Here is a 1148567-nt window from a genome sequence, read left to right as displayed (position 1 = left end):
GACAGGAAACAACAGATGCTGGAGCAGATGTAAAGAAATAGGAACACTTTTACACTGTTGGTAGGAGTGTAAATTAGTTCAACCATTGTGGAAGACAGTGCAATGATTCCTCCAGGATCTAGAACTAGAAATACCGTTTGACCCAGCAATCCCATTACTGGGTAGATACCCAAAGGATTATAAATCATTCTACTATAAAGACACAGGCACATGTATGTTTATTGCAACTCTATTCACAATAGCAAAGACTTGGCACCAACCCAAATGACCATTAATGTTAGACTGGATAAATAAAATGTAGCATATATACACCATGGAATACTCTGCAGCCATAAAAAAGAATGAGTTCATGTCCTTTGCAGGGACATAGATGAAGTTGGAAACCATCATTCTCAGCAAACTAACACATGAACAGAAAACCAAACACCACATGTTCTCATGCATAAGTGGGAGCTGAACAATGATAACACATGGACACAGAGAGGGAAACGTCACACACCAGGTCCTGTCAGGGGGTGGAGGGCAAGGGGAGGGACAGCACTAGGAGAAATACCTAATGTAGATGACAAGTTGATGGGTGCAGCAAACCACCAGGGAACATGTATACCTATGTAACAAACTTGCACATTCTGCACATGTATCCTAGAACTTAAAAGTATAATAATAAAAAAAGAAAATGCAAAACAAAACAAAAAACTAAAATATATTTTAATAAATATGATGCTTTAAAAAATTAATTGGTGATGACTTTTTAGATAGAATAACAAAAACATGGTTCATGAAAGAAAAAAATTGATAAGTTGAAATTTATTAAAATTAAAAATAATCTATTTTAATTTTACTAATTCATGAAAATTTGAATCTCGTTGATTACTCCAAACATAATTTTAGTGCCACATTGCTCATACAAATGTAAATGCATAGTTTATAGAAATAAATGTGTATAAAGAAAATGTGATCGGGAGCAAATGACAAAAGAGATTAAACTTTCAAAAAACTTTAAAATTACAAAGTGCCTGAATATTTTTATTCCAAAAGCTGTCAAAATGCCTGTTATTGAACATCTTGGTCACATTTTCAATTCAGTATCTCCAATTATAACAATCACCAGAGTAAAGTTTGTAAAAAAAAATTCTATTAAAATTTCCTATTTTCATTAGCATAGGACTCCTTTGAATAATCTCTGTTAATTTGTACACTTTAGCTTTCATGGTTATAGCTGAACGAGAAATTTGAGAGCTGTGGTGAAAATACTTTTAGTTATGATTAGTTTTACTTAATAGATCTACTATCAAATTAGCAGACTGAAAATGATATGTTTATTTCATTTTCCCACTTTTTTCCAAATTTCCTGATATCCGTAATACAATAAAGTATTGAAAGTTTGAGGAAGAAAATAAATAGGGAAGATTACGAAAATGTATTAGGTATGGACAGGGGTGCTATTAATTTTTAAAGATGGCAATGTATATCATATGACTTTCCAACTAAAATCAATAATGCCAGAAAAATCCATCCCATTTGTTCATTGTACAGTGCATACTTGCCACTCACAGAGCATTATGCCAAGTGTCAGTCATTTATGTGAAAAGACTGGTAAAAAGCTACCATAGCCTTTAAATAGAACATACTATGTCCCGATGCAGTCACTGAAATGTAAAGCAAGTTTCAAAGTTGTTATCATCCCACCTTCTCAAATGAAAACACCAATGCCTGAAGAGACCAAGTGACTTGCTCAAGATATATTCAGCTACTTAACATATGTGAACATTAACCTCAGGACATTGAGAACGAGGTTTCCTGTTGATTTCAAATAATTTACCCTCTCCCACCCCAACTCCCATCTTGAGATCACTGGGTTTTAACTTTTATTCATTTGCATCAGACATGTTTGAAAGGTAGAAATTAAAAGAACTAGTTAGGGTTTCAGCCAAATACACAAGACACAGAAAGAACAAAATCTATTGCATGACAGTCATTTTAAAACAGAGTTACCACAGGAAATCAAAGAACTGGGTTCAGTTATATAGAAGCACTTCTGCTTTATATTTAAGGAAACCTGGGCTCAAAGCAGAAGACTCAGGAGGAGGAAATATTGGGGAAATATTGCAATAATGAAAATAAGGAGCAGTTTCCATGTCTGCTAACCTCTAGCAGGGGTGGAGGGGTGGGGGGAAATCTGTGGATTTTCCTCATTCTTGTTTAAAAAAAAAAAAAAGGAAATATCTATCTTTGCCAGTATTAAGCTATCTTTTTATGTTTTTATTCAGAGTTTACTACAGCATATAGATTGATTAGTCAATAACAAGGGACCTTTATAAATACATGAATGTTTTCCCATTGCATAAATGTGCCTTCATAAATGTCACCAATCTTGCTGGTTTCAGCATTCTTCCCTTGACTTATCAGTGCCAAGGTTCTGATAATTTTTCACAGTTTCCAGAGGACAGCCTGTCTCCTTTATCAGTAGGGGAATCAAGCCTGGCCTCATCATTCAATTTTTTTATCTCTGGGGCTGAACCTTTCAGATAAATCAGGTAAAAATAAATGCAGAAGTCTTGGGTGTCATTAGGCCCTTGTTCCCAGTTCCTAGGACAGCCCTAACACTCATTTCCACCTCTGAGTCTTTTCTTCAGCTTGCCTTTTCTGAAGCTGCCTACCTGCTACCCAGCCTAACAGGCTGATCCTCCAAGTAAAGACATGATTCCTAATTATATCCATCCCATGCTACCCAAGTACACACCATTTTATAATTTTTTAATAGAATTTCTTATCCTCACAATGAAATTATTTATCTTATTTTGCATTTCTGAGTGTCTAGTATGGCAGCAGACAATTAAGTAATCTTATTTGATGGGTCTGATCTCAAAGTCATTCTTTCCTGCAGTCATTTTGTTTCCCATGTGCATGTCCACATAAATGGTGACCTTATTTTATTAAACAGGAAGAATCAAATTATGCCATTCTTTCTAATAAATATATATTTTTAAATCTTTATGTTAACATGGTGTTAAATAAAGAAATTGCCATTCTACTTCTCTTCAGAACTATTAGAAGTTCTCCTGCTGTTTATTGCCAGAAAGTGCAAGTTGGACAAATCTAGCCCTTGTATTTTTTCCTCTTTACTTCACTACTGTAATATTACTCTATTTCTCATTTAGGTAAAAGTGTGGGCTAGCCATCAAGGTAGCTCAAGTGGTTTGTGTGTATGCATATGTGTATGTATACTAATTGAGAAGGAAATAAGTAAAATATAAATTCTATATTATCCTTAAGTAATCCTTTTTACAGGTGTACATTCCATGCTGACACAGAATAACCTACAAAGACATTTAGAGTGTAGGTATTATTTACTTTGAAATGATTTTTTGGAGGAAAAAAAACCCTTTATAGGCCTAGACCTAGATAGATGTTTTATTATGCTATTTATGTCTTGATTGTGAACAAAGAATTTGCTAATTGTTAGAAATAGTCTGTGAAAGTGTCTTTGATTGCTACCTTTAATAATTCCAATAACTCTGAAAGTATCTTTAAAAGCATATTAGAAACAGTAGAAAATTCCAACTTTTAATATCATAGTAAAATGTAGCCATTTCAATTAATATTGTTACAGGCAGTTGAGCAGAGCGAAATTGTAAGTTTCACAATGCCCTTGCCCCCATTTCACAAACAAAAAAGTAAGACAGGTAGCAGCTTATTACTTAGAAGGATACTGAAGCTTGAAGCACATGTATTAAATTTGGGCAGTCTTGGTGAAAATGAGAACTGGTTTCCTCATTATACAATCTGACATCCTTCGTCTAAAACCAAATGAGATAATAAAGTAAGAGAAATGAGATATATTTTCTGCATAAAGAACCATATAATCCTTTACCTTATTTAAATAATAGATTCATAATTTTATTCCCACTAAACTCTTCTGTGACACATTAACATGCTTACCAAGGCCACATGCTCAAAAACATACCTGATATTTCTGTATAAATGTTATGTGCATAAGAACTCACTTGTTTAGATTTCTGTCTAGACATTTTTATGGAGTTTTTCCTATGCCATTTACTATAAACTATAAGAATATAAGGAAAGAGTTTCTAAAAATAGGATGACAACCAACTTTTAACATAAAACTGAGAGTGACACTGAACTAACAGTATTTAGTGTACATGTGAAAATGATGTGTACCATTCTTAGAATATCCAGTTCAGAAATAAGATTTTTAATTCCTGGAGATAGAGTAAACTTTAAAGAATCAGCTCAAATTTGTCCCGATTGTATTTAAAATAAGTCACTTATTTTGCTTTATTCTTATGTTTAACATCATTTCCAAATTCTGAAGCAAATTGGATGGTAGACACAACTGTTTACATTTTCATTGAACAAGTGGCAACGAAATCTCTGAAACTTAGACAATGATTATACTTCCACGTTCGAATATGTAATATGAAAAGCAAATATAAATTTCACATAACCTAGAATATTATGCCTAGTTCAACATTATCCTATGCATAAGCAGACACATCCCAACCCCACCAGTCCCAACAAATGGTACCCAAAATCTGTAAAAGCAGATACAAGCTCTAAAAATGAATCTGTTTTCTGAGATTATTGAGTGAAAAGACTGCTAAATTTTTTGTTCCCTAGTTTTTCCCTCTCTTACAAAACTTTTCTGAAGTCAGAAACCATCAATTCCATAATTCAGTTCAATAAAGAGCACTGAATACGTATAGGTACCTTCCTTTTAGGAATTCAGCTCTAGTGGAGCCATCACAATATGATATCAATGGACACTTATGGAAGTGTTTTTATTAATGAGATTTTATAATCAATAACTCATTAGAGTTCATTGTTATTGCCCTATGAACAAATATCTATCTCCAAATCCAAAATAAAGAGTAAAGTGGAGCCAGGCACAGTGGTTCATGCCTGTAATATCAGCATTTTGGGAGGCCAAGGAAGGCAGATCATTTGAGGTCAGGAGTTCAAGACCAGCCTGGCCAACATGTGAAACCCCGTCTCTACTAAAAATACAAAAATTAGCTGGGCATGGTGGCACACACCTGTAGTCCCAGCTACATGGGAGTCTGAGGCAGGAGAATTGCTTGAACCTGGGAGGTGGAGGTTGCAGTGAGCTATGATCGCGCGATTGCACTCCAACCTGGGTGACAGAGCGAGACTCTGTCTCAAAAAATAAAATAAAAGAAAAAAGAAAAAGAAAAAATAAGTGAAGTGGCTGCAAAACAGCCTTGGAATTCCCAGTAAGTTAGTTGTGAGAGTGGGTGATTTTGAGTCCAAGCAGAGGGACAGTAACACTCACCATCCCATTGCTGTCTCCAGCGTGATCAGCCCATTGTAACAATCTCAACATAGATCCCTCTCTACTCAATATATTCAGAGTAGTTCCTTTTCTCAGACTGGACACTCTCGACTAGATAATACTAGGATGAAATACAGCCACCTATTTTATTTTCAATTTAGCTGGGTAATTGGTACATGTGAAAGAATACAGAAAAATACCAACTGCATTTTACAATTATAGATTAGTCCTACTGTAATTATTTTATGGAAGCTGCATGAATATAATCAGAGGAATGCAAGGTCAAAAACAATAAGTAAAGTCTGGAATAAAAGACAATTGTACAGTATGCTATGCTCCACACAAGTTATCTTCCTTTTCATAAGTTACAGTCCTCCATCTATTAAGTGAATGAAGACAATGAGTACTGGGTGAGTCTTTTCTTCAAATGAATCTTGGGTGACTACTCAATGATGAGCAGATCTTCAAACAGAATCATCATCAGTCAGAATAAGTACAGAATGTTCAGCTTCTCAAGCTGCTTAACAGCTGTCAGGGTCAGTAAACAAAACAGCAAATCTAAACATGCAAACATACATGTAATAAAATCCCATCATGAAAGTAGGAAAAAAGTGAATGTATTTCTGTAGATCACTGAAAGTTAATGTCATGATGGAAAATTCCAATGAAATGTAGAAAACACTGAATGAACTGCAATTAACCTATGAATTTTTCTAACTGGCAGTTGATTTGCTAAGAAATATTAGAATCACATTTATTATCTCAGCATATTTTAATAAACCTGGCATTCACTCTTTATTGATTTAATTCAATATTTATCGATTTCCTACTATGTCCTAGGAATTCCAAATATAAAGGCAGCCAGAACAATACACTGCCCTCACCTTAAGAATCTCAGTCTAATCATTTTCCCCTTAAACAATGGTCTCCCTAAGCTATACTTAAAATTCTAAATTGTGAAAATGTAACACTCATTTCTGCAGCAAAACAAAAACCTAGTTTCAGAATTTGTTTTCCAAAACAATACTTTACACGAAGAATAGAATTTTTACTTGCCTGACATATGATTATACTTTAAAATAGAAAGGAAATTTATCTGACATCGAAGTGTTTATATTAAAACTATAGACCATTAACACAATGTATAAAGTGATGGAAATGATGAAAATCCACTAATCTATTTCTTACTTCTTAAAAAATATATTTGTAGTAAAAGAAATACTATTTGGAAAACAAATATATCTTGTCTTTTTACTGTGTGCCAGGTATTGTGCTAGACACAGAGTACAAAGAAATGTGATGCAGCTCCGTCCCCAAGGTATTCACAGTCTAATCTAACCTATTTTATATGCAAAACTAGTCATTTTAGAGCACCTCAGAAAGGAAAATGCAATGCTCTTATTAAAAATGGTAATAATTGACTATTATCATTTCCTACACAAAGCCAGTACCAGATATGCCTAAAACATTGTTATTCTTGCTTCTTTTCAAAATCATATGAAAGCATATTTTCCATTTAAGAAAAAGGTATATAATGACTCTTTACTTGGCTTAGCCTATTTTTTAAAGAAATATCTATTATAAAACTTATTGTACAAAAATTACAGGCTTTTTGGCAGGAAAGGCAAAGAGGGAAAAACTGTGATTTAAAGGAGAATAAAATGTCACCCTGAACTCATCCTGGGTCTCCAATGTTACCAAACTTTAACTGGCTTCAGTGACAAACGAAATACCTGGTCATTTTAACCAGATGATTTCAGTAACTTTTAACCCACACTCATAGCGAGGTTTCATACAAGTAAATAATTTTTTATAAAACAAACCAAAACATTTATATACACCTAATCCTGAGCTGCCATAGGATATGATTCCCTTGACACATCTTTTATGCACATTTTTACCTTTTTTTAATTTCAATAGGTTTTTGCAGAACAAGTGGTATTTCATTACATGAGTAAGTTCTTCAGTGGTGATTTCTGAGATTCCGGTGCACCCATCACCTGAGCAGTGATGTACACTGTACCTAATGTGTAGTCTTGTATCCCTCACCACCCCCCTACCCTTTCTCCCAGTCCCCAAAGTCCAACGTTTCATTCTATGCCTATGCTTGTGTATTCAACTGCATCCTCATAGCTTGGCTTCCAAATACGAGGGAGAACATACAAAGTTTGGTTTTCCATTCCTGAGTTACTTCACTTAGAACAATAGTCTCCAATTCCACCCAAGTTGCTGTGCCTGCCATTTTTTATTGATTAATAAACTTTCATATAAACTTACATATAAATATAAAGCTTTACCTATAAATGTAAGCCATACAAGCTTATGAAAGCCATATAATGGCTACATTGATAAAGTATACACACAAGGGTCAACTTTTCTATGAATTAGTTTATCAGCCTTTGTTGAACAACTATTATGTGTTCAGAAGAAATTACTTTGGCAAGTAGCTAGAAAATCGTTATTGTTTGATTATTCATTAATTAATCATTGACTTCATTTTAATTATTCATTAAAACTCATTGACTTCAAAAATGCTTCTTGACTTTTCCTTCCCAAGAGATTGTAACAGAGATTCCATAATTGATGGTTGTTTTAGTTTATCACAAGTGTGGACAGATTCCTATTTCAATACAGGCATATGTTGTTTTATTGCAATTTGCTTTATTGTGCTTTGTGGATATTTTGCTTTTTTATAAATTGAAAGTTTGTGGCAAATCTGTGTTGAGAAGTCTATCAGTACCATTTTTCAAACAGCATGTGATTACTTCATGTTTCTGTGTCACATTTTGGTAATTCTCACAATAGTTTAAACTTTTCCTTATTATTGTATCTGTTATGATGATCTATTATCAGTGACCTTTTTATTTATTTTTATTTATGTATTTATTTTTATACAGAGTGAGATACAGAGTTTGATACAGAGGTTGCTCACCACAACCTCAAATTCCTGGGCTCAGGTGATCCTCCCACCTCAGCCTCCTGCGTGGCTAGAACTACAGGCACAAACCACCCGGCCCAGCTGAAAAAAAATAGAGAGAGATGGGGTTGCCCAGGCTGATCTCAAACTCCTGGAACATCTTTGATATTACTATTGTAATATTTTGGGGGAACAGCCATGCCCATATAACATGGAAAACTTCTTGTGTGTGTATGCAATAAGGTCTCACTCTGTTGCCTGGGCTGGAGTGCAGTGGCGTGACCACGGGTCACTGCGGCCTCAACCTCCTGGACTCAAGTGATCCTTGCTTAATTGCTAACTGTTGTGCGTGTTCTGACTGCTTCACCAACCAGCCATTCCACTGCCTCTGTCCCTCTTCTTGGGTCTCCCTTTTTTCTGAGGTCAACAATAGTGAAACTAGGACACTTAATAACCCTCCTGTGGTGCTAAGCATTCAAGTGAAAGGCAAAGTCACACTTCTCTCACTTTAAAATCAAATCTAGAAATTACTAAGCTTAGTGAAGAAGGTATATCAAAAGCCAGCCTTGGATGAAAGCTAGGCTTCTTGAACCCGTTAACCAAGTTGTGAAAGCAAAGGAAAGGCTCTTGAAGGTATTTAAAAGTGTTACTCCAGTGAACACACAAATAATAAAAAAGTGCAACAGCCTTGTTGCAGATAGAGAGGAAGTTTTAGTGATCTGGATAGATAAAACCAGCCACAACATTCCCTTAAGCCAAAGCCTAATCCAGAGCAAGGCCATAACTCTATTCAATTACATGAAGGCTGAGAAAGTTGAGGAAGCTGCAGAAGAAAAGTTCAAAGCTAGCAGAGGTTGGTTCATAGTTGAATAAAAGAAGCCATCTCAATAACATAGAAATGCAAGGTGAAGCACCAAGTGCCAATGAAGAAGCTGCAGCAAGTTATCAAGAAGATCTAGCTAAGATTATTGATGAAGATGGATATACTAAACAACTTATTTTCAATGGAGATGAATACAACCTTCTATTAGAAGACGATGTCATCTAGGACTTGCATACCTTAGAAAGGAGAAGTCAATGCCTGACTTCAAAGCTTCAAAGGACAGGCTGACTCTCCTGTTAAGGGCTAATGGAGCTGATGACTTTAAGTTGAAGACAATGCTCACTTACCACTCCAAAAATCCTAAGGCCCTGAAGAATGTTGCTAAATCTATTCTACTTGTGCCCTAGAAATTGAATAACAAAGCCTGGATGATAGCCCATCTGTTTATAGCATGATTTACTGACTATGGAAAGCCCACTATTGAGACCTACTGCTCAGAAAACAAAGATTCCTTTCAAAATACGAATGCTCATTGGCAATGCACCTAGTCATCCAATAACTCTGATGGAGATATATATGGAGATTAATCTTGATTTTATGCTGTTAACACAACATCCATTCTGCAGCCCATGGATCAAAAAGTAATTTTGACTTTCATCAATTATTATTTAAGAAATATTTCATAAGGCTATAGCTGCCATAAAAAGTTATTCCTCTGATGAATCTGGGAAAAGAAAGTTAAAAACCTTATGCAAAAGTTTTTTTGCATTCACCAATCTAGATGCCATTAACAACATTCATGATTCATGGAAGAAGGTAAAAATATCAACATTAACAAGAGTTTGGAAAAAGTTCATTCTGACTCTCATGGATGACTTTGAGGACTTCAAACCTTCAGTGGAGGAAACAACTGCAGATGTCGCAGAAATACAAGCGAACTAAAACTGGAAGTAGAGCCAGAAAATATGACTGAATTGCTGCATTTGCATGACAAAACTTCAATGAATGAGTAGTTGCCCCTTACAAATAAGCAAAGAAAGTAGTTTCTTGAGATGAAATCTACTCCTAGTGAAAATGCTATGAACATTATTGAAATGACAACAAAGGGTTTAGAATATTACATCAACTTAATTGATAAAGCAATGGCATGGTATGAGAAGACTGACTCCAATTTTAAAGGAAGTTCTCCCGTGGGTAAAATGCCATGAGACAACATTACATACTATAGATAAATCTTTCATAAAGTGAAGAATCAATCAATGTGGCGAACTTCGTTGTTGTCTTAAGAAATTTCCAGAGCCACTCCAATCTTCAGCAACCACCACCCTGATCAGTCAGCAGCCATCAACATCAAGGCAAGACCCTCCATCAGCAAAAGGAGTACAATTCACTGAAGACTCAGATGATTATTAGCAGCTTTTAGCAATAAGGTATTTTTAATTAAGGTATTTATATTTTTTAGACATAATGTTATTGTGCACTTAATAGATTATGATATACTGTAAATATAACTTTTGTATGTACTGGGAAACCAAAAAATTATTTTAACTCACTTAATTATGATATCCACCTTAGTATGGAGGTCTGGAACTGAATCCACAATATCTCTATGGTTTATCTGTAATAGTAGAGTGGTCAGATCTCCCATAGATCATACTTATAAACTCTTGATAAAATATGAATAAAAACCATTTTAAGGCACTGGAGAATAAGCGAAGCTTACATAACTTAGGGGAAGACACCCTTGAAAGAGAGTGAATGCCCTGGGCAAAATTTGTTTTTGCAGCTTCTTCTGTGAGGGTATGTCCCAGTCTGAATAGGTGAGGTGAGGGCATTATGAATGCATAGGATGGAGTTTAGGTCTGACAGAGAAAATCCACAATGAGGAAAGCTATAAAGGAGAAGGGTTAAACCTGTTTATAAACTCTACCCAAATCCTTGGTTAATCCCTGAACTATATATACTCCAGAGGTTCAAGTGAAGGAAATAGTGGAGGCCCAAGAAATTTAGGGGAAATTTCAATTGCTTGCTCACCAAAAGTGACATAATTAGGAGTTACATTTTAGCTAAATTATTTGTTGGCTAGGACAAAAGCCAAATTCGAGATTTTTCACTGAAATATAACAAAATTCAGAATACCTACAATATAACAACTAAAATGTACATTACACAACAACAATTACTAGACATTATTTTAAAAAGAAAGCAAAACAAAAACAAAATTCCCATAATAAAGAGAAAAAGTCTATAAAAACCAACCCCACAATTACCCAGATGTGAAAGTGTAGCTTTCAGAACACCTATAATAAACATGTTCAAAAGTGTAAATAAAAATATTACTGAATGAATGAAGATAGAAAATGTTAACAGAAATTTGGAACCTATAATTGAGAACTAAATGGAAATTTTAGAACTGAAAATTACAATGTTAAAATTAGAATTTTGCTTAATAGGCTTAACAGAATTGAGATTCCAAGAAGAAAAGCACAATAAATGAAGAGATATAAATAAAAATGTTCCAATCTAAAAAACAGAAAGATTGAAAAAATCATTAGAACACAGCCTCAATGATAGATATGTGAAACAATATTAAGTCATCTAACAGAATCAGAGCCTAAAAAAAGAGGAGAGAGAGGAAGAAAAATATTTTAAAGAAACAGCAGTTGAAATTATAATAACTTTGGTGAAAATTACAACCTTGAAATGGAAAGGGAAAAAAAATAGCAAATGCCAAGCAGGATACTAAGAAAAACAAACAAATATCTAGGCACATTATAGCCAAATGGCTGAAAATAAAGAGTTGAGAGAAAATCTTGAAATCAACCAGAGGAAAATGAGTATTACGTTTGGAAAAGGGGAGCAACAATAACCAAAAAACAAAAACAAAAAACCTATTAAGAGCCAGAAAACAATACAACAACATCTTTAAAGTACTGAAAGAAAAATCTCAACCCAGAATTCTAACCTCCTGCAAATATTCCTTAAAAAATTCCAGCAATAACTCAACAAAAATACGTAAAGGCTTTAGACACTTCTCTAAAGAATATATATAAATGGCTAATAAGCATATAAAAAGATGTTCAACATCACTAATCATTAAGGAAATGCAAATCAAAACCTTACACCCATCAGGATGGCCACTATCAAAAGAACAAAAAATATTAAGCATTAGTGAGGATGCAGAGAATTGGAACCCTTGCTCACCATGGGTTGTAATGTAAAATGGTACAGCTACTATGGAAAACAGTATGGAGGTTCTTCAACATTTTTAAATTATAATTAGCATATAATCCAGAAATCTCACTTTTGGGTATACATCCAAAAGATATCTAAGTAAGATCTCAAAGTATTTGTACAACTATGTTCATTGCAGCATTATTCACAATAGCTAAGCCATGGAAACAATTCAATGACAGAGGAGTGGAAAAAGAAAACATGGTGTGTGTGTGTGTGTGTGTGTGTGTGTGTGTGTGTGTGTGTGTGTGAATATCATGCAGCCTTAAAAAAGAAGAAAACCCTGTCACATGCTACAACAGGGATGAACTTTGAAGACATTATGCTAAGGGAAATAAGCCAGTCACAAAAGGACAAACACTGTATTACTCCATGCATATGAAATAGCTGAAGTGTCAAAAATCATAAAAACAGTAAGTAGAAATGTGATTAGAGGAAAGAGAGAGAGAGTATTTACATCTAATGGGTACAGAGTTTCAGTGTTGCAAGCTGAGAAAATTCTAGAGATCTGTTGCACAAAAATACTTAACACTACTAAACTATACACTTGAAAATGGTTAAGATGGTAAGTTTAATGTTGTGTTTTATCATAATAAAATAAAGTTTAAAAAGCTATACAAATAAAGACTTTTTGGATATATAAAAAATAAATTTGTCAGCAACAGACATGCATTACAAGAAATGCTAAGGAAAGTACCTGAGACTGAAACACCACCAGATGAAAACCTGGAAAAAAGTAACACCAGCCTCAGATAAATAAGAGTTGCATAAATGCAATTAAACTGATGCCAAATTGCTATTTTTGCTGGAATTAAGTCAGTACTAACTTGAAGTAGGTGAAATGTATAATATGCACCATTTTCATGGGCATCTGATACATTCTGCAGACTATATTGTAGGCCATAATACAAGTTTCAAGAATCCTTAAAGTGTTTAAATAAAACAAAATGTATACTCTGACCATAATGGAATTAAATTAGCAATCAATGGAAAGAAATATGAGAAGCCCCTAAATATTTGGAAATTAAATAATACATATTTAAATAACACATGAGTCAAAGAAATCACAAAGTAAATTAGAAAATTTCTTGAACTAAGTGAAAAAAAAACAAAACTCTACAACATATCAACCTTTAAGTAATGCAGTGAAAGCAGTGTCACTTGGCCCTTGTCATATGACTCTGAAGGAATTGGGTCTCAGGGAATCTGTGCCAGAAAATTATGGAATGATTCCTACTGCTATTGCTGAGTTGCACAGTGTCCTTTGCTTCTGACTCAGGAGTCTTGTATCTTTTTCCAGGATCCAAAATCTATGGCAGGCTACCTTGTTAACTCAGAAGTAGAATAAAATCTCAGATCCTTCACAATTCTTCACAAAGATCTATAAATCATAATTCAGGAACAGATCTAGTATATTTAAGAAGTTAACAAAGGAGGAATTTTAATTCAGTGGAAAACTGTGAAGTTCAACAAATGGTATTGAAACAACTGGCTTTCCAATTGGAATAAAATTAAAGCAGACTTACTGTTTCACCACGTACATCAATAAATTTCAGAAGAACAAAACACTTCAATGTAAAACATAAAACAATAAAATTCACACACAGTTTATAATCTCAGGGGAAGTCTTTACCATGGAGAGAAACCCAGTAGCTATAAAAAGAAACTTATTTGAGTTACAAAAGTTTCAAAAAATTGTATGACATTAGGTACCAAAATGTAACAGATAAACAAGAGACACTGATACTACTGCAATGCAAACAAAAAAGATTAACATATATTATGATGAATTATACCATGAGCTTTTAAAAACAGGCAAGGTGGAAATAAACTACCCTGTAGAAAACTACACTAAGGATATGAAAAGGCAATTCACGAACTCCTGATCTCAGGTGATCCTCTGGCCTCAGCCTCCCAATGTGCTGGGATTACAGGCGTGAACACTGTCTCTGCTAAAAATACAAAAATTAGCCAGGCGTGGTGGCGCTTGTCTATAGTCTCAGCTACTTGGGAGGCTGAGACGCGAGAATTGCTTGAACCCAGGAGGCAGAGGTTGCAGTGAGCTGACACCATGCCCACGCCACTGCACTCCAGCCTGGGCAACAGAGCGAGGCTGCATCTCAAAAAAAAATTTTTTTAAAAAAAGAAAAATGAAAAGGCAATTCACAGATCTCACCTAAATGACAAATATATATATATAGATATAGATATATGAAAAAGATGTCCAACTATAGTAGCAATAAGAGTGAAAATGAAATTTGCTATGATATAACATGTTATTCTCATAGGCAAAAATTAAAAATTATCTCATCTCTTGCAGGTGGAGCATAAGAGAACATAAGATTATATTCTTATGTACTTCCTATGGAAACGTAGCTTGTTATAAACTTTTGGGAAACGATTGATCAACAACTATTAAAATTAAGAATATTCAACGTGTACTCCTTCAAAATGGCAACCAGACATATGTACAAGAATATTAATTGCAACACTGTTCATAATGACTGAAATTGCAAACACACTGAATGCCCATTGTCAAAAGAATACTGGACAACTTATAGGATACACGACCATGACATATTATATGGCCAATCAAAAGAATAAAGAAGAAGTAAACCGTTGAATTTGGAAAGATTTCCAACTGCATTAAATGAGAAAAAGCAAAATTCAGAAAACTGTATATTACATAATTATTATTCATATCCATATATGTATATTTTATGTGACTATACAAGCATGAAAGAAATAGGAAAATCATGTTGTTAACATGGTATCTGTGTGGAGATGGAGGGTCAGTTTGATTTGATGTGAGAGGAAAGCAAAAAAAGAGTTCAGCAAAATGTAGAAGGGGATTCATAATATCATAAATGTATGAAATGTGTTTATTTGCATGGCTGCGTGTGTGTAAAATTTAACCATCAAACAACAGAGGAGTGTTTGAACACATGATAAGAAAATACCATAAAAATCCTAGAGGAAAACCTAGGTAGTACCATTCAGGACATAGGCATGGGCAAAGACTTCATGTCTAAAACACCAAAAGCAACGGCAGCAAAAGCCAAAATTGACAAATGGGATCTCATTAAACTAAAGAGCTTCTGCACAGCAAAAGAAACTACCATCAGAGTGAACAGGCAACCTACAGAATGGGAGAAAATTTTTGCAATCTACTTATCTGACAAAGGGCTAATATCCAGAACCTACAAAGAACTCAAACAAATTTACAAGAAAAAAACAAACAACCCCATCAAAAAGTGGGCAAAGGATATGAACAGACATTTCTCAAAGAAGACATTCATACAGCCAACAGACACATGAAAAAATGCTCATCATCACTGGCCATCAGAGAAATGCAAATCAAAACCACAATGAGATACCATCTCACACCAGTTAGAATGGCGATCATTAAAAAGTCAGGAAACAACAGGTGCTGGAGAGGATGTGGAGAAATAGGAACACTTTTACACTGTTGGTGGGATTGTAAACTAGTTCAACCATTATGGAAAACAGTATGGCGATTCCTCAAGGATCTAGAACTAGATATACCATACGACCCAGCCATCCCATTACTGGGTATATACCCAAAGGATTATAAATTATGCTGCTATAAAGACACATGCACACGTATGTTTATTGCAGCACTATTCACAATAGCAAAGACTTGGAATCAACCCAAATGTCCATCAGTGACAGATTGGATTAAGAAAATGTGGCACATATACACCATGGAATACTATGCAGCCATCAAAAAGGATGAGTTTGTGTCCTTTGTAGGGACATGGATGCAGCTGGAAACCATCATTCTTAGCAAACTATCACAAGAACAGAAAACCAAACACCGCATGTTCTCACTCATAGGTGGGAACTGAACAATGAGATCACTTGGACTCAGGAAGGGGAACATCACACACAGGACCCTATCATGGGGAGGGGGGAGGGGGGAGGGATTGCATTGGGAGTTATACCTGATGTAAATGACGAGTTGATGGGTGCAGCACAGCAACATGGCACAAGTATACATATGTAACAAACCTGCACGTTATGCACATGTACCCTACAACTTAAAGTATAATAATAATAAATAAATTAAAAAAAAAAAAAAAAGAAAATAACAGAATCTCTAAGTCATTGTGGTAAAAAGTGGAAAAGTACTGATTTTGATTAAGTGACCTGGCCTTAAATTTTGCCTTTGCCAATTACTAGCCTTGAAACTTTGGGCAAATTCAATAATCTCCCTGAGCCTCAGTTTCCTCATTTGTAAAATTTTATTAGACATATCCTAAATTATTTATTTTCACAGGGTTGTTACAAAGTTTACATTCTATAATGTATATTACATTTATAATAAATTGTAAAATTTGTACTGCATGACTGTTGTTATTGTTGTATAATTAGAATCATATATAGATTTCATCTTAACCTTTCCATAAGCTGCTAAAGTTATCACTATGCAGAAATTATCCAGTGTTACTTCCAAAGTAAGGCAATGTTGGCACCGAAATGGAAAAGAATGATAAAAATCTTAAGCATATAAGTGGAGACTAATTTACTATAAGCTTTCCTTACAACAACCATAACTTACCCTCCAAAATTTTAGGTTAAATCTAGGGCAGCCTGAGTATCTTTCATCAGAAATATTGGACATGCTCACTTTGTATTTGACCTTGTTCACAGTAAAACATAATACTGAACAGTTGTTATTTTTCTGATTCTGCCTTACGGTTTCCTCACTTACTCATGTAACCATGAGGAAATCAAGAGTGAATATTAGAGATAAAGGAACCAGCTGCAGACCATGATAGAACCCAAGTGTCACTCCCATACGGGCCAATTACTCGTAGAGCAAAATTCTCAGTTGCATTCTCAGCCTTGCTACTCACAGTGTGGTCCATGCCCCAGCAATATCAGCATCAGCTGACAGTTTATTAAAATGAATCATCTTAGGTCCCACCTCAGGTCAAATGAATAATCTGCATTTCAACAAGATTCCCTGGGTGATTGACTTGTACATTACAGTCTAAGAAGCAAAGTCCTAAGCTATGGTCTATCATGGAAAGTTATATATGGCTACATAGATGCATGAACTGTTAGAAGATGACATCAGAAGTCATTTTGGCCAGTGATTTTTCTGGCCAATGTGGTGGGTCACGTCTGTAATCCCCATGCTTTGGGAAGATAAGCTGGCAGGATGGCTCGAGGCCAGGGGTTCAACACCAGCCTGGGGAACACAGCTTTTGTAGAGCTCATCTCTACAAAAAAGAAAAAGCCTTAGCTCGGTGTGGTGGTGCATGCCTGTAGTCCTAGCTACTCAGGAGGCTGAGGTGGGAGGCTCACTTGAGCCCAGGAGGTTGAGGCTACAGTGAGCTCTGATGGTGCCACTGCACTACAGCCTGGGAGACAAAGCCAGACAGTGTCTCTAAAAGCATATTTTTTAAAAGGTAGTTTTCGTGAGCCAGCTTGAAGGAGAGTTGTTAGTGGATGGAGTTTGCAGGAGTTGTATGTCCATGTGAGGCAAGGGGTGGAGGTGGGTATAGATAGGGAAAGACAGTGAAAGTGGTATAGCGGAGGGCTTAGCATCTGTTGGTTACAACTTGCCTAGCCCTGAAGATGCCTATCTGAGTGCTGCAGAAAGGAACGACAGGCCAAAACTGAAGGTCTACCCCTCTGGAACCCTGGGAGACTTCTGCTCACAAGTTGTGCTGCTTTGGTTCCAGGTAGCAAAATGTCACAGAATGGAAAAAGAGACTGTCTTCACACTTCAACCTGGGAAAAGAACACGATGATGGTCAGCAGATGACTTCAGGAAAAGCTTACTTGAGCACCTTAAAAGCAATCATCGGGAAGAGAGGAAGCATAGACCCCCCACATATTCTCCTGATGGCCACTGGTACCTCTGACTGGACTGAAGCAGCCCCAAGCAGCGTCCTGGAACTCAGCATCAGGAGGTAGAACTGGCATAGTAGAGAAGGACAGAATGAGCTTTCTCACTGCAGATAAGTGACAACTCTTGAGACACTTCTGGAGACTTCCTAAAGTAACGGAGACAGGGCTTTGGACACTGCATGGGCAGGTGGTGATGAGAAAGGTTAGTTTGGTTTCTTCATTTTACTTATTTTTCAAGAGACAGGGTCTCACTCTGTCACCTAAGCTGGAGTACAGTAGCATGATCATAGCTCACTGCAATCTCCAACTTCTGGGCTGAAGCAATCCTCCTGCCTCAGCCTCCCCAGTAGCTGGGACTACAACCACCTGCCATCATATTCAGGTAAATTTTATTTTATTTCTTGTAGAGATGGAGTCCCAGGCTGATCTTGAACTCCTGGCCTCAAGAGATTCTCCCACCTCAGCCTCCCAAAATACAGGGACTACAGGTGTGAGCTACCACTTCCAGCTAAAGATGGTTATTTTTTAATGTGATTCCATTTGTCCTCCCATGCTAACTCATGTACCTTCATATCACTTGGGGAAATACGGGTGACATTATGCAACATTTCTGTTTTCTTCTTTCTAAAACAGCATCTAAATGTGGTTAAGCCATTCTTAGTGACTTCTGAGTTTCTGGGACCAGAGTTTCTATATATTCAACATATTTACCCACTTGGAAGCACAAATATAGTTGATTGATGTATATATTGCTAGTGGTAATATTTATAGTTAATGAAAGCATCAGACTTCATTCTTTAAAGCTATTTTTCCAGGATGGTAAAAAATGATTGCTAATACATTGTCTTGCTTTAGACTACATTTTTTCTTGTCATTGACAATGAAAATATGCCTTTTTTATAGGCGGCAAGTTTAAAAAGATGTTTTCTATATTCTTAATTTAATTTGGTGATTATATAACCATCTCTCCTCTAAGGGAAACCAATGGCACTGTGGGTTTTTGGTTTTTTTTCTTATTCTCTGAACTAAACTCCTACAATCAAACAGGGAGAAGGCAGGACAAAAGTGTCTATTCATTTATAAGTAAAATAAATTGAACCTTGACTTATTAGAAAATGCAATTCGAGAATGAAAAATTACTTTCTTCACATAATGGCTTAGTATTTCTCATCCTTGCATAAATCTGTTCCTTTTAAACTCAGCTTTTAGGCCTTGGCTGTTTTCATTATATTTAGAAAAACTGTCTTCAATTACATGACCCCAAACCAGGCCCTGGGCTCTTTACAAATCCATTTCTAATGTGCTGATCTTTATGCTACACCTCAAAGACTCTTATCACTATGACTGAATGAAACTTCATAATGCTGGAGAACCACTATTCCCAGCATCTTAAACAGTAAATGAATAGTCAAGCCAAACAGAATCCTGGTGCTATGTACAACAGTCCCTGAAAAGCTAAAAACACAAGATGTTTCAGATCTCAAATGTCAGCCCACTTTCTCCTGTCAGATAGTCTCCATTACAAAGGACTTCTAGTGCAGGTGGTAACATTTTTGATATTTATTTAACAAAAATGTATTAAACACCTACTATGTGCTTGCACTGATCCTTGTACTTGGGGTTAGACCATGACCAAGATCTGTGTAATTGTTCATGATTATATCTGTGTCAATGTGGCTTTTAGTTGACTCCATTTCTATCTGTAGATTCCAGAAGGAAATAATCACATATGAGAAATATTTAATCCATAAGACAAAGTACCAGTTATGATATCAACAACTTGCTAAAAAGAAATGGTAGATATAGAATAAAGTACAGTATTCCCCTGGCATTATGTGCTATTCAAGTCCTTGGTTTCTACTTCTCTTTGTTGGACCCCACTTCACACCACTTAGAGGGACAAGAGAAACTTGAAAGAAGTGTGTGCTTTGCTCTTTGCTGATTCAATAGCAAGTCAAAATCTCAACTTATGGGCAGAAAATGTTGCTTCCAATGGCAGAAATCCATTAATTTGAGGGAAGCATCCTTCTTCTCAATTTAGTCTTTTACTAGCCACACTTTCATTTCCTTTCAATGAGAAGCAAAAGTAAAGATGTCCTTAGAATGCATTCCTATTTGAAAAAATTAAATGGTCGGGCACGGTGGTTCGTGCCTGTAATCCCAGCACTTTGGGAGGCTGAGGCGAATGGATCATAAGGTCAGGAGTTCGAGACCATCCTGACCAACATGGTGAAACCCTGTCTCTACTGAAAATACAAAAATTAGCCAGGCATGGTGGCACATGTCTGTAATCCCAGCTACTCAGGAGGCTGAGGCAGGAGAATTGCCTGAACCTGGGAGGCGGACAGAAGTTGAAGTGATCCAAGATTGTGCCACTGCACTCCACCCTGGGCGACAAAGTGAGACTCCTTCTCAATAAAAATAAAATAAAATAAATGTAGATATAAATATACGTGCAAAAGGATATTCCTTGCAGCAATGTTTGTAACATTAAAAACTAGAAGCATCCTCAGTGTCTATCACCGGGGTCAGATTAATGAATTTTGGTACAGCTATATAGTAAAATACTATGCAGAATCAAAATCATGCTGTTTTTGCATTGTGGTAGGCTATATTCATTACCCCAATTTTTCACAGCTCCTGGTATTCACATTCTTTGTTAGTATATTCCCATACTGATTCTGCACTTGACCTTGTGATGGGCTTCAGTCAATAGGGTAATGGCAAATTTGATGCAAATAGAGGTTTGACAAAACTCTTATTGCCTCTGCATCAACTCTTGGATCCCTGCCTCCGTAATTATAACATGCCTGAGCTAGCCTGCTTAAGAGATGTGAGTGGTAAATGGTGAAAAGCCAAGCTTTCCAGCTGATACCATTATAGACCAGCCCGCTCCTAGCCCACTTACTAACAGATGTATAAAAAAAAGAAAACAACTAAGATCAGCCTATATTTGAAGAACTACCAGCTGAACCTATGGACACATGAAAGATAACAAAGGGCTACTGTTTTAAGTCATTAAGCTTTGGGATATTTTGTTACACAGCATTATGCTGGTTATAGATTAATGAAATGTACTAACTCAATCTCAAAAAATATACTATTGAGTCATGAAAGCAAGTCAGGAAAATGATTATAGGATGATTACATTATACAAAAAATATGTCTGATTCATATGTAGAAAAAAGATCTAGTACAGAGGAATATATACCAATATTCACAATAGTTACCTCTAGGGAGAAAAATAGATTGAATGTGGAGTATAAGGTAGAGTCTTACTTTAAAATCTATATAATCTTTATTGATTAAAAAAAAAATTTCCCAGTGAGCACATTTTCAAGCATTACTTATATAATTTTTAAAAATCTTCAAGATAAACCACAGCTATAAGATATCACCACCACAAAATATATTTTCTCTTCACCTAGCTCATTTGTTAAAAGGACATAAAACTTTATGTGATGAATATTTTAGTGAAATTTCATCTGACTTGCAGAACACTTTGAAAATTGAAAATTTTGAAAAAACCTCTTCAAGGAAGATGTAAGATAAATAGGCACACAGCAAGCATAAGAACAGATGCCTGGTTTACTAAGTTCTTCATACTATCTAAATATAGCCTTAATTAGGTTAGATGAGCAAAAACAGAAAAAGAAACACTCAGAATCCTCTTGAAACTACCTGGGAAGGCTCAGTATTGTCAGTACATTAGATATAAACACTATTTTCTTGAGCCCAGAATTGTCCCAGTACTTCAGTTATGAGAGATGTATCATTTTAGAGCACTGAATTCTAAAGCATCTGTATTAAGGAAGTGTCTTAGTCTGCTTTCTTTGCTATAATGGAATACCACAGCCTGGGTAATTTACAAAGAACAGAGGTTTATTTCGCTCACAGTTCTGGAGGCCGGGAAGTCCAAGTACATGGTTGAGGCATCTGATGAGGGCCTTCTTGCTACATTGTAACATGGCAAGAGGCCAAGAAAGTGCCAGTTCAGGTCTTTCTCTTCTTATAAAGCCATCAGCCTCATAATGGGAACCCTTGCCTGATGACCTTATCTAATGCTAACTCTCTCCCAAAGACCCCACCTCCAAGTAACATCAACATATGAATTTGAGAATTAACTTTCCAACACATACAATTTGAATATGGGACATATTCAACCATAGCAGGAAGTTTCCATTAAGAATCAAAAATTTTGAATTTGATAACTTGGTATTTGTATCCCAGTTTAGTCATTTTTTCAATCTTTTGGAGTCGAAACTTTTAAATCTACATAAAAAGGTAAATCTATCTATATTCTCCCAAGATAATTGTGAGGATTAAATAAGATACTTCCCTTCACTATATAAATAAATAAAACTATTTAAATACCTTTTGAACCCACCAATAAAACACACAGAGGACAATCACTTATGGGGTAAAATTTTGAGAAAACCTGAATTTATTTTCCTGACCCTAAATATCATCCCCTCTCGTTTATTCTGGACCATTGAAATTTTGCATTAGGAAATCCTTTACTTGTTTTAAAGAATGTTTCTTTTTTAGATTTTTATATCTAAAATCCCTAAGGGGAGAGTGAAACCTTAATGTAAGAATAGTGAGTCTGACTTTCACTAGCTATGCAATGATGGCTACAATAAACAACTTATTTCGCAAGTTTGTGGGAATCAAATAAGGTACTGAATATAATCATGCCTAGCACTAAGAATGGGTCATGTTAAGAAAGTAATAAACATTCTGTTGATTATTCTGACAAATCCTGTCATGTTAAGTAGATTCCTAAAGCCTTCAAAATCCCTTTGAAAAAAAGCAGCTCAACAGAACTATAGACACGTAAAACATTACTATCAGATGGAGCTGTCAGACAAACTTTTATTGAGCTCCTGTCATCTGCCAGGTACTATAATAGACGTAACAATCGAAAGCCAAGTAAAATAAAAGTAACTGTCTACACAAAATTCCCTATCTAGATTAGAAAAAAAAATGAAGGAAATAAGATGTCATTAAATAACGTGTTAAATGCAGTAACACAGTTGTGTTCAGGGTGCTAAGGAACTAACCAACATAACAATGAAAGATTTCTAGTCCAGCTGTATCCAAACATGTCAGCCAACAGTCATATGTGGACAGTGTGACTAAATAACTGAATTTTAAATTTTATTTAATTTTTATTAATTTAAACTTAAATGGTCACATAGGCTAGTAGTTACCATAATAAAGAATGCAAATTTAAACATTTCCATCACTATGGAAATCTCTGTTGGAAAGTGCTGCTCTAGACAAGGAGTCAGTAAATATTTTTTGCAAAAGAGCAGATAATAATTTTTTCTTTTTTTTTTTTGAGATGGAGTCTCACTTTGTTGCCAGGCTAGAGTGATGCAATCTCAGCTCACTGCAACCTCTGCCTCCTGGGTTCAAGTAATTCTCCTGCCTCAGCATCCTGAGTAGCTGGGATTACAGGCACACACCACCGTGCCCATCTGACTTTTGTATTTTTAGTAGAGAAAGCATTTCACCATGTTGGCCAGGATGGTCTTGATCTCTTGACCTTGTGATCCACCTGCCTCAACCTCCCAAAGTGCTGGGATTACAGGCATGAGCCACCGCGCCCGGCCTGATAATAACTATTTTAGTCTTTATGAGCCATATGTGCTCTCTCAAAACAACTGCACCTTGCCACTGTAGTCCAAAAGTAGCCCAAGACAATGCATTGTACAAGTGAGTGTGGCTATGTTCCAATAAAACTTTACTTAGGAACACTAATATTTGATTTTTGTATAATTTTCCCATGTCACAATATTCTCTTTTTTTCCTTCTTTTTAACCATTTAAAAATGTAAAAATCATTCTGAACCATCAGGCCATTCAGAAAACAGGCCCTGATTTGTCCTGCAGGCCAATGACCACTGTTCTAGACACCCAAGAAACACCTCAGACAGGTTTTATTTAGTTGAAATTTGGAAAACTGGCACTCACCAGGCTTATAATGTTCTACAGTAAAGTAGAAAAGGAGGAAGAGAAGAAGGACGAGGACAGGAAAAGAAAGAGGGTGAGGAAGAGGAAGAAATGCAGAGAGAAATAAGGATGAAAGAGGACAACACATTCAGAAAATACAAACAAAGCTGAGTATAGAACACATTAGGTTGACAGTGGCTGAAGATACATTTGGGAAGCAGGGTCTGCAACTTGTAAGCCAGTGTAATGTCCCTTCTTGTAGGTCTGTTTGAGTTCAGCTAAGTAGTCGAACCCACAATACTAAAAGGCTGCACTTGGCATGAAATTAGTTAAAGGACTGCGGCATGCCAGCAAGCCAGTGTCAGGCATGTTTCCTCAGCAGGAGTTCTCACTGCAATCCACAGCCCAATCCTCTTTATCCCCAACCCCAGCTAGCACTTGAATACTAAGGAATGAGATGGTGGATGTGGGAGCCACATTGATTTAGTAGCTCCACGCCCCAAATAGGAACCAATATATCTTATAACAGTCCTGTAGACACAGCTTTTAGGGAGCCAAAGAGACATTCCCCAATGACACCATCATGACACTTAGGGAGTCAATCCTGTGGTTTCCCCCTGCAATGCTCCTTGAGCAGGTGCAGTGTGTCCATACGCAATTTTTGCTATTTGTAATATGGCCCAGTAACACAGCTGGACATTCCACTTTTATTGAGTCTTCAGGGGAAAAAGAACTAGAAGCACTTAATTCAAGATCAATTTCTCATGTAGAAAGGAAAAGAGTTGTTGACCCTTACAACTATGCTAAGGAACTTGGTCTTCATCTTATAGGCAACAGAAATCAATACAATCACAGTTGCATTTTAGGAAGATTACTATGATATCAACATGGAGGATGGAGGATGGAGGAAGTTGGGAGCAGGGAGTGGGTTAGATTCTGAGAAAATGAAAAGAAGTTGTTGCAATAATGCAGGAGACCATAATGGCCTGAACTAAGGCAAAAATCAGGGAGAGAAAATTGAAAGGATTTGATGACTAATTCGATATGGGAGGTGAAAAAAGAGGACTGTGTCAGAGGTAGTTCCCACATTTCTGGCTTAATGACTAAGACTTGAGTGGTGTCAGTCATTGAAATAGAAAACATAAGGAAAGAAAAGCTGTTAAAAGTTGTATTAACCTTACAAGAAAAAGTAAATAGCCATTCAGCACCACTTACAAAAGAAAAACACAAAACAATCTTGATTTGTGTTCTCTTATGTGATATCTTGACCCAGAAAAAAATGCATAGTTTTCAGTCTTAGAGCCATCTAAATACAGAGAGTCGTGTTGCCAAATGCACCCACCTGTGTTAGAACACTTTATGTTAGAACTAAGAAAAAGTGATTTCTTTTATTCAACTGCTGACCAACAGAACAGATCACTATAAACCCAATTTATTTGATGTGGTAAGTTAGAGGCTCCCTCATTAACAAGCCGGCCAACAAAGGGACTGATGTTGAAGGGAGGATCATTCTGGTGCTTAATTCATGTGCTTGTTCACATATCAAATCTTGGTATTGTTTCTTTTGAATGACACATATAATTTGCCCTTGAAAGGGTCGTTACAGCCTGGTCATACCCTTAAAGAGGTATGGGAAAGTATGATTACAAAAAACAGATGGTATTCTCCTTTTAGAACTCCTTAGATTAGTAATTTTCAACAATTTTCTGATTATAGAATATATACGACATGATCATATTTGGGAAAAAAAAAAAAGACTAGAGTTAGTGAAGAAAGCCACTATAAGCCCTGTCTGGCAACCCTAAAACCCGCTGGTTTAGGAACTCTGTGTTAGATTACACCTGTAATGTTTACTTTCTAGCATTTCCCTACTTCCCATTGCATTAGTGATCTAAAGCCAACCGCAGAGTCTGTTTGAAGGAAGATTCCTCAAGGCCTGATGAGCCTGGACTTTGGGAAACATTTCTAGACAATCATCAAATCCATACCTTTTCTGTTACTGCTACACCTGTAATACACTGCAATGCCCTGAGTATCAGAAAGGTGGAAGAGTGAAGTTCCATTCCAAAAATGAAGCCTTGTTATTAATTAACTATCCACAGAGTGTACCTGAAATGGGTTCTCTACACTATTCAAAATGACCCACCAAAACCTTAACAATCCAAGGAAAAATTTCATCTCACTTCTCAGAATCACCCCAAAAAAGGCACCCTTACCATGCACTTAATGTCAGAATAGAAGAAAGGTACAGCCCAAAACATCTCCCCAGGTTTTGTTGATAGCTAACACATTACAATATTTAGGTCTAGATGGATGCAGAGAGCTATCTTTCACTACAGGTTTATGGCACATTGAGATTCATAAGTTGCCCTATTCAGCTCAACCTACCTGCTTCTTAGACACCCATCAGGCCTTCATTTTGAACTGCAAACATTTTCCAATTTTCTCTTACCCACATTCTTTGTTAAGAGGAGGATTTTATGTCCTGTAAGCAGTTGCCCTCAGCTTCCTTTTTCCCCCGTCAATGAAAATAATCTGTCTCTATCAGTTACTTTTTTTATTACTTTTGGCTATTGGTGCAACATCCTTAAAAAAACAGAGAATGAGAGTAAAAAGGGCAGAAAAAAATCATTGGAGGGACTCAGAGAGACTAGTTTCAATGAACAATATTTGTTTAAATCTGGAAAAGAATGGGAATCAAGACAAAAATCTACACTTGGGGTTTCTGGCACATGTCATTCCAGAGAGTTGTCAGCAGGGCATGCAAATCAACACAGTCATGGTCCCTTCTCACAAATCTCAAGGTTTCCTGGAGCTTTAATCTTCTGCTTTGGTGTTTCCATTCATACCTTACAGTAGAGGATTTCCGTGCATGTTAACAAATCTCACCGCTGAGCAGCAAACATTCATTAGATGGTTGTCTTTGCAACCACTGGTCAAACAAAGAGCACCTTCACTGCAGATGGGCATCTATAGACTAACAGCAAATGAATGGGTACTGTAAGAACACTTCTGTGCAATTCTGCCAAAAACATGTAAAAGTTGAGCATTACAAGACAAATACTCAACCCAACTTCATGAACTCCCCTTTCTTTAATTGAAGCAAATTGGGCTATTATATTAACCACATTTCTACTTCCTGGAAGCTTGATGCTTTAATATCTGCCCTATACTTGTATGCTGGACATAACTTGTTCTAGACAACACAATAATATATGTGACTTGCTTTGCCTTGGTCTTTTACCTCCCTCATCGTGCTTTTTTCCTCAGAAGGAGTTCACCTCCCAGGGGAGCACTTTGCAAACAAACCAATCAAACTAGAATCCACATCCCAACCACTTTTCTTACTGAACTTACTTTCTTATTGAACTCTCACACTCCAGGCGATTATATACACACCAGAGCCAGATACTATACAACTAGGGACAGTCTCTATGCCTCAGAGTCTGCTGAAATTATTCGAACTAGCCAATCTGAAGCCTGTTCACCCTGACTCACTCATTCCTTCCTGCAGAAGTACAACAAAAGCTCTTGCCTACTGTTTGCCCCTCTCCCTCTGCCTCATGTCCAACTCCAGTGCTAGCCTGCATGGTGCCCCATGGTGTGACATGCCCTTTCTTTTGAGAACTATGAGTAATAAACTATCCTTTTGAGAGCAGTTATCTCCTGGTCTTTTGAACTTACTATACCTCAAATTTTCCATTATACACTATATTTTAGAACACCTGCTGACTTTCACTATAATATAGAACTGGGGAGAAAGAAACCACAGTGATTAGAAGGAGGAATGTACTAAAGTCAACTAAAGTTAAAGTTAATTCCTAGTAATTCTCATTTAGGAAGAAAAACTGTGAAAGAGCTACCATCTCCCAAGGGACCCCATGTCGTGATGCCTCATCTCTTCCTGCGGAAGGACGGAATAAGGTGCCAAGAGTCAAAGCACTCAAGTCCATAAGCCCAGTCTGGCTCCATTTCTTTCCTAAAGTATTAGACTCCTTGATCAAACCACAAATAAAATATTGATTTCAAACCCATGGGGTGTGTGAGAATTAAAGAAGTAATTGATGTGAAGTGTCTGTTCCAGTGCTTGGCACACCGTAGTTGCTCAATAAATGGTAAATATTATTACTGGTACTACTACTAATACCTCATTATTCTTTTTCATTTTTTGTTTAATGTCTCACTTGATGCTAAAATGGTAGTTAAGAACCAACCAGGCCCAAAATTTCTGAATTGCTTCAAAAGAGTTAAAAACCAATGATTTATTTGTTAATAGAAAAAAAAAAACAACATTTGTTATTTTATCACTCACAAGTATTCTGATTTATTTTCACAATAAGCAGCCAGCTTGTCATGTCCCAGACAATATAACTTATAAATTAGTCATACTGAGAGGAAGAGAAATCATAAGCGTCTGTGCCAAGGCAAGAAACCATCAAGCATTCAGTAATAAAAAGGCATAAACATAACTATAAAATAAAACATTTAAACATCAATAAACCTCAATCAAAAATATCACAGAATCTAGGCTCTAGCAGTGCGTACTGTTGGTGAATTGTGTGATAGTTGTTTCCATGATTGGGTACAGGGTTCCCAGATAGTTAGTCAAACATTATTCTGAGTGTGCCTCTGAGGGTGTTTTTCGATGAGATTAACATTTAAATTGGTGAATTTAGTAAATCAGATCACCCTCCCCAGTGTGGATAGACCTCATCCAATCAGGTGAGGGCTGGAATAGAACAAAAAGTCTGATCCTTCCCTCTCTTATTCCTCCTGCCTGAATGCCTTTCAACTGGGACATCATCTTTTTCCTGCCTTCAGACCGGAACTGAAATGTCAAGGCTTTCTGGGTCTCAAGTCTGCCAACTTTAGGGCTGAAACTACACCATTGTCTCTCCTGTGTCTCCAGCTTGACAACTCCCACTGCAGAACTTGAAACTCGTCAGCCTTCACAATTGCATGAGCCAATTCCTTGTAGTAAATATCTTCCTATATATTTGGGAACTTCAAAACATTTGTGGGAATATGGAATTAAAAGATAAAAATAAAAAATATAAACTTTATTTTACAACCAAGCTCAGTCAAGTTCAGGACATGTTTGATATTGTATCAGCCATTTAGTCCATCGCTGAAGAACTGTGGGTCCTGGGAATTCAACCATGTCAATTTAGTTATTTTTTTACATTGCTAACTGAAGAAAAATTGGCACATTTCAAAGATTTTTTAAGATTAGGAACCAAAAAGAGGTCAGAAGGAGCCCAATCAGGACTGTCAGTGGATGCTGAATGACTTCCTATTGCAGCTCACAAAATTGCCCTTGTTTGATGAGAAAAATGAACAGGAGCATTATTGTGGTGGAGAAGGACTCTCTGGTGAAGTTTCTCTGGTTTCTTTTTTGCTTAAGTTTTGGCTAACTTTCTTAAAAAAAAAAAAAAAAGAAAGAAATCTCATAACAAGCAGATGTTATCATTCTTTGGTCCTCCAGAAAGTCAACAAGCAAAATTCCTTGGGCATCCCAGAAAACTGCTGCCACGACCTTTGGTCTTAAACAGTCCACTCCTTGGTAGCTGTTGCTTTGATTGTGCTTTGTCTTCAGGATCGTACTGACAAAGCCATGTTTCATCTCCTATTAACAATTATTTGAAGAAATGCGTCAGGATCTTGATCCCACTTGTTTAAAACTTGCATTGAAAGCTCTGTTCTTGTCTATAGCTAGTCTGGAAGAACAGTTTTGACATCTGAATGGAAAGTTTGCCAAACTTTAAATTTTCAGTCAGAATTATTTAAGCTGAACCAATTGAGATGTCTATGGTGTTGGGTATTTTTTGTACTGTTAGTCATTGGTCCTCATCAATTAGGGCACAAGCAAGACAAATTTTTTCCTCACAAATTGATGTGGATGGTCTTCTGCTGCAGACTGTATCTTCAACACTGTCTTGTCCCTTCCTAAAATGAGTTATCCATTTGAAAACTACTGGTTCCTTTGGTGCATTGTCCCCATAAACTTGTCATAAATCATTCATGATTTCACCATTCATCTATTCAAGCCTTACCATAAATTTGGTGTTCGTTCTTGCTTCAATTTTTACAGAATTCATGTTGCTCTGATAGGGGCTCTTTTCAACCAGATACCTTATCCTTCTTAGTGTCCCAAACTAGGTCCTGTTCAGATATGTTATAACAAGTTAGTATAAGTTTATTGAGGTGCAAAAACAATTGAAATGCATGAGTAGTTTATTCATAGCATGCATTTTCAGTGAACTTTTTGAAGACTCTCTCCTATATACACCTTCTTGTTTGTTTCTCTAGAAAGCCCTAACACGCATGTCCAAGAACCTGTAATAATAATAAGGTGAAATAATTGCAGTATTTACTGTGTGCCAAGCACTGCTCTAGGCCCTTTATAGATATTTCTCCATTCCTTATCACATTTCCCATTTGCACCAAGAATACTGCGAGGCCAGTGGGCTGCACTTTTTTTTTCTACATAGGAAATGGGTTAAAAAGCAACCCACTGAGGAAGTATCATTGATATTTACAGTAGAGAAAACAGAGGCATAGAGAGATGGAATAATTTGTATCAGATTATATAATCAGGATTTGAATCTACACACTGTGGCTCCAGAATCTCTGCTCCTTTCTAAAATGGTGCTCTGCCTCTTATTTTGAGGAACAAAATACCTAGGGTGACACAGACCATCACCAGAAACCTAGTTATACTGTGGACAGCTCTGTGTGACCTCAGCCCCGTATTCTCATCCTTTAGAAAATGACTTGTAGGAATTTTATATGAATTAAATATTCAACTCATAATATGTAAAGTGCCTACTATATTTTCCTAACACATCTGATATTCAGTGGTTGCTACTTTCTTTCCCCATTGTGAATGAAATTTTCTTGATTCTATTACCATAAACCTAGACTATATTAACCTACCAGTATTCTGCTCACTGGAAAGTGATAAGCTGCTGTGTTCTTTCATTTTTTGCTCTTTTGATGATTTATCTTTCACACACTTTCAAAATTAGCAGTAAACATAAAATCAACTCAGTTTTAATATCCACATTTCCATCAAGTTACACCATGCTTGCCCATTTGTAAACATATTTGCATAATTTCATTATGATAAACTGAAATATGACTTCCATTATGACATTAAAATAATATACCTTCTCTAAGGGCTCTAACTCTAGTTTCACAAATGTGACAGATTATTTTCTTATCCTATTCATACTTTATGTGGGGAAGTAACTTGCAGTTGAATTATATACAATTTGCATTGTTCTTTATTATTCCTTATAAGACATAAACTACAAGAGCTCATAATTTTTATAAATTTAAATTGATATCAGTAACAGTAATGTTTTGTACACTTTGCATTTCTTTACATAAAACTGACTGTATTAGCACCTTTAGTACATTTTTATCTAAAGAATAGTCAAGGACACATCCATAGGCTTGATTCTCTACAGCTGAGAAAATGCCAGTGTTTTTCCTTGCCTATTCTTGTTTGGCTTCAATTTGAATCTGGATATATACAGAAATACAATTCTTTCTTTCTTAACAGCTTTATTAAGATATAATTGCCATACAATAAACTGTACGTTTTAACTCTATAATGTTTTGACATATGTATACATCCATAAAATAATCATTATAATCATCACAATCAAGAGAGTGAATATTCCATCACCCCCAGAAGTTTTCTTGTGCCCTTTTGTAAGTCTATCCCTTTCTCCTCTATTTTGGTGCCTTGCCATGCCCAAGGTTACCTTACAGACAACGTAAGCTCCTACTATTTATGCCCTTGCATAATCTCCTTCCTGTAAGCATTGGCTGACCTTGTGACTTCCTGTTTACAAAAATGATATGGCAAAAGGGATGTTCATATATTTGTCTGGTTCTGCTGCTTGACTCGATCTGCTATCACGTTAGTCACATTAGTTTGCCTAACGTGGCCCTTTTTTGCTACAAACAACAATAACAAAAATGGTGCTTGTTCTTAACAATCTAACCTCCATCTACCTCTTCAAGTCTATCTCCCATTAAACCCATGCCAAAGACTCTTATCCAAACAAAACAAACTACTCATCTCCAAACAGGTCACAATTCCAAGGATTTTGTTAATAACTAAGCAAGGTATCTTCCTACTTATATAAACCATGCCACCATTCAAATTATATTTCTACCTTCACACCTAACCACGAGTCTTCAACAATGATGACTTACTCTGAATCTATGAAGCTTATCAGTAGTGTTTTCTATGTGTACTTCACATAATCAAGTACAGTGATTAGTTCATAAATTCTATGAAAGCAATAAATGAAAGCAGTGATGACATCTACTTCTGCTCATTATTGTATCATAAGAACCTAAAGTAGGGCCTAACAAATAATAAGTGATCCATAAATATTTACCTCCAAAAGTAACCTCTTTGTATTTCTAAAACTTAATGCTATACGGAGATCAAGTAACATAACTTATATATAATGATGATGATTAACAATAAAGAAAAATTAGAAGAAAGGAAAATACGTAGCAAAAGAAATGGGATTGGTGGAAAATACAGTGACTGCTTTTTTTTCTGAAAACTTAATGTACATTTTTTTACCTAGTGATCATTGTAATAATTTTATATTGAATTAAACCATGTTTCATGCTAGATAACTTACAGTTGAACAAAATATTTAAACTCTCTTCTGTTTACATTTATCTCTTCATACCCAAGAACCATGGGATCCACACCATTTAAAAAAAACAACTACTTTAGAAAGCTTACTGATCTGAAATCCACAGCTTGTACTTCCCATCAGTTCAGATCAACAACCATCTATTGAGTGCTAACTATAGGAGAGTCATGCTTAGGTCTAGGGATAGAAGATGAATAAGAATGGTCCATATTCTTGAGGAATAATTTTTGTACTGTGGACTTATTAATAAAAACTTAAATAGATTATTCCAATGCAATATATTAAATAACAATGAGATAGAAGGCACAACTTCAAGGGCTTGGCACCAAATAGTAAGCACGAGGCTGTGTGATAGGTTTGCTCTCCAGTTCTTGTGAGAAATATTTTCACATCATCTTGGTATTAAAAATATTCCACCCTACCAATATAAGCCCCCCCAAAAAATGTATAAACTTCAGGATAATGGATTTTGGGAACAAATTCAGAAAGGAAAAAATTCACATAATTCTTCTTTTGTTACTGTTGTCATAGGAGGGACTCTCAACCCAAGTGCTGTTCCATGATCTTGCTACTTGGCTTGAGCCTATTACGTCATGTTAACTGAATTCTAAGAGGGAGCATCTCAAGGACAAACACACCAAGAGACAGGTAGAAGCTGAAATGTCTCTTGCGACCTTGCCTTTGTAGTCATGCAGCATTATGTTTGCCCCATTCTACTGGCAAAAATGGAATTCTAGGGTAAGTCAGGCTCAAAGACAGGGGGACACACAATACTGTAAATACTAGGAAATAGGATTCATTGAGGAGGGTATCACTGGAGGTTATTTACTATCCAAGAACTTTTTGATCATAGAAAAGCATTTACTCAGTTGACAGTCCCAGCTGGAAGATCAGCATCAACTGTCAATCACATGAGTAAACTACCAGGAATCTCTATCCTGGTTGGGGGATGGATGGAGAATGGGAAGATGTTAGACAAAAGTAGGAAGTTTCAGTTAGATAGGATGAATAAGTTATGGACATCTATTGTACAGCATGGTGATTATTGTTAATAATAATGTACTGTACACTTGAAAATTGTTGAGAAAGTAGATCTTAAATATTCTCACTAAAAAGCAATAAGTATATGAAGTGATGGATATGCTAACTAGCTAGATTTAATCATTTTACAATGCATACATAAATCAAAACATCATGTTTTACATCATAAGTATATATAATTTTTACTGGTCAGTTATGCCTTAATAAAGCAGGAAAAAATAAAAAGCAATTCCCTCCAATAACTATCCTTCACAATCAGAATACAAAAGATCATATCAACATGCACATTAAAAAATAGAAAACACATTAAAATATTAAGAGGATACAGCTGTTCTTCTTTAAAGAAAAAAAAAAAAAACCCAGCCCAGTTAAGTTTTCAGTAGGCACTGGTCCTAGTCATCATCTAACTAGAACCATATAAAAAACCCAAATAAGAATTGTCTAGGTAAGCCCAGTTGCCACAAAACATGAGAAATAATTGTTGTCTTAAGGCGATAAGTTTCCTAGCACTTTGTGTTATACAAAAATAGACAGCAGAAACATCTTGCATTTTCCAGATGTAAGAATGTGTACTATAATGTTTAAAGTAACAACTAAAGGAATAGGAGAATGACTATATAAACAAAAAGCCAATAGGTAGGAAAAACATTAAATAATAAAAATAATCAATCCATTCAACTTTAATGTCTAAGTATAATGTACTATTTTATAGCAGGCCAATGCTCATGAAACAATAACTAGAAAAAAAAAGATAAGTAAATTACCCAAATCATACTTTTAAAGATACTAGAAATCTATGGAAACAAAAAGAGTTATTTGAAATAAAATTCTAAGGAGAATTCTAAGAAGTATGTAAGAGGGGAAACTTTCTGAGAGAAGCTAATCTAATAATATCCAGGGGCTTTACGGTTTTTGGGTTTTGTTTTGTTTTGTTTTCATGGAACATGAGCTAATTTCTGTTGTAGACTAATGATTTGGGTTGTGTAAGCTTCAGGCTTGCCTAAGCACAAAGCTCCTAATGAGAGAACTGTAAGCCAGAAAGACTTGTACTAATCACAGAGAAAGTAGTGTGGCAAATTAAAAACTTGAAGAAATGGAAACAATAGTTGATGTGTTTATAAGATATTTTCTGCATTTTGATTTTGTAAAGAAGTAAGATGATATAGGTCAAATTCTTTTATAGGCAGACTGAAATTCCATTTGTCAATGCTAAGAAATAAAAACTTGTTTCAAGCACGCTGTCAAGTTTATCTTCAAAATATTTGTCACATTTTGAAGATAGGCAGGGTGTTAGCCTAGAGATTTGGGTTCTGAAGTAAAGAACTGTAACTTCTGTAGTATTTTACATCTGAGAAAAATAAGACGATCCAAGCTCTACACATAAGGTCTGGGAAAGCCACATCCTCAAAGCAAAGGTGAACCAGAGGTTGACTGTCTACTGCTAAAATTCAAACTCAGCTCCTACCCAGCTCAATTTTGAATTGGACTGCAGTAACAAGATTCTCATCACATTTGACTAATAGAGGAAAGAAGAAAGAACTCTCTCTGGTGGAAGTTTACAACATAGGAACCTCTTTAATTCTTTATATGTCCAACATATATAAATGTTCAACATGTAATAAAAAACTGTTATAATTGGAAAGAAGTCAGAAAATGTTACCTATTAAAAAAGAGAAATGGCAGACAATAAAAACAGACATACAGATAATCCAAGTGTAAGTTTAGCAGACAATGGTATTTTAAAACATCTGCAATATGTTCGAGAAATAAATGAAAATATGGATCAAATAAGTGAAAGGATGGAATTTAATGGAAAATTGGAATCTATGAAAAGGTTCAAATGGACATTCTAGAACTGAAAAAAGAAAAATAGAATGTACAAAATAAAGAATACTACTGATAAGTTTAATAACAGATTGAATACAGCAGAACACAAGAGTAGTAGATTGAAAAGTCAGTAAATAAAAATGCTAAGTTAAGCACTGCATAATAAAAAATAGTGGAGTTGAGGGGACAGAACAGGGAATAGCAGGTAAATGTAAAATGCTCAAAATATCTATCACATTTATAACTGATATCCCTAAATGAGAGAAAAGAATTGGGCAGAAACAATTTGAAGAGATAATGGATGAGATAATTTCAAAACTAATATGAGGCATTAATGCACAGTTTCCAAGAAGCTCCATGAACCCAAAGCAGGATAAACCAAAGCTAAAGAATAAAGCTTCAAAGTAGACAAAGTGGGAAAACATTGCCTTTAAAGAAACAATATTAAAAATGACAGCACACTTCTTAACAAAAATAATGTAAACAAGAAGGAAATTAAAAGGCATCTCCAAAGGGCTGGCAAAATGACTGCTAACCTAGAATTCTATATCCAGTGAAAATAACATTCAAAAATGAAAGTCACCATGAACAAACGTGTAGACAATAACTGAGTTCACTTACTTCTCAGTCATAAATGAAAGAAAAGCTGAGAACTCTTCAAGCAAAATAAAAATTATTTTAGACGGAAATATAAAAATACAAAAGGAAGTGAAGATCACCAGTAAGAATATATACAAATAAATACTGGAGGCATATAAATATACACAAGTGAATGTGAATACTATATAAATAACGTGAATAATGGTATGAGTAGACATAACAGGGTATTGCCTATAGATAGCAATAATTGTAATATTTTGTGAAATTTTAATTACATGTAGAAAAATTTTTTTAAAAGAAGATAATGTAAAGGTAGAAAGTAAGTAAAAAGATTTTAGAGATTTGAAGTTTCTTCCAGTACTGGGGAAATATGAAAATTAATAATTTGCATTAGTCTATAATAAGGAGGTGACATATATTATAATTTCCATAGTAACCAATAAAAGTAAAATAATGTATAACTAAAATATTTAATTAATATTAGAATAGTAAAAAGGTAATATAATAATAGAAAAGGAAAAAAGTAAAGATAAAAAAATTAAAAATATGAATAAAATAGAAAATAGTAATAGTATGATCATTTTAAGCCCAACTATTTCAAAGTTGCATTAAATATAAATGAATTAAATATCCCAAGGAAAAGAGTAATATTGTCAAACTGGATTTAAAAATAACAACTACAGTTTAATGTTGTATATAAGAGACTGACTTTGAATAACAACAAATATGAGAAATGGTGCTTAGCATAATTCTTACCATCACTAGTCACTGGGAACACTGAAATTAAAACTACAATGAAATACAAAGACACCTACCCAAATGGCTAAATTTTAAAATGCTGTCAGCATCAAATGTTGTTGATTAGGTGGAAAGACGGGAACTGTCATACAGTGCTAGGAAAAGTATAAATTGGCAAGGCCAAGATGAACAACTATTTGGCATTGTCCACTAAAGTTAAGTATATGCTCTTCTTATGATTCAGCAAATCCACTTCTAGGTATATATCCAACAAAACTGTCTGTGTATGTGCACCAGAAGACATGTATGAGAATGTTCATAACAGAATAATTCAGGATAGCAGAAACTAAAAATAACCCCAATGTCCAAAAAAGTAGATTAAATTATCTTACACGTATAACTAAATATATAAAATAAATTTACTACAGCTAGTCACAAAAATGTGATTGAATATCATAAACATAATATTAATCAGCAGAAATGAGACCCAAATAATATCTTTAAGAGATTCCAATTATATAACTATACCAAAGCTAATAATCGTGAAACTTAAACTATATGCTAGAGGTCAAGGTCAAGATTGTGGTTATTTGCGGGGGAGAATGTAGAAAGACTGGGAAAGGACATTAAAGGTTCTTCTCTAGTACTGACAATGTTCCCATTTTTTTTTTACCTAAATAGCAGTTACATACTTTGGGGTAATTCATTAAGCTAAGTGATTATAATTTGTTCTTTTTTTAAAGATGAGTATGTCAATAGAGAAATTTCAAAATTTATAGAAATGGATCTGTTTTTGTGAGATAACACTGCTGGGCTTAATACATGAGCTGAAGTATTAAGCAAAGATTTATTAAATAATTCTTCCAACGGACATCTTTTCGGCAGACATAGAAATGCAACAAGACAATGTGGGCTGAAAACACAGAGCATGAAAGAGGGACAGTTCCAAGGGACAGTAGGCAGCACCAGAAGATGCTTGTTATTATAAAAGGAGCAAATCTATGAAATTTTCTCTATATCAAATCACAACATAGTAATATGAAAATAAATGTAGGCTTTTAACTTATCACTTAAGAAAAATGGTTTTTCTAGGTTGTCTTTCCATCTACAAAACTGACATGACTAAGCCTGGTGATACTAATAGTTGCTATCTAGTGTACAATCACAAAATTTGGAGATGAAAATTATCTCTTTATCTGATCTATGCTAAAAGACATCACATTTAGAAAGTCACATAATTTTGATAATGTCAGTGTTTAATTTTTAAGTAGTTATTTAAACAACCATGTAGGGATTTGGCTTAATGAATGCTGAAGAGACAGAAGAGAGAGAGATTTTCATAGTTGTTCAGTTGAAGCTCTGCATAATTTCTTAATGGAAGTCCTGATTGCACAAATCCGACTACAGAACTTCGGGTCTCTAGGTTTCTAACCCAGATATGTCAGGTTAACTTCTTTCATTTGCCAAAATAGCAATAATAACAACACTTAATATTCCTGGCACTGTGTTGCAGTAGAGATACAAAACTGAAATACACTGCAACATAACTTTATAAAGTATGCCATTAGAAAATGGAGCTATAATCATTGTATTACTCTCAGGAAAAATAAACTTGTGATATTCTAGGAAATATATGCAAAGCCAAACTATGATTAAAATTCACCATTTTACTATTATAATGTTACCAGTATTTGTTTATTATATTTACTATTATTATAAATTTATTTTATATTATTTGTATTTGCTTTATATTATGTATATCTAAATAATATAATTACGTATTATTACATAATATGTAATATTTGTTTATAATTCATATTATATTTATATTATAAATTTATTTCCTATGACTATAACATTTACAATTATTATAAAGTTCACTATTACTTACTCAATTCCTAATTTGCATCCTACTTTCTAAAGAATTTCCATTTTTATCATTAAAACCTGGTTTATTACCAGCAAGCAGAATGTCTTTAATTGAATCCATTTACTCAAAGTACAAAAATACAAGGTTCTTGGATATTAAATTCAAAAATGTGTTCAGATTAAATTTGTAGATTATTAAATCTTACTAAAGTCCATTAAAGGATACTGACATGAGACAAATTTTTATACTATTGTTTTAATCAATAGAGGCTTAATATCCAGAATCTAAAAAGAATTCTGGCAAATCAATTAGGAAAAGACATATGAGCCAATGAAATATAAATACACACACATGCAAAAATAGAGGCATTTCACAGAAGAGTAAATAAGAGGCCAGAGAAAGATTTTTGACATAACTAGTAGTCCTGGAAATGTAAATGAAGACCAAATCAAGATACCATTTTATACTCACCAAAATGAGTAAAAGATAAGAAGTCTAGCAATATTGCTTTAGCAACAATGTGGAATCCTGGAGATTTTTAAATATTGTTAGCAGGATGTAAATTACTGTAACTACATTAAAAATGTAGCACTTTATCAATTTCTTATACAACTGAAGATGGGCATGCTTTACCATTAATCAGTTCCACACCCAGGTACATGGCCCATAGATGCACATGTGCACAGGGATATGAGTATTACCAACAAAGCAACATTGTTATATTACGAACAAAGCAACATTGTTAGTAATGTTAGCAAAAAATAACAGCAGACAATCCAAATGTCCAAAAACAGAAAAATGAAAAACTAGAGAATATTAATATTAAAAATATTTTATAGCATTGAAAATGATTGACTTAATGCCACAAATGACTCTCTCAAGTATAATTTGACTTCTTTCCTTTTTAAAAAAATTTTATTTTAAGTTCTGGGATACATGTGCAGGATGTGCAGGTTTATTATACAGGTAAACATGTGCCATGGTGGTTTGCTGCACCTGTCAACCCATCACCTAGGTATTAAGCCCCACATGCATTAGCTATTTAACTTGATGCTCTCCCTCCCCCCACACCACCCTCCTGAGCAGACCCCAGTGTTTGCTGTTCCCATCCCTGGGTCCACGTGTTCTCATTGTTCAGCTCCTACTTATAAGTAAGAACATGTGGTGTTTGGTTTTCTGTTCCTGTGTTAAGTTTGCTGAGAATGATGGATTCCTGCTTCATTCATGTCCCTGTGAAGGACGTGATCTCATTTCTTTTAATGGCTGCATAGTATTCCATGGTATATATATATGCCACATATTCTTTATCCAATCTATCATTGATGGGCATTTGGGTTGATTCCACGTTTTTGCTATTGTGAATAATGCCGCAATGAACACACACGTGCATGTATCTTCATAATGGAATGATTGATATTCCTTTGGGTATATACTCAGTAATGGGATTGCTAGGTCAAGTCGTATTTCTGGTTCTAGATCTTTAAGGAATCACCACACTGTCTTCCACAATGGTTGAACTAATTTACATTCCCACCAACAGTGTAAAAGCATTCTTATTTCTCTGCAGTCTCACCAACATATGTTGTTTCTTGACTTCTTAATAATCATCATTCTGACTGATGTGAGATGATAGTTCATTGTGGTTTTGATTTGCATTTCTCTCATGGTCAGTGATATTAAGCTTTTTTTCCTATGTTTATTGGCTGCATATGGGTTTTCTTTCGAGAAGTGCCTGTTAATGTCCTTTGCTCACCTTTTGATGGGGTTGTTTGCTTTTTCTTGCAAATTTAAGTTCCTTGTAGATTCTGGATATTATTAGACCTTTGTCAGAAGGATAGATTGCAAAAATTGTCTTCCATTCTGACCTTTTTCTTTTAAAATGATTTTTAATAAAGCTCACAAACAAAATAAAATAATATAATGTTTAAGGAACAGAACAACATGAACATCAGAATAGTAGTTACTGCTCAGAGCAAGGGTACAGGAGAAGGATATTTAGGATCTGCTCTGGCAATGTTCTAGATCAGGGCTCAGCAAATTATAGCCATGGGTCACATCTGGCCTGATGCCTATAAAGTTTTATTGGAACACATTCATTTACATATTGTATATAGTGGCTTTCATGCTACAAAGGCAGACTTGAATGGTTGTAATAGAGATCCCATCTAGTCTACAAAACCCAAATATTTCCTTTCTGGTGCTCCATAGAAAGTATTTACCAATCTCTATTCTAGTTCATAAATTCAGTGATAGGCTCCTGGCTCATTATGCTTCATAACTTACATATATAACTTAGATATGTTACGTATATTCTTTTATTTATGTTACATAATTGTTTCAAAACAGTGTTCTTATAGAAATACATTTTTACATTAGATTACTTGGATTGGATTGGCAATTCCTTTTTTTTTTTTTTTTTTTTTTGAGACAGAGTCACTCTTGTCACTCAGGCTGGAGTGCAAGTGGCATGATCTCAGCTCAATGCAACCTCCACGTCCCAGGTTCAAATGATTCTCCTGCCTCAGCCTGCTGAGTAGTTGAGATTACAGGTGCCTGCCACCACACCCAGCTAATGTTGGTATTTTTACCAGAGACGGGGTTCCACCAAGTTGCCCAGGCTGGACTTAAACTCCTGACCTCAAGTGAACTGCCCACCTCAGCCCCCCAAAGTGATAACAAGCGTGAACCACTGTGCCAGGGAATTGGCAAGTCTTTATATCAATGTGGCTGGGGGGAAACTTCATCATGCCAGCACCCTATTCTAAGGTCATCACTTACTTTTCATTAGATCAATCATGCTAATTACCTGCTCCCAGTCATGGGGAGAATCAGCAAAATGAGCCTACCATAAATAAGGAAGAAGATAAGAATTACAATAACATCCCAATGCAAAAGGTAGTTGGTACATTGGTCTCCTGGGGCTACCATAACAAAATAGCTCAGACTGGGTGGCTTTAAACAACAGAAATGTATTCTCTCACACTTCTGGAAGCCAAACATCTGAAATCAAGGTGTTAGAGTATGGGTTTCTTCTGGAAGCTCTGAAGAATCTGTTCCATGCCTCTCCTAGCTTCCAGTGGTTGCTGGCAATCCTTGATGTTCCTTGGCTTGTAGACACATCACTGTGATCCCCGCATCTGCCTCACATGGTTTTTCTCTGTGTGTATCTCTGAGTCTTCACATGACCTTCTTACAAGGATTCTAGTCATTGGGTTTAGAGCCCATCCTAATTTAGTATGACCTCATTTTAACTAATTACTTCTATGAAGATTCTGCTTCCAAATAAATTCACATACTGAGGTTTTAGGCTGACATAAATTTTGGGGATAAACTATTCAACCCAGTACCCCTATTATCCCCAAATGAACAGACTGCACTTCTGTGCTAGGATATAGAAAATTGTTCAACTCCTTATCACAGTCCTGGCAAGTATATTGTTCAGGGGTCTTTCAGGAAGACAGAAACTACTCTAAACATTTAAAATAGAAGGAATTTAGTAAAAATAATTGGTTACAGTGGTGTTTGAAGAAGTCAAGCACGGGACAATGAGTCAACCTGGACATTAGCACAGAGGGAAGCCACTCTCACTCCTTGACTGGAGAGAGCATGGAAGTGATGTTCTCAGCATCCAAGGATCAGGATCACACAACAGTAGCTAAAGCAGCAATGAGCCTGTCAGGTGGAAATTGCAGCCAGTGAGGATATGGAGCAGCTGATTGAGATAAAACAGGGGGGTGGGAATAGGGAGGAGAGCAGGCTGGGGATAATCTGCCCTATTCTTCCACTGCCCTTTAAATTCCCACCCAGCCTCCCGTTCACCACGCCCAACTGGAAGCCAGTATCTCCTAGATAAAGCAGCCTGCAGGTGTTCACCTTACTGTCAAATAAAAGCCAAACAAGGAAAGGCTACAGTGGGTCAGAGGGCAAACAGGCCATGACTAGCCCAGCAAACATAAACAAAGGTTAAAAAAATTCCCAGACACTTATAATTTGAATGAAAGATTAAAATCAAAAGTTTTAAGAGGTATGCTGGGCCTCAAATGCTTCTATTCTGTTCAGCCTTCTCACTGACAGGAAATTTCACTTCATTAGCAATCCCAGCTTCTCAGGAGGCTGAGGCAGAAGAATCACTTGAACCCAGGAGGCGGAGGCTGCAGTGAGCCCAGATCGTGCCACTGCACTCCAGCATGGTGACAGCGCGAGACTCCATCTGAATGAATGAATGAATGAATGAATGAATGAATGAATGAATGAATGAATGAAAAATTCTTAGAAGAGCACAGTACATTTTTTTAAATGTTGACTGCCATGTACAACTTAATATGTTAAGTATGGCAAACCTAAGATTCCAAATACCTGGTTTGCTCATTTGACCTCTGGGCTTGTTTTGAGCTTATAGAAAAGCATTCTCTGTATAAATGGCCACGTTAATAAAGCAAGAATAATATATGTCTACTTTTCCTTTTTTCCTTCTTCCCCATTAGAATTAATGAAAGGAAAAAGCATGAAAACATACAAACATACTCCTCCTTAAGAATAATACACTTACACATTCTGACTCAAATTTTCTAAACAACTTTAAAGTGTTTCAAAACACTTTTAATTTCTTACAGAACTGCAAAAAGACTATGTTCACCATGCATAGATTTGATAAATAGTATGGAAATGTTATCAACATTGATATTTTGTGAATTGTCAATAATCTGAGTGCAATTCATCACATCTATTAAGAAAAAGCTTAAAAAAAAAAAGAAAAAGCATTGATGAAATGGATTGGTTCCAAAGCTATTAAAACCCTCCACTTTTTGGACAGATACCAATTCTTTGCTTCATGTCATTTTAAATAAATGACATAATAATAAAATAAATATTCACTGATATTTGAATTGCTTTGATGCGAGTGCATTCCTGGAATGATGGCAGCACAAACTATTAGGATTCTGATGATTTTGTGGGACTTGAGTGATGACAATATCACATGTAGAAAACTGAAGATGGCCAAGACATGGACTTTGCTGGAGAATCTGCAATCTAAAACATAATTAACAACATCCCTGGCAGATGGCACAGAGTTGTCCAATCGTCTTTGGAAAATAGCAAGAGATCTATTTAAAGCTGCCCTTTAGATCTTTTTTTGTTTTTTGAGAAAGAGTCTCGCTCTGTCACCTAGGCTGAAGTGCAGTGGCACAATCTCAATTCACTGCGACCTCCACCTCCTGGGTCAAGCAATATCCTGCCTCAGACTCCTGAGTAGCTGGGACTACAGGCATGTGCCACCACGCCCAACTAATATTTGTATTTTTAGTAAAGATGGAGTTTCACCATGTTGGCCAGGCTGGTCTCAAACTCCTGACCTCAGGTAATCCGCACGCCTCGTCCTCCCAAAGTGCTGGGATTACAGACATGAGCCACGGTGCCCGGCTAGCTGCCCTTTATATCTTAAAGACTTGATAAACAGTAAGAATTCACAGGTTTGTGGTTCTTTACTACCTAAGCTTTTGCTGGTCATTTGTCTCCATCTCAGTAAAAGCACAAATAAATGGCTAATACATTCCTTAATGATGACATTTATAAAAGCATTAATGAAGTGATTTTTCAATAAAAATTATCTGGAAAAAATGTCATTTAGACAAATTCACTGTCAAGCTATCCTGATAACTTCCTTAAAATTTAAATAAAATACACAATTTGATGCTTTTAGACCATAAAAGAGATATATTTGAACATTGCTCTGTGATCTTCAAAGGTGTAACAAACACAAATTAATGGACTTTTAAGCCCAGTAAATTGCTTTGTTTCCCTTTTGTTTCATTCGCATTTTTAAAAAAAATGTACTTTGAAAATAAAGCAAGCCAATAAAAGATCCATTTGAAGTATAATTATAATTTGTTGACCAAACAGGAAATTTAACTATGCAATTAAGCAACCTGGTTATATAACAAACAATTAGGCATAATTCAATTATGCCTCAGTTTGAACTTCTGGTTGTTTTCAGGGATGGATACCTGGGAATAGGTTTTGTAGAGATTAGGAACCTAGGCTTTGTAGAGGTTAAGAACCCAGGCTTTGGAGTCAACTACATCTGTATTAAAAACCAAGCTCTGCCATCTACTATCTGGGAAGTTACTTAAACTAAGCTTTGGTTTCACTGCTTTTTAAATGGGTTGATAATTGTACATTACACCTTTCTTTTCAGAAGTAAATGGCATGGTGTCTTTAAAGTGCTCAGACCCTAATACTGAATAATTGTTCAGTAAGTAACTTTACAATATTGTTTTATATCATCATTGATGCATGAAGTTATAAAATCCCTAATTACCTGGTTTTCCCAAACTGTAACTAAAACAAGCAACTTCAAATGTCAATCAGGTCAATTCAGTTCAAAGTATATCCTTAAATTATCTGTAGAAAATCTTTTATGAAAGGAGAAAGCCCAGTGAATTTTGTTCTAAGAATTATTTGTTGTTCAAATTCCCAGCGAGTTTTAGGAAACAGGTTATGCTAACCACGAAGCAGGGAAGAGCTCCAGAAATGAATGGGTAGCTCAGCAGCTGCTGAATAGACAATTAGGGTTTAGCCAGAAGGGTGGGGAGAAATACCTGGGAGGCCAAAGTCTTGCAAACATCACATCGAAAAATGTTTAGTCCTTCAAGGCCTTCTATACATCTAACTTTACGTTGATGGCAAAACGATTACTGCATAACTACTGAATTTACACTACAGAATCAACTGCAGGCTAAGTCAATGTATCTTAAATATACAGGTACTACAGTAAGGTCTAACTACACTGTGGTTAAAGTTACAAGGGCTATGCGGTTACAGGTGGAATCAGGAAGAACAGCTAAAATCTAATTGTGAGGAAAACAACTTCAGCCGAGTATTTAAGGCTAGAAGGGAGGATGAAAGGGATGTTTTAAGGTGAGGAAATAGTTCCCTCGCAGGGTTAAGGGTAAAGCCCTTAACCAGGAATGGCTTGGATGTTCTCATTCAGGTTATTGTCTAGTTTTATTTATTTGTCTCATTAGACTGAGAGCATAGGCTCTGGAATCAAACACAGCAGTCTACAGGTGTTGGCTAACCCTCACAGCCTCAGTTTCCACACTTGCAAAGTGGGAATAACAATACCTGACTCAGAATTGTTTCAAAGCCTAAAGAAGACAATATATAAAAGCTGTAGTGAAACAGGAAATTTTCCCTCACCCCTTCACAGGGCTGGCAAAACCAGCCGGTGAGTAAACCAAAACGGTGACTCGTTTACTCACCCTGCAACTCTCAATCCCTCACAGGAGGAGGAGCACGCAGGTGAGCAGTACAGGGGCCCGGACAAGTGCTTCTGGGCGCTGGCAGGAGCAGAACTCTCTGCGGCCCCATGGCAGCATCTGGGGGAGAACCTGAGACCCCCTGGAGCCCCAGAGGGCATGTGTTACAGTGCACTCTTTCAGCTTTGCTGTCCACAGAGGGCTTCAGTGTTTAACAGCTCAATGTGACGGCCCTCTGTATCCCAAGCTCTTGTTCGGCATCCAGGAATAATCCGGTAGAATGAACAAATTGGAGATGGTAAATGCAGTAAATTTTATTGCTGATAAAAGTGGTTCTCAGTGGGATGGAGAGCTGGGAAGGGGATGGAGAAGAAAGGTGGTCTTCCCCTGGAGTTCAGCTGTCCCCAGCCAAACTTTTCTCCAAGATCCCACCATCAAGCCCCACCGCTGAAGTCAACCTGCTTCTCATCAACATCAAGCTGCTTACTCTCTTCTCTCCTCTCTGCCACTCTGCTGTCAGAGTAACCCGAGGTTTTTATGGGTACAGGACGCAGGGCAGGGCAGGCCGTGGGTGGTTTTAGAAAAGGCAACATTCAAGCAGGAAACAAGAATGCACGTTCTCACTTTGAGCCACAGTTCCAGGTTTGAGGGTAGGGCTTCACCAGGGACTCCCTCCCCCCCGCTTCTACCCAGTATTTGCCTGCCTCTTGTCTGTATCACTAGAATCAAGTCATCAGCCATTCAAGTAATCACTACTATTTCATTCTGAGTCAGCCATTGACACGCTTTGATAATTCATGTTCAACTTTTCATGTTTGCATTTGAAAGGAATAATGAAAGACTCTCTACCTCTTCAATTTCCTACATTCTCAAGAATAATGCAAAAACTATTAGGAACAAAAGTAACTGGAAATAGTCCATTCATTTCTCTTCTAGTAACATTTCCTAGGGGGATAATTTGAAATATCAGCAAAGGTTTATGTACAAAGACGTGAATATGCTTAACAATTACGCTTACCAAGAGTTTTTATGCCACCAAAAAATTCTAATAATGCCTGAGAAGAATCAGATTCAAAATGTTATCTGCAGCCTGAACTCAGCCATTTTAAAATGTAAAGAAAACAAAGGACAGAAACAAAGATGTGCTTTGAAACTAACCTCTACTTTCTGAACAATGCCTCCTGCCATAAGCTTTCTTCTGTGTGAGGTTTCAGATCTTCCCAGCTTTAAGCAGGGACGTAGTACCTTCTGGAAGACTGTCTTATATTATTCGGACTCTCTTTGCTTATAATTGTTTCCTATCATTTGCAATTACACATGGCCAAACTCTAATGGCTGATATTAAAAGCTGTTTGCTGCTACAGTGGTACATTGAAATATATGAAGTCATGTTTATCCCATGCAGTAGGATAATGTCTTCATTCTCTGAAATTCTTGAAACAACAAAAACCATTGCTTCTCTCCAGTTCTTTCTGTTCCCACTCTTCCAGCGGCATCTCATACACAGACTATTGAAAGAGTTTCAGCACTACTGTTCCTTCTAATAAACTCCATCTCTCTCATCCATTGTGTGACTACAAAGAAAGAAATCATCCCAAACCAAGGTGTAAATTATATTATTCTCATAACAGATGCCTGTTTCCTAATTAACAAAACCATACTTTTTGTGATTTTGCATTAGTCTCAAGTTTTTAATCACTCCTTCCCCAGAACACAAGGTCCCTGGTCAATCTAAATTCTGCTGCATTCCCCTGGAACATATGCTAGATAAAAATATTTCAAATGAATAAATGAATACAACAGCTAAAATGTACCCATCATTCCTCCATAATCCCATATAATCTAGCATCTACCATGTGTGTAGACCCTATCAGATCGCTTTTTAGTGTAACTACTTCTACCCCCTATTGTTCTCTGCTAAGTATAAATTACTCGAATACAGGGAACGGTTTACACAGTTTTCTTTTCATAGTAATAACTCATGTTATCCTCGATCATTTCCACAATTATTCCGTGCGTGTCAGTCTTATCTTTCACCACGACTGTTCTCATTGTCTTTCTCTGGTAATTTATAGTGTGGCTGAGGGTGAGTCAGAGCTTCTCTTAACCACAGCTTCCGGGCCTGTAAAAGGAGACAGTTGGACTGTGTGATTCCTAAAGCTCTTTCTAACTCCACCAAGCTATGATTATTTTAGGGCCCAAAGGTAAAGGACCATGAAGGCTAAAAGGGTCCAGGTTTCCAAATGACTTTCACTTCAGTGTGCTCCATTAATATGCAAGTGAGAAAGTCAGTTGTTATGCATTGCAGGTAAAGCTTATTTATATTCAGAACATTGGGAAGTTTCCATGTAATACACAAGAAATGTCTAGCATGCCAATGAAGTTTCTGTCCTTTGAGGACCATCCAACTTGAAAAACAGAACAACAAAATCAAAGAACTGCTAGAGGTAAAACGTGTCAATCTTTCATGTCTTCAGGTAAAGACGCAAACAGGCTTCCTATCAGACATGAATCAAGTCCTTTAATGCAGATACAGTTTTACTCTCCTTGCCAATAATGCAACCCAAAATCCAAATTAGTATTAGAATTTCCAAGGCTTTTGTGTTTAAGATTTTTAGTTTTCTATAAAAGCTATCTAACAATAATTCATTATGTCTTAAATCTGTATTTTCTAAGTATCTATTGTATCCCAGCTCTGAATTCTGCATTACTAGCTATGTGAACTGGGGCAAGTTATTTAACTTACTTGTGCTTCAGATCCCTCATAAGTTGAATGAGGACAACAACTGTTCGCATTTCACCGGCTATGGCGTGAATTAGAATTAATATACATAAAACTCTAGAACACGCAGACTAGTACATACTTACCCTGTGGGTTTTTTTGGTTTTTGTTTGTTTGTTGGTTTCTGAGATGGAGTCTTGCTCTGTTGGCCAGGCATGAGTGCAGTGGCATGATCTAGGCTCACTGCAACCTCCCCCTCCTGGGTTCAAGCAATTCTCCTACCTCAGCCCCCCGAGTAGCTGGGATTATAGGTGTGCACCACCATGCCCAGCTAATTTTTGTATTTTTAGTAGAGACAGGTTTCACCATATTGGCCAGAGTTAACCATTTTTAAGTGATTTATTTAATTATTGGCATTACTGTTATCATTCTGTTATTGTTATTTTTCCGTGTAAGGCACTCCACTAAATGTGTTGTAGGATTAAAAAAAAAAAAAAGATATCACGAAATGTAATATCTGTATGTTGCTTCTCAAAAACTTTAATATCATAGAAGAGGTAAAGATACTAAAAGAAGAAAGTGATGATGCCACATAAGACATAAAGATAAAATGCTATGAAAATTCAGAAAAGAATTACTTACATAATCTTCCATTATAGACCTTAAAATAGCATGTGACTTTTTAAAACATGCTTTTTGTTCCTCTCTGCCCCCACTCCGACTGCCCATTGGACTAAATGTTCCCTGGAAGGTAGGACCATGACTAGTTCATCTTTGACTTACACAGAATACAATATAAAGGAAGGCATCAATAAATTTTGGTTTAATGGAATAAAAGTCTTGGAATCAAGTAGATACCATTTGACTGTAAATTGAGCATCCAAATAGAAAAGTCTAAGAAGGAATTAGAAAAAGCAGAATTTTGATAGTTTCTTGAGTAGAGAAAGGCCCATATACTGAGATTTTTGCTTTCAGAAAAGAGTCTCATAGTTGTCTGCGGAATGAACTGGGGAAGAAAAAATTAGTCAGAAGGACATTTAGATTTTCCTGTGTTAACTCAAAATTTTCAATTTCCCAAGTTTTACATCTTTAATAAGATTTATATAAAACACTTCAATTCCATTACTGAAGTGGTATTAATTGGTTCATTATGAAAATGAAATCAGTACTTTCTAAATGTGAGGCTGATGCTGAAGTTATATCAGTTCAAAGGTAAAATTAATGCTGTAGATACTGTCAGAAAGAAGGATCTTAGAACAGAGACTCAGCTGAGAAAATTTTATTAGGAATTCTATGATTGTGACTTTCTGTATATCTAGGGCTCCCTATAAGAATTGGAATATAATCTATAGCCTTTTCAAAGTAATTTAGAGCAATAGCTTTACAGTAAGATAGAGAATGAAATTAACAAATCAGTCTCTTTTGTACTGCAGGCATTGCAGAAGCTGTGGTTAAAGTAAAATGTCACCCCTTTATGACACCTCACCAATCATCCCCTGCCCCTGCCAAAATTTGGAGTCATTTGCAACATACCTCCCCACATCACAAGACAATCACTTATTTTCTTTTTCCCTGAAAGTTTAGAGTAATTGAAATGTTGGTTCCTTGTATTTCTGAAAATATGGTGAGAATTTTGTTTCTGGCCATTTGGGGATTAACATTCTAATCTCTCTACCCCAACCTATGACACAAAAAAATACATACTAGATACAATCAAAAAACAAAACCCACATACTTTTAAATGCATTGTTAAGTTAAAAAGAAAGTCCAGAAAAATTCCCAAAGGCCAAAAAAAAATGAAAATAAGAATAAACTACAAGTACAGTGAGAAAGAGAATATGAAGTTGGAAAGGTCCTGGGGACAAATGTCAATAACAGGAGCCTCAAGCTTTGGGGACTGAGATCATACCAGGTGGATAACTGAGGATTAGACTGTGGGTCTTTGCCAGGGTAGACTGCTGGACATAAGCCCCCCATCAAAACAGACAACTCTAACGAGGTGGAAGAATGACCTGGGCAACTCAGGCCTGCAGCAGAGTTAAGAGAGCTAAGAAGAAAACCTGTCAGTCCCAGCTTCAGTTAAAGGAGAGAAATATATTAGAAGAATAAAAACAGTCTCATAAAAAATTCTAACCATAGACTGCCACCACATGTGGTTGGGGCTCGGTTTCATATCATGTGTATGATTTGGGGAAGCAGAAGCCAAAATATTAATTAAAGTAGACCGAGGATGACAACACAAATCCTCTTGGGAAGAAAGCATCTTCCACTGAGCCCCAATGTGATTTTCTAAAGTCAAATGTTAGACCAAAATAATTATCAATTACATAAGAAAACAAGATATCTTGAGAGTCAGTAAAAATAACAAAGAGGTTCAGAGCCCCAATACACAGAATTTTATATTAATAATAATTTAATATCACTTTATAATAGATATTTAATATTATATCATGTTATACTGATATTAACAATATATTGACATGTTGATAAATATGTAATATATTAATCTAATTAAAATTAATGCTATTAATCATAATATATGATCATAATATATTATATAAATATCATTATACAATTATAATGTATTAATATTTTATAATATAATTGCATAAATGTATTATGGTAATTTTATCATAATTATATTATAAGATTTAATTTAAAATAATTATTGTGAGGTAATTATAAAATATTGTTATATTATTAACACTAATATTAATAAAGTTTTATATTAATAGTATTCTAGTATTAATATGTGGAAGTTTATATTAATACTAGAATACACAGAATAGAAAATAATCAAAGATTAAAATGTTTAAAGAATAGAATCATAGCCAAGGGTCAAGAGAATATTTAAAATAACCAAGTAGTTTTGACAAAGAATCAAGTAAAACTTCTAAAAATTAAAAAAAAAAATTACTGAAGTTCAACACTCAGAGAATGAGTTAAATAGCACATGAAACAAAACCAAAGAAAAATTAATTAAGTATACCGGAAGAAATTAGCCAAATGCAGCCCAAAAAAAGATAATTTAAGAGGTCTGGAGAATAGGATGAGAAATTTTAACATATATCTAATCACAGTCAGAAACAACAAAGAGGTTAGGGCATAGGCAATATCTAAAGAATAATGTCTAAGAATTTTCTAGAAATTTTAAAGCTTAGAAATACTCAAGCAGGGTTCTACTTAATAAAAAATAAAATAACAGAAAAATCACAGCCTAGACACAGCATACTAAAAAATTCAGAAAACCAAAGACAAGGAAAACATCCTTTAAAAAGTCATAAAAAGACAAAAGAATAAAACGAAGAAATATAAAGAAACAAAAGAATCAACAGCAGGATTAAATGAAATGGAAGCCAAAAATAAAAGTACAGTATATTCCATTTATCCTTGTCACATCAACGAGCATGGCCTTCACCACTTGGAACCCTCTGTAGTAGTCTCAAAAAGAGACCCTTATATACAAGAAAACATAATATATGATAAAATAGGCATTGCAAATCAGTAAAGATGAACTGGAGCTTAAATAATCATGTTGGAAAAGTGAATTTATAAAAGTGAGGTTGGAATAATTGATTAAATACATTAACAGAAAAAGAAATGAGAACTCTATCTCACATCATACAAAAAATCAATTCCAGATTAAAGATTTAAATGTGAAAGGAGATTTTTCCATTTTAAAAAAATATATAAGTTAGTATTTTTGGCACCCTGTGGTAAGGAAGACTTTCTTAAACAGGATACAAAGCACAAATCATGGTTGAAAAATAAACAAACTTGACTCATTAAAATTACGAAGGTTTCTTTGTATCAACAGATATTTTAAAGGAAAATATAAAATCAAATATCAGCCTAGAAGATACTATTGCAATCGGTAAAGCGTAAGATAGAATACATTAAACAATTCTCATAAATCAAGAAGGAAGAGACAAATGATTAATTTAAAAATACGTAAAAAGAAGAAATATGGCCTGGTGCTATAGCTCATGCTTGTAATCTCGGCACTTTGGGAGGCCAAGGAGGGCGGATCACTTGAGGTCAGGAGTTAGAAACCAGTTTGACCAATATGGTGAAACCCCGTCTCTACCAAAAATACAAAAATCAGCCTGGCGGCACGTGCCTATAATCCCAGCTACTAGGGAGACTGAGGCAGCAGAATTGCTTGAACCTGGGAGGCGGAGGTTGCAGTGAACCCAGATCGCGCCACTGCACTCCAGCCTGGATGACGCAGGCAGACTCTGTCAAAAGGGAAGGGAAAGGCAAAGGGAAAGGGAAAGGGCAGATCTAAAGGGAAGCTTTTTCAGCCAGAGTCTCGCGCTGTTGTCCAGGCTGGAGTGCAGTGGCGCAATTTCGGTTCACTGCAATCTCCGCCTCCCGGATTCTCATGCCTGGAGGACAGAGCAAGACCGCATGTAAAAACAAACAAAAAAAAAAAAAGTAAGAAAGAAGGAAGAAGAAGAGGAGGAGGAGGAAGAGGAGGAGGAGGAGGAGGAGGAGGAGGAGCCCCCACCAAATGTTCATTGACAAGAGAATACATAAATAAATTCTTGTAGTTATTCAATGAATTACTATTTGTGACGATGAATGAATTACTGCTCCATACAATAGCAAAGATGAACTTCCAAAGCTAATGATGAATAATGCAAGGATAAATACAAATTTGAAAAGAAAAAGGTTAACTTTCCCTGCTGCAAAAAGAGAGATACCCTTTTCCCCTTTTGCTTTCAGAGCATTTTCTTAAGAAAACTTGTTATGATACATTCCTTCTATGTTCCTTTGAGATGTGTGTAAATCTTTTTGAAACCTAAATAAGCCTTTTGGCAACTTTACAAACTAAGAATCTCAAGGACCTAGGACCCTCTCTTTGAAATGTAATCATAATGGAAAACAGTGCCCCATCTCCCAGTTTCTGTCAGAGGCGTGCAGCCTCACTCAGGTGGGCACATTACTCCAAGACTAACTACATTCTGTCATAAAGGTGTGAGTAGTTTAGTTTTTCCTTTGGATAAAACCAATTAGCTAACACATATGATGACTCCAATCACCACGTGAATTTACCACAAACTATGACAAATGATGCTATCAAGTCCTTTTACTTGAAGAGCAGTCATTGCTTTACTTGAGAACATGTATGTGATGGGTTGTATTTGTGTAGCTATATGGAGGAGTGAGATCTCTTTCTGTCTTTGCAATCTCTTTAGCAGATTGCCTGTGGTGTGCATCACATTGTGATTTAATGTTTATTCAATAATAAAACGGTCGTCCTCCTCTTCTACCTTTGTGGAGACGTTTGCTGGGTTGAAAGCTGTGTTAGTCAGAGGTCTCCAGTAAAACAGAACCAATTGCTGTGTGTAAGAGAGAGACAGATTTATTTTAAGGAACTGGCTCATGTGATTATAGAGGCTGGCAAGCCCAAAATCTACAAGGTGAGCTAGTAGGCTACAAATGCATGAAAGAACCAATGTTTCACTTCCAGTCTGAAGGCTTGCAAGGTGGATACCCAGGAGAGTCAATGTTCCAGTTCAAATATGAAAGCCATTAGGCATGAACCCAGGGAAGAGTTGATGTTGTAATTCAACTCCAAAGACCACCATCTGCTGGCAGAATTCATTTCCTCTTGGGGAAGGTCAATCTTTTGTTCCACTGAGGGCTTCAACTGCTTAAAGGAGGTATACCACATTATGGAGAGTAATCTGCTATACCCAAAGTCTACCTGTTTAACTGTCAGTTTCATCCAAAAACATTTTCCACTGAAACATCCAGCATAATGTTTGACCGCATATGTAGGCATCCTGTCGCCCAACCAAGTTGATACATAAAATTAACTATCACAAGTGCAACTCTTGTCAACTTCACACCATACACATCTTCTTAAACCATATTACTCTCCAAATAACAACAATAACAAAGTCATACTTCTTTTTTTTTAATTTATTTTTTATTATTATTATACTTTAAGTTCTAGGGTACATGTGCATAACGTGCAGGTTTGTTACATATGTATACTTGTGCCATGTTGCTGTGCTGCACCCATCAACTCGTCAGCACCCATCAACTCGTCATTTACATCAGGTATAACTCCCAATGCAATCCCTCCCCCCTCCCCCCTCCCCATGATAGGCCCCGGTGTGTGATGTTCCCCTTCCCGAGTCCAAGTGATCTCATTGTTCAGTTCCCACCTATGAGTGAGAACATGCGGTGTTTGGTTTTCTGTTCTTGTGATAGTTTGCTAAGAATGATGGTTTCCAGCTGCATCCATGTCCCTACAAAGGACACAAACTCATCCTTTTTTATGGCTGCATAGTATTCCATGGTGTATATGTGCCACATTTTCTTAATCCAATCTGTCACTGATGGACATTTGGGTTGATTCCAAGTCTTTGCTATTGTGAATAGTGCTGCAATAAACATACGTGTGCATGTGTCTTTATAGCAGCATGATTTATAATCCTTTGGGTATATCCCCAGTAATGGGATGGCTGGGTCATATGGTACATCTAGTTCTAGATCCTTGAGGAATCGCCATACTGTTTTCCATAATGGTTGAACTAGTTTACAATCCCACCAACAGTGTAAAAGTGTTCCTATTTCTCCACATCCTCTCCAGCACCTGTTGTTTCCTGACTTTTTAATGATCGCCATTCTAACTGGTGTGAGATGGTATCTCATTCTGGTTTTGATTTGCATTTCTCTGATGGCCAGTGATGATGAGCATTTTTTCATGTGTCTGTTGGCTGCATGAATGTCTTCTTTTGAGAAATGTCTGTTCATATCCTTTGCCCACTTTTTGATGGGGTTGTTTGTTTTTTTCTTGTAAATTTGTTTGAGTTCTTTGTAGGTTCTGGATATTAGCCCTTTGTCAGATGAGTAGATTGCAAAAATTTTCTCCCATTCTGTAGCTTGCCTGTTCACTCTGATGGTAGTTTCTTTTGCTGTGCAGAAGCTCTTTAGTTTAATGAGATCCCATTTGTCAATTTTGGCTTTTGCTGCTGTTGCTTTTGCTAGTCTCTGATAAAAACAGACTTTAAACCATCAAAGATCAAAAGAGACAAAGAAGGCCATTGCATAATGGTAAAGGGATCAATTCAACAGGAAGAGCTAACTATCCTAAATATATATGCACCCAATACAGGAGCACCCAGATTCATCAAGCAAGTCCTTAGAGACTTACAAAGAGACTTAGACTCCCATACAATAATAATGGGAGACTTCAACACTCCACTGTCAACATTAGACAGATCAACGAGACAGAAAGTTAACAAGGATATCCAGGAATTGAACTCATCTCTGCAGCAAGCAGACCTAATAGACATCTATAGAACTCTCCACCCCAAATCAACAGAATATACATTCTTCTCAGCACCACATCGCATTTATTCCAAAATTGATCACATAATTGGAAGTAAAGCACTCCTCAGCAAATGTACAAGAACAGAAATTATAACAAACTGTCTCTCAGACCACAGTGCAATCAAACTAGAACTCAGGAATAAGAAACTCACTCAAAACCGCTCAACTACATGGAAACTGAACAACCTGCTCCTGAATGACTACTGGGTACATAACGAAATGAAGGCAGAAATAAAGATGTTCTTTGAAACCAATGAGAACAAAGATACAACATACCAGAATCTCTGGGACACATTTAAAGCAGTGTGTAGAGGGAAATTTATAGCACTAAATGCCCACAAGAGAAAGCAGGAAAGATCTAAAATTGACACTCTAACATCACAATTAAAAGAACTAGAGAAGCAAGAGCAAACGCATTCAAAAGCTAGCAGAAGGCAAGAAATAACTAAGATCAGAGCAGAACTGAAGGAGATAAGAGACACAAAAAACCCTCCAAAAAATCAATGAATCCAGGAGTTGGTTTTTTGAAAAGATCAACAAAATTGACAGACCACTAGCAAGACTAACAAAGTCATACTTCTACCTAACATGATAAAGTATTCTGCATACAACCAAAAACATACTCTTTCCCCAGAAGAGGATACCAAGTTCTAGAGTGATGTTAACTTTTCTCCTCCATATTCTATAACTTAAATACTATGTTGTAAAATTAAAGAGTACTTAAATACTATAAGTCAATATCTCTTACACTACATAATAACAGGATAACAGAGGGAAACAAAACAAAAATGCACAAATGTATTCACAACAAAATAAGGAAAAAATACTCGTAACAATTACAGTCTTCACTTCTGTAACTGATCATGTGGTCATAGCTGATATTAATATGTATAGCTACCTTCTCCCATTACCCATTCTGTATTTCTTTTGCCCTCAGCAAGTACCTCAAGTGGTCATGATTCTTTACCAGGTAGAGTGATCCAAGCTTCTTTCCTGAAGAGTCTGGGCCATTAGTTCTTCCTGGATTGGGTTGTTGTCATTTTCTATTGACTATAATCACAGGGCATAACAATAAGACACACCCTAAGTGACTTCCTCTACTCCAGATATACTCTTTCTTGCTACCATTTTAGCACAGCAGTCCAATTTCCCTTTGACAGTTGGGATCAGTTGTGCCAGCCAACACCATAACACCCTGCTTAGCCTGTTGACTCAGAGATATGAGGAGTCCAAGGGGTCCAGGTGGCAGTCTTAACTTCCCATTGAATGGAATAATTGTTTTAGTTTCTGGTGAATGCATTCCTCCCTCTGCAATTAAGACCCCTGCAGGAACAGGAAGCAAAAAATTTGCTAGCAGATTACTAGGAGTAATAGTGAGTATTACCATTCCCATTTCCACTCCTTGATACCTGGACCTGTGACTCCTGTCTATGGGATAAACAGCACCATAGACTGGATTCTGATGCAGAGTATATAAAGCCTCCTGGAGAATGTTGACCCAGCCCTGCAAGTTTTTGCCATCTATCTGGTGCCATAACCGAGTCTTCAAAATGCCACTCCATCATTCTATCAAGGAAGCCACTTCAAGATGGTGAGCAATGTGGTAAATACAATGAACTCCATGAGCATAGGCCCATTACTACACTTCATTTGCTGTGAAGTGAGTTCCTTAGCCAGAAGGAATGTTGTATGGAATACCATAAGGGTGCAAAGGCACTCTGTAAGTCTACAGGTGGTAGTTTTGGCAGAAGAACAGTGTGCAGGGAAGGCAAATCATATCCAGAAGGCCTATTCCAATAAGAATAAAACACTATCCCTTCCATGATGGAAGTAGTTCAATGGAATGACTTGCCCCAGGCAGCTGGCTGATCACCCCAGAGAATGATGCCATACTGAGGATTCAATGTTGGCCTCTGCTGCTGGAACACCGGACACTCAACAGTAGCTATAATCAGGTTGGCCTTGGTAAGTAAAAATGGATATTGTTAGCCCATCCCTAATCTCTCTCTTTGCTGTGATGGTCATTTTGTTCATGGGCCCATAGGGTAGTGACAAGAGTGGCTGAGGAAAGAGATTGGCTGGTATCAAAAGAATGGATCACGCTGTCTACATGATTATCAAAATCTCCCTCTATTAAGGTCACCCTTTAGTGAACATTCACATAGTATACAAATATCTTCATGTTTTTTGCCCATTCAGAGAGGTCTATCTATGTATCTCTCTCCCAGATTTCTTTATCACCAATTGTCCAATCCTGTTCCTTCCAAGTCCCTGACCATGCAGCCAAACAATTGGCCATGGCTTTTAAGTCAGTCTGTAATTGCTTATCCAGTCAATTCTCCTTCCAAGCAAAATGAACAACCAGATGCACTGCTGGAAGTTCTGCCCAGGGGTAAGATTCCCCTTCACCGCTGTCCTTCAGAGGTGTCCCAGAAAAAGGCTGTATTGCGACAGTTGTCCAGTTTTGGATATTACATGCATATTATGCAAAACTATCTGTAAACCAGATTAAATTTACCCTTCCTCTGTTATTTGATCATATGGAACTCTCCAAGAGACTATGGGTTCAGGCTGAAAGAGAAAAGAAAGTTGTAGCAGGAGTGGAGACCATGGGCATTTGGGCCACTTCTTCATGTAACTTACTTGTGCCTTCAGGGCCTACTTGGTCCTGATCACATGTACATCACCTCCATTTGATGATGGAGTGCTGCTATGTACATGCTATATATGCCCAACTTTATGGCTTAGTATGAATTTTGGTGTACCATTTTTCTAGATCAGATAAAACCCAGTTCATAATGGACAGCTCAGCTTCCAAGGTAACATGATGGCCCATAACTCTACTAAGGCCCAGAAGCAAGTTAAGAATTGTTTATGAAAAAGAGAGTAAAGGCCACGGGCAATGGCTCACGCATGTAACCTCAGCACTCTGGGAAGCAAAGGTGGGAGGATTGCTTGAGCTCAGGAGTTCAAGACAAGCCTGGGTAACACATACACACACACACACACACACACACACACACATACACACACACACACACAAAACGCCAAAAAAATTAGCTAGGCACAGTGGTACCTGTAGTCCCAGCTACTCAGGAGGCTGTGATGGAAGGATTGCTTGAGCTCAGTAGGTCAAGGTTGCAGTGAGCTATGATTGCACCACTGCAATCTTGCCTGGGCCACAGAGCAAGACCTTGTCTCATAATAAAATTAAATTAAAATTAAATAAAAAGGAGTGTAGTTATCCTCTTCGATTCTCCCATAAGGGTCAGCCAAAGGCATCAAACAGCATTCCTACCTACCACTGACACCTCAAACCCCATTGGATCTGCTGGATCATATGGCCCAACTGGCAGAGCAGTTGGCAGAGCAGCCTGGACCTGTTGCAGAACCTTCTCTTTTTATAAGCCCAACTCAAAACTAGTAGCTTTTTGGGTCACTTGGCATACGGCTGGAGTAACACATCCAAATGAAGAATATGTAGCCTCTAAAACTTAAAAGAGGCCCACTAGACATTGAGCCTTTTTTGTTATAGGAAGGGCCAGAGGCAAACAATATATCCTTCACTTTAAAAGGAATATCTCTAGAAATTTCACTGAACTAGAACACTCCCAAATTGTAGACTGATTTATATCCCACCCTCTCACATGCAAAAGTCTTACCAATAAGTCTAGTGTTGTTTCTACTTCTTGCTCTCTAGGTCTAATCAGCAAAATATCATCAATGTAATGGATCAGTGTAATATCTTGTGGAATGGAAAGTCTAACAAGATCTCTGCACTGTAAATTATGACACAAGGCTGTAGAGTTGATGTACCACTGAGGTGGAACAATGAAGATATATTGGTAGCATTGACAGCTAAAAGTAAAATCTTTCTTATGGACCTTATGGGCAGGTATGGACGAAAAGGCACATTTCAGATCAAAAGCTACATACCAGGTGCCAAGTGTTAATTTGCTCAAATAATGAAACCGCATCATCTGATACAGCAGTTGCAATTAGGGTCACCACCTGGCTAAGATATAATAATCCACTGCCGTTCTCCGAGATCCATCTGTCTTCTGCATAGGCAAAATAAGTGAACTGAACAGGACTGTGGTGGGAATCACCACCCCTGTCTCTTTCAAGTCTTTTCTGGTGGTACTCATCTGTTGAAACTCTCTAGGAACATGATATACACTTTCATTTACTACTTTTCTAGATAAAGGCAATTCTAGTTGCTTACACTTATCTTTTCCCATCATGATGGCCCTGATTCCACAGGTCAGAGAATCAGTGTGGGAATTCTGCCAGTTGCTGAGTATGTCTATTCCAATTATGAATTCTGGAACTGGGGTAATAACCAAGATGGCTTTGGGGATCCACGAGGCCCACAGACCTCAGCTAAAACTCCACTGATGACCTCTAGAAGCCCCTATTGGCTTACAGACCACAGTAATGGTTTGAGTCTCTTGAAATCAGTACCACTTCAGTCAGTGTCCAGTAGTCCCCTCAAGTCTGATTAGTTCTTTTTCTCTTGTGCATAGCTACCATAATAAAAGGCTATAGTCCTTTGGGGGAAAGCTAGAAGAAAGGTTAACAGTATAAATTTTTAGCAGTAGACTAGAGTTCTTCCTCAAAAGGACTTAAACACCCCTTCATTCAAGGGGCTTCGTGTCTATAAACTGGTTCAAATCTAAGAATTGACATATGGGCTATGACTCTCTGTTTTTGTGACTCAGGTTAGACTTTTCTTCTCTTGACCTAGAGCTTTCTTACTTATATAGATCAAGGATGAATTTAATAGTCTTCCTATCTATTTCACCTCTGATAAAATAACATTTATCTAGCCAATCCCATAGCCAGCATGAGTCAGACTAATGAATCACTGCTTTGCCTCTACTGTTCATTACAGTAACTGTATCTACCTGCCTCGGGTTGTTGAGTGCCACCACTTAGCCCCTACCACCCCAGGATGCAATTATTCCCATTGCATTTAGTTTTCCTAATTCAGTGGCTGTAGCTCTCACTGTAAGTTCTGGCCTACAGGGAACAGGGATCACAGAGCTCTTCAAGAATATTGGGGCTCCTCTAACAAATTCATTTCCCATCATTGTAGGGAAAGCTCCCAGGGCAGGTAAGTAGGTCTTAGATGACAAATTCATTCTAACATTCCAAACTCCCTAACCCTTTGAATGGCTTCCTTTATGGTAAACCAAGGCAGATATGGTATTTCAGGTTCAATCAGTATGGGCCTCCTTTTGCTCCATGTTCAAATCAACCAACCAACCAACCAATCTGTGAGAATTCTTTCTAACTCCCTGAACTATGACTTTAAATGCAGAATGTCTGATTAGCGGACTCAAATCAATCAATTCAGCCTGATCCAACTTTACTGGTTCCTTCCACCACTATTCCACACCCTTAATATTCATTTCCACACATATCTACAGGTTCCAGTTTGTATAAATTAAAAAATAAAGAAGTTCTTCTGGACAGTATCATACTTATGCATGACTCACACTTTGTAATTCACCTTTGGGGACCTCTAAAACTTCAGTCTAGTTATAGGCTGAAAAGCAAAGATGGGTATTTGGAATGAGTCCTAAGGAGTCTGAGCATTGTCCTGCTTGGCAACTGCCTCAAGGGAGGCTGTTGCAGTTTCTTCAGGCAATGCAGGGTTAATCTCCTCAATTGTGGTGAAGAGGCTGCTTTTACAGGCAAGGGAGATGCATGCAAATTTAGGGGTTCAGTGTCCCCAGCTTTTCCATGGTTTTCACACACACACATTCTCCAACTTCCTGAATCCCATTCCTTTCTAATCAATTCCCTCACCTGAAGAGCAGACAACCTGTGAGAATGATAATTCAATTTGCTTTGTAATACAGTCACTTACAGGTTTGGTCTTCAGCAATCTCAGCCCCACAGCTGTAGAAGTTAAGTGTTGCATTCTGGGCAGACATAGAAGCTTTCGGTTCATTCATTCTATGCTTGAGTTAGGAACTTGTATCCCTGAGTTCATCCTTTTCTTTTCCCACTTTTACCAGCAACATTAGGAGCAACCAGCCAATCTCATTACACCCAGTTTGACAAAAATGTTCAAAGATATCCTATGCCTCATCACCTAGATCCTTGCCCTTTTACGGTGTTTAAATTAGGAGTATCCAACGGTGATATTGTGCTTATGTCCATTGCCACATCATGCCAAGGATGGTTAGACAATGATATTATATCTAGGTCAAATTTCTTAGGGTTGTTTTGTTTTGTTTTTTGTTTTTGAGATGAAGTCTTTCTCTGTCACCCAGGCTGGAGTACAGAGGCACAATCTCTGCTCACTGCAACCTCCATCTCCCAGGTTCAAGCAATTCTCCTGCCTCAGCCTCCCAAGTAGCTGGGACAACAGATGCCCGCCACCACGCTTGACTAATTTTTGTATTGTAGTACAAGGCTGGTCTCAAACTCCTGACCTCAGGTTATCCACCTGTCTTGGCCTCCCAAAGTGCTGGGATTACAGGCATGAGCCACCATGCCCAGCCAAATTTCTTAGTTTTGATCACTGTTCTATGGTTATTGTAAGATATTCCCATAATTGTAAGCTGAATGAAGGTCATCTGAGAATTCTCTTTACTATTTCTGGAACTCTTCTGAAAGTCTAAAATAATCTCAAAATAAAGGGTTAAATACTAATTTTTAATTTGAGGTTAAACCCAAAACCTCAACTTCCACAGTTCTTTGCCTGACCTAGATGGTTATATGGACACCAACAACACAAAAGAAAAGTATTTTTAGTTTGTAGCTGGACCGTATAATGGAACTTTCAATATTCAAAGACAATACATTTTTTAATGTCTGAATTAACAACAATTTAGTATACATTGGATTTTTGCCTGTATGAATTTTTTAACCAATATTTTGCAGCAATTCAAAACCAACAGAAAACTTAAAAGCAAACATATCAACATTTTGTGTTACCAAAATACTGAAAGTAAAATTCTAGAAAATGTTAAAGAACAATATGGAGTAATTCCTGCCCCCAACCCACAATCTGCTCTTTGCCTGGGAACTTTTCCCTTAACCAATCACAGGCCCTCTTGCCATGGCTAACTGGGCCTGAAATACACACTTGAGCTTGAAGGCCGCAGTCAGCTGGCTGAACCAACCAGGTTCTCTCCAGGAATTCAGAATCTGGACACCAGACACTCTAGTACTGTATTCTGTTGATGCTAAATACATATTTTTCACATATTTTTATTTCCAAAATCATAATACATCTTACAACAGCTTGTGCATTACATTTAATAGACAGCATTTTTCCTTAGTAATACATTAAGCAATAGTGCATGTTAGCATATCTGAGGTACAGGATCTAGCATGTGCCTCCTGAGCATTTTAGTGGGAGACCACATATGTCTGTTGCTGCCACTTCTCTTTCTGTACACATAAGCAAAAAAGACAAGCCTATGAAGAGAAAAGAAAGGATGAAGCAAAGATACAGAGGAAAAATGAAGAGGAGAGACTTGTAGCTATAGAGAGAGACAAAAGATTTACATGGAAGAGTAAGATTTGCTGCTTTGGCTTCAGACAATATTTCATTTTGTTTATCTCATTTTTTGTGTGGCCAAATGGTACTTTCATCCTTAGGCTCTCCAAATTGCTTTTGTATATTCATAATAAATCCTTCTTCATTAAAAATTATACACTGAAAGATATAGGTTACTCAAAGACACCACAGAGATCAGTAAATCAGCCAAGTTTTCTAGAATTTCAAAAAGAAATTTGTCATTTGTATTGAATGTGTTTAATAGGAAAGGTGCTAGTGTTCCTTAAACATTCTAGCAAAGTGGCTTTCACCAGGCCAAAAGAATAAAGATTACAAAAGAATGTTTAAAGAGGAAATCAGATCTCATTAAGAAAGGACAAAGGAAAAATAAAGAAGAAATTAAGAAGACATGCAAGCACATAATCATCTTATACACAAATCCAATTAAACTGCTAAAATGAAGAACCGAGACATTATATGTGTCCTCCTTTGCAAAAACATCCCTGGGATAGTATATTCTTTGCCTCCTATATTTTCATCATTTTTCATAACAGCAATGTTTCAAATTTATGTCATGATTTTAGTATTTCAATTCTATAGGCATGGAAAGTGAATTCCTTATAAGTTTGCCTATCTGGTATCACCATTTTTATTGACTGACTTGCCTACTTGAATTTAGAATTTGGCAAAAATATATATATAAATAGGACACGAGTCATTGATACTACAGCCTAATTTTTATTACATACTTAAATGCTCACTTGTAAATACCTAAATGAGATCATTACCATAGAAACTGAGGAAGTGTTATGCAGCACATTCTTTTGCACAGAATACATTTTGCATAACAAAATTTAAAAAAACAGCATTTCAAAGGCAATGAGGGAGAGGCAAGTGAACTACCAAGGCTCTCCATGTTGGGGAGTACTTTTGGTACTTTCCTGCTTTTGTCTTTTTTTCTGATATCTTGAGTCAGATTGCCCCAAAGACAAGAATTTGTGTACAGGTAGTTTATTCTGGGAGGTGATCCTAACACACAGGAATGGGGGACTGGAAAGAGTAAACAGAGAAGGAAAAGCACATCACAATGTACATTTTTGAAATGTGGTACATATACACAATGGAGTACTATGCAGCCATAAAAAAATAATGAGATCCTGTCATTTGTAACAACATGGATGGAATTGGAGGTCATTATGTCAGATGAAATAGGTCAGGCACAAAAAGACAAATTTCACATGTTCTCACTTATTTGTGGGAGCTAAAAATTAAAATAATGGAACTAATGGAGACAGAGAGGAAGAGAATGGCTACCACAGGCTGGGAAGGGTAGTGGGGATAGTTAATGGGTACAGACACATAGTTAGAAAGAATAAGACCTAGTATTTGCTAGCATAACAGGGTGACTATAGTCAAAGATAACTGTACATTTTTAAATAACTAAAAGAGTACAGTTGGATTGTTTGTAACAAAGGACAAATGCTTGAGATGATGGATACCCCATTTACCCTGATGTGATTATTATATACTGTATGCCTGTATCAAAATATCTCATGTACCTCATAAATATATACACCTATGATGTACCCACAACATTTTTTTTTAAAGTGCATGTTTGACCTGAGCACCCCTGCGGGCAACTGGAGCTGGGTCCTGCTGCTCTTATTGGATGCACTTCATAATGTCTGAATGAAGGACTGAAGAAGAAAGTATTCATGTACAGGCTCCTGCACCATGGGTCAAGGGCTAGCCCATGAAGTGTTCATGTTCTCACTCTTCCATTTTTATGCATAGCTTAAAGGAGTGGGATAGATTTCAGTGGACATCCTACAGAACAGCAGCAGAGAAGTCCTGGGGCAGTAATATGAGATCAGCTGAGGCAAAGTGTTATCAGGTTATGCCTGCATATAGCTGGTTGCCACAGCAACAACTGTAGTACAAAGGTCATGATGGTATCAGGAGGAGAAGACAGAGGTTGAGCAATACTGCTGAGGTCCTATTCCTCTTCATATGACATAAATTCTATACCCTGGCCAGGTGCAGTGGCTCACACCTATAATCCCAGCACTTTGAGAGGCCAAGGCAGGAGAATCACTTGAGCCAAGGAGTTTGGACAAGCTGTGCAACATAGTGAGACCCCCATCTTTACAAAAAAATAAAAATAAAAAAGTAGCTGGACATGGTGCACGCCTATAGTTCCAGCTACTCAGGAGGCTGAGGTAGTAGGATCCCTTGAGCCTCAGAGGTTCAGGCTGAAGTGAGCCACGTTCACACTGTTGCACTCCAGCCCAGGCAACGGAGTAAGACTCTGTCTCAAAAGAAAATGTTTTTAATTTAAAAACATATAGATAGATAGATAGATAGATAGATAGATAGATAGATATAGATATGCATGCTGTATTTATTTAATAAAGTTTCAAATTAATGATTTAAAAAGTGAATTGGTTATCTATCTTATTGTCCAATAACAAAAGCAAAGATAAATAAGTAGATCTTTCTTTTTAATGGGACAAATATCAAAGCATTTACTCTTAACATCATTGTGCGTGATGCTGTGGCTAGCAATTGGCTGAAAGAACAATCCTAAATTATTAGTGGATATGAGTATGATTAATCAATTTATGATTCACATGGTCCTTTCAAAAGATGATTATATAAGTAAATTTATTCTGTTAGGATAAAAGGCAGACACAACCCTACTGTAATAGTCAGGGTTCTCTAAAGAAACAGAAGTAATAGAATAGATAGATAGATAAAGGGGAGTTTACTAAGGAGTATTAGCTCACCACAACGTGAAGTCTCAAACAGGCCGTCTGCAAGGTGAGGAGCAACGATGCCAGTGTGAGTTCCAAAACCTCAAAAGCAGGGAAGCCAACAGTGCAGCCTTCAGACTGTGGTCGAAGGTCGAAGAGTCTCAAAGCTGAAGAACTTGGAGTCTGATGTTCAAGGGCAGAAGGCATCCAGCACGGGAGAAAGATGGAGGCCAGAAGACTAAGCCAGTCTAGTCCTTCTATGCTCCTCTGTCTGCTTTTATCCTGGCCACACTGGCAGCTGATTAGATGATGCCCACCCAGATTGAGGGTGGGTCTACCTCTCCCAGTCCACTGACCCAAATGTTAATCTCCTTTGGTAACATCCTCACAGACACACCCAGGAACAATATTTTGCCTCCTTCAATCCAATCAAATTGACACTCAATACTAACTTCAACCATGTAGAAGAACAAAAAGGTGATTTCATGCCAATAATGAAGAACAAGTAGATTTAATAAAGTAGCATGAAAAGCTCCATATTCATTCAGTCATTATGGTAAAAAAGTACATTAAGTGAAGGAGATGCACATGCAACCCAATAATCTGCAACAGACATAAAAGAGCCATCTGATGAAGACTAACTGTCAAGACAGCAGAAAAGAGTATGAAGGTAGCAGAAAAGAGTATGAAGGTATTAGTGCTTGGGGAACCAGGGAGGTCCTCAGAGAAGGTGTCCGGGATACCAGCTACCTCACGTGGCCACCTCCTTCTTCCTCAGGACCCCTCGAAGAAGATGGCCAAAACAGATGCTCTCACTATTACAGGAGTCTTGAGATTTTGCTTTGGCTGGTATTTTTAATACCTAATGTTAATGTAACCTTCCCCTCTTTGACTCATATTTTCTCCTACAGAAAAAAACTCATCCCATTTTAGACCATTTCAGATCAGGTTTATTTATCTTCCCACTTTAACTGTTCTAAAGCTGTACTTGTGCTCAAGCTTCCGAAATTGCGCCCCAGTGAACGTTGTAAAGGACTTGTGGTCATTTTATCCATTTAGTGTCTCTACTCTATCTTAATATTCTGGAGCTATTTAGAAATCCTCCTATCTACCCAGAACTACTGTTCACAAAGCCTTCTTTACTTCAATGTGTAGAATGCTTTCCCAACCTTGATAGGAACTCCTGCCCTTTCCTGTTGAGGATGTGTATCAGTGACATTGATTAAATAGTGAGAGTGTTCTCATACAATGTGTATTTGTGTTACAATTTATTTATTAGACTGACTGCCACTAGCTCTATTCTGACTTTTTTTTTTTTTTTTTTTTTTTTGAGACAGAGTCTTGCTCTGTCACCCAGGCTGGAGTGCAGTGGCGCAATCTCGGCTCACTGTAAGCTCCGCCTCCCGGGTTCACGCCATTCTCCTGCCTCAGCCTCCCCAGGCACCCGCCACCACGCCCAGCTAATTTTTTGTATTTTTAGTAGAGACGGGGTTTCACCGTGTTAGCCAGGATGGTTTTGATCTCCTGACCTCGTGATCCGCCTGCCTCGGCCTCCCAAAGACTTTTCCTTTTAATGATACATTGATGTCACTGATTGAGAGTTTCTCAATATGTTTTATTTTTCTGAATTAAGTTGAATGATAATTTTAAATTAATTTTTCTGAATTAATTTATGAGTGTTTTAATACTCAGAGGTAGGTGACAACAAATTTTTCTTCTCTCTTCTAGTTCTTTGTCCATTTGCTTCATTAGAAATTCATATATATATATATGTATAATAACTATGGTGAGGAAGTTTCAAATTCAGAGATGTAGGCTATCAAGGGGAACATTCCTATTTTAAAGAAAAAAGTTAAGCATAGGAAATGCTACTTAAAAGGATGCATGATAAATTGTCAGTAGTTCAGAAACAGTCTACTGGTGTGGTGGTTTTAAAATGGCCTCCACTGAGGTGAATAGATTGCCTGAGGTCAAGAGTTCAAGACCAGCCTGGTCAACATGGTGAAAGCCCGTCTCTACTAAAAATACAAAAATTTGCCACGCATGGTGGCACAGGCCTGTAATCCCAGCTACTCAGGAGGCTGAGACAGGAGAATCGCTTGAACCCAGAAGGCAGAGGTTGCAGTGAGCCAAGATCACGCCACTGCACTCCAGCCTGGGTGACAGAGCTAGACTCTGTCTCAAAAATACATACATACATAAATATATAAACAAATAAATTAAAATAAAAAACTTAGATAAATTTATTTAAAATTTTTTTTAAATGGCCTCCAATTTTTTTTGACACACCTCTCACTGAAAGGTAGCCTCTAGGTTCTCTCCTCTTGAAATGGAGCTTTGTAAAAACTTTCAAAACAGAATATAGCCAAAGTAACACTATACCTGTGTGTGACTCCAGGCTTTAGGAACTGGCAGCTTCCACTTGTCTCTTGGGGTACTTGCTCTTGGAACCTGACATCATGCTGTGAGGATCTACAAACAGCCCATGGAGAGGTCCAGCTGAAGCAGAACCAGACCCCCAACCTACAGCACTGAGGTCCCTGCCAGTGGCCTGCACCAATTTGCTAGCATCTTAAAAATGGATCTGGGCCAGTCACAGTGGCTCATGCCTGTAATCCCAACACTTTTGGAGGCCAAGGCAGGAGGATCACTTGAGCCCAGGAGTTCAAGACTAGTCTGAGCAATATATTGAGACCCCATCTCTACCAATGAAAATGTTTAAATGAACCTGCTAGCCACCATCATGCAGCCCCAACTGGTACCCAGCAGAGATGAGCTCCTTGCTGTCAAGCTCTGTCCACATTTCAGATCCATAAGAAAAAAAAGAAGAAAACATTACCATGCCAAGCCACTATGTTTCAGGATTATTTATTTTACACTAATAGAAACTGGAACAGAGAATTTTATATAATATCTTAATAAATTCTTATATGTCACAAAAAGTTAGAAGAAATAAAATTAACAAGTAATAAAAGACGTTATATGCACCTATCAGTTTTAGAGATATTCAGGTGCTCTCATTATAAATGGAAAGATGGTCACCAAAAGGTTAAGAGATTTGCCCAAAATTAAGAACTTAATGAGAAGAGGCATTAGGATTAAAATGCAATCCTTTGGCCTCCAACTTTGGATATTTCAATGTCTTGCCAATAGCCTGTGCCCCTTTGCTGGCAGCCTGTGTTTGAAAGGAATTTGTTTTCTAGGGCAGGTCTGCACTTAATTGGCATTCTTGAAAAGATAACCCCAGAGTTAATCAAGTTAAAGGAAACTCACATTACATTGAAAGTCAAATGCATGTCCCAGATGTAAACATTTATTTTAGAATCAAAGTTCTTTTCTTAAGCCTCAAGTGAAAGTATTTATTAATTACTGGCAACAAGACTGTCCAAACACCTGGGTAGTACAGTCAATTATACCAACAAGCAAGGAACACAGAACAGCATAAGCTCCAGCAATAACAAAAACAATGGCCAAATGAAAATGTTAACTCTTAGCAAAACAAATATGTCATGTGACAGGCTGTGATTGGATGCCACTTGAGAATCTAAATGACCCATCACTGAAAGTAAATTAAAAACAGAAATATCCACTTGCCATCTTTATTAGTCCATTCTCATGCTGCTAATAAAGACATATGCAAGAGTGGGTAGTTTATAAAGAAAAGAGATTTAATTGACTCATATTTCAGCATGCCTAGGAAGGCCTCAGGAAACTTACAATCATGGTGGAAAGGGAAGCAAACATGTCCTTCTTCACATGGTGGCAGTAAAGAGTAGTGCTGCACAAAATGGGGGAAAGCCCCTTATAAAATCATCAGATCTGGTGAGAACTCACTAGCATGAGAACAGCATGAGGGTAACCACCCCCAAGATCAAATTACCTCCAACTGGGTCTCTCCCACGACATGTGGGGCTTATGGGAACTACAATTCAAGATGAGATTTGAGTGGGGACACAACCAAACCCTATCACCATCCTAGAATATATCACTTGATGTTTCCATTTCTATCACAAATGTACTGAGAAGGGATCCTATGTAACTGGTATTTTCTACAGTGCTTGCATGTGATTAATGCCTAGTAAATTTATACCAGCAACACCAAAGAAAACACTGAGTGGTAGAGATGAGACAAACCTGATAAAGCAAAGCACACATTGAGAAAATGTAAGCATACAGTAAATCTCATGTGTATACTCAACCAAAATACCTAGAGCACTGCTCAGGAGTCCCTTCTACACCAAGACAATGAAACAGAAAATTTTCTGCTCTTCTGACTTGCAAAATAAAATAAATAATTCTCCACTCTTGTCCCTGTTTTTTCTCCCGCTTCGGCAGATATGAATCAAATGAATATATAAATCTGAATTATAGTTCACATTCACTGGCTGTTATAGCAAAACAATTTCATTAATTAACAGATAATGTCCATGCCCAGAGGTATGACAATTCCTTTTTTATATCAAATTTTTCTCTGAAAACCACTTCTCTAAGGGCAATGACAGATGTCTGTTTTCTAGGGATGTTCTCTACTTTGATTTCTCTGATGTTAACACAACTGTATCTTTGTCTGTTTCCAAGAAATAGTTCAGAATTCATTTTGGAAATCTGTTGACTTCTATAAATTCTAACTACTAAATTATGACTACTAAATAAAAACACCTATTATTAACTACACAAGGTACTTTACGTCTTTGTCATAATAAAGTAGTTAAGAATCAGGAACCAGGTAGACTGGGTTTCAGTCCTGATTCTCTTCTGTTAGCACTATGACATTGGGAGAGTTACCAAAGCTCTTCGATCTGATGTGTTTTTGTAAGGATTAAGTTGGATTCAACAAAGAAGCAATATTTTTGTTTTTTGGTTTTTGTTTTTTGTTTTTGAGACAGAGTCTCACTCTGTTGTCCAGGATGGAGCATGGTGGCGTGATCTCCGGCTCACTGCAACCTCCGCCTCTGTGGTTCCAGTGATTCTCCTGCCTCAGCCTCCCAATTAGCTAGGATTATAGGCACCACCACCATGTCTGGCTAATTTTGTATTGCTAGTACAGACGAGGTTTCACCATGTTGGCCAGGCTGGACTAGAACGCCTGACCTCAAGTCATCCGCCCACCTCAGCCTCCCAAAGTGCTGGGATTACAGGCATGAGACACCGCACCCAGCCTAAGGAAGCAATTTTGAAGATTTTTTTTTTTTTTTGCCCATGGATGAAGAATTGACCCAATGAGTGATAAAACTAAATTTTGTCTGTCTCCAAAGCTCCTACTTTACCTACCATACAATACCATTTTGAGGACCACATATGAATTATACATTGAAGTGCACAGAGTTATTGTTCTATGCAGTGATGTTGTAACAACAGCATTTAAATATATTGTCACTGTAAAACTTTACACAAATCACCACATCTTCTGAAAAATATTACAACATCACCATATGTGTTTTCATGAGGAAATAACCCCTCATAACAATTGTTGGAAGACAATTCTCCAGGAGTCCCTCTGAAACAGACAACAGCCATGCTTTCTGCCCATTAAAAGATTCAGGTTCCCTAAACTCAGTATCTTTCTCTCATAATGTAATCCATTGAGTGTGCAAATGTCATCTGATTCTCTTCACATCACCAAGTGGGAAGTGGGGCTTGGGCAATGGATGCCAAAATGCTGGTATTTTGACTACTCCTATAGCTATGGTTAATAAACTCTCCTTCATCTTTGACCCAAGATGTGTATTTGTTCTGCCAGCATTCATAAAACTGTGGTAGGTGAAAAAATAAACTCTCAGGAGATACAGGCACTATAAACACCAAAAAGTAATTGGGTCTAAAAGGAATATCAGCAGGCTTCATCATTTCCATCATCATTGTGAGTTGAATTGTGTCCCCTAAAACATGTTGAAGCCCTGGTCCCCAGTATTTAGAATGTGACCTTATTTGGGAATGGGGTGGTTGTGAATGATTAAGATGAGATCATACTGGAGGAGGATGGGTCCCTGATCTAATATGATTGGTGCCCTTATAAGAAGAGGAGACGACAGGGATGCATAGGAAGATGACCATGTGAAAACAGGCAAACACTGCAGTGATATATTAATATCCACAATCCAAGAAAAACCAAGGGTTGCTGGCCACCATCAGAAGCTAAAAAACAAGGGAGGATTCCACCCAAAGTCTCAGAGGAAGCATGACAATGGCAAGTGAATGACCAATCTGAGGCTTGGGGAGTAGCCCATGAGAACAGCAAATATGAAGGCTGCATAAAGCCCAAGCTGAACTCTCCTCAAGAGTCTCCTCCCCCCCATGCCCACACACTCCATCCTACAACCACCTCAAAGAGACAAAAAGGAAATAGAGTAAAATGTATTGCTCTTCTGCAAATCAGAGAAGATAGCTCTTAGGTTGATCTGTTTTTCTCACATCACACACCCAATCCATCATGAAATCCTACCACTAGCAATATAGATATCTAGAACTCCGCATTCCTCACCAACTTCCCCACTATCACCTCCCCCCAAGTCCACCACTGTCTTTCAACTGAATTATTGTAGTGCTTTTTAAACTGAAATCTCTTACTTTCTTGTGTCCCTACATTCTATCTCCACACTGCAATAAGAGTAATCCTGGCCAGGTACAATGGCTCATGCCTATAATCCTAGCACTTTGGGAGGCCAAGGTAGGCAGATCACTTGAGGTCAGGAGTTTGAGACCAGCCTGACCAACATGTCGAAACCCCATCTCTACCCAAAAAAAAATAGAAAACTTAGCCAGGCATGGTGGCATATGCCTGTAGTCCCAGCTACTCGGGAGGCTGAGGTAGGAGAATCACTCAAACCCAGGAAGCGGATGGAGGTTGCGGTGAGCTGACATCATGCCATTGCACGCTAGCTTTGGGCAACAGAGTGAGATGTGTCTCAAATAAAAATAGAGTAATCCTATTAATTGTAAATCAGATTACATCTCTCTGCTCGAAATCCTTCAATGGCTTCCCATTTTTCTCCATATTGAAACCTAAGTCCTTTGGGAGGCCGAAGCAAGAGGACTGCTTGAGGTCAGGAGCTTGAGACCAACCTGGACAACATAGTGAGATCCTGTCTCTATAGAAAAATTTAAAACATTAGCCAGGCACAGTGGTGCACACCTGTACTCCTAGCTACTTGGGAGGCTAAGGCAGTAGGATTGCTTGAGTCCAGGAGTTCAAGGCTGCAATGAGCTATGATTGTGCCACTGTACTCCAGCCTCGGTGACAAGAGTGAGACTCAGTCTCTAACAACAACAACAACAACAAATTAGAAAATTTCTAATCTAAAATTCTTAGATTAGAACAAACAAAATCTAAGTCTTAAAATAACCACAAGGTTCTGTATAATCAGGCTACCTGCTACTCTCTCCTATCCCTTCCTACTGCTCCTTCTCTACAGTGGCTTCCTGGAAGATCCTTAAACATGTCAAGCCCACGCCCATCACGGCATGTTCCTCTGCCTAGAACAGAATAGTCTGTTCTCTTGTATTTCACAGATCTCTGGTCCAAAAAAAAAAATCTCTTATAAGAGAGGCCTCTCTTAACCACTCAAAAACAGTAACACTTTCTTCCTTAACGCTTCCCTACCCTGCTTTATTTTCCTAATATATGTTTATCTATATCCACCTAAGATATAGAAATTGGTTTATACATGATTATTGATCTGTTGTCTGTTCCCCTATTAGGTTGTAAACCCCTTAAGGTAAAGGGCTCTGCCTATTGTTTTCACTGCTATATTCCCAATGCCTAGAATAGTTTTTTAAAAACAATACCCACTGAACACATATTTGTTGTTAAATGGGTGAAGATGAGATCCATGAATTATTTAGTGGATATTTTTGTAAAAGTAACTGAAAAGTCTAGACAGGCATGCCCCACATGAACTAAAATAAAATGTGCTTCAGTTAAAAAAAAATTTAAGGAAGTCTTAGGCTATAGTCCCCAAAAGAGAGATGACAAAAAAGAGAATATGTCTTATGTCTCTTCAAATCACAATTCTTACTTAATATATACCCATTTAATTAACTTTATCAGTATAGAAAATTTTTTTCTTTCTATTTTCTATTATAGCAATAGTCAAATCATTGGGCAATTCATACTTCCCCTTCCTGCGGTCTATATATGATGGTTAATTTTATGTGTCACCTTGACTGGGCTAAGGGATGTCCAGAGAGCTGGTAAAAAAAATTATTTCTGGATGTATGTATGAGGGTGTTCTGGAAATAATCAGCATTTGAGTCAGCAGGCTGAATAAAGATCTGTCCTCACCCATGTGAGTGGGCCCCATCCAATTTGCTGAGGGCCTGAATAGACCAAATGGAGAAGAAAGGGCAAATTCTCTCCTCTCTTTGAATTGGGACACATTCATCTTCTCCTGCCCTCAGACATCAGAGCTCCTTGTTCTCAGGCCTTCAGACCTCCATCCCCACCCCCAGGCTAGCCACCCCCAACATCCCCAACTCAGTTCTCAGGCTTCAACCTCAGACTGAGAGTTATATCATTACTTTTCCAGTTCTCAGGCCTTTGAACTCAGTGTTTCGAATCCTAGCATTTCTGTTTCTCTGAAGAACCCTAATATACTATAATACAACTTTTCTTTTCCAGAAAACAACCAATATTTATAATAATTCAGTTATAATCCCATTCAGTCAGCGACAATATGAAAAAACTAATCCTCTACAAAAACTGATTCTACCAGACAATGCCACGAAAATAATCTCAGTATCTAAAATGAATGCAAATTCAGCAAGTAGTTCTCTTTCAAATTGGATATTTAACTCAAACATAGAATATATTGAATGTTTTCATGATATTGATTAAAATCCCTAGTGGGTTAAGTCTCACTAATGGTACAATTCATTTTTCTCTCAAAGTCAAATTTACCTTTTTAAACTTTCATGCTTTTTAATAACTATATATAGTAAAACTATATATAGTAAAACACGTTAATATTTCACCATGTCTTCTCCTCATTTTCATTAGCCACATAATAATTCATGGTATTGCACAACAATAATTTTGAAAGACATATACTCCAAACTCATCAAATTGTACATTAACTATGTACATATGTCAAGCACACCTCAATAAAGTGATTTTTTTTTCAAAGAGGCATGCAATGTAAGGAGTAGAATTTGCAATGATGTTCTTCAAATTCTGCAAATTTTTGAAGAGTAGAGCATTCTTCTAAATAATGATTTCAAACCCTGAGATTATGCAAACTAACAGAATTCTAATGTTTCACTAGCAATATATGACCAACGGGATGTAAGCAAAATTCCTATTGCCCAAAGTTAATGCATAAACTTGTCAAATACAGTAATGAGCTCTATACAACCATGTACATCACAAGCCTAGCAAGGCATTTACAAGTGCATAAACTGTTGGGATAAATTATTTCCTTCACTTCTTGGATTACAATGTTATTGGAACTTGGCATGTGGGGGAACTGGAACTTAATGAACTTTAGATGAACTGGGATATGGGCGGTTGCCTCTAGTGAATCATTGTGACAGAGGCTGCTTTCCTTCTTTCTTTTTTATTTTTATTTTTAAATAGGAAAGTGAGCCTACTGAGTTACAGTCTCTTTCCATCAAAAGCTCAATGAGAATTTGGAAGGTGAGTGGGAGTGTAAGAGTTTGTTTTGATGAATAACTAAAATCGTTTGCTTACTGAACACTACTCTCCAGCAGCTTGCCAAGCATCTAGAAAATACAGCCTTCCATAGAGTTTTACAAAATAAACTTGGAAGCAATTTAGAGTATAACATGTCTTCAAGCCAGTTCATCAGTCAAAAGCGACCTGACTTCCCACTGGCACACTCTGAATCAGCCAAGAAGACTGCCTTTCAGTTACCAGGATGAATAGAAGGTTTGGCTTGAAATTCTAAGAAATAAATTTTCAAGACAAAGTAAGATTGCAGCAATTGCACAATTCTGGACTTCAAGTCAGGATATAAAAATTCTAACATCAACTGATTCCTCTAAGAAGAATTTCATTTGTAAGGGATCATTCTCATACACCCAATATTGTGATTCTTAACAAAGGAGAAAAATTGTATTCTACGACCTACTCCTTTCATTTCCTCTCTTTTCTTTTCTCCTTTCCCTCTTCATATCAGCACTGCAGCTATAAGTTTGCATCCCTATCTATTTGCCTTTGAATTGCAGGGTAACAGAGCTGCCATTTTAGTCTCCAGAGCAGGGGCAAAAATCGCTACTAATCACATAAGCAATTAATCTGAGTGCTTGTCACATAATAACTGAATATCCATGGGGAGCTAAGAAAATAAATCAAGAGGAACGTCTTCTTCCTAATGCAATTTTTCTACTCTTCACTACTCCAGATGAAAGAATAATGCTTATTAATGACTGAGATATTATTTAATTTAAAGTAACATGATGATACGGTGAACAAGCTGCCGATAAAGCCCAGCTCTTTGGAATTCAGCATAGCTGAAACAATGTCTAGCTGGCAGTTAAAAAGCAGTCCCAGTTTCATCCCCCTGAAGGCTTTTCAGAGGCCGGCCCTGCCAACTTATACTAAATGTATTCAGTCATACACATTATTCAGTTAACACCTTCTGAGAAACCAAGCAGGCCAAAAAGTCTGTCATTAACTTCTGAATTTTCTCTACTTTCACTTTGACTTGGCTGCACAAACTACCAAAGAGATAGACCCAGCCAGGCCATGGTTCTAATGATGTGGTGGATGCCGTTATACAAATGTTTGCTTACCTTGCAGGATTATATCTGGAGATGAAGATGAAAAAGGTAGCAGAGAAGGTTACCAGTTGGCCAATGTCACCAAAAGGATGAACCTTCCAGATCCTTTCCTCCTATCACCACTAATCATTCCAAATTCTTTATAGTTTGCTCTCCCTACCTGACTGCACCAGTTCTGGAACCAGATCATCTGGGTCAGAATTCCAGCTTTCCCATGGGTGGGTCATTTTATCCTCTCTGTAACTCAGTTTCCACATCTGTAAGACAGCGGTAATACCAACCTTATGGGATCATGGTAATTATTAACTGAGTTAATTCTCACAGAAAAATGGCTAGCAAACACTTGTTGCTGTTTGTGGTCATACTGGAAGGGACCAGATATTCCGTCTATACTCTCAATTGCTCATTTAGTATTTAACCTGTAGAAGATACTTATAAAGTCTGTTGGTTGAGTGGACTTGGGCAAGGCATATAAATTCTCCAAGCTGGTGAGAAAGAGATGTATCTGGGGGTGACAGAGTAGGGGTAACAGAGCTGAAACAAGATGGGCAGATATCAGTAATTCTTGTATCTGGAATCCATAGGGGTTATTCGCACTATTTTTCTATACATTTAAATATTTCTATGGTAAAATTTGAACCAAAAAAAAGAATTAATTTGAGCTTTAGTTCTTTCACCTATGAAATAATAATAGCCTGCTTGCAAAGTTACAGAAAGGATGAGAAATATGTGAAGTACAAAGTGTGCAACAGAAGGGCTATACAAACAGTAATTATTATTTTTATTATTTTTATTAACTGAGGAACTAAACCATTATACCTATTTGAACCAGTGATACTTAAATGCAGGCACCTTGTTCTTCAGTCTATACCTTAGTTTTTGAAGGTCCATAAACTCCATTATATCCACGTACCCAGAAAACTTCTCAAAACCCAATTAAAATTAACTCAACACATAAAAGATTAATAAATAAACCTCGGCACCAATTTATTAACTTGCAGTGGAGATGGTGGGGAGACTTAATTAGTAGTGAGAGAAGCCAAAACTCAGGAGCAGTATTATCCCAATAGGCATTTCTTTCATCTACAAAATGCACAATAAACTGGAATTCCTTCTAACTTCAGCCTCTCTCTCTCTCTCTCTCTCTCTCTCCTTCTCTCTCTCTGCAGAATAAAAGTTGCCAGATCCTTAATATCAAATTTCCCTTTTCCCAGGCTACAGATCACCTCTCTTTCTTCAGATAACTTAATGCTACCAATTAAGCTATGATTATATTTCATTGCTCCATCTTTCCTAGAGTGAAAAATAGGAAACCAACAAACTAAACTCTCACCTCATCTCCTTCCTCTTCCAGGTACGGACCTACCCTCTCTCAGGCTTTCTTTTCATGCCGTCTCCTTAAAAGATTGTCTGCATATGCCTCCATTCTCTCACTTCCAATTATTCCACCCATTCTAATTTGGCTTCCACAATTGATCAAAGTTACTCTCCACCTAAGGCAACCAGTGACCGTGCTGTCTGTTTAATGTCAAGAATAAAATAATTTAGTCTTAATCTTTGTGCTGTGAAGGTATGAAATATCTTAGTTATGAAGTTATAAAAAAAATCTTCACAACATTCTACACTGGTACACTGATGATTCCTTCCCTCCACCATTTCTTCTTTTTTTCATTTATTTATTTATTTGTTTGTTTATGTATTTATTTTTGAGACAAAGCTTCATTGCTGCCCAGGCTGGAGTGCAGTGGTGTGATCATAGCTCACTGCAGCCTCAGCCTCCCTAGCAGCTGGGACTACAGGCATGTGCTACCACACCTAGCTAATTTTTTATTTTTTGTAGAGATTAAGTCTTGCTATATTGCACAGGCTGGTCTCAAACTCCTGGCATCAAGCAATCCTCCTGTCTGGGCCTCCCAAAGTGCTACGATTTATAAGTATATGCCACCATGCCCACTCCCCATTTCTTTCTAAAGCCTTCTTTTCCCTGATCTCAAATTATTCTCTACTTTCTGGCCTTGCCTTTGCTGGCCCATCACTCCTCATTACGTTTAGATGCTACAGGTTGTCTAGATTCATTTCTGCCCCATTCTTTCACCATTATATGCTCTCTTCCTAGGTTTACGAAAGTTTCCTAAATCAGGGTTTTTCACCCAGAGTTCTACTCTAAATTTTAAATCTATGTAATAAATGCACACTTAACATCTCCTCTAAGATGTCACAAAGTCGCTTTAATTGCAAAATGTACAAAAGTGAATTCATCCACCTTGCCTTGACCCAACTTGCCTCGTGTGTTCCTCAAAAGATATCTGGGCCTATATGCCAGAAAAAGCAGTAGTTTCCCTAACATCTCCTTTTCATTTATTTCTTCATTTCCTATCTATCTATGAATTACATGTACTTGTGCAGGTATGTGTATGTGCACTCATGCCTCCTGGGGGATTGTTGGGTACTTTTCAGTGCCTGTTTAGGGTTTACTATAACTAATTCAAAGTGAAATCAACCAACAAGGTTGGGTGATTTGCTCTAGAAACATTCAGCTGCTCAGAGCAGGTACAAAGGTCAGATCATAGAGTTTAATTAGGATTGAGTTATTCCAGGTTGTGGGAAAGAGAGTTTCTGTGGTGCCAGTTGAGTTGGTCTCCCCTGTGTGAGACACCTATGGGGAGCCATGGGCAGCCTCTGAGGAGAAAAGTCTCCTTATTGCCTTCATGTCTTTATGCCCTGAGAGCATAACCGCTCAGCGGCATTCCACAGGTTGCTCAGGGAGATAACACTCCCTTGAAGCAGTGGAGTATAATCAAACATCTCGGTTCCTTCTGAAACCCGCTCCCACCCATTTCAGTCCCCATAAGTTAAAGATTTTAAGTAGTTTAGACACACATCTTTGCTCAAGGAAATTCACAGAAACTGCCATTGCTATGCATCTTATTGAATGACTCACGAGTTCTCCTACAATGATTAATCCTTTTCCTCATCCCTCCCTCCCTCTCCCATCTGCCCTAAGAACAAAGAGCTTGTAAACCAATTAATTGGGCGGAGCCCGAAAGCTCTGGGCCTTGAGTAAGCCTCTGACACTCCGGTCCCCTGGACCCGCCTTTTAAATGCTTAATCTGTCTCTTTCTAACTCCTTTGTCTCTGCTGGACTCAGGGTACCAGCTGAGTGATGAGGGGCTGGTTTTCCCAACACAGATGAGTATATAGAAGAGAAGGACAAGGAATAGGGGGTTATTGCAAAAAAGTGATTATAATTATGAATCATAAAATCTATGATGAGTAGTAGAGAAGTTAATCTAAAAGGCAGTGGTGATTGATAAAAATAATAGTGGAATCAGTGGATGAAGGTCTCAAGAAAGTCAAAGAAAATGAATGGAACAGATTGGAGGTCAAGAATGAACTGCTAGGCTGGGTGCGGATAGCTTATGCCTGTAATGCTAGCATTTTGGGAGGCCAAAGTGGATGGATCACCTGAGATCAGGAGTTTGAAACCAGACTGGCTAAGATAGTAAAACCCCGTTTCTACTAAAAATACAAAAATTAGCCAGGTGTGGTGGCAGGCACCTGTAATCCCAGCTACTCAGGAGGCTGAGGCAAGAGAATGGCTTGAATCCGGGAGGCAGAGGTTGCAGTGAGCCGAGACTGCACCACTGCACTCCAGCCTGGGAGACAGAAGGAGACTCTGTCTAAAAAAAAAAAAAAAAAAAAAAAACTGCTAAAAATCAAGGAATTGAGGGCCAAGTTTTGAAGGAGAAATATGTTAAAATAGGGGATAAAGACATCACCAAATTCTTACAATTTTACTTTCTAAATATCTCTTTAATCTATTCATTTGTTCCTGCCAACTCAACCCTATTCAATGTTACCATGTATGGGAATGTCTAACAATTCACTAATTTAATACAATACATATAATTGTTTTAAATTTTATTTCTAAATTGTCTATAATTGAGAGCACTTTTCTAGAAAACAGAAAATAATAAAAGGTATATCCACTGAAAATATCAACGTTTACTAGAGCCTTATATTTAAAAAATTCATAAGCATGCACATTACAGAACAGGCATAACCTATAATATGCACATTAGTTAAATTCTGTACTTGTAAAAAGTCTAGGGGAAGTAACTGAAAATATAAATTTTAAAATATTTCTGTAGTCACAGATTAAAAGGTAAATGTGGATAAGCAATATAATTCTCAATGTATTTTATTCTTCAGAAATACCTTAAACAACACTGCATTGTCAAAGAATAATATGTCTTCTACAATTAAAAACAAATACAAGAAATTGCATTCTTAATAAACATGGCATTGTGGCATAAGAGGATATAGCTTAGTGCCTCTTGCAAGGCAATGGAAATATCAGAGTTGACAAATGAATCTCGTAGTAGAAACTCTATTACAAAACAGGCCAAGACATTCTGGCATATTGTGAAGATATTTCAAAGGTTCATAACTATTATTTCTGGTAAACTGTTGTAATTATATTTTTATATTTAAAAAGATATTTTATAAATATGCTTGGTTGTGTATAATGAACATATAAATATAAACATCTTTATTAATGATTACATAACAGTTTAACCATATAACTTGCAGACAGAATTATTAGTTTTACATGTTTGCAAAATGCTTCTAAAGAAGGACTTTTTAAGTTACCCTGCAAGCATATCCTTTTAACTAATAGTCATCCTTCTAAATGGCCAGAACTGGGTGATAAAATATGCCCTGCCAAATTTCACCTTTACAGATAAACTCTTCAAAATATAAATTTGCACTGCTTTTTTTTTTTTTTTTGAGACGGAGTCTCACGCTGTTGCCCAGGCTGGAGTGCAGTGGCGCGATCTCGGCTCACTGCAAGCTCCGCCTCCTGGGTTCACGCCATTCTCCTGCCTCAGCCTCCTGAGTAGCTAGGACTACAGGCGCCCGCCACCGCGCCCGGCTAATTTTTTGTATTTTTTGTAGAGACGGGGTTTCACTGTGGTCTCGATCTCCTGACCTTGTGATCCGCCCGCCTCGGCCTCCCAAAGTGCTGGGATTACAGGCTTGAGCCACCGCGCCCGGCCTGCACTGCTTTAAAATATTTTGTTTTATTAATATAACAGTGACAGACAAAGAGCAGGTACAAAAATCCAAAGATGTGAACACCATATCTTATCACTGCTTCCCTTGAAGTTTCATCACAGAAATGGCTGTGAGAGCACACAGATTGATCTTTCTTACTTTTGAGACTGCATGAGGAAAAGACATTTTTCTAAGGTAACTAAAGCCCAATGGTAACATTTTTTATTTCAACTCAACATCTAGAATTGCAACCTGGAGGTGAATCACAAACCCTCCATAATGCATATAAGCCTCATAATTCTCAGGGAAATTGAGCAAAATGTCTATCTTAAAGGAAGGGTGCTTTAAAGGACACCTTATTCCACAGGTGTCATAAGGCCCTTGCTAAAACAGAAAGGAAAAAGCCTGAAAATGCAAATGATACTTTGTGTGATTTTTTTAAGTACTATAAAGGGGACTGAGAGAGGAAATTACAGAGATTATGGAAATGAGAAAATAAAAATGAAGTAATAATACTAGGTTATTTATATGGTTCCTATCCTTAGATGATAGCTATCACTAATGTTACTGATGATAGAGTATTAATCATTCAAGTAATTCTTTTTAAAAAAACATATTCTTAAATTTTTAAATATAAAATTTAGAGAAAAATAGTGTTTCAAAGTACAGATTACTGTTCTTTTACCTTTTGGTCATTCTGCTACTCATTATCAGAGAATGGAGGGAGAAAAGCTGACTCCCAAACCAGATGCATTTTGCTACTTACTTCTAGTTCTCAAGAACATTTCAGTGGCCAGGGCCAGGTGTATCATGGAGGGGCAGTAATTTACAACTGGAAGCTGACTGAATAAGAGTAAAGTAACTCATTGTTCTGGCCCACATCTTACTGTAGAAATATCATAGAAATACTGTCTTGATTCTACTTACTTGATATTTAAAGAATGAAAACACGAATGTCCTACTAGATAGCACTAGTACTATGTAGCTATGTACATATGTACTATGAAGCTAGTGGATGTTAACCACAAGGTATTACTATTGTGTAACTGTCACCAAGTATTGTAATAAAAATCTCTGACTCATTAATGATTTTAATAAAATTGACTCTAATTTTTTTGAGACAGAGTCTCGCTATGTTGCTCAGGACTCAAACTCCTGGGCTCAAGCAATCCTTCTGCCTCAGCCTCCCAAATAACAAGGACTACAGGCACACCATCACACCTGGCTCTCTTTAATTTTGTTACTCTGAGAGGTTTAAGCTAAATTCCCTAAAATAACATGGAAATAGGGAATGCACTAAAATATAAATAAAGTCTCCAAACACATTTGATTCAGATCCGTGTCATATCCATGCTAATTCTCTGGGAATAGATTATTTTGATTCACTATGTCATTAAAATTTTTTCAAAATTTGTGTTCTGGTCTTACTTCTAATTATACAGATAACTGCAATGTGACATGAAAATGGATGTTTCACTGAGATCCTAAAAGTGTGGTTTCTTGGTAGAGAAACAATTGATATTTGAGGTAGAATAATTCTTCAAACCTGGTTCACCAAGTCCAGCTTTGACATCTCTGAACTAGAGCAGAAGCCATGGTGATAAAATCCCAGAGGACTGGGCATTCAAGGGAAAGACATTTAACCAGCACATCACTCCCTGCTCTATCTCATTCCTTCAAGTCCTCCACCACACCCCCAGGCAACCACTGATCTGCTTACTGTCACTGCAGTTCGCATTTTTAAAAATTTCATATAAATGAAATCATATAGTGTATAATATTTTTATCTAGTTTCATTTAGCGTATTTTGAGATAAACTGACATTGTAGTATGTAACAATAGTTCATTCTATTTTATTGGTGAGTAGCATTCCATTGTATGCATTCACCATAATCTGTTTATCCATTCATGTGCTGGTGGACATTTGGGTTGTTTCCAGTTTTTGACTATTGCAAAATTGGACACATGTTTTATTTTCTTGTGGTTATATGGCAGGTAATGTGGTAGGTTATATGCTAGGTATATGTCTAAGTTTTTAAGAAACTGACAGTTTTCCAAGGTGATTATCATATTTTTTATATTCTTACCAGCAGTATATGAGGGCTCCACCACATCTTGATAAAATTTGCTTTCTAATTTTATTAATTCTATCAGGTAAAATAGTGGCATCTCACTGAAATTTTACTTGCATTGCCCTAAGCACAAATTATGTTAAGTGTTTTTTATGTGCTGGTATGCCAAACATACCTTTTTGGGTGAACTGTGTTCTTACTCATATGCAATCTAACAGATAATAGTTTATTCAAAACAATAATAGCAACAATGAATTTGGTGACTATAGCTTACGAATAAGTAAAATGAATGAGTCAAAAGAAACAGTATTTTCTTCTTTGTGATAAAAACTGTTATCCCACCAAAATAACCTGTTATGACAATAAGATGGTTTTTGTAAACTTCCTGGTAACAACAAAGCAAAAATCTGTAATAACTACACTAAAAACAAAAACCAAGGAATCAAAACATACTGAGAGAGAAAATTGCTTAACAACACAGGAAGACAGTAAGAAGGAAAAAAGGAAGAATGGAGCTACAAAACAACTAGAAAACAAATAATACGGCAGTGCCAAGTCCTTAGCTGTCAATAATTACCTTGCATGTAAATGGATTAAATTTTCCAATTAGAAAATAGAGTGGCAAAGGCCGGGCTCAGTGGCTCACGCCTGTAAACCCAGTACTTTGGGAGGCCAAGGTGGGTGAATCACAGGGTCAAGAGATCAAGACCATCCTGGCTCACATGGTGAAACCCTGTCTCTACTAAAAATACAAATATTAGCTGGGCATGGTGGTGCATGCCTATACTCCCAGCTACTCAGAAGACTGAGGCAGGAGAATTGCTTCAACCTAGGAGGCGGAGGTTGCAGTGAGCCGAGATCGCACCACTGCACTCCACCCCAGTGACACAGCAAGACTCCGTCTCAACAAAAAGAAAATAGAGTGGCTGAATGAATAAAAATGAAGACCCAAATATATGCCACCTACAAGAGACTCACTTCATTTGGAAGGACATGCTTAGACTGAAAGAAAATGAATGAACAAAAGATATTCCTTGCAAATACAAACCAAAAGAAAGCAGAAGTAGCTAGCTATATTTCTATCAGATAAAATAATCAGAAGTTTCTTTTTAAACTATAAAAGGAGACAAAAATACCATTATGTGATGATAAAGGGGTCAATATAAAATGATATATAACAATAATAAAAATATATGCACCCAACATCAGCACACTCATATCTATAAAGCAAAAGTAGATCTAAAGTGAGAGACAGAAAGGAATGTAATAATAGCTTACTCCAACATTCCACTTTCAGCAATGAACTGATCATCCAAACAAAATCAGCAAAGATATATCAAATTTAAAATGCATTCTAGACCAAATGGACATAAAAGATATTTACAAAACATTATATCAAACAGCTATAGAGTTCACATTCTTCACAAGTGCACATGGAACATTCTCCAGGACAGAACATATGTTCAGTTACAAAATAAGCCTTAACAAATTTGAAAAATCAAAATCAAGTATCTTTTCCGATCATAATGAAATAAAACTAGAAATCAGTATCAGGAAGAACATTGAAAACAGTATATACAGAAATTAAACAAAATGTTCCTAAACAACAAATGGGTCAATAGAATTTTTTTTTATTTTTAAAATTTCTTGAAGCAAATAAAAATGGAAACACCAAAGCTTATGGGACACAACAAAAGCAGTCCTTAGAGGGAAGTTGATAGCAATAAATGACTACATCAAAATAGAAAAGAATCTCAAATAAACAACCTTACAATACATTTCAAGGAACTAGAAAACAAAAACAAAGCCCAAAATGAGTAGGACAAAAGAAATAATAAATATCAGAACACACATAAAATAGAGCCTAAAAAATACAAAAGATCAGGAAAACAAAGTTTATTTTATAATAGACAATCTCAGAGTCAACAAACCTTTAGCCAGATTAACTAAGAAGAGAGACTAAAAAAAAAATACGATCATAAATAACAAAAAAAGACCTTAAAACTGAGACTACAAAAATTGAAAAAATTGTAAGATTCTGCTATGAACAATTATGTCAACAGTTGGAAAGCATCGAAGAAATCAAGATTGAAGCAGTAATAAAAAGTCCCCATCAAAGAAAGTTTGGCACCTAATAGCTTCACTGCTGAATTCTACAAAAACATTTAAAGATGAACACCAATTATTTACAAATTATTCCAAAACAGTAAAAAGGAGGAAACTCTCGTAAACTTATTCTACAAGGCCAGCATTACCCTGACATCAAATACGGACAATAAAACAACTACAAAAATTACAGCCCAATATCATTGATGACTGTGGATGCAAAAGTCATCAACAAAATACCAGCAATCAGAATTCAACAGCACACTATAAAGATCATCCACTATTATTATCTATGATTTATCCCAGGCATGCAAGAATGTTTTAACATACACAAAACAATAAAGTGATGCATCATATTAACAGAATGAAGGGCAAAAACCATATGATCACCTTAATAAATGTAGAAAAAGCATTTGACAAAGTTCAACACCCTTTATGATGAAAACTATCAACAAATTAGGTATAGAAGGAACATACAACATAAAAAAGGTCAAATACGATAAACCCACAGCCAACATCATAGTAAATGGGAAAAAGTTAAAGATTACAACAATGTGTAAAAATAATTATACACAACAACTTAGTGGACTTTAATTCAGGTAAGCAAAATGGGCTCAACATTCAAAAATCAATTAAAAATCAATTAATGTAATCCACCCCATCAACAGGCTAAAAAAGAAAAAAATTACATAATCATATAAACAGAAGAAGAAAAAGCATTTGTTGAAATCCAGCACCCATTAATGATATAAACTCTCAGCAAACTAGAAATAGAGAGTAACTTCCTCAATCTGAGGAAGACCATAAAATAAAAACTACAGCTAACATCATACTGAAATCTGAGAAAATAGGTGCTTCCCATTAATATCAGGATGACAGCAAGGATGTCGACTTTTAGCACTCCTATTCAACATTGTACGAGAGGTCATAACTAAGGCAATAAGACAAGAAAAGAAAAGAAAACATATACGGATGAAAAAAAAAATCAAACTGTCTTTGCTTGCAGATAACATGATTGTTTATGTGGAAAAGCCAAAAGAGGCAACAACAATAACAAAAACTCCTGGAACTAATAAACAATTACAGCAAAGTTGCAAGACACAAGATTAATATTAAAAAGTCAATTGCTTGCCTATACACCAGCCTATACACCAGCAATTATCAATTGTGATTTGAAATTGAAAACACAATACAATTAACATTAGCATCTTTAAAAAAGCTTATGTATAAATCTAAGAAAATATATACAAGTAAGGAAAACTACAAAACTCTGATGAAAGAAATCAAAGAATGAATAGAGAGTAATTTCATGTTTATAGATAGGAAGACAATATCATCAAGATGTCAGTTCTTCCCAGCTTGATCTACAGATTCAACACAATCCCAGTCAAAATTCCAACAAGTTTGTTTTTTTTTTTTTACAAGTGAGTTTTATACAGTTGGATGAGTTTTAGTAATTGTGTATGCTCATGTAACTACCACTCAATTCAAGACATGGAGTATTTCCATCATATAATCCCAGAAATTGTTTTCATGCTTCTTTCTCATAAATTCCACTACCACCTCAAGTCATTAACTTCTGATTTTTACTACCATAAATTAGCTTTCTCTGTTCTTAGGTTTTTAAATTTTTATTTTATTTTAGATTCGGTGATAATGTGCAGATCTGTTACATGGGTATATTGCAGAATGGTAGAGCCTGGGTTTCTAGAGTACCCATCACCCAAATAGTGAAGATACAATTGATTTTTGCATATAGATGTTGTGTCTGGAAACTGCTAAATTCACTTATTAGCCCTATTAGGTACTGTTTGTTTGCCTGCTTGCTTGAAGAGATTCCATCAGATTTTCTAAATGGACACTCAGGTCATGTGTAAACAAAGATGTTTTAATTATTTATTTCCTTTATCATTTGCTTTTCTTTCATTTTCATGTTTTTTTGCACTAGTAAAAAGTTCCTGTGTAGTGCTGAAAAGAAGTGGTAAGATCACACCTCAAGGAAAAACATTCTGCCTTTCACTATCAAGTATGACATTTGTAAATTTTCCTAACTGCCTTTATCAGTTTGAAGATGTTTCTAGTCCCACTTACGGAGAGTATTTATAAGGAATGGATGCTGAATTTTGTTTAATGCTTTCCCTGTATAAATTGATATGATCATATGGCTTTTCTCTTATAGTTTGTTAATATTGTGAATTACACTGACTACTTTTCTAAGGTAAACCAACCTTGTGTGGCTAGCAACCACTTATCCAAGCTATATTATCCTTTTCATATATTGTTGAATTTGGTTTGCTAATATTTTGTTTAGGGTTTTTACATCTATGTTCATAAGTGACATTTGTAGTTCTCTTTTAATGTCTTTCTAGTTTTGTGATAATTATATTCTTGATCTCTTGGAAAAAGTTGGAAAACATTCCTTGTTCTTCAATTTTTTGGAGATATTTACTTCCTTAAATGTTTGGTAGCATTCACCAAGGAAGCCATCTGAACCTGTGATTTCTTTGTGAGAACGTTTTTAACTACAAACTCAATTTCTTTAATAAACACAGGACTATTCTGGTTGTCTATTTCTTCTTTATTTTTAACATGGCAAGATTTCATCATGAGTCTGTTTCTTCTTGAATGGTATTTGTAATTATATACTTTTCCCATTTTTTCTAAATTGTTGAATATATGAGGATAAAGCCGTTCAGAATATTTCCATATTATCCTTTTAGTGTCTATAAAATCAACACTGATGCTCCCTATTTCATTCATTGTGTATCTCTTTATCTCTTTCTTCTTTTTTCCCCCAGTTTCTCTGGTTAGAAATGTATTGATTTTATCAATGTTCTCAAAGAATCATGGATTTCTGCTCTGAACTTTATTTTCTTTCTTCTGCTTATTTTGAGTTCAGCTTTTTTGTTTTTCTAGTTTCTTAAGGAGGAACTGAAGTCACTGATCTGAGAAATTTCTTCTGTTACAGTAAAGACATTTGGGGCTATACATTTTGATATGTTGTACTTTTAAGCTTTTTTTTTAGATGGAATCTCACTTTGTTGCCTAGGTTGGAGTGTAGTGGCGCCATCTCGGTTCACTGCAAGCTCCGCCACCTGGGTGCAAGCGATTCTCCTGCCTCAGCCTCCCGAGCAGCTGGGAATACAGGCACCTGCCACCATGCCCGGCTAATTTTTGTATTTTTAGTAGAGACAGGGTTTCACCATGTTGGTCAGGCTGGTCTGGAATGCCTGACCTCAACTAATTTGCCCACCTTGACCTCACAAAGTGCTGGGATTACAGGTGCGAACCACGGTGTCTGGCCCAGCTTTTATGCTTATTTAGTTTAAAACATTTTCAAAAACTTTTTTAGTTAGTTCTTTGACTTACGGGTTATTGGAATTATGGTATTTAGTTTCCAAATATTTGAGAATTTTCTAGAGAACCTTCTGTTAGATTTGTAGTTTAATTCTGTGTGGCCACAGAATATATCTTGTATGACTTGAATTGTTATAAACTAATTTAAACATGTATTTTGAACCAAAATATGACATATCTTAACAAATGTTCCATATGACTTGAAAACATGCATTCAAGTCTTGTTGTGTGGTAAGCTCTATAACTGACAATTAGATCAAGTTGGTTGAGAATGTTTATCAAGTCTTTTGTATTTTTGCTGATTTGTTTTGTCAAGCGTTTTATCAATTATCCAGAGAGGTACTCAAATCTCTAATTTCAACTGTGAATTTGTCTATTTCTCCTTATAGTTCTATAAGGTTTTGTCCTGTTTTACTTTGCTTCACATATTTTAATGTTTGTTATTTGGTTATAAAAAACATTTCAGAATGGCATGCCTTTTTTATACAATGATCATTTATTCTTTTTTGGTAATATTCCTTTCTTTGAATTTTATTTTGTCTCTTATTAATAGAGACACTTTCTTTTGACCAGTGTTAGTACTGCATATCTTTCTTATTCTTTCACTTTTAAACTATCTGTGTCTTTGTATTTAAAATTGATTTATTGAAGGCAACATATAAATGAGGTCTTGCTTTTTTATCCAAGCTATCAACCCTGCTTTTATTGGGCTGTTCATAACACTTACATTCAATATGGCTATTACTATAATTAAGTCTATCATCATGCTATTTGTCTACTATTTGGTTCATCTGCTTTTTTCTTTTTTTCATCTTTTTCTTGTTTATTTCAGATCGAGTATTCTTATGAATTCATTTTCTCTCCTGGCATATTAGCTATAAACTTTTGTTTTGATATTTCAGTGGTTGTTTTAGGGTTTATAGACTACATTTTTAACTTACCACAACACACCTTCATCCATACTATTATATACAGTATAACAAAATTTCCAATAATGTACTTCAATTTCTCCCTTCCTTGTCTTTATGCTAGTTTTTACATTTTTACTTATATAGGCTATAAGCCCCATAATACAGTTTTTGTTTTAATAGTCAATTATATCTATAAGTGAGATAAATAAGGAAAACATCACATGCATTAACTGATACAGTTACCATTTCCAGTGCTCTTTATTCTGCTGTGTGGAGTTTGAATTTCTGGTTCTGTGGATCTACAGTTTTCATCATATTTAACAAATTTTCAGCCTTTTTTTTTTTTAGTATTTTTCTCCTCACCCACCTTGGGGCAATAACATGCTCATTAGTGTACTTGAAGTTGTCCTACAGCTCACTGATGTTCATGTTTTTACATTTCTTTTTCTCTGCGCTTCAATTTGGATAGTCTATTACAGTACTATGCCTTCAACTTTATTCATCTTTTCTGCCATGATATCAAACCTTACATCAGTCCAAGTCAGTGTACTTTTTATCTTCCACATTGCGGTTTTGATCTAAAATTCTGACTTAGATCTTTTTTATATCTTTCACATCTCTACTTAAGTTTGAAAAACTGAATATTTAAAACAGTGTTTAACAGTTGGTTTACTTATTCCACACTTCTGAGGGAATACCCTTCTAAATACTCTACTCAATGTCCCATTAATTGTGCAGTTTTCCAGGCTGGCTAATAAGGAAAGTTACCCTTCCAACCTTGATGGATTGCCACAGACTGACCTGCTATTCCTTTCAGATACTTATTTCCCTGGACTCAAGTCTATTGTTTGCTCACATGCATATGGTGATAAGCACTTGGCTAAATATCCTATGGAGTCCTCATGCGGGTCTCAAGGGTTCTTTCTTTGTGTAAATCTCTCTTTTCCAGGACTCTGTCCTGTACACTACAGATGATTTTGTCACCTTGTACTGTCAGCTCCTTGTCTTCAATTCAGGATGTCTACTGGGCTCTGCTCACATTCCTGCTTCCTGCACAGAAGCCTGGAAATTCTCTCAAGGCAATCTTGTGTGTTTCCTGTCTTTCAGACATCACTGTCTTTCATTACCTGACATCCAACATCTTCGAAACTGTTGTTTCATATATTTTGTCCAGTTTTTGTGTCAGGAGGTAATGTAAATTCAGTAGAGTTAAAACATTTTTAATTTCAGAAACGAAATTTTGCTTATGACTTAAGTGACAGTAGGACTTCCTATTTCCTAAGAGTAATCAGACAAGGACTGGTTTTCAGTCAGGGAAGAGGACAAAGTATACCCACCAAATACATGTAGAGACATTACTAGAGAAAAAAATAAAATTATCTTTTCATTACATCACAGGTTGTTCTTGTTCATTGTACCAGTTATTCAACTACTGAAAAAATTTCATGACCAGAAGTATGGGGTTTACTCATCCATGCCATCCTTTACTGCTATTACTATAACTGTAACCTCTCTTTATCAAACAATAGTTGCAAAACATTTTCACGGAATGAGACATTTACTTTTCTCCTTGGAAAGTTTTCCAGTCAACATTTTCTGTCTATCAGCTGTCACTGGAGCTTAAAGAAAACCTGCTAGACCCTGGGCATATTTACTGCTCTCACAAAAGAGCCTGATAATGGAATCGGGATTCACTCTGCAAGTTGCTTCTGCAGCGCCACAGACACTGGAATATTGCCGAATTGGATGTGAGCTCTCCAGGCACTGTATTTGATAGTACTCTGACATAAACCTAACTGGCCTGTCTTAGACTACATGGAACTCCTGAATCAAAGGTTTTAATCCAGAACTTTTTTGTACTACAGCAATAAAAATGTTTCTAAAAGCAAGAAAAACATTCATTGTCATTGAATATGTCCTTGTTTCTAGACTTCTGTCAAAATTTCCATGCATTTAAAGCGGCCTAAAAATGTTTAAACACTTGATGCTTCAATTAAAATATCTATTACGTACCTATTTAGTGATGGGTACTGTGCTTTGGGAATATAGAAATGAAGTAAATCAGTTCTGTCTTTAGAATGCATTGAGGCTACAATGGGTCCCAGAGTTATACAGACAGACAAAAATCAATTAAAGAGGCCAGGCACAGTAGCTCGTGCCTGTAACCCCAGTACTTTGGGAGGCTGAGGCAGGGAGATCACCTGAAGTCAGTAATTTGAGACCAGCCTGGCCAACATAGTGAAACCCCGTCTCTACTAAATATACAAAAATTAGCCAGACATGGTGGTGGGTGCCTGTAATCCCAGCTACTTGGGAGGCAGAGGCAGGAGAATTGCTTGAACCCGGGAGGTAGAAACTGCAGTGAGCTGAGATCGCGCCACTGCACTTCAGTCTGGGCAACAAGAGCGAGATTCCTTCTGGAAAAAAAAAAAAAAAAAAAAGGCAATTGAAGATTTGGCTTGTTTCCACAAAAGATCATACCTATAATAAGCTATTATAGAATGTTTAGAACTGTAGAATAATCAAGGTTTTTTTTTAAAGTCACAGAAATGATAACTTTTTATTTCATTTTCCTTAAACCCTATCAAGCAAATTTGCATGTTTCCCACAGGAAAGTAATCTCAAACTAGGGGTCAGGAAACTATGGCCCAAGGGCAAAATCCCTCCTGCCTCATGTTTTTAAAAATAAACATTTATTGGAACACAGTCATGATCAGTCATTTACATATTGCTTACGGTTGCTTTCCTCCTGCCACAGCAGAGTTGAGTACTGCAACAGAGGTTACATGGCCCCGGAAACTGAACACATGTATTGTCTGGCCCTTTACAGAAAGTTTGCTGACCTCTACATTAGAGGATTAACTTCTCAGCACTGCATCTCAACAAAGAGCTCTACCTAAACTAAGATAAACACTTGGATGCTCTGAAATCTGCAATAAAAAATATTAGACAACCCAACAGATTATTTCATATTTAACAATTTGATAATTTTTTACATGTCACCCACATCATTTTTGTTTGCTTATATGAAGCCAATTAATTGCCTTTACTCCACCTACAGAAAAGGTAGAAATCACCCGACCATTAAACCCTTCATTTTCACGATATTGATTCTTCCTATCCATGAGCATGGTATGTTCTTCCATTTGTATGTGTCCTCTTTTATTTCACTGAGCAGTGGTTTGTAGTTCTCCTTAAAGAGGTTCTTTACATCCCTTGTAAGTTGGATTCCTAGGTATTTTATTCTCTTTGAAGCAATTGTGAATGGGAGTTCATTCATGATTTGGCTCTGTGTTTGTCTGTTACTGGTGTATAAGAATGCTTGTGATTTTTGCACATTAATTTTGTATCCTGAGACTTTGCTGAAGTTGCTTATCAGCTTAAGGAGATTTTGGGCTGAGACAATGGGGTTTTCTAAATATACAATCATGTCATCTGCAAACAGGGACAATTTGACTTCTTCTTTTCCTAACTGAATACCCTTGATTTCTTTCTCTTGCCTGATTGCCCTAGCCAGAACTTCCAACAGTATGTTGAATAGGAGTGGTGAGAGAGGGCATCCCTTGTCTTGTGCCAGTTTTCAAAGGGAATTTTTCCAGTTTTTGCCCATTCAGTATGATATTGGCTGTGGGTTTGTCATAAATAGCTCTTATTATTTTGAGGTACGTTCCATCAATACCGAATTTATTGAGCGTTTTTAGCATGAAGGGCTGTTGAATTTTGTCAAAAGCCTTTTCTGCATCTATTGAGATAATCATGTGGTTCTTGTCTTTGGTTCTGTTTATATGCTGGATTATGTTTATTGATTTGCATATGTTGAACCAGCCTTGCATCCCAGGGATGAAGCCCACTTGATCATGGTGGATAAGCTTTTTGATGTGCTGCTGGATTCGGTTTGCTAGTATTTTATTGAGGATTTTTGCATCAATGTTCATCAGGGATATTGGTCTAAAATTCTCTTTTTTTGTTGTGTCTCTGCCAGGCTTTGGTATCAGGATGATGTTGGCCTCATAAAATGAGTTAGGGAGGATTCCCTCTTTTTCTATTGATTGGAATAGTTTCAGAAGGAATGGTACCAGCTCCTCCTTGTACCTCTGGTAGAATTCAGCTGTGAATCCATCTGGTCCTGGACTTTTTTTGGTTGGTAGGCTATTAATTATTGCCTCAATTTCAGAGCCTGCTATTGATCTATTCAGGGATTCAACTTCTTCCTGGTTTAGTCTTGGAAGAGTGTAAGTGTCCAGGAAATTATCCATTTCTTCTAGATTTTCCAGTTTATTTGCGTAGAGGTGTTTATAGTATTCTCTGATGGTAGTTTGTATTTCTGTGGGGTCCGTGGTGATATCCCCTTTATCATTTTTTATTGCGACTATTTGATTCTTCTCTCTTTTCTTCTTTATTAGTCTTGCTAGTGGTCTGTCAATTTTGTTGATCTTTTCAAAAAACCAACTCCTGGATTCATTGATTTTTTGGAGGGTTTTTTGTATCTCTGTCTCCTTCAGTTCTGCTCTGATCTTAGTTATTTCTTGCCTTCTGCTAGCTTTCGAATGCGTTTGCTCTTGCTTCCCTAGTTCTTTTAATTGCGATGTTAGAGTGTCAATTTTAGATCTTTCCTGCTTTCTCTTGTGGGCATTTAGTGCTATAAATTTCCCTCTACACACTGCTTTAAATGTGTCCCAGAGATTCTGGTATGTTGTATCTTTGTTCTCATTGGTTTCAAAGAACATCTTTATTTCTGCCTTCATTTCGTTATGTACCCAGTAGTCATTCAGGAGCAGGTTGTTCAGTTTCCATGTAGTTGAGTGGTTTTGATTGAGTTTCTTATTCCTGAGTTCTAGTTTGATTGCACTGTGGTCTGAGAGACAGTTTGTTACAATTTCTGTTCTTGTACATTTGCTGAGGAGTGCTTTACTTCCAATTATGTGGTCAATTTTGGAGTAAGTACGATGTGGTGCTGAGAAGAATGTATATTCTGTTGATTTGGGGTGGAGAGTTCTATAGATGTCTATTAGGTCTGCTTGCTGCAGAGATGAGTTCAATTCCTGGATATCCTTGTTAACTTTCTGTCTCGTTGATCTGTCTAATGTTGATAGTGGAGTGTTGAAGTCTCCCATTATTATTGTATGGGAGTCTAAGTCTCTTTGTAAGTCTCTAAGGACTTGCTTTATGAATCTGGGTGCTCCTGTATTGGGTGCATATATATTTAGGATAGTTAGCTCTTCCTGTTGAATTGATCCCTTTACCATTATGTAATGGCCTTCTTTGTCTCTTTTGATCTTTGATGGTTTAAAGTCTGTCTTATCAGAGACTAGTATTGCAACCCCTGCTTTTTTTTGTTCTCCATTTGCTTGGTAAATCTTCCTCCATCCCTTTATTTTGAGCCTATGTATGTCTCTGCATGTGAGATGGGTCTCCTGAATACAGCAGACTGATGGGTCTTGACTCTTTATCCAGTTTGCCAGTCTGTGTCTTTTAATTGGAGCATTTAGTCCATTTACATTTAAGGTTAATATTGTTATGTGTGAACTTGATCCTGCCATTATGATATTAACTAGTTATTAGCTGGAGGCATCACGCTACCTAACTTCAAACTATACTACAAGGCTACAGTAACCAAAACAGCATGGTACTGGTACCAAAACAGAGATATAGACCAATGGAACAGAACAGAGTCCTCAGAAATAATACCACACATCTACAGCCATCTGATCTTTGACAAACCTGAGAGAAACAAGAAATGGGGAAAGGAGTCCCTATTTAATAAATGGTGCTGGGAAAATTGGCTAGCCGTAAGTAGAAAGCTGAAACTGGATCCTTTCCTTACTCCTTATACGAAAATTAATTCAAGATGGATTAGAGACTTAAATCTTAGACCTAATACCATAAAAATCCTAGAGGAAAACCTAGGTAGTACCATTCAGGACATAGGCATGGGCAAAGACTTCATGTCTAAAACACCAAAAGCAATGGCAGCAAAAGCCAAAATTGACAAATGGGATCTCATTAAACTAAAGAGCTTCTGCACAGCAAAAGAAACTACCATCAGAGTGAACAGGCAACCTACAGAATGGGAGAAAATTTTTGCAATCTACTCATCTGACAAAGGGCTAATATCCAGAACCTACAAAGAACTCAAACAAATTTACAAGAAAAAAACAAACAACCCCATCAAAAAGTGGGCAAAGGATATGAACAGACATTTCTCAAAGAAGACATGCATACAGCCAACAGACACATGAAAAAATGCTCATCATCACTGGCCATCAGAGAAATGCAAATCAAAACCACAATGAGATACCATCTCACACCAGTTAGAATGGCAATCATTAAAAAGTCAGGAAACAACAGGTGCTGGAGAGCATGTGGAGAAATAGGAACACTTTTACACTGTTGGTGGGATTGTAAACTAGTTCAACCATTATGGAAAAGAGTATGGCAATTCCTCAAGGATCTAGAACTAGAAGTACCATATGACCCAGCCATCCCATTACTGGGTATATACCCAAAGGATTATAAATCATGCTGCTATAAAGACACATGCACACGTATGTTTATTGTGGCACTATTCACAATAGCAAAGACTTGGAATCAACCCAAATGCCCATTAGTGTCAGATTGGATTAAGAAAATGTGGCACATATACACCATGGAATACTATGCAGCCATCAAAAAGGATGAGTTTGTGTCCTTTGTAGGGACATGGATGCAGCTGGAAACCGTCATTCTTAGCAAACTATCACAAGAACAGAAAACCAAACACCGCATGTTCTCACTCATAGGTGGGAACTGAACAATGAGATCACTTGGACTCGGGAAGGGGAACATCACACACCGGGGCCTATCATGGGGAGGGGGGAGGGGGGAGGGATTGCACTGGGAGTTATACCTGATGTAAATGACGAGTTGATGGGTGCTGACGAGTTGATGGGTGCAGCACACCAACATGGCACAAGTATACATATGTAACAAACTTGCGCGTTATGCACATGTACCCTAGAACTTAAAGTATAATAATAATAAATAAATTTTAAAAAAACCCTTCATTATAGCCCTCCATGTGTGTTTGTATATATCACTTCTTTCCTCAAAAACCAAAATATTTTGAGAATCTTAGTGTATCATGATGTAAATGGCATAATGCAAATGCAAATTAACTCATTTTACCTGCACATGACTTCCCAAATACGCAACTTTTGTTAAATCTTTTCTTTGTATTACCTTGATTGGGTGAATTTTATTTAAAAGTGTCAGCTATCTCTAGAATTATTTCTTGAGAGGTTTTCTTGGAGTCTTTTTGTAATAAGGGAACTAGTTCCTCAAAATCAATTTCTCACATTCTGCTTTTTCACCTTTACCTTTTGCAAATAGCTATTTACAAATAATTTTTTGAGCTACCTAACAGTTTAGCCACAATATAGCACATCTCTTCAAGTCATTCCATTTGGAATTGCTTGCAGGATATAAAGTCACATTAAAATGTTATCAATTACTCCCAAATAGATTATTAGGCAGCTAAACAGACTATGGTAACTTCAAATATCAAGAAATTTAGAGAACACATGTTCAGGAAAAAAAATAATTTGGAGCCAGGCACGGTGACTCACACCTGTAATCCCAGCACTTGCAAGACCAAGGCAGGCAGATCACCGGAGCTTAGGAGTTTGAGACCAGCCTGGGCAAAATTAGCTGGGCGTGGTGGCACATGACAGTGGTCCTAGCTACTGTGTTGGCTGAAGAAGGAGGATCGCTTAAGCCTACGAGGAGGAGGTTGCAGTGAGTGAGCCAAGATCATGTCACTGCACTCTAACTTGGGTGATAGAGTGAGACTTTGTCTCCTTGTCTCAAAAAAAAAAAAAAAAAATGTGTTAAACAGGGATTTTCAGCCTCACAGGGGTCGGTGTTCCTAACCTCAGCATTTTGTATGGGTCAACTGTATAAATAAGTTTCCTTAAAAATAATAAGCCCTTGGCATTAACATATGTATCGCTCATAAAACAATAGTGGAGAAAACATTATTTCTATTTAGATAGATTCAAATTGGTAGTAATTAGCTGCTACAATGAAAATACATTTAGACAAGAAATATTCATCCCTATAAACCCCATTATTATAGGTGAGCTTTATTTCTACTTCAATTAACCTACTCCCTCCCCAAAATTGTTCTGGAGTCTCAAAGCCCACTTTAGGCAAAATGAAATTGTCTAAAGTTTCCTGAGCTGAAGTAATGACTTAGAAAGAGTCCAGATTTCTGTTTAGGAATTTGAGTGGGTCAGTGAGTGAGCTGACAAGCTCAGCTGAGTCATTTCCCAGACCTCGCCACTGAAATCCTTCAACATAATTAGGGACTTTAACCATTTTAACAGCATTATGCAGTTTTAACCATTTTCAACAGCATTATGCTCTATCCCTGAATTATTCATGTTACTTCTTAGAAAAGTCAAAAATCCATTCTGAAGTATCCAAAATAAAAAGGCAGAGCTACTTTTCTAATTTAGTTTTTTTTTTTTCTTATTTCAAGACCAGGTAATAGGATGCAGTTCAATTCAATTTTTTTATTTGTTTTATATTTTTACACAGCAACATTTGCACATATTATATGTAATAATATGCAATAAGAAACTGAATGTCATTACTCCAACTCCATCTTAATTAAGAAAAAAACTTATTCCTCCATGGTTTTACCCCTAAAGTACATTCTGCTTATTTGGCAATCAAGTTAACTTTCATTATTGCTTCTCTTTTGAACTCCCATTTTAAAGTAAATATTTATATTTTTTAGTTTAAGTACCATTAGAATATCTATAAAAGTCCATTGCTTTGTCCTAGTTCTGGAGTTATTTCAGAAATGACTAGATAAAGATCACCAGTGTTTTATATATATATATATATTCATTCTCTTGATTTGGCCTTCTGAGAACAGATATAGAAGAGTAGAAGGAAAATAAGAGGCAGGGGCTACTTTTTCTCTAACAATTTCAAATGCAAGGACATGGTATCCATGAGAAAGAAAATACTGCATAGACCAGAGGTCCCCAACTCCTTGAGCCATGAACTTGTACCAGTCTGTGGCCTGTTAGGAACCGGAAGTACAGAACAGGAGGTGAGTGGCAGGTGAATGAGTGAAGCTTCATCTGTATCTATAGCTGCTCCCCATCACTTGCATTACCACCAGAGCTCCACCTCCTGTGACATCAGTGGCAGCATTACATTCTCATAGGATCGCGAACCCTATTGTGAACTGCACATGCAGGGGATCTAGGTTGTGTGCTCCTTATGAGAGTCTAATGCCAGATGACCAGTCACTGTCTCCCATTACACCCAGATGGGACCATCCAGCTGCAGGAAAACAAGCCCAGGGCTCCCATTGGTTCTACATTATGGTGAGTTGCATTATTATTTTACATTATGATGTAGTAATAACAGAAATAAACTGCACAATAAATGTGATGTGCTTGAATTATCCCAAAACCTTCCCTCTCTTCTCTGGTCCGCAGAAAAACTGTCTTCCACAAAACCAGTCCCTGGTGCCAAAAAGGTTGGGCACCACTGATGTAGACTACTTGAAATATCAATGCTTCTGTGCAGTTCCTCCCTCTAAACACCGACCACTTCAGAAACATCAAGGCATCGCACATATATGGCTTTTGACATTAACGATTTCCCTCAAGCTGACTTTTTAAGTGCATAGCGAATCCACCCAATCCACTTATACAGGATTCATATTCTAAAAGACTTCTCCAAAAGATTTTATTGAAAATATTAGCAAAATATATCCATATTGAAAAATATCAGCCTTTGTGTTTCTACTATTTACTTATGAAACTCTGAAATCATAGCTTCTGTTTCAGAAATTATTGTTGTATCTAGAAAAGATGAAATTGAATAACAACCATAGCTATACCTTAATGAGCACTAAAATGTGCCAAACCTATAATAGATACATTAAACATAATATATTTAATGTCTATAAAAATCCTAATAATAGTTTCCTTTGAGAAATCCAAGATTTCTTTTAACAAAGGATCAAAAACAAATAGCTGGCCAGGCACAGTGGCTCACACCTGTAATAATCCCGGCACTTTAGGAAGCCAGGCAGGTTAGGAGTTGGAGACCAGCCTGACCAATATGGTGAAACCCTGTCTCTACTAAAAATACAAAAATTAGCCAGGTGTGGTGGCACACACCTGTAGTCCCAGCTACTTGGGAGTCTGAGGCAGGAGAATCACTTGAACCCAGGAGGCAGAGGCTGCAGTGAGCTGAGATCATGCCACTGTACTCCAGCCTGGGCAACACATTGAGACTTCATCTCAAAAAAAAAAAAAAAGAAAGAAAGAAAGAAAGAAAGCTAATAAGCCACTGAGCTAGACTATGCATCAATGTCTGAGTCCCAAATCACGTCTGAGTCCCAAACCAAAACCTATGCCCACCACTATAGAATATGATCTCTCATTAACAATGAACTCACTTAGTTTTAGACTTTTAGTAGTTTCTATGTGAATACCAAAAGGTTCTGAATGTGCATCTCACTAAAATTAGCACTTGAGCTAAGAGTAGGCTAAATATTTCTGAGCAGAAATGTCTATTATTTAATGTCTTAAAATATCTATTATTTTAAATAGTACCAACTACTGTAGAAAGCTCAAATGACAAGTTTACCTTCAGAAGAACCACAGTCTACCATGAACGCCTCGCACTTAGTTTATCATACTGAGTTCTTAAGAAAAATTTAGGATGTTATGGTTGAGTGTCTCTTATTTGGAGTTTTAGAAATTTCTTTAAACCATGGGACAATTAGCAGCCCCTCTGGACATATCTCCTGCCCTGAACTGTTTTGCTCAGATTCTCTTCTAATTCTCTAGAAAGCTATCTTCTAGATCATTTCCATCGAATCCTGAAAGGTAGCATAATAATCTGTAGATTCACAAAGCACTAAGCATTGAATGTAGTGGAATAAATAATGTGTCTTACACATATACTTGTTATTACATTTCAAATTTATGCAGATTTTACTGATTAACAAATTACAAGTTATGTGAAAATATTTTCATAGCATTTTTGTTATGTCAACCACCATGAAAAATACTATTAAGTAATAAAATGTGAATGTTTCCATTAATTTGTTTCTTACTTTAAAAAGAATTTCTCATAGCTGAAAAAGCTAGAAACCACTACACTAATCCTTAAACAGTAAAATTTCCATTCTATTAGGTTTATTGTAATTTGACCAGGAAAAGTAGTGTAATATCTTCTTCATAAGTGTTCAAGATTATAATATCAGACAAAGAAAAAACTCACAAGGAAAACATGAAAAGCCCCTAAAATATAATACTTCATCACCTGCACCTAAGAACTTAAGCGAACAAAAAGCTCCAATACTGACATTTAGGATACCCTTCCATTCTCTCTTCCAGCATAAATAATATCCAGTTTTGCAGCCTCTTAATACAAATAACTGAGATAAAGGGCCTGAAAATAAATGTAGTCTGGCCTTTGTTTCTTCCCAGTTATTGGCATGGGTTTTTGAAAGAATTTAGCAGTATGAAAGTGATGCATGGATATATTGAGCAAAATATGCAAGAGTCACTCTTTAATTAACATCACCAAAGATATTCAAACACCATACAACAGTAATTAGAGTGTGGAGCTATTTGTCCTGTAGTATTAAAGAATGTCAAGACTTCCATTATTTATAAAGCTGTATTTTTTCAGCCCTTCATTTCACTTGCTCAAATTGATTCTGAAACGATCTAGCTCCACCGTAAAACAAAATCGTTTTAAGACCCCAATATGTTGCCATTGCTAGAAATTGCCTAGATATTTACTTTATAGTCAGAAGTGATTAACCTTGATGAACTCTGAATTAATGTCTTTCCAAAAGTGATTTGAGAAAAATAATTCTGGCTGTTGGCTAAACCTTTGACCCACATAATTTCCCTTAGTTTTTTATCCTGAAACAGTAGAAAGAACTTAACTTTGAATATATACCTGTCAGACAATCTCAGCTTCATTTTCTGCCATTATATTATCTAATGCAAGTTGTTTGACTTCTTTGAATGCCCACCAACAGACTTCCTTCACTGTCTAACGAGAATTACATCAACACTGTTTCTTTATGCACAACTGACATAAAGTAGGATTTCGAAAAACAACCTATACTCATTTTCCTATAGGCTTTTTATTCACATCTCCTCTTCAGCTCTCAGCACTTGACTTTGACCTCTTGGCACATGGATTTGACCAGATCCATGAAATCTGGGGCTTACCTAGTATCAGCAAGAAGGAGGAAGAGCCAGTGAAATCATGATCATGGATCTAGCCAGTCCGGTTTGCAACTGTGTCTCTTCATTTGCTTAATTCATCCTCAATGGATATGTTTATTTTCAAGAAACTTGTAAGTAGTAGTTGCTAGTCATATGACAAGAAGAAATTCACATTTTTTTCAAATCCAGTCAAAAAGCTAAAACATATATCTATAATATTTTTTCATCTGTAACATCATGCGTTAAATTACAAAAACAAAACGGTTGCCATCAATAAATGTTGCTGGAGTTCATGGAATTTAAAAAGTTAAATGTTTGGATGCTGTGAATCAGATATGCAAAAATCTTTCATAAGTTTGTTTTCCCTGAATTTTCTCTGAAATGGAGCCTAGAGTGTTAAAATATCCTTCCAGAATCCCTCACAGCTGGGTTTAGCCATGAAACTCACTTCCAGCCAGTGAAACTTAAGCAGAAGTCATTAGATAGGTTTTCTAAAATGCAAAAGGTATACGTTTTGGCATTTAGCTTTTGCCATTTATTCTTTCCCTTTCTTCTGCCTGGAACATGGATACAATGCCTAGAGGTACAAGAGCCTTTTGGAACCATGGCCATAAAAAACACAATTTCAGCACAAAAGGAACCGAGGTATGAAGCTATTATACTGTTCAATTAGCCTAAGATATCCCACTTCCAAATTTCTTGTTGTATGACATAAATAAACCTCTTACTCATTTTACCACTATCAGTTGAGTTTTCTGCTATTTCTAATTAAAATTTATCCCAGTGGACGCAGCCTGAGTAGAGAATAGAATTTTGTTCAACAGAGAAGAATGAGAAAAAAATCCAGGTGGGAAAAATAGGAGGAAACATAGCCATATCCAAAAATGAACATCCTGTATTTGGGGGAAAAAAATGAATGCAACAAATTCACTGACGTCAAGCATATATAGGAGGTAGTAACAGACAAAATAGGTTTGTATCTATGGGAAGGGGTCCAAATATAGTCTCTGAATGTCCACAGAGTGGGAAATAGAGATTCATTGAAGGGTTGATGGGTCAACAGAGGAGGGGATTTAAGACATGTATATAGTAGTCTGCAAGGAATTTTTCAGTTGCTTAGTCCTCATATACATAGGGCTGGCATATGTCATTTTTAAAGACCTAGAATGGCACATCTATTCAGCATCTATTTCTAGTAATTTGCTCTATGTATTCTGTGAAGCAGTCCTGATACTTGATCCATAGTAAAACTAGGAAGAGGCCTCAAAATAAAAAAGCAAGGAAGTATTTATCCCTTAGGCACTTTTTTTTTCTTTTGAGACAGAGTCTCTCTCTGTCACCCAGGCTGGAGTACAGTGGCACAATCTCAGCTCACTGCAACCTCTGCCTCCTGGGTTCAGGAGATTCTCCTGCCTCGCCCTCACAAATAGCTGGGATTACAGGCATACACCACCACACTCAACTAATTTTTTGTATTTTTATTAGAGATGGGGTTTCATCATTTTGGCCAGGCTGGTCTTGAACTCCTGACCTCAGGTGATTCACCTGCCTTGGCCTCCCAAAGTGCTGGGATTCAGGTGTGAGCCCTTTAGGTACTTTTGTTCTTTACATGGTATAAAAACTCTTTACTTTATGTTACCTCTCATATCACTTCTGTCACCAACTGATTTAGTCATTCCAGACTGCTATAACAAGATACTCTAAATTGGGTGGCTTAAACAATAGAAATTTATTTCTCATAGTTCTAGAGGCTGGGAAGTTCAAGCCCAGAGTGCTGGCAGATTTGGTGTCTGGTGAGGGCTTTTCCCTGGTATGAACTCACAGGGCCTTTGCTTGGTGCATGCACAGAGATTGGCAGGGGGCGCGGGGGAAGGAGGTTCTCATCTTTTCGTCTTCCTCCAAAGGCACTAATCCCTCCATGAGGGCTCAACCCTCATGACCTAATTACCTCCCAATACCCCACTTCCAAGTACCATCACATTGGGGATTAGGGTTGCAACATATGAATTTCAGCAGACACTCACATTCAGTCTATAGCACCAACTAATGCTGTAATGGTGGCAACTAGTCCCCAGTACCTGCTGCACCTGCAGAACAGATCAAATTGGACTTTATCAGTCCAACCTTTATACAATGGAAGAACCTGTAGGCCTAAGCATGGGTTCCCCTGGAAGCAGAAGCTGATATAAGTATTGGAGCCCAAGTCTTTTACTTGGGGAGGGAAAGAACACCAATTAGGGAGTGGAGAAGTCGGTGAAGGAAGGGGAGGCATTCAATACAGAGAGTTTCTAGAGCTCAATCCCACTGGAAAAGCCCTAGATTTAACCTGAGAAGGAAGGAACATGGTGTATTTATTAGTCATTGGTTGGGCAATGTCATTTCTCGTGCACTTTGGGCCAGTCATGGGCACAGGCAGAGGTGCATTCTTTAGTAGGAGAGAAAGTCCTCTCTCCTCCAGCAGGCCATAGTGTATGGAAGTCTGATGGCAGGCACTAATGTAGTAAGGAAATAGGAGTGTAGAAATATGAGTGGAGAACTGTATTAGTCCATTTCCTGCTGCTGATAAAGACATACCCAAGACTTAGCCATTTGCAAAAGAAAGAGGTTTAATGGACTTATAGTTTCATATGGCTGAGGAAGCCTCAAAATTATGGTAGAAGGCAAGGAGGAGCAAGCAAGTCACACCTTACATAGATGGCAGCAGGCAAAGAGAAAGAGCTTGTGCAGGGAAACTCTTCCTTATAGAACCATCAGATCTTGTGAGACTTATTCACTATCATGAGAACAGCACAGGAAAGACCTGCCCCCATGACTCAATTACTTCCCACTGGATCCCTCTCACAACATGTGGGAATTCAAGATGAGATTTGAGTGGAGACACAGCCAAACCATATGAAGAACCAACAGCACGCTTGGGCTGGCCAATGACAGTCCAGGGATGATTTTAAGCAGCAAAGTTCTAGTTCTGCAGAAACTATAAAATGACCCAAACACAGGAATTGAGGAGAGACAGAAAGATTAAGGACACACCAGCAGAGCATAAGACTCTAGTTTTCCTTTTCTTTGCTGTATTTCAGAAACCAGATTATGAAACCCAAAATTCCTCCAGAAAGTAGCTAAGAGGGAATATTCAAGTGGGACTTGCTTATACTCTAGGAAAATTATAATAGACCAGTTGTAAAAAATGCCCTTTTAGATAAAAGTTAAAAAACAAATACTGGTTAAAATAACAAGGTTTACAATTATTCCTTTCACTTTTGACAAACCCAGGATGTAATCAATATGATAAAGAATAAGTCAAATATTAAGATCAGAGTCTAACATCTCAATACTAGGCAAGAATCAGGACAGGAAGCCGTGCTTGGAAGCCTCCAATGTGCTAAGAACTTCCACCACTGTAACTTTTTTTCCCCTCTAACAAACACCAATATAAGACTATGTGCCAGGCACTGTTCTATAAGTAAAACAGAATAAAATTAAAATAGAACTAAATAAACAAAACAAAATAGAAAGAAAAATAAAACTCAATTCCTTCTCCTGTATATATGAATTACTTACTATGATTTATCCCCATTTTACAGGTAGAAGCATAAAGAGGTTAAGGAACATCCTGAAGGAAAATCTATCTCCAAAGTACATGGTTTTAATCATTATAGTCTTCCAACCTCCTCTAAATAATAATTTGATAGATACTGGAGTATATGGCTATGCCTAAAATCCGTATTATTAAGACAAGTTTTTGCCTTCTTATTACTATCAATGGCCTATCATTAGGCTGCAGGGGGAAGGTCAGGAGAGAAGAGCTGAGTCTGCTGGGCTAAGTGTAACAATCACATCATCTCTATCTTCCAAATGTTTGGTATACCAGAAATAAGCTCAACTGGCTAAAGTAAGAGTACAGTAACTGAGACTCACACTAGACAATCTTGAATGCCAGCCAATAAGTTTCATCTTTATTATCCTGGAAACACAATCATAAAGAACCATTGAAGAATCTGAGCACGAACTTACAAGCCCTTACATGTGATCAGGTGTCAGACTGAGCAACACAAATAGTGGCCATGTAGTAGTAAGTGTCAGGCAAGAGGGATTCCAGAAAATCACAACTATCTGAAAAAGTCTACCTCCTTCTGAAGGTCATAACATAATTGCTACTGTCACTCTAGTCTTCTAACATGCAAAATCCTATAAAGCAATAACAGTTGGGTTCACATTGAAGAAAAAAAGACAGCTCGTAATTGTCATGTAAACCTTCATCATCACAGATGCCAATTATGTTCTCTGGATCCTTGAATTCATTCTCAAAGCAGAGAGAAAAATGCTATTTTCTTTCAATAAGAGCCACCCGGAATGACAAACATTCTTTCCTCAAGGTTGGGTTCCAGCTAGACCCAGAAAGGTATTCAACAGCTGGTTTCTCACATCTCCATTTGACAGCCAAAGGCTTTTAGAAAATACTCATTTTGATATTAACAAGTTCAGGGATTGGTAGCTTGAATTATGTGTCTCTAGTCATCTAATTTCTGTAGGAGATCGCCATTCACACTTATCTTCACATTTTTCTACCTACAAACATATCCCAGAAGTGCTTTGCAGAACTGACTGCCTCTCCAGATCCCTGTGGTTTTTTTTCTATGCATGCCCACTTTCCAGTGCCAGAAATTTTGCTTAATCGGTATGGGCTAGATCCTGAGGATGTACATTTTTTCAGATACCGCAGGTGACTCTGATGCAAAGCAGGCTTGAGAACTACACCACAGCAATAAAATGATGATGGTTGTTAACACTGTGTGCATTCCTGCATGTGCCAGGGACTTGGCTAAAGGATTTAAGTGTCTTAACTCATTTTTATCTTCACTGCAACCTTCTGAGGTTGGGACTATTATTACCTCCATTGTTAAGAAATCTGAGGCAGAAATAAACTGGGTAACTTTCCCAAAGTAATACAGTGGATCCAGGATTTAATACCAGGCAGTCTGCCATAAACATATACACATGCTCCTTACACCAGCTAAGAAAAAGCCATTATTTCTATAGCCCACGCAGTAGTTTAAGATCTTAATTCTTAAAGCTTAAATAGGCCGGGCGTGGTGGCTCACGCCTGTAATCCCAGCACTTTGGGAGGCCGAGGTGGGCGGATCACAAGGTCAGGAGATCGAGACCATGGTGAAACCCCGTCTCTACTAAAAATAGAAAAAAATTAGCCGGGCGCAGGGGCGGGCGCCTGTAGTCCCAGCTACTCGGGAGGCTGAGGCAGGAGAATGGCGTGAACCCGGGAGGCGGAGCTTGCAGTGAGCCGAGATTGCGCCACTGCACTCCAGCCTGGGCGACAGAGCGAGACTCCGTCTCAAAAAAAAAAAAAAAAAGCTTAAATAATATTTAAATGAAATTGACTTGAATTATCCATATTATATTGCATACCTGAGATGTCTACACAGGGGCTGACAAGTGGTCAGGTGTGGCTTTCACTGAATTAGCTCAGTTCAAGCAGCATCCTGTCTACTGCATTCACTTGCCCATGTTTCATTCAAATAGAAATAAAGAAAAAACTAAACTAAATGGTAGGTTTTATAGGGTAATGTATAGCAAACTTCTTTACCGATTTCTTAGGTGAAACAGAGAGTTTATTACTTTTTAAGCGTAGCAAGATAACTTAAAATTGAATAAGGATGCCCTTTTATTAAAATTTCTCCAGCCACCTAAGCTGGTTGCTCAGCCACACCCCACTGTCTTGTTTTCTCTCTCAGTTTCCTTCTATCTTATCTAGTCTTTGCTTTCCCATCACCCCTGCATTTCTCTTCATTCTGAAGTAAAGGCTGGGTGCAGTGGCTCACACCTGTAACCCGAGCACTTTGAGAGGCCGAGGTGGGCAGATCGCTTAAGCCCAGGAGTTCAAGGTCAGCCTAAGCAACATGATGAAAACCATTGCTCAAAAAAAAAAAAAAAAATACAAAAATTAACCAGGTGTGGTGGCGTGCACCTGTGGTCTCAGCTACTAGAGAGGCTGAGGTGATCAGATCGATTGAGCCCAGGAGGTCGAGGCTGCAGTGAGCCAAGACTGTGCCATTGCACTCCAGCCTGGATGACAGAATGAGACCCTATCTCTAAAAATAAAAATAAAGACATTTAGCAATTGCACTGACTGTCTCAGGTGTAGTCTTCAGCCTTAGTGGCCCACCATCAAATACTTACATTCAATTATAAGTGGCTTATCAAAGTATTTTCTTTTTTTTTTTTTTTTTTTTTGAGAGGGAGTCTCGCTCTGTCGCCCAGGCTGGAGTGCAGTGGCCGGATCACAGATCACTGCAAGCTCCACCTCCCGGGTTCACGCCATTCTCCTGCCTCAGCCTCCCGAGTAGCTGAGACTACAGGCACCCGCCACCTGGCCTGGCTAAGTTTTTTGTAATTTTTTAGTAGAGACGGGGTTTCACCGTGTTAGCCAGGATGGTCTCAATCTCCTGACCTCGTGATCCGCCCGTCTCAGCCTCCCAAAGTGCTGGGATTACAGGCTTGAGCCACCACACCCGGCCCTATCAAAGTATTTTCTTACATAAAAGTAGCACTTTCCCTGGATGATATTGTTTGTTTTGCTTGTTTTCCATCTTTAAGAATGTTCTCTTTACCAGGGACAGGGCTGTGTCTTTCGTTTTACAAAATAAATATGAGATATAGTCCCTAATCAAAGGTGGTGAGGTAAGACCATATGATTTGATTATGAATGACACAAGAAAATCTATAATGATAATATTATAAAGTACGCTAAACATCAGTCAGGATATATGACTGAATATAAATGAATGAAAAATGTAAAAACATTAAAAGTTGAATTAAGAAAAAAAAAGATGATTTAATAAGAAATGAGTATATACATAAGAGCCCTGGGAGTATTGTAAACTTGGAAATTCAGAGAAGAGAAAAAATACAGTCCAGAGACGTAAAAGAAAATATTACAGAGAAGAGGACACCTTGACTAAGTAGGATTCAGAGGATCAGGAATATGAAGTGGAAGACATTTGTATCTCACCCCAGATCAATTCAATCAGAATCTCCCCAGATGGGACCTGAAGCATGATCTATTGTCCAAACCCTCCAAGTGATTCTAATACATATCCTTGTTAATCATCATGTTTCATCTAGTGCCTCATGGCTTACCTACTGAGAAAAATGTCAGTCAGGGTAACGCAATTCATGACAAGGGATTATCTAATATGGGATGGTTTGTCAAATTTTCTAATTGTCTTTACGTTATACACACGATAGGCTCGAAATACTGCATCTGGACAACATGGCAAAACTCCGTCTCTCCAAAAAACTTTTTTTTAATTTTTTAAAGATCTAGTATATTCTAAATTATAACCAGAAGATGGGTTAGGAAATGCTCCTGAATTCTTATCACCTTATCTTACTGTGTCATTCTTCTAGTTACACATTAGCAGCAGCAGCTTTGGAAGTGGGTACCTGTCAACTGCCTGCCAGATGGACAAAGCTTACCCTGTAAGAGAAACACTGTAGAAGCACTACATACTTCCAGCTTTCATGGACTGTGCATTGTTATTGGTAGAATACAGGTAATAACCAAATCAATGTGATTCAAAATAATACCGGAAATTGTTTCCAGAACAAACTCAAGCTTCCAGAAGGACTCCAGGAAAGACTTCCACTTACAGTTATAGAGGACTACCTGCAATCAGCCATCTGTTGCTGAAAACAGCTAGAAATCCTGGATATAAAAAATATTAACTAATTAATTTAAAACCTGAAGGCAATGTGCAACCAAAGTTTCAAGGACTTGACAGTTAACATCCCTGAGAGAAGGGAAGTATAGAGAGGTAACTCCCAAATTCATCATCATATTTTTCCTCAAGTCATTTGACTTTTTAAAAAAATTCTATTTTTTATTTGACACATAATAATGGTACATATTTATGGCATACCTAGTGATTTTTTGATACATAAAATGTATAGTGATCAAATCAGGGTAATTAGCCTATCTATTATTCAAATACTTACTATTTATTTGCTTTGAGAACATCCTATATCCTCTTCTAGCTATTTGAAAATATATATATTATTAACTACAGCCATCCTTCAGTGTTATGGGACACTAGAACTTATTCCTCCTAACTAGCTCTAATTTTGTATCTTTTAACAAATCTCTCCCTATGTCCCCCCTCCCCTCTCACTTCCCAGCCTCTAGTATCCTCTGTGCTACTTTTTACTTCCATGAGATCAACTTTCTTAGCTTCCACAAATGAGTGAGAACATGCTGTATTTATCTTCCCAGGACTGGCTTATGTCACTCAACGTAATGTCCTCCAATTCCATCCCTGTTACCATGGATGACAGAAATGACAGGATTCCATTCTTTTTATGGTTGAATGATATTCCACTTTGTATATATATTACATTTTCTTTACCCATTCTCTGATATTGTATACCTGGGTTGATTTCAAATCTTGACTATTGTGAATAGTGCTGCAGTAAACACAGGGGTGCAAATATCTCTGATAGACTGACTTCCTTTGCTCTGGACAAATACCCAGTAGTGGGATTGCTGGGTCACATGGTAGTTCTATTTATACACATAGACTTTTTTTAAAAGTGCTGGCTGAGAGACTAAAAAGCTACACAGGAAGCAGCAATTCAAAGGCTGAAAAGTTGAGCAGAGTTCAGCAGGGAGTTCAGTGGTTCATGGGACTGGGAAAACAAAAACTGGAGAGGGAAAGAGCTTAGTAAACACTCCTAACTTTCACCTGGGACTCACAAAGGGATATGCTACTGGATCAAGGGCAACTAGAAATAGAACAGCTCTTCTAAAAACTTAAAATAGAGCTGCAAATCAACTTAATTTCTGAAGAGACTGAATTGTTCTTCCCCAGACTACCTGCATACCAGAATCAAAGGCAAATTCTCTGTGGAAGGACATAACATTGTGCAGAGTCCCAAAACTGTTCTATAATTTTCACATAAGACTACAAAAAAGAGTAATTTCTGTAAAATAGGGATAACAAAATTTATCCTATACCATAATTATGAAGATTGTAGAAGTCTGTAAATTATCTGGTACACTGATGCTCAACAAATGAAAACTCTAAGAGTGGGCAACAAGAATATATTTATAGAATATGTAATTTTTAAAATACTTCCTTTTATTCTTTCTGCAAGAGACACTGGGGAGCTGATTAATAACTGTGTTATATGAGACAAAGGTGTGCTGGTTTTATGATTAGACTAACACTAGTATTAGAAACTACAGACAGATACTTTCTCTTGTCAGCGCCTAAGCAAGAAACCAGAAGTCAGCAAAGACAGCAATTCTGCATGAATGAAGCGAGCACAGCTTGAAAAGCACTTAAGCCTCACTTTTCTAACCATTGTCACCATGTCAAATCCCAAGCTGTTATGTTTATCATTAAACAAAATTTCTGCATATAACATCACAACCTAATGTTTCATAATCGAGGGAAACTACCCTTTCACTATGGGTGTTCCCTTAAGGACTAAAAATGGAAATGCATTATCCACACTTTTAAAGATTCTACATTGTACCGCTCTTAGAATGTCAGAAAATAGGCCAGGTGTGGTGGCTCACACCTGTAATCTCAACACTTTGGGAGGCCGAGGCAGGTGGATCACCTCAGGTCAGGAGTTGGAGAAACATGGCAAAACCCCATCATCACTAAAAATACAAAAATTAGCTGGGCATGGTGGTGCACGCCTGCAATCTCAGCTACTCAGGAGGCTGAGGCAAGAGAATTGCTTGAACCTGGGAGGTGGAAGCTGCAGTAAGCTGAAATCACGCCACTGCACTCCAGCCTGGGTGACAAAGACCCTCAAAAAAAAAAAAGTCAGAATAGTGTTGAATTAGGAATTAAATGTACCTCGAATTTATTAAGTGCTTGAAAACACGAGTTCTTGTTTTTATATTTTTAAAAATTGATATAAAATTTTTATATCAAAAAATGATAGTTTCTTTTTCTATGCAGAAACTCTTTAATTAGATCCCATTTGTTAATTTTGGTGTTTATATACTAGTAGCTAAGAATATAAGGCATAAGAAACCTAAGTGCCAACAACAGCCAATGTAATACTAAATTATACTAAATTTAGGTAAACTTAAGGCTGAATTTAGTAGAACTCATGGCTTCAATTTTACTTGTGCCATTTAGTCATCAGATTTGAAATATCCAAATGCTACTTTCTAGGTTGTACCCAAGAAATAACTGTGCCCAGAATAACTATGTCCAAGATTTTAGAAACACCACAACATAGAACGTATATTGATAAGATACACAAGATGCCAAAAAAATTTTAGATTAAAATGTTTTTATAAATAAACAACTGTTTACAACTATTATGCCACAAACACTGCACTGGTGGTGACACATTTGAGAGGACGCACTAAAAAGGGTTGGGAAAATTATGATTATTCAAGTCAGATTTTTCTTATAGTCTGCACTCTTGAACTCTAATAAGACATTCAAAGAAGTAAGATGTTCCTAAGTACAATAAAATTACTGTACTCTGTATGATGAGTTTCTTTCCCCCAAAGGATGGAGAAAAATTGAGAGATGCATGGAAAGTTCATGACTTCTGATGAATGCCAATAACAGACAAAACGTGGAATACAGAACAAGAAGATTGAATAAACAGGGAATGACAATGACATATATTGACAGTTTCAAACAAGTATCAAACAGGATTTTTTGATCACAGAAAAATGAAATACTAGATCCTTGATTTTTAAACAATTTTCAAAACCACTTCTACCTTAAAATGTATTCTGAGACTGGCAAACGAGACATAACAGCCGTTGAATATTTCAGCAAATGGACAACAATTTTTGGCTGAAGCACTCTTTTTACTTTAAGAAAGATTCAGTTTATAATAGTAACGAAAACTAGCACAGACCTAAGAATTAACATGAGACTATTCAAGAGATACATAAACAAAGTTATTATATTTTAAACCTTGTTCATGGGCATAAGATGAGACCAGAACACAGAGAGAGGAACACCATGTTTTGGATTGAAGGGAAAAGTACCATAAGCCTATTTATTTTTCTCAAATAAATCTATCAAACCAATGTAATTTTCATCAAATGCAAACTTAAATTTTATAGAACTTTACAAAGTTATTCTACATTCAATTGAAAAAGTAAATGGGAAAAATAGGCAATAAAATCTTAAAGAAATAAAAAAGAGTAAAGAATGATTCACTTGACCGCTCAAATACCAAAACATAACAGCAAGTTTGGGAACCCCAAAGAAGGGTGAAGTAGATAAATCACCCTAAACAGTACAAAACAGGCCTATGCACATACAAGGAATTAATACATGATCACAGTGCTATTTCAGATAATTGGGGAAGATTGCATTAAAATAGTCAGCTATACACTTGAAAAACTAAAGACAGATCTCTATATCACTCATATAGAAAAATAAATTCCTGCCATGTTAAGGATCTAAATGGTCTGGGAGTGGTGGCTCACACCTGTAATCCCAGTACTTTGACAGGCCAGGACAGGAGGATTGCTTGAGCCCATGAGTTCAGAAACAACCAGGGCAACACAGTGAGAACCTATCTCTACAAAAAAGAAAATCTAATTAGTAAGTCATGATAGCATGTACTTGTAATCCTAACTACTCAGGAGGCTGAGGTGGGAGGATCACATGAGCCCCAGGAGTTTGAGGCTACAGTGAGCCATGATCTTGCAACTGTATTGCAGCTTGGATGACAGTGAGACCCTGACTCAAAAAATAATAATGATAAATAAATATCTGAATGTAAACAATAAAAATACAAACTTTTAGAAGAAAATCTAGGAAATTATATTTTGATAGGAAAGGCCTTAAACAACTAAATCCCAATACCATAAAAATTTCTAATTTGACTTTTAAAAAGCCAAATTTTGAATCACAAAAATCCCTTAATTGTACTGTATAGAGAATATCTATAAGTTATTTTTAAATAAATATAATGTCTCTGGGATACATGAACAAGAAATTAACAGAAGAAATACAAATTTCAAATAAACATTTGAAATGATAAAATCTTTAGGAATCATAGGAATTCAAATTTATCATCAGCCTAGCATAAATTTTAATAACTGATAAAATTTACTGTTGTCATGTCTTTATACTACTGACAAGAATATAAAATATCACAACCATTTTAGAGAACATTAAAATGTGCACAAACATAGATTCAACGATGTCACTGCTATAAATTTATCCCTCTGAAATACTTGAATATGTGCACAAAAGCATTTATTAAAGCATTGCTTATAACAATAAAACGATAAGTGACTCAATTTAAAAAACTGTATATATTATGATGATCTACTATGTGGAATTATATTTAGATGTTAAAAAGAAAATGGAAGGCTTAGTGTTCTAACATAAAAAATTCTCCCAAAATATAAGTAAAATAATTAAGGTGGCACACCATATATACATTCAAATAACATTGTGTTTGAGAAATACAGACATATTATGCATACACATGTAGATTAAAAGAAAGCTATCTGAAAATATAACAGTCAATATTAATAGTAATTAACCTTAGGAAGTAAGAGATAACTTCCTTTAAACTATGCATAGAGTAAGTGGCAAAAAATTATAGCCAAGCCACTGAATTACATTGTAATATGTACTTAACAAGTCTACACTGTCAATAAAATAATTTGATACATAATAAATATGTAACTAACCTTATATATTGACATTTTTTATTAACACAGAAAAAAAGCAATACTAACATGCATTCACAGAAATGGAATTTTGAGTTTTCATTTACATTCTCAGTCTTATAGAAACATACTGGTGACAGTAGGCTCCAGATGTATAAACGCCAAACTATGGAATCAAAATGAAGCCAAGCTTAAAATTATCATTCTCCTCATCAGTTCTATAGTATTCAGGATCAAAATTAATCTTGCAGAAGGTAAAGAGATACCATATATTTATTTTTTAATAGTTATTTTGCTTTTGCAATTTGCATACATTCATAGGTAAACTTTAATAACACTCTGGTTTCATGTAGTTATTTATTTTAACCAGTATTTTAATGCATTTCAAAGAGACCAGCTATTTATGCTGTAATAACAGTCTGAAACTGGCTAGAACAAATCCTCCAAATCTTTATAGTAAATACAATCTCAATCCAATTTCTAATACATATTTATTTTTTGACTGGGGAATAGCATACTGATTTTAAAGTTCATGAGGGAAACTAAGTACTCAAGGAAAACCCATACATTTTTGAAACAAAAATAGTAAAGAATCTCAAAACTTTAACAATAAAGACTCAGTAATTAAAATGGCCTATTGTTAATTCAGAAATAAGCATAAAAATGAACACATGCTTATAATTTCACATTCATTGAGAATGTGATATATAAATTATTATCAATAAAGAAATAGAAAGCCATTCAGTAAATGCTATCAGACAATTGGCTATTTGAGAAAAAATAAGTTGTACTCACTTAAACATAAGTTCTAAGTAGTGAATACAAAACAAATATTCCAACAAATACAGTAATAATTTATAAGATTTAGGTGAAGAACTTTATAAGCAAGATAAGAACCATAAAAACTAAGGTCACCAAATTTAAAATTCAGTTAAACACAAATACCATAAGCAAAGGTTAAAATTTACAAAAATATTGAAGCTATATGCACTCTATAAAGCAAGTAAGTAATATCTGTATTACATTAAAAGTTCCTATAAAATTATAAGAAAAAGACAAGCATCTCAATAGAAAAAAATGGACAAATAATATAAATTGGCAATTTAGCTAGGAAGAAATATAAAACCTTATATGTGAATGAACTTTAAGCCAGCCAGTCTGCTTCTGGGATACTATTCCACAGAAATATTAGAAATTAGTACCAGCACAAACACGAAGTTTCCACTGACATCCTACTTGTCATAGAAAGAAATCTTTGTCCTTTAAAATGAAAATATTCTGGATATTAACCTTTGTCAGATGGATAGGTTGCAAAAATTTTCTCTGATTCTATAGGTTGACTGTTCACTCTGATGATAGTTTCTTTTGCTGTGCAGAAACTCTTTAGTTTAATTAGATCCCATTTGCTAATTTTGGCTTTTAGAACTTAAACAAATTTACAAGAGAAAAAAAAACCCCATCAAAAAGTGGGCGAAGGATATGAAAAGATACTTCTCCAAAGAAGACATTTATGTGGCCAACAAACATATGAAAAAAAGCTCATCATCACTGGTCATTAGAGAAATGCAAATCAAAACCACAGTGAGATACCATCTCATGCCAGTTAGAATGACGATCATTAAAAAGTCAGAAAAAAACAGATGCTGGAGAGGATGTGGAGAACTAGGAATGCTTTTACTCTGTGGGTAGAAGTATAAGTTAGTTCAACCATTGTGGAAAACAGCGTGGCGATTCCTTAAGGATCTAGAACTAGAAATACCATTTGGCCAGCAATCCCATTACGGGGTATATACCCAAAGGATTATAAATCATGCTACTATAATGATACACGCACATGTATGTTTATTGTGGCACTAATCACAAGAGCAAAGACTTAGAACCAACTGAAATGTCCATCAGTGATAGACCGGATAAAGAAAATGTGGCACCTATACACCACGGAATACTATACAGCCATAAAAAAATGAGTTCATGTCCTTTGCAGGGACATGGATGAAGCTGGAAACCATTATTCTTAGTAAACTAACACAAAAACAGAAAACAAAACACAGCATGTTCTCATTCATAAGTGGAAGTTGAACAATGAGAACACATGGACACAGGGAGGGGAACATCACACACTGGGCCTGTCAGGGGGTAGGGGATAGGGGAAGGATAGCATTAGGAGAAGTACCTAATGTAGATGACGGGTTGATGGGTGCAGCAAATCACCATGGCACATGTATACCTACGTAACAAACCTGCACATTGTGCACATGTACCCCAGAACTTAAAGTATAACTTTAAAAAAAGGAAAATATTTAACCAAATTAAACAACAAACAGACTATCATGAAATCATTTAAGGAATGAGGAAAATCATATATTACACCCAAGAGGGGAGGATTTAATTGGCCAAGCCAAAGTCACATAATCAAAAGCAAGTTACTGAAGAATATCATGATATAATATCATTTGAAATATCCAAATGGCAGAAAACCAAATACCATATGTTCTCACTTATTACTGGCAGCTAAATGATGAGAACTTAGGAACACAAAGATAGAAACAACAGACATTAGGTCTACTTAAGGGTGGGGTGTGGGAGGAGGGAGAAGAACAGAAAAGATCACTATTGGGTACTGGGCTTAATTTCTGGGTTATTAAAAATAATCTCTACAAAAACATTGGGATGAAATTGTACTGCTGTTGAGTTCTTTTAAAGATATAAAAACTAGACAATGTCCATACTGTTTAAAATATTTCAGGAATAGACAAAATGGGAAGCACCCGAATTCTTATTATACAGCTCAACCCATCTGGAAAATAAGATTAGCAGGCAATAAGCAAACAGACAAAAAAAGTCAGATTAATTTGACATATAATACAATCAAACAGACTAAATAAATACCTTACAAATCAAATCAGAAATGTATAAAAATATAATATATAATGAATAGCTTGTTACTAGTTTTATATTAATATATCTACCAATAAATGTATTAAAAGTAAAATAGAAAGCATAGGATTATCTTGAGAGATGCTGAAAAGTCATTTGATACAAATCAGATTTTTTTAAATCTCAATAGAACAAAATAGAAAATACTTTTGTGGTATATCAGCAGACCTCATTGGTTGTTTACACATTAGCCATTCTTTTGTCCTTCTTTCCTTCCTCCAGAACCACCCCTCCTTCCTCTGGCCTTTCATGTTTCATTCCTTAATCAGCAAAAGTCTTCACTGTTTCTTTCTAGGGAAATAAAATAAGTGCTTTCCATTCTCCCCTTTTATGAATGTATAGACAATACCAATGGATTAGCATTTCTAATCCATTAATGTACCTGTGAAAAAGAAGATTAAGTTCTATTTTCTCTATAAACCTGAACTATGGGGAACCAGATTGATACTTGAGGGAGAAAAATTATACATCATCCAAAGACACTGGGCATGGAGTTAGATGCAATAGCTGAATAAGATCTTGGAGTCCGTTCCTGTGAGAAAGATGTTAACAAGTTAACAAGGTGTGCAATGAAACAGTTGGCCATTTAGCTGAGTCCTTAAAAAGACATTTCTCAACAGAAGACGTACAAATGGCCAACAGGCATATGAAACGTTGTTCAACATCACTAATTATCAGGGAAATGCAAATCAAAACAACAGTGATATATTACCTCACACTTATCAGGATGGCTATTACCAAATAAAACATTAGATTTGGTGAGGATGTGTAGAAAAGAGAGCCCTTGTAGACAGCGGAAATGTACATTGGTGCAGGCACTGCAGAAAACAGTATGGAGGTTCCTCAAAACGTTAAATATAGAACCATATGACCCAGCAATCTCAGTTCTGGATATATACCCAAAGGAACTGCAGTCAGGATCTCAAAGAGATACCTGCACTGTCATATTCATTGCAGGATAATCAACAATATTCAAGACATGAAAACAACCTAAATGTCCACCAATGGAGGAATAAATAGAGAAAACGTGAAATATACATACAGAGGAATATTATTCAGCCTCAAAAAGGAAATCCTGCCATATGCAACAACATAGGTGAACCTGGATTATAATGCTAAGTAAAATAATCCATATAGTGAAGGACAAATACTGTGTGATCCTACTCAGAAGAGGAATCTAAAATAGTCAAACTCATAAAAGCTCAGCAGAGTGGTGGTTGCCAGTGGCTGAGGGTGGAGCGATGGGGCAGTATTGGTCATAGGGTACAAGAGTATGACGTTTCAGTCATGCAAGATAAATAAGTCTTAGAGATCTACTGTACAGCATGAGACCTATAGCCGACAATATTACATTGCATACTTTAAAAAAATTTACTAAGAGACAGATCCTATATTAAGTGTTCTGGAAGGCAGGAAGGCAGGAAGGCAGGGAGGCAGGGAGGGAGGGAGGGAGGGAGGAAGGAAGGAAAGGAAGGGAGGGAGGGAGGGAGAGAGGGAGGGAGGAAGGGAGGGAAAAGAAGAAGGGAGGAATGGATGGAGGAAGGGAGGGAGTGACAATGAGGGAGGATGGGAGCAGAGAGGAAGGATGGGAGGAAGGAAGTCTTTGGAGATTATTGGAAAGTTTACAGCATTGATTGTGGTCATTGTTTCACAGGTGTACACTTATCTCCAATCTCATCAAGGTGTATACATTAAATATGTACAGCTTTTTACATGCCCATCATACTCAATGAAGTGGTTTTGTTTTTAAAGGGTGACAGGAAGTTTCAGTCTCCATTTAATCCAATATCTTTAACCAGAATTTTTTTTTTTTTGAGACAGGGTCTCACTCTGTTGTCCAGGCTGGAATGCAGCGGTGTGATTTCAGCTCACTGCAACCTCCGCCTCCCTCTAACTGGAATTATAATATCCACTCCTTTTTTATTTAACCCCTAATGCATTATATAAAAAACAATTCCCTTAATATCCTATAATAACTTGTTGTATCATAATAGCTCACTTCCTAATGAAATCGAAATTTTTGCTTCAACTCATGATGGAAATTAAAATCACCAAATAATTACTGTTCAATAATGCAGTTATAAAACATGTGCCTGGGATACCGCACTACTCCTGCTTCCAAGCATAGTTCGTGTGTCTTATAAAGCTAAAAGGTAAATTTCTCTGACTTGTGAAGGGTCTATATTAAGGTGATTTCTAACAACAAGAATGTACTCCCTGTAAAAATAAAATTGATTGCTTCAAGTCTTCATGATGAGTCAATTTAATTAAATAAAATCCCTCCTGAGTGAAATACTTAATATTCCACCTCAAAATGTATTTAATTACCTGTGTTACCATTTTTACTTTCTGAATAATACCCATAAAAAGATGAGAGTTCCAGAACATTATAAAATTATAAATCCATAAAGAAAACTTTATTTGGGTTCAACTTGGAGAGTAAATGCCACCGACCCACAGGAGTTATTAGAATGCACGTACTTGCTATTTACTTTAAACTATAATGGCATTTTCTAGGCAACATTAGAGCAGGAGACAGTAAGTCATTTTCCTTGAGAAAAATGCAGTTTTACTCTGATGGTTTTCAAGCCCAGTATTTCCTCAAAGGATGAACACTCTGCTTTCAAACACAATTTGTGATTGTTCCCAAAAGAATGAACAGTGTGAAACAGGAAAAGATTATTATTTCTATTCTGACCATTATTCTCTCCATTTATCCCACTAAATGCATAAGAAATGAAAGAATTTTAAGCAGCAGCCATTAAACAAGCACAGAGAGTGAAGGAACTACACTGAAAAATAATATCCAGAGGGGAAATTTTTTCCTTACAATAAAGGTTCCATTAAAGTGCTGTCTAACTTTAAGAGTTTAATAATTGAAGAGCATCTTTTCCATTATCTTACCAACTATCAAATATACTGTCCACATTATGTACCCACTGAATACCAAAAAGCCCAAGTATCTCCTAGGATAAGTAGACCAAAGTCTTAGGGGATGACCATTGTCCATTTTTCTCTGAAACTATCTCCAAAATAGAAAATGAATAAGTATTAGACCATTCATTCTTTAATTATTTGAGATTGTAGAATTATTTTCAAAGTCCCAGAATAGTCTTGATCTAAGTTATTATGGAACCCATAATCTGTCCCATTAAATACAAGGGATTTAAATACAAAACCAAAATGAATGAAAGATCATACAACCAGCCCCTTACAAGCAAGATTTTTCTTTTTTCCTTTTTCTTTTTCTTTTTTTCTTTTTTTTCTCTTTTTTTATTTGTTGAGACAGAGTCTGGCTTTGTCACCCAGGCTGAAGTATAGTGGTACGATCATGGCTCACTGCAGCCTCAACCTCCTGGGCTCAAGAGATCCTCCCACATCAAGTAGCTGGGACTACAGGAATGCACCACAAAGATCAGATAATTTTTTTTATTGTTTTGTAGAAATGGGATCTCTCTTTGCTGCCCATGCTGGTCTTGACCTCCTGGGCTCAAGCAATCTTTCCACCTCGGCCTCCCAAAGTGCTAGGATTACAGGCACGAGCCAACATGTCCAGCCTTTTTGTCTTACTCTTTAGTGTATCCCTACTGCCTTGCACAGAATTGAGTTGCGTCATTAATAAATGATGTCTGTTTTTAGAAAGAAGTTTTAACTGAATTAACCCAAATAAATAGGAAAATAGAGAATTCTCTTTCCAATTTCCATCTCTGTCACACACACACACAACACTCCACGGAAGGGGAGTTAGCAATAATTATTTTACTTCGTTCATTCTCTCTTCCTTTAACACTGCAGCTATATTTCCATGTTTCCTCACATGCAACTTTCTACGTTTCTCTTAATTATGCTTCCAGAGAGTTGAGGGAAAAGAGATTTGTGTGGAGGAGGATGTCTGTTTGACGTGCACTATAAATTGCCTCTGACAATAACATTTATACTTGCCAGAAATTCAGTTGGGCAATATGACTGCTGCGGCAATGTAAATTTATGCAAACCTATATAATTGCTGATGATGGGGGAAAGACAATTGATCTTCATATTTGATGAGAAAGACAGAAAAAACTATGATTCCTTCCAGTCCCCAACATGCTGAGTTCCCAATTATCAGGATTTGAAGCTTGAGCGCCACACTAAAATGAAAAAAAAATAACAACAGTGATGAGTATCATCAAGAATTATAAGTGAACCAGGGGAAGAGATTGAAAGCCGCTAACAACAGGTGAAGAATTAGTCTAGGAAACTCAGCCTGGGTCAGAACCAGAATACTCAAAGTGTGTCTAAATCACAAACTTCAGGTATTGTAGATAAGACTGAGCCTGTAGGACAAGGACAGTGAAGGGATGGGGTAATACTAGGAGCAACCTGCATGCTAGGACAACAAGAGCAGGTAGTTTTGAGCCAGTGGAGCACAGAAGGTTTCTCATTTCCATTTCAATCCACCGCTGGCCAGCATTCCCAGTCTGTCTGTGTAACAGAACCCAGCGTCAACAACTGGCTGCTGTACTCAGGTGTGATAAAATCAGCGTGGCAGTTCCAAGGGGCTTCACTCCAGAAATGCTGGACCATCCTTGGCCTCATTATACAGGGATGTATTCCTCCTTGTGGCCAATTCAGTCAGGGGAGAGTCTTTAGTATTAGCAAAATCTCACCTCCCTGGGAAAAATACCATCTTATGCACATATCCATTCAGTTGAGCCTCACTAAGCCTTTTCGATTTTGAAATGAAGATTTTGCTCTTACTCAGTGCTATAGCATCACAAGCAGGAGCTTTGTGGTATGAATGGGAGCTTAGAAATAAATAAAATTTAAATATCATTATATGGTTGTGACTGTAGAGAGAGTTTTTTCTCAGCCAAGACATTCTAGCCTTCTCATATTTATTCAGCACCAATTTAAATATGTCCAAATTTGCTTTTATACAGTGCAAATTTCTGCTAAAAGAGAGTAAGATACTTTTTTTTCTCTTTTTTTGTTACCCTTTCAGTCTTTAGTTAGGGCCCTCGTTGAACTAATTTACCTGATTATTTACTTCTCTTGCAGTGACATAAAAGTTAATAATGACACTGTCATAATTCAAACAAAACACTAAAACATACATTGATAGATATAGCTGACAGACAGATGGCTAGATAGATGGATGATTTTATCCATCTCTGTTTGTATAGATATAAAAGTACATTTAGTGGCTGAGCACAGTGACTCACACCTGTAATCCCAGTGCTTTGGGCGGTTGAGGCGGGCAGATTACTGGAGCCCAGGAATGTGAGACCAGCTTGGAAAGCATGGCAAAATCCTGTCTCTACAAAATATACAAAAAGTAACCAGGCATGGCAGTGTGCACCTGTGGGCCCAGCTACTCAGGTGACTGAGGATGGAGGATCATTTGAGCCTGGGAGGTCAAGGCTACAGTGAGGCATGATGGTGCCACTCCACTGTACTCCAGCCTGATCAAGACCCCATCTCAAAAATTAAAAAATCAAATAAATAAAGTACATTTAGTTTATCTCCACCTGATCACAGTTGACTCTAACCTTATATTCAAGACAGAGTCCATGACACAAACAATATTTATCTGTGATAAAAATACAATCTTCCCTTTTGATTTTGCTCTCCCTAGACTATGTGGCCAGAGTTGCCTCAAATTTGAGGGAAAATCTCAACGTAATTGACTGACAAGGTAGTATATCAACTTCATAATCGCTTTCCACTCTCTCACCTTGAACACCACTGCAATTGCTCCTATTACTGGCTCCAAGATCCACCCTCTCATGTATGTTTCCTCCTGTAACCGTGGCCTCCTAAGAAATCCTAAAATAACAAAGCTAAAATAGAGCTGAGTCTGCAGGCTGAATCTGAAGAAATGCTAAAGATACTACCTTGATTTTCCAGTTTTGTGGAAGCAAGAAAAATGGTCTCAAGCCCAGATCAATGATGCAAAGTTTGAAAAGTTTAACTATTATTCTCTTTACTTGCTGGATTAAATTCCTATGGCTGCTACAATTACCATAAACTTAAAGCATCAGAAATGTGTTTTGTCACAATTCTGATACCAATCACTGAGTTCATATATATCTTTACAACAATCCAAATTAAACTGGTTAAAGGCCAAAATCCCTCCCCTGCCCTCTGCAACTAGTTCTAACTATCTATATTGGAAATTACCAAAGGGTTTGCCACGGACTGCTTTGACCCTAAAATGTTAATAGATAATAATGAGAAAAAATATGTCTCATGATGAAATCAGTTTGGGAAATCCAGGGTTAAATACCAATTTTATTCCAAGCCTACTGAGAGCCTTCAGTGGACTGACGGATGCTGAGGCTCCGCTGGAGAAGTTTGGTGTCTGTAGCGCGTTCCAGTTGTCGGTCCCATTTAGGGGGGATTAACCTCAGGAAGCAATGAGAGTGTATAGATGGTAGTTTGCAAAACACTTCACTAGACCACACAAACATTACAAAGTTAACATGGGAAGGTCGTATCTATAAAGGAATGCAAGATGTTAGAGAGCTGTAGCCATATTCTCCTGGGAGCTGCAGAGAAGGAGAATGGAGTCTAGAGAAAGTCTGAAATTATATCCTGACATCAGCTTTCCACTTCGTTCAATTTGATGCTCAGTGTATCTACTCAATTTTGTTTAAGCCACAACCTATTTTAACTTGGCATAGGTGGTGTTGACTCTCCGTAAACAACAAAAGTAATCAAATTCTAATCACTACCAATATTACAAAAAATATGTCCTACAGTATATCAATATATAGGACTAGATAAACGCCTGAAAGAAAGTATTTTCTGAGTGATCTTTAGGGCAGCATGGCTGGTTTTTACTTTATGGTGCAAGAGAGGAGTAAAATGTTCAGCAGTCTTCTGTACCTCCAAACACAATCCATCTTAGGGCATACACAGCTGAGTAGAGCTGGTCCAATTAAAAAACTGTAGGAAAACCAATGAGTGACCTTTTTGTTATGCTTCCAGTGGCAAGATTTTGAATATAAGATTATGTTGCTAATAAATACAGACAATAACAAAAATAAGTATGGAGCATTACAAACATAACAAAAATATTTTCCATACTAGTTTCTTAGATCACCTGGAATTAAAAAAAAAAATCCAATAGGCTCTTTCAAAAAGACATTAATCCCTGAAGCACTTAGACAATGGTCTTTGTAAGAAAGTGTCATTACAGCTCTTGTGCCTTAGGGGTGGATATGAACAGTGAAAATCACAGTAGAAGCACTCAGATGCATGGGGAAAAGAGAACAAGGAAAATGTGAGGATATTTTTATTCTATCCACACATTTCAAAAGAAAACAACCTGATAGCAAGGAGAAGACAGGGAACATCACTGAGTAACAGACAGGGCCAGCTGCATAATTTGCGAAGCCCAGAGCAAAATGAAAATGCAGGGCCCCTTGTTAGCAACACTGACAAAAAGCTTTCTCCCCTCTTTCCAAGTTTTGTCTATTGACCTGCCACAGTGGGTTTTTGGGTTTTTTTGGGGTTTTTTTTCTTGCTATTTAATGTTGCATAAGTCCAACTTTAACCTCTGACATATATACAGATCCTACTTGGGGGTGGGGTATAGGTCACAGGTGGTGTTGGGAGGGGCAGGGGAGCAGGTGCCTGAGAATCCATCCTGGGAAGAGTGAAGGAGGCAGGAGGTGCAATCCCACCTGCACTGAGGCTCCAAGCCCCTAACCCATACTCAATTGTCCAACTGTCAGACCTCACTTGCATAGCACAAATGGAAAGACTAAATTGTTCAGAATTTCAAGACGGCAATTGCATGTGGAGCATTTGGTATGGTTTGGCTGCGTCGCCACCAAAATCTCATCTCAAATTGTAATCCCCACATGTTGAGGGATGGACCTGGTGGGAGGTGATTGGATCACAGCGGTGGTTTCCCCCATGCTGTTCTCATTATAGCGAGTGAGTTCTCATGAGATCTGGTTGTATGATAAGTGTCTGGTGCTTCCCACCCCCGTCTCCTGCTGCCATGTAAGAAGTGCCTTGCTTCCCATTCGCCTTCCACCATGACCGTAAGTTTCCTGAGGCCTCCTCAGCCATACAAAACTGTGAGTCAATTAAACCTCTTTTGCTTATAAATTACTCAGTCTCAGGTAGTATCTTTATAGCAGTGTGAAAATAGACTAATACAGCATTAAGCCCTAAGTGCTGTGAGCTGTACTGGTGGCATGTCCATGAAGCCCATCTTGATAACAGAGGAGGGTCAGAGCCCAGGGCATATGAACTGATTAAATGATGATAAACTAGAGCCAAAGGCACTGGTGGAAATGGCTCCTCTGGCACCCCAAGTCCTCCTTTCCATATTTTACCTTATTCTGCTAAGCTGCTGGGTCAAGACAAATGAGATTTAACCAAATCTGCAGTGAAAGTAAGACTTTCTGGGAAGTGCTCTGAATTGGTTCATGTTTATTATTCCTGACATATTTAATTAGCAGCTTTGCTGTCACTGGATATGAAAATGTTTAGGAAATAAATATATTTTTCTTTCTCAGTTTCTACCTATTACTCAAGCCAAATTTACTTTTTTAGTCACTGTACTGCCATGGAGATCCACAAATCTTAATCTAATTTCCATTAAATTTAATTCCCCACCACTTGCAAGTTCATTGTTAAAAAAGAAGTAGAAGAAGGCGGTGGCCAGGCGTGGTGGCTCGCGCATGTAATCTCTGTACTTTGAGAGGCTGAGGTGGGAGGATCACTCGAGCCCAGGTGTTTGAGACCAGCCTGGGCACTATAGTGAGACCCTGTCTCTATTTCAAAAACAAAAATTATTTTTAAAAAAGAAGATGTAGTAGAATTATGTATATGTTCTATGATAAGGTAATTGGAATAATTTTGCCTGGTTATCTTGTAATATCTGCTGAAGTTATCTAACAAGATTTTTCTATATTGCTGAATTCATTTCTTCCATTTGGTAAAAATTCACCATACAGTGATTGAGACCCATCAATTTCACAAAGATTGCCGTTAATTATTTTTTTAATTGAAAGTTTTCTTTGCCAAAGTCAGAGAATCTGGAGCACATTAAATAAGTCATCAAAAGATTAAGTCCTCAAAGCTAGAGGAGACTGTCGGTAACAAAGGGTTGCTAATGAGAACAGCAAAGTTTTATTATAACTTCCTGCAATACTTTCAAAATTATGAAATAATTTATAATGTTCTGACAAGAGAATAATATAGCATCCAATGCAGTCTTATTAACTGGAAAGCATCTGATTTTTGAACAGATGTACTATCCCTTTTCAACCACCTCCAGGGACTAATTCAGAACCACAGGGTGTAATTTGAAGGAAAAGGAGAGTACTTTTTTCTTAATAATATCACAGTTTCAGCTTGCTCTGCTGCAATTTTGGGAAAAGGACAAAGAAAAATTGTGCTATTTGTATCCCAGCAGCAGAAACACCTGAAGCCTTCATAGGGCTTTTGTCTGTTATTATTTTCAACCCAACTGTAAAGATCCGGAAAGATCAACATAGTGTCTAAAGTGGATAAAAACAGAGTGCAACTGAGTTTCTAATGGGGCGAACATTCAGCAAAACACAAGATTCATGACCTTTGCAGGTTCAGCTAATAACACAGATTTCTACAAAGAAAAAGTAGAAATTGCACTCTTTAGAATGAGCTCTTCAGAGGAGCCTTAAATTGTTTCCTGTTAATTTCAACCAGAACAATCAGAGTAAACAGATTGTTGACTTACCTTTGGTAAGATGAGCACACCTATAAAGACAAATAAAGGTGAACTTCAGCTGTTAGTAGCTGTTTCTCAAAGAAAACATATGTTTATTGAACAGCTATGTCTCCTTAATCAACAGCATGAAGGAGATATTAGGTAGCCCTGATTATAAAGCACAACTTTAAAGCTTAATTATTCTTGCAGGGCTTCACATCCCCCAATTCTGACACAGAATCATTTATTAACTGTACTTTACCCTGTGGAATATATTACTCCAATGACTATACAAATGTTACAGAATTCTTCATGAAGGCCTATAAGATAACATTCCCTCAGACCCATGTATATAAAAAAAAGAATATATTCTATTAAGAAAATTATTTCTTTTTATCCTGTGATCATTAAAGATCATGTAACACCATCATGAGTCATCATGAAAATGCAAATCAAAATCACAATGGGATACCACTTCACATCTACTAGGATAGCTAGAACCAAAAAGTTCAGCTAAGTGTTGAGAAATATGTGGAGAAATTGGACCCTAATACACTGCTGGTGGGAATATACAATGGTGCAGCTCCTTTGGAAATCAGCCTGGCAACTCCTCAAATGATTAAACATAGAGTTACCATAGGATCCAGCAAGTCCACTCTTGGAGATGTACCCAAGAGAAATGAAGACATGCCACGTGCAAGTGTTTATGACATAATTATTCATATTAGCCAAAATCTGGAAACAAACTATATGTTTACATGTTAATGTATGGATAAACAAAATCTATATGAATAATATAAAATATTATATATGAAGGAATAATGTAAAATATTATCCATCCATAAAAAAGAATGAAGTTCTGGTAACATGCTACAACATGGATAAACTTTGAAAACATTACGTTAAGTGAAGGAAGCCAGCCACAAAAAAGAATACATGCTTAATATTTCCATTTTATGTAAAATCCTAGAATAAGGAAATCTATAGAGACCAAAAATAGATAAGTGGTTGCTTATTGCTGAGGGGTAGAGGATACTCAAGGATAGAGAGGAAAAGCCAGGTTGTGCAGGGTTTATTTTTGGGGTGATGAAAGCTCTAAAACTGACTACAGTGGTAAGTGTATGTATTTATGAATATACTAAAAACCACTGAATGATATACTTTAAATGTGTGAACTGTATGCTATGTGAATTCTATCTTAATGAAGCTGTTATTTAATTAAAAGGAAGAAAATCACAAAGCATATTTTAGCTCCTACTTTGAAGGAGTCAGAATCAAGGTTCTGCACAACTTTGGCAAAATGTATAAACTTTATAGATTGCTTTTTTCCTTTTCTACTTCTATTTCAGGTTCAAGGGGCACATATAGAGTTTTGTAGGTAAATTGCATGTCACTGAGGCTTGTGTGTAAATGATCCTATCACCAAGGTAGTCACCATATTACCTGATTGGCAGCCTTCCAACACACGCCTCTCTCCCACCCTCCCTCCTCAACAGCCCCCAGTGTCTATTGCTCCCATGTTTGTATCCATATGTGTTCAATGTTTAGCACTCCACTTATAAGTGGGAACATGTATCATTCGGTTTTCTGTTCCTGATTTAGTTCACTGAGAATAATGGCTTCCAGTTGCATTCATGTTGCTGCAAAAGACATGATTTCATTCTTTTGTATGACTGCATAGTACTCCATGGTGTATATATACCATATTTTCTTTACCCAGTCCACCCCGATGGGCATCTTGGTTGATTCCACATCTTTGCTATTGTGAATAGTGCTGCAATGAACATACATGTGCATTTGTCTTTTTGGTGGAACAATTTATTTTCCTTTAGGTATATACCCAGTGATGAGACTGCTGGGTCAAATAATAGTTCTGTTCTAAGTTCTTTGAGAAATCTCCAAACTGCTTTCCACAGTGGCTGAACTAATTTATGTTTCCGTCAGCAGTATATAAGCGTTCTCTTTTCCCCGCAACCTCGCCAGCATCTGCTATTTTTTGACTTTTTAATAATAGCCAGTCTGTCTGGTGTGAGGTGGCATCTCATTGTGGTTTTGATTTGCGTTTTCTCTAATGATTAGTAAAGAATATTTTTTCATATATTTGTTGGCTATGTGTGGGTCTTCTTTTCAAAAGTATCTGTTCATGTCCCTTGCCCATTTTTTTATTGGAGTTGTTTTATGCTTGTTATTTTGTTTAAGTTCCTTACAGATTCTGGATATTAGGCCTTTGTCAGATGCATAGTCTGCAATTACTTTCTCCCATTCTGTAGGTTGTCTGTGTACTCTATTGATATTTTCTTTTGCTGTACAGAAGCTCTTTAGTTTAATTAGGTCTCACATGTCAATTTTTGTTTTTGTTGTAATTGTTTTGGTTTTGTTGTAATTGTAATTGTTGTAATTAGTCATACATTCTTTGCAAAGTACAATGTTCAGAATGGCATTTCCTAGGTTTTCTTCTAGAGTTTTTATTGTTTTAGGTTTTACATTTAACTTTTTTTTTTTTTTTTATGAGACAGAGTCTCACTCTGTCGCCCAGGCTGGAGTGCAGTGGCCGGATCTCAGCTCACTGCAAGTTCCACCTTCCGGGTTTACGCCATTCTCCTGCCTCAGCCTCCTGAGTAGCTGGGACTACAGGTGTCCACCACCTTGCCCAGCTAGTTTTTTTGTATTTTTTTAGTAGAGACGGGGTTTCACCGTGTTAGCCAAGATAGTCTCGATCTCCTGACCTCATGATCCGCCCGTCTCAGCCTCCCAAAGTGTTGGGATTACAGGCTTGAGCCACCGCGCCCGGCCTTAAGTCTTTAATTTTGTCTTTATTTTTGTATATGATGAAAGGAAGGGGTCCACTTTCAATCTTCTGCATATAGCTAGCCAATTATCCCAGCACCATTTATTGAATAGGGAATTCTTTCCCCATTGTTTGTTATTGTCAGCTTTGTCAAAGATCAGGTGGTTGTAGGTGTGTGGCTTTATCTCTAGGTTCTCTATCCTGTTATATGGGTCTGTATGTCTGTTTTCATACCAGTACCATGATGTTTTGGTACTGTGGCACTGTAGTATAGTTTGAAGTCGAGTAGTGTGACACCTCTAGCTTCGCTCTTTTTGCTTAGGATTGTTTTGGTGATTCGGGCTTGTTTTTGGTTCCATATGAATTTTAAAATAGTTTTTTCTAATTACGTGAAAAGTGTCATTGGCAGTTTGATAGAAATAGCATTGAATCTATAAATTGCTTTAAGCAGTGTGGCCATTTTATCAATATTAATTTTTACATTTGTTTGTATCATCTCTGATTTCTTTCAGCAGTATTCTGTAATTCTCATTGTAGAGACTTTTTACCACCTTGGCAAGCTACATTTCTAGCTATTTTATTCTTTTGTGGCTATTGCAACTGAGACTGTGTTCTTGATTTGGCTCTGAGCTTGAACTTTATTGGTGTATAGAAATGCTACTGATTTTTGAACACTGATTTTGTATTCTGAAACTTTGTTGAAGTCATTTATCAGTTCTAGAATCCTTCTGGCAGATTCTATGAGGTTTTCTAGGTATATAATCATACTGTCCGCAGAGAGAGATAGTTTGACTTGCTCTCCTCCTATTTGGATGACCTTTATTCCTTTCTCTTGCCCAATTGCTTTGGCTAGGATTTCCGGTACTATTTTGAAACAAAGTGGTGAAATTGGACATCCTTGTGTTATTCCAACTTTCAAGGGGAATGCTTACAGCTTTTGCCCATTCAGTATGATGTTGGCTGTGGTTTTCTCTTAGATGGCTCTTACGATTTTGAGGAATGCTCCTTTGATGCCTAATCTGTTGAGAGTTTTTAACACGAAGGGATGCTGAATTTTATTGAATGCCCTTTCTATGCCTCTTGAGAAGATCATGTGATTTTTGTTAATTCTGTTTATGTGATGAATCACATTTATTGATTCGTATATGTTCAACCAACCTTGCATCTCAGGAATAAAGCCTACTTGATCATAATAAATTAACTGTTTGATGTGCTGCTGTATTCAGTTTGCTGGTATTTTGTTGAAGATTTTGTATCTATGTTCATCAGTGATACCAGCCCAAAGTTTTCCTTTTTTGTTGTGTCTCTGCCAGGCTTTGGTATCAGAATAATGCTGGTTTCATAGAATGAGTTAGGGAGGAGTCCCTCCTCCTCCATTTTTTGGAATAATTTCAGTAGGATTTCACATCTGGTACAATTCAGCTGTAAATACATCTGGTCCAGGGCTTTTTCTTTTTAGTAGGCTTTTTACTACTGATTCAGTTTTGGAATTTATTGTTGGTTGACTGAGGATTTTAATTTCCTCTTGTTTCAATCTTGGGAAAGACTGAAAGAATTTACTCATTTCAAGAATTTATTCATTTCTTCTAGGTTTTCTAGTTTGGGTGCATAGCAGTAATAGTCGCTGGTAGTTTTTTATTTTTAAAATTTCTGAGGGGTTGGCTGTAATGTCACCTTTGTTGTTTTGTTGTTTCTGTATTTATTTGGATTTTCTCTCTTTTTTTCTTATTAATCTAGCTAGTGGTCTATCAATTGTGTTTAATCTTTTGAAGAACAAATGTTTGGTCCCATTGATCTTTTGTACAGATTTTTGTGTCTCAATATATCATTCAGTTCAGCTCTGATTTTGATTATTTCTTCCTTATGATAGTTTTAGGGCTGGTTTGCTCTTGTTTTCTAGTTTCTTTAGGTGCAGCATTAGGTTGTTATTTTGAGATTTTTCTAACTTCTTGATATAGGTGTTTAGTGCTATAAACTTTCCTCTTTAACACTGCTGTAACTGTGTCCCAAAGATTCTGTTATGCCGTGTCTCTGTTTACATTTGGTTTCAAAGAACATTTTTATTTCTCCCTCAAATACTGTTTTTTATCCAAAAGTCATTTAGGAGCAGGTTGTTTAACTTCCATGTAATTATATGGGTTTGATAGATCTCTTTGGTATTGATTTCTGTTTTTATTGTGCTGTGGTCTAACAGTGTGGTTAATATGATTTCAATTCTTTTGAATTTGTTGAGACTTGCTTCGTGGCCAAGCATGTGATTAACATTAGACTTTGTGCTGTGTGGAGATAAGAATGTATATTCTGTTGTTGTTGGGTGGAGTGTTCTGTAGTTGGTTATTAGGTCCAATGAGTCAAGTGTCAAGTTTCAGTCCAGAATGTCTTTGTTATTTTTGTGCCTCAAGATCTAACACTGTCAGTGGGATGTTAAAATGCCCCACTATTACTGGGTGGTTGTCTAAATCTCTTCATAAATCTATAAGAACTTGTTTTATGAATCTAAGCACTTCAATATTGGGTGTACATATATATTTGGGATAGTTAATCTTGTTGGATTGAGCCCTTTATCATTATATAATTCTCTTCTTTTTCCTTTTTCATTACTGTTGGCTTAAAGTTGGTTTTATCTGACATAAGAATAGCAAGCCCTGTACCTTTTTGTAACCTGTTTGCTCTATAAATCTTTCTCCATCCCTTTACTTTGAGTCTAGGGGTGTCATTACTTGTGAGATGGGTCTCGAAGAGAGGGTCTTGCTTGTATATTCAACTCGCCACTGTATACCTTAGCCAATTTACATTCAGAATCAATATTGAGATGTTAGATTTTGATCCTGTTATCATACTGTTAGATGATTGTTATGTAGACTTGATTGCATAGTTGCTTCATAGTGTTAATGAGCTATACACATCAGTGTGTTTTTGTGGTGGCAATTATTTTATTATTCTTTCATTTCCGTGTTTAGCACTCCTTTTAAGACTTCTTGTCAGGTAGTGCTCATGGTAATAAATTTCCTCAGCATTTGCTTCTCTGAAAAGGATTTCCTCTCTCCCTCGCTTATGAAGCTTAGTTTGGCAGAATATGAAATGTCTTCTATTTAAAGATGTTGAAAGTAGGCCCCCAATCTCTTCTGGCTCGTAAGGTTTCTGCTGAAAGATCTGTTGTTAGCCTGATGTCATTCCCTTTGTAGGTAACCTGCCCCTTCTTTCCAGCTGCCTTTAAGATTTTTTCTTTGCATTGACCTTGGAAAATGGTGACTATGTATCTTGGGGATGGTTATCTTACATAGTATCTCACATGGGTTCTCTGAATTTCTTGAATTTGCATGTCAATCTCTCTAGTGACACTGGGAAAAATTTTGTAAATTATATCCTCAAATATGTTTTCCAAATTGGTTACTCTCTCTTCTTCTCTTTCAGAAATGCAAATGAGTGACAGGTTTGGTCTCTTTATATAATCCCATATTTCTTGCAGGTTTTGTTCATTTTTTGAAATTAAGTTTTCTTTATTTTTGTCTGCCTGTGTTGCTTCAGAGAAGTGGTCTTCGAGCTCTGAGATTCTTTCCTCAGCTTGGTCTATCCTGTTGGTAATGCTTACAATTGTATTTTGAAGGTTCTTTCTCATTCGTGAATGCTGATGTTCCTTTATCCTTTGGAATTGCTGTCCTGTGGGTGGGCTTTTTGCTTTTACAATCTTTATTGACCTTGAGAGTCTAACTGTAGTGCAAGTTGGGTATAGTTGAATGGCTTCCTTTCCAATGCTTGGAGAGAAGCAAAGCTCAGCTCTGCACTCCTGGCCTGTGTGCTCTAATCCAGGGTGGCTGGGACTGGGTCCATGGCTCTGTCTTCTGGTCCCCCAAGGTCAAGCCCCAGCTAAGCTGGAAGGGCCAAGGTACTCCCAGACTGCCGGCAACAGCACTTCATAGGAAACAACAAGGAAGGGCCATGGACATAAGTGCTCCAGCAGGGACAGCAGGAGTGCAGCAGACGGGAGGCAGTCCAGCAGGGGTGCCACAGGCAAACGTGCTTTGGAGGGATGGTGGTGGGGTTGCAGGCAAACATATTCCAGTGGGAGGCTGTCAGCAAATGTGCTCAGTGGGGCAGCGGGGGCCGCTGCCGAAAGCACAATGGCGGTGGCTGTTGGCAAAAGCATTCCAGCAGGGTAGCAGAGACCACAATGGATGTGTCCCAGCATGTTCAGGCAGGGACTCTGGCAGGGGCTGGCATGCACATTACACTCATCCCTGTCCCATGGGAAACAGCCCTGCTTTCTCCAGGTCAGGCAGATTACATAGGTCAGAGCCGCCCATTCCTTTAGAGCTGTTCAGGGCCTGGAATTTGTCCCAGCACTCAGCAACCCCATGCGTGGTTCCCGGCTTCCTCCACCTTCACTCCTGGCATCTGCACCATCTCTACACCCTCTCTCAGTGTGTTCTCTCAGATGATCTGTTTGGAGTATGCCCATCTACTCAACATTCTGGTCTGTCTCGTGGAAGTGTCTAGCCAGCCATCTTACCCAGGTCCCTAGATTTTTAAAACAGTTATTTTAACCTAGCTTCATCTTCCATTTCCTAACCCTTATACTTCCATCTCTCCTCTCACAAACCCGTTAAGCCTAACGTTTTCACTTACTTATTTTGCATCTAATTATTCTCTAGATAAACTTGTACACTGCCTCATTTTTCTCTCTGGAATGATGTGTACTATTAATTATCAATTAAACTTGTTATTATTAATTTAATTAAGCTTTGTTCTTTTAACCAGTTGGTTTGGGCAAACCTGGTCTTATAGTAACAATATATACCAGATTTGAAATTTCTTTTTCAAGGAGAGAAAAATTAAAATGTATGTAAAAATTTAATTTGTTGAGTTTCACCTATTTGAAAAATCTCATCTTCATTTAATTACAGAGCAATGTTTTACCTTTTGTGGCTTATTTTTTAAGAAACTGGTTAAGTCTGTGCTATTTCAGGGATTTCTTTATATCTGAAACAGAAGGACTGAAGAACTGTCAAAAGTATTTATCTGAAAGCAACTGATAGATTGCTTAAACTACTGTTATTTTTGCTGTGTTATTTCACACATTCATTTTTAGCAGGCAATGCAAAATGAGCACAGCCTTCTTAAAATCAGTTTTCTTTCATTCTAAAAGTATTGTGTAAAGTTAACCATACCCTTCAAGTAAATGTATAGTGTATAAAACTTCAATGGAAGACAGATTGACACAATCCAGTCCTTTCTTAAAGAAAATGTTACCCAAGGATATTTTAGTCAAAAATGTGAACCTACTCATTGCCACACATCAGTTCTTGAAAATCAGACATCCCTTCCAGGATTCTGGCAGAAAGCAGGAAAATCTATGAACTTCACAAAAGTAAACAGGAACAAAACAATATTTATTATCATATTTTCTTTAGTTTGTCGATTTCAGTCTCATATCTAATTTCATAAAAGCATGATGCAGATATTCTCCTGAAAAAAAAAGTAATTGATCCTAGTTACTAAGTTAGACGGCACACTTATAATTTTGATTTTTCACCCTATCAGAGTAAAGCTTTTAATATCACTCAGTCACTTGTGCAAAAAATCTTAACACTATCAAAAATCCAGTTAACACACTCCCTCTGCTGGTTAACAGCTGTCTTCCTCAAGCTTAAGGACATCCTAGCTCATCATCTCTTCCTTGAATATATGGTTCCCTGACACACAGATTTCCTATGTTATACTTCTTTTTAAAGAACCAAGTTACCTAATTCAGCTATGAATGAACAGGTAAATAAAAACTTCTTTAAAAATAGATTTTTTTTGAATGGCTTATTACTAAACTAATGCTAACTACAAAACCTTCCTTCTTTCTAAATTCAAACCGTTTTTGAGAAATTTGATAGCACTGAATATATTTTTACCCTCCTCTCTTTTATCCTTCAAATTAATCTGGTGAAAAATACTATTTTTTCTTCATTTACAATGATCACTTCTAAAAATGATTACTACAGTTTTATTGCTTCTTAAGATAGCTAACTACATAACCTTTGATATCATAGAATACTTCCTAAAATATTTGGAACATTAAATGTAAAAATTAAAATGCACACAAAAAAGTATTAATTGCATTCTATCTATTCAAAAGACTCATTGTCAGCTAATTAATGTACAATATCTTTCTTTTATTGCTTTAATCTCTATCCTGACAACTGCCTTCCCAGTCTAGGTCACAATATTCCTCCATTTCCAGTTCTTTCCTGGCTCTGATGCTTATAATTACACCAATACAAGGAAAGTTTCCCCAAACCAGGAAAATGTCCCTAAACCAAGATAATAATCTCACTTCCTTGCCCATAAATCTATAGTCATTTTGAAAAAGAAAGAAAAAAAAAACACATATAGTTTATTTTCTCCATTTGCTTTTAAGGAAGCTGTAAATCCCCTAAAATTAGTTACAAAATTTTGCCTCTTTATATATATGTATACATGTGTATATCCTTCCTCTGGGAAAGGGTTGCATGAACTTCATTCAGTTATCAAAAAAATTAATGATACCCCTCCAAAATATGAGAACTTATTTCTTGGCCGGGCACGGTGGCTCACACTTGTAATCCCAGCACTTTGGGAGGCCGAGGTGGGTGGATCATGAGGTCAGGAGATCAAGACCATCCTGGCTAATACAGTGAAACCCTGTCTCTACTAAAAATACAAAAACAAAATTAGCCGGGCGCGGTGGTGGGCGCCTGTAGTCCCAGGTACTTGGGAGGCTGAGGCGGGAGAATGGTGTGAACTCAGGAAGTGGAGCTTGCAGTAAGTACAGATCACGCCACTGCACTCTAGCCTGGGCGACAGGGCAAGACTCTGTCTCAAAAAAAAAAAAAAAAAAAACACCTTATTTCTGTGTCTGCATATACCTTGCCCTGCTACACATACAGGTGATGTATATCCTTATTGGATAGGTCCAATATCCTTATTGGACCTATGCTCTGCTAAGTCCTATGCCTGGAATGGCCTCCCCTTCCACACTCATCTAGCAAAGTCTGTCCTTCCTTCAGGACACAGTAAAGTAACACCTTCTCCATGATGCTTACCCCAACTACTCTAGCCCATATTGGACGCTATACTTTCTGAAGTCCTATTACGCTTTAAACAATGGCACTTTATTTTAGCACTTAATCATTCTCTAATTATTTTCCAATTATGATCTAATAACAATTTCCTAATATTTATTTCATAAGTATTGATTTTATTTCCCCAACTAGACTGCACATATCTTCTTCGTATCCCTTAGTATGTCTTTTTCATTCATTTGGTTGTGAGTTTCCTATGGGAATTCCCATAGGAATTTCCTATACCCATTCCCAATGTCCAGCAACACACCTAGCACAGAGATTCCCTAAATGTTTGATGAATAACTATAAATTCTCTGAAGGAAACTGATACGGTTTGGCTGTGTCTCCACCCAAATCTCTTGAATTGTACCTACCATAATTCCTACATGTTGTGGGATGGACCCACTGGGAGTCAATTGAATAATGGGGCTTCCCCCATAGTGTTCTCGTGGTAGTGAGTAAGTCTCACAAGATCTGATGGTTTTATGAGAGGTTTCCCTTTTCGCTTGGCTCTTATTTTCTCTCTTGCTTGTGACCATGTGAGATGTGCCTTTTGTCTTCCATCATGATTGTGAGGCCTCCCCAGCCACGTGGGGCTGGGACTGTGAGTCCATTAAACCTCTTTTTTTTTTTTAATAATTACCCAGTGTCAGGTATGTCTGTATCAGCAGGGTGAAAACAGACTAATACAGAGACAAACATCTCATTATTATGCTTCCTTCAATTTACAGGTATTCAAATAATATTTATGGATTTAAAAAAGATTTTGTTAAAATACTCACAATCTAAGCTTTTCCTTACTTGGAAAATAAAACAAGAGGATATGCCACAGCATGTCTTGGAAGTTATAAGCACTAAATACTTCAGACTCTAAGGAAGATGCATAGTTCCCTACAAAATATTTATAATTATACAGGAAAAGAAATGGACAAAAGAAAACCCAAAATCTTAGTTTTATGGGGATAACATCCATATTTTCCATACATGATGTCAGAGCCTGATGGTAAGTTTTCCTATTACAAGATATAAAGTAATGTCTCATTACATGGTTTTCTCTTTGGCCTCAATGCAACAGTTTACTGTCTCATTAGAGGCTATCCAATATAACACAATTTTTGCATTAAAAAGATACAGAGGTGAAACAAAAAAGGCAGAATGCAAAATACCTCAGTTCAAGTTCAAAAACTTGAATGCATTAATGAAAAACAAAATAAAGTAGTTGTTCTCAAGCCTGAACACCATTCAAATTAACTGGAAAACTTTCAGAAAAAATACACATACCAGGATCCCAACCCCAGACTTAATTACAGTAAGGTGAGGTTTACATATTTTAAAGCTCCTCAAGTAATTATTTTTATGTATATAATTTCAACATTTATTTTAGATTCAGGGGGTGCATGTGCAAGTTTCTTATATGTGTGTATTGTGTGATGCTGAGGTTTGGGGTACGATTGATCTTGTCATCCAGACGGTAAGCATAATACTCAACAGATAGCTTTTCAACTCTTCTCCCTCCCACTCCCACATCTAGGAGTCCCCCATATCTATTGTTGCCATCTTTATGTCCATGTGTATCCAACATTAAGTTCCCACTTACAAGTGAGAACATGCAGTATTTGTTTCTATGTAAATTACATGTTCCTATGTAAATTTACTTAGGATAACAGCCTTTGACTGCACCTATGTTACTGCAAAGGACAGGATTTCATCCTTTTTTATGGCTGCATTGTATTCCATGTGTACATGTACCACCTTTTCTTTACCTACCCCTGATGGACATGTAGGTTGACTCTATGTCTCTGTTCTTGTGAATTGTGAATAGTACTGCATGTGCCTTCTTGGTAGAATAATTGATTTTCCATTGGATATATACTCAGTAATAAGACTGCTGGGTCAAATGATAGTTCTATTTTAAGTGCTTTGTGAAATCTCCAAACTGCTTTCCACAGTGGCTGAACTAATTTACATTCCCACCAGCAACATACAAGCATTCCCTATTCTCTGCAGCCCCACTAGCAAAATCATTGTACAAAAATCAGCAGCATTTCTATACACCAATAACCTTCAAGCTGAGAGCCAAATAAAGAATGCAATCTCATTTACAATAGCCCCCAAAAAATAAAGTACCTAGCAATACATCTAACCAAGGAGGTGAAAGATCTCTACAAGGAGAACTACAAAACACTGCTGAAAGAAATCACAGATGACCCAATAATTGTAACATAAGGTTAGATTTGAGAACCTCTGCCATGAATTTAATGAAAATTGTATCTCAACAGTGTTTTCTGGGATAAATAATATAACATAATAAACTTTAAATTCTGTGATATATATTCCAGACATGAATGAGAAAAATGAGGGAGGGAGTTATGAAGGGAAACAGGGAAAGGAAAGACTAGAGGAATCACAGAGGAAGAGAAAGGTAAGAGAGATATGATATGGTAAAACTCAACCTTAGCCATCCTCAGATCAACAATTAGAAAAAAAATATAGCTCTAGAATTTTACAGGCTCCCAGATATTAGTTAGCAGGATACTGGCCCTTCCAAAGATCATTTAATTAAATTGTCTCATAAGTCCTTTATTCCAAAGTCCCTTGATATTCACATGTGGTTCTCAAATATAGCTGATAACGGATGCAATTCAGATTTTTCTTTTAACTATAATTTTCCTATTCCACTCCATAGGATTCTGATTCAATAAAACCACCATGGGGTTCAAAAGTTTATTTCATAATAAGTTTTCCAGGGATGTTACCATCAGGATAACTGATCTAGATTATTAGGTAATGAACTCCTTGAGGGTAAGATCATGCCCACTTCAGGGTTTCTCAAGTACAGCATACTAAAATGTTAATGCAACCCTACTGTATTAGTCTGTTTTCACACTGCTGATAAAGACATACTGAGACTGGGCAATTTACAAAAGAGGTTTAATGGACTTACAGTTCCACATAGCTGGGGAGGCCTCACAATCATAGCAGAAAGCAAGGAGGAGCAAAGTCACATCTTACATGGATGGCAGCAGGCAAAGAGAGAGAGCTTGTGCAGGGAAACTCCTGTTTTTAAAACCATCAGGTTTTGTGAGACTTATTCACTATCACAAGAACAGCACAGGAAAGACCTGCCCCCGTGATTCAATCACCTCCCATTGGGTCACTCCCACAACACATGGGAATAAAAGGTGAGATTTGGGTGGGGACACAGCCAAACCATATCACCAACCATGTCATCTACTTAGCAAATCAGATTTTTGAAACAGGGGAGGGTGTCTTGAGATTGTGTATTTTTAACAAGCATTTCCAAGGGATTCTATGATTAGGGAAGCTTTGGAAACACTGAACTAGGGGGAAATAAATGCAATCTAGGAATAACCAAATAATATTTAGACCAATAAATACACAGAAGCAGTTAGTTAATGTAGATTGAAAGGGATGAAAACAGTGCCTCAGATGTAAAAAACAAGGAAGACACTATTTCACCAGAGCATATGGGAGAGTAGTTAAGAAGCATAGCTTTTAATACTAATCATTCTCATTAAATCTGCTTATTCCTTCCACTTCAATTAATGATTTGAACTGGCTAACAATAAAACCACAAATATACTGATATCAAATAAAACAAAAATGCCAATTTATAAAGATGGAAGGTAGAAATTACATCCAGAAAACTCTGACTAATGAACACTACCACAACTGAACTCAAAGCTTTGCCCTGAGCTTCCTAGCAGCCTAAGCAAAGGGCAATATGATATGTTACACAACTCTCATTGTCTAGTAGAAGAAATCACACCAGTTCATCAAGAGAAACAAATATTTTTTAAACCTGTGTGTTAGAAAAAATTTGTCCCAAGGGTCTTAATAGAAGGAACATTGAGAAGGTAATGGGCCATGACCTCTAAAGCAATAAAGAACAAAGAATGTCATTCAACATATGGCTATTTTTTATATCAAAGCCTTAGTAAAAACAAAGGTCACAATGATTTTGTAATGCTATAAGGACTTCTGGTAACTTCCTCCAACAGAATAATGATTAATATCACATAATAACTCAAGAAATCTTAAGAATTAAGTTCATTAAGCCTGTAGTTTCCGAAATTAATTTTTCTGCTAAGAAATGGAAGTTCCTATACTGCTAGAACCTCTGAATTGGGACCAGGAAACTATATGTAGAACAAATGATTCTCAGATGATGGTGGAGGCACCACCTCCTAGAAATGTCAGTCAAAAGTCAGTTGCTGGCTGGGTACGGTGGCGTACATCTATAATCCCAGCACTTTGGGAGGCTGAGGTGGGTGGATCATGAGGTCAGATCGAGACCATCCTGGCTAACACGGTGAAACCCTGTCTCCACTAAAAATACAAAAAAAAATTAGCTGGGGGTGGTGGCTGGCACCTATAGCCCCAGCTACTTGGGAGGCTGAGGCAGGAGAATGGTGTGAACCCAGGAGGCAGAACTTGTAGTGATCTGAGATCGTGCCACTGTACTCTAGCCTGGGTGACAAAGCAAGACTCCATGACAAAAAAAAAAAAGTTGCTGCTGCTTCAGTTGCTCTGTTTCGAGACAGCAGAAACTAGCAAGGGACTGGCAGGTACACAGTTGAAGGTAAGAGGAACCATGGTCTCTGGGATCAGTTTGTCCAAGTGCGGCCCATTCCCTTTGGTAGCCTGCTAGAAATGCATATTCCTTCGACCCACCCCAGAGCTGAGGACTCCTTCTCAGTGGTGGAATAGAGGAATCTGTATTTTAAGTAATACAATTGCACAATAAAGTTTGAAAACCTCTATACTAGCTATTGACCATATTAATGGAGAAGAAGGAATAAAAAGATAACTTAATATGAAAAGTGACATTCCTGGCCAGGCACAGCGGCTCACGCCTGTAATCCCAGCAATTTGGGAGGCGAAGGCAGGTGGATCACCTTAGGTCAGGAGTTTGAGACCCTCCTGGCCAACATGGTGAAACCTCTTCTCTACTAAAAATACAAAAATTGGCTGGGTATGATGGTACACACCTGAAATTCCAGCTACTCAGGAGGCTGAGGCAGGATAATCGCTTGAACCCAGGAGACAGAGGTTGTAGTGAGCCCAGATCACACCACTGCACTCCAGCCTGGGAGACAGAGCAAGATTGTCTCAAAAAAAAAAAAAAAAAAAAAAAAAAAAAAAAGAAAGAAAACAAAGAAAAGAAAAGTGACATTCCCGACTTGAAATATAACTATGGGGGAGGCCTGCTGGAGGAGTTTTCACAAGGAAAGCCAAGATCTCTTAGCAATTTCAATTGTTTCAGCCCTCAAACCAGAAATCAACTGAAAGTTGCATCATGCATGATGAATAATTAGTTTCCAGCACCTTTCAGCTCCAGGAAATGTCCTAATATAGTATCAACTGGCATCCCAGACCTGTGCTTCCAAATTTAATCATCCTTCCCCAGAAATCCTTCTTAACACCAGAGCCAGAAGAGAATTTTTAGTTCATCTAATTAAATTTTCTCAGTTAAAAAAAAAAAAAATCTGAAGGTAAGGTCATGCCCAAGGTGACACAGCTAATTTTGGCACATAGAGCTCAAAACATCAGGTCCCTAATACTACCATAGCCAGTTATTTCTATTACAGACTTGCTAATTCAAATTAAAGTCATTGGTTTTTTAATGAAAGGCAGAACCTAGGGGTTATGAAAGCAAGAACTTAATTCTTTTAATATACTACTTTTTATATACTAGGAAGATACTGGCCTGTCCCCCTTAAATGTTAATTTTTTAAGGGAGGGGATGGGACTTGGCTTAATACTAGCTTTGATTTTGGTTTTTGTTTGCTGTTTGTCATGTTGTGTTTTGGTTTGAGCGATAATATATTTGCTGATCCAGCCAATATCTTTACCCAGACTCCACATTTATCAGGTTACCACTTTGAGTGGGAGTGAAATACAGGCCTTTGAAAAAACTGACCCTAAAGGGCTTCTTGTTGATCCGGAGTACTGCCTTGACATTTGTGGTATAACGTTATAAAAGTCCGGATGCCTCTGCATCAAGCAGAAACCTACCCCATGGTAAAAAGAGTTCCTTCCTGAGATTTTCTAACAATACTTCCCAGCCTTCCTGGTGTGAATTAATCCCGCCTATAAATGAGTTTAGCCCAAATAACCTAAATATAGATCTAACCCTGAAATGATACATTTTGACCTTATATTCAATACTAACACAGAAAGAAATAACACTTTTTCACTAGAGTTTTTATCTACTACTGTTATTCAGAAGCCTTCCTAATGATCTACAAATCTGCTTCTAAAAAGATGCTTTTGAAGTGAAAACCTCAAAGTAAACACTAATTATTTTTCTGAAACTTTTCATGAGTATATATATGTATGTATATACACTTTTTCTTTTTCCTTCAACTTACATTTATCTGTGCATCAGCCTTGTTAGAGGTTGATTGGAGTGGTCTTAAAAGCCTACTAGTGGAAGCTCTGAGTAAGAGAAAAGATTAGCACACATCTCGAGAAAACAGGCTTAGCAAACAACTCCTGCACTTACCAGAGGCTGGGAAACTCTGATGGGAAGTGCTGTTTTACCTGAGATCCTATTCCGGGAAAGAAAGTGTTTACTAAAACTTAATGCAACTAACACTGTGAATAGATGTGCCTTGTTTAGATTTGTGGAATTTTTAAAAAGTTATCAAATGGGACAATCATAAAGAACAAATTCCACCCAAAAAAAAAGTTGAAGTTTGGTGTAATTTCTATCGTCATGATGCAACATTTGTAAACTACTATAGATGCAACATTTGTAAACTACGATAGGTAGAGACATTCTTAAGAATTTTCATTGATTATGATTACATTTTTAAAAGACCCCTTACACTATATCTCCTGAAGGAGATATAGCCAAAATAGAAGCCTTTCATCTATTGGCCATACAATGCACATCAATTAATTATTTACTAGATGGAATGCATTGTTTTCTGCACCACCAATTGGAAAGAATTCTTTGTATTCATTCAAACATTTCCTATAAGTCTTCTTTGATTCTAAGATTCAGAATACAAATAACAATAACAATAATAATAATAATAATAATAATAATATTTGAGTTTATCCTCTCTGGAGTCTGTTGACATGTAAGAAAATAACTACAATTCTTCGTGGTAAGTGCTAGAAGATGTTTAAATGCAAACAAGCCTTTGAAATAATTGACTCCTTTCCTAGGATGAAAACAGATTTATTTCAAAGCCCTCTCCAAACTGAGGTTTATAGGATGAAGATTTGTGCAACTCTGAGAAGGCCTTCCCAGCAAAGAAAATGCAAGACTATGGATGCAAAGGCAGGCTTTAGCGTGCTGAGATGACGATAAATATTTTGGTACGTGTGTTTGTGTGCATGTGTGTGTCTCTATGTTTGGAGTGGGAATGGAAAGAGATTAGGGCAGAAAAACAGAAGCCAGATTCTAAAAGGGCTTATATGTTCAGTGCTCTATGCAATGGCCTTTTTCTAAAAATGTATTCCGTAAGTGCTGGGAGTTACAGAGAATCAAAACTAAAAGAGTGGGTGAGTGGATGTGGGGACAAACATAATGAAAAATATATACAGTATAGTTATCTGACTGTTACATGTGATAATCTGTAGAGTTTAACCAGAAATATGTCTCTGTTTCTGGAGTTAACATATCTGTGGACAGAGGTTTGAAGCAATTCTTAACTTTTAGAATCATAGTGAATTTATTATAAAACAATAAATTTTGGAATGTTTTAGGGCCAATATCTATGCTGTCTTGAAGTTAGTGTTTATGCTTTCACTGAATTTAGATGTTTCTATCCCTTTTTATCTGTAGTCTCTATCTCTGTTCCACATTTTTATCTTCTACATTCTGACTTCTACCCATGTCCAGCTGCAATGGGGCTTCAATGGGTCCTAAGCCATTACTCTTCCTTAGCAGCACATAGAGACTTCTGTAAAACAGCTCAGGTGCATGTCAACTGAACACTTGTCTAAAAATAAAATAAAAATACATAAATATGAATTGAGTGCTTTAAACACAGAACTATAAACAACCAATGCTAAAAACAGAACAGAAATATAAAAATGCAATTTGTAAGGGCTTTTCAAGGTCTAAGAGAAGTAGTGCTCATAGAATATAGATTGATGAAAATATTGACTTCCAATCAGCCCAATCAGTCCACCATCAATTGTCTCACTTTCAAAGTATGAGGCTATCCAGAGCAATGAAGCAAGAGAAAGAAATAAAAGTCATCCACATAGAAAGAGAGGAAGTCCAACTATCTCTTTTCAGAGAGATATAATTCTACGCCTAGAAAACCCCATCATCTCTGTCCAAAGGCTCCTAGAACTGATAAACAACTTAAGCAAAGTTTCAGGATACAATACCTAGTAATAAAGCTTACCAAGGGGGTAAAAAATCTCTACATTGAGAATTACAAAACACTGCTCAAAGAAATCAGAGATGACACAAACAAATGGAAAAACATTCCATGTTCACGGAGAAGAAGAATCAATAATGTTAAAATGGCCATACTGCACAAAGCAACTTACAGATTCAATGCTATTCCTATCAAACTACCAACATCATTTTTCACAGAATTAGAAAACAAACTATTTTAAAATTCATATGGAACCAAAAAAGAGCCAGAACGGCCAAAACAATCCTAAGCAAAAAGAGCAAAGCCGGAGGCATTACAGTACCTGACTTCAAACTATACTGTGAGGCTACAGTAACCAAAACAGCTTGGTATGGTATAAAAACAAAAACAAAGGCCAATGGAACAGGTTAGAGAACCCAGAAATAAAGTTGCCCACCTAAAACCATCCGATTTTCAACAAAGTTGACACAAGCAAGCAATGGGGGAAACTCCTATTCAATAAATGGTGCTGAGATAACCAGCTAGCCATATTCAGAAGATTGAAATTGAACCACCCTTTCCTTTCACATACAAAAATCAACTCAAGATGGATTAAAGACTTAAATGTAAAACCTAAAACTATTTTTTTAAAAGCCCTAGAAGAGAAGTTAGGAAATATCATTTTGGACGTTGGCCTTGGCAAAGAATTTATGAGTAAGTCCTCAAAAACAATTGTAACAAATACAAAAGTTGACATGTGGGACCTAATTAAACCAAAGAGCTTCTGCACAGCAGGAAAAACTATCAAAAGAGTAAACATAAAACCTATGGAATAGGAGAAAATATTTGCAAACTATGCATCCAACAAGTGTTTAATGTCCAGAATCTGTAAGGAACTTAAATGAATCACAAGCAAAAAACAAACAACTGCATTACAAAATGGACAAGGGACATGAACAGATACTTCTCAAAAGAAGACATGCATGTGGCCAATAAGCGTATGAAAAAGTGCTTAATGCTAATCATTAGAGAAATGCAAATAAAAACACAGTAAGTTACCATCTCCCACTAGTCAGAATGGCTATTATTAAAAGTCAAAAAATAGCAGATGCTAGACAGGCTGCAAAGAAAAATGAATGCTTATATACTGCTGATGGGAATGTAAATTAGCTCATCAGTGAAAAAAATAGTTTAGAGACTGGAAAGCTGTTTGAGAATTTCAAAGAACTTAAAACAGACTACCATGTGACCCAGCAATCCCATTACTGGGTATATACCCTGAATAATATAAATCATTATACCATAAAGACACATGCATGGCATATGTTCATTGCAGCATTATTCACAATAGCAAATACATGGAATCAATCTAGATGCCTATCAACCTATCAATGATGGACTGAATAAAGCAAACATGGTACATATACACCATGGAATACTACTCAGCCATAAGAAAGAACAAAATCATGTCCTTTGCAGCAACATGGATGGAGCTGGAGGCCATTATCCTAATCTCAATAGTGCAAGAACAGAAAACCACATATTCTCACTTATAAGTGGGAGCTAAACATTGAGAACACTATGAACACAAAGACAGTAACGACAGACACTGGAGCCTACTTGTGGGTGAAGAGTGGAAGAAGGGGGAGGGAGGGAGGAGAGTGAAGATGGAAAAACTACGTATCGGGTACTATGCTTATTTCCTGGGTGATAAAATAATCTGTACAGCAAACCCCTACAACATAAAATCTACCCATGTCATAAACCTGCATATGTATCCCCTAAGCCTAAAATAAAAATTGAAAACAAAAAGTGAGAGGCTATCATTCATGGTTGACTTCCAGGTGTGTGTTAAACTGAAGCAATTTGTCATTAGTCCACTAAAGAGGTTTGAAACTACATCTGATTATTACTTCATACTACGGCTATTGAACTGTCATTGGATGATTAAGCAGGTTTAGAACCAATTTTGTTCGTTTACTGGCTGCCAGGAGCATAGAACAATCAGTCTTTTCCTTAAGTTTATCTAAAGACAAACCATATTCTAAGACTTTTGGCTCCATGACTTCCCAAATCACATCAGCATGGGCTAAAGACCCATAATCTCCTCTCGTAGCTAAGGTGTCCTCTGCCAAGTTTCTGAAATGATTGCATTTCTTCCTGGCCATAAAACTGATCAGAGTGGTAAGTAAACTTAACGTGAAAGAAATAGCTCTAATTTAACACAAACTCCTTAAAGACAATTGAGCCATCCACTTGTCCCTGACACAAATCAGCACAAATGCCAAAAATATTGCCCCTTTAGCAGCAACTCCTGCTCCCTAACATCAAAAGATCACATCTTCTGCTACCACCTGGTCCACTTCGATGACTGCCCAACCCTTAGCTAAGCCTCCAACAAAAAGATAAATGGACTGTGGTTCAGCAAGTGTAGAAGAGGCTCAATACCAAAATCAGTAGGTCCCTCAAAAGGAAGGAGGCCATAAACCAGAGAGAAGTTCTAGAGAGATGTTCATCTCAGAATATCTGCTCTTTACAACCCTGATGGAATACCAGTGTTTGACTAAATTAGAGAAAGCATGGTGTTCTGCCTCATGCTCAGTCCTTGCGTATCCATCCTGAGTTCCAGCAGACCCTCTAAGTCTGGGTCCACCGAAAGACTTCTTTACAGTTACAACCCCTTAGTAGAAATTCCATTATAAAATACTGAGAATCTTAAGGCAGTAAGTTGTCAAATAAGCTTTAGAGATTTAGAGGATTTTGGATCCTACCTTTCTATCATTTTCTGTCCATTCTTACATTATTAGTAGAAACAAATTCAGCTTCATAAACTGCTACTAGTTTATCTTGCCAATTAATAACCATTAAATATTCTTGTAACTTAACAGTACAGGAGTCACCAATGTCATCAGTCAAAATAACCCATCATTTTGCCAAGTCAATGCATGGCTCGTCAGCCAAATGAATCCTCCACCACAGATCAGTATCCAAACCTATGGGTACGATGCTCGTCGGAACAGCTTTGTGCAAATGATACAGAGATCTCAACTAAATCCTGTAGGTGATATAAAAGCAGCATTGTGAAAAAATTACAGAAATGAAAGCCTAAGTTAAATTACTCTCAAGCCCATGATGTTCCTATAAGTCATTTGCAAAAGGCTAAGCAGGACTATGAGCATAAATATGCTCTATATAGTTATTCAAGTGAAATAGAAAAGCCATTTTCTGGCCTAAAGCAGCATATAATTAAACGGTAGAAAGTGAACGAACAAATTAAAAACTAGATACTACGTAAAAAGAAAACCTAAGTATAGCTAATACAATTACTCATCCTTCAGTTCTCAACTCAAATACCAGTTCTTCAGACAAGTTATCTTGACCACAATCAGTGTATTCTTGCTCTCAGAGAACTGTTATGACCTCCTTCATCTGGTATTCCCAGTTGTTGTTTTATGTACATGCAGGATTACTTGATTAATGTCTGCCCCTGCACTGGCCTGTAATCTCCATGCAGGTGGAACCCATGCCTGGTTTTTGCTCACTATTGAACCCTCAATATCTAGTCTAATCCCAGCACCTAGTAATATTTCTCAATACATATTTATGAATAAATGATTGATGTAAAATGTCTCCATTATATTTTTATCACTAGTTATAACTCTGAAAAAGTATGGAAAAAATCCACTAGTGGACTAATATTAACTTATTAGGAAATCATATGTGATGGTTAATATTATGTGCCAACTTGACTGAACTAAGGGATGCCCAGATAGCTGGTAAAACATTATTTCTCAGTGCATCTGTGAGCGTGTTTCCAAAAGAGACTATCATTAGAATCAGCAGACTATGTAAAAAAGATCTGTCCTCACCAATGAGTGTGGGCACCATTCAATGCCTGAACAGTCAGAGCCTCAAAAGAACAAAAATGTGGAGGAAAGGTGAGTCCTCTGTCTTCTTGAGCTGGAACATTCATCTTCTCCTGCCCTTGGACATCTCAGGCCTTCTGACTCAGGACTTATAGCAGCACCCTACCCAACCCTTCCCACCCTCTGTTTCTCAGGTCTTCAGAATCAGATTGAATTATACCAAATACTTTCTTTGTTCTTCACTTTGCAGATGGCAGATAGTTGGACATACCAGTCTTGCAAGTGCATAAGCCAATTTTATATATATATTAAATATTTTGGGTGGTTTGTTATGTAGCAATAGGAATTGGAACAGCTACCATATACGGAAAAGTAGATGGGTTAGACATTTTATTATTGTTTAAATTTTTAATGTATATAATTTATATATATCATATACAACAAATTATTATATATAATTTAATAATATATAATTTTATATATGTGTTATATTTATATATGTATAGAGATACACACACACACATATCTCCATCCTATTGGCTCTGTTTCAATAGAAAGCCCTGATTAAGACATCCAGAAAATGCCACTCCCCTCTCTCTCTCTTTGCCTGTATTTCCTGAGCATCCTAAAATGTGGATTAGAAATACCTAACCATTTATAGCAATAGAAATACAAAGAAAAAATTTAAACAATAATAAAATCTCTAACCAATCTACTTTTCCTTATATGGGAGCTGTTCCAATTCCTACTGCTACATAACCACCCAAAACTTAGAAGCATAAAGCAACACTATTATATCATGCACAGGTTCTTTAGGTCAGGAATTCAGACAAAGCAGAGTGCACTTGGCTGTTTCTGCTCCAAGATATTTACAGCCTCAGCTGGAAAGACTAGAAGGTTGGAGGCGACTCAATTCCTTGGAGCCAGAATCACGCAGAGGCAACTTCACTCACATATTTGGCCATGGGTGCTGGTTGTTGACTAGAACCTCAGCTCGGCGGTTGGCTGAAAACCTACCAGTAGCCACTCAAAGAGGGCTAATTTGGATTTCCTCACATCGGAGTATCTGAACTCTAAGAATGAGCATCCGAAAAAAAAAAAAAATCCAGGCAGGAGCTATAGCATCTTCTATGATTCCTCTTCAAAAGTCACATGGCCTGGCTGCACAGTCCCCAGCCCACCCAGATTTCAGGCCGTGGAGTCACTGACCCTAGCACTTAGTGGGAAGGTGTCAGACTCATGGTGCAGGGTGGGGAAAGCTGCTGTGGCATTTTTGGAATACAAAATCTTCCACATTTTGCTTCGGTTACCAAAGAAGGCTACCAAGTGAAATGCCAAACATCATCTTTAAGCATAATTTGTCACCCAAATCTTGTCACTTTGTGAATCTAAGAAAATCTATGAATTGTGCATTTCTGAGGCTTCTTCATGGCCCCTATTGATAACTTTGCTTTTGTATTAGCTTTTAGCAGAAATGCAAATCCTAAAGGAATTAAAAACTGAAACCCTGACAGAAAAATGGATAAAGGTAAATCACCATTGGAAGAAGAAAAAAAAAGATTAATAAACATGAGAAAACTATCAACCAAAATGTACAAAGTAAAACAGTAAGATGATTTTTATCTGCCAAAATAACTGGAAAATGACAATGTCAGCAAGGATTCTATTACAAATGCTGACAGGAAGGAGTATTAGTTATCTACTGATGTGTAACAAATTATCCCCCAAATGTAGCAAATTAAATATTTATTATCTTACCATGTCTGCAGGACAGGAATCCAGGAATGGCTTCGCTGGATGGTCCTGGCTCATCAGCTCTCATGAGGAGGCCATCAAGATATTGGCCAGGGCTGCAGTCATCAGAAAGCTAGGTGAAGATTGAAGGATCTGTTTGCAAAATGGCTCACGCTTACAGTTGTTGACTGGAGAACTCAAGTCCTTGCTGACTCTTGTCGGGAGGCTTCGGTTCCTCATTCACCACGTGGACCTCTCCTTAGTGATGCTTACATGTTCTCATGATATGGCAGTTGGCTTCTCCCAGGGCAGGAGATCTAAGAGGAAGCAAACCAGATGCCATCATGTCCTTTATGACCAGTCTGTGTTTCTGTAACCACATGTTGGTTTACATAGGTTGATGCTATTCATTATGAAAAGGACTACACAAGGGCATAAATACCAAGAGGTAAGTATGTTTGGCATAACCACCAATAAGTTGGCAGAGTCACTTTGGATAGCAATTTTACAACATGTATCAAAAGACTTAAAAACGTTTTATTGCAAAAAAAAAAGTGTGTGTGTGTATATATGTGTGTGTGTATATATATATATATAAAATATATATCTCCAGGGTAGGCAGATTCTAGAAATGGAAAGCTCATGGTTTCTGTGCTTTACAGGGGATGAGGAAAAGGCAGAATGGACAGTGACACTTGAATGGGTATGGAGAAGGGAGGCAGCAGAATATATTTCTGAGGATTTGAAAATGTTTAAAATTAGATAGTGGTGATGGTTGCGTAACTTTGTGAATAAACTTTAAAAACAGCTGAACTGGAAAAAACGTTTTATAGCACAAAGTTAGCACTCGAAAATATTTTTGTTGCAGGAATTGTTACCAGTCATGAATCCATACAGGTCTGAGGCAACCTCAATTCTTGCCTCCTCAGAAGAAAGAATTCAACTGAGAGGGGTAGGGCAAAAGGTGAGACAGAGGCAAGCTTTAGAGCAGAAGTGAAAGTTTATTAAAAAGCTTTAGAACAGGAATGAAAGGAAGGGAAGAACACTTGGAAGAGGACCAAGCAGTCGAGTTGAGAGATCAAGTGCCCCATTTGACCTTTGAGGTAGGGTTTTATATGTTGGCATACTTACGGGGCCTTCCATCCTTTCTCCCCTGACTCTTCCCTGGAGGTGGGCTGTCCGCATGTGCAATGGCCTGCTAGTGCTTGGGAGTGAGCATGCACAGTGTCTTTACTGGAGTTACATGCATGCTCACTTGAGGTGTTCGTCCCTTACCAAATGTACTTAGGAGGCCATATACCAATTAAACTCTGCCATTTGGCCTCTTAATGTGCATGCTTGCGCCCACTCACCCTAATCCTGAGATCTTATTGGGAACCTGCTGATCACCAGTTTCTGGTGTTTTCTATTAGGAGGCTGCCTTTCCCTGGCACCAGCTGTGACCAATTATTATTTTAGAAAAATAGTGTAACAACGGTCTGACCACCACCTGATGGTCGCCTGATATTCCTGGTGGGGGTGGGGGGCCTCTCCTGACCTGCTCATTCCTGACTAGTTACCTACTGTAACAGAATTATTAAATGAATAAATAATCCAGTAGTTCCAATTCTAGAAATCAACTCAGAAGAAACAATGAGGTGAAGATGACAAAAATGTATACATCTAGATGGTCATTATCCATTATTTGTAACTAAGATGAAGTGGAAGTTGAACCAAATGGGCAAATAAAAGTCATTGAATAAATTATAACACATTATATCTTGATTATTTTGCAGCTATTAAAAATTAAATGTCCAAAAAATTTTAATATGGTCCTGATATAATGTTAAGTGAAAAATAATAAAGAAAAAAATATAATTAAATATGATTCCAATCAGTTGTATCCATATGGCAGAATAAAGAATGCTGGAAGGAAATATAATAGTTAACAACAGTTTCCAGGTTGTGGGTTATAGGTAGTTTTTCTTCCTTCTTTCTGCTTCTCTGTACTTTCATGTTGTTGATATTGCCAATGTGTTGTTTTAATAATTGGAAATATAATTTAAATATTCATTTATTACTTTTCCTCCCAGTGTACTTTCTTCTTACCAACTCATGCAGCCCTGTACAACTTTAGCACTAAGGTCATAACTAAACTTCTGCATTTTCCTATCATGTTAATATTGAAATATTATGCATATGGAGAAACTATATTCCTTATCCTAAGATCTACAATGACTAGAAAGTCATCAATATACATAGCAACTTATCAGACTATATTTTTGCTATCATAAATCTGGGCTGATTTTATTTGCACATCACAAAACTTGCAGCATAAGTCACAGCAATCACTGCTTGAGTAAATATCAGATGATATTACTGCTTGAGTAATATCATTTGGAGACAGATCTTTCGTTTTGTTTTATTTCTTTTTCTTCTTCCTTCCTTTAGGTAAATCTAGTGAGTCAAGACTTTACAAAAATTAGTGTGATGTTTTATCTCCTTGCAACTCTGAAGTTACCTTGCCTGTTGTGTTTACATATAGGAACACTAAAGTCTTTCGCTTAGAAATTCCAAGTGTTGTTACAAATGGTTTATTAAGCCACATATTCCTGCATGGAAATGAAATAACTTGATTACATTAGGTAACACAAACAAGTGTGAAATAACCAACAAAACTTCCAAAGCAAATTCTGAAAATGCCTGTAAAGAGAAGTGTTTTTCCTGAAAAGACAGGCTTCTTTTGTCAAGAGTCTTGAATATTCTTCTCCTGTTTTGCAAATAACCCCAAACGTAAGAAAGAACTTGAATCTTTGCACTAAAACATCTAACACGTCCAAAATTATCTATACAGCAAAGAAAATTTCAATTCTCTTAAAAGTAAAAGTTACCCTGATCTATTACACTTTAATAAGACTATTCTCCATTCTTCTTTAAACATTAATTAAATAAAAGTCTACTCCTATGTATCCACCTTGTTTGAAGTAAAATATGCTTTAAACCAAGAACAAAGATAAAAAGAAATTATAATTAGGACAAGATCAGTAAAATGTTTTCATACATTCATTTTGAGATCTTTAATATTTTATCTCTCCCATCATTAAGCTCAGAAACACAAATCCAGTCAAATATTATATTAATGGAAATGTTCTTCCAGGGTTGGTTTGTAATCTAATAAAACTACTAGAGTTTTCATAAAACAACTTAAAATTTTCCCCCAAAGAAAGATGAAAACTACATACTTAATAACCAATGCCGAATGAGAGACTGTCTTTTCTTTAGAAATGTAATTCCCCACTTAAACAGTAAGAACTGAGGAAGTAATAAAAATCTTCTTCTCTATAGGCTTTTTATGTCTTCAAATATAAGGATAGAGTATTCTTATGACAGTGGAGCTAAAAACAGGCTATTTACTGGCACATTAGCAAGTTACCCAAAAGCTTTGTGGCAAATTGCCCACCATGTAAGGAAAATGTGTGGATTTTGCTACAAATCCTACAATCAACTAATGTGTTATGAACAGAAGGCCTCCTTTGGGTTCAAGACATAGTATAAATCAATCATTTACACTTACAATTCCAAATTGCATTTCTGACAAATCAACACCTAAAAATGCACAAGTTATTCCTGGAAAATATAAAAACCTATCACTTTAGAAGCATTTGAATAAACAGATTTAAGTTTTCTCTATTCCTTTAAAAGCAAATCACATAAATTTTTAAATTTATCTACCATCATTCCATTTTAAAAGTATATTACATATCTTTAATTCAAATAATACACTATGTTAAAAAAAAAACACAGTTAAAAGCTATCCAGAAAGTGATGCTGCCATTATAGATTTTTCAAATAATATCTGTGTTTCTTCACAAACATCTCCTCTACCCATCCTGGAGGCAAAGGGATTTAGCAGTTAAGAGTACAGACTGTGTCATCAGTTTGCCTGATTGGATCAAGGCTCTGCCACGTGCAATGGAAAAGCTACACAACTGCTCATGGCCTCAGTTTTCCGATCTAGTAAATGGGTGAGGTATGTACAATTATACCAATGTGGGAATGATTACATTGTACATACCTCATTAAGAGTTTTTCCAAGGAACAAATAAGTAATATAATTATGGTAAAAGACAGAAATGCATCTGGCACATCATAGTGCTATGTTTTGGGTTTTTTTTTTTTTTCTTTTTTTGAGACAGGCTGAAATTTTTGTATTTTTTGTAGACAGGTTTCCCATGTTGTCCAGGCTTACGTTATTTTCTTCTAATCATTTCTGTCCTCATTGCCACAGCTTGAATCCAAGAATATTTCATTCCCTTAAAACTGCTAAACCAGTCTCCCTAGCTCCTTGCTTCTCAGCATCTAAAGCACTCCTTTTTTCCAATAAATTAATAAGTAAATTTATCCATTCACAAAACTCTTGCTCAAATAACTTCAAGAGTTTCTAATTTCTCTGGGGGGGGAAAAAAAAAACAAGAGCAACCATCTCATCTTTATAGTCTCCCATAATTTAGTGGTAACACGGCACTGCCAACATTGTCTTTCCCTGCCCCACTTAATTCAATCAGGCTGTGTCCTTCTCTCCTTGAGCTTCATGCCCATGTCATTCTCCCAACACTCTGCTGTGCTGCTTCTCCTTCTGAAATGTCCTCCCACCAACCACTCTGTCTACCCAACTCCTATTCATTCCTCAAAACCAAGCCCCAATTCATTCACAAAACCTTCCTGTATTATACCATGAACCCACACTGATCTGATGTACCCCACACATACTAAAATTCCTTCTCTAGCAGGCTCATTTGGGTCCTTTGCTATGTATCTTCCTGAATTTTAGTGTTTTGGTGTAGAATTCCCCTGTAAACATAAGACTCCTTCATGCTTAATTTTTAGCATCCCCTCATTTCCCCCCGCAAACAATTACCCTGTTTCTCTGAGGATCACAGCTATGTTTTACTCATCTTTTGTCAGTGCCATAGCTGAGCACATAACAAGTACTACATGGAATTGATCTGAATATTTATGATCCCTGTCTAGGCAGATGCCATCCTATTAGCATCTTTCAGATAAGGCAGTGTCTTGGAGCTGAAAAAAGTGGAATAATTCTCTGCTGGGGAGTTCATGAAAAAGGGCACAAAATTAGTTTGTCGATTATCCCAGGTTTGTATCTGGGGCCTAAGGAAAACAATGGGGCCTAAGGAAAACAATAGCGTAAACGTGGGAACCGGGAGCTCAGGCAGCTATCATGGTGTCCTATAGGGAATTACTAATGGGATAGATTTCACCTGTTAAAATCCTGTCAAAGGGGTGAGGCTTGATGGTGACTATTTTAACTTTCTCCTGTCAAATGGCTTGGTTTAGAATGTCTTGGTTTTTTCCTCCCAGTAATTGGGTCTGTTTGATTGAAGGAAGGAATTACTTTATTGTAGTGAAGGTGGCAACTTGGAGTTCTGTCCATGCCCTGACCTCAGGCCCCTTGGAATGGCATGGGAAAGTTTCACTCCAATCACTCCAGCCCCTCCACCCTCCTGGCAAGGCAGGTGTTCTCTCTCATCTACAGCCTCAAGGATGGAGATGCAACACTTCCCTCCCTTCTGAAAGCCTCTCTCCACTGTCTTCCCACCTCAGTACCCTCCTCTGCTCTTTTCTAATCTCAACCATAAGCTTCCTCCCCACTACCTTGCAGTTGTCTTTCCTCTGTGTGCTGGTACTACTCACAGTGTAGGAGACTTACATATTTATCACCACTCAACAGGCAGTTCCTTGAGGTCAGAAATGATAGTTTTTTCATCTGTGTACCCCCAGAAATGCCTTACATATTGTACATCCTTTTTTTTTTTTTTTTTTTTTTTTTCTGGAGATGGAGTCTCACTCTATCGCCCAGGCTGGAGTACAGTGGCACTATCTCGGCTCACTGCAACCTCCACCTCCCGGGTTCAAGCAATTCTTCTGCCTCAGCCTCCCAAATAGCTGGTATTACAGGCACATGCCATAGCATCTGGCTAATTTTTTTGTATTTTTAGTAGAAACAGGATTTCACTGTGTTGGCCAGGCTGATCTCAAACTCCTGACCTCAAGTGATCCACCCGTTTCAGCCTCCCAAAGTGCTGGGATTACAGGTGTGAGCCACCGCACCTGGCCACATCTTGATAAACAAATAAGTTAATCAACAAATAAAATAATGAAAGGATGAATGCATTCTTCAGCATTTGTCATTTTAGACAGAGAGAAAACTGCTATTTCTGAACACTGCTGGGACTGAGTCAGGCTCTGGCAAGTAGGGTGAACTGATGATACTAAATGCAGCCTTCTCACTGACCATGAGCACAGAGCAAAGCTGCCTGCAGACACGAAAATGTACATTCAGAAAACCAGGGACAACCCTAGGAGAGACACAAGGCTGATCCCCCTCTCATAACAGTAGGACCTCTCAAGGAACTAAAATCTCTTTCCAACCAGAGTTAGGGAATAAGTCACCGGGCACTGCTGATGTTTCTCACTTAAGATATTTTACACTAGAATGGGCTTTCCTGCTTAGGTGGTAAGCCCTTTGGGAAATGACTGCAACAATATTGTGTGCAGCAGAAAGCCCGTTATCACCACAGAGATAATAGCAAAGCCACCTCCAAGGGTAGCGATAAGAAGTCAGTTTAAACTCTTACGAAAGGACTGAGATTAAAGACAAAAATAATTGCAATCTTTGGGGGCAAATCTGTTCCACAACCTTGAATAAAGGAAAGAGAAAAGATAGCAGGTCGTATCTCTATGGATTACTAGTCTCTGCAGTCAATGATTTGAAGTGCAGCAATGGTGTTTTATCCTTATCAATGAATTAATTCTTACATTATACATAGGCCTAAATTTAAAAAAAAAAAAAAAAAAAGTTGGGTTTTATAATGAAGAGAAGGGAAGACTGCTGCCAACAAGTAAGATCCTGATTCTTTCTCACTTACTAGTTTGCTCAATGTTTTTCAGAAATCATGCTTAGGAACTTATCTGATGCCCCCGCTCAGAAAATACAATTGACTTTTGTGCTTTCAAACAACAGACATCTCATCAATGTCAAAGAAATTAATAAGTCTAGCAATACTGACAAGGCTAAATTATAGAAACAAATTAATGGTATTTCAAGCCGTGCCATTTGCATATATTTCTTCATTTTTCCATGAACTAAGAGACTCAATGTTTAAAAGTTTTTTAATATTTTAACTTAGAACATATAGAACCAATAGCAAAGTATAAATATAATACATGCTGTTCATCTTCAATCCAAAACACTCTCTAAAATGAAATATATACATATAAAATCTTCTTTGATTATAACAAAAATACATTTGGTATTTGGTATTGTTACTATGTCTTACAGGTTAGAAAGCTTAGGTGCAGAATTATTAAGCAGAATGTGCAAAGTCATATAACTCACATGCAGTAAAACCCACATTCGAACTTTTCACTCTTGAATTAATAAAATGCAAGTAAGGATGCGTGTGGTGGCTCACGCATGTAATCCCAGCACTTTGGGAGGCCAAGGCAGGTGGATCGCCTGAAGTCAGGAGTTCAAAACCAGCTTGGCCAACATGGTGAAACCCCATCTCTATTAAAAATACCAAAAATCAGTCGGGCATGGTGGCAGGCACCTGTAATCCCACATACTTAGAAGGCTGAGGCAGGAGAATAGCTTGAACCCGGGAGGTGGAGGTTGCAGTGAGCCGAGATCACGCCACTGCACTCCAGCTTGGGCAACAAGAGTGAAACTCTGTCTCTAATAATAATAATAATAATAATAATAATAGAAGAAGAGGAAGAAGAAGAAGAAGAAGAGGAGGAGGAGGAGGAGGAGGAGGAGGAGGAAGAAGAAGAAGAAGAAGAGGAAGAAGAAGAAGAAGAAGAAGAAGAAGAAGAAGAAGAAGAAGAAGAAGAAGAAGAAGAAGAAGAAGAAGGAGAAGAAGAAGAAGAAGAAAAATACGGAGATCTGGTTGATGAATTAATCAGCTTTTATTGGCCAGGTGCAGTGGCTCACGCCTGTAATCCTAGCACTTTGGGAGGCTGAGGTGGGTGGATTGTCTGAGCTCTGGAGTTCAAGACCAGCCTGGGCAACATGGTGAAACCCTGTCTCTACTAACAATACAAAAACATTAGCCGGACATGGTGGTGCATACCTGTAGTCTCAGCTACTCCAGAGACTGAGGCACGAGAATTGCTTGAACCCAGGAGGCAGAGATTGCAGTGAGCTGAGACTGCGCCACTTCACTCCAGCCTGGGTGACAGAGTGAGACTCTGTCTCAAAAAAAAAAAAAATCAACTTTTATTCAACTATTATTCAAATATTCTAGGGTTTTTTCCTCAAAATAAATAAGAACATGATTCATCATAAATGTTACAAATGACATCAACAAAGCTCTCCAAATGATGTGAAAAAGCAAATAAGCTGAAAGAAAGATTTTTCCAACAGCAATAACAACAAAAAATATCTCCCTTTGAGAGGTATTTCCAAAGCTTATTGTTTTGAGTAGTGAACTGTGCTTTTCAGAACACCAGTTTTAAAGGATGTTGAGGTATTATGCGGGAATAAAAAGAACTCAACAAAAATCCTTTGCTTCCTATACACTAACAATGAACAATCCCAGAAGGATATTAAGAAAGCAATTATATTTACAATAGAATCAAAAGAGGATAAAATGCTTAGTAATAAACTTAAGTAAGCAGGTGAAAACTTGTACACTGAAAAAATGTTATTGAAAGAAATTAAAGAAGATGTTAATGATATGGTTTTGACTGTGTCCCCACCCAAATCTCACTTTGAATTGTAATAATCCCCATGTGTCAAGGGCAAGGCCAGGTGGAGATGATGGAATTATGGGGGCGGTTTCTCCCATACTGTTCTTGTGGTAGTGAGTAAGTCTCAGGGGATCTGATGGTTTCATGAATGGGAGTTCCCACACACACACTCTCTTGCCTGCTGCCATGTAAGAAGTGATTTTGCTCCTCATTCACTTTCTGCCATGATTGTGAGGCCTCCCCAGCCATGTGGAACTGTGAGTCCATTATACCTCTTTTCTTTATAAATTACCCAGTCTCAGGTGTGTGTTCATTAGCAGCGTGAGAGCAGATTAATACAATCAGCAAGTGAAAGACAACTCATGTTTATGAATTGGAACAATTAATATTGTTAAAATGTCATTACTACCCAAAGCAATCTATAGATTTAATACAATTCCTATCAAAATCCTAATTGGACTTTCTGAAGAATTGGGAACAACCATATTAAAATTCATATGGAATCTCAAAGGACCCCAAACAAACAAATCAATCTTGAAAGAAAAGAAAGAAGTTGTAAGTTTCACAATTCCTGGTTTCAAAACTTACTATAAATCTACAGTAATCAAAACAGTGTGGTATTTGCAAAAAGACAGGCATATAGAGAGCCCAGAAACAAACCCTGACATATATGACATATATATATGGCATACATAGTCAAATGATTTGGACAAAGGTGCCAAGGCCATTTGATGGGGAAAGAACAATCTTTTCAACAAATGATGCAGGGAAAGCTGGATGTCCACATGCAAAGGAATGAAGATGGACCCTTACCTTACACCACAGACGAAAGTTAACTCAAAATGGATCAAAGATCTAAACATAAAATCTAGAACTACAAAGCTCAGAAGAAAACATAAAGGAAAAGCTTGATGACATTGGATTTGGCAATGATTTCTTAGATATGACACCAACAACAGGCAACAAAAGAAATATAGATAAACAAAACTACATCAAAATTTAAAATTACTGTGCATCAAAGGACAGAATCCACAAAAAGGCAATCTAAGTAAAGGGAAAAGTCATCTGCAAATCATAAATATCTAGAACATATAAGGAACTCCTACAATTGAACAAGAAAAAAATAATTAAAAATAAGCAAAGGACTTGAATAGATATTTCTCCAAAGAAATTATACAAATGGCCAGGAAGTACATGAAAAGATGTTAGACATCACTAATTATTAAGTAAATGCACATCAAAACCACAACGAGATACACCTTACACCCTTTGGGATGGCTACTATTAAACAAATGAAGATGAAAACACAAAATAACAAGTATTGGTGATGATTTGGAGAAACTGGAACTCTCGTGCGCTGTTAGAGAAATGTAAAGTGATACAGCCACTATGGAAAGCAGTATGGCAGTTCTACAAAATATTAAACAGAATTACCAGATGACCCAGCAGTTCTACCTCTGTGTATATACCCAAAAAATTAAAAGCAGGTTCTCTTTCATAGGATGTTTGTACATCCATGTTCATAGTTGCATTTTTCATGATAGCCAAACATTAGAAGCAACCCATGTACCCACTGATGGGTGAATGGATAAACAAAATGCAGTACATACAAATGATGGAGTAATATTCCACTTTAAAAAGAAAAAACATTCTGACAGATGCTACAACATAGATGAACCTTCAGAACATCATGCTAAATGAAAGAAGCCAGTCACAAAAGGACAAATACTGTATGATTCCACTTACATGAGGTGCCCAGAACAGTCACATTGACAGAGCCAGAAAGTACGATCATAGTAGATGGAGGTGAGGGGAGAGAAACGAGAAGTTATAATTCAATGGGTAAAGTTTCTGTTTTACAAGATCAAGAGTCCTGGAGATGGATGGTGGTGATGATTGCACAACAATATGTATGTACTTAATGCCATTAAACTGTATACTTAAAAATGGTTAAGATGGTAAACTTTAATATTATGTGTATTTCACCCTGAATTAAAAATAATAATACAGTAAAAATAAAAAGAATTCAGTTATCAAGTTGCTTGGGAAATACAAGATTATACTAAGAAAAACTGATATTTTTTATTATAAGACTTCTTGCTATGCCTGTGACTCTGCAAAAGAGAGATAGTATACATAGTGTTTTTCAACCTTCTTTTGTCCACACAGCATTTAATTGGCAGAGTTCCCATCTTTGTTACTGTTCTGTGGAAAACTTTTGAAAACACTGCCTTGGGGGATATTGGGGAAACGGCATTCAATCAGAAACAGAATTTTAATATCTAAAAATAAATTAATTTTATTAATGGAAGAACTGGTACAACATAGGTAAGTAGAGATAGTCACTAAAATGATGAATTATAGAGTTGCGTGTTGTATTGAAGCAGCCTTGAAATGCTGAAGAATAAGTTATGAAGCACAAATTCACATGTATGAGTCCTTTGGGATCCAATTAACTTCCCACTATTCTGTGCCATCTACCATTTTCTAAGTGCCTTCCGTATATCTCACAAGGTGAGGCACATCACCAATGTTATCTAACTTGATTCGATCCTCCCAACAACCTCATGAGAATTATTTTATGGTCACCATTTTCTGGATGAGGAAACTGATGCTAAAAGAGTTTAGGTACCAAGTTACTTAGTACAAAAGTGAGGAACTGATCTCTGCCCCCATCTATGGACTCCAGAGGCCAAGTGTTCATTCATTACTTTGTGTACCTGAGATCACAGTAGCACTGACATTAGCAGTCACACATGGACTAAATCCCTAGGCACAATGAGTAACAAGAACAAAACAATACTTTACATTAATTATTGTTGTGATAAAAAGATAGACGTGAATGAGTATTATAAGTATATATACATGTTTCTACTTTATCCAACATTAGATTTTTGGTTTTCTGTTTTTTTGTTTTTTGAGATGTAGTTTTGCTCTCATTGCCCAGGCTGGAGTGCAATGGCATGATCTCAGCTCACTGCAACTTCTGCCTCCCGGGTTCAAGCAATTCTCCTGTCTCAGCCTCCTGAGTAACTCCTGCCACTACACCTGGCTAATTTTTTGATATTTTTAGTAGAGACAGGGTTACACCATGTTGGAGGCCAGGCTGATCTTGAACTCCTGACCTCAGGTGATCCACCCACCTCGGCCTCCCAAAGTGCTAGGATTACAGGCATGAGCCATTGTGCCCAGCCCCAACATTAGTTTTAATTACCATAAATAACGTTTATAATACAAAAGATAAATGCTTGAGGTGACAGACATCTCATTCATTTACTTTGATGTGACTATAATACATTGTATGCCTCTATCAAAATATCTCATATACACATAAATATATATACTTACTATATACCCAAAAAAATTAGAAATTAAGAAAAATAATAGGTGAATATAGTATTTTTCTTTTTAACATTTCAAAGCTGAAAAATCCATCAATCAAAAGAGTCAACACTATACCTAACTCAAAAATTTTGAAACTTGCAGTTGAAAGTGAGGTAGTCATTTTCCAAGTTAACATAGCAATTGTAGAACATACCCAGATATAGATAACAGAGACATTCAAAATGTCTTCATAGGCCGGGCATGGTGGCTCATGCCTGTATCCCAGCACTTTGGGAGGCCGAGACAGGCGGATCCCTTTGAGCCCAGGAGTTCAAGACCAGCCTGGGCAATATGGTGAGACTCCACCTCTATAAAAAAATGCAAAAAATTAGCCCGGCCTGGTGATATGCACCTGTAGTCCCAGCTACTTGGGAGGCTGTGGTAGGAGGATCACCTGAGCCCAGGAGGCAGAGGTTGCAATGAACTGTGTCCATGCCACTGCATTAGAACCTGGGCGACAGAGCAAGGTCCTGTCTCAAAAAAAAAAAAAAACAAAAAAATAAGAGACAGTCTTTAGGTCTTCAAATATTTGCCTTATCTGTCCAATTTCTATTAATCCTTCGGACACTTACTAATAATTGTAGTTCTAGAATGTCTTCCTAGTGGAGGTCTTGTACAGATATCTATTATTTACAAGAAGCCGATGCAAGATTGGCTTGATGCAAGACTGTCACATAGTCTCTTTTTCTCTGATGCTTGTCTTGTTCTATAACTGGACCTGCAGCATCCTAGAACAGGAGAGAGATGGCTTGCATCCAGTGGTACCCTAATAGATGGTAAAAGCTGCAACATTGTGTACCACCACTGAAAATCTCATGACCCAAAGACTGAAGAAGAGCAACCCTTAAGACTCATTGGAGGTGAAGCTGACGCAGACAACTACAGACAAAACCCTTCTTCCCCTAATACCAAGAAAGCTGAGGCTGGTGCTGATTCACAACAGAATTTAGGCTAGCTGTAAATCTCATCTAGGATGTAGTCAGACACCTGTACGGAAACTATCAAGGATTGTTCCTGGACAATAAAATTTGGAAAGAAAAAACAAAACTTCATATGTAACCTTCCTAATAATGCCTTTTCCTATTTAAAATTATAAAGCCAGTCTCATTTTCCTGGTCTGTTTTTTCTAAATACCACCATCTAGTATATATTTTACTTATATTTTTACTGTCTATATCTTCCCTACAGAATGAAAGTTCCACAGAATTTTTTTCTTTTTTGTTCACTGAAACATCCCCAACACAGAGCATAAAGGCATACATAGTAAGCATTCAGAATGAAAGAATGAATGAATGGCCATCAATATCATACAGAAATGTTTTATCCAAATGGATGACCACGTTGCATTTGTCTCATGGATTCATAGAACGTACTTCTATTCGGTACAATTTATTGAGCTCCTCAGTTGACCGGTCTGGAAGGATAATCTTACAGGTCCCTTTCTATATCCTGCTAAAAGGTATCAGATAAATAAACAAATTGTAAAATAAGTGAGTACAGTAAGTCACAGGGGATTAAGAAACACTCCCAGACAGATGGGTCAGTGTGTCTAAGGGGATGCCCATTACAATCTTCTGGATCGTCATTCAGGGTCCCCTGTTGGCCACACACTGCTGTCTGAATACTCTGGGACGTTCATTTTTCATTCCAGGGATCTGATTACTCAGTTTCGGTCTTTGCTGATTGCATTAGTCCATTCTCACGCTACTATAAAGAATTTCCCGAGACAGGGTAATTTACAAAGGAAAGAGGTTTAATTGACTCAGAGTTCCACATGGTTGGGGAGGCCTCAATCATGGCAGAAGGGGAAGAAGGCATGTCTTATATGGCAGCAGGCAAGAGAGCAAGTGTGTGTTAGTGCAGGAAAAACTACCACTTATAAAGCCATCAGATCTCATGAGAATTCACTCACTATCACGATAGGAACATGGGGGAAACCACCCCCATAATCCAATCACTTCTCACCAGGTCTCTCCCTTAACACCTGGGGATTATAATTCATGATGAGACTTGGGTGGGGACACAAAACCTAATCATATCACTAATGCTCCTGCTTTATGAACAGACTTAAAATATTTATATTTCCAGAACAAACTTCTGAGCTTTAGATATATCTTAAACTGCCTATGCAAAATCTCCATTTAGATGGTTAATAGGCATCATGAACTCACACGTCCCAAATCAAGCTCTTGGTCCCAGCTGCACCCATACCACACTGATTCTTCCACACTCTTCTGTATTTCAGCAAAGGGCAACCTCAGCCTACCAGATGCTCAGACCAGAAGCATCAGTTGTCCTTGCCTCTCACTTAACATGACACTTTACTGTCTGAAGACCTAACAGCTTGTCCTTCTAAATACATCCTGAATCTGACCACTTCCACCCTGTCAAAGCCACAATTGCCTCTTTTCTATAGATTGCTCACAGGCCTCTCTTTTTCTGCTCCTCATCTTTATATTGCCTATTTTCCACACAGCAGAGTCAATCTTTTAAAACAAACCAGGCATGTCCTTCCTCTGTTCAAAACCCTGTAATGGATTCCTATTTCACCCTGGGTGAAAAATAATAATAATAATCAAAGTAGTCTAAAGCTCCTATACCATCTGCACCACTAGCCTCCCAACCTCCCTGTCTCCTCAGACCACTCCTAACCTCAGTCACTCTGCTCCATTCCCACCTGCCTCATCACTTTCCCTGGGCGATGCCCAGAATGCTTCCACAACACCTTGGGACATGTGACTCTTTCACCTGGAGCATCTTTTACCTCTTAATGGCAGGCTGGTTCTGTCTCCTCTTTAGGTCTTGATTCAAATATCTCAAACTTGGAAAGACCTTCTCTGACCACCCTATATGAACCAGGTCTTCTTCCAGTGTTTTTAGTTTTACTTTTTACTATGCATTCAAAATTGGAAATTGTGTATTGTATTTGCTTGTTTCGTGTCTGTCACTCCACTAGAAAATAAACTCCATGAGGGTAAGGACTTTGTTTTATTCACCACTTTGTTCCCTAAAATAGTGTCTGACACACACAAAAAGCTCAAAAAATATTTTACATGAGTAAATGAACATAATTACTGCGATATTTATACACACGATTTACAATTCATGTAATTTACAATTTACTTCATTGCTCTAATTAAATCCTTAAAATTGAGTGTTATCATTTTGGTCATAAATGGCCACTGCTGGACATAGGTGAACAACAATTAGTTTTTAAATTATAAAACAGCCATTAATGGAAAAAGATGTAATTTAATTGCTGCTTGTATACTGCCTTACAATTTAAATGAACCCTTGTTCCAGTGATGTCTTAGTCATTTGGACTGTGAAAGAATCTGAAAAAAAATAGATCAGTGTCTAAAATCTTGCTAGTCATTGTTATTTTCCTCATGATTTAATGACAAACAACGGAACTGACAAGTGCAGCTCTGACTTTACTGATTTGAACCACCACATCACAGTCATGTTCCTGTGTTATAGTACATTTAGGATTAGGTAAATTTATTATTTTTCAGCCCACACTATGATATGCATTGTGAATCAGTAACATCTCCTTAAACTTCTTTCAGCCCAAAGACAGGAAAAAAAATATTTATAGCTATTTATTTTCATTTATAAAGTTTTCATCTACATAACACCAAACTCCATAAAAATTGTACAATTTTTATACCTTGTCCAGTAACAGATTTTATACTGCAAATGAAGTGTCCCCTCTGACCCTTGGGGGTGTCCATCCTTACTCAAAATCCTTTCTCAATGTCAACCCATCGGATCTGGTCTCCCAAGTTGAGCCTAGGTTCAAACCTTATTGTTGTGTCTTCTCTGTTCAAAATGTATTTTTTATATTTGGCTGGAACCAACATGCTAACTGATCCAGGCCAGGGTATAACTTAACATGGAAACTCTGAAATGAGAAATCTCTTTTGTCATTACTCCAATCATACCACATAGCGAGTTATTATAACTAAATATTGTGAGTGCCTACGCAGAAAGCAAACAGAAAGTGACTGAGTACAGAATTAGAAAAGTAGTTTAAGCAAATTCCAGCAATCTCCTGAGTGAAATAGCAAGTGATCACTAAAAATGATATTCATGGTCAGGCGCAGTGGCTCATGCCTGTAATCCCAGCATTTTGGGAGGCTGAAGCAGGCAGATCACAAGGTCAGGATTTCGAGACCAGCCTAGCCAACATGGTGAAACCCTGTCTCTACCAAAAATATACAAAAATTAGACAGGCATGGTGGCATGCGCCTGTAATCCCAGCTACTCAGGAGGCTGAGGCGGGAGAATTGCTTGAACCCAGGAGGCGGAGGTTGCAGCGAGCCGAGATTGCGCCACTGCACTCCAGCCTGTGCAACAGAGCGAGACCCCATCTCAAAAACAAACAAACAAAAAATGATATTCATAAAAAGTCACGTAGCAAGATATAAAAATATATATGACTTTAAGTGAAAATTATAGCTATAACATAGCATGTACCTTATGACTATGTCTGTTAAATATGTGTATGGATTTAGATAAGTACTAGAAAAAATATGAAAAATAAATGTAATTTATGTGTCAAAATGTTCACATTTCTTTCATTTAAATTTTTAAATTTTATAGTAATTTTAAATTTGAAATAATTTGATTTTACACACTATCATTAACAGTGTTTCAGTAATGTGTTGTCTTCTAGGTTTCCTTCTGTAATTATTCTATATTCTTCAGAAAAAAAAGTTTTATATAATATTTTTTGCTATTCTAACCTATCATATTTTATAATACATTACCAAGTCTAACAAATGTTTTCCCTACTAAACATGGAATATTTTTAATGAATGAAATAGCAAATAGCATTAATTTTTTATTAATTTTAAAATGTACAAAGTTCCTATGGAGAATTTTAATCATCTTCCTGTTGTAATATTTATTCCATTATGACTTTTCTGTCATTAGCTTTAATGGTATGTTTTCCTGAAAGCAATTCTGATCTCAAATAAGCATTTAAATTATTTATTTATTCTGACTGTGGCATTCACTATTAGAGAAGAACATATCTTTATCATTTATAAAAATTATTTATAATTTCTCCATCTTCAGGATTCATCTGAAAATGGCAGATTTAATGCAACTTCTGTCAAACTGTAACTTGAAGAGATATACATCACAAAACTCCTGTAAAATGTTAATCCAATGAAGTCATGAATTTCTACCAGTAAAATGTATCCCTCTGACTGATGTTTTATTTGGGCTGCAAGCAATTTTGATAAGCCCTAAATATTCAATAAAAATGTTGACTCAAGGCCAAGCATGGTGGCTCAAGCCTGTAATCCCAGCACTTTGGGAGGCCAAGACAGGCGGATCACGAGGTCAGGAGATCGAGACCATCCTGGCTAACCCAGTGAAACCCCATCTCTACTAAAAAATACAAAAAATTAGCCAGGCGAGGTGGCGGGCACCTGTAGTCCCAGCTACTCGGGAGGCTGAGGCAGGAGAATGGCGTAAACCCGGGAGGCGGAGCTTGCAGTGAGCTGAGATCGGGCCACTGCACTCCAGCCTGGGCGACAGAGCGAGACTTCATCTAAAAGTTGACTCAAAAGTCAAATTTGGACAAGTTCCTTTACAGAGAAAACACTTCCAAAGTGTCCTTATTTTAGAGCAATTTAAATACCTTTGCCCAGTACCCCCACTGTAAAATAACAGTTCTGCAAAATTAGGTTCCAGCAAATAATTACATAGAGTTAAAAATAAATCCTGCTCTTGTGAAGAAGTGACCAAAGAGTATGGCTCGTGCTCAACCTCTAATCTATTCTTGAAGGAGTGAGAGTGATCATCAATGGTGTTGCTGTGGAAACTACATCATGTTTCTCAGCAGTAGTAGATCAGTTTCCCAGGAGAACTCCAAGCAGCAAGATACTGTTCTAGCAAAAAGAATTTAGAATGACCCTTCCATTACCTCTGCGTGGGCTCACCAGAGGAATGTGGGATGCCCAGGGTGAAGCATCATCAAGTTGATTAATCATATAGCCACAACCAGCATTTTATGGATACATAAGAATAGCAAACACTTCCATTCCAACACACTAAAACCCATTCATTACTTCTTCCACTCATTCATTGGAAACAACATCTGTTGAGTACCTGCTATATACAGGTCAGGCACTCTTCCAACACTGAGGATATACTTTCAAAAAACACAAAGGCAACATCTCTGCTATTAGGGAGGCTACATTCTACTGAAGAAACGTAGCCATCAGTCAACTGAATCAATAATTAATATTGATAGGTGACTTAAAGTAGGGGTCCCCAACCCCCTGCACCATGGACCAGTACTGGTCCACACAGCAGTTAGGAACAGGGCCACACAGCAGGAGGTGAGAAGTGGGCAAGCGAGTGAAGCTTCATCTGTATTTACAGCCGTGTTCATGGTCGCTCACATTACTGCTTGAGCTCTGCCTCCTGTCAGATCAGTGGTGGCATTAGATTCTCATAGGAGAATGAACCCTATTGTAACCTGTGCATGCAAGGGGTCTGGGTTGCATGCTCCTTATGAGACTCTAATGCCTGATGATCTGTCACTGCCTCCCATCACCCTCAGAAGGGACTGTCTAGTTGCAGGAAAACAAGCTCGGGGCTCTCATTGATTCTACATTATGGCGAGTTGTATAATTATTTCATTATATATTACAATGTAATAATACTAGAAATAAAGTACACATCAATGTAATGCACTTGAATCGTCCCCAAACCATCACCCCACCCCTTTCACCAATCCATGGAAAAATTGTCTTCCAAGAAACTGGTCCCCAAAAAGGTTGGGGACTGTTGCTTTAAAGAAAATAAAGGTGAGTAAGAGGATGAGTAGTGAAAAGGCTGGCAGGTCCCATGTTTTTGATTGAGGGGCAGGGAAGGACTCTCTGATTAGGTGGCATTGAGAAAACACCTTGATGAAGTAAGAGTGTGCTAACAGGTTATCATGTGAAAGTACTTCAGGCAGAAGAAGCCCCATATGCCACAGCCCCGGAAGACTTAGCATGACTAATGATATCACAAAGAGGCAAGTGTGGCTGAAGTACTATGGGGGAGGTCAAGATTGCTAAGAGATGCAGAAAGAGAAATAAGTCAAGTTCATTTCATAGAGGATATTAAATGTCATGGTAAGCACTTAGGTTTCATTCTGAATGAAAATGTAAGCCATTGGTGGCCCTAGGGTGAGGAAAGCAAGAGAAGAAACTGGAAAACGCAATCAAAACTGATTGCCATAGAACTAGTAAGAAATGAAACTGCCTTGAACTCAAAATATGTCATTGATAGCTCAAAGTTAGGATATATTTTTAAGGAAGAGCTGACAGATTTTCTGATATTTTGAAGTATAGGGTTTAAAAGAAAAGTTGACAACCTTTGACAGCCAAATCTCTGTACTCAAGATGTATCCTCCCAGAGGAAAAGAAGTCATTATACAAAAGATACTTTGCACACATGTTTATAGCGGCACAATCAGCAACTGCAAAAACGTGGAACCAACCCAAATGCCCATCAATCAACAAGCAGATAAACTGTGGGGCGTGTGTGTGTGTATATATATATACACACACACATATGATAAAATACTACTCAGCCTTGAAAAGGAAGGAATGAATGAATGGCATTTGCAGCAACCTAGATGAGATTGGAGCCTATTATTCTAAGTGAAGTGACTCAGGAATGGAAAACCAAACATCACGTCTTCTCACTCATAAGTGGGAGCTAAGCTACGAGGATGCAAAGGCATAAAAATGATGCAATGGACTCTGGGGACTCAGCAGGAAAGGGTGGGAAGAGGGTGAGGGATAAAAGACTACAAACTGTGTGCAGTGTATGCTGCTCGGGTGATGGGTGCACCAAAATCTCACAAAGCACCACTAAAGAACAATCATGTAACCAAACACCACCTGTTCCCCAATAACCTACGGAAATAAAAAAATATAAATAATAATATCTCAACAGAATAAGTACAGATAACTTAAAAAACTAATGTATGCCTTAATTTACTCTTTAAGTTTATTAAAATATCAGCTTTATTGAGATATAATTTACATAAATAAAATGTACCAATTTTGACTTTAAAAAAAAAGATGATCCCAGCACTTTGGGAGGCCGAGGCGGGCAGATCACAAGGTCAGGAGATCGAGACCACGGTGAAACCCCGTCTCTACTAAAAATACAAAAAATTAGCCGGGCGTGGTGGCGGGCACCTGTAGTCCCAGCTACTTAGGAGGCTGAGGCGGGAGAATGGCGTGAACCCGGGAGGCGGAGCTTGCAGTGAGCCAAGATCGCGCCACTGCACGCCAGCCTGGGGGACAGAGCGAGACTCCGTCTTAAAAAAAAAAAAAAAAAAAAAAAAAAAAATGAGACAACCAAGTGAATGAATATAGACAGAGAAAAGATCCAAAGGCTATCCCCTGCAAGGCTGCAGTATTTGAGGTCATGATAGGCTGAGTAGAATCCAGTAGAGAAAACCGCGCAGCAGCCACCCAGTGAGGTCCATATAAAACAAAAAGGGGGGGCTATGGTGGTGAATAGGCGCGGACACAGCTTCAAAGAAGGAAACAACCAATGACGTCAAATGCTGTTACTCAGTCAAGTTAAGATGAGGACTGGGAATTGGTCCCTGAATTTAGCTACACAGAGGACATGGAACAGAAACACTTGTATTAATAGAAGCACAGAAAGGAGGCCCTAATGGAGTGGTCTCCTAATGGACAGAAATTATTTATAACCATTTCAAAGAAGTTTGCTAGTGAGGAAGGTAGTGAAATTAGACAAGAGCTGATAGGAGACGAGGGGGTCAAGAGAAGGTTTTGGGAATGGGAAAGATTTCAAATAGCCTTTATATTCCAAAGTTGTAAAAAGATTCATATTATCCCTTGGCAAATATCAGTTATGTAGCTTCATTATAAAATCAATACGCAGCTTCATTATAAAGTCATTAGAAAGTCAAAGGAAAAAAAGCCAAATAGTTATTTTTCTCAATCTTACCATTTCCATGGCAACCTTTAAAACATACTTTTTAAGGACTCTTTAAGGTATATTTCCTTTATAAAACTGTCAGAAAGAAACTTTTTTTTAATTCTTGGTAGATCAGCTAAATATAAAATTTAACATTTGGCTTCCCACAAAAATAGTAAAACTATTCATGAAATGGAAAGTAAAGAAAGAAAATGATTATTACCTATTGCACTTTTCATTTTCAGGAGAGAGGCTCCTGCCAGTTACTTTATTGAGAATATTTAACAACATAATGAAAGCTGTTAAATGTAAGTATCTTCAATAACAATTTATTTCATGTGGCTTTTTTTAAAAAATAATCTTCTAAAAGCAAAAGCTTAGGATATATGTTGTCATTCTCTGAGTGACTATCTATGTCAAATTAATGTCACCTACAATGCCAATCTAAGTTTCTGATGAGCTAATATAGTATCAGTTCATATCTTAGAAAATCCAAAAAATGAATGATGGTCAGGCACAGTGGCTCACGTCTGTAATCCCAGCACTGTGGGAGGCTGAGGCCACGGATCACCTGAGGTCAGGAGCTAGAAACCAGCCTGGCCCAACATGGTAAAACCCTGTCTTTACTAAAAATACGAAAATTAGCCAGGCATTGTGCTGGGTGCCTGTAGTCCCAGCTACTCACTCCTCAGGAGGCTGAGGCAGAAGAATCACTTGAACCTGGAGGCAGAGGTTGCAATCAGCCAAGATCATGCCACACTGCACTCCAGCCTGGGTGACAAGAACAAAAAAAAAAAGAAGTAGTAGTAGTAGTATCAAATTCTAACACATCCACTTTTAGGAGAAGTGCTGCCAATGGTTTAATGGCTTATAAATCCCAATGGGAAGAAGAACAAGAATCCCCATGAAAATGCAATTGTTGTCTTCATGTACGTCTATATTCCACCATATTATCAGCGCTTAGAAAAGTGCCTGGCTCAAAGTAACTGCTCAGTAAATATCACCTCCAAAATGTATCAAGAATTATTCATTCACTAAAGCTTTTATTCAGCTCTTACTACACACTAGGCACTGCTCTAAATAGCAGTTCAGGAATAGAACACTGGGAATGGGTTGTGTATTACGGAAATCTTATACAGAAAATTATACACCAAAAAATTTTTTGCCATCATGGAATATTGTAATACTATCTGAGAACATGTAGCCTACAGGATATCTTGCTTTATTAATAAGCTTCTTCAGATTTATTTGCTTCAACCCTCATCACAACCTAATTCTTGAACCTGCCTGGATTAGGACTTACCAACTTCCTTGGTGATCACTGGCTTACCCTTCCACACAAATGATTGCTGCTGTGATGTTACCATTTTTGTTGGAAATATCAAAAATCTTCTCAAAACAGAATATAAACCAGGTGCAATGGTTCACAACTGTAATTCCAGCACTTTGGGAGGCCAAGGCAATGAAATCACTTGAGCCCAGGAGTTCGAGACCAGCCTGGACAACATGGCAAAACCCCATCTCCACAAAAAATACAAAAATTAGCCAGGCGTGGTGGTACATGCCTGTGGTCCCAGCTACTCAGGAGGCTGAGGTGGGAGGATCGCTTGAGCCCAAGAGGTCGAGGTTGCAGCGAGCCAAGATAGCCCCACTGCAATCCAGCCTGTACGACAGGGCAAGACCCTGTCTCTTAAAATATATATATATTTTTTTTAATTTTAAAAAATGTTTTATTCAAAATATAAAACTCCAGTAGTTTCTCCTAAAGTAACAACTATTAAACAACGTCTTATTTCATTTTCCTATGGAGAGTTTTTTTTGTTTGTTTAGGCTGTACTCTAAAATGAAGTAAGTATGCCTCCCATGCTGTTGTATTTCTTCAGAAGGCTTACAACACTGGGGAAAAATGCTCTACTTAACTTTCTAAAGCCATATAATTTCCTCCCCAATAAAACCAAAAGTGAGAACCCAATAGGATGCAAAGCCTCTTCAATGTAATGATTATACAAAGACAAAAAGAAAACAGAAACATCTGCGGCAGTTTGTTACGTGCTGATGGAGACTGCTAAGGTCAGGATTCCAAACGAAGTTTCTTATTTCAGGGTACTTTGCTTGTGCTGGGAAAGCCAGAGGAAGAATGAGAACCCAGCACAGAAGCTGAGAAAGGATGAGGTGGCTATGAGAAGACTGTTATTTACACTCCCAGAACAAGTTTATTTCTTAGTCCAGTGAAGCTAAGAACACCCACAAAAATGAAATACCATCAATGCCCAGAATTTAGTCAAGTATATTTTTATCGAGTTCTACTACTCAATGTGAAATGAACTCACAGTAGGGTTATAATCCAGGCTCAGACACTTTAGATCACCAATTTCCCCAGGGCTATGAAAGGGCGTGATTTTTATACCATGATGTTTTACAGCAGAAGATTTTTTAAATATGCAATTTCTGGTAAACTTGGGCTTTGACATTTCTTCACTATTAATATATAGATATGGTTAACAAGAAAGTGTTATTAAGAAACAGGGTCAGGTGCGGTGGCTCATGCCTGTAACCCCAGCACTTTGGGATGGCAAAGTGGGAGGATCACGTGAGATCAGGAGTTCGAGACCATCTTGGCCAACATGGTGAAACCCCGTCTCTACTAAAAATACAAAATTTAGCTAAGCATGGTGGTGCGTGCCTATAATCCCAACTACTCAGGAGGCTGAGGCAGGAGAATCGCATGAGGTCAGGTGTTTGAGACCAACTTGGCCAACATGCTGAAACCCCATCTCCAGGAAAAATACAAAAATTAGCCAGGCATGGTGGTGTGCACCTGTAATCCCAACTACTTGGGAGGCTGAGGCAGGAGAATCGCTTGAACCCGGAAGATGGAGGTTGCAGTGAGCCAAGATCACACCACTGCACTCCCGCCTAGGTGACAGAGCAAGACTCTGTCAAAAAAAAAATAAATAAATAAATAAAAAGAAAGGAAAAAAAAGATAGAAAGTGTTATTAGGAAACAAACTTTATCATTAAAAAAATAAAAGCAAGACTTTTTCTGGATTTTATACTATCTCTCAGGATAAGCATATTATGTCACTTAAAAACTGATGGTCTTGATTCCTTAATACTTACTTGGTCAAAGCCTAGTTACTCATCAGCCCCATAACCATGACATAAGCACACACATACACAAGCACACAACTTAGAATATCCACTATCACATTACTGGTAAACTTTAAAATACAGAACATTTAGGAACAAAAAACTAAAAGACAATCTTTTGGAAATCATTCAATTCAGATTTAGAAAGTTAATGTAAGCACGAATGTCTTCTTGACAGAGAAGCAATCCTATTAAGTATTATTTTCAAGGCCCCCAAGTTCTATTGTCACTTGATTATGGGGAGACTGGAATGGTCCAGTGACAGACAGGCACTGTGACTCGAATGCTTTTCTCTGTATGTGAGTCATGTTTGTACGCTTGTAGTACCTTACCATGTGAAGATCATATTTAATACTTTTTTAAATTGCACAGAATAGTCAATTGTGACATAAACCATTTATAGATGATGAAGTTTGTTTGAGAAAGGCTAAATAGGCCTGACGAATTAGGATCAAATTCAAAACCAAACCATTTGTCAACATTTAGTCACGTAAATGTCCATGTCTTTTGTTTTTGTTCAGAAAATAATATCTTCACAATAAACTGCTGGAGATTTAAAGACCTTGTCCTAATGGCCGTGGAAAGTTTTAGAAACAGTTTCTACAGGGATGGAAAAGTGTAAGGCTAAATTTAAGCCAAAGCCAATAATCCCAATGATCTCTAAGTTCTAAAGGGTAGCCACATTTGGACAGAGTTCTTTCCACTACCATTTAGAGGCAGGCAAGCAATGTAGATTATATCTTCATGACTGATTAGATTGGTCCATATGAGCCCTTGTTGAATATCTTTTTTTCAGACAAAATTATATACTTTTAATTGTAGTTGTTTTGGTTATGTAGGTTATTTCTTTTCTCATTGTTGATATTATGTTCGTGAGTGTTGTAAATTTTTAAGATATTTGTATCCATTAACTACTAATGAGTAACAAACTACTCCAAAACTTTGAGTCTATGGAATTCTGAGCAGTTCTGCTTATCTGGACCAAACACTGCTCATCTCTGGACTTGCCCATGCTTCTACTGTCAGCTGGCAGGTCAGCTAGGGACTGAATGATCTAATGTCCTCAGCTGGGGCAGCCTGGTAGTCTTCCAGCAGGCTACCCTGGGCTTGGGGCTTATTCTCCTCATCAGCATTGCATAATGAGGAGTGTGTCCTATAACTTCAGGCTGCCCCACAGAAAGAGAGAGAGCCATCAGTCTCTTCCTTTGATATGGTTTTGCTGTGTCCCCACCCATAGTGAAGCGGCGTCATCGTCTGGGGTAAACACCCGAGGTTCGTCATCTCACGCCAAGGAAATGAAGCACAGGGACACACAAGAAGTGAGTTTAAGAGCAGAGGTTTAGCAGGCCAGAAAAAAAGAGAAAAGCTCTCTCTCCTGCAGAGAGAGCAGGGCTCCCAAGTGGGTCTTCCTGTTCCGTGGTTGTATAGGGTTTTACAGGTGGGCTTGAGGCGGCAGTGTCTGATTTACATAGGGTCCAAAAGATTAGTCAGACCGGGTGTTCCATTTACATAGCACACGAAGAAGCTAGCCACCCCACCCTAATCTTTAATTATGCCAATGGATTCTCTTCCTGACCAGTGCCATGCTGCCTGCTTCTTTATTGTACACGTAGTTGACAAAGAAAAGGGAAGATGCAGCCACCATGGTGAACATGCCTGGTCCCCAGGTAGCCTTTTCCTATTGACACAGCTGCCAGCATTCACCAGTGCAAGCTTCTAGCTTGCTTTTCCATGTCTGCAGCCTGATTTTTCAGTCTGCTCTTTGTTAGAAAAGAAATTATTTGGGGGCTGCTTTTTGTTAAAAAGGTAGCCTTACTGAGGATCTCTTACCCTCACTAACTGCCTAAATAATTTCTTTTTAGCTCCTGTATCAAAATCTCATCTTGAATTGTAGCTCCCATAATCCCCACATGTCCCCTTGTTGAATATCTTAGGTCAGGTAGATTAGATTTATCCATATGAGCCCTTTTTAAATATCTTATTGTTATATATAAAGTTCCAGTGCCACAAAAGAAATAGCACTCAAATATAAAATTTTCTTTTTAATTCTCAGCAAGGTAAGGTACTTCTATAGAAGGGTGCACCCTTACAGATGGAGCAATGATAAGAGCACACTTGGACAAGGGAGGGGAAGGGGTTCTTATCCCTGATGCACATGGCCCCTGCTGCTGTGTCGTTCCCCTATTGGCTAAGGTTAGACCGCGCAGGCTAAACTAATTCCGATTGGCTAATTTAAAGAGAGTGACGGGGTGAGTGGTTTGGCGCGAAAAATGGTTATGACAGAGCATGTAATGAGTCAGGGTGGAGTAGATAATCGGAATGAGTCAGGGTGGGGCAGGTGATCAAAAAAAGTTGCTTTATGAGGAAGTTAAGTTTAAAAGTAGAAGGCAAAGAATTGAACACACTGACATACTGATTCTTTGAAAAGAAATTTAGAACTCATATCTAACATTATCTTAGGTCAGGTATTCATTTCGGTTGTGGGTACCAGAATAGCCTCTCACCTGAGTTACAGGCCACTTGCCCTTCAGTCTTCCTGCTCTCTTCACCAAGTCTGTTTTTCGTATGGATACACCTGGACTCAGCATAATCCTACTAAGGACTGCAAAGTTTCTCCACTGCCAGCAGTGTGAAATCCAAATTTGTTACAGAGATAGACATTTTTGGACTAATTTAGTATTTCAACCTAATTTCCCCAGTCTTAAATATAGGCACACATATTTATCTCCAGTCTCCTCAGATTTCTCAGTTGTTTCCCAAATGTCACAATACTCCTGCTTTCAAGCCTTTGTTTGTGACATTTTTCTCCCTAGAAAGGCTCTCCCCTCAAAACCTAGAAAACACTGTCTCGTTCTTCAATGCCCAGATAAACATTGTGCCCATTGTGGTAACTGACGGATTCTAGGCAGAGACAAATCAGTCTTTCCTTTGTTTCTATGACTCTTGACATCTTTCTCTTGTAGTGATATATTACAGTTGTCTATCTCTCTTTCTAGCTTGATTTTTAAGTTCTTGAGAATAAAGAATTCACTCACTTGAGAAATCATTATTATTATACTTTTATAAGTTTGTAATCCTATTTACTACAATTATTATTTAGTACCTACTAAACGACAGGTACTAGTCCTAGGGCAGAGGATACAGCAGTGAACACAACAGACAAAATCCCTACCTTGTTGGAGTTCACATTCTAGTCTGAGGAGAAAAACAATACACAAAATAAATAAATAACATGACAGAAGTGATAATGCCTAGAAAAAATTAAGCAGAGAAGCAGGATAAGAATGACTGAGAGTGATCAGGTGTGGTGGCTCACACCTGTAATCCCAGCACTTTGGGAGGCCAAGGCCAGTAGATCACTTGAAGTCAGGAGTTTGAGACCAGCCTGACCAACATAGTGAAACTCCATCTCTACTAAAAATACAAAATTAGCCAAGTGTGGTGGTGCATGCCTATAATCCAAGCCACCTGGGAGGCTGAGGCAGGAAAATAGCTTGAAGCCAGGAGACAGAGGTTGCCGTGAGCCGAGATCGCACCACTGCACTTCAGCCTAGGCAACAAGAGCAAAACTCCGTATCAAAAAAAAAAAAAGAGAGAGAGAGAGAAAGAATGACTGAGAGTGCTGGTTGCAATTTTAAATTGGGTGAACAGACATGAACTCACTGAGAAAGTGGTATTTGAACTAAGATATGAAGACAGTGAGGCAGAAAGCCATGCAGCTATGTAGAAGAAACATACTACAGGGAGAAGAAATAGCCAGTGCAAAGGCCCTGAGGTGGGAGCATGCCTGGCACATTCAAAGACCATCACAGAAGTCAGTGTGTAAAACAAACCAAAAAATGAACAAAAAATAAAACAAAAACCAACCAGATCTGTCATTTGCAACAACATGGATAGAATGGAAGATCACTATGTTAAGTGAAATAAGCCAGGCACAGAAAGACAAACATCACATGTTCCCACTTATTTGTGGGATCTAAAAATCAAAACAATTGAAGTCATGGAGATAGAGGGTAGAAGGATGGTTACTAGAGGCTGGGAAGGGTAGTGGGAGGTTGGGGAGCAGTGGGGATGGTTAATGAGTACAAAAAAAGTACTTAGAAAGAATGAGTAAGACATATTTGATAGCACAACAGGGTGACTGTAGTCAATAATTGCACATTTTAAAATAATGAAGAGTATAATTGGATTGTTTGTAACTGAAAGGATAAATGCTTAAGGGAATGGATGCCCCATTTTCCATGATATGACTGTTACACATTGCATGCCTGTATCAAAATAGCTCATGTACTCCATAAATATATACACCATGTACCCACAAACACTAAAAATTAAAAAAAAAAAATTAAAAAGCCAGTTTGACAGGAGAAGAGAGAACAAGGGGAAGAAAAGCAGAAAAGCAGGAAATAAAGTCGAAGACCATGTAGGGTTCCATAGCCCACTATACAGGTTGACTTGTTTCTTTTTTTTTTTTTTGAGAGAGAGAGACAGAAAACATTGGAAAGTACTAAGCAATAAAGCAATTTGATGCTTACATTTTAACAGGATCACATGACTGCTATGTGTTCATCAAATAATTTTATTGCTTCCCTTAATATATAGCTACATGCTATTTCCCAGTTTCCCTTGCTAGATAGGACCATGGAACTGATTCTGGCCAAAAAGAAGTAGTCAGAAATGATGCTACTCTACTTCCAGTCCCAGCCCATGAGAAAACACATGCATACTCTCCGCCAGATGCAGAAAATCCAATACAGAATTAATTCCATGTTGTAGAGAAAGGTGGATCCACTATATGGAAAAATTCTGGGACCCTGAATGGCCATGTAGATCAGAGCTCCTTCACCTACTCACTCTCATATGAGAAAATGATAAACATTTATTGCACTAAACCTCTGAGACTTCGGAGTTGTTTTCTAAGCAGTTAGTGTCATCACTAACATAGGAGGCTATTGCAATTATCCAAGTCTAATACGGTGGTGGTTTGGATCAGAGTGTTAACAATAGTTATCAGTCAGACTCTTGATGTATCTTGAAAATGAACCAATAGGAAGACTGACAGATGGCACTTGGAATGTGAAATTAAAAGTGGAGTTGAAGATAACTCCAAGATTTTTGGCCTGAACAGCTATCTGCATTTACCTGACTTAGTGAAGAGTCTGAGAGGATCCAGCTTTGGAAATAATTGTGAGCTAAGTTTAAGAAATGGAAGGGTTGACCAGTTGCAGTGGCTCACGCCTGTAATCCCAGAAATTTGGAGGCTGAGGCGGCCGGATCACTTGAGGTCAGGAGTTTGAAACCAGCCTGGCCAACATGGTGAAACTCCATCTCTACTAAAAATACACACACAAAAAAAATTAGCCAGGCATAGTGGCACATGCCTGTAATCCCAGCCACTCGGGAGGCTGAGGCAGGAGAATCACTTGAACCCAGGAGGTGGAGGTTGTAGTGAGCCAAGATAATGCCACTGCACTCCAGCCTGGGTGACAGAGCAAGACTCCATCTCAAAAAAAAAAAAAAGAAAAGAAAAAAAAAAAAGAAGAAGTTTAGGGGCAAGGTCTGGAAATATAAATTTTGAAGTTGTCAGCATAATATATTTAAGCCACAAGACTGTGTGAGGTCTCTTAGGGAGCTGGTCTGAAGAAAAGCACCCAAGGAGTATTCCAGTTTTCAAAGACCAGAGAGGTTTTTTTTTGTTTTTGTTTTTGTTTTTTTCTACCAAGCAGGTAAATTAGAAAGGAAAGTCAGTGAGGTAAGAGTAAACCAGGACAGAATGGACTCCAAATAAAGAATTTCGGGCCGGGCGCGGTGACTCACGCCTGTAATCCCAGCACTTTGGGAGGCCAAGGCAGGCCGATTACCTGAGGTCAGGGTTGGAGACCAGCCTGACCAACATGGAGAAACCCTGTCTCTACTAAAAATACAAAATTAGCCAGGCGTGGTGGTGCATGCCTGTAATCCCAGCTACTCGGGAGGCTGAGGCAGGAGAATCACTTGAACTCAGGAGGCAGAGGTTGCAGTGAGCTGAGATCACTCCATTGCATTCCAGCCTGAACAACAAGAGCCAAACTCTGTCTCAAAAAAAAAGAATTTCAAAGATGATAATTAACTGCACACCCCTGTGGTAGATCACCTAAGAATATTATCATCCTTTTTCTAAAGACAAAAAGGATGATACACAACTAAAAAATGAATAAATATTAAGAAATTTTTGATGACTTCAAACTATAGCTAAGATTTTCTTCAAGCAGTGAGATTACTAAGAGTTCCATAAGGGACACACCAGTCAAGAATTATACTTATGGGAAGTGATCAAATGAAATTTGCTTTAAAAAGTTTTCTTTAATTAAATGGCAGTTTCATCAATCCCCAGAAGCAAAGCATATTTTTATTATCTAAATGGTAGAAGAAAATTGCTTATTTGTGAGGAAGGAAGTTAGGGGATTCACAAAATACTCAATTGTAAGCACTGTGATTTATAACCTCAGAAATTTTCTCTTTTGAGATGTATAATATTTTTATTTTTTAAAAAATGACAATTATTTATTAAAAGACTGGCTCTTTGAAACTATAAGGAATACTGAATGTTATGTAAGTAGGTAATAATTATTTCATTCACATCACTGTCTTCCCAAATAGCTACAACTATTAAGCTTTCCCATGTTTACATAATTCCAATTTCTCTTCGTCCTCAATTCTTTTTAATATGTTAAAAATATGACCCTTAGTAGTAAACTGAAAAATTTGTCGGGAATTAATACAAAGAGTAAACTAGCATTGACAGAATGTTGATAATAAAAGAAATGTTCTTTAGAGGAATCACCTATGTACATACACACAAAGACACAAAAAAATATGAGGAACTGACAAAACACTGATGAAAGACAAAATTAATTCAACAAAATAAAAAATAAACACATGAAAATAAAACAAGACAAACCATGATATATCTGAACAATAAGACCAACCACTAGTATATAGTTATAGATATCATAGATATTATTATAATTTACTAAAATTATAAAATTGGACCCAAGTTAAGTCCAAGTTGCTGATGGCCAACAAATCCTCCAAAGGAGTGATAATTAAATCTTTAATTTCCATATGTGTCTTGGATCTTCTTACAAGGGCCACCGTGTTACATGGTAGGTGACAACTTCAACTGCCTCCCTAAAATAAACACAAGAATGGGCTGCATTACAAAAATACATGCATCCAACAATGAAATTAACTGGAGGGGCATATGCAAAAGAAATTTAGAAGGAATTTGGGGAACAAACCAAATGAAGCTAGGCATGTGGCTCACGCCTGTAATCCCAGCACTTCAGGAGGCTGAGGTAGGAGGATCACTTGAGATCAGGAGCTCAAGACCAGCCTGGCCAACATGGTGAAACCCCATCTCTACTAAAAATATAAAAATTAGATGGGTGTGGTGGTGGGTACCTGTAATCCCACCTACTTCGGAGGCTGAGGCAGGACAATCCCTTGAACCCGGCGGGCGGAGATTGCAGTGAGCAGAGATCACACCACTGCACTCCAGCCTGGGTGATGGAGTGAAACTCTTGTCAAAAAAAAAAAAACAAAAACAAAAAAAAAACACCAATATGGACTACTGCATAGCTTTTTGATGTTCCGGTTTATTTCACAGAAAAGAACGGGCTGCTTCAAACAGAAATCATGTTTCAGTGGGGCTTAGAAAAATACTAAAACTACAAGGATCTTGACTAGGCGCAGTGGCTCATGCCTGTAATCCCAGCACTTTGGGAGGCAGAGGCAGGAGGATCACCTGAGGTCAGGAGTTCGCCACCAGCCTGGCCAACATGGTGAAACCCCGTCTTCACTAAAACTACAAAAATTAGCCAAGCATGGAAGCACTTGCCTGTAGTCCCAACTACTCAGGAGGCTGAGGCACAAGAATCATTTGAATCCTGCAGGCAGAGGTTGCAGTGAGTGGAGATCTCACCACCGCACCCAGCCTGGGTAACACAGTGACACACTGTCAGAGGGGAAAGGAGGGGAGGGGAAGGGAGAACTCACTGTGTGCTGCCCTCAAGTTAACACCTGTCTTCACTGTGCTGTCTATGGTTGCAAATTCCTTGGAGATGGGAAATCTGCTATTTTACTTGTGTACAGTGCCTAGCATGGCATCTTGCAGAAACAAAGATTTTCAAATGGCAAAAAACATTCACTCATATAAAGATTCTCTGACAAAAGGGTGATAGAGTGCTGCCTCTAAGCTGCAGAGGTTCCTTTCCTCATTGTTCACAGTTGTGTGGATTGCATGATGTTCCTTGATTGTCACCCACTGGAAGTAAATGGAATAAAGACAGACCTGGAAATCAGCATTTCTCCTTGCAGACCTTTAGAAACTGCCACTAAATGTTCTAACCACCAGCTGTATTACACAGCTTTAAGCATAGGTTGTAGAGTCTTATAATCCTTGCCCCACAAATTAAATAAATTTGAAATAATCTGCAGAGTTGACCCAAAAATAGTAAAGCTCATTTTTAGTACCTATGTAATAGTCATCATACACATTATACTTAATTGAAATGCATTACAACTCTGTTGGGTAGACAGTATTCAACTCATTCTAGCTTTGAACTAATGAATATTTGTAAAACACTTTTTCTGGTGTGGACATAGCCAGTGAATAGTACAGCCACCCTCAAACCTCAAAACTGTGTTCATTCTACAATATCCAATATTGTTCTCTATCTTCCATATTGTTTTTTGCTCAGAAATTTAAAGCAATGTTTATTAAATTAATGGATACTTTTTTTTCACATTCAGGATAATTTATTGATGTTTTCCTTACAAGATTAATTTTTGACCTGAAATCTTTTTTTTTCCTATCATTGATACTTTTATTTATTTATTTATTATTATTATACTTTAAGTTCTAGGGTACATGTGCATAACGTGCAGGTTTGTTACATATGTATACTTGTGCCATGTTGCTGTGCTGCACCCATCAACTCATCAAATTACAGCCTGATGTAAGTCCATGCTCCTTTCATAATTCAACATGGCTCTAAAGTTTCCAGTTGATATTCTGTTTAGAAATTTAAAGTAGTGCTTATAAAATAATCCTTTTTCACAACTACAGCACGACATAAAATTATGCATCTAAAATATGAATGCAGAAATAACAAACTCTAGAATGCACTGGAAAAGGTGACAACTTAAGAGATATTTTGTCCAAAAAAAAGAATCTCTTCTAGAATGACACACAATGAGATGTAAATTCAAGGTCTCCTTCATATTAACAAACCAGTCACATGTAGGACACTGATATCAGTAATAAAAATAATACAGAGATATAAATTAGTTCATTTAAAATGTTTATATAAATATTTCTGGACTAAAAATAAACACCGAAATGTGAATGCATATTTCATTGATACATTTGTTTTTGTGTGTCTATGTGATCAATTATATAAGCTAGAAGTACAGTAATTTACCTTACAGATTTGGAAAACAGCTAAAACTGGCAAAAAGATGCATAAGATAAGATGTGTTCAATGCACATTAGGAATGCTAGTGCTCAAACCTGATTAACACCACCAAAGGATCTGAAATTCAAAGGTGTTAAAATAAAGTAAAATGGATTATAAAGTCAAACTAGGTACCAAATTCCAAAATATTAAGAATAACTGGTCTATTGAATACAGGCTTAACATTGATATGAGTTGAATAATAATAAAGTTAAAGCTTTTGATCTGTAAGATCTGTCATTTCTGAAATATTATTTCACTAACCTAAAGAAAAGAAATGAATTGTTCCTTTTTCTTCCAATATCACAACTGCCTCCAAACGTTCTCTTTACAGCTACCAAATTTTGCTTTTTATAATTCTGAGACCATTTTGAAATGAAGACACATTTTCTAAAGTGAATCATTAAGAAATAATGGACTCTTAACAATGTAATCTCCTGTTCAATTTAAAATGTTTTAGGTCTCATTGCAATCTCACTGTAAAAGAGCCTCAGATTATCCAATACCATCAAAGCAAAATCTGTCCAGGAATTTCTCATGTGTTTTGTATTTATAAACATTTCTTCAGCCTGTAGAAACTATTTTAGACCTTGAGCTTTTTAGTGACTAAAGAATAATTGCTAAAGAAATAATTTAAATATTAATAGATATATCATAATACAGCTTTTAAATGGAGCGATATGTACCATGCAATTCTATTTTCTGATAGTACAGACCAGGTTCTATAACTAATCCTCCAACCAAAAACAAGTTAAAATGCCAAGTGAAATATATTTGTAATCTTTTTAAATGTCTATAGCTTGCTAGCAAGAAAAGTAAGGAATATTCAGATGTCAAAAATTAAGTGAGGAAAGAAACGCATCAAGGTAAGCAGAGAATTTAAAACAGATCATTCCTTAAAGGACGGCAATTTTTAAATTTGGTAATTTTAATATTTGGAATTTTTCATGACTTTAAACATACAGGAACAGATAACAATGTCCAAAGCATATCCAGTGAAGTTTAATAGAAGGAGAGAGGAAAAAGAATGATATAAGAAATATTTGAAGTAATAATGACTTCAAGTTCCTAAAATGTCTGGAAGATCCCTCTCCACAAATTCAGAATCCTCACAAATAACAAGAAAGATTAAAAAGAGAAATATACATCATAAAGAAATTGCCAAAAAACAATGAAAAAGAGAAATCCTAAATAAAGCTAGAGAAAAAATAGATATCACATGCAAAGGAATTGTAATGACACTGACAGCCAATTTATCCTGTGCAACAATGGGAACCAGAAGAAAGTGGAATTATATGCACACTGAGACAAATTAGGTGTAAGAGTTCTAAACCTAATGAAAAAAATTAATCAAATGTATTAAGGTATATCTAAAATAAGCTGTATTAATGTGTGCAATTCAGTGAGCTTCGACAGATTATTATTACCATGAAACCACTGCCACAACCATAATACAGACTATTTTATCACCCCAAAACTACCTCACGTGCTTTTACATTACATACCACTCTACCACTGGTACCAGACAATTGTTGCTATATATTTTTTATAGTATAGCATTTTCTGCACTTTTTTACATGAATGGCATCATATAATGTCCATTTCTTGTGTCTTGATTCTTTTACTTAGAGTAATTCTGAGGTTGATGCATATTGTATTATTAATCAGTAGTTCATTCTTTATTTCCGAGGACTATTCAATTGTACAGATATACCACATTTCGCTTATCCATTCACTGATATTTAGGTTGTGTCCACTTTTTGACTATTGGGCAAAAAGCAGTCATTAACATTCATCTTTGTGTAGATCCATGTTTTCATTTTATACCTAGAATAAAATGCATGGATCCTATGGTAGGCATATGTGTACTACTTAAAATGTGACAATCTTCTAAAGTAATCTGAAGTGTAGGAGAGTTCCTGTTGCTTCATATTATCACCAATATTTGTATTCCCAGAATTTTTACCATAAGCATTCTAATTATATGCAGTGTTATCTTACTGCAATTTGGACTTTTATTTTCCTGATGATGTCAAGCACCTTTTCATGTCTTATTGACCATTGTTTCCTAAAGTACCTGTCCAAATTTTTTGCCCATTTTCAAATTGGATAGTTTGTCTTCTTACTTTTTAATTAAAAGAGTGTTGGCCAGGTGTGGTGGCTCACACCTATAATCTCAGCACTTTGGGAGGCCAAGGCAGGCAGATCACCTGAGGTCGGGAGTTCCAGACCAGCCTGACCAACATGGAGAAACCCCATGTCTACTAAAAATACAAAATTATGATAGTTTGCTGAGAATGATGGTTTCCACTGCATCCATGTTATGCACATGTACCCTAGAACTTAAAGTATAATAATAATAATAAATAATAAAAAAAATACAAAATTAGCTGGGCATGGGGGCACATGCCTGTAATCCCAGCTACTCAGGAGGCTGAGGCAAGAGAATCGCTTTAACCCGGGAGGTGAAGGTTGCAGTGAGCCAAGATCACATTACTGCACTCCAGCCTGGACAACAAGCGCAAAACTCCATCTCAAAAAAATAAACAAATAAGTTCTGATTTATCAATTTTTTTCTTTTATGAGCCATGCTTTTTGTGTAATGGCTAAGAAAATTTCCTACTCAAAGTTGCCAAAAAATTTTAACCTATGTTTCCATCTAAAAGTTTTACTTTTTTAACCTTCCCATTTACATCTATACTTCATCTCCAGTTAATTTTTGTGTGTAAGGTAAAGGAAAGGTTGATGTTTATTTTTTTTTCCATACAGACATTCATTTGCTTCAGCACCATTTGTTGAAAAGACATTTCTTTCCCTGTGGAATTGCTTTAGCATCCTGAAGAAAACTATTTAGTAGGAATAGGCATGAGTGTATTTGTAGATTTCCCATTCTGTTCCATTGGTCTATATATCTACTTCTTCACTAAAATCATACTGTGGATGAAGTACACAAAAATCATAAAAATAATAAAGAGTATTTCAAATATATTAATTTTAAAACTTATGGAGCAAATGTTCCCATTTAAGAAAGAAGAAACTTATAAACTGTGTTTTCTAAATCCAGCTATATTTTGTTTATAGACAATATATATCTGTAACATAAAGATATAAAGTATGAAAGAAGAAAAACTGTTATGTATGTCAAGCAAATACTGAGGAAAGCTTGTATAATTCCATTAACAGCAAACAATTTGTTTATAAATGAAGACAATTGATAGAACAGATCAATTCATAATGATAAAAGTTTCAATACACATGGAAAACTATCAGTCCCAAAATTATAAGCAACTAATAATATAAGTTCAATGAATACAAAGCAAAAAATTATGTAAACACAAGAAAGAAAAATACACTCTCAACATAGAATATTTTAATCTACCCCTTCCATTAATCAATGTATAAATCAGACATCTTGTTACAGTCCAGCTCAAATGAAAGTACAAAAGTGTTTCTAAAACCCATAGGTCAAAAAAACTACCACTGGAAAGATGCCACATCCACAAATACCTGAAGCTCTCCAACCTCAAGGATGAATCACCCCATTATCCTTTTACCAAAAATTCCAACCTTTTAATATGCCTTAACAGGTAAGGAAGTGCTTTTTCCTGTTTGGTTTAGGCTAAGTAATACAAAGTGCTGTAACAAAGAAACCTAATAAATTTCAGTTGGCTTAACAAAATAAAGGTTTATTTTTTATTCATTTTACAATCCAATTGAATGACCACCAATTGATATGGTCACACAGTGATTTATTTAATGGGCAAAAGATTTGAACAAACACTTCATCGAAGACATATGGATGCCAAGAAGCACGTGAAAAGATGCTCAATATCAGTAGTCATCAAGGAAATCAAAATTAAAACCATAATGAGATATCACTACATACCTATTATAATGGCTGTAACTTTTTTTTTTTTTTTTTTTTGAGATGGAGTTTTCTCTTGTCACCCAGGTTGGAGTGCAATGGCACAATCTCGGCTCACTGCAACCTTTGCCTCCCAGGCTCAAGTCATTCTCCTGCCTCAGCCTCCCAAGTAGCTGGGATTACAGGCACCTGCCACCACGCCCAGCTCATTTTTGTGTTTTTTTAGTAGAGACGAGGTTTCACCATGTTGACCAGGCTGGTCTCGAACTCCTGACCTTAGGTGATCCGCCTAAATGGCTGTGGGCTGTGATATTTTAAATTGGCAATACAAAGTGCTCAAAATGATGCTGAGCAATTGGAAACCTTTTCAATTCCTAGCAGTAATATGAAATATATATCCACCCAATTTGGAAAACAGTCTTGCAGTTTCCTTAAAATTAAACATACATTTACCATACAATCCAGCAATTCTACTCCTAGGTATTTACACAAGTGAAACAAAAACTCAGGTTCACATAAAAACCAGTAAAGGCCGGGCGCGGTGGCTCACACCTGTAATCCCAGCACTTTGGGAGGCCGAGGCGGGCGGATCACGAGGTCAGGAGATTGAGACCATCCTGGCTAATGGGGTGAAACCCCATCTCTACTAAAAATACAAAAAAAAAAAAGCCGGGCGTGGTGGCAGGCGCCTGTAGTCCCAGCTACTCAGGAGGTTGAGGCAGGAGAATGGTGTGAACCCGGAAGGCGGAGCTTGCAGTGAGCCGAGATTGCGTCACTGCACTCCAGCCTGGGCGACACAGTGAGACTCTGTCTCAAAAAAATAAAATAAAAAATAAAAACCAGTAAAAATGTTTATAGCAGCTTAATTCATAAACACCAAAAACTGGAAATAATCTAAATATCAATCTACTGGTGAAAGGATACACAAAAACTATTGTTTTTCAATGCTAAATTAGGTAATGTATGGATATATATTAAGGGCTCCAAAGTTTATTAGATGAACAAGTCTATTTTATCTCACATTAAACTGTAATCTTAGTTCTAAAACACTATTGTTTTAGAAAGTAAAGATTGTTATTTTGTTTTTATTTTCTCATTCCAGTGAACTATCAGTTCTTTTCAAAGAAACAGTGAGAAGAAACAAAGCTGAAGTCTGGCAAATGTGTGAGACTGAAATATCTATTAGGCCAAAAAAGATTGTGAGAAAGATTACTCCAGATGAGACAGCCAGTCATTGGCACTAAGCAATTTCAGCAGTGTCCTAGATTCCAAAAGTAAAGTCAATACTGAGAACAGTGTTTCTTCAAAAGCCTACGGAAGGTTCTCACACAACCCTCATAATGCGTATCTGTTTCCCAATCTTTAGGCAAGAGCTGCATTCAACATATTCTGAATAAAATAGGCCAATGGCCATTTTAAAGACATTATATGTGAATCACTCAAATTTCCAACATGCCTGGCAATAAGCCTAAAACTACATGGTTTACAAGAAATGCTTGTGAAATGTTATCTTGGTCACCCCTAAGTTTTAATGTCATTTTTTGTGAAGTTTCATTGTTTAATGTCTAATTCCTAATTCTTTAATTTTTTTAAGAAGGATCAGATTTTTTTCATGATGTGAGAATTAAGAATTTGCCTACATGGTTGAAAATATTCACAAGAGACTTGATTATTCACATTCACATACACAGAGTAAGTTTGCTGAATTAAAAAAAAAATGCTCTTTTACCCATGCAACCCACTCTCAGGGACACTGAAGTGCTTGTCTGTTCCTCTGTGGGCTTCAGTTTTCATCAATGTTGAATAGTTTGGCCACTTCATTAAGATCTTCAGATTGCTCACCATCCTCAGTGGTCTTCCTTGCTATTGGCATTCGGTTAAAGATGTTCCATATAGCATGATCCCCACAACCACTTTGTCCCTGGAATGGAAAATGCCACCTTTGCTGTAGTCCTCCAAGGCTCCTGGGAGAGGAGCCTTGGAACTGCAGGGGTGCTGGGAGGAAGAGTAATTTCTGAGGCCTCGTACTCTGTTTCACTCTCTGATCGGGTAACAGCTCCTGATTGCTCTGTGGCAGATTTTGGGTTGTCTTGTGCAGCTGCTTTTGCAAAAGCACCAACTGTGGGCCAAGAGCTTCACAGCCAGCATCAGGGCTCAAATCATTCCAGAACACTGACTGATGCCAGTACGACTTAGCAGCTCCAGTTATATTTTCCCCAGCCAATCTTCCACTCACAAAAGCATGATCGTGGTGCTCTAACCGCCTCCTCCCAGATTTATATCATAGAAGCATGCAGCATCTCCTGCTGCCCATGTTTGAGCATGCGTATAGCTCTACATTTACGCAGAAGCCACCAAAATCTGGGTCTATTTCCAGCCCACCAGTTCTCGACCAACTCAACACTGCGCTTCAGGCTCATGGCTGTGGTCAGTTTCTACCATCCCACCATCTTTCAACCTGATGAGTAACCTGACACTGCACCGACTCCAACCGACTGCACAATAGCAATGGGCATCATCTTAACCCCATCTCATCTGACTTTTTCCATGGCTCAGTTGCAGAGCGATTTGCAGAAGACCTTTCCCATATTTCCTTTCTCAGAAAACAGTTGAATCACTTCTGCCCCCAAGGCTCCAACCCTTTCTGCCAAGAGCACAGGACAGTTCACCACCAAGCAAGCCCCCACTGATAACCGTAATTGACTTTAATTCCATGAAATCTTTGGAGTCCTACAGTCTCCAATCATTCTAGAGAGTGTTGCTCTGCTCTTCACCTCTGATCCAGCTTCATCAATGTCAGACAGACTTCTTGGAGGACTTCTTGTTGCAATCAAGCAGTTTTCATAGGCTATTTGAGAGCCATTGTTAAGTTTCACTGTGTTGCCTCTCACTTTCAGCTATACCACCTTCTACCTGGTGAGGATAGCCACAACACCATTCTCGATGTGAGGCAAGTCCTGAGCAGAGACACAGAAAGAGGTGGCTGGAAATACTGCTTCTCTCTTTTTCCATTCCATTGTCTGGATCACAGCATCTTTGTGACATCTGAGTCATCTGAAAACCACAGTTCTTTTGGAATTTTTGTTTTTCACTTTCATTTTAGGTTCAAGGGTACACATGCAGGTTTGTTACACGGATAAATTGGATGTCATGGAGGTTTGGTGTACAGATTATTTCATCAGTCAAGTAATAAGCATAATACCTGATAGTTAATTTTTCGATCCTCACCCTCCTCCCACCCTCCACCTTCAAGTAGAACCCAGTGTGCATTATTCTCTTCTTTTTGTTCATATGTACTCAATGTTTAGCTCCCACTTATAAGTGAGAACATCTGGTATTTGGTTTTCTGTTCCTGTGTTAGTTTACTTAGGATAGTGGCCTCTAGCTCCATCCATGTTGCTGCAAAGGACATGATTTCATTCTTTTTATGGCTATGTAATACTCCATGGTGTATGTATATGTACCACATTTTCTTTATGCAGTCTACCACTGATGGGCATTTGGATTGATTCCATATCTTTGCTATTGTGAATAGCACTGCAATGAACATATATGTGCTATGTGTCTTCATGGTAGAATGGATTACATTCCTTTGGGTATATACTCATTAATAGGATTGCTGGCTTGAATGGTAATTCTGTTTTAAGTTCTTTCAGAAATCACCAAACTGCTTTCCACACTGGCTGAACTAATTTGCACCCCCACCAACAGTGTATAAGCATTCCCTTTCTCTGCAACCTCACCAGCATCTGTTATTTTTTGACTTTTTAATAACAGTCATTCTGACCAGTGTGAGATGGTATTTCATGGTGGTTTTGATTTGCATTTCTCCAATAATTAATGATGTTGAGCATTTTTTTATATGCTTGTTGGCCGTGTCTTCTTTTGAAAAGTGTCTATTCATATCCTTTGCCCATTTTTTTTAATGGGGTTGTTTATTGCTTGTAAATTTGTTAAGCACCTTATAGATTCTGGATATTAGACCTTTGTTAGATGCATAGTTTGCAAATATGTTCTCTCTTTCAGTAGGCTGTTTACTCTCTTGATAGTTTGTTTTGTTGTTGCTGTTGTTGTGCAGATGCTCTTTAGTTTAATTAGGTCCCGTTTGTCAACTTTTGTACCATGGTTCTTTTGAAAGAGGAGATCGTATGTATGACAGCTCAGGATCTTCAGATATAATCAGGACCCCAGCCCCAGCATCCCAAGCCCAGATGGGTCTGGCTGCAGCAAAAGCAGCAGTTCTTCCGCCAGTGAGCAGGAGAGGGACATGATTTGGTACGCTGGCTTGAGGAACTGGCTCTCCACCTAGAGCAGATAACATGGTCCTTTTTTGCTTCTCTTCTGATGTAAGCCCTAACCCTAGCATTCTTTCATTATATCTTTTTTGGTTATCCTTTATAGTCGTGTAGGTATATGCACCAGCTCCTACTGTTGATAAGCCCACAATAAGGACTTAACACAGAATTATCTGTTCTGCCTCCTGGTGCTCCAGAGCTAGCCATTTGTCATGTTATCTGGAGTTCTAGAGGAATTAGAACTTGTGCCATTGCTGGAACAAGTTGCCTAGAAGCCAGTTTCTCTGCCTCGGGGTGCAGACGCACACCATCTGCACCAAGGGCACCAGCTTCTCCTTCAAAGTACCCACCACAAGGTGTCCACACCAGAACATTTCAGCAACTGCTACTCGGAACTTCTTCCTTTAGTTTCCTTGGATTCACATCAGACCAACGGGTCAAACGCCATCTAATGTTTATGTTTTTACACTTAATTTTTTCCCGAATGATAGTGGAATACTCTTAATTTAATTATTCACAACATACTTGCAAAAGTCTACATTGTATATTAGGAAGTACAAAGCTAGTCACCTACTTGTTGTAAAAGCTTTGAGAAGACCTACATCTCATCTGTTGGCAGAATCTTAGGGAGATTATTGGCCAAAAATATATATAAATAATAAAGGACCGAGTTCCAGAAAAGAAGTGGAGCTGATGCAAGATGGAAAGATCTCAATCAGAGTTGAAGTCTGTGAGAATGGTTCAAGTACACATACTGAGACTGGAGGATTAATTTTCCATCCTAAAAACCATTTACAGAGCAGACTGCAAGTATATAAAAAAGGATCAAGGAGGCCAGGCACGGTGGCTCACGCCTGTAATCCCAGCACTTTGGGAGGCCGAGGTGGGTGGATCATGAGGTCAGGAGTTCAAGACCAGCCTGACCAACATGGTGAAACCCTGTCTTTACTGAAAAAAAAAAAAAAAAAATTAGCCAGGCCTGGTGGCGCACACCTGTAATTCCAGCTATTCGGGAGGCTGAGGCAGGAGAATCTCTTGAACCTGGGAGGCAGAGGTTGCAGTGAGCCAAGATCACGCCACTGCACTCCAGCCTGGGGAACAGAACGAGACTCCATCCCAAAAAAAAAAAAGGATAAAGGCTGCCACCTGTTGTAGGAGTCTGAATTATGCCAGCTCAGTGGCTGATCTCAGCCACTCACAAAGAGGCTCCTTGCCCAGATAACATCAGCAACTGGGCCACAGAGAAATGCTCACGATATCCACAAGAGCATTAGTGCAGCACTGCCATTAGCTCCAAGCTTCAGATTCTTAGAGGACCCCTTCAGTGAGCATTTCAAATCTGACATCCCTGACATCAATAAAACAAAGAAAATAAATGGCAGTTTGCATAAAATTGCAAGGACCACTAACCCCACTCCAGATAGAGAAGGACAGAGGCTATGCTCGAGCAACCCCTAGAGGACATGGTGGGCTGAGCTGCAGAATTGCAGGTTCATTTATATCTGTCTGTTAGAGTCTTATAATCTTATATGGCCAGGAGCAATAGCTGTTAAAATAATATTTATGGCTACATAGTATTCAGCAAAAAAGCAGACAGCTCATTCAATTATTTACTTTGACTATATAAATGGTAAATAGCTCTCAGAAAATGTCTCTCAGAGTGACCTTGGGCTTTTAGTCTCCACCAAAAGAACTTCAGATTTCAAATGGAATAGCATCCAATGTTAAGTTTCCCTTGTCACTTCTTATAATTTCTTATTAGGTTGGTGCAAAAGTAACTGCAGTTTTTGCCATTGACAGTAATGGCACTTTGGGAGGCCAAGGCGGGCCAATCGCCTGAGGTCGGGAGTTTAAGACCAGTCTGCCCAACGTGGAGAAACCCCATCTCTACTAAATATACAAAATTAGCCAGGCGTGGTGGCACATGCCTGTAATCCCAGCTACTCGGGAGGCTGAGGCAGGAGAATCGCTTGAACCCAGGAGGTGGAGGTTGCAGTGAGCCAAGATCGCACCATTGCACTCCAGCCTGGGCAAAAAGAGTGAGACTCCGTCTCAAAAAATAAAATAAAATAAAGAGTCACAGGTAATCAACTATATTTTGCCAAGCTGAAAATGTATTTATTGAGAGCACAAGACAAACAGAGTAAGTAAACACTCTAATCCCTTTTTAAAAGTCAACTACAGGCCAGGAATGGTGGCTCATGCCTGTAATCCCAGCATTTTGGGAGGGTGAGGCAGGTGGATCATTTGATCTCAGGAGTTCAAGACCAGCCTGGGTAACAGGGCAAAACCTTATCTCTATAAAAAATTAGCCAGGTGTGGTTACATGCACCTGTGGTCCCAGCTACTTGAGAGGCTGAGGTGAGAGGATCACTTGGGCCTGGCAGGTGGAGGCTACAGTAACATAATTGTACCACTGCACTCCACCCTGGGCAACAACAGCGAGACTCTGTCTCAAAAAGAATAAAAATAAACAATAAAAACTTACGACTTCTAATTCACACCAACTTAGGATTTCTCCACAAATAAGACAGCAGAGGTTTTTCTACTGTGGTTAACTTTCTCTTAGCATTTATTGGATAAAATCATACAAGTAAATGCAAGCATCATTCTCTGGATGGAGTAATATTTTAGAAATAAAAATGGAGTATCTCATATCGCCAAAATAATTTGAAATTAATTGTAAATTGCATCCCTGTTCGAAAACATCGTGTTTAGAAATACTAATCAACAGAATGACTTTTTTTTTTTTTTAAAACTGGCTAAAACCAACAGAAGAGCAACTCGGTTCCATTTTGAGGAGGTAGGATACCATAGGGGTTAAGGACAGTCTTTGAGGTCAAGGACAGTCTTTGAGGTCAGTAGATTTGAGTGGAAATCCTGCCTCTCAGAAGCACCTCAAACCGTGTGTGTCTTCTTTAACAATTTACTTCTTTCCTTTAAGCTTTACTTTCCCACCAGTAGGAAGACAATATTAATAACTACCTCAAAGCAAAGCAAGTCAACTAATCTATATGAACTATAGTTCCTCCTGCTGTAAAAATGAACTGTTAATACTGACCTCAGAGACTCATTGTTCGAACTTAACAAAAAACCTGCTGAAACACATGAAATGTCAAGAACTACATAAATATCATAATTAAGTTGCTTCATATCATTTGTGGAACGTGGCGGTATATAAATTAAGTAATTAAATATATAAGTATTAACAACAATTAGTCTGTAGAATTTTCTAGTCAATTCTCATACCAGGGTCTCGGGCTCTTACACTGATTGGAAAACCACATTTGGACATGGCTTGATACACAGGATCCTTGCCTTTATATCACTGAGTGAGCTTGTTGTGGAGACAAATGTCCAACAGGCATAAACAGACAAACTCATTTCCCTTCATGACTACACAATCTGAATATGGGTGGACAAGTGAGGTCAAAACGTAGCTGAACCTTGGCACTATTCTTGCCGCATTGGTTTTCAGCCCAGGTTTCTTAAGAAAGAAAGCTTCTTTTTTATTGCATCATCTCAGCCTCTCAAACCCCAAAGGGCAACATTTCTAGAGATTTCTGCACAGCAAGGAGGGTTTTCTCCCACCCAAAAGCAATGTCTCAAACTTTTGCTGCTGTTGTCCTGACAGACTCCTTATATCTTTTTCTCCTTCAGAGACCAATGCTAAACTCGAGGGTGGCTTATTTAAACATTTTTTACTCACCTTATTAATATCCAGTGGAAATTATCTGGACTGCCTTTCAAAGAAAGTTCTATTAGTGTCAGGTAACAACATGCTCTGCAGTTTAAATGCAACTTTTAAGCATTTCAGAATTGATGCTTAAGTAATCACAGGATTTGCATTTTAAAACTTATGCTAGCATAATGAAGTAAAAGAGAGGCACAATACCTGTGTTCTAGTCCTGATAGTCATCAAATTCTACAAACTTCGGCTTTCTTATCTACACACGGATTTTTGCCACGATCTAATGTGTGTGCGTGTACACACACACACTCCAAATCCGTGGGTCCCGTGGGTCCCATGGGTTCTGCATTCATGAATTCAACCAATTGCAGATCAAAACTATTCAAAAAAAAAATTGTGTCTGCACTGAACATGTACAGACTTTTACTTGTCATTATTCCCTAAACAATATGTGACAATAACTATTTACATTGCATTTGCATTGTATGAGGTATTATAAGTAATCTAGAGATGATTTAAACTATATGTGAAGGGCTGGGCGTGATGGCTCAACGCCTATAATCCCAGGACTTTGGGAGGTGGAGGGGGGTGGATCAACTGAGGTCAAGAGTTCAAGAACAGCCTGGCCAACATGGTGAAACCCCATCGCCACTAAAAATACAAAAATTAGCTGGGTGTGGTAGCGGGAGCTACTCAGGAGGCTGAGGCAGGAGAATAGCTTGAACTTGGGAGGCGGAGGTTACAGTGGGCCGAGATGGTGCCATTGCACTCCAGCCTGGCAACAAGAATGAAACTCCATCTCCAAAAAAACAATATAAAATAAGGTATATGTAAGGATGTGCATAGGTTATATGCAAATACAAAGCCATTTTATATCAAGGACTAATGCAACTACAGATTTTGATATCTGCAGGACATCCTAGAACCAATGCTCACAGATACCAAAGGATGACATTATAACATAAATGTGATTTTGTATACAAAGGTAAGGTTAAAAGGGATTTGGTTATCTCTAAAATTTCCAAATTGCTTTTCAAATACCACAAATTATTCCCAAGTAGTTATGATAATAATGCATGGGGGAGAAAAAGCCACTTGCAAACATCAGAATTCATGTTTTTAGCACCAATTGTGGACAGCCTCTGTCCCTGGACCAGAAAATGTAAAACTGAATTAGATACCTATCTACATTCAAGAAGCTCATGGCACATCATAAACATTATCTCTGGTATTGCTGTAGATACTGCAAAGGTTTGCAAGGATTGCAAACAAACCATCTATTCCTTAGGTAGCAAGATGAACCATAATAAAGGACTTAACGTCTATAACTTTCACAATATTTCTGCTTGACCTCTCCATTACAGAGCAGCACACATTAATTTCAAGAGGATCTTCCCATGAATAATCTGGCACACCCTTTTTTCCACCCTCATGATTAATAAAAGGCATTCTACGAATGTTTTATAGCAGTTCCCAGAAGGAACAACTCATCTGCCCTGTGCCTGAGAGCTGACTGTGAAAGACCTCAGGGCTAGAGAAATGGCCTGGGATCTTCACCTTTTAGCAGGAAAACTTCCAGGGAATCCCTTTTTTCTGTCCACAATTCATTTTGACCCTCTGCTGCTTCATCCTCCCCACTCATTGCCTGGGGAGTGGGAAAAGGGATGGCTATGAATTGATCTATGTCTCCCCAAAATTCGTATGTGGAAGCCCTAACCTCTGATGCTATTGTATTTCAAGATAGAGTCTTTTTTTTTTGGCGGGGGGGTGGGGTGGCGGACAGATCTTGTTCTGTTTCCCAGGCTGGAGTGCAGTGGTGCAATCGCTGCTCACTACAACCTCCGCCTCCCAGGTTCAAGCAATGATCCCGCTTCAGCCTCCTGAGTAGCTAGGATTACAGATGTGCACTATGACACCCAGCTAATTTTTGTACTGTTAATAGAACGGGGTTTCATCATGTTGGCCAGGCTGGTCCAAACTCCCGATCTTAGGTGATCCGCCTGCCAGGGCCTCCCGAAGTGCTGGGATTACTAGCATGAGCCATGGTACCCAGCCACAGGATAGTCTTTAAAGCGGTAATTAAGGTTAAATATGACCATAAGGGTGGGGCCCTAATCCAGCAGGATTGCAAATGCACACAGAAAGGGGTATGTGAGGACACTGTGATAAGGCAGCCATCTGAAGGCTGAGGACATAGACTTGTGGGAAAGTAAGATGCTGACACCTTAATCTTGGACTTTCAGCCTCCAGAACTATGAAAAAATAAATGTCTATTGTTTAAGCCATCCAGTCTGTAATATTTTGTCATGCCAGTCTTAGCAGACTAATACAGGGGATTCACCAAGCTTTGGAATCAAAGTGTTCTTCCGACAGACACAAACACTTCCTCTGTTTTCAGCCCCAGGCCTGTGTCACCATTTCCATAGAAGCCAGTGCCTTCCATTCCTCTGGGCTGCAGAGCAAGTGGGCAAACTTTGCATTAGTATCCCACAAACCTTAGGCAATTAGCTATTAACATCACCCTTTTCTTCTCTGCTAAATCAATTTCTATTCTTATTTCTTGTGATTTATAGCTAATGGCACCTCTGATTGCCATCAAAAGTGAAATTCCACCCGTAGCTCCAGCTACTAGGGAAGCTGAGGCAGGAGAATGGCTTGAAACCTGGAGACAGAGGTTGCAGTGAGCCAAGATTGTGCCACTGCACTCCAGCTTGGGCAACAGAGCAAGACTCCATCTCAAAAAATAGTAAGTAATAAATAGTAAGTAATAAAGTTCCATGTCACCACACTGAAGGTAAGTTATACATTATACATCTGAACTTTCAAGAAATCAGGGAGAGAGAAAATAGCCACATCTCCAATTAGGCCAGTCTCAGTTGGCATGACAAGGAAGTCCACCTGCTTTAACCTTTACAAGAAAAGTAACTTTGAAACTATCAATCTGCATTTCGTTTTCTGTTTCTGCTTTCTTCAGCTCTTTTCTGTCTATAAAACCAAACTGCCCAACTAAAATATTTAAACTAAACTTGCTGGCCGGGTGCGGTGGCTCACACCTGTAATCCCAGCACTTTGGGAGACCGAAGCGGGCCAATCATGAGATCAGGAGATCAAGACCATCCTGGCTAACACAGTGAAACCCCATTTCTACTAAAAATACAAACACTTAGGCAGGGGTGGTGGCGAGGGGTGGTGGCGGGTGCCTGTAGTCCCAGCTACTCAGGAGGCTGAGGCAGGAGAATCGCATGAACCTGGGAGGCGGAGTTTGCAATGAGCTGAGATCACACCACTGCACTCCAGCCTGGGCAATAGAGTGAGACTTCATCTCAAAAAAATAAAATAAAATAAAAAAATAAAAATAAACTAAACTTGCTATGATTTTGTCTTTTGCCAGTCTGGCGATCCCAAAGGGACCCAGGGTACACTGCTGATCACCCCCAAGACTCTTTGAGGAATGCAGGAAAAGCACCACTGACCCCTTTTCAGGTTTCCTGTCTTCCTCGTGGAGCCCTGACAGTCGTAAGTAAGTTTATCTCAAGTCAGACTCTGCTCTTTTTGCATTGCACCCCTGGTTTTTTTTTTTTGGCTTTCAAATCCAGTTAGTTTGTGCTATGAGAAGGGACTTGGCCTTTGAGTTTGTGGTGGCTGACAAGTAACTGGCAAGAGCTGCATCTTTCTGCTCCCACTTTGGAGATGTCTTGGTTAAAGTTATAGAGGCTTATTTGTTTTGGTCTTAAGCCCCCAAGAATATGGCCAGACAGAAATGTGGGTGTACCCCACGTGCAGCTAGTGTATTGACTGCTGCCAGCTCTCAAGGAATTGTCTAAGTCTTCCTTTCTGTTGGTTATCTTTGGGAGAAGCTCTGGATCATGAAAGAGCTACAATTTTAAAGGTAACTGACAGCAGTTGCAATAAATGGTTGTTATTGTACGAGGCATGAACTCCTCAAAAATCTTAAGTATTTGGGTTTCTGTCCTCTTCTTTTCTTTTTCTTGAATGCCTCAGTAAGGGAGGCTTCAGGGTACTGACTGGGTCAGACAAAACTGGGTATTGGCTAAATTGATCAAGGGGATCTCAGAGCCAAAGCTACAACCTGACTGGTGGGCATAGTTTGAGCAAACTTAAAAGCTATTACAGCTGTGGCTGGGTGCAGTGGCTCATGTCTGTAATCCCAGCACTGAGGCCAAGGCAGTCAGGAGTTCGAGACCAGCCTGGCCAACATGGTGAAATCCTATCTCTACTAAAAATACAAAAATTAGCCTAGTGTGGTGGTGCACACCTGTAATCCCAGCTACTCGGGAGGCTGAAGCAGAAGAATCACTTGAACCTGGGAGGCGGAGGTTGCTGTGAGCCAAGATCGTGCCACTGTACTCCATCCTGGGTAACAGAGCGAGACTCTGTCTCTCAAAAAAAATAAAGCTATTACAGTGCTCACCACTAAAAAAATAAGACTTCCATGAAAAAATAAACTGGTAACAGAATGGGCTAACTGACATTAGGTTGCTCACCACCCTCAAGAATATTTTCATGCAATGAGGTAGGCCATGAAAGCATTACACGACACAAGCCCGTGGTGCTTTCTTCAGGCTTTAATCTTGGCTCTAAGAGAGCCAAGATTCAATCTACAAATTTCACCCTTAATTTCTAAAGACCTGAATACTCCATAGGCCTACCTTTTAGATGTGTAAATACTAGGTCCCAGAAGCTGCTTACAAAAATAGCAAAATCATACTACAGATAATTTAGAATTATGATGGCCATGACATGGAATTTTCCAGATGAACCACACTGCACTTTAAGAAATACATTTAAAAATGAGAGTCTCTCATGGGGGGCCTACCAAGGGTTGTCTATTGATGTGTATACTCTTCCAAAAAGGAATTTAAAATTTTTTATACTTTTTTAAAAAGACGCCTTACAAAGGCAAATGGAAAGCTTAAGTGACTAATTGATGAGAAAAATTGAATCTGTTAACCTTTTCACGTAGTTATTCTCCCGTCCCTAAGGCAAAAAAAAAGTGAGATAAAGTATTTATAAAGGTCAGGGTGGATCTGCTGCTTGTTCGGAGCTATCCATCCTGAGTTCATGTATAGAAAATGCTTTTTTTTGCCCCATTTGTTAATGGGCTCCAGCCTGAACTCAGTAAATTCAGTTGAGAAGCAAGCACTGGCCAAGGGCAGTGGTTCATGCCTGTAATCCCAGCACTTTGGGAGGCCGAGGCAGGCGGATCACCTGAGCTCAGGAGTTTGAGATCAGCCTGGTCAACATGGTGAAACTCCATCTCTACTAACAATACAAAAACTAGCCAAGTGTGATGGGTGTACCTGTAATCTCAGCTACTCAGGAGACTGAGGCAGGAGAATTGCTTTGATCCCAGGAGGCGGAAGTTGCAGTGAGCCGAGATCGTGCCACTGCACTCTAGCCTGGGTGACAGAGCAAGACTCCATCCTAAAAAAAAAAAAAAAGAAAAGAAAGAAACTAACTGAAATGCTTTTTAAGTTCACATGACTTCAGTAAAATTTCGTAAATAAGAATACTGTTGGTTTAATTAAAATGAGATGGGGGAAGGTGACGATGGTTAATGGGTACAAAAAAAATAGAATAAGACCAACTATTTGATAGCACAATAGTTTGAATACAGCCAATAATAACAACTGTGTATTTCAAAATATCTTAAAGAGTGTAATTGGATTGTTTGTAACTCAAAGGATAAAAGCTCTATGAAGGATAGATACCTCAATCTCCATGATGTGCTTATTTCACACGGCAAGCCTGTATCAAAACATCTTACATACCCCTTAAATAAAATACCTACTACGTACCCACCAAAATAAAAATAGAAAACAAAAAAATGAAAACAGTCATGTCTTCAGAATTGTCGGCATCAAATATCATGCAGAAACAATCTTTATTTCTATTAGATCATTCAGATCATAAAATTATGAGTTCGACCTCAGAAAAAATGTGCGAGAGGATAGTGCAGTGTCCGCTACTTTGTGTGTATCAAGCACAGAAGCAAAACAAGGACCCATATATTTAATTTTGGGGGCTTTTAATGATACTTGCCCAATATGCATGTGCTATGAGACAGTTCATGAGAAAATGGCTTGAGATGATGGCTAAGTCTGTCAAATGTCTCAATCTTTATGAATAATCTAAGTGTAATTGTTAAGGACAAAGGAAATAAACGTGAGATAAAACTTTACAAATGAACTTGCCATAGTTATCAAAATCTTTTTCAGCAATTTGAAATCTTAATCTCACGTAATATTAACAGATATTCATGAAATATGAGTCATTTCTAAGTTAAAATATTAACGTTAATTGCTGAACATATGTTTAAAGTATATACACTTTGGCATCTTATTTTTACATGATATAAAGAAGCTAAATATATTTGAGTCTGTTGGTAAACATGAAAAAATTGTTCCATGAGGAAGCACATGTTTTTGGAAGTTATAAAATGTATATTCATAAAATGTTGGTATATGACAGTTTAAAATTGCTTATTCCCTAGGTTTTCATTAGAAATTAAGGTTATTAAGAGTCAAAAATTCTAATCAACATATGGTAATTAAAACTAGAAATAAAAAAAGAAACACTTCATACGGTAAGGAAAGTAAGACATGTTTCTGCTAAGTGAAGCTATGTGGTATGGAAGATGTGCTCTGGCTAAGAGAAAAAGTGAGTAATTTTTGTTTGGAAGTAGAATAACTGGTTTGTCCAAAAGGAGAAAGAGGAAATGTATAGGACAAAGGACTGAAGTAATATAAGAAAGTTATAGATTTGTGGAAGATAAATCTTATGAGAGAAATTTTATGTGTAATCAAGTTGCCTAAAATTATAGAATTACTTGTAAGTAACTGATGCGCTTAAGCATTCCTCCTGCCTCAGCCTCCCACCCAGGCATGAGCCCCCGCACCCAGCTCTTATTTTTCAGAATACTTGAGCACTTTGTTTGATTCCAAATATGATTAATAAAATTTCAACTTGAGGGGAACAATCGGAGAAGTCCATGAAGTTCACTCAGATATTTTTCAGGCATGACTGGAACCATTAGAGGGTGCTGTCACAGATTAATCAAATCCTGACTCTGATACATACAAAAATTCATCCACTGGTGGCCTTAAATATAAAATAATTTACTCAGCTTCCTAAAATGAATAAATCATTCCCAGTCTAAACACAAAGAAAATGATGATTTATAGGATGTCATGTCTTGAGATATTTTAAATATAGGTTTTTGAAATTTTTTTGGAGACAGGATCTCACTCTGTCACCCAGGCTGGAGTGCAGTGGTATAATCATGGCTCACTGCAGTTTTTAACTCCTGGGCTCAAGCCATCCTCCTTCCTCAGCCTCCCAAGCATTCAGGACTACAGGAGCATGGCCACCACATTGGGATTTTTGGGGTTTTTTTAACTTTTTGTGAGATGGGTTCTTGCTCTGTTGCCCAGGCTGGTGTCAAACTCCTGGGCTCAAGTGACCCTCCTGCCTCAGCCTCCCAAAGTACTGAGATTATAGCCATAAGCCACCGTGCCTGGCTGGTTTTTATCTTTATGTAGAATTCTGATATTTCTTAATGGATCCTGAATCACCTTAATATTCTTATTTTTAAATTTGACAATTCAAATTTAGTCACATTTTAATAGAGATCTGAGTCAGTAGGTAGGTTTCTGTCCCACCTTGTCCCACCTGTGTGTGGAGATAAAGCACTTTCTACATAAAGCTGCCCAGAAGGCCAGGCGCAGTGGCTCACGCCTATAATCCCAGCACTTTGGGAGGTCAAGGCAGGTGGATCACCCAAGGTCAGGAGTTTGAGACCAGCCTGGCCAACATGGCAAAACCCCATCTCTACTAAAAATACAAAAATTGGCCAGGCGTGGTGGCGCACTCCTGTAGTCCCAGATACATGGGAGGCTGAGGCAGGGGAATCACTTGAACCCAGGAGGTAGAGATTGCAGGTGAGCTGAGATCGTACCACTGCACTCCAGACTGGGTGACAGAGCAATACTCTGTCTCAAAATAAATAAATAAATAAAACTAAAGCTCATAAAAATAAATGCCCATAAATCTAGCCACACTGGCAATGGTGTTAGGAAGAACAATCTCAGATTTGACAAAGTTCTCCTAAAGCTATCCAAAATATTATGACTGATAAATGGTTGTATAGAATTATCAAATTTGTAATGTGTAAATAAATTACCTCAGGTTTTCTCAGAATAAAATGTTCTAAAGTTGGCTGGGCGCAATAGCTCACACCCGTAATCCCAGAACTTTAGGAGGCGGTGGTGGGAGGAACACTTGAGGCCAGGAATTCGAGACCAGTCAGTCTGGGTAACATACTGAGACCCCCATCTCTACTTTTTTTTTTTTTTTTTTTTTTGAGAAAGAGTCTCACTCTATCACCCAGGCTAGAGTACAGTGGCATGACCTCAGCTCACTGCACCTCTGCCTCCCAGGTTCAAGCGATTCTCCTGCCTCAGCGTCCCAAATAGCTGGGATTACAGATGAGCACCACCATATCTGGCTAATTTTTGTATTTTTAGTAGTGACAGGGTTTCACCATGTTGGCCAAGATGGTCGTGAACTCCTGACCCCAAGCAGTCCACCTGCCTCAGCCTCCCAAAATGCTGAGATTACAGGCATGAGCGACTGTGCCAGCCCCCAAAAAATATTTTTAATTGAAAAAAAAAGTTCTAAGAAGGTAAGATTATGACTAAGAATGCCATATTTTAAACTGAAATTTTCATTTTAAAAATGCATAAAAGAACTAGAGTTTTGTAATACAATAATCATCTAACATGTGATAAAGTGGGCCTTTCATTCTAGAATTCAGGATATCAATTTCTTCTGGATGGCACATGTACGCCTAAGCACATGAACAAAGACATGCACATACATGTTCTCTCACACCTGTCTCTTTTTTTCTGTGTCTCCCAGAGAAAAGAAGCAGAGTTAATAAGCAATAGGTTTGGTGTCTGCTCGAACTTAATTGCTGGAAAGTAAGTACTGGGGATTATTCTCACGTTGGCCATACATGATCTGGGGAAGAAAAGTGACAACAGCAAAAGTTCTCAGAGAAATGAATACAGGAAAGTAGGAAGGTTACGTCCTTGGAAGTCAGAGTGTTCAGCTTTGTGAAGACATTTCTAAACTTTCCACATTCTGGAATGCTCTCTGGGTTCTGCAAGGAATAAGTAGCTAAAGTGAAGCAGAGAATGACAAGGTGATGCAGACACTTGAGAATAAGAAGGTGACAAAATCTTGATGTCTAAAGATCAGCAAAAGATAAGTGGCGATGGAGTAGCAAAGCACAGGAAAGCCTCACTGCAGATTCATTGATCCAGGGAGCCAAGACAGGCAGTGCTATTTTAGACAGCACCATGAGGGCAGCCTGGCAGATCTGCGCTGATAGGGCACCCTCAAGGCTGGCTGGAATGGAGGGAGTTTGAGTGACAGTTGGCTTCTCAATATAAGTCCTTTCTTATCAGATAATAATACGGAGTGAACAGCCCAAAAGGTCTCCGCAGAGAGAACCTGCAGTGTACATTAAATGAAACGTTCGCATTGGTACATCAGAGCCCCTCTGCAGTGAGAAGGGCCATCTGAGAACATGAGCTGAGGAAATTAAAAAAGAAAAGAGTGGTATAAGGGATTTTCAGCTTCTGCTGACTCAGATTAATGGAATTGGCTCTCTTTTTTCTACTTTAAGTAGGTCACATTTAATATAAACTCATTGTTATATATATATAACATATATATTTAAAATATACATTTAAAATGTATATATGTATATATGTGTGTATACATATGTATACATATATATGTGTATATATATATATTTAAAATGCCCACAAAATTCAAAAAGAAATTCAAATCCAAATTGACCCTCAGGTTACACAGCTCTCAGAAAAGAAAAAGTGTGCTTTTCTTATCTGTTACTGAATTAGGTGTGCTGTTTTCCTGTCTTATCTTTCCAGGATAGGTAAAGGATAACAACAAGCTATATTTATGAAATCTGATTTGCCCAGTGTCTAGGCAGCTCCCTGGAAGAAGAGGCATGGACTTTTTTCAGGCTTACATGGCAATATTTATTTAAAGACTCCCTAAAGATTTTTAAAGCTAATGTATCACCTGCAAATACCAAACAGTAACTGAATTTAAGGAGCCACAAGGCATCTTGGTACTTCTGATGTCGGGCTAGAACAATTCATTCTACCCAATAAATCAACATTTTTGAGCCCAAACCCTAAGATAATAAGCACTCCATGTTTTATAAAGAATTCCCAATAAACACTTGAGTTTTCACAAAACAATATTTCACAAAAATAGTTGTTTAATCATTCTAAATTGCAACAATAATTGAAGTTACAAGCCCCCTGAAACCATGTATTACCAAGCCAGTATGTACCCACCATAAAATGCAGATTCACAAACCTTTTGTGCTTACAGTGAATTTTGAATCTGCTGACTTTTCTTAGACAAGGGTAAGAATAAAAACATTCTTTTCTCTGCTTACAGTGGCAAAAAAGAACAGGGAGAAATAATACATTTTCAAAAGTACTTCCATCATACTTTCAGCTCCTAATAAAAGCATCTGCCCACAAAGATGACATTTTCTCTTTGTTTCTTCCCTTTAAATTGTTTGCTATCACACTGTCAATCAAAAGCAAATTTACACCCTAGACAGATGCAAAGCATAGCCTTTTCCATAGTAGTTTTAAAGATAGTGAGTCATTTGTCTATCAGCCAAAGCCTACAGAGTCTCATTGATTCTGCAACAGGAATGCTCTTTTCAGAATTACTGAAAGTCACAGCTACCTTCAGCCTAAAAGGTTGAAGCCTTCCCCTTGGCTACAAATTTACTAAGCTATAGAAAGTTTTTTTAGTACCAATTTTGTCCCCTTGGTGGATCTAGGATTCTTCCTGATTGCTGCTACCTAAGACAGAAGTGGCAGAGTTTTCTCCTAAAAAGTGTACCATTGGGCAGGGCATGGTGGATCATGCCTGCAATCCCAGCACTGTGGGAGGCCAAGGCAGGATGATCACTTGAGCCCAAGAGTTCCAGATCAGCCTGGACAACATAGTGAGATCCCATCCCTGCAAAAATAATAATAGTAATAAATATACAGGTATAGTGACACGTGTCTGTAGTTCCAGCTACTCAGGAGGCTACAGTGGAAGGATCACTTGAGGCCAGGAGGTCAAGGCTGCAGTAAGCCATGATCACACCACTGCACTCCAGCCTGGGCAACACAGTGAGACCCTGACTCAAAAAAAAAAAAAAAAGTATACCACTGGACAGAGCTATCCAACAGAGTATCTTCCCTTTTAAAATTCACAGACCCCTTTGAAAATCCAAGAAAAAGTTACGACTGATTTTCCGAGAAATAAATACACATAAGGGATCATCATAAACATGTGTGATATGTGGGTTTCAGGATTTCACATATTCCTGGAGTTTACTCATGGAACCCAGGTTAAAACTCCTGCCCATGGGTTTTGGAATAGGTTCACCTGCCCAGGGAGGTAATTGTTTGTCATTTCTTTGCTGCCTGCATCTGCACAGAGGCTGAAGAAGGTGAACCAGTGGACAGAAAACATTTGACTCTATTGACTGGTTTCAAATGGCTGGAGTTTCATTTCCCTGCTATCAGTCTCCTTACACTACACTCCATTTCTCCTCCTTAATTATCATTAAGGACAAAGTTTGAGATAGTAGCTTCCTCCTTTCACACACAATCTTACCTTCCTTCTCAGAACCTAATTTCCAGGAAGGCCACACACACAGGCAGACTCATTCTCTAACATTCTATCAATTGCTGCATCCTCCACTTTTTCTTTTGTGGAAAACTTGCCCTTACTGAGTATTTACCTCTAGTTAAATACACAGATTGGGCAGGCACAGTGGCTCACACCTATAATCCCAGCACTTTGAGAGGTCAAGGCAGGTGGATCACCTGAGATCAGGAGTTCGAGACCAGCCTGGACAACATGGAGAAACCTCGTCTCTACTAAAAATACAAAACTAAGCCGGGCATGGTGGTGCACCTGTAATCCCAGCTACTCGGGAGGCTGAGGCAGGAGAATCACTTGAACCCAAGAGGCAGAGGTTGCGGTGAGCTGAGATCATGCCAGTGCACTCCAGCCTGGGCAACAAGAGTAAAACTCTACCTCAAAATAAATAAATAAATACACAGATTGGCTTTCTCACTGTGTGCCTCACATTGTGCAGTTTTCCTGGTATATCCAGAGAGCATCACAGGGTCACCGCGAGGCTCTCTGTCAAGGTCCTTTCAGGTCACAGGCCTATCTCCAGGCCTTGGCAATGAGAATAAGCATATTCTTGGCTAATCTGGGTCAGGCATGGTGACCCATGCCTGTAATCCCAGCACTTTGGGAGGCCGAGGTGGATGAATCACTTGAGCTCAGAAGTTCTCGACCAGCTTGGGCAACATGACAAAACCCCATCTCTACAAAAAAAATACAAAAATTAGCCAGCCATGGTGGAGTGTGCCTGTAGTCCCAGCTACTTTGGAGGCTGAGATGGAAGGACGGCTTGAGCCCAGAAGGCAGAGGTTGCAGTGAGCCAAGATCATGCCACTGCACTCCAGCCTGGGCGACCAGACCCTGTTCTGGGGAAAAAAAAAAAAAAAAAAGGAATTTTCTTGTCTAATCTCTATACATGCCCACCCTACAAACTCAGTTGAATTCCCTCCTTAGCCCCCTTTTGTAATTTTTATTGTCTGATTGATTAACCCAATGAAAACAGACTTTTAATAAACTCGTTTTTTTTTTTTTTTACACACAAAGGCTTACTCTTACTAAGTCAAGATGCGCCAGATCTCCTAATCGTTGATAACCGTGATGGGGTTCAGAACAGGCTACCCTAAAATATAGCACCTTGGCATACTGAAGAAAACAGCAGGAGCAGAAAGTTTACTCTGACCTTCTATAACCTTTTCCTAAAGGAGGTCATAAAACCTAGGAAAGATGTTCTGACCTTTCCCTGAAGCAGTTCATAAGACCTTCATATGATTGTCAGGAAATAATACTTTAAAAAAACACCCTCGGCCAGGCCCAGCGGCTCACATCAGGAATCCCAGCACTTTGGGAGGCCAAGGCAAGTGGATCACCTGAGGTCAGGAGTTTGAGATCAGCCTGGCCAACAAAGTGAAACCTCATCTCTACTAAAAATATAAAAACTAGCCGGGCGTGGTGGCAGGTGCCTGTAATTCCAGCTACTCTGGAGGCTGAGGCGGGAGAACTGCTTGAACCCAGGAGACAGTGAGCCGACACAGTGCCAGTGCACTCCAGCCTGGGTGACAGAGTGAGACTCTGTCTCAAAAAAAAAAAAAAAAAGACCATCTTATGAGATAGACTTTCCCAATTTCTGGAGGAAAAGAACATCCTTATCTCTGAAGATGGAGAAAGGACAGAGAGAAGGATCTGAATGAACAGGCCTTGCTAAGCCTCCCGTCTACTGCCATTAGATCGTACCCCTGTCGTTCAATCAAAATTCTCCATGACTGTCCACTCTTCATCAAACTTAGCATAAAAATATAAAAGTTTCACCATTTCTTCATGTCTTCATTGCTTTATGAAGGCTCTTGTGTCACATACAACTAATAGTCAATAAATCTGTAGGCTTTTCTCTTATTAATCTGTCAGTTTTCCTTTCAGACCCAGCCAGGGACTCTGGATCAGGGAAAATTTTTTCTTCCCCTACACTAATTTGCCAAACTGTGGATATAAAGTAGTTGAAACACATCTAGTTTACTGGTGCATAGTATTGGTGGGTTGTGAATTAACCAACCAAGAAGAAATAATTTGCTCATTTAAGAAATGTTCAAATTATTTCTTCTTGGTTGGTTAATTCACAACCCACCAATACTATGCACCAGTAAACTAGATGTGTGAAATGTTGGCCGGGCGCGGTGGCTCAAGCCTGTAATCCCAGCACTTTGGGAGGCCAAGACGGGCGGATCACGAGGTCAGGAGATCGAGACCATCCTGGCTAACATGGTGAAACCCCGTCTCTACTAAAAAATACAAAAAACTAGCCGGGCACGGTAGCGGGCGCCTGTAGTCCCAACTACTCAGGAGGCTGAGGCAGAAGAATGGCGTGAACCCAGGAGGCGGAGCTTGCAGTGAGCTGAGATCCGGCCACTGCACTCCAGCCTGGGCGGCAGTGTGAGACTCCGTCTCAAAAAAAAAAAAGAAATGTTTATGAAGGCCAGGTGTGCTCACTCCTGCCTACAATCCCAGCACTTTGGGAGGCTGGGAAGGGAGGATCAGTTGAGGCCAGGAGTTCAAGACCAGCCTGGACAACACAGCAAGACCCCATCTGTACAAAAACTAAAAATTAGCTGAAAATGATGGCACACACCTATCATTCTAACTAAAACTAAAAATGGTGGCACACACCTATCATCCCAGCTACTCAGGAGGCTGAGCCAGGAGGATTACTTGAGCTTAGGAGTTTGAGGTTGTAATGAGCTATGACTGTGCCACTGCATTCCAACCTGGACAACAGCGAGACCCCGTCTCAAACATTAACCAGGCATGGTGGGGCACCTGTAATCTCAGCTACTTGGGTGGCTGAGGCAGAAGAATCACTTGAACCTATAAGGTTGAGGTTGCAGTGAGCTAAGACCATGCCACCACACTCCAGCCTGGGCAACAGAGTGAGACTCTGTCTCCAAAAAAAAAGGAAATATTTATGTATCTCCTACTCTATGTCACACTTCTGTTATTAGTCTGGAAGCACAGGAGGGGGAAAAGGTGACAGATAATGCCCTTCATCCATACAGATTACATTGTTATGAAAAATGACACAAAATAAACAGAGGCTTGAACAAAATAATTTCAGATAATGAAAAGTGATATTTAAAAACAAATAATTTTAGAAAGCCAAATGTCATGATATTGACTACGATCCAGGTAACCTTAGGTTTGGAAAGCAAGAAGACCTTACAGGGGAAGTGACATGTGAGTGGAATCTGATTGACAGAAGCAGCCATGCAAAAACCTGAGAACAGAGCTTTCTAGGTAGTGTGAACAGCGAAGGCAAAATTCTAAGGTAGGGAGGAGGCAGGCAATTCATCAAGAAACAGAAAGATGGTCTGTGTAATTGGAACAGACTGAGCCAGTGGGAAAGTATAGAGAGAATGGGTTTATTTTTTTAGCTTCGGGGGAAGAGTAAGGGAATTTGGATTTCTTTTTCTTTTTTGTTTTTTGAGACAGAGTCTTACTCTGTTGCCCAAACTGGAGTACAGTGGGGCAATCTCGGCTCACTGCAACCCTGGTCTCCCAGGTTCAAGCGATTCTCCCGCCTCAGCCTCCCAAGTAGCTGGGATTACAGATGACTGCCACCACACCTGGCCAATTTTTCTATTTCTAGTAGAGACAGGGTTTCAGCATGTTGTCCAGGCTGGTCTCAAACTCCTGACCTCAGGTGATCTGCCCACCTCAGCCTCCCAAAGTTCTGGGATTACAGGCATGAGCCACTGTGGCTTGCCAGAATTTGGATTTTAAATTCCAAAAAAAAAAAAAAAAAAAAGGGAGAATTTGAAGCAGAGGGTGGCATAATCCTATTTGCATTTCGAAAAATTCACATTGCATAGTTGTCATATGCAAATAGACTGTAATGGGGTAAGAGCAGAAACAGGAAATGAGAGAAAACTAAGTTGACATACAGTACTCTAAAGAAAAGAGTATTATTCCTCACCTAATTTTTGAAAATTGATTTTTGTTGGCATCTTAACAATTCAAATCCTAACAACAAAAGTCACTACCAAATCATAGCACTGTAAAGATTAAAAGCTCAAGTTGGTACCACTGTCTGATGAAATGTTGTTGATTATCACATCTAAAGAGGGGACCCTTTTTGCATGACCTTGCCCACTAAGTGTTCTTTGCAGTTCTTTGGAGCATTTAATTTTTAGATGTAGACAATTACCTAAAGCTAACGGCTGCTTCTAAGGTTTTATTACTGGATTCATTTTAACTAAAATATGCATAATGTAATATTTCAGTTGTGTTTTGCCTACAGCATTGAAGCTTTAAATAACAGTAGATTGCTTATAATATTATATAATTAGAGAGAAATTTTTTTGGAGTCACCTGGTATTTATGCAGAACTGGGATCAACTGCCTAGGAAAAAATGGTTTCTACTGATACCACTATGCTTCAGTCATATTAAGTGCGTTTCAAATAAAAGTAACAGCAAGTATGGCTAATAGTAAAAGATAAAAGGGAAACAAGAAAATAAAAAATATAAGATTGTACTCATGACACAAAGACCTATTTTTCATTCAGCACATCTAGGTATCTGAATGTTCAAGATTCACAGTTGAGCTCTTGCTCTAGAATGTTTTGTATATTTGTTTTTTGCCTCTTCTTCCACTTTCAGGAGAACTATCCCCACTTTCGTAATCAGTTACTGTCCAGAGTAACCCATCCCGTTTTAGAAGGTTTTTCTCAGTGCTGGCAGGTTAGCTGCGGATCCAGAATTCTGATAATTTTTCTTCTTTTTTTTGTCACTCTTGTCACCCAGGCTGGAGTGCAGTGGCACAATCATAGCTCATTGCAGCCTCAAACTCCTGGGCTCGAGTGATCCTCCTGCCCCAGCCTCCCAAGAGCTGAAACTACAAGCATGTGCCACCACACCTGGCTAATTTTAGGATTTTTTTTCAGAGATGGAGTCTTGCTGTTACCCAGACTGGTCTCAAACTCCCAGCCTCTAGCAATCCTGCAACCTCTACCTCCTAAAGTGCTGGGATAACAGGTATGAGCCACTGCATTCAACCTTTGGTGGCTATTAATGTTTAAGATATTTCTCTGTTCTGATAACCAGAGCATTTGGAACCCCAACCTATGATACAAAGTCATAATTGTTATTCTAATGGGAGAAATTCTGAACACCACTGAAAATTCTAGAAGCACAGTGATGTGGGCAGGTCCCAGGCACCGCACAGATCCCACCAAAGAAGTCCCACCCATCTCCCACATGGAAAGTTATCTCTGTCAATCATCATCTTCATCACTATCATTCGAACACAGGGAAGATGTTCCATATTTTTGAACGTGGACCACCTAAAGAAGAATCAACCATGCGGTAAATACTACCAGCTTCTTCTTCTCTGTAAGTTTAAAAGGTGCTATCTTGGAAATATAATGACTTCTTCTTCTCACCTTCTTTTCCAAAGATCCTCTTTCTGAAATCTCAATTCTTACTATGCCAAACAGTATATTTTCAGCATGGTAAACTTTTAAAGCTAATTTACTAGCAATTTTCAGCATTCAGATTTGACAGGCCCAGATTTTTAAAAATTCAATTTCTGTCTCTGATGATATCTAAGGAAAATCAAACTATAGTGAGCCATTGGCCTTGTCATTGTTTAATGAATACCACCACACAAAAGGAGTATCCTGATGTATTTTTTCTCAGTAATCGTTAGGCTCCATTTATTAATCCATTCTGCATGATGACCTAGAAATTGCAGATTAAGGCTTTCGAGTGTCTGTACTCATTTTCCATCCTGTTCTATTTGGTGATGTGTTCCTTACAGACATTGAGCAGTTGTCACTTGTCCCGGCATTTCACCAGCTCCCTGCAAACAAGTTATCTGCTGACATGCCAATCTATTATGTAACGTAAGAGAACCGCAAGCTTGTATTTCAATGAGTCATAAAAAGCTTGAGAAAGCCCAGCAAAACATAGTAAGCAAAGAAAAACTTAATTAGTTCAAGTGATACTGACTCAGACAAACATGCTAACTTGCCAACTCCACCAAGATCTGGTTTTCAGAACAGGATTCAGAGGCTATGTCACTTGTACTCAACTCTGGACTTCTAAGCCACGTTTGTGACTGTAGATTGTCACAGGACTTCAGAGCCAGGGTCAAGATGGTTTTAACAACAGTGAGGAGCATTCAGACAGGAAGGTATGGTGAGAAAGCGTTCATTTATCCAGCTTCATAGCATAAGTGAGGGAGTTTGGAGTTTTTTGGTGGGTGGGGGGGTTAGGGGTTTTTTTTTTGAGACAAGGTCTCACTCTGTCCTCCAGGCTGGAGTACAGTGGTACAATCTCAGCTCACTGCAACCTCCACCTCCCGGGCTCAAGCAATCCTCCCAACTCAGCCCCCCAAGGAGCCAAAACTACAGGTACATGCCACCACACACGGCTAATTTTTGTATTTTTTGTAGAGATGGGGTTTTGCCATGTTGCCCAGACTGGTCTCGAACCCCTGGGCTCAAGCAATCCGCCTACCTTGGCCTCCCAAAGTGCTGGGATTACAGGCGTGAGCCACTGTGCCCAGCCAAGTTTGGGTTTCAAATTCAAGGAAAACCAAAAGTCTGAAGCAGAGGGTGGCATAACCCTGTGTTCTTATATCACACAAACAGATCTTCTACTAGGAAGGGAGGCTGTTGCCTCCTACCCAGGAGCAGCTGAGAAGACACACCAGGCTGATAGCAGAGTTGGTCCTAACCAGGATAGGATGTCAGACTGGTCTAGCCCAGGTCTGGGCTAGTTAGTGAGATCACAAGAGGAGTCAATGCGGGGTTGGCTTGGGATGAAAGGCTTTCCTCTGCTCACCATGAAGTGATCTCAGGAATCACCAATGATATGACAATTATATTTTGGTCTGAAGTAAATCCTTTGCAGTACCTCTGAAGCAGCACCTGCCTTGCTAAGTGAGCGTGTCTTGGGGGCAGGCTAACAGGAGAAACCCTGGAACTCCAGAATTAAGATCTAATGAACATCTGCCTCAGAAGCTTTCCTGGAAAAGACAGATTCAGTGGGTGGCTTTAAGCTCCCAAGACTGAATTCCAAGACAGCCGTGTGGTCCCGTCTTGATTCCCATCTGTGAAACCCGCTTCTTAAAAATAAGTTGCTCCTCTCCTTTCCCTTTCCTGCGGGGACAGCAGCACTGAGGTCACTGGAGGGGAGAAGGGAGGAGGTGCCAAAATGGTGAGTTGTGATAATGGAGTGTGGTCAGGAGATAGGGATCACAGAGGGGCATGTGTAAGCAAATTGATATATTTGGGTTAATGGGGGCCAGGTTTCTCACTGTCAAACAAGGAATGTACAAATATAGAAAGTTGAGAAGACATAAAGAATTCAGGTGTTGAATTGGAATGAGGTTGAAGGAAATAATGTATACAGTGGTCCATTTCTAAGACAAAGCACCTAAGTTGGCTTATGTCAGCAAACTATTTAAAAAAAAAAAAAAAGTATACACTAGACTGGGTGCAGTGGCTCACGCCTGTAATCCCAGCACTTTGGGAGGTCAAGGCCGGTGGATCACGAGGTCAGGAGATCGAGACCATCCTGGCTAACACAGTGAAACCCCGTCTCCACTAAAAATACAAAAAATTAGCCTGGCATGGTGGCAGGCGCCTGTAGTCCCAACTACTCCGGAGGCTGAGGCAGGGGAATAGAGTGAACCCAGAAGGCGGAGCTTGCACTGAGCTGAGATCGCACCACTGCACTCCAGCCTGGACGACAGAGCGAGACTCCGTCTCAAAAAAAAAAAAAAAGAAAAAGAAAATATAGGATACACAAGGCCTCTGCTTGGATAACCAACACTTGCTTGTCCGCCACCCCACTTAGCTGTCCTCACCGGAACCAAAGAAGTTTAGTCTAAGATGAAAATTTACTAGCCTGCAAAATAGCTTGCTTTGTCTGTTCTTATCAGACTGCCCAGCTACTTAGGTCATAAGTCAAATACTTAAAGAGCCCCTGAGCTAACTAGAATTGCTATACACTGTGGGCTGCAACAAAATGCAGCAAGACAACCCTAAAATAAAAACATCTAAAGCCCCAACCCAACAACCGATAGGCAATGTCCAGGAAGACCGTGACCCCGTAGTACTCAGCCTGTGAGGAACCAGTGGAGGGACCTGAGAGGATGAATTGCTTGTTTTAACTGTGCTGGGTGTGCCTACCCATCAGACACCCAATCTTGCAAGACCGTCATTAAAAGTCTCACTTTCACTGTTCTTCGGGTCTCTGAGTCCATTCTTTGGGTTTGGACTGGTGAGTTTGTTTCTCACAGGGTGACTGGTATAAATTCATGATTTGAAATTGAGAGAGACAGATGGAGACAGATGTGCCGTAATCCCCCTTAGTCACCACGATTTTTATTTCCAGACGTTCAGTTATCTGCGGTCAACCACAGTGGGAAAACAGGTGTGTACAGAGGGAGAGGGAAGGGGAGGAGGAGGGAGAGACCACATTCACATAACTTTGGGTGGGGGTTGGTTGTTGTTTTTGGTTTTTAAATTGCAACACCTGGGAACAGTGGCTCACACCTGTAATCCCAGCACTTTGGGAGGCCAAGGCAGGCGGATCACTTGAGGTCAGGAGTTCAAGACCACCATGGCCAATATGGTAAAACCCCATCCCTACCTAAAAATACAACAATTAGCCAGGCGTGGTGGCACGGGCCTGTAATCCCAGCTACTTGGGAGGCTGAGATAGGAGAATCGCTTGGACCAGGAGGGCAGAAGTTGCAGTGAGCCAAGATCTGTGCCACTGCACTCCAGCCTGGGCAACAGAGCGAGACTCCGTCTCAAAAAATAAAATTAAATTAAAATAAATGGCAACACCTGAAATGCCTGAAAACATAATAAGGAAATGGGTTCCCCCACTATTTCTGAGAAGGGCAAACATCTTTAGTAGTTTCAGGACGCGTAAAGTGATGAAGTTGAGCTAGAAACAGGGACGGGCTCGGTCCTTTTTTCAGCTGTCTCTCACTGACTAGGGGAGGAGGCCGCTCTGTGTATTTAGCTGAATGCACGCTGGAACAGGGAGAAGAGAAAAATGGGGCTGTGGAGTGTAATTCCATCTGTCCAAGGCGGGGAGGCTTAGACTTGGGGCCTCTGTGTTGGAAGTGAACACCAGTGTGACACACCATGCTGCCCGGGCCGGGGTCAGCGTCCTCGGCTCCACGAAGGTGGGAGGTGGCAGTCCTGACTGGTGGCATACCCTTGCCCCGGGCCCTACTGCAGGGGACACCCACCAGCGGCAGCAGGAGCTTCCCGGGGGTCCCCTCCCTGAGGAGGGCAACGTCTGGGGTCGCTGTGGGGCCAAGTGTCTGTGCCCCCTTCCTCCGCGACCACCCCTCCAAACCTGCCTGCACGCCCGGGTAGGGGACCTGGCTCCTGAGGCTAAGGCACCTGGGGCGAGCGCTGTTCTCTGCGGGCCACTCACCAGGCCGAGGGGTCCTCCCAGTGCTTCTTCAGACCCCGGGGTTAACAGCGGCTGAGGAAAGCGCGCGACGGCGACGCCGCGGAGCACGTAGAGGGGAAGCCGCCTGGTTTCCCGCGCCTTCCCGCGCAGCCGCAGAGGAGGCCGAGCATTCCCGCGCAGCGGCAGAGAACAAGGCTGAGCCAGCAGGCAATGCTCTTCAGTTTCATTACCGTTTAATGTTAGTATTGTCTTGTTTTATGATTAGTTATTGTTGTTCATCTCTAATTTAATTGTGTCTCATATATATATAAATTAAACTTTATCATGAGCATGTATGTATAGAAAAAAACAATGTGTGTGTATATATATATAGGTTTTGGTTCCATCTGTGGTTTCAGGTATCCACTGGGAGCCTTGGAACGTGTCCCCTGCAGATGATGGGGGAACCACGGTTGATAGATATGCATATAAACATCGCTATATTTGTGTGTATATGAGTCCATATATATGCACATAGACATGGATTATATTCTCTAACTGATTCTAATTCTGGGACAGGAAAAATATAAAATGGGCATCTTTAGGTGCCAGAAAGTGAGGAACTGCTCCAAATACGTTAAAAAGGGGGGGGGCGTGGTGGGGAGACATGTGAAAGGAATAGAGGAACCAACCTGAAAAAGCTCCCAATGTCCAAAGCTAGAACAATTAGGGCAATAAAACAGACAATAGTAGTGGGTTATAACCCAAAGAATAAAATAAATACCCATAAGTAGGTGATTGAACACATAAACAAGTGGGAGAGAAGGGACAAATCTTTTTTACAGAAGAATTCTAAATAATAAATGTGGAAGAATGAGAGGAATAGAAAAGCAGCATTAGAATTCCACAGTAATTATCACTGCAGGCAAACTTCATTGATGAATGCTAAAATTAGCAGCCAAAACTTTAAGGAGACATAGAATATTTGCGTAGGAATGGGAAAAATGGTAACTTTACAGGAGAGAAATGTGGCGGACACCACCTTAACCAAGTAATCAAGGTAAACATCACTGGTATGAGTCAAGTACACATTACATCTTCAGTATTCTTCCTGAAAGCCTGTATCATGAAATATCAGACAAACACACATTGTGTCTACAAAAGCCCTGACTGATCCTCCTTAAATGTGTTGAAGTCATGAAAAACAAAGACAGATAGAGAAAGCATAAAAGATCAAAGGTTGCTAAGGAGATGTGACAACTAAAATGTAACATGGTATCCTGGATTCAGTTCTGGAACAGCTGGTCAAATCCTAATAATGCCTGTAGGTTAATAGTGTTGCTCTAATGTTAATTTCTTTATTTTAATCATTGTGTCATTGTTACGTAGGATGTCAACATTAAGGGAAACTGGGTGAAGGATAAATTAGAATTCCTGGTACTATGCAATTCTTCTGGATGTTTAAAATTATTTTGAAATAAAAAGTTGTATTAAATGACTAGAAAAACAAGCTACTACCTCGGTGTTTTATAGTAAGCACATACACACACACAGAAACACACACAGACATACACACACAACCTTTTTTGGCTGTTCAAGCACTGTTTCTTGTCAGTCTCTGGTATTTTCTTTTTTATTGTTATTATTTTTATTTTTTGTAGAGACAAGCAAGGTCTCACCATGTTGCCCAGGCTGGCCTTGAACACTTGGGTTCAAGTGATCTGTCTTCCTTGTCCTTCCAAAGTGCTGCGATTACAGGCATGAGCTGCTGCATCAGGCAGTGGTATTTTCTAACTTAAAAATTTTTTAGGGCCAGGCACAGTGGTTCGTGCCTGTAATTCTAGCACTCTGGGAGGCTGAAACAGCAGATCACTTGAGGTCAGGAGCTTGAGACCAGCCTAGCCAATATGGCAAAATTCCATCTCTAATAAAAATACAAAAATTAGCCAGGCATGGTGGTGCACACCTGTCATCCCAGCTACTTAGGAGGCTGACGCAAAAGAATAGCTTGAACCTGGGAGGCAGAGGTCGTAGCGAGCTGAAATCACACCACTGCACTCCAACCTGGGCAACAGGGTGAGACTCCATCTCTAAAAAAAAAAAAAAAATTTAATTAAACTAAAAGATTGGCCTGGATCAAGAAATGAGAAGACAAGTCACAAACTAAAAGAAAATATTTGCAAGAGATATATATGATAAAGGACTGATATCCAAAATATACAAGGAATTCTTAAAACTCAGTAATAAGAAAATAAGGAAACAAAGAACCCAATCTAAAATGAGCAAAACACCTGAATCGGTACCTCATTGAAGAAAATGTACATATGGTAAATAAGCTTATAAAAAGATGCTCAGCATCACATGCCATCAGGGAAATGCAAATTAAAACAACAATGACATACAACTATACACCTATTAGAATGACCAAAATCCAGAACAATGACACCACCAAATGCTGACGAGGATGTGGATCAACAGGAATTTTCATTCATTACCAGTGGAAATCCAAAATAGTGTATTGGAAAAACAATTTGGCAGTATTTTATAAAATTAAACATATCTTCACCATACAATCCAGCAATCGAGTCCCTTGGTGTTTATCCCAATGAGTTGAAAACTGATGTATACCTAAAAACCTGCACCTGGATGTTTATCCATAAACACCATAAATAGGCCAGGCACAGTGACTCATGCCTGTAATCCCAGCACTTTGGGAGACTGAGGCGGGTGGATCACTTGAGGTCAGGAGTTCAAGACCAGCCTGACCAACATGGTGAAACCGTGTCTCTACTAAAAAAAAAAAAAAAAAAAAAAAAAATACAAAATTAGGCGGGAGTGGTGGCAGATGGTTGCAATCCCAGCTACTTGGGAGGCATCCCTGTAATCCCAGCAACTTGGGAGGCTGAGGCAGGAGAATCACCTGAACTCAGGAGGTGGAGGTTGCAGTGAGCTGAGATCGTGCCACTGCACTCCAGCCTCGGCAACAAGGGCAAAACTCCATCTCAAAAAAATAAATAAACACCATAAACATGTAGCAGCTTTATCCATAATTGCCAAAACTTAGAAGCATCCAAGATGTCCTTCAGTAAATGAATGGATAAACTATGGTACATCCAGACAATGAAATATATTCAGTGCTAAAAAGAAATGAGCTGTCAAGCCATACGAAGACATGGAGGAACTTTAAGTGCACATTACTTTTTTTTTTTTTTGAGACGGAGTCTCGCTCTGTCCCCCAGGATGGAGTGCAGTGGCCGGATCTCAGCTCACTGCAAGCTCCGCCTCCCGGGTTCACGCCATTCTCCTGCCTCAGCCTCCTGAGTAGCTGGGACTACAGGCGCCCGCCACCGCGCCCGGCTAATTTTTGTATTTTTTTTAGTAGAGACGGGGTTTCACTGTGTTAGCCAGGATGGTCTCGATCTCCTGACCTCATGATCCGCCCGTCTCGGCCTCCCAAAGTGCTGGGATTACAGGCTTGAGCCACCGCGCCCGGCCTAAGTGCACATTACTAAGTGAAAGAAGCCAATCTGAAGAGGCTGCATAGTGTATGATTCCAACTATGTGGCATTCTGAAAAAGGCAAAATCATTAAGAGATCAGTGGTTGCTAGGGATTAGAGGGAGGAGGGATGAAAAGGTGGAGCATAGAGGATTTGTGTGGCAATGAAGCTTTTTTTTTTTTTTTTTTAAACAGAGTCTAGGCTGGAGTGCAGTGGCGTCAGCTCACTGCAACCTCCACCACCCGGGTTCAAGCAATTCTCCTGCCTCAGCCTCCCAAGTAGCTGGGATTATAGGTGCATGCCACCACGCCCAGCTAATTTTTGTATTTTTAGTAGAGATGGAGTTTCACCGTGTTGGTCAGGCTGGTCTTGAACTCCTGACCTTGTGATCTGCCCACTTTAGCCTCCCAAAGTGCTGGGATTACAGGCATGAGCCACCACATCCAGCCTCTTTTGTATAATACTACAATGGTGAATACATATCATGAAATATTCTTGTTAAAACCCATAGAATGTACGGCACCAAGGGTGAACTCCCATGTCAACTATGGACTTGGGGTGATAATGATGTGTTCATGTAGGTTCATTGATTATAAGAAATGTAACCACACCAATGAAGGACGTGATGGTGAGGGAGGCTGTGCATATGTGAGGGAGGGAGATTTTAGGGAATTCTATGCTTTCTGCTTAAGCTGTCTGTGAGCCTGAAACTACGTTTAAAAATAAAGTACATTTTTAAAAAATTGACCCACCCAGGGTAGGCTGGGCACAGTGGCTCATGCCTGTAATCCCAGCATTTTGGGAGGCCAAGATGGGCAGATCACCTAAGGTCAGGGGTTTGAGACCAGCCTGGCCAACATGCTGAAACCCTGTCTCTACTAGAAGTACAAAAATTAGCTGGGCATGGTGGCACACGCCTGTAATTCCAGCTACTCAGGAGGCTGAGGCAGGAGAATCGCTTGAAACTGGGAGGCAGAGGTTGCAGTGAGCTGAGATCAAGCCATTGCACTCCAGCCTGAGCAACAAGAGCATAAATAAATAAATAAAAATAAGAACCAGAGTAATGAGTGAAGAAAATGTCTAAGAAAAGAAAGCAGCTTAATCCTTTTTAAAATATACATTTACTGAGACACAAAATTTGCTATGTGTCACACATATTCAAAAAATTTTATGTACGTAATTACACTTCATAATTACATTTCTGTGAGGTAGCTGCTTTTATTCAGTGAGGATCAGTAACTTGCAGAGAAGGTACAAACACATGGGTGGTTCTTGCTTTCTGGGAAAACAAAAGATAGAACTGTCCTTAAAAAATTAACTATTGGCCGGGTGCAGTGACTCATGCACTACAGGTCATGCCTGTAATCTCAGCACTACAGGGTGGACCACTTGAGCCTAGGAGTTCAACACCAGGCTGGGGAACATGGTGAAACCCTGTCTGTACAAAAAATAATAATAATAATTTTAAAAATTAGCCAAGCATGGTAGCGCACACTTGTAGGACCAGCTACTCTGGAGGCTGAGGTGGGAGGATCACCTGAGCCCAGGAAGGTCAAGGTTGCAGTGAAGTATGATCATGCCACTCCACTCCAGCCTGGGCAACTTACTGAGACCCTTTTCCTACAAAAAATAAATAAAAGTAGCTGGGCACGGTGATACGTGCCTGTAGCCTCAGCTACTTGGGAAGTTGAGCTTGGAGGATCACTGAAGACCAGGAGTTCAAGACAACAGTGAATCATGATTGTGTCACTACACTGCAGCCTGGGCAACAGAGTGAGACCTCATCACACAAAAAAAGAAAGAAGCGAGAAAGGAAGGAAAGAGAAAGAAAGAGAGAGACAAAGAGAGAGGGAGGGAGGGAGGGAGGGAGGGAGGGAGGGAGGGAGGGAGGGAGGAAGGAAGGAAGGAAGGAAGGAAGGAAGGGAGGGAGGGAGGGAGGGAGGGAGGGAGGGAGGGAAATAGCAGAAGGAAGGAAGGAGGAAAGAAAGAAAGAAAATAGCTCAATCTGGGGGCATTAGAGTCTTACTCATAATAACCACCTTGAAATTTTATATTCCATATGCTAAATTATAATACTAACAAGAATTTTAAAGTACATGGCAGTATGATAATCTCAACAGAAAATTACATTGCTTTTCATGGATCCACAATGCAATTTTTCTTCATATAGCATTACCTTAAACTTGAGCTTTATATAGATTTGTAATGCAAGTACTTAAAAAGCGAACTCTATTTCAAAAGAAACCCAATTTTATGCTAATATAAGAAAGCATTTACCAATTAGTTTACATTATCAACATTTGACTCAAAGCAAACTTGATCTATAAGGTATTTATTCCAAACTAATCACGGAAGAAGCTGAATTCATTAGAAGACACATTGCATCGCAAATAATGTTCCCTTTGCATTTGTCATTTAAAAAATGTAAATATAAGTTAAGAGATCACAGCAAAGGGTAAATAACCTTAACCGAGGATACTCAGAACTCCCTCCCTAGGATTCTGGAAAATCTAGTGTTAAGACAAAGGGTAAAGTTAGGATGGGTTCATCAAGTGCTCTTAATGAAAGCAACTCTTTCATCAGCGGTAAAGAAAAAGACATGGGTGGGGCACGGTAGCTCACACCTGTAATCCCAGCACTTTGAGAGGCCAAGGCGGGAGAATTGCTTGAGCTCAGAAGTTTGAGACCAGCCCAGGCAACACAATGAGACTTCCATCACCACAAAATAAATAAATAAATAAATAAATAAATAAATAAATAAATAAATAAAAATTTAAAAATTTTAAAAATTGATCAGCTGGGCATAGTGGCACATGCCTATAGGCTGAAGGAGCACTTGAACCCAGAATTTCGAGGCCACAGTGAGCTATGATCACACCACTGCACTCCAGCCTGGGTGAGAGAGCAAGACCTTGTTTTTTAAAAAAAAAAGTGAACAGAATGACAGAATAGGAAGAAAGAAAGAAAAACACTGGCTTCGCCCCTCCTTGTTCTTCTTTTCTGGTGGCTTCTCATTACCAGTAAAATAAATACCAACGTCTTTAGGATGTTATGCTCGTCCTTCTGTCACTGATTCCTAAGCTGCATTTCCAGGCATGATTCTCTAGGTTCCAACTTGACAGAATCACTCAGATTCTCCAGGCTCATTCTCGGTTTTCTGGCCTCAGTGCCATTGCTCACATATTCCGTCGTCTTACAATGTCCTTATACAAGGACAAATGCAAAGACCACAGTGACTGAAAAGCTTTCCCAGATCTTATTTCATTCTCCAAATTGAAATTTAGCTCTCCTCCCTCTTCTTGTATTACCAATTCATTTTAGACACAGGTAAGAGCACTTAATGCATTCTGTGTGGTGCTACAATTAGCTGAGATGGTCGTATCTGCTGTGCGGGGCTGTAATCTAAGGGCAGAGACCACATCGTATTCATTTCATACTCCTCACCTCCAGCACATCTATTACAGTCCTGGAGTCATAAACTCACTGTTGGAAGGAAACTTAAAGAGCTATTAGCAAATGTCATAAGGTGTCAAGAAACGTTTTTGCCGGGTGTGGTGGTGGGTGCCTGTAATTCTCGCTACTCTGGAGGCTGAGGCAGGGAGAATTGCTTGAACCCAGGAGGCGGAGGTTGCAGTGAGCCGAGACTGCGCCACTGCACACCAGCCTGGGAGGCGGAGTGAGACACTGTCTCAAAAAAAAAAAAAAAAAAAGAGAGAAAAGGAAATGTTTGCTGCAAGAATGATGGAGTGAAGATTTAGGAGAAAGGCTAGGAAACGCGAATTAGAAAGAACAATCATAATTTTAAAATATTTATTAAGAACTTATCTGCCACACAATTCCAAGCCCTTCACATATATTATCTCATTTAATTTGTACAACAATTCCATAAGGTAGGTATTGTTATTCTCATTTTAACAGAGAAGCAAACCAAGACACAGAAGGGTTAAATAATTTGCCCAAGGTGATGGAACTAAGAAATGATGGAGCCAGAATTCAAACCCAGGCAGTCTGACTCTAATATCTATGCTTGTCAGTAAAATACAGTTTAGATAAGGGGCATTTCATACAGAGACAAGGAACCTTCAGGAAGTATATAAAATGTACTTTCCATCCTGCTAATCTTTGGATACCCACAGAGTACACTGGGTGCGATTACCTTGAAGTTAACATCATTACCCGAAATGGTTAACATGCACATAATGTTATAAAATATTCACATAACTTACTCAGAAAGCACCTTCCTGTGATTTTTAATGCAAAATCTCCATGAAAGCAACACATTTAGCAGCCAACCCAAGCATCACAGTCACAATGCAGAAAACTCAGTGAATTTAATCAAAAGCATGTACCCCGTGGTCAGGGTCCCTTGAGGAACACTTGCTAGAAAAACCACATGTAGTTTTCATTTTCTATCATCTGGCCCTAAAGTGGCCCTTATTTTTTTCTGCTTAGGCATAATTCAAAACAAGCTGCCTACAGGAACAATTTGTAAAAGGACTAATTTTTTTTATAACTTCAATGCTAGATAAATATTTCAAAATTTCCCATTTCAATCAAAGCTCAATAAAATATTTATAAACTACCAAGGCTAATAGTTTATTCCTTTTCAATTTTTAACCAGAATGGAATAACATCAAGTATTGATGCCATATACATTCTCTGTGGCCCCAACATAGAAGAGTTGTTAAGTCTATTTGACTTTAGGAAATGTGTGGATCAATTCAGGTTTCTGGAACCTTCATAAACTCAGCCCAGTGTAATCAGAGTGCAAACTCTTTTTGTTGTTGTTGTTGTTGTTGTTGTTGTTGTTGTTGAGACGGAGTCTCGCTCTGTCGCCCAGGCTGGAGTGCAGTGGCCGGATCTCGGCTGACTGCAAGCTCCGCCTCCCGGGTTCACGCCATTCTCCTGCCTCAGCCTCCCGAGTAGCTGGGATTCACCGTGTTAGCCAGGATGGTCTCGATCTCCTGACTTCGTGATCCACCCGTCTCGGCCTCCCAAAGTGCTGGGATTACAGGCTTGAGCCACTGCGCCTGGCCAACTCTTTTTTTTTTTTTTTTTTTTCCCGAGACGGAGTCTTACTCTGTTGCCCAGGCTGGAGTGCAGTGGCACGATCTCAGCTCACTGCAAGCTCCACCTCCCGGGTTCACACCATTCTCCTGCCTCAGCCTCCTGAGTAGCTGGGACTACAGGCACCCGCCACCACACCGGGCTGATTTTTTGTATATTTAGTAGAGACGGGGTTTCACCGTGTTAGCCAGGATGGTCTTGATCTTCTAACCTTGTGATCTGTCTGAGTTGGCCTCCGAAAGTGCTGGGATTACAGGCGTGAGCCACCGCGCCCCGCCCAGAGGGCAAACTCTTACAGTTGATCATGGAAGTGCCTTGGAAACTAGTATAAGAAGTGTTTGACAAGGAAGCGAAGTATGTCCTTGGTTCCTCTTCAATTAAACACACCCACACACACACACACACACACACACACACACTTTTCCTGGACTCCCTGTCCACCACTGTGTTGAGAATTTTCTGGGAACACCATTCACAATGTAGTCTAAATAACTTGTTCCCATTCTGAGCTCATTCTTTTTCTTGCAAATAGTCTCTTCCATTAGATGATCTCACAGTATTTCTTGGGAAAACCAGATCCCTTGCCTGTCATTCATATTACAAATTACAAATACCAAAACTGATTTATGAATTAAAGATGTACCCTTCCTGCATTTTAACGACAGGAAAAAAAAATACTTAGGATTAAAGTCTAATGCTTAAGGCCCTAGAATTTCAGCATCAGTTGGCAGATAACAGGAAAATATCTGGGGAGATCCAAGCATTTCATCCTTCATGATTAATCACATAGAAGAGCATCTCACTCTCTTATTTTAAGCCAATCCTGCTCCTTATTTTTCATGAAACCTCAAAAGCCTTTAGTCCTGGTGTTTCCGTTGGTGAAATGGAAATGTGAGGTAGCATAAAAAGAAGTAAGTGGAGAATGAGAAGCCTGAGGCTTAAGGGTCACTTCTTGTCAGTAGCCCTAGCCTCAGGTTTCCCATCCCTGGATATTGTGCTGGTGGGTTCATTCATTTCTTCAGTTCATACTAATAAAGCTCCAACTGTAAAATGAGAATGACAATAACACCATCTCACAGGGCTGTGATGAGTGTTCAGGGAGTTGACACATGTAAACATTTGGCATACTGTCTGTGACATTCCATAATTATAACCAATTGTATTAGCCCATTCTTGCACAGCTATAAAGAAATATCTGAGACTGGGTAACTTCTAAAGAAAAGAGGTTTGGCTGGGCACGGTGGTTCACGCCTGTAATCCCAGCACTTTGGGAGGCCGAGGCTGGCAGATCATGAGGTCAGTAGACGGAGACCATCCTGGCTAATACGGTGAAACCCCGCCTCTACGAAAAATACGAAAAAATTAGCCGGGCATGGTGGCAGGCATCTGTAGTCCCAGCTACTCCAGAGGCTGAGGCAGGAGAATGGCGTGAACCCAGGAGGCGGAGCTTGCAGTGAGCCGAGATCGTGCCACTGCACTCCAGCCTGGGCGACAGAGCAAGACTCCGTCTCAAGGATCTAGAACTAGAAACACCATTTGACCTAGCCATCCCATTACTGGGCATATATCCAAAAGATTATAAATCATGCTGCTGTAAAGACACATGCACACGTATGTTTATTGCAGCACTATTCACAATAGCAAAGACTTGAAACCAACCCAAACGTCCATCAATGACAGGCTGGATTAAGAAAATGTGGCACATATACACCATGGAATACTATGCGGCCATAAAAAAGGATGAGTTCATATCCTTTGTAGGGACGTGGATGCAGCTGGAAACCATCATTCTCAGCAAACTACTGCAAGAACAGAAAACCAAACACTGCGTGTTCTCACTCATAGGTGGGAATTGAACAATGAGAACACTTGGACACAGGAAGGGGAACATCACATACCAGGGCCTATTGTTGAGTGAGGGGACAGGGGGAGGGATAGCATTAGGAGATATACCTAATGTAAATGACGAGTTAATGGGTGCAGCACACCAACATGGCACATGTATGCATATGTAACAAACCTGCACATTGTGCACATGTACCCTAGAACTTAAAGTATAATAAAAAATAAAATAAAATAAAATAAATAAATAAAAGACTCTGTCTCAAAAAAAAAAAAGAGAAGAGGTTTGATTGGCTCATGGTTCCGCAGGCTGTACAGGAAGCATGGCAGCATCTGCTTCTGGGGAGGCCTCAGGAAACTTACAATCATGGCATAAGGCGAAGGGGAGGCAGGCTCATCTTACATGGCAGGAGCAGGAGGAAGAGAGTGAGAGGGTAGGTGCCACACACTTTTAAACAACCAGATCTTGTTAGAACAGCACCAAAGGACTGGTGTCAAACTCATTCATGAAGGATCCACTCCCATGACCCAATTTCCTTCCACCAGGCCGTACCACTAACATTGGGAATTACAATGGAACCTGAGATTTGGTAGGGACACAGATCCAAACCACATCAGTAATATTATTAAGTATACCTAGTTATATGAAATTTATTCTCTAAAGAAATTGTCCCACAACTTCCTTCTCGTTTACAAAAGCTTGCATTTACTCTGCCCCAGGTTTTCATTACTCTCTCCCACCAATATGACAAGGCTCCAGATGTTGTTTCCCCTTTCTCAAATTGCATAACACCTCTGATGCTTCATTTTCAATCAGGCTGAATAGGCTCTAATTGCAAACATTATTGATGTGAATGGTGCTACTTCCTGATAAATGAGCTGCCAGCACAGGGTGTCCTGCCACACCATGTAACTGAGCACAAAGAGAAGTGTCATTCCACAGTTCTCTCTTGGCACCTAGGACGTGGCTGATGGCACCTGGAAGCCTCCTTTTTGCAGGCCACATTGCTTTACCAGCCACTGATTGTCATCAAAGAATACACTCTAGTATATTCTATGGTTTGCTTTTGAGAAGAAATTATTTCTAAAATGGTCCAATTGATTGATTTCCAAGCTACTGGCAAACAGAGTTACACAGTGCAGACAGAATAATAGAACATTTTAGTGGCTCTCACATTTGTCTGGGATGAAATTAAGTAAAAGACTGTGTTTTGACTCAAGTTTCAGAATGAGAGTTTCTAAGATCAAAGGGCAGACACACACGTGGCTCTATGATACTTTTTGCAATAATTTTGAGTGACTCCTTTGATTAACATTCACACAGAAAATTAAACATTATCTCTACCACAGAATCTATTCTACAATTGTTTAAAGCTTGAGCACTTAAGCTCTCAACTTTCCTTACATGTGAATATGTTACAGATGATTCTAAATAAATAGAATTGCCAGAATGGAGAGCTTGAAGCAAATACAGTACATTCAGTCATCAGTAAAACTTGAAAAAAAAAAAAGAAAGAAAATAATGCATTTGATCAAATTCATTCCACAGAACATGGACAATCCTAAAGAGAGCTGTCAAAATCAGAAAGAAAAAAATTCTTTTCTTTTTCCTGTTGGATTTGGGAATCTCTAGCCTGGGAATGTCTTTTCTACAAAGCTTCGCTGACCATGATAAGAGGCTGTTGTTAAACTTGGGCCCTGGAATATCACTTGCCTCCAGTCATCCTGGTCTTACTTTAGATCCTCTAACTCATTCAGCTTTTCCTCACCTCAGAGCCTTCACATTTGCAGTTCACTCCGTTGTGAACATTCTCCATGCCTGTCCCCCTCCCAATCTAACTCCCACTTATTCTTCACTTTCTTTTTTTTTTTTTTTTTTTTTTTTTTTTTTTTTTTTTGAGACGGAGTCTCACTCTGTCACCCAGGCTGGAGTGCAGTGGTCGGATCTCGGCTCACTGCAAGCTCTGCCTCCCGGGTTTATGCCATTCTCCTGCCTCAGCCTCCCGAGTAGCTGGGACTACAGGTGCCTGCCTCCTCGCCTGGCTAGTTTTTTTGTATTTTTAGTAGAGACGGGGTTTCACCGTGTTAGCCAGGATGGTCTTGATCTCCTGACCTTGTGATCCGCCCGTCTCGGCCTCCCAAAGTGCTGGGATTACAGGCTTGAGCCACCGCGCCCGGCCTATTCTTCACTTTCAACTTGAACATCACTTCCTCACCAAATCTTCTCCAACACGGTGTCCCTCACTCAGGTTTCCTTCTCTTGCACCCTTAAACTCTCACTCCTTCCCCACACTGCCTTCATAATGCTCTTCACGCTTGTTATGATTTTCAGCACTGGTCTTCTCCATGGCATAGATATTCTATGAAGACTGAGATGAGGTCTTCTCCATCTTTGCATCTTAACACTTAACATGAGGGCTGGCATATTTTTAAGTACTCAATAAATGTTGAATTCATTGATTAATATATGAATGAATAAATCCAGGCATTTCAATGTACTTTTAAAGGATCAATGTGAACTGGAACCAGGAGATTGTTGCCTTAGAAATGTGACAGCATGGGGATTTTCCCAGCCTGCTCCATTGAATATTGCATGTCTAGATTCCCAGGTATAGATGTGGCTTATAAGACAAATGTGAAACCAGAAAGCTCATCTTATGAACTGGGCTGATTCCACATCAATCATCAGGACTAAGGAGTAAGTTGTTCTTTATTAAAGCACATATTCTTGCAATTTGTCATTTTCTAAGGAGTTGAAGGAATAAAAAAAATGTATCTAAAAGAAAAACCAAAAGGCATACAAAATTGACTAAAAATCCTGTATTAGTCTGTTCTCATAGTCTGTTTAACTACATGAGACTGGGTAATTTATGAAGAAAAGAGGTTTAATTGACTTACAGTTCCACAGGCTGTAAAGGAGGCATGGCTGGGGAGGCCTCAGGAAACTTACAACTATGGTGGAAGGCAAAGGGAAAGCAAGCAGGTCTTCACATGACCAGGAGGAGGGGTCGGGGAGGGAGTGCTATATACTTGTATACAGGCAGCACTAGGGGGATGGTGCTATACCATTGGAAACTGTCCCCATGATCCAAACACCTCCCACCAAGCCCCTCCTCCAACACTGAAGATCACAACTCAACACGAGATTTGGGTGGGGACACAGAGCCAAACCATAACAATCTAAGTTTCAAACTTAGTAAGCTGGCCATCAGGGTTAGATGGCAGGTGAAGGGGATCTGTAAGTAGCACTGATTTCCACGGGCACAGACTGCAAGTAGGCCCCTCTAGACTGTGTAACTGGACCACTGTGGAGGAAGAGAAATCTCACTGGGGCAGGGTGGTAGGGGTAAAATGAAAACACACAAAGAATTTGACCTGAAATTGGGATAGTTTTATTGTCTGTATATGGAGACAGCAGTCAGAATACTTAAAAACTGTTATTCTAATGTCTTTTGCATTATGACTGTCAGTGGATATGGTAGCCAACATAAGATGAACTACACTGTGGTAGCAAATAAAACCTGAAAGCTTGGTGCTTAATACAACGCAAGTTTGTTTTTTTTCCTCTCTCTCTTGCTACATACCTCTTCCACCTGGAGGTCCCATCATCTTCTGGTTTAAAGTTTAGCCAGAATATAGGGGGAAGAAAACAACCTGGAAGGAAAACAATTTACTTCCACTTACAGTCCACCGAACAGAACTAGTCACAGGTGAATGTAACTGTTAGGACGATGACAAATGTAGAGGAAAACACAGATACGGTCTCTTCCATGATGTATGTTGGCATTATAAAGCCATTCTGCTTTTTGGCACATGGGTTTGTTTTTGTTTTTTGTTTTGTTTTGTTTTGCTTTTTGTTTTTGTTTGTTTGTTTGTTTGCAACTGAGTTTCACTCTATCACCAGGCTGGAGTGCAGTGGCACGATCTTGGCTCACTGCAACCTCTGCCTCCCAGGTTTAAGCGATTCTCCTGCCTCAGCCTCCCGAGTAACTGGGATTACAGGTGCCTGCCACCACACCCAGCTAATTTTTGTATTTTTAGTAGAGACAGGGTTTTGCCATGTTGGCCAGGCTAGTCGCAAACTCCTGACTTCAGGCAATCTGCCCACTTCAGCCTCCCAAAGTAATGGGATTACAGGTGTGAGCCACTGAACCCAGCCTGACACATGGTCTTAATGTTTAACTAAAAGGTCTATATACTTTATGATAATTGAATTTAGCCCAGATGCTTTTAAAATATACTTTCAGAAACTCAGAGCTTTGCATTTATATTCTTTGGCATTGTGCTCCAGGATATGCTTAAGATACTATATTATTTATTTCTATATAAACGATCTCAAAATTTAGCAGCTTGAAACAGCATGCATTTATTATAATATTTCACAGTTTCTATGGGTCAGGAATTTGGATGTGGCTCAGCTGTATACCTCTGGCTCAAAGTCTTTCATGAGGTTGCAGTCACACTGTTGTCTGAGGTGAGGTCTCATCTGAAAGCTCAGCTGAGGGAAGATTCACTTCCAAGTCCATTCATATAGTTATTGGCAGAATTCCGTTCCTCACAGGTTGTTGGACTGAGGGCTGTGGTTCCTCACTGGCTGTGGGTCAGAGGCCATTCTCAGTTTCTTGCACAAATGCCCCTCCACAGAGCAGCTCACAACACGCCAGCTGGCTTCCTTCGGAGAAAGTGAGCAAAAGAACAAGACAGGACAGCCAAAGAAGGAAGCTACAGTCTTCTGTGACCTAATCTCAGAACTGACAGTTTTATGTGTCATTTGTCATATTCTATTAATTAGAGGTGAATCACTAGGTTCAGCCCACATTCAAGGGGAGGGGACTATACAACGGCATGAATACTAGGAGGCAGGAATCATGGGGCTATTTTAGAGGCTGCTTACTACAGACGTCCTTCCGGGCTACCTCATTTTGGCCTCTGTTAGATTCTATTTCAACTCTTTTATTTCATTGAAGGTTATTATTTTTTTCTCAAAGTTAGTCCAATGAGGGTCACTTTAGTGCTGACAACTAGATTAATTTTAGTACATTAGGTTTAGATTTCTTCTTAATTCATGATGTTGAACATGGCCATAGATGACAGAAAGATTGAAGAATAATATGTGAAACCTGTAGTATAGCCAAGGTGTGCCATCATTGGCAGGGCATGGTGGCTCATGCCTGTAATCCCAGCACTTTGGGAGGTCGAGGTGGGTGGGTCACCTGAGGTTGCTCACAGGAGTTTGAGACCATCCTGGCCAACAGGGTAAAACCCTGTCTCTACTAAAAATACAAAAATTAGCCGGGTGTGGTGGTGCCTGCCTGTAATCCTAGTTACTCAGGAGGCTGAGGCAGGAGAATTGCTTGAACCTAGGAGGTGGAGGCTGCAGTGAGCCAAGATTGCACCACCAGCTTCGGCAACAGAGTGAGATTCCGTCTCAAAAAAAATCCAAGATGTGCAGTCATCAAAAAAGGAAAATGCACAGGGTTTCTTCAGCTGTCTAGTGTTTTGTATGTATACTTTCCTAGTTAACCTCTTATATGACTTGCTGGGGCGTTTTAAAATTCCACCTGGTGTTACACTGCTAAAATATCTTTGGATAAGTGAAAAGGCCTATTATTAAATTTGAGTACAAACATGCTGATTTATTAGCAATGGCATTAGAAGGGCATTTCCACTCATAGAGAACTTTGTTGCCTGCATCAGGGGCTAGGTTAGACTGAGTAACAAACAACCTTAAATATTAAGTGGCAAAAAACTACCAAGATTTGTTTTCTACTTCTGCTACCTGGAGGGCATGGTGAGGGTGGGGAAGAATTTGCTCCTTGTGATCCAGAGGTGCAAGCTGGTTGAGGATCATTATCCCAAATGCTGGTCATGATTCCAGAGAAAACTAGAGGGTCTTACAATAGCAATTAAAGATTTGGTCCTGAATTGACAGATGTCATTTCCACTCTCCAATCACTGTCCAGACCTCCATGAATGGCTTCCCAACCAGAAGGGATCAGGATATTCAGTATTTCCATTTTCCCAGAATTGGGAGAACCAGAAATGTTTGAAAATAACTCTAATGACAACCCCTCATATTCCCCATCAAATATCACTATATCACTATAAGAAAATCTTTTGGCCGGGCACGGTGGCTCATGCCTGTAATCCCAGCACTTTGGGAGGCCGAGGCGAGCAGATCACGAGGTGAGGAGATTGAGACCACCCTGGCTAATGCAGTATAACCCCATCTCTACTAAAAATACAAAAAAAAAGATTAGCCGGGCATGGTGGTGGGTGCCTGTAGTCCCAGCTACTCGGGAGTTTGAGGCAGGAGAATGGTTTCAATCCAGGAGGTGGAGCTTGCAGGGAGCCGAGATCACACCACTGCACTCCAGCCTGGGTGACAGTGCGAGACTCCGTCTCAAAAAAATAAAAAAGAAAAAAAAAAGAAAATCTGTTTCTTTTCAACTTGAAGGTCAAGCAATACTATTAATATATTCAGATTTCATTGTGTAATAATAACAATTAATATTCTTTCTTCAAGGTTGGGCACGGTGGCTCATGCCTATAATTCCAGCACTTTGGGAGGCTGAGGAGGGCGGTTCACCTGAGGTCAGGAGTTCCAGACCAGCCTGGTCAACATGGTGAAACCCCATCTCTACTAAAAATACAAAATTAGTCAGGCATGGTGGCAGGTGCCTGTAATCCCAGCTACTCAGGAGGCTGAGGCAGGAGAATTGCTTGAACCCGAGAGGCAGAGGTTATAATGAGCCAAGATCACGCCACTGCACTCCAGCCAGGGCGAGAGAGGGAGACTCCATCTGAAAAAAAAAAAAAAAAAAAAGAAAGAAAGAAAAAGAAAAAGAAGGAAAGAAAGAAAAGAAAAGAAAAGAAAAGGAAAAAAACGACAGAGAGATCTTCCCTGAGCAGCCTTTTGCTTCCTTTTTTTTTTTTTTTTTGAGACAGAGTCTCGCTCTGTCGCCCAGGCTGGAGTGCAGTGGCGCGATCTCGGCTCACTGCAAGCTCCGCCTCCCGGGTTCACGCCATTCTCCTGCCTCAGCCTCCGGAGTAGCTGGGACTACAGGCGCCCGCCACATCGCCCGGCTAGTTTTTTGTTTTTTTTTTTTTTGTATTTTTTTTAGTAGAGACGGGGTTTCACCGGGTTAGCCTGTATGGTCTCGATTTCCTGACCTCGTGATCCGCCCCTCTCGGCCTCCCAAAGTGCTGGGATTACAGGCTTGAGCCACCGCGCCCGGCCAGCCTTTTGCTTCTTATTACCTTGTCCTGCTTTTCTCTATAGTATGTAGCCCTGGCATTACACTATATATTCATTCATTTATTATTCCTGATAAAATGAAAGCCTTCTAAAAGCAGGAACTTTATTGTAGTCACTGCCACCTAGAGTAACAGATGGACTCGTTAAGAGTCAAGAGCACTTAGAAGATCCAGTCAACAAAGTAATTATAGCAGAACTCAAATCCAGAAAGGCAAGAAGTTTTTGTCTCTAGCACTTTAAACTCTCTTACCTAACAAAGTGCCATACTGTGCAATCCTTTATAAGTATCTGTTGTTGAAATTTATGAATTAATGCCCAAAGTGAAAAGAATTTGTGTTGCCAATTCTTCAAAGGAGTAATAAAATATTTTTCTCAGCTAATACCTTCTAACTGCATGCCAGCCAGGAAAAAAAAAACAAAAACAAAAACAAAAACAAAAAAACATGCAATTGCAGAGGGACCTGGTAGAGCCTTCTGAAAGTTATAAAGAGATTAGAAATTCAAAATTGCTCATCTCTGGCCTAAATTATTAGCAGAGTGGACCTGAAAAGACCTCTTAGTGGAGCTAGCCTAATTCTGCAGTCTAAAAGCAACATTGCTACATTCCTTTGAAGAAATGAACTTGAAATTTTCTATCACTGTCAGAGCCTAGAGGAGAAGGCAAATACCTGTGCACCTGCACTAATCATTATTCCTCCAACATGACAGAAAATGCTTGTCAATGGTAACCTCTTTTCCCTCTGAACCTAGCCTCAACCCCAGATTCCTCAGCAGGACTCTATTAGAAGCCATGACAATCAGGACTTGAATCCGTCCCCCAGAAGTTCAAGTTCTCATGAATGGATTGATGGATTAATGAGGGTGCTGCCTTCATAAATGAATTAATGTCCCTATCACAGGGATGGGTTTATTATCACGGAAATGGCTTTCTTTTTCTTTTTCTTTTTTTTTTTTTTTTTTTTGAGACAGAGTCTCAGTCTGTTGCCCAGGCTGGAGTGCAATGGTGAGATCTTGGCTCGCAGCAACGGTGAGATCTTGGCTCGCTGCAACCTCCGCCTCCTGGGTTCAAGTGATTCTCCTGCCTTAGCCTCTCAAGTAGCTGGGACTACAGACATGCACAACCACGCCCGGCTAATTTTTGTATTTTTACCAGAGATGGGGTGTCACCATGTTGGCCAGGCTGGTCTTGAATTCCTGACTTCACATGATATACCCACCTTGGCCTCCCAAAGTGCTGGGATTACAGGCATGAGCCACTGCACCCAGCAGAAATGGCTTTCTTACGAAAGCAATCTCTCTATGGCTGTCTTGTATTTGCTCTGTGTCTCCATGTGATGCCTCCTGCCATGTCATGACACAGCAGTAAGGTCCTCACATGACCCCAGCACCATGCTCTTGAGCTTCCCAGCCTCCAGAACCATGAGCTAAATCAACTTTTATTCGCTATAACTTACCCAGCTGATGATATGCAATTATAGCAACCAAAATGGTCTAAGACAGTACTCTAGATGACATATTTCATTGTTGCTTATACAGTCATGTGTCACTTAACGACAGGGATACATTCTGAGAAATCTGCCCTTAGGTGATTTTGTTGTTGTGTGAACACCATAGAGTGTACTTTCACAAACCTAGATGGTCTTGCCTACTACACACCTATGCTGTATGGTATAGCCTATTGCCCCTAGGCTATAAAGCAGTACAGCATGTGACTGTGCTGAATATTGTAGGCAACTGTAATACAACAGTAAGTATTTGTGTATGTAAACATATCTAAACATAGACAAGGTACAGCACGGCCAGGCGCGGTGGCTCGTGCATGTAATCCCAGCACTTTGGGAGGCCAAGGCGGGCGGATCACGAGGTCAGGAGTTGGAGACCAGCCTGACCAATATGGTGAAACCCTGTCTCTACTAAAAATACAAAAATTAGCCAGGTGTGGTCGTGCGTGCCTGTAATCCCACCTACTCAGGAGGCTGAGGCAGAAGAATCGGTTGAACCCAGGAGATGGAGGTTGCAGTGAGCCATGAGCCGAGATCATGCCACTGCCTCCAGCCTGGGCAACAGAGGGAGACTCTGCCTCAAAAGAAAAAAAAAAAAGTCAGGGGGCGGGGGTGGAGGCAGGTACGGTGGCTCACGTCTGTAATCGCAGCACTTTGGGAGGCTGAGGCAGGTGGATCACCTGACATCAGGAGTTTGAGACCAGACTGCGTCCAATATGGCGAAACCCCATCTCTACTAAAAATACAAAAATTAGCTGGGTGTGATGGCGTGCGCCTGTAATCCCATCTGCTCGCAAGGTTGGGGCAGGAGAATCGCTTGAGTCTAGGAGGGGGAGGTTGCAGCACTCCAGCCTGGGCGACAGTGTGAGACCCTGAAAAAAAAAAAAAAAGTAAAAAGAGAAAAGAAATAAAGACAGAAAGAAGGAAAGAAAGAAAGAAAGAGGAAAGAAAGATAAAAGAAAGAAAAAAAGAAAGAAGAAAGAAGAAAGAAAAGGAAGGAAGGAAGGAAGGAAGGAAGGAAGGAAGGAAGGAAGGAAGGAAGGAAGGAAGGAAGGAAAGGTACAGCAAAAACATGGTATAAAAGATGAAAAATGGTACACCCACATAGGGCCCTTACCATGAATGGAGCTTGCAGCACTGGAGATTGCCCTGGGTGAGTCAATGAATGAGCAGTGAATGAATGTGAAGGCCTAGGACATTACTATACACTACTGTAGACTTTAAAAACACTGTAAACTTACATTACACTGAATTTGTTTTTAAAAAATTTAATAATAAATTTACCTTAGCTTACTTTAACTTTTTTACTTCATAAACTTTTCAATATTGTTAACTTTTTGCCTCTTTTATAATACAGAGATTGTATGTAGAATGTAGAATGTAGAATGTTTATTTTACAGCTGTACAAAACTATTTTCTCTCTATATATCCTTATTCTATAAGCTTTTTTCCTATTTTAAATTCATTTTATTTTATTTTTTACTTTCTTTTTTTTCTTTTTGAGACGGAGTCTCTCTCTGTCACCCAGGTGGGAGTGCAGTGGTGCAATCTTGGCTCACTGCAACCTCTGCCTCTTGGATTCAAGTGATTCTCCTGCCTCCGCCTCCCGAGTAGCTGGGATTACAGGCTTGCACCACCACACCTGGCTAACTTTTGTATTTTGGGTTTTTTTTTTTTTTTTTTTTGGGGGGGGGGTAGAGATAGGGTTTCACCATGTTGGCCAGACTGGTCTCAAACACTTGACCTCAAGTGATCCGTCCACCTTGGCCTCCCAAAGGACTGGGATTACAGGTGTGAGCCACCACGCCCGGCCTATTGTTTGGTTTTTTAAATGTTTTTATTAGAAAACGAGACACAAACAAGCATATTAGCCTATGCATGGTCAGGATCATCAATATCACTGTCTTCCAGCCTCCTATTTCATCCCACTGGAAGGTCTTCAGGGGCAATAACACGGACGGAGCTGTCATCTCCTATGATAGCAATGCCTTCTCCTGGAATATCTCCTGAAACACTTGCCTAAGACTGTTTTACAGTTAACTTTTTAAAATCAATAGAAGGAATACACTCTCAAATAACAATAAAAACTATATTATAGTAGATACAAGAAGTAGTAATATAGTTGTTTATTATCATTATCGTGCAGTATGTACTCTATGTAATTATATGAGCTTTACTTTTATATGACTGGAAGTGCAGGTTTCTTTATACCAGCTTCGCTACAAACCTGTGAGCAATGCTTTGTGCTGTAACATTATGATGGCTACAATGTCACTAGGCAACAGTAATTTTTTAGCTCCATTATACTTTTTTCTTTTTTCTTTTGAGATAGTGTCTCATTCTGTCACCCAGGCTGGAGTGCAGTGGCGCCATCTTGGCTCACGGCAACCTAAACTTCCCAGGTTCGAGTGATTCTCCTGCCTCAGCTTCACGAGTAACTGGGATTACAGGCACATGCCACCACGCCTGGATAATTTTTGTATATTTAGTGGAGATGGGGTTTCACCATGTTGACCAGGCTGGTCTCAAACTCCTGACCTCAGGTGATCCACCCGCCTCGGCCTCCCAAAGTGCTGGGATTACAGGTGTGAGCTACCGTGCCCAGCCTGTTCCATTATAATCTTACGGGACCATAATCGTATATGCAGTCCCTTGCTGACCAGACCATTGTTTGCAGCACATGGCTGTATCAATCACTCATAGGCAAAATTATCAGAGTGAGAAATCACAAATCATTACCTTGCTCTGTTGCTAAAACAAAACACACAGACCTCAGATCTCAATACGGTAAATCTAAAATTCAGAAATCAGTTTTTGTTACTTCATCCCTGTACGAGTGGATAAAGAGTGATCTTCATTTGGGAGGCATGTCATGCAGGCTCTTTGTGGGGAAAAGATGATCCCTTTTAAAAAGAAAGATGAAGTTTCAACCCTTGAGTGTATCTTCTTAGATGTTTCAGATCAAAGTTGGGAATGTGACCTGTATTCAAATCAATTCTAATTCATAAGTATTTCTAGAGTGTCTTTTATGTGGAAAATTCATTTTCCGGTAGAAACAGGTTATTGAGAAATGGAAGGAAACTAATAGATCCCCAATAGCAATTGTATTCAAAGACAACACTGCATAATATGATAAACTCTTATAAATAAATAATGATTGCTAAGGGACCTGATTTGAATTCCATCTTTCAGATACAATGAATTCAAATTTCTTAATAACTAAGCCAAGTCTATTCTAGTCTATTGAAGTAAACTCTCAAAAAGTTTATTTTTGAAATTTCTATGGGGAAAAAATGTGGTAGTAAACAAATTTGCAACCTAAAGGCAAATGTAACAGTGTATTTCACCAGTAAACACATTTGCAACATGAAAGTAAATGCAACAGCGTATTTCACCAAATAAGAGGGTAATTTTCAAGGACTCCAGCAACATTCGTTGGGTAGCAATAATAAATGTCAGTTAAGGAGTCTCATCTACCCATTAAAGCCAGTGTAGTGGGATCTCTATTTTGGCAAAGTAACTAGCAATGTACTCAAGATAGCATAGCTTTGATTATCAAACATTCTGAATTTTTTAAAAAATGTATTATTTAGATTGATCATTTGTATACCTAGGCCTATTCTTCCTGTGATTTTAGGCTGGCCAGCTGTTATCTGTACAAAGAAAATTTTAAATATATATTCAGTTACCAAATAACTAAAAACCTTCTGTAACAGGAAATGTTCAGTTAACCAGCCAAGAGGATTCAACAGTGCAAAACAAAATCCTATTCTGCCATCTAGAGGAAACACAATATCTAGAAAACTAGTTTACCTCTTAATGGCCCCTGAAGCTTAAAATTAGAAGAAATATTCTGTTTAAAATGAGAGAGGAGGAGTTATGAGAGGCTGTATTTTTTTTCTATGCCACCATATCAGATTTTATCAAAGAGAAGAAAATAATATTTCAGAAAGCACTTTTTAAAAAACAGCACTCCCCTATGTTCCTCTTCTGATTCACATTTAAGTTACATTCACATTTAAACTCCTCTGGAGTTCTTTATTAAATGACAAATAAACAAAAAAGAGAGAGAGAAGGAGAAGAACAAGAAGGTCGAGAAGAATAAGAAGATCAAGAAGAACAAGGTCAGCCGGGTGCAGTAGCTCACGCTTGTAATCCCAACACTTTGGGAGGCTGAGGCAGGCAGATCACTTGAGGTTAGGAGGTCAGGACCAGCCTGGCCAACATGGTAAAACATCACCTCTACCAAAAATACAAAAATTAGTCTGGTGTGGTGGCACATGCCTGTAAACTCAGCTACTTGTGAGGCTGAGGCAGGATAATTGCTTGAACCCGGGAGATGGAGATTGCAGTGAGCCGAGTTCACGCCACTGCACTCCAGCCTGGGTGACAGAGTGACACTCTGAAAAAGGTAAAAAAGAACAAGAAAGACATCCCTTAACTTATTCTGTGACATGGGCTTACTGACTGCCAGCACTAGGGAATAGAAAAAAGGAGAAGGCAGGAGAGAGAAAGAGAATGATGAGAAGGAAGAGGAGGAAGAAGAGGGCACAGGGAAGAAGAGAAGAAGTAGGAAATGAAAGAAGAGGAAAGAGAAGAATGAGGAGGAAGGAAATAAGAAAGAGGAGAAAGAGGAGAGAGAAAGGATGAGAAGGAAAACAAACCCCAAAGCCTCTCACTTACTGATTACATATTTTATTGCTAATGCTTCAGCTTAAACTATCTTTTTGTGATTGTTTAGATTTCCAATACCATATTAAAATTGTTTTCTTTTTCTTTTATTTTTTTCAGATAGATTCTGGCTCTGCTGCCCTTGCTGGAGTGCAGTGGTGCAATCTTGGCTCACTGCAACCTCCGCCTCCCAGGTTCAAGCAATTCTCCTGCCTCAGTCTCCCGAGTAGCTGGGACTAAAGGCATGCACCATCGCTCCCCGGCTAATTTTTGTATTTTTAGTAGAGACGGGGTTTCACCATGTTGACAGGTTGGTCTCAAACTCCTGACCTCAGGTGATCCGCCTGCCTCAGCCTCCCAAAGTGCTGGGATTACAGACATGAGCCACCGCACCTGGCCCAGATTTTAAAATTTTCTTAGCCAATATATACCTACTGTTAAACAACATTACAAACTGCAATATATATGTTACAGGTACATTGTATTTGATTTTCAGAGCATATTACATATATAAATTTTTAAAAATCAGGAACAAAGGGCATCCTGTATAATCAAATGACTTCATAACAGAAAGGAACATTAAGAATAATCTATGTCAGCCGGGGGTAGTGGCTCACGCCTGTAATCCCAGCACTTTGGGACGCCAAGGCAGTGGATCACCTGAGGTCAGGAGTTTGAGACCAGCCTGGCCAACACGGTGAAACCCCATCTCTACTAAAAACACATACAAATTAGCCGGGTGTTGTTTTATTTGTTTATTTCTTGTAGAGATGGAGTCTCACTATGTTGCCCAGGTTGGTCTCAAACTCCTGGGATCAGGCAATCCTCCCACTTCAGCCTCCCAGAGTGCTGGGATTACAAGCATGAGCTACCAGGTTGTTGCACAAGCCACCTGGCTTGTTCTCCTGTTCTCTTTCTTGATCAGTGTGCTGCTGACATGCATAGTTTCAATCTGTGAAAATTCCTGAACTGTCCACTTCTGGAATGTGCACTTTCCTGTACCTATATTACCCTTCAACTTAAAAACTCACAAATAAAATGAAAAGTTAATTTGGGGAAAGAAAAAAAAAAAAAGAGCTGTCAAGCAATGAGAAGACATGTAGGAAGTTTAAATGCATATTACCATGAACGAAGCCAATTTGAAAAGGCTACATACTCTGTGATTCTAACTATATGACATTCTCAAAAAGGCAAAATTATGGAGACAGCAAAAAGATCAGTGGCTGCCAGGGGTTAGGTGGAAGGGAAGGATGAACAGGCAGAGCAGAGGGATTTTAGAACAGTGAAAGTATTCTGTATGATATTATAATGGGGGTGTATGTTATTATGCATGCGTCAAACCCCATAGGATCTACAATACTAAGAGAAAACCCTATGGACTTTGGGTGATGATGATGTGTCCTGTAGGTTCTTCAGTCATAACAAATGCACCACTGTGGTGCAGGATGTTGATAGTAAGGGAGGCTGTGTGGGGTGGGAAGGAATGGCAGGTGGTATATGGGTATTCTTTATACTTTCTGCTCAATGTTTCTGTGAATCTAAAGGATAAAGCCTATTTTAGTCCAGGTGTGGTGGGTCACGCCCGTAATCCCAGTACTTTGGGAGGCTGAGGTGGGTGGATCACTTGAGGTCGGGAGTTTGAGACAACATGGTGAAAACCCATCTCTACCAAAAAATACAAAAATTAGCCAGGCGTAGTAGCTCATGCCTGTGATCCCAGCTACTCGGGAGGCTGAGGCAGGGGAATTGCCGGAACCCGGGAGGTGGAGATTGCAATGAGCCGAGATGGTATCACTGCACTCCAGCCTGGGCGACAGAGTGAGGCTCTGTCTTAAAAAAAATAAAATAAAGCTGGATATTGCCATTTTCCAGGCTCTCAGATTGGAGTTTGTAGGCTCTTTTTCCTACTGTAAATCCAGCAAGCTTGGGTTGCTGTGGCTAATGTTGACGTATTCTATCTGAATTCCCAATCAATGTTCAGCCCAGGAACCCTTCTTTTCCTTTCTCAGGGTTCTTCCCTGTGACTAATGACCAGCACCCTGTCCCCTCCACCAGCTTTCTCCCCGCACAGTGTGTTCGGTCCATCTCTTGACTTTTTCTGCAGAAATAATAATGGTCTCACTTTGTTAAAGCAGAAGGCCACCAGTAAACATCTAAAACAGATATTTCTTCCTCAGCAAGGAAGAGTTGGGTTTATAAGGGAGTGGTTCTCAAGCTTTAACCTGCATAGGAATCATCTGGAGGGCTTGTTGAAATAGATTTCTGGGCCCTTACCTTGAGAGTTTCTAATATAGAAAGTCTGGGATGGAATCTGAAAATTTGCATTTCTAACAAGTTCCTAGTTGATGCTGACAGCATTGTTTGAGAACCACTCTAAGGGTTAGTCTCTATGAGCAAAAATATGGTTTGAATGGAACACAGGGAATTGGAAGAGTTTCAAGCTCCTTACCAAATTCTCCCAAAGTGGAAGCACGATCATTCACTGACTGGCTGACTTTCTGAAGCATTGACTTGTCACTGATTGTCAGAGACGTACGCATTCATGTGAGGCTGTCGTTCTTACCTGTAAGGATTATAGCAAAAAGACAGTCTTTTTCCTTTCTTGAATCTGGAGTACAAAACCTTTTCATTCTCACTTTTATAGGCGCATATCCATATTGGCCCTTCCCCATCAAAAGCAGGGATATTAGTTTCTCCCATTAAAAGGTGCACCAAAATGTGTCTTAGTAGTAGGTAATCATCAAAGGAGTCTCATCTGGAAATGTAGGGGCCGGTCTACAGAGTGGGATTCATTGGAGTCACTGGAAGTTTTAACTCTACTGAGGATTCCATCATTCAGTAAAATTTATCAGGGCCAAATTGTTGTAATTCTCTGTCTTTCCTTATTAACTCAGACCTGAACAATCTGTATATAACCATCCAACAGGTGAATTTGCCTTGCTTGCTGCCTAGACAGAGATGACTTATCAAGACAGGAGAACTGCAACAGAGAAAGAGTAATTCACGCACAGCCTGACAATTCAGAGATTGGAAGTTTTAAGGATAATTTGGTCGGTAGGGGGCCAGTGAATCGGGGTTCTGATTGGTCAGGTCAAAGATGAAATCACAGGGAGTTGAAGCTGTCCTGAGTCACTTCCTGGGTGAGGACCACAGACAAGAGCCAGTTTATCAATCTGGGTGGTGCCTGCTGATACATTGAGTGCAGGGTCTACAAAATATCTCAAATACTGGTCTTAGTTTTTAAAATAGTGATGTTATCCCCAGGAGCAATTTGGGGAGGTTTAGAATTTTGCAGCCTACAGCTGCATGACTCCTAAACAATAATTTCTAATCTTTTGGCTAATGTGTTAGTCCTACAAAGGCAGTCTAGTCGCCAGCCAAGAAGGGGATTTGTCTCGGGAAAGGGCTGTTACAGTTTTTGTTTCAAACTAAACTGAGTTCCTCCCAAAGTTAGTTCAGCCAGCTCCCAGGAATGAACAAGGACAGCTTGGAGGTTAAAAGCAAGATGGAGTCGGTTAGGTCAGATCTCTTTCACTGTCTCAGTTATTATTTTGCAATGGTGGTTTCATGTATGCCACGGGCTCCAGGAAATAAAGCAGATGAATGGGAAATCAACATCTCTTTTTCCCTATCAAATTTCTCCTTACCACAGTCATACGCATAACACTGGGGCATTCTGTGGGTTTTGGAGGGAGAATCAGCCACAGCCCTAATCTCATCCTGGGAAACTCTCAGAGGTGGAACATAGTCTCAAGCACTTTTGAATGAGGGTGGTAACTACAACCACATGAAGCCAGCCATTTCCAGAAAGCAATACTGGATACGATAATAAGTGGTGGGGACATATGTTCACTTTGATTTGTTAAATTGTGCACATTGTTTCAGGCACTTCATGTAAGTTATAATTTTCTCAAAGGAAATTATAACTTTGACAAGGAAAGAAAAAACAGGTTTGAAATGGAGCCACGTTCTTGTTTGCATGTTTTTGTTTTTTGTTTTGTTTATAGGCGAGGGAGTTAGAGTTCCTATTTAGCTTGGGCAGGCATATAGCTAAGATTTCCCTCAGAATGTGAAATCCTTCTCCAAGCCTTTTCTCTCCACCTCTTCTGAGCCACAGGGTCCCTGTTCTGAATACAAATTGCCTTTGCTAGCCAAGTGACTTCCATTATGCCTATGCATCCCCTGAACTTCCTTTTTGGGCAAAGCATATCTGGAGGAAATTCTTTCATTTCCCTTTCATTCTGTTAATAAGAGAAAATGAAGCCAGACCTCAAGTTTCTTGAACCTTTCTCCACGGTAGTCAATAGCTTTAGAACCACATGCATCTGGGCCAGGCGTGGTGGCTCACGCCTGTAATCCCAGCACTATGGGAAGCTGAGGCGGCCAGATCACCTGAGGTCAGGAGTTCGAGACCAACCTGGCCAACATGGAGAAATTCCCGTCTCTAATAAAAATATTTTTAAAAAGCCTGTAATTGGTGCATGCCTGCAATCCCATCTTCTTGGGAGGTTGAGGCACGAGAGTTGCTTGAACCCGGGAAGCAGAGTTTGCAGTGAGAGTTGCAGTGTAATTTTAAATTGAATACAAAAATATCATAATTCAGAAGAGTCAAAGAATATATTAGATGATCCCTATCAAGTATCTTGAGTTATAGAGTGTCATCTGCCAAAATAAGGTGATTAATTTGAAAGAAGCGATAAAATAGCCAATCCCATTTTGGAAGACAAGGATTCATTGTTATTATCGAACTCAAACTACATTTGTTTTGGTGGCAGAGGAATCCTCAAGTATAGCAATATCATCAAGTCTCCAAGTCCTCACAAAAATGTCAGGTCAAAAATCTCAGATGGGAAATTTGAGATGGAAATTCAAATTTGCTGAGGAGTATACATTTGTTTTCTTAGTGGGAAGGGTCTTTTAAACAAAGAAAGGTTTGTTAAATCAAGAATCAGTGTATGAGCCAGGCACAGTGGCTCACGCCTGTAAACCCAGCACTTTGAGAGGTCAAAGCGGGCAGATGGCTTGAGTCCAAAAGTTCAAGACCAGCCTGGGCAACATGGTGGGACTACATCTCCACAAAACGTACAAAAAATTACCCGGGTGTAGTGGTACATGCCTGTGGTCCCAGCTACTCGGGAGGCTGCAGTGGGACGACCACTTAAGCCTGAGAGGCGGAGGTTGCAGTGAGCCAAGATCGCAATTGGCCACCTGCCAGCATGCGAGGTTTTTGTTCAGGATGCTTTTAGCTCACATGAAGTAGAATTCCCCAGGACATGTGAATGTGTTACCTAACTGGCATAAGGGCCTCAAGATGGGAAGGTTATCCTGGATTATCAAGGGAAACCTAGTTAGAAACACAAGGGTCCTTAATATGAGAAAAGCATAGGATGCTCACAATGGGTAGGAGATGTGTTGACAGAAGCCAGATGGTGGAGTGATGTGGGGAAGGGGCCATGAGCCGACAAATGCACACAGCCTCTGAAAGCTGAAAAAGGTGATATGAATTTTCTCCTGAACCTTGAGGAGAAACACAGCCCTGCTGGCACCTCAATTTTAGACTGTTTTAAACCACAAAATTGGTGGTAATTAGTCAAAACCAGTGATTATCTGAGGATGGGGAGTGGAGCAGAAGGGAGGATTACAAAGCAACACTAGGAAACTTTTGGAGTGACGGATATTTTCATTACCCAGATTGTGGTGATGATTTCGCAAATGTATACACATCAAAGCTTTTCGAATTGTACATTTTAACCATGAACAGTTTAATGCATTCATTATACCTACAAAAATACCTACACATACCTACATAAAACATGCTTTAAAAAATAGATATACCAATCTTAAAATCGCTGATTAAAAAATAGGCAGAATGAAATGTTTTGAAGTTTCTGGTGTCTTTCAGAAGAAATCTGAGTGTTCTGTGTGTAGCAGAACTCTTAAGCCTAGGTACCTGAAATTCCTAACCTTCCACTCAAAATTCCTAACTCCATAAATATGAGTAATTTTTCTATGTAGGCAACTTTTATCACATTCCCCAAGAAGTCTGTGAACAAAAACGGTGGGAGTTAAAACCACTACTTTAGAGGAATCTGAAGAATGAACATAGTGAAAATGTTATCCCACTCATTATCAGATCTCAATTCTATTTTATTTTTTACAAGGACACAACTTAGGTAGATGATCCCAATTACATCCCACAATGGAGTACACACCAATCTGGATCACCTTCCCAGGCCAGGGATTCCCGTTCTCTGGTAAATGCACCTTTCACTTGGCCAGCTGTTTAGATCAGAGAGAGGAAATGACCCAATGCTGGCTAATGAATAATTTCCCTGGGGAATATGGAGTTGTAACTAAAAATCTAACAATAACCTGACTTCTTCTTTGCATAAATTTAGGAGGCTACTGGACTTGGGACATTATCTGTCACATGGATCAGGAAACAGACAAATCCAGTCAGATGAAAGAAACAGATGAGTAGGAGAAAAGGTAACTTCCTGCTTGTTCCTAAATGGTCCAGTCTCTAGTCCCCTTCTCTTCTACAAATCCAGTTGTTCCATGGGTTCCGTGAGCCCCCACCACCTCACACCTATAATAAAATTCTCTGCTCTTTGTTGGCATAGGTGGGTTTCTATCATTTGCAAACAAGACTGTTAAAGCAGATTTTATCTTTAAAAGAAAACACTGGATTCACTTTGTATTGGAAAAGTAATTATTTATTATGACAAAAATAAAACTGTTGAATGAAAACAAATGAAAGTTACACTATATTGCACCATGATTGGAAATGAGCCAAAACCTGTCTAAAAGATGAACATTCCAGAGCAAATAGCATCCTTTTACTTGGGTTAAATAGGCATGCAAACAACTCATTATAACATAATTGCAGAAATAAAAATTACAAGTACTGGCAAACTAAACTTAACATATAAAAGCACTTCATAACAGTAATAAAGTATTAAAAACTTTAAAACATGGCATTTAAACAATCCCACCATCAGGAAAACATGCTTTGAACCATTTTCAAGAAGTGATAATGTGAATGCATTAATTTACTTGCTTTAAATTTTTGTTGTTGTTGTTAATGCTTATATATTGGACCAATGGAACACATCTGTTTGGCTGGGGTTCAGATGTGCAGTCTGTGGTGTAAAAGATATTTTTCTTTCCTCTGCACAATACCAGAGGACCCACAGAGCGATCCAATTCCTAATTCTGACCTATTAATACCATCTTCTAGTTGACCAAGCATAGAAACTAAAATATTCTTAGAGCTTTCGCAGAAAGTCTGAAGCTTGAGGAGTAACAACAGTTTGTATTTAAATCTTAAGAAATGCACATAAATATGAACACAGACACTTTAAAGTTGTTTTGCATTCTGAGGCAAGAAATAATAAATATTGAGTACAGGGCCTGCTGCTTCCTCTTTAATGCTCTAAAGCACCAATTTATGCTAAAATAGTAAAGTGTGATTATAATCATTCACTCTGATTAGAATAAACCCAACACCGAGGTTGTAATTGCTGTTAGGTTTTTGTTGTTGTTCTTGTTGTTTTTAACATGCTCTGTGGAATAGATGAACATGGTAAAATCTGTAACTATTCTGTAATTGAAAAAAAAATGACCATTTTATTTCACACTTTCAATGAAATAGCAGTTAAACTTTTTTAAAACCATAAATACAAGTTTTTGTAACTACACTCAACAGTTTACTCCAAGAGAACAAAATAGGGGCTTTCGGAGTCCCTACATTTCCTGATGGAAAATATAAAGATTAAAATGATTATGGTCTCTTGTGAATGGGGCTTACACATGCAAAAAAAGTCACTGATGACTGGGATCAACTGATGGTCATTTGATATCTTACCAACACTGATGGAAATATATTCACAGTACAATAGAATCAATCCAATTTAGGATTTCTCCTTTCCCTTATTTAATTAAACTAATTAAATATTGACCGAGCACTTTCCTATGTGCTTTAATGAAAACCGTATGTGTATCTGATATATATACCATGTTGGCCCAGCTGGTGGTAAACAAGAGTAAAACAAAACAAAATCTCCAAGGAATGCTATCCCTTAGTTATGAATTCTGCATATTTCAAATACAGTTTGGGTGAAGGGGGTTTTTATGGGATGGTACAACATCCCACAAACTTGAGCAAAGCACCTTATGGGTAGAAAAATGAGGTAATTTTTTAATTAAAATTTTACAAGTTGTGCAAGAAAACATATCCATTCTTTTAAAACTTTGTTTTCTATTCCAAAAGCTATACACAGCACATTTTATATTTCTCCATTTCCAGGAGAAAATGTAGATTACTGGTTTAAGAAATGCAAAAGATGCCTTCATGTGACTACAGTTCCAAATTCTAAATCCCTAATCAGTCTTTACTCCTTTGGCCACATTAATAATAATACAGGCCATCTAGCTCTACGGTAAAAAGACTGTATTTTCTAGTAATTTTAAGTACCCTAAATACGGGGAGAGGCAGAAATTCATTGCTTTCATTCACATTTTCTCTTATCTAATATCCTTTTGAAGATTTTTCGACCCCATGGTATTGTCTTGACTTGCAAGTGCTTTGAATTTGTTTTTCGGTATGCTTCTAAACCTCCAAATTAATATTTCTCAAATGTTTCACCAAACTATATACACTTAAAGCTGCCTTTAGGTCTGATGGGCACAATTTTTTTTGTGTGTCTGCTTTAAATTTAAAATGGAATAGTTGAAGATTTTTTTATATTAGTCTTTTTCTATTTATTTTGGTAACCTAAAATTAAAAAAAAAATACTTTTGGGGGGAACCTGGCTTTTGGATTTCACTTTTCACAGTAATAGTGAATCAATAAGGATGAGACACTACTGAAAAACTAACCTTGAATATAAACCACTTTCAGATTTATGTAGACATTTGTAAAAGATTGACAACCTGGCTACTGACCCTACTCTTTCAATATGGAAAGTCACACAGAACTGTAGTTTGGGGTGGCATCAAAAGGCAATAAACTCTGAACAAACTAACCACTTACATTCAATTAGTACAAGCCAGGAAAATAAGGTAAATTCTCTAGAAGAGAATTACTTCCAACACAGGCTGGTTCTCTCTAAGCAGCTTACTATCCTTCTCTTAGCAATATGGCTTGTTTTCTCTTTTGCATTGTCATTAGCTATTCGCTGAATTTAAGTTGAATAGCAGTTACTGATACTTTTTTCCCTACTTGGCTGTATTCATAATCTAAATAAAATAACAGGTGGGAATCAAATAATGGATAAAGATACATTTCATTTCATATTACATGTATTTCCCTACTATTTGGGGGATTTTTAATTTTTAATAGTAGTATATAAGAATTCAGAATTTTAAAACCAAAAGACATTTTAGAGCTGTAGTTTAAGTTCCTCAGTATGAGAAAAACAAAAGGAAAACCGTGGACACGAATTGTCTAAGGTCAACCAGACAACTGAGAAACGGCCAAATTAGAGCTCAAATCCACTTTTTTAGATAGCACAATATTCTACTAGATACAAGACACCATGCTGTATCTTGAAGTCACTTTACCCCGGCAAAATGTAAAATAGCCTTTAGAACTGAATCAAGGTGAAGTTTTTTTGGTTCCAAAGCCATAGACGAACAGTCTGCCTCATAAAATTAGTCTTCAAAGATAAATTCCAATGAAATTTATCCATCTTTAGACATGACACCAGTACATTTTTCTACTGATATGGTTTTACATAGTTAAGGACTAAATAAAAATTGATTATTCAGAACAATTATATTTATAATTTGTCCTAAGAAACTACAAAGATTTTTTTTAAAAAGCTTCTATATTCTTTAAAATTTTCTTTGTGAGCCCCACAACTTTTCAGAGAATATTGTTTACAGCACTGCCTAGCACTGTTTCCATAGTAAAATAGTTATTTTCTGTTTATGCTATAATGAAAGTTAAATTATGCTTAATCAAAATGACTATGGCTATGGGGTGGCACCCACTGAAAATTTTTCAGCAATGAAACTTAAATTTCTTACCTTTCTTCTAATGAATATAGAATAAAAATATTGATACCTTTAAGCATACTAACACAAGAAACTACAAGCAAAAATTACATATTTCATCTTCAGTTTTTAATAGATTATATATATTAATATTCCAGGTTTTAAGGAATTAAGTTACATTAACAATAAAAAATATTCAGTATATTCCCTTATAAAAGGTTCTATTAATTCTAAGAGTTCTCAAATGGGCTTCAGTATGACTGATGGGTTTAAAGATGAAGGACATGACATGCTCAAAATTAAGAAAAATGCTGTATTTGAACTTGCAAGGATAACTGCACACTTTGGTTATAACATACTTAAAAGATTTCTGTTGAAATTTAATTTCCTTTTCAAATTAAAAATAAAAGGTAGAACAGTCTCCTGAAGGTAATGTAGGTGGGTCCCCTGCTTTTCACTTACTCTAAACTGTGCTAGCCAATACATGGAGGTGAAGGGGGATATGAAACACAAATTATTTCATCATTGAAATAATTAGCTGCTAATGTGACTTCCAAAGAACAGGTATAATATAAAACTAAGAATGTATTTCAAAATCTGAATAAAGGCACTAATTACAAATGTACATTTTTCAGACAGTATCTTATAGTTCATTGATTTACAATGAATGGCAGAACCAATGCTCTAGTATTAGATACTTGCTTGGGTTAAAACATTCTCTTGGAGTAAAGAATAATTGGTTTTCACGTTACTGTAACAGGAAAGATTAAGTGAAAACCTAAAAAATACTCTTAAAAAGTCTTACATGAATTTCCTAATCATGAACTTTTCCCAATCAGCACAGTCTACACTGATGCCAATTTCATCTTCAACACATGGCTAACATAAATCACTTCTAATCCAAAACTAACCAAATATTTTTTAAAGGATTTAGAAAATAAATTGTATTTTAAAAATTAAATAGCAAATTTGAGTCTATACTAGTAGTTGGCAAAATACAATCAACTATTAAAAACACTTTTAATATAATGCTGATGTGGCAATATAAAAAATAACCATATAATCTGACAGAAGAAAATTGAGCCAGCCAATCTTACTAGATACAAGAAGGCAGATAATCATTTCATAAGAACAAATACAGGAGTACTAAGTATGCTTTTTCTCAGGACAGACTTAGGGGAATTATCCTCAGTACTTACGGTAAACAACATAACCAAGTAGAAATTCAGGCAAACTGCGCTTAGGTAAATGGCATTTTCTTAATTCCCCCACACCGCACAGACACCACAAAGTATCCATATTGATTTATGTCTGCTTTTTGCTCATGTTCTTGATTATGGGTTATATTAAAAACTAAGTTAAACTAAACTTATCCTCTACTTGATATAGAATCACTAAGAAAAAGGTTTAAAACAAAGTTAACTGCTTTCCAAAGCCCAGAAAGCTTTCCTCTGGCCACTGTTCAGTTCAAGAGTGTGCTACAGCTAAAGATAAATCAGAAAAATGTTACCACATTCGACTAAATTAACTTGACTAAATATAATAAATCAAGAACACCTGAAAAAAGAGCAAAATTTAAATCAACCTACAAAAATATTAAAAATAAAATACCAATTTTGAAAACATATTTTGAGATTACAAACACTGAATCTTTTTCATCAAAATTAAAAAATACTGCAAAAATGAAGTATTATACTCTAAGTATTCATTTTATCCCTTTCATTTCAGCAAAATCACACATTTGAATAAACAGGATCGAAATACAACACTTGTCTTTCCTCTTAAGGAATATACTGTCTAGATTATTGTTCATATTAGACAACTGCCTCAAAAACATTTTAATGCCATCCAATAAACTTTTGATAGATGATTTTTTAATTTATAAGTTGTTAAGAATATTAACTTTGAGTCTCATATTAATATTCTAAAAGCTAGGATTAAATTCAGCAGTTTCTGATACGATTTTAGAACCCAAGGCGTAACTACAAAGATGGCAATTGTTTCAAGTCTATTACATAATACCGTCAAATAAATTCAAGGAAACCCATGTAGTTTTTTTAAGTAATATACTGCTGGTGGTAAAAATGTTATGACAGACACAACTTCAAATTGTAAGAAACAAAATGGACTGTTCATACTTCAGCTTTAGCTACTGCCCAAAGTAGCTGTGATATATCTTGCAAAGAAAAGAGCTAAAATTTCTGTTGATAATAAAGTTGTTTGTAAACTGAGACTAAAATATATTCCAATTGTCTTATTTTTAGTGCTGGTATGCTTTACTAACTTCTGATAGTTTTATATGCATTGAATAATGTGACGTTCTTAAAATATCAGATTTATTCAAGAATATTTAACATCAAAGCTGGGCTTTTCAATAAATATTTTACCTTGGTTAGTTTTTGACCAAATGTTGCAGGCAGAAGAGTGAACTTGATTCCTTTAGAAAAATAAACAGCCTACTTAATTTCCATGCAAATAACAACTTAAATATTATTCCATGACTCGCAGTAATGTGGGGGAAGTTAAAAGGCAAGCACTCATGATGTGGAATCTTCCTTACATATATCTTCTAGGCAGATTTCTTTCTTTGTAGTAAGTTCTGTCCGAAAGATGAATGGTTTATAGAAGGAACAAATATTTAGTGCTGGAGAAGTTTGCAGACAGTACCTGATGGTTTCCATGACTACTCTATCAAACCAGTAATTCTCTGGTTGGGAGGGCGTGGTGGTCAAGAATTGAAAACAATTGGTCATTAAGGTTATAAGAATATTTCAGACGACATCACGCATATGACAAACATTTCTTACAAGGTAGTCACTGAATAATTAGAATAAACAGAAGAATTGTTGCCGAAAACATAGTTACACATTATGTTCATCCAACTCAAGATTAGTGTATTAAAAAAAAAAAAGTTAAGAAAAAACCTTTTATGTTCCAGTTCAGCTGCACTTGATTCAAGTGTTGCTCTCAGAGGTTTGTGTTGTTATAAATTAAACATGCTGCTGCCTTAGCAGCCAAAGGTACTAGGAAAAAATGTTCCTGTCACACAATAAATAGAGCAGTCTCTTTCAAGCAAAAAAGTTATCTCACACCAATCCGGGAGGTCATCCACTCTAGACCTTGGCATAACCTGAACAAAAGATAGAAATATTTTTAAAATTAAAAACTTTATACTTAAAAATTGAAAGGATACTTATTATTTTTAAGTCTTAACCAAAGGCTGGTAGCACAATCATTATTTATATACATCAGTGTCAACATTTAAGCCACACTATAATAAGTTAAATTTTTAAATGGAATGTTTTCTTAAATATTCTTAATCAGTTTGTGGGAAACTGCTTCAGTCTCATCTGGAAGATACAACTTTGCCAGTTTTGCCATGAATATTGCAAATACTCCCCGCCTTTTAAAATTAACTGAGACTTAAACGACTAGGGAAAGTTAACAGGAACTTCACCTTACCCTCCTCAATTCTAAAGAATGGAATACTTACGACTCAGTCTTAAAAGTATGAGTCAAAAAGGCCTACACACAGCTATTACTGCAAGCTATTTCTGATAAATACTAAGAGAAAAACTAAGAAGGTGAGGTTGATTTGTGGATAAGTTCTCTGGTATAAACTGGGTAATACATAAATAATATTGGGTTCTTCTTGGCCTAATACCCACATTTAAATTGTTAGAAATGGAAGAATAGACTATATGGCATTTGTCTCAAATGTTTATTGTCTAGAATTATGCTTCCCAAAAGACCTTCTAATAATAAAGATGTTCTCTTGCAGAAAGCTGACAGCTTAGGTTTAAGTCCTTGCAGAAAATGTGAACTTCCTTTCAAGCTTCCTCTTTAAAAGAAAGGTGACACTACAGTTTTTTTCTCAGTATATGATAAAGGCAACAAAGAACATCAAAAAATTTGGATTATGAAAACTTAATTCAATAGTTTATTGCTTTTTGGTAAAACGTTATATTTACATTAAAGTTTTTAAGTTGCCAGTGATTTTAGAAGAATTATTTCTATGTTGTAAGCCTGAGACACATTATAAAAATCATCTTTAATTAAGAACAAACAAACAGAAAAGGAACAGGACCTAAGAAGAAAACAAGTTGGCCTAAAAAGTTGGAAGAAATCTGAAAGAAGTCCCACCTCCCCTCAGACCGATGAACTTACCCTTCTCCTGTGAGAGCACAGCAAGATTGAATGTGCCATGGATGATCCTTAATTGAACTAAGGGTGAGGTATTTCGAGATTTCAGCTGCTGTCATACACCCTTTCATATCCTGTTTATTTGCAAAGATAAGGACTGCAGCCTTCCGTAAATCCTGCAATCAAGAAAAAGTATTTCTAATATGTGAAATACCACAATTTAAATTTACATTTAACCAGCTGAACAGTTATAATGAAATGCTTCTACTTTAACATAATTGGGCACTAATATTTAATATAATCTCAAATATCTATAATTTCAGTATTCATTCTAACAGATAAATATTAAATAATTATTTTTTATTTTTGAGTCAAATCGGACAAACTGAAAAAAAAATACATTTGAATTTTAAATACTGACTCAAAACTACATAAGTAATATTCTAATAGGTAAATATGGTAGTACGTTGCCAAACACTAGAGTTTCTCCAAAACTTAAAAGTAGAGTACTGGTGGTAGGAGCTGGGCAATACTTCTTACTTACTAGTCTTTGTATAACATAAGCCCATTGGTTAATATTCACTTCAGTATTGTTTATACTATGAAAACATTAGAAGAATAGATTGACTGTGATATATTCATACTGTGGAAAACTATACAGTTGTTAAAAGGAATGAACTAAAGCAGTACATATTAACATGGATAAATCAGAATGTATTATCATGGATAAGTCACAATGTTGTACAAAAACAGCAAGATTCAGAAAGATATATATTATATAGTATTAGTTTTAAAAACATGGAATACAGGCCAGGCACAGTGGCTCACACTTGTAATCCCAGGACTTCGGGAGGCTGAGGCAGGTGGATCACGAGGTCAGGAATTCAGGACCAGCCTGGCCAAGATGGTGAAACCCCATCTCTACTAAAAATACAAAAATTATCCGGGAGTAGTGGCGGGCACCTGTAATCCCAGCTACTCAGGAGGCTGAGGCAGAGAACTGCTTGAACCGGGAGGCAGAGGTTGCAGTGAGCCAAGATCGCGCCATTGTACTCCAGCCTGGGTGACAGAGCAAGACTCTGTCTTAAAAAAAACAAAAAACGAAAAACAAAACAAAAAAACATGGAATACAATACTCTGTATAACTTCAAGACATAAAAATGTAGTAAAAGTATAAAAACATGCATAAGAATACCAATCACTACTTTTAGGATAGTAGATACCTCTGAAAGAGAAGGGAGGAAAATCAGATTGGCAAGGTATCTTAAGATATTTCATATCTTATGTTGATATGGTACATGAATGTGTTTTACTAAGTTTTCTTAAATATCTGAAATACTTAGAATTGAATTAAGTGATCTTGAGTTATTCATTAAAAAACTTTCAGTTACTATAAACTTTTGGGGAAAAGACCCTCAAGTTTTCCTTTTGTTTATCTCATTTATCAGACTTTTAAAGGCATGCTTAAGTAACTTTAGGTTTGAACATTTTTTGTAATAACAGTAGTAATCTACAATTAATGTGTTAGAGTTTTTTAAGTTTGAAAAAATAATGAGCATTCTTTTTTACCTCAAAACTTTCATCAGTTTTGTATGTAAAGTTGTGTTAATAATAAAATAGCCAACATCATATCACACTAATCTTTGCAAAAAAGCAAAGGCAATGTACAGATACTTTACTACATTGTTTTTTAAAGATTTACTTTAAAAATTTACCTCATGAGCCAACATTCTGTATAATTCTTCTTTTGTAATAGCTAGTCGTTCCCTGTCAATGCTATCAACAACAAGAATGATGAACTAGAAGAAAATTAAAAGGAAAGACAGAAAATTGAATGGGATGCTGAAAAGTTTTCTGTAAAACCACTCAAGTAATCTAAGTACTTTTCTACACAGCATCATCATTACTATAAAACATTTACTGCTTTTTCATCATAAACAGCTTTTACAATACTGAATCACATCAAGTAGTAAAATCCAAATGTTAACGATAAGAAAATAACTCAAAACTTCAACAAATAAAAACTGTGCCCAACTTGATTTTTTTAAAGTGATGCCTGAATACATAATACTATGATTTGTTTTCAAATGCTGGTAGTAAAAAGTAATTTTTTAAAAGAAACATATTAATTTCAGTAATATTTTCCACTAAAACTTCAAAGTACTCCATTACGTTCATATAAACAGTCAATAATCACTTACTTCTATGTACCACAATCTCCTAACTCTTAGAAAGAAAAGCTAGTTTGAAAGAAAAAGATAAATGCATCTTAAAAATAAGACAATTTTATAAAACAATATCAACTACAAATGCTCAAGATTGAAACATAGATACTTAGGCATTAATATACTGGAGATGCAGGGGAAATTAAAGGCAAGAAGCCAGAAAAAAGAGGAGAAATCTGTCGGTAAAGCTATACATGAAAAAAGGTAGGTCTTGCATATTAAAAAGTAAGAAGATATAGGCCAGGCATGGTGGCTCACACACATGTAATCCCAGCACTCTGGGAGGTGAGGTGGTATGATCGCTTGAGCCCAGGAGTTTGAGACCACCTTGGGCAACATAGTGAGACCCTGTCTCTCTACAGAAAATTAAAAATAAAAATTAGCCATGCATGTAGTCCCGCCTACTTGGGAGGCTAAGGTGGGAGGACTGCTTTGAGCCTAGGAAGTTGAGGCTGTACTGAGAATCATGCAACTGCACTCCAGCCTGGGTGACAGAGAGGCCCTAACTCATTTTAAAAAAATGTGGAGGGGTGGGTGAGGAGAAGGAGGAGATGGAGGAGACGATGCAACGAAAAAGGGCCCTTAAACCGAACACTTTATACAGAATAAAAAGTTAAGAAATGAGATGAAATGATGCTATTACAGCAGGAGATAAGATGCAAAAAAAACAGACATGAAGGGTAGAATTAGATTACAGAGATGACTTTAAAATTAGGGAAACAGGCTAGGCGCAGTGGCTCATGCCTGTAATCCCAGCACTTTGTGAGGCCAAGGTGCAGGGATCACTTGAGGACAGTTCAAGACCAACCAGGCCAACATGGTAAAACCCTGTCTCTATTAAAAATACAAAAATTAGCCAGGTATGGTGGTGTGTACCTGTAGTCCCAGTTACTCGGGAGGCTGAGGCAGGAGAATCCTTTGAACCTGGGAGGCGGAGGTTACAGTGAGCTGAGATCGAGCCACTGCTCTCCAGCCTGGGGGACAGAGTGAGACTCTGTCTCAAAAAAATAAATAAATAAAAAATAAAAATAAATAAAATTAAGGGAACAGACAACTAATCTGAATATAAACTGAGTTGGGCTTACAAGGGAATAAATGGAAAGAATGTCACATGGCAAAGGAGGAATCGACAGAATACGGGGATGCAACTGTGAGTTAATGAGAGGAAGGTGTCAGGAATTACTTAATACCTGTAACTTCTTGTAATATAGTGGACATACTGCAGCTTTTAGGGGACTCTTCCACATGAAGAATTTTCAAAAAGCAAACTGACATGGGCCACTGTTCTTTGTAGTAATTTTGATATTCTTGTAGAGATCACTTATTAAAAGAACATTTCATGCAAATGGCATCAGTAATGGGTATCTCTTTCTGGACCCATGCTAAGTCCTCCAGAGTTTCAGTCATTTCAAGAACTACCCTTTTGAAACACTTTAAGTACATATGGATTCACTAGGATCAACTTTGACCTATTCATTAATGATAACTGTCCTTTTCACAGCTGGAGTTAACTGTGAGCTTTGAACTACTAACAGCTCTGATGTTTAAATTAATCATATGCTACAATGTCGTTTGTCCCTTACTTACTTTTTTTTTTTTTTGGAGAGCCAGCGAGACTCTGTCACCCAGGATGGAGTGCAGTGGTGCTATCTCAGCTCACTGCCACCTCTGCCTCCCAGGTTCAAGCTATTCTCATGCCTCATCCTCTCGAGTAGCTGGGACTACAGGCACATGCCACCATGCCTGGCTAAGTTTTCTGTTTTTAGTAGAGATGGGGTTTTGCCATGTTGGCCATGCTGGTCTTGAACTCCTGGCCTCAAGCAATCTGCCCACCTTGGCCTCCCAATGTGCTGAGATCACAGGAGTGTGCCACTGCAGCTGGCCCTTCCCTTACTTTCTAACTTATTCTAGTTTCAGAACATTATTTTACTGTATAAACATGTAAGCTACCCTTTAACGACACTATTTGCTTACCAACATCTTCTGCATACCCAATAAAATAATTAAGTGCTACCACAAATTCTGAGTATCTATGATATGCCATCTTCGTTTACTACTAACATATTGCATTGGAATATATACACATATACACATATGCTATTATAATATAAATCTAGAACAATACATGTTTTTTATTTAAAAAGGCAACTTTGTTCACCAAAAATTCTTCATATTACATCCTTTTCTACCTCCTCCTTTCCAACTCCTTTTTTTTTGAGACAGAGTCTTGTTTTGTCACCCAGGCTGGAGTGCAGTGGTGCCACCTCAGCTCACTGCAAACTCTGCCTCCCAGATTCAAGTGATTCTCCTGCCTCAGCCTCCTGAGTAGCTCAGACTACAAGTGCACCCCACCACGCCTGGCTAATTTTTTATATTTTTAGTAGAGACGGGGTTTCACTTGTGTTAGCCAGGATGGCCTCGATCTCCTGACCTCATAATCCGCCTGCCTCGGCCTCCCAGAGTGCTGGGATTACAGGACTGAGCCACCGCGCCCGGTCCAACTCCAATTTTTAAAAGGTCTCGGCCAGGCACAGTGGCTCACACCTGTAATCCTAGCACTTTGGGAGGCTGACGTGGGCGGATCATGAGGTCAGGAGATCGAGACCAACCTGGGTAACACAGGTGAAACCCCACCTCTACTAAAAACACAAAAAATTAGCCAGGCATGGTGGCGGGCACCTGTAGTCCCAGCTACTCGGGAGGCTGAGGCAGGAGAATGGTGTGAACCTGGGAGGCGGAGCTTGCAGTGAGCCAAGATCGTGCCATTGCACTCCAGGCTAGGTGGCAAAGTGAGACTCCGTCTCAAAAAAAAAAAAAGGTCTCATTTTAGAAAAAATAATTGGTTAGGTGTACATCTTTGCAAAGAACAATTAAATGGATGCAATTGTGAACTCATACTCTCAAGGATAAATCTCTCTAAACTATACTGAATGGTCTTAAAAAAATATCTGCCTCTAAGAAGAAATAAAAGCAGAAATAAAATATGAATATATCCAGGTTTGTTCCCCAAGTTAGCTCTGAACTCATAAGCGGCAGAGAACTTTGAGAGATGATTTGCAAATCCACTTTTTTTAACTAAAAAAAAAAAAAAAACTACCAACATTTTTAATGTTCATGTTATGAAAAATTTTTAAATTAATAAAATACTTCATTCCTCTCCCGGTCAGGGTCTCTTAGAAAGTTGTGAGATGATGGGGAAAGCTATATAATTTCTCCATGTGTCAGATCTCTCCAACCCTGGAGACATTAAAATCTTGTGAAGATGAACAGAGAAAGCCTGGCCAAACAGTAAGCACTCAACTAACAATAGCTCCAAACAGTCTTTCTATTCGCCTTTTCTTTTATTTGAAAACCCAAATTCTTAAGTCTCATTTATGAAATTTTTTTTTTTTTTTTATAAAACAGAAACCCAAATTCCTTACAAAAAAGGATCTTATTAAAAGGCAACTGTCAGGACGGCTGCGGTGGCTCAAGCCTGTAATCCCAGCACTTTGGGAGGCCAAAGAGGTCAGATCACGAGATCAGGAGTTCAAGACCATTCTGACCAATATGGTGAAACCCCATCTCTACTAAAAATACAAAAATTAGCTGGGAGTGGTGGCACGCCCCCTTGTAATTCCAGCTACTTGGGAGGCTGAAGCAGGAGAATCACTTGAACCCAGCAGGCGGAGACTGCAGTAAGCCAAGATCGCGCCACTGCACTCCAGCCTAGCGACTGAGCAAGACTCCTTCTCAACAACAACAACAAAAAAGGCAACTGTCAATACACCCAGGTCCAGCCTATCTACTTTCTAGGTTTACTCTTCGGACCTTTTGATTAAAATTCAAAATTTATCTTAGCATACCTCTGTGTTTGAGTAATATGTGTTCCAGGATGATCGCAGAGACTCCTGACCACCAATATCCCACATAAGAAAATGAGTGTTCTTCACAACTATTTCTTCAACATTGCTTCCTATGGTTGGAGAAGTATGAACCACTTCATTCATTAAGCTGTTGAAAGATACCATAAAAGCTCTTGTAAATCTTGAGAATCTGAAGCAACTTTTATCTCTGTATTTTTAAGATCAATGAACCTTCTGCACCAATGATGATAATCGTTAGCATGAAAATGAGAAACCTGGAGAACATTTGTGCAAATAAACATCTAGACAACAACTCCAGAAGAAAGACTTGCTTTATTTATTTATTTATTTATTTATTTATTTATTTTAAATGGGAGGAATTGCAAGCTTGATGGAAAAGAAAGGAAACAGTGTGGTGTGAATTTGCATTTCTGTGGCCAAAAATTCCAATACTACCATGCCCTGTTATCGGTGAAATAAGACCCAATGTCCCATCCCATCCTGAAAAGCAAGTTTCTAGGCGACTGTGACACCAATACTTGCAAAAGAGAAAATATTGGATAGTAGGCTATCCGTAATTTTGAAGACTGTCTAAATTGAGACTTAGCCACAACAATTAGTTCAGGCTTTTTAATCTAAAGTAGTCCTAAAAAGACGACGATGGGCAAGTGAAAATTTAAATTAACTATAAACATATTTAGAAGGCCAGGTGTGGTGGCTCACGCCTATAATTCTAGCACTTTGGGTGGATCACTTGAGGTCAAGAATTTGAGACCATCCTGACCAACATGGTGAAACCGTCTTCACTAAAAATACAAAAATTTGCAGGGTGTGGTGGCGGATGCCTGTAATCCCAGCTACTCAGGAAGCTGAGGCAGGAGAACCGCTTGAACCTGGGAGGTGGATGTTGCAGTGAGTGGAGATCACGCCATTGCACTCCAGCCTCAGCAACAGAGCAAAACTAGGTCTCAAATATGTGTGTGCGCGTGTGTGTGTATATATATGTGTGTGCGCGCACACACACACAGACACACATATACATATATTTAGAATACTGATGCTCATACCTCTTGTATTATCATAATCATTGGTAAAGCTACATTAATCAATTAATTCAACAAATATGCCCTTGTTGGTAACACGTCAGTCCTGTGTTGGAGGAGGCTTGCAATTCTCTCTTGCATTTTATGTATATTTTTGAAGCCATGTGTAAAATTATTTCAACAAAGATGACAGGTTTCTGAAATGTTTATATGTGATGTTTAAAAGCTAATTCATATTTAAACACATAATCACCAATGAATGAAAATGTTTTCAATAGAAATAAGTAGTTACGCAACTCTGAAACAACAAACTTTAAGTCAGTAGCTTTTTAGCAAAGTAGTTGAAAAATGTGTTAATTGCTGGCTAATGAAGTACTTCTGGCGAGCTGAAGTAGGTCTTCAGCTAAAGGGCTGTCTTCTAATGCAAGATGAGTGGGAAGGGGTACACAATGGTGCAAAGAATTGTAGAACTATTTTGTTAAAGTGATTGGTAGAACCATTTCTATTGCTTAATAAGGATCATTTCATTGGCACTGAAAGGATAATGGAAGGTACTCTGACAAGCGGAATGATGAGCTGTGAAAATGTCCTAAGGTATTAATAGATTTCTCTGAAAGTCTCAAGGCTTTCCCTCTTGCAAGCTACTACAGCAATATTTTCAGCAGTGATCACATTTCTTTTGACTTGACAAGTCTGGCTATGTTAAAAAATTCCAAAGCTATTAGTCAGGAGGGTAGCAATGGCTTTCTAGAGCTATCAATTTATTTACATAAACCCAAGTGTGGGTAGAACTAAGTGAAATCCACTCTATCACCTCATCCCAGCACTTTAATATGCGCTTTATTTATTTTAGTTTAACATTAATTTCTTTCAAGGCCAGAAAACAGTAAGTGTTTGTGAAGGGTTTAGCAAATATTTATTTCACTCACTTTTCTATAGATTGTGTTTGGTAAAATTAAAAACAAAACCAGATGAGTTAATCGGTACAGCACACCAACATGGCACATGTATACATATGTAACAAATCTGCACGTTGTGCACATGTACCCTAGAACTTAAAAGTATAATAATAATTTTAAAAAATTAAAAAAAAACAAAAAATACATATTTAAGTTTTTCCATCACTATTATAATGCATCTCTTATTAATTATAAACACATTAGTTTCAATAACTAGTGAAAACTGTTTAATAAACACCCATACTTACAATTGGTAAAGAATGGTGGTTTTCCCTGCATTATCCAGTCCCACTATAATTACTTTGTGTTCTATAAAAAGAAAGCAAACCATAAACATTTAACATTACTGCAATTACATGCGTTCAACAATGATTATTAGTTAGCTCATTAAGGAGAATCATTCACTGAGTATCTATTACTAGACTGTTAAAATACAGAAAGAAATGTTATGATGTTAAGGCTACCCAGGTTAAGTAACACAATCAATTATCATTGATTCTCTGTCTAGTTCTCTTGTAAAAGAATGTGGGAGATGGGTAAGCAGGAAACACCAGCAAAGTTGGTCACTTATATTGCATCTAGGGGAGAGGAGATCCAAATATTAATCTAGGCAAAAATTAAAACCTAAAATGTAAGTTTTCTAAAAAGCCTGTTTTACAGAACTTTTTAGCTCTGTAGCAATCAAGTTAGCTTTTTATCAAAATGTTTTCATATCTGTAAGTTTTCCCACCTATGGATACCAGGATCTGTTTCTTCCTCTCACTTAAAAATCCCATGTGAGCTTAAAATGAAAATGTTTCACCTGTCACAAAGACAAACGTATACTCTCAAGTTTGTATGCAATTGCTCATTGTTTAACAATTTTTCAATCGGCTTCTACAGTTCTTTCAAGCAGATTCTGTTTCTGCTCTTTGTACAACAAAAATCTCTTCATTTCTTTCCTTCTTTGGGTGCCATGCACTACATATTCATCTCTTTTAATAAGTGGTTGCTAAAGTTCATCTTATTATTCTGTTAAGCGGTACATATTCTGCAATGTCCTTTGAATACAGAAAACACCCCAGATACCATCTTTCCTAGATTTTAACTTATGCCAAATACACTAAAGATCCCCTTCTCCAAGGCAGAAGAATGCTCTAAAAGTTACAAGTTAACATCAAAGGGATAAGTAGGGAAGTTGCCACAGAATCACAACAGTTGATTTAAAGGCAACGACTGGGCACATCTCATAACAGAACCCCACTCTTCTTGATGACCTCTGGTGAATGTCAACATTCTGGTCATACAATCAACTATCAGCTCATATTCCTAAAGTTGTAAAACTTTATCAGCTAAAAAAAGAGGGACCAAGAAAAGTTAAGTTCTTGAGACGTGCAGGTCTTCTAATGACCTACACACTCTAGGTACAGCCTATAACAGTGCAGGATAAACAGACATGGTCCTCTAGAAGGGCTATTTTCACTATGGTAGAAGCTGCTTTGTAAAACAAAACAAAACTTGCCTGCTTAGTATAACCCACTATAATTCTCCTTATTTATTTATTTATTTATTTGAGACAGGGTCTTGCTTTGTTGTCCAGGTGGGAGTGCAGTGGCATGATCAAGGCTCACTGCAGCCTCGACCTCCCAGGCTCAAGTGATCCGCCTACCTGAACCTCCTGAGTAGCTAGGACCACAGGTGCACGCCACCATGCCTGGCTACATATTCTCTAATTTCTAATGAAGCCAATCTTTTAAGTATTACCCTGTTTGTTATCCCTTAAAGTACGAGAACTTGTATCAGTGAAGGAACAAATGGACTGCCTGGCACTGAGCATTCTACATTTTGGTGACAGCTAGAAGCTCCACCTACCAAGCATCTAGAGAAAACAACATGCCTGCAGTGGTGAGAAGGAAGCCACTAGTTTAAAGATAAGCAAAACTTGAAGGCAGATAATTCCACTGGGAGAAAGGAATGGAGGGATAGTACCAGATGGCTCCTTGTTGAAGCAACTCAAGTGAATACCCAGGTCATTTTCAAACAATCCTGCTCCTTGCTTCACATTTTGCATTGTGATGCTTCACACCATACTGAAGGCCCATGATGGTAAAACTCACCAATTATGCATCACTTTGAAAGGCAGGTCCCAATGTGAAGTAATTTTAGGTTAAGACACTACTGTTACTATCAGTTATAGTAAATCAGAATGTTTTAGGCCAGGCACAATGGCTCGCACCTGTAATTCCAACACTTTGGGAGGCTAAGGAGAAGTGATCAGTTGAATCTAGGAGTTTGAGACCACATTGGGCAATACAGTAAGACCCCATCTCTTTAAAAAAAAAAAAAAAAAAAAAAAGCCAGGTTGGGCATGGTGGCTCACATCTGTAATCCCAGCACTTTGGGAGGCCGAGGTGGGCGGATCACAAGGTCAGGAGTTTTACACCAAGCTGGCCAATATGGTGAAACCCTGTTTCTACTAAAAATACAAAAATTAGCCAGGTGTGGTGGCAGGTGCCTATAGTCCCAGCTACTCGGGAGGCTGAGGCAGGAGAATCACTTGAACCCAGGAGGTGGAGGTGGCAGTGAGCCAAGATCGTGCCACTGCACTCCAGCCTGGTGACAGAGCAAGACTCCATCTCAAAAAAAAAAAAAAAAAAAAAGAATAGTCTGGAAGACAGGATGCAGATAGATGATAAGTTTAAGTTTGGTGTGACTGAAACTGGGTTAAAGTCCAGCGTTAAGGCAGAAAAAGCTAAAGGAAGAAATGTGAGCCACAAGATTTGAGATCTGAGCAGTCAGAAGTAAAGGACAACAATCATACACAGTTGGCAACTAGTATTCAAAATAACATGAAATTCATGGATTTGAAAGAAATGATTAAATTATGAAATTAAGATGTTACTGTTACATAGTTCTGAAAATGAACTACAATTAAAACTGTATTTCATTTGTTCTTAATTCTGGGTAACACTAGAAATAACTGGCCGGGTGCAGTGCCTCACGCCTGTAATTCCAGCACTTTGGGAGGCCGAGGTGAGCAGATCACCTGAGGTCAGCAGTTCGAGGCCAGTCTGGCCAACATGGCGAAACCCGTCTGTACTAAAAATACCAAAATTAGCCAGGCATGGTGGCAGGTCCCTGTAATTCTACCTACTCCAAAGGCTGAGGCAGGAGAATTGCTTGAACTCGGGAGTCAGAGGTGGCAGTGAGCCGAGATCATACCATTGTACTCCAGCCTGGGTGACAGAGTGAGGCTCCATCTCAAAAATAAATAAATAAATAAACAAAATTTAAAGACATAACTAGGCCAGGAATAGTGGCTCATGTCTGTAATCCCAGCACTTTGGGAGGCCAAGGCAGGCGGATTACCCGAGGTCAGGAGTTCAAGACCAGCCTGAAAAACATGGTGAAACCCCATCTCCACTAAAAATACAAAAATTAGCCGGAGTGGGGGCGTGCGCCTGTAATCCCAACTACTCAGGAGGCTGAGGCAGGAGAATTGCTTGAACCCGGGAGGTGGAGGTTGCAGTGGGCCAAAATGGCACCACTTAACTCCAGCCTGGGCGACAGAGCGAGACTCCATCTCATTTAAAAACAAACAAGTAACAAAAAAAGAAATAACTGATGACAGGTTTGTACAGTCATAACACTGAGAGAAAAAGACTATGCCTACGAAAGTTCAAAAGAAATTTAAAAAACAATGCAAAACTTTAGAGATGAGCTATCATACACACATATGTATTTCATAGAACTACACTGATACATAAAATGTTTGCAAAGATAATCAGATTTTGAAATTATTTCCTTGAATAATAACTTTCGAAGTAAACAGTCTTCTAGTTTAAACAAGACAATATTGCAGGAATTAATGTACTTTTAGATTGCTTTACTTAGACAACATATGCTTTAGTATACTTATTCACAGAAAGGTATCTAATTTATAAGATGCATGAGACTCTAAAATGCTACAGAAAAAAAAAAGATGAGAATGTGGAAATATTGGAAGAAAGACAAGGGAAAGGAGTACATAAAGTAAGATCAGTAGTTCACTGGCTGCACATTCGATTTACCTTGGCACTGATGCCCAGGCCACCTCACCCCATTCTGATTCAGTTGGTGTGAGGTGGGGCTTTCAGCCTGTTATTCTAATACATCTAATTCCACTGAAATAGGTATATATAGTGACAAAAATGGAAAATGCTGAGATTGGTAGTTAAATTTGTTGACTCAGAAAACAAAAATACAGGCTAAGAGATATCTGTGGATTAAACTCTTCAATGAGTCCCATTCCTTGCTCTAGATAGTTTAATGTCCTAGTCAACACTGGAGGCCCTCTGTGATAAGGTTCTCCTGGCTGTCTTTCCAATTTCATCTCCTCTTCACTCCTCGCAAGCAAACTAACACACAGCCAAGCTCAACTATTTTCAGCTTCCCTAAAAGTACCAAACTAGCTCATTCCTCTCCCTTTTGCATATTAGTCCTTCTGCCTAGAATAACATGTCCCTTCTACTCGGTCTGTCTAGCATGCCACCCAAATTCCTAGTCATCTTTACATTACAGTCCAAGTATACCTTATGCTGCAGCCAACGTTATATTTTTACACATATCTGTTAAATAATTTACCACACTGCATTTTTTTTCATGTTTGTCTCGTTTATTGATGTTTGAGTACTTTGCCAGGAAGTAAGACATCTTTCTTCTTTAATTTTGTATCTCCTATGTTAAACTCTGAAGATTGGCCTATGGCTGTATGAATAAGAACAAAATAACAGAATAACCACTGGTTCTAAATTTTCCAACAGGAAAGTTAGAGGAAAAGAAAAATTCTAAGTAGAAATGGAGATTTAGGAGGCCTGAACAATTATGTGATTATAAAGGGAGCCATTGAATGTCTTTCATCATCTTCTAAATTTTCACCTTATATCTTTTATTCCCTCTAGTCTGAGTAAGGACGCCTCCAACGAAAAATCAGCGCAGCCATGTAACAGAAAGGGCGAAAGGAAAATGGGAAAGGATATACAGGGAAAACCAACGACTTTGATAATGTTTCAATTCTCCAGCTCAGGGGAAAGAGAAAACTGGTGACTTTTGTATTAATCTTTATACCTTTAAGCACGTCTTAAAATGCTGCTTTACAGCCGGCCGCGGTGGCTCACACCTGTAATTCCAGCACTTTGGGAGGTCGAGGCCGGTAAATCACCTGAGGTCAGAAGTTCGAGACCAGCCTGGCCTACATGGCGAAACCCCGTCTCTACTAAAGATACAAAAATAGGCCGGGCGTGGTAGCGGGCGCCTGTAATCCCAGTTTCTTGGGAGGCTGAGGCATGAGAATCGCTTGAATCCAGGATGCAGAGGTTGCAGTGAGCTGAGATCGCACCACTGCACTGAAGACTGGGCGACAGAGAGAGACTTTGTCTCAAAAAATAAATAAATAAATAAAAATATGTTAAATGTATGGATAATACCCACTAAGTGTGAAGCTCTGCTCACTTTGAAATCATTTGATAAGTAATACTATCTCTGGTTACTGGATACAGGCAAATACATATACACATGTGGGTGCCTGAATCTATATTTATAACCTTGAAAAAGACTATTTTAGTGTTCTTATCAATCTACAGAACAAGTCAACTAAAGCCATTCCATTACCTCCACAACTTCTTAAATCCAGAAAAAGATTAGATACCTACATTAGCAGTAACAAATTGGTACCAACATATAAAGAAATAAAACTGGCTTCTTAATTATGTCCGGCTCTTAAATGTAAAATGAAACGAGTTGATTTTCAAAATTGGTTTCGATTACTAAGGAACCATTCTGTTTAAAGGACGCCTAAAACTTCTTATCGTCGGCCCCTTTTTTGGTCTGGGTTTTTCTCTCTTCAAAAGTCATCACATCTCATTCTGACTCAGAACAGGTTTTGCAACTTCTCGGCCCTTTGGACCTGCCACTTCCAGGTGTCTCATTACCTGTTCTAGACTAATTACGGACACGTAACGTCTTACACAAAACAGAAAAGCATTTAGTTTATGAATGCCTTAAAAAAAAAAAAGTTTAGAATGAAGATGCTGGAAAACTCGTGTATCTAAATAGGACAACTCACTCCCAAGTCCTAGAAGAAAGGGGAAGAAATCAGAGTGAAAGTGCACTGGCTTACGGCTCAAAGGGCAGGGCGGGAAAACAAAGCACCAACAGTATTTTTTAAAAAAAGTTATAGGTTTCTGGCCGGACACTTATCCTGGAGCTACACATAGATACAAGTACGCTTCAATAACGACGGGAAAGGCCCTCCATACGCCTCCGGGCATCATTAGCTGTATCCCGCTTTACTTCGCCAATATCCAAACAGTCTCAGTTTGGATTCTGGGACACCAAATGCCTTCTCTTCTGCCTCCCGGCTTCTCCCACACGTCAGGTCTCTCTTGTACGTCCTCCAGGTCTAAAACACAGAGTTTCTGCCCGCCCCCTGGCCTAAGTCCCTTCCTCCTCCGCTTCTCCGAACGCTCCGTCCCCTGCCTCCGGTGTCCCCATCGGCGGCCGGACCCTCCGCCTCGGATTCGAGCCGCCGCGCAGCTCCATCCTTCTCACCTTGGTTACAGAAGAGGCTCCACAGTTTGGCGAAGATCAGCCCCATCATGAGCACCGGGGCGGGCCGCGGGGTCCCTTGGCAGCAGGTGCCGCTGCGCCGGGCCCCCCACCGCGGCGCGGGCTGCGGGGAGCCGAGGAGAACCCGCCTGAGATCGCGCAGCTAGGGCACTGCTAGGCCGAGAAGCCTCGACCTGACCCGTCAAAAAGCGCCGCGACGAGTCCCCACCGGATAGCCCTTTGTTTCGAGCCCACTGAGCCCAACGCCGACCCGTAGTCCCCTCGGTCTGAACCCACCTACCCACCACAGCCTCTCTCAACCCCAAGCCCCGCCTCCACCCCGCCTCCCCTCCCGATCCCAGGACCACCCATCGCCGGAAGCTAGGCGCGTGACGTCGGCGCGCTTACGGCAACACACGCCTTCGACGTGGCGTTTTCTTCGGTTTCACTTCCGGTGGGAGAACCCCAAACTGCCAGCGACTGCGAATTTGCGGTATCACAGGGAGGTGGGGAGTTTCCCTCGGTGCGTGCTCCCTCTGATGTCAGCCTTCAAAGCGTTTATGGGACTCCTCTTTGATTTGAGTCTCTCTGCTGCTAGCAGCTGGGGACCTGACCTCTAAAGCCAGAAAAGACCATAGGTTCTCTAATTGAGCAGCCGCCGTTTGCTGCCCTTAGAAAACTCACAGAAGTGAAGAGTGTTTCTTTCTTGACTTCTTCCTGTTCCTCTAGGCAGGCGTGCTAGGGATTAGGAGTTCTGCCGTGATTCTTTTTCATTCATTTATTCATCTATTCATTCACGTATTCATTAATTCGCTTATTCATTTATGTACTCATTGATTGACTGATGGATTGCAGACGAGGTAGGGCTGTGTTGCCCAGGGGGTTTCAATCTCCTGGGCTCAAGCAATCTTCCTGCCTCGACTTCCCAAAGTGGTGGGATTACAGGCGTTGAGCCACCGCGCCCAGCCCCTGTCGTGATTCTTAATTCTGAAAAGAATTGATTGGGAGACGAGCCATGGAAGGCCTGTAGCCACAGAGTTCAGTTATGTGATTAATAATAACACATAATAATAACACACAGTGCCCCTCCCCATTTTGCCAAGCATTAAGTATGTTCGTGGATCCCAGATCGAAATCCACGCATAAGCTAATTCGCTATATAATTGTTTTCAATTCCACTTTCCATGGTTAGGTTCTAGCATTGAAAAGAAAAGCTTCACAGCCTGGAATGAAACGAAACTGAATGTCCTTGAAACCATTTGACGGAGGAGCAACCTTAAGAGACTATGACTTCAGTCAGATAGTTGGATTTTAACCTTGGCAACGTGGCCTTTTAACATGCCAAACTGTTGAGTTAACTTGTACAAGGAGAATGTATGACTTATGTCCTCCCAGTGCTATAGTTTAAAGACTCTTTAAGACTTAGATGCAGGATAATATGCTCCAACGTTACGACAATGAAGGCAAGTTTCATCCTCCTATGTAGAGGAAAAATAATGTACTGAGCCTATGCAAACGTAACTGTCATGACTATCAGTTGAACCGTAAATGTGAATAATTTTGTGTTTGTGTAAGTAATGGCTTAAAAGGACATTTTTAGTCCTAGCTTCATTATCACAAAACAAACTAGATTCTTTAACAGCTTCTTCAGCTTCTTGTTAGACATGGATGTAAACCACATTCTGCTTTTTTTTTTTTTTTTTTTTCTGGCTTTCGGATTTCTAAGAAACCATTTCTGAAAAGCAAGCATTTTGGTATGCAAATGCAGACATTTGGCCGGGCGCCACGCTTGTAATCCCAGCACTTTGCAAGGCCAAGGCGGATGGATCACGAGGTCAAGAGATGGAGACCATCCTGGCCAGCATGGTGAAACCCTGTCTCTACTAAAAATACAAAAATTAGCCGGGTGTGGTGGCGCGTGCCTGTAATCCCAGCTGCTCGGGAGGCTGAGGCAGGAAAATTGCTTGAACCCTGGAGGGAGAGGTTGCAGTGAGCCGAGATCACACCACTGCACTCCAGCCTGGTGACAGAGCAAGACTCCGTCTAAAAAAAAATACAAAAAAGAAAGAAAATTCAGAGATTTGAAGCAAAAAATCTATAGATTGCTTAAACATTTTTATGATATTTTAGAGACAGAATTATCCTTCTACTTTTAACTAAGTGGAATGAATGTATTTATTTGAACATGGCTCTTGATATTTTTATTGGTTTTGCTTCTTTGAAATTTCAGAAAACTTTAGTGTTGAAGTTTTCAATTTGTTAAAATTTACTTTTAACTTACTTTTAACACCTTTCTTATGAACAATTTACCTGACAATAGGACTGTTCTAATATTTTAAAAATATTTTTTCATATTTAAAAGTTTTATTTGCTGATTTGGAAATCTAAAATTTTTAGAAACTGAAGGGAAAGAAAACTAGCCACAATTATCGAAAGTAATATGATTGATTAACAGAATATAGTCGTGTATTATCTAAACAGAAATCATACTGATATACCTGTTGATCTATTAGAAAAAATACTTTCTTTTTTTTTTTTTGAGACGGAGTCTCGCTCTGTCGCCCAGGCTGGAGTGCAGTGGCCACATCTCAGCTCACCGCAAGCTCCGCCTTCCGGGTTCACGCCATTCTCCTGCCTCAGCCTCCCGAGTAGCTGGGACTACAGGCGCCCGCCATCTCGCCCGGCTAGTTTTTTGTATTTTGTTTTTTAGTAGAGACGGGGTTTCACTGGGTTAGCCAGGATGGTCTCGATCTCCTGACCTCGTGATCCGCCCCTCTCGGCCTCCCAAAGTGCTGGGATTACAGGCTTGAGCCACCGCGCCCGGCCAGAAAAAATACTTTCAATTACATTTTGTAGGACAGGCGCGGTGGCTTATGCCTGTGATGCTAGCACTTTGGGAAGGCCAAGGCAGGTGGACTGCTTGAGTCCAGGAATTTTAGATCAACCTGGACAACATGGGGAAATCCTGTCTCTACAAACAATACAAAAATTAGCTGGATGTGGTGGTACACGTGTAGTCCCAACTAATGGGGTGGCTGAAGCAAGAGGCTCATTTGAGCCAAGGAGGTCAAGATTGCAGTGGGCTAAGATCGTGCCTCTGGACTCCAGCCTGGGTGACAGAGTGAGACCTTGTCTGAACACCCCCCCCCCAAAAAAAGGGATTATAACTAATTAAGTGTTCATTGGAAATAACTTCCTTTAATTAAATTGGAATTCCAGTAAAATCTCTGTCCAGTTTAACAAAATATTTTAAAGAGTTCAAGGAAGAAAAATGTCAAACAACTCGGGAATTTAAAAAATAAAACTATAGTATGTTTTTAAAAGGAACTATTATAAACTAACTTCAGATAATACTTGGAAGAGCTAGCTGTAGCTGTAATTGAATTCAATTTATTACTCATACAACTCTGATCAATTTGTCCATTACTTTTTTTAAATGGAATCTCACTCTGTACCCTAACCTGGAGTGCAGTGGCGTGATCTCAGCTCACTACAACCTCTGCCTGCCAGGTTCAAGCGACTCTCCTGCCTCAGTCTCCTGAGTAGCTGGGATTACAGGCACGCACCACCATGCCCGGTTAAGTTTTGTATTTTTAGTAGAGACGAGGTTTCACCATGTTGGTCAGGCTGGAACTCCTGACCTCATGATCCACCTGCCTCAGCCTCCCAAAGTGCTGGCACCATTTTTTAGCTTTTCTCAACCTTTAAGGTAATGCCCATTGTGATTTTAGTTCAGTTGATCAGTCTCCAGACTAGGTGTGACTGATACATTTCCCATCAGAAAATTCTCCCTGCCATATGGTCGGAAATCAATATGATCTCCTTCCGTAAATATCTATTGAGAGACCAACAATGTTTTGATGTTGTAAGTAATATAAAAGAAATTCACGTCTCACTCCTGTCATTTTGAAAAGTATGTTGATAAGTTTCTGATAAAGTTGCTTTATGTTTACAAAGAGAAGCCATAATATCCTGAGTTTCAAAACATCTACTAGATCAAAATAGCCATAGGTCTGTGACTTTGGTCATAATTCAATCAATAAGAATTGACATCTCTTCTGTAGTTTAGGGCTCAATGTGACCAGCCTTCCTACATTTGATAAATGCTCTTTCCAACAGGTACTTCAAAGCTTCCATCATCAACACATGTAGTCCTTTAAGGGCTTGGCTGCTCAGTGGCAGTCATGGTGGCTTATAAATTACCCATTTATAGTAGGTTTTTGGCTTTTGAAGCTGAGTCAATTTCTTGAAGTTTCTGGTCCTCTCTTCTCTGGAAACAGCTTTGCCCCTCTTTACTACAGTCCCATTCCTTCGGGTGGAGCCTCTTACATTTCCTAAACACCTGAAATCTTCACTCCTCCCTTAGATAAAAAACTCTCTTGACATGTCAGAATTTGGGTCACTTTAGTTCTTTCCTCACAAATGACTTCACTGTCCTATAGCCATTCCTTCAGTACATGTATGATAACACTTGTATGATGATACTATCTAACATTTACAGAGGACTTTGTTCTAGCACCGTTTAAAGCACTCTACCTAATTTGTTTGGTTTATAGTAAAATTATGAAGCAGGAGCTATTATTTGTATTTCACAGATGAAGAAATTGAAGTGCAAAGAACTTTAATACTTTGCCTGAGGTTGCAAGAACTGGAATCTGCACCCTAGTAGCTTAACACCAGAGGTCAAATTCTTAAACATTGCAAAGATATAGACTGCCCAAGAACCTTGCTAAACTTCAGTCATACATTAATACCATTTTCTTTGCAAGAATCTATGTTGTTTGTTCCTTACTTAAGTGGGAAGGATATATGCAAGATAAGGTAGCCAGGGATTTAAGTCTGGCAACAGTTGGACTGCTGGGTTTTCAGAGAAGTGTTCCCCAAAGCAAATTATGGTGCTAATTTCCAGTGTTCCATAAGCACAGCAAGAAAAATGGGAAGTTCTCGGTAAGGTATATAGTATTATTTCTAGAAATAAAGATGAACCAATCCAAGATTGGTTTTTTGTTTGTTTAATCCTGGCAGTATTCTGAACTAAATCATATTTATTCCCTTTACCTTCCATTTTTTCTTTTTCTTTTTCTTTTTTTTTTTTTTTTTTTGAGACAGTCTCGCCCAGGCTGGAGTGCAGTGCCGCAATCTTAGCTCACTGCAACCTCTGCCTCCCAGGTTCAAGCAGTTCTCCTGCCTCAGCCTCCCGAGTAGCTGGAACTACAGGCACGCGCCACCATGCCCGGCTAATTTTTGTATTTTTAGTAGAGATGGGGTTTTACATATTGATCAGGCTGGTCTTGAACTTCTGACCTTGTGATCCACCTGCCTCAGCCTCACAAAGTGTTGGGATTACAGGCGTGAGCCACTGCACCAGGCCACTTTCCAGATATTATAGGCCCTAATTTAATGTGTCTCAAATGCCAAATAAATTTGAGAAGCTTAGACTGGAGCTGCCGTACTGATACAGATTTGGATTTATGGGTGAATGGGTGACTATAGGTGTCATGTTATTTTCATAGAACCACGCAGGGTTGAAATTAGGAAGGAAAGAAGTTTCCTTGAATGGAGATAGCCAGAGTCAGAATTAAGACCTTTCTTCCAGGATCAATCTGAAATAACATTTTGACAAGTAAAAAGAGGCATGCCTGTCATAGAAGAAATAAAAAGGCAACCTGGAAGAATAGAAAAAGGGAGGTCTACATAGAAATTAGTTACTGTCTACCTGGGCGTGGTGGCGGGCACCTGTGATACCAGCTACTCAGGAGGCTGATGCAGGAGAATCGCTTGAACCCAGGAAGCGGAGGTGCAGTGAGCCAAGATCATGCCATTGCATTCCAGCCTGGGTGACTTGAGGGAAGTGATCACCTAAATCAGTGTTTTATCAACCTTTTAAAATTATCATCCTCCTAAAGAGCCTTTCTAGACATTTTTTTCCCATTAATTCTCCCATACCCCCACCACGAAATTAAATGCTCAGGAATGATTGTTTTGGTAAGGTTAAGCTTTGGAGTTCCACAAACTAAAAATTAAGAGTGAGATTATATCAAAGATTGTTTCAGTCCCCACTGAGTTCCCCACACCCTAGGGAGCCATATCACCCATATTAAGAACTTGTAGCCTAAATAAATCTTATATGGGTGTATTATTCATGGAGTTGTTTTCCACTGCTTACATAGCACATATCAACTATGCCAACCTCTGATTTGTAATATGCTTTTCTTGGATCCAGCCTTAGGATACCAAGAGATATCTTCATCAACATTAACTGTCATTACAATAACATCTAGTCAAGAATAGTCTAAATGGCCGGGTGTGGTGGCTTATGCCTGTAATCTCGGCACTTTGGGAGGCCGAAATGGGTGGATCACTTTGAGCTCAGGAGTTCGAGATCAGCCTGAGAAACATGGTGAAACCTCATCTCTACTAAAAATACAAAAATTAGCCAGGCATGGTGGTGGGTACCTATAATCCTATTGGGGAGGCTGAGGCAGGAGAATCACTTGAATCTGGGAGGCGGAGGTTGCAGTGAGCTGAGATAGCACCACTGCACTCCAGCCTGGGTGAAAGAATGAGACTCCATCTCAAACAAACAAAAAAGTCTAAATGTCCTCAATACTGTCCGTGTGTGGCACTAGTGAAGTAATTTCTGGCCATTAGTGGTGCTATGTTCACCATGAAATTGAGGCTACAGAAATTCCTTTGGAAATGTCTGATTTAGACATTTATCACTTTCAGATGTTTTAGCCATGAAAGAATCTCATGGATTTATTGCAGAAATATGTGATGGTCAAAGACAAGGTATTGGCTCTAGAAGCCAAATTACTAGTCTTTATTCTGGCTTTTTATTTGTGAGACCATGGAGAGTCGTTTCAACCCTGGGAACCTTGATTTACTCTTTAAAAACAGAGAAAACAGGCTGGGCACGGTGGCTCATGCCTGTAATCCCATGGGAGGCTAGGCACTCAGATCACTTGAAGTCAGGAGTTTGAGACCAGCCTGCTCAGCATGGTGAAACCCTGTCTTTACTAAAAATACAAAAATTAGCTGGGCCTGGTGGCACATGCCTGTAATTTTAGCTACTCTGGAGGCCGAGGCAGGAGAATCTCTTGAACCAGGAGGTGGAGGTTGCAGTGAGTCAAGATCCCACCATTCCACTCCAGCCTGGGTGACAGAGACTCTGTCTCAAAAAAAAAACAAAAAAAAAAAACAAAAAAAAAGAGAAAATGATAAACACCTTGCAGGTTGTTGCATGGTATAATGGTCATACATTATTTTCTACTCTTTCTGGTAAAGAGTTGGTGTGTCATAGAAAGTACCTGTTCTGTGTGTGTGTGTCTGTGTGTATAATTCGGTGTGAAAAAGAGAAACAATAAGAAAACCCCTTTCCTATAGTTATGTGTAAATTAGCATGGTGTGCTGCAAAAAACATGTGTCAAGGTGATAGGAGAATTATTTTGACTTTCCTGTACAATTATAAAATGATTCAGTGAGTTTGGTTAGGTATCCTCGTTCTCTGAATCTATATCCCTGTCTGCTTATGACCAAAAAAAAAAAAAAAAAGAAAAAAAAATCATGGCAAGGGTCTCTCAAGCTCTAAAGAATATGTCAACTATGATACAAGTAGCAGTTAGCCTTATAACTAACTGTAAACACTATCTGTGGGTTTTAAGTTTTACCTGAGCATTGGCTATTAACACACCATTAACCCAACTTTCAAAAATATGAACTCTATAAACTTCACAACTGAAGTCAGATCTGTATGCCTGAGAAAGGTAAAATCATTTCATGAAATCAAACGGTGGTGATGCGCCCAAATTCTGGCCTCATCCTTTAATTGGAGGACATCCGGCAGGACATCAACTGGGCCCTGCCTTTTTTCAGGCAGCAACATCTTCCACTCAACCCACACCATTTGACAGTTCCCCATTGCCCCTGGCACCCAGCCCTCCGGTACCAGGAACTAAATATCCTTGTCCATTCCGCCAGCGGCCACTGCCTGCTTAACCCGAGGCAGGTGAAAGCGCCTCACGCAGAGTTTGGAACCTCCGGGGGCGGGGAGGGGCGGGGCGGGGCGTGGCGTGGCGTGGCGGGGCGGGGCGTGGCGTGGCGTGACGTAGCGTAGCGTTGGGGAAACTTGGGCCTGCGGATTGGGGGACCGGAAAGGGAGGGGTGGGCCGCAGGCGCTGGACGTGACGTAAGCCGGAAGCGACTTTCCGCCGAGAAATAGGGGCGCGTGTTTGGAAATTGATAGAAAAGATAAAGCGAGCGAGCTGCTGTCAGCCTGGCTTACTGGTCTGCTTCCGTTTCACCACAGATTCAGTTATTAAGCATTTTTTTCTTTTTTTGGTTCTTTGCAATGTGAGCGGCATTGGCTCAGTGATTTCCGTGAGCATCTCCACGAGAAAACATTGCCTCGATGAGGTGCGGTGGAAGCCAGGCAGCCGCTTCTAATCGGCTAGGCTTGAGAAAGCGTGTACCTCTGCCTTTCCGAAATTAACTCAGCGTGATCGGCAGGATTTTCCGGAGCATCTGGTGTCAAGACACTCGTCACTATTAATTCGGAAAGAAAACACCGTTTTCCAGCATTTCTCTTGGTGGAGAACTAAACAACAGGAAAAATGTCTATTTTCCCTAAGATATCTTTGAGACCCGAGGTTGAAAACTATCTTAAGGAGGGCTTTGTGAATAAGGAGGTAGGTCAGGTAAAGATGTTAGATGATGTTTTGCAAAAACTCAAATATTCACACACTCTAGAGAAATAGAAAAAAGTGTAAAGGGAAATCTTGACAGCCATCGTTTCTTACTACTTGTCTATCAAGTGTAAAAATACCAATATGTTTCTACAGGTATTAAAGCTTACTGAGATTCAAAGTGAATAAGGTATATGTTTTAACATTTAGGAGTGGAAAAGAAGGGAAAAAATGCATGTGCCTGTCAAGCATGACACAAAGGGTTACAAGGATGAACAAGAAAAAGTCCTTGTCTTCAAGAACTCAAGTCGAATTTTAAAAGAGCGCTCGCTCTGGCACTCAGGTGAAAAGGATTCTGTAATTTTTTGAGTGCCTCTTAAATGCCAACAGTTGTGCTAGGTTATTTGCATCTTTACTCTTCACAATCTTTTTTTTTTTTTTTTTTTCCGTAGAGGTTTGTTCCTATTTTAATAGATAAGAAAACTGTTAAAGGAATTGTGTAACTGACCCAAGTTGACACGGCTATCAAGTAACTATTGAAATCTGGAGGGAAAGGGTTCAGGTGTAATGAACAAAGGTACAGCTTTTGAATCTCAGGCACTTGATTTGCCTTCTAGTGCCTTGTAAATTACTTTACGTGGCTTAATCTCGATTTTTCTCTTCTGTGAAAAATTGAGAATGGTTAAAAATATCTTACCAGGTTGTTTTAGGATCTTAAACGTAAGTAAATACAAGTAGCATTGTTTTGGCATGTAAGTCCTCAAAAAATGTTAATGTTGTTTGCTGAAGTCCCCAGTAAATGTTGCTTGTCTTTGATTGCAAAGCCTGCTGTCTATTCCACTTTACCATGCTGCCTCTGAACAACTTTGTTTTTTCCAAATCTTTAATTTTTTAGTCAAATTAAAAGTATTTTACCAGGTTGTTTTAGGATTTTAAACGTAAATGAAAACAACTAGCATTGTTTTGGCATGTAAGTCTTCAAAAAATGTTAATTTTGTTTGCTATTGGCAGTGCCTGCCACAGAAGTCCTCAGTAAATGTTGATTGTCTCCGATTGTAAAGCCTGTCCTCTCTTCCACTTTACCACGTTGCCGCCAAGCAAATTTTTTTTGAAATCCTTAGTTTTTTTTTAGTCAGGTTAACACCACTTAAATGTTGCTCATTTTTGAATATGTTATTGAAGCCATGCCTTTTAGATTTGATTTCTGTGTTTCATTTCCAAAGATTATGTTGAGAAACTAGACTGTATGGAAAGATAAAATATATTCTGTTGATTTCAAGGGACTTAAAATATAAGGCACATATTAAGAGAAGTAGGGGCATTCTACAGTTTTTTCCAGCTGATTTTAAAATGGAGAACATTGTTTTATAAAGAATATCCAAACATTTTTCTTTTGACACTCCTTCTGCCTCAGAGCCTCATCAATGGTATGGTTTTACAAAATGGAAAGCTATGTCTTTGTGAAAAGTATTGAAGGGAAAGAATATTAAGTTTTATGCCTTTTTTTTTTTTTTTTTGAAACAGGGTCTCGCTCTGTTGCCCAGGCTGGAGTGCAGTGACGTGATTACAGCTCACTGCTGCTTCGACCTCTGGGACTCAAGTGATCCTGTCACCTCAGCCTCCCGAGTAGCTGGGACCTCAGACAGGGGCCACCACTCTGGCTAATAATATTTGTATTGTTTGTAGAGATGGGGTTTCACCATGTTGCCCAGGCTGAAAGTTCAGCTTTGATAAGACTAAACCTTGAGAAAGTATGAATACTTTTAAGGCTAGTGGATGAGTAGGCTAACAAGTGGTTTGTGAAGATTCTGTAAAGCAGGGTTTAGTCAAATAGGGAAAAAAAAATGTGTTATTTGAAAAGGTTCGGTTAATTACAAGGGAATATTGTTGTTTAAGTCTTTATACCGTCATATCTGACAGGTGTCTTTGCTACTCATCTTTTTTGGACAATATATATTTGTTACATTTAATAATACCGTATTAAAAAGCTGATGTCCTAGGGGAATCTTTGTATGACAGTGACTATATCAATGTTACTTACTCTTTAAATATTGGTGTTTTAAAAGGATACCACCCAGTTTGCTGTTGGAGATGATGTTAGCTAATTAGCAACATCTAGCTAACTTGGATATAATGTTAGCTCTACAGAGATACTGTAATGGTAATGCATTATAAATAGACTGAATTTTTGAATTTATGTGAGTAAATGTAGCAGATATTAATATTTGGAAAATGTGCATAATGCTTTGAAGTTTAGGCAATGTTTTTCTAAGCCCTTTATTTCAGGCATTTTCTTAGATGTTTATTACCACGTTTAAGCCCAAGAACCCTGTGAAGTATTACTATTTCCTTAGTGCTGTTAACATATAAACAATACAGCAAAATAGAATGGAGCTGAACAATTGCTAAGCGATGTTTCATTAGATGGAATTAATATATAAGCATGTTCTGCTGACTGTTTTTAATTCTCAGGAAATTTAAACATTAACTTCTTCTTTTTAGATTGTGACGGCTTTAGGTAAACAAGAAGCAGAAAGGAAGTTTGAAACTTTGTTAAAGCACCTGTCACATCCTCCGTCATTCACAACTGTCAGAGTGAATACACATTTAGCCTCAGTACAACATGTGAAAAATCTGTTACTTGATGAACTTCAGAAGGTTTGTGGAAATTTTCTGTCATTTGTACATAATTACATTTTTGCAGTCTGCCATGTTCTCCATTAAAATCTTATGAATGATAGAATACACTTCCAATTTTATAGATAAGGAGATTAAGGATCATGAATGGTAAATTCTTCAAAATTATCCTAGGTGGTAATGCTAGAACTTGAACCTAGTACTTCTGATTCTAAATTTATTCATTTTTGGTGACTAAATAGCTCTTAAACCCCTTTGGGCTGCATTAAACTGGGCCTCAGTAGCTTCATCATTAAAATACATGTGAAGAAGTCCAGTCTAACCTTAAAAACCTGTGGCTTTGTGATAAGTAGCATATAATGACCAGGAAGACAGATGGTATAGCTGAGATAAGCCCAGAGATAAGGAGGTACATAATAAGTACCTGTGAGATTATATTGTTAATTGACATAAAAAATAGATGTTCGACCAGGTGTGGTAGCTCACGCCTAGCACTTTGGGAGGCTGAAGTGGGTGGACTTGAGGCCAGGACTTTGGGACCAGCTTGGCCAGCATGGTGAAACCCTGTCTCTACTAAAAATACAAAAAAATTAGTCGGGCATGATGGCACATGCCTATGATCCCAGCTACTCAGGAGGCTGAGGCATGAGAATCCCTTGAACCCAGGAGGTGGAGGTTGCAGTGAGCCAAAATTGCGTGACTGCACTCCACCCTGGGTGATGGAATGAGACTCTGTCTCAAAGAAAAAAAAAAAAAAAAAAAGATGCTGAGCGCCTTATGTTTCATAAAACCAGGAAATTACAACAAGATAATTAATCTGAATCTATTTTCAATGTAAAACAGCATGAGATTTTTTTCATCCAAACAATAAAATAGTTTTGGCAAAATATTCCTCTTACAGATGAAAACAGTATTATAAAATGGCATTTATGACTTCTAAGAAGAAAAGTATTTGAGTTATCTTGTTTGTATTTTTTTGAGTTACCTTGTGTATACTTTTTTGCTTTTGAAAGCTTTGCCTTATGTGTTTCTTACACTGTACACTGAAATTTACCTCGGAGGAAATGTAGGATGTGGAAAAATAGATGCTGAGAGGTACCACATAAATTGCATATTGTAGTTATTCAGTGACTTGTAACATGTAACTGGTGGGCGTCAGCAGACTCATTTCTGCCTTATTTGTATCTGAACTAAAAGCAAGAGGCAACCATCATTAAAGGGTTTCCATTTGTAAATCACAAGCTGTGTTTAGTTATTTGGGAAACTTCAGAAAATTATCACTGAGTCACTTATCCCCTTTTAAAAAATCTCTCTATTACATTTATGGACTCTTTGTCATACTCTCCTTAAGAACAATTCTATAAGTACCAAGTTGTAAATAGACGACCATGTCATGAGAAGAACCAGCTATGGCATCTCAGTGTATGACACCAAACCTTAGTATAATAATTAAATAACACTTTAAAAAAAGTAATCTGATTTTTATTGATAGTGATAATCTTATTGAGAGTAATCACAGGCATAAAACATAAGTAGTTGCCCTAAGCAACTAAAATCATTACTTTTCCATAGTCATGCGTATGTTTTCAGCTAACAAAAAGGAAACTGTTCTGAGGCCCGCTGGAAGTATCCATAACTCAGATCCAGATTTTTTTTTTTTCTGAGAAGGAGTCTCACTCTGTTGCCCAGGCTATAGTGTGGTGGCGCGATCTTGGCTCACTGCAACCTCTCCTTCCTGTGTTCAAGCGATTCTCCTGCGTCAGCCTTCCAAGTAGCTGGGACTACAGACGCCCACCACATTTTCGTATTTTTAGTAGAGGTGAGGTTTCACCATATTGGCCAGGCTGGTCTCGAACTCCTGACCCGTGATCTGCCCACCTCGGCCTCCCAAAGTGCTGGGATTACAGGTGTGAGCCACTGCACCTGGCCTTATTATTTTTTTTCGTAACAAATGATTTCCAGAACCTGGATATTTTAGTATTCTAGTCTGGATATACAAGATCCCATGGGCTAGGATCAGTCACTCTGGGCTTTGGGCCCCTTTCCTTGAAGGTTAACATTGTACAGGGAAACATGGGTCAAAGTCACTAGACAGGAAACTAATGGTAAAGCAGTACCCAATTCTAGCAAGAAAGAGTACTTGGAGGAGGCTTTAGGCTGTAGATTTTCTTTCTCCTTTCATGTTGAAAAGTTCACGTGTCCTAAAGTAATGTTTGTTGATTTCTGTGGTATAAATACTCACCAGGTTCCTTGGTAGTTACACGCATGACCATGGAATTGGAAAGAGATGCATGCAGTGACTCTCCTGAGCTGGTGTGAGCTGGCTCCCATACCTGTACCTGCTTTCAGTGTGACAGTCTTCTGGTTCCCTTATGATAGAGAATACTGAAAATCCCGAACCTCTACCATAAACATTTCTTTTTTTTTTTTTTTTTTTTTTTTTGAGACGGAGTCTCGCTCTGCCGCCCAGGCTGGAGTGCAGTGGCCGGATCTCAGCTCACTGCAAGCTCCGCCTCCCGGGTTCACGCCATTCTCCTGCCTCAGCCTCCCCAGTAGCTGGGACTACAGGCGCCCGCCACCTCGCCCGGCTAGTTTTTTGTATTTCTTAGTAGAGACGGGGTTTCACCGTGTCAGCCAGGATGGTCTCGATCTCCTGACCTCGTGATCCGCCCGCCTCGGCCTCCCAAAGTGCTGGGATTATAGGCTTGAGCCACCGCGCCCGGCCAACATTTCTTTTCCTCACCAAAACTGACGTGGATGCCAGTGTTAATTGTGTATATTAGGTAGTATTTATTAATAGTAATCTCAGTCTTTAACATCCTATTCAGAAATTTTTCTTAAAGGAATACTACATGTAATTCTATATTAAATAAAAGTTTTTAAAATAAATCACTTAAGGTAACCATGGTTTGTGTTTATAATGCCAAATAGTAAGCAAAATTGAGTCTTATAAAGAAGTCAGGATACTTCAGAATTAAAATAGAGAAAACACTGTTGTTTTGAGGTCTTTTGGATTTTTACAGTATCCCGTGGAATAAAGTGAAAGTGCCCCAGAGCTACTAGGGCTTCATGCTGTGGTAGATGATGATACTGAAAAGTTCCATAAGTTGAAATGTATCAGATGTATGAATTGCTTTATAATCATGTTTATTTTTAACAGCAGTTTAACGGATTAAGTGTTCCTATTCTTCAACATCCAGACCTTCAGGATGTCTTACTTATTCCTGTTATTGGACCCAGGTTTGTAAGAACTTCATTTCCAAATTATATTCTTCTCAATAAAAGTTTGTCACAGGGAGCTTTTTAACTGTTCGATGATAAGACTAAGTTTCCCCATTGTTAGCAACTTTCTATAGATAACAGGAATTCAAAAATTTAGAAATGCAGACTTTAGACTCTGTCATGGAAAATAATACAAAAGAAGACTAGGAATGGGCCCAACGACCTTGAGAATAATGTATTTTAGGTCCATTCAGTGCAGTGATGTTTTTCCCCCCCTCTTTCTGCGAAGTTTTATTTCATTTGTTTACTTGTATTTTCATATGAATTTTCAGTGCTAAATTAAAACCTTTTTTTTGAGCTGCAGCAAAAATATAGAGTAACCTATTTTCTACTTTCATAGTTGATATGTTTGTAAAATTTTATTTTTTGAGACAGTGTCTTGCTCTGTTACCCAGGCTGGAGTGCAGGGGCACAATGATTGCAGGCTTGAACTTGTGGGCTCAGGCAATTATACCACCTCAGCTTCTGAGTAACTGCGACTACAGGTGTGCACCACTGCACCTGGCTAATTTATTTTTTATTTTGTAGAAACAGTCTCACTATGTGGCTGGTATTGAACTCCTAGCCTTAAACAATGCTCCCACCTCAGCCTGCCAAAGTATTAGGATTACCAATGTGAGCCATTTCGCCCAGCCTGTAAAATTTTATTCATAATTCAACAATTATGTGTAATGCCATTTATGTTCTGCTCTTTTATGTATTTGGAAAGCATATGTTTGAAAATTGGAAAATAGGTTTTTGGGCTGGATCCAGTGGCTTACTTATGCCTGTTATCCCAGCACTTTGGGAGGCTGAGGTAGGAGGATCCCTTGACCCCAGGGTTGGAGACCAGTCTGGGCAACATGGCAAAACTCCATCTCTACTTTAAGAAATTACAAAACTTAGCTACAGGTGGTGTGCACCTGTAGTCATAGGTATTCAGGAGGCTGAAGTGGGAGGATTGTTTGAGCCTGGGAGGTGGAGGCTACAGTGAGTCATGATTGTGCCACTGCAATCCAGCCTGGGAGACAGAGCGGGACCTTGTCTCAAAAAAAAAAAAAAAAAAAGGAAAAATAAGTTTTCATAGTATAATGATTATAATGGAATTTTATTCCTATGGAGCGTTTTAAAGTTCCTAATTATGGTCTAAAATCTTTTTAAACTCCTAAGAGTTATGATAAATATAGAAATGCTTTTGTTAAAACTTTAATTGAGTGGACAGTAATAGAGCAGTGGTTTAATAAACTATGATTTGTCCATGCAATGGGATAGTATATGGCCTTTAATATGGGAGAATTATACATACCAATCAGAGAAGATGTTTATGATCAATTGTTAAATATCAAAAACAAATTGCCATACTTGGGATAATTACTTTTTTTGCAATTAAAGAAAGTATACAACTATGCCTTTATGTATATTTATATACAGGTAAAAAAAAGTCTGGCACCTGTAACATACCCAGCTTTTAATAGTGGTTGACTCTGAGGAAGTTAGATTGAGAGAGAGGGGAAAAATAAAAGGAAATTTTTTTTTTTTTTTTTTTTTTTTTGAGACGGAGTCTCGCTCTGTCGCCCGGGCTGGAGTGCAGTGGCCGGATCTCAGCTCACTGCAAGCTCTGCCTCCCGGGTTTACGCCATTCTCCTGCCTCAGCCTCCCGAATAGCTGGGACTACAGGCGCCCGCCACCTCGCCTGGCTAGTTTTTTGTATTTTTTTTAGTAGAGACGGGGTTTCACCGTGTTAGCCAGGATGGTCTCGATCTCCTGACCTCGTGATCCGCCCGCCTTGGCCTCCCAGAGTGCTGGGATTACAGGCTTGAGCCACCGCGCCCGGCTGGAAATTTTTATGTGTAATATTTTCGTTTTATTTTTTACTGTAAGAATGTATTTTTGCAATTAAAGTTGATTTGTATAGGCTTCTCATTCTATTTAGTTTAATTTTTAAAGTTTTTCATCTTCTATTCAGTTTTTTAAAGGTGAAATTTACATACAGTGAAACAAAGAGATCTTAAATGTATAGTTTGTTGAGTTTTGACAACTATATACAACTGTGCAGCCAAGACACACCCCAGTCAAGACAGAGCATTTCCATTATCCCAGAAACATCTCTTGTACTCGGCTACCCTACCAGGAAATTGCTCTTTTTATTTCTGACATCTTGTAGTTTTGGACCAGTTAGTTGCTAGTATAATAGACCATAATCACAGATCTTTGGAGGTTACTACACTCCTTATGAGGATGCAAAATTGTACTTATTTAGGTTCAAACTTTGGACATTTCTTACTCTGTAAAACACCTCTTCTTTATTCTTCAGTTTTGTTTAGTTTCTTAAAGATAGAGTTCAATTAGGTTTTTCTTTATAGAAGCAAGTAAAAATTAGAGTTGTACATAAATATAAAAGTAATCATCTGTTACATCTCCTGTCCCATCTCCCAGTTTTGTTTCTCTGAGCATCAAATTTGATTTTTTCTAGACCGTCTCTATGCTTATATCTGCATACATGAATGCACATGTACAGTCATTTGTACTCATTTTTAGAAAATAGAGAAGATTATAATGTTCTGCAATTTGTTTTTGTGTTTACTTAAAAATATATAATGGATATTGTTCTACGATTATGTAACATTTCATTCTTTTTAATGGCTGCATAAACAGTATATTTTATCATTTAGCTCAGTTTTAATTTTTCTATCCTCCATTGATAGACATTTAGTTTTTTCCTGTTTTTCATTATTACCTGGTAATAATAATAATAAGTGTTGGAGTGAGTATTTGTGGACTTGCATAAGCATGTCTGCATAACAAAGTGGATATGACACAGAATAACCAGTTCAAAGGTCTGTGCTTATTTTAGTTGGAGACATATTACCAGATTACTCTTTACAAAGCTTTACCAGTTAATGTTTCAGCAGTATATGAGAGATTTTGATGCTTGCATTCTTGCCAATACGGGCTATTTTAGGTGTCTAAAATATTTGGATGATTTAACTTTAATTATTTTCAATACTTACTTTTATGTGACCTTAGTCATCCTTTCATTCTGTTCTTTGTAGTGATCTCAGCTACTCATCAGAACATGAGTGAATGTATAAATACAAATGGTGAGCTATTGCAGGGAAGCCTGAAAAAATTATTTAGAATTGTAAATTCACATACCTACCTTTCATTCCTAAAATGAATAAGTCAATTCCTTTTTGTTTGTTTAACTCCTGATTTTTATTAAGTATCTTTTTATTATTTATTTTTCATTTATTTATTTTTTTGAGTCGGAGTTTCACTGTTGTTGCCCAGGCTGGAGTGCAATGGCACGATCTCAGCTCACCACAACCTTCGCCTCCCGGATTCAAGCGATTCTCCTGCCTCAGCCTCCTTAGTAGCTGGGATTACAGGCATGTGCCACCATGCCAAGCTAATTTTATATTTTTAGTAGAGATGGGGTTTCTCCGTGTTGGTCAGGCTGGTCGTGAACTCCTGACCTCAGGTGATCTGCCCGCCTCCGCCTCCCAACGTGCTGGGATTACATGCTTCAGCCATCATGCCTGGCAAGTATCTTTTTTACAAATTTTTTTGTTTTTATGTTTTTGAGATGGACTCTCAGTCTGTCGCCCAGGCTGGAGTGCAGTGATGTGACCTTGGTTCACTGAAACCTCAGCCTCCCAGGTTCAAGCAGTTCTCCTGCTTCAGCCTCCTGAGTAGCTGTGGCTACAGGCGCGTGCCACCACACCTGGCTTAATTTTTGTATTTTTAGTAGAGACTGTGCTTCATCATATTGGCCAGGCTGGTTTTGAACTTCTGACTTCATGATCTGCCTGCCCCACCCTCCCAAAGTGCTGGGATTACAGGCATGAGCCACCGTGCCCAGCCTATTAAGTCTCTTGAACTTTCCGTTATGACAAATGAGGAGGTTCCTGGAGTTAAATTTTCCCAAAAATTCCTACCAGCTAATTTGTATTTACTGTTGTTTCTCTGGTTTTTTTTTTTTTTTTTTTTTTGAGATGAGGTCTCGCCGTGTTGTCTAGGCTGGTCTGGAACTCCTGAGCTCAAGTGATCCACCCTCCTCAGCCTCTCAAAGTGCTAGGATTACAAGTACCACCCACCATGCCTGGCCAGTTTTTTTTTTGTTGTTTGTTTGTTTGTTTTAACATTGTCAAGCTTTATAACATTGTTATTTCCCAAGTATCATTCACATGAATGCAGTGCTTGCTTTCAGTCCTTATGTCACAGTTTATTTCTCATTTCTTTATTAATGTCTTTGTTGGTGAGTACAGTCACTTAGCAGATCTCCTGCACCCTCTGCCCTTTCCCAGAGTGTACCTCTTATATACTGCATTACTTTCTTGGTTGAGAATGTCTGCCCGTTGCCTTTATATTTATACAACAAGTTGGCTGAGTCTGGTTGTTCCAGGCCACCTAGTATTTCCCTTAGCACTGTGTAGACATTGTTTTTATAACCTGTGGTATCAAATGTTACTGTGAAGAGATCTAAGACCCACCAAAAACTTTTCCTCTTTCTAACAGTACCTTGTCTTCTGCTTGGAGATCTGAGGAATTCTTACTTATTGAACTTTAGACATTTGGCCAGTGTAATGCTTGGTTTTGATTATTTCCTCTTAGTTCTTTCTTCTTCTTTTTTTTTGTTTTGAGACAGAGGCTCACTCTGTCGCCCAGGCTGGAGTGCAGTGGCACGATCTTGGCTCACAGCAACCTCTGCCTCCTGGGTTCAAGTGATTCTCCTGCCTCACGCTCCTGAGTAGTTGAGATTACAGGTGCCCGCCACCACACCCAGCTAATTTTTTGTATTTTTGGTAGAGACGGGATTTCCCCATGTTGGACAGGCTGGTCTCAAACTCATGACCTCAGGTGATCCATCCGCCTCAGCTTCCCAAAGTGCCGGGATTACAGGCGTGAGCCACCTCACTGGGCCAACTTTGGCCATTTCTTATTCTTAAACATTTCTTAAACACCTCTGCTTTATTCTTTAGTTTTATTTAGTTTTCCTAAAGATAGTTCAGTTAGGTTTTTCTTTATAGAAGCAAGTGAAAACTAGAGTTGTACATAAATGTAAAAGTAATCATCCATTACATCTCCTGTCCCACCTCCCAATTTTGTTTCTCTAAGCATCAAATTTGATTTTTTCTGGACTGTCTCTGTGCTTACATCTGCATACACGAATGCACATGTACCATCATTTGTACTCATTTTTAGAAAATAGAAAAGATTATAATGTTCTGCAATTTGCTTTTGTGTTCACTTAAAAATATATGACAGATATCATCTCATGATTATATAACACTTTCGTTTTTTAATGGCTACATAAACAGTATATTTTATCATTTAGCTCAGTTTAAATTTTCTATCCTCCATTGATAGACATTTAGTTTTTTCCTGTTTTTCATAATTACCAGAAGTGTTGGAGTGAGTATTTGTGGACTTGCGTAAGCATGTCTGCAGAACAAATATATCATGTTATGAACACAGAATGACCAGATATGACACAGATGTAACACAGATATGACACAGCATAGCCAGTTCGAAGGTCTGTGCTTATTTTAGTTGGAGACATACTTCCAGATTACCCTCTGCAAAGTTTTACCAGTTTATGTTTCAGCAGTATATGAGAGATTTTGATGCTTTCTTCATGCCAATACTGGCCATTTTAGGTCTCTAAGATATATGGATGATTTAACTTTAAATTATTTTCAATACTTACTTTTACATGACTTTAATCATCCTTTCATTCTGTTCTTTGTAGTGATCTAGGCTACCAGAACATGAGTGAATGTATAAAATACAAATGGTGAGCTATTGCAGGGAAGCTTGAAAAAATCATTTAGGATTATAAATTCACATACCTACCTTTCACTCCTAAAAAGAGGCCAGGCGTGGTGTCTCACGCCTGTAATCCCAGCACTTTGGGAGGCCAAGGTGGGTGGATCACCTGAGGTCAGGAGTTCGAGACCAGCCTGAGAAACATGGTGAAACCCTGTCTATACTAAAAATACAAAAATTAGCTGGGTGTGGTGGCGCATGCCTATAATCCCAGCTACTTGGGAGGCTGAGAAAGGAGACTCGCTTAAACCTAGGAGGTGGAGGTTGTAGTGAGCCGAGATCGCGCATTGCAGTCGAGCCTTGATGACAAGACTGAAACTACATCTCAAAAAAAGTCAATTCCTTTTTTTTTTTAACTTCTGATTTTTATTAAGTATATATTTTTAAATTATTTTTATTTTTTTGAGATGGACTCTCGGTCTGTCGCCTAGGCTGGAGTGCAGTGATACGAGCTTGGTTCATTGCAGCTTCCGCCTCCCAGGTTCAAACACTTCTCCTGCCTCAGCCTCCCAAGTAGCTGGGACTACAGGCATGTGCTACCACACCCTACTAATTTTTGTATTTTTAGTAGAGATGGGGTTTCACCATATTGGCCAGGCTGGTCTCAAACTCCTGACCTTGTAGTCTGCCTGCCTCTACCTCCCAAAGTGCTGGGATTACAGGCGTGAGCCACTATGCCTGGCCCATTAAGTCTCTTTTGACTTTCCATTTTGAGAAATGAGGAGGTTCCTGGAGTTAAATTTTCCCCAAAATTCCTAACAGCTAGTTTGTATTTACTGCTTTTTGTTTTGTTTTGTTTTGTTTTTGAGATGGGGTCTCTCTGTTGCCCAGGCTGGTCTCGAATTGAGCTCAAGTGTTCCACCCTCCTCGGCCTCCCAAAGTGCTGGAATTACAAGCACAAGCCACCATGCCCAGCCAGTTTTTTTTTTTTTTTTAACATTGTCAGGGTTTATAACATTGTTATTTCCCAAATATTCACATGGATGCAGTGCTTGCTTTCAGTCCTTATGGCACAGTTTCTCATTTCTTTATCTTTATTAATGTCTTTGTTGGTGAGTACAGTCACTTAGCAGATCTCTCGCATCCCCTGCTCTTTCCCGAAGTGTGCCTCTTATGTACTGTGTTACTTTCTTGCTTGAGAATGTCTGCCTGTTGCCTTTATGTTTATACAAGTTGGCTGAGTCTGGTTGTTCCAGGCCACCTAGTGTTTGTTTCCCTTAGCACTTTGTAGACATTGTTTTTATAACCTGTGGTATCAAATGTTACTGTGAAGAAATCTAAGACCCACCAAAAACTTTTCCTCCTTGTAAAAGTACCTTGTCTTGTGCCTGGAGATCTGTGGAATTCTTACTTATTGAACTTTAGACATTTGGCCAGTGTAATGCTTGATTTTGATTATTTCCTCTTAGTTCTTCTTCTCCTTTTTTTTTTGTTTTTTAAAGCCGATGTTGTGCCCCTGGGCACCAAGCCCAATAAAACCCCTGGGCACCAAGTCTCTGATGAGCTTTTTTTTGTTTTAAAAAAAACAACAAAAAAAAACAGAGTGTCACTCTGTCGCCCGGCTGGAGTGCAGTGGCACAACATCGGCTCACTGCAACCTCCGCATCCCGGGTTCAAGTGATTCTCCTGCCTCAGCCTCCCGAGTAGCTGGGATTACAGGTGCCCACAACCATACCCGGCTGATTTTTGTATTTTTAGTAGAGACGGAGTTTCACCATGTTGGCCAGGCTGGTCTTTGAACTCCTGAACTCAGGTGATCCACCCACCTCGGCCTCCCAAAGTCCTGGGATTACATGTGTGAGCCACCACACTCAGCCTGTTTCCTCTCAGCTTTTGATGAGCCACAGTGTAGCTTTTCAGTTATAGGTCTTCCATTATTTCTTTGAATATTTTTCTCTTACATTTTCTGTATTCTCTGTTATGAAGACAGCAGGACTTTGTGTGCTGCGTTTCTAGCACAGATATTCCCTGCATCAGGGATTCCCAAGACAGTGATTGGCTAGGACTCACAGAACCTAGCATACAGACACACTAATGGCTAAGGTTTATTACATGAAAGCATACAAAAGCAAAACCAGCAAGGGAAAAGAAGCATGGGGCAAAGTTTGGAAGAAACCAGACACAGGCTCTCTCAGTGAAGTCCCATAGGGCGTGCTTAATTCCTCCAGCACCTAATTGTGACATGTGAAATAGTCGCCTAGCAGAAAAGCTCATCAGAGACTTGGTGCCCAAGGGTTTTATTGGGCTGGTCCCATAGGCACCCTCTGCCTAGCATGTACCAAATCCCAGACTCCCAAAAGGAAAGCAGGTGCTCCAAATAAGCATGCGTTTGTACCTTTCTTGTACAGAGTTTAGGAATTGTGAGCCACTCTCATTGATCATTAGGGAAGGTTTTATGTCACCGCTGGGAACTGTTTCTCATTCCACTTTCTAGCTGCTTAGCTAGCCAAGACCCAGCCTCTCAAGCAAGCCTTTCTAAGAACCGCAGTCTCAAGCCTTGTTACTGTAACTTTTTTTTTTCTGTTAACACATTCTTGAACTCCATTCACTGATCTTTTTCTTTTGCATTCGTTCTTTTTTGTTTGTTTGTTTTTCTTTTTGAGACGGATTATTGCTCTGTCTCCCAGGCTAGAGTGCAGTGGCGCAAGCTCACTGCAAGCTCTGCCTCCCAGGTTCAGGCCATTCTTCTGCCTCAGCCTCCCTAGTAGCTGAGACTATGGGTGCCTGCCACCAAACTGGCTAATTTTTTTTGTAATTTTTTTAGTAGAGACGAGGTTTCACCATGTTAGCCAGGCTGGTCTTTGAACTCCTGAATTCAGGTGATCCACCCTCCTGGGCCTCCCAAAGTGCTGGGATTATAGGCGTGAGCCACCGCGCCCAGTCCGTTCCTTCTTAAGCCTGTCTTGGTCACGGGCTCTGTTTAAAAGTGGGTGTCTTGTCAATAGTATAGGAGATAAGTTTTATCTTGTCTATGCTTTGCTTTTCTTATCTCTAAAATGGGGATTCAAAATCCTATCTAGTCATAGGGATGTATTACCTCTCTCTGCTTCTAAATCTTTATTCAGAGGTTTTATTGTTCTTTATTTTCTCAGCTGCTAGTTTACTTTGCCTTTGTTCTTTTATCCCTCTTTTTTTTTTTTTTTTTTGAGACGGAGTCTCGCTCTGTCGCCCAGGCTGGAGTGCAGTGGCCGGATCTCAGCTCACTGCAAGCTCCGCCTCCCGGGTTCACGCCATTCTCCTGCCTCAGCCTCCCGAGTAGCTGGGATTACAGGCGCCTGCCACCTCGCCCGGCTAGTTTTTTGTATTTTTTTTTTAGTAGAGACGGAGTTTCACGTGTTAGCCAGGATGGTCTCGATCTCCTGACCTCGTGATCCGCCCGTCTCGGCCTCCCAAAGTGCTGGAATTACAGGCTTGAGCCACCGCGCCCGGCCTTATCCCTTTTTTAAGGTTTTTCCTTTAATTGCTCTGAAAATACAGAGGTACTTGAAATAGTTTTCCTTTTGTTTGGTTTACATTTTTAAAATCTACCTTCTGCCTACTAAGGCTTTTTGTGTATGTGTGTGCCACCAATGAATGCAGAATGAATTCTTTCTGCTTATCATGATTGAATGGAAACAGTTACAACCTCGTTTGCAGTTTGCTCAATGATGATCCAGAATGGGGGAAACAGCATGCCTATGGGACTAATCGGATATGTTTTCTCAGAAGTACTGCAGATCTTCTCCGCTGGCTCATCTCTAGTGCTGGTGAGCAGAGCGGAGGCTGTCTGTGAAGGTACCTTTTTTTCTAGGGGGCGGGGAAGGCTTTCTTTTTTGTTTAATCTCTGCTTAGTTAACTTAAGTCAGGAGCAACAAAGTTGGTTGCTATTTCTTTTCTCTTTCTTGGGTTGCTTTTAGGCAGTTGATCCGGGTTTGCTAAAGAAAATAACAGATTGTCTGGTTATGCCATTTTTGACAATCCATTTCTTCTTTCAGACTTGTCTCCTCTGAACAGGACACTGACAAGACATTCCTAGATTCTGATTATTTTCCACCAAGCGTTATGGTCCTGCTCCTAAGTAATAAAAGTTTGATTAGGCCCCCAGGAGCCTCTCCTTTTCAGAGACTCTACACCCTGCTGAGAAACTAGGTTTGGCTCAAATTTCACTATCAGCCAATTATTTCTCATCATTGGGATTGTAGCTGTTTCTTAGTTTTATTGCAAATGGAATTTTCTCCTCAAGTTTTTATTCTTTTTCCCCTCTTTTCATTTCCATGGGATTTAGAAAAACGAGTTTTCTTCCTCTGATTTTTTAGTAGAACCTCAATATCACAGTTATTTAAAATATAAATGCATCAGTTAAAGTTTATATACAGTAAACAATTTTAAAAGTAATGCATCACTGAATTACTGGTTTCTTCAGTTTGCTTAAAATGAGATTTAAAATAAAGTTTTGGTTTCTTCAGTTTACTTAAAATGATATTTCATGTGCTGGTGAAATATATTTTAATTTCTGGAGGAAGATTTTTGTCTGGTAAATTAATTACTTTAGGAGATAACTAAATGCCAGACTTCTCTCGATACAGGAGCCTTTAAAACATCTCAACCAGCGTTTTCTAAAGTCTACACTTGGATCAGTAGAAGTTCTTAGGCCAAAAATCAATTTGTAATTTTAAGGAATTTCTGTGTTCTCTCAATTAATGCTCCTTCCTTTTTGATAAAAGTCTCAAAATAGAATGCCAGAAAATTAATTTTCTTTTTTTCTGTCACAATTGAATACGTAATTCAGCAGCATAAATCTCTTGAAATCCAAATGAGACTGGATTCATCTTATCTTTCAACCTTCTTGATTTCCATCCTTTTTCCCCCCACCCAGGAGGGAGTCTTGCTCTTGTTGCCCAGGCTAGAGTGCAATGGCATGATACCCCCTCACTGCAACCTCCACCTCCGTGTTCAAGCGATTATCCTGCCTTAGCCTCCTGAGTAGCTGGAATTACAGGTGCCTGCCACCACGCTGAGCTAATTTTTGTATTTTTGGTAGAGACAGAGTTTGACCATGTTGGCCAGGCTGGTCTTGAACTCCTGACCTCAGGTAATCTGCCTGCCTCGGCCTCCTAAAGTGCTGGGATTACAGGTGTGATCCACTGTGCCCCGCTGATTTCCATGTTTTGTAGTTGCCATGTAACGCATGTCAGTACTGTCTTAGATTGTTTCTCACGGTTCTGGAGGCTGGAAATCCAAGACAGGTGCCAGTATGCTTGGGTTCTGGTGAGGGCCCTCTTCTGGGATGCAGATAGCTGACTTCTCATTGTATTCTCACATGCCAGAAAGAAAGTGGGTAGCTGTTTGATCTCTTATAAAGGCACTGATCCCATTTATGAGCATTCTACCCTCATAACTAATTACCCCCCAAACACATCTCCAAATACCATCACATTGAATTAGGGTTTCAGCATGTGAATTTTGGGGACACAAACATTCCATCCATAACAAGCACTTTAAGATATATATATATATATGGTTATTGCAATAGAATATTGAAAAAATGCTGTTGCACAGAAACTACTGATTAAGTAAAGGTGGCAGTCCTGCTGCACTGCAAGGAAGTATTTGGCATATGCAGCAATATCATGTGTTGTTTCAGTTTCATCCATCACCTTCCATTTGGTGTAGGGTTGTTAGTATGTGTAGGGTTGTGAATGTGTGCAGTTAAAATACCACATTAATAAAAATATATGCTTTTAGATTCCTTAACAGGACATTCCCATAATCTGTTTTTAATTCCTTAGCAACTTCATTTTTTAGCTATTCTAATACTTTTCTCTTAATCTAGGTGTATTTATAGTTGTTTTCTCTAACCTGTATTACTAAACTATTGGAACGTCATCTTTCTTTAATGTTGTTGATGCACTCTATTTGGAAACATTTCAATAAAAATCAAGCTTTTAGCATGTTTTATGGCCCTGCACCAACTTTTACATTTCCTCTTTTATTTTCCTCGTGAAAACTCCCTTTCAGCAAAGCTGACTTAAATATTGATACTTGCATGTGACATACTATGTTTTTATGTTGTCAGTCCTGGTGTCGGTGGATCCCCAAAACCACTCCTTGGTTCTGTGATTCTCTAAGAGGACTTAGGGAATTCAGCACATAATTGTACTTACGGCTATGATTTGTTGCAGTGAAAGAATATGAAGCACAATCAGCAAAGGGAAAACGAAACACAAGCTTCCAGAGTGCTCTTCCAGTGGAGCCACACAGGACTCCCACAGGAAATCCTCCAGTGATGAGTTGTGACCACATAGACTCACTGCCAAGATTCCTATTCAGGGCTCATCATGTAGATTCCCACTGCCTGGTACATACCCAAATTCCAGATTTTCAGAAGGAAAGCTGGTATTTACCATAAATCATAGTTTGTTCAGTAATTCAGGCACAGTGAGCCACTCTTACCAATTAATAAGGAACCCTCCTGAAATCTCAGTTCCCAGAGGTCAGTCAAGGGCCAGCCTTATAAGCAGGCTTTTCAAAGATAACAGATCAGGCCTACTCTGTTAACTCTTTTTCTCCACAGTTCTCTGTTCCGGAATTCATCTTTTCCCCTCCCTGTTATTTTCATAAAATCTAACACCACAGATTTCACTTTCACAAAACATGTTTTTGAATTTGTGCTATATGTGAGATGTGTTGGTGTTACAAAGATGAATGAGACATAGCTCTGTAGTCTTAAGTCGGGAGACTTTGGTACAAGTCAAAGTGTTATGATAGCCACAGTGGAAGTGTAAATTAAATGCCATTGGAGCATAGAATAGGAAGGACTGAGTACAAAGAAACTGTTAAATATTTTCTGCAAGCAGGTATTATTTCATCTAATCCTTGAAGGTGAGGAGAAATTAGGCTGAAGGGCTGTTAAGGTGGGCAAGGTTGTGCTAGGCAGAGAGAAGGCATGAGGAAAGACATGAATGCATGAAAATATGGTGGCTCCTGATAAAAGTGATCAGGTTTGGCTGTTCGTTTTCAGAGTTGGGGGATGGGTGAAAGATGAAACTGAAGAAGTTGGGAGAGGCAGGTATGAAGTATGCATAATTTTTTTTTACTAAGGAATTTTTTTTTCATAGACTTTAGAAGCTACAGAATTTTTATTTTCGGGCGCAGTGGCTCATGCCTGTAATCCCAGCACTTTGGGAGGCTGAGGCGGGTGGATAACGAGGTCAGGAGGTCGAGACCATCCTGGCTAACATGGTGAAACCCCTCTCTACTAAAAACACAAAAAATTAGCCAGGTGTGGTGGCAGGTGCCTGTAATCCCTGCTACCCAGGAGGCTGAGGCAGGAGAATGGTGTGAACCCGGGAGGCAGAGTTTGCAGTGAGCTGAGATGACGCCACTGCACTCTAGCCTGGGCGACAGCGCAAAACTGTCTCAAAAAAAAAAAAAAAAAAAGATTTTTATTAGTAATGACTAGATGTGTATTTGTGTATTTTAGAAATATAATAGTGGTCGTAGTCTTCCAAACTGCTTAGAGATCATGACCCATTAGTAACTTGTGAAATCAATTTAATGTTTTCAATGAATATTTTAAAAAATAAATGGGATGTTTTATAATATATTGCATTGCACGTAGTAAAAATATTTAATGAAATGTGAGTGATACCACACACATACAGACATGTATGTGTAGCTTCTTATATCAAGTTCTCAAATGATGTAAGAACTTGAAATAAGTTCTTTTATCAGGCGTGTTTCTTATATCAACTTACAGTCAAAAGTTTCAGAAACTTTTTCGAAAGATGAATTGCAAACCTGGAGAAAAGTTGGGAAGGTATTTCAGAGTCTTTTAGCTTCAGTCATATGTATGGTGAATTAGATAACATGAAAATGTTTTCGCTACATACACCTAGGAGTGCTAAGTGAAAAAGAACATAGTAGGCCACAAAATGATGTAGTTGAGTGATTAAAAATGTAGTTGATATATTAGAGGTTAGAAATGCAGAATAATTGAAAAGAGAACAGCAAGCATGTGAGCTAATATTGGGGGGTTGGAAGTATGGGAAAGGAGGTGGTCTGTCTTCTAAATTTAGGCTCTTTGGTTTTAAACAACAGAGTGTTAATAGTAAGGATGAGAAATACCCAGTAGTCAGTACAAGGCAGTAATGAAAAGTAGGTCTTTCTTGCCTTAGGATATAGGTTGGAGAAAAACGTGTTACTGAGAATACACAGCCGTAAGTTCCCTCCCTCATAAAGGTCTGGAATGCAAATTGCTGCAACCTAAATTGTCTTGGAACTTGCAAACTGGGAAATTAACTATTTGATCCCAAGCCAATTCCTGGGTGCTTGGCAAAAACAAAGTAACATCACTCTGGAGCAGCACTCATTCAATCTAAGCCAAACACTTCTCATTGTTAAAAGCTACACTAGGAATCAAACCACGGTGAGAATCATCATATATAATAAGCTGCAGGATTAGATTTCCCTCAGAGCTTTTAACAAATAGACCTCTCTGGCAGGGACTATAAAAATAGTTTTCTTCCAAGATCACATGAGATCGGGCATTTTCAGAGTGGTACGGCCGTAGACAAAACAGTTTTCTTAAAATGATTAAAAATGAAAGAATAAAACATAAAAGACCCTAAGGATAAAAAGGTAGAATTGAAAACAAATTTCTGGAAATAAAAATATCATCATTAAAATTAAAAACTCATACAATGAATTAAACAGTAGATTAGACCCAACTGATTAGAGAATTTTTGAATTAGGAGATGACCCTTAGGAAATTATCTAGAATGCAGCAGAGAGAAATTAAAAATATGAAAGTGAAATTGAGTCATGAAAAGAGCACTTTAGATTTCCTTTTTTTTTTTTTTTTTGAGATGGAGTTTTGTTCCTGTTGCCCAGGCTGGAGTGCAGTGGCACCATCTTGGCTCACTGCAACCTGCGCCTCCTGAGTTCAAGTGATTCTCCTGCCTCAGCCTCCCAAGTAGCTGGGATTACAGGCAGGCACCACCATGCCTGGCTAATTTTGTATTTTTAGTAGAAACGGTTTCTCTATGTTGGTCAGGCTGGTCTAGAACTCCCAACCTCAGGTGATCCACCAGCCTCTGCCTCCAAAAGTGCTGGGATTACAGGCATGAGCCACTACACTACACCTGACCAGCACTTTGTATTTTTAATGAGTCCCAGGTATAGAGAATAGGAATAATGGGGGAAAGACAATAATCACAAATGTAATGACTTTGAATTTCTATCGATGATAAATTTAATAAATGTGAGCTTGAAGCCAAAAGTAAAAGTAGGTTCATATCTACATACTTCAGAGTGAAACTGCAGAACACCAAAGACATAGAGAAAACCTGAAACCAATAGTAAAAGGCAGGAAGCTATTTCAGTAATCACAAAGAGATATGTGTCTAACATCAGGAGATAGGCCCACAAGACCTATCAGAACTAGAAGATAGCATGATTCCTAAATCAATCAATGTCAAGGCTTAGGAGGGCTTTAAGATGATGCTGAGTGTCTTAGTTTATTTTGTGCTGCTGTAACAATACCTGAGACTGGATAATTTATAAAGAACAGACATTTATTTTTTATAGTGTTGGAGGATGGGAAGTCCAAGATCAAGGCAGTTGCATCTGGTGAGGGCTTTCTTGCTGCATCCGTACATGGTAGAGGGCACAAGGGCAAGAGAGAGCAAACTCACTGTTGCAAGCCCTTTTTATTATAGCGTTAATTCATTCATGAGGGCAGAGTCCTCATGACCTAAACTGTTCCCAGTAGGCCTCACATTCCAACACTGTTGCACTAGGGATTAAGTTTCCAGCACATGAATACTGGGGGACACATCCAGACCGTAACACTGAGGCATCTAGTTTGGTTATCTGGGCAGATAATGATGCCTCATTCAAGATTGGAAACAGGATGAAAAGATTTGGGATCCTGCCAAGGAGTGGAAGAATGGATGAGGGAAAACTAACATTGTTTAGGACTTGCTGAGTTTGAAGTAACTGTGAGACATCTCTATATAGCTGTCCATAGGTAATTAGAAATATCAACTAAGAGTCTAGGCCGGGCATGGTAGCTTATGCTTATAATCCCAGCACTTTGGGAGGCTGAGGCTGGTGGATAACCTGAGGTCAAAAGTTCGAGACCAGCCTGGCCAACATGGTGAAACCCCGTCTCTACTAAAAATACAAGTTAGCCAGGTGTGGTGGCGGGCACCTGTAATCCCAGTTACTCAGGAGGTTGAGGCATGAGAATCGCTTGAACCCAGATGGCAGAAGTTACAGCAAGCCAGTATTGTGCCACTGCACTCCAGCCTGGGTGACAGAGCAAGACTTGGCTTCAAAAAAAAAAAAAAAAAAAAAAATCTAGAAAGACTAAACATTAGAATTTGTGGATTGTTTTGTGAGTGATTACTGAAGTCATGAGATTGCCAAGGGATAGAATGCAAGGTGAGCACAGATGGTCGCATGTTTTGGAAGCTGGCGGGGAGGGCCTCTAAGAAGTAGGCAGAGAATGAGCAATGAGAATGTTTGGGAGGGACCAGGAAGGAGTAGGTATAAAGCTGAAAAATTAGAAAGATTTGATGATTTGGCGATCATGGAATAGAAGACGGGATGCACTTAATTCCCCTAGCAATGAGTTGTGACAGCCATCCAAGGAAGCTTATTAGAGACTCAGTGTTAAGGGTTTTTATTTAGGGCTGATCACATTCGGTCCCTGATCTTTGGAACCCTGAGTGTTAGAAGTAATACAGATTTTAGTGGTCTAAAAAATGAATAGAATGTGAGAAATTGGAAAAGACTCAAAAAGGTGGGGCAGCAAAGGAAGGAAAAAATGCTTATCTTCTTTTCCTGTCTTGTTGAAATTATTCATAATTTACCGTGCAACAATTTACCACTTTAGAAATGTTTTTGTAATTCCTTGTGTATTTTTCTATTTTAGTCTTTGAAGACAGAGAAAGTCTATTTTTCTTCTAATGCTATGAGAAACAGTAATGCTTGTTAAATGATTAAGCAATTTCTGGTGCCACTGTATTGCCTTCCACCAGATGGACCTCTTGATTTTTCCTTCCTCTCAAGTGCCCATCTCTGTGTTGCTGTTTTTTTCCTGTTTCCTCATTATGTATGCCTCTTTTTTCAGCTTTTTCTTATGTATTCAGGACAATTAAGACTAAAGAGGCTATTCGCGTTCAGACAGAACATGGGAAAAATTGGTAGGCATTGGAGGTATGTTTACTATTAAACTTCTTGTGTCTTACATTTCTAGGAAGAATATTAAAAAACAGCAGTGTGAAGCCATTGTTGGAGCCCAGTGTGGCAATGCAGTTTTAAGAGGAGCCCATGTCTATGCCCCAGGAATTGTGTCAGCATCAAAGTGTAAGTATCATGTTTAGATTTGTCTTTAAGGTTCTCTAAAATTTATGTGCATTTTCAAATGGAAAATTTATTGATTTGTCACTAAGATGTATTCCAAATTTACCTTGGTCGGATATTTTTCCAGCTTTGCATTTAGGGTTTTATCCAATGAGGACTAACTAGTCATCATATAAGGTTTTCTGACAGTTTTTTTTTTCCTTCCAAATAAGGATATATTTGATGACGGTTGTTTTAGTGGATCATTACTGATGAATAGAGAGTACGTCAGTGAACTTCTGTTTTGTTTTCTTGACTGCATTGCCTTGAAACCTCAGAAAGCTGTCGTATCATTAGTGAGAGAACATCCAGAACCTGGAATCTGAACATTGGGATGAAACTTAGTATTCTTAATGTATTCACACAGTTGGCGACATACCTGTATTGCATATGCTTAGTAAGCTAGTCACTGTGGTTCAGTGGTACCTTATTGGACTTGAAATCAAGAAACATTTGCTTTGATCTGTAGAAAAGATATTCAGTATCTGGGCCTCAGTTATGGTGTCCTTGAAATGAATGATTTGATCTGTATCAGAATTGGGCCAACTACTGCCTGCTGGCCAAATCTGGCCTATGTCTGTTTGTGTGTGGCCCATAAGCTAAGAATGGTTTTTTCATTTTTAAAATGCTGTGAAAAGATACATATATAAAGAAGAATATGCCGCAGAGACCTTATGTGGCTACAAAGCCTAAAATATTTATTTGCCCTTTGTAGGAAAAGTGTATTGACATCTGATCTACATTATTTTAACAGTTTTCTTAGCTCTAGCTAATAGGCTGTTCACTACTGTTGTCAGGTAATAGGCCAAATAAATTTATGATAGATTAGCTTTAAAAATGTTTTTTGGAAGTGGAATATAATTTCCCATCATAAATACCACTGGGAGTTGTTATAGAAAATATTGAAATGCCTACAAAAACTGGATTTAATCAGCCATGTAAAGCAACTCTGTACACTGTATACTGTAAAAGGTATTCTAAGTGTATACACACATATATATGTGTGCATGTGTATGTGTATATATATATGAATGGCTTTATATGTTTATCATTAAAGTCTCTGCCTTAATTGTGCTGTCACAGCAAAATAGCAAAGAAATACAAACAGGGTTATGAGAAGATTTCTTTGAAGGATTTTAGGGTACATATTTGACGAATCCTTTTGAAGGAAACTTAGAACTTCGAGGTTTGAGCTGAGATGTCAAGATTTATAAGAACTCTTTTAAGACGTGGGGGAAATAATTTGGATCAGCTACAGATTTCCAGTTGAGGGCAGGATGTTTTGAAGCTGTTCTGTTTCTTTGTTTTCACTGAAAAAGATTCTTCAGTGAGTTTTATTGTTAGGGAATATTTTAAAGTAAACGTCAGATTTTCTATTAAAGATTATATTGAGATAATGAGCCAGTTTGAACTGCTTCATGCCCACTATTGATGCCTCTAGAGATCGCCAGTGTAGCTCAAAGAATGTTCACGATTCTTCTGCCAAAGTATAATTCAATGTAATCTGATTTTCTTCCTTCTCTAGTTATGAAAGCTGGAGATGTTATTTCTGTATACTCTGATATTAAAGGAAAATGTAAGAAAGGAGCCAGAGAATTTGATGGAACAAAAGTATTTCTTGGAAATGGGATTTCTGAACTAAGCCGCAAGGAAATCTTCAATGGATTACCTGAACTGAAGTATGTCATCAGGTGTTTTGGGGAAATCAGCATCCTTTTTGTGGGTCAATGAAAATTACAAATAATGTAAAATGTATCTAGTTGCGTTATATGAGTTTTTTTTTTTGCTATAAATCCAACTGGAAAAAAATTGTTTTACCCATATATCCATGATTTTTGTTCAAAAAGGGTAACTGATCAAATTAAAGAGCCACATTAGGCAACCAGTTACATTTTAATTGTCAAATCATTTTACTTGTCCTTCTGAATTTTATTGTTTTTGAAATATTTTCATCTTTAAAAAACAATGCTCATTTTGATGAAGAATGAATTCGATGATCGATCTAGATCATTTTTTTTTTTTTTTGAGACGGAGTCTTGCTCTGTCATCTAGGCTGGAGTGCAATGGCATGATCTCAGCACACTGCAAGCTCTGCCTCCCAGGTTCACACCATTCTTCTGCCTCAGCCTCCTGAGTAGCTGGGACTACAGGTGCCTGCCACCACGCCCGGCTAATTTTTTGTATTTGTACTAGAGACGGGGTTTCACCGTGTTAGCCAGGATGGTCTCGATCTCCTGACCTCGTGATCAGCTCGCCTCGACCTCCCAAAGTGCTGAGATTACAGGCGTGAGGCACTGCGCTCATCCTATCCAGATCATTTTTAACATTCTTATTTGTCAAGAAAAAGTTTGATTTTAATATAAATTAAACATATTTTTTAATTAAAAATAAATTTTACCAGAAACCTAGCACTCACATGAATATTTGTGGTGAAAAATGAATGTTTAGGCTTGTTCAAACTAAATTAAAATACAGTCTGTTGTAAATCATTTCTGATTGCTAGTGGCCCTAAATAAATTGGTGGAAAGTCCAGGCTCTTATTTTACTTAGTTTTTTCAGGCTGTTTTGAGTTCAGTGGACAGCTCCATTACTCCAAAGTTCATGGCTGACATAGACATGCTAAAAACTGTGAATTTCTCTATTTACAATTGGACAGTATCCCTGATTGGTAGAACAGTTGTTCATGTTGTAACAGTTTGGGTTTGTAGTTGAAATTCATTCGTTCTTCTGAAGTTGACTGTTGGATTCCCTAGATCTAGGTAGCAGCACTTTCCAAATGACCAAGAACAAAGATTTTATTCTCCTTAGAAGGCTTCATGAATATAAAGATTATGCATATATCTGCTATATTTATCTTTGGACCTGTAATAGGTAATTGATATTTTGACTGCCTCCATTAGTTCATTGTTAATGGTATACTCTTCATTCTCTTAGGTTATTTGATGTGGTTCCAGTTATTGTGTTGAATAATGTTTTCTGAACAATGTTGTGAATAATTTTTTGTTATTGGAAGTTAGGAGGCAAACAACTTTCAGCCAACTTTTGGCCGAGCGCGGTGGCTCACTTCTGTAATTCCTGCACTTTGAGAGGCCAAGGTAGGCGGATCACTTGAGGTCAGGAGTTCAAGACCAGCCTGGCCAACACAGTGAAACCCCCATCTCTACTAAAAATACAAAAATAAGCTAGGTGTGGTGGTAGGTGCCTGTAATCTCAGCTACTCAGGAGGCTGAGGCAGGAGAATTGCTTGAACCCAGGAGGTTGCAGTGAGCCCGAGACTGTACCACTGCACTCCAGTCTGGGTGACACAGCGAGACTTCAGAATGTCAAAAAAGGAAAAAAAAAATCGATGTTTAAACTCAATGTATTCAGTTACACTTTTGCAAGTTTTGTCTCTTCCTGTGTGAGAAGCAGGCTGCTATGACAGAAATGCTACATGTACACCCTGTTTCTTATTTATGTTCCTTAAAAATTTTTAAACCAACACAACTAATGGTACAATTGTTTTTCAGTTAGTGAATTTGAGCCTTTTGCTTTCTTGAATTCCAGGTGGGTTGAATCATTCATAGATTCATGAAGGCAGGTTAATTTACTAACAGATTGCATTAATATATGCAATCTTATACTTTGCATTATAATATGGAGATATGTGGCTACAGAAATATTTTTTTTTTTTTTTTTTTGAGACGGAGTCTCGCTCTGTCGCCCAGGCTGGAGTGCAGTGGCCGGATCTCGGCTCACTGCAAGCTCCGCCTCCCGGGTTCATGCCATTCTCCTGCCTCAGCCTCCCGGGTAGCTGGGACTACAGGCGCCCGCCACCTTGCCCGGCTAGTTTTTTGTATTTTTTAGTAGAGACGGGGTTTCACCATGTTAGCCAGGCTGGTCTTGATCTCCTGACCTCGTGATCCGCCCATCTCGGCCTCCCAAAGTGCTGGGATTACAGGCTTGAGCCACCGCACCCGGCCTACAGAAATATTTTTTAAAGAAACATGCAATCTCATACCTGAATAATAATTGGCTTAAATTATTCTTTATTATGTTATTTTGAGTTCAGTAATTTATAGCACTCACTTGTTCTGGTAGGCATGTTCAGAAGGAGATAGTCAAAGAGCACCAGAACCTAAAGTGGCAGTTAGGAACTGAGTAGGATGACAGGTGTGAACATTTTCAAGTTTCAGTATTTTTTTAGAGGACTGGAGTCCTGCAAGTCAGAAAGTCATTTAAATTATGGAGTGATCAGACTCTGGAATTCAAGATATTCAATAATAGCTGTAGATTCTGGGTGTTGATCAAGGTAAGAGTACCAGGTGTCACAACAAAGGACTGACTTGCTTTGGTTTTTCTTTTAGAGACAGGGTCTTGCTCTGTCACTAAGTCTGGAGTGGTGCGATCAAAGCTCACTGTGACGTTGAATTCCTGAGCTCAAGTGATGCTCCTACTTCAGCCTCTGAGTAGCTAGTTCTATAGGCACATGACACCATGATCAGCTGATATTTTATTTTTATTTTTTCATACATATGGGGGTCTTGCTATGTTACCCAGTCTGGTCTTGAACTTCTGGTCTCAAGCAGTCCTCCCACCTTGGCCTCCCAAAGTGCTAGGATTATAGGGAGGAGATGCCACACCCAGCCAGGACTGGTTTTCAAATGTGAGTCAGTGACATTTCAGAAGCTTCGTTTGTATATTTTCTGCTCAGGGGCAGGGACTATTTGCCTTGGAAGTGAATACAGTGGTTTAATTTGTTCCTGACTGGAGCAGTGACTGAGTTTTAACCTCTGATTAAAAGTGCACATTCATGGATTTCAAGTGGTAAACAAATGAGTAAGGTGGTAAAGGGGTGGGAAGAGGAGGAAAAGGAGTCAGCATTTATTATATGCTAAAGGCTGTTAGAGCTGAGGGAGCCAGGCATAGTGGCTCATGCCCATTATCCCACGAGCTCCAGAAGCTGTGGCAGGAGGATTGCTTGAGGCTAGGAGTTTGATGCCAGTCTGGGCAACATAGTAAGACTCTGTACACACAGACACACACACACACACAACATAGTGAGACTTTGTCCACACACATGCACGCAAACACACACACTTACCTGGCGTGGTGGTGTGTGCCTGTAGTCCCAGCTACTGGGGAGGCTAAGGTAGGAGGATCACTTGAACCCAGTAGTTAGAGGCTGCAGTGAGCTATGATTGTGCCACTGTGCTCCAGCCTGGGTGAGAGAGTGAGACCCTGTGTCTAAAAATAAATAAATAAACAACAAAACCAAGGGGAGTTTATAATCATACACTGCAGTAATAGTCCACAGATATCTACTGACGTTATTTTACTGTAAAGACCAACATAAACTTATCCTGCCAACATTAGATAGAGTACACACCATCAGTGTAGATGCATCTCTGCCAAGATCAACTCATAAGCTGTTCTATAAGCTAGCTATGAACTTGTCTACTATACTGCTTCTAAGACTTATCTTTGCTCATCCTAATGGGTCTCTCCTTTGATTGTACCCTTAAACCAGGTTTAAGTCATGATTTTTAAAAACCATTTTATAAAAATTGTATTTATTTGGGTGCTCTGCCGCCCAGGCTGCAGTGCAGTGGCAGAATCATAACAAACTGCAGCCTCCAACTCCTGGGCTCAAGGGATCCCTCCGCTTCAGTCTCCCAAGTACCGGGACTACAGGTACATTCCACCATGCCTTGGCCATTTTTTAAATTTTGTGTAGAGATGTTGCCCAGGCTGGTGTCAAACTTCTGACCTCAAGTGATCCTCCTGTGCCAGTCTCTCAAAGTGCTGGGATTACAGGCATGAGCCACTGTGTCGGCCTAAATCCTGATTTTTATACTTAGACTGTACTTTTTTCTGTGCTGTCCTAATCCCCGGAACACTCTTTGAATTTCTCCTTTTGCTTGCTCTCTCTGGTTTGGCCTGACACACAAGGCCAGGCTTGGCTTTGTCTGACAGGATTTGGGTGTTCTTTCTCTGCTTCAGTAGCCTCTGACAACATCTCTGAGATTGTGATGTTTGTCTTGATGAGTCACTCTCCACCAGGCCATCCTGAGTCCTGGCCCTTCCTGTTCTGATCAGTTCCACTGCCACTCCTAAAATGGGACAAAGGTGGAAGAGGTTATCCTTGGGATTGTGTCAGTACTGGGCAATTATTCTATAAAGAGCTGACAGGAAGTAGTAAAGAATGAGGTAGTGTTTGCTTTTTAGTCTGTTCAAGTCTCTGTAGACATTTGTGCTTAAATGAAAAATTTATGTAACTTTTTCCTTTTTAGTTCTGATGGCTTCCTATTCTGCGGGTAAAAATTCAAAAACAATTAACAGGACTACTTTATGTATTTTGTTGTTGAATAAAAGAGTTCTTTTTTTTATTTTTTTATTTTTTGAGACAGAGTTTCACTCTTGTCGCCCAGGCTGGAGTGCAATGGTGCGATCTTGGCTCCCTGCAACCTTTGCCTCCCAGGTTCAAGTGATTCTCCTGTCTCAGCCTCCCAAGTAGCTGGGACTACAGGCACCCACCACCACGCTTGGCTAATTTTTTGTAGTTTTAGTAGAAACAGGGTTTGTCCATGTTGGTCGGGCTGGTCTTGAACTCCTGACCTCAAGTGATCCTCCCGCCTGTGCCTTCCAAAGTACTGGGATTACAGGCTTGAGCCACCGCACCCGGCCAAAAGAGTTCTTTAAAAGAGCATCTTATGTTTGACAGGCTATTTGAGAATGTTTCTGGAAACATAGTTTGTATAGACCCTGGAATTTATACGACTAATGTTAGATTTCCTATTTTTCAGAGGCATGGGCATAAGAATGACAGAACCAGTATATCTCAGCCCTTCATTTGACAATGTACTGCCCCATTACTTATTTTTACAAGTAAGTATGTATAAAAGTAAAATATTTAGTGACATTGAAACATACATCAGTGAATTATTTGAAATCTGGGATTTTTTAAAATTTAAGATTTGTTTTGGAGTCTGCTTATATACACTGATCTACCTTTGGTTAAGCAGTAAGAAAAAACTTTACAAGCATTCTTCTTTCTTTGGTTTTTCTCTGTTGATTTTTAAACTATTTTTTCTATCTTTCTTTGCCCAAAGGTGATTTATAACTGATTAAATATACTGCTTTCCATCTCAAAATATTAATCCCTGAATATTGCATGCATTTTATATACATGTGTAGTGTTCCATTAGTAAATCATTTGATTTGTTATAGTCTATTAGATGGGTAGTGTTATAACTCACAATATAAGAGGAAGATAACTGAAGACCAGATCTGTTAGGGCTCTTGTCCTATGTCACACTACTGGTAACTGGTGGTATCTGAATTCAAACCTTAAGTCCAAATGTTGTGTGCTGCCCCACCTTGTCTGTCCAGTAATTATTATTATTATTATTTTGAGACAGGCTCTCTGTTGTCTAGGCTGGAGTACAGTGGTACAGTCATAGCTCACTGTAAGCTCGAACTCCTGGGCTCAAGCAATCTTCCTGCCTTAGCCTCGCAAATAGTTGGGACCACAGGTGTGCACTACTATGCCCCACTGATTTGTTTGATGTTTTTGTAGAGATGGGGTCTCACTTTGTGGCCCAGACTGGTTTCAAACTCCTGGCCTCAAGTGATCCTCCTGCCTTGGCCTCCCAAAGTGTTGGAATTGTAGGCGTGAGCCACCATACCTGGCCTTTGCCCAGTATTTAGCCAACAGACATTTTATGAATTCAGAGATTATTTCTGGTGTGAACAAATGGAAAAACAGATGTTTATTATCTAATTGCACATTGGTGATGTTCTAACACATTAGAATATGTAATCTAACATATAATTGTTTATGAATCATTTTGGGGATTTTTGTTTGCTAATTTTAGTTTCAGTGTTTTTTTCGTGGTTGTTTATTATATAATTTATTTGAAACACTTGTTTTCATTTGGCAATGTAGCCCTGAGTCATTGCTAGTGGTACCTGCACTCCTTCAAGTTAGTAATGTTTAATGCAATGTTAGTTTTCTGTGTGGTTTGACAGTACCTGCTCATCTCATAGTTTAAAGTGTGTGTGGGTTTTGTTTTTTTGTTTTTGTCTTGTTTTGTGTTTTTTTTTTTTTCTGAGACAGAATCTTAATCTGTCACCCAGGTTGGAGTGCAGTGGCATGATCCTGGCTCACTGCAGCCTCAACCTCCCAGGCTCAGGTGATCCTCCCACCTCAGCCTCCTGGGTAGCTGGAACTACAGCATGCACCACCACAGCCAGCTAATTTTTTGTATTTTTAGTAGAAATGGGGTTTTGCCATATTGTCCAGGCTGGTCTTGAATTCCTGGGCTCAAGTGGTCATCTCGATTTGGCCTTCCAAAGTTCTGGGATTACAGGCATTAGCCACCGTGCCTGGTCATTATTTAGTTTTGAGTTTATAAAAAGAAATCTAGTATAGTGCAAATTTTCTTTTTACATTTTTTGCTATCTGTAGCAGCATTCTTTCATCTTAAAATCAGTTTAATGATGACTTTATGAAATATTGTGAGTCATTTTGTGATTCATACTGTCCAGACTACCATAGAGCCATATTCTTTGTCACCTAATAGCAAGGGACATAAGAATTTCCTGCCAGAATAAAACTTTTGTGTCTGAGGGCAGAGTTTAACTTTTTGTCGTTTCTCTAGTGAAAGCTGTTTTATTTTATGTAGTCTATTTTGATGGGCAGTTTCTGATGGCCAGTGAAACTTATAAGGGATACTAATGGTAATCGCAGCTAACACTGACTGAGTGCTTATTATTGTGGTCCATGTACTGAGCTGAGTGTTTTACGTATATTTTTTCATTTACTTCTTACAAACCATCAGTTTCATAGAGAAGGAAATAGAGGCTTAGAAAATTAAAGTGCGTGGTAGGCATTAGTAGTTTTTGGGCGATTAGAGGAGTGGTTTGCTGTATGCTGCATAGGTAAAAATTTGCAGAGTCAAAATTTGAATCCAGGTCTTTCTGATTTCAAGCCTATATTTTTGGCCCCATGCCAGTGCTCCAGAAGTAACCCATGGAAGATCTGCATCTGAATCACCTGCAGGGCCTTTTGAAAATGCAGTTCTTGGGTCCTAAGTTAGATTTACTGAGATCCAAGTTCAGGGGGTGAGGACTTTAAACAGTTCACGTATTACATTAAATTTCTCAAGTGCTTCTTTGACAATTTCCCAAAAACTCTGTGGTCAGTGTTGAGTTAGTATTAGTTGATCTTTTTATGTTATATCTTCCTTTTCAAACTGGTTCAGGACTACCAGATTCTTAACTGGGTCTTATCCATAAAATCTAAATAGCTTAATTCAGTGCAGACCAGAACCAGGTGATACTCGTTTCTCTAAGGAAAATTCTGAAAGAACGTGCAGAACAGTACGTTTAAGAAGAATGTGGAATTTTAAAAATGTATTATTATCCTTAAATTTTTACATACGTAAAGATTCTCACAGATGGAACAAGTTTCACATTTACATATAATGGTAATATAAAACGCATTTGGAATGTTTCAACAAGTTGCCTTTCTTTTCAGACAAACCTACTTGAATATTCAAGTGACTATAAAGTGGATTAAATGACAGTGTCTAAAAGTACATCATGTGAGAGGCATCATTTAAATGAAGTACTTTTCAATAGTGTTAAATCATTGCAATAGTTGCTGATACTTTAATAACAAATTGAAAATTATTTTTGCTTTTGTCAGTATCCATGCTTTACTTCTCTAATAGCTAAGAAGCTCCTGGTAGCCATAATTAGCAGTTTTCATTTTGGTTTTAGAAATTGATTAACTTAGATCTAATATGGAAGATGCCCAAGCCTTTCACAGGTCTCAGCCAACAAAGGGAGCCTCGTTATCTCATAAATTTTATAATGTAATCACGCCATTCACCAAGACTGCAGTACATTTGTATGTATCAAATCACTTGGAAAACTTGTGCTATAGGTACCTAGAGTCTATTCCTGGATTTTTTTTTTTAAATAAAGATTTTTTTCCTACTTTCTCTCATAAGGTTGAAAAGTTTTTATTTTAGAGTAATTTCAGAATTACAGAATAGAATTTTAGAATTATAGATTTGCAAAGATAGTCATTTCTATATACCCTTCACCTAGTTTCTCTTAAGGGTAATATACTACCATGGTACATTTGATAAAACTTAGAAACCAACACTGGTGTGTTACTATGTTACGAATGTTGTGGGCGATAACTGCAAATGCTGTGAATACCACATTACCATAAACTCCAAGTGAATTCAGATTTCACCAGTTTTTCTCATAATGTCCTATTTATGTTTAGGATCCAATCCAGGATCCCACACTGCATTTAATCATGATGTTTCTTCTGGCCTGTGATAGTTGCCCAGTCTTGCCTTGTTTTTAAGACCTTGACAGTTTTGAGACTCAGGTATTTCGTTGAATGTCCCTCATTTTGGATTCATCTAGGCTGGGGTTGTTGGATTTTTGAGAAGAATACCACAGAGATGAAGTGTCCTTATCATATTAGGGGGTACATGTCATTTGTATTTATTTATATATTTTTAGACGGAGTTTTGCTCTTGTTGCCCAGGCTGGAGTGCAATGGCATGATCTCCACTCACTGCAACCTCCACCTCTTGGGTTCAAGTGATTCTCTTGCCTCAGCTTCCTGAATAGCTGGGATTACAGGCATGTGCCACCACATCCAGCTAATTTTGTATTTTTAGTAGAGACTGGGTTTCTCCATCTTGGTCAGGCTGGTCTCGAACTCCCGACCTCAGGCGATCTGCCTGCTTTGGCCTCCCAAAGTGCTGGGATTACAGGCATGAGCCACCACGCCTGGCCATCTCACAGTTCTTGAGGATGTACTCATGGATGTATTGTTCAGTCTTTTGTTAAGAATGAATTGAAACCTTTAAGCTTTAAGAGGCACAATTGGGAGGATCCCAAATTTGAGCCTAGCCTAAGTAAAATAATGAGACTCTGTCTCCAAAATAACCAAATAAATAACTCCATGCTTATTAGACTCTCTTTTTCTTACCAAGTAATTTTAGAAATGAGTTATTTTGTGATACTATTCCATCTGTTTTATTCAAGGCTGTCATTCTATAGTAAGTAGTCCTTATATAATTAATACTAATAACAAATTAATGATTTAATATGACTTACTGCTATAGATGAGGTATGTTTTGGTCATATAATCTCATAATATATTTTTAGGTGCCAGTCAGAAACAGCCAGGTTTGGGGGTTTTTTGTTGTTGTTGTTTGTTTGTTTGTTGCATTTTAATTCGTTTCCTATTGAAATGTGGTGGAGGCAGGGACCCAAACATGCCTTTTGGATGATTTAGCAGCATAAAACAAGGCGTCTTAAATGAGAGTTAGATGACAAGGTGGCCAAAATGGCAAAGTTATATTCTTGGTTAACTGGAAGAAACCAGTTATTTATTATTTATGTGTTCCCAAGTGGAGTTTAAATTATTAAAGTGAACAGTGCTGAGACTGAAGTACTCTCAGATGGTATGCCTATATGAAAATGGCATGCTTTTGCACTAAAATGTTGAGTAGTGACCACTGAGACCAAAATTTTGTATGTTTTTTGGGAAAAAGATCCAGAGTAGTCGTGTAATTTTAGAGGTCTCTGGCTTCCAGAATGTTGAGAACCGTTGGGATTCAGAAAAGGAAATAATGTGGGTTATTTATTTATTTATTTTTGCTGGTACCCAGAAAATACTGATAAGGCAGAAACCCTGAGTTGAGTGAAAAGTGTGTCATGTATGTTTTTGTGCAGGTGGTGTGTATGTAAGTCCTGGGAGATCATAGGATATTCTAGGAAATTGTGAATTTCCTAACCTGAGTATATTTATGAAAACCGTCCTCTTGGCAGACGTGAGGATGCTATAGTGGATTACCCCCAAAAGATTCTTTATATTCTCTGGTTCTCAGAAATGCTTTAGGATTATTGATAATCAATTACATTTTTTTCCTTATAGAATTTGCCATCTGCCTTAGTAACTCATGTACTAAATCCTCAACCTGGAGAGAAGATTCTAGACTTGTGTGCAGCACCTGGAGGGAAAACAACACACATTGCAGCACTAATGCATGATCAGGTGAGACCGTCTTCACAGCAAAACCACTCTCAAAGTAGTGTATATTTCACAGTGTGTAATTTCTGAAACATAGAGCCATTCACAGTCTCATTTAGTTCAGATTCAGCCAAAATGAAAACTATTCAGTTATGTCTGTCAGTCATTACATACTAAGCTCAGTAGACAATGATCATTTATGAAGACTGTCTCAAGACCTTCTTGAATTTTACAATTTCCTAATATGATTATAGACTTCTGTTATAAAATTAAATTTAATACATTTAGAGATTATTTCATATTCATATAAGATTTAGTACTTGTTTAAACTATTAATATATATTCTGCCATTAAAAACTAATTTCACAGTACAATATCAAAGTGTGAAATATGTGTATGTTAAGATATATAAACATAGTTCTATAATACATAAACATACACATACATATAGAATATTTGCTATTTAAAGTTATCATTTTGGTCTAAGAAATATCTCTAATAGAAAAGGATATTTTTTAAATACTGAGAATGAGAATCAAAAAAAAGAAAAGGATATTTGTTGTTTAAATTTTGAGGAATGTAATACTCATTAGAGAGGATATGCCTGTCTGCTTATTTATACTCTTTTTTGCCTGAAAAGAATTTAAGGTGGTAACAAAAACTCTTGAAGGAAAAATGCATTAAATACCACTAGGGCCTAAAATAAAGCACCTGAAATAAGAAGAGTTGATTTTGTGGAGTTGCGATGTTTAATGCAAATTGTTTTTCAGTTTATATGGAAGATTAAAGATTGATCATGATAGGAATTGAGAAAGTGTTAATTCTCCATTAAATTATGGCATATTTATTGTATTTGCTTGAAGGTAATTATTCACAGAGATTTGATTCCCTCTTAGTAAAAAAGTCTTTCCAAAGGGAGTCTGGATATTATGGGTGTGTCAATTTTCTGTTGGTTTTATGATATGTGAAGACACAAAATTGTGGCGGCATAAAACTAAACATTTTGGGGGCTCAGGAGTCTGTGGGTTTCAGCTGATCGCTGCTGGGCTCACTTGTGGACTGGTCAGCTGCAGGTGAATTAGGTGTTTTTGATTATCTTGGCTGCGCCTATTCACCTGGGCTTGGATGGTTGTTGGCTCATCTAAAGTGGCCTCAGCTGAGACGACAAGGATGCCGATGTGTAGGTTCTCCTCTGGCTAGGACCAGCAGACTAGCCAAGCAGAGGGCAATAGTTGGGGTCTGGTGATGGTAGAGAGCAAAACAGAGCAAGTCCAGCTGTTCAAGTGCTTTTTATGGTATTAAAAAATATCTCTGTTTACATCATATTTACTGTCATCCTGTTTATTGGCCGAAACAAATCACATGGCTGAATCCGATCAGAGTGGCAGCATATTGGGTATTGCAGGCTTATCTAGTGAAGGAGGAATGTACATTCAAAGTTGAAGAATTGAGGCTATGTAGGCAGTCAGCCACAGTGGGGCAGCAATGCAGCCACAAACAACCGGAATAGAAATATTTGAGCCAGAATTGGATTATGAGGTTAAGAGATCGAGACCATCCTGGTCAACAACGTGTGAAACCCTGTCTCTATTAAAAATACAAAAAAAAAGTAGCTGGGTGTGGTGGCATGTGCCTGTGGTCCCAGCTACTTGGGAGGCTGAGGCAGCAGAATCGCTTGAACCTGGGAGGCAGAGGTTGCAGTGAGCCAAGATCACGCCACTGCACTCCAGCCTTGCGACAGAGTGAGACTCCATCTCAAAAGAAAAAGAAAATTTTGAGCCAGAAATGAATCGTAAATTTTGTTGCTGCTTTTGTTGTTTGTTTTAGTAGGTAAGGAAGTCTTTTATGACTGCAGCCTCCAGGCTTGTAGTTTTATAGAAGTAGCCTTCAGCTAGTTTCTCCTTTACTGTGTAATACGTTTGAACCTTATTCTAGCTGTTGACCACTTTTCGAGCTCAAATCACTTTAAATGGTTTTCCTGCTCATCAAGATATTAATTGAAAGTGTCTATCACTAAACCTGGTAGTATTTGAGGAATATTTACAAATTTTCTGCACTGTAGGCTATGCCATTGCTGCATATGGCATACAAGGGCAGTATAAAAGAAAGGGGAAAAAAAGCAAGAAAATACATAGAAGAGTCATTCTCACTGTATTTGCAATTTCATTTCATAGAATGTTTTAAAATATATGAATGTCACAAGGCTGGCTGGCTGGCTTTCTTTCTTTCTTTCTTTCTCTCTTTCTCTCTTTCTTTGTTGCTCTGTTGCTCTGGCTGGAGTGCACTGTGGCCCAATCTTGGCCTTACTGCAACCTCCGCCTCCCAAGTTCCAGTGATTCTCATGCCTCAGCCTCCCAAGTAGTGGGAATTACAGGTGCATACCACCACGCCCAAATAATTTTTGTATTTTTAGTAGAGACAGGGTTTCACCATGTTGGTCAGGCTGGTTTCAAACTCCTGGCCTCAAGTGATCTGCCTGCATCAGCCTCCCAAAGTGCTGGCATTACAGGCATGAGCCACTGCACCCGGCCCACAATGCATTCTTAACATTTTGGCCTCTTTTTTTTTTTTTTTTTTTGAGACGGAGTCTCACTGTGTCGCCCAGGCTGGAGTGTAGTGGCTGGATCTCAGCTCACTGCAAGCTCCGCCTCCCGGGTTTACACCATTCTCCTGCCTCAGCCTCCCGAGTATCTGGGACTACAGGCGCCCGCCACCTCGCCTGGCTAGTTTTTTGTATTTTTTAGTAGAGACAGGGTTTCGCCGGGTTAGCCAGGATGGTCTCGATCTCCTGACCTTGTGATCCGCCCATCTCGGCCTCCCAAAGTGCTGGGATTACAGGCTTGAGCCACAGCGCCCGGCCTGTTTTTTTTTGTTTTGTTTTGTTTTTTTGGTTTTTTTTGTTTTAAATTGTGCTTTAAGTTCTGCAATACACCTGCAGAATGTGCAGGTTTCTTACATAGGTATACATGCGCCATGGTGGTTGGCTGTACCTATCAACCCGTTATCTAGGTTTTATGCCCCGCATGCTTTAGGTATTTGTCCTAATGCTATCCCTCCCCTTGCCTCCAACCCTCTGACAGGTCCCCGTGTGTGATAGTCCCCTCCCTGTGTCCATGTGTTCTCATTGTTCAACTCCCACTTATGAGTGAGAACATGCAGTGTTTGGTTTTCTGTTCCTGTGTTAGTCTGCTGAGAATGATAGCTTCCAGCTTAATCCATGTCCCTGCAAAGGACAGGAACTCATTGTTTTTTATGGCTGCTTAGTATTCATGGTGTATATGTGCCACATTTTCTTTATCCAGTCTGTCATTGATGGGCATTTGGGTTAGTTCCATGTCTTTGCTATTGTGAATAGTGCTGCAGTAAACATACGTGTGCATGTGTCTTTATAGTGGAATGATTTATAATCCTTTGGGTATATGTCCAGTAATGGGATTGCTGGGTCAAATGGTATTTCTGGTTCTAGATCCTTGAGGAATCGCCACACTGTCTTCCACAGTGGTTGAACTAATTTACAATCCCACCAACAGTGTAAAAGCATTCCTATTTCTCCACATCCTTGCCAACAACTGTTGTTTCCTGACTTTTCTTTTTTTTTTTTTTTTTTTTTTTTTTGAGACGGAGTCTCGCGCTGTGTCACCCAGGCTGGAGTGCAGTGGCGCGATCTCGGCTCACTGCAAGCTCCGCCTCCCAGGTTCACGCCATTCTCCTGCCTCAGCCTCCGAGTAGCTGGGACTACAGGCGCCCGCCACCACGCCTGGCTAGTTTTTTGTATTTTTTTTTAAGTAGAGACGGGGTTTCACCATGTTAGCCAGGATGGTCTCAATCTCCTGACCTCGTGATCCACCCGCCTCGGCCTCCCAAAGTGCTGGGATTACAGGCTTGAGCCACCGCGCCCGGCCAATACTGGTGTGAGATGGTATCTCATTGTGGTTTTAATTTGCATTTCTCTAATGACCAGTGATGATGGGCATTTTTTCATGTGTTTGTTGGCTGCATAAATGTTGTCTTTTGAGAATTGTCTGTTCATATCCTTCATCTACTTTTTGATGGGGTTGTTTTTTTTCTTGTAAATTTGTTTAAGTTCCTTGTAGATTCTGGATATTAGACCTTTGTCAGATGGGTAGATTGCAAAAATTTTCTCCCATTCTATAGGTTGCCTGTTCACTGTGACGATAGTTTCTTTTGCTGTGCAGAAGCTCTGTAGTTTAATTAGATCCCATTTGTGAATTTTGGCTTTTGTTGCCATTGCTTTTGGTGATTTAGTCATGAAGTTTTTTCCTATGCCTGTGTCCTGAATGGTATTGCCTAGGTTTTTTTCTAGGGTTTTTATGGTTTTGGGTATTATATTTAAGTCTTTAATCCATCTTGAGTTAATACTTGTGTAAGGAAAGGGTCCAGTTTCTGTTTTCTGCATATGGACAGCCAGTTTTCCCAGCACCATTTATTAAATAGGGAATACTTTCACCATTGCTTGTTTTTGTCAGGTTTGTCAAAGATCTGATGGTTGTAGATGTGTGTTGTTATTTCTGAGGTCTCTGTTCTGTTCCATTGGTCTATATATCTGTTTTGGTACTAGTACCATGCTGTTTTGGTTACTGTAGCCTTGTAGTATAGTTTGAAGTCAGGTAGTGTGATGCCTCCATTGTTGTTCTTTTTGCTTAGGATTGTCTTGGCTATATGGGCCCTTTTTTTGTTCCATGTGAAGTTTAAAGTAGTTTTTTTCTAATTCTGCTAAGAAAGTCAGTCTTTGCTTGATGGGAATAGCATTGAATCTATAAATTACTTTGGGCATTATGGCATTTTCACATAATTGATTCTTCCTATCCATGAGTGTGGAATTTGTTTCCATTTGTTTGTGTCCTCTCTTATTTCCGTGAATAGTGGTTTGTAGTTCTCCTTGAAGAGGTCTTTCACATCCCTTGTAAGTTGTATTTCTAGGTATTCTATTCTCTTAGTAGCAATTGTGAATGGGAGTTCACTCATGATTTGGCTCTCTGCTTGTCTGTTGGTGGTGTAAAGGAATGCTTGTGATTTTTGCATACTGATTTTGTATCCTGAGGCTGCTGAAGTTACTTATCAGCTTATGTAGTTTTTGAGCTGAGATGATGGGGTTTTCTACATATACAGTCATGTCATCTGCAAACAGAGACAACTTGACTTCCTCTCTTCCTATTTGAATACTCTTTATTTCTTTCTCTTGCCTGATTAGCCTGGCCAGAACTTGCAATACTGTGTTGAATAGGAGTGGTGAGAGAGGGCATCCTTGTCTCCTGCTGGTTTTCAAAGGGAATGCTTCCAGCTTTTGCCCATTCAGTATGATATTGGCTATGGGTTTCTCACAAATAGCTCTCATTATTTTGAGATGTTCCATCAATACCTAGTTTATTGAGAGTTTTTAACATGAAGGGATGTTGAATTTTATCAAAGGCCTTTTCTGTATCTATTGAGATAATCATGTGGGATTACGTTTGTTGATTTGAGTATGTTGAACCAGCCTTGCATCCCTGGGATGAAGCTGACTTGATTGTGGTGGATAAGCTCTTTGATGTACTGCTGGATCCGGTTTGCCAATATTCTATTGAGGATTTTTGCATCGATATTCATCAAGGATATTGGCCTGAAATTTTCTTGTTTTGTTGTGTATCTGCCAGGTTTTGGTATCAGGATGATGCTGGCCTCTTAAAATGAGTTAGGAATAATTTTGTATTGTTTGGAATCATTTCAGAAGAAATGGTGTCAGCTTCTCTTGGTACCTCTGATAGAATTTGGTTATGAATCCATCTGGTCCTGGGCTTTTTTTGGTTGGTAGGCTATTACCGACTCAATTTCAGAACATGTTATTGGTCTATTCAGGTATTTGACTTCTTCCTGGTTTAGTTTTGGGAGGGTGTATGTGTCCAGGAATTGATCCATTTCTTCTAGATTTTCTAGGTTATTTGCATGGAGGTGTTTATAGTATTCTCTGATGGCAGTTTGTATTTCCGTGGGATCAGTAGTGATATCCCCTTTATCATTTTTTATTGTGTTGATTCTTCTCTCTTTTCTTCTGTGTTAGTCTAGATAATGGTCTATCTATTTTGTTAATCTTTTCAAAAAACCAGCTCCTGGATTCATTGATTCTTTGAAGGGTTTTTCATGTCTCTCTCTCCTTCATTTCTGCTCTTAGTTGTTTCTTGTTTTCTGCTAGCTTTTGTTGGCTCTTGCTCCTCTAGTTCTTTTAATTGTGATGTTTGGGTGTTGATTTCAGATCTTTCCAGCTTTCTGATGTGGGCATTTAGTGCTATAAATTTCCCTCTTAACACTGCTTTAACTGTGTCCCAGAGATTCTGGTACATTGTCTCTTTGTTCTCATTGGTTTCAAATAACTTCTTTATTTTTGCCTTAATTTTATTATTTACCCAGTAGTCATTCGGGAGCAAGTTGTTCAATTTCCATGTAGTTGTGTGGTTTTGAGTGAGTTTTTTGTTTTTTTTTTTTAATTCTAGGGTACATGTGCACAACGTGCAGGTTTGTTACATATATATACATGTGCCATGTTCGTGTGCTGCACCCATTAACTCTTCATTTACATTAGGTATATCTCCTAATGCTATCCCTCCCCACTACCCCCTGCCCACAATAGGACCCGGTGTGTGATGCTCCCCTTCCTGTGTCCAGGTGATCTCATTGTTCAATTCCCACCTATGAGTGAGAACATGCGGTATTTGGTTTTCTGTTCTTGTGATAGTTTGCTGAGAATGATGGTTTCCAGTTGCATCCATGTCCCTACAAAGGACACGAACTCATCGTTTTTTATGGCTGCATAGTATTCCATGGTGCATATGTGCCACATTTTCTTAATCCAGTCTGTCACTGATGGACATTCGGGTTGATTCCAAGTCTTTGCTATTGTGAACAGTGCTGCAATAAACATATGTGTGCATGTGTCTTTATAGCAGCATGACTTATAATCCTTTGAGTATATCCCCAGTAATGGGTTGGCTGGGTCATGGTATTTCTAGTTCTAGATCCTTGAGGAATCGCCACACTGTTTTCCACAGTGGTTGAACTAGTTTACAGCCCCAACAGTGTAAAAGTGTTCCTATTTCTCCACATCCTCTCCAGCACCTGTTGTTTCCTGACTTTTTAATGCTTGCCATTCTAACTGGTGTGAGATGGTATCTCATTGTGGTTTTGATTTGCATTTCTCTAATGGCAAGTGATGATGAGCATTTTTTTCATGTGTCTGTTGGCCATATGAATGTCTTCTTTTGAGAAGTATCTATTCATATCCTTTGCCCACTTTTTGATGGGGTTGTTTGTTTTTTTCTTGTAAATTTGTTTGAGTTCTTTATAGGTCCTGGATATTAGCCCTTTGTCAGATGAGTAGATTGCAAAAATCTTCTCCCATTCTGTAGGTTGCCTGTTCACTCTGATGGTAGTTTCTTTTGCTGTGCAAAAGCTCTTTAGTTTAATTGGATCTCATTTGTCAATTATGGTTTTGTTGCCGTTGCTTTTGGTGTGTTAGACGTGAAGTCCTTGCCAATGCCTATGCCCTGAATGGTATTCCCTAGGTTTTCTTCTAGGGTTTTTATAGTTTTAGGTCTAACATTTAAGTCTCTAATCCATCTTGACTTAATTTTTGTATAAGGAGTAAGGAAAGGATCCAGTCTCAGCTTTCTACATATGGCTAGCCAATTTTCCCAGCACCATTTATTAAATAGGGACTCCTTTCCCCAATTCTTGTTTTTGTCAGGTTTGTCAAAGATCAGATGGCTGTAGATGTGTGGTATTATTTCTGAGGGCTCTGTTCTGTTCCATTGGTCTATATCTCTGTTTTGGTACCAGTACCATGCTGTTTTGGTTACTGTAGCCTTGTAGTATAGTTTAAGTCAGGTAGCGTGATGCCTCCAGCTTTGTTCTTTTTGCTTAGGATTGTCTTGGCAATGCGGGGTCTTTTTTGGTTCCATATGAACTTTAAAGCAGTTTTTTCCAATTCTGTGAAGAAACTCACTGGTAGCTTAATGGGGATGGCATTGAATCTATAAATTACCTTGGGCATTATGACCATTTTCACAATATTGATTCTTCCTGTCCATGAGCATGGTATGTTCTTCCATTTGTTTGTGTCCTCTTTTATTTCACTGAGCAGTGGTTTGTAGTTCTCCTTGAAGAGGTCCTTTACATCCCTTGTAAGTTGGATTCCTAGGTATTTTATTCTCTTTGAAGCTATTGTGAATGGGAGTTCATTCATGATTTGGCTCTCTGTCTGTTACTGGTGTATAAGAATGCTTGTGATTTTTGCACATTAATTTTGTATCCTGAGACTTTGCTGAAATTGCTTATCAGCTTAAGGAGATTTTGGGCTGAGACAATGGGGTTTTCTAAATATACAATCATGTCATCTGCAGACAGGGACAATTTGACTTCTTTTCCTAACTGAATACCCTTTATTTCTTTCTCTTGCCTGATTGCCCTAGCCAGAACTTCCAACACTATGTTGAATAGGAGTGGTGAGAGAGGGCATCCCTGTCTTGTGCCAGTTTTCAAAGGGAATGCTTCCAGTTTTTGCCCATTCAGTATGATATTGGCTGTGGGTTTGTCATAAATAGCTCTTATGATTTTGAGATATGTTCCATCAATACCGAATTTATTGAGAGTTTTTAGCATGAAGGGCTGTTGAATTTTGTCAAAGGCCTTTTCTGCATCTATTGAGATAATCATGTGGTTTTTGTCTTTGGTTCTGTTTATATGCTGGATTATGTTTATTGATTTGCATATGTTGAACCAGCCTTGCATCCCAGGGATGAAGCCCACTTGATCATGGTGGATAAGATTTTTGATGTGCTGCTGGATTCTGTTTGCCAGTATTTTATTGAGGATTTTTGCATCTGTGTTCATCAAGGATATTGGTCTGAAATTCTCTTTTTTTGTTGTGTCTCTGCCAGGCTTTGGTATCAGATTGATGTTGGCCTCATAAAATGAGTTAGGGAGGATTCCCTTTTTTATTATTGATTGGAATAATTTCAGAAGGAATGGTACCAGCTCCTCCTTGTATCTCTGGTAGAATTCGGCTGTGAATCCATCTGGTCCTGGACTTTTTTTGGTTGGTAGGCTACTAATTATTGCCTCAATTTCAGAGCCTGCTATTGGTCTATTCAGGGATTCAACTTCTTCCTAGTTTAGTCTTGGGAGAGTGTAAGTGTCCAGGAAATTATCCATTTCTTCTAGGTTTTCTAGTTTATTTGCATAGAGGTGTTTATAGTATTCTCTGATGGTAGTTTGTATTTCTGTGGGGTCGGTGGTGATATCCCCTTTATCATTTTTTATTGCGTCTATTTGATTCTTCTCCCTTTTCTTCTTTATTAGTCTTGTGAGCGGTCTATCAATTTTGTTGATCTTTTCAAAAAACCAGCTCCTGAATTCATTGATTTTTTGGAGGGTTTTTTGTGTCTCTATCTCCTTTAGTTCTGCTCTGATCTTAGTTATTTCATGCCTTCTGCCAGCTTTTGAATGTGTTTGCTCTTGCTTCTCTAGTTCTTTTAATTGTGATGTTAGGGTGTCAATTTTAGATCTTTCCAGCTTTCTCTTGTGGGCATTTAGTGCTATAAATTTCCCTCTACACACTGCTTTAAATGTGTCCCAGAGATTCTGGTATGTTGTATCTTTGTTCTCATTGGTTTCAAAGAACATCTTTATTTCTGCCTTCATTTCGTTATGTACCCAGTAATCATTCAGGAGCATGTTGTTCAGTTTCCATGTAGTTGAGTGGTTTTGATTTTCTTAGTCCTGAGTTCTAGTTTGATTGCCCTGTGGTCTGAGAGACAGTTTGTTGTAATTTCTGTTCTTGTACATTTGCTGAGGAGTGCTTTACTTCCAACTTTGGAATAAGTGCGATGTGGTCAATTTTGGAATAAGTGCGATGTGGTGCTGAGAAGAATGTATATTCTGCTGCTTTGGGGTGGAGAGTTCTGTAGATGTCTCTTAGGTCCGCTTGGTGCAGAGTTGAGTTCAATTCCTGGATATCCTTGTTAACTTTTTGTCTTATTGATCTGTCTAATGTTGACAGTGGGGTGTTAAAGTCTCCCATTATTATTGTATGGGAGTCTAAGTCTCTTTGTAAGTCTCTAAGGACTTGCTTTATGAATCTGGGTGCTCCTGTATTGGGTGCATATATATTTAAGATAGTTAGCTCTTACTGATGAATTGATCCCTTTACCATTATGTAATGGCCTTCTTTGTCTCTTTTAATCTTTGATTTTTTAAAGTCTGTTTTATCAGAGTCTAGGATCGCAACCCCTGCTTTTTTTTGTTCTCCATTTGCTTGGTAGATCTTCCTTCATCCCTTTATTTTGAGCCTATATGTGTCTCTGCATGTGAGATGGGTCTCCTGAATACAGCAAACTGATGGGTCTTGACTCTTTATCCAATTTGCCAGTCTGTGTCTTTTAATTGGACCATTTAGTCCATTTACATTTAGGGTTAATATTGTTATGTGTGAAGTTGATCTTGTCATGATATTAGCTGGTTATTTTGCTCGCTAGTTGATGCAGTTTCTTCTTAGCATCGATGGACTTTACATTTTGGCATGTTTTTGCAATGGCTGGTACCTGTTGTTCCTTTCCATGTTTAGTGCTTCCTTCAGGATCTCTTGTAGGGCAAGCCTGGTGATGACAAAAGCTCTAAGCATTTGCTTATCTGTAAAGGATTTTATTTCTCCTTCACTTATGAAACCTAGTTTGGCTGGATATGAAATCTGGGTTTAAAATTCTTTTCTTTAAGAATGTTGAATATTGGCCCCCACTCTCTTCTGGCTTGGAGAGTTTCTGCCGAGAGATCAGCTGTTAGTCTGATGGGCTTCCCTTTGTGTGTAACCCGACCTTTCTCTCTGGTTGCCCTTAACATTTTTTCCTTCATTTCAGCTTTGGTGAATCTGACAATTATGTGTCTTGGAGTTGCTCTTCTTGAGGAGTATCTTTGTGGCGTTCTCTGTATTTCCTGAATTTGAGTGTTGGCCTGCCTTACTAGGTTGGAGAAATTCTCCTGGATGATATCCTGCAGAGTGTTTTCCAACTTGATTCGATTTTCCCCATCTCTTTCAGACACACCAATCTGACATAGATTTGGTCTTCACATAATCCCATACTTCTTGGAGGCTTTGTTCATTTCTTTTTACTCTTTTTTCTCCACACTTCTCTTCTCGCTTCATTTCATTCATTTGATCTTCAATCGCTTTCTTCCAGTTGATTGAGTCAGTTACTGAAGCTTGTGCATTTGTCAAGTATTTCTCATGTCATGGTTTTCATCTCTATCAGTTCTTTAAAGTCTTCTCTGCATTGATTATTCTAGTTATCCATTCATCCATTCTTTTTTCAAGGTTTTTAGTTTCTTTGTGCTGGTTACGTAGTTCCTCCTTTAGCTCTGAGAAGTTTGATCGACCGAAGCCTTCTTCTCTCAACTTGTCAATGTCATTCTCCGTCCAGCTTTGTTCTGTCACTGGCGATGAGCTGTGTTCCTTTGGAGGGGGAGATGCGCTCTGATTTTTTGAATTTCCAGCTTTTCTGCCCTGCTTTTTCCCCATATTTGTGGTTTTATCTGCCTTTGGTCTTTGATGATGGTGACGTACTGATGGGGTTTTGGTGTGGGTGTCCTTTCTGTTTGTTAGTTTTCCTTCTAACAGTAAGGGCTCTCAGCTGTAGGTCTGTTGGAGTTTGCTTGGGGTCCACTCTAGACCCTGTTTGCCTGGGTATCGGCAGCGGATGCTACAGAAGATGCTTGGGGTCCACTCTAGACCCTGTTTGCCTGGGTATCGGCAGCAGATGCTACAGAAGATAGAATATTGCTGCACAGCGAATGTTGCTGTCTGATTCTCGCTCTGGAAGCTTCATCTCAGCGGTGTACCCTGCCATGTGAGGTATGAGGTGTAGGTCTGCCCCTAGTGGGGGATGTCTCCCAGTTAGGCTACTCAGGGGTGAGGGACTCACTTGAGCAGGCAGTCTGTCCGTTCTCAGATCTCAACCTCCGTGCTGGGAGATCCACTGCTCTCTTCAAAGCTATCAGACAGGGGCATTTACCTCTGCCAAGGTTTCTGCTGCTTTTTGTTTAGCTATGTCCTGTCCCCAGAGGAGCAGTCTACAGAGGCAGGCCGACCTCCTTGAGCTACGGTGAGCTCCACCCAATTCGAGCTTCCAGGTGTCTTTGTTTACCCACTTAAGCCTCAGCAATGGCAGGCGTCCCTCCCCCAGCCTTGCTGCTGCGTTGCAGTTAGATGTCAGACTGCTATGCTAGCAATGAGGGAGGCTCCATGGGTGTGGGACTCTCCAGGCCAGGTGTGGGATATAATCTCCTGGTGTGCCATTTGCTAAGACCCTTGGTAAAGCGCAGTGTTAGGGTGGGAGTTACCCAATTTTCCAGGTGTTGTCTGTCTCAGTTTCCCTTGGCTAGGAAAAGGGATTCCCTTCCCCCTTGTGCTTTCCAGGTGAGGCAATGCCTTGCCCTGCTTCTGCTCTCGCTGGTCGGGCTGCACCCGCTGACCAGCACCGATTTTCCGGCACTCCCTAGTGAGATGAACCCGGTACCTTAGTTGAAAATGCAGAAATCACCCTTCTTCTGTGTCTCTCATGCTGGGAGCTGGAGGCTGGAGCTGTTCCTATTTGACCATTTTGGGCACGCCCCCTTGAGGAGTTTCTTAATCCTGAGTTCTAGTTTGATTGCACTGTGATCTGAGAGACTGTTATTTATTTCCATTCTTTTGCATTTGCTGAGGAGTGTTTTACTTCCAGTTATGTGGTTGATTTTAGAATAAGTGCCATTTGGCTCTGAGAAGAATGTATATTCTGTTGATTTGGGGTGGAGAGTTCTGTAGATGTCTATTAGGTTCACTTGATCCAGAGGTGAGTTCAAGTCCTGAATATCCTTGTTAATTTTCTGTCTCATTGATCTAATATTAACAGTAGGGTGTTAAAGTCTCCCATTATTATTGTGTGGGAGTCTAAGTCTCTTTGTAGGTCTCTAAGAACTTGTTTTATGAATCTGGGTGCTCCTGTATTGGGTGCATATATATTTAGGATAGTTACCTCTTCTTGTTGCATTGACCCCTTTATCGTTATGTAATGCCCTTCTTTATCTTTTTTGATTTTTGTTGGTTTAAAGTCTGTTTTACTAGAGACTAGGATAGCAACCCCTACTTTTTTTTCCTTTCCATTTACTTGGTAAATATTCCTCCATTCCTTTATTTTGAGTATCTTTGCATGAGATGGGTCTCCTGAATACAGCACACCAAGTAAATGGGTCTTGACTCCAGGCTGTGTATTTTAATTGAGGCCTTTAATCATTTACATTTAAAGTTAATATGGTTAGGTGTGAATTTGATCCTGTCATCATGATGCTAGCTCATTATTTTGCACATTAGTTGATGGAGTTTCTTCATAGTGTCATTGATCTTTATATTTTGGTGTTTTTTTGCAGTGGCTGTTACTGGTTTTCCCTTTTCATATTTAGTGCTTCCTTCAGGAACTCTTGTAAGGCAGGTCTGGTGGTGACAAAATCCCTCAGCATTTGCTTGCCTGGGAAGGATTTTATTTCTCCTTTGCTTTTGAGACTTAATTTGGCTGGATGTGAAATTCTGGGTTGAAAACTCTTTTCTTTGAGAATGTTGAATATTCGCCCCCATTCTATTTTGGCTTGTAGGGTTTCTGCAGAGACATCTGCTATTAGTCTGATGGGCTTCCCTTTGTAGGTGACCTGACCTTTCTGGCTGCCCTTAACCTTTGTTTCAATCTTGGAAAATCTGATTATGTGTCTTGGGGTTGCTCTTTTCGAGGGGTGTCTTAGTGGTGTTCCCTGTATTTTTTTAATTTGAATGTGGGCCTGTCTTGCTTGGTTGGGGAATTTCTTCTGGATAATATCCTAAAGTGTGTTTTCCAACTTGGTCCATTCTCCCTGTCACTTTCAGGTATGCCAGTCAATCATGGCTTTGGTCTTTACACGTAGTCCCGTATTTCTTGAAAGATTTGTTTGTTCCTTTTCATTCTTTTTTCTCTAATCTTGTCTTTATGCCTTATATCAGCAAGGCATAAATAGTCTCTGATGTCCTTCCAGTTGATCGATTTGTTTATTGATACTTGTGTATGCTTCAAGAAGTTCTCGTGCTGTGTTTTTCAGCTCCATCAGGTCATTTATGTTCCTCTCTAAACTGGTTATTTTAGTTAACCATTCCTGTAACCTTTTATCAAGGTTCTTAGCTTCCTTGTGTTGGGTTAGAACATGCTCCTTTAGCTCGGAGAAGTATGTTATTACCCACCTTCTGAGGCCTACTTCTGTCAGTTTGTCAATCTCATTCTCTATCCAGTTTTGTTCCCTTGCTGGAGAGAAGTTGCGATTATTTGGAGAAGAGGCATTCTGGTTTTTGGAATTTTCAGCATTTTTGTGCTGGCTTTTCCTTATCTTCATGGATTTATATACCTTTGATCTTTGAGGCTGATGACCTTTGGATGGGATTGTTGTGGGGGGTCTTTTTTGTTGATATTGTTGCTTTCTGTTTGTTAGTTTTTCTTCTAAGAGTCAGGCCCCTCCTCTGGAGGTCTGCTGTGGTTTACTGGAGGTCCACCCCAGGCCCTGTTTGCCCGGGTATCACCAGTGGAGGCTGCAGAACAGCAAAGATTGCTGCTTGCTCCTTCCTCTGGAAGGTTCATCCCAGAGGGCACTGCCCTGATGCTAGTAGCCAGAGCTCTCCTGCATGAGGTGTCTGTTAACCCCTTTTGGGTGGTCTCTCCTAGTCAGGAGGCATGAGGATCAGGGACCCACTTGAGGCAATCTGTCCCTTAGCAGAGCTGGTACACTGTGCTTGGAGAATCCCCTTTGTCAGGATCAGCTTCTCTCTTCAGAGGCGGCAGGCTGGAAAGATTAAGTCCGCTGAAGCTGCGCCCACAGCCACCTCCCCCTGCAGGTGCTCTGTCTCAGGGAGATGAGAGTTTTATCTGTAAGCCCCTGAGTAGGGCTGCTGCCTTTCCTTCAGAGATGCCCTGCCCTGTGAGGAGGAATCTAGAGAAGCAGTGTGGCCACAACCGCTTTGCTGCACTGTGGTCAATTCTGCCCAGTCCAAACCTTCCAGTTTTCTTAGCATTGTCAGGGGAAAACAGCCTACTGAAGACTCATAATGGTGGATGCCTACCAAGCTCGATCGTCCCATGTTGACTTCAGACTGCTGTTCTGGCTGTGAGAATTTCAAGCCAGTGATTTTTAGCTTGCTGGGCTCCATGACAGTGGGACCTACTGAGTGAGACCACTTGGCTCCCTGGTATCAGCCCCCTTCCCAGGGGAGTAAACGGTTCTGTCTCACCGGGGTTCCAGGTGCCACTGGCATACAAAAAAAAACTCCTGCAGCTAGCCTGGTGCCTGCCCAAATGGCTGCCCAGTTTTGTGCTTGAAACCCAGGGTTCTTGTGTAGGCTCATGAGGGAATATCCTGATCTGTGGATTGCAAAAACCATGGGAAAAGCATAGTACCCAGGATAGGTAGCATAGTTTGTTCCTCACAGCTTCCCTTGACTGGGGGAGGGAGGTCCCCCAGCTGCTTGCACTTCCTGGATAAATGACGCCCAACCCTACTTCTGCTTGCTCTCCATGGGTTGCACCCACTGCCTAACAGTCCCAATGAGATGAACTGGGTACCTCAGTTAGAAATGCAGAAATCACTAGCCTTCTGCGTTGGTCTTGCTGGGAACTGCAGACTGGAGCTGTTTCTATTTAGGTATCTTGGCCCTCCGAAATTTTTAACTCTTATCTTTATTGACTTTGACTTAAAGTGTTACTACATAAGATTTTCTTGAACTGCGTTTTATACCACACCAGAATATTTTGCTATGCTATACAGAGGTTTTGGCTCATATTTTTCCAGTTTTGGTTGCCAGAATTCACAGGAATTTTATGTGGCTAGCTGGAAAATATTAAAATGACCAATTTTACAAGTAGCATTCATTTGCATCTCAAAGCACTTTAAGGCCGTTGTCTAATAGCATTAGCTCGTGTTTGTCCAGAGGTGAACAAGGCACATCAAATTGGTGATTTTTAATGTTTGCCTCCAGTGGGTGTTTTTAAGTTTCTTTAGAAGATTACAAATACTTCTTGGTTTTGAGTTTTGTTGATTAAAAGTTGCTAGTCATTATAAGATTATTTTTCTGGCAAGAATGTGTATTTTCTTAATGGAATGACACAGGTATTTAATGTAAATTGGATATACATGAGAAGTGAAGCCAGCTGGACTTCCTGGGTGGAGTGAGGACTTGGAGAACTTTTTTGTCGAGCTAGAGGATTGTAAACGCACTAATCAGTACTCTGTGTCTAGCTAAAGGATTGTAAACGCACCAATCAGTGCTCTGTGTCTAGCTAAAGGATTGTAAACGCACCAACGCACCAATGGACCAGTCAGTGCTCTGTAAAATGGACCAATCAGCGCTCTGTCAAATGGATCAATCAGCAGGATGTGGGCAGGGCCAAATAAGGGAATAAAAGCTTGGCCACCTGAGCCAGCAGCGGCAACCCGCTGGGGTTCCTTTCCACGCTGTGAAAGCTTTGTTCTTTTGCTCTTCATGATAAATCCTGCTGCTGCTCACTCTTTGGGTCTGCACTGCCTTTATGAGCTATAACACTCACTGCGAAAGTCTGTGACTTCACTCCTGAAGTTAGCAAGACCACGAACCCCCCCGGAAGGAAGAAACACTAGACACATCTGAGCATCTGGAGGAACAAACTCCAGACACACCATCCTTAAAAACTGTAACACCATGAGGGTCTGCAGCTTCTTTCTTTTTTTTTATGTTTTTAAAAATTATTTATTTATTTATTTATTTATTTTTTTGAGATGAGTCTCGCTCTGTCGCCCAGCCTAGAGTACAGTGGTGCGATCTCGGCTCACTGCAAGCTCCATCTCCCGATTTCACACCATTCTCCTGCCTCAGCCTCCTGAGTAGCTGGGACTACAGGCGCGTGCCACCACACCCGGCTAATTTTTTGTGTTTTTAGTAGAGATGGGGTTTCACCTTGTTAGCCAGGATGGTCTCAATCTCCTGACCTCATGATCTGCCCGCCTTGGCCTCCCAAACTGCTGGGATTAGAGGCGTGAGCCACCACACCCATCCAGTGGCTTCATTCCTGAAGTCAGAGAGACCAAGAACCCACTGGAAGGAATAAATTCCGGACACATATATTTGGTTAATGGATAGAGGTTTTAAAGTAGGGATGGGAGGATGGTGGAAAAGACCATAATTTTTCATCAGTTTTTCTCATTGATTTTATGACTTGACTGCTTTGGATTTATAGTGTTCTTTTTTTTTTTTTTCTCTGTGTGTGTGTTTTGTTTTTTTTTTTTAGGGAGAAGTTATAGCACTGGATAAAATCTTCAGCAAAGTAGAAAAAATAAAGCAGAATGCCTTATTGTTAGGGCTGAATTCCATCAGGGCATTTTGTTTTGATGGAACAAAGGCGGTTAAACTTGATATGGTGGAGGACACAGAAGGTGAGATATTTTGATTTTCTTACTTTTTAATTGACAAATCATATATATTTGTTGCATACAGTGTGATGTTTTGACATGTATATGATTTTGTATACAATGTGAAATGATTAAAGCAACCTAATTAACATATCCATCACTGTACTTATCCTTGTCTTGTGGGAATTTGAAATTTACTCTCTTAGCAGCTTTGAAATAACAAAATACATTAGTATAGTCACCATGCTGTGCAGTAGATCTCAAAAACTTACTCCTCCTGTCCAACTGAAACTTTGTACCCTTTAAACAACTTCTCCCCATTCTTTTCTCCTCCTTCCTCCCCCAGCCTCTGGTAGCCACTATTCTACTCTGTTTCTATGAGTTTGACTTTTTTAGATTCCCCACTTAAGTGAGATCCTGTAATATTTGTCCTTCACTGCCTGGCTTGTTTCACTTAGCATAATATAATGTCTTCCAGGTTTATCTATTTTGTTGCAAATGACATAATTTCTTTTTGTTTTAAAGGTTGAATGGTATTCCATTGTGTATATGTACCACATTTTCTTTATCCATTCATTTCTTGATGGATTCCGTATCTTGACTGTTGGGATGAGAGTGCAGATATCTCTTTGACATGCTGATTTAAATTCCTTTTTCTGTATACCCCGTAGTAGGATTACTGGATAATATGGTAGTTCTATTTATTTTTTAAGAACCTCCATACTATTTTACATAATGGCTGTATTAATTTACATTCTTACCAACAGTGTAAAAGAGTTTGCTTTTCTCTGCATCCTTGCCAGCATATATTATTTTATATGTGTGTTTTTATGATAGCCATTTTAACTGGGATGAGGTGATATCTCATTGTGGTTTTGATTTGCATTTTCCTGATGATTAGTGATGTTGGGCATTTTTTCATATACCTGTTGGCTATTTATATGTCTGTTAGGTCCTTCTCTTTCTCTTTTTTTAAAAATAGGTCTCTACTTTTGAAAGACCTATTTTGAAATAGGTCTTTATTTTTGAAAGATAGTTTTACTGAATATTAAATTCTTGGTTGACAGGTTTTTCTTTTTTTTTTCTTTCTCTGCTTTGAATATGTCATGTTACCATCTTTGGGGCTCCATTGTTCTAGATTAACCACCACCTGCTAATCTTTTACACTTCCCTAGTACATGACGAGTTGTTTTTCCCTTGCTGCCTTTAACATTTTCTCTTTTCTTTTGACTTTCAACATTTTTACAATGATGTATCTGGTTGTGGATCTTTTTGCATTTGTCCACCTCAGAGCTAGTTGTTCCTTTTGGATGTGTAGATTGCTTTTCATCAAATATGGGTCATTTTCAGCCATAATTTTTTGAATATTTTCCTACCTTTTTTTCTTTCTTTCCTTTTGGGACTACCTAAGTTGTGTTAATAATGCCTAAGTTGTCTTAATAATGTCACACATTTCTCTGAAGTTTATGGTAATTTGTCTTCATTGTTATATCTCTCTGACCTTCAGATTATAACCAAAAAGCAGGTTAGCTGCATGCTGCATTTAGAGTCTGATTAACAAGAGTAAGATCTGGTACAAGGAAAATGGTTTATTCCAAAGCTAGCTTAGGGAATGAGGCACAAAGCATCCTGCCTTTATATGTGCTGCTTCACCTTTGGAGCAGAAAGCAGACACTTTTATAAGGTAAATGGGGAAGTGAAGGAGGGCAGGGCTCCCACTGCTAGCTGGTGCCTAATCTAACAGTTTAATTGGCACCTTCCTGGGCAGAAATAAGTTGTAATAGTGGCCAAGCCGGCATGATTTGGATATGTTCTCCTGGTGGATGGAAGTCCCCCCTACTCCCTACAAGAGTGGCAACCCCTCGAGGGTGGAAGTTTCAAGACCACCTCCTGGGGGTGAAAGTTCGCTGGCCAGTATGGTTTGGTCTGCAAATTAACTGTTAATTCTCTAGGAGAGATGTGTCTTGGAGGCTTAGTTAGAAGAACTTGCCCTGCAGAGAATGTCTGGTGAGGGGAAAGTGTGTAAAAGGTTAAATTTGCATTTCTGAAGGGCTAAGTAGGAAACAAACAGGAATGGGGAAAGGGGAGAAGATAACAGAAAATAAATTTTAAAATAGTAATTCATTCCTTTTTTCTTGGAAAAATGCAAGCACTCAGTTACAAGAGTACGTAATCTGTATTCATCTGTCTTCAAGTACACTCATTTTTTTCTGTCAGCCTAACTGTTTGAGCCCCTCTAGTGGAATTTTTAAGAATTGTACTTTCAACATCTTGATTTCCTTTTTTAAAAATTTCCCTCTGTCGATATTCTCTATTTGATGAAACATGACGACCATATCTCCCTTTACTTTTTTAAGCATGTTTTCCTTTGCTTTAATTCTTTGAACATATTTTTATTGGCTGCTTTAAAGTTGTTGCCTACTAAATCTGGCAGCTAAACTCTCTCAAAGTTAACTTTTGTTTGCTGCTTTTATTTCCCCTACCAACGGGTCACACTTTCCTTTTTCTTCGCATATCTCTTATTTTTTTTCCGACTGAAAACCGGCACATTTTAGGTAATACTGTCAAGTGCATCCGTGTGAAGAGACACCGAACAGGCTTTGTGTGAGCAATAAAGCTTTTAATTCACCTGGGAGTGGGTGGGCTGAGTCCAAAAAGAGTCAGCAAAGGGAGATGGGGAAAGGGTTGCTTTATAGGAGTTGGGTAGGTAAGGGCAGATTACAGTAAAAGGTGGTTATCTATTGTTAGCAGAGGAGGGGTTACAAGATGCATGGTGGAGAGATCATAAGACTTATTGTCCAGAAGAAGAACGTCACAAAGTTCATCAACTAAGGTAGCGCAAGGACAAGTCACAATAGTAAAATAGTATAATTTTAGTTAATCAGTTAAGGCAGGAACTGGCTGTTTTACTTCTTTGTGGTTTTTCTTTGCTCCAGACTTCTTGGCTCCTGCAGGCCACTGGATGTGTATGTGCAGGTCACAGGGGTTATAATGGCTGAGCTTCGGCTCACAGGCCTGACAAATACATTGTAACAACTTGAATGCTAATTCTCCTCCTCCCCAGGCTTGTGGTGATAGTTTGCTTATTTGTTTACTGTCATGGCTCTATGACACTATTTTGGTAAACTGTATTCCTTCAGCATGTGCAGCTGTGATGTCATTCTTCAGTGGCTTTTTTGACATGGGCATAGTAATCCTGGGATCACACTGGTTTTAGTTTTAGCAGGGCTCACTTTGTCTCTTTCCCTGCTCTTTGTGTTAAACTGTGTGCTTCAGTTGGCATTACAAAGCACTGTTACCCTCCACTAATTGCAGATTGATTGCTTTATTCTTTTCAACAGTGCCCTGGGACATAAGTTGCCCCACCATCTGATCCAATGAATATGAGATCCTTTGCATAGGTCATCTTTCTGACCAGTCTGTGAGGTTTTTCCCAACCTAGAAGGCTCTTCTCACTGTCTCATACCTTGATTCTCTCATAAACTTCTCTGGTCTTTGGTTTAGCTGATTCTTCTCATGGAGCTCGTAGTGTGTCCGGAATTGGTGGGTTCTTGGTCTCGCTGACTTCAAGAATGAAGCCACGGACCCTCACAGTGAGTGTTACAGTTCTTAAAGATGGTGTGTCCGGAGTTTGTTCCTTCAGACGTTCAGATGTGTTTGGAGCTTCTTCCTTCTGGTGGGTTCATGGTCTCGCTGACAGGAGTGAAGCTGCAGACCTTCGCAGTGAGTGTTACAGCTCTTAAAAGCGGCGCGCCTGGAGTTGTTTGTTCCTCCCGGTGGGTGGGTTCGTGGTCTCGCTGGCTTCAGGAGTGAAGCTGCAGACCTTCGTGGTGAGTGTTACAGCTCATAAAAGCGGTGTGGACCTAAAGAGTGAGCAGCAGCAAGATTTATTGCAATGAGCAAAAGAACAAAGCTTCCACTGGTGTGGAAGGGGACCCGAGCAGGTTACCACTGCTGACTTGGGCAGCCTGCTTTTATTCCCTTATGTGACCCCACCCACATCCTGCTGATTGGTCCATTTTACAGAGAGCTGATTGGTCTGTTTTACAGAGAGCTGATTGGTCCATTTTACAGAGAGCCGTTTGGTCCGTTTTGACAGAGTGCTGATTGGTGTGTTTACAATCCTTGAGCTAGACACAGAGTGCGAGACAGAAAAGTTCTCCAGGTCCCCACTAGGTTAGCTAGATACAGAGTATCAATTGGTGTATTTACAAACCCTGAGCTAGACACAGAGTGCTGATTGGTGTGTTTACAATCCTTTAGCTAGACACAGAGTACTAGACAGAAAGTTCTCCGAGTCCCCAATAGCTTAGCTAGATACAGAGTACTGAATGGTATATTCACAAATCCTGAGCTAGATACAGAGTGCTGAATGGTGTCTTTACGATCCCTTAGCTAGACATAAAAGTTCTCCATGTTCCCACTAGACTCAGGAGCCCAGCTGGCTTCACCTATGGGATCCTGCATCAGGGCTGCAGGTAGAGCTACCTGCCAGTCCCGAGCTGCGCCTGCACTCCTCAACACTTGGGTGGTCGATGGGACTGCGCACCGTGGAGCAGGGGGCAATGCTCGTCGGGGAGGCTCAGGCTGCGTGGGAGTCCACCACGGGAGCTGGGCGGGGAGTTCGGGCATGGCAGGCTGCAGGTCCTGAGCCCTGCCCCGTGGGGAGGCAACTGAGGCCCGGCGAGAACTTGAGTGCAGCGATGGTGGGCCGGCACTGCTAGGGGACCTGGTGCAACCTCCGCAGCTGCTGGCCCGGGTGCTAAGCCCCTCACTGCCCTGGGCCGGCATCACCTGCTGCTCCATGTGCAGGCCCGCTGAGCCTGCACGTGCTGAAACTCGCACTGGGCCGTGAGTGCCTGTGCCTCTCCTTCCACACCTCCCCGCAAGCAGAGGGAAGTGGCTCCAGCCTCGGCCAGCCAGAGAGGGGCTCCCACAGTGCCGTGGTGGACTGAAGGGCTCCTCAAGCACTACCAGAGTGGATGCCGAGGCCGAGGAGGCGCCAAGAGCAAGGGCTGCTAGCACGTTGTCACCTCTCAATCCCCCTCTTAACAGGACACCCCAACTGCTGTTGGGAATTTGGCCAATGATCCCTCTAGCTACTTCCTGCTGGATGGGGTGATGAAGGGGCCCTGCGTTGTGGTGTCCTCCAGAGGGGAGCTCTCTAGGCCAGTGAAAGTGCCAGCGGGTTGGTCCAGGGGTCCTTGGTAGAAGTTGTTAGTTGAACTCATTTGGGGTTCCATTTGTAAGACCATCTGTTGCTTGATGGCCTTGATTCTAGAGGAAACAAATTTAACAAGAAGGTTAAAGATACAGGGCCCAAAGGGGAGTAACAGCAAGATGGCTGCCATGGGACCTAGAAAGGGGAGAAGCCATGTTGCCCCACTCCGGAGGTTGGTGTAAGAATTTGAAAGGCATTGTCTGATTTCAGAAGCCTCCTGTAAATGCCGGGCGACATCTCATACTATCCCTGACTGGTTAGTGTAAAAACAACACCCTTCCCCTAAGAAGGTGCAAAGTCCTCCTTTCTCAGCAGTGAGGAGGTCTAGGCCTCCGTGGTTTTGGAGAGTCACTGCTGCTAAAGGGTCTATTTGGGATTGTAGAGTAAGGATCGATTTCGTTATTTCTTGCAAACTGTCTGAGAAATCCTTTGAGAGTGTGTAGTACTAGGATAATCAAGTAGATAAACTGGCTATTCCGGTTCCTGTAGCAGTAGCCTTTCCTAACCCTATAAGTAGGGGTATTAGTTGTATGGCTCTGTGCTGATGGACTTGAGCTTTGAGGGGTACTGATAAGGTCTGATTTCCTGGGGCAATATTAATGTTGGGATTTAGACTAAGGGGCAGGTGCCTGTCCAGTTAGTGGGGAGGCAGATACAGGTCGATGTTCCACATAAGAAGAATATACCTTGGCTGGGTAGATAGAAATTTACCCTGGCTTTTAAAGGAATAGGGTACACTGTTTTTTCTTTACTACTTCCATCTCTCTTTCTTTCTCTTTGACTTGTCCTTTGTCTCTCTTTCTCTCTGACTTCCTCTTTCTATCTTCTTTGACTCTCTGTCTCTTTGTCTCTCCTGTTTCTTCCTCTCTCTTTCTCTGACTTGCTATCTCTTTCTCTCTTTCCTTTCTGCTGGTCTTTCCCTGCTTCTGCCAGCTGCTTATGCTGCTGTTCTCCCCTCTCCTTCCCCTTTTGATGGCTTCAGCAGTGTAAGCCTGCCATCTCCTTGGGTTTTTGCACTGAGTGCAAAAACTCTATAATTTCCTTGTAGTATTTAATGAGGGTTCTCCCAGAGGTTAGGAACTCCCTTTCTTTCCATATTGCAGCATGGGCATGTAGGATTAGATAAGCATAATTGCTATCTGTATACACATTTATTCTTTTTCCCTTTCCCAGTTCTAAGGCTTGGGTAAGTGCCACTAGTTCTGCTAACTGGGTGCTGGTCCCTGGGGCAAGAGGCTTACTTTCAAGTACGGTTACATCACTAACTATGGCATAACCTGCCCTTCGTATCCCATTCTCCACAAATGACCTTTCATCAGTATGTAGGTTAAGGTCAAGATTAGCTAAGGGGACTTCTAAGAGATCATCTTGGGCAGCGGAAGTCTGGACTATAATTTGGTGGCAGTCAGGCTTGATTGGTTCCCCATCCTCTGGGAGAAAAGTGGCAGGGCTGAGGGCCATCCATGTATGCATTTGAAGCACCAGTCCCTCAAGGAGTAGCGCCTGGTATCTAGGTAGGCAGTTGTCTGATAGCCATAAACTTCCTTTGGCACCAACTTTGCCATTTACATCATGAGTAGTCCAGACAGTGAGATCCTTTCCTTGTATTATCTTGATAGCCTCTGACACTAAGATGGCCACCGCTGCAACTACCTGTAAACAGTGAGGCCAACTTTTTGCTACTACATCAATTTCCTTACTTAGGTCTGCCACTGGTTGTGGGGTTGTCCCCTGAGTCGGAGTAAGGACTTCAAGAGCTATCCCGGCTCTCTCTGTGACATATTGAGAGATGTCCTGTGGGAAGGCTTAAAGTTGGAGCTTGTACTAGGGTCTGCTTTAAAGTTTTGAAGGCTGTTTCTGCCTCTGGTTCCCATTCTGCTAGATGAGTAATTGCCCTCTGGGTTTCCTTGATTAAAGTATAGAGGGGCCTGCTATCTCGCTGTATCCAGGAATCCATAGTCTACAAAAGCCAGTGATTCCAAGGAACCCCCGCAACTGTTTTAATGTCTTAGGGTGAGGATAAGCCAGTATAGGCTGTGTTTGTTCCTTGCTGAGGTCCCTGGTTCCTCTGGTTAAGATTAGGCCTGGATATTTGACCTGCTGTAGGCAAAGCTGGGCCTTCGACCTAGACACCTTGTAGCCTTGATTAACTAGAAAGTTCAAGAGACCTAGAGTAGCCTGCTGGCATGAGGCTTCCAAACTGGTAGCCAAAAGGAAATCATCCATATACTGAAGGACCAGAGTGCCTGGACTTGAGAAGTGGCCTAGATCTTGGGCCAGTGCCTGACTAAACAGATGAGGGCTATCCCTAAACCCTTGGTGCCAGGTAAGGGAATAAAAGCAGGCTGCCTGAGCCAGCCAGCGGCAACCCGCTCAGGTCCCCTTCCACACTGTGGAAGCTTTGTTCTTTCGCTCTTTGCAATAAATCTTGCTGCTGCTCACTCTTTGGGTCCACGTCGCCTTTATGAGCTGTAACCCTCACTGCGAAGGTCTGCAGCTTCACTCCTGAAGCCAGCAAGACCATGAACCCACCGGGAAGAATAAACAACTCCGGACGCACCGCCTTTAAGAGCTGTAACACTCACCACGAAGGTCTGCAGCTTCACTCCTGAAGTCAACGAGACCACGAACCCACCAGAAGGAAGAAACTGCGGATACATCTGAACATCTGAAGGAACAAACTCCGGACTACCATCTTTAAGAACTGTAACACTCACCACAAGGGTCTGTGGCTTCATTCTTGAAGTCAGCGAGACCAAGAACCCACCAATTCCGGACACACTAGCCTTCTCTCAATTGCTCACCGCCACAATCTCTGTTATTTTCAAGAGTGTGCTGAGGCTGAAAATTCCCCACCTTCTGTTCTAAATAAAGTTGGTTTGTTACAGTAGGTAGCTAGTCAGACATAAACAGGGCAGGAGAGGGCCTCCACAACCAGGAATGTCAGGCAAGCATCAGGTGATGGTCAGGTGTTGTTAACTGTCTCTCTAAAATAATAATTGGTTGCAGCCAGTGCCAGGGAAAGGCAGTCTCCCAGAAGACAGAAAAAAACATGAAACTGGTGATCAGCTTTCTGATAAGATCTCAGGAGTTGGCCGAGCGGGCTCACACATGCACACTAAGAGGCAAAGTCATGGATGTTTAACTGGTATATGACCTCCTAGGGACTTTCGGCTGGTAAGGGAAGAACGCCTCAGCGAGAATGCACACAACTCCAGTAAACATGTTACTGGAAAGGGGTCCGGATCCAGATGCCAAGAGAGGGTTCTTAGATCTCCTGCAACAAAGAATTCAGGACGGGTTCATAGAGAAAAGTGAAAGCAAGTTTATTAAGAAAGTAGAGGAATAAAAGAATGGCTACTTCATAGAGCAGCCCTGAGGGCTGCTGGTTTCCCTTTTTTTTTTTTGAGATGGAGTCTCACTGTGTTGCAAGTCTGGAGTACAGTGGCGCTATCTTGGTTCACTGCAACCTCCAACTCCCAGATTCAAGCGATTCTCCTGCCTCAGCTTCCCGAGTAGCTGGGACTGCAGGCGCCTGCCACCATACCCAGGTAATGTTTTGTTGTATTTTCAGTAGAGACGGGATTTCACCATGTTGACCAGGATGATCTCAATATCTTGACCTTGTGATCCGCCCATATCGGCCTCCCAAAGTGCTAGAATTACAGGCGTGAGCCACCGCGGCTGGCCTGTTTGCCCATTTTTATGGTTATTTCTTGATTATATGCTAAACAAGGGGTAGATTATTCATACCTTCCATTTTTAGACCTTATAGGGTAATTTCCTGTTGCTGCCATGTCATTTGTAAATTGTCATGGTGCTAGTGGGAGTGTAGCAGTGAGGACCACCAGAGGTCACTCTCATCGCCATCTTTGTTTTGGTGGGTTTTAGCTGGCTTCTTTATTGCAAACTGTTTTATCAGCAAGGTCTTTATGACCTGTATCTTGTGCTGACCTCCTGTGTCATCCTGTGACTAAGAATGCCTTAATTTGCTGGGAATGCAGCCCAGTAGATCTCAGCCTTATTTTCCCCAGCCCCCATTCAAGATGGGTGGTTCAGACGCCTCTGATAAACACACTGTGCGTGCTCCCCTCCCAAGTGCTAGCAGGCCACTGTGCATGCTGGCAGCCCACCTCAAGGGAAGAATCAGGAGAAGTAACACCAGACCCCAGAAGTATGTCAACATAAAAACCCCAAGTCAGACGGTCAGACCATGCACTTGATCTCGCAAGTCGCCCAGTTGGCCCTCTTCCAAGTGTACTTTACTTCCTTTCATTTATGCTTTAAACTTTTAAATAAACTTTCACTCCTGCTCTAAAATTTGCTTCAATCAAGATCACTCTGCCTTATGCCCCTTGGTCAAACTCTTTCACCCAAAGGGGCAAGAATTGAGGTTGCTGCAGACCCACACAGAGTTATTCCTGCTAGCAAGTTCACTTGGGGAGACCTTCAGAACTCTGTTCTTCCTTTCTGCCTCTTGGGTAAAACCTCTGGGCCACTGCTCCAGAGATGGGGGCAGGGCAGTGGTTTGTTTCTCTTGGAGGCAGACTCTTGATGCTGGTCTCGGGTGGCAGCCTCTAGTCTTCTTGGCTTGTCTCTCCTGGGATGGAACCTCTTCACTTTGCTCTTGGGTGAGGGCAATCAGGGCTTAAATATTCTCAGCCTACTGTGCCTGGGGTAGAGCTTCCCCATATGAATGGGGGCTGGGTGGAGGAAGATAGCACCAGTTCTCTGGCTCTTATCTGAAATTATAGCCTGTGCGAGGTGGAGCTGGGGCAAATGAAACAAGCTGACAAGCCTGTCCCTCTTAGGGAGAGACCACAGTCCTTGCATTCCTTGACTGGGAGCTTAAGGAGAGAGGGAGTCTTGTGTTCTTGGCTGCACCCACATGAACTGGATCTTATTCTGAGCTTCAGAGAAGAGGAAGGCAGTTGGGAAAGGGAGAAAAGAGTGGGTCATAGCACAAATGCACAGATTCTCACTGTTCTTATTAAGATGTAGTTGATTTAAATAAATGTATCTTCATTTGTTGTATGGTCTTAGGACATTTTCCAGAGACTTCAAAGGGTTGTTTTTGTTTTTGCCACTGGAGAGAGGGTCTGCAGAACTCCCAGTGCCCTTATTCCAGAAGTCACGTCAATATCATTTAACAAAAAATTGCTCCTAAATTACACACCACCTCAAAGTAATGCAGTTTTAGAGATCCCTAAGTGTAGTTTCAGGTGCGAAAGGAAAATAAATCTTGGGACCCAAATCACTAAGCTAAAGGGAAAAGTCAAGCTGGGAACAGGTTAGGGCAAACTTGCTTTCATTCTATATCAAAGTTATCCCTCTGCTCACCTGAGACAAATGCACATCTGATTGCCTTCTCTCCCCTGTTTATGTAAAAATGCAGGTTTATTGAGCCAGACTAAATTGTGTATTCAGTGGAAGGCTGATCAAGACTCAAAAGAATGCAACCCTTTTTCTCTTATCTACTCGTAACCTGGAAGCCACCACTTACACCTTACCAGAGAACCAATGTACATTTTACACATATTGATTGATGTCTCATGTCTTCCTAAAATGCATGAAAGCAAACTGTACCCCCAATCACCTTGGGCACATGTCTCAGGACTTCCTGAGGCTGTGTCACGGACGCGTTCTTAACCTTGGCTAGATAAACTTTCTAAGTTGACTGAGACTTGGTTCAGATATTTTGCATTCACACAGGACTATATATTATGTGAAGAAGCATTTAATAAATACAAATATGAGGCCAGGCAAGGTGACTCATGCCTGTAATCCCAACACTTTGGGAGGCCGAGGTGGGCAGATCACGACATCAGGAGATCGAGACCATCCTGGCTAACAGGGTGAAACCCCGTCTCTACTAAAAATACAAAAAATTAGCCAGGCATGGTGGCGGGCGCCTGTAGTCCCAGCTACTTGGGAGGCTGAGCAGGAGAATGGTGTGAACCCAGGAGGTGGAGCTTGCAGTGAGCTGAGATCACGCCACTGTACTCCAGCCTGGGCGACAGAGCGACGTTCCATCTCAGTAAATAAATAAATAATAAAAATATGAGTATTCTTAAACTACAAATAATCCTTAGTATATATCTCATGCCTTTCTAATTTTGAATAAAGAAACTTCACTTACACCAGGTATGTTTGGGGGTCATTTTGGTGATCCTAGCCTGTTCTAAGAAAGGTCTGGAATATTTTTAGGAGTTTCATAATTTAATGTGTGTATAATCATCATCTGGTACTTCAGTGAGAATATTGGAAGTGGTGAGTGCAGAGATGACAATTACTATTACCTTTCACAGGTTCACTATTTACAGTTGTGTCCTATATAAAAGACATACGATTGAGGGTGAGTGGGCTGAAATGCAGCCCATAGTTTCTTCGTCATGGTACAAGACCATTGATATGGAGCTTGGGCACCTTACTCATTTTTAACACAGGTACCTTGTGGGCTTTCAGGTAGCCTGGGCCTTTAAGGAAATGTTGTGAGTTATGTTTTACAGGAATTCAGCTGGCCACAGGACTAAAAGACAACCAGAAGGTATTTCAGTAGAGAGAATTTAATACAAATTTATGCCAGAGAGAGATAATATAAACCAAGAGTCTAAGGAACTAGTTGAATCGATGTTGGCGGGCTATAAAGCAAAGGAGAGCCCTGGGGCAACCTAAAGCTGATGAGTGCAGGGAGCAGCCCTTTCCCCCGAGCCAGAGAAACGAAGGGAAGGGCCATCTACCACAACTGAAAGGCTTAGAGGATTCAAGACCAGCCTGGTCAACATGGTGAAACCCCCATCTCTACTAAAAATACAAAAATTAGGTGAGCATGGTGGCATGTGCCTGTAATCCCAGCTACTCAGGAAGCTGAGGCAGGAGAATCGCTTGAACCCAGGAGGCAGAGGTTGCAGTGAGCCAAGATGGTGCCATTGCACTCCAGCTTGGGTGACACAAGTGAAACTCCATCTCAAAAAAAAAAAAAAAGCTTGGAGGAGAGACTCCGTGGAGCTAGGCTTCTCATCTCAAAGGTCCTTTCTAACTGCAGCTTTTTCCGCGGGACTCAGAGCAGGGCACCTCCTGGAACTGTGTTATAAGTAGAGTTTTGGTGCCGCAAAAGAAATAGCTCTCGAATATACAATTTTCTTTTTTTCTTCTCCGCAAGGTGATTTACTTCTATAGAAGGGTACACCCTTACTGATGGAGCAATGGTGAGCTCACACTTGGACAAGGGAGGGGAAGGGGTTCTTATCCCTGATGCATGTGGCCCCTGCTGCTGTGTCATTCCCCTGTTGGCTAGGGTTAGACCACACAGGCTAAACTAATTCCGGTTGGCTAATTTAAAGAGAGTGACAGGGTGGATCAGAATGAGTCAGGCAGGAGCGTGTAATCGGAATGAGTGAGGGTGGAGCAGGTGATGGGAAAACGTTGTTTTACGAGGAAGTTAAGTTTAAAAGTAGAAGGCAAAGAATTGAACATACTGACATTGATTCTTTGAAGAGAAACTTAGAACTCATATCTTATAATTCCTTCTTCTCGCATTTTCCTTACAGCTCTTTCTCTTCAAACTTCTTTAACATGTCTTGGCTTAGTTGTTCTGCTTGATTTTCCAAAAGAAGAAGCTTCTCTGGATAAGGTGGAGATAGTTAAGGGAAATTTTTATTAAGTGTCGTTTCTATGAGCATCTGCACCAACCCACGGATGCATGATACGGCACAGCACCCAACAAGAAGTACACCCATTATGGCCGCGAGGGAAGTAAGAATTGAGGCTGTTATTCCTATTTACCGAACCACTTTTCTAGCCATCCTGTAAAAGGGTCATTTACCCTTGAGTTCTTGGCTAACTCAGAGCACTCAGACCTTGCAATGCCTTTGTTGTACTTCCATCAGGGGTGGTGTTGTTTGGGATGAAGGTACAACACTGAGTGTTAATCATGAATCAAACTCTTCCTCTTTCTGCTAGTATCATGTCTAAGGCTATCCTGTTTTCCTAAGCCATCTGACTAGTAGCCCCTAATTGCTCAGCTATTCCTTTAACAGCATGTCTAGCGTAGTTAATAAATCGCCATTGGTTGTAATAGATGTAGTTTATCCAATCTACATTTTTGTTAATTGTCACCCACCAAAATATTGACTCAAATCCTGCAGCTATTTGATTTCGGGCTTTAAATTGATCTGGTATTCCCCATGGGACTCCAATTGCGTCTAAATAGACATGAGAGTCGAAGGACCCATAAGGGGCTTCTCTTGCTTTACGATGTCCTATTTTTTCTTCCTCTGGTTGATGACATGCCAGGGTGAAAGGGATAGCTAATTGGACTAAAGCACAAGTGCCACTCCAGTTACTCAGTAGAGTGTCCAGTAAAGGTCCACCACAATACCACCACACATCGACTGAGGGACGAACAAGGGCTGACTGATTGGTAAGCTCTTGAAAATTCTTAAGCTCACTGCATCCCTTCAGGTCTTCAAGGAACACTGTTTCCTCCTTGTCGTGAGAGACACAAAGTGAACTTAGTGTTGGGGGATGACCCATGGGGTGTCAAACTTCAGGATATAGCAGAGAGAGAGCTTGGCATGACTTGTTACCCCAGGCTGTAGAATCCTGGAAAAGAGCTACCATGCATCCCATGCCCGGTCAACTGGAGGACCACCCTCGTGGAAAGGGGGCAGTCTGGGCCTCTGGCCTGCCATGCACAAGCATAACAATTGCTTTTGTTTACCGTGCGGATGGAATATTTGACCCATTCCAACCAGGCATTTGCATCTTGGTATCCTGTCTCAATTGCCAAAGTTTAAGTCTTTAAATTCTACAGTGGCTATCTTGGTCTTGTCGTTAGATGGAGGAGAAGCAATTGTTCCCTTGTGAGAAGTTTTGGAAGAAGGCTTAGAGGAAGGTGCAGGCGGTGGGGGGATCAAAGAAACTCGTTTCAAAGAATCCAACAGAATCTGTCCCTGAAACATCATACCATACCATAAAACTTGCTTAAAGAAGGGAACCGGCTTAGAAAGGGGTAAGAACCTTGAGGATTTGAGATAATAAACTGTATAGGATTGGCAGTGGTTTAGCTGAGAGTTGGCGGGGGAGGGGAGTGTCTCTTTAGTAAGATGAATGTATGGTTTTAGGAAATTACAAAAACAGATTGGACCAACTACGACATAAAAGTTCTACATTGGGGCACATGACACCTGGTTGACACCGGGGTCTTTATCGAAATCTCCCCAGATTAAGTGGTCCAAATTCACTAATACCCAGTCTGAGGAGAGCCAGGAGGGACAGAGGTACTTTTCTGAAGTGGAGAGCTGTCTTTGACTTGGGAAGTCCTCACAGGATATAAGGAGGCAAGCATCAAATGCAGTAGTTTGAGGTGAAATTGACTTGCTTATGTTAATAACTAGGTGGTGAGCAATAGAGCGAGGAAAGAAGAAAGAGTAATAGATGAAAGAGTTAAATTCTTCTTAGTTTTTGTTTGGTAGGGTTTTCCCCTGGGACTATGGTCCATGACTCTGGATGGGGAGGTGCTTTCTTGACTCAGGTGTGATGAGTGCATCCTTTCTCTGCTGTACGGACTGCAGTTTCAGTAGTTAGGAGCACTAAGTAAGAACCTTCCCAGACTGGCTCGAGCTTCTCGTTCCAGCTTTTGATGAGGATGTGATCCCCAGGTTGATGTTAATGCACCAGGAACTCCAAGGGTGGCGCCTGTACTAATAGACCTTTAGTTTCAAGAGAAGGGAAAGTAAAAGATAGACCAAGTATATAATTTTTAAGGGATTGATCTTTTGTTTCAAAGGTAGGAATATCAGAAGCAGAGTGTAAATAAGGCAATCCATAGAGCATCTCATAAGGAGAAAGACCAATATCTTTCCATGGCATAGTTCGAATTCTCAGCAGGGCAATTAGGAAGACACTTGGTCCATGGCAATTGAGTCTTTAAGACTAACTTGGTTAAGTGGTTCTTTAAAGTCCGATTCCTTCTACTCTCCCTGATGAGGCTCAGTGCCAGGGAGTATGGTATTGCTATCTAATGTCTAATGTTTGGGATAGCTTTTTAACAATGTGTGTGGTAAACTGAGTTCCATTGTCTGAATCAATGTTTTCTATTAGTCCAAACCTGGATACTATATTTTCAATTAGGGCCTTAACTACATTATTGGCTGTCGCATTTGAAACGGGGATAGCTTCGGCCCAGTGAGTGAGGTGGTCTGCTATCACTAGTAAATATTTTAGATCGCCTATTGGAGACATTTCTGTGTAATCAACTTTGATACTTTGGAATGGACTTAAGCCTGGATTCCTTCACCTGAGAGGTAATCTTTTTATAGTCTGTTTATTAGTTTTCTTACATACTAAGCAACTATTTATATCCTGTTTGGCCAGGGTATAAATTCCTATACAACCATATACTCTGAGAATTATGTCACAAATGGCCTGGGGCCCCCAGTGAGTCCCTTGATGTAGCTGGGATAAGACTTCCCTCATAAGGGGTTTAGACAACATTTCTCTCTGGTCTGGCAATATCCATTTTCCTTCTGAATTTTCTTTAGCACCTATTTTTATTAGTTTTTCCTTTTCGGTGGAAGAGAAAATGGGGATTACAGTAGGAGGAGGGAGGTGGGGAGTTAAGTGAAAAGTACGCATTTCAGAAGACACAGCAGCCTGATTGGCTACCTGATCTGCTAGGTTATTTCCTCGACTTTCAAAAGAAAGGCTTTTCTGTGTCCAGGAACGTGGACAATAGCTATTTCTTCTGGCAACTGAAGATTATTTAATACTTGGGTGATTAGCTCCTCGTGAACAGGGTCTTGGCCTTTACTATCAGTGAGACCTTGTTCAGTCCAAATTTTCTCAAATGTATGAGCCATTCCAAAGGCATACCTGGAATTGGTATAGATGGTTCCTTCCTGGTTCTGTAAGTACTTTAAGGCTTGGCTGAGTGCAGACAGCTCACACGTTTGAGCAGACCAACTGTTGGGCAAGTTTCCTGACTCTATTTCTGCAAGAGTTTCTCCATCAATCACTGAATGCCCATTGTGTCTTTTTCCCTAAATCACCCGGGAGGAACCACCTATGAATAAGTGCCATCCAGTCTGGAAGGGAGTTTCTTCTAGGTCTGGTCAAACCTTTGTATGGTAATAAATTAAATCTAACGTGTGTTCCCTCCTTAGATTTGGATTCCCAGTTAGGAAACCTGCTGGACTGAGTGAATTTTCAGTGGTCAATGTTAAATCATTCTTTTCTAACAGAATGGCTTCATACTTTAAAATTCTCGACTCAGTAAGCCATCTCTCTGCTTTCTGGTTTAAGATATTCTAACTTAGTGAGGCGTGCTTGCTGTCAATTTTCCCCCAAAGGTTAACTTTCTGCTTTCTTCGACTAATACTGAGGTAGCTGCGATGGACTGGATGCACTGAGGCCATCCACAAGTGACTGGATCTAAGACCTTTGATAGGAAGGCTATGGGCTGCTGGCGGCCTCCATGTTCTTGAGTCAGCACTCCTAAAGCTACTCCACTGTCCACATTAACAAAAAGGTGGAATGGCTTTTCTTGGGAGGATGAGGCTAAAACAGGGGCAGTTATGAGCCTTTCCTTCAGCTCCTTGACTTGATCAGCTTCCTCAGAAGTCCACAAGATATGATTAGGCTTCTCCTGGGCAAGTTTTTGATATAACAGTTTACTGTACAGTGCATATGAGTCAATCCATAAGTGGCAGTGTCCGACTAACCCTAAAAATTTCCTGAGTTTGGGCTGGGCATGGTGGCTCATGCCTGTAATCCGAGCACTTTAGGAGGCCCAGGCAGGCAGATCATGAGGTCAGGAGATCGAGACCATCCTGGCTAACACGGTGAAACCCCATCTCTACTAAAAATACAAAAAATTAGCCGGGCATGGTGGCGGGCACCTATAGTCCCAGCTACTCAGGAGGCTGAGGCAGGAGAATGGCATGAACCCGGGAAGTGGAGTTTGCAGTGAGCCGAGATCGCGCCACTGCACTCCAGCCTGGGTGACAGAGCGAGATTCCGTCTCAAAAAAAAAAAAAAAAAAAAAAATTCCTGAGTTGTTTAGTTTGAGGCAAGGGTAAGGACATGAGTCCCTCAATTTGTTCAGGCTTTATTCTTCACTTGCCTGCACTTATTAAGTGGCCTAAATATTTAAATTTGGACTCTACATACTGGAGCTTTCTTTTTGAGACTCGTAGCCCCTCAACCTGCAGATGGTTAAGAATATGTGTAGAGAAGTCAGTTAACTTCCCTTTATCCTCACCAGACATAAGAAGGTCATCCACTTACTGGCGAATGCATATTTGTTTTGGGATGACAACTTTTTCTAGAACTTGTTCTAAAATTTGGGCAGAGGGAGAATGCGGTGGAGAATATGGAATGGAATGTAGAATGGTATGGAGAATGCAATGGAATGGAGAATGGAATGGAATATGGAATTGAATGGAATGGGGAATGGAATGGAAAATGCAATGGATGGAATGGAGAATGGAATGGAAGAGAGAATGTAATGGAGAATGGAATGGAATTGGAAATGGAATGCAATGGGAAATGGAATGAAAAGGAATGTAGAATGGAATGGAATGGAGAACAGAATGGTATGGAGAATGGAATGCAGTGGACACTGGAGAATGGAATGGAAAATGCAATGAAATGGAGAATACAATGGAATGGAGAACGGAATGGAATGGAGAGTGGAATGGAATGGAGAATAGAATAGAATGGAATGGAATGCAGAATGGAAAGGAATGGGGAATGGAATGGAGTGGAGAATGAAATGGAGAATAGAATGGAGGATGGAATGGAACAGAGAATGGAATGGAGAAAGGAATGGAATGGAGAATGGAATAAAGAATGGAATGGAATGGACAATGGAATCCAGAAAGCAATGGAATGGAAGGAAATGGAGAATGGAATGGAGTGGAGAATGGAAAGGAATGGAATGGAGAATGGAATGGAGAGTGGAATGGAATGGAGAGTGGAATAGAATGGAGAATGGAAGGAAATGGAGACGATAATGGAATGAAATGGAGTGGAGAAAGGAATGGAATGGAAAATGGAATGGAATGGGGAATGCAATGGAGAATGGAATGGAATGGAGAATGGAATGGACTGGAGAATGGAACGGAGACTGGAAAATGGAGTGGGGAATGGAAAATGGAATAGAGAATGGAATGAAATGAGGAATGGATTGGAATGGAGAATGGAAAGACAATGGAATAGAATGGAGAATGGAATGGAATGCAGCATGGAATGGAATGAAGAATGGAATGGAGTGGAGAATGGAATGGAATGGAGAAACAGAATAGAATGGAATGGAATGGAGAATGCAGTGCACAATGGAATGGAGAATGAAATGGAGATGGAATAGAGAATGGAATCGAATGGAGAATGGCATGGAAAGGAATGGAATGGAGAATGGAATGGAATGGAAAATAGAATGGAGATGGAATGGAGACTAGAATGGAATGGAATGGAGAATGGAATGGGGAGTGGAATGGAATGGGGAATAGAGTGGAAACGGGAATGCAGTAGAGAATGGAATGGAATGGAGATTGAACTGGAATGGAGAGTGGAATGGAATGGAGAATGGAATGGAATGGAGAATGAACTGGAATGGAAAATGGAATGGAATGGAGAATGCAATGGAGAATGGAATAGAATGTAGTGGAATGGAGGATGGTATGGAGCATGGAATGGAATAGGGAATGGAATAGAATGGAGAATGGAATGGAATGCATTGGTGAATAGAATGGAATGGAGTATGGAATGAAATGGAATGGAGGATGGTATGGAGAATGGAATGGAGCGGAGAATGGAGTAGGAATGGAATGGAGAATTGAATGGATTAGAGAAAAGAATGGACTGCAGAATGGAATGGAATGCAGAATGGAATGGAATGCAGAATGGAATGAAATGGAGGATGGAATGGAATGGAGAATAGAATGGAATGGAGAATGAAATGAGTGGAATAGAATGGAATGGAATGGAAAACGCAATGGACAATGGAATGGAATGGAAAATGGAATATGCAGTGGAGAATGGAATGGAATGGAGAATGGAAAGAGAATGGAGTAGAATGGAACGCAGTGCAGAAGGGAATGGAAGGGAATGGAGAATGGAATGGAATAGAGAATGGAAGGAAATGGAGAAAAGAATGAAATGGGGAATGAAATGGAGAATGGAATGGAGGATCGAATGGAGGATGTAATGGAGTATGGAATGGAATGGAGAATGGAATGGAAAAGAGATTGGAAAGGAATGGAAAATGGAATAGAGAATGGAATGGAATGCAGAATGGAATGGAGAATAGAATGGAATGGAATGGAGAATGAAATGGAATGGAGATGGAATGGGGAGTGGAATGGAATGGGGAATTGAATGGGGAATGGAGTGGAAACGGGAATGCAGTGGAATGGAGAATGGTTTGGAATGGAATGCAGAATGGAATGCAGAGTGGAATGCAGAGTGCAATAAAATGGAGAATGGAATAGAATGGAGAATGCTATGGAATGGAGAATGGACTCGAATGGAATGGAGAATGAACTGGAATGGAGAATGGAATATAGAATGGAATGGAGAATGGAATGGAATGGAATGTAGTGATGAATAGAATGGAATGGAGTATGGAATGGAATGCAGTGGTGAATGGAATGGAGAAAGGAAAAGAATATTGAATGCAATGGAGAATGGAGTTGAATGGGGTATGGAATGGAATGGAGAATGGAATGGAATGGAATGCAGTGGTGAATAGAATGGAATGGAGGATGGTATGGCGAATGGAGTAGAAAGGAATGGAAAGGAGAATGGAATAGAATGGAATGCAGAATGGAATGGAATGGAGAATGGAATGGACTGCAGAATGGAGTGAAATGGAGAAAGGAATGGAGTGAAATATAGAATGGAATGGAATGGAATGAAGGATGGTATGGAGAATGAATGGAGTGGAGAATGGAATGGAGTGGAGAATGGAATAGGAATGGAATGGAATGCAAAATGGAATGAAATGGATAAAGTAATGGAATGAAATGGAGAATGGAATGGAGAATGGAGTGGAATGGAATGGAGAATGGAATAGAATAGAGAATGGAATGGAATGGAGAATGTAAAATAGAATGGAGAATGGAATAGAGCAGAGAATGAAATGGAATGGGGAATGTATTGTAATGTAATGGAGAATGGAAGGAGAATGGAATAGAATGGAGACTGGAATGAGGAATGGAATGGAGAATGGAATGGATTGGAATGGAGAATGGAGTGGAATAGAGAATGGAGTGGAATGGAAAATGGAATGGAGATGGAATGGAGAATGGAATGGAATGGGATGGGTAATGGAATGGAAAGGGGAATGGATTGGAATGCAATGGAGAATGGAAGAGAATAGAGAATGGAGTAGAATGGAATGGAGAGTGAAATGGAATGTTGAATGGAATGGAAAATGTAATGGAATGCAGATTGAACTGGAATGGAGAGGTGGAATGAAATGGAGAATGGAGAACGGAATGGAATGGAGAATGCAGAATGGAATGGAGAATGGAATGGAATGTGCAATGGAATGGAATGTGGAATGGAATGGAGAACGCAGAATGAAATGGAGAATGGAATGGAATGTGCAATGGAATGGAATGTGGAATGGAATGGAATGGATAATGGAATGCAGTGGACAATGGAGAATGGAATGGAATGGAGAATGCAATGGAATAGAGGATGGAATGGAATAGAGAACAGAATGGAATGGAGAGTGGAATGGAGAAGGGAATGGAGTCGGGAATGGCATGGAATAGAATGGAGGATGGAATGGAATAGAATGAAGCGGAGAATAGAATGGAGTGGAATGGAATGGAATCGAGAATGGAATAGGGTGAAGAATGGAATGGGATGGAGTGAAAAATGGAATGGAATGGAATAGATAAAGGAATGGAATGGAAGGGAATGGAGAATGGAATGGAATAGAGAATGGAAGGAAATGGAGAAAAGAATGAAATGGGGAATGAAATAGAGAATGGAATGGAGGATCGAATGGAGGATGTAGTGGAGTATGGAATGGAAAAGAGATTGGAATGGAATGGAAAGTGGAATGGAGAATGGAAGGGAGTGGAAAATGTAATGGGGAATGGAGAATGGAATAGAAAGGAGAATGGAATAGAATGGAGAATAGAATGGAATGGAATGGAGAATGGAATGAAGAATGGAGTGGAATGGATTGGAGAATGGAAAATGGAATGCAATAGATAATGGAATGGAGTGGACAACAGAATGGAGATGGAATGGAGAATGGAATGGATTGGAGAATGGAATGGAGAATGGAAAGGAATGGAAAATGGAATGAAATAGATAATGGAATGGAATGGACAGCAGAATGGAGATGGAATGGAGAATAGAATGGAATGGGGAGTGGAATGGAGTGGGGAATTGACTGGGGAATAGAATGGAGTGGGGAATGCAATGGAAAGGGGAATGCAACGGAATGGACAATGGATTGGAATGGAATGGAGAATGGTTTGGAGTGGAATGGAAAATGGAATGGAACGGAGAATGGAATGCAGAATAGAATGGAATGGAGAATGGAATAGAATGGAATGTAATGTAGTGATGAATAGAATGGAATGGAGAATGGAATGGAATGCAGTGGTGAATGGAATGGAGAAAGGAAAAGAATATGGAATGCAATGGAGAATGGAGTTGAATGGGGTATGGAATGGAATGGAATGCAATGGTGAATAGAGTGGAATGGAGAATGGAATGGAGGATGGTATGGAGAATGGAATAAAAAGGAATGGAAAGGAGAATGGAATGGGATACAGAATGGAATGGAATGGAGAATGGAATGGACTGCAGAATGCAATGAAATGGAGAAAGGAATGGAGTGAAATATAGAATGAAATGGAACGTAATGGAATGGAGGATGGTATGAAAAATGAATGGAATGGAGAATGGAAGGAATGGAGTGGAGAATGGAATAGGAATGGAATGGAATGCATAATGGAATGAAACAGATAAAGGAATGGAATGGAGAATGGAATGGACAATGGAGTGGAATGGAATGGAGAATGGAATAGAATAGAGAATGGGATGGAGAATGGAATGGATTGGAATGGAGAATGGAGTGGAATAGAGAATGGTGTGGAATGGAAAATGGAACGGAGATGGAATGGAGAATTGAATGGAATGGAGAATGGGATGGAATGGGATGGGTAATGGAATGGAAAGGGGAATGGAATGGCGAATGGATTGGAATGCAATGGAGAATGGAAGAGAATAGAGAATGAAATGGAATGGAGAGTGGAATGGAATGGAAAATGTAATGGAATGCAGATTGAACTGGAATGGAGAGTGGAATGGAATGGAGAATACAGAATGGAATGGAGCATGGAATGGAATGTGGAATGGAATGGAGAATGAACTGGAGTGGAGAATGGGATGGAACAGAGTGGAAAGGCACCGAACAGAGAATGGAATGGAGAATGGAAGGGAATGGAATGGAGACTGAAATGGAATGGAGAATGCAGAATGAAATGGAATGTGGAATGGAATGGAGAATGAACTGGAATGGAGAATGGAATGGAGTGGAGAATGGTATGGCACAGAATGGAGAATGGAAGAGAATAGAATGGAGAATGGAAGGGAATGGAATGGAGAATGGTATGGGATGGATAATGGAATAGAATGGATAATGGAATGGAGAATGGAATAGAATGTGGAATGGAATGGAATGGAGAACGGTATGGAGAATGCAATGGAATGGAAAATGGAATGGAATATAGAATGGAATGGAATGGATTGGAGAATGGATTGGAATGGAGATTCAACTGGAATGGAGAGTGGAATGAAATGGAATGGAGAATGGAAGGGAATGGAATGGAGAATGGAATGGAATGGAATGGAATGTGGAATGCAATGGAATGGAGAATGAACTGGAATGGAGAATGGAATGCATTGAAGAAAGGAATGGAATGGAGAATGCTATGGAACGGAATGGAGAATGGAATAGAATGGAGAAAGGAATGGAGAATGGAATGGAAAATGGAATGGAAAGTAATGGAATGGAGGATGGTATGGAGAATGGAACGGAATGGGGAATGCAATGGAGGAAGGAATGGAGAATGGAATGGAATGGAGAATGGAAAAGAGCAAAATGGAATGGAGAATGGAATGGAATGGAGAATGGAAAAGAGCGAAATGGAATGGAGAATGGAATGGAATGGAGAATAGAATGGAATGGAAATGGAATGGAATGGAATGCAGTGGAGAATGGAATGGAAAGTAGAATGAAATGGAATGGAGAATGGAATGGAGTGGAGAATGGAATGCAGTGGAGAATGAGCTGGAATGGAGAATGGAAGGGAATGGAATGGAAAATGGTATGGAATGGAGAATTGAATGGAATGGATAATGGAATGGAATGGAGCAGGGAATGGAATGGAGCATGGAATGGAATGAATTGGAGAACGGAATGGAATCAAGAATGGAATGGAATAGAACAGAGAATGGAGTGGACTGGAGAATGGAATGGAATGGAGAATAGAATGGAATGGAGAATGGAATGCAGAAGGGAATGGAATGGAATGCGGAATGGAACGGAATGAAGAATGGATAATGGAGTAGAATAGAATGGAGAATGGAATGGAATAGAGAATGGGTGGGGAATGGAATGGACTAGGGAATGGCACGCAATGGAATGGGGAATGGAATGGAGAACAGAATTGATTGGAAGGGAGAATGGGATGGAATGGAGAGTGGAATGCAATGCAGAATGGAATGGAGAATGAACTGGAATGGAGAGTGGAATGGAGAATGGAATAGAATGGAATGGAGAATGGAATGGAATGGAGTGGAGAATGGAATGGAATGCAGTGGTGAATAGAATGGAATGGAGAATGGAATGTAACGGAATGGAGGATGGTGTGGAGAATGGAATGGAATGCAGAATGGAAAGGAATGGAATGGAATGGAAAATGGTATGGAAGGGAGAATTGAATGGAATGGATAATGGAATGGAATGTGGAATGGAATGGAGTAGTGAATAGAATGGAATGGAGAATGGAATGTAACGGGATGGAGGATGGTGTGGAGAATGGGATGGAATGGAGGAAGCAATAGAATATGGAATGGAATCGAAATGGAATGGAATGAACAATGGAATGGTATGCAGTGGTGAATAGAATGGAGTGGAGAATGGAATGGAGAATGGAATGTAGAATAGAATGGAATGGAGAAGGGTATGGAAAAGAATGGAATGGAATGGAAAATGGTATGGAAGGGAGAATTGAATGGAATGGATAATGGAATGGAATGTGGAATGGAATGGAATGGAGCATCGAATGGAATGGAATAAAATGACGAATGGAATGGAGAATGGTATGGAATGGAACAGAAAGTGGAGAATGAAATGGAATGGAATGGAGAATGGATTGGAGAATGAAATGGAAGGCAGAATAGAATGGAAGGGAATGGAACAGAGAATGGAGAATTGGAATGGAATGGAATGGAGAATGTAACGGATGGAGAATGGAGTGGAATAGACAGTGGAATGGAATAGAGATGGAATGGAGAATGGAATGGAATGGAGAGTACAGTAGAATGGAGAATGGAATAGAATTCGAAATGGAATGGAGAATGGATTGGAAAGAAATGGAAAATGGAATGGAATGAAATGGAGAATATAGAATAGAAGGGAATGGAACAGAGAATGGAATGGAATGGAGACTGGAATAGAGAATGGAATGGAATGAAGAATGGAATGGAGAATTGAATGCAATGGAGAATGAACTGGAATGGAGAATGGAGTGGTGAATGGTATGGAATGCAATAGAGAATGGCATGGAGAGTGGAATGCAGAATGGTATGGATTGGAGAATGGAATGGAATTGATAAAGGAATCGAGAATGGAATGGAATATGGAACAGAATGCAATGGAATGGAGAATGAAAAATTGAATGGAGAATGGAATGGAAAGGAGAATGGAATAGAATGGAATGGAATAGAGAATGGACTGGAATGGAGAATGGAATGCGGATGGAATGGAAATAGAATGGAATGGAGAATAGAATGGACAATGGAATGGAGATGGAATGGAGAGTGGAATGCAATGGAGGATGGACTGGGGAATGGAGTGGAATGAGGAATTGAATGGGGAATGGAATGGAAAGGGGGAAAGGAATGGAATGGAAAATGGATTGGAGAATGCTTTGGAATGGAATGGAATAGAGACTGGAATGGAATGGAGATGAAACTGGAATGGAGAGTGGAATGAAATGGAGAATGGAATGGAATGGAGAATAAAAGGGAATAGAATGGAGAATAGAATGGAATGGACTGGAGAATGGAATGGAATGCGGAATGGAATGGAGAATGAACTGGAATGGAGAATGGTATGGAACGGAATGGAGAATGGAAGAGAAAAGAATGGAGAATCGAATGGAATGAAGTGGTGAATGGAATGGAGAATGGAGTGGAATGGAGGATGGAATGGAATGGAGCATGGAATGCAATGATAGAGAATGGAATGGTATGGAACAGAAAATGGAGAATGGAATGGAATCTAATGGAGAATGGAATGCAGTGGCGAATAGAATGGAGTAGAGAATGGAATGGAATGGGGAATGAATGGAGAATGAAATGCAATGGAGGATGGAATGGAATGCAATGGTGAATAGAATGGAATGGAGAATGGAATACAATGTAATGGAATGGAATGGAGGATGGTATGGAGAATGGAATGGAATGGAATGGGGAATCGAATACAATGGAGAAAGGAATAAAATGTGAAATGGAATGGAGAATGGAATGGAATGCAGTGGTGAATAGAATGGAGTGGAGAATGGAATGGAATTAAGGATGGTATGGAGAATGGAATGGACAATGGAATGGAATACAGGATGGAAGGGAGCAGATAAGGGAATGGAATGCAGAATGCAATGGAGAATGGAATGGAGAATGGAGTGGAATGCGGAATGGAATGGAACGAAGAATGGAATAGAGAATGGAATGGAATGGAAATAAAAATAGAATGGAATGGAGAATAGAATGGAATACACAATGAAATGGAATAGAGAATGGTATGGGGAAATTGAATGGAATGGAGAATGGAATGCAGTGGAGAATGGAATGGAATGGAGAACAGAATGGAATGGAGAATGGAATGGAATGCAGAATAGAATGAAATGAAGAATAAACTGGAATGGAGAATGGAATTGAATGGAGAATGATGTGGAGTGGAATGGAGAGTGGGATGGAATGCAGAATGGAATGGAATGAAGCATGGAATGCAGTGAAATGGAGAATGGAATGGAATGCAAAATGGAGAATGGAATGGAATCAGTAATGGAATGGAGAATGGAACGGAAAGGAATGGAATGCAGTGGGGGAATGGAATGGAATGGAGGATGGTATGGCGAATTGAATGGAATGGGTAATGGAATGGAATCGAGAAAGAAATGGAATATGGAATGGAAAGTGGAATGAAATGGAATGGAGAATGGAATGGAATGGAAAATGGAATGTTGAATGGAGAAGGGTATGAATGGATAGAGAATGGAATGGATTGGAGTGGAATGAAAGGGAGAATGGAATTGAATAAAGAATGGAGAATGGAATGGAGAATGGAATGCAGTGGAATGGAGAATGTAACAGATGGCGAATGAAATGGAGTAGAGAACGGAATGGAATAAGGAATGGAGATTGGAATGGAATGGAATGGAGAATGGAATAGAATGGAGAATGGATTGGAATGGAATGGAGAATGGAATTGAATGGAGAATAGAATGGAGTGGAATGGAATGGAGAATGGAGTGAAATAAAAGGAATGGAGAATGGAATGGAATGTGGAATGGAATGGAGAATGGAGTGCAATGGAGAATGAACTGGAATGGAGAATGGAATGGAATGGTGAATAGAAAGGAATGGAGAATGGAATGAAGAATGGTATGGAATGCAAAATGGAATGAAATGGTGACTGGAACGCAGAATGGTATGGAATGGAGAATGGAATGGAGAATGGAATGGGATGTAATGGAATGGAGAATGGTATGGAATGTGGAATGGAATGGAGAATGAAATGGAATGGAGAATGGAATGGAATTGAGAATGGAAGGCAATGGAATGCAGAATGGAATAGAAGGGAATGGAGAATGGAATGGAATAGAGAATGGAATGGGGAATTGAATGGAATGGGGAATGGAATGGAATGGAGAATGGGTTGGAATGGAATGGAGAATGGACTGGAATAGGGAACAGAATGGAGAATGGAGTGGAATGGAATGGAGAATGGAATGGAATGGAGGTTGAACTGGAATGAACAGTGGAATGAAATGGAAAGTGGAATGGAGAATGGTATGGAATGAAAGGGAATGGAATGAAGAATGGAGTGGAATGGAATGGAGAATGGAAAGGAATGGCAAATAGAATGGAATGGAGAATGAATTGGAATGGAGAATGAAAGGAAATTGAATGGAGAATGGAAGGGAATTGAATGGAGAATGGTATGGAATGGAGAATGGAATAGAATGAAAAATTGAATGGAGAATGGAATATAATGTGGAATGGAATGGAATGAAGAATGGAATGGAATGGAGCATGGAATGCAATGAAATGGAGAATGAAATGGAGAATGTTATGGATTGGAAAATGGTATGGAGAATGGAATGGAGAAAGGATTAGAATATGGAATTGAATGGAGAATGGAATGGAATCAAAATGGAATGGAGAATGGAATGAATTGGAGAATGGAATGGAATGGAATGCAGTAGTGAATAGAATGGAATGGAGAATGGAATGGAAGGGAGAATGGAATGGAATAGAATGGAGGATGGAATGGAATTGAATGGAGAAAGGATAGGGGAATGGAATGGAGAACAGTGAATGGAATGGAATTAATGGAATGGAGAATGAAGTAAAATGGAGAATTGAATGGAATGGAATTGAATGGAATGCAATGGTGAATAGAATGGAATGGAATGAAATGGAGAATGGAATGAAATGGAAGGAACTGGAGGATGGTACAGGGAATTGAAATAATGGAGCATGGAATGGAGTAGAGAATGGAATGGAATGGAAAGGAGAAGGGAATGGAATGGAGAAGGAATAGAATAGAAAGGAGAAGGGAATGGAATGGAGAATGGAATGTTATGGAGAATGGAATGGAATGCAATGGAGAATGGAATGAAATGGAATGAAATGAAATGAAGAGTGGGATGGAGAGGTATGAATTGGAATGGAGAATTGAATGGAATGGAATGGAACGGAGAATGGAATGGAATGGAGAATGGAATGGAGAAATGGAATGGAATGGAGATTGGAATGGAGTGGAAAATGGAATGGAAAATGGATTGGAGAATGGAATGGAGAATGGATTGGAATGGAATGGAGAATGGAAAAGAGAATGGAATGGAATGGAGAATAGAATAGAATGGAATGGAACAGAGAAAGGAATGGAATGGAACGGAGAATAGAATGGAATGGAGAATGGAATGGAATGGAAAGGAGTATGGAATGTTATGGAGAATGGAATGGAATGGAGAATCGAGTGGAATAGAGAACGGAATAGAGAATAGAATGAAATGCATTGGAGAATGGAATGAAATGACACGAAGAGTGGAATGGAGAATGGTATGAAATGGAATGGAAAATGGATTTGAATGGAGAATGGAATGGAATGGAATGGAACGGAGAATGGATTGGAATGGAGAATGGAATGGAATGGAGGTTGGAATGGAGTAGAAAATGGAATGGAGTATGGAATGGAGAATGGAATGGAATGGAAATGGAATGGAGAATGGAATAGAGGATGGAATGGAACGGAGAATGGAATGGAATGAACAATGGAATGTTATGGAGAATGGAATGGAATAGAGAATAGAGTGGAATGGAGAATGGAATGGAATGCAATGGAGAATTGAATGGAATTCAGTGGAGAATGGAATAAAATGGAGAAGGGAATGAAATGAAATAAATGGAATGGAGAATGATATGAAATGGAATGGACAATGAATTGAAATGTAGAATTGAATGGGTTGTAATGGAATGGAGAATGGCATGGAATGGAGATTGAAATGGAATGGAAAATGCAATGGAGAATGGAATGAAATGGAGAATGGAATGGAGTATGGAATGGAATGAGGAATGGAATGGAGAATGGAATGGAATGGAAGGGAGAGTGGATTGGAATGGAATGGAGAATGCAATAGAGAATGGAATGGAATGGAGAATAGAATAGAATGGAATGGAATGGAGAATGGAATATAATGGAATGGAACAGAGAATGGAATGGATTGGAGAATGCAATGGAATGAAAAATGGAATGAAGAATGTACTGGAATGGAGAATGGTATGGAATGGAATGGAGAATGGAAGGGAATGGAGAATGGTATGAAATGAAGAATGGAATGCAATGGATAATGTAATCGAGAATGGAATGGAATGCAGAATGGAATGGAGTATGGAATGGAATGGAGCATGGAGTCGAATGAAATGGAGAATTGAATGGAGAATGGTATGGAATGGAATGGAAAATGGAGAATGGAATGGAGTGGAGAATTGAATGGAGAATAGAATGGAATTGAGAATGAAGTGGAATGGAGATTGGAATGGAAGATAATGAAATGCAATTCAGTGGTGAATAGAGTAGAGTGGAGAATGAGATGGAATGGAGAATGGTATGGAGACTGCAATAGAATGGGGAATGGAATGGAAAGAATAATGGAATGGAATATGGAATGGAATGCAGAATGGAATGGAGAATTCCGCATTCCATTCTCCATTCCATTCCATCCCATTTGCCATTGCATTCCATTCCACTCCTTCCTCCATGCCATTTCATTCTCCATTCCATTACAGTCTCCATTTCATTTTCCATTCCATTCCATTCTCCAATCCATTCCATTCCATCCTTTATTCCGTTCAGTTCTACATTCCATTCCATTCCATTTTCCATTTCATTCCATTCCATTCCGCATTCAATTCTGCATTGCATTCTCCATTCCATTCCAAACCATTCTCGATTCCATTCGATTCCCCTTTCCATTCCATTCCCCATTCCATTCCATTGTCTATTCTATTCCATTCACCATTCTATTCCCATTTCCATTCCATTCCATTCCATTCCATTCCATTCTCCTTTCCATTTAATTCCATTTTGTTCCATTCCATTCTCCTTTCCATTCCATTCTACTCTGCTCCATTCTCTATTGAATTCTCTATGGAATGGAGTGGAAAATGCAGTGGAAAGGAGAACTGAATGAAGAATGGAATGAAATGGAGAATGGAATGGAATGCAGAATGGAAGGGAATGGAGAATGGGATGGAATGGAGAATGTAAGGGAATAGAGAATGGAATGGAATGGAGAATGGAAGGGAATAGAGAATGGAATGGAGGATGGAGTAAAATGAAGAATAGAATGGAGGACGAAATGGGATAGAGAATGGAATGGAATGGAGAATGAAATGGAATGGAGAATGGAAGGGAATGCAATGGTGGACAGAATGGAATGGAGAATGGTATGGAGACTACAGTGGAATGGGGAATGGAATGGAGTGGAGAATGGAATGGAATATGGAATGGGATGGATAATGGAATGGAGATTGGAATGGAAAATGGAATGGAATTGAGTGGAATAGATTGGAATGGAGAGTGAAATGAGGAGGGGAATGGAATGGAGAATGGAGAGTGGAGTGGAATGGAATGGAAGATAGAATGGAATGGAATGAAGAATGGAATCGTATGAATGGAGAGTGGAATGGAATAGAATCGAATGGAATGGAATGGAAGATAGAATGGAATGGAATGAAATGGAGACTTGAGAATTGAATAGAGAATGGAATGGAATGGAATGAAGCATGGAATGGAATGAAGAATGGTGAATGGAATGGAGAATGGAATGGGATGGAGAATGGAATGGAATGAAGAAAGGAATTAAATTGAATGGAGAATGGAATTGAATTGAATGGAGAATGCAGTGGAGAATGGAATGGAATGGAGAATAGATTGGAATGGATTGCAGAATGGAATGGTATGGAATGGAGAAAGGAATTGAATGGAAAGTGGAGTGGAATAGAATAGAATGGAGAATAGAATGGAATTGAGAGGGAAAGGAATGGAATGGAGAATGGACTGGGAAATGGAATGGAGAATGGATTGTCAAATGGAGAATGGAAGGGTGGAGAATGGAGTTGAGAGTGGAATGGAGAATGGAGTGGAATGGAAAAAGGAATGGAATGGAACAATGAATGGAATACAATAGAGACTGGATAATTGAATCAAATGGAAAATGGAATGAAATGAAGAATGGAATGGAGAATGAATGGAATGGAGAGTGGAATGGAAAAGAGAATGGATTGGAATTGAATGGAGAATGGAATGGAGAATGCAGTGGAGGATGGAATGGAGAATGCAGTGGAGGATGGAATGGAGAATGGAATGGAATGGAATGGATAATAGAATGGATTGGAATGGAATGGAATGGAATGAAATGGAGAGTGGATGGATTGCAATAGAATGGAGAATGGAATGGAGAATGGAATGGAATGAACTGGAGAATGGGCAGGGAAATGGAAGGGAGTAGAATTGAGAATGGAATGGAATGGAGAATGGAATTGATTGGAATGGAGAATGGAAGAAATGGAATAGAATGGAGAATGGATTTGAATGTAGAATAGAATGGTATGGAATGGAGAATAGAATGGAAAATGGAGTGGAACGGAATAGAATGGAGAATGGAACAGAACGGAGAATGATATGGAATGGAATAGAATGGAATGGAATGGAGAATGATATGGAATGGAGAAAGGAATGGAATGGAGAATGTAATGTCATGTAATGCAGAATGGAATGGAATGGAATGGAGAATGTAATGGCATGGAGGATGGTGTAGGATGGAATGGAGAATGGAATGGTATGGAATGGAAAATGGAATGGAATGGAATCAAATGGAATGGAATAGAATGGGAAGGAATGGAGAGTGAAGTGAAATGGACTGGAATAGATTGTGGAATGAAACGGAGAATGTATGGAATGGAGACTTGAGAATTTGATGGAATGGAGATTTGAGAATTTAATGGAATGGGGAATGCATTGGAATTGAATGAAGAATGGAATGGAAAATAAAATGGAATTGAGAGTGGAATGTAATGGAGAACAGAATGGAATGAAGAATGGATTGGAATGGGATTGAGAATGGAATGAAATGGAGAATGGAACGGAATAGAGAATGGAATGGAATGGTGAGTGGATGGAAAGGATTAGAATGGAGAATGAAATGGAATTGAATGGAGAATGGAATGGTATGGAATGGAAAATGGAATGCAATGTAATGGAGAATGGACTGGGAAATGGGATGGAATGTAATGGAGAATGGAATGGAATGGAGAATGGAATAGAGAGTGGAAGAAATGGAATGGAATCAAGAATGGAATGGAATTGAGAATGAATGGAATGAAATGGAGACTGGAATGAAATGGACAATGGACTGGAATAGAATGGAAAATGGAATGGAGAGTGGATTGGAATGGAGAATGGATTGGAGTGGAATGGAGAGTGGAATGGAAGAGAGAATGGAATGGAATGGAGAATGGAATGGAACAGAGTGGAGAATGGAAAGGAATCGAAAATGGAATGGAGTGAAGAATGGAATGGAATGGAGAATGGAAAGTAAAGGAGAATGGAATGGAATGGAGTGGAGAATGAAATGGAGAATGGAATGGTATGGAATGGAAGACGGAATGGAATGGAGAATGGAATGGAATGAAAAGGAGAAGGAAATGGAGAATGGAATAGAATGGCATGCAGTGGTGAATGTAATGGAATGGAGAATGTTATGGAGAATGCAGTGGAATGGAATGGAGAACGTAATGTAATGGAATGGAATGGAGAGTGTAATGGAATGGAATGGAGAGTGTAATGGAATGGAATGAGAATGAAATGGAACGGAGAATGGAATGGAATGGAGAATGGAATGGAATAGAGAATGGAATGGTATGGAGAATGGAATGGAATGGAGAAGGGAATGGAAGGGAATGGAGAATGTAATGGAATAGAGAATTAAACAGAATGGAATGGAGAATGGACTGAAATAGAATGGAGAATGGACTGGGAAATGGAAGGGAAAATGCAATGGATGGAATGGAGAATGGAATGGAATTGGAAATGGAATGGAATGGGAAATGGAATGGAAAGGAAGGTAGAATAGAATGGAATGGAGAACAGAATGGTATGGAGAATGGAATGCAATGGACAGTGGAGAATGGAATGGAAAATGCAATGAAATGGAGAATACAATGGAATGGAGAATGCAATGGAATAGAAGATGGAATGGAATAGAGAATGGAATGGAATGGAATGGAGAGTGGAATGGAATGGAGAATAGAATAGAATGGAATGGAACGGAGAATGGAATGGAATGCAGAATGGAATGGAATGGAGAACGGAATGGAGTGGAGAATGGAATGGAGTGGAGAATGAAATGGAGAATGGAATGGAGGATGGAATGGAACAGAGAATGGAATGGAGAAAGGAATGGAATGGAGTAAAGAATGGAATGGAATGGACAATGGAATCCAGAAAGCAATGGAATGGAAGGGAATGGAGAATGGAATGGAATGCAATGGAATGGAGAATGGAGAATGGAATGGAATGGAATGGAGAATGGAATGGAATGAAGAGTGGAATAGAATGGAGAATGGAAGGAAATGGAGACAGGAATGGAATGAAATGGAGAATGGAATGGAGTATGGAATGGAATGGAGAAAGGAATGGAATGCAAAATGGAATGGAATGGGGAATGCAATGGAGAATGGAATGGAGTGGAGAATGGAATGGCCTGGAGAATGGAACGGAGACGAAAATGGAGTGGAGAATGGAAAATGGAATGGAGAATGGAATGGAATGCAGAATGGAATGAGGAATGGATTGGAATGGAGAATGGAAGGAGAATGGAATAGAATGGAGAATGGAATGGAATGCGGAATGGAATGGAATGGAGAATGGAATGAAATGGAGAAACAGAATAGAATGGAATGGAGAATGCAATGCACAATGGAATGGAGAATGAAATGGAGATAGAATGGAGAATGGAATCGAATGGAGAATGGCATGGAAAGGAATGCAATGGAGAATGGAATGGGAATGGAGAATGGAATGGAAAATAAAATGGAGATGGAATGGAGAATAGAATGGAATGTAATAGAGAATGGAATGGGGAGTGGAATGGAACGGGGAATTGAATGGGGAATGGAGTGGAAACGGGAATGCAGTGGAATGGAGAATGGTTTGGAATGGAATGGAGAATGGAATGCAGTAGAGAGTGGAATGGAATGGAGATTGAACTGGAATGGAGAGTGGAATGGAATGGAGAATGGAATGGAATGGAGAATGGAGTGGAATGTAGTGGAATGGAGGATGGTATGGAGCATGGAATGGAATGGGAAATGGAATAGAATGGAGAATGGAATGGAATGCATTGGTGAATAGAATGGAATGGAGTATAGAATGAAATGGAATGGAGGATGGTATGGAGAATGGAATGGAGTAGAGAATGGAATAGGAATGGAATGGAGAATTGAATGGATTGGAGAAAGCAATGGACTGCAGAATGGAATAGAATGGAATGGAATGCAGAATGGAATGAAATGCAGAATGGAATGAAATGCAGAATGGAATGAAATGGAGGATGGAATGGAATGGAGAAGGAAATGAATGGAATAGAATGGAATGGAATGGAAAATGCAATGGAGAATGGAATGGAATGGAAAATAGAATGTGCAATGGAAAATGGAATATGCAATGGAGAATGGAATGGAATGGAAAATAGAATGTGCAATGGAAAATGGAATATGCAATGGAGAATGGAATGGAATGGAGAATGGGATGTAATGGAGAATGGAAAGAGAATGGAGTAGAATGGAATGCAATACAGAAGGGAATGGAATGGAAGGGAATGGAGAATGGAATGGAGAATGGAATGGAATAGAGAATGGAAGGAAATGGAGAAAAGAATGAAATGGGGAATGAAATGGAGAATGGAATGGAGGATCGAATGGAGGATGTAATGGAGTATGGAATGGAATGGAAAATGGGATGTAATGGAGAATGGAAAGAGAATGGAGTAGAATGGAATGCAATGCAGAAGGGAATGGAATGGAAGGGAATGGAGAATGGAATGGAGAATGGAATGGAATAGAAAATGGAAGGAAATGGAGAAAAGAATGAAACGGGGAATGAAATGGAGAATGGAATGGAGGATGTAATGGAGTATGGAATGGAATGGAATGGAAAAGAGATTAGAAAGGAATGGAAAATGGAATGGAGAATGGAATGGAATGCAGGATGGAATGGAATGGAGAATGAAATGGAATGGAGATGGAATGGAATGGGGAATTGAATGGGAGTGGAAACGGGAATGCAGTGGAATGGAGAATGGTATGGAATGATACGGAGAATGGAATGCAGAGTGGAATGCAGAGTGGAATGGAGAGTGCAATAAAATGGAGAATGGAATAGAATGGAGAATGCTATGGAATGGAGAATGGACTCGAATGGAATGGAGAATGAACTGGAATGGAGAATGGAATGCAGAATAGAATGGAATGGAATGCAGTGGTGAATGGAATGGAGAAAGGAAAAGAATATGGAATGCAATGGAGAATGGAGTTGAATGGGGTGTGGAATGGAATGGAGAATGGAATGGAATGCAGTGGTGAATAGAATGGAATGGAGAATGGAATGGAGGATGGTATGGAGAATGGAATAGAAAGGAATGGAAAGGAGAATGGAATGGAATGCATAATGGAATGGAATGGAGGATGGAATGGACTGCAGAATGGAGTGAAATGGAGAAAGGAATGGAGTGAAATATAGAATGAAATGGAACGTAATGGAATGGAGGATGGTATGGAGAATGAATGGAATGGAGTGGAGAATGGAATGGATAATGGAATGAAACGGATAAAGTAATGGAATGAAATGGAGAATGGAATGGACAATGGAACGGACAATGGAGTGGAATGGAATGGAGAATGGAATAGAATAGAGAATGGAATGGAACGGAGAATGTAAAACGGAATGGAGAATGGAATAGAGTGGAGAATGGAATGGAATGGAGAATGTAATGGAATGTAATGGAGAATGGAAGGATAATGGAATAGAATGGAGAATGGAATGAGGAATGGAATGGAGAATGGAATGGATTGGAATGGAGAATGGAGTGGAATGAAAAATGGAATGGTGGAATGGAGATGGAATGGAGAATTGAATGGAATGGAGAATGGAATGGAATGGGATGGGAAATGGGATGGGTAATGGAATGGAAAGGGGAATGGAATGGCGAATGGATTGGAATGCAATGGAGAATGGAAGAGAGAGAATGGAATAGAATGGAATGGGGAGTAAAATGGAATGTGGAATGGAATGGAAAATGTAATGGAATGCAGATTGAACTAGAATGGAGAGGTGGAATGAAATGGAGAATGGAATGGAATGGGGAATGGCATAGAATGGAATGGAGGATGGAATGGAATAGAATGAAACGGAGAATAGAATGGAATGGAATGGAATGGAATGGAATCGAGAATGGAATAGGGTAAAGAATGGAATGGGATGGAGTGAAAAATGGAATGGAATGGAATAGATAAAGGAATGGAATGGAAGGGAATGGAGAATGGAATGGAATAGAGAATGGAAGGAAATGGAGAAAAGAATGAAATGGGGAATGAAATAGAGAATGGAATGGAGGATCGAATGGAGGATGTAATGGAGTATGGAATGGAATGGAGAATGGAATGGAAAAGAGATTGGAAAGGAATGGAAAATGGAATGGAGAATGGAAGGGAATGGAAAATGGAATGGAATGGAATGGAGAATAGAATGGAATGGAATGGAATGGAGATGGAATGAAGAATGGAGTGGAATGGAATGGAGAATGGAATGGAATGGAAAATGCAATGCAATAGATAATGGAATGGAATGGACAACAGAATGGAGATGGAATGGAGAATGGAATGGATTGGAGAATGGAATGGAGAATGGAAAGGAATGGAAAATGGAATGCAATAGATAATGGAATGGAATGGACAGCAGAATGGAGATGGAATGGAGAATAGAATGGAATGGGGAGTGGAATGGAATGGGGAATTGACTGGGGAATGGAATGGAAAGGGGAATGCAACAGAATGGACGATGGATTGGAATGGAATGGATGATGGTTTGGAGTGGAATGGAAAATGGAATGGAATAAAGAATGGAATGGAATGCAGAATAGAATGGAATGGAATGGAATGGAATGTAGTGATGAATAGAATGGAATGGAGAATGGAATGGAATGCAGTGGTGAATGGAATGGAGAAAGGAAAAGAATATGGAATGCAATGAAGAATGGAGTTGAATGGGGTGTGGAATGGAATGGAGAATGGAATGGAATGCAGTGGTGAATAGAATGGAGTGGAGAATGGAATGGAGGATGGTATGGAGAATGGAATAAAAAGGAATGGAAAGGAGAATGGAATGGGATGCAGAATGGAATGGAATGGAGAATGGAATGGACTGCCGAATGGAATGAAATGAAGAAAGGAATGGAGTGAAATATAGAATGGAATGGAACGTAATGGAATGGAGGATGGTGTGGAGAATGAATTGAATGGAATGGAGTGGAGAATGGAATGGAGTGGAGAATGCAGTAGGAATGGAATGGAATGCATAATGGAATGAAACAGCTAAAGGAATGGAATGAAATGGAGAATGGAATGGAGAATGGAACGGACAATGGAGTGGAATGGAATGGAGAATGGAATAGAATAGAGAATGGGATGAAGAATGGAATGGATTGGAATGGAGAATGGAGTGGAATGGAAAATAGAATGGAGATGGAATGGAGAATTGAATGGAATGGAGAGGGGAATGGAATGGCGAATGGATTGGAATGCAATGGAGAATGGAAGAGAATAGAGAATGAAATGGAATGGAGAGTGGAATGGAATGGAAAATGTAATGGAATGCAGATTGAACTGGAATGGAGAGTGGAATGGAATGGAGAATACAGAATGGAATGAAGCATGGAATGGAATGTGGAATGGAATGGAATGGAGAATGAACTGGAGTGGAGAATGGGATGGAGCAGAGAGTGGAAAGGCACAGAACAGAGAATGGAATGGAGAATGGAAGGGAATGGAATGGAGACTGGAATGGAATGGAAAATGCAGAATGGAATGGAATGTGGAATGGAATGGAGAATGAACTGGAATGGAGAATGGAATGGAGTGGAGAATGGTATGGCACAGAATGGAGAATGGAAGAGAATAGAATGGAGAATGGAAGGGAATGGAATGGAGAATGGTATGGAATGGATAATGGAATAGAATGGATAATGGAATGGAGAATGGAATAGAATGTGGGATGGAATGGAATGGAGAATGGAATGGAATGTAGAATGGTATGGAGAATGCAATGGAATGGAAAATGGAATGGAATATAGAATGGATTGGAATGGAGAGTGGAATGAAATGGAATGGAGAATGGAGAATGGAATGGAATGGAATGTGGAATGCAACGGAATGGAGAATGGAATGCATTGAAGAAAGGAATGGAATGGAGAATGCTATGGAACGGAATGGAGGATGGTATGGAGAATGGAATAGAATGGAGAAAGGAACAGAATATGGAATGGAATGGAATACAGTGGTGAATAGAATGGAATGGAGAATGGAATGGAAAGTAATGGAATGGAGGATGGTATGGAGAATGGAATGGAATGGGGAATGCAGTGGAGGAAGGAATGGAGAATGGAATGGAATGGAGGATGGAATGGAATGCAATGGAGAATGGAATGGAATGGAAAGTAGAATGAAATGGAATGGGGAATGGAATGGAGAATGGAATGGAGAATGGATTGCAGTGGAGAATGAACTGGAATGGAGAATAGAATAGAATGGAAGGGAATGGAATGGAAAATGGTATGGAATGGAGAATAGAATGGAATGGATAATGGAATGGAATGGAACATGGAATGGAATGAATTGGAGAATGGAATGGAATCTGGAATGGAATGGAATGGAACAGAGAATGGAGTGGACTGGAGAATGGAATGGAATGGAGAATAGAATGGAATGGATTGCAGTGGTGAATAGAATGGAATGGAGAATGGAATTGAATGCAGAAGGGAATGGAATGGAATGCGGAATGGAACAGAATGAAGAATGGATAATGGAGTAGAATAGAATGGAGAATGGAATGAAATAGAGAATAGGTGGGGAATGGAATGGACTGGGGAATGGTACGCAATGGAATAGAGAATGGAAGGGAATGGAATGGAGAACAGAATTGAATGGAAGGGAGAATGGGATGGAATGGAGAATGGAATGCAATGCAGAATGGAATGGAGAATGAACTGGAATGGAGAATGGAATGGAGTGGAGAGTGGAATGGAGAATGGAATGGAATGGAGAATGGAATGGAATGCAGTGGTGAATAGAATGGAATGGAGAATGGAATGTAACAGAATGGAGGATGGTGTGGAGAATGGAATGGAATGGGGAAAGCAATAGAATATGGAATGGAATCGAAATGGAATGGAATGAACAATGGAATGGAATGGAATGGAATGCGGTGGTGAATAGAATGGACTGGAGAATGGAATGGAATGGAGAATGGAATGTAGAATAGAATGGAATGAAGAAGGGTATGGAATGGAATGCAGAATAGAAAGGAATGGAATGGAAAATGGTATGGAAGGGAGAATTGAATGGAATGGATAATGGAATGGAATGGAGCATCGAATGGAATGGAGAATGGAATGGAATAAAATGGCGAATGGAATGGAGAATGGAATGGAATGGAACGGAAAGTGGATAATGAAATGGAATGGAATGGAGAATACAATGGAAGGGAATGGAACAGAGAATGGAGAATAGAATGGAATGGAGAATGTAACGGAATAGAATTTGGAATGGAATGGAGAATGGATTGGAAAGAAATGGAGAATGGAATGGAATGAAATGGGGAATATAGAATAGAAGGGAATGGAACAGAGAATGGAATGGAATGGAGACTGGAATAGAGAATGGAATGGAATGAAGAATGGAATGGAGAATTGAATGCAATGGAGAATGAACTGGAATGGAGTGGTGAATGGTATGGAATGCAATAGAGAATGGCATGGAGAGTGGAATGCAGAATGGTATGGATTGGAAAATGGAATGGAATTGATAAAGGAATCGAGAACGGAATGGAATATGGAACAGAATGCAATGGAATGGATAATGAAAAATCGAATGGAGAATGGAATGGAATGGAATGGAGAATGGAATAGAATGGAATGGAATGCAATAGAGAATGGACTGGAATGGAGAATGGAATGCAGATGGAATGGAAATAGAATGGAATGGAGAATAGAATGGACAATGGAATGGAGATGGAATGGAAAATGGAATAGAGAATAGAATGGACAATGGAATGGAGACGGAATGGAGAATGGAATGCAGTGGAAGATGGAATGGGGAATGGAGTGGAATGGGGAATGGAATGGAAAGGGGAAAGGAATGCAATGGAAAATGGATTGGAGAATGCTTTGGAATGGAATGGAAGAGAGACTGGAATGGAATGGAGATAGAACTGGAATGGAGAGTGGAATGAAATGGAGAATGGAATGGAATGGAGAATAGAAGGGAATAGAATGGAGAATGGAATGGAATGGAGAATGGTATGGAATGGAATGGAGAATGGAAGAGAAAAGAATGGAGAATCGAATGGAATGAAGTGGTGAATGGAATGGAGAATGGAATGGAGCATGGAATGCAATGATAGAGAGTGGAATGGTATGGAACAGAAAATGGAGAATGGAATGGAATCTAATGGAGAATGGAATGGAATGGAAAATGGAATGCAGTGGTGAATAGAATGGAGTGGAGAATGGAATGGAATGGGGAATGAATGGAGAATGGAATGGAATGCAATGGTGAATAGAATGGAATGGAGAATGGAATACAATGTAATGGAATGGAGAATGGTATGGAGAATGGAATGGAATGGGGAATCGAATACAATGGAGAAAGGAATAAAGTATGAAATGGAATGGAGAATGGAATGGAATGCAGTGGTGAATAGAATGGAGTGGAGAATGGAATGGAATGGAATTAAGGATGGTATGGAGAATGGAATGGAATGGACAATGGAATGGAATGCAGAATGGAATGGAGCAGATAATGGAATGGAATGCAGAGTGCAATGGAGAATGGAATGGAGAATGGAGTGGAATGCGGAATGGAATGGAACGAAGAATGGAATAAAGAATGGAATGGAAATAAAAATGGAATGGAATGGAGAATAGAATGGAATACACAATGAAATGGAATAGAGAATGGTATGGGGAAATGGAATGGAATGGAATGGAGAATGGAATGCAATGGAAAATGGAATGGAATGGAGAACAGAATGGAATGGAGAATGGAATGGAATGGAGAATGGTGTGGAGTGGAATGGAGAGTGGGATGGAATGCAGAATGGAATGGAATGAAGCATGGAGTGCAATGAAATGGAGAATGGAATGGAGACTGGTATGGAATGGAATGCAAAATGGAGAATGGAATGGAAAGGAATGGAATGCAGTGGTGAATAGAATGGAATGGAGGATGGTATGGAGAATGCAATTGAGTGGGGAATGGAATGGAATGGAGGATGGTATGGCGAATTGAATGGAATGGGTAATGGAATGGAATTGAGAAAGAAATGGAATATGGAATGGAATGGAGAATGGAATGGAATGGAAAATGCAACGGAGAATAGAATGGGATGGAGAATGGGATGGAATGGAGAATAGAATGGAATGGAATAGAGAATGGAATTGACTGGAATGGAAAGTGGAATGAAATGGAATGGAGAATGGAATGGAATGGAAAATGGAATGTTGAATGGAATAGAGAATGGAGTAGAGAATGGAATGGAGTGGAGAATGGAGTGAAAAGGAGAATAGAATGGAATGAAATGGAGCGTGGAATGGAGAAGGGTATGAATGGATAGAGAATAGAATGGATTGTAGTGGAATGGAAGGGAGAATGGAATTGAATGAAGAATGGAGAATGGAATGAAATGTAGTGGAAAATGGAATGGAGAATGGAATGCAGTGGAATGGAGAATGTAACAGATGGCGAATGAAATGGAGTGGAGAACGGAATGGAATGAGGAATGGATAATGGAATAGAATGGAGAATGGATTAGAATGGAATGAAGAATGGAATTGAATGGAGAATAGAATGGAGTGGAATGGAACGGAGAATGGAGTGAAATAAATGGAATGGAGAATGGAGTGCAATGGAGATTGAACTGGAATGGAGAATGGAATGGAATGGTGTATAGAAAGGAATGGAGAATGGAATGAAGAATGGTATGGAATGGAGAATTGAATGAAATGGTGAATGAAATGCAGAATGGTATGGAATGGGAGAATGGAATGGAATCGAGAATGGAATGGAGAATGGAATGGGATGTAATGGAATGGAGAATGGTATGGAATGTAGAATGGAATGGAGAATGAAATGGAATGGAGAATGGAATGGATTGGAGAATGGAATGGAATTGAGAATGGAAGGCAATGGAATGCAGAATGGAATAGAAGGGAATGGATAATGGAATGGAATAGAGAATGGAATGGGGGAATTGAATGGAATGGAATGGAGAATGGGTTGGAATGGATTGGAGAATGGACTGGAATAGGGAACAGAATGGAGAATGGAGTGGAATGGAATGGAATGGAGAATGGAATGAAATGGAATGGAGGTTGAACTGGAATGAAGAGTGGAATGAAATGGAGAGTGGAATGGAATGGAGAATGGTATGGAATGAAAGGGAATGGAATGAAGAGTGGAATGGAATGGAGAATGGTATGGAATGAAAGGGAATGGAATGAAGAATGGAATGGAATGGAGAATGGAAGGGAATGGCAAATAGAATAGAATGGAGAATGAATTGGAATGGAGAATGGTATGGAACAGAATGGAGAATGAAAGGAAATTGAATGGAGAATGGAAGGGAATGGAATGGAAAATGGTATGGAATGGAGAATGGAATAGGATGAAAAATTAAATGGAGAATGGAATATAATGTGGAATGGAATGGAATGTAATGAAGAATGGAATGGAATGGAGCATGGAATGCAATAAAATGGAGAATGTTATGGATTGGAGGATGGTATGGAGAATGGAATGGAGAAAGGAATAGAATATGGGACTGAATGGAGAATGGAATGGAATCAAAATGGAATGGAGAATGGAATGGATTGGAGAATGGAATGGAATGCAGTAGTGAATAGAATGGAATGGAGAATGGAATGGAAGGGAGAATGGAATGGAATAGAATGGAGGATGGAATGGAATTGAATGGAGAAAGGATAGGAGAATGGAATGGAGAACGGCAAATGGAATGGAATGGATGGAATGGAGAATGAAGTAAAATGGAGAATGAAATGGAGAATTGAATGGAATGGAATTGAATGGAATGCAATGGTGAATAGAATGGAATGGAATGAAATGGAGAATGGAATGGAATGGAGGATGGTACAGGAATTGAAATAATGAAGCATGGAATGGAGTGAAGAATGGAATGGAATGGAAAGGAGAAGGGAATAGAATGGAGAAGGAATGGAATGGAAAGGAGAAGGGAATGGAATGGAGAATGGAATGAAAAGGAGAAGGGAATGGAATGGAGAATGGAATGTTACGGAGAATGGAATGGAATGCAATGGAGAATGGAATGAAATGAAATAAAGAGTGGAATGGAGAGTGGTATGAATTGGAATGGAGAATGGATTGGAATGGAGAATGGAATGGAATGGAATGGAGAATGGAATGGAATGGAGAATGGAGAATGGAATGGAGAAATGGAATGGAATGGAGATTGGAATGGAGTAGAAAATGGAATGGAAAATGGATTGGAGTATGGAATGGAGAATGGAGAATGTATTGGAATGGAATGGAGAATGGAAAAGAGAATGGAATGGAATGGAGAATAGAATAGAATAGAATAGAATAGAATAGAATAGAATAGAATAGAATAGAATGGAATAGAACAGAGAATGGAATGGAACGGAGAACGGAATGGAATGGAAAAGAGTATGGAATGTTACGGAGAATGGAATGGAATGGAGAATCGAGTGGAATGGAGAACGGAATAGAGAATAGAATGGAATGCAATGGAGAATGGAATGAAATGACATGAAAAGTGGAATGGAGAATGGTATGAAATGGAATGGAGAATGGATTTGAATGGAGAATGGAATGGAATGGAATGGAACGGAGAATGGATTGGAATGGAGAATGGAATGGAATGGAGTGGAAAATGGAATGGAAAATGAAATGGAGTATAGAATGGAAAATGGAGAATGGATTGGAATGGAATGGAGAATGGAAAAGAGAATGGAATGGAATGGAGAATAGAATAGAATGGAATGGAACAGAGAATGGAATGGAATGAAACGGAGAATAGAATGGAATGGAGAATGGAATGGAATGGAAAGGAGTATGGAATGTTATGGAGAATGGAATGGAATGGAATGGAGAATCGAGTGGAATGGAGAACATAATAGAGAATAGAATGGAATGCAGTGGAGAATGGAATGAAATGAAATGAAGAGGGGAATGGAGAATGGTATGAAATGGAATGGAGAATGGATTGGAATGGAAAATGGAATGAAATGGAATGGAACGGAGAATGGATTGGAGTGGAGAATGGAATGGAATGGAGGTTGGAATGGAGTAGAAAATGGAATGGAGTATGGAATGGAGAATGGAATGGAATGAGAAATGGAATGGAGAATGGATTGGAATGAAATGGAGAATGGAATAGAGGATGGAATGGAACGGAGAATGGAATGGAATGGACAATGGAATGTTATGGAGAATGGAATGGAATGGAGAATAGAGTGGAATGGAGAATGGAATGGAATGCAATGGAGAATGGAATGGAATTCAATGGAGAATGGAATGAAATGGAGAAGGGAATGAAATGAAATGAATGGAGAATGGTATGAAATGGACAATGGATTGAAATGTAGAATTGAATGGATTGTAATGGAATGGAGCATGGCATGGAATGGAGATTGGAATGGAGTGGAAAATGGAAAGGAGAATGGAAAGCAATGGAGAATGGAATGGAGTATGGAATGGAATGAGGAATGGAATGGAGAATGGAATGAGGAATGGAATGGAGAATGGAATGGAAGGGAGAGTGGAATGGAATGGAAGGGAAGGGAAGGGAGAGTGGATTGGAATGGAATAGAGAATGGAGTGGAATGGAGAATAGAATACAATGGAATGGAACGGAGAATGGAATATAATGGAATGGAACAGAGAATGGAATGGAATGGAGAATGCAATGGAATGAAGAATGGAATGAAGAATGTACTGGAATGGAGAATGGTATGGAATGGAATGGAGAATGGAAGGGAATGAAGAATGGTATGAAATGAAGAATGGAATGCAATAGATAATGTAATCGAGAATGGAATGGAATGCAGAATGGAATGGAGTATGGAATGGAATGGAGCATGGAGTCGAATGAAATGGAGAATGGTATGGAATGGCATGGAAAATGGAGAATGGAATGGAATTGAGAATGAAGTGGAATGGAGATTGGAATGGAAGATAATGAAATGCAATTCAGTGGTGAATAGAGTAGAATAGAGAATGAGATGGAATGGAGAATGGTATGGAGACTGCAATAGAATGGGGAATGGAATGGAAAGAATAATGGAATGGAATATGGAATGGAATGCAGAATGGAATAGAATGGAGAATTCCGCATTCCATTCTCCATTCCATTCCATCCCATTTGCCATTGCATTCCATTCCACTCCTTCCTCCATGTCATTTCATTCTCCATTCCATTACAGTCTCCATTTCATTTTCCATTCCATTCCATTCTCCATTCCATTCCATTCTCCAATCCATTCCATTCCATCCTTTATTCCGTTCAGTTCTACATTCCATTCCATTCTCCATTCCATTCCATTCCATTCCGCATTCAATTGTGCATTGCATTCTCCATTCCATTCCATTCCATTCTCCATTCCATTCCATTCTCCATTCCATTCCAGACCATTCTCGATTCCATTCAATTCCCCTTTCCATTCCATTCCCCATTCAATTCCATTGTCTATTATATTCCATTCACCATTCCATTCCCATTTCCATTCCATTCCATTCTCCACTCCATTCCATTCTATTCCATTCCATTCGCCTTTACATTTAATTCCATTCTGTTCCATTCCATTCCATTCTACTCTGCTCCATTCTCTATTGAATTCTCTATGGAATGGAGTGGAAAATGCAGTGGAAAGGAGAACTGAATGAAGAATGGAATGAAATGGAAAATGGAATGAAATGGAGAATGGAAGGGAATGGAGAATGGAAGGGAATAGAGAATGGAATGGAGGATGGAGTGGAAGGAAGAATAGAATGGAGGATGAAATGGAATAGAGAATGGAATGGAATGGAGAATGAAATGGAATGGAGAATGGAAGGGAATGCAATGGTGGACAGAATGGAATGGAGAATGGTATGGAGACTACAATGGAATGGGGAATGGAATGGAGTGGAGAATGGAATGGAATATGGAATGGAATGGATAATGGAATGGAGATTGGAATGGAAAATGGAATGGAATTGAGTGGAATAGATTGGAATGGAGAGTGGAATGAAGAGTGGAATGGAATGGAGAGTAGAGTGGAATGGAATGGAAGATAGAATGGAATGGAATGGAGAATGGAATCATATGGAATGGAGAATGGAATGGAATGGAGAATGGAATGAAATGGAGACTTGAGAATTGAATGGAATGGAATGAAGAATGGAATGGAATGAAGAATGGAGAATGGAATGGAGAATGGAATGGGATGGAGAATGGAATGGGATGGAGAATGGAATTAAATTGAATGAAGGATGGAATTGAATTGAATGGAGAATGCAATGGAGAATGGGATGGAATGGAGAATGGATTGGAGAATGGAATGGTATGGAATGGAGAATGGAATTGAATGGAAAGTGGAGTGGAATGGAATAGAATGGAAAATGGAATGGAATTGAGAGGGAAAGGAATGGAATGGAGAATGGACTGGGAAATGGATTGGAAAATGGATTATCAAATGGAGAATGGAATGGAATCAAATGGAGAATGGAAGGGAATGGAGGATGCAGGAAATGAAATGGAATGGAGAATGGAATGGAGAATGGAATCAAATGGAGAATGGAAGGGAATGGAGAATGGAGTTGAGAGTGGAATGGAGAATGGAGTGGAATGGAAAAAGGAATGGTATGGAATGGATGGTAGAATGGAATGGAATGAAACGATGAATGCAGTATAATAGAGACTGGAGAATTGAATCGAATGGAGAATAGAATGAAATAAAGAATGGAATGGAGAATGAATGGAATGGAGAGTAGAATGGAATGGAGAATGGATTGGAATTGAATGGGAAATGGAATAGAGAATGCAATGGAGGATGGAATGGAGAATGGAATGGAATGGAGAATAGAATGGAGAATGGAATGGAATGGATTGGAATGGAATGGAGAATGGAATGGAATCAAATGCAATGGAGAGTGGATGGATTGCAATAGAATGGAGAATGGAATGGAATGAACTGGAGAATGGACAGGAAAATGGAAGGGAGTAGAATTGAGAATGGAATGGAATGGAGAATGGAATTGATTGGGATGGAGAATGGAAGAAATGGAATGGAATGGAGAATGGATTGGAATGTAGAATGGAATGTAACAGAATGGAATGGTATGGAATGGAGAATGGAATGGAAAATGGAGTGGAATGGAATGGAATGGAGAATGGAATGGAACGGAGAATGATATGGAAAGGAATAGAATGGAATGGAATGGAGAATGATATGGAATGGAGAATGGAATGCATAGTGGAATAGAATGGAATGCAATGGAGAATGGAATGGAATGGAGAATGGAATGCATAATGGAGTGGAATGGAGAATGGAATGGAGAATGTAATGTCATGTAATGCAGAATGGAATGGAGAATGTAATGGCATGGAGGATGGTGTTGAATGGAATGGAGAATGGGATGGAATGGAATGGAGCATGGAATGGTATGGAATGGAATAGAATGGAATGGAATGGAGAATGAAATGAAATGGACTGGAATAGATTGTGGAATGGAAAGGAGAATGTGTGGAATGGAGACTTGAGAATTTAATAGAATGAGGAATGCATTGGAATTGATGAAGAATGGAGTGGAAAATAAAATGGAATGGAGAGTGGAATGTAATGGAGAACAGAATGGAATGAAGAATGGATTGGAATGGGATTGAGAATGGAATGAAATGGAGAATGGAATGGAGAATGGAACGGAATAGAGAATGGAATGAAATGTAGAGTGGATGGAAAGGATTAGAATGGAGAATGAAATGGAATTGAATGGAGAATGGAATAGTATGGAATGGAAAATGGAATGCAATGTAATGGAGAATGGACTGGGAAATGGGATGGAATGTAATAGAGAATGTAATGGAGAATGGAAAGGAATGGAGAATGGAAGAAATGGAATGGAATCAAGAATGGAATGGAATGAAATGGAGACTGGAATGGACAATGGAATGGAATGGACAATGGATTGGAATAGAATGGAAAATGGAATGGAGAATGGATTGGAGTGGAATGGAGAATGGAATGGAAGAGAGAATGGAATGGAGTGGAGAATGGAATGGAACAGAGTGGAGAATGGAAAGGAATCGAAAATGGAATGGAGTGAAGAATGGAATGGAATAGAGAATGGAAAGTAAAGGAGAATGGAATGGAATGGAGTGGAGAATGAAATGGAGAATGGAATGGTATCGAATGGAAGATGAGATGGAATGGAATGGAGAATGGAATGGAATGAAAAGGAGAAGGAAATGAAGAATGGAATGGAGAATGGAATAGAATGGCATGCAGTGGTGAATGTAATGTAATGGAGAATGGAATGGAGAATGGTATGGAGAATGTTATGGAGAATGCAGTGGAATGGGGAGTGGAATGGAATGGAGAATGTAATGGAATGGAGGATGGAATGGAATAGAAAATGGAATGGAATGGAATAGAGAATGGAATGGTATGGAGAATGGAATGGAATGGAGAATGGAATGGAATGGAGAAGGCAATGGAAGGGAATGGAGAATGGAATGGAATGGAGAATTGAACAGAATGGAATGGATAATGGAATGGAATGGAGAATGGACTGGAATGGAATGGAGAATGGACTGGGAAATGGAATGGAATGGAAAAGAGAATGGAATGGAGAAGGAAATGGATTGGAGAATGGAATGGAGAATGGAATGGAATTTAATGGAATGGAATAGAGAATGGAATGAAATGGAATGGAAAATGGAATGGACTGGGAAATCAAATAGAGGATGGAATGGAAAGGAGAATGGAATGGAATGGACAGTTGAGTGTAGTGAAATGGAATGGAGAAAGGATTGGAATGGAGAATGGAATGGAAGGGAGAATAGATTGGAGAATGGAATGGTATGGAATAGTGAATTGAGAATGGAATGGTGTGTAGAATGGAATGTAATGGAGAATGGAATGGGATGGAGAATGGAGTCGAATGGAGAATGGAATGGAGAATGGAATGGAATGAAATGCAATGGAGAATGGAATGGAATGGAATGGAATAGAGATGGAATGGAGATGGAATGGAGAATGGAATGGAATTGAATGGAGAATCGAATTCAATGGGGAATAGAATGGAATGGAATAGAGAATGGAATGGAATGGAGATGGAGTGGAGAATGGAATGGAATGGGGAATGGAAGGAATGGAGAATGGAATAGGGAATGATATGGAATGGAGAGTGGAATTTAGATGAAATGGAGAATGGAATGAAATGGGGAATGGAATGCAATGAAATGGAATGGGGAATGGAATGGAATGGAATGTGGAGTGGAATGGAATGGATTGGAATAGAGAATTGAATGGAATGGAGAATGGAATTGATTGGAGAATGGAGTGGATTGGAGAATGGAATGGAATGGCGAATGAAATTGATTGGAGAATGGAATGGAATGCAGAATGGAATGGAATGCAGAATGGAATGGACAATGGAATGGAATGGAGAATGGAATGGAATGGGGAATGGAATGCAGAATGGAATGGGAAATGGAATTGAATGGAATGGAAATCTTGCTTGCAGGTAGACAGTCTAAATATATAAACAGACCACTTGATTTCATACCTTCCTCCAATAACATTAAATAGGTCAGAAGTTAGGGAAAATTATTCAAGTGAATGCAAAGGAAACCTTCGTGGAAGATTGAATCTAGGGGTGGTACTGACTCATTCTACCTATTCTAGACCATAGCCCTTCTGATGGCCACAGAAACAAGGAGACTCAGGAACACCAGAATCAGCATGTTTCACAATGATTGAACAGGCATTTTTTCGGGGGCTGTCTTCAGTAGAAATTACCAAGAGAAGTATCAGTTTCCAGAACAACTAGAATTAATTCCAAGTCCTAGCTTTGATAAATTGTGGCTTCTGAAGTTTGGGGTACAAGGTCTTGTGTGATTAGGCCTTGGTTTGTACTGTATCAACAGAATAAATTTCAACTATTACTACATTTTTAACCTTTTTACCACATCAAATCTATATTAGGTATAAGTCAAAATTAGTTTAACCAGCTGCTTGATTGAAGGGAGAAATTGTTTTATTTTTGATTCTAGATTATGATTTTAAATTCCTGATCATCTCAGGAGTTTTCTAGTTTAAACCTATATGGCAGATAGTAAACATGTTTATAATTCTCTTTATAGGGGAACCTCCATTTCTACCAGAATCCTTTGACCGAATTCTTCTGGATGCACCCTGTAGTGGAATGGGACAGAGACCAAATATGGCCTGTACTTGGTCTTTGAAGGAATTGGCATCATATCAGCCATTACAGCGAAAACTCTTCACTGCAGTATGTGGTGGTCTGTTGTTGTGAAAGAAAGTTAACTTTTGCTACTTTGGTGTTTAAACCACTGAGAGCAATCTCCATAGCAGCATTCATTACAATAGCCAAAAGGTGGGAACAACCCAAGAGTCTGTTGACAGATACATGGATAACAGAATGTGCTATATCCATACATGGAACATTATTCAGCCTTCAAAGGAAGTGAGATTCTGATACATGCACAACATGGGTGAACCTGGAAAACATTATGCTCAGTAATATGAACCAGACACAAAAGGAAAAATGCTGTAATATTTTGCTTATATGAGTAGCTGGGAAATTCATAGAGACAGGAGGAAGAATAGATATTACCAGGCATTGTGGGGCTGGAGATTGAGGAGCTATTGTTTAATGCATATAGACTTGCAGTTTGGGACAATGAAAAAGTTCTGGAGATGGATGGTGGTGATTGTTGCCCAACAATGTGACTGTACTGAAGGTCATTATTGACTTAAAATGACTAAAATGGTAAATTTTATGTTATTTATATTTTACTATACACACATACACACAAATACAACTGAGAGGACCTAGTTTTAAATATAGAAGTTTTCCTTTAAGTTGATTCACCTTTAAGATATACAGGCAATAGTAGAATTTCGTCACATATTTAATAAATTTCAAATATTCTGCTCTATTTGAAAAGTCACTGAATTGTTAACTTGTAGTTACTAATTGATGTAAAGAAATAGATATAAACTAAATTACTCTTTTTTAAAAAAATAGAGTTCTTGCTTGGGTATGGTGGCTCACACCTATAATCCCAGCACTTTGGGAGGCCGAGGTGGGCTAATCACCTCAGGTCGGGAGTTCGAGACCAGCCTGGCCAACATGGCAAAACCCCGTCTCTACTGAAAATACAAAAAGTTAGCCGGGCGTGGTGATGTGCACCTATAGTCCCAGCTACTCAGGAGGCTGAGGCAGGAGAATTGCTTGAACCCAGGAGGCGAAGGTTGCAGTGAGCTGAGGTCACGTCACTGCACTCCAGCCTGGGCAACAGAGCAAGACTGTCTCAAAAAAAAAAAAAAAAAAAAAGAAAGAAAAAAAGTAGATTTTGGGGTCTTCTTTAGAAGAAGAAGTTCCAATAGGAAGCAAAACTCATTGATAAAAACAGGAAGAGACAGTGGCCAGTGTAGGATATAGGAGAACCATAAAAACTGTACACATTTAACTTGTCTCTAGTACTTTCAGAAGAAGCCCAGATAGAACATTTGAGGATTTCTCCTAGTCTTGCAAAAATGACTCAGTGGATTTCAGAGTGTATAGACAGTGTTTGATCATAGATGAATTCATTATTTCATCCCAGCCCTCCAAAATACAAGGCTAGAGCAACAATGGATGTTCTGTAATGATTTAGTCTCTAAAGCTGTCTTTGAGTACATTCCGATTCAACTCTCTTGGTGTTTCCTTTCATACACAAAGGTAGCACTGGTTGTGGATTATTTGACTTCCTCTTTTTCTGTGAAGTCTTCAAATAACTCATCCTCAGAATTAAAACAGCAAGCAGCAAAAAGGAAGCTTTACTTATAGCTGAAACCCACTTTGACTTGAGAATAAAATTAGGATACTTCTGTAAAGGACTTGGATTTCTGTTCTTTGTAGGTCATAGCAAAAATAGTATTTTAAAAGGCTACTAGGAGTAGACGAATGATCTCAATGAGAAGGAAAAGCTGACAGTATATGAGAGAGAACTTGAGAATATAGCAGGTGTGCCATTTGGCCTGGAGAGAAATCGAGAATGTGGATGTTAGAGTCAGACACATGTTGACTTGAGCCATGGCTCCTCCTCCTAAGTGACTTTATGTACATTGCTTTCTATATCTGAGTAGTAGGGATAACAGCTCTACCTACTAGGAATACATCTTTGGTGATAGTCATCTTACTTTGTGGTTGTTATAAGGATTTGTTGAGAAAAATTCATGTACAGTGTTTAACACAGTAACTGGCACATAGTAACAAAGTTTAAATTTTGATCAGCATACTCTGATTTAAAAAGCACAAGTGTGTACACTCTATTTTTAAAGATTTCCTTTAAAATTTTAAAAATCAGGAGCTTGAAAAGTTGAACTTTAGGTATTTGAGACAAATCTATTTTAGCATAGCACCTTATCTCCTGATTCATCTATTCAACAAATACTCATAGAGCACCTACTGTGTGTAAGATGCTATTCTAGACATTGACGGTACAGTATTGAGAAAGTAGACAACATTCCATGCCCTTATTCACGAGGTTTCTGTTCTAACTGGGAGAGGAAATAAATGAGTTTTTTAGTATATTAGAAGGCAATAATGCAATGGCCTATGGAGCAAGCCAAAGGAACTGGGGATAGGAGTGTTGGATTGGAATAGTTGAAAATTTACAGAGTGCCTGGGAACGTGACATACATGCAAAGATAAGGAGAAAGCAGTGCAGAGAATTAAGAGAGCTTTCCCAACTGCTGCAAAGATTCTGAGGTGCCACTGTGCCTTGTGTGTTCCAGAAACAGCAGAAGGTCAGTGTTGCCAAAGTAGAACGGGCCAGGGTAAGAGGTATACAAGAGGAGGACCAGAGAGGCAACAGGAGACTTGTTTATGTCTGGCCTCAAAGGCCTCTGTAAGGACTTTGTCTTTGACTCTAAGTGATCATGGAGGACATGTGAGGGGCTTGGGGCTGAGAAGGGACAAGCTTAAAAGGACTGCTTTGTCTGCTGTACTGAGACTAGATTGCAGGAGGGCAGGGAATAAAGCAAGCTGATGAAGTTGAGGCAGTTGCAATAATCCAGGCAAAAGATAAAGAGGCTTGGACCACAATGATAGCAGTGGAAGTGGAGAGAAGTGGCCAAATTCTGGCTAGAATTTGAAGGTAGAGCCAATAGGACTTGCTGATGGTTGGGGGAGTCAGAAAAAGAGGCATAAACGATCATCTGAGGTTTGGCACGTGAGATTCTGGAAAGATAGGAAGACTCCTGCAGTAGGTTTCAGAGGGAAAGGAGGAGTTCATTTTGGCACATGTCAAGTTTGATAGGATTATAGAAATGTTGAGAAGGGCCAGACCTATGGCTCATACCTGCAATCCCAGCGCTTTGGGAGGCCAAGGTGGGAGGATTGCTTGAGCCCAGGAGTTTAAGACAAGCCTGGGCAACAGTGAGACCTCATCTCTATTTAGAAAAATAAGAATGAAAAAGAAATGTTAAGAAGCCAACTGAATGTTTAAGTAGGGAATTTAACAAGGAGGTCTGGCCTAAAAATGTAAATTTGTGAGTTTTCAGCATAAAAAATGGTATCGGAAGGCATGAAGGTGAATGATTGTGTTTGGGGAAGTCTTGGTCCATATGGAGTATGACAGTTCCAAGATGATGAAATGCACCTAGTCTAGTCTGCAAGTATTGCTCTTGCAAACTCTAATTACAGAAGGAATCCTTGTCACATAGAACATCATTTTATTTATCCCAAACATTTGAAAGATATTACACCTTATGCTATGAAATTCATGCAGATGTTTATTTGGTTTTGTGCTGTGTGTGGTCTAATCACAGTTTTCTTTAGGCAGTTCAGCTGCTGAAGCCAGAGGGTGTGCTGGTTTATAGCACATGCACTATAACGCTGGCCGAAAATGAAGAACAAGTTGCCTGGGCCCTGACAAAATTTCCTTGCCTTCAGCTTCAGCCCCAGGTAGGACTAATTTCATTTTTCTCTGTGTAATAAGATAAATCACAGAAACTGAAGCACTGTGGTAAACACAGGGTGTTAACGAAGAAAAAAGTAAAACTTCCAAAGTGAACACTGTAATAAACAAGAATGCTTACCTAATTAGATCCATTTTAGACTGCCCATAATTTGCATGTCCTGACAAAGTTTTTTCTCATCTTTGTTCCTTGCCATTGTGTTAAAATGGCACAGAGCTTGGGAGTATTTTTGTTATGTGTTTATTCCACTTGTAGCTATTCATGTTACTCGGCACCTTTTTTCTAAAAAGACTTTTTTCTTCTTTCCCAGTGCCGTATTTTTCTGATGTGGAAAATGTTGAGCATTTTCTCTCATGTCACATCAAAGCTCAAATGAGCTTTAATAACTGTGGGATATCAGAAGACCAGCCGAAAGGGAAAAACATGCTTCTGGATTATCGCTTATTATATACAATGTATAATATTTAAAAAGCTTTCTTATACTTTCTTTTACCTAACACAACTCTTTCTGTTATGGTCTTTATTAGAAATGTATTTTTGATTCAGTTTTTAGCCCAGGATATTTGAGATTAAGTTTAAATCTGTAATAATGCTCACATACATTCAGATACATTGAGCATCTAACTTTAGTACCTTTCTATACAGAAGTAGGTAATGGGAATACATAAATATAGATAATTCAGAGATGGTTTCTAGACTCATAAATTAAGGTAATTACATTGTAGATGAAAGGAAGACTTCAGAATTCACTTGGAAACATACACACTCAAAATATATACCTAAAAGAGATGGGAAGTTTTCCCCTGACCTCCATGGGATAATAAACGATCTGTTTTCTTAAGTATGTATCTAAAAACCTATCTTCATTAACATGCAAATGATTGTCTGTGATGGTGACTTAGGATTATAGATCTTCTTCAAGATCTATAGTAGTTTGCAAGTATCACTCAAGGCCTTATGATTCCTCTAAACTAATTGATACAGCCTTAAATTATGTATCCCTTTCTAATGTTTGTTTTTCTAGAAACTTTTCTCACCCACCTGGTATGGGTCAGAGAGAGGTACCTTAGATGCCTGAAGACCACCTTTCAGTTTTGGAAAATGTTAAATAAAGCTGAGTTTTTTCTGTTGCTTTCTTTTTTTTTTTCTTCTTCCCTTCCCCCTCCCTGCTCCCTTCCTTCTCTTTTATTTTCTTTTCTTTCATTTTTTATTTTTTGAGATGGAGTGTCACTCTGTCGCCCAGGCTGGATCGCCCAGGCATGATCTTGGCTCACTGCCACCTCTGCCTCTCGGGTTCAAGCAATTCTCGTGCCTCAGCCTCCCGAGTAACTGGGATTACAGGCGTGCACCACCACACCTGGCTAGTTTTTTGTATTTTTGGTAGAGACAGGGCGTCACCTTGTTGGCCAGGCTGGCCTCAAACTCCTGACTTCAGGTGATCAGCCCGCCTCGGCCTCCCTAAGTGCTGGGATTATAAGTGTGAGCCCCTGTGCCTGGCCTCTTCTGCTTTATTGATAATAATGTTCCATTTACTGAGTTCCTGCTATGTGCCAGGTGTGATACCACCTTCTTTGCTTAAGCCTTGTTTAATAGATGAGGAAATGTGGTTAATGTTACCTAAAGTCATACAGCTAAAATGTGATAGACCTGCAATTTGAGTCTACTTGTTTCCAGCTAAGAAGCTCAGGCCTTTAGTAATGTCACAGTGCCTGATAAGCATGTAATCATAGGTATTTGTTCATCAGGTGACGCATAGTATTGCTTTCCCACTTTACTGTCTGGAAAGCAGCACGTATTTTCCACCAAAATGAAACGCATTTACTCATTTTGCTATTTTTGGAAGATGTAGTCGTTACAGCCCAATTTGTCTTTTAACTTAAATAGTAGCAGGCATACTTGCTATTTATGGGATGTTCATCCATATTGATTCACTTTCTCCAAACAGGAACCGCACATTGGAGGAGAAGGAATGAGGGGAGCTGGTCTCTCATGTGAACAATTGAAACAGCTGCAGCGATTTGATCCATCGGCTGTGCCATTACCGGACACTGACATGGACTCTCTCAGAGAGGCCAGAAGAGAAGACATGTTGCGTCTGGCTAATAAGGACTCTATAGGTTTTTTTATTGCAAAATTTATAAAATGCAAAAGCACATAGGAGAGGATGGATGCTCAGAAATGAAAATTCCAAACATTTGCTGTCTGTGCTTTTTTTTTTTTTATACCAAAGTGTTGTCAGGCCAACTGAATGATGACATAGTTGCTAAGGAAACAGAAAGGGCTGCCAGCTGTTTTACCAGGGATCCAGAGACACAGAGGAAGTAGGGGGTGGTATGAGATTATATTTTCCGTTTTTAAAAGAAATTTTTGCTTTATGTATTTGGAGTATAAAGAAAAACAGATGCCTGTATATGTCTGGAGCATATTTTCATTTGCGAGCTAATGTTTTAATTTGTGAAGAATACAAGTCATTTTTAATGTTAAAAATTAGTGAATCTAACAAAAGGAATAAATTAGCAGCATTTGATGTGGTTATGAAAAGTGGTTTTTGTTCCCAGGTTCCTAAATAGTAGTTTCTTAAGGATTCAGGGCATGGGAAATCAAACATTGACTATGTGCCAATAATGGAGGTAAGTATTTTACCTGACTCTCTGCTTATTTAGTAGGTCAACCCCCTTTCAAATGAAGTCTGGACTTCCTCTAAATGATAGTGTGAAGTGATAGTCTAAAGACTATCACCGTCTAAATGATAGTCTGTTTAATGTTTTTCATAATTTTAAAAGAAAAAGTAAAATGAATATTTTCTTTGGAGATTTAGAAAATGAGATTATTCCACAATTTGGGTAACTTATCATGTGTTTGAAACATGTAAGTTATTAGAAAATGGTTGGTGAGAGGAAAATTAAAAAAAAACCCAGCTCTGGCAGCTGGGAAGCAGCCTGGCCTGACCCTTATAGCTGGGCCTTGGTGTTCTCCTGTTGAACATAAACAATTTCACATAACACCAGCATCAGACAAGGCAGCTGTACCTATCATAGATTCAGACAAAAAAAGACCACAATCAAATCTGAACTCAGACAAAAAGCAGATCATCCTTCGAACTGCAAAAATACCCAAGCATCCCACTGTAGTGGCCAAAATAAGTGACTGCTTTTCAATTTAATTTTACTTTTTAAAGACAAGGTCTTGCTCTGCTGCCCAGACTGGAGTGCAGTGGCATGATTTCATAGCCCTCTGCAACCTCAAGCTCCTGGGCTAAAGCAATCTTCCTGCCTCAGCCTCCCCCACAGTTGTGTGCTACCTTGCTTGGCTAATTTTTTTTTTTTTTTTTGAGAGAGATGGGAACTTGTTGTGTTACCCAAGCTGGTCTTGAACTCCTGGCCTGAAGCAGTCCCCCCGCCTTGGCCTTCTAAAGCACTGGGATTACAGATGTTAGCCATGCACCCAGCCAGCTTTTAAAAAAACATTACAGCCTTAGGATTTTGCTTTTCTATTGGCTTTTTAGACCAATCAGAACACTTAGTACCCAGCCATAGTTTTAAGGCTGTCTCATGGTGTTTAAATCCATCATACGGTTTTGTTAGCTTTTATTCAAATCGCCCAAAAGTTATCAGGCCTTGGGCATAAGAAATGGACAATTACTTAATAGTCTGATTTTTTTTCCCCCCTCACAGGTTTTCTTTAGGAATTTCTCATGACTATTTATTGTATCCATAAGGATTGCAAGGTCTCTTAGATCAGGTAAGACCGATAGATGGCCTCTTCTTTAAAGAAGGCTTTCTTGAATACCCTTCCCTGAGGTTGGATAGGCACTGTTCCCCTTCTGTGTGCCCCTGGCACCCACATCTAATGTTCTCCTGGCTTATGACACTCTCATTCAAATTTTCTATCCATGCCCCTTAAGCCCCAGCTTCACACCTAGGAAACATCCTCCAGGCAGAGACCCTGTACTGCCTTTTCTCTCAGTCACAGCTTCAGAGCAGTCAATAGATGCTTATTGTTTAAGAGAAAAATTATTTCAAGCAAACCTGTGTCTTTTACATCCCTCATTCTGCCTTATATCCAGTAGATGTCATTTGACTAAAGAGAAACAATTTTCCTGTGCGACTTATCTTTTTAGGGCTCAGCATACCTCCTTAAACTTTAAATGTGTTTTAAAAAACTCTACAAAAATCATTTTCTGTAATGCTCGCTGCACATCCTTATTTGCTAAGCTGGGATGAAAATGGCAGAAAATCAGCCTAGCAACAAACTTGTACTGGTGTAAATGTTTGATTAATACCAAAAAATGTCAAAATACAACCAATGCCAGAAAATAGAAGAAAAATATTTACATATTGGAAACAGGACAGAGAATACTATTCGGAATTTTTCCTTGAACGTGGCTAATTTTCAGTGGGTTTCTTCCTTTCAAAAATTTAAGCAAATTGGAAAATCACATAAACTTAAGGGACATAGCAATATAAGAAAAAAATGCAGGAGGAAGGTGAAAAAATCAGGGAAATGTGAGGGAAAATTAATATATATGTTAACATATTTAGTATTAACATTTCTATGAAACAGAAAAAGTACTTAAGTTCAACAGTGAGTACATTTACTTCAAAACCCTGTGTCATGTTTTAGTTTAAATAATGAATCTAAGTACAAATAGTTAAAAGTACAGCGTAGCAGAAATTAAACACTTGATCCAGAACCCATAACTGACCCAGATTATTCTACTAGAGCTCACATTGAAAAAAAAAATGTTTCTACATGGAGCTATCTTTTTTTTTTTTTTTAATCAGACATAATAGGAAGATTACTAAAGGAACATAAAGTGTTTGACATTGCCCCAAGAAAGATGCCCCACAGATGGGAAGTGTGGAATATTTAATATAGTCTCAACTACATGAATCATTTCTAACATGGCAATTAATACTACTACTAATAAACAGTGCAGAAGCCAGCTCTTTATTTGTTTTATATGAATTACTTTAAACCAGGTTTGTTAGACAGTTCAGTGTAGCTGACAGTGAATGTTGAACAGGAATGCATAGCAGACCATGTTAAAAATGTGGCATTGTCCCAAAGTACAACATGACTAAGACATCCTACATTTAGCAGCACCTTTTTGTAACAGTAACTTAAATGAGCAGTAGAGAAAGAGCATAGGAAAGACTGAAATGGGTATGACCAAAAAAAAAAAAAAAAAAAAAAACAACTATTAAATACATTTCCAGCATTTTCTAGGTTGACTACAAAAATCATGGTTCTACAGCTGAGTGGGTTAAGATTAAGCCTTTGTTGTGTGAAAAGACTATATACATTCCACAGGTCAGTAAATATCGCATTACCATTGGGATTATTTCCTCATTTACAGATTTACTACACAGTTTACACATATGTCCACTATACAGTTTTTCACATATAGATGCTCTTATGTCAAATCCTTCAAGCTAGTTTTTTGAGGAATATTCTAATTTGCACTCATACATTCCACAGTAAAGTGCAAGCTAAGAATCTAGATACAAAATTAAAAAGATGGCAACTCTAACCACTACTTTTTGAAAGGGATTAATGATAGCAGCAAGTAAGATAAATACTAGCTGTGTTTCAATAATTTAAATATTCCAAAATAATTAATTGGGATGAAATAGTAAAGGATTGAACCTAGTAATTGTGAATCTCTTACCATGACAAAAGTTTTATCAGAAATACTTTATAAAAGCAATTTTAATTAGAATATGGTTTCCTACTGGTAGGACAATGTAAGAATTGTCAAGTTTATTATGACTACTGTTTTTATACTTGGTAAAATAAATTCATGTAAACAGTATAGAGCTAATTAACAAATTGAGGGAAATTTTTCATATATAAGCTGATAAAACATTATATATGTAACTAATTTTTATTTTTGTTTTTTAGACACCAGGTTGTCACCAGGATAGAGTGCAGTGGTACAGTCACGGCTCACTGCAACCTCAACCTCCTGGGCTCAAGGGATCCTCCTGTCTCAGCCTCCCAAGTCCTGGGTCTACAGGTACATTCCACCATGCCAGCTTAATCATTTTTTAATACTGAGTTTTCTTGGGGATAAGGAAATAAGGTGTTAAATGTAAAACAGTTTTACTTATAAAAGTCTAAGAATATTTGGCAAGAACTTGGAATAATCAAGGAAGCAAAATAATTGATTTTATAACTATAGTTTTGCTGATTAGGTTTGTTTGTTTTTTGAGATGGAGTCTCACTCTGTCACCCAGGCTGGAGTACAGTGGCACGATCTTGGCTCACTGCAGCCTCCACCTCTTGGGTTCAAGCAATTCTCCTGCCTCAGCCTCCCGAGTAGCTGGGATTACAGGTGTGCACCACCATACCTGGCTAATTTTTTGTATTTTTGGTAGAGACGGGGTTTCGCCACATTGGCCAGGCTGATCTTGAACTCCTGACCTCAGGTGATCCACCTGCCTCAGCTTCCCAAAGAGCTGTGATTACAGGCATGAGCCACCATGCCCGGCTGATTATTTTGTTATATAAGTGAATATGTAGATCTGAAGTTAGGCAGTTAAACACAGGCATTTTATTGGGACAAACTTCAAGTACCAGGTACTTGCACTCTTAATACTGTCTTACCATCCAGTTATAACTGGACAAAATAAACACGAGACATGGAAAAGGTCTTAGCCTTAAACATGATGACATTGTAAGCTTCTTACAGCAGTGTAATTGAGGCATGGAGATAATGTCTTCAAGGTTCCCCTTCCGTGTAGATGTCTTATGTAGGATAATATTCTAAACATTTTATTCACTTCAAGTCACCCCATGTTGCCCTGATTACTTCTGAAAAACAGAAACTTTGGTTATAAGAAGCACTTCTGGGTTCTGACAGACAGTGAACCTGCTGGAGTCGGTGGTGGGGAGGAATGGTAGGTAACTGGGAGGTAAACAACAGGAACAATAGGCAAGGTTAGAAAATGAAGTGGGAGAAGTTATAAAAATTTATTTTCCCACGAAATAATTCCACAAGCTGTGTAAACATTTCTTACTAAAACAAATACTCTAACACACAAAGATTGTACATTTCCAGTGAAACACTCACAGTAAAATTGCCTGTATTTTTACTCTCTACGAGCAAAAACAAGGAGGCAGCAGATGAATGCTTTCCTAGTTACCTTTGGCAGCAAGCTTACTCACATTCCCTGACTGCTCAATGGGTTATTAAAGCAACATATAGCACAATTAAATACAGAGCCAGGTGGGCAGAATGCTCGATATCAGTCTTTAGTTTCTTCACTAGTCTTCAGCATTTCAATTCATCTCAGCCATTCAGTCACTCGTGCACACTCTTACATACGGACACACACACGTGCATATAGCGAGTTCCGGCTCATAGACTCCAGTGCAGTGACTAGAACAGACACTAGCTACTAAGAATGTGTCACAATCAGTGTGAACTGTATGGAGTAGAACAACCTCTGGAGTTTTATATTTACCATAATTTATGGTGAAAATTACAAACTTACAAGGATGGTATAACATTCAGAATTCAAACCTTTTCAAGTCAAGCAATCACACATATTTACAGTATGTACAATCTTTCTACTAGAATGAGGATAGGTGTCTAGACAATGTTATTACAAATTTCCTGAATGTGGGCATTTCTAGTCCCTGTAATTCATAAAGCAAATCTGCTGACTTGGCATTAAGACTCTAAAATAGTGTGATCAAACTTATATATATATATATATATAATATAATAAGAAGGTGTTTGCAGAAATAACATTTACAAACTGTCTATACAGTACACAGTACTAGTACATAGAAAATAGATTCTAACTTTATGATCCCCTTTGTGTAAGGCAAGACTGAATCTGTCCCCAAATTTAGTCAGCCAGAGGTACAAGCAAGAAACAGTGGTCCATGAATGAATATGCAAATCAGGTGCCTGCATATTAAAAATCTGGAGAAACGAGAGATTCCACTTTTTATCTGTGCTGATTCTGGCTTGTTGGATACATCAACTACATTTCTTAAAACACCAACATCACCTGGGTGGCAACAGATTTTGTTCAAGTGGCAGCTACCCAAAACAGTTTTTGAAGAGTCCAGTATACAACCGGAGGACTGCAGCCATACCAGGCCAATTTATGTAGCACTTACAAAAGAAAAAGTATCTTAATACTCTATTCATGCTATTGCTATTTAAGCAACAGCAATACAAAATATTACAAGACAGATCACATATGATTGCAGTGTAGACCCCAAAGGCTTTGTTTTGGGGATGCTGTTATACAAGACTTCAAAAACAAAAACAAAAAAACAAAAAAACACAAAAGGGCAAAAGTCATTGGCGGATGTAAACATCCCTGTTCCACTCCCCAGCCTCATTCCGTTTTTTGGATATCACTTCTCCATCCTTTTCACAGTAGCGATCCTTAGATTTATGACGGCTGCGCTGTTTGTTGCACTCATTGTGGTCCTGCTCTCGATCCACGTCTCGGGAACGGTGCCGAGACTCCCGGTGTCTGTGGTCACTGCTCCCGTGGGTCTCGTCTCTGTGGTTGTGGTCACGGTGTGAGGCATAGTGGTCCACGTGGTCATGGGAATAATCTTCCTTTGGCTCTATGTAGGCAGAGTCTCGACTCTCCTGGGTTTCCGAGTCAAATGTCTCTTGCCTGGAGAGGCCGCGACTTGTCCCACCGCGATGGTTGTGGTGTGGGGCTGAGGAGGAAGAGCGGTGCTGGGATTTTTTGACTGGTTCCACACTAGGTTCGTCTTCAGCTTGGGAAGCAGAACGGATAGGAGCGGAGCGATCAGTCCTTTGATCACCTTGAGAACCCTGGCAGCAAAAGGAGCATACCAGGCATTAACCAAGGTCAGTGTGTAAAGAACATGTCCCAGAGCAAGCGCATTCAAGTGGAGTCCTTTTTAAGCATCCGAAATGAAGTCTAACCTAGCTTCATCCCTTTGGTAACATCCAGTGGCATTTATAAGGCTTGTAGTGTATTAAACTGGACTTTGTAAGTGCCTAGAACAGTGTGCATGGTAACCTTTTCCTTAAAAAAAAGAAAAAAAGGCAGGGCAAGTGTTCTTTTATATATTCTCCTGCAGCTCAAATATAGATGCAGGTCCCTGAGATTTTTCTATACAGGGGTGTAAACTTAACTATCTCTGCTTGACTGTGATAATATTAAAAATAGCAAATCCTTATATGATACAGTGATACAATATGGGACAGGCACTGTTCTAGACCGTTTGTATATAATAACTCATTAATACAACAGCCCTATAAGATCATCTCATGAGATTACTAATTCCAGCAGCCTCATGGACAGGTTGCCATTATTATTCCTGAGGTAAGAACAGTTAAGAAATTTGCCCCAGGTTATCTGCCCCACAAGTGGTAAGAGGTGGAGCCAGGATTTGAATCCAGGTGATCCGCTTCCACAGTCTATATTACTGTTTAAAGTAGAAAGTTTCTACTGTAGAAAGTTTCTGTAGTCTATGTTTGTTCTGTCGATGGTGCTTTTCTTACAGGTACATGGCTCATGCTGGACTTGCTTTGAGTTAATATACTAGAACAAGCCCCAAGCAGGCTACTGGGCTTGGATCCTGGAGGTGTCACCATAGGCTACCTTTTTTCCTATGAAGATTGTATATATAGATATATAGAAAAACTCCCCTTACCTGTGAATTAGAGGCTAGAGTGGGGCTAAGAGGCAGACTTGAAGTGGCTAATGTACGGCTAAGGAGAGGGTTGGGGAGGCTGCTGCTGGGAGGATGGGTGGCCTTCCAGTAGGCCTCCAGATAGTCGGCAAGGTGCTCACAGGCATCCTCAAGCTGGTTCTCATCCAAGATCACATCGAACAACTCCTGCAGAGGCAGACATTCCAGACCACATTGACGCAGCCCCTTCCCACCTCCATAAGAGGAGGAAGGGGCTCATGAGCTGCACCCCTTTGTACTTGCTCCTGCTTCTATAAGCGCTGCTACTATCTCCTTTTTTATTTAGTTAGCAAGTGTCTGACTACCTCAAATCATTGTTTAGGGCACTGAATGCTTAACTAATAATGGCCAGAAAGGTAACAGTTGTTAAGGGCATGGCAGCACAGAAAAGTTGTCTATCAGCAATGAAAAAAGGCATGGATACTATGATACAAACGAGATGTATATATATTTGAACAGAATAGGATAGAAGCCTATTCTTGACATCAAGATCATGAAATCTTTTTTCTTTCTTTTGTTTTTTTTTTTGAGACAAGAGTCTCACTCTGTTGCCCAGGCTGGAGTGCAGTGACCTGATGTTGGTTCAGTGCAACCCTGGCCTCCCAGGTTCAAGCGATTTTCCTGCCTCAGCCTCTCAAGTAGCTGGGGTTACAGGTGCCTACCACCAAGCCTGGCTAATTCTTGTATTTTTAGTAGAGATGGGGTTTTGCCATGTTGGCCAGGCTGGTGTTGAACTCCTGGCCTCAAGTGATTTGCCCGCCTTGGCCTCCCAAAGTGCTGGTATTACAGGTATGAGCCACCATGCCCAGCCCAAGATTATGAAATCTGAATTTAGAAATTAATAAGGTAAGATTAGGATGTGAAATTTGGCAGAAGCAGCCGAAACCACTGATAATTTGACGTTGTCCAAACTTCACAGTTGAGAAGAAAAAAAGTCATTTTTCAAAAGATTTTTTAGTGTTTATTATAAATTTTAACATACATTAAGCAATCAAATATTCATAGCGCCTGAAATAGCTATGCTTGAAAAAAAAGCCTGGCGCAGTGGCTCATGCCTGTAATCCCAGCACTTTGGGAGGCTGAGGTGAACGGATCACTTGAGGTCAGGAGTTTAAGATCAGCCTGGGCAACATGGCAAAGTCCCATCTCTACTAAAAATACAAAAATTAGCAGGGCATGGTGGCGTGTGCCTGTAGTCCTAGATACTTGGAGGGCTGAGGTGGGAGGATCACTTGAGCCCGGGAGGCAGAGGTTGCAACAGTGAACCGAGAGGCCACCACTGCACTCCTGCCTGGGCGACAGAGCAAGACCCTGCCTCCAAAACTAAACCTAGGAAAGCTCTATAGCCCCAAGGCATTGTATGTAAAGCATAGACGACAAGTGAGAATCTAGTTAACTTATTCCTTAGAAATTGATTTAAGACCATGTGAAAATATGTCTCAGTTACTAAGAGCAGACAACTTGCTCTCTATGATCAGAAATGAATAATATACCAACTCCAAATAGACTCATCATACAAGCCAAATTTTTGGAACCAGGATCTTGTGTTAGATATTAACAGCGTGAAGTTACTGCAGGATGTACTGAAGCTTTTTGTAAGCTATAAGCATCATTTGGATTACTTGTGCGCAAAACACATGATCATGGAAGGAACATGATCATGGAAGGAGGGAGGACAGTTTACTTTGGAATGAATACCACTTTAAGTGATGAGGATTCTCTTCTGTGACAGGTGTTTTGACGGTTTTTTTCAAAATATAATGCCAGTTCTGGCCAGACATGGTGGCTCATGCCTGTAATCCTAGCACTTTGGAGGGCCAAGGCAGGAGGATCACTTCAGGCCAGGAGTTCTAGACCAGACTGGGCAACACAGGAAGATTTAGCAGGGGGGAAGGACAAAGATCTCTATAGGGGGGAAAAAAAAGTTAGCCGATCATGGAGGCATGCACCTATACCTATAGTCTCAGCTGCTTGGAAGGCTGAAGCGAGAGGATCCCTTGAGCCCAGGAGTTCAGGGCTGCAGTGAGCTGAGACCATACCACTGCACTCCCAACATGGGCAACAGAGCAAGACCTTGTCTCAAAAAAAAAAAAAAAAAAAAAAAAAAACCGGGTCTGATCTCTGTAACTGGATTATGCTGTATATAGAGATAACTTACTGGAGGACACTGAGCCAGTTTATCAGCTGCTACCATCTGGACGTTGAGGTGTTTAGCTTGAGATTTCCCTCGAGATTTTATTAACCTTTGTAAAACCTGTAAAAGATAATGAGTTTTTAACAGAGTAGTAACTACACCCAGGTAAAGAACAAGGTACATTATTGACTCCTTTCTCTGGGGCCTTTTTATATACAGCACAAGGGGCTTGTAATAGATGGAGCTATAAGATTATCTGTAAAATTAACATGTTAACGTAAATCACAGTTGCAAGCTTTAAGCACTCACATTCTTTTTTCTAAGCTAGCAGATCTCAAACATTTTGTCTCACAACCTCTTTAAAGAAGCTAAAATGGAAAACTATTACAACATTTAAAAATTCACAATAAATCTGCTACATGTTAAAATTTTTTTTATAAAAATAGCTACATTTTTTATAAATCTAACAGCTGGCTTCATAGAAGACAATTGCAGTCTCCTGTTTGCTTCTACAGTCAACCTGCTGCAGTGTCTTGTTTTGGTTGAAATATGTGAAGAAAATCCAACCTCTTACAGATTTGTAATTGAGAAAAGGAGAAACAATTTAGTATAGTCTTCTTTGATACTACACTAAAACTCAACAAATGGTAGTTCCGTTGTTATGTGGAATCTGAAACCTGCAGTGAAATTTTCTTACTCCATGACATTCCATTGGTCTATCTTGAAATTAACATTATTCATTGATCATACAAGCAATAATGGTTCACTGACTTCAGATCTTCCAAATGTTGACATATTTCATTATACAGTATTAAAACATCATATTCATTAATATTACCATTGATTTCATCAGAGAAATCTTTATTGGGAAGCTTCTAAGTCCTCAGAGGTGCATACAAGTTTTCTAAAATTCTGATTGTTGTCTGAAAGCTTGAGTTTTATCATTGGCAACACATGCTGTTCTCCTTGAAGTGACAGGCTTATTTTGTCCAAGAAAATATCTGCTACACCAAGTCTGAATAAGCATAGCCTGACAGTTGTTGTTGGAGATAAAAATGGCATTCCATGAAAAACATGGCTAGTTTAGTTCAAAACTCAATCACACCAGTGCTTGTCCTTCAGACACTTTTTGGTATGCAGCAGGAGCTTTGTGTGTACTTTATTACACTGAATATTAAAAGTCAAGATTTAATAAAAGTAATAAACTATACTACTTAATCAGGACAGTAAGTGAAATTGGCTTTTTTCCCCCTTAAACTGGGAAAGCACAGTGGTGATGAATACATGAACTTCTGGTACTTTGATACCACAGTCTTGATTCATGCTTAGATGCCAGCAGTTTTACCCACCATTGCTTTTGCATCAGCCTTGCAAATGTCAAAACAGTGAAAATGTCAAATAGTGTCCTAGTATTATCACGGAAGTAGTTTTGACTAATTAAATGGACCCTCTAAAAGTGTCTCAAGACCCTCCAGGGATCCATGGACCACACTTTGAGAACAGCTGTTCTAAGCCATGAAACTAACCATGCCTTGTTTATATCAATTTAAAAATTGTTGACCATCATGTCTCTTCAAATTCTCTGTACCTCATAAAGGCTATTACAATAGCCTAATTATAGAAAGCAGAACATAAAATACATTTTACTAAAATTTGATTATAGAGCAAACTGTAGCAATCCTACTTACCTTAGGAGAAGAAATCTTTACATATACTATAATAGGGGCCAAGGAGGTTTTACTGAGTTGAGCTGGATGATTAATCGTATCTGCATCAAGGACCACCAATTGCAATGTTCTTGCAAGTTCAAAAATCCTTTCAATTTCACTCTGAACTTCCGCTGTAAAGGGTGAAACGGTTCAGTTAAAGTGCAGTATTTTTAAGATAAAGTAAAATGGTATGCTGTTTCTTCAACAGAAAGGTGAGTAGGTCAGCCATTATGTTAATGCTTATAGGCAACAGAATTGATAAAAGTTTACAACAGTAATTTATCCTCTTAGAAAGGGCTCTTTCTCCACACATCATTAGGATGTAAGGAATTTTTCTCTCAACCGGCTGCAGAATTTACTTTTAGTATAATACTTGGATTGTGGAAATTTTTAGCTCTCTGCTGACATTCTTTGTGCTTCCACTCTATGAAATCATTTCATAAAACTGCTGTAAAATAAGAACCTTGAGCTATCTTCCATGTGTTCATTGCAGACCACATTGCACTAGCAACCATGACAAGTTTTCCTTTCAGTGCATGGGCTGATCTATGTTTACATGTCATCTGTATGCCGTCTAGATATGTTTATTAATAAGATGAAATACAAAATCAAACAGGAAAGACATGAATGGCACCAGTAACAAACTTATCCAAAAACACACCTCATATTTTCCAATCAGAGGAATACCCCTTTAGTAGTCACGCTTTAAAAGGGCAGTTTTCAGAGGCAGCACTACAGAAATCTAAAGTATAAAATTTGTAGAAACTTATCACAAAACATTTAAATATCTACTTGAACTCCAAGAAAATTACATTCAGTTCATTTACTGTTCCATGATCTCCAAAGAGTCAAAAACAGGACTGACAGAATTTTCTGCGATGAGGGAAATATCCTCTATATGTGATCCAGCGTGGCAACAGCTAATGGGCTACTGAGCATTTGAACTATAGCTAGTGTGAACAGGCAACTAAATTTTTAAAATTCAATAAATAGCCAGAAGCTACTATTACTAGGCAGCATAGGTCTATAAAGCAGAGTACATAGCTTACAGTTACCACTGCAGTCATGCAGGTTGAATTCCATGAGACTTTTATGCTAGCAAATGTGGATTTACAATTATGTTTTAATTCCTCTTAGGCAGTTTGATTCATGCCAGAAGCTTCCTGGAGATAATTTTAACTAGTACATTATTGAAGAAAAGGTATCTCTCTGGTCACTAATCCATCTGCCTCACGGTATGTTATGACTTGAGTCCTTTTGTTTACCTAGATATCTTTAAAAAATCAGGGCCCAAACTACATGAGATACTAGCTTTAAAATGACATTGGGCCACTGAACCCCAGTCAAGTTCCAACGTAAAATAATGTTTATTGTAAGAATTAAGAAATCTGATCACAAAGATTTTCATCTTTGTTTCATCTGTTAATAATAAGTGTTCAGATAGTCACAGCATCCCATGTAACTCCTTGCTTTTAAAGGATTGAGCACTATTTTTATTGATTATAAGTTTAATATGTGTGTGTGTGTGTGTTTTTTTTTTTTGGAGACAGTCTCGCTCTATCTCCCAGGCTGAAGTGCAGTGGTGCAGTCTTGGCTCACCTCCGTCCGCCTCCCCAGTTTAAGTGATTCTCTCACCTCAGCCTCCCACATAGCTGGAATTACAGGCATGTGCCACCAGGACCAGCTAATGTTTTGTATTTTTAGTAGAGACAGGGTTTCACCATATTGGCCAGGCTGGTCTGAAACTCCTGACCTCAAGTGATCTCCCTCCTCAGCCTTCCAAAGTGCTGGGATCACAGGCATGAGCCACTGCGCCCGGCCCTAATATGTGCTCGTTGTATAAAATCTGGATAACCTTAAAAAATATTACATATACAGATATTATTTCTATTATGTCAATATATTAACATATGTTTTAATATATACACATATATAAAGATATTTCTAGTAGCCTTACATACATACTTTATACTCCTTTAATTAAAGGGAAAGATTTTTTAAAAGATTTTAAAGTGGACTTTCAGAATCCTGGTGGAACACCATATTAGTAGATACAACCTTAAGGATCAATGACAAATTCTGATAATACTTTTGACTTCAAAGTAAAAATGATGCTTTTAAAAAGGAATATATCCATGCATGGAATTTTCCTTTGACAGAGTATATCATGATCAGAATTTACTATAATAAAGAAATGTCAGAAACTCCCCCAATGTTTGTTTCTGAAACTGAAAGTCAATTTGATTCTTTTGAGTTGGCCTAGTGTCAGGCCTCTGAGCCTAAGCTAAGCCATCATATCACCTGTGACCTGCATGTATACATCCAGATGGCCTGAAGCAGCTGAAGATCCACAAAAGAAGTGAAAATAGCCTTAACTGATGACATTCCACCATTGTGATTTGTTTCTGCCCCACCCTAACTGATCAATGTACTTTGTAATCTTCCCCACCCTTAAGAAGGTTCTTTGTCATTCTCCCCACCCTTGAGAATGTACTTTGTGAGATCCACTCCCTGCCAGCAAAACATTGCTCCTAACTCCATTGCCTATCCCAAAACCTATAAGAACTAATGATAATCCCACCACCCTTTGCTGACTCTCTTTTCAGACTCGGCCCGCCTGCACCCAGGTGAAATAAACAGCCTTGTTGCTCACACAAAGCCTGTTTGGTGATCTCTTCACACGGACGCACATGACCCTAGGACCTCAGCATCTTGAAGAGGGGACAAGCTTTCCTCAACTCCCACTGTTTCGTATACCCACTGAATTAAAACAAACTGAAAAATGAATAATACCTTTCCATGCTTTATATCTCTAATATCTATAAACAACACCCAAGAAGAATCAATGTTTCCTCTAAGATACAGAGGAGAAGCTACAACACTGATCATGAGAGAAATGCAAATCAAACCACAGTGAGATTCCATCTCCCACCAGTTAGAATGGCTATTATTAAAAAGTCAAAAAATAACAGATGCTGTTGAGGTTGTGGAGAAAAAGGAACGCTTATACACTGTTGATGGGAGTGTAAATTAGTTAAACCATTGCGGAAGACAGTATGCCAATTCCTCAAAGACGTAAAGATAGGAATACCATTTGACCCAGCAATCCCGCTACTGGGTATATACCCAAAGAAATATAAATCATTCTGTTATAAAGATACATGCACGTATATGTTCACTGCAGCACTATTCACAATAGCAGAGATATGGAATCAAACTGAAGGCCCATCAATGATAGAGTGGATAAAGAAAACATAGTACATATACACCATGGAATACTATGCAGCCACAAAGAACAAGATCATGTCCTTCGAGGGACATGGATAGAGCTGAAGGCCATTATCCATAGCAAACTAACGCAGGAACAGAAAACCAAATACCACATGTTCTCACTTGTAAGTGGGAGCTAAATGATGAGAACACATGGACACATAGAGGGTAACAGTACACACACTGGGGCCTATCAGGGTGGGAGGAGGAGAAGACTCAGGAAAAATAACTGATGAGTACTAGTCTTAAAACCTGGGTGCTATGAACTTACTTAAAAAACAAAAAACAGAAGTTAACTTATTTAGAAGGAGGTTTCTGTAGTCAAACAATACTGTAATAATAGAGAGTGGAGATGGTTACTTTCATTGTGGCTAGTGTTGAGGGACACCTAAGTGGTCAGTTAGGAATTAAGACCTGGAGATACCTCTAGTATAAGTTATTTAATGCCATATGTGTTATTCCAATGCCATTTTCATAATTACTACACACAAAACTCTTAATTTTGACCAGTACCTGCCTTATCTTACAAAAAATCTGTAAAGCCTTCTCTAACTACCTTTCTCCCCACACTAGTAAATTCTGCTACTCTGTCCCCACTGCTACATATCAAAGTGACTTCGGGGGGCAGAAGTGAAGCGTCATCACTTCATAGAGCTGTAAGGTCATTGGGTAACATATTGAACCTCTTAGAACCTAAGTATTCTTATCTGTATTATGGAAATGAGGACTAAATGAATCCATACGCAAAGCTTCCCTTACAATTATTACAGTACTTGGCCTACAGTAAGTGCAGACAGTCCATGACTTACGATGGTCTGACTTAAAGATTTTTCAACTTTAGAGAGTGTGAAAGCAATATACGTACAGTAGGAACCGAACTTTGAGTCCCCATACAACCATTCTGTTTCTCACTTTTAGTATTCAACACATCACATGAGATACTCTACACTTTATTATAAAATGGGTTTGGTGTTAGATCACTTTGTCCAACTGCATTTTTTTTTTTTTTGCATTTTTGTACTTTTTGCATTTTTATTATAATAAAATTACAGCCTCCTCCTTGGCTCACTCTTTACTCCTTGATCTGCTGCTTTTAGAATTCTCAACCACTGACCAACCATCTGTCTGTCTGTCTATATATACAAGATTTTGTCCATGTCTTCCTGTAAAACAAACACTCTGAGAAAGAGTACTTTGTGTCCTTTACTTTTGTGTCCCTGGCACCAAAATAATGCCTGGCACATCGTTGGTACTCAAGTATTTGCTAAATGAATGAATCCCTCTGGTCTGTACATGGTCACCTACCAACTTAAGAATAATCATATGGTTTGGCTGTGCCCACCCAAATCTCATCTTGAATTGTAGCTCCCATAATTCCCACGTGTCATAGGAGGGACCTGCTGGGAGGTAACTGAATCATGGGAGCAGGTCTTTCCCATGCAGTTCTCCTAATAGTGAATGAGTCTCATGAGATCTAATGGTTTCATAAAGTGAAGTTCCCCTGCACACGCTCTCTTTTGCCTGCTGCCATGTAAGACGTCACTTTGCTCCTTCTCCACCGTCTACCATGATTGTGAGGCCTCCTTAGCCATGTGGAATTGTGATTCTGTTAAACCTCCTTCCTGTATAAATTACCCAGTCTCGGGTATGTCTTTATTAGCAGTAATTCTTGTGAGCATCAGATGATGTGTGGAAAGAGTTTTAAGTGTGACAGATAAGGACATAAAAAAGGAAATTGCTATAAGCAAAACACATGATCACATTTTTTTTTCCTGTGAACAGACTAATACAAATAAGCTCCAAACTTTTCACATCTTACCCCTGCCTATCTCCCTGGTGTCATCTCGCATCTCCCTCTTTTTAAAACCATATATTTTAGCTTAAATGAAGCACCTACGTTTTTCAGAAGACTGTAGTGGCTTTCACTGTCTCGAATCACTGTCACCCGTCTGCACACCTTTCCCTTTTTCTTGGCTAAATCCTGTCATCTTTAAGTCTCAGCTCAGGATCAGCTCCCTGGAAAAGCCTTTCCCTGTGCCTCCTGCAGCATCAGCTCTTTGGCAGCCAGTTCATGGCTGGACCACTTTGCTCATTACCCTCTATTCGATGGGCTCTTCAATGATTCGCCTTATGGCTACACCCAGCTCCTTGAGGGAAGGGGCTTCATCAGTTCATTTTTTTATTTGTGGGCTTTCACGTGATATTTGGCATCTAGTGTATGCTCTATGAAATACATAGACTGGAAGATTCATTTAAAAACAATGTATAATCAGTAGTTGCAAAAAAATCTTGGCAATCTAAGGAAATCTGTTAAGTAATTGATTCCACTAATGAGTCTAAAAAATTACCTGACTTGGTTAATTCAGTTTAATCTATGAAATGAGCATTTTAATAATAATTCTTGGCCAGGTGCAGTGGCTCATACCTGTAGTCCTGGCACTTTAGGAGGCCAAGGCAGGGGGACTGCCTGAGCCTGGGAATTTGAGACCAGCCTGGGCAACACAGTCAGACTCCATCTCTTTAAAAAATTAGCCCGATGTAGTGGCATGTGCCTGTAGCCCCAGATACTCAGGAGGCTGAGGTGGGGGGTTTGATTGGGCCTATGAGGTCAAGGCGCAGTGAGCCCTGATCCACACTACTGTACTGCAGCCTGGGTAACAGAGTGAGACCCTCTCTCAAAAAAGCAAAATAAAAAGTAATTCTTGTGAGCATCAAATGATGTGTGGAAAGAGTTTTAAGTGTGACAGATGATAAGGACATAAAAAGGAATTGCTGTAAGCAAAACACATGATTACATTTTTTCCTCAAATATATTTCTAAACCTGTTACTGAAGTTTTGCCAATGAAGGGTTGTTAGGTGAGAAACAAAACTGAGTTCTATAATGTATCATGCTCATTGCTAACAGATAAAGCTTATTATTTATAACAGTTTTTCTATTATTTATATAATCATACTTCAGAGTAAATGAAGAACTTCTATGTTAGAAACCAGCCTCTCAGAGGATTTGTATATCTAACCTATAAACAGAGAAAAATTAAGCTCAAAGATCTGACACAACTCTCAGAAAGTTTACTTTATAAAAACAGAAACCCAACAATCCAATAAGCAACTTGTGTAACAGTGATTAACCTAAAACTCCAAGCACATACCAAAAAGATTAAATAGCAGCAGAAGGGTTTCAATTTGATCAATTCAGTACATGTTAATAAGCAGTATCCACATACCACCCTGTAAACACAATAACTCCCTACACTGTTTTTACAAATAAAACATATCGATATCTATCAATAAATATTTATTTATCAATAAATAAATAAAAATTGATTTCATCCTTTACCGATTTCCAAACACACAAATTATACTCTCCGAGTATGATTTCATTATTGATATACATCAGGAATTAAGGAATATTTAGCATAATAATGGCTATCATTTATTGAGCATGTATCATGTTTAATCCTTGCAATAATTCTAGGAGGTAGTTATTTCTTTTTTTAAGATGAGGAAATGGAAACTTCAAAAGGTTAATAAACTTGCTCATGGTAACACTGATGCAAAGCCAGGAGATCTTAGAGTCTGCAGACACGAAAGCTCACATTAGTGAAAACAAACCACAACCAAAACATTAATGCTGACAGCCTGTGGAATTCTTAACTTCAAACTATCATAACAAATCCTTCCACACCATGAAATCAGTAAGACCATAGCAACAGCTACTGGCAGCACACGCCTGTTTTTCCTATACTCTGTGACACATAGAATTATCATCTTGTTAGATCTTCTCATCATCAACATCAGGAGAGGAGAGTTTAAAAAGCGTAAGCTCATTGCACAGACTTACCTAAGCTTGACCTTGTGTTGGATCTTTCTATTATTGCGTGCTTACTGGGATTGTTTAATACTGAGCGTTTGGCAAGCGAGATGTCAGCGGTGACCCTTGTGATGGATATCCTGTTGGAGAAAAAAGTCACAGAAGACCCTAAGGTTATTGGTCTAATCAAAGGGCATAGAAGTATATGCCCCCAATTCATCTAAGTTTGAAATATATATAGCGACCATATTTTCAAACCATATGTGTTAGGATACTTACTCATTTTTTTTTCTTTTGACTTATTCATTTCTGTTTATCTTACACCTGCCTTACTTTGTTGTTTGTTTGTTTGTTTTGAGACAGAGTCTCGCCCAGGCTGCCCAGGCTGCAATGCAGTGGCGTGTTCTTGGCTGACTGCAATCTCCACCTCCCAGGTCCAGGTGATTCTCCTGCCTCAGCCTCTGGAGTAGCTGGGATTACAGATGTGCGCTACCACACCTGGCTAATTTTTGTATTTTTAGTAGAGAGGGGGTTTCACTATGTTGGCCAGGCTGGTCTCGAACTCCTGGCCTCAAGTCATCCGCCTACCTCAGCCTTCCAACGTGCTGGGATTACAGATGTTAGCCACCACACCTGGGCCTGTCCTGCACCTGCTTTACATTGCATTTATTGGTTGCTTACAAGTGTCAGATAAGTACTAAACACTTTATTTGAATTATTAAATCATCCAAAAAGCTCTAGGAGAAACATCTATTATTATCTCACTGTTGCTGATGAAGAATGAGAACCAGAGAGAGATTATTTATCCAAGGGTATGTACTTACTAAGTGGGAGAACTGGGATTTGAACCCAGACTCCTGACCCTATATTCCTAGCCTCTGTGCCGTAGTTCAGTGCTGTGATAGGCATGAAGAATAAATAAGAACCGGTCTTCCCTCAGAGAGCTAATGGTCTAGTGGCAGAGATAAATAATAAAGGAAAATAATTAAAGATGATGATTGTTGTGGAAAGAACATACAGGGTATTATGAAAGACAATAATGAATTGGGAGTATCATTTTAGATAAGGTAGAAATGAGAGCAACAAAATTTGGGAGCTGGAAATAGCAAATGACTTAGACTGGAGAAAGCTGAATATTCAAGTCAGCAGTAGGAAAAAGCTGTGAAGCAAAATTGAAGGCTCACAATATTTCTAAAGAAGGTAGCAAATGAAGGTGGGGCGAAAAGGAAAGGTTTGGTTTAAAAGTCTGTTTCAGGGCCGGGCGCGGTGGCTCAAGCCTGTAATCCCAGCACTTTGGGAGGCCGAGACGGGCGGATCACGAGGTGAGGAGATCGAGACCATCCTGGCTAACACAATGAAACCCCGTCTCCACTAAAAATACAAAAAAAAAAATTAGCCGGGCGTGGTGGCGGCGCCTGTAGTCCCAGCTACTCGGGAGGCTGAGGCCGGAGAATGGCGGGAACCCGGGAGGCGGAGCTTGCAGTGAGCCGAGATCGCGCCACTGCACTCCAGCCTGGGCGACAGAGCGAGACTCCGCCTCAAAAAAAAAAAAAAAAAAAAAGTCTGTTTCAGTTACAGCCCTCCACCGCCCCTTCACAATACTAAATAGCCAGGTGACAGTTATTTTCCTGTGTGGTACAAGACCCCAGATTTGTTACCTTGCAGGCAATACAAGAGGGCCTCTGACCAGGAGACCCTAGACAGAACAGGAGCAGGGAATATTGGATGGAAAAGAAAGGATTCTGAATGTTGAGTCTTCAGCCTTTTTCCTCATTGCACAATTTTGGTAACCAGGCTTATATTTATATCCCCAGGGGTCAGAATGGATGATTCTTCTCTGGGGAATCTGACTGCCAAAGAGTAAAGACCCAAAGGTAATGATATTGGAGGTTTCCTATGTAAATTGTCTAGCAAGATTGCCATACACAGAAACACAAAGTTGACAAGCTCCACCTATGAGCACAGAACTTCTGATTAATTATTTTATGCTTTATTTTAAAATTCGAGCGCAGGACTTTTGTCAGGCATCTTCAGAAGACCTCTAACATGAGAGACCAAACAAACAGAAAAATCAACTATGACAATTATTCATAGTTAAAAGCTAAGAGATGGTTTTATCTATGAAACTAGAACAAATTTATATTTAAAGACTTAGAATAAGAGCTTTTGGAAATAATGTGATAATAGAAATAGAAAAAAATCAAAAGAAGGGTTAAAAGAAAAGTAACATCTCCAAAGGGTAAAACAAAAGAGTTGGAAGACCGGAGAAGAAAGGTAAGAAAAGTAGAGATCACCCAAGAGGTTCAAATTCCAAATTACAGTAGTTCAGAAAAAGATAATAAAGAAGACAGAGGAAAGAAAATAAAGAATTAATTCCAGAATTAAGGGTCTGATTTTCCGAATTGAAAGAGTCCGGCACACGGGTTGAAAGATCCACACCAAGACGTATTTTTATAAATTTCATAACACTGGGGACAAAGAGAAACCCATAAGGTTTCAGAGGAAAAAGACAGGTCCCAAAGGGTCAAGCACTAGAATGCTTTGTACTTCTCAAAGCAACAATGGAGGCCAGAAGATAATGGAGAAAAAAGGCTTCAACATTTGAAAGGAAAACTATTTCAATCAGAATACCATAAGCATTTAAACTAGCAATTAAACAGAAAGGTTTGTAAACATTCAGGCTATTGAAAAAAACATGTATGTACTCTTCCTAGGGAAATTACTGGAGAAGGTTTTTGACTCAAATGACAGGAAAGCTTGAAAGAAATCAAGGGATCTGGGAAAGAGGAGCTTCGACCCAAAAGAAAGGTGAAAGGAATCCCCAAGGACATAACACAGAATGTTCCAGAATGACACCCAGCACAGAGAGAAACAGTCTAGACTGCAGCAGGCTAGAATGTCCCAGAGAGATTCAAATAGACAAACTGTAATTTTGGCTGGCTCCATATTTAATATTTATTGTAATTATGTAAATAATAGTCAAATGAACTATGTCATATAATGTGTGTGTGTGTGTTTAGACAGCATCTCACTGTCACCCAGGCTGGAGTGCAAGGGTGTGATCATAGCTCACTGTAGCCTCAACCTCCCAGGCTCAAGTGATCCCCCGGCTCAGCCTCCCAAGTAGCTGGGACTACTGGTGCATGCCACCACACCTAATTTTTTTTTTTTTTTTTTTTTTTTTTTTTTTTAGTAGAAACAGGGTCTCATTATGTTGCCCAGGCTGGTCTCAAACTTCTGAGCTCAAGCAGTCCTCCTCCCATGGCCTCCTAAAGTGCTGGGATTACAGGTGTGAACCACTGCACCCAGCCTAATGTACTTTTTCTTGTGTATTTTCCTCGTGGTTTCCATGAGATAAACAACTTTTTACATTTGCTTAAATTTTTTTTTTTTTTTTTTTTTTTTTTTTTTTTTTTTTAAAGACAGAGTCTCGCTCTGTCACCCAGGCTAGAGTACAGTGGCACAACCTTGGCTCAGTGCAACCTCCGCCTCCTGGGTTCAGGCGATTCTCCTGCCTCAGCCTCCTGAGTAGCTGGGATTATAGGTGCCCACCACTGCACCCAGCTAATTTTTGTACTTTTAGTAGAGACAGGTTTCACCATGTTGGCCAGGCTGGTCTCAAACTCCTGGCCTCAAGTGATCTGCCTGCCTCAGCCTCCCAAAGTGCTGGGATTACAGGTGAGAGCCATTGCGCCCAGCCCTGGGATTATTGATTTCTAGTAAGACTGTACTGCAGAAGATTCTGGCAATGGTATATTTATCCCTATAGCAATTCAGTATGCATTCCAAACACTTCAGGGCTGATTGCTGATGTTTTGAAAGTCACTGAATTAAAAAAAAAAAAAAAAACTAAAGAAACTTGACTTTATCCCAGGTAGCTTTCCTTCTTGTTCTCAATTTCCTTGTTAATTTACCTGTCACCATCCTACAAGGTGAATCTGAAGATTGCTTTGTTTACATGACACAGTTGGTTACTGTGAATCGAGTTTTAAATGGGCTACTTTATTACACACAACAGAAGGAGGAGAAGGATTTATTTCTTCTTTGATCTGACACACTGACACTACTTAACCAGAATGTGATTCTCACAAGCCCCCAGGGCTTCTGCAAATGAATATAAGTGGGTTTCAGAAAAGAAAAGGAATTCTTGACTACCTAGAACCTTTTGCATAACTAACATTTCCTTTCATATTTTCTCCTCTTGGGCTTAAACTTTAAAAAAAATAAAATAAATTTAGCTTATTTAATAGATGATTAAGGAATAATTCATTTTTCTCTTTTAGAATGTCATGTGTGCATACACACCTGATGCTTTTGATGAATTTTCATCCTCTACTGCTGTCTTGCCTTGCTAAAAGCAAAGACAGTCAATAATTCAGTTACTCTAGATGTCTTGCCATGGGTAAAAATGTTAAATTTGTACGTGGCTTTTCAAGTCTGCCTTACCGACTCGTTTCTTCCTCTGAGGACTGTTAACTGGGGACAACAGGGCTAGAATATTGAACCCCAATCTCTATAAGTCAAGATGAGCCAAGACAGGTCTATTAAACCATACGGAAATTACTTCTGGCTAGAAAAAAAACAGATACTTTAAGATATTTTGTTCATCTGTTTCTTAAATAAAACCAATCTGGGTGGTTGATACACTTGAACATGGGTCCAAAATCCACCCTCTCTGGCTGGAATGTGTCTTCCAAGTTCAAAACTTACTCAGGTTTAAGTACAAGTTGTAATCCAGGAAATTCCATCCCATTTCCCCATCTTTGGCATTTAGGAAAGGGCAGTGGGTTGACTCAGGCATGGAAAACACAATGCCTTTGTTAGCAGAATTTTTTTAGTGTTCAGGCTCATTTGACAATTCCAAATTGTGATAAATGACAGAGCCAAGGATAAAGAAACAAAAGCTAAATGGAGCGGATTAGAGGTACGCCTTTTATACTTGGCCAGTGTCTGGTAGCCTTGGTCCAAGCTAAAGGTTCTATGTTCCTGGCACAAACTGAAAAAATATTTCTTAAAGATATGGAAAATTAAAAAATCTAATTAGGAATATTTGGTTATGAAGTCCTTGATTATAAAGCCTTTTCATACCTTGAAACTTATAATAGTTTTTGTTTTCCTCATTCTCTCCTTTCAGTTCTTTGCCTGATCACTTTTTTTGTTGTTGTTTTGTTTTGTTTTTGGTTTTTGAGACAGAGTCTCACTCCGTTGCCCAGGCTAGAGTGCAGTGGCATGACCTCGGCTCACTGCAACGTCCGCCTCCCGGGTTCAAGCAATTCTTCTGCCTCAGCCTCCCAAGTAGCTGGGACTACAGGCACCCGCCAATGCGCCCAGCTAATTTTTGTATTTTTAGTAGAGACAGGGTTTCACCATGTTGGCCAAGCTGGTCTCGAACACCTGACCTCATGATCCACCCACCTCCCAAAGTGCTGGGATTACAGGCGTGAGCCACTGTGCCCAGCCTGCTTGGTCACTTACTAACAATACTTGTCCTCCTACAAGTTTCCCTCCTGCCCTTGCATCCCCTGCCAAAAGTCAATATAAATTAGAAATGGTTGTAGTAGTAGGTGTGGTCTAGAAAGAAAGTACTATACTAAGAAATGTAAAAGAATCCTGAAACCAACAAATACTAGCTACTGCAGCAGTCCCCAACCATTTTGGCACCAGGGGCCAGTTTCATGAAAGAATTTTTCCATGGACCGGTTCAGTCGGAGTGGGGAGATGGTTTTGGGATGATTCAAGCACATTACATTTATTGTGCACTTTCTTTCTATTATTATTACATCAGAATAGATAATGAAATGATTCTACAACTCACCCTAATGTAGAATCAGTGGGAGCCTGAGCTTGTTTTCCTGCAACTAGATGGTCCCTTCTGAGGTTGATGGGAGACCGTGAAAGAACACCAGACATTAGACTCTGCTAAGGAGCGTGTAACCTAGATCCTTCGCATGCACAGTTCACAGTACAGTTTGTGCTCCTATGAGAATCTGATGCCGCTGATGATCTGACAAGAGGCTGAGCTCAGGCAGTAATGTGTGAGTGATGAGGAGTGGCTGTAAATACAGATGAAGCTTTGCTCACTCCCCTGCCACTCACCCCCTGCAGTGTGGCCCCTAACAGGCCATGGACCAGTACTGATCCGTGACCCAGGGGTTGGGGAGTCCTGATCTATTGTAGTTGCATTGTTAGGATGGGAGGAGGAAAGGAATGTGGAGAAGAGAAGCACTGCATTTATCTGGTTAAAAATACAGAAATATACACTAGCCTGTGTGTTCCAGGTCCCCTGTAATAAGCTACTCTTAAACTTTGAGGTTTCCATTTTGGACTCTAGTCATGTCTTTGATGCTTCAGGAGCTGGCTTAACATTCAATGATGGCACCCATCAATTATTTGATTCAAGACTGACTTTCAATAGACTTTAAGCTTCACAAAGCCAAGGCCCTTGTCTATTTTTGCTCCTCACAATGCCTGGCACACAGAATATACTCAATAAATATTTACTGAGGCAAGTTGAATAGTGACGGGGGAAGAGGAGGAGAGAGAAAGGATTAAGTCCAAGCCCATTGGCGTGACACACTAGATATAACCCTTGGGTTTGTTAACGGTCACATCTTGCCCAGGTCCTTAAGATCTGGGTGTGAGTTGCCTTACACATAATGCTGTGTCATACCTCAAAACCTTCACACACTATATACCATCTGCTGAACATACCCTTCTCTCCCCTGTAATCCATTTGGTCAAATCTTAGGCACCATTTAAAAACTCTTCCAGGATGTGGATGTCCTTAAGTTGGTGTTAATTACACCTCCCTTTATGCTACCTGTACCTTATGCATGCATATACCAGGTTGCCCTTTTACTTATATTCAGTGTTACTGCTACAGGTTTCAATTTATGGTTTCTATGAGAGCTCTTCATAGGGAGAGACTGGCTTCACCATCTCTGCATTTCTCTAGCAGAGAGTATGCAGCAGACATTCATTCAAAATTCATCTGGCCACTGCTCATGTTGAGTACTGCTCCAGGCACTGAGAACACAACAGTTCACAAAACATTCTCAAACCCTGCCCTCATAGAGTTTATCGTCTAGTTATGGGAGAATGACAATAAACAAAAATAGTACTGGAAATACATAAAAGAGCACTAGAAAACAAAGTCAGGGAAAGGAGAGACACAGAATGAATGTGTGCATGTGTGCATACGTGTATGCACTTATACCAAGAAGAATATCTGAGAGAAAAGTGTTCCTGCAAAAGGAACCGCAAAGTGCCAAGGCCCTGAGGTGATTGTGTAATCTGTCTGGAACACTCATAGAACAGCAACAGAGTAAGTACAGCAGGGTGAGAATGAGCGAGGGAAGAGCAGCAAGAGAAAGTCTAGGTACGGTTGTGTGCAAGAATAGACCATAGGAGGTCAGATAGGCCACTGTAGGACTTTAGTTTCTACTCAGATAAAAATAAGTCATTGGATGGTTTTGAGTAAAGGAGTGGTGAGCACTAGCTCACATCTTAACAGGGTCATGCAGCAGCTGACCTGAGCACAGTCTTTAAGGAAACAACCACAGAAGCAAGGAGATGAGGCGGGAGGCTGTTGCAACGATCCAGGGAAGAGATGAAGATGTCTCAGACCAAAATAGTGGCAGAGGATGTGTGAGAAGGGCTTCGATTCTGAATATATTTTGAAGATACAGACAACACCATTTGCATGTGAAATATAACAGAAAGAATAGTCAAGGATAATGATCTGGGCTGAAGGGTGTCGGGACTGAAAGATAAGCCATTAACTGAGATAGGGAAGACCATAGGAGGAGTAGGTTTTGGGGGAGGTTACGTTTGAAAAGTCCATTAGACATCTTAGTAGTGATAATGAATAGGCAATTGTATACATGAGTCTAGAATTTAGAGGAAAGACTGGCAAAGGAATGGAATTTAAAAATCTGATGCTGAATGAAATCACTAAAGGAATGTAGATAAAAGACATCAAAGAATTTAGCCCTGGGCTGTCCAAGATTTCCAGTTGATGAGGAAGTACCAGCAAAGCAGAGAAAGGAGTAGTCAGTGTGACAGAAGGAAAACCAGAAAAGTGTGGTTCCAGAAACCAAACAAAGTATTTCAAAGAGGTGGAATAATCCACCATGTTAACTATTGTTCATGGTCAAGTAAGATTCTGGCTGAAAATTTATCCCTGGATTTAGCAATGTGAAGGTCATGGGTGATCTTGACTAGTTTAGCTGAGTGGTGTGGGTGAAAACATAACTGGGGTAGGCTGAAGAAAGTGGAAGGAAAGCCAGTACACTCAATTCTTTCAAGGAATCTTCCTGTAAAGAAAAGAAAAAAAAATGACACACCTAGAGCAATATGAGGTCGAATGTGAGAGGAAGTAACATTTTTACATGGTGATGGAGTTTCCATTAGAACAGGAAATACTGATGAGAAGAGAGCAAAGGATGATTACGGCTGTGTATGGATACTTCTAGCAGAGAGGGGATGGGGAATGAGATCCAGTACCCACATGGTGGGTTGGCCCTTGTTGGGAACATAGTCATTGGAGATAAAGCAGAGCACCCAGGCAAACATGCAACTCCACAGGCAGAGTTGTGGAAATGCCTGGATGTTCTCCTCCATTTGCCTTTATTTTCTCAATGACACAGGGAGGCAAGTTCACTGGGGGATCGTGAGATGAGAAGGGGTTAGCAGAGCTTTAAGGAGGGGGAGATGACACAGAAGTCTTTTAGAAGAGTGGAAAATTGAATGGAAAAGGGATATTTAGTGCAATCCCTGGGCAGCAATAGAGGGCCAGTTGACCATGCATTGAGGATGAGACCGGCCAGTGGTGTCCTGCCCAAGGTCTGCTTATGGATGCAGGTACAGGAACTAGACATCAAGGGTTAAGGATGTACAAAGCAAATATGATAAATATTGATTGAATCAGATTAAATTGAGTGAAACTTATTTCCTGTCATTGTATAGACATCAGAGGGCTGTTTTCTCTTGGAATCACATGCCTGTCCCACCAGGGTTTTGCTATCTTTAAGACAAAATCCACAAAACCCAGTATGCTGAAATACTCACCGCCCTTCAAATCTGTGTTTTAAAAAATCAAACAGCGCTTTTTGCATCATATCTGTGACCTGCAATTGAGCAAGGAATAAATTAAGATACGACCAAAAAAAATTACTAATGATGATAAAATAATTTTACTTCTCTCAGGAACACTTGAAAACCTGAGCTTTGCATTTGGAAAGAGTGGCAATATGAGGTTGCCGCATTTTTCTGCTTCTGATGCAATGACAATTAAACAGAACTTATCATGATATTTTAGGGACAAGACTGCAAGTGGTTTCAATCGGTCTCCATTTGACACTATTTTCTGGACTGAGTACATTGCAGCTAGCAGAAATCTTCAAAGCAACAGCCAGGTAAACAAAACAGAAAAAGGACGAAGCAGTGTATTCCACAGCTTGCAGAACAACATGCTTTGCTGCTATGAGCTCTCTAAGCTCTAAAGTTGGCTCCTTAAGCTTTAAAATTCAGAGAGAGGGTCAGGAGTAGGAGGCAGCATCACAAAGAAGTTAAGCATGCAAAAGTCAAGCTTCTGTTGAAGGCTGCTACCCACCTCATAGCCCTTCAGAGAAGGGCCTACTAGGACCACTGGTCGCATGGAAGGTACCACATCATATGGAGGAGTGTGCTCTGTCTGCAGAGAGAGGAGAGGCTTTAAGACGTTTCACAGGCAGGTGGAACATAAATATTTTATGTATAAGGTACTCTTTCTGAACTCTGTAATATGAGGCACTGGCTTTCCAGACATTTTTTTTTTCCCCCACTTGTCTCTTTTCTACATACACCCAATCAAAGATTGGTGGGTTCATTTTCCTAAAGTTTCAAGTTAATGTTGTCTACAGTTTTCTTGCTCATCTCAAGAAATGCTATAGACCTATTCGTTCCTAAAGCAAGAGATGCTGCTTTTGAACAAAAACTAGTTGATAGAACAAAGAGAAACATGCCTCATGCAAGATAGGTGCTTTAGGCTTGACTAGAAGTTAATATTGCTTTTTGGCTGCATTTGAATTTTCTAAAGAGTTGTAGTGATTAGACCTAATATGGTTAATTACAGAGGAAAGAAAGATTTCATTACCTTTGCATCTTACGTGTTTGTCTTACCTGTGTAAAACCTAATTTCAAAATATTGTAACTCTCACTACCAATACTTTTTACCTACTCTCAAAATATTGTAACTCTCACTACTGTCAAAATTCTATTTTATTGCGAGAGTGTAAATGAGCATGCATGCTTATTCTAGTAAACAGTAATCATGATCCCTGCTCACAGCTTAGAGATCAATGCTTTTGGATTTTTTGATTTCTATACCTTGGTACTTCAAAGGTAAGGTTTATGTGTCTTCGAGGGTAGGTGATTAATGTATAATAATATATTCAACCATGCTATAGTGGTCTCAAAAGGTTCATTATCAATGTGCATATCTAATATGATTCTCAAAAGTAGTGTTTCTGTTAGATAACAGATCATGTCTTTCTGCAGTAATTTCTTTTTAATAAGAGGGGAGGAGCTAAATTTTGTAGCAATTTCTAAAACTATCAACACTTTTCAGGTTAATTGCTTCAAATAAAATGGTTAAATAACATCTTTCAAAAATTAAGTAACAGCTAATTGGTTTATATTAAAATTAACCCTTTTGATAGCATAAAATATCAAATTGACCCAAAGATGACTTTTTAAAAAAGAATGCAGAAGAGCAATATGCCCTTAGACACAGGGATAAGCAAATCATTGCTATATGAATCTTCCTGGCTAAGGAGTGTCAAAAAATATAACTTGAGAATGACACACACCAACAGAAAAATGTTCTGTAAACGAATTTAAGAAATCAATACACTGATGTGCAGATATGAATGTCATTTTTCCATCTGCCCATCACTCAAGAACATTTTATTGTTGCTTAAAATTGCCCATTACAAACTTTTCTGGCTTCATTTGAATTCACATTGCCTCAGGGGGGAATTAAAAAGCATTTCAAATTCAAAAGCTTCCATCTGAGATATCACCCGTAGTCATAGACGATATAATCAGAGGGGTAAAAAATATTACCATGACTATGCTGTCAAATTTCACTGCCTAAAATTTCATCTAGCATTCAGAATTCATTTTAATTGACATAATCAAGGTAGAATACAGTTTTGAACAGAAAAAAAAAAAACAAGACGAACATAATATAGTGACAGCACACATATACCACACAAGCATCACTCTAAAAGCAACCTAAAACACAGAAAACAATCTTCTCATTGAATCTTAGGCCATTGTTTTGCTTTTGAATTCTACATTGATTTTAACCACATTATTAATAACATAAGAAGAATGAATACCAGTGCCGAAGGCATCATAAGCATATTTCTTAAATTATTTCATGTCTACCACCTGGGATCATACTGAAAATGTTTAGAAGCCAAGTCCTTATAACTATGCGGTGTAAGAACACCTTTTCCACCGTTGAGATTAGGAATGTAAATTTCCTGCATTTTAGTAACAGCTACCAAGAAATTTTATCTCAAGACTTTAATTCTGAAGTGGCCCAGTGTTTGATAGGTCTTTGGTTCCTTCGATCTATAACTTCCAACTAGCAAAGGATCACCCATTGCTGGTGATCAATCAGCTTCTTAATCAATAGGGTAGCTACAGAAATTACCTTATTTGATGGAATATTGGTGCGTTGTGCCCTATGAAGAATGACACCATCATTTTTATCTACTCTTTCCTGTTAACCCTATTTAGCTGACTTTTTTATGGGGGGAGGGGGAGACAGAGTTGTCTAGCTGTGTTGCCCAGGCTGGAGTGCAGTGGCATGATCTCGGCTCACTGTAATCTCCACCTTCCAGGTTCAAGCAATTCTTCTGCCTCATCCTCCCAAGTAGCTGGGATTACAGGTGCCCGCCACCATACCAGGCTAATTTTTTGTATTTTTAGCAGAGACGGGGTTTCACCGTGTTGGCCAGGCTGGTCTCAAACTCCTGACCCCAGGTGATTCACCTGCCTCAGTCACCCAAAGTGCTGAGATTACAGGTGTGAGCCATTGCGCCCTGCCTGCTCAAATTATTGAAAAAAATTGTGATAAACGTTTTTAAAGTTTTAGCATTTAAAGGTAAGCAAACTTCAAAAACCTATCTTGACAAACATGGTTTTAGTTCACATTCCTGCTCTGTCAAGTCCAGAATGTCTTAGCGATGCCAATTTTCTAAGCTTCTGAATGATGGACACTGTTAGTCGCTTGGCTGCAAGCTTTAGCTATAACAAGAAGATCAGACCTGAGAGATGGGCCCACTGTTGTGGATGAACATCAAGCTGAGGCTTCTGTGTTAACGCAAATTTCCAAGTGTTGCAAATTTGGCCTGGAGTGCTGAAGTTTTCCCTTGTTAAAGTAGTCATAGCTGATTCAAAAAAGCCAACTTTACAGTTCACTATCTGACACCTCATTAATGACTTTAGAGTTCCTCCACAAACCAAAATACTTGTTTGCAGAGGAAAAGTGTTCATTATGTGGAGAGTTTGAGGGCAGAGGATAGACAGACTTGACATCACATCTGCGTGTGAGAATATATCCACGGTTTTTCCAGACTTGGCGACATTAGTATGACTCTAAAAGACAGCATGGTAGCTGTAGAAACTGATGGGTCAAAGAGGGAAATAAAAGGGAAATTTGGGGGGAGGGTAGTGGTCCTTAAAAAATAATGCTATGAAGCTACAAAATAGGTAAGAGGAAACAGGCTTTGTCTGAAGTAACGAGAGCTCAGAAATACCCTATAGTTTCCATGTAGGGGACAAGGAGCCTCACTGTGTAGCATCTTGGATGGCCAATGGCAAAGGCTCTACGCGTGACCACTGGCTGCACTGTCCAATGGGTGAGATGCTAAAATCTGACTGATGGAGAAGGCAAGAACATGGGGAGAATATTTATATATGACAATAGGAAAAACTCACAGTAAACCGCCAAAACAAGCCTGCAGTTTTCCACTGGTCTTGTTCATCTGCAGATTTTGCACCTAGTGGATTAGAAGTTTAAATACTGACTAAATTAAAACTTGAATACTTTTGTTTAGTACAAGCTATGTATCTGGATATCATAAGTCAGAGTTTAATAACTTCTTTAATATGTTTGATCATAAGTTAAATTTCTGGATAAAAGAAAGAGACAGACAGAATAAGCATGCACAATTTAGGTGCATTATGTGGAGCTGTCAGTGTTTGACATCCTTGAATGTTGAAACAAATTCCCTTGGTGGTAGATATTATTCCATCAAAAAGGATAAGTACTGTAATAGTGTTTTAACAGGTCACTCCCTGAATTTAGTTGGTTTGAAATGCATGAACTCAATTAGCTGTTGATAAGTTCTTTGCTTGGGACAGAAATGATTGTATTTAATACAACTGTGGGAATTAATGCTAATGATGCCAGTGGCAGGATAAACACAGCTTATGTCAATGTAAACTTACCGATTTCTGCTTCTGCTTAGCTACAGCAGCGTGGAAAAGAAACAAATAACAGAGCATGCACGTTATTGGCTTGTCAAAGGACGCAGACAGTCAACAGGACTAGAAATGTGACGCAGTGCAGTTGAGCAGGTGGACAATGGGAGCTTGGAAGTTAATGTTACCTTCTTAAAGAAGGGCATTCGTTTCTCTTTGGAGTGGGGTGACGTTACACTGTTTGCACTGGGTTTAGGGGAGCGGTGGTTTGCTGGAATATCATTTTCTTCTGCATCTAAGCCAGTAGCATCTATGTCTACAGCTATATACAGACAAACAGTTCAAAAATCAGGTGGACAGGAGAGGAAAAATAGGTTATAAAGAAAATAAAATGAAAGCAAATAAAACTAACCATAGTAAAAAAAAAAAAACTATCATGAATACTCAACACAGTACGCAAAGAAAATAAAATTTAAAGGTAAAGCACGTTAAGAATGCAAGGTAATCAAATCTAATGAAACTGAAAGATACCCTTATAACCTGTTTGCTTGAATGAATCAGTTTCATGCTAGATCTCTTGAATATTTTCAGAGAAACATTTTAAATCTGTAGTTTCAAATATAATGTTGATATTCTCTGTATCAACTATATAAAAGTGCAGTACAGGACATTTGACTTCAGATCTTACAATATCTTAAACCAGCTTTGAGATAACAAGTGACTAGTTTAAAAACCTTTATTATAGGTGAATGCAAAAGTAACTGCGGTTTTTGCATTGTTGGAATTTGCCATTTGATATTGGAATACATTCTTAAATAAATGTGGTTATGGTATACATAATTTTAATGGGCATTTCTCGTGTTATGCATTTTTTGCTAATGACTTATTACTTGCTGTTAATGTGTATTTTAGACTATGGAAATGATGTCAGACAAAAAGCGAATTTGAGTGACTTTCTTATTTTAGTTCAAAATGGGTCGTAAAGCAGTGGAGACAGCTTGCAATATCAACAATGCATTTGGCCCAGGAGCTGCTAATGAACGTACAGTGCAGTGGTGGTTCAAGAAGCTTTGCAAAGGAGAAGAGAGCCTTGAAGATGAGGAGCAGAGTGGCTGACCATTGGAAGTTGACAACGACTACTCGAGAGCAATCATCAAAGCTGATTCTCTTACAACTGCACGAGAAGTTGCTGAAGAATTCAACATCGACCATTCTATGGTCATTCTGCATTTGAAGCAAATTAGAAAGGTGAAAAAACTCGATAAGTGGTGCCTCATGAGCTGAGCAAAAAAAAATTGTTGTTTGGAAGAGTCATCTTCTCTTATTTTATGCAACAACAATGAACCATTTCTCAATCAGATTGTGACAGGCGACGAAAATTGGATTTTATAAGACAACCAGTGACAACCAGCTCACTGTTGGACTGAGAAGCTCCAAAGCACTTCCCAAAGCCAAACTTGCACCAAAAAAAAGAAAGGTCATGGTCACTGTTTGGTGGTGTGCTGCCAGTCTGATCCACTCTAGCTTTCCGAATCCCAGCGAAAACATTACATCTGAGAAGTACGCTCAGCAGATGGATGAGATGCACCGAAAACTAGAATGCCTGTAGCCAGCATCGGTCAACAGAAAGGGCCCAATTCTTCTCCATGACAACTCCCAACTGCACGTTGCACAATCAGCTCTTCAAAAGTTGAATGAATTGGGCTACGAAGGTTTGCCTCATCCACCATATTCACCTGACCTCTTGCCAACCGACTGCCACTTCTTCAAGCATCTCGACAACTTTTTGCAGAGAAAATGCTTCCACAACCACCAGGATGCAGAAAATGCTTTCGAGAGTTTACCGAATCCCAAAGCATGGATTTTTATGCTACAGGAATAAACAAACATATTTCTCATTGGCAAAAATGTGTTGATTGTAATGGTTCCTATTTTGATTAATAAAGATGTATTTGAGCCTAGTTATGATTCAAAATCCATGGTCCAAAACCGCAGTTACATTTGCACCAACAATACAATGTGCAAAAAAAGATTTTTCTTTTTGCAGATTTTGTGTAAAATTAAGGACAGTGTGAAAAGTTTCACTAAAATTGCAACAGACATTTGAGAGAAAGAGAGAATGGAAAATTCTTAATCCAGTCAATGCAAAGGAGTCATACACAAGGCCAGTGATTCAGGGAGGGCTCCAGGAAGGACAGGATTAAAACGATTTTAGGCTGATTAAGACTAATGGGAAAACACTGGGACCCAAGATATCTGAATGAAATCAGTCTAATAAAATGACACTGGAAGACTTCTGGTGACTTATGCAAAGCCACTGGGTTTAACAAAAGAGGCAGAGTGAAAGGGCACGAGGACCCAGGAGGATATGCCACTGGTTTCCTCATCTGTAAAATGAAGGGTTTAGCTTTGTTGCTTGACATGCTTTTACTTTTCCCATTGTTCCACCTGAAAATACAGTACTTAAAAAGTGTTACAAGAAAAAAAGATGCATAATCTCACTTCAAATTTTACAAAATGCTTCCACGTGCAACCGTAATAGCTACAGAATTTTATCAACTGCAGAATCAGAGATGGAAATACTTTAAAGATCAACTTCAATGCTCTTATTTTTAAGATTAAAAAACTCAAAATTTAAGGGACTTGTTCTTGGCAAAAACTCGGCAGTCAGGATTCAGACCTACTCCTCCTGTGTGAGTCTATAACCCTCTGTATACCACACTGCCCACCAAAGTGAGCCTGTAACCGTCCCTATACCACACTGCCCATCCAGGCGAAGTCCCTTCTCAATCAGGGTGCCCTCTTTCAGTTCCCTTCACATCCTGAATGGGGTCATGTCCTTGGTGTCAGGATTCAGGATGACATCATAGAGCTGGGCTAGCTAGAAAATTATTCTATGATTAAGAATCAGTCAAGGAGAAGAAAAAAAAATTTACTCACCCCAGGAAAGCATCACATTATACATGTTAGCTCTCTAACAAAAACCACGGTACATTTAGATTGAAGGAAGGAACAAATTACCACTTCGAAATAACAGACAGCTTGGTGTTACAATACAGCTACCATTCCCTGTGATACACAAGCTGAACTGCTCAAAACAGTTCTAACCTTTTCAAAGGATGGGAGATCATCTGACAGGCATCACATTATTTTTCGGTTTTGAAGTTGTTATGGATATTAAATACCAGCCGTTTGAAAACTAGGATCTCTTATTATTCCTTTTCATTTGATTAGGTAGGAAACCTGTGATGGAGTGAATACCTGCCACTGTTTGTACACTATTACAAATATCAGCTATTGCTTGCATAATGCAGGAGGTGTGATTTTCTATCAAAAGAAGGTAATAATGGCCTGAATTAATTCCAAATAGGTAGACTTAACATAGTAAGTAGTATGTTTTCTTCTTTGCCCCATCTATGCATACTGATGTGCTAAAAGGTTTAGCATGTGGTATGTAGGGAAAACATAAAATGTGCCTAGGGGTTTAACCAATGCTGACTTGTATACCATCCTATAGCTAATCCTTTGCTCATATAGGAAAGTTTCCTTATGGGGCTTATGGAATGGCATAAGCCAGGAAAGAGTCTCAGAAAAGTCTTCAGGAATGGTTTTCCTTGAATCTCAACTCAAGCAGCATGTTGTTAGTGCTTTCCTGGATATGAAGGACAAGATCTGGGTCAGGATTTCATTATTCCTACAATACATGTTAACCAAAATCAAGAGTTTCCTTTCTGGTGGTAAATTCCCATATGTTTTATCTTTCTCATCTTTTATTGGGCTTATAAAGACCACATTCAAGGGACAGTACCCTTTGAGGGCTTTTCTAAAATTGAAGATAACCAATTAGATGTCAGAATTTACAGGACCCTGGGATGGTCACATTCATGAGTTGGACTTTGTGATTTGCCCATTGAATCTAGCCTTCTGTGATCACCAGGTGTATTTTTGTTTTTTAAAGAAAGGGTGAGGCTGGGCGTGGTGGCTCATGCCTGTAATCCCAGCAGTTTGGGAGGCCAAGGTGGGCAGATCACCTGAGGTCGGGAGTTCGAGACCAGCCTGGCCAACATGGTAAAACCCTGTCTCTACTAACGATACAAAAATTAGCCAGGTGTGGTGGCCGGTGCCTGTAATCCCAGCTACTTTGGATGCTGAGGTGAGAGGATCACTTGAACCTGGGAGGTGGAGGTTGCAGTGAGCTGAGATTGTGCCACTGCACTCCAGCCTGGGTGACAGTGAGACTCCATCTCAAAAAAAGAAGAAGGTGGAAATGCATAAATCTTTGGCTGCAACATTGCCCAGGTGTTTGGCTTTCCACACACATAGCCTGAGTCAGGTTTGAAATTTACCTGTATCTGGACATGAGGACTGGAAATCCAAATTGAGAACTTTCTATAATTTACTAGTTCTGACATTTGGTTAACTCAGGTCTAAAAACATCTTGAGTTCATTCTGAAATATGTAGAATTCTGAAACATGTGGTCACTTTCAAAACATACTATAGAAACTTATCAAGACAGTTAAGAAGCATTTTCAAATCTGTTTGGCTACATGCATTGTATTAGACTCGGATGGTTCTCCTTTTTATAAGAGATGTTACCTTTTTTAAATTTCATACTTCTATTTCCATACTTTAACAAACATTAGTATTTACTTGGAAAGAACTGCTTTCATATATTTGAAAAGTCTCATTCCTCACTAGCATGCATATTATTATTATTAGTGATAGAAAGCCTTGGGAACATTCTATCTATCTATCTATCTATCTATCTATCTATCTATCTATCTATCTATCTATCTATCTATCTAAGACAGGGTCTCCCTCTGTTGCCCAGGCTGGAGTGCAGTGACATAATCATGGCTCACTGTAGCCTCAACCTCCTATACTCAAGTGAACCTCCTACCTCAGCCTCCCAAGGAGCCGGTACTACAGGCACACACCACCATACCCAGCTAATTTTTTTTTTTTAAAGAAATTGGGCCTCACTACATTGTCCAGGCTGGTCTTGAACTCCTGGGCTCAAGTGATCCTCCTGCCTCAGCCTCCCAAAGTGCTGGGATTACAGGCGTGAGCCATGGCACCCAGCACATTGTTTTGAAATTTAAGTTTTGGTCTTAAAGGCTTGGGTCAAGTTAAGCAGAGCTTGGGGTTGAGACGTATGTACGCATGTGTGTGTGGGTGCGATGTACGTGTTCTGCAACTGGCTATGACACCATTGCCCAGATGTCAAGTGGGAAATTTTCCAAGTTCTTGACAGCATCCAAACCTATATACTTTAGGTAGATACTTATATTCTTTGGTCTGGCAATGGGTGAGGGGAATAGTAGACAGGACCTCTAGAAAGAAGATGAAAATGATCATTCCAGGCCCATCCACACTTGATAGCTGGAGCAGTTGTGCCTGGAGGTGGATTGGGAGAACTTCTCTTTAGAGCTCTCTGAAGGTTTCCTTTAAATCAGTTGAGCTATTGATATAAAAATTATCTCAGAGTCCTGATATGCTTATTATACATTTTGTAGTTGGTTATAGCTCCAATTGACTCAGTCACCAGAAAAGTCACTTGAAAGTTGGTGTATCTCTACAAAACCTTGGTGAACATTTAAATCACCTTTTTAAATATTGCACTCTTCATGGAACTTTACTTTTAGTAATGTCAAACATCTGCCTACAAAATGGAATGTTATTTTACAAGTATATGAACTTGTTCTTCAAAATGCATGCACCTCCTTTCATTATACAGACGGTCCTTGACATACAATGGTTCAACTTAAGATTGTGCAAGCTTATTACGAATTTTTCAGGACATAACTTCATCAGAAGTCAAGGAACGTCTGAACTTTACGATGGTTCGACTTAGGACTTTTTACTGGGTCTGTCCACATGTTAAGTGCATTTTGAGTTACGATATTTTCCATGTATGAAGGGATTATTGAGGTGTATCTCTATCATAAGTGTAGGAGCATCTGTGTTGCCAAAACCACTGGAGGGCTACAATATGGCTGGAGGGAATGGAAGAATTTTTCTGATATATAGAAAGAAGTGAGGCTGACATTTGCGGGCAGAACTGCTGCTTTATCGCAAGGTGACATAGTCTTTTTCCATTTTAGGAGCCTAGTAGCAGTCCCTAGAAATCACCGAAATTGTCTTTGAGATATGTAAGAAGAGTGTAAGGTTTATATAGGAATCCCTGCAACTTCACACATCTGAGAAGGAGCAGGATAGGCCTCCCTTCCTCTGTGGATTCAGGGGCTCCTTAATTATCAAGGGAAGGTATAAGCTTCACATAATACCTACAGGGGCTTTCATTTGCATTTCATGCATACTATTTTACTTAATTTTGAGCATCTTAGAATTGCTTGCTTCAAGTTATAAGTAGGTAGGTTTTGAATTAATTTGTTTCCTAAAGCAATTCATTTATTGTGCTCAGATTTTGCTCACTTAAAAAGTCCTATGTTACTGTGTAGAACTGGGAATTCCAAATAAACAGGAGACCAATGGTTTGAATTGCAAAGAAAGCCCATGATCAATATCTTAGTTTGCTAAATGGCTGGGCATGCCTGTCATCCCAGCAGTTTAAGAGGCTGAAGAAGAGGATCCCTTGAACCCAGCAGTTTCAAGACCAGCCTGGGCAACATAGTCAGACTCCTTCTCTTAAAAAAAAAAATCCTGTAGTTTTTGCTAAGAAGTCCTTGATTGGTCTCTAGAGGCCACCATCATTCAGGAATGAAGCTGATTATCAGTAACAGAGAAATCTTGTCCTTGAAGCACCTCCGTCACTGTGTGACTAGTTCCTTGATTTTTCCATAGTTGTGCAACTCTCTGTTTTTTATCTCTTCCCATTTCCAGCTTTCTAGAAATCACACACCGTATCATTTTGCTGAAATGCCCTGGCAGCCAACCTTTACAATCTTACTCTGATTCCCAAGTACAATTCTCTTAGCAAACTGAGATACTGATCATGTGCTTTATTTGCAATTCAAATCATTGGTCTCCTGTGTATATAGAATTCCAAGTTCTACACAGAATAGGAGAGTTCCCAGATCTAGCAAATATAAATGCAGTTAAATCTGAATTTAAAACAATGTTTTAATATAAGTACGTTCCATACATTTTTAGTGTAAGTATGCCCCATGCAATATGTACTTAAACTAGCAAATTATTGTTTATCTGAAATTGAAATTTAAGTAGGTGTGCTTTATTTTATCCAGCAACCATTAAGATGAACCCACCGCTTTGGAAAGACAACAGTAGTTACTCTTCCCACAAACATTTTCCTCTTTTTTCTATACTTCTTGTCTGTGTCTTCCACAGAACTTCCCTGGAAGAGCCCATGGCAGGCCAATCCTCTATCTTCAATTTACTCTCTGTTCCTTACCTTTCTAAAGCTTTTATCCTTCTATTCAATGTTAAGATTCTATCTCACATTGTGCTATGGTTGTTGGCGAGTATTCACCCATTAACTGCCCATGACAAGCGCCGTCACAGGGACTAGGGATTAAAGGTTAAATATGGCTGGGTACGGTGGCTCACACCTGTAAACCCAGCACTTTGAGAGGCTGAGGCAGGTGGATCGCTTGAACTCACGAGTTTGAGACCAGCCTGGGCAACATGGTGAAACTCCGTCTCTACAAAAAATACAAAAATTAGCCAGGCATGGTGGTGTGCACCTGTAGTTCCAGCTACTTGGGAGCGGAGGTGGGAAGATCGCTTGAGCCCTGGAGGCAGAGGTGCAGTGAGCCGAGATCATGCCACTGCACTCCAGCCTGGGCAACAGAGCGAGACTCTGTCTCAAAAAAAATTAAGAAGTTAAATACGTTAATCACTTTGATCATCTACAGCAATGTAGAGTAAATACTTTGACATACTTTTTTTTCCAGCCAGAAAAAACATTTCCCCATATTGTTTGTAACTCCAAAAGGGCATGCTTACTTCTGATTCCTTTTAATGTCTGTAGGGTTAACATAGTGATTCAGTGCATATGTAAATTCACAAAACTGGATAGGACTGGGGAAAGCATGAAATGCAATATGTATTATTTAGCATTTATCACCTACTTACCAGACGATGGAGGTGTTGATTTTCTGGAACTAGGTACTATGTCACCCAAACTGGATGATGAATTTCCTCCTGATTTACTGGAGTAAAGCAAAAATTTCTATTAAATCTGATACTTATTTCAGATCCTCAAACGTTTGTGTTACTCAATAAACATGATAATTCATTGTGTTTTTATTCAACTTTAAATTTATCTTTCATTTAAGGAAGAAAACAGTATTTCCCAGTGGAGATTCCTGGAGTACTTGAAATAGGCACATGATGGTCTCTGATTTCAAATTGAAGGTTTAATTTTAAAAGGCCCTGAGAGAATGGAAGAGAACCAGTGTAATTTCTGCAGCCCTCAAATTATCTGCCCAGATCACAGATAGCGAAACAGCACAGATTTATTTTGCTTTTTATTTTAGAGACCCTCAGAGGTGATGCATAGAACCTTAAGGCTAACACCCAAGATTAATATTTCCTTCTTGTTTGGTTGCAGCTCCTCTGTTTTAGGCTTATTTTATTAATAGTATACTAAGATTGAAAGCACGCAAGCTTTTATGAGCAACCTATCAAAGAACAACAGAGCCACATGAAAACTTGCCAACCACTAAAAGACACACGAAGAGACACGACTAAACAGAATTGATATGATGCAGTCATCAGATAGTGCCCAGAATATTTCTCAAGCATGACTCACATGGAGAATGAAACTTGGTTAATTTAGGAATAATCTGAACATCATACATTTCAGAACTACCAAATTCGAAAGTTTGATGTAAGATAAACTTCAGTGTCTCAGAAACATTGGAGTTAATATTAGAACAACAGCATTTGTGTTTTTCACCAGCATACTGGCATGCTAAATAACATGTTACTGAATGACCCCTCTCTCAGATGAAGATGAGAAGAACATTTTAAATTTGGGCAAAATGATCTCACTGCCTAATGTTTATTATTATGGCCAAGCCAGGGTCTAGTTGAAAGAATTTGCTACAGCGTTTATGCATCAAAGGGCAATATTTGCTTATGTAAATATTAATATGAAAATAAAAGTTTTATTAAAGTATCAGTAACAGGCTGAATGTTATTGCTACTGTTCTAGCATTTTTATGCATAAACATCAAAAACTATTAGGCAATTAGCAAGAGGGCTCTATATCTGTTTAAGGTTAAGAGATACTCAAATACATTTAGTAAGGGCATCAGACAGTATGTGAAATTAATGACAAGTGATATTTATAAAAGCAGTTTCTGGCAGTTATACAAGGACCTATTACCAAGACCAAAACATTTTTTTCCCCCTAAAGTATTAAGTCTAATTTCAGTTCAAGTTCATGGGTTTTATATTTCCTTTGAATTTTAGTAACAGCCAAATATTATTTGAGTTATATAAAATTGTGACAAATACTGCAAACGGTGACCATGGCTAGGATGCAGATTTGTCCTTGACTTTTAATTCTATTAAAATGCCAAGTTCTTGAATTGTACCCCAATTCCATTTCCATTGAGTTCTGTCAATTTTTATAATTTCTGTATCAGAGTTTTTAAAGACTGCCAGATTCTGGTTATGTCCTCAAAACAAAACTGCATTTAAAATGTTAAGAGGCCGGCACAGTGGCTCACGCCTGTAATCCCAACACTCTGGGAGGCCAAGGTGGGTGGATCACCTGAGGTCGGGAGTTTGAGACCAGCCTGGCCAACACAGTGAAACCCTGTATCTACTAAAAATACAAAAATGAGCTGGGCGTGGTGGCGCGTGCCTGGAGTCCCAGCTACAGAGAGAGAGGCAGGAGAGAGACTGAGGCAGGAGAATCACTTGAACCCGGGAGTGGAGGTTGCAGTGAGCCCAGATTGTGCCACTACACTCAAGCCTGGGCACAGAGCGAGACAAGGGAAAAAAAAAAAAAAAAAAAAAAGAAGAGAAATGTAAAAACCTGTGAAAGCAAGTAAAAGTATTTTCATATACTTAGGCAAAATCTTGAGACAAAATAAAATGAAGAAAATCAAAGAAAAAGATATATGGCTGTAAGAAAAGGTAACCTAGTTCTCTGGAGTAAGTTCTGAGGTGTTACATTTCCCCAAATACGGATAACTCAGAATCCTAAGGAAAAAAATGCAAGAGCAAAACAACATATCTAATAAAGTAAATAGTAACAGATGGCAATAACCATTTGTCCTGGGCTTGCTGTGCCTGGCAAGACCTGGCTCCTTAATTTGCAGTACAGCATGGAGGTCTGTACAGCATGGAGGTCAGGTTGCCATCTTGGTTCTGACGCTTACTAGCTCTGCGACCTTGGTCAAGTTCTCTAACTTCTCTTAACCTGTTTTCTCATCTGTGACCTGTAAGATCTAATACCCACTGCTCCCACAGGTCCTTATAAAGAGGAGTGGAGCACTAATGTTAGCCTAGGGAAGCCCATTTGGGAGACACAGGAGACTACATTTCTCTGACAATTTTGGGAAAAATTTCTACTCCCTTTGAAGTTGTTCTTATTTCTTAGTTTCTGTATGAAGAGGCAGAAAAAGACACAAGCCTGCCTCTGCAAAAATCCATCCCAAATTTTCCAAAATGCATTCTACAAAACACTCTTCCTAAGACATCAACCAGAGTTTTGATGAGAAAGTAATTTTAGTAAATACTTAAAAAAATTCCCATTCCACCAGAGATTCACGGTGTCCATGATCACATTAAAAGGCTCTGAAAAATCCTAAAGTAACTTTCTATTACCTAGAACTATCCTAAATTTATTTTATCTTGGAACCCCTTTCTCAAGTGATTTGACAAGAAAATTCTGAAAAATGCTGAATTGTCCTAACTAAAAACAAAACATCCCCCAGCTGGGATAACTTCAAACCTCAACAAACTATATACTACCTAGTTGATAAGAGCAATGTCTACACCCTATTACAACAACATTTTTCCATATAAGGTGGCTTTTGTTTGTTTGTTTTTTCAGACGGAGTTTCACTGTCGCCCAGGTTGGAACATGATCTCGGCTCACTGCAACCTCCGCCTTCCAAGTTCAAGTGATTTTCATACCTCAGGCTCCTGAGTAGCTGGGATTACAGGTATGCACCACCACGCCCAGCTACTTTTGTATTTTTAGTAGAGACGGGGTTTCACCATGTTGGCCAGGCTGATCTCAAACTCCTGGCCTCAAGTGATCCACCTGCTTTGGCCTCCCAAAGTGCTGGGATTACAGGCATGAGCCACCGCGCCTGGCCATAAGGTTTTGTTAACTAGTATTATGATACCATTTTCAATACAGAGGGTAGGAAAACACAAAATAAGGTCAATGGAACATTAAGAATTGAAAGAATACTATCAGGTCTTCGAACACCCTGCAGGCAAAATGCAGATACGTTATTTATCTACATGCCTCTACTTTTTTTCTCATTAAGAAATGCATTTTCAACAAAAATTTAATATTTAATATTGCATATAAAATATGCATTATATATATGTTGGCCTAATGAATAATTTACTGCTGCTAATGATAATAATGGTACATGTCCAGGTTTGTTACACAGGTAAATTGCATGTCTCAGGGATTTGGTGTACAAATTATTTTGTCACCCAGATAATGAACATAACACACCAGGAGGTGGTTTTTCTGATCCTCACCCTCCCCCGATCCTCCACCCTCAAGTAGTACCCAGTATCCAGTGTTCCCTTCCTGGTGTCCGTATGTTCTCAATGTTTAGTTCTCACTTACAAGTGAGAACATGCAGTATTTGTTTTTCTTTGTTTGTTTGTTTTTGTTTTTTTGAGATGGAGCCTCACTCTGTCGCCAGGCGGGAGTGCAGTGGCGCGATCTTGGCTCACTTCAACCTCCGCCTCCAGGGTTCAAGCGATTCTCCTGCCTCAACTTCTCAAGTAGCTGGGACTACAGGCACATGCCACCATGCCCAGCTAATTTTTGTATTTTTTTTTTTTTAAGTAGAGATGGGGTTTCACCATGTTGCCCAGGATGGTCTAAATTTCTTAACCTTGTGATTCGCCCGCCTCAGCCTCCCAAAGTGCTGGGATTACAGGTGTGAGCCACTGCGCCCGGTCCCCGTATTTGGTTTTCTATTCCTGTGTTAGTTCGCTTGGGATAATGGCCTCCAGCTCCATCCAGGTTGCTGCAAAGGACATGATCTTATTTTTTTTTTTTTTTTTTTTTGAGATGGAGTCTCACTCAGTCACCCAGGCTAGAGTGCAGTGGCACGATCTGGGCTCACTGCAACCTCTACCTCCCGGATTCAAGTAATTCTCCTGCGTAGCTGGGATTACAGGTGCCCAACACCACACCTGGCCAATTTTTGTATTTTTAGTAAAGATGGGGTTTCAACATGTTGGCCAGGGTGGTCTTGAACTCCTGACCTCAGGTGATCCGTCTGCCTCAGCTTCCCAAAGTTCTGGGATTACAGGCATGAGCCACTGCACCCAGCCAATCTTGTTCTTTTTTATGCACGCCTCTACTTTTATCTGACTGAATGCATCTCACCATCTGAGCACTCTCAATAACCCAGGAATTAATGAAAGTCAGTTCTGGGGTGGAGGTCTCAAAACACAGAGGAATCCATCTGAACTAAATGAACTTGACAATTATAAAAAGCCAGTTAATGAGGATGGGTATTCCAAACCACAAAGCATATTCTGTTTCACTCATCTGCTGATGCTTGAAAAAAATACTTGCTAACATTAAAGTATTATCACTGACAAAGGGATTTGCATCTTAGATAAACAAATAAGATGTAAGATGGCAAAAACAGAAATCCAGCGATTCACATTTAAGAAAGGCCTTGCCCATGTCCCATCCTTTCACATAGGGAGAGGCATGCTGCATCCCTAGACCCGTCTGCATATGATTCCATGTAAAATTCAGTATGTGTATGAGAAGGCTTTCTAGCGATTCTTTTAGAGAGGGGCAGACAACCTCACGAATCCTAGGAGGGATTATTCAGCCCCAGCTTCTTACATAACTCATCTAATTGCCATCTGCACAGGCAGTTTTAACTTGTTTCATACTTTGCTTCTCTTTAAGTGCTTAACAGTGGGTAGAACTGAAAATTGAGTTTCTCAGGTGAAAATGAAACTAACAGATGACAAGAGCTGCCATTTCCTGATGATGTCTGAGACTGTCATCTCCCAAACATCTCCTAGCCATACCAGGCAGCTACAGACAGTGGGATTAGTCACCAGGGCTATTCTGTGCCAGACTGTTTTTCAGTAAACGATTAAGGTTTCAGAATTTTCTCAGCACTGGAGCCTGGATTTAATACTCTGTGACCTTAGCTCTTTTCATTAATGATAATAATTTGATACTTCCCCAAATAGGATGAAAATCAGGTGGTGGATTGAAGTTTTTTAAATGCAGGAAAATGCAAGATTTGTGATGCTATCAATAAACCATATCACCAGCCTCCTTGTTAATACATAATAAAGGATATAGAATACAGCAGACAACAGTACACAGATAGTGGTATAATCTAAGTTTTATGCAAACACTTGACATCTGTCTCATACCTGGAGTAGAATTTCCCTTGCTTGGCTCTCTGTTCATGCTGCAGCCTCATATTTTCTAGTTTTACTGGGCTTGGAATGAATCCGATTTCACAGCCTTCTTTTACCAGTCTCCCTATCCACCAGTCATTGTTAAATTTCTAAACACAAAATCAAAAGCATTAAAAATCAGTGCACAGAAGGTCAAATCCTTGTTCTTCCACACTATTTTCAGTGGAGAGAAATATGGCAATGACAATGAACTATGCCTCAAATATTATCATTCAAGAAACCCTTTGGCTCATGGGTTTAACATGTAAGAAATGTTTTTAGTGTCCTCAGCAATCTGTCAAAGGCTCTTCGTTCCTTGTCTGTCCTGGTGCTGCCGTAGGACCAGGCTGAATTCCATTGCAGCAGCTGCTGTCACCTTGAGTAGGGATAAGCTCTCTGGGTTCAAAGAATAACAGCCCATCCTACCAAGAGATCTTTAGGAAGTAGTGTTACAGAAATATTCCCCTTATATAATCAGAAGTATTGAGAGAAAGAGATAAATATTGAAGTCTACCTTAAATATTTCATGTCACAGGACAATTTACCTTTGTGCAAACAGTTTTATAATTACACAGTGCGATGTTCACAGATGATTTCTCTACTTGTGTGATGTTGACAATTTATCTCTTGCAGGTGGAATATGTATCTTAAATCTTTATGATCTGCCTTCATTTTCCTTGATGGAATAAATCTGTCCTTGAACACCTCAAAGAAGAATATACATTCTGTTTTTCTCCTTTCCCCTTTCAGCACCAACCATCAAGAAGAGGCCCCGTAATAATCTAACTTCCCGGTGTTAAGTGAGATTCTAGGCACAGCATCACTTCTGATAACTTTTTCTATTGTTCCCACCAAGCCAGTATTTGACATCTCTTTTCAGAGGTTACCAAAATGGTAGGCTCTAAATTCTCTAGGTTGTTTTATTTTTAATCGAGATAGGGTCTTGCTCTGTCGCCCAGGCTGGAATACATTGACATGATCCCAGCTCGCTTCCGTCTTGAACTCCCAGGCTCAATCAATCCACTGGCCTCAGCCTCCTGAGTAGCTGGGACTCCCAGTGTGTGCCACCATGCCCAGCTAATTTTTTTTTTTTTTGTAGAGATGGGGTTTTACCCTGTTGCCCAGGCTGGTCTCAAACTCCTGGGTTCAAGAGATCAGGCTTCCTTGACCTCTCAAAGCGCTTGGATTACAGGCATGAGCCATAGTATCCAGGCTTCTAGGTTCTTTTTTTTTTTTTTTTTTTTTTAGACTGAATCTCACTCTGTCGCCAGGCTGGGGTGCAGCGGCGCGATCTCGGCTCACTGCAACCTCCGACTCCCTGATTCAAGCTATTCTCCTACCTCAGCCTCCCGAGTAGCTGAGATTATAGGCATATACCACTACACCCAGCTAATTTTTGTATTTTTAGTGGAGACAGGGTTTCGCCATGTTGGCCAGGATGGTCTTGGTTTCCTGACCTTGTGATCCGCCCGCCTTGGCCTCCTAAAGTGCTGGGATTACAGGCATGAGCCACTGCGCCCGGCCCTAGGCTCTTTTAATTGGCAGTCATCAACTCCTTTGCTGACAGCCTTTAGTGCAGTGAAGAGATTAAATTTACACATGCTTCCTATAACATATTATACCCTACATGGAAGGGCTCCAAGTATAAATTCCTCCAGGTCCAAGAAAAATCTCAGGATCACACACTGAGAATATTCTACAGGGGAAATTTCTGGTCAGTTAACACAGTGCTCCACAAGGCAGGCATTTGATAAATGTTGACTCCAAGCAAAGCTTAATTAAGGATGAATGTTTCCAGTTTGCAGGTTGTATCATTGCTCACTAAAAGGTGGAGACATTTAGCATGTGGGAAAAGGACTTTTCCTGATACCTCTTTGTTGCCTTACTGGCATCAATGCTTACCATTCTCTCATCCACTGCAGAAATTTAGCATTTAAGGAGGAAAAAGGGCATCAGTAGTTTGAGTTTAGACACTGCCAGCAGAGAGGAGTCACGAATTCTAGATATTATTATTAAACCTTCCCCAGATGGCTAGACTTCAGGCATCAGAAAACTACACCTAGTCAAGGTGAAACATTAAAAGAAGAAGTACAGGGTAAGTATAAAAAAGGATCATCTACTCTAGCAGTTCCCAATTTCTGGGCCACAGAGCCCCAGGGAGCGCTGAAGTTATTGCAAGAGGCCCGTGACTTCTTTCCACTTTAAAAGGTATATTTATATTAGCAGAGGTTGAGAGCCATTGATTTAGTATGTATGTTATACAACTGCAGTGATGTGTGATGCTGCTTCACAGAAATGGCATCTGAATAGGAAATAAGAAATGGTATGTCAAGGTGAAACATCACGCTGATAGAAAATGAAATTATTCTCCTTACTTCCTTAACATGCAGAAAATCTTTTGCTTCGAATGAGATGGCCATGCCAGGCACTGGAACATCATCTTCATGGGCCGCACTGTAGCTGACATTTGTCCGAACCGCAAATGCCACGGGCTTTGTCTAAAGTGGGAACAGAAAGAGGGAAAAAAATAAGAACAAAACAACAGTGTCCCTCCTTCTTCCCCTCAAATACAAAGATACACTGAATAACTGCTGTAATCGATGTTGGTTTCCCCACTGCATTGGTTCTTTATCACAAAACAGTTTGTTCGTATTCACAACACGTGAAATCTCCTAGCTCTGAGCTACGTAGCACCCATTTCTGAACTAGAAAAAGCCATTGTTCTCTTTGAAAGCACTGCAAGTAAAGACGGCGAAGATGAGCCACAGAAATATGTGTTTTCAACATTGGCGCTTGTAGCAACTGTAAATCAGGAAACACAAACGTGAATAAAATGCCCAGTTCTTCGGTTTCAGTGGAAAGGACTTAGTAACTGCCTCACTACCCCAAACATCTACTTTAATTAATTCATCATTAATGACATAATTCCGAAAGGTACAGTCTTTTGAATGAAAAAAGAACCGGGGAATATATGCTATAACTATAGCAGCTCTTACTCATGGCTGCAACGAATTATGAAAGCCATGACCTTTTCTTCTATTATTTCTCCTCCTTGAGTTCGTTCAACTACTAAAGATGATATTAATTAAGCTCTCTTTCCTTCTTTGATGCTTCGAAATTTTACAGATAAAGGGCCGGAAGTGGTGGCTCACTCCTGTAATCCCAGCATTTTGTGAGGCCAAGGCAAGAGGATTGCTTGAGCCTGGGAGTTCAAGATCAGCCTGGGAACACAGCAAGACCTCTTCTCACTAAAAATCAAAAACAAAAATTAGCTAGGTGTGGTGGCAGGCACCTATACGCCCAACAACTTGGGAGGCTAAGGCAAGAGGATCACTTCAGCCCAGGGGGTCTAGGCTGCAGTGAGCTGTGATCACGCGACTGCACTCCAGCCTGGGGGACAAAGTCAGTCCCTGTCTCAAAAAAAAGAAAAAAACAAATCAAACCAAAAGAATTTACAGATAAGCATTTATTCTCTCTTTAGCTAATATCTATTTATCCACAAGGTGGAAAAAACAGGTAAGCTCAGAAATGGTGAAAACTGTATTGTTCTAAGTGGTATTGTATTTCTTTCCCCATTATGGGCAAGTGGATTGCTTCTATATATTTCTTTCTTTCTTTTCTTTTCTTTTTTTTTTTTTTTTTTTGACAGAGTCTCACTGTGTAGCTCAGGCTGCAGTACAGTGGTGCAATCTCAGCTCACTGCAACCTCCTCCTCTGGAGTTCAATTGATTCTCCTGCTTCAGCCTCCCGAGTAGCTGGGATTATAGACGTGAGCTACCGCGCCCAGCTAATTTTTTGTATTTTTAGTAGAGACAGGGTTTCACTGTGTTGGCCAGGCTGGTCTAGAACTCCTGACCTTGGGTGATCTGCCTGCCTCGGCCTCCCAAAGTGCTGGGATTACAGGCATGAGCCACCATGCCCGGCCTCTTCTATATATTTCTTATATACACCATATATACAAAGTAACATAGTTTTTCATGTGATATTCCTTTTAACCTATTTTTTTTTTCTTTTTTTTTTTTTGTGGAGACAGAGTTTCGCTCTTGTTGCCCAGGCTGGAGTGCAATGGTACGATCTCGGCTCATTGCAACCTCCACCTCCTGCGTTCAAGTGATTCTCCTGCCTCAGCCTCCCAAGTTGCTGGGATTACAGGTGCCCGCCACCACGCCCAGCTAATTTTTTGTATTTTTAGTAGAGATGGGGTTTCACCATGTTGGTCAGGCTAGTCTTGAACTCCTGACCTCACGTAATCCGCCTGCCTCGGCCTCCCAAAGTGCTGGGATTACAGGCGTGAGCCACCACACCCGGCTTAACCTATTCTTTAAAAAAAATTATTTCAACCTCTCAGGAGGAGGGAGCAGTTTCTCCCTACTCAATGAGCTTTTTACCTGGACTTGCCAGAGAAGACAAGGAGCTGGAGTAGAGAGAACCCATGTTCATTTCCAAATTTTCCAAAGTTAATTTGTTCTACCTGACTGTTGTCTGGGTTGAAGACTGAGTTAAGGGCCCTAATGTTACTAAGGTCTAGTCACAATTTGCGGATTGGGAAAGGAGGACCAAATTCTGGATACAGGCACAATCGACATGAGGTGAATTTAAATATTTGGAAGCCAGTTCTTGACCTCCACTATAATTTTTTTTTTTTTTTTTTTTTTTTTTGAGACTGAGTCTCACTGCGGCGCCCAAGCGATCTCGGCTCACTGCAAACTCCGCCTCCGAGGTTCACACCATTCTCCTGCCTTAGCCTCGCGAGTAGCTGGGACTACAGGCGCCTGCCACCACATCTGGCTAATTTTTTGTATTTTTAGCAGAGACGGGGTTTCACCATGTTGGCCAGGATGGTCTCGATTTCCTGACCTTGTGATCAGCCTGCCTCGGCCTCCCAAAGTGCTGGGATTACAGGCGTGAGCCACTGTGCCTGGCTGACAGTATGATGTTTCTATTTTTTTCTAGAAATTTTCTTAAATATATGAAGTTTACTTCTAGAACTACAATCATAATATATTGCATTTCATCCAATATTAAACAAAAAAAATGAAAAAACAAAACATATATATTTTTTAAAAAGGCCAGGTGCTGTGGCTCATGCCTGTAAATCCCAATACTTTGGGAGGGCATGGTGGGAGCATCGCTTGGGCCCAGGAGTTTGAGACCAGCCTGGGCAACAAAGTGAGACCTTGTCTCTTACACACTTACACACACACACACACACACACACACACACACACACATACACACATACACACACACACACACACACACATACACACACACACACACACATATACACACACACATACACACACACACACACACACACACACACACACACACACAGTTTTTCAAGTGATATACTTTTAAAAATATATTTTGGCCGGGTGCGGTGGCTCATGCCTATAATCCCAGCACTTTATGGGAGGCCGAGGCAGGAGGATCACCTGAGGTCAGGAGTTCAAGACCAGCCTGAACAACATGGAGAAACCCCATGTCTACTAAAAATACAAAATTAGCCAGGCATGGTGGTGCATGTCTGTAATCCCAGCTACTCAGGAGGCTGATGCAGGAGAATCACTTGAACCTGGGAGGCGAAGGTAGCAGTGAGTCAAGATCGCACCACTGTACTCCAGCCTGGGCAATAAGAGGGAAACTCTGTCTCATAAATAAATAAAATAAAATAAAATAAAATAAAATATATTTTAAAACTACCTTGGCCAGGTGCAGTGGTTCACGCCTATAATCCCAGCACTTTGGGAGGCCAAGGCAGGCGGATCACATGAGGTCAGGAGTTTGAGGCCAGCCTGGCCAATATGGTGAAACCCAGTCTCTACAAAAATAGAAAAATTAGCTGGTCACAGTGGCTCATGCCTGTAATACCAGCTACTCGGGAGGCTGAGGCAGGAGAATCGCTTGAACCCAGGAGGCAGAGGCTACAGTGAACAAAGATCATTGCGCCACTGCACTCCTGCCTGGGTGACAGAGTGAGACTCCATCTCAAAAAAAAAAAAAAAAAAAAAAGATTACCTCAACCATTCACCCTTCTTTGATACTTAGATTCACGACATTATTCAGTATGAAAAATATTCTGCTTTGAAAAATCTTTGTACAAAAGCCTCTATTTAGAATTCTTTCCTTGGGATGGAGTCCCAGAGGTAGCATGTGTCAGACATGAATTATTAAGACTTTTAAAATCGTATTCCAAACTACCATCCAAATGGGCCACATTGTTTTATTCTGCACCCAGCACTAAAGCATGGTGCTCTTTTTAGTGAGATGTAACCTTAAAAATATTTTAAAGTATTTACATTTTATTAAAAAAAAAAAAAACTTTTTAGAGACAGGGTGTTGCCGTGTTACCCAGACTGGTCTCAAACTCCTGGCCTCAAGTAATCCTCCCCCCTCAGCCTCCCAAGGATGTAGTCTTCATCAAACTCAGTTTTACCACTAGAAATACAATTTCCATGAGTAGATCCATCCATTATTCAGAAAAGTTTCTGATCACAAAAGTATAGATTCAAGATTTTTTTAAAAAAAAATAATCCTAGCATGGCCTTTTACTTCTTTCAGATGTTTCTTTTACTCCTTGGAAAAAAACAGAGTTTAAGCATCACACATAGTTTTTCATCAGTGCAAGACAAATTTTTAATGCCTGACTCGACAGAAGACCCCAGAGAAAATCTTATGACTTTTACCAACTTTATATCACTTTTCAATCATCTGAGTATCAGAAAGAGGGGACTGAAAAAGTAAAAAGAAATCAAAATGGTGGTGGAAATTGGTGTATAATTCCAGGGATCATAGGTAATAAGGTTATACTCTTAGATTAAGATGTCAAGTTGGAACATGCCTCCTTTCTTGCCTCATCTCCTGTAACCAATGATGTTACCATTAGATGTGGTTTATATAGAATTAGCTTTACAGAACTAGGAAAGAAGAGCAGCAGATACCTATTCCTCAATATCTTTACTTCAGGAACTGTATTTCTAAAATTAGACTAGAGTACAGTCAAGGAATGCAGGGGACAGACGTAGCCAAGATAAAAGACCCCAGGATGCTAAACCAGAGAGGCCCATGACAATGTCACTTCTGATTCCCTGGTCTCACTTCAGCTTGCAGTGTGTCTACAATGTGGAAGGTATTCTCCATATTAATTTCATTCCTATGGGTTCAAGAATAAGGGATTTTAAGTGGACTTGGATTTGAATGTTGATTCTGCCATTTATTAGGTGAGTGGCCTAGGCAAATTCTTTAGTCTCATTGAGCATATTTTCACATGGCTAAAACTAGGGTAAAAGCACCATTCTTTAAGGTAATGAGAATATAGAAAATGGATTGCATCAGGCTAGGCTAGTATTGGGTATACAGTCATCCCTTGATATCTGCCATGATATTGTTTCCAGGACCCCCAAAATCTAAAGATGTTCAAGTCCTTGATATAAAACAGTGTACTTGGCTGGGCTCAGTGGCTCACACCTGTAATCCCAGCACTCTGGGAGGCAGAGTTAGGCGGATGAGATCAGGAGTTTGAGACCAGCCTGACCAACATGGAGAAACCCTGTCTCTACTAAAGATACAAAAATTAGCCAGGCGTGGTGTGGACCTGTAATCCCAGCTACTCAGGAGGCTGAGGCAAGGGAATTGCTTGAATCTAGGAGGCGGAGACTGCAGTGAGCCGAGATCGCGCCACTGCACTCCAGCCTGGGCAACAGAGACTCCATCTCAAACAAACAAACAAACAAAAAAACAGCGTACTATCTGTGCATAACTGCACGCATCCTCTGTATGCTTTATCTCTAGATCACTTGTAATACCTAAGACAAGGTAAACGCTACACAAATAGTTATTCGATTGTATTGCTTTTTATGTCTATCATTCTTATTGTTGTAACTTTTCTTTAACATTTTCAATCCACAGTTGGTTGAATCCATGAATGTGGAACCCATAGATAAAGAGAGTTATGAAAGTGCTTATTAATAGGCATTTGCTATATACCAAAATAAATGCTACACAAAAGTAAATATTTCTCCATATTTACCCCTCATTAAGACCCAGCACAAGTCATTTCCTGTGTGCTCTTCCACTGTAAACGTCCTCAAACCAAACTCATCAACACAGTTTAATATCTGCCCCATGCACAACAGAAATTGACTCGCTGTTAAAGATGTTTTTCCGTGATACAGATTCTTTCATATTCTCTGGGACTTTAGCAAATGGTAAGGTTTTCCCATATTCATTTTCTTTTCTTTCCTTTTTTTTTTTTGAGACGGAGTCTTGCTCTGTTACTCAGGCTGGAGTGAAGTGGTGCGATCTTGGCTCGCTGCAATCTCTGCCTCCCGAGTTCAAGTGATTCTCTTGCCCCAGCCTCCCAAGTAGTTGGGACTACAGGTGCATGCCACCACACCCGGCTAATTTTTGTATCTTTAGTAGAGACGGGGTTTTGCCACATTGACCAGGCTGGTCTTGACCTCAGGTGATCTTGACCTCAGGTGATCCGCCTGCCTTAGCTTCCCAAAGTACTGGGATTATAGGCGTGAGCCACCGTGCTCGGCCAGGTTTTCCCATACTCACTTTGTTTACAGTGTTCTATCTTGATAGGGTTTGAAATTGTGTCCCTGGCCAAAGTCGTGTCAAATTGTAATCCCCAGTGTGGGAGTGGGACCTGGTAGGAGGTGATTGGATCATAGGGGTGGATTTTCCCCTTTGGTGCTATTCTCATAAGAGTTCTCACAAGATCTGGTTGTCTAAATGTGTGTGACACCTCCCGCCTGTCTCTCTCTCCTGCCAGCGCCAGCCATGTATGACATGCCTGCTTTCCCTTCACCTTCTTAGATGACTGTAAGTCTCCTGAGGCCTCCCCAAGAAGCCAGATGCCAACATGATTCCTGTACAGCTTGCAGAACTGTGAGCCAATTGAACCTCTTTTCTTGTTACTGAGTCTCAGGTATTTCTTTATAACAGTGTAACGATGCAGGAATGTACTGATACATATCTCTTTAATTCTGATTTTCTTTGATAGTCCTCAAATGCTGAGGTTTTTGTTTTTGTTTTTGTTTAAACCAACTTGAAGTTCCAAGGGAATATCCCTTAAGGAATCATTGAATTTTTATCCATGAAACCATTTGTTAATCAAATGTACCCTGTTTTTTTTGTTTTGTTTTGTTTTGTTTTTTTGAGACGGAGTCTCGCTCTGTCGCCCAGGCTGGAGTGCAGTGGCCGGATCTCAGCTCACTGCAAGCTCCGCCTCCCGGGTTCACACCATTCTCCCGCCTCAGCCTCCCGAGTAGCTGGGACTACAGGCGCCCGCCACCTCGCCCAGCTAGTTTTTTGTAGTTTTTAGTAGAGACGGGGTTTCACCGTGTTAGCCAGGATGGTCTCGATCTCCTGACCTGGTGATCCACCCGTCTCGGCCTCCCAAAGTGCTGGGATTACAGGCTTGAGCCACCGCGCCCGGCAAATGTATCCTGTTTTAAGTTGACATCTTCATTTTTGGCTTAATCTCAAATGGTAAAGAGCCACATGGAACTCTTTCCATTTACCATCCAGGGCTCTTGCCCTTGTTCACATTCCAAAATTTACTTTTAGTCTGGAAGCCTATCAGATTGTTTTTTCCCCAGACAGGGTCTTTCTGTTACCCAGACTGGAACGAAGTGGTACAATCATGGCTCACTGTAGCCTCAACCTCCTAGGCTCAAACAATTCTCCAGTCTCAGCCTCCTGAGTAGCTGGGACTACAGGCTCATGCCACCATGCCCAGCTAATTTTTTTTTTTTTTTTTTTTTTTTTACTTTTTGGAGAGATGAGGTCTCGCATTGATGCCCAGGTTGGTCTTGAACTCCTGGCCTCAAGTGATCCTCCCACCTTGGCCTCCCAAAGGGCTGAGATTATAGGTGTGAGCCACCGCACCCGGCCCTATCAGATTTTTATGATTTTCCAGCATCATGGCCCTGGGGCATGGTTCAGCTCATTCCTAGTTCACTCCTACATGGTCCTTCATAAATACTGATGAATATAAGTGATTCTTGGATATGAATGTTTGAGGCCAGTGGGCCACTCTTTCTTCTTATTTTGCTTTCTCTTTAAGGTAAAGAAAAGTCCCAAGAAGCAAGAACAAACAGAAGCCAAGAAATCTTGGTTTTCCAGAGGCTTTACAGGAACACCAGGAACGGTGGGGACTGTGATAAGACACGGACACAGTGCTCTGGGACATGCTGGGACACAAGAGGTGCTCTGGTTCTTGAGGAAAGCAAACCTATTCCAGATTCCAAGGCCAAATGTAACTGCGGTCCACTCTAGTTAATAGGTTCTCCTTCAAGCTGTCCTTTTCCTGCCACCCTCTAACTCTGGGGCCCCACAGGTTTGTCTGAAAGCCTTGGTCACAGCTGTAGGGTAAGATGGGGAAGAAAAGCAGAAGGCACAGATACAGATATAGCCCACAGCCCTGTGTAGGATACTGTAGAAGGAGCTTCAGGGATGGCTGTTGTGGAATCATATTGAAATCCACATTTAGATTTAGATTCATCCTGCTCTACAGAATCATTAGGATACTACATTGGTTGGGAGACAATATGGTCCTTCATTTCACTTCCACTGAACCTCTATTAACATCCTAAGGACTTTATCGCCAGGCCAGTGTCAGAGCTGGAGTCTGCTTTTGCAGATTCTACCTGGATTCCTGGCCAACTTGTTTTGCGGCTATGGAGGGTCAGTCCCATGAGGTGATGTCAAACTTTTCTACCAGTTTTTGCTTCTCCCTGTTCCAAGCCAAGACAAAAAGGAATTGATTCCTTTTCCAGTTTCTGCTACTGTCGACATGGCATATGAGGGGTTACACAGCATGAGGGTGACTGGTCAATCACCTATGCATTGTGGCCCCCTCTTTGGGATAAAGAATTAAAAGTTTGCTGCATATTGGTTTGTGGACTAAACCTGAACAGATCCTCAAAATAAATTCGTAAATACCAATTTGCAGAAGAGTGGCAACTCTTTATCTAGACAGTAATGTAAAAGTGCTTTAAAAAACACCAAGGTTGGTCATGTGCAGTGGCTCACATCTGTAATCAGAGGCAGGCAGATCACTTGAGCCCAGGAGCTTGAGACCAGCCGGGGAAACATGGTGGAACTCTGTCTCTACCAAAAACACAAACAAGAGCCAGGCGTGGTGGTATGCACCTGTGGTCCCAGCTACTCAAGAGGCTGAGGTGGGAGGATCGCTTGAGCCCAGGAGGTCAAGGGTGCAGTGAGCCATGATCACGCCACTGCACTCTAGCCTGGGTGACAGAAAGAGAACCTGTCTCAAAACCCAGAAACTAAAAACCAAGGCCATGTCTTGTTCAACACTGTGTCTCCAGTATGTTTCCAATCAATATTTATTGAGAATGGAATGTGTAAGTGTTAAAAGATGTTAAGAAATTCATATTCTCTTCTTCCAGGTCCTTCTTTACCTTGATATGACATTCCTACTTTGGGAATGTCTGCCAATGGACAAGCAGTGTGCTGTATATTATACATAGATTGCTGCATTTCATTTCACCCCAGCTACAGTCGTTTTATTCCAAGGTGAAGAAACTGAGGCTGAAAAAATTTCTCCCAGCCATTCATTGTGGCACACGCCTGTGGTCTCAGCTATTCAGGAGGCTGAGGCAACAGGATGGCTTGAGTTCAGGAGTTTGAATCTAGCCTGGGCAACATCACAAGATCCTTTCTCTGAAAAAATAAAAAAGTAAAATTTTAAGACAACATTTGTGTTTTTTTTTTTTTTTTTTTTTGAGACAGAGTTTCACTCTTGTTGTCCAGGCTGGAGTGCAATGGTAAGGTCTCGACTCACTGCAACCTCCACCTCCCAGGTTCAAGCAATTCTCCTGCCTTAGCCCACCAAGTAACTGGAATTACAGGCACCCACCACCATGTCCAGCTAATTTTTTGTATTTTTAGTACAGATGGGGTTTCACCATGTTGGCCAGGCTGGTCTCAAACTGCTGGCCTCAGGTGCTCTATCGCCTTGGCCTCCCAAAGTGCTGGGATTACAGGCATGAGCCACCGCACCTGGCTGAAGATTTTTTTTTTTTTTTAATGTTCTCCCAGGCCATAAGCCTTAGAAGAGGTGTTAAAATCTCTCTCTAAAGCCTGTGTTCCTCCTATTGTACTAGAGTGCTTTTCATTTAAAGAGGTGTGCAGATGGCAATTCGACAGCATTTACATGTTTATGTGAAATTTTGAAGACTTGAAAGTTATAATCTACAAACTGCTAAAAATTGGTTGGTAAAAAGAAAGGCAAAAAACGATTGGGCCCAGGTCTGCCTTGTAGTGTGACACTAAATGAGTACATGTTAGAACGATGGGTGTCCCTCACAAAGGTAACCTATTCCTTTTAAGTGCAAATATGTACTTAAAAAACTTGAGGTTCAGGAAATCAACAGCAATGTCAAATCATGAAATTTTTTTTTTTTTTTTTTTTTTTTTTTTTGAGACAGAGTCTTGCTCTGTGGCTTAGGCTGGAGTGCAGTGGCACAATCTTGGCTCACTGCAAGCTCCGCCTCCCAGGTTCACGTTATTCTCCTGCCTCAGCCTCCGGAGTAGCTGGGACTACAGGTGTCTGCCACCATGCCCAGCTAATTTTTTTGTATTCTTAGTAGAGACGGGGTTTCACTGTGTTAGCCAGGCTTGTCTTGATCTCCTGACCTCGTGATCCACCCATCTCGGCCTCCCAAAGTGCTGGGATTACAGGCGTGAGCCACTGCGCCCGGCCCAAATCATGATTTTTATTTATTTAGATCTACCATTTCTCTCTTTACATCTCTTTTTCACCATCTATAAATCTATATTTCATGAATGGCTGGGTGCGGTGGCTCACACCTGTAATCCCAGCACTTTGGGAGGCCAAGGCAAGAGAATCACCTGAGGTCAGGAGTTTGAGACCAGTCAGGGCAACATGGTGAAACCCCGTCTCTACTAAAAATACAATTTGCATGACTTTTTGCTCCCTCTTTAGAACTAGGGTTGCTGTGGCCTTTCAGTGTTTCCTGTGCAGGGCCCTTGGCGTGGAACTTTATAAACTATGAAACCATGTATGTCTTTTTTCTTGTTTTGAGACGGAGTCTCGCTCTGTTGCCCAGGCTGGAGTACAGTGTGGCAGGATCTCAGATCACTGCAACCTCTGCCTCCTGGGATCAAGCGACTCCCCTGCCTCAGCCTCCAGAGTAACCGGGACTATAGGCGTCCACCAACACACCCAGCTACTTTTTGCATTTTTAGCAGAGACAGGGTTTCACTATGTTGGCGAGGCTGGTCTCTAACTCCTTACCTCAGGTGATCCACCCACGTAGGCTTCCCAAAGTGATGGGATTACAGGCGTGAGCCAGCACGCCCCGCCACAAGTCAGTCATCTTGAGAAGGCTGCTGAAGAGACCAACCACCTGGTTTCACCACCTCCCTTCCCACCCTGACTCCAGCACCATCACTGATACATGAGCTAGAAATAAATTATTTTGGCAAATAGTAAGGGTAAGAGAGTCCTCGGTAAGGCTTCCTTCTAATAAAACGCAGACCCCAAATCGTTTGTTTTCTAACAAAAAGCAGCCTGAAAAATCAAGCTGCAAGCATAGATGAGCAAGTTAAAAGCTTGCATAGGTAAATGCCGCAGCTGTGCCAATAGACAAAGGCTACCTGGGGGCCAGGCACGTTCAACCTGGTGGCTTCATCTTCCCTTTTGTTTGCCAATCACGTGTACAGTGAGGAACAGACAACACGGTGCTAGCCAGGTTGAGATCCCATCTGCATAATAGAAGATTAGGGTGGCATGACCAGCATCTTCATGCACTATGCAAATGTCACACCTGGTCCGAAGAATCTCTTGGGCTCTATGTAAAGCAGACACCGCCTCCTCAAGCTCAACTATGAAACCCCGTGCATTTCACCATGAAACCAGAAGACGCACTCAGGAGCCCCTCTCTCTTCCCGAGAGACAGCTATTCTCTTTTCTCTTTCTTTCACCTATCAAACCTTCACTCTTAAACTCACTTCTTGTATGTCCACGTCCTCGATTTCCCTGCCATCAGACAACGAACCTCGGACATTTAGCCCAGACAACAATGCTTCTTTACTATCTGGCCTACAGACCCAAAAGGAGGGCCCAGAAACATCTATTCAAGCTCCCCAAACTTCCCATCTTCTAGATGCTTCTGCCTTGACTCATGCCCTCCATCCCCTGGCCTTGAAGTCCTTCATCTCACTGCCATATGCTCTATTCTGCCTAGAGACAGATGCCTGGACCCCGTCATTAACAGATGGGCATACGCAAGAACCAATCTGGCAGGGCTGGAAGGATATTAGTGGACAGCTTTTTGGCCACAGGACTTGCTTTTTCTCACATCCAAAGGAAACTCTATTTGTTCCACAGAGGCCTGGTGTGTGGAGGCCCACAGGCTCCTGTCAGAGATGTGGGTAATGTTTAGAGCAGGAACAACTTTTATTTTCTTATAGCCTTCTGGAATCACTAGGCCTAAGGCTGCTAAGCACCAATTATTACAAGAGGAGATAATTAACTTAAAAATATCTTTGGTTATGAAATAGAATAAACACATTATAATTTCATGGCACTATAGTTCTAGCTTTCTTCCTAAACAATGACTAATGAGTTAACAGTGAAGCTAATAATTTGAATGCTATAACACAATGCATACCTTAAGTTTAATAAAAATGTGCCAGTGGTAGAATGAATACCTACTATTAAAAAGTGAAATGAAATTCACTCAAGGATAGAAATAAACTTCTGATCATGATTAATATAATTACTTAGATTTTTATGCATTGATTTCATTTCCTAATACGAAGGTGAATTTTACTATGCTAAATAGCAAAGTATGATTTTCAATTTTCATCCTGAAACTGTCAATCACTAATAACATAAAAGGAAAATTCATAGTTTGTTTTAATGTCTGTAATGGATTTGTCTTAAATATTAACTACTTTCAATTTGCTCTTTTTAGAGAAAATTTTAAAAAATGACCCAGATCCCTATTGTAAGAGACTACAGAGGCCAGGCACGGTGACTCACACCTGTAATCCCAGCATTTTGGGAGGCCGAGGTGGGCAGATAACTTGAGATCAGGAGTTCGAGACCAGCCTGGCCAACATGGTGAAAACCTTCTTTAGTAGACCTAGGAACCAGGTCTACTAAAAATACAAAAGTTAGCCAAGCATGGTGGCAGGCACCTGTAATCCCAGCTACTTGGGAGGCTAAGTTGGGAGAATCACTTGAGCCCAGGAGGCAGAGGTTGCAGTGAGCCAAGATCGTGCCACTGCACTCCAGCCTGGGTGACACAGTGAGGCTCCATCTCAGAAAAAAAAAAAAAGAGAGAGAGACAGAGACTATAGAGAAGACAGGTCAAGAAGATCGAATCCGATTTTTTATCCACTTTCTTGTTGTGTACAATAACTTCTTATAAAACTTGTTCTACTCTTTTATTATATTAAATGCCTCAGGTGGGAGTACAGCTATCCAGTCTTATATAGGAAGCACCCAGGAACTGAAGAGATACTGACTGTACTTAAGGAACCAGGTCATAGCCATCTGCTTTATTAAGCACTTACTGATATCTTACTTTCCAGTTATCTTTATCTGATTATAACTTCTCAGTATCATCTTGCTAACTCTCAATAATAAAAAATCCTTCCATTATAGAAGGAAATTTTTCAACTTCATTTTATTCTTTATATATGGGAAAAAATTCCTACAATATATTTTGAAACAAATATACATATATTTTTTTAAGACAGAGTCTCACTCTGTCACCCAGGCCAGAATGCAATGGTGTGATCTTGGCTTATTGCAACCTCTGCATTCCATGCTCAAATGATCCTCCCAAGTAGCTGGGATTACAGGTATGCACTATGGTATCTGGCTACTTTTTGTGTTTTTTGTAGAGACAGGGTTTCACTATGTTGTCCAGGCTGGTCTCCAACTCCTGGACTCAAGCAATCTGCCTGCCTCAGCCTCCCAAAGTGCTCAGATTACAGGTGTGAGCCATCATGCCCAGCCAGGACTTTGTTTTATATGATCAACATGTATATATGTAAGTGCAAGTGTACATACATATTTATTAAATTTAAAATGATTAAGAATTAAGCAAAGGGGTAAATACAACAAACATTTTACTTTGCACCTGTTTAAAATCCAGCATTGCGCAGTTGAAAGGACAGAGTGGCACAAGAGACAGGGCTTCAATCCTTAAGTCTCCTGAGACCCCAGTGAGGGAGCTTGTGTCTACACCAGGCCAAAGAACTTTAGCTACAGCGATTGAAAAGTTTAGATTCTCAGGTGTCTGTGTTCAAACTAATTTGCTCACTCTCTTCTTCCCTTGGTTGGCTCCCATTTCTTAGTTGGTTTTCCCTAATACTGTATCTTTTTTTTTTTTTTTCCTTTTTTCTGAGATGGAGTCTGGCTCTGTCACCCAGGCTGGAGTACAGTGGCATGATCTCAGGTCACTGCAACCTCTGCCTCCCGGGTTCAAGTGATTCTCCTGCCTCAGCCTCCCAAGTAGCTGGGACTACAGGCATCTGCCACCACACCCGGCTAATTTTTGTATTTTTAGTAGAGATGGGGTTTCACCATGTTGGCTAGGTTGGTCTTGAACTCCTGACCTCAAGTGATCTGCCCACCTTGGCCTTCCAAAGTGCTGGGATTACAAGTGTGAGCCACTGTGCCTGGCCTTGTTTTTCTTAAAGTACAACATTTCAAAAACAAAATAAAAAGCAGCCTGATATAAGGCTATCGTGCTAGACACCAGCGACATCATTTTTTGAAGAGTCTCAGCCCATGAAATGTGACCCAGCGAATATTCACAGTACCCTGAACACTGAGTTGTTTTAACTTTTTGCCACCATGGTTCCACTCAGTAGTTGTATTCTGTGGCAAGGACAGTAATGAAAGAGTTAAGAGACTCCAACAGTGGTATCCCTTTTAAACTGATGCTGGCATTTAAATTGTTATAAAATGTCTATTCTGTACTTATTTAGAAAATTATACACTACAAAGAATTTCCAAGGAAGCATTCTAAACAAACACCAGGAAAGTCTTTACAAAGTACATGCTGACAAGCACAGGGAGACACATAATATTTTATGTTAATTCAGTAATCTTCACTTTCTTCTCCACTACAACAGCTGTGGTTTTAGCTAAGTTCCCAGAGGTCTAGTGATCAGAAGTTAGACAAATTTCAGCATGTTTATTTCACTATTTATTTTACACTCATGTTTTCATTTTCTTTTCTTTTTTCTGAGACAGAGTTTCACTCTTGTTGCCCAGGCTGGAGTGCAGTGGAGTGATCTTGGCTCACTGCAACTGCAACCTCTGCCTCCCGGGTTCAAGCGATTCTCCTGCCTCAGCCTCCCAACTAGCTGGGATTATAGGAACCCGCCACCACGCCCAGCTAATTTTTGTACTTTTAGTAGAAACGGGGTTTCACCATGTTGGCCAGGCTGGTCTCGAACTCCTGACCTCAGATGATCCACCGGCCTCGGCCTCCCAAAGTGCTGGGATTACAGGCATGAGCCACTGTGCCCAGCCTGTTTTGGTATTTTTTAAACTAATGTGATTGAGCTGAGCATCTCCATGACCCAAACCAAAAGTTTTGGCAGGGATTAGATTAGTGCAGAGAGAGTTGTGGGTGGTGAGTTCTGAACATGAAACCCCATATGATCGCTCACTCTCTAGAAACTCTTAAAACCTTTGCTGCTGCCCTTACGTCAGTGTTGAGAGACTTTCTGAAGGAAAGCTTTGTGACCAGTTGTTGCTCTGTTGGAAGGGACAGAAACAAGGTCCAAAGAGGAGACACTGGAGGAAAGCACAGGTGAGCTGAACATATGAAAACTTTTCTAAAATGACAGATGCTCCACTATGACTGGGGTGCACTTTTAGAGGCAAAGTTATCATTGGAACATCTACAAATAAACTCTGAGAATAACTTGTAGTAACTCTAAAGGTCTTTACTAAAGACACCCCAGACCTGGCGTGGTGGCTCATGCCTGTAATCCCAACACTTTGGGAGGCCGAGGCGGGCAGATCACTTGAGGTAAGGAGTTCAAGACCAGCCTGACCAACATGGTGAAACCCTGTGTCTACTAAAAATACAAAAAAATGGCCGGGCATGGTGGCAGGCACCGGTAATCCCAGCTACTTGGGAGGGTGAGGCAGGAGAATCGCTTGACCCCGGGAGGTGGAGGTTGCAGTGAGCCGAGATCATACCACTGCACTCCAGACTGGGCAACAGAGCGAGACTCCATTCCCCCCTACCCTGAAGAAAAAACAACAAAAAAACCCCCAAATATCTGCTCAAGGCATCTTCAGTCTAGCCAGGAGATATTCTAATTTCTGCAGGTCCCTCTGTCAGTTGACATTTCAGAAGCAGCAGTTGGTTCTTCGGTACAAATCTAAACTTCCCTGGGGTATACCTGTGGCAGTATACAGATGTGATTCAGCTTGATAAACAGACTTGTTTTTTTCAGACACTATTAGACTGTAATAATTAATAATTTCCTTAATTTGCCACTCTATTGTGCTTACTATGTAGAAGGCCTGGTGCTTAAACATACTTCAGTTAGTCGCTGTAAAAACTGATAAGAGACAAGGTGTGGTGGCTCACGCCTGTAATCCCAACACTTTGGGAAGCCGAGATGGATTACTTGAGGCCATGAGTTTGAGACCAGCTTGGGCAACATGATGAAACCCCATCTGTACTAAAAAAAACCCCCAAAAATTAGTAGGGCATGGTGGCAGGTACCTGTAATCCCAGCTACTCAGGAGGCTGAGGCAAGAAAATTGCTTGAACCCAGGAGGCAGAGGTTGCAGTGAGCCGAGATCACACCATTGCACTCTAGCCCTCCAGCCTGGGCAACACAACAAAACTCTATCTCAGAAAAAAAATTGTGACCAGCTTATTTCATTTATTGCCTTTTCATGTCAATTGTAATGGTTGTCCATATCTGTAGCCACTCAAAACATACTATAGCTTACTTAATCAATAAGACAACTTCTTAGCTCTCCAGATAGCAGATACTGAGGCACTGAGCTTATATTAAGAGTACAATCTCAGGGAAAAGAAGTGAGGGGTCAGAGAAGGAATAAGGGAAGGAGAGGAAGAGACCATCTGAGGGACTGTAATAGACTTGGCTGCCACTAGGTGTGATTGATTGATGGCTCAATCCTTCTACACTATCTTCTGAGAAGCCATAAGACACATCTCAAGACACTCTGTTAAAGGGAGGATGGGCCAGGTACGGTGGCTCACGTCTGTAATCCCAGCACTTTGGGATGCCAAGGCAGGCATATCACTTGAGATCAGGAGTTTGAGACCAGCCTGCCCAACATGGTAAAACCCTGTCTCTACTAAAAATACAAAAATTAGCTAGGCGTAGTGGTGCACACCTGTAGTCCCAGCTACTCAGGAGGCTAAGGCGAAAGAATCACTTGAAGCCAGGAGGCGGAGGTTGCAGTGAGCCGAGATCATGCCCCTGCATTCCAGCCTGGGAGACAGAGAAAGATTCTGTCTTTTAAAAAAAGAAAAAAAAAAAAAAAAAAAGAAAAAAAAAAAAAAATATATATATATATATATATAAATTTAAAAAGGGAGGATGTAATTTATCAGTTTTGTTCACTCCTTGGTAAAGATTTTCTGCACTGGGTGCGTCTGCCCAGTGCTTTATGTACACAAGCATGATGAGCACAGCCTTACAGCACACCACCTGTGGCCAACAAGGAAAACCTGTTGTCCTGACGCAGAGGAATTGCCACAGAGAGGGGTGGAACAGATAGGTGAGGCTGAGAGGACCTCAAGGGGTGCCAAAGAGGGGTCTACACTGTTATTAGACATTTATTTTGATATTAAAAACATATCTAAAACATTTTATCCTTATTTCCTTAGACAAATTATTGACCAAAAGATGTTTCTATAAGTCTCCGATGTGGTTAGAAAAAGCATTTATGTCTGAAAAGATTTGATACATATTACCAAGTTTTCCTCCAGGGAGATGTGCTAATTTTCATGCCCACCAGCAGGGGATAAATTCATCTATTTTCTCTTAGCCCTAACCATAGTTCCTAAGCGGTAAGAGTCAAAATGATGCACTGGAAACATAAGAGTTCTGGATTCTGTTTTCTGCAACTGAACTAGCTACACTTGGTAGATTTAGTTCTGTAATCAAATCATTTCCTTTGTAATTCATTAAGTGCTTAAGTGCCTCTTATGCTCACGGTACTTTCTTGGCAATGGGAACACAGAACTCAACAAGACAGATTTTGCTCTGTGAGGCAAGAGAGAAACTCGTTGGACTAGTAACAACATCATTCATTGACCTTAAGTTTTACAAAGGAGACACACTGTGTTTGATGGTACTTACCACAGATAATTTAAACCAACAGGCTTGTCTACTCTGGATGCTCGAGGAGAATCAGCCTGTTAGTAACCAGGCTGACAACCAAAAGAGAAAAAAAAACAAATCCCACATCTTCAATATTTAAAAAAAATTAAAAATGAATTGTGATCCTAAAACAATTTGAGTAATTTTAAAAAGTCAAGCATATACAAACTTATCCAAGTGAACGTGAACCCCTTCAAAAAATACTTGGAAAAAAATGAATATATATTTGAGGGTTGCTTCTATCATTTGAAAATTATTTAAAACTCACTTTTTGAAAGTATCATCAGAACCAAAGTCATAAAATTTTGAATACCCCTAATATTCATAACTCACTTTCCTTTGAGGACAGGTTAGTTTTAGGAAACAACCCAGAGTCATTCAAAGCCAAGCTGAATGAATACAGCTTATGATCAACCTGGGAGATAACATTTTTAAATTAAAAACACTGCTTGACTCTAAAAATAATGAGTTGCCTTCCTTGTGTACCTCATATACTGCATTAGTCTGTTCTCACACTGCTATAAAAAACTACCTAAGACTGGGTAATTTATGAAGAAAAGAGGTTTAATTGATTCAGTTCCTCAGGCTTAACAGGAGACCTCAGGAAACTTACAATCATGACCAAAGGAGAAGCAAACATGTCTTACCACAGCAGTGCAAGAGAGGGAGAGTGAGAGAGAGCAAGAGACAGAGACAGACACGCACTTTTAAGCCGTCAGATCTCATAAGAACCTCACTATCATGAGAACAGAAAGGGGGAAATCCACCCCCTTGATCCAATCACCTCCCACCAGGCCCCTCCCTTGATATGTGGGGATTACAATTCAATGTAAGATTTGGGTGGGGACACAGAGCCAAACCATGTCATGTACTATCTGAGCAGACAATCTCAACAATTTGTCAAGATTTGTGAAGAGAAAGTTAGTCCCTACTAGAGATCCTAGGAGTTTTCTTAAGTTTTTTTTATGGTTCTCAAAAGTCATCTAACTAGAATTTTTATTAAGGACTCCAGGTATACCTACAGTAATTTCTCAGCACAGATCTGTTAAGAGATAAGATCACAGATTCTGTGGCTCTTTGCATTTATCTTGGCAGAAAAGAATTCAGGGAATGGGTGTCAGGAAGGATAGACATATAAAAAGATATATACATATACACACAGATATATATATTATATAATACAGATATATGTATACAGATAACATATATACACACACAGATATGTATATTATAAAGGATCCATATTACATAAAATATATATTATTTTGATGAAAGACTCAAACTCTGTCAAAATTTGAAGCGATTTCTTCTTTTTTAAAAATTTATTAGAGACCGGGTCTCACTCTGTCACCCAGACTCGAGTGCAATGGTAGGATCATAGCTCACCGCAACCTTGAACTGCTGGGCTTAGAGCAATCCTCCCGACTCAGCCTCCTGAGTAGTTGGCCTGTTGAAATGAAGAAGCCGCCTCAAGGTCCCCCACATCCCTCCCACAGCAAAGGCTATATCTGCCCAGGACCCAGAGGCACCAAAGAGACCAATGGTTTTTGCTTCCCCTCCCTGTTAAGACCAAGAATGCAACCAAACCTGAACTGTCAAGAAACTATTTACAAATTTATCTCTGTTCCTGGATCTATTCATTCTCCCTAGTAATCCCCTCAATGGAATTCCTCTTCTCCCTGCTCCCATAATTTGTTTGGCCACGATGCTGTATAAGCTTCTGAACTCTGTTAGGGAACAAGTAATCTGAGATTCTCCCCATGTGCACGTTAAATACATTTGTGTGCCTTTTCTCCAATTAACCTGTCTTTAGTGAGTTGCTTTTTCTGCAAATTTTCACAGGGTGAAGGGGAAGTTTCCCTTGACCCTTACAGCAACAGCTTCAGAAGTTCACTACTCATGCATTTCACACTCAGTATCAAGTGGTGACACCACCATTCTACATATTTTTCACCATATACACTTCAGATATATTTATCACGTTCTGAAGAATGTCACAATTGGAGACAATTCTTAAGGGAAAATGAAAATCACAAAACATGTAAGAATTGTGAGCTGTGGTCAAATAGAAGTCACGGTTCTACTCCAGTAGTTTTCCAGAATGTTCTGGGGGAAAGTAGAAGAGGATGCAGTTGTAAAAGGAAAATAAAAAATCCGGACAGGTGCAGTGGCTCATGCCTGTAATCCTAGCACTTTGGAAGGCCAAGGCGGGCAGATCACTTGAGGTTAGGAGGTCAAGACCAGCCTAGCCAACATGGTGAAACCCCATCTCTACTAAAAATACAAAAATTAGCCAGGCGTGGTGGCCACTGCCTGTAATCCCAGCTACCTGGGAGGCTGAGGCAGGAGAATCGCTTGAACCCAGGAGGCACTTGGCAGTGAGCCGAGATGGCGCCATTGCACTCCAGCCTGGGCAACAAGAGTGAAACTCCGTTTCAAACAAACAAACGAACTCCAATTCACTCTACCAAAAGAAAAAAAAATGAAGCTGAAAGCTGAGCCATGCAAGAAGTTGCCTTCCCTTTTGTTCCTAAGCAGACAATTACAACTAAAAGGTTAAATATTTCCTACTCTATGTCCACCTTATCTTTGTAAAGTGCCAATTTACTGAGAGCTGGGGGAATATATAATTGACTCTTCCCCTACCTGCCCCTTTTCTTCTGCAATATGTGAATTACCACACCCTCCATCTTCCCCCTGCAGCCCCACTCTTCCCCTTTAAATACTGAAGCCCTCAAATTCACCTTTGGAGAAAGGCCCAGAACACAGACTGTTTCTGTGATTCCATGTTCTTTTCTCCTGGGCATATCCTTAATCTTGGCAAAGTGAGCTTCTAAATTGATTGAGACCTGTCACAGAGACTTCTGGATTTACACAGTCATGGCATTACTCAAAAGGCCTTGGATGAGTCCAGCTGTCGGAGACATTCAAACAACAGCGACTCCATCTTGAACAGGGAACAGGGGCTGGATAAAATAAGGCTGAGACCTACTGGGCTGCATTCCCAAGAGGTTAGGCATTCTTCTTCACGGAAGGTCAGCACAAGATACAGGTCTCAAAGACCTTGCTGATAAAACAAGATGCAGTAAAGAAGCCGGTCAAATCCCACCAAAATCAAGATTGTGATGAAAGTGACCTCTGGTCGTCTTCCCTGTTCATTATGAGGCAGGAGAATAGGGTCTGGAGGCAGAGAACCTAAGGCTGATTCACTCTGACTTCCTAAAACTAAATCAAAAGGAAAACCCCAACTTTCCATGCTTAAATAACAAAAGGACCAAAGGCTACGCCCTTTGCAATACCCTCCCCCTCCTTTTTCTGTGTGGCAGATGAGATTTTTTTTGAGACGGAGTCTCACTCTGTCACCCAGACTGGAGTGCAATGGCACAATCTTGGCTCACTGCTACCTCTGCCTCCCAGGTTCAAACGATTCTCCTGTCTCAGCCTCCTGAGTAGCTGGGGATTACAGGTGTGCGCCACTACACATGGCTTGTTTTTTAAATAAATATTTTTGGTAGAGATGGGGTTTCACCATATTGGCCAGGCTGGTCTTGAACTCCTGACCTCAAGTGATTGGACTGCCTCAGCCTCCCTAAGGGCTGAGATTACAGGCATGAGCCAGCGGGCTGCGCCACTGAAATTGAAAGTACCTCTGTTTAGGACCCTCCTGCAACCAATCAGGCTGGTCTGGGGCCAAACTCATTTGCAAAACAGTATATAACTTTACAACTTCACTTCAGCCTCTGATTGGTCACTTTCTGCAACCAACCAGATGTTTGCATAGGGTGTAACTTTGTAACTTCGCTTCAGCCTCTGATTAGTCTCTTCCCACAACCAATCAGACTGATCGAGAGCCGCTACTTCATTTACATAGGGCTTATACCAGGTAAACAACAGGAAACCTCTAAAGGGTACGTAAACCCCAGAAAATTCTGTAACTGGGCTTTTGAGCTGCTTGCTTTGGCTGCTCTCACCCTGTAGAATGTACTTTGTTTTCAATAAATCTCTGCTTTTGTTGCTTCAGTATTTCCTCGCTTTGTGCGTTTTGTCCAATTCTTTGTTCAAGACACCAAGAACCTGGACACCCTCCACTGTAACAATTATAAACTAATTACAATGCATTAACATGCTAAAAGACACTCCTACCAGTGCCAGGACAGTTTACAGATGGCACGGTAATGTCAGGAAGTTACCCTATATAGTGTAAAAGGGGGAGGAACCCTCAGTTTCAGGAACTGCCTACACCTTTCCTGGAAAACTCATGAATAACCCACCACTTGTTTAGTATATAATCAAGAAATAACTATAAGTATATTCAGTCAAGCAGCCCATGTTGCTGCTCTGCCTATGGAGTAGCCATTCTTCTTCTTTTTTTTTTTTTTTACTTCTCTAACAAATTTGCTTTCACCTTACTCTGTGGCCTTGCCCTGAATTCTTTCTTGCACAAGGTCCAAAAACCCACTCTCAGGGTCCGTCTTGGGATCCCTTTCTGGTAACACAACATCCTTTTGTTATTTGGTCCTTTTGTTATTTGAGCATGGAAAGTTGGGGTTTTCCTTTTGATTTAGTTTTAGGAAGTCAGAGTGAATCAGCCTTAGGTTCCCTGCCTCCAGCCCCTATTCTCCTGCCTCATAATGAACAGGATCCCTTTCTGGCCAGTGTACCTAAACCATTTCAAGCCCAGTTCCCACATATTAAAGAGGGTTTTGTAACTGTGAAGTGAGTCTGAACACACAAAGCTGTCAGCACAGTGCTTGGCACAGGGCACACACTCAAAACAAGGTAATCATCATTATACAAAGTTTCAGAGGGTCTTTCCTAACCAATCTTGAGTTCTGCCAGTTTAGTAGTAGTATGATTTGTTATTTGGGGTAAGGTCAGAGAGAGGATCAATAAGGTACCCCTTCATTCAAAGATCAATAAGTAGAGCCATACTCTTGGAATGTGGTCCAACGGTGAGCATCACCTGTGATACTGTGATACAAAAAGAAATGCTTATTTGGTCTGCACACCTGTTTACTGGAGTGCAGCTCCTAAAACTCTTATACTTTCCAAAGTGTTAAGTGTCTGTTGGCATGCTAATGAATGACTGGTGGCTGGGGTCTCCTGGAGAGCCTTGTGAGGGGGCCTGGGTGCCAGAGGAACCAACCCTAATATTACAGGGTTTGAAGTTTCCGTGCCAACACCCTGACCTCTAGAGACAGGAAAAGGGTTGGAGATTGACTTAATCACCAGTGGCCAATGATTTAGTCAATTGTGCCTAAGTAACAAAGCTTCCATAAAACCCCAAAAGGATGGAGATCTGAGAGCTTCCAGGTGTGTGACCCCAGGGCCGTGCTGGAAGGGTGGCTGGCGCATCTGGATAGGGCATGGATGTTCTGCACCCTCTCCCAACCGTCTCCCCTCTGGCTGTTCCTGAGTTGTATTCTCTTATAATAAACTAGTCATCTAGTAAGTCAGCTGTTCTCTTGAGTTTTATGAGCTCTTCTACCAAATTATAGAACCTGAGTAGGGGGCCTTGGGAACCTCTGATCTGTAGCCAAGTTGGACAGAAGTTGAGGGTAACCTGGAGACTCATTACTTGTGCGACTGGCATCTGAAGTGGGGACAGTCTTATGGGACTGAGCCTCCAACCTGTTGGGTCTGCACTAACTCCAGATAGATAATGTCAGAATTGAATTGCAGGACATGGCATTGGTGTCTGCAGAGAACTGGAGAATTGCTTGCTGTTGGGGGAAAAAAACAACCCACATCTGTTGTTGGAAGAATTGAGAGTACTGGGAGAGCAGAGAGGAAACAGTTTTCTTTTCGGTGCCCCAACATTGAGTGGCATGGGGTTAAGGAAGCCAACACTGAGTTGGATCTTTCTCAAGGCAAGGTAGACATGCTTCACAGCTATAAGGTCACCCACCCAGGTCAGGAGCCGTGAGCTGTTAGTAAGGAGAAAGTGCATACATGGGAACACAACCCCCAGGAAAACAGTTGGGGAGTTGGCATTTCCACCTTTGTACAGTCTAACAATCCATGCTGATTGCATAATGGCACCTTAGTTTAGGAGCCTGAGCACCTGGCTTGGTGCACCTGTCTTAGTTTAGGAGCCTGAGCCTAGGCATGCCCTTAATGTTGGCAAAATAAGCTTCTCCATTGATTGAGACCTTTCACAGAGACAGGTCTTGCTTGCTACCAGAAGGTGACCGTGGAGCCAGAGTCCACTGTCACTGAGAGTCCCCCTGCCCCTCCAGCCCTAGGCTTCCTTGTATGTTAAACAGCAGGTCCACAGGGTGCCTTTCAATTCTAATACATTATAATCCCGCCAGCTGCGGTCATGTTCAGATTTGCAATGTTCCCCTTCACCACCATGACAGCTTCTTCCTACCCAAAACTATAATTATATGTTTTCAGAAGGCCCATTTTCTATGTGAGAAATTTCAGCAAAACATCTCAAAACATCATGTTCCCTCATCTTAACTATTAGAGATAAAAGAGCTCTTAGCGAGCAAATCCAACCCTCGCATTTTAAAATGAAAAACGGAAGCCCAGCAATTTTGTGTCTCACTCAAGGTCACAGAGAGCAGCGTGGCGGGGAGCTGCACCTGCAGCTTCTAGCTCCTTGTCTGGCACTTAAATCCAGTTACATCCTGGCCCTGGTTCTGATACATGAAAAACCCTATTGGAACCTTTGGAAATTATTTTTTATGTTAGATGGCAGTTTTCAAGTGCTATTTTACAGCTAGGAAAAGATAAGTCTATTTTTTAAAGAAATAAACACAACTGTAAAGTCCATCTCCTTCTTCACTTTGGCTATTTAAAGCAAGTTACGTTAATTCTCCGGGTGACTGATAAGAGAAGGCATGCATTTCTGGCATCCCTTACTAACACACCAGTGCACCAGTTGAGTATTGACTGATGGCTCCAGACGCTAATAAGTCCAGAGTCTGTTCCTAGGAAAACGCTCTGCATGCGTCAGTAAGGCTATTTTCAGGCTTGCTGTCTTGAATTGAAAGTAAACTAGCGCTGGTGATTCTGAATTTAAATGTGATTTCAGTAAGGGAAGGAGAAAGTGTAACATATTTTCAGGGCTTGGGGCCTGGCAATAGTTTTTAAAAGGCTGTAATAAATCTATAGACGTTTACAAGACACTAGTTTTATAAGTTCTTTGAATAACAACTCAAATATCACCTGTGTATTTATCAATTCATATTAACTTGAATCGAAATACTATCTGAAACAGGCATTTGTTTCCACTGCAGATGGGTAATACCGTATTCTACCAAGTAGAAATCACCTGTGATACGTTAACAGGTGAGCTGGGCCCCACCTGAAAAGTATTTCACATAATTGCCAGTGGGTGGAGCCAAAGCATGGACAATTTTTAGTGATGACCTTCAAAAGCGCCACAGTTGATTCTCATACATGTCTTTAAGAACCACTGATATTACCGAACAACAATGCAAATTTGGCTGCACCATTTCAACATCTCCCACATTCAGGAATGGAACTCTCCATTGGAAGAAAGAAAGAATGTACTCTACAGCAGCGATGCTCAAATTCGATTTTGCATCATTTTCAGCAGCTGGGGTGGGGCTTGTCGAAAATACAGATGGCACATCTCACCCCAAACCTAATCAACTGAAATGGCTACAGAAAGGTGAGCTCAGGTAGCTACATTTTGAACAAAGGTATAAAGAATATTTAGAAGCACACAAAATTGGAGAACCAAATCTCTCTGAAAATTTTCCTGAAAGGCTCCTTGTTTTCTCAAGATTGAACTGAAAATAGTAAACCAATATATTCATTAAAGAGATGTAGTTGTATCAGACACAATTTTAAAATAGACCTAAATTTAAACCAAAGACACTTTTAAAGCTCTTCTACCCACTCCCTAAACCTCCATTGTATGGGTTAACAGGCTAAGGAGGTGGCTTTTATTGTGGAACCAAAGTAGGCAAGAAGAGTAGAAGAATGGGCTGGGGGACCAGGCACAGGGGCTCATGCCTGTAATCCCAACACTTCGGGAAGCCAAGGCGGGCAGATAACCTGAGGTCAGCAGTTCAAGACCAGCCTGGCCAACATGGTGAAACCCCTCTCTACTAAAAATACAAAAATTAGCCATGTATGGTGGTGTGCGCCTGTAGTCCTAGCTACTCGAGAGGCTGAAGCAAAAGAATCACTTGAATCCAGGAGGTGGAGGCTGCAGTGAGCCGAGATCGCAGCACTGCATTCCAGCCTTGGTGACAGGGCGAGACTCCATGTCAGTTAAAAAAAAAAAAAAAAAAAAAAAGAAGAAGAAGAAGAAGAAGAAAAGTGGGCTGGCTATTAAAGGAATTAAGACTCCTTATTCAAGAATGGTTTAGCTGATCAACCATGGGGCTCAGGACAGAGAGAAAAGAAAGCAAAGCCAGGAAGAGAAACTGAAATCTCTAAGGTGCGTAAGACATCAAAGACCAGATGTATAGGAATGGGGGCTGTGAAGGGGCCAGAGAGATGACTAATAAAAAAGGGAGATACGGGAGTCTAACACGTCTGGGGTGAGACATATTTGTTACTTTACATGCAGGTCTTCCAAAGGCAGTTAAACAGAAAACAAATGCCTAGTGATGTTAGGATGTTGCTTGACTAGTATATGATATCTGTAGAGGTATTTATAATTGTTAAAACATCTTTATAGATTTCATCATTTACTACATACATTTCCCTACCCAGCCATTTCTTCTTTACCTCAATTATAAAAGGACATTTTTAAGATCCCTTCTGAGTCAGAAAGTCAAATATTTTCAACAGGTATATTAAGTACTATTATGCCCACTTTGCAAATGAAGAACATCAGATGGCAGGCCATAGTTATATATGGTAGAGACTGGATTCTAAGCTGTAATTCCAACTCCACTGCCCCATAATTTCTGCTCCAATTTTAGACTTTGGCTAACTAGTGCTCCAGAGAACACGGGGAAAAAATACAAAGGCGTAAACCATGAGCAGTTTCACAAACACCAGTGGCTGCAGGATAATAGCTTCCTGTCTTGCAGAAAATGATACTGACAAACAAAGAAGAATTTTTAGGGTATAAAAATATTTTAATTACATTCTGTAGAGAAAAGGGTAGTCTTTATTATGAGCAAATAATTTCTTAATTTTAAGGTCTTCCAGAAACACTCATCTGACAAACTTTTCAATTCTGTTCAATACCTTTCTTTATTTTTTGAGATGGAGTTTCACTCTTGTTGCCCAGGCTGGAGTGCTGTGGCGTGATCTTGGCTCACTGCAACCTCCTCCTCCTGAGTTCAAGCTATTCTCCTGGCTCAGCCTCCTGAGTAGCTGGGATTACAGGCACCCGCCACCATGCCCAGCTGATTTTTTGTATTTTTAAGAGACGGGGTTTCACCATGTTGGCCAGGCTGGTCTTGAACTCCTGACCTCAGGTGACCCACCCACCTTGGCCTCCCAAAGCTCTGGGATTACAGGTGTGAGCCACCGCACCCGGCCCTGTGTAACACCTTTCATTTGACCACATCCATGGCTGTGGGACTTGAAATGGCATCTACCATAAAATTAATGCTGCTGTTGGGAACCAGGAGAATGGACACTGGCATGCTTGGCTCATACATTCATACCCTTTCCCCTTGCATGTCAGTCTCTGTGACCAGGGTGAGTTCCTTTAAGGACAGATGGCTTCCTTTATCTTTTAATTCTGCTGCTGACACCACCACCATCCACACCCAGTATTTGAGAAAGATTGCAACAGACATCTCAATGCCTACCAGGTGCCAGACGCTGAAGACACCAAGCTGAGTGCTTGTGAAAAATTGATTTAAAGGGGGAACAGACATAGTGTAATAGGATCTGGTGAACTGTATGTATAGTTTAGGGGTGAACAAACTGTATGTAAAGGCTCCATGCAATGCAAATGAAGCAGGTTTAGAGAAGAAAGGCCAGAGATACAGTGTATATATAATATATACAGTATAACATAAATAGTATATATAATATATACAGTATATCATAGTCTAGTATGTCATATATAATACATACAATACAGTGTATCATATATAGTCTGTATATAATATGTATCACATATATAATATATACTATATGTAGTATATGTAACACATGCTGTATATCATAGTCTATATATAATATATGCAATATATCACAGTCTATATGATATATACCATACATCATATACAATGTATATATTATATACATGTTGGCCGGGCTGACCTAGAACTGCTGACCTCAGGTGATCCTCCCACCTCAGCCTCCCAAAGTGCTGGGATTATAGGCATGAGGCATCATGCCTGGCCCTAAATACATTTCTTTTTAATGTATATTTTACACTTTTTATTCTGGCTAGGGCAATTATTTGGTTTCCTTAAATAAAGATGAAAATGCATTCAATAAATATATTTCTAGGCATCAATTCCTAAGGTGAATACTTTATTTTAAACGTTCATTAATTTTCATAGATATTAATTGCAAAGTGGATTTATAGCACGATGAAGAAAAATATTAGTATAATTAATCTATGGTTTTGTTGTTGGGGTACATTCAAAGATGAATAGAACCAGGACTCTTAACCTCAAGATCCCAGGACTTATTGGGGTGGAAAACATTGTACATAAACATGTATAAATGTGGCTAAATAGGTTTTAATAAAGAGTAGGGAGGATTTAGAGAAACTGTATCAACCATTAAATTTATTATTAGTAGTAACCAGATATTCCTTCCATGGATGTGGTTATGATTTTATAGTGACTTTTGGACCAAACCATGAAAACACTGTTGAACTTAGTTTATTATCACTAACTCTCCATCTCAAGAACATCATCTCTCTCTGAGCCTCAATTTGTACAAATGTAAAATTAAGACGTTAGAACCGAACAATTTGTAATACTGTCTAAATAAGTTTTCCTAAGAACCACCCCACATAGGGGTCAGAATTCTAGATTTGGATATGGTTTAAGGAATTTGCTAGAATTAAGCAAGAGAGACTTGGAACATGAGGTTGGTTTTCATTCGAAATATAGCTGCTAAAAAGTTCAGCTATCTGCCATGCTTGCCAACAACATATTAAATACATACATCAAGTGGGATGACATTAGAGAGGCATAAATATTAGCAATGAAATAAAGGAAAATGGGGTAATTGACAGACTGGTGTGAAGGAAGGAATGATAAAAACCAACGCATCCAATGGCGATGTCCACGGTGCTGACCTTGAAACCCCAAGGGTGATATGCCAAACTAGGTCTGCTTTCTTTTTTTTTTTTTTCCTCCCTGTCACCCAGGCTGGAGTGCAGTGGTGGGTGCACTTATAGCTCACTGCAGGCTGGACCACCTGGGCCCAAGCAATCCTCCCACCTCAGCCTCCAGAGTAGCTGGGACCACAGGTGTGCACCACCATGCTTGGCTGATTTTTTAATTTTTATTTTTGTAGAGACAGGGTCTGACTTTGTTGCCCAGGCTGCTCTTCGACTCCTGGGTCAAGCAATTCTTAAAATTATTAAATTTTAAAATATTTGCTTGTTCACAGCAACCAGTGCCAGTTATCTGCAAACATTTTATCGTAACCACCTGCCCCAGGTGGCCCAGCCTGCAGTGAGCTATGAGTGCACCACTGCACTCCAGCCTGGGTGACAGAGGGAGACCCTGTCTCGGGGAAGAAAAAAAAAGAAACCACAGAGCCTAGTTTGGCATTTCACCCTTGGGGCTTCAAGGTCAGCACCATGGACATCGCCATTGGATGCGTTGGTTTTTATCACTCCTCCCTTCACACCAGTCTGTCAATTACCCCATCTTCTTTTATTTCATTGCTAATATTTATGCCTCTCTAGTGTCATTCCACTTGATGTATTTAATAATGTCGTTGGCATATCAGTGTGTAATTTCTCATTCCCAAAAGCAACAACTAAATAAAATATTTTTGTATACTAATAATTTTCATACTTGGCTGTACATCACCTATGGCACCTTTAAAAAATTCTGATGCATGGCCAGGCATGATGGCTCATGCCTGTAATCCCAGCACTTTGGGAGGCTGGGGCGGATGAATCACCCGAGGTTGGGAGTTTGAGACCAGCCTGACCAACATGGAGAAACCCCTTCTCTACTAAAAATACAAAATTAGCCAGGTGTGGTGGTGCGTGCCTGTAATCCCGGCTACTCGGAGGCTGAGGCAGAAGAATCGCTTAAATGCGGGAGGCAGAGGTTGCAGGGAGCCAAGATTGTGCCATTACCCTCTAGCCTGGGCAATAAGAGTAAAACTCCATCTCAAAAAAAAAAAAAAAAAAAAAAAAAAAAAAAAAAAAATTCAGGTGCTCAGGTTTCATGCCTGCAGATTCAGATTTACTAAGTTTGGGGTGAAGTTTATATTTATCTGTACATTTTAAAGGTTGTTTGTTTGTTTTGCTTTTGTTGTTGTTGTTGTTTGAGACAGGGTCTGGCTCCAGGCTGGAATGCAGTGGCGTTATGTCAGCTCACTGCAACCTCCACCTCCCGGGTTCAAGCGATTCTTCTGCCTCAGCCTCCAAAGCAGCTGAAACTACATGTGCATGCCACTATGCCTAGCTAATTTTTTAGTGTTTTTTGTGGAGACGGAGTTTCGCCATCTTGCCCAGGCTGTGCTCAAGAAATCTGCCTGCCTTAGTCTCTCAAAATGTTGGGATTGCAGGCGTGAACCACCACACCTCACCTGTATAGTTAAGTTTTTAAGTAACCCTGAGAAAAATTGGTGTCTGAGCACCCCAGTTCTACAGGTTACTTACTTTCATTTATTTCTGATCAACGTGTGCCTGGTAAAGGTATGGTGTTTATTAAATTTAAAATGTAGGAATGCAATCTTCCTCAAGGCCCAAGTCATACATTGTGAATTCATTCATTTCTTTAATTCACGCACACACAAAAAATACTTTTTGGAGGCACTAACAATATTGTATGTATCATATTAAGCAGTAAGGGAATTCAAAGATGAACATAACAAAACAGAAATCAGAATCTTGTAGAGAAGACAGGCTTACAAACAATTGAAATGCACCGTGAGTACTTTAGCATAGTTAAGAACAAAAAATGGAAGTATTGCAAAGAAGGGGTTGATAGATTGTTCCTGGGGAGGGGTTTAGAAGAGGAGCAAGTTGATAGCAAAGTTCTCAAAGGAGAACTCATTTGAGTTGGGTTGAGAGGACAAATAAATAGGGATCCAGGCTCCTGGCTGCCGCTGTCAGTGGAGAATAGTAAATTATTTTCCAATTTCTCCTACTGCAGCCCACCAGATTCTCCTTCCCCAGAAATCCTGCAGCACTTAACGTGTATGTTACTCAAATGGCATCTGACATCTACGGTTTTGCATTGCTTTGTATGTTTTATGTAGGTCTGCTCTTACTAGACTGTAAATTCACCAAATTGCAAGCTTTTTGAGATAGGAACCACCTCCTATTCATTTTCCCAGTTGCTGGCATACACCTGACACCAATAAGTATTTCTGAACTTCAAAGTTAGACTTAACACCCTCTGGGAACACAGACAGTCTTCAAGTGTGAAATAGCCAGTACTGAATTTGAACACCAGTGGTGACCCCAGTTAGTAAATATTTGGATCTTGTGGCAAAAGGAGAATGCAAAGTGATTTTATTATTTCAACTGAATTACTTTAGAATAGATTATTTCAGACTTTTCAAAAACTAACAATGTTTTTCTGCTTCATCCTGTTTCATTTATTTATTTAACAAACACAGAGTCTTGCTCTGTCGCCTAGTCTGGAGTGCAGTGGTGTGATCTTGGCTCACTACAACCTCCACCTCCCAAGTTTAAGCAATTCTCCTGCCTCAGCCTCCCCAGCAGCTGGGATTACAGGCACCTGCCACCATGCCCGGCTAATTTTTGTATTTTTAGTAGAGACAGGGTTTCACCATGTTGGCCAAGCTGGTCTCAGCTCCTGACCTCAAGTGATCTGCCCGTCTCAGCCTCCCAAAGTGCTGGGATTACAGGTGTGAGGACCACACCCAGCCTCATCCCATTCCACTGAAAACATTATTTCCACATTATTCAGACATTATTAAATTCCATAGTTTGTTTAGACTTGCTTCAATCTGGGGCCAAGTTTATGAACATATATTTCTAACAGTTGTGGGTCTGGAACTTGTCTCCCCACCAGGGAGCTAGAATTTTTAGATGAAAGATTGTGAAGTCCCATTAAAGTGTGTATCTCTTATTCCTTCAGAAATTGCTAGTATCTACAAGAGATTCTCCAATTAATGGCTACAAAGGAAATCAATTTTCTTACATCTGCCAAAACACCAGGAGAGAACCCTCTATGTAGGACTTTCATATAATGCAAAAATTAACCATGATCAAAAAAACCAAGCTGATGAGAAATATAGGTAAAATATTGAGAGGCTGAGGCACGAGCTTTACTTGAGGTCAGGAGTTCAAGACCAGCCTGGGCAACATAGTGAGACCTCGTCTCTACAAAAAAATTTAAAAAATTTAGCTGGGCATGGTGGTGTGCACCTGTAGTCCCAGCTATGCAGAAGGCTGATGCTGGAGGGTTGCCTGAGCCCAGAAGTTTAAGGTTGCAGTGAGCTATGATCATATCACTATACTCTAGGCTGGGTGACAGAGCGACACTGTCTCTAAAAAATAAAAAAACATATAGATTAAATGGACAAAAGACGAACTCCAGCTTTAGTGCCTGGAAGTTATAATTCTACTTTGATGGTTGAAAGGTTTTATTTGCTGCTTTGGGATTCTTGGCTTCGTGTACCATAACTGGAATGTCAGATAAGTCATTCTGGGGTAGGGAGGTGTGCCTGGATGTGTTTGTCAAGCGTTGTCACTCTCTTGGGAGGTTTAGATAATTTTATTAAGTGCCAAAATGTTCAGCAACAAAACCTTTATAAAGAAGTTGGGGCTGGGCGCAGTGGCCCACGCCTGTAATCCCAGCACTTTGGGAGGCTGAGGCAGGCAGATCAGTTGAGGTCAGGAGCTCGAGATCAGCCTGTGAAATATGGTGAAACCCCGTCTCTACTAAAAATACAAAAATTAGCTGGGTGAGGTGGCGGGTGCTTATAATCCCAGCTACTCGGGAGGCTGAGGCAGGAGAATCGCTGGAACCCGGGAGGCGGAGGTTGCAGTGATCCGAGATCGCGCCACTGCACTCCAGCCTGGGTGACAGAGTGAGATGCTGTCTCAAAAAATAAGAAAAAGAAAAAAAAAATCGGAAGTATGGGTTTATCTTTGGGATCAACAATACTGAAAGGGAACACGGAACACTGTGCTTCTTTTGCATACATCCTGGGAGGAAGTAACCAGGACTGCACGAAGGCGGTGTAGTGCTATAGAGAGAAGAGGAGCATACGCTTAGGTCTAGAAGATAGAACGCGGGTGCTGCAAAAAGTCAACCTGCGACGAGAAGCGGGATTCCTCTCTCATCCTTCTCATCTTCTCATTGCTACATTCTTTTCCCAGGTGGATTGTATTCGCTTCCGTGACTTCAGGTACATCCTATCATGGATGATTCCTATGTGTACATATTTAGCCCTGAAGTCTTGTTTCTAGTTTTGTTTTGGGACAGAGTCTTGCTCTGTCACCCAGGCTGGAATGCAGTGGCGTGATCTTGCCCACTGCAACCTCTGCCTCCCTGGTTCAAGCGATTTTCCTGCCTTAGCCTCCCTAGTAGCTGGGACTACAGGTACATGTCACCATGCCCAACTAATTTTTGTATGTTTAGTAGAAACGAGGTTTCACCATGTTGGCCAGATTGGCCTTGAACTCCTGACCTCAGGTGATCTTCCTGCCTTGGCCTCCCAAAGTGCTAGGATTACAGGTGTGAGCCACAGTGCCGGGCCATTTCTAGTTTTCTACATCCAACAACCTCCAAGAATATCCATGTGATTCTCCCACAGCTCAGCAAGTCCCAAGACGAAGTCACCTGTTCAAAGCCTGGCCTTCCTATCTGTCCCATTCTGTGGAATATCCCTTTAACCTGGACTCCCTCCTCTTAGTACCTTCCCACTTTACACTGATTCACTAGAATCTGCATGTTCTACCACTAAAGACATAGTTTTAAAATGCCGCCCCGCCTCTCCCACTCCTACTGCCCCTGCTTAAATGCAGATGCTGTCAATTTTCTCCAGTTTAACTGTTTGAACAAGTTGGAAAGGAATAAGAGCAGAAGCAGAGCCCATGTGAGAGTGGACAGTGGCTTGGAGCTGTGCGGTAGTGGTGAAGTGGGGTGTATTTTAGAGCTATTACAGAAACAACAGGGCTTATGGATGGCTAGGGCCGTTATTGAAAAGGCAGAGCCTGAGAGAGGAATATGTTGAGGGGGTAGAGGTGGGCAGTCAAGTGTTCTGATTTGGGTAAGTTTGAGGTCCATGTGAATATACAAGTGGGGAAGCTTGGAAATAAAAATTGAATTACAGAGTGGGAAGTAAAGAGAAAGGAGCCAATTTTTTTTTTTTTATGTTTGAGACAGGGATCACTGCTCACTGCAGCCTTGACCTCCCAGGCTCAGGGGGTCAGCCTCCCAAGTAGCAGGCATGGACCACCACACCTGGCTAATGAAAAGAGCCAGGTTCTAAGTGCTAAAGAACCCTAACTTTGAGAAGTTATGTAGAGGATAGGAGTCTGTCTCTCCCTACCACTCCCTCCCCAAAAGGAGGAAAAAAAAAAAAAAAAAAAAAAAAAACCTGGCAAGGGATGTCCAGAGAACATGATGTCACAGAAGCCAAGAGCAGAGAACATGTCAAGTTGGAGGGAGGGTTCAACTATTCTGAAGGCCGCTGACAGCTTGGGTAAGATAAGACAATGTTTATGACTTCTCTGACAGCACAGAGATTGTTAGTGGCCTTGTTGGGAGCAATGTGTTGGAGCTGTGGGAGGAGTATGTGGACATGAAGAGGAGAGGAAGGGAGAAGTTAAGTGCAGACTACTCATTTGTCAAAGGCCTGGCTGAGAAGGGGGTAGAGCTAGGAGGCTGCATGGAGCTGGAAGAGCTGGGAGGTGGTATTTTGGTCTCTGATGATGGGCCACCCCATAATATCCATAATATGTCATGCTGATGGAGTGATCCAGTAGAGAGGGGATGACTAGATGCTACAGGATAGTAAGTCTTGGGGCCAGGCATGGAGGCCCCCACCTGTAATCCCAGCACTGTGGGAGGCCAGGGTGGGCAGACCGCTTGAGCCCAGGGATTCCAGACAGCCTGGGCACCGTGGCAAAACCCCATCTCTACAAAAACAAATTACACAAATTAGCTGGGCATTGTGGTGTGCACCTGCAGTCCCAGTCCCAGCTACTCAGGAGGCTGATGTGGGAGGATCACTTGAACCTGGGAGGTGGAAGCTGTGAACCTGCAGTGAGCCATGATTGTGCCACTGCACTCCAGCCTGGGAGACAAAGCAGGACCTTGATTCCAAAAGAAAAAGAAAAAGAAAAAGAAAAAAGTCTTGGAAGGTGAGAAACAAAGAACAACAACAACAAAATTTTTTTTAATAGATAAGAGGTCTTCTATATTGTCAAGGCTGGTCTTGAACTCCTGGGCTCAAATGATCCTCCTGCCTCTGCCTCCCAAAATGTTGGGATTAGAGGTGTGAGCCACCATGCCTGGCCAAGAACAGAAGGATTCTGACAGGAGAAGTGTTTCTTCTAACAGGAGGGAAGGAGGAGAACACACAAGGGGCACAGATGAAGGCAGGTTTACAGATTTGGTGGTGGCAAGATGAGGGTGTTGCCATCTGCGAAGTTTTTATTTCTTAGTGGAGCATGAAGTGAGGTCAATGAATGAAATAAGTGGCCGGGCATAGTGGCTCGCGCCTGTAATCCTAGCATTTCGGGAGGCAGAGGCAGGCGGATCAGGAGGTCAGGAGTTCGAGACCAGCCTGACCAACATGGTGAAACCCTGTCTCTACTAAAAATACAAAAATGAGCTGGGCGGGGTGGCATGCACCTGTAATCCCAGCTACTCAGGAGGCTGAGGCAGGAGAATTGCTTGAACCCAGGAGGTGGAGGATGCAGTGAGACTAGATCATGTCACTGCACTCCAACCTGGGCGACAGAGCGAGATTCTGTCTCAAAAATATAAATAAATAAATAAAAATAAAAAATAAAATACATAAGTAAAAAATACAAAATACTAAAAAATGAAAGAGATACTTTTCACTTTTTAAAAGTAAAAAGAGATGCTAAAAATACTAAAAGCAAAAGAGCATACAACGTTTGAGGGAGAGGGAAAGGTACGAAAGTCCTCTCAGATTATATGAAAGTGAACACTGTTTACATTTGCTTAATAAATAGTTCCTAGACCAGGTGTAGTAGTTCATGCCCATCATCCTAATACTTTGGGAGGTCCAGGTGGAAGGACAGCTTGAGCCCAGGAATTACGAGGCCAGCCTGGGCAACATAGCAAGACCCCATCTCTACAAAAAAAAACAAAAGTTACCTGGGTGTGGTGATGTGCACCTGTAGTGCTAGCTACTTGGAAGCCTAGGTGGGAGGGTCGCTTGAGCCCAGGAGTTCAAGGCTGCAGTGAGCTGTGATTGTACCACTGCACTCCAGCCTGGGTGACAGAGTGAGACCCCATCTCAATCAATCAATCAATGCCTCTATTTGCTGTCTTACAGGCAGTGTAAAAGCTATTTCTGTTTTTAGAGAGCTTAATAATGTCTTATGGTGAATATTCTGTCCCAGAACTTTTTACAAAGTTCTGGAGAAAGATTATGAAATCAAGCCTGCTGGGAATCTCACGCAAGAAGTTTGTGTGCGCAGGGAAAATGAGCAAAACAGTACCGATTCTCTAGAACTGGATGAATTCCTGGCTGTGAGGGTGGAGAGGTATCTCTTCTTAAAATAAGTGAACATCCAAGATGGAAAAAATAAAATTTCAGACATCTCTCCAGAGCTCCAGGAAGGTTTTCAGATGCCAAGGCAGCTATGTCTTGTCAGATACTGGGTAAACTCCCTCCTGGAGTGCCAAAGGATAGATTGGAAGCCACTGGCATTTCCCACTCATACTATTCGAGGAGTTCCAGAGTTGGGTGATGGTACAATGCCAAAAAAAATTAAAAAAAAAAAAAAAAAGAAAAGCTTTATCAAAATGCCTAAAGCAGGGGTCGCCTGCACAGCTGGGGGTGAGCAGTGGGCGAGTGAGCGGCATTAGATTCTCATCGCAGTGTGAACCCTGTTGTGAACTGCATATGTGACTGATTCAGGTTGAGACTCTAACTAATGCCTGCTGATCTGAGGTGGAACAGTTTCAGCCCAAAACCATCTACTGCCCCTCCCCATCCGTGGAAAAACTGTCTTTCAGGAAGCTGGTTCCCTAGCGCCAGAAATGTTGGGGACCACTGGCTTAAAGGACACACATTCAAAAAATATAAATATATCTCGATAGAATCAGGGAAAAGTCATGAACACTGGATTTGAAAGTAACTGAAAAGGGACAATGCTATCAAACAAGAAAGTTAAAGCCTCGAAAGGGGTCTGTCCAGAGAGTAATCTGTTACAGCAACAGAGTCACTCCGGACAAAGTTCAAAAGATAAAGGTGGAATAATGCCCAGGAGCTTGAGGATAGGGATCGAAAGAATTGAGGGTAATTGAAGAAGGGATGCTGGTGTAAAGAAATAGAGCAAGAAAAGCTGGGCGCAGTGGCTCACGCCTGTAATCCCAGCTCTTTGGGAGGCCGAGGCAGGCGAATCACCTGAGGTTGGGTGGCCAACACGGAGAAACCCCATCTCTACTAAAAATACAAAATTAGCCGGGCGTGGTGGCACATGCCTGTAATCCCAGCTACTCAGGAGGCTGAGGCAGGAGAATCGCTTGAACCTGGGAGGCGGAGGTTGTGGTGAGCCAAGATCACGCCATTGTCCTCTAGCCTGGGCAACAAGAACGAAACTCGGTCTCAAAAAAAAAAAAAAAAAAAAAAAAAGAAAGAAAGAAAGAAAGAAAAGAAAAAGAAAAAGAAAAGAAATAGAGCAAAAAGCAGATTTTTTTTTTTTTTGGAAAGGTCTTGCTTTTTCACCCAGGCTGGAGTGCAGTGGCACTATCACAGCTCACTGCAGCTTTGACCTCCACAGGCATGCCCCACCACACATAATAATTTTTGCATTTTTTGTAGAGATGGGGTTTTACCACATTGTCCAGGCTGGTCTCGAACTCCTGGGCTCAAGTGATCTTCCCGCCTTGACCTCCCAAGGTGTTAGGATTACAGGTGGGAGCCACCATGCCCACCAGAATCCTTTATTTATTTATTTGTTTAAATGGGAGGGTTTCAAACACTTTTTAACCCGCCATAAAGAAAATCTTCCCTGGCACCATCACTGAACTCAACCTCTAGGTTTGTATACATCAGAACTCCCACAGGAAAAAATAGAAATAATTTTGAAATATCCCTACATATATTAGAAAAATCAGTCTTACTTAAATATCAGAGCTGTATGTATCAATGTTGTAAGCGATGAATTTGAGAAAGCCTTCCCTTGGAACTTATCCTACTAAACCTCTGAGAGCTCATCATTGAGAGAAAGAATGTAAATGTGCAATTGGAAGTTGAATACATTGGGCTGGAAGATAATCCCTGGTTCTTTCCAACACGCTTTATGTTAATCTACTGACAGCCACAAACAAAGAGGTAAAACACGAATTAAAACAACACTCGTAATCTCTCCCAGGCCTTTCTTTTATGCACTATTATAGATGTCCATGATCCCACTTGCCATTTGAGAATATGTGTGTGTGTATATATGTATGGACATATACATACATATATAATAATGTAAGACATTTTCTTAAAGGAAATGCAGATATGTTAGTATTTGACTTTTTTTTTCTTTTCCATTTTTTCTTTTTTTTTTTTTAGATGGAGTTTCGCTCTGTTGCCCAGGCTGGAGTGCAGTGGCACAATCTCGGCTCACTGCAACCTCTGCCTCCTGGATTCCAGCAATTCTTTCATCTCAGCCTCCTGAGTAGCTGAGATTACAAGCACCCACCATCATGCTCAGCTGATTTTTGTATTTTTGTAAATACAAAAATACAGGCTGGTCTTGAACTCCTGACCTCAGGTGATCCACCCACCACGGCCTTTCAAAGTGCTGGGATTACAGGCATGAGCCACTGCACCTGGCCAGTATTCTACTTTTACAAACAGCTGGAGAATAAGAACTGCCCAAATAATTACACAACTATCTGGAACATTACAGATCTTTTTAGTTAGCAATAATATGATACATAATAATAAAAAAGGGAGAAATAACTATTTGCTCTTTTTGGTGAATTTCACCACATGCAAATTAATAGTAAAACATGAAAGTGAACTAGAATAAAATTTTCACATTTTCTAGAAGTTTACAATACTTGATTTGCCAAATTTGTTTTCTAACTTGGATCTCAATATTTTTATCTTAAATTATGACTCCACAGGAAGATATAAATTTATTTGCAACAGAAAACCTTAATAGATTTTATTACTTAGTTTCAAACAAGTTTAAATGTTTGCATAGTCTAAAATACTTGTATATTTTTAAAGGGAATGTTTCGTAAAAGACAACGAAGTAGCAGAATTGGTTAAATGATTTCTCTGCATCATCAAAATATTTCAAAAATAATTTTCTGGCTTAGTAAAATGTATCTGTAGTCCAAGGCTGGTAATTATCTAAAACAATTAGCTATGTTGAGAACAAATACATTCTACTAAAAATAAGTTGATTTTTATATTTAGTACTTTTCCAAACATTTTCTCCTAATTTTTTTTTTTTCTTTTTGAGACAGAGTTTCGCTCTTGTTGCCCAATGGCGTAATCTCGGCTCACCGAAACCTCTGCCTCCCAGGTTCAAGCAATTCTCCTGCCTCAGCCTCCCAAGTAGCTGGGATTTCAGGCATGTCCCACCACACCAGGCTAATTTTGTATTTTTAGTAGAGATGGGGTTTCTCCATGTTGGTCAGACTGGTCTTGAACTCCCGACCTCAGGTGATCCACCCACCTCAGCCTCCAAAAGTGCTTGGATTACAGGCGTAAGCCACCACGCCCAGGCCTCTCCTAATATTCTTTTACTCTAAAAAGTTAATGTAAAAGATCGCTGCTGTGCTAAGGAGAGCTGGGATATATTTAAACTAAGGACTATGACCCAGCAGCATTTTTAAAAGGAGGCATTGATGTGTGCGAGGAACTTAATTTATGCCATACAGCCTCAGGTGATAGCATTGAGTTTTCTGAATATAATTAATAGAGTTTCTTTCAAAAGTTCTTGGAGGGCCAAGTGTGGTGGCTCATGCCTGTAATTCCAGCACTTTGAGAGACTAAGGCAGGAGGATACTGTGAACCCAGGAGTTCAAACTCAGCCTAGGCAACATAGAGATCTCCCATCTCTACAAAAAATGAAAAATTAGCCGGTCGTGCTGGTGCATGTCTGTAGTCCTGGTTACCCAGGAAGCTGAGGCAGGAGGATCACTCAGCCCCAGGAGGTTGAGCCTCCAGTGAACCATGACTGCACACTGCACTGCAGCCTGGACACAGAGTGAAACTCCGTCTTTAAGCATACCCCTCCACACAAAGTTCTTGGAGGTGTATTTGTGCACCCATGCTTATAGCACCATTACTGACAGCAGCCAAAAGGAAGTCATGATCTGTGTGTAGACTACGCCCAGTGGTAGAAGGCAGAGGTCTGAAGGACCCTTCAGGGAAGAAAGAAGACAGGAGGAAGGCTGCATTATTTACAGTAGCCAAAAGGTGGAAGCAAGCCAAATGTCCACCAACAGATGATCTAATAAACCCAACTGTGGTATATGCATACAGTGGAATATTGTTCTGCCTTAAAAAGGAAAGAAATTCTGATAAATGCTATAACATGGGTGAACTCTGAGGACATTATTCTAAGTAAAATAAGCCAGTTGCAAAAGGACAAATATATGATTCCACTTTACCAAGTAGTTAGAATAGTCAACATCATAGAGGCAGAAAGTAGAATAGTGGTTGCTAGGGCTGGAGGAATGGAGAGTGATACAGTTTGGATCTGTGACCCCATCCAAATCTCACGTCCAGTTGTAATCCTCAATGTTGGAGGTGGGGCCTGGTGGGAGGTGATTAGCTCATAAGAGTGGCTCATGAATGGTTTAGCACTGTATCTTGGCGTTGTTCTAGTGATAGAATTCTCATGAGATCTGGTTCTTTATTTTATTTTATTTTTTTGAGATGGAGTCTTGCTGTGTCACCCAGGCTGGGTTGTACTGGGTGTGATCTTGGCTCACTGCAACCTCCACCTCCCAGGTTCAAGTGATCCTTCTGCCTCATCCTCCCAAGTAGCTGGAATTACAGGCGTGTGCCACCACACCCGGTTAATTTTCATATTTTTAGTAGAGACAGGGTTTTGGCCAGGCTGGTCTCAAGTGATAAGCCTGCCTCAACCTCCCAAAGTCCTGGGATCACAGGTATGAGCCACCGTGCCGGGCCAAGATCAGTAGGAAGTTTCTTAAGGGAGAGGCATTATGAAAGTGGTCATGTACACTTATCTGTCAAGAAAGTGAAGATTCCATTAAATAGAGGAAGAAGAAGAATTGACAACAATGAGACTAGTTCAGTGGGAAATGGAAAAAAAGGCAAGCATGTACATGTCTGTAAATGCAGGAAATATCTTATTTCTGGTGTAACTGCACAAACTATCCTTGGTATAAATAGAACCATCAGCTTTAATGGAACAAAATGTCACCCTCAGTGAACATCCTTCATGGACCATCAAGCTAGACCATGCCTCATTTCACTGCCAACCACTGAAGCTCAATTCTACTTGGCTAATGAAAAGAAATTCTGCTAGAAGGATAGAGTTAGAAGCCCACCACTTTTGCTGGGTTATGCCCTTCTTATTATCATACTAAAGCAGAATCCATTTGCAGTTGCAGAATAGCAGCTGGAACACAGATGGGACCTGCAGAGTTAAAACACTTAAGGAACCTTAGTGCCTTAACCTTCTTAAAATTCCTGAAAGATAAGCAAGTGAAAAGTGTTGAGTGATATACAATTTGCCCTCGGGCTAAGTTCCATTATGAAAAACTCCTTCCCCAGCATTTTCTGCACCAACTTTATACACTATTTATCCTGTAAGGAAGAGCCAGTTGGTATTTACCTGTGTGAATGCGGGTAATTCCAAACAGAATTAACCTCCAACAACAGCAATAGCGGAATGGAAACCAGATTACTCACTCTTTCTCTGAAAATGCTTTCTTATCTCCAGGAATCTTCAAACACAGCTCTCCTACCTCAGTTCTTCCAAGTAACTCTATCAGCACTCATCTACCTAATAACTTAAGTGCCATTTCTAAATCAAAGTTTTAGGCAACACTTTCTTACTAAGTCACCAACCCCATGTGTCACCAAGCACTCTTGGAGTCAACGGGCCCCCACACGTTCCTTTCCAAACTGTGCAATGGCTGATGTGCAATTGTCTGTCACACTTTTTCCTAAAAATATAAGTTCCTCTGATGTACCTTTTAATGCTCTTTACGGAGGGACATATTGGTGGATATTATTATGTGAACTCTCATTATGACTTTGGTGTTGACTTTTCACTTCAATGAGTATGAGTATCACTTTTTTTTTTTTTTTTTTTTTTAAGAGATTGGGTCTCACTCTGTCACCCAGGCTGGAGTGCAGTGGCACAGTCATAGCTCACTGCAGCCTTGAACTCCTGCACTCCAGTGATCCTCCCACCTTGGCCTCCACAGTAGCTGGGACCACAGGTGACTGCTATCACATCTGGCTAATTTTTTGCTTTTTTGTAGCAGGGGGCAGTCTTTCTATGTTGCCTAGGCAGTCCTTGAACTCCTGGCCTCAAGCAATCTTCCTTGGCCTCCCAAGCCTCCTGCCTTGGCCTCCCAAAATGCTGAGATTGCAGGTATGAGCCACAGTATTCATCAATATCATGCTTTAAAAAAAAACCTATATCATCTTTCTCCTCCACTGGAAAGAAAATTGTGCATGTGTGTGCTTTTTAAATAGTACACAGTCCATTGACATTTCAAGTGCAAATACTGTGCAGATGTACCAACTGCATTTTCCTTAAAACTTGGTCCTATGATCGATATTAAATGCTTTAATGTATGAATTCTCAACAGGGGGAATTTCATCCCCAAGGGGGCAAACATTTGTTCTTAGGGGGTAAAAATCAATCTTACTCATTTTGAGTATAAGGTACAGATACACATACAGCACCTAGAAACTACACAGTGGTATAGACATGTCTGTGGTATAAAATTTTATGGAGGGAAGGATGGTGATTAGGAAAAAAATTGCCTAGAAAAGGCTCCTTAAGGGGGCAATAATGACAAAGGTTGAAAAACGCTGGTCTTAAATGAAACATTAATGTTAATACAGTAACACAATATAGTTACTTATTACAGATCCTTGAAATTTGTAGATATCATTTTCTGTCAGACCCTTTCTCTCATTCCTGAGTATTTGGTACTACTTCTCCTGAATGTTCCTAAGGGACAGAACCCTTCTTCCATCAAAGCACCCATCACTCTATATGATTACTGTCCATTTTATTTTACCCCTCACTATCCTGTTTGCATTTCAAGAGAATAGAGACTGTCTTCATTCATTCATTATTTATACAATACCTGTTGTGGGAAAGGCAATGGGCTTGTTCCTGGGAGTATAATCAGAAACAAGTGAAACACAAACACAGACCTCCCAGCACCTCCATGCTATTTGTTTAAAAACAGACAAAGAATCAGCTGGCCATGGTGGCTCACGCCTGTAATTCCAGCACTTTGGGAGGTCGAGGCAGGTAGATCACCTGAGGTCAGGAGTTCGAGACCAGCCTGGTCAACATGGTGAAACCTGGTCTCTACTAAAAATACAAAAAATCAGGCAGGCGTGGTGATGCACGCCTGTGATCCCAGCTACTTGGGAGGCTGAGGCACAAGAATCATTTGAACCTGGGAGGCAGAGGTTGCAGAGAGCCGAGATCACGCCACTTCACTCCAGCCTGGGTGACAGAGCAAGACTCTATCTCAAAATAAAATAAAGTAAAATAAAATCGGACAAGAAAGTGGTAAGTACGTGCATGAAACAATCTATAAACTCTTTCATCAATCTATAAACATTAATGAAATAAACAGGGTGATAGGAACAATAGTGCTCAAGAAGTCTCTGAGGAGGTGACAATGAGTTGGGACATAGACAACAGTGAGTAGGTAGGAGGTAGGAGAGATCGCAAGCCTCATGGAGGGACAGAAAGAGCTCAAAGGAGCAGGCCTGCGGAGGCAATGGAGGGAGACAAGAGTACCTGCTAGGCAATGAGGTGGGACTGGCAGGAAAGGACACTGGAAAGTCAGGCTGACGCGAGCTAGTTTACGCACTGCCTTTTAAGCCATGAGAAGTAGTTTGATTTTTCTAAGAGCAGTAGACAGTCACAATAGGTTTTTAGGCACGACAGAGACAGGACCCAATTTAAGTGGTAAGAAAATCCCTCCAGCTGTTGTGGGGAGAGAAAATCAGGAAAAGCAACAGAGACAGGAAGAGACAGGTCAAAAGGTTGTTCTAATATCAAGAGTTCCAGGGAGACAAAACATGGCTTGGACTAATGAGGTAGCAGCAGAGATGGAGAAAAGGAGATCGTACAGATCATCTGAGCAGGGGAGAGAAGCAGAGAGGAATCAAGGATGCTTTCAGCTTCAGCAACTGCATGGCTGCTACGGTGTCGCGGAGATGAGATTTTTATCTTGGTTTTATCCCTGACTCTGCTTTGTGTTGGCCTCTTCAACCAGGTCTGCTATCAAGCGTGGGATATTCTAATATTCTCCTGCACGAAGGTGCAGTCCAGTAAGAAATCTACCAGGTATACTCATTAAGGAATGACTAGAGTCAGCAAAAGCAGCCAGGGTGCTGCTAGTGGGCCAGGGAACCTTTTTTGGTGAACAGAAATGTATAAATCATCCTAGATAGAGAACTTCCGTTTTTAAGGCCAACCTTGCCTGGTGTGTTGGCATGCACCTGCAGTCCTGGCTACTCAGGAGGCCAAAGTGGGAGGACTGCACAAGCACAGGAGTTTGAGGCTACAGGGGAGCTATGACTGTGCTACTGTACTCCAGCCTGGGTAACAGAACAAGACTCTGACTTTAAAATATTAAATTTAAAAAGGTCAACTTTGATAACCTTTATTTTTGCAAAGATTAATGGAAGACAGTCTTTCGATGTGATATTAGCTAGATAATGATTTTTAAATGTGCTATGGTTCTACTTATTATTATTATTTGAGACAGGGTGTTGCTCTGCCACCCAGACTAGAGTGCAGTGGCGCCACCATGACTTACTGCAGCCTCAGCCTCCTGGGCTTATGCAATCCTCCTGCCTCAGCCTCCTAAGTAGCTAGGACTAGAGGCATGCTCCACCACGTGGGCCCATTCAATTTTTCTTTCTCTCTTTTTTTTTTCCGTAAAGACAGGGTCTCACTCTGTTACTCAAGCTGGTCTCGAGCATCTGTGTTCAAGCAATCCTCCGCTCAGTCTCCCAAAGTGTGGGGATTAAAGGTGTGCACCATGGTGCCCAGCTGTATTTTTATTATGACTTGTTCTGTAAGGCCATTAATTTACTAATATAGGAACAATTCATTAAGATGCAAACTTTTTATAGGAGATAGAATTAGGGCATTGAGAAAAGACAGGTACACGAGTGTGGGAGGAGAATACAGCCAGATGGGAGGTTGGGTCACCTCTTTTACCCTTGGCAACCTGAATTTATACAGCTGTTAGAAGCTGAACTGAAGACCACAATAGATTATGAAGATGACATAACGGCATATAAATAGAGCCCTATCTAGATGTAAGCTATGTAAGCCCTATCTAGATAGAGCCCTATCCAGAATGTAAGCTACCTAGCATTCTGTTCAACAGATGTGTGCCTTCAAAGTTAAACGCAATGAAAATGCAAGTTTCACTAGCTTGTCAATATCTGTAGTGGTGATAATGAACTACGTGATGAGTGAGTGTAAGACGCACCCCAGAGCTGTGACACAGCAGAATATGTGGGCGTGAAGGGAACTGCAGAGCAAAAAGTCCTTGCAGGTGAGAAGTTCCCTCTCCTCTGGGAGAGGAGTAACAAAGAAAATGGTCAAACATCCTCTGTAGGGGAAAAATATGTTTATCAGAAAAACACAGTCGTAAAGACATTGAGCTTAATATACACCCAATCAGAAAAACTTCACATTGAACAAATTCTGTCACAATCTAGTTTAGAACAGTGCTAAATTGACATGGCAGATTTGCTGTGTCTTCATGACAGAAACTGTCTATCCATGACTGCGACAAACAAAATTTGAAACAGAGCAGGGGGCAGGTGGGAGGCAAGAGCTTGTGGGTCTACCTGGTCCAGGAACCTGAGACCCACTACTAGGCTTCTAAACCTCTTCTTAAAATTACAACTGGTTATTTATAAGATTAAACTATCCAGATGGCTGTTTCTTTATTTTGGATCTCTTCATTAAGTAGTTACTTTTCTCACATCAGGAGGCTGAGAAACAAGGAGAAATGCAAGAACCACTGAGGAAATGCTCAAATGTTTCCAATTCCCACCATCCTTCAAATTCCAGCACTAATTTCCCCCCAAGAGCTGCTCCAAGATTCAAGCAATCTAGTTCCGACTTTAATAGATTTTTATCACGTGTGTAGGTAAGATGACAAAATTTGCCAGTGATTCCCCAGTTATGTATTATCCTGGCTGCTGAAATACGCCCCAAGTAACACGTTAAAATACTGGTAGTGATTCTTTTCAGAAAAAAAGCAAACATGGCTGGGCGCGGTGGCTCACACCTGTAATCCCAGCACTTGGGAGGCCGAGGCTGGTGGATCACCTGAGGTCAGGAGTTAGAGACCAGCCTGGGCAACATGGTGAAACCCATCTCTACTAAAAATACAACAACAACAACAACAAAAATTTGCCGGGCATGGTGGTGCACACCTGTAATCCCAGCTACTCAGGAGACTGAGGCAGGAGAATCGCTTGAACCCAGGAGGCAGAGATTGCAGTGAGCCGAGATGGCACCACCGCACTCCAGCCTGAGTGACAGATTGAGACACCTTCTCAAAAAAAAAAAAAACCAAAAAAAAAAAAACTGGAGCTGGCGAGGGTCATTATTACACAGTTTTGCCCCCTCTCCCTTTCTCTGACAATGCTTTCTGAAGAAGCAGTGAGAAGGAACACCCAGTCCTGGGGGGTTCCTTACCACCCACGTCTTCTCTGCCTTCAGCTGCAACCGTGCGTGAGCTCCTCCATCACACCGTTTCGACGTTGTTCACCACAGGCTCTTCTTATTCTTCAATAATTACTAAAAACACAGGCTTTTAGGTGATACAACGGTAGTGTTTTCCCCAACTCAAACCCTGTGATTTAGTAAACATGCACTTTCAGTTTTTAAAAGACTGACGTAAAGAGAAATACAGCACACAGGCATTTTACATACCATTTATGCCTTAGGCTGGTTGGAACTGTACATTAACCAGATAGTTTTGGGCTTTACAGACTTCTCATTTTGACAATGATATAGACCCAAGGGATATACAGAGGAAACAGCAAAACTTTTCCACTGAAGAGATTTGGTGCCACTGAGCCTGATGAAGTGCTCTCTTTCTGCCTCACGCCACCAGCCCCGGGTCCTCCACGCTGGTGAGAATGGGCTCCTTCGTGGGCTCTGAGCTAGCCTGCCTCATCCTACCTCTTGTTCTCAACACTGGTCCTGATGTGTGACCCTGCTGAGGCCCCTTCTCTCCTGTAACTGGCCTGCATCCTCAATCACACAGTGCCACTCTGGGAACAATCCTATGACACACAGTGCAGCCCCTGGGATGTGCTCCGGGTTCCTTTAACCTGGTTAAAGGAAGTGGGGAGTTCCACATGCCAATAGGCACAGAGAGATTCTATCAAGTTCCTACAGACTGCTCGGATTCCGTTCCTGGCCTCATCACTCAGTAGTTGTGAACTTAGCAAGTTACTTTATTTCTTTAACTGTAAAATGGGGATAATAGCAGGAATCCCACAGGGTCCTTGTGAGGACAGAAAAAGTGGGTTTATGCAAACCACGATGTAAGTATTTACGGTTCTTATCAACCCCCCCCCCCGACTGTGCCTTGGCTTAAAGAGAAATTTACCTTCATCATAGCAAGTTTCTCTAGACTTGTTGCGGTGGAGGTAGAACTTGCATTCTGTTTTTTGTTGTTTTTGTTGTTGTTGTTGGTGGTGGTGTGTGTGTGTGTGTTTGTTTTGGACAGAGTGAGATGGAGTCTCGCTCTGTCACCCAGGCTGGAGTGCAGTGGTGCCATCTCGGCTCACTGCAAGCTCCGCCTCCCGGGTTCACACCATTCTCCTGCCTCAGTCTCCCAAGTAGCTGGGACTACAGGTGCCTGCCACCATGCCTGGCTAATTTTTTGTATTTTTAGTAGAGATAGGGTTTCACCATGTTAGCCAGGATGGTCTTGATCTCCTGACCACGTGATCTACCCACCTTGGTCTTCCAAAGTGCTGGGATTACAGGCATGAGCCACTGTGCCCGGGCACACTCTCTTTTTAACATAAGGAGTTTGGTAGGGGCTCTGCTGCCCCAACACCATTTCCAGACCACAGGACATGATCTATCTTCATAAGGTCCATTTGTTCACTTCTAGTCACCTTCCTGGATGGTTTCAGCACTGAGCTCAGTGTCATCTCTACCTGTCCATCTTCACTGTCACAACTTCACAATCTACAGTGACAACTTTCTGGACTCTAGAACATAATTCTCCCATTTCAGTGACTATCATCTCTCTTCTAACCCTACTTCAAATTGTTATGTATTTTTATTCACCCTTTCTTCTTTCATTCCTGGTAACTTCGTGACAAAGATGTGCCTTTTCTCTCTCCCAAGGCACACCTTGACCTGCAGCCTAGATTCTACATTTTTCCCTTCTCCGGGGTGGAGGTTGTCAAATTGTCATCCCCAGGTCAACTGCATCAGCACCACCTGGGATCTTGGTAGAAAGGCTGGTTCTTAGGTTGTACCCAGTTTCTGCTAAACAAAAACTCTGGGGCTGAGGCCAGGAAGTCTGTATTTAAACAAGTCCTGCAAGGAATTCTGATGCAGGCTAACTTTTTTTTTTTTTTTTTTTTAATGAGACAGAGTTTCACTCTTGTCACCCAGACTGGAGTGCAATGACACAATCTCAGCTCACCACAACCTCCACCTCCCGGGTTCAGGTGATTCTCCTGCCTCAGTGCTCCCCAGTAGCTGGGTAATATTATAGACACTCACCATCATGGCCCACCAATTTTTGTATTTTTAGTAGAGGTGGGGTTTCATCATGTTGGCCAGGCTGGTCTCAAACTCCTGACCTCAGGTGATCCACCAGCCTTGGCCTCCCAAAAGTGCTGGGATTACAGGTGTGAGCAACCGTGCCTGGCCCAGGCTAACATTTAAGAACCACCGTTCTAGGGAATTTAGTAGTAGGTCCGGGTACAGTGGCTCACACCTATAATCCCAGTACTTTGGGAGGCTGAGGTAGGAGGATTGCTTAAGCCCAAGAGTTTGAGGATACAGGGAGCTGTGATTGCACCACTATGCTCCAGCCTGGGCAACAGAGCAAGACACTGTCTCTATTAACAAACAAAAAGAAAGTGTCTTTCCTTCTCCATTATCCCTTCTTTTCTGCTTCTTTTCTTCTACTTAATCCTGTTCATTTTGCCCATGCCCTTAAAAGAGAAAACAAAAATAGCTCTTGGGTTTGGAGGCAAAGGATTTCCCTATGTTGAGCAAAACGTAAAGATTTTTTAAAAAGAAATCTGAATCTTGTTCTTCCTCTAAACTTTCATTAAATCCTTATTTTATATCATTAACAATGCTCTAACTAGGGATGTGATGTACTTTCTGTTCATGCTTTTTTTTTCAAAGTCACTCCAAGATTTCTTAAATTGGGCTTCCACACCTACCATGTTCTAGTAAAACAATTCTTTCCAAAGCCAGTGATCATGCCTTATTTTCCAAACTTTAAAGCTCCCCTACTCCTCTTTGTGCAGCATTTGACATTACTGAACCCTCCCTGACTCTGCAAAGTCCTATTCTAGTTTGCTGAGAGTGCAAGATCCTAGTTCTCCTTCTTCCTGACCATTTGTTCTTAGCCTTTGCCAGTTCTTCTTCTGTCTCTCACGGATCTTTCCCAACATTCTCTCGTTTGCTCCACTCATATTCCTTCCCTACTATTTCACCTTTATGAATTCAATGATCACCCCCTAGGTGATAACCCCAGATTAATCTTGCTATCCAAATCTCTCATCTTAGCTCTACTTCCACAAAACATGCGACTTCCTCCATACTTCCAAATACATGGTCTAAGGTACCTCAAATTTAACACATTTTAACATCAAGATAAGGTGATGTCAAATTATCTTCAGCTGAAACCATATTCTAATGTCAACTTCCCAGTTTTTATAAATCACACCGTCATCCTCCAAATGTAGTACACCACGTCTCAAAATAGTGTTCCAGAAAATCCTAGATCCTTTAGACATTTACTTATCGACTTTTTTTTGAGACAGAGCCTTGCTCTGTTCACCCAGGCGCTCTTTTCACCCAGGCTGGAGTACAATGGCACAATCACAGCCTCACTGAAGCCTCAACCTTCTGGGCTCATCCAATCCTCCTACCTCAGCTTCCCAAGTAGCTAGGACCACAGGCACACACCATCACACCTAATTTTTTATTTTTTTTAAGAGACAGGGTCTCACTGTGTTGCCCCAAATGGTCTCAAATTCCTGAGCTCAAGTGATCCTCCGGCTTTGGCCTTCCGAACTGCTGGGATTACAGGCATGAGCCACTGCGCCTAGTTTATTTATTTTTAAAAAAGTGTTTCTGTGGACAAATAAGTATGGGAAATGGGACAACACCATCTTCTTCTTGGAGTATCACAGTTCGTATTAGCATATTATAGGCTCTGAGAAGTCTTACACAGAAAAACAGGGCATGCAATTACAAGTTGACTTGAGCAAAGACTCAGTATCATTTGTGATACTAAGTAATGTCACTGGAAACATCTACCAATACACATTAGAAAGCACTGCCTTTATCATCCATCTCCTCTCTTGTCTCCAATTATTTGTCCAGCCTCATTGATTCCTTTCCTTGCAGAGATCTTGTTTCCAGCCTTATGGTCACCTTACCATGTCAGGCCCCTGCTACTTACTGCCCAAGTATCGCAACAGACGACCTCACTTGCACACTCTTGAACCTTTACTCCAGCCTAATTAGTTTCAAGCCAGATTAGTTTACTTAAAATTCTGCTCCAATGATTTCATTTCCTGGTTCAAAACCTTCACTCAATGAAAGAAAATAGTCAATCATACAGAAGATACCATTTCAGGTCCTTTCTCACCCAGACTGCCATCCCTTTCCTTCCCTCCATTCATCCGTATTTCATGCTTCATCCAACAGGACCCCTGGTCCTTAAACTTCCTCTCATCTGAGCTCTGGCTCTAGCTGTTTCTTTATTTCATCATGGAAAGTCTTCCTCAGGTATAACAACTTCTCCAAGTCTTATTTATTCTCCAAGGCTCAGCTATAATCCCACCACTTCTTCTTTTGAGTTGGAGCTTCACTCTTATCACCCAGGCTGGAGTGCAATGTGCGATTTTGGCTCACTGCAACCTCCGCCTCCCGGGTTCAAGCGATTCTCCTGCCTCAGCCTCCTGAGCAGCTGGGATTACAGGCATGTGCCACCATGCCCAGCTAATTTTTGTAGTTTGGATAGAGACAGGGTTTCATGATGTTGGCCAGGCTGGTCTCAATCTTCTGACCTCACATGATCTGCCTGCCTTGGCCTCCCAAAGTGCTGGGATTACAGGCATGAGCCATCACACCTGGCCCAATCCCACCACTTCTACAGAGCTTCCTGGTGCCCTGGTCATAAATTATCTCTGCTCTCTTTGACATCCCAGAGCACTGTATTCATTGCGCTTGTTACATTTGGCCTTCCGTCTTCAGAATGAGGCATCAAGAGGACACAGAGCGGTCTCTTGTTCATATTTATCTCCCCAGCTGTACTAAATGCAACATCTTGCTCAGAGAGCTCTAGAAGTAACCTGAATCATGAATAACAATCACATGATGTACCTAGGAAATTTCCTGTATATAGGAAAGGAAACTCATGGTTTTCAATTCAGAGCCAATGGCACTGGAAACTCTGTTGCCAAAAATGGCCAGTACATGTGCAATGGAAAAGAAAATTCTCCACATTCTTCCTTAAAGTGCGAGCCTCTTTCAGTACTAAGTACTGTAATTTTTGTTAAATTGATGTACTGTTGGTAGTTACAAACACCATAGTTCAAGAAAAACTATCAGACATAGTAATTTGTACCAGTTCTCAGGGTGCCAGCTGCTAGACAATTTCCCCTCTTGTTCCTGAGTGGAATCAGATGTGTTCAAATTCCCCCAAACGACTTTAATAATGAACTGAAAAAATAACAGAATAATGTGAGCATGTCAGGTATTACCCAAAAAACCATGGGCAGAAGCAAAATACCTGTCTCACTATATTAGATACTTGTAGTAAGGAAAGAATGGGACAAATTCAATTTATGTAATAAGTGGGCAACAAACACTTGGTAAAAACAAAATTAAAAGCTTGGAATTACCAGTTCAACAAAACCGTTTTTAATCTTTCCAGAAAACAAATGGTAAAACCATAGAAACTCAGTACAACTGCTAAAGTCAAAAAAAGTCCTTTTTGCTTCTCATGACATTATTATTTACTCTGTTCCCTCAATTTACGATTCTAAATGCCATCATCTTTCACAAATACTCAAACCAGTGTGTTACTTTACCCTCTCTATGAAATGGAAGAGAAGGAAGCTAGCTTGCATTGGCTGAATTCTCACAGTGATCTTTGTCAAGCTGTTATGTTACAAATTACTTACAAATTACTGAAATCTAGAGTAGCATAGCAGAGCGGATTAAGTGAACTCACTCTGGTACTAAACACCTCTAGTACTAAATATGTGGGTTGGAGTCCTGCTTCCTCTTTTCCTAGCTATAGGACCTTGCACAAGTGATTTCATAGTCTCCCCACTGCTCCCGCCATAAAACTTGGATACTAATAGTTTCTATTTTTTGCAGTTATTGCAAGCATTAAATGAATTATCATCTGTGAAGGACTTGGAATAATGCTTGGCAATGGTAAGCTCTTTGTATAAATATTTGTTAAATAAACAGAAAATACAATCAATTCAGTAACTTGCTGAAGGACACACAGTGAAATAAGTAATAGAATTGGGATGTTAACGCGGATGGTTCTGGCTCTTTGCACTCTACTGTCCTCAGTGGAAAGAATGACACCCTCTCTCTGCATCCTCTCCTGGTGGAAAGGATGAAGGAGCTCTCTGAGGCTTCTTTTCTAAGGGCACTAATCCCATTCATGAAAGCTCCACCCTCATGAGCTTATTACCTCCCTAAGGCACCCCCTCCTAAAACCATCACTTTGGGTGTTAGGATTTCAACATCTGAATTCTGGGGACACAAACATTTAGACCACAGCAGGTAGAATCCTTAAGGGCAGTGGGAGTGATGAAAAGGGACTTTTTTCAGGGTCTAGTCTAACAAAGGGCATGGCTGGGCTTGGTGGCTCACACCTGTAATTCCAGCAATTTGGGAGGCCAAGGCAGGCAGATTGCTTGAGGTCAGGCATTCGAGACCAGCCTGGCCAACATGGTGAAACCTTGTCTCTACTAAAAATACTGGGTGTGGTGGCAGGCACCTGTAACCCCAGCTACTTGGGAGGCTGTGGCAGGAGAATCTCTTGAACCCAGGAGGTGGAGGTTGCAGTGAGCTGAGATCATGCCACTGCACTCCAGTCTGGGTGACAGAGTGAGACTCTAAAAAGAAAAAAAAAAAAATGTACGTAGGAATTTAATCATCTAGTTCCTTCCCTGCACGTGGATAAGGGCAGAAGGCTCTCTTCTATTGTTATACTGAGTGATCCTGGGAGGAAAGAAACAATAAAGGATTCTCAACCTTTGGAGAACAATATTTGCTCAAATTACTTAATGCTCATTAAGTTACTCAAATTACTTTAAGACAATCTGAGGAGTTGGGTCTACACCTTCCTCTTATGCCAGTCAGGAAACAGAACTCAATAACCCATAGCAGCAGAAGCCCAGCAGAACAGCACAGCTTGCTGGAAAGGCAGCCTGGGCTCCTGCTGGCCCTGCACCCAAGTTCCCTGCTTGTCAGAAGCCTCAGTGGTCCCCTAGTCAACCTGATAGCGCACCTCTGGGACTCCAGGTGAACTGATGAGCGTGCTGTCACTGGAAATGGCCTCTGCCTTCAGTTACGACACTAGGGTGTTTCTCACTGGCCCTCGTTTGCACAGACCCACTGATTCACTCTCCGGGTAGCACCAGTCAGCATTCAGGCACTGAGTTGGGGATTAAAACATAAAAAAGCATATCTCACACCCTGAAAAACTTCACGACTCAGTAAAATGCATGCTAAAGTAAAACAAAAATGTGTAGAAAAAGAATTAAGATCTGTTCAGCCCTTATACTGCAGAAATTATGTATCGTTAAGTTATTTATATATATATATATTTTTACATGTAGACCCAACAACATGGATACACTTAAGCTCTTTAATAGTCTCCACTATACTTATTCCCTCCCTCCCTCCCTCCCTCCCTCCCTCCCTCCCTCCCTCCCTCCCTTCCTTCCTTCCTTCCTTCCTTCCTTCTCTCTCTCTCTTTTTTTCTTTCTTTCTTTCAGGTGAAGTCTCACTTTGTCGCCAGGCTGGAGTGCAATGGTGCCATCTTGGCTCACTGCAACCTCCGACACCCTGGTTCAAGGAATTCTCCTGCCTCAGCCTCCCGAGGAGCTGGGATTACAGGCACGCACCACCACACCCAGCTAATTTTTGTATTTTTAGTAGAGACAGGGTTTCACGACGTTGGCCAGGATGGTCTTGATCTCCTAACCTCGTGAGCCGCCTGCCTCAGCCTCCCAAAATGCTGGGATTACAGGCGTGAGCCACTGAGCCTGGCCTACTTATTTCTTAGAGAAGCATTATCTTCTTTATTTTATGAACAAGAGAAAATGTAATACGATTACTCTACCTGAGCTAAATAAGAACCAGATTTGGCCAGGTGTGGTGGCTTACACCTGTAATCCCAGCACTTTGGGAGGCCGAGGCAGGCGGATCACCTGAGGTCAGGGGTTCAAGACCAACCCGGCCAACATGGTGAAACCCATCTCTACTAAAAATACAAAAAATTGGCTGGGTACCTCCAGGTACCCAGGAGGCTGACGCACAAGAATCGCTTGAACCCAGGAGGCAGAGGTTGCAGTGAGCCGAGATCGCGCCACTGTCCTCCAGCCTAGGCAACAAGAGTAAAATTCCGTCTCAAAAAAAAAAAGAATAGTCAAGCCAGATTCAAACAAGGTGTGTCCACTACAAGGAACAGATCCTTTCCGCCTCCCTCATCCTGTCTTGGTATGTCCACCTCATTCAGGGGACTAGCTTTTCAATCAAGGAAGGTCCTAGAAGGAATTATGAGGAGAAGTGCTTGCAAGTACTTAGAAAATAAAAGCAGATATATTAATTACCTTAATTGTATGTGTATACAACACACATGTATATCAAAACATCACACTGAGGCTGGACGCAGTGACTAACACCTGTAATCCCAACACTTTGGGAGGCCAAAGCAGGCGAACCACTTGAGCCCAAGAGTTCGAGACTGGCCTGGCCAACATAGTGAAACCAAATTGTCTCTATTAAAAATGTAAAAATTAGTTGGGTGTGGTAGTGTGTGCCTGTAGTCCCAGTTACTCGGGAGGCTGAGGTGGGAGGATGGCTTGAGGCCAGGAGGTCAAGGCTGCAGGGCTCTCTGATTGTGCCACTGCATTCCAGCCTGGGCAACAGTGAGACCTTGTCTTTAAAAAAAAAAAAAAAAAAAAAAAGCAACAACAAAAACCCCACAAAACTACATACACTATGTATCGTAAGTATATACAATTTGTGTTTGTCAATTATACCTCAGTAAAGCTAGCAAGAAAAAGAAAAAAGGAAATTTTGTAATAACAAAAAGAAAAAGATGAAAAGGAGAATTGCTAGGAGCCAGCAAAAGATGATGAAAAATAAACCCCATCAAGGAAGCTGTATTGCTCAGTTTTTGGATAGTTATTTATTTTTTTGAGATAGAGTCTTGCTGTGTCACCAGACTAGAGTGCAGTGGTGCGATCTCGGCTCACTGTGACCTCTGACTCCGATTCAAGCAATTCTTCTGCCTCAGTCTCCTGAGTAGCTGCGATTATAGGCATGTGCCACCACGCCAGCTAATTTTTGTATTTTTAGTGGAGACGGAGTTTCATCATGTTGGCCAGGATAGTCTCGATTTCCTGACCTCATGGTCTACCTGCCCTGGCCTCCCGAAGTGCTGGGATTACAGGTGTGAGCCACCGTGCCCAGCCGGATGGTTATTAAACTGGAGTAAGGACTGAGGTCAACAACACCCCTGAACTACTGGCCACCTGACCTATTTCCCGCTTTCACACTGGTTCCCAATCTCATGGCTTTTTCCCCACAAAGCAATCAGTGCTTTTCTTTTATGAGGGTTTTTAAGATTTAAAGTTTATATCAAATCATGCCACTCTTGCTCGGCACCTTCCATCAGACAGTCTAACATTCACAAGATCGTCCAAAGGCTTCCCCATGGTCTGCATCTCTGGCCTGCAAGTCCCTGTGTGACTGTCAGCCTCCTTCTCTTTCCCCTTTCTCTGCACTCAGACACACTGGGCTCTGGGCTGTTCCTAGAATGTGCTTCAGAGCTTTGCCTTTATTGTTTCCACTGCCTGAAATACTCTCTCCTCAAATATCCACATGGACACATTCTCACTCCATTCACAATTCTCATCAAATATCTCACATTCTCACAATTCTCATCAAAAGCTTTTTATTGGGAGGTGGGGGATAGGGTCTTGCTCTGTCGCCCAGGCTGGAGTGCAGTGGCACGATCACAGCTCACTGCAACCTCTAAGTGATCCTCCTGAGTAGCTGGGACCACAGGTGTGGACCACCATGCCAGTTAATTTTTTGATTTTTGCAGAGTGAGGAGTCACGCTATGTTGCCCAATCTGGTCTTGAACTCCTGAGCTCCGGCAATCCTCCCACCTCACACACTTCCAATGCTGGGATTACTGGTGTGAGCCACTGCGCCTGGCCCACAGAAGCCATTTCTAATCACTCCCCAACTCCTCATCCTCTTGACCTTCCTAGTTTATACTATGGACTGAACATGTTTCCCCAAAATTCATATGTTGAAACTTCATCTCCAAGGCAATCGTTATCAGCAGGTGGGGCTTTAACGAGGTAGTTAGGTCATGAGTGTGGGGCCCCCAGGAATAAGATTATGCCTTTATAAAAAGGGACTGAAGGAGCCTGTCCATCCTTTTTTGCCCTTCCACTCTCTCTCCCACATGAAGACACAGGAACAAGGTGCCATACGTGAAGCAGAGATCAAACCTTCCCCAGACACTGAATCTACCAGTGCCCTGATCTTGGACTTTTCTGCCCCCAGAACTGTGAGCAATAAATTCTTATTGTTTATAAATCACTCAGGTGAAGATATTTTATTATAGCAGCAGGAACAGAGACTATTTTTTTAGCACTTACTGCTACAACACATTATCTACATATATATTTGCATGTGGCCTATTTCTCTCAGCTAGACTATAATCCTACGGATGGCAGGGGTTTTGCTTTGTTTACTCTGTTCCTGGTGGCTGGGAGATCACTGGCACACAGTAGGCGGAAGGAAGGGAGGGACGGAGGAAGGATGAGCGAATCTGGATTTCAGCTGAGTATCAGATGAGTTTTCTTATTCTTGTAGAGAAGCTATTAGAAGCTGGATGACAAATAATGAAGCTGATTTACACCTGCAAAGACAACCAAACTTTAAAGATCCCGATTTATAGTGTGATAATCTGAAGGGCTACTTAGAGCACGATTTCAAAGGTAATAGGGGGAGGTGGGGAAATTAATGTCTCCAGAGGAAAGCAATTCAGAATTCCTGGAGAAGGTTTCAAATAGTACCTTGAAGGGGATCAGAATAGGTCATCCCCAAAATATGCGACCTTGCCATAAGGATTATTTTGAACTGAAGGCGGCGGAGAATCTACAAATGCAGGAGAAATTCTCTGCCTTCCCCTCATCTGCCTAAAACCAGGACTCCAAATTTCCCTTGTAAAATTCCCCTCCGCTGTACCAGGAACAGAAAAGTTGAGTCTTATTGCTGGAGATGGTGAGTTGGCATGGAGATGAGATGCAGAAACGCACCTCACTAAAATAACCCTCACTTCCATTAGCCTCCCCATATTCTTCCTAGTCACCTTCCTGCAATTCAGCATCCCGTGAAACACAGACATGCTTTTCTTTGTTAGAAATGCTATATAAGCCCCCAATCCTCCCACTTCGACTTTCACTCCTTTTCTGTGAACTCCTGTGCATGTAAAATATTAATAAAAGTGCATGTCTTGTATCCTGCGAGATGTGTCTTTTGTCAGTTTAATTCACTGGCCTTAAATACTACACCTAAGAGGGTAGAGGAGAAGTTATTTTCTCCTCGATGACCTTCACTTTACCACCGACTCACGTGCTGGCCTACGCCATTCTATTCCGTGCCCTGCCAGATCACAAGTATTTAATCTGATGTGTTCTGCTTTGGAAGAGCTATATTTATAGCACACTCACATGGGACGAAATCAGGTAAGAGGGCATAAAAACATGTCACATGAGGACTTCGGGATTTTTAACCCAGAGAAGAAAAAATCTAAAGAGGAAGAAGGTGATTGTATACTCCATAAAGCCCAGAGAGAACAGAACTGGGATCAAAGAATTGATGTTTTAAAGCAAAGTAAACCTTCGTTCTATATAAATCCGAATGCTCGAACAGAACTGTGAGCAGAGGGCACAGGCTGCCAGCCAAGAGGAGAAGAAACGGCCTTTTTGGGAAGATGTGGTGTGGGAGAACAGATGGATAACTGGCTTGAATCGCTATTGGCGGCACGCAGGGTAAACACAAGCAGAGCACAGGTGGTGCGGGACCTGGAGGCTGCGCTACCACCCATTGGCTGTGGGGCCTTGACTGCCAATCAACAGTTTTGGGCGTAAGTTCTCTCCATCACAGCAAGATGCATTAAATCGGTGGTTGGCCAGCCCAGTTCCTGAGAGCCCAGGGTTCAGAGCAAATGGCACAGGAATGCTTTAGTAGTGGTTGGAAATAAAAATCCAACCAGGAGCCGGACCCAGTGGCTCACGCCTGTAATCCCAGCACTTTGGGAGGCTGAGGCGGGCAGATCATGAGGTCAGGAGATCGAGACCATCCTGGCTAACACGGTGAAACCCCGTCTCTACCAAAAATACAAAAAACTAGCCGGGCGAGGTGGTGGGCACCTGTAGTCCCAGCTACTCGGGAGACTGAGGCAGGAGAATGGCGTGAACCCGGGAGGCGGAGCTTGCAATGAGCCAAGATGGCGCCACTGCACTGCAGCCTGGGCGACAGAGCGAGACTCCGTCTCAAAAAAAAAAAAAAAAAAAAAAAAAAAATCTAACTAGGCCAGGTAGCCAGATACTCCCAGACTCAGGACCATTCCCCTGAGTTTTAATATATTTCCAGTTATAATAAGTTTCCAAACATTTTAAATAAATTTCCATGTTCTATGTCAATTTGCCTCGATTACAAAAACCCTTTAAAAGATCTAGCCATAAATAATTTTCTATGACTTTGAAGTTTTGAGGCAACTGCTATATATGCCCAAATAGAAGGAGACTCCAAATATAAGGTGATGTCACATTTTACAAAGAATAAATATCTTGTGGCTGACTCTCAGTGCTGTCAGAGAGAGTCAAATACTGTGGCAGAGATTCAAGATGCTTACTAACTCCATTTTCTTCCTCAGAATATAGACAACTAAATGTCTAGCCTTCCTTGCAGTTAGATTGGCCCAAGTGATTGAATTTTGGCCAGTGAAATGTGTGCAGAATGGTGTCTGCCATTTTCCAGCCTGGCAACAAAAGGATCTGTGTGGTCTTCCCACATTTTCTCTCTTCTCTGGGGACAGTATACAGTATCTAACACACAAAATATGTGTTAACCAACTTTTTATGATATTGGTAAAGCTTTGGGTCAACAGTATGCTATTCAGTTAAATTTTTGAGGAGTCAAAAGTTACACATGGATTTTGGCTGTGTGGGGGTTTCGTGCCCATAACCTCTCATTGTTCGAAGGCCAACTTCACTAACTTAGAAGTATCCTTCTCTCCAAATCCTTATTTATATTTAACTAAAAAAAAGCCATCTGAAAATTTCTCACCTGTCTTGTGGATATCACTAGAGATACTGGGTCACCTAACCCCTTTCTAATGGAAACTTCTATTCAACTAATTGGAAACAGTATTTGTTTTGAATATTTGAGTTTATCATGGCATCTAATATTTACAATTGTGACATCATGTCTCTAGAAATAAATGTTAAATCTCTATTTAAACATGTAAGTTGAATGTATCAGGTGACTTATATAAACACACCAAAATAAGATTGATTGACATCATGCAGGCCAATGTATCTCCAGCAAGCAGCACACTGTTGTTCAAAATAAAGTAATGGAAAATGTACTTCTTGTGCCATGGGAGATCTTGTGAGATTTCAAATATAAGGTGACTCTCTCTTTTCTGAAGAATAATTCTGAGGGGAAAAAAGCCTCATCTTATATTCAGGCATATGTGGCAATCTTTGGCAAATTTTTATTTCTGAACATTTATTTTTGCATATTCTCTAAGTGCATATGGAAAAAATAAACATGATTTATTTTTGTTCAGTTGTATAAGCTCATTTGGCTTTGGCATCTACATGGAATGGGAACCCAGTAACATTTTATAGGTACAAAAACCTCTGATTATTTTTTCAGGTGCTTTTGAGTTAAAAAAATAAATAAACAAATATGCTTTGCAAGCAACAGTACTTCTGACTATAAAGTCACATGTAAGTCAAATGAAAGTAATCCACACATACCTTCTCAAGGGCCAATTTTTACCTGCAAGTCTTATTCTAATTTTGATCTATTGATGGAGGACAGGGAAGAGAAATGTGGCAATGATTAATAGAAAAGAAGTAGCATTGTTCTGATTGATTAGATTTTTGTTTTCGCTATTGTTCTCTGCTTTGTTCTCCATGAATAGATTATCCGATAAGGCTCAAGTTTATACTTTCTTGCCAAAATTGCTGGGTTAGCAAAGTATACTTGAAATGGCCTCTAGGATTTTGTTCAAAGTTGAAATGAAACAAAAGTTTCTAAACTTCGCTACCAAAGAGGGGAAGAACTCTTACTGGCAAACTCATCATTAATGACCATACATTTTAAATTAATTAATTCACTATTTGTGAGTTATTGCACCCAGCTTAAGATTTTCAAGGTAATAGCTAACAACTTTTATCTTTTAAAACATTCCTCATAGAAGGTGGAAAAGTCATTTTCATTCCGAAATTCTCCTTTTGTTAAACTTATCAATTCTCTAAAAATGATCTAAGCACTTTATAGTAAAGTTATCATACTTTCAAGAGTTCATTTATGCAAAACCACTAGTGTTCTGGGCTCACAGATGCTCTGAGCCCTCCAAAGAGGATCAGAATTGGTCGGGCTCCATGTAGATCTCAATAATTTTGATGAGTGATTGCACATATAGGTGCACACAAAAACAAAGTTTCAGGATAAACAAACCTACTAAAAATTTTGGGTTGGTTGGGGGGCAGGTGGAGTGCCTCATGCGTGTATTCCTAGCACTTTGGGAGGCCGAGGTGGGTGCATCCCTTGAGTCTAGGAGTTTGAAACCAGCCTGGGCAACATGGCAAAACCCCATCCCTACAAAAAAAATACAAAAATTGTCTGGATGTGGGAGTGTGTGCCTGTAGTCTCAGCTACTTGGGAGGCTGAGGAGGTGGGATCACTTGAGCCTGGAAGGTTGAGGCTGCAGTGAGCTATGATCACCCCACTGCACCCCAGCCTGAGTGACAGAATGAGACTCTATCTCAAAAAAGACATGCAGGGGAAAGCAGTCAAAGATTTATTTGATAGTTATTTCATGATCTTATTACTATCAAAGATGTGATAGTAATCACTATCACTAAGAAGTGATCACTGGAAAGGAGTAGGGAGTTTCAGGAAAAGTGAAGACCCTACTCTCAGAAATTTTTCTGCTCACATAGATGCCACCTATTGTCAACTAAGGTGGATTTTCACAGTTTTTAATGAAATATGTTGGAGTGTCTATTGCCAACTTGGCACTATGCCTCCACCTGCCTCATACTCTCCCATCTATCAAACGGCATGAATTCCTAGGGATGATATTTTCAGAGTCTCTGCCAACGGGGTTCCAGGTTGGACTCCTTGCAATGAGAAGCACTTGTGTGACATGCAGAAGGCAGGGGAGAAGCCAGATTATTGCTCCACTATCAGCAGAATGCATCTACGTGGGCTCCAGCAGACCAGAGACTTTCCAGTTCCATTAGGCCAGCAGTTCTCAAAGTGTGGCTCAGGAACCCCTAGAAGCTCTAGAGTCCTTTTAGGGATTCCACAAGGTTAAAACTATTTTCTTAATGGCACTAAGACATTATTTGCCTTTTAATACTCTCGTTCTCTCATGACGGTAGAGTGGAATTTTTCCAACACTACGTGACCTCTGATGATGTTATCACTCTGATGGCTAGGGGAGTGCCTGCTTGTATATGCTTGTGATTTAAATTTTTCTGTTTTAATTTCTAATGCAAAAAATACCAATAGGTATAATCTATATAAGCAAAAGCTCTCTGAGGTGTTCAATAAATTTTTAAGGGCCAGGCACAATGGTTCATGCCTGTAATCCAGCACTTTGGGAGGCCAAGGTGGGTGGATTGTTTGAGCCCAGAAGTTTGAGACCAGCCTGGGCAACCTAGCAAGACCCTGTCTCTATAAAAAAACATAATAATCATCATATTAATTTTTAAGAATGTAAAGTGGTCACAAGACTGAAACACTTGGTGAATGCTATTCCAGGTTATGTCCTGAAAATCACCCACCCAATGCTTTAGGTCACTGCAATTATCAGCATTGATTTTTAGTAATTCTGGCAACTTCTTGATTCCCCAAAAGATACTGGCAACCCTAAGAACTGGCAGCTTTCTCTGACTTTATTCCTTCAGTCCTTTCAGATTTTGTACATTCCTAATTCCCTGTGTTAAATCACTTTATCCCTGAAATATTTGAAATGGTTTCTGTCTTCCTGACTAAACCATGAATAGAGTTCAATGCAAAATACTATAAATTTGTTTTTAATATATCTTTAAAATCATACCATATGAGAAATCTCTTCCCCACTCTGATAATGAATTAGAAGATCCTATCTTCAAACCATTTTCTTTAAGTTTATGGCCAAAATTCTCAGTGTTCTATGTTTTAAAATGGTTTTTCTGTATAAAACATGCCATATGCTTTTCAGAGAAAGCTCAAAATTAACTGGTAAAGCTTTATGTACAACTCTACTGAAGCTCTTGCTGGAATGGATAGGAATACTGTAGCACAGTATGTTCTAACACAATTGTGTTCCAAGAAGTTCCAAGCTATTAAAACAATAACAACAACAACAAGAACAACAACAACAACAAACATCTGATTTAATAGTTTTGATGGTAGAAAAAAGGATTAGGGGATAGACAGTTTCAAACTTGCCATAACACGTTTACTGTTCCCTATAAGTATTTACATAATTCTTAAAATTATTTTTGTAATGTAGCTACAAGTTACAGATTGGACTCCTTGTTCCACTCTTTCCTCCTTCTCAACACTGTACTTGACTAGCTTAAGAAAAAAAATATAGTTATAAACCCTAAATACCGCTCACAGACCCATCGTTTCATCACATCTAGTATTTGCATGAGAAAGGGCTTTTCTTTACCAAGACCAGCTATCACCAGCACAGACAGATTCTTATACCTTCTTAACACTCTATAATAAACCAAAGCAACTCATACAAAGCTTCTGAGTTGCAGAAACATCAGCTATTTTTCCTAAGTGCTTGGTCTTGGATCACAACAGCACTACAATCAACAGAGGTCTGTGCAGGGCAGAACTGGACGCTTAATCCATCACCTGGTCTCCACTAAAATTGAATTATGAGAAATGCTGTAAAGTAGCCTGGCTTTATAGAAGACAAACTGGTTCTTTGTGGTCGCTGATACAGTTATATTAAACTGCTTGCCATTTCTAAAACCAATCTTGCTCTTTCTCCTGCTCTTGGGAATATGCTGGTCCCCTTGCATGAAATATTCTATCTTGATCATCTTGCTGTATCTACCCGCATGCGGCATTGGCATACTGCCTTGTACCTAATAAGATCTCAAATAAATCTATATCAATATATGCATGTACATATATTTATTTTAATGAATAGTGTTATCTAAACAGTCACTTTCTAATAAGGCAAAAAACTGTAAGCACAGAGACAGGAAGCCCGAAGGGAAGCAATATTTGGGCAATCATAAAAGATAGCTGACACCAGTCATCTCTTTTATCTCAAAGGTGTTAAAATATTTATTTTGGCCATATTTCCTGTTGCTTTGAAATACAATGAATTTCTTTTTACCAGAGTTTTTTGTTTTTGTTTTTGTTTTTTTTTTTTGAGACAAGGCTGACTCTGTCACTCTGGGTAGAGTACAATGGCACAGTCTTGGCTCATTGCAACCTCTGCCTCCTGGGCTCAATCCATCCTCCCACCTCAGCCTCCCAAGTAGCTAGGACTACAGGTATACCCCATGATGCTGGGCTAATTTTTGTAATTTTTTTGTAGAGACAGGGTTTTACCATTTTGCCCAGGCTGGTCTGGAACTCCTGAGCTCAAGCAATTTGCCCGCCTTTGGCCTCCCAAAGTGCTGGGAACACAGGTGGAAGTCCCTGGATCTGGCCTGGAATGTTTTTGAAAATGTATTTTTCTATTTTTGTTTTTAACAGTAGTATTGAGGTATAGGAACAGCAACACACACACACACACACACACACACACACACACACACACACACACACACATCCATCCCTCCACAGAGTGCAATTTGTGTTAAGTTTTAACTTATATGATTACCTGTAAAACCATTACTACAACCGAGATAATGCGCAGATCAGGATATCAGAAGGGGCAGGAGGGAAGGATTATCAAGGAGTGTGGAGAAGCTTTTGGGTGACAGATTTGTTGTCACATTTAAAATTTTAAATCTTACTTCAAATAGAATATATGTGGTATTTGTTTAAACTGAGGCTAGTTACAAGTCAAGGGAAAAATCTTAGTGAGTAGCTTGACATTTTCGATAATTAAAACAGAGCTTTTTTTTCCCCTAAGACTTGGAATCACCATCTCTATTTCTAAAATTAATTGATATTTCTTTAAAAACATAAATAATAGTCTTGGGCTGGGTGTGGTGGCTTATGCCTGTAATCCCAGCACTTTGGGAGACCAAGGCAGGCAGATCACGAGGTCAGGAGTTCGAGACCAGCCTGGCCAATATGGTGAAACCCTGTCTCTACTAAAAATACAAAAATCAGCCGGGTGTGGCGGCATGTACCTGCAGTTCCAGCTACTCGGGAGGCTGAGGCAGAAAAATTGCTTGAACCCAGGAGGCAGAGGTTGCAGTGAGCCGAGATTGTGCCACTGCACACCAGCCTGGGCGACAGAGCAAGACTCCATCTCAAAAAAAAAAAAAAAAAAAAAAAAACAAAGAAATGAGATTCAATGGGGTCAACAAAGATATCTTTGGGGCTTATCCATTTTGTTTCTTGAGTTTTTTATCAAATGAGAAGACAATAATTCCATCTCAATTAATTTCCTCTTTTTTAAGGAGAAAAATATTGTAATTTATATGTAAAGCTCTTAAACAAAGCGAAGAAGCCTGATCAGCTCTTGATTTTTCATATCATAGATTTTCAGAGGAAAAGCCTGTGTTTATGTTGACATTTTCACTAACTTTGCTGAAGTTCATTCTAGATATAAATCGAGTTCGTTTGTTCTCACAAGCAGTAACCATAGGAAAAGGCAATAGATTTTTATACACTTATAAGAAGAGCTTGGGACCTACTTGAGGCATCAGTAGAAAAGCAGATTCTTTCTGGACCCACATGCAAATGTGAATGGACGAAGAATCAATACTGTGTGGTTGTTTCAAGTCTTACAAAATCTCAGACAGGCCAGGAATGGTGGCTCACACCTAAAATCCCAGCATTTTGGGAGGCTGTGGCAGGAGGATCTCTTGCCTATGAGTTTGAGACGAAGCTGTGCAACACACCGAGACCCATCACTACAAAAACATTTAAAAATCAGCCAGACGGCCGGGCATGGTGGTTCACACCTGTAACCCCAGGACTTTGGGAGGCCGAGACAGGCGGATCATGAGGTCAGGAGATCAAGACCATCCTGGCTAACACGGTGAAACCCCGTCTCTACTAAAAAATACAAAAAACTAGCCGGGCGAGGTGGTGGGCGCCTGTAGTCCCAGCTACTCGGGAGGCTGAGGCAGGAGAATGGCGTAAACCCGGGAGGCGGAGCTTGCAGTGAGCTGAGATCCGGCCACTGCACTCCAGCCTGGGAGACAAAGCGAGACTCCGTCTCAAAAAAAAAAAAAAAAAAAAAAAAAATACAAAAAACTAGCCAAGTGAGGTGGCGGGCGCCTGTAGTCCCTGCTACTCGGGAGGCTGAGGCAGGAGAATGGTGTAAACCCGGGAGGCAGAGCTTGCAGTGAGCTGAGATCCAGCCACTGCACTTCATCCTGGGCAACAGAGCAAGACTCTGTCTCAAAAAAAAAAAAAAAAAAAATTAGCCAGACGTAGTAGTACACTACTGTTATCTCAGCTACCCAGAAGACTGAGGTGAGAGGATTGCTTGAACCCACGAGGCTGAGATTACAGTGAGCTACTATGTGATCATGCCACTGCACTCCAAGCTGGATGACAGAGTGAGATCCTGTCTCCAGATTTAAAAAAATATATAAAATCTCAGATAAAGGAGGCATCAAATAGAAATATAAATACAAAAGCATCTCACCAGACCCAAATATAAATGATAGAGATTATCTTCTTAATCCCTTTTGTTGACATTAACTGCAAATACAAAAATGGTTTCCATGTGAATAAGTAGGAATCAAGTAATATGTACTTTTCACCTTTCCCTCAACACATTTACATGTTAGAATTATATGTACCCCTCTTAATAGTTTCTTGTTAGGAATGTATCAGAGCAACACAAATCACAGGACAGAAGGCTTCCTTCTACTCAGTCCTATGTTGAGACATTGAACTGTAATGAGATAACTTTACTACTGATTGACTGATGGATTGAGACAAGGTCTCACTCTGTTGCCCAGGCTGGAGTGCAGTGGTGCAATCACGGCTCACTGCTGCCTCAATTTCCTGGGCTTCAGGGATCCTCCCATCTCAGCCTCCCAAGTACTTGGGACTATAGGCCTCCAACACCACACCCAGATAATTAATTTCTTTTTTTTTTTTTTGAGAGACAGGGTCTCCCTATGTTGTGCAGGTGGGAGAAAACTTTAGAAGTTAACCTGCACCTTCAAAAGAAAAAAAAAAGAAAAAAACTCCTGATATGTAATTTTAACTAAAGGGGATAAAAATAAATGTCTTTTCTCTCCCTCTTCACTCCACATTTCATGGAAATATACAATGCAAACAATGCAAAAATAATGAGATGTGTCTAAACACACAAACCTGTGACTAGAGGTTCGAAGACAGGTTTGTGTGTTTAGACATGTCTCATTATTTTCTAGTAGCCTGGATGTCTGTTGACATTTGGCCTATTTTACTTATAAAACAGTTTCTTCTTCCCTAGTATTTTAGGTAATATGTCCCTTTTTAATTTTTTTTGCATTTTCTTGATTTTCTGCTTAAGCAAGTAAATAATTGTAAAATAAATAGAAGATTATACCAAAATTTAGATAAAATAATGTGGTGTAAAACCTCATTAATGTATCTGCAAATTCTGGCAATGGAGCTAAGTTGACTTTTTTTTTTTTTTTTTTTTTTTTTTGAGACAGGGTCTTGCTGTGTCATCCACAGTGGAGTGCAGTGGCATGATCACAGCTCATTGCAGCCTTGAACTCCTGGGCTCAAGTGATCCTCCCACTCCAGCCTCCTGAGTGCCTGGGACTACAGGTGTACAACATCATGCTTGGCTAATTTTTTTTTTTTTTGGTAGAGATGGAGTCTTGCTATGTTGCCCAGGCTGGTCTTGAATTCCTGGGCATAAGTGACCCCCTGCCTTGGCCTCCCAAAATGCCAGGATTATAGGTATGAGTCACCATGCCTGGCCTAACTTGACATTTTGAACAAACATTCCACCGAAGAATACCTAACAATGCTGGATTACTTCATTTACTTTTCAATTTTTAAGAGTTAATGGTTGAGGATTTTCCAGGGTTGACAAAATACTCAAATCCTCATATTCAGGAGGCACAATGAATCCAAAGCAGGAAAAAGTGAAACATAAACCTGTACCTTGATGGATTACAGTGAGATGACACCACACCAAAGACAGAAGACTTGAAAGAGTTAGAAAGAGAGACTGCATACGAAGAACTGGTGTGGTTATAATGAGAGTTGACTCCTCAACTGTCAGAAGCCAACTGTCAATCAAATACCATCTTTCAAGTTCTAGGAAAAAGTATAAACCTACAATCATTTTCAAGCAAAACTATCTTCTATAAATAAATTTCCTTCAGACACATAAAGAGACTTCATTGTCAAAAATTTTCTCATGAAAGAAACTTGTCAATGACAAGCTTCAAGAACAACAGTGATATCAAAAGGAATCTTTGATATGTGAAAGAAATGGTAAGAAAAGGGAGTAGTAATTTAGTGAATAAATGTAAACAAATACAGACTTATTTTTAAAAGATAAATGGTAAAAATATTTGGTGTGTAAGGTTAAGAAAATATAAAACCAAATTATTGGCAAAAATATAAATCAAGTAGGAGTTATCAGGCTTAAATGCTCCAAAGTCCTTAACTGGTTAACTTTAGATTTTAAGAATGCATGCTGAAATTTCTAAGGTATCCATTTAAACAACCCCAGAACTATAATGTATAACTTCCAAACTAATAAAGGGTAAAAATCTGATTAAAATAAATAAATAAAATCATTCCTGGATTTTTTTTTTTTTTTTTTGACAGTATCTTTCTCTGTCACCCAGGCTGAAGTGCAATGGCGTCATCTGGGCTCGCTACAAACTCTGCCTCCTGGATTCATGCAATTCTCATACCTCAGTCTCCAGAGTAGCTGGGATTACAGGCGTGTGCCACCACGCCCATCTAATTTTTCTATTTTTGTTGAGAAGGGGCTTCACCATGTTGGCCAAGCTGGTCTCAAACTCTTGGCCTCAAGTGATCCACCCACCTTGGCCTCCCAAAGTGCTGGGATTACAGGCGTGAGCCACTGTGCCTGGCCAGAAAATAATTCTTAAAGAAAGAAATGGGGAGCTGAGAGGTGATGAAGAAAAACTGCAGCATGCAAAAAGGACAAAATAAGTTTGTAGTGCAAACTAAGCGCAAATGTGTAATCACAACCAAAGTAAGATGAGTAAATGCTACATTTTAAAAAGATAAATATTGTCCCACTAAACTAAAAAAAAAAAAAAAAAAAATTGAGCTATCTCCCATTTGAAATCAACAAACCTGAAATCAGAGACAGAAACAACAGTAGGATCACCTACATACCTTTGGAAATTAGCACACTTATAAATAACTCACCATCCCAATAAAAAAAACAAAATGAAAATAGAAAATAGTTAGAACTGAATAATAATGAAATACTACATATGAACTTTTGTGAGATACAGAAAACCAGGTTCTCAAAAAGAAACGTAAATAGCTTGTGTGATTAACAAAAGAGACTTTGAGAAATAATGAGCTAAGTACCTGACTTAAATGAAAAAGAAATTAGAATCAAATTTAAAAATAAGTTAATGAAATAGAAAATAGAATTAAAACTACATTTTATTCTCTGAAAATATTATTCAAAAATATCTAGTAAGATTTATCAAGTAAAAATTGAGAGAAGAAAAAGATGTAACTGTAGATACCGCAGAGATTCCTAAGAAAATGAGATAATAAATTCATGCCTAAAATTCCGAAAATCTAGATGAAATAGAAAAAGAACTAGGAAGCTATAATGCCCAAACTGGCATGAGAAGAGAGTGAAAACCCTAAAGCGTTCTGTTAAAGAATTTGAATCAATAGTTAAATCTTCCCAAAGTACAAAAAACGCAGCATGTTTAGGAATTTTCCCAATGAGTTATAGAAAATACTCATGGAATCCATAATCAGAACATAACAAACTCTTCCCGAGAAGAGAGATCAAAACAAAGAAACATACAAAAACTTCATGACAGTAGCTTCAGTGTCAAACAGCTTGAGGAAAGGATAGGAAAGGAAAAGTAGAGGCCAGTTTCCTTCATGATCATACATACAGTAAGAACCCCACCGTCCTCTCAAAATCTTCAAGAGTTAAATCCAGTGACATGTTAAAAAAGGTGATGTTAAAAACATCATGAAAATGTTGTTTATCCAATTAAACAGTTCCATGTAGAAAATCTATTAATAGAATTTGCTGCAATAAGAAATTCAACAAAAAAAATCATATGATCATCTTTAAAGATGTAGAAAAGGGATGCGGGCAGATCACCTGAGGTCAGGAGTTTGAGACCAGCCTGAATAACATGGAGAAACCCTGTCTCTGCTAAAAATACAAAATTAGCCAGGCATGGTGGTGCATGCCTGTAATCCCAGCTACTAGGGAGGCTGAGGCAGGAGAATCGCTTGAAGCTGGGAGGTGGAGGTTGCCGTGAGCCAAGATTGTGCCATTGCACTACAGCCTGGGCAACAAGTGCAAAACTCGGTCTCAAAAAAAAAAAAAAAAGAAAAAAAGAAAAGATGTAGAAAAGGAACATTTGATAAAATTCAGTATCAATTCATAATTTTTTTAAAAAAACCCAGCAAACTAGAAATAGAAGAAAATTTCCTTAACAGGATAAAGTACCTCTACAGAAAACCCAAATCAAATACATGCTTTTAAAGAGTATCACTAAGACAAGAATAACCTAATGTTGCAGTGAAGAGTCTAGCCAGTATAGTAAGATGAAAAATAATTGAAAAGTTAAAAGGATTGGAGTGGAAGAAACAGAATTTTATTTTTTAATTTATTTTTTATTTTTTTACAGACAGATTCTCACCATGTTGCCCAGGCTAGGCTTGAACTCCTGGCCTCCAGTGATCCTCCCAGCTTGGCCTCCAAAATTGCTAGAATTACAGGTAATTTTGAGACACTGTACCCAACCAGAAACAAAATTTTCATTACCCACGTGCTATGACTGTCCTATCTACGTCTGATAGAAAACCCAAGAATCTACAGAAAATTCATAAGCATTTAATAAGTTTAGAAAGACTAATAAATACAAAGCTTCTCAGACAAAAACAGCTGAATTTCTCTATATTAGCCAACAGAAACTGTAACTTGAGAGGGAAAGAAAGGTAAGAGAGAGACTGTAGTAACTAAGAAATTAAGATATTGAGAAACAAATCGAAAAAACATAACTATGACCTTTATAGAAAATATTCTAAGACATTCAAGAGCTAAATTAATGAAGAGATAGTTCCTATTTATGGATAAGATGACTCAATATTATAACAAAGGCATTTTCCTCCAAGGTGCTTTACAGACTTAAATGCAACCCCAAACAAACTGTCAGCGGGGTGTGTTTGTTTTTTCTTTTTCTTTTTTTGTTGGACTTCATACATGGTATATACAATTTACATGGAAGAGAAAGGTCCAAGAATAGTCAGTTCAATCCGGAAGAATATGGTGGGTTGATATGTCCAAACTGTATCAATATTTATTTTAAAACTACAGAAATTCAGGTAGTATGGCATTGAAACAGGAATAGCAGCCCAGATACAGACCTACTCATATGTGGAAAATTGATTTATGACTGAGCAGGCATTTCAGACCAAGGGGAGATAACAAGTTATTCAAAAAATAGCTCTGGAACAAACAGGTATCCTACATGAAATCAGATTGCTACCTCACTCCATATACAAAAGCCAGTTCCAGAAAGATCGAGGAATTAAAGATGAAAGATGAAATGTTAAAACTATTAGAAATATAGATAGAAGAACTCTTTCTGAGGCTAAGGTAGGAAAGAATTTCCTTTTTGCTTTTTGTTTTGTTTTGAGACATGGTCTTGCTCTGTTGTCTAGGCTGGAGTGCAGTGGCCTGGTGCAACCTTGACCTCCCGGGCTCAAGCAACTCCCCCAACTCAGCCTCCCAAGTAGCTGGGACCACAGGTGTCTGTCACCATGGCCAGCTAATATTTCAATTATTTGTAGTAACAAAGTATTGCTACATTGTCCGGGCTGGTTTCAAATTCCTGGGCTCAAGCAGTCCTCCTGCCGTGGCCTCCCAAAGCATTGGGATTACAAGAATGAGCCACCACGCCTGGCCAGAAAAGAATTTCTTAAACAAGAGCCCAAAAGCACAAATAACGACAGAAAAGATGGACACATTGGACTTGACTGGTATTAAGAATGCTATATAAATATGACAAGAGCAGCTACAAATTAAACCCTTTCAGCAATATGAATAACCAACAAAAATAATGACATGCAAAATATAGGAAGTCCTGTTGTACATTTATAGAAAAATACAATTTAGGCCGGGCGCGGTGGCTCAAGCCTGTAATCCTAGCACTTTGGGAGGCCGAGACGGGCGGATCACGAGGTCAGGAGATCGAGACCACGCTGGCTAACACAGTGAAACCCCGTCTCTACTAAAAAATACAAAAAAAACTAGCCGGGCGAGGTGGCGGGCGCCTGTAGTCCCAGCTACTCAGGAGGCTGAGGCAGGAGAATGGCGTGAACCCGGGAGGCGAAGCTTGCAGTGAGCTGAGATCCGGCCACTGCACTCCAGCCTGGGCGACAGAGCAAGGCTCTGTCTCAAAAAAAAAAAAAAAAAAAAGAAAAGAAAAATACATTTTAATAATTAAAAAATAGTCCAAAGCCATGCACTGTCATTTCATAGAAGAAAACAAAAGGTTAAATGCGAAAAGCATTCACTGTAAGTAATGGTGAAATAAAACTCTCCTACCGTGATAGTGTGAGTATAAATGAAGGCAACCACTTTAAAAACTGCCCAGTAAAGGTAAAGATACACATACTTTATCAACCCACAATTCCACTGCTAATTACAATATCCAAGAGAAACTCTTGCACACATGCGTCAGGAGACACGGATAAATGCTTCCAGAGTGGGATTATTTGCAGTACCTCAAATGCCCATGGACGGAGAACAGATAGACTGTGCCACATCCCCTGCTGGAAGACCACATATTGGTAAAAAGAAATTACGGTGACACAAGTCAACAAGAATGAATTTTACACATTCAATGTTGAACCAAAAAAGCAGTCTCAAAAGAATACCTTGATTATTCTACTTAAATAATGGTTTGAACACAGAAAAACTAAGCAGTATGTCATGTAGAAAATAAATATAAGTGGTAAGACATAATATAATGAACAGGAAGGGAGTGGGAGACACCACATTCAGCATAATGATAAACTCTGATAGAGGGGGTTGAAGTAGGAGGTGGGTCTCAGACACCCTACCAGATTGAGGACTAGTTAAAACAGGGCCCAGGTGAAAGCAGCTTTCAATCAGACACGCCCACCAGTGTGCCACGTCAATTTACCATTGCCATGGCAACACCCAGGCGTTACCACCCCTTTCCATGGCAATGACCCAATGATTACTACTTCTCCCTTAGAGATTTCTGCAGGAGCAGCCCTTTAATCTGCATGCAATTAAAAGTGGGTATAAATACGACTGCAAAACTCCCCTCAACTGTTACTCTCTGCCTACAGGGTAGCCTTGCTGTGCAGGGGCAGCAAAGAAGCTGTAACACTGCTTCTTCAGTAAAGCTGTTTTCCTCTCCCTCTGGCTTGTCCTTGAATTCTTTCCTGGGCAAATCCAAGAACTCAGTGGGCTAAGCTCCACTTTGGGGCATCTCTGCTCTGAATCAGGGTAGGTTGGGGAAGGATAACATGAGAGCCTTCAAAGCTATTAGTGACACTCTCTATCTGTAATTGTGGAGGTAGGTACATGAGTTTTTATTATTGCACTATAATAAATACACATATATTATTTAATTTTTCAAAAAAACTGAGAAGATGACATCCTACTTTCAATAAATTTTTATTATATAGGAATATATTTATAGTCAACACCTGCAGAAAAATGTTATTACATATTGATCTCCAATGATGGCAGATTTATTGGTAAATAAGAGAAAAAACTCTTTCCAGTAATCATGAGGTTATGTCATTGCATTATTTTCTTCAGCCATATTCCCATATTACAAAAGCAAATGGAATAATCCAATAGTCTGCACATGAAGGGGAACATTAGACATTTTTATGTCTGATGCTTGAGTCCTTTATGTTACTGTATATTTCATATAAGTATAGTATAATATATCCCTATATATAACATATCCCTATATATATAGTATAATATATCCCTAATTATTTCCAAAATTGCAATAATCAAACTTCACATGGACCAAGAATTCAGGACATTTGCTTGTGGAATGCATATAATGTGCATTTTAATATACAGAGTTAATTTTACTTGAAAGATACCCCAGTGTATTTATAATTTCATCTTTATATAACAGAACAGCTTTGCGGGAACTGGGCTTGAACGGACCGTTGCTTATGGCAGGACACAGAAAGCCTTGGCAACTGCTAGTCAGGAATTTGGCTTCCTAGAGGGGGAGTTCTTTCTGCTGGCAGAGACCACCTCCTACTATATCTTCCTCCAACCCATGCCTTGGTATCGTACTGCACTAACAGAAAGTTTTCTAAAAACATCTCTTCATGTTACCTCCACCCCAAACCATTTAATCACTACTTTTCACTAAAGAGTGTACTAAGGCAACCAAAAGTCAATTCTACGTATCACTCACTACACTGGGAATGGAGACATAATTGACAATCCTGATTCCCCACTGAGGTCACATGTAATTGTGGAAACAAGACATAACTTCATAAAACAGGTAAGATACAAGATAAAGATGGCAAAATATGATGACCTCCAAACATTTAGGATTCCATTCACACATTTCCTATCACTCAGATCATGTGATTCATTCAGTCCACACACATTTATTATGCCTCTACAAAGAAATTAAATTGTAAGTGTTGGCCAGGCGGGAAGGCTCACGTCTATAATCCCAGCACTTTGGGAAGCCAAGGTGGGTGGATCACCTGAGGTCAGGAGTTCGAGACCAGCCTGACCAACATGGTGAAACCCCATCTCTACTAAAAATACAAAATTAGCTGGGTGTGGTGTCGCATGCCTGTAATCCCAGCTGCTTGGGAGGCTGAAGCACGGGAATCGCTTGAACCTGGGAAGTGGAGGTTGCAGTGAGCTGAGATCGTGACATTGCACTCGTACTATAGCCTGGGCGACAAGAGTGAAATTCCGTCTTAAAAAAAATTTTTTTTTAAGTGTCAACAGGCCACTCCTCAGTCCCAGGTACACCAAATTGTACATGTTTGGTGAGAGAAACAAATAACCCAATACGCTATGAAACAGGCTGTAAGAGGAATGTGCAAACAAGATATTTGGGGTGGGAAGTGATGAGTGAGGAGAGACGGAAAGTTGATGAGAAAGAGCAATAGCATGCTAGACCAGGAAATGTGTCCATGGAATCTTAAACCTTTGGGCAGGAAAGAGTCTTGCTGCTGCAAACGTTTCATTATCATTTATTTTCCCAAGAAGCCAGAAAGATGGCAAAAGGTTTCTTTTTAATCCAGGGAAAAAGGACAACTGGGCATCAGACAGCCTTACCCTTCTGTAATCTACAGGTAGAAGTCCCTCCAGAGAGCTACTGAGTGTTCTAGTTATCCAAATGGAATAGATCACCCAGGCAAGAATAAACAGAAATCAATACGGAGATTGTATCTGATAGACGTTAACACAAGATAAAGCAACTCAGAAAGTCACAGACTAGTAAACCAACCTAATGCAGGTGACCAAACCAAACCACAGAAAAGATTAGCTCCTACTATCTGCTAAACTTGAAACGATTCTTTTGGTTTTGTTCATGTTCGTCTAGACCATTACAAAATCTTAAAACAGAACATCAAAATCGCTAATCACTGACAACTGTTTAAACTAGAACACGCTTAACAGCTATAGCACAAGAAAGTATTTAGAGTAGTGTATATTTGCCCAACCTCTGCTTCGACACTAAACACTATAGCTAAACCCAGAACTCTAAGAATTTATGTGGTAATCTTCGCAAGTATCTGAGAGCAAAGAAATACACCCCAACGTTCCATAGTTCTTCAAGCATCAGCCACTCTAAAAGGATAAAGGTTGGGCTTATTAACAAGAGATTCTTGTACTTTGTATACCCTTAGGGTATATGGGTTTGTTTCCGAGGTCTGTGGAGACCCTGGAAACATAAACCAAGCTGTTTATATAGAAGCTATTTTTTGGAGAGGGCTCACAGATTTTTATCATATATTCAAAAATATTCATGAGTCAGAAAAAAATAACCACTTAAAAAACCTTTTAAAAATACCATACTGAGCCAGGCGTGTTGGCTCAGGCCTGTAATCCCAGCATTTTGGGAGGCCGAGGCGGGCAGAACACCTGAGGTCAGGAGTTGGAGACCAGCCTGTCCAACATGGAGAAACCCTGTCTCTACTAAAAAATACAAAAAATTAGCTGGGCATGGTGGTGCATTCCTGTAATCCCAACTACTCGGGAGGCTGAGGCAGGAGAATCACTTGAAACTGGGAGACAGAGGTTGCGGTGGGCCGAGATTGCACCATTGTACTCCAGCCTGGGCAACAAGAATGAAATTTTGTCTCAAAAAAACAAAAAAACAAAAAACAAACAAACACATACTGGTAATACTACTCTGAACATTTTTCAGCCAATGAAACAAATAAAATATATGTATTTCAGAGAAATTGAAAGAAAAATTTCAAGGTTAAGATGATTAACTGTTTTTCTAACTCGAATTGATAGTTTTCTTGGACCAGAGTTAACAAGGGCAAATGGACCTTTACTAAGATCAAGATATTTTACATACATATGAATTTTTAGGGGAAAAATTCTTCAAATTCCTCTCTTAAAAAATACATTTCCTTCTTTTGTATTTTATCAAGTCATTAATCAAAAGTATAATATTAATAACAAATGGTTGATTGGTAAACTTTAATTTCTAGAATATTTAGGAAAAAAGTTAAAGTATTATTTTGAGGCATAAACACGACTATAGTTTAAATTTAAAAAAAAATTCTTTTCAGTTCTTCTTGTATTTCCTGGAACCCGAATTCCTATGGATAACGGTCAAACTCAAATGAATGTCTAACTAAATTCTAGACTGAAGATGGTCATATAAGTAGAGTAGAAACTTCAATTAGCAGACTGTGATGGCTAATTTTATGTGTCAACTTGATTGCACCACAGGGTGCAAATTTAAATGTATTTCTAGATATGTCTGTGAGGGTGTTTGGGGTGAGATGAGCATTTGAACTGGTGGATTTAGTAAGTTGAGTGCCTTCTCCAATGTGGATGAGCTTGATCCAATCTGCTGGGGGCTTGAATAGAATACAAGGTGGAAGAAGGAGGAATTCACCCATTTTCTTGCTGCCTGCCTGCTTGTGCTGAGACATCTGTCGGTCTTTTTCCTGCTCTTGGAGTGGGAATTATACCATCAGCCTTCCTGGGTCCCCAAAAATACAGTTGGCAGATCAGATCGTGGAACTTTTTAGCTTCCATAATCATGTGCACCAATTCCTTATAATAAATCTCCATATACTTCTCTGTGTGTGTGTGTGTGTGTGTGTGTGTGTGTGTGTGTGTGTGTGTGTATCTCCTATTAGGTCTGCTTCTCTGGAGAACCCAGACTAATACACAGACTCCTACTTAAAGAATAGGTCTTGGTTTCATAACAAAAGATTAATGCTGGAGTATACATTCATCAGTGTATTAGGCTGAGATAAAACATTCAAGTTTTGGATATGTCCTTTGGTCAAAGGCATCCTAACCAGAGTGACTCCATCTTGAACAAAGGCCAGATAAGGCCAAATTGGCTGGGTTACATTACCAGGGGGTTGGGCACTCCTGGTCATAAGATACTTACAGTTGAGGGAACGAATTAATGATGCTAACTAAATAAAAACCTAGAACTTATAGAAATGTCCTGACATTTTAAGAACAAAAAGCATTCTTAGTTTAATAGAAGTTTTGCTTTAAAAATAGTAGTACACTCCTAAACTCTTGCTGAAATCAATAGTAACATAGGAAAATAACAATACTAATAGCCTGTCACAGCTGATCACGAGCTTTTGTAATGAAGTTCACTATTCTTAACGTTAATAACCCATATAAGCCAGCATTCCATTTAAGGTAGGGACATTCCTCCTCCTGCTTTCTGAGGCTGCTCTACTCTGTAATAGAGCAGTTGCTAATAAATTGTTTTAAATATATTCTGTGACTTTCCCTGAATTCTTTCCCATGTGAGATTCAAGAACCCGCTCTTGGGGTCTGGACAAGACCTCTTTTCCAGAGACACCTTTATCGGACTTTTGATCATTTGAATAAGAGGGTCCTGACTCAATTACCACCCCTGAAACTCCAACTCAGTAGGTGGACCATGTGGTAAAATGGACACTAGTTCATAACCTTAGTCCAGTCATAGCTGCGTGACCTAGGGTTCCGTGTCACCTTCTCTCTCTCCCATTTTAAAGTAAAGAGTTGAAGAGAATGGTCATGTACATTATAATACAGTTACTATTTCATTTTCTATCTCTTAGGCTAACATACACCACAATGTCGGGGATCCAGGCAAGTGTGCTGAATATAGCACGTGGAGATTTTTACTTACTAAAGGATTTCTATACTCCATTTTGCGTATCCATTATGTGATCTATTGAGTCCTCAGGCTACTTAAACTCATAGAATTAAGCACGTCACAGCATGCTCAGAGGAGAAGCAAGTAGTTCTTACCATCTAGTTCAACCATGGTAACTTTCCTTGTTCTGTCGTAGCCAAAGGGCTTTAGTTTGTCACAGCCAAAGATCTCCTTTAATTCTGCCTGGGGATGCGTGTCACTGGGTTGCCTCATAAAGGATCCTGTAACTTAACTCTCATCCGTAAGGAATGTAGGTTGATTCAAATGTAAGGTTACAACTGGTCCAATAAATATTTCATTCAGGGATGACTATAGTTCTCTCAGAAGACAAAGGGATAGTTGGTTGTTTAAAAATCCAGGGAATGAAACAAGAAAGCCAAAGACAAGATCAGAGTTTACATTTTACCTACTTCCTGTTGAATTCACTTCCTGCTGTCCAGTCTAGGGAGGGCAGGATGAGACCATGATACTGGTCGCAAACATTCAAGAATTGACCCCCATTTTTTTTTTAAAGCAATGAGTGTGTTAAAAAAACTTCAACCAAATTACATGTAAAGGAGTTTAACTAAGCAGTGAACAATTCGCAAATCGGGCAGCCGCCAGAATCAGCAGATTGAGACAGACTGCAGGGATGCCCTGTGGTCAGAACAAATTTACAGACCAAAAAAGAGAGGAGTGACATACAGAAATTCGCAGCAAGCTACAGAAATAGCTGGATTGGTTACATATTGGCATTTGTCTTATTTGAACACAGTTTGAACACTCAGCAATCTGAGTGGTTGAAGTGTGGCCGCTGGCAGTGGCCAAGACTCAGTTACTGTTACAGGCACATACTTCCAAGTTAGGTTTTCAATCTTATCTGCCTATTGAGCTAGGTTACAGTTCGTCCACGAGGACTCAACTGTAGAAGTATGGAGTCCTTCTCAGGCCATATTTAGTTTGCTTTCACAGGTGTTAATCCTGCAAATATCAGTCAAAATAATTTTTAGCAGGAAATCAGAATAAACAACTGACAGCAGATTATGTGATTCATTTTCCTTTCTTACAAATAGGGTCTAGTAAGGCGGGCGAATCATGAGCTCATCCTGGCTAATATGCTGAAATCCCGTCTCTACTAAAAACATAAAAACTGCTGAGCGTAGTGGCGCGCACCTGTAGTCCCAGCTACTCAGGGAGGCTGAGGCAAGAGACTCGCCTGAACCTGGGAGGCGGAGGTTGCAGTGAGCCAAGATGGTGCCACCACACTCCAGGCTGAAGACAGAGTGAAACTCCATCTCAAAAACAAACAAAAAACCACAACCTTGCACTCCTGCACTACAGCAGTCTCCTAATCTTCCTTTATAACTCATCCTCATCTTTCTCTAGTCAATTGTTACATCTAACTTTATATTTTTGGCTGCTTTAATTTTTAGTTCATTTTTTTCCCCTTAGGAATAGGCAACACTTAATAAAATCTTTTTTTTTTTTTATCGTTTTATGGTAACTTCAATTTTCTCTTCCTTGCTCTATTTAAATTTTGTTTCTTCAGCATTCTTCAATCTGTTTCCTATATGTTTGATTATTTTTCCATTTCTCTACAGGAAAAGGCATATTTGAATAGTTTTAAGTACGTTCCATTTGTATCTCCATTTAACCATGAAAAGGGTATACACAGACATCCTGGAAGGTCTTCCTTTAACAACATATTAAATTCAAGAATTTTTATCTCCACTTTGGGAGGCCGAGGCAGGTGGATCACCTGAGGTCAGGAGTTTGAAATCAGCCTGGCCAACATGGTGAAACCTGTCTCTACTAAAAATACAAAAATTAGCCGGGTGTGGTGGTGTGTGCCTGTAATCCCAGCTACTAGGGAGGCTGAGGCAGGAGAATTGCTTGAACCCAGGAGGTGGAGGATGCAGTGAGTCAAAATCGCGTGACTGCACTCCAGCCTGGGCAACAAGAGTGAAACTTCGTCTCAAAATAATAATAATAATAATAATAATTTTTAGCTCAAGATTTTTGTTTAAATAATGTTGAAGTGTAAAAATGGACTTGTTTCACATCAGTGGTGTTATGACGATAAACTAAACTTTAACAAGCAGGACAAAAGGTGAGTTTTTTGCTTGTAAACTCTATCCAGACTCAATAGCAAAAAAAGTTGCACGATGGTGTTTGTACTTTTAAAATTGTCTTAATAGCTGCCCTGCTTTATTTTTGCTTTTATAGTTAAAGAGGAAAAAAAGCTTTTATTTCCTTAATCTCTCTAGACCATGAAACAAAGAGGAAACATTAATGTATTCTCAGCTGGTGCCTTTTTTTTTTTTTTTTAAATGTACTTTCTGCTTTCATAAGCCTGTGTCTTTCTAAAAGCGGCTCCTTGATGAGGTGAAAGAACATTAAAAAAAAAAAAAAAAAAAAAAAAAAAGCCTTTGAGACAGAAGCCTGGGTCCTTGCCCTAATTCTGCCACTTACGAGCTCAGTGATCTTGGGCAAGTTCCTTCAATATCCACCATCAGTTTGCTCACCCATAAAATGGGGTAACTATATCTGCTTTCCCTTCCTCACTTAGTACTTGTAAGGACCAAGCAAAACAATGCAATGGGAAGTTAAACACTGAGCCACTGTGAAACATACTCTATAGTTCCCACTTGCTGATGGTCCACGTTCACAGGCTCATTGAAAAAAAATTCAAGATTTTAAAAAACTTTGCAAGGCTGTCGCTGCTGGATCACCTGAGGTCAGGGGTTCAAGACCACCCTGGCCAATATGGCAAAACCCCGTCTCTACTAAAAAAAATTAGCTGGCCATGATGGCGTACACCTGTAGTCCCAGTTAATCAAGAGGCTGAGACAGAAGAATCGTCTGAACCCAAGAGGCAGAGGTTGTAGTGAGCTGAGACTGTGCCACTGCACTCCAGCCTGGGTGACAGAGTGAGACTTTGTCTCAAAAAACAAACAAGCAGACAAAACTTTACGGCATTATTCACAGTAGCCAAGAGGTGGAAGCAGCCCAAATATCCATTGACAGATAAATGGATAAAGCAATGTGGTCTATACATGTAATAGAATATTACTCGACCTTAAAAAATGATGGAAATTCTGTCACATGGGACAACATAGATGAATCTTGAGGAGATCATGCTGAGATAAGCCAGTCACAGAGGGACAAATACTGAACATGTGGAGATAAAGAGTAGAAAAATAACAGAATGAAAAGGGTGAGAAGGGGGTGCCAGGAGGAGGAAGAGAAGTGGGTTAAAGGGTACAAGCATACAGTAAGATGGAAGGAATCAACTCAGTGTTTGACAGCAGAGTAGGATGACTTGATCACAATGCATTATATACCTGTAAAAAATGTCTTAGGTAACCCATAAATTTGAGCAGACAAAAAAAGGAAAAATATTGTAGCATGGTAGTTGTCAGGGGCTGTGGGGGGTGGGGGGATGAGGAGTTGTTCAGATGATGTAGAGTTTCACATTTGCAAGATGAAAAGGTTCTAGGGATCTGTGGCACAACAGTGTGAAATACTTAATACAATTGTACACTTACGAATGGTTATGAGGATGAAAAAATGCTTGGGCCGTTAAGTAAATTGTGAATTGAGATTTAAAATGAAATTAAACTAAAATAACAGCCTTTGTTGGACCCCACAGTTAGCAATCATCTTGCTAACTTTAGAGACAATCACACTGCTGGTTAACGTAGGCTCTTCCTCCAGAGGGACAGTCACTAACAGTGGGGGCTTATATAATTTGTGCCCTTCTGTGGTCATCAGCACTTCCTTCTCCAGCAGTGCTGGTGTCCACCCATTTGCCATTTGGCCTATGATGCTCTTTTTTTTTTTTTTTTTTTTTTTTTTTTTTTTTTTTTTTTAAAGAGACAGGGTATTGCTCTGTCACCCAGGCTGGAGTATATTGGTGCAGTTATAGCTTATTGTGGCTTCTAACTCCTGGGCTCAAGCAATCCTCCTGCCTCAGCCTTCTGAGTAGCTGGAACTACAGGCATGTACCACCATACCTAACTAATTTTTCTTCTTTTTTGTAGAGATGAGGTCTCACTGTATTGCCCAAGCTGATCTCAAACTCCTGGCCTAAAGCTATTCTCCCACCTCAGCCTCTGAAAGTGCTGAGATTACAGGCATGAGCCACCAAGCCAAGCCTACAGTGCTTTAAGTCTCATAGCTACCACATTACTCAGTGATACACATTTTTAGCAAGACCATTAGACCATGAGCTTCTTGAGGGAGAAACCACATCTAACATCTCCAGTTTCCCTTCCTTAAACTCCTAGCTCGATAGCATAATACCACTCATCAAATGTTTGCTTATTAAACAAATTCTACTTTTTTCCAGAGTTTTCAACATCTTTTATTTGGCCATTGATCAGGCGAAAACTCATAAGAACAGAGAGGGTTCACTGTTTTAAGCTCTGCATAAAAGTGTTCATGTCATTCCTTGTTCATATCTGGTGGAGAAAAAGGGAGGGAAGAATTGCATACTTATAGCTGTGTTTACAATGATACAGCAAAGATACTCAGTTATCGTGCTCTAAGATTAAAAAAAAAAAATAAGCTTGAGCTGCAAAGTTTATAATAATCCTTCCTTAATCCATGTATGGTTTTGAAATAGCCAGAAGTCTATGAGAGCAGCCTAGCCAATACAGTGAAACCCTGTCTCTGCTAAAAATACAAAAATTAGCAGGGCGTGGTGGTGCACGCCTGTAATCCTAGCAACTTGGGAGGCTGAGGCAGGAGAATTGCTTGAACTCGGGGGGCAGAGGCTGCAGTGAGCCGAGATCACGCTGCTGTACTCCAGCCTGGGCGACAGAGATTTTGTCTTAAAACAAAAACAAAAAAAAACCAAAAAACAAAAACAAAAACAAAAAACAGTAGTAGTAAACAGTCCTTACAAGGATTCTGGAACAAGAACAGTTTTAAATCTGGGCAAATCTCAGCCTTCTAGAACTTCCATTAATAAAACCCACAAATCCATGTCAAAGAGCACAGAACCAGATCGAGTATCAGGTTCCTTTTAAAACATGTGATTGTTACCCATAAGAAAATTAAAACTAGCTTAACAGGTAGATTGCCAAGATAAATATAACAATAAATAAACAGACAGCAATGTATAATTTTTTCCCGAATACTTGGTATTACTCAGGAAAGAGCATGTGAGAACAAGAGAGAGTTCAATTGCTCTTGATAACTAAGACAGAGATCTGCACCCGTGCGACTAAGAAGCAGAGAACACATCTCAAAGTTAGAGTACAGAAGACAAGGGCTGTGCCTTCATCACTGGGATGGATGGGGATGCAACCTGACTTGCCACGGCAACTGCTGTGAGATCAAGCAAGTGTGTGAATGCCAGTCACATCCCAGGCAGGTCTGCAATCCCTGGACATCTCAAATCTACCTTACAGCACTCACCACCAAGTGGCAAACAACTAAGCTGATAGTGACCGTGTAAAATAGTGTAAGACCACACCTAACTACAGAAGAGGCAAAGACACTTGTTTGATCACTTCCCATTCAGATTCCTCACTACACCCTGAACTGCTCCACGGCAGGTGCTGTGTGTCCCAGTTTCCTGTGCCCATCACAAGGGCCAGAGTAGGGAAAGACGGGTCTAGGAACCTTGTGCTTTGTAAGTAACAGCTTACTCAATTATCACTGGAATCCTGTGAAACAGAGGTTAGTGTCCTTTTACAAATGGCAAAACTGAGCTTCACCTGTAATTTATCAACAAGACAGGCAGCCAGTCCATGGCAGAGATGGAATCCAAATCCAGGTTTCTGAGTAGTTGCAGTAGAGACTGCATGACCCGTGCCCCTAAAATATTTCCCTTCTGATAATCCACAGGAAAAGATTTGCTGACCCTTCAACAAAGGTTTCAGGTTTGGAGGGATGGAGGTAATGTGAGTGGAAATGGAAAATGCAGAGAAGAAAGGGTTTAAAGGAAAAGACTGGGAGCTCGATTTTAAGTGGGTGGCAGAACCAACAGAGATCCAAAAAGAGGACCTGAGATCCAAGCACTCAGGAGAGAGGCGAAGACCAAAGGGACCAACTACAAGTGACGGCTGAAGCCTGGAGAAGGATGGCAGAGCAGAAGGGAAGACGGCAGTGGTTTAAAGCTCGCTCTGGAGGTGAAACTCTTTACTCAAAGGAAAAGGCACATAAAGGTCCCAATACATAAAATACGTGTGACTGGGCACAGTGGCTTATGCCCGTAATCCCAGTACTTTGGGAGGCTGAGGTGGGTGGATCACCTGAGGACAGGAGTTTGAGACCAGCCTGTTCAAGAGGGTGAAACCCCATCTCTACTAAAAATACAAAAAATTACCTGGGCGCGATGGCATGCGCCTGTAATCCCAGCTACTTGGAAGGCTGAGGCAGGAGAATGACTTGAACCTAGGAGGCGGAAATTGCAGTCATCTGAGATCATGCCACTGCAATCTAGCCTGGCCAATAAGAGCAAAACCCCACGTCAAAACAAAACAAAACAAAACAAAGCATGTGAAAGTAGCACTGTTCTGGCTGAATCCTGGATACAATGCGCAGACCACAGCCGGCTGGGCATTCCCCAAGCCTCTGCAGTGACTCCAGAAAAATCCATGGATCTCTTGGGGCTCTACAGAGCTCAGTCTGGAAACCAATGGCATGCCTAAAGCAACAAACATCAGGAGGCCAAGGCCCGAGCATTTAGTTGAATGGACTTCCACATTTCAGGTGAGGGAACAAAAAGCTGAAACAGAAGGGACTGAACAGGAACCACCGGAGTGGTAGTAGGAGTGGACTTTGTGTGTAGCCAGCACCTGCAGGACAAAAGTGACTTACCAGAGAAGAAAAACAAATTGAGGTTTGCAGAGATGTTAAGGGAAGGCTCAATAAAAGGTCAGTGGCTTTGTGATTAGGAAGTCACTAGAGACCCTCAGTAAAGAGATGGAGACAGAAATCAGTTTCATGGGGTTAAAGAGTAAGTAGGGAAGAAATTGGAGCAGGAGAATAAAGCCTGGGGTGATAAGGTTGGCAGTAGAAAGAAGGAAAAAAAAAAATAGGATAGAAGGGATGACAGTGTTGTTTATTTCACAAGGCATGGAGACATTTCTTCTTCCAAAGGGGTAAGGAAGAAAAAAGATGAATGTGGCAGGTTGTTTGCAGAAAGTGGTTGCAACATATCCCACCTGAATCCACACCCTTGGTAATTCCCATTTGACTCCAGGCTTAGCCCTGCGACTTGCTTTGGCCAATGGGACATTAGCAAACATGACACAAGTGGAGAGGTGATTATCACCCCCCTTGGAGCTTGCTCTCTCACGAAGTAGCCCTGAGACCAGCATGCGAACCCTAGCCAGCCTGTTGGAGGATGAACAACCATATGGAGGAGAACCAGATACCCATGCTGACAGCTATCAGCCTCCAGACACATGTAACAAGCCATCCCAGGTCACCTGGTCACCAACTAACCGGACAGCTGGCCAAGGATGTGTGGCAGAGAATTGTAACCTAAATAAAATGGTGACTTAACACCACTAGGCTGAGATTTGTTCGTTTTGCAGCAAGAACTTCGAGAGTAAGGATTTTGCTAACAGTGTAGTCATCAATGCTGTATGTATTGTATGGTCATGACTGCTCAAATAATTTCAACATGCTTAAAGAGGCTGGGCACAGTCGCTGACACCTGTAATTCTAGCACTTTGGGAGGCCGAGGCGGGCAGATCACTTGAGGTCAGGAGTTTGAGAACAGCCTGGCCAACATGGTAAAACCCCATCTCTACTTAAAATACAAAAATTAGCCCACGTGGTGGCAGGGGCCTGCAATCCCAGCTACTCCGGAGGCTGAGGCAGGAGAATTGCTTGAACCTGGGAGGCAGAGGTTGCAGTGAGCCAAGATGGTGGTGCCACTGCACTCCAATTTGGGCAACAGAGCGAGATTCTATCTCAAAAAAAAAAATGCTCAAAGATACAAGTTTTGCCTTTTCCTTTTATATCTTTCAAATTGTCTATAATGAGCAGCGATTGGGCATTAAGTGCTATTACTGTTGTCATCATTAATATTATCATCAATTAACATTAGCGGTGAGTAGAAGAATGACAGTACCAATGTGTGTGATTGTTACCTACCCAGTCATAAGTATATGTCAACAGGGAAGAGAAGCCTAACACAGGTACAGCGGGCTTCTGCATATTTCTTCTTTATCACACGTAGAAAAACGCCATCTAAGCTAATGCATATTTGAACAATACACAAACTAATGCTGCTGGAAATTAGACCTATTCAGCCAGTTTTCTAACTCTACTTGAAAGGTATATGCTATAAGCAAAGAGTTGACAATTTTTTAATGCAAGAAGCATGAAAATGTACATTGTGAAAATAATTTCAGCCTAAAATATTTTTCGTAAGAATGTGTGACATATTTTGTGCTTGTGTTTTTCATAAGATATTGCTGCTGGATTTTTATCTTAAAATTTTTTTGGAGACGGAGTCTTGCTCTGTCACCTAGACTGGAGTGCAGTGGTGTGATCTCAGCTCACTGCAACCTCTGCCTCCTGGGTTCCAGTGATTCTCCTGCCTCAGTTTCCCTGTAGTTGGGATTATAGGTGCCCACAACCACGCCTGGCTAATTTTTGTATTTTTAGTAGAGATGGGGTTTCATCATGTTGGCCAGGCTGGTCTCAAACTCCTGACCTCGTGATCCGCCTGCCTTGGCCTCCCAAAGTGCTGGGATTACAGGCATGAGCCACCGCGTCCGGCCAACACATTTCTTTTCCTCTGTAAGTAGCCCTCTAGTTTCACACCTGCCATGTATTCTTTGGATTCTCCAGTAGTCTATCTTGTAGGTTTAAGAACATATGCATTGTAGACATACGTGTATATTTCTCTCCTACCTCCCACATAATGTTCGCAGTAAGACATATTTTTAAAACATGTTTAATATTTTTTTGAAATAAAAAAACTATCTTCAGGCTGATGGGACATAAAGATGTTCATGTTTCTTCTTTCTTCTTCAAAGGCTAGTTAGGGGAATTCTCTCAATCTGTAAGGCATTTATGAACTAAGGCAAGATGAGAAATATTTTTTCTTTTTTGTAGTATGTTTATTGAAAACTATTGGGAATGAAACACGGTCAACAGAACTAATGCTTCCTCCTGAAAATATGTTTTTAGAAAAAGTATAAGCCCACAGATACAAAGAACAGGAAACCAGATGAGAGTATGTGGAAACATAGAATATAGAACGCAACGAACAAGCAGTAATTAGCAGAGTAGAAAGAGTTAGAATGAGAGTACCTGCAAGAGGCAGGCAGGAGGGCTAAGGAGTAGAAAGCCTATTGCAGCTGCATGGCTCTGGCAAGGACGAGGAACTGGAGGTTCCAGGCACCTCTGAAGGAAGAAGTATGGCTGGGGCTGAAAATAGCACTGACTGGACATTGGACTTATCAGAATCCATTTTCTCTCTCCCCTCACTTCCGGAAGACCAAAGGTTTTTCTCTGGAGAGGATGACCGGGAGATTTCAGACAATCAGAGGGACAGCTGAGAGTAAAGGCGAGTGACATACTGAACATAGGAGGATTAAATAATTTTAAGATCTCCATCCTAAGTGATGAAACTCTAGCCACCTTTTCCTGGACTACTGCCAGAAGCCTGTGACCGGTCCAACAGAGCCAGACAGGAGGCTGGGGGAGCCCTGTCTGGGGCATTGGCCAGATTAAAAGATAATGGTGCCCCCTCCCACCAGTTTTTCGGTCCCTCCCCAATTACCCTATACGAGATGACCTGTCAAGAAGCTTTGCCACTGCATTTAGAGCTTCCGATCAGCTTAACAATGTCTTCCTCTTAATTATGAATAGATGATCAAAAATTAAACATTTGAACCTTGTCCAGAGTCAGACAGAGTCTCGGCCCAGCTGACGGCCTTTCTGGAAACTTCAAGTCTTCAGGCTTTCTTTTAGTCAAGATAAATGATAAGCCGGACTTGTTGAAAGTAGAGAAGTTTGATAGGTCAAAACTGAATGAACTCCAGGGCATAGTGGCTTGCACCTGTAATCCCAGCACTTTGGGAGGTCGAGGCAAGAGGATTACTTGACCCCAGCAGTTCGAGACCAGCCTGGGCAACATAAGGAGACCTTGTCTCTACATTTTTTTTTCCTGGAGACAGAGTTTCACTCTTGTTGCCCAGGCTAGAGTGCGATGGCATGACCTCGGCTTACTGCAACCTCTGCCTCCCAGGTGCAAGTGATTCTTCTGCCTCAGCGTCCGGGGTAGCTGGGATTATAAGTGCACACCACCACACCCAGCTATTTGTTTTTTGTATTTTTCGTAGAGACGGGGTTTCACCACATTGGCCAGGCTGGTCTTGAACCCCTGACCTCAGGCGATCTACCTACCTCGGCCTCCCAAAGCACTGGGATTACATAAAACTTTAAAAAAATGTTAGCAAGGCATGGGGGCGCATGCCTGTGGTCCCAGCTATTCTGGAGGCTGAGGTGGGAGGATTGCTTGAGCCCAGGAGCTTGAGGATGCAGTGAGCCACTGCAACTTCAGCCTGGGCAACAGAGTAAGACCTTGTTTAAAAAATAATAATAATAAACAAACCTGAAGAAAACAAGTACTGAAGAAAAAACACTCCTCCCTTCAAGGAAAAAATTTGCATCATAATATCATCCCTAAAGAACCTTGTAGACTCTGCAGTTTTGGCAGAGTCTGTATCTGATCAGTCTGTATCTGATGACATGTGATCCAGCAGGAGAAAGAATGTTTTCAAACATCGTGAAACTGGGATTTCCTCCCAAGAGCAAATTTCAGCACTGCCTGAGCATCTTGATTTTAGGCTTGTGTTCTGTAAACCTATATGTAAGAGATTTTCAACATCTTCTCATGTCTTCTCACCTATACTCCCTAGCTAAGAAGTTGGGGGTATGGTCAGGCACAGTGGCTCATGCTTGTAATCCCAGCACTTCAGGAGGCCAAGGTGGGCAGATCACTTGAGGTCAGGAGTTCAAGACCAGCCTGGCCAACATGGTGAAACCCTGTCTCTACTAAAAATACAAAAATTAGCCGGGCACGATGGTGCGCACGTGTATTCCCTGCTACCCCGGGAGGCAGGAGAACTGCTTGACCCCGGGAGGCAGAGGCTGCAGTGGACTGAGATCGTGCCATTGCACTCCAGCCTGGGTGACAGAGTGAGACCCCATCTCAAAACAAAACAAACAAAAAAACAAGTCAGGATAGTGAATGTTTCCTTAAGTTCATTTGAAAACTTCTCGTTGGTGTATAAATTCCAAATAGCAGTCAATAATTTCTCCACTGATGACCTTTGTGTAGGTAGTCCTTGCACTTCCCACAGGAAAACCCAGTTTTAACCCTCTACAATAGGTGCTTCCAATTCATAATCTTCATGAAGTTGCATGCTTTTGCAGCTTCTTACAGTTTATTTTCACTTCAAATATACCAATGAAATAATAAATATAGTCATTAAAAATCAAACATTTGAAGAAAGTCTCCATTATGTAAAAGTAACATCAAATATTTAAAAAGCTTGAAAAACAGTGACAGTACAGGAAACTCTAAGAAAATTAGTATCTTAAGAGACATAAGAGAAAATATTATGGCTATGGAATACAAACAAGAAGCTATAAATGAAGAAAAGAAGAAAGCTCTTGGAAATTAGACATTTTGACAAATATAATTTTAGCAGATGGGTTAGAAGTTGGGAAAAATTCAGGTACAACAAAAAGATGGAGAAAAACGATTACAGAGGGGCTCAAATCAAATACCTCACAAACCAGAGAGCCAATGAAAAGAGGAAAATATAGGGGAAGAAATTATTCCAAAAAAAAAAAAAAAGACGGTTTCCAGAACTGAACTAATCAGCCCTTCACAATGAATGTATGAGAAGCCGAGTACAATACACAAAAAGGCACAAACCAAGGCATGTCATGTCAAAATGTCAAAATACCAAAGGAAGAACAGTTCTCAAAATATTAGAGAATTTTAAAAACCAAAAATCACACTTAAAGACAGAACAGGCCGGGCATGGCGGGTCACATCTATAACCCTAGCACTTTGGGAGGCCAAGGCAGGTGAATCATTTAAGGCCAGGACTTTAAGACCAGGCTGGGAAACATGTAGAAACCCCGTCTCTAGTAAAAATACAAAAATTATCTGGGTGTGGTGGCACGTGCCTGTAATGCTAGCTACTCAGGAGGCTGAGGTGCGAGAATCACCTGAACCCGGGAGGTGGAGCTGCACTGAGCAAAAAAAAAAAAAAAAAAAAAGAGAAAGACAGAACAGCAGGGCTGGACTTTAGAAGACCATGAAGTAAACCTTCACAAATCTGAAGAAAAATGTTTTTCATTCTTGAATACTATAACCAGCCAATTTGTTAATTAAATGTGAAGGTAGAGTAAAGACATTTTCTCAAGAAACTAACCTTTCTCTGGAAGGTTCTATGTTTTCTTGCCGTGGAGCCTTTACTTATACTGACTGTTATATACATTGTATTCCAGGGTCTGGGAGGCATTTCTCACTTCATATCCCCCTTTGTAACTTCAAGAGCCAAACTTAATCTCTCCATCCTGTAAGGCAGCATTCCTCCACCTTTTTGGCACCAAGGAAAACAGTTTTTCCATGGACTGGGGTCTGGGGATGGTTTCGGGATGAGTCAAGCACATTACATTGATTGTGCATTTTATTTCTGTTATTATTACATTGTAAAATATAATGAAACAATTCTACAACTTACCATGACGTAGAATCCGTGGGACCCTGAGCTTGTTTTCCTGCAACTAGATGGTCCCATTTAGGGGCAATGGGAAACAGTGACAGATCGTCAGGCATTAGATTCTCATGAGGAGTGCGCAAGCTCACAAAAGGGTTTGTGATCCCTCTCATGCACAGCTCACAAAAGGGTTTGCACTCCTGTGAGAATCTAATGCTGCCATTGATCTGACGGGAGGTGGAGCTCAGGTGGTTATGTGAGCAGTGGGGAGTGGCTGTAAATATAGATGAAGCTTCCTTTCTGGATGCTGCTGTTCACCTCCTGCTGTGTAGCCTGGTTCCTAACAGAACACGGACCCCTACTGTGAGGTCTACTTTTAAGCCACCACCTCCTCAAAGAAGGATTTTCTGTTCCTGCCAGTAGGATGCAGTCTAAACCTGGGTGCTCATAGACCTCTCTAACCCTCCCTTCCCCACAATGTATTGTATTCCACCTTTTATGACCACGACTTTCTCCTGAAACAATGGAAGCTTCTCACATGCAAAAGACCTGCCTATTTCTTCTTTGTGGCTCTGGCCTTGCAGTCCCTTCTACTCACCAAATGGGTCTCACATTTTCTTTAATATAGGAGATACTCAATGATAAAAGAACAATGGACTCAAGATTGAAGGTTATTCTATTCGGCTAAGAAGATCACATTGAGTCCATCGTTGCTTTTTTTGTTTTTTGTTTGTTTTTGACAGAGTCTGGCTCTGTTGCCCATGTGAGAGCAAGAGATCTCAGCTCACTGCAACCTCTCCCTCCCAGTGTCAAGTGATTCTACTGCCTCAGCCTCCCAAGTAGCTGGGATTACAGGCATGTGCCAACAAACCCAGCTAATTTTTGTATTTTTAGTAGAGATGGGGTTTCACCATGTTGCCCAAGATGGTCTCAAACTCCTGACCTCAGGTGATCCACTTGCCTTGGCCTCCCAAAGTGCTGGGATTACAGGCATGAGCCATCATGCCCGGCTGAATCTATCTTATCTCTGCTTCAATTCCTTCTACATCCAGATTTCCCAACTCAGAGTCTCTGCATATAGGGCAGAAGACAGCGTTTTTTGAGAATTAAAGGAGAAAAGAAGAAAATTATTATTTCAATTAAAAAGAGATGATCAGGTGACCCAGCAATTTCACTCCAAAGTACATACATATGTGAAATGAAAACATATGCCCACACACACAGAAAATATATACAGGAATGTTCATACTAGCATTATGCACAATACCTAAACAGTGGAAACAACCGAGATGTCCAAAGGCAGCCACCCACAAAAGACCACCTATTGTAAGATTCCATTTATATGCAATATCCACAATAGACGAATCTGTAGAAAAAAAAGCTGAATAGTGGTTCTAGGCCTGGGGACGGGGGTGGTTGGGGAAAAAGGAGAGTGACTGCTGACAGGCTTGGAATGTATGGGGCAATGAGAATGGTCTACAACTGATTATAGTGATGGTTGAACACCTCTGAACATACTAAAAACCATTGAATTATACACTTCAAATGGGTGAATTATATCTCAATCAAGTTGTTTTCAAAGAGAAGATCAACATGGGAATAAATTAGATTCATATATGACTTGTCTTTAAGGTAATATCAGAGAGCACAAACTGAAAAACCAGGATTTGCCAAGTATGCCATAACTGCACAATTTCAAAACACACATTGGGAACCAGAAAACACCACGTTAAAAAACAATGTCATGTCAGTTGGTATGTATTGGCCTCAAAATTAACATCTAATCTGTTCACTGCAGAGTTTAGTCATTAAGAAAAGCCTTAACAAAGTGGTAGCGGAGAGTATTAGGTTTATTGACAGCACAGAGTACTTCGTTATATAACCTTTTGCAGGTCACTTACATTTTAAAAGACAGTATCTCTAGTCTCACTTCTTGCTAATCACGTTCTTTCATAGAGGTATTATTAGGCAATTAGTGGATAATGTGTTTGTATTTATACAGGACCAGGTCTGCTAAGGTCATCGGCACAGACTTATTTATTACATGTGATCTGTAAGGTGAGTAAAAGCACTGACTTGTAAAGTCCTTCTGTTTGAGAGATGCTTTGATGGTTATAAAGTAAATGTAGAAAATGTCTGATTCTTCCAAAATGGCTGTGCAAAGTGTTTTTAACTATTTAAAGTTAAATAGCGTGAGTTGTTATGTTTTTAAACTTTAAGGCTTCATTTTGAAGGTTTCATAAAGGCACAATGATATTTTGGCAAAGAATGAGGCTATTTTAATAGATAAAGGTAAAAATTTATAGAGGGAGCTAGCACTCTACAATCCCTATTTTGCATTATTTCTTCAAGAATATTGGGATTAATAAACCAGACCTACCAAACCATGATTTTAATATAAAGGAAAATTCAATCCTCATCTTTGTATTTTTCAGACACATTTAAATTCTCACTTACCCTCGTGTATGTCATTTGAATATATCAAAGGTTTAAGATATTGACCTAATTTTAAAGAAAAAATATAAACTACTTAAAAAAATTTTTGTGGGTACATAGATGTATATATTTATGAGGTAGATGAGATGGTTTGATACAGGCATGCAATATGAAATAAGCATACCATGGAGAATGTGGTATCCATCCCCTGAAGCATTTATCCTGTGAGCTACAAACAGTCCAATTACATTCTTTATTTAAAAATATACAATTAAGTTATTATTGACTTTAGTCACCCTATTGTGCTATCATATAGGTTTAATTCATTCGTTCTATTTTTTTTTTTTTGGTACCCATTAACCATTCCTATCTCACCCATTAAATAAACTATCTGTCATTAAACACAGGAAATAGTTTTTCAATTATTTTGCCTCTGTTTTAAAGTCTCTTCATTTTCTTTTGTCTTCTACATCATTCCTAACTATCAACTTTTTAGGCAGTAGAACAAGTAACATGACCCTGGTTTGATTTAGGAGCAACATTTCGATCCATGCTTGGTTGAAATATATTTTAAAAGGTCTTTGCAGCAGTGTCATTTAACTCATGACGTAGCCACAGAGTCAGGAACAAAAATGCCCCAATTAGATAACAATTGAGAACCAAACCTACAGTCTATTGGGCTGTATCATGATGGGACATGAGCCCGAGAAACTGTTCAATTTTGGTATGTGAAACTTACATGAATAAATTAGCCACAAATAGAACAATCTTATTTTCAGAATACAAATTGTAGTTTTTTCTTACTTTTCTTTACACACAATGCAAAATATAGAATATAGAATTCAGACTCTCAGCTGCAACCTATATTAACTACAGTGCTGACTGTCATACATTATTTAATGTTCTTCATTATTTCATTTCAACTTCACAATGTTCTAAGTGGCTAACATTGGTAGAGCAGATTCGTTGTTGGCAACTGGGCCACATCCAGTTTTACCAGTTTCCACCATCACAAAACCCTCCCTGCATCTGCTATTTATGAACTGCCTTTCAGAGAAGACTGTCAGTCCTGGAGAAAATTTCCCTGCCAGTTGAGGTAAGAACATCATTCTGATATACAGAAGTACTGCTTTTTAGAAGTCAAGGTCTCCTGGCAGTTCCTCAGTAGACTAGGATGGCAGCCGCGCTAGAGGTCATGAATAATGTATTACATAAGGGCTGTCCATGCATTCAAACCAGAATCTCCTAACCACAATTCCCATAGCAACACACATAGATTCTACTCATCTCAGAGATGAAGCAGCCAGCAGAAATGCTATCCTGGTATTTCTAGCACGATCAACAAGGCACTTAGCCTTTTTCAAAACAAGTTTTTCAAAGGAAAATCAACAACCATGTTAAAATAGGTTCATTGGGAAGCGACTGAGTATCCCAAAAACCAAGCTACCTTCAACTCGAACAATCTATGCCTTAGAAATCGCCACTATTCCAAGGACAGCATGGGAAAAAGAATTCAAATCGTTGCAATGAGTTAAATGAGACAAGACCTGAGATAAATCCTGGAACTATCTATTTCATAGCTGCTTTGCAGTCTCCCTTCCATATATACACACTTTATCCTGCAGAAGAACATGTTCTAAGAGAAGAAACTTCTAAAAATCAATAAAATCCTCTGTTGCTCTTTGAAAAGCATAATGTAATCAATTTTGAAAGTAAGAGGATACTAATATAAAACACCTATGAAGTAAAATTCAGGGGAAAAACTGTTCAAGTCTAAGAAAATAAACAATAGCTTGAAGTCAGTCTGTTTTTTTTTTTTTTTTTTTTTTTTTTCTTAACAGAGATATAATTTACTGGGGAAATGAAGTAAAATGTGTTGATATTAGGTGCCGTTTTTCCTCTTTGCACATTCAGGGATCCTTTCGTACGTGTCCAAATAAGCCATCCACCCACAGAAACGAGTTGCTTGGATTATAAAACAACATAGACGACCAGTCTTACACAACACACTTCCCTTTTCTACTAAGGGAAGAAACTAGGCTCCATTTCTTGTACCTTTCTAAAACCCGACGATGAAATGCTCTAATAGATCAAACAAGCTTTAGGGGAAACTTCCACAGGTGGTCTATCAGGGGCACAGCACAACTTGCAAAGAAAGATCTTGGCAGGCAGGAAATGATTTTACCTTTGCTTTTTCCAACTGTGCCTGGGCCTGCCGCTCCGCTTCTCTGCGCACTGCTTCCCGGTCCTCCTCCAGAGATACATCGGAATCGGATGGACGGCTAGTGTAGGAGTCTGCCGAACCCTGGAGAGGAAAATGTACATTTTAAAGTAGATTCAATCTATGATGTTTGCATTGGAAAAGTCTCATCGACACAGCAGTTAGCTTCCCGGATTGTGCTATACGTTCCTGAAAAGAGGAGAAAATAATTCATTTTGCAGCAACCTATCTAGAAAACCATGCTCTGATTTGCAGACATTCAATAGAATAGTTGTGTCTACTGAGTTGCCATTCCTTCCTAAGCTTTATATTCAAAAAAACCACCCTTCCTGGAAGCCAGAACAAGTTGCTTTTATAATTAAACAGCTTGATGGTGCAGTGCAGAACTGAAGGACAACGATGGGTTTCAAGGATAGCTTCAAGAACAATCTACATGCTAAAGCAGGTATTTAAAACCAGAAAGACATTAAGCCTAACAAAAACATGAAAGAAAGTCTGAGTTATCAACTTGAACTCTCCCAAATGTCACTACCATGACATGATTCCCACTTTAATCTGAAGAATCCTTGTTTACCTTTTTATACACCTGCTGTTTTCTCTGATAAAACTGTAAGATACTAGCAGCTAACTTCACTCCATCTTCCAGCAACACATTTTAAAATACCTTTACCTAGATTTAATAAAAAGCCGTCTACAGAAAACACCTGCCTGGGATAGCTCATCTGGCAATTAATCATAACACAGGGAAAGGAGCTCAAAAAACGAGATGAATCTCCCTAGCTTCCCTCTCTTGCAATCTTGATCCGATTAACCAAATCAAACCACCCTCTCTACCTGCACTCACTGCAACAACAGAAAAGCAGAACACAATAACCTCTCCCCCCAAACGAAAGCCCTTGCGCTTACACAGATATCAGAATTCTTCAGCCTTCCTCCCTTGGCTCTTTTCAGAAGCCTGATCCAGGTGGCCTTCATGAGCCAGACAGCGCCTTTATCGTCCGCAGCTGCAGCCCCGGGCACAGGTTCTCAGTGCGCGCTGAGCCCCGGAGAACCCCAGCTCCTTTCCTATCCATGCTCTGGGCAAGCCCCTCTGCTCCGTCCCTTTCTGCCTCCGGGGCTTTCACTCCCTGCCCCAGAGGACTCCCATCCAGGGAAATTCTTATTTTCCCTTTCCAGGAGGGGCTGAAAACACACACTCGAGTGCTTTATATTTCTTTAAAAATAAAGAAGACTTCAAGTGCATTCAGAAGCCGGGCATCAACTCGTTCTAAACTTAATGCATCTCATAACCCTAAACATTCTCTTCCCTGCGCTCAAATTGTTAAAGGAAATTAGTTGTAAAAGAATCGCAGGAAAAAAAAAAAAAAAAACTAGTGCAAAAACGTATGCAGTGACATTTGCAAGTGCAAAGTTCAAGCCTTATCTTTGGAGATCTCGAGGGGAAGGGGGGAGGCGGAGGGAGGAGGACGCACTCCCACACTGGGCATGCTCCATATGTCGCCTTTTTACGCAGATGCTCACATCACACTGTTAGTCTATGTCAAATTGCCATTTTACATCCGAAGTGTAAACAGCTGGAAAGGTCTCTTCGGTTCTATAGTAACCGGGCTCGTGGTATGTGTGTCTGTTTCTGTTTCAGATGAAACCTTCTCTCAAAAACAAAGCATGAGATCGTTTCCTTTAATAATCCCTTTCCATTACCTGCTCCAGAAACTGTGTCCTATGCTGAAAGCAGGTTCACAGGTAGTAAATATCATATGCAATATTGCATAGCAAAAATCAAATAATGCTCATCAGTCATAATATAACACAGTTCTTTATTGCTTGTGACTTTCCAAACAAGATGCGAGAGAGAGACGTGGCCATTTAATTAGGACATGAAAGTAATCACAGCTCTATAAAGCAATGAGTTTAACGGAGCTCAAAATGACTTCGAACTGCTTCTCCAACTGAGAAACTACCATTTGAAATAAAGCCACTGGCATAAACAGCAATGTGAATTGTTATAACCATACTTACAAAGAAATTTCAAAGCTTGGTTAATTTATTAGTTGGAGTTAAAATTCACAGAATAATTGAGTCCCAACTCTGCTTGTAGATGAGGGGAGTGAGGCTGAAGAAGGAAAGACACTAAAGTTATTAATTTCCTGTACTAATGAAATTGCATTTTCAAAGTTTACTTGTAAAGAAATACACTTTGTTTTCTTGACATAAACAAAATGCTATCACTGTAGTCTAAACTGCATTTGTTTGAGGGTGGTGGGAGAAGATTTTGTACAAATAAAAATGAAAAAAAAATGTGTTCTTAAGAATACTTAAGAACCACGGCTGGGTGCAATGGCTCACGACTGTAATCCTAGCACTTTGGGAGGCCGAAGTGGGAGGACTGCTTGAGCCCATGAGTTCGAGACCAGCCTGGGCAACATAGAGAGACCCCCCCATCTCAAAAAATCTTCCTCCCTCCCCACTTGGCACTCTGCACTAATATAATCTTCAAGAGCCAAATGCTAGAAACACATAGAATAGGGGTTTCAGAATGAAAGTTAGTGATTAATTGTACCTCCATTGTGGTATCTTGATGTAAATTAACAGATCACCTATTGCTATGATGTGAATGTAAAATGCGTGGCGGGCAAATTTACAAAGGAGAAATGAGTGTGTCAACACAGACACACCTGGTAGGGGATTCCTGATCTTCCTAGAGGACTTCTTACAGTAATAGTAGCACAGTAGAAAATTACCAGGAAGCATAATTATACTCCATAAGGGACCCTTGTTCCCACTGTCACCAGTCTTGCCATGTTAGAGCCAATCACCCCACTACAGGTTCAGGTCACACCTCAATGAAAAGACGAAGCTTCTATCAGTAGGAACCCAGCAATGACAGGAAGTACATAAAGATAGGGTCGCATAACACCCACACATAATTTTGTGCGGTCTCATTCCCTTTTAAATATAATATGATATAAAAAGTCCTTTGCTAATATTCAGATGGAGCTTTTACATTGCATAGTCACTTTGAGACCTGTTTCCAGGTTTAAATAGCAGTTAAAAACAAAAATCTCTTCAATGACTTTTGGCAATGCCTTGACTATTTTATAATACAGGATGTATTGATCTTTAGAGTAGTTCGCAGAAGCTTAGAAAGAGCCGGATTAGTTTCATTCCTTGTATCTCTGATAGTACATACTTTCACACACAAACAATTTTTTTTTTTTTTTTTTTTTGAGACAAGGTCTCACTGTCACCCAGGCTTGATAGAGTGCAGTGGTGCAATTATGGCTCACTGCAGCCTTGACCTCCTTGGCAAAAGTGATCCTCCCACTTCAGCCTCCCAAGTGGCTGGGAATATAGGCATGTGCTCCCATTCCTAGCTAATTTTTAAATTATTTTTTGTAGAGATGGGTCTCACTATGTTGCCCAGGCTGACTGGTCTCAAACTCCTGGGCTCAAGCAATCCTCCCCCCTCAGCCTCCCAACGTGTTGGGATTACAGGTGTAAGCCACCTCACCCAGCCTCAAAATATTTTTCATTATAGAAGTTATATGCACCCAGCATTGAAAGAGACACAAATAACCATCCCCTGAAAGTCTCCCATACAAAGACAGCCACAGTCAAATAGTAGCAAGTTTCATTCTCTGGAGCTGTTGCATGTTTGAAAGTCACCCTCCTGACATATGCCTTACAGTTAATCTCCTTTCTTCTGGGAGTGTGGATTTATGCAGTTAGAAGTGATATATCTAATTAAGCTTTTGCCTTTGGAACCATATGGACTTTCTGGGTCATCGTGCCTCAAGTCGTCTTCAGTCGGGAACAGCTGGCGGTCATTTCCATAACTCCAGAATAGGTTCATTACAAGATGTACCCTTGATCTCTACGGCTGTTAACAACGTGATTAGCTGGTCTTTTGCAGTGTTTGTCCTTGCCGGTGCATCACATTTCAGCTACCCAGTGTTCCTTTTCTACATCTTAATACCTGCATTTCTATTTGGACATTTCCAAAAGTGTAACTTGTACTACTATGTACTAATAGTTCCTCCCAGGATCATCACCTTTTATCCTCAGAGCTCTCACTTTGTGGGTTCATTGCTCATAGGAAAATTCCATATCGTTGGATTAATTTATGCTTTTATCTACTCTTCAGTTTCTTTTTCCACTTTTATGTCTAATGTTCACACAAGAAAGCGTTACCCTTTTTTTCTTTTCTTTTTTTTTTTTTTTTTTTTTTTTGAGATAGTCTCACTCCAGCCCAGGCTGGAGTGCAGTGGCTCAATCTCGGCCCACTGTAACCTCTGCCTCCTGGATTCATGTGATTCTCCTGCCTCAGCCTCCCAAGTAGCTGAAATTACAGGCGTGTGACACCACTCCCAGCTAATTTTTGTATTTTCAGTAGAGACACGGTTTTGCCATGTTGGCCAGTCTGGTCTTGAACTCCCAATCTCAGGTTATCTGCCCACCTCGGCCTCCCAAAGTGCTGGGATTACTGGCTTGCGCCACTACGCCTGGCCACCCTTTTTCTTTAATACTTTAAAAAATTTATATAGTTTGCTGTTTTGATGCTATACTCTGCTGTTTCACAGTCATCTATATTTTCAGCATCAGTATTTTGGAGCGTTCTTATATTTTTCTCTTTTAAAGCCCAAAGGATAAGAGTTGTAAGCCTATTTCATAGCGGCATCTTGGATCCTAAATTGTGTCTGTGTCTTCTCCTGCTGCAGGAAATCTTTATATGAAGCCTTAAATCCACATTCTTGAGCAAAATCAACTTTTTATGTATCCAAAAGCCAGTCTGATTCTAGACAAAGTTGTAACTCATCAAAATCCTCAAGATTTTAGACCCCCTCCTCATGCATAGGATGATGCTAACCCAATGGCAAATTCATTGCCTACTGGTCAGGCCCACATCTTTTAAAATAAAGCAAAATGGGACCAGGCATGGTGGCTCACGCCTGTAATCCCAGCACTTTGGGAAGCCAAGGTGGGTGGATAACCTGAGGTCAGGAGTTTGAGACCAGCCTGACCAACATGGTGAAACCCTGTCTCTACTAAAAATACAAAAATTAGCCAGGCGTAGTGTCACATGCCTGTAATCCCAGCTACTCAGGAGGCTGAGGCAGGAGAATCGCTTGAACCCAGGAGGTAGAGGTTGCAGTGAGCCGACTGTGCCACTGCACTCCAGCCTGGCGACAGAGCGAGACTGCATCTCAATCAATCAATCAAAATGGGATAGACTTCAGAGGGCCAGGACCAAGGGGAAAGGGTTCTATCTTGTATTGTCTTTGGGGGGAGGGAGATAATTCTTTCATTTTTCATGGTGTTGTCATCTCTTTTCACAGTTTAGAATCAACTTCTGTTCTCTGGTGCAATTTAGATGTAAGAAATCTGAATTGCTATTCTCTGCTTTACTGGTTTCTTCATAAATAAAATAAACTATGGGCTGCATGCTGGCTCATGCCTGTAATCCCAGCACTTTGGGAGGCAGAGGCGGGCAGATCACTTGAGGTCAGGAGTTCAAGACCAGATGGGCAATATGGTGAAACCCCATCTCTACTAAAAATACAAAAATTAGCCAGGCGTGGTGGCAGGCGCCTGCCATCCCAGCTACTTGGGAGGCTGAGGCAGGAGAATGGCTTGAACCTAGGAGGCAGAGGTTGTAGTGAGCAGAGATTGCAACACTGTACTCCAGCATGGGGGACAGACGGAGACCCTGTCTCAAAATAGTAACAATACAATCATCAACTATGTGCTGATGAGAGATCCTGACTCTAAACATTGAAAAATCCAAGATGAGGTACAGTTGCATAAACATTGTATACCTTAGTTTGCAAATTGTCACGTAATTATTACTCAAATTCATATGATGATGAGAATTTCAAATGCGATTGACCTATCATTTAGCTGAGTGTCAAAATAGTAACAGAAGTGATAGCAATACATGGCTGCAGGGTCATCCCTGTGTGATACTTTTATGATCCTGTAAAAACCAAAATGTCAGTTTCAATTTTCTCAAGACACGATGAAAATTTATAAACATATAGCTACAGGATGTACTAATGAAGAGATTAAATTTTATTTAACAACTCCCCAAACCACATGCGATTATTGAGTACTGATTACTTGGAAACTCTGCTGTAACTGTAAGCTAAATACTGAAAACAGGACTGTGAAAAAGATTAAAGCTTTCTGTCATGAAACTTAATATCTCAGTGAAGGAGACTGATTTTTTAAAAAAGGCAGCAGAAAAATAATGGCTATGAGAGACAAGAAAAAAAGCTGAGATAATAAAATGATGGTGGGAGGGATGGTATTTTAGTTAGAGTAATGAGATGACAATCTGAGATGACACTAAGCTGAAATCTAAACGATGAAAGAAAAAAGTCAGCCCTGCAACGCACTGAGAAGAGGGATGTCCAGGCAGAAAGAACAGCATATGCGAAGGCCTTGTGTACAAGAAATGCTTGCATGTCTGAGGAATTGAAAAGAGGTCAGTGTATCTAACATGCTAACATTAATTTTTAGGAAGATTTATTTAAACTTGCTCAGTCTCTCTCTTTCTCTTCTCTTTTTCTCTCACTCTACGTGTGATATATACTCAGGTACTCCTGGAATACACATGTGAGACTCCACTGACATGGATTACCTCCCAGAAAAACTCCTTCAGCGTGTTTGAGTTCCTTAATTTGGAGTTACATTTAAGTTATTGTTAGCGAACTCCACGTTACTGGAAACATGACGTCTCCTGAGAAGGTAAACAGAGGTCTTGTATTTTCTTCCGTCTCAGTCCAGCACAATTACTTATAGGCTAAAAGAGTGTGTTTTGAAGATTGTTCTATATTATGCTTATAATTAGGATAATCAATTAAGATCAGGCTATGCACATATTAATACATCTTATTAATGATAATAATTGCAAATATTTCATAAATGCTTACACTGTGTCAGGCACTGTGCTGATTCACCAGTATTACCTAATGTAATTTCAATTATCTTCATTTTTACTGATGAGAAAACTGAGAGACATAGAGAAGCTACCTGAGCAAGGCTGCGAAGCAGGGGACTCATTGCATAGCCAAATGCAAATCATATAAATAACTCCCTGGTTAATTCCTCCCTTTGTAAAATGAGTATAACAAATTGGATCCATAGAGTTAGGAGTAAACCTTTAGCAGTCAAAATTCAAGTGCCATGCATGCATCAGCTCGTAAAAAGAAAAGCTAGGACAAATTCCTACATGCATCTGATGTTTTTGTTAATCAAAAGCATATATTTTTTCTGTTTGTTGGTCATAGATATACCCATTTCTAACAATCATAAAGGCATCGTGATGGTTTCCTAATGCTTAGTTATGTCTTTGCTAAGCTTTAGGCATGCTCGCTCGCTCGCTCTCTCACACACATCTTTATAAATTCTCAAAATTGGGCCAGGCGTGGTGGCTCACGGCTGTAATCCCAGCACTTTGAGAGGCGAAGGCAGGCCGATCACCAGGTCAGGAGTTCGAGACCAGCCTGGCCAAGAGACCAGCCTGGCCAAAAGGGTGAAACCCTGTCTCTACTAAAAATACAAAAATTAGCCAGGCGTGGTGGTGCATGCTTGTAATCTCAGCTACTTGGGAGGCTGAAGCAAAAGAATTGCCTGAACCTGGAAGGCAGAGGTTGCAGTAAGCCAAAGATCTTGCCATTGCACTTCAGCCTGGCAACAGAGTGAGACTCCTACTCAGGGAAAAAAAAAAAAAAAATTCAAATTTGATCTTTCCAAAAAGGCACAATGAAAGTAAACAGTATGGCGATTCCTCAAGGATCTAGAACTAGATGTACCATATGACCCAGCCATCCCATTACTGGGTATATACCCAAAGGATTATAAATCATGCTGCTATAAAGACACATGCACATGTATGTTTATTGTGGCACTATTCACAATAGCAAAGACTTGGAATCAACCCAAATGTCCATCAGTGACAGACTGGATTAAGAAAATGTGGCACATATACACCATGGAATACTATGCAGCCATTAAAAAGGATGAGTTCGTGTCCTTTGTAGGGACATGGATGCAGCTGGAAACCATCATTCTTAGCAAACTATCACAAGAACAGAAAACCAAACACCGCATGTTCTCACTCATAGGTGAGAACTGAACAATGAGATCACTTGGACTCGGGAAGGGGAACATCACACACCGGGGCCTATCATGGGGAGGGGGAAGGGGGGAGGGATTGCACTGGGAGTTATACCTGATGTAAATGACGAGTTGATGGGTGCTGACGAGTTGATGGGTGCAGCACAGCAACATGGCACAAGTATACATATGTAACAAACCTGCACGTTGTGCACATGTACCCTAGAACTTAAAGTATAAAAAAAAAAAAGAAAGTACACTGAGGGTTCACTTCACATTCATTAATAGAATGCTGTTTTGTGGACAGACTTGGCTGCTCCTCTGAAATTTTCCTCACTTCAGAGTATCTCAGCATCATGAAGCATTCTTTTCATTACTTATCTACAAGGGAAAGTAGATCAGAATCGGAAAACAATAGAAGCCAAGATACCAGCTATTTAAGTTTTTCTCTCTTTGCTGAAAATGAATAGAACTTTGGCAAGCTGGCCTTCAGTAGTCTGGTCGGCAGCTCGTCCTGCCTGAAACTGGCTAGGATTCAAGTGTCTTCTTTCAGTTCCAAAGGAACAGTTGCTGGTTTTCAGTACTGAAGCTGAAGTCATTATAAAGTCCTAATAGTAGGTAAAAAGTTCAGAGATGTGACTTTCATTTTTTTTTTTTAAATGAACATATCAAAACACTGTCACCACCAAACTATTCCTTACTGTGAGGGTATGATGGCTGTTTACAGTTTATAGAAGAGCCTCTGGTCAATATTTGCAAAATTTGACATTGTCCAAAAGAACTATTTTGAAAAAGTTAAAATTAGAGGGGCAATTTTGATATTGAGTTTTGGATTTCAGTCACAGGCTAAATAATTTTTTTAAAAATTAGAACGTTATGTATGTATATGTGTGTGTTGGGAAAATTTTCTAGGCCTTTAATATGTACCTACTGATGATGATAGATGACACGAATTTTTTTTTTTTTTTTTCAAGATGGAGTCTCACTCTGTCGCCCAGGCCGGAGTACGTTGGGTGATCTCAGCTCACTGCAACCTCCGCTTCCCGGATTCAAGCGATTCTCCTGCCTCAGCCTCCTGAGTAGTTGGGATTACAGGTGCCCACCACCATGCTCGGCTAAGTTTTGTATTTTTAGTAGAGACAGGGTTTCACTACGTTGGTCAGGCTGGTCTTGAACTCCTGACCTCAGGTGATCTACCCGCCTCAGCCTCCCAAAGTGCTGGGATTACAGGCATAAGCCACCGCGTCCAGCCAATGACAAGAATTTTTTCATGCTAATATAATTTTTTATATAAAAACTACCTTATCAGTTATGAAACTGAAAACAAGTAGGCAGGGAGCAGAAAAATAGTAGCTTGGGAGAGTTGAATTGTCTCAATATATAGCTGCAGAAAATTCAATTAAATGGGAGAAAAGGAGTGAATAAATTGTATGTAGGGAATTTTGGGTATAGAAATTCATGCTGGCTACAGGGACTCCAGAAACTGCACGGACGTCACTACACTTAGGCTTTTTCTATTGAATCATTCGAATCAGCACATGTGATTATTTCTCTCTTCCTAAGAAAACCTTTCCTTGACTCCATTTTCTCTGCCAGCTCTTGTGCACATTTCTCCTCTCCTTTGCAGAAAAAAAAAAAAAAAGCATAGAAAAACTTGGCTCTACTCCAATTCTTCCCTTCCTGTTCTCTCTTAAATATACTTCCTCCTGTTCCTCCTACCACTCCACTAAAACTGCTCAAGGTTATCAATGATGTCTCAGGCTACATCGATGGCTGATTCTCAGTGTTCATCTTACTCCAGCAATCAGCAGCCTTTAACATCAGTGATCATCCCCTGTCCTCTCTTCGTTTTTCTCAACTTGACTTCCAAGAAACCACTCCCTCTTGGTCTTTCTCTTTTCCCATTGGCTGTTCCTTCTAAGTCAAGAAACCACTCCCTCTTGGTCTTTCTCTTTTCCCATTGGCTGTTCCTTCGAAGTCTCCTTTGTTAGTAACTTCCTGTTCCACTGATTTCTACACCCTCTCCCTGCCATCTAGACCTCCCTTCTTTCTGCTGTAACCTTGTTGGGCCCCTTGATGTTCCTCAGAGGCACCAGACACTCTCCTCCCCTAGATTTCTACCCTTCTAACTCTATCACCTCCTCTAAATTTTCGCTCAAAAGGCTCTTTCTCAGTGAGGTCTTCTGCAACCATCCTATTTCAAATTATAATCCTCACTGCCTTGTGGTATTTACAGTCTCACTTACCCTGTTCTACTTTTTAAAAAATAGTGCTTTTACCTTCTTCTTCTTCTTTGACAGGGTCTTACTCTGTCACTCAGGCTGGATTGCAGTGGCACAATCTTGGCTCACTGCCACCTCTGCCTCCCGAGCTCAAGGGATCCACCCACTTCAGCCTCCTGAGTAGCTGGGACTATAGGTGCACACCACCATACCCAGCTAATTTTTCGTATTTTCTGTAGAGATGGAGTTTTGCCATGTTGCCCAGGCTGGTCTCGAACTCCTGGACTCAAGAGATCCATGTGCCTCGGCCTCCCAAAGTGCTAGGATTACAGGTGTGGCCCACCATGCCCAGTCTATTAGTGTTTTTACCTTCTAACATATAATTTACTTATAATATTGTTTAGTATATGTCTCCCTTGATTAGGATATAACACCCACGAGGGCAGATTTTTTTAAATGTTTCACTTACTCGTATATCCCAAGTGCCTGGAATAGTGCCAGACATGGAATGCACGCTCAACAAACATTTGTTGAATGAATGAATAAGGACAGAGAGAAAACCTCTTCTCTCTTATATCCTATATTTTAAAGCTCTCCCAGTCTACAGGAGAGCTCTCCCACTCCCTTTTAGCATTCCTAAACATTCTTAAATATTCCTAAATGTGCTCATGTCTCTTCCTTAATTAAAAAACACAAACAGAAATGTGACTTTCCATGATGAATGGATGATAAATATTTATAATGAATAAAGAATAAAACAAAGGCTTCAGCTTGAAGCCATCCCCAGTGTTTTATCACAAACCTCCACAAATGCCAACTTCATTAACTTTGTGCAAATGTCAACTATAGGCCAGTTGATTAAATAACCATGTTCCATAACAAGCAAGCCACTCCAAAAACAGTCATTATACTTGAAATTTCTTTAGCATCCTTTTTCCAATGAATCTCAGAAAGACTTTATATTTTGAAAATATGATTACAACTTATTTTCTGTGAAGCTTCTTTTCCCATTAATTCTACTGCTTCATTCCAGGAACTTAAAGTTCCAATCCTAAAAGTACCAGTGACTCATAGCCAAAGGCAAGGCATGTAAATAATTCCCTGGCTAATTCTCCCATTTGTAAAATGAGTATACTAAATTGAAGCTACTAGAAAGAATGCTCTTGCAAATTTTCTTACAGATGGTTGCGAATATATTGTAAATATAACATATTGTGTGAGTGATTGTTGATTTACTTCTTATGCACTACCCCTGACATTCCTATAGAGATGGAGTTCAAATTTACAGCACAAAATATGACTACACATATAACTTATAATAATTCAGAATGTTTAAAAAAATCAAGCCAGTACAGGGAGAAGATACGTCTTCAAGCAATGTTGGGTAACATCATTTAAAGGAATGCAACTGAATAACTGGGCAAATACATATAAAACTCTGGAATATCTTAATAGGCTCTCTACTACCAAAGAAAGACCATGTTGGCCGGGCGCCGTGTCTCTCACCTGTAATCCCAGCACTTTGGGAAGCTGAAGCGGGCAGACCACGAGGTCAGGAGTTCGAGACCAGCCTGGCCAATATGGTGAAACCCCGTCTCTACTAAAAATACAAAAATTAGCTGGGCATGGTGGTGGGTGCCTCTAGTCACAGCTACTCAGGAGGCTGAGGCAGAAGAATCACTTGAACTCAGGAGGTGGAGGTTGCAGTGAGCCAAGATCGTGCCACCGCACTCCAGCCTGGGTGAAGGAGCGAGACTCTGTCTCAAAAAAAGAAAGGCCACGTCAAAAGATGGTACGTTCAAGTGCCAGGCCTTTTCTCGAGCAGCAAAACAATCAAACAAATGAATCTGGGCTCTTTCCTTCCAAGTTGAGTTCTCGCAGGTGGCAATGAACAATTAATCTACAGGCGCGAATGAATAGCTAACTTATGTATTCTCCAGGGAACTACACACCTGTGAAAAGGGATATGGCTTCAGTCCTTAAATATTTCACGTTTAACATTTTCTTTGCATATATAAAAGGCACACTAATTGATAAGTAAGTAAAACAGTAAGAGATGAATTGATAAATAAAGGCTATGAATAGAAAATTCACCAAAAAATCAATTAGCCATAAGCATCTGGAAAAGGTGTTCAACCTCATTAAATTAAATACAATACCATTTTCCCTCATTAAACCAATGCTCTTTGCAAAATCCCAATTCACAATGTCAGGGGGACGCACTTCAACTGATACTTTCACACCTTGTTGATAGTTTTTGGCTTTCATGCAACCCTTTGGGAAGACAATTTGCTTTCTGTGTGTATCTAGACATGCATTTAGATGTACCTAGGCTAATAATTTCACTTCTGGGAACTAGTTTAAGAAAATTTTTAAATTACGGTTCACATATTTAGTAGACTATTAGATAACCTTAAAAATAGTTACAAAGACTAAAGGTGATTACAGGCAAATGTTTATGATGACTATATTTGATAAAACCAGAAAACAACAACAAAAACAAAACAGAATCATTTCTATATATACATCCATTCAGGTATGTAAAACAAATAACAGAGGCAAGGCACAGTGACTCACGCCTGTAATCCCAGCACTTTGGGCGGCCCAGGTGGAGGATCGCATGAGCCCAGGTGTTCAAGACCTGCCTGTGCAACATAGGGAGACCCTATCTCTACAAAATAATTTTAAAAATGAGCCAGGCACGGTGGCACACATCTGTAGTCCTAGCTACTTGGGAAGCTGAGGCAGGAGGATTGCCTGAGCTCAGGAGTTCGAGGCTACAGTGAACTCATCATGCCACTGCAATCCAGCCTGGGTGACAGAGTGAGACTCCCATCTCAAAAAAACAAAAAACAGTAACAGAAGAGATAGGGTTGGATTCCATGTTCTCAAAAAAATGTTGGGAGCTCAGTTAAATTCTTTTTCTGTAATGTTCCTATGTTTGTGAATAAAAGGCCTTTCCTATTGCAACTGAAATTTCTCACAAAGCACTCTGAAAATATTTTTGATGTTGCAAAAGAGATGATTTATATATACATATTTTCTGTAATTGATTGATTTGACCTTCATAGTTGTTTGCATATGGGGAAGGGAGGCAAGGACCAGGTCTCCTGAAAGCCTCTTTAAGCACATTAAAAACAACAGAACAAAGTAAAGGGTGCTATGGGAATTATGACAGGTAAGAAAAGAATTAAAAGAAAAGTACTTAGACATAAAATTTTATGATGATGAAGTAAATTTCTCTGTGTATAATGTATAGAAGTGATTATTTAACTGTCCACCTGAAATACTGGATTTTTCTCCTATGATTGCTTAAATAATTTGTTGGTACTAGGTTAGGTACTTAAGCGGGCCAAAATGACTCAGTAATTTGGTAGTAAAATATTAATATACTGTTCTAAAAGTCTAACCTTCCAGAAAGATATGACTTTGGTTCAGACAGACTTAATATAAAAAAACAGGCTACACCATCAGGGATTTGTCTGGAAAAATGCCAGTGGTGTGGAGTACTCAGAAATAAAGCACTGGAAAGTACCCTAGGGACCTAATATAGTTAATACATCCCTTAAGCAGCAAACCCGCCTTCAGGAGGTGATTTCAGAACTAGAGACAATCTGGTTCATTCACCTCTGTGTTTTAAAATGGCTGCAAATTTTAAGATTATTTAGCTGCAAATGTGCCACTGATATATAATATTAATGTTAGAAAATCTAAACTATGTTCAGAACATTTAATAAAATACTGGACATATACCATTGGTCAAAAGTAGTTTATATCCTATTTTTTGTCTTGCAAATGAAAAAGCATCTTTTGTTGCATGAAACTATCTGCTCTATTTTGCATTTGAAGGTGTAATGGACTTTAATGATAGCAAAACTTCCATCGAGCAGGGCAAAAATGGCCTGACAGTTCGCTAAGACGACAGTGTGGGCAAGGATGAGAAATGGCTTGGGCCAGGTGCAGTGGCTCATGCCTATAATTCCAGCACATTGGGAGGCCAAGGCAGGAGGACTGCTTGAGCTCAGCAGTTTGAGACCAACGTGGACAACATAACGAGATCCTGTCTGTACAAAAAATTTAAAAATTAGCTGGGCATGGTAGCATACACCTGTAGTCCCAGCTACTTGGGAGGCTGATGTAGGAGGATCACTTGAGTCTGGCAGGTGAAGGCTGCAGTGAGCCTTGACTGTGCCAGTGCACCCCAGCCTGAGTGACAGAATGAGAGCCTGTCTCTAAAAAAAAAAAAAAAAAAAAGAGAGAGAAAGAAATGGCTTGGTGACTATGCTGACAGCTGCCTGTTGACTTGCACGAGGGTGACCACAGTCTCACAGCCTGGTAGTGTATGCATATGTTATGTGCTAGATCCTTTTACTATTCACACACCAGACTCAGATACTCCAAACCACAAATGCATCTACTGGCTTTTCTGCTTCATTTAAATGACAATCATTGGATATGATGCACAACTCAGTATTATTATTATCTCCTTTTCCCAGCACATATATACAGTAGAATGTAATACTCATAGGAGGGCAGGGAGCTTGTTTTGTTTACCTCTGTTCCCCAACCCCAGAGCACTCCCAGTGGACATGAAGGAAGAAGAAGTGACTGGGGTTCCCAGTCAACTGAGGGAGACACATCACAGAGGCCGTAACACAAAACATTATTTTATGACAGTTTTGATAACTACTATAAAGGAAAGGTATGGGGCACTATGAGGGAAGATGGCAGGGAGGTGGAGATGGGACTCAGAAGAAGCTTCTAAAAGGAAATAGATATTTAGGCTGTGTTTTGCAGCTGGCAAGAAACAGTCATAGAAACAGGTAAGGAAACAACATTCCAAGGCAGAAGGACCAATGGGAAGAGGTGGAGGATCTTCGAGTTTCTAAGGAGCAAGAACTTACTGACCAAGATGACGGCTCTGAGATGAATCTGAGATGACTCAGCCAGATCTGCCTTCTGAAACTCAGTACTTCCAGTTTGTATCAGAAGTATTAGACACTGTTATTATACACTGGAACATTTAATTATGAAGGGAATTAAATGACGATAATACTGTTGCTGCCTTAATTTCTTCTGGATGAATACCTGGGATCAACTTTCATGATCCTTCATCATCATCGCATTTACATCCAACCATTCTGTCAACAAATATCTACCATGTGCTGGGCACTGAGGATCTAAGAATATAGATGACATATTCTCTGTTCTCCAGTAGCTTCCAGTACCTAGCTCTCTTACCAACTGATACTTGAAACACTCCAAAGCATAAAAGCTATCCATTTTACATCAGATTAAAAATCATAAATAAAAGAGCAACAGTAAAGTTGTTCATATACTGTTGATATATATGGAATATGTCATCATATGCTGTTGACAAAAGTTTGATGCCTTCATATATTAATACGTCTTATAATCAATAAGAAAACACCAACAACCCACTAGAAAAATAGGCCAAAAAAGCAGGGGAGGGAGAGAGAGTCACAGAAAAGGAAATGGTTTTAAGCTAATAGAAAATGCCTAAGTTTAGTCCTGATGTTAAAATGGCGCAAAATCAAAGACAACACTAGCTTTAATTTTTATTGGCAAGATTACAAGCAAAGCGAACGCACAGTTAGTGTGGTCCTCTCACACACTGCCCCTTATGGATAAAATTTGGTAGAATTTATCAAAACTGAAAACTTACCTTTGATCCATAATTCTAATTCTGATTCTGGGACTTTTATACATATACACAAATATGTACATAAGGATGTATATATAAGAATGCTTATTTGTTATGGCACTATTTGTGTTAACAGATTACATTGAATAACATAACTGCTTATCAGTAGGGGACTGATAAAATTATGTTGCATCCATATGATGGCATATCATTCAGACATTTAAAAAAATAAGTTATCTTTAGCTATACATGCGAATGTGAAATAATCTCCAAGATATATTTTACAGGTGAAAAAGAAAAAAGCATCAGAAAAAGAAAAAAACATCCGAGAGTTTTTTGCCATCATTTGTAGAAATATACTGTTGTGCTGTCATTTGAATAAATACTTTTTTTTTTTTTTGAGATGGAGTTCGCTCTTGTCACCCAGGCTGGAGTGCAGTGGCACGATCTCGGCTCACTGCAAGCTCCGCTTCCTGAGTTCAAGCGATTCTCCTGCCTCAGCCTCCCTAGTAGCTGGGATTAGAGGTGTCTGCCACCACACCCAGCTAATTTTTTGATAACTGCATTTTAAAGAATGCATACATTTATGAGTATGTAGGCTAGCTCTAGAACATTTAAGTAGCTGCACATTTTTAAAAACTGCTGAGCAGGGTGGGGGGTATTTCAAATCTCTATGGTATATTCAAAAGCAATTTAATTAGAGCCTCTGGAAGTGGGATAAGGCAATCGTTCATTTTTTTTTTTTTTTTTTTTTCTTATACAGAGTCTCCCTCTGTTGCCCAGGCTGGAGAGCAGTGGCATAATCTCGGCTCACTGCAACCTCTGCCTCCCGGGTTCAAATGATTCTCCTGCCTCAGCCTCCCAAGTACCTGGGATTACATGTGCCCGTCACCAGGCCCAGCTAATTTTTTTTTTTGTATTTTTAGTAGAGATGAGGTTTCACCAGGCTGGCCAGGCTGGTCTCGAACTCCTGACCTCAGATGATCCACCCACTTTGGCCTCCCAAAATGCTGGCATTATAGGCGTGAGCCACCGCACCCAGCCGGCAACTGTTCTTTTCAAAGCTCTGCATGTGATTCTACTGTTCAGCCAAGGTTGAGAACCACAATGCCAGAGTGACACCAAGAACCTGGTCCCCGTGGTTGCTTTAGGGGAAGAAAACTGAGGAACCTGCAGCCAGAGATGGGAGGGACTTAACTTTGCACTGGGTGACCTCTTGTAATGCTTGATTTTTCTTTCTTTCTTTTTTTTTTTTTTAACCACACTCATATTACTTTATTTTTGGTTTTGTGGGTTTTTTTGTTTTTTGTTTGTTGCTGTTGTTTTGAGACAGGGTCTCACTCTGTCACCCAGGCTGGAGTACAGTGGCACAATCTTAGCTCGCTGCAACCTCCACCTTCCAGGCTCAAGTGATCCTCCCACCTCAGCCTTCCAAGTAGCTGGGAGTGCAAGTGTGCACCATCATGCCCAGCTAATTTTTTTTTTTTTTTTTTTTTTTTGTAGAGACAGGGTTTCACCATGTTGCCCAGGCTAGTCTTAAACTCCCGAGCTCAAGCGATCTGCCCTCCTTGGCTTCCCAAACTGCTGCCATTACAGGCATGAGCCACTGTGCCTGGCCAACCATATTCGTTATTACTTTAAAAAGAGACATTTAAAAGGAAAATTTCTAGGTCATTTTCTATGAGAGACTTGTGATACCCTTCTCCACTCTCGATTTCTGTGGTAATTTTTCATGTAATATACACAGCCATTACTTGGAAATTGTTTCATTAGGGAAAAAGAGGTACACTGTATTTTTATCATGAAAAATATTCAAGTTGCTCTTAAAACATGGCCGTAGATCCTGACGATATGGCCTAGACACCGGACGCCGGTCCCATTGATCTTCAGGAGTCTCGGTACTGACTCTACCTGTGACTACAGGTTCCTTGGGAACACGGTGCCTTTTTGGCCCTGACAGCCTTGCTTCTGGACTCACTTTTTACTTTCTCCTAACAATGTGAAAGATCATAGATTTTTACATAAATAACTGTGGCATTTTAAACAGCACTCTATGGCTGGGCATGGTGGCTCACGCCTGTAATTCCAGCACTTTGGGAGACCAAGATGGGTGGATCACCTGAGGTCAGGAGTTCGAGATCAGCTTGACCAACATGGGGAAACCCCGTCTCTACTAAAAATACAAAAATTAGCCGGGCATGGTGGCGCGCGCCTGTAATCCCAGCCACTTGGGAGGTTGAGGTGGGAGAATTGCTTGAACCCAGGAGGCGGAGGTTGTAGTGAGTCGAGATTGTACCACTGCATTCCAGCCTGGGCAATAGAGCAAGACTGTGTTTCAAAAACAACAACAACAACAACAAAAATGGCACTCTATCAGCTACTCTGTATTCCTCTTCTCTGCTTAATATCTTCCCAACCTTCTGGTGCACCATATATGTACTTATGTATTTATTTATGGTTTAATTCTTGCTGCTAATATGAAAGCTTCATGAAGGCAGGGATTTGTGTTGCTTCTGTCACTGTTGAATCCCCAAGACCTAGCACAGGCCTGGCACATGAAGATGATGTTGCTCTGTTATTCAACTCTATGAAAATGTCAAGGCTCACTCTTTCCACTTCACTACCACAACCCTAGTCAAGTCACTCATCTCTACTGTGAAGATTCTTACAGTGCCTTTGTAATTAGTCTCTCTGCTTATACCCGCTTCCTCTAGCCCCTCTATATTCCAGTGGCCAGGTTCATCTTCAAACATACAGCAGATCATTTCATTCCTCTGTCTAAAAGACTTCAATTTCTTTCTATTCCACTTAAAATAAAATCCAAGCTCCTTACCTGTATAATGTGGCCTTTGTCTATGCCTTTAAACATGTCTTGTACCAGAATAAATATTTGTAGCTAACGGAATAAAGTATGTGTCTGTCATATCAAACCTTGGATGATACCAGCTGTTAAGCAGGTAAAAAGACAACTTTCGTGTCTTCGGTGAGTGTTCTATGGATTTTGTAGCATATAATATAACACGCATATTTCCTACCAATAGGGAATGCCATCATGAGTGAAACAGCACCCGTGCCATCCTGTGGGCTAGGAAAACACAGAAAAGACACCAAGCTTGTGGCAATTCCTTAAAGATCTAGAACCAGAAATACCATTTAGCCCAGCAATTCCATTACTGGGTATGTACCCAAAGGAATATAAATCATTCTATTACAAAGACACATGCACACATATGTTCGTTGCAACACTATTCACAATAGGAAATCCATGGAATCAACCCAAATGTCCACCAATGATGGACTGGATAAAGAAAAGGTGGTACATACACACCACGGAATGCTATGCAGCCACAAAAAGGAATGACATCATGTCCTTTGCAGGGACATGGATGGAGCTGGAAGCCATCATCCTCAGCAAACTAACATAGGAACAGAAAACCAAACACCGCATATTCTCACTCATAAGTGGGAGCCAAACAATAAGAACACACGGATACAGGAAGGGGAACAACACACACTGGGGCCTGTTGGTGGGTGGGGAAGGGAGAGGGAGAGGATTAGGAAAAATAGCTAACGTATACTGGGCTTAATAACTAGGTGATGGGTTGATAGGTGCAGCAAACCACCATGGTACAATTACTTACATAACAAACCTGCACAACCTGCACATGTACCCAGGAACTTGAAATGAAAGTAAAAATGTTTTTAAAAAGAGGCACTGAGCAAACTCACCAAAGGATACTCAATACAGAGAAAGATACAACTGTCAAAGCAGAGAAAAATGCAGTTCTGGAATGATATACATTCATAGAAATGATCAGAAGAGACAGCCCTCCTGAAAAATCTGGAAAATTTCAGACAATGCTGGAGGACACAAGATCCAGACTGAGCAAGTATATTTTATTATTGTTGTTGCTGTAATTTTGCTATGTTTAAAATTAATTTTTAGCATTCTTTGGTGACTTGAAAAACACACACAAACATCAGTGGTCCACCGTGTACCATTTATAACATATTTAATTTTGCTTAAGATGACGATATTATAAAAACACATAAAAGTCTCATTCTAATGTAAGTTCAATCCTTTTCAAGTTATGCTTTTGTGCTTTTCACCAAGAACCAAGTAAAAGAACACGTCCATACGATATCCCAAGCAATGCCAGAGATAAGTGTACCCTACCTGCTATGGCCAGCAGGATTTCGGAGCCCCGGATGAGCCACATCATGAATGTGCGCTGTTAGAGAATGCATTTCTTAGGACCTGTTTCTGTGGGTATAGCATAATGTAATACTCGAACACAACACTCATTAATACAATCCTATCCCTTCACATTCCAAACTCTACAGTCAGTCAGTCAATTAAGTTACATTAAAATGAACCTTTATTTTTGAGATGGAGTCTCACTCTTGTTGCCCAGGCTGGAGTGCAGTGGCCTGATCTCGGCTCACTGCAACCTCCACCTCCCAGGTTCAAGTGATTCTCCTGCCTCAGCCTCCCGAGTAGCTGGGACTACAGGTGCAAGCCACCACGCCTGGCTAATTTTTGTATTTTTAGTAGAGATGGGGTTTCACCATATTGGCCAGGCTGGTCTTGAACTCCTGACCTCATGATCCACCTGCCTTAGCCTCCCAAAGTGCTGGGATTATAGGCATGAACCACCGCGCCAGGCCAAAATGAACCATCTATGAGGCAGGAGAGGTGGGACTTGTGACCTGCCATGACTGACAACAGAACCAAGGAATGGCAGCCAGCAGGAGAATTTCCCCAGCTGGCACTGTGTCTGGAGATTTGGTCTCTGCAGTTAGTATTCACAGCTCTGTCCATCTCACTTCTGTCTCTCAGAACACCTGCTGCTGTCATTCTTCAGAAGGGCTCCTGGGGGTGCTTTCAAAGCAAGGCAGCCTACCACAGATGAAGGGCATTACAGATTTCCTCACATAGGAGAAATGTGCTAATTAATATAAGATCAAGATTGTATGAGGATTGCATGGAGAAAAGTCTACACGTTTTCTTAAAAAGTAGGATCCCTCAGTTGGGATATTATTAATTTCCTTTTCTATTCATCTTTACTTTAACGTGCTGAAAAATTAAGGATATTATGATGCATCTTTCTCTAAACCTAACCTCAAAAATACATGTTTTGGCGGGGCATGGGGGCTCATGCCTGTAATCCCAGCACTTTGGGAGGCCGAGGTGGGCGGATCACCTGAGGTCAGGAGTTTGAGACCAGCCTTGCCAATATGGTGAAACCCTGTCTCTATTAAAAATACAAAAATTAGCTGGGCATGGTGTCACGTGCCTGTAGTCTCAGCTACTGGGAAGGCTGAGGCAGGAGAATCGCTTGAACCCAGGAGGCAGAGGTTACAGTGAAGCGAGATTGCACCATTGCACTCCAGCCTGGGCGACAGAGCGAGATTCTATCTCAAAAAAAAAAAGGAAAAAAAATACATGTTTCAAGTTAGCAATTTCTCATTTATTTTAGAAAGTAAAGCAGAATTTATTCTTGAAATAGTTCCTGACCCCCATGCAAAGAATACACTGGTTCTCCTAGTTAGACTGTGATATTCAAGGGTTTTCAACCAATAAGACCTTTTATTTTATTTTTGCTAAGACAAAAACAAAATGAAAATGCCATTTGGTGGTTCAAAAAACATTTTTAAAATATGTTAAGAAGGAATGAGGAACACTGTTCATTCTTGAGATATAACCTTCCACCTGATGGACTTAAAACTAAAAATTTTCACTGAGAAAACTTTTTAAAAATGTAAAGTTTCTGACGAACCTTGAAGACATTATGCAAACTGAGATAAGTCAGTCACAAAAGGGCACCTACTGTATAATTCCACATATATGAAATCCCCAGAGTAGTCAAACTCATAGAAACAGAAGGTAGAATAGTGGGTCAGGCACGGTGGCTCATATCTGTAATCTCAGCACTTTGGGAGACCAAGACAATAGAATTGCTTGAGCCCAGGAGTTTGCGACCAGCCTGGGTAACATGGTGAAATTCTGTGTCTACAGAAAATACAAAAATTAGCCAGGAAACGTGGTGCGCGCCTATAGCCCCAACCACTTGGGAGGCTGAAGTGGGAGGATCACTTGAGCCTGGGAGGTTGAGGCTGTAGTGCGCTATGATCACCTCACCGCACTCTAAGCTTGGGTGACAGAGTGAAACCCTGTCCCCTTGTCCAAATGTAGAATGGTGGGTGCTGAAGCTGGGGAGTGGTGAGAATGGAGAGTTAGTGTTTAATGGCCATGGAGTTTCAGCTAGGAAAGATGAAAATGTTCTGGAAATGGGTAGTGGTAATGGTTATACAACAATCTGATGGACTTAATGCTGCAGAACTGTACACTTAAAAGTGGTTAAAATGGGGCCAGGTACAGTGGCTCATGCCTGTAATCCCAGCACTTTGGGAGACCAAGGCAGGCGGATCACCTGAGGTCAGGAGTTCGAGACCAGCCTGGTCAACATGGTGAAACACTGTCTCTACCAAAAAATACAAAAATTAGCTGGGCATGGTTGTACACGCCTGTTGTCCCAGCTACCAGGGAGGCTGAGGTACGAGAATCGCTTGAACCCTGGAGGCAAAGGTTGCGGTGAGCCAAGATCACACCACTGTACTCCAGCCTGGATGACAATGAGACCTCTGTCTCAAAACAAAACAAAAACAGAATAAAAATAAATAAAAGTGTTTAAAATGGCAAATTTTGTTATGTATGTCTTACCACAATAATTTTTTTTTTTTTTTTTTTTGAGACGGAGTCTTGCTCTGTCGCCCAGGCTGGAGTGCAGTGGCACAATCTCGGCTCACTGCAAGCTCCGCTCCGCCTCCCGGGTTCACACCATTCTCCTGCCTCAGCTTCCCAAGTAGCTGGGACTACAGGCGCACGCCACCACGCCCGGCTAATTTTTTGTAATTTTAGTAGAGACGGGGTTTCACTATGTTAGCCAGGATGGTCTCGAACTCCTAACCTCATGATCCACCCGCCTCGGCCTCCCAAAGTGCTGGGATTACAGATGTGAGCCACCGTGCCCGGCCTACCACAATAATTTTTAAGAAAAGACAAACTCAAATTTGATTCCAGTTGGAAAACTCAGAGTAAGCCTCAAAATTTACAATAAAAAACTGACACACAGAAGAAATTCTCTCTAGTAAGCAAATAGATGCATTATAATAAAAGTCTGCTGGAGGAAAGCCAGGATTCTTGGCTTTGGAACACTGATCTGTGCTGTTGGCCCCCAGCACCTAGAACAGCCCCGGGCTGGGCAGGCACTCAACGCAAATTTGTTCTAAGGAGTTGGGAGCAGAAAGAGGAAGTGAGGTAATTTTTGGTTTAAACATTGAAGTTTATAATTCTGAAGAGCCCCTTTCAGAACCCCCTGACCTGTGAATTGGCTGATTTAGACAGACTTAACCGTCAGGCCACCATGGAGTTTATTTTCTATATATTGAGACAGGGTTTTCCCAGACTGGAGTGCAGTGGTGCCATCATAGCTCACTCCAGCCTCGGCCTTCTGGGCTCAAGCGATCCTCCCACCTCAGCCTCCCAAGTAACTGGGACCACAGATGCACACCACCACTCCTGGATAATTTCAAAAAATTACTTGTAGAAACAGGGTCTCACTATGTTGTTCAGGCTGGTCTCCAACTTCTGGGCTCAAGTGATTCCCCTGCCTCAGCCTCCCAAAGTTCTAAGATTACAGGCATGAACCACCATGCCCAGCAAACTGTGGAGTCTAATAATTACAGCTCTGATTAATTGATGTACATATTTTGTATAAAGCAATTAAATCTAGAGAAAAAAATTTTATAGGTGCTACACAATTATAAAAAGCAGAGAATGTCAGGCTGTGTCAGTGTTATCGGTAACAAATAATTTCAAGCACTAAAATACCCAATTAGCACTCATTCAGAATGAAAATGTTGACATATCACCAAATACACTGTCACTGGTTGAGTATAATAATTCCAATGTGAAAACTGACAGGTTCCAAACTTTGCATGCAGGCCTAGGGGGAAGTTTATTATAATTATCGGTTGGGTGTCCCTGTAATTCAACCTCTCAGGTTTCCTAGCCTCCAGGCCCACACCCCACCTCCCATGCAAACTCTTGATTAGATCATTTCCCTAATGATAATGCCTTCCCAACAAGCAGCTGAAGCAGAATGTTCCTGGCTCCTAATTAACATGAAGACAACGACCTTTCAAAGCAGCCAAAAGAAAGAGTTCAAGGGCCATGTGTCTATCATAATTATAATTTTACTCAGTTCCCAGGTCCGGGTAAAAATTTAAATGTAACACCTGAATAAAGGAGCGAAGGTTAATGTTTGTGTTGGCAAGTCTAATTTTCAGAAACCTTAATAAAAGAGCTTTCTACCAAGTAGCATCTGTAGCACATTTCCAATTTTTATACCAGGCTTGTGAAGAAAGCATAACGTTTTTGCTGGTATAAAAATACCTTCCCTGCTCTAACCACACAGACTATATCAGAGATCAGCCAACTATAGCTCATGGGCCTAAGTTGATCCACTGCCTCTTTGTATGCTTCTTGAGCTAAGAATGATGTTCACATTTTTAAGTAGTTGAAAACAATCAAAAGAAGAAGAACATCTCATGTTGTGAAAATTACATGAAATTCAAATTTCAGTGTCCCTAAATACAATTTTATTGGAACATGGCCACACTTAGTCTTATACAAATTGTTCATGGCTGCTTTTATGGAGAACTGAGTGGTTGCAATACAGATCTTACGGCCTCAAAGCCAAATATATTTACTACCTGGCCCTTGACAGAAAAACTCTCAACCTCTGTATTATAGGATACAACAGACATGATATTATATAGCTCACAAAATGTCGATACAGATATTGGTAATATTGATATCAAGTCATTCCTTACTCCAATTCTTCTTTCTATAAAAGTAATGGAAGAGTTTAACTTTAGAAATCATCTATGTGGTACAAGAAATTTCCTCCCCTTCTCACATACCCACTAATTAAAATGATTTACACTTAAACTGGTATCTTAGAACAGGTGGTTTTGGTTTTGCATTTTTGCAGGTGTATATATTTAGGTGGTACATGAGATATTTTCATACAGGCATGCAATATGTAATAATCACATCAGGGTAAATGGAGTATCCCTTACCTCAAGTATTTATCCTTTGGGTTAAAAACAATTCAATTATGCTCTTTTAGTTATTTTTAAATTTACAATTAAATTATTATCGACAGAGCAGGAGCATCACCATCTTGGACAAGCTTCTTATTCTAAAGTTCACCTTAATCAAAAACCGCCTAAATCCAAAGGGCATCAGCCTAATGGCTAAGGTCAGCATGACCATAAACCACAAATAACATCTCCCACCAGAAACATTCCATACTCCTCCCTGACCAGGGACATGCTAGCCCTGAGATAAATCCCCTGGGAAGATGCCAGCCTTGAGATAACCACCCCCACTCTGCCCCACTGGCTGAAAAGATGTCTGCCCCAAGATAACCTCCCCTCCATGCAGAGATATTCCAACTACACCATGAAACTTCTCCCTCACACAGAAACGTTCCAAGCTTCTGATAAGCCTCCTCACCCTAAAAGCACTCTAAGCCTGTAAGAGAAAGTGCTCCTGACCAAAATTGGCCGGAAGCCCCCTCAGGTTTATTTTCTCTAAAATAAATCTGTCTTTAACTGTTGAGCCACATTTTGTGTTTCTTTACTCTTTCATTAACTCTTACAATTATTGACAATAGTCATCCTATTGTGCTACCAAATACTAGGTCTTATTCATTCTATTTTTTGGTAACCATTAATCATCCCCTTGTCCCCCAATGTCTGCCCCCACTACAACCTTTCCCAGTCTCTGGTAACCATGCTTCTACTCTCTATCTCCATGAATCCAACTGTTTTAACTTTTAGCTTCCCACACATAAGTGGAAGCTAGAACATGAAAAATTTGTCTTTCTGTGCCTAGTTGATTTCACTTAACATAATGACCTCAAGTTTCATCCATATTGCTGCAAAAGACAGAATCTCATTTTTTATGGCTGAATAGTACTCCATTGTGTAAATGTACCACATTTTCTTTATCCATTCATCTGCTGATGGGCATTTAAGATGCTTCCAAATCCTGGCTATTGTGAATAGTGCTGCAATAAACATAGGAGGGCAAATATCTCTCCCAAACACTAATTCTCTTTCTTTTGGGTATATATCCAAGAATTGGATTGCTAGATCATATGGTAGCTTTATTTTTAGTTTTTTGAGCAACCTCCATCTGTTCTTCATAGTGGTTAGTAAAGGTGGTTTTTAATCCAGTGACTACGTCAACTGATGTAGAAATATTTCTGTTGTCCAAATCTATGTCAAAGGCATTTGGAGGCAATTTCATGGTGGTTTTCAGCATATCAACAAACCAGTAACATTGAACCATCCTTCAACTGTAGACTCAGGCAATACCATTTGTTCAGGCATTTGCTGTCTGGGCTTCAAATGTACCAATAAACATGCTCAGGCCTACGATTATCAGAGATGTCACTCAGAGAATGGGCTCCTGCACAACTCCAACAAGGGTCCTAGAAAAATTAAATTTTCACTTGCTTGCTAGAAGTATTTTTGTGACAAATAATGTCCTTCTATTTCCCAGCTTTAAGGAAAAAGAGGCTACTCAGGGAAAAGAAATACAAAGGTCTTCATCAATTAAAAGCTACTTTTTCTAGTTTAAATGGCCTGACATTTTCCCAATGCACAGGTCTGAAAGCTCAATCCAAAGAGTAAATACTACCTTTCAGAGGACTTAGAAAATGATGAATTTAACAACAGACTTCATCCCCATTAGCACATTGAGATTATCTTTATCTTAATAATGACACATGTATCTTTTTCCTTATGGCATTGGTGCAGGATTGGGAGGGAGAAATCATAGGACAAAATAAAAGAGAAGAAGACACTTGGACACATTCAGCTCCCAATTATTTTTTATTTTTTGAGACAAGGTCTTGCTCTGTTGCCCAGGCTGAGTGCAGTGGTATGATCATGGCTCACTGTAGCCTCAACCTGCTGGGCTCAAGCAATCTTCCTGCCTCCCAAGTAGCTAGGACCACAGGTGTATACCACCATTCTTGGCTAATTTTTAAAATTTTTCTAGAGTTGGGGTCTTGCCATGTTGCCCAGTAGGCATTTTTAAGTTTTAAAACCAGAGAAAGTAGAAATTTCTCCTTAGGCTAAATCTTAGGGACACAGCCTTTTGCTTTTACTAAAGTACCCTGTCTTTAGTGGGTAGTGTGACAAATACTAAATCTGAGAATCTGGGGGCCACTGGACAAATTACATTACAGCTCTAAGGCTGAGTTTCCTTATCTGGAAAATGGGAAGGAGGCTGTACCCTGTGCACAGAGCTGATGCTAAGTAACACATTAAGGATAGTGGGTGAAATGTCCCTGTCTGCCAGCTTTGAAGAGAGTAGTGGTTCTCCCAGCATGGAGTTTGAGATCTGAGAATGGACAGACTACCTCCTCAAGTGGGTCCCTGACCTCCGTGTAGACTAACTGGGAGACAGCCCCCAGTAGGGGCTGACCAACACCTCATACAGCCGGGTGCCCCTCTGAGGCGAAGCTTCCAGAGGAAGGATGAGACAGCAACACTTGCCGTTCTGCAATATTTGCTGCTCTGCAGCCTCTGCTGGTGATACCCAAGCAAACAGGTCTGGAGTGGACCTCCAGCAAACTCCAACAGACCTGCAGCTGAGGGTCCTGACTGCTAGAAGGAAAACTAACAAACAGAAATGACATCCACACCAAAACCCCATCTGTACATCACCATCATCAAAGACCAAAGGAAGATAAAACCACAAAGATGGGGAGAAACCAGAGCAGAAAAGCTGAAAATTCTAAAAATCAGAGTGCCTCTTCTCCTCCAAAGGAATGCAGCTCCTCGCCAGCAACGGAACAAAGCTGGATGGAGAATGACTTTGACGAGTTGAGAGAAGAAGGCTTCAGATGATTGGTAATAACAAACTTCTCCTATCTAAAGGAGGATGTTTGAACCCATTGCAAAGAAGCAGAAAACCTTGAAAAAAGATTAGACAAATGGCTAACTAGAATAAACAGTGTAGAGAAGACCTTAAATGACCCGATGGAGCTGAAAACCAGGGCACAAGAACTACATGACACATGCACAAGCTTCAACAGCTGATTCGATCAAGTGGAAGAAAGGGTATTAGTGATTGAAGATCAAATGAATGAAATGAAGCAAGAAAAGAAGTTTAGAGAAAAAAGAGCAAAAAGAAATGAATAAAGCCTCCAAGAAACGTGGGACTATGTGAAAAGACCAAATCTACATCTGATTGGTATACCTGAAAGTGACTGGGAGAATGGAACCAAGTTGGAAAACACTCTTCAGGATATTATCCAGGAGAACTTCCCCAACCTAGCAAGGCAGGCCAACATTCAAATTCAGGAAACACAGAGAATGCCACAAAGATACTCCTCGAGAAGAGCAACTCCAAGACACATAATTGTCAGATCCACCAAAGTTGAAATGAAGGCAAAAATATTAAGGGCAACCAGAGAGAAAGGTCGGGTTACCCACAAAGGGAAGCCCATCAGACTAACAGCAGATCTCTCAGCAGGAACTCTACAAGCCAGAGGATAGTGAGAGCCAATATTCAACATTCTTAAAGAAAAGAATTTTCAACCCAGAATTTCATATCCAGCCAAACTGAGCTTCATAAGTGAAGAAGAAATAAAATCCTTTACAGACAAGCAAATGCTGAGAGATTTTGTCACCACCAGGCCTGCCTTACAAGAGCTCCTGAAGGAAGCACTAAATATGGAAAGAAAGAACCACTACCAGCCACTGCAAAAATGTGCCAAATTATAAAGACCATCGATGCTAGGAAGAAACTGCATCAACTAACCAGCAAAATAACCAGCTAACATCATAATGACAGGATCGAATTCACACATAACAATATTAACCTTAAATGTAAATGGACTAAATTCTCCACTTAAAAGACACAGACTGGCAAACTGGATAGAGTTAAGACCCATCAGTGTGCTGTAATCAGGAGACCCATCTCACGTGCAGAGACACACATAGGCTCAAAATAAAGGGATGGAGGAACATCTACCAAGCAAATGGGGGGAAAAAAAAGCAGGGGTTGCAATTCTAGTCTCTGATAAAACAGATTTTAAACCATCAAAGATCAAAAGAGACAAAGAAGGCCATTACATAATGGTGAAGGGATCAATTCAACAAGAAAAGCTAACTATCCTAAATATATATGCACCCAATACAAGAGCACCCAGATTCATAAATCAAGTCCTTAGAGATCTACAAAGAGACTTAGATTCCTGCACAATAATAATGGGAGACTTTAACACCCCACTGTCAACATTAGACAGATCAATGAGACAGAAAGTTAACAAGGATATCCAGGAATTGAACTCAGCTCTGCACCAAGTGGACCTGATAGACATCTACAGAACTCTCCACCCCAAATCAACAGAATATACATTCTTCTTAGTACCACATTGCACTTATTCCAAAATTGACCACATAGTTGGAAGTAAAGCACTCCTCAGTAAATGTAAAAGAACAGAAATTATAACAAACTGTCTCTCAGACCACAGTGCAATCAAACTAGAACTCAGAACTAAGAAACTCACTCAAAACCACTCAACTACATGGAAACTGAACAACCTGCTCCTGAATGACTACTGGGTACATAACAAAATGAAAGCAGAAATAAAGATGTTCTTTGAAACCAATGAGAACAAAGATACAACATACCAGAATCTCTGGGACACATTTAAAGCAGTGTGTAGAGGGAAATTTATAGCACTAAATGCCCACAAGAGAAAGCTGGAAAGATCTAAAATCAACGCCCTAAAATCACAATTAAAAGAACTAGAGAAGCAAGAGCAAACACATTCAAAAGCTAGCAGAAGACAAGAAATAACTAAGATCAGAGCAGAACTGAAGGAGGTAGAGACACAAAAAAACCCTTCAAAAAAATCAATGAATTCAGGAGATGGTTTTTTGAAAAGATCAACCAAACTGATAGACTGCTAGGAAGACTAATAAAGAAGAAAAGAGAGAAGAATCAAATAGATGCAATAAAAAATGATAAAGGGGATATCACCACCGACCCCACAGAAATACAAACTACCATCAGAGAATACTATAAACACCTCCACGCAAATAAACTAGAAAATCTAGAAGAAATGGATAAATTCCTGGACACAAACACCCTTCCAAGACTAAACCAGGAAGAAGTTGAATCCCTGAATAGACTAATAACAGGCTCTGAAATTGAGGCAATAATTAATAGCCTACCAACCAAAACAAGTCCAGGACCAGACGGATTCACAGCCGAATTCTACCAGAGGTACAAAGAGGAGCTGGTACCATTCCTTCTGAAACTATTCCAATCAATAGAAAAAGAGGGAATCCTCCCTAACTCATTTTATGAGGCCAACATCATCCTAATACCAAAGCCTGGCAGAGAAACAAAAAAAGAGAATTTTAGACCAATATCCCTGATGAACATCAATGCAAAAATCCTCAGTAAAATACTGGCAAACCGAATCCAGCAGCACATGAAAAAGCTCATCCCACACGATCAAGTGGGCTTCATCCCTGGGATGCAAGACTGGTTCAACATACGCAAATCAATAAATGTAATCCACCATATAAACAGAACCAAAGACAAAAACCACATGATTATCTCAATAGATGCAGAAAAGGCCTTCAACAAAATTCAACAGTCCTTCATGCTAAAAACTCTCAATAAATTTGGTATTGATGGGATGTATCTCAAAATAATGAGAGCTATTTATGACAAACCCACAGCCAATATCATACTGAATGGGCAAAAACTGGAAGCATTCCCTTTGAAAACCAGCACAAGACAGGGACGCCCTCTCTTACCACTCCTATTCAACATAGTGTTGGAAGTTCTGGCTAGGGCAATCAGGCAAGAGAAAGAAATAAAGGGTATTCAGTTAGGAAAAGAGGAAGTCAAATTGTCCCTGTTTGCAGATGACATGATTGTATATTTAGAAAACCCCTCGTCTCAGCCCAAAATCTCCTTAAGCTGATAAGCAACTTCAGCAAAATCTCAGGATACAAAATCAATGTGCAAAAATCACAAGCATTCCTATACACCAATAACAGACAAACAGAGAGCCAAATCATGAGTGAACTCCCATTCATAACTGCTTCAAAGAGAATAAAATGCCCAGGAATCCAACTTACAAGGGATGTGAAGGACTTCTTCAAGGAGAACTACAAACCATTGCTCAACGAAATAAAAGAGGACACAAATAAATGGAAGAACATTCCATGCTCATGGATAGGAAGAATCAATATTGTGAAAATGGCCATACTGCCCAAGGTAATTTACAGATTCAATGCTATCCCCATCAAGCTACCAATGACTTTATTCACATAATTGGAAAAAACTACTTTAAAGTTCATATGGAACGAAAAAAGAGCCTGCACTGCCAAGACAATCCTAAGCAAAAAGAACAAAGCTGGAAGCATCATGCTACCTGACTTCAAACTATACTACAAGGCTACAGTAACCAGAACAGCATGGTACTGGTAACAAAACAGACATAGAGACCAATGGAACAGAACAGAGCCCTCAGAAATAATACCACACGTCTACAGCCATCTGATCTTTGACAAACCTGACAAAAACAAGAAATGGGGAAAGGATTCCCTATTTAATAAATGGTGCTGGGAAAATTGTCTAGCCATATGTAGAAAGCTAAAACTGGATCCCTTCCTTACACTTTATATGAAAATTAATTCAAGATGGATTAAAGACTTAAATGCTAGACCTAAAACCATAAAAACCCTAGAATAAAACCTAGGCAACACCATTCAGGACATAGGCGTGGGCAAGGACTTCATGACTAAAACACCAAAAGCAATGGCAACAAAAGCTAAAATTGACAAATGGGATCTAATTAAACTAAAGAGCTTCTGCGCAGCAAAAGAAACTACCATCAGAGTGAACAGGCAACCTACAGAATGGGAGACAATTTTTACAATCTACCCATCTGACAAAGGGCTAATATCCAGAATCTACAAAGAACTTAAACAAATTTACAAGAAAAAAATCATGTAACCCCATCAAAAAGTGGGCAAAGGATATAAACAGACACTTCTCAAAAGAAGACATTTATGCAGCCAACAGACACATGAAAAAATGCTCATCATAACTAGCCATCAGAGAAATGCAAATCAACACCACAATGAGATACCATCTCACACCAGTTAGAATGGCTATCATTAAAAAGTCAGGAAACAACAGGTGCTGGAGAGAATGTGGAGAAACAGGAACACTTTTACACTGTTGGTGGGACTGTAAACTAGTCCAACCATTGTGGAAGGCAGGGTGGCGATTCCTCAAGGATCTAGAACTAGAAATACCATTTGACTAAGTCATCCCATTACTGGGTATATACCGAAAGGATTATAAATCATGCTGCTATAAAGACACATGCACATGTATGTTTATTGTGGCACTATTCACAATAGCAAAGACTTGGAACCAACCCAAATGTCCATCAATGATAGACTGGATTAAGAAAATGTGGCACATATACACCATGGAATATTATGCAGCCATAAAAAGGATGAATTCATGTCCTTTGTAGGGACATGGATGAAGCTGGAAACCATTATTCTGAGCAAACTATCACAGGGACAGAAAACCAAACACTGCATGTTCTCACTCATAGGTGCGAACTGAACAAGGAGAACATTTGGACACAGGGTGGGGAATATTACACACCAGGGCCTGTCCAGGGGTGGGGGTAGGAGGTAGGGATAGCATTAGGAGATATACCTAACGTGAATGGCAAGTTAACGGGTGCAGCACACCAACATGGTACCCGTATACATATGTAACAAACCTGCACATTGTGCACATGTACCCTAGAATTTAAAGCATAGCAAAACATAAAAAAAAAGAAATGATAAAAAAGAAACACTTGATGATCTCTATCAGCTCAATCAATATTTTCATTCCTTTTTTGAAAACAGTACATTAAATATACTTATTTCCTGAATAAAAGCAAACACAGTGCCCTCCCCCCCCCCAAAAAAAAAGGATAGTGGGTGTGCATAAGGAAAGTGACATTTAGTGCTACATTGTGATTCTGCTGTTGCACAGGACATGAAATGCTAAGTGAGTGCTGAACTACTTTAGAGAATATGAAAAGCCTGTCTAGGTGACAAAGGACTTCAAAAGATTATTCAGACTACACCCCCTTAGCCTTGACTAATTTCTTTTAAATTTTCTTTTTTTTTTTTAAATAAAGACAGGGTCTCACTATGTTGCCCAGTTTGGTCTTGAACTTCTGGGCTTAAGCTATCCTCCTGCCTCAGCCTCCCAAAGTGCTGGGATTATAGGCATGAACCATTGCACCTGGCCTTGCCTTGACTAATTTGATATTGCCCCTGGTTCAGCTCTCAGGTCACCTGTTCTCCTTTGTACTCATCACAAGGGACACTTCTCTTTCTTATTAATTTAGGATCAACCCCTCTCTCTTCAGCCTTTGAAAAGTGATCTTGTGATTCCCTTTTTCCGTCTGGTCTACTTGGCATCTCTTCATCCACTGACTTTCTCCTAAGCCTTCCCTATTCTGGAAACCTCAGAGGCAACACCTCATGTTCAAATCTTTTCTTGCTCATCCACTGCTCTGGTTATAGCTTTGTGAATCATCTCGGCAGACTTTTCCACCTCAATCAGAACAGTACTTTGTGTCTTTAATCACTATACAGCTTCTTCTTCCTCTACCAGTCTATCTATCCCTGATATGCTGGTAATTATAATTTTTTTTCTCTAAATCAATACAGTGTTACAATGCAATATGGGAGCGTGAAGGAGGGAGGGTAATTTATTTATTTTGTTTACATTTGCTTCTATTCCTCTACACAAGTTTTCAAGATTTCCTCCCACACTGTAGTCTCTGTCTTTACATCTTAACTTTGTTTTGAAAACGTGGAAATCAGTATTGTCTTGGAGAGAGAACCAGTATAAGTACCAATGACATGTAGACTAGTAGAGATTTACTGGATAAATAATTCCCCCAAAGCAAATCACATACCAACTGCATTAACAATTCTAACATCTTATGCATTTGCTAAATATAATTCAAAAAATACTAATGAAAAATCTGAAGGAACATCTAGGCTAACCTCAGAGGCTTGAGAGAACAAATCAGAAATTGTGAGGGTGACTTCACGGGAGGAACAAAGTAAAGCAATGAAGAGGCTTGGATTTTGCAGTTGGTTGGCCCAAGTTTGAATTCTGGTTCTACCTCTTATTAACCATGTGTCTTGAGTGCATTGTTCAAACTCATTAAGCCTCAAATTCCACATCTGTAAATTTTGGATATAAAAAATTGCTTGGAATAATATATGTACATCACTTAATATAATGCCTTACCATAAATATTCAATAAATAATAGCTCCTATCATCATGGTGGGTTGAAAGCCCTTAAGGAAGGCTGTCTTACCTTGTTTGGGAGACCAAAATATAGCAGTAGAATCAATAACAAATCAACATTGAGTTCGGAGCAGTAGAAAGCAGTGCCTGGATTACATAAAGGTTTAATAAATCCCTGCTGAATAAATGAATGAAAGGAGAGGGGTATGTTTCTGCCTCTATCACAGATAATAGGAACCCTCAAAAAGAGGCTTCCTTATAACCTCCCAACAGTGCAGCCTAAGGTGAGGTCTGCTAGTCTTTAGGGAAATATGGGACTGGGTGCTGGGGCTCACACCTGTAATCCCAGCACTTTGGGAGGCCATGGCGGGAGAATCGCTTGAGGCCACGAGTTTCAGACCTGCCTGGGCAATATAGTGAGACCTCATTCCTACAAAAAATAAAAATAAAAAATCAGCTGGGTGTGGTGATTCACACTTGTAGTCTCAGCTACTCAACTGAGAAAGTGGACAAAAGTCATAGTAGCTAAGAATTTATACAGCACCTGCATGTGAAATATACTAACTCCCAGCATGTGAAATATACTAACTCATTTGGTCTTCAGCGACCTTAAAAAGCAACTTAAGATGAAGCCAGTAAAGTGCAGATAGTTTAAATAACTTACCTAAGGACACATAAATGAGGAAGAAGGAAATATGGCTTAAAGATATGAAAACAGGGTTGGGCACAGTGGCTCATGTCTGTAATCCCAGCACTTTGGGAGGCAAAGGTGGGTGGATGACCTGAGGTCAGAAGTTCAAGACCAGCCTGGTCAACACGGTGAAACCCTGTCTCTAATAAAAATACAAAAATTAGCCAGGCATGGTGGCAGGCATCTGTAATCCCAGCTACTTGGTAGGCTGAGGCAGGAGAATCACTTGAACCTGGGAGGGAGAGGTTGCAGTGAGCTGAGATCACGCCATTGCACTCTAGCCTGGGTGACAACAGCGAAACTCCATCTCGAAATAAAAGTAAAAACAGTAAACTTAACAGTAATCAGAAATATGCAGATGTTTAAGAATGAGATAATATTTTTGTCTATCAAATAACCATTTTTAAATGATAGTAATACAGTGGAACTCAAACATTGCTGGCTGTTAGAAGTCTAAATTTAGCACAACCTTTCTGAAAAGCAGTATGTGAGTATATATTACTCTTTTAAAAGTAAATACTCAGTAATTCTCTTTTTTTCTTTTTGGAATCTTTGTGAAAGAAAAAGTTGCACGAAAAATATGTAGGTAAGACAATGTTCCCCATGTGATATATACATGTGTACATTGAAATATATACACATATATGTGTGTATCTATACAAATATGTGCCTGTGTGTATGTGTAAAACAACCTAAATGCCCAACAGTGGGAGAAAGTTTAATTATAAAGAGTACTTTAAAAATTATAATATGTAAGCTTGGATTACTCTTTTAATGCCTAAAGAATGATGGAAATTTTAAGGAAGCATGAGCTCTACAAGGCTGCTCCTCCGCCCTATGGGGACTCCTAAATGGTAATGAGCTTATGAATTCACCTGGGGGTCTTGTCAAGTTGTGGGTTCTGGCTGGGCACAGTGGCTGATGCCAGTAATCCGAGCAGTTTGAGAGGCCGAGGTGGGAGGATCACTTAATTCTAGGAGTTCAAGACCAGCCTGGCCAACATGGCAAAACCCTGTCTCTACTAAAAATACAAAACAATTAGCAGGGCGTGGTGGTGCATGTCTGTGGTCCCAGCTACTGTGGAGGCTGAGGCAAGAGAACCACTTGAATCCAGGAGGCGGAGGCTGCAGTGAGCACAGATAGTGCCCCTGTATTCCAGCCTGGGTGACAGAGCAAGACTCCGCCTCAAAAAAACAAACAAGAAAAGATGTGGGTTCTGAGACTCTGCATTCCTAACAAGCTCCACGGTAACGCAGGCATCCCTGGTGCAGGGAGCACATTTTGGATAGAAAGGAGTCTAGCAGAAGCCACATGTGTGGCTCTATTTAAATGTGACTCAATATTCAATTGTTTAGTTGCCACATTTCAAGTGCTCAATAACCAGGCAGGGCTAGTGGCGACCATATTGGACAGTGCAGATATAAACATTGCCATTATCAGAGACACTTCTATTGGACAGTCTTAACTAGTGCATGCCAAAAGCAAGATAGAAGCCTTCCAGAACTGGGAGGTTGGCACCTCACTTATTAGTGGGCTCACTTATTATTTTCTAAACAGAAAAGAGACATACCTTGTCCCTTTTTATTTTATTTTTATTTTCTGAGACAGAGTCTCACTCTGTTGCCAAGGGTGGAGTGCAATGGCACAAGCTCGGCTCACTGCAACCTGGGCCTCCCAGGTTCAAGCGATTCTCCTGCCTCAGCCTCCCGAGGAGCTGGGACTACAGGTGTGTGCTAGCATGCCTGGCTAATTTTTGTATTTTTAGTAGAGGCAGGGTTTCCCCATGTTGGCCAGACTGGTCTTGAACTCCTGACTTCAGGTGATCTGCCCGCCTGAGCCTCCCAAAGTGCTGGGATTACAGACATGAACCACCATGCTCAGCCCTCTTGTCCCTTTTGTCCACTACTGGCCCAGTTCCACCCTCTAACAAGACACAATAAGGAAATACACCTTCTTAAATAAAGTAGTCCTTTCAAAGGCAGGCTATTTTTATCCTATTTTTATATTTCTTATTGATGCATGTTTCTTCTTAAATATAAGACCACATCAGTGACCTCAGGGGAAAATAATGATTCTTATCTTCCCACAAAAATAAAAATCCTGATGTGAATGCATTAAAAAGATCAAGGTTTAGACTACTGCCACCTATACTACAGCAAAATACAGGATATTTTAAATATTCAAAAATAATGACAAATCCACAAAAAATTATTATATACCACAAACAATTTTTGATTCACGGGGAGAAAAACAGAATAAAAGAAATCAAAAATTAATTTTTAAATTTGACAGCTTAATTGTAATTTAAATAGTATACCTCTGGCAAATTTTACTATAAGACTTAGAAGAATTACCAGAGTCAATTTTTAAAACAGTTATGTAGATCTCATTTTATAGAATAAACACACTCAAATTTATGTCCTAATACTCTGATCTGGCTTACAGGGTTTTTAAACATTTGAATAGTTAACAAAAGAAAAATTTCAAATTTGATCTCAATAACCAGAATGACCTAAGTTAATGAATTTACAGTGACGTTAAATCACCAGCACATTTCAAATGAACACCAGATCCTTTAAGTTCTTGTTGTCACGTGCAGACTGGTTCTTTTTTTTTTTTAAATAGTGACTCATGCTGTAACTGTTTAACATGATTACATACTTTAAATATTTTTTCTTCATTATAGAGCATATGGTTTCTGAAATTATGTAAAAAAGACAAATTATTCATGAAAAACTGGCTTTTGTGCATAATCATATATAACAGGTGTATATTTTAAACACATGAGGGGTAATTAATGAATGTTTGTATTCCTAAAATACTCCTTTGAGTATATCCTAGGAAATAATTTCTGTATACATTTACATTCTCTATTAAAAAAATAACAAAACCTGGAACTCATTTTCAGGAATGCTTTCTCTAAAATGTTAACACCATTCTTCAAAATACTTTTTTCCTTTTTGGTAGCATATGCTTAAATGCAACTCTTAAATAGTTTGAAAATTCTGTATAAGCCACATGCGATGCAGACAATAAAAATAGAGAGCAAGACCTAAATATTGGATGCATTTCTGCATTAGTTGTTTTGTAGAAGTTTTCTCTGTGTTATTCTGAAAGCTTATAATTTTGCAATCACTTTCAGTTCCTGGGAACACTTGAATGGAGTCATATCCTATTCTTTTAAAAGTTTTTTTCCATACTGACAGTGACCCAAGGGTGAAAAACAAGAGACAGAAGTGCGTCTTTAGAAAAATAATGGCCACATTAGTAGAAATGACCATTTCAAAATTTTTAATGAGAACGTTTAACTCTCAGAATGTAATCATAGCAATTGTTCATAATCTTACTCCAATGACTGAAATAAAGACACCAAATTAGGAGCTGTGGGATTTCAGCTTGCTGTGTTTACAGGAGAGAGCTCGGTTGCTTTTCAAGAAATTTCTTTCCTCCTGGTCATATGACAAAAAGTGAAATAATCTCATTCTATTGTACCCCCAAACGCACCTAAAAAGGGAATTTCGTTTTTAGTGGAATATGACCAGACAGCCAAAATATATTATTTAATATAGGTTTGTTTCTTAACAGTCAAACTTAGAGTTCTTAAGTCTTTCTAAAATCAGATCAAATTACCATCACAATTCAATAAGATATTAAGGAAGCAGAAACATAATTATTAAATTTGAATTGAATTATATACTATTTCAATGAAATATATGGTTTAATATAGCTTTCTACAATTTCAAAAATGTGTCCATAACTCTTAAAGTTTAGCTTCATCTTTTATTTGCATATAAGGAACAGCTGACATTTACTGTCAGTTTTGCTATATGTATTGATAAATGTAGACTTTTACATAATTTTATGGCTTGAGAACAATGCACAATTCTAGTTATATAATCTTAATTTAAATACTTTTTTTTTAATATTTAGGAGAAACATTTCTTAAAGTGAGGTTTCACTAACAGTTTACTAAGTATTCACAAATGATCCAAAGTTTTATAACATATACAATTCTCAATTCAATTACTTTTAACTGTCTTTAACAGATATAATTTCACTAGGAAATCAAGTTTTTTAAAAAAGAATCTAAATTGTCTATAGTTACACTTATAAAACCTTTTAAAAATACCTTTCCAGAAGACGTTTGAAGATACTGAAAACTATTTAAAATCTAAGTTCAAGCACAAAAAATAATTCCACATATAACAAATAATTATAAAATGTGTTCATTTCAAACTTTGTCCCAAAGTATTTCAACATTTGTGCTAGTCCCTAAGGGAAAAAAAACCCATTATTTGTTTTATATTACTGTTAGTGAAAGCAAGCACTTGAGTGGAAAGTTTAAAAACAAACTTGGAAATGGTTAAAAAAAAAGATGAAAAATGTCAGATGTCAATGGGTGTACGTTTCTTACCACTTCAGAAGGCTCATCGTCATCGTAGTACATGTTTCGTACACACCTCGAAGTAAATTCTTAGCATGTCCGCTAAGAAATCCTTTCATAGGAAGTTAAAGTGCATTATGACAGTGATACACTTTCCACAGCTGGAATATAGTGATACTAGTTTCCCACGCTTGGCAATGCTCTTAAAATAGGCTCTCAGACACCAAAAGACAAAAAATGACTATTTGTAAGCACTTCAGGAAATGATGCTCTGGCAAACTGACTGAAATTTCCATAAATAGCCAAAATCAGCTTTTTTTTTTTTTTTCTGGAGACAGTCTTGCTTTGTTGCCCAGGTTGGAGTGTGCAGTGGGTGGCACAATCTCTGCTCGCTGTAACCTCTGCCTCCCGAGTTCAAGTGATTTCTGGTTAATTTTTATATTTTTAGTTAGAGATGGGGTTTCACCATGTTGGCCAGGCTGGTCTTGAACTCCTGACCTTAAGTGATCTATCCACCTCAGCCTCCCAAAATGCTGGGATTATAGGCGTGAGCCACTTTGCCTAGCCCAAAATCTGTCTTTGATGGACTATATTAATTGATTACTAAAAGCAAAATAAACCAAAGAAAGTGCTGGGCCAGGAGAATTTCATTCAAGTTTCTGTTCAGTGGTTTACTCACATGACACAGACCTAGATGTGGAAAGGCTCCTACATTTGAATGGTTGAACCAGCCAACATTCCAGTAACCCAGGTAGATGGGGAAAGAACCCTAGTGAACCAGAATGAAGTAAGTAAGACTTATTTCTCATTTATTTAAACGGGTAGATTGATTTTCTACGAATTTGAAAGGAATGTGAGTATTTGTGAGGTTAGAGGGCTTAGAAACTTCCTGGAATGCCTACCCTTCACAGGCCAAATTGACAGATTCTTACATCCTCAACAAAGATACTTCTATACGTTTATTTTCTTTCTTGATCTGAGTTTGCTTCACATTGTGAATAATTTCTGTGAGAAAGTATTCAATGAAATCAATGAATGGTTAATACTATACTGTTCTCCAAATAAGGAAGAACGGAGGCTCTCTTTTTCAACATTCAGGTAGTATACACTAAGAATGTTGCACTGTTCTGTCCCAACATTATAATCCAGAGAAAATATTTCAGCAAAATATTTAATCTTCCTTCAGCCTCTTAAAAAAATAACAAAAACCTTGCCAAACATCCTCGTAGTACAAGGACAGGATTTCTGCCAAGAAAGTCATCATGTTTTAATTAGAAATAATTTAAACAAATATTGGAGAAGCTTAAGAGGTTGTATAGATTAAAATACAGTAATGTGCAAAAGAAGGCCAACCTTGGGTGGCATTTGGAATAAACCGTGAAGGCAAACAGAGTGTAACAGTCCAAATCGCTTTTATATGTAAATAATTGGCCGTCACCAAATAATTATCAAATATGGATGAAGAAAGGTTGAAAATTAAAAAGAGGCCTTAAAGAATATCTATCTGGTCCTCTCATATTCTGATGAGAATATCAAGGCCAGAGGGGTAAGTAAATAACTTGTCCAAAGCCAATCAGCTTGATTGCATGCTGAAAACAAACTAATTCCCAGATGGTTCCCTTAACCGAACCCTGGGGCAGGAAACACAATACAGTGGTTAGCAAAAAATGAGACAAGAGTAAGTTGAACCCAGGAAACGGTCTTAACTATCAACTCAATCAGTAATTAACTTTGAGGTCCAGGACAAGTGCCTTAACTTCTCTAGACATCCACTTTCATCCTTAACCCAAGTAGATTGGATTAGATTAATTTATACACCTCTCTCTACTACTAACATTCCAAAATTCTGTGCCTACAAATAAAACAGCACTTGCAAAAAATGTTATCCTAAGTGCAAGAGAAATTGCATAGACTTCTGGATTTTATGATAATTATTTAATCTCCTATCACTTTTAAATCCTATTACACATACTAACAAGAAAGTAAGCTAAAGAATAATGAAGAAAGAAATATCGCATGGAAAATGACATTTTGGCAGAAAGAGGAAGATTGGGAATGAAGATGAAAGATATCTAAAGCAAGGAGAGGAAAGTAAATTGATACACACAAAAGAGATGGTGGCAACAAATGCACGTCAGAGGTAACAGATGTAGAACAGCCAGGTAATGAAAGAAGAGGCTGAGAAATGGAGAAAGAAAGAGAAGACCAGACCAGAATAAAAATTAAACTGCCTTAGATGGGTGCAGTGGCTCACGCCTGTAATCTCAGCACTTGGGGAGGCCAAGGCGGGTGGATCATTCGAGATCAGGAGTTCGAGACCAGCCGGGCTAACATGGTAAAACCCCTTCTCTACTGAAACCACAAAAATCAGCCAGGCATGGTGATGCACGCCTGTAATAACAGCTACTCAGGAGGCTGAGGCTGCAGAATCGCTGGAACCCGGGAGACGGAAGTTACAGTGAGCCAAGATATTGCTACTGCACTCCAGCCTGGGTGACAGAGCCAGACTCTATCTCAAAAAAAAAAGTTAAAATTCCATAACAAATATTGCTATAGAAAACACACGTAGAGGCCAGGCACCGTGGCTCACGTCTATAATCCCAGTACTTTCAGAGGCTGAGGCGAGTGGATCACCTGAGGTCAGGAGTTCAAGACCAGCCTGGCCAACATGGTGAGATCCCTGTCTCTACTAAAAATACAAAATTAACTGGGTGTGGTGGCAGGTGCCTATAATCCCAACTACTCAGGAGGCAAGGCTGGAGAATCACTTGAACCTGGGAGGTGGAGGTTTTATAAGCTTAGATTGTGCCATTGCACTCCAGCCTAGGCAACGAGCAAAACACCATCTCAAAAAAAAAAAAAAAAAAAAAAAAAAAAAAAAAAAAAAAATTAAACTGCCTTCAATGCTCTACTATTCACAACAGCAGTAATAAAAATACTGCCAGTATTAACATTATTAAAACAATTTATGATATAGAATGCACTTCTCCAAAACCATTTGTTCTTAAACCAAACCTATTTGATTGGTATTATTATCCTTACTATTTAAAGAAAGAAAAAAAGAACCAATGTCGAGAGATGTTAGGTGCTATACCCAGTGTCACACAGCTATAATGAGTATGTTAGGCAAAGACCTGAATTCAGACCCTCTGGCTCAAACACTTTGGCCACACTGTCTAGTCATACATATTTTTAAAAGATGCTATTAAATACTAGCTTTGAACTGCTAGCTTTGAACTTACTAGAATAAAAGACTGAAGGGAATGCAAGGTACTGGTAGTTTCATGCTGAACCTTCAGAGAGTGTACGCTCTTTGAAAGCATAAGACAGACGTGTCAAGAAATAACCAGCACAACAAATGCCATGTGGCACTGAGGATCAGAGGATGAAGCTTCCGTGGGGATCAGAGAAGTCCCCACGGGGTGACAGGATTTGAACCAGGAAGAAAGCAGGGGTGACTGGGTACAAGACATCCTCAAGTGAGTAGACCTGCTGCTTGGTGCTTGTACAGAAACCGTAGGCGTTACGTCTGAAAAGCCAAGCCTGAGCCATCCATCCTGTTGAGAGCCTGGAACGCCAGGCTAACACTTTTGTAATTGATCTTGTAAATGATGAGCCATCCCAGATTTTAACACAGGGGACTGGGATGTTAAAATCTTTATTTAGGAAACCTATTGTGCTGTTCATGGGAAGAAAAGCCAGTGAGGAGCTTCTGAGATGTCTGAGCAGAGAAGAAGGGGGAGAGGCAACGTGTCCATGTGACCAAGAGGAGAGACAAGTGCATAAACTGTCTTCAACAGGGTCAGTTTTTGTTCACAGGTAGAGCCAATTAGCCCAGAGTTAATAAACTCACTTAATGAAGGCCCGGCCTAACATTCTACATGCATTTTCTTTTCTTTCTTTTGTTTGTTTTTTTTTTGAAACGGAGTCTCACTCTGTTGCCCACGCTGGAGTGCAGTGTCTGCGATCTCAGCTCACTGCAACCTCCGCCTCCCGGGGTCAAGTGATTCTCCTGCCTCAGCCTCCCGAGTAGCTGGGACTACAGGCATGTGCCACCACTTTTGTACATTTTTGGTAGAGACAGGTTTTCACCATGTTGGTCAGGCTGGTCTCAAATTCCTGACCTCCTGAAGTGCTGGGATTACAGGCATGAGCCACGGCGCCCAGCCTCTACATGCATTTTCTATAGCAATATTTGTTATGAACTTTTAACATTCTATGGACTTAAAAAATTGATCATCCACTTCACAGGTTATCATTTTTGCTATTTTTCTTATACTTAAATGATTTTGAGTCAATTCACCTAAGGTGACTTCTGTGTCCATTCTCTAAAATGACAAAAATAGAATACTAATATAATCACTTAGAGGGAAAAAAAATGAGGAAACAGTAATCGCATAATGTAAAGAAGTAATTAGAAAAAAACTAGTCAAATTTTCATAAATTTTACAAGTATCTATTGCTCCTAACAAAACATTTTGAAGAAAGGGTCTTTAGATAACCCTTAATAGCTGTAACTGAAACAAAATTCATCATGACTTTTTAGAAATACAAATTAAGTTGAAAATGTTTCCATAAGCATGCTTAAGAAGTCCTTAACAAGAAAAACAACATGGCTAAAAAGAACAGGATGCATGCATGTACACAAAAACACTCAAAAGAGGCTTCAGTCATTAGGTGAACCACTGCTAGATAAACTGAGTGTTAATTGTTAAACAAATTGTCCTTTATCTGGGTAAATGTGTACCGGTAATAATATGGAAGTTAGAAACAGAGGTTGGTTTTGGGAAATAGCAATTAGGAATTTTATCTTAGGCTGGGTGTGGTGGCTCACGCTTGTAATCCCAGCACTTTGGGAGGCAGAGGCGGGCAGATTGCTTGAGGTCAGGAGTTCAAGACCAGCCTGGCCTAGGTGGTGAAACTCCAACTCTACTAAAAATATGAAAATTTCCCAGGCATGGTGGCATGCCCTGTAATCCCAGCTATCTGGGAGGCTGAGACGGGAGAATCACTTGACGCGGAAGGCGGAAGTTTCAGTGAGCGAAGATCATGCCACTTGTACTCCAGCCTGGGCAACAGAGCAAGACTGTTTAAAAAAAAAAAGAAGAAGAATTTTATCTTAGACAAGATAACAGTAATAACACAACCATGGAGAAATGTATAATAAGCAATTGGACTTATATGACTGGAATTTTTTTTTTTTTTTTGAGACAGAGTCTTGCTCTGTTGCCCAGGCTGGAGTTCTGTGGTGGCACCATCTCGGCTCACTGCAGCCTCCACCTCCTGGGTTCAAGCGATTCTCCAGCCTCAGCCTCCCGAGTTTCTGGGACTTCAGGCATGCACCATCATGCCCAGCTATTTTTTTATTTTTTATTTTTTGTAGAGACAGGGTCTCATTAAGTTGCCAGCTGGTCTTGAACTCCTGGGCTCAAGTGATCCTCCCACCTCAGCCTCCCCAGTTGCTGGGATTATAGGTAGAAATTTTGAAAAGTCTATTTTAGGATGGCTACATAAAGGTAATGGATGAGCCCAGGAAGTAGAGGAGAATGCTAACACACAGGTGCTCCAAGCAGATAGAAGAATAAAGAGAGTTTAAGATAAAATTTCAGGGAACATACACATTTACTAGATGGGGGAAAAGTCAGACAAGAATGAGAGGTCATGCTGAGAGAAGTAGGATGCAGGAAAAAAAACCACAATGAGATGAAGGAGGGATGAACAATGAACAGAAAAGAAAGGTCAGCAGGAATTCGAATTGTGGACAAAATCTCCTGGCTTTGATGATGAGGAAGGCATTCATGCTTCTCCCACAGTGAGTAGGGAATATCACTGGTTTTGCAGCTAAGGATAGGGGAAAGGACATGGATTTTGGAATCAGACAGTCCTGTTCTGCTCCTTGCTGGCTGTGTACTCAGCAGGTGCCTAATCTGACACCCCAGATGCAGGGGAATACACAGCCAGCAAGTCATCTAAGAAGACAAGCTGCAGAGCCCGCTCTCTTCACTCATGACTACCTGTGGCCACCATATCTCAGCCCCGTGATCAAAGCTGCCACTTAAAGTTCTGTGCCTCAGTTTCCTTCTCTGTGAAATGAAAACAATAGGTCTGCCTCACAGGACTCTTGTGAGTGATAAGTTATTAGAAACATAGCATAAATATTGCCTTAAAAACAAAATAAGGCTGGGCTCAGTGGCGCATGCCTGTAATCCCAGCACTATTTGAGGATGAGGCATGAGGATCCCTTGAAGCCAGGACTTTAAGATCAGCCCAGGCAACAAAGTGAGATTCCATCCTTACAAAAAATAAAATTAGCCAGGTATGGTGGTGCACACCTGTAATCCCAGCTACTCAGGAGGATGAGGCAAGAGGATTGCTTGAGCCGAGGAGTTTGAGGCTGCAGTAAGCTGTTATTATTGTTCCACTGCACTCCAGCCTAGGCAACAGAGTGAGACTCTGTCTCTTAAAATAAAGCTAAACTGAAGTCTTTGTGCCTCAGTTTCCTCCTCTATATAAGAGAGGAAGCAGCACCTGTTTCTGAGGTTGTTGGAATAACTGATGTCAAAGAAACTTCAAAGTTCATTTCCCTGTTCTTACAATGTTGATTCATCGGCAGTTCATTGATGTCTTTCCTGAGCACCCGCCCTGTGTGACGCTGGATCACCCTATGCTCCTGCACTGTTCTTACCCGCCCTCCCCAGTATACAGTCAAGTTCCTATGTTTATGGCTTAATTTGAATATAGAACGGTTTAATTTCCTTTTTGCACTCGTGGCTCAATTTACAACCCAGGACTCTTTAGTACCACTCACGACAGCAATAAGCATAAGCATAAAAGTTAATCTTAACATCAAAATAATTCAAAGTACAATAATTATAATTCAAGAGCTGTGGCCAAGAAACATGCCAGTTTAAGAACATCACACACCGGGGACTGTTGGGGGGTAGGGGGCGAGGGGAGGGAGAGCATTAGGAGAAATACCTAATGTAGATCACAGGCTGATGGGTGCAGCAAGCCACCATGGCACATGTACACCTATGTAACCGCATGTTCTGCACATGTACTCCAGAACTTAAAAGTATGAAAAAGAAGAAAAAAAAAAGAATATTACTTATAAACTCCAGGCTGGGTGCGGTAGCTCCCAAAATCCTATCACTTTGGGAGGCCAAGGTGGATGGATCATTTGAGGTCAGGAATTCAAGACCAGCCCGGTCAACATGGTAAAATCCCATCCCCACTAAAAATAAAAAAAATTAGCCAGGCATGATGGCACACACCTGTAATCCCAGCTACTCTGGAGGCTGAGGTGGGAGAATCACCTGAACCTGGGAGGCAGAGATTGCAGTGAGCCGAGATGGCGCCACTGCACTCTAGCCTGGGTGACAGAAGGAGACCTTGTGTCAAAAAAAAAAAAAAAAAAAGAACGTTACTCACAAACTCCAAATATCATTCCCACATCTATTTATTTTCTGGGGGTAGGCTTCTCAAAGGACACGAGCTATTTTAGTTGAAGGTTGTGCCTGCAAAATAGGTCCCTAAATAACATAGAAGTTAAAAAAAAGAAAATAGCTATCAGTATTTCAATGGTTATTAAGACCCCCAAAATGTTACTTTTCCATCATGACAATTTGTGTCACTGTTTTCCAGTTAAATTCAGGCCTGTATTAAACTGACATAAGATTTCCCAGGAAACTGCGACGTAAAAAAGATTGCATAGGAGAAAAACGTCATGTAAAGTTTTTCTAATATGGCCCTATTTATGAAAAGAACAACAACAAAAAAAAAACCCTGAATTTAAGTGTTTTGGTCTGTGATGCTGTATTGACAGATACAAGGAATCTATAAATAACCAAGTTATTTATTTTCAGGCTTTCATTTTATTCTATTGTTTGTTTCTTAAGCACAATTCACACTTCTTTGTCATCAACCTGAATTCCTTCCACTGCTTTTTATTTCCTAGCCAGCTTTCTCTATCATACTCCATTGTTCTATTTATATGGTAAGTATTCTGAGTTAAAAAAAAAAAAACTTGGCATGTCACAAGTACAGCCACCTTGTAGCTGTATAGGAAAACCAAATGTCATACTGCAATCACAAAGTAGTCCTATAGAGAAAGAGAGAGAGCTCATTAAAGAAGGAATTTCCCTCATTCATTGCTGTATTCCTAGGTTCTAGAACAGCAGGTGGCACATGCTAGTTGCTCAATAAACATTTATAAATTGAATAAATGGGCCAGGCATGGTGGCTCACACCTGTAATCCCAGCACTCTGGGAGTCTGAGGTGGGTGGATCACTTGAGGCCAGGAGTTTGAGAACAGCCTGGCCAACACAGTGAAACCTTGTCTCTACTAAAAATACAGAAAATAGCGGGGCATGGTGGCGTGCATCTGTGGTACCAGCTACTCAGAAGCTTGAGACAGGAGAAACACTTGAACCTGGGAAACAGACATTGCAGTGAGCTGAGATCATGCCACTGCCCTCCAGCTTGGGTAACAGAGTGAGTCTCTAATCAATCAGTTGAATGGATGAATGTGTTTTCCTGTTTCTGCATATTCCCTTCCATTCACTCATTCTTTTCTTCCTTCCTTAAATATTTGCCATGCACTGCGACAATGTGCTGGACGTTGAGGCTTCTATAATAGATGAGGCAAACATGATTCGTGCCCTCCATGCAGGAGGAGCTTACGGAGCTTATCGTCTAAACCAGTGGATCCCCAAAAGGAGTGTTCCAGAAAGGTATTGCTGGATTTTTGGTTGTTTCAACAATTGAGAGGCATTACAGATGCTTGTACACAGCGGCTAGGAATATACATGTCCTGCATTTTACACAACAATCCTACATGATTATAAGATGGATATGCACTTCCTCTCACGATCTTTGACTATCCTGCTGGAATTCATGTAGGTGAAAAATATAAAATTATCTGAACCTAGAATCTAAGTGTTTTTGGGATATGAGGACTTTTTTTTTGCATAGTTGTAAAATATACTGAATTTTCCAGAAATGAAAGTACTGTGACAATCAATGAAAGACTGTACTTTGTTTGGAAATTTACCAGGAATTGTTAACTATTAATAGCCACACACCTGTAGGTGTACATCACCATTAATCTGCAAGTGCACTGGCCTCATCCATGGGACTGCTTCCTCACATTTTCTAGTGTGGTTATACCAGCATAATAACCCATTGAAATACACACTACCTGAGAATAAATTAAATATTTTTATTCATTGGTCAGTATTTTGACCCAAATGGTTTTTGAAATTTGTGTGTTGGTTGTTTGCATTAACTATAAATTTCACTTCAGGATGATAAAGGAGGAGTGCTGAAATACACGTAAAAGAAATTGAGTTTGGGCCAGGCACAGTGGCTCACGTCTGTAATCCCAGCACTTTGGGAAGCTGAGGCAGGAGGATCGCTTGAGCCCAGGAGTTCGAGACCAGCCTGGGCAACATGGGGAAACCTCATCCCTACAAAATATAAAAAAAATTAGCCAGGTCTGGTAGCATGTGCCTGTGGTTCCAGCTATTGGGGCTGAGATGGGAGGATTGCTGGAGCCCTGGAGGACAAGGCTACAATCATGTCAGTGCACTCTAGCCTGGGCAACAGAGTGAGATGCTGTCGTAAAAATATAAAAAGAAAGAAGAAGAAGAAAAGAAAAGAAAAGAGAAAACAAGGAAGGAGGGAAGAAGGAAGGAAGGAAGGAAGGAAGGAAGGAAGGAAGGAAGGAAGGAAGGAAGGAAGGAAGGAAAAAGAAAGGGGAGGGGAGGGGAGGGGAGTGGAAGGGAGAGGAGAGGAGAGGAGAGGGGAGGTCCAAAATGTGAACTGCTGGTCAAATAATTACATTTATATGAAGCAAACTGGGTGAGGAGAATAATGGGAAAAGTTCCTTTGTGCAATGTAGTCAGGGAAAACTCTTCTGCAGAACCACAGTCTGAGACATTTAGGCTCAAAGTAAAGGGCAGGGAAGAACATTCCAGGTTAATAATAATAATAATAATATCATCATCATCATCATCATCATCATCATAATCATCATTATCCAGCAAAACCAGACAGGTGGAAAGAAGTTGGCTTGTTGGAGAAAGTGAGGAAAATAAGCAGTGATGATGAGGTGAAGTGAGAGAGACAGAGGACAGGGTACAGGCAGTGGGCTTCCTGATGGTGCCCAGAATTAGCATGATGCAAAGTGGGTGCTGGGCAGTTGGGACAGTTGCATGAATGAAGCATCAGAAAAAAATGCAGGAGCAGAGGCCCAGCGTATGGCCGCTTCATCCTTGAAGGAGTCAAGATGTGTAAGCAGTATCACAGTGGGGAAGGCGAGAAGGGAGGGCTGTGTCAATGCACAGGGCAGTGGGTAGAGATCCAGGTCTCCTGGGACCTCCAGGGGGCTGCAGACTTGGGGTGCCAGAGTCTCCGTGGAGCAACCCTCACAGAAACCTTCCAGAAAATTGTGGGGTTTTTGCATATTTTACCTGCATGTTAGTTGAATCAGACATTACAGAGGAGAAAGAAAAATCAGAGGCCGGGCGCGGTGGCTCATACCTGTAACCCCAGTTGGGAAACCGAGGCAGGTGGATCATGAGGCTAGGAGTTCAAGACCAGCCTGGCCAAGATGGTGAATTCCTGTCTCCACTAAAAATACAAAAAAATTAGGCAGGCATGGTGGACGCCTATAATCCCAGCTACTTGGGAGACTGAGGCAGAGAACTGCTTGAACCCCAGAGGCGAAGGTTGCAATGAGCCGAGATTGTGCCACTGCACTCCAGCCTGGGCGACAGAGCAAGACTCCCTCTCAACAACAACAACAACAACAACAAAAAATCAGATCAAACTTGCAGAACCTAATCAGCTGGCCTTATGGCAGATACTTCTGTGATTATAACTAGGACTGAGTGTTAGCAGCAGCTCTGCCATTGCATCAAAAAACTAAATAAAGGCTACAATCTATTCAAGTGTTGTAATCATTTGTGTGCTATCATTCATCATCCCGAGAACAAATCATAGCTAACACTAACACCAAATCGTTAGTTACATATGGAAGCCCCATTTTAAAAAAAAAAGGACAATAAATTTTTCTTTTTGTTTATAACAACTTTTTTCTACCTAGGTTTATATCTGGAAAAGAACAACTACAAGTAATGTTTGTGAAAGATAAGCTTCTTATCCAGAACTCCAAAATCTAGAAAGCTCAAATAACAAGAAGTGATAGAAGTACTATGTTAAGCACCCTGAAACACTAAGAGTGTACATGCTGAGTATCCCTTATCTGTAATGCCTGGGACTAAAGTGTTTTGGATTTAAAATTTTATTTGGATTTTGGAATATTTGTATGTACATAATGAGCTATATTGGGGATGGAACTCAAGTCTAAATACAACATTCATGAATGTTTCATGTATACTTTATACATATAGCCTCAAGGTAATTTTACATGATATTTTAAATAATTTTGTGCATGAAACAAAGTTTGTGTACGTTGAACCATCAGGAAGCAAAGGTGTCTCTAGCCTATGGAAGTACTCAAAAAGTTTTGGATTTCAGATTTTTGGATTTGGAACGCTCAACCTGTAATATTGAGCTTCAGATGTGACTTTGAAGAAAGAAACCACACATGGTTTTGTGGTCGTGCTTTAGTTTAATTCTCTGAACCCTGATGACCCCTGTGTGATTATGCAGATATTTTCAGAACCAGAAAAGCCACTGCCCACCGCTTGCTCTGCCGGACTTCTCATAAGTCCCTGCTCCTCTGTTGTTGAGCATGCTGGGTCCTGAGACTCCTCTAAAGATAGTTCCCCCACCCCTACAGCTGTAACTGAAAAACAAACACACAAGCAAAAACAACAAAACACAAACAAAATAACCAGAGCGTCCCTTTCAGCCTTCATCTTCTGTGATCTCAGCTTCATCCAACATAATCAACCACACCAGGGCAACATCTGGTTCCTCTCCAGGTCCCACCATAACTGTCTTCGGTTCCGCTGCCATGTTTCTCTCCCCAGGACTCTTCCAACAGCCTTCTGACCTTTTCAAGGCCAGCACAAGTTGGTGGAAGGGTGGAGAGTTGGGTGGTGGTTGGGACCAGGCACAATGGAAAGTTCTCATAGGACCTCACCAAGGACACTCTTCCCAAGACAGGCAAACAGTTTAAGGGCCCAAGTCAGGAGGAAAAAAAAACGAGCTAACACTTAACAAGTGTTTGTTAAATGATTAATACTTCATTATCATACAGTGTTTTACTATTTTTAAGACTTTCAAATTATATTTGAGCCTTGAGGTCTATAGGGGTCATACATCCTTATTACTCCAAATGCAAAGATAAGCAAATTGACTCTCAGGGATTTGACTCTGGGTGATTTGTCCAATGTCACTCAGCTAATTAAGGCCTGCTATAGTTTTTTGACAGACTATACATTCCATTTAAATGCCACCGAGTACTCATCAAACTGCTAGACACTTGCTGGTATTAATGAGTGCCAAGCATTTTCAAAATATTTACCAGAATATGAGTTTGCTCAATGCCTAGTAAGATTTACTGTTTATACTAGAAAGAAAACTTTACTCATAGTGTTTCCTTATAATGCCTTTGGGCAAAAAAATAGATAATGGCTTTTGTCAGAGTTAACAGACTAAACAGATACAAGTAATGAACTGGAAGCCCTCAGCTGCCATACAGCAGTATAAAGTTTTTCAGAACTAGGCTGATAATCCAAATTTATACTCTCAAACTGGATTGCCATTAATTAGAAATATTAATAGTTCATAACCCCCGGAATGCTGTATTCTCTCTTATCAAGCATTTGCTTTATTTTTCCCTCATATTAAAGTCTTTTGTGGTTAATTTTACTTTGATGTGTACCTTATACTGAATTAACATACATCAGTGAACTGTAAAGAAAAGAAATGCTTACATAGTTCGTTTATATCACAAAGTTACAGAGTTGAAACAGTTGAGAAGGCCTTAACTAAGATTTTTACAAGTCCATACAAACATACGTTTCATATAGAATCATAATTTTTTCTTTTTTTTTTTTGGAGAAGGAGTCTTGCTCTGTTGCTCAGGCTAGAGCGCAGCAGCATAATCTCAGCTCACTGCAACCTCCGCCTCCCGGGTTCAAGTGATTCTCATGCCTCAGCCTCCAGAGTAGCTGGGATTACAGGTGCCCACCACCATGCCCGGCTAATTTTTGTATTTTTAGTAGAGATGGGATTTCACCATCTTGACCAGGCTAGTCTCGAACTCCTGACCTTGTGATCCACCTGCCTCGGCCTCCCAAAGTGCTGGGATTACAGGTGTGAGTCACCACACCCGGCATAGAATCATAAATTTTTAAAGCCCAGTTCTAATTTTAAAACATGTAGAATTAAATGTAGGCCACAATATTGTATAGCAATCATATTTCTCTAATAAAAAATAAGATTTCTTTCATTATCCTTTTTCTGAACAGATCACATTTTCCCGCTACCAGACATAATATTTCATGAATAAGAAAAAAAACTTTATTAAAGTATTCTATAACTTATAGCTTTACTAGAGATGATATATTTGATGGATTCAAAATATGCTCACATATTGTATTCACAGCTTTTATTGATACAAACATATACGTTCCTTCATCTGCCCAGAACATGAGAAAATCCAATATACTAATAATTCCAAATTGTGCTAAATATTACATGTAAAGCATTCTCCCTTAAAAATGTCATATACTATGAAATGCTATGAAGCATTTTTCTTCTAAGTATTACTTGAAAAACATTTCTGCAACGAAACCTATGCAGTCCATTGTAATTCATATAACAATTAAGTATGCACATTTGAAAAATGATGTCTAATTAATAGAAACTCTTCCAAAGCAACAAGTGGGTAGCAAAACTAAGCAAGCAAGAGTGCTTCAAAATGGAACTCCTGGAATGCTTTTAAACCATGTTACTTGCTTATCATTCACTGATTATTCCTGGTTTCTCTTTTCTTTCTCGATTTATCAATCCTACTGTTCCCTATTTCAGTAGTCTTCCATGATAACATTAGACCAAATTCCACAACCTAAGAGCTTTCATACAGTGGTGACATGTGCTATCTTCATAGCTCTGTATGATAAAGCAATTATGTTCTCTCGGTGTTGTAAGAATTAAGGGGATCAGATGCCATGCTGTTTCCCTGCTTCACAGAGGAGCCCTGTGTCATGGGACGTGATGCATAGAAGTTCGCTCAACTCATGCAATCAGAAAGGTAACATGAATATCAGAATACCAAATATCTTACTCTTATATAAGGCTAAGAATGAAGTATGCAGCAGAGGCTGGCTTGTATGCAAAAATGTACTTTTAAATTGTACTTTTAGAAGTTGAGTGCCTATTCATCTTGGGCATAGCATTGAACTCACAGAAGAAAGAGACTGTCAAAATATCATCTGTCAGAGCTCTGCAAACAGGTCAAACATCCTTTTTAGGAGACTATGAACAGGCCCTGAGAGAGCAGCAGGAGTGTAGAACATTTGAAATTCTCTATGTCTATATATGTATTTTAAATGTCATCACTCTCTTTCTTTGGTTTGCAAAAACTGTCATCCATTTTGACTTGTTGAATCAATGAATTCATCAGGAAAAAAAGCCTCTAATAGAAATCACACTTTAAAAGAGACTTTCTCTAACTTTGAAAGCAATACAACCAAAGAATCTTAAATTATGTGAAAAACTTTCCTAATTCTGTAATTAAGAACTGATCTGGTTTATTATGTTGAACTCAATTCATTGTTTCCTTTCGTTCCAGATTAAGGGCAGAGAGGAAATTATGCAAATACGCTGGGTTGGAAATTATTTCTCTCGGCTTGTACAGACCATCTGGTTTTCCGTGGTAGAGTGAAAAAGGCAGAAAATGGTAACAATAGAATAACACGTGTTTCCAACAAAATCCTGAAGAATGCTTTGAAATTTCTGGATGTAGCAAGTCATTTTCCAGTTCATCATCTTACCCAATTAAAAAATATAGGTAGAGGAATGTAAAGAGACAGTAATCATTGTATATCGCAGATCACTGAATATGTTATATATAGCAGAATCAGAAAAGATCTCTAGCACAGTCCAATTTCCCCAAGCACCTTCTTTCTTGCCTTATGAGACTTTATCACAGAATTAATTGTCTTCTCATCTGTAATACAACAAGATGACGGGATACAGAATATATTTAGTTCTAAACCTATATTTGCAAAAGAAACATATTTTAAAGATCCCAAGAAAGCCTGATGAGAAATCTGGTTATAAACACACATTTTAGCAAAAAAAAAAAAAAAAAAAAAGAAAAGAAAGGGTGGTCTTTAGAAACATATTTACTTTGTTTTTATATACATTCCCTTGTGGGAATGACTGTATGCTATTGCTTTTCTGAAAAACTAGCTGGCATATAATAAGAAAAAAGCAGCTCATTAAAAAAAAATTCTAATTGATCCTCCTAGAAGACTGAAAACTCTGTTAACAAAAGTTACTTGTTTAGAGAAGATTAAACACGGGTTTTAACTGTGATGGGAGGATGGCTTGAGCTCAGGAGTACCAGGCTACAGTGAACTATGACTGTACTCCATTGCACTCCAGCATGGATGACAGAGCGAGACCCTGTCTCAAAAACCACCACCACCACCAAACGACCAAACAAAAAGTGGTTTTTAAAACACAAGTTAATTTTAAGATGATCTTGGTATCAGACCCATGGGGTGATTTTCATTAACCCTGCCTAGGAAATAAACAGCTGGCCTTTTGTTCTGCTGCGTAAAGGCCTGCCAGGCCTGGTGGACTCCTGGAGGGCTGACGGGCAATCTCACCTCCTGCTACAGGACCCGCAGGGCTCAAGGTGAAGGAGATGCCCCTGGGTGAAGATTCAGGGAACCTAAAGCCCTACTCCTAAAGGAACGCCGGCTGCTCTAGCAGCTGGGGCCATAAGAAAGAGCAGTCACCAGAGGCAAAACAAACAAAAACAACAAGGAAGCACAGGCAGTGCTGCGTGTGCTACGTGCACGGAAGACGCTGCCCTTTTGCTTCCAATTCCTGCTTTTGCCACTGACACCTGTGGTTCCCCATGCTAGTGACAAACTTGACTGTGCTGTGATTCTTCATCTGCCAACTAGAGATGATCATGTGTCTATTTCACTGGGTTGTTATGAGAATTATTATTATTATTTTATTATTTAAAAAAATTTTTTTCAGACTGAGCTTCGCTCTTGTTGCCCAGGCTGGTGTGCAATGGTGCGATCTCGACTCACTGCAACCTCCAACTCCCGGGTTCAAGCGATTCTCCTGCCTCACCCTCCTGAGTAGCTGGGATTAACAGGTACCTGCCACCACACCTGGCTAATTTTTTGTATTTTTAGTAGAGACAGGGTTTCACCACGTTGGCCAGACTGTCTCAAACTCCTGACCTCTGTGATCCACCCACCTTGGCCTCCCAAAATGCTGGGATTACAGGCATGAGCCATCGTGCCCAGTTGTTATGGAATTAAAAAATAATAATAGATATAAAGCATTTGGCCTCATGCAACATACATGCGCAATACAGGTGGGTTTTTATTAAATTGCATTTTAAGCATTGTGACAAAATATGCATACCATACAATTTACCATTTGAGCCAATTTTAAGCATACAGTTCAACGGCATTGAATACATTCACATTATTGGGTAGCCATCACCATCTTCTATCTCCAGGACCTTTTATTTTTTATTTTTTAAATCATCCCCAGCTGAAAGTCTATCCCCCATTAGACACTAACTCCCCACTCTCCTCTTCTCCCAACTCCTGGCAACCACCATTCTAGACTCTGTCTCCGTTAGTCTATTCTAGGTCCCTCATATAAGTGGGGTCATTCCGTATTTGTCCCCTTGTGTCTGGCTCGTCTCACCTAGCAGATTGTCGTCAATTTTAATAGCATTTTGAATGCCAGGTTTACGCTGCTGGAATGGCAAGTGGTCCCAGAGAAGTCAGGCAAACTCAGTTGTGGAAATTAAATCAATATACATTTTCTTAGCCTAAAAGCAGATACCGCATCAACAATTGGACCCATTATTCTTCACACATGCTGTGTGTGACCATTAACTTTGGTCACTGTAGTATGCTGGAGCTCCGGGAAAACGGTTATTTTTAGGTCTCTTGAAACAAACGAGTTTCAACAACATTTTCACCAATTAGTTGTTCCAGCCACAGCATCACATCCTTCAAAAGTCATACAAAAGCGGTCAAGTGGAGGCTGTGTGGGGAACTCTGAATCTTATACACCTCCTGCAATGTCCTGTGAATGTCCACCCTTCATATAAAATACAAAGAAGTGAAGAAAGGCTGAGGTCTGTTTGTTCTGTCTGCTGGGTCTCATTCTGTCACTCGGGTTGAAGTGCAGAAGCACGACCACAGCTCACTGTAGCCTCAACGTCCGGGGCTCAAGTGATCTCTCACCTCAGCCTCCCAAAGAGCTGGGATCACGGGCACACACCACCACATGTGGCTAATTTTTAAAAAATATTTATAGAGACAGGGTCTCATACGTTGCCCAGGCTGGTCTCAAACTCTTGAGCTCAAACAATCTTCTCGCCTTGGCCTCCCAAAGTGCTAGGATTAGAGGCATCAGCCATCTTGCCTGGCCTAGTTCTGAGGTCTCTTTAAAATATAAACTTTTTATCTGGGCTCGGTGGCTCACGCCTGTAATCTCAGCACTTTGGGAGGCCAAGGCGGGTGGAACACCTGAGGTCAGGAATTCCAGACCAGCCTGGCCAACCTGGTGAAACACCATCTCTACTAAAAACACAAAAATAACTGGGCATGGTGGTGCACACCTGTAGTTCCAGCTACTCGGGAGGCTGAGGCAGGAGAATCAGGAGGTGGAGGTTGCAGGGAGCCGAGATCAGCCACTGCACTCCAGCCTGGGTGACAGAGCAAGACTCTGTCTCAAACAAACGATCTATCTATCTATCTACCCATCCATCCATCCATCCATCCATCCATCCATCCATCCATCCATCCATCCATTCATCTTTTTTCTGAGTTCAAATTTAGCCCATCTAACCACCTTGGGCCTCTGTATTCTAGCTACAGTGCCAAACATATATATCTTAATTAAATCATTTTATAGAGACAGTTGACAAAATTATTCTCTAATTGTTGTCATTCAATAAGTATACTAAATTGAACTGAATTCCACAATTTCCAAATTTTCAACTGATCTTTTACCCTGAGAGTTCTTTAAATATTTATGTCTATAATACAGAAATTTATGATTCCTCAAAATGTACATGGTTGCAAACGTGTTTTTATCTTGCTATGTTATCCAAGTAAGTGGCAATTTCCTCAACAGAGGCTACATTTAACTTCACCTAGATAGTACTCAACACGTATCACATGTGAGCCATTAACATTTTGGGCAATATCATGAGGCTCTCCTTTTTTCCATATTGTTATATTTGGGTGGATATACGCGTTTTTTTAAAGAATGCCCAGATATCAAATCAGCATTAATTATTCACAGTCCACTGTGAAAGACTTGGAAGCTGAGCTGTGCATGATGTTCAAAACCTTCTGATGTGGAATTTAGCCTTGAACAATTCCTTTCAAGTGTTTACATTGACCATTAAATCTGATTAAGTGAAGTCACAAAAATAGCCATCAACCCGGATCCAACAGAAAGGAGCTCAGGCTCATCAGGTTTCGCCTTGCAGAAATACCTGTGTTGTTAGAAACGTGGTCTCAAGATTGAAGGTACATTCCTTAAGTAATTACTCGGGCTTCAAAGTAAAGACAAAACTAGAAACAGCTATTCTCAGATGCTTTAAGGATACTGCATTACTGTTACAGGCTTTTACAGCCTCCCAGAGCAGTGGAGAGATAAGAATTAATTGCCTTCATTGTATAGGAGGAAAAAAAAAAAAAAAAAGCCTAGAGATGTTAATCAACTTGCTCAAAAACTAAGGAGCCAGTGCTAGAATTAAGAATAAAATCTTGGCTGGGTGAAGTGGCTCAAGCCTATAATCCCAGCACTTTGGGAGGCCGAGGCGGGTGGATTGCCTGAGCTCAGGAGTTCGCGACCAGCCTGGGCAACACAGTCTCTACTAAAAAAAAAAAAAAAAAAAACTAGCCGGGTGTGGCGGCATGTGCCTGTAGTCCCAGCTACTCAGGAGACTGAGGCAGGAGAATTGCTTGCACCCAGGCACAGAGGTTGCATGAGCCAAGATCTCATCACGGCACTCCAACCTGCCAGCCTGGGCAACAGAGTGAAACTCCATCTCAAAAAAAAAAAAAAAAGAATAAAATCTTGTTCTTGTCCTTTCAGTGCAGTCAGATATGTCCATTCTATCATGTTTTCAAATCAAAGCCTGTTTCTTCTATTAAGAAGATTAGGAGGCACAGAATGGTATGAAACTGACTTTGTGGAGAGGGCGCTTTTATCAATGAGTATGGCCCTTTCTGACTGATGGCGGCAGGTCTGTTTTGTGCGTTGGTAGCACAGTTAAAGATCTTAGATGTGATTTCATGGGTCAGGTTTTTCTCTTCTCTGATGTCCAAAAAGCCACTAACAAGCCAGGTGCAGTGACTCATGCCTGTAATCCCAGCACTTTGGAAGATCAAGGCAGGTGGATCACTTGAGCTCAGGAGTTTGAGACCAGCCTGGGTAACAAAGTGAAACCTTGTCTCTACAAAGAATACAAAAATTAGCCGGGCGTGGTGGCACACGCCTGTAGTCCCAGCTACTTGGGAGGCTGAGGTGGGATGATGGTTTGAGCCTGGGAGGCGGAGGTTGCAGTGTGCTGAGATCGTATCACTGCACTCCAGCCTGGGCAACAGAGTGAGACCCTGTCCCTCCCCCAGCTCCCCCGCCGACTCCCCCAAAAAAGCCACTAACATTAACAAAGCTAGGTAACTGAACAAAGGTTTAAGGAAAAGTGACAACTATTTGTGAGTTAACAAATGACACGATATTACATTAAGATCAAACTGCTAGCAGATCCCTTAGCAAAAAACCATGTACAAAGTTGCAGTTCTGGCTGGTCTCAGTGGCTTACACCTGTAATCCCAGCACTTTGGGAAGCTGAGGCAGGCGGAACTTGAGATCAGGAGTTTGAGACCAGCCTGGCCAACATGGTGAAACCCCATCTCTACTAAAAATACAAAAATTAGCCAGGCGTGGTGGCACGCACCCGTAGTCCCAGCTACTCAGGAGGCTGAGGCAGGAGAATTGCTCCAACCCGGGAGGCGGAGGTTGCAGTGAGCCAAGATCATGCCACTGCATTCCAGCCTGGGTGACAGAGTAAGACTCCATCTCAAAAAAATAAAAGAAAGTTCCAGTTCTCCAACTCTTAAGAGGAGAGTGGAAGATCTCTGAATGACCACTGGAGGGGGAGCCCTGCAGGAAGCTACAAAGGCACAGTGTCCCTGCCAGGCCCTGCCAGCCCTGAATCAACAGAAACGTGATGGTATGTTGGCTTGTGCTGTCCCTGACAATGTCAAATCTATGAACAGAAAGGTGAGACAGAATTCACTTTTCATATGAAGCGTGCTTCGGTCAGATGTGCCCTTTTCCTTATTCTACGCAATGGTTATTAGCTCTCTGTCAAAAATAAGTGAGATGTCTGAATAAAGTCAAAAGGTTTTTGCTCCATATTCCGAAACTGAGGTTTAAACTTGTGACTAGTCTATCTGTTGATTTCTAATTACACGAATACTCTCTTTCCTCATGCTAGCCTCTAGAGATATCAGTAGGGTATTACAATATAAATGTAAGATAAATTTATATGAAAGACAGTATTTTGATAGCATAGTATTGGATAGGGGAAAAACTATTCCACAGTTAATTCTGTAAGGAGCTACTCATTTTTTGTTTGTTTTAGGGAGCAGAGCATGTTTAATAGGGAAGAAAGAAGGAAGAAGCTCCCCCCATACAGAGACAGAGGGAGGGGAGTTCCAAGGCGAGAGACGGAAAGCCTGTTAATATCTAACAAATAAAAGTAACCTTTTAATCTAAATACAGGAAGCCTAATGAAACAATTTGCATAGAAATACAAAGAATATGTAAATATTCACCTTCAGTAATAATCCACTAAACAGAAATTAAAACAATGCTGTATAAGTATTTACATGAGAAGCAATCATTAATACCTAATGCTGCATACATTGTGATAAAATTAGTATATGAATAATGTTGGCATTGTCCACTGGTAGAATTATCAAAGGCATAGCCAGAGACTTATAAGAACATTCAAACCCACTCACTGTACAAATAATTCCATATCTGATGATTTATCTCAAATAAGTTATTTAATGGAGCTGAAAACCATATGTTCAAATTTGTTATTATAGACTTGTCTATAAAAACAAAATTATAAAATCAATTCAAAAGTCCAACAATAAATGGCCATTTTATTGGACAATCAATGGCAGATCTGCACAATGTTATATTATGCTGATTAAACAGTGATCTCAAAATAAGGTTGAAGGAAAAAAGGCAGAACCCACAGTTGTCTGAACACTACAGTTGCAACTATAAAACTGTATGTATGCTTGTAGAATACATACTATACAAACTATAAAACTATGCATGCTTGTAGAAAAGAACTGTAGTCCAATATGCCAACATAACAATATCTGACCACAGCATGGTGAGACTGTGGGGTATTCCTACACCCACATTCTTTTCTGTTTTATTTTATTTTGAGATGGAGTTTTTGCCCAGGTTGTTGTTGTTACAGGCATGAGCCACTGCACCTGGCCTATTTCTTCTATTTTTAGTAGTAAAAAACTTTAATTACTTTGAAGGATAAAGCTCTCTTTCACGCCTGTAATCCCAGCACTTTGGGAGGCCGAGGCGGGTGGGTCACCTGAGGTCAGGAGTTCAAGACCAGCCTGACCAACATGGTGAAACCCCGTCTCTACTAAAAATCCAAAAAAATTAGCTGGCGGTGGTGCCGCACACCTGTAATCCCAGCTACTTGGGAGGCTGAGGCAGGAGAAATACTTGAATCCAGGTGGTGGAGGCTGCAGTGAGCTGAGGTCACGCCACTGCACTTCAACCTGGGCGACAGAGTGAGGCTCCATTTAAAAAAAAAAAAAAAAGTGTTGTCAATTTCAATAATGAAAATAACTGGAAATCTCGATTGCGACTGCACAAAACGACTGTCTGCACAAACTGATCGTTTTATGGGGCAACGTACAATCAAACAGGATGGCACCTCTTGATGCTGAAGCCAGCATCTCCATGTACATACATTAGCCACCAGGCCTTATGAACATTATACTTACATTTAAATACAAATTATCTGAAGAGTGATGTAGAAGCCTGAAGCCTTAGATCATTATTTGTCACATGCTAACTTTCTCTCTCTCTCTTTTTTTTTTTTTTTTGATAAATGCTTGAGCAATATAAAAGTAAAGAGGAAGAAAAAATAATCAACTCAAAATTACTAGCCTTCTTAGAATACTTAATCACCATCATCTTACTTGTTCTCTCAGGCTTACGTCCATTCAGGATTTATTTATTTATTTATTTATTTATTTATTACCACTTAGGAGTTGAGGACCACTTTGAGAACTGACAGAAGCTAGAAAATGTTCACATATGCAGAGACTGAAATATTTGCACACAGTTTTAGAGCATCTATATTTGCTTTCTCCTCCCAGCCCTCTGAGAGCTGACCCACAGGTCTCCAATTAAGAGTCACACTTCACAAGGGTGACATTTAATCCCTCCCTGTCCTCCAATATGCAAATAAAAAATCGCTTTCCTTTGCTGCCTATCGGAAATATCATAGTTTGGGATTTCAGAGCTAAGTTCTTTCATTCCTAGCCACTGCAGAAAATACAGGAAGGCATACACCTTCCCTTAATAACTCTAGGAACTATGTTAAGCCATCTATCTACTTATATTCTATGTATGTACTCTGATCTTTAAAAAAATTCTCACAAATATCTTGAAACACAGCTATTATTATTCCTAATTTTACAGATGATGAAACTGAGGCTCAGAGAAGACAAAATCTGCCAGATCACACCATTATTTAGGAGATGGTTTAGTATTCAATGTCAAGTCTGACTAGATCCAAATACTTGGCTCTTACCCACAGTCAGAAAAAACAAAAATGATGGGTAATAATAATAATAATAATAACCTGCCCAAATCAGAGAGATCATTGTTATCTGGAGGAAGGGAAGAAAGAATAGAGAAGAAGTGACCATCTGGGTCTAAGAATAATGGCACTCAATTGCAGTTATTAAAGATACTATGTTCAAGAAATTTACAATGCAACAATACCAGGATTCATAAATAAATTGCGCACTTAAAGCTAGTAAGACTGATCTATATATATTCGCCTTTGGCAGTAGAAAGTAATTACACCAAATTGCATTGGTTTATTGATTTCATTTTAATGCACAATGAGAATTAAATGGGTAATTTCTAAATGTGTTTTCTGCATTTGGGGTTTGGAATGGCATTAGAAGGTACTGAAATAAACTGAAACTGATATAAAAACTGAAATCATACTTGGGATTAGAACAAAAATAAAGACCACACAGTTTATTCAGCATTCTAAAAACCTATCCCACAATGCACAGGCACACATAAATATACATATATAAATATACATATGTATAATTTTAAAAATTCTCTCCATTTATATTCTTGTCCAAACTTGAAAGAAGCATTTCTGTCATTATTGGAGAACTTTGAGAAAGACTGAATTTAAAGTGTTGAATGGTTACAGAATAAAAACTTTATAAAGAGTTATTTTAAACTTTAACCATTCAAAAATCCAAAAATCCATGTATTTATAAGCCCTATTCAAGCATAGTTATTAGTTAAAATGAGAAGTGGCCAGGCCATAGGAAACAAAAAGTCTATTTTTAGGGAAGAAGTAATTTAAAAGAATAAACATCCCTGTGCAGATTCCCCATAATACTTAAAGACAGGTCTAAAATTAATTGTAGGATAAATTATTCATGTGATTATTATTATTTTTGTAGACACGGCTCTTGCTATGCTGCCCAGGCTGGTCTCTAGCTTCTGGCCTCAAGCCATCCTCCCATCTCGGCCTCCCAAACTTTTGGGATTACAGGTGTGAGCCACCATACCTGGCCTTGTGACTATTTAAAATCATACGCATTGCCATTCTTATTAAATAACTGTGACATAATTGTGATCAGTTTTGTTGCTGAAAATATTCAAAATGGCCAATGGAATGTATTTGGCCATTTGCATTTTAGGTTATACATGTTTTTGTAATTCATAGAATTCCTCTGCAGGAAAAATATAGCAGTTATTTCATGTTTGTTAGTATTCTTAAAAAGCAAGCAAGTTTACAGGAAGTAATTCCAGATGTACTCAAACAGGTATTGAATAATTTATAAATTGGATGTGAATAGCATTTGATAAGTGGGTGGGACGTATCTAATGCCCAGAAATCGTTGATAATTAGTATATACATTGCCAGCCATGTCAGAACCTAAATAAATAGAATTGTTGCATATAATACTTAATGAGGGCCAACTCAGGAAGTCAAATTCTGTATCTTCATAAAACTTAAAGTGAAATCTAATAAAAGAATCATCAAAATCACATAGATTAAGCAAAGTATCTCAGTTTCCAGTTTTATACAATACAACACAGAAGAAATGACCACAAAGGTATTTCCTAGCAAGTATTTTTTTTCTCTATTATACTAAATTTAGTATAGTTTGGAACAATTAGAAACAAAAGAAGTACTTAAAATAATGTTTAGACAAATTAAAATGGTATTTTCATGTCCTATTAGCACAAATATTTCTAACTTCATGATTTTTATTTTTACAGGCTCTGGTTTAGTTTTAGGTTCAGGATTCTTCTGTGCGTGTTTTCATCCTTTCCTAAAAAGGCACCAATAAATAATAATATGGTCTTTTCTTTAAAAGTTCTAAACCAAATCCGAAGACCCAGTCAGTCAGTCCTTGTGTGGCAAAGCTTTATGTTTAAGTATTTTAAACTTTAGACTCTCGTGTTTGTATTTTATTAAATTCAAAATTTCTAAAGTGACGAAGAATAAAAAAATCTTAATTTGCAGCAACACAGCAAGTCAGACCATCGTGATTTACACAGAAAAGTCTCAGACACACAAACAGTTCAGTGGCTAGGCTGTCAGAATGACACTCAAGACAAGTGCTGGTCTATAGCTGGAAAAAGCATTTCCATTTTCCACTAAATTTGTCTGCACCTGGACTCTCTCTCCAAGCTACTAAATGAAGCTCAGTAAGGTACAGTTTAAAACCAGAGTTCCAGTTTCACTTGCTTAAATCACCACAGCATTAAAGTAATAACACTGTGAATGGCAACATTTCTGGCAAGATAAGAAAGTCTAAAAAGTTAAGTAACTAATATGATTTTAGCTCAAGCTCAGCAACAGTTCTATGCATTCCTGTTTTCTTTAAACCACACCGTGCATCTGGCCGGCTTCTCTCCCGTATGCTTACCCCAGGAATAATGTATTTAGTTTGAGGAGCTATAAGGCGTCTGTCAAGCATGCTAGACCAATTCCAAGTGCGCCCAGCACTCCAGCAGGAATTTTCTTCACAGGAGCAAAAATTCAGGACTAGCTAAAGGCAGCCAAGTCTTGCTTTGCTGAACAGCATAGCAACTGCTTTCCTTCTTCTTGCTGGCTTGGGGTGTGTAGTATTAGTTAGTGTGACTTTCTAAAGTTCGTTGGATCACAACAGCTTTCTGTTCCAGAACCACTTAGGCAGAGCAGAGGAGCTCATCAAAGTCAATGAACAAACGCAAGTGGGAGGGTCTTATACTCTTCTGAATTACGTCAGCTGGCTTGGAAGACGGACGGACGCCTGCAAACTTGTCAAAGTAGAGTAACACTTCATTAGTATCAGATGCGACAGGTCCCTCGGGGCAGCCAGGACTCCAGCCCTGCTTGAGAATCCTTTCTTCAGAACAGAACAATAGGTTGCATAACTGGATAAGCTGTTGGCATTCAAAGAAACTACTGCCCTGAAAAAGTCTGGAATAATAGTAAAACTATTTTTCTACTCCCACTCACTGAAGAAATATTTTCTCTTTTGCACACAAGAAAGCGATCTTTCTTTTTTTTATCGCCTTTCAAGTTCTCAGTGTGTATGGAAAATCTAATTTTTTTCACAGTCAAATGAGTATCACTTGGAGATATTTACTTTTTTAAATTAAAAGCTTATTTATATTAAAAGACAGCATTAAAAGTTGAAATAATAAACACAATATTCTGAGAGCATGCTTGCAACACACACACACACACACACACACACACACACACACACACACACACACGGGTATTACTATCCAGGAAACAGAACTCCTATAAATCAAAAGACTCACAACTAAAAGAAAATGGAAAACAAGACATGAATAGATAAATCATAGGAGATAAAATTCTAGTGGTCAATAAACGGGACTTCCTTTCTAATCAGGAAATACAAACTGAAATCACAGTTTACCATTTTGCATCCATCATGGTGGAAATATTTTTTACAAACCTGAAAATCTCAGATCTTGGTGAAAATGTCAAGAAGGGGATGGCAAGCTATGGCCCACAGTCAAACTCAGCCAGCCACCTGTTTTGTATAACCTGCAAGCTAAGAATGTGTTTTACATTTTTTAATTACTAGGGGAAAAAAAAAAACAGAATGGTATTTTGTGGCACATGACAATTACATGAAATTCAAATCAGTGTTCTTAAATAAAGGTTTATTGGAACATATGGGCTTGTTGGTTTATGTATGCTCCATGGCTGTTTTTGTGCTACAAGAGCAGTCATTGCAACAGTGACCATGTAACTCACAAAGCCTTAAATATTTCCTACGTGGCCCTTTACAGAAAAGGTTCATAAGCCTGTGATGCAGAGCAACTAGACTTTCACATTCTGTTGGTGGGAGTATACCTTATTTATTTATTTAGAGACGGAGTCTTGCTCTGTTGCCCAGGCTGGAGTGCAGTGGCACGATCTCGGCTCATTGCAACCTCTGCCTCTCGGGTTCAAGCGATTCTCCTGCCTCAGCCTCTTGAGTAGCTGGGATTACAGGTGAGTGCCACCAAGCCTGGCTAATTTTTGTCTTTTTAGTAGATATGGGGGTTCAGCATGTTGGCCAGACTGTCTCGAACTCCTGACCTCAAGTGATCTGCCCGCCTTGGCCTCCCAAAGTGCTGGGATTACAGGCATGAGCCACTGTGCCCAGCCTGCTGGTGGGAGTATAAACTGGAACAGTCACATTAGATATTTAGCAGGATATAATGAAACTGTTGATGCCCAAGTACTTAGACCCAGGGATACCCTCACATGAGTACATAGGGAGGTACATGAACGAAATGTCCTTAGCTACACTGAGGGGCTGTAGTAAAAAACAGGAAACAGGCTGGGCGTGGTGGCTCATGCCGATAATTCCAGCACTTTGGGAAGCCGAGGTGGGAGGATCATTTGAGCCCAGGAGTTTGAAACCAGCCTGGACAACAAAGGAAGACACCATCTCTGCAAAAAAATTTTAAAGTTAGCTAGGCATGGTGGCATGTGCCTGTGGTCCCAGCTACTCGGGAGGCTGAGTTGGGAGGATCATTTGAACCTGGGAGGGAGAGGCTGCAATGAGCTATGATCATACCACTGCACTCCAGTCTGGGTGGAGTGAGACCCTGTTTCAAAAAAAAAAAAAAGAAGGAAAGAAGGAAGGAAGGAAGGATGGAAGGAAGGAAGGAAGGAAGGAAGGAAGGAAGGATGGAAGGAAGGAAAGAAGGAAGGAGAGAGAGGAAGAAAGAGAGGAAGAGAGGAAGAAAAAACCTAGATGCATATCAACAGAAAAGTGGATAAAATTTTGGATACTATTCAGTAGTGAAAGTGAATGGTCCGGAAGTTACCTACTTGAGTAAATTCCTACAAACACAATGTTGATAGAAACAGCAAGTTTGGGAACTGTAAGGTACCTTAAGAACCTGTGTGTACAAGGGTTCCCTTTTCTCCACGCCCTCACCAACACTTGTTATCTCTTGTCCTTTGGATCGCAGCCATCCTAACAAGAGTAAACTAGTATTTCATTGTGATTTTGACTTGCATTTCCCTGATGATTAGTGACGTTGACACTTTTACATATATTTGTTGGCCAGAGTTTTATGTCTTCTTTGGAGAAATGTCCATTTAGGTCCTTTGTATATTTTAAAATCAGGTTATGTCTTTTTTCCATTCTGTGAGTTCTTTATATATTTGGGGTATTAGCTCCTTATCAGATACGTAATTTGAAAATATTTTTTCCCAACCCACAGGCTGCCTTTTCATTTGGATGACTATTTCCTCTGCTATGGGAAAGCTTTTTGGTTTGGTGTAATCTCACTTGTTTATTTTTGTTTTTGTTGCCTGAGATTTTGGTGTGATGTTTTAAAACAATTATTACCAAGGCCAGTATTCAGCAGCTTTTCCATAATGTTTTCTTCTAGGAATCTGATGGTTTCAGGTCTTTAATCCACTTTGAGTTGATTTTGTTTATGGTACAAGATAATGATCCAGTTTCATTTCACTGTGTATATGAGTATCAAAACATCATGTTGTACACCTTAATATATAGAGACATTTTTTAAAAAGAACCTATGACATGATTTGCAGCAAATTTGAAAATATGCAGAAATACTATATATTTTATGTAGGTGATAAAACATGTAAAAAATAAATATGAAAATAATGAATACCAAATCCAGGATAGTGGTTATGTCTGGAGAGGAGTATATTTGGAAGGGTTAGTGAGGAGAAGGGGCAGTTTTATCAGTAATATGTTTTCAAAACTAGGTCATACCTACATCACTGGTCATTATAATATTTTCTATGCTTCTTTATATTCCAAAATAATTTATAATAAGTGTTTAAAATTAGGAAAAACTGTTAAAAATTTTTGATACAAAAAGTGCTAGACCATTGTGGCCATTAAAATGCTTATGAGACACTTCCGTTATATAACAAATGCTACAATAGATAAGAGTAAATAAAAGAAAAAAGTAGGCTGGGCATGGTGGCTCACACCTGTAATGCCAGCACTTTGGGAGGTTGAGATGAACAGATCACATGAGCTCAAGAGTTCAAGACCAGCCTGGGCAATAAAGAAAGACCTCAGGCATAGTGGTGCATGCCTGTAGTCCCAGCTACTCAGGAGGCTGAGATGGGAGGATTGCTTGACTCCAGGAAGTCGAGGGGGCAGCGAGCCAAGATTATGCTACTGCACACCAGTCTGGGCAATGGGAGTGAGACTTGTCTAAAAAAAGAAAAAAGAAAAAAAAAAAGAAGAAGAAGAAAGAAGAGAAAAGAAAAGCAAAACAAAAAAGTGGACTACCAATTTGTTTTTACAATAAATATTCCACTGTTAAAAATATTTAGAAGAAACTTGTAAGGAAGCATATGAATTATATTAACAGTGGTTGTGGGTTACTGAGTAGTGGTTTGAGGGTATTTGCTTTTTCTTTCCTTTTAAAAAATTTAGTACTTTTCAAACTTTCTACAGTGGGTTGATATTGATATTACTTTTCAACCTCAAATAAAGTTTCAGTGTCTAACACGCAACCAAGGATTATCTAATTTTCTAGGGAAATTAGAACCCTTTGTTTAACTCAGCATTTATTATGGGTTAGGATATTTTTTATCTCTGTGAGGATAGACTTTAACTTGTCAAAAACTGACAGACATGCAAATGAATTCGTCCAATATAAATAAATTGGTCTAGAAGAAATGCAAATGATTGCGGTCTTGTAGGAAAGATTATTCCCTAAGTCATCTTTTTTTTTTTTTTTCTGTTTTTGAGATGGAGTCTCGCTCTGTTACCCAGGCTGGGGTGCAGTGGCACGATCTTGGCTCATTACAGCCTCCGCCTCCTGGGTTCAAGCAATTCTCATGCCTCAGCCTCTTGAATAGCTGGAATTACAGGCACTTGCCATTACACCTGTCTAATTTTTGTACTTTTAGTAGAGATAAAGTTTTGCCATATTGGCCAGACTGGTCTCAAACTCCTGACCTCAGGTGATCTGCCCACCTTGGCCTCCCAAAGTGCTGGGATTACAGCATCAGCCGCCGCATCTGGCCCATCCTAAGTCGTCATTTTATTGTTCTGGGGAGTACTAACCAGTTCTTGTATCTAATTGAACAATCATAGCCCACTGTTCTTTCTTTCAATGACTATAAATACTTAAACGTTTCCCATAATCTTTCAAACTGGCTTAACCATGCTGGCTCCTTTAATGAATTAAAAAAAAAAATTCTTTGGCCTGTATTCAATCTATATTTGTTTGAAAGAAATGTTTTGAAAGTTTGGAAACATTATATTTGGATGCCAGTTTTAAACTTGAAACCATAGTTCCTTTCTCTTCTGACAATGGCATATTTGAGTATTAGCTTTCCAAACCCAGCCCACTTTAATTTATAATGCCATTAAAATATATTTACAACAGAAAAATGTTAACTAATAATGATTTCAGGTAACCAAAAGCAACTGAGGTTTGAAGAGAAGGATGAGGATGTAAATTCTAAATGGAGCATATAGGACTTTCAAAGCCTTTCCAAGCTTCTATAAATTCTCTACTACTAAATAACTCTGTGTGTGTGTGTGTGTGTGTGTGTGTGTGTGTGTGTGTGTGTGTTCCTTGCTCTCAAATGAGACTGAGAGATATTTTGTTGAGGTCTTTGGGAAGAGCATAAAGAGAAAAACTAATGAGGAAAAACTGAGGAAAAAATGTACGTGTCAATGAGAAATAGACTTGAGATTGAAACCCAGAAAAGTGAATAATTGAGGTTCAGGTGAGACAGGAAGTGATGGACTTAATTTTTTTTTTTTTTTTTTTTTTTTGAGATGAAGTATCGCTCTGTTGCCCAGGCTGCAGAGCCATCTTGGCTCACTGCAACCTCTGCCTCCTGGGTTCAAGCAATCCTCATGCCTCAGCCTCCTGAGGTAGCTGGGATTACAGGCGTGTGCTGCTATGCCTGGCTAATTACTTTTGTGTTGTTGTTTGCTTGTTTTTACTAGAGATGGGGTTTCAACATGTTGGCCAGGCTGGTCTTGAACTCCTGGCCTCAAATGGTCTGCCCACCTTGGCTTCCCAAAGTGCTGGGATTATAGGTGTGAGCCATCACACCCTGTGAAAATGATGGTTTAGATGAGAGATAATTTGTCATGGCTGATACCAGAACAAATAAGAAATCCAAAACAATTTGGTCACTTGCCAGTTTAAGAGAATAGAAAAAGAAAGGCAACCTTAATTTAAGTGGTTAAGTCCATGTCCAACAGTATTTTTTTTTTTTTTTTTTTTTTTTTTTTTTTTTTTTTACTTTTCATACTTCTGACAAATTTTCACATTAGATGTCTGTAACTTAGGTAATGAATGTCTGAAATGCATAGTCATATTATGGGATAAATATATTAAAATAGCATGTTTTCAGGGTTCTTTTCCTAGGTATAAAATAATTTTTCTGGTTATATTTTCATTGTTGAGTACCAGAAAATCAGTAAAAGGAAAGCACAAACAAAACAGCAGTTCTCCTTGTCATCTCCCAGGTCCTAATCCATAAAAAGAGGATAAGACTTCAAAGGATAATTGCCAGAATTACATAAAACATCTAGTACACATCTGGCACACCAGAATTGCCAAATAAACGTTAATTTCCTTTGCTGTAACTCAGTGGTTCTGGACTGGGGGTGATTTTGACCCCTCAGGGGACATTGGGCAATTTCTAGAGCCGTTGTTGCTTGCCACAATGGGGACGGGTGAGGAGTTTACTGGAATCTACTGGGCAGAGGCCAGGTTTCCTGCTCAGCATCCTACAACGCACAGGAGAGCCTCTCATCACAAAGAGCAACCCGGCACAATATGTCCAGAGTGCTGAGAACGAGAAACCAACCAGAATTGAAAGTGCCCTTCACATCAAAGCTGTCAATATGAAGTGCTTTCAAGTATAACCTAAGATCCCAGAAGGTGAAATTCAAATTCTTTCTCCATCTTGTTGACGTTGCTTGAAGGTAGGACAGAAGACTGGAGAGGCAAAACGCAGGAGAAAAACCAGACCACTGTGGGTCTCAGAAGCAGCTCCTGGGATCTCAGTAAAGTGCCCAGTTATTCTGTGATTCTGGGAGAAGCCCACAGAGGCCACTGGAGTAGCTGGGTGTCAGATTTCAGATGGAAGGACCTGAGGTTTCTGCAGTCCCAGCTTATATTCACACCGTGGAACATTTGTCCTTAGCTTGTTTCCAATTTCCTTCCATCCCCTGCTCCCGTCACTTGCCCCCAAGTTGTCTTTGCTAAACGGTGAAAAGGGCTTAATGAAAATGACACTAGAACTAGAAAACTCCTGGAGTGCTGTTTTAATAACTAAAGATGCATGCTCACTAATCTGAAAAGAGAAGGGTTCTTTCTGTTGATTTATTTGTACCCAGCATTGCTGTTATCTGTCGACATAAACAGAAAGCAGAGAGGAGAGCTTCAGGAATTCCGAACCTTCAATAGAGACGACTTTCTCATTTGTTGTTTTAAACTTTAAAACAGCAGCAGACCTTTCTGGAAGGGGAGGTGGTGGCCAAAGTATAAATATGTTATGTTGCCAGGAGACGACAAAAAAAATTCAGAATTTTGGAGGTCACATACTTCAAGTGGTCAGTCCAGACTTCAAAGTCCAGACTATTTATCCAACCATACAGGATTGTGAAAAAATTCCCTTGATCACACCCCAGTTTAGAGTTTATGCCTCAACAGTGTCATCTTTGATTATATAAGGCCATGCTATGGGTACAAATATGGATAATTATGGTATGTGTGAGCCAGACAGTGAATCATAATAGCAAAATAAAACTCTAGTGTGTTTACACACTAAGGCTCACATGTGTTTTTGGTAAACAACAGCGAACACATCCTTTTCTCAAAAAAATAAAAGTAGGAAACAATTTCACATGCCATAGTAAAAAAACAAGACGGAAATAGTCACAGACATAATAGAATTTTCTTTCAACATAGCAATCTATGTTGTTGCTAACAGTTTTTTTTTTTTAACATTAACAAAATTTCCAACTGAGCTATTGCTATTGACTGAGAAGAGCAAAGCGCTTTTGTTCCAAAGCTGTACTATTTAAGGCAAGTAGTTGTACTGTGGAGATCTCTTCCTCAGATTTTATCCCTCTAAGAAGCCATGATCAATCCTGCCTCCAATTCAGCAGCTTCAGATAAGATGAGACTCTTTATTCAAATCAGAGCCACTCAAATAAGTGAGCCTTTTTGAGACAGCATGTTGGTTTCAAGCATATTACAACTAACAGCAAAAACTGAAAAGGACTTTTTCCCATCCCCCCATCCCTACTGCTGAATGAGATACACTTGAAAATGAGAACCTACTGTTATTAATGAAGAGGCATAGTGATTTTATCTTCATGAAAGCTGCCACTTCAAACAATTCTAGAAATAATGGGAGGAGAGGGTATTTCGGTGCCGCCTTTGACTCCTTTACTCCCCAGCCCCATAGATCAGTTGTATGGTGAATTTGACACTGAAAATCATAGCTTGTAATTTTTTGGTACTTGTAACCTGCATTTAACATGGTAAGTCCCTTTTTCATACCATTAAAATGAATTAAACATCGTTTCAGAGTTAACTGTAAATGAATTGCAGATTATGTTCTATAGTAGTTAAATGACTCTAACTAATTCAATGTATTATGTATAATGTTTCAATATTTCTCCTTAATACAATTTCCACGGAATAATACAAGGTGTGCTGGGGACTAGGGAGGTTACACAAAGTGCTGTTTTTGTCCCACTGTGTTTTTTAGATACCCCCTCTGGTCCCGTTTCCTAATCTTCTTCTCCCAGCCTTTCTCTGGTCTGCCGTCCAAAGAGCTTTCCTCCTGAAATGTTCACATCTCACCTATGCTGAAGGAATACTTATTCTGTAGTCCTGGAATACTCTTCGTTTCTGCAAGGTCAGGTTTTCCTAAATATTTAAGGTCTCTGAGTTCCAGATTGTTGCATTTAATGCCAATTTGATGACTCTGCATGGATTTCCAATAGACTTCTTGATCTTTCTGTGATCAAAAGAGCTACTAATTCCTCATACTACAGCAAACAGCACCCCCATGCTCCCCCATCCTCCCAGCTAAACATTTACCAAGTCCTGTCCATGCTAACTCCGAAGTATTTCTCAAATCCAACCCTTGCCTTGCCACCTCTCACCACCACTCCCTTTAGCAATATCCCCAGCTCATCTCTGGATGCTGTCCAATCTCCATAGAGCAGCTAAAGAGGTATTTCGTAAGGCACGGACCGCTTGCATCATCTTGCTGCTTAAAATTAAAGTCCTCTGCTCATTTCTTGCCGCAGCTGAGATAACTGTGGCCTGCAGGACCTGGGGAGATATGGCTTCCACTCACGTCTCAGACTTCCTCTCCCCTCTCTCTGCTCCTTCCTCCCCACACTGCAGCCATATTGGCGTCCTGCTGTCCTCGGACTGAGCCAAGAGCATTCCTGTGTTGGGGCCTCTACCTGTCTCTTCCATCTGCTTAGAGTGCTTCCCCCTCACTGCTCCCCACCCACCACCCCCAATCGACTCCTGCATGGCTGCCACCATGCCACACACTTGGTACTTTTAGAGTGATATGATTTGGCCCACAATCCAGGGAGAACTTGAAGTTCATTCAGTACAGTGAAGAGTACACCAGATTTAGATTTGGAGATCTGAGCTAGGCCCGGCTCTGTTGCCTCTAACTAACTGGCTAAGTTACTTGATAGGCCTGAGGCTCTGAGTATTCTGCTGTTAAGAGAGGATGTTCAACTCATCACCTAGAGAGAGGCTAGTGACTTAGTCTTCAAACCAACAGTTCTAGAGCTGTTATTCTACTAAACATGTTGGAAGAACAAGACTTTATGCAAGAATCTCAGTTAGAGGTAACAGTTATAATCTCTAGGGCTTCGCAGTTAATTTAAGTTAAAAAAAGTCAGAAGAAATGGTGTAATTTTCACTCCTTGACCCTGTTTTTTTTTTTTGTTTTTTTTTTTTTCAATGAGACAGCATCTAGCTATGTTCTCCAGGCTAGACTGCAATGATGCAAACATAGCTCACTGCAGCCTGGAACCCCTGGGCTCAAGTGATCCTCCTGCCTTAGCCTCCCAAGTATCTAGGACAATGGGTGTGTGCCATTGTGCCCAGCATCACCTAATCAAAAAAAAATTTATGGCCGGGCGTGGTGGCTCATGCCTGTAATTCCAACACTTTGGGAGGCCGAGGAGGGTAGATCATGAGGTCAAGAGATCGAGACCACCCTGACCAACATGGTGAAACCCCGTCTCTACTAAAAATACAAAAATTAGCTAGACATGGTGGCACATGCTTGTAGTCCCAGCTACTTAGGAGGCTGAGGCAGAAGAATCACCTGAACCCAGGAGGCAGAGGTTGCAGCAGGCCGAGATCACCCCATTGCACTCCAGCCTGGCGACAGAGCAAGACTCAGTCTTAAAAAAAAAAAAAAAAAAAAAAAAGGCTGGGCGTGGTGCCTCACATCTGTAATCCCAGCACTTTGGGAGGCTGAGGCGGGCTGATCATGAGATCAGGAGTTCAACACCAGCCTGGCCAACATGGTGAAACCCCATCACCACTAAACATACAAAAATTAGCCAGGCGTGGTGGTGGGAGCCTATAGTCCCAACTACTCGGGAGGCTGAGGCAGGAGAATTGCTTGAACCCAGGAGGCAGAGGTTGTAGTGAGCCAAGAGTGTGCCACTGCACTCCAGCCTGGGCAACAGAGCAAGACTCCATGTCAAAAAAAAAATTAATTTTATTTTTAACCTTTAGTCATTTTGCAGACAGGGTCTTGCTCTGTCACCCAAGGCAGTGGCACAATCATGTCTCACTGTAGCTTCAACCTCTTGGGCTCAAATGATCCTCCCACCTCAGCCTCCCAAGTAACTGGGATCACAGGAGCACACCACTACACCTGGCTAATCTTTCCATGTTTTGTAGAGACGGAGTCTTGCTATATTGCTCAGGATGGTCTTGAACTAACTCCTAGGCTCGAGTGTTGCTCCCACCTTAGCCTCCCAAAGTGCTGGAATTACAGTCATGAACCACTTCACCTGGCCATCTAACTTCTATTTAAACTAAAGCTTGTTGATGTTGTGAGTTTTGGAAGGAATAGACCTGATAACTGTATCCACACTACATTATATAAGCATATGCATCTAATGTGTAATTACCTATATGAAGTCTGTCAAATATTTTGAGTATTAAATAATGAATGTGATTTTTAGGACTTCTTTGTGTTATCTTTATAAATAACTGAATTTTTAAAACATAAATCTGGCCAGGTGCAGTGGCTCACGCCTGTAATCCCAGCACTTTGGGAGGCCAAGGCGGGTGGATCACTTGAGGTCAGAAGTTCAAGACCAGCCTGGCCAACGTGGCAAAACCCCCGTCTCTACTAAAAATATAAAAATTAGCTGGGCATGGTGGCGCGAGTCTGTAATCCCAGCTCCTTGGTAGGCTGAGGCAGGAGAATCGCTTGAAACCAGGAGGCGGAGGAGGTTGCAGTGAGCCGAGATCACACCACTGTACTCCAGCCTGGGTGACAGAGTGAGACTCCGTCTCAAACAAACAAACAAACAATAACAAAAAAACATAAATCTATAAATTCAATATAATATAATAAAATAAACATAAAATATTTTGTTGGAAACAATGGATTTGGGATAAATGTACTACAAAACAGGACATACAAGATTGTTAAAAATAAGATCATGAGGTACAAAGCAATGGTTTTTACAATGTGATTTCATCTCATTAATTTCTGCAGTGAAGTAGTGAGATTAATCCTACTTTCTAAATGCACACTTAGCGTAAATCGCAAAAATAATTGGCTACTCCCTGATTTTGACTACAGTGACCCATTACTTAAGCTTATATCTTTCTTCTTATTCTGCCTTTTTTTTTAATTGTAAGAGGTGATTTGGGACTACCAACTCGGAAAAAATATTCACAGCCACATTATAAAAACATTATAGGCAGGATTCATCTCTTGCTCCTTTGAGAATAAGAATTTTCATTTGTGGAACTTTGGAATGCACAAGCAAGATGTTCATTCATGTTTTACAATGCTGATTAACAATTGCTTAGCACTTTACCAGGGAGAATCTTTTTCCTGAGTGTTTATCACCCTATTCTGTAATACAGTTGAGGGCCCACATCAATGGTACCTATTCCTTCCTGGCCCAGAGGAACACACACATTTAATCTGAATGCACTGAGTACCACAGCTGAGTGGAGAAAGGATTAGGGAGGCAATTAAGAATAAAAATAAAATCCTTGCAAGTGAATGACACAGCATCTATTTCCCTACAAATGAAAATGAGAAAATAATGCATCTGTGAACTTGCAGCCTTCACTTCTTTCACTATGCATATTCCTCTTATGAGGGGTTCTCCAAGTGTAGTCTGAGAGCCCTGAGAGCAATCGGGAGGTCTGCAGGCAAAACTATTCTCTGAGTATCAGATGAAAAACTGGATATACCCCCAACATAAATACAGTCTTTGGGAGATGCGGAGGTTTTGTGTTTCCTTATTCTCTACATATCCAGTGAAATAATATACAGTTCTACAAATCTCTGACCTAGGGTTTGTTTGGTTCACACAAATAGCTCGGGAGCCCTGAAGCTTGCTTAACCAACCCCTGATAAAACAGTAATTCACTGAATTGAGTCAAAAATCTGTATCGACTTTAATGTACAAGTCTCTTTAGGATGAATGTCTTGCTACACTGGTTTGTTAAATTAGGGGGACTAAAACTTTACAGAGGTTTCAGTCTTTGATGATGGGAATTGAACCCTAGCAAGCAGGATGCTTTAAGTGCATGTATAGACAAACAGTCTAAGTGCAATTTAAGTATATTTATACTTAAGTATCATAGTGGTTAATCTGTGAATTATTCTAACTATGAATATAATGCATATGATACATAAGTGGATAAACCAGGCCAAAAGTACCCAGGTAAACACTCCCGTTCACTTTAAACCAGTCTTTCTCAGCCTTGCTGCAAAGTGGAGTCACAGGGAGCTTTAAGTTATACCAACTATTGAAGTCCACCCTATGAGATTCCAACTTAATTGGTCTGGGATGCAACGTGGTTAAGCATGTGGATTTTTTTAAGTTCCACAGATGATTCTAATGTGTGGCCAAGGTAGCAAATTATTGCTTTAGGGACATGTAAATTCTCCTCTTTTCTCTGCATGTTTCATCATTGTTCAGTCTTGACCCTTGAATTCTTGCAGCTCTTGAACTTCTACCATGAAACCCAGCATTCGATGACTTCTAAGATTCTTAGACCGCTACATGGAGGTTGGATCTTTTCAGGTCCTCTTTCCAGAACTGGCTGCAAAAGCTCGCCACTTACCTCTAAGGCAGCCCATCTTCTCATATCCTATCTGCTTCAATAATTTGACACTACTGATCTGTCCTCAACTTCCACTCTGCCTTTCCTCGGGCATTTGACAAAAGTTCCCCTTGCCCTAAAGTCTTGAACCAGCCCTGCCAGGACACACCCACCCCTCCCCTGCCATCCTCAGTCCTGGCTCCAGAGACCCTAGTGTGCCAAACCCTGCTTATCTGTAAGAAGAGGTTAGTCGGATACTGCCTTAAACTTCTGTCTTCAGCAGAATACAGGGCGTAAATGTGGTCACTGAAAACATGACTGGGGCTGGGCGCAAAGGCTCAGGCCTCACCTGTACTCCCAGCACTTTGGGAGGCCGAGGTGGGTGGATTGTTTGAGGTCAGGAGTTTGAGACCAGCTTGGTCTCATGGAGAAACTCCGTCTCTACTAAAAATACAAAAATTAGCTGGGCACGGTGGCATGCGCCTGTTATCCCACCTACTCAGGAGGCTGACGCAAGAGACTCACTTGAACCCAAGAGGTGGAGGGTGCAGTGAGCCGAGATTGCGCCACTGCCCTCCAGCCTAGGTGGCAGAAGGAGACTCCATCTCAAAACAAACAAACAAAAAAACAAAAAAACCATGACCGGGCAATTTAGGATTTCCAGATGTGCATATTTCTACAAGAAAGCATTTAGGTATATCTGATATTTTTGGAGGCTGAAGAAATAAATAGAAAGAAAATCATGTTATTTTTATTGTGAAAATATAATGGATATACTTATGAAAAACATGTTCTTTATATAATTAATAGGTATGCTATTTTGTGGTCACTTTACTTGGACCCTCAAATCCACAGGTGCTCTGGAATAACATCCGAACATATTTCAGATCTTTAACTCAAACAGAATGAACCAATTGGAATGTTCTAGGATGCCATTCTTTAATATCATGGAAATTTGACTTATTAGTCTTCAAGGAAGGGTGACCTATGGGAGTGCTTTTAAAAATCATTACTTTCACTGGGCACAGTGGCTCATGCCTGTAATCCCAGCACTTTGGGAGGTTAAGGTGGGCAGATCACTTGAGTCCAGGAGTTCAAGACCAACCTGAGCAAGATGGCAAAAAACCCTGTCTGTATTAAAAATACAAAAAATTTGCTGGGCATGGTGGCACACGCCTATAGTCCCAGCTACTCAGAGGGCTGAAGTGGGAGGATTGCTTGAGCCCAAAAGGTCAAGTCTGCAGTGAGCCGTGATTGCACCACTGTACTCCAACCTGGGCAACACAGTGAGACCCTGTCTCAAAAAAAACAAAAACAAAAACATTACTTTCTACTTCCTGAATTACCATGAAGGAGCATAAATACAATTTTGAAGAGGTTCCTGTGGTCAGAGGGGTAAACTGTCATATTCCAAAGCAAAGACAAGACATCTTAAAAGTAAAACTTCTTCCAAGTGAGCTGTGCTTATTAAGTACCAAATGGGATCCAATTTATTTGCAGTATTTCATCTAATGCAGTCAGAGGGCATAGCAGTTCTGACGATGTCTGATGAAGGAGGATCTCTGTTTACTTCCACCACTCATTCTCCCTGGATTAAAACACCACAAACTTTCTGCTCTTTGCTTTTCTTGAATAAGTTACCAAAAAAGAGCAGAACTGAGTCAACACCAAACTGCCCTTTGGATAACCATGATGGAGCAGATTTACCTTGGAACATGATTTTGAATTCAAGCCATGAACTACACTGGAGGAATGCTTTACATCTCTAATTATTCATTTTGGATTTCCAATTTTGACACAAGGTAATATTCGCATGTTTCATTTATTACTAATCATTCAGTCCATTTTTTTTCCTTTTTTAAACTGCTTTTTTTTCCCTTTCTGTCTCTGTACACTAACTCTGAATAACTGTAGTAGCCCCTTATTTCTGTTAATCATTTATCTTGAAAATGGAAGACAACAGAGTCAGATTACCACAGAATTAACACAGTAGGAATCAACATGAAGAAAAACTAGGTTTCAACTAGGCACAGTGGCTCGTACCTATAATCTCAGCAACTTTGGGAGGCCAAAGTGGGAGGACTGTTTGAGCCCAGGAGTTTGGGACCAGCCTGGGCAATATGGAGGAACTCCATCTCTACAAAAAATACAAAAATTAGCTGAGCATGGTGGTGTGTGCCTCTGGTCCCAGCTACTAGGGAGGCTGAGGTGAGAGGTTGCCTTGAGTCTGGGAGGTGGAGGCTGCAGTGAGCTGAGATTGTGCCACTATACTCCAGTCTGCGTGATAGAGCCAGATGAAAGAAAGGAAAAGGAAGAAAGGGAAGGGAAGGGGGAGAGAGAGAGAAGGAAGGAAGGAAGGAAGGAAGGGAGGGAGGGAGGGAGGGAGGGAAAGTAAGAGAAAGGAAGGAAAGGAAGGGAAGAAGGAAGGAGAGAGGGAGGGAGAGTAAGAGAAAGAAAGGAAGGAAGGGAGGGAGGGAGGGAGAGAGGGAGGGTGGGAGGGAGAGAGGGAGGGTGGGAGGGAGGGAGGGAGGGAGGGAGAGAGAAAGACTAGGTTTCAGCTAGGCATGGTGTCTCAAGCCTATAATAGCAGCAACTTTGGGAGGCCAAGGCAGGAGGATCGCTTCAGACCAGGAGTTCAAGACCAGGCTTGGCAATGTAGTGAGACAGACACTATCTCTACAAAAAAATTTTTAAAAATTAAAAAAAAAAAAAAGCTGGTCATGGTGGTGCATGCCTATAGTCCCAGTTACCTGAGAGGCTGAGGCACGAGGATCCCTTGAGCCCAGGAGGACAAGGTTATAGTGAACTATGACTGAGCTCTAGCCTAGGAGACAAAGTGGGATCCTGTCCCTAAAAAGACAAAAATCAACTAGGTTTGAGGCAAATGACATTGCTTTGTAGGTCAGTTTCTGCAACTAAAATATGGAGACACTCTGGACTGGCTCTGACTACATGACTGGGGGGTCCAGTTCACACTGAAAATGTGGTGTCTCTTGTTCCAAATTACGAAGGATCACAGCAGAACCGTAGCAGAGCATTAATCCAAGTGTGCAGCGCTTCTAAGCACAGGTGACATGCCCATGAAGCTAATTCTAATAGTACATCTTTCATGGCATAAGAGTGAGGAACAAGTAACATATGTAAAGTGCTAAGTATAGTGTCTGGCACATGTAAGTTTTGTTTTGTTTTGTTTTGTTTTGTTTTGACATGGAGTCACGCTCTGTTGCTCTGATATCCAGGCTGGAGTGCAATGGCACACTCTTGGCTCATGGCAACCTCTGTCTTCTGGGTTCAAGCAATTCTCCTGCCTCAGCCTCCTGAGTAGATAGGACTACAAGTGCATGCCACCACGCCCGGTTAAGTTTTGTATTTTTAGTAGAGATGAGGTTTCGCCATGTTGGCCAGGCTGGTCTCAAACTCCAGACTTTAAGTGATCCACCCACTTCGGCCTCCCAAAATGTTGGGATTACAGGCGTGAGCCACTGCACCCAACCCCACATGTAAGTTCTTAATAAACATTAACTATTTCTGTTACTTTGCATTCCATATTATGGACTTCCCAGTTGGCTTGTTTATGTCTCCTTGCACATTCCTTTACCAATACCATCCATTCATTCTGTAAGTATTTGCAACTGGCAAGGCTAGCAAAACTTCTGCATTCTGAAATGGCCTCCCTCTTTGTCTCCCTGGCAAACTCCAATCCATGTTTTAAATTCAATGGAAGCTTCCCTTCCTTTCAGATGCCTTCCCTGACCTTATTAGACAGAAAGCTTCTCTTCATTATCCATTGCATATTGTTTATAATAGCACCAGCCACCCCATGTATGCAAATACTTATCTAATATATAATTCTCCTCCCTATAACTCTGAAGCTCCTCCTGAACAGAAACACATAGATGGTACCTAATTAATAGTTGATGGATGAGTGAATGATTTTTTAAATTCCTTGCAAGTGTATCATCAAAGATCCATTTGCCTTCCTAGCCATTACACTCATTCATATGATCAGTTAGATGTTTAAAATGGTATTTTCCCCTACTATTTTATATAATGTTCTATCTGTTGTACATAAGCAGGCTATTCATGGAATATAACATGCCATTTTCTACAAATGACTTTAAGATGGAGATGTCTGAATTTATGTTGTCTCATTTTGATGTGTTCAAAGAACTGTAATCATATTGTAACAATTTAAAACATGCCTGAAAGAAACTTACTACTTATTTTCTGGATGGAGAAAATAGATAGGAAAATGTATTAGTAACATTTAGCTTTCCAACTTTTTGCTTTCTGTTCAGTGGAGTTATTGAATATGATTATCTCTTTTCATTAGGACATTCCAAGTAAGTGAATTTTCCGGTATTGAAACTCACTCTTAACTGCTCAAAAATATCACATTGGGATCCATTCCGGGGAGAATAATCTCTAATTCCATACAATCTTACACTGGAAATGTGGAATCCAAGTCAATCTTTTTTTGATGATTCAGATTCATAATTAGGAACATTACTATACTATGATTCGATGAGTGTTCCAAAATCAAACAACAGACTAAATGTTCAGCAACAGTAGAGTGGATAAATCGTGATATAGGTTCTAAAATGGAATATTATACAAATACCACAGACCAACTGTAGAAATGTAATATTCAGTAAGAAAAAAAAAGCAAGCCCTCAAAAATATATACATAGAATACGATTGCATGTACATACAAAATACAAAAATAGGCAAAATCACTCTAGTTTGCTTAGGGATGTGTACAGATATGGAAAACTAAGAGAGAAAAACAAGGAGAGGCCAGGAGCAGTGGCTCATGCCTATAATCACAGCACCCTGGGAGGCTGAGGTGGGAGGATTGCATGAGCCCAGAGTTCAAGACCAGCCTGGGCAACATAGTGACACTCCATCAGTATAAAACGAAAAAAAAAATTAGCTGGTGACATGTGCCTGTAGTCCCAGCTACTCAAGAAACTGAGGCTGGAGACTGCCTGAGCCCAGGAGGGGAAGCCAGCGGTGAGCCATGATCATGCCACTGTACTCCAGCCTGGGAAAGAGAGCAAGACCCTGTCTCAATAAATAAATAAATAAATAAATAAATAAATAAATAAATAAATAAGGATATCACCATAAAAGTTAAGGTAGTGGCTATCATTTTTGTTGCAATTTTCTATAGGTATCTCATTTCCTAAATTTAAAAAAGAAAATTAAAATATTTCTTGATGTTTTTAGGCAGAAAGTAAAACTTTTAAATTTAATACACTGTCACTACTGCACATGTAAAAGCATTATAAGTCTATTAATGTAAATGACTTTGCCAGCTGTGGTCTCTAATGCAAAAATAAGATGCTTTAAGAATTTATTCCTTTAATGTCATGTTTTGACAATTAATCATCTACCTTCGTTTCACAAATATAGTCATTATTTCTTTCATGTTCACTTTGAAATCAGAGGTTAACAGAACATTAAAAGCTACTCCATTTTCCTGAGGAAATGAAATCATATAATTATAGATATCACATTGCCCTCAGATCTTTGTTTCTAATCGGCTTATTCCATCTAATTCAGGGTAATTTTGTAAAATTATGGAAATGTGGGATGTTTTGTAGGACAACAAACTTGTTACATATAAAAACAACAAAAACAAATTACTGACTGAGTTGGTGAACAGCAAAGAACCTTGCTCAACAAACATTAACTGTAAAATATCTGCTCACTGCCTGCTTATTACAAATCATGCAATTTCATCCATGAAAGTTGATTTGCATTATTTTTTGAATGTTATTCAGCTCATTTTAATTATTCTTGTCATTAGCTATGTTCTCTGATTTCCAAGATGTTAATTTGGAAATCAGAATTAATGCTCTCTGATTTCTAAGATTTCTGCTTGAGGGATTTTAACATCCTAGAAAGGTTTCTCTCTTTGTGGGGACAGGGTCTTGCTCTCTTGCCCAGGCTGGAGTGGAGTGGTGCGATCATAGCTCACCACAGCCTCCAACTCCTGGGCTCAAGAGCTCCTCCTGCCTCAGCCACTCTAGTAGCTGGGACCACAGGCATGCGCCACCATGCCTGGCTAATTTTTTAATAATTTTTTGTAGAGACAGGGTCTTGCTATGTTGTTCAGGCTGGTCTTGAACTCTTGGCCTCTTGTGATCCTCTTGCATTTTGGAAATACTTCAGTTTGTGGTGTTTGAAATAAAGTGTTTACTAATAGTTGCCTTAGAAGGAAAAATGTGACCTTTCTGTCCCCTTGCATGTTATCATCAGTAGTTCTACCTGCAAATCAAGTTAGTTAAGTAAGACAATTATTTCTTCTTCAAATCCTTGGTTTCTTGGATATGGTTATTCTACTTGTAATGAAATGACTATTAAGAACATTCCAAAATGTGCAAAAAAATCAGACAAATGTTGCTGGACAGGAAGTGAAAATCAAGTACACTCTTTATAAATGACTACCAATGTGCACTACAGATTCTTCAGCCCATCAATAAGTAAAGAATAGCCAAGAGTTACACAGTTCTAACTATGTTCTTTTCTAGTGTTTTCCATGCATGAATTCATTCAACCTAAAAAATAACTCTGTGGGTTACATACAACTATCGCCATTCTACAGATGAGATGACAATGGCATGAAAGGTTAAGTAACTGGCCCAAGACCACAAGTAAGTGGCAGGGCTGGGACTATGCCCCCGCAGTCTAAATTCAGACTTCGTGCTCTCAAGCATCACATTCTACTGCCTCTAATAATCGTGTCCTTTTTCATGTAAAGACTTAATTCTAAGCTATGTTTTCAGCACTAGTTTTTCAAAATTTTGCCAGAACAACATTCATTAAACATATGTTCACTCATTCCATTAAACGAAAAAACTTTTGTTTTGTACTTAACTATGTCATAGACCACAAAACCAAAGCAACGTGAATGAAACAAACATAACAACGCAGCTACGAAGACTTTGCCCTCACTGACGATGAGTAAGACAAAAGCTCCCTGTGCTCAAGCAGCTTCCAATCTGGTAGAAAAATTGGAGAGTACATAAGGATTGGGTATAAAAGGGTCAACAGAGTTTGACGTGTGAACCAAAGAGGGAGAAATGAATTCGAACCGATGAGATACCAGTTTATGGAGGAACTGACAGGTCCTTGGGGTGGTGGGGTCGCCATGAAAGTGGATCAGGGAGTGAGTGGAGGGGAAAGTGATACTCAGTGGAATGATGCCTCTGGAAGAGGCCAAAGAGCAGAGCTATAGGAGCAGGACAGTGACTCTTCCCCTCCTTGTCTATCTGGCCTCACGTCCTGCTATCCTCACCACTGGCCTCCACTTCAGCTGCCCTGGCCTCTCTGTTCTTGGGTGCCACCAGACTCAGTCTTCTTCAGGGCCTTTGCCCTTGCCTCTGCGCAGAACTCTCTCCACCTTAGCTCACCCTGTGGCATGTCCTTGTCATACAGGTCTCAGCTCAAAGGCTACCTTGTTAGAGAGTCCTTCATTTTATTGCAAAACACCCACACTTCCCCTTAATTTGTCAGTGTATTTGGTTTAGTTACTGTCTTTCTCAGTTACGATAGATTCTTTTTTAAAAAAATTAAATTCCTTCCCTTTGTTGTGCCTTTTTATTTTTTAATTATTTATTTTTTTTAAATTTTACTTTACGTTCCAGGATACACGTGCAGAATGTGCAGGTTTGTTACACAGGTATGCATGTGCCATGGTGGCTGGTTGCACCTATCAACCCATCACGTAGGTTTTAAGCCCCACATGTGTTAGGTATTTGTCCTAATGCTCTCCCTCCCCTTGCCCCCCCAACCCCTGAGAGGCCCTGGTGTGGGTTGGTCCCCTCCCTGTGTCCATGTGTTCTCGTTTTTCAACTTCCACTTATGAGTCAGAACATGCAGTGTTTGGTTTTCTGCTCCTGTGTTAGTTTGCTGAGGATGATGGCTTCCAGCTTCATCCATGTCCCTGAAAAGGACATCATCTCATTCTTTGTTATGGCTGCGTAGTATTCCATGGTGTATATATACCACGTTTTCTTTATCCAGTCTGTCATTAATAGGTATTTGGGTTGGCTCCACGTCTTTGCTATTGTAAACAGTGCTGCAATAAACACATGTGTGCATGTGTCTTTATAGAAGAATGATTTCTATTCCTTTGGGTATATACCTAGTAATGGGATTGCTGGGTCAAATGGTATTTCTGGTTCTAGATCCTTGAGAAAGTGCCACATCATCTTCCACAATGGTTGAACTAATTTACGTTCCCACCAACAGTGTAAAAGCATTCCTATATCTCCACAGCCTCAACAGCATCTATTGTTTCCTGACATTTTAATAATTGCCATTCTGACTGGCATGAGATGGTATCTCATTGTGGTTTTTATTTCCATTTGTTTATCAGTGATGATGAGCTTTTTTCATATTTTTTTGCCTCATAAATGTCTTATTTTGAGAAGTGTCTGTTTATATCCTTGGCCCACTTTTTGATTTTTTTTTTTTTTCTTGTAAATTTGTTCAAGTTCCTTATGGATTCTGGACATTAGACCTTTGTCAGATAGGTAGATTGCAAAAATTTTCTCCCATTCTGTAGGTTGCCTGATGATAGTTTCTTTTGCCGTACAGAAGCTCTTTAGTTTAATTAGATCCCATTTGTCAGTTTTGACTTTTGTTGCAATTGCTTTTGATGTTTTTGTCATAAAGTCTTTGCCCATGCCTATGTCCTGAATTATATTGCCTAGGTTTTCTTCTAGGATTTTTATGATTTGGCGTTTTACATTTAAGTCTTTAATCCACCTTGAGTTAATTTTTGTATAAGGTGTAATGAAGGGGTCCTGTTTCAGTTTTATGCATATGCTTAGCCAGTTTTCCCAGCATCACTTATTAAATAGGGAATCCTTTCCCCATTGCTTGCTTTTGCCAGGTTTGTTGAAGATCAGATGGTTGTAGATGTGCAGTATTATTTCTGAGGTCTCTATTCTATTCCATTGGTCTATATGTCTGTTTTGGTACCAGTACCATGCTGTTTTGGTTACTGTAGCCTTGTAGTGTAGTTTGAAGTCAGGTAACATGATGCCTCCAGCTTTGTTCTTTTTGCCTAGGACTGTCTTGGCTATGTGGGCTTTTTTGGTTCCATATGAAATTTGAAGTAGTTTTTTCTAATTCTGTGAAGAAAGTCAATGGTAGTTTGATGGGAATAGCATTGAATCTATAAATTACTTTGGGCAGTTTAACCATTTTCATGATATTGATTCTTCCTATCCATGAGCATAGAATGTTTTTCCATTTGTTTGTGTCCTCTTATTTTCTTGAGCAGTGGTTCGTGGTTCTCCTTGAAGAGGTCCTTCATGTCCCCTGTAAGCTGTATTCCTAGGTTAAAATAGATTCTTTTAGAGTGTAAAAACCTCATTTTCTTTATTCATAGCTGATTTCCCGATGTCCAGAGCAATGCCTGGTGCAGAGGAGCACTTAATAAACATTATGGAATAAATGAATAAATAAATGTCAGAAATTTTCAAGAGAGAATGGATGTTCCTTAGGGTCATATCAGTCTACCAAAAGACACCTGCACTCACATGTTCATCACAGCACTGTTCACAATAGCAAAGACGAGGAATCAACCCAGGCACCTGTTGGTGGTGCACCAGATAAAGAAAATGTGATACATATACACCCATAGAATACTATGCAGCCATTAAAAAGAATAAAATCATGTCCTTTGCAGCAACATGGGTGCAGCTAGAGGCCAAGAACCTAGGCAAATTAATACAGCAACAGAAAATCAAATTCCACATGTTCTCACTTACAAGTGGGAGTTAAACATTGGGTACACCTAGACCCAAAGAAGAGAACAATGAACACTAGGGTCCCAAAAGGGGAGAGGTAGTAAAGGCTGAAAAACTATCTATTGGGTCCTCTGTTCACTACTTGGGCAATGGGATCATTAGAAGCCCAAACCTCAGCATCATAGAGTACACCCATGTAACAAACCTGCACCTGTAACCCCCAAATCTAAATTTTCAAAAAAGAAAAAAAAAAAAGCTAGGGAAAAGCTTGGTAGGATGAAGGCCAAAAGGAAGTCATTAGCTTAAGCAAGGAGAAGGTTTCTGGAAAGCTTTGAGAGGCTGGTTTTTGTAAAGCAGGTTTTGTTGTGGGGGGGCAGGGGGTGGTGTAGGGGAATGGGGAGATAGCTATAGGTTTATGAGTGCATGGGAGGTAAGAATGTGTTTCCTTTCATTCTTGCTAGATTGTGGAGGTGGCAGAGCTAAAAAGCAAAATTTGTTCTTGTAAAAGGAGCTTACCTTTTATCTTCTTCACTCTCCTAAGAAGCGTGGCTTCCTTGAGGGTAATTATAAAAAGAATACCCAAGGATAAAGTAAATTAGCAAGGTCTGCTGGGGCCAAGACAGTGCTTAGGGTTTGCAGGATCCTAATAAAGAAAAGGACAGAGAACCTGGAGGAAAGCCACTTATTTCTTATAGGCTCCTTGTGTAGTTTAAGATCTTTCCTAGGGACCGGGTATGATGGCTCATGCCTGTGATTCCGGCACCCTGGGAAGCTGAGGTGGGTGGATTGCTTTAGCCCAAGGGTTCAAGACCAGCCTAGGCAACATGGTGAAACTGGCACTACAACAAACATAAAATTTAACCAGGCACGGTGGCATGTGCCTGTAGTCCCAGCTACTCAGGAAGCTGAGCTGGGAAGATTGCCTGAGCCTGGAAGTTTGAGGCTGCAATGAGCTATTGCCACACCACAGCAGTCTAGCCTGGGTGACAGTGTGAGACCCTGTCTTAAAAAAAAAAGAGAGAGGAAAAAAAGAAAAAGAAAGATCTTTTCTAGTTATCACTACAGATTTTTAATTCAGAGATAATTTGAGATAATACAGGCTAACTGAACTTTCCTTTGATTTATCAGGTCTATTTCACATTGTTAGGATTAGGTAGTCACCCAAAATTATTGAGAACTTAGTTTATACCAGCTCCTGTTTTACATACTAGAACTAGGGAATAGAATAAGTGGATGCTAATGCTGCAAAAAAAATGACTTTAAAACACCTGGGAAATAGATGTTTCAAGTACCTATTAACCTTTAGAAAATTTACATATATATGTAAATGTAAATGTAAATTACACACACATATATATTATGTATCTCAGAGGTGTGCTCCTGGAGCTGGCCTGGCTGACTGTTAAAATTTTGGGAATTCTGAGATTCAGTTATCAAACACAACCATTACTAGAAGTTACTAAAACCTGTGACTAAATAAATTATGCTAAAAACAAAGACAATACTCAAAACTCATAACTTCCTAATGATTTTGCTACTGTCTATACTCCGAAGGTCATTACGTGTAAGATGGAAACTGCAGAATGGTGTCAGCAGCATGACTTTTCAGCTCAGCATTCAGTGAGGTAACACGGTAGCTTGAAGTTGTCCACGGTGCAAGTATTTATACCATGGAAATTGGAAAGTGCTACACATCAGAACTTATTTTCTTCTTTATTTTTTGGATAGTGGAGTATTAAACATTTACCAACACAGTGCTCTTTTTAGTTTCATTTTGTTTTGTTTCTTTGGGACACGATCCTAGTCTATCATACAGGTTGCAGTGCAATGGCGCCATCACAGCTAACTGCAGCCTTGAACTTCTGTGCTCAAGTTATCCTCCCACCTCAGCCTCCAGGGTGACTGGGACCACAGGTGTGCATCACCCTATCTGGCTAATTAAAAGAAAAAAAAAAAATCTTTTTTTTTTTTTTTTTTTTTTTTTTGTAGAAACAGAGTCTCATTTTGCTGCCCAAGCTGATCTCAAACTCCTGCGCTCAAGCAATCTTCCTGCCTTGTCCTCCCAAAGAGCTAAAATTACAGGCGTGAGCTACAGCGACTGGCCCACTGTTTTTGTTTTGGTTTGTTTTGTTTTGATGGAGTCTCGCTCTGTCACCCAGGCTGGAGTACAGTGGTGCGATATCAGCTCACTGCAACCTCTGCCTCCCAAGTTCAAACGATTCTCCTGTTTCAGCCTCCCAAGTAGCTGGGATTACAGGTGTGTGACACCATACCCTGCTAATTTTTGTATTTTTTAAGTAGAGACGGGGTTTCACCGTGTTGGCTAAGCTAGTCTCAAACTCCTGATCTCAGGTCATTTGCCGGCCTTGGCCTCCCAAAGTGCTGAGATTACAGGCATGAGCCATGGCACCCGGTCCCACTGTTTTTATTTCTGAATTAGAAACTACTTTATGCATGTTTATTTAACTTATAAACATGTTTATTTAACTCTTAGGTTAGAGTTAGTATGTGAATTTCTAAGGGCAAGTATTTTTTTTTAAAAGAAACAAAACACCACTAGAATTCCAATTGCTTTCCCATGAGTTTTTCTGAGTTAGTAAGTTTTTAGTGTAAGTGTTTTTTAATCTTTTCCTGCGGATTTCCAGAGGTTTTCAGGATGAAGTAATACTTTTCAGATGCACTGGTATTGCTACTGTATCAAACAAATATCTTTTATTGGACCTTGGAAAGCTTTTTATTATGTAACATTTTTGCTTTGTTACAGTGGTACTGTAGGGTTCATGTGTATGAAGAAATGCTTTACTGTATGGCAGACAGTTTTTGAGTGGTGACTGATGGCAACAGTAAGAGGCTGATTTGGCTGTTTTGGTTATTTTACAGTGGCTCACTTTTTTTTTGCTCACAAATGTGGGACGATGAACTGTGGAATTTCAATTGTCTGAATATGTTTCCCCTTCTAGGCAAATAATTTTTCAGACTTGAAAAAGGAGGAAACACAGGAAAAAAAAACCCCTCATATTTACTGATGTAACGAACAAAAAGTATATTCTATTGATAGTTCAGTCTCAGACAGTCCAGTCATTTTCCCCATGTGGTGAACATAGTCAAGCATCTTTGTAATCTCCTTAACCAAAATGAACAATTCAACTAACATTCAAATTCACTAACAATAAAAATATTAATTAGGATGATTTTTTGGTAGGTGAATTAATTATACAGCTCTTTCTTTTCCCCGAATCCCAAGTTTTAACAGTAGTACATTATGGTTTTATAACAACTCTTTTTTCTAGAAAGCTATTAACCACAATATTGGGATCATAGTATCATAATTATAGAGTTTCCAAGTGATAAAATCCATGTACACGTGTGTCCAATCATTCATTCACTCAACAATCAATATTCATTGACCAGAAAAGGCTAATAACGGCCTGAAGTTACTGTGTAATTAATTTGGTGTTTCACACTTCAAGTTAAAATATTTACTGATTGTCCAGAATCCTTTAGTGTGTTTTCTTTCCTTCCTCTGAAGTCTACAACATTTCAATGAAGCGGAATTTACTTGATCATAAATAGATGACCTGCAGGCCATTATTTTTGTAGTAACCACAAATAGAAACAGCTCTTTGAAAATGATTAACTAGAAGAATACAATGTTTTTCACTAGTGTGGGAACATACCACTTTCCTCAATGGAATACATCTGCAATCCTCTTAACCAGCAACAAACCGAAAAAACAAGTCAGGCTCCCAAGAACGAGAGATATCCGATGGCTTTATGGCTTTAGTGGAGCATATTTTTCCCCCTAATAGATTGATTATTTATTCAAATAAAGCTTTGGATTTAATCCTAATTACATTCTCCTCTTTAGACCCCGAGCTGGGGAGAAAAAGGAAGTGTTGAGATATTCCATGCCACTTTTAGGTCAAAAGATAGAAAGCTCCAAAGATTTGCTTCTCTTTCAGAGAAGCAAATAGGAAAATAGATGTTTAAAAAATACAGCAATTGGCATGGTCATAAAATGGTGGTAATTTTGCCTTTCCCAGGAGACATCTGGCAGGTTCTGGAGACATTTTGGGTTGTCACAGTTGGAGAGGAGTGTTACTGGCGTCTAGCAGGTAGGGGCCAGGGATGCTGCTAAGCATACAATGCACACAACAGCTCCACAGCAACGAGATATCCAGTCCCAAATGGCAACAGTGCTGAGGCTGAGAACCTGCTATAAATCTAAACTGTTTTTGTGATACTAGATTCATAAAACATTGCTCAGAGCTAATGGGAAAATACCGGAGGTGTAAAAGAAAACACCCATTATCTAAATATCTTCTTAAGGGTTTCTTTCTCATCTAACTATAAATAATTTTTAGGGATAGTTCTTTACCTAATGCAACTATTAAAAATGATCACAGTCACCATATTCTTAGTGCATGCTAGGCGCTGTACATTTGCTTCGATCATCCTGTTTAAATTTATTACAACCATATGATGTCAGTGCTATTATTAGCAGAGAAAAACAATCATTTATTGCATTGAGTATCCTCTAGAGGTCAGTAGTCACTTGCTCTTCTCTTGGTCAGTAATCGTCAGTAGCATGACCTTGAAATGGGACAAAAAACGTCAATGTCATGAGAACGCACTAAAACTCTGGATGTCATTTGAATGCACCTGCCCCCAAAAGTTCTGTAGTCCTAAGTGTTACAAAATACAGGCAAAGGAGGCAGGACTTATCAAAGGTATTTAGAGTTAGATGGAAAAGGCACACATAAATCTTAAAAGCTAAAGAAAGGCATTCAGTGTACAAAGAAAGAAAAGAGCAGATTAGGGATCTGAATGACCTGGGCTATAAGAGCTCTTCCTCCCTGCATCCTGCAACCTCACACCCTCATACATACACGCTTAAAGGACACCGATACAGTGACCTTAACAGAGCTCTGTGAATCTCCTCATAGTCATTGACAAGGATTTATTCAGCATCTGGGCCAATATTTCTGGCTGTTATATAATCTTAACTGGCTGAGCTAGGATGATATAAATTATTCCTTTGTGGGCAAGTCCAGAAAAATTCAGAATTAAAAGCAGAGCTATTTCAATGACTAAACAAATATAACTAATATTTTTTATGTAAAGGAGCTTGTGCATATTTCACATTTTACATATTTTTAGTGTTTAAGAGAGTTTGGCCCAATAGAAAGAGCTCAGTCATTTAATTCCAATTTAAAATGTGTAACTGAGTAGTTGGTTTAGATTTGAGATTTTAAGTTGCAAACTTATGAATTTTATATACTTTATTAATCATTCAGAAGGTCTTAAATTTCACCATATTTATCATCTTGTTTCCTAAGATTTACCTACTTGCGAAATTCTGTTAGTCAGACAACTTACATATTTAAAAAAGATAAGAAGTATCAAATATATAAATGCATTTCCAAAGGTGTGGGATTGAAAGAGGAACAGAGTAGTTTATAGTGACATACCCAGAAGTATAGAAGGGGACTCTCATTGAACAAAAGGCAGCTCTGCCCAGGAGTAAAAGAAATGAAGTGCTCCATCCACAAGAGTAACAGCCTTCCTAACTCAGGTGACTTTTGGGGTCCCTACCAGGTGGTTCCCTGACTACACACCTTATAGGGAAGTCTAACTGCCATCTATAGTTGACCCTTGAACAACACAGATTTGAACCATGTAGGTCCACTTATGTATGAAGATTTCCTTCGTCCTCTGCCACCCGAGACAGCAAGACCAACCCCTCCTCTTCCTCAGTCCACTCAATGTGAAGATGATGAGGATGAAGAACTTTATGATGATCCACTTCTCCTTCATGAATAGTAAATATATTTTTTCTTATAATTTTCATAACATTATCTTTTCTCTAGTTTACTTTTTTGTAAGAATACAGTACATAGTACATACAACATAACATATGTGCTAACTGACTGTTGATGTTATTGGTAAGGCTTCTGGTCAATAGCAGGCTATTAGTAGCAAGGCTTTGGGGAGTCAAAAGTTGTATATGGATTTCCAACTGTGCAAAGGGTCAGCGCCCCTAACCGCCACGTTGCCCAAGCTTTGTCTATACTTCTACCTATCTACATGGAGCCACAGCTGCCCTCTCATTTAGAGATAACAAGCCTACTAAGAAGACTAAAAGATTCCAGAGGAACCCATGCCACCTGCCTAAAATGAACCAGAGTAGTCAATCAATTCACAAATATGGATGGACAAATAAGTAAAAGCAGATTTTTGGAAAATAAAAAGAAAGAAGAGCCTAAAAGAGAAGGTCCAAAATAAACAGAAAAACCAATTTCAGGGAAACAAAAATACAAGGAACTTCAGCAAACATAAACAAACAAGCAGAAAATCCAAATTGGTATCTTCAGAGAGTCAAGAGATTATTGCATTTATAAAGCAAGAACAAAAAGCTAGGAAAAAGTACTGATGAGGCAATGCAATGTCCTTGGAAATTAAAATGTATTTGCCAGCATAAAAAAAATCCAGTGGTCAGGATAATTAATAAAATGAATGTATTTGAAGACTAAAGTGGAGGTTTGTAAACCAAAACAGAAAATGAAAGAAAATAGTGGGCACGGTGGCTCAGGTCTGTAATACCAGCACTTTGGGAGGCCAAGGTGGGTGGATCACTTGAGATGAGGAGTTCAAGACCAGCCTGGCCAATGTGGTGAAACCTCATCTCTACTAAAAATACAAAAAGAATTAGCCGGGCATGGTGGTGCATGCCTGTAATCCCAGCTACTAGGGAGGCTGAGGCAGGAGAACTGCTCAAACCCAGTGGGTGGGTTTCTTTTCTTTATAATTTTCTTCTTTTTTTTATTTATTTTTTTATTTTTGAGATGGATTTTCGCTCTTACTGCCCAGGCTGGAGTGCAATGGCGTGATCTTGGCTCACCGCAACCTCTACCTCCTGGGTTCAACTGATTCTCCTGCCTCAGCCTCCTGAGTAGCTGGGATTACAGGCGTCCGCCACCCCGCCCGGCTAATTTTGTATTTTTAGTTGAGGTGGGGCTTCTCCATGTTGGTCAGGCTGGTCTTGAACTCCCGACCTCAGGTGATCTGCCCACCTAGGTGTCCCAAAGTGTTGGGATTACAGGCATGAGTATCGTGCCCAGCCTAAAAAAAAAAATCACTTTTTAAAATTGTATGCTTTCCTTAGTTTATCAACACAGTAAACCTAATTATTACCATCAAAGTAGACTTAATTTTAGAGGGGATAAAAGATGTTAAGAACTACAAAACCCAACCTTAATTGACAAATTTTAGAATTTCAAAGAATGAGCTTTAAAACATTGCTGAAAATACAACAGAAAAATAAATTCGTACTACGCAAGTTGAAAAAAAATTTATTTGAGACTAAATTAAGAAACTGTAACTGAATATTTACACACAGCTTAGAAACAGCAGCACTGCCATCATTTTTAGTTGGATATATAAATTAAGTCCTCTGATAATATTTCTTCATATAATAACTAGTATCAGAAATAACTTCATTTCCAAATGGCAAAATCTAATGTTAATTTTAAAATTAGCTTTCTATCTCCATTCTAATAATCTTATAGTCTTTTTGTTATGTGCATGTTTGAAAACACACACCTTCCTCATTCTCAGGGGAGTGTTTATCGGGACATCTATTCTGAAACAAACAGAAATACACCGGATCAAATAAAACCCACATTTTCTGGGCTGGGCGCGGTGGCTCACACCTGTAATCCCAGCACTTTGGGAGGCCAAGGCGGGTGGATCATGAGGTCAGGAGATTGAGACCAGCCTGGCCAACATGATGAAACCCCGTCTCTACTAAAAATACAAAAATTAGCCGGGCGTGGTGGCGCGGGCCTGTAGTCCCAGCTACTTAGGAGGCTGAGGCAGGAGAATAGCTTGAACCTGGGAGGCAGAGGTTGCAGTGAGCTGAGATCACACCATTGCACTCTAGCCTGGTGACAGAGCGATACTCCATTAAAAAAAAAAAAAAAAAAGTTCACATTTTCTGAAGAGTCTACCCTGTCGAAGACCTGAACTGCACCAGGCGGCCCCGACCCAACCACCTGTGTTCTCATGCGATGTGTACATCTACTTCCCAGTCAAGCTATGGCTTCAGTGTAAAAATTTTTGGCAGTCTGGTGGTTAGGTAACTGGTGGAGACGTGTTGACTCTATTGGTCTCCCTCTCTGTTTCTGAATCGTCCCCTCTTTTTCCCCACGTCACAAATACAAGAGTCATTTTTTCTGCTACCTTTAAACATATCAAAAATAACATATTTAGTTTGAAAGTAACCATTCAATATTTTAAAATTTCAGACACATATCAAATGACAGCTTCACTTTTACTTCACTGTTGACAATATTCATTTTACTGAAAAAAGTGGTAATGATGAGGGGAGAAGGACAGCATCACTTCCGAGGAATAAGCTTTTTTTTCTCTTTTAAGGGCAATTGTGCAATGCTTCCAAACCCAAATGAGAATCCGTGGAAGTTAATATTCAAATGTGACTGCTTTAAAATTGCATTTTTTGCAATTGCTTCGTTTTCTGGCTGACATCAGCAAATACACATTAGTGAGCTGATGACATTTGATACAAAAGGGACAACTTGTTCACCCAAAAAAGTTGTCAAGTCATCCCCTTGGCTCATTTTGCCAAGAGCCAAAGGTGTCAGGCATACCGTATGCCTTCTGTAACGTTGCTGGCTCACATACTTGGCACACTTGGGGTTGTTTTTGGCAGGCTGATGCGTATCCAACGTACAATTCATTCTGACCCCAAAAGCCAGCTCTCATGAAAGTGACCTTGTGGGGAAGCTGAGTGGTAACCCAAGAAATCACTGTGAGTGCTTTTACAGCATTACAACTTTAAAACATACTTGCCACTTTATAATGATCTTTCAAGAAATGTGAGGAATAGAAAATTTTGGTGTAGGACACTAAGATGGGAACACAGACACCAGGGCCCACCGGAGAGTGGAGGGCGGGAGGAGAGTGAGAATGGAAAAATCGCCTATAGGATGCTATGCTTATTACCTGGGTAATGAAATAATCTGTATATCTAATCCCTGTGGTAGCAATCCTTCCCTATACAGCAAACCTGCACATGTACCCCTGAACATGAAAGTTTTTAAAAAGAAAATGTTGATGTAGGCTGGGCGTGGTGGCTTACGCCTGTAATCCCAAGAGTTCAAGACCCGCCTGGCCAACATGGTGAAACCTGGTCCCTACCAAAAATACGAAAATTAGCCTGGCATGGTGGCTGGTGCCTGTAATTGCAGCTGCTCAGGAGGCTGAGACAGGAGAATCGTTTGAACTTGATTGGTGGAGGTTGCAGTGAGCCAAGATCGCATCACTGCACTCCAGTCTGAAGCGACAGAGCAAGACTCTGTCTCAAAAAAAATAAAAAAGTTGGTGTATATTATTTTAGACTTAAGTTAATCCTACTTTTTATTTTCTCTGACTGAAGCAGTGTAATACACACATGCTACTGGCAGAAAAATCAAAGCACCTTCTTCTTTCTTGCCTTCTGCAGGGTAAGCAAATGTTTGAATTAATTATATTTATTTCATTATCATTGATTTGAACATTTTTATGTTTTTCTATTTTTATCAAGAGATAAGCTCCTTTGTTCCATTGCCAGAACATTTCCCATTTATTTTATTCAGTGACCTCACATTTTTTTAAGTCTGTGACATCAAATGATATGTACACTTTCCCATCCTTGGTTCTGTCTTTTAATTCATGCAACAAATATTTATTGGACATGTCTACTATATAAGCCATCACTGTGCTGGGAACTTGGTATGAACAAAATAGATGAAATATAGTCTGCCTTCAATTTAGTAGGGAAGTGGGGATTAAAAAACAAACAATTGTTACATATAATAACTGCCATGAAGGAAAAAGTATCACATTTATTTATTTATTTATTTATTTATTTATTTGAGACAGAGTCTTGCTCTGTTGCCCAGCCTGGAGTGCAGTGGCACAATCTCAGCTCACTACAACCTCCGCCTTCCAGGTTCAAGCGATTCTCCTGCTGCAGCCTCCCTAGTAGCTGGGACTACAGGTGTGTGCCACCAAGCCCAGCTAATGTTTGTATTTTTAGTAGAGATGGGGTTTCACCATGTTGACTAGGCTGGTCTCGAACTTCTGACCTCATGATCCACCTGCCTCGGCCTCCCAAAGTGCTGGGATTACAAGCAGAAGCCACTGCAACTGGCCCTAAAAGTATAGCATTTATTTACCAACCTTTGAGGTATTCGCCCGGTTTTTCAAACACGATTTCACCTGGCTCATTTTTTTTTCCTCTACCATTTTCTCTGCCATCATTAGGATGTGAAATACAAAATCCTGTCTTTACCCTTGAACCTTGGCTTTCCTCTTCTAGAGGAACTTTCACTTCCTAACCGGGAACTGACAGGCATCATCCTTACCTCCTCTTGCCTTTACCGAATATTCTTTTAACCCAAGGACCTCAAATGTAGACACTTTTCTCAGATCACAACCTTTTATATTTTCACCCTATCTGCTACTTCTTTTATAATAAACCTACACTTAGCTTTTCTCATGGTCTCTAACCCTCTGCAGTATCTTCAGTCCATTAACCTCCTGGAATCACCTGCTTTTCTCCCTGGCCGACTTCCTAAGGTCTAGAACTTCAACAGCTCCCTCTTTGGCAACCCAGAAGCCCTCACTCCTTAACTCTCTTTGGCTCCTAGCTACTAACCCTGAAAAGCATGTCAGACATTTTCTCTGGGGTTACTGCAAATTACTGGAGAATGTCCATACATAACACTTTATCCAGTTTCACCCTGACCCCACCGTAATGCTGATGATTATTTTACAATAGACTCTTTTTCCTTCTTCTGCCTCTCTCACGTTGCCTTCTTCATTTTCCAAGGACCTCATTTCTACTCCAACAAGACTGATGGGAACCAACATGGAATCTACTCAAAATCTTTGTCATTAACCACAGGAAACCCTTTTCATATTTATCTACGTGTTCCGCTACCCTTTAATTCTTAATTCTTTCAAAGCCTAGACTTCTGTATTTGTCCTATCTTATACTTTCTCCAGAAATTTGTTCTGTGTCTACAAATATACCTACATCTTCCCTCAACTCACTTCTCCTCAAGTGATTGTGGCCATACTTCCTCCTTCTAGAAGTAGGCTATATTTGCTTGTTTCTACTTTCATCACCCACACGCTCCTTATAACTCACTGCATCTGTGCCTGACTTCCACCATCCTCTTGAAATTCCTCTCCCAAGATCGCAATTAAATGCCTGTTTAACTGAATTCTGTTTTGGTCCCCTGGCTGTCTCTTCTCTTCCTCCTGAAATGTTCTCCACCCTTACTTATCAAAGTGTGAAGCAGGACCCTGTTTCTTGTCTGACCTCCCTGACAACTCATCACTTTACTCTTCCTTTTTTTAGAGACAGGGTCTCAGTCTGCTGTACAGGCTGGAGTACAGTGGCACAACCATAGCTCACTACAGCCTCCAGTTCCTGGGTTCAAGCGATCCTCCCACCTTGGCTTCCCAATGCTTATCATTTTTATATGCAGCCTCTTAACATGTGAGAATTCCTTAGAATTCCTCAGTTCCCCTTCTTCTCCCCCTGTACCTGGGGTCACAAATGTCAATCATGAGCATAACGTGGCTTCCAGATGGGTTCTGTTTGACCTACAGAGTGAGGCTGTTAATTTGTACTGAAGGCAACACTTACGAATTAGGAAATGTTACTTAAAATTTGGACTTCCAGGTTGTCTTGAAAACTCTAACTCACACCAGCTATGGAATAAGGATAGAAGAAAGTAGAATGTGAAATAGATATAAATGGCTATTAGATGGCAAAGTAATAATGAAAGATGCCTTCTTTCATGACTTAGGAATCAAAAGACACATTCATTGCAGATTTTGAGGATTTGTGCTGAGATATTACTGAGTTAATTTTCTCTGTATTCTGTTCTCATTTTTGTCATACTTAGCCAAATCTCCACTTCAACAGCCCCAGTTACATGCTTTATCTTATCTTATCTTTATCTTATCTTATTCTCCAATCTTATTTCAAAAAGGATCTGCTTCAGGGTCCTTCAGTTCACTTTTCCTCTGAATATTGAACTTAGCCAATAAAAGCTGCCTTCTGAAACAAGTGGCATAATAAAACAATAGATAATGTAAGCTTTAAATTTCAAATTCTGTCTCAGTCTCGTAACATTTACTCTCCATGAAGTAGATGACATTTATTTCCTGTAACCCAAAGGCTTTCCTTGTTCTTAATTTTTAAAGTGATGAAGTTCCCACGGGGGAGAATATAAGAAAGGGAATGAGATAAAGGTGGAAACATGGAAGAATCTGAATAAGAAAAGTCATTTTCATTCATTCCTCCTTTTACTTCCTTGTATAAGATACAAAAATACATGTTTGGCAGTAATGAGTCCTAAACTTCTATTTCTCAAAGTTGACATTTCAATTTCCATTACATCTTATTCCAAGAATAATGCACACATCTTTCTGCAGAGGAAATAAAAAGTGGGATTGAAACGTACAGCATGACCTGCAAGGAAAATGACCACCCCGGTTTTAATTAAGGAAGAGCAGAGAGAGAGAGATTTCTTCATGCTTATTTAATTATGCTGAAATGTTATCCCACAAACCGTAAGTTTTAAACTCCTAATAGCATTGAGCTAACATTCTTGCAAGATTTACTTATGTTTTGGAAATAGAGCTTTATACAGAATACAGGGAGGATGATCGTCTGAGCAGCGGCAGGCAAAGTCAAGGTTGTGTTCACTGCCTGTGGTTCCTTGCCTTGGTGTTTCCCTAGCCCACGAAGCCTGGTTGCCAGGCAACCAGGACAGCTTTGCTGAATATAGATATTAACGGGTTTAGGTTACATCGGGGAAAAAAAAATGGAGTGAAAATGAGCACCGGCTTATCCTTCACCCGGAAATTTGGGGAAACAAGCAATGTTTTCAATGCAATATTTGAAACAAAATGCATTTAATACCTTTATTAAATTGAATACCTTTTCTAAGCTCCACAACTCTTAGGTGGTATAAGCATAGTACACTTCCTCGTTTGAGATAATATACTTGCCCATTGTGTACTGAGAAATAAACTTGTCCATTGCCACCATGACTTGCAATTCTCCATATGAAAACACTGATTAGACCGGGTGCAGTGGCTCACGCCTATAATCCCAGCACTTTGGGAGGCTGAGTCAGGAGGATCGCTTGAACCCTAGGGTTTGAGATCAGCCTGGGCAACATAACGCAACTCTGTCTCTACAAAAGATTAAAACATTACAAAGGTGTGGTGTCACAAGCCTGTAGTTCTAGCTACTCAGGAAGGTGAGGTAGGAGGACCGACTGAGCCTGGGAGTTTGAGGCTACAGTGAGCTGTGATTGTGCTACTGCACTCCAGCATGGATGACAGAGCAAGACCCTGTCTCAACAAATAACAATAATAAAAAATAAAAACACTGGTGGTTTTTCTAGAACTTGAATGAATTTTAATCTCATTTTAATAAAACAAGAACACTGTAATAATGTTGCATAGTGTCAAAACTCTTACACAGACATCATTTTACTTGCAATTCATTGTCTGAGGTGGGTAGGACAGGTTTGACGGCCCCCCATTGAACAGACTGGAAAACACACTTCATGAAGGTAAGCAACTAGTGCCACAACTAGCCAAGGGCAGCGCTGGACGTGCACCCCCAAGGACAGCCTGCCTCACCAGGTGTTGCCTCTCAGTATTTTTTCCAGGATTACTGAAAAAGTAGCAGAAAATGAAAATCCTCACATGGGTTGCCTTCGTATAGGTTGCACAGCTTCTAAGAATTCAGTACCGGCTCTTATGAAGAGAAATAATAGTGACATCTGAGACACGTGGCCTTGGGCTGTGTCTCTTTTTTTCTCCCTTTTTTTATTTTGGTTTGAGATGGGGTCTTGCTCTGTCATGCAGGCTGGACTGCAGTGGCATGATCATGGCCCACTGCAGCCTTCACCACCTGGGCTCAAGCAATCCTTTTACCTCAGCCTCCTGAGCAGCTGGGAACAAATGTGTGCACCACTATACCTGGCTAATTTATTATTATTATTATTTGCAGAGATGAGGTCTTATTATATTGGCCAGGCTGGTCATGAACTCCTGAACTCGAGTGATCCTCGCACCTTGGCCTTCCAAAGTGCTGGGATTACAGAGATGAGTCACTATGCCTGGCCTTCTCCCTTTTTCTTAAACCTTTCTCACATCCTAATCTTTTTGCCAGCACTCCCGTACAGCCATGAGAGAAAAGCAAAAACAAGAATAAACTCTCGATTCCTTCAACTCCAAAGGTGACACCAGTAGCCAACAAGGACATCCTCCACTGTGAGTGCCACCATGAGACTAACGAGTCTAAGGAGATCCCCGTGAAGCTTCAGAGTTTAAAGGACACCTGCTTACAGGTGTGAAACTATAAAAGAGCTTTATGAAGACAGAAGCAATCTCTGTTCCGCACGGATTATACGAAGCTGCAATATGCCTGCAAGTCTAGAAAAGTCTACCGTACACCTGTCATTCACATTTTTATTTTTCATTTCCATAGGTTTTAGAGAACAGGTGGTGTTTGGTTACACGAGTAAGTTTCTTTAGTGGTGATGTGTGAGATTTTGGTGCACTCATCACCTAAGCAGTATGCACTGAACCCAACTTGTAGTCTTTTCTCCCTCACCCCCTTCCCACCCTTTCTCCCTGAGTCTCCAAAGTCCATTATGTCATTCTTAGGCCTTTGCATCCTCATAGCTTAGCTCCCACTTGGGAGTGAGAACATACGATGTTTGGTTTCCCATCCCTGAGTTACTTCCCTTAGGATAATAGTATCCAATCCCATCAAGGTTGCTGCAAATGCCATTAATTCATTCCTTTTTATGTCTGAGTAGTATTCCATTGTATACATATACCACAGTTTCTCCATCCACTCGTTTATTGATGGGCATTTGGGTTGATTCCACATTTTTGCAATTGCGAATTATGCTGCTATAAATGTGTGTGCAAGTATCTTTTTCGTATAATGTCATTCACATTTAAATACAGGTGCTATTGCCTCTGCCGCTGCTATGCTGCAGAACTGTAAGTGGCTTAGAAGACTGCTACAGCAACAAACCACCCCCCGCCCCGCCCCACCAAACTCCCCCAACTGCTGCCATTCAGGATCTGGGCATCACTGGGACAGTATCTCAAAGTCTGTTCTACAACTTTGATTGCTCAGTGAGTGACTGCATTCTGATTTCTTCGCGTCAAGTTGGGAGGCCTGATGTGGGCAATTTTGAGAAATCAATTACTATGCTATTTCTTCATTCTGCTTGGTAAGATTTTTCCTCCTAGCCTTTCTTAAGGCTATGTTTACTTTTATAGAATGCAAAACTTGGGTTATTTTCTAGGGTTCCAGGAAGTGTGACATATTCATCTCCTTCCTATGTATTAGAAAGAGGTGGCTGGGCGCAGTGGCTCATGCCTTTAATCCCAGCACCTTGGGGAGCCAAGGTGGGAGGATCACGAGGTCAGGAGTTCAAGACCAGCCTGGCCAACATGGTAAAACCCCATCTCTACTAAAAATACAAAAATTAGCTGGGCATGGTGGCACACGCCTGTAATCCCAGCTACTCGGGAGGCTGAGGTAGGAGAATCATAGGAACCCAGGAGGCGGAGGTTGCAGTGAGCTGAGATTGTGCCACTGCAATCCAGCCTGGGTGACAGAGCAAGACTCCATCTCAAAAAAGAAAAAAAAAAAAAAAAAAGAGAAAGAGGCTTAGTGGATTTACCTGAACAGCTTGTTTTGTTTGTTTTTGTGACAGGATCTCGCTCTGTCACTCAGGCTGGAATGCAGTGTCATAATCATACCTCACTACAGCCTCAAGCCCCTGGGCTCAAATGATCCTCCCACCTCAGCCTCCTGAGCAGCTGGGACTACAGGCATGCACCACCATGTCCCACTAATTTTTGTACTTTTTTTGTAGAGCAGGGTCTTGCTATGTGGCCCAGGTTGGTTTCAAACTCCTGGCCTCAAGCAATCTTCCCACCTCAGCCTCCCAAAGTGCTGGCATCACCGTGGAGCTTGTTTATCCAGGCAGAAAAGATGCCAGAACCATGTCATTCACCTGGTGGGGCTTTCCTTCATGCTATCAGAGAGCGCAAAGTCAGCTGACGTCACTCCCCTGGTTTGACTTGGGAAGTTAATAACGATAGATATAAGAGTTCAGAACCAGCAAATGGTCTGAACTAAAACACCAAACCTCTGTGGTCCCAGGAACACTGCTATGTTTGCACTTCCTTCTGATCACGAGTCCCCTTTTTGGAAAGGAGTGGGGGTTTACTCTCTACCTTGAGAGTTTTCATGTCACTTTCACTTTTGGGTAACGTGCAAGTTAAAATAGTGTTCTTTCCTTACTCATTTTCTTGAGGACTGACACTAGTCCTTATGAAATCCTATTTTTTTTCCCCCAGAGTACTCTGAATATTCTGTTACTTTTTTCCCCAGAAGTCATTGCATCATTGTTGATTTGGATTGCGTTTTTTATTTTTTATTTTTATTTTTTTTGAGATGGAGTCTCGCTCTGTCACCCAGATGGGAGTGCAGTGGCTCGATCTCGGCTCACTGCAACCTCTGCCTCCTGGGTTCAAGTGATTCTCATACCTCAGCCTCCCGAGTAGCTGGGATTACAGGTGCCCACCACCATGCATGGCTAATTTTTGTATCTTTAGTAGAGATGGGATTTTACTATCTTGGCCAGGCTGGTCTTGAATTCTTGAACTCATGATACACCCGTCAGGTTGCATTTTTTAAAGGTGTTAATTGCCAAAAGGCATAATAAACAACTGGAGTTTTGAAATACGTTGTCATTGCTGTAATATGTTCTGTTAGGTTTAGTTACATAAACACAAATGTATTTTAGACAAGGGCTACACATCTATATCCACGGTGAGAGTATTTCCAATGATCTCTTTTATTTCATATCACTTTTGCTGATAAGACTTACTTTTGATCTTGGCTTAGACGAAGTAGCAGCAATGAAATTTCAGGAGTATAGGAGTCAACTTGTTACCCAAGCACGGCAACAGACGTACAGAGGTAAGAATGCACAACATGGCCAGGCGTGGTGGCCCACGCCTGTAATCCCAGCAGTTTGGGAGTCCAAGGTGGGCAGGTCACCTAAGGTTAGGAGTTTGAGACCAGTCTGACCAATATAGTGAAACCCCATCTCTACTAAAAATACAAAAATTAGCCAGGCATGGTGATGCACACCTATAATCCCAGCTACTGGGGAGCCTGAGACAGGAGAATCGCTTGAACCCGGGAGGTGGAGGTTTCAGTGAGCTGAGATAGCACCACTGCAATCCAGCCTGGGCAAGAAGAGCAAAACTCTATCTCAAAAAAAAAAAAAAAAAAAAAAGGCAACATGCATTCACTGGGTAGAGGCTCTACTTATGGAAGTGGTGGAGAACAGGGTTGGAAATGTAGATTGAGACCGAGTATACATGCTCTTGAAGGCCAGACTAAGAAATCTAGATTGGCATCAGAGGTGAGTTTAAGTAGCATGGTCAGGCATAATCCCAACTATTCTTTCTCATGACATCTCTTATCATCAATATACATATTATTTGCGTTCTTATGATTCATTCTCACAAGCATCAGCAACGTGAGTTATAATGATCTCCATTTTGCAGATGAAGAAAGTGATTTTTTTTTTTGGAGACAGGGTCTCACTCTGTCACTCAGTCTGGAGTGCAGTGGTGCAATCACTGCTCACTGCAGCCTCAACCTCCTGGGCTCAATTGATCCTCCCATCTCAGCCTCCTGAGAAGCTGGGAATAAAGGTATATGCCACCACGCCTGGCTAATTTTTGTATTTTTTGTGGAGATGGGGTTTCACCATGTTGCCCAGGCTGGGAAAGTGACCCTTAGAGAGACTTTGTCCAAAGTCACAAAACTGATGTCTAAAGCCAGAACAGGCCAGAGGTGCAGCCACGCTCCTGCTGCCCTGCTCCACTGAATTTCCGAGTAACCGCAGTGGAGCTTTTCCTTGGGAAAGCTCACACCTTCTCAAGCCCTACTTCTCCCTACTCCTTCCCACCATGATCATCCACCCATACTCTGTTATGACAGGGTGAGCATGACATGTATTGTCCAATCCTTCTGAGAAAGAAAGGGAACTATTAAAAACTGTAGGCAATAGGCATTATACGTGACTTCTGGTCCTCCTAGTTTTAATGAATTCTTGCAAAAGGGTTAATATTGAGTTGGTAACTTGATTTGAAGCCTCTCACAGTGCAAATCTCTCCAACCTTTTCTCCAAAAGCACCATCCCTGGGCTTGTCTCCATCTAAGACCTCAAAGGGGTGTCCACACAGCCCATACAGCAGTTTTTGCAGAGTGGAAGAAACCCTCCATTCTTACTACCTCTGCTTTACCTTTTACCTTTAAATGAAGGATTCCCTATCTGCCCCTCTCACAATGCAGTTGAACTACAAGAATGTGGCATGTTTTCTCTGAAAGGTCCGGTGACCTGCTGGCCAAGACATCTAATGTCCACCAGGGCTGCAACTCACAGCCAGCCTGCACTAAGGCTGAAGTAGTGGACACAAAATCCCCAAACTAGATATAGACTCAGATCTCTTTGAACTGGCTATGAGTTGGTAACACATTGCACATTGTATCACTTCTTGATTTTAGGGAAAGATTCGCAACTGGTTCTCCCATTCCTGGGCCCTCAAGGCCTCACCTGTGGCATTTAAAATGATCTATGACATAGATGAATATCTTCTCCTGGAAATGTCACACTGTACATTCTCTTATTGTTTAGTCTGGATATAGTGATCTCAAGGTTAGGTTTTTTTCTGAGACACAGTTTCGCTCTTTCGCCCAGGCTGGAGTGAAGTGGTGTAATCTCAGCTCGCTGCAACCTCTGCCCCACCGGGTTCAAGTGATTCTCCTGCCTCAGCCTCCCAAGTAGCTGGGGTTACAGGTGTAAGCCACCACGCCTAGCCTCAAGGTTAGGTTTTAAATGACATTTTTCCTGCGCTGGCTCGAGTTCTTTTTACTTTCACTCAAATAGAAAAAGCAAGAGTTCAGCAAGAGACTTAATGACTTAGGGGGCATTATTTGATTCTCCTCCCCTTTCTTTATCCACATTCTTCAGCCTTCACTCCATGATCTTCATACTCAGAAATACCAGGGCTAGATGCCCGTCCTGGGAGGAAGCACGTTTGCGCTGCAGGGTGAAGCACTTTTGTGGAAGGATAGTGCACCCCAATGCACTTTAATCTCTCCTTCAACATAAGAACTAGAGTTGTCATCACACAAAATGGAAGAGAGATATTCCACCAGCTGAAAGCTCATTTCACCTAAAACCTGCGCTCAAACCCAAGGGGAAGAAAGTAGAGAGCAGGGAGTGGAGCAGCCCTGGGCTCAGGTTGGTTCTGAATCCCTTTCCTGTCTTCTCCGCGGAGGAATTCAGTCAGCCTGGGAATGTTTAATCATCTGTGGATGGTGAGAAACTTTTCTTTTTTTAAAGACACAGTCTCGCTCTGTCATCCAGGCCAGAATGCAGTATCATGATCATAGCTCACTACAGCCTCCAACTTCTGGGCTCAAGCGATCCTTCTTCCTCAGCCTCCTAAGTAGCTGGAACTACAGGCATGCAGCCACCACACCTGGCTATTTTAAAAAAATTATTTTAAATGTTTTTGCAGAGGCAGGGTCTTGCTATGTTGCCCAGGCTGGTCTTAAACTCCTGGGCTCAAGTGATCCCCCTACCGTGGTCTCCCAAAGTGTTGGGATTATAGAAACGAGCCATTGTGCCTGACCTGAGGAATTTTTAAAGGATTTTGATGTGCTTGGAAATTGATGAAAATCTGGGTTAAAGGAAACATATTGAATACTAGAAGTGCTTGGAATGGAATGGAGAAGGGAAGTTAGTGATTGGTATGGAGGCTGCCATAGTGTCTAGTAGATACAAGACAATAAATCCCTGAATTACTGTTACAGCTGTAGGATTGGAAAAGAAAGGGCAGACAAAAGGAGCAAACGATTTTAACAAATTACTTGTATCTGCTGGCACTACAATATGTACTTTCTACACATTGTCTTTAAAAATACTCCTACAGGAGAAGTTGTATTATCTTCATTTTACAGATGAATGACGTAAACCTTAGTGGTTAATAATTTGTCCAAAGTCAACCACTACTGGCAGAATCAGGATTTAAACTCAGAATCTGCCTCCACCGCATATACTTTCTCACTATAGTACATTGTCTGCAATGCTGTCAATGTTGGAGTATGAGAAAATAATTTTGTTTCCAGGATCAGAAATGAGAAAAGGGAAAGAAGGGGAAATGGTCCAATTTTGATATAGGAAATGATGACTTGTTCCCTTTTAAATTTCTAAGTACCCTGTAAGTTTCAACTTTGATTTTTTAAAGGTACACATTTGAATATTAAACATAATCAGTACTAACAGGCTGTATACAAGCACATACTTCTTAATGCTTTATGGCTTGCTAGTGAATATTCATATTCACTGAAGCCTCCTGGTGTGATCTTTCAGGTTTACCTACACATAGAGTTAATCTATTAAAAATACATATATATATATATATACACACTCATTTACTGGAGAAGAAAATACTGTCTCAATGTATGAGTGTCTGGAAAAACCTTCGTAGCTATGAGCATAACTAAATAACATATCTGTATCACCAGACACACTATGATTTCCTATCATGAGTAAAGTTGAAAAAATTAAACTCTTCAGAGATGTTTGAAAAAGTTCAGTAAACCTTCTAATGTAACCCAGAAAGGGAACAGAGGAGAGTAACAACAGGGGGGCTATTTCTGATGACAGTGGCAAACATTCAGAGAATAAAATAGAAAAATATAAAATCAGTTATTTTTAGAAACTGTCATTGTCGGAAAGACCAGTAATCTGTATGTTGCAGTGAAACTTGCATATCAAATGAGGCAAAAGCAACAAGAGACAGATCTCTGACAAAGTCATAATGTGTCTGGAATTGGTGGGTTCTTGGTCTCACTTACTTCAAGAATGAAGCCGCGGACTGTCAGGGTGAGTCTTACAGTTCATGAAGGCGGCATGGACCCAAACAGTAAACAGCAGCAAGACTTATTGTAAAGAGTGAAAGAACAAAGCTTCCACAGCGGGGAAGGGGACCTGAGCCGCTTGCTGCTGCTGGCTTGGGCAGCTTGCTTTTTTTCCCTTATCTGCCCCCACCCACATCCTGCTGATTGGCCCATTTTACAGAGTGCTGATTGGTGTGTTTACAATCCCTGAGCTAGACACAGAGTGCTGATTGGTGCATTTACAACCCTCTGGCTAGACATAAGAGTTCTCCAAGTCCCTACCAGATTAGCTAGGTACAGAGTGCTGATTGGTGCATCCACAAACCCTGAGCTAGACACAGAGTGCTGATTGGTGCATTTACAATCCTCTACCTAGACATAAAAGTTCTCCAAGTCCCTACCAGACTCAGGAGCCCAGCTGGCTTCCCCTAGTGGATCTCCCGCCAAGGCCGCAGGCAGAGCTGCCCGTCAGTCCCGCTCCGCACACCCGCACTCCTCAGCCTTTGGGTGGTCAATGGGACCGGGCGCCACGGAGGCTCGGGCCTAAGGGGAGCCCACCGCTGGGGGGGGCTTGGGCATGGCGGGCTGCAGGTCCTGAGCCCTGCCCCGTGGGGAGGCAGCTGAGGCCCGGTGAAAATTGGAGTGCTGCGTGGCCTGGCGGCAGTGCTGGGGGACTCCGCGCCCCCTCCGCAGCTGCTGGTGCTAAGCCCTTCACAGCCCGAGGGCCAGTGGCGGCACCGGTCAGCCCCTCCGAGTGCAGGGCCCGCGGAGCCCATGCCCACCCGCAACCCGCGCAGGCCCACAAGTGCCACATGCAGCCCTGGTTCCTTCCTGCACCTCGCCCTCCACACCTCCTAGCAAGTAAAGGGAGCCGGCTCCAGCCTTGGCCAGCCCAGAGAGGGGCTCCCACAGTGCAGCGCGGGCTGAAGGGCTCCTCAAGCAGGGCCAGAGTGGGCACCAAGGCCGAGGAGGCGCTGAGAGTGAGCGAGGGCTGCCAGCCCCTTGTCACCTCTCAATAACGTAAAGCCATTCAGTTTGAAAAAAATTCATCAAGACAGATACAGTGATCATGGAGGGGGGAAAAAACACGCAAAAAGAATAGTTACTTTTGACAACTTGAGAGAGACATCTACATGGAAATAATGTTCAATGACCAAGGAAAGGTGATGGACTCCTGTCCCTGGAAGAACCCTTTCCTTTTCCACTTCAAAAATGAGTCAATGTCTCATCATCTATGCATTATGTTTAATTGTCATGTTAGTCTTTTAGCCAATTTCTAGTAACATCTAATTTTATAATAACATGTACATACTTAATGTATTTGCTAGGAGTATCTCAATCAAGAAACAGAAAGCAAACCCCAACATTCTGAGTTCTTATTTAATCTCTAGCATTCTTTGTTATGTGAACCTAAGTCACTCATTTATGTTCTTTACAGCTTCCTTTCATTTTCTTAAATAAGTGGTATTAATGTCTTATGGCACATAATTAAAAAAAAATTAAGAACAACCAATGAAATGTACCATATACAAGTAATCATTGATATATGTAGGACCATAGATTTGGAATACAGGGAGGTTCAGTGTGACTGACTTCAGCTCCTGAGAATTAAAAGAACAGCAAGGGAGTTTGCCCAGCGTCAGAATCCTAAGTGGAGTCCATTATTTTTGTATTGCTAAGGCAAAGTGACTTTTCAGCAAAGTCGGTTAGTGTGGTATAAAGTCAGGTCTACAGCCCTTAGGGGTCTATGCAGTTGTCAAGAACAAGTGGCAGCAGGATCATGTCTCAAAAAACAAACTTCAAGATGGATTTTTATAGTCAAAGAATATATGGAGATTCTACAATAAAGTTTGGAATTGTGTACCATTTTCTGACAAAAAGTATGCACTGTTATTGGAAGCGCTGTGTCCCATTAATCTGTATCCTTAAATTCCCCTTTTTAATACTCTCTTTAATATTAACTTAAAATTTCTCCTAACTTCTATTATAAAAACACCATAATGCTTATTTGTAAAACTGCCTCGATATCTGTAAAAAAATAAAAATAACAAAATTCTTAACTCTTCAGGGCTGGTTATGAAGTTTGACTGTGTCAGGGTGATGAGATGGGCACCCGCTGTGCTCTGCCTCCTCCCTCCTGTCACCTATAACCTTCATTGGCAGGCGCTGGTGTGCACTTTCTTAGGAAGTTCCTACATGTCACAATTCTCTGGGGATTTGAACAGAGGAATTGAGGCCAGTCTTGGAATCCCGCATGAAAAGCTACTAAAGATATGCAAATACATACGAGAGACATAGGAAACTGAAAGAATACCACTACGGTTCAGCCGTATTAGCCTTCCGGCCATTCCTCACATTCCAGGCAGGCTCCTGCCTTTGCATCTGAGCATTTTTCCTTGGCAGAGAATGCTTGAGTCCCACATTTTCCCATGGCTGACTCTGTTACTTTCTTCAAGTCTCTGCTCAAATAGGTTTAACAAATCAATTGGCAACACTGCCTCTCAATTCCTGGCACTTCCTAACCCCTTCCCTGTTCTATTTCATTCACCATCTTTCATACTACTTATGTATTTGCTTTTTGTCTTTCCCTCTTCCCTAGAACGTAAGCTCCATGATGTTAGAGATTCTCAAGGATCTTTTTCACTGCTGTGTCCTTGGTACCTAGAGGATCATAGAAGAGGCACTCTGTGAACATTTGTTGAATGACTGTCAAACCCTTGTACCAGGATGATCTGATAACCCTCAGCACATCTCAGAGAAAATGGTGGTTGCTATCATCTTTTCCATTGCACAGACAGTGACGCTGTCAAGCGCAGTTTAACCAGTTGCCTAGATACCACGCTGACCAGGCATGAACAGGAGAAAGAAGGTGATGGTCTACTCTGGGGCTTGTGGTGTTCCGTTAGATGTGTTCACGTTTATCATATGGAGTGAAGCAGGTCTCGGAAACGTGCCCGAGGGGCCAGGGAGGAAGAGTTACATGACCTTCTTCCACCACTGGGAAGTGTACTATGTGCTTAAAGAAACAAGAGGAATCATTTTATTCTCCTCCTGAACTCAAGTCTAAGTAAATGTCCAAATGGAAACCGGCCAATGGCAAAAGCAGGAAGTCTGGATACATTTCACTTCACATAGCCAAAAAATGCAGAGAAACGTCATTCAATACCTAAAACAACCACGACTGGTGAAAATCGAAGCAATGATCAACATTTCAAAGTCTCTCTCCATGCCCTAAAGTCAAACTAAGGAATTTTATCATAGTCATTAACATGAATGATTGGACCACTGCATCATCAGCACACACCAACCAAATGACCATATTCCCTGTAATATGGCAGTCATTAAACTCATAACTCAACTTTGGACAAACCCTGGTACAGAGGCATTTTGTAATAACGTGGGACACACGGGGAATTTTTAACCTGAGGAAATGAAACTATGCTGACTCTCTTGAAATAAGTGCTCCTAAATTTTTAGCCAACAACTTGAACTTTTCAAAAAGTATTAGCATAATTGAGTATGAAGTAAACCCAACCCAAGGGTAGTCTGAGCTTAACGTTTCAAGTTTTGCTTTCATGGTAGAAACATGCCATTAGGCAGGCACTACTTTGAGAGAATTAATCTTTTAGGAAGATTAATCAGATGAAGGAGGGGATGTACTTCTGAAACGACTCTTTCTTTAATGTTTATGTGCTGGCAGAAAGTAGAAAACTCTCATTTGGGCATCAGAACTAGCCCTTGGACCCATCCGTATAGGGAGAGAAAGAAACTCACCAGTTAGGCCAAAGGTCCCTGAATCCTATGTCTTGGTTTTACTAAGAGGAAGCAAAGAATCAACAATAACAATAATATCAAGACAAAAAGTATCCATTATTAAAAGTGAATTAACTTCAAAAATTTTGTCAATTTTTCTGAAATAAATTTGAGAGTTGTGTTTCAAACTAAGATATACCTCTTTTAATTAAGTACTCTTAAACAATAACTGCCTATAACAGAAAAAAACCATCAAACCATTTTTTAGACAAATACTGTGCTATTTCATATAAAGTAAGAATAATCTAATTAGTGAATTTCAAATTAAGGTAGTAAAAATTATTTCTTGACCCAAAAGATGGAATTATTTATTTTTCCTACATAATTGTAAGAAAACCATAACCATAATCTAATAATAAATTCTATGATGAGTATGGTCGAGGTTGCATGGGCTGATGGCCAAAAATTTGGTGTTTAGACACACAACTTTCAGTAGAGAATAGAAAGGAATCCATTTGCCTATTAATTTTAATGTATCAAGCTCACTTAACATGATAGCAGGAAACTAAAGCCCTTGTTTTTTAAGAGTTTACAGATTGTTCTCGTTATTCTGAGCTCAATCTGGTATGTTTTGTGTTTTTGGTAGGAAACTACCTTGAACCTATATATATAATTTTTTATTTTTATTTTTTTATTTTTATTTTTTTTTGAGATGGAGTCTCATTCTGTCTCCCAGGCTGGAGTGCAGTGGCCCGATCTCGGCTCACTGCAACCTCCACCTCCTGGTTTCAAGCGATTCTTCTGCCTCAGTCTCCTGAGTAGCTGGGACTACAGGCAGGCCCAGCTATTTCTTGTATTTTTAGTAGAGACGGGGTTTCACCATATTGGCTAGGCTGGTCTTGAACTCCTGACCTCGTGATCTGCCTGCCTCGGCCTCCTAAAGTACTTGGATTACAGGCATGAGCCACTGCCCCCAGCCACCTTGAAATAATATTAAGGAGTCAAATTTGATTAGGATTAACATGCCATTATTATTACTGAAATGTTAAACTTTATACATGTCTATCATTGATTGAGGAAAATTACTTAGATATGTAAAATTAAGAAATAGCTATGCTATCTTGTTTCCAAGGAAAAAAGGAACATACCAACAATATCACTGAATAATGAAAATTGCATATTCTACTCTTAACATTTGACTTACCACCAAAAAAGAAATCTAGACTATCTTTACCCAACACAAACAGTTTTGGAGTTGAAAACATATTAAAATCATAACTTTGACTTTGTATGAATGCATTTTAAATTATTTGTGTGTATGCGAAGGTGAAGCAAACCTAAAAACCTAAAAATGGCAAAACAAATTGAGTGTTTACATGTCTTATAGTTCATATTTTAGCAAGCATGCCACCATGACTTTGCCAAAGGATTTCTAACACTTACAAAGATATTTATATGCTTTTCTAAGACGAATGCTTTCTGAAGGTTTTCCAAATACTCTTACCATGAAACAACTAGATGTCTTTAAGTTCTTAAAGCATGTGTCTCTGCTTAAAATATATTTTTTAAGCGATATAAAATCATCATCTACTTACCCAGGAGACATTTTTGCCCTTAGGTGATTTTGGCATGGCAACATATAGTACTGAAGCGGTCAACAATAGTTTCACCAACATGGAAAATCCAATGGAGTTTATTCCAAATGTCTTTGTTACCCAAATGCAAAAAGTTCTCTAGTTTGCCAGACACAGATATCATAAGTAACAGTGAAAGTAACCTTTCCATAGCCCATCTTCCTTCTGGGCATTAAGCGTGTGAACACACACATCACAGATTGCTACTCTGATCACTATGGAGGCAGAATCTGCAACATGTTATCTTCCATATAGCCACAACATCCAAAGTGGAGTAGTCCCTTAAAAAAAAATTAAAACTTGAGTCCACGTGGAAACGTCCAAAATCACAGAGGTGTTCCTCTCTCGGCTGTTCAATTGCAATTCCCAGTTACTCTCCAAGCTCTAAGAAGAAGCTTGGTAACTACCACTTACTATTAAGAAAAATAATGAGAGCAAGGAGCATGTAGGAGCTCCTGTAGATTAGCTGCTGTTGGCATCCATTTTAGGAGGCACTCGTGCCGCTCAGAGGATAAAGATAATTCAGGGCTCAGTTTCAATAAATAATACATAGTCTCAGGTACAATGAGTACCTGTAAGTACCTTCTGCGCAGCCTCACGACATAGGTTATCGCTCTCCCTGCAGTTCCAGAAGCTCACTGCGCACCTGTTGTTGATGAAACCGCTCCGTGAAAGGCTGGTATCCTAACAACCAGGAACATTTGTTTATAAGGTAAGAAAAATAGAAGCCCCAAAGGGGAGTAAATTAGAAGCCCCAGACGTAAGAGCAAGGCTGGAAATCAGTGCTGGCGCTCCGCCCTTTGTTCCTGTGCCCTTGCGTTCCTCTCCTTTTACCTCCTGTCAATCTAGATTAACAGCGCAGATCCAGGCTAAATTTTGCTACTATCAGTAGTGATTAGTGTGAGTTGATGAAATCGGATTATACAGGCGGACCTCTGCCTTCCCCCTCAGCAAGCAACACTGTGTGATTAGAAAGCCTGTTGTCCTTCTCTTCACCGGACTGAAGCGTTCTGGAAGGTTCTACGGTAGGGAATATGCTACCAAGAAAACATGTGGCCCCCAGAAGCTGCTCAGAAACAAATAGAGGTGGAAGGAACCATCTACTTCACTTTTTACTTTTTTTTCCAAATTCTGATGTTCTTGTAGATTGAAAGGTCAATTACTACAGAAGAAATGCAGGTTATTATTTTATTTCATTGAGATTTTTTTCTTCCAAGGAGAATGGTCACTTTGACCAAGAGATTGAGGTGATGGGAGGTGACAGAGGGAGCCAGAAACTGGGTGTCACTTTTCTTGAGCTTCTATTATATGCGCAAAGAAATTTATATATACTCAGGCTCAATCAATGTGGAAAGTAGGTATTAACATAAATACTTTAAAGAAAAGGAGGCCAGGCTCAGTGGCTCATGCCTGTAATCCCAGCATTTTGGAAGGCCAAGGTGGACGGATCACCTGAGGTCAGGAGTTCAGGACCGGCCTAGTCAACATGGTAAAACCTGGTCTCTACTAAAAATACAAAAATTAGCCAGGCATGGTGGCGCGTACCTATAGTCCCATCTACTCGGGAGGCTGAGGCAAAAAAAAAAAAAAAAAGAAAAGAGAAAAAAACTTTAAAGAGAAGGAAATTAAGATACAGAGATGTCATATACCTCTCAAAAAAGATCTATTAAGTCAAAGGAGTGCTTTTTAGACTCTTCTCTCACTGAAATCAAATGGCATCTGGATTTTTTTCTTTCAGTCTCTTTCAACCTACTCTAAAAGAATTGCTCATCTATATATTTTTAAAGGACCATATGTTGCCCTTATGTGTCTAAGAATTCTTTGGAATTATGGTTCCTACTTATTTTAAAAATAATAATGTTCCAGGACTCCTCAAAAAACATAGTTTGGAGTAAAATTTTATAAAGGATGAAACAACTAAAGGGGGCCACACAGCTAACCGCGTAGATATCAGTGCTATCAGGAGGGGCTTAAGCCACTGATAACTCTGCACCATCCATCCAGCATCTACAGTCAATTATAATAGCTACCATTTGCTGAAAATGTTCTCTGTGGTATTTTACATTTTTAAAAAATCTTACTCAAAATGAAGACAACTTCATAAGATTGATTTTGAATGATTCCGGATTTCTTTTTTTGGAGGGGGCGTAGAGGCAGTATTAACCAGCATTTAATTAAAAAACAGTAAAACCTGATATTACAACTAAAGTTGCAGATATGAATGAAATTTTTAATCAGTTCAAAATCAGAAGAAAAAATTAAAATAGACACAAAAGTGGAGAAAAATTTTTTTACTTTACTTTTATTTATTTGTTTTGAGATGGAATCTTGCTCTGTCGCCCAGACTGGAGTGCAGTGATGCGATCTCGGCTCACTGTAATCTCCGCCTCCTGGGTCCAAGTGATTCTCCCACTTCAACCTCCTGAGTAGCTGGGAGTACAGGCATGTGCTGCCATGCCCGGCTGATTTTTGTATTTTTAACAGAGACAGGGTTTCACCGTGTTGACCAGGCTGGTCTCGAACTCCTGACCTCAAGTGATCTGCCCACCTTGGCCTCCCAAAGTGCTGGGATTACAGGTGTGAGGCACCACGCCTGGCAGAGAAAAGGATTTTTTAAATAAAAGAGTGCCTTGATTCTGAATCTACTGGGTATCTATGTGTGTGTGTGTGTATGTGTAAATCTCATTTGCTGCATTTTGCTATAGGTGCCTAAAAACTATGTTTTTTTCTCCTCAGGAAGTACAGTACTCATGGGTTGTTAAATAACTGTTGTTGACTAATTGGTTACATTTCCATTATGAAATTTGAAACAGTATTTTGAATATAATTTTCAGTTAAAATTTTCTGCAACACTACTGAAAAATGAATAAAGCAATTTGGAGCCTGATGTTTTGCCTAAAATATGAATGCAAGAGATTACTTATTTGTACTTTTTACATTTCAGAGTACTTAAAAATCATAAAGGGATATCCAGAACAAACATAGTGTGTTAGCAGAGAGTTGTATGAGAGTAAGACCAGACCATGTAACTCTAGACAAATTTAATTCTAGAAATATTTAGTTTCAAAGTACACCTGAATTTGTGTTCCATTGAATTACAATGTTCTGATGTGACGGGTTTGAATTGTGACCTCACAAAAAGCTGTGTTGAAATTCCAGGCCTTAGGACCTCAGAATGTGGCCTGATTTAGAAACAAAGGTCTTTACAGAGGTAATCAGGTTCAAATGAGGTCACTAGGGTGGGCCTTAATCCAATATGACTGGTATCCTTATAAAAAGAGGAAAGTTGGACACAGAGACAGACCTGCACATAGGGAAGATGATGTAAAGATACAGGAGAAGACAGCACGTGATTCCAGCGATACAGCTAGGAACTAAGGATTACTAGGACTGTCAGCAAACACCAGAAGCTGGAGTAGGCAAGGAAGAATCCTCCCCTATAACCATCAGCAACAGCATGGCCCTAACAACACCTCTGCTTTCCTGTTTTGTTTTTGAGATAGGGTCTTACTTTGTCACGGAGGCTGGAGTGCAGTGGAATGATCATAGCTCACTGTAGCCTCAACCTCCTGGGCTCAAGCAATCCTCCCACCTGAGCATCTCAAGTAGCTGAGACTACAAGGGCATGCCGCCATGCCCAGCTGATTTTTGTATTTTTTGTAGAAACAGGGTTTTGCTATGTTGCCTAGGCTGATCTTAAACTCTTGGGCTCAGGTGATCTGTCCACCTTGGCTTCCCAAAGTGCTGGGATTACAGGCGTGAGCCACTGCACCTGGCCCTGTTTTTGAATTTCCAGGCTTCAGAGCTGTGAGACAGTAAATTTCTGTTGTATTAAACCACACCATTTTTTGGTACTTTTGTTACGGCAGCCATAGCTAACACAGATGTCAAATCACTAACTGTCCCTTCTCCTTTTCCATGACTCTTTGAAGTATTCTAGGCTCCTTTCATTAATGTCACTGTAAAATGTTAAAGGTAAAAATGTCAGAATTTATATTTGTGACTTGAGTTTTTTGAGAAAGAGTCTCGCTCTGTTGAACAGGCTGGAGGGCAGTGGTGCGATCTTAGCTCACTGCAACTTCTGCCTCCCATATTTAAGTGATTCTCGTGCCTCAACCTCCTGAGTAGCTGGGATTACAGCCACACGCCACCATGCCTGGTTAATTTTTTTATTTTTAGGAGAGACGGGGTTTCACTATGTTGGCTAGGCCGGTCTCGAACTCCCGACCTCTAGTGATTTACTCACCTCGGCCTCCCAAAGTGCTGGGATTACAGACGTGAGGCACCACACCTGGCCTATGGCTTGATTTTTAAAGTATGCCTATATTAGTTTATATATTTGCCTTGAATTTTAACTTAGTCATAGACTGTCTGTACATTTCATTTATTAGGTCTCCTTAACTTGGAGATCTTGGACCCTATGGGGTCTATTAATAGGTAGGGTCATGAACTTGAATGTGAACAAATTTACATCTTTATTTTCAGTAACTTCTTTTTTTTTTTTTTTTTTTTTTTGAGACGGAGTCTGGCTCTGTCACCCAGGCTGGAGTGCAGTGGCGCGATCTCGGCTCACTGCAAGCTCCGCCTCCCGGGTTTACGCCATTCTCCTGCCTCAGCCTCCCGAGTAGCTGGGACTACAGGCGCCCGCCACCTCGCCCGGCTAGTTTTTTGTATTTTTTAGTAGAGACGGGGTTTCACCGTGTTAGCCAGGATGGTCTCGATCTCCTGACCTCGTGATCCGCCCGTCTCGGCCTCCCAAAGTGCTGGGATTACAGGCTTGAGCCACCGCGCCCGGCCTTCAGTAACTTCTGACTAAAAATTAGCATTGCTTTAAAATATGAATACTGTGAAAATATGAAAAAGCCACAGTGATATTAGCAATACCTAGTAATGTCAGCAATAGGAATAACAGACATTTTCTGTCAGATTACAATAGTTTCATATATATCACAATTACAATCTTATGTCCGTCTTCCAGTTAATTATACACACTCTGAATTATTCATGGAGAATTGCAATTTGCTTTGCAATTTACATGGAAAATGCATAAAAACATTAGGATAGTTTGATGATGGATGATCAGATACATCACATGATAAAGCAAGCATAAGTAATGTTAATGAGAGAATCTAGGCATTAAGTATATGGATATTCTTTGTGGGATCAACTTTGCTGCATGTTTAAAAATGTTCATACTAAAATGTTATAAAATGTTAGAAACAGATTATGTTTATTGGTGCTTCAAAATTATGATAATTGTGCCCATCACTAGTGTTGTTATTTAATGTATTCATAGATGTACCTATATTACTACACCACAGATTTGGGTTTTAAAGTATTTCAAAAACTGTGTTCCCACAGTTTCTTTTGTGATTCTACAAATTTCTTATTATTCACTTAAAAATAAAAGACTTCTGTAGGCTTCACCAGACTACAAAAGGGTTGACAATACACTTAAGAATTTCATCTGTAAGGTTATGATTTAAAAACTAATGAATAGCAATATTATTCCACAAAGCTATTTGAAAGGATCAAGTTTAGAGTATGTCAAAAGTAAAAAAAGCAAAAACAAAAAAATGGAGACTTCAAAATGTCATGTAACAACTGTGAAAAACATTAAAACCTTGCTGATATTTAAGACATAAATTACATTTTGTACCAGTTATCAACCACTGAGTAACATACTCTCCCAAAACTTAATGGCTTAAAAGAACAATTTATTACCTTATGGTTCTGTGTATTCTTTGAGCTCAGTTGGGCAGTTTTCATTTGAGGACTCTGACATGGTAACAGTCAGCTGCTGGGGCTGCCATGTGAAGGCTTAATCAAGCCTTAGCTGAACATCCATGATGGCTCCCGCACGTGGCTGACAGAGCTGGCTGTCAGCTGGTAGCTCAGCTGGGGATGGTGACCACAGAAAAACATGTGACCACTGTGTTTAGCTTGAGCTTCTCACAGCTTGTCTTCTGGGTTCCAAGAGACAGAATCCCAAGAACAAGCATTCCAAGAAACCCTAAGGAGCTGCAAAGCTTCTCACCTAACCTTGAAAGTCACATGGCATTACTTTCACCATGTTAGACCTGCCAAAAGTGGGTCACGGAGGCAGCCCAGATTCAAGGGAGAGGACTATACAAAGACAGGAATACAGAGTATGTGGCTCATGGGTTGGGAGAGGGGCATCTCCGGAGACCAGATGTGCCACCTCCATAAAACTACCGTACATATCTAGGAGAAGGACTGCACATAACCTGGATTTGATGAGCATAGAACTGCTGACTGCTGGCCTTTCTCACTTATGTCTCCAATACGTTTAGCTCATTATTTCTCAAAGAGCCCCAGGTGAATTCCTTTCCCACTGAATTTCTTATGCTGGCCTTGGATAAGTAAAATTGGGGCCAAATATTTGATTTAGTACTCCCTAGTTCCCCATTATCTCTAAAAGCTCAACCATTCTCATCCAATTCCTTCAACCACAATAGTCTTTTTTTGTAGACAAGAAATGCATTCTATATATTTTTTGTTTTTATACCCTTCACATTTCTAGGACCAAGCATACTGCCTCATACACAGCAGTTCCCCCAAAATAATCTAACAATTTTCATCATCATAAGAATCAGATGCAAGAAGCTATCCTGGCTCTTGGAAGTGGGTTGGAGGAATAAACAGAAGTTGTCATCAGTATGCACTCACCACAAAGAATATGCAAACCCTTCTGTGACTAGTTTCTGGGGACAGAATGGGAGAAAGTTTTGTTCCTTGATGGGATTCAGCATTCTCCTTTAAGTGCACATATTTCCAATAAGGGAACTGATTTTTATTGTGTCCAACCAGGTATATCATATCAATCAAGGATATTTTAGCAAATCTGAATTGACCTTTTAGTGGAATAAAAACTGAAAACAGATAAAGTAGGTGATATGGTTTGGCTGTGTCCCCATCCAAATCTCATCTTGAATTGTAGCTGCCACAATTCCCACGTGTTGTGGGAGGAACCTGGTAGGAGGTAATTGAATCATGGGGGTGGGCCTTTCCCTGTTGTTCTCATGATAGTGAATAAGTCTCATGAGATGTGATGGTTTTTAAGAGGGAGTTTCCCTGCACAAATTCTCTCTTTGCCTGTTACCATCCATGTAAGATGAGACTTTGCTCTTCTTTGCCTTCTGCCATGATTGTGAGGCCTCCCCAACTATGTGGAACTATGAGTCAGTTAAATAACCTCTTTCCTTTTTTTAAATTTACTTTTTTTTTTTTTTAGGCTTTAATCACATTAATGTATTTTTGAAAAAAGGAAAAACTTATTCTTACATATAGGCTGGAATCAGTGATGAATAATAATAACACTACAATTTCTGTTTTGGAAACTTCTCAAAAGTCCATGTCCATTGTCAAAATCAATCTCCTTTGCATATTCATGGTCAGTATTCAGGGGAGCTATATGTACTAGTCCATCTTTACTCATAGTTTATTGAAGAACATTTTTATTAATTTTAATTTTTTTAAATACTTTAAGTTCTAGGGTACATGTGCACAAAGTGCAGGTTTGTTACATATGTATACATGTGCCATTTGGTGTGCTGCACCCATTAACTCGTCATTTACATTAGGTATATCTCCTAATGCCATCCCTCCCAACTCCCCCCACCCCACAACAGGCCCTGGTGTGTGATGTTTCCCACCCTGTGTCCAAGTGCTCTCATTGTTCAAGTCCCACCTATGAGTGAGAACATGAAGTGTTTGGTTTTCTGTCCTTGTGATAGTTTGCTCAGAATGATGGTTTCCAGCTTCATCCATGTCCCTACAAAGGACATGAACTCATCCTTTTTTATGGCTGCATAGTATTCCATGGTGTATATGCGCCACATTTGCTTAATCCAGTCTATCATTGATGGACATTTAGGTTGGTTTCAAGTCTTTGCTATTGTAAATAGTGCCACAATAAACATACATGTTCATGTGTCTTTATAGCAGCATGATTTATAATCCTTTGGGTATATACTCAGTAATGGTATGGGTGGGTCAAATGGTATTTCTAGTTCTAGATCCTTGAGGAATTGCCACACTGTCTTCCACAATGGTTGAACTAGTTTACAGTCCCACCAACAGTGTAAAAGTGTTCCTGTTTCTCCACATCCTCTCCAGCACCTGTTGTTGCCTGACTTTTTAATGATAGCCATTCTAACTGGTGTGAGATGGTATCTCATTGTGGTTTTGATTTGCATTTCTCTGATGGCCAATGATGATGAGCATTTTTTCATGTGTCTGTTGGCTGCATAAATGTCTTCTTTTGAGACGTGTCTGTTCATATCCTTCGCCCACTTTTTGATGGGGTTGTTTGATTTTTTTTCTTGTATATTTAAGTTCTTTGTAGATTCTGGATATTAGCCCTTTGTCAGATGGGTAGATTGTAAAAATTGTCTCCCATTCTGTAGGTTGCCTGTTCACTCTAATGGTAGTTTCTTTTGCTGTGCAGAAGCTCTTTAATTAGATCCTATTTGTCAACAACCTCTTTCCTTTCTAAATTACCCAGTCTCAGGACTGCCTTTATCAGCAGTGTGGAAACGGACTAATACACTAGGTGAATGAACAAGGCAGACAATAAAAGGAAAAAAACACACTTAAAAAAAGTAACTCCTTGTCCCATCAATATAAGCCTTTTGGGATCTCTGTTTCCCAACAAATTGAGTACTCATATTTGCCAGAAAGAGTGCTCAGCATTCTGTAAAACATTTTATCACACTGAGTTAATAAGTCTTCCTAACAACCTATAAGGCAGTTACTATTACTCTTTCCATCTTATGGGAAATGGAGACCAAGAAACTTTAAGTGACTACTGGTAAAACCCGGCTTTGACCATTTCCCAGGCTGATGCCAGTGCCTCCCCAGGTGGCTGGTCTATCTTTCATCTATGACAAGGGCAGCCGTCTAGTGCTCACACACGGAGGGGGTTGAAACAGATTTGCAGCAGACAACTCTGTTTCTCTGCATTCCATTCTGTCAACCCACCTCTGAACCCAGCCACAGCTGCAGCATCCTCTGTCCTACCTCAAGCCTAAGCCATGGGACTCTTCACTCTGCCCCGGGGTCTTACGACCTATAAACATCCATTATTTTCACCAGCCAGCTCAGAAACGTGGGGTAATGACTGCCCCAGAGACAACTCTCAATGAATCGGGGACAGAAGCTGTGAACAAATCCTCCCCAGTGCCATCCTTAAAGTGGACAGTTCTGGAAGGTTTTGGTACATCTTCCAGGGGGGTGTAATGGAATCCAGACCCCTTATGTCCACAACTTTAATAATATTTCCCCTCGCTTTTTTGTTTTGTTTTGTTTTGTTTTGTTTTGTGACAGGGTCTCACTCTGTCACCCAGGCTGGAGTGCAGTGGCATGATCTCGGCTCACTGCAACCCCCACCTCCTGATCTCAAGTGATTCTCTTGCCTCAGCCTCCCAAGTAGCTGGGACTATAGCCATACACCATCATGCCTGGCTAATTTTTTGTATTTTTAGTAGAGACATGATTTTGCCATGTTGGCCAGGCTGGTCTTGAACTCCTGACCTCACGTGATCCACCTGCCACAGCCTCCCAAAGTGCTATAATGTTCCTTTATTTTAGCGTTTCCTCCTCTGTCTCCCAGAAACATCCACTCCAAGAAATTACCTAGACTAAGTCCTTGTCTCAGACTGCTTTTTGGGAACGAGGTTTGTTATTATTGGACACACACAACAGTAAACAGTACCCCACCATTCAGTAGGGAGAATGGAAGGGATGCTCCCAATCTGTGTGTGTTTCTTCTGCAAATTCACTAAATGAGTCCCTACCGAAAGAGGTCCTCGGAGATTACTAAGTAGCTGCAGTGTTCACATTCAGGCTTGTTAGTTATCTTACTAATTAGACGGTGATCCCCTTGAGGGTAAGTGGTTTGACTTTCAGTGTTGTTTCCGACATAGCTCCTAAATGGCTGCCAAGCATTTAACACGTGCTCCATTAGTATGTGCTGATCAACAAACTAAGTGGCTCATAATCTTGAGTGTGACCTCTTTTTGTTCTAGCTTATTAAAAAGCAGTCAGTATCTTTCCTAGGGTATCTTCCCTGGGCAATTTTCTCTGCTTGAGCCACGCTTTATCCTAATCTTCAATTGTCTAACACTAATGAGTATTATTTTGTTTGAACATGTCTACCCCAAACAATCAGAGAGACTCGAATAGAGATGGAGTAAGAATGGTGGAAGGAGCATAGATTTCAAGCCAGATAGCCCAGGGTTGAATTCAGACACCTCAACCTACAAAATATGGAAAGCCTGGCAAGGCAATTCACTGTACTGAAGCCGTTTCCTTATCTGCGTACAGGCATTAGTGATACCCTACCTCGTAGGGCTTTTGTGAACAGTAAATTAAATCGTGGGCAAAGCATGTAGTATAGTAAAGCACACAGTGAGTGGTTCATACCCAGGATCTTTCCTGCCCCTGGGCCACTGCTTGGTTTTTATGATGTACCTATTGTGTGATCAATATGTCAATACATAAAGAGAATAGATTTCTCTTTTGTAAGGGAAAGGTAATTAACTGTCATTTTTATTTCATGTGACTGAAGCCAAAATCAAATAAGATCATGGATGTCAAAGTTAGTTGACATTTGTAAAGGTAACGACAGGTAGTGAAGACAGTGAAGATAGGGCTGCCATGTACAGTTGTACATTCTGTGCACTGTTCAAAAGGCCAGGCCAAAGGATGAGTTAGGGGTGAAATAAAGAGAGGCTACATCCTCCCTGTGAGTGTGCATTTTTCTAATTTTCCTACTCAAAGAGAGTACCTTTTTTATAATACACACAGAGGGGCCACAGTGACTAGGAGAGGGATGAAGTGTATGAATTCAATAGTAGACTTTAGGACTAGGCTCATTGGGTTCAAATCTTGGCTCGGGCATCCTTGGACACAGTGGCCTTGTGCCTCAATTTCATCAGCTACAAAATAAAAGATTTTTATAGTGCTCATAGGTTATGAGTATTTCATGAATATATGTAAAGCACTTAGGCTAGTACCTGCCAAATAGTAATTGCTCAATAAATACTCATGGTTAATCTTTATAGTTTTTATTCTTGTAAATGTAACTCATAATCCCCATGTGTCAGCTATGGTGAAACAACATACAGTAGTAATAATTCAAAGTAGAACTTATTCTACTTTGAATAAGTGGCCACCAGAATTTATTCTCTTGGGTGGAAAATTTTTATTTATTTATTTATTTATTTATTTATTTATTTATTTATTTATTTATTTGAGACAGTCTGGCTCTGTTGCCCAGACTGGAGTGCAGTGGCGCGATCTCGGCTCGCAGCATCCTCTACCTCCCAGGTTCAAGTGATTCTCTTGCCTCAGCCTCCCAAGTGGCTGGGATTACAGGCACATGCCACCATGCTCAGCTGATTTTGTATTTTTGGTAGAGATGGGCTTTCACCATGTTGGCCAGGCTGGTCTTCAATTCCAGACCTCAAGTGGTCTACCCACCTTAGCCTCCCAAAGTGCTGGGATTACAGGCATGAGCCACTGCGCCGAGCTCTCGCGTGGAAAATTGTTTCATTTAGCTCAAGCCAGGCTTTTAGTACCAATGACTTTGAAGAGCTCTGTATTTAGTTTAGACCAAGCTGAGTATTTCTAACAGGTTGCCTACAATTTTATCAATAGGTCATGATATTTCTTATGATAACTTCTCTTTTGATGATTTAGTAACTAAATGCCGACCCTTGTTGGATTATAAACTCTTCAAGGGCAAAAACTATATTCATCACTTTAGTATATATTACTCTGGCATATCATATGCAAGAAAATGCTGCTAAAATGATAATACAAATGTCTGCCAAGTGAACTTCAAAGACACATCCCAATAGAACACGCTGCAGTGACAGAACCCAGAGATGACAAAGACATGAATAATGTTACAAACAATCGTTTCTTAAGCAAGGGTCTAACCACAGCATCCTTCCCCTTGGTGGGAGTCATCAACAATGACTTGTCATTATTCATAAGAGTTACAAAGCCATTTCTGGCTCTTCCTGGCTGTGATCATTGGGGAAAGGTAGAGGAAAAAGGGAATGGGGAGGTCCGGGAGGGAGGGGCTCTCTGAACTCCTTCCAGGAAGAAAAGAACCATTTGTTTTACCAGTTCTGGGATAGCTTTCAAAAAGACAGCCACATCCTTTCAGATTTGATTAATTTGGCCAACCAACTAAATTAAAATGTCCTTCATAAGAAATGGGTGAAGGAATGTATAGAGGAGGTTTCCAATATGCTCAATTTCAAACAAAACATACTAAACATATATATATATTTTTTTCTTTTTTTTTGAGACAGGATGTCTGTCTGTTGTCCAGGCCGGAGTGCAGTGGCATGATCATGGCTCACTGCAGCCTTGACTTTCTAGACTCAAGCAATCCTCCCACCTCAGCCTCCCTAAGTTGCTGGAACTATAGGCACATGCCACCAGGCCTAGCTAATTTTTGTATGCTTTTGTAGAAGAGGAGTCTCATCATGTTCCCCAGGCTGGTCTCGAACTCCTGGACTCAAGTGATCCACCTGCCTCGGCCCCCCAAAGTGCTGGGATTACAGGTGTGGCCACAGCGCCCAGCCTAGAGATTTTTTTTAAAAAATTTATTTTCAGGGATCAATTAACCCAAAATAGGCTGTGAAAAGCAGAATGACTATCTTTTTCTGTCTTAGCCATTTTCGATCTCCATTTCCCTTATTGCAAATAAAATTTTAGTCTAAATAAATCATGTTTTGTGAGTAAACTAGAAGAAGATAGAATCATCATATTTATATTTCGTTTTCTTTTTTTTTCTCTTAATAGCGCCTGTCACTGCGACTTTTCTCATCCCTTGATCACCTCACCTGGGGAATATATAAGACTGTGGCCTTCCTGATGGTCTCCATTCAAATCCAATTGCCTACGTTGCTAGAAGTCTTTCTGGAGTGCCTCTTGCCACATCAGTGCAGACTCATGATCATGATGAGGCCAGTTCCTTATTACTCACCACATCAAATCTTTTCTGGGTAGAGACAGGGTCTCACTATGTTGCTCAGGCTAGTCTCAAACTCCTGGACTCAAGCTATTCTTCTGCCTTGGCCTCCCAAAATGCTGGAATTACAGGCATGAGCCACCGTGCCCAGCCACCACATCAAGTCATAAGCCAAATCCTGCATTTCTTTGGTCATGATGTATGCATAGCAGTTATATAATTAAGCTTAAAATTAATCTACATAGTAACAGCAATATTAAGGACAATCTTTTCCTTGTAACTTGATTTACTGGAACACAAATCTTTATCCATTAGCCCAAAAAATATCCATTTCTGTATAGTACCTAGGTTACTCACTTAAATCCAAGATCTGAGCCAAAATATAAGTACAATTAATCACATTGTGTTATAGCTGGTTATAGGAAACTGGTTCCCAGACAAATTCCCATACACGATCTGCTTAAGTGAGGATAACAGATTGACTCAGGAATCAAAAGCAATCCATTTTTTAAAAAAGAAAAAAATGAAAGAGATGTCTCATTCTAGCTGCCAGACTATGATTTCCTTGAAATAAAAGATTATTTGATTCATCTTTACATCCCGCAAGAATAACATAGTGTCTGAGATGTGCTAGGCATTACATAAATATTGATTAAATGAATAAATGTAGACATTGTTAAGCTGAAGATTAAGTATGTCTCACTTCATAATTTATGAGATATGTTTTAATTATCATTTGTGTTTTAGAAACCTCTGCATATATATTTCATCTTTATATTGATTTATCATGTCACATCATTTAAGCTTATGCTAACATTTAGTGCTCACTCACTTTTGTCTCCTTGTTTGATCATATTTTTCCCAGGTGTATTAGAGTTTGGGCCACCTGGTGGAAAAGAACAGAGATCACTGAAGTCCCCACAAGGGGCAGGGCCCTTACTTAAAGAATATACACCTGTGGTAACTCAGAAAAGCTGGACCATAAGACTTCAGAAAAACCAGAGACAACTTTTGATTTTCACTCTGGTGTTCTGCCATGAACATAACCTTCTGTCTATAAAGGGTGTCGCCTTTATAGGCCACTCCTCCTGCATGCTCTGTGGTCTGCACCCGGTGCCACCTGGCTGACTCTCTCCCTTTCCCATGCAGACTCTTTATCACATAGCTTCCACTTCCTCACGGGATTCTTTACTCAAAATTTGGCTTGCCATGACTCTCCATGACTTTTTTCTTCTAAGAGACAAGGTCTTGCTCCATCCCTCAGGCTGGAGTGCAGTGGCATGGCTCACTGCAGCCTCGACCTCCCAGGCTCAAGCGATCCTCCTACCTTAGCCTCCCAAGTAGCTGGGACTGCAGGTGTGTGCCACCACACCAGGCTAATAATTTTTTAACTTTTTGTGGAGATGGGGGTTTCGTTATGTTGCCCTGTCTGGTCTTGAACTCACGGACTCAAAAGACCCTCCTGCAAGGCTGGCTGCGGTGGCTCACACCTTTAATCCTAGCACTTTGGGAGGCTGAAGTGGGTGGATTGCCTGAGGTCAGGAGTTTGAGACCAGCCTGGCCAACATGGTGAAACCCTGTCTCTACTAAAAATACAAAAATTAGCCGGGCATGGTGGCACATGCCTATAATCCCAGCCACTTGGGAGGCTGAGGCAGGATAATCGCTTGTACCCTGGGGTCAGAGGTTGCAGTGAGCCAAGATCATGCTACTTCACTCTACCTTGGGCAAACAGCAAAACTCCATCTAAAAAAAAAAAAAAAAAAAAAAAAAAAAAATCCTCTTGCCTTGGTCTCCCAAAGCTCTGGGATTACAGAGCTGGGTGTGTGCCACTGTATCCAGCCCTCTATGACTTTAATTCTCATACATGGTAATCTTTCAGCTCCTGCTCCACTGCGAAGTGATACTGTGAATTCTCCATTCAAATTCCTAAGTCAAAGTGCTCAACCAAATACATTTTGGCTGCTTGTTTGTGGGGTGAGGGTGCTGTCCATGTAGTTTGTATATACAGAGCTGCCATTTGGCAGTGACTCTGAGTTGGGCGGCTTCATGTAGTAGAAGGCTGTAGGCTAGCAAGTACATGATTGACGTTTCCAATAAGATTGGCCTAATCATCCACTTCTTAACGTTGCTTATTCTGGTTTCACTCTTTGATTCTAAGTTTACTTTATCATGAAGTTGTCTGAGATCACCACTTTTGCCCAAAGTCTGTAACGGTTCTAATCTTTTATATCATGTGAAACAGAAAATGTTGCATGGTACAGAGATGTTCTATGTTTATTGATTAGTTATTATTTGAGAGTACTATAAAATATATATTAATACTTTGACTTGTTGAAATGTATGAAAGATAGAAAAGGAATAAAGAAAAGTTAAACCAGAATTTCCTCATTAAATCTGAACAAAGTTTCATCACTCTCGTGGCAATTAAGTTAGTATTTTGAAACCAGAGAAATTGGTTCAAATTTCGAATAACAACTGATAGTAAAGTCCTACTTCAAAATTTAAAATCTTGAGCTTCTCTGGTCTGCATGGTAATTTAGAAACCATTAATAGAGCACTGATTGTATTATTCTATGCAGTTTACAAAAAGTAGAGCCATTATTTAACAAGAAGAAATTTTTAAAACCATGATGAGTTGCATGGGAGAATAAAATCCAATTTTATTTTCTTCACGAGCAACTCATTTAATTTGAAACCTTCTCTTTTTTTAGAAAAATAAACGTTATTTTTCTTTTTTTAAATCTTCAACTTTTAGTTTATTTTCAGGGGTACATATGCAGGACGTGCAGGTTGGTTACATAGGTAAACGTGTGCCATGGTGGTTTGCTGACCAGATCATCCCTTCGCCTAGGTATTAAGCCCAGCATCCACTAGCTATTCCTCCTGATGCTTAATATGAGACTAATTTTCTGTGCATACTCTTCTATCAGCTCCTAGAAGCTGATATTCAAAACCACGTGTGTATGTAGTCTCCTGCATCTATTCCCTTATTATGAAGCTAACCTTCCACCTTCATGAAGAAGTTTGGCATTAACAGGATAAAGTTGGGAAATGAGTTCGGAAAGCTGGTATTTAGATGGCACATTGGTACTTAAATCTGACCTATCAGAGGCCTGGCAGAAAACTAAAGTCTATAGCCGGAAATCAAACCACAGGGGAAACTGTAAGAACTCTGAGCTGCTGCCATTTTCTCCATTTTCTCCATTTTCTCCAGATAGCGATGGAGCACAGCTGTCAGAGTGAAATCCTGGCTGACTGACTGACTGCATAAAATGCCATGAGAAACACCTGTCTCATCAAGGACATTAAAAAGGTAAACACGGAACATCCAATCAAGTCAGAAAAAGCCAGCTTTCATCTCCTTTTTTATGGAGTAGAGTCCAAATCAGTGTCTTTTAAAAGAGTATCCTTCAATCTGATTGTAGTGTCAATCATGGCTCAAAAGTTAAGTTCATTGGAAAAAAAATAAAACCGTGCAATAAGAAGTCATACAAAGAAAAAAAAAAAAGAAAAATCAGAAAAGGACCCTCCAGCCCTGATGGTTTTTCCCTTTGAAGTGGGGATTCATTTTGAAATTTTAAGTGTTTTTTGGTCTGCAGAAATAAGAATCCTATAATTTTTAAATGGTTATAAGCATCTTGTAATTATAGTTCAGAAATGAAAATTCTATGAAATTGGTGCTTTGAGGAGGATTGACTGAAGGTTATTTAAAATAATACATTTTTGAAGCCATAAGACTAAATTAAGTGAAGGTCTGGACTATATGAGAAAAAAAAATTGTGGATTTCTCTTTTAAAATATTTACAACCTTGAAGGAAGAGAGGTCGTGACATAGAGAAGTTCTGACCCTCTCTTCACCCATCTTTAATCAAACAAAAATTCATAGGCAAACCTTGCTTAGAGCGCTTACACACACAGTGACAAATTCTAGGGTCTTTCTGAGCTGCTGCCATATTCAGATTTGAGAAGTAGGCGTTCAAGAGTAAGTTGAGGAGCCTTCTTGCACAACCTTAAGTCACTTTTTAAGATATTTTCAGTGTTCTTTCAGATAAAAATGGGTGCTGACGGGTGCCGATAGTTACTCACAGTGTGAACAATTTGCAAAATACTTTTCTTATTCCTTTCCACTGAAGGTGCCTTATCTCTCCTCTTTTTTTTTTTTTTTTCTGGACTGACATTTATTTTCATCAAAATAAGTAGTCAGGTTGATTTATTTCACCCGAATTAACCTTATATAAGGGAAGTTGCCAGTAGGCTTCACCATGTAGTCCATTGCGCACAGGACATCCGACTTCCTTCTGCAGCATCCATAATGATGTCAAAGTTAGAGGTTAGTAGGACCCCCAAGGAGTGGAACTTTCTGGAAAAGCAAAATCCAAATCGTATCTTTCCTTCTAGATATTCACCAGAACTGTGTCTGTTCAGACCTGTGGTTCCAACAAGAAGAAATTCCAACAAGAAGAAGAAATTCCAACAAGAAGAAGAAATAAATGGTATGAACTGGATCTAATAGTTAAAGTTGTACCTTGAAAGGAATTAAAGAGTATATGGTATTTCATTTTAGCTATTTTATAAATATGTTCTTCAAAGTGTTGCTCAGTCAGTTCTGCAAGCTTCTACTATAATTCAGTATTATAATTCAATAAGTTGCCAACACTTACTGAATATCTGAGTAAAATCTTTATTGCCATGACTACTTAAATTAATTCAAATACTGAGTCCCTACTTTGCAAGTTTTTGCCAGGTACAAATCCTACTGGAAAGGCAATTCTGTCTTTTGAATTCTGGATGTTTCCTTATAAACTCCATCACTATTAGTCACCATTTCCATCATCTCCATTTATGTAATGAGGAACATCAGCATTGCTAAGCTTAAATATGTTAATTCTTCACTTTCTAAGCTTTCACCACTGGAGAGCATAGTTCATTTTTTAAAAACAGTATCATTAGGTTCTATGTATGTGCAAAAAAAATCTGTGGTTTTTATCTGCCCAGGATCCATTTCCCTCCTCTTTTTTTTCTTTCTGGAAAACAGCACTTGGATTTTCCTCAGGGAAATCCTCCTCATCCTCCACTGTCTGCAGGCTTGGTGAGAGAGCCAGTCAAGCAACCCTCCCCTCTCCTGGCCTGGGGAGATCAAGCCAGGTCACTCTGATCCCCTCTCCTAGGAACTTGAACCTTGAGACACTTGACACCAGTTGACTTGAGGTGAAGCTGACTCACCTCAAAAGATAGACTCCAAGCAGCCCAGCCACAGTTCCCAATACTGAAATTCTCAGCAGCCCTGATCCAAACTTCAGCTTTCCTTCCATAGCTCTGCTATTGGCCAGTAGCCCTCAAACGATAGTGATGCACAATGAAGTCACATTGAGAGATTATTAAACATTAAATTATCAGGATCCATCCCTGAGATTCAGAGTCTATGGGTCTAAGATGGTTCCCAGAGATCTGCATTTGTTTTTGGACAAACATCCCTGGGAATCCTAATGCTAATGACCCAAAGAACACATTAAGAAGCTGTATTAGTCCATTCTAATGCTGCTAAAAAAAAAGACATATCTGAAACTGGGTAATTTATAAAGAAAAGAGGTTTAATGGGCTTACAGTTCTTCATGGCTGGGGAGGCCTCACAATCAATGGCAGAAGGCAAAGGAAGAGCAAAGGGATGTCTTACATGGCGGCGGGCAAGAGAGCTTGTGCAGGGGAACTCCTCTTTATAAAACCATCAGATCTTGTAAGACTTGTTCACTATCACGAGAACAGCATGAGAAAAATCTGCCCCCATGATTCAGTTACCTCCCACAGGGTCCTCCCCATAACTGTTAGGGATTATTACACTTCAAGGTGAGATTTGGGTGGGAACACAGAGCCAAACTGTATCAGAAGCATTACTACAAACTTCCAATGAATTCCATCTTTTACATTAGAAAGAGGTGATTTCTGGTATGTACCACCAAATTATGTTATCCACCCTCTCTGAAGTTTTGGAGGGTAATTATGGATATAGAGGCATAGAACCTTGGAGGAGAGGAAGGGAGAGATTCCACATCTTCCAAGTAGATTCTTTTAGCTCACCATTCCTTGACATCTTGCCTTGTCTCCCTTAACTAGGAGCCTTGAAAATCATTAAGAAGCCTTTTTCCTATGAAAACTATGTCCCACTCCTCTTTGTAGAAAAAAGGTTGTGATCCACTCTTTTGAATAGCTATCACATTGTCTCATAATATCATATCTGCTCCAAAGAAAAAACTGACTCACCCAATAATGAAACTACCATAGAGAAGTCAATGGGACACTTTGGGGGAAGTTTCACAGACTCACTAGAAATATTACCAAAAAAAAAAAAAGAAAAGAAAAAAGAAAGGAAGAAAGAAAAACATGGTAAGAGATGGAAATTGCAACAGAACCCTTGTCCATTCTCTTTTTATTCTGGTTTATTGTTTGGAAATCAGGGTAGGTTACATAAATTATATATTCCTTTGGTGATAGGGAGGAGAATGGTGACCTGCTCATCATAAAAGTGCAAGGAAGAAAAAATCCTCAATAAACAAAAAATAAAGCTACTTCTGATGATTCAAACAGAAGAGAATTGGCTGTTATCTCAATGTAATACCAAGGAAGAGAACACACACAGGAGTCTGGCTCAATGGGAAACAGATCTATTCAGCAGAAAGGTCAGCTGGCAATGAAAGCCTCTAAACCAACAATACAAAAGGCTGCTTCAGAGAACAGCTACCTGCCTGTGCTGCAACAGGGGGAAGGAAGGAGGAAGGACACATCTCCTAAAATAGGAGCTGCTTGTTTTATATACGGTAAAGATGTTAGGGAAGGTTTCCATACATATAGCCATTAAAGCCCTTAACTCAAGGCTTTAAATAATCTGGTGGTGTTTTTATTTTTAAATGGTTGTGCTTGAAGATAGGTTTTTGTTTTTAAATATGTTTTTGTTTTTAAACATATGTACCTACTTTTGTAACTGCTGTTTTAAAACGAAGTTAGTTTGTGGGCTTTAGTCAATGTCATGCTTTCAATGAGAACTCAGATCTCCTCTGCACTTCAGCAGGTCCTTGTTACGGGTAAATAAGCTGCCTCTTGCTTTAAATTCTTAAAGGAAATACAAGGAATATCATCTAAATCGGGAAAAGAGGCCAAAAGAGGAAATGACTACATAGTTTCAAACTCTAGCAACCAAATTTCTCTTCTACTTTATGCATATCAACCAAATTTCCTTCACTTTATGCATATTGACGAGACCAAGAAACATTTATACCATCACAAAGCTCTGTGTATGTGTGTTTATACAAACAAGTATATAGTGAATTTCACATATATCACATAAATCAGTGAAGTATCTGGGGGAAGCTTCATAGACTCACTGAGAGCATTACCTCTATCCCCCAAAATGACATACTATAATGACAAGTAGGCATAAAGGGGTAGTAATGAAAAAGTAAAAATTTGATATCTCCCCAGCATTATGTATATATGTCTTGAGGGTCTGTCATTGGCCAGGCATTCTTGCTGGGCAACAGAGATACAACAATCAAAAAGGGAATGAAAGAAACTTAGGTTCAAAGATGGGCAGACAACTAAAGGGATAATTAGGATAAGGTAGGGTAAGTGTTACAATAGGGGAAAAGCAAGGATACCTACCCAAGACCAGGGAACAGCCTCTGTGGAGGAGCACAGGCAAATGAAAGAGTGTTGTTTGTTGGGAAACTGTATGAAACTAAATGCCACTGGGACTTCAGAGGATGAAGGTGCTGTGAGTTGAGGCTAAGGAGACAAACGGTGGCTTGATCAAGAAGTGTCTCATAGCAACATTGCTCAGATTGCACTCATATTCTCAGAAAATGGGAACCAACTGGGGCTTTAAGCAGAGAAATACCATGGTTGCTCTTGAAAAAAAATCACAATGGCAGTTCCAATGTGGAGAATAGATTGTTGGAGGATGAAGATTAAGATGGGGTGACCAGTTAGGAGGTTGCTGATATGGTTTGGCTTTGTCCCCACCCAAATCTCATCTGGAATTGTATTCCCCATAATCCCCACTTTCGAGGGAGGGACACAGTGGGAGGGGCCTGGATCGTGGGTGCAGTTTCCTCCATGTTGTTCTTGTGATAGTGAGTTTGTTATGAGAGCTGAAGGTTTTATAAGGGGTTCTTCCCTCTTTGCTCTCTTCTCTGTCCTGCCACCATGTGAAGAAGGTCCTTACTTCTCCTTCTGCCATAACTGTAAGTTTCCTGAGGTCTACCCAGTTCTGGGGAACAGTGAGTCAATTAAACATCTTTCCTTTATAAAGTATCCAGTCTTCAGTACTACTTTACAGCAGGATGAGAATGGACTACTGCAGTTACTGTGGTAACTTGGGAAGGAAATAACAGCCTGCACTAGGATTGAGATAGGTGGAATAGAAAGAAAAGATTCCAGAGCTCTCAAGGAAGTAGCAATGATTGAACATGAGTGAATGGATCAGAAAGTAAAGAAGAGGTACAGGGACTATGTTTCTGGCTTGGAGAGTATAACAATGTCATTTAATCTAACCGGTAAATGAGGAGTAGATGTAAGTAGTGGTGGGAGAGTGGAAGGGAGGAACAGAGGGAGGGAGGAACAGGACCGCAAGGATGGAGCTCAGTCTTGCATAACCATGTTTACAGTGCCTGGAGAGTTTCCAAATAGAGATGTCTGGAAACTTTTGAATATGGGTCTAAAACTTGGAAGAAAGATCTGGGCTGGGATTTGGTAGCCATCAGCATATGTGCAGAAAAGTTAACTTCAATTTCTCTAGCCATTTTTTCTAAGTCTATTTTTTTTTTTTTTTGCAGATTTTCTTTCTTTTGAGCATTCCTCAAATGTTATGTTGCCATTCACCAGCTTCTCTAGAGTTGAGGATGAACTCATGACCACTTGAAGGAATAGCAATATGGCAAGACATTGAATATGTCATATGTAGATGAGGACAAATAGGAAGAAAAAAATGGAGACACGAGAATGTGGTATTACAGAAGTGAAGTGAAAAGTGTTTTAGACAGTGGGATGGGGCCATGTCCAAGAGATGTGACCATGTGACCATCATGAGTGGTGTGTATCTTTAGTGGAGGATGATAACTCAGTAGGCTAGCACAAATTAATGGAAATATCTCTTAAGATGATGTAAATTCACCTGCTTAGATCTCATATATTCCTTCTGACCTTCATTTACTTAGGAAATCTGCCAGCAACCAAGGCATTTCCACAGTGCAAATCAATTCAGTAGGACTTGATCACCCTTCATGAAACAGGTTCTTATCATGCAAAGCAAAGGACTTAACCCTAACCCACAGTTAAGCACCTCCACATATAACATCCCATGAAGTCCAGACCTAAAGAACCAGCCAGACCTTGCCCTTCTTTATTCAAAAATACTGTGAGTACACATGACAATTTGTCAATCAACAGACTCCTCAATTTATGAATTAATTTTGCTCAATGCATTTCAGGTTGAGTGTTTTCTAGTGAGCTAGGAGATAACATATAATTAAATTTTATAAGCCTTTCTAGAAAAAGGTGAGAGAGAAATTAATTTTAAGGCATTTGTCACATTAAATATGTATTATTAAATTAAAACATACTTATGACAACATATATAATGATGTAAAAGGTAAAATCCTGCCTGTTCCTCTATAATCTCATTTTCATGTATATATTGGTAAAGTCTTTTAGACCTCTACTCATGCAAACACCAATATAAATGCAAACACATGTAGAATAAATGCAATCATACTATCTACATTGCTCTATGTCTTAATTTTTATATAACATATTCTCAGAATATAAACCTCCTTCTACGTCAGTCTATACAAATCTAGCCTTTTCTCTTTAATGCCTATATGCTATTTCCTACTATAGGTGGTATACCATTTATTTATTCCTATTGTCAGATAATCCTGTTATGTCAAACACATTTTGATGTTCTAGAAACTCATATATTTCCACCACTAGACTTTTCTGAGAACAGAGATGAAAGGTTCAATTCCTCTCTACATTTCTAACTTTCAGAATAGCCTTGGGCAAAGAGCAGGGACTCAGTAATTGCTTCATGAATGAACAGTTAGATGATGACCATTACAGCCCTACATAACTCAATACGCTTTACAAGAGCTTTCTTTAAAACAATGAAGGCATCCTTCTAAAAGGGACTGCTCTTTTTCAGTGTTGGAGAAGTTGTGCTCAGATGCAGAGGGAGGTGGGAATAAATCACAATTAAAACAGTACACATTTACTTGAGTATTTACTATGTGCCAAGTGTTTTCATGGTTTAACACATTTAATAATCATAGAAAACTTAAGAGTAAGACTCTATTATTATCCTTGTTTCATAGAAAGGGAAGTTGAGGCACGGAGTGATGGAGTGACATGCAAGAGCTTCTCCAGTGTGCAAAGGCTGGGCCCCTGCCCAGAAGTGTCATTCGCACATGAAGCTGCCTCTCCAATGGGAAGAAAAAGTGATCAGTGTTAACTGGGGACGTGCTGGGAGGTGCTAAGGCAACCAGAGGGGCCCATGCCCCTGAATATGCACCAACAAGCTCATTCTCTACACATGCCCAGAGGTTGCCAACCACCAACTTAATTTCATTTTCCCGCCTCTGTGCTCCTTAATGTTTATATGAGCACAGAGGCGGGAAAATGAAATTAAGTTGGTGGTTGGCAACCTTACTTTCTTTTTTATTTTATTTTATTATTTTATTTCTGAGATGGAGTCTCACTCTGTCACCCAGGCCGGAGTGTAGTGGTGTGATCTCGGCTCACTGCAACCTCCACCTCCTGGGTTCAAGTGATTGTCATGCCTCAGCCTCCTGAGTAACTGGGATTACAGGCGCCCCCCACCACACCTGGCTAATTTTTGTACGTTTAGTAGAGATGGGTTTTCACCAAGTTGGCCAGGCTGGTCTTGAAATCCTGACTTCAAGTGATCCACCCACCTTGGCTTCCCAAAGTGCTGGGATTACAGGAGTGAGCCATCGCACCCGGCCTCTTATTTTCTTTTAATAAAATGTCATTATGTAGTGAGGTTTATAATTAAAGCAAAATTTAAAGCTCTGAAAAAATTAAGGATTTTAACATGGCCAATATTAAAAGCTATTATTAACAAAAACACATGCAGTTCCAAATATGGAAAGTTAGCAATTTCTTCCAAAATATACATGTGAACTTGACATTCAAAGATACAGAGGTCTTAAAAGCCAAATATCACCCTTAAAGGACATCTTAAGACATATCTGGAAAAGCTCTGAGTGATTTAAGGAGACAGATATATACACACACACACACATATATATGTACACACACACACATATATACACACATAGTATATATACACACATACATACTCATGTGCCTTTAAAAATCATTTACTGTGAAAATATATTTCCCAAGGCATATATAAGTGTATAGCTCATACTTATTTTATTTATTTATTTAGAGATGGAGTCTTGCTCTGTCTCCCAGGCTGGAGTGCAGTGGCACGATCTTGGTTCACTGCAGCCTCCACCTCTGGGGTTCCAGTGATTCTCCCACCTCAGCCTCCCAAGTAGCTGGGATTACAGGTGTGCACCACCACTCACGGCTAAGTTTTTGTATTTTTAGTAGAGATGAGGTTTCACCCTGTTGTCCAGGCTGATCCTGAACTCCTGACCTCAAGTTATCTGCTCATCTTGGCCTCCCAAAGTGCTGGGATTACAGGCGTGGGCCACCGTGCCCAGCCTGCTCATGCTTATTTTAACTGGTGGGACAATTCTGATCACTTGTGAAAAGTATGAATTGTGAGTGAAAAACCACAATTAAAAAAAAAAAAGTATACTACCTATATTCTGCTAACCAGAAATCTCTGTGAACTGGCACTTCAGCACTTCTCTAGCCCGGTGATAATTGATTTTTATATCAAAAGCACTACAACATTTTCATGTTAATTAAATTTAATTATAATCCCATTATTTAAACTTGGAAAGACATTCCAAACAAGATGAACAAAGCACTATACATGGAATAAGAGTCAATTTCAGCTTGAATCTCAGTTTGACCATCCTCAGACTCTGTGGCCTTTGACAGTACAGTTTATTTCCCTGATGTGAAAATTTCTTATCCATAAAATGAAGATATCATCACTTCCTTTGCCTATCCCTAATGATTGCTTTAATGTCAAATGAAATAGTGGGCATAAAAGTATTTTGTAAACTTTGAAGGACTACGTGAATGTGCACTGGGTAATTGTAACAATCAGAATTTAACTAGAGTACCGAAGCTTAAGTTATGGTATATATACAAATGCAAAGTCACTTGGTGACATTTAAATGCTCTAAAAGCTCAAAGGTGATCACACCCTATGGAAAGTGTGGATCTTATAAGAGATTAGTGACATGTGGACTACGTTACCTTCCAGCATCTAGTCATTTATTAAAGCTTTTCAAGACTATTAGTAGTTAGCAACTAACACAGGCAGCAACCAAGTAGACAGCAAATTCCCCTGCTTCATGATCTCCTGTCACAGTAACTACTCATTTTTGAAAAATGACTACATATCAGGCCAGAAGTAAGTGCACACAAACATTATTTCATCTTAGCTCTCACAATAAACTTTTGAAATTGTACTATTATCCTGATTATATGGATGAGAAAACTGAGGCTCAAAGAAAGAAAAGAACCCCACTATCACATGGTAAGTAAATGATTATTTCAAAATTCAAACCCAGGCTAAGTCTGATTCCATTTGTATATATCTCTGTCTATAATATTTGTCTTTAATGATTTTGTTATGCTAATTACTAGATGCTTTTCTCCTTGCCAGTTCTTTTCTGAAGGATAATGCCTCAAAAGACAGATAACCTAAGACAAAGAGAAGCAAGATACTGGAACAGGTACTTCACAAAAGAAGATAGCTAAATGGGCAGGTGTGGTGACTCATTCCTATAATCCCAGCACTTTGGGAAGCTGAGGTGGGCGGATCACAAGTTCAGGAGTTCAAGACCAGCCTGGCCAATATGGCGAAACCCCGTCTCTACTAAAAATACAAAAATTAGCTGGGCGTGTTGATGGGCACTTGTAGTCCCAGCTACTCAGGAGGCTGAGGCAGGAGAATTGCTTGAACTCGGGAGGTGGAGGTTGCAGTGAGCGGAGATTGCGCCACTACACTTCAGCCTGGCGACAGAGTGAGACTCCATCTCACACACACAAAAAAAGAAGATAGCCAAATGATCAATAAATATATGAAAACACGCTTGACTTCATTAGTTATCAGGGAAATGCACAGCAAAGCCATAATGGGATACTCTGACATACCAGACAGGCTAAAATGCAAATGACAATACTAGGTGTAGCGGGGAGGCACGCAGGTGGGAGTGAACATTGATCCGATGTTTCAGATCAACTGAGAGTATCAACTGGTTTCAGAAAGCTGCTGACCAGCATCTACTTGAGAACAATGTATTTATACTGTACCCTATGACTTGGCAATTTCATTCCTTGATTCGCATCCAAAAGAAATGCATACATAAACATTCACAATATGGCATGTCCCAACTGTTTATAACAGCCCTATTTATGATAGCCCCAAACTGGAGACTACCCAAATGCCCATCAACAGTAGCATGGAACACTAAGTCGTCATAGAGCCACACAATGGAATACTGTATAGCCATGAGCACGAGAAACTGCAGGTTCAACTATGTGCAGCCACGTGGCTTAACATCATGATACATATGATACAATAGTGAGCAACACAAGCTGGATGAGAGGAGAGTACATGCTGTTTGAGTTCGTTTGAATAAAATTCAGAAACAGGAAAAACCAATCCACCATGTTAGCAGTCTGTTTAGTGGGTACCCTGGGGGAGGTGGGAGACAGCTGGAACCGGAAGGGAGGAGAAGGTCACTCACAATGCTTGGTTTCTCGATTTGAGCGTTGGTTGCACAGGCGTGTTCACTTTGAGAACATTCTTCAAGCTCAACACTTACAATTTCTGCACCTACTTTTCTGCATGTATGTTATACTTCAGTAATAATACATTTTAAAATTACTAAAAGGATATAATTGGATTGTTTGTAACACAAAGGATAAACGCTTGACGGGATGGATACGCATTTTTCCATGATGGGATTATTACGTGTTGCATACCTGTATCCAAACATCTTATGTACCCCATAAATATATACACCTATTATGTACCCACAAAAATTAAAACATTTTTTCAAAAAGCTTACCAAAAAGAGTTAGTATCTCTGCTCTCCAAAGCCTGCAAATGTCAATACTTCGGAAGTGTTTCACAGAAATGCACACAGAGCTTACCATGTTTATATATCCTTTTAAATTTAAGAGTATTTATTCAGCTCACAGATTTTCATGTCCTTAAAGAAATAGCAAGACAGTTTAGGTAAACACAGGAATTACTTCTGAGCTGTGAGGCTGAGTTCTAAAAGAATGATGGTTAGGAGTAAACAAAAGAATGAAGACTAGATATTGAACATCAATAATAATGTCAAGAATAAAAGCCTTATGCATTGAGTTTTAAAGAGCAAGACAGGGCTACAGCCTACAGCCTACTTCTGCGAGCCCAGTGCTCAGAGAAGTTTTGAACCTGAAGGTAACGTTGAACAAGTGAGGGGAGGGAACCTAATAAAAGCAACAGCTTAGAAAGGTAAAAACCTAGAAATAAAGAACTATGGCATATGCATATAACTTTCTTTGAAACCCACATAACTTTCATATTCTTTCTGAGAGACAATGTTTGAGTAGGAGGAATTCTTAAGAAAGCTGTCATACTAAAAAGAAAAAGTATAAGAACTAGTGAAAGATTAAGATACACACACAGATGCAAATTTGTCAATTGATTTATATTGTATCTAAAATATATTCTCTATATAATTAGATCTAACAGATACATGCATACATGTATGTATATACATATTGGCATTTGGTTCCAGTATTATCAGAATTGTGATTCCCTGAAATTGACAACAGATTTGAGAAAGGACACCAGGACAGCCCAACCAGTGTGGTGAGGTCCTAACCACTAGCACCCCATAGGGTTCTGGCTACCCTTTGTATTCCATGAGCAGCCTCTAGACTCATCTGCTTTGCAGACAAATCTAAAGTCTCCATCACAGATAGATGCACAGTGGGTTCTTTTCCTCCGAGGAAAAAAATAGGTTTCAGATTTAACCTATCTTCCACTCCGGGTTGGCCATCTGTAAAGAAAACTGCAATCCATAAAGTGTCAAAGAAGAGAGGTTAGAACAGCAGCACGTGGGTTAGAGGTAAGGCTTCCCAAGAGAGAAACGCTCTAAAGTACAGGAAAATGTATTTCTAGTGACCAAGGTTATGCATGTCTTTTACCTTTAAAATACATTCGTGCTCTACATATTGTGGTACTGTATTCAAAATACAGGGTAAAAATATTTGAGAATGAGCAGATGAACCAAGTCTCTGTATCTTTCAATCAAGACTTCAAAAATCCAGATTATGCTGTCTCTTCTTTCTATTTATTTACACGTTCGATGTAAGAAGAAGAACTAAAATAAGTAGGGTAAAAATTTGTTGCTTTGTTGGAGGCCTTATTTGAGAATTTCTGTATTCAATAGGCACACATAACCATGGATTTCTTCTAATTCATTGTACGAGAATAAACAGAAACACAGAAAGCTAAGAAATTCTCACTCTTCATTATTCTCGTAACTATGGATTTTTAAATTAAAATTTTTTTTGTTTTTAACTTACGGTTTTCTTTAGGCAGCTAATCTTATACTCTAAAAAGTTTGTAACACTTATTCCCAAATCTTATTTAAAAAGCAATTAATTTTTTGATTGGATGAAAACCATCTATCCCTGCAGATGTCGTCTTTAGAAATCTTGGCTGGCTACCTCACTACTCCATTGATTTCTGATATGTCAACTGTTGCATTCAAAAGACAAATGGCACCAAATATGTAACAATTACAAAAACCTTTAAATGAAAGGGGTTTTTCAGGCTTTTACTTATTTAATCGAATTGATCACTCTCTTTAAGATTCGACAGTATAGTTATCTCTTCCCTGCCCTCCCACCCCGCCCCCTCACCGTTTCCAACTTTATTATTGAGATCATATCAGATTTTGACCTTGTTTGTCCTATAAGTCTCACATATATCTCTTTCTGTGGCCAATTTTCCAAGGTCACAGGTTTCTTTACCTTCAACACTTTAAGTATTGATTAGCTTGCTTTGTCAATTTTCTATTTGTTTTGCAGTCAGGAATGTCAAACCAGTGTTAAGCAATTCAGCACTGCAGTTTGCCCAGCCTGCATAAACCTCCTGTTCCCTTTTGCATCCCTCCCTGAAAATAGAGTAGCTGCACGCAAAAGGAGTATGAAAATCAAGCCAGCGCTTGCTCGGAGCTGGTCGGCTAGTGTACGGCACAGCATATTTCAATTAGCATCCAATCAAGTTAAGTAGTGATACTTCAATATTTGTGTGAGCCTGCCTTGTAGAATTTAATACTCAGACAGCCATTTTGCAAAACACAGCAGGGCCATGAAATAAGGGCTATTTCAGTGAAAGAGTCACAGGATGATAAAGCTGTTGCAACAGCTGTGTCATCCATCCAGTGATTATTATCTACTATTTTTCTGAAGCTGCTCAAAATAGGATTTAGTGTTAGCCTCTGTGCCTATCTATAATTTGTCAAACTCCGTGGTATTTCTGCCCCCCACCATCCCATCATTCAAATATGAAAACAGGACTACTGTAGGTAAAAGAGAGTATCAACTGGTTTGAATGAGACAGATCTCTGAGACAATGGACTTCTCAAACCAATCCCTGTGCAAGTTATTTCCAACCTTATCAAAGTCACAAGGCACAAAAGATAGATAAAAACATCTCTGGGAAAAAATAAATATGTCAGAATCTCCTATACCTCAGATTCCTTGAAAACTCATGGTACGAGATGATCGACTGTCTGGTTGGTTCAGCACAGGGAATAAAAACAGCTGAAAGAGGCAACATGCACCAGACAGACACGAACAGTATTTTCAGCTCCCAGCTGCAATTCTACAGCAATAGAAACTTACATAGGACACCCGTACTCGCCGGCGATGCACCAGCCCGCAGCACTGCATGAAGAGGGGGCAGAACGCAGTCAGCGTGTGGCTTCACCAAGCTGCACTGTGCCTTGTCTTCTCGTCACAGCCTCGGTCCATTTCTTCCCACCTTCTACTCCCAGGTAAGAGGCATGAGCAAATCGCTTAGCTTCTGCCTCCTAGGTAGTTTCTAAAAAAGCCACCGTTCCTGCAGGCATGCCAAAACTTTGTTCTCCCCTGTTTTGTCTTTTTTTGGGGGGTGGGGGGCGTAATTTGAGATCTTCTTCAAGGGGGTTTCCTATTTGCAAAAATCTACAAGAAGTAGCATTAATTTTCCAGAAGTAAGTATTGCTAACACAGAGTTAGGACTGTCCAGATCATCAGAGTTTCTTGGTGACGCTTTTACAGTAGCCATTCTCAACTCGGGAGATTTTCAAACATCTGAGAATCTTGCATTTCACGACCCTGCAGTATTCTGCTTTTAAAAAGGAGGAGGCCTACTCCTGCTGCTGTTTATGTGACTGCTTCTTAGCACGCTGCTGCTCCTGCTTCCGCGGCTGCTCAGCTATGATTGCCTTCTTCACAATGCACAGGCTGACAGCAGCATCCTGGATTCACTGTTACCTCTGTAACGTTTTGGGCATATCTGATTTGCTACTTCTCCCTCCTCCCCTGACCCTGAAAAATGACTGAGTCTAGACTCGAATTCACTGTGGATTCCTAGGACTACAGAAACATCCTCCAAACCATCAGATGCTTTGTCCTGCAGTAGGTATTTCACATGAATTGTAAGGAGGATAGCCAGAGTGGCCTCAGGACCTGACTCGCTCAAGCACTGCGGCGCACGGCTGTTTGGTGCTCACTGACAAATATTCATTTTCTGGGTTAAAGCATGTTAAATAAACGTAACTCTGGAAGGCGAATTTGATCCGACTCAGACCTCATTAATTCATTAGATCACATACCACCTATGATTTAGATATAATAAACTACATAAGGCTGCCTTCCAAGTGTGAGAGCTCCCAAGTCAATATTCTTTGTAAGCTATTATTTAGCTCTTTCCCTAAAGACCCAGTTTTCAGGGGCTGAGTTGATCCTAATATTCTCCCTAAAGACCTTGTGCATGTCACATATAAAAAGATGAATCATTAAGACATGTGGAGATTCAGCTGTTCATTTGTATGATATCAGCCATTCTAATATGCAATGATTCATAAAACACTTTAGTGTGTCATAGATATTGATCCAAATTTGCCCCCATGCCCAAGTCATTCCATATTCTGCTGAGACCTAAGAAGGTATGTTAATGATTTCATGTCACAGATTAACCACCACTACGTTCTTTAGGTTCCTGGAAAAATAAAAGACAATTAATTCTCAACAATTTACCAGTATTTTCTCAAGGCTGTTTTGAGATAGGGTCTCACTCTACTGCCCAAGCCGAAGTGCAGTGGTACAATCATGGCTCGCTGCAGCCTGGAACTCTTGATTGCCTTGCTCAGGCAATCCTCCCACCTCAGACTCCCAAGTAGCTAGGGTTATAGGTGCATGCCACCAAACTGGTTAGATTTTTGTTTTTTGTTTTTTGTTTTTTGTTTTTTTTTGGAGACAGAGTCTCACTCTGTCACCCAGACTGGAGTGCAGTAGCACAACCTCAGCTCACTGCAACCTCCACCTCCAGGGTTCAAGCAATTCTCGTGCCTCAGCCTCCTGAGTAGCTGGGACTGTAGGTGTGCACCACCATGCCTGGCTACTTTTTGTCTTTTTTTTTTTTTTTTTTGGTACAGATGGAGTTTCACCATGTTGGCCAGTTGGCCAGTTGGCCAGGCTGGTCTTGAACTCTTAGACTCAAGTGATCTGCCCATCTTGGCCTCCCAAAGTGTTGAGATTACAGGTGTAAGCCATAGTGCCCAGCCTAATTTTTAAAAATTTTTTATAGAGACAGGGGTCTCACTTTGTTGCCCAGACTGGTCTCAAACTCCTGGCTTCAGACCATTCTCCTGCTCCAGCCTCCTGAAGTGCTAGGATTACAAGTGTGAGACACCATGCCTGGCCTTAAAATCTATGATTTAAAGCAACAGTTTTATATTGTTATTAATAGTCTAAGAGGTTGATAGAGCTGAAAAAAAATTCTGCCTTAATCTCCTTATTTAACTGATAAACCAGGTCCCAAAATGATTCCATGTTCTGTTTATCAGTAATATAAGCAATAGCATAATTTAAACCCTGTAACTTATACAATCTACATAGTCTGTGAAAATTCTATGGTCTTATCATATACCAGTCAATCCTTTGTGGATTTGAAGGTCCAAAAGGAAAATAACAGATAGTCTATAGATAGACAATAAGGACACTTTAGTGATTAAATCAGAAACCTAGAGTAAAACAAAATTTCTGAATTACACTGCAAATTGGCTCTTGAAGTAAATCCTGGAAAAAAAAATCCCTCACCATTTTCTGAACCATACATGATATATTTCTAGTAGGTAGGATTTCAATTTGATTTTTTAAAGAAACTTTAGTGAGAAGAACACTAAGTAATATAAAAGAACACATAATTCAAATTCAAGTTTTTTCTTTTTTTTTCCTTTCTTTTTTTTTTTGTTTTTGACACAGAGTTTCGCTCTTGTCGCCCAGGCTGGAGTGCAGTGGCGGGATCTCGGCTCACTGCAACCTCCGCTTCCCAGGTTCAAGTGATTCTCCTGCCACAGGCTCCCGAGTAGCTGGGATTACAGGTGCCCACTACCAGCCTGGCTAATTTTTTATATTTTTAGTAGAGATGGGGTTTCACCACGGTAGGCAGGCTGGTCTCGAACTCCAGACCTTGTGATCTGCCCGCCTCAGCCTCCCAAAGTGCTGGGATTACAGGAGTGAGCCACCATGCCTCAAGTTTTTTCTTAAGACCCCTTCATCACCTCCATCACCACACTTTTACTAGAATAACTGAATAAAGAATAAAAATTCAGCTTAAAGTTAGAATACGATGAAAACACTGGGGAAATGATCTATCCCTTCTATGATTCTGAATTTGATTTGGAATTCACTTAACTTTTTATTAACTATGATATTTTTATATACAATATAAGAGAGATTCCCCCGTTCATTAGAGATTCCACCCACCTTGTCATTCAAGAATCCACAAAAGGATTCCAAGCACTAACTAATTTGATTCGGCAAACATTTATAGAGCACCTTCTGTTTGCTCAGTGCTGTGCTAAGGTGCTGGGGATATGAAATGAATAAAATACAATCCATGTATTCCTCTAGGCACTTATAACAACTGAGGAGGCTGGGTGCGGTGGCTCACGCCTATAATCCCAGCACTTTGGGAGGCCCAGGTGGGCAGATCGCCTGAGGTCAGAAGTTTGAGACCAGCCTGACCAACATGACGAAACCTCGTCTCTACTAAAAATACAAAAATCTGCTGGGCATGGTGGTGCATGCCTGTAATCCCAGCTACTCAGGAGGCTGAGGAAGGAGAATCACTTGAACCTGACAGGCAGAGGTTGCAGTGAGCCGAGATCACGCCACTGCACTCCAGCCTGGGTGACAGAGGGAGACTCTGTCTCAAAAAAACAGAGGAAAGAGAACACAGTATTTAAGAGCAAAGAGAACACCAAGGAAACAACTCCTAACCATCCCTGGAAGGAACAACAGAGACTTCACAAAGATGAGGACACGGGCTAGCCTTGCAGAATGGATAGAATTGCGTTCAGTGGAAAGTGGGCAGAGAAAGAATCCCAGGCAATGGGCAGAAAATGCAAAAACACAGAAAATTACGTACAGACTATACACAGAACAAATTGCGTTTCTATAGTGTATATGAAGAAGGGTATCTTCAGACAACAGGGATCTACCCCAAGTCCTCATTCCAAACTCAGTTCTACCCCAGATTCAGTCTTTACCTATCTCTATATCCCTAGCACTTAGTACAGTGACTGAAACATAGTAGGTATCACAAAGATTCATAGTTGTCCCCTCCTGACCCATTCTTTACTTCATTTACAGTAATAGAAATAGACATTGGCTGCTGGGCTAAGACTAATGTCCCAGCTTCTCTTGCAACATGGATGGCCACAGGACTAGATTCTGGTCAATGGGCAGATGCAGAAATGGCATGTGCCAATACCCAAGTCATGTGTCATTGCTGAGAGCTGGGACAGCCATTTATAATGAGAAGAAAGCTGCACATTCAGGAGAATAGAGCAACAAGACAGAGCCAAATCCCTAGGACAGGGGAGCTGCAATATTGGCCCAATAGTGCTTACATTTGGACTGCACCAAGAAAGAGACATAACTCCTATATTGGCACTTTTGCTCTCATTTCAATTATAGATCCTAAACTTGTACTATTATTGCTATTATGATTATTAATTTTTGAGACAGGGTCTCTGTCACCCAGGCTGGAGCGCATTGGTGCAATCTTAGCTCACTGTAGCCTCAACCTCCTAAGCTCACGGTGATCCTCCCACCTCAGCCTCCCAAGTAGTAGTTGGGACTACAGACGTGTGCCAACATGCCCAGCTAATTTTTGTATTTTTTGTAGAAATGGGGTTTTGCCATGTTGCCCAGGCTGGTCTTGAATTCCTGAGCTCATGCAATCCACCCACCTTGGCCTCTCAAAGTGCTGGGATTAGAGGCCTGAGCCACCACACCTGGCCTAAACATGTATTTTAAAAGCACCTCAAAGTGCTTCTGGAATGAATGATGAATTCACAGATCCAAGCCTGTGGAGGAGGAGGGGGAGTGGAAGAGGGGAATAAGAAAAGGCAAGAGTGGAGAGGAAAATCAGGATCTCAGGCTAGGACTACCTGGGTCCCATCAAAAGAGTTTAGATGCAGAAAAGAGTTTAGAATTGAACTGGTAGTACATACAGAATTATTGAAACTTTTAAATGTGAAAATATCTGTAGTTTTATTAGGAAGTAGAAAAAAAATTTCAGACTGTTGAGTCTGAAAATAACCTGGTCAATAGTTCGGCAAGAAATCGAAAGGTTTTGAGCTTGTATACTTGTCTGTGATAACTGTTCATTTACTAAATAATCAAGTAAAGTCAATAAAAACTAGTTGCTTGGCTCATGTAGCTAAATTACAAACCTAATGAACTGCTAAATTAGCTGTTTTGTTATAATATGAGATATCTTAAAAGCAAAATATTGAAAAGTGATACAAAGAGGCTCAATGACTAAAGTCAACAAATTAAAAATAATCAAAGATAAATGTAGATAATATTGATGGCAGATACATATTTTTTAATCCAAAGGATTTATTCCTGGAGAGTCATTTGAAAGTATGAGGATTACTGTTTCTTTACTATTCACTGTCCACGTTACTATTAGTTAGGAGTGGCAAGAACACAGTCAAAGTTAAACATCAGATGAAGTGCTTCCTCCAAGAAGAGAACTCTTTGATAATAGGAAATGAAAGACCTAAAGAAGCCTTCTGTGGCAGAACTGAAGGTTTTGTGTCAGAGTTGACTCTGCTGAAGTGTTTCTGGCTTTTCTGTGGCTGTGATTTCAGGAAAGAAGGGTCCCTCCTCCGACAGACACGTGCTCATATCCTCATTAGACTCTCCCTTCATAGTACGTCTGCAACCATGAAGAGCCTAGTGTCCTTAAGTTGACCGAAAACTCTTTTGCTAATTTCAGTAAAAACAAAAAAAAGGACCAACTGTCTCTATTCATCCATCCGGCCAACAATATCAACTGAGGGCTGCTCACCAAGCGCGTGTCTTTGCTGGGCACCAGTAGGATGACGACAAGTAAAACAACTAAGGTCCTTGCCTTCAAGGAGCTTAAAATCCAGGGGGCAAGGCAATTTGAATCCAATAATCATATAAGCATATAATTATAAGCTAATAAGATATTTGCATGAAAGTACAGAATACTATGAAAATGTAGAGCAGGTTGACATCTTCGAGAATTAGAAGGGTCAGAAAGGTGTCTCTGGGGCACTGCTACCTGAGCTGAGGTTGAAGGGTGCGAAGGAGTTAACTAAATGCAGGGGAGATAAGGCAGGAAGAGGGAAGGTATTATTTACAAAGGTCCTTGTGGTAGAAAGGAGAAGGCTGAGTTTAAGCAGTTGGAGAATAAAGCGAGAGAAAGAGAAGATGAGGTTAGGGAGGCAGGTGATACCAGGCAAGAACATGAGGACCATACTGGGGATTTTTCTCTTTCTACAAAGAGCAGTGGGATTTCTTTCCCTCAAAAGGCGTGATCAGATTTGTACCATTTAAAATCCACTTTGGCAGTAGAGTTGAAGACAGATTGGAAGACAGCTAGAGAGAAGCCAGGGAGGCCAACTAGGAAGTAATTTTATCCAAGCAAAAGATGATGGTCTCGTGCTAAGGAGCTGAAGACAGGAGGTAAGGAAAATGAACGAATCTATTAGATATTGAGGAATTCAAGTAGGTAAGTGCAAATACAGAAAACAGAAAATGAAACCCAATGTAATACATACACATTCCCGTGTTCTCTCATTCCTGAACATTTCCATGCATTTCTGAAGTTCAGTCTTTGGTAATCCAATCTGTGATAAACCTTTATTTTCATGTCAGTGCCAGTTTGCTTCTATTTCTTGGTCCAGTCCTCATTTCTCTTCTTAGGGTTGTGAACAAAATCCTTATCTGGCTGCTTGCAGCTTCCACCGAATTCCACTTCTGTAGCCACCAAACTGCACACTCTATTTCATTCCAGCTTCTACAGAACTGAAAACCTTTCTCTAGTTTTCCTTTATTTCTCACCAAAGTGTCTGGGTTCTCTTTTGACCTGCTGGATTTTTTTTTTTTTGGTTTTTGTTTTGTTTTGTTTTCCAGACCAATAATCTATCATTTTTTTCTCAATAATGAGAGTGGCAACATTTGTTTATTTACCACCTACATGCAGATAGCAGGAGAAGTAAATAAGATAACGAAAAGCAATGTAATTAGGGAAGAAGTCATACTTTTGAAATTACTAGTAATCATGGAATGCACACTAAACCTCAATGATAAATTTAAAATATATTTTGTATTATTGAGGTAGACTACACTTAGCACACTTAAGATTGTCAGAACAAGCTTGCACAACCCTAATAAATCCCAGTTCTCTGATAGCTCAGTCATACTTAAAGGAATACAATGTAGCAACGAAAACTTGAAAATCAAATGCCAATCTTTAATTGCATAGCTCAAAGGATGTAACACAGGATCCTATAACCCACAGCAACACTTCTCAAATATCCTTTTTCCTTTCCTCCCTGATTCTCTCATAATCAAAGCCATTTGAGGACCTATACTTTCTAGCACAAACAAAAACATCAAAAATGGACTCTCCCAGGTACAGAGCTTCCTGACACTCTCTCTCCCTCAACCTACATCCTTCAGCTTTGTATGAGGTAAATTTGCTTAGTTTCTGTGCTTTTAAAAATTTTCTTTACATTTGCCCTATTGTACTCATCATTCAGATTCTAAACAAGAAAAGCCAGGAAACAAAAACCTGATTCCTTTTATTTTGTATCTTCAGTCAATTTTCTTCATGCCCAAACTTCAGGTTTCATGCTCCAGAGTGGAGGGCAATGATAGAACGTTATTAGATGGGGATGAAAGGAGAAGTGCTGAGTAGAGAAAAGTAAAATTCTCTTTATTACAGGGAGTGGAGGAAATGAGGATGGAGAGGGGAAAAGGCGAGGCATATTCACGTCTTAAATTTTCCACACTCTCAGAGAATCCATTTGACCCGTTCATTTCATTCATTGTAGATCTAAGAAAATGCAACATGTATATAAGAAAGGAAATGGTAGCTCTTTGGTGGCAAAAGACAAGAAAGGCTATTCATAGTGTAACATTTCATGAACAAATCTAGGATGATAATAGGATAAAATATTTCCCAGCAGCAATTTTGATTTCCTCTTTGTTTGGAAAGACCACGAAAGAGAAACATACTTTTCTCTGAAGTTGCCATAAAATACTCCTGATAGATTTTAGAATTCTATGATGTACCTAATAAACTGTATATATTTTTATTAAAATTCATACTTATCATAAATATTGCTGTGTATTCAGCCCCACCAGTATCTAACTTACCTTACTCTGCAATTCATTTAAAAACTGGACAGTTTGTAACTTTTTAAAAACCCAAGAACTCAAGCAAAGAGGTAAAAAGAGTTGCACTGACTCCTGCTGAGTTCTAATCACTATTCTAAACACATCACGAGCTCATCCTCTGATTCTCGTGACAACTCCATGAGCCCTTCATCTCCATTCCATAAACGAAGAGATTGGGGCACTGTGAAGTCAGGTAAGTTGCTCAAGGCAATGGCAGAGTCAGGACTTCTATCTGGATGTTTGACTCTTGAGCCCATGGCTTTAAACCTCTTCCTATCTTCTCTTTGAAAGGTGAAAATTAATTTTATAAGCTGACCTTGGAGGATCACATAATGGTTAATTAATTAACCAATCCAGTCATACAACAGACGCTTTTCCACCCGAGCCATCCTCTGTCTACCTTTCAGGGGTTCCCCTTCTAGCAGTTTCCCAAATCACCTTTCTGCAAAAACATTTCCACCTTACACTTTTTCCTTCCCCTTTCTTGCAAAGTGTGAAATTTTACCAATTGGAAAATTCATGTTGTGCCACAAGTATCTTCTTATAAAAATTAAACCTCTCTTAAATATAAGCTCTATGACAAATTATTTAAAACCATATTTTACCTACCTATAGCTGCGTATCTATCTATTCCTCACCTTGTTTCAGAAATAATTAAAGGCAATTTACAAGGATAAATTTTAAAAGGACGTTTAAATAACATAAAAGAGGGGTTAAAAAAAAAAAAAAGCAAAGCAAAGATGGCAATACAAAACGCAGAAACCAGGCTCGAAATGCATCCCATAATAATGGAAGTACTTCCTACTATGAGCCATAGATCTGGCTGTAAGCTTTCGAGCAGCCAACTCAAAAAGGGAAACTCGGTCGATTATGTAATTTACCATCCATAAGCTTAAAATAAACCAAATGCTCAGAAGAACGACTCTGTTTGGCACTAACACCAGACACCAATTTCTCCTGGAGGCCTCATAAAAAGGAACATTGTGTAAACTTATGAACAGCATTCCTTCCGGTAAATGCCACAGTGGGTTCTGAAAAGCTGTTTCTTAGACTGACGGTCAGGGGAAGCTAAAGGTTTCCCACCATAGCAACATTCAGTAAAATAATCTGGACAGAGAGAAAGGAAAATAGGTTAGATAAGAGAATTAACTCCTTATAGATTTGGCTTGAACCAAGAATAACAACAAAAACAAAGATAAAAAACATGAACATTTATTTACTGATACAGGCACCCAGTGAGCATTATTCCTTTAATCCTCTTATCAATTATGAAGAAGACTATTACTCTTTCTCCCTGGGTGATATGGTTTGGCTCTGTGTCCCCACTCAAGTCTCATGTTGAATTGTAATTCCCCCAGGGGAGGGACCTGGTGGGAGGTGATTGGATAATGGGGGCAGATTTCCCCCTTGCTGTTCTTGTGTTAGTGAGTTCTCACGAGATCTGATGGGTTAAAAGCATGTAGCACTTCCCTCTGTGCTCTGTCTCCCATTCCACCATGGTAAGATGTGGTTGCTTCCCCTTCACCCATCCGCCATGATTATAAGTTTCCTGATGGCTTCTCAGCCATGTCTCCTGTACAGCCCGTGGAAATGTAAGTCAATTAAACCTCTTTTCTTCCTAAGTTACCCAGTCTCAGGTAGTTCTTTACAGCAGTGTGAGAACGGATTAATACAGTGGGTTACAAATGAGGAAACAGACTTAAGAGTTGAGTCCAGGCATGGTGGCCCATGCCTGTAATTCCAGCCCTTTAGGAGGCTGAGGCGGGTGGATCACCTGGGGTCAAGAGTTCGAGACCAGCCTGGCCAACATGGTGAAACCCCATCTCTACTAAAAATACAAAAACTGGCTCGGCGTTGCGGCAGGCCCTTGAGACCCCAGCTACTCAGGAGGCTGAGGCAAGAGAATCACTTGAACCCAGGAGGTGGAGATTGCAGTGAGCTGAGATTATGCCATCGCATTCCAACCTGGGCAACAGAGTGAGACTCCATCTCAAAAAAAGGAAAAAGAAAAAAAAGAAAAAAGAGTTGAGAGACTTGCTTAAGGCTACGAAATTCATACACAGCAGAAATAGGATTTGAACCCAGATTTGTTGAACTATAAAAATCTAGCTCCCAATCAGAGTTTTAGACAGTGAATGGATTGTGTCTACTAAACAATCCCACTGAGTATTGTTTCTCATCAATGAGCGTCAGATAAATATTTGATGGCAATGACCTTAAGACTACTCAACACAGATGCATATGATTTACCAATAAAGCTGGAAGGAATAAAAGACGAAGACACTTAGGGGAAGACCGTTCACCTTAGCTTGCAGCTGTAGTTAAAGCAAATGGCTTTTCCTCCGAACACCTAACTACCAATGAGAAGTTCCAGAGACTGGGGAGAAGAGGATGTAGGTAGCTCTGGTGCATGGACACTTCAGGAGTAAGACCAGACCTGGGAGGGAGTTGGAGGATAAACCTGCACAGTATTGGATATTTGGGTGAAGACTTAAGAAAGTAGAGATGAGGAAACGGAAATGGAGGAAGTCAGAGATGGATCTTGTCTCATTCAAAAGCAATTTGCGTTGGTGTTGATTCTAATACTAGGCTGTATGGTGGTCGTAAGTATCTAGATATCCTAAATCTTAAATATTTAATTTTCCAAAAATAAAAGACACCTGTCCATAGTCATAGGTGGCTTAGGCGCCCTCTACATTTAGAATAGACAACTTTCAAAAAAAGAGATAAAATTGAGGGTAGGCAGACCTCCTTGACCTCTTAGAAAGATGAATTTTGAGCAGAACAAAGTGAATAAAGTGAAGGACCCAGACAACATGGCAGAAGAAAAGTCCAGGCAAATGCCCTGAGGCAGGAACACACTTCACCCACAGAAAGGACAGTAAGAAGGTGCCTGTGGATGAAGCCCATTGAGTGGCCAGATCATGTAAGTTCACCAAGTTACAACAAGGACTGGATTTTCTTCTAATTGGGAGGAAAGCCATTGGAGGACTTTAAAAAGGACACCTAGCTTGATTTATATCTCAGAAGTAGCATTCTGCCTGCTGTGTGGAGACTGCCAAGGGCTAATGAGGAAACACAGAGATTATTTTTTAGACTATTGCAATAGTTCAGATCAGAGAGAAGGGCTTGGTCTAAGGTGTTCATGGGAGGACATCTTGAGAAGTGGTAGGATTTTGGATATATTTTAAAGTCCAGGGTGACAGAATTGACCTATAGATTGATGTCTTATTGGAGAGAAAGAAAGAATCCAAGACCGAGTCCAACTGGAAGCTGAAAGGGGGAGATGGGGCTGAGCAACCATTCACATGGTTGCTCCATTGCCTAAAAAGAAAAACATTTAGGGAGAAGCAGGCTCAGAGGAGAAAATGAAAAATACTTTGCAGGGATATTAATTTTGAGAAGTCTATAGGACATCAATGTGGAGCAGTCAAGTAGGCAATTTTGTATGTAACCCCAGGGTCCAGAAGGGCGGTGTGAGTACAGAAATAAACTTGGAAGGTGGCATATAGATGGTCTTGAGAACCACGAGCTTTCGGGAAATTCCCTTGAGAAATTTCCCAAGAAAGAGGAGTTGACAACTGATTCCTGGAGCATCTCGCCCATTAGAGGTGACATCAAGTAAGATGAAGACTGAGAACTGATCATCAGATCTGGTCGGGTAGAGGCCACTGGTGATAGCACCTCAAGTGAAGTCATTGGAGGGACTGGGTCAAGAGTCTGAAATGAGTTCAATAAAGAGAGGGAGGTGAACAGTTTGTTATAGTGGGTGGACACACGTTTTTCAAGGAGATTTTCTTTAGCAGAGAGTAGAAATATTAAAACAAAGCTGCAAAGAGATGCAGGAATAAGGCATTTTTTTTCTTGGAATAGGAGGTATTACAGGAAAGGAAAAACAAAATACTCTTCAAAGGAGATCATAGATAATTGTAGGAACAAAGTCCTTGGTTGGGCCAAGGGGCTGGAACTCCACGTATGAGCGGAGTGGTTGGCTCAGATAGACTCTTAGTTGGTTCACCCACTGTCGAAGGAAGGAAGCAGAGGATTTGGGTACCAGTGGGTGGATTTAATGGTAGCAGTAGTGGGAAGGTCTTTTTAGAGAGTTGCTATTTTCTCAGATAAAATTAGGAGAAAGATCATTAACCAAGGATGAGGAGAAGGGAGAAATTGTTGCAGATTTGAGGACAAGGAAGGAGTGAAAGAGACCTCTTAAAGGTGGGTGAGTGGACTGGGCAGGAAAACAGAATCAACAGGTAGAACTGAGTGCAGATGGATATTTGTGGTCATGAACTTCCAGGAAAATAGTCCCCAGAGTGGTCTTTTTCCCCCACTATGTTTGTCTGCTGAAATTCAAGGGCAGAGTGAATGACAGTCAGGTTTAGCCTGATGTCAGATTTCCCAGGAGAAAAAGACAGGGAGAGGAACAGAGAGTTGAGAATGTCTGCCTCCATCACGGGAACTCAGATAAGGAAGGAAATGAGGATCTGAGGAGAGGAGGTGATGGGCTCTCAAAAGATGTTGGTTACAAAGATATAAAATTACAGGACAGAACAAGAGGAAGGCTTCCCAGAGAGTGATATCGGATATGTCAAATGAGATCATAGACATTCTCTTTTAAGATATGTTTAAAAGAAGCTTATCTTTCCTAATATTGAATTAGCTATGAGCTACATAGTGACAAAGAAATGTATGAGGAAAATCTCAATTTTTCTTTTCCTGTTGGATATAGTTGAGAACACTATAAGAATGACAGATGCAACAGAAAAAGTTCTGTTAGAACTTAAAAAGAAAAATTTAAGATCGGAAATGGTAGAACTTGGGGAGAATGGAGAACTTGGGAGATTCATATGATTTATGAAAAAATACTTCAAAAAAATGTATTTGTCCAATTACTTTTTAATTATTAGACCACAGAAGTATTCTATGATTCTTACTTATGAATCAGACACTTACCAAAGGCAAATTAATTGAACTATGAATTTTCAATTTTTGAAAGATCCAACTCATTATGTTTGATACTAACAGTATGTTCTTTACTTCCTCATAAAGAACAGTCCATTTGGGTCCTAACATCAGCTTAATTAGCTTGGAAAAGTGGGGCTTTTCTACTGAATTTGAAGGCTAAAGTTTGTGGACTTCAATTTCTCTTTTCTGAATTGCTAGATACTGTGGTCTGAATCTTTGCATTCCCCTCAAAATTCGTATGTTGCAACCTCATCACCAATGTGATGGAATTGGGAGGGGCCTTTGGGAGGTGATCAGGTCATGAATGGGACTAAGCACCATTATCAAAGAGGTCCAGAGAGATCCACTGCCCCTTCCACCATGTTAGGACACAGTCAGAAGGCACCATTTATGAAACAGGGGAAGCTGTGTGTTACTGTACCATCATTAGAGGTACTTTATGTCATATGCATTAGCATCAAGAATGAAATGTTGGTTTCCTCTACCCCCGGAAAGGTGGTCCTCACAGATACTATGAAGGTAATGGAGTAAAAGAATGTAAAATTTATGGAAACTCAGAGGGGGAGAGTTTGTCACCAGACACCAAATCTGCCTCAACCTTCGACTTCCCAGCTTCAGAACTGTGAGAAATAAATGTCTGTTTTTGATAAGCCACCCAATTGAGGCTATTTCGTTACAGCAGCCTGAATGGACTTAGACAAAGTTATTTTGCGAAGTACCAATAGATGTGCCTAAAATCACAGTATTTTTTTTTTTAAGAGATGATGGAAAGAATGTAATCATTTGGGATATTTGGCAACCCTGACAATCTGCCTATATCCAGCTGGCATTTCATACCCGCTATTGGGCAACTCTAAGGAAAACTAAGACATTGACTTTTCTGTCTCTTGGTTCTATTTTGGCTTATGATGAAGCAGAGAAGTAAAAATATGTTTGAATGGTCCTTTATTGGGAATTGGTGTTAGTTGGACAAGAAGAAGATCCTGAGGGATTTGGGGACTCATCAAGGAAAAAGACACGAGTTCTAGGAGGTGGCTAAAGCACACACAGCTTTATTGGGTAATTATGACAACTCTGCATGGGAGGAAGCCCCTCACAGCAGGATTCTGTGCAGAGGCTATGGCACACAGAGGTTGCTACTTAGAAGGGGAGAAGGGCCGGGGAATTCCCAGGAGAGGAGATAGCAGACAGCTCCCATGTATCGAGGTGATGTCATTCAGCAGTAGGGTGGGAGTCTCCGGGTCAGAGAGCTCTGAAGGCCCCAGCAGCTTACGCCTTACAACCACAAGCCTGCATCTTACCTATGGTCAGTAGATGGAGATAAGGTTTCACAGGGTATGCAAGGCAGACTAAAGAACTAAAAATCTACTTATTGGGGCTAGGTTTAAAACAACTGGATAGGCTGGGTCTGGTGGCTCATGCCTGTAATTCCAGCACTTTGGGAGGTCAAAGTTGGAAGATCGCCTGAGGCCAGGAGTTCGAGAACAGCCTGGGCAACTTAGTGAAATCCTGTCTCAACAAAACAAACAAACAAACAAACAAACAAAAAACAAAACAAAACCCTGAAAATTAGCCGGGCCTGGTGGTGCATGCCTGTATTCCCAACTACTCAGGAGGCTGAGGCAGGAGGATCACTTGAGCCCAGGAATTGGAGGCTGTAGTAAGCTATGATTGCACCACTGCACTCCAGCCTGTATGACAGAGTGAGACCCTGACCGTAAACACAAATAAATAAATAAATAACAGCTGGGTGTGTAAAAATTTGAGTTTGGTACCATTGGGTTTCTGAGATAATGCATTTCAACCCCCAGTGAAGAAATAAACAACCTGGGTACCAATACACAGAGTCTATGTTTAGCTCATTTATGTAACAGAGGCAGTAGAGAAAATATTGTAAAAATGTATTTTTAAAAAAAAAGAAATACAGAACTAGGAGCCTTATCCTCCTCTCAAAATTTGGAAATTCCGTAAGGTTATAACACTATTAATATAATACTAGTTTAACATTTATAGAGTGCTAGCTATGTGCTAAGCACTTCACACTTAATTATTGTAACCATCCTTCAAGATAATATTTTTGTTATTTAGCACACAGGAAAGCTGAGTCTAGAGAGGTTTCCTAACTGGCTTAGGCTCACAGAGCCAGGGGAAGGGTAGTGGGCTTCAATTCTAGGCAGTATGAATGGGGAATTGGTGTGTTTAACCCACTAGACACACAGTCTTTCATCTGAGGTTTTTTTTTTCCCCTCGGGGATCAAGAGGGTCACTGCACCTTTTGACCTGGAGCTGTTCTCTGGATTCCAGGAATAGAAGAGCCAACAGAATCCTTTCTGACCATTTATTTCCAGTGCTTCAGTGCTATTTCTTCAGTCCTTCCCCAGCACCTACCCACTGATGACCATGGATTGCTTTCCAACTCCTGATTAACATAAGCACTCTGCACATTTAAAAGCAAGGTCAGATTAAAAATAAATGAAAGGTCTTGTACAGAGAGGAACATAGGAACATTTCCCACCCTATACCTTCACCTACCCAGGACTCTGAATCTTGGATTACTAGACTACCCCTTGCTGGAGAGGAGAATGACTAGTGACTGCTGACCTCCTGTCTTGGTGGAGCAGAGGTAATCACATGGCTAACCCAAAAGGCCAGACGCATTTTGTGCTGTGGTTGGCAAAAATAAAAACGAACATGAGGAGACCAGGTGCGATGGCTCATGCCTGTAATTCCAACACTTTGGGAAGCTGAGGCAGGAGGATTGCTTAAGCCCAGGAGTTTAAGACCAGACGTGGGAAACATAGTGAGACCCTATCTCCACAAAAAAAATATTAAAAAAATAAACAAATTAGCCAGGTATGATGGTGCATGCCTGTAAGTCCCAGCTACTCAAGAGCCTGAGGTAGGAGGATCACTTGAGCCTGGGAAGTACAGAGGCTGCAGTGAGCTCTAATTATACCAGTACACTCCAGCTCTGTGCAACGGAGGGAGACCCTGTCTCAAAAAAAGAACAACAACAACAACAACAAAATGAACATGGGCAACAATGTTGCAGAATTCCTTACAGCACTTCTACGTTAGTTCATCTGGACACACACAAAAGACACACAGAAGACAGTTCTACACACTGTGTGCCTGTATATGTTTGCTATTGCTGCTGTAACAAATTACCATAAACACAGTGGCATAAAACAATACAAATGTATTATCTCACAGTTCTGGAGGTTGGAAGTCCAAAATGAGTCTTACTTGGAAAAACAAAATCCAAGGTATTAGTAAGGCTGTGTTCCTTCTGGAGCCTCCACGGAAGTTTGTTTTCTTGCCTTTTCCACCTGTTAGAGGCTGCTGTATTCCTTGGCTCGTGGCCCCTCCACACCTTCAAAGACAGCAATTGCTGTATCCTTCTGACCTCTGCACCTGTTGTCAAATCTCCCTCTCTGACTCCAACTTTCCTATCTCCCTCTTCTACTCATAAGGACCCTTGTGATTACACTGTGCCCATCCAGCTAATCCAGGATAATCTTCCTAGCTCAATATCTTTAACTTAATCACATCTGCAAAATCTTATTTGCCACATGAGGTAACATATCCATAGGTTCCATAGATTGGAACATGGACATCTCTGGGGGGGCAATTACTCAGCCTACTCTAGTGCTCCATGTCTGTGTGTGCTTGGTAGGGAGCCATCCTTCTCTAAGGATACCTCCCTATGGAGCCCTAACAACTCTCAAGTCTTCCTACATAAGGCTGATACAAGAATTCAAAGAGCTGTCCAGAAATTTGAAATTAACATCTGAAATCAGAACTCTCCAACAAAATTGTTAGGTGCACTTAACAGAATCTCTCCTATAGGCAAGAATCAGTATTATGCTTCACCTGAATATATATATCAATCTTTTATGAGAGACTGTTTTGCACGTTAGGAAAAGCCATATCCTTTAGGGATCCCCATAATCACTGACATGTGGTAGTTGAGAAGTGGTTGATGATAGTAATTTTAGTTTTTAAATGATGTTTTTAAAGATAAAATTTGATGTCTGAAGTCCATTGCTAAATTCAATGATCTTATTCTATATGAATCTCAGCAAAGAAAACAGACATCTGTGGTTCCAGAATGAACTCTTTTTTGATGGGGTTTTAAAAAGTCTTGAAATCTCTTTTCTGATGTACCCGAATTATAGCCAACATCATTGCAGTAAATATCAAAGACACTGCACTATGGAGAAGCAGGTCTGGCATTGCCTGATTGATTGCGTGCTTTTAAATAAAAGCCAGCAACATCTACCTTGCCACATTGCATTATTAGTTCTCCCCAGTAATGCAGCACTACACTTAGTGGTAGCTCAGTTGCTGGGTTATTTACAAAGAAAAGAGGTTTATTTGGCTCATGATTCTGGCGGTTGGAAAGTCCAAAATTGGGCAGCTGCATCTGGTGTGGGCCTCAGGCTGCTTCCACTCAGCAGCCAGAAGGGGATCAGGTGTGTGTAGAGATCACGTGCCAAGAGGAAAAGCAAGAGAGAGAAATCGAGGAGCCAGATGCTTCTTAACCATCCTGCTCTTGCAGGAACTAACCTATTCCCAAGACAGTGAGAACCCACTCACCCCTGAGGAAGTGCATTAATCTATTCATAAGAAATCTGCCCTCATGAACCAAACACCACCCACTAGGCCCCACCTCCCAACGTTACCTCATCAGGGATCAAATTTCAACATGAGTTTTGGGAGGCACAAACTACATCCAAACCACAGCACTCTTAAACTCTGCCATGTTGTCTTGAGTTGAGTCTCCTTCACCATTCTCCTTGTTTCCATAGTCTTGAGCATGATCCCTGTAAACATCCATGGTGACCCCACCCTTAAACACAAAATTCTCCAACTTACCGGGGCCTAACCAGGACTCATAAGAATCATCCTTTTTAATGAGAACTTTGTATTTATTCTTGATCAAATTTAATACAACAGTGTATCTAGATTGCTGTTGAAATTTAGGAATTTTGTGTATTACTAGTCCTGTGGGTTCTAAAATAGTCTCTTTTAATATCTACCAGGATGTTTCATAAATTTTTGTTAATTTTATTGAAAATATAACAATATTGACAACTTAGAAAGTATCAAATAAAATTCAGTCTTTATCTCAATATATGTTCAAGATTTTTTGCATATTTTCTTTAAAATTTCACTACTTTTAATTGTACTTCTAATATAGATACTTCTGAAATCAGTTTCCACATTGCTGCAGCCTTACCAATTTGTAGAAAGTATTTATGTGATATTTTGATTCTTCATTTATATATTTGCTTCAAATATTTTCCCAACATACCTTTTCATCTTTTCTTGTTACGCAGTTTACTATTTAAAAATAACAATATGTGTTGCTTTGCGAATATTTTTATTACATCAAAACTAAGAAAGACCTTTCAACCTTTCCATTGTTCTAATAAATCAACACATTTATTCTAATCATGATTTGTTTTACATCCAACTCTCTACTCAAGTATATTCCATTTAACTCTCTAATCGGTTCTGACACAAGGTGTGGGCCTAATTCTTTAAGTACTTAACTAGTTATCCCAATACAATTTTTATATTGTTTGGTAAATAATTTTTGCACTGTTGTTTTGTGTGTGTATATATATATATATATATATATAAAAACATAAATTGAAAGTCAGCTGGGAGTCCAATTTATAACAGGATATTAATTTTAAGTGTCTTGTGTGTGTGTGTGTATATATATATACACACACACATATATACATGCATTTTAAAACATGTATCCTTCTCTTTTGTTACTTGAATATGTACTTGAATTTGAATATTTAAATAAATATGAAATTGGTGGTTGAATATATATGCACTTGAATATTTATTGTTACTTGAATATTTTGTTTGTTGTGACTTGAATATAACCAAGATGATTAATCCACTTACAATTCTTCTCTTCCAAAATATTACATGACATAGAAGCTCATTTTAGCTGACACTATTTGACCAAATATTCCAAAAGTCACTTCTCTGGCTTTTCAGCAGAATATAAAGATTAAAAGTTCAAAAAAAGTTCAGTAAATATAGACATAAATAAAAATAATTAAAATATAATCTAAATTGCCCAGGTTGACTTCAAAACCACTTTAGTTTTTACATTTCTTTCCTCTTGTCTCATTTTTGTGCTCACAGTTAATTTTTTACTTTGTTTCCCATGTACCTCTTTGTAGGTCACCTGTATCTTTTTTTATATATATACTTTAAGTTCTGGGGTACATGTGCAGAATGTGCAGATTTGTTACATAGGTATACACGTGCCATAGTGGTTTGCTGTACTCATCAACCCGTCATCTACATTAGGTGTTTCTCCTAATGCTATCCTATCCCTCCCCTAGCCCCTGACCCACTGACAGGCCCCAGTGTGTGATATTCCCTCCCTGTAGGTCACCTGTATCTTTAATGGAACAAAGAGCACAAAAGCAAGCACTTTCTCGCCACTTAAATGTAGTCTCTTTAATGCATTTTATTTATTTATCTTTTTTCAGTCAATTTAAGAAGTTTATTTGGCCAAAGTTAAGGATGTGCACCCATGACACAGCCTCAGGATGTCCTGGCGACATGTACCCAAGGCGGTCAGGGGACAGCTTGGTTTTACACATTTTAGGGAGACACAAGACATCAATCAATATATGTAAGATGAACATTAGTTTAGTCCGGACAGGCAGGGCAACTCAAAGAGACAAATGGTTGCATTTTTTTTTTGAGTTTCTGATTAGCCTTTCCAAAGGAGGCAATCAGGTATGCATTTATCTCGTTGAGCAGAGGGATAACTTTGAATAGAATGGGAGGCAGGTTTGCCCTAAGCAGCATTGTAAAACTCATTATGGCAACATCTTCTGTGTTTTTCTTTTCACTGGGAAAAGATTACTCTGGGTAAGTGCAGCATGGGAAACCAGAGTGAGGGAGGGAGAGTAGGGGCCACTGACCAATGCCATGGGCAGGCAGAGGAGATGCTGGCTTTGAGTAGGCAGGCAGGATGGGGGAGAGAAGGGAGGGAGGTATCTGCTCAGGATTCTTAATGGTGAGACCAAAGGATTGGGCGATGGACTGGTTCTGCATCTGAGGGAGAGGAAGGTCATTGAGAATGACTCTGAGGTTATTGGTTTGCGTAACCAGTTAGAGAGAAATGCCTTTTGCTGAAATGCTGGAAATGTGCCAGGATATGGAGAGACAAGATCGCAAGTTCAATTTTGGATGTGTTGAGTCTGAGGTGTCTTTGAGAAAACCAAGAGGAGATGTCAAGAAAGAAGTTGGATTTGTTCTTTCCCCAGCTAAAAGATTAGTAGCGAGTGGACTGGTTACACCCTTCACTTTCTCAGTATCTCCCTGCAGGCAAATTATAAAACTATACAGTTTAGCCAGACTAGTTTTGAGTACACCATCACATTCCACGCTGCTGTGGAACCAAATCCACAACCTGCATGAGACTTTAATCAAAGCTTTGGTCAAGTTTTATACAGGAAGAAAAGATGTTTAGCAGTTGGAGTCACTCTGCGATTGTTTTGCAACATGTTATTTGGATTGTAGACTAATATTGTCCGAGAGAGTCCAAGTACGGTGGAACAAAATGTCAAGTAGAATATGTTTTTAGGCATTTGTCTAATGTCAACAGAATACTCATAGTTTTTGTTATGCTAGTTCAAAGCGTGAACTATTTCTATTATTCCAGTCATTCAATATTTTAAGAAAAATAGTACATAAGTTGCCATACTGAAGATTTTTTAAAAAGTTTTTAAATATGAAGCTACCGAAAAGTTATGTGAGATTGTTACAGCTGATAAGGCCGAGAGGCAGCTATCTGCCTTATCAGATATGAGAAGACATGATAATCCAAAGGAATCAGTAAAGATAAGGCAGTATACATATTCCTTGATATGTAATTCCAGGACTTGGATTCCACAAAGCCCTTATTTGAAACACATAAAAGCAATTAGTGCTTGATAATCTTTGGAGCTGGGGAGGGTGATCTAGAAACTATAAAGAAAATCTAGAACTAAGATTCATGATTAACTGATATTTAGAACACTACTTTTAAAGTAGACTCAATTCTTCAAAACTTAATTAATATAATTGTATTCAACAGTCTATGAAACTTAGGTAAGGACTATTGCATACAAAAGATACTTGCAGTTGTGTATTTATTGCAGCACTATTCACAATAGCAAAGATATGGAATCAACCTAAGTGTCCATCAATGTATGACTGGATAAAGAAAATATTTGGGGTGTATATATCTACTTATACACGCACATATACATATACACACACCATGGAATACTACTCAACCCTTAAGAAGAATGAGATCATGTCTCTCGCAGCGACACGGATGGAACTGGAGGTCATTTCTTAAGTGAAATAACTCAGAAACAGAAAGTCAAACACTGCATGTTCTCACTTATTAGTGGGAGCTAAACAGCGTGTACGCGTCGAACCATAAAGTGGAATAATAGACACTGGAGACTCGGAAAGGTGGGAGGGAGGTGAGGATGAGAGATGACCTAATGGGTATAATGCACACTATTTTGGGGATGGTTACACTAAAAGCCTAGACTTGCCCACTACACAATATATCCGTGTAACAAAACTGTACTCGTACCTGCTAAAAATAATAAAATTAAAAATAAACTGGCCGGGCGCAGTGGCTCACGCCTGTAATCCCAGCACTTTGGGAGGCCGAGGCGGGTGGATTGCGAGGTCAGGAGATCGAGACCAGCCAGACCAACATGGTGAAACTCTGTCTCTACTAATAATACAAAAAATTAGCCGGGCACAGTGGTGGGCGCCTGTAGTCCTCCAGCTACTCAGGAGGCTGAGGCAGGAGAACGGCGTGAACCCGGTGGGCGGAGCTTGCAGTGAGAGGCGATCCCTCCACTGCACTCCAGCCTGGGCGACAGAGCGAGACTCTGTCTCAAATACACACACACATACATACATACGTACATACATACATACATACATACACTTAGTCAAGGAGTCTTCTGTACAACGCTTTAAACAAAGCCCCAGTTAGTCCTGGCGGCCACTAGATGGCAAACTTTGCTAAAGAATACTGCCCCCAGTGAAAAGATTTTTGCAAGATTCAAATCTTTCTGAAAGCATTTGGGTTCCAGCTGTCATCAAATCTTAAAACACTTCTTCAGGGTTCACATCGCCTCTGTAATTAAAAAGTAAATTCGTGACGTCACAATTGTAGGAGTTTAGAAATAATCGAATCAGGTCTTTTTTCATTTTCTGGAACCTGAAGCCAAAAATAATTGAATGGTTTACTGTTGTGTTAGTTAAAGGCAGAGATGGGCTCTCACTCAGGCCTCCAGCCTCTTCCTGTAGTAATTTTCCACATTGTTTTTTAAAACTGTAGCACTGTTATAATTACTATTATCGGAATGAAGCTACTCTGGCAAATAAGAAGTCATTCCTAGAGAGATCGCGAAGAAATTTTGAATCACTACAATCCCATACTCCTTGGCAGTCAACTCATTCATGTTATACTATTTAAAGCAACTTAGAAGCTCAAAAGATTTAAAATAATCCTTTAAGAAAGTGTAGCAAGTAGTTCCTTATGTTGGATTGAGATTTTTTTCTTATTTTTAGGTTCACAATGGATGGAAAACATATTAGTCAGAAAATATTTGGAAATATCATTAATGAAATGAGAAAAAGGAAAAGAATGAAGTGGGTGTCTGATAAGAAAATAAGAATTGGAAAATGGAACCAAGGTAGATCTCAAAACGATGGTTTTCATCAGTACAGAATCAGGGCATATGAGTAAGACAACCTTGGAATACTTGCTATCAAAAACTTTGGTTTTATTGAGAGGACCAGGCTAGAACTGGAAGAGTTTCACGAAACAGTGCCAAGAATTTGCAAAACAAAACAGACTTTAATCATGGTTTGGATTCGAGTACATTATATGCCAATCATAAGGTTATGTCTGGGGTGGACATGGGGAGTTATAAAACCACATGCCAAATGCAGGCGGGAGAGATGTTTCAGAAAACAGTCTTCATAGTTCCCATCCTAAAGCCAGTCTACATCTGGCCCAACCTTCCATCTGGAAGGACTCCAGAGAGCAAGACAACGTGAGGTCCAAACTAGGATGTGCTCCACGCTATGGAGAGAGAGTGGGGAGCAGTATGAGTGAGGCTATGAGAGCCTTTACAATCCTTCATCCATGAAACCCTCAGTGAACAAAGTCCAGCCTTGTTAGCATAGCAAAAAATCCCCTGTCTGGGATAATTCCTGCCTACCTTTCTACCATCATTCCAGAACACAACTCAACTCCATCTATGGTATACTGGGGTACACAGGTGCATACCATTACCCCTGTTGGGTATACCACACTGAATCTAAGCTGCTTTCTGAACAGCTCTTGCCCTTGTCTAGCCCCTATCTCTTCCTGTCTTTGTTGATCCACCTGAAGAACCATTCCAATGTCAAGACCAAGTTCAAATGATACCATCTGCATTTGTTTCCAGGGGTTGCCACAACTATGCACCATAGGCTAGGTGGCTGAAAGCAATGGAAATACACTCTCTCCAGTTCTGGAGGCTAGACATTCAAAATCAAGGTGTTGGCAAGGCCATGCCATTTCTGATGCTCTAGGGGAGAACCTATTCTACACCTTTCTCTTAGCCTCTGAGGTTGCCAGCAGTCCTTGACATTCCTTGGCTTGTAGATGCATCTGTCCCATCTCTGCCTCCACCTTTGGATGACCGTCTTTTCTCTCTGTGTGTCTGTGTCTTGGTTTTCTCTTCTTATGAAGACATCAGTCACATTGGATTTGGAGCAACCCTAATTGAGTACGATCTAATCTTAATTTGATGATATCTTTAAAAATCCTTTATTTCTAAATAAGGTTACATTCATAAGCACTGGGGGTTAGGACCTCGACATACTTTTTGGGGGAACACAGTTCAACCTGAAACACCAGCTTTTTCTATTCCTACTCCAGACCCCAAGAGTAGGTTGCTACCTCTATGCATTTACCCTACAATAACGCTGACCACATTGAGGCAATTGCAATGCACTCCCCCTTTCACCTTTGAGATTCTCCGAGTAAGCAGAGCCTCTTTCTTTCTATTGTCCATGTTTGTGCTTGCCTTGCTTGGCACTTCGCCTGGTGCATAGTACTCCAGGCCCATGAATGAACATAATTCTCTGCAGTTTAATTCTGGAATATCCCCAGCTTCCTAGCATATTCCCTATAGATAAGCCAGGATGTCAGATTGAAACAATCCCCCAAAGGAGATCTTTAGCCAAGCCGAGAGGAGGCTCAGACTGCAAAGTTCTGAATAAGAAAGGGTGGGGGTAGGGAGATCAACATTTGGATCACTGATGCAAGCATTTTCCAAGGGTACCAATGGCTTCAGGGAGTGGCAGGTAGGGGTAAAGGGCAGGTAGGTTATGAGCCAGAGACTGTCATTTGGGGGGAACTACCTTTTTTAATAACACAAACACATGTCTTCTGGTATGACATGTCTTTTCTGGAATAGCTTGATCTCAAACTAGTAAGTTTCATTCTCTTTCTCTACTTTGGCTAATACCAACACTTGGCATTTAAGTTTCTGCAGAAGGTGGCCCCTTGCTCTTGGGGGGCCTACTGAGGGGCTCCAGAAACACAGCTAAGATAAGATTGTCCAAGATGTGTAATGGGAAGCTGTAGGTACCTGCAGACTTTCCTTCTTTTTTTCTTTACCTCACCTGTTTTTTATGGATTTGTGATCTCCCATCAATACAGAAAAGTCCATACCTTGGGCTTGCACCCTCTCCTGCCATTTTAGAGACTACGTGGTGCTGTAGCAGCTGACCTTGCCTCTGTGATTGGTTTTAGCTTATGGAGAATGTCTCTGCTTGTAAGTAGACAGAGTGATAGAATGGCATCAGCCAAGTGTGGGGTCCCCATCAGGCTGCAGTCACACTGGAGCCACAGGCTCAGAAGCCCTGTTCACTAGTCTGTTCTCACACTGCTAGAAAGAAATACTTGAGACTGGGTAATTTATAAAGAAAAGAGGTTTCATTGGCTCATGGTTCCACAGGCTGTGCAGGAAACATGGATGAGTCTGCCTCAGGAAATTTACAATCATGGCAGAAGGGGAAACAGGCGTGTTACGTGGCTGCAGCAGGAGGAAGAGAGTTTAAGGGGAGGTGCCACTCACTTTTAAACAACCAGATCTTGTGAGAAATCACTCACTCAGTGGCATGAGAAGAGCAAGGGGGAAATCCATCCCTGTGATCTAATTCCACACCACCAGCCCCCTCCTCCAACAATGGGGATTACAATTATACATGAGATTTGGGTGGGGACACAAATCCAAATCATACCTCCCTGGCTGCTGTAATATCTAACCAACCAAAACCTCATTGCCCCTCTTGTTGATAGAGTCAAAGTCAGTTTGCTCCAACCAACTTGCCTTTGGCTGTTGGCAGATAGAGAGCAGCAGCAGACCCCAGCCTGAACAGCATCTACTCTCAACCACTTTGTACCACGTCCTTTCTATTTAGCCAAATAGACCTCTTCTTTCTTCTGGAAAAGAAAACTGTATTCTATTCTTATTCTTATTCCTTTTATTATTGCTAAATATACATAACCTAAAATATACCATTTTAACTATCGTTTTAATTAAAAAAATTTAGAGACAGGGTCTTGCTTTGTCACCCAGGCTGGAATGCAGTGGTGTGATCATGGCTCACTGCAGCCTTAACCTTCTAGGCTCAAGGGATCCTCCTGCCTCAGCCTCCTAAGTAGCTGAGACTATAGGCATGCACCGCTGTGCCTGGATAATTTTTTTAGATTATTTTTTATAGGGACTGGGTCTCGCTACATTGCCCAGGCTGGTTTTGAATGCCCAGCTTCAAACAATCCTCCTGCCCCAGCCTCCCAAAGTGCTGGGATTACAGGCATAAGCCACTGCACGCAGCACCTTTTCACTATTTTTAAGTGTGTAGCTCAGTGGCATTAAGTCCATTTGCATCATAGTGCAACCATCACCACCATCCATCTCCAGGACTTTTCGGCATTCCAAACTGAACTCTGCACTCATGGAACAATCACTCATCTTCTTCTGTTCTCTTCATTCCCTGGGAACCACCATTCTACCTTCTATTTCTACGTATTTGTCTTCTCTAGGTACCTGAAGTAAATGGAATCATGCCATATTTGTCCTTTTCGTGACTGACTTGTTTCACTTCACATAATGTCTTCATGTGTCAGAAATTCCTTCCTAAAGCCGAAGATTATTCCGTGTATGTATAGACCACGATTTGCTCATCTTTCCTTTGCTGATGGACAGCTGGGTTGCCTCCACCTTTTTGGCTATTGTGAATAAGGCTGCTAGGTCATGCCTGTACAAATCTCTCTCTCTCGGTCCCTGCTTTCAGTTCTTTTGGGTGTATACCCAAAAGTGGAATTGCTGGATCACATGGTAATCTAACGCTTAATATGTTGAGGAACTGCCATACTGTTTTCTGCAGCGGCTGCATCTTTTTCCATTCCTACCAAAGTTGCTTTCTTTATTCTCATTTTAAGATATCTTACATAAGAAAAGTGACCCAGACACCTCCATTCAGCACAAAGTACATCAGAGATGAAGACCCCAGCCATGTTCCCTGACCACCTCAGACCAAGGTGGAAGAGCACATGTCTCCCCTAGTTAGAGAACGTGGCTCAGTCATGAACCAGCCTCTAAGGCCAGGATCTAACCTCACAGCTGCTGCCTCACTGCCCAGCCCTGCCTGTCCCGGTCTCTGGTGGGTCTAAGTACCATCAGGAACCGGAATTGCTGGTCTCCTTTATTGGATTGCAGTCTTAGGTTTGCAACAGTAGGGGACACCTATGCTCTGAGCAGGAACATACTGGAGATTTGAGGGATTTCAGTTGATTGAGCACTCAGTGGCAGTGACCTCTCTCTACATGGCTCAGACACTGGTTGACCCTCCTAAAAGAGGGTATTCGTGTGTTGATAAATAAGCTCTTGGGAGCGGGGATCTTATTTTTTTATCCTTCTGTGCCCCACAGTACCTAGCCTAGTACTTTATTCACACTCAGCAGGAGCTTGAAAGATGCCTGCTGATAAAAGTCAAAACAGACAATGCACCTAGCACAATACCTACCTACCAGCACTCAATATTCAATATTTACTTGTCTCTTCGAACAACGAAGATGTTCAAAGTGCTGATGTGACTTGCTTCAATTCACAGCTCTGGCAGAGCTTGTGATCAAACCCCAATCTGTAATTCTCAGCACAGTACCTAGTTTTTAAAAAATAAGGACATCATTCTTTTTTTTTATTAACCTAACAAAAAGGAACTCAGCTAGCAGAGCAATAGAGAGAGAGGAAAAAAAAGATGTTTCCTCTAGAGACTAGCTCCCAAGTCTCAAGTGCTTACAAGTTTTAAAAGTGATAAAAAATTACCAGCTAAGGCCACCAAACATAGAAAAGTGGCAACATTGCTCATGGCTGGAGAGAGGAGACTTAAGCGTCCCATCCTCCAGCATAAACTGTAGAGCAGCAGGAAGCTGCCTTGCGCGACGTCCGTGTCCTCTGGGATGACAGTAAATCTTGAGACAGTTGATCTGATGCTAATATGATACCCGGACTTATCTGCCACCCTGTCCTAGACTCTCATCTATTTCATGGCAGAAGTTTGTGTGAGGAACACATCTATGTTTTTTCTCAAGCTCTCTGAACTATTTATTTATTTGAGACAGGGTCTTGCTCTGTCGCCCAGACTGGAGTGCAGTGGTGTGATCATGGTTCACGGCAGCCTTGATCTTCTGAGCTCAAGACATCCTCCCACTTCAGCCTCCAAAGTAGCTGGGATTACAGTTGTGCAGCACCACACCCGGCTAATTTTTTGTACTTTTTGTAGAGATGGGGTTTTCCATGTTGCTGAGGCTGGTCTTGAAAGATAGCTCAAGCCATCTGGCTGCCTCGGCCTCCCAGAGTGCTGGGATTACAAGCGTGAGCCACCACATCCAGCCTCTGCTAAGCTATTGAAAAGATACTGGGAAATTTGGACTTATGCTTGCAATGAATACACAAAAAAGAATTTTCAAAAACTGTTTCCAAAAATTACAATAGCAATGCAAACAACAGTTCATATCTTTTATGATAGCAAATTTTAGGCACAGCTGACATAACGTGGCTCAGCTATGCAACCCGATAACTCAAACTCACCCTATGGCCAGTAGTTAAAGGAAGAGATTAGCATCATTCTGACCCCCAAAAAGTCTATTTTTAAAGATCCACAGATAATTCAATCAACTTTCTCACTATATTAAACAGTGAAAACCACAAATTTGAGATTTACATTATTCCTTTCCTATACCTTTCTTAACTATCAAAAAGGCTATATGGTTAAACCTGGGGTTTGCAGTTAAACCTATGATCTGTGGAGCCAGGTTTGTGCTCAGATCTTGGATGGGTAACTGTGAACAAATTACTTGGCTTCTTACTGTTCCTAAGTTCAGTCTTCTGCACATTGATAATAATAATAATAATGATCTAGTGAACAGACTGGTCATGAGAATTAAATGAGTGATTACATATAAAGTGCCAAGGACAGTGTTAGAAATACTATTCTATCTTCTTTCCTTAAGGCAAATTCTTCTCACTGAAGCTTTAAATATTTCCTCCAATGATCAACCCCAGAAGAAAAACAAGTCAGAAAATATGTATCATTGTTACCTTCAAAAGAGACCTAAGAATGTTTCACATAAATACCTTTGTGGTCATTTTTATGTGCCTGGGGAAGGAAAATAAAATAAAAGCAATAAAGGACAACTTCCAAAAGAAGGCATTAGTACATTTTGCATGGAGGTCTGATGCATTCCAAATATGTATTTATACAGATTATTATCACCATCACTGCTAAGAGTTTTATAAAAGAAAAGAAATGCTTCTTGTTGCTTACAAAGGGGTTTCAGCAGGGGAGTGATGAGGGCTGAAACTACTTTGAGATATACACAGTGAACAATGAGTCTTGAATAAAAGAGCAATTAGAACTCTCAGAGAGACTCAGTGAGCAAAGAAGAATCTGATTTAGAACTTATGTCTTCTTCACGCTTTACCTCTGAATCACATAGAGCCAGAACAGCAAGTTTCTATTTTAAAGGTGCTGCTGTCAATCAATCACTAACTGTACTGTCAAGTTTCTATAAGGCGCCACTTTATGTGCCAGTGAAGGTGCAATGGATAAGAAACAGATGATAATAATAAGCCATATTCTCTAAAAGAGATTGCAGTCTAGTTGTGAAGAGGATTCGAATACAGAGAGATACATAAGACATAAGGAGTTGAACATGGCCGGGCACGGTGACTCACGCCTGCAATCCCAGCACTTTGGGAGGCCCAGGCGGGTGGATCACCTGAGGTCAGGAATTTGAGACCAGCCTGGCCAACACGGCAAAACCCTGTCTCTACTAAAAATACAAAAAAAATTAGCTGGGTGTGGTGGCACATGCCTGTAATCCCAGCTACTTGGGAGGCTGAGGCAGGAGAATCACTTGAACCTGGGAAGCGGAGGTTGCAGTGAGCTGAGGTCGGGCCATTGCACACTAGCCTGGGCAACAAGAGCAAAACTGTCTCAAAAAAGAAGAAAAACAAAAGAGTTGAACACGATACCACAAGTCATGCATTATGGTAACCAAAGACCTAAGATGTAGGGCAATACTTTTTAGTTTGCATGTGGACCATTCCTAGCCAAGGCTATTTCTGTACATGCTATTAGAATACACAAAGTACTGAGAAGTATCCTTTCATTTCAGCCTACTAACCTTCTTTCTCTCCTTCCCTAACTGACACAAGCTGCAGAGTATGCACATTGCCATTGAGAAATTTCTGGGTTTTTCTTTTTGTCTGGAAAGAATTTATGGTTCATTTCCATCTCTTCCTGTATAGAACTATTAACTAGAAGCTACCAAAAAAAAAAAAAAAAAGCTACAAAAAATGACCTCCTTCTTATGGTCAGTTTTGTCTCACATGGGACTTGAAATGATCATTTATCATTTACATTAAAGAAATAAAAGACATATCCCCATTTAGTAAGAAGTGAGGACTTTCGGTGACATGATCTTTAATATTGTCTAGATCTAAATGTCTATGATTCTTTAAGAATGACATATTTTACTTCAGTAATCATTTATAGATTTTTCCAAGAGAAAACTCATGTTTTTCTTACCTCCCTTCATTCTTGTTCCTTATTCCTATTTAGTATCATATATCTTGAGGTTTTTAAACCTCAAGGAATTTAACTTGAGGTTGTTAAATCTATAACAACACATACTGTACATGCATGCTATTAGATGCCTTTATTTTCTGGTACTGTTCCAGTCATACCATAGTCTATAAACTTTTCCCCATATGAGTTTATGTTCATGTGTTTAATAACAGTACAAAAAAAGATCGAGGGAACAGGACACTTGAGTGTGAAAGAAGATGCTTTCTGCAGAAGAGAGGGTTCATTCTTCTTGCTTTTATTTTCTAACAACAAGGAAAGTTCATTGCTGCAGAAATGTATGCTGTTGGTTTGATTTATTTCTGACATTTCTATTACTTTTTCTTCTATCAATTCTATCTTGAAGAACAAAGGAGTTGGGGACGCTATCTCTGTCTCCTGCACGCTAATGAGTTAGCCCTTTTGAACCAACTACGTAAAATATGATGCCAATAATTTCCTGCGTTAGGTACAGATGCTGCTGTAATATTCACGGAATGCAATCAGTGAACTAAGAATTGGTCATTGACTAATTGAAATTAAAATAATTGCTGTCACCAAAATTCATGAGGCTGACTTATGGAGGAATAAATCACAAGATTTTTCTATGCTTGCTGCTTTGAAAGTGGGTGTCGAGTTTCGATACTAAAGATCCAGTTTCGCCAAATGGTAGGAGTAATGCCGTATATAATTTTACTGTAGTAAATCTTAATTTGAATGTATTCAACCACATAAAAATAACCATAAACATCTTTTTTTCAAAGGACTCTAACATCATAGCTTTAATACTTCATTGCCAAACATAACTAGAAACTAACCTATAAATGTCTGAATCTATAGCTAAAAATTAAGACTGTTTACCACCGAAAAGTGTTTTCTTTTGATTTAACAAATATGATAACTACTAAAGAACTCTCCTTTGAAAAAGCCTGTCATTTTGTTAATACTTTAATATTAATACATTTTTCATGCTGCTAAATATTTTAAGGATTATCATAAAAATATAAATACATTCCTTAAATGATTTTGATATCTTACCAAGTAAAACTGAAAAAAGTTTAAAAGTGCATTTTCGCTTTGTACAGTTCTACTTTGAACTATTTAACTCCATGAACTTTAAAATCCCACATTAAATTTGGCTGGGTACATATCTGTGGTCTAATAAGACTAATTTTAGATCTCTGCTATTTTCCCAAGCAGAAATACAACTAAAGTTTTGAACTTCTGCCTCAACCCCTCAATATGGGAATAATGATTCTTGTTTTCTAAGATTAAATAAAATCATGTAATTGAAATTATAGATTTAGTCTTCAGATTGCCAACATGCTGGGCTCCTTTCCTTAATTAATATTCCAATATTACTCATACTAATAAATAATACTAATTTCTCACACTAATTACACTATAATTACTTACATGGCCAAATAAGAAACACAGTTGAGATAGTTTATCTTGCTTGCATATATATTTGCTGTAACAATGCTTTCTAGAACTGCAAAGAAATCCATTAAGAGAGCCAGGTGCAGAGGCTCATGCCTGTAATCCCACCACTTTGTGAGGCTGACGTAGGCGGATCACTTGAGGCCAGAAGTTCGAGACCAGCCTGGCCCACATGGTAGAAGCCCATGTTTACTAAAAATACAAAAATAATTAGCCAGGCATAGTGGCGCATGCTTGTAATCCCAGCTACTTGGGAGGCTGAGGCAGGAGAATCCTTGAACCTGGGAGACAGAGGTTGCAGCAAGCCGGGATCGCACCATTGCACTCCAACCTGGGTGACAAGCGCAAAACTCTGTCTCAAAAAAAAAAAAATCCATTAAGAGGGAAGAGGATAAAACTAAGGCACTCACAACAAAACTGACACAGGCTGTATTTGCAAGTCATTGAGTGATCTTCGTGCCATGTGCTCTTCCAACTGTCCTACGGACACTAACTTGTCCAAGATCACACATCCAGGACATGGAAGACCTGGATTCAAATACAGTAGGTTGTCTTTTGAGGATACATCCTTCACTATTCTTCTTTCGTGTCTCGTAAGATCAATAAGATGCTTTCCATCTTTGCCTAAAAACAATGTATTACTTTTTTTTTTTTTTTTGAGACGGAGTTTTGCTCTTGTTGCTCATGCTAGAGTGCAATGGCACCATCTCGGCTCACCACAACCTCTGCCTCCCAGGTTCAAGTGATTCTTCTCCTGCCTCAGCCTCCCAAGTAGCTGGGATTACAGGCATGTGCCACCACACCTGGCTAATTTTGAATTTATTTTTTTTAGTAGAGATGAGGTTTCACTATGTTGACCAGGCTGGTCTCGAACTCCTGACCTTAGGTGATTCACCCACCTCTGGCCTCCGTAAGTGCTGAGATTACAGGCGTGAGCCACCAAACCCCCAGGCTTTCCCCCCCACCCACCCAAATGAACCATCAACTAATCCAACCTTGTGAGGGTGAGGTTTTCATTTGTACACCAAAAGACAGTCTGTGGAAAAGCCTGTCCCCTACCCTGAAAGAATGTAGAAATGTTGGCTGCACATTTTTTTTTCCTCCTTTCAGAGCACGCACTGAAGACAGCACTAGCCTCTTCTCACTCTCTCAGTCATCAAATTTATGATGCTGGAGTGGAGACAAAAGTGACTCTGTCTTGGATGTTAATTCACCATGTTGACTTCTGATGAGCCCCAGTCCAATGAATGCCTTTGGATTCCTACTTTATTTACTGGCTCTTGTATGAGAACATGCCAACCTTGATGTCATTGCACAAATGATAGGCAATGAGGCACATAGCATTCTTGCCTATTCTGGAGGGTGCCTTTAATCGTCTTGCTGGAGTGTGTACACCCTTTCCCTATGGTAGATAAGCACTGGGTCTGGGAAGTAACAGTGCAGAGATCTGCCTGTCTTGTGGCCGCCCAAGACCACCTTTCTGTTGTTAAGTTCCCTCAGTAATTCACCCAGTTCCAACAAACTGCCTCTTTGATTTCTTAGCTCCTTTGGCATTTGGGTTTGCTTTGCCTATAGGGGCCGTTCATGGAACACTACTGAATTGAAATAACCTTAGTATCCCATCTCTGCGCTTTCCTCCTCCTTCCATCCATCAGTTCATTCTGAGCTGGGGCATTTTTTTCTCCTACCTCTCTTTGACTATATACACTCTGGCACGGAAGCCTCCAGAGCCTCCAGCCACTTCCTAGCCCACACCAAGTCCTCCCCCTGGCTATCCAGCAACCAGGGGCCCCCATCTGTGCTTCTTGATCACACCTGAGCCTGTGCTTCTGCTCCTCCTCTCGTGCAGAAGGCACTGCCCCTTCTCCTTCTTTTGCTTTGATCTGATGCACTCACCAAGACCCAGTTCTGCTGACTTCACTTCTGAGAAGTGCCACTGACCCCATTATGATATTCGACATAAAATTCTTCCTATCATTTCAGAAAACATGCCATTTTATCATTATGGTCTTTTCAGAAGGGAGATTTCTTTTTCTGCCTCTAATGTGGGCTGCTAATGCCATCCTTAGAGCTATGGGTGAAGAAATAGTTTCATTTAAGTGGTCATTCTCGTTGATTTGAAAATGCAACTAAGTAACCCTCACTCCCTCCTCCCCCGCCTTTTTTCCATATTCCCAGGCTGGACAGTAGCAACATCTGAAAGAGACACCAATAACCCAAGAGCTGTACCATGTGGCAAAACCAGGAGTTAAAAGATAGGTGTGTCCTGGCTCTGTTCTGCCTGTGTCTGACGAGTGGTTTGATATTTCCTGGGTTACTTCTTTCCTGTGTTTCTGGGTAAGATTAAAACGAGATTATACCTGTGAAAACTGTTTGTAAACCATAAAACAGTCTACGCATGTAAGACAGAATAGACATTCACTTGATATTGATTGAGTTAATTCATTAGTGATCGTGTGGCCACACACTCATGAATCTCAAGAAGTGCTGGCAGATGGTAGGAGCAACAAACAGGAAGATCAGGTTTTAAATCCCGTCTCTGCCTCTTACTGGCTGTGTAGCCTGGGGTCATAGCAAATGAAGGAACCACAGCAGGGGACTGGTTTACAAGGGGCATTAAAGCATCACTAGGGTAATTTGAGAAAAGGAATAGTTAACTCAGGTCTCACTGTAACTCTTGCAAAGCTAACAAAATGTATAATGGATCCAGCTTCTGCTGAAGTAGCCGATGCCAGTCAATAGAAACTTAAAAGCATCCGGCTGGGGGTGGTGGCTCATACCTGTAGTCCCAGTACTCTGGGAGGCTGAGGTGGGTGGACCATTTGAGCTCAGGAGTTCAAGATTAGCCTGGGCAACATGGCAAAACCTCTTCTCTACCAACAATACAAAAATTAGCCAGGCATGGTGACACACACCTGTAGTCCCAGCTACCAGGGAGGCTGAGGTGGGAGGATCACTTCAGCCCGGGAAGCAGAGGTTACAGTGAGCCTAGATCACACCACAGCACTCAGCCTGGGCTACAGATCAAGACCCTGTCTCAAGACAAAAATAAATAAATAAAAGCATCTCTCATCATGCTAGCCTGCCCCCCACTAAGAACATGTCTTAAATATTTGAAAATTAGGACAGGCACAGTGCTTCACACCTGTAATCCCAGTGCTTTGGAAGGCTGAGGCAGGAGGATCACTTATGCTCAGGAGTTGGAGACCAGCCTGAGCAACATAGTGGGACCCCATTTCTACAAAAATTTAAAAAATTAGTCAGGTGTGATGGTGCACACCTATAGTTCCAGCTACTCAGACGACTGAGGCGGGAGGATCATCAGAGCCCGGGAGGTGGAGGTTGCAGTGAGCTATGATGGCGCTACTGCACTCCAGCCAGGGTGACAGAGGGAGACCCTGCCAAAAAGAAGAAAGGAGAAGGAAGGAAGGAAGGAAGGAAGGAAGGAAGGAAGGAAGGAAGGAAGGAAGGAAGGAAGGAAGGAAGGAAGGAAGGAAAGGAAGGACGGACGGAGGGAGGGAAGGAAAGAATAGAAAAGAAAAGAAAAGAAAAGAATAGAAAAGAAAGAGAAAGAGAAAGAGAAAGAAAAGATAAGGAGAGAAAATTATTTGAATGAAGACTAACACAGAGCCTGCCTGTGGTGTCACAAATCCTGGTTCAGTCCTGGACCCAGGCCGCACTTCTTAAACCCTCGGTTTCTTATATTGTAACATGGGGCATCTAATATTTATCGTGAAAGGCTGTTGTAGTATTTTGAGGTGACATATGAAGTGTTTTCATCAAGTAGGGACTTAATAAACTGGAAGTGAGTGGTGTGGTTTTTAAGCTGCTTACCCTGTCTCCCCAGTCTTTACCCTCCCCCAACCCCACCTTCTGCCAGGGATTTTGTAACATCTGATATTAAAAAGGTTCTGCCGACTCCTCCCAGCTCAACAGAACATGGAAAAATACAATGGATCACTTAAAAAAAAAAAAAAAAAGCTTATTATACACAGCCAAAAGCCCGAGAAACAGCAGGTCACATAAAATGAAGGAAATGAAATGTCCATGCTAAGTAATCATGTAGCCTTGGCCCTGAGCAAACAGAGGGCTGGCTGACATCAGAAAAGAACAAAGGCCATGGAGAAAAGGAGCAAAACACACGGACATCTTGGTGCCCACAGTAAGCTCATCTGGAAAAAGGGAGTGGAAATTGATGGGCTGGGGTATAGATAAATGCGCCTGTCAGGATGTAGCAGGGAGGAGGCGGAGCTCAGGCCAGCTCAAGGGAGGCCTGAAGCCCTTTAACCTGCTTCTGCTCCTGCAATCTGGAGACGGGGTGACTACGGTGTGACTTCAGTTCGGCTCAGCAGGCTGTGAAAGCCTGCAATAAAGTTATTACCTTGGACGAGTGCTCCTATATTGGACTGAACTCCCACAAACGCTGGGCTGGTCCTGGCTGTGGGACATAGGCCTTCTGTCCCCAACCATAACCTCCTACTCTCTGACTCAGGAGACTAGGGGGTCCAAGTTCTCACCCAGGTTCTATCAGAACGAGCTTCTTAACCTGATCCAAGGTGCTAACTAAGCTGGGCTAAAATGAGACTATGAGCATCTGTCCCAACCCTTCATGGGTTAGAGAAAGAAATTCTTTGGAAAGTATACAGTAGCTACAAAATGAGGAACTTTAAGGAGCCAGGCAATTTTCTTCAATAAAATGGATTTCCTTTAATTTGGTATGAAACTCACTTCTCAAAATCGATTTCATATCAGCTGAGCTTTGAGACTAGAAAGCAAGTGGAAATGTTTTTCAATGTTTTTGAAGGGAGAAGTTGAAAGAGGGAGGGAAGAGGAGGGAGAAGGCACAGGAAGGTAGGTCTTAATCATATTTAAGCCCATTAAAAAGGAATTAGATCGTTTGCTGTGTTTAAAGTAGTTGTTCATGGCCCTGGAAACCATTCTATGCAAAAAAAGACAAGAAACTGAGGGGAAACTGACTAAGAGGTTTAAGGAAAGCAAACATTGCAAAAGAGTAATATTTTATTTTATATCTAATTTGTCCTTATTACTCATCTCTAGGGCCACCTAAAAGCAGTCCTTATCAAACTAAACCTTATTAATTCTAGAAATGAAACTGAGTCCACTTTTCCCAGGGCAAAAAAAAAAAAAAAAAAAAAAGGCCCCGTAGTTTAAGATGCAGTGATATCTTAGTGGAAGGGGTAAACTGCCTATTATCTATTTTTCTGTACATATTTCACTAGATGGAAGAGTTCCCATTTTCTAAGAGCCTAGCAGTTTCTGTTTTATTGGGGGAAAAAAACAACACAAAGGGGAAATTTAAGAATAAAATTTCTGCAATAGGATTCTGTCTCTCAAATTGAAGACAAAAATGCTTCTTAATATTACTACAGCTTTATTTTTAAAAACTGAAAAGGAAATTGAAATATTAATAGTGATTGTATCTGGTGATGAAATAAAAAGACTTTAGTACTTTTAAATGTTTCGTTAGTTACCATATAATAGTTTACACAGAAAAATCTCATTTTTAAATAAAGGAAAGAATGTTTCTTAATGTAAAAAGAAGGTAACATAGGAGCATTCTGTTTTATGTGCTTTTCTGCAAAAGTATTATAAATTACATTTTTACTATAACAATTGCTCCTGAAAATCGTGTAAAATACATTAACTAATCAATAGTTACTCATGGAACAAGAGGAATGTATTAATAGTATAACACTCTTTTGCTTTCACAAAAATCAAATATGCTAAATGAAATTTCATTTATTCATTCAACAAACATTGGCTGGATGTATATTACTGACTAGCCTCTTTAATGACATTCTCTTCTGCAGTCCTGTGGAGTTGTAATTATTTATGCCAATTATTAATATTCAGTATTATATTCAGTATTATATAGAAGATGTTGGATATATGATTTAATAGTTCATATTTGAAGATCAGATATGCAGGGATTAAGCAAAAGGCATCAAAATCAAACAAATCTTTCTGAAGCAAAATTAGCAAGGCTCAAAATCCTATTTAAATGGCTCATCTCTGTGTGTGTCATGCCCATAAATATGCCCATGACTGACAGCAAAGCAGAAAGCCTGCTGGGGCTGTGTCAGGTGGGATTTTTGAGTCATTTATGTAACACACAGAACACTCAAAGCAACAAAGTTAACAATGGAATGAAAGCTTATGTTTGAGGCAAGTTTCACATCTTTTATTTTTCTTTTTGAGACAGAGTCTTGCTCTGTCGCCCAGGCTGGAGTGCAATGGCACACTCTCAGCTCACTGCAACCTCCGCCTCCTGGGTTCAAGCAATTCTCCTGCCTCAGCCTCCCAAGTAGCTGGGATTACAGGCGTTCACCACCACGCCCAGCTACTTTTTGTATTTTTAGTAGAGACAGGGTTTTACTATGTTGGCCAGGCTGGTCTTGAACTCCTGAACTCAAATGATCCACTCACCTAGGCCTCCCAAAGTGCTGGGATTGCAGGCATTAGCCGCTGTGCCTGGCCATTTCACATCTTTTATACTCAATGTATTTTGAATCCATTGTCACTTTTTGCATGTCATCCGTGAATATTTCAGCAGGCATCTCTAAATGATTGGTACTACCTAAACAGAATCTAATAACAATACCCATTATCACAAACAAACAAACAAACAAAAAACAGTAACTCTTGAATATCAGCAAACATCAAGTCTGTTCTTATTTCACAGAGTGTCTTACAGAATTTGTGTGTGTGTGTGTGTGTGTGTGTGTGTGTGTGTGTGTGTGTGTGTGTGTGTTTTAAATCATTTGTTTCAGTCAGGATCCAAATAAGATCTAAACATTGCAACTGGTTGCTGGGTCTTATGTTTTTTTCATCTGCAGGTTCCCCATTTCTTCCCATTGTCCCCTTAGCAATGGAGTCATGAAAGAAAACCGGTCATTTGTCCTACGGAGTTTCACACAATCTGGGTTCTGCCTCCGTGTGGTCATTTAACATATTCCAGTGCAGGCTGCTGTTCCGATCTACAGGTTGGATCAGATTCTGATGTGAATGCGGCAGGACATGTCATAGGTGGATTGTGTACTCCCACCAGGGATACACGTTGCCAGGTTCTTCCTTTCCTTGTAACGTTAGCAACTACTGATATCACTGTCTTTCTCTGGCAAGTTTGCCAGCCAGTCACTAGGATTGCAGGATGCTGAAATCTTTATTCCTTGGTCCCTCCTTTGCATATTAGATGAAATACTTCTATAAAGAGAAACTACCTCAATACCAATTGGGCCAATACTACTTTCCAAAAGGAAATATTGCAAGCTTTTGATAAAGACAGAACACAAAATACCTCCCAAAATTCTGGATTGGCTTCCATGGATAAAAGGAAAACTATACTAGAGGAGAGAAAGATATGATTTTCAAACATTTTACTTCTTTTGGAATGAATTTATAAAGGTCTTTTAAAATGGTTTTCAGGGCTCATGAACACAAAGATTTTTATTTTTTACTTTTATTTTTTGAGATAGTCTCGCTCTGTTGCCCAGACCGGAGTGCAGTGGTGCAATTTCGGCTCACTGCAACCTTCACCTCCCAGGTTTAGGCAATCCTCCCACCTCAGCCTCCCAAGTAGCTGGGACTACAAGCAAGAGGCACCACACTTAGCTAACTTTTGTAGTTTTAGTAAAGACAGGGCTTCACCATGTTGGTCAGGCTGGTCTCAAACTCCTGGCCTCAAGTGATCCTCCTGCCTCAGTCTCCCGAAGTGCTGGGATTACCAGCATGAGCCACTGTGCCTGGTGCTTTTTTTTAACTGAGACTTGTGAACTATCTAATGAATTCTGAAAGAACAGTAATAGGTCCAGGAATTAGCAGATGTGAGTGTTTGTATGAGTAACCGTCAATTCTTAACTCCCATATTGTTCCATGACACCGTCAATAGTACTGCTACTTGCCTTTGGAATGAATTTATATAGTCATGCTAGGATAGAAGCAGGTGTCAAGTTCTGAAAATTCTTAAGATTCGAGGAAAAAGATGAATACCTTTCAGAAGAACCTCTTACCAAAGTCATAAAGTGGCCTGGCTGCCCCCTGCCCTTCTCTCCTCCCTCTTCTCTGAGCCTCTCAAACTACAGAAAAGAGCCAGGCAGGAATAATTGCCCAGCCCCCATCCAGGTTGATTTCTTTACATCACAAGCATGAGTATTTGTATTTTTCTATAAAAGGGAACAATTCAAACGTCATCCATTTAGGGCCCTCTAGACTAGTGGTACCCAAACTTTTTGGCACCAGGAGCCGGTTTCATGGAAGATCATTTTCCCATGGACTAGGGGGGATTGTGGGGAATGGTTTTGGAATGAAACTGTTCTACTTCAGATCATCAGGCATTAGATGCCCATAAGGAGTGCGCAACCTGGATCCCTGACACGTGCAGTTCACAGTAGGGTTTGTGCGCTCCTATGAGAGTCTGATGCCGCTGCTGATCCGACAGGAGGTGGAGCTCAGGCGGCAATGCTTGCTCTCCTGGCGTTCACCTCCTGCTGGGTGGCCTGGTTCCTAACAGACCACAAGCTGGTACTAGTCTGCAGCCTTGGGTTTGGGGGCCTCTGCTCTAGCCTACAGAAATAAACACAGATAAGTCTGGGTGCAGTGGCTCACGCCTGTAACCCTAGCACTTGGGAGGCTGAGGCAGGCAGATGACTTGAGGTCAGGAGTTTGAGGCCAGCCTGGCCAACATGGTGAAACCTTGTCTCTACTAAAAATGTATATAGAAAAAAAATTAGCTGGGCATGGTGGCAGGCGCCTGTAGGCGCAGCTACTTGGGAGGCTGAGAGAGGAGAATCACTTGAACACAGGAGGTGAAGGTTGCAGTGAGCCGAGATCAAGCCACTGCACTCCAGCCTGTGCGACAGAGCAAGACTCCATCTCAATATATATATATGTATGTGTGTGTGTGTGTATATATAAAATATATACATAAAAGATAAAAAATAAAAATAAAAAAAGGGGAAGAGGAATTAAGATGGAAAGACTTGGCCAGGGGTGGTGGCTGACACCTGTAATCCCAGCATTTTGGGAGGCCTAGGAGGGCAGATCACTTGAGGTCAGGAGTTCGTGACCAGCCTGGCCAACAGGAGGAAACTCCGCCTCTACTAAAAATACAAAAATTAGTCAGGCATGGTGGCGGGTGTCTGTCTCAGCTACTCAGGAGGCTTGAGGCAGGAGAATTGCTTCAACTCGGGAGGTGGAGGCTGCAGTGAGCTGAGATTGTGCCACAGCACTGGAGCCTGGGTGACAAAATGAGACTCTGTCTCAAAAAAAATGAATGATTTGTCAGAGAAAAGCCAGAAAGCCAGAGATAAGCTGAATAACAGTTGGAAGCTATTGAAGTTGAGGGAAGTGTAAGTGTAAAAAATGACTAGAATATTGTAACAGTAGAATTTCCCCAAGTTTTTGTATTTTAAAGGAGGCCCCAGTTGGCTGTTTAATCTACAAGTCATATACAGAGCCAGATAAAATTACTAATATGTTCCTCTGTGCAAGTCCACTTCTGGTCCTGGACAACTTGTCCCAGGGCTATAGGCATTAAGAGGACTATGGTAAAAGGATTAGGAAAAGCATTCTCTAGAACTATATTTAAAAATTAACAATATTTAGTCTTTGGAGGATGACTTTTCCCAGAAGGTCAAACGACTTTGCCAGCAGCACATGGAAACTGAATTATCAGGTCATCTGGTTCTCTCCTATTTTTCATCACCAGCTCAAGTCACTTCATTCCCCACCCTCAGAGAACAATGACTGCTGAGTCATTTAATATTTGAGGCAAAAAAAGGAACATGTTATAACCAGCAAATCTTTGAAATTCACTGGTGACAAGAATGGAAAAATACCATTCTGAATTCTGGAGGTAGAAGTATTTTTTGTGTCTTTCAGACAGGGTCTTGCTCTGTTGCCCAGGTTGGAATGCAATGGCATGATCATGGTTCACTGGAGCCTTGACCTCTCAGGCTCAAGCAATCCTCCTACTTCAGCCTCTGAAGTAGCCAGGACCACAGATGCACACCACTACACCTGGCTAATTTTAAAAATTTTTTTGTAGAGGCAGGGTTTCTCCATGTTGCCCAGGCTGGTCTTAAACTCTCGGGCTCAAGAGATCCTCCTGCCTCAGCCTACCAAAGTGTTGGGATTACAAGCGTGAGCCACTGTGCTTGGCCAGAAGTACTTTTTTTTTTTTTTTTTTTTTTTTTTTTTTTAAATGGAGTCTCGCTCTGTCACCCAGGCTGGGGTGCAGTGGTATGATCTTGGTTCACTGCAACTTCTGCCTCCAGGGTTCAAACGATTCTCCTGCCTCAGCCTCCCAAGTAGCTGGGACTACAGGCGCGTGCCACCACACCTGGCTAATTTTTTTGTATTTTTAGTAGAGACAGAGTTTCACCGTGTTAGCCAGGATGGTCTCAATCTCCTGACCTCATGATCCACCCAAAGTGCTGGGATTACAGGCATGAGCCACCACACCCTGACCAGAAGTATTTTTAGTAGGAGATACATTTCAGACAGACACATACATACATACACACACACACACACGTACACACACAGCTCATTGAATGGCAGTGCTACACATACACATTCATACACATCTCTGGGCCTCCATTTTCTCATCTGCAGAATAAAAATGTTATAACCAAGAACATTAAATGTCTCTGGGATCTAGATTGTGAAAAATCTGTACTCTTACTATGTCATATTAATGGTATGGAATTCGAGTGATGGCAAGCAATCAATAATCTGGAAAACCAATCAGTTCTTCTGTCTGACTTAATCAACAGCTTGTTTAATTGAATTGATTTGTCAAAATATTATACTGTCACTCTAGTAAGGGCAAAAATACCTTCAGAATTCAGTAAGACCAATTCTCACAAACAAGGTACATTTGTTACAGATTAGTCCAACAAGAAATATTTCTATTAAATCGGTAATGACATGTTAGACCAAAGTGGTCTGCCTCAGGCCTTCGTGATCACAACAGCAGCGTGCACCATCTGTTAGAATTCAGTTCTCCCCCAAACCTTTAGAATGTCCTGCAAAACATAATACAGGGAATGAAGGACGTATCAGTCATGACCCAGTATGGTACCGAAGATACAAGGGGCTCTTCCCAGTAGTGTGAAATTCCTACTGCAAAACTAAAACACGCGCCACCATCTCAACCAAGAAAAGGCTACCAAGGGTAACGCAGGGGCAGGCATTTCCTGGGGTGGAGACAGGGTCACAAGACATATTTTAGTGCATGAACTGGCCTGGTTCCCCTTCCCACCTCTCCTCCTTCCCTCTTTCTGTTCCAGCCACACTGGCCTTGGTATTTCTAAACACACCAGTCACACGGTCTTTAGACCTTCACAATGGCTGTTCTCTCTGCTTGGAATTTCTCCTAGACAAGCACGTGATTATTTTCTCACATCGAGTTTTACTCACATGTCACTCTCTCAGTGAGGACCATCTTGACCTCCCTGCTTAAGATGGAAATGCACACTCTGACCTCCCTTGTCCTCATCTCTATTTCCTTTTTTCCTATAACATTTACACGATTTTGCCATACTAAACAATTGACTTGTTTTATTTTTCTTTATTTATTTTGAGAGGGAGTCTCACTCCGTCACCCAGGCTGGAGTACAGTGGCACGATCTTGGCTCACTGCAACCTCTGCCCCCTGGGTTCAAGTGATTCTCCTGCCTCAGCCTACCGAGTTGCTGGGACTACAGGCAAACACCACCCTGCCTGGCTAATTTTTGTATTTTCAGGAGAGAGGGGGTTTTACCATGTTGGCCAGGCTGGTCTCGAACTCCTGACCTCAGGTGATCCGCCAGCATTGGCCTCCCAAAGTGCTGGGATTATAGATGAGAGCCACCTTGCACAGTTAACTTGTTTATGATATTTGTTTATAGCTTTATCTACCAACCAAAATGGGAGCCCCATGTGGGCAGCGGATTTCCTGGGGTGCATACAGGGTTCCAAGAAATGTTTGCTCACCAGTGCACCTCATATGCCTGCCTAGAGCAGAGGTAAAGTAAATATTTATTCAATATATCTATGAAAAGATAAATGAATAAAAAGTTTCTATTTATATCCTAGGAAGGATCTCTGGGTTATCACTAGGAAATAGTTCAACTTGGCCCAAATAAATGAATTGGTTAAACAATGTATTTATAGCACCTCCATTCTGACCTGGTCTCACATCCAGGTTGTCACTGGTCCTGTGACCCGGGCAGAAATGTATAACTCAATGTATTTATTTATGCTTGCTTTTAAGGAATTTTTCATGAGACCTCTGTTTTGGAATTTGGAGAGATTAAGGAATAGCTGAATTTCATGTAACGAATTTTTTAAAAAGCCATGAGGGGTTATGAGAGAAAGGGAAGGAGCCAGCAGATGGCACTCTGGCCTTCCTCTCTCCAATCTCAATGAACAAGTTTCGCATTTACGTTCTTCTGCATGAGTTATCACTGAAAAACAAAGAAAGAAAAACAAGTGTTCTACAAAAACTAAATCTCTATAAACCACCGAAATAGAGGCATTCCAGAGCTGTATTACTGCCATCTCTAACCAAATCAGGTGCTACAAATGTTGTACACGCTTCTACTCATGGGATATGTCCACTAATAATAATAACCATGTAGTTTTTTGGTTTGCTTAAGACTGAAGGGGCTCAAGGGCTCTACAGAAAAGCTCTTCTTTTGATGGACTCCACCAGATAGTGCTTAACTCAATAATCTCAGAGAAGCATTCAAGACTTAGTTTATTTATTATTATTTATTATTATTATTTTTGAGATGGAGTTTTGCTCTTTTTGCCCAGACTGGAATGCAATGGCATAATCTCGGCTCACTGCAGCCTCCACCTCCCGGGTTCAAGCAATTCTCCTGCCTTGGCCTCCCAAGTAACTGGGATTACAGGTATGTGTCAACATGCCTGGCTAATTTTTTTTTTTTTTTTTTTTTCAGTTGAGACGGTGTTTCACCGTGTTGGTCAGGCTGGTCTCGAGCTCCTGACCTTAGGTGATCCACCCACTTCGGCCTCCCAAAGTACTCAGATTACACCATGCCCGGCCTCAGGATTTATTTTAAATTAAAATAACAGGAGAGAATTATAGAATGACAATGACCAAGGATTCTAAAAGTCCACATAACCGTGAGCACAACTGTTCACAGAGCATCTAGAACCAATCTCAGGAAGAAACAATGAAAGCACTGACTTGGCACCAACACGAGACTAAAAATCCAAACCACAGGCTTCTCTTAAACATCAGCATGGCCTTGGAGTGGGTGGTGGAGGGATGAGAATTTGCAGCCTCCTAAAAAGACCTGTCTCCTTTCGTAAATTCTTCACCTCGCTTAATTCCTTAGTGCTGTGCTCATCAAAAAGTACAAATAAAATACATATTCAAGACATCCTAAGTATAAGAAAAATTATCCGACACAGAGCAGCAAAGGTCAGAACATGCATAGCCATAAATGAGTTTGGTGAGTTTTCATTTTCATTTCTTAAAAGGTTTCTAATCATATCTAATTCAAAATGACCATTTTGTCAAAGTGTGTTAGGAACAAAGGCTGGGCTTGAGTTTGTGCCCTCCTTTTTCATCAAAAGTGTTGTGCTTACTTAAAATTCTTTGCAAATCCTCAGATTGGTCCCAGAAATGCCCTATTTCCAGGGGGCCCCCCGAGTTCAGCCCTAGCTGGAGCTGAACCAGAAATACCAGCAAAACATCTGGCCCCACCATCAGACCTGCTCCGACGGTCATGAAAATTTGGAACAAACCAGACCCCCTCACTTAGATGACTGTGACATACTTTCAAAAATGGTAAAAGTCAGGCCCTGGATGAAGTAACTGAGTTTGTAGGCTACTTCTGAAATAAACACACTGACTTCATTCAGAGTTCCTGCTATCTTGGGAGGGAACGGTAGATGTCACTGCTCCCATGAAATGCCATACTGGGAATCTGTGTGAAGGGAAAGAAAGTCTCAGTATTTCTTGTTTTCTAAGTGTCTTAATTTTTGCACATGGGTTCAGCACTTCACAACCAATAAGGCCCAAGGATTTTTAGCCAATAATTTTCTTAAAAACTAAATCCATGTAAATGATTAGTATTACTCTTATTGTGAGCATAAGCATTACATTCTACCTTCCTTCTATGACAAACTGGGCAAAAAATCCCTGGCGTGGACATGACACAGGGACATTCAGCCTGTACACACAGGCACAGCCATCCCAGTTGTTGCCACACCAAAATGCTTCCTTGCTAGTTCATAAACAGCCATTGTTACAAGCCCCCAAATGTGTCCTATCACATCAACTGCCGCAAACTCTCACTAGGATCCTACAATTAAAGGAGTTACAAATCTGTTCTGATAGGGCAACAGTGGGCAACCTCCCTGACCAGCTGTTGCCATGCCATACAGCTGTTATTTTTTATTTTTATTTATTTATTTATTTTTGAGATGGAGTCTCACTCCATCGCCCAGGCTGGAATGCAGTTGCACCATCTTGGCTCACTGCAACCTCCACTCCTGGGTTCAAGTGATTCTCCTGCCTCAGCCTCCCGAGTAGCTGGGATTACAGGTGTGTGCCACCATGCCTGGCTTATCTTTTATATTGTTGGTAAAGATGGGGTTTCACCATGTTGGCCAGGCTGGTCTCAAACTCCTGACCTCAAATGACACTCCTGCCTCAGCCTCCCAAAGTGCTGGGATTACAGGCATGAGCCACTGCACCCAGCCACAGTTGTTAAATATTTTTAAGAGTATCCCTGTGTAAGGTACAAATGGATGCAGAAGTAGAGATCTTTTGTTTTTAATCCAATACAGGCAGCAATGCTTGTTTTCAAATCAGAACCGGGATGTGCTACACCTGTTTTAAAAAATGAATTTGAAACCCAGTCATGGAAACTTTAACTCGGGTCCCTTTTGGAAGAATTTATACTTCTATAAAAATTCACCTTTCCCACACCGCTCCCCCCACCAGTTGTGTAGGGGTAAATTTAAATAAGAATTTTTTTTTTCAGATACATGAAGTAAACTGGGAATGTTCTGTAGCCAGTGGAAAGAATCAGCACAAGTTGAATCTGTAGAATAATCTTTAATAAATACAAATAAATCAAGAATTAGAGAACTTAAACAACAAGTAGCTAGCATACACTGATCAGATACTATGCAATCTAAAACTCAGTAGTTTACATGCATTATCTCATTAAAAATTCAGTTATGTGAATAACTTCTACAGGGTCATCCTGCTAATTCTTGGCCATAGATACTCTGATCTGACTCCAGAGATGGCTCTTCCAGCCATTCCATTATATTTCTTTGCAAGTAGCCTAAAATAGATCAAAGAATAGCTTCGCACTCCATATTCCACAGCAATTGCACTCACAAGAGTGGCTCTGAAAGTTTGATGTGTATTGTTGAAAACACATCAATAATGCTAAACACATTTCTAGCAGTAGAAATTTTTACCAAAGTGCTTTTGTTTGCAGAATAGTTCACATTATAGAAAGAAGTAGGAAAAATAGTCAAGAAACAGGAATTTTTGAGCCCAGAAAAATTAACACAGATTCCCAACATGACTTTCTGGCATCACGAAATGGAACAGTACCAATCTTTCAAAGAGCAAAGACAAAGCCACTAACAGATTCTGAAAGCTACCAGCCAAGCTCTGTGGTTCTACAGTGACTGTGATTTCCAGTTATGCACAATTCTATTCCACATACTCTTAAAAATCAAAGGCATGAGAAATCACCTACTCCACGTCCCGAGCTTAACAAATGAGAAAACCAAGGTCAAAGAGGTTAAAGACTTGCTTTTCTGAGTTGAGTCTCTGCAACTCCAAGTCTAAATTCTACCAAGGCGCAGGCCCCTTATAAGGAAAGCAGTACCAGGGGCCTCCTCCGTATCAATGGTCAGGCTTTATGTTACAGGACCTGTCGCCAAAGGCCACAGGTGTAGGAACCAGGAATGAGTTTTGAACACACTTCTCCCACACGTGGCACGCTGCTTGCATGAGGCCAGGTGATTATCTGCAGAGGTGGGATCCTCTATTCCCTTACTACCTTTATGTGCTTTCTCACAAACCCACAAGGCAGAGAAACTTAAACCAGTGTTCAAAGGCAAAAAGTCTAACACGTTTGATCTGAGGTCATATATCATAATTAACTATTGCCAGGGCTCTCACTTCCAATTTCAGAATCCAAGTCTTCTTTTAATCTGGTGATTTTTAAATGTTTTATGGGCAGAAGAGGGAATTCCAGGTTTTACTTTTTTATTTATTCTGATTTTATGTTTAAGTCTGATAAACTTAACAAATAGTTGTTCGATATATGACAGGGTTGCCCTTGCAGATCTGTGGTGCGGGCAAAAACGTTCTGTAAATGACCCTGGAATAATTCCTTATCCAAATAGAAAACCGAAAATTAGATTTCTCCTTCGTATTATAAACAAAAATAAGCTAAAATTTTTTTAAAATGTTAGCAGTAAATACAAAAGAATATTTCTTACAAGATGAGAAATGGAAAACATAAAGGAAAAAATGGTTCAAGTTGACATCACAACTTGGTATACATCTTCATCAAAGTGCAGTGGAAAACCAACTCATAGACAGGGAGTAGATATCTGCAAACATAAAACTGACAAAGGATCACAGTGAGTATATATATCTTCTACAAATCAATATAAAAAGCAAAAAACACAATATATACCAAAAGATATCAAGTCAAGGTATAAAAGCAGAAGAGGATCAGACTGACAAAATAGTCAAAGTCAAATATTTCCAAGTGTTCATAAAACGTGGGGGAATGAGAACTCAGATGCTGCTGGTTGAGATGTAAAAATGGCATAATGATTTTGGAGAATTGCAATAGTGAGAAAAGGTAAAAGTATGCACACCCTACAACTAAGCTATTCCACTCCAAGGGTGGCCTTAAGCAGAACCTCCCCATTGATCCACTGAGTTCCAGGTGTGCCTGAGATATCAATCTATTCAGCTGTATGAACACCTGAGGCCTGGAGGATTTGGGCCTGTTGGTACAGCTGTGAACAGCCTGAAAATATTATTTTCTACATATGTCATAATTCAAAAAGATTGAGAAAGCACTGCCCTAGAGAAACGTCTGCACATTTGTACCAGAACTAATGTGTCTGCATATTTATAATATCATTGTTGGTAATGGGGAGGAAAAAAAAAAAGAAACTACCTAAATAAATATTTGTCAACAGAAAATGTGATAAGTGAATTGTGTTGCATTCACACCACGGAATACTCTACTGCATGAAAATGAATGAACTGCCCCATGTGTAACATTACAGATAAATTACAACCATCAGGTTTAGCAGCAAGAGAGGTGTCAGCAGCACACTATAGTATTCCGCTATTTATATAAATCTGAACCCTGTAAATACATCTTACAGGAAAACATGTAAGAATACTCAGTACTATACATTACTTAAAGAGATACACGTATATCATAAAAGTATTTTAAAATTCACAGAACTGGTTTAAGAAATTTAAGGTAGTGGTTTCTGCAAGTAGGGAAAGAGAGTGCTACACAAAGGGCAGCAACTCTATTGGCAATAAAAATGAACCCAGCTCATTAAGCTGGGTGATAGGTATGTAATGCTTTACTTGATTATTCTTTGAGCCTTTCTGTATATCTTAAAAGTTGGATGATACATTTTTAAAAATAGAACCAGTCAAGCTATTTACTCATAAATGATTAAATAAAGAACGGGGAATTATGAACTTCAAAGACTAGTTTCCTAGACAATGGAAATGTCCAAGCCTGATGTCACATATACAATGACCATAAGCTTCTAAACCTACTTACTGAGCACCCTTCTTCCTGTTTTCCATCCTCCTCTTTCTTTACTCCTCTGTTTCTCTTACCCTTTACTGCTCTCCTTCAAATCAACTTACTGCATAGCCCTCCTCCTCCAAGTCTGTTTCCAACATCAACAGCAAAAATAATACTAACAGTCATGGAGGTCTTCCCATGAGCAAAGCTCCATGCTCAGTGCTTCAGATGCTATCTCATTTAATCTAAACAGCAATTCTACAAAGTAGCTGCCCCAATGGTGTCTATGCATACACGAGGAAGCAGGAATTTACAAAGGTTGAGAAACTTGACTGAAGGCATGCAGATAAGAAATGGTAGATGCATGATCCCTATACTCATATTCTGAGTCCAAAAGTCATACTCTGATCAACTACCACTCCACTTTCCATAATGCGTATGCAATATATTATACATATTTCACATTTACTTAAAAGCATTTAAGTTCCTCGATCTTAACGATGAGACAGGTTGAGGGGAAATATTCATTAAGTTACTTACAGATTTGGGGTCTGTAATAATTACAGACACATTAATGCTACTGTATTTGATGCTAACAACAAATCTAGGAGGTAGAGTCCTTTATTGTAACCAACTTTCAGACAATGAAACTGAGACTTAGAAAGACAAATAAATATAATTCAGAGTTATACAGTTGGAGAGTGGCAGAACTAGCACTCAAACCCAGGTCTTCTGCCTAATCCCTGGATTCTTAACTATGACATTCTATTTATCGCCTCTACAGATTCATCCCACACCCCAACCCCCGCCAGCTTCTAAGGTCTATGGGCAAGAAAATCATTCTTCACCTTTGTTCAAAGACAGTTACATAAAGAGTGGCATGCAGTTTCTAATCTCAATCAATTATCATGCCATTGATAACTATTCTAAAATTGTTATACGTATACATACACACACACATGTACCTGCATGTATATACATTTCTCCCCATTCTAGAGCTGTGTTTTCTCTTCAACACACTTAGATTGGCTTAAGACTGACTATAGTCACCACCTTGAGTATATTTTAATACAATCTAAAAACCTCATTACTCACAGGGCAGATATCAACCCTGTCCTGCTACGCTCCCAAGTGGAAACACTGGAAATGTGGCATTGGCAGGAAGAGCTGTTCACTTTCAAACAGGGACATGACAGTCCCTCCTCCTGTAACTTGAAGGGACACCTCTTCTCAAATGTAGCAATGCTTCTCTGAAAACTTAGTCTTAAGGGCCCAATAGTATTCAGAAAGACATCCTTTTCTTTCTCCCATCCATTTCAAATCTAGACATCTACCAAGGAGCTTTTGATAGTTTGTCATTGAACTATCAGACTAGTATTTTATCTTCACCAAAAAATATAGGTCTGGAAGGAGGTTTTTTTTTTTTTTTTTTTTTTTTTTGGACTATGTTTGGTTTGTCCTATTAAACCTGTCCAGAGTAATATTCAACATGTAAATGTCTCAAAACAATCAATTATTTTAGAAATACTAATTTCTAAAGTCAGAAAAGACCATATTATGGGCCCTAAAAGCAAATTTGTTGGCACACTTAAAATGTTCAAAACATCAAGTTTTGGGTATGCTACATATAAAAAAAATCAAGAGCTAATATAGTCAATTCTTCCCAAACCAGTAAAACATATTTAATTATAAGTGAAAAAATGTCAATCTGTTTACAAATTTTCAAACAGACCCCTTCACTGCCTGTGTAATACAGCTCAGAAATATCCCAAATGTAAGTATCAAGTTGTAGAACCACACAGCTGATGAAAAAGCAAGCTGGAAACGTCTGGAAAGCACATCCTTACTTCTATTTCCTGCTTCAAAACTCTAAAAATAGACAGACTTTGAGAGTTAAGAGAATACCTTTCTTGAAAATTTAATAACCATTTGTAAGTTAAAGCAGAAAGCCCCTGGAGAAACACATTCATCCATCAAAATAAATAAATAAATAAATCCAGTGCTCCATGCAGTTGACGTTGCCATTAAACCATTGTTTGCCTAAGGCATATGATTAAAAAAAAAAATTAAGCCACATTTTTGTGTGTGATAAAAAGTAATTTTTAAGGCAGATTTCCTGGATGCATTAATAAGACATAACATTTACATTATGTTTCACATGCAGTCAAGCCCATTACTTATAAAAGAGGAAGGAAGCAGTTCTGCAGGTGACGTGAAACGGCAGCTAATCTGGAAAAGACTGTATTAGTTTGCATTGCATCCTTTAGTTTCTATTTAAATGTGCACATTCAACTTTCAGCGATTTTACAGTCATCAAACACAACGATGATGTGCCCCACGGAATCCCACCAGAAGGACTCCACATTGCCCTGGGTTCATATGCAGATGTACACTCATCAGTTCCTCAGAATTCGTTAGAATTAATATGCGTTCAGGGGCTTTCTCTCTCTAAACATCGTATCTTCTATGGCTCAGCCTTTCTCTAAAACAGTGTGCTTAAGAGTTGCCTTTCCAGTAGCTGAGATGACAACAGAAAAGGACTTCAGTCCTTCTTCAGGCTGGGCTCCAGTCTGTGAAAATTTAACAAATAAGGTGAACAAGCAATGAGGAATGAGGAATATCACCAGATTCATTAAAAAAAAAAAAAAACCCTGTCATTAAAACAATTTTTTTTTTTTCTGAGACAGGGTCTCACTCTGTTGCATAGGCTGGAGTACAGCGGCATGATCATGGCTCACTGCAGCCTCCAACTCCTGGGCTCAAGCAATCCTTGTACCTCAGCTTGCCAAGTAGCTGGGACCATAGGTGTGCACCACTGCACCCCATTAATTTTTTAGTTTTTGTATAGATGGGGTCTCACTATGTTGCTCAGGCCGGTCTCAAGCTCCTGGGCTCAAGTGATCCTTCTACTTTAGCGTGCCAAGTAGCTGGGAGCACAGCCACACATCACTACATTTCACTAGCTTAAAAAAAAAAAAAAAAAATGTGTGTACAGACAGAGTCTCACTGTGTTGCCCAGGCTGAATTTGAACTCCTGGGCTCAAGTCATCCTCCAGGATCGCCTCCCAAAGTGCTGAGGTTACGGGCATGAGCCACTGTGCCCAGCTAAAACAGCCTTTTTGAAGCTCCTTCTTAATGGCTAATAAAAGGGCTTATCAGTCCATGGACTCATTTACATGTTTGGGCTTTAGGTTTTAGCATTTGTGTTAAACTGTTCTTTTACAGTTCCTCTGACTAGAAAGATGCAACTAATATTTGTAGGTTTCTAAAATTCAGGGTTTAAATAGAACCTTGAGATTTTTTAAAAGCTGCACATACAAAGCATACATACATCATCAACTTATACTATGCAGAATTCTACATCAACACTGTTAATTTGCTCTCCTTTTTGCTAGTACAATGATAACTCCTTTTTCTTTTTTTCTTTTTTTTTTTTTTTTTGAGACGGAGTCTCGCTCTGTCGCCCAGGCTGGAGTGCAGTGGCCGGATCTTAGCTCACTGCAAGCTCCGCCTCCCGGGTTCCCGCCATTCTCCTGCCTCAGCCTCCCAAGCAGCTGGGACTACAGGCGCCCGCCACCTCGCCCGGCTAGTTTTTTCTATTTTTTAGTAGAGACGGGGTTTCACCGTGTTAGCCAGGATGGTCTCGATCTCCTGACCTCGTGATCCCCCCGTCTCGGCCTCCCAAAGTGCTGGGATTACAGGCTTGAGCCACCGCGCCCGGCCAGATAACTCCTTTTTCATAACAATGATTTTTATTTCTTTGTAAACTATTTTTTTTAAATGACAAATAGAAACTGTATATATAGTATACAATATGACGCTTTGAATAATGGTTAAGTAACAAATGAAGCTAAAGTTTTGCTATGCGATGTGCAACATGCAACATACTCCTTTTTCATAACAATGATTTTTATTTCTTTGTAAACTATTTTTTTAAATGACAAATAGAAACTGTATATATAGTATACAATATGACGCTTTGAATAATGGTTAAGTAACAAATGAAGCTAAAGTTTTGCTATGCGATGTGCAACATGATACATCATGCCCATTAGAATGTACATGTTAAATATATTTGAAAAGAAAGAACAAAAAAGAGTCAAAAGGTAAACGAATGTGTGCAAACAATTTTCTAAGCTTTACAGTACTGCCGGTGTTTACATTATAGATTTAAGTGACACGTGATTTCTATATGTTACAAAGTTTAACATATTTTGTAACACTCTAGTAATGCTTATTAGCTAAGATGCACAGTTGCCTCCCCGCCCCACCTTATCCATAAAGGATGCCATCAAAGACCTCCAGTGGGTGCCTGAAACCATGGATAGTTCCGATACACTGTTTCTTCCTATACATACACACCTATGATACAGTTTAATTTCTAAGTCAGACACAGTAAGAGATTAACAATAGCTAAAAATAAAATAGAACAATTATTGGCTGGGTGCAGTGGCTCATGCCTGTAATCCCAGCATTTTTGGAGGCTGAGGCAGGCAGATCACCTGAGGTCAAGAGTTCAAGAGCAGCTTGGCCAACATGGTGAAACCCTGTGTCTACCAAAAATACAAAAATTAGCCAGCTATGGTGGCTCATGCATGTAGTCTGAGCTAATGGGGAGGCTGAGGCAGGAGAATCACTTGAACCCGGGAGGCGGAGGTTGCAGTAAGCTGAGATCACACCACTGCACTCCAGCCTGGGCAACAGAGTGAGACTCTGTCTCTAAATAAATAAATAAATAATAAAAGAATTATAACAATATACTGTAATAAATGTTATGTGAATGTGGTCTCTCCCTCTCTCTCTAAATATTTTATTGTACTGTACTCACCTGTTTTCAGACCAGAGTTGACCTCAATTAACTGAAACCTTGAAAAAACCATAGACAATGGGGAACTACAGCACCAATCCCTGCCCCACAGTGGACTCAGAACTTTGGCTTAATGCTTTCACTGGCATGTCTTACTTCGCCTTCCAACGAAAAATGGAATCCGGCATCACCCGGCCCACTTTGCTTGCCAAGCTGCAGTGCAGAAGGCATCATTCCTGCCCCAAGCAGCATGCTTTTTGGAGAGGACTGGAGCACACTGGTTCATTCATGCGAGAATCTGCATGTGCCCCTCTCTGGAATTTAAGGGAAGTACATGGATGCAGCCTGTGTCTTGCTCCTACATTTCCTTAGACACGTCTGAAAGCCAGAGAGTGGCTGGCTGGAGCAGCTGGTCCCATCAGGGAAAAGAAGGAACATGCACAGCATGAGGGGAACGGGAGAGAAAGAAGGGGCTGCACCGTGCTTCCATTTCTGGGGTTCCATGTGACACAATACACAGGTGGGAGGATGAGGTGGATGCAGCAGGGATGTCCAGGCAGCGGCCCAAGCGAGTGGATGCCCTGTCTGGAAAGAGGAAGTCCGGGGAGAGGACTGCCTTCAGGAGACAAAGGAGACACGGCTGTCCGTCTCTAAGAATCCTCATGGATGGTGGCCGTGAGCAGTGGCTCACGCCTGTAGTCCCAACACTTTGGGAAGCTGAGGCGGGTGAATCACCTGAGGATGGAGTTTAAGACCAGCCTGGCCAACATAGCAAAACCCCGTCTCTGCTAAAAATGCAAAAATTAGCTGGGCGGGCATGGTGGTGCGTGCCTGTAGTTCCAGCTACTCAGGAGGCTGAGGCATGAGAATCACTTGAATCCAAGAGGTGGAGATTGCAGTGAGCTAAGATCGCACCACTGCACTCTACCCTGGGTGACAGAGCAGGACTTCATCTCAAAACAAATCAAAACAATTCTCATAGATGGAGAAGGCCTGGGGAGACTGAAAACCAGATTCTGTCTCCCTGGACCCACCCCACAGAGGTCAGCATCAATAGAGGTGCAAATCAGAGCAAGAACAGAGATGCCTTCCTGCCTCTGGGGAGTTGCAGAAACTCTTTGCCTCCTTGACTTCTGTCTGCTCTAAATCACTGGAGGAGTTAGGTTTTGATAAGGAGCAGGGAACAGTGAAACATCACCCTCTTCTCTCCACTCCAAGAAGCTGGAATAGAAGAAAGAATTGAAGACCAGGCCAAGCCCCCATCCAATTCTGAGACTCAGAAGTGTGGCTTGGAGGTCGTGGAGATCAGATCTCATTCATATTTGTGATTGGAATTTTAAGCTGCATAGGACTTCGTTGTTTAAATCCAAAATGACTGGTACATTAAACAATACACCAAATGTTAAGAAAACATGCTCACCCAGCGGAAAAGAAAAAGCTGTCATGGCACAGTTAGACACATTGAATGGAAATATAAAATGGTAAAATTCACAGATTTTTGACTCTTCAACAAACTAGTCAAGCACATTCTCTATGCATATATAGACAATAATAACAGCTACCATTTACGAGCGCTCACTCTGCTAATTGCTGCACTTAGTACTTTATAAATCCCATTCAATTCTCACAATAACTATATGAGGTAGTTATTGGTGTCCCCATTATATGGATGAGAAAATTGAGGTTAGCAATGGGATGTGAGCTTCCCAATAGTGCAGAGGTAGTAAGTTAATGCTCAAGTGTGTCTGATTCAAAGGATCATGCTTCTAACCACTGGATCGATAACTGTCATGTTAATAACATATACTGAAAGGAAAGTCCAGGAAATTTCTATTCAATGATACATATCTTAAGAACTTTAAAAAAAAAAAAACCCTCAAAAACAAAAAACACTTGACATCTATAAATGTATAAAAATTAGAGAGTTTAGAATATAGAGTCTTGGGCATGAAAGCCAGATCTTCCCCCCACCCCCCCCCCGGTAAAGTGTAAGGAATCCAGCAAGAAGTGAAGCATTTTACCACTAGTAGGAACTCATTAAATATTTGTGGCATCAAAATGAAATGAAGCCTACTCTTGAAATTGACTCTATTCAGGAAGTACAGTATGGAATGCATGTGTGATCAGAAGCAATAACATGTATATTATTCATTTACTCAAGTACTTTTGAATGTTTACTGTGTTCTAGGCTGTTTGTCGGGGCGCCACCACGTTCTGAATGTATAACGGTAAACAAAACAGGCAGTATACTTGCCCTCGTAGAGCTTAACACGTACAAATCTATCATGCCATAGTTTTATTATTTCACTAAATCCAGAGGTTACATGATTTGCCTGAGGCCACACAAAAAGCAGAGCAAAAATTACAAAGCAGGAAATTTCAATCCTATGACAGATTTAACTTTGAAGAAACTAAATTTTAGAAGAAAAACTATCACTTTCAAGAAAGAAAATAAGAACAATTGTCAATTAGAGCAAGATTTCTTTATCCCACTGACATTTCAAATAGCCTGGTTAACAAAGGCACAATTCACATCTACAAATAATGTTAGGTCCACCTATTCTGCTTAGTAATGGGTGTTTAGTGGTGATGTGCCATTTCATGCTATACTTTGTTGGTTAATGCGTAATCAATATGTTTCATTATAAGGTCAGTCATGAAAAGCATAAATAACACTTTATACAAAAGTTTACATGCAGTGGCTGCAAACACACCATAGCAACAGGGAGAGATTGATGAAAAAGGTTTGGTTTCTATAGCAACTATCACAGGGACCATCTGTAAGCTGAATTGCAGCAACGGAAGCAAAATGAACACTTTAAAAGTCTGCAGTAGGTCTCTTTGTCTATTTAAACATAATGTTAAAATTAAACGTTTCTTCTTCTGTAAGGATAAGCTTCCTCTTTTATTTGCCATTTTGCAATCTGATTGCTTTTTTGTTTGAAAGAGCCTGTTTTTATTGAAGCTTATAAATCCAACCTTTACAAAAATGACTGTATTTTCCTACTGAAACTTCCATGCACAAATGAACAAGCACAAACACAATTGGCAAAAGCAGAGAAACGTGGATTGTGAAAAATTTTAGTATATTTCAAAAGACAGACTCTACAAAATGCTATTATAAGAACTACGGTTCTTTATTTAGTATCTTTTTTTTTTCTATTCCAGCAATCTGGTTTTCATAATAGTCATCACTAGCAAAAAGCAGAGAGAAATTACAACACAATTACTTGTTCATTCTTCATTACCATATATGTAATTGTGTTGTTCACTCTACAGCCTCTGCTAAAATAATCAACGTTCACTCTCCCCATTATGTTTCTCTATGTATATACACACATACATATGTATGTATATGTGGGTGTTTATTTATTCATGTTTCCCCCTCGTTAAGTCATCTTTTTTTTGAAGGTACTCATAAATGTAATGTAGAAAAATAGAGCATTTTAATCTTGAATAAAATTGCTACCTCTATAAGGAGAGCTTTTCTGCTCTCATTCATGGTGTGTTACCCAAAGGATACATGTAGGACAAGAGAAAGCCGTAAATATCAAACAAGGAAAAGTGACTAATACCAGCCAAGGTACAAAACCCTTTTTCAGATAGAGGGGTCACATTTCACAGCATCCATGCTAACCTGCCTGGCTTATAAAGTTGGCACTCTCCAACCACAGCTTGGCTGGTATTTAACTACTCTGTGATATCATTGTGCTATAATTTCTACTCTCCAAGCATCTGCCTGTATCTACTTCAAGCTGGCTGACCAGAATACAGAAGAAAGAACAAAATTTTCACTGAGAATTGGATCTACATGCTGTAGCATATTCTGTGTCTCTTTTGTACCCATGAGATTCTGCAGAATATTGCAGAAACCTGCTTCAGAGCCCTGTAGTCTGATCTTTTCAAAGAGTGAGTGACAGAAGCTTAAAGCATCAATCAAGGAAAATGATCAGTGATGGCTCGGTTAATGGGGACTCTGTTAACAGCTTTCCCAGTGATGAAAATCCAGGCTTGTTTAACAACAGAGATAATAGGAAGCTGACTGAATTATACAGTGTCAGTCTATATGTCAAGAAAGGGAATTTCAACATAAAAACGTCACAGATTACAAAGTACGTGCTTCCTGAAACAAAGACAGAAAGGCAAAGAACTTGCTGTTTCCTGAAGTTACAGCATTCCAGATGGATCTTACTCTCCAGCCACAACACAGAATAGATAAACATCCCAAAATAGGACCTGAGAATGGTTCTGGAACTATAGACACTGGCTCAATCTTCTCAATTCATTCCACTGGGCGGCCATTGACTGAGAAATTACTCTGTTCCAGGAACGATGCTAAAGCCTTAATCTATATAATCTCTAATTTGCTTAAGCCCTTAAAGATTGTGTATTATTATCCTCACTTTACAGATGAGAATGCAAAGTTTTTAAAGGAGTTAAAAAAAAAAAACAAACTTGAGGTAAATAGGACAGCTGATACTTACTTACACCCAGGATATTTTTGACCCCAAAATCCCATGGTCTGGCCCTTATAATATACGGTGGCTCATTTGAGAGTTAAAGAAACCAAGGCCCAGAGAAGATCAGTGTATGTACTCAAACATAGCCAGAGAAGAAACCAGAAATTCGATCTGTGTAACCGAGGATCCTCGTCATCCAAATCATGCGAGATAACCTTCACAGTTCTGCTTGACACCACCCAAGGGAAAGTCAATAAGGTTATCTCCAGCAATACTGTGACGGCTTCCAAATTCACCTCTTTTTGTGTGTTGTCAGCCAACTTTTTCACTGACTTCCTTCATCAAATAAAGTCAATTCCATTTTAAGGTTCCAAAGCCTGTACTCTTCCCTCTCTAATCAAACTACCATCAAAATAGCGAACTGTCTATTATACTGCGCTGGTAAAGGGCACTTTCATAAAAATTAGAATCTTACTCAGTTTTTTCTTGGCTACGTAACGAAAGATTTTATCACTTGTTGAAGAAATTATGAGAATTAAAGATGAGAAGGTAGAGAACAGGGATCATTGAAATTCCACCTGTTCTATAGCGTTTGGCTCTCAAATTGTACAAGATGTTTTAACAATGTCAGGGAGAGATTTGTTAAAGGACATGAAACTACAGCTAGATGGGAGGAATACATTCTAGTGTTCCAGAAGACTGTAGGATGACTACAATTAGTAATAATGTGTTATACATTTTAAAATAGCTGTGAAGAGGAGATATTGAATATTCCCTACATCAAAAAATTAGTGTTCAAGAAAACGGATATGCCATCACCCTAATCTGATCTTTTCTATATTTTATGTATTGAAACATCACTGTGTACCTTATAAATATGTAAAATTATTATGTATCAATTAAAAACAACACATAGAAAATGATAGTGGGCCGGGTGTGGTGGCTCAGGCTTGCAATCCCAGCACTTTAGAAGGCCAAGGTAGGCAGATCACCTGAGGTCTGGAGTTCCAGACCAGCCTGTCCCACATGGTGAAACCCCGTCTCTACTAAAAATACAAAAATTAGCTGGGCCTGGTGGCGCATGCCTGTAATCCCAGCTACTTGGGAGGCTGAGACAGGGGAACTGCTTGAGCCCAAGAGATACAGGTTGCAGTGAGTCGAGATCGTGCCACTGCACTCCAGCCTGGCTGACAGAGTGAGACTATGTCTGGAAAAAAAAAAAAACCAGAAAAGAAAAAAGAAAAAGAAGATGATACTGGACCCTGTTATAAGGCAGGTTGGTGAGAAATCAGTCGGGACTACTGTTTTGAAAATTCTAATGAACAACCAACCACAGTGGCTAGAAAATGATAGTGCTCACTATACTTCCATTGAATGAATAAAATAGTAATGCATAGATAAAATGTTCCAAGTAGTAAGTTATTAAGTAATACACAAACACATAACCCTCCCAGAGGGGCATTAAAATGATCACCCAATAGATTTAATTGGGCCATAAAATGGAAGCCAATGAACATTAGCCCTATTATACTACTGAAATCAAATTCTTACCCCACATACAGAGTTGGTATAGAATGGAGGTAAATTTCAACACAAAAAATAAATGCAGTGCAAAGACCTGTTTCTAGACACTAAGGCATTCCAGATGGAGCTTCCTTCAGATATGTGGGCATTAGAAAATAACTTATAAATGGCAATTACTCATTTCCCTATCTCTTAAATTTTTCTTACTTAAGAAATGGGGGCAAGTGCCTGCTACTTGGCAACTATAAAATTATTATAAAAGTGAATAAATTTGATAAAGTTACAAGTTTCTTAGAAAAATCTGGTATAAGAATACTAAGTGCTTCAATTTTGTAAGCAGTACTTTTTCCAGGGGAAAAAGATAGACTAATTCCTCTAAGTAGATAAAATAATAAACAATCCAATTGTATAGAAAACATTCCTAATAGTAATGAACAAAATGGATCACTTTTACCTGAAGTTTTAAGTTGTATTATTTTAGAATGTTTATTTTTTATAAAAAATTTATTGTATTTATGCTCATTCTTATGCACTAATTCAATCAAATTCCCCTTTCCCTTCATGAATGGAAAGGAGACATATTCCAATTCCAATTTCAGGTAAATCATATGATATACCAAAAATTATACCAAGCAGAAAGAGTTTTAAATTGGTACAATATATGGATTACAGAAGTCAAAATATCCTCAATTCATTCACCATTGCAACAATGAAGATTGTCAACACAAAAAATTTTTTAAAAGTATAATTAATTTAATACCTACAAAAAGATGTCTACATTAATGGCACAAATGCAAATGATCACCCTAAGAGCTTTTCAATTTTTGTCACGAATTTAGTATTTTTAAACAATGTTGGAACTTTTTAGTAATTTTTAGAAACAATGTTTTAAAATGTCTGCCATTCAAGGATGTCTGTCTGATTTTCAAAAACAAAAACTAAATGAAGTGTTTGATTTGAGAAGCCACTATTATCTTACTTGATTCTTTTTTGCTTATCTTTGTTTACAACAATACAGACACACACACACACACACACACACACACACACACACACACACAGAGTTTCACATACAACGCATTGCAAACTCTATAGGTTGCTTCTACCTTCAAATGCATACAGATCCCAACCACTTCTTCCCGATTCTCCACCAAGGTCCTAGACCAAGCTACCATCACATGTCACCTGAACTATCCATCCTGTAACAGCCTCCTCTCTGGTCTTCCTCCCTCAAAATCTCTTCTCCATACAGAAGACAAAGTGATTTTCTTACAGTATATATCAAGTCAGATGATAACCCTAATCAAAGTCCATCAAAGCCATTCTATTTCATTTAGAATTAAACTGAACATCTGGTATACCCTATAAGATCTGACATTATCCAAACCCTTGTCCCTTGACAATCCCTTTCTTCTCCATCAGTGCACTCCAACCATGCTAGCCTTCTGGCTCTCTCTCAAGCCTACTAAGCAACACTTCTTCCCAGGGCTTTTGCTCATGGAGTTCCACCTGCCCCATGTCATCTCAGGGAGCTTTATTCAGAACTTTTGCTCAGAAGCCTTCTCTGGTCACCCTACCTTCAAAATATCAGCCCAATGTCCTCTCACCTTTCTCTGATTTCTTCCTAGAAGTTGGCATTACCTGATATTTTACAAAATATTAATTTGTTTATTGTATGTCTACTAGAAATATAAGCTAAGCTCACTGACAGAAGGGACTTGGTATATGCTCGGTTGCAATTTCTAGAACCTTGAGCAATGCCTGTGCATAGTAGGTTCCCAGTAAATATTTGTACTGATTATTTAATTTAGACTAATTTTCAAAGACCTGGATGGTACCTTCACAGTTTTAATGCGCCTACCATGCTTTTTTGCTAGTACTTTTCTCAGCTGACCCGTATCAACATACTTATTAGCACCTATGAGTTGCAAGGTGCTAACTCAGACATTAGGAGAATCACGAATGCATCTAACTTTACTTCTAGGGAGACTGAAAAAAGATAAATTTAAATGAGACATTATCCAACAATGCAAAACAATCTAAGTTGAATGCCATGCTATATTAATGAATGTATTTTAATATTTGTAATATTTACATTTATATTTGGAATAGAAGTAAATTGATGCAAACTAGAGTGGTCATGCAACGCATCAGGGAGAATGGAAGGTGGATCTTGAAAGCAAGGTTAGAACTTTGACATATACAGGGAAGGAAAGTAGTCATGCTGGGTGGAGGAAATGAAAGCATGGAAGTAAAGGTGTGGGCATACATTATTGGAGCATGAGTAGAAAACCAATTTTGCCAAAACCCAGCTTTACTTTCCAAGAGGGTTGGAAAATGAATCTGCAAGAACAAAATAAGATTGTATTGAACAGAGGTTTCAATGTCAGGCTATTTTCCAGTAGACAATGGGGAGTCATTTAACATTTTTCATCAATGTCATATCATAAATGTTATGCTTCAGAGCAATGACTCCAGTGGCAGAACATGGAAAGGACCAGAACAAGAGATGCCCAAAAAAGTAGGACCAACCAGGAAGCTTTGCAGAGTGTAGCATGATGAAGATTGATGGCTGCTAGCCCCAAGAATCCTCCTATGAGCTTTACATATACCCCCAGGTAGCCCCTGTATGAGCTTTACATATATTAACTACTATACGAAATATAGGGTACTGCTGGGAACATATGAGCCTTATATGTATTATATATTAATTATTAACATATATTATTGCATATATTAACTCAAATATTAATTCAATTGAGTTAATATATGCAATATAGTAACATAATATATATGTAATATATTGACATATATTATGTCATGTGAATATATTACATGTCAATTATATATGCTAATACAGTGCATAATTAACATTTATCATTTCTGTATATTTTCTGTATTGTATTACATAAATTTATATTGTTACTAATTAACATAAAATATACAAAATATATAAATAAATGTTAATTATAATTAATTTATTGATTATAATGTAATTGACTATATATTATTAACAATTAATATGTATTCCTATATAATTTATAAAATATATAAATAACATGTTAATATAGGCAAAGCTCATATATTTCCAGCAGTACCCCACCTTTCAGGCATCCACCCATCCTTTGTAAGAGGCCTCATGCTCCAGGAGACGTTGACCCGACTGTTTTTTTGTCTCAAAGGAATCCATTCTCCATGTCACTTGTCTGGTCCGCAAATCCAGCTGCAAGTTACTCAGAACATGGCAATGCTCTGGCTACGGGAATTGGTTCAGGAAACGGCATGTGGCCCAATTTTAATGATGAAATATAAAGAGAGGTTTCCTAGAAACTTCCAGGAAAATTATTGCCCTTTTAAGATGCACTTTGGATGTCATCGTGGCCTAATATGAGGATCTGAAATCCTATAACCATCACACCATTGGTTGAAGGAGGACAGAGCCAGGAGAATCACGAAGAAACATGCTGGGGTGCTCAGATTAAGCTTGTCGTGGGGCCTGCTTTATCTCTGGACTTCAGTTCTGTCAGCCAATAAAATTCCTTATTGCTTAAGCCAGGTTGAGTTGTCTTTTCTGTTCCTTGCAGGCAAAAACATTCTAGCTGATATAACTTAGGCATGAAATAATAATGAGTGTCTGGAGTAGGTTATAGGCCAAGGGGCAGAGGGGATGAGAAGAAAGGGATTTGCTCATTCAGGAAGCATTTACTGAGTGTTCCCTATGGGCCAGGCCCAAAAGCTAGGTGTTAGAAGAGCAAGACAACGAACGAAACACAGGCCTGCCATCCAAGAGCTCCGTATCTGAGAACTATCAGCCAATGTCATGATCATTCTAGGGAAGCACTGCCCAGGGGACTAAGAGGCATAATGAGGTTCCCTGTGGGGAATGAAGAGAGAGAATGAGAGGCAGAGAGGAGAGAAGAGAAGAGGGAGAAGAAAGGGGGAAGAGAGGGGAGGAGAGGAGGGGAGAAGAGAAAGAAGCACAACACAGCATCCTGAATTCAAGAATAGCAAGAAAAACTCAGGATGGGCTGGATCAAAAGACACTGTACTGAAAAAACCAGGAAGCTAAGGAAACTGACAGGTAATTTAAGCCTAGTTACCTGGAAAACAATTGTTCTAAAGTCTCCCTAAATTGCTTTTAGGGCAAAGTGGGACACGCACACAAAAGGCATTTCAGTCACAGTGATGGCATTAAAGAAAAAGACAACCCCTTTTGGAAGGAAGATGAGTTTGTTTTAGACACCAGTGAAATGAATGGATGTGATAAAAGTTAAGTCTTGCATCAGTAAGTGATTGGCACACAGGGAGCACTCAAAAATGTTTCTTTGACCAGTGTGGTGGCTCACACCTGTAATTCCATCACTTCGGGAGGCTGAGGTGGACGGATCAGTGGAATCCAGGAGTTCGAGACTGGATCACTGGAGTCCAGGAGTTCGAGACTATCCTGGGGAAGGGAAAAGCCCCTTCTCTACAAAAAATTCAAAAACTTAGCCAGGCATACTGGAGCACCCCTGTAGTCCCAGCTACTTGGGAGGCTGAGGTAAGAGGATCACTTGAGCCCAGGAGGTAGAGGCTGCAATGACCCATGATCAGGCCACTGCACCCCAGCCTGGGCAACAGAGCAAGAACCTGTCTCAAAAAAAAAAAAGTGTTTTGTTGGTGGTGCTGCTGCTATTGTATTGTTAAACAGCTTAGTAGAGTCGGTTTAAGTCAACTTTGAAGCCACACAGTGGGTACAAACCCCACAGTTTATAAGCTATGTAACTATAAGCAATTTACTTAATCTCTCTGTCACATCTATAAAATAAGAATAGTCATAATAATATTAGCTTCCTTTTGGCAGGGTTATGTTGTGGATCAAATGCGTTAATATGTGTAAAGCTCATGCAAAACAGAGCCTAGGAACATAGTAACTACTCAGTGTTGGCCATCACTAGGGTTACTATTGTTGCTGATATTCACAGAGAGAGAAATAAGGAATTTTAAAAAGGAACCACAGAGATCCAGATCAAAGTTTGTTTTGAAGACTACAGATGCATTTTAATTAACGAAGCAAAGAAGAGGATGCTCTGTACCAAAGAGTTGACTCTGATGACAAATGCAAGTTCATAGATATTACACAGAAATCAACAGTTTTTACTACTTTTTTCTTCTTCTGCAGCAACTCAAGGAGAAACGGACCAGTGTCAGAGCCAGTCTGCAGATTGAGGGGTGAGCCCCACCACTTATCACCGAACGCAGGTATCACAGTGACAAAGACCCATCTCTGCCTGGTCAGGCACTGACAGTCCGAACAGTCTAAAGAACAGAGAACATTCTTGGCACGTGCATCCAAGCCTTGCTGCGCATCTCTCCGGCCGAGAGCCAGGAGCTCATAATCCACGCTCTCTTGACGAGTGGAATGCATTTATGAGACATTTACCAAAAGCTGAGACACAATCTGTAACCCCAGCACAAACTGAATCTCGTTGACCCACCCAGAACTAGAACTGGGATCTCGCCTGGTTGGTCCCGCTTACTACCCTCTAAGAGATCAATTATCCCAGAACCTCTCTAATGGCTGGGGCTGGTCAATGTGTGTTGATGGGCTTGTATGTGCAAGCATTTCCTCGACTGGTATGAGAATACAGTGCTGGGCGCTTCCGTTGGAAGCACTGATTCTATCTTCCTCTGTTTACACTGGAACTTCTCCTGTGGCATGTAAAGCCTCAAAATATGCACTTTTATATAAACTTACTAAACTGCTAACAACTGTTTAATGACTGCCTAAAATAACTGGAGTGAAAAAGAGCAAAGCCCATTAAATTTTGGAAAAGCATTCCTGAGGCCATCTTAAACTCTCCTTTGCAGTAGTTGGGTGTTTAAAGAAATGCCGTATCTTCATTATACTTGGTCATATATTTTTAAACTCAAAGGAAAAAAAAATTGAGACCCTACACATCCTAAGAGTCAGCCTAATTGCAGGTCTCCAAATGCTGAATTTAGAGCTAAAAGTTTGAAACCAGAAGCAATTCTTATTTCTGAAATGAATCTTCTGAGAAACTAGAAATCAATTATCACTACAAAGTGAATGGACATCATGATGTCGAAACTGTATTCCATGTCACGTGACTGGAACTGCTCAAAACATAATTGTAGGAACATTCATTTCATAAAACAGACTTCAGCACAGAATTTTGTAAAAGACCTGCTAAGATAAGGTCGAATCTGGATATTTTCTCAGAGAAAAGAGACTCCAATTCTCATCTTTCAAGTGAAAATCTTCTAATGGGAGACACTAAACAAAATCTATCTCCCCTATAGCCACCCATGCCTCAGCTGTGATTGCCTGTCCCAGAATGAGCAGGTCTGATTTAAAGGAGAACGTTATAGACAGGAACCTGATAAATTTAAAGCCTTTGTTGGTTGCCCTCAGGGCACAACACCAGAAGACCAAGGGGTATCTGAGAATTACAAATTTTCTGAGTTATAAAGATGTCCAGAATCTTCTAGAAGCCCCTTCTAGAGGATTCTAGAATCCCTGAACAAATTGAGCTATAGCCTACAGTCTTTACAATTTTCAGTCTCAATGTCAGGTAAATTGGGAAGATTTGGTTCACTCCCATCTGGCTTCCTTCAGCGGGGGGCCTGGAGTTGCTGACAGCCAACAGCCCTAGGGGCCTAATTTTCACCATCATTCATTAACCAGCTGCAACTGCAAAGACATCTTAGTGAACTGAGCAAAGTGAAGCAGACAGATGAACATCAAGAGATGACTCTGAAAACCTGGAAGAGCAGGGACTCAGATGACAGGAAAGGAACCACAGCAGTGAGCTCAGAGGCATGGAGCATCTCTGTCTGGGTAAACTTTGATTTGGAGAATCCTTCATACTCAACTCCTTCCAGACTGTGCTCACACCACAGCTTCTCAAAAAAGTCTACCCCACTTTCCCCAACCCAATACTCCAGAAGCTTTCTATCCCTGTCTACTTTTTCTTTTTATTTTTTTCTGTAGCACTTATCACCTCCTAACACACCACAGGATGTATTTATGAGGCTTATTGCTCAATGTCTATCTTCCCCTACAGAATGGAAGCTCACAAAAGCAACAAGCTTCATGTGTTTGAGTGGCTGATGTTTCATGAGCACCCAGAGGAGTACCCAGCATATAATTGGGATGCATAAATATTTACTGAATACATGAATGAGTCTAAGAGTTTATCTGTTTGTCCAGAAAGCTTTAGTTTCCTTTCTACAAATGCTCCTCCATAGCCCACCAGCTCACTCCATCTTCAAGGAGAGAGGGCTGTAGTGAGCCCCTCAGAGGTAAAACACACATCAACCCGCCACACTAGAGTGGGGAACTCAGATGCTGGCCAAGAGAGTATAGCCTTGGGTTACAGAAGGGAGTACTGCTCTGCAGAGGACCTTCCAGAATCTATCTCTTTGGAGATTTCTTCTCTAATAGCTAACATAATAAGGTGGGCCTGGTTTTCCTTCTACATTAAAGGGGCCTTTTTCTCGAGCAGAAACCAGGAATGGCCTAATAAAAAGAAGCCACCTGCACTTCATACCCACAGGATGGCTATATTGGAAAAACTAGAAAACAATAATGTTGGCAAAAATGTGAAGAAATTGGAATGCTTGTTTATTGCTGGGGAAAATGTATAATGATTCATTCGCTATTAAAAAAAAAGCTTGACAGCTCCTCAAAAAGTTACACACAGGATTATTACATAATTTATTATATATTGCAACATACATAGAAGATTTGAAATGTTCCCAACACAAAGAAATGATAAATGTTTGAGGTGATGGATATGCTAATTACCCTGATTTGATCATTATACATTGTATTCAAATGTATCAAAATATCACATGTACCCCACAAATATGTACAATTATATGTGAATTGTAAATAATTATCATATGACCCTGCAATTCTATTTCTAGGTATATATCAAAAAGGACTGAAAACAGGGACTCAAACAAGTACAGATACATACATGTTCATAGCAGCTCAATTCACAATAGCCAAAAGGCAAAAACAGCCCATGTCCATCAGTGGATAAATGAATAATTTGTGGCATACAATTATTATAATAATATTATAAAATATTATTCAGTCATAAAGAATGAAGTATGGCTGCAATGTGGATGGTCCTAAAAATTACGCTAAATAAAAGCCAGACACAAAAGGTTACATGTTGTATAATTTCATTTATATGAAATACCCAGGATAAATAAATCCATAGAGACAGAACACAGATTGGTGGTTGCCAGGGCCTGGGGGATGGGAAGGATAGGAAGAAATTGCTTAAGGGGTAATGAATTCTACTTAGGTGTGGTGGAAATGTGTTGGAACTAGAAAGAGAGAGTAGTTACACAACATCATGAATGTATTAAATGCCACTGAATTGTCCACTTTAAAATGGTTATAGGTGGTGGCTCACACCTGTAATACCAGTGCTTTGGGAGGCTAAAGTGGGAGGATCACTTGAGCCCAGGGGTTGGAGGCTACAGTCAGCCATGATCACACCACTCGACCCCAGCCTGGGTGATAGTGAGATCCTGTCTCTGAAATAATTAATTAAAATAAAAATAAAATGATTAATTGTATGTTACATAAATTTCACTTCAATGAATTATAATACATGAATGAATGAATGAATGAATGAATGAATGAATGAATGAATGTCTGATGCCATTTAGGCCTGCCTGGTACAGACAAAGAATCCTTGAAGTTTCAGGTGATGAAATCCCCTGGTGCTTTGATCCAAAGCTATACCAAATAACAGACTGCACCTTTGTCTGGCTTTGTTCTTGTTGCCTCTGCATTCGTTGGAGATCAGAGGAGACTATTTGTTCAGGATTCAGTTATTTACCATCCTAGATTCCTGCCTCAAGTCTTTCCATCTCACCTGTACCTTATATTGATAGGAGAGCACACTTTAGTCCTTTTTACCACTGTGGACATCACCATTTGATCCAGCAATCCCACTACTGGGTATCTACCCAGAGGAAAAGAAGTCACTATATGAAAAAGACACTTGAACATGCATGTGTATAGCAGCACAATTTGTAACTGCAAAAATATGGAACCAACACAAATGTCCATCAATCAACGAGTGGATAAATAAACTGTGGTATATTTATACAATGGAATACTACTTAGCCATAAAAAGGAATGAATTAATGACATCTGCAGTGACCTGAATGAGATTGGAGACTATTATTCTAAGTGAAGTAACTCAGGAATGGAAACCCAAACATTGCATGTTCTCCCTGATATGTGGGAGCTAAGCTAGGAGGACACAAAGGCATAAGAATGCTACAACGGACTTTGGGGACTTGGGGGGAAGGGTGGGAGGGAGTGAGGGATAAAAGACTACAAATAGGGTACAGTATAATAATGCTCTGGTTATGGGTGCACCAAAATCTCACAAATCGCCACTAAACAACTTACTCATGTAACCAAATACCACCTGTATCCCAATAACTTATGGAAAAAAGAAACAAAGAAAGAAAGAAAGAAAACTAGATTTGGAGGTGTTTCAATCTTCTCCCCACCTTCGTCAATCACTGAAACAAGAAGCACAGGGCTGCAAAAGCAGCAACACAGGGGCCAGCTGGTGTCAAGTTCTAGTTCCTTCCCCAGTTCTGTGTCACGGGACAAATCCTTTAGCTTCTCTGAATCTCAGTTTTTTCATTCATAAAATATAGATAGGAATGCTTACGCTATTTATCTGTAGGGTTATTTCAACTGTCAAAGGAGAAAAGAAACATAAAAGCACTTAGTAAATATCCAGCTACTGAGTCCTGTCTGTTTCTTCCTGCTAATATCGTTTGAATGCATTTATTTCCCTTCTCCTCCACTTTCACTCTCCCGGTTCCTGACATCATCATAGTCTTGCACCTGGTTTACTGTAACCTTTTAAGGCAGCCTACTTACAGTGTGTGCTTTTCCCATGCAAGCCTGCTCTGCCAGGAGATGATCTTTCAAAACCAAATCTAATGATACCACACCTCTGCTTAAAACCCTTTCCTACTTTCCCATTGCCCTCGGAGCAAACTCCTAATATGGCTTCAAGACCTTTGCTGATACAGACTCATCTTATCTTTCCTGCCCTTCCCCTGTCAACACCTAATCTGGAGTTTCCTGAACTATTCATGCTGCTTGAAATAGTTTCCCCACCTCTCCACTTCCCACCACTCCCACTGCTACCACCTTCTCAAACTCTTGGCCTGAATAAATTCGATCACATTCCATCATGAGGTTTTGATAGGACATAAATCAATATATGCATCCCAAAAGTCTGGAAAAATATCAAACCATAATATTTGGGAGGTTGTGGATTGGACATTTGCTACTTTTATCTATATTTATTTTTGAATTTCTCTTCAACGAATAGGAATTACTCATCAAATAAATTAGTAACTATTGTTAACAGCATGCTATGAGCATTAAATTCTTATTGAAGCAACTGTTTGCCTCTTCCAGGAAGTCTCCCATGACCATTCCCTCCAAGTCTAGATTACATGTCTTCTTAAACAAAAGGGTTCCTCTCGGGGCAGGGTGGGTAGAAAACACATGACAGGTGCGGGACTGGGTCCTCTCCTGTTGGAGTAGTAACTGAAGGGAATACACTGAGGGACTGGAAGTGACCCCTGTGCCATCATGTTCTTGAACCCTCTGTGTCTGGGAAAACCTACATGATTATGTCTGTATTACTAGATGAATCTTCTTGCCTGAGGGTCATAGGTGAAAATCCCAGAGAGCATGTCCCTTTCTGATAGTGTCTGTTGAGAGCACGTGGAGCATGTGGACATGAGCTAAACATTGCCAGGGGTCTCAAGGAGTTCCATCCATGAAGGGGTTCAGGGGGTAAGAGAATCAGCTCCTTGCTTCTTTGTCCATAGCACATCCCCAGTGCCTGTCCAAGTTCTGTGAGATCATCACTCAAGTGCTGAAGATTAACAGCATTTGCTCACAGGCTTTCCATACATACTTATGAACTCAACTGTCTAAAAACACGGTATCTTCAAGGTGCCCAGGGTGTTGGGAAACAAATTAAAGCCAACAGTCACTTTTCTTTGCCAAGTAAACACGCAAAGATCTAAAGGAATAACATCCAGTGTTGAACAAGATGTGATGGTAAACGCAGTGGTGATCTAAACTGGTCCAGTGTTCTAGGAGGAAAAGTTGGTAATATGTAACAGAAGCTTGAAAAGTATTCACACTGCTAATGCTGAATAATTCAACTTCTAATAAGATATCTTCAGGCAATAATCTGACACCAATGTTAACCATCGCACTACTTTTAATAATGGAAAAAATAAAAATGACACAATTTTTATAACAAAAAAGCATTTCAACTATGGTACTACTATAAAATCAAATAGTATCCTGCTATCGCAAATGCTAATAGAAAATTCTGTTGAACAAAATAGAAAAGGGTTCACAGTATTCAACTTAATCAGGAAAATAAGCTACAGAACAATGCAAATAATATGATGCCATTTTGCATAATATATATATATAGATGTATATATATATATATACCCCCGATATAGATATATGCATCCAAAAAACTCTGGAAGAATGTAAAATTACAATATCCAGGAGATTGTGGATTGTGCATTTATCACTTTTTGCTATATTATGTTTGAATTTCTCTTCAATTGATATGAATTACTCATTAAATAGATTAGTGCCTATTTTTAATGGCATGTTCATGAGCATTAAATTCTCATTTAAAAACCCTGAAAGCCACAACTGAAATTACGAAATCAGAAGTCTGACAATATCAGAACACTATCAAAATGTAAAAGCCCAAGATTTTCAAGAAGAAACTACTTTGAAGAAATTTTTTTTAAACAGACAATCCCTAGTTGGGTACAGTAATACACACCTGTAGTACCAGCTACTTGGGAGGCTGAGGAGGGAGGATGACTTGAGCCCAGGAGTTGGAGGCTGCAGTGAGCTATATGATCAGTATACTGCACTCCAACCTGGGTGACAGAGTGAGACCCTACCTCAAAAATATAAATAAATAACAACAGACAATCCCCTCAAGTGTGGTTCTTATCCCTTCTCAGAGTCTTTCCTGGTACTGATGTGAGTTCGAGTTTCATACTATGATCCACACACACACATAGAAGTAGTCCGCATTCTTAACAGTGGTGACCTCACTATATAATTGTCTTTTTTTTCTACACTAAGTAGACATTATTTTTGTAATCACAGAAAATCTATGTTCATTCAAAATATCCCTTTCATGTGCTATAAGGAGATGATTTCATTATGAGATTGAAAATATGTCTCCTCATACTTTCCTGTATTTCCTAAATTTTCCAAAATAAGCACATACTATTTTCATAAATTAAAAAATTATCAGAAATACACAAACAAGGCTGGGCACAGGGGCTCATGCCTATAATCCCATCACTTTGGGAGGCCAAGGCAGGAGGATCTCTTGAGCCCAGGAGTTCAAGACCAGCCTGGGCAACACAGTAAGACCCTGTTTCTACAAAAAAAAAAAATAGCCAGACATGGTGGCACTTGTGCATGTCTCTACTCCTAGGTGCTTGGGAAGCTGAGGCAGGAAGATTGCTTGAACCCAGGAGTTGGAGGCTGCAGTGAGCTATGATTGCACCACTGCATTCCTGGGCAACAGAGTGGAACTCTGGGAAGGAAGGCAGGAAGGCAGGAAGGCAGGAAGGCAGGAGGACAGGAAGGTAGGAGGGCAGGAGGGCAGAAGGGCAGGAAGGCAGGAGGGTAGGAGGGCAGGAAGGAAAGAAGGCAGGCAGGAAGGACAGCAGGAAGGAAGAAGGAAGGCAGGAAGGACAGCAGAAAGGAAGAAGGAAGGCAGGAAGGACAGCAGGAAGGAAGAAGGAAGGCAGGAAGGACAGCAGGAAGGAAGAAGGAAGGCAGGAAGGACAGCAGGAAGGAAGAAGGAAGGCAGGAAGGACAGCAGGAAGGAAGGAAGGCAGGCAGGAAGGAAGGAAACAAGCAAGCAAAATGGCCCTTAAAGTTTGCTAAAAATTTTGAAGCTCTGAAAGAGCTATTTAAAAAGATTTAAAATAATAAATAGAATTTATGGTGGTATATTTGTTGTTGATGTCAACTAACAGAAATACAAAACAGTATACAAATGTCACCAAGCAGATTCTACTCTCTACCTTAATCCAAACAATATTTCAGCAGCTCAAGAAACCCACACTGCCGCCATCGCTCTCAGCCTCGTTCGCCACCACCACTGTTGTCAGCCCTTCATTTAAGACTACTCCACAATTACATCTGGATTTTCCTAAAAAGGCAGAAACATTTTGAAGGCCAGAGATTAGGCATTTTTGCATCCTTAACAAAAGCATCGTTCGGTCTTTATAAAGTCATTTGTCTCTGAGCGTGTCATATCAAAAACACTCTTAAAAGATGATGCACCACATTAAGTAACTGAATGTACTAGAAGAACAGCTTTAAACAAAGATAATTCATTTTATTAGATTAAAAAGCATTCCCCAAAGGCTGTTTTGCCTCTCAGGACCATGGTGTATAATACAGTTAAATGCCTTCTCTAAAATTTCACTTAATGATAGTTAAAAAAAAAAAAAAAAGAAAAATATAAGAACTCTCTCTGTCTTGACTTAAAATCTGTTTTCCTGAAAAGAATCCTTTGTTTTTCTTACTAACACAGTCACCTTTAAAATACTGCCATAAATCTATTTCTTCTCATTTTGGTGATTCAAACAAAGTATTACAAATTTGATACATAACAGCCTATTTTAGCTTACCTTAGCAAAATCTAACGCATAGTGTACATTCTAAAAATGTCAAGGCAGGTCAATTCAATGGACTTTTCCAGATTAATGTATTCTCACTTACTACCATTTACTAGGCATTTTATAACAAGACAAATATCAAATTCCAATAACAGAATGTGCCCAGTGTTAACTGAGGTTCTCCTAGCTGCCATCCCCACGGTAGGGTCTTCTCAGTTAACCCCACTTCTGCTGCCCAGACTCACTGGGCTTCCTCCTGATCCATCTTGATGGCTGTTAACTCTACCTCCTGTGTTGCCTCTCAGCACAAGCGTCACTTCCACCAGGAAGACTTCCCTGACCACCCAGCTTAGACTGATTTCCCTCTCATGGCTCATAGCTCCCTATACCCTCCATTCTTAGCACATTCCATGGTTTGTCACCCACGGGCTTATTTCAGTTGATTAACATCTTGCTCCTGCTCAAGGCCATAAGCTCCACGGAAGCAGACAATGTGTATCTTACTATTAAACCCCTAGGGCACTACACAGTGACAGTTGTATAAAAGCTGCCCCATTGGTTTTATTGACTGATTTCATTTGAACACATGATAGTAAATGATATGGTTTGGATCTGTGTCCCTGCCCAAATCTCATGTTGAATCGTAATCCCCAGTGTTAGATGTGGGGTATGGTGGGAGATGACTGGATCACAGGGGTGGATTTCTCATGAAATGGTTTAGCACCATCTCTCTTGGTACTGTCCTCATGATCATGAGTGGGTTCTCATGAAATCTGGTCTTTAAAAGTGTGTAGTACCTCCCTCCTCCCTCTCTCGCTTGCTCCTGCTCTGGACATGTAAGACAGGCCTTCTCCCCCTTTGCCTTCCACCATGATTGTAAGTTTCCTGAGGCCTTCCTGGAAGCCGAGCAGATGCCAACATCATGCTTCCCATACAGCCTGTGGAACTGTGAGTCAATTAAACTTCTTTTCTTTAGAAATTATCCAACCTCAGATATTTCTTTCTTTTTTTTTTTTTTTTTTTTTTTTTGAGACAGAGTTTCACTCTTGTTGCTCAGGCAGGAGTGCAATGGTGTGATCTTGGCTCACTGCAACCTCTGCCTCCCAGATTCAAGCAATTCTCCTGCCTCAACCTCCCAAGTAACTGGGATTACAGGCATGCACCACCACGCCCAGCTAATTTTGTATTTTTAGTAGAGATGGGGTTTCTCCATGTTGGCCAGGCTAGTCTCAAACTCCCGATCTCAGGTGATCTGACCACCTTTGCCTCCCAAAGTGTTGGGATTACAGGTATGAGCTACCATGCCTGGCCTCAGGAAGTGAACTTCCATGTGGCAGACACACATTTATTCAAATATACATTTGTGTCTCTGTTCACATGTCAACTAAAAGAAGCTTTCTTTGAGTAAGACCTCCCAGCAGCCACTCTTTATCACCTTACCACGACTTACACTTCCTCAAACCACCGATCACCCCTAACTCACACTTACCTGTTCACTCTTTTGGCACCGTCAGCATGTCATCTCCACAACAACATGATTTTGTTTGCTTTGTTCTCTACCATATTCCAAGCACCGAGAACAGTTTCTGGCACGTGGTAGGCACAGAATAAATATTTATTAAATGAATGAATGTGCTGGGTATCCAAGAAAGCTATGCAAATGGGAATCCCACTCACACACCCTATTTCTACTTTCTGATCATCTCTGCCATTGGTTGCCAACCTTTTGTCAAGGTAGAAGATGTATTTTCATTTCTGTTTTCCAAATGCAAGCTACTGACCTCAGGACTATTTCAGTTAGTATATAAAAACAAGTACCCTGCTAGAAACTGTGTCCAAAACAGTCCAAGATGCCAGAACAAATTCATTCCTTTCAACATTTCCAGGGCAACAGCAAACCCAAGATGACCTTCAAGTTTGCTTTTGCCAAACTGCATTATAACCCTGCTCAAATAAACGCTCACCAGAAGCATCTGAGCTCACCAGATAAATGGAATTTAAATAACACATTTCCTATCTGGAAATACTCTGTATACAATTTAACTAATCTGATTCTGTTAATAAATTTTAGGTTGAACAGAATCAAGCTACCAACAAACTATTTCAAATTTTGAATTTCGTTTGCTGTATACTTTTTAAAAGGTGAATTTTAAGGTTTGTGAATGATATCTCAATTTTTAAAAAGTACTAATGGAAAGAAATTCTACAAAATACCTGACTGGTAATCTTCAAAACCGTCAAGGTCACCAAAAACAAAGAAAGTCAAGTGCGTGTGGTGGCTCATACTATAATCCCAGTACTTTGGGCTGGGCCAAGGTGGGAGGATCGCTTGAGCCCAGGAGTTTGAGACCAGCCTGGGAAATAGAGTGAGATTCTGTTGCTACAAAAAATGAAAACATTAGCCAGGCATGGTGGTGCATGCCTGTAGTCCCAGCTACTCAGGAGGCTGAACTGGGAGGATTGCCTGAGCCTGGGAGGTTGAAGCTGCAGTGAGCCATAATCAGGCCACTGCACTCCAGCCTGGGCAACAGAGAGAGCATCAGGAAAAATAGCTAATGCTGGCTGGGCTTAATACCGAGGTGATGGGTTGATAGGTGCAGCTAATCACCATGGCACACTACCTACATAACAAACCTGCATGTCCCACACCTGTACCCCAGAACTTAAAATTAAATTAAATTGAATTAAATCAAATGAAATTAAAAACAAACAAGCAAATAAACAACACTGAAAAAAAAAAAAAGTCTGAGAAACTGTCCCAGCCAAAAGAAGCCTAAAAAGACAACTAAATGTAATGTGACATTCAGGATAGGGTCCTGGAACAGTAAAAGTAACTTAAGGAAAAACTGAGAAAATTTGAATAAAGTATGGACTTTAGTTGGTTAGTTTATCAATATTAATTTATTAATTATAACAAATGTACCATACTTATATAAGATGTTAATAATAGGGGAAACTGAGTCTAGGGCTTATGAGATTTCTGTACCATCTTCACAATAATTTGGTAAATCTAAACGTGTCATAAAGTAAAAAGTAAATTAAGAAAAGCATTTTTCATTTCCTTTTGTGTTTTAAACTTAGGTGCTTAATACTTCCCATAACCATGATGCCTCAGAAATAAAATTGTAGGTTTGTTATCATCTCAAGAATTCCTGCCTTTCTCTTGCAGTTTTAAATCCCATGCAACAAAGTTCAATGAGTATAAACTGAGTATCTACCATAGATCTGGCACTGGGGTAAGTTTAGAGTGAATACAAAGATGATTAAGATTAAATCCATACTTTCCTAAAAGATGAATGCAGCATCCACATAACCCCAGCGCAGCAAGTTCTGTTAATAATAGCTAACCTTGGCTGGGCACTGTTTTAGCATTTTTCTTGGATTAACTCCTTTAATCCTTTCAGCAACTCAATGAGATAGGTACTCTAATTATTTCCTCTCCACAGAGGAGCAATGGAGCTCTAGAGCAATTCAATAACTCTCCCAGGCTTGCAGAACTGATGAATAACAGAGGTGGCATTGAAGTTAGGGCATTCAGTGAAGTACCTGTACTATGCACCACTACACCATTGCACCACCCAGCCTCCTAGGGCAGCCACAGGTTCACATCTAGGAGAATCCCTGCACTTGGAAAGTTTCCATATATGTGGCTGCTATGCTTTGGGTTTGTCCCTACCCAACTCTCCTCTTGAATTGTAGCTCCCATAATTCTTACATGTCACAGGAGGGACTTAGTGGGAGGTGACTGAATCACAGGAGTGGGCTTTTCCCATGCTGTTCTTGTGATAGTGAATAAGTCTCATGAGATCTGATGATTTTATAAAGGGGAGTTCCCCTGCACAAGCTCTCTCCTGCCTGCTGCCATGTAAGACGTGCCTTGCCCTTCCACCATGATCGTGAGGCCTCCCTAGCCATGTGGAACCGGGAATCAATTAAACCTCTTTCCTTTATAAATTACCCAGTCTCGAGTAGGTCTTTATTTGCAGTGTGAGGATGGACTAATACAGTGGCAAAATGTGACGCAGACTTTAAATGACCAGCAGGATTTTTTTAATAAAAAAAAAATAATAAAAAAGAACAGGCAGGAGAGGACAGAAAACAAATGTTATAGAGGCAGAAAAGCCTGATGATAGCTGTCTGCTTCAGCTATAGTTTAGAGAACTCAGACTATATGGCAGACATAGTCCTAAGCACTTCACATATAATATCTCATTTAATCCTGGTGTGTGGGTAGATACTGGGATCTGCATTTTACAGATGAGAAGGAAGAGCCTTGAAAAGTTACCTCCACTATCAAATAATACTTTGCTGCAAAATGAGGATTCCAACAGGTCTGCCCAGCTGCATAAATAATCTCTCAGCCACATTGCTCCTCTGCTTCTCCTAATTTAAAAAAAAAAAAAAGATGCTACATTCAATTTGTATACTGTTTTCTCAGCTATTGTATATGTATGTAATAATTACATATACGTGAGTGTGAGAGATTGAGATAAAAGGATTTGGGTAAAAAGACCTCAAGATATTAATAATGGTTAAAACTTCAGGTGAAGGAAAGTATGGGTGATTTTTTTTTTTTTTTTTCAAGACAGAGTCTTGTTCTGTCACCTAGGCTGGAGTGCAGTGGTGCGATCTTGGCTCACTGCAACCTCCAGGTCCCCGGTTCCAGCAATTCTCCTGCCTCAGCCTCCCGAGTAGCTGGGATTACAGGTGCACGCTGCCACACCCAGTTAATCTTTTGTATTTTAGTAGAGACAGGGTTTCACCATGTTGCCCAGGCTGGTCTCGAACTCTGGAGCTCAGGCAATCTGCCCATCTCTGCCTCCTAAAGTGCTGGGATTACAGGTGTGAGCCACTACCCCTGGCCTGGGTAATTTTTTTTTAATCTTCTTCCTGAAATGCTTTTCCGTTTTTAAATTTTCTATTACAGGCCTGTGTTACTTTTGTGCTTACAAAAATTGCAACAAAATAAATTATTATTGAATTCAAAGTTTTCAGATTGCTATAAAATGTTACCTACTTTTTTACATTTTACATTTGTACCCTTTCTACCTTACTTCAAATTTTGTTGTTGTTGTTGTTGTTGTTGTTGTTGTTGAGATGGAGTTTCGCTCTTGTTGCCAGCTGGAGCGCAATGGCACGATCTCGGCTCACTGCAACCTCCGCCTCCCAGGTTCAAGCAGTTATCCTGCCTCAGCCTCCTGAATAGCTGGGATTACAGGCACGTGCCACCACGCCCAACTAATTTTTTTTGGTCTTTTTAGTAGAGACGGGGTTTCACCATGTTGGCCAGGCTGGTCTCGAACTCTTGACCTCAGGTGGATGCCTGTCTCAACCTCCCAAAGTGCTGGGATTACAGGTATGAGCCACTGTACCCGGCCCTTATTTCAAAATTGATAAACACCCCAGACATAATTGGGCCAAAGGGAAGGTGGCTTATGGTATGCTCAACGGAGGTTGCTTCTGCCAGTGACCCAGTAAGGTCCTCTTCAGATTCATACAGCCTTTCATTGCCCTGCAGACCTATTCTTTGCTACAAAAATCAACCCGTACAACAGAGACAAGCCAAGTACGAAGAGAACCCCACATTGTCACTAATCATTCTGAGGATTTGTTTGGAAGCTATCTAAAGTTGACCTCGAGGCCAGGCACAGTGGATCATGCCTGTAATCTCAGAACTTTGGGAGGCCAACATGGGAGAATTGCTGGAGGCCAGGAATTCAAGGTTAGCCTTGATAACATGGCAAGACTCCATCTCTATAAAAAAAACCCACAAAAATTAGCAGTATATAGTTGCATGCACCTACAGTTTCAGCTGCATGGGAGACTGACGTGGGAGGATCACTTGAGCCCAGGAGTTCCAGGCTGCAGTGAACTATGACTGAACCACTGCACTCCATCCTGGGTGACAGAGTGAGACCCTGTCTCAAAAATAAAATAAAATAAAATTAAAAAGTTATCCTCAAATTTCAAAACTCTGACTACCGGGCATTTTTTCAAAAAATGGCAAAAGAGTACTGCAAATAGGTAATTTTCTCTAAGGGCTAACTTTAGCAGAGTTCTATAAGGAAGGGTACCAAGTTCCTAATGGGTAACGAGGTTTAACAAGGGCTACAGTCTTGTGTCTCCTCACTATTAAGATTGAGCTTCTTGTGAAAAACTTAAGTCAATGGAAAGAAAGAAAGAAAGAAAGAAAGAAAGAAAGAAAGAAAGAAAGAAAGAAAGAAAGAAAGAAAGAAAGAAAGAGAAAGGGAGAGAGAAAGAGAGAGAGAGAAAGAGAGAGGAAGGAAGGAAGGAAGGAAGGAAGGAAGGAAGGAAGGAAGGAAGGAAGGAAGGAAGGAAGGAAGGAAGGAAGGGGAAGGAAAAGGAAAGGGAAGGGAAAGGAAAGGAAAAGAAAAGAAAAGAAAAGATTCAGCTTATTGATTTGTGAGAATGTCTTAAAATTCTCTTTGCTTTTGCTAAGAGGGAAGTTTTATGGGAGAAAGTAGGGATTCAGGTAAGGTCATTCCAGTGCTTGCATTTACTCAGATGGACAGTTCTAGAGGGCAAGGTGACCCTGGGTCAAGGGATACCAAGGACAGAGACAGAAGAAAAGGGAAGGAGAAATGGATCCTCAAGATATGCCTGACCTTTTTTTTTTTTTTTTTTTTTTTTTTTGTTGTTGTTGTTGTTGTTGTTTGTTTCCTATTTTGGCTAAAAGCATCAGTGTAGATCCTTGAGGGAAAAATAGCCTCTGCTCCACTTTCTTCTATTTCTTTTCTTTGTCTTGTTTCGTTTTTTGAGACGGAGTCTCGCTCTGTTGCCCGTGCTGGAGTGCAGTGGGGCGATCTTGGCTCACTGCAACCTCCATCTCCCAGGTTCGAGCAATTCTCCTGTCTCAGCCTCTTGAGTAGCTGGGATTACAGGCACGTGCCACCACGCCCAGCTCATTTTTTGTATTTTTAGTAGAGATGGGGTTTCACCATGTTAGCCAGGATGGTCTCAATCTCCTGACCTCATGATCTGCCGGCCTCTGCCTCCCAAAGTGCTGGGATTACAGGCGTGAGCCACCGCGCCTGGCCTCTTCTATTTCTTTGACTGAGTTTTCAGGATTTTCTCAGCATCTGCTCTGTGCCAGACATTGATGTGCAGTTTACACTGTCCCTAATCCTCGTAATGGCCTCACGAGGGAGGGGTACAATTTTCCCATTTTGCAGATGAAGACAGTGAAGATCAAGGAGGTTGACCTTTGTGACGCAACAGGATTTGTGACTGTGGGACCCAAGGTTAAAAGGCAGCCTTAACCAGCCCACGCTCTCCCATTATATCATCCTGCCTGACGTAAAAGAAAAAGACAAGGAGATTTGAAGTACTGCCCACTTACGAAAGGAATTAAACATTTCATCTAGTGCAATGGATCGAACAGTCTTTCCATCGGGGAAGATGGCCCCATCACAGGCTCTCGGACCACCCCCGTCTGTTGCAGAGGCCAGGGTGATGCAGTGTGTCATTCCCCTCCGCCTGTTACGGTTCTATGTTGGCAGAATCCAAGATCATTCCTCTCCCTCCGGAGAGCAAAAGGCAAACGAGGCTAGTAGGTTTCTAAACTACAGTCTTATATGGCCTCGGAGTTCTCCCTTGCATAAATACACGCTGATATGCTAAATCAGAGGCCAAGAAGAGAAACTATAAATAGCCCCAGCTCCAGCCAGCAGAGGAAGCAGACCTGTAGTCATGCCAACTTGTGCATATAAGCACAGGAATGGAATTTTCAGGACACGTCCTTTCTGCAAGCCTCATCTATACCCAAGAATACTATGAAAATTAACATGCCCCTCTGTCACCAGCGAGCTGCAAGTGAAATTCTGCAAGTAAGGGAAAAGTAAAATTCACAAGTTAGACTCCTGGAGAGGAAATTTAGTTTGAGTGACTTGTCTGAACTGAAAGAGTTTTAATATTGTTCTTTCTGTTTAAAGTACATTTTAAATATTGGCATGCATGTGTTTACTCACAAGCAAAAGGAAAGAACCGGTATGCAATCAGGCATCATACAAGAAGTTAAACACCAAACTAAAACACATGGTGCTAAATTAAGCACTTGGAAGAAATCCCTGAATTAAAAAAAAAAAAAAAAAAAATCTGCTGATTTGAGCTTATCTTCACCCGAAGATCCTAAAAAATTTAATGAAAAGATAAACATGCATGTCTTATTATAGCACTTTCAGAATCATTTGGTTCCAAAAAAACTGAACCTGACCACAAAACTCAAAGTTTTATTCAACAATGACCAGGTATGTTGTAGACTAAATGAAAAGAGAGTAATGGTAGGGGTGGGATGCAGGGAGAAAAACAGAACAAGAACAGGGTAATTGACTCTCACTGTCCCTTTTACCCAGAGGCACAGAAGACCCTTATTAATGGTCTTAGGAAAACTATCACCTCTCTACAGTTTCCCAGATAGCAAGGGCTGCTATGTCTGCTATTTATTAACCCTTTCTTTCTCTGTCCAGACTTCCTAATATATGTTTACTAATATTCTGCAAAAGGATTATTCCTTTTGCTAAAAAAATTAAAGTTATTGACATTTATTTTATAGTGTTTAGTTTACATTGCAATAAAAGTGTTTGTGGTTACTCAACTGGTAAAAGCCTGTTCAGCAGTAAGGCCTAGAAAATTCTAATTTGTTTATGTGAATATCTCACCCGGAGCACAGACCTGCCGGAAGGTTTCTGTCACTTTAAAAAGAGAGGCTCAAGTGCTTTCTGTAGACCCAACTCCTGCTCTATGTTTCAGCTATCCTCCACCTCCACCCTGTCCCTACAAGGTTTGGCAGCAGAAACGCCCAAGGATCCCCCAGGGGTCTATTACCAGACCTATCCCACCTTTCTTCCTTGGGGCTCAAAGGTTCACAGAGTTTCAAAGAGACTTGCTAATGGCGGCTCTCCTAGCAGTCTCCATCCCCATGGCAACACAAACTTCAGAACTGAACGTAGCAAAAGCAGGAACACTGATTCATATTTCACCAAATGTCTGCTCAACCTTCCATTTAAGAGGCACCCTTGCCAGATGTTTGCTTTTACCCAAAGATGTTTCTATCACCCATGCTGAATGAAACAAGCAAATGGGCGAAAGAACCTTCCCCCAAATCACTATCTTTGTGTGACTTTTCTCTAATCTAAAAAAATAAATAAAAATAAAAGGAATCAAAAAAGAAGAAATCTATGGGTCAATTGGATCCTTGAGGACAGGACCTCTATCCGATTAATCGCTGTATGATTTTCACTATTTACCATGTATTTAAATTATGATATACAAGCACAATGCAGATATTTAACCAACATTTCTTGAATTAAAAGGAATCTGAGAAGATTAGGCTCTAACAAAGCCTAATAAGGTAGAGTTAATGCTAAAAGTGCCATTTAAAATGACTTTTAAATCTCTCTGAAGATCTCTGGCAGCAAACATCACTAAAAAAAGAAAAAGCAAAGGCTCATTTCAAAGGTAAAGTCCCCAATCCCTACAGGCTTATGACCTAAGGAGATGATGTTAAAGTCGCATCATACTCCTGTCTACGTTACCCAAATTCAACTCTACATCCTCAGTAGCAACCACCAAGAAAAGCAGAAGAACTTCAGGAGTTCAGGAGAACTACAAAACCGAGATAGGAGAGGAGGCACCACTATTCTGCAATCTGCTTCATGACTGTATTTTTCCCAGGGTGGTCACTGTGCCAGTGGATGGGAGTCTAGCTTCAAAATGCATGATATGCCTCTTGAATACCTACATATATATTGTGAAAGGAAAATAGAATCTTGGCACCCCAAACTCACTACGCCAAAAGGAAAGTTAAGCTTAGAAACTGAGTCACGCAAAAACTGCCTTCCTTTTCGTTCCCAAACAGCTGTAATTCCACATGCTTACTTTATCTTATGTAACATGTTAAAACGTAGATTAACCAAGCAAGAGAAGAATGCAAAACTGGCTTTTCCTCTACTCCCTTCTTTGCACATGTAACATGTAGATTCACTGAGTGCTAATCAGAGCCTCCCAAGATGGAACCGCTTGCCTCACTGCCTACCTGTCCTCCTTTTCTCTTTCTTCCCCAAATGCTTGTTCTTTGTCCTTCTTCTTCTTCTTTTTTTTTTTTTTGCGTGTGTGTGTGTGTGTGTGTGTGTGTGTGTGAGATGGAGTCTCACTGTGTCTTCCAGGCTGGAGTACAGTGGCGTGATCTCAGCTCAAGAGTTGGGATTACAGGTGCCTGCCACCATACCTAACTATTTTTTATTTATTTTAATAGAGATGGGGTTTCACCACGTTGGCCACGCTGGTCTCAAACCCCTGATCTCAAGTGACCCACCCACCTTGGCCTCCCAAAGTGCTGGGATTACAGGCATGAGCCACTGTGCCCAGCCTCTTTCTTGGTTAAATGCCGAACTTCCCAAAATCCTCTGTGGATAAAGCGCAGGTCGCAGATCCTACTGAGGCACGTGTTTCTTTTTCTCAGGTGCATCTTCAACTATGGTAAAATACACCTGTGACGGATTGAGATCTGCCTCAGTCACTTTTTGGTTTACTGTATGTATATGCACATGATTTGATGGGTGATCTGTAGGACTCTAACAGGCACTTCTGCTTCTGTATGTTCTCCTTGCTAAATGTCTTTACAACCCAAACCCCAGGTAAACTGAGGCTGCACACTGAAAGGAACAGTTTCCCTCAGTCACTACCTAAAAAGTGGGATGTACCTCCCTCCCTCACCTCTAGACGCTTTCTCACTGTCACCACTATCAAGTTCTGGAATTCTCTATCACTAACCAAAGGTCCCACTCATTTCCTCCTTATCTTCACTCATTCCCAGCATACCTTCTCAATATCCCCTGAAACTCTGAACTGCAATGAACTACTACCCCCACATCCTTCACCTCTTCAACTGAACCATGCCTGCCCACCCAGCAATCTCTGAAACATGGCTGCCCATAGGCTAGCACCTCTACAGTGGTCCTCTCACATAGAGATTGGTACGTGGAGACCATTTCACTCACACCCTGTAAATTCTAACCTCCATTTAGCATTCTAGATCTTCGCCGTTTGCTACAACCCACCTTCGCAGACTTACCTTCCAATCACTTTCAATGTTCCTTCAATGCCAGGAAAAATATTACTCAACTATAGGAATTGTGCCTTTCCTTCTTCTGTAGCTTCACTTACCCTGGTCTCCACTCCTAGAACACCCTTCCTTCCCATCCCCACTGTTGGAGGTTGAAATTTAATTTCTTCTGCAATGCTTTTGTGATTCCCTAGTAAGAACAAGATCTTCCTACACTGAACTCCTAGAGCACTTTCCCTATTTCCCTATTAAAGCATTCCCTCTTTCTTCTTTTAAATACATTGTGTGCACGTTGTAGCTCCTCGTTCAAACAGTAAGCTTCCTGGAATCAGAGACTGTCTCTCTTTCATAATACTGCTCACCCTCGTCAGTGTCTTCTATTATATATCGATGGGTTACTGACCCCCACAATAACTGGTGCTTTTCTTGTCCTAATCCTGTTTGTACAAAGCCAAATATGCACTGGTACAATTGTGTGGTGAGTACTATGTGGTCATAAATGGAAGTGCACCACTGTCTTTGGCATACTAGAAATGATACAGGTGAAGGGATGAAATGTTCTCATGTACAACAGGCTGCATTCAGAATTCAGTCTAGTTACAACATGCTGTAGGTGTCTTTCATACAAGAACAAGCACTCACTGCTCTCAGGTTCCTACCATAAATACATATAATGGGCTTTCTTTCTATTGAACACCACGGTAATTCTGGGGGAAAATGTTCTGAATCTAAAAAGCTAGAGGCCGGGTGCAGTGGTTCATGCCTGTAATCCCAGCACTTTGGGAGGCTGAGATGGGAGGATCACTTGAGGTCAGGAGTTTAAAACCAGCCTGACCAATATGGTGAAACCCCATCTCTACTAAAAATACAAAAATTAGCAGGGCGTGGTGGCAGGCACCTGTAATCCCAGCTATTCAGGAGGCTGAGGCAGAATTGCTTGAACCCGGAAGGCAGAAGTTGCAGTGAGCCGAGATTGTGTCATTGCACTCCAGCCTGGGTGGCAAGAGCAAAACTCAAGAAAGAAGGAAAGAAAGAAGGAAAGAAGGAAGGAAGGAAGGAAGGAAGGAAGGAAGGAAGGAAGGAAGGAAGGAAGGAAGGAAGGAAGGAAAAGGAAGGAAGGAAGGAAGGAAGAAAGAAAGGAAGGAAGGAAGAAAGAAAGGAAGAAAGAAAGAAAGAAAGAAAGAAAGAAAGAAAGAAAGAAAGAAAGAAAGAAAGAAAGAAAGAAAAGAGCGAGGGGGAGGGAGGGAGAGAAACAGAGAGAAAGAAAAAGGAAGAAATGAAGGAAGGAAGGAGGAGAAAGAAAGAGAGAAGGAGAGAGAGAGGGAGGGAGGGAGGAAGGAAGGAGAAGGGAAGGATGGGAGGGGAGAGGGAGAAGAGGGGAAAGGAAGGGGAGAGGGAAGGGGAAGAAGAAGGGGAAGGGGAAGGAGGGAGGGAGGGAAGTGAGGAAAGAAGGAAATGTCTCAAACTCCTATCTTTAAAGGTGCCAAGTTTTCACTTTTCTCAAACAATGGTAAGATTAAGGAAAGACAAGAAAATTTTTGCAAATTATTTAAAAGGAACTATTAGAGAACAGAGTCTGTTTCTATTATCTCTTACAGAATGAATCCTTGTTTTCACTCTCCATAAGTTTTTGTTACTAGAGTTGCACCAGTAAAGTACTCATTTAGTAAAGGCCATCTGAGGCTCACCAACCTTTTACCACCAGTTTCCCTGAACTTAGTAATTTGCAAGAATATTTGTGGCACTTTTATAGAAATGTAAAATCTAAACATTGAAAAGTTTCTAAACGGCCAAGCATTTTAAAAACCTACAAAAATATAACAAGACACAGCCTTACTACCAGACACAAACTTAATATCAACAAAACATACAATGTCCTGGCCTTTTATGCTTAGAAAACATATCATACTAAAAGGTTAGAAGAAGTAGAAATGTCTCTCCATATTCAGAACCCACAGTGATTCATTATATAATGCTAATTCCAAGAGCAAAAAAATACTAAACCACAAACTTGATATTGTAAGGAACCCTAAACCCACCACCAAACAAGTCAAAACCATACTCAAAGTTCTTACAGCCTCAGCTCTCAGGAATTTCATTCATAATGGGTCCCCAAATCTCTCATCCAGGAATACATCTCTCACCTGTGGTTTTCCTGGAAGTGTATACAGCGCCCTAACAAAAGCCACTGGCCTGGATGTTTTATTAGCACCATTTGAGCCAACATGTATAGAGTTTACCATCGCTAGGTCGTGTACAAATGGCCCTTGGAAAGGCGATTATGACAAGTTAAGACATTTTGGTTGTGAATGGCAGAATTCCATTAAAGAGTGTTTAATAAATTATTCTTACTTCATCTCCATCATCTCTTTCATTTCTCAAAATAGCTTTATAAGATAGGCCTTATGGCCAGGTACAATGGCTCACGCCTGTAATCCCAGCACTTTGGGAGGCTGAGGCAGGCAGATCACTTGAGGTCAGGAGTTCTAGATCAGCCTGGCCAACATGGTGAAACCCCATCTCTACTAAAAACACAAAATTAGCCAGGCGTGGTTGTGCACTCCTGTAATCCCAGCTACTCAGGAGACTGAGGCAGGAGAATCGCTTGAACCTGGGAGGTGTAGGTTGCAGTGTGCCCAGATCGTGCCACTGCACTCCAGCCTGGGCGACAGAGTAAAACTCCATCTCAAAGAAAACAAAAACCAAAAAACAGGCCTTATTATTTTCCCCATTGGAAGATGAATTGAAACTCGCAAGGGTTAAGTAACTTGCCCAACGTGAGATGACAGAACATTAGAGAGTTCAGGAGCGTGAATCTGAATTTAGGCTTGGAGTCTGTGTCTGTAATGACTAGGGAATTCTTGTCATTACATGCAGGACAAACACAGACATGCTAGTCTTATACTTGTCCATTAGCTACACCCTCCACTGAAGATAAAATAAAATAGGTGTAGGCTTTTGGCAGTGAAGGCTGATGACACTAAAATTAATAAAACCTGGATAGCAAGGGCAGCCTGGAGTGGGCTAGTGGGCACAGGACAAGGGTTTCAAGTCCTGTCTCTGCCATTTCCTAGCTCTGAGACCTTCAACTCTGAACATCTCTTTCTTCCCTACTCTCAGGGATATTGTACAGTTTGAAAAAACATTACAAAAAAAATGCATGGAAAACTAGAAAACACAATCAAATGGCATCTCAGGGAAACAGTAAAGATTCAGGAGAAGAGAAAAGCATTTCCAATCAACTCTGCAGATGGAAGTGCTAGCTTTCTGCCTCTTTTGAGAAGGAGTCTTGCTGTGTTGCCCAGGCTGGAGTGCAGTGGCATGATCTTGGCTCACTGCAACCTCCACTTCCCTGGTTCAAATGATCCTCCCACCTCAGCCTCCCATGTAGCTGGGACTTCAGGCACTTGCCACCACACTCAGCTAATTTTTGTATTTTCAGTAGAGATGGGGTTTTGTCATGTTGGCCAGGTTGGTCTCGAACTCCTGACCTCAAGTGATTCGCCCACCTCAGTCTCCCAAAGTGCTGGGATTACAGGCATGGAGCACTGTGCCCTGGCACTTTTTGCCTCTTGAAACATGCCAAGATCCTGGTTTTGTAATCCCACAGGGTCCTAGACTTTCTACCTTCTTAGTTTCCTCCACTATTCTTCTAGATATATGCCTAAAGGAGGATCGGTTAGCTCCACAGAGAAGACACAGAGTATTTATGAAATGTCTGCTTTTGCTCTGCACGTGGTGGGGTGGGGGGTCAGGGGCAGACACTGATGTAAGCATTGTTGTAATAATAGAAGTGGGTTACTGCCATTAATAATCTGCTTGCCCAACATCTTTATTTATTGTATTTGACTTCTCCCAGTAACAATTCCCACCCTCCTTTCTGCATTAAACTCAGATCTGCACCCTGCCGCTAACTCTAACGGTACCTGATCCCAGCTGGTTCATCATAGTGCTTCATCCTTGTCCAAACAGATGAGTCCAAACGGTGGTGTGTGAATGGCGGTGTGTGAACTAAGTGAATCAAATAAGAGTCCTTCCTTGTGTTTTTGAAACCTGGAATTGAGAAGGATGAAGAACAACAAACAACCTTTTTTTCTCTGCTATCAAAGCTGGGACGCAGGGAATCTGCAGCTTCCAACCGCCATGTTGCTGCCTGCATGGGGAAATATTATTTGGGTTATAGAGAATCAAATATCCATGCGGGGAGACACAGTCCAGGCAGCATCCTGCCCCCAACCCAGGAATACCCCTGACTGTTACAGTTATGGGTGGCAACAAATCTGTTGTTGCCTATGCAACTTTGAAATGGGATTCTGATACTTAAAACCGAAATATCCTAACTTATCACAATCCCCCTTCCAAAGAATAACCCTGCACTTCTTGGCAGGAGAAATTGAGAGAAACGTGTTAGAAGAGACCCTAATGCCTGGCAGAAGACAGGACTGAATGTCCTTAACAGATCTACCCAATTCCACTTGCAAAATCTCCAGTGCTGTTAAACATAATAGACAATTATGACTACAAAGATCTGAAAACAACAAGAACAGCGATTTTTCTCTGCAGGTAGGTGGAGTGTGCGTTTAGTGATGGAGCCAGCAGTACCAAATAGAGCACACACGGTCTTGAGCACCTTGCAAGGCGGTAAATGAATCTTCCCTTCCATTGAATTAAGATTCCATGCAAGAGTTATCATTATTACTTTAAAAAATATTTGCAGAATCTTAATATGTTAATTTCCCCCAATTAGTAAGATTTCCGAACACGTTATTAAATTTCTCTAAGATGTCTAGTATTGTGGCAAAATGTAACAATACTATATTCAAGCTTAAAAGAACATTGTCAAGAATGCAACGTATTGGTTTCTAAAACCAACATCACTCTGTTTTCCCTCTAGCACGTTAGTGCTGCTTTATAGTCTGTTATTAAGACTATAAAAATTCGATTTAGCTGGTCTTCTTGTCCTCACGAGGGATTTTCAACACACACACACACACACACACACACACACACACACACACACCACAAAATGTTTTTAATGGCAATGGGGCATGGTTTTATCACAAAGACTAAAAATTGAGAATTTTAAAAATATAAAGGCAGTACACATGGCTCTGAATGCATGTTCTGATGCCAGTATATTTACATGTATATTCCCAGGAAGATATATTTTCACAGACTCACTCTCAATGCCATCAGGAATCCACCTCTACTAGACAGAAAAGGGCACACTATAGACTGAAAAAGGTTGGAGGGATGGCAAGGACTTATTCTTTCACCTGTCCCTGGAGTCTGGTATTTTCCTAAGCCATCTGTAGGAATCTGAGAGCTCACAGGTCAACTTCATTCTTTCATTCTGTAAAGTGGACCTCAGTTTTCTTTGTTACCAACCTACATCCATTCATTCTTCCTCCAGTAATAGTGGGGAGGAAAATCCGTCCTCATTATTAGCTTTGTGTGGAGTTGATTTTTCTCCCACCTCTAAAGTGAGCTTATGGCTTGGGCCAGCCCCATCAGTGGGTCACAGATCCCTAGCCTGAGTGGTTAGTTCATGGACATGCAATCATCCAACCAGAGCCAATGAGGAGCACTGCAGTATGAACCTGGAAGGATGTCGGGAACCATCTTGTCATCACCTAGAGCTGAGAATGGAACCAACACGGAAGAGAGTAGAGGCCAGAGATGGAAAGACATCAGCTGCCCAATGACATCAATGAGCTATTGACTTCTGGGCCCTGCAGTTACATGAGTCCATAAATGTCCTTGTTGCTTAAAGCCAGCCTGAGTCACGTTTGTGGTCTCCTGCGACAGAGAATTCTAACTGATGCACCCCGTTTTCCGTCTTTTAGACGATCAGCATATGGAAATTCTGGGGGAAGGATGTGAAAAAGTGGGCAGATTGGTTCTGTAACTACAAGTGACAAGCATGGAGACAAACACTGTGACCCAAGAAGTACGAGTTCCCAATAAAGTATTAATCTCTGCTACCTAGTATGACACACCCACCTTATAAAATATAAGCATTTGGTCAAAAGCCTAAAAGTGACTGAGCAAAGTACCCTAAATTGAGGTTGCACTCAGATGACTTTATTCAGAGAGCAATATTTTTACCATACAATTATGCCTGTTATCACCAATTTTCTACATTTTATTTTAAAATGTAAATAGATCTGTGTTGTGAGGTAATGGGCAATCTTTATTTTCTGAGTTATTTTCAAGGGAGCATTACATGCATTTTATAATCAGAACAAAACCTGTTTGTAACCATAAAACAAGAATGAGAGTAGCATAGATTTTAAATTAAATCATCTGGTAAGCATGTAAATTATTTCCTAAACAAAAGAATTACTCATTGCACACAAGACTTTTCTAGTCCTACCAACCCACAGCCATACCACTGACTTCTGGTCATCTTTACCTCAAACTTATTTTTTAAAAAATATGCCAAAAATATAATAAAAAAGAAGAATCAGTTTCCTTTTAAATTACCACCAATGCAACAGTATGATCATGCTCGATTTTCTTTGTAATTGTATGGTATTATAGCTATTATTAGTATAATAAGGTTATTTAGGCTAGTAGCTAGTCACCATTTATTATGTATACTTAATAAGATGAGGATTATAAATGAACTAAACAGAAGAAAACAGTTTGTTTTGAAAATTTCTTGGCTGTAAGTAGACTGTATTAAAAAGTCCCAGGATCAAGTACATTTTATAAGGTCTTTGCAGGGAAACACAAGCCTTAACCAAATCAACATCATTGGCCTATGTCAAGGAACCAGTTAAAATCATTCACAAGGAACTTGTATTTGGGAAAATAATACATTTGCTTTTCAAAACAGAGTTCTATAATCTGGCTAATTTTCCATTACATGCCCTAAATCCATCTTCCAGGATCACACAGCATCAGAAGAAAAAACCCACTGATAAAAAGAACCTAGAGCTTGGTTTTCAAATGTTTCAGTAAAATGTGGAAATTGTAATAAACAAAATGGATGTTTAGCTCCTGAGAGCAGAGAACAAAAAAGTGGCAGTGTGAGGTGATTCATATATTCAATATTTAGCTTCTTACTCCAGAAAGCAACAACAACAACAAAACACACACACACATACAAAAAGAAGGAAGAAAGATGTAAATCTAGATGAAGATATTATCAAGAAATCATCTGTTTTTGCAGAATGCAGGCTCTTTTAGGTAAGATACTGACTCCATCAATTTTCAGGGGAAAATCACTTAATTATCTGATGATTAATAATTCTTCTCCTACTAGTTGGTTTATTCAGCAGCAGTTCTTCCAACCTGATTAACAGCCTCCCAAGCTTTCTTTCTTTTAGTTATTTTTTTTAGAGACAGGGTCTTGCTCTGTTGCCCAGGTTTGATCATAGCTCACTGCAGCCTTGAACTCCTGGGCTCAAGGGATCCTCCTGCCTCAGCCTCCCAAGTTGCTATGATTACAGGCATTAGCCATCCTGTCCAGCAATGCTTGCTTTTACAGGAGAAGTAAAAAGGAAACAAGAAATGCAAACACACAACAATTATTTTTAAAACCCAGCAATATGGAACACAGAATGTCTGCATGATTACTCATTAAGATAGAGAGGTATCTATTCACCAGAATTTCCACACCAAAGGGGTTTCAAGGCAACAAACTGCTTGGAATGGGGTTGGAGTTGGGGGTCACCTGGGGGAACTTACTGAGAAGCTTCACTGGTGTAGTAAACACAGGGTTTTCACTCAGGCTGTAAAATTGCTTGAATATATGACACCTGTGTTAAAGTTGCATTTACATTTACCTGGCGAATGTTTTGGTTTTCCTTAAACTATAGATTTGTTTGTGACGATAGAGATTATGAGCAAGCTGAACTACTTCTCCCATCCATGGCTACCCCCTGGGCCATTCTGTATTATTATCCTCACTTTCCAGAGGAGCTAAGAGTTGGGGTTGATAGAACTTCCCCCGATCATGCAGGTACTGAGTTGCAGGATCTCAAATAAAATAAAGACACATTTTCACAGTCAACATGAGCATTTCTGAGATGAGATGCAAGGTTGAATAGCCCAATAAAAGGGAAAATGGTGAACATTTCCTGCCCCCCCAACTGGCCCTCCTCCCCCAAGCTGTATCATTGTGTCTTTATCCTTTATTGTTTCTTATTTTAGATTCAGGGAATATTCGTGCAGGTGTATTACATAGGTACGTTGCATGATGGTAAGGTTTGGGTTTCTATTGAACTCATCAGCCCAGTAGTGAACAAAGTACTCAATAAATAATTTGTCAACCCTCCCCTCTCCTCTCCCCTTCCCCCCCTTTTGGAGGCCCCAGGGTCTACTATTTCCATCTTTATGCCCGTATGTACCCATTGTTTAGCTCCTACCCACTTACAAGTGAGAATATGCACTGTTTGATTTTCTGATTCCCAGTTAGTTCCCTAAGGATAATACCCTCCAGTTCCACTCACATTGCTGCAAAAGACACGATTTCATTCTTTTTTAAGCAGCTGAGAATTGTTCTAGGTACCCTCACCTTGAAGAAGAGGGTGCAGGTGGAGTAGCAAGGGAGGCTGGAGGGCCAGCCCAGGGCTTTCCAGGCTTTCCAGTCTTATTCTCAATGAGCGGGAGAGGAAACGGGAAGACTTGCTTTAGAGGCCTCAAAGCACTTCCCTCCTCTGCTCATTTCTTTTCTCCTCTCTGCATTCTAGAGCCATCTGGGACCCTCAGTGATTTTTATTCTCCTCTACTCCATCCTGGACTAGAGTTCAGAAGCCGATAGAAATGGCAGTCAAGTAACTATCCACAAAATAATAAAGGATATCTAATCTCTTAAGCATATCTAGGAATATTTATGAGTTTAGAGATTAAAACAAAAACCTTGACCAGGTGCAGTGGCTTACGCCTGTAATCCCAGCACTATGGGAGACTGAGGTAGGCAGATCACCTGAGGTCAGGGGTTTGAGACCAGCCTGGTCAACGTGGTGAGACCCTGTCGCTACTAAAAATCAAAAATTATCTGGGCGTGGTGACACACACCTGTAGTCCCAGTTACTTGGGAGGCTGAGGCATGGGAGTCACTTGAACCTGGAAGGCAGAGGTCACAGTGTGCCAAGATAGTGCCACTGCACTTCAGCCTGGGTGATACAAGTAGACTCTGTCTCCAAAAAAAAAAAAAAAGAAAAAAAAAACCTCATAAATATCTGTATTATTAATTGAATCAGGATTGAAGTGTCTCAATTTTTAAGATTTGTCACTGTTCATTTATCCTAGAAATACTTATGACCTTAATAATAACAGTTTATATAAGTAATCTAAATTCATTCTAAATGTAAACCTAAAGTCATCCAAAGAAGGAAATAGATGTATACTTGTACATATATAGTCATATATATTATGAATATAAGATCAATTGACATTTACAGCCTGATTTTTAAGCTATATAACTTTCTTAATAGACTACTTTCAATCTAAAATCTAAAATGAAATACAACATTTTAGATCCAGAAACTTACAACTTTTCAAACCATAGAAATGCAAACATCTATGGTCAATCTAATGTCAGTTGCAAAGGAAATAAAAAGCCATGTGGCATTTGTTAATAAACATACTGCCCTTTAAAATGTTCCACACTAACAGAGCAAGCTATAAAAATACACTCTTATTTGATGTTTACCGGGATAGACTATTTCCTGTACAGGTTATTCAGAATTGGTATATGTAAATAAGGTGTTTCAAAAGATGCATAAACATCTTCCCTGGCAAAAGAGTGGTCTTGAGAACAGCAACATGATACCGCAGGTATACTACCTATACTTGGCCAACATGGTGAGACCCTGTCTCTAATAGAAAACAAAAATTAGCTGGGCGTGGTGACACACGCCTGTAGTCCCAGCTAGTCAGGAGACTGAGGCTCAAGAGTCGCCTGAACCTGGGAGGCGGAGGTCACAGGGAGCCGAGATCGTGCCTTTGCACTTCACAGATCCTGTGACAGATCCTGCTTTGCACTTCAGCCTGTGCCTTCTTCCAAAAGAGGGCACAGGTGCAGTGACATCATTTCTCTCCATTTTGACGTCAACACCCTCAGGAGTTGGCTGCACTGTGCCTATCTGGACTCAGTCAGCCACCAGCCGCAGCAGATGGAACTCTTCACTTTCCATCCTTCCTCTCTACCCTTCCACACAATGAGCTCTCAGATGACGCACTCCTTCCCAATTTCTTCTCCTAGAACATTTCAACTCATTCTTCAATATCCAGCTCAAATATGACTTTCTTGGCAATGCTCCCTCTTCTTCCCAACAGTAGAATTAATCAGTCTCCTCCCCGAGTACCCACAATATTTTTGTATTCACCTCTTTTGCAGAACTCCTAATGCTGGACTTTACATCATGAGTACATCAATACTTTAATATTTTAATCTAGGAACCATGTTATTTTATTCTACATTTGGCCCACTGCCTGGCAAAGGCACTCCATATGTTGGTGAAAAAAAACTGAATGAATAAATGAATGAATGAGTCAGTGAGAACCTGTAACAAGAACTTAGTACAAATAAAGTCTAGCAGAGTCAGGAAGTCCATGTATTTTTGGCCTGTTTCCCACGCAGTTTTCATACACACACGCACACAAAATGGTCAGAGAATTAGTTTCATAATAAAATGTAGACACCTCCAAGTCCTGAATCCAGAGTTATTCTTCTGCTTTGAATAAAAAAGACTAAACACAGATGTCCAGGCTGAAACATCTGGGTTTGAAAATCAGGCTGCGTGTAACCTACCATCATTATTATACAGTTTATCTCGTTTGCATTATAGATCACAGCTTCAGGATGTTCATGCTTCTTATATTAATTGCAAGAGCCAGAAACAATGAAAAATGCTAATAAAATTGTTTTGGCCTCTTTTCTAGGAATATTGTAAACATCTCCCAAAGACCCTGCAGGGTTGTCTAACACACACTAACCAATTCTTCTTCCAAAAGAGGGTAATTACTCAGGGTAAAGGGCAGTGTCTCTTGGTAACCAAATAACCTAATTTCTTCCAACGACTGCTCTCCCACAAACAAATGGCCTGAGGCAGAGAGAGAATGGCTGATTTTCAACTTATATGACCACTAATGACCACTTCTGTGCAAGGGAGAACGTCTGTTAGTCAGCGGCACTGGTTTAAAGGGGTTTACATAAGTTCACAGAAAAAAACCACAATATGGACTTAAGATAAACAGCTGTCTGCAGCTCTAAACCCTGTGACCTTCATCTTGACATCTAGTAGAAAACCTGTTTACATTGTGATTGCACATGGTGGTATTTTATCTGTTGTAAAAGTTTACAAAGATCGTTTTAAAACTGCAAAGCTCTGTAATAACTTTACCAATAGAAAGCATCAATCTCTACCTCTCAACTCTGATCTAGCCATGCCCTGTGGCCCTCAAAACATCTCTGAAGAGGCAGATAGGCAGGACATCATCTAAGGAATCTTCCACCAACTCCCTTCCTCTTCCCACAATTCCACTCTGCCTTAGGATGAGTGAAGGCACTGCTTCTCCACGTACCTTAGTAGATTACACAGTCAACCAAGCACCACCCTTATAGCCCTATAACCCTGCCCTGGGGTCTTGGTTTCTCTCACAGAACTCCTGCCCTTTATTTGACCTAGACCCTGTCCACTCCCACCCACTCTACCACTTCCTCCTGCCCCACACTATTAATTTTGAAAAGTTCCAAACCTGTAGAAAAAGCAAAAGAATGGTCCAATGAACACCTATATAATCTTTCTGTAGGTTCACTAACTGAACACCTCTGTTTCTTGATATATGCTCAATACAAAACAGATGACCCCCTGATTTCTTGATGCCAGTGATGTGGCCCTGCCTGAGGCCAACTCAGCTCTTGGGATCCAACCCTCTTCCAAGGTATTGCCAAAGTCCTGGCTCAGGGGCCAAGACTTAGTGCTTCATTCCCATGGTCATGATCACTGACTTTGCACCTAAGGTTCTAGAATCACCACCCCCTTTTCTACCAGATCTCAGGTCTCACCGTTGTTGAAAAGTCTCTTGTTGCTCAACACCACCTAAACATTCCCAAGAGTAAACCCATTTGATATGACAAACACTACATATTTATAAGGGTATATACTCAGGCCAATTCATTAATCTATCAAGGTCTTCATTCATCATCTGTTAAATGTGGATACTCACACCACCCATCTCACTGAGTTGTGCAAATGATCAAATAAAGTACTTATTAGAGTGACTGGCACATGGTCAGCATGCGTCCACTATTATTACCACCTTTTATCAAACGTTTGCTTTACAATGCTTGATTTTCCAACTCTTCGACCTCTCTGTGTATGCTGTAAGCCTGTCATACCCTCCAGCACACTCCTTCATGTATATCCTGGCTTGGAGGTCCTTCCTGGCCTGGTGCCCTTGTAAGCTTCCAACCTCCATGCACCCATCCTTCCATCTCTTCTATCCATTTCTCCATGAACCCAGAATCCAAGCCTACAGGTATTTACCATCCCAGAAACACACTGTGCACCCCCATTGTTTTACATTAATGTTGGGATCAGTGTGCAAAACCTATCTATGCTCACTATTCAGAGTAAAACTTCATTTCCTCTGGGCTCACACAGGGCTTTCTTTTGCACCTCTGTGAACACATATTTGCTCAGGTTCATGAATGGCTGATGTTATGTAAGTAAGTCATGCCTTGGTTTACTAATTCCCTAGGAGCTGATTCTTACCTAAGGTTTTTATGACCCAGTCTGACCCCTTGAACTCTTCCAGGTCATAGAGAATCCACTGGGAATTGGTTTGAAAATGGACGTGTTCAGATCCCTGATGTTAATAATAATCTAATTGACAGAGAAATCTTTATCCTAGAGATTTCTAGACTTTACTCCTTAAGCACATTCTGTTCAGAAAGGAGCAAGACTGGAAATCAGACCTTGAAAACAGTAAACAATGTTCTTCAATATGATCCACACATTGGTGAATGAGTACACATCATCAAATAAATCAGCCAGAGATGACATCGGATCCTCGATTTTTTTTTTTTTTCCTGACAAGTAATAAATCCACAGCAGGGCATTCTGGCTTACCATGTGGGTTTTCTCCTTGCTTCAGCTCTCCTTGTAATTATCAGAGAGAAGCAGTAAGTGAGACTCTTTATTTCTCATTCTTTTGGGTGTTAAATTTCTATAAGCTTAAAGTAATAACTGCAAGAACTCCATAGATGAGGTAATGTGCTATGAGAAATGGAAGTATAAAATTACTTCTAAATAATCTTAGCATACTGTGAAGGATACTGACTTAGGGATACAATTACAGTGTAAAATATAGCCTTGTTTTTAAATATGAGAGAGAAAAGAATAAAAGGAAAACCTAAAACCTAAAAGTTATAGAACACGTACTCACACACATATAATGCACATATACGTAAAAATGAATGTGTTTATTCATGGCTGTCGTGAAACTAACACAATTCATCCATTGTATTATTTTTTATTTTATTTTATTATTTTATTTCTGAGATGGATCTCACTCCGTCACCCAGGCTGGAGTGCAGTGGTGTGATCTTGGCTCACTGCAATGTTCGCCTTCCAGGTTCAAGTGATTCTCACGCCTCAGCCTCCCGAGTAGCTGGGATTACAGGTGCCTGCCACCATGCTTGGCTAATTTTTTAAAAATATTTTTAGTAGAGACAGGGTTTCACCATGTTGGCCAGGCTGGTCTTGAACTACTGACCACAGGTGATTCGCCTGCCTGGGCCTCAAGTTTGCTTGTTTGTTTTGATGGGAAGGGGGAGTTGTTATACAAAAAATAAAAGAGAGTAGCCATGTTCCAACTTTCAGATGCAGCACCTGGACCACTGAGAAATCAACAGATCTTTCCATGGCAATGAGAATGGGGGTCATAAATAGGACTAAACTTTAAGGTTATACCTACGAGAGAAAGAAGACCCCTGGCTCAGAGACGTGCTTTCCAAGAAGAAAAAGCTGGTAGGGTCATAGTGTTCAGACTCTGAGATAGGATGAAGAAGAGAAAGTAGGGTCAGGGCAAAGTAACCTTGCCAGAAGTCTAAACTATCACACGATCCCCATACTATAAGTAAAAGAAGAAATGGAGGCTGGCACTTTTCTACAGATACTAAGGACATAAGAAAATATTAATGGAATTGTCAGACTTGAAGCCAGAATAATTTTCTAGAACCTGATGACAGTTTTGGAAGGATAACACAGATGGCCAAGGCAATGGCAGGGGACAGGACTTCCTGAAGAACTTTTACTACATTTTCTTAAATATGAATTAATGGAAGACTCTACAAAACTTCTTCCATCCTTCTGGGATTATCTTCTTGTTCTCCCCTCTTCTTTATTCTCAAACTACAATAAATAGATGGTGAATGGGAGCATGATCAGCTCTGAGATGGGTAGGGTGAGACTCCGTTCCTTTTTTGCCAACTAAGGTCTTTGTAACAGACACACAGGCTAGGTCACAGTTGCAGACTAAAGATGAGATAAAAATTGGAATACTTACTTATTGAACTAAGCCATAGCAAATATTTTTGAGATTATGTCTCAATGTTGAACCCTCAAAAATGACTTCTCCAGCATGTGATAATCATCAAACATGAAGATTTCCAGAAACAGAACAATAGAGAAAGGAACTGACTATATTTACATCCATAAGTGACAGAATAGGGAAGAGGGAAGTATTCTTTGATCATACTAGACCACCACCTTAGATGCCGTATCTGGGAAGACCTGAGACACATGAATAATTAACTTTAAGCTAAGTAAGTAATCTCAGTAGTACTCCTAAAAGTTTATGGTTCATCTGAAACACATGCTTTTCTTAAATTCAGAATTTAAGGAAATTCTATTTTCCTAGTCACGCTAGTTACTTTATATTAGATAATCTAGATAAACTTTCAACCAATCTAGTCGGGTTAATTCAGTTTGCATGACTTCTAAGACTTTATATGGCTTAGCCAAACAGAAGATGAATAAAAATGGAAGAAAATGAGGTATAGGTGGAAAGTGTAATTCAAAGCCTATCTGAGAGAGTTGAAAAAAGCAACTTCAGAAAGAATTCTTGGTTTTAAAATGATGTATCTTCATAGAAAAGTATATATGCAAACATAAAAAAATCTCAATTCACAAAATTATTTTAATAACTACAGCACTTAATCAAGCCTAGTTTATAAAGTGTTCCAAATACCTAAAAATAATATGTGAATGAGGAAGATTTTTTCTATAATCAAACCCTTGTTCTCCCACAAAATTACATCCAAAGAGACATGTTAAAATTAATTATGTGTTGAAGTGCAAAATCTAAATTTTGTTTTAATACTTTCTAAAGAACATACATCTCCTAAAAAGAAAAAAGCAAAACGTTTTAATAGTATATAGGCTTATCCTATAGAAAAAACAAGGAACTTCTTTATTTTAAAAGGTCAATATCTTTATACTGTTATATTTAAGACAAGTTCTTAGGACACCAAACAGACTCTGCCATTCACAAAATCTAAGTGAATCCATAATAAGATAAAAAGAAATTTACAGGAAATCACAGTGGTAATAAATCTACTGAATTATTATTTATAGTGTGTTTGTGAAGAATACAGCATAACAAGGCAACAGGCCAGTATTTAAGGGCTGAAAGATTTATCCAACCTTAAACATATCAGTCTACGCAGGCCTGGAGTCTGTAATCATTATTGCAGTTTAATCTGTCTTTGCAAAACAAAACTAAAAAATAGACTGTGTGCTCCTGTGATTAATCATTTGCATTTAGCACCAATCTGAACTAATATAAAAGATCCAAAAAGGCAGCATCAAGAACAAGGTACAGAGAGATGATGGAATTTGTTTAGAATACCATGTTCTGAAAGTGTCATGCCACCTTCTGTTAAATATTTGGTTCATTCCATTTTGTCATCCTGATTTGTATTCCGGAAGCCGTTAGAGGCTACAGGATTATTTCATTACAACCACAACACATGTTGGTGAGCAAAATCCCTGATCAGTTGCAAACTTCTTCCCCGTTAACCCCAAAGAATAATGGCACTTGAAAATCCCAAAAAGAGTTGTGGATTCCTAAGTCTCAACTTTCTGCACAAAGGACACCAGTGTGCAACGCGGCACCCTACAAAAAAAAATCAGTGTAAACAGTTTGTGAGTCCATGCTATACACGGCAGAAGCATGGAGTAGAAAGCTCAGATGACAATGTACTTTCAATGAAAATGGCCCTGCTGTGGAATCATAAAAATAAAGCAAAGTTGGCAGTCATCCTCTCAGCATTTGGTGTTCAACTTTGGAATGCTGCCAGGTACGTAAATGTAGCCAAGGAGAACACATGTCTTTAAGAAAATGAAGACATTTTCAAAAAAGAAAAAGAAGAGAAAACAGGGAGAGAGGGAGGAAGAGAGAGAATGAGAGAGAGACCAGAACTGCACTAAATAAGCAGTTGTAGTTACTAACACTGCCTCCTCTACCTCCCCCCTCATCAAAGCTGCTTTAACTTTGATGACCAGTACTTATCTGCAGATGTACATATTTTTCCCTGACCTTGGGAGCATCAAAGAATTTATACACTTAGCAATTCTTGCACAATCTCTTGAAAAGAACAGCACAAATGTTCTACCCATCCATGCCAAGCAGGACTTGTTACTCTTCTCCACCTATTTTTCTTTCAGTAAGTTAATTTATCTGCTTAGATTTTGGTTCTAAAATAAACTTCTAAGACAACTAACCTTAGGGATTTTTTTTTCCTTCTTTTGATGAAGTTAGGAGAAAAGAAGTTATAGGAAAAACTAATTCACCTAATAGGCTATAAATTTTTGCAGAGTACTAAATACAAAAGATTAAGAATTATAGCTTTTCCAGGCTTATGACGATGATAAATGAAATTTCTTCATTCATGTATCTGTTCTCAACACATAGCCAAAGAGTTTATACTGGAATCAAAGACAACCTCGATAGCTACAATAATCTTAATAACAAGTCCAAGATAACTATACTTTTATGTATTAAATATCTTATAGCACATAAACGATTTGAAAATAATATTCATTCGTTCTAATAACAGTGCTTAAAAGTCATGTTTAACACCTGGTTCTCCTTAATAAATTAAAATTATGACAACTTACAAAGCAAAAGCCCCTGTGAATTGCAACATAGTTTCTAAAGGGGTTACTGTAAAACTAGGTGCCATAAATATGCCGAACTTTACCCAGATTCACAGCAGGGGTGATTCATGGGCCCACATCGGCCTCAGCCAAACCTCAAAACAGGTGATTCATACTTGATTTCATTTCTGTTTACTTTTCTTTTAAATAAAGGACTTTCAGAATTCCAAAAAGTTATGTTCCTATGACTTTTGCGGGAGAAAGGAAAAAAGTAAATGCTCCTCCAATTCCAGTTCCACTTTTCATGACCAGCAAAAGCGGTGTAGGATGCCAAACAGTATCACAAACTAGGAGTCTGAGGAAGTTTTCATGAGAGAAGGGAATTATGCTGATCTAAAAAAAAATCATGATGCCTAGTGAACATTTACAACGCTGAAGACATTCTCACTTTCCGGGACAGAAGGAAGTTAAAAGTAGAAGACTAACTTTTATCTTTGTACGTATTTGTCGTAGGACTTTTTCTTCACGTTTTCCTTAGACGAAAGAATGAAATGGTTATTATCATTTATACGTTTCCTTCAGCTACAAGGAAGTATAGCATAACCAATAAGGACAAGAATCTGGAGTCGACCACTTAGATTCAGATTTTGACTCCAACCTTACATGTAATGGGACTGTGGAAAAGTCATTTTACCTCTGCGCCTCCGTTTCTTCATCTGTAAAACAGGGAGACAGAACTTATAGTAAGCATTTAATGAATACTATTTTTTCCCTCTGCCATAGTCTATTTCTTATTCGGGTTTAAACTAATGTTACAAACAGGCAGTAATATTTATAAGTAATAGTAATAAACTCTTAAATAATGCATATTAGGTATGGTTCTAAACAAATTACAAGTCAAAACTCATGTAATCCTTACAACTAACTTTTGAGGTAAGCATTATTTTCCAGAGGAAAAGGCTGCTGTACAGAAAGATTCAGTTACTTGTCCAAAGGCCAACTAATAAATAGCAAAGCTGGAATTCAGACTCATGTAGCCTGGCTTTCGAGTCCAGGCGCTTACCCCTAACCAGCTTCTTGAAGAAAACTGTTTAAATAAATCTTATAACGTCATAACTTACATAAAAGATAAATAGAGAAATTTTGCATTCAGTATATAAAGTATGTATTGCATCTAGGTAACATTTTTGTCTGCAACCTAAAAGAATGACATTTAAAAAGCAATCAGAAAAGCCACAGTTAACTTTTTTTTTTTTTTTTTTTGAGATGAAGCTTCGCTTTTCTTGCCCAGGCAGGAGTGCAATGGCACAATCTTGGCTCACCGCGGCCTCTGCCTCCTGGGTTCAAGCAATTCTCCCGCCCTAGCCTCCCAAGTAGCTGGGATTATAGGCATGCACTGCCATGCCCAGCTAATTTTTGTTTTGTTTTGTTTTGTTTTAGTAGAGACAGGGTTTCTCCATGTTGGTCAGGCTGGTCTCAAACTCCTGACCTCAGGTGATCCTCCTGCTTTGGCCTCTCAAAGTGCTGGTATTACAGGCATGAGCCACCACGCCCAGCCCACAGTTAACTTTTGTTCTAATTAATGTTTTAGGAAACTGCAAGGAAGAACAGATTCTGTCTTTGAAATATTTGATATACTGTATAAGATGAACTGGTTTATCACTTTACAACAAGTTTATATGGAATAGAACCAACAGCAACCTCATCTTCCACAGTTCATGGGAAATCCCACTAACATCTGCCACGCACAATCAATGATCCCTATGGACAGACCCCTTCCTGTACTACTGGGTCAAGACTCAACCCTTTCCCCAAAAGGTAACATGGAGCCAATGTCCGGGGAAAATTAACTAACTTCTTGAGGTATGCCATTTCCCCAATTCCTCTTGTAACATATCACTGACTTCAGATAAGTTGATAATGTCAAGGGCCAGAAGACTAATTAGTTGACTAACTAATGGTGAACTGATTTATTAACAAAATGGAAACTTCATCTATATAACTGCAAAAATTATTTTAAGGTAGCTGCTATTCTGCTTTAGAGTCTAACACAGAAACATACCCAGAAGAAAACTTTCCTTAAGACCATTCTTAAGGTAAATTTTCTTCTTAAAGGTAAATTTTCATTAGCTAACTATACAACTAAAAGTTTGGAAAGATAAAACCACTGGTAAATGCTTTTTACCCTTTTACTGTGTAGCCTTTTTCTGCTGATGTTACAATATATTCCAATATGTTTCACCACATTCCAATAACTATAATTTTAATCAAATTGCTACAGAATATGACTAATGAGAAATTGACTACAGAGTGATAAAATGTTCTCATAAAACCTTTCATGTATATAATGTGATATATACAGTATGTATATGACATATTGACATATATATGACATATATATGTATATGTGTCTATATGATATGTTCTCTCTCTCTCTCTCTCTCATTCTCTCTCTCTCTGTTCTCTAGCTGTTCCCTAGGTCTAGCCACAGTTAAATTGTGGGTTAGATATCAGAAAAATGGGTATTAATACCACAATGAGCTACCACTGCGCTGTCATAAAACTGACTGTAATGAAAAACATTGACACTACTATGTTTTAGCAAAGATGTAAGACAACCGAAACCGTCACCCACTGCTTGTAGAAGTGCAAATTGGTACAACCACCTTGGAAAACTGTTTCATGGTGTTTACTTTAGTTGAACACAGGCATGCCATATTACCTAGCATCCACTCTATTCACTGAACAAAAACACATACATATGTCTATCAAACAGGCACATAAGAACGTGCATAGGAACATCAGTCTCAGTTCCCTCAGCTGGAAACAGCCCAATGTCTGCCAACAGAGAGCACATAAATCAAATGTCTTTCCACACAATGGAATGCTGTAAAATCACACCAACAAGCCAAAATCAACCAAAGACAATCCACAGATTATTAAAATGTCCAACATAGATAAATATAACAGCCATAATGTTCAGTGAAATAATTTAGATACACAATGATTCCATTTACATAAAACTGCAAACACAGGTCAAACAAATGTATGGTACTGGAAGTAAGGATGGTGATTATCTTTAGTGAGGAAAGAGGGAATATGATTGAGAAAGGTCCAAAAGGGAACAGGTGGGGCTGAATGCTTATTTCTTTACCTGGGTGGTAGCTCCACAGGGGTTGACCTTATGACAACTCACCAGACTGAATACATGATTTGTGCACTTTTTGGCATATATGTTACATGATCAATAAGAAGGTTGATTTTAAAAGGCCCATTTTCAAGCCTAATTATATATTAATCTCTATTGTTCTGCTCAAGCTGCCATAACAGGTTACTACAGGGTGGTTTCAACGTTAAGAATTAATTGTCTTGCAGTTTTGGAGACTAAAAGCCCAAGGTCAAGGTGCAGCGGAGTTGGTTTTTGGTGAGGCCTCTCTTCTTAGCTTGCGGACTGCTGCCTCCTCACTGTGTCCTCACATGACCTTTTCTCTGTGTGCACGCAACCTCATCCTCTTTTTGTCTTCTTAAAAGGATAAGAGCCAGGTGCGATGGCTCATGTGTGTAATCCCAGCACTTTGGGAGGCTGAGACAGGCGGATCACCTGAGGTCAGGAGTTTGAGACCAGCCTGGCCAACATGGCGAAACCCTGTCTCTACTAAAAACACAAAAATTAGTCAGACATGGTGGTGCACACCTGTAATCCCAGCTACTGGGGAGGCTGAGGCAAGAGAATTGCTTGAACCCAGGAGGTAGAGGTTGTAGTGAGCCAAGATCATGCCACTGCACTCCAGCCTGGGCAACAGAGTGAGACTCCATCTCAAAAAAAAAAAAAAAAAAAACCAGGATAATAGTCCCATTGAATTAGAGCCCCACTCCCAGAGGCCTTATCTCCAAATATAGTCACACTGGGTGTTTGGGCTTCTAAAGATGAATTTGAGAGTTGGATAGGGGGACAATTTATTCCATAACAAACTCTCTGATATTCTCCAAGTTGATATTTTTTAAGTTCTTAATTCGTTTCCTTTATGTCAAATTTTCACATTATCTAAAACTTTTAAATCTTAGTATTATAAAGACTACCTAAAAGTATACCTAGTGTTTCTGAATATTTTCCTTTTTAAATTTCTTACAAATAATATACTGTTTATAACAATAAAATTCTAAGGTTTTAAAAATTATATAGGAATTATTTTTAATTAAAGTGCAATAGTAGACTCTAACTGCAAGATATTTTAAAACAAAATCCATTTCTATTGGGCAAATACCTTTGTAATACCAATTATATATGCTCCCTAGCTACAGACAAGTAAGCAGTATGTGTCGATGCAAGTCACTCGTTTAAAAAATATACACTTATATGAAAAAACAACATGTAAAGGGTATTTTTTCCAATTATTTAATAATCCAATGTGCTGCCAGGCATGGTGGCTCACGCCTGTAATCCCAGCACTTTGGCACACTGAGGTGGGTGGATCACCTGAGGTCAGGAGTTCGAGACCAGCCTGGCCATCATGGTGAAACTCCATCTCTACTAAAAATACAAAAATCAGCTGGGCGTAGCTTGTGCCTGTAATACCAGCTATTCACAAGGCTGAGGCAGGAGAATCACTTGAACTCGGGAGGCAGAGGTTGCAGTGAGCTGAGATCATGCCACTGCACTCCAGCCTGGGTAACAGAGTGAGACTCGGTCTCAAAACTAAATAAATAAATCATCATCATCATCATCTAATGTGCCCATTGTTACTATCTGCCATGCATTCCTGCAAACACTCCAGGAAACCATTTCTATTAAATATCTGGCTATCTTATGGTAGCTTTTACTTATTTTCAAATGGCAGCAAAATAGGAACGCTGTTTTAACAGAATAGAGATTAAATTACCAAAGGAGAAATACAATTTTAACTCAGAACTCTTGCCAAAGACACTAGTTTTCCTTTTGTGACAGATGCAAACCAGCATTTAAGGGTTTTCAATGATATGCCTGTGTAATCATTACCCCAAAACCCATGCCATAGCAAACACCTCATCCTATTGATATTCTAAGAAACAGACCTGTATATTTACCCTTTGGGATAAATTTCCTTTGCCTTCTTACATGCTCATGTATGTTTTGGCAATATGTATCTAAATTTACATTAAATCATTTAACAACTCTTGTTATCACTTATAATAGTGTTTTAAGCTACATACATTACTAAGAACACAAAAGAAAATTACTGTGAAGAAAAACAAATTCCAGTTTACTTATACACACTATGGTAATCCCTCCTTGCCATGTGAATTGAGTTCTCAAAACTCTATGAAAAAGGAATTCACAGTCAAAAATATAACTTGAAAATGGAGTCCAGCGATTGCCTTTACGTGGCATTTCTACAGGGATTAAATGAGTAATAATGGGTTCTACACTATTCGTTTCTGTTCATTATGTCTTGCTTACTTGAAACATATCAGTTTTGTTTCCATACAATTTCAACAAGCAGCTTGGCATTATTTGTTGCTTTGCTGCAGCTACTATGCACACTAAGGAGCTAGTTTTTCTTCCTTTTTTTTTTTTTTTTTTTTTTTTCTGTATCAGGTCCTGCGTGATGACTCAGAGTTGTAGATTCTAACTCTAGCTCTCCAAGTTCAATCTTCTTGTCTCAGAGGCAGAATAAATATGCACACTTGAAATGGAAAAGGCATTGGGTAACTTTCCTTTAACTGAGACACCCAAGTCACTATGTCCCAAGGCCCTCCCTTCATCAGCAGGACCATGATGCCTGGATTCTGCCCACTATAACATTAGGCCAACACACACATCTTCCGCTACCTGAGAGCCTTCCCAGCTCCTGCTGACACCATTAGAACATAGCTCTAGGGCTGGGCCTCACTTGGCTTCATCTTCTATTTTCTTTCTAAATGTTTCTAACCAAAAAAGCTTTGCTTTGCCCCTTCTTAACTCTTTTTCTCACTTCCTGCAACCACAACAATTCCCAATTGGCATGGGCCAGGATCCATTTTTTTCCAGTTGCCAAGTTACACTGGCATCCTCAAACGTTGCAAGCGGGGACTGATGGCTGGGGACAGATCATCCTTTGTCTAAGGACAGTGCAAAGCAGCAGCAACCAGCCACGATCAAAATCCCCACCAATGCTGCAGGTGGACAAGTTCAAGTTCAACTGCAGCTAACTGTGGGAAGGAAACAAGAGGGAGACACCTGGGGAGTGCCACAAGGAGCCAATAAGGGTAGACGGCTAGTGAAATGTAACAGTCCCCCACAAAAATAAAACCCAAAACGTGATAAAGGATTTATAGGAGACCCTCCTGCCACACAAACTGGGGGCAGGGATGGAATCCATGGCCATGATGACGGACTCAAGCAGCACTGGGGAAAGTGGCATCCAAATGACACAGGGCAGCTTTTCCAGTTGACAACCACTGTTCTGGGGAGTGAGCTGTCATTGACAAGAGATGAAGAGAGCACTGGTCAGACACTGGCCATCCCTGAGCCACAACAGTGGATTCTCTGCAGCATGCTCCTCCTCTACTTTCCACTCCATGGAGAGGGGTTAGAGGAAGAAACAAGCTCACTCATTCCTGATGAGACTTCATTCTCAACACGCAACCACAACCCTCAGAGGTCCAGCTGCCTCTGTGCCCTTCCTCTGGTAACGGAATTCCTTTCTGTTACCATATATAAGTGTGTTTATATGTTAGGGAGCCTGGCACTGTCTGTTTAGGGGACCATTCCAGGCTGCTTGGCAGGAATATACTACACGTTAAATGAGATGAAGGCTATGTCTCCAAAGGCAGAAATGGCTAAATTATGTCTCAGTGATACTGCATGTTCTATTTAACCTCAGTAGCCTCAACCATTTCAAGACCAAGAACGATTTTCTAGTTTTCAAGTCAAGCTCGAAGTGAGAAGAAAACTCAACTAGAAGAACCCCAGCATCTCATAGATGGAGATACAGACGCACCACCAGCTCTCTGTCCCACTGAAAAAAAATTCGCCCCAAATGCAGAATCATTTCTGCTGGAGTTCTCTCACTCTGTTTCAAAGAAATCCTCTGTAATGAATTCTACACTTGTCTTTCCTCAACTTGCCAGGAAAGAGTGTAATTATTACTTAGTCTCACTTAAAATTAAAATATTTTAATTATGACATTAAACAGCACAGTTTTCACTTCAATTAAAAGTAAGTACAATCATACTACATAAACCTTAAGGAAAAGAGTGAAAAACCGCCTTTAAAAATCTAAAGTCATTTTAAGATACGTTTCAAAACCATGAACTTAAAACTGTCTTACCTGGCGAACAAAACTATTTGAGGTAGTGTCAGATGATGTGCTTCCATCAGATCCTTTAAATCTGTTTTTCCTTCTGGCTCCTTTTCCATATGACTACAAAAAAGACAAATAAGATTATTATAAGACCCTTTAACAGGAATGTAGGCCTAGTTGTAGAAAACGTCAAAGACCAAAAACAAGTAATATATTGCCATCATGTAAGCATCATTAGAAAGTTAATATTGGTGGGATTCCACAAATCTATTTCCAGTCAGTGATGATGTAGGGAGGACAGTTTTCTTTTCTGTTCTTTTTTGAGACAGAGTTTCACTCTTGTTGCCCAGGCTGGAGTGCAAGGGCACCATCTCGGCTCACCGCAACCTCTGCCTCCCAGGTTCAAGTGATTCTCCTGCCTCAGCCTCCGGCATAGTTGGGATTACAGGCATGTGCCACCATGTCTGGCTAATTTTGTATTTTCAGTAGAGGCGGGGTTTCTCCATGTTGGTCAAGGTGGTCTCAAACTCCCGACCTCAGGTGATCTGCCCACCTTGGCCTGCCAAAGCGTTAGGATTACAGGCATGAGCCGTCGGCGAGGAGAGTTTTCTTGGCAAAGCACTGAATAACTAGTGAATTAAAACAATGGATGTTACCTGTTCTAAATATGTTAGCAGGCAAGAGGCAAAAGCCTGTAATGATAAAGCATTTAAAAATAAACATTTAAAACAAGAAGTTAAAGGTAAGATGGTTTGTTTCAATAATAGGATTGGGCCAAGCACAAACATCTAAAAATGAACTTGCTTTTCCTATTACATTTATAGTTTACATTCAGAACCCTAAGAATAAACTACACATCAATCTATGTTTAATTCTAAGCACAGATACAGTAAGTGCAAATATTAAACATTAAAATATAAATGAACAATAGCTTAACACTGAGTTTAGAGTTAAATGCAGCACACAGGTTAGAATCCTGGCCATAGCAAATCTTGACCAAGTTTCTTAATTTTTTCAATCTTTTCATCTTTAAAATGGGGTTAAGTATTAGATGAAATAATACCTCATAGGATTAAGTATGAAATGAAATAATGTATTTATAGCATTTAGCCTAAGATCTAACACATGGTAAGGACTCAAACTAATACATAAAAAGTGATACCTATGCAGGGGTTGGAAGACGTGGAAATGAACTGGACAAAAGTGTATATAACACGTTGAGAATTATTAGGCTCATAGAGACTTCATTAGATGATCAGAAATTTACACCATTTATTTTTAAAATCATCACATTCAGGTTTTGAAAATGCTATTTGGTTATGCTTCCTCTATTCATATGGTTTTCATTAAAATATCTGCCATAGTGTATGTAGCACTTAGGCAAGCTGAAATCTATTACAAACATTTGCGTTATGAGTAATTTAGATGAATTTGCAATCATTGAGAGGGTGGTATAATCTTAAAGCAAAAAATTTTCTTATAGATGTTTGTTCTGTTCAGAGTATCTAAGGGATTTATATAATACAAATGTGTTTCCATGACATTTAATTAACTCTCAACTTCATAAACGGCAAGAAAGCTATGCTGGGCTTTCGTAATGTAATATACAAGGTTCTCCTCAGTTAACAGCTTATTCTTTTTACTTATGTAAACATTATTCAGTAAACTGTTGAAAAATAACATTCTTTTAACCACTTTTTTTCTTTTCCAATTATTATGTAAAGTTTTGGATAGATGCATTTTCTAAGGCCTAAGAAAGGTAAAATAAAGTATGAAAATCTCTTTAAAATTTTCTTTTAAATATATATTAACCCACGTGCAAAAGTACTTATTACCTTGAAAGTATTTTTAAGGCCTAACATGCTTCTTTGGGGGTGTAGGGACAATCTGTGTTAAATTCACCATTTACCCTCATGAGTAACATAAATTATCTTTGAGAACAAAGACAAAATATAATCTTTTCCTTTTTTGCGGGGGGGAGGCAATGTCTTGTGCTGTCACCCAGGCTGGAGTACAGTGACATGATCATGGCTCACTGCAGCCTTGACTACCCCCACACCCCCTGGGCTCAAGCAATCCTCCCACCTCAGCCTCCCAAGTAACTGGAACTACAGGCACACATTGCCATGCTTGGCTAATTTTTTTGTTTTTTGTAGAGACAGGGTCTCATTGTGTTGCCCAGGCTGGTCTTGAACTCATGACTTTAAGCAATCCTCCCGCCTCAGCCTCCCAAAGTGGTGGGACGACAGGAGTGGGTTACCATGCCCAGCCTCCAGTACCATTTTTAAATGAACAGAAAAGAATATCTTCACAATTCTATTGTCCTTTAATTTTAGCATTTTAGTGATAAATATGTTTCATTATTCAGCTTCTTAGATGTGTAAGGTTTTTTGTGGTTGCTCACAGTTGTACATCAGGCACTGTGAGAGCCACACAAAGTTAAAGACAGTCACAGAGGAGGTGGTCGTTCTCTGCAAAAAGTTGGACACATTTAAAAACTCACATTAATTTTTCCAGGCCCCTGGGAATCCTGTTCATAAACGCTATTTCAGGCGTACTTAGCTACCTATGCAAAGGATACGTAATGAAATTATTACAGTTTTCAACTGTACTAAGACAGTTTACACACTAAACAACTATGGCACACTGAACTGCATGCATGCTGGTGATAGTTTTGAGAATAAAAATTGTTCTTCCATTATTTAAATGTGTAAGTGATGATTTATTTAAAGTATTCATTTGCTCATGCCTTAAGAGTGTTAGATCAACGCTCTATCATATATCATAATTATTAGAAGACAAAATAAATATATATGCTTAATTGTATCTCTATTCTGCGATTTTACTAATTTCCACAGTCATTTCTCTTCTAAAGTTTCTCTTTTTTTTATTAAACTATAGAGTGACTACTTACTGACCACTTATATTTTTTTATAATAACAGTCAGGATCAAAAAACAAAAAAACATTTAAAGCATCTTTGGAAAGCTAATAGCCCATTTTTCATATACCTTTAAAAATGTTAATGAGAATTCATCCTGCCATTACGAAATTAAATTTCTTTTAATCTAATGCGTATTTACAATTAAGTCCATCTTGCTCGAAAGATTCGGTTTTCAGTTACTTGAAATCGTTGAAAATAAGGACTAGACGACTTCTTCTGAAGGAATTAAGGGGGAAAAAATGGGAAGGTCAAACCTCTCCCAGATGGAGAAAATATTTAGCTGACTGAATTTGAAAATATATATATATATATAAATGTGTGTAATTGTTTCAAGTGCAGCCACTTTTGTGAACAATGGTTTTTCTAAATATTTTTTACCAACATTAAATATATGAACACCCGATATCTGAAACAGTTCATCATTAGTGTGGCCCAGGTTCTACAAAGAAAAGGGGAGACAGGAAAGGGGATTTGGCTCTAGTACAAGGTGTTACCTATAGATTCTTCCTGACACGTGCAGGGCTCTATGTCCTTCTTGAAAAAGGAGTCCCAAAAGTCGCTAATTTCCACTAATTGCTATTAGCTACATGAAGCATAATAAAAACAAATTATGTCACTATAGTAAAAAGAAAAAAAAAACTCTTATATTTATATTACTTTATTTGTTTCAAAATATCAGGCTAAGATTTCAGAAACTAGGGGAAAAAATTCTTAAGACATTTCCAAAAATATATTAATGACTTATTAAAAAGACATTCAAAATTCATCATGATGTTAATGTCAGCTTAGTGTGAATGAATATCTTTCTTGACACTAAATAACTTAAGAGTGGACTCCAGTCTTAAAAATCAGCAAATAAATGTTGACCTTTTCACAAGTAATGAAAATCTAATTTCTGTATGATTGAAGGAGACAGGAGTAATTAATTATAGAAGTTGTCAGTTAACTGGAGATTTTAGCCGTGTACACAATGTTGGCAGCCCCTGGGGACAACCTGAAGAATGATATGACTTCTGTGCTTTGATGGTTATTGTGACAGCTCTCCTGCCTACAGATTACTTCCCGTGAGCATAATACTGACACTTAAAATTAGGCCGGGCATGGTGGCTCATGCTTGTAATCCCAGCACTTTGGGAGAGCAATGTGGGCGGATCACCTGAGGTCAGGAGTTTGACACTACCCTGGCCAACATGGCGAAACCGTTTCTACTAAAAAATACAAAAATTAGGCTGGGCGCGGTGGCTCACGCCTGTCATCCTAGCACTTTGGGAGGCAGAGGTGAACAGATCATTTGAGGTCAGGAGTTCAAGACTAGAGCGACCAACATGTTGAAACCCTATCTCTACTAAAAATACAAAAAAATTAGCCAGATGAGGTGACTGGTGCCTGTAATACCAGCTACTCAGGAGGATGAGGCAGGAGAATCGCCTGAACCCAGGAGGTGGAGGTTGCAGTGAGCCAAGATAGCACCACTGCACTCCAGCCTGAGTGACAGAGCGAGACCCTGTCTCAAAAACAAAAACAAACAAAAAATTAGCTGGCTGTAGTGACATGTGCCTGTAGTCCCAGCTACTCAGGAGGCTGAAGCAGGACAAATGCTTCAACATGGAAGATGGAGGTTGCAGTGAGCCAAGATTGCACCACTGCACTCCAGCCTGGGCTACCGAGTGAGACACTGTCTCAAAAAATTAAATTAAATTTAAAAAACTAGTCTCCATCTCTCTCAGTTCATATTCAGTGATGTTTATCCCCTTGAATTTCCAGACTTTCCTCATCTTATGACCAAAAACAAAGCCAAAACTATCCATAGAGAAATCATGTATCAAATCTCCTCATTTACCAATAGCTTAGTGTGAATAAGCTAAGGGTAAGATCCTTTACTAGGCAAGAAGTAGCTAAATGACATTCCTAGAAAAAGGAGTTGCCTTTTATATGGCTCAGTTCACACAAAAGCAGAAAGGAACAAGAAGCCTGCATAAATAGAGTTCTTGGGGATGGGGGTGGGTGTCTAGCAGGTAGAGGAGGGAGGAGGGAGGAGGGAGGAGGAAGGCCAGGAAGCAGAGATCTATCTGCCCAGTAAGGAGGAGCACAGGCAGGGAGGGCAGAAAGCCAGGAACAACACATGCCTTCTTCACAATCTACCTCCTGCCAGGCTTGGAAAGATCAGTAAGACAGGCCCGGTTCCTTCAAGTGATGTCATAAGTAGTTTTCTCTCTCTGTTATGTTGTGAAATAATACATTGTTACAATTAGTTTGTAACATGGTTTTTGACCTATACTATGTGTAGGATAGAGACAAGCTACACAATTGCAGAGTATCACCATCCTCTATGGGGTTAACGTATTTTGTTTAGCTTCTCTTGAACGGGCCAAGGCTACATAATTCAAAGGAATTAAATACAGCAACAGGTAAACCGAGTCTTCATATAAAAAGAGAGACAAAAAAAAAAAAGAGCATGAGACTGTAAGAACAACAAAACCTCAAATCACTCAGATAGATTTCAAATTCTAAAACATACTCAGAAATTCTGATTGGCATGTCTGTAAATTTCTCCCATGCCACATCAGGAAAAAAAAAAAAAAAAAAACCATTCAAGAGGAAAGTGATGGTGTGGTTAGAAGTGAAGATTTCAGCAAAATATAAAGCACAGGACCTATGGCCACCAACTTTGGAGACTGCAGAAAACTCATTTGGACATGGAACCTAAGACTATTTCAGGAAAACAGTGTTGATTTAGTTCGAGAGCCACTAGAAAACAGCTGCTACTCTTTTTCGATAAAGCTCCTTGCTACATTCAGGATGTTGCCATCACATGCTTGAAAAGCATCTGGCAGACTCGGCTGGGGTGGGACCAGCTGGGACCTGTTGCTAGGAGCAAAACAAACAGGCCCGCTGGTTACTGTCTGTTCAGTTTCAGGTGTGACTGGAGGTGCCACTGACAATCTCCCTGAGGCCTAGAGTGCTGAGATACTGTTCTTGTTACTCCTCCATTTCCTTTTCTGTTACCTATCAATCCCTGTCACCTGCTTCCCGTTCACCCAACCTTCATGCAGGAGCTATTCAATTCCCCGGAGAATTACCAGTTTAATGTTGCCCCATAGAAATATCATATGAGCCAAATACATCATTGAAATTTTCCAGCAGCCACATTAAAAAGGTAAACAGTAACAGGTGAAATTAATTGTAACAATGCATTTATTTAACCCAGCATATCCAAAACATGATCATTGCAACATGTCATCAATTTAAAATTTACTAATGAAGATGTGTTACATTCTTTATTTCATCTTAAGGCTTTGATAGCTGGTGTGAATTTCACATTTACAGCACATATCAGTTCAGACTAGCCACATTTCAAGGGCTCAAAAGCCACAGGTGGCTAGTGGCTACCACAGTGAACAGCACAGATTTGGAGCTTGGAGAAAGGGTCCTCCGTGAGAATCTGGACTTTGGAGGTAGACTGTGTCCAAGTTCACACTGAAACTGTTTAACAGTTTACCTAAAAAGCAATGCAATTTTCTTAAATTGGAACTTTCAAGAATTTGCAGTTAGATTGCCACTCATTTCTTATGAAAGAAATGATCCATTTTGGGCCGGGTATGGTGGCTCACACCTGTAATCCCAGCACTTTGGGAGGCCAAGGTGGGCAGATCACCCGAGTTCAGGAGTTTGAGACAAACCTAGCCAACATGGTGAAACCCCATTTCTACTAAAAATACAAAAAAATTAGCTGGGCATGGTGGTGGGCGCCTGTAGTCCTAGCTACTCAGGAGGCTGAGGCAGGAAAATTGCTTGAAACCAGGAGGTGAAGGTTGCAGTGAGCTGAGATAGTGCCACTGCACTCCAGTCTGGGTGACAGAGTGAGACTGTCTCAAAAATCAACACAGAACAAAAACAAAAACAAAACAAACAGAAACCAAGGCTCTGAGAAATATATCATTTTGTTTATGGCAATGTACTGGGGCAAATGGACCGGAATGTATCAGGGTGCTCCCTCTCTCTAGGCAGACTGATTGATACAGAAAAGGAAAATGGCAGAGTTTGCAAATCTACGTCTTCTGCTTTCTTCATACAAATATAATAATATAATCCAGAGGTGAAGTAGAATGATTCCTAAAACCAATGATTGCTTCAGAGGTTCCATTTGTAAATAGAAACTCCATTTCTAGGTAGAACTGCCTAGTAATTCTGAGTAGAATTACTCGGTACCACACAAACGGAGGATGCTTTAGAGCCAGCCTCCTTACTCAGGCAGTTTTTACTGCTGGTCTGTTCTGCCCAAACAGAGATATGGAAGAGATGACTTTGCCAAGCCTCACACAACCCTATGATGCCATGATTTATTAGATAGAAAATAAACAGGCAATGGTCCCCTCAAATAATGGATGTGAGATGAACGCAATTCAAGTCAAATTGCTTTCATTTTTGGAAGGCAGAGAAAGCAAGGAGATGAAATGTTGATGCAGGTGAATATTTCTCTCTCTTAAACTTGCTTGTAAAATCCATTCTGCCCTCTCTGTTCTCTCTCCTTTATCTATGCAATCACTCGCTAATTCCTGTGAATTGAACTTTGAGATGTTTGATACACAGAACTGTCATATCCATTATCTTTTCATCTCTTTTTCTCTTAGGCCTGATTACCCCTGGCCCAAACTGTTACATCTGTCTGCCTCCTGGTAACTTCACTTCTGGACTCCTGAGATTTGAAACTATCATACAGAACATTTGCAAGTGAATATTCCCAAATGAGCTGTTAAGGGGGTCCTGTTTTGAACTCCTTCCACAGTTCCCTGTCGCTCAATACACTAAAGGTTCCAAGTCCCCAAGATGTAGTCTCAAATTGCTTTGTCAGTTTTATGCCTAACTGTGCCCGATCTTGACCTTACCATGCTCCTTTTAAACTAGAAATGATAAATATATACTGTAATATTTCTTACTTCTGGGGCTTTGTTTTATGTACGACTGCTTACCAACTGTCTCGAAAATATCTGGTGTAATCTGACCCATCCTTCGAATCTTTTTGCAAATGCCACCTCATCAGTGAAATCCTTACAGATTTCTCCAAATGGCATGTTTATTATCTTTATTCCTTTGAAGCCGTATACTAGTCAGAACTTCTCTTACAGCCCCTATACATACACCCTAATTGCTGCTACTGGAATATAAATTCTTTGAAGGCAGAAATTGTGTCTTTCCACATCAGAATCATTTCCACATTGCTGCTGTACAATAATTTGTTGACTTACATTTAATCATTATACATAAATCACAAAGTAAATTAGATCTCTTATCTGAATGCCAGCCCTGACTTTGATCTCCAGGAATTTAGGAACTCTATTTTTATCATAAGAATAAAAACTTTTCTAAAATATCCCTCAAGGAAGATCAAAGGCAAATGAGGGTCTAAACGTCCTTTCCTTTGATGGAGGACTCGAATATTGATAGTATTCAAGACCTTCATCCTAGAATAACCGAGGTCTCTGGGTACATTTTTCATTCTATCTAACCTGGCAAGCGTCTAGATAAAAATCAGGAGTCTAGAACAAATGCAAACTCTATTGGTTAAAATTCAGATCCTCTGGCAGAGACCAGATGGGAATGTAGCTGGTTCATTACATGTCCCCACTCGGCTTGTGAAGCAAACAGCCCAGGGCGGACTAAAATCTAGCTGTTTTACCACTACAAAAGAAATAGATTTCTGATTACACAAGTCCTTGGTTTCCACATTCTTCCCCTTCTCGAATCAAAGTGAATTATGTGTTTTAAGTTAGCACATTAATTTCCCAATGGTAAAAGAAAGTTCAATAAAGCTAGACTACTATGCCACTTGGAACTGCCATGATTACAATATCAAAATATCTAGAGCACTCAGGTTCCACCTATGGAAACAACAGCAAGAAAGCATTTGCCACCTTTATTAGGTTGTCACACTCCTGCCCCCACGACTACAGCAAATGATACTCTAACATGCTCTCTCTAGTGTGTGTATGTGTGTCTATGTATTAATATATGTGTATACACACACACACTATATATAATACCACAAATTAAAATCTGGCAAATATAGGCTTGAAATCAACAAGCCAATACCGTTAAGCAAAGAGACATTTCTCCAGAATGCTTCCTGAAATGTAACAATGACCTCTTCACATCACTGGCCAGCCAACAGCCAGCCCGCAGCTAGGAGTCTGAAGTCATTTCCCTGCTGGGAGAAAAGTTGAGCGACTCCTCACTGCTGAGACCTGGAGGTGTCTGTAACCCAAACTGTACCTGCTGAAGCCTTACGTAAAAAAAAGCCACCTTGTCATTGCCCAGCGCCTACAACTGACATCTCCAATTTCACAACAACCTGCAGCGAAGCTGACTTTTTCCAGAAACCGCGAATACTTATCGGAGAGAAAGGGGATCCTGGAGATCCCTGAAATGGCTAACATTTCAGGGGAGACGGAAGAATAAAAACTTTCTTGTCCCCAGCTTGCTCGCTTCTTACGGGAAAGGCACGAGGTGGGACAGGCAAACCTTGGCAAGTGCCCGAGGGACTGGAGAGCTGTCAGCCCCAGGTGCGCAGCGTGGTCCGGGCAACTCTGGGGGGAAATCCGGCAGGGCGCCCCCACATTCGCTCCCCTCCTGCCCACCTCCACCCCATCACCCTCACACCCACGCCCATCCCGGTTCCGAGCGTGGCTAGGAGGGTCGGCATCGTAGAAAGCGCTGCGATGGGCCCCCTCCCGCCCACCCGGACTCACGATCTTCAGCAGGTCCAGTCCACTAGCCTGGTTCATGTCTCTCCATGTGCCTCTCCCGGGAAAGGGCGAGGAGGGCCAGCTGGGGCAGCCCGGGAGAAGTCTGGGAGGACGGGCAGGTCTCCCCCGCCCTTCCCCACTGGCTTTTCGGAAGCAGAGAAAAATGGAAGCCGAGGCAGAGCCAGGAAAAGGCTCAAAGGGGCAGGGTTCCCAGCGCCAGGAGAGGAGCAGAGAGTGGGCAAGCAGCGAGGGGAGGAGGTGGCTGACGATACCCAGGCAGCGGGGAGGTGCGAGGCTAGAGATCCCTGGAGCGAGGTGCCGGGAGAGCCCGAGGTGGGTGCCCTGCCCGGCGGCTCACAAAGCAAGGAGAAAGCGCCGCGCTCTCGCTACCTGTGCGGCGGCTCCGAGCGCCCCCGCGGGAGCCACGTTCTCCAGCAGTTCCATCTGGATCTCCGGCGCCACCGCCGCCGCCGCTGTGGGAGGCGACTTGGACATGTCGCTTTGGACCATTGGCGAAAAGTCGGCTCGGAGCGAAGCAGCCAGCCCCGGCGGCGGATCCCCTCCTCCTCGCCCCCGCCTCCCGGCGCTCCGATCGGCTCTGGGGGACGCCCAGGGCTCAGGCCCGGCTGTTCTCGGCGCAGCGCCCCGCAGCACCCCGGGACTCGGCGCCGCGCTGCCAGGCGCTCAGTGCGCGGGACGGGGCCGGGGCATCCGGCGAAGCGAGCAGCGCGGGAGGCGGGACGCGGGGGCGCAGCTGCGGTGCTGGGGAGAGGGGCGCCCTCCGCGGGGCAGCCGGGGCCGGGCAGAGCGGGCGCAGCGCGGCGGGGATCGGAGCCGCGGGCGCCGGGAAAGGTCCTCGCCAGGAGGGGAGGGAGCTCCGGGAGCGCGAGCCAGGGGGAGGTGCGTCGGAAAGCGAGAGTGACAAGCCGAAAAGTTCCTCGCGGGAGGCGCGCGCCGCGTGGGCTCCGGTTCAGCTGCTGCGCGTCGCGGTGGCGCACAGGCTGAAAAGTTTGCGAAGCCGCAGAAGCCAGGCCCGGCGCTCGACCCGGGCGGGGGGCGGGCGCCGTGGGGGCCTTGATCCTGTTCCCATGGCCCCACACCTCCTCTCAGGAACCCTAAAAGCAGATCTCCTAACTTCGGAGGGGAAGGACGACAGAGGCTGGGTTCCTACACTTAAAGTTTTAAATTTGTAAAGGCTGCTGGCAGCCCGGGAGAGCAAATGTCTGCAAAGAACATCCCCTGGGCAGCTGAAAGGCCTTGCTGATGTCAGTAATAAGGATCCAGAAAAAGAAATGGCGTTGATAAAGATCATCTGGTGATCCCACCTGAACCTGCCACTGGCCTGGTCAACTAGGTGGGAATCTACCCAACCTGAGACGGAATGTTTTCCTTTATGACTCCTGTCTTCATCTTTGCCAAATTAAATTAGCACTACTTTCCAAACAGAATTGAAGTTTGTTGTTGTTTTAGACGGAGTCTCACTCTGTCGCCCAGGCTGGAGTGCAATGGCACGATCTCGGCTCACTGCAACCTCCACCTCTTGGGTTCAAGCGATTCTCTCTCGCCTCAGCCTCCCGAATAGCTGGGATTACAGCCACATGCCACCAAGCCCAGCTAATTTTTGTATTTTTAGTAGAGACGGGGTTTCACCATGTTGCCCGCGCTGGTCTTGAACTCCTGACCTCAAATAATCCACTGGCCTCCGCCTCCCAAAGTGCTGGGATTACAGGTGTGGGCCACCACGCCCAGCCAGGATTGGAGGTTTTCCATAGGGGTGAAAACTCTTAGTGTCACATTTTTGACAAAACAAGCACTTCCTTAAGATCCAGAACTCTTGATAACAGGGTAGTGACTACAGTGAGGGTGTTTCACTTAACATTCCGTTCAGATAGTCCCAAGGAGGCACATTTTTACATGATTCAGTGCATCTCATTTCAACAAATTTTACTACAGTGGAAACCTCTGTAACGAGTTTTTCAGGTTTTTTTTTTTTTTTTTTTTTTTTTTGAGACAGAATTTTGCCCTTATCACCCAGGCTGGAGTGCAGTGGCACGATCTTACCTCACTGCAACCTTCGCTTCCTGGGTTCAATCGATTCTCCTCAGCTTCCCGAGTAGCTGGGATTACAGGTGCCTGCCACCACACCCAGCTATTTTTTTTTGTATTTTTAGTAGAAATGGAGTTTCACCATGTTGCCCAGGCTGGTCTCGAACTCCTGACCTCAGGTGATCTGCCCGCCTCTGCCTCCCAACATGCTGGGATTACAGGCATGAGCCACTGCATCCAGCCTAATTTTTGTATTTTTTAGTAGAGACAGGGTTTTGCCATGTTGCCCAGGCTGATCTCAAACTCCTGACCTCATGATCCACCCATCTCGGCCTCCCAAAGTGCTGGGATTACAGGCGTGAGCCACGGCACCAGTCCAGCTCCAGGCGTCTATTAATATGTTATTTTGTAACAACAAAATGCAAGTTTGGTATATTGAAATATACATGCAAAAATTTACTGTAATAGGCTTCAACTGCCTTCTGTATTTTACTATGATATATTAAATTATATGAGATATAGTATTTGTTCTCCTCAAAGATAAGCATAGACATTTTAAACCTATTATCTCCACCATAGCACTGATTTGAGCCAGGCTTAAAGAATGGGTCTTGACACAGTTAAAGATTTAGGCATAAAGCGTCATTGATTTTCCTAATCTTTGGTATTAAAAATGCCGCTTTTATGGGCTATGGACACTAATAGACAATTCTCAAAAGAAGATATACAAATGGCCAACAAACATATGAAAAATGGCTCAACATCAAAAATGATCAGGGAAATGCAACTCAAAACCACAATGTAATACCGCCTTACCCCTGTGAGAGTGATCATAATCAAAGAATCAAACAACAGGAGATGTTGGCATGGATGCAGTGGTCAGGGAACACTTGTGCACTGCTGGTGGGAATGTAAACTAGCACAGCCACTATGGAAAACAGTGTAGAGATTCCTTAAAGGACTAAAAGTAGAACTACCATTTGATCTAGCAATTCCACTACTGGGTATCTACCCAGAGGAAAAGAAGTCATTATTCAAAAAAGATATTTGCACATGTGTGTTTACAGCAGCACAATTCATAGTAGCAAAATCGTGGAACCAACACAAATGCTCATCAATCAATGAGCTGATAAAGAAACTCTGATATATATGATGATGAGATACTACTCAACTATGAAAAGAAATAAATTAACAGCATTTGCAATCACCTGGATGAGATTAGAGACTATTCTTTTTTTTTTTTCTTAGAGACTATTATTCTAAGGGAAGTAACTCAGGAATAGAAAACCAAACATCATATGTTCTCACTGACATGTGGGAGCTAAGCTGTGAGGATGCAAAGGCATAAGAATGATACAATGGACTTTGGAGACTTGGGGGGAAGAGTGGGAGAGGGGTACGGGATAAAAGACAACAAATATGGTGCAATGTATACTGCTAGGTTGATGGGTATACCAGGTTCTCACAAATCTCCACTAAAGAACTTACTCATGTAACCAAATACCACCTGTACCCCAATAACTTATGGAAAAATAAAATTTAAAAAATTAAAATACCACTTTTTTTTAAATTTTGCTGAACATTAAATAGAAGCACTTAAGTATTGGTTTGTATTAGTTTCTAAATAGGGAATATTTTGAATAGCAACAATCACCCGTGCTTTTATATGTATGCCTGTGGGTATGTGTGTGTGAAAATGGAAAAGAAATTGTATTGAAAGTTTTTGACTTATAGTCTACTTTCGCCCCATGATCTGTTGATAATATCACTCTTTTAGGCCTACTCATTTAATCAAACCCCGGAGTCTTCTTGAGCATGAGTTTAATTCTTAGGGATAACATTAAATCCATTTCAGACTCCAAACTCTGTGTGGACAGGAACCAACCGCACTTATATTCTAGGACACATTCAGAATCTGGCAAGCTGCCCTCTGAGTTCTTTCAACATTCATTCAATAAAGTATGAATCAAGCTTCTATTTTGTGCCACTCAATGAGCACAGCCAACAAAGACCAGGTCACTAGCTCCATGGGGCTTACAGTCTTGCTAGTTAGCACTTAAAAGTCAATTAATAAATGAAGGAAGGAAGGAGGGAGAAAACAAAAGAAGGAACATTATTTAAAAAACAAAACAAAACAAAACAAAAAACCAGACTTGGTGAAACTGAGTGTTTTCTCATGATAGCTGTCCAATTTCTTATAGCATGCTTATTCATGCATTCGCTTTCAATTAGGACCATTTGGAAAGTAGAATTTCATCTTTCATCAGATGTTTAAAGAGACCGCAGAAAAATCAAAACCTTGAAAATAATTTTAATAATGCTTATAACCAGAGGGCAAGTTTGAATTAAATGTTCAAATGTAATACAATATATTCATTTCATATAATTTATAATATGAACTCCCTGTTTTTTATGTTTCTCCCTACCACTAGACAGGGTTCCTTGAGGGCAGTGATGGCGTCTTTTTCATCTTAGTACCCCAGCACCACCCAGCATGGTGTGTAGCACTTAGTTAGAACGTGAAAACATTTGTTGTCTAAATGAATGAATGAATGTTGAACGACTTCTTACGTCTTAAAACATAGCATACAACTCATACAATGACAACATTTACCTAATCCTGACTGCCATGAGAACGTTATACTAATTCTTCCTTTATAACCCAGACTAGTTTAATTAGCATGTATTGAACACTAATCCAATACAATGTACCCATTCAGACTCTTGTCTGGCTTGTAAAAGATCTCAAATACAGAGTAACAAAGTGTTACTCCTGCAAAAGGGAGCAAACTCAGAATAAACAGAATAAAAAGACTTGGAAAATGTATGGATGCCTTCGATCATGGTTGATCTTTTTAAGATACTTTGACTTACACAATATTTAAAAGCCACAAACGAAAGCAAAAATTTGGTGAGTAAAGCCTAATTCTTTTAATGTTAAAAGTTAAGCAGATGCAAGAGACTCCAGCAATAATGGATGTGCCATCGAGGCATTCAAATGCAGATGACTAATTTCTTCAAGCTGTATGTTAGCTTCCTTGTGCTCATTAGTTGTTGTAATGGACAGGCATATTCTGAGAACTACTAATGCTCTGAAATAGGAACAGGGGCTGGTAAGAAACACTGGCTAAGGAAGCCACACATTTTAAAAGATTATTTTTTCTGTAAGTGGAAGAAAACAGTGATTATGAGGGCTTTATTCTTCCTCTCCTGCTTGCAGATTTGTGACTGCGTTTAACACCTTAAAAAGCAAGCTTTTTAGGACAGATACACATGTATGATTTCTCATTTTACTCAGTAAATCATTTTTCACCTTGCCGAAAGCCTTGGATTTCCGCCACTATTAACAGCATTTTCATAAGGATATATATCTGTATCGGCCACTGGCCTGACTTAGCATGATGCATTCCATGAAGTTACATGTTTGCTTTTTGTAAACCTACACCGTAAAGTGAATGCCCTGAATTACAGATTGTTATTTAAAAGCATATAAAGATGCAAGCAAATCCATTATAACGGGATTGAATGTATCTGTATGGATGGTAAAAGTTTAAAACTGCAATGTACAAGTGTTCGCAGAAAGTTTAATTCCACTTTCAGAGAAAAGATTTGACAGAAATGGGATTCCTTGAGTTCCTAAAACTACCCAGGAGAGCACTCTGGAATATTCAATAGTATATAGCACTTTTTAGTTTATAAAGCACATTCATTTGTGATCTATCTGATTTATTTCTCATCTAAACCTTGTTATAACAACTGATACTTTTGCTTACATATGAGGTGCCAGGCTTCCTATTAAGAACTTAAACGCATTATCTTTGCCTGTGACGTAGATATTACTATTCCTCCATGTTAATTAGGGCAAGTCAAACTGCTATAATAAACAGTCTGAATATTCAATGGATTTGAAAGAAATGTACACTGGAGTAGGAGTTCCCCATTAGAAATAGCTCTGCATTGGCCAGGCATGGTGGCTCAAGCCTGTAATCCCAGCACTTTGGGAGGCCGAGGCGGGCAGATCACGAGGTCAGGAGATGGAGACCATCCTGGCTAACACGGTGAAATCCCATCTCCACTAAAATAAAATAATAATAATAATAATAATAATAATAATAATAATAATTACAAAAAATTAGCCGGGCGTGGTGGTGGGCTCCTGTAGCTACTCGGGAGGCTGAGGCAGGAAAATGGCGTGAACCCAGGAGGGGGAGGTTGCAGTGAGCCAAGATCGCACCACTGCACTCCAGCCTGGGCGACAGAGGGAGCAGAGCGAGACTCCGTCTCAAAAAAAAAAAAAAAAAAAGAAAAGAAAAAAAGAAAAAAGAAATAGCTCTGCATCATGCTGACATTTAGGAACCAAGGCTTGAGTAACTAGCTACCATCTTCACAATGCAACTTCCAATGTCACCATGTTATTCCCACTGGGGTTACTTGCAAGGAGGAAAAAGAACATTAGTGCCTGAGGTGATGGTAGATGGTAGTGCATGCAAGTTTTTATTGTCCAAACTTGGAAGTGTTACACATCTCTTCCACTTATATTTTATTGGCTAGAACTCTGTCACCCAACTAAAACTGCAAGACAGGCTGAGCAACACAGACCAATTGTATGCCTTAGGAAGAAAGGAGAGTGGACTTTGAACAGTTAGCAAGGACTGACTTAACCAAACCTGAATAGCTAAAGGTGGCAGAGGCGGGACTTAACCGCACGTCTTTTAAACCCCAACTCTCAGACTCCTTTTCCGTGCACCACAGCTGTCTCTCTGGTAGACCTCAAAGAACCCTGCCACTCAGGTTAACACTGGGTTGACGGTTGGAGAAACAGATTTACACAGTTCTTTTGCGTGCATGCTGTGATGACTACAGCAATGTACTTACTAGAAGTAGGGCTCATCTCACAAATAGCTATGAATAGCAGAAATGTTATTAATTTATGGCATCTTGTATGTGTGTATGCCTGCTATGACCCAGGCAATAGGGACAAGACTACTGAACAAGGAGTGGCTCCTGTATTATATAGAGCACAGATCAGGGAGGACACAGATAAGTATGATGAATATGAGCGCAAAATACTATGGGAGAAATTTTTTTTTTTTCTTTTCCGAGATGGGGTCTCGCTCTGCCACCCAGCCTGGAGTGCAGTGGCATGGTCTCAGCTCACTGCAATCTCCGCCTCCCGGGTTCACGCCATTCTCCTGCCTCAGCCTCCCAAATAGCTGGGACTACAGGCGTCTGCCACCACGCTCAGATAATTTTTTGTATTTTTAGTAGAGATGGGGTCTCACCGTGTTAGCCAGGATGGTCTCGATCTCCTGACCTCGTGATCCACCCGCCTCGGCCTCCCAAAGTGCTGGGATTACAGGCGTGAGCCACCGTGCCTGGCCACTATGGCAGAAATTTTAAAGATAAGGAAAAACGTTCTGGCCTAAAAGAAAATTCAAAGATGGAAGGGAAGGAATTCAGTACAGCTTGCAAGTACAGTAGGAAGGTGGAAAGATGGGTAGGCATTGATTATGAAAAATGTACAACTTTTCATATCTTTTGCTCTCCTATGGATCCAACCTATCTTTTCATAGGAATGTTCCATTCACGGGCATTGTCTCTGACCTCCCATGCCTTTTCTTATCAAGCCATCTTAATTTTTTCTTATGGAAGATACCATACTCACACCCATACCCATGTGTGTGTTCGTGTCATAGGTATGAACACTAATGAAACCCACTTTATTAAGAAACACATTTGAATTTACGTATTCAAAGTAGTCAGCTATCTGCAGCTGATATTCCTAGTTGCTCATGCTTCCTTGTTATAAAAACTCTTTTTAGCTGAAACGGTTGTCAGGTGGAATGTCAGACAAACGGAAATTACATTATGTTGCTTAGAGTGTTTTTCTACGTTTCTATATCCTTATAGTTTTTTTTTGTTGTTGTTTTTGATCTATTTGTTCTATCAGTAAGAAAGGAATATTGAAGTCTCCAAGTAAAATTCTGGATTTGTATTTTACCTTTCAGTTTTCTCATTTTTGCTTCATGTATTTTGAATCTCTGTTATAAAGATTATTATAGCTTTGCCATGAATTGACCCCTTAATGATTATGTAGTGTCTGTCTTTATTTCTGGTAATATTCCTAGTTCTAAAGTCTACTCTGATTTTAACAAAGCCATTTTAGGTTTCTTTTGATTACTACTTCCATGGTATATTTTTCTATCTTTTTACTTCCATGCTATATGTTTATGTTTATAATGGGTTTCTTGTAGACAGCATATAGTTGTGTTAGCCTTATTATCTAATCTGACAACGTGAGTTTTAAGGGGCTTGTTAAATACATTTACATTTAACATAATTATTGATATAATTTGATTTAAACATAATATTATACTATTTGTTTTCCATATTCTCATCCATTATTGGTCTTTTTTCCTTGTTTTCCTGTACTCCTTTGTAGTAATGAGTACGTTTCAGAACTATTTTTAAAAATCTCCATGACTGGCTCATTAGTTACACTTTACATAAACATTTTTAGTGGTGGCTTTAGGGTTTACCATATATATTTTTAACTTATTACAGTCTACATTCAAATAATATATTTCTTTTCCAATTGCATAAGAATCTTTAAATAGTATACTGCCAAGGATGGTGGTTTCCAGTATCAACCATGTCCCTGCAAAGGACATGAACTCATTCTTTTTTATGGCTGTGTAGTATTCCACGGTGTATATGTGCTACATTTTCTTTATCCAGTCTATCATTGATAGGCATCTGGGTTGGTTCCAAGTCTTTGCCATTTTAAACAGTGCTGCAATAAACATACGTGTGCATGTGCAGAAAACCAAACACTGCATGTTCCCACTCATAAGTGGGAGTTGAACAGTGAGAACAGATGGACACAGGGAGGGGAACATCACACACTGGGGCCTGTTGGGGGATGGGGGTAAGGGGAGGGAGAGCATTAGGACAAATACTTAATGCATGTGGGGCTTAAAACCTAGATGACGGGTTAACAGGTGCAGCAAACCACCACGGCACATGTATACCTATGTAACAAACCTGCATGTTCAGCACATGTATCCCACAACTTAAAGTAAAATAAAATTAAAAAATAGTCTACCTCCAAATGTTCCTTCCATTGTGTTATTCTGTGTTTTATTTCTGCATGTTATAAACCTGCTAATGCTTTATTACATGTTTTGCTTGAGCCATTGATGCTTTAATGATATTAAACATTTTAAAAATACTTTATATTTACCATTTTTACCATGCCTAGTATCATATTCTCTTATTTTGGTGTGTACACCCAAATTTCCAGCTAGTATCATATTCCTTCTGCCTAAAGAATTTGCTTTAGCATTTCTTATAGTACACATCTGCTGGAAATGAATTCTCTCAGCTTTGGTTTGAAAAAATATTTATTTCACCTTCTTTTTAAAATATATATCTTCTCTGGTTATAGAATTCTGCAATGACAGTGTTTTTGTTTTGTTTTCCTTTTAGTACTTTAAAGATATTGCTGGCCGGGCGCGGCGGCTCACGCCTGTAATCCCAGCACTTTGGGAGGCCGAGGCGGGCGGATCACGAGGTCAGGAGATCGAGACCATCCTGGCTAACACATCCTGGCTAAGACGGTGAGACCCCGTCTCTACGAAAAATACAAAAAAATTATCCGGGCATGGTGGCGGGCGCCTGTAGTCCCAGCTACTCGGGAGGCTGAAGCAGGAGAATGGCATGAACCCGGGAGGCGGAGCTTGCAATGAGCCGAGATCGCACCACTGCACTCCAGCCTGGGCGACAGAGCGAGACTCCGTCTCAAAAAAAAAAAAAAGAAAAAGGCGGGGGGATATTGCTGTGGCTTGTGTAGGTTTTCACATGATATCTGCTATAATTCTTATTTTTGTTCCTCTATAAGTGAAGCTTCTTCTTTATCTGAGGTTTTTGGCAGTTTAACTATAATGTGTCTAAGTGTTTTTGTTGTTTTTAACTTTTATTTATATTATATTATTTTCTATATTACCTGGCCATTTCTAATTTATTAACATCCACTCCTATCTTTATTGTTACCATTAGCCTACATACTTTGGGTTTAAGTTGCTTTCTTCTAGGTACTTAAAGTATAAATTTAGATCATTGATTTTTAAACCATTTAACTTGTGAGCTATAGTTTGCCAACACTTAATCAAAAGGAATAAAAAAATGTATAAAATTTAAATGTTTCATTAGAAAAGAAAAATAAGGTAAATATTAAGATACAAAAATTATTTTGCATATGATTTTAAACCAGATATTTTTCTTCTAAAATTTAAACATTTTCTATTAAAATGTAAATGTCAATATAAGTTGTAACTAATGAATATGAACTGTTTTAAGTAAAATTATAAATAAAACCAAAGTGTTACCTACTATTTTGAAGTTTAATATTAAGATTTTTAATTAAAACTATTTGCAATTCTCTTATTTGCAATCTAATTACAAATGCAAAGAATACATATCATGTTTCACACATTACATCTATGTATACAAATTTGGTAACATTTAGTAATTTAGTAACATTAAGCAACTCATTTAAAGCATAAAACCAGTCGCTCAAGGCTACTAAATGTCCACAGTCACCCTGTGCAACTATTTCAAATAACAAGCTAATTGGTTAGCATCTTCAGAATCAAGAAATTAACTAGCACACACGTAGTAAATTACACAGGCCATAAATGGCTAATGTTTCTGGATAAAGAAAGTTGTACCTTTGAAGTTCCTCTCATGGATGGGCAGTTACTTCATATTTGGTTACTCTGTCGTCTGTCCTGTCACTAGGCTAACTCCAACTTCTGTCCCAGAAGCTTACCCTCACCACCCTAATGTGGGATGAAAGCCTTCCCTTACTATTTTTATTTTTATTTTGCATTTCCCATATTAAGTAAAAATGACCATTTGTCTGTCTTCAGCACTATACTGGCTGAGCAGGGAGCTTCTTTCATTTTTACACTCCTTGATACCTAGGGCCACGCTAACAATTCATTACACTAAAGCAAACATATGCAAACATAGTTATTTAGAATGAACTAGAGAGCATTTCTGTCTTCTTAATCTGTTACCAAAATATAAATGAAGTCAATATTTGATTTTAATTATTTGCCTGCTTTTCTGCATATAATATATGACCTAATCTCTAGAGTACTGTGCTATAAACAGGGGAGAAGGACAATATATAGCCCACTCACACTTGATAAATAACACATTCAAACTCTCATAGCCCTACAGGGGAATAAATTGTTTGGACTTAGGATATGGGGATGTAAAGATGAAAAAGTCCCAAGATAAAATTCTATTTTCCTCCCAAACACAGATGCCTCTTTGTTAACGTGTCTTTCACCACCTGCTCACTGCTGCTTCAGAATCTCTCTCATCCCTCACTGTCCCCTGGATCATTCTTGGCCTCCCCAGCCAGAAACAAACAAAACATCCCAGGAAGCACAGCCAGCTGTCTTTTCTTCAGGTTCTCTTTTAAGACCATAAATAGGTATTCCCCGGACCTCTGCATTTAGCAGTCAGTTTTCACATTGCTAGTTTGTCATATTATAAAATCGAGGAAGGTCTTTTAAGCAGATTACCACCAGAGTGGTATACTAGAACTGTTGTTAAGTTTTGTCTACCTTGTTTAGACTGCACATAAAAAGAAGCTCTAGTCCGGGTGTGGTGGCTCACACCTGTAATCCCAGCACTTTGGGAGGCTGAGGAAGACGGATCACTTGAGGTCAGGAGTTCGAGAGCAGCCCCATGCTGAAACCTCATCTCTACTACAAATACAAAAATTAGCCAGGTGTGGTGATGCATGCCTGTAATCCCAGCTACTTGGGTGGTTGAGGCAGGAGAATCGCTTGAACCCAGGAGGCGAAGTGAGCCAAGACTGTGCCACTGCACTCCAGTATGGGTGACAGAGAATCTGTCTTAAAAAACAAAAAAAGAAAGAAACTCTATATGACTCATCACTAGGGAAATGCAAATGAAACCACAATCAGATACCACTTCATACCCATTGGGATGACTGTTATCAAAATAACAGAATATAACAAGCATTGGTGAGGATATGGAGAAACTGAGACCCTGTGCACTGCTGATGGGAATGTAAAATGGTGCAGCCACTATGGAAAATCATATGACAGTTTGTCAAATAATTCAGAGAAAATTACTCTATGATCCAGCAACTCCACTTCTAGATATACACAAAAAAATTATTTTAAAAGCAGGAACCCTAAGAGAGATTCATACGCCCATGTTCATGGCAGATTATTCACAATAGACAAAACGTGGAAACAACGCATATTCATCAGTGGATGAATGGATAAACAAAATATGGCATATACATATATTTGTATATCCTCTTTGGAGAACTGTCAAGTCCTTTGCTCATTTTTAAACTGCAGTATTTGTTTTTATGTTGTGAGTTGCAGGGGTTTGTTTTTGTTTTGTTTTTGAGACAGAGTGTCACTCTGTTGCCAGGCTGGAGTGCAGTGGCGTGACCTCAGCTCACTGCAACCCCCGCCTGCTGGGTTCAAGAGATTCCCCTGCCTCAGCCTCCTGCATAGCTGGGATTACAGGCGCCCGCCACCACACCTGGCTAATTTTTGAAATTTTAGTAGAGACAGGATTTCACCATATTGGCCAGGATGGTCTCAATCTCCTGACCTCATGATCCACCCGCCTTGGCCTCCCAAAGTGCTGGGATTACAGGTGTGAGCCACTGAGCCCAGCTAGGAGTTTTTAATGTATTCTGAATAATAATCCTTATCAGATATTTGATTTGCAAATATTCCTTCCATTCCATGGGTTAACTTTTCATTCAACAAAGTGAAAAATGTCCTTTGACCACAAAAGCATTATAGTGTCCTTCGATGCACAAAAGTTTTCAATTTTGATGAAGACCAATTTGTATATTTTTTCTTTTGCTGCCTATTACCAATCCAATGTCGCGAAGTTTTCCCCTGTGCTTTTAAACAGTTTTATAGTTCTAGGTCTTACATTTAAGTCTTGGTTTCCTTGCCAAAAATCATTTGACCATATATTCAAAGTTTTATTTCTGGGCACCCTATTCTGTTTCACGGGTCTAAACGTCTGTCTGTATGCCTGTACCACACTGTTTTGATTACTATATTCAGTGTTTTAAGACTATGGTGCTATCTTTCTGCAAAGACCCTAGAAGGCAATGAGCACATTTTGTGTGTGTGTATGTGTGTGTGTGTGAGAGACACAGTCTCATTCTTTCATCCAAGCTGGAGTGCAGTGGCGCGATCTCGGCTCACTGCAACCTGGGCCTCCGGGGTTCCAGCGATTCTCTTCCTCAGCCTCCCCAGTAGCTGGGATTACAGTCGTGTGTCACCACAGCAGGCTAATTTTTTTGGTTTTTTCTTTTCTATTTTCAGTAGAGACAGAGTTTCACCAGGCTGGCAGGCTGGTCTCTACTCCAGACCTCAGGTGACCCGCCCACCTCGGCCTCCCAAAGTGCTGGGCTTACAGGTGTGAGCCACCGCACCTGACCAAGTACATCATTTTTATGGGTGAAAAGCGCCATAGACAGATATTATTTTTATCATCTGAGAAAAAAAGATAAGTAGTTATTATTGCGTGAAAATTCAATACCTGCAAAATAACCTGTAGTCTTAGTTTCTCTTACCAACTCTATTTTTAAGCAGTTTAACTTGCTGTCAATTAATAATTTGAAACTGCATATATAACATGTAAAAAATTAACTCAAGACCGGGCGCAGTGGCTCACGCCTGTAATCCGAGCACTTTGGGAGGCCGAGGCGGGCGGATCACAAGGTCAGGAGATCGAGACCATCCTGGCTAACACAGTGAAACCCCGTCTCTACTAAAAGTACAAAAAAATTAGCCAGGCGCCTGTAGTCCCAGCTACTCGGGAGCCTGAAGCAGGAGAATGGCGTGAACCCGGGAGGCGGAGCTTGCAGTGAGCCGAGATCGCGCCACCGCACTCCAGCCTGGGCGACAGAGCAAGACTCTGCCTCAAAAAACAAACAAACAAACAAAAACAAACAAACCAAAAAACTCTTAACTCAAAACATTCACAATTACAGACATTTAAAATGAGTATCTTTACATTCCTTTGGAATTCATGATCTCAATTGTAATAATTGTCAACTATTTACCCACCTAATTTTAAAAGATGGACTCTAACTTCATTAACTTTAACAAAATAATTTCAGAATAATCAGTTTGTAGTAGGTCTTTAATCTCTTTATAAACCTCAGTTTCAAACTATTGGAAAACCACCAATTCTCACAGTGCTCCTGGAAGACAACTGAGTCTTTCCTTTTTTTTTTTTTTTTTTTTTTTTCCCCGCAAACAACAGGAGATTGAGTTCCGACATAAAGCCGCAAATGAGGTAAGCACAGAGAAAATACTTTGCATTCCCAATTTTTTAGTCATGTATCTTCTTAGATAATTAGTAATTAGAAAACTGTATCTAGGAGAAACAGTAATAGGAATGGGGTGATTTAGAGATGGCCCTTTATGATCATCTTTAACTGTATAAAGAATTTTATATGGAGTACAGGCATTAGCTCATTCCTTAAAGCATGGAAAAAAACTCATGTTTATCTTCAAAGCACCATGGTACTCTTCTTTGGGAAGATCCATTTTTCAGATAAGTCCTCTTACCCCTACCTTTCAAAAACCTAAAACATGGTAAACTTATTAAACAAAAACCTCACTGAGATGGCTTTATGATAGAGATTTTTTTCTTTAAATGGGAGAACTGTTTGATAATTGTTTACTCTGTGTTATGCAGTCAACTGTATATAAATAATCTCATGCTATCTTCCTCATAAGCTTGGAGTTATTACCACCTTACAATTAAGGAACCTGAGACTCAGAAAAGACACATTTTTGTCTCCAAACATTCAGTTAATAACCAGCAAAATTCTTATAAAATTAAAAACTTTAACCCCTATTTCAATAGGAAAGGAATACATACTAGTGTCAACCATGAAAGGAGCTTATTTTTGTAATTCAGCTACAGTCGTATTACAGATGTATCCCTAGCATTTGTTATGATTCCTTCCTCATGTCTATTTTTAGCTGTTCCCACCATATTCATTGGCAAGCAGATCCACAATAAAATGCCACTCAAGTTGTCAGGGTAACATTCTTAATTTTTCTGTTATGTTTTTACTTTTAGTTGCTGCAGTTCTAGCACATTTTACTGCAAGAGTCTTTATTTAGGCTATTGGACTAAGGTTTTCGTCTTAATAAGAGGATATGGGAGCAAATGTTCACCATTTTCCAAATCGCAAAGACATATTTAGAACAAAAATTATCCAGCAATTCCTACAGTATTTAATGACATATTTGTGAACCTCTCTTTTTTATTTTAGGCTAGCAAATAACTTGATATTTTAACTTGTTTATTGATGTAAAATTTACATAACAAAAAATTTTAAAGTGTGCATTTTAAAGTATACAACACTCAGTACCTTCAGTGTTATACAACCACCACCTCTACCTGGCTCTGAAACATTTTCATCACTCCAAACAGAAACCCCATTTTGATACATTGGAAAGTGTGACTTCTTTAACTTTGTTCTTTTTCAATGTTGTTTTGGCTATTTGGGCTCCCTTCTAATTTCATATGAATTTTAGGGTCAGGTTTTCCATTTCTGAAAAAAAGCTGTTGAGATCTTGATAGGAATTGCATTTAATTTGTAGACGGCTTTGCGAAACACTGACCTCTTAATGACATTGTTTCAATCCATGAACATCGGATATCTTTCCATCTATTTAGGTCTTCTTTAATTTCATTTAGCAATATTTGGTATTTTTCATTGTTCAAGTATTATATGCCTCTGTGGTTAAATTGATTCTTAAGTATTTGTTTTTATAATATTCTACTGTACATTTTTTTCCTCAGTATCATTTTCAGAGTACTTACTGCTAGAGTATAAAAATATAACTGATTCTTGTATGTTGACATTGTATCCTGCAACTATGCTGAATTTGTTTATTAGCCCCATTAGTTTACAGATTCTTTAGGAGTTTTTATATATATGATCATGTTATTGGCAAACAGATAATTTTGCTCTTCCTTCCTGATTTGGATGCTTCATATTTCTTTTTCTTGCCAAACTGCTCTGGCTTAGACTCAAATATAATGTTGAATAGAAGTGGCGAGAGTGGGCATCTTTGTCTTTTTTTCTGATCTTAATGGAAAAGCTTTCAGTCTTTCACTAATGAGTATGCTGTTAGCCATGGGTTTTCATGAATGCTTATCATATTGAAGAAATTCCTTTCTGTTCCTGGTTTAATTATTTTAAATATTATAGCTGCTTCAAGGTCAGCCCTATAATAATAAGACCATTCATCTGCATTCTGAAGCAATTTAAACCTACTATCTTTATAATTTAAATCTTAGTTTACAGTGTGGGTAGCCTAGATCATATTATTATTATTCCTATAACCTAGGGATATGTAAGCTCATGGAAATAGGTCCATGACTGTGTTCATATAACAACCTTCATATTTTTGGAAAAGGACAGAAGCCTACTTTAATAACACCTTCTTGAATATTCTGAATAATTATTTTTCTGTTGACTATGCCATAAAGTGTTTTGTAGGATAATGCTTTTATTACTGTGCAGATCCAGTTTTCCATCAGAATTACAAAACAAAAAAAACAAAAAAAACATGCAATTCATAAATAATTGTTCATTTAGCATCCTGATAATTTGGGAAGGGAGAGAAATTGCCCTATGCATCTAAAAGCAAGACACATTTACAATCGTAGATCTGGGCTTTCCCAAATTATTAGCTAAGTTAGTAGTATTTTGCTTCATTTATCTCACCAAATTAGGCCATAGAAATCTAGTCTTTTTTTTTTATTCTTGGTCATAGAAAAGTTAATAAAATTAGAACTTCGAAGTTTCCCCACAATAGTTGAGTTATGGAATCTTCCAGATAGGCCAGAAAAAAAGCATTTGGCTATTATATAGAACCTTGGCTCACTGAATACAGCTTTCAGTATATCATTCTTAGAACTATCAAAGATTCAAAGTAGACAACTAGTAAAGTAGGTAATTTTTCAAAAAATAATTTGGGGAAAATAGAAAGTTGAAAGGATTAATCTGTCTTGACCAATTTTTGCAAGTGCTAATCTGGAGACTGATTTGGCCTAATTTTCTTCTCAGTCCTGACTCCTACCAGCTGAGACCACATAGGTAAGACTTTCAACACCCTAGCTCTACAATAAGGGGTCTGCCCAGGTGACATAAAACCTATTCTACATGCCAGGACAAAATTTGTACTAAGCATATGGCCTTTGATTATGTGGCCTATGTTTATAATTTAACACAAAGAAATTATTTGTGATGACTTAACAAAAGTAAAAATAGTTAAGTTAGAATTACCAATCCAACTGTAGTGGATAACTCTGGCTATATATTTTACTTATTATCATCTTCTTTAAAGTGTATCAAAATTAAAGCGTGAAATGTTGAAAATAAAAAGCCATTGTCAGAAAACTCTATCAGTCAGAGTTCTCAGGGGATATACTACTTTTATTTATTGAATTCAGAGGAAAACTAAGGAGACACTGAAAAAACTTTCAAAATAGTTAAGTACTTTCTGACCTTGAAGTCCCAGAAGTATCATCACTATGAACAATTATGATGGTAAAACTAGCCAGGCTCTAGGTGATTTTATGTAGTGTTACTGTAAATAGATGTACTGAATCGATTCTCCCACCTCCCCGGTTTTCTGCCTTTTTCTAAGCATGTAGAAAAATGTTTCCAGTTAGATGACGGTTTTAGGCATTGAAAGTTTAAAAGTGACACGTCTAAATCACCAAACACAATAGGCAGTTTCCCATGGTAATCTAGATAGTGTTTTTAAGATGACAGCTTGCCCGCTGTGGCTCATTAGATTTAAACACAAATGGCCTTTGCCACTTAACCTTAATGTCCTTCATTGTCAAATGAGGAAGTTAGAGTAATTTTTTATTACTTTTCAAGGTTCCTTTCAGCTCTGAAATCCTATGCTTTTAAGAAGAATAGTTAATTTGCATTTCTCTGATGGCCAGTTGATGATGAGCATTTTTTCATGCGTCTGTTGGCTGTATGAATGTCTTCTTTTGAGAACTGTCTGTTTATAGCCTTTGCCCACTTTTCGATGGGGTTGTTTTTTTCTTGTAAATTTGTTTGAGTTCTTTGTAGGTTCTGGATATTAGCCCTTTGTCAGAGGAGTAGATTGCAAAAATTTTCTCCCATTCTGTAGGCTGCCTGTTCACTCTGATGGTAGAGAAATGCAAATCAAAACCACAATGAGATACCATCTCACACCAGTTAGAATGGCAATCATTAAAAAGTCAGGAAACAACAGATGCTGGAGAGGATGTGGAGAAATAGGAACACTTTTACACTGTTGGTGGGATTGTAAATTAGTTCAACCATTATGGAAACCAGTATGGCGATTCCTCAAGGATCTAGAACTAGAAGTACCATATGACCCAGCCATCCCATTACTGGGTATATACCCAAAGGATTATAAATCATGCTGCTATAAAGACACATGCACACGTATGTTTATTGCAGCACTATTCACAATAGCAAAGACTTGGAATCAACCCAAATGTCCATCAGTGACAGACTGGATTAAGAAAATGTGGCACATATACACCATGGAATACTACACAGCCATAAAAAAGGATGAGTTTGTGTCCTTTGTAGGGACATGGATGCAGCTGGAAACCATCATTCTCAGCAAACTATCGCAAGAACAGAAAACCAAACACTGCATGTTCTCCCTCATAGGTGGGAACTGAACAATGAGATCACTTGGACTCGGGAAGGGGAACATCACACACTGGGGCCTATCACGGGGAGTGGGGAGGGGGGAGGTATTGCATTGGGAGTTATACTGATGTAAATGACGAGTTGATGGGTGCTGACGAGTTGATGGGTGCAGCACGCCAACACGGCACAGGTATACATATGTAACAAACCTGCACGTTGTGCGCATGTACCCTAGAACTTAAAGTATAATAAAAAAAAAAAAAAAGAAGAAGAATAGTTAAAAGCCAATGAAGCACTCTTTCCGTTACCATTTGTTTGGAGATGACTTCTTCAAAGGAAATAGTTTCTGAAAGTAGATTCCCAGATCATTCAATATTTTTAGATCGCATTCGAAAGAAAGTATCAGAGAGAATCTAAAACCTACATTATCATGTTCAATAATAAGATGTGTGCTGATGTATTTGGGAATATAAAAGAATATTTCCTTGAGCCTAATCCCTTACTACAGATTATAAGGAGTAAAGACATCACACATTTAGAAGTGTTTTATGTTCTTCTCATAAGCCATCCGATGCCAGGATTACTAGCTCTCCGAATCACATACTTAAGGAAAATGTCTCAATCATACTTAAAGGCACCATAAAAAGCCTTTAATTAGAGTGCTAATAACAGTATTTTCTGCTGATATAGTACATTAAATGCAAGTGTTCCAAAGGACTCTACAAATTAATGTAGCCTAATAATATTCAGAAACTAGATTTCACACTGCACATGAAGGACTTTGGGGGGAGTGACATACTGTTGTCACTTAAGTCACAGAAATAAACAGACACAAAATGCCATATAGCAATAGTAATATAGAAAATGCTTTTCTTTTGTCCTGAAAAACCCCAAAGGGTTTGGTAAATGTAAATGAATATACCAAACACAGCCCCCCTCTAGACTAGAACACAGAAGTGTGCCTTTGATCACACATGTTAGCACTACAGAACAGTTTGAGCAAGGGTTGTGTTTACTTGAAACTGCAGTGAAGCATTCCTCAATGACAGAGATAAAGATCATGTTGGAATGCTGATAATGCAGGACAGATGAGCCCCCAAATTGGGGCATAGCCCAAGAGGATTCTTGGCTTTGCCCAGGAGAGAATTCAAGCATGTGGCTGGGCGCGGTGGCTCATGCCTGTAATCCCAGCACTTTGGGAGGCTGAGGTATGTGGATCACAAGGTCAGGAGATTGAGACCATCCTGGCTAACACAGTGAAACCCTCTCTCTACTAAAAGTACAAAAAGTTAGCTGGGCATGGTGGTGGGCACCTGTAGTCACAGGTACAAGGGAGGCTGAGGCAGGAGAATGGCATTGAACCCGGGAGGTGGAGCTTGCAGTGAGCTGAGATTGCGCCACTGCGCTCCAGTCTGGGTGACAGAGCAAGACTCCGTCTCAAAAAAAAGAAAAGAAAAAGAAAAAGAAAGAGAATTCAAGGATGAGGCGGTGGTGTTAGGCAGCAGCCTTTTATTGAATGGTACTGTTCCTTATGGAGCAGGGCTAACTCACAGGTAGTGCACCCAGTATGGGCTGCTGGCAACTATATTTATAGCCACTTATATTCACTTTCAATTACATGCAAATTAAGGAGTGGGTTAATGCAAATGGAGGTTTGGGTTATTTAGAACTTTCTAGAAAAGGGGTGGTACCTTCTGGGTTATTGCTATGGAAAGGGAAGCAACTTCCAGGTTGTTGCCATGACATTTGTGAACTGTCGTGGCACTGGTGGGAGTGTTCTAGGCTAATAAGCATTGAGGGCAGCTAGGGGTCACTTTCCTTGCCGTCTGCTGGTTCCTGCTGGTTTCCAGTGTCTTCTTCCCTTCATCTGGTGGGGACCGGAAAATTAGCCCTGCCAGTCTCCTACCTCACTAAGAAATAATAGTTTACAAAAATAAGTACACAAATTAAACATAAAACAGGAGAAACATAATATTTCAATGAAATGTATGCACAATTTGAATGTTTTACATGTAGTAAGTGCTATGTACCAGGCGCTGTGCAACTGCTTTGCAGATTTAATCCCCACAATACTTCTGTGAGGTGGGCCACATTATTATCCCCACTGTACAGATGTTCAGCAAGATGAGAAATCTTGCCCAAGGCTAAACAGATGATTGGCCACAAATATTGACAAGAAATGTGTATATGGGTGTTTATATATATCTATGTATGTATATGTATTGACTGGAGTGTCATCATTTCTGCTATTCATATTAGAGATCTGTCTTGAAGTAATTTAATTTTAAAATGGATAAATAGGAATTCAAAATGGCAGAATTTTATCATCAGCCAGCATTGTAGTTGAATTTTAACTTATGAAACAAAAGAATGTTTTGAGAGAAGGAAGGAAGGAAAGAAGAAAGGGAGGTAGGGAGGGAGGGAAGGAAAGAAAGGAGAAATAGCAAAAGGGTAGGAGATGAAGGACAGAGAACAGTCTGCTGAAACCTTGTTGAATCAAGGCAGTTTTTTAACTAATGTCATAAGCCTGCTTTAAACAGGCCAGGTAGTCCAAGCCCTCACATATGAATAAAACCACCGTGTTCAAAGTGGTTCAATACTTCAGGGCACTGGCTATGGTCTGGGTTTGGATACCCACAAATAGCACCCCACTCCATGTGGCTTTGGAGGAGTGCCGCTCTGAAGATAGGTCAGGTTTCTTACCTGTAAATTAGGAAAAATAATCTCTTCTTCTTGAAGTTGTGGGGATTAAGTATATTAATAAACAAAGAACTTAACAAATAGTAACCGGCCATAAATATTCATCATTCTTTTTCTTTGCTTTCCTATTGGAAGGGAGAAGAAATGATATTCTCTAAGGTTTGGTTGATTTCACTGACATGTAGAAGCAGTAAGGAGATCAGAGTGGTGGAGGTGAAAGAACTTCGCAGTTGAAAAGCTCATGTTAACAGTTCTGCCATAATTATTTCCTTCAGCATCTTATCTGAAAAACTGGCTGGTAGCTGTGAACCCTTCAAATGCAGGGTTTTTATACAGTGGCCCTGGAGCCCACTTGCTTGTGATGTGCAGGATAAAACTACTGCCTCCTTTGCACCCAGCAATGAACATGGCTGTCCAAATAACACACATGCTTCACACACCACACAAATAAACACATACAACACAGATACCTCACACACCACACACACCTTACACACACACCTCACACAATATATATAGCTTACAAACCACAAACACACCGCAACCACATACCACACACACCATACACATCTGCCTCACACACAAACACAACACACACACACCTCACACACACCACATACAACACACATACATCACACACTACATGACATACCCCAACCACATACCACACACACACACCATATACAAGACACATGCCTCACACACCTCACCCATGCACAGAACTCACAGATGCCACACATAACATATACCTCATACACCATACACAACACACATACTTCATACACCACACACACCACACGCATTACACAACCCAACTACACACTACACAACACACACACTGCACACAACACATACACAATCCTGAGGGATGAGAGCAGGAAAAAAGACATTCATAAAAAGCAGAAGGCTAAAGGCCAGCACCATGTAATCCAAGCACTTTGGGAGGCTGAGGCAGGAGGATCCCTTGAGCCTACAAATTTCAGATCAATCTCGGCAACATAGTGAGACTCTGTCTGTATAAAATTTTTTTTTTAATTAGCCAGCTGTGGTGACATGCACCTGTGGTGCCAGCTACTGGGAAGTCTGAGGCAGGAGGATCTCTTGAGCCCAAAATGTTGAGGCTGCAGCAAGCTATGATTGTGCCACTGCACTCCAGCCTGGGCAAAGAGCAAGACCGCATCTCAAAAAATAAAAAAAATTAAAAAAATGTAGAAGGCTAATATTCTTAACAATTTTTTCCCACATGTAAAACAAAAAGGCAGACACCAAGTAACTGCAAATAGAAAATATTCATTTTGATTAAGATATTGTCACAGGAGCCCTACATTCAGATCGTAAAATACTGCATTTCTATCTTCTTGCTGATGAACAAACTTATCTCTGACATTAGTGCCATCTAAACAAACATACCAAAAGAAAAAGCCCTGAATAGATCTAAAATGAAACCTTGTCACCAAATGTCTTGACTTCCTTTTCCATCTTAGAAATACTGTTCTCCTAATCCCTTCGGCTGGAATCTTCCATGCTGTCATTCTTCTCTTCTGTCTGTCCATCCAATCAGATAGGAAATTCTATTAATTTTCCCTTACATATATCTTTCCAAGAAGTTCTATTTTTTTCTCTTCTGTCATCATCCTAGTCAACAACATAAAATCTGGATTTCTCACTTTACATCTGGAAACCTCTGCAGTGTGGTGGCCTGGAGGCCTCTTTCTCTATCCACACCTGAACACTGACAGATTTGTTTAAAACAACAACAACAACAAAACACTTCTTGTGCTGATAAGTCTGATCAAGTCCTGACCAGTCTCTGATATGTAGAAAACTTTTTAACAAGTTCTGCCTGCTGGGAGTCTCAGCCTCTCTTGCCCCTAGTGGAAGTTCTTCTTGCCATTATCATTTTTCTCCAAAGTCCTGTGATCTCTAACTTGAGAAACTTAACTCTCTTTCCTCTCTGTTTGTTTCTAGCATTATATCTGCCATATAGTAGTGATATATATATCTATATATTTATATATCTATATGCATATATGTGCATATGTTTGTATATGAATGAATGAGCTCATTCTTCAAATTATCCATAAAGAAAAAGCCTGTGGCTCTTTCCTCAACTTTGAAAAGTAAATGCTACACAGAGTCACTTTGCATATCTGAGTGTTCACGCTTTAACTTAATCAATGTGAGTCTGAGGGGCAATGATGACTTAAAAATGTCTTAGGAAGTCAATTTCAGTTTTATTATTGCCTTAATAAATCATTCTATTAGTCCATTCTTATGCTGCTTATCAACACATACCTGAGACTGGGTAATGTATTTTAAAAAAGAGTTTTAATTGACTCACAGTTTTGCATGGCTGGGGAGGTATCAGGAAACTTACAATCATGGCAGAAGGGGAAACAAACAAGCCCTTCTTTACATGGCAGCAGCAAGGAGAGGTGCTGAGCAAAAGGGGGAAAATCCCCCTGTAAAACCATCAGATCTCATGAGAACTCACTCACTATCACAAGAACAGCATGAGGGTAACCACTTCCATGATTAAATTACCTCCCACCAGGTCCCTCCCACAACACATGGGGATTATGGGAACTACTCAGGGTGAGATTTGGGTGACGATACAGCCAAACCATTATCAATTATGTTCTGTTTTTCAGAGAATTTTACAAGAGGATGGTTTATAAAAAGTAGATGCGTATAATTTAAATGTGTTACTAATGTAGGGCTTTAGAAGTATTCATTATTATATTTTTTATGATAGTAAGAGCAAAGTAAACAAGTGAACAAAAATTCTAGCAAAAAAGAACAAATTGAACCCTATGAAGGACATTTGATGGGGTACCCCAAGACTTCAGAAATCTTTCTGTTGCTACCTTGTATGTATAAGTTTGGTTCAGGAGTAAAAGTCCTTAAAATAAATTGTTATGCACTGAATGTATCTCTCTAAAATTAATATGTTGAAATTCTAATTCCCAATGTGATGATATTAAGAGGTGGGGTCTTTGAGAGACGATTAGGTCACGAGGGTGGAGCTCTCATAATGAGATTAGTACCCTCATAAGAAGATACAGGATCAATACTTGTAGAACTATGGAAACCCTTTGGTTTTTCAAGCACAATTTTTAAAGATTATTTAATCCTCTTTTGGGCATCTCTTATCAATTTGGAAGCAAACTTTTTTTGACAGGGTCTCATATTGTTCTGTCGCCCAGGCTGGAGTGCAGTGGCATGATCTCAGCTCACTGCAGCCTCAACCTCCAGGGCTCAATTAATCCGCCTGCCTCAGCCTCCCAAGTAGCTGGAACTACAGATGCTTGTCACCACGCCTGGTTAATTTTTTATTTTTTGTAGAGATGAGGTCTCACCATGTTGCGGAGACAGGTCTTGAACTCCTGGGCTCAAGCAATCCACCCGCCTCAGCCTCCCAAAGTGTTGGGATTACAGGCATGAGTCACTGTGCCCAGTGCAAACTTTATAAAAATTCATATTATTACCTCAGGTAAATTAGCCATCTTATAGCTTACTACGTAATCTAGTAAAAATTATCCCAAAACTCTTTTTACATAATTTGCTCATTTAAATGAACAAAATCATTTAATTTTTATTTTAAAATCTTCTCAAAAATAGTTCTATATCTTGTTAAAAATAAGGATTAGAAATACACATGAAGAATTTCCCCTACACTGGCCCCACCATGAGCCAACAGCAGAAAGCCTTAAAAGTAGCACACCAAAAACAGCATTATGAGAAATGTAATTACTCCCATTTCCTTGGTATTATGCAATGTAAGAATACATTGTAGCCTCAAAAAATAAGGATTTTTAAATAGAGTAAATGAACATGACATTGTTTATAGATGACTCTGTACTGCCCACTTCGACAAGCTTGGGTGAACTTTGTGTTGCCACCCTCATAAAACATAGTATTAAATAGCAAAAGAGTCAGAACACAAACAAGCAAGTATTATGGGGGAATCAATCTTTTTTGAAGTCTTGCAGAGCAGGAAGTTTTGAGGGAATGATGGCAATTTTCAGTAATTTTTCACTTGAAAATTATTCTTTAAATTCTTCTTACCATGATGGGCTGTTTTTCATAAATGACTTTTGCTACATTTATTTCAATATATTGGTGATTGATGATGTAGTTGTAATGTTCCTTAAAGTAATAAAATGGTTCAAGTATAATGCTTGAGGAAGGAATGTTTATGGGGTTCAAAGATGATAAAATTCCATGGGGCTGTTGTGAAGATTAAATGGAACAATCCCATCAAAGATTAAGGTTGCTCTGAAATAGTGAGCCCTCAGCAAACGTTACTTACTAACAGTAGGATTTTAGTCATTATTACTAAAGTTATGTGATGGATTTTTTTTAAGCTCTAAGCAAACTTGACTTAAGTAAATTTCTTATTTTTTATCTTAATGAATATAACCTACATCAGTATCATTCATTCTATAACATATTTCAACATTTCAAATTCAAATTGTGGATTACACACCAAAAAAACATTTAAACATAAAAGTATTTCATTTTAAAGTGACTTTAGTATTATGGTTGTTTTCTTTATGGAATTTTTAAACCAAGTCCTCCAAACCCATTGGGACTCTAAATTATGCTTAGTCATGAATGAGGTAACTATTAGACAGAATTACTATCTTGACATAACACAGTATGCCAACAGGCCTCAGAGTTATATGTTTTTAGTCTTTTAATTGAAAAGCAGCATAAGCATAGGGAAATGTACAAATCATGTGCGTATAGCTCGATGCATTTTTCACATAATGAACACACACTTGTATAACCAGTACTTATTAAGAAATAAAACATTATTAGCACCTTACAAAATTCCCTCAGTCTCCCTGCCTATCACTAACCACCATCAGAGAAAACCACTGTCATAACTTTTAACACTAATAGCTTTTCTATTTTGGAATATACCACAGTAGGTAGTTGTTGGCATATGATTCCTTTCACTCAATGTTATGTTGGGAAGATTCATTCAGATTATTGTGTATGGATGGGTATGATTTAGAAAGAATGGTGGAGTGTATAAAATATGAGAGAAATGGAAAAATTCCTGATCAATGTATTTGAACAGGAAGAAGGTATAAGATCTAACACATAAGCACTGGCTTTATTAGTTCATCTACCTTAACAGGATCAAGATTTATCTTTGTTTGCCTGAACTAGCACAACGCTTTGCCAAGATGGATATTCAATCCATATGTGTATTTAATTTCCCTTTGTTGTGTGTAGTTGCAGTTTGTTCATCCTAATTTCTGTATCATATTCCATAGTGTGAATATGTGATGATTTATCTTCCCACTCTATGTCAATGAATATTTGGGTTATTTTGCATTTGGGGCAATTGTGAAGAGTGTGCCTGTGACCATTCTTGTTTTCTGGCAAACATACGGATACATTTCTGTTGGACATAAGCCTATGAGAGCAATTTATTTAGTTATTGAGTATGACATTCAGCTTTCGTAGATACTGTAAAATGGTTTTCCAAAGTGAATGTGCCTATTTATAGTCCCCCAAACACGGAGAGTTCCAACTGCTTCACATCCTTTCCAACACTTGGTATCATCAATCTTTTTATTTCTAGCCATTGTGCAGGATGTACATTGTCAAAAACTAAAAAGGGTCTGAGATTTTTATACTAATCTCAGGCTAATGAACTTACCACAGCTTTGTGGAGCTTGGAAGAAGACTTGATACTTCTGGGTCAGAGATGAAGGATAGTTTATCACTTCACAGCAATAACAGTAACTAGAGTGTCAACACTTTTGCACTGGCTCCCCAAGCCTCAGTGACCACAAGGCAAAGCAAAGAACACCAGATGGCACCTGCAGGAGCAGTGGGTTGTGTTACATGGGAGAAATCCTGAGTTTACGGAACCTGAATCTTTTATAGCGGGTGATAAGCATGCCTGCTTTGCTCCAGACAGAGACACCATTTTCATTGTCTAAGGCTGTCCACGATACAGATGTTTTTGAGAAGGTAGTCGACAACAAAAAGCAGACTCTCAAAGCATGTCTTGCAGACATGCAGACGCATGAAAGACCTATGGAGAATGATCTCTCAACAGTGGTGGTAGCACATTATGGTTTTAATTTGCATCTTGCTAATAACTAATGATGAGTGCCTTTTCATGTCTATTGACCATTTGAATACCCTTTTTTAAGAAGCGCCTGATCAAGTGTCTTGGCCTATGTTTCTATTGGTTTGTCTGGTGGTGGTGGTGGTGGTGGTTTTTCTCATTTATTTGTGAGAATTCTGCATATGTTCTGAATACTAGTGCTTTGTCTCATATGTTTTGCAAATATCTTCCCCTCGTCCTGTGGCTTATCTTTTCATTCTCTTAATATGCCATTTGACAAAGACATTTTCAATTGTGGTACTGGCCCAAAAATAGACAAATAAAACAATGGAAAAAATAGAGTCCAGAAACAGAGACCTCACTGTCTCAGTCCATTAGAGATGCTAGAAAAAATACCTTATACTGAGTAATTTATAAATGACAGAAATTTATTTCTCACAGTTCTAGGGGTCAGGAAGTCCAAGATCAAGGCTTCAGGAGATTTGGTGTCTGATGAGGGCCTGCTCCTTATAGATGGTGGTTCTGTGTGTCCTCACATGGCGAAAGGGCAGAGAGGACCAGAAATTTCCATTCTTTTCTGAGGGCACTAATCCCATTCATGAGGGTGGAGCCCTCATAACTTAACCACTTCTCAAAGGCCTGCCTCTTAATATTACTATGATGGGGATTAGGTTTCAACATTAGTTTAGGAGGGATGCATTGAGACTACAGCACTCACGTTTGCATGATTATTTGATGTTCTGACAACGCTGAATAGGAAAAGTACTCAACTTTTAAATAAATGGTTTGGGTCAATGGGATAGGTGTAAAAAATAAATATGGAAAAAAAAATCTTGATTCCTACTCTTGCACCATAATACAATCCTTGATAGACCCTAGAGAAATATAAAAGGTAAAACAATAAAACTTTTAGACTAAAACAGGAAAATATCTTTATGACTTTAAGAAGGGTAAAGTTATATCAAAAAGGACCTCTATATGTTAGCCATAAAGAAAATTTGATAAATTTGACTACATTAAAAAGTTAAGCTGGGAAGCAGTGGCTCACTCCTGTAATCCCAGCACTTTGGGAGGCCGGGGTGGACGGATCACTGGAGGTCAGGAGTTCGAAACCAGCCTGGCCAACATGGTGAAACCCCATCTCTACTAAAAATACAAAAAATTAGCCAGGCGTGGTGGCAGGTGCCTGTAATTCCACTACTTGGAAGACTGAGGCAGGAGAACAGCTTGAACCCAGGAGGCAGAGGTTGCAGTGAGCCAAGATGGTACAACTGCACTCCAGTCTGGATGACAGAGCAAGACTTCCATCTCAAAAAAACAAAACAAAAAAAAGTTACAAATTGGAATTATTAAACTTAGTCTCATATATGCATCAAGTTTAAAGAAAATGCATTCTTCTTGATACCTTTTAAAAATATTTTTCTCTCTAGGCCCCTTTCTAATACTATAGGAGACTTAGGTTCTAATAGAATAAATAATGTGTAAGAAGAAGCTTGAAACCTCAGAATGTAACCACAAAACCACAACAGCTTAGAAGGTAGGGTATTCTAATAATGGAGACTTGATTTATATACCTTGTTAATGGGAGAGAAAACCTAGATAATTTATCATGAGCAGATTCAGTATTTTTTTCTGTTGCCACAATGATCAGACAAAAATACATCTACTAATTTGTCAATACAGTTGATGGACACATTACATCTTTTAATCAAGCTTTCTGTTGCAAAAAAGCACCTCACAAAAGTTAAATGTTTATTTTGAGGACACTCACCAACTGGAAAAAGAAAGATCTGAACACCATCAGACATCAACCCTGTTTAGTGATTAGCAGAGATGGGTATTCTGTGAACCCAGTAAAGCCTAAGCTTCAGACCTATGACTGGATCTTTACCAAGAATCTGGGAGAGCCTGCAGCGATTTTATATTTGTAACTGTATATTCTTTTTCTTATACAAGACCCTTGGAATTGTGTAAACTTCTGGCCCTGGATGCCTGGGTCTGCCCTTGGTTGCCAGTTAACCCTTTCATTTCCACAGTAAGGCTTATCTTTTTGTCTACAAACTGAGGTCTGATGATTACCCAGATTTTCTGCTTTCTGGTGAACTCAGTCCCCACAGCCTGTGATGATTTCTTTGGCCACTCTTGCTTTCATGATGAAAAGTCAGATTCTCTCCTATTAGCAACTGTATAATTCTTTCAATGTTTCCCAGTTAAAATACAAGAGTAAAATGGGGATTGGCTCAGCTTGTCCTTTTGTACTAGACTACATCATAAATCACTGAACCACCTATGAAATGATTGCTCTTGTGTCAGTTGTCCAGCACAGACACAGGAGGGCCCCACGGGCCACACCACCGCCATCTACTCCTTCAGCAGGGGCTCTGACCGCCATCTGTTACACTCACATCTCTCATTCAACAGAGAACCTCAGTTTTTGATTGAAAGTCCAGACACTAAAGTACAGGACATGCAAACTTCATTGCGAAAATTAGGTAAGGCTATGTCAAGATTCTGTAACTTTTAAGTATGGAATAGAAAGTTCCAGATCCATAGAAATTGGGCATCAGCTTGTGCTCTCTGGGCTCACTGTTGGTCTCAGAGGGTCCTGACTTAGGGAGGCCTTAAAATAGCCCCAGACCAGCTCTTCTCTGGAATTTCATGGCTCACCCTGTATGGAGGGGTGGGGGTATCACAGATTTTCCTAGAGCAATCAGATTTCCAGTGTGTGCCACTCATTAGGGGACCCACAGACATGGAAAATCAAACACATTTATGGTGAGTGAGACATCCCCAATTATTACTAAATTATTCTTTAGGTAGTTTAGAGATGGTCTGATTTGCTTCATTAGTAGAGATTTAGATCAGAAAAACAATAGATAATTATTATTATTATTATTATATGAGATGGCTGCAAGCTCTGCCTCCTGGGTTCATGCCATTCTCCTGCCTCAACCTCCCAAGAAGATACTTAATTATTAAATTACTAGAAAATGTCAGGAAGGAGAAATTGGAGTGTCTTTCTACACTGGGTCAGTTCTCACCAGTGTTTAGAACAGGCCATGTAGACATGGGACAGCAAGAGACTGATTTAGCAACACAAAGTACATTAAAGTCTTATAAGAAAAATAAAGTTTGTCTCACAGAATGAATCAGCCTCTCTGTAGGTGGAGAGACAGTTGGGTACATCAGGACAGAGCCAAGGAGGTCAAAACACTGTTGCATCCGAATAGAGGAACGGAAAGTGGGCAGGAAAACAGTCCCTCTTTACTAGAGATGAAACTGCAGGAGAGAGGGGACATGGTTGATTCATGATGAGGTTACCCTGAACACTGCCGAGCGACATAATGTCAGGGAGGGACAGAGAACACAGCATTTCCATAACTGTTTGACTTCCATTTGTCAAATAATTGAATCATAAAGTTTTACGAAGTTTTGCAGGTTGTGTGATACAAGGAAAATAAACTTCCCTCTATTTCTTTCCTGTTTTTTATTTATTTTTTTATTTATTGAGATGGAGTCTTGCTCTGTTGCCCAGGCTGGAGTGCAGTGTGGCAGGATCTTGGCTCACTGCAACCTCTGCCTCCTGGGTTCAAACGATTCTCCTGCCTCAGCCTCCTTAGTGGCTGAGACTACAGGAGTGCGCCACCATGCTGGGCTAATTTTTACATGTTTAGTAGAGATGAGGTTTCACTATGTTGGCCAGGCTGGTCTGATATTGCTGACCTCCAGTGATCTGCCCACCTCGGCCTCCCAAAGTGTTGGGATTACAGGCGTCAGCCTCCTCACCTGGCCTCTTCTCTATTTCTTTCTCCCTCTACTCTTCCTCTCCTCTCTCTTCCCCTCTCCCTGCCTCTTCCACTCTCTCCCCTCTCTCCCCACCTCTTCTACCTCCTCTTGCTCCCCCACTCCTCGTGCTCCCCCTTGCTCCCCTCTCCTCTTGCTCTCTCTCTTCTTGATCTCCCTCTTCTCTTTCTTCCTCTCCTCTCCCTCTCCTCTCTCTCTCTCTGCCCCCCTAATTCCCCATACTACAGTCTTTTTGCTCTTCTTATGAGACTGTTCAGTGAATCGCTGGAATGAGCTATAGCACAACATGGTCCAGATAGAAGAGAGAAGGAATGGAGGACAGCATGCTTTCCTTTCTTCTCTACATTAATGAAAGAGCAAACTGGCGGGCGCAGTGGCTCACGCCTGTAATCCAAGCACTTTGGGAGGCCGAGGTGGGCGGATCAGGAGGTCAGGAGATCAAGACCATCCTGGCTAACACGGTGAAACCCCAACTCTACTAAAAATACAAAAAATTGGCCGGGCATGGTGGTGGGCGCCTGTAGTCCTAGCTACTCGGGAGACTGAGGCAGGAGAATGGCGTGAACCCGGGAGGCGGAGCTTGCAGTGAGCCGAGATCGCGCCACTGCACTCCAGCCCGGGCAACAGAGCGAGACTCCGTCTCGGAAAAAAAAAAAAAAAAGAAACAGCAAAGCATTAAATATACACTCATTGAACACCCATCATGGACAAAGTATTGTGCTAGTTCAGGAAAACAGATAAATCTTGATCCTGTTAAAACAGATGAACTAATAAAGCCAGTGCTTATGCATTAGAACTTATACCCTCTCACCTGCTCAAAGACATGTATCCAGCAATTCTCCCATTTCTTTCCTATTTCATCCATCCGCACCACTCCATCTGCATCATTCCCAGCAACACAAAGACATATTTTCCTCTCAAAACTAACAAGACAACAAACAAATCAACAATTCCCTCCCAACCCCTTCCTCCGACCTGTTTCCTACTCACTTCTCTGATCCCCTTACAAGATTCCTTAAAACAGCTATCTATATTGTTTCTCATTTCTCCCCACTTCTCTCTTAAACCCATTTTAAGCAGGTCTCTTCTCCCCACATTCTACAGAAATTATTCTTGTATCTTAGCCCACATCTTATTATCACTTCACTTGCCTTCCAGGCACCAGACTGTCGTGGGTTTCTTCGTACCCTGCTGGGGGCTCCTCAGCCTCCTTTGCTGATTCTCCCTTGTGTACAGACCAGTTAATGGTGGAGGGTGTCAGGGCTGTGTTTGGTCCCATTCCCTTTTCCATTTACATTCACTCCCATGATCCTTTCACCCAGTCACATGGGCTTTAAATACCATCTATGTACTAATGATCCCCACATTTTCATCTCTAGCTCAGACTTCTTGCTCATGCTCCAAATCAAAATACCCAAATATCTACTTGGATATAGAGGAGACATCTCTAAATCATTATTCCCCAAAATAAGATGCTGATATTCTCAAACTTACTTCATCTGAAGTCTTTCCTAAGTCAGTAAATAGAAAGTCCTTTTCAGTTGCTCAAGCCAAACAATTCAAGAGTCGTCTTGACTCCTCTTTCTCAAAATCGTTTTCATCATACCGTCAACATATACCTAGAATCTGCTCATTTTTGCCATCTGAATCCCTACTACCCTGGACTTAGCAACCACCATTTCATCTGAATAACTACAATAGGCTCCTACCAAGTTCTCCTGCATATTATCCTTGTATGCTTAGAATCAACTCTCAACACTGAGAGAAGTCAAGAACTGAATGACTCTGCCTTCTATCATCTTTTTTTGTTTTATTTTTCTGCTTAGATACTGGACTCTGTTGAAACAGCAGAGTTCCCCGATCCACCTTGCCTGACGTGCGACAGGGGTGTGGCTTGTCTGTTCTGTCACTGCCACTGCTCAAACCCCTGAGGGAAGTGGGCGCACATAGATGGACAGACGCAGGAGCCCAAGTGGGTCTGTGTTACAGTGTGCCCTTTCAGCCCTGCCATCCGCAGATGGCTTGAGTGTTAACCAGCTCAGTGGACTCTCTGCCTTTCTGCAAGGGCAGAGGGCCAGTGTGACAGCTCTCTGTATCTCAAGCTCTTCTTGTTCAGCGTTCCGGAAGAATTGGGTCACACACAGACTTGAAGGATGGATGTGGGGTTTTATCAGGTGGTGGAGGTGGCTCTCAGCGGGATGGATGGGGAGAGCGAAGGAGGGGCGGAGTGGGAAGATGATCTTCCCCTGCAGCCTTGCCATCCAGCAGCCGATTCCACTCTGACCATCCCCAGCTGAAGTCCTCTCGGTGTTCAGACATTCCTCCTTCTTTCTCTGCCACATCATTCACCCATTCGTCTACTTATCTCGTCTTGTCTGCTCCTCTGCTTCTGAAGCCTGGGGTTTGGGGTTTATATGGGTGCAAGATAGGGCGTGTGGCAGGCCAAAAGGCAACTTTTGGGGTGTGAAAACAGGAATGCCTGTCCCCATTTAGGGATGTGGATCTCCAGGCTTCAGGGCAGGGACATTGCTGGGGAACTGCCCTCTTCTACCCAATATTTCCCTGTCTCCTGTCGGTGTCACTGGTGGATACGGTTGTCACTATAACTCCTGAATTGAATAAGTACAAAGAGGCCAACATTACTGCACAAGATAAAGGAAGGAAGATATTCAGAAAGAGAGATCCAAGAGATGGTAGATGAAGCTAGGGGTGATAGTAGGGACAGAGCCAAGGAAAGGAAGAGGGAGAAGCTGGCAAGACTTTGAGCTGCAATGAGGGCTGCAATATTAGAGAGAAAATATTTCTCTGAGCTATGCAGTGATTTCTTTTACTTCTTCTTCTTCTTCTTTTTTTTTTGTTTTGACAGAGTCTTGCTCTGTCACCCAGGCTGGAGTGCAGTGGTGCTCACCACCACGCCCGGCTAACTTCTGTATTTTTATTAGAGACGGGGTTTCATCATGTTGGCCAGGCTGCTCTCAAACTCCCAACCGCAAGTGATCCACCCTCCTTGGCCTCCCAAAGTGCTGGGATTTTTCTTTACCAGAAAACTTCGGTAAAGTACAACATTGTAGCCAATGCATTTTGGAATCAATTTGTGTTTGTTTTCAATGAAACACTGAGCTGAGGCAACTCAGTATAGTATTTGACTCACTGAGCTCAAGGCAACTCAGTATAGTATTTGGTTGTACTGGAGAATGACAAAGGCTTTGAAGCAATTAGAGTACAGGTATGTAGAGGACAGAGCATTGGCAGATAAGTCTAGAAAATATACTATAGCCAGGGGTAAAGAGTTGGGTATGAAAGCTAAGGGATTTGAAGTACATCTTACAGACATTAAGGAGACATTTCACTTTAAGAAGGGGAATCAATAACGAGATCTATGCTAAATTTGGTGAGAAACTGGAAATAGATAGTCTGGTGGAGGAAATTAAAGAGGCAATTTTTCCAGTCATAAAGAAGGAGAGATGGTGAAAGTTCTAATCTAGGGAAGAATAAAAGATAGGTAAGAAAAGCCATGTTTGGGCTGGGCGCCATGGCTCGTGCCTGTAATCCTAGCACTTTGGGAGGCTGAGGTGGGCAGATTGCCTGAGCTCAGGAGTTTGAGACCAGCCAGGGCAACAAGGAGGAACCCTGTCTCTACTAAAATACAAAAAAATTAGCCAGGTGTGGCAGTGGGCACTTGTAGTCCCAGCTATGTGAGAGGCTGAGGCAGGAGAGTCACTTGAACCCGGGAGGCAGAAGTGTAGTGAGCTGAGATCATGCCACTGCACTCAGCGAGACTCTGTCGAAAAGAGAAAAGAAAGAAAGAAAGAAAGAAAGAAAGAAAGAAAGAAAGAAAGAAAGAAAGAAAGAAAGAAAGAAAGAAAGAAAGAGAAAGGAAGGAAGGAAGGAAGGAAGGAAGGAAGGAGAGAGAGAGAAAGAAAGAAAAGCTGTGTTTGATATGCACGTCTCTTCAGAGACATGTCACTCTTGTCACTACCGAATTTCACCCAATAAGCATTCCTACAAAGAAATCAGAGATGATGTAGAAGTGGAGGTAACAGCCAACCTGATTTCGAAGATCAGGTTCAGAATGACTCCAAGGTTATTAAGCTAGAGGTTTGGAGTAGATAAAAACAGCACTGACCAAGAAAATGAACCCAGGAAGAACAGGGTAGCAGCTGAGAGAGGGGGTAAAAATCATGTGGTCAGATTTTTAAATGCTGAGTTTGAACAGCCTATTGGACATTCAAAGGCAATGCTCAAAGAGCTATCTGACTACCAATCTTCAAGCTTGGAGGGGATGGAGATAGAGATTTGGGTGCCGTGAGCAGAAGTGTGAGTGCTGAAGCCGTGGGTATGGATGTGATCATCTAGGGACAATGAGGAAAACAAGAGATGCAAGAGCAGACTGAAGAGGGATGGACAGAGAAAGAGAAGCCCTTGAAAAGATGGAGACAACCAAAATGGACTCCAAAAAGCATGGACTGCAATGCTGTTCTGTATATGTAAAAACCAAAGGATATTTAGAAGCTGTGTCATAGAAACTAAGAGAAGTTTCAAGATTGCTTCTTTTTCTCTCTTGCCTATCCCCACCACCCTCTGCAACACACACATACACACATTCCCCTTCTTTTATGGTAAAATGAGGTCCCAAGTCATCAAAGTACTAAAAGCTGCAAAAGAACACTCCCCAACTCCCCACTTAGCCTACTCCATCACACCTTCTTGACATTTCTGCTAATTCTAGAGTGTCAGATCCTTAGTGGAGATGAGGAAACAAAAACAGCAATAAAAACTAACCATTGCCAGGCACGGTGGTTCGCGCCTGTAATCCCAGTCCTTTGGGAGGCTGAGGCAGGCAGATCACAAGGTCAAGAGATCAAGACCACCCTGGCCAACATGGTGAAACCTTGTCTCTACTGAAAATACAAAAATTAGCTGGGTGTAGTGGCACGTGCCTGTAGTCCCAGCTACTCAGGAGGCTGAGATGGGAGAATCACTTGCACCCGGGAGGCAGAGGCTCCAGAGAGCAGAGATTGCACCACTGCACTCCAGCTGGTGACAGAGCAAGACTCTGTCTCAAAAAAAAAAAACAAAAGCAACGGGTATTGCACTAAGGCTTTACATCCACTCCTCTTAACAGTTCTACGAGGGTTTTAACATTTCCATGAAGTATATAAAAACCGAGGTCCAAAACTTGCTGTCCAAAGGTCAGCGCTTTTTAGCAAGTGACAAAGCTAGGATTTGAGTCTGAACAGCCTGTCTACCTCAGTTCCTGCCTTACATTCAACCTCAGTGACATGCCACTTGGTGAGTATTCAATTGGATGAAAAACATTAAGAATTTCCCTTACTATCTTTTTGTAAGAAAGTTAGAAGATCTAAGACAAAATTTTAAGATTCACAGTGATAGAAAGCAATGCTGGTGATTAAGAATAAACCTGCATATAATAAAAGAGACATTAAAATATGAGTAGATTGATGATGGGGCCATAGTAATATAAACAAGCCCAAGTGTTGGAACCTATTTATTTTATTAAAAACATAGAAAGAGAAACATCTGAAAAGCACTCAAAGAAAAAAAAAGCTGGTCTTCATTCCTATCCTGTAGATAATTTCGGGCCACATTGCTTCATCTCTCCCCTTTGTCAAACTCCTAATCCAGATAAATGCTAAGTCATTTTCACTTATCAGAGAATGTCAGAGTACCTGCCCCTGAGCCCTCACTAGGTGTCCAAAAAAGGCTCCCATTTCCCGTGTTATGCTGGCTATTTCTGACGGAGGAATCTTCAGCTACGTTCCTCATTGGTCCCATGATTGAAGTCTGTTTTTAGATGGACATTTTCCAGTTTAAATAAATTAAGAGCAATTTAACTTCATCTGCTATTAGAGATCTGGGATAATTCTGCAGCACACAAACTGAACATTTATTTTCTATAGTAAGGGAGATGATAAATGGATGTCATAAGGGACAAAACAGAACGTTTTAGAACTCAGAGAACTAGTCAAGAGTGTTAAGAAGGCCCATTGATATCTTCTTTCATTAAGCTGGAAGTTATTGAGTTTTTCACTTAAGAAAATTCCAGAGCCATTAAAAAACAAAACAAAACAAAAAAACACTAATGTGGTATTTTTAAGAAAAAATAGCAATAGGGATATTGGAGCCATGGCTATGCTAAAACCAAACCAACAAAATCGGGGTGAATTACGCAGGCATATTCTTCTCAAGTATAAGAGAAAAATTGGTTAAACTAAGTAATGATTAATGAAAATTTATAATTAGAGAACAAAACACCTACTTATATTGCTTTAATCTTGCATTTATAAATAGTTTAATTGGACTTTAAGAAAATTGAATTCTATCATAGAACAGGAAAAAATGGGTGGAAAGCCATAGAGTTTGACTCAGTTAACCAATATCTTTGGATCAAGATTCCACTGAATAGCAAATACTCTAACTTTTCAAAAGTAAAACAACCAGGAAAAAACAATAGCCCCTGGGATTCTGATCTTGCAGCTTCATACCTTCAAAGTATAGTTAAGATGAAGACTCTTCTCATCACCATTACCTTCTCAGGCTCAACCTTTCCCCTGACCTCACACAACCTGTATTCCTACATACTTCAAAAATAGATGAGTTTGTGTCCTTTGTAGCGACATGGATGCAGCTGGAAATCATCATTCTCAGCAAACTATCACAACAACAGAAAACCAAACACCGCATGTTCTCACTCATAGATGGGAACTGAACAATGAGATCACTTGGACGCAGGAAGGGGAACATCACACACCAGGGCCTATTGGGGGGAGGGGGGAGGGGGGAAGGATAGCATTAGCAGATATACCTAATGTAAATGACGAGTTGATGGGTGCAGCACACCAACATGGCACATGTATACATATGTAACAAACCTGCGCGTTGTGCACATGTACCCTAGAACTTAAAGTATAATAAAAAAAAATAGTTGGAATAAAATTTCGGCCATACTTTTAACATAATCACAAATGATTCATTTGCTATTCTCTGAGCTTTAACCAACCAAATTATATCGCTGATGTGATTTTCTCAAGAAAGAAATATTGGTCCAAAGCAGCAGACTAACAAATGTATTAGAACATTGGGTGGCTGTTCTAGACACACCTTAATGATGTAAAATATCTCTACAACTGTGGGCTGAAAAATGGCGCCCAACCACTCACCATATTTTATCCATATCCAATTTGTTAGACAGGCATCAGTTAGCATGGAACTTCCAAATAATGAAATAGAACTACACCTAAAGGAAATGTGAATTGACATAAATCTTATGATGCCAAATTTGTGGTCAAGTGCATCAAGACCAGGATATGGCCTTTTTCTTACACCAACAGAATGAGTAAGATCTATAGTCACAATTAGGAAGAAAATCAACACTGCATTACCCAGATGTGGGCATTTTCACCTCTTACTATAACTACTTGTTTACGAGACCATCCTGCCTGCTACGTTGGAAACTTCTTTAGCACAGGGTATGCAATTTGTTCATTGCTATATTCTCAGTGCCTACATTGCCCGGCCACGAGTCAGGGCTCCATAGGTGTTGAATAAATGGCATTTTAAAATTGATAGACTTGTGGGTTGTATTGGAAGAGCTGCAATCAATGGTCAAGTCCAGAGGATTCTGAGGATTCCCTTCCTAACATTTTAAGTTTTCAAGGTTCTGTGTCAGTAAATACAGTCCGGGCCAGCAGAGGGCAGTGTGACAGACGATGGAACTAGTTTCATGGAGAACGTATTAAAAATGACACTGGGTGGGAAGAGATTATCGATCTCGTCGATGGTGGTGGGACTCAAGGTTATTGTCATTTGCCTGGTACAGAACATATAGTGCTCGTTCATTTTTCGTAAAAAATAGTTTTGACACATGGTGTCAGTGTGCTGTCATATGTCCAGTAGAATGTTCAGGAAAGAGAGAACCCCCAGTTTCTGGCTGAATGCCCAAGTCAAGAAGAGGACATCACTTTCCGGAAGTGATTTGAGTCCCTCAAGACCATGTGATGCGCATACTAAGGTCCATCACAAATTAACATATTGTAATATGGCTTCTGAACAGAAAGTGTTCTCCAGGTCCCGAGGAGACATTCTGTGCTCATAAAAACAGGACCAAAAATAGATGAAGTTACTTCAAACAATCCTGAATGATTTAGTGTGTGTCTGACAAAGGGAAAGACAAAAGCCATTTATTTTCCCTGTCATGAGCACCAGAGAGGATTAACATTATTTTGGGCAATGGAGAAGAAAATGCAAACCATTGTTTATAGTCATCCTCAAAACCCTGTATGCCCATCTCATTTTCTAGAACATGTGGAAGTATTTCAACTGTTTGGTTCCTTTTTGAAACCAAATACCAAAGGTCATTATGAAAGCAACTGTTTGCCTGAGAATATTATTAATTTATGGTAACTTCTAGTGGTTATGCTTTTTCTTTTTTTTTTTTTTACCATCTCATTTTAATAATTATGGAAATATTAAAATCTGATACACTGGTGACAATGTACTTTTTATGGCACTCCTGAGTACCCTCAATATAATATTTCTTATCTACAATATGTTATGCAGTCTGCTAGCCTCATTTGTCCCTGTCCTTAGGGAGCTCCATCTAGTTTCTTAGCATCTATAATGAGAATATAGAAAATAGTTGACTTGATGGAATCTATTGTCACCCTCTTCCTCAAGCTTTTCTTGTCCCTGATATTAAAAGAATTTCATTTCAGCAACATTCATTGATTCATTACTAAGGGCCCAGCATTGGAAAGTACATAAAAGCAGCTTATAACTCATTCTGCCTTGGGGAAATTCTGCACACTTGGGGACTAAGCATTCAAATATATGGAGTCTAAGGTGCTTCACTCCAATATTGACAGGAAACCTGGGTCAGGACTGAAGGAATTAATGTCATTCACTACCTACCCAAGGGGAATTCAGCATTTCAGTTTCAGATTGAAATTGAGAAAAGTAATGACTTGAAAAAAATAGGATGGAGTTTACTTCCCACAATCACTGTAATAAACCTACTTTAATACTTGAGAATGTCATGTTCCAAAAATCTAAACCACTCTCTAGAGTTCACCAGCAAACAAGAAAGGAGATTTTTCTCTGTTAGAAAGGAAAAGGATTTGAAGTGAAGTCAATCTGGCTGTTGATGCTTTCTATAATTTTGTTTTGTAAATCAACTCAGATTTTAATAGGTTGATGTTCTTATCATTTTGTCTAGTGCAAAGAGAATAAATTTGATAGCCTTAATTCAAACAATGTAATGGAAAAGTAGGCAGAGTGAATGCATTGTACAAAATCAGCAAATGCTCCCCCAGAATGACACCCCAAAGACTGTCTTATCAAATCAGTTATGTTCCTCAAATCAGGTTTCCTGAAACTGAACTTGGCTTGATATCTGAAAAAGAGACTGTGTGTGTCTATTTGTGTGTATGTGTGTTTGTATCTTTGCAATGTGAGTGTGTTTTTGTGTGTAGGTATGCATATGTGCCCTATGTATGCATGTGTGAGTGTATGTACGTATGTATGTATGTTGGAGCAAAGAAGGTGTTGGAAGATTTTTCTTTGCCCAATCAGTAGTATCTCTAAAGAATAAATGAAGATGCAAAGAATGATTATCTTAGAGCTTCACATAATCTACTGGTTACTGAAAAGACCACAGTGTTATTTCAGTTCTCGATACTTAATGTTCTTCTAAAAGAGAAAAATCCTTATTTTCTAAAAATGTACCCCTGCTTCTGAGAAGCTCTAACTTGCCAAACTTTCATTGACAAGAAAAGGTACTCCAGCAATAATTTCAGATACCACAATATCTGCTGACCCCATCTCTCCTTGAGGAATATGCTTTCTTGAGGAGGTAGCATAGGTAGAAGATGAGGTCAGGAATTAAATAAACCTGGATTTTAATCCTGGCTCTACGGTTTACTAACTATGTTTGGGCAGGTTCCTTAACCTCTTCCTAAGCCTTAGTTTCCTCTTCTATGAAATGGATTTACCATGGTACCTACTTTACAGAGTTGTTATAAAAAGGAATTGAGATGATGTAGTCATATGAGTAGTACAGAAGTAATCACGTGGTCAGTTTCAGTACGTGTTGATGATAATGATCTTGTTTGCAAATGAAACGTACACACAGTAACAATTAAACACCATTATAGAACAATAACGAGCCAAAGCATATGGGATTCCCCATCTCCTGAACTTCAGAAGACATACACCATCTTCTCAACTCTACTATCACTTATTTAATATTTTATTATACAAATAAATTTAGCTTTGTTATAAAAATAGTATTTGTGATATCACAGATTTTATGTGCTAGTTTGGTTTTTTTCTCTAGTTAACAACATAATACTGAAACATTTAGAAATGTTTGCCTGTGTATCACTTAGAACTATCTCATGTATCCCGAGTGGTACACACCACACATTTTGGAAATAAAGAAATAACTAAGTGGCTGTAAAGTAAAACAGACAAATATAAACTGAGGAAGGCTTTATGTAGGAGGTAAATTTGAGCAGGGGCTTGAAGGATGAATAAAATCAGAGGACTCACATATGAAACAATTGTTAAAGGAAAGAATTAATCAATATATCACTAGGTTAATCAGACCTCTGTATCAATGAAGCAGGGTAATAGAAATTATTAACATTTTTAACTTGATTTGTAGTACTGTAACTGACCAGAAAGACAATAACATATACAGAAAACTGACAAACATTTTATTCTATTCTTTTATGCAGGATCACTGAAAATTAGGAAAAAAAAAACTCATAACACTTATTTGTATAAATACTCTCCAATTCTGCTAGTTTCTGGAGGTTTGTCTCGGCCAAGTTATTTCCCCTCTTGAAGCCTCTGCTTCTCACTGTAAAATGGGGATAGTACTTGCTTCACAGGTTATTATGAGAATTAAAGGAGATAATTTATGTAAAATCTTATTCATTGTACTGTCAAGACCTCAACAAATGGTAGCTATATCAAAATTATAATAGATTCATAATTATTATAATGATTTATCACAGTAGTACCTGTAAATTTTAACAAATAATACCAAGAAAAATATAACAAGGACTTCATATCTGGCAAAGGAACTATTTCTATTGACTGTGTATCAGTACTCAGAGATGTAAGTAAAAAAACGTAGTTGCCCCCCGCCAAAAAAAAACCATGATTAATCTTCACATCTCTGAAGCTTCAATGACAGTTAAGATCCTGTTTAGACTTTTCCTTCTCTGAAGGACCCTGGGCATTTTCAAATGGAAATCCTGCTTAGGAAATAATAGATTATGCACCTGAGTGTGTTCATATTTGCTCCACATCCTGAAAGTTCACTTATTATAGCAAAAATCAATTTTTCAAGGATGTGGCAAGGTGTGGTTCTTCTGCACCTATAAGAAACTGATCATCCATAAGAAACATGGATGACCCATGCGCTCAGGGGACAATTTGTAGTGGACATAATTACCATCTGTTTTCATTCTTAGCTGTAGTAAAACAGCAACTATATTTGTAATTCGGTTTTGCTGCTCTTGATTTTTCACAAAATACCATAAACATAAAAATTCACTTAGAGTAAGATTTAGAGTAAGACCTTAAAATCTGAGAATGTTCACATGTGCAAATATAGTTTACTAAAAAAAGAGTATTTTGCTGCTATGTTAGAAAAAACAGTCTTAATATTTTCAGAGCTTCTCTCTCAGAAAAACTCAAAATATTTTGTGAAAGAAGAGCTCTTAATATTCCTGCAAGACAGATTGAGGACAGTATCCTTGTTTTGCAAAGGGGAATACCGGGTTCAGCTCAATTATGTGGTTTTCTGCAATCTTTACCTCCCTCCAGGGTTTAATAGCTTGAGAAATATGTTTCCTGTAGCATCTCAATGATTTAAAATTTTCACCAGCAGGCCACGAACACAGGACTGTTACCTTTTAATACAAGATCAGTGTGACTTTTCTAGTCTTCCTACAATGCATAAAAGCAGTCAGTGGACTGCTTTTCTTTGGGCGTCGATGCACCTTGTTTGTGAAAGACCAATGCTCACAGAAATCTTGTTTCACCTTCCTTGTTCTTCCTTCTTTCTACAACAAACTCTTTTGTGCTTTACATTTCTGTGACAACAAATCACTCACTTTTTAATAGAAGAATGAATAGTACAGAAAGTCAAGTCATGTCACTATTTTGGAGAGTTTAAAATATAAGATTTAGAGTTTGTACCTTCCATATTTGGGTATTTTATGGTTATAGAAAATATGGTAAATGTTCCTCAAAGCAAAAGGTGCTTGTTGCTTGGTCCTAAGTCCACTCTGTGGTGTTCAAGCTTTGCAAGTGACCTGTATCTGGGATACATCCACTTATTGAAGAACCGGCTGGAACGACATTCAGCATTGGTCCATCAGTAATTCAATTCAGGTGTTTATTCAAATGCCACATCAAAGAATCTACTCCAGTTAACTTTGTTTTGCAGTGTGTGTAGTCTGGAACATCTCTCTCATTTGTGGACAGGGGGTATTGGCCCAGGACCAAGACTACGAAATAGAAATGATGCTTTAGTCATAGCCTCACTTAGCCTCTGTGTCTGGTGTAAGCTGCCTAATATTCAGGCAAGACAGAACAGTTCTTACCACAGGAAGTAATCCTCAAACTAGTCTAACTGGCTCAGATAGTCCATATATGTATGATCAAAACCAGGGACAGAAATAATAACTCATTCTTAATTCTATATGAATTGCTTACAGTCAGGCTAACTCATGGTATATGCCTCCTAGGACTTCCATTACGGTTTTGAGTGTCTTAAGTCTGCTCAAGAGTCATATAAAGGAAATTACTGGGATTCTTTACTGGAATCGAGAGGTTTTTAGTAAAGTGAACAATCCTTCCTGTTGACTGACTCTGTGATGCTACTAAGAATTTGGAAGTAAGGAAGGTCTCCCTCTAAGAGTTTACCTATGAGACTAACTCATAGCAGAACAGAGATATGCAAAATCACCTTTAAGAATCTGATTTTATCCGCCGGGCGCGGTGGCTTACGCCTGTAATCCCAGCATTTTGGGAGGCCAAGGCAGGCGGATTGCGAGGTCAGGAGATTCAGACCATCCTGGCTAACATGGTGAAACCCCGTCTCTACTAAAAATACAAAAAAAACTAGCCGGGCGTGGTGGCAGGCGCCTGTGGTCCCAGCTACTCTGGAGGCTGAGGCAGGAGAATGGCGTGAACCCGGGAGGCGGAGCTTGCAGTGAGCTGAGGTCAAGTCACTGGACTCCAGCCTGGGTGACAGAGTGAGACTCCATCTTAAAAAAAAAAAAAAAAAAAGAATCTGATTTTAGCTCCCTAGACCTTGCAACCAGACTGAATATAGTAAGAAACTAAAAGAAAAAAAAGATCTGTTGTCAACTGGATGTGGTAGAGAAGAGGAGGTACCTGGAGGTAAGAGCACAATGAAGAGCCACAGGCCAAATTAATATACACTGCATGTAACAATTTCCTAAGTTTGCTCATTTTTTTTTTCATATTGAATTCTTAGGTTGAATTACCTCCTTTTGACCTTCTCAGATTGCTTATTTTTCAATTTAAGGTATTCTTGATTTTTAGCTATTAAAGAGAAAACTGGAATAAAATACTCATAGAACATCTTTCTACTGAATGAAAAACAATAAGGAAAATAACAGAGTGAATGTTTCATTATCAAGATGCATTATCACATCTTATTCCTTATAAGCTTAAGCAAAATAAAAGTAATTTGATGCACTTAGGACTTTTTAACTGTGTGAATTTGGGTAAGTCAATTGACCTCTCTGAGCTTTAGTTTCCAGTCTAAAATCCTGAGGATATTTCACATACAGATTACTATATGGATAAGTGTTCAAAGGTCTATATAGGGTTAACACAGTGTTTGGCATATTCTGATAAAACGTCATCACTTGGTAGCTAACCCTAGCTTTAAAACTCCTATATTACAAAATAGCTTTGTAAAAATGATGTTGATAAACGTAGTGCTGTGAGAGCAGACTAGAAAATGACATTCTCCTTCCACAAACAGGAGCCCCCACAGTGCCAGTCTTTTCAGTCTTCTCTACTCCCCCAGAGTAGAGGTAGAAATATTTCACAAGGAGTGTTGATGCTGAAGGGTGAATTGAGCCAATATACCGAGTGCTCTTGGCCATGCCAGAAAATCCCTTTAAGATATGACCTTCTCTGATGGATTCCATGGCCCATGCTTGTAATTCCCACACTTTGGGAGGCCATGGTGGGTAGATCACTTGAGCGCGGGAGTTCAAGACCAGATTGAGCAACACGGTGAATCCACGCCTCCACAAAAAAATACAAAAAGTAGTTGGGCATGGTGGCATGCACCTGTGGTCCCAGCCTCCCATCTATGTGGGGGGCTGAGGTGGGAGGTTTGCCTGAACCCTGGGAGACTGAAGTTGCAATGAGCCATGATCATGCCACTGTACTCCAGCTTGGGTGACAGAATGAGACCTTGTCTAAAAAAATTTTTAAAAAAGCTTTCTTATGTTATTCTGGAATTTTTTTTTTTTTACCTAGCCTTGGCTTTAAGATGTCACTTTCTGAAATAGCAGTGCATTTGTAGATGGTATTATGATGAGAAAAGGAATGTTACCAGGGTCATGGCATTATACTACGTAAGTCAAAACTACAGGAAAATAATCAGAGACAAAAAACCAAAAAACTCACAGCTGAGTCATCTATGCTGATTAAGAGGTGGCATTATTCCCAGCTAAAGGCAATTCTGTGGGTAGAAGTCAAACAGATGATTAGGTGTGGGGGTGACAGTCTTGAAGCTGAGATTACCTGCCCACAAATAAAATCAGAAAATCTTGGTATTGAATAATGAGTGCAAAAGACAGCATTTGCCTCCCCCTTCATTCGTGACTCTTTTATGTAGATGCTCAAAGGTTAGAATTCTAGCAGCCTAAACCCCTTCCCAGTGAGCTGGTTGGTAACTAATGGAGGGCAGACTATGTATTGATCAATCAAGATGCTTTTGTTACCACAATGGGGGCAAAGAAGGTTAGAAAAGAAACCAAATCCACTGCCACTGAGAACTATATATTTGTTCCTGGATGCAAACCTAATTTCAGAAAGACAGGAAACCCCAACCCCCAAATCTTTTCTCTATGTTATGTCTCATAAAAAAATTATTGTTTGGAAATCTCATTTTTCCTTTCCCTAAAATTCCTTTGTAGAGTTTCAGATCTTGTTCATTCTCTTGAGTTGACCAAATAGGGCAGTGGAAATGATGCTGAACACTCACCCTATGCCAAGTTCTTTGTATTGTCTTATCTACATCTATTTATCAACAAACCTTCAAGGTTAGCATTTTTATCTCAGCATTTCACATATGAGGAATCTCTTGGGAAGTTAAGACATTTAGTGCAAATTTGAACAGTCAGTAAGGCATGAGAGTAGGAAGAAAAGACAGGTCTATCTGACTTCACACTTCTTGCTATTTTTACCTGATCACAAAGCCACCTCTAATTTTGGTATTTGTAGCTAGGATCCCTCTAGCAGGGGCTCCATAAATTTGCTCCTAAGGTAAAGCCAACTGCGATGGTATTTCCCCATGAGTACTGACTGGGGTTGCACAAAGAAAAGGAGATAGCCCTGCAGAGTCTGAGAAATGATGTGAGGTTTTCCTTTGCAGAGTAATTCACCAACCCCTACTTCTTAAGCACTGCCCCCACAAGGAGGGTTCAAGCTCCTTGGAGAACACAAGTGTCATGTCTCCCTTTTCCACAGTGTCATTTCATGCACGTTTTATTTGGAGGGAAGGGGCATCTTTTCTTCCTCTGACATAGGAAAAGATACTGTTACTCTATTTAAAAAAAATATGACCAGATCAGGGACTTGAATGCACTTTTGCTCATGTTGAATATAGATGAACAGAGAGGAAAATGTATTTAAAAGAAATACGAGAAAAGAAAATGTGAAAGTTTTACAAGTAGAGGGATGGAATGTAATGTTTAATGTTGATGTCATGGAGTGACAAAATGGCTTTGCTGGCACTCAAAGCTCCTCATTTGGCTATGTTCTAAGACTTTTAAGAGTTATAACTATAAAACTAATTTTTCTTATACACTAAATGGGTGTTATTTCTTCAAAATAGTGAAGTTACGGCTTCACATTCGTTCCAGTGGGATATGGCTTTTATGCAAAACATTTTTAGAACTCCAGTTTTCAAATCATGTTTGAATCTACATTCACTTTTAAAGTCTACATAATGGTGGTCATTTTTTTCCTTTTAGAATACATTAAATGGTTGATTTGGGGAGGAAAACTTAGTCTGAATATTAACAGTGGTGAAAAGGGGACAGTTTTTACCCTAAAGTGCAAAAGTAAAACATACAAAATAAGATTGATTTTTAAGAGTAACTCAGTAATTTCAAAATACAGATTTGAATAGCAGCATTAATGGTTTAAGTGTCTACTAAAGGAAAAATTGAATCTGATAAATAAAATGAAGGTCTGGTGTATATGTTTTAAAATACTCTGATACAGTTACACCTTAAATGAAGCCTTATATTAGGCCCCTCTATTTTCAGGATATAATTCTTAACTATCATTATTTACCTGATTTTAATCATCAAATTTGAAATTCTGTGCCATGGCATATATGTTCAAATTCAAACCATTTTAAAATGTGACAGATGGACTTCATGCAAGTTGGCAATGGTTCTGGTACTAAAAATTGTGGTTGTTTTTTTCTGTTTACGTAACCTGGTTAGTATTGATACTCCCTACCAAGAGGGTTCTCCTAAGAAGAATGCTGTCATTATTTCCTCTTGTGAACAACTTGTGACATGAGATTTTTTAAGGGCTTTATGTGAACTATGATATTGTAATTTTTCTAAGCATATTCAAAAGGGTAACAAAATTATGTTTATGTACTAAATCTAATCAGGAAAGTAAGCCAGGAAAAGTTGATGGTATTCATTAGGTTTTAACCGAATGGAGCAGTTCCTTATACAATAACAATTGTATAGTAGGGATAAAACACTAACTTAATGTGTATTCATTTTAAATTGTTCTGTATTTTTAAATTGCCAAGAAAAATAAACAACTTTGTAAATTTGAAAAAAAATCTGTTAATATTAGGTAGGTAAGGGATTCTCAGTTACTCTGACAATGTTGAACTATGACTGAAAGTAATAGTTTACTTTTACTATTCTTTCTTTTCCTTTCTTCCTATTTATTGCTGTCTAATAATATTGCTACTTTAAGTACTTAGACAGGAAGGGAAGAAAAGAAACAGATAAGATAGATTAGATGTAGAGAAATATAGATATTTCTTATTTTAGTTCTGAAAACTTGATTTAACTTTTGAATATGAATGGAAATTTAAAAAAATGTGGGTGATATAGTCAAAAGATTTAGGGGTCCTTGTTGTGATTTCATGAAACCTGCAAACGTCTCCAATCTGACAATTATCACACTGTTGTAATTATGTGTTTACCAGTGTATTTGTTAGACTCGAGATCTCTCACTTTACTGAAATTACTCTTTAATATTGAAAGAGAATGTCTTAAAATGCCCTTCCTTTGTGAAAACTCTAGCACACAGTCCTAAGAATTCTACAGACTCTCCATGAAGGGCAGTTGTTTTGTGAATATATTGAGATATATTGAGAATGTATCAGGCATTAGAACCAATTTTTTTCCAATGGGCTCTAATACCTGATACATTCTCAATTGCTGCTCATTTACTTTTCTTTGATGTTCACAGTTTGCACAGATTTTCTCAAAATCTGGACCCTACTGAAGCAGCCTCATTGTCTGGGATGACATCCAAGGTTTGTTGTCTCATGGCCACGAAGATCAAGGATGTGGACACACAAAGAGTGAAGTTAAGAGCAGAAATTTTATAGGCAAAAGAAAGAGAATAGGGCTGGGCATGGTGGCTAATGCCTGCAATCCTAGCACTTTGGGAGGCCGAGGCTTGTGGTTCACTTGAGGTCAGGAGATCAAGACCAGCCTGGCCAACATGGTGAAACACTGTCTCTACTAAAAAGACAAAATTAGCCGGGCATGGTGGCACACGCCTATAATCCCAGCTACTCAGGAGGCTGAGGCAGGAGAATTGCTTGAACCCAGGAGGCGGAGGTTGCAGTGAGCCAAGATCATGCCATTGCATTCCAGCCTGGGTGACAAGAGCATAACTCTGTCTCAAAAACTAAAAGAAAGGAAGGAAGGAAGGAAGGAAGGAAGGAAGGAAGGAAGGAAGGAAGGAAGGAAGGAAGGAAGGAAGGAAGGGCTCTCTCTTACAGAGGGGGGTCCTAGAAAAATGGGTTGCCAATCTGCAGTGAAATGCAGGAGGTTTCATAGATGAGCTGGTAAGGAGGTGGTATCTGACCTACATAGGGCTTGAGAAATTGGTTAGGACCAGGTGTGCCATCTGCATAGGGCACAAATCCCTGGCAGCCCCCACCCCAATCTTTTATTATGTAGGTGGGTTCTCTGCCTGAGCTTCTCCATGTTGCCTAGTTCTTTCTTACTGTGCACATACTAACAAAAATGGGAAGGTGGAGCCCCATGGTGGACAGGCCTGATCCCCAGGTAGCTCTTTTCTATCAGTGTAGCTGCCAGCATTTCTCCATGCAAGCTTCTGGTTTCCTTATCTATGTTTGCAGCTCGATCTTTCAGGCTGATCTTTGTTAGAAAAAAAAAAAAAAAAAAGATTTCTTGGGCTGCTTTTTGTTAGAAGCAAAGGTCTGCCAAGGACTCTTTTGCCCTAACTATCTGCCTAAATAACTTCTTTCTATCTCCTGTATCACTATCTTCCCTCTTAAGTGCCTTCTCCTCTGCCTTCTTCTCCTTTGTTAAAAGATTTTTTTTAAAAAGGTTAAATCATGATGCCTAGAACCAACACAAGATGAACAACACCAAAGATTTTCTTTAACCTGTTAATGAGGAAACTAGTAAGATGTTACCACTGCTACAAATGAGAATTTTTAGAAATGAACAACGCCAAAGATTTTCTTTAACTTATTAATGAGGGAACTAGTAAGATGCTACCACTGCTACAAATGAGAATTTTTAGAAATGAACAATGCCAAGGATTTTTTTTTAAACTTATTAATTAGGGAACTAGTAAGATGTTACGACTGCTACAAATGAGAATTTTTAGAAATACACACATATATGCTAAAAAAAATTTACAGCCAAAGCAAAAGTAGTCAGTATCTACATGACAGTAATCAACTAAATCTCCATACAATTTGCACTTTTTTAAACAAGCAGCATTTGCATTGCTACTGTTTTCTGCCTTACAGAGTTGAACAATGGCCCACAGAAAATGAAAGGTGAAAGTAATGAAAAAGAGCATGTTAGACTGTTGGACACTCAGTCATCGTTTTTGCCCATTAAAATGTTCTTCACTATTTATCTTGTATTTTCCCCTTTATTCTCCAAAGAAAGTTGTTATTTTTAAGGTATTTCATTGAAGTTTTAGGACTTTAAAAATGTGGGACCATAATGGATAATCGCAAAACATAGAAAAGCTGAAGATAACTTAGAATATTGAGCACCACTTTACTTTGAATTCCCATCATCTATAGCAAAGAAATTCTCATTGGTCATCTTTCTCCTTAGAGAAGGGTCTTCTTCACCCACGTCCACTCTTCTCCATATCTGGACATTTTCCTTCTCTTATCCACTGGGAGGTCAACCTCTCTCTCTCTTTCTCATTCAGACTGGCACTAAAATGTATTCATTGAATCTAAAGACCTATTAGGTATCTTCCCACAAAAAGGCTATTTTTCTACATTAAGCAGTATTCTGTGCGCACCACCCTGCAAGCCCAGGACAGTCTGCACAAAACTCTCAGCTTTGAAAATAAGAGGACTTTTTTCTACTTACACAAACATTCACGTTCTTTGAGAACAGCCTTTGAATTTTCAGCCCTAGCACACATTGAGTCTTCAACAAAATGCTGTTATTGGCCAGGCACGGTGGCTCACACCTGTAATCCCAGCACTTTGGGAGGTCGAGGTGGGCAGATCACGAGGTCAAGAGATTGAGACCATCCTGGCCAACATGGTGAAACCCATCTCTACTAAAAATACAAACTTCAGCTGGGTGTGGTGGCATGTGCCTGTAGTCCCAGCTACTCGGGAGGCTAAGGCACGAGAATTGCTTGAACCCAGGAGGCGGGGGTAGCAGTGAGCTGAGATCGCACCCCACTGCACTCCAGCCTGGGTGACAGAGCGAGACTCCATTTCAAAAACAACAATGACAAAATCCTGTTACTGTACAACTTAGATAAACAAAACCATTAGATTTCACATGAAACTTGGAAGTCTTCCTTCCTTCTACTCTAGACCCTCAGCTTTCCACATCAAGATCTGGCCTGGCTCATGTCTCTCTACACCTTGTGGAATTTGCATTTTTCTTACCAAAGAGAATTCACTCTTGATTAATACAAAAAAAGACCTCTTCTCCCATCCCAAGTATACTTTCAACAGTGTGCATTCCCTACCCAGGCTGTGGCTGAGTAAGAGTTAGACAGAAAACCTGGCTGATAATTAAAATAATGACAATTAGAAAGCTAAAAAATAATTCAAATGCAATGTTTCTTGTACTTTATTGTTATTTGATGTATTTCCTGAATGTGAAAAGCTAAATGCAGAAGTTTTATATTTTTGTAAGAAAAAATAAAACTCACTCATGAAAAGATGAATTCATTTATAAGATACTTGCAGCAAATACAGAGACATTGTTGATAGGAAGCTCAAATCGATACCTAATAAAAAGAAGAGCCACTGGGAACTGGAAACCAAGGATTAATTTTGTTCCTAGATTTGTGTTTTTACTTTTTTTAAGTTGCAAATGTTAAAAATTAAATGTATAAAGTGGGGCTTGGGACACGTGTTCGTATAGATTATATAAGTGGTGGGATGTTGGTTTTGCACCTTGAGAGGCAAAGGCCTCTTATAAGGTCTGTGGCTGGTATTTGGTGACCTATGGCCTATAACTTGGGGCTACACATCCCAGAAGTTCTTTAGGTTTTCATAAATTCTCTGAAGATAGACAAGAGAAGGAGCTCCCTGTCACACATTGCTCATAACTATCTTAGGGAGAATTCTTATTTTCAATTTTCAGATGGTAAAAATTTACTCAAAAAAGTGAACTAGCTTGCCCAAGGTCACATCACTAAGAGCCCAGGTTGGAATGAAGGTTTCTATGGCTCTAAGTTATCCTATACTCATTCTGTCTTCTACTGTATCGTGCTATAACTATATCATTAGTCAAAAAGCATGTTATCTTAAAAATACTCAGAAATTCAGAGAACATTATGTTACAGGATTGTTAGAGCATACTTTAGGACGAAGAAAAACAAGAAGTAATAACGAACAGCTCTTCTATTCATCATATATTTTCTATTTATTTTCCTTTCAGATATTTCAGTGACCTCAGCTTATTCTCCATTCCCCTTTTCAGCATCCTCATCCAAGCCCTAACCACTGTATGCTTGAATTGCTATAGCAACTCCCTGGGCTCTGTGACCCAGTACAGGTCAACCCTTGATGTCCCCCTCAACACACACACTGCCTAGACCATCCTCCCCCAGCACCATATACCTTCTGACACCTTCTCATCCTACCATGCCTGTGCTCTAGCTTGGACTACCCCATCCCTCATGAATACCCCTCTGCATTCCTGCAGGACTTAGGGCTCTCCTGTATTCATTCTGTTTCCTTAGTTAGATGATAACTCTCTTTGAAGGGATGGAGTGTCAAGACTTGATAGGCAGAATGGTCTCTCTAGTATCCAGCACAGCCCTGAGCTCAGAGCAGGCAGTCAGTGCATCCCGAGGGACTCTGATTAGAGTGAGAATGTTCACAGAGGACAAAAAGATTTTGAAAGTGAATAAAACGCCTTTGTATAAAGGAGAGTATGATATACAGAGGAAAAGAAATAGAAATTTTAATATTGGTCAAATGCAAAAATAAGTGAAAATTACTTTGGAACTAGTGACCCAAATCTCAAGGATGCCAATAGAAAATATTTTAGAAAATTGCCCTTTTCAATGACTCCTCAGGGTTACTGTGGACCCTCCCAACCTTACTGTCCCCCTCATAATTTCTTCCAACAAGACATAAGTAGACCCTGGCTAAGTATGACTTTTTGTAACTGAATAATCCAATTTTTCTAAGAGATAGTTTTTTTTTTTTATCTCTTCCTTTCTTTTTCTTCCTTCATCCCAGTTTCTACTTAGCTCTTCAGAAACGCAATTATAGCCTCTTACCTCCCCTTCACCAGATACTCCCTTCAGGGTGAGTTTATCTAACCATGTGCTTCGAAGTCCCAAAGTGGAACTCTCACCCACCAGGAGGTTGCCTCAAGAAACAACAGTCCTGGCCAGGCGCGGTGGCTCACGCCTGTAATCCCAGCACTTAGGGAGGCCGAGGCGGGTGGATCACCTGAGGTAAAGAGTTTGAGACCAAACTGGCCAACATGGTGAAAGCCCGTCTCTACTAAAACGACAAAAATTAGCCAGACATGGTGGTGCATGCCTGTAATTCCAGCTACTCAGGAGGCTGAGGCAGGAGAATTGCTTGAACCCAGGAGATGGAGGTGGCAGTGGGCCAAGATCATGCCACCGCACTCCAGCCTGGGTGACAGAGCAAGATTGTCACAAACAAACAAACAAACACCCAGCCCATCTACAACCCAAAGTATGCCCAGAGTTTTCAGCCACGTTTACAACCTGGTCCTGCCCAGGAAGGCACCAAAAGTCACCAGCTTGACCACCTGGTAGATAGGGCCTGACGCCGATATGTGGACTCTCCACCTGCTTGATTCCTCCTCTGTATGCCGTTCATGCCAGGCTTCCCCCGTTAAAGACACCCACTTTCTGCTCCAAAAGTGAAGCAGGACCTTTCAGGCAGGAAGCCAGTGCTTCTTCCCCTAAGCTAACTACGGAATAAAAAGTCACTTTCTTTATACCAGACCTTGCTCTTGCTAACTGGAGTTTGTAAGCAGTGAGCAACTGAACCTGTGTTTTGGTTAATTTTAAGGTCCACATCCTTCATGCAAGTATAGACCTCAGATCTTAAACATACGGAACCCCAGAAACGACCAGTTCACTGAACGTGGATGACTATGGACCCAAGTCAGTCACAGTATGGTAAACAACAAATGACACCTGAGATACACAGGCCTGAACTTGCTTGTCAGGTCCATCTATTAGCAGATGGGACATCTAGGCAGGTTGTGGGCACCTGCTGGGTGGCAGCCCATGCCAGGCTGCCTGGGCTAAGGTCTGCTACAAGAGCCCAAGTAGTTGATGTTGCCAGTTCTAACAAGCATGGGGGGAAAAAAAAGCAAATAAGAATACAAGGTTCAAACCTGTGCAGGCTCAGAATACTAGTCAGTGCAAGCTTATTTTTCAGGAGTTCTAGGGGAATCCTTAGCTAAGGTCTTAAAACTAAAAAATATGTTGAACTAACCCCGAATGTGCATTCCCATGTATATTTGCCCAAGAAAGTCCAAGAAATGAGACTCACCTTTTCTGAGTTGTCTCTATTTAGGAGCTTTCAGTATTTTCCCAATAGTCAGTAGACATCATGTGACCATACTCAATCTATTCCAGTTCCCATTTCTTACCTGACCTCAATGAACTGTGACTCAACTTATATTGTGTACCTCATTCTCTGTCTCTTCCCAACTCACAACCAGTTCTCCCAACCCAACTGCTCACTGGGCTACTGGACAGGTTCTCCATTAGTGATTTATCTGAACTTTCCAAACATATAGCCCTTCCAATACTGTTTTAAAATATCATAAGGATTTTTTTCTCTTATAGTCCTTAAAAGATTATACTAAAAAGTATTCTTTCATGTATTCATTCTTTCAATAGACACTTAGCACTTACAACTTGCCTGGCACTGTGCTAGGCTCTAGGAAAACGATCCACTGAGAAAATGATCCATGTGTTCAAAAATGAACACAATTACTATTTTCCTGGGGGAACACAGTAATTCCCCCAGGAGCTTACACAATACCAATTAAAGAACAAAGCTTCCAGTTGTCTTATTATATTCCTTCATCCTCATTAATACATAAAGAATCACTCGAATTCCCTCCCATATTACTCTAATGTTGCTCATAAACTTTAACAACCAAATGCTGAGTGGTAGATTATTATTGTATTTTGTCTATATTTAAAGAAAGGAGGCAAAAGTCTGGGGAATCTCTGGAGATATCAAGTTCAATTTGGATGAAGAAATTTTACTTTGCCCTCATGCAACTTGATTCATTTCAAAACCAGTAATCCAGTCTGAACTTCTGCAAATACACCAAGTCGGAATCCTATCATTTGGGGTAACTTTCATGCTGGGAGTTTATATAAACTGCTCTTTCTACATAAAATCTTCATTCTAACTACTATGTAATTTCTAAAGTTATTACATATTTTTTAAGCCCACCCAAAATACAGCCTGAGGAAAGCTGATGACTAAAGGAAACAGACATGGACAGTAGGTACAGGGAGACCAGCACATTCCGGAATATTTCGAGATCAGGCCACTGAGTAAAACGGCCCAAGTCTTTTCTAAAGTGAGGATGGCCTTTTATCTGCTGGTACGGAGAATCTGTTCCAAAAGGGAGCTTTGAACTCTTGCGCTGGGCACAATTCCCAGGAGTCCCACATTTCTTCCTCTGGCCAAGCCCCAACAAACAACAGCTTGAAGATGAGGCTGGGCTTTGTTTGTTTGAAGCGTTCCATGTTTTCTGGCTCTAGGTTTTGGGGTTGTCCGCCATGTTGTGAGTTATCTTTTCAGCCAACTCAAGAGCTTTCTTCCAAAAACAGTTTCAGCCCAGAGTTACGAACCATAGTTCGGGTTCCAATTCTGCCACTTCACCTTCCTTAATCGTTACTAAAAGTTCCAGAGAAAGTAACAGCTGGGTTTCCACATTAAATTAAGTGCCTGTGATAGGGTGTCCCGCTCTGTGGTTAAATATTTCTTTTAAAAACAGAGCACAACCTGAAGGCCATGATCATCAAACTCTACACTTTGAAACTAATGAGGAATTTTAGCCAAAAACAACTGCATAATTATGGCCCTGCTCAAATGCTACAGGAATGACTTTCCCTAAAAAAATGATACTTGGAAAAGCATATGCATATATATGAAATGTAAAATTGAATAACATTATTTGGGGGACCTATTGCTATTAAAATATCAACATAGCAACAAGTTGCCTTTTATGGATCTTTTAAGAAGCAATTCCTTATTTCTGAGGGTTTAACAAACTCTCAAAGTAAGGCATCCATGTCATTCTGTCACAGAATTGGATTGTGTTCCAAAGAAAGCCTGGGTCCTGCAAGATGCTCCCTAGTCAAAACTGGCTTCCCTGTATGATCTCCCAGTTCCACATCTGTTTGAATTAATAAAAAAATCATCTTTTAAGATGCAAACAGCCTGTGAGAGGAATAAACACAGCAGATTTTTTACCTATAGTGTTGGATGTATGGATACATTTATATATTATTTATATTTTATTATATTTTATTTTTTAGAGACGAGTTCTTACTCTGTCACTCAGGCTGGAGTGCAGTAGAATCATCATAGCTCACTGTAACCTCTAACTTCTGGGCTCAAGCCAGCCTCCTGCCTCAGCCTCCTGAGTAGCTGGGACTACAGGTATATGCTACCATGTCTGGCTAATTAAAAAAATTTTTTTCTTATAGAGATGAGGTCTTGCTATGTTGCCCAGGCTGGAGTGTCAGATTTATTAACTCAAGAACTTAATTGCTCTGAGACAAAGGAGGTTAGGACGGAGTGTGGGGATGAGGAGAACAGACTGGACAGGCACTTTCAGATGTGGCAGACCCGTGAGGCTTCGCCCTGAGCCAGGGAAGCATTCACACACCGGCTTCCTCACAGGCAGCTTCTGGGATCAGGAAAGCGGGCATGAGGAAGTCGATAGGGGAGGTGGAGCCATTCTAAGGCAAAGTTTCTGCCTTGACATTTTCCTAGGACCTTGGTGGCTGCCATTCCTGCTCCAACACCACAGGAAAGTGTGCACAATGAGTATTTTCTATAAGCAGAGAAATTATTCTTTAAGTTTCGGTGACTGACATGGAGCTTCCTAAAGTTGACTGAGAAGGAGATGTCTGAGCAAAGGAGAGAAAGGGAGTGAGTGGCGTGGCTCTCTGGGGATGAGCTTTCCAGGAAAAGACAACACAAGTAGACACCCTGCGGGAAGCAAGCTTGGTGAGTTAGGGAGTACATAAGAAATGGAAAGATTGGGCTTAGAAGGAAGGTCAGATCTTGGAGAGTCCTGGATGTGATTGTCAGGGCTTGCATTTTTATTTTGCGTGAAATGGGCAGCATTGAAGGGTTTTGAGCATGGGAGTGTCGTAATCTGTCATCAGTTTTAACAGGTTCTTGCTGCTGTGTTGACAACAATCTTTCCCGAAGAGCCATTCCTTGTGAGGAATTTCTTTCCTCTATTAAATCCAAAGTTGTCTCACCATATCCACTGGCAACGTTATTCTTTAGTAACCCCAAGAATGCACGTTTCAAAAGCACCCCAAACAAAGTACAAATCATGATCTGTGTTATATTTGTGTAGCTATACTTGTATCAGTTGACTAAGTCAAGTATTGGGGCTGGGCACGGTGGCTCACGCCAGTGATCCCAGCACTTTGGGAGGCCGAGGTGGGCAGATCACCTGAGGTCAGGAGTTTGAGACCAGCCTGGCCAACATGGCGAAACTCTGTCTCTATAAAAGCATACAAAAATTAGCCAGGCATGGTGGCAGGTGCCTGTAACCCCAGCTACTTGAGAGGCTAAGCCAGGAAAATCGTTTGAACCTGGAAGGCAGAGGTTGCATTGAGCCAAGATCGTGCCGCTGCACTCTAGCCCAGTGACCGAGGGAGACTGTTTCTCTCATCAATCAATCAATCAATCAAATGTTGGGAAAACACTTATCATTTACAAATGTCCAATAAAACCCGGTTGGTCATCACATCAACCTGGCCTCAGTTTCCTTACCTATCAATCAAACAAAGCATTTGAACTAGTGTATTCATTCATTTTATCAAATATTTATTAATAATTACTTCTATGAAGAGCCAGGAACTACAGTGGTGAAAGATCGTCTTTTTCTCTGAGGAGTTCATATTCTACTGGTAAGAGATCATAAACAGCCTACAAAAAGGAGGCAGGTTTTTTTGTTTTCTTTTGGTGAGCAGAAGTACATATTTTAAAAATTTCAACAGAAAAGAGCTATTGTATAGGAAGAAGTGGAAGATTACAAAGAGGAAGAAGAAAATACATAGATTATGCTATCTGAAAAGGATGGGAGATGACTCCCAGACCCTAGGGAAAGAAGGTCAAGGTGTAAGGTGTACTAAAGGTGTAAGGTGTACTAAAGATGCAAGGCGATCATAGGTTTTCACGTTGGAATGTGAGAGAACTGTCATATAAAGGCTTCAGTTTTCCCTCTGAAGTAGAAGGCGCAGCCCTGCTGAGAGTGAGGAGAATTCTATGGGGTAGGAAGTCTGCAAAAAGCAGTGAAGTCTGGAACTAACCACTGCAAAGATGGGAGAATGAGATCCCAAGTGTTAACGCTTAGTGGTAGCAATCTGCTTTTGTGAGGTTTTTGGTTTTGTTTTGTTTTTTGTTTGATTATTTTCCAGAGAGTAATAACAGGTAGAAAGTAAAAACAATTTAGTTGGTTCAAGGTTGGGGGATTGCTGCACGAACATGATGTGAAGGCTGAGGAAGCAAGAGGGGGAAGAAATGGACAGAGAGCAACTGACACAAAGCAGCATTCATTTTTGGCTGAATAGGGAGGTAAGGGAGGAGCGGGGGAGATCACAGCAGGGGTGGAAGTTGGAGAAGGAGCATTAAGGGATCAGATATCTCAACGAGACAGTGGCAGGTAGTAGGACAACCTGAGAAAGCTGGACCGAGGATGACAGCATTTGGTACTCTCAGCAACAGCTGAGGTCAACATTACTATTTCCACTTTACAAATAAGGAGAGACTCGTGGAGAAGTGAAACCACACAGATGATAAATGGTTAGTCAGATTGAGACAGAGACAGAGAGAGAAGGTGTAGTCAGAGAATGTGATTGTCACGGCTTGCATTTTTATTTTGCGTGAAATGGGCAGCATTGAAGGATTTTGAGTATGGAAGTGTCATAATCTGTCATCAGTTTTAAAAGGTTCTTGCTGCTGTGTTGACAACAGTCTTTCAAAGTGGATGTCTAGTTTGAGTGATATGATATCTGGGGTATGCACAGATGAGAGTAAGAAGTGAGAGAACGAGGAAGGATCAGAATTCAGGTGGTCCAAGAACTGAGAGCTACAGTATAGGATGTAAAGGTGCTTATGCAGACAGTGAAGGCAGTTGAGATTCTAACTGGGTTTGGGGCTACAGAAGATCATGTCTCAAGGTCCCTTGTAGCTCTAACATCACATTATGTGGTTTTATGAAAGTAACCAACAATTAAGTGATGACTTTTTAGTGACATCCAGTGTGTAATATTAGATAACAATTGGTCAAGAATTCCTTCATTTTACTAAAGCAACCCAGTGTTTACCTTCATCCAAACATTGTGTCGTGTCATTGTGGGAAGTGTGATTTGGAAATTAATCTGACCATTTATCATCTGTGTGGTTTCACTTCTCCAAGAGTCTCTCCTTATTTGTAAGGTGGAAATAGTAATGTTGACCTCAACTGTTGCTGAGAGTATGAAATGCTGGCATATATATGAAATGGATACCTAAGATGACCTTCCGGGTACCCACTCCTTTCTGCTGCTTCTCCCTGTCCATCCCTGGATCCAAATGGGAGTTACTACATTAATAAAACATGTTCCTGTCTCTGGTCCCAGTTGACTAGTCCCAGTGTGGGCACCTGGCCCAGGTGAGGCCAAAAAGCTTCATGAGACAAAGGCAGGTAGTATTTTGCACATGAACTAGAATGAATACAGTTCATCTTTCTCTCCTGGTTGAAATCCTGGAGTGTGAAATACAAACGGTATTAGCTTTCTGAGAGAAGTGGAGTTCATCTACTGACAGGAGCCAGGAAATTCCCTCTTTTGCCTGAATGACAGGGCTGGTTTTCTTAAAAGTATCATGAAATACAGAGTGCAAAAGTTAACAGCAGAGCACCTGACATATTTCATGAGTTTCATAATTGCTGTTACTTTTTAAAAGTGTTGTTATGTAGGATAGAAATTGGGAGTCAAAAGTAATCTACGTGATTTGTCAGACATGACCCGGGAGTGAGAGAGACAGAGACAGAGACAAGACAGAGACAGAGAGAGACAGAGAGACAGATACAGAGAGACAGACAGAGAGAAACAAAGAGAGACAGATACAGAGAGAGAGACAAAGAGAGACAGATACAGAGAGAGAGAGACAAAGAGAGACAGAGGCATAGAAGGACAGAGAGACAGAGACAGAGATGGAGAGAGACAGAGACAGACTGAGAGAGAGGGACGGAGGGAGGGAGGAGAAAGAATAGGAACACAAACAAAGTAGAGGGGCAAGAAGGCAAGAAGTAACAAATGAGAAGGGTACCCAAGCTGAAAAGATAAACAAGTCTATACAGCCCCTGAAAGATCCAGAACATGCTTCCCATCCTCCTATTTCCACCCTCTACTTTCAGCTGAGATCTAAGGGGCTTCGGAGAAGACATGATGCCAATGTCAGCTATCTTAAAACCAGAAGGATACAAGAAAAGAGACTTGGTGATCTGGAGCTGAAACACAGCCACAAGGAGCCAGAAAAATGGGGGAGGATGATTCTTGAGCTGAAAAGTGTACCTTATAATTCAGAAACCTTAGTCACCAGGCTCTGAGAACAGATAACAAGAGTGGGAGGAAGGATTGGGGAACAGCATGGGGAAATATTTAATAACGCTTTGGAGTGCTACAGCCTCAGTCGCAATGCTCTTGACAAACTCCCAGCCTTACGGAACCATCAGAAAACCAAAGAACCAACTCACAGGATAAACAGACCCATGTTGTATTTTGCAGTGCACATAGAACTAACATCCAACTGATTTGAGATTTTTGGCGTTGGAAACTATTTTTGCTACTCGGGAGGCTGAGTCAGGAGAATGGCGGGAACCCGGGGGGCGGAGCTTGCAGTGAGCTGAGATCCGGCCACTGCACTCCAGCCCGGGCGACAGAGCCAGACTCCGTCTCAAAAAAAAAAAGAAAAAAAAAAAAAAAAAAAGAAAATCACCTACCACTGGGCATGATTATGTTCAGTCTTCACAGAAATCCGTAAAATGTGGCTCAATTCTGAACATACCCATGTCCTGTCCAAACAGCCCCTCCAAAACTTGCTCCATGGGTTCACTCTATCTCAAGGTCCTTATAGCTCTAAACACAAGTTTAAGAGCAACTGAATTCGCCTTTTAAAAATTTGCTCTATGAGGGACAATGCAAAAAACAAATGTGAATGCTGAAATCGTCTATCTACACTAATGATTCCATATTTATATTTTACATGTTCTCATCAAAATGATGACACAAACATTGTTCAACATTTCTAGAAATTCACAGAGCCCTGAGAAGACATCCTCAAATGCCTCAAGGTCTGTGAGCCCCAGTTTTCGGTTCAGGGAGCCATTTCTCAGTTTGGAACATGGTCAAACTACTTTTTGCTGACACTGTGTGGGAGGAACTGGTTGGGTGAGGGAGAAGCTAGAGGCAGCTGTAATTTAGTAGCCGTGGCAATAGTTGAGGCAGAAGATGAATAGGCTAAAAATCTAGGATTGGAAGGAATGGGAGGACTTTTGAAAGAAGGGTGGAAAGCAGGCGGGATTCACAGATCCTCATGGCTCACAAGGGGTGGAGAACTGAGAGAAAAGAAAGAAACAGTGGTTCCAAGTATAAGCCACATAATACATACACATTTAGGTTCCAATGAACCTAATTAGAACTATTGTAATGTAGCAAGACGTTTCTGTGTACAATTGATTGAACAAAAATCTCTAGAAGGACTACTTAGTCCCACTTCAAGTGGGATTTGTAATTAGAAGCCTTGGATCCTGTGTGAGCAGCTGGAGGGCCTTGAGGCCACTATTCCGGGTCCCTCTGTTTCCTCCTCTGTAAAATGGCCAGTGGGGTGGGAGGGTGAATTAGATGCTCACAATCACCCAGCAAACTGACAGAAAGATCTAGGGGAAACCACAATGGCCCCAGACACAAACGCATTCTGGAAATCCTTTTCACAAAATGTACCAACTAACATGAACTTAGCTTTTAAAACAGAGAAAGATGAAGTCAGAGATAAGATTTTTGAAAGGTAATTTAAAATAATTGCTACGTTCTCTGCAAACTGAGGTGAGCAGCTTGACTTTCAGAATAAATGGCCACTTACGGCTGTCATGTCCTAACAGGGCCACCTGCACAACCACGTCGATTGTGTGTTTTTCTGTTGCCCCCATACACCGCAGACTGCCCCACATCACAGAAAGAATTTCCACACAAAAGAACATTTCTACTAGCAGCAGGTGAATTAGATAGTGGTTGGAGATCAGCACATTTATATTACTGTCATACTGAGGTTTGATTTTTCTACTGGCACAAAGTCTTCTAAAACAGAATGGAAAATTACCCCTGTTTACTTCAAAGAGTCATGCTGATTTCCTCGAAATATGCGACACTCCAGTGTTGCTCAGGGCAACTAATCTAATTCACAGAGTTCCTGCCTATGATTGATAGCTTAAGAAAGGGTAAAGTTTATTTGTAATAGACTTTAGATTGGATTATAATAGCTATATAGAAAGACATCAAGCAGTTAGGACAGCAGCCACGGATATGAGATCTGTTTAGCTAGTTGAGAAAAGCCTATTGCGTAAGTTTAAGCTCTGGTGAGAAGTTGCATGTGAGCTATTGGATAACTTCTAAGAAAAAGATTGACTGGAGGCATAGAAATAACTAAACAAATCCAGCTAACGCATTTTCTCACAGTGAACAGATGTCACTACATAAAATTCCATCCAAAGCATTTCATCAAAAGGCTCCCAGACTAGGTTAAAAGTAAGTCAGACACAGGTATTTGGTGTATGTTAGTGCAACAGACAGTCTGAAGGAGATTGGAGATTCCATTAAATCTGCCCAAGACCCCAAATTATATATATATATATATATATAAATGAAAATATATATTTATAGAATTGTATGATATATAATTAAAATATAAATATTTACAGTGACATATTACTGTATATAGCTATAATTACTATTGTTTCATTGATTTTGCTTTTGAAGAAAATAAGCAATGGTTTTAAAGACATAGGTTTTCAACTAAAGTAATACCTCCAGATGAATTGTTTATTGAACATAGCTTCCAGTAAACATAAATTTGCTAGCTAAGTCTGCTGTTTGACAGTAATCACTGCTGAGTCACAGAGTGACTCTGATTTCTGATTGCACTCAGAGTTGGTCAGAAGCCCTGGAAAATAACTGCAACATTCATATTTTCAGTATTTTTTTCCTCAGATGAAATAGACAATTTATACTATTGGGTTCCTTTTGTATCATGCACATACTTATATCACAGCCACCTGGCATTGTATTTTACTTAATTAACTTCCATATCTGACCCCTACCAGCTTGAACACCTCTGAGAGCAAAGAATGTCTCCATTTTGAGCTCCTGGCCAGGTGCCTGGCATACTCTTAGTATTCAATAAATGTTCATTGAAGGAATTAATAAATGAGTGAATAAGTGCTTTCTTCAATTTTTGCTGATCTTCACACATCAAAACCTAATACAGTTGTAAAAAGTCATTGCAGGGGATGAGAATATGTCACCCTAATATATGCCATTTTGGCATAAAGATTATTTAGAGCTGAAGGCAATTGAGAATCAACAGATGCAGGAAGAGTTATCTACCTACCTAAAAGTAGGGCACAAATTTCCCTTTGTGAGGGTGTTCCCTCTGCCCTTGCCAGAAAGAGGAAAAATTCTTATCATTGACTGGGCATTGACACTGAGACAAGTCTGTAAACTGATCTTACTAAAATAACTATTATTTTCCATCAGTTCCACTATATCAAGCTTGCTCAACCCACTGCCCATGGGCCACACAGGATGGCCTTGAATGTGCTCCAACACAAATTTGTAAACTTTCTTAAAATGAGATGTTTTGGCAATTTTTTTTTTTTTTTTTTTTTAGCTCATCGGTTAGCATTAGTGTCAGTGTATTTTATGTGTGGCCCAAGACAAATTCTTTTTCTTCCAGTATGGCCCAGGGAAGCCAAAAGATTGGACATCTCTTCCCAATACATTTCCTAGTAAATCAATTCCCCACAATTTGTTGTTCCTCGAAGCCCTAACAACATTTCCTTTGCTAAAAGGGCATAAAAGCCTGAGTCTGCTTCTTTGAATTTTACTTCTTTTCTGCGAACACCAATACATATAGCTATCAATACAAATTGGGTTTTTCTCCTATTAATCAACCTTTTGTTACTATAATTTGCAGGCCACTAGGTACTGAACCCAAGAGGGTATTTTTTCTTTGATATCATTATTTTTATTCTTATTTCTTTTTATATTCATCAACAAAATCTTTGTCCTGGCTGTACTGACTTTATTTCTCATTCTTTATTTCCTCTTTTAACATTTCAAAGTATAATGGAAAAGTAACAAACTTCTACCTTGGTCACATGGGATGCTGTTTAAAGACGTTTTCTTCTTGTTAATATCTCAACCCAGAAAACAAACTCGAAAAGTCTCTGCTTCTTACCCCACCTTTATTATATCCTTTACTTTTTCATATTGGAGGACTGCAAAGCACATTTTCACCTTTATATTACTTTTGTCTGTTATCCTGTCAATTTTCACTGTCTTGGAGAACTTTTGATTATAGATTTGGCAATTTTCTTCTTTCCAAAGCCTCCTCTAAATTCTCTTTGCTTAGGTGTATGGGGACCAGTATCTTAAAAGGGACATTTGGCAAAGGAGCTTCTCATTTGTCACTCACTTTGCCCTGCTAAAGTGTAATTTTTTTTTTTTTGGTAGACACAGGATCCTGCTCTGTCACTCAGGCTGGTGTACAGTGGTGTGATCTCAGCTCACTCCAGCCTTGACCTCCTGGTCTCAAGTGTTTCTCCCATCTCACCCTCCTGAATAGCTAGTACTACAGGCACATGCCACCATACCTGGCTAATTTTTATGTTTTTGTTTGTTTGTTTGTTTGTTTTGTAAAGATTGGGTCCCTGCTTTGTTGCCCAGGCTGGTCCCAAATGCCTGGCCTCAAGCAATCCTCCTGCCTCAGCCTCCCAAAGTGCTGGGATTACAGGCAAGAGCCACTGCACCTGGCCTAAAGTATAATTTTTAAAAAGTTAAAAACCTGATTCTCATTCCTCTCCATCAATCATCTGGCAAGGATCACCACAACAGATCATAAAACGAAATCCCATTTTTGCAAATAATGTTGAATGGCTTAGTGGCTTTGCATGAACAAGAATCAAAAACAAATACATGCACAAAACCCCAAAAATAGAGAGGATAAAAGAACCTAAAGTAACAGAGAGCCGGGTGCGGTGGCTCAAGCCTGTAATCCCAGCACTTTGGGAGGCCGAGACGGGCGGATCACATGGTCAGGAGATCGAGACCATCCTGGCTAACCCGGTGAAACCCCGTCTCTACTAAAAAATACAAAAAACTAGCCGGGCGAGGTGGCGGGCGCCTGTAGTCCCAGCTACTCGGGAGGCTGAGGCAGGAGAATGGCGTAAACCCGGGAGGCAGAGCTTGCAGTGAGCTGAGATCCGGCCACTGCACTCCAGCCTGGGTGACAGAGCGAGACTCCGTCTCAAAAAAAAAAAAAAAAAAAGAAACAGTCAGCAAAGTTAAAATTCTAATAATTGTTAATATTCAGTATGGGAGCCAAGAAAAGGCAGAACTGGGCTTGCACAGTCCGTGAAGCGTCGTGCTCAGGCAACACATTTTAATCAGGCTTCTAGGTGAGTGCACTTGAGTATCTTTTTTTTTTTTTTGAGACAGAGTCTTGCTCTGCCGCTCAGGCTAGAGTGCAGTAACGTAATCTCGGCTCACTGCTGCACCTCCACCTCCTGGGTTCAAGCAATTCTCTGCCTCAGCCTCCCGAGTAGCTGGGATTACAGGCATGTGCCACCACACCCAGCTAATTTTTATATTTTTAGTAGAGTCGAGGTTTCACCACCTTGGCCAGGCTAGTCTTCAACTCCTGACCTCGTGATCCACCCACCTTGGCCTCCCAAAGTGCTGGAATTACAGGTGTGAGCCACCATACCCGGCCCACTTTGGTGTCTTACTGCAGCCTCCAAAATACCCAAGGTATAATTTTTAAAATGTTAAAAACATACATCTCATGCATACATAAAAATTAACGTTTGAGATTTTATCCAACTCAATCAATGAAAGAATTAGTAAGATTCTAAGACATATTCAAAGAGACTTTGAAGAACAGAGATCTAGTCAGTTAAGAATACTAAAATAAATTTACTAATAGACACAAAATGTGTTAATATCTTATGGGGCAATGAAATGTAATATTTGAGATCTTTTGTAACAAGCTGAAATGAATGGTTTCTCTAGTAGAACAAAGTTTATTTGCATCACTGCAGGCAAGAATTATTTGCATTTCTATCAGCTTTCTGCATGTTAACTTCCTCCTTTATAGAGCTGGAAAATTGCCTAGATAATAAAAAGTCAGTCAAGCTGGGCACGGTGGCTCACACCTATAATCCCAGCACTTCGGGAGGCTGAGGCTGGCGGATCACAAGATCGAGACCATCCTGGCCAACATGGTGAAACCCCATCTCTACTAAAAATACAAAAATTAGCTGGCCATCATGGCACATGCCTGTAGTCCCAGCTACTCAGGAGGCTGAAGTAGGAGAATCATTTGAACCCGGGAGGCGGATGTTGCAATGAACTGAGATGGTGCCACTGCACTTCAGCCTGGCAACACTTAAAAAAAAAAAAAAAAAAAAGTCAGTCAAAGGTGCATAGTCCCATAGAACCCCCAGAGGATTTTGCCAACCCTTTGCTGGAAGGACACTCAATAATCTCTTTTGCTCATTTCCAAGTCTTGGACAATTTTTCCTGATACCCTTTGAAAATCAGAGTGATCTTCCATCCCTCCTAATTTTCCTCTCTCCTTTTCTTGTTTTTTCACTCTTCAGATATTATTGATCATTTTCTGCATTCTAGATCAGCACTGACCAGTAGAACTTTCTGTGATGATAGAAATGTTCTGTGTCTATGCATCTATTAACCACATGTGGCTTCTGAGCATTGGAAATGTGGCTGGTGTGACTCAGGAATTTTTAATTCAATAAATTTCAACTGACTTAAATGTACACAGTCACATGTGGTGGTGGCTACTGTAAGGAAGGGGACTATTCTAGCTACTGTGTGGGATTCATCACAATGTAAGCTATTGTTTCCTCCCACCCATTTTTCCCCTCCAAAGCTTACATGCTTATAGAGAAGCTAAGGTTTGTATGAAAATCACCGTTCTAGAAGGTAGCAGATGAACAGTATGGCATGCTCTGTGAACTCAGAAGGGAGATGGCTTCTAGCTGGGGTGATCTGTAAAGGCTTTTGACAATGCTGGGTAAGACTCAGACTCGCTAAGATGTCAGAGAAAGACATTCTGGAGGAGGAAACTGCAGAGCAAAAGGAAGGAGGCGGGTGGGTGCAACTTATGTTTTTGAATGACGGGGTTGCCCTGGTGGCTCAGAGCATCCAATTTAAGTAGGCAGGCTGTAAAATCTCCAGTTAGAAAAGAAAGGGGCTTGAAACAAACAGAAAAGTCCTTTGAAAATCGCTTAGGAACTTCAGACTTTCTCCTATAAGTGATGGGGAAACACTGAAGGCTTTATGTTGGGGGGCGGACATAACCAGATTTTTCTTTCCAAAAGTCACCATGGACACAGTGTGGAAGATGGATTGGAAGGCAGTAGCCACCGAGGTTCATGATACTGGTTGGAAGTCTTTTCAAATCATCCTTGTGAGAGGTAATGGGAGCCTGCACTAGAATGACAACCAATAAGATAGGGTTACATCCATTTGGGATTACTATAGCCCAGGAATAGACTTACTTTTCTATGAATTAGAGTGGATACATACATACATACATACATACATACATACATACATACATACATTTTATAACACATTTTTCAAGTGCTTTTCAGGCAGAACAGCGATAGGGGTAAACCTGGACATGACAATCCCAAATGATAAATACTAAGAAGTATTTTAGTTTCCAAACCCAGCTCTGTGAGTTTCTATGTGGTTTTAAGAGCAGGCCTTTGAGGACCTCCACAGGGTCAGCTCTGGGCAAAACTGTGAAAGATTAAGTTTTCTTTAGAAGCATTCAGGATTTTTCCTATTTATCCTGCATAATTAACATGTGATGATTATTGATGATTTATTATGTACCCAACATGTCATTACGAATTTTAATACTTCATTAGTTTTCTATGGCTGCTGTAATCATTTACTATCAAGATTTAGTGGCTTAAAATAACACAATTTTATTTGATAGTTCTGTAGATTAGAAGTTTGATACAGTTACCGTGGGGCCAAAATCAAGGTGTTGGCAGGGCTGTGTTTATTTCTGGAATCTCTAAGGGGAACATTTTCTTTCCTTTTCCAGCTTCTAGAGGCCACCCGCATTCCTTGGTTCATGGCCCCTTTTTTCATCTTCAAAGATAGCAATGCCAGGCCAGTTCTTCACATCACACTGGCCTCTCTCTGCATCCCTCTTCCACTTAGAAGGACCCTTCTGATTACGCTGGGCCCACACAGATACTCCAGTATAATCTTGTTTAAAATCAGCCGATTAGCAACCTTAATTCCATCTGCAAACTTAGTTCCCCTTTGCCATCTCAAGGTCCTTAATAGTAATCAAAGCTGCAAAGCCCCTTTTGACATATAAGGCAACACCAACATATTTATAGATGCTTGGGTTTAGGACATGGGCATCTTTGAAGGACATTCTTCTGACTACCCCAAATATTTCACTTAATCCTCACCATACTATTACTATTATTATTTCCATTTTCCAGAGCCTCACGACCCTAGGACTATCACTCTTCTACGCTATAAATAGTGAACCTAACACTGAATGGAGTTAGATGCAATGACCCCTACAACACACAGATGTTATAGTAGCCAGGCTAGGATTTGAACCTATGTCTCCTGTGATGGATCTTTTAACCACTCAACTGTACTAATTCTCACAGATGTCACTTTTTCCCTGCCTCCTCCTTTTCTCCCTGAGAGTATTCAGCTTTCTGTGATACCCCCTCAAAACAATACAGCAAGCAAAGATGTAAAACTTGAATTTTTTAAATACAGTGGCTTAACTGGTGCATTCAGTGGTGCCCAGGGACACTTGCCTTTGTAAAGGGTAAGAAGTGTTCAAGTTGCTGGGCAAGGTGGCTCATGCCTATAATCCCAGCACTTTGGGAGGCCGAGGCAGGGGGTGTTGCTTGAGCCCAGGGGTTGCTTGAGCCCAGGAATTTGAGACCAGCCTGGGCAGCATAGTGAGGCCCTGTCACTACAAAATTTTTAAAAATTAGCCAGGCATGGTGGTGCATGCGTATGGTTCCAGCTATTTAGGAGGCTAAGGTGTGAGGATCACTTGAGCCCAGAAGGTGGAGGCTGCAGTCAGCTGTGATAGCACCATTGCACTCCAGCCTGTGCAACAGAGTGAGACCCTGTCTCAAACAAACAAACAAACAAACAAAAACAAAAAAAACGAGTCAAGGTAGATAACACTCGAGCTAAAGAAACTGAAGGAAAATCTGACAAATTCAGGAGGGACATTTTGAGCTGGAGAGTTTCTCAGCACTTCTGGGGCATAGCTGTTTATCTGCTTTGCTTATTGTAGGGAGTGCCTGGACCCCAGGACAAAGGCTTTTGAGAATCAGAGGTGACAAGGTTTTGAGAGTGTTATCTCAGAGTAAGGTCAGATAGTGCCTTGCTGTCCTTCTTGTCCCAGGAGCCATCCACTTATAATATCAAAAGGCAGAATGGCCACATGTATTTAAAATTAGCTCTGACTTAACAAACTAAGTTTATTTTTTAAAAAGAGAGAAAAGCTAAAATGCTAGTATAAGTTGCATCCCAAGTATGGGCACAAGAAATGATTAGATGTGCTCATTATGGCAGTTCAGGAGTATCAGGCACATATTTCAGTGAGAGCTCATCTTTTGAAAGAGAGCCTTGTTTTAGCTAAAACAGGTATTATTCTACGGCCCATTTATTTTGCCTTGGCCTCCTCTGCCTGCTCCTTTGCCTTCTGGGTTGTGGTTCATTTCTTTATGTGAGCGCTGGTTATCCAGGTGTGTTTACCTTGTGAAAGTCATTGAGCTGTATGGTCTTTTTTTTTTTTTTTTTTTTTTTTGAGATGGGGTCTCACTCTGTTGTCCAGGCTAGAGTGCAGTGGCGCGATCTCAGCTCACTGCAACCTCTGCCTCAGCCTTCCGAATAGCTGGGATTACAGGCGCCCACCACCATGTCTGGCTAATTTTCGTATTTTTTTAGTAGAGACAGGGTTTCACCATATTGGCCAGGCTGGTCTCAAACTCCTGACCTCATGATCCACCTGCCTCAGCCTCCCAAAGTGCTGGGATTATAGGCATGAGCCATTGTGCCCAGCCTACGGTCAAGATTTGTGTGCTTTTCTGTATGTGTGCTATACTAATACAACTTTTAAAAACTATGATATATTTTAACTTTAAAAAGAGAAAAAAGAGGGCAGGTCCTCAAAAGCTAAGTTATTCTTAAAAGAAAATCTAAGGCTGGGCATGGTGGTATACACTTGTAATCCCAGCTGCTCAGGAGGCTGAGATGGGAGGATTGCTTGAGCTCAGTAGTTTGGGATCAGGTGGGCAAAATAGCGAGACTCTGTCTCTAAAAAGTAAAGAAATATATAAATAAATGGAAAAAAAAATCTATAAAGGGAACACATCATATCAATCATTAAGGTTTACCAAAGAGTCACATAATTTTTTTTTTTTTTTTTTTTTTTGAGACGGAGTCTCACTCTGTCGCCCAGGCTGGAGTGCAGTGGCCGGATCTCAGCTCACTGCAAGCTCCGCCTCCCGGGTTCACGCCATTCTCCTGCCTCAGCCTCCCGAGTAGCTGGGACTACAGGCGCCCGCCGCCTCGCCCGGCTAGTTTTTTGTATTTTTTTGGTAGAGATGGGGTTTCACCGTGTTAGCCAGGATGGTCTCTATCTCCTGACCTCATAATTTTTTAAAGTATGATTCTGGCAGCAAAGTAGATCAATAAAACAGAAAAGAGATCACAGGCAGACCCACATATCTAGGGGAACTTAATATATCATAAAATATCACCACAAATCATTAGGGAAAGAATACATTATTTAATAGCTAGTATTAGGAAAACTAGACCACTACCAGAAGAAAAATAATGCTAAATTACTGTCTGGCACCAGATGAGTGAACCCAAAATAGGTTAAAAGTCTAAAGCTATTAGAAAATATAAAGAAATATTTCTGTGACTTGTGATAGGGGAATTTTTTTAACAAAATCTCAAAAGCACAAACAACAAGGCTAAAACTTGATGAGTTTGATTATATTAAAATTAAGAACTTCTGTTTAGTCAAAGACATCATAGAAAAAAGAGATTGAAGGAATGGAGAAAGTGATTTGCAGTACCCAGAACTGACAAAGGACTAATATGTAGAAAATACAAGAGGCATTTTATATTAACCAAGAACAAAATAAGTCCAGCAGAAACGTGAGCAAGAGTCTATAAAATGAGATTTACAGCATAGGAAAGCCACGTGGTAATAAGGCATGTGAAATGATGGTGAAACTCATTAGTAATCAAAAAAATACAAATTAAAGTGACAAAGAGGTATCACTTAATAAAATGACTGGCAAAACCTAGTAAGCTGTAAAATGACAAATGTTTACAGGGATGTGAGAATACCTGAATTCTTATGCATTGCTAGGAAAATGCACTCAGAGGTCATCAATCTGGAGATGATCAGGTACTTGAGCATACTTTATGACCCAGGAATTCCATTCCAGGAATATATTCAAGGAACTCCTCACATGGGTTTATATGGAGAAGAATTTTACTTTAATTATTGCAACATTGTACCTGTCAGCAGGAAGCCATAGGCAATATTGGTGCATGATTCTGACAACAGATAAGTCAAATGTACTCTTTTTATAATTCACACATGCCCACATATGCACGTACAGACAGTTACGAAACTCAGTTATAAAACTCAATAACCTTAAGAAAAACTAAGTCTTTCTTTCTTTAGATTTGATTTGCTGAACCTATTCCTAATTCCAATCAACAGGAAATCTCATGTTGTTCTTGAGTCTTAGCTCACCCACTGCACCCATAACTTACCATGCTGGGTTTGGATAGCATGGTTTTTTTTGTTTTTTTGTTTGAGACAAAGTTTTGCTCTTGTTGCCCAAGCTGGAGTGCAATGGCATGATCTCGACTCACTGCAAACTCTGCCTCCTGGGTTCAAGCAATTCTGCTGCCTCAGCCTCCTGAGTAGCTGGGATTACAAGCACATGCCACTATGCCTAGCTATTTTTTTTTTGTTTGTTTGTTTGTTTGTTTTTGATAGAGACGGGGTTTCACCATGTTAGCCAGGATAGTCTCGATCTCCTGACCTCGTGAACCGCCTGCCTCGGCCTCCCAAAGTGCTGGGATTACAGGCATGAGCCATCATGCCCAGCTGGATAGCATGATTTCTAAAGCTGGCTTTCTCCCAAGATCCTCAGATCATAGGAACTATGCCTTCGCATTTTTTTTCCCACAATCTGAATTTCTAGTGCAGGAGCAAGCTGGTTCCTCTAGGTATCCTGAAAGCCTTGAAGCCACATGTAGCTCTTCTCTGTCCTCCTTCAGAGATCCTGGAACTGCTTTGAAATGAGAGCTTAAGCAGGAGCTCAGGCCCTATCTACAGACTCCCACGGCGGCTGCTCACTGGAGTTTCAGAGCACTGGCCACCTGGATACTTATCTCCTTTCCTTCCACTTTGAGCCACTTGTAATTTCAGTTTAGAGTCATCACCAGCCTTTGGTTTTGATCAGGATAGGAGCCTGCTGAGTTCTGCTGGACCCTGGATTTTGTGTAGTGGGATGTGGTCTTAGTGGCAGTGGGGCACATTTTTCAGGACGCTCCTATAGCTGACTCACTGATTGCCAGGTTCTGCCCATCCCATTTGTCTTTTATGCTTAAAGAATAAGTAGCCACATTCCCCAGAGTCATGGTTGGCTGAACAATGGCCTCAGAAATATAACCTTGTCCTAATCCTGGGAACCTGTGAATGTTTCCTTGTATGGCAGAAGAGACTTAGATGATGTGATTTATTTAAAGATCCTTAGAGGAGGAGATTCTCCCAGATTATCTGATGGACCTCATGTAATCACAATTGTCCTTCAAGGGACATGAAGGAGTCACCAAGTGAGAGGAGATGGCAGTGTGGCGACAGAAGCAGTGATTGGACTGACATGCTTTGAAGGTGGAAGAAGGGGCCTGCTAGTGAAACAGGAGAGTCCCCCGATTCCCCTCACAGGATGTGCAACAGGGTATGGCTTGCCTGTTTGGTTGCCCTGCAGCTCAAACCCCTAGGGGTACATGCAGACAGGGAGGCACAGAGGCTGGGATGAGTGCTTTGGGCTATCAGTCCTGCGGTAGTGTTTAAGGGGTGGGTGCCTGTAACTCCAGTGTTCCCATGCTCTTTCAGCTTTGCCATCTACAGATGGCTTGTGTGTTAATAAGCTCAATGGACCCTCTGCCTTATCGCAAGGGCAGAAGACCAGTGTGACAGCCTTTTGTATCCCAAGCTCTTGCCCAGTGTCCCCAGAGAATTGGATCACACAGGGCTCAAAGGCTGAGTGCAAGGTTTTATTATGAGGAGGAGGTGGCTGTCAGCGAGATGGATGGGGAGCTGGAAGGGGAATGGAGTAGGAAGGTGGTCCTTCCCTGGAGTGCCAGACTCTTCTCCAACCGCCCCTGGCCAGACTCCTCTCAGAATCCAGGCATCCTTTCTCTTCTCTCTTTCTCTGCTGCATCGTTCTACCATCACTGGTCTGCTGGTCTCTCCTGGTGCTTGGGATTTGGGGCTGATATGGACGAAGGATTGGGGGAATGGGGGGCCAAAAGGCCACTTTTTGGGCATAAAAACAAAATGCCTGTTCTCATTTAGTGCTGTGAGTCTCCAGACTTGAGGGTGGGGCCCTTGCCAGGGAACCACTCTTCTACTCAGTATTCCCCTGCCTCCTGTCCATATCACTATGGTTTTAAAGATGGTGTCCTCTCCAAAAGTCATGTTGAAACTTAATCCCCAGTGCAAGATTATTAAAAGGTGTGGTCTTTAGGAGGTAATTGAGTCGTAAGGGATTCAATTCCATGAATGGGATCAGGCACCCTTATGAAAAGGTTTGTTTGAGGGAGTTTGTCCCTTTTCACTCCTATTTCTTCTGCACAGAAAGACACAGTGCTCTTTTCCTCCAGAGGACGCAGCAATAAGGCACCATTGTGGAAGCCAAGACTGAGCCTTCATTAGACACTGAACCTGCTTGGTGCCTTGATCTTGAACTTCCAGCCTCCAGAACTACAAGAACTAAGTTTCTCTCCTTTATAAATTACCCAATCTGTGGTATTTTGTTATGGCACCACAAACAGACTACAAATAGGCTAAGACTGAGCCACAAGCCAATAAATAAAGATAGCCTCTTTAAGTTGGGAAAGGCAAAAAATCCCACATACTCTCCAGCAGAGCCTCGAGAAGGAACCAGCCCTGCCAGCACCTTGGCTTTAGCCAGGGTAACTTGCTTTGGAATTCCGACCTCCAGAACTGTAAGAGAATAAACTTGCATGGATGTAAGCCAATAAATTTATAGTAATTTATTACAGCAGCAATAGGAAACTAATATACCCAATAATCACTCTCAAGATGTTACACCAAAGACCTCCTAGCCATAAAACCCAATGGTCTTTTCCTTTCCTCTTTCTTAGCAGCTCTTAAGAGGCTGCCAGATACAGTCGTGGAAAGAACATGAGTTTTAGGGGGAGGGGGAACCCACACCTGGTTCTAATTACTATTTCTATGCAAGAATTATTTCTTGGCATTTCTCAGAAAATTTAGATTTTTCCAAATCCTGAAAATCAGTTGAAAACTTGGGGAAAGTATTATAATTCTCTAGCATGAAGTGAAGCTTATCAATCAATATAGGAGAGGCACGTTCACAACTGAATCAGTTTGGCTTGCGGCTGTTGCCATGTTGTGAGTGTATGTTTCTGGTCTTGCGTGATGCTGACAATGAGTCACATTGGCACAGGAAATAAATGTTAATACATTTATACCCATCTCATGCTCCATTTAAATTCTATGAATGCTGTTCTAAGAAATACCAAGTTTTAGAAGCACATAAATCCTTACATTGGCACATTTCTACATGGGATTCTGTGTAGTTCTGTTAAGCTTGCTAGAAAATCCAAATGTTACATTATTTGAATACCAGTCAATACCATTTCCTAGCATTTTCTAGTATTTGAACATTCACTATAATTCATAAACGCTACTAAATACTTCTCATTTGTCAAACGCACCTTCCAAAGACAGACATAATCATGAGTAAAGTGTATGAAAATGCTGAAATCATTTTTAAAATAACTTATGATTGCGGAATTCCTGAGAAATGTTGTAAATTATGATATCTCATTCCTGAACCCTCCAAATTAGTACCTGTTAGGAATTTGGAAACACCAGTTCAAATCTCTGCCCTACCATTTTACTAGTAGTAGAGTCTTGAGCAAATTATTATAAGGTTAGATATCCTTATCAATCAAAAAGGGACAATAATATCATTTGGGTTTGTTGCAAGGATTAAGTAAGATTATATATGGGAAGTGCCTGAGAGAGACGTTTAAAAAAAGAAAAAACAGTTCACAAAAGTATGAGAGTAAATTTTCATGACCTTAGATTTGGTAAACAGATTCTTACACACCAAAAACATAACCAACCAAAGATAAAATAGATACACTGAATTTCACCAAAGTTAAAAATTGTATGCATCAGAGATTATCAAGAAGGTGAAATAACCTGTAGAATGGGAGGCAATATTTGCAAATTATAAGAGATGTATCTGATCATCAAACCAGAATGTATGAAGAACTCCTGACTCCCAACCACAAAAACACAAACAACACAATCAAAAAATAGGCAGAGGGATTTCCAGTTTCCTGTTCTGCTTGAAGCTGGCACTGTGTCCTAACAAGTAAAAAGGCGAAAAACTGAAACATCAACAACTCTTCCTAGATCCATAAAAGAAGTGAGGCTTCACAGGCACAGCACTGCCCCAGAAATGGGAGAGACAGAGAGGCCAATGCAGAGAATTGCAACTTACCAGAGCAGAAACCAGTGAGTGTCCCGCCTAACTGTAATTGACAAATTCCTGGAGACTAGGTATGAACAAGCCTGAACATTAAAAACTCCAGGGGACCCACTCAAAGGGGTCTCCATCCCTTTGTGAGTTTTACCTCCAGGAGTTTGACCAGGTTCTTATAGTAAAGGGAAAAGAATCTCTTCCCGCTTCTGGGAGTGGGAGAGAAAAGGAACCATTTGAAACACACCAGAACACTGTGTTCTTAACAAGGTCCACCCTCAGAAAAATCCAGTGTTAATCAGAGCCCAGGCTGCTGGGGCTTTATCAGAGCCTAACTGCCCTGGGGGAAGGCAAATACCAAACGGTAGCCATCAACCGCTCAGGCCTTCCACCTGGGAGAGCAAAAACACCAAAATCCAGCCCACGCAAGCCATTCAGCCTCACCTAAGAAGGAAGAAAAACACTGAGAAACACTTGTGAAGTTCACAATCAGAGGCGTCAGCTCACTAAAAGTCCTAATCAAAGAACTATAAAATCATCCTCTTTCCTCTTCATCTCACCACCACATTACTAACGGCCTATGTACAGCAGTTCCTGTTACAATAAAACTGACAAACTTCTAGTCAAGTAAACTGCAAGGAAAAATAGATGCATCAGCTATTAGTGTTGGAGATTTCACCACCTCTCTATCAGAAACAGACCCAGCAGGCAGGCAATCAGTAAGGACGCAGCTGAACTCAACACACTATCAATCAAGTGACTATAATTGACAAATTCCTGGAGACGAGGTATGAACAAGCCTGAACATTAAAAACTCCAGGGGACCCAGTCATAGGGGGTCTCTATCCCTTTGTGAGTTTTACCTCCAGGAGTTTGACCAGGTTGTACAACAGCCGAATACACATTCTCCTCAAGCTCACATGAAGTATTTACTGGATTTGACCAGATTTTAGGCCATAAAAGTATACATTACCAAATTTAAAATAAATCATAAAATGTCTGCTTTCAGGCCATAATAGAATTATACTAGAACTCCAGAACAGGAAGATAACTGGAAAGCCTCAAAATCCTCAAAATAGAGATTAAACAACACACTTCTAAATAACACGAGTCACAGAAGAAATTGCAAAAGAAATTTTAAAATGTTTTGAACTAAATGTAAGTCAAAACCCAACTTACCAAGACAGAAATGTGCTTACAGGAAAATTTATAGCATTGAATGCATATGATAGAAGAGAACAATCTAAAATCAATAGTCTAAGCTTTGATTTTAGAAAACTAGAAAAAGAAGAGCAAATTAAACCCAAAATAATTTGGAAAAAAGAAATAATAATTTGAGCAGAAATCAGTGACATTGAAAACAGGAAATTAATAGAAAAATCAATGAAACTAAAAACTAATGCTTTGATAAAATCAATAAGATTCTAGGCTTTTTTCTTAGGCTAGCGAAGAAAAAAAGAAGATCCAAATTACTAATATCAGAAATAAAAGAGAATACATTACTATAAATCCCACGAACATTAAAAGTATAATACAGAAATATTATAAACAATTTTATGTCCACAAATTGTATAATCTAGATGGAATAGATCATTCCCCTGAAAGACACAATCTGCCAAAACTTGCACACACAAAGAATAGTATAAAGAGTTCTAGGTATGTTAAAGAAATTGAATCAATAATTAATAATCTACCAAACACAAAAGCACCAGGCCCAGATGAGTTAACCAGTGAATTCTACCACACTTTTAATGAAAACATTATACCAATTCTCTACAATATCTTTCAGAAGCAAGAAGCAGAGGAAATACTTCCTATGCCATTCAATGAGACTAGCATTACCTTAAGAACAAAACCAGACAAAGACATTATAAGAAAAGGAGACCACAGACCAATATCTCTTATGAATATAGATGTAAAAATTCTCAACAAAATACTAGCAAATCAAATCCAACAACATATGAAGGAAATCATACACCACAACCAAGTATAATTTATCCCAGGTATGCAAGGCAGGTTCAAAATTTGAAAACCAATGAATGTCATCCATCACATCCATTGGATAAAGAAAAAAAAAAAAAAAACATGAGCATATGAATAAGTGGAGAAAAGGCATTTCAAAGAATCCAACACCCATTCATCATTAAAAAAATAAAAACTCTCAGTAAATGAGGAATAGAGGAGGATTTTCTCAGTTTGATAAAGAATATCCACAGAAAACCTATTGCTCACATCATATTTAATGGTAAGAAACTCAAAGCTTTCATGCTAAGATCAGGAACAACGCAAGGATGTCCTCTCTCACCACTCCTTTTCAATATCATACTGGAAGTCCTAGCTAATGCAATAAAACAAGAAAAAAAAAAAAGAGAAAACTTTTATTGATTAGGAAGAAAAACTTAAAACTGTCTTTGCTTGCAGATGACATAAATGTCTTTGCAGGAAATCCAAAAGTAAAGTATCAGCAAAAACAAACAAACAAACAAACAAAAAACAACAAAAAAAACAACCTCCTGGAATTAATAAGCACTTACAGTAATTTTGCAGGGTACAAGTTTAATATAAACACTTTTTTTTGATATTGGAATGTTTGCAGTCTACTTACCAGTTCAGTATCCCTAATCCAAAATTCTGAAATCTGAAATACTCCAATGAGCATTTCCTTGGAGCATCATGTTGGCACTCAAAAAGTTTTAGATTTTAGAGAATTTTGGATTAGGGATAAGCAACCGGTATAAACTTACAGATAGATCAATGGAACATAAAAGAGGGCCCAGGAATAGACTCACATAAATACAGTCAACTGATTTTGACACAGTAGAAAAGACAATAACATGGGGCAAAGATAGTCTTTCCAACAAGTGGTGCCGGAAGAACTTGGCATCCACAGGCAACAAAACGAAACAAAACTAAACAAGAATATAGACACAGACTTTACACCTTTCACAAAAATTAACTCAAAATGGATTGTAGATCTAATTATAAAATGTAAAACTATAACACACTGCTAGAAAATAACATAGGAGAAAATCTAGATGATCTTGGATTCGGTGACGACTTTTAAGTGCAATATTAAGGGCACTGTCCATGAAAGAAAAAATTGGTAAGACAGACAGTATTAAAGGCTTCTGCTTTCTGAAAGACACTGACAGGAGAATGAAAAGACAAGCTGCAGACTGGGAGAATATGTTTGCAAAAAACCTACTTGATAAAAGACTGTTACCTAAAATATACAAAGAATTCTTGAAGCTCAACAATAAGAAAATGGACAACCTGATTAAAAAGTGGAGCAAAAGATCTGAACAAATACCACACGAAGGAGGATATAGATTGAGTATCCCTAATCTGAAAATCTGAAATGCTCCAAAATCTAAAACTTTTTCAGTGCTGATATGATGCTCAGAGCAATTGCTCATTGGAGCATTTCAGATTTCAAATTTTCAAATGAAAAATGCTAAACCAGTAAGTATACTGCAAATATTCCAAAATCTGTAAAAGAAGTCCTAACTCTGAAACACTTCAGGTACCAAACATTTCAGACAAGGAACATGCGACCTGTGCACACATGGCAAATAAGCATACGTAAAGATGCCCCACATCATATATCATCAGGGAAATGTAAATTACAACAACAATGAGATATCACAGTATACCTATTAAAATAGCCAAAATTCTCAACACTGACAACACCAAATGCTGGTGAGGACGTGGGGCAACAGGAACTCCCACTAATTGCTAGTGGAAATGCAAAATGGTACAGCCACATTGAAAGATAGTTCGGTAATTTCTTACAAAACTAAACATAACATTACTATACAATCCAGCAATCACGCTCCCTGTTGACCCAAAGGAGCTGAAAACTCATGTACACACAAAAATCTGCACACACATGTTTATAGCCTTCTTACTAACCATTACCAAAACTTGGAAGCAATCAAAGTGTCTGTCCTTCACTGAGTGAATGGATAAACTGTGGTACACTCAAATAATACAATATTATTCGGTGTTAAAAAGAAATGAGCTATCAAGCCATGAAAAGACATAGAGAAAACTTAAATGCATATTACTAAGTGAAAGAAGTCAACCTTAAATGGTTAAATACGGTATTTCTTCAACTGTAGGAAATTCTGAAAAAGGGAAAACTATGGATACGAGAAAAAAATCAGTGATCGCCACAGGTTAGGGAGAGGAAACGATGAACAGGTGAAACCCAGAGGATTTTTAGGGCGGTGAAACTACTTTGCAGAATACTGCTATGGTGGATACATGTCATTAGACATTTGTCCAAATCCACACATTCTATAACACTAGGAGAGTCATAGTGCAATACTGATGTTATTCTATGTAGAATCCTAATGTAAAGTGTGAATGCTGGGTGATAATGAAGTGTCAATGCAGGTTCAACAGTCCTGATAAATATACCACTCTGGTAGGGAATATTGACAGTAGTGAGCGGTGACAACGTGCCAGCAGCCGTCGCTAGTCTCCGCGCCTCCTTGTCCTCCGCCCTGGCCTCGCTCGAGGAGCCCTTCACCCTGCCGCTGCGCTGTGGAGGCCCCCGTCTGGGGCTGGCCGAAGCCAGAGCCGGCTCCCTCTGCTCGCAGGGAGGTGTGGAGGGAGAGGCGAGGGCGGGACCCGGGGGCTGCGCGCCGCGCGGGCCGGTGCGGGTTCCGGGTAGGCGTGGGTTCCGGCTGGGCGCCGGCTGGGCGGGACCCGCACTCTGCGCGGCTGGCCGGCGCCTGCTGGGCTTGATGGGGGGACGAGCTCCCTCTGGGCTGCTGAAGTGCCCGGGCTGGGTGCCGCAAAGTCCCGCCGCGAGTTCCAGTGAGAGGTGAAGCCGGTATGGCTTCTGGGACAGGTGGAGACTTGGAGAACTTTTCTGTCCAGCTGAAGGATTGTAAATGCACCAATCAGCACTCTGTGTGTAGCTAAACGTTTGTAAATGCACCAATCAGCGCTTTGTGTCTAGCTAATCCGGTGGGGACTTGGAGAACTTTTCGGTCTAGCTAAAGGATTATAAATTCACCAATCAGCACTCTGTGTCTAGCTAAAGGTTTGTAAACACACCAATCAGCCTCTGTCAAAACGGGCCAATCAGTTCTCCGTAAAATAGACCAATCAGCAGGATGTGGGTGGGGCCAGGTAAGGGAATAAAAGCGGGCCACCCACGCAAGCAGTGGCAACCTGCTGGGTTCCCTTACACCCGGTGGGGTCTTTGTTCTTTTGCTCTTTGCAATAAATCTTGTTGCTGCTCACTCTTTGGGTCTGGGCTGCCTTTATGAGCTTTATAATGCTCACGGTGAAGGTCTGCAGCTTCACTGCTGAAGTCAGGGAGACCACGAAGCCACCAGAAGTAAGAAACTGCGGACACGTATAAACAACAGAAGGAACAAACTCGGGACACACCATCGTTAAGAACTGTAACACTCACCACGAGGGTCTGCGGCTTCATTCTTGAAGTCAGCGAGACAAGAACCCACCAATTCCGGACACAGTAGGAGAGGCTATTTATGAATGGAGGCAGGTAATACATGGGAAATTTCTGTACTCTTCACTAAATTTTGCTGTGAATGTAAAATTGTTCTAAAAATCAAGCCGATCTTTTCAAAAATAGGTAAAGGATTTGAATAGATACTTCTACAAAGAAGACATACAAATGGACAGTAAGCACATGACAAGATCCTTAGTATCCTTAGTCATTAGGGAAATGCAAATCAAACAATGAGATAATTTCACACCTACTAGAATGAGTATAGGAAGAAACAAACAGAAAATGGAAAATAACAACTGTTGTCAAGAACATCAAGAAATTGGAGTCTTCTTACATTGTTGATGGAAATTTAAAACGGTGCAACTACTGTGGGAAACAGTTCTGTGGTGCCTCAAAAATCTAAACATGATGTTTCTATGTGATGTAGCAATTCCAATTCTAAGTATGGTATATGCCCAAAAGAATGGCGAGTGGGAACTCAAACAGATACTCATTGCAGCCTAGTCACATAGCCAAATGGTGGAAAGACCCAAGTGTCTTCTAACACATAAATGGATACACAAAAAGTGGCACCAACACAATGGAATGTTATTCAGAAATAAAGGGGGAATGAAGTTCTCAAATATCCCATTACATGGATAAATCTTGAAAATATTTATGCTAAACGAAATATGCAAGACAAAAGGACACATTTTGCATAAATCCATTTATATGAACTACCTAGAATAGACAATTCATGAGACAGAAAATAGAGGCGCCTATCAGAGAAGTTCCAGGATTCCCACCACACTCCTATAGCCAGAAAAACCTCAGTGATGGTCGGACTTTGTGAGATTTTGCTTTAGCAAAGGGTTCCATGGTTGGGAAACTTGGAAGCCACCTTCCCACCAGAGCTGTCCACTGAGTATTAACTATCCCGTGTTAGCAAAGATACTTTTTACCTTTACCCAAGAGGGTTTCTTTTGTTGTTGTTTTTTTTCTCATAAAAGAAGACTTGAAAAAAGGACATGTAGAAAACCACATCCATTCTAATGCAGCATGAGATAGCGATCCCACAAACAGCATTCTCTCTCTTGTTTTTGTTGTTGTTGTTGTTGTTGTTTTGAGATGGAGTCTAGCTTAATCGCCCAGGCTGGAGTGCAGTAGCACTATCTCGGCTCACTGCAACCTCCACCTCCGGGTTCAAGCGATTCTCCTGCCTCAGCCTTCTGAGTACTTGGGATGACAGGCGCCAGCCTCCACGCCAGGCTAATTTTTGTATTTTTTGTAGAGGTGAGATTTCACCATGTTAGTCAAGCTGGTCTCACATTCCTGACCTCAGGTGATCCACCTGCCTCGGTTTCCCGAAGTGCTGGGATTACAGGTGTGAGCCACCGTGCCCAGCCACAAGCATCGCCATCTAATGCTACATCCACAGAATGTAATCAGAGAGCCCCACTCCCCATGTTCCTTTAATTTTACGTGTCCTCAGTCCTAAATTATAGGGCAGAAGGAAGGGACACACACTAGATGTCTGCAAATGAAGAGATGTGAGAGAAGAATGGGATTTCAGTCGTATTTAAACAGCGGCAGTTCAACCTGGCGGAGTGGGAGGATTCCGGAGGGAAGACGCTACCTCTTTCTTTGTTTTTCTATATTCAAGGAGTCTTAGTTTTTAAATTTTTAAAATTTCGATTTTTAATGTTTATGGGTACATAGTTATACATATATATGGGATGCTTGTGACATATTGATACAGGCATACAATGTGTAATAATCAATTTTGGCCGAATGCGATGGCTCACACCTGTAATCCCAGCACTTTGGGAGGCCGAGGCGGGCAGATCACGAGATCAGGAGATGGAGACCATCTTGGCTAAGACGATGAGACCCCTTCTCTACTAAAAATACAAAAAAATTAGCCAGGCGTGGTGGCAGGAGCCTGTGGTCCCAGCTACTGGGGAGGCTGAGGCAGGAGAATGGCGTGAACCCGGGAGGCAGAGCTTGCCGGGAGGCAGAGCTTGCCGTGAGCCAAGATCGCGCCACTGCACTCCAGCCTGGGCGACAATTTTAAGTCATTGGGTTATCCATCCGCTCAAGCATTTCTCTTTACTTTGTATTAGGAATATTCAAAATGTACTATTTTGAAATAAACCAAAATTTTTATTGAGCTGTACTGCTCTTTTAAACGCTGTATTTTATTCTATCTAACTATATTTTTGTACCCATTATCCAATCCCTCTTTATCCCTCCTCCCCACTACTCTTACATTCAGAAATTCTTTTTGCTTTTTTTTTTTTTTTTTTGAGACGAGTCTCGCTCTGTCTCCCAGGCTGGAGTGCAGTGGCATGATCTCAGCTCACTGCAACCTCCGCCTTCCCGGGTTCAAGCAATTCTTCTACCTCGGCCTCCTGAGTAGCTGGGATTACAGGCATGCACCACCATGCCTGGCAAATTTTTGTATTTTTAATAGAGACGGGGTTTCACCATATTGGCCAAGCTGGTCTTGAACTACTGATCTCGTGATCTGCCCGCCTCGGCCTCCCAAAGTGCTGGGATTACAGGCGTGAGCCACCGCGCCTGGTCCAGAAATTCTTACATCCCTCCAGTCAGGGGTGGAAAAGAAGTGGGTAGTTCTGAGTCAGCCTTGACCAGACAATGGCAGCCACTGGCCCAGGTTTAGCCTGAGAAATGCCAAGTACGGGCCCCGCTACCCTCAGCGGGTTGACTTTTCTGTTTGCTTTTCCTCACCATAGATTCATTGCAATGGGAGACTGTAGCCAGCTTATCTGTCACCATAAAATACTCACACGAGGCACGGCCTACTGCAGCGTTAACCTTATCAGAGAGGCATTATGTGATCAAGGGAGGCTTGGCAACCTTCCTGCGCTCTGCTCCGCGGAGCAGGCTGAAGTGCTGATTTTCACTTCTCCAGCTCATTTTGACTCAGCCAAACGAAGGAATAGCAAACACGATGTCAGTGTGATGACTGAAAGGACAGAAACCAGATACGGACTCGCTAAGTACATTCAAAGGAGAAATATTTATATTTTACATTTTAAATAGTCCCCGAGGGATGCACAATATGTTTTCCATCTCGCTTGTGTTTGAGAACTTATCGTACATGAAAAGCAGAGCAGCCCTCTCGAGCCGTGGACTCAAATGATAGTGATTTTCTTATCGTATAGCTCAAAATATCAGACTCAGAGCACGAACAGAGCTTTCCGTGCAAACACACCGAACACAGACCACTCAGAAGACAAGGTAAACGATGGCGCTCATTTTGAGCCCACATTCTGCCGTGAGGCCTGGCTTTTTGGATGCAAGCTGCTAAAAGGTAACATATGTCCCCACACTTCTCCTGCATAATCATGAAATGCAAATACACATTTTCTGGAATGTGTTTCCTGAGACTCTGGGGGAATGATATCCAGATTTGGGCAAAGGGGGAATGAGGAACAGTCTGGGAATCTCACAGAGGGAAGGAAAAAGGCAGGAACATTGGTAATAAGAGGGTTGACCTACCCCATACGGTGTGAAGGGAAATGAGGTGGTTTGGAACGCAAGTCTCTCCAGAGAGAATGGGGATTTTTGAAGGCCACTCTGTGGCCAGAAAGAGGAAAGGAACCTGTGTCGTTGGGCTGCTCTCTGTAGAAACAAAGGACCACCCAAGCAGATGAAGAGGGAGAGAGAATTGGATATTAGGGGATTGAAAGAAATTATTATCGGAGGAAAGCAGGGAAATAGGTAACATGCAGAACAACGCAGCGGTGAGTCACACCCCTCGTTTCCGTCATGGGGTGCATCCATGGAAAATACCAATACAGTTTGCTGTGACACTTAAGTGTAGGGGCGGCAGGAGTCAGCCTGCTGGGGTTGGGTCCCAGTCCCCTACTTTCTAGCTGTGTGACTTGGCTGAGTTCCCTAATCTCTGTGATTAAGAAAACGTAATCTCTGTGATTAAGTAAATTGAGGAAATACTAGCATTGACCTTTTTTCACTTTAAGAAACACATCTAGCACTTATGATATGCCAGAAATGATTCTAAGTACTTAAAAGTGTGTCATTTAGCTAGGGGGACATATTCTGAGAAATCCATCAGTAGGCAATTTCGTGGTTATGTGAACATCATAGCCTGTGCTTACACAAACCTAGACAGTACGGCCTACTACACACCTGGGCTAGATAGCATAGCCTATTGCTGCAAGGCTACAACCTGCACAGCATGTAACTATACTCTGTTCTGTAGCAACTGTAACACAATGGTAAGTACTTGTGTATCTAAACTTACCTCAACATAGAAAAAGTATGGCAACAATATGCTATAGAAGATTTTTTTTTCCCCGAGACGAAGTTTTGCTCTGTCACCCAGGCTGGAGTGCAGTGGCGTGATCTCAGCACACTGCAACCTCTGCCTCCCAGGTTCAAGCAGTTCTGCTTCAGCCTCCTGAGTAGCTGGCACTACAGGCGCCCGCCACCAAGCCTGGCTAATTTTTGTATTTTTAGTAGAGATGGGGTTTTACCATGTTGGTCAGGCTGGTCTCGAACTCCTGACTTCATGATCTGCCTGCCTCGGCCTCCCGAAGTGTTGGGATTACAGGCGTGAGCCACCGCGCCCGGACTTGGAAGATTTTTAAAAGTCCACCTCTCTGGGGCACTTACCGTGAATGGAGCTTGCAGGACTGGACTTTGCTCTGGGTCAGCCAGTGACCAGATGGTGAGTGACTGTGAAGCCCTAAGACATTACTGTTGTGAAAGGAAAATAAATCTTGGAGCCCCCACGTCACTAAGCTAAAGGGAAATGTCAAGCTGGGAACTGCTTAGGGCAAACCTGCCTCCCATTCTATTCAAAGTCATCCCTCTGCTCACTGGGATAAATGCACATCTGATTGCCTCCTTTGGAGAGGCTAATCAGAAACTCAAAAGAATGCAGTCATTTGTCTCTTACCTACCTGTGACCTGGAAGCTCCCTCCCATCTTCAAGTTGTCCCACTTTGCTTCCAGTTGTCCCACCTTTCCGGACAGAACCAATGTTCATCTTACTTATGTTGATTGATGTCTCCTGTCTCCCAAAAATGTATAAAACCAAGCTGTGCTCGGACCACCTTGGGCACATGTAGTCAGGACCTCCTGAGGCTGTGTCACCTCAACCTTGGCAAAATAAACTTTCTAAATCAACTGAGACCTGTCCCAGATATTTGGGGTTCACACTGTACACTATTGTAGACTTTAGAAACACTCTATACTTAGGCTACACTAAATTTATTTTTTTAAGTAATTTTGCTATGATGTTATGATGGCTATGATGTCATTAGGCAACAGAAATTTTTCAACTCCATTATAATCTTATGGGGCCGCCATCATAGATATGACATGGTGTTGAGTGAAGCGGTGTTGTGAGGTTCATGACTGTGTTTACTCATCAGTTCTCATAATGATACCATGAAGTGGGTAGTAAAGGTTGTTGTGAGGATTAGATGAGATAATATAATCATTTATAAACAATGCTCCAAATATAGAAAATGTTCAATAAATGTTGCTAATGTTATTATTATGACGATTGCTTTTGAATGAACTCAATTTAAGCTTTACTCGTTTTCTAAAAACCAGGCAGATAAATAATATTAACAGAAGTGACAATATAATGGTAGCTATGGTTTATTGAGTACTGATTACATGGAAGGAGCTGTGTTAGGTTCCTTACACAGATCTTGCAAAGCAGAAAGTGTTAGATCCGTGATGGAAACTGAGGCTCAGAGAGGTTGAGGAATTTGCCCAAATTAACACAGCAAGGTTGTGGCAGGCTCCGAAACCTATGTTCTTCCCATACTTCATGCTGCAGAGGGTAGAACTAATAAACAGATTTCACCATCAGTAAACAGACTACACGATGTAAGTTTATGAGAATTGTTGAATGATCCCTATATATGGCTGTGTCTGCTTTCTAAACACCAATGTGTCCATGTAAGAATAACTACCTCAAAGTAGTGGATAGCTGCATGTTGCCTGGCACAATGCCAGGTACACAGTTGGTGCTTGACAAATGGAGGTTTGCTTGTAGTGCTGGCAGTCTCTGTTTGATATGGAGGGAGTAGCTACTCCCATTATGTGATGTGGACATATTCATTCTAGAGTTGCATAAATAATATTGCTAATCTTTTTGCAAGGGAAGTTCTTGCTTAAGAGGAAGACAGTTGAAGTCTAAAAAGAAGATCAGAGTAAAAGACAGAAAACAAATTCAAAAAGTGGTCAGGAGGGCTGGGTTTAGGGTGCAGCTCTGCCCCTCACCAGCTGCAGTGCTGTGGTCAGGGCCATCCTGCTCCCTTGGTTCCCATGCCCTGGATTCCCAAATCCTCTGATGAGCCCATGGCAGGAGCAGGAGCAGGAGCAAGCGGTCTAGCAGAGCTAACCTTGGGGTTGGTGTTGGAATTCAGACACACTCCTCTAGGGCTGAGGTGCAGGGACCCAACCATGATCCTGGTGGGAACCTTGGACCACAGCCTGCCAGACTCTGAGATTTGGATCCTTTGAGGTCATGTGGAAGGAGAACTTCTGGAATCAGAATTGAGGCTGTGGCTCCTCTCTAATATCATGTTTGAACAGCTTGTATTCCCTCTCCCAACTTCCTCCTTTCACCTCAGCTAAGCCAGCCTCTGCAAACCCCTTTCTGTTGCTTTCTTTCCTTTGCTACTAGCCCCGTGTCATCCAGAAACCCCCAACGACATACTTCTGATCTCACCACATTGAGCTGTAGGTTATCAAAGCTTCCTTTGATAGCAGCCCGTGATTCTGTGTAAGAAACTGTATCTGCTCACATCACACATGTATTTCAGAGAAAAATTCTGTTTAACTGTTTAGGCTCTAAGGGACCAGATTAACAATTGTCTTGATGCAGGACATAATTGGACAGTCAGACAAATATTAATACCTGACCTCAAATTTGATTGTGTCTTTTCTTTAAATAAATTGTCAGCAATAAAGTCATCTTCTGTTTTGTACAGAGAATTATGGTTTGCACATACTCTTGAATGCATTTTCTCTTGTGTTCCTTACACTGAACCTGTAGATGCTATTAACCCCTTGCCAATATCTTATAAACATCAGTGGACTCATGTAAGATTAACTACCTCAAAGTTGCATTAAAGAGTAAAGGAGATGATACAGTGCCTTGCACAGTGCTGGATACAGAATCAGTGTTTAACATATAAAGATGACTCTAGTACCGGCAGTGGTGTGGTTGGGGGGAGTTATTTTCATTATATCATATGATGTAGATGTGAAATTTATCATCAAAGCTCACTTTTTCTAAACTAAGATAACTAAACATAGATACTGTCATTTATTTTTTATTTTTAAATTTTTATCTATTTATTTTTTTGAGACTGAGACACCCAGGTTGGAGTGCAGTGGCACAATGATGGCTCACTGCAGCCCCAACCTTCTGGCCCAAGTGATCCTCCCCCCTCAGCCTCCTCAGTAGCCAGGACCACAGGTGTGCACCACCACCACACCTGGCTAATGTGTCATAGTTGTTACCTAATTTTTTTTTTTTTTTTGAGACGAAATCTCACTCTGTCGCCCAGGCTGGAGTACAGTGGCCGGATCTCAGCTCACTGCACGCTCTGCCTCCCAGGTTTATGCCATTCTCCTGCCTCAGCTTCCCAAGTAGCTGGGACTACAGGCGCCCACCACCTCGCCTGACTAGTTTTTTGTATTTTTTAGTAGAGATAGGGTTTCACCGAGTTAGCCAGGATGGTCTCAATCTCCTGACCTCGTGATCCACCTGTCTCGGCCTCCCAAAGTGCTGGGATTACAGGCTTGAGCCCCCGCGCCTGGCCTTTTTACCTAATTTTTAATGTTAACCATAAAGGAAGTGTCTGAGCAGTAGCAAGTCAACAATTGAGTTCTGGAACTAGCCGTAGCCTAAAGAATCTGTTACTGACTCACTATCATATTAGTTCCATGAGCTTTTTTGTCCATTTTTTTCAGATTCTCTACATAGATAATCATGGAATCTATAAGCAAAGGCGATTTTACATCTTCCTTCTCAATCTGTGTATCTTTTATTTCCTTTTCTTGTCACATTGCATTGGCTGGGACTTCCAGGGTCATCATGCAAAAGAGTGGTGAGAGGAGACATCCTTGTCCTATTCTTGATTTTAGTGGGAAAACTTCAAGTTTCTCGCCATTTAAGTGTGATGCTAGATGCAGGAGGGTTTTGCAGATGTTCTTTATCAAATTGAGGAGATTCCTCTCTATTCCTAGTTTACTGAGAGCCTTTTTTCCCTTTTTTAATCAGGAATGGGTATAGGATTTTGTCAAACGCTTCTTCTGGATCTATTGATATAATCACGTGATTTTTCCTCTTTAGCTGATATGATGGAATAATCAATTTTCAAATGTTGAACCATACTTGCATACCTGTGATAAATCCCACTTGGTCATAGTATATAGTTCTTTTTATACATTTTTGAATTGTTTGCTAATATTTTGTTAAAGATTTTTATATCTATATTTATGAGAGATATTGGTTTGTTATTAGGGTAATGCTGGCTTCACTGAGTGAGTTAGGGAGTAGTCTCTCAGCTTTTACCTTCTGGAAGAGATGACAGAGAATTGGTATAATTCCTTTCTTAAATGTTTGATAGAATTTACCAGTAAAGTCATCCAGGCTTGGTACTTTCTGTTTTGGAAGGTTTCTGTTTTGGAAGGTTATTAATGTTTGTTCCAATTATAGGCCTATTCAGATTATCTCGGTCTCTTTGTGAGTTTTGGCAGATTGTGTCTTTCAAGGAATTGGTGCATTTTGTCTATTGTGAGCATAGAGCTGTTCATGGTATTTCTGTATTACCCTTTTAATAACTGTGGGATCTGTAGGGATGTCACCTCTTTTACTTCTGATATTACTAACTTGTGTCATTTTTCTTTTCTTTTTCTTAACCTCATTAGAAATTTATCAATGTTATTGCTCAAGAACCAATTTTTGGTTTCTTTTATTTTCTCCATTAATTTCCTGTTTTAAATTTCAGTTACTTCTTTTCTTTTATTATTTTCTTCTGCTGAACTTTGTGTTTATTTTTTCTTTTACTAGTTTTCTAAGGTAGCATCACAGATTTATTTTTTTTCTAATATATTAAGATGATAATTTCTAAGTACTACTTTTACAGCACCTCACAAATTTTAATAAGTTGTATTTTCATTTTTATTTAATCAAAATACATTAGTTTCTCTTGAGATAACTTCCTTCATTCATGTGTTACTTAGAAATGTGTTACTTAGCTTCAAAGACAATAAAATACCTAGGAATCCAACTTACAAGGGATGTAAAGGACCTCTTCAAGGAGAACTACAAACCACTGCTCAGTGAAATAAAAGAGGACACAAACAAATGGAAGAACATACCATGCTCATGGATAGGAAGAATCAATATCGTGAAAATGGCCATACTGCCCAAGGTTATTTATAGATTCAATGCCATCCCCATCAAGCTACCAATGAGTTTCTTCACAGAATTGGAAAAAACTGCTTTAAAGTTCATATGGAACCAAAAAAGAGCCCGCATCTCCAAGACAATCCTAAGTCAAAAGAACAAAGCTGGAGGCATCACGCTACCTGACTTCAAACTATACTACAAGGCTATAGTAACCAAAACAGCATGGTACTGGTACCAAAACAGAGATATAGACCAATGGAACAGAACAGAGTCCTCAGAAATAATACCACACATCTACAGCCATCTGATCTTTGACAAACCTGAGAGAAACAAGAAATGGGGAAAGGATTCCCTATTTAATAAATGGTGCTGGGAAAATTGGCTAGCCATAAGTAGAAAGCTGAAACTGGATCCTTTCCTTACTCCTTATACGAAAATTAATTCAAGTTGGATTAGAGACTTAAATGTTAGACCTAATACCATAAAAATCCTAGAGGAAAACCTAGGTAGTACCATTCAGGACATAGGCATGGGCAAAGACTTCATGTCTAAAACACCAAAAGCAACAGCAGCAAAAGCCAAAATTGACAAATGGGATCTCATTAAACTAAAGAGCTTCTGCACAGCAAAAGAAACTACCATCAGAGTGAACAGGCAACCTACAGAATGGGAGAAAATTTTTGCAATCTACTCATCTGACAAAGGGCTAATATCCAGAACCTACAAAGAACTCAAACAAATTTACAAGAAAAAAACAAACAACCCCATCAAAAAGTGGGCAAAGGATATGAACAGACATTTCTCAAAAGAAGACATTCATACAGCCAACAGACACATGAAAAAATGCTCATCATCACTGGCCATCAGAGAAATGCAAATCAAAACCACAATGAGATACCATCTCACACCAGTTAGAATGGCGATCATTCAAAAGTCAGGAAACAACAGGTGCTGGAGAGGATGTGGAGAAATAGGAACACTTTTACACTGTTGGTGGGATTGTAAACTAGTTCAACCATTATGGAAAACAGTATGGCGATTCCTCAAGGATCTAGAACTAGATGTACCATATGACCCAGCCATCCCATTACTGGGTATATACCCAAAGGATTATAAATTATGCTGCTATAAAGACACATGCACTCGTATGTTTATTGCAGCACTATTCACAATAGCAAAGACTTGGAATCAACCCAAATGTCCATCAGTGACAGATTGGATTAAGAAAATGTGGCACATATACACCATGGAATACTATGCAGCCATAAAAAAGGATGAGTTTGTGTCCTTTGTAGGGACATGGATGCAGCTGGAAACCATCATTCTTAGCAATCTATCACAAGAACAGAAAACCAAACACCGCATGTTCTCACTCATAGGTGGGAACTGAACAATGAGATCACTTGGACTCAGGAAGGGGAACATCACACACAGGGGCCTGTCATGGGGAGGGGGGAGGGGAGAGGGATTGCATTGGGAGTTATACCTGATGTAAATGACAAGTTGATGGGTGCAGCACACCAACATGGCACAAGTATACATATGTAACAAACCTGCACGTTATGCACATGTACCCTACAACTTAAAGTATAATAATAATAATAAATAAATTTAAAAAAAAATAGAAATGTGTTACTTAATCTCCAACTATTTGGGGGTTTTTCAGCTATCTTTCTATTACTGATTTCTAGTTTGATTCCACTGTGATCTGAGAACAGACATTATATAACTTTTACTGTTTTAAATTTAAGGTGTGTTTTATGGCCCATAATGTAGTCTGTTTTGGTAAACGCTCTGTGTGTGCTTGAGAAGAATGTGTATTCTGCTGTTGTTGGATGAAGTAGTCTACAGATGTCATTAGATCCAACTCATTGATGGTGTTCAGTTCAACTACGTCTTTACTGATTTTCTGACTGCTAGCTCTATAAATTACTATTTCTCTCTTCTATCTACTGATAGAGGCCAATTGAAGTATTCAACTACAATAGTGAGTTCATCTATTTCTCTTTGCAGTTTTATTAGTTTTTGGCTCACATATTTTGGCGTTCTGTTGTTAGGCACATACACATTGAGAATTATTATGTCTTCTTGGAGAACTGACTCTTTTATTATTGTGTAATACTCCTCCTTATCCTTGACAATTTTCCTTTCTCTGAAGTTTTCTTTGTCTGAAATTAATATAGCTACTCCAGCTTTCTTGTCATTAATGCTAGCATAGACTGTCTCTTTTGTTTTTATTTCTATTAAAGTAAAATATACATAACATAGAGTTTATCGGAAGTGTACAGTTCAGTGGTGTTAAGTACATTCACATCATTGGGTAGCCGTCACCACCATCCATCTCCAGAATGTTTCGTTATCTGAAACTGAAACTTCGTACCCATTTTCCCCTTCTGCAATCCCTGATGACTAGCATTCTATTTTCTATCTCTGTGATACCTCTAGATACCTCACATATATTGAGTCATGCAATATTTGTCCTCTTGTGTCTAGTTTATTTCACTGAGCATATCTTCACAGTTCACCCATGTTACAGCATTTGTCAGAATTTTATTCCTTTTTAAGATTGGATAATATTCTTTTGTATATGTACACCATATTTTGTTATTCTACTCATTGATTCAGTGAAAAATTTTCACCTTTTTGCCATTGCAAATATGTGGATATGAACACTGGTATACAAATATCTGTTTGAGTCCCTGATTTCCAAATTTTGGGGTACATACCCAGGAACGGAATATCATCCCTTTAATTTTAAATTTAATTAATGCATTAAATTTTTTATGTAGAAATCGTGTCTTGCTATATTGCCCATGCTGGTCTTGAACCCCTGACCTCAAGAGATACTCGTGCCCTGGCCTCCCAAAGGACTGGGATTATAAATGCGAGCCACCACATCTAGCCGCTTTTAATTTTAATGTTAAATCTGTGTCTTTATATTTAAACTGGCTTTCTTTATATAGTTGGGTCTTAGTTTTTGTATCCACTTTGACAATATCCGGTCTTTTAATTGATGTATTTAGACCATTGGTGTTTAAAGTGATTCATACAGTTGATTTAATATCTATCACATTTGTTACTGTTTTCTATTCATGACCTTTTTTTTACTTGTTTTGTTTTGGTCTTCCCCTTTTTTCTGCATTCTCTGGTTTAAATTGACCATTTTGTATGCTTCTATTTTTTCTACTGTTAGCATATCAAACTTCATTTAAAAATTTTTGTAGCAGTTGCTCTTGACTTTGCATTATACATTTACAACGAATCCAAGTCTTCTTTCAAATAACACTGCATCCCTTCCCATGTAGTGCAAGTACCTTAACAGAGTACTCTTTTCTGTACTCTTCCCATTCCTTATAACACTGCTGCCATTCATTTCAACTACCTGTAAGCAGTAATTACCAAATACATTTTTGATATTATTTGAAATAAATGGTTATCTCTTAGACCAATTAAGAATAAGAAAAATGAAAAATTTTATTGTGTCTTTATTTATTCCTTCTTTAGGGCTCTTCCTTTCTTTATGCAGATGCAACTGTCTACTTCATTTTCTTTCTGAAGAATTTATATTTAACACTTCTTGCAAGGCCAGTCTACTGGCAATGAATTCCCTCAATTTTTGTTTGAGAGTCTTTATGTCTCCTTTACTTTTGAAAAATAATTTCTTCAGATGTAGAATTACAGGTTGGCAGCTTACTCCACATGAAACATTAAATATTTCATGCCACTCTTTTTGATGGCATGGTTTCTGAAGGGAAGGTCAATATAATTCTTATTTTTCTCCTTGCTCCTGAAAAGGTAAAAATATTTTTCTGTTGGCTTCTTTCAATATATTTTCTTTGCCTTTTTCTGCTGCTTGAAAATGGCATGCTTAGGTATTTATTTTTTGGTATTTATCCTGCTTGGTGTTCTCTGAGCTTTCTAGATAGGGAGTTTCATGTCTATTATTAATTTTGGAAAATTTTAAGTCATTATCGCTTCAAATAGTTATTGTTGTTTTTTCTTTTTTCTCCTTCACATTCCCATTACGTGTGTGTTACACCTTTTCTAATTGTTCTACAGTTCTTCAATATTCTGTTTTGTCTATTTTATTATCTTTTCTCCTTGTATTTCAGTTTTGGATGTTTCTGTTGACATTTTTTCAAGTTCAGTGATTCTTTCATTGGCCATGTCCAGTCTACCGAGGAGCCTTTCAAAGGCATTCTTCATTTCTGTTCCAGTGTTTGGGATTTCTGGCATTTCCCTTTTCCTTCCCTCCTTCCCTTCCTTCCCTCCCTTCCTTCCTTCTCTTCCTTCCCTTCCTTCCCTCCCTTCCTTCCTTCTCTTCCTTTCCTTCCTTCCTTCCTTCCTCCCTTCCCTTCCTCCCTTTCCTTCCTCCCCTTCCCTCCCCTTCTCCTTCCTTCCTTCCTTCCTTCCTCCCTTCCCTCCCTCCCCTCCCCCTTCCTTCCTTCCTTCCCTCCCCTTCCCTTCCTTCCTTCCCTCCCCTTCTTTCCTTCCTTCCCTCCCCTTCCTTCCTTCCTTCCCTCCCTTCCTTCCCTTCCTTCCCTCCCTTCCTTCCTTCTCTTCCTTTCCTTCCTTCCTCCCTTCCCTTCCTCCCCTTCCTTCCTTCCCTTCCCTCCCCTTCTCCTTCCTTCCTTCCTTCCTTCCTCCCTTCCTTCCCTCCCCTCCCCCTTCCTTCCTTCCTTCCCTCCCCTTCCCTTCCTTCCTTCCCTCCCCTTCCTTCCTTCCCTCCCCTTCCCTCCTTCCTTCCCTCCCTTCCCTTCCTTCCTTCCCTCCCTTCCCTTCCTTCCTTCCCTCCCCTTCCTTCCTTTCTTCTCTCCCTTCTCTTCCTTCCTTCCTTCCCTTCCTTCCTTCCTTCCCTCCCTTCCCTCCCTTCTTTCCTTCCTTCCTTTCCTTCCTTCCCTTCCTTTCTCTTCTCCTTCTTCTTCCCTCCCCTTCTCCTTCTCCTTCCTTCCCTCCCTTTCCCCTTCCTTCCTTCCCTCCCTTCCCTTCCTTCCTCTTTTCCTTTCCTTCTTTCTTCCTTCCTTTCTTCCTTCCTTCCCTTCCTCTCTTTCCTCCCTTCCTTCCTCCCAGCCTCTTTCCTTTCCTTTCTCTTTCTCTCTTCCTCTCTCTTTCTTTTTTCCTTCCTTCCTTTTTTTCTTTCTTTTCTTTTCTTTCTCTGTTTCTTTCTCTCTTTCCCTCTCTTTCTCTCTCTCTCTCTCAGACTGAAGTGCAGAGACATGATCATAGCTTACTGCAGCCTCAAACTCCCAGGCTTACGCAGTCCTCCCACCTCAGCCTCCAGAGTAGCTGTGACCACTGGCACATGCCACCATGTGCAGTTAATTTTTAAATTATTATTTGTAGAGATGGGGTCTCACTACATTGCCCAGGAGAGCCTCGAATTTTTGGGCTCAAGTAGTCCTCTCACCTCAGCCTCCCAAAGTGCTGGGATTATAGGCATGAGCCACCACACCCAGCCTTTTTGTCCTCTCTTAAAGTTTCTACCTCTCTGCTTACATTTTCCATTCATTCTTGCATGGTGTCCACTTTTTCCATTAAAGGCTTTTGTCTTTCAGTCCTAGTCACAGCTGTTTTAAATTACTGGTCTGATAATTCTAACATCTTTGCCATATCTTAGTCTGGTTCTGATGTTTGCTCTGTATCTTCAAACTATGTTTTTGGTCTTTTAGTATGCCTTGTAATTTTATGTTGAAAGCCAACAGGATACACAAAATGAAAGGAACTGAGGTACTAGTCCTTTATCTGTCCAGGGGTTAGGCTATAACTAGTGTTTGCTGGAGCTGTAGTTGTCAGAGGCTAAAATTTCCTCTGGCATCCTTGTTCTTGTCTCCCATGTTGTCTTTATATTTCTCCAGAGCCTCTTCCAAAATCACATGTGAGATGCACAGTGCTTACAGTTGCATGCCCTTGTTATTATACAAGAGCCCTATTGATGTGTTGATAAGGTGTAGGGGAGGGGAAGTGTTCTAAAATCCTATGATTAGGGCTCATCCTTTTTATGAGCCCGTGTCCCTGGGCTGTGACCTCAGTTTTTATTTTCTCTCTCTTAGGTAGACAGAAAGGTTAGAGGGAGCTGGAGTTGGGCACTTCTCTTTTTCCAGGCTGGTAGTCTCTGGTATTTTTATCAATTAGGCTCTGACAAAGTGGCTTCTTTTGAGGGCAGGCCTTGTTAAGAACAGACTGCTCTGGTGTATTTCCAAATGGCTACTTCCCCCGTCCCCATGCCAGAAGCACAGGGTGATTTTCTCCAGTCTTCACTGTGAGAACCTGTTAGGGCTCCTGGAGGTAAAAATCAAGCAGGTGAGGGCCCTCCACACAAAACTGGGCCATCCTGGAGTTTTTAGCTCTCAAACTTCTCTACAGTACGATTCGAGCAACCAATCAATGCCAATCTAAGTTGTTTCTACCTTGTTATTGGATACTGGTACTGGGCTTCTGCTTTGGTAAGTTGCAGTTCTCTGTATCTGTCTCGTAAATTTTGAGGCCAAAAATTCCTCCGAGACCTTGCTCTCTGAAGGACCTTAGAAGCATTGTTGCTTTCCCGTGTGTTTGACTTTTTTCTTGTCATGATTTCTAAGCTCCTTACATGTCAGAGTGGAATCCAGAAGTCACATATGGCAGATTTTCGAACACATAGGCGACTTCATTCATTATCTTTTTGAAATTTTAGGTTGTTTAATAATGGCCCAATCTTCCAGAATTCTTACATATTTTTTTAATTTATCTTACTCATTTCTTATTTCCAAAGCTAAATATAACATAGCAGTGCCAAAAATAATGAAATATAGGTTGTTTTTTAAAAAAGCAAAAAACGTATCATTTAAATACCACCCCTTAGGCAATAATTATGAACATTTTAGTGTATAGTCTTCCAGAAAATTTTCAATCTGGATATATATGTAATATATAATACTGTATATTCACAACACTGGAATTATATGCTCAGTTGGTAAATTGCTTTTTTACTCAATGGGTTGTGAAGACTTTTTATAACTATAAATATTTGAAATATTTACTTCCGGTGCAGCATTTTATTTTTCCAAGAATATTAGTAGGGATCCCTTGGAGACTTCTACAGAAAGGGAAGGGAGAGACCAAAACATTAGGGTCCTGGTTTCCATTCCTTGGCTTTCACCAAGGCAGTTTTAAGAGCATCTGTGCAGATTCCGCACACATTTTTATTTAATAAAAAGGTCTTATTGCTTAAAATATAAACCTATATATTGAAAGCTGCTGCTCTGTATGTAGATTTCTGATCCGTAGTGTCATTCTCATAGGCTAAAGGGCATTCTGTGTGAGGTTTACGTAACCCTATCATCCATCATTTAAGTTGCTTTCAGCTTGTCACTTTTTTGGAAGCGTCATTCTGTTGTAGACATAGTTACGTGTCTTCTTGGTTTGGGTCATCTACAAAGGTAATAGCCATGTTCTCTATGTTGGGTCCAGTCTGTTGAGTTTGTTGAAGAAAATGAACCTAAAGAGAGAGTGACCCTTAGAAACACCTTCTAGTTTGCAGTCCTTAACCTAGGTTTTATAAATATAATTCTTCAAATATTTATGCCGAGGAGAATCCCAAGGGCTTTAATGTTTGGGAATATTCTTCCTTTAGAAAGTTCATTAGTTTCCCAGCCTGGCATGGGGGCTCATTTCTGTAATCCCAGCACTTCGGGAAGCCAAGGCTAGTGTATTACCTGAGGTCAGGAGTTAGAGACCAGCCTGGCCAACATGGTGAAACCCTGTCTCTACTAAAAGTACAAAACTTAGCCAGGTGTGGTGGTGGACACCTGTAGTCCCAGCTACTTGGGAGGCTGAGGCAGGAGAATTGTTTGAACCCGGGAGGTGGAGGTTGAAGTGAGCCGAGATCATGCCACTACACGCCAGCCTGGGAGACAGAGCGAGACTCTGTCTCAAAAGAAAAGAAAAGAAAAAAAGTTCATTAGTTTCCTACAGCTGCTGTACAACCAGTAACCACAAACTGGTAGCTTCAAATGCAGAAATGTACTGTCACAATTCTTGAGGCTTAACATCCAAAATCCAGGTGTCACCAGGGCCAGGCTTCCTCTGCAAGTGCTAGGGAAGGATCCTTCCTTGCCTCTTTCTAGCTTCTGGTGGTTACTGGCAATCTCTGGCATTCCTTGGCTTATAGCTGCATCATCCAATCCTCTGCCTCTGTCTTCCCTTGGCCATCTTCCCTGTGTGCGTGTCCTCTCCTCTTCTTACAAGGACACCAGTCATATTGGATTTAGGGTCCACCTAAAACCAATACAATCTCATCCTCCTTAACTAATTATATCTGCAGAGGCATTATTTCCAAATAAGGCTACATTCTGAGGTTCCAGCTGGACGTGAATTTTGGGGAAATACTATTTCAACCTACTGTACTAATGGCTTCTACAAGAACAATAGAATCTGCCGTAAGCTGTGTGCTGTTTGATGTGCGGTGGAAGATACAAACCACGCCTTCCACTGGGGAGAGAGTCCTTAGCACAAGATTGAATGGCCTGTATTCATTGAGATCTTAAAGGATCATCTAGTCCAATCTCCCATTTTTCAGGGGAGGAAGTGGAAGCCTGAAAACTCACAGACAGTTGCTGCTAGATCCGGAGCTAACTCCTCTGATCACTTTCTTTACCATCCCAAAAATCAACAATTAGAAAACCCAGAAGGCAACGCAAAAACTTACTGCATAGGTTGCAGGTCCCGATAGGGGGATATTAACGTGAACTGGAATAGTAAAAGTGACCTCAGATGACTAAGACCTTATAGGTGAGAAGGCTTGATTGAGCAGGACCAGGGAAGATGGTAAAGATTGTTAAGATTGCTAGACTAGAATTCAGAGATCTAGAATTTAGTCTTAGGTAAACTCCTTTCCAGAGATAAGAGCTTGGGTAATAATTCAGACACATTGAACCTCAGTTTCTCTCTGCAGAGGGAGTGGGAGGTAGAGATTAATGTCACAGACTCTGGAGCTTACTTCAGCTCTGTAAACTTGAACAAGTTAATTAACCTCTCTGGGCCTCAATTTCTTCGACTGTAAAATGGAATTGAAAACCATATTACACCTATAATCACAGGGTTCTTAGAATTAAACGACTCTCTTACAGCACTATTAGCAGTATCTGGTATATAATAAGTGCTGTAAAAATACCTGCTATTACATCACCATTATAAATCAAAGAGTCGGATTAAATCTCTGAAGCTGGTTCCAGGGCTAGCACTATGTGATATTGTGGGCTGTCTATGATCATTCTGCATACCCTGAAATTTAACGGAAATGCTGAGACCGTGAGACCCATCTAGTCAGTAAAAAAGAAATCCCGGATAGTCTCCAAAATGTCTGCTCTCCCACTGGAGTGCTGTTTAAACAAGACCAGGCCTCCAGTGAGCAGATGCCCTGCTTACCTTGATAGTGTTGGACTCTTTTCAGAGGTGGTTTGATTTCCTCAGCAGGTGCATTGGTAATAGGAGAAATTAGTTGAACTGCTTTTTGTCTTCCCTGAGTTGAAATCAAACTGTGACAATAACAATGACCTCAGACAGTTTCTTCTCTGTGAGTCTCTGTTATTCAACCTGAGAAGTGTAACTGCAGTGGAATATAATGAATTTTCACTTGTCATGAGCGATAAAGAAGAAGAGAGGGTCTCACGCTGCCTGTAAGCCCGGAAGGATGGGCAGAACGGGGCACACCAGAGGGGACCCCCATGTCTCCAGCTCTGGAAGTGAATCAATATGAAAAAACATTCAGGACAACTTCAAAGGGCTGGTGGGAGCTGGTTTGGAGACCTTATTGAAGATTGCAGTTATATAAAAAGGCTTGATCTCCATTTTCCACCAAGAAAAAAAAAAGTCTCATTGACCAAAGGTACTGCAGTGAGAGGTAAACTGTGAAACTGTGATGACAGAAGGGAAGACGGATGGTGGTGGTGATGATGATGTTAGTGATAACAAATTAACATTTATTGAGCCACTAGTATTTTCCAGGCACAGTGCTAAGTGCTTTATGAGCAGTATCCCATATTGATCTTACCACAATTCTGTGAGGGAGCGTCTCTTTTTAGCCCTATTTTACATAACAAGAAATTTTTGTTCTAAGAAGTTACAAGGCTGTTAGGCAGTATAGCTGGGATTTGAACCAAAATTGTAGTTTAGAGCCTGAATTCTTAATGACTGCCTAGAACCCAACTGATTAGTGCCATCTACCCAAGTGGTTAGTAGCCTCATGACCCAGCCCTTCCTTTCCAGTTTAGGTGGGGAAAGGAAATTGTCAAAGTGCAGAACCCAGGGAGCTGTGTCTCATAAGAAGAGGCACAGTCTCACCTCCAAATCTGGTTCTGGGAAGCGGGGGCGGGATTTGTAGTGACCACAATTGATGGACACATTTATCTAAGACTTCTGTCCTGTCCAGCATGAAGCAGCGGAACCAGCTTCCCAGGCTCTGCTCTCAGCACTACAGAAACACGGGCCAATTCCCCGTCCCTAAAGATGACCTTGTCTATGGGTGATAGATGTTCACATAAGATTTCTGTGTGATATGCACTTTGATTTTTCTCCAGAAGCATTTCTAGTTCAGTGAAGAAAACAACAACGGCAAGTCAATCACCAAGTGGAAATACAGTGGAATGCTAAGTTTAAGCTTGGGAAACATAAATACCCGGATGCTATTGAGAAATCTGGTTTCAAGGAAAACACCATTCACCCCACCGATCAGTGAGTAACACATAACTTAGACAGCTTAAAGCAGTGACGCTATGGAGAGTCAAATTTAGACCCTGTGCATATTTAGAAAGCAAATAGTTCCCATCATCCTTTTATTCTTGCCACTCAGTTTTGAGGAATAGTGATTTTCTAGCAATTCTAAGACTGCTTGTGGCTGGAGGTCCATCTCAGGCTAGGGTTTGTTATCTGGAACCTGAACTACTTAGAAGAATACAAAACCAGTGAAAAGGCAGAGGAGGGGAGAGATGGTGATCTAGAAAGGTATCCTCAGGGTCCAAGGCAGCACACTGCTCTTCAAATGACTCCTGCAGATGACCACAGGTTTCTGCTTACAATAAAGGCTCTTTGGTGACAGGCCTGCAAACACCCCCTGAGGATGTCCTTCTGAATCCTTCTGACAGCTCACTTCCTTTAACCTTCTCTGCATCCTATTTCCAACCTCAGCAGAGGGTTAAATTTAACTTACTCTAACTTGAAGGTGAGCAGCTCATACCAAAAATTTTAATTTAGCCAGCTCTAAATGACTCCCAACTTGAACTTGGAACAAAGTCGTCCATCAGAACTTTTCTAATTAAAATGGCATAAATTAAAGCTTACTGTCAAAATCAGAACCCAGTCATAGAAACCCAAACACAGACAGTGCCAAGTATTTTGACCTCCACACCATGCTGACCTGTACAAAGAGATTTTTGTTCAGTTGCAGTTTGTCCTCTAAAAAAAAAAGGGCAAAGCTCTGTGTGTCAAATCTGCTTACCTTTTAGGGAAAATATGAATATGAGAGAAACTGCTGCATGGAGTCCTAATCCAGTAATTCCTGGGATTGATCTGATGTCCCATGGCAAGCAGACAAAGAAAAGAGAGTTTTAGCCCAGGAACTCGCATCTAGCACATGGTTTGTAGACGTATTAGCCTACTTACTCCAAAGCACATGACTTGACTCTTGGGCAACAGAGGTGTGTGCCTAAACTTTCTTGAAGCCAAGTCAGCCCAACGTCTATCACACCAGTGGTACTGAGTGGTACCCCATCCAGCAGAAGCAGCGTCACGTGGAAGTGGTTCAAAATCAAGGTCACAGGCCTCACTCCAGACCTACAAAATCAGAATTGATGGATGGAGCCCAGCAAATCTGTGTTTTTGTTTAGTGCCTGAGATAGGATCTTGCTCTGTTGCCGAGGCTAGAGTACAAAGGTACCACCATAGCTCACTGCAGCCTTGAACTCCTGGGCTCAAATGATCCTCCCACCTCAGCCTCCCTGGCAGCTAGGACTACAGGCATGCACCACCACACTTGGCTAACTTTTTTTTTTTTTTTGGTAGAGATGAGGTCTTGCTATGTTGTCCAGGCTGGTTTCAAACTCCTGGTGGTCTCAAATGATCCTCCTGCCTCGGCCTCCAAAAGCATTGGGATTACAGGCATGAACCGCCATGCTTGGCCAATTTGTGCTTTTCATACGTAAGTATTCTGGTTAATTCTTGTTTGTGCCAAAGTTTTAGAACGATTGCACTATCCGATGATGATGCATGGCCCTTGCTTAAATTAAGCTCTAAAGACAACTGGAGAAGAAATCCACCTCGTTTTGAAATCAAAGAAAGGTAGTTGAAAAAAAAATATTGTGTTTGCGTAGGGCATAGCAAAACAACAACAACAACAAACAAAAAGCAAAAACAAACAAACAAAAAAACCTACTGGCGAGTAAGAGATAGGAGAGAAGTTTTTGACTAAGCACCATGAGTCATTTCGGCAGTAAAATGGACTTTTCTCCCTTGTCAAGACGTATCATTTAAAAAATAAGAAAAATATAAGGCATCCATTTTCTAAGAAAAATGACTAAAGCCAGTGTTGTTTTCTGTTTTAATACTTTCGTTAGGTTATCAGTAAATTGCATGTTTTCATGAACTTACCTACTGAAATCCTGTTCAGGATTCTGTTTCCTCAGAAAGAAGATAAAATATATCTCACTTGTTAGTGAGATTATTCCCATAAATATCCTCTGTTAAATCTGTGAGAGTTTAGGCATTCATCTACTGCCTGACTCCAGTTTTGTTATTTTAAAAATTTTGAACTTCATCTTATGTTTCCACCTCCCCTTGCCTGGAACAGATTTCATTTGACGACTTACATGGAAGAATGCTGACATGTTATCCTTTAGGCCTCCCAAGATGGCTTGTTCATGAGCGCTCTAGAGTCAGTGGGTGAACTATATATTGGGTTTTTAAGAGATGACTCAGAATCTGACATCCAGTAACAGAAGGTAATAAAAACCACCATATTAAAACTAGTCTTTATTACATTTGCTTGTCACTTAACTTGCTTACAGTTTATAATTGCACAGGGAAAAAAAATTAACATCAAAGAAGTAGCAGTTGATTTTATCCCAACAGGCATCTGTCCCCTTTAAATGCTACAAACAAACATTCTTTCTAGGGAAACAGTCTATTTTTTAAAAATTTACTAGAATTCATGCAGAATTTACCAACTACTTTTTAAAAAGCAAGAGTTTCATCACGGTGTTGGAAACCAAAGACAAAATTTCAATTAAGGACAGTCTGATACTTATATGTTTCCAAAAATAAAACTGCATTATAAAATTAATAAGTTAATGAATTGAAAGATACACACTTTGCCTAAGATAAAAAATTCTTAATTTAAAAATCACTATAGAGTGCAATGAAAGAAACAAAGACTATATAAATGCATTTTTGAAAGACGTTGATGATCCCAACTTATATTTTAATATTTTGCTCATATATAGCCAAGAGTAGGAGAGAAAGCCAACCTAGGATCAATCCAAAATTTTGCAGGAGAAACATCATCCAGGGTCGTTGTGTTTGAACATGAGTCATTTCAGGAAGCTAAAAAAAGAATAAAAAACCAGAATAAGATCCAGATATATTCAACTGCTGGGAAAAGCTTGGTGGGAAAACATGAGCGACTGTTATTCAGAACTTAATAACCTTTAAAATTCCCAAAACAGTTACAAAATGCTGAATACCTACTCTACCATGACTTGGAAATGTAAGCTAAAATTAAGCCATTTGATTGTGCTTATGAGGATCCCAGAATTGGCAGTCTTTTTTTTTTTTTTTTTTTCTTTTCTTTTGAGGCAGGGTCTTTGTTCTGTCACCCAGGCTGGAGTGCAATGCCTGTGATCACATTTCACTGCTACCTCCTGGGCTCAAGCGATCCTCTCACCTCAGCCTTCCAGGTCCGAGCCACCGCGACCAGCTAATGTTTGCATTTTTTGTAGAGATGGGGTTTCCCTATGTTGCCCAGACTGGTCTCGAGCTCCTGGGCTCAAGCAGCCTGCCTGTTGCAGCCTCCCAAAGTGCTGGGGATTATAGGCATGAACCACTGCACCTGGCCTTTGGCAGAAGTCTTAAAATGACATAGTTGCCAACCAAAAACAAGCCCAACTCTTACTTTTCAGAAAATGTTTAAATGTGAAGTAGATAATGCATGAAAGGTATTATTTTGGACTGTTCTTTTAGGTTTATAAAACTACTATATGCACGGGTTGACGTAAGGCATATATGTATATATGACCAAGCATATATACATATATATGGGGGGAAGGGAGGAAGGAAGGGAGGAAGAAAAGGAGAGAGAGGGATGACTAAGGTCTTCCTGATCTTTAGAACAGTGAGGACATCATCCCCTGTGGCTATATATATATAAACATACACACACACATATATATACACACATATATACATATATACACATATATATGATGTGTGTTTATGTGTATATATATCTATATATATATAATTTATTTTTTTGAGACAGAGTTTCACTCTGTCACCCAGGCTGGAGTGCAGTGGCAGGATCATGGCTCACCGCAACGTCTGCCTCCCGGGTTCAAGCGATTCTCCTACCTCAGCCTCCTGAGTAGCTAGGACTACAGGCATGTGCCGCCACACTCGGCTGATTTTTTGTGTGTTTTGGTAAAGACAGAGTTTCACTGTGTTGACCAGGCTGTCCTGTGGCTATATTTTATTCTCAGAGAAACACATGACAACTATTTCATGTCTGTGAAATGCCCTAACACCATTAAGAGGGAAAGGTTCACTCAAGCACGTATGTGAAGTGCCCCAAGGTGTATTTGTCTCAAATTATTTCAAAGCCCTCACCCTGAGGTCAGAGCAAGCATACCTCTTTCATTACACAGTCGTTTCTATTGGGTCACAGGCTCGGGTCAACGAGGACTGGAGATTTAACTCAATCTTGCCATTTTGGACCAGATAATTCTTTTTTGTGAGACCCCTCTCCTGTCCATTAGAGGATGTGTAGCAGTATCTCTGGCTCCTACTAGATGTCAGCTGTACCTCTGCCCCCAATCATGACAACCAAAAATGCCTCCAGACATGGTCAAATGTTCCCTGGGGGATAAAAATCACTTCCAGTAGAGAACGACTCAGATGATTTTATGGTTCAAATGAATGACCACGGACTTTAGGTTTATGGCAATAGAAAATGGTTTGACCCTTTTTTTTTTTTTTTTTGAGATGGAGTTTCACTCTTGTCTCCTAGTACAGTGGCACGATCTCGGCTCACTGCAACCTCTGCCTCCCGGGTTCTGGCGATTCTCCTGCCTCAGCCTCCCGAGTAGCTGGGACTATAGGCATCCACCACCATGCTTGGCTAACTTTGTATTTTTAGTAGAGACAGGGTTTTGTCATGTTGGCCAGGCTGGTCTTGAACTCCTGACCTCAGGTGATCCACCTGCCTTGGCCTCCCAAAGTGCTGGGATTACAGGCATGAGCCACCATGCCCGGCCAGGTTGACACATTTTTAAGTACATGGAAAGGAGCATCCTGAATGCTCTGTTTGAGATATGTCTTCATCTTAGGTAGTTACTTCAATGGCATGAGTGTGGTTTACTATGACCCGCCATCTCACATCCCAGCATGCAGCAATGGACTCAACGACAAAGTAGGTTCCAGAACTGCTCTCCTGGGTGGACCATTTTAAACAAATTATATGCCCTTTTCATGTCTTTATGCCATGTTTAAACATCCTATACATTAGAAAAATCTTATCTAATTCATCAATTATAAATTCAAAATGACATTTTGGAAAATCTATGGAATGTGGATAAAACATAGTCTATATTTTCAATTTTGTAGTAAAATGCCTTGGCAAGAAGCAGCTGAAACATTTGATTTTATGTTTTATATATTACATATATGCTTTAAATTCCATTTATTTAATGTTTGAACTAGATGTAATTGTTACAAGTTGCTCATACAGTTAACAATGGATTTATGATGAACTTTCCCCATTTCTTCCTATGTAGTGAATGAGTATCTTTCATTTAGTAAATGCCTTGATATTAGCTCAACATTCACAGTGTTTTGGTTTCTAAATGCCTTGATATTAATTCAACATCCACAGTGGACATGGCAGAATTCTAGGTTATATTAAGGCTTATATGTGTAGGGAAGAAATAATATTTGTTCTCAAAGAGCTTGCATTTGATGGTACTCTTGAGGGATTAACAAGGTACATGCATTGGAATTTTCCAATACTTTTTTTTTCTTTCTTTTTTTTTTTTGATTCAGGGTCTCACGGTTGCCCAGGCTAGAGTGCAGTGATGTGATCATAGCTCACTGTAGCCTTGAACTCTTGGGATCAAGCAATCCTCCCACTTCAGCCTCCTGAGTAGCTAAAACTGTAGGTGCACACTACCCTACCCAGCTAATTTTAAAATTTTCAGTAGAGACGATCTCTTGCTATGTTGCCCAGGCTGATCTCAAACACTGGGGCTCAACTGATCTTCCCGCCTCAGCCTTCCAAAGTGTTGGAATTACAGGCACAAGTCACTGCACTCAGCCCCAATACCTTTGCTTCTTAACAGTTTTAAGTATTTTTTAATAGTTTTCTCTAAAGCCAGACAACATAGGCCACCACCTTCCTTTATCCCAGTAAGCTGCATCTCAAACTGCATCTGTGAGGAGATGCAGTTATACCCTCTGTGGTCATTTACAGGCTCAAACTTTGATTAATCTAATTTCCAAATATGGAATAAGACCTTGGGTAGTTCCCTCTCCTCCTCCTTCTCCTCATTTTTCAAACAAGATTGTTAATTATCTTTGATGAAACATGGCTGAATTAACAGCATATCCCATCTCTGTCCCCACTGCCACCTGGCTGTTGTGAGTCTTTGATAAAGTACACAGTAGAAGCGGTTTCTGGAAAGGTTTTGTTGGCAATGACTTATAAAGTATAGGTCATCTATTGAGCCATCATGCTTATTTCGGGTGGATTATTACAGAGAAAAATATTTCAGGCAAGATAGAAGCATGGTAGTAAAAATGGTTCTGGTTCAAGAGATACAATTTGAGATGAATTTTCAAATCATCAGTATCTTCATGAACCTACATTTTAGAAAAGCTCAGTTTTGAATTTCCATCTTTGCCTCACACTTCCAGGAAGGGTCTTTGGCTGGGGAGAAGTAGACCCTAGATTAGGGTCGATTTAATCACCAAAATGTTTTAGGTACAAAAGCACAGAGCTAGAATTAATATCTTGGAAATTATAGCAGAATTTCAAGCTGTTTCTGTTTTGACTAAATTCAAAAAATGTCCCAATTATTTTTATTTATTTATTTATTTATTTATTTATTTATTTATTTATTTATTTTTGAGACAGAGCTTCACTCTTCTCGCCCAGGCTGGAGTGCAGTGGCATGATCTCAGCTCACTGCAACCTCCCCACCTCCCAGGTTCAAGCAATTCTCCTGCCTCAGCCTCCCAAGTAGCTGGGATTACAGGCACATGCCACCACACCTGGCTAATTTTTGTGTTTTTAGTGGAGACTGGGTTTCACAATGTTAGCCAAGCTGGTCTTGACTCCTGACCTCAGGTGATCTGCCCACCTTGGCCTCCCAAAGTGCTGGGATTACAAAATTGTCCCAAATTTTTAAAACAATTGTTCAATCTATTATTTTTCTCACTAGCCTAAGCTTATAAACCTGCTGCTTGCTTGGAGGGTTTAATACCTATCAAATTGAATGTATCTTTTATGAGAGTCAGTGACCCTACTCCCAGTGAGAAAATCAAGAATTCTTTATTCTTGTATATAGATGACAGCATTATCCACCAGAAAACATCATGAATATTTTCACAACTCCAGAGGCAACATTTACATGGAATCCAATGTCTTCAGGAGTTGCAACAGGCTCCTGTATTTTTTTTTAAATCCAAATAATGGACCCTATAACTTGCCATACAGTTAGCTGTGCCTTCTTCTTTTTTTTTTTTCTGAGATGGTAGTCTCACTCTGTCACCAGGCTGGAGTGCAGTGGTGCGATCTTGGCTCACTGCAATCTCCACCTGCTGGGTTCAAGCAATTCCCCTGCCTCAGCCTCCCAAGTAGCTGGGACTATAGGCACGCACCACTATGCCTGGCTAATTTTTTGTATTTTAGTAGAGATGGGGTTTCATCATGTTGGCCAGGATGGTGTCCATCTCCTGACCTCGCAATCCACCCACCTCGGCCTCCCAAAGTGCTGGGATTACAGGTGTGAGCCACCGCACCTGGCCTAGCTGTGCCTTCTAGCAGCACTTCTTTCCTGCCAGGTCTTTCAGGTTGTTCTGGCTACAAAGTCTTATGTGATACTTATTTGCCTTTCATTTACATCTATTTATCACATCCTTTCTTATATATTTTTCCCCCTTTTACTTCTCATAATCCTGCAAGTGATAAAACTATTCACTCCTCTCAGTTTTGAAGAAACATTAGCTCAGAGAGGATAACAGCTCACCCACAGTCACATTGTTGTGATGTCAGAAGGAGGACAAGAAACCAAGTCTCCCCGTAACTGTAGTGAACATACAAATAACTGCAAAGAACAACTCTCTATCTGAAATTCACCCTTTCTATCTGAAATTCATCCTTGTCTATTATGACCAAGGGCAAATTGGTCTAATTAGAAAAAAATGGAAAATGTCAATGGCAGAAACGTCCCATTAGGCATAAAAGTGTCACTGCACTTAATGAAAATTTGATAAAATACATGATGCAATCAATAATGAATTAGTTATCAATAATCAATAATTAACACTTAATAAATCAATAAACAATAACAGCAAACACACCAACAGAAAATTAGGCAAAAGATACTAAACAGGTAATTCAAGAGGATTAAAATTAAGTGGTCCAAAAAATTTTGGAAAAATGTACAATCTATAATAATTTTTAGGCCGGGCACGGTGGCTCATACCTGTAATCCCAGCATTTTGGGTGGCCTAGGCTGGCAGATCATTTGAGGTCAAGAGTTCGAGACCAGCCTGGCCAACATGGTAAAACTCATACTCTATTAAATAATAAACACAAAAATTAGCCAGGCATGGTGGCAGGTGCCAGTCATCCCAGCTACTTGAAAGGCTGAGGCAGGAGAATCATTTAAACCTGGGGGGCAGAGGTTGCAGTGAGCCAAGACTGTGCCACTGCACTCCAGGCTAGGTGACAAGAGTGAGACTCCGTTTCAAAATATATATATATACACATATATATATATTTTTTTTCTATTATGCTATTATGCTGCCTTTGTTGTAAAAGATATCACAGTACTGGTTCTATGTTTTCAAGGCAGACAATATGTGTTTGAAAAGACTTGGCTGGGTGCAGTGGCTCATGCCTGTAATCCTAGCACTTTGGGAGGCTGAGGCGGGCGGATCACGAGGTCAGGAGATGGAGACTATCCTGACTAACACAGTGAAACTCCGTCTCTACTAAAAAAAATACAAAAAAATTGACCGGGTGTAGTGGTGGGCGCCTGTGGTTCCAGCAACTCAGGAAGCTGAGGCAGGAGAATGGCGTGAACCTGGGAGGCGCCACTGCACTCCAGCCTGGGCGACAGAGCGAGACTCCGTCTCAAATAAAAAAAAAGAAAGAAAGAAAAGAAAAGACTAAGTTTGCAACTAAGTTTGCAAGCTCATAGATATGGACAAACAGTGCAAATCAACATTTCAAAAAAAGTTTAATGAGATTCTCATCCTGATATAAAAGTTTCAATTTCAATTTCAGTGGCCTATGTGAACTTTCCATGTTCACACATAAATCAATTTGGTGGGAAACCCAGCTAAACCTGCTTTTGTGACAATACTTGGCTCTTTTTAGTATGATTATGGATGAACATATGAACCATAATATCTCCTAGATACCAAATACCAGAGAGTCCTACAGAAAGTCTTTCCAAGAGCTACAAATATGAAATGCCAAAACTCAAACCACATCTAATTACAGCTTTCCACCTTCTCTTAATCTCCATACATGTATATATTTTTCCATCATTTTAGCCAGTAAATTTTGAAGGAAAATAAAGGTTCATATGAATCAATTTTCAAGAGTATTTATTTTATTTCTTTGTTAGAAATTTAAAATTTCTGGCAAGAGTTTGAATGCCACCATTTCCCTCCTGAATTGCAAAAACAAAAGAAAAATCCCGTCTTCCTCCAGGGCAGTTAAGTCCTGTTATTGGGCAATTTTACTGATCTTGATTTATACTCTAAGAGTAGAGGAGGGAAAATGATGAATAGAGCATATTAACAATGACGTAAAGGTACAGAGAAAAAGGAGGACATTTTAGCAAAGTGTCTTGCGCAGAGGTAGTGCTAAGATAAATTTTCTTCAGATTTCTGCCAGAAACTTGGAAACCTTAAAGTAGAGAAGTAACTTCCTTTCTTACCACTATGTTTCACAAGTTGTCCAACCCAGATCAGTAGATACAAAGAGTTGTTAGTCAAGTAGTTGTAATTTTCTGGAAATAAAAAATCTTTAGCTAAAGTGCATCCCTTTGGTCTGCTATTGTTGAGTTCTTTTTTCAATTGTGAATCAAGGCACAGGTAAGAAATGCCTTAAAATGAAGCCGAGTCCACAAACTATGACTTATCCACAGAGAATGGTCCCCACAAGTTCTGTTACCTAATTGAAAACTACTTATGATGGCTAACTGCTAAGTAATATTTCTGAACATTTTAGAAAGTGACATTAAGAAAATGTTTTGGTGGGGCGCGGTGGCTCACACGTGTAATCCCAGCACTTTGAGAGGCTGAGGCGGGTGGATCACCTGAGGTCAGTAGTTTGAGACCAGCCTGACCAGTATGGTGAAATCCCATCTCTATGAAAAACACAAAAATTAGCCAGGCGTGGCGGCAGGTGCCTATAATCCCAGCTATTTGGGAGGCTGAGGCTGGAGGATTGCTTGAACCCGGGAGGTGGAGGTTGCAGTGAGCCAAGATCACACCACTGCACTCCAGCCTAGGTGACAGAGCAAGACTCCATCTCAAAAAAAAAAAAAAGAAAGAAAATGTTTTAAACTTGAGTCAATCCCTAAAACTGCATTCCTAGTCAAGTCGAAGCTTTAAAATAAATACTCATGAAGAAAATTAGGAGAACCATCAGGAAAGAAAGTAGACAAAATACCAGCATCTGGTCCTATGTGATAACTGTAAACTTGGGAGAACGTGTCACAAAGAAGGATGATCTATAACACATCCTCTGGAACTTGTATTTTGTCCCTCTTTCTTGTACATCTGAGTTTCAGACTCTCATGACAAGCAAAGGCTTCACTCTCCATTTCCATCGTAATCTGAAACTGGTTTCCTGTTGGCATCACTAAAGACCCATTATCAAATATTTCAACATTTACCTTTATTCATGATTCATAAATATACACACTGAAGAAGAAAGATCAGCCTCCAACGCTTCCAAGATAAAGATGTCAAAGAGCTTTCATTGATAAAATTTGCAATTCAAATATAGAAACAATATTCATTTACTGATGACATTTAGAGACGTCTCCCATGAAGGTAAGGTTGTACTTTAAGTATTTTTCTCTCTCAGGAATGCATAACTTCTGGCATTATGAACGTTTAGAAGTGATTTGCTTCTCCATTCATAAAGTTCACTTAACTGACGTATGACATCTGTTTCCAAGAGGGGTCCTAAAAGTCATTGTGCACATGGAGGCAGGTATATATTTGCATTTGATAAGCAGAACCATGTTTGTTTCTAAGAAATGTGATAAAGAAGAAAACTCAAAAACTTCTCCTGAGGGCATTCTAAATATGCTTAATTTCTGGAGGAACACACATTCTGTGGGAGTCGCTAACTCCAGCCCATTTGTAAATGGCTTAGTTTGTCCTTGCAGAAGGCAAGCATTTAAGAACAAAATGGAACTGATGGTGCAAGTCACCATTTGGCTTACAAATGAGCAATTGCCACTCTATCCTAACAAGTAAAGCTGATCAACTGAAAAATCAACAAGTCTTTTTAGATGCATCAGAGAAAGGTACACACTGTCTCAGACATTAGAGAGACAGTAGGTAGACTTAGACAATCACAACTTACCAGAGCAAAAGCCAAGTAGCAGAAACCTCTGCTAGAACCAGTCAGTGGAAGGTTAAGAAAATCTGACTGTAAAGAATGAATTGCTGAAAGCTCAGCCTGGACAACTCTGAGTTTAAAATTCCAGAAGACCCAATCATAGAAGGCCCCTAGATTTTGTGAGTTTTACCTCCAGGAGCTCCATGGGTTCTCACAGTGAAAACTGGAGAAAAATCTTCTTATACTTCTGGTAGGGGGAGAGGGAAAATAATCATTTTGAAATATACCAGAGCATTCTGCTCTTAACAAGATCTTCCCTCAGGAGAAACTGGTTAACCAGAGCCTAACTTGTTGGGGTTTTATCAAAGCCTAATCTACCTGTGGAAGGAAAATACCAAATTTTAGCCATTTCTAGCCATCCTGTCTTACTTGGGGGAAGAGATAATGAGAAACACTAATGAAGTTCATAGTCCAAGGCACAGGCTTACTAAAAGACTGAGATCTACCAAAGGACTATAGAGCCTTCCCCTTCCCATATGTATTCCTTAGTACCACATTACTAATGGCCTATTTAGCACAATTCTGTTCACTCAGTACAACATGTCTACCTTTCAAACTACAGGACATGTTAAAAGGCAAAAAACAGTTTAAAGAAACTGAACAACCATCAGAATCAAAATCAGACGTAATAGAAATGTTGAAATGATTGGACCAGGCGTTTTAAAATACTATTATTAGTATGTTAAGGAATTTAATAAAAAACGAGACAGTATTCAAAACAGAAGGAAAATGTAAGCAGAAAAATGGAAATTATTAGAAAAATAAAAAATAAATGCTAGAGATTAAAAACACTGTAACAAAAATGAAGAATGTCTTTGACGAGCTAATTAGTAGATTAGACATGGTTAAAGAGAGAATCTTTGATCTTGAGGATTTTACAAAACAAACTTGAAAAACAGAAAGCCAAAGAGAAAAAAAGGACTGAAAAAAGAAAACTCTGAACAGAATATCCAAGAACTTTGGGACAACTGCAAAAGGCATAACATATTAGAAAGAGGAGAAAGAGGCAAAAACACCAGAAGGAATATTTGAAACAATACCGAGAATTTCTCCAAATTAATGTCAAATGCCAAATTATAAATATAGGAAGCTCAAAGAACATCAAGCAGGAGATATGCTTTAAAAAAAACCCTATATCTATGCATATCATCTTTAAACTTCAGAAAACCTTGAAAGAAACCAGATGAAAAATATATCTCACCTTTAAAGAAGCAAAGATGAGAAGCATCTGACTTCTCGGAAACTGTGCAAGCAAGAACTTAAATATTTAACTAAATATTCAAGTGAACTAAAATATTTAAACTAAACTAAATATTTAAAGTGTTAAGAGAAAAAACCACCCACCTAAAAATCCTGCACCCTACTAAATTATATTTCAAAAGTGAAGGAGAAATAAAGACTCTCTCAGAAAACAAAAATAGAGGGAATTTGTTTGTTACCAGTAGCTATGCTTTATGAGAAATGTTAAAAATTCTTCAGAGAGAAGGGAAATGATACTGGTCAAAAACTTAGATCTACATAAAAAAGAATAGCACTTGAGAACGAATAAGGGAAAGTAAATAAAAACCTTTATTTTTCTTATTCTTAGTTGATCTAACAGATTACAGTTGTTAATAATTACAATATTGGATTCAATTATGTATGCTCATGTATAAGTGAAATGAATGAATATGTGATCCAAGAGACAGGAGGGAAGAATTAGAGATATTTTATACAAGGTACTTGCACTGCTTGTGAAGTAGCATATTATTTGAAAATAGACTTGGATTAGTTGTAAATGTATAGTGCAACTCTAGCACAACCACTAAAATAAATTTTAAAAGAAGCATGATTTATATGCTAAAAATAAGAGAAAATAGAACCATGTAAAATGCTTCATTAGAAACCAAAAGGCAAAAAAAAGTGGGAAAGACAAAGACAGCAACAGACAACAAAGGTAATGAATAATAAACAGTAACAAATATGGTAGATATTGATTCAACTAAGCAGTCACTATAACAATTATCTAAATATACCAATTAAAAGACAGAGATTATAAGAGTGCATCAAGAAACGAGACCCAACTACATGCCATCTATAAGAAACATGCTTTAAATAAAAAGAAAATATAGATTGTAAGTAAAGGGTTGGAGAAAGGTATATAAGTGGTTGTAGCGATCTTAAATTTTGGACTGAGCAGAGTTCAGAGCAAGGATAGTTATGAAGGATACATGGTGTATTACATAATGAAAAAACGATTTAATACTCCAGGAAAACATAAAATCCTTAATGTGTATGTATGTAACAAGACAGTATTAAAATATGTGAGACAAAAATGGATAGAACTACAAGGAAAAATAGATTTATTCACAGCTAGATTTGAAGACTTTAGCATTCGTCCATCAGAAATGAACAGAGGGATTTTGGGTCAAGATGGCTCACTAGAAGTAGCTAGTTTGTGGTTCTCTGACAGAGAAGACATAGAGTGGCAAGTAAAGACTAGCTCCTCAACTAGATCATCCAGGAGAACATGTTTAGAATCATCAAGTAAGTAATGAGAGCCATTTAGAGTGGAGAAGAGTGAGAAAGGATAGCTGCCCACTAGGGATGAAGTGGAGCCAAGGCAGGGTCCCTACCAAGGGGAACATTAAGTGAGCAAGAGTGCCTGGGGACCCACACTTCTTCCATGGACCTTTGCAATCCTGGGCACAGGAGATCCCCCTGGCCTCCCCTCAGGTCCTCCAGACTGACATGGCGAGCTACATGGAGTCTGGGCAGAGCCGCTGTTCAGGCCCATGAGGAACCTCAAGGGCTTTAGATTCCTGAACACCATGGCACCAGCTGTCTTAGCTGCACCAAGAAGGGAAGCCAGGCTCTCTTGCAACCACAGTGCTGAGGAGCAGACAGACTACAGGCCTCACTTCCATCAACACCTCGCTGGGCAAAGCCAACTGACCTGGGACCCAGACACAGCCACCCCACCTCCACCTGGGCACTAGGGCCAGTAGCCACTCTGCATTTCTCTGGGATGCTGATCCCAGAGGTAACCAACAGGCCTGTCCTTTTTGACACTGCTGCAGCCCCCACCGCTACTGCCCTCAGGCTGCAGTTAGAGCAAAGAGACTAAGACTTGTAGGCCTCCAGTAAACCACAGTTGCCTTATGGAAAAGTGGTCAGACTGTTTTCCACACGGGTCCCTGTCTCTGCTACTCCTCACTGAGCAGCACCTCCTGACCTGGGTCTACAGCATAGCCTCCCTGCCCCAACCTGAGTACTTCAGTTGGTGGTGGCTCTGCATTTCTCTGGGGAGGAAATCCCAGAGACAACCCAGACTCTCAGCCATTGCTGCTACAGAGGAACTACCCTTGCTGCCCTTGGGCTGGAAGGAGAATAAAGACCCTGATCACTTTGCTCCTTTACCAGGCAGGGCCCCCAGATTGGGCTTGCAGTACGGCCACCCCACCCCAGTGAACATTCCCATTGGAAGTGGCTTTGTGTCTGTCCATCGTGGAGTTCCCAGAGGTAACTGACAGCCCCTCTGCCACTGCTGCAGCAGCAGAACCTTCCCTTACTAGTGCTACCTGGTCCCCTACCACCAGTCTGTGGAAGAACAAAATGACTGAGTGCTTTACTCGCTCCTCCAGCATAACCCAGCTGCCCTAGGAAGGAGAGGCCAGACTGTCTTCCCCATGAACCCTCTGACATCCCTGCTCTTTACCAGGCAGCTTGGGCTTGCAATTCAACCACTCCACACTGGGCTGATCATTCTAATTGACAGCAGTTCTATGCTTCTCTTGGGTGGAGCCCCAAAAGACAAGTGAAAGGGCCTCCGTCATTGCCACTGTCAAGGTCCCCATCCCTGCTGCCCCCCAGCTGGGGAAGGAACAAAAAGCCTGAGCTTGCCCCAGGGCTGTGATGCACAGCCCCAGAGGGCCAAGCTGAGATCTGTGACAAGCACCCATGTAGGAGAGGAGCCTACATGCTCAGCACTGAGAAGGGGCATGGATGCAAACACAAGGAAATACAGAGGAACCAAGTGGCTAAGAGCCTGTCTACTGGTCATTACTCTTAAGCACCATATACTGGATTAGAGCCCAGATTTCAACACCAAAAATACTATGCTAATATAGACCTCTGTGAAACCAAGGACTAGAATTCAGCCACAAAAAAGGACCCTGCACAAAGCCTTGGCCCTCTGGAAACATCCAGAAATGAAGCTAACTGACCAGGCTCAAATTACACCACAGTTAAAGAAACATCAGCCCACACGGATGCAAACGAACCAGAACAAGAACCCTGGCAACTCTAAAATCAGGAGTGTCTCCTTACGTCCAAACTGCCATACTAGCTCCCCAGTAATGGCTGTTAACCAGAATGAAATGGCTGAAATGAAAGACCTAGAATTGAGAATCTGGATAGCAACAAAGATCATCGAGATTCAAGAGGAAGTTAAAACCCATTCCAAGAAATCTAAAGAATCCAGTAAAATGATTCAAGAGAATGAAAGATAAAATACCCATTTTAAGAAAGAATCAAAGTGAGCTGATAGAACTGAAAAACTCACTGTATAAATTTTGTAACACATTTGGAAGTATTAACAGCAGAATAGACCAAGATGAGGAAAGAATATCAGAGCTTGAAGAGTTGTTCTTCGAATTAACTCAGTCAGACAAAAATAAAGAAAAAAGAACTAAAAAAAATAAACAAAATCTCTGAGAAAAATGGGATTATGTAAAGAGATAAAATCTATGACTCATTGGCATTCCTGAAAGACAGGGAGAAGAAGCAAGCAAATTGGAAAGCATATTTGAGGATACTGTGCATGAAAATTTCTTCAACCTTACTACAGGGGTTGACATTCAAATTCAGAAAATTCAGAGAAGAAAACCCTTGCAAGACACTATATAAGACAACCATCCCCAAGACACATAGTCATCAGATTCTTCAAGGTCAATGCAAAAGAAAATATATTAAAGGCAGCTAGAGAGAAGGGGCAGGTCACCTACGAAGGGAAACTCATCAGACTAACAGTAGATTTTTCAGCAGAAACACTACAAGCCAGAAGATGTTGGGGGCCTAATAAAGAATCCTTAAAGAAAAGAAATTTCAACCAAGAATTTCATATCCAGCAAAACTAAGCTTCATAAGTGAAGGAGAAATAAAATCCTTTACAGACAAGCAAATGCTAATGGAATTTGTAACTACCAGACCTGACTTACAAGAGGTCCTTAAGGAAGGGCTAAGCAGAAATGAAAGACCATTACCAGACACCACACAAACACACTCAAGTACATAGACTACTGACTCTATAAATCAAATACACAATGATGTCTACATAACAACCAGCTAACAACACGATGACAGGATCAAATCCATACATATCAATATTAACCTTGAACATAAACAGGCTAAATGTCCCACTTAAAAGGCACCGAGTGGTAAGCTGGATAAAGAAGCAAGACCTAAATGTATGCTTTCTTCGAAGAGACCCATCTCACATGCAAGAACACCCACAGACTCAAAGTAAAGGGATGGAGAAATATCTATTAAGAAACAGAAATCAGAAAAGAGCAGGGGCTGTTATTCTTATCTTGGACAAAACAGACTTTAAGCCAACAATGATCAAAAATGACAAAAAAAAAAAAAGGGCATTACATAATGATAAAAGGTTTGATTCAACAAGATGTAATTATCCAACCAATGGAACAGGTTAGAAAACACAGAAATAAAGCTGTACACTTACAATGATCTGATCTTTGACAAAGCAGACAATAACAAGCAGGAAAGGACTCTATTCAATAAATGGTGCTGGGATGACTGGCTAACCATGTGCAGAAGATTGAAACTGGACCCCTTTCTTTCACCATATACAAAAATCAACTTGAGATGGATTAAAGACTTAAATGTAAAACCTAACACTACAAAAATTCTAGAAGAAAACCTAGCAAATACCATCCTGCATATCAGTCTTGGCAAAGATTTCATGACAGAGACTCCGAAAGCAATTGCGAAAAAATTCAAAAGTTGACAAGTGGGACCTCATTAAACTAAAGATCTTCTGCACAGCAAAATAAACTCTCAACTGAGTAAACAGACAGCCTATAGGATGGGAAAAGTATTTGCAAACTATCAATCTAAGAAAGGTCTAATATCTAAAATCTATAAGAAACTTAAATAAATTAACAAGCAAGAAACAAATAGCCCCATTAAAAAATGAGCAAAGGACAGGAACAGACATATCTCAAAAGATGACGTACACATGGCCAACAAGCATATGAAAAAATGCTCTATATCACTAATCATTAGGGAAATGCAAATCAAAACCACAATGATACACCATCTCATACCCATTAGAATGGCAATTATTAAAAAGTTAAAAAACAGCAGATACTGGTGAGGTTGCAGAGAAAGAGAATGCTAATATACTGCTGGTGAAAATGTAAATTCGTTCAGCCACTGTGGAAAATAGTCTAGAGATTTCTTAAAGAAGTTAAAATAAAACTACCATTCAACCCAGCAATCCCATTACTGGCTATATATCCAATAGAATATAAATCATTCTACCATAAAGACACATGCACCCGTATGTTCATCACAGCACTATACACAGTATCAAAGACATAGAATCAACCTAAATGCCTGACAATGGTGGAGTGGATAAAGAAAATATGGTACAAATACACCATGAAATACTATACAGCCATAAAAAAGAAAGACTGCATCTTTTGTGGCAACATGGATGAAGCTAGTGGCCATTATCCTAAGTGAATTACAACAGGAACAGAAAACCAAATACCACATGTTCTCACTCATAAGTGGGAAATAAATACTGACACAAAGGAGGGTATAATAGATATTAGGGCTTACTTAAGGTGAAGGGTGAGGATTGTAAAACTACCTATTGGGTATTACGTTGATTGCCAAGGTGACAAAATTATCTGTATACCAAATCCCCACAATATGCACCTTACCCATGTAACATACTTGCACCTGTATCCCTTGAACCTAAAAAAAATTGGAAGATAAATAAATGAACAGATCTAGCAGGCAGAAAATCTGTAGACATAGTTGAATTCAGCAGGACATCAATCAATTGGACATAATTGACATCTATAGACTACTTTATCCAATAAGAGCAGATTGCAAATTCTTCCCCAGCTCATGTGGAACATTACCAAGATAGACCACATTCTGGGCTATAAGACTGACCTTAACAAATTTAAAATAATAGAAGTCATACAATTTCTATTCTTAGGTCATATGGATTAAACTAGAAATCAATAACAGAAAGATAGCTGGAAAATACCAAAAGAACTGGAGATTAAATAACATACCTCTAAATAACACATGAATTAAGAAAGAAATCTCAAGAGAAAATAAAACAGTTTTGAATGAATGAAAATAAAAATAAAATTTATTAAAATTTGTGAGACAAGAGTGAAAGTGGTGCTCAAAGGGAAATTCAGAGCATTGGATTTCAGAAAAGAATCAGAAATTATATATATCAGAAAGCAATAAAGATCTAAACTCAATATTCAAAGCTTCCTTCTTAGGAAACTGGACAAAGAAGAGCAAACTAAATCCAAAAGTAAGCAGAAGAAAATAATGAAAGAGCAGAAATCAATGAAATCAAAATCAGGTAATCAATATAGAAATTCAACAAAGCCAAATCTGGTTCATTGAAAAGATTAATAAAATAGATGAGCCTCTAGCTAAGCTAACAAAAAAAAAAAAAAAAAGGAGAGAAGATACAAAGTACTGATACTGGAAATCAAAGAGAGGATGTCACTACAGATTCTGTGAACATTCAAGGATCATAAAGAAATATCAGGAGCAAATCTATGTCCCCAAATTTGATAACATAGATGAAATGGACCAATTCCCTGAAAAACACAGTCAGCTAAAACCCACACAAGAAGGAATAGACAATCTGAATAGGCCTTTATCTATTAAAGAATTTGAATTAATAATCAATAACCTCCCCAAACAGAAATCACCAGGCCCAGATGGGCTCACCAATGAACGAAACACTTTAGGAAAAAATTTTACCAATTCTCTAAAATCTCTTTCAGAAAGCAGAAGTAGAAGGAATATTTCCTAACTCATTTTGTGAGACTAGCATTATGCTAAGAACAAAACCAGGCAAAGACATTACAAACAAAGAACACCAACAGATCAACCACAGAGCAATGCTTCTCAAAAATATAGACGCAAAAATGCTGAGCAAAGCATTAGCAAATCAAAACCAACAATGTACAAAAGGAATTATAACTACAATCAAGGGGGATTTATTCCAGGTAAGCAAGGCTGATTCAACATTTGGAAATCAGTTAACATAATCTATCACATCAACAACTAAAGAAAAAAAATTACATGATCATATCAATAGGTGTAGGAAAAGAATTTGACAAAATCCAACATTCAGTCATGATAAAAACTCTCAGTAAACTAGGAATGAAGGTAATTTCCTCAACTTGATAAAGAACATTTACAAAAACCTATAGCTAACATATACCTAATGGTGAGAAACCAGAAGCTTTCCCAGTAAAATCAGAAGAAAGGCAAGGATGAGCCCTCTTACCGCTGCTTCTCAATATCATACTGGAAGTTCTGGCGAATGCAATAAGATAAGAAATGGAAATAAAAGACATGCAGATTAAAAACAAAGAAATAAGACTGCCTTTGTTCACAGATGACATGATAACTATAAAGAAAATCTAAAAGATTCAACAAAAAAGCTCCTAAAACTGATAGTCAAGTATAGCAAGATTGTGGAATACATGGTTAATATTCAACAGTCAACTGCCTTTCTCTACATTGTCAGTGAACAGGTGAAATTTAAAGTTAAAAACCCATTACCATTTACATTTGCACTTCCAAAAATGAAACACCCAGTTATCAATCTAACAAAATGCCCAAGATGTATATTAGGAAAACTACCAAACTCTGACAAAGGATATCAAAAAACTAAATAAATGGAGAGGTATTCCATGTTCAAGGATAGGAAGACTGTATATCCTCAAGATGTCAGTTATTTCCAATTTGATGTATAGATTCAATTCAATCCAAATCAAAGTCCCAGCAAGTTATTTAATGGGTATCAACAAACGAATTTTAAAGTTTACATGGAGTGGAAGAAATCCATAGTAGCCAACTCAATATTAAAGACTGACACTGAAAAATATTGGAGAGCTGACACCACCTGACTTCAAGACTTACTAAAATGTTACAGGAATCAAGACACTGCTGTGTTGCTAAAAAAATAGACAAATAGATCAATGGCATATAACAGAGAGTCCAGAAATAGGCCTATATAAATACAGTGAGCTGATCTTTGATAAAGGAGTAAACACAATAAAATGGAGCAATGGCCTCTTTTCAAAAAATGGTGCTGGAACAACCTGAAATCCACTTACAAAAAAGTGAGTCTAGACACAGTCTTATATTCTTCACAAAAAGGTGGATGGATCATGAGGTCAGGAGTTCGAGACCAGCCTGGCTAACACAGTGAAAGCCCGTCTCTACTAAAAATACAAAAATTAGCCGGGCTTGGAGGCATGCACCTGTAATCCCAGCTACTCAGGAGGCTGAGGCAGCAGAATTGCTTGAACCAAGGAGGCAGAGGTTGCAGTGAGCTGAGATTATGCCACTGCACCCCAGCCTGGGTGACAGAGCAAGACTCCGTCTCAAAAAGAAAAAATTAATTCGCAATAAAGCATAGACCTGAATTAAAAATGCAAAACCATAAAAATCCTAGAAGATTATGATAAAGAAATCTAGGTGACCTTAGGTATAGCAATGACTTTTCAGACAAGATGCTAAAGACATGATCTATGAAAGAAAGAATTCATAAGCTAGGCTTCATTAAAATTAAAATGTATTTTTAAAAATATATAAGTAGATAATTTATTTGGGCCAAGCTTCAGGATTGCGATCCAGGAGCATAGATTCAAGTTACCCTAAATACATACTCCCAAAATTAAAACCTCAGTTCGGTGAAAGACAATGTCAAGAGAATAAGAAGATAAGCCACAGAATGGGGAAAAACATTTGCAAAACATTATCTGATAAAGGCATTGTATCCAAAATAGACAATAAACTTTTAAAAGATAATAGGAAAACAGACAATTTCCAATTAAAAATGGGAAGACCTGAGTAGAGACTCCCCAAAGAAGATGTATGATGGCAAGTAGTCATATAAAAAGATGCTTAGCATTTTATATTATTAGGGAATTGCAAATTACAACAACAATGAAATACCTCTATACACCTATTAGAATGGCCAAAACCCACAACACTGACAGCAACAAGTACTGGTAAGGATGTAGAGCAACTGGAACTCTCATTCATTGCTGATGGAAATGCCAAACGGTACAGCTACTTTGGAAGACAGTTTGGCAGCTTCTTACTTAACATACCCTTATCATATGATCCAGCAATCATATTTCTTGGCATTTCCTCAACAGATTTGAAAATGTTTGTTCACACGAAAACCTGCTCACGTGTATTTATAGCAGCTTAATCCATAATTACCAAAATTTGGAAGGAACCAAATTTGGATGTCCTGCAGTAGGTAAATGGATAAATGGTGATGCATCCAGACAGTGAAATATTATTCCGCACTAAAAAGAAATGAACTATCAAACTGTAAAAAGACAGAGGAAACTCAGATTTGTATTATGAAATGAAAGAAGCTAATTTGAAAAGGCAGCATACTGTATCATTACAGCTATATGACATTCTGAAAAAGGCAAAACCATGAAGACAGTAAAAAGAGTAGTAGTTGACAGGGATTTGGGCGAAGGAGGAATAAACATGCAGAAGACAGGGGACATTTAGGCAGTGCAACTATTCCGTATGATACAATGGTGGGTATGTGTCATCGTCCATTTGTCAAAACCCATAGAATGTATAAAACCAAGAGTGAAATCTAACATTAACTATGGACTTTGAGTGATAATGTGTTAAGGTATGTTCGTGAATTGTAACAGATGTATCATTGTGTTGCAGGATGTCTATCGTGGGGTGGTTGTGCGTGTGTAGAGACAAAGGACTTAAAAATAAAGTTTAAAAAAAAATCAATTTTTCAGTCACACTAGCCTCATTCAAGGCACAATAGCCACATGTAACTACTGGGCACCATTTGGATAGTGTAGGTAAAAAAAAAAAAAGTTGATTATTTATCTTTAGAAGCACTCTTAACTAGAGTTACACATCCACTTTGAGAAGAATCATCATGATTATGATTCATTCTGTACTTTTTATGTCTCACCCATATAGTTCTGTTACTCTAAAAATTTGTTAAAAATAAAAAATAAGGAAAAACTGAAGCATATTTCAAGTTACTGGAGTGTTTGATGTCTAGGGCCCAACTAGACTGTGCTTTTTCACAGTCTTTTGTTGATATTCAGGACAAGATGTAGTCCAAGCACTTTCCACAATATTATACCACCAATACACCTAGATTTTTTTCCCAAATGTGATCACTATTATGAAGAGTCACTGGAACATCTCCCTAATATCAAACACAGAGAAAAAAATGAAAAAAGTATTTTGAGTATTCACTTATTCACATATTGAGAACAATGTTAATAAGGCATTCAGCTAATTTTTATCTCAATTTTTAGAGTCTTTTGATGATTATTGATAACATGTCAACTATAAATGGTTACAAAGAGACATGTAATAGTCTTTCCATTAAACAGATATATAGGTAGGTAGATTTAATACAGTTCTTAGTGGCACCCAAAAGTTTATACAGTTTTTGCCCAACCTAATAATCTGTATAATCCTTTATCCATGCAATATCTCCAAGAAAATTTACTGAAAAATTCATCTATGAGATCACAACTTGCTGAAAAATTGGTAAGTTAGGAAGACTGTTTGGCCTTTATAAATCCAAAAAGTACATGAACTGGCTGAGTTCATCTTTCTTCTCCCATACATCCTCTAGCCATCTTGCTAGTTGTAGTGCTTCACCATTAAGTCAATCACACTACTTTTTTACTTTTCTTCCAGATAGTTAGAAACATGAAACCACACACAGGTTGTCTCTTCACAGCTGTGATCATCATGACACTGAAACTATAGATGCATTAGATTTGTAAATCCATATTAGTCCTAACAAGCAAGCCAGTTTGTACCTGGCATTCACTATCACAAACTTTAAGGAAATACCAGAAAAGTTGCTCTACTGGCCAACAAAAACATTCATGTAAGGATTGATTTTGTCACACAGCACAAGGACTTAAAAACACATGATCATTTCTAACATTGAAAGACAATAGAGATTTCCTTTATTTATTGTCATAAATGCATATTTCTCTATTCATACAACTTAAAATTGGAGAAGGGAAAACAGACCCTGAATGAGATAAATTTTGATTTCTGTTTCCAGTGGGTTTCAAAAACAAAACAAGAGAAAAGGGCTTATGTGATTGTTGGGGAATCCTTTTGACTTGTAAATGTGTCTTTAATGTACACATTTTTATGCATTATTGCATTATATTTTAAAAAATACTGCTTGTAGAACACATCTTCCTGTTAAATAATAATTTGTTAAGCAGTAGGTATATATTTTTTCACTCCCAAGATGTTAAAACAAAATCCAAATATATAAATTTAGCAAAGTTGAAAGACAAACACACAAAATTAGTTGCATTTATAAACACAAACAACGAACAATCCAAAAAAGAAATGAAAACAAATTTACTTACAATATCATCAAAAAGAAAAAAATACCTAGAAATAAAATTAACCAAGAAAGTGAAAGACTTGTACACTGAAAACTATAAAACATTGCTGAAAGAAATTAAAAACAAATAAATGGAAAGACATCTCATGTTCATGGATTGGAAAATTTAGTATTATTAAGACTACTTAAAGTATAGACTAAAGGTAATCTCTAGCAAAATCCAATCACTTTTTAAAAAAAAAATAGAAAAATTAACCCTAAAATTCATATGAAATCTCAAAGGATCCTCAAACAGCCAAAACAATCTTGAAAACTAGTAAATCTGGAGATCTTACATTTCCTGATTTCAAAACTTAGTACAAAACTAGAATAATCAAATGAGTGTGGTACTGGCTACAGACAGACATATAGACCAAGAGAATAGAATAGAGAGCCCAGAAACAAAGTCCTGCACACGTGATCAATTGATTTTCAACAAGGGTGCCAAAACCATTCAATGGACAAAGGACAGTCCTTTCAACAGATGGTGCTGGGGAAACTGGATATACACATTCAAAAGAACATGGTGGCTCATACTACAGTCTCAACACTTTGGGAGGCCAAGTCAAGAGGATCACTTGAAGCCAAGAGTTCAAGACAAGCCTGGGCAACATAGTGACACCCCAAATCTACAAAAAAAATTTTTTTTTTAATTAGCTGGGCATGGTGGCATGTGCATATAGTTCCAGTTACTTGGGAGGTTGAGGTAGGAGAATCACTTGATCCTAGGAGATCAAGGCTACAGTGAGCTATGATCATGCCACTGCGCTGCAGCCTGGGCAACAGAGCAAGACTCTGTCTCTAATAATAATAATAATAATAACAACAATAATAAAGTTGGATGTTTACCTAACACCATATACAAAAATTAACTTAAATTGGATCAGACCCAAACATGATAGCTAAAACGCTAAAATTCTTAGATTGCTTTAACTGTTTAGGTTTTTAGCTTATTGTGATATATTTTGCTTATTGTAATGTGCTGATTAACTACTTATCTTTTTAACTTATTGTAATATCATTGTTTAGCTTTTTAGCTTATTATAATATAAAGATTATAGTATTACAATATTTTTTAAAAAGCACCATTTAGGGTAGATCTAAGAACCTATGTGACAATAAGAGATGTCACTTGCTGCCTGGTAAATATTCATTGTCATTACTTTCCACTATAAAACATGAAATTCTGAGTTTTGTTTAGATCTCAAAGTCCCTGAGCGTAAACTCAGTTCTCATGTCCTCACGCTTCATTAAGAACTAAAAACTAATCAATTTTTTGCGGGATTGAAGTCCCTTTTCTTGATTGAAGCTACTTAGGAGGCTGGAGTGCAGTGGTGTGATCTTGGCTCACTGCAACCTCCGCCTCCTGGGTTCAAGCGATTCTCCTGCCTCAGCCTCCTGAGAAGCTGGACTACAGGTGTGTGCCACCACGCCCAGCTATTTTGTGTTTTTAGTAGAGAAGCAGTTTCATTATGTTGGCCAGGATGGTCTCGATCTCTTCACCTTGTGATCCACCTGTCTCCACCTCTCAAAGTGCTGGGATTACAGGTGTGAGCCACCGCGCCCAGCCGCCCTTTCAATAGACTGCAGGGTTTTCTACTTCTAATTTATTTGTGATAGTTTGCTGTAAACAAGACGGAGGGAAGTCTGGAGTGTCTGTCTTTTCATGAACCTGGCTGACCCTCTAATTGGACCTTGGTGGAGACGGTTACATATGCACAGAGATGAGCTTTTATCAGCCACAGAGTCTTAAAAAGACCCTCCAGGATTTCTCTTTCTACAACATTCTGGAGAATAAACATCTTCTCTGGAATGTTTGCTTACAAATACTATATCAATTCTTGCTTTTAACAATCTTCTGAGAGTTGAATCCAAATAAAAGTTTGGTTACGGCTATCTTGTGCTTTTCCTTTTTTTCATGGAATTCATTTTTTTGGTTGTCCCTTTTGACATCAATCAAAAGAGGGATGTTACACTATGTTCTATTTTAGAATCATATTTGATTAGTAATAGTAGAATCCTCAACACTCTGTTGACTCAAGAATTTCCTGAAATTGGGAGGTTCGTTCCCGCTGTTTTGAATTTAGGTCTTTTTCAACTAGTATTTATGTTCAATAAACAACTTAACATAGCTGTTTTAACCTTCCTTATTATTCACGAAAGCAAAGACCACAGCTCTCAGCTTATGTGGGACAGCCAACCTGGAGGCTTTTCTCAAGGTTATTTTAAAATCTTCAGCTTTAAAAATTGTATTTGCTGAATAATTCAAATGCAGAATCTTATATGTCTATCACTTCCCAATGGGATCTTCCCAAGGCAATTCATGAAGCAGTTTGCAGCAGAAGATAAATTAAATTTTTTTTGAAAACTGTGAGTTATAAGATAAAGAGCACATCACTGTCACACACAATTAGGAGAGACAAAGATGTTACCTGCTTTAAACTTGTATTTAACAATTCTCTTCTCCTTTTTTTCCTTAGGGGAAGTGATTCAGTTAGACAAATTCTTAGTGGTAAAGCTCAGCAAAGACAGACGTCAGCCAGCTTTAGTTCAGTTGAACAATGTGGGGGTTAGGATGCTGATCCCTGCACAGTTGAAAATTCATGTATAACTTTTGACTCTCCCAAAACTTAACTACTGATAGCTTCCTGTTGACCAGAAGCCTAACCAATAACACAATTAACACATATTTTATATGTTCTGTGTATTATATACAACATTCTTACAATAAAGTAAGCTAAGGAAAATAAAATGTTATTAAGAAAATCATAAGGGGAATGAGTGCAGGGGCTCACGCCTGTAATCCCAGCATTTTGGGAGGCTGAAGCAGGTGGATCACTTGAGGCCAGGAGTTCCAGACCAGCCTGGCCAACATGGCAAAACCCCATCTCTACTAAAAACAGAAAAATCAGTGGGCATGGGGCACATGCTTACAATCCCAGCTATTCCGGAGGCTGAGGCAAGATAATTGTTTGAACCTGGGAGACAGAGGCTGCAGTTAGCCGAGATCGCACCACTCACTCCAGTCTGAGTGACAGAGTGAGACTGTCTCAAAAAAACAAAGGAGGGAAGGAAGGAAGGAAGGAAGGAAGGAAGGAAGGAAGGAAGGAAATACCTGGAGGGGGCACTTTGTATTATTTTGTTTTGGGAAAGAAAAGAAGAAAGAAAAGAGAAACAAAATGAAATGAAAAGGAAAGAAAATCATAAAGAAGTGAAAATACATGTACTATTCATTAAGCAGAAGTGGATAATCATATAGGTCTTCATCCTCATCTTCACATTGAGGGGACTGAGGAGGAGGAGGAGAAAGAGGAAGGGTTAGTCTTGCTGTCTCAGGGGTGGAAGAGGTGGAAGAAAATCTAAGGGTAAGTGAACCCATGCAGTTCAAACCTATGTTGTTCTAGGGCCAACTGCATTTTTAAAATAACTGCTTTGGAAGATCTGTGTGTAAGTGTGTATGATCTGAGAAATTAGAAGAAAAGAGGAATGAGGAGTAGAAAAATACCAACATTTCTGATGGTCAATTTCTTTTAATTACAGAGAGAATTCAGTCTTCACCAAAGTTGGCTTAACTTCTCATTTTCTCAGTAGACAATCTCTAAGTGTGGGGTTTGACTGATTTTTACAGAAAGAGAATAGAAGTCTTTCAAAATTGTTGGTAAGAATGATTCACCCTTCTTGCTTTTGTTAAGAAATAATTTTCAATGTTAAATTACATTAATTTTGCTGCCTGAAATGAGTTTTGAATACTTGCTATTTCTTTCTCAGTCAAAGGATATTTAAAATGATGCCAGTGGAACTCACTGATTTTAACTACAATATTTGTTGAAAACAAATACGTATATCAAGGTTACTTCATATGTCTTTTTCAAACAAACTCTCTTCCTGTGGGTGGATGTTTAACAGAATTACAGTTAGGTATTGCCAAACTTCAAAGAAAGGAAGACTTACTCATCCTTTGGATGGAGAAAGGATTCATTTACCAGACCCACCTTGGTAACTGTAGATCTTTGACTGAATTGCCTTGGAGTCTAGATTTCCTTGATAAAGACTCATTCAAACTCAATAAATTACAAGAAAAAGAAAGAAAAATGGGGAGGAGGGAATAGGATCAATATTCTAAAAGTCTAGGATTCTAGTTTAGTTTAATTTTATACTCATATGAAGAAGAAGAGAGGAGAATCCTGGCTAGAAAGGTAAATGTTTGTCACTCAATTAATTTTTTTTTTTTTTTTTTTTTTACCCAATTCATGTTCTTGAAGCTGCTACATTTACTAACCTACAATAAGTGTAGAGAGGATGAACTATACTGATAATCCTATTTATTGACCGGATTTAATACTCAGGTTTGATTTTTGCATTTTTGGATATGTTTTAAAGGTAGAGGATCTTAAATTCATATTTAAAATACTTTCTATCCTGCCTTTCACATAAGGAAAATTATCTGGAAATTGTAAGTGCTCCAGGCAAAAGTCTGGCTGTGATATGACTTCTGGGAGACACTTCTCACAAGAGGGAAGATAAGTAAATTGCTCTAAGTGACTGCTTTTTATTCTTGAGGTTCCTGGCCCCCCCAACCCCCCACCCGCACAGTTATTAGATAAGTAAAATAAGGTTGAAGAAACATAAGGGATAGTCTTGGAGAGGAAATGAAGTTTTAAAGAGCATCCAAAAAAAGGGAGGGTTGGGGGAAGAGATCTAGAACCCTATATGGTGAGGGAGGTTGATGGGGGAAGTGGGTTTGAAATTGGGTATTTCCCCTATTCCAACTCATTTGCCTTGGATACACCTGGAGGGGCACCTGGGCTTTGTTTTATTTTGTTTTGGCATGAATTGGACAGGTACTTCCTTCCCCATTAGCTCCCTCCCTAAGTTACAGCTCCTCCACCAGCCTGGGTTCTATCAGTGTACTAAATTCCTGGGCAGTTGTCCAGCTCCCCCCATTGCAGGGACATCTCTGGTTACATCTACAGTGACAGTCCCTTGAGGTTTCTATAGTCCTGTTGCTATGGAAACACCATTTTGGCAGGATCTAAAAACCTTAAGAAAAATGCCTAAAGGTTTGAAACTTTGCTTCAGATCCAAAATAAACCTTCCTTTGGCATAACCCATTTATGTTTTTTTTTAATTAACTAATTTATACTTTAAATAACAAATTATATTAGCTAAAAATATAGTCTCTCTTATCCAAACTGCTGGAAAAAAACAATACTTCGAGGGCTTTTTTTTCTAGTTGCGCCATTTTTATAAACTTTAGAGAAGCTGGATTTAAGAAATCCTCTAGATTTCCAATTCTGAGAATTTTCTTAGAAGGAACGTTCAGCTCTCAGACAAAATGAGATGCTCTTACACAGCAGCAAGAAAGTAAAGAGAAAATTAAATGCAAAGTAAGAAGGAAGGAAATAACAGAGATTAGGGCAGAAACAGTACAAAATTATAAAGCAATTGATAGATAGGTGTTGCTAGTTTTTTCTCTTGGGGAATTTATGCTCCCTGTTCCTGTAAACTCAGGTACTGTCAGACCACAGATCCCTGTTCCCGGGGAGCATGCACCAGGGAATACAGGAAAGCGGTGGTCCATAACCTTTTTGGCACCAGGGACCAGTTTCAAGGAAGACAATTTTTCCATGGACCGAGGGTCGGAAGTGAGGGGGATGGTTTCAGGATGATTCAAGCCCATTACATTGGTTGTGTACTTTATTTATATTATTATTACATTGTAATATATAGTGAAATAATTATGCAACTCACCATAATATAGAATCAATGGGGGCCCTGAGCTTGTTTTCCTGCAACTAGTCGGCCCTATCTGGGGTTGATGGGAGACAGTGACCAATCATCAGGCATTAGATTCTCATAAGTAGCGTGCAACCTGGATCTGTCACATGCGCAGTTTACAAGGTTCATGCCCCTGTGAGAACCTAATGCCCCCGCTGATCTGACAGAAGGCAGAGCTCAGGTGAGCAATGCAGAGCGGCTGTAAGTAGGGATGAAGGTTTGTTTGCTCACCTGCTGCTCACCTCCTACTGTGTGGCCTGGTTCCTAACAGGACCAGGGGTTGAGAACTCCAGCAATAAAGTTTCCAGTGAACTTGAAACTATCACTACCACCTGCTCATTTGGGGCTCCCTATATTAATGGATCAACCAACAGTGAAGAAAGTTACTCTAATGGTAAGAGCAATTGTTAGTGATTATGTCAGATGCATGTGAACAAGAGCAATCCATCTTGAATAGGAGCTGGGTAAAATGAGGCTGAGACCTGCTGGGCTGCATTCCCAGACAGTTAAGGCATTCTACATTACAGGATGAGATAGGAGGTCAGCACAAGATACAGGTCATAAAGACCTTGCTGACAAAACAAGTAGCAGTAAGGAAGCCAGCAAAATCCCACCAAAACCGAGATGGCGATGAGAGTGACTTCTGGTCGTCCTCACTTCTACCCTCCCGTCAGTGCCTTGACAGCTTACAAATGCTATGGCAATATCAGGACATTGCCCCAGATGGTCGAAAAAGGGGAGGCATGAATAATCCACCCCTAGTTTGGCATATCATCAAGAAATAACCATGAAAATGGGCAACCAACAGCCCTTGGGGCTGCTCTATGGAGTAGCCGTTCTTTTATCCCTTTACTTTCTTCATAAACTTGCTTTTTCTTTGCACTGTGGACTCTCCCTCAATTCTTTCTTGCACAAGATCCAAGAACCCTCTCTTGGGGTCTGGATTAGGACCCCTTTCCTGTAATAATTACCTTGAGGAGTTAGGGGTGCTGTTGCGTGGTGAGAAGAGAAGGAACACAGCTAGAAATTCAGATTTCTTGGAGCGTCTCTTGGTGCTTCTTGATGCCTGGTAACAATGGTCACCAGGCAACTAGAGGATACACAGCCTAACAAGGACAAAGCAGTGAACATTCAGACCCTTCAGTGAAGACCTAAGTTGCCTCTCCCAGGAGAACAATGTAGATCAACCCAAGCAAGTGCTGCTTGGAGCTCTGGAGGATCAGGATTGGATGCTGGAGAGCAGAGATGATGAATATCAACTATGGCCTCAGGGCCAGCAGGGTTTGGAGCTTCTCCCACTTATTATTTTGTATTAAGTCTTTGTGGTATTTTGGCTGGCTATCACCATGAAGGGACTTGGGGAGACATGGGTGTTAAGAGGAAAGGAGGGCATTTGAGGAGTGGAAGGGGTCAACCGTTGATAGACATCACACGTGTGCTATTTCAGATGCACTCATTCCCATCTCTGACCCCAATCACTGCTGCAGAGACCCATTCCAAGGAGGTGTTGATTGGTTTTGCAGAGTCTTGCTTCTGGTCTACACGGCATTCCTCTTTCTCCTGCCCTGGGCTTCTTTGATGTGAGGGCTTGAGCCCCTTTACGGGAATGCTCTTAGTACTCCAGTGTGTATAACCTGGAAGTGGAGATGGCGAGGTAATGCTGGCGGGGCCAGTGTTGAACACAGGGACAAGAGCCTGTACATAAAGCCTCTTCCTTTCCCAGGTAAACTATTCTGAGATATATTTCTTGAGCCTCATGAGAAGGTCCTGTGTGATCGTGTTCCCATAGTCCTGGTCAACTTAAAAAAAACACAGATGGTATTGACTTTTCTTCCTTCTCTGTTTCAGTTCGCCGGCCCTTCACTTCTGCTCCCTGGGATCACCTCCCAGATGAATTGCTTTCACCCTGTCCTTTGTCTTCCCAGCTGCTTTGAAGGAAACCCAGTCTAGGACACTGATCTTCATAACAGAGCATTAATTTCCTCTGGCCACCCAGAGCGGCATTCATTCTGAACTTCCTTTAGACATGCTTCAATGCAATTTGGAGTTAGTGTGCTTGAATAAGCCAATTCTACTTTGGAGAATTAAGGCTGGCACTTTTCCCTGCAGAGGACTTTCTTCTTTGCTGACCTCATTGCTAATGGCCTCATTTATGTCTCTAGTTCTTGTTCTCTGGGGGCTTTGAAATAACACACCCAATTTCTTTAAAACAAACAAACAAAGATCTAGCTAGTCTTTTGACATTAACCTTGTTCAGAAGGTGCCTGGTTAATATCCAGGATTTAGCAATTAACTAGTATATTCTATCTAGTATTCCGCTTTACCCTTTTGTTGCTGCATTTATTTTATTTGCTGTTTCACAGAGTCTTTGCAACCTTGTTTTCTTCCCTTTAAATGACCGACTATTTTCTTTGGCATGGCCCCAGAGAACAGTAACAGTTAAACTTATTGCTATGTGAAAGTGCTGCGTTTGTTTAGAAGTTGCTCTGAAGGCCGTGAGAGCAAGCGACCTGGATGATAGGAAGTAGCCCCGGGAAACTCACAAGTTTTTTTTTTCCTGTCTTTCTGCCAGGATGCTGGTTTTTCCTTGGCTAATAGTCATTTGCAATAGGGTCAAGATTTATGCCAGTTGGAATCTCACAGGATATCAGTCACATTGCTCTCTTATAAGCAATTGCTTACCCTTATAAGAAAAGGAGCAGGAACATTGAAAGGAAAATGACATATTTAGCTTAGGGTTCTGCATGACAAATGGCTCTTGATAACCTTCCCAGGTCAATTCTGGGAGAGTAGACAAAAGCAAAGAAAGCAAATCGACTACAGACATTGACATTCATCTACTCAAAGAGAGAACCAGTCTGTGTGAAAAACAGAGTAAACTTCAAAAGAATCCAGCAATTGCCCTGAACTGAGCCATAAAGAGAAATTAGAAATCGAAAGTTGAAAATTAGGAAGCTCAAGAGCGAATCTGAGGACTGATGTGTTCCACACATTACCTTCAAGAGTGTTTAGTTTAAACAAAGGATAGCTCACATCATTAAATGGTGAGTGACTGTGGTTTCAAAGTCACAAAAAAACTGTAAATACAGATTTCTCAAGTTGAAAGAATCGCAGGATTCCGTAACATTGACCTCAGGTTGGGGGTTAGGTTCAGAAAAAGGGGTAAAATTTGCTCCGCTTTATTTTATTTTTTTAAGTTCCTGGGTACATATGTAGGTTTGTTACATAGGTAAACGTGTGCCATAGTGGTTTGCTGCACCTATCAACCCATCACCTAGATATGAAGCCCGGCATGCATTGGCTCTTTACCCTAATGCTCTCCCCACCCCTACCCTCCCCGACAGGCCCCAGTGTGTGTTGTTCCCGTCCCTGTGTCCACATGTTCTCATCGTTCAGGTCCCACTTATAAGTGAGAACATGCAGTGTTTGGTTTTCTCTTCCTGCATTCGTTTGCTGGGGATAATGGCTGCTAGCTTCATCCATGTCCCTGCAAAGGACACGATCCCATTCCTTCTTATGACTGCATATTATTCCATGGTGCATATGTATCACATTTGCTTTATCTAGTCCATCACTGATGGGCATTGGGGTTTATTCCATGCCTTTGCTATTGTGTATAGTGCTGCATATATCTTTATAATAGAATGATTTATATTCCTTTGGATATATACCCAGTAATGGGATTGCTGGGTCAAAATTTGCTCCACTTTTCACCTTATTATCAAAATTAGAATGTTCCCAGAGCACCACAAATAATATATAAGAACATTTCTAAATATGGAAGGACATTTGGTGTTTACCTCATCTGCATGCATCTCATAAGAGTTAAGAAAAACCACCGGAAACTCAGAAGCCTTAGAGTGGGGTTTAAAAATGGCAGGGTTTGCTTTGAGAATCCCCTTATTAAGACTTACTTCAACAACGCACTGCTATTCTGGTTGTATTAGCATAGGTTTCTGCCTCCTATATTTTTTTCCTTATGAAACATTTCTTTTACTTCCAGGACAATGGTTGGATTCTGCTTCACTAGTAGTCCATCTCAATGAATCGGTTCCACATATTGCCTTCAAGATGAATTTACTTTTTCTTCTCCGGGACACAGGTAATAACATATCTGACTTTTATTCAGCTTGATTTCAGCCTTAAATCCTTCTTTGGTTATTTTATTTCATTTTTATTTGCCATATTCCAACCCATGAGAAGGGATAATCAATATGATTTTACCTTAAGATATTTTTAAAGTTGTAAACAAGCCCAATAGGGAGTGACCTTCAAAAAGACTTTTGTCTTATGGAGACCAGAATTTAAGAAGCAAGACAATGTGAAATTTCCCAGGTTCAATTCCCTCACCAGGTTATACAGAAACACAACCAATGACTGAGTTATCATTAGGGTCAACAAGGACCTCTATAGGAAACATAGGTTGCAATTTTAGAGACCAAATACTATAAAAATCTTTCTTTCTCATTTCATCAGTGCAATGGCCCTTTGGCAATTAAAACTTAAAAGACGTAATCATTATTTTAAAAAATACGTTTCGTTAATTAAGTCAGTGATTTAATTCAATGACAAATTCAGTTGAATTATTTTCCATTGTGTAAATAAAATAACTGGCTATTTAACAGAACTTTTGCATTGTAAAAATAAAGTAGCTGGCTGATTGACAGAACTTTTCATTTTTCAACTGGAAATACAGGCATCATATATAGATACAAAGCTGGAATCAAATGAGCTGATGATTACTTTTTGAAGATTACAAACATTTCATTCTTTCCACTTAAATTCACTAAAAGAAAAAAGTTTTACATGCAACTGCTATCACACGCCTGTCACTTTAACGCTACAGAAAATATCAATATTTTCTTTACCTCAAATTACATTCTTTCTGCCTAGAAAGCACTTTCTGGGAGTACAAAGAATATTTCCTTAATGGTTTATACTGTTTTATAAATTCTTCTCTTCTACTCATTTATCCTTCCATTTTTACCAGGTTTTTTTCTCTGTTTTACATTTTCAGCGTTCAGAAAACCCAAATAGAAAAGCCACCAAGCTTACCATTTCAACCAACGATAAATATAAGAACATCCCAGCAGTGACTGTGAAGATCCAGTCTTGAACGCATGGATCAGCTGACACGGAAAGGCCAATGTATAATCCTATGAAGGCAGTTAGGGAACTTATAAAATTCATCAGGATGGCAGTCTTCATAGAAAGTCCGGAGCTTAAGAGCACAGCAAAGTCTCCTGAAGTTTAAGAGGAAAGGAAAATATAATTATCATTTAACGGAAGATGCCTTTTACCCTGTTGGTCAGGCTGGTCTCGAACTCCTGTCCTCAGGTGATGCACTTGCCTCGGCCTCCCAAAGTGCTGGGATTACAGGTGTGAGCCACCATGCCTGGCTGGTTTTAATTTAAATGTGATTTTATCTTACTGGCCCGTTTGCTGACGTGATGGATAAAGTTTCCCTCCTAATATTTTTCTCACATTTAATATGTAGATTTTAAAGTCCTTGTCAAAATTCTTTAAAGTATTTCTCTGAATGACTCTCTCCCATATGGAATTCTCTGGAATCCAAATAGAGTCATTTCTGGCCCTGGGAAACATCATAAAGGAGTTTAACTGGATTTTATTCCAAGGTACAGGAGTTATTTTTCTAGTCCTCCTCTTCTTATGGTTTAAATAAATTATAAAAGGAAAGTGCTCATCTTTCAATCCTAGGTGAGAAAAAGAATCCTAGTAAACCATAGCTGGAAAGATGTTATTTCTTTCTCAACAAGCCAGAAACCGTAATTCCATTGCCAAACTTACCCATTTCGTGTGGGATTTCATGACACAAGATAGCAATCGTGGTGGTCACTCCTGACTCGGATGATGAGGAGAAGGCTGCTCCTATGGCTAGGCCATCTGCAAAATTATGCAGGCTGTCCCCAACCAGAATCATGATTGCTAACAAGCTAATAACTTTACCTAAAGAACCAAATAAACACAGAAGAAGCATTAACAGAGCATTACATATTTCACCAAATCCTTCAAAACCAACCAGCTTTCCCACCTACCCTTGACATTCTTATATTCCATCTAATGAAATACCATCACTTTGTTTCAGCAAAAGTCAGGACTAGAGATTTAAGTGTGATAACCAACACACTTGAACGTATGGTCACTGTTTTGCTAACTGGTCTAATAAGATAAATTATATGCTGGCATTCCTTATTTTAACATCTTATGCAGTTATGCCTAAAGAAGAAGGTAAAAACCATGTTGTAGCCTCCCCAAATACCACTGATGACCTTCCCGTCTGTCTTTTGTAATGCATTTCAAAATAATTTAAGAACCTTGCTATAGACTAAATGTTTGTGTCTCCCCAAAATCCATACGTTTAAACTTACTCCTCTAGTGTGGTGGTATTAGGAGGTAGGGCCTTTGGAATGGAATTAATACCCTTATAAAAGAGATGCCAAGGAGTTCCCTTGCCCCTTCTGCCACTTCCCGCTGTAGGAAGGCGCCATCTACAACCAGAAAGTTGGCTCTTGTCTTGCACCTTGATCTTGGACTTCTAGGCTCCAGGACCATGAGAAAGAAACTTTTGTTGTTTAGAAGCCATCCAGTAGCTTTACCTAAACTACTTTGGTAGTTTGTTGTAGCAGACTGAGTGGGCCAAGACAAACTTCCCAGGGGAATGTCATTAAAATGGAGTCTATTTCGCAAAGCTGTTCATGTGAGTTAGACTTTCTGTGTCAATCTAGGGCAGTGTGCTTTCTGTCATTGTGTGATTGTTTTGTTTCCCTTTCTGGTGAGTGCTAATGACTTCCCTGAAGCACCCCATTCACTCCCCACTGTGACTTCAAGAGAACCACAACCAACATTTCTGGCCCCATAATTAGCTTTGCAATAATTACTCAATGTTTTCATCTTCCTGCAAGATAACTTTCAGCAGTAGGCCAGTTAGATGTTGAACAAGATAAAGAGAAGCTTCCGTCTTCATGGAATTCTATTACATAATATATATTATCTGGTCAGGAGAGAGCCAATGAAATAATTTTGGTCATAATTGGGTTCAGCTTTTTAATGGACAGAATTTCTGTTCTGAAAAATCTAAATTGCATGTTAGTATAACTCAATTGTAGAGTTGAATGACTCACAAGCAGAAAAAGTATTTCAAGCACAGTACTTATTTTGGTAGTAATCTGCCTAGGTAGACCATTTGATAAGAATAGTCATTAATCAATTGTCATAGTCTAAACTTTCATTAATTATTCGGTTGCATATATATTGTGTGACAGGTGTAAGTAGTAGTTATTGTTACTGTTAGAACTGAATGCATAATGCTTTTTTTTTTTTTTTTGACAGAGTCCTGGTCTGTCACCCAGGCTGGAGTGTAGTGGCGCAATCTCGGCTTACTGCAAGCTCTGCCTCCCAGGTTCACACCATTCTCCTGTCTCAGCCTCCTGAGTGGCTGAGACTACAGGCACATGCCACCATGCCTGCCTTGTTTTGCTGTATTTTTAGTAGACACGGGGTTTCACCATGTTCGTCAGGCTAGTCTCGAACTCCTGACCTATGGTAATCCACACGCTTCAGCCTCCCAAAGTACTGGGATTACAGGCGTGAGCCACTGCACCTGGCCTGAGTGCATAATTCTAATAATTGTGCTCAATAAAAATAGAAAGAGGATACTTCCTGGTTTCTAACTGTTACACGGCCTAAGACTATAAGGGAGATTGCATTTTTTTTTTTTTTTTTTTTGAGACGGAGTCTCGCTCTGTTGCCCGGGCTGGAGTGCAGTGGCCGGATCTCAGCTCACTGCAAGCTCCGCCTCCCGGGTTTACGCCATTCTCCTGCCTCAGCCTCCCGAGTAGCTGGGACTACAGGCGCCCGCCACCTCGCCCAGCTAATTTTTTTGTATTTTTTTTAGTAGAGACGGGGTTTCACCGTGTTAGCCAGGATGGTCTCGATCTCCTGACCTCGTGATCCACCCGTCTCGGCCTCCCAAAGTGCTGGGATGACAGGCTTGAGCCACCGCGCCCGGCCGGGAGATTGCATTATAATGTGGTTTGCCATCTTATTTGGGGAGTATGAATTGATTCATATCATATCCCACACTGTGATATAAATAACTTCAGTAAATTGCAGATAGAGCCCAAATTAACATCTAGAAGATAGCTCCATTTACTGTGTTTCAAAGATGGCCTGTGCATTTTACTTCTAAAAATCATGGATATTTAGAAATATCACTGTAAGACTAACTTACATCCTTCTTGTGGTTCACTAACTTATTTTAGTCTTTGCTAAAAAGGGGAAAATTTCAGGCAACAGCCATAAGAACAAAGAATAAATACTGAATTATTGAATTCAGGGAGTTCTTATTGACATTGCCTGGAAACGCTCAGAGTCCAGTAATGCTACCAGATCATTTAACTGCTCCTGCCAATTTTCAGAGATAAAGCTCTTCTTTGTGAAAGGAAATTTTAAAAAAACTTGAAGTGATACATTTGACAACACTGCAACATGCAAATAAACTTGTAATTTCCACATGCCTACATGTAGTCCTGGTATTAATAGCATATATTCCAAATGAGGATTTTTAGCCAATATTATACCCTGCTAGAAACCAGTGTGGCCTATTTTTGCTGTTGTTTTATTATCTCTGATCATGGGTTTCTAAATGTCAGATCATGGATAGGTAACAAGCCACAGGCAAATATAAACATTTGCATGTAAGCCATAAAGAACATGCTGTGTCTATTTCTTAAAATAATTTAAACATTATTTAGTGGGAGGCTGAGGCAGGAGAATCGCTTGAACCCAGGAGGCGGAGGTTGCAGTGAACCAAGATCGTGCCGCTGCACTCCAGCTTGGGTGACAGAGAGTTTTCGTGTGAAAAAAAAAAAAAAAAAATTAGTGGAAGACAAGTATTCACTGGTAATTTAATATACTCATTACAGAATTACCTATAGTATTTTACCTTTATTCATGTACTTGGCAATCATATTGAGTTCCATGTTTCTGAACTATCAGAGGTTTTCCATGGTAAAACATGGGAGCTGGAAGTGGTATCACTGTGCTTTTTTAAAATTTAAATCAGACTGTGGATTGAATTTTTGCATCTTGTCTTTTGAAACACAAGTTGAGTTCCACAGATGAGGTAATATAAAACAAGTCATCAAATATTTGAAGCTTAATTCAATATGTCCTGGCAAAGGGGCAGTTGAGTAATGTAATATGGATGTGTTTACTATTCATTCTGTAAGCCAAGCTCGACAGGAAGTAAGCAGGTAAATAGGAGGCCTACAAAATGTCTGAAGAAGACCATCGTTACTCCCTAATCTAGCATCCTCTTTCAGCTCCTGGTTTGACTGGGCATATCCTTCTTTCAAGACCACAACCAAAGAGAAAAAAAAGTCTATTGCAGATCTACTATGTGCCCAGCATTCTAAAATTACTCTTGGAACTAAAAGTTTAGAAGGAAAAATATTACTAGCAATGTTCTAAAAGCAGAAATGGACAAATTTTGAATCAAATAAATAAATTACATGAGTTAATGTATCTAAAACATTTAGAACAGTAGTTGTTATAATGGTGTTTGTTCTTAGTAGTATTTCTATCCCTGACTACATCCCAAGCTAAGGATAAAGACCATTCTTATTTTATTCTGCACTGATCAAGACCATGCTTATTTTATTCTGCATTGCATAAAACACGCCTGAAACGGCATATCTTCAAACATTTCTTCAATGAATAAAACAATGTGAAAGGATGCATTGACGCATGCATGAATGAATGAGCACAAAACAATTGTTGATACATTAGCATTTCTTTAGTTCCCCAGTGCTAGGGTTGACTAGCTATATAATCTTGAGCAGTGATTTAACCTTTCTAACAACTAGTTTCTTCATCTGTATAGTTCAGATAATATTTATTCTTACTTAAGTTGTAGGAGAATTGAATGAGATCACATCAACTGTGCAGCCCTGTGCCTAGCATATAAGAAGTGTTCAATACATGTTAGCTATATTTATTATTTGCTAAGTTATTATGGTAAAATGGGAATAACTAATCATGATGCATAACATTAAAACCTTAAGAAGTTTGTGTCACAAAAGGGTAAAATAAATGAGAAAAAATAGGGCAAAACTTCAAGAGTAACAGATGAAAACCAAAACAGACAAAAAAGAAAAAACAAACAAACAAAATCTTGCAAGAATTACTCAGAAACATAAGCACAGTTTAATAAAATCCTAACCAAAATTGGTCAATTAAATGCAGAAGAAGAAAAAATCATAGCAACAAACATCAACCTTTGTTAATTAAAAATTAAATGAACAAATGAGTTACAGAATAAGATGTGAATAAATGAGATCATTGATTTGAACTCTACCATCTCAATGACAGTGTGATAAATAAGACGTATTTGTGATGAATTTTCAGTAGACTGATAGAAGATGAGAAAACAAAGATATATCCACACTTCACAGTGAAATAAAAGCCTCAACCTTCACACAAATATATTTAGAAATGAGCTATGATAAATACATAAATGTTTACATTAATTGAAGTTTCCCCTGAAGGGAATTAGTTTAAATCAACTAAGAAAAACTTCATTTTTAAAGGAAAGAGTAAAATTGATATGAATATGTAGTAAATTTGAGAGCTGGATAGGAATTAGTTTTTATTACAAATCCTATTGCAAAGTTTTTCATAATAAACTACATACCCAATATGACATCTACATGGTTTTGACATTTTATTTTCAAACAGATATAACTGTTTTCTATGGCACTTTCTACATGTAAAGTTTAGCTTGGTACTCACATTTTCGGTTGGGGGCTGTCATACTGCCTATAGGCATTTCAGCTGCCTGTGAATCTTCTGGGCTTTTCTATTTTAAATTAAAAAATAACTGATGAAACATAAGTAATAGCCACGATTTTGTTGGAAAATGAAACATCTGGAGAGTTATGTTGGTTTTTAAAAGACATTTTAATACTCTAGATGTGTATTAGAACCTCTAGGTTTCATAGACACACACGATGTAGAACTGAAAGTCTGTGGGCAAAGCAAGTCTTTTGCACTCTTCATATTTAGATGAAAATAGCACTCTCAGGTAGATCAGAATCTTCCATAGAGAGCTGAAGGCTACTGAGACAGTCTGTAATTCAGACTCATAAATTATGTAAACCTTTATGAAATTCAAAAGCTATTAAAAAAATTATTCTTGGCCTAACTCGGCACTTCTCCTGTAAGGTGGATTGTGGATTTAGGATTCATCCTCTAATCTGTGAGCAGTGGATGTATGGAATCCACTGGATGGAAAAGAAACCCATGCCAACTCAACACCTCATTTCATTCACGGCAGCATAATATTCTGTGTTAACTGCTCTGCCAGTCAGTAAAAGAATCTTGCCCATTAAGAAAGTAGACCCACCGATTTATAAAAGACAACAATAATAGATTCAAAGTTTTTTTAAATCCTTTTATATGACAGAGAAGTGAGATTTTGAAATTGACTTTATAAGTATAAAGATTACATTTTATTTCAGAGACTGACTCATAGTCCAATTTCTGAAAAGATATTTTCCCTCTTTGCGCCTCTGATTTCAATTCTATAAAAACCTTTTTATCTGCATATTAAATATGTCCTCTTAAAAGCATATTCATAGAATTCTATGACCCAAAATTGTACAAATTTTGACACAAATGTAATGAGTTAAATGCATTTTGTGTGTGTGTAAAGAGAAAGTAAATTTTACATATTAGTAACATTCACATATTAGAATAATAGCAGCTATTCAAAAGATAATAATAGGCTGTTTTTGGAGAAGGATGGCTGAGAAGTAAGGCAGAGCCTGTAGGATACAGAGAGCAGCAGGCAGATCTCTTACTTGAAGTTGGGTGTATACAGAAACAAAAAACAATGTGATCCCTTTATGTTACACCAAAAACCTAATTATAATCACAATGCTTTATAGTTCTGTTAAAATACCAGAATTTAGATATTTATTCTAGAATGTTTTGTCTTGTTTTTCAACAAAAGCTATTTATTGTCACATTATGTAAAGTAATTTAGAGCCAAACATTCAGGACTTCTTATTGATTGGGAAAAAAAATGTACGTTCTTCTTTATCCTTGAGTTTCTTGAAAAAACAAGAAATTAAACTCATCAAACACTCCTAAAAGTTTGTACAATTTCTATTATGCTGTAGGTCAAACTTGCAGCTTAAATAACACGAGGAATTATGCATATATTAGTGAGCTGGAGTGTTCAAATAGCTCAAGACTCACTAAGGTACCTTCAGAGATTTGGTTACATGCATCTTGGGGCTCTGGACACTTCAAAGAGAAGGAATAAGGTCAGTATTAAAGTGATTTTTGAAACTAACCCCACCTGAAGTTATCTTCTTTCAAACCACATTTAGAATATCTAAGCAATAAATACAATTAAGGCTCTTAAAATCGTATTTTAAAGGAAATTTCTGGCTCCTATCTCTGAGTTAGCACAAGATCTGAAATCTACTCCTCGACTTCTATTTTGCTATGTCAATATCTCAGGAATAGCCTCCTCATTTCTACTGAGGAATCTATCCTTACACTGTAAACCCTTTACCCCAAGGCCATGGTTCCAGGAGGCAGGGATTTTAACAATTAAACATTACTTTCATATTTTTCCCATTCCTATACTTACTTAAGAATTTGAATGGGAATATTGTTTTGAACATGATTGGGCATTGTGCTTTGAGAATTAATATAGAAGATTTTATTGTGGAAAAGTTAGTAGAATGAAGGCACTTAACTATGAAACATCTCATTAGGCAGAATCAGTTCTCTCCTGCGTTATGAAATGAACACCCCAGTCCTAGGTGCACTGGGTAATCCTTTGCTCAACATCTGTTTGCATTCACCTAGTCATGGCTAAGGATTACTCAGAATGCAAAACCCAAAGGTCAACTGGTTTATGAAAACTTGTAAACACAAGGATTAAGGACGTGTCTACGATGTCAGTCTGATCCATACATGTTTGAAAGTGATGCAGAGAGCAATGATTTGAATCTGTGGAGGGTGCTTGTTGCTCTTTAAAACAGCTTTCAGGTGCTTGGCCGAGTTTTCTAAACAGTATTTATCATAGTTAAGAATAGGTAAAGCAGGAGTATGGAATCTGTTTGTCTACCCTACTGATTTTCATTTGTTCATTGAGGAATAAAGGAGAGAAGATAATCAGATGAGTAGAATGCTTCAGATCAACAACCTACCAACTGGATAGTTGAAGCAGATTTGCCTCTGCCTGCCTGGTCACTTAATTCAGAGTTGAGTGCAAGATGGTGGGAATGTCCCACGTGCCCATTAACCAATGACAGGCCCTGCTGGATGAGGATGATTTAAAATTAGTGTTGAAGCCAGAAGAACACAGGTGTAGTCTTTGTCAATGCCATGGTTCCATTCTATTGCCTATTGGCCAAAATGGTAGTTGCCACAAAAGAGAACTGGGATGCTTTAAGAATGGAATGCAACTTCAAAAATGTCTAGTGATGATTGAAGGAGTCTTGAATAGTAGTAGTTTTTATACTGTCTTTTTATTTACTAAAAAAGTTATATTCACACAAAATTAAATTTGAATTCTTTCTGGAGATACCACAATGATAATAATCAAAAGTATATTGTACCCTGTGACTACTAAAATAACGTCTCTGGAAATATATTCATCAAGGAAAGCATTTGCAGTTCCTAAAACATATGCATTCCTTTTATTTTAGGCAATATTATAAATCTTGAAATTATGCTCTTAAAACTCATGTGCTCTTAAACTCCCTGACAAGCCCATAAACAATCTGAATAAACTCTACATTTTTGGATGTTCAGAATTTCTTTCACTCATTACCATACTGGATTTCTAACTACTGAGTTATTGGTATGTTGGCTTTCTAATTTAGTTTTCCCAACCCAGAAATGTTAATCCATTGGGTATAAGTGGGGATTTGTTATTTTTTTAATGCTTCTTGAGATTAGCACTTCTTTTGTGAAGGGTAAGTTCCTAAACTTTTAGGGTAAGTACTGTAATAGAAGTTGGCATTCCTAATTTCCAAATTACCATAACATCCTAGTTTGAGCCCCAGGCCAAAGAAAAGTCCTGCTTTATTAGAAAACTTTTACAAAAGGTGATTTGTAGTCTATTTGAATTCATGACATCTATTTATTGCTGAAAAGTTTTCAAATATATAGAAAGCTGAAAGAATTGTATTGTAATGTAAATATAGAGCTATCCACTTCCTGGATCCTATGATTATTTTATTAAATCTATTTTATCATGTATCCATCTATCATCCCTCTATCCATCCATAAATTCATTTTATTTTTTGATGCATAAAACAGAATTTTGAACAAATTTAGGAATGATGAACAATACGTGCTATTTATTTTTTCCTTTTTTCTCTTTTTTTTTTTTTTGAGATGGAGTCTTGCTCTGTCACCCAGGCTGGAGTGCAGTGGTACGATCTGGGGTCACTGCAACCTCCGCCTCCTGGGTTCAAGCAATTCTCCTGCCTCAGCCTCCCGAGTAGCTGGGATTACAGGCGCGCAGCACCACGCCTGGCTAATTTTTGTATTTTTAGTACAAACAGGGTTTCACTGTGTTGGCCAGGCTGGTCTCAAACTCCTGACCTCAGGTGATCCGCCCGCCTCAGCCTCCCAAAGTGCTGAAATTACAGGCGTGAGCCACAGCGCCCGGCCCATATTTGTAGACATTTATCAGCTACTGGCATAATAAAAGAAATTACTAAAGCTGAAAAAATATTTGCCACAAATTTCAAAATTTCTAACCTACTGATTTTTGTAATTTTAAATGCCTTTAAGATAGAAAATGACATGTGATTTTGTGGCTTTTCCAAGTTTTTGTTTGCTTATTTGTTTAGGTTAAGAAAGACATCCAAAACGCTGATTAGTAGCTAGAATGTTGGACCCCTTCAGTCCCCAGACATAAAATGGTGCCCAGTTCATAAACCAACCATGAAGGTTAAACAAAAGGTCGTAACAAGTACACTAACTACTCAGGAATAGATGTTTTAAAAAATTAATATCTTATTAGAAGGAGCTGTGTATTCTTGAAATCAGCATTCCATTAGACATCCCTTACACAGGTAACTTCATTACTTTTGAACAAGTACTTCTGAAGTAACAGATGAATGTATTATAAGACTTTAAAGCACAAGACAAATAAAAATATACCTTGTCATTTGGTGATACAAGAAGAATAAAACATTTTTCTATCAAGAAAAATCCATGGATGCCTCCAATTAATCCCAACAGTTTCCAAATATGACCTTTGCTTTCATGGAAATGCCCAAATTCTGGGGCTTCCTGCTTATGTAAACCAAGAACCTTCAGGAAAAAAAAAAAGGCAGAAAGAAAGAAGGACATAACTTTTGATGACTTAACTATCAAATATCAGGCCCAGTGTTGAATATATTTAATTTTCACTCTGGGAAATGCCATGACAAGTATTAACACAATCACTAAAAGTCCAGTTTGCTTTTGGGTGTGTGAATACTTCCACTATACGCTTTAACCAGGGTCAAATAAAATGTGTACAACAGAAAACAAAAGAGAGTTTTGAACAGCCTGTGCTAATGAACAGAATGAAACCTAAGCTTTATTTCTGCAAGTACCCTAGATTTTTATACAAACTCAGTCCTTTGGCCAAATTGTTTTTCAGAAGTCCAATCTGCATCTGTTTGTACAACAATGCCTCATAAAATATTAATAAATTTTATATTTCATCTGGGGTTTATTCTCATGCCCCATTGTAATCAAAGTAAACTTTTATTAAATATCAGATAAGTAAGAAATCCACCTTGAAGACTTGTTCCATTGGGAGCATACTGTAAGACTGATAATATTTGTCAGGTGTCTGGGACACAAAAGAATACAAGAAATGTATTGGGAATTCTTCTGTAATTGACTTGTCCCATTGGTTGAGTCATTCCACTGGTCAACCTCATGAGTTCTTGTGAGCCAGTAGATCATTCTATACCATATCCCTTCTCTTAGAGAAGGCAATTTATGAAGTAGCTCATAAATGGTTTCCAGATTTAGAATGTTACCATTAAATTTTAAAAAGGAACAAGAAATAATATGTGTAGAGATTGTATGTATATACATTCATACATATATGTATATAGGCATTTAGGTGTGCATACATATATGTACGTGTGTATATGTGAGTATACATATGTATCTACATAAATACATTGTGTATGTAAATATCACTAAAAAACAATATATGTTAGTCAACTTTTTCTCTTCCTAAGGACATTAAAGGATACCCATCTAATACTTCTAATGATTATTATTGCACAAAATAGAGAACATTTGTAATATCATAAAAAAAAACAGAAGAAAAACCCCAGATCTCAAAATAAAATGTAGATCTTTCAGTTGAACAAATTTAGCTGACTAAAAAAGGCAATCATATGAGTAGCGTTTTTCTCGCTTCTGTGCAGACGTTTGAAAACTTGCCACAGATCACTGATTTTTCTAGCATGCCACCACACTTGTCCTGCATCTTTCCTTGTCTCTTTTGTGTTTTCTTTTTTTTCTCTCTCCCTTTTTTTTTTTTCTCTTGAGACGGAGTCTCGCTCTGTTGCCCAGGGCAATGGCATGATCTCTCGGCTCACTGCAACCTCCACCTCCTGGGTTCAAGCGATTCTCCTTCCTCAGCCTCCTGAGTAGCTGGAATTACAGGCGCCCACCACCACACCCAGCTAATTTTTGTATTTTTAGTAGAGATGGGGTTTCGCCATGTTGGCCAGGCTGGTCTCGAACTCCTGACCTCAGGTGATCTGAAGGACTGCCTTGGCCTCCCAAAGTGCTGGGATTACAGGCGTGAACCACTATGCCTGGACCTCGTCTCTTTTCTTAAGCAAAAAAAACTGTCTACAAAATTTGGTGAAACCCAGCTAATCTCTTAAGTTCTCCTCTGTAACATGTTGTGGCCATCCTCAAGTCCACCTTTGCTGTGGGCTCCCTGTTTGGGGGAGACTCAGCCTGACCTGAGAGCCTTTTTCTGCTTCCCAGGCTCCTGGGCAGTAAATAATTCTGCTACCACTGCTGTGACCTAGAAAAAAGGCCTCGGCCACCGCCTCTAGTCAATCATAAGCCCTGAAATATTTCCAGGATATTAGATTATGAGGGCAATTAAAATTCATAATGGTTTTATTTTTCCAATGCTCCCTTTGCGATTTTCAGAACATTGAATAACAATTGAGCCTCTAAGCAACAAGAGTGACCCTGCAGGAAATTGCCAGAGGCTTGTGGAAAATTTTAACCAGCTCAGGCTTTGCTGGAGTGGGGATCATTGGTCCACTGTTATTATCCCCGGTAAGAGATTTCAGAGGGAAGAGAAAACCTCGTCTGTAGATGACCCCAACTCAGGTTTTACTCCTTTCTTTTCTGAAAAAGAGCCTCAGCACATGTTAACAGGAGGCAGCCTCCTGATGCTTACCTGTTCCATAAGAGAAATTTAGACACTGTTAGGCAAGAAGGAGAATTCCACTGTAGTGGCTCAAATAAAGAGACATGAAAGATAAGACTATTACAGAGGTGGGCAGGGTCAAGGGTATAAACAAGGGATAATGAGGCACCCAGAGGCATCCCAGGAAAGCATTGCCACCCTTAGGGGTGCAAGGGAAAAGGGAGGAAGGCCAATGAGCCGCAGAGCTGTGGGGACGCTGTCCACTGGAGACGTAGCCCACGGCGAATCAGCCACTTCCAGAGCAGATGCCGGAGCCGGGAGGGAGCTGGGCACAAACACCTCTGCCCCTGTCTCCTCCTCCCCTGAGTTTTCCATTGCTTCCCTCATTGGCTGACCGCAAACAAAAATCCAACCTGCAAGGTAGCTGAGGAGCTGTAGCCTTCTGGGCAGAATAGAAAGAAGGACAAGTGAATTAGGCCATTTTTGTGTTGCTATAAAGAAATATCTGAGGCTGGGTAACCTACAAAGAAAAGAGGTTTAATGGGCTGCTGGTTCTGCAGGGTGTACAGGAAGCATGGTGTCGGCATCTGCTTCTGATGTGGGCCTCAGGAAGCTTCCAATCACAGCAGACAGTGAAGGGGAAGCAGGCACATCACATGATGAGAGAGAGAAAACAAGAGAGAGGGAAACGGGGACATTCTGGACTTTTAAACAACCAGGTCTTGGGTGAACAACCTGAATGACAACTTTTTTTGAGACAGAGTCTCGCTCTGTCACCCATGCTGGAGTGCAGTGGTATGATCTCTGCTCACTGCAACCTGTGGTATGATCTCTGCTCACTGCAACCTTCGCCTCTCGAGTTCAAGCTCCGAATTGTCTCAGCCTCCCGAGTGAGTGGCTGGAATTACAGGCGCATGGCACTACGCCCAGCTAATTTTTGTATTTTTAGTAGAGATGGGGTTTCACCACACTGTCCAGGCTGGTCTCGAACTCCTGATCTCAAGTAATCCGCCTGCCCTGGCCTCACAAAATGCTGGGAGTACAGGTGCATGCACCATGTGCAGCTAATTTTTGTATTTTTAGTAGAGATGGGGTTTCACCACGCCAGCCAGGCTGGTCTTGAACTCCTGGGCTCAAGCAATCTTTCTGCCTCAGCCTCCCATAGTACTGGGATTACAGGTGTGAGCCACCATGCCCTGCCACCTTTTCTTTTATTTCAAAAACACTACTACTATGTGGCAAGCCTAATGTTGGGGCATCTCTTCTCTTCTACAAGTGCAGAGAGGCTTTGGGGAAATAATATTTCTTTTTAAGGAAAACACCAGCCACCATATTCTCTCTTCAAAGTCTCAGTAAAATTTGGCGTAAATACCTCCAGGGGTTAAATGTGAAGAGAAATGAAGCGAACTTTATCTGAAATGGAAAAGAGCAGATTACCTGAGGGATAAGGTGGAGCAGAGCATCCCCAGACAGTGTCCCGACGGCCAAGCCCACAAACAGCTGTAAGATAAGTCTGTAGTTCTCCTCACAGCTGTGGAAAAGGACCAGCGCTGTCCCCAGCATGGAGCCCAGTGTGAGAAGGGTGACAGCCACCGTGCTGTAGCCATATTCTAAGTCAAAGGAGATCATAAACACAGTAAGTGCCCAGTGCCCTCCATTCCGGCCTCAGTTGGCGAAAATGCCAGAAGAATCAGTCTTACAGTAACAGCCAGTAGGGATATGGAATTTTTAAATAAGTGTTTTGTTTTTATTTTGAGACAGGATCTCTCTGTCACCCAGCCTGGAATGTAGTGGCGCTATCATAGCTCTCTGCAGCCTCCACCTCCTAGGCTCAAGTGATCCTCCTACCTCGGCCTCCCAAGTACCTGGGACTACAGGTATACACCGTCATGCCTGACTCATTTTCTGTTTTTTTTTTTTTTTTTTTTTTTTTTTGGAGAGATGGAGTTTCGTCATCTTCCCCAGGCTGGTCTTGAATTCCTGGATTCAAGTGACCCACTCCTCTCAGCCTCCCAAATTGCTAGGATTACAGTTGCGAGCCCACTGCTCCCAATTTGGAATTTTTAAATAAGCGTCTTGTTGTTTTTGTTCTTTTTGAGACAGGTTCTCACTCTGCTGGCTTGAGTTGGGCTGGCTTGAGTTGGGGTGCAGTGGTGTGATTATAGCTCACTATAACCCTGAACTCCCAGGCTCAAGTGATCTTCCCACATCAGTTCCCTGAACAGTTGGGATTACTGGCAGGTGCCATCACGCCCGGCTAAGCTTTTATTTTTAGTAGATATAGGGTCTCACTGTGTTACCTGGGCTGGTCTCAAGCTCCTGGGCTCAAGCAATCCTCCTGCTTCACCTCCCAAAGTGATGGGATTACAGGCATGAGCCACAGCACCCAGTCTTATGAGTGTTATATGCAGTAAAAAGTTTTTAAATTTTTAACAAAAAGAATGAACAGATTTTCTATGGTCTAAATGTTTGCATCTCCCCAGAATTCATGTGTTGAAACCTAAGCACCAAGGCGGTAGGTTGTATTAGGAGGTAAGGCCTTTGGGGTGTGATTAGGTCATATACTCTTCACCCTGTTGAATGGGATTACGGCCTTTATAGGGGGCTGAAGGGACTGGAGTTCTTCCCTTCACCAGTCCATGAACCAGGAAGCCGACCTTCACCAGACACCGAATCTGCTAACGCCTTGATCTTGGACTTCCCAACCTCCAGAACTGTGAGAAATAAATGTCTGTTGTTTATGTAAGCCATCTGTTTGTGGTATTTTGTTATAGCATGGACTAAGACAAGACTTTCTTCAAATAATCCTGTTGTTTGGAAGTTACTCTGACTACCCCTTACTAAAAATTGTTGTGGCAAGCCAGGACTGAGCTCACCTCCAACCCTCAAAGAAATTAATTTCTCTCACTTGAAACTACAACATCCACTGACAGTCACTAGTAACAATTCTCACTTAATCATATCTTAAACTTCTCAAAGGCAAAAATGTAGCTCTTACATAGGAAGCGTAAGGTTTGGCCCTGTTGTAGACCTATGTTTGTGTACAAAATGAGTACACGTTTTGGAAGAACTTCCTTCCAAAAGCTGTCTGAATTATTTGTAATGTCCAGAATGATATTATTTTCAGTGACTAAAATGAGTGATGTTATTGGTGATAACTGACCAATGAAAGTGTTACAGTTGATAATAAAAATCTGAATAATCTACATTTTGGATGATTGCAACGATTTTTAGAATATTTAGAATTTCATGTTTCTAGGCTTCCTTTTTAAAAACATTTATAAAGTATAATTTGTAAGGTTATTCAAAAGAAAAACATATATATACACACATATGTACATATATATGTGTGTGTGTGTATACATATGCTGAGGTCATTCCACAGATATATATGTGGAATCATATATATGTATATGATGGGAGAAGAAATAAAGGAGAAAAGGGAAGAGATAAGATTAAAAGAGAAGGAGGAAATGGCTTTCAGAGTCAAGTACAGATAACATAGAGATTTTCATCGGCTTGTGGATATTCAAAGCAAATGCTTATTTCTCTACCTATTTAGAAATTACTAACAAGTCATGGCAAACTAGTTAGTAAACAATGAGGAAAGCTAATTACGAAATTAAACTGTCACTTTCTTCAGTGACTATAGATATATAATAAGTTAAATCAAACAATCCTGGTGTCAAAATACTAATTCATTGCAATTAAAAAAAAAAAAACAAAAAACTATCCTCTTAAAGTTTGTTAAAGTAGAAAATATTTCATTCTCATCATTCTTGCATTTTTCTAAAAGGTTCACTCTTTAAATTAGATCATTTTATTTTATTTTCATTTTTGAGACAGAGCCTCACTCTGTCACCCAGGCTGGAGTGCCGTGGCACAATCTCAGCTTGCTGCAACCTCTACCTCCCGGGCTCAAGCGATTCTCCTGCCTCAGCCTCCTGAGTAGCTGGGACTACAGGTGCCCACCATCATGTCTGGCTAATTTTTGTATTTTTAGTAGAGACGGGGTTCCATCATGTTGGCCAGGCTGGTCTCGAACTCTTGACCTCAAATGATCCACCACCTTGGCCTCCCAAAGAGCTGGAATTGTGGGCATGAGCCACCAGGCCCAGCCTAGATCATTTTAATAATATAATTGGTAACAGAAAAATAGTCTTCTGAAATTAAGAGGACCTTTACTGAACTATAAGTTCTAAATTACCCAGGGATCTAATATTAAAATAGAGTTGGTAGTGTACTCAGAAGAGGTAAAAAACTTTTAAGCATCTATTCCCATACCCCCACTACCACATTTTCATTGCTATGGAATCTCTATGAAATGGTTTAGAAGCAAGGTGAAATGAAGAGTTGTTCTTCTATGGATATAGAATTTTAGTTTTGCAAGATGAAAAAGTTCTATTATCTATTGCACAACAATGTGAATATACTGAGTTGTGCAAATACAAATGGTTAAGATGGCAAACTGTATGTCATGTATTGACCAGACACCTACATCATCATTTCTTTCATCATTCTAATGTAATAAAAATACCCATGTTATAGAAACTTCCCTGAAAATCTTCAACCAAGTTTCATATCCCATTCTTCCCCAAATAGACTCTATGTGGAAATGCCATTCTTTTTTTTTATTACATAAATTAAAGATATTTGAATATTAACATGGGCACCTGGACATCTAATAAAATTTAAAGCCGTCCCATTTGAAAAGTGGTAACTGCAAAAGGCCACAAAATGCCCAGAAAGCACAATGACAAATCAGGGTATGACATTTCCCAGGCAAAAGGCAAAGTTGAAACTTCTTCAGTTATTTTGCAACCCCCCACCCCTGTGGGCTCCTACCCATGCAGGAAAATGAATTTTTCATAACTTCAGAGGTTAGCAAATCTTTTTAGATTCTCTATGGGTCGTATTTCACTGGATTTCATGTAGGAAGGACAGCCTCGAAACCATAAAGTATCTGACCTATGGTCACAGGACTCTGCTAATTTACCCCAGGTCCCTGCATAGGTGCCACGAAGTCTTGATTGGCGTGAGGCAACTTGCAGACAGGTTCTAAAGTTTCCCATGATTACAATAGAGCTTGACCTGGCCACTAAATTCTTAGCCACTTCTGAGCAGCTACTCTGAATAGATCTGAAACTTAATTTGTACATGGCCATAAAACTCCTGGAAATTCAAAGGTGGTGCTTAGTGGTTGAGTTTCAGTATACGGACAGTATTTTCTTAATAATGTCTCCCCAAGTCCTCCTCTCTTCAGTATGATATCATACATTTCTATAATTTCAAAAGAACTTTTGAAATTAAAGCCTTTCCCTATTCACATAATGCAACATTTTCGATTGAGGACAGGGATGTTTTCCTAGGTTTTTTTTTTTTTTTTTTTTTTTTGAGATAGAATCTCACCCTGTCGCCCAGGCTGGAGTGCAATGGTGTGATCTTGGCTCACTGCAACCTCTACCTCCCGGGTTCAAACGATTCTCCTGCCTCAGTCTCCCGAGTAGCTGGGATTATAGGCGCCCACCACCATACCCAGCTAATTTTTGTATTTTCAGTAGAGACGGGGTTTCACCATGTTGGCCAGGCTGGTCTCGAACTCCTGACCTCATGATCCGCCCACCTCGGCCTCCCAAAGTGCTGGGATTACAGGAGTGAGCTGCCGCGCCAGGCCTAGGTTCTTGTTTTTAAGACAGGGTCTCTCCATCACCCAACTGGAATGCAATGGCATTGTCATAGCTCACCACAGCCTCAAACTGCTGGGCTCTAATGATCCTCCCGCCTCAGCCTCCTGAGTATCTGAGACCACAGGTACGTGCCACCATGCCTGACTAATTTTTCTTTTTGTAGAGATGGGGTCTCTCTATGTTGCCCAGGCTAGTCTCAAACTCCTGGGCTCAGGCTATCCCTCTGCCTTGCCTCTCCCAAAGTACTAGGAGACACTGCACCTGGCCTTTCTAGATTCTTTTTTTTTTTTTTTTTTGAGACGGAGTCTTCCTCTGTCACCCAGGCTGGAGTGCAGTGGCACAATCTCGGCTCACTGCAAGCTCCGCCTCCCGGGTTCATGCCATTCTCCTGCCTCAGCCTCCCGAGTAGCTGGGACTACAGGCGCCCACCAGCATGCCCAGCTATTTTCTTTGCATTTTTAGTAGAGATGGGGTTTCACCGCATAAACCAGGATGGTCTCAATCTCCTGACCTCGTGATCCAACCGCCTCGGCCTCACGAAGTGCTGGGATTACAGGCGTGAGCCACCGCGCCTGGCCCCTTTCTGGATTATTTAGTGAGTGTGACATGTTGGGATGTTTCCCAGGAAGGCTATTCCCCAGAAGTGTCTAGAAGTTCATTCGAGAGGAGATACAACTTTTTTCATAGGTCTTAATTTCAAAACCCTTTTCCGAGCAGCCTATACATTCCAGCCCCAAGCCAGGTGGTAGGAATGTCAACATGCCCAGGGGTGCTCCTAGGTGCCACCGTGCTGTCTTCATCCGTGTTCTGAGCCTCACTGAATGACCACCAAGTGCTGAGTTATTTAGCTGCTCACTATTAATGAAGCTCTTTTTCTCTTAGTGAATGTGGAATCTTAGATATTTAGGCCTGGCATGTTTTTGTTCACCTAACATTTTCAATTAAGCCTCTTGATGTTACAGAATCCACTGTGAGTTAGAGGTGGGTAGCTGAACAGCTCAGCTATGATTGGTATTGCAGGTTATCTCAAAGAGGAAGAAACACAGCTCTGAGAAAATAATGTATCTAAGGCCCTCATATCAATGGTAAGTTACTTGTCACATTTTTACTAGATAACATGGATTGTTCTCAGACAACCATTTTTTTTTTTTTTGTCTTTTAAATATACAGAGCTTTAAATTTACTGAAGACATTTTTGTCCACGTTATCCCATTTGAACCTCACGGGTACCCAGTGAAGCCCTCAGAGAGATCTCATCTATTGCAATGACTCAGTGGGATACAGGTAACTGCACATAATGATCCCTTCCCTTCCTGGGACTGACAGCTACGTCTGGGAGGCTGGTATCTCCCTGGATGGGTCACCTTCATCCCACAGCAGCCCACTGAGCTTTGGTTTCTCATAATGTGTTTTCATTTTTTATACATGCCATGATGTGAGAAAGGCAGCCCTATAGGATATCACTGCTTTCTACTGGGCTGGAAAAGAAACCATCTTGGGGAGAAATTGCTTAAGATCACGAAGTATCTGAGGAAGGAAGGCGTGACTCAGTTCTGCGATCCAGATTCCAATGCTATTGCTTTCTCTTTTACCATGCCACCTCTCAACTATGGCCTTTTATGTTGATCCACGATTGAGTCAACTATAGAAGGCATAATTAATTCATATAAACCATATACAAATATAAAATATTCATCGAAGAGTAGTATGTATTGTGGTTAGAAACAAGGACTCCAGGGCCAGCTTGCCTAGGTTTGAATGGCAGCTCCATCACCTCCCAGCTGTGTATCTTTGGGAAAGTCACTTAATCACTCTGTGCCTCAGTTTCCTCATCTGTAAAATGGGAATAATAATATCTACCTTGTAGCATTGTTAGGAGGATTAAATGAGTTGATAAATGTAAAATGTTTAGAACTGTGCCTGGTATATAATAAGTATCCTGTGTTTACTATTATTATTGCATACATTGTGCACATCAACTTTCTGAAGGAAGATCTAGAACTTACTCTCCAGAGTGGTGGGTGGCAGCTTTGCTTGTTGGTCCTTGGGCAAGTGGCAGGAGCAGCTGAGGAGTTGCTGGATGATCCCTGGACTCATTTGCTTAAAGTCCTCCTTAGAAATGGGTGAGAGGCTCTTCTGTAGAAATATCTCCACCAGCTGCCTAGCAGAGAAGCAAGTCTGTGTGAGGAAAACATATAACATTGTTACTAATCTCAGCATATTTAAACTAGATTCTCCACCAGTTGTCATTCTTGAGGAGTGAATTCTAGATGGAATGGCTAGAACACACACATGAAGCCAGTATGACACGTGTTTCCCTGCAAACTTTCAGCTACATGTGATTCCTAAGGATATTTTAAATCTCTGACCAAAGTCTGCAATATCTCATTTTCATTCTGAGCATTATTTCGTACGAGTTTTGCACACTTTTTCTTTCCTAGAAAGACACATTGTGTTTTACAATGTGTTGAGTGGTGCTCTAACCAGCAGCCTTAGGATACTTTGATGTTTTTGTTCTTTTTCAATGAGGATAGATTTGTGTTAACAAAGACTTCATACAATAAACAGAAGTCCTACGGTAATGAGGTCACTGTCTTTAATACTGTTTGATTTAGTCAGCCTGTGTAGGAAACGTGTACTTTCAGAAGTCCTAAAAGTAACGGTAAAATTTTTGAAGGTAAAGCTATGTCAACCAGCTGCTGTGTAAATACCAAATGATATAGCTACCTCTCTCAATTGGCATCCCTTCTTCACATACACACACACACACACACACACAGTTGAAAACATCATTATTTCTTACTGACTTTACTAATTTTTACCTAAATCTATACAATTTGTTTTCATACTGTATAGGCATATTTATGAGAGAGAAGAATAAGTAAAGAACAAATGCCACAGTCTCTAAAAATGGCCACAAGACATTTGTCCATCTCAGAATAAAGGTTGACATTGTCAAAAATTACAATTTAGAAGTTTTAATAGGTGAATGAGAGTGGTATGTAGTTTCGCTCTCACAAATGGATGTTTTCTATTGAAATAAGACCCTGATGCAATGTCTTTGTGATCTTTAGTTGCGATCAGTAAGGTATTGTTTTAAAAATCAGTGGTTTGCAAAGCTGAGTTGGTGTGCCACGCTGTATAATTTAGAGATGTTTTAATAAAGGCACTTTGCTAATCTGTAAATAATGATGACACAGTTGCTGTTTGTCTTTTTCCCCCACATAAAAATCTTTAGAGATGATTTCATGGATAAAAAGTTTTATCTTGATCAGGAAATGTTTGGGTGCATGGAACAGAACCCACTGAAATCAGAAAATCAAGAGGGGATTGTATTAGAAAAGCACAGATGGTCTCAAAGAATCCAGGGACTGAAAGAATGCCCACACTTCATAAGGAATGACAACTTGAAGCTGGGAAACCAAAGATGCATGATCTCTGCCCACAACCTTCTTCCCACGCCCGCCCTCCATTCCCTCCCTGAGCCGAGTATTTTCTTGTTCCTGTTTCCCTCTCCATAGATCTATTTCCTTTCACAGTTTGGCCCTCTCTCATAAACTCACGGCCATATAAGCCCCAACTCTAAAGTGACTTTTCACTCCAAGAGCCCAAGAATGCTGCATCTCTAAGTCCTGAGAGAGATCTGATGATTCAGCAAAGCCGCAGATGGTATCTCTTGGGGTCAGGAGTCCATTTAGTTCAATCGGTTTTGCCCAAGTAGTAGGAGATGGAATAAAGATGTTCAAACATGGGTGCCAACCTCACTCCTGTGGGTGAGGAAGGCATTTCTCAGTAAGGGATTGGGCAAGAACTCCAGAAAGTTTCTGCTACAAAAAGCATCCACAGAAAGCTAAACTTGTGGGTTTTTTCCCTTTATCAAAATAATGTACGCCAAAGACAAGATTCTCTTTTGCACCACTTGTTATTGACAGAATTTAATTATTTCATCATCAATAATATTGACAAAAATAAAAGGACACTGGCAACAAACTTTTGATGATAGTTTCATAATACAATTCCTATCAGAAAATGCCTGACTGGTGAATAAAGGAATGGAGAAAGAAACAAGAAGAGAATACTATGCACCTTCCTGCAGTTTGTTGTCAAGAAGTTGAATAGTTTCTAGTTTTAGAATACCTTCTCACAGAGTAAGTTTATTCTATCACAAACTTCTGTGCCCTTAATCTTCGCTTGCTGCTCTTGTGCCATTTAGGTCATTAAGTAAGTTTCTTCTGAAATCACTAACATAAATGTCCTTACTGGGGACTCATTATATTCTATAAAATTTTGAACATGACCTATTTTTTAAAAAGAAAATGAATATTTAGATTATGCAGGCAATAATCTTTAAAATATCTTTATTCCTTCCTCTGTAACTTTGAAATATGTTTGTACTTGTGTTGATGTTATCAGATTTCTATGGAAGCTTTACAAACATATTCAAAAGCAGTGGTTTCTAATCTTTAGTTTTGAGAATTACTTGCAGGGCTTGTTAAAAGACAGAGTTCTGGACACTACTCTTGGGGTTTATGATTCAGTAGATTCCGGGTTGGGGCCTGAGGATGTACATTTCCAACAAGTTCCCAGGTGATGCTGCTGCTGCTGGCCTAGGCACAACCCTTGGAAAACCATTGACCTAATAATATAGGCAGAGTCCTCAAATCTGGTGTCCCGCTTTAGAACCCCATCAGGAATCACAGAGAAAGACATGTGTTGGAATAGAGAAGAATTATTGGAGAAGAGATTGTGTTTGTTTTGCACAGAAAATGATTATCAGCATTCTTAGAAGATGCATGCCTTAAGTAACCCCAAAATGTTAAGAAATAACCTTTATTCTTTATTCAAATAAGATCTCCACGAAGAGACCCTATTTGCTCTCTTCCTGAGAGTTGGCCCTAATTAAGGAAACTTCAAAAACATGGATTAATAAGGAAATCAACTCTTGTCACCTGCAGTTGAATACAGTAAACATGAGTTTGAAAGAGTCGGCTTCAACAGATGCCTTTTATACATGGCAGAAGTAACAGAAATTAACTTTTAAGATACGTAATAGCAAAAATACGTGCCTATTTTTGTTCAACATTGTATCTCTCGTGCCCAGGATGATTAGTGGTGTGCATAAAATGCTCAATATGTTTTCTGAATTAATTATTAATTCATTTGATCTGAACTCAAGGGAAGAAAAAGCAATATATTTCATTCCCCTATATACTTTGGCTTTGTTTTTATGTCTACAGAGATACACTTTTAGAGAAAGAAAACTGTAACTACATGTGGAACTAGAATATTTTTACTTTTCATGATAATACACAATATTCTTTAAGTTTTCTACAACTCTAGTAAAACTTTCACAGCTGGGCTTCCTTTGACAGTAGCAAATACTTGCATAAGAGAAACAATGGCAATACCTGATCCCAGGAAATTGGGCCATCCTCAGACTCTTCGTCCATGGATGAAGAGAAATTAGAATAGTCCTGATCAGGGGTTATTATGCTGTTTTGTTTCCTTTGAAGTTGATGGATTTTATCCTTTTTGATACAAGTACTTCTGGTCCAGAGAGTGTTGAGGAGTTGGTCGAGTTCTAGAAATTTCATATAAAATCTGGTGTCACATAGAATAGGTAAGTTCAGAATAGTCACAATGTCACATAGCTACAGCATAGATATTCCCTTACAAAGAATTCTTATCATTTTTAAGCCCTAGAGATGATGGAATGGACATTTCCACCAATGAAAATGCCTTCCATGGCGGAGCTTGCAGTGAGCTGAGATCCGGCCACTGCACTCCAGCCTGGGCAACAGAGCGAGACTCCGTCTCAAAAAAAAAAAAAAAAAAAAAAAAAAAAAAGAAAATGCCTTCCATTGAGTCAAGTATTTTCTTTTTCTATAAAAATGTAAATTAAAGATGAAACTGGCCTTATCCTTAGGAAATTATTCCCTGGAGGCATTATACATCCATCGTAGATTAATTATTACTTTAGTCAAGTCAATCAAATTGTTTTCCTTTTAAGTGTATATGCAAAAGAGAGAAAAGTCGTGAAAGGGATAAAAGATTCTAGAAACAAACTAGATCTTGTTTTCTAATGCAACTATGGTATGGCAGTCAGTTTAAAGATCGCAGATTAGTTTCCCTCAGTATAGCTCTAGGCTTTTAAAAAATAATTTGTACAAAGAAGAAATAAATATAATAGTAAATTTATATGGATTTATACATCTTCTTACTTATGATTAAAATGGAATTTTCCTAAATGTTATCAACAGTGATAGAAATAAAAAGCAGTCAATAAATACATCTCAGTATTTCCAGATGTTGGAACTAGCAAATACAGACTTTGAAGGAGCTATTATGTTTAAGGAACTAAAGGAAATTATATTTAAAGAATTAAAGGAAAGTTTGACAATAATAAATCAATTAATAGCAATTTTTAATAAGGAAATCTAAATTATATAAACGTCCAAATGAAAATTCTGGAGTTGAAGAATATTGAGACAATAAGTGAAACAAAAAGTTTACTAGAGGAACTCAACAGCATATTTGAGAGGGCAGAAGAAACAAATCACTGAACATGAGTATAGATTAACAGAAATAATTCATTCTAAAGAACAGAAAGAAAAAAGAAAAAGAACAAGTGTCGGATACCTGTAACAAGAGCAAGTGTACCAATGTATACATATTGGCAGTCAGAGAAAGGAGAAAGAGAAAGGATTAGAAAAAATATTGGAGGAAATAATGGCCAAAACTTTCAAAATCTGATATAAAAGCCTGAACATACATGCTCAAGAAGCATATCAAACACCAAGTAAGATAAATACAAAAAGATTCACACCCAGATACATTACAGTCAAACTGCTGAAAGTCAAAGACAAAATCTTGAGTCCTGGCCTGGTGGCTCAGGCCTGTGATCCCAGCACTTTGGGAGGCTGAGGCAGGTGGATCACCTGAGATCAGGAGTTCAAGACCAGCCAGGCCAACATGGTGAAACCCCCTCTCTACTGAAAAAAAAAAAAAATACAAAAATTAACCAAGCTTGGTGGCAGGCACCTGTAATCCAAGCTACTCAGGAAGCCGAGGCAAGAGAATCGCTTGAACCCAGTGGGTGGAGGTTGCAGCGAGCTGAAATGGCACCACTGCACTTCTAACCTCGGCAACAGAGTGAGAATCCATCTCAAAAAAAAACAAAAACAAAAACAAAAATCAACAACTACAACAGAAGATAAAATCTTGAAAGCAGCAAAAGAAAATGACTCATCACCTACATGGGAACATGACTACAGTTAATGGCTGACTTCCCATCTAAATAATGGGGACCAGAAGGTAGTGAAATGATATATTCAAAGAGCTAAAGAAAAAAACTGGAGGAGACAGAGCAAGATGGCAGAATAGAAGGCTCCACCAATCACCTCCCCACAAGGACACCAATTTAACAAACATTTACACAAGAAAAGCACCTTCATAAAAACTAAAATTCAGGTGAGCCCTCATAGTGTCTGGTTTTAACTTCATATTACTGAAACAGGCACTGAAGAGGTAGAAAAAACAGTCTTGCCTCTCTGGCAGCAGCAGTGTGGTGCAGAGAGCATCTCTGGGCACTGACAGTGGGAGGGCACAGAAATTGTGAGGCATTGAACTCAATGCTGTCCTGTTATAGCAGAAAGGAAAACAGGACCAAACTCAGCTGACATCCGCCTATGGAGGAAGCATTTAAACCAGCCATAGCCAGAGGGGAACCCCTGATCTTAGCAGTTAGAACCTGACTTCCCCCACAAGCCTTGCCACCTCAGGCTAAAGTGCTCTGGGGTGCTAATAAACTTGAAAGGCAGTCTAGGCCACAAAGACGGCAACTTTTACATGAGTCCTAGTTCTGTACTGGACCCAGAGACACTGGACTTGGGGAGTGCGGCACATGACCTACAGAGACACCAGCCAGGACAATGCTGGCATTATCCCTTTCCTAACCCCAGGCTGCACAGCTATCATCCCAAAAGAGACTTCTTACTCCCACATAAGGAAAGGAGAGGAAAGAGTGGGGAGGACTCTGTATTGCATCTTGGATACCAGCTCAGCCACAGCAGCAGGATGGGGCTGTGGTTAGAGTTGCTAGAGTTGCAAGGTCCTGTTTTCGGGTCCTAGCTCTCAGACAATATTTCCAAACATTCCCTGGGCCAGAAAGGAACCTGCTTCTTTGAAGGGAAGGACCCAGTCCTGGCAGGATTTGTCACTTGCTAACTGAAGAGCACTTGGACCTTAAACAACCAGCAGTGATACTCAAGTACTATGTCAAGTGCCTTGGGTGAGGCTCTGAGATTTGCTGTCTTCAGGTATCAGCTGAGCCACAGTGTGTTAGAGCACCAAACAGACTCTTAGAGCCAGGGGGGCAGTCCCAGATTCCAGGACTTGGCTCTTGGATGGGATTTCTGGACCTGTCCTGGGCCTAGGGGAGTCCACTGACTTGAAGCATAAGTCCAAGGGCCAGGCAGCATTCACCAGAAGTTGATTCAAGAGCCCTTGGGCCTTAAGGGAACATTGGTGGTAGTCTGGCAGCCCTCCCCATGGACCTGCGGTGGTGTTGGCCACAGGGTAAGGCTCCTCTGCCTTCGTAAAGCGGAGGGAAAAGTAAGAAGGACTACGTCTTGTGATTTGAGTGCCAGTTCAGCTGCAATACAGTAGAACACCAGGTAGACTTCTAAGGTTTTTGACTCTAGATCCTGGCTCCTGTATGGCACCTCTGGACCTTGCCGGGGAACTGGGGTAACTTGTAACTCTGAAGAGTGGAGCACAAACCTGGCTGGCTTCACCACCTGCTGATTGTAGAGTCCCAAGGCCTTGAGCAAACATAGCCAGGGAGTGGTTACAGTGGGCCTTGGGTGAGACCCAGTGCTGTGCTGACCCAGTGTGGTCATAGTGGTGGTGGGCACAGTGGTGCTTGTGTCAGTCCACTCTCAGTTTCAGGTGGCTCAGAACAGAGAGTGAGAGACTCCATTTGCTTAGAAAGGGAAGAGAACAAGAGTCTGTGCCCGGTAATCCAAAGAATTCTCCAGGATCTTGTCCAGGACCATCAGGGTGATACCTGTATGAGTCTGCAAGAACTACAGTGTTACAGGGTTTGGGGTGCAGATACAGCAGATCTGTATCCTAAAGCAGATACAGCATAGATCATACACCTAAGTCCTTCGGACTATCTGGAAAGCCTTCCCAAGAACAGTGGATACAGACAAATCCAGACAGTGATGACTACAATAAACACCTAACTCTTCAATGCCCAGATACAAACAAATATCTACAAGTATCAAGATATTCCAGGAAAAAATTACTTCACCAAATGAATTAAATAAGGCACCAGGGAACAATTCTGGAGAAACAGAGATATGTGACTTTTCAGATAGAGTATTCAAAATGGCTGTTTTGAGGAAACTCAATGAAATTTAAGGTAACACAGAGAAGGAACTCAGAATTCAGATAAATTTAACAAAGATAGAAATAATTTAAAAGAATCCAATAATTTAAAATAAAATATTTTAAAATATTAAATAGTTAAAAAATAATTTTAAAAATTCTGGAGCTAAAAAGTGTAACTGGCATACTGAAGAATTCATCAGAGTCTTAATAGCAGAACTGATCAAGTGGAAGAAAAAAATAGTAAGCTTGCAGACAGGCTATTTGAAAATACACAGTCCAAGGAGACAGAAGAATAAAAAAAAAAAAAAAAAAAAAGCACAACTACTGAATCTAGGAAATAGCCTCAGAGGGGAATATCTGAGTTATTGACCTCAAAGAGGAGATAGGGAGAGAGATAGGGTTAGACAGTTTATTCAAAGGGATAATAACAGAGAACTTTCCAACCCTAAAGAAAGACATCAATATCCAAGTACAAGAAGGTTATAGAACAGCAAGCAGATCTGACCCAAAGACGACTACCTCAAGGCATTTAATAAGCAAACTACCAAAGATCAAAGATAAAGAAAGGATCCTAAAAGCAGGAGAAAAGGAACAAATGTACAACGGAACTCCAATATGTCTGACAGCAGACTTTTCAGTGGAAGTCTTACAGGCCAGGAGATAGTGGCATAACATATTTAAAGTGCTGAAGGAAGAAAACTGTTACCCTAGAATAGTATATCCTGTGAAAATATTCTTTAAACATGAAGGAGAAATAAAGATTTTCCTAGACAAGCAAAAGCTGGGGAATTTTATTAATTCTAGACCGGTCCTATAAGAAATGCTTAAGGGACTATTTCAATCAGAAAGAAATGGATGTTAATGAATAATAATAATCACCTGAAGGTACAAAACTCACTAGTAAGTACACAGAAAAACCCAGAATACTATAACACTGTAATTGTTGTGTAAACTACTCCTATCCTAAGTAGAAAGACTAAATGATAAATCAATGAAATGCAATAACTATAACAACTCTTCAAGACATAGACAGCACAATGTGATATAAACAACAAAAAGTTTAAAAGTTGGGGGACAAAATTAAGGTGTAGAGTTTTTATTAATTTTCTTTTTTCTTGGTTTTTGTTTATACAAACAGTGCTAAGTTTCTGTAAGTTTAAAATAATGGATTATAGGATAGTATTTGCAAATCTCATGGTAACTTCAAACAGAAAACATACCATGGTTACACAAAACCTAAAAGCAAGAAACTAAATCATATAACCAGGGAAAATCACCTTCACTAAAGGAAGAAAGGAAGGAAAGAAAATGACCAGAAAACAAATAACAAAATGGCAGGAGTGAGTCCTCACTTACCAATAATAACACTGAATGCAAATGAACTAAACTCTCCAATCAAAAGATATAGACTGGCAGAATGGATTAAAAAAAATAAGACCCATTGATCTATTGCCTATAAGAAACACACTTCACCTATAAATACACATATAGACTAAAAATAAAGGGATGGAAAAAGATATTCCATGCCAATGGAAACCAAAAAAAAAAAAAGCAGGAGTCACTATCCTTATACCAGACAAAATAGATTTCAAGACAAAGACTGTAAGAAGGGAGAAAAGTCACTATATAATGATAAAAGTGTCGATCCAGCAAGAGGACTTAATTATTTTAAATATATATGCACCCAACACTGGGGCACCCAGATATATAAAGCAAATATTATTAGAGCTACAGAGAGACATAGGCCACAGTACAGTAACAGCTGGAGACTTCAACACCCCACTGTCAGCATTAGACAGATCTTCCAGACAGAAAATCAACAAAGTAACATTAAACTTAATCTGCACTATATGACCAAATGGATCTAATATATATTTACAGAACATTTCATCCAATGGCTGCAGAATGCACATTCTTCTCTTCAGCACATGGGTCATTCTCAAGGACAGACCATATATTAGGTCACAAAACAAGTCTCAAAGTATTTTTTAAAAATTGAAATAATATCAAGCATCTTCTCTGACCACAATGGAATAAAACTAGAAATCAAAAACAGGAGGAATTTTTGAAAACTATGCAAATATATGGAAATTAAGCAATATGCTCCTGAATGACCAATGGGTCAATGAATAAATTAACAAAGAAATAGAAAAATGTCTTGAAACAAATGATAATGGAAACACAACATACCAAAACCTATGAGATACAACAAAAGTGGTATTAAGAGGAAAGTTTATAGCTATAAGTGCCTACATTGAAAAAGACGAAAGATTTCAAATTAACAATCTAACAATGCATCTTAAAGAACTAGAGCAGCAAGAGCAAGCCAAACCTAAAATTAGTAGAAGCAAAGAAATAAAAAAGATCAGAGCAGAAGTAAATGAATTTGAAATGAAGAAAACAATACAAAAGATCAATGAAACAAAAAGTTGGTTTCGTGAAAAGTTAAAGAACATTGACAAGCCTTTCGGCAGACTAAGAAAATAAGAGAGAAGATCCAAATAAATAAAATCAGAGATGAAAAAAGAGACATTATAACTGATACTGCAGAAATTCAAAAGACCATTAATGGCTACTATGAGTAACCATATGCCAATACATTGGAAAAATCTAGAAGATATGAACAAATTCCTAGACACATACAACCTACCATGATTAAACCAGGAAGAAATCCAAAACCTGAACAGTCCAATAACAAGTGATGAGATTAAAGCCATAATAAAAAGTCTCCCTGTAAAGGAAAGCCCAGGACACAGTAGCTTCACTGCTGAATTCTACCAAACATTTAAGAAGAACTAATACCAATTCTATTCAAACTATTCCAAAAAATAGAAGAGGAGGGAGTACTTCTGAACTCATTCCATGAGGCCAGTATTGCCCTAATACCCAAACCAGACAAAGACACACCAGGAAGGGAAGGGAAGGAGAGGGGAGGGGAGGGGCAGGCCAATATCTCTGATGAATATTGATGCAAAAATCCTCAACAAAATACTAGCAAATTGAATTCAACAATCCATTAAAAAGATCATTCATAATGACTAAGTGGGATTTATCCCCTAGCTAGGATGCAAGGTTGGTTCAACATATGAAAATCAGTCAACGTAATACATCACATTAACAAAATAAAGAACAAAAATCATACGATCATTTCAATTGATACTGAAAAACCATTTGATGAAATTCAACATCCTTTCATGATAAAAACTGTAAAAAATGGGGTATAGAAGGAACATATCTCAACATAATAAAAACTAGATACATTAGACCCACAGCTAGTATCATACTGAATGACCATGATGATCATATGACCAAGAATCCCACTGCTGGGTATATCCCCAAAAGAAAGAATTTAGTATATTGAAGAGATATCTGCACTCCCACATTTGTTGCAGCACTGTTCATGATACCTAAGATCTGGAAGCAACTTAAGTGTCCATCAACAGATGAATGGATAAAGAAAATTTGGTACATATACACAGTGGAATATCATTCAGCCATTAAAAAAGAATGGGATCAAGTCATTTGCAACAACATGGATGAAACTGGAGATCACTATGTTAAGCCAAGCAGAGAAAGACAAACATTGCATGTTCTCACTTATTTGTGGGATCTAAAAATCAAAACAATTCAACTCATGGACATAGAGAATAGAAAGATGGTTTCCAGAGGTTGGGAAATGTACTTGGGGGAGGGGGCCAGTTAATGGGCAGAACAAAATTAATTAGAAAGAATAAGACCTGTTATTTGATAGCACAACATGGTAACTATAGTCAATAATAACTTGATTGTAAATATTAATATTAAAATAACTAAGAATATAATTGGACTGTTGGTAACACAAACAATAAATGCTTGAAGGGATGGATACGCCATTCTCTATGATGTCATTATCACACATTGCATGCCTGTAGCAAAACATTTCATGTACCCCATAAAGATATACACCTACTATGTACCCACAAAAATTTGAAAAAAGAAAAAGAAAAAAAGATCAAGAATTTTATGTCTAGCAAAATAATCCTTCAAATTGAAGGTTTAAAAAAAGCCATTCGCATATATACGATGAATGAGAAAATTTATTGCTAGCAGACTTGCCTTGTAAGAAATACAAAATGAAGTTCTTTAGGCTGAAAAGAAATGACTCAAATTTGCCTCTTGGGTAAAGTTCCCATTTTGATTAAGTCCACTGAAAGAAATGACCAGCACTGGAGATGTAAAAATGTGGGTTAATATGAAAGACTCTATAAATATATTTTTCTCATTTGTTCTCTAAACTTAATGAGAAAATATTACAGGCTTCTCTTTCAAAGTCAGAAACACAATAAGGATGCAGATCATCCCCACTACTATTTAACATTATATTGAGATTATTAACCAATGCAATTAGATGAGAAAGTAAATAAAAGCATGAGAATTGGAAATAAAAATAGGCAAAACTATATGTATTTAGAGAAATTAAATATCTGAAACTCCTAAAAATCAATACAAAAATAATCATGAATCAGGTTATAAAATTAACCTATAAAAATTAGAAACATATATATGTATATACACACACACACAAACAAAGATCAACTAGAAGATAGATGAAAGAGGACCTCATTTAAGAGAGCAAAAAGAATGTTAAAGGCATAGGTATAAACATAACAACAAATGCCCACAATCTATGGGAGGGAAATTAATATTTTTAAAAGCGAATTGTTCTCTTTTGAAGAATGCATGGCCAAATTAAAGTGTCAAGAATTTATATTTAACTACCCTTAAGAATCTCAATAAAATGAAGTAGTGAGGAGAGGAAGTTTTTCTATTATAAGATTATTACACTAGACAGGAAGAAATGAGAATTAGAAGATCACCATTTTATAAGCCCTAAATAATTAATCAGTCTAGGCAACTATCATCAATAGCTTATAACTTCTGAAAAAGAGATGACCAGATGCTATATGCTTTCTAATGGAAGGTACTAACATAAAACAGCTAAGCAACCTTATCAAGTCTCTACATATAACAGCCCCTACGCAAGAAACACAGTGAATAGAAATGCGTGATAGATGACTAGGACTGCAATCAGCAAACTCCAGATGGAAATCAACCCCCTTTGTTTTCAACCAAAAAAACTCGCAACAAAATAGAAAAGATGGAAGAAGTGTGACATGCATAAAAGAAACCTAAGGGATATACCAACAATTTGCATTTTATGGACTTTATTTTGATCATAATTCAATAAAAATAATTTTTTAACAATTATGAAAATATGAACAGTGATTGAATTTTTTTTTTTTTTTTTTGAGATGGAGTCTCGCTCTGTCTTGCAGGCTGGAGTGCAGTGGCTCAATCTCGACTCAGTGCAACCTCTGCCTCCTGGGTTCAAGCAATTCTCCAGCCTCTGCCTCTGGAGTAACTGGGACTACAGGCACGTGCTACCACACCTGGCTAATTTTTTGTATGTGTTTTTAGTAGAGATGGAGGTTTCATCATGTTGGCCAGGCTGGTCTCGAACTCCTGACCTCAAGTGATCCACCCGCCTCAGCCTCCAAAGTGCTGGGATTACAGGCGTGAGCCACTGCACCCAGCCTGAATTTTTTATGATATTAAGGAATCGTTATCAATTTTTTACTCGTGATAATGAGGTGCTTAAAAAAAAAAAATCCAACTGGGCACAGTAGCACACTCCTGTAGTCCCAGCACTTTAGAGGGCCAAGGCAGGCAGATCACTTGAGGCCAGGAATCAGAGATCAGCCTGGACAATATAGTGAGACTCCTGTCTCTACAAAAAATAAGAAAACTAGCTGCGCATGGTGACACACACCTGTAGTTTCAGCTACTCAGGAGGCTGAAGTGGGAGGCTTGCTCAGGAGTGGGAGGTTACAGTGAACTATGGTCCCACCACTGCACTTGAGCCTGGGCAACAGAATGAGACCCTGTCTCTAAAAACAACAACAACAACAAAAAATCCATCTCAGGGGCGTTTTGATGTATATTTTAAGAATTAGCCATTTCATTTTTACTGCCTTGTCAAGTACAAAGAAATGTGCAAAACACACATTCTAATTCCAGTTCTGACATCCCATTTCATCCTGGAGCCCCCAAAACCAGGTAGTCACGAATGCAGCAAGAATGGCTATTTCACATTACTTCTGTCTGAAATTAAATGACTTTCCTGATTGCAAGGAAACTGCTGCCAAATGTCTTGCACAATTTGGAATACTATTCTTTCATTCTACATGACAGTTTGTTAGGCCTGGCCCAGCATTACATCCCAAATAAACTATTCAGTTAGCATTTATGGCAGATCATAAAATCTCCGCCTCCCTCTACATCCACAACTCCAATCACTTAGAAATAGACCAAGTCCATGCTTTTGCCTCATCACCACATACCTTTCATCGCACACTTGCCTTGAAAGGCCACCTAAGCTGTGTGGCTTTATGACTCAATAAAAATCGTATTTAAACATACCTGAACGAATTCAGTCATCAAGAGCTTCGGCCTTTGTTTTTGGCATAGTTTACTTAGCAGGTGTGACTTGGAAGTTAAATTCGTGAAAACATCCTTACCTGATAGGCGGAGGGTATGCGTACGATTCAAGGAACTGAAAATATACTCTGTAAAGTAGTCTGGGGAAGGCAAGTTTCCTTGTCCCAGACAAACACCCTGAAGGGACAAAGTAATGATCGTGGCTGCCAACTGAGGAAGTGTATTTTCATTAGCACCTTCACTGCTCACTATTCCAGATTTTTTCTGCAGTGTTTTGGTTTCCATACACTGAAATCAGATACAAAATAAAGAGAAAACTGTAACTTCTGAAGTCATTTTGATTCGAACATCTCTGAAATATCCCCCCCCCACAAAAAGATAAGGAATAGTTTGTCTAAAAGAAAATGGAATCATTTGGAGGAATATGACTATCATCTTTCTCCTGTCTCAGATACAACTCAATTTGGAAATTACGTGTTTATCTATTATGGCACTGAATTTTCTAACTCTCATCCCACTAGTCCTTATTTATGCAGCCTTTCTCACTATCCTCTTTTTCATTTTTTCTTTTTTTTTTTTTTTGAGACCGAGTTTAGCTCTTGTTGCCCAGGCTGGAGTGCGGTGGCACAATCTTGGCTCACTGCAACCTCCGCCTCCCAGGTTCAAACAATTCTGCTGCCTCAGTCTTCCAAGTAGCTGGGATTACAGGTGGTGCCTGCCACCACGTCTGGCTAATTTTTATATTTTTAGCAGAGATACAGTTTCACCATGTTGGCCAGGCTGATCTCAAACTCCTGACCTCAGGTGATCCACCTGCCTCGGCCTCCCAAAGTGTCAAGTGCTTGAGTCACCACACCCAGCCTCACTATCCTCTTAAAGATGTGTTTTCTCCAAGGGGATCTCCTGCTCTTATTGTTTAACATCCTTAAAACCGGTGGGTTGTTACTCTCTCCTGGCTTTCAGTGCAACCTGCAGGAGAATGATTTTCCAGCCGACATTCCCTACCCTGACTTCACACAGGCTCTGCTGCCTTGTGTCATCACAGGGCCCCTCTACTTCTCATCTGCCTCTGGTCCCAAGGTCAATGTGTGCTCATTGCACATCAGACCTAGCACACTGTCCATGTTCTTTGAACTCCCAGAGGACATCGGACCTTTTTAAATGTGTATATCAATTTTCCTCCATTAAATTATAAGCATCTTAGAAGCTCTAATTTTGCTTTATATCCCATTCATATTCCCATTTAGACATTTGAGTGCCTACAATGTACCAGGCGCTGTACTAAACCCATTTCATACGAAGTGAAAGAGAAAATAAATTCATCAAAAGAGAGATCAAGGGAAGGTTATCATGTCAAGGTTGCATTCTAATGACTTAGGACAAGGAGAAAAAGTGCCCATTGAGCTTATTTTTTTTTTTAAAGTCTGTAATTGAAGAGCTTGGCAGGAGCATATTTATAACCATGGTCCAGAGCAGAGTGGAAGGCTAAGAGTCAGTTACCAAAATTTTGATAAATTTGGACAAGTAGCCAGAAGTTCCATGGGTGAAAAGAACAAGTTGAAATAACAGAGTTTGAACCTCAAAGAAGCATGAATGTTTCATGCAGGTTGTGAAAGAACAACGGTCTCAAAACACCATTGAGGATAAAAGAGAATTCCAACCATTGTTCCAATCCCTGAAGTCCTTTGCATGAACACCCGGCCTCCATGCAGTAGGCAGGGCTACGGGAACACTAGGGAGAGATTCCTGTTCATTTACCATGGAATCAGCCAACAGTGGAGAGAATTCAAGAGGTGGGAACATTGAGAGATTGAGTCAGGAAGATAAAACACAGACAGGTTTGGACAAAAGAGATTGAAGGAATGGAGAGATGTTGCTTTCTGAGCCATTTGGGGAGCTTTCCTGGATTAGGGTATCAAGTTGATTCTCTTGGGGATCTGGCTGAGGCCCACTTGGAGCAGCCATTAGTGACTTGATCTGTGGAAGCTGGGTACCGTGCAGACCAAGACCTGGAGATTCAAGTAATGATGGGCCTGGTGAGCCAAAACCTCATCTGACCTCACGCCATCTAGTGAGAAAGAACAGCTGATGTGGTGAAGTGCCAAAAGCCTCCTGCAAAGTCTGAACTGATTGACTTCCTAGAGAATCCTAGTCCAGTTGAATGAGCTCACGGACCCTTCACAGGAACTAGAGACAGTGATGTCATCCAGGTGTTCACAAGTCTGAGGCCTAGCAAAGGTTTATGACTCAGCAGGTGTTCAAGTCTTAATGACAAAGGGTGTTCAACCCTTAATGACTGAAACTAGCTGGAAAAAGGAGTTCTAGATGTACTACTGATTTATTCTGTTCTGGGGCTGTTTGATCTCAGAAATACTCAGAAACCTGGGTATTCGCAGTATGTGTAGGATAACCAGAAACCTGGAAATACACACCACACCACCTTTTAAGTGCTGTTTCCATTTCGTCTCCATCAAAAGGCATTAATGGGTAGGATTAAAATCTTAGCAGTCAATTTGAATCAAACTTGGATTATATAGATGTTGCACTGAAGAAATTATATGTAGGCATGACTCCTGGTTTAAGTAGAAAACAGTTCTGTAAAAGAACCCCTTTTTCTTTTCTTTTCTTTTTTTTTTTTCTTCTTTTTTTTTTTTTTTTTTTCATTTTAGAGATAGGGTCCCATTCTGTTGCCCAGGGTAGAGTATAGTGACACAGTCATAGCTCATTGTAACCTTAAACTCCTAGGCACAAGCTATCCTCCCACCTTAGCCTCCTGAGTAGCTGGACTACCAGCTCATGCCACCACATCCAGCTAATTTTTTAAATTCTATTTTTGTAGAGACAAGGTCTTGCTATGTTGCCTAGGCTGATCTCAAACTCGTGGCCTCAAGTGATCCTCTTGCCTCAGCCTCCCAAAGTGTTGGGATTACAGGTATGAACCACTGCACTGGGCCTAGGAATCCCTTTTCCTAAAATGAAAATAGGAATAAAAATATGTTCAAATTTTGAAATTAATAGGATTAGAGCTACGGATGTGATATTCACAAAGTCCTTAGCAAACAGCTTCTCCATTTGCTCTGCCAATAAAAGAAATTAAACATATTTACAGAAAATTGGAGGATATGTTTGCTGGTTGTTAAGCTGCAGAATGCCAGAATTGAGAGCAAGAACTAAATTTGTCTATACATGTTTATGAATAATTCAAGAAAAAAATGATTTCCCCATACTCTTCAAAATGTAGTAATGGCTTCTTAATTAATTCTTTAAAAAAAAAAAAAGTGACTTAAATAAACCTTATGTTCAGAGAACTTTATCTGCTGAGATTTCTCACTGCAAACCAGAAAGCAAAAACCTAACTGAAAGGCCAGTTTTGCTAGAATAGTAATGAAGGCAACGGAGACCAGGTGGGAGCTGGGAGAGAGGAGAGGTATTTGAATAGACCCTCTACACAGGCAGTACAAGTCAAAAGCCACAAAGGGATACCATCTAGGGCTGGCAACCATGAGTAATGCTTTTGGCAAGCTGCTTCTTCAGTGAAAGAACTAATGATAATTTATCTCTTTCAAAATGTCTCTGCCTTCTCCTTTCCCAGCCAGAAGGCAAGGCAAAAAGAAACATTGCTCTCCACCACTACAGCTCAGTCCTTGGAAATTGGTCAAAATGCCTTGGGGTCACACTGATTTGAGTACTCAGAGGGACTCAGGAGAAGACAGCTGCCGTTTCACCTGGAGTGCCTGTCCACCCACCCAACTTCTGGCAAAAACTCCTCTTCCAATTAGTCATTACATTTCCTCTTTTGGACCTGGAATTTTAAATTATGTCATTTAACATCTCATAACCAAAACCCACAAATACTTACCTCCCTTAGAAGTTCTTGAATGTCTTTGAAATAAATAAGGAACAAACAATAAGGCTCTAGGACTGTATCTCAGTAGCAGAACCAGTTAGCCATTTTGCCTTCTTACCTGGCTTTGAGAAGTGTCAAAGTACTGCCTGGTGAAAGCCAAGATATCTTCTGTCTCATTCTGTGAAAGGAAAGAGGAGTCTTCATCCTGCCTGAGGCTCAGTAGGCTGTGTAGGTAAAATTTATACTCTTTATTACTCATGTTGAGCTTTGAAGAACAGATCTCTTCCTGGTGAATAATGTAATAGAGAAGGAGAAGAGAAACTCTCTGGACTACTTCTTCTCTAAGCTGATCTTCAAAATTTCCTCCAGCTATTAGTAATAGTGCATCTGGTTCAAAGCACTGTGGAAGAAAACAATGACAGCAACAAGAGAAACAAAACTTAGCAAATAGTTCCAGAACACTAATGACCACCAGGGTCTTTGCTACTTATCATTTTATAAATAGAAAGGAAAAGCAGGCAGGATCAATAGCCAGATTCAAAGAGTTGGACTCCCATATAACAATGATGCCCTTCCATGGAACCCTCTTTTTCCACTAAGAGTAATTCCTGACTCCAACTAGGGTGGCCACAAGTTGTTGACCTGTTGCCTGTGTAAAACAGATTATTCTTTGGCTTTTAAAGTGATGCCCATTTGCTTTTAGAACAAAATCCAAACTCCTGGCAATCTTCTTTTTGTTCTGGCTCCTGTCTACTCTACCCTTCCTTCTCTTAGCCTTAGTCCAGCACCTCACTTAACTTCTGCCCCTGTGATTTTATGTCAATTTCACCAAGTTCTTTCCCACAATCTTCCAGGTCTCCTTGTTCCCCTCATTCTTCAGGTTTCAGGCTAAAATGTCACCCTCTCACAACACCTTCCTAAAGATTCCCAACCTGCGTTCCCTAGTACAGAACTATCTGATAGAAATACAAGTCACACCGCAAATATGAGTCACATATGTCATTTGAAGTTCTTTAGCAGCAAGATTTTAAAAAGTAAAAAGAAACAGCTAAAAGTAACTTTTGTAATATTTTAACCTTATGTACCAAGATTAAATTATTTCACCGTGTAATCTAAATTTTTAAAATTAAAGATATTTTATATTTTTCTTCTTGAACAGTCTTTGAAAACTGGTGTGCATTTTATGCTTACTAGCACATCTCAGTTTGGATGAGCCACGAATCAAGCGCCCAACAGTTACATGCAGGCTAGTGATTACTGTGCTGGACAGCACAATTCTGGAATACACCATTTAAAAATTTTTCTTCATAGCACTCGTATTGTAAAATTGCTTTGTTTACTTGTTTATTCTCTCTCTTCTCTATGAGAACCAGTGGTCCATAAAGAGTAGATTTTGTCTGCTTTTTGCATAGGTCTATCCTCAGCATATAGCACGATATCTGGCACTTAAGAGGTGTAAAAATTTTACAAACGACTTCCATCTGCCCCTCTTCTAGCCTATTTAGGGAAATTGCCAAAAATGATTTTGTTGAAGGGAATCAGAACATACTGCCCCAAAATATGCCACCATAGCATATTGATTATTTTGAGCTGAAGGCAACTGAGAAACAGCAGGCATGGGAAGGATTCTCTGCCCTGCCCCTTACTATCTAAAAGCGGGGCATAAGTTTCCCATGAGAAAGGTATCCTTGCTGTATCAGGAAGAGGAGAACGTTCTTATCACTGGAGATGGGGAGTTAATGCTGAGATGAACCTATACAAACGAACCTTGCTAAAATAATCCTCCATTGGTATAATTGTTAAAAAAAAAAAAAAAAAATTTGGTTTCACATATATATTTCCTAGTCACTTTCCCACAATTTACCATCTCTAGTCCAAATTCACTTTTTTTCTTACTCTTGTCAGATCCCCACAATTTATTACTCTTTGTTTAAATGATTTATAACCCCCTGGGTCTAACCACTTCTTTGGAGTTTTCACTTTCTTTATGATGCCCCTATTCCACATAAAAATATTAACATCAAATAAAATGTGTGTGCTTTTTCTCCTGTTAATCCATCTTTTGTCCATTTAGTTCACAAGCCCCAGCTACAGAATTTAAGACGTTAGAGGAAAAGTCTTTCCTCCCCTGCACTGTGCTGCCTTATTGGTTTCACAAACCACAAGCACATGCCCAGCTCCTGCAATCTGAGAAGTTTATGTGGCATAAGGGATTTGGATAAGTGTTGTGGGACAGTGAGAAAAAGACACAGGAATCGTGGCCAGAAGCTTTCTCAGCAAGAGGGAAGCTGCCTTTCTTCAGAGACAGTTGGGGAACTCCTGAGAATTCTCACAGGATCTGAGAAGCAGCCCCAGGACACAGCCACAGAGTGAAAGCATTGAGAAACGCCTGTCCTGACTCCCAGACAGATTTGTGCCATGGTGGGGATATTGTACTACAATATATTTTAATCTAGTCTTCTTTGAAGTGGAAGTTTTGGGGGTTCTAATTTCAGGTCTGCTGTACAACCCACTGTGTAGCATCTGCTATGTAATCATCTGAGTCAGGAAGAAACAAATGTCATCCATCTCCAAATCAAAGCATAATCACATTCTTCATAAAACCACATAGACTTTAATCCCTCCTGAACCCAACTGCAGGGGGTCAAGTACTCAAACAGAGGGGACCCAGGGGTTCCACTAAGACCAACTCTCAATGTGGATATTAGGCTCCACTTCTAAAACCTCGGCATCCATTTTCTGTTCCCTAAGTAACCCAGAAGAAAAGTCCACACCTTGGTAGCTGATGGCAAGGCTGACACCAAGACCCAAAAGGCGAATCCATTGAAATAAAAGTGGAATAAAGCTATTCTCTGTACCAAATAACCTCCTGAAACTAAACTATTGGTACCATTAACTACAATTTGCTGGTAGCCATGTGCCCAGCAATGTGCAGAGTACCTTTTACATTCAGTTATGCCTTGCTGTATAATCTCATTGGTTCTGAAAAATGCCCAAAGTAATGAATTTTTTAGTAATAAGAAACCTATTTTATTATTTTAAGTGTGAGAAACAAAATGTCTCCGGCCTATGTAATAAGCCACCAAATATTTCTAAATATTTGATTTTTATAATATAAAGCAACTAGAAGACCAATTACTCAATTATTTAATGCACAACGAATTAATGCATACATTTGTGTACAGTATGCAAGGATATTGCAAGGAACATATGAGTTACATCTTTCTTCATGAGAAAAGTTTACCCATAGAATATGTGAAAACCAAGACTAAAGTGGTAAGAAACTTGCCCAAAGCTACACAGCTAATGGTGGAGAGCACTGTTAGTCACAATTCCTGCTCTTCCAAGAGCAGGACCCATTCTTTTATTCCTTCCTTTTGTGCCATGGAGAACACAGGCTGTGGACCCATTGACGTACTTGATGGGCAACCCCTCAACCAGTAATTTTCTCTCCCTCCTATTTGATGGGAATAGAGGTCAGTTAGGTGGCTAAGAGATTGGTCCAAGCCTAACATCAATAAGAACAAGGATATGGTACAACCAGAGCATGGAATGAGTTTATGTTATACTTTCAAGTGCTGCTCAGGTTGTTTGATGGGGCTGGGTAGGTAGTAAGAAGAGTGTCTATGTCTACAATGCAAGGAGTAGCACGCTCATGAGGCCATGAGACCACAACCATGTGGCAAGGCTTGGTGTATGAGCACATGACAGAACATGTGGCCACATTTCAACCCATCTGAGATGCGGAGACTCCTGTCCATGCATCACTCTTCCTCAATGTCTTTGCCATGTACCTTTCCAGGGTTGGAATTGGAATCCATGGCACGGAACAGCAGAGAGCAGGGTCTGCATGTAATCGTGTGGGTAGGCATTCCAGAACTGTGTATAAAAGGTATACAATATGGAAGGTACAATTGGTTTCTAGCTTTGGGAAGCTTGAAACAGTTGTAGAAGCATCTTTTGTCTGAACAGAGATTTTGGTAACCTTGAATGCACAGGTGTTGTGTCACATTTGCTTTGATTTTTTGAGGCCTGCTACACTAAAGCTTAATTGTGAATCAAATGACCATGGGCTGGAAACCTTTCTCCCATTTATAATATTTGAATCTTGAAGAATGTATTTTAATACAGAAGGTGGTGGCTTGAGGAAAGAATACAGGTGGAAGCCTCAGAAAAGCTAACATAAAATAAGAATTCCTCCCCTGGACATAGATATGATGAAAAGCACACTACTGGGACTGTTGGATGAGGACAGAGCTGGAATTTTCAGTTCATCACCACTAGATTTGTTTTGTTGTTAATGTTTTTAGAAGTTGGCTCAGTTGTGTTTGGGAGAGGATGTTTAGCAAAATGTTGCGAATACTGCCACCCCACAGGCATCAGTATCTGTCCAAGGCTGCCTTCTCTGGTAAAGCAATTCTTTGTTTAAGAAGAATGGACTCATTCAGGAATAATCCATTGATTTTCCTTTTAATCTTGTCAGATGGGGAAATAAGGTTTAAGGAGGGGAAAAAAACCTCAGAGATTCTGGGAATTAGTTTTAATGACTTTATAAGGAAATAAACTTTGGGAAAAGACTGATTAAAATGCAAGGAGAGGCTCCCCTTACAAGCTAACCAGGCTACTAGGATACTTGGTAGTAATGGTCCACCACACCCTGTCGCCGCATCACATGGCCTTCCCCAACCTTGAAATTCAACTTTGCTTATGATCTTCACCAGGTGAGGGACTCAGTGGACAAAAAGCAACATGGTAGCTATCTTCTCCTACATCAATAAGACAGCTGTCAGGCCTCCAGGATAAACTCTAGGGTTTTAGACTGAAAGGTATTTAACATTTGATTTTGAGTAATGGGTAAATCTTATATTATAGAAATCTAAGAACTTAAAAGAGACTTTCTTCTTTTAAGTTCTTAGTTCTATAAGGTCTTTTTTTTTTTTTTTTTTTTTTTTTTTGCAGGGGGGTGGTGGATGGGGCGGTGGCTAATAATTGACTGTAAATATAAGAGAGAAAGTGTATTTCTTTTTTTCCTGACAAAGAGCTAGAAGGATGTTGCTGATGGCAGGTACTGGCTCTTTAGGGTCTGTACTAGATTTAGTGGGTCTTCTGACTGACAAAAAGTTTTTAACTGAGAAGAGTTCAGATCAAATTGTTAGATAATAAGACAAAGCTGGGTGTTTTCCACACTTTATTCCATGACAGTTATGACAAGAGAGTCAGGGGCTAGGGCTAGGTGTGAATTAAATGGAGACCCTTAAAGCAGTGGTTCTCTGCTTTGAATGTGTCTAAGAATCGCCTGGAGAACTTGGTTTAAAATCCTCAGAATGTAGGACAGTGGAGGGGGGCCTAGGACACAGGCGGGTGGGAGATTCTGAGGAATGGCGCTGCTCTAGTGTCTCTGGAAAAGGAGAAATCAGACATTGCCGTGAGATACAGGGAACAGAAGGAACTTGAGCTCCTATATCTGACTTTCTGCGTATGTATCCATGAGATTCTCATAGAGATCTGATTCCTAAGGAGAACATGCATATCCATGAGATCCCCCACAGAGATCTGATTCCTAAGTAGAACATATATGTCCATGAGATCCTCAGAGATCTGATTCCTAAGAAGAACAAGTATGTCCATGAGATCCTCACAGAAATCTGATTCCTAAGGGGAACATATATGTCCATGAGATCCCCACAGAGATCTCCCTGAGGAGCACGTGTCAATGAGATCAACAGAGATCATCCTGGGATGTGATACATGACTCAGACGTGACTCAGAGATTTGTTCCCTGAGAACATATGTGTCCATGTGATCCTTGCAGAGATCTCCCTGGGGAGCACACATATGTCCACGTGATTTTCACAGGTATCTCCCTCAGGGGCTTATACACAACCATGTGACCCTCACAGACATCTGACCCCTGAGGAACATGGGTTTGTCCATGTGGTCCTCACAGACCTCCCTGAGGAGGGGCTCATGATCCCAGCCTTCCGGGTGAGGAAGCTGAGGCTCCACATGTCTCAACACTAGAAGGTGCCAGAAAAGGGCTCTTTTCCTCTCAGAAACCTGTGTAGGGTTATGGTTCTCATAGTTATTGAAGAGGAATGTATTGTTTTTGGAGTTATTTAACCCCTCATGAAGTTCATTAAAACTATATTCTAACCATTCTCATTAAAGAAAGAAAAAGCCAGGATCAGCCCAGAACTATTCATTTTCAAAGACTGCAGCGTGACTGAATTTATTTTAAATGTGCAGTGCTCTCAGATACTTCAGATTTACTTTTTAAAAATTTCACTTCTTATACAGACCTAAAATTGGAAGCATTTTTCCTCCCAACAAATCCAAGATACCTACTTCCCTCTTTATTCAGACATTTAGGGATATGAACAAACCCCCTTAACCTCTCTTTTTACCACAGAATTTGTAGCATGAACCCTTCCTGTCAGCAGACAAAGTCCTCAAATGACAGAACAGACTCGGCCACAAGCCGAAGCCCTGTGGTTTACGCCAGAACCGGGGTGTTTGTGAAATCCAGAGGACTCTGTTTCCTCTCTCTTTTCATGAATGATGGGAGACATTTCCTAAGTTCCTTCCTGGTGGGTGACTGGGGTGAACTGAAGGCTTCTGAGCAAGTAAAGCTGAGACTCACTTCTGCTTCACCTGCATTTCTTTCACAGAGAAGGAGGGTGAAGCTATTAAAGATGGTGTTTCAAGTCCTAGGAATGGAACTGATTCAAATGGAGACCAAATTAGCTAAAGTCCTGATACTGTCACAGAAAACAATAAGTGCTCAACAATCCTTCCCCCAGCCCTGAAAATGGAGAACAATTTTGCATATTTACCTTCCTCCCAGCAAAACTACTATTCAAGCAGCCTTAATAAGGCACTTCACGTCATTAAAGGAGAACATTCCCCTGAAGCAAATCCTCAGAGGACATGAATAAGAGATGACTTCTGGTTATTTCCAGTGGGACGTCTTGTGTTGCTATCTATATATATTAATGTCATCACAGATGAGTTGCCTATTATAACACATTTCCTCTGGGAACCATTGGGTATTTTAATAATTACTGAATTATTTATTGCTCACACAAAGCAGAGAAAAATTCTCTATGAGCAAGACCTCTTCTGTTACGAAAAAACAAAACACTTGGTCAGAAAATATTCCCCTCCCCTCCCTCCCTCACCTCAGAGCTATGCATGATTGAGAAAGTCTGCCAAAATGTATTTTGGAGACAGTTAGCTTTTGTTTTACTTATTTACATATGCTTTCATTTATGCATTTATAGGTTCATCCTAAAAAATCTCATGGGTCAGGAATGGGATGGAGCAGGTTTCATTTTTTCTTTTGTAGTCATTTAAACACATGAGTTCTCACCTCCTTCCGTCCTACCCCACCCTTCCTAATGAAGAGAGTCTCAGCCACCGCTGACATCATATTAAAGTGACCTGGAGTCTGGGCACCGCGGCTCACACCTGTCATCCCAGCACTTTGGGAGGTAGAGGCGGGCAGATCAAGAGGTCAGGAGTTTGAGACCAGCCTGGCCAACATAGTGAAACCCTATCTCTACTAAAGATGCAAAAAATTAGCCGAGTGTGGTGGTGGATGTCTGTAATCCTAGGTACTTGGGAGGCTGAGGCAGGAGAATCACTTGAACTCGGGAGGCGGAGGTTGCAGTATGCCAAGATCATGCCATTGCACTCCAGCCTGGGCAACAGGGCGAGACTCTGTCTCAAATAAAATAATAAAATAAAAAATAAATAAAATAAAATAAAATAGTGACCTGGAGAGACTTTAAAAAGTTCTATCCTAGACAAGTAAAATCTCAGTCTCCAGAGGTTGAAGCCCAAACATGGGTATGCTGGGAAACCTACGCAGCTGATTCCAGTCAGGGTTGAGATTCACTTTGTAGGCTGTGATTCAGGCCTCAGGAGCCATGGGTGCAACTTCAGCTCCACCTGCAGCATCTGTCTCCCCAGCTCAGATTCCTCATTGTTAAGATGATTATCCAATCATTAACTACCCACCATGCATAATATTAGAAAATACCATGCCAGGAAAAAGTACTCAAAAATCCAATTTTGGACAAATATCAGATCACATTATGCTCCAGCAAACAAATAGCATCTAAAACTAGTCACATGCAAGTGCACTGAAGGCTTTAAAAAAAGATTAGTCAATCAAAAAAGAAAAGAGGACTAAAAGTTCACGCTCACAAATAAATACCTCTATATATGCAGAAGGATTCTAGAAAGCCTTACATAAACATCATCCTTTCAACAACAAAAATGTCCCTAGGTGCTATACATAGAACGCTGAATGATTTGCTGTATCCCAGATATGGAAATTATTTTGCCAGAATGCATTTCCCAATTGCATATTGGAAGATTAGCCTGTGATTTCACGTTACTGAAATAAATCCCTATAGGATCCATTGCTTTCTTTTGGACATGCCCTGATACCTGACCCCATTCTATTTCACTAACCAGATGGCAATCTCCTTGCATTCCGTTTCTCCTCCGTGGGCACCCAGTTTTCTCCAACAATGTTTTGATGAGGCTTCTTGAGTGGTTGTGGGGTGGGTGGTCACCAGCAGAGAGAACCTGTAGCAGGTCTGCCAGTTGGCCTGAACTCCCACGGCCTCTGCTGTCCTGGGCTGAGGGTTTGTCTGTCTCAGTAGAAAAAACACGGCTGAGTAGAAGAAACAATGGCACCCAGGATATTGAAAGCTTTGTCTGGAAGCACATTTCCACGCTTCCTCCACCTTGAGTCTGTCTTGGATGGAGATAAGTATGTTGCCGTGTACGGGGTAAACTTGTAACCAAAGGAATTTCTGTGGTAAAGGGGAAAAATAAAGCCTCAATTATTGTGCCTGCAACATGTTTGAAAGGATTCATTAATTGGGTGGCTAAGCTGATTTGCAATGACAAGCTGTTTCTACACAACAGGCGGTCTGTAGGTAATTTCTAACCCCAAATGGCAGGAAAGTTCCATGGCTGTAGACTTTCAAACTGCACAGGCAGCCAAAAAGCTTGTTAGATTGCCTCTCCCTAAACATAGTGTCACATATTAGGAAGAATAAGCTTCTCCATTTTCCAACAGGTGGTACAAGCTATAGGACCCAGGTTGGGAAACACCTTATGTTTATCCCATTATAAAGAACTCCAAGTGATTTGTGGTCCTCGCCCCTAAATAAAAAGAGGCAATAAATTCTACTAAATGACCAACATGATGTTGAGTTTAAAAGTTTTAGGCCAGGCGCAGTGGCTCACACCTGTAATCCCAGCACTTTGGGAGGCTGAGGCGGGCGGATCATGAGGTTAGGCGTTCGAGACCAACCTGGCCAATATGGTGACACCCCGTCTCTACTAAAAATACAAAAGTCAGCCGGGTGTGGTGGTGCATGCCTGTAGTCCCAGCTACTCAGGACGCTGAGGCAGAAGAATCACTTGAACCTGGGAGGTGGGGGTTGCAGTGAGCCGAGATCGTGCCACTGCACTCCAGCCTGGGCGACAGAGCAAGAGTCCATCTCAAAAAAAAAAAAAAAAAAAAAAAAAAAGGGGGGGGGTTAGACAAGGAAAAGTATTAGAAGAAAATAGTAATGTTCAGAAAACGCAGGTCTGTTTTTTCAGTTTATTAAGAGTTGAGATTCTAGAGTAGGAAGCATCTTAGAAAAATAGAATTTCAAGACCTCAAGAACATGACACACGCACTCACTAAGTGGTGACTAAAGGAGTGGGGGATGACTTTAGAGCCAATCAACTTCCTGGAAAAAAAAATTATCTTTCTGTTGATGGCTTGAGGCATCTAAAATGTTAACAGCATCTCATGTCAGATCCTGGCCCAGAGATGAGCTGGTAAATGACTGTGGGCTAGTAACGAAGGTACTGGGATTACTTTTATGAGTTAAAAACAACAACAACAACATTTTCAGGTTGTTATGTTAGCAATTTAAAAGTGACAGAGGATGATGCAACCATTTCTAACCCCAGTGCTTACCTTCAGAAGAAAGATAAATGATTCTTTATCTGGAGCTCCACAGCCTTTTAAATCCTGGAGAGTATTTCGCAGTCACAGAGTTCCCTGTTTTTAAAATTCTTTGACTGTGCACTGGGAGCTAGAGAGGATTATTTCAGGCCAGAAAAGTTTTCAGTTGCTATGGAGAGAGCTGCTCTGAAGGTAACAATGAAGGTGGATAAAAGGGAGAACTTTCTGTCTGGTAGATTTTTCAGGGTAATCAAATCAGGGTGGTTCATGAATTTAACTTTTTAGATCAAGATTTAACCAATTTTCGTAGGCTTGCCTACTGTCACTCGCCTTTCAAGGGACAGAATCTAGGTCAAAGGATTTCACCTCGCAGAATAGAAATACTTTAGCGTTAGATGAAGATCTTTTTTTCTCTCCGGTTGATTCTGTTTCATCCAGGCTCAAACCAAGGATGTGTTGAAAAGATAGGCTCTTTGGAACCCTATTTGTTTTGCAAGATGCAGAAGCCTAAAAGATTGAAGGCTTTCGTAATGAGATGTTTTCAAATGAAAAGTATTGGTTGAAGGAATGAAATTCTTACCAGGGAAGTAGGTAGTATAAATGAGAAACTTTAATCAGCTGCACATATTGTGATCACCAGCATCAGTGGTCGGAGTTATTATGTCAGATCCTTCATGCTCCACAAAACAAAGCCTTTCAACAAATTATTAGTGAGTAAATAACTGAATGAACAAAGTGGTTCATTTTCTAGGAGGCAAGAGAAGTTAAATCCTAAGATTTCAGAGTGGGAAGAGTACATGCCCACAGTATAGGGGTTTAAGTCAGCTGGTGGGCAGGTAGAGGAAATTCGAGATCAGGATAATTAGCCTCATCACTAATTGGATATGAAATCTGGGAGCCATGGGGTGGGATGTTCCTGACAGAATGCTGGTCACTGATGGAAATACAAAGGCAAATATTCCTAGAAAATTCCAGGCTTTTTTTTTTTTTTTTTTTTTTTTTTTTTTTGAGATGGAATCTTTCTTTGTTGCCCAGGCATGAGTGCAGTGGCGCTATCTCAGCTCACTGCAACTTCCGCCTCCTGGATTCAAGTGATTCTCCTGCCTCAGCATCCCGAATAGCTGAATAGCTGGGATTACAGGTGTGCGCCACTACGCCTGGCTAATTTTTTTGTATTTTTAGTAGAGACAGAGTTGCGTCATTTAATGGTGGCCAGGGTGGTCTCAAACTCCTGACCTCAGGTGATCTGCCCACCTAGACCCCCTCAAAGTGCTGGAATTCCAGGCATAAGCCACCATGCCCAGCCAGGGCTCCTCTGTGATAAGCCCTCAGGGAACAGTTGGACTCAACTAAACTGTCAAGGAAAGGGACTTGGCTTGTGCCTTGTGAGCTCTGTGCTGAGATTAACTGAAGTTAGAGTCTGGAATCAGCAGTCAAAGAGAGGAGCAGGGAGTTAGGACTGAAAGTCACGCCCTTTAAGCCGAGAGTCTAGTTGAGGCAGAGAAGTGAGGAGGGAGCAGGCTCAGGACCAGAGTGGTGCCCGACCACCGCTCCCTGCCAGCTCCTCTCAATGCCAGCTCTCATCCCCATGGTGGGGACCACTTGAGCATCTTTTTTTTTTTTTTTTTTTTTTAAGATGGAGTTTTGCTCTTGTTGCCCAGGCTGGAGTGCTATGGTGCAATCTTGGCTCACCGCAACCTCCACTTCCCAAGTTCAAGCAATTCTCCTGCCTCAGCCTCCCGAGTATCTGGGATTACAGCGTGTGCCACCACACCCAGCAAATTTTTTGTATTTTTAGTAGAGACCAGATTTCTCCATGTTAGCCAGGCTGGTCTCAATTGAGCATCATTTATTAACCATGTCCCAGTCTCTAAGACTTAGTGATGAGATCACTAAGGAAAAATAGTCCAATCCCTATTCAGCAAGTTCTCTGGTCCTACTATCACCTATGTTAAGTTGAAAAAAAGTCACACAAATTTAGAAAAGAGACTTTATTTCTTACAAATGGGTTACAGCCTGCAAGGTGGCCATTCTGATAGGCTGGGAATCACAGCGTCGGCCATCCACCATTTGCAGGCACTTCAAAGGAGGAGGCATTGGGGCAAGAGCTTTATGCTGAACAGGTTAGCAAAGCATACATATTCAACAGGTTACAGGAGGTCCTATGAATATTCATTAAAGATCATCCTGATGCATGGATATTGAACATGCATGTAACACACAACTCATGTTCACCTTGAGGTGGAGACTTAACATTTAAGTGTATTACAATTAGGTCCTATATGTCAAAAGGTGAAGGAGAGACACAAAGGCATTCAGTGTGTAGCTTCTGAAACTGGCTAGAACCAGTCCATGGCCAGTGGTCTCCAATCAGGAGAAGTTACTGAAATCAGTCTCTCATCCAAACAAAGCTGTAGTTCTGGCTGGTAGAATGGGGTGTCAGTCAGTGCCTGCAGGCTGGATGAGTTGTAATTGTTTTCATATTGCGTACCTCAAGGTCAGAGCTTGTTTAGCTGCTAGAGAAAAATAAAAACCTAGTGGCAGTTAGAACATAGCTTAGGGTATGGTATTCAACCCTTGTATGGTGTGGCCTTAGGTCCTGTTCATAATTTGACATCTTATTGCCACAAAGAGTCCATTCCAACAGTCTTACAGTCTCCAATGAGCAAATCCTGAAATCTGCTCAAGTCTCACTGGATAACCTGACTTGTTGCTGCAGGACTGGATCCTGATTGGCTTTGACCAGTGCACTCCTGAGACAGTGGGGGCTTCTCCTCCTCAGCACCCAGCCTACCTCTTGTGGGGCCTTCTCTGGCAGTTGTATGAGATCCCTCAAGTATGATCTACCTCTAGGCCTGGCTTCTCCCCATATCTCCCTTTATGCTGTCATCTTCCCTCTTCTCAAAGGCACTAATCTTGCTAAATAATTATAATAATGTTTATTAACATTGATCATCTCTTACGTCTAGGCACTCTGTTAAGTAACATTATGTTTTCTCAATAATAGCAATGAAACCTAGTTTACTTCTCATGGTACAATTCAGAAATGCCCAGGGTCACACAGCTAGTAGGTGCCACCAGAAATCCAGGTCTCTCTGCATCAATTGGTGCTTGTACTACTGGGCAACTATCTGTTGCAATGGGACCCCATATTTTTATCTGTAATCTAAGATTCTTTTTACAATGCTGTATGGACACACAAATGACTCAGATGAACACTCATCAAAAAGGGAAATAACCTACTACATTTTAATTTTTGCATTCTCTCCAAAGCCTCTTCAGCCCAAAGTCTCAGAAAAAAATGAATTTTAAAAAAATTGTAGAACTTTGTTAGTCTAGCTAGTGGTCCTTCTTTTAATCTTTTCAGAAGACAAGCTCCTGGATTTTTTTTAAAGAATTCTTCCTGTCTCTATCTCCTTCAGTCGTGCTCTGATCTTAGTTATTTCTTGTCTTCTGCTACCTTTTGAATTTGTTTGCACTTGCTTCTCTAGTTCTTTTAATTGTGATTTTAGGGTGTCATTTTTATATCTTTCCAGCTTTCTGTTGTGGGCATTTAGTGCTATAAATTTCCCTCTTAAAACTCCTTTAACCATGTCCCAGATATTCTGGTACATTGTCTCTTTGTTCTCATTAGTTTCAAATAACTTCTTTGTTTCTGCCTTAATTTTGTTATTTACCCAGTAGTCATTCAGGAGCAAGTTGTTTAATTTCCTTGTAGTTGTGCAGTTTTGAGTGAGTTTCTTAATCCTGAGTTATAATTTGATTGCACTATGGTCTGAGAGACTGTTAATTATGATTTCCATTCTTTTGTATTTGCTGAGGAGTGCTTTACTTCCAATTATATGGTCGATTTTAGAATATGTGCTATGTGGCACTGAGAAGAATGCATATTCTGTTGATTTGGGGTGGAGAGTTCTGTAGATGTCTGTTAGGTCCACTTGGTCCAGAGCTGAGTTCAAGTCCTGAATATCCTTGTTAATTTTCTGTCATGTTGATCTGTCTAATATTGACAGTAGGGTGTTAAAGTCTCACACTATTATTGTGTGGGAGTCTAAGTCTCTTTGTAGGTCTCTAAGAAGTTGTCTTATGAATCTGGGTGCTCCTTTATTGGGTGCATATATATTTGGGATAGTTAGCTCTTCTTGTTGCATTGATCCCTTTACCATTATGTAATGCCCTTCTTTGTCTTTTTTGATCTTTATAGGTTTAAAGTCTGTTTTATCAGAGACTAGGATTGTAACCCCTGCTTTTTTTTTTTTTTTTTTTTTTTTGCCTTCCATTTTCTTGGCAAATACTCCTCCATCCCTTTATTTTGAGCCTATGTGTGTCTTTGCACATGAGATAGGTCTCCTGAATACAGCAGACTGATGGGTCTTGACTCTATCCAAAGAAGAAAAGAGAGAAGAATCAAATAGACACAATAAAAAATGATAAAGAGGATATCACCACTAATCCCACAGAAATACAAACTACCATCAGAGAATACTATAAACACCTCTATGCAAATAAACTAGAAAATCTAGAAGAAATGAATAAATTCCTGAACACATACACCCTCCCAAGACTAAACCAGGAAGATGTCGAATCCCGAATAGACCAATAACAAGTTCTGAAATTGAGGCAGTAATTAATAGCTCATGAACCAAAAAAAACCCAAGACCAGACAGATTTACAGCCAAATTCTACCAGAGGTACAAATAGGAGCTGGTACCATTCCTTCTGAAACCAGTCCAAACAATAGAAAAAGAGGGACTCCTCCCTAACTCATTTTATGAGGCCAGCATCATTCTGATACCAAAACCTGGGAGAAACACAGCAAGAAAAGAAAATTTCAGGCCAATATCCTTGAGAAACATCAATGCAAAAATCCTCAATAAAATATTAGCCAATCGAATCCAGCAGCACATCAAAAAGCTTATCCACCATGATCAAGTAGGCTTCATCCCTGAGATGCAAGACTGGTTCAACATGCACAAATCAATAAATGTAATCCATCACATAAACAGAACAAATGATGAAAACCAAACTATTATCTCAATAGATCCAGAAAAGACCTTCAATAAAATTCAACATCTCTTCATGCTAAAAGCTCTTAATAAACTAGGTATTGAAGGAACATATTTCAAAATAATAAGAGCTTTTATGACAAACCCATAGCCAATATCATACTGAATGGGCAAAAACTGGAAGCATTCCCTTTGAAAACCAGCACAAGACAGGGATGCCCTCTCTCACCACTCCTATTCAACATAGTATTGGAACTTCTGGCAAGGGCAATCATGCAAGAGAAAGAAATAAAGGGTATTCAAATAGGAAGAGAGGAAGTCAAGTTGTCTCTGTTTGCAGATGACATGATTGTATATTTAGAAAACCCCATCGTCTCAGTCCAAAAACTCCTTAAGCTGGCAAGCAACTTCAACAAAGTCTCAGAATGCTAAATCAATATGCAAACATCACAAGCATTCCTATACACCAATAACAGACAAAGAGCCAAATCATGAGTGAACTCCCATTCACAATTGCTACAAAGAAAATGCCTAGGAATACAACTTACAAGGGACATGAAGGACCTCTTAAAAGAGAACCACAAACCACTGCTCAAGGAAATAAGAGAGGACACAAACAAATGGAAAAACATTCCATGCTAGTGGGATAGAAGAATCAATAACATGAAAATGGCCATGCTGCCCGAAGTAATTTGTAGAGTCGATGCTATCCCCATCAAGCTACCACTGACTTCCTTTGCAGAATTAGAAAAAACTACTTTAAATTTCATATGGAACCATAAAAGAGCCCGTATAGCCAAGACAAACCTAAGCAAAAAGAACAAAGCTGGAGGCATAACACTGCCTGACTTCAAACTATACCAAAAGGCTACAGTAATCAAAACAGCATTGTACTGGTACCGAAACAGAAATATAGGCCAGTGGAACAGAACAAGACCTCAGCAATAACACCACACATCTACAACCATCTGATCTTCGACAAACCTGACAAAAACAAGCAATGGGGAGAGGATTCCCTGTTTAATAAATAGTGCTGGGAAAACTGGCTAGCCATACGCAGAAAACTGACACTGGACTTACTACTTCTTTAAACTTTTTTTCTGAATAGATGCAGAATAATCAACTGAAAAGGCAGCTCCTGGATGTGGAATCAGTCTTACATATCTTCTGTCTCTGTGATCCTTTCAAAATAATATTTTCATCAATTAAAAAATGTCAGTTCTGAATGTAGCCCTTTGTCTTTGATTTGGAAGCTGATAGTAAATATGATTAGATAAAAACTATAAATTTTATGTGCAACTCTCAAAAAAATATTCTTATAAAAGTCCTATATGATCACTAATAGAAGACTGTAGAAAATATCTAAGAGTTTTAAAAAAGGCAATCTCTCCAGAGGTAACCGATATTATCTGTTATTAGGTTTCTCTCTCTTTAGTCTCTTGGCGTATTTGGATTATGTGTGTAATTTTGCAGTTTGTTTTTACTTTTTACAATGTTATGTCATTCTCATTAAATATGGATCTGTTTTATTGTCAAGTTTTTTTTTTTTTTCTTTGAGACGGAGTTTCCCTCTTGTTGCCCAGGCTGGAGTATAATGGCACAATCTTGGTTCACTGCAACCTCCACCTCCCAGGTTCAAGAGATTCTCCTGCCTCCGTCTCTCAAGTAGCTGGGATTACAGGTCCCTGCTACCACGCCTGGCTAATTTTTTGTATTTTTAGTAGAGACGGGGTTTCACCATGTTGGCTAGGCTGATCTCCAACTCCTGACCTTAGGTGATCCACCGAACTCAGCCTCCCAAAGTGCCAGGATTACAGGCTTGAGCCACAATGCCTGACCTTGGATCTGTTCTATTAATCATTGCAAAAGTTCACCTTTCAGAGAAGGAAAAGGAAAGGAGGGGTCTGGGCCTTGAGGAACATCCAACTCACCCTGTGAGCTCCTGGCTACCTATCCTTGAAGTTTTGGTTGAATGAAACCAATAAACTCCTATCCCCAAGAAATTGTTTTCATCAAATTTTCTGTTGATGTGAGCCAAAGGCAAACACTCGCAGAGCTTGAGACAATGATATGAAATCTTGTTTCTTAAAGTGACACTTTCAGGCATAAAAGAGGCTGGTGGAAATGGAGAGTTGGTATCAAGATGCCTGGTGGGTGTGGGCACTTCATCTCATAGCTATTCTGAGTCACTCTGAGTGAATCATTGTGCACACAGGTGTATTCATGATCTATTTCTGCATGGAAAATTGACACAAACTTAGTCACTTACAACAAGTGGATTATTTCATAATTTCTGTGGGTTAGAAGTCCAGGCACAGCTCAGCTGGGTCCTTTGCTTCTGGGTCAGAAGCCTGCAATCCAGGTGTCAGCCATGGCTGGCATTTCTTCTGAAGGCTCCACCGGGGAAGGATCCCCTTTCATGCTCATATGATTGTTGACAATCTAATGTAATCTAATCACAGAGTGACATCCTGTATTTTACTGGTCAGAAGTGAATTGCAGTCCCCACTCACACTTAAGGGGAGGGGACACCATATAGGCAAGAATACCAGGAGGTGGGTGCCATAAGATATTGAGGGTAGGGGTAGAAATTATGAGTCAATATGACAATTTACATTCCAAAGCCTGTGTTTGTTACCTGTACTCTCTTCAGGGGAGGTAGATGGAACTTCTAATGACATTTTCTTTCTCTCCTAACCCACTCTCTAACCTTGTCTTTAAGTCCCCCGAATTAGCTAAATATTACCAACCAAAGGACGTCTTCAATGTTTGATATTTATTCAGAATCTTAAGTATTAGTGTAAAATACTGAAAATTTTTTTCTTTTTAAATTAGCCTTATTTGCTTGATCCTAAAATTAAGAACTCTTATTTCATATTAAAGGATATTAAAGTACAGGACTGTCAGATGTAGATTTTTATACCACAAACCAAAAACAGTGCTGTTTTCAGAAATTTTTTAGAAAAACAGAGGGATTATATTTAATGCTTTATCCTGCTTTTAAGATTTTGGTATCAATTGATGGATGTATCAAAACTGTGTGACTCATGCTAAAATTCCTATCTTTTAAATAGCCTTTAATGATACTTTTTAAAAAATGAACTCAATTATTTCCAAGAAAGAATAATTTGATGTTATTTATGTGGATTGAACTAATGGCATTGACAGCATTCTACCAAATAAATTATTCAATGATTATTCAACGGATTTTAGTTTCAATATAAAAAGGGATCACTCTAATATTAATTATTAGCACAATATATTAAATGTAAAGCATTTATGCATAATACACAGATTAAAACTATGTAAAATATATTTATGGCAAAAACATTGGGTATCAATAAAGTATTAATAGTAACCCACTGGTGGTAGGAGTATAGGTGATTTTTCCTTCTGTCTTTTATATTTTCTAAATTCTATTGAAAACTTGTATAATTTAGTACAGCCAGAAAAAAATCATTGTCTATTTAGTGCTGCTATAACAGAATACCATGGATTGGTAATTTAAAAATAAAAGAACTTTATTTGACTCATGGCTCTGGAGGTTGGGAAGTCTGAGTTTGAGGGTCTGCATCTGGTGAAGCCCTTCTTGCTGCATCATGACATGGCAGAAGGCATCACATGGTGTAAAAGCATGAGAGCAAGAGGGTTGACCTTGCTTTTATAACAAACCCACTCCCATGATAGTGGTATTTATTCATGAGGGCAGAGCCCTCATAATCTACTTCCCTATTAAAGGTCCTACCTCTCAACACTATTGCATTGGCAATTAAGTTTTCAACGTATAAATGTTGGGGGACACATTCAGACTATAGAAATAATTTTTTAAAGATAATTATCCAAAATCAATGGTATTTATTGCTTATTTGTTTTAGCATCAAAACTCTTCTTTTAAAAGACATCTTGAACTCTAGTATATAAATTTGAGAACAATTATTGTGTCCTGGGAAGTATTTTTTGTTTGTAGAACTCCACAAAAACGACTGGCCAGAGGGTTTCTAAAGTTCCTTAAAACAGGCTGTAAGAATTCTGTGCTCCATAATATTTTGTTTTTAATCCTACTTGTCCCATGGTGTAATTTATATGTTCATATCTATAACTCATCCATTATTGGGGCATGAGTCTCAGGCATCTTTGTGTCCCCTGGAATCTAGTACTGTATTTAATGGCTAGTAAGTATCCATGAATCAGAAATAATGGCCACTATTAGTCAGTTGTAATATAGACACTTAACAGCATTAGACAGACTATTACCAGTTTGTGTGCGTGTGTTTTGTTTTTTTTTTTTTGTTTTGTTTTTGTTTGTTTAAGTACGAGTCCAACAGACCTAGGGAAAAGAATCCCGGCTCCAGGTAGGACATATTAAGGGGCCTCTGAGCCTTATTCTCTTCATTTTTAAAGTGTGGGCATCATCTTTCCTTATGACATCTTGGTACCTAGCACATCCATGAGCTCATCAAATAGGACTATGATCACACTGCAGTTATCATCCAAGCTCAACGGCATTATTCTAGACAAAGATCCCACTCTTTGGCTCCTTCTCTAAACTCTTTCCCTCTGCTTCTGCCACACTGAGCTTCTCTAGATTCTGGTATTCATATCTTCTCTCAGGCTGGAATGGCCTCTTCTCCCCTCAGCTGCCAAATCTATATGTTTTATTTCAAGGACCAGCTCAAACACTACTTCCATTTAAAAGATGTCCATGATTCCTCTGCAGCAGTAGAATCCCCATCATCTGTGTTCCATAATACTTTGTTCTTAATCCTACTTGTCCCATTGTGTAATTAAATGTTTACATCTATATCTCACCTATTAGTGAGGCATGGGTCTCAGCCATTTTTGTGTCCCCAGCATCTAGTACTATATTTGATGACTAGTAAGTATCCATGAATGGGAAATAATAGCCACTATTAGTCAACTCTAATGTAGACACTTAACTCCATTAAACAGACTATTAGCAGTTTTTACAAAAAGAAGAGGCAAGTCAACATTGTTGGTATCTACTGCTAAATGTAGAATCAGAAGATATCAATGAATGAATGGAATTCCTACTATTAGGGGAAGGGCTGGAACCAGCAAATGGAAGATTCTAATACAACGATAATACAGAATTATCAAAATGCCCTTGAGCTGGAGAGGTAAGCAAAAGCCCCACACTATGGACATGGACCTCAAGTGAATCCAGCAACTTTTCTTACAAGATGTTAAATTCATTGAGGAAATGGTACTTCCCAGTGAGTTGGTTAAACCCATCTATCCAATATTGAAGAAAACCATTGCTTTCTCAAATGGCTAAATCTGTCAGTCAATAATTACCCACAGTACTATGACAGAACAGTAAACTCATGTGAAAAATGTGGCTTTTCTTATGTTACCTTCAGTCTAAATCTGAGCCTTCATGGAGGCTGATGGTGGGGAATTCCATCCTCAGGTCAAACACCAAGGAAACTCATCAGTGGTGCACCTGAGTAACTGCTGAGACCTCTCACATCTTAATCCCTACAGTCCGGTTTCATTCATGGCCTCTGCTATTTCCACTCTGCACGTGGGGCTCAGAATCTTTGCCAAAACTGGACATTTGTCTCGGTTTTAGGCATTCCTCTGAGGCCTGGCCTCAGAGGTGGTGTCACCCGGGGCACAGTTTCAGCACAGTGGGTTAGGCTCTGGTTCTCACTGGAACCAATGCCTGTGTGGGTGACATTTCCTTTCCTTTTCTTCCTCTTCTTAAAGATGCTTTCATCTCTCCCCTCATCCTCAGGGCCCCTGGCATCATCTCTTTCATGAAAGTTGGCTGTTATAAAAGCCAAAAAGACCCTTTGATATCAATCAGTTCTGCTTGCTCTGTGCAAAAATTCCCAAGGCAAAAGAACACTAAGATTCTAGCTACTGGTTTGGAACAGGAAAGGGAGTAGAGCAGTTTTTTTTAAAGAGATAATCCCAGAATGGTTAACATTATAAAAGTCTATAAAAATTATTCTTAACATTTATTAAAGAAATGCTTCCCTTAATATATTTTTCAGAAATAATTTCTAGAAAAACTTTAATTCAACAAATTATTCAGCAAGCACATGTTTACAGCCTGTGAAGTGAAATGTACTGCTATAGCCACAGTGTTGTATAACACAAAGATGTATAGCAGCAAGACCCTGTTCTCTCATGTGCTTGGTCTAGTGGGAGATCCTGGCCCATCCTAACACAAAAGGGTTGAGGATATCCTGTGTTCTACCAGTAAAGAGAATTTTCCTTTTAATTGAACTTTGGAGAAATGAAAAGAATTATAAACAGATAAAACCAACTGGGGGTTCATAAAGACCCAGAGCCACAAAATGAGGCAGCTTTACCTTAAGCAGTCGGTCTTGATTTTGTTTTGCCTCTGCACCTTCTTCCCACATACTTTTCCCAAACTACTTCCCAACCTTCCATTCTCCATTTCTCTGAACTGACTCATGCATTATCATTCAGTTTATGCATTACTTTCTCATGCCTTGCATAATTCCCATTACACACCTTCATGGCTTCCTGTAAGTTTCCTTCATTGTGTTCCATTCAATAAAAATAAGCTATTTCTGTTGTTATTTGTTTAAACTCTGTCTACCCAGCAGAGCTATAAAGTCTCCAAGGACAGGGACTATATCACTGCTATATCCCCAGTTTTCACATCATGCCTGGCATATAGTGAGTGATCAACGTATATTTGATAAATAACTGAATATATGAGCCAAAGGAGGGAAAGTTGATTAGAATTGATTGATTCTTGAATGGATAAAAGGGAATTGATGTGATCAGGAGATCTGAATCTAGAAGAGGGGAGGGCTAGCTTAGAAAAATATGACTCAACCACTGAAAAAAAAAATTCCATGAAAAAAATAAGGTGCTGAATAGAGAAAATGGTGACATGAGAGCCAGGCCTTCATCTCTTGTTTCACTCACAATCCCCTTCTTCTGAAGAGAAAAAGTAGCTCTAGCTAATGGCTGTGCCTCACTTGCTAAACTAAGCACCTTTGTTTAAATAGCCTTTGTCTCCCACATTCCTGCTACAAAAACTGAGATCAGATCTTCCTCAAACTGGAGGGTATTGTGTATTATAAGGAGGGATCTCATTGGGATCCCATAACTACTAGTAAAGAGTCCTACATTCATGAAAGTAAAGGTAAGTAGCCTCATAGACTGCATAACTACTAGATGTCATTCACGTAGTCCACAATGTATGTGGCACCCCTGAGAGATATGTGATACAGTGTTCCAGCATGCACTTTGGGAGGGCCAATCCAATTGTATTAGTTAGGGTTATCCAGAGGAATAGGAGACGTAAATATAGACATAGACACAAATAGACATACAGACATAGATAAAGATTTATTATAAGGAATTGGCTTTTAAGACCATGGAGGCTGAAAATTCCCAGGATCTACAATGTGAAAGCTGAGACCCAGAAGATCCCATGGTATAGGTTCCAGGTCCATTGCAAAGGTGGAAGAAGACAGATGTCTCAGCTTGAAGACCACCAGGCAGGGGGAATGAATTCACCCTTCTTCTACATTTTGGTTCTAGTCCAGCCTTCAGTGGATTGGACGATGCTGACCCACACTGGGGAGGGCCAAATGTTTTAGTCAATCAGCCAATTCAAATGTTTGTCTCACCTAGAATTATTCACCAATTATCTGGGCACCCTGTGGCCCAGTGGACACTAAAATTAATAATCACACCAACGTGATATTATTAAAACCCAGCATCCTATTATATTAGAACTTCTGGAAATTTAAGCTTCTCTTTGGGGATACACAGCATTTCCCATTTGATATGGTGTGACTCTGTGTCCCTACCCAAATCTCATCTCAAATTCTAATTCCCATGTGTCAAGGGAAGGAGGTAGTTGTATCTGGGGGCAGTTTCCCCCCATGCTGTTCTCATGATAGTGAGTTCTTATGAGATCTGATGGTTTTATAAGCATCTGGCATTTCTGTGCTTGCACTTGTCTCTCCTGCCACCATGTGAGGAAGGTCCTTGCTTTCCCTTCACCTTCTAACATAATTTTAAGATTCCTGAGGCCTCCCCAGCCATGCAGAGCTGTGACTCAACCTATTCCCTTTATAAATGACCCAGTCTCAGGAAGTTCCTTATAATAGTGTGAAAACGGAAGGGACTAATATACCATCTGAACCTCTTTAGACTTTAGAGTCTAAAAAGATATAAAATGATGAAGGCCAATCTAGGGGAATACTGGAGGTACAGTGTGTTTAGGATGGCACTGGAAAACATGGATGGAATGTCATCAAGTAGAACTAAACAAATTCATTCTTATCAACCAGTTTCTAAGTTGGCACTGTTTTTATTTCTTAAATGCCATTTGAGGAGAATAGACCCTGGAAATCTGCACTGAGCATCCTTCTCTGGCATACACTGTTCACCAAACTGAAGTTTGATCCTGAATCTATTCTTGGTCAGGAATCTGCCATAGGTGTAAGTAATAAACAGGCCCAAGAGTTAAATGTTTCAGGCAGATGTAAATATAAGTCCCTGCCACTGTCATTCATAAGATTTGTGACCTTGGAAGCCTTCTGAGGTTCAATGTCTTTATCTCTAAAAGGCGGATAATGATTTAGTACCTATCTCATGTGAAGATTAAATGATGTAGACCATGTGAAGTATAGCATCTGGCACTGAAAATGCTAGACATTATTAGCAAAGCCAGAGTTTTGTTAGATTCATTTATTCTTTAAGTTGGTTAAACATCCATAGATAACCAGGATAACTGCCCAATTCTGGGTCCAATTTCCAGTTGTGCTACATCAATACCATCAATACCTCTTTTCAGGTTACAAATATGTAACAAGACTTCTGGTTAACATGATATATATTTATCTCAAATCTTTCCTCCAAACATATTTATAATGAAAATAGGGGATTATTAAAAAGCATAAATAATTGAATAAAGAGAACAGAGAAGGGACAACAGGAATAAAAAAAAAACTAAAAGCTGAAAATGGATGAATAGACGTGGCTTGACATACCAAATTGGAAATCTACTTGCATGAAGAGGAGGGAACTGAGAGATTGTATAATAATTTCTTCAAGAGAAACTAAATCCTGTATCACAGTCCAACAAGGAGGCGCAGGAATGGAGCACCTGGTACCTTTGAAGACCTGGACTAGGGTGAATGTAAAATGGAGACTGGCTGGACGCGGTAGTGTGCCGATTTATGTGTAACTGATGTGAAAGGTGAGGAGCGCCTCCCAACGATGGCTGAGTTCTGTAGTATGATTACTCCTACCGTGGCTCATTTCAGGCTACCAGTAAGAGAACACTGAACCGTCTATTGGGAAGAGCCGGGTCTGACCCAACTCTAGCACACCACTAGCTGAAAATCATAGCAAGAAGTAGTTAGACTCTAGTCCCTTTCTCCAAGCCACGCCACTGCGTAAGTACTTTTCCCTCACCCTGGAAGAAGGGTCAAAGTTTACTGTCTGGAAAGGGTGAGTCAGAAGAATTCTGAACTTAGGGATAATAGATGTGCTTGGATGTATGTGGGAGATGGGGGTAGGAGAGGAGGGTAACTCTACAAAGAAAGGTATAAATGTAATACTGTATCCTAAATGTTGGCTCCATTCAGGGACAGCTTTTATTCCTAGAGAAGATATTGTATCTATGAATCAGGAACAGAATAATGTAAAAAACTTTCTCAAAACAAAGAGCTCTTGAATATTACTAATGTGATAGCAGTAGTAAATATTTCAATAATAGGGTTAGAAAAGAAGTATTATAGATGAGCAGAGAGAAATGAAAAAAACAAAGATAACAGGTCTAATTTTCGAATAGTAGAAGTTCAGAAACAGCAGAGAAAAAGAGATGAAATTATAAACAACACAAAAATATTTCCTAGAGTTGAAGGACATGAGTTTCCAGATTGAAAAAGGCTAGTAAGTCCAGCATTGTAAAATTACTGAGCACTGGAGATGAAGAAAAGATCCAAGTCACCTCCAGAGAGGGGAAAAAAATATGTCATACAAAAAAGGTACAGAATTGGAATAGCACCAGACTTCTTGATAGCAACTCTGGATGCTGAGATTGTATAATAATTTCTTCAAAATTCTTAGGAAAACCAATTCACAAGAAAGGAGAAAAGAGTTTAGAATGAATATCTCCTAGAAAAATCGTAAGTCTAATAGATGGCGCTATATGTTTTGGTGAAGATGAAATTAATCATTAAGTATTAAAATTAGATTAGGGACAGAAACTTCGAACAAAGCAAAAAGAGAACATTTTAATGGAAAGCAAAACAAAGTCATACAAAACATAAAAGCCTTTATATGTGGCTTTATATATGCTCATGATAGCATAATAATCTTTAGATATCACTCATGACAGTGTAATGTAATAGCACTAAATATAGGTTTAACAAAAAGAAGTGATAACTTCGTTGAGAGGATGGAGGTAAACGAACTCTTGAGGGCAATGGTTGAAAGAGCTGCTAAATAAAATGCTTCTGGTTATAGATCTCAGAGAAACACTTACATCTTTCTCTCAAAGAGGCAGGAACATGTTAAACGATCTTATAAAAATCTAGAACCTCCTAGTTGACCATCAACAGGGCTTTAGAATTTATATTTTTCAGTTGACTATATGTAGCAAATAAATAAAGTCATTTTATATGTACTAATAAGAAACAATCACTAAAAGTAATCATAGGTTGGGCACAGAGGCTCACACCTGTAATCTCAACACTTTGGGAGGCTCAGGTAGGAGGACTGCTTGAGACCAGAAGTTTGAAACCAGCCTGAGCAACATAGTAAGACCTCCATCTGTACAAAGTTAAATAAATAAGCTGGGCACAGTGGCTCAAACCTGTAGTCCCAGCTACTTAGGAAGCTGAGGTGGGAGGACTGCCTGAGTCCAGGAATTGAAGACTGCAGTAAGCTGGGATTGTGCCACTGCACTCCGGCCTGGGCAACAGAGCAAGACCCTGTCTATCTATCAATCATAATCATAAGCACAAAAATAAGGCACTTATTCTTGCATTTGTGTAAAAAGAAACATGAGGGAAGGTAAAGCTTGCTTTCTGTCTCTCTCCATATGTATGCATATATGTATATATACTACTGTTAAAAGTTTACTATATTCTGCCAAAATGTTATATACACACAAATATGAGTGTATGTATGTATATCTATATATTATATACACAATTTGCATTTTAAAATGTGTATACCATGTATTTGCGTCATCTATTCGTTGATGATGATAACTACAACACACGTCGTAAGATACCTAATTTGTTGTTCTCGGGGCTAATATTGGAAAAGCAGCCTGAAGCTCTTGTATCACACTCTTCCCTCATGGGAAGGCCTCAAGGACCAGCCATATCCAGGCAGGAAGAAGTGGAGTGGCATTGGGAAGCCCACGAGCCCTTGCCTGTCACCAATACCCCCACCCTCACCACCAACCCTTTGCTCTGGGTCGCTGCCTCTGGTGAGTACAGCTTTTGCTCTGGGGCCTTTGGCCTGTGCTGGCCTTCAGTCTGGTTTTCACCAGGGCTCTATCCCAGGGCTGGTTCTGTTTCTGACCTAGCCTACCTTCAGTGACCTGGGCTCCCTCTTGCCTAGGAAAAAAATTCAGACAGAGAAAAGTGCTGGTTCTCCTTCCTTCCTTTTTCCTCTTTCTTTCAAAATCCACTTAGTGACTCAAGAGCCAGAATCCCCAGGCTCAAATTCTGGTTCTGCCACTTGCTGGCTGTGGGATGAGCTTCTGAAATTTTCTCTCAGTTTCCTCAACTCTAAAGTAAAGGTTATAATGAAACTTACCTTCAGAGCGCTGTTGTGAGGAGTTAAATAAATAGTAATGAGGCAAGGGTCAGTGGCTCATGCCTGTAATCCCAACACTTCGGGTGGCCAAGGCAGGTGGATCACTTGAGGTCAGGACTTCGAGACCAGCCTGGCCAACATAGTGAAACCCCATTTCTATTAAAAATACAAAAATTAGCCAGGCATGGTGGTGCACACCTGTAATCCCAGCTACTCGGGCGGCTGACACAGGAGAATTGCTTGAACCCAGGAGGCAGAGGTTGCAGTGAGCCGAGATCATGCCACTGCACTCTAGCCTGGGCCACAGAGCAAGACTGTATCAAAATAAATAAAATAAATAGTAATACAAGTAATGACATACATATCACACAGGAAATGTTCATGAGGCTTAGGAATTATGTATACATTTACATAGTATCATACTCAGCTATTTGAGCATCTACCTATGTTACTAGGTTCTAGGTGCTGGTGATACATGGTGAACAGGACAGTCGCTGCCCACACTGAGTTTGCAGTTTGTCAAAGAAAGCCTGGTAATCAGTCAGCCAGAATGTAGCAGGGTCAGTACTATAATATGGGATATTCAGTGTTTGCTCTGGGGATCCCTAACCCAGTACCAAGGCCACAGGAGACAACACAAAGCAAGCTGGCTTTTAGCACTGTAATACAATGTAGAGGTCTCTATGACATCAAATGCAGCAGAGAGGCTAGAAGTGTCCGTGAACAAAGTGGTTATCACTGGACATGAATCACCATCTAGCTACAACCCAAGGTTTCCTCTGGTGACAAATAAATAAGACCTTCAAAATGACCCACGCATGAGGAGTCACAGCTGATACTGACTCAGCAGAGACCTCTGGGCGCCTACTTGGTTTAATGGCTTGGGCTGTGCAGGTTTTTCCTGAGAAGAGAGAGAGGGAGTGTTGAGAAAGGCACATGAGCTTGAATCTTGAATTCACATTGGGGTTCAGATTTCTATAAGTATTGTGCTGGCACACTTTAGAATGTCTCTTGGGCACAGGAACGTGCCCCATAACATGAACTTTATGGGTTTTTTTCCATCTATAAAATAAAATCTTCCTGCTCACTGAAGCAGGAACTTGGAAAGGTTTTTGTTTTTTTTTTTTTCCTCTCATTTAGATCTTTAATTTTAAGATCTTCACAATATAGGTTTATTTTACAAAACCCACTCATTGTACAAGTACTTAAAAAAAATTTTAGATACTTGCATTATTCAAGGTTCTCCAGAGATACAGAGCTAGTAGTGTGTGTGTGTGTGTATGTGTGTGTGTGTGTGTGTGTATGATTTTATTTTGTTGTTGTTGTTGTTGGGATGGAGTCTCGCTCTGTCACCTAGGCTGGAGTGCAGCGGCACGATCTTGTCTCACTGCAACCTCCACCTCTGGGGTACAAGCAATTCTTGTGCCTCAGCCTCCTGAGAAGCTGGGACTGTAGGCGCCCACCACCACACCCAGCAAATTTTTGTATTTTTAGTAGAGACAGGGTTTCGCCATGTTAGCCAGGCTGGTCTCGAACTCCTGATGTCAGGTGATCTGCCCGCCTCGGCCTCTCAAAGTGCTGAGATTACAGACCTGAGCCACCATGCCCAGCCAATGAAGTGATTTACTATTAGGAATTGGCTCACGAATTGTGGAAGCTGAGAAGTCCCAAGATTTGCCATCTGCTAGCTGGAGACCCAGGAGAACAGGTGGTGGAATTCAGTTTGAGACCAAAGACCTGAGAACCAACAGAGTCAGTGGTGTAAATCCCAGTCCAAGGGCAGGAGAAGACCCAGCTCCAGCAGGCAGGAAGAATCAAAAGCCACAAACTCCCCCTCCATTCTTCTGCCTTTTGTTCTATTCAGACTTCAACAGATTGGATGACAATCACCCATACTGGGGAGGGCAACCTACATTACTAAGTCCAGCATTTCAAATGCAATCTTACCCAGAACCACCCTCACAGACACACTCAAAGACAATGTTTAATCTGGGCACCCCATGGCCCAGTCAACTTGACACATAGAATCAACCATCACAAATACCAAATGTCGAGAGGGTAGGGATATTGCTGAAAATATCAAAACTAGTCTTGGGGAGGGCATCATTTTGAGGTCTCTGTGTCAATACAAGGTTTTCAAATAGACCTAAAAGTGTACAGTTTAATGAATTATTTTCTGCCTAGGTCATGAATCTTGATGTGGAATCACAAAGCAATCACCGTATCTACTCTCATTCCTAGTCAAGGAGTACTTAGATGCAAGCGTCAAGCATCTAGCTGAAATAAGTTGCAAAAGAACGAAGGATGTCTTTTTTTTTTTTTTTTTTGGCTGGGCGTGGTGGCTCACACCTGTAATCACAGTGCTTTGGGAAGCTGAGGGGTCAGATCATTTGAGGTCAGGAGTTCAAGACCAGCCTGGCCAACATGGCGAAACCCTGTCTCTATTAAAGTGTGAAAATTAGCTGGGTGTGGTGGCTCACGCCTGTAATCCAGCTAGTTGGGAGGCTGAGGCAGGAGTATCACTTCAACCCAGTAGGTGGAATTTGCAGTGAGCCAAGATTGTGCCACTGCACTCCAGCCTGGGCGGCAGTGAGACTCCATCTCAAAAAAAAAAAAAAAAAAAAAAAAGAAAAAGAAAAGAAAAAAGGATTTTTTCTTTAAAGGATCCAGAACTATCTCATAGACTCTAAGAAAGCATTGAACAGGCCGAGCGCGGTGGCTCACGCCACCCAGCACTTTGGGAGGCCACGGCAGGCGGATCACAAGGTCAGGAGTTCAAGACTAGCCTGGCTAACATAGTAAAACCCTGTCTCTACTAAAAATACAAAAAAAAAAAAAAAAATAGCAGGGCGTGGTGACGGGCACTCTAGTCCCAGCTACTTGGGAGGCTGAGGCAGGAGAATCCCTTGAACCTGGGAGGCAGAAGTTGCAGTGAGCCAAGATCGCACCAGTGCACTCCAGTTTGGGTGACACAGCAAGACTCTGTCCAAAAAAAAAAACCAGCCTGGGCGACAGAGCGAGACTCCGTCTCAAAAAAACAACAACAAAAAAAGATATATATATATATATAATAAAAGATATATATGTATATATATAAAGCATTGAACCCTCGGGCCTGAGAAACCAAAGCCCTATCAGGGTCTTCCTCAACAGGAGGCTACCGAGCTGCACCCCCGTGCTGCACCATTACAGCCACTTAGCTCCAGTTCTCTCTTGCTATGTTCAAACTCCAAAAAAGATATTGAGTCCCAACTGGCCGGTCAACAGAGGGCATAATAGAGTAGTGGTTAGGTAACCAGAATCTGGACACAGACTTGGGTTGAAAGCCTGTCTCTACCATGTACTAGCTGCATGAACTTGGGCAGAGAATAAAGACCCAGTTTTAAAAATCTATGAAACAGTATGTATATCATAAGTTACTGTCAAAATGTGATGAGATAAACCATGTACAGGTCTCAGCAGCATTTCTTTCACATATTGGACATATGTATTTTTAAAAATCTCTACTCCTGAACCCGTCAATAGGCACTCTTAGTTTTCTCTCCTAGCCCGATGCAATTCTGCAGAGATAAGGCCAGAGAAAGAGGTCAGTAGCTTGGGCCCCCTGTTCCCTTGCACACTTTGTTAGCCTCTGGCCAACTGGACCCTGTGAAAACTTAGCAGCACTGAAAAGTAAAATCTCTTTTCCTGACATGTGTAGAAGTCCAGGGAAAAATTTTCCTGTTATCCTCTGAAGGTTTTCTTAAAAATAAAATTAAATTAAATAAATAAATAAAAAGCTGACAAAAGGAAGATTAAAATGAAAAAAAAGTCATACGAATTTATGTGCTTGGGTAAGAACCACAGAGTGATTACCCCAGCCTCTAATAGGTTTCAGAAACACATATACCATCTTGAGGTTACGGAAAGAATGAGAGCTTGGAGCGTGGCTGGAAAAAGATTATGGTGGTAAATCAGGTTATACTGGCAAGGCAGGTTATGGGAGAAAGACCACAAGGCCTGGCTTGCAAAGGTGGTCTTCTTATGTAGATGAAAGCCCATAGGTAGCTGCTCTCAGAACAGATGGTAAATGTTTCTTTCAGACCTTTGAGGTGTCGGACTCTCAGTTAATCTTTCCTAGATTCAGAAAAGGGAAGGCCAGGCTGTGTCAGTGCAGATTTTCTGTACAGATGCAAGTCTCCCCTACAAAAGACAGCTTTTCAACTACTCTTATAATTCCCCACTTCTGAATAGCCGTCTTGAAATATTAGGTTGATACAAAAGTATTGCGGTTTTCTCCATTACTTTTAATGGTGAAAACCACAATTACTTTTGCACCAACCTAATATGTCAAAGTGGTATATTTGGGGGCAAAATATTTTGGTTTCCTTCACATATCTCTAGGCTTTAGAATGAGAGACAACTTTAGAGAAGACTATGTGTACATGTCTTACCCAGAGAGGGAGAATCTGGTGGCAGGAGATAATTGGCAAATATATATATACATTTATATATATATATATACACACACACTTATATATATATACACACACACACACACTTACCTGTCGCCAGACTGGAGTGCAGTGGCGCGATCTCAGCTCACTGCAACCTCTGCCTCCCGGGTTCAAGCAATTCTCCTGCCTCAGCCTCCCTAGTAGTTGAGACTACAGACATACACCACCACACTCAGCTAATTTTTCTATTTTTAGTAGAGACGGGGTTTCACCATGTTGGCCAAGATGGCCTCGATCTCTTGACCTAGTGATCCGCCCACCTCGGTCTCCCAAAGTGCTGGGATCACAGACGTGAGCCACCGCGCCCAGCCTCTTTATTTTCAAAACATCAGAAACTTCAACTTAAAAAGGGGGAGGGGGAAGAGCCAGGACATTGCTGAAGTCCAATGGCCCTTCTCCTGGTCCTCCAGAGAGTAGATGGTCATTGGAAAATGCAACAGCACCCACCACACCCTGACTCAAGGAGTTTAGAAAAAAACTAAACCAAAAGAGAAGGAATGCAACCACCACACACCCATTAGGATGGTTATTACCAATGTTTTAAAAGAAACTGGAAAATAACAAGTGTTGGCAATGATTGTAGAGAAACTGGAACCCTTATGCACTCTTGGTGAGAATGTAAAATTGTGCGGCTGCTACAGAAAACAGAATGGAACACTTCCTCCAAAAATTAAAAATAAATTTACCAAATGGTCCAAAAATTCTATTTTGGGGTACATACTCAAAACAGTGTAAAGCTGGGTCTTGAAGAGATATGTGTATAACCATGTTCATAGCAGCATTGTTCACAATAGCCAAACAGTGGAAGCAACCCAATGTCCATCAATGGATGACTGGATAAACAAACTTGTCCACTCATACAATGAAACAGTTTTCAGTCTTAAAAAGGAAGCAGGCTGGATGTGGTGGCTCATGCCTGTAATCCCAGCACTTTGGGAGGCCTAGGCAGGTGGATCCCCTGAGGTCAGGAGTTCGAGACCAGCCTGATCAACATGGAGAAACCCTGTCTCTACTAAAAATACAAAAATTAGCCGGGCGTGGTGGTGCATGCCGGTAATCCCAGCTACTCGGAGGCTGAGGCAGGAGAGTTGCTTGAACCCGGGAGACGGAGGTTGTGGTGAGCTGAGATCGAGATCATGCCATTGCACTCCAGGCTGGACAACAAGAGCAAAACTCCGTCTCAAAAAAAAGGAAGGAAATTCTGATATGCTAGAACATGGATACACCTTGAAGATATGCTAAATGAAAGTAGCCAGTTATGAGAGGACAAATACTATATAATTTCACTTCTATGAGTTTCCTAAAGTAGTCAAAGTCATAGAGACAGAAAGTAGCACGTCGGTGGCCAGGTCTTGGGTGGAGGAGAAATGGGGAGTTGTTTAATGGGTGCGGAGTTTCAGGTTTGCAAGATCAAGAGTTCTGGAGATGGATGGTGGTGACTGTTGTGCAAAAATGTGAATGTACTGACTACTGAACAGTATGCTTGAAATTGGTTGAGATGATAAGTTTTATATGTATTTTATCACAATTATAACAAAATGAATGTGTACATGGACTCCAGGCAGCTTGGCTGGGTGGAGGTAAAGGTAGCTACCAGCTTCTTTCCCACTTCCTGCTGGTGAATCTGCCCACTACCCTAAGTTAGAATTTGTCTCTCTTACAAGGCCAAATCCCTCTTTCCGACAGTTGTTTCAATTAAAGAAAACACTGCCACCACCAGGAAGATGGTTATTTAAACCAGTGTTTCAACCATGGGCTGCCACTGGATGAGCCTGATGTTTTATAAAAATACCATCTCCAGACTCTACCTCCAGGGATTTGACTTAATTGTATTGGGGAGGGGTAGTAGTTTCACAGAATGGGACCCTAAAGGAAGTCTCTTCTTTCTTCCCCCCTGGGCCCCGGGCTCTCCTCCCACCATCCCAGGGAGGCCACGTTCTAATGATTACAGCCTCCCACCCATGGGTCCTTACACTTTGCCCTTCCCCTGGCTCCTTTTCCGTACTCAGGTATACTGAAACCTTTCCCTTTAGCTGCTTTTGCTTGGTCTGTCTCCTTCAAACTTCTTGAAACTGCTTTTGGCGAGGTCACGATGACTTTTCTAATGTTACATCTAGTAGACACTCTCAACTCCTGTCTTCCTGATGCAGGGCAACCTTTGGCAGACACTCTTTCCTTGGCTTTTGGAAAACTCTTGTAGAATCCTCCCTGACTGCTTCACCCAAGTTTCCCTGTAAGTTTTTTTTCCTGCATCTCAAATGGTAATGTTAGTGCTCTCCTAGATTCCATCTAAAGCCCTCTTTTTATTCCAATTCTTTCATTGATTCAGTGGAGTCGATAAATACTATCAAGCACCATCATGTACTAGACACTGTCAAAGGCTCCAGACATTTCACTAATTAACCTAACTAGACCTGGTTCTTGCCTTCATGGAATTTACATTATGTTGCAGGGGAAAGGAACAGAGCAGAAAAAAAAAAGAATTAAAGAATTCTGATCAGTGTTATGATGAAAATAATCAGGGGGCTGAGTTGAACAACAGGGTAGAAGGCTGCCTTAGGAAGAATGACCTGAGAGATCAAAAGGGTTGAAGATCTTGAAAAGTGAGGATAAATATATTCCAAGAGTGGAAACAGCATGTGAAAAAGCCCTGGGGGAAGAGTTCAACTGGTTTGAGATGCTGAGGGAGGACCAGTGTGGCCAAAGCATAGAAAATAAGCATGTTGCAGGCCAGGAGCCAGTGACACAGGTCCTCTAGATTGTGGTAAGAAGGTTAGGTGCTCTTCTAAACGAAATTGGAAGATATTGAATGGTATTAAATTGAAGAGTGATATAGTGTGACTCACATTTCAGGAAGACCACTCGGTGTACTGTGGGGAATTACTGGAGGGTGATGGAAGTAAAAGTAGGGAAGTAGAAGGTTGTTGTATTTCAGGCAAGAAATAATGGCGGCTGGGCTAGGGAGTGGCCAGGGAGAGACAGACGTGGACAAGTAGAAGTGAAAAGTAGAATTGAACACACTTGGTGATAGACGTGGAAGGTGAGGAAAGAGGGAGCAAGAAGGGCTCCAAGTTTTCTAGATTCATTGGCTGGGTAGATCATGTTGCCATTCACTAAGATGGAAACCATCAGAGTGGTAACCACATGGGGAAAATACCGCGTTCTCTTTGGTTAAATTTCAGATGTCTATGACGCATTTAAGTAGAACAGTCAAGTAGGCCAGTTAGATGTTCCAAGTAGAAGCTAAAGCTAAAGATGTAAATATGAGGTTCATCAGCATGAAAATTACATTTATTCATTTGTACATTTTTTAGGATCTTATTTTTCTTTTAATTGAATGACTATTTTCAGAAACAAAACCTATTACTCATCTTGCATGTCGCAGGCGTTCTAACTAGAATGGAGTATAAACATTACATTATATCAAGAGAAAGGAAAATGTCAAACTCCCCAAGAATTTCCTTTTTAGATCTCATCAAGTTGAAAAATGACCCAATAAACAAAGTCCACAGTGAGGTTAGGAACACCTACCACCTACCCTGATGGAATTATTTCCTGTTTCTGGTCAACATCATAATTTTAATTTTGAAAAGAGAAGGAATGATTCAGTAATAAAGAAATAATTTCGTGTCTATTATCTGTCATTTTTCTTAAATTGCAAATAATTCATAAGACAACATTTGGTTTAGACTTACAGACCAAAAAAGAGAAATACCCTCAAATCTTTCAGGCATACTTAATACAGAAGTAGTCATTTGGCTAAATGTCCTTCCAATGACTCCTTCATTATCTGTCTACATATAGTCACTACTTAAGTACTCTGATGGTTAGAGTCCTACTTGTAGCTTTTAAAGGTAACTATGGCAAGGGAATTAAGAGGGTCACCAAAGGCAAACCTGTTTATCAAGCACCATTCAGAAGTTTTTGTGATAAGGAACTGGCACTGCCTGATGGATCTGCACTTCCTTGGGTTTGCCCCTGGCACCTTCAACTTCTCTATAAGCTCTGCCATGACAGTACTGAGTGGGCCTTCCACCTCAGACTTGTCTGTCATCAACAATCTGCATAACATCTCAAGTTTCTTCTTGAAAGGTTTAAGTTTGGCAGTGTCCATGTGATACTGAACACGACCTTCAGCTCTTTGATCAGAGCAGGTGGCACAAATACTGTTGACTCAACTCTTCATGTCTTGGTGGTAATCACTGATGTCTTAGATATAGACTATAGAGGCAATGGTGTTGATCACCCCTGCGGTTATAGTTTTGGTCCCAAAGCTCGAGCAGGTGCATTCAGAGCTGCTTTCTGTGCTAACTACAAAACAGCCTGCCAGGACCTCTAGGGTGATAGTGTTTGCTAATTATCAAATGTTTGAGGAGTTGTGATGTTATAATTGGTTTTTTAAGAATGGAGTGCATGTATTTGACCACTTGCTGTCAGCTAGGGCCCAGCAATAGCTTTGGAACTCATAGCTTATGCTACTATCAGTCTTCTGTTTTGGTTCTTTACAGAATTTTACAACTTGACACTTCAATATTAGATGCAGTTGGAATGGAAGTTCCATTAGTCAAAGAGACAAAATCAGAGCTGAAAAACGCATGAATTATAGATGTTGTTGGCTACCCAGGTGTTACACCCACTATAGTCCTTGAAACACATTTTCACTTTGATAGTCTTTTTGTGAGTTCCTAGGGGTGGATGGCAGGTACCTAAGGATATTTGGTAGGTGGATAAGGGGAACTGCTGGAGAATGAGTGACTGTAGCTTCTCCAGTGACTGTAGCTCATGGTCCTCGAACATTTTTCAGTTTGTGTCTTAACCTATGTGAGATTTATTGGCAGGCATGCCCTCTTGGCTAAAACATTCTTTTTCTTATGAAGGAACACATATTTTATAAGTAGTTCTTTGATATCCTGAGGCTTGGCACCAGGGACTATGCCTGGCTGAAGATCATCCAAATGAACCCAGTGGCTTGGATGCTCTGAGGATCAACTTCAAGAAGTGGTTACCTGATACCGCCTGGCCTCCCTAATCTTGTTCCGCCTGCTCCTCTCTACCCACATGGAAAACCCAGAGATTTCACTGCCTTTCAAGGAAGAAAACTGGCTTTTAAACAAGAACAAGGAAGAAGCAAAACAAGCCCAATGACTATACCCATGTTGAGGGGGAGCTCAGAGGAAAACTATGGCTTCAGAAATACCAGTTGGCTGAGACATCTCAGAAACTGTGCCACATTCCTGGCTGCTTGGCAGTGGAGTTAAGTCAGCTGCTCAGGCGAAGGTCCCAAACTGGTTCTGCCTCCTTCTTCATGCTCTGCAAGTCTAGCCTGGGCATCTACACTGGCTGAGGGATGGCCGTGCAGATAATAAAAGCAGGAATCCCAGTACCTGCTTCATGACCAGTAAATCACAGGTGCTTGAGACCAGTAGCAGGTGTATCCAGCCAGGCTGCAACTCACACAGGGAGGGGACTCACAGCAGAGGTGCTGGGCTCCAGGACACATAAAATACTGGAACAGCCTCTTCTGACAAAAGCATTTCTTACATAATCCATCTCTAGTTACAGCCTACTGACACACGGCAGCAAGGGCCCAGAAGGGAGCCTGGCACGGCCAGATAAAGTCAGGGTTTTCTTTTTATTATAAGACTCAAGATCAATAACACAAAAAGCTCAGAGACTGTAGAAGCTTAGCTCCTCTTTTAGCCTAGAACTTCCTTGAGGGAATCAAGCCTTGCCAGATAAACCATCATATTCAGAGAACTGGTTCCAGCAGATGATCAGTCCCACACCCTCCCTTCTTCTCTGCTGGAAACTTTAAATCCACCTCCTGTCCCCATCCACTCAAGAGCCAGGACCTCTGAGTTTTGGAAGTAACCCTAGGGTCTTACATGGCACACTTGGGGAATGTATGAAATCCCACTTGTTTGCACACCACTGTGCCTGGTATATGATAGGCACTTAGTTTCCCTATTACTTTTATAGCCAAGTGTTACTCTGACTTTCAGAAAATTGAGGGAGAATAAGAGATGGAACTCTCTTCAAAATATTTATTGCAATTTTCCTCCAAGAACTGGATTCATTTTCTTCTACCCTCTAACTTTGGGAGAATAAAGCTGAATTATCTAGTTTTGATAGTTACGAGTATCAGAAAGTTTCCATTAACTTCCTTTTAGAAGGTGCGCAAACCTTGGCCCAAGGAGACTGGCACTTTTTATGATGGGTATCCCCATGGGTTAAACTGATACTGTTGGGCTGGGTGAGGTTCCCGACTGCCGGTGGGACCTCAACTCCAGTCAATGTCCAGGCTCTTGACACCACCATGGGAAGAAATTCAAGGATGATTCAGAAAATAGTGCAAGTATGGCGATTTACTGCAAAGTGTAAAGTACACACTCCAGACAGGAAACGCTGTACTTCCTTCCGTATACTCAAGAAAAGTCACGCAATGGGGTTTAGGGTTGCTACCTCTATGGGTTTTTTTAACCAAAGGGTGGACTATTCATGAGAATTCCCGGAAGCAAGTGATTTCTCTGAACTGTGGTGCCAGCCATTTTTACATCAAATATGGATATTCTCAGAACTGTCATAGTACTAGTGGGTACGTCATTTGTATGCTAATGAACATATAATGAGGTCCCAGGTGAAACCTAGGTCAAATCCAGCGCCATGTTGAGTCCAGTCTGTCTTAGTCAGCTTGGTTCACACCCTGGTTTTTCAGGATCTTAGCCCCTAGCCTCTAGTCACATGAAACTGCTGCCTGGAATCTTTTGATTCTCCTGTGACCATCGTGTATTATTCCTGTCTCAAACCAATATACTTTTATTATTCGTAGCCTGGAAAGATGGTTCTTTTCACAAATACCTAGGGTTCTGCCCAGGGCTCTATGATGTCTGGCCTATGGCATCCGACTCTTGGAGTTCATATTCTAAGATTGGATAGGAGAGGGAAAGCTTCACTCACACATACTCATTAATGGTGATTACGAAGGGTATGTGAGGAGTCGCGCACTGGGGGAGAAGTAGGGGTTTAGGGCAAAGTGCGGGAGTGGATTTTAGTATCTGTGATTCCTGATTAATAGAAGCATGGAGAAGCTGCAGCTTTAGTTAATTCCTATGCTCTTGAGCTCCTGCTTTTACCTCATGGATTAGGTGAGATTTCTAACAAGCAGTTTGGGGAAATGCAATTTCAATGCAAAAGGGTTCCACAACTGAATGCTCCTCAAAGTCATAGTCTAAGGGCTGTGCGCCTCACAGTCTTTTGAAAAATTTATTCAGATGCAGATTCCAGGGCTCCACCCCAGGTCTACTTAATCAGAATCACAAGCATGGACCCAGAGGAGTCTGAGCTTTAGAATAAGCTTCTCGTGTGGTTCTTAGGCCTAGCAGTGTTTGAGAATTCCTGCTAGAATCCTCAGACAGGGACAGGCCCACAGAGTCTTAAATTTTCTTGCACTTAAAGAAAAAAAAAATAATAAATCCATGGGAAAAAAAGAAAGAACACGGTACCTTTGTAAAGTTCTTTAAAACTCTAAGGCAACTGTGTGTACATGAGCTATAATCACATCCATAAGGAGAATGCTCCCACAAAGCTAGTTGAACAAGATCAATAACCACTGTCAAAACCTATTCTTGCAGAGCTGCCATGAATAGTGTTAATATTTTAAAGCACCACAGAAGAGTCGGATCTCCAGCCAACTCAAGGAGCCTTTTCAATGTCACTGTCACTTTTAAAGAAAGTGCCTGTCAGGGGACATTTCCGAATAAAGAACATTTACAGAACACCAAAGAAAGACCAGTACCAAAGTATGTGTTTCTGGTATGTCGTGGAGCAGTTTGGGTGGAATTACCAGGGGAAGCGGTCTCCTGATACACTGTGTAACACCTATTGCAGCTTAACAAAGAACAATATTTTAAGGAAGTTTTCTTATTTAGTATTTAAATATAATCCATATTTAAAGCCATGCTATTTTCTATTTAATATTTAAATATAATCCATATTATATAATCCATATAAATATTAACTGAGCAAATTAAATACTAAGCAAACTTTTAGTTTCTTATTGAAAACTTCTAGTTTCAATAAGAAAACTTAATTCCAATCACCTCTTGAACACCCCATCTATCAATATTATTGCACTGACCTGTAAGTTTCAACATCTGAGTTTTAAAAGAAACACATACAAAAACTAAAGATTTTAAGAAAACTAAAAGGTTTCTTACTATTTAAATATGGATTTTCTTTAAAAAAAAATCACAGGAGCATGAAAAGGTGATAATGTGAATTTTTTTGGTTATATCCTCTCTTTGGTTAAAAAAGATTTTGGGTAGCCATTCTACATCAGAAAATTTACCAATTGCTTTTCCACAATTGTGGGAGAGATTTACTCTATTCATTTTCTGAAGAATTTGTACCAAAGAGAGAATACTGAGGATTAATACCTTCAAACCAGTACCAGTTAACTTTATTTCTTCATGTCTCAATCTACTTGTGCTGCAGATACAGGGGTGACTTATAAAGAACAGAGATTCATTTTCTCACAGTTCTGGAGGCTGAGAAGCCCAAGGTCAAGGCACCTGCATAGGTCAAGAACCTTCTTGCTGTATTCTCTGGACGGGAGAAACATCATGTCCTCACGTAGTAGAAGGCGGAAGCGGGAGAGAGCTGAATGCTCCCAGAAGCCTCTCTTACAAGGGCCATAATTACATTCAGGAGGGAGGAGCCCTCATGTACAACCTAATCACCTCTCAAAATCCCCACCTGTCAATACTATCACACTGACCCTTAAGTTTCCACATCTGAGTTTTAGAACGCACTCAAACCATAGCCCTCAGGACCCAGTTCATAGAAGCACCTGGAGTTTGTTGGTTTGATCTGTTCTGTTAATTAAGAAAATGCCTGAGTCCTACTCCCAGATTCTGATTTAATGGGTCTATAACCACCCAGTAGGTTCTCCTTGCCTATTGCCTGGATAGTGAAGATTTATCAAGACAGGGGAATTTCAACAGAGAAGAAGTTTAATTCATGCAGAGCCAGGTGAATGAGAGACCAGAGTTTTATTACTTAAATCAGTCTCCCAGAAAAGTCAGAGGATGGAGTTTCTTAAGGATCATTTGATGGGTAGGGGCCAGGGAGTAGGGTGTTCTGATTGGTCAGGTTGAAGATGAAGTCACAGGAGATCGAAGGGGGTTCTTCTTGCTGTCCTCTGCTCCTCGGTGGAATCATAGAACTGGCTGAGCCAGATTACCAATCTGGGTGGCACTAGCTAGTGCATCAGAATGCAAGGTCTGAAACAATATCTTGAGCACCAACCTTAGATTTTACAATAGTGATGTTATCCCTAGGAGCAATTGGGGAGGCTCAGAATCTTGTGGCCTCTGGCTGCATGAGTCCTAAACCATAATTTCTAATCTTTTGGCTAACTTGTTAGTTTTACAGAGCAGTCTGGTTCCCAGGCAAGAAGGGGGTTTGTTTCAGAAAAAGGCTGTTATCTTTGTCTCAAAATTAAACTATAAACCAAGTTCTTCGCAAAGTTAGTTCAGCTTATGCTGAGGAATGAAGAAGGGCAGCTTGGAGGCTGGAAGCAAGATGGAGTTAGTTAGGACAGATCCCTTCACTCTCATAATGTTCTCATTGTTTTAATTTTTGCAAAAGCCGTTTCAGGTCTGGGGTGAGGTCAAGGTGATTACAATGGGTACCAATGTTGAGAACACTCGTTTATAGTCAATGAAGTAGATTTTCCATAAGTTATCAGCAGAGAATAAATTCTCATGAATATAGATATTCTTTATAATCTTAATAATACAAAGGTTTCCAAGTTAAGACAGAATTTTCCAGCTCCAGTTTTGTTATGGAGAGAAGTCAGTTGTTCAATGCATCCCATAGTTATGTGGCCTAAGCCTTCAAGGGTCTCTAATTCTTCATGAGTTTACTTGAGTAACTTTATGACCTCACGTTTGAATGTCTGTGTATTTGTCCATTCTCACGCTGCTAATAAAGACATACCTGAGACTGGGTAATTTATAAATGAAAGAGGTTTAATGGACTCACAGTTTCACATGGCTGCGGAAGCCTCACAATCATGACAGAAGGCAAAGGAAGAGCAAAGTATCATCTTACATGGCAGGGGGGCAAGAGAGCTTGTGCAGAGGAGCTCCCCTTTATAACCATCAGATCTCATGAGACTTCACTATCATGAGAACAGCCCAGGAAAAATCCACCCCCATGATTCAGTTACCTCCCACTGGGTCCCTTCCATGACACGTGGGAATTATGGGAGCTACAACTCGAGATTTGGGTGGGGACACAGCCAAACTATATCAATCTTCATGTAAAGGGGTATGATTTCTGCTCTCTTTTAAATTAGGCCAGATGACATGTGTAGCTTTGATTATGTAGTGAAACATGTAATCTCCTTGCTCGAGTCACATGGGCACAGCCTGACACCACATCAAAGGGCCCTGAGTGCAGATGAAGTAGGAGGAGGATCGAATGGAAGAATGCCTCTTGTCATTATTCAAGTGCGTGATCCCTTGCTCACCTCTCAACATTCATCTCACTTTATGTCTTACATAAACCAGCTGTTTCTCATCCCAGTGGCTTTTCTTAAGCTTCTCCTCTGCCCAGCGTCCATTCCGGCCTTCCTTTTTCCCTTATGATGCTTTCTTTTCTACTCGTCATTGAATGTCTGTTCTGGTTTCACTTCAAGTGGCTTCGCTCAGAAGCTGTCCTTGGCATTCAGAGTGATTCTATAGTGACGCTACTGAGGCTTAAGTTTCAGGGCCACTCCGTTGCACGGGTCCCTTCCAAGACCCTGGGAGGGCTTCAGCAGTGTTTTCACATGGCCATGTTTTTTAAAATAAAATCTGTAGTTAATACTTTAACCATAATTGTTTTAGACTCTCCATGTCAACTACCCTTCCATCACACTTCCTCTGGTGAAGGGTGGCATTGGAATGACCAAGGACATTTTGGGGAATCAGGGTAAAGAGGTGTTGACTTTGGAATACATTAGTTTGAGTTTTAGTGGAATAATATATTTATGTGGTTGTTAACATAGAAATGGTGTGGCCAGGTGCAGTGGTTTATGCCTGTAATCCCAGCACTTTGGGAGGCCGAGGGGGGAGAATCACATGAGGTCAGGAGTTCCAGACCAACCTGACCAACATGGTGAAACCCTGTCTCTACTAAAAATACAAAAAGTATCCAGGAGTGGTGGTGTGCACCTGTAATCCCAGTTACTCTGGGAGGCTGAGGCAGGTGAATCACTTGAACCTAGGAGGTGGAGGTTACAGTGAGTTGAGATCGCACCATTGCACTCCAGCCTGGGCAACAAGAGTGAAACTCTGTCTCAAAAAAAAAAAAAAATTATATATATATATATATGAATGGTGTATTAATGTGGTTGTTAATAATGGAATGGTTTATTAGAGTTCAACCAAAGAAACCGAACAAGTAGGAAATATAAAAATAGATAGACTGATGATCATTAATACATTCATAGATACACATATATAGAGACATATTACAAGGAATTGGCTTATGCAATTGTGTCAGACTGGCTAAGCAAGTCCAAAGTCTGTAACAGGTCCTCAGAAAGGGAAGATTAGGCCAGGCATGGTGGCTCATACCTGTAATCCCATCATTTTAGGAGGCCAAAGCAGGGGATCGCTTGAGGCCAGGAGTTTGAGACCAGTCTGAGCAACACAGGGAGACCTCATCTTTACGAAAAAAAAAAAAAATTAGCCAGGTATGGTGGCACATGCCTGTAGTTCTAGCTACTCAGGAGGCCAAGGTGGGAGGATTGCTTAAGCCTGAGAGTTTGAGGCTCCAGTGAGCTATGATCATGTTACTGCACTCCAGCACAGGAAACAGAGATCCTGTCAGGAAAGAAAAAAAAGGAAAGAAAACAAAAGGAAAGAGGGAAGAGAAAAAGAAAGAAGGAAAAAGAAAGGAAGGGAAGGGGCGGGGCGGGGAGGGAACGGGATGGGAGGGGAGGGGATCAGGAGCAAACTGGAACTGGAACTTCATGTGGAACTTCTTGAGCCAAAGCTGTGGTCCATAATCAGAAACCCTCACCCTCAGGAAAAGCCTAAGCCTAATTTTAAGACCATTTGACTGATTAAACCGGGCCCTCTCCAGATAATTTCCCTATTTTAAAGTCAACTGATTAGGAACTTTAATTACTTCTGCAACATCCTTTCACAAACCACATAGACTTATCTTGACTGAGTCACTGGGTACCATACTTTAGCCTAGTGAAATGAACACATCAGAAAGCCACCTTGTGAATGGGCTCTAGCAATACACCTATCATTCCTTTTGCAAAAGCATCCAACTATATTACTAGAAGGTTGAAGGCCAGATTTTACAGAGTAGTATTAGTGTATCCTAGAGTACCCCTGAGCAAAGCAAGTGGGGATTAGAGGAGGAACAAGGTTTGAAATACGGGAAACATGAAGCTAGTCTATAGAAACTATTTTACTCACCAGAGTGTAAAAAATGTAAGTAGAAATTTCAATTATCAGTTCAAGACCAGCCTGGCCAACATGGTGAAACCCTGTCTGTACTAAAAATTAAAAAAAAGTTAGCCTGGCAGGGTGGCAGGTGCCTGTAATCCCAGCTATTCAGGAGGCTGAGGCAGGAGAATTGCTTGAACTTGGGAGGCAAAGGGTGCAGTGAGCCGAGGTGCGCCACTGCACTCCAGCCTGGGCGACAAAGTGAGACTCCATCTCAAAAAAAAAAAAAAAAAAAAAAAGAAATTTCAATTATCATCAATGCTTAATCAAAATGGAAGGTTTAAGTAACACAAAAAGAAGGTCTAAGTAATTAAATGAAAGGTGTATTATTGTCTATAATAGACAATTATAAAAGAACCGCATATTTTTCTTTTTTCTGTTTTGATAGGAATGTGGTATTGGAGTTTTGTCAAGTATGTTATTTTAACTGCAACTTGGAAAAACATTTTTGGAACATTTCAACTAAAACAATTGAGAAGTTCTTCTATAAATACTGGCAGACTGAAGGTTTGGATGTATAGAAAGTATATCTCATTTTTTAAATTATTAAAGAAATAGCCGGGTGCGCTGACTCATACCTGTAATCCCAGCACTTTGGGAGGCCGAGGCGGGAGGATCTTGAGGTCAGGAGATCGAGACTATCCTGGCTAACACGGTGAAACCCCGTCTCTACCAAAAATACAAAAATTAGCCGGGCGTGGTGGTGGGTGCCTGTAGTTCCAGCTACTCGGGAGGCTGAGACAGGAGAATGGCGTCAACCCGGGAGGTGGAGGTTGCAGTGAGCAGAGATTGCGCCACTGCACTCCAGCCTGGGCGACAGAGTGAGACTCCGTCAAAAAAAAAAAAAAAAAAAGGAAAAATGCATATGAGATTAATAGGGATGTAAAACAGCAAAAAATTGGCCCTGAAACCAATATAAATTATTCTGAGATCAAAAAGGAAATAGTAAGAGAATTTTCAGCTCATTTCCAAAACAATACTTTGTAACAAGAAAGATGTTTCAAATTGAAGTACTGAAGAGATTCTTAGATTACATAATTTTAGCTCCTAAAGAAAAGTAAATCATACGAACATATTAGAAAAAGATTTAAATTTTTAGCTGATTTGACATAAAATAACAGCCTTCCCCAAATTCATAGGCCATTATAAAAACAATATCAATAAACTGATTAATATCATCACATCAAAAACTGTTTAAGATTACTTATTTCTCTCACACCCAAACTCGAAATTAATGTCCTAAATTATTAGTGCTCATATATGAAAATACGTGATAGTTCTCCCATATGTGATAACAATCCTAAAAATTAAACATTATCAGTAACAAGTTGTATAGTTGAAATTAGCATTTCTAAACTATCAAATATTTTTTAAATGTCTGATTGACTGTGCTAAAGATGGAATTATCTTTCTATTCCCTCTACAAAAAATATTACAAAATCATTGCCATATAAGAGAGTGTGATGGTTAATCTTATGTGTCAACATGGCTGGGTCACAGTGCCAAGATATTTGACCAAACATTATTTTAGCTGTTTCTGTGATGGTGTTTGGGTATTAAGATTTTAATTGATGGATTTTGAGTAAAACAGATTACTCTTCATGACGTAGGTGGGCTTCATTCAATCAGCTGAAGGCCTGGCCTCCTGCAAGCAAAAAGGAATTCTGCCAGCAGACTGCCCTTGGACGTGAACTGCAACCCTTCCCTGGGTCTCCAGCCTGCTGGCCTGCCCAGTAGACTGTGGACTCCTCAAACCTCCACAATTGTACAAGCCAATTCCTCAAAATAAATCTCTCTCTAGGAAGAGAGAGATACACACACACACACGCACACATATATATACTGTACATACACATATACCATACATACACATATATATACCACACATGCATATACTGTACACACACAGGTATACTGTACAAACATATACTGTACACACGTCACACACACTATACATGCATATATACTGCGAACTTACTGTACATACACATATATACTGTATACACATATGTACTGCACACATGTATATACTGTACACACATACTGTACAGATATAGAATGCATGCATACACATATACTGTGTACACACACATACTGTACACATACATATATGCTGCATACACACATACTGTACAGATATATACTATACACACATATATACTGCACATGCACATATACTATACACACACTACACACGTATACATGTCTACACATACATACTGTACATGTACACATATATACTGTACAAACACATATACTGCATGCACATATACTGTACATACTGCACACACATAGATATCTACTGCATGCACACACATATACTGTACACAAAGATGTGTACTGTATACACACATATATTGTATACAGATATACTGCACAGATATCTATGGCATGCACACACATATATACTGTACACATGTATACTACACACATATATACTGTACACACCCATACTGTACACACACATATCTACTGCATGCACACATATACAGTACACACACAAATATGCTGCACACATACTGTACACACATACTATACACACCCATGTACACACATATACTGTACACACACACACTATACACACATACGCATATTCAATTGTTTTCATTTCCCTGCAGAAGATATTGGAAAATATCTCTCTGTTGTTTAAGCCACCCAGTCTGTGGTATTTTATTATGACAGCCCAAGCAAAGTAATAGGAAGTACATCAGGAAGGTAATTACTAAAAATAATGTGTAACTGTCCCCAATGTGTGATGTTTGTTGCAGTTACCAGCTTTTAAGAATTTGCAATTTCTCCTGATTTCTTGTTCTGAATACATTTTCACTTTTGTACCTATTTTTTAATATTCTTTTTCTTTGTTTTGTTTTTGTTTTTGTTTTTTTCAGAGACAGGGTCCCACTCTGTGGCCCAGGCTGGAGTGCAGTGGTGTGATCACAGCTCACTGCAGCTTTGAACTCCTGGGCTCAAGGGATCCTTCTACCTCAGCCTCCTAAGTAGCCAGGACTACAGGCACTTGCCACCATGCCCGACTAGCTTTTTAAAAGTTTTTTGTAGTGACAGATTCTCACTATGCTGCCAAGGCTGGTCTTGACCTCCTGGCCTCAAGCGATCCTCCTGCCTCAGACTTCCAAAGATCTGGGATTGCAGGCATGAGCCACCACATCTAGCCCTTTTCTTAAAGAGGGCCCTCAAGAGCAACATCTCCAGGCCACACAAAACCTGGTTCTGCCCCTGCCAATAGCCATCTCTACATTTCTTGCTGCTCCATTAATACCTTAAGCACATTCTACCAATGCATCTGCCATATGGTTATTAAACGGTCTGGATGGCCACTAGACTGCACTATGTGGATGGGCCCTGCTTCTTAGCTATATCTGAACATACAGGGGTGAGTGCAATGTCTGGTACATGTATTAGATGCTCAAGAAATATGTAATGAAAAAATGAATAAAGGGATAAATGGATGCAGGAGTGAATACTGAGAAATGGATGCGTCATGTGTCCACCAGTCGGTACTGACATCTCCATTATTTTCAGAGTTCAGCTTACACACAATCCACACTGTCTGAGTCCAGCTGGGAAAAAACAGCCTTAAGAATCTTCCAGCTCCTGAACCCTGATGAAAACCTCAAGCAAGTGCAATCACATAAACTACAACCACCTAAACCAAAAACAAATGAATAAATGAACAACACGGAAACTGCTCTTCTCTACCCAATACCTCCTCCCGGCTCCACCAAAAAATATCCTTGCTATTTTAGTACAGTACTAAAGAGATACACACGACTTATCTCGTTGAGTATGTGTTTGGGTGGATAATGTGAGAGTGTGAAATACAATACTCAGCAACCCTGTCAAACACAGACTGTTTTCTGAAATAAGACATTTAGTCTGAGATATATGTTGCACGGAGTCCAAAATATTTTCTGTGAAACTGCAGCTCTGAATTATAATGAAAAAGATTTGTGTAAAGAATTTGTAAACCGTACTCACTCAAGCATTTCTTCTCATTCCATATTTCTGTCTTTTATCTTTGAGGGGAAAAAATTAGATAGTTAGCTAGCTAGACAGACAGAAGGAAAGGGATTGCCTTAGCGTAATTCACCACATACTGCTTTGACACTGCAGCCACTGCTTCTATTGGAACTTCTTCAAGTCGAACTTGCTTTGTTCTTATCAAGAAAATGAAAAGCAACTTGATTGCTATTATTTGAGGTGTTGAAAGGAGTTGTTTGTGCTCAGAAACCTTTCCAACAGTTGCCCACTTACTTTTTTTCGTTTTGTTTTTGAGACAGATTCTCACTCTTTTTGCTCAGGCTGGAGTGCAGTGGCGCGATCTCGGCTCACTGCAACCTCTGCCCCCCAGGTTCAAGTGATACTCCTGCCTCAGCCTCCTGAGTAGCTGGGATTACACGAGCCCAATACCATGCCCGGCTAATTTTTGTATTTTAAGTAGAGATGGGTTTTCACCATGTTGGCCAGGCTGGTCTTGAACTCCTGACCTCAGGCAATCCGCCCGCCTCGGCCTCCCAAAGTGCTGGGATTACAGGTGTGAGCCACTGCACTCAGCCTACTTCTTACTTCCTATTTGTTTCTAAGTTGGAGTATTGGAAACTCCACCCTATCCCAAATACTATGCCATTTCTTATTCTTTTTTGAAAGATTGACTTTCTTGAGAATCTAGCTGTTTTCTTTCCAGAAAAATAAAGGCACAAAACAAACATGACATTTTGCCCTGCAATTTGGGGGCCTTCCTAGATCCCTTAATGCCATCCAAGGAGTCCCATCCAGTGATTCCAGGTAAAGACTTCTGCTCGTGGGCAATCTCATAAAAAAGTGAAGGTGAGCTGGCAGTGTGGTACCTGTGCGAGATACTGATATGGTTTGACTGTGTACCCACCCAAAACTCATCTTGAATTGTAGCTCTCATAATCCCCATGTGTTGTGGGAGGGACCCAGTGGGAGATAATTGAATCACGGGGACAGTTTCCCCCATACCGTTCTTGTGGTAGAGAATAAGTCTCATGAGATCTGATGGTTTTATGAGGGGAACCCCTTTTGCTTGGCTCTCATTTTTCTCTCTTGTCTGCCACCATGTAAGATGTGCCTTTTGCCTTCCACCATGATTATGAGGCCTCTCCAGCCCCGTGGAACTGTGAGTCCATTAAACCTCTTTTTTTATAAATTAACCCAGTCTTGGGTATGTCTTTATCAGCAGTATGAAAATTGACTAATACAGATGTAAAACCTCACAAATATTTCACAATACACCTCAAACTTTAAGGCAAAATTGTTAAGTGAAAAGAAATCATTAAAGGGAGAAAAGGATATTCTGAATTCTGATTTGCAATAGTATTAGTGGCTTTGATCGTTGAATTCTGATTGAGTCCATGTTATGGGGAAGATCTGGCAAAATCATTATGGTAAAAAATTCATTTTACACACAGCATTTTAGCAACACTCCTTTTCAAAATAGTTCATGAGTTTCATTTAAAGAATTTCTCTACAAGTAATATCATAAGCGTCAAGTTAAAGTGTAAAGTGAGTGGATAAATACATCTCATTTAAAAGCAAATTTATACTAAGATCACCAAAATGCAAATCTATTAAAAATAGACCTTGTCTTTAATGTTTATTTCACATTATCTAAGTACATCCAGTTATGCAAATTTACATTTTTATTTCACATCCTTGTATTCCTGATATACATATAACAGGACAAAGAACACATTTGCAATACTCAGCCTGTAAAACTCTCTTGGGGGAAACAAGATTCTCAGCTGCCTTATTCTTCTGCACATGTACAAATAAAGTTCTAAATAATTGGAGTAGAAATAAAAACTGGTAAAAGAGAAAACTGACTACATTTTTATGCCACCTGAGGATATTTGTACCTGATTTTTCAAATGGTCTTCTACTTGCCGAGTAACAATTGAATAGGTAACACATTTTCAGAGCTCCTTAAAATATGCCAAGAAGCCTCATCATTTCTAGAGTGCTTAAAATCCACATGAAGCTGACATCAGCTACACATCACTAGTGCCTAGATGTTGGTACTGTGGTGCTGTGCGTTTATCTAAGATATTTTAAAAGGTAGTAATCAGCATTATTATCCCTCTTTTATGAGAATATCTTGCCAGGCTAGAAAACAAGCAATTATTTCTTCAATTAGGCAAAGAAAAAAAGGACAGAACAGTACAATTCAGTACTCATTTTAAAGAAAACAATCACATCGAACTAAAAATTTTTAATTTCAGTTACAATTTTATGACATTCCAATATCTCAGAATCGCATTGAGGTACTAGATGACTGCGTGTTCATTCTGTTCAATGTTGCCCACGAGATCTTTCATATCACTAGTTCCTGGGCTTGACTGACTATTGAAATACAGAGTGTTTTCAAAGGCGCCCTCTTGAGGTAGGTGCACACGTCTTTTCTTATAAAAGAAATAGGCAGCAAGGCCAGCACCCGTTAAAATCAGGAGGATCACAATGATGACTACTCCAGCCACACTGGAAGACGGTTTGGAAGGGTCCATCTTCCTTGTGTCAGCTATAAATAAATAAAATCATTGCGGAAAAGGTGGAGGGAAGCAGAGGGTTGAATGCTATGCAGAACTTTGCTTGTTGAAAAACTAAAAGGCATAAATATTCTTTCAAGTGACATTTGTCAAACAGAAACGAAAGACGTGAAAACAAGAGTCCCTTTGGTATAGAGGATTATTCAGAATAGTAAGATGATTATTCAGTTGCAAGAATAATCCATCTGTCTATGTAGCAGTGTGCTAGCTCATCAATATATTAAAATATATATACCTTATTTCAAAATAATTTAAGGCTGTTAAATATATGGTATAAGAAGATAAATAGATTAGTAATGATATTAAAAGAAAATGAAAAATGAAGAGAAAAAGAAAATAAGAATACTGAAAACTTGAACTCATGGATGTAATTAGTAAACAAATAGCACTCATGACGTTAATAAGGAGGTTACAGGAAAGCCATAAATCTCACTTTCAGTTTTTTTTAAGCAGTCAATAAAATGAGTGAAATGGGATCAGTTACCTAATTCAAGTAGTCTATAAAAATTAAAACAAAAAAATTCTAATAAAAGAAAAAAAACCCACAGAGATTTTTAAGAGAAATTTCTTCCATGGGTTCAAGGCAAATTCTACTGAGAGAGCGGGGGAATTGGAAGGGATTACTATTATGCCTTTCAAAACAAACAGTCCAAATGTATTACTAATACAGAACTTGAAATTTTGCAGTGGCCTTACCTTTTGTTGTAAGTAATTCATGAGTAGGTTTAGCATCAATAACTGTGTATAAAAAAATAAATAAATATTTATAAAAACCCAGAATAATTGCAGGTAGATAGCAAATATTATTGGCTCACAAATACATGGAATCCTCCACATGTGATCTGTGCTTGACATGATATATGATATTCTGATATGATAGATATAAAAATACAGGTAGAAAAAAATCTGTATCTTTATCTATGTGTCTACCTATCAATCATCTATCTATCTCTCTGTCTGTCTAACCTATAGCAGTCTCCTATGGCTGTATGGTGAGTTTGAGTATATTAGAAGATCTGGAAATGTGATTCTCCAAGTTGCATTTGAGCCAATGATACTCACCCTTAAAATCTACCAATCTACCCATAATTAAAATATTCAAGGCTAGGGGTTTTGAAATTAGCCCGCTGAAGCCTAAGATGTTACAAAGCATTTGAATGAAAAGTAAAATAAGACTCCAGGTCTGGAGCGGTGGCTCATGCCTGTAATCCCAGCACTTTGGGAAGCCGAGGAGGGCGGATCACCTGAGGTCAGGAGTTTGAGACCAGCCTGGCCAACATAGTGAAACCCCGTCTCTATTAAAAATACAAAACTTAGCTGGGCGTGGTGGCGTGCACCTGTAATCCCAGCTACTTGGGAGGCTCAGGCAGGAGAATTGCTTGAACCCAGGAGGTGGAGGCTGCAGTGAGCAGAGATTGTGCCACTGCACTCCAGAGTGGGCAACAGGGCGAGACTCTGTCTCAAAAACAAAAACAAAAAACAAACAAACAAAAAAACAAAAACAAAAACAAAACAACTCCAACATTGCACCAGAGGGTGTGGTGTGTCTTAGAACAGTTAGAGAAGGTTAAAGACCTGCCAAATTTTAAAATGGTAAACTCTACCCCATCTCTACTAAAAATACAAAAATTAGCTGGGCATGGTAGTGTGCTCCTGTAATCCCAGCTACTCGGGAGGCTGAGGCAGGAGAATCACTTGAACCCAGGAGGCAGAGGTTGCAGTGAGCTGAGATCGCACCAAGGCCCTCCAGCCTGGCGACAGAGCAAGACTCTGTCTCAAAAAACAAACAAACAAACAAACAAAAAAAAACTCTACTATCTAATCAGTAATTTATTGGGAGGGATATTATGCGACATGGCATGGCAACGAAATAATTTTAAATTCCAGATAGAGGCACCTTGTGAGCACTCAACACTATCAATTCCCCGGTCCCGTTCCTTTCACGGTCTCGCTTTCCATCTTAAAAGGAGACTGAATTAGTCTGACATGACTCATTCCACAATCAATTCTGATCCCTCTCCAGAACCTTGGTCTCCTCTGGTTTGGGCTGGTACTGGCTTTACCACCTTTTCCCTCAAGCAGTAAGGCTTTGCAGATGAGCTCTCCTGACTGTTTTCAGCTTGGCAAATCCTTCAGATATCCCATTACAAATGCATTGATAAGCAAAAATCATTACAACAGTTAAGCAGACAGAGAGTGTCTCTCAATCACGCAGAGCTGCAAACAGTAATGAACTGCAATGGCAGAATGGATTTTTCACGGATGAAAAGAGAGAGCTTGCAATGGCCTCATAATCGCATTATGATTCCATACCTGATATCTTACCATTTGAAAGAAATGGCAGTCATTTGCACCATGCAATGAACTTCTTACTTACTTTTTGGTCTTTTACAAATATATCCTTTGTAGGAAGAACAGTGAATATTACTCCAAAACCCAGAAGACGCATGTAAAGCTACACAATCGTTCCGTTCACCGGAGGGATCTCCTGTGTTCCAGTTGACAAAGGAGACTGGACTATTATTTATCCACAGCCACATTCCTGATCATCAGATAAAACGAATAAAGACAAAAGTTAAATATAACCCGTCTTAAAATAAGTTCAGCCAATTTATGCAAATTTCTAAGCATATTCTTTTATACTAGAATCAACAGTCATTTATAACCAGACTTAACAGGCGAGACTATAATGACTAATTATTACAGGGAAGGAAACCAAAAAGAATAGGTTTACTATATAGCTTTAGTTAAAAATGTATTTCTAATTAGTACAAATATTTATACTTATCCTTTCCTTAGCATTTTTTTCCTGGCCCCATGAAAACATAGAAAATGCTTTTCAAAGCTTCTGAAACTATCTCAGCTACAAAAGACATTTTTTAATTAGCAACTTTGAGGATAGCATGATATGAAAGTCATTTTAAGTTTCAGTTCTTAAATAAAAATATGAGTTTGAATTTTCAAATTCTTCATGAATTAATCATTTTTAAGGCAACACATTTTGGAAACGAAATCTTGTTTTACATACAACATTTTACAATATTTGTGATTAAATAAGCATGCTGCAAACATTACCTTCAACATTTCTGAACAATCCTATCCAAAAATTGGTTTTACTTTTAAGTGGCTCAACCCGATATGACAGAAAACTGGATTCTGCAGCACTTTCAATGGAAACCAGAGAGGAACCTGGAAAGCATAAAAGGATAAATGCAATAGCTGCACATTTAAGTAGCTGAAAATATTTTTGTAAACAGCACTGCTATTAAGAGCAACAAAAATCAGTCTAAATCTGCACGTAAGGGGAAGAATTTCAAAGGGCAGATGTTTGTCTTCTCAGAATTTTAGTTTTCATTCTGAAATATGTTTTTAAGCATCATTAGCATCATTTGAGTACAAGCACTGAACTAGTTCCTGCAGGATATTCAAAGATTAGTAGGATGTAGAATATGTCTTACAAAAGTTATGGTTCAGTGGCCAGTAATAAGAGTACAAAGAAATATTATAGAAGGGGAATTAAGTGTCATATGCTATGGACATGTCAATATTCATTCTTGGTGAAGCAGCTAAAAGGGAGGATAGAGGAAACAGAATTTCAGTAGAGAGAAGAACAGGATTTCAAGTAAAAAGGATAGAAAATAATTCCAGGAAAAAGAGGTGATAAGAGGAAAGACAAAGAGGAAGGGAAGCATCAGGAACAGAGAGAACTTGGTTTGACTGGAGTGTGGCACCAATCTGGTCCATCGGCCCCACCCCCCCCCCAAAAAAAAAAAAGACATGAGTTAGGTCGCATTACAGAAGGCTGGAGGTTGGTATTAAGGGCAATGTGGTGATAAAGAACACTTAGTTTTTTTTCAGGCAGCTGAATGATGCAATAACCCATCGTCTTGCTTTGATTGGTCCTATACATAACAGTTAGATTCTCCACTTAAGAATGGTCCTATATTAGCTATTATTAGAATCCAGCTGTTGTGTACAGGACCAGTCAAAGCAAGGAGATAAAACAGGAAGACCAGTTAGATGGCTATGGAGGTGACAACCCACATTACATTGTGAACATTAAATTTTAGAGTAAAAATCTCTAGCTTTTTAATAATAACTAATATCTTTTAAGCGTTTCATGCCGAACATTTTGCTTTGGACTTTACGAGCATTAACCCATTAAATTTTTACAATCACTTCGTTAAATCTTTGCCCCATTTTATAGATAAGGAAACTAAAGCACAGAGGATGAGTAATCTGCCAAGATCCTAGCACTAGCAGAGGGAAGCTCATGCTATGACCCAGGCTTTCTGAACCTCGAGGGTCCGCACCTAACCATATGCCTATATCCCATATTACTGAGTTCTGAATTGTCGCCTTGTTTTCACTGCATGATTACATAATCCATTATTAAATATATTTCATAAACATTAGCCATTTCAAAATATTTGTGACTCACATTTTGAGAATGAGAATGAGAAGCATTCATTTTATTTACCAGAAAAGAGTCACCTAAAATGGAAAACAAAGTTCCTACTTTTTTTTTTCAAAAAAATACTTAGCGATATGAAGAAAAACATTTTTTTAATTACAAAAGTTCAAAGATGGCATCAGGTGGCATCATGAGAAATGTTGACTTTCGAAAGAACCTGGAGGATATGAGGCTATAACCTGTGCATATCACTGTTGGATGAAGAACTCTTGAGTGAGGGCATTAAAAACATGAAGTAAAAATAATTCAGTAAAATATTTAATGGGATTTAACTGACTTTTAAATGTACCCTAAAAATAAACTTTATTTGACATTTTTTACTTCGGGGGAAAAATCATTCATCTTTGTAGTGTCTATTTGAGTTTTGTTTTATTTGTCTTCACAAAACAATAACTAAATAGAAATACTTTTCTATTAATGGTAAAACAAAATGGTTCCTGGGCACTCGTAAAACTTCAGCTTATCAGTGATAAGAGGTGAGTACAACGCTTGGAATAACTGAGAATGAGAATCCTAACAATTTAGAACATGAAGTCTGAAAGGAAGAAACCATTTAGAACATGCTGTTTTCTACCTGAATTCTCTAAATTCTTTAAAATTTGAGGCTACAAACTTAGAGATCACATTTGGGAAGCATGATATTGGCCATTCTGTTATAAAATACATCATTAAAAGTATAAACAGGTATTTTTACATTCTTCGTATATTTCATGTATAGTGTCAATGGAGCCCAGAATAGATGGTTACAGCGTTTTCCTTCAGGAAATGTGGCACTCACCCATTCGAAGACATTCCAGAGAAGCTTGGCCCCAGTTTCTTGTATATGAGGACTCAATATAGTAACAGTGACCATGGAAAGGAATCCAGGCCGTGTGATCTGACTCCGGACATCTGCCAGGCAGTTGTGGGGGTTCAGTAGCAGGGATTTCTGTTAATAAAAACACATTTTAAACAAAGCAAAACCTGAAGTTCCTGTAGTATGTAGCATCATATATTAGCAGCTACAACAACTGATCATTGATCATTATTTTTTAAAAAATCTTCCAATGATTATCATTCGGATCACCATATTTATTACTGGGTTTCTTTTTATCAATTTTTCCACTTTGAATATATTTCAATAGAATGTGCTACGGTATAGTGGCAGTCAATTACACTCATCGTTAAGACAACACATCCATAGATACCTACAAAGATAAATGTTTTAAAAGTCACCACAAAGTAATTTGTAAAGTGACTTCCCTTTTTTAAGTCCCTGTTTTCCTTTTCTGGGATCCTAATCCCTATAACCCTTTCTTAGCTATTAGTAGCACCTGGGATATAACTAAATGCTATATTTAGAATTCTAGTATGGTGTCCATCATTGACTGTAATGAATCTACATGTATTCTGGTAAAATTTCTTTGATATAGATGTGTTGTCAATATCAAATGTAAGCAAAATTTCCTGGGGAAATGTTTATCTCCATTATTTTGATCTACGTATATTGGTTTATAAAGATAGTCTTTTGTTAAGTGAGGCAGTATGTTTTATATTATTCTTAGCTATCCAAGATACATTACTGTTTAATAATATCAACAGTGGTAAGTAGTAGCTTATTCAGAAAATTTCAGATCCCCTGATTGTTTTTACATATTCAATTACCATCTGATCTTTTGCAGAGAAAGTAAAAACTTTCATTGCAATATGCTGTCTTCCAGTAGCCATCGAGATCCAGATAAGCACATGCTGATTTCAATTTAGGCTCATCAGCAGCCCAGTTAGTGTACCTCACCCTCCACTTATCAGTCCAGGTGTACTGACTATCAGTCTGCAACAACAAAAACAAGCATGAACACGCAGCCTTGCTTCACTTAGAAAACACTAAAAGAACCAATCCAAGAATACAAAGTATATTTAAGACTGTGATTTGACATAGAACCTGGAACATTTGAGAATAAAAAGAACACTATAAATCATTTCTGTCCACTCAAATTCAGTAAATGCAGCGTTTCTTAGAAACAGTTATTTCTTAGAGATCCCCAGGAATACATCCTTGGAAGTAATTTCAAAAAATACTGACAAAAAAAAATATATCTCTTATTCCATGAAACTCTCTTTGTTTGCAGGTTTTCAGGGCAAAAGAAAAGTTTTATCTTCACAACGAATAAGATAGTTCTTATATGATTACTGAAATTATAATAAAAATTAAGTAATTTTCATTAAATTCATGGTCCCCTGAGAGAAATACTAATCTCTTCATATCTTCTCGTTATTCTGCTGTTGAAACAGCACCAATGGTAAATGGCTTAGCTAAGGTCATGTGGGTATGGAAGAGAGAAGCCTTGGTCTCTTGATGTCTAGTGAGGCAGTCTTTCAGCTATATTCTAGTGAGATGGTCTTTCAGCTATATTCTAGTGAGGTGGTCTTTCAGCTATATGACATCATATATATATGATGTAAAAAGTCAATCGTTTTAGTCTACTTGCACACTCTCTTTCTTTCTGTCTGTCTTTTTCTTCCTTCCTTTCTTCTTTCTTTCTTCTCCTTTTTTTAAATTTTTTTTCAGAGAAGTCTCACTCTTGTCCCCCAGGCTTGAGTGCAATGGCTCGATCTAGGCTCACTGCAACCTCCACCTCCCGGTTTCAAATGATTCTCCTGCCTCTGCCTCCCAAGTAGCTGGGATTAAGGGGTCTGCCACTAAACCTGGCTAATTTTTGTATTTTTTAGTAGAGACGGGTTTTCACCATGTTGGCCAGGCTGGTCTCGAACTCCTGAACTCAGGGGATCCGCCTGCCTCGGCCTCCCAAAGTGCTGGGATTACAGGCGTGAGCCACTGTGCCCAGCCTGCACAGTCCATTTCTTATTAAATTTAGTGAAACAAATTTATGATCACATACAAAATATTGATAAACATCAAACATATTATTTATCAATAATATCCTTTTAATAGTCTAATAGAGATTTTACAGGTATTTTCTAAGAATAGATGATAGATAACATTAATCAGAGGTAGCTGAATTTTTCAAAGATTCAAGCAATTATCACCCTTTTGACTGCATTATTTAATTTACCAAGCCAATTGCCAAAAATCCAGTGACAAAAATTAGAAGTATGTGTTATCTCAAATTAGAATTTTGTAGTATTATACCATGTTTAATCAAATAATGCTTGTATAATCATTAACTCTATAGACATAAGGAAGGTAATACTGTTGTAGTGATAAATATTGCTATAATGAAAAACTAAGCTTTCAAAAAATAAAAGCTCACTTTAAACTCATAAGAGAATTGTGAACATGTCTGTGAGAAGAAAACAAATGACTTATCAAATGACTTAATTATAAAAACTTAGTCAACAGGGACATAAAAATGTCTTGCCTAAGTTTAATCACAGAAATCATTCTGGAACTACTTACTTTTAAATATACACTTCCCTACTTAGGAGATACTCATTGTATAAATTGCAAATTTCTCTCTCTGCATCATGGCCTTGGAAGCTCTATAACATCTGACACTCATCTACTCTCCAGTTTATCTCCTATTTTTTTTCCCCTTCTTGATATTCCTTCCTTATGTTCTACCATCCTAGACTGTATCTATAAACTTTGACTTTTTCTGACGAACCTTCTTGGTCCTCCCCACTAGCCCAACTGGTTCCTTTTCTCTCTTCTCATGACACTTTCTATATGCCTCTCTTTGATACGTCTTATATCTTAATTGCTGACCGTCATATCTACTTCTACTAGGAAGCTTGCTGGTTGGCTAGCTAGAAGGATGAATAGAGGGAGGATAGATGGATGACCAGGCATCAGAGACAACTCCTTTTAGGAATAATTTGGCAACTCTGTCAGCATTCTTAATTTTGTGCTTCATCCCTAGTTTTGTCCAAACTTTGTCTATTATGGAATACAAGGAACGGACTGCAATGAAATATTTCTCACAAATGGATGGGAGCTCCACAACCTCAGAACCTACAACAAGTCTAGAATGTCTTGCCACAAAAAATAAAAAGTGTCCCCATCACTGGCAACTATGTCCCTAACCTGCTTTCTTAATTCTCATGCCATAGTTATAGTCATAACCTTGGAAGCAATAAGTGAATAAATTAAACTGTTGAGATTTCGAATATAATTTTTATAGACTAATGCAATAGGAGAGTTAACATTCGTCAGATAATTCTTACTTTGATTTCTGACACACATCACCAGCTTGCCAGATTCTTAAAGGCATCACGTCCCTGAAAGATTGGATCTTGTTGACGTTAGTATCATTCACGTGGCCTAGCACAGTCTCTTACACATGACGAGTATTCAACAGAACAAACAGAAAGAGAATCATATTCAACCATAATTTACTGATCATGTCAAGTTGCACATATTTCCAGCATCTTACCAAGTTACTGTTCAGGGCAATCCACACACGTTCATTAGATGTTTCCATCTGCAGCCACGCAAATGCATTACTGTAGGGATCCAGAATGCTAGCTATAAGGGAATTGTGAAGCTTGCAGTATATCTCTGCTTCATGCCATTGAAATTTTTGTCTCATGAGTGAATAGCTGCTTTTGCCATATTTAATAAAGCCATCTGTTTGAATTGTTGCTGGAGGATTAGTCAAGGAAGGATCTAGATAAAAACATTATTTTCATTAGCATTATCAATAAACAGTAATTGAGCCCTATCAGTAATGACAAGTGGATCTCATCTATCAAAAAATAAGCAAAATAGCATAACTTCAAACATTTAGCTATTAGAATGTTTATTATTAGCTATAAATGTTATTAGCTATTTTATAAGCCATTTCACACTAGAAAACAAACATTTTTTCATCAGTATCCCCGATCAAATTAAATTAATTCCAAACTATATTTAGAATATTAAGGCAAATATATGATCAAGTTTCTAAACTAACAAACAAAACATATGACAAATTCAATCCAATCTAGTATCTTGATGAAAGAAATGTCGTAGTTTAATCCCACAAATTAAAGAACATAGATGACTGCGTCATTGTTAATCTTTATTTTTCCATGTAGGTTAAAAGTCAAGGTCAAGAAAAGTCTTTCTCTTCCTCCCTCATTTTTTCTACTTGATCCATGAGTTTGTATCTGTTTGACTTCGCTTTTGAGTAATGCACCTTCGGGTGACGGGTTTAGGTTCAGGAATGAAGCCATACACAAATCCCTGGCTTGTTTAACCTTGATCTCAGGATCAAGCTTTACTCTTGATGATTTTCTATGCCCTTCGCCTAGGGGTAAAGCCTCCCATAATCTTATCCAAACTGGCCTAGGGGTTAGAGCCCCTACAAGACAAATCGCTTCAGCTTTCTGATCTTTTGTCTTCAAGCTCCTAGCATGTGTTTCTAATCACTGCATTGTGCCCCCTGAACTCTGAGCCACTCCATGTCAAGACCCCCAAAAGAGCTTGTTTCTGCCTGTCTTAACTGATGCCTTAGAAGTCAGCAAATAACAGCCAGAGGATGAAATCTGATGTGTTGTCTGTCTTTGTATCCTATGAGCTACAAAAGTTTTTTAAATGGTTGGGGATAGAGGCGAATCAAAGAAGAATAATATTTCATGACGTGTAAATATTACATGAAATTCAAATTTGTGTCCATAAATAAAGTCTTACTGGAACACGGCCACATTCATTCGTTTATGTATTGCCTGTGACCATCTGTGACCACAGCAGAGTTGAGTATTTGCAGTAGAGACTGTATGTCCTGCAAAACCTAAAATATTTGAATCTGGTTCTTTTCTCTGGTCTAGGGATCTAGATATTCTGGCTTACCAGTGTGTATCCTGGCCAATTCTCCAACGTGTCCCATTTTATGCCTCATGACCTGCCATCGGCCTTGTCCTGCACTACAGAAGTGCCAACTTCTATGTTTCATTTCATTTCATTTTATTTTATTTTAGAGTCAGGGTCTTGTTCTATTACCCAGGCTGATCTTGAACTCCCGTCCTCAAGCAGCCCTCCTGCCTCAGCCTCTCAAAGTGCTAGAATTACAGGCATGAGCCACCACACTTGGTGATAATTTATAGTTTATAAAAGTTTATATGCTACCTTTTTTCACTTTAATACTGTGAATCTTTCCTTAAGTCATTAAAAATTTGCAAGCAATTTTTATTTGTGGCAACATATTCTGTCATGTATGTGTATAAGGAAAAGAAAGAGAAGATTTTTAAATAAGTGTGTGAATCACCATTCACTTCTGGAAGGAGTGTCCCCTCTTGGCCCAAAGAACAGAGGCAAAGATGGTATGCTTTGGTATTACTGGTGACCTAAGATTCTGGTGCTATAGAGTGTAGTATAGAGAGAAAAATGACATGCACTGGGATGGCTTTTGGATTAAGAAAAGGTTAGGATTTCTGGAGTACTTCTCAACCATCTGAAAATATCTTAGATGGTTTTCAATTATTGTCATGAGTTGACATTACTTCCCTGATTTCCCAAATAGTATAGAAAAATTCATTAGGTCTGGGAGAATAAGGACCTTCCAACTCAAACCCATCCTTTAAGAACTCTCTACTCAGGATGACAGCAGCCCTCCCCACCTTCAACCCTCTTGTCTAATCTATTTTTAAATTTCTGACCCTTTTGTGTAGCTATGAGGTAGGAGGCAGGACTCGCTCCAGACCAGATTGAAGACTGGCTGAAACCTCTCCATAAGGCACACCCACCACTGCTGTGGCAGCCCTCAGAAGTTAACATTCCTTTTCCAAAAATTTGGATGTAATTAAAAGTGGGTATAAATATGAGTGCAGAACTTAATGTCTATGGCATAAGCTCTGCTCCACAAGAAGCAGTATGTCTGCTGCTGCTGTGCACTGTTTCTTTAATAAAAGTTGTCAACACCACCAGCTCGCCCTTAAATTCCTTCCTGAGTGAAGCCAAGAACCCTTCCGGGCTAAGCCCCAGTTTTGGGGCTCACCTTCCCTGTCAACTAGGCATTTTTATTCTAGTTTCTCTAGAAACGAAAATGTATTTAAACAACATCTTAATTGACAGCAAATATCTGCATATTGTGTTATTTTCATTTAACCATATTCTGGCTTTCTAAGATGAAAAAAGAAACTCAGATCATATATCCACATGTTTAAGGCACACAAGATACAGGACAAATAATGAGGCATATAGGATGCTTTATGCCAAAAGTTCTCAAATTACCTGAATTAAACGGAAGTATTCCTATTCTGACATTTTAAAAAGGTACAGGCAAGCAAATATCCCAAATTTCTAATAGAAAGTTTTAGTGACAGGTTTAGTCTGCCCAAAACTGTCTGGTTAAAAAAAAAAAAAAAGAAAGAAAGCAGATTCCTGAATTAAGTACAGAAAATATCACCCTTTTTGTCTGTCACAGGCTTCTATGGATTAAAGCAACAATCAAACCTGTTGCTATGGAAGGGAATGATCATATATTTTATTTGTTTGTTTTTGTTTTTATTTTATTTTTGTGAGACAGGGTCTCACTCTGTCACCCAGACTGGAGTGAGTAGCATGATCATGGTTCACTGTAGTCTCAGCCTCTCTGGCTCAAGTGATCCTCTCACCTCAGCCTCCCAAGTAGCTGGGACTACAGGCACAAGTCACCACACCTATAGTCCCAGTTAGAAAAGGAAAATAATTTTGTAGAAGTACAAAATAATTTTTGTATTTTTTGTAGAAATAGGATTTCACTGGGTTACCCAGGCTGGTCTCAAACACGGGGGCTCAAGCAATCCACCCACCTCAGTCTTCAAAAGTGCTGGGATTACAGGCATGAGTCACAGTGCCCAGCCATGATTATATATTTTAAAGTACATTTAAAAACATAGCTCTTCATGAGGACAAATAGCTAATGCATGTGGGGCTAGGTGATAGGTTGATAGGTGCGGCAAACCACCATGGCACATGTACACCTATACAACAAACCTGCATGCTCCGTACATATATCCCGGTACTTAAAATAAAATAAAATAAAATAAAATAAAATAAGTGAGGTTGGGCACAGTGGCTTACTCCTGTAACAGCACTTTGGGAGGCCGAGGCAGGCAGATCACCTGAGGTCAGGAGATCAAGACGAGCCTGGGCAACATGGAAAACCCCATCTCTACAAAAAATACAAAAATTAGCCAGGCATGGTGGTGCATGCCTGTAATCCCAGCTACAAAGCAGAAGAATTGCTTGAACCCAGGAGGCGGAAGTTGCAGTGATCTGAGTTCATGCCACTGTACTTCAGCCTGGGCAACAGAGCGAGACTCTGTCTCAAAAAAAAACAAAAAGAAAAAAAAGTGAAAAAAAACCCCAGCTCCTTCAGGAAGGTGAGGTTTTGGTAGAACTTACCAGATCGTGTCTGGCATATGTAACCTCGTTTACCGTCACAGGTATCATCCATCCATTTTCCGGCTTCGTTTGATGCACCTCCAATAATAACAACACAGTCAGCCTGTATATTTATGGAGAATGAAAAAGAAAACAATCATGAATCAATGACTATTGAAATCAATTCATTAATATGCAAAAAATCTTCCATTATCCCTGATTTCCAAATTTTAAGATTGTCCTAATTTAAAATATGCTGAATCCATCATTACTTTCTACCCAAGTGTACCTACTATGCATATCCTCCGCATTTGAACTCTCGCTATATGAATTGAAAACCCAACCGATTTGGATAAATTTTGGAGACAGGCCTTAGAAATTTTGCTATCAGACCTTTTATTAATCACTTTCAAAACTTAGAAACCAAAGAAACTAGGAGAACGCAGTATCTTCTCCATACACACTACCAGTATCCAAACGCAAAAGTAGGTAACATCTTTTTAAAGGGAAATGAGCACAATCTATATATTTCATTGCTAAATTTATAAAAGTATTATTACAGATTCATAGTATGTGACTGGTATAGCCAGAAAGTTTCACATCTTATTTATAATCTTACAGGGGAGTATGCCAGGACTGGAACAATACTGTATTTGTTTGGTTGTGAATGTGTTTGCCATTCCAAATCCTTCTTTCCTTTAAGTACTAAATATATCTCAGATTTTTGTTTTTTGGGTTTTTTTTCCCTGAAATGCCATTATTTCCATCTAATCCTCATATCTGGTCCTGTTGGAGTAGAGGTGAGCGAAACACATGCTGCCTGCCCCATTTCAATATACAATCTGAACTTTAATTTGAAATATGGTATTTTGCTCATGTAAAGTAAGAGAAGGCCAGGCGCAGTGGCTCACAACTGTAATCCCAGCACTTTGAGAGGCCAAGGCGAGAAGATCGCGTGAGCCTGGGAGTTCGAGATCAGCCTGGGCAATATAGGGAGACCTCAACTCTACAAAAAATAAACAAAATTAGCTGGGCATGGTGGTGCATGTCTGTGGTCTCAGCTACTCAGGAGACTGAGGTGGGAGGATCACTTGAGCCTGGGAGGTTGAGGCTGCAGTGAACTATGTCCATACCACTGCACTCCAGCCTTGCTGAGAGAGCAAGACCTTGGGAAGGAAGGAAGGAAGGAAGGAAGGAAGGAAGGAAGGAAGGAAGGAAGGAAGGAAGGAAGGAAGGAAGGAAGGAAGGAAGGAAGGAAGGAAGGAAGGTAGAGGGAGGGAGGGAGGGAGGGAGGGAGAGAGGGAAGGGAGGGAAGGGAGGGAGGGAAGAAGGGAGGGAAGGAAGAAGGGAGAGAGGGGCTGAGGGAAGTCAGAAATAAAGACAAGAGACCTAGTCAAATCATTTTACTTTTTTGCTGGAGCCCCCAAATTTCACTACGTTTATTTTCACAGTTATCTTCATTTTTTTTTGTTTGTTTGTTTTTGTTTGTTTGTTTTTGAGATGGAGTCTCGCTTTCTCGCCAGGCTGGAGTGCAGTGGTGGAATCCTGGCTCACTGCAACCTCTGCCTCCTGGGTTCAAGCAATTTTCCTGCCTCAGCCTCCCAAGTAGCTGGGACTACAGGTGTGTGCCGCCATGCCCAGCTAATTTTTGTACTTTTAGTAGAGATGGGGTTTCACCATGTTGGCCAGGATGGTCTCGATCTCTTGACCTCGTGAACTACCCATCTCGGCCTCCCAAAGTGCTGGGATTACAGGCATGAGCCACTGCACCTGGCCAGTTATCTTCTATTTATGGTGACTATATCAATTTTCCACTTTCTCCTAAAAAGAAGTTTTCTTTTAAAGTAAACTTAAGCAAAAAAAAAAAAAAGGAGTACACTTAAAGAAAATGTTGAGGACTTTAAGTTTCTAGTTTGATATATAAGGAGTTTGGAAGTTGTCACTCCCATCCACAATGCAAGAAAAAGGCTAGAAAAGCTGAAAATCAACAACTTCTTTTAAATGCATTGGAAAATGGAGGTCACAAGACAAACAGCTGCCCCCCAAATTGGAGAAACAGACTGATGGATACAGGGAATCAGAACTGACCAGAGCAGAAGCCCAGGAGCAGAAAACGGGAACCAGTATTGAGGCAGGAGATACTAAATGTCATTGACACATTGCTGGAGGTTCAGTGTGGACCAGTTTGAAAATTAAAAACTATTGGCAGAGGAGTACATGGGGAGGCAGTCCTAGGGAGATTCCAGAGTTTTGTGAGTTTTCCTTCCAGGAGCCCTACCGGATTCTTACAGTGCAGACTGGAGAAAAATCTCCACTTGCTTCCAACAGGAGAGGTGGGAGAAGAGCCATTTTTAAATACGACAGAGCATTCATTCTGTTCTTAATAAGACCAGCACTCAAGAGCGACAACTTTACCCGTGCTTAACTGACTGTGGTTTCACCACATAAACTAACCTAGGAGAAAAGAAATACTCAACTCCAGCCTCTCTAGCTTTCCTGTCTCACCCAAAAGGAAAAAACAATAAAACAAAACTGAGAAGCACTTTTGAAGGTCACAGCACAGATTCCCTAAAAGTTCGAGTCCCCATCCTAGGACTACGAAATACTTCCCCTCCCCAATATCTTACAGCCATATCCTTGGGGCTCCCGTATGACAACAGGCAGATACAGCGGAAGAACTGTGCCTCTCTGACATTATTTAAGAAGTCTTTAGGAGAACCCAAAGACAACAGGAGAGACAGAAACAAGGACACCAGAGATTTTAACCTCTGACACCTAAAGCGACAGCAAACAGCAAACACAGCCTAACTCGTAGCTAAATAAACACAAAACCTCACACTAAATGTCTATTTACCTCTGTTCCCTTTATCCACTACATCAGCAGTTCCCAACCTTTTGGGCACCAGGGACCAGTTTCATGGAAGACAAACTTTCCACGGACTGGGGTGGAGGGTGGTTTCCAGATGATTCAAGCACATTATGCTTATTGTGCACTTTATTGCTATTATTATTACATTGTACCATGTAATAAAATAATTATATAACTCACCATCACGTAGAATCAGTGGGAGCCCTGAGCTTGTTTCCCTGGTCAATCTGGTCCCATCTGGGGGTGATGGGAGACAGTGACAGATCATCAGGCATTAGATTCTCATATGGAGTGCGCAACCTAGATCCCGCGCATGCACAGTTCACAATAGGGTTCACGTTTCTGTGAGAATCTAATGCCGCTGCTGATCTGACAGGAGGCGGAACTCAGGCAGTGATGCGAGTGACGGGGAGTGGCTGTAAATACAGATGAAGCTTTGCTCACTCGCCTGCTGCTCACTTCCCGCTGTGAGGCTCAGTTCCTAACAGGTCATGGATTGGTACCCATCTGCGGCTCGTGGGTTGCAGACCCCTGCACTATAATATATACGCAGCTTTCAACATAAAAATATAAGACGCACTAAAAGATTTTTTAAACATAACACACACAGTTTGAAGCGAAGAGCAAGCATAATAAGCAGACTCGGATGTGACAAAGATAGTGGAATTATAAAAAATTTAAACAACTATGAATAATATGCTAAGGACTCTAATGTAAAAAGTGGATAACAAGCAACACTGGGTAGCTAACATAGGCAGAGAGATGAAAATGCTAAGAAAAAATCAAAAGGAAATTCTAGAAATCAAAAACACCTTAACAGAAATGAAGACTATCTCCGATAGGCTCACTGGGTGTGGCCCAGGAAACGAGAGAAAGGAACAGAAGAAGTATTATTTGAAGCAATAATGACTTAGAATTTCCCAAAATTAATGACTGACAGCAAATCACAGATCCAGGAAGCTCAGAGAACATCAGACAGGATAAATACTAAGATACGACATCTAGACACATAATACTCAAATGGCAGAAAATCAAAGATGAAGAGAAAATCTTGAAAGACGCCTGAGGGAAAAAAAACTCTTATCCATAAAGAAGCAAGGATAGTAATTACATTGGATGTAATTTTCAGAAACCATGCAAGCAAGAAGAGTGGAATGTAATATTTAAAGTGCTGAAAGAAAAAACCCACCAACCTAGAATTCTGTCTCCAGTGAAATTATCCTTAAGAAGTGAAAAGAAAACAAAGACTTTCTCAGACAAACAAACATTGAGAAAATTTGTTGCCTGTAAACTTAGCTTGAAAGAAATGTTAAAAGGAAAAAAGAAGGAAAATTATATATGTCAGAAACTCAGGTCTATATAAATAAATGAGCACTAGAGAAGGAATAAATGAAAGAAATACAGAATTTTTCATTTTCCTTATTCTGAATTCATCTAACAGATACCAGTTTGTTCAAACAACTATAGTTGTTGTTAAACAACTATGAATAATATACTAAGGACTCTAATGTAAAAAGTGGACAACAATGTATTTGGTGATAATGTATTTGGTGATAATAGCTTACAGATAAGTGAAATAAATTATAGCAATGTTACATGGGAGAGGAGGAAGAAGTAGGAGATGCTTTCTTACATGCTATTTGAAAAAGGACTCGAATTAGTTGTAAATGTATACTGTAAACTCAAGAGCAACCACTAAAGAAAGTTTGTTTTTGTTTTTGTTTCAGGCCAAGAATGGTGGCTCGTGGCTGTAATCCCAGTACTTTGGGATGCCAAGGTAGGAGGATTGCCTGAGCCCAAGAGTTCAAGACCAGCCTGGGTAACATAGAAAGACCCCATCTTTATTTATAATAAAAATAAAAAAGAAAAGAAAAAAGTTTTCTTAAAGTATAATTGGTATGCTAGGAGTGGAGAACAAATAAAATCATACAAAATATTGAAGTAAAACCAGAGAAGGCAAGAAAGAGTAGAAGACAAAAAACTGAAATACAGAATAAAAACAGAAAACAATAACAAATATGATAGGTGTTAACCCAGCTATATCAACAATCATTTTAAATATTAGTGGTCTAAATACACAAATTAATAGCGACTCATATTGGTACAAGAAATTCACTTTAAATATAAAGATACACATAAGTTAAAAGTGGAGAAAAATACACTATACTAACACTAATCAAAAGGAAGCAGGACCAGCTATATTAATTTCAGACAGAGTAGACTGTAGGGCAAGGAAAGTTACCAGAGGTAAAGAGGAACATTACATAATGATCTAGCAGACAATTCCCCACGAAGACATAACAGTGTGTATTGCGTATGTGGCCAACAGTAGAGCATCAGAATACATAAAGTGAGAACTGATAGAACTGCAAAGATAAATAGATAAATCCATGATTAGGATTGGAGACCTCAATACTCTTCTATCAAAAATAGACAGATCCAGCAGGCAAAAAATCAGTAAGAACATAATTAAACTGGACAGTACCATCAATCAAACAGATCTCATTGACATCTGTAAACTACTTCGTCCAATAACAGTAGAATATATATTCTTCTCAAGATCACATGAAACATTCACCAAGATAGACCATATTCTGAGCCATAAAACATGCCTTAACAAATTTAAAAGAACAGAAAACACATAAAATATTCTCTAAGACCACAATGGAACTAAACTAGAAATCAGTAACAGTTGGAAAATTCCAAAATACCTAGAAATTAAAGAAAATGTTAAGTCAATAATAATACACTAATAGTGATACACAAAGACAACCAAAAAAGGTGACTGCAGTTTTTCTGAATGAAAGTACATAAGAGACGTGTCACTGTGAAGTCAACACATCTTTAACCCATCCCTTGAGCTACAGAGAATCACAGCCTACACTCCTGCCACAGACATCTTGTCAACCTGCAGTGTCTTCATCCCATGTGATACAACTATCAGGCAACCTGAAACTTACATTTCAAAAGTTCTTCACTCACCCCATTTCCTTTCTTAACTATTTTTATCCCCCATTATCCTGGCTCAGAGTCTCTGATCCAGAAAACCTGTTACAATCCAAGCATGTTTCCACCACAAAACACATATTAAAAGTTCTCTCCCATTCTCCTTTTCTAACTATATTCATCTTCTCCATTTTAAAGTCCTGAAACTGTTTTTAAAAAACCATTGCCGGGAGCGGTGGCTCATGCCTGTAATCCCAGCACTTTGGGAGGCCGAGGCGGGTGGATCATGAGGTCAGGAGCTGGAGACCGGTCTGGCCAATGTAGTGAAACCCCGTCTCTACTAATAGTACAAAAAAAATTAGCCAGGTGTGGTGGTGTGCTCCTGTAATCCCAGCTACTCAGGAGAATCACGTGAACTCGGGAGGTGGAGGTTGCAGTGAGCCGAGATCGTGTCATTGCACTTCAGCCGGGTGACAGTGCGAGACTCCATCTCAAAAAAATAAAATAAAATAAAAAGCATTATGTGTATTTTGATTCCATTTTTGTGAAATATAAACTTTATCTGTTTATATGCACTGCGAAAAAGTCTGGGAGAAAAATTCAACAAAAAATTAGCAGTGTTTTTTTTCTGAATTGGTGAGATTACAGATTTTGTTTGTTGGTTTGTTTTTATTGTTTCTGTCTTTCTTTATGTTCTAAAAACAACAAAAATGTGTATGATAATGAATGCTTTTGATTTACAAGAAATTCACCTCTCATCCATTAAATCTGTCTAAGCAAATACTGTCTCACTCCATTCTACTTTCACCTCTTCAGTAAGTCTTCAGTCCTCACCGGTGTCATGAAAATGAAAGAATTTCTCCACAGAAAATTATTTACCTATCACCAGTTATTTTTTATCTAGAGTAGTAAAAGCAAGTTTATTCAAGAAGTAAAGAAACAAAAGAATGGCTACTTCACAGACAGAGCAACCTACGGGCTGCTGTCTGGCTCCATCACCAAAATGTATTCACCTGGCAAATAGCTACCAAATTATTAATGGTCATAAAAATGCCATGTTGAGCAGGTCATTTTCCAATTTTTTTTTTGTTTTTTTTTTTGTTTGTTTGTTTTTTTGCTTATTTGACAAAGTCCAAACTCTATCATAGGGCATCTACATTTCTCTAAATTCTACTTTCCACCTTTTGTAGCTTACTCCGACTTCTTTTTCTGCATAAAACTCCTGCTACATTCAAAGCCATTTACTCCATTTGCCCAAACACATCATGTATCTCTTGCTTGAAGACTGCCCACCTTGACCATCTAACATGGCCTTTTCATCCTTTTGCTAAGTTCTCCTGATTACTATGTTTTAAATTTCTTGAAACAAAACCCTGGATGGGCGTGGTGGCTCATGCCTGTATTCCCAGCACTTTGGGAGGCCAAGGCAGGTGGATCACTTGAGGTCAGGAGTTGGAGACCACCCTGGCCAATATGGTAAAGGCCCAACTCTACTAAAAATGCAAAAATTAGTCAGTCATGGTGGGGGACACCTGTAATCCCAGCTACTTGGGAGGCTGAGGCAGGAGAATCTTTGAACCTGGGAGGTGGAGATTGCAGTGAGCCGAGATCATGCCACTGCACTCCAGCCTGGGCAACGGGGTGAGAGACTGAGAGAGTGAAAGAGAGATAGGGAAAAAGAGAGAGAGAGAGAGAAAGAGAGAGAGAGAGAGAGAGAGAGAGAGAGAGAGGGAGAGGGAGAGGGAGAGGCAGAGGGAGGGAGGGAGGGAGGGAGGAAGGACCCATAGCTGATTCTTTTTCATATTTCTTTCCTCCATCATGGACAAAGACAATGTCCAGCACATAGGACACCATAGATGTGTGTCGCCTGATTAAGTCACCACCTTCCACAGTGAGTTTGTTTCCTCTTAGCTGCTACAGTTTTTATAGCTGATCCTGTCATTAGACATGTTCATTTCTTTCCTATCTTCCTTCTTATATAAGACTTGTGGTCTAGTTTAAGTGTACACACTTTTAAGGTAAAAACAAAATCTTTCATTTCGTCACACATTTTACAATCCCTAACATGGTGTTGATGTTGATAAGTTGGTTGTTCAATTATATAAGAAAAAAAGTAGTAAAATAAAGTAGCAATCTGTCTCCCAGGTTGGCATACAAAAGCATCTGGCACATAATAAGCAGTCTACAAATATTAGCTCATGATCATGATGGTGATGATGATGGATGATGATGATGTGATCTTTAGAAGCAGTAGTAGCTTCCAGGCCTACACCCCAACTACTACAGCAGCTGCAAGGGATAAGGGGAAGGTGACACAAAGAAAGTTGATAACTCTAGGTTGAAGTGTTTCTTTTGACTGCAAGTTAGGCTTAGAATGGAACTGGGTTTCCTGACCCCTCACTATCGCCACTTCCCCAAGCTAAAGATTTTTTAACTGAATATATACTCCCTCCCCCCAAGTCAGCTCAGTCTGAAATAGGTAAAATCTGCAAGCATGGACCAGACCAAGGAGTATTCTGGTAGATTCTTTCATGGAAGAGTAATCAATAAGATGATAACCCTATGCAAGCTGATGGTGTGTAGAGAGGTGACCTGAATCTGATATTTACATCTTCATAAGAAAGACTGCTTCTTCTTCCACCGGGGTAACCTTTCCCCCAGTTTGTGTAATGAACTCCTCGTCCATCCGTCCAAAGGAACGTGTGTTCTGAATTGACATCATTCAGCCCAGTCCAGGCACTGAAAGTGGAGTCCTTCATGTGATAGGTAAGAAATGCTGAAAGAAAATTTCATGAAATAATTTTAAACTTTGAGGGTTAATACTCAAAATATGGAAAATATTCAAAATATATGAATTTCAAAATACTGAGCATGTGATTTGTGTCACTGTTACTTAAAAACACTTACCATGAACACACGAACATTCTAATATCAGCATTCTGTTATCACTTGAGCTTTGGACTTTGAAAAGTTTCATACAATAGAAGTCTAGGTTTTATCTAGGCCATTGAAGACACTTGTGCAAGCTGCACCCTGCCTGAGGGCTCCATTCTGTGCACCCTTATCTGGGTTGTGGCTGCCTACAACCACAACTTTTTCTAATTCATAAAAAGTCACCATATGGATTAGTGGCTGTCCTGATTCTGTAAATAAGATAATCTGATTTATATAATAACCATGGGACAAAGGACTCTTAACCCAGACAGTTCTGAAAAAATAAAAACTGTCATAACAAGAATCATTAGACTGTTGATATGATTTGGCTCTGTTTCCCCACCCAAATCTCACCTGCAATTGTCATAATTCCCACATATTAAGAGTGGGACTAGGTGAAGGTAACTGAATCATGGGGGATGTTTCTCCCATTCTGTTCTCATGATAGTGCATGAGATGAGTTCTTACAAGAGCTGATGGTTTTATCTTTTAATGCTTTGCTTTGCACTTCTCTGTCCTGCCACCATGTGAAGAAGGACATGTTTGCTTCCCCTTCCACCATGATTGTAAATTTCCTGAGGCCTCCCCAGCTACGTGGAAGTGTGAGTCAATTAAACCTCTTTCCTTTATAAATTACCCAGTCTTGGGCAGCTCTTTACAGTAGTGTGAGAAGAGACTAACACAGCTGTCAAATTCTCAGTATCTCAGATTGCCAAACCAAAAGTTTCCCAATCGAGATTCCTCCTGGGAGGTGGGGTAGAAATCCCTGGAGATCAGTTGTCCATCTACTCAGTGTGCTTGGATCCAGGGGACCATCCTGATGCTAAAACGCTCACATCAGGGGCTGGGGATGGTGGCTGGTGCCTATAATCCTAGTGCTTTGAGAGGCAGAGACAGGAAGATTGCTTGAGGCCAGGAGTTCAAGAGCAGCCTGGGCAACATGGTGACACCCTGTCTCTACAAAGAAATACAAAAATTAACAAAGCATCGGTGGCATGTGCCTGTAGTCCCAGCTTCTCAAAAGGCTGAGGCAGGAGGATTGCTTGAGCCCAGGAGGTTGAGGCTGCAGACAGCCATGGTTGTGCCACTGCACTTCAGCCTGGGCAACAAAGGGAGACCCCATCTCTACACAAATCAATCAATAATAAATTGCTCACATCACTGGATGATACTATAGAATATGGCTTCTTGCTTATCAATTCTGTGACCAAGCGGATGGTGGCAAACATCCAAGAGACATAAAAGGTTGAATTGTACATGTGTCCCTCCCCTTCCCTCGGCCCACCACCAGGCCTCCCATGGCAGCTGCCATCTGGGGCCAGAACCACCACCTGAGCCATTACTTCCAAGACCGACAAGTACCTACTCTACTAAACAATAATTTGCAAACATTTACACTTAAACACGTCTCCTGAATGTAAATAGGAAATAGAATGACTAAGCACTCAGGGTTACTAATAGAAAATACAAAATAGAAATCTGCAGAGATGTAATTATCTGTGTATTCATGAACAAACAAGTTCATGGAATTTCAAGCAATTCCATTGCTATACGCTTACTCTTTCTGCAGAGTAGAAGAGGCAGCTACCATCTCACTCAGAGACTTCTATTTTTCTCAATTAACTAAAGATTTTTTTAAAAAAATTCTTCCAACTTTTTCAGAAAAGAAAAAAAAACATAAGTACAGCTAGATATGGTGGCTCACACCTGTAATCTCAACAATTTGGGAGGCCAAGGAGGGAGGATCACTTGAGGTCAGAAGTTTAAGGCCAGCCTGGGCAACATAGAAAGACCCTCTCTCTACAAAAAAATTTAAAAATTAGCCAGGTATGATGGTGCACACCTGTAGTCCCAGCTACTTTGGAGGCTGAGACATGAGGATTACTTGAGCCCAGGAGTTGGAGGCTGCAGTGAGCTATAATCACATCAATGCTCTCCAGCCTGGGTGATCAAGCGAGACCCCGTCTCTAAGAAGAAAAGAGCATGGGTAGATAGTTGTTTTGGTTTTGTTTTGTTTTCCAAATAAGACCATAACTTTTGCCACATCCCCAGCTTGAAATGAAACATGGAAAAGCTCTACCTGCCAAGATTCAGCACTTTTTTCTGCCAACAACCACAATAAGAACTCAACGACGTGTGCCTGTTTTGCCAGGAATAATGTTATTTTATCTGAAAATTGTTTCCTTCTGCACATCTCTATTATCCAGTTTCAGTTTCATTGTGCCAGGAATCAGCACTTTGTGGTTAACAGGGGAAATCAATTATTGTGTTTCTCTGCTGGGTAGCTAAGCCCAAAATGGGGTAGGCCAGTTGGAGAAATGTGAATGTTATGTTCTTGTACTGTGTGCTTTGGTTTGACCCTTTTCTTTCAGTGCCTGACAAATTGCTCAACTTGTCAAACGTTCTCAGTGAAAGCTTGGTTGGGATTTATTGTACAATGTGTTCTCAGAGAGCACATGGCGGCATTCACAAAGCCAAATAAGACTTTTGAGAGAGCACCCTACATGTTTCTAGTGCCTTTCTTACTTCCTATGTTTTTCTTCTATTTTCTTTCTCGCACCATTTTTGAAATAAATGATTCTAGAAGTCAAAGAATCTCAGAACCAAAAGAGAGCTTACAGAATATTCAGTCCATAGGTCTCCTACCATGTCCTTATAAAGTTTTATATAAACCAAACAACTGTTGAGCATCTTCTGTACTACATACCAGCTAACATACAGGATGCTCTAGCATCCATCTGAGTATCTTCCAGTGTAAGCATTTTCACAGCCCTTTAGAAACTTCACCTTCCTCACAAAGCAGTCTATCCAATCAATTCTGTAACAATGGCCCCTAACCCCTAATTTTAAGCCTAAATCTATTTCCCTGTGACCATCGCTCATTGGTTCCGGGTCTTGTATCTGAGGCGACACAGGGTGATCCTTCAAAATCCACATCCTCTCTTTTCCAAGTTGTATAACCTGAGAGTCTTTCAACACTGACTCACTTGCAGTGATTTCCAAACCCTTCATCAGTTTAGTCTTAATCTCCTGCAGTTGGTCAAAACTCCCCTTAAAGGGCAAGTCACAATTTAACCTAATACCTATTTCAGTGGATGCCTCCACAGAAAGATCAGGTACAAATGGTGGGTACCTTTCTTTTGATGACAATATCATGATTTTTCCATCTTCTCTATGAATATGGTGAATATTCTCCTTCATAGTTCTTTCTTATTTTCATGTTTTATCAAAAAATGTTTCAAAGCCAGGTGTGGTGGCTCATACCTGTAATCCTAACACTTTGGGAGGCTGAGATGGGAGTTAAGACCAGCCTGCGCAACATAGTGAGATTCTATCTCTACAAAACAACAACAATGACAACAACAACAACTTTAAAAAAATTAGCCGAGCATTATGACTCAGGCCTGCCCTAGCTACCCAGGAGGCTGAGGCAAGAGGATTGCTTGAGCTTAGGAGCTCGAGGCTGCAGTGAGTTATAATCCTGGGCAACAGAGTTAAGACCTTGTTTCAAAAAAAAAAAAATCAAAATTTGTTCAAACTTCATATTTAAAATATCAATTGTGTTGCATTACAAGTTATACGATCAAGTGACTAGAAGAGTAATAAATGGGAAAGCAGCAATTTTTCATCTTATTACTAGAAGTACTCTTCTTTGACTCTTTGGGAGCAAACTGGTTTGGTAGAAAGCTGGACAAGCGTAGGTTTCATTCCCAGCTCGACTGCTTAACAGGCAAGCTCCTTCACTCAAAGCTGTCTATGCACCATTTCCCCACTCACAAAATGGGGTTATAATACCTGCTTCTTAGAGTTGTGATGACTTTATATAAGGACTTTATATAAAATAAACAGCTTAATATGCACTATAATTGAATAAAATAGTTTTCAATAAGCATTTGATTTTTTCCACTTTCTTAGCTTTTACACTGGAAAACCAAAAAGTCATTTACTGTCAGCAATATTTTACCATTTTGCAGTCAAAATTCGATATTTAAATGCACAACTAATTGCAAAATGGCCGCATACCTTGCTCTTTTTCATTTTGTATGGAGACCAGATTCCCTCCAAAGCCTATACAAGCTTTTCGTGCCTCTTGCCAAGTTTTTCTTTCTTCTTCAACAAATCCAAAGATTTTGAAACACTGGGATGGAAGTGGGGGCAGAAAAAAAAAAAGAAAAACCATGGGGGTTAACTAAAGATGATCAACTTTGCTCTACCAAAAGCCAAATTATTCATGAAGATTATAGCTAAATCAGAAATTTCTCACCACCAACTACAGATTTAAAAAACTGTTAGTTTTATGACCCACTCACTTTCTTTGCAAAGTTTTATTTGCCCTCGGGAGAAAGGGTACATCAATGTGGGTAATATCTCAAGTATGCTCTCAATTTCCATAGAGAGTTTGTCATGCGAATCTTCACCTAGTCTTGCCAAAAATTTTCTAAAGTGATGAGGCTAGCAAAAGTTAACTTTGAGCTGAAAGATTTGCGTCACTCTCCATACTGATCAGTGCCAAGATTGCAACTAATTCTCCTAGTACCTTGTTGTTGTAGAAATTCCAGCCTTCCTTGCACCCTGATGGGACCGAGGGTTTCGTAGGCATAACCGTGGTAGCATTGATACTACTGTTATGTCGCTGGCAAATGAAGGCATTTGGATAGCCACAGTTAATGTCATTCCAAAACCCTAGCAAAGAGAAAAATAGTTAAATTAGATTCACATGTGTATGTTTTAAAACATTATTTAAAAAAATATATTTATATTTTACAAGAATTCTCAAAACTTATTTAGACTGTAATCAAACTTGGCTTTTACATATGACTAGAGGTATGCAATATCCTTTTGCTGTTTTACTTAAACTAATAATAGTTCCACTTTATAGAGAGCATCCTATGAAGCAAACAGGTACTTGATGTTGCAGATATATTACCTAAATGGTAATAGCTAATAATAATAACCTAACAATAGCAAACTTTGTATACACCAAGCATCTACATAGTATTTTAGATGTATGATTTGATTTCATCTTTTCAACAATTGATAGATTCTGTCATTATTCCCATTTTGCAGAATAATAAGGAGCCAGAGAGAAATAAAGGAGATAGATAAACAAATTCTGGATAATTTTTTTCAAATCAGAACATGAAAAAGTGGTTCCTAATTTGGGAAGAAGTGAGAAGATGAACTATGTCATTTACTAGTGTAAATGTTAAGCATCCATTCTCCTTATAAATTGAACTGCTATGTTGCTAAAATTAGAATTATCCTTTATTCTCTCTCCTTATCTTGCCTGACATAGCGCACAACTTGCTACTTTTAGTCTAGGCATGTGGCAAATGACACGCCATGCCACAAAGCAAATTCAACATGCATGACTTGCCTACCTGAATTTGAATACATGGTCACACAGTTTTCATCCTCATTTGCAAAATTGGGTTCACCTGTGGCCCAAGACACGTAATCCACTTTGCTTCCATCCATCCAACTGGAAAAGAAAATTCAGGCATTTTGCAATGATCCAATCATTAGAATAATTGGATACAGGTCAGGAGCAGTGGCTCACGCCTGTAATCCCACCACTACAGGAGGCCAAGGCGGATGGATCACCTGAAGCCAGGAGTTTGAGACCAGCCTGACCAACATGGCAAAACTCCATCTCTACTAAAAATTAAAATTAAAAAAAAAATAAGCCAGGCATCGTTGTGGGCTCCGGTAATCCCAGCCACTTGGGAGGCTAAGGCAGGAGAATCGCTTGAACTGGGAGGCAGAGGCTGCAGCGAGCCAAGATCACACCATTGCACTCCAGCCTGGGCAACAAGAATGAAACTTAGTCTCAAAAAAAAAAAAAAAAAAAAGTTGGCTACAGCCTACTGGTGGGGCAGGACAAGTCAACCCAGAATAGGGAGACCTCCAGAGAATGGCAGGAAAACCCCCAATGCCTGAGTATTTGGTGTGTTCCATGCATCGCACTCAGCAGTGGGAACCCTCATGCCATGTCTAGGCTGTCTTCTTTTCCCTCCCAGGAAGAAACCACCTTTAGTCGCAAAGTGGAGACCCTGATTACTCTGGAAATGAGCCAGAGACAAAAATCCTCCCATCGTGCTCCCCGGGCATGATTCCCACAAAACCAAACCACCCATGGAGAGGCAGAGCGTGTAGAATTTCTCATTAGGCTCACTCTCTGATTCTCGTGTTTACTCTAGTTTCTTGTAATGTAGGTGGCCTAAACTTATGTCTGCAAACTACAGAAATTCAGAGACTGTGAGAGCCAGAAGGGGACCAGTCATGAGATCATCAATTTGACTTTTTCACATTAGAAATGATAAAATGACGTTCCTTGTCCAAAGGAAGATCCAGCATTTGTACTCTTTAAAAATAATGACCCTGTGGGGTATGGTGGTGCATGTCTGTCATCCCAGCTACTTAGGAGGCTGAAATGGAAGGATTGCTTGAACCCAGGATTTCAAGGCTGCAGTGAGCTGTGATTGACCCATTGCACTCCAGCCTGGGCAACAGAGCGAGACCTGTCTCAAATAATAATAATAATAATAATAATAATAATAACAATAAGGACCTTGAATTTAGGTCTCTATTGCTCAAAGATGACAATAGCAGTCCCCTGGAATACATGAGGCTAAAAAAATCTGTATATGAGCCAGGAGGACATATATGCCCTTCAAACTCTAGAGGACATATGTATTAATGTACAAGAAAAAAAAACTTAAATGTATTAATTTCCTCATGTCCCTACAGCTTTTTCTGGCTCCTATATCTAATAGAAAATGGGACAATCACTCTTTTAAAGGGAAAGTATTTCCTGCAATTTGAAAGTGTGCTTCAAAATAATGCTGCTAACACGGGGAACAGGGCAATAGGAAAGGATACTGTGGTTCCCAGCAGCAAGGTTAGCAAGGTTCTCATCCCAGATGGGATTACAATGTTTTAAATAAGTTCAGTATTTGTATATGTCTAACACAACTTTTTAGTAGATGATTTCCTGACAGATGATGACATCTCAAAACAAAGAAAAGTGTAGTTTTGCAAAACTGAACCCAATTTTGAGTTGTTTGGCATTTGTAGTGCTGAAAATATTTAATAGAATTATTTTGAATTCTTTTTTTAAAGTTGCTATTTCAATTGAGAATGCTGCAGGATTTTAAAAAATGCATTCCACAAAGAAAAATCCCAAAATAACTCCTAGGTTTCGGTTAGAACACTAACCCAAGCAGAGCTGTTTCCAGCTTGATTTACTTACGCAAACTTTTTATCCAAGCTGATCAATAAACCAATGAAATACGCGGACTGTGCATCATTTCTGTTTACCTGAAACAAGGAAGTTTACGTATAATTTAATTTAGAATCACACAATCGGCAAGTTCTTGAACAAAACATACATATTAATGAGGCAGCCTAATCGAAACCTTTTCTAGAGAGGAATTTCTACAGAAATGTAGGACATTCTATATGACGTTCTTCCTAGAAATAAAAAAAAATATGCACACAATTTAATACTTTGAATTTGTAAAGCAAGAGTCTTTTCTTTGATGCGTAATCCTATAATCCTGACTGGCTACTTTGTTTTAAAGAATGTCTTCAACAATGTAACTATTGTAGGCATTTAATATTATAGAGAATGATTTAAGGCATTTGCTTTACAAATTCAAGTTATTAAATTGTGTACAAATTTTTTTATATAAAAAAGAATCATATATTAGATTTATTTTATACATATCATGTTTATAATTTATCATATGTTTATAATATATCATATGTTTATATTATAAATGTAATAAATATAATTATATATGTAAAATAAATCTATATGTCAAATATATATACAAAATATATATATGAAAAATAGTCACCCTGTGGGAGATGGTCGTGCACACCTGTAGTCTCATCTACTTGGAAGGCTGAGGTGAGAGAATTGATATGTATAATATATATTATACATACATTACATATATTTCCTATATATATTTTACATATAGATTTATTTTAAATATATTTATTTCATATATATTATTTAAATATTTGTTTTTATACATTTTTATGTATATATTACATATATAATGTATATCTGTGTATAAGCAAGGAGGATATATCTGTTTTTCAAACTTGGGAGAATACGTGTATTCATGAGCAAGGAAAGGAACCCCAAAATGTATTAATTTCATTATAACGTACTATTTCACTATATATAGATATATTTGATTTTCATATATATATTTGTGCAATATTAGAAAACATCTTGAGAATTTCAAAGCAAGCTATATCCACAAGATGATGGTAAGCCGGAGTATACTCTAGTACCTTTATAAATCAAATGCATTTTTATTATTTCAGTACTGTTCAACTTATTTTTTCCTGCTTCTCTCTGTTACCTCCTCTCTGGCAATGAGGCCATGAAGAATTTTAATCAGAAAGATACTGAACAAAGCACTCTTGGAAAAAATAAATTATAAAAATAAATTATACCTTCAGTGATAGGTATATTGATGGTATCACAATTTTGTTACAACCAAGAAAGATGATTATAATAAATAATCAAACTGTGTTATATGTTGGCCAACAATTTGGGCCAAGTAAGCCAGATTTTTAAATTAAAAATTAAGCTATATGATACACAAAGGGTCCAGGACTGACATATAACAACTAGTTAAGAATTACAATCTTTGCAAATCAAATTAGTGAACTCAAAGCCAACAAGTATGGATCCTCACAAAATCCAAGCTAAAAAATGGTTCTGGGACTGGGCACGGTGGTTCACGCCTGCAATCCCAGCAATTTGGGAGGCCAGGGCAGGCAGATCACTTAGGGTCAGGAGTTCAAGATCAGCTTGGCCAACATAGTAAAACCTTGTCTCTACTAAAAACACAAAAATTAGCCAGGCATGGTGGTATGCACCTGTAGTCCCAGCTGCTCGGAAGGCTGAAGCAGGAGAACTGCTTGAACCCAGTAGGCGGAGGTTGCAGTGAGCCAAGATCACACTACTGTACTCCAGCCAGGGCAACAGAGCGAGACATTGTCTCAAAAACAAACAAACAAAAAAATTATTCTGAGTTCTGCAATTCTGCACTAAATATTTAAACAATAGGGCATAACTTGTGTTATGACCTCCTCCTCCTCCTGCATTTCCATCTTTACCTGGACCTTTGGAGGTGCAAATTCAGCACATAATTAGAAATTGTGCTAGGGGGTACCAATGGTAGACATTATGTTTATCATATGTCACTGTTCCATCCTTAAATCAATGATGCTCTATGAAAAAATGCTCAACATCACAAATTATCAGGGAAATGTAAATCAAAAATCACAATGTGACACCACCTTACTCCTGCAAGAATGGCTATAATTAAAAAATAAAAATATAATAGATGTTGGCATGGATGTGGTGAAAAGGAAACACTTTTACCTTGCTGGTGGGAATGTAAACTAGTACAGCAACTCTACAAAACAGTATGGAGACTCCTCAAAGAACTAAAAGTAGAAACACAATTTGATCCAGCGATCCCACTACTGGGTATCTACCCAGAGGAAAATAAGTCATTATATGAAAAAGACATTTGCACACACGTTTTTAATATTTGCACAATTTGCAATCACAAAAATATGGAACCAGCCTAAATGCCCATCAGCCAATGAGTGGATAAAGAAAATGTGGTATATATATACTATGGAATACTACTCAGGAATGAAATAATGACATTTGCAGCAACCTGGATGGAATTGGAGACCATTTTTCTAAGTGAAGTAACTCAGGAATGGAAAACCAAACATCGTATATTCTCACTCATAAGTGGAAGCTAAGCTATGAGGATGCAAAGGCATAAGAATGATACAATGGACTTTGGGGACTCAGGGACAGGTAAGAGGGGGGTGAGGGATAAAAGACTACACATTCAGTAGAGTGTACGCTGCTCAGGTGACAGGTGTACCAAAATCTCAGAAGTCACCACTAAAGAACTTTTCCATACAACGAAACACCACCTGTTCCCCCCAAAACTGTTAACTTTAAAAAATGTATTGATGCTCTTACATATTTCCATAGAAATTTCTTTTCACTTTCACTTTGAATAGAAACAAGATCACCAAAATTCCTCTTGCAAAACGCTCGTGCATTGTCCATGGTTTCCTTCTCTTTGCTGAAATAATACTGGTAGTCTTTGTAAATAACCCACCCATCTTCAGTGACTGGTGGATCTGAAAAGTTAACGAGAAAACGCCATGAGTTTTACACAGACAAATTCAAGAATTTGGTGTGTGTAGCACGCAAAGGTGAAAGGGATAGAGCTGCTATATCAAGAGGCGTCTGCAACTCTGAGAGACCACAACAGCAGAACATCCACGTCAAACACAGACATTTGAATCCTCAGCCAAAATATCCACTTTCTACCAACCCAGTAAAAAGGACCCATTTTGTATTCCCAGCTAAGTTCCATATGTCATTACCGGGTAAAAGAACTCTGGGTGTCACTCTCATCAATATGATAGCATAGCTGCAAGGATTTATATACAACGCACCCATAATGTTCTAGATCAGAGGAGTGGGAACTATGAGAAAGCAGCTTTTACCCCAGTATAAGAAGGAAAAAAGAAAAAGCAAAACTTCTAATAGATGGACTTGGGTGCCTCAGGGTAGAAGCAAGGAATTCTCTTATCAAGTGGGCCCCTCAGGCTTTTTCCACCACATGGGGTTCCATAGTTCTGTGCTACAGTAGGTTGAATAAAAGCCCCCAAAGATATCTAGTTCCTAACCCCTGGAACCTATGAATGTTAGCTTATATGGAAAATAGGACTTTATAGTCATGATTAAGTTAGGATCTTGAGAGATGGGAGGGTTCTCCTGGATCGTCTAGGTGGGCCCTAAATGTAATAACAAGTATCCTTATGCAGAGGGGCGGAGGGACATTTGACTAAAAGAGAAAGAGGCAATGTGATCACTGGAAGAAGATGCTACATTGCTGGTTTTGAAGGAGGAAGGGGCCACGAGCTGATGAGTTCACAGAATGCAGCTCTAGATGCTGGTTTATAAAGGCAAGGAAAGAGATTCTCCCTTAGAGCCCCTAACGGGAGCGTGGTCCTGCCAACATCTGGATTTTGGCCCAGTGAAATTGATTCCAGATTTCTGACTTCCAGAACTGTAAGGGAGTAACTGCGTGTTATTTTAAGCCACCAAGTTCCTGGTAACTGGTTACAGCAGCCAGTGGACACTAATATATGTGCTAAAGAAGAAGAACCCGGGACCTTGGAATTGATTCATGAACCCTTGAGAAACTGTATTAACATGCCTTATGTTTGCGCATATGAGCTTCTGTCTGGAGAGGAAGACTCAAACTTCCATGACATTCTCACTCATAGGTATTAAGGACTTCTGCCCTCTACCTTCCTAGGGCAAGTAATTTTTCATTGAGAAAAAAAAAAAAGAGGCAGGGAAAGGGTTATCAGTACAGAGATCAAAAAATAAGAAAACACCTACTGTCTTGAGGAGCTGGCGTTGGCTCAGGTTTTGGTGTTTGTCCTGTAAAACAAGAGCAAAGTAGAAATAAAGCGTACTTAAACTTCTGCTAATTACATTTCCTTCTATATTCACTATTTTCATGAGTCAATATTGCTAAAAACTTAGTTGTTCTCTTTTTTCCCTTCCCTTTCTTTCTCCAATTTGTACATCATGTTGTGGAGAGCAGAATGAAGGAAAAGAGAATTAGAAGTGAAGACTTAAACAAATCAGGTGCAATCAGAGCCACCAGAAATTACAGCCACCACAGTTTTCAGGCACAAGTAGCATCACATAAAGGAAAGGGAAAAAAAAGAACATGAGTTTTAGAATCAGAAAGCCTAGCTTCAAATCCCAAGCCTGGGTTTCAATCGTTTAGCCTTAATTTTGTCAACTAAACCAAATAGATTAGTTTGTGAAAACACGTGAGTTATTGGTATGTAATAGGTGTTTAACAGATGTTCGTTTTTCAGTCAGACATCTTATAATCTGTGAAATTATTTATGATTTCATTAGTTGAAATGATTAAATGTGAACTATTTGTTTATAAAATATTTATAAAATAGAAAATGTATTTTCTTTAAGAAAATCTGTTTTTCTGAAATATATGATTTACTAAAAGTTAAATGAAATATTTTTCTTTCCAATTACTTAATGACATATCTGGATGTTGTTGAAAGCTGATAAAGGGACTCAGGTTACCTAGCTTTTGGGTTGCTGAATTTAACATCTGCAAGAGCAGAGCTACAATAATGCAAAAAGGATACTAGCCATTGGTAGCTAAGAGACCGTTAAAGGACAATGGCCCACCACTGACTACTTGTATTCTAGAAACTCTGAAAGCAATAATAAGCAGGAGGATGGAAAATAAACAAAGCAGTAAGTCATCTCCAGCTATAGAGCTGAAATGGTTGCCAAGATTCCCCAACAGCAGAGGGCAATGTGGTTCCATTTATCCATTTACAACGGAGGTATTGAGGTATATTTTGGTTTGAGGGTAGGTTTGTTTATTTGATGGTTGGTGTGTTGGTTTCTCTTAACATTAGAACTCGGATCCTCTGGCCTGACTTGGATATGTAGAACTTTCTAAGTCCCAGATAATGACTGTCAGCATGCATATTGTTTGACCATCAATAACATGGTGGGGCTCATAGCATCAGAGGCCACTCCAAGGTGATTGTTCACTGTGTTGAACGTTTATCTGAGAAATCAATACTGAGAATATTCAGACTTGGGGAAATGTTCCCCTATTTGATGATTAACGTAGGTCAGAAGGTGAAAATTCCAAAACGGCAGTTGCATTTGCATTATTCTGCTTACGGCGTAGGACACCCACAAAATTCTACTGCTATGGAACCTGGGCCAGGATCAGAGCTGCTCTTGGGAACTATTTGGGAGGATGTGACTCTTGCCCAGAACTCCTGGGTGGCCTTTTGATCTTCTCTGTTCCTTTGGCACATTTATCTGTGCTTACCAACTTCATGCTTATCCTATGCAATCATGGCCACTGACAGTTCCCTGATTCTGTTATTTTGTTTGTTTGCTTCTGCTAATAAAGGAAAGACACTGGGGTGTCAGGAGGTTAGTCTACCAAGCTGAGATAAAGGAGAGAAGAGCTGATCATACCTTTGTGTATCTGGCAAATCCAGTTGTTAAGGTGTTCACAATTAATATCATTCCAAGACATACTAGGGTCTCCTTTCAGCTCACCACAGTATTCAACATTTTGATAATTATTAGGTTCTCCATAAGCCCAGTTTTCATATGAAACCTATATTAGAAACATCAAACTACAACCATTAACCATTTGTATCAAGCCAATGCCAATCATTCATTCAAATAGAAAACGAAAGACATATTTGCATTGTTTTATCAATTTACTTTTTTTCACAATAGTTTTGCTTTGAAAGCACAGTTCACAAACACGAGTAGAAAAGAAACAGCTTTTATCACATGGAAACTTGCGATGTTGAATTGCGTACACAATTGATTATTATAACATTTTCTTTACTCTTATTAAATAGAATGGATCCAAGGGCCACAAATGGGGGTTTACATATAGGAAAAACTTGGCAACAAAGTTCCACTTCTCAGTGTTGGGAGTTCCTAAATTTTACAACCCATTGGAAAGGATAATATTTCAGTGTGTTATTTGGAATTTTTCTCTTTATTAAATGTGTAGGATAAAGAAATAAAACTAATTCTTCTTGCAAAAGAAAAAGACCCAGAAAATATTGCTAACAGAGCTACTAAACTTTGCCAAAATGAACAGCAGAAACAAATGGAGGCCCTGGGTCTAGGACCTCGATGGAGTTTTCAGTGTGGAGTCATAACCCACAGGGTTTTGGACGAAGCACAATGATGTATTTTCCAGAGATGTAAATATAAAACCCAAATGTCAATGAAGCCATCAAATAAACCACCTCATTAAAGTTCCTTGAAAAGTTGCTGGTGGAGGCAGAACTGAAATTAAGAGGTAGAACTGAAATTATACAAAATCACTTCTTGTGATGACTAGGGCTTCTAAATATTGCCAGCACGTGCCAGAAGCTCTCACTTCTTCATTCCTGGAAATGGAGAAGTCCGACGAAGCCTAATCATTATTAGTGGGAATATCAAAAATGTCTCCATTTCTATTGTTCTAGAAGAGGGTATAAAACATTCAAGTTTTAGGAAGTTTACCTGCACATCAACTTTGCATGGCAGGATAGTGGCTATCATAATGACCTGTCTTACTAAAAGTTTGGATTAAATAAAAAGATAACATCAAAATAAATACACGATAAAGTAAGAAAGTTATATAGTAAGTGAAATTACTCACAGGAGAACCATCACTCCAAGTAAAGCCTTCTGAAGGGCTCCCATATGTCAATCCCAACCAAAACAGTTCGTGGTAGCTTCCACTAGCTCTATGAAATCCAAAACATAAAGAAAGCATATGCTATTGCATGAAGCAAGTTCAGTAACTTATGAGGACTAACCACATTTGAAAGTTACCTCCAAAACATAAATTAATAGTACACAAGTAAAGAGATTCAACAGCTAAATAGAAGACGTATGCAATAGATGTGCATTTTGGTATGTCCCATAAATATCTTAAAAACAGGCCACTGCCTGAGAGTAAATAATTGTATAGTATTGAAAGACAAGTATGTATTAAGCATCTTGAACTTTTATAGAGCAAGTCATAGCAGAATTTACACTTATAAAATTAAAGGATTTGAAAGTAAAACTAGATCAAACAGAGCCCACAGATTTGGGAGATGATACAGGTGCTCAAACTAGCGTCCTGAGACAACAATTTCAGAAACAGACAAATTTTCTCAACTTCATAAGCACCAACTAGATAACAAAAAGGAGTAATCCATAAAAATACCACTTACGTTATTAATCGCCATATCGTTTGCTGTTCCTCTTTGTTATTGATGCTAGCTAAGTCTCCACCCAGAGCTCGACAAAAATCTCGAGATTCAAACCACGTTTTCTTCTCGTGTTTTCCTTTTGCATACAGCTGACAATGATATGGTTACAAAAATTATTTTACACTTTGTAGTTAAACAAATTAAGAGAAACAATTATTTACTTTTGATGAGAGTTCATTTACAGACAAACAAAACATTGTAATGACCCAAAACAATGTAATTCTTTTGCTTTAAAATCAATTTATGAGTGAATAGTTGGGTAAACAAAACTTGGGGGATTATTTTGTTGAGAAAACCTTAGAAAATAAAATTATTTTATAGCATAAGAGAAATTAGATGAAAATCTTAGGAGCTTTAGGCATGTGGGTTATGTATACAGCTCTTTGTAGAAGCCAAGATTAATTTGGTTAAGTGTAAAAAGTGGCATTGAGATGGAAAAAAATGAAAGAAGCTTTTGATACAAAGAAAGTAAACATGAATAAAAAGAATTTTAAGGAAAATAACTTTCCTAAAACTGTGCACGGTTTGTTATTGTGTTCAGCTTAAACAATGAATAAACTGGCAATGTTTCAACATTTTGTTGGTGATGTCCTTCAATACCGCCTTGTATTTTTCATTGTGGTTGTACATTTCAAGAGCTACTGAAGCACATGCAACCACAGACACCCATCTGGCAGGGAGTTATGAGCTAAATTAAATTTAAAAGATTATATGATTTAGGAATTGGGTCATAACATTCAGAGGACCGCAGAGAGAATAGTGAAATGCAGTCAACAGTGACAGTCTGGGACACACCCCCCAGTATGTAAATAGAAAGGAGGTATTTGTGGCCATTGACTTTTCTAATTCTCGTGCATTGGTCCTCATGAGTTATGACCCCCACATCACAGGCTTATGGGGAAAAAAATTTGTTTCCAAGGCACTATGGTTGCCCAAGTTGTCATTAAGCAGCCGAAGACAACCTTCACCTTGACCCTAACTTGACTCAAGCTATCTGGACAAAGGTGTTTAAGTAAGTATCTACATCAGTATATCCCAGACTCCTACGATGCCTCAACTTGCTAGACTATGATATAAGATTTTATTTTTTTAACTAAATTTACTATCAGCTGAATTTCATTAATAATTCTCACACCTTAATATTTATAAAGGTGGTCTATATATTTCCAAACAAACCCTACCCCAAGTACCTCTAAAACCATCTAATTTCTAGTCAAGCACATATTTTGATTTGTTGAACATCCATCTGAAAATTCTCTCTACTGAAGCCCCTGGTTCACTTCTCAGCTCTGGGTAAAACTGCTGATTCTCTCGAAAAACTGCAATAAATCTCCATAGCCTAACATCCTCAGGCAAAGGCTAGGAATAAGATGAATCCGACCTTTGTGTAGTAACCCAAAAGTTTCCAGAGGTAACAATAAAATACTTGATTTTCTTTGTGTTAGTCCTCAAATAATCCATTTACAAATCTCTTCTGTCTTAGCCCAATACATCGCCTTCTATTTAAATTGTGTTATTAAATCTGATGGCCAATCTGGACTGAAGACTTCCTGGATTCCTATTTCTATTAGTGGGAGTGACCAGCTCAATTAACCATACTCCTCTTGAGTTAGAAAAGACTACATAGCCTCATCCTGATGCAAATTCTTCATCAGCCTTGCCAAACTGTCTTACAGGGCATGTCATGGCCATATGCCATTCAAAGGGATTGAATAAAAGTACAGAGAGCAGGACTATTAGAAAACGGTATCATTAAGCAGTAGGTAGGTAATATGGTTTGACTCTGTGTCCCCACCCAAATCTCATCGCAAACTGTAATCCCCACATGTCGAAGGAGGGACCTGTAATCCCCACATTGAGGGAGGGAAGTGGAGTACGACGGCAGTTTCCCCCATGCTGTTCTTGTGAATGACTTCTCAGATCTGATGGTTTTATAAGTGGTAGCTTCTCCTATACTCTCAAGTGGTCTTCTCTGTCCTGCCACCCTGTGAATAAGGTGCCTGCTTCCCCTTCCACCATGATGCTAAGTTTCCTGAGGCCTCTCCAGCCATGTGGAACTGGAAGTCAATTCAACCTCTTTCCTTTTTAAATTACCCAGACTCAGGCAGTATCTTTATAGCAGTGTGAGAACAGACTAATACAGTAGGTACATTTCTGTATTTGGCTAAGTCTAATTTTCTCTAGAAAGGATGTGACTTATAAAAGAGAAAGAGTAAAAGACCCAAATCCTTAATTCATTGGGGTTTTTGTTTGTTATTTTCTGGGTTTCTTTTTTTGTCTGGTTGTTGGCTTTAGTGAATTTGATTGCATAAAGAGGAAAGGAATGGCCTAAACTCTGAATGTATTAAATAGTGGTAGAATATTGAATTGTCATTTAATGGGCATTGAAAAGCCATGTGCCCCAACGTATCATTTCCTTTCCTCGCCCATCATTATACTCATCAGGGTTAAATCAGAAAAAGGGATACCTTTAGAATACCTCTGTGGCATTATTGTAGAACAGTTTATCAATTTTGTTAGTTAAAACTTGGGCTCAAGAGCATGGAAAAAAATGAATTGCAATATAACAGTGTGACAGGAAACTGAAATTTCTATCAAGACAAAAAGAGGCTGGGTGCAGTGGCTCATGCCTGTAATTCCAGAGCTTTTGGAGGTCTGTGTGGGAGGATCAACTGACGCCAGGAGTTTGAGACTAGCCTGGGCAACATAGTGAGACCTATCTTTACTTAAAATAAGATTTTCAAAATTAGCTAGGCATGGTGATGCATACTTGTAGCTACTTGGGAGGCTTAGGTGGGAGGAGCACTTGAGCCCAGAAGTTTGAGGCTGCAGTGAGCCATGATTGTACCACTGTATTCCAGCCTAGATGACAGAGCAAGACCCCATTGGAGAAAGAAAGAGAAGGGGGGGGAGAGAGAGAGAGAGAAAGAGAGAGAGAGAGAGAGAAGGAGAAGGAGGAGGAGGAGGAGGAGGAGAAGGAGAAGAAGAAGGAGAAGAAGAAGGAAGAGGAGAAGGAGGAGGAGGAACGGGATGGGGAGGGGGAGGAGGGGAAGAAGGGAGGAAGGAGAAAAGAAGGAAAGCAGGAAGGAAGGAACAGAGGAAGGGAGGAACAGAGGAAGGGAGGGTAAGAGGGGAAGAAAGGGAGGGAGGAAGTGGGGAAGAGGGGAGAGGAGGGAGGTAGATCTAGAAGTCCTGGGAGAAAGGAGAGAAGCAGAGAGGAGGTGATAGTGGCAAAGCAGGTGAGAAACAACTTCTGTGCGCTGTGTTTACGTTGTTGGTTACATTTGTGGGTCTAAATGCATCCACCCAAGGAGCTCTTCTAAAACACCTGATCCCCAAGTTAATCAAATCAGACTTTCTAAATACCTACAGGTGGAGTCTGGGCACAGTGTTTTGGTTTTTGTTTGTTGTTTGTTTGTTTTTTGTGTCCTTAGGTGATTCTTTAGGCTGAAGCATACTCCAGATTCTCTTATCAGCTTTATAATTGATACTCACCTTGAAACACAAACTCGTTCTACTGCTGGCGCCCCAATCCTCCGGACATTTGGGTTCAGGAGTTGTCGTGGGCTTCGGCGGGTGGGTTACTCCTTCTGCCCAGTGCTTGCACACAAATTTTGCCTTTTCATCACATTTCAAAACATCCCATAAGCCCCCTGCAATCCCGGTTCTCATGGCAACACACCCTGGCTTTCGGCCTGTATTAAATATATAAAGTAGAATTCACTTGACGAGTGCCTGCCGAAGGCCTGCCGTGCTCGCAGAAGGCACTCAGAACCCAGTGTCAGGGATGTGGTGAAACCTGCACGTGACGAGGAGATGCAGCCGGCCGCGCCAGGGGCATTCAGCAACTGGTCTGCGTTGTTTAGAATCTGTTTGATTTTTATTTGTGTGGTCTACAACCCCAACCCAAAATGATCTCAAATGTTGGAGGGTTTTTAACACTACATTTCTAACATTTGGCAAAGTGCCCTACACACAGGCATTTAATGATAAGATATTTTATATTATCAAATTCACCATAATGGCAAAAATAGTAGTTTACTCTTTCTCTCGCTCCCTCCCGCCTTCCTTCCTCCCTTCCTTCTTCCCTTCTTTCCTCCTTTCGTTCCTTCCTCTCTCCTTTTGTTCCTTCCTCCCTCCTTCCCTCCCTTCCTCCCCTCCTTCCCTCCCTTCGTCCCCTCCTTCCTTCCTTCTTTCCTTCCTTCCTCCCTTCCTTCTTCCCTTCTTTCCTCCTTTCATTCCTTCCTCCCTCCTTTCTTCCCTTCCTCCCCTCTTTCCTTCTCTCTTTCCTTCCTTCTTCCCTTCCTCCCCTTTTTGGTTTTCTCCCTTCTTTCTTTCTTTTTTAATTCTTTAAGATTATTTTCCTCCCACTAAGGTCCACATAGGTTTTCCAGCACCAAAGTTTTTCACAGATTTCAAAATGAGACACGCCTCAACTAGAGATTTTAGGTAAGTTACTCAAACAATCTGAACTTGCTTTCTCCTCTTCAAATGCAAATGCCAAGACCTGCCTCACAGAGCTTCAGGAATGCCAGCTTTAACAAAGAAGTCCATAAAACAAAATGAGGATGCACCGAGCTGAACAGTTTATAATTCTGTCTTACAGTCAAGGTTATTTCCAAATAGCAATTAACTAAGACAGAGCTTTGAAAGCATCAGGATTCCTCGCTGCTAGGATGAAGTCATTTTTTTTTTTATTATTAGACTTTGAAAGAACACGAAGTGCTGAGAAGTCATTCATGAAGTTCCGGGGAGGTACACCTTTTTTAGAATATTTTCTCTGAAATCGCTGATTCCCTGACACCTCAAGGGTTTTCCCTGATTCCGAAGATTGTCTCTTTCTCTTTGCAGCACCCAGTTAAAACCTGGTAACTGTGGAATAGATGACTACAGAGGCTATGGCGTCCCGTTAACCATCAGACTCAGTTCAGTTGACCTGATGCTCAGGCCCAAGCCCCAGGCTCCTTGACCACTCCTCCTGAAGCTGTAAACTCAGCCAAAGAGGCCAACCACCATCCTTGTATAAAAGATATACCATGACAACGGTTGCAACTGAGTTCTGTTCCAGTTCCAACCATTCTGATTCCCTAAGGACATTCCAGGGCTCGCTCCTCAGAATCCTGCTGCCGGATGATACCACAGGCAAACTTAAGCAGTTTCACTTACAGAGTAAGCCATAGTTCAGAAAGTTCAATAATTCCATAAACAAGAATCACACTATTTAGGTTACTGATCTATTTCCCTTATTGAAAACTGAGAATGCAAATTATAGAACACTGAAGATGAGGACGTATTAGGTCAGGTAGTAAATCGATAGACTTGAGCTATTATTTTTTAGCTTTTCACCCAAGCACAATGAAATATTTGCTATAAGGGATGTTGAAATTTATCTGTGTGTGGTCATACTAAACAATGTTGTGTGCTAGTGATACCACTGTATAAAAAGTCAAAGAATCTTTCAGATACTATTTCAGAAACAACTTACAACATCTTACTAGAGAAGGTAAATCAAAATATAGAGAAAGGCAGGCAGGGTGGTGCGAGTGTAAGTAGTACAGATTTGGGGATGACACAGATTAGTGTAAATCCAAGCTTGGAAACTTTCTAGTCACATAAACTTCCTAAGTCTTGAGTTTCCACTTTTTTTTTTTCTTTTAATGGAGTTTTGCTCTTGTCGCCCAGGCTGGAGTACAACGGCACAATCTCAGCTCACTGCAACCTCCGCCTCCCAGATTCAAGTGATTCTCCTGCCTCAGCCTCCCAGGTAGCTGGGATTACAGGCATATACCACTGCACTCGGCTAATTTTTGTATTTTTAGTAGAGATGGGGTTTCACTATGTTGGCCAGGCTAGTCTCGAACTCCTGACCTCAGGTGATCTTCCTGCCTCCGCCTCCCAAAGTGTTGGGATTACAGCCACCACGCCTGACCTCCACTTCTTTTAAATGAAGATACTAAAGCCAGGTAACTGGCAGGGTTTTTATGAGGATAAAATAAAATCCAAGGCAAATAAAAGACTAAACATGGTAGCACATGGAAGATACGGAAATAACAAGTTCTGCATGAGCAATGTCCTTTGCTGCACCACCCAAGCACTCTAATATTTCAACTCCTAATTGCACTGAAAAGTTTTATGTCCATTTAATATAGTTTTAGGTTTCCAGAAATAAGTCAACCAGGACAGGCACAGTGGCTCACTCCTGTAACCCCAGCACTTTGGGAGGCTGAGGCAAATAGATCACTTGAGGCCAGGAGTTCGAGACCAGCCTGGCCAACATGGTGAAACCCCATTTCTACTAAAAATACAAAAATTAACCAGGCGTGGTGGTACATGCCTGTGGTCCCAGCTACTCGGGAGGCTGAGGCACGAGAATTTCTTGAACCTGGAAGGTTGAGGTTGCACTTAGCCAAGATGGTGCCACTGCACTCCAGCCTGAGCGACTGAGGCTCTGTCTCAAAAAAAAAAAGAAAGAAAGAAAGAAGTCAACCATTTGAAACATTTGTGACCACTGAGAATTTCACGAATGGGTTTTAAGTAGACCAGTACCACATAACCTAGCAAGATACCTAGCAAACTTTTCTTCCTTTTTTCTTTAGAACACTAAACTTATTAGGAAATTTTTGGGGAGAAAAAAGGAAGAAAAGAAAAAAACAAAAAGAGAATGAAATATAAACTGTTACTAAAAGCATGATTAATTTACCTAGTCTATTTGGAGAGGTACCCGGAGGAATAACAGACTTTATCCAACAGATTCGTAGGGTGAATGCAACCCTCAACCTAAGTGCTGCCCATACCTGGCATATCCGAATTCCAGTGGGTGAACCGAACCTCTTCCTCGATGGTCCACTGAAAAGTCCCTTTGGTTTGTATATCTGAAAGTCCTGTCCAGAAATATTTTTCAGGCCTTAAGCCAATGAAACTAGTCAGGAACGCTTGTTCATATCTTTAAAAAGAAGAGTTAACATTCAATTAAGTTTTCAAAACATTTACACCAATTTTCAAAATTGTCAATATGAAAACTATCTCAGTTCCATGTTTCAGCTATAATTGAATTGGTAATTCAAACATATTGTGTTATATCTGTATGTCATCTACATTATACACATTTTCACTAAGGAAATGTGAGCTTATGATGGAAAAATACCATATAGCTGAGTTTATAAAATCCTTCAGATATACTCAAACCAACTCCCTCTAGCCCTCGCCAGCCCCTCTGCCTCTTCTAAAAATATCAGAGAATTTTGAGAATACAGAGAAGAAAACTATTGCATTTTAAAATACAGTGTTTTAAAAAATCAGTCCACTCTTCAAATAGTTCTACTGAATTATTGATTAAGCAAGTTCAAGGTTAGTAACATTGTTAAGGATAATATCCATGGAATAATCTGCATGAATTTCCCCCCTCAATTTTATTCTCTCATATCTCAGCTCCGAAACAAAAGAGAAAATTATCAAGACATATAGAGAAGGAGAGACTGAATCTCCAGAAAGAATGAGAAGCAGAGGCCGGGCGCGGTGGCTCAAGCCTGTAATCCCAGCACTTTGGGAGGCCGAGACGGGCGGATCACAAGGTCAGGAGATCAAGACCATCCTGGCTAACACGGTGAAACCCCGTCTCTACTAAAAATACAAAAAAACTAGCCGGGCGAGGTGGCGGGCGCCTGTAGTCCCAGCTACTCGGGAGGCTGAGGCAGGAGAATGGCGTAAACCCGGGAGGCGGAGCTTGCAGTGAGCTGAGATCCGGCCACTGCACTCCAGCCTGGGTGACAGAGCGAGACTCCGTCTCAAAAAAAAAAAAAAAAAAAAAGAATGAGAAGCAGAATCATGAATTCCAACACTGTCTCTCCCTTTGGATTTTTGTCTGTGCATTTGGCATTAATCTGGGAACAATAAAATTCGGTTGACAAGGCACCAAAAATGTGTCTGAAATGACAAACAAAACAATGGAGGCGGCAACATAGCCAAAAATCTGTCTTTCGAGAAAAAGAAAAATGGTGTCTGAAGTTTCCAGGAACGAAGAGAGTTGTAGATGACTTCAGGGAGAGCAGGAAGAGAATACAGAGAAACCTAACAGCAATACAACATTTTATTTGACCATAGTGTAAACAATTTTATTCCCTAAACAAAACAAACCAAAAAAATTAAAAGTTACAAACTCGATTCAGTTTCCTTAAATGTCTCTAAACCATATTTAACAACAGAGTTAGTGAACTCCTGAGGATAAATATTACAGAAGATACATAAGGAAAAATAAATGTAAAATATAGTGAAATCGTGTACATAATACTCCAATAGACCAAAAGATCAACTATAGTGCAGACCAGAGTATGATCTCATGGTACCTAAAGGTGAGCAGTTCACCTCACTCACAGAAGATAAAAAGTACCTATGTTCTGAGTTTCAGATGTCAGCATCGTATTATGGTGCTACTACCATATATTAGACATTTCATTATACATGAAAGCAGCATGTGGATAGAAATACAGTTCTTTTATAAAGACTATGAAAGGTTATGACATCTCTCATTTTTATCCAAAGATTTTTAATATCAACAGTATCCCCTACATGTTATTTGGTCTGCCTCGAAACTCCAGTAAATATAACTTATTGTACTAAAACTCCATAATTTTGTTACTTCTTTACTGCAAGTGAAATAGATACTTCTCCATTTTTGGAAACTTTCTTCTGTGGCTAATCTAGAGCTTCGCGTAGAGTAGGTGAAGAGTAAATAAATAAATCTTTAAAATAGATGGGACCGTAGAGATAAAAAAATTACATAAATTTTTCTATGTCCGTGTGATTTTCCTAACTGATGAGTCTGTTAACCTAGCAAAGCAAAGAATGGAAGAATGGAAAGAATGAATGAATTATTCAGTAAACTTCTTTGCCTTCTTTTTTGGTGGACAGAGTGGTAAAGATATAACGTGATTTTGAGCTGGTAACTTTTAGTTACTTTCCTGTTTTAAAAACTTCAACATATAATGGATCATTAAAAAGTTAGCTCTATAAACTACATTTACTAGATTATTATTTGTAAACTGTTCTGAATGTTGCTTTATATTACTAAATTTAGCAAAAACGGTTTATAATGTTTGCAATGAGGAATCCAAATAAGAATATTATTTTTAATGTTTCTACCTTTACAAATCATACCTCAAGATCACACATAGTTTACTCAGAAATTTAGAGTACGTTCATACTTGGGCTTTTCTGAAACTTTTTTCTATTTGACATATTTTTTAATGAAATTAAAATAGTTACATACCTGTCTTCAATAGTTGTTAAATAAGCGTTCTCATTATTACAGGTTTGGTTTGCTTCTGCAAATGTTGAAAGCATATGTCCAATCATATAGCAGTAAAAGTGATGCTTTTTCCAGCCCTATTAATGTTATCAAGCAATGAATAAATGAACAGAGTTCATGCATATATATTGTAAAATATTATTATTATTATTATTATTATTATTATTATTATTATTATTTGAGATGGAGTTTTGCTCTTGTTGTCCAGGCTGGAATGCAATGGCGCAATCTTGGCTCATTGCAACCTCTGCCTCCCAGGTTCAAGCAATTCTCCTGCCTCAGCCTCCAGAGTAGCTGGGATTACGGCACATGCCACCACACCCGGCCACTGTGCCCAGCCTTAGAAAATATTATTTTAATACTTTTTCTATCATGAAACTATTGGATAAACAATAGGAATGTCTAAAGAACACAACTCTGAAGAATCTGAAATGCAATGAAAATTATATACATAAACAAATAGAAGAAACAGTAGTACATCATTCCTCTTATGACAAATTATGCACATAATTGGGGGCAGTCGTTCTCTCCGCTTCTAATGTATCCTGCAACAAAAACTATTTGTGAAATGTTCACTGAGGAAATTGAACAGAATGTCTAAGATACCAGTTTTAGAATAGGTAACCACAGGAAAGAATTTGGGGAAGCGCAAGCCTAGCTGCCTATGGAAGACAATACTAGAAGATGGGTATAAAGCTACATTATTTGGTCATAGGAGACCACTTTCCAAACTTCAGGCAGCATGATTCAGCATTGTTCCTCCTCCCAAACTCCAAGTACACAGAAATGGCCAGGCATAGTGGCTCATGCCTGTAATCCCAGCACTTCGGGAGTCCAAGGTGGCAGGATGACTTGAGCCCAGGAGTTCAAGACCAGCCTGGGCAACATAGTGAGTCTCTATCTTTACAGAAAATTTTATAAAATTAGCTAGGCATGATGGCATGTGCCTGTAGTCCCAGCTACTCGAGAGGCTGAGGCAGAAGGATAGACTGAGCCAAGGAGGTCGAGGCTACAGTGAGCCACAATCAATCACATTACTGCACTCCAGCCTGGGTGACAAAGTGAGACTCTGTCTCAGAAAAAAAGAAAGAAAGAAATGCTAAATAAAAATATAACAGTAAGTGAAAAATCCATACTAGAGTTTGAGAGGAAGAAGGGGGAAATCTCCAGATACCCAAATTTAGTTGAATACTAAAAGCTGAATGGAAAATGCACAAACTAAATTGTTGTTGGCCAAGGACAGATGAGATCCTAGATTAAGGTCCTAGGGGCTGTGGTGTTAGTGTCCACACAGAATATGATATTTGGCCTTTGTCTCATTTGAGGCAGGGAGTTGGAACTGAGATCCTTGTATAAAAATCATACCACTAACCCCCATAACCCCTTGGTTAAAGGAGAACTAGAACATTCTGCCCACAGAACCAGGAAATGACAGTGTCTTGTCATCTACCTGGGGTTCTGAGTACCGGAAAAAAACAATTCCTGAGTCTGAAAATAAATACCAAGTTTGTGCCGCAGATGAGTGACAGTTTCAAGTTTATGCTATCCACATTGCATGGGAATCCACAGCCAAAAAATTAAAGTCATACTTAATCTGTAAAAGGGGAATCTCTAAAGCACTCCAAGAAGTAGAATGCAAAACCACACATCAGAAATATGCCCACCAACCAGGTCAAGAGAGACTGTGACATTTGGGGAGACGGGTGGGGATGGAGAGGTCACTAAATCACAACCAAAACAACAAACTGGCCAGGAGCAGTGGCTCACACCTGTAATCCCAGCACTTTGGAAGGACGAGGCCGGTGGATTACCTGAGGTCAGGAGTTCAAGACCACCCTGGCCAACATGGTGAGACCCCGTCTCTACTGAAAATGCAAAAATTAGCTGAGCGTGATGGCATGCGCCTATAGTCCCAGCTACTTGGGAGGCTGAGGTAGCAGAATTGCGTGAACCCATGCGGTGGAGGTTGTGGTGAGCTGAGATCGTGTCACTGCATTCCAGCCTGGACAACAGAGCAAGACTCTGTCTCAAAAACAACAACAACAAACAAACCATATGAGAAAGCGTCCCATTTTAAGGAAGAGTCAACAACTGAACATAATAAAACAAAAAGTTCTTATAAAAAAACCCCAGCATGTTTGAGATGACTTTGTAACAAAAGAGTAAATCCAATAACCAAAGATCAAAACAGTATGCACAAAGAACAGGAGGATGTGAACCAAAATATGGAATGTCTATAAAAGAAAAACAGCAATGAAGTTAAAAACTCAATGGTCAGATTAAATATAGTAATCAGGGTTTCATAGAAAATTAGTAAATTGGATGAAAAGATAAAAAGATAGCAAGATAGAAAAGATAGCATAGGAAGAGACAGAGATATAAAAAGAGGTTAAAAAAAATGTTGATAGAAAGCATAGACAATAGGATGAGAATGTTGAACAACCACCTATGACAAGTTTCAGAAGTTTCAGAAGCAGTGAATAAAACTAATGATGGGTCACTTTCAAGAACTGAAAGATGGCTGTGAAACCTCAAAGAATGACACTGGGCCTGGCACAATGGTTCACACCTGTAATCCCAGCACTTTGGGAGGCCAAGGCGGACAGATCATGAAGTCAGGAGTTCAAGACCAGCCTGGCCAATATGGTGAAACTCCACCTCTACCAAAAATACAAAAATTAGCTGGGCATGATGGCACGTGCTGATAGTCCCACCTACTCGGGAGGCTAAAGCGGAAGAATTGCTTGAACCTGGGAGGCGGAGGTTGCAGTGAGCCGAGATCACGCCACTGCACTCCAGCCTGGGTGACAGAGTGAGACTCCATTTCAAAAAGAAAGAATCACACTGAGTAGCAAAGGCAACAAACAAAATAATTCCAAATCTAGGCACATGTAGTAGAATGCTACACTGCAGCATTCCACTAGGTACTTGGCATTCACCCAGGCACTGCAGAACACCAAAGACAAGGAGAAGATTTTAAAACCAATCAGAGAATCACCAGCATATCCACTTCAAAACAGAAGAAGAATTAGTGTGACAGCAGGAATTCCAGTAGCAAAAATAAGGCCAGGAGAAAGTATAATAAAATAATATGTAAATTGCTGTCGGAAAACAACCATCAATCTAGAATTCTAAACTGACCTAGGTAAACTATTATTCAGGGTGAGGATGAATTTAAGACATTCTCAGACAGTTTGGTGGCTGAACAATGGTTTCATTTCTGTCTTTTTCTGTAAACATTTTAAAACACATTTTAATGTCATATCTGTAAATTTTCCCCATATGAAGATCCTGGTGGTATACCTTATAATTTGGGGTTTCAGTCTCACCTGTGGGGTTCCCACACCTCGAATAATGAGACTTCTTTATAATGAGGATTTACATTTCTACATGTCAGGCATCCTGGAATATTAGAAACTCATGGCCACTTTAGGTTGATTTCTTGGTTTAGGATTTCCCACACTAATAGCATTGAATTGAAAATTAAATCCCAGGTCTGTGCGACAACAAGAAGACTGTGATTTTGAATTCTTAGAAAGACCCCTTGACACCACTGCATGCCCAGGCCCAGAGAAAAAAAACATCTTATTATCTTCCTTTGTTGATGAGTAGATTTTTTTCTTCCCTAGTCTTCCCAGCCCAGTAAGGAAGGCACTGCCTCAAACAGGTGTTTTTAAAGTGGTAAAGTTGTTTAAACTCTTTGTGCTTCAGTTTCCTCTTCTTTTTAATCAGGACTATAATATTCATCCTATAAATCTATTAGAATGCAATAATTGTACTTGATAAAGGACTGCTATTATTTTATTGTTATTATCATCCTAATGATTAAACAGGATTATTATCAAGATTTTAGATGTGTAGGAAAATAGAAAAAATAAAACTTAGATTGATTAAAAGTAATAAAAATGTAAGGTTTGTTATTTTAGAAAATGACAGTAATATACAAACTACTGAGTAAGCATATGATCAGGCAAAGAATATGAACATATGCTGGAATTGAAACAAAGATCATGGTCTAGGGACAGGAAACCTGGGTTCTAGCCTTGCCTCTGTTTCTATCAGAAAGCTACATTGCTTCTCTGAGCTGAAGTTTCCAGAATTCAAAACTTAGAAGAGGAACTTTGAAATCACCCAGGTCCTTTGTGCCTCTTCCATGCTATCATTTTCCATTATCTGCTCTATTTCTTTGTGGCTTATTTTTATAGTACCAAATTATCCGCTTTCTGGTACGTATTATAAGATTATGTGACCACAACATAATACTCTCAGGAAAAAAAAAACAGCTTCTACTTCGTTTTTATTCAAAGAAAATGAGAAAGGAGAAAAAAGGAAGTAGTAATCAAACAGAAAAATGATAACCATAAACCCTGTGTTTTCGTAGCTTCTGTGTGCTTTAAAAAACTATTTCACAGGGACCACTGAGTTACTGCGGGTACCAGTTGGAGGTTGGATTTCCTACCTCCCCACTGCAGTGACCTACTGAGAAGAATCTTCTCCAGGAGATGCCTCATCAGAAATATTATAAATGGGAAAAAATGACTAAGGATCGTTTGCTATCAGCAACTTGGGGGTATCTACCGGAAATGTTCTTAACAACCCATAGGATGACAGACTGTAGTAGACTATGGATGACACCTTCTCCCATGGCCTGTCCTCAACTTAGCCAGACTCCCTCTGATGTGCCATTTTTAGTTCCTGTTCTCTCTCTTCCAATTCCCGAGACATCCTGAAAGGACCTACCGGCCTTGTGTACCTCCATATCAACTCTAGAGAATTTCCAAAGAAAGCTTTAAGGAGGACAGTGAGATCAAACACTAACAATAAGCCACTGAAGATTGAGACGGCGGAAACCCTTGGCTACTGCAATAACAAGGCACTTTCACACATAAAAATAAAGCCAACTGTATCAATTCATATGTGCTCAGCTTAAGTCACTGTGGGCATGGCGCACTCACTTTCTTGCAGCCTTCTTCGACTTCCACTATTTCTGGACCTTGGCTTCGTGATTTCATCTTGCAGATGTAGCCAAGAGGCCACTCACAGCCCCGATCTGCCCAGTACCCATCCTGCAGGGAGCAGAGAGAAAGAAAACAAAGGATTATCAGTTTTTGTTTTTGTTTTTTTTTGAGACAGTCTCACTCTGTCCCCCAGGCTGGAGTGCAGTGGCACGATCTTGGCTCACGGCAACCTCCGCCTCCCAGGTTCAAGTGATTCTCCTGCCTCAGCCCCCCAAGTAGGTAGGATTACAGGCACCCACCACGACGCCCTGCTAATTTTTTGTATTTTTAGTAGAGACGGGGTTTCACCATGTTGGACAGGCTCGTCTCAAACTCCTGACCTCAGGCAATCCGCCCACCTTGGCCTCCCAAAGTGCTGGGATTACAGGCGTGAGCCACTGCGCCTGGCCAGTTTTGGACTTTGATGTCATTTTCTTGTAACTGTGCCTCAGAGGAGGAAAATTAAGATCCAAGGTTATTGAGAGAAAACGGCATCTACCAAAAGGAAAGGTAATTGACATGTTCACATGTAAACAGTAATTTTGACTCTGGCTACAAACATGTAAAAAGAGATTGGAATCCCAGTATGATTTTATATCTGAGATGTCCAAGCCACTGTTTAGAGGAATCCAGGGAGAAATTAAAAATGTCTGTAAGTCCTTAGATGTTGGTGCTCACAAAAGGTTTGCATGCAGCCTCTTCATCAATCTCTGCAGTCAGCTCTGTCTTCAAATTAATCAAGTTCATATAAGCCATCCAGAAAAATCTCCCACACCCAACACACCAAACTTGAAAACATCATGAAACCGCACTCATCTTTCCTCCCTTCTTCTTATTTCTACCGATGAGTTTTCTCCTGGATCTGAGGCTCAATCTTCCATTTTATTTCAGATTCTATCCCCTCCCTTTTCCTTTGAGATTTCATGTTAACAGGACCTCTCCTTTCCTTCCCTTTGCTGCTAAACATCTTGAAAAAAATGTTTTCTGGGCCAAGCACGGTGGCTCACGCCTATAATCCCAACACTCTGGGAGGCTGAGGCGGGTGGATCACCTGAGGTCAGGAGTTCAAGACTAGCCTGGCCAACATGGTGAAACCCTGTCTCTACTAATAATACAAAAAAATTAGCTGGGTGTGGTGATGCACGCCTGTAATCTCAGCTACTCAGGAGGCTGAGGCAGGAGAATCACTTGAACTCTCGAGGCAGAGGTTGCATTGAGCCAAGATTGTGCCATTGCACTCCAGCCTGGGCAGCAAGAGCGAAACTCCATCTCAAAAAATAAACAAATAAATAAATACATAAATACATAAATAAAAATGTTTTCTGTATTGTCTGTCTTTAATGCCCCATCTCTTAGTTGGTCTCAGCCCAATGCAATCTAATACAGAAGCCTTTAGCCAGAGTAATATTTATAAATTGCCACTTTGGTCTTACCCCTCTGAGACAATTCATATTTCTTGAACCTCAGTTCCTACCCACCCTTCCGGCTCTAACTTCCCGATTTCAACCACACTGACCTTTCACCTCCTCCAAGCATGCTGCTTTCTGGTTTCTTCTGTCTACTCTTTGGATAGTTAACACCTAATATGTTCTTAAACTTTCAATCCATCACGATAAAAACAACCACAATGACAAAAATAATAGCCACAGTGACAAAAATAAACAACCATAATGACAAAAATTACTGAACAATAAATATGGGCTGGGAACTGTGTACTATACATGCATTATTTAATACTCACATCCTGGGCCTGGCACAGTGGCTCATGCCTGAAATCTCAACACTTTGGGAAGCTGAGGTGGGCGGATTGCTTGAGCTTAGGAGTTCAAGACTAGCTTGGGCAACATGGCAAAATCCCATCTCTACCAAAAATACAAAAACTTAGCCAGGCGTGGTGGCATGCACCTGTAGTCACAGCTATTTGGAAGGCCTGAACCCAGGAGGTCAAGACTGCAATGAGCTGAGATTGCACCACTGCACTGAAGCCTGGGTGACAGAGCAAGACTCTGTCTTAAAAAACAAACAAACTACAACAACAACAAAACACCTCGTATCCACAGGTGAGCTGACTACAGCTCTTATTTCCACTTTGCAAATAAAGGCGTCAGTCATGCAGCAAAACCCAGCCTCTTAATCACTGTGTTTATTGTCTATTAATAAAAGATAAATTTGATGACATTTTTCAGTCACTAAGGTCATATTTTAATCATAAACACCATCATTTCATATGACATCTCCAAATAAACTGAAAAAAATGAACGTAGCTCCCCAAGTACAGGTTCCAGGCCTCAACTACCATAGTTCTAAGTAGGTCTGCATCTACTCAGTGTATATGTATCTCTTACATCTATACAGGGCTATGATCTCTTTTTACATATATATACACACACACACATATATATCTCTTTTTACGTCTCTTGTAATCATATATATGGCTTATAATCACTTTTTACGTGTACATACATAATCATATATATATGGCTTAATTGGTCAAATGAGAGCTTTGGTATATATATACACCATTATAATATGGCATTATATATGTGGCCATATATATATATATATATATATATATATATATATAGTGCCATAGGAACAATATGAGTATTTGTTATAGGCCAATTTCATCCTTGAACCAAAAGTTTCTGTCTGTTGCTTCAGTGATCCTCTTGAAAATTTAAATTTGGGCTGGGCGTGGTGGCTCACGCCTGTAATTCCAGCACTTTGGGAGGCTGAGGCGGGCAGATCATGAGGTCAGGAGTTTGAGACCAGCCTAGCTGATATGGTGAAACCCCGTCTCTACTAAAAATACAAAAATTAGCCGGGTGTGGTGGCACGTGCCTGTAGTCCCAGCTACTTGGGAGGCTGAGACAGAAGAATCACTTGAACGAGGGAGGTGGAGGTCACAGTGAGCTGAGATCATGCCACTGCACTCCAGCCTGGGTGACAGAGCAAGACTCCGTCTCAAAAAAGAAAAGAAAATTTGACTTTGCTAGACAATTGAGAGGGATTCAAGAAATCAAATCTGAATTTTGGTTCACCTTTGATCCATGCCAATTTACGTAGAATAAAAACAATCTAAACAAACATATGTAACTGAGTGGGACAGAAGGAAAACTCCCCTGTGACTTTCATTATAAATATCAGTAATTCAAGCGGCCTTACCTTGCCTTTCATCACCACACAATCTTCCTGTCTGTTGTTTTCATGGCTTGGTTCTCCACGAAGCCATTTGGTAAATGTTACAGGGGTCCCATCACTCCACTCAAAGTACATTTGAATCTTAATGTCATTTAAGCCAATCCACAATTCATCATTTGGCTCTAAACAGGAAGAAACACACAGTAGTATATATAAGGGCTGCTTTCCAAAGGTCAGCGGGGTAAAAGGAACGGAAGGCACTGTGCTTCATCAACAGGGCTCTACTTCCCTTGATATGATCACCATCGTGAAAGATAGTCCTCATGTGTATTCATCTGAGCTACATGCTGTCGACTTAGATGCCAACTACATTTTACCTTGTTAGTTTGAGGTTGTGTAGTGTACCCTTTACATTGTGAATATGACTGTATTCTTTAGCGGAAATATAGATTATATCTCCTGGCAGTTACAAAAACAAAATTGAGGTAGGTCTATTACTATGCTCTATCTTATGAAGCTGCTTTTATTGTTACAAATAATTTACCATGTCAACTGCACTCATATTATTGGAAATACAGTGGCCTATTTATATACATCTATTTGACTATGATTAAATTGATGAATGTTTTAAAATAACAAAAATTTTAAACTGCTTCTATTTTACTGATTGTTGTTATCAAGAACATTCTAGGTGCTTCCGTTAAAGATCAATCAGTGTACTGGGAGTGTAAAGTATCTATATAGTGAAAGAATTATACACCAAGAGGTGAGACTTGCGCCTGACATTTGGTAGCTACTTCTTAGGCTGTACACACAAATGAATCTGTAATCATTTTCACCATGAAATGCCATGAAATTCCAGCAAAACTTCAATAACAAATGAGGTTAAAACCAAAACAACCAATATAGATTTAAAATGTGACCATTTTGTTTTGAAATTCCATGGAGAGCATTATTGATTTTATAAGTAGGTGCCATGCTAAAAATTCCTAAATATCACAACAAAAATGGGACAACGTTAAAGTCAATGAAGGTTAAAGATGTCATGGCTAAAAAATAAACTTGTCTAAATAAAAAAAAAAAGTTAAAGTGAACACAAATCAGTATCTATCTAATTCACACAACTGGGAGTCCCATCGTGAATGCTTCATTTATGATCATTTAGTGGTATAATAAAATTAGTTGCTAAAGTATTGTAAAGATGATGTTGTGGTAGAAAATGAGGAAAATATCACAATATGTAAGAATCTCCCTAAGCGGTTTAGTCTCTTCCTCCTGAAAGTTGACATTCAACTTTGCTTTTGGAGAAGTCTCTGGCTGGCCTGGCGCCAGCCCTGGCAGATGTTTCCAGTGCCGTGGAGAATGAATGACATTGCCAAGATGATCCTCTTCTCCTTTCACTTGATTTGCAGATCGTGATCTCTTCAGCAACAAATACAGGCTTCCAAGTGACCTCATGTACCCCTCAAAGATTTCAATTGAAGATCAAAGAAAAACTAACCTCCTAAGTCCCATAATTAGAGTATAGTATTAAGAGTTTTTTATATACATATTTCTCACTAAATTGTTCTTCCCCTATAACTCCTTCAATTTCTAAGCACAATCTTGATCCTAGAAAAATATATAAGATGTGAGTATAAAGTTGTTATGCTGATTTTCATCAATCAGTTGGGGAAGTTGTATTCATTGGTATAATCACAACTTACTTGTACAAGTCTCAAAGTATTCACTTGAAATATACTTCCATGATTAATACAAAAGGTATCATCTCAACTATCTAAAAAAAATTTCTAGGCTTTTTTTTAGAGACAATAATTTTAACTCTACAACTTTACTTGTATTAATATTATTTTATTGTTTAAAATAAAACCTTATCAATAATTTTAATGAAAGGTTTTCTAATTTATTAATTCACAAGCTGAATTTCAAAGCAACTTTGGCCATCCAATTTCCTGAAATAATTATAGCAATAAAAACATCAGGTTTCTTTCTTTTACTATAGTATGTTATAGAAAGTAGAGTTAAATGTGCACTCTAGTTCTATAGCATCCTAACTAACCTGTTTTCTGCTAAATCATTTGCAAACTTTACTGGCTATGATAAGTGCCACACTAAATTTAAGTAACTGTTATTCAGACGTATCAGTTCTGATTCCATTATTATCTTCTAGTGTGAATTTTTCAGGATAGGTAGACACAGAATACCCAAGAAATTGTTCATAGGCTGCAGCTGGGCTATTCTCATGGCCTAAGATACTCAATGGGGTCAACACAGGAGGATGGATACCATTTGACAGGTGCTAGGGGTAGGAGTGTTTCGGGGTCTTTTAAGTCTTTCTCTTGTACTACTCGGTTGTTTTCTCATCTATTTGTTAATCGCTTTTTCCTCCCCTCCCCCAGCCCCCATCAGTTTCCAAGCACTATGTGTCAGGAAGCTGTCTCCACCATCTCCACCATCCATTTCCTCTTGTTTTGCTGGGGGGAAATGAAGAGCAGCTGCAGCTATGCAGCAGCCTCATCAGTGGAAGATGAAAATGATCATCATTTAATCAACAAGCACTGCTGAGTGCCCATTATCATTATGCTGTTTCTCAAGTCGCTCGTCTTCGGGACAAGCATTCGCAACTCATTTTATTCATCTATTTTTTTTTTTTCTGGTTAGTACATTTTCTATGTATTTTTAATTATGCACCTAAAATTGAGACATACATTTCTTTAGAAAAAATTTTTTTAGTAGAGACAAGGTCTTACTATGTTCCCTGGGCTGGCCTCAAACTCTTGGGCTTAAGCTATCCTCCCACCTTGGCCTCCCAAAGTGGTGGGATTATAGGCGTGAGCCACCGTACCTTGGCCAAGAAATGTATTTCTTTAAAAGGTTTAGGTTGACATCTAACCATTTCAAAACAAAAATCCTGTACTTTTCACTGTTCAACACCCTCCCAGCATCAGCTAAATTCACAAAGAAGAAAGAAATCCAAAGTCTGAAATAGTCCATTTAGAGATCTTTTTTAGGAGATAAAATATGGACCTAAAAAAAGAAGATACATACATACACACACATAGATAATTCCAAGGAATTAATCATTGTTGACAAGCCTAAGGTAGACTGCTCTGAATCCAGATAATACATTAAAAAATAATGTTTTAAAACTATCCATAAATGGATTACACATTAAAAGAAAAAAATTGAATCATCTTTCAGTGATAAGAATTCTTTCAATTATTATACAATTTTCACATTGTGGCATTTTTAGCATTTGTGATTAAATTCACATGTTGTTCATTGAATTATTAATTTACATTGATTAAATTTGATGTTTCCAATAAAATTTTCCAGAAGTGGGTAGAGAGGGGTGCTCCCAGGATTAAAGCCAAGTATATTATCACTGTCAGGCTTCTCACCATAGCCTAGCTGAGAGATAATAAAGTCAAATTCCTCGATGGTGTGGATACTTGCTAGGTCACCGCCTTCCTTCCTGCATGCGGTCAGAGCATCTCTCTGGATTTTCTTCTCATCTTTGTGAATCTTGTAACAGTGGCCGGCATATGGCCACCACTGACTAGGACAGTGAGTAGGCACATCACTTTCTGGAAACAAAAAGCGGGGTGGAAAAAAATTTTAAAATATTTGATTAAAACTATAACAATATTTTAATCATTTTATATAATACATGAAACAGCTTATAGTCATTAGGCAAATAAAGGTAATATTTAGTTTTAATTTTTGCGGCATACATATTCACAAAAGATAGACAAGCCATATACTATTTTGTTGGTTTTTAGACAAAACAAAAGAACGTACTTTTTAGTCAAATGGGATATGATCTTATCAATTTTCTTTCTTTCTTTCTTTCTTTTTTTTTTTTAAGAGACGAGGTCTCACTCTGTACCCCAGGCTGGAGTGCAGTGGTGTGATCACGTTCTCATTGCAGCCTCAACCTCCTGGGCTCAAGCAATCCTCTTGCCTCAGCCTCCTGAGTAGCTGCAACTACAGGGCATAAGCCACTGTACTTGGCTATGGGAAATTTCTTTTTAAAAAGTTGTACCTATAACAAAACTATACTAATATATATTAGATTATCTAAATCTTGTCAGCAAAGCTGAACTAAGCATATGTTATGCACTGTTTAAATGCTGGAGGCCTGACAGCTTTGGGGGACTAAACACATCCCCTAAAAGATTTGAATTTACTTTATTCTATGGACATTAGGGAGCCAATCACTCTTGAGAGGCAGATTAGTGTTGAAGTAGGCAGCTGGAATGGTTGGGGGACAAATGGTCCCCAAGGAGCCTCCGCCACCAAAGCCACACAAGTCAGCCACCTATTGCCTCAGAACAGACCCACTACCATTTACTTGCTCCCCGAAACTGATATGTGCTCTTGTAACTAGGAGAGGGATTTGGAGCCAGAACTCGTAAAACCTGAATGTGCGGTGAGTTGTGTGATCTTAGGCAAGTCACATCACATGAACAGAAGTATCCATACAGGTGAAAATTTTTTAATGAGATTAATACTAACACGAATATCAAACCACCCACCCTGTGTTCTTCTGAACTAGAAAAGAATAGAGACAGTGTGCTTGTAAACCACAAACACCACACAATCATTATTTAATTAAACCAGTTGTCAACATCCTCAGGATCGCTACTAATAGCATCGAATTGTATAATCTTGATTATACACTACAAAAATTTACTTTAATAGTAATGAGCTAGGGGAAAGTGACAATAAAGACATTTGAAAGCAGAAACTCCCTATTGCCTTGAGCCTGGCACGGGGCCTGATACATATAGATGTATTGAGTATTGGAAGAGAAAAAGAATTGAATTGAAGTTATAGCTGATATATGGCTGCTTGTTATTACTATTCTAGAGATACTATTTCAAACAGTAATTTGGCAACATGTTTTGCTTAGAGGGGGACTATATTACCAAATGAAAGTGAACTTATATATTATTTAAGCTCATATTAAATGTTTTCAAATGGCTGCCTTAGTATATGTTCATTATAGGGTAACTTTCTTCACTATTCCTTTAATTCCTGAATTGGTCCTATCTTCCCTTAAAGGTGGAGAGTATCTGAAATATCATTGTTTAAGCCCAGGATTCTGTGCCCCGTAGTCATACAAGGAACTAATCAGTCATGAGGCTCAAATGGTGTACAATTGTAATAAAAATGCATATTTTTAAAAAAATTATATTCCCTCAATACAATTTAGATTCTTTGCACTTCCGGTGGTTTAAAAAAAAAAAAGAAGAAGAAGAGGAAGAAAAAGAAAAAGAAAGAAAAGTTAGCACAGCTTTGGAGCCCTCTGGTGGTTTATTTTAATTTTGCTACCCAGGAAATTGACAGTAGGATCAGCCAATGCTGAGTCCTTCAAAAACTGAACCAATGAACTTTAAAAATATTTGAAAGCATGAAAACAACCGACTTGAGTGACATGAAGGGGAGTTCCCTGGGGCAGCCACAGAAGATGGTTTGTTCCTCTAGCCACAGCTCATGTGCTCAGTGCCCACATGTGGTTAGTGCCTGTTAAGCCAGACCGTACAGCCCTAGAGACCTGAGGGTTATGGATGAACGGGTTAGTGTTACAAGAATTCACAGGGTTTGAGGTTGAATTCTTGCCTAAGGATGTTGCCAATCCTGTATGTTGCATAATTTGAACTCTGATACGCTTTTCCAGGTTCTGGTTTATCTGAGTTTATAGATAAAACAGAATCATTAATCCAGGGAGTATAGAGACGCTCAGAAACTCACGTCAAGCGGTTAGCAAGTGAAGGAGGCATCACAGAGAAATAAGAATGTAGTGAGTGTTTGATGAAATGAACAAAATTTTATCTCAGGAAGAAGAGTCATGAATATTTCCATTTTACAGATGAGGATCCCAACACCGGCAGCTTAAGCAGTAAGGCCAAGTTACAGAATTCTCAGTGCTGTACCAGAGAAACTATAAAATAACTATTCTCCTCTTTGGCAACATGGAAATTCCAAGTCTTAGAAAGAGAATTGTATGAAGTCTTCCAAAAAGGAAAAAATACACTATTTCTCCTAGAGGAGGAATAGTGGAGGTAAAATGCAAAAATGATGGGCTTTCCCTGAAGATATCCACTGTCATTATGGAGAGCCTGTAAAGTATAACCAAACCCAACATCCATGACCCTCATCTATATCTATTTAAGATCTTGGCCAAATCTACATCAATTAAAATCGCAAATACATCTCCTCCCTAATCCAACAAGTCCACTTCCAGGCATTACCATGTGCATGAAATGATGTGCATACAATGTATACAGTTATTCACTTCAGGACTGTTTGTATTAATAAAAGATTGGAAGTAAATTAAAAATCCATTAATAGGAGACTGGTCAAAAAAATATATGTGCTGTCTCTGCAATAGCTTTTGGACAGCCATGAAAATACACATAGAAGCTATTTATATTCTATATGGAATGATGTCCAAAATTGTTATTAAGTGGAAAACTTAGGTTAGAAACTAATACAGTATGTTGTCATTTGTATGAAACAAAAATCATTATAAATGTATATGTTTATATAGTCACAGAATAACTAAGGATACACACCCAGAAACAATTATTCTCCAGGAAGGTAAACTGGGTGTTACAGGTAAGAGGTAGGGAAAACCTTATTATTTATCATGTTGTACCTTTTGAATCTCTAGCCATGTCAAGCATATTTTAAAATACATGAAATTGTTTTCAAAGCCAATGAGAAAAAAAAATCAAGAATGTCACATTGTCAGGTTCCTCCAGCAGAAAAACAGAAATAAATTAAACCATTTAAAGCATTAGTTATCCCTCCAAAAACAGGTAATAATAAAAATATGTAGTTTGTCTTTCATCAATTTGAAGAAATAATTCTTGTCTTAGTAGTTTATTCTCCTATAAAATTGTAAGGGACAGCACAACTGATTTTTTTTTTTTCTTGAAGTCTAGCCGACATTTAAAATTCAGTTACAGGCCAGACATGATGGCTCATTCCTGTAATCCCAGCACTTTGGGAGGCTGAGGCGGGTAGATCACCCGAGGTCAGGAGTTTGAGACCAGCCTGGCCAACACAGTGAAACACCGTCTCTGCCAAAAATACAAAAATTAGCTGGGCATGATGGCACACATCTGTAATCCCAACTACTTGGCAGGCGGAGGCAGGAGAATCACTTGAACCCAGGAGGCGAAGGTTGCAGTGAGCTGAGATCGCGCCATTGTACTCCAGCCCGGGTGACAGAATGAGACTCTGTCTCAATAAATAAATAAAATTCAGTTACAACTTTTTAGATATTTTATTCCAGTCTATGAAAACTTCCGTATAAGATGCTACACTGAATAGCATGGAAGCCCAAAGAGAGCCGTAAGGACCTAATATAAACATCCCGCCCAAATATTGACTTTCTCGCTTGGATTCTGGTTTTGCCAGGTGTGCAAGGTTTCTGTATCCTCTGAATATCTTTTTCCTCAACAATAGCATGTGAATAATGACACCTACCTCAGAACACTGCTTGTGAAGATAACGTTTTTATTTAGGTCAGAGGGTCTCTACAATGCCCAGACACCGCCGCACACTCAGGAAATGTTAGCAACCAGCACACAGAAATATTGCAGTAATATCATTCAGTTTACTCCATTGACTATCCACAAAACCTCTGGAGGCATTCCAACAGTCACACCTAAGCTGTAATGGTACTTATCTTTCAATTCTAATAGTTTGGGCACTTCAGACCCCATAGACCACTTACCTGAGGGAATAACAAAAGAATTCAAAGTAGTGTTGCCCTTTTTGCAAATATAGCCTAGTTTCTGAACACATTCCAGATTTTCCCATTTAGCATTTTTTCCAGGATTTAGTGACACACAGCTTTTTCCAGGTTCAGCTGATGGACTTCCTTTGAGGAAAAGGAAAAGTTAAAGTGGACTATTATAGCTATTCCCAGCAGAGAGCATCCCTCCCACGTGTCCTCATGTCTTCATCCTGGAGATTCAATGGACCCCCATTCTGTCTTTTGCTACACATTCACAAAAAAATATTTACTGACTGCAGAGCAAAAGACAAGGTGGGTGTCTATTGTTTTCTTATTGTTGGATCACTCCAATACTTAGAAGGTTGATAAAGCAAATATACTTCTTTGAAACAACCTTTTTCCCCATTATCAACTAATAAAGTTACACCTTAAAACTTGAACAGTTGTCACAATGGATTACATTATCAAAGAAAGGTACCTAATGAAAAGAATGCATGATTATGCAGCCATAAAAAAAAAAACCGAAATCATCAAGTCCTTTGCAGCAACATGGATGCAATTAGAGGCCATTATCCTAAGCGAATTAACACAGAACAGAAAGCCAAATAGCCACGTTCTCACTTCTAACTAGGAGCTAAATATTGAGTTCTCATGGACACAAAGATGGCAACAACAGAAACTGGGGACTAGGAGATGGGGGAGGAATGGAGGGTAACAAAGTTTGAAAAACGAACTACTGGGTACTATGTTCTCTACCTGGGTGATGGGATGGATCATTTATATCCCAAACCTCAGCAACATGCAATTTACCTAGGTATGTAACAACCGTGTACATGTATCCCTGAATCTGAAAGTAGAAATTATTAAAAAGAAAGAATACATGATGTTCCAAACCAACCATGTTAAACATTATTAGGGCCGGGCACGGTGGCTCACGCTTGTAATCCCAGCACTTTGGGAGACCAAGGCGGGTGGATCAACTGAGGTCAGGAATTTGAGATCAGCCTGGCCAACATGGTGAAACCCCATCTCTACTAAAAATACAAAAAAATCAACCAGGGAGGTGGCAGGTACCTGTAATCCCAGCTACTTGGGAGGCTGAGGCAGGAGAGTTGCTTGAACCTGGGAGGCAGAGGTTGCAGTGAGTGGAGATCACACTACTGCACTCCAGCCTGGGTGACAGAGTGAGACTCTGTCTCAAAAATAAAAATATAAAATAAATGGTGGAGAAAAAGCTAATGAGAGAGCTAGAAGGGCAACATGCTGTGCTCCCAGAACTAAAACTCTCTCACTATCTTCAACTCAGCCTATTGAAGAATACTTTCAGCAGCTATGCCTTATCCATTTCTTAGTGGAAACTGACTAAAGAATCTGATAAAGTCAGTGTTGCTAGTGGTATGAATACAGGCATTGATATATTTCACATGTGTTTTGCTATTCTAATATATGATTTAAAAACCAGTATTCCCCAAACTAGCTTCACCGTCCACCTGAAGACAGTGTGAATGAGCCACATTCTGCTCCACAAAGTCTGGAGCAGGTAATAACCTAAATAAAGGGTTTTTTAAAAAAAAGGTTTGGTGGTAATGGCTAGTAATAAGCATAAAGTAACCATAAATAATGGTTGGTAATAAGCATAAAGTTATCTTTTTTTTTTTGAGACGGAGTCTCGCTCTGTCATTCAGGCTGGAGTGCAGTGGCACGATCTCGGCTCACTGCAACCTCCTCCTCCCAGGTTCAAGCAGTTCTCTGCCTCAGCCTCCCGAGTAGCTGGGATTACAGGCACCCGCCACCACACCTGGCTAATTTTTGTATTTTTAGTAGAGATGGGGTTTCACCATCTTGACCAGGCTGGTCTTGAATTCCTGACCTCATGATCCACCTGCCTTGGCCTCCCAAAGTGCTGGGATTACAGGTGTGAGCCACCATGCCCAGTCAAAGTTATTTTAAAGTTAGTAATAAGCATAAAGTTATCATAAAGTTAGTAATAAGCATAAAGATATCTTAAATATTTGTTGATACAGTAACTAAAATAACAGGATAACTGAACTAACATATAAGGTATCAGCACTAAAAGGAAACTTTCAAGAAAAAAATACATTTTCTAGCTATTAGTTATTAATGTGTTAACTAGAAAATCATGTTATACATTTATTTATCAATACCTCTCTCAACTTTGAGACATTAATTAGTAGTTTTAATGTTTACCATAGTTATTATATATTTGAATTCACGCTTACACATCATTTATGCAAAATATTCTCACTTCAAAAGGGAATATATTTTAATAGATTCACTACTTGGTAATTATTCAATTGAATGCTTGACTGAACAATTTATATGAAACCGATTTTTAATTTCCACAAGATCTCTAATTTTCATTGGAAGAAACTCTCATACCATTTCGCAAAGCAATTTAATCTTGTGCCTACTTCTTAGGAATTGAGGTTTAATTTAAAAAAGCATTTACTTCCCTTTCTTAATCATATTCCACTTTCATTCTTTACTTCACCCAAAGTTAACTCAGAAATGTTCTCCCTGAACTTGTAGGATCCAAGTGGTTAAATATCATAATCATCACCCCTGATTGAATAAATTAAATGACTGCCTACTGTGCATAAAAATTTAGCAACACAGAAAAGAATACATTCTAGTCCCCTAATAAATTTTATTGTCTAATAAATCAGATTCAGCGCAACCAGTACTCTCTAATTGCATCTGGCTGAATGGGTAGACAGACACCTAAAATCTTCACCCACAGAAAAATAATATTTTATATGTATTCTCTTGCCGTAAGTCTTCCCATATTACAGAAATTTTGACTTCCCGCATTCCAGAAAAAAATAGAACTGATTATTAGCTCAAGACTTGTGTGACAGCACTGTAACCATCGTTTGTTGAAGTAATGCTTTGAAACTGGAATTTCATAGTAAAATATAATTTATTTAAACCAAAATATGTTCTCTAAAAATTTTCTCTCATGTTTTAGCATCTATTTGAAATGTTGTTTTATTGCAGTTTTTCTTCTTGTAATACAATAAACCAAATACAGAAAATGGAGAGTTTGGCCAGGTGCAGTGGCTCACGCCTGTAATCCCAGCACTCTGGGAGGCTGAGGCAGGCCACATCACCTGAGTTCAGAAGTTCCAGAGTAGCCTGGCCAATGTGGGGAAATCCCATCTCTACAAAAAATTAAAAAAAAAAAAAAATAGCCAGGCATGGTGGTGCATGCTTGTAATCCCAGCTACTTGGGAGGCTGAGGCACGAGAATCATTTGAGCCAGGAAGGCTGAGGTTGCAGTGAGCCGAGACTGCGCCACTGCACCCCAGCCTGGGCAACAGAGTGAGACCTTGTCTCAAAAAAAAAAAAAAAAAAAAAGGAGAGTTTAATTTTCTAAGTCAAATACAAAAACCACTCAATGGCTTTAGAAAAGAAGTCTGACTATCTGAAGAATGCCGTATTATAATAGTATGGCCCATAGGAGAATTGATAAGTAAAGATGTGACCAATATGATACTTCCGTCCTTTCCCACATCCATGGCAGACATCACTAATCATTAATTGCACTCTTTCCTAAAAAAAAAAAAAAAAAAAAAAAAAAAAGGCACTGGGGTGGGATTGAGCGGTGGGGATTGGATTCATACCCAATAGAAGGCCTCAAGTGGCTACTAACACTAGTTGATACTGGTGAATAAGATAAAAACTTTATATCTTGTTTTTGTTTTCTCTAAACAGTTGCTCAATATGTAAACTTATTTATTTCTCTAAACAGTTGCTCAATATGTAAACTTATGTAAACTTATTCTGTTACTTTTATGTTATGACAATGTGGAAACAATTAGCTCACAGCATTTTCTATCCTCTAAAAAATGAGAAAGTTGTAGATTTTATCATCCCCAACTGTTTTTCTATAAACTACAAACTGTCAAGAAACCTCTAATGAATTTTTATGCTAATATGGAATATCATAGGCTGTGACTGAGATACTATTTTTAATCCAGTGCTACTAAATCAAAAACAGGAAAGGGGGCTGTTAATGTAGATGTTAAAATCATTGTCACAAGGACAGCAAAATTGCAAATAGCTCATGACTCAAGGTACAGTCATAAAAAATCCTCCAACCCAAAATAATTTCAATCCACTTGTTCAACTTTACGAAGAGATGTTGGCCAATCCTCTCAAGGATGGTGACAAAGTCCATGCAACAGCAAGTACATAGTAACAATGCAGCTAGCATATTTAGGAAGTCATGTTTAAGAGTAGCTACAACATCTGCTTTTGAATGTAATACCCAACAAATCAGGGATACACTGAGAATTGAAACTTTAAACAGAGACCTTTATTGATTTGTGTGAGAATCCTGGCAGACAAATCCCTATCCCAGGAAGCTGGTATATAACCTTAAGGTTTAGTATATGGAAATCTAGCTGGTAGATTTCAAAGCAAGGTGAAATGAACTGTATTTGATGAAGTCTAACAATTCTTCTCTTTGAGATCAACAGGTGAGATAATAAAGGTCTTCAAGGCATCTAGATGACTTAAATTTGGATTAATTCAGCACAGACAGGCTTAACCCTACCTGGTAACCAGTTCAAATATCGGAACGGACTGCGGTCACTCCACTGCCAACCGCTGTTGAAGCTCAGACTGTTAAGTCCAATCCAGAGTCCTGAGGTCAAGGAACTGGTTAATCCTATATTTTTAAAGAAAGCAAAACAAACAAATAAGAAACTGCCATTCAGAAAACAGTTGAAATTAAATTCAGAATTAAGTGTTTGACTCAAAATGTAATTGAGGGAAGTCACAATAATCATGCCTACCATGTCTCCTTCGATTCTCCTGACAATCTAAGGCAAGTAAAATTATTACCTTCATTGATAGGTGGGGAAACTGAGGCAGAGGGAGCATAGGTAACCTGGAAAGATTTTTAAGGTTCCAACCCAGATCCAATGAGGCTTCAAACCCTATCATCTTAACTATTATCTACTTTCTCAAGGATAGTGTCAAAGATAGTGTTGTGTGAATATGACTAAGTATTACCTCAACTGCGTATTTCAAAACTTATTTTAAGAATTTTATTTTATAATTTTTTAAAGTCAATTTCTCTTCTTCATTAAAATGATGATTAAATACAAATCACTAAGGGCTTATGCTAACACCAAGGATGCTTTGCTTAAGCAGTTAAGAAATCAAAATTACAATTACAATGTTTCAAATTCTGTACTACGACTGATGTGGAAGTCATAAAACTACAAACAACACGGACCTCATTTCTTCAACAGGAAACACTCTAACCTATTATTACCACTATCATTTTTTTTTTTTTTTTTTTTTGAGACAGAGTCTCACACTGTCACCCAGGCTGGAGTTCAGTGGCACAATCTCCACTCACTGCAACCTCCGCCTCTCAGGTTCAAGTGATTCTCCTGCCTCAGCCTCCCTAGTAGCTGGGATTACAGGTGATGGCCACCATGCCTGGCTAATTTATTTTTGTATTTTTAGTAGAGATGGGATTTCACTATGTTGGTCAGGCTGGTCTCAAACTCCTGACCTCAGGTGATCCGCCCACCTCTGACTCCCAATGTGCTGGGATTAGAGGCGTGAGCCACCGTGCCCGGCCACTTCTATCTTTTTTAAACCATCAATGAGAATTCTCTGTTCTGAGTTATTTTAATTGATTAAAAGCAATTAATTAAAATAATAACTATCCTTTGGCTTTTAAAAACATTTTTAAAATTTATTTTTATTTTTTAGAGATGAAGTCTCACTATGGTGCTCAGGTTGCTCTCAAACTCCTGGGTCCAAGCGGTCCTCCTACCTCAGTCTCCTAAGTAGCTGAGACTACGGGTTGCACAACACTGTACTCAACAACCTTTAAAAGAAATTCTTTAAAATAATTTTCACAAATTATTTAAAGTTGTACTAACTTGAATAATACTTATCTCTCTACTTGCAGAGATATATTCTACAGGACATGCTCCTAAAAGTAGCATTTTCATACTAGCTATTCCCAAAACCAATTACTCTGGGATTTTAAAAAACTTAGTTAAGAAAATAAGTGTATTTAAGTTTTAAAAATTGTAAATAATTTGCTGATTAAAGAATTGAAGTCAGTTTTGTCTGAGATTACGTAACTAAATTACTGTGTTTGGCATAAGAAATGATAATAGCTCTTTAAGAGAAATATCTTTTGACATTTTTTACCAGCTCTAAGTACTTATAAACTTGTCTTGAAAAATTGAATTAGTTAATACTTTTTAAAACAAGGCCTGACATACGGTATGTGCCCAATAAATGTTAAGTTACTACTGTTATTATTACCATTATTATTATTATCAATAGCTTCATATTGAATTAAGGTTGGCAAAAGGTGTGACTTCGAAACAAAATTCAAACCTTGGATTAAAATATATCTCTTAAAGCAGATGAGTGTTGTCCACAAATAATTTTCTCTAATATGCTTTTGTAATTTTATAAAAGAACAGACCAAAATATTTTAGTATTGCCTCACAAAGCAACAATTCCATGTGCTAAATTTTTGTTGTTTGTTTTGTTTTGTTTCCAGACACCAACTCAAACCAGAAATTTTTTTGTACAGTTAGGGTCTTGCTATAGTGCCCAGGCTGGTCTTGAACTCCTGAACTCAAACAATCCTCCCACCTCAGCCTCCCAAAGCACTGGGATTACAGACCTAAGCTACCACGTCCAGCCTCACATGCTCAAGGCGTAAGTTTTCTGCATACGTTGTCTGAACTTGTTAATTGTCTGAAATGGTTATATACCAACTTTGAACTTAGATGTGATAGAAGAGACACAAAAGTCCAATATTACACTGGTATTTTTATTTTCGTTTTTTTTTTTTTTTTTTTTTTTTTTTTCTTATTGAGGTCCAATGTGTTTTTCAGGCAGTACCAAAGGAAACTGGTAAAAACAATTGGGAAACAAGTCAAATTTCACTTCCTATATCTTATTTCAGTTCTGTAAATCCTCATCCTGCACATAAGGAGTCATAAATCTGATTCAGGACTCAGGGACTCCATAGAGTGTCCCAACATTTTTCAGGGTAGAAACAGAAGGGAAGACGATAAAACAGCTGTGGGTAGTGCACAAACGTGTTGCCAGGCAGAAACATTTCACCCGGCAGATAATATGAAATCAGATCACCACCAATCTGGAATACATTTACTGGAGCCAGGAAATGTTGACAAAATTAAAGGTTCTCATCAGTGCTTTGGGAACCAGCGGATCCCCAGGTGTTCTGTGCGTGAGACACAGGCAGAGTGAAATGAAAGATGGCTGAATTCCAGTTCAGCTATTTTCTAAACAGTAGGCATTAAGCAAGTTCCCTAACTTCTCCCTCCTAGTCTGTTATCTCATCTATACTGTGGGGCTAATAATATTCATTCATGAAGTTGCTGTAGGCTTTAGAACTAAAGCCCAGAATCTACTACATGGTAGCTCTTCAGTAATGGCAGGCAATTTAATCACAGAGTCATCAAACCAGGTTCTACATTTTTAAACAATGACCCTGACTCTGGCCGAGCGTGGTGGCTCACACCCATAATCCCAGCACTTTAGTAGGCGGAGGCTGGCGGATCAGCTGAGCTCGGGAGTTCAAAACCATCCTGGGCAACATGGTGAAACCCCGTCTTTACTAAAATACAAAACATTAGCTGGGTGTGGTGGCACGTGCCTGTAGCCCCAGCTACTCAGGAGGCTGAGGCACAAGAATTACTTAAGCCCTGGTGCCACTGCAGTCCAGCCTGGCGACAGAGTAAGACTCCGTCTCAAAAAAAAAAAAAAAAAAAATACTGACTTTTCAAAACCCTCATGTAAAAGAAAACTTATTTAAAAGTGTAAATATTTTGTAGGTTGTTTTTTCATTTTAATGGCATGTTTTCCAAAAGAGAGTGGATCGCAATCACACACTCACACCACTATTTTCGATTCTTCCCCAATATATCTCAATCAATGCTGAGTGTCATCCCTTTCTTTCAAATAAACAGTGGGGAGAGAACATCTTTCCCCTATTTTTTAAATTCCCTGTCAGATATTTTCTTGTTCTAATGCCTGATATTTTTTACTTAAAGAAAGGCAGGAAGTACTACAAATCTCATTAGAGATGCCATTCTTATCCAGATGCCAGTGAAAATTTGCTGACTGAAATTCCGGAGGCTTGGATAAGATTCAAGTCAGTATCTGAGGTGAACCCAGCCTCTGAATCTCCTGGGGCTTGTTTGCTGTCCTGATGGACACAAGAATAGCCCTTGCTGATTAGGGAAGCATTTCCTGCAGCCAGAGTCCGATAGCTGAGTCCGGAGACCAGGAAATGAGTCTGTGCCTGGGCAAAGCCGCTGTCGGCTCAGATCCTTCGTTCCTTCTGTGTAGCTGGTGGAGAGAGCACAAAGTAACCTGTGCTCTGTCCCCGGGCTTCCAAGAGATAACACACCCCATAAACAAATTCAAACACAAAACCAGAAGCACACCAACTGAAACCATTTCACCTCTGCATCTCTGATATATATATTTTTTTTATTTTCTTTTTTTTTCTTTTTTCTTTTTTTATTTTTATTTATTTATTCTTTTGAGACGAGTTTCACTCTTGTTGCCCAGGCTGGAGTGCAATGGTGCGATCTCGACTCACTGCAGCCTCCACCTCCCAGGTTCAAGCCATTCTCCTGCCTCAGCCTCCCAAGTAGCTGGGATTGCAGGAGCCTGACACCACGCCTGGCTAATTTTTTGTATTTTCAGTAGAGACAACATATCACCATATTGGCCAGGCGGGTCTCAAACTCCTACCTCAGGTGATCTACCCACCTCGGCCTCCCAAAGTGCTATGAATAGAAGCGTGAGCCACTGTGCCCAGACCACCTCTGATACATTTTCTCTCGTGCCTGCAGGTCTGCCCAAATAACCCCAGGACTGCCTCGAATCATCTTTTCTTTTCCTTCATCATCTACATAAATTTACTTTTGTCTCTTCTGTACTTTCTCCTCTTCCTCCTTATTTTTGTGCATGGTTGTAAATATGAATCACTCCAATCCTTTGTGTTCCACTATTAGAACGGTCCTAAAGGCCAATGCAAAACAGGATAATTGAGTAGACAGAGGAAGAACCCTATCTCTAAGACTATGAATGCACAGTGACGTCATACTGCTTTCTATCCTCAGTCTCCTTAACAATAACTTATAGGAGAGAGGTGTTCTGGTTGGTGACGGGTGTCATCTGAAAATAGCTGGACAAAGGTAGGTGCTAATGAGGCCAGGTAGGGAGTATGCTCTTGCCCTTACATGGGTTCACACACATTAACTCCTTTAACAGACAAGGTCACCAAGGCACAGGTGCCTCAGGAAATCCCCACGAGCTCCCCCAGTTTCACAGAGCTAGGACCTAGGCAGTCTGGCTCCAGGATCTTTGTTCTTAGCCCCTCTGCTCCGCTGCCTGGTGTTGGCACCTGGATGCAGCAGGAACCCACACAGTGTTTTACCAGATAATGGTCTTTCAACCAGCTGCCTCAGAATCACCTGGGAGTTTGATGAAAGGCAGATTCTTGTGCCCTGAGTCACACCTACTGATCTAGAATCTTCGGGGTCTTGGCCCAGGCATCATCACTTTAACAGAATTCTAAGGTGATGAATAAGCCACTTCCCACAGAAGAACCACTGCATTTACTGTCTTCTTGCCATGAACTCTCTAGTTTTCCAAACAGGAGATTGATTTTCTAAGTATTTTTATTTTGCTGCACGTGTCAGTCAGCAAACGTTCAGCGAGACTCTTCCTTGGAAGGCTCTGTGTGAATCTCCTTGTGGGAAGAGGGGACATAGATATTCACAAGACATTCCCCATTTTCAGCTATTTCCCCCTCTGACACAATCTCCACATGGCCTTCAGTTTGCTTTCCATGCAGGACTTGTTGTAATTGGTACCTATTCATTTGTTTGTTTTCTTGTTTACATCTGTTTTTTCCCATTGGACTTGAAGCTGCATGTGGACAAGATAGGGTCAGCTTTGATGTCCCCAGGACCTAGCACAAAGCCTGGCACATGGGTACCAGGTATCTTGGGAATGAGCGAATGAATGAGTAAATAAATAATAACAAATTAATGTATTTATAGTGTTGTCGAGGAAGCAGGACATATGTGTGAGTAACTATTAATAAAAGTGGTAATAAGCAAATAAGAGAAATGCAGATGGAAACAGAATTGCATTTCAACTGTATACAATTGTGAGAATTCCAGCCAAAAGAAATGACATGGGAAAAGATGTGAGGGTGAGAATGGATGAGGAAAATCAAGGAACCCAAGAGTTCTCTTTTGTCGGGACTGCAAAATGCAAGACCGGGAACTGTACAGATGTTTGGCAGATGGCAACCTTGAATGTCAGGCAAAATGTATTTTGTTAATTATTTGATGGAAAATGAGAAGCCACAGGGATTTTTTGAACACGGCAGTCATAGGAGCAGAGACAGATTAATATTAATCTAGCCGTGTCCCAAGAAACCAGAGGGAGGAGATTTTGGGGGCAAGAAATCAGGGATGCTTTTGCTCCCACACTAATTTCTGGTCCTAATCTCTCTGTTTCCCCAAGTGTATATTTTAGAACCTAAGACAGATACTCTCTTCTCAAGCAAACTTTAGCTCTTTTAGTCTTCACAATCTAATAAGAACAGATGTTTTAAAAACAAACACATTGGCTGGGTGCAGTGGCTCACGCCTGTAATCCCAGCACTTTGGTAGGCCAAAGTAGGTGGATCATCTGAGGCCAGGAGTTCATGACCAGCCTGGCCAACATGGAGAAACCCGGTCTTTACTAAAAATACAAAAATTAGCTGGGTGTGGTGGCAGGCGCCTGTAATCCCAGCTACTTGGGAGGCTGAGGCAGGAGAATCACCTGAACCCAGGAGGTGGAGGTTACAGTGAGCCGAGATCGCGCCATTGCACTCCAGCCTGGGCTACAAGAGGGAAACTCCATCTCAAAACAAAACAAAACACAACACAACAACAACCAAACCAAACACACTGTGGAAAGAGTATCAATAAAAACCGAAAACTGGTAGAGCCTGGGAGTTCAAGGGACGGGAGGCAAAAAGAACTCAGGGTTTCAGGATTTCAAAGCAGCCTTTGACTTGTCCCTGCCAGTGGTAGCGCTGTTTTAATTGATCATTTTGACCTCTATGAGGCTAATGAAAGACTTGTGGCTTCAGGTTAGACCTGGATGATGGATACTTGACCAAGAGGCTTCAGGTTAGACCTGGATGATGGATACCTGACCAAGAGGCTTCAGGTTAGACCTGGATGATGGATACTTGACCAAGAGGCTTCAGGTTAGACCTGGATGATGGATACTTGACCAAGAGGCTTCAGGTTAGACCTGGATGATGGATACTTGACCAAGAGGCTTCAGGTTAGACCTGGATGATGGATACCTGACCAAGAGGCTTCAGGTTAGACCTGGATGATGGATACTTGACCAAGAGGCTCAGGTTAGACCTGGATGATGGATACTTGACCAAGAGGCTTCAGGTTAGACCTGGATGATGGATACTTGACCAAGAGGCTTCAGGTTAGACCTGGATGATGGATACTTGACCAAGAGGCTTCAGGTTAGACCTGGATGATGGATACTTGACCAAGAGGCTTCAGGTTAGACCTGGATTATGGATACTTGACCAAGAGGCTCAGGTTAGACCTGGATGATGGATACTTGACCAAGAGGCTTCAGGTTAGACCTGGATGATGGATACTTGACCAAGAGGCTTCAGGTTAGACCTGGATGATGGATACTTGACCAAGATTGTTCCACTGCCTTGCATCCAAGAACGACATCATTAATCGACTGTGGCATATTTTACTCTGATTCTAGATTAGCCCTCAGAATCCCTCTTAGCAATTTTTTGCTAAGAGACTCTAGCCTCTTTTGTAAGAGGCTCTAGAGACTCTTACAACCAACAGTTGACTCAGGAGATGAGAGCTATTTGCCATTCCTGGTGTCCTTTTCAGAGTACAGATTTGCATAACATCTGCATAAACTGCTTAAGAACTGCTTCTGTCATATAACATCTATAAACACTTGTGCTGTTGACTTGTAAGTTAAATTATACAAAAATAAAGCACTCTTGATTTTACTTGTGACTTTTCTTTTCATGTCATTACCTGTCAGGTATGTTTGTTCATGTATCTCTGTGATGCTCAGGAGCTCAGCGTTTTGCTGTTGGCAGCTTTTCCTTGCCTGGTGCCACATTAAAGCGGATTTGGAATTTATCTGGTAGGAAATGCTGGTCAGCGGGTCTTTATTCCATAAGCTTTCACTGCCCTCAACTGTGAAAGAAATCAGATGGAATTTGATGCATTATGCATGGAAAACACTTTCAGTGAATAGCATTATTTAAACCAGCCTAGGAGTATTTTTGCCTGAAGCACTTTCTTTCTTTCCTTTTTTTTCCCCTGCTTCTACTTCTTTTTCTTTTTCTATTTTTTGAGACAGAGTCTTGCTCTGTTATCCAGGCTGGAGGGCAGTGCTGTGATTTTGGCTCACTGTACCCTTCAACTCCTGGGGTTAAACAATCCTCCCACCTCAGTTTACCGAGTAGCTGGGACTCCAGGCATGCACCACCATACCTGGCTAATTTTTTAAATTTTTGCAGAAATGAGGTCTCGCAATGTTGCCCAGGCTAGTCTAAAACTCCAGTTCTCAAGCCATTCTCCTGCCTCGGCTTCCTAATGTGCTGGGATTACAAATGTGAGCTACCATGCTCGGACTGTTTTACTTGTTTTTAAGGTGGCTTTGAGAATTTCTTTACTCCTGAAATGAAGTAGGAGGTGGGGGATGAGGTTTCAAAGGATCAACTACATCCAGTCTCTTCCCCCTTCCTAAAGAAAGAAAGGCAGGCACCATCTCCCTTTCAGGATCAGTTGAGTTGGGAAGTGAGACAAATGGAAAGACAATAGACCTTGGATACTACAAAAGGTGGGAGGGTGAGGATTGAAAAATTATCTGTTGGGTACAATATTCACAGTTCAGGTGATGGGTACACTAAAAAACCAGACTTTGCCATGATGCAATATATGCATGCAAGACATCTGCACATATACCCCCTAAATATATAAAAATAAAAATAAAACTTTTTGTTTGTTTGTTTGTCTGTTTGTTTGTTTGAGACGGAGTCTCGCTCTGTCGACTAGGCTGGAGTGCAGTGGCGTGATCTCGGCTCACTGCAAGCTCTGCCTCCCGGGTTCATGCCATTCTCCTGCCTCAGCCTCCCCAGCAGCTAGGAATACAGGCGCCCGCCGCCACGCGTGGCTAATTTTTGTATTTTTAGTAGAGACAGGTTTCACCGTGTTAGCCAGGATGGTCTCGATCTCCTGACCTTGTGATCCGCCCACCTCGGCCTCCCAAAGTGAATAAAACTTGTTTTAAAAGAACAGACACCAGCCCAAATTCCTTGATCTAGCAAAGTAAGGCAGGGAAAGCAAAGAAAATAAACGTACATCTTCTCGGCAGGTAGATATTTTGCCTTTGCCTGCACATTCTAGTTTGGTCTCTCTGGAAGCCTAAGGTTGTCAGCAGGGAAGGTAACAGACTCCTGCAGACAGACTGGCCTGGACCTGCACCTGAGGTCCTATAGCTCACTGGAGACTTGACTTCAGATAAATTATTAACTTTCGGAGTCTCGTTTTCTCATTGCTAGAATATATTTAATACAGGTGGAGCTCTTAGCAATAGCAAACGTTGCTTGTAACTTTTTCATTCCACAGAGTAAAAAAATCACAAGCTGATTTCTTCCTTTGCTGTGTTATGATTCCTAATAAATTCCATAAACCTGATTGTACTCTATAAGCAGCCAATAATATATAGATAAATATTATTGATAGTCTTTCACATATATGATGTTTGTGAAGCCAGTAAACAAATGAAAGGTTTTTGCATGCTTCGTATAGTGCATATTTCTTTTTTCTTTTTAATAATATAAAATTCTGCTTACAAGCCATGTGAAGTAATAATCTTTTCATTTATTTGTAAGGAGAAAAGGAAGTATTATATAACTTCTCTGAAAATGTTCTGAGAAATACTCAATTTGCTAAGAAATTAGGCAATTTTCCATAAGCACATAGCCTACACTCTTGTAAGTCTTAACTGTATCTAATTGCCCTTTATATCTGATGAGGAAGTGATCATAGACCTTTTTGTAATATGCAAACCACACACCATGATATGAAACTTGTGGTCCCATGACATATCGAAGAGGAAGAAAACATATCAAAATTTGATTCAGGCAATAGCATAGAAATTTTTAAGATGCTTTAACTACAAAATCATCATATGTTTACATAAAAATAAATTTGAATCAGTAATACTAAATTTATAATGATCTGAGCTCTTGTTAGTTTCATGTCTATGTCAGTGAGACCATTCAAATGAGATTAATTTGGGGTATATTTGAAGATAGAGATGTTTTAAACAACTCGTTTTAGACACGTGGAGGAAGGTTTTGTTTATAATATGGTAGAAAATGCCACGCGCCCTGGCTCATAATTGCAATCCCAGCACTTTCGGAGTCTGAGGTGGGTGGATCTCGAGGTCAGGAGTTCCAGATCAGCCTGACCAACATGGTGAAACTCCGTCTCTACTAAAAATACAAAAAAAAAAAAAAAAAAAAAAAAAAAAAAAAATTAGCCAGGTGTGGTACAAAAAAAAATTAGCCAGGTGTGGTGGTACACACCTGTAATTCCAGCTACTCAGGAGGCTGAGGCAGGAGAATCGCTTGAACCCGGGAGGCAGAGGTTGCAGTGAGCCAAGATCATACCACTGTACTCCAGCCTGAGTGACAGAGCAAGACTCCGTCTACAAATATATATATATACACACACACATACACACACACACACACACAGAGAGAAAATATATATAGAGATATAGAAAATATATATAAATATATATATATAGAAAATGTGAGATATAAAAAAGGGTTTTATTGTTGTTGTTTAACCTAGGAATGGAGGCAAGTGACATAAATTACATAAGAAGGAAACGCAATTGGCTTTTCACTTAAAGAAAGTATATTTTAAACCAAGGGATTTAAACATATTTCTCAATGAATGTATAGGTTTGCTGATTGCATACCATCTCCCCAAGGAGTTCAAATTCCCACAGTGAACCAACACAACTGATGTTGGAAGCTAAAGTTGCTACAGAGAATTGAGAGAACCAAGACTTTTCCTTTTCCTGTTCTCATGATACTTGAAAATAATGTCTCCATGGAAGGAAAGCATTACAATAAATGATGCAACAGACAATGGAGAGCATCTATTAAGTGTTACTAGGTTAATAACTAGTTCCTCATCCTCCTGTATAAAACCTGCCAGTTTTAAAGCTGATCTAAAATAAAATGCTTGGCCAGGCGCGGTGGCTCACGCCTGTAATCCCAACACTTTGGTAGGCCGAAGTGGGTAGATCATTTGATGTCAAGAGTTCGAGACCAGCCTGGGCAACATGGTGAAACCCCATCTCTACTAAAAATACAAAAACTAGCCGGGCATGATGGTGGGTGCCTATAATCCCAGCTACTCAGGAGGCTGAGGCAAGAGAATCACTTGAGCCTGGGAGGCAGAGGTTGTGGTGAGCCAAGATCATGCCAATGCACTCCAGTCTGGGTGACAGAGTGAGACCCTGTCTCAAAAATAAATAAATAAATAAAATAAAAAACTCTTTTGAAAAGAACACAAAATGAAACAGATTGTAAGACTATAAAGCCCTTTAAGAAAGATATTAAATGTACAAAATGTGCTCTAAAATGTTAATGCATATTGAAATCAAACAATTTATTTTCTATGATTATTTTACATTTAACAGGAAAAAATATGTAATTTGACAGTGAAGGCATAAATACAAGTAATAAGACTAAAAAATTATTCCACTGAACAAACTCAAGATATGTCTCCAACGTACATCCAAGGATTTCCAAGGTTGTGAGTTTTCTTTGTGATTAGTAACTTAGCATTTGTCCTCCACATTTCATTCATGAAATCACATGTTCATCTAACTCTTTTGTCAATTTCACTTATGTGGAGGATGCTATAGTTGGACCTGTGAAATAGAAACCCTTAAGAAACTACATGAAACAGATTAAGAAAATATCATTCTTATTAAGTAAAGGAGAAAGGCACTTTCAATCACTTGAAAACCAAGTATTGCTTTATCTTAGGAAAAAATTGCTCAATGTGTTTAGGACAAAAATATTTCAAATACAAATATTCGACATCTATAAACCTTCAATGGACATCAAATGTCTTTCTAAAGATTGACATTAGAGAGACAAATAGAACTACCTCAGTTAAGACCGAGAGAGCAGTGTTGCTATGAACAGAAAGCCTGTGGGCTTTTGTGAGTATTCATTCGGAATGGAGAGACTGCACTCTGAAGACAATTACAATAGTATACAGGTATCAGAAATTAAATTTACTTTTAATGGGATAATTAGGGATTATAAATCCAGAGAGACAAATAAGGACAATTCTTAGAATTCTGGCTTTCATTTGTCAAACTCAGATATTTTTGTTAAGTCGTTCTGTTTTGCAATAATGCTTGAAATAGTGTGATTACGTGTGGGGTTGTGGTCTGGAAAGGTGAGTTGTGATTCTATTGTGACTCAGGCAGTGTCATAATCATTCCAGACCATATCGAATGCTCTTTGTTCTGCCCAGTCCCTTTGCAGGGCAGCAGGAGAAAGAGTTCTGGATGATACCAGGAAACAAGAGCTGCTCTGATCTGGTCTAAAGTAGCAGGTGAGAGGTTGGGGGTAAGAAGTTTGGGAAGGGTGGAGCCAGTGTCAGGAAGAGGGTGTCTGGTGATGGGGAACGTGAAGCACAGAGGAATGCTTCCTTTTCCTCTTTTCTCAGCCCCAGCTCTGCCTCGCAACATGATGCCCTTCTCCACCCCACCTAAAATTGGCTTCACTATTTGCTTACAGATTTTTCAGCGTGGAAGAACACCAAGAATTCATCTGCTCTGGTGCTTTCCCACCAAGATAATGCAATACTACTTATTTTTCATCCTTGCAATTAAACTTGAATTTTCATTTTAAGAAACCTTGAAGCATATAAATTACCCATTTCCATTGATTTCTAGCTGTGTGAAACTAAATGGCACTCTTCTTAATTTAAACGTAAGAAGAGTATCATGACTACCATTTTCACTGTGAAGAACGCTTTTGACGACATTGACACAAAATTCAGGACCTTCATGTCTTTCTCCATCAAACCACATGCTTGTGGCTTCCTTTGAATTCTGTTTTTGATCTACGGTTTCATAAAGGTAAGGCATTTCAGAGATGAGGGAATAATAGCATGCCTACCTACCTCCAGTGTTAAGTATATATTATATTGTGTACAGGATAATTTTCACTGAGTAACTGATAGTTGGCAAAAATACAGAGGTCATGGCCAGGCGCGGTGGCTCACGCCTGTAATCCCAGCACTTTGGGAGGCCGAGGCAGGCAGATCACAAGGTCAGGAGATCGAGACCATCCTGGCTAACACGGTGAAACCCTGTCTCTACTAAAAATACAAAAAATTAGCCGGGCATGGCGGTGGGCCCCTGTAGTCCCAGCTACTCGGGAGGCTGAGGCAGGAGAATGACGTGAACCCGGGAGGCAGAGCTTGCAGTGAGCCGAGATCGCACCACTGCACTCCAGCCTGGGCGACAGAGCGAGACTCCGTCTCAATAAATAAATAAATAAAGAGGTCACTTGATAGAGGGAATGTTGGGACCATGGGGGTGCAGTCTAGTCCTCTTAGCATGATCTCAGGGAATGCTGAGATAGTAGGGGTGAGTCTAGTCTTGCTGGCAAAATCAAAATACACATACAAAGACTACAGTAGAAAGTCCAACATCTGTGTTCTAGTCCTCAGCCAATATAGATCATTTTCTCCATTGAAAAATGGAAATAATGACATCTGTAAAAGGCTGTAGTAGGTACAATGAGGTTGCAAACGTGAAATAACTTTGGGGGAAAATGCTCTAGATAAATTCAAGGTCTTTCACTACATTCTTAGACTAAATGTACCCAACTTTTCTTGGTGATAAACAGTACTTACATTTCAATGGACAATATCCAAATAGCTTGTCTGTGTCATAGTCAGTAGTGGTTCCACACCAGAGCCATCCGTCTGACCGCCCAGCACTCGTGCAATCTGCATACCACTTGTTTTCAAACTTGAATGGGAATGCACAGGTTGCTCCATTGGCGTTGCCCAGTAGTGTATACATGGCTGGAAAAACACATTGACTTGAACTTGGAATGTGAGTGATATTTCTGAACATTGACTTTCCAATCAGAAGCCTACTGAAGGAATTGGTCTTACTCTTCTGATCACACTTGGTGTACCCACACAGGGATGTTTGTTGTTGTTGTTCTTATTTTTTTTTTCCTCCTCCTTCTACTCTAGTCTTTTGCTGGGTACATAGAGCAGTCTGTACTTAGCAAATAACTCTTAGTGCCACTTCATTTCCACTGTGTTTTGGAACATTTTCAAATGAGACTAATTTGTTAAGTTATACCTTTTGAAAATGTTCCAATGGTACAATTCAAAGTGGTACCAATAACAGTGGAAAATGAAGTGGTACTAGTTAAAGTGGTAATAATAATTCATAGTACCACTTCATTTTCTACTATCTTTTCCGTCTTCCTCTATTGACACCAGCTTTAACTTCTGAATTTCCTCTGAAACAGTTCTCTATCTTGATTAGAATCATTAAGCTTTGGAATCTCTAGATAAAAAATAACTCCTGAAATCAAGCAATCCTCTCTCCTTAGCCTCCCAAGGTGCTGGGATTACAGGGACGAGCCACCACGCCTGCCAGCTTTATTAACTAACTGTATTTAATAATTACTGAGCCATTCTATACAACCAACACTGATGAGGCCAAAAGAATCCCAACTACCTCACTGACACATCATGTAACTGCCGTCAATTTACTCTTCTTACAGTCTGAACTTCCAAACAACCATCAAATCCATCTAAGTATACAATTCTGGTTCCATTCTTCTAAAATAATTCCTATTTTCAAAAAGTTCCACCATTCCACCCCCTCCCCCATGTTCTCATCAGAGATAAAGAGACCCTACAATACATCCTCTCAACACTGTCTTCAATGTGTGTTCCCAATCTCATGGTCACACTGAGGAGCTAGAACTGAGAGACGGGATCATCTTAAGTGCTGGGAGATCTTTGGAGAGTTTGCAAAATGTAGTCAATGGACCCTATGCTGCAGAATCACCCAGGTCTTCATAGAAATCATTGAATAGATTCCTGGGCTTTTTCCCAATATACATATTAAGAATCTAGTAGAACGGGGAGCTTAGGATCTGTAGTTTTAACTAACTCTCCAATTGATTTTTAAGCATATTAAAGTTTGAGAACTATCAGCCCAAACCCTATGCATATTTGTCTCAAAACCAGTGGGGAAACAGAAACGGTAGGGGGTGAGGGAAGTATATTATATTTTAAAATAAAATAAAAATCCAATTTCTTAGCACCAATCTTCCTCAAGTTCAATTCCTCAATTAGCACAATTGACCCATCTGTGGAATTTGACTCGGTCAAGTTTAATTCACCCTTCTCCTTCCTTGTAATTTTCTATTGAGTTTTTCCTGAAAGGTTCTTTTGTGTTCACTTAGCTTGCCTCTCATATCACTTCTAAAGCTATGTTTGAAAAATGCTTCAAAATAACTTCTTTCTGAGCCCTTCTCTCACCCTACTTCAATTCCTGCTCTCCCCTGTTCTGCATGTAAATAGAAAATAGAAAGCTCACAAATTATTACAAAGAACTAAATTGCTCTGCTCAGTCTTAGCTGAGATAAGCTAGGTTCAACCAATCTTAGTAGCCCAGTAACATAGCAATTTTGGAAACAGGTTATCTCTTGCCCCCAAAAGTAGGCTCTTTCTCTGACCTTGAGGTTGTTCTAGATAACATTTCACAATAACCAAGTATCCAAACCTAAAATGTGATTATAACATCATCTGACTAAAGAGACCAGCCTTTGTAACAAGGCTGCAAGTTGTTTTGTATTTTTGTTTTATTTTCTGTGCAGCCACCAGATAATGAAATTTGGTCAATATAAGAAAGAACTAAATACTCTGATTTTATTTAACCTTCAAGAGGTCAAGAAACCAACTACATATAAGAGGATTCCTCCCACCACATTGGTGGTATCACCTTCTCTGATGGTTAACTAAATAGACTGCATATTAATTTACAAGCTAATCCTTCACATTTTATAATCGTCTAATTTTTACAGTCTCTAAATACCCATAACCTGACAAAACAAATCAGAAACATTTAGAAACCCATGTTGTCAAGGCATCTGCCAAGATTTCATCTTAGGCAATCTGAATTAGGAAAGAATGTTCTATGGATCATTTTTCCAGGGATAACTTAAATCAAAGGAAAAGAAATATTTGGCAAAAATTCATTTATCACTACAACTTTATAATGTTAACCAGGAGGCTTTGGGTCAAAGACTACAAGGAAAAAGATTTTCTGAAAAATGTAGCCCATAGTTAAAAGAATAAAACCTCAGAGAAAGTTAAAAGAATGCTTTCCCATTAATTAAAAATAGCTGAAGTATCATTCGGGACTTTTTACCACATTTATTCACCATCATGTCTTCAAAAGAGTTCTACAGAATAGTTGAAAACACAAAGATGCTGATCAATTGATATTTCTAGTACACACCAAACAAGAACATGATGATTTTCTTGAATTAGGTTCCAACTAAAAAGATGAGAAAATTTTGACACGAAGGTAAACATTCTAAGCATCTTACCTTCATAACCTCTAGAGCATAGATTGTCTGTGGTTCCGTAGATCTTCCACCTGCTCCATAAACCCGATCCCTTGTAGAGCATAACATTCTTTTCCTGTCTATTGCCATAGTTAAAAAACAAGTCTTCTCCTTTAATCCCCAAAAGTGTGTCATTTTTGCACTCCCATTTCTGAAATTCACTTTTTGAGTCACAGGCATAGAGAGTGATAGCAACCCAGTCAGTTTTTGATGGCACTCCCAGGCATAATTTAAATGCAACACTCATAATCTGAGATTCGGACACCCATCGGAATTTCTGTGATTCAGCATCCTGGTTGCAAGCCGCGGTTTGGACGGCACTGGGACTTACTGCTTCCACACAGCGCTTGTGATCTTCATTATAGATTAAAAATTGCCTGGTGTCTGTTTAAAAAGAAAGAAGCAGGAAAAGAAGAAGAAAGCAAGCATGGGTAAGTGGATTCGTGTAACAAGGACAATATTTTAGGTCGAAAGTTTCCAACTCTTCCATTTCCCTAAAGTCTTAAGATTGCAGGAAAAGAGGTACTGATGATTATACCTGGGGCCAGCTCTCTTTAAGGATCCCTGAAGCTGGAGGGAGAAACTGGACTGAGGACCTGCCAAGGTGCCAGCACTCAGCTGGATGTCCTCAAAATGTCCTAGTTCACTATGAAGAGTCTCCTGAAAAGGCCCACCTTACATGCCCAAGGATTGTCCAGGAATGGAACACACAAGGGAGATAACAGAAAGGAATAATATCAATGGGGAAAAGAAAATTTAGGTAAAATGAATACAATAAACTGTAAAATTAAATGCATGTCTGTCCTAGAAAAGATGTGTGTTTGCTTGTTGTTTTTAAAGGACAAGGTCTCGCTCTGTTGCTCAGGCTGGAGTGCAGTGGTGCAATCATGGCTCACTGTAGCTTCCAACTTCTGGGCTCAAGTGATCCTCCTGCCTCAACCTCCCAAGTAGCTGGGACTACAGGCTCACACCACCATAATCAACTGATTTTTTAATTTTTGTAGAGATGGAGTCTCACTGTGTTGCCCAGGCTGGTCTCGAACTCCTGGCTTCAAGCAGTCCTCCGACTTCAGCCTCTCAAAGTGCTAGGATTACAAGTGGGATCTACCTCGTCCGGACTAGAATAGGATTTTGAAGTATTACACATCTCAACACATTTTGGTATTCTTTGTTAATAATTTAATAGTGAAGTTTGCAATAAAGGACAAATAAACGTAAATTTTATATCATTGGAGATAATATTTTTACGAGAATAACTTTAAAAATAACATTTTGTATATTCATAATTTGGAACTGGTGATTTAAGTAAATACGTAACGATGGCTTATACTTAACAGCACATAGCTGCTAACTGGCAGAACGGAACTTCCTCTTGCAAAAGAGGAAAAAAGGATCTGGTAAGCATTTTTTTCCCTTTAATTAAATCAAAATTGAATTCATGTAAAGGTTTCTCTTTTTTCTTTATTGTTAAGGAATATAGAAATGAAAGTAACTGAGTGCTTTACTTTTGTGACATAAACATCCAGAAATTAAACACATCTTGTGACATTTTCCTGAATTCCATGTACTCAACTTGTTCTTTCAAAATGAGCTGGTAGTAGTGCAGATGTTTGAGGTTCTGACTAAATGAGCTCATTATTTTTAATTAAATAACTCCAGCGAAACTAAAAGAAGTTAGAACCACACCACTAGCAGAGTCCTTCAGTGTTTCCAGAGCATTTTTGCAAGGCGTATTCTGTTTCCTGTTCCGAACGCCGCAGGGAAGTTAGCACCCCTTACACTCTGAGATCAGTGCTAGACCCATAAACTTAACGCTTATAATAAATTCTTGCCTCAAAAGATTTTCTCCTGACACGCTTCTCTATATGCTCTTGTCCACACTAGTTCCAGACCTCCTACCTCTATCCTACCTTGAAATGATCATCTTTAAAAAAAAAAAAGAAACCTTTATAGCAACACCCAGTCTGGTGCTTGATCAAATATCTGGGTGCCAAGACCCAGCCGTGTTGACACATAAAATTAACTACTGCAGTGTATTTTTGGGTATAGTCGATAGACTTCACTATTGTTTTAGAATGCAAAAACAAGCTGAAAATCCAGGAAGACGCCTGTACTTTTAGCTTATGGATCTTGGGGGATGGTGGTGCCAAGAATGAGAGAAGTCTGGATGTTACACATTAAATGCTGTCTTACTTAGAGTGAGTAAGACCTACTCTCACTGCCTCTATGCTACCTGGGTTCCTAGTTCTCTGCAACTTCAAACCTCTGCCTGGGCTCCTCTGCTGGGTTACTCATTCATGCTGTTTTGATTTCTTGGAATCGGAACTCAATAAAGCCTGGATCCAGACACCTGCCTCTGCTGGCTTCTCTGCAGTTGACATCTGCCCACTGAACATGCAATACCTGTCCCAGTCTCCTTCCGTCTAGCTGAGCTTCCCTCCACACCTGATCTCATTTGGTAACTGCTCGTGACCTAGTGGGGCAAAATGAGTAATTTTTTACCTTGGCAATAAAATGAGAATGTTGATAATATAGGGCTTTGCTCACCATGAAACACAGGAAATAGGAAAATGAAAATGGTTTTTTAAAAAACAGTGACTATGATCATTTACTTTATGCAAAGGTAATTATCTTGTCAAATCTCAAAATGTAACAAACTCTGAAACTTTTGCCATAGATATCTGCAAACTCCACTATACTAGCCTCTAAATTTAATGTAATTTGTTTGTGTTATTCCACCTACTGTTTTGTTTTTTTTTTAACCTGGACTTATCTTCCACTTTTCAGATAGCTTTGCTTAGTAATACCTCATTGTTAATAATAGTAAATATATCTTCCACCTTATACTTTGGCCATTTTCATTGCATTTTCAAACAACAGTCTTGTTAACTGGTCAAATTCAGTCAATTAACCGGTTGGTAACCAGTCTTTGAAGAGAAGACATTCAAAAATCTTTATGCATGAATAGTGTTCCCTCTTCAGATGTTTTTACACTTATCTGACTTTTGTATGTTTAATTTTTATCTGCAGTCCATCTTAATTTCACTCTAAGACAGACAGCATTTAACGAGTAACATCCAAACTTCTCTTTCTCATTCTTGGCACCACCATCCCCTGAGATCCGTAAGCTAAAAACCTAGGAGTCTGCCTGGATTTTTAGCTTGTTTTTGCATTCTAAGACAATAGTGAAATCTACCAGCTCTACCCAAAAATACACTGCGGTGGTTAATTGTATTTGTGTCAACATGGCTGGGTCTTGGCACCCAGATATTTGATCAAGCAGCAGACTGGATGTTGCTATAAAGGTATTATTTAGAGCCGAGATGATCATTTCAATCAGCCAACTTTAAGTAAAGCAGCTCACCCTCCTCAGTGTGGGTGGACCTCATCAAATCAGGTGAGGGTCTTAAGAGAAAACAAACTGAGGAAAAAGAAGAAGGGGAAATTCCCCAAAGAACCTTGGCAAAGAACGAATTATGCCTCTGGACTGCTTTATTTCTGTTTTTGTTTGTTCATTTGTTTTTGAGACAGGATCTTGCTCTGTCACCCAAGCTAGAGTGCAGTAGTGCAATCACAGCTCACTGCAGCCTTCAATTCCTGGGCTCAAGCGATCCTCCCACTTCAGCCTCCCGAGTAGCTGGGACTACAGACCTGTGCCACCACACCTAGTTAATATTTTTTATTTTTACTGGAGACAGCGGTGTCACTTTGTTATCTAGGTTGGTCTTGAACTCCTGGGCACAAGTGATCTTCCTGACTCAACCTCCCAAAGTGCTGAGATTACAGGCCACCTCACCCAGCTCTAGACTGCTTCAGTCTCAAACTGCAATATCAACTTTCTCCTGAGTTTCCCGCATACTCCTCCACCCCTGCAGGTTTTGGACTTGCCAGCTTCCGCAATTGTGTGAACCAATTCCTTAAATAATTCTCTCTCTCCCCCTCTCTCCACCTTCTTTTCTTCCCTTTCTGTGTGTACACACACACACACACACACACACACACACACACACCTCTGACTAATACACATACCTTAATTCATTCTCTTTGCTCCAACTCCATTTCCATCACCCCAGGCCAAGCCACCATGGTCTGGCTCTAGTCTTCCTCTCTTAAAAATGGAATCATCAAAAAAGATAATACCTGATCACCCAGTTTTTTGGGAGGAGCGGGTCTGACTTGTCACCTAATGCCAAATTGCAAAACCTACCTAATATAATAGGTGGCCTTCACTGAGCTACCTAAGAGAGTGAGATTTCTTTCTGTTTTTCCCATCTCTCTCTCTCTTTTTTTTTTTTGAGATGGAGTCTCGCTCTGTCGCCCAGGCTGGAGTGCAGTGACGCGATCTCAGCTCACTGCAAGCTCTGCCTCCCGGGTTCACGCCATTCTCCTGCCTCAGCCTCCTGAGTAGCTGGGACTACAGGCGCCCACCACCACGCCCGGGTAATTTTTTTGTATTCTTAGTAGAGATGGGGTTTCACCATGTTAGCCAGGATGGTCTCGATCTCCTGACCTCGTGATCCACCCACCTCGGCCTCCCAAATTGCTGGGATTACAGGCATGCACCTGGCTTCCCATCTCTTTTGCAGATTGCCTATGATGCACACCACATTCTGGTTGAATGCTCACTCAATAATAAAATTCTTTTCTTTCTCATCTACCTTTATAGAGAGGTTTTCTGGGTGGGAAGGAGATTAGGTTTCTAACTACAAGTCCTCAACAACTTAAACCCTGTAAAAGGGAACCACTGTACCCAGGAAAAATACATCCAGCCCCTATATCATTGTTTATTAGAAAGGGCACAGTGACCCATCTGCCCTCACCACCAACTACACCACCTTTCAGCTCCTCAAACCCTCCAGGCTCACTTCCACACTGGTGACTTCATGTTTTGAGTTCCCTCTTCTTGGGATGCTCACTAAGACCATAGCTTAAGTGTCAACTTTTCTTTTCTTTCTTTGAGACAGACCCTTGCTCTGTCACCCATGCTGGAGTACAGTGGCGCCATCTTGGCTCACTGCAACCTCAGCCTCCTGATTTCAAACGATTCTCCTGCCTCAGCCCTCCGAGTAGCTGGGATTACAGGTGCATGTCACCACATCCAGCTAATTTCTGTATTTTTAGTAGAGGTGGGGTTTCACCATGTTGGCCAGGCTAGTCTCGAACTCCTGACCTCAAGTGATCCGCCCACCTTGGCCTTCCAAAGTGTTGGGATTACTGGCGTAAGCCACTGCGCCTAGCCAAGTGTCAACATCTTAGAAGGCTGATCATCCTAACTCATTCTATTCTTTTATTTGCCATACAATATCCATAACCATCTTAAAATAAATTCTTCAATTTGTTTACTAATGTTCTGTCCGTGGCACAAATTAGATGGGTCAGAAAACGAATGCCCTGTAGGAGGAGGCCTTCATCAGAGGCCAAGGAGAACTGCTGAAGGCTCCAAATCTCTTGCACCTTGGGTGGGATGAGTCCGAGGCACCCAATCGCCCAGTCCCCTACTGGAATATAAATTTCACAACAAGGGTGACTTCAGCTTTCTGATTTAGTGCCGCAGTCTCTCTTTGGGGAGCATAAATAATCTCTCAACAAATAATTAGTTGAATGAATGAAAGAATATTTATTAAAGCGGAAGCATCTTGACTAGTAATCCAGATAAATTATTTATCTAATGATAGATTAATGATTACAGGCGTATTGAATATTCGTTTTTCCCCTGAAAGCTTATTTTTACTGAAGAGCAATTTAGAAATGTGTATACTTACGAAAAGAGTACTTGGAAATGAAAAGGTTCTATTTCAATACACACTTATCTATTCTTGTTTCCTTTATTTATCTTTTGCCATTAGGAAGCAGTGTAAGTTTGATATTGCCTTTGCCAGACAATACAAGGAAACGTAAAATTATTGCTCTATGGTGATACATTCATCGTGCATTATTCTTCTCCCCAAATAACCAGCATGTCATTTTGCTTTTATCATCATCTCTGCAACACGTCTGACTTAAAATGTCATACTTCTTCTTCTGAAGGCGTATTCAAGACATTGGCCAAAAGGCAGCTTGTGGCATTTTTACCAATATTAACCACACTAACATTTATAAACATCCTATTTTTGTCCATACTGATTCTGTTTTTGTAATAGAAATAAGGCAAAGATGAATGGATGGGCACAGTGGTTGCTGTTTTCATTTCTCTGCAATCTCATTTGTAGGATCTAATATGTGAGTTTCTTTTTTTAATACTTACATATCAGAAATTTATTTCCAGAATTGCAGTGATTCTCCCACCATCCTAACTTGATCTTACTAATCTCATATTTATTTTTCAACAAATATTTGACAAACATCGACCACATGCTACATGCTATGCTAATGACAAACAAAAGAGATAAGTTTCCTGCCACACTGAGTACACTCTCTGCTGTGGTTAACTCAAGGGCAAAAATATCAAGGGTCAAAATACATTTAGTGAAGAAGCGATAAGTTTCAACCCAATGTCTCAGGTTAAAAATGATTAAAGACTAAACATCCCGTAACATAGGTGTGGATTTCTTTTTTTTTTTTTTTTTTTTTTTTTTTTGAGACAGAGTCTTGCTCTGTTGCCCAGGCTGGAGTGCAGTGGCGCGATCTCGGCCCACTGCAACCTCCGCCTCCCAGGTTCAAGCAATTCTCATGCCTCAACCTCCTGAGTAGCTGGGACTACAGGCATGTGCCCCCACACCCGGCTAATTTTTGTATTTCTAGTAGAGGTGGGGTTTCACCATGTTAGCCAGGCTGGTCTCAGACTCCTAATCTCAAGTGATCCACCTGCCTCGGCCTCCCAAAGTGCTGGGATTACAGGCGTGAGCCACCGCGCCTGGCCTGGATTTCTTTTAAGCATTTTAAAAATTATTCCACAACATAGAGCAAGTCATTAAATTTCCAAGCCTGCTAGCAAAGAAAATTAGCTTATTAAAGGTGATTGTTCAGGGAGATAAGTATGATATGCTACATTTTCTTATACATTTTTAGATTTTCCTATCAGTAAATAAAATGCTAACATTAAAACGCAAAAGAAAGTAACTTCTGGAAGACAGAGAAGCCGGATAAGAGGAAAAGCAGCGAGTAGCTGTAGCAGATGCCACCAGATTTATACTATTTCTCCTTGGCCTTCACTGATTAGGTGCACGCAGGCCCCACTCCCAAATGCCAGCACCATGTCTTTTGGCCTGGGGGCTTTTTCTGGTTATCAGAACCCTCTAGGCTCAAACATGGCACAAATTAGATGGGTCAGAAAATGAATGCCCTGTAGGAGGAGGCCTTCATCAGAGGCCAAGGAGAACTACTGAAGGTTCTAAATCTCTTATACCTTGGACGGGATGAGTCCGAGGCACCCATTCACCCAGAGCTCCTACGCTCCATCACCCACAGCAGTCACTGGGTGTCCACACACCTTCCCTTTCTGTCTCACTTCCCCATTCCCCTGCCAGTGTTTCCTGGGCTCACTTCCCAAATAAACTAACTTGCCCTCAAACCAAAGTGCAACTGTCTGAGGACAGCTTCTTGGGGAGCCCAAACTAAGAAATATGCTCACCAGCCTCAGTTAAATAAATGTACCTATGTTTTCCCCCAAAGAACCCAAATTAAGCGAAAAACAAATATTTACCCTGCACCTAGTACATTCAAGAAGCTATGCCAGGTGCTGGGGGCTGATAGGGGGGTGTTAGTCAGAGTCTTAGGCTTAGAAATGTTGAACAGGAGGCCAAGGCAGGTGGATCACCTGAGGTCAGGAGTTCGAGATCAGCCTGGAGAATGTGGCGGAACCCCGTCTCTACTAAAAATACAATAATTAGCCAATGTGGTGGCGCATGCCTGTAATTCCAGCTATGGGAGGCTAAGGCAGGAGAATCTCTTGAACCCACAAGGCGGAGGTTGCAGTGAGCCAAGATCGTGCCACTGCATTCCAGCCTGGGCGACAGAGCGAGACACGTCTCAAAGAAAAAAAAAAAGAAAAGAAAAGAAAGAAAAGAAATGTTGAACAAAAGAAAAAAAATGGAGAGTTACTTCATTTGTCACTTTGATCATTCAGACCCAAAATATTCAGGGAAACTACTGATTTAGGTCATTGCAATTGGTCTTTTGGAAAAGTACAGAATATGAACCCAGTATGGGTCTGAACACAAGGACAAAACAGAGGCCAAGAAACTCTTCCAACTTCCCTCCTACTACCTTAAAGATATGAATATCTACACCTTCCTGGGGCCATTCACTCCCACGTCAGTAGAAGAGGCTTCCTTCCTCCTGCCCACCGCTCTACCTGTGTCCTGGATCCTGAATCTCCTACCTCTCCACAGCTAGTTTCTCCTCTCACTCCTATTTCTTCAGTCTGAATGCCAGCCTCCCCAGATCCCCCTTAAGATAAATAAACAAAACCCTTTACTAGGTAAGAAGCTGACACTACACTGCTCTTTCTTCTTCCATGCATAGCACCACTGATTAATTAGTTCACCGTAGGTATGTATCAAGCCAATCTGATCATGACATAATCAGAGCTCTAGGGTTTGGCTCCCAGGTAACAGACTCCACTGCTCGCTGGCTGTGTGACCTTGGCCAAGTTCAACATTACTCTGTGCTTCCACTTCCCCATCTGTAAAATAAAGAGGGAAATAGCAGGACCTCCTCATCGTCGTGAGAATGAAATTAGATCATCTAAATAAAGGGCTTAGAAGAGTCCCTGACACAGGAATTGCTTAATACATGTTCATTATTATTATTGTTAACTTGGCAAACTCAATCGTACAGTGTGAAATGTTTCAGAATAGGATGAAATGAAAGAGCAGAGAACTGTTGCAGCAGTCTAGAAAGAGGGACCGGCCCGGCGTAGGGGTTCACGCCTGTAATCCCAGCATTTTGGGAGGGCAAGGCAGGAGGGATCAACTGAGGTCAGGAGTTTGAGATCAGCCTGGCCAACATGTACTAAAAATACAAAAATCAGCCAGGCATGATGGCGCACGCCTGTAATCCCAGCTACTCGGGAGACTGAGGCAGAAGAATCACTTGAACCCGGGAAGCGGAGGTTGCAGTGAGCCAAGATGGCGCCACTGCACTCCAGCCTGGGTGACAGAGTGAGACTCTGTCTCAAAAAAAAAAGAGGGACGGAACGACAGAGAACACGGAACCACGGGGTTTCCAGCCTCAGGGGCCTAGGGGCGTGGCTAGGAGGGTTATGTTCTTTGGGGCTGATAGACTTGCAATCAAATCCTGGTTCCACCATTTTTTAGCTGTGTTGCCTTAGTGCTATTAGCCGTTCTAGCCTCTACTTCCTCATCTGTAAAATGGGGATAATAATGCTGTCTGGTAAAGCTACCGTGAACTTCTAAATGAGATCATTTATGTAAAGCACCCAGCATATCATTTGTATATAATACACACTTGATAAATATTAATTCCCTCCTTTCCCCCTCTTGAAGTGAAAAGTCTAGAAAAATTGATACAGATAAAGGGATCAAAATCCTTCTTTTAACATAGTGTTATTTGAACCACATTATATCCTTCGTGATCAACACACTCCAGGTAGTAAATATCTCCTTCTTAGCCTCAGAGTCTGAAGATCATAATGAAGAGTTAGCTCTGTTCCTTACTGACTACCTGACTTCTGCAAGCCACTGAATCTTCAGAGCTTCAGCTTTCTTACCTAGGGAAAAGTACACAGTGACATCTTCCCATCCGCTTTATGGAAGCTATGGGCCCCTGAGGTCTAAGTTTCTACCACAATTATTCACGTGCAATATTTGTAGATTAAACCAAAAGTTGCATAACTGTCAAAACCTAAGGTTGAGCACGGTGGCTCATGCCTGTAATCCCAGCACTTTGGGAGGCCAAGGTGAGCAAATCACTTGAGCCTAGGAGTTTGAGACCAGCCTGGACAACATGGCAAAACCCCATCTCTACAAAAAAATGCAAAAATTAGCCAGGCACGGTGGCATGCATCTGTGGTGCCAGCTACTTAGGAGACTGAGGTGGGAGAATCACTTGAGTCCAGCAGGTCAAGGCTGCAGTGAGCCATGATCATGCCACTGTACGCCAGCCTGGGTGACAGAGTAAGAGCCTGTCTAAAAAAAAAAAAAAAAAAAAAAAAGCATATATATATATGTGTGTGTATATGTGTGTGTGTATATATATGTGTGTGTGTGTGTGTGTATGTGTGTGTGTATATGTATATATTCCAAAGCATAAAAGTTAGCTCAGCCTTCTAGATACAAACACTGAGAAAGATGGAGACCACATTTAAAAAGGAGAAAGGCGCTTGTATTTTTCTCCCACTTAATTCAGTTTTGTGAAAAAATACATTGAAGAGCCAATATTTAACATAAGACATACATTTATATTGGAATCAAAGTTTTCAAGAGTGATTGCGAAAAACCACTACTGTGATAATTACATAATAATTATCTTTCTTAGCATTTCATTGAGGGAAATGAAATAGAGGAGTATCAGGATTATACCATTAGTGTGATGTCAATGTCAGAACCAGTTGGATCCCTTCCAGCCAAATGCGAGCTCCACAAATGGCAACAGGAATAACCTAATTTGCCCTTACCTGATCTAACAGCGCAGCAAGAAATCTAAGGGGAGGTGGAAAAGTACAAGCTGTTGAGCAAAGTCCTGGATCTGTGTCTCCCTGCTAAACAGTCACCTTCTGGACATTTTACCTCCCTGAGCCTGGTGCTTCATCGATAAAATGATGTCAAAATGCATTACCTCCAACTTCCTTCTTGCTTTAATGCTCCATGATTCTAAGGCTTCTCTGTCCACCAAGTCTCTCATTTTCATTTTTTGAAGATGTTCTAGGCTTTTCGTGATACTGCCTGACCCACTGTTTGAGTGCCTTCCCAGAGCCTAGAAAGCCTCCATGTTGCCCAGGGACTGATGGCAGCAGCTAGTAAGAGCCTACTGTTGGCCGGGCACGGTGGCTCATGCCTGTAATCTCAGCACTTTGGAAAGCCAAGGTGGGCAGATCACGAGGTCAGGAGTGCAAGACCAGCCTGGCCAACTTGGTGAAACCCCGTCTCTACTAAAAATACAAAAAAATAGCCAGGTGGGGTGGTGGGTGCCTGTAATCCCAGCTATTCGGAAGGCTGAGGCAGCCAAGTCGCTTGAACCCAGGAGGCAGAGGTTGCAGTGAGCCAAGATCACACCATTGCACTCCAGGCTGGGTGACAGAGAGAGACTCCATCTCAAAACAAACAAACAAACAAACAAACAAAAGAGCCTATTGTTGGCATCTCTTCCCAACTCTGTCCCCACTGGCATCAAGTCAGTAGTTTGAAATCAACCATGGTGGGAATATTTACAGCATGGACATCAGTAAACAGCATAAATCAAATCAGTGCTTCCTTTCTTTTCCTTCTTGGAACCAGTAGTTACAGTAGTTAAGTTTGCCAATACACCACTACCCGTGAGCCAAACCCTCCCATTTCCAAGTTAAACTCCTTTGCTGTGTTCTCACCTCTGTGTCCCACCAGCTCTCATGGTACATCTACCGTGATTATAACCCAACTGAGCTCAAAACCTTGCTGCTGAGTGATAAAAAGATAGCATGGCAAGAACAACAGTAGGAAAGGTGAGCGTCTAGCCCTGATAACCTCTAGCCTCCTGTACCCCTCCAGATAGAACCAGCCCATCCGTTGGCAGCAGCCCACAGAGACTTATGGTGCTAATGCTGTGGGATGCTCTCCTGAAGGTGGAAGGAAGGATTGTGGATTGAAAAGAAATAAACTGATTGTAAGTAGGGAGACCTTCCCATGGGTTTTCCTGGTGGGCAGAAGTCAGGGGAGAGGTCTTGAGACTTCACATAGCTTTAACCTGCTGCTAAGTAAGCAGGTGCTCTGCCTTTACACAAATTCCTCCAATCACATGCTTCTTGGGCCAAGAAAAGATAAAATAAAAGTTACAGGCTGGGTGTAGTGGCTCACATCTATCATCCTGCACTATGGGAGGCCAAAGTGGGAGGATCGCCAGAGCCCAGAAGTTTGAGATCGGACTGAGCAAGTTAGTGAGACCCTGTCTCTACTAAAGTCCCAGCTACTGGGGAGTTGGGAGCGGGCCAAGGCGGGAGGATTGCATGAGCCCAGATGTCAAGGCTGCAGTGAGCCGTGATCGCACCACCGCACTCCAGCCTGGGAGACAGAGTGAAACCCGTCTCAAAAAACAAAACAACACAAATTACAGGCTTTCAAGTAACGGGCTCCCTTGAATCTTTTGTTTGTTTATTCTCCAAGTAAACAGATCTTCAGCATCCCCCCTCTCTCCCCAATATCTGTGCCTATGAAAAGGAAGACATTAGTCAGAAGAGGGCATCCTGCTGTCAGGAAGAGGGAAACACTCCTGAGCAAACCCAGAAACGCTATCGCTCAGAAGCATTATCGAGTCAGTTTAAAGAAAATTAGGCACTGTGTCTGTGCTGCCCAATATGATAGCCAGCCACCTCGTGTGACCACTGTACACATAAAATGACACTACTGTGAATTGAGACGTGCTATAAGTATACAATACTCACCAGACTGTGAAGAGTTAGTTTTAAGAAATGAATGGGAAAATATCCCAAATCAATTAAATGTTGAGTGGTAATATTTCTGAGTTACTGGGTGGAATAAAATACATTAATAAAATCAGGGCCGGGGGCTGTGGCTCACGCCTATAATCCCAGCCCTTTGGGAGGCCGAGGAGGGCAGATCACTTGAGGTCAGGAGTTTGAGGCCAGTCTGGCCAACATGGCGAAATGTCATCTCTACTAAAAATACAAAAATCAGCTGGGTATGGTGGTCTGCGCCTGTAATCCCAGCTACTTGAGAGGCTGAGGCATGAGAATCGCTTGAACCCGGGAGGTGGAGGTTGCAGTGAGCCAAGATCATGCCACTGCACTCCAGCCTGGGCAACAAAATGAGAGTCTATCTCAAAAATAAAAATAAAATTAATTTCATCTATCGTTTCTATTTGGTCTTTTTTTGTACTTCTTTTCTGCCACTGATTTTAATAGCTAACACTTACAAGGCGTTTACTATGGGTCACACCCTGTTCTAAACATTTAACATATTGTTACTCATTGAATCGTCACAAGAACTGATGGGGGCAGGTAATAGTATTCTTTCCATTTTATAGACATGGAAACTAAAGCACAAAGAAATAAAGTAGCCTGCCCAAGGTCGCCAAGCTAGTGAGTGAGAGAGACAGGGTGTAAACCATACCGCCTTCACTTGTGTTTTTGTAATCACTGCTACTCAATACTTATTATGATTTAAACTTTGTGGTACTAAAATACTCTCTTCCTAGGAAACTTCTACCCACCTTCACATCAGTGCATAGAGTAGATCATAGGCACAAACCATTCTCTGCAAGTGTTTGTTGATATCACAGAAATAAAGGGGGACTGGAAACCAAAAAATCAAATTTGAAATCTCTTCTATATCATCTCCAAATAGAACCAGGAATGAAAATCCCCCAAGGCCCTCCCATCCTGAAGTTTAAGCAATTGAGTCTAGAGACTGGCAAATGTATTTGAGAATTTGAAAAACTCTGGAGCTGTTCCTAATGAGTAATCTCTAATCTCCAGAAAAATAAGAAAAACAGGAATCGATGTGCTTATGCGGCAGTTTGAACAGTCTAGAATACAGATAAGGATGAACTTTCTAACAATCAAGTGTATGAATGATTCTGGCAGAAAAAAAAAATGAGCATGGAAATTGCTTAGAATCCCTTTTGGGGGGATGATCTGAGTTGATATCCTTGGACCTAAGACGCGGGGAGACATCAGGGCTGCCCCCCTTCCAGCCAGAGACACTCAGAAGGTGTTTGTTGGCAGTGAGAGAGAAATAGTGTGAACTGAAAACCAGAAAGAGTAAACCACAGAGCAGGAAATTTCTGCACGAAGAAAACAGGGAAGGAACAATGAGCGATGAGAGAAGTCAGGAGGAGACTGAAGGTCTGTAGGACTCCAGACTGGGCAGCAACCGAGACCTGAGACGCATCCTCCTCCCTCCTCCAGCTCCAGGCCTTCCATGCCTGGCCAGGTGAAGGCAGCAGGCTTAGCTGTGGACTGCGTGGTGCAGGGGAACCCCGTTTCCTCCTCACAAAGGTGTTGGAAGGAACCCGTTCACAGTAACCCACAAAACGAGGGTGTGGTTCCGGCCCCGCAAGTCAGAAAGCCCCTGCCTCAGAGCGGACTTACCCAGCAGCAGAACAGCACCCGGAATCACAGAGGCAAAAACCAGGAGCAGCGGTAGCCTCATGGCCCAGGGGTTATCCTTTCCTTCTCCTGATGGAGAGGAGGGCGGGACAAAGACGCAAACAGCGGGCCCCCCGACTGCCTCTCCACCTAATCCAAGTTCCCAGAGCTGCCCAGCTGAAAAGAACTAGAGAGGAAGCCCTCCCTTTTAAAGGGCTCCTGAATTTAGGGAAAGCCTCCACTAAGGAGACATCCTGTCACATGAGGGTGGCTGGAAAACAGGAATTCAGAGTCGCAACTTTGCTTCGTAAGCTAACTTCTGAGAAAAGCAGACGCAGAGGAAGGGGAGAAAGGGACACGTGTGGGAGAGGAGTGGCGGGGTGGGGAGGAGAGAGGGCGATGGTGATGGTGAGGAGTCAGGAAGGAGAGAAGTGAAACAGCTGGGAGCTCCCGGCCTGCTCAGATGGGGCTGGGTGGAGATGAAGCTGCAGGCCATTACCTGTGCCGGAAGACGGAGCTTCCCCTGGGAGGCAGCCTGAGTCAGGGGTCCCTCAGCAGACAACCTCCACTCTGAAGTGACAGCCCCACGGGCCCTGGAAAGGACAGTTTTACGCTGGAAACAGTTCAGAGTTGAAGCTCATCCCCCTGTCTCCACATTCAGTGCTTAGAGCTTTTCTTTTTTTCTTGGAAAGTTTCAAGAGAAAGTTCCATGGAGCTTCATTTCCTCCAGGCAGAAGAAAAGTGAAAGGGAGGCTATGCATAAAAGGGAATGTCAGTTAGGCCAGGAAGGAGAAAGTTCTAGAAACCTTTTGCTAGAAAGTTCTCTAGAAAGTCAGAAAAAACAGTGGCAAAGGATTTGCAGTAAAGCCTTGCTGCCCAGCCTCAACCATCGCGGTCCTCTTCAAGTTTAAGAGGCTCCCCTTGCTAGAAAAAGAAAAGCTGGCCCGGCACAATGGCTCATGCCTGCAATCCCAGCAGTTTGGGAGGCCGAGGCAGGCAGATCACCTCAGGTCAGGAGGTTGAGACCAGCCTGGTCAACATGGCAAAAACCTGTCTCTACGAAAAATACAAAAGTTAGCCTGGCGTGGTCGTGCACACCTGTAATCCCATCTAGTCAGGAGGCTGAGGTAAGAGAATCGTTAGAACCTAGGAAGCGGAGGTTACAGTGAACCAAGATCGCACCACTACACTCCAGGCTGGGCAATAGGCAGGAAATTCCATCTCAAAAAAAAAAAAAAAAAAAGAAAGAAAGAAAGGAAAAGGAAAAGAAAAGAAAAGAAAAAGAAAATCTGGTTGTTTGGTCAAACGGCATATCTTTATTTAAAGGCAAGTGGAATTCTTAGAATAAAAAATGTTTCTACATCTTTCATTAACCCTCCAAACATCTACGTTGTCATTTTTCAAAAGTAAAACATGAATTTAGAACATTTTAAAGCAGAAACTGACGATTAGCTGGCCAAACCATTACTAGAGTGTGGAATATGTTAGTAATTCAAAAAGAAGCTACTGGAAACATTGTAATTTTTAAATTTTTTTAAATGAATAGTTTTATCTTCAAACGGAAAGCCTCCACATTCAATGTGTTTGTGATAAAGTTGAAAAGTTTCCATCCTAATAAAAATGTGATATAGTTCTCTTACTGATTGTTTTTAACATGTAAATTTGAGATTATTCTGACCAGAGGGAAAAAGATAGTGAAAATGTAGGACAGAGAACCAATGTTTCTTTGTCACTAAGCCTGTACGTGACTGAAAAAAAAAAAAAAAAGAAAGAAAAGTGGTGGTTATAGAACAAAACAGAGAAAACAAAAATGTTTCTTTCTAAGACATTGTTTCACTGACTTATTAAAAAAAATAGTTTAAATGGGTCATTTGTGGCTTTCAAATATAAATAAATCATATACAAAAAGTTACTGCCTAATTTAGATTTATATGAATTTCAGAAGGAAATACAATTTAATTGAATCATGTATATAATCACATTCAGGGTTTATTTTTTGAGACAGAGTCTCGCTCTGTCACCCAGGCTGGAGTGCAGTGGTGCAATCTGGGCTCCCTGCAACCTCCACCTCCCAGGTTCAAGCGATTCTCCTGCCTCTGCCTCCCAAGTAGCTGGGATTACAAGCATGTGCCATGATGCCTGGCTATTTTTTGCATTTTTAGTATAGACGGGGCTTCACCATGTTGGCCAGGCTGGTCTCAAATCCCTGACCTCAGCTGATCCACCCGCCTCGGCCTCCGAACGTGCTGGGATTACAGATGTGAGTCGCCATACCTGGTCCAGGGTTTGTTTTTGAATTATATAAGTGTGTATATCACATTAGTAAAATTAAAAATTAAGATCGGTACTACAATCTGTGAAGTTTAAACAAAATGCAGTCAAGCACCCCACAAAGAATTTACCCCATGACCTTGACCTCGTTGAAACAAAGATTTATCAGGCTACAAGAGGCCACCAGGGCAAAAAAGAAATCCGAATCTTGGGGAAGGGGTGTCACAGAAGATGGTGGTGTAGGAAGCTCCAGGAATTCATCCCTCCATCTAAGCAGCCATCAAACGGGCAGAAACTAAACTGAAGCAACTGAAGATGCTCCTCTACTCATGATCGAATTAGGCCCTGATAAACTCATTGGGATGTGAAATATGGTAAGTCACAAATGCACTTAATACACCTGACCTACCAAACATCACAGCTTAGCGTAGCCTACCTTAAACGTGCCGAGAACACTTACGTTAGTTTCCATTTGGACACAACTGATATGGACAGGAGACAGAGAAGTGCTAGGTAGAGAAAGGCGGGATCCCTGGCGAGGGCTCCACCCTCAGACCTGGGCCCACAGACCTAAGTGAGAACAGGCAACTCTGTTTTCATGCCCAAATGTTACATTTCCAAGACCACTCTGGCTCGCCACACCCTGCATCCTGTGCCCATAAAAACCTGAGACCTTAGCGGGCACAGACACAAGCGCTGAACATTGAGAGGAGTGAAGGAACAGAGCAGTGGAGAGCAGTGGGGTGGCACAGCAGAGAAAGAGAGAAGAAGGACATCTGGACGCCAAGGGGAGTTTGGCCAGGGATGGTTGGAGAACAGTCCGGCTGCTGGGCGGCCTGGCTCCAGGGGAAGACCACCTTCCCACTCCATTCCCCCATTTCAGCTCCCCATCCATCTCGCTGAGAGCCACCTCCACCACTCAATAAAACCTTGCACTCAACCCTCCAGCCAACATGTGATCTGATTCTTCCAGGACACTGGGCAAGAACTCAGGCTGTCACACTACCTCTCTGTCCTTGTGATAAGGCTCTCTGTCCTTGTGATAAGGGTCTATTGAGCTGACTAACACAAGCTGTCTGCAGATGGTATAGCTGAAAGAGCACACTGTAACACACGCCCACTTGGGCTTCAGGAGTCCTAGATGCTGCCATGGGGCCGGAGCCCAAAAGCACTCCCCACAGCTTCTGCACCTGCCCATCTGCATGCTGCATGCTCCCCCTAGGGGTTTGAGCAGCAGGGCACCGAAGGAGTAAGCCTCATTCCTGTCGCACGTCCTGCGAGGGTCATAAGGGAACTCTTCTATTTCAAAATCATCTAACTCAAAGCCTATTTTATAATACAGTGTTGAGTATCTCATGTCATTTATTGGATATGGTACTAAAAGTGAGAAGCAGAATGAGTGTATGGGTATTCGAAATACAATTTCTACTGAATGCATTTCTATTTTCACATCATCATAAAGTGTCTAACCATCCTAAGTCAAGGACCATCTGTATTTTGGAACTAGTCTAGTCAAAAACTTGGAGCGTCCAAGGGAGAACTTGATAAAGAGGCTGGTACATTTCAGTGAATTTCAGCCTCTCCCTGTGGTTATGGCTGTGTCAGGCAGCTGTGAGGGGAAGCAGCCCACACGCCCAGTGCAGCTTGGTGAGGCCAGGCCGGGCAACAAGAATTTAACCCTCCAAATGTCAGGGCTGTGTGTTCTGATTGGTGCTTTTATTTGCTTTTATCACTTCTCTTCAACCTAGGACTCAAAGTTCTAGTAAGAGCATGTAGGAAAGAAAAAAATAAATAAAAGCATCCAAATTAAAAAGGAAGAAGTGAAATTATCTCTGTACACAGATGGCCTGATTCTAAATATAGGAAGTCCTAAAGCTTACACACACATGCGCACGCACACCACTCACACACAAATACACACCACACACACATACACATCACACACACACACCACACACACACCACACACACACATACACCACACACGCACATACACACCACACACACAAACACAAACTGTAGAGCTAATAAATTTAACAAAGTTGTAGGACACAAAATCAAAACACAAAAATCAGTTGAATTTTGATACACTTGTAATGAACAATGTGAAAATAAAATTAAGAAAATTCCATTTACAATAGGATCAAAAAGAATAAAATACTCAGGAATAAATTTAACTACATAGCCAAAGACTTGTCCACTGAAAACTACAAATGGTTGCTGAAAGAAAAAGACCTAAATAAATGAAAAGATACCCTGTATTCATGAAATGGAACACTTAATATTGTTAAGATGTCAATATAATCTATAGATTCATGCAATCCCTATCAAAATCCCAATGATTTTTTTTGCAGAAATGAAAAACCCCATCCTAAAGTTCATATGGAATTTCATGGGAGTCTGCACAGCCAAAACAATTTTGAAAAAGAATGAAGTTGAAGGAGTCACACTTCCCGATTTCAAATCATACTACAAAAAACAGTAATCTAAACAGTGTGGTACTGGCATAAGGATAGCCATATAGGCCAATGGAATAGAATAGAGAGGCCAGAAATAAACCTATGTGGGCAGTTGATTTCCAACAAGGTGCCAAAAGCATTCAATGAGGAAAGAACAGCATTTGTGCTGGGAAAACTGGCCATCCAAAGGCAAGAGAACGAAATTGGACTGTTACCTTACACCAAATACAAAAATTAACCCAAAGTGGATCAAATGCCTAAACATAAGAGCTAAAAACTATAAAAGTCTTAGAAGAAAATGTCAGGAAAGAAAATCTTCACAACATTGGATTTGACAATGATTTCCTGGACTGGATACCAAAAGCACAAGCAACAAAAAAGTAGATAAATAGGCCTTTATCACAATTAAAAACTGTGTCCATCAAAGAACACTATCTAGAAAGTGAAAAGACAGCACAAAATAGAAAATATCTGTAAATCACATATCTGATTAAGAAATGAATATCCAGAATATATTAACAACTACAACTCAATAACCACAACAAAACCAAATACAATATGGTCAGTAGACCTGAATAGACATTTCTCCAAAGAAGATATACAAGTGGCCAATAAGCTAAGCACATGTAAAGACGCTCAACATCGTTAGTCATTAGGGAAATGTAAATCAAAACTACGATGAGATATAATTTCACACTCAAAAGAATTATTATTTAAAAAGAAAAAAAAACAGAAAATAACAAGTGATGGTCAGAATATGAGAAATTGGAACCCTCGGATTGCTGGTGGGAATGTAAAATGGTGTAGCCATTGTGGAAAACAACTTGGAAATGCCTCACAAAGTACACATATAATTATCGTATGATCCATCAATTCTACTTCTAGGTATATACCCAGAAGAACTGAAATTAGGGACTCAAACAGATATTTGTACAACAATGTTCAAAGAAGTATTACTTAGGATAGCCAAAAAGTAGAAGCAACTCAGGTGTCTGTTAGCAGATAAACAAATATGGTATGCACATACCGTGGGATATTATACAGCTGTAAAAAGGAATCCTGATACCTGCTATATGTACAACCTTTCAACATTTTGCTAAGTGAAATAAGCCAAACATAAAAGGACAAATATTATGTGATTCCACTTACGTGAGGTACATAGAATAGGTAAATTCAGAGAGATAGGAAGAAGAGAGTTTACTAAGGGGTGGGAGGTGGAGGATGGAGGAGAAGGGAGAGTTATTGTTTAATGGGCACAGAGCCCACTGGATGTTGGATGATGAAAAGTTCTGGAAATACAGAGTGGTGATAGTTAAACAACATGGTGAATATATTTAAAGCCATTGAATAGTACAGTTAAAATGACTGCAATAATAACTGTGTTACGTATCCTTTACCACATTTTTTTTTAAATCCAACTCATGCCATCCTGTTTACAGCCTTCTACTAAGTTCTGGTTCTGAATTTTGGTTAGCTACTGATGATGGTGGTTATTTTTAACTAGTCCTTTCTTCAAGCTAAAATATAAAGGAAATTCTCATTTTTTTATTGGCAAGACAATCAACTGTGTCATTTCCTCCTAGACTTTCTCAAACATCAGCCACCTCCTACCTACTCAGTTTCATGTAAAATGAACTTAGTGTCTGCTTTGCTCTGAAATAGTTCCGAGAAAAACAGCTGGGCAAATTTTTTCATAACCTGTTACATCATTTCTCACAGATAAAACTGCTAAGCCATTCAGAAATGGTGTTTTCAGTAAGGCTATCTTTTAATGAACAGATTTATTCAAATTTTATCAACATAATTCCTATTTAGCCAAAAGAAAAAAAAAGATATTTTTGAGTAAAAATTTTAAAATTTAGATATTCTTATACCTCATATTTTTCAATCCTTACCAAAATATAGCAAAACATCAACAATGCATTTACAGTTTAATAGAAAACGACTACATCATAGCAATCCCATTTTTTTGCATTCAATTACTTACATAGAATTAGGCTTCAATTGTAACTGTCTTCAGATAATATATTTAGATTTATTGTAATCTACAGTGTGTAGATTCATACTATTTGAAGGACCTTTGAGTTTTGTATTTCTATAACCAATACTTTGTTTCATTTGGTTCTGTTTGTCTTGGCACACATCGTTTTAATATACTAAATTTTACAACGTAATTTAATTGAAAGGCTATTTGACCCATTTAATTTTTTAAACAATTTTTTTTTTTTTTTTTGAGATGGAGTCTCCCTCTGTCACCCAGGCTGGAGTGCAGTGGCGCAATCTTAGCTCACTGCAAGCTCCGCCTCCTGGGTTCATGCCATTCTCTGGCCTCAGCCTCCCCAGTAACTGGGACTACAGGCGCCCACCACCACGCCCAGCTAATTTTTTTTATTTTTAGTAGAGATGGGGTTTCACTGTGTTAGCCAGGATGCAGGATGGTCTCGATCTCCTGACCTCGTGATCTGCCCGCCTCGGCCTCCCAAATTGCTGGGATTACAGGAGTGAGCCACCGCGCCCAGCAGAAACAAATTTTAAGAATAAGATTAAACGTGTATTTATAATCTGAAAATGACCTATACTTTACAGATGGAAACCAAGACACAAAAATGTTGGCCTGATTCTTCAGAACAATACTAACTATGTAAGGTTATGTATAATTTTTAGCAATTTGAAATGCAAATTTTCTATTTGTTCACTCATATATTCTGAACACCTCTAAGGCATCTGAGTTAAATATTTAAAAGAAAAAAAGTTTTGTGGCAAAAGAAGGCATTCCTTAAAAATCCATTATTTCCATTTCAAAATAAGAATAATTATGAGTTAAAATAAAAAATGATCTTATTAAAAATAGGCATATCTTGGGAAATTAATATTTGTGTGTATATAAATGCAAACTTTCACAGCAAGTGTTACTTTAGTAAATATTATCCTCAGATTCATATAAAACCATACCTAGTCTATAACGGGCACTCAAATTTGTCAAATGATAAATTAATGAAATTTCCAAAAAATAATCTTCAGAATAGATATGGTAATATTTGTAAAAGCTCTTGTAAATAATTGTTAATACAAATATCTCATGTTACTAAAGCTATTAATCACTGGTATTCAGGGATGTAGAGGTTGTGCACTGTTCAACCTGAAGGGGCGCTGTATGATTTAGAATTCATTCATTAATCTTGCCTTGTAAACAGTGGAAACACCTTTCTAATGCAGTTGGATCTGGTTCTCAGTGTCTCTATGTGGGCAGGTGTACATGGCTCTCTGTTTCTCTATTTTTTCATCTTTTGACTCTACTTTTGTGTGTTTGGATTCGATTACTACAGAGCACAGAAGGTGGATGTGAGACAGGCAACCAAGAAGCTGAAAATTGTATAAAGCCTGTGACGGTTAATATTGAGTGTCCACTTGATTGGATTGAAGGAGGCAAAGTATTGTTCCTGGGTGTGTCTGTGAGGGTGTCACCAAAGGAGATTAACATTTGAGTCAGTGGATGGGGAGAGGCAGACCCACCATCAATCTGGGTGGGCTCCATCTAATCAGCTGCCAGCATGGCTAGGATAAAAGTAGGCAGAGAAACGTGGAAGGACTAGACTTGCTGAGTCTTCTGGCCTCCATCCTTCTCCTTTGCTGGATGCTTCCTGTCCTCCAACACTGGACTCCATGTTCTTCAGCTTTTGGACTCTTGGACCTACACCAGTCGTTTGCCAGGGGCCCTTGGGCCTTTGGCCACAGACTGAAGACTGCACTGTTGGCTTCCGTATTTTTGAGGTTTTGAGACTCGGACTGGCTTCCTTTCTCCTCAGCCTGCAGATGGCCTATTGTGGGACTTCACCTTGTGATCGTCTGAGTCAATACTCCTTAATACACTCCCTTTCATATATACATCTATCCTATTAGCTCTATCCCTCTAGAGAATTGACTAATACAAATGCATCCCCTCATAATGAAGCAGACATCACAAGAGATTTGCTTAAACATAGAATTTTAATTAACATGTAAAAATAGCCCCATTGTAAAACAAAATGTCTTTAGCCATTTCATTTTTTTTCTCCTATTATTTACTATATGGAGTATAAGTAGCTATTTTTAAGTTCTATAGCTTCTAAGTGGTATGTTGCTCTTTTTGTGAAAAGCATTTGATATATTCACTGTGTAAGGTGCTGCTCCAAGGTACGCAGCACAAGGCAATTATTCGGCAAACAGCATAGTGCACAGCACATAGTAGGACTTCAGCAAGCAGTTTCATTTCCCTTTTCTTTCCTATGCCTCATTGCAATTGTCATTCAGTAAAATGGGGCCCTAATAAAAACAAGACGATAACATTTACACATTGTAATTTCAAACATTAACTTTTAGAAAGAAAAGACACTAAAAAGTCTATTAGAGGTATTAGAATTTTTTGTAAAATTATAAAATAAATAAAATTTTATAAAAATTATAGCATCAATAAAATTTTATAAAATTATAAAATTATTTTATAATTATAATGCAATAAATTATTAGACTATATATTAATAGCCTAATCATAGATTAATTTTTTTTTTTTATTGCTTCTATGTTTATTTTTACCCTGTTATTTTATCTAGGCATTTTATAGTTTTCTAAGTGAATAGAAAGGATGGAAAAATGAGTGAGCCTAGCAAACCCCTACTCAAATGTAACTTCAATTCTCCATCCACAATTATTAGCTCTATCAGGATTTTTTTTTCATCCCTCAAGAGTCTTTCCTCCAAAATTCAGTATCCCATTAGAGTAACATAACTCTCTCTGTTAAAGAAGATAAGAACTATTAATAATAACAATAATGTATAATACTTCATTTTAACGTTGCTCTGATTTTCTATCTTTTTTTTTATTATTATACTTTAAGTTCTAGGGTACAGGTGCACAACATGCAGGTTTGTTACATATTTATACATGTGCCATATTGGTATGCTGCACTCATTAACTCGTCATTTACATTAGGTATATCTCCTAATGCTCTCCCTCCCTCCTCCCCCCACCCCACAACAGGCCCCAGTGTGTGATGTTCCACTTCCTGCGTCCAAGTGTTCTCATCGTTCAATTCCCACCTATGAGTAAGAACATGTGGTGTTTGGTTTTCTGTTCTTGCAATAGTTTGCTGAGAGTGATGGTTTCCAGCTGCATCCATGTCCCTATAGAGGACATGAACTCATTCTTTTTTATGGCTGCATAGTATTCCATGGTGTATATGTGCCACATTTTCTTTTTTTTTTTTTTTCAATTATACTTTATGTTCTAGGGTACATGTGCACAACGTGCAGGTTTGTTACATATGTATACATGTGCCATGTTGGTGTGCTGCACCCATTAACTCGTCATTTACATTAGGTATGTCTCCTAATGCTATCCCTCCCCTCTCCCACTACCCCACAACAGGCCCTGGTATGTGATGTTCCCCTTCCTGTATCCAAGTGTTCTCATTGTTCAATTTCCACCTATAAGTGAGAACATGAGGTGTTTGGTTTTCTGTTCTTGTGATAGTTTACTGAGAATGATGGTTTCTAGCTGCATCCATGTCCCTACAAAGGACACGAACTCATCCTCTTTTATGACTGCATAGTATTCCATGGTGTATATGTGCCACATTTTCTTAATCCAGTCTGTCATTGATGGACATTTGGGTTGGTTCCAAGTTTTTGCTATTGTGAATAGTGCCGCAATAAACATACATGTGCATGTGTCTTTGTAGCAGCACGATTTGTAATTATTTGGGTATATACCCAGTAATGGGATGGCTGGGTCAAATAGTATTTCTAGTTCTAGATCCTTGAGGAATCGTCACACTGTCTTCCACAATGGTTGGACTAGTTTACAGTCCCACCAACAGTGTAAAAGTGTTCCTATTTCTCCACATCCTCTCCAGCACCTGTTGTTTCCTGACTTTTTAATGATTGCCATTCTAACTGGTGTGAGATGGTATCTCATTGTGGTTTTGATTTGCATTTCTCTGATGGCTAGTGATGATGAGCATTTTTTCATGTGTCTGTTGGCTGCATAAATGTCTCCTTTTGAGAAGTGTCTGTTCATATCCTTCACCCATTTTTTGATGGGGTTTTTTCTTGTAAATTTGTTTCAGTTCTTTGTAGGTTCTGGATATTAGCCCTTTGTCAGATGAGTAGATTGCAAACATTTCTCCCATTCTGTAGGTTGCCTGCTCACTCTGATGGTAGTTTCTTTATGCTGTGCAGAAGCTCTTTAGTTTAATTAGATCCCATTTGTCAATTTTGGTTTTTGTTGCCATTGCCTTTGGTGTTTTAGACATGAAGTCCTTGCCCATGCCTATGTCCTGAATGGCATTGCCTAGGTTTTCTTCTAGGGTTTTTATGGTATTAGGTCTAACATTTAAGTCTCTAATCCATCTTGAATTAATTTTTGTATAAGGAGTAAGGAAGGGATCCAGTTTCAGCTTTCTACTTATGGCTAGCCAGTTTTCCTTCCCCATTTCTTGTTTTTGTCAGGTTTGTCTAAAGTTAGATGGTTGTAGGTATGTGGTGTTATTTCTGAGGTCTCTGTTCTGTTTCATTGGTCTATATCTCTGTTTTGGTACCAGTACCATGCTGTTTTGGTTACTGTAGCCTTGTAGTATAGTTTGAAGTCAGGTAGTGTGATGCCTCCAGCTTTGTTCTTTTGACTTAGGATTGTCTTGGCAACGCGGGCTCCTTGTTGGTTCCATATGAACTTTAAAGTAGTTTTTTCCAATTCTGTGAAGAAAGTCATTGGTAGCTAAATGGGGATGATATTGAATCTATAAATTACCTTGGGCAGTATGGTCATTTTCACAATATTGATTCTTCCTATCCATGAGCATGGAATGTTCTTCCATTTGTTTGTGTCCTCTTTTATTTCATTGAGCAGTGGTTTGTAGTTCTCCTTGAAGAGGTCCTTCACATCCCTTGTCAGTTGGATTCCTAGGTATTTTATTCTCTTTGAAGCAATTGTGAATGGGAGTTCATTCATGATTTTATGTGCCACCTTTTCTTAATCTAGTCTATCATTGATGGACATTTGGGTTGGTTCCAAGTCTTTGCTATTGTGAATAGTGCTGGAATAAACATATGTGTGCATGTGTCTTTATAGCAGCATGATTTATAAACCTTTGGGTATATACCCAGTAATGGGATGGCTGGGTCAAATGGTATTTCTAGTTCTAGATCCTTGAGAAATCACCACACTGTCTTCCACCATTGTTGGACTAGTTTACACTCTCAACAACAGTGTAAAAGTGTTTCTGTTTCTCCACATCCTCTCCAGCACCTGTTGTTTCCTGACTTTTTAATGATCACCATTCTAACTGCTGTGAGATGGTATCTCATTGTGGTTTTGATTTGCATTTCTCTGATGGCTAGTGATGATGAGCATTTTTTCATGTGTCTGTTGGCTGCATAAATGTCTCCTTTTAAGAAGTGTCTGTTCATATCCTTTGCCCACTTTTTGAGCATCAAATATAGCATCAACAAAATTTTGTAAAATTATAAAATTATTTTATATGTATAATATAATAAAATTATTAGACTATATATTAATAGCCTAATCATAGATTAATTTTTAAACATACTTTCCTATAATTAGCCATAGTGGACTTTTTTTTTTTTTGAGACAGAGTCTTACTCTGTCACCCAGGCTGGAGCATAGTGGCGAGATCTCAGCTCACTGCAACCTCTGCCTTCTGGGTTCAAGCAATTCTCCTGACCTAGCCTCCTGAGTAGCTGGGATTACAGGTGTGCACCACCACTTTCAATGTCAAAAACCTCAACTACTTTTGCACCAACCTAATAATTTTAATAATATATGATATTTAATTACACTGTAGAACTATCAATGTTTTCCCAGTGTAATCTGTTGTAATATCTATTAAATCCCATAGACCTGCACTCTGTAAACATGTATACAGTCTAAGTAAAATATTAATTTAAATTAAATTAGCTACTCAGTTTTCCTCCTACACATAATCTTTTGTATATGCCTTCATTATTTGTATAAAGTGTTGTGACTTCCAAAAATATCAGGAACATTCATATTAAAATATCAGATAAAAGTGCATTCTAAATTCAAGTAATACTTTTGAGTTGATCTGAGCACTGTTGCTAAGTTCTAATATAGAGATAAATGTATGCTTACATAAAATATTTTCATATTTAGGAATATCATAAATGAATCCCTTGATTATAGACTTTTTTTAATAATAAAAAGACACCCATGGCAGAATTCAAAAGAAATTACTTGTATTATAATTTTTTTTTTTTTTGAGACTCTTGTCACCCAGGCTGGCTTGCAGTGGCACAATCTCAGCTCATTGCAACCTCCGCCTCCCAGATTCAAGTGATTCTCCTGCCTCAGCCTCCCAAGTAGCTGAGACTACAGGCGTGTGCCACCACACCCAGCTAATTTTTGTATTTTTAGTACAGACCATGTTTCACCATGTTGGCCAGGCTGGTCTCACACTCCTGGCCTCAAGTTATCCTCCTGCCTTGGCCTCCCAAACCGTTGGTGCATGAGCCACTGCACTGGGCCTTGTATTATAATTGTTTTAAGTTATACGTCTTGTAAGCTCCTGCAGGGTTGATTGATGAAGAGAGAGATGCATTGGTAAACAAGATGCCCTCAGGCTCTCCTTTAAGGAATAAAGATTAATACGCCACTCAGAAAAGTAAACACATAATGTTAAATATGAATGAAGTGCTGTAATTCAGATTCTATGGGAATTCAGAGGAGAGACACTCAAATGTCCGATGAATGGAGGCTTGTGTCCATTTTAATCTATATATTCAGCAGATTGATCACTTTTTTTTTTTTTTTTTTTTTTTTTGAGGCGGAGTCTCGCTCTGTCGCCCAGGCTGGAGTGCAGTGGCGTGATCTCGGCTCACTGCAAGCTCCGCCTCCCGGGTTCCCGCCATTCTCCTGCCTCAGCCTCCCGAGTAGCTGGGACTACAGGCGCCGCCACCACGCCAGGCTAATTTTTTTGTATTTTTAGTGGAGACGGGGTTTCATTGTGTTAGCCAGGATGGTCTCCATCTCCTGACCTCGTGATCCGCCCGCCTCGGCCTCCCAAAGTGCTGGGATTACAGGCTTGAGCCACCGCGCCCGGCCAGATTGATCACTTTTGAATACAATACTGCTCGATGAAAAAGCATAGTCTGAAGTAACCTTCAGATTGTATGTATTATTTTTCACAAATGCAAGGTTTAAATGATTATTCCCAGAGGGTGAGCAGGGCCACAGAAAGAATAAAACAGGAAATTTCTAAAAATGCACTGAGATACTTGTTTCTTGGAGACTTAGTACCATTCCAATACTTAGCATTTATCAGATTATTATGGTTTGCCAGATAATGTGCTCAAAGGATTCTTTACCCTTTAACCCTCCTAACCCTATTAATGTAGTACAAGTATTATGTTCATCTTTTAGATGTGGAAACGGGGACCCACAGAGGTTAAAGTACCTACCTCAAATCAGAAAGCTGGAAGGTAAGCTTTTAACAACTCTGAGTAGATCTTCTTTTACAGTGTGAGAAAAATCCTAAAACAGAGGGAAAGGCAGACAGGGCGACAGGAGGAGAGGTATTTGGTGGAGCACAGAATAACACAAGGTGAAATTCTCTTTTATTTTTTTTTTAGATGGGTGTCACTCTGTTGCCCAGTCTGGAGTGCGGTGGCATGATCATAGCTCACCGCAGCCTTGACCTCCTCGGCTCAAGCAATCTTCCTGCCTCAGCCTCCTAAGTAGCTGCGACTATAGGTGTAGATCACCATACCCAGTTAGTTTTTGTAATTTTTGTAGAAGTAGGGTCTCTCCATGTTGCCCAGGCTGGTCTCAGACTCCTGGACTCCAGAGATCCACCTGCCTCGACCTCCTAAAGTGCTGGGATTACACGTGTGAGCCACCATGCCTGGCCATATGTCAAATTCTTAAGCTATTTGTTATCACAGATCATTGAAGAAACTGGCTATATAATCATTACTCTTGCATATATAAGCCTCTCACAAACCTCTCCAGCATCTGAAAATTTCTATCAAATGAACGGCGCTGACGGGGAATATCAGAGAGTGTCCCAACAGGGTGAAAGCAAGTTGCATGACTTCGTATGTAATTATCTTATAACATCAATATATCCATGATATGGTATCACATAAGACACTGATACATTGGCTATTGTATTTGTAAGCTGAACTTTTAATTTTAAACAGGGCTCGTACTTTAATTATTTATCACAGTATCAAATTCCACACAAATAAAATATTATTTTACTTTGAAAACTCTGTCTTCACTTTATGGCTTTTTAATATGAAATTTTATATTGGTATTACTGATGTACCTTGACTTCATTTTACTAAACAACACTCATATTAGTACTTCAGTACTGGCAACACAGCTAAGCCTTAAACTGAACCAAATATCTATTAAAGTGAATTGCTTTTTATGCTGAAATCAATTTATTGAATAAAAGTCCCTTGCCACAATGGAATAAAGAATATAATTCCATGTTTGAAGGAACAACAATTTTCAAATTTTTAAAAAATATAATCTGGCCAGGCATGGTGGCTCACTCCTGTAATCCTAGCACTTTGGGAGGCTGAGGTGGGCGTATCACCTGAGGTCAGGAGTTTGAGATCAGCCTGGCCAACATGGTGAAACCCCATCGCTACTAAAAATACAAAAATTAGCTGGGCATGGTGGCGGGCGCCTGTAATCCCAGCTACTCAGGAGGCTGAGGCAGGAGAATCGCTTGAACCTGGGAGACAGAGGTTGCAGTGAGCTGAGATTGCGCCATCACACTCCAGCCTGGGGGACAAGAGCGAGACATTGTCTCAAAAAAAAAAAGCTTAGTCTAAAAATTATTCAATAATTTCAGATGTGTTCTTTAAAACTAAATTTACTCAATCAATTCATATAATCCTCTCTATATAAAAGATAAAAATCTTATTCTTGGGCTAACTTGATGAAAAAGCTTCTTAGTTTTTTAAAAGGCTCTATTAAAGAGTATTCTTAGAAAAAGTGTGGTGTACATCAGTGGTCCCCAACCTTTTTGGCACCAGGGACCAGTTTCGTGGAAGACAATTTTTCCACGGTTGGGGGTGGGGGTGAGGGTGGGTTCTGGGATGAAACTGTTCCACCTCAGATCATCAGGCATTAAATTCTCATAAGGAGCACAAGCTAGATCCCTCGCATACACAGTTCACAACAGGGTTTGGGCTCGTATGAGGATCTAATGCCGCTGCTGATCTGACAGGAAGTGGAGTTCAGGCGGGAACGTTCAGTTCGAGGCTCACCACGTGCTGTGCAGGCTGCTTCCTAACAGACCAGGGACAGGTACTGGGACCATGTGCCAGGGGTTGGGGACCTCAGTATACCTAACTAACTAAAATTAACTGCTAACCCTTTCTAGAAATACCTGAAAGCCAACTTACAAGAATATTACTTTACTTAAATTTAGCACCTTTTGTATATGTAAAAAACAAACAAAAAAAAAAACTGACATGCTAGAGTTAGTAAAAATGGCTTATTCTCTACAATCTAGTCATTTCCTTTATAGTGCAAAAACCTACACCCCAAGAAAAAAAGAAGGATTACAAATGTGCACACAGGTATCACAAAGAGGCCTTACTAGATCCCATTTTCTTTTTAAAATGGAGACATTTCAAAAGCAGAAAAAAACCTGAGTCTGGTTAGGTAATTGAAGTAAATGTAAGAGAGAGTCACGAGGATATTTTTACACAGGCCCAGCACGGGTGTGATAGTCCCCAGGGCAATGATTAAACCAAGTCTAACAAAAACAAATGGTAAATCTTGCAGCAGGATGCTCAGGGAATTGAGAAGAGGGTTTTGGGGAGTGAATGTAATTCGAAGGAGAGAAATAAAACTGAATATGTAGACTGGGTATAGCCAGCTTGACTTGTACACTTTGGGGTGACCAGCCACACGCACCATTTCTATTGTGTCAGACCACAGGAGAAAGCTCCATAAGAATAATTCTGCCCGGACATCTCGCCGGGACATTGTTTTCAGGATTCCAGAGTCACAGGAGGGCTCCTGGAGTCCCGTGAACACAGACACCTGGCTCCATGTCATGGCTCCTGATGGCTGCGACAACTGGGTGCTGTTGGTTGCCTGGGGAGATGCAGCATTTTCTTGACTTTGCCTCACTTGCTCTGTCACCGTTTTTATGTGTTGCAAAGAGCTTGAATGGGTGTGCCCATTTTGGCTACCTGCAATGAACAGATTTATTTACATTTTAGTTTTTTAAAATGTATCCATTTTAGCTCAAATGTTATTCAAATTTAAAATTCCATTTAAAGGTGGAATTCTCCATATTCTTTTGTTTTTCACTTAATTTAATTTTATTTTATTTTAAGTTCCAGAATACATGTGCAGGACATGCAGGTTTGTTACATAGGCAAACGTGTGCCATGTTGGTGTGCTGCACCTGTCAACCCATCACCTAGACATTAAGCCTCACATGCATTAGCTATTTATCCTGATGCTCTCCCTCCCCACATATTCTATTATTTGAGGCCATTTTACCCATGGAATTTCAAGATAACACTGAAGTAGCACACTGAAAAAACATAGAGGTGGAGAAGGCTCTTGGTGTCTTGGTATTTTCCTGAATTCAGATCCGAAGTCATTTTTTACCACTCCATAATAACAAACATTATTGGTTTCTAAGCTATACACTTTCACACATTATTATCTCATTTAATCCTCAGAACAAAGCTGAGAAATAGGGATTACTATCCCATTTTACAACTATAGAAACTGGGTCTTGAGAGGTTAAAGAACGCTGATATTCAAATGCAGTTAGTATTGGGCAGAGCTGGAATTCACACCTAGATTTGTTTGACTCCGACTGACAAACTCTTAACTTTATGGCTGCTATTACCTGTCTAGATACAATAGATCATGAGTTAATTATAAAACATTTGAGCGTCATAAAATCAAATGAATCTAAAAGTCCCCCAATCCAACCCTGTCATTTTGTAAGACAAACACCCTGTCATTTTCTAAGAAGGGGCTCACAGAGATGACCATACCCCAGATCTCCAGGTATGAAGTTTGGTGCTAAGAGGGAATCCATTGTTTCTTTGTGTGTTTTGTGTGTGTGTGTGTGTGATAGAGTCTTGCTCTGTCACCCAAGCTGGAGTGTAGCAGCATGATCTCAGCTCACTGCAACCTCCAACTCCTTGGTTCAAGCGATTCTCCTGCCTCAGCGCACGAGTAGCTGGGATTACAGGTGTACACCACCATGCCTGGCTAATTTTTAGTAGAGACGGGGTTTCCATGTTGGCCAGGCTGGTTTCAAACTCGTGACCTCAAGTGATCTTCCCGCCTCGGTCTCCCAAAGTGCTGGGATTACAGGCGTGAGCCATGGTAACCGGTCTAGAGGGAATCTATTTGACCACTAGAGATTCCTAGTGAAGAGTGACATGCTGAATCCAAGGTTTTTAAGCTGTTCTTTTGCAAAGATTCTTGAAGTGATCATTAGGATTGGTTAACCTAAAGCATCTCTTCTGTGGCCATGGTCAACACACCAGTGATCTGAAAGAATAAGGCACGTGATGCAACACCATTGTGTGTGTGTGTGTGTGTGTGTGTGTGTTCCTCTCCGTGTATACATGGGTATTGAGGTTGGATTATGTACAAATTCTCAAATCTCAAGACCTAAAACAATGTTGATGGCATTGTTTTTTTGCACAGACGGGATAACGTGTTCTTTTTCAAACATTTATCCACTAAAACACCATTTTGGTTGCTAAGAAATTATCAGGACTTGACAAAGTTTACTCAGCAAACATGCTGAGCTGCCATATGACGTGATAAAAAAGGGAGTCATTAGACTGAATAGCTCTAAAGGTCAAAGAGACAAAGTCAATAAAAACTTGTTGAAGCGCATGGAGCTGAACATGAAAACATTTTACAATAAATAAATTATGATTGATAACTAATAAAATGCTTGACTACTATAAGTAGGAGTTTGTTTAAAGGACACAATACATTTCTAGTTTCTTTTATACAAGTAACTAATTAGTTTTAAAGTTTAAGTGTGAATTGAGCATTTTTATAAACTAAAAAGATAATCTAAATTCTTGATGACACATTACTTCCAGTATGAATCATTGATAGGTAAATGTCAGCACCCATGACTTTAGAAACTTCTTTATCAATATTAGAATTCAGTGGCCTGAGTGGGAATCATCTTAATAAATAATACTCAAGTAAGGGAGAAAAGTATATAACAAGTTATTATTCTTAAATTCATAAAACCATCTTTTTAAACTCAGATGCTCATTTGTATCTATTGCACTTCTTATATTATTTAAAAAATTAATATAGAGCCAGGCGTGATGGCTCATGCCTGTAATCCCAGCACTTTGGAAGGCCCAGGCAGGTGGATCACCTGAGGTCAGGAGTTTGAGACCAGCCTGGCCAACATGGTGAAACCCATCTCTAGTAAAAATAAAAAAATTAGCTGCGAGTGGTGGTGGGCGCCTGGAATCCCAGTTACTCTGGTGGCTGAGGCATGAGAATTGCTTGAACCCGGTAGGAGGAAGTTGCAGTGAGCTAAGATCGCACCACTGCACTCCAGCCTGGGCGACAAGTGAGACTCCATCTCAAAAAATAAAATAAATAAAAATGAATTTAAAAATCAATATAGAAAATATTGCCTTAGAATATGTCATGTCCTAGAGAACTTTTGTTCCCCTCTCTTGATAGGTGAAACTGTCATAATGAAAATCCAAACGGCTTTGTCAACATTCAGAACACAGTGTGTAATTTGGGCTTTTGAAAGATGATTGCAAATTCAGCATTGTTTCAAAGCCAGGAAGTGGAAACCCCAAAAGTGACACATTAACATTTTTTTAAACAGTCGGTGAGAGTCTTAACATTTCAGATGCTAAGAGCAGCTGCTATGAACAATGAATCTTAGCTGGAGTTTGGTTTTAATGAGATACATGTGTATGAGGTGAAATTAGGTCTTTGAACTTCGTATCTTTACACAGCTCAAATTAAATCAGGGGGTACACGGATTCTGCTTCCTCTTTCCAAGTGAGAAGTACTAGAACTATTAACTGGAAAGCTTTGATGGCCTCCCAGGGGACTGGGGAGAGTTAAGGAAGCTGAGAAATCTTTTGGTCATTGGAGGGGACGAGCAAGCACATCTCGGAGCAAAGTACAGGCTCATGGATTTGATGCTATTCCCGTTAGCTCCAGGATGAGTTTGCTCTCCACATGACTTTCTAAATGTCCACTTAGAGCTGGAATTCTTTTTCCTGTTGTTGTTAGTTGTTATTTGTTCTGTTTGGGTAAAACGATATTCATTGGCACGAAATCCATAGAAGACATAAGCATAAAGAGAGAGCTCTCCTCACCTCCTGAGAAGCGCACATTGCCCTTTAAAAAGTAAAAATAGGCTGGGCACGGTGGCTCAAGCCTGTAATCCCAGCACTTTGGGAGGCCGAGACGGGCGGATCACGAGGTCAGAAGATCAAGACCATCCTGGCTAAAACGGTGAAACCCCGTCTCTACTAAAAAAAAAATACAAAAAACTAGCCGGGCAAGGTGGCGCCTGTAGTCCCAGCTACGCGGGAGGCTGAGGCAGGAGAATGGCGTGAACCCGGGAGGCAGAGCTTGCAGTGAGCTGAGATCCGGCCACTGCACTCCAGCCTGGGCGACAGAGCGAGACTCCGTCTCAAAAAAAAAAAAAAAAAAAAGTAAAAATAGCAGCCTCTTGATACAGTTTCCCACATCTGATTCTAGTTGCTGAAATGACTTTTGATCATTACTCTGTAAGCTAAATGACCAAGAAAATGTCATTTTGTTAGCAGACAAGAGGCTAAGTAGGCAACTGTAACATACTTTACTTAGTTGTTTATTTATGGATTTATTTTTACCTCTAACTTTTTCCCCAAAAGTTTTGAACACCTAACGGGGGGGGGGGGGGAGGAAACAAGGCACACGGTAACAATTCAGTAGTGAGGCATTTTCTAGAGTGTGCATTCCTCTTGCGAAGAGAACAGGAAAACAGTATGTTATCCAAATAAAAACAGATGCAGGTACAGTGGCTTATGCCTGTAATCCCAGCGCTTTGGAAGGCCGAGGCTGGGGGATCACTTGAGGCCAGGACTTCCAGATCAACCTGGCTAACGTGGTGAAACCCGTCTCTACTGAAAATACAAAATATTAGCCGGGCACGTTGGTGCAGGCCTGTAATCCCAGCTACTCAGGAGGCTGAGGCAGGAGAAATACTTGAACCCAGGAGATGGAGGTTGCAGTGAGCCAGGATTGCACCACTGCACTCCAGCCTGGGCAACAGAGTGAGACTCCATCTCCAATAATTAATTAATTAATAAAAGAAGAAAAGAAAAAGGAATCACAAAGCACCTAAAAACATCCAGGAAGAAAGCTGATGCTAAAAATGCATTCATTAGACTCCCAACGGCCTGCAATGAGCAAATACGAGAGTACCGTACCAAGCCTGGGCTAGACATTGGCAAATGGCATCCTAAATAGCATGGAAGTAGTTCCTAGCTTCGTGACTCTGAGTCTCCTACAGTCACACCAATAAATATGGAATAATAAATGGTGGCCGGGCTTTAAAGGAAAGTAAATTCTGTGATGAGAGATAATCAAAGGGGATTCACTGGGAAGTCAAAGGAGGCTCGTCTGAGACGTGACAGTTAAGCAGAGATAGGAAGCATGAGTAGGAATTGATTCAGTGAGGAATGGAAGAAAGAACTTGCAGGTAGTGGGAGTGGCCTGTGTAAATATCCTTCAGCTAGCATGAACTGAAAGAAAGGAGTTTGGTGAAAGGTGGGGGATGCAGAGAGGAAGTGGGAGAGGAAAAGAGCTGGTGACTACTAAGACCTTTCTACGTATCAGGCACTGTTCCAAACCCTTTATATGCTTTAACTCACTTATTAAAACCCTATGGTTTTCCCGTTTTATCTTACTTTATGTTATTTTAGAGACAGGTTCTTGCTCTGTCGCCCAGACCAGAGTACAGTGGCACAATCATAGCTCACTATAGCCTCCAACTCCCAGACTCAAGCGATCCTCCTGCCTCAACCTCCCAAATAGCTGAGACTACAGGCTTGCACCACCACACCTGACTAATTTTTTTTTAATTTTTACTTTTAATAGAGACATGGATGACTTGCTGTGTTGCCTAGGCTGGTCTCAAACTCCTGGACCCAAGTGATCCTCCTGCCTCAGCCTCCCAACACACTGAATTACTACAGGCATGAGCCACTGCATGCCGCCTATTTTCCCATTTTAATGATGAGTAAACTGAGGCACAGAAAGATTATGCACTGTTTCCAAGGTCATACAGCTAGCTAGTAGAAAAAGCAGAACTTGAGTCCCAAACCCTTAACCCTTGTACCACACTCTCTGTGGCAGAGACAGATGATAGAGCGTCCTATGGTCCAGGATAAAAGTTTCGGATTTCGTTCTAAGTTTATTAGGTTGGAGCAAAAGTAGCTACTTAGAGGCAAGTATGAGGCAGTAGAATGAAGACACAGAAGTCAGCAGAGGCAGCTGATGTGCAAAGAGATTGTTACCAGTTCACATCAGTCAAAACATAATTACTCAGAAACAAATAGGGCTAGTCTTAATTAACAATCCCCCAAATCTATTTCTCCCGAGGGGAAAATGGTTAGAGCAATCTAAAAACGAATGATGTAGGCATAACACTGAGAAAACTATCTGGAGCAGAAGAAAATTACCAGTCCTTTTAAAATGATTTCTGAAAAAACATGCAGCACACAAAGCACCGGTAGTCATCATAATTTCAGAGGACAAGGGGAAAAAGGCAATAAATTAAAACACACCTCAAGGTAAATTAGAAACACTGTTATTTATTTATTTATTTACTTATTTACTTTAGAGATATGGTCTCACTCTCTTGCCCAGGCTGGAGTGCAGGGGCACAGTCATAGCTCACTGCAGCCTCAAGCTCCTGGGCTCAAGCGATCCTCCTGCCCCAGTCTCCCAACTAGCTGGGACTGCAGGCTCACTCATTCATCCATTCATTTATTCACTGTCTCAAACACTTAGAATGTCTAAGATCCTGTACTAGGAATTGTGGAAGACACAACAATCAACAGGTAAGATTCTCACCCTTCTAGCAGCTTCCATTCAAATACAGCACTCCGGACTAAACCTTAGAAAGCAGAGCTTCAACTTCATCATTTATTTATTTATTTATTTATTATTTTTGAGACACAGTCTTGCTCTACCCAGACTGGAGTGCAGTGGCACAATCCTGGCTCATTGCAGCTTTGATGTCCTGGGCAAATGTGATCCTCCCACTTCAGAATCCCAAGTAGCTGGGACTACAGGCATGCGCTATGACTCCTGGCTCATTTTTCAATTTTTTGTAGAGATGGGGATCTCACTATGCTGCCCAGGCTGGTCTTGAACACCTGACCTCAAGCAATCCTTCTGCCTCAGCCTCTCAACGCTCTGGAATTACTGGCATGAACCTCCACACCCAGCTAAACACTGTTATTTTGACATACTCTCACTGAGGTAGGGAAGACAAGTCATATTGCCAAGTAATAAATGATGACATGGGACATCTACCTCACAGGTCGGTTCTAATGAAGGAATACGTCAGTAAAGCACTTAAAAATAGTGTTTGGCGGCCGGGCGCGGTGGCTCACGCCTGTAATCCCAGCACTTTGGGAGGCCCAGACGGGCGGATCACAAGGTCAGGAGATCGAGACCATCCTGGCTAACACGGGGAAACCCTGTCTCTACTAAAAAATACAAAAAATTAGCCGGGTGTGGTAGCGGGCGCCTGTAGTCCCAGCTACTCGGGAGCTGAGGCAGGAGAATGGCGTGAACCCGGGAGGCAGAGCTTGCAGTGAGCCGAGATCGCGCCACTGCACTCCAGCCTGGGCGACAGAGCAAAGACTCCGTCCCCCCCGCCAAAAAAAAAAAAAATAGGGTTTGGCATATAGAATGATCATTTATGTGTTAAATAAATAAAAAGTAGCAATAGTGAAATAACTTATTGTTTTAAATTAATTGGGACAGAATAGAATATATTAGAATGCAGTAAATAGTAAGGGTGACTGTAATTTAACTTTGGCTATAGTTCCACCATAACTCATTATCTGGTATATCAGGGGAAGTCACAAGTTTGAGAAACACTGTCACACTACAAAGACTAAACAAGATCATGAGTTTAATTCTCATATTTGCCTGTTCACATCACAAAGAAAAATGCTACCCTACAGATATAACCCACACAAGTGAAGGCAGCTTACACCAGCTAAGAAGAGCCTCTTGTACATCTCTCTTCCTAATTCCATGATCAGTGTTCAGTGATATCACTGGTAGCTTGAAATTGGTCATGGTGGGAGAATTTACACCACAGACGTTGGCAAATGCTACAAATCAGGACTTCCCCACTCCTCAACCCTACTCCACAAAGGTAACTGATTAAACACTGACCAGCATACTACTGCCTATGCTCAAAACTGTGTACAAGTTTTCACCAAATAATAATAATGAATTCAAGATGAATATTCAGCCATCATCAGTTCTGGAAAAGCCTGTGGGCATACATTCTCAGCTGTGAAATAGTTGTGGCAGCTTTCTTTACAGAAAGCATGAGATTGTTGTCTAGTAAATTCAAAAACCCTAAGATCCTATTTCAGTTCCTTGCCACTCATTGCATAAATCTGACAATAAATAAATTTCTATATTTTATACAATGTAAATGTTAAGAGAGTTATTTTGTCAGAGGACACAACTAGAAAGCTGGATGGTTTAAATTTTTTTAACTTTTTTTTTTTTTTTTTTGTAGAGATGGGGTCTTGCTATGTTACTCAGACTGGACTTGAACTCCTGGACTCAAGCGGCTCTCCCACCTCAACCTCCCAAAGTGCTGGGATTACAGGTGTGAGCCACCATGCCCAGCCCACTGGATGGTTTAGAGATCATTTTTCCCTCTACCGCCGCTTTACAGACTTATCTAACACTGGACAAGTATTGCTAAAATCTTAATATTATCCATTTTTAAATATTCTATTTTTAAATATTGAAAAAATGTTCCCATCTAAAATTCCTAATCTTCAGTTTTTCAATCATATTGTGGTCCTCCTCCCCAAGAGATATATGGTTAGACTAGAAAATGTTATTTAATTTACAATATATTTTATACAAAGGTAATTATATTATTTGTGTGACTTATGACATATATTTCTAGATATATTTTACTCAAAATATATAATATATAAATAAATGCATGCTGAATTCTTCATGTTCTGTTATTCTTATCAACGTCCCTGAAACGTTTATTTATTTTATAATATATATAAAAATAATATAATATTGAATATGTGTAAAGAAAATATATACAGTAAGGTAGAATGTCAGGATGCATATGGTTATCTCATTGCCAAAAAGAAATAATCCTACACTTTGAAATGGTCTGAAATGCCTCTACCGTATTTCCTCCTTTATTCCAAATACTCAGGAGTTTTAAGTGCTTGGATACAGACAGGAGCTAGCAATCCCAGCAGGAGCTGGATGACAGGAACTGATGCCTAATGGATGAAACTTGAGTCATTGCATTCTGAAGAACCTCCGTCAGCCCAGTTTATGCATATTTATTAGTGTAGTTTAAGAGCCCTGGAGCGTCTAGACCAGGAGCTCCCCAAAAGGCAGCATCTGCCTGTTTCTGCTCAGCTTTGTACCCCCAGCACCGGTGGAGTGCCTGGTATTGGTATGGCACAGATCCACCATAAAGATTTGCTGAATAAAAGGTGGGAGGAAGTTCTTTTCTGAAATCTATTAGCATGAGGGAGCAATGAGCATCCTGGGGGAAAAACCTGCACTAAGGCAAGGAAGTCAAAGCATGAAAGCTCGGCCCAACCATTGACTCTGGTTCCCACAGAGTCAATGGGTAAAATGTGGAGCTCTGCACAGAGTCTACCACTCAGATGCCCTTCTGGCCCAGTCCTGGAGGGAGCCCCTTAAGCAAGGCCGTGAGGATTGATTCCACTAACACACCCTGGAAGACATCAGAAGCACCTGGCAGCACAGGCTGGGGACCTGCATAGCTCAACAGTAAGAGAGGATGTAATGCGATATTAGGCCCCACAGAGGGTGCCAGTGCAGTCTGGCATGGCACAGTCCGCAGTGCTTGGGCAGACAGCACCAACAGCAGCAGCAGTGCTTCAAAGCATGCCAGAGACCATCCAGGCACCAGTAGCATCAGGGGTCACCAGGCAGGAGGAAGAAAGGGCATGTTTTAATCCGTTTTCATGCTGCTGATAAAGACATTCCCAAGACTGCAAAGGAAAGGAGGTTTAATTGGATTTACAGTTCCACATGGCCAGGGAGGTCTCACAATCATGGCGGAGGGTGAGAGGCACTTCTTCCATGGCGGCAGCAAGAGAGAATGAAGAAGATGCAAAAGCGGAAACCCCTGATAAACCCATCTGATCTCATGAGGCTTATTCACTATCATAAGAATAGCATGGGAAAGACTGACCCCCCATGATTCAATTACCTCCCCTGGGACCCTCCCACAACACGTGAGAATTCTGAGCGATACAATTCAAGTTGAGATTTGGGTGGCGACACAGCCAAACCCTATCAGGGCAGATGTGTGATTTCAAGAAGATTGTGTTTATGATCTCGTAAGAAGTCCCTGAGAACCTCCAGCTCCCCCAACTACCCACCTACCCACCTATGCACACACATCCAGAAACAGAAGGATTTAGGGTCCCAAAATAGCAAGTGGAAGCAGAGCATGAGAAAAGTGGTGTTCTTCTAGATAGGACCTTACTATTAGTATACACACAATGTCAACAACAAATGATCAAGAACATCAGCTAAGCCAGTGGCTTATGCTTGTAATCTCAGCACTTTGGGAGGCCGAAGCAAGAGGATCACTTGAGCCCAGGAGGTTGAGGCTGCAGTGCACTGTGATCATGGCACTGCCCTCCAGCATGGACAACAGAATGAGACATTCTCTCAAAAAACAGAAGAGAAAAAGAACATCCACACATTATGCAGGTGATCAGCTCTCTTTGACCTAAGATATGAAAATGTAAATATTGAAAATCAGTGACCTATGCCTTTAATTTCAAACTGGGGCCATAAGCTTTTCTTGGTCCATAATAATATGGAACACAAGGCTTGGTATTATAAAGTAACACATGCTGAATTCTTTTATTCCCTTATTCCTATCAGTCTCCCTGAAATATTTGTTTCCAAAGTATTCTGTGACTTACAAGTGTCTCATTTAATATACTAAAATTATTCACAATTATTTTGACCACTTAGAAAGAAGAAAAAACAATTTAATGCCAAATTGTTAAAATCATATAAAGCTGTCAAAATCAAAGGGAGCCTTCACTGAAAATTTTTATAGCACCTGACATGCTACGTCTGTTGGCACCCAACTCACTCCAATATAGCTTTTGGCCCAATCTGTGTAATCCAGACAGCTGGCACTTCATTAGAAGATATAAATCAGAAATTCTACCCTTCTCTTACCCCAGTCTAGTAGATGGCCACTTATTTCTTGAGAAGAGGAAAAAAAATCCTAGAACTAACACACTTTCCTGAAACTTCCTTCTTCTAAATAGCAAAGGGAGGGTAGGAAAGGAAATACCCTCCTCCCCAGTTTGGCCCCGGACACAGTGTTCCTCATACTCACCCCTGAGCACATTGCAAAATAACACATTATGGAAATCCAGCTCACACTCGGGACTCATCTTGTATAATAAGCTATTTCTTAAAAAGAACTAAAGAGGAACTCAAAATGCCATTCATTTTATTCAGAAAAAAAAGCTGCATCCTTTGTTTTTTGTTGTTGTTGTTGTTGTTGTTGTTTTTTGGTTTGTTTGCTTGTTTTTGTTTTTTCCTTTTAACCTCTATGACATCTCTTACATACTATTTGGTTAAAATGCCATGAGTCACATTTCAAGAAAATTTGGAAAGCCAGTTCCCTTAAGAATTTGGATTGACCTGTGCTTGGATTGACCTCTCTGTTTTTAACTTGATATTTATGACAGCTCCTAGTACTTCCTATAGTAAGGGGTTCTCAGAGTGGGCATCAGAATTGATGGCAGAACTTTAAAAAATTACAGATGCCAGGTTCTGTCTTCCAGTCTGTTGAACGGTAGGTAGAGCTCATGCATATGGATTGCAAAGACACTTTGATGATCTCTGGTGGAAATCCATGGCTAAGAATCCCTGTATTTGTGATAACCAGTGGCCCCCGATTCAATGACAATAGCTTAGACGTTCAATAAAAATTATAGTTGGCATTCATTTTCAGAAATTATATTTTGGTAAGTCAATACCAAGAAGAAATAACTCAGAGAGAAACAGTTCCTTTTCCTTCTTCCTTCCTGCTCTGCAAACTCCCAAACCTGGGTCAGTCCTAAGGCTTCTATCTTTTCAACCTGCCAGGCCCAGATTTCTGAACCTCAGTGAGAAAAAACATATAATCTGGATCGGCTGCAGAACAAATTCCTGGTTCCAGTTTGTGCTGCACACTCAACATCACTCATCCATCTGTCTCCCTGTCTCTAGCCCACTTCATCTCCATTCCCCACAGCAGTTACCCCAGAGCGTCCCCCATTCTTTTGGGTCCTCTCCCTTCCATCCATCTCCATTGTTCTCAGCAGAAAACTTGCTTCCTATTTCATGAAGAAATTGCAGCATTATCTGGCGTAAATTCCCCTTGCTTGCTTTCTCCCTATCCACTCCTATTATTTTCCCAATTGTCAATCATCTGGGAATTGCTAATTTTAAAGATTAGTAGTGCCTGGGCCTCACTCCAGAAAATTATGATTTCATTAACTGGGT

The 1148567-nt window shown here is 39.7% G+C and overlaps 6 protein-coding genes, 1 long non-coding RNA gene, 1 other non-coding gene and 1 pseudogene across 25 annotated transcripts in view; 2 read left to right on the top strand and 7 right to left on the bottom strand.

Moving 5' to 3' along the window:
* Positions 1–191544: 191544 nt before the first annotated feature.
* Positions 191545–194430, bottom strand: LOC100423825 (apoptosis-inducing factor 1, mitochondrial-like; annotated as a pseudogene).
* A 58532-nt stretch (positions 194431–252962) lies between these two features.
* Positions 252963–271844, bottom strand: ARL5B (ADP ribosylation factor like GTPase 5B). Its single transcript, NM_001193479.2, is given in 6 exon segments — positions 252963–255893; positions 256931–257082; positions 258622–258705; positions 262977–263124; positions 265227–265287; positions 271546–271844. Coding segments are annotated over 6 exon segments (543 nt in total). The 5' UTR covers positions 271595–271844; the 3' UTR covers positions 252963–255844.
* Positions 271845–271932: 88 nt separating this feature from the next.
* On the top strand, positions 271933–390240 carry NSUN6 (NOP2/Sun RNA methyltransferase 6). Of its 7 annotated transcripts, none has more exons than XM_077945479.1 (11): positions 271933–272035; positions 282729–282884; positions 286027–286103; positions 303196–303305; positions 304867–305020; positions 310127–310208; positions 315295–315414; positions 332742–332886; positions 383862–384010; positions 387569–387694; positions 389654–390240. In XM_077945479.1, the coding sequence occupies exons 5-11, from the start codon at positions 304869–304871 to the stop codon at positions 389864–389866; spliced, it is 987 nt and encodes a 328-aa protein (XP_077801605.1). In that variant the 5' UTR covers positions 271933–272035; positions 282729–282884; positions 286027–286103; positions 303196–303305; positions 304867–304868; the 3' UTR covers positions 389867–390240. The 7 variants fall into 7 exon arrangements, 6 of the variants coding, with proteins under 6 accessions (XP_077801605.1, XP_015002058.3, XP_015002057.3 ...); XR_013397790.1 differs by lacking the exon at positions 271933–272035 and adding an exon at positions 279731–280229 and having other exon boundaries at positions 286024–286103; positions 383862–384115; XM_015146572.3 differs by lacking the exon at positions 271933–272035 and adding an exon at positions 279731–280229.
* Positions 390241–392637: 2397 nt separating this feature from the next.
* On the bottom strand, positions 392638–798591 carry CACNB2 (calcium voltage-gated channel auxiliary subunit beta 2). 11 transcript variants are annotated; one of them, XM_015146550.3, is made up of 14 exons: positions 797743–798591; positions 788081–788173; positions 534164–534283; positions 437766–437888; positions 435364–435500; positions 429871–429947; positions 422003–422136; positions 417949–418029; positions 417405–417463; positions 408366–408475; positions 401233–401384; positions 399569–399664; positions 397372–397557; positions 392638–396523 (listed from the first exon to the last, which is right to left on the bottom strand). In XM_015146550.3, the coding sequence occupies exons 1-14, from the start codon at positions 797776–797778 to the stop codon at positions 396029–396031; spliced, it is 1899 nt and encodes a 632-aa protein (XP_015002036.1). In that variant the 5' UTR covers positions 797779–798591; the 3' UTR covers positions 392638–396028.
* Positions 399402–404040, top strand: LOC107000059 (uncharacterized). The gene is made up of 2 exons (XR_001447005.3): positions 399402–402488; positions 403860–404040. It is a non-coding gene; the product is annotated as an uncharacterized LOC107000059 (long non-coding RNA).
* Positions 798592–902462: 103871 nt separating the features above from the next.
* SLC39A12 (solute carrier family 39 member 12) lies at positions 902463–983009 on the bottom strand. Of its 2 annotated transcripts, XM_001092136.4 has the most exons (13): positions 982934–983009; positions 981421–981767; positions 973061–973342; positions 969176–969383; positions 958631–958803; positions 955229–955400; positions 948973–949145; positions 945291–945443; positions 943322–943432; positions 940887–940953; positions 935883–936041; positions 935130–935317; positions 902463–903045 (listed from the first exon to the last, which is right to left on the bottom strand). In XM_001092136.4, exons 2-13 carry the CDS (start codon positions 981679–981681, stop codon positions 902917–902919), a joined length of 2076 nt encoding a protein of 691 aa, XP_001092136.1. In that variant the 5' UTR covers positions 981682–981767; positions 982934–983009; the 3' UTR covers positions 902463–902916. The 2 variants fall into 2 exon arrangements, with proteins under 2 accessions (XP_001092136.1, XP_001092018.1); XM_001092018.4 differs by lacking the exon at positions 943322–943432.
* A 39324-nt stretch (positions 983010–1022333) lies between these two features.
* MRC1 (mannose receptor C-type 1) lies at positions 1022334–1120163 on the bottom strand. Its single transcript, NM_001193925.3, is given in 30 exon segments — positions 1022334–1023290; positions 1024015–1024056; positions 1025696–1025860; positions 1026394–1026507; positions 1028571–1028720; positions 1029437–1029602; positions 1032166–1032398; positions 1036098–1036200; positions 1044501–1044667; positions 1048849–1048963; positions 1049363–1049508; positions 1050207–1050307; positions 1052078–1052145; positions 1054862–1055025; positions 1056302–1056343; positions 1057946–1058090; positions 1059141–1059228; positions 1059703–1059830; positions 1063237–1063436; positions 1066536–1066684; positions 1069007–1069122; positions 1074001–1074111; positions 1077208–1077365; positions 1080585–1080770; positions 1084934–1085080; positions 1089516–1089629; positions 1097089–1097253; positions 1103029–1103202; positions 1105761–1106162; positions 1119982–1120163. Coding segments are annotated over 30 exon segments (4371 nt in total). The 5' UTR covers positions 1120043–1120163; the 3' UTR covers positions 1022334–1023039.
* Positions 1085176–1085262, bottom strand: MIR511 (microRNA mir-511). Its single transcript, NR_032558.1, has one exon. It is a non-coding gene; the product is annotated as a microRNA mir-511 (primary transcript).
* Positions 1120164–1134884: 14721 nt separating the features above from the next.
* The window catches only part of TMEM236 (transmembrane protein 236), a 47776-nt gene continuing 34093 nt past the window's right edge, over positions 1134885–1148567 (bottom strand). Inside the window, exon 4 of the mRNA XM_015146568.3 lies at positions 1134885–1136938. Coding sequence (XP_015002054.1) covers positions 1136355–1136938 — 584 coding nt within the window. The 3' untranslated portion in view covers positions 1134885–1136354. The remainder of the gene's footprint in view (positions 1136939–1148567) is intronic.

The sequence above is a fragment of the Macaca mulatta genome, chromosome 9 (assembly GCF_049350105.2).
Source record: "Macaca mulatta isolate MMU2019108-1 chromosome 9, T2T-MMU8v2.0, whole genome shotgun sequence".
Taxonomy (NCBI): Eukaryota; Metazoa; Chordata; class Mammalia; order Primates; family Cercopithecidae; genus Macaca; species Macaca mulatta.
This window is presented reverse-complemented; position numbering and strand designations above follow the sequence as displayed.

Excerpts from the sequence above, each read along its gene's own strand:
- NSUN6 (XM_015146571.3), top strand. The coding sequence starts at position 280,155 with ATGTCTATTTTCCCTAAGATATCTTTGAGACCCGAGGTTGAAAACTAT. Across the intron at positions 310,209-315,294 it reads CCCATTACTTATTTTTACAA|AATTTGCCATCTGCCTTAGT; the intron begins GTAAGTATGTAT and ends TTTTCCTTATAG. Across the intron at positions 315,415-332,741 it reads CAGCACTAATGCATGATCAG|GGAGAAGTTATAGCACTGGA; the intron begins GTGAGACCGTCT and ends TTTTTTTTTTAG.
- SLC39A12 (XM_001092136.4), bottom strand. The coding sequence starts at position 981,681 with ATGTGCTTCCAGACAAAGCTTTCAATATCCTGGGTGCCATTGTTTCTT. Across the intron at positions 958,804-969,175 it reads GCATACCCTCCGCCTATCAG|AACTCGACCAACTCCTCAAC; the intron begins GTAAGGATGTTT and ends TGAAATTTCTAG. Across the intron at positions 945,444-948,972 it reads TGCTCCACCTTATCCCTCAG|GTTCTTGGTTTACATAAGCA; the intron begins GTAATCTGCTCT and ends TTTTTCCTGAAG.
- CACNB2 (XM_015146548.3), bottom strand. The coding sequence starts at position 798,249 with ATGGTCCAAAGCGACATGTCCAAGTCGCCTCCCACAGCGGCGGCGGCG. Across the intron at positions 788,174-798,129 it reads CGCTCGGAGCCGCCGCACAG|TCATATGGAAAAGGAGCCAG; the intron begins GTAGCGAGAGCG and ends TCTTTTTTGTAG. Across the intron at positions 417,464-417,948 it reads CTTCTCTGAAGGGCTATGAG|GTCACAGATATGATGCAAAA; the intron begins GTGGGTAGCAGC and ends GCTCAATTGCAG.